The following is a 1,153,433-nucleotide window of genomic DNA, read 5'->3' as shown; positions in this document are numbered from 1 at the left end:
AATACATTGAAAGTCGTGCTGAGCGTCACGAGAAAAAAAAGAGAAATTTGTGTCTATGTACACGAATAAAATAGATTAAATTTCATGACTATTTCACAAACTGCCGTGAGACTGTGTTGCAGAGAACTGCCAATCTCCTGAGACAGTAGCAGAGGTTAGGAGAATGTGTCCCAGACAGATATGCAGCTCGGGTCAGAATAAAGCTGCCTGTACTTCCTGTGTCCTGCAAGCGTACCCTCCGGCCGCGTCTGAAATCCCTCTGGACTACCTACCTGTGGAACCTGCTGACAAACACAGAGGATAAATTAGAGAAACAGGACATAACTTGGACCGGAAAGGTGGAATTACAGGTCTGCAGAGACTCACTGTGGAAAAGTTTACTGCATTTCGGTTGCGTCATTGTTGACGTCAAGGGCACATAATGGCACTTTTACATAAAATGCCCCCCTGACATGCTTATTCATTCATTTTCTATACCTGCTAATTAGAGTTCAGGGTCACCGCTGGAGTTTATTCAAGCAAGCAACCGGACAGAGGACACTGAAACATCCTGAACATGTAGAATAATGTTCTAGCCTCACCACCTGTATCTTTTTAAAAGGGACGGTAATCAAGATCTTTCCTGCTCTATAATTCTTTGATGAGGGTGATAAATGTGTTAATCAACATCGAGGTCTCAGCCAGCTGACTAATAACTGGTGGATGAAAGAAACTAATGAGAAAAATTAGATTTAAGTGTTGTTATTGAACAGATTGTTATGACTTTGAACCTGCATGAATTGAAAATTATCTTACAAACTTTTTTTGTGTGTGTTTTTAGAGAGAGTTAAAGAGATTTATTGGCAGAAATGGATTCAAATAAAGTATGTTTTCTTTAGTGTATAATCACCTGAAACTAATATATATCGACCTGTTGTTTTGCCATAAGTACATTCACACAGAACATGAATATTATGCGGTGAAAAAGCAACATAACCTTTTTTTTCCATAACAAGGTTGATTTTTTCTGAGCTTTCGCACAGCAAATAAAGGCATCGACCAATCACGTTGTGTGAGACGGGTTGAGTTGCGCCTACATTTATAAGGATTATAAAACAACAACACGTAGGCTCCATAGTCCGACCCTAAAGGCCTTTACTTTCCATTTTGCTACATGAGAACACACTACTTCCTGTATTTGCACTTGGATGTATATGTGAAGTGTGTAATGGTCCTATATAAATGTAAAACTGAGGATACAGGCCTGTGAAAATGACAGCACATGAGTAAATTTCATAAAGCAGGTGGGACAGGAAAATAGTGTCGACATGGTTGTAACCTATACAGCCTCTTAGTTAACACTTATTATCTACATATCATTAACCCCCATCACTGTCCTTTGCTTTCAACCAAAGACGTGGAGGTAGTGGACACAGTCACCACGGTTTAGAAGCCTCGAGTTCGGCATTTTGGCCGTTGCTATCTTGGTTTTTTGCAACAACAAGTGACACAAGAGGGTGGAGCTAAGTACACTGAATAAGACATTATGTTAAATGTTACAAATAACTTTCATGAACTGAAAACACACTGTGATAGGGTTAAAGTTATAAGACAGAAACACTGATAACAGCAGACCGGACAACACCGTGGTAGCAAAATGTCAATAACAAGGCACTTCCGCATTGGCTTCACTTTTCAGAACCGGAGGTTGCAACGCAGCCGATCAATATTTCCTGAATGAGAGGTCAGTTCCACCCCTCTCTTAAAGTGGCAGGACATTGGAGAGTCTCACAGTTTTCTGCAAGGGTGGAACAATTAATGATTGGAAGAAAAATCTGGTCTGACTGCACCTTAAATTGTTTGTTCATATGCCAAAATGGCCTGTTGACATTTACAAGATAAGGGTCTCTAGTGAGTCCATCAGGAGAAAAGGCAAAAAAAAGCATAAAGTTGTCATAGCAATGCAAATAGGATATGATACAAGATACCACTGCACGCATCACGTTTCCTACCAATAACCAACATTGGTTCCTTGACCAAACTTTACCTAATTTAGAAACATTACACAAAGGTGTGCCAAATCAAACAATAACCATAGGCTGTAGTCATGAATTTTTCATTTGTAACAATGTTGAATATGTAAATATCTAATATTTACAGTGTGCCTACACAAAGTTCAAAATATATGTAACAAGTGTGTGCGAGAGAAAAAACATGTATCCCCCAGTCTCTTTCATCAACTTCACTTGAACTCTGGAATCCAGCTGTTCATGGTTTCTTTCTGTCTCCAAGTCTGATATTAAATTATTGATTGACAGCACTAATGGCATCGCACATCTGCCTTTATTCTCCTTTTCTCAGAAACTAGCGGACACTGGTCCACGGCAACTGAGCGTTAATGGTGCATGCTGGGAAAACTGCGCAGGGCTGAAACCACAGGGGGCCGCGGGACATCGAGTGCCTTTAATGTGAAGTGTTATCCCACAGCAGTCTACAGAGTATAGCGTGGTGTTGTGAATGTACTTGTGGTGTCTTTATGTTCTACAAAGCAACTTTTTCCTTCCTCCAGTTTTCAGCGATGCATAAAATATCGGAGTATTTTCAGATAATTTTTCTTCAAACTAAAAATAGCATGTCACATTTGGATTTTCTTGTACAGGCATAATGCTTTCAAGTAAAAGTTCAGCATTTCCTGGCAGAACTGGGACAAATGTAGAGGAAAGTATTATTTTGGCACACTGTGAGCAACCCGAGAAACTAAATTATTGCTACAGCGATTGTGTGCTATTTACAGACATCCCAAAAAAAAAATCCCAAAAGCCCTGGAAGGCTCCTCTTAAATGATGCTACTTAGCTCTGCCAGCTAAGCCATTTATCAAAAGGTCAAACCAGACACTCATCGGAGGGCTGTTTAAGAAAATCAATTACAAATTAGCATATATTCGGTGCTGTTGAAGAAAACAATCGATTCCTCAATAAAGCAGTTGGAGAGGTCTCAAAATGGCAAATAAGAAGCACTAATGAGAGACGGATCTAAAAGTCAATGAGCTATCACTGGCTTAGTCTGTCCCTGTGTGTTTACGGATTAACCTGTAAGTAAACAGCACTGTGGGAATGGTGGAATATGAAAAGAAAATCTTGATCATTATCTTATGTTTAAGGTTTAATGAGATCATGTCGGATACGAATCATAAAATGGAATTGACTGCTCACAAAACCCTCCCCCAAAAACAGTGACTGTCATTCCCAACTCGTCACATATGGAAGTTTGGTCAGAACCCTTTTGGACCCTTAGGTTTACGCTATGTGGTTAGGTTTAGTAAAAGATTGTGGTTAAAAAAAGATTTGGGTTAAAATAACTGTTTGTTAAGTAACTTCAGTTACATAGCCTATGTTACTTGTATGGCGTAAGTTAAGTAGTTTACGCCAGTGATTCTCAAAGTCGGGCCCAGGGGTCCGTGGCACTCTGTCAAGGGATCCGCGAAACAATTTGCTATAAATTATTAAATTTTGCTGTATCATTAAAAAGTACATATCTACAGATGGGGACCATGTGTGCCAATAAAACAAGCATATTGTACCCATTACTACCACCCACGTTAGCTTTGAACCAATTGAAACCCTGAGCACTCTTAGCTTATTAGCAAGCAAACCAGCTGGCGAGAATGGAGAAATATTTTTGTTAGTCCATATAGTCAAGTGACACTAATACCAAACTAGCTAAATTGTGAAAAATATGACGACGGTTATATCGAACGACACCGACGGGAGACCAAAATGCGTCATGTGTCTTCAGGTGCTAGTAAATGAAGCCATGAAGCCGGCCAAGCTAAAGCGACATCTGATTACAAAGCCCCCGGAAAATCAGGGCAAAACAAAGTGGTATTAACATGATTTAAATTTAAATCTGATTCTGTTATCCCTATGAAACAGGTCTGAAGTATTTAGGTTGAAAAGTTTTAGAATACAGATATTTCCAACGGCATGTAAAAGTACAAATGGTAGTAAGCATTATGCTTAATTGTGTTATGATTATGAGGGGTACTTGGAAAATGTTCTCCCCATCAAGGGGTCCCTGGCCCTAAAAAAAGTTTGAGAACCCCTTGTTTAGGCAACGAAACTACTTTGTTAGGTTTAGTAAAAGATTGTGGTTTGGGTTAAAATAACTATGTTTGTTACGTAACATTCAGTTACGTAGCCTATGTTACGTAAGTTAAGTACTTTATGCAACCTACGTATGGAGCTTAAATAAGTCAATTTTGACTTTTGGTTTCACACGGGACACAAACATCAGTCTCCTGTTTGAAAATCCTGTGTATGTTTGATCCATCCATCCACCCACGACCTCCTCCCTACGCAGACGTTGTTGCTTTTAAATCTACGTCACCTGACTTCTGGACCACTTTCTCCGAGCGTCTAATACTGCCGCGGAGGGGTTTACATTGGAGTTACTTGAAAGCCCGGTGCATCTTGTACAGATGCTAAAGAGGGCCCTGTGTGTCGGTATGAGAAACCACGGGCTGTGACAAAATGTCGGTATTTGATGCCCCGGGAATGAGAACGGGCTGGTCAGGCAGGCCTGTGATGCTCTGGATTTCTCCACATGTTGAAGCAGTGTGAATGTTGCTCCAGTTGCTCCAATACTCTGCGATTAAAAGACTTTAGAGGGTGTTTTCTTTTTTTCCAGTCCAGTATACTAGTGCACAGTGTTGATAGCATTCACAGTTCTGTATCTTAATTAAATTTGGGAGAGTTTACACTCCAGCCAAATTGGTCATCTGAAACATGCTGCATTCACATGGATTCAGGCAGACGATAGACGGCAGATGGACAACACCTTCTGGACGGCAGGGGAAACAGTCCAATGGAATGGCAGTACGGTAAAACTAAACACACATGACGATATGTTGCTATGGTGATGTTGTATTGTTTACAAAGAATGAAATTAAATATATTAAATAACATTTTGTGTCTATTAATTAATGTAATTATTCTAGTAATGCATGTAGTTAGGAAATGCAGCTTTTCTCTTAAAATTCTATTGCAAACTTATAAACATTTTCCTTGTGTGAGGGAGCTATGTAACATCGGTTCTAAATTCCATTGTGGAGAATGGCAAATATTTTTAATATTTTAACTTTGGACTGCAATGCCGTCTACCTGTAACCATTGTCAGTATTCTCTGCAAACCTCACCTAATTTTACCATCCTGCTCTTGTCCTATAAAATGATGGTTTGTTGCTACTGTTTGCCTGATTCCATGTGAATGCAGCACAACACCGCGTCTACCAGGGTTGACCCTGAATAGTTGACTATTCTTTCTAAGGTGCCTGATTAGACTGCAGCAGTGACAGAAAAATGTGGTCATGAAACAAAGGATCATTCCATTCAGGCTATATGGGGGTGTTCTGATTTTACATAGACTTGCTTGTTTTCTCCCAATAAATCATGATATATAGCCTATTTTGATTTGAAACAGCCGTTTGCAACGTGTAGAAACAGCTGTTTGCGACACGCAGAAACAGCTGTTTGCGGCATGTAGAAACAGCCGTTTGCATTGCGTAGAAAAAAACATTTGGCATGCGTAGAAACAACCGTTTGCCCCGCGTAGAAACAGCTCTTTGCGACACGTAGAAACAGCCGTTTGCAGCGTGTAGAAACAACCATTTGCCCCTCATAGAAACAGCTGTTTGCAGTGCATAGAAACAGCTGTTTGCGACGCTTAGAAACAGCTGTTTGCTGCATGTAAAAACAGCTATTAGCGGCATGTAGAAAAAGTTGTTTGGGGCGCACAGAAACAGCTGTTTGCGGCGCTGTTTTTGGAATGTAAAAACAACTATTTGCAGCATGCAGAAACAGCTGTTTGCAGTGCGTAGAAACGGCAGCAACCCTTTGCTTCCCTGTTGTTTCCTTTCTGTCTGTGGATCGCTACAATGGAAAATGGAATTATGGTCTAAAATTCTATTTACATGAAAATCAAGCAGGAACCGTGTCTGATGCTCTGTTTCAGTACTTTGGACAGCGCCGCATCTACACGCACACACACCCTACACACAACAAACAACAAGTGCGGCTAAGCCATAGTCACATGTATCTCAGCCATTTGTGTCTTTTACTCTTGTTCTATTCAAACAGAGGGTGATAAAAAAGCAAAAAAAAAAAAGTGATTTGACTATGTAAAGTCTTAGTCAGAAACACCCCTAGTGTCTATAGAATCTCCTCCTGTGTAGATATCACACATCACACATCGATTAGATCACATCCTCAAAGCCTTTCTCTCGTAATGTTACCAGAACACACCGTTTGAAAAGCATGGATCTAACGCTAAGCTCTGTTCAAGTATGTAAACTAAGCATCCAAACAGGGTTATGTTAGAACAAAATAATTACATTTTCCCTTATCATACTTCTGATACGTCTGCTGCATGGATTCCGTCTTTTTGGGACATGTAGCAGCCTCAGACTCAGCACAATATCATATATGTAGCCAATAAATAACATGGAGACAAACAGCTCAAGGAGCGAACACTAGCTTAATTAGCTAGATAGTAACAGCTGATAAATTGGCCGATGTAGAAGTAATCTTTAAAGTTATTAATTGATTATATTGGCACCCTATCCTCCTTGGTATGAGTTGATGACTATGACTATTTGACATACCTGCAACTCAGCTAATGGAAATCAGATGTGCTGTGATGGACACTAGAGACAATACAGCATGTCATGAGGAGAACATGCAGGGTCTCATGTTAACGCATGATCAGCACAGACTGTTTGCCAATTGGTCAGATTGATGGTAACATTGAATAAGTTAAATAAGTTGACCAATGGAAACAGTTTTTCTTTGTCTTACAGAAAAGTATATAACCTGTGTAAAACATGCATGTCTTCAGTGAGACATTTCTTCTTTGGTTTCTGGTGTCCTGTGTCAAGGTATTATGTCTCCTAATTGTAATCATATTCTCTAACTTCAACATGGGTGTTTAAAGTGTTATAGACCAATTCTTCATAACACCGGCAACAGTTGTTATTTCAGTTGGCAAAACTGAGAGCCAGAGACGAGAAATAAAAAGCCTTTGCATACCTCTGTCTGAAATCAAGGACACATTGTTTCAAAAATGTAAAAACATTTGGAGTGGTTATTGTCACGACCGTGACTGTGCTCCGATTTGTTTTCCAGCGTCTCTTGTGTCTCCTTCTCCCTTGTTATCCCCACCACTCCACTTGTTTTCCATGTCCCCCTCTGCGTGTGTGTGTGTGTATGTGTATGTATTACTGATGTTGTGAGGACCTAAATCTATTTACACAGTCACATTGTGGGGACTCGCCTTCCTTTGTTGGGACAAAATGCATGTCCCCATGATGTAAATCATTACATTTTAGGTTGTATACTAAGAAGTTTAGGGTCAGGGTTAGGAGTAGGAAAGTAACGGTTATGGTTAAGTTGAAGTCTCCAGGAAATGAATGTAAGTCAATGTAATGTCCTCTAAAGTGACAAAAACACAACGTGCGTGCGTGCGTGCGTGCGTGCGTGCGTGCGTGCGTGCGTGCGTGCGTGCGTGCGTGCCTTCCTGTGTGCCTTCCTGCCCTGCCGTACAACCTGGGCCCAATCTACCTGCACACCTTCCGTCGATCAGCTCGTCACCTCTCACCAGCTCTCTGCTCTGCTCACACCTGTCAGCTACTCCTTTGTATTTCAACTCTGCCTGGCTTTCCTCCCAGTCCTCACCAGATCATTACTCAGCTACAGTGGTAGTTCACGGCCTAGGCTGCTTGATTTGTGCATTCAAGTTTATGTCTCGTTTTTATTCTGATTCGCTTCCAACCTGCTTCTGTGTCACAGGATCACTGCCTGCCTGCCTACCTTCTGCTTCGCCACACTCTCACCCTGACTCAGTCTTGGCAACCAGTCAATAATCCCTCTTGTCAATGTCCTGTGTTTGGGTCCACCATACTACATGGTGACAGTTTCATGTTTTTTTTAGTTTTTCATCTCAAAGGATTTGGGAATTTATGACTATACTTGTGCATTGAGTGATAAAGGTTTCCTGTTTACAGAATTTCCAACACGGTCTCACGGGAAGGCGTATAAATACTACGACATTACACGGACATTCCGCATGTCTGCATTTTTGCCTTTTAGCGTGCCATTTGTACGTCGCTTTTTGTGTGTCATTTGTACGCCATGCAAACGTCCGCAGTTATGTTCAGGCAAGAAAACAACTTAGTTGGGTTAAGTGAAAACGTCATGGTTGGGCTTAAAATAAGTAAGTAAACTGAGTTAAATGCGTACGGAAACAACGTAACACAATGACAGAAAGCCCGTCAAAACAGGACAACAAAACAAACCATTGGTCAACAACGGTCTTGAACATGGGTCTCCTGGTTAAAAGGTGTTTGTTGAACCCATTTGTTGAACCCATCCACCTCCCAACCTGCCCACCATAAGTAGTCTTTCTCACTTTTTATACTATGTCACTAACTCTTACCGTAGCATTTATACGCGGCTGCGTTTACGCTGTAGTCAATACAGGATACATGGTCTCCAAATGACACGTGGAAATCAAGGAAGGCGTACTCATAGCTAAATGCCTTGAGCATTATCGTAGCATTTCTACGCCTTTTCTTGCATATGGGCTGGAATTTCATCAGCTGACCTACTTGCTGTTAAAACAGTGGTAACAAGAGTGCATACAGCAGGCGGAAACCTTTCCTCCCAAGTGTCATGGCTTCTTTGTTTGTGATCCCCACAGCGCTGAACCCTCCAGATCAAGCAACGTGAGTGCTTTTACATCCTCCCAAGGCTCATCCCCAGCACAGCTCTTCATGAAATCAGAATAAATTGAACTGCCTAATACGCACGTAGTAATGTTGCAGCAGAGGGGAAAAAATTATTGCTTTTTCTATATAGTGAAACTCCCGGGTGTATTACTTAACTTGTTAGGGAAAGGTCAGGTCTCGCAGGAGCGGAGGTGCAAGGACAGCAAAGAGTGAAGGTTATCAACGAGAAAATGCTTACCATTGCAAACGTAGAAATTATCCTGGGGAGTGAGGTGGAACCAGTTTGTCTGTATATTCCACATCTGTCCGGGTAATAACACTATAAATAAAAAAAATTCAAGCAATTTTATTGATCTATCTATGAAAGTAAAATTAGTTGTTTTCCAGAAATATAAATAAAAGACAGACTAATTCACTTGAGTCATGTTTTATTTTCTGTTACAGTCTGTATTCATGATGAAGTAGGTTTGCAAACATCAAACTTTCCTTCAGCCTCATGTTCTATTTCATGTGGAAAAATAAAAAAAACATGAATATTAACACCACATCATGTAGTTGTGGTTTGATTGTGGTTAACACAGGCATGGGTCTCTGCAACCACTGATAACATTAACGCTTATGTAGTGTCTGCCGTGGGATCGCTGTAGGTATTTAATAAACTAAAAAATGTTTTCAAATGTCAAAAAGATTCTTAAAATCAGAAGTCAGATGATCCCAGGTTCGACCCAATCCCCGTCTATAAAAAAAAAAAATCAATCAATCAGCTCACGATGTCGGGTCCCGATGAACTTCTGGCTCAGGCTGACTCACCCATCACAACCGATGCATTGGCCTCAAGCACATTTATACCTTGCCACATGGGTAATTACAATCAGATGTAAAAAAGGAAAAATTGTACTCAGCTGCTTATTTATGGGCGTGTTTGTGCTGTAATATCATTTGCGCAATATCTTTTGTGAATCGGACCTTGAGATGAGGCAGATAGCAGTTGGAAATGATCCTTAATTCATGGTGCTAACGGAGGCTGCTATCCATCTTTGTGAATTTGCCACTCTGTGTATAGGCTCTGACCTTGTTAACACCAAGCTTAGCACATGCAGGGGGTGGAGAGTGACAATCATAACTTTGACCCATGATGGCAACTTCCCAGGGCTTGACAAATAGTTTCTACTAATTTAAATGGAAATTTGTTTGCACCCAATATGTGCCACCAAATCTAATATAAACTGACATTATAAGGGCTTAAGATAGAAAAAACTTTGTTACCTATCTGTCTCAGGCACAATGACCAAACACACAAAGAGAAGAGCTGAAGGAACCAAACGTCCAAAGGAAAATGCAAGAGGAAATACATTAGAGCAGAATCCACACTCTTTGATTAGCATGTGATCACTGGAAAGTGCAGTGCTGAAACCTGTTGTCCCTTCATACTGTTATATACTACATGACTGACCCTGTTGACCCCCTGAGTCCCGCGATCCTGACCGACTTTACTGTCTTCCAGAGGCTGTAGTTGGTTCAGTTTTAGAGTTAGAGAGAAAATATCATATGAAGCTAGAAAACCTAAGGAATCCATTGGTACCAACCATGTAAGGCTAGCGCACCAAAGGTAGGCTACATTTTAGCAAGGAAAACTGGCATGGCCATTTTTAAGGTTAGGGGGGCATTCAGAAAAGGCATGGCATTTCTTGCAGAAATCTCAAAATGTCAAACGTTTTTGATACCAAATCACAGCATGGCTTTTTCTATGGTGTTCCTCAAGGTCTTGGTGTCTTAATGTGGTATTTTGAAGGGATTATTGATCATTTTTATCAATTCTCAAGTCGTAAAAAAAAGGTTAAATTTAGCACCAAATCTGTGTAACAAATGGTATCAACTCCAAAAATTGCTGCAACAATTTATGAGACATAATAGAGCATGGGGATGGCCATCATATACTTTTATCATAATATGTTAAGCCATTATACACTTTCACAATTTACTTTAATTAATTAATTCATGGTGCATCTCAAATTAATCTTCAGGTTCCCAGCTTTCAGATCATGTACACCACTTCTCTGTGACATCTACTGTTGACCTGCTATCTCCCCCTAAAGACCCCCTGTAGTCCCCTAAAAAAGTCCCCTATTGTGGGTCTCAGAGGGTTAATGTAAACTCAGATTTGGATAGTGTAATAAAAAAGAGTTGCTATTCCTCAAAGTGCCACAACAGACACAAAACATATTGTTTGGTCCTTGAACCAACATCCACCATCCATCTGAACGCTCTGTTTTCCTTGCAGCGTGAGACATCTCACACTTATTAAGACACTCTGAGACACGTGACCTTGGCGAGTTACAGCTGAGCGCTACAGATTAATCATGTGAGGGATCGGCGGGGTAACAGGGTTCATCTCGCCCCCACACCTCCACTACCTCCACCCCTTTTTCCCCCCTTCGTTGTCTTTTTTTCACATCAGCTCACCTCTTTGATCTCACCTGACTCTTATTTCACACGCCATGGGCGGTGGAAGCTCTTCTTCTCCGTCAGATTTCCAGGGATGAGAGAAAGTGTGCTTTTTAAATTGAGCCTTCTAAGACTCCCGGTGGATTGGAGCCACGCTGGGGCTCGCACATCACAGGCTGTCCTATGATTTTCTCTGAGTTATGATATCAGAGGCTGACCTCTCGAGCAGCCACTCTAACTGTGAGATATTGTCACAGTGGAGAGACAATGAGTTCAGCTGGTCATTTTGGATTTAGATAAAACCTGCTGTATGGATTTAGCGATTTTTAGTATGTAACTGGCTCAGTTTTAAAGATATAGTGAAGATATTGACATCATATGAAACTACAAAAACTGAGGAATCAATTGGTACCAACCATGTCATACTAGCTTGTCGCGAAGCAGGCTCAATAACGCTCTAGATTTACGCTAAATTTTGGTGAGGAAAAACTGGCATTGCCATTTTCAAAGGGGTCCCTTGACCTCTGACCTCAAGATATGTGAATGAAAATGGGTTTTATGGGTACCTACGATTCTTCCCTTTGCAGACACACCCACTTTATGATAATCACATGCAGTTTGGAGCAAGCCATAGTCAAGTCAGCACACTGACAGCTGTTGTTGCCTGTTGGGCTGCAGTTTGCCATGTTATGATTTGAGCATATTTTTTATGCTAAATGCAGTACCTGTGAGGGTTTCTGGATGATATTTGTCATTGTTTTGTGTTGTTAATTGATTTCCAACAATACATATATACATACATTTGCATAAAGCAAGCATAATTGCCCACTCCCATGTTGATAAGAGTATTACATGCTTGACAAATCTCGCTTTAAGGTACATTTTGAACATATAAAAAATGTGTGATTAATTTGTGATCGCGATTAAATATTTTAATCGATTGACAGCCCTGAATAAAATGATTCTCTTTGGGCCCATTTTCTTCTTCCTATGTCTACTTTACACCCCCACTCCAATCATTTTGCAGTGCATGTTGTATGTAATTGGACTTCTTGACATTCAGTCATTTCATCACCTTAAAAGAAAACAATTTCACAGCGTCAAAACTAAATTACCTGCTGTCTCTGCTCTCAGAGACACCCTGAATGAGAAGCCACACATGTGACAATAAAGTCTGTAAAGTGACATGTTGTGAGGGATTATTCTCTCACTGACACTTCCATTTCTTCCTGCCGTTGTCAGCTGATTGACAGCAAGCACGTAGCGCAGTGCAGCACAGATATAAAAAATCAAATATGTTGTTGCAATAAGGTTTTAACAGAAACCCTATAACATCAACAACAACGAGGCAATATGTTTATTCTGTTTGTAGTTTTTACTCATCTTCATTGAAAAAACCCAAATTCCTTAGAGGGAGGAGATTGGTTGAAACAGATGTTCAGTCTGATTTTATTTTTACATCCAAAACTTGTTTTGTTTCCTACAGCAAGAAGTTGCTGATCACAGTAAAAGGGTTCCTTTGGTAGTGTACACAACTCAGAAAATGCCTCCAGTAGCCTAAGAGGAAATAAAGAAAAAAATGGGAGAAAATGCCAGTGAGCTGCTGACTATGCACTAAAGCCCCTTAAATGAATCAAACATTAAACGGTCAAACAAAGTGTTTCACTGGTTTTTAAATCAGATCATCATCAAAATTTTAACATAAAGGTGCTAAATTCGATAATCAGAGCAGATTGCTGGCCTCCTCACGGCTCTCAACATGGCGACGGCTGACCCGGCGGCTTGCAGCTAACGGTGCTAACAGCGCTAACAGTGTTAACCGGAGAGGGGAACTGGAGGGTGGGCGCTATACGCTTCATCAGCTGTAACCACCGTATGAGTGCAGTCACTCACATGCACCAAAAGGCATGTGCGGCTGGCCGAGCTATGCAAACAAGCAGAGAGAAGCTCTGATTACAACTCACAGAGGGAGAGTGACTTCATTCTCTGCTCAGGTAGACATTACTCCTCTATAGAGTGCGACATGAATGAGTCCTAAAACCCGGAAATTAGTTATTAATTTAGCACTTCCGGTCCCCTCATCAATGGTTTTTTGAAAGGGATTTTAGTTAGATGCCTGAAATAAGGTCTGTGGTTAACACAAGCTTAAGAGACTTTAACGTTGTGTTTTACGTCATAAAATACATCAATAAGTACACCACTTGTGAATTTTGAAGTTGTTACGTGTCTTCAAATAGGCGGTTGTGGGGCTGTCGCTGTGAAGGAATTTTCCCTGCGGTGATAATAATTGACTAAACATCGCAATATGTGGTATTATTGCAATTTTTTTTTTTTTGCAAATTACTTTACGTTACGTTACGTTTTCAGTGCTGTATAAATAAGCTTTATTTTTACGTTATTTTTAGGTCCAGTGTATTGTTGCTTTTTAAATGACAAAGATAACAGTTTTAAACAAATGTAATACTTGTTTATTGTTAAATGCAGAACAAAGAAGGGCACTTTGGTTGCATCTGGTTGTTATAATATGGAATATCAAAATGTCGGCACAAGGTATGGTACTTGCTCTGGATGAAGGGAAGGTTGAAGCACGTAGAGAGGGGACGGACCCGCCGGTCTGTGTGTATTAATTTCTACTCCATTGTCGTTGTTGTTCAGTACTTGTATGTAGGATGTGACAGTTGGTCGTTGTAGAGTTTTACCCAAAGTAGAACATTTTTTAACTCTCAACGACCAGAAAAAAAAACACCACACGTGGAGCCCCTCGTCACGCTGCAGCCGTTTGTCACAAAGTGTAATAATGTGGCACTCTCATTAAAAAGAATTAAAAAAATTAAAAAACATGAACATAGCAGCTGTGGCGGTTCCCTGCCATCCCCTGCTGTTGGCTTGTCGATATTGTGGTTATTGCAACGCCCTAGGCGGTTGCTAACAAGTGGCTAAATGAGACTACTAAACCTCGTTGAGTATACTCGCGTTCATGTGACCGTGCTGTAATTCGTTTATAGCCTGACGTTAGCTTTTTAAATCTCGCAATTGCATTCACACAGTGGTGTTCATTTGTGAAGATTGTCTTGCTGAACAAAATATGTAAGTATTATAAACGTTTGTTTGCCACAGAGTTTATTTTCTGTAATAATCCAAAACCCAATGGAAATATCCAATTGGCTTTTTGTCGAGGTAACCCAGGGTGATGCTAACTTCCTGGTTGGCCTACAAAAATATATCATCCCTGGAGCACTCTATAGTTGTTTGCTGCCATATGAATGCTCTGAATATCGAACAGAAAAACTTTATTTTAAATATTTTTTTTCATATTGTTTCTTCTAAAGTGAGGAATATGAGCCTGATCCTCAATTTCTCCATGTATTGTCACGGACACGACCGTGTATCCAGTCATTCCTTGTGTTTCTTTTGGTTTCCCCTTCCCTTGTGTCTCCTGGATTCCCCTGTCTCTTTCTCTGTGTGTGTATGTATATGTGTGTGTTGTGGGTGTGGCACCTCTCTCACGCTGCCAGCTCCCTGACTGCTGCTCACCTGCTTCAACCTGCACACCTGCAACCCATCTACTCATCAAGCCTGCCCTATATCAAACCCGGTTCCTCACTTACTCTTTGTTTATTCAGCTACAGCGGTAGTGATCTCGTGTTCTCAGGCACTTAAATTGTGTATTCAAGTTTATTCTGTAGTTTTGCTTCCAACCTGTCTCTCTGTGCCACATGATCCAACCTGCTTGCCTGATGTCTCACCATGCTCTCAGCCAGACATCTCCCCTTGCTCTCTCTCACTCCTCCAGCCACCAGCTCCCCTCTTCACCCTCTTCCTCCTCATCCGTCTTTGTTCCCTGGAACCCAGTCAGTAAACCTTCCTTTATCATTCCACATTCTGAGTCTGTGGTCTGCATTTGGGTACCCCCAATTGGGTGTTACATCTATACTGTGTGCAAATATTACATTACAGTGTGGCAAAAGACTTTTAAAGGGGACTTATTATGCTTATTTTCATGTGCATACTTGTATTTGGGGTTTCTATTAGAACATGTTTGCATACTTTAATGTTCAAAAAATGCTTTACTTTTCTCTTACTGGCTTTGCTGTGGCACGTTTTTTCACCCTCTCTCTGAAATGCTCTGTTTGAGCTCCTGCCCCACCCTCTTGAAAAGCCCAGTCTGCTGTGAATGGTCAGCTGGCCTGCTCTGTGATTTGTCAACCGAAACAAACACTTCGGACTCCACTCCAGCTCAGGTCGAACTAGCTTTGTTTGAGGGCGTGCCAAACTAGCCGCTTGGCAGGTATTATGCAAATGTGTTACTTGGTGACATCAACATGTTACGGAAGAAAAGGCGGGACTTCAAATGAGGCATTTCAGGCAGTTCAGGACCAGTGTTTCTGTTTCCTTTGGTGTGGACTTTGGGCTTTGTATCTTTGCAGACCTTTTACATGCACAAAAAAATCTAAATAGCACACTAAAGGAAAGGGTGAAAGCATAAAAGGTCCCCTTGAAAACGCCTATATTAACTTTCAATGCTACAATAAAACCTTGCAGGGCTTTCAGAATCTGCACTTGATTTTATTTTGTCTTTGGACTTGATTTTCAGAGAAAATAGCAAGATGCAGCTGTTTAGGGCTGACCTCTGCTCAGCTCTCAAGTCTATTACTACACTACACTTTCATGAGATCACCTGCCAATCAAACAGTGTACGCCCACTGGAGACTGCCCTCACAAGAAAATCAATAGCACTGGTCATTGGTTTAAATGATGAAAACAAACTTTTGTTTACACTTTTCTAACTAGGACTGCTTGTGGGCATGTAAATATCTTTGCCAATGAAGCCTTGTACTGTTATAATACAGATGATTAGGAGTAACGCTCCTCCTACCACAGACCATTCTTTGTATCCAGTAGTTTCCAGTTGCTTATAACATTAACCATATGGGTTACATGTAACAAAAAAAACACTATTATGAGTTGTTTTTCTGTAGAGATATTGCATGAACTCCAAAACCTCACCAGTACAGTGTCATTTTGTGCCAGTTGGTGGTGATTTCCACTTTTTTTTACAATTCAGCAAACAAATTGGCACATGCTACCTATGCCAACTTGAATTGACAGCTCTGTGAATCAAGCACACATGCAAATGACAATGCTAATATGGGTAATTTTTTTCCCGTGGATAGCTTTAACCAACACGTTCTATTCACATACCGCCCCTTGGCATCACGCCCCTGGCTGATTGTAAAACAGCGGTCTCCTGGATAAAAGCCTTGTGTTTGTTGGACCCATCCAACTCCCCCAGCCCCCCCAAACCCTCCGCCCAACCTGTGTGTGTCTTTTCACTCTTTAAACTACATCACCACACTCCCAGGACACCTTCTCAGAGCGTTTACTGTTGTTGTGGCTGGGTTAACTGTGTAGTTAATGGGAAAACCGGTGCATTCCATACCGGTGCTGAAGGGTGCCTTGTGAAGCGGCACTGAACACAGATGGCTGTGACAAAGCCTTGGTATTTGACGCCCTGGAAATGAGAATGGGCTTATCTAACTGTCATTACGGCAGCGTCCACCAAAATCCAGAGCTTGACAGCAAGTAGGCAATTTCCTTGGACATCAACAGAGAAACTACGGAGAAAAACCCTAGGTGTAGCCGAAGTGAAATAGAGTAGCAGCAACCACCACAGCGGGCTGACACTCTGGTCAAGCAAGCAAAATATCCCAAAGTAATATTCTCTCAAATACATTTTTGCACCAAGACAGACACATGAAATTAGCTACCAAAGCCCAGAGAAGCTCTGATTACAACACACACAGAGGGAGAGTGACTTGATTCTCTGCTCAGGTAGGGGTCCAGGGCCACCCAAGGGTCCGTTACACTCCATCCGTTACACTCCGCTACACTCCGCGATATAATTTTCTATAAATTATAAAATTGTGCTGTATCATTAAAAAGTGCATAATGTACAGATTGGGACCATGTACACCAATAAAACAAGCATATTGTGTCCATTACTCCCACCCACGTTAGCTTTGGGCCAACAGAAACTCTGATATGATTGTGACACATCACGCCAATCTGAGATGAATCAATCACTTCACTCTCAACACTGCTCCTTAGCTTATTAGAAAGCTAGCTAGATAGCTGGCAAGCATGGACAAATATTTGAGTCAGTCCATCTCGTCAAGTGACGCTAAGCCCAAACTAGCCAAATTGAGAAAAAATGACGACCGTTATATCTTCAGGTGCTAGCAAACGAAGCCATGATTTACGAAAAAAGTAGTATACTTCAAGTTTATTTTATGTAAGTAAGTAAGTCATTTTAAGTAAACTTAAGTATAGTTCAAGTATAATCCCAAGTATACTTCATGTTATAAGAATACTAATATCAATGTACTAGTAGTATATTGTAAGTGTACTACTTGTATACTTCTTGGGACTAAATTGGCCCACTTTTTAGTTTATAAAAGTATACTTTTACTTTAAATGTAAGATTAGTAAACTTTCAGTACAAATCTAGTTTACATCTAAATTGTATTTTTTACTGCAACTATTATATGACCTATACAAGTTTACTAGTTATATACTTTATAACTTAGCTTACGAAGGTACAATCAAAGGTATATTCTCCGTAAACTGCTAGTTTAATAGTTTATACTGCAAGTATACTCGTAAGTTTTCTTTAAGTGAACTTATAATACTTAGCCAAATATACTTTTCTGTAAACATATTAGTATAAGCCAAGTATACTAGGACTTTTCTGTATACTTGCCAAGTACACTTAAACTTTTCTTTTTTTTTTTGTGATCATTTTTTTATTGGTATTTAAGCAAAATTACATAGGGTGGGGTTACAAATTGATAGATCACCAATAGAGTAAAAAAATATATATATATAATCACAAATGTCCATGTACTAATCAATACAGAATTGGCAAGCAGCTACAGAAAAAAAGAAAATGAAAAAACAAAAACAAAAAAACAAACAAACAAGAAGAAGGAAAATAACAACAAACAACAACAAAAAGTCATTTAAATAAAAACTTCTGCGCCCCCCTCCTCCCACCCCCGAATCCCTCCCTTTTGGTTCTCTCCCATCCCACCCACCCTAGACCTTTGGGACACGGAGAACAATTATATGAAGGATTTAATTGTAGTGATTGCTTGTTTCCAATGTGATATATTTTCCCTTTTTGCCAAATGCATGTTTGCAGCCCAGTGTTCCATACCTGCTATATCTAAGAAGTCAAGAAGCCATCTTTGTATATTGACAGAATGTGGAGCTTTCCATCTGCAAGCTATTAGTCGTTTTGCAGCTGTAAGGCCAGCTAACCAGAGGCGTCTCTGCTTAACACAGAGTTCCAGGTTGGAGCTGTCATTAAGTAACAGGACTTCAGGTGAATAAGGAATTGTATTTGACAATATGTTTGATAGCATCTCTGCAACCTTTTTCCAGAACTCTGCAACCCTTGGACACCCCCAAACCATATGGAAAAAAGTACCTAATGCATTTTGATTGCATAAGGTGCAGTTTGGTGATGGTAAAGCTTTAAATGTATGCAATATGTGGGGGGTGAAATATGTTCTGTGTATGAAATTGAAATGTATAACTTGATGGTTGGGGTTCCTGGAAGATAGTTGGATGTTCTGCCAGATTAGTTTCCAATTTAGGTTGGAGTTATTTGGAGAGAGGTCCGTCTTCCACAGTCTGTCAATAGTTAGTGGCTTACAGGAGGCCTTATGTAAGATAGAGTATATTTTCGAGACCAGTCCACTAGGGCTGGTAAGAGCTGTGTGAAATGCATGTATGGGAAGAGATATGTTCCAAGGCACACCATAAGTGCGCATCGCTGTGCGGAGTTGAAGATAGAAAAAGAATGATGAACCAGGTAAATTAAAATGTTTCTGGATGTCTTGGAATGCTTGTAGGCCATGAGGACCATAGATGTCACCAAAAGTGTGCACCCCTTTACTGCTCCATTGAGAAAACGAAATTGGTTGGCTACCCAAACGGAGGTCAACATTATTAAAAATGGGAGAGTGAAGATACCAGTTGGACAAAATTTTACAGTGCTTTTCGGCAAGACGCCAGGTAGAGATTACTTCGGTTATAATTGAGCCAAATTTCTCTTTTGATTGTTTGAGTGGAATGTTGGAGTATATCAGGTCTTGTAACCTGTGAGGGTGCACCATGTTCTCTTCCATTGGCCTCCAAGACACCCGAGAAGCAGGATTTAACCATTTGGAGACAGGATGCAGTACGAACGACCAATGATACCACTGGAAGTTAGGTACACCGAGGCCCCCTTCATCTTTTGGCCTTTGGAGAGTTAATAGTTTCAGTCTTGACTTTTTATTCCCCCATATAAACCTCAACATTAAAGAATTAATTTTTTTCCAGTGGTCTTTAGGTGGTTGTAAAGGTACCATTGAGCTGAGAAAGTTGCTTCTTGGGAGGACATTCATTTTAATAGTGGAGATGCGAGAATGGAATGATAATGGGAGGGTTTTCCATCTTTGTAAATCTGCTTCAATCTCTGTCACAAGTACGTTGTAGTTTGTTTTTTATAATGTTTGCAATTGAAGGGAAGATTGACACTCCTAAGTATTTGATGTTCTGAACCACCGGAATATTGGATATAGAGGTCAACTGTCTTGCTGAAGCATTGAGTGGGAGTAAAGCAGATTTAGCCCAGTTAACTTTATATCCCGAGATCTGGCTAAAACTATTGAATATATTTAGCAGATGGGTAAGAGACCGAGAGACATCCTGAATAAATAGTAGTATATCATCGGCATATAGGGAAATAAAGTGCTTGGTTTTATGCATATTGATAGGTTCATGGCTAACTGATTGTCGGACAGCCTGGGCCACAGGTTCCAGAGAGAGGGCAAATAACAAAGGAGAAAGAGGGCAGCCCTGGCGGGAGCTACAAGATACAAGGAATTGTTTAGAAAAGATGTTCCCCGTCAATACCATAGCAGTGGGATTTGAGTAAAGAACTTGAATCATAGTAATAAAATGATTACCAAAGCCCATGCGGCGTAACACTGACCATAGAAAATGCCACTCAAGGCGATCAAAAGCCTTCTCCGCATCGAGAGAAAGGATAGCTGTTGAACAGTCAGTGTTATTAGAAAACTCAATGATATGAAGAAGACGGCGTAGATTGTCTGAGGCAAGGCGGTTTTTGATAAAGCCTGTCTGATCCTCATGAATGAGATAATTCATATGCGGTTCCAATCGAGAGGCTAGTGCTTTGGCATATAGCTTGATATCAGTATTCAGTAGTGATAGTGGTCGATAATTTGAGCAATCCTGTGGATCCTTGCCTTTTTTTAAAAGTAAAGAGATAATGGCTATGTTATTATTTTTGCAAAATGAACCCTTAGAAATTGCAGAGAGAATCATATCCCATAAGAGAGGTCCTACTTGGGGCCAGAAGGCCAAATAGAATTCTGGAGGTAACCCGTCTAAGCCTGGTGACTTGCCTTTGTTCATTGACAGGAGAGCTGTAAGATAAAGGGGCATCAAGAACAACACGATCCTCCTGAGAAAACTGCGGAAGCTGCAGTGGGTTTAAAAAGTTAGCGCAGGATCGACTGTCGTAATTTATCTCTGATGTATATAGAGATGAGTAGAAGGCCTTAAAGTTATCATTAATTTCTATTGGGTCTGTACACAATTTATCAGTGGCGGATTTAATAGAAGTTATATTTGCTAGTCTTTCGCTGGTTTTAAGTTTTAGTGCCAGTAAGTGACTTGGTTGTGCACCGTTTAAATAATAATTTTGTCTTGTTCTATGCATGAGGAAGTCTGCTCTATGTGTAAGTAAATGATTGAGGTCTTTACGGAGTAGCTCCCTCTTAAGTACCAACTCTGGTGTAACATTCAAGGTCATCATATTTTCTACTTCAGAGATGTCTTTTTCTAATTTCTGAATATGCTGCAGTCTAGATTTGTTTAGATTGGAAGCAAACCCAATTGTTTTATCCCTGATGCATCCCTTCAATGCCTCCCACAGAATGCCAGGATCATTCACTGACGGTTTATTAATTGCAATAAATTCATCTAAATGTTCTTTCATTTCATTTTGGAAGATTTCATTCTGCAGTAGAGTGGAGTTAAAACGCCAACGTGCTGCACGTTTTGGGATAGAGAGAATGGTTATTCTACCTGTCACCGCTCTGTGATCTGAGAGAGACATGGGAAGTAATTCAAGATCTGAAATCTTATCATACAGCTGTGTAGAGACAAAAATTTAGTCAATACGGGAAAAGGATTGATGTCGTGAAGAAAAACAGGTAAATTCTCTCACTGAGGGGTGCGACATTCGCCAAGCATCTACAACCGAATAATCTATAGCCCATTTCCTTAATGCACTAGATGCCAGACGTTGTTCTCTTGACTCAGTAATCCCAGTTCTGTCCAAAGAGTGTAGCCAAACTGCATTAAAGTCACCCCCTATTATTAGAGAAAATTCTGATAATTCGAGTATTGTATTAGTTAAGTAGTTGTAGAACTCAGCATCAAATACATTCGGTGCATATACAGAAATAAATGCTATTTTGAACCCATTAATTAATGTTTTTATATAAGTAACTCTCCCTTCAGTATCTCTCCCAGATCCCAGATCTGTATATTGAAAGGTGCGTTTGGCGAGGATTATTACACCTCTATTCTTTTTTGTGTTTGAAGAAGATGCAATAACATGGTAGAATCTATTCTGCATTCTGGCAACATCTTTTTCCAATAAGTGTGTTTCTTGTAAAAAGGCCACCTCTATTTTTTTCCTTTTTAATAAATCCATAATGCTTATTCTTTTTTGAGGGATATTTAAGCCTCGCCCATTCCAAGATAGTAGTGTAATGTTAGTCATGAATATGTAAAGAAAACAGCAGTGCTACCAAAGTATGCTCAATAAAGAAAATACAGCTGTTTAATAAAGATAAATAAGGTTGTTTCATCAGGTCCAGTCCCATATTCACGTCTACCGTGCCCCCCGGTCTCCTCTTGTTCCCAACCCTGTACTCCTCTGAGAAAAGAGAAGTGTCCCTACAAAAAACAGAACCCCTACCCACCCACCCCAAAAATAATTGTGACTGTGAAAAAGACAGTCTGAAAATATAGGGGCTAAAGAACCCACCTTAACCCCTCCCCTTAAGCTGATCCCTTATCTGAGTGGAATATAGCTTAACAAAAACAAACAGGGACAAAATTGCCCATCTTCAAACAGAAATATTTTGCTATTAATATTTATACTCAGATAAAGTCTGGCATGAATCAAGAAAAACCTAAGTACTGAATATCCAACATCCAACATAAATTGATATCATTTTCCCCATTAGAAAATAATTAACCAAATAGCAGAGATGGCAGAGTTTTAAGTGTTTGCAGGAAAGTCTCGCAGTATGAGTTCGAGAGTCATACAACGTCATCTCCGTCATGCAACGTCACTCGTCACTTGACGCGGAGGTAAACAAACCAGCATGGTACAGTGGTGGCGTAGAGTTGATGTGGAGCGCTCAGATTTTGAGCCTTACCGGTTACGAACTATTCTTCGTGGGTTCGAGGGAATTGAGGAACGTCTCTGCCTCTGCCGGTTCGTTGAAAAGATGTTGCTCAGCGCCGTGGACCAGTTTGATGACGGCGGGGTACAGCAGGAAAGCCTCGTAGCCCAGACCGCGAGCCCGGTTCATGAGCGGATAGCAGGGACGTCTCCGCCTGGCAGTGCAGTCACTGTAGTCCGGTGCGAATCGAACAGTGTGGCCGGCGACTTCCACAGGTGTTCTCCTCGACTCGTTCAGGATGCGATCTCTGTCTGTGAAGCGCAGACATTTCACTATCATGACTCTTGGAGCAGCCGATGAGGGACGCGGCGGTCCGATGCGATGAGCCCGCATTAGCTCCGGTGGATTGTCGGTGAGCCGCGGGAACCACTTGTGGATGTTGGACATCAGGTAAGCCAGTGCGTTTCCCTTCTCCTCTCCCTCTTTCAGGAAGATGAGGCGCAGATTGTCTCGTCTGCTTCTGTCCTCCAGAGCTACGAATTTGTTCTCAAGCTGGTTCAGTATTTGGCTGTGTTGCGATGTGGTGTCTTCAGCGTTCTTGACCCGTGTCTGCAGCGTTGCAGTGATTGTACGCTGGGCCTTGATATCCTCAGCATGTTTGGATAGTGTCTCTTGTATGGTTCCCAGTTGAGTTTCTAGACGTTCGAATCTTCCTTTGGAGTTTTTCTCAGCCTGATTGAAGAACTTTTCCAAAGTAGCTTCCAGATAGGCCACTGTCAGCTGGCCTGCGGCGGCGGTCTCATCGTCATCCATTGTTTGTTGTTTGTCAGCTGTCTCTTTGGGCTTGGAATTGCGGAGTCGCGTCTGCATTATAATAGGCGAGGCAGGCAGATATTAATCTGCTTGTTTGCAAGTTTGACTGACTAAAACGAGGTCTGATCAAAGGTTTTATAGCAGAAAAGTTTGGGGAGTTTGGGCAGCGGGAGAACTACTCCGCCATCTTGATCACGTCACCCAGAAAAATGCCCACTTAAACTTTTCTATATACTTGTAGGTATCTCTATCTTGTATCTCTGATAAGTACATAAAAAGTAAACTGAAAGCATTCTCTCTTATTTTAAGTTTAATGAAGTGTACTAAAAGCACACTTGAATAAACTTATTGTTTGTAAGGGGAAGTCAGCCAAGCTAAAACAACATCTGATTACAAAGCACCCAGAATATCCGGGCAAATCAAAGACATGATTCAAATTGAAATGTGTTTCTGTGTTTCTGTTTCAAACAGTTCTGAAGTATTTAGGTTGTTTTGGAATAGAAAATAGTTCCAATAAAATCTAAAAATTGTAGTAAACAATATGCTTAATCTGTGTTACAATTGAGAACGCCTGATCTACACTAATAGCTGTGATGCTATCGTACATGGGAGATACAAGGGTGCGGTACATTGATGCAACATTATTTTTAGAGTGCAGTGTTTCGCACTTTCTGTACATTGCTGTGGTTTGTACCAGCCCGCCTTCTCCTCCAGCTCAATCTCTCCCACGATCATCACTGGAGAAAAAAAAAAGCAGCGTGCTTCCCCCTCCAGCACCTGCATCTCACTGATGTCCGTGAATTCCAAAAGCACCAAAACGTCCTCCCTCCCTCCTCTGTTTTCTCATTTCTCAGTTTCTCTCTATGACTCTCGCTCTCCTTTCCCCTCGCCATGCCACGCCACCCCTCCTTGACTCATAGTCAGAGACAGATAATCAATATGGCTCAGCGTCCCAAGCCTTATCGACTTTGTTTTGCAGGAAGACTCCATAAAGAGTCATCGGGGAGATTCTGTCACTGACGGTTCCATCCCCTGGTATTAAAACCTCCTTCGTTGCCAAAGACAAGAGGATGCGGACAAGCTCTCGCTGCCCACATGACCACTGGAATACCAAATAACGGTGAATGGAGACAGCAGTGCCACTTCCCACTTGCAAGAGAGACGACTAGGTTCAACACCGTGTGATGAGAATACAAACAACACCCCGGGTCCTTCAGAGATTGAGAAAACACTCCTGTGTTTTTTTCGGATGTGGGGCCACAGGATATTTAGATGATTTCCCAGCTGCTGAGTGAACTGTGTATTGAAGGGGCAGCAAGTTTCCCTGCCCCCTTAGCAGAAAATGACTATATAACCGCAGGAGTTGATGGGGTTGTTGATCGATACCAATGACGCAGCAAATTGCTGGAGCTGAGGTTTTCTGTCTTTCACCTGGAGTGTCAAGGTTTGCCAGATTAGTTTTGCAGAATTTCTTGCGGAGACGGATTAGTAAAGGACATTGAGGACTATATGTCCCTTTTAAAACATTTAATTCTGTAGGTTTCATCAAATCCCATACAGGCATATACATTTGCACATAAAAGCCTGTATTTGTGGCTGACACATGCCAATAAAGGCTGGTCCCTAATAAAGATTGGTTAAAAAAACACTTTTGAGAGGTTGAATTTCCTATAGTATAATGGCTCACATGGTAAAATCAGCATAATGTTCATTTCCACAACACTAATTCCATCAGCATACTAGGAAAGGGAGGGAATATGTCCTTGTCAGGTGCTGGAAAGCTTTTAATGTGAAACATCTGTGGAGATTTGCAGAAAGTTTTCAGTTTCAGTGAAGGTGTCTTAACACCGAAAGAAAAAAAAGGCCAAGCAGAATAGACTGCAATTAATATGTGAGACAAGTATTTCTGTAAAATGTGGAGCAACTACCTTGTGTTAATTGATTTTTTTTATAAATTAACACCTAGAAATTTGATTAACTGCCAATTTCTATGAGAATTTTCATCACAAATCAACTAAGATGGGTCCTGCATTATTACCAAAGTCAATTGGTCATTCCATTGCAACATCAGCACCCAGCAACAAAGCTACGCTTCCGCCATTTTGGACTGAAAGCGACTACCGGACGCCAGTAAAACGTCTGCCAACAAAGTGCCGTACATTACTTAATACATATTAAAAGTAAAACAAAATTATTTCTATACTATTGTGATATTTATTCTCTCTACAGAAATGGCCTGTGTTGAACAATAAAAATGTTTTAAATATGCACAGTATTATAACTATTTACTTACTTATTTATTTGCCAAACATTAAATTCTGTTGATGTCATGCTACTAGCGCTACTAGCTACTTACCGATAGCCGGTTGTTTGGGAACAGAGACGTTAATACATCCACCACGGTACAGGCTTACAGCATACAGCCCATGGGTGTATTATAAGATAATAAAAGTGATGAATTACAGACAATATATCCATTATTACAGTCGCATACAGGAAGCTGGCAGAACCGGATATGTCATATAAACATGCAGGGCGGTGCAGTCCCGTGAGTCTGATGCACGTTCATTATGCCGAGGAAAATAACTCTGGATTCAGCTATTAGTTCATTTTACAACTTTATGGACATAATGATGATTTAAATGAGGGCTATTTAAGTGTTTGTACTGGGAAGTTGATTTACCTTGAAAATAATGAACCTCTTTCTTTACAGTGATTGTATAATACGTGATAAAATATGTCCATGAATAGGAGATATAAGTTTACAGTTAATTACAATTCCTCCCGGGCATTGAGGAATTTGGTTTTGCCGGTAACACACTCATTGACACTTCACAGAATATTTAGTTTGTATCCCCTCTGGCATTTTTGCAGATTACTGTGAAGGCCCCGCACCACAGTGCCTCACACGAGTATAAACAAAGCTCAAGGTCTGGTCCTCTCTGCGGTTGGGGTGAATAAATGTAAGAATTATGTGTAGGAAGATGGACTCTCTTTTTTACAGCGATTCACCGTGAACAGAAACCTGTGCAGCGATGATGAAGACAGATGTGTTCACAGAGTCCACAGACGAGATCCTTCCCAGCAGCCTACACTCACATCCCCTATGGTGAACATGTGGGATAATCCCATTAAGGAAAGGCCACCGCTCATAGCTGTCATAATGACAGGGGGAATACACCAGGTGACAAAGCTTTGAGGATGAGAGAGGATCATCTTAATTTGCTTTAGCACAAGATGCAGTGGGTCTGTAGGAGGCTTTGAAGGATACTCCCCTAAAACACAGAACATGCTTCGTTATCAACCGTTGTAGGTGTGTGCTTATAGGAGGTGTTGTGTGATGTGTTTATCTTGTGAACTAATGGAGGCCCATGCTGTCAGTCAAACAGCTGGTGGAAGTGGTGATGTGCACCTCAGGAGATCACTTTTGACTACATCTATTAATCATCAATCAAACATTGTTTTCATGCGCCGCCATCTCTTAATTTCACCCCAAGAGCTCACGCAGGATGACAGAATTTTTCTTGTGAGGACTCGCGCTAAAGTATATACGTGCTTGACGCAATCTAAATCTGGCATATGGTGTTATTAGAATAGTAAACAGCTCTGACATAGTAAATTACAGTCTAAAAGGAGCAGGTAAAGTTTTGTACATTTTTATACTTTTTTGTCGCACTGGACTTTGAATGACCTTGTTTTAGCTCGCCTGCCTCCATGAAATCAATAACCTTTTTCCACATTAAAAATGTGCAAGGACTGGTGAGAATTTGCTTATTGCATTTGAAAAACAGATTACTTTATATTGCTTGAAACCTATGAGGCTCACCAGTCCAGTTATGAGCTTCCATAAGCCCTGATGGCATTAGTTTATACCTTTTGTTGGCAAGCAGCAGACAGGATAAGATCCTGTGTACGTCCGGGCAATATATAGATCCAAAAATACACAGCGTATTGTAATATTTTATATCTACTATACATAGGAAGGATGCTCCCAGCGATAGTATTGTGGGACGCATGAGAAAATCATTACTCATTTTGGGCTCGGAGGTCCCAGAGACGCATGGCGGGACAGTAATCCATACAGTAATATCTTTTTATTAATGCCTCTAACAGAATCCCATTAATGCAAAATCTTGTCTAGCTGATTGGAAAATAAGATCAGCTCGATAAAAGAAGTTTCGTTGAACGTTACCACGTTGTGTGTTCCAATACTGAGGCAAGCTGTGAAAATGATATGGATCTGTATTTATCAATAGTTCGCTCTTGCAAGAATAAATCAGTAGTTAATCATTTAGTGTCCGGATATATAGACTCGGAAGGGACAAAACACAATCCTAGGCCATCATATTCTGTTAACTGAGTCAGGTGATCTCAAGACTGAACAGAAAGAAATGTGTACAGACAAGGCGAGAATACAAGCATCACATACTGTATGAGGAAGAGGCCTTGCATATATTTTAGGGTTGTCAATCGATTAAAATATGAATCACAATTAATGATGATTGTCCATACTTAATTGCAATTAATAGCACATTTTTTATCAGTTCAAAATGTACCTTAAAGGGAGATTTGTAGCAAGTATTTAAAACTCTTATCAACATGGGAGTGGGCAAAAAATGCAAATCAATTAACAACACAAAACAATGAAAAATGTTGTCCAGAAACCCTCACAGATACTGCATTAGCATAAAACATATGGTGGCAAACTGCAGCCCAACAGGCAACAACAGCTGTCAGTGTGACAGTGTGCCGACTTGACTATGACTTGCCCCAGACTGCATGTGATTATCATAAAGTGGGCATGTCTGTAAAAGGGAGACTCGTGGGTACCCACAGAACCCATTTCCATTCACATATCTTGAGGTCAGATGTCAAGTTCCTTTGAAAATGGCCATGCCATTTTTTTCTCCTAGTATGACATGGTTTGTACCAATGGATTCATTAGGTTGTCTTGTTTCATTAGTTACCATCTTCTTCACTATAGCCTTAAAACTGAGCCCGCTACAACCTGAAAATCGTTGCGATAAAGTGTTAAATAAATTAGTGGCATTAAAAACGAATTTGCGCTAACGCGTTATTATCGTGTTAAGTTTGACAGCCCTAATATTTACAAATGTGTTCATGCTTTATTACAAAATCATTGGTAACCCTTTAAATGTTTAAAAAAGATTTAAATAATTAAATATCCTTAGTTGTTTATATGTTAAGTAAGAGTAACTGACAGACCTATTTCTATTGTTTATTTATGTTTTTAAAAAGGAGCAGGCAAAATGTGATTTTCTTTCTTCTTCCTGCTCCTTTTCATTCATGGAATGTGGAAAAAGAAATAATTAACAATAGAAACACAACTCTTTTTCTTTTATTATGCACTACCGTGAGCAGAAGAAATAAAAAATGAAATGAAATAAGCAGTTTATAGAAACACATCATTGTTTATAACACACTCAACATGATCTTGTCATATTTTGTCACTTGGGCAGAAGCTCCCGGCATCGGGCAGCCTTTTGAGTAGTATCTTGACGGAGAAGGTTCACGCGTGGTTAACGTTGTGAAAAGGTCGTGGTCAACGCACACGATTAGGTTCAGGCAGCAAAACAACTTGGTTAGGGTTACAAAAAAGATCATGATTTGTCGAAGTACAACGTTAACTTGGTTTCACACGGGGCACCAACGCCGGCAGCCTGAGTGAGAGTCCCGTGTTTGTTTGTGACATTTAATACACTTAAAACATGACCTTGTATGTGCTTACAACTACATTTCATGTAATACGTTAATTTGTGTTTTGTGAGGGTGCATGTTATAAATAAATAAATGTTATAAAGCAATTGTATATACTGCTTATGAATGATAATGTTGATAATCTAGAGATTATTAAATTGTTACCCATATTTTTATAAAGATTTTTACGTCCATAAAAACTTATAATTACTATGGGAATACTGTTTTAGTAAAGGCCACATTGTCTTTACAGCTTCTTAACAATATATATATGGTTAATTTCTCCAAATATAATTTATGAAACAAGTTATGAAGAGAGGACCAAGTATTCTGATGTGAAATGAGTTGAAGCTGCTCAGTCTCGTGTCTCCTCTCTGAGATAAACTCCCATTGGCCGATCACACACCAACTTCAATTTCGGTGTGTGTTGGACCATTTCGTGCCTTACAAGCTGGGCCAGGGTGGAGCGACTACATCAAACCTGATTTAATAAATCTTCTCTGACTGCTCCTCAGTCATTGGCCAAAGCCAAAGTCTCCAGTCTTACAGAGAAGGAGGATAATCTGAGCGACCACCAGTGCCCGGGTGCTGCTGACTCACACCAGTGGCCGTGAACGCCACAGCCGGGCACAGCACCAGAGTTAAAATACTCACTGTGACCTTCCCCCCAGACATGTCCAAGTGAGAGATTATTCTACGGAGGAGAATCAAGTTGGACAAGGCCGTAACTTTTTTTTTTGTGCAATTGTCAAGAAAGACAATAGCAGATTTGTTAGTGTGGTTCTTTTATTTCAAGGTTGTTTATTCTGTGAAAATATAAATGTTCTTCTATAAATCTTGTTAGCTTTACACTTCTGCTACTCTTTAATTGAAGAGCATCTAATCTTAAAATAAAATAATAATTTTCTGTACACTGTCATGATTGTGTTCCTTATTGTTTTGTTGTTGTAATATTCTTTATATACTGTATGTTGAGTTCTAACTCATATTTTCTGTGGAATCCAGACAGGCTAACCCTTCACCTGTACGTTACGTTAGCTGCCTTTTTTCCTTAAGAGCTTTATTTAACCAGATTTCAAAATGTTCCCTTCCTGCTGAGGACTTAAAGTAGCATTACACAACTGACAAAAAGTAGAGAAATATTCTGTTTAGTAGTAAATTATGCACGATAAAGAAATAGTATGCAATATTACCTACAGTAATGTAACTATTGTTGGCGGCTTCCTTGGGAACTGCAGGTCGAAAATAACCTTATATTTTTAGGTACAAAGAATGTACTCAAATTTAAGAATATATAGGATATTACTACAGACATTCCTGTAATCTTAAAACGCAATAGTAGTATAGGACTGGTTCGTTTGCGCGTGCATGTGAAATGCGCGTGCACGTGAGCATGCGCGTGCGTGTGCGCGCGTGCGCGCGCCTGTGTGTGTGTGGGGATACAGGTGAACCCTTGGTGACCCTGGTGTCCTTTTTGTAACCCTAGGGCTGATGTTAATTATTGGTAGTTGTCCAAAGGTGTCTGCTGTAAGGTGTTATCAGTTGCTCCACAACAAAAAAAGAAAGACCCCATCCTGTGGATCCTGATGCAGATAAAAAATACAGTTGTATCCCAATATGTGTCTTTTATTACAGTATCATTAAAAGTTCAAACAAACCCTGCTTCCTGTGACCAAATGTTTTTGCCTTTTTGATGTTGCCACAGAAGACCCATACTGTTGATCCTGATTCAGATAAAAAAAAAAAGTCGGTTGTATCCAAGATGTTATCAGTTGCTCAGTAAACAAAAGAAGACCCCCTCCTGTTGATACTGGTTCAGTGAACAAAACACAGTTGTATCCCTATATGTGAACTCCGTTGTATCCAAGAGGTGTCTTTTTTTATTACAGTACTCATAAAAGATCAAGCAAACCCCGGTGTGCAGTGGTCAAAATGTTTATGGCTTTTGATGATGTGGTGGTTGGTACTGTTTGTAGGCTATATCAGCATGGATCCTGTCAACCATATGTTTGTTTGTGAGAGGGTGTATGGATTAGCGTTGTTCGTAGTCGATATTAACATGTATCCAGGACAAATGGTGTGAGAAGGGAAGTATGTCATCTCCTTCATGTCATCTCCTAAAATTCTTTATGAGATGTATCTGTGAGAGGGGGTGGGGTATGGGGTGGTATTGTTTGTAATAGATATCAGCATGTATCCAGGGACAAATGGGGTGGATGTGAGCGGGATGGGGGTCATCTCTTGTATGCCATCTCCTAAAATTCTTTAGGAGATGTATCTGTGCTGTAATGATTTGTTAACATTTTAAATTGGTAGATGTGTGTTAGTACACCACTAATTTTGCTTGTAGTCATCTCCCAAAAAAAAAAAAAGCGGTGCAATGTCGGTAGAGTTACAATATAGTGGGTTTTTAAAAAAAAAAAAAAAAAAATGTATGTAGTGTGAATGGGGCAACCTCAAGGCCTGTCAACCATGCGTATTCATGAGATGTCACTAGCTCCATCTTTTACCTACACTTTGTGTATATAGTCAGCATTCAGCTGAGGTCGTGTTTACCAAACTTCACAACTTTTGAAGAGGACGCTTTTCCTAACACCACTCTTGCATTTTGCACATTAGGTACAGTGTTCTTTTCTTTGGATGCTTCATTTTTGGCGTCTGTGAACATAGAGCTGATGTGACTTGCCAAAAAGCCCCAGTTTTGTCTCATCTGTCCAAAAGACATTCTCCAAGAAGCTTTGTGGCTTGTCAATATGTATTTGGGCATATTCCAGTCTCACTTTTTTATGATTTGGTGTCCTCCGGGGTTGTCTGCCATTAAGTCCACTTTGGCTCAAACAGGAGAAAATGGCTCATGGACTACTACTAAAACACTATGAATACTATAGAACTAACTAGCATTGTTAGAAAAATAATTATTAATGGGACAAATTTCTTGGGTATTTTAGCGTGCGATCAACTGCCTAAACACATCAGGCTGCTTGGAGATGGTCTTATAGCTTTTACCTTTAACATGCTTGTCTATAATTTTCTTTCTAATCTCCTGAGACAACTCTCTCCTTAGCTTTCTGTGGTCCATGTTCAGTGTGGTACACACCATGATACCAATGTTTAATGTGTCCCTATGGTCAAATTATTTTCAATCTTTTCTAGGGGTACCATCATTTTTGTCCAGGCCAGCTTCATTAGTTTGTTTTTTTAAATGATTCTGAACCAAAATTCAAAAACATTAGCTGATTTTCATTAGTTCATTTTCAATACATTTTTATTTATTATTACTTTTTTGTCAGTTTCAAGTTATTTCAGTGACCATTGTTTTTTTTTATTCTTTCTTTAACGGAAGGGTACCAACAATTTTGACTATGTGTGTAGATACACACACACACACACACACACACACACACACACATACAGTATATACATATGTCTATATCCACACCCGCTTACATATAGATATCCACTTAGACACAGCCAATGTTTAATGAGCCCCTATGGTCAAATTATTTTCAATCTTTTCTAGGGGTACCATCATTTTTGTCCAGGCCAGCTTCATTAGTTTGTTTTTTTAAATGATTCTGAACCAAAATTCAAAAACATTAGCTGATTTTCATTAGTTCATTTTCAATAAATTTTTATTATTACTTTTTGTCAGTTTCAAGTTATTTCAGTGACCATTGTTTTTTTTTTTATTCTTTCTTTAACGGAAGGGTACCAACAATTTTGACTATGTGTGTAGATACACACACACACACACACATACAGTATATACATATGTCTATATCCACACCCGCTTACATATAGATATCCACTTAGACACATTCGCTTACACAGTTATCTATTCTATTTTACAGACAAAAAAAAAAAAAAAGGACATATTTACATCCCTTTAGTTGACCTTTTTGTCGACATTACTTATTAATTAATTTTGTTTAACTCCAATCCTCACCCTGACTCAAAGTAGCCCACCCATGATCAAAAATGATATTCTGTTCTTTTATTTCTATTAACATCCCTCTCAAGAACCCACTGATGTTTCAAAAACATTTTGAAATGTTCAGTGTTTAACTGTTGTCTTTTTATAGCTTTAAATATAAATGCTTTCCCCATCGTAATGATGATGTTGTTCAGGTCTTTTCCTTTTTTTTTTTCATCACCCCTTAAATCACCAAACATTATAGATAAAGGACAACTATAGAAATTTGATTTGTAGACTGAGATCCACTTTTTTCAACGTTAATCCAAAATAATGCAACTTCCTTACAATACCAAAAATAAATGAATGTCTGACTCCTCTTCCTCCTCACACAATCTACATATGTCACCTTGTTGGATGCCCCATTTTAATTTTTTTTTTAGCATTCTCTTAGTAGGCAAGAATTTGTAGATTAGTTTTAGTTGTAAAATTCTAATGGAGACATCAAAAGAAGTTGTGTAAATACATGCATATACTTTCCTCCATGGGATACATTTGTCTAACAAATACCCCCATTTTTGACTGGATAGCTACTGGTGTAGCAGAAATGTGTTTAAGTTGCATGTATAACTGATATATTTTCTTGTTTATTTTTGTCTTATTCATCCATGTTGTGTCCTTAATGTAGGGGTAACATGCCACTTGTTTTGTACATAATAATAGCTTCCTTTTCCAGATCTGAGGTATAGCTGCACAGAGTTGATTAAATGTAAAAAGGTCACAAACATTACCGTATACTATTTTAAATTCATCATAAGTCTTGATTTCGCCCCCACTATTCAAGAGGTCATTTATAAATAATATTCCTTTTTTCAAACATTGATTCAATAAAGATACGGTGATCATTAATCAAAATATTTCTATTATACCACAACACTTGGCTCTGGATTTCATAACTTCACTCTGGTTGATGATATTGGTATTGAAACCAACTGACTATGGCCTCTTCCAAAAAGCCGGATAAGTATGGAAATGACTTTCTCTTTAATATAGTGAACTGAAAAGCAGTTAACTGGAGGTAAGGATAGAGTTCTTTGTGGAACAGAGGATGAGCAGACCTCAATCATTTTGCTGAAAACCACTGCGGATTTAAAATACATTTTGGTATAAGGGATGCTTTTAGTGCAAAGTTGAGTGCCTTAAGGTTTAACAATTTAAGTCCACAGTGTTTGTAATCATTATACAGATAAGCTCTTTTAATTTTGTCAGGCTTCCAACCCCATATGAAATTGAACACATTTTGCTCATATTTTTTAAACAGCTCCTCTCCTGGGGTAGGTAATGACATGAGGATATAGATAAACTGAGGAATCACTAAGGAATTTATCACGGTTATTTTTTTTCCATATAAAGTTAAGTTAGTCATTCACCAAACTTTTTAATTTTCTGTCTACTGTATGTAGCTTTCTATCAAAGTTTTCCTTCGTGATAAGGTCCATGTCTTTAGGGATATGTATACCAATGACATCTATTGGGCCATCTGACCATTTTAGTGGGCAGATTACTATAGATATTAAAATTTGTACCTTTCAGAGATCCAATTCGCAGCACAGTACATTTATCATAGTTAGGTTTTAGTCAGGAAATTACTGAGAAGTTATTCAACTCTTTAACTAATGCAGTAAAGGATGCAACATTTGGTTGATTTTGAAAGTTTACATCGTCCGCATACATTGATATTTTTGATTCCAAACTATTTATTCTCAAACCTTCTATGTTGTTATTCATTCTTACTTTTTGTGCTAAGATTTCTATAGCTATAATAAATAGATACGTAGACAGTGGACATCCTTCTTTCAATCTTCTATATTGCTTAATTGTTTCAGAAAAAAAAACATTGTTTATTATTTTACACTTTGGATTACTATACATTACTTTTTATCCAACTAATTAAAGAGTCTCCAAAGTTAAAATATTCTAAACATTTATAAATAAAATCCAAACGTACTTTATCGAAAGCTTTCTCAAAGGCAGCAAAAAAAAAAAAAAAAAAAAAAATGAAAGCAGAGGTTTTTGTTGAGTCATAATATTCAATTATTTCAATTATTTGTCTAATACTGTCACTGATAGATCGACACTGTAAGAAGCCACACTGATCTGGATGAATAATATTGGGCAGTACTAGTTTTAATCTGTTTGCAAGACATTTGGCTAATATTTTAGCATCGTTACATTGTAGTGTGATTGGCCTCCAATTCTTTAGAGTAGTGGGATCTTTATACCTTCCACCTGAATCTTGTTTCAATAATAGTGAGATTAAACCTTCCTGTCGAGTTTCTGTAAGTTGTTTTTTGCTATATGACCAGTTGAAGGTGTTCAGCAAAGGTGTTTTAACAGACTCATAGATGGTTTGATAAAAGTTTACAGGTATGCCATCGGCTCCTGGACTTTTTACCTTTTTCAAAGGAGTTAATAGCTGGATGTAATTCCATCCAGCGTAATAAGTCCCTCACAAGATTTTTTTCTTTCTCTGTTAACTTTACGGTATTATCGTCTTGAGAATTGGGGCTAGTATTTTGAGGCAATAAATCCTCTGGTGGGCTCTGTAAGGAGTACAATTTTGAAAAATAATTATGTTGTACCAGCAAAATTTCCCTTGGTTTTTTCAATGATTTTATTTCCTACTACAAGCTTCAAAACATTTTTCTTTACAGTGTTTTTATACTGCAGATTTAAAAAATATTTGGTTGATCTCTCCCGATTTTTCCAGCCATTCTATTCTATTTCTCAAATATGATACGTTGGCTTTCTCTGCACATAGTCTTTCTAACTCTCTTTCCTTGTGCTCAAGATTGTCCAGTAGAGCTTGTGACACATTTGTATTATTGTCTACCCGTTCTGTTAAATCTTCTATCTCAGCTATCAATATTTTTTCTGTCTCCAAACGATTTTTATTTTTTCCTTGAGCTGTATTGAATGCAGTGTCCCCTTAAGGTGTATTTTAAAAACATCCCATATAGTCAAAGGATCCGCTGTATCATTATTCACTACAAAGAAATCTTTTATGAATTTGTTTGTTGTATCTATAAACTCTTTATCCTTCAATAGCTTCTGATTTAATTTCCAGTATCCTGGACCACTATGAATCGTTGTGGTACAAATGCTCAAGGTTATAAGATGATGATCTGACCTAAAGCTCTCTTTAATCTCGACTTTATTCATTTTTGGAGTCAAAGAAAATGATGTTAAGAAATAATCTATTCTGCTAGCCTGATTTCCTCGTCTCCATGTATATCTTGTTTGCTTTGGATTTTGCAATCGCCATATGTCAATTAAATCTAGTGAGGTCATGAGGCCAGAAATAGCATTATATGCTCTAGAATGATAATTCTTAGTTTGTATGCCTTTTCGATCCAGATCTACATACAACACAGTGTTGTAGTCTCCTGTCATTATCAAATTTTTTATCATGTAGTTTTTCTTTTCTTGCAACATGTTGAATATATCTTGAAAGAAGAGTGGATCATCAGAATGAGGTGCATACAGATTTACTAATACAAATTCTAGGCTATCCACCAATATATCTTGTATAATATATCTACCTGCTTGATGTATTATTGTATCTTTGACCACAATATCTACTTCCTTTTTATACATTATCATTACAACTTTAGAATTTGAGCATCCGTGTGAAAAGTATATGTTATCCCCTCCACTCTGTTTTCCATTTAATCTCATACAGTGGGTAGAGTGAGTCGCTTGTAAACAAAATATATCATAGTTTTTATCCGTAAGCCAACTAATAAAGTGTCCCCTTTTCTTCCTATCAGCTAAACCGTTACAGTTGAAGCTTGATATTACTAACTTAGACATATTTGATCTTCAGTGGATTCTATACTTTCATGATTCTTGAAAAAAAAAAAAGGATGGAAATAATAATAGTGACACCAAAACAACGGGAAGGGGCTGAAAATATTTCCTGTTTCTTCCATCCTCTGATGATATATTTTCTATTGTCATATTTCTCTCCCTTTTTAAATAGCGTCTAAGAGCAAAAGAAAAAATGATGATCTTTTGTTCTTAGTTTTGCGCTCATAAATTGGGATTGGATGTTTTGTTATAGTAAAATGTTTCTCTTAGACGCTATTTAAAAAGGGAGAGAAATATGACAATAGAAAATATATCATCAGAGGATGGAAGAAACAGGAAATATTTTCAGCCCCTTCCCGTTGTTTTGGTGTCACTATTATTATTTCCATCCTTTTTTTTTTTTCAAGAATCATGAAAGTATAGAATCCACTGAAGATCAAATATGTCTAAGTTAGTAATATCAAGCTTCAACTGTAACGGTTTAGCTGATAGGAAGAAAAGGGGACACTTTATTAGTTGGCTTACGGATAAAAACTATGATATATTTTGTTTACAAGCGACTCACTCTACCCACCTGTATGAGATTAAATGGAAAACAGAGTGGAGGGGATAACATATACTTTTCACACGGATGCTCAAATTCTAAAGTTGTAATGATAATGTATAAAAAGGAAGTAGATATTGTGGTCAAAGATACAATAATACATCAAGCAGGTAGATATATTATACAAGATATATTGGTGGATAGCCTAGAATTTGTATTAGTAAATCTGTATGCACCTCATTCTGATGATCCACTCTTCTTTCAAGATATATTCAACATGTTGCAAGAAAAGAAAAACTACATGATAAAAAATTTGATAATGACAGGAGACTACAACACTGTGTTGGATGTAGATCTGGATCGAAAAGGCATACAAACTAAGAATTATCATTCTAGAGCATATAATGCTATTTCTGGCCTCATGACCTCACTAGATTTAATTGACATATGGCGATTGCAAAATCCAAAGCAAACAAGATATACATGGAGACGAGGAAATCAGGCTAGCAGAATAGATTATTTCTTAACATCATTTTCTTTGACTCCAAAAATGAATAAAGTCGAGATTAAAGAGAGCTTTAGGTCAGATCATCATCTTATAACCTTGAGCATTTGTACCACAACGATTCATAGTGGTCCAGGATACTGGAAATTAAATCAGAAGCTATTGAAGGATAAAGAGTTTATAGATACAACAAACAAATTCATAAAAGATTTCTTTGTAGTGAATAATGATACAGCGGATCCTTTGACTATATGGGATGTTTTTAAAATACACCTTAAGGGGACACTGCATTCAATACAGCTCAAGGAAAAAATAAAAATCGTTTGGAGACAGAAAAAATATTGATAGCTGAGATAGAAGATTTAACAGAACGGGTAGACAATAATACAAATGTGTCACAAGCTCTACTGGACAATCTTGAGCACAAGGAAAGAGAGTTAGAAAGACTATGTGCAGAGAAAGCCAACGTATCATATTTGAGAAATAGAATAGAATGGCTGGAAAAATCGGGAGAGATCAACCAAATATTTTTTAAATCTGCAGTATAAAAACACTGTAAAGAAAAATGTTTTGAAGCTTGTAGTAGGAAATAAAATCATTGAAAAAACCAAGGGAAATTTTGCTGGTACAACATAATTATTTTTCAAAATTGTACTCCTTACAGAGCCCACCAGAGGATTTATTGCCTCAAAATACTAGCCCCAATTCTCAAGACGATAATACCGTAAAGTTAACAGAGAAAGAAAAAAATCTTGTGAGGGACTTATTACGCTGGATGGAATTACATCCAGCTATTAACTCCTTTGAAAAAGGTAAAAAGTCCAGGAGCCGATGGCATACCTGTAAACTTTTATCAAACCATCTATGAGTCTGTTAAAACACCTTTGCTGAACACCTTCAACTGGTCATATAGCAAAAAACAACTTACAGAAACTCGACAGGAAGGTTTAATCTCACTATTATTGAAACAAGATTCAGGTGGAAGGTATAAAGATCCCACTACTCTAAAGAATTGGAGGCCAATCACACTACAATGTAACGATGCTAAAATATTAGCCAAATGTCTTGCAAACAGATTAAAACTAGTACTGCCCAATATTATTCATCCAGATCAGTGTGGCTTCTTACAGTGTCGATCTATCAGTGACAGTATTAGACAAATAATTGAAATAATTGAATATTATGACTCAACAAAAACCTCTGCTTTCATTTTTTTTTTTTTTTTTTTTTTTGCTGCCTTTGAGAAAGCTTTCGATAAAGTACGTTTGGATTTTATTTATAAATGTTTAGAATATTTTAACTTTGGAGACTCTTTAATTAGTTGGATAAAAAGTAATGTATAGTAATCCAAAGTGTAAAATAATAAACAATGTTTTTTTTTCTGAAACAATTAAGCAATATAGAAGATTGAAAGAAGGATGTCCACTGTCTACGTATCTATTTATTATAGCTATAGAAATCTTAGCACAAAAAGTAAGAATGAATAACAACATAGAAGGTTTGAGAATAAATAGTTTGGAATCAAAAATATCAATGTATGCGGACGATGTAAACTTTCAAAATCAACCAAATGTTGCATCCTTTACTGCATTAGTTAAAGAGTTGAATAACTTCTCAGTAATTTCCTGACTAAAACCTAACTATGATAAATGTACTGTGCTGCGAATTGGATCTCTGAAAGGTACAAATTTTAATATCTATAGTAATCTGCCCACTAAAATGGTCAGATGGCCCAATAGATGTCATTGGTATACATATCCCTAAAGACATGGACCTTATCACGAAGGAAAACTTTGATAGAAAGCTACATACAGTAGACAGAAAATTAAAAAGTTTGGTGAATGACTAACTTAACTTTATATGGAAAAAAAATAACCGTGATAAATTCCTTAGTGATTCCTCAGTTTATCTATATCCTCATGTCATTACCTACCCCAGGAGAGGAGCTGTTTAAAAAATATGAGCAAAATGTGTTCAATTTCATATGGGGTTGGAAGCCTGACAAAATTAAAAGAGCTTATCTGTATAATGATTACAAACACTGTGGACTTAAATTGTTAAACCTTAAGGCACTCAACTTTGCACTAAAAGCATCCCTTATACCAAAATGTATTTTAAATCCGCAGTGGTTTTCAGCAAAATGATTGAGGTCTGCTCATCCTCTGTTCCACAAAGAACTCTATCCTTACATCCAGTTAACTGCTTTTCAGTTCACTATATTAAAGAGAAAGTCATTTCCATACTTATCCGGCTTTTTGGAAGAGGCCATAGTCAGTTGGTTTCAATACCAATATCATCAACCAGAGTGAAGTTATGAAATCCAGAGCCAAGTGTTGTGGTATAATAGAAATATTTTGATTAATGATCACCGTATCTTTATTGAATCAATGTTTGAAAAAAGGAATATTATTTATAAATGACCTCTTGAATAGTGGGGGCGAAATCAAGACTTATGATGAATTTAAAATAGTATACGGTAATGTTTGTGACCTTTTTACATTTAATCAACTCTGTGCAGCTATACCTCAGATCTGGAAAAGGAAGCTATTATTATGTACAAAACAAGTGGCATGTTACCCCTACATTAAGGACACAACATGGATGAATAAGACAAAAATAAACAAGAAAATATATCAGTTATACATGCAACTTAAACACATTTCTGCTACACCAGTAGCTATCCAGTCAAAAATGGGGGTATTTGTTAGACAAATGTATCCCATGGAGGAAAGTATATGCATGTATTTACACAACTTCTTTTGATGTCTCCATTAGAATTTTACAACTAAAACTAATCTACAAATTCTTGCCTACTAAGAGAATGCTAAAAAAAAAATTAAAATGGGGCATCCAACAAGGTGACATATGTAGATTGTGTGAGGAGGAAGAGGAGTCAGACATTCATTTATTTTTGGTATTGTAAGGAAGTTGCATTATTTTGGATTAACGTTGAAAAAAGTGGATCTCAGTCTACAAATCAAATTTCTATAGTTGTCCTTTATCTATAATGTTTGGTGATTTAAGGGGTGATGAAAAAAAAAAAGGAAAAGACCTGAACAACATCATCATTACGATGGGGAAAGCATTTATATTTAAAGCTATAAAAAGACAACAGTTAAACACTGAACATTTCAAAATGTTTTTGAAACATCAGTGGGTTCTTGAGAGGGATGTTAATAGAAATAAAAGAACAGAATATCATTTTTGATCATGGGTGGGCTACTTTGAGTCAGGGTGAGGATTGGAGTTAAACAAAATTAATTAATAAGTAATGTCGACAAAAAGGTCAACTAAAGGGATGTAAATATGTCCTTTTTTTTTTTTTTTGTCTGTAAAATAGAATAGATAACTGTGTAAGCGAATGTGTCTAAGTGGATATCTATATGTAAGCGGGTGTGGATATAGACATATGTATATACTGTATGTGTGTGTGTGTGTGTGTATCTACACACATAGTCAAAATTGTTGGTACCCTTCCGTTAAAGAAAGAATAAAAAAAAAAACAATGGTCACTGAAATAACTTGAAACTGACAAAAAGTAATAATAAAAATTTATTGAAAATGAACTAATGAAAATCAGCTAATGTTTTTGAATTTTGGTTCAGAATCATTTAAAAAAACAAACTAATGAAGCTGGCCTGGACAAAAATGATGGTACCCCTAGAAAAGATTGAAAATAATTTGACCATAGGGGCTCATTAAACATTGGCTGTGTCTAAGTGGATATCTATATGTAAGCGGGTGTGGATATAGACATATGTATATACTGTATGTGTGTGTGTGTGTGTGTGTGTGTGTGTGTGTGTATCTACACACATAGTCAAAATTGTTGGTACCCTTCCGTTAAAGAAAGAATAAAAAAAAACAATGGTCACTGAAATAACTTGAAACTGACAAAAAAGTAATAATAAATAAAAATGTATTGAAAATGAACTAATGAAAATCAGCTAATGTTTTTGAATTTTGGTTCAGAATCATTTAAAAAAACAAACTAATGAAGCTGGCCTGGACAAAAATGATGGTACCCCTAGAAAAGATTGAAAATAATTTGACCATAGGGACACATTAAACATTGGTATCATGGTGTGTACCACACTGAACATGGACCACAGAAAGCTAAGGAGAGAGTTGTCTCAGGAGATTAGAAAGAAAATTATAGACAAGCATGTTAAAGGTAAAAGCTATAAGACCATCTCCAAGCAGCCTGATGTGTTTAGGCAGTTGATCGCACGCTAAAATACCCAAGAAATTTGTCCCATTAATAATTATTTTTCTAACAATGCTAGTTAGTTCTATAGTATTCATAGTGTTTTAGTAGTAGTCCATGAGCCATTTTCTCCTGTTTGAGCCAAAGTGGACTTAATGGCAGACAACCCCGGAGGACACCAAATCATAAAAAAGTGAGACTGGAATATGCCCAAATACATATTGACAAGCCACAAAGCTTCTTGGAGAATGTCTTTTGGACAGATGAGACAAAACTGGGGCTTTTTGGCAAGTCACATCAGCTCTATGTTCACAGACGCCAAAAATGAAGCATCCAAAGAAAAGAACACTGTACCTAATGTGCAAAATGCAAGAGTGGCGTTAGGAAAAGCGTCCTCTTCAAAAGTTGTGAAGTTTGGTAAACACGACCTCAGCTGAATGCTGACTATATGCACAAAGTGTAGGTAAAAGATGGAGCTAGTGACATCTCATGAATACGCATGGTTGACAGGCCTTGAGGTTGCCCCATTCACACTACATACATTTTTTTTTTTTTTTTTTTTAAAAACCCACTATATTGTAACTCTACCGACATTGCACCGCTTTTTTTTTTTTTGGGAGATGACTACAAGCAAAATTAGTGGTGTACTAACACACATCTACCAATTTAAAATGTTAACAAATCATTACAGCACAGATACATCTCCTAAAGAATTTTAGGAGATGGCATACAAGAGATGACCCCCATCCCGCTCACATCCACCCCATTTGTCCCTGGATACATGCTGATATCTATTACAAACAATACCACCCCATACCCCACCCCCTCTCACAGATACATCTCATAAAGAATTTTAGGAGATGACATGAAGGAGATGACATACTTCCCTTCTCACACCATTTGTCCTGGATACATGTTAATATCGACTACGAACAACGCTAATCCATACACCCTCTCACAAACAAACATATGGTTGACAGGATCCATGCTGATATAGCCTACAAACAGTACCAACCACCACATCATCAAAAGCCATAAACATTTTGACCACTGCACACCGGGGTTTGCTTGATCTTTTATGAGTACTGTAATAAAAAAAGACACCTCTTGGATACAACGGAGTTCACATATAGGGATACAACTGTGTTTTGTTCACTGAACCAGTATCAACAGGAGGGGGTCTTCTTTTGTTTACTGAGCAACTGATAACATCTTGGATACAACCGACTTTTTTTTTTTATCTGAATCAGGATCAACAGTATGGGTCTTCTGTGGCAACATCAAAAAGGCAAAAACATTTGGTCACAGGAAGCAGGGTTTGTTTGAACTTTTAATGATACTGTAATAAAAGACACATATTGGGATACAACTGTATTTTTTATCTGCATCAGGATCCACAGGATGGGGTCTTTCTTTTTTTGTTGTGGAGCAACTGATAACACCTTACAGCAGACACCTTTGGACAACTACCAATAATTAACATCAGCCCTAGGGTTACAAAAAGGACACCAGGGTCACCAAGGGTTCACCTGTATCCCCACACACACACAGGCGCGCGCACGCGCGCACACGCACGCGCATGCTCACGTGCACGCTCATTTCACATGCACGCGCAAACGAACCAGTCCTATACTACTCGCAATACTATTTTCTGCAAACTGTTTATCTAGCCATCGCTGCTGACAGGCGGAGTAGCCTGGTCAAGTAGCCTTCTAGCTACTGAAGTGTTGCCAGGTTGGTTCAAAAACATCATTATTAGCCAGAAAAGCATATGAATATTGAAAACAAAATAAGAAAAACATCTGCAATATGACAAACCAGGCCAAAATTTTGTCAACCCACCCAAGCTAGTTTTTATCGACGTAATCCAGCCGCTCAATTGGGCAGAAAATCGTCCGACAACATTTCTTGGGCTTAAAATGTTCCCGCCCAGATCCAGTGTCAACCAATCAGGGGCCACCAGGAAATGCCTAAGATATTACATTCACACATGGATGTATTAAGAGAACTGGATACAGCGTTGGAAAGTTGCTCAGTGGCGCATGATGCCGAAATGGCTCGACTTCCGTCTGGTAAAGTACCTGGATCCTCTGGTGATCTTCCGCATCCATTAGGCCCATCGTCCTAGTAGGACATAGAGTCTTTTCAAAATAAACTTCCGTTTTCACAGGAAGTTAGGTTAAGGCAACACAACCACTTACTAAGTCTTGTGTTTGTTTGACCCATCCACCACAACTCCCTCCCGCCCTTTGCGGACTTTCAACGCTATTAATACTACGTCACTTGCTCCGACCGTCGAATGACACTGTGGGTGGGTTTACATTGGAGTTAATTGAAAGCCTGGTTCTTCACAGACTGTTGCTAAAGGATACCTCTGCGTGTCAGTTTCCAATGCCAAGGGGCGCTGCCAAATCGGCGATGTTTGACGAGTTGGGAGTGAGAACGGGTTGACTAAGATGGTGAACATGTTAATGTTAGCATTGTAACGTTAGCATTTAGGTATAAAGGCACTGCTGTGCCTAAATAAAGCCTAAAAGAGCTGCTAGCATGGCTGTAAAAGTTACAGTACTCGGTCATCCTGAGCAAACTTGAGTAATCTTACTTGCTTTTATACCTTTGTGACGGATAAGCAAGTGATGAGTTTCAACTTTAGGGACCCTAACGGAAGTGACGCTACCTCAGGCCTGGGGACCCTACCTTTTTTGACCCACTGGCTTGCAGAGTTGGGAGTCCCCAGACAGGGGAGGTCTACAGTCTTTCTGTTGTTCCATCTGATGCAAATGTGGCAATTAATGGCAATTAATTTGATATGAGGATTAGAATTCATGACTTGCCGTCACAAGGACAAGATGCACTCATTTTATTTAGTCCACATCGCTCATCTCACCAACAACACTCAGAGAAAGTCTTCTGAGAGTTTGTTCCTTGCTTGAGACTGTAATCTCACATCACGCCAAGCAGAGGTCAACAGAATCCTGCCGAGTCAGACAGCGGTACAACACCAACAACCTTCTCATCGTCTTCGACCTGCTCTCCGATCAGGCCGGCGACCATCCCTCAGGCTCCATTATTTCCTGTAGAGGGAACAGATGGTCAGAGCTGAGCATAGCCCAAGGTAGTGCTACCCACGGCACCTTTTCTTTTCCTCTTTTGTAATTATGCCTTAAGGGGAACAACCCAAAGTGGCTTCCCAGCTTGCAGCATTAGCTCCAGACTCTTGTCTGAAAGAGAAGGATGTCGTGGCTCAGATTGTGGGGTCAGCATGACAAAGAGAACTTCAGCTGAGCTTTGTGGTTTGAGTTGATTAAATCCCAGAGATGGAACAAGGACTGAAAAATACACTGAATCTGGACTTCAACACGAACCAAAAGTATCACATCGTGCAGCATCGGTAACACTTTATAATAACCATCATTAAAATTAGTTAATAGTTATTATACTGTTAATAAACAATTACATGGTAATTAATAATGTTTAGTAATTATTAGAAATGCTATAATTTCTGTTATTTCCTCATTACTTTGTGTAATATGAAATAACTAGTTATAAATTCTATATTGTATCATAGCCAATAACAATTGCATTGTTATTACATTAGTAAATAATTTATTATCAGTTAATTGTTGCACACATCATAACATTTTAAACTATATTAAGTATTAGGTTGTGATTATCAAATGATTTATAAACATTTAAAATAATATTTGCAAAACATCTACAAACATTACATAGATAGATGGACCAGAAACCAATTAACCATTGACAAAGTATTTACTATCTATCTAAATAATGTTTATAGATGCTTAACAAAGTATTTATTAACCATTTAACAAGGTATTATAATCATCAGTTGCAACTTTATAATAGCCATCCAAATAATGTTTATAGATGGTTTACAAACCAATTATTAACCATTAACAAAGTGTTACAAATAGCAATCTATGTAATGTTTATAAAAGTGTTACAAACAATTTCTTAAGGTTTACAAATAATATCTTAAACTTTAACAGACACTTATATATTTAGTATATATAAATGTTTAAGGATGTCAATCGATTAAAATATGTAGTCACGATTAATCACATGATTGTCCATAGTTAATCATGATTAATCACAAATGAATCACATTTTATCTCTTCAAAATGTACCTTAAAGACAGATTTGTGAAGTATTTAATACTCTTATCAGCATTGGAGTGGGCAAATATGCTTGCTTTATGCAATATATGTATTATTGGAAATCAATTAACAATAGAAAACAATGTCAAATATTGTCCAGAAACCCTCACAGGTACTGCATTTAGCATACAAAATATGCTCAAATCATAACATGGCAAACTGCAGCCCAACAAGCAGCAACGGTTGTCAGTGTGTCAGTGTGTCAGTGTGCTGACTTGACTATGTTGCCCCAAACTGCACGTGTGATTATCATAAAGTGGGCATGTCTGTAAAGGGGAGACTCGTGGGTACCCAGAGAAACCATGATCATTCACATATCTTGAGGTTAGAGGTCAGGGGACCCCTTTGAAAATGCCCATGTCAGTTTTTCCTTGTAAAAATTTAGCAGAAGTTTGGAGCATTATTTAGCCTCCTTACCGCAAGCTAGTATGACATGGTTGGTACCAATGGATTCCTTAGGTTTTCTATTTTTATATGATATCAGTATCTTCACTCTAGCTTTTTTTGAGCCCACTACAACCTAAAAATCACAAGTTGGATTAATGCGTTAAAGAAATTATTGGTGTTAAAACAAATTTGCGTTAAAGGGTTATTATCACGTTAAATTTGACAGCCCTAAAAATGTGTGCAACAATAAACTGATAAAATAACATAAATTATAGCATTATTAACTATTAGTAAACATTATTAATTATCATTTTGTTGCTTGTTAACAGTAAAATAACTGTTATCTAAGTTTAATTAACTATCAATTTACCATATATAATTGATTGTTATTATAAAGTGTTACCGTAGAATCACATGCAAGCATTTGAGATATGCACTCAAACGCTCCCAGCCATGAAAGCACACAGTAAGGCTGGGATAATGTTTCTTACCATGTTTCTTAAGTAATCTGACCATAATACAATAAATGGATTTTTTTCTGTTTTTCATTATTATTATTTAAAAAATGTCACAATAGCAATAAAGGGCCACCAGAGTTGAAATGATAATCAAGCCACAAGAGCGGGAGAGAATAGGGCCAGGGTTCAAAAATTGCCTCCTGTTATTGTTTTTGATGCTGACATCTTAGTGTGTGACCTTTTTCTGGGTTATGAGAAATTAGAGCAGTTATTAAGAGCCACCTCAGCACAGCAGCAAAGCACACACACACACACACACACACACACACACACACACACACACACACACACATACACACACGGATTGTGTGTCTGGGTGCAAATTATGAGGAACCAAACAAAGACAGCAGACTTGTGATTCTCTCAGATGAAAGAAAGAAATGCAATAAGTGACCTCGAGGCGCACGAGGACGGTTCTGAATTTGAAAAATGCAATTTGTCCAGGGTAAACCGCTTCTTGCTGCATGACAGCTCACACAATGCATGGATGCGGCTGGTATGTGCGAGATGAGCCGAGCAGTTGGACACCTCCTCATACGCTTTCATAATTAGCTCGCTATGGAATCTAGCGGTGTTATAAGGTGTCATTAGTTAATTTTTCAATTTTCGTCTTTTCCATGCCAAGGGAAATGTAATTAGCTCTTTTTTTCATTTTTCATCTGCTAGCCACAGTCACTATCAGCGGGCCATTAACAGTCCAATCTCATCCGTTGCTGCCAACTTGTTTACCTAATCTCATACTACAAGGCAGCACAAATTTGGAATAGAAAGGGCTTTACATTTGCAATTACATGTCTAACTTGCACTTCTGTTATATCTCTGTTGTGCTGAACAAGCACTCCAAATCGGGATGATACACGTACAAACAACATCGGGGATTATAAATAATGTTGAACAGAGTTTTTTCTAATGAAAAAGAATTTGATTTCTTTTTATGTTTCATTTTGTTAGGTGATTAAAATATCAAATCATGATTAATCACACATTTTTTTGTCTGTTCCAAATGTATCTTAAAGAAAGATTTGTCAGGTATTGAGTACCCTTATCAACATGGGAGTGGACAATTATGCTTGCTTTATGCAAACATATGTATATATTTATTATTGGAAATCAATTAGCAACACAAAACAATGACAAATATCATCCAGAAACCCTCACAGGTACTGCATTTAGCATAAAGGAATGTGCTCAAATCATAACATTGCAAACTCGAGCCAAACAGGCAACAACAGCTGTCAGTGTGTCAGTGTGCTGACTTGACTATGACTTGCCCCAAACTGCATGTGATTATCATGAAGTGGGCATGTCTGTAAAGGGGAGGCTCGTGGGTACCCATAGAACCCATGATCATTCACACATCTTAAGGTCAGAGGTCAAGGGACCCCTTTGAAAATGGTCAGTTTTTCCTCACCAAAATTTAGCATAAGTTTGGAGCATTATTTAGCCTCCTTCGCAACACAATAGTATGACATGGTTGGTACCAATGGATTCTTTAGGTTCTCTAGTTTAATATGACGCCAGTATCTTCACCCACTAGCTTTAAAAACTGAGCCCGCTACAACATATGAACGATTGATTACGTTATTGCATTTTGACAGCCCTAATGTTATCACAACTAAAAATCGTCTCGCTCATAGCTACATCCATACGGTTTATAATACACAAGAAAGAAACTTATGTTATCACAATAACATCTGAATAACAACGTAGCCCTTACATTTTCTACCCGCACTCTTGTCATGATCAGAAAACGGTCCATCGCTAATGTGGCCTAATGTGCCCATGCACACACACCAGATACGCCCAAGCACACACACACACACACACACACATACGTCACTGGGTACACAAGCTGCACGAGCCAGGGATCGAATTGGGAACACAATGGCTAGTTATTAACTGCTTGAGGGGGCTTAACAGGGGCTACACGGAGTTGTGACGTGGTTATAGCACCACCTAACCCCAGTGTATTGCCGTGCCTGTTGGTATCTAACCAACCTCAAGCATAGAGGTGCAGATTAGAAAAATACTGATATGAATAATTTTTATAACAGGCATGTTATAACCCAAAGACAACCTATTTTGTCCTCTAGGTAGGAGGACTTGGTGGTGCAGTATATTTAGAAGCACAAGAACAATTACTTTCTTTGGGAAGTCTCTGATCCATCTTAAAACACATCTTATTTGAGAATTTTTTGAGCACCTAATGACTGAAACAAAACAGAAACTGATTTTGAATCCAAAAGGATTCTCAGCAGGCAAAGCAGGATGGAATAAAACAGCCTTCATTAGATCAATACACAGGCTTGCAGTCAGCAGCAGTCAGGCACTTCTCTTTTCTCATTTCAAGTGATAAAAAAGGATTCAGTTTCGAAATTAAACTGTCTATTCCATCATCTTCTCTCACTAAGGCATCAAGAAGTGGAGCCAGACTAGTAGTAGCAAATAAAATGATACAGTTATTATCATCATCGAGTAAATGTGAGGTTTTGTGAATGTAAAACTGAGATATATTTTCTTTCAAAAACCACATTACCAAACAAAAGCTTAATTAATATGATTAAAATGATTGACAGCATAAGAGTTAGACAGATAATTATAGTGGTTTCTGAAGTGTAGCAGGTGCCTTGAGGTAAAGAGAACGCATGGAGAGATTGTCAATGATACATCTTAAGTAATTACTTCTCTGCACTTTGTGTCCCATGGGAAATCAAAAGTTGATGTTGACTTTTTTGCTTTTTACGTAACATTACGTAAGCTATGCGCTATGGGTGGTTGTTATGTATACATCATTACATTATTTTACGTTATGGCCTATTGTAACATAACATTGTTACAATAACTTATGCTACATTGTTACGTTTTGTTACAATGTTACGTTACATTGTTTTATTACATTGTTATGTACATTGTGTTATTACATTGTTACATTATGTTATTACATTATATCCTTACATTACGTTGCATTGTTACATTGTTAGGTTACATTGTTAGGTTACGTTGTAACGTTACGCTGTGACATTATGCTGTTACGTTACGCTGTTACGTTTCGCTATTACGTTACGCTGTTATGTTACGTTACATTGTTACTTGTTACATTACGTTGTTACGTTATTATTTAAACACAAACCATGTCTTTTTTTCCAACCTTAACTAAGTGGTTTTGTTGCCGAAACCTATCCAATCGTTTCATGCTAAACCACGTTGCATTGTGCGTTTCTGCAAGCGTGATACAAGATTGATATGAAACATATTTTCGGTCCAGAAACGTCGACATTCAACATATCCGTGGTTTGTAGAAAAATGGCGACTTTCTGGCGACTGTGTTGAAAGAACACAGATATCTTTTATAGTTTACTGCATCTTTCAACTGTAATTAATTAGAGGAAAACGACATTACCACGTAGCAAACAAAAACTTAATTAATATGATTAAAATGATTTACAGCGTAAGAGTTAGACAGATAATTATAGTGCTTGCTGAAGAGTAGCAGGTACCTTGAGGTAAAGAGAACTCTTGGAGAGATTGTCAGTGATACATTTTAAGTAATTACTTCTCAGCACGTTGGGGATAAAAACAAACCAGGCCGTGCGTCTGTCAGAACAGGTAGTTTCCACGTATAACGATGATACCCATATGCTATTTTCATCAGCAGCTACGGTGGATTTCCAGAACTGTGAGGAGCATTTGAATCGTGTACAAATGCATCTCAAATTATAAGTGGCAGGAAAGAACAACTCATCTTCCTTGCATTGTTTGAGTGAAGTTTGGTCTAGGTTTGTGTGTATGTGCGTGAATTTCACCAGGAGCTTTCACGCCTCCGAACTAATTAATCTAGCCCATAATAGACTGTATGCAAGTGGATTATTTTACTGATTGGAAGGTTCAGACACCAGCGGTTAATTAGCTTTAACGAGTTCGACTGACATCCACATCTCTCTTAACTCCCCAATTTAATTTTCAATCCTAATGTAATTACCACACGGACCCAATTATTGATCAGCTGCAGGTATGCTGACATTCAGGAGGAGGAGGGCTTTTATTAAAGAATATTTTTTTTTTTCCACTGGAGCCAGGCGGACGTGCCAGCTGCTCCTGTCTCAGTCTGTCCACACTCTAATAAAAAAGTTACATGATGATGGGATACATATTGTGCGAGCAGACAGGGCATCCAGCAATGTGATGGGAACTAATTGGAGGCGACAGTGAGCTGATAGGCTGACATGATCCGGGTCATGGTGTCGCTGGGAATCTTCCGTCATTCACCACTGTCCAGCACTGTGTATTAAACAGAACAGGATTTGTGTGCTTGTTGTTTTACTATGTGCTTTGTGAAAAATGTGTTTGAGAAATAGTAGTTTTCATGCAGTTTAAAGTAAGATGCAAATATCTGAAATGCAGCCAACCAACCTTATTTGGTTATTTATCAGGGCTGTCTAAGTTAACGCGATTATAATGCGTTAACGCAAATTAGTTTTAATGCCACTAATTTCTTTAAAGCATTAACGCAATCAATCTTTCGGAGGTTGCAGCAGACTCAGTTTTAAAACTAGAGTGAAGATACTGGCATCATATGAAACAAAAAAATAACTAAGGAATCCACTAGTACCAACCATGTCATACTAGCTTTAACTGATAATAATTTGTCAGGCTTGTGTCCACAACTTGTTTCTGCTGCCCCAAAGTGGCCAAAAATTGTGTTGTTACGTTAAGTTGTTATGTTACATTCCATTGTTATGATACGTTGTTATGTTACGTTCCGTTGTGACATTACGCTGTTACGTAACATTGTTGCATTACGTTGTTGCATTATGTTGTTGCATTACGTTGTTGCGTTACGTTGTTACGTAACACTGTTATGTTACATTATGTTACATTATGTGACATTGTGATGTTACGATACGTTACGTTATGTTGTTATGTTACATTGTTACAATACATTGTTATGTTATGTTCTTACGTTATGTTCTTACATTACGTTGTGACATTACATTGTTGCGTTATTATGTTACATTGTTACATTGTTACATTACGTTGTTACGTTACATTGTTACATTATTATTTGAACACAAACCATGATTTTTTTTCCCACCAACCAAGGTGTTTGTGTTGCCTAAACTTAATCTATCATTTCACAACTTTAACCACGTGGCATTGTACATTTCTGCAAGCATGATACGAGCCTGATATGAAACATATTTTTGGTTCAGAAACATCGACATTCAACGTATCCGTGTTTTGTAGAAACGTACAATGCCAAAATAATTTTCTGGCGACTGGGTCGAAAGAACGCAGATATCTCTTAAATACAAAAAGTACTGCATCCATCAAGTGTAACTTTCTTCATTTAGGTTAAAATTATGTTTTTGTTATTTTTGTTTGGCTGTGCATGCACATATTTTTTATAGGGAACAGAATTTTTGGAGAAAGTTGATGTTGTATGGCTATAAATTCGGTCATAAATTACATGGATACCACAGATAGGTGGTAAAGGGTCGGCCAGGGACCTCACTTTACAGGTCTTGAGGTAATCTAACTGTTGATTAAAGCTGCTGACGAGTAGAAACATAGTTACCTTAGTGTGTCTTTATACCTGGCAGGAGGCAGGGAAAAATTAAGTCTGCTTCATCCATCCAAGTGTGCTATTTGCATGATAATAAACCCATAGAGATGATGTTAACTTGCTAGTCTTGTCCAATGAAGAAAATGTTTGTGACATATGGAAGCAATGCCTCAAAGTCAGATATAGTCCATGCATGATTAAAGCTGTTGGAAAAGCAGAAAATATATACATATTATATATAATATATATTGTCAATAATTCTCTCAGCGTATCCCCGGGAAGGTGGTTATTAGTTTTCCCTCTCATCCTTCGACACATCTATCTCAATCAGCCGGCACACTATGGTCTATTGAATTGCGCGGCAGAAATAGATTTGCAAACTTTCATGAAGCAAGTTGGAGAATGGTGCGAGAGGAGGACGTCACCGTATGATTAACATGACAGGATTGGAGGTAGAGAGCAGATTGATGCAGCGCTCACTCTTTCCTACTGTTCATTAGCAATTTCTGAACCGTAGGCTCTTTGTGCTATTTGGAATAAGAGAGAAACACCATCAATCATTTTCAGACTGTTGGCTTTAGCCTGCAATGTGCAATTATTCTTTCTACCACTTGACTCAATTGTCTTCCTTGCCTGATCAGTTGGAAAGCCTTTTAGCTCAACCACTAAAGGATTTATGGAGAGGATTCGCATGCGTCTATGTAAAAAGGATCTGAAAAGTGTTCCACGGCAGCACGGCGGACCATTAAATATTTCCTCATTCGTCACTGCTAATTCAATGTAAATCAATTCGCCGGGGAAATACACGAGAGAGGAGCTCTTTGTGGAGAAGTGAAAGGGTTAAATCTACCACTTAGACCCATGTGATTCGAGTGAGATATCACAAACAAATGCTGCCAAACCTGTGAGTGAGGCATCTATTGTTCCGTCCAGCCGCTCAGAGTTGCCACTGAAGGCTCAAGTGGTGACTATATCTGCTATTGGCTCATTTAACAAGCAACAGACTCAGGGGAGCTAATTAAAGAGCAATCAGGTGAAGTCTTACGATTTTCTAATTGCTTCCCGTGGGTCTAAGGGCTATGAACTAAAAGAGGAGAGAGGGAAATAAAATTGGATTTATATACTGTATAAAGAGAGAGAATAAAAAAAGTACCTCGAGGAACATTCGGCAGTTTGACTGTAACAGTGTAAATGCGATGATAAGGAAATTTACAGCCAGTCTGAAATGTAATAATCTCACACTATGAATTGAATGTGCAATACCTAAATCACAGCAGCATTGAATTTCACTGACACAAATGAAATAAAGGAAACTTTTTGGAAGTTAGGTGAGAAGATAGGTACCACTTTCATGCCTATGTGATGCGACAGCAAGCAGCCAATTAGCTCATGTTAGCAAAAATGAAGGCTACCAGCTGTTTCCAGCTGTCTTTATGCTAAGCTAAGCTAATTGGTTGATGGATGTAGCTTCCCATTTAGTGCACAGATATGAGTGAGGTATCACTGTCATTTAACTGTCAGCAAGAAAGCAAAGAGTATATTTCCCAAAATGTTGAACTATTGCTTTAAGATGTTGTTGTATTCAGGCAACCAAAAGGGATATCAAAGTTAACGTGATAACGCAAATTTGTTTTAACGTCACTAATTTCTTTAATGAATTAACGCAACTTGCAATTTTTAGGTTGTTGCGGGCTCATTTTTAAAGCTAGAGTGAAAATACTGGCTTCTGGATGTCATACTAGCTAGTCGCGAAGGACGCTAAATAACGCTCCAAACTTTCGCAAAAGTTTGGCGAGGAAAAACTTCCTTCAGCTTTAAAGAAAGATTGAAATCCTGGCATTGAAGTATGGTTAACGTATGCTAAGTGATGGGCAACAAAAAACATTTGGTTATGGTTAGGAAAAGATTGTCATCATGAATTCCTGTATGAGACAGAACATAAACCCTCTAGCGTTAAAGTCAAAAGCTTTGTAGTTCCCCTCCACACCATTACTTATGTCTGCAACATACGAACATCACGTTACTTCTTGCATTCCTTCAGCACGCACTGGGGCGGTTTGCAGCCTGAAGCGGTCGAGATGAGAGTCAGTACCTCCAAGTCTGAGACTATGGCTCTCTGCCAGAAAATGGTGGATTGCGCCATCCGGGTTGGGAGTGAGTCACTGCCCCAAGGGGAGGAGTTTAAGTATCTCCGATTCTTGTCCACGAGTGAGGGTAAAACGGAGCGGGAGATGGACAGGCTGCAATTATGTGGGTGTTGTACCGGATCATTGTGGTGAAAAGGGAGCTGAGCCGGAAGGCAAAGCTCTCGATTTACCAGTCCATCTACGTTCCAACCCTCATCTATGGTCATGAGCTTTGGGTAATGACCGAAAGAACGAGATCGTGGATACAAGTGACCAAAATTAGTTTTCTTCATAGGGTGGCTGGACTCAGCCTTAGAGATAGGGTGAGGAGCTCAGACATCCAGCCAGCAGAAGTGGTTCGGACATCTGATCAGGATGCCTCCTGGACACCTCCCTTTGGAGGTAGATCCAGAACACGCTGGAGAGATTATATATCTCATTTGGTCTGGGAACGCTTCTGGGTCCCCCAGGAAGAGCTGGGAAAACATTACTGGGGAGAGGGACGTCTGGAATTCCCTGCTAAAGATAGATGAATAGATAGATAGAGTTTAGATCAGTTCCCTTCAATGAACTTTGGGTAAAGATCTTTGACTCTGCATTTGAAATTACGTCAAACAAAAAAAACATTGACATTCTAGCTCACTAAAAGTGTTTGCAAGTTGTTTCTGTTGTAAATAATTCTGCCAAGAAGCTTACAATTGTAAGTCCTTGGACTTTATGCTAAAGTTTGGGTTTTTTTGTTGGTGGGTATCTATTTATTTTTCTTCCCAAACTGGCCTCTTGCACACCTGTTGGCTTGAAATGCAGAGCAGAGAAAAATATTTGTGCACAGAGGTGAGAGAAATGTAATAATGTTTTGATTTCAGTCGCTGTGTCTGCTATTGGAGTGATTCTTAGCAAATGCGTGCAGAGGGCTTCCTAGGGAGTAAAGTGCTTTGACTAAGTTATTGTGGAGAGGTTCTGACTCACTGCCATTTGTGTTTGGCTGTGAACTAGCTGTAAGTGTAAATACAAGGTAGATAAGTGCACTGTAGTGCTTTTGAATGTTGAGTGCAGAGATGGGCAAGGTGTTTATGGAATGTTAGGTGTTTCAGTTTTACCCAGCCATCGTGTCTGCTTCTTTATTTAACATCCAGTCAACAGCTGATTTACATATTGATTGATATATGCTGTTACTTTGAACCAAATTAATGATAAACTCAATACTTACATTGAGCATATACAGTAGATGCCCAGCAAAGTGTTGATTTCAGGACCAGGGCCAGTTGTGGAACCATATGCATATAAATTGACTTGTGATTGTTTATAAAGAAGGAAAGTGTTGCCCTATAAGAAAAGCTGATAACTGAAAAACAGACAATATTGTGTCTTGCAATCAACACTGGTTTTAAAGGCACAGTGAAGCGACTTTTAAAGCGACTTTACCATCTGTAATGTGACGCATTTCTGGGTGAAACACAATAAGCTGTGTTTACGAGGAGGAACGAAATGTAATCCTTCAGATTTCATTGGATTGCTCAAGAGTGGCCGTGGCTTAGTGAACACGGAGCAGGCTGAACTAACATCTATTTGTGCTTTCCAGCTGATTGATCTCATTGTAATAAGAAGACTTTTTATTTGCTTATTCATGCAGCTGCCCATCTGTCATGTGTGCAAACACTATAGCCTATATCAGGGTGATCATTTTTTCAGACAACCTTAACTGTACCGCAAGTTCATGCAGACACAGGTATGCACTTATGCACACACCATGGGAGTTTTTATCAGGATGGGGGACCATTATTTCAGTGCTTGGCACATCTACCGAGAGCACCTTTCAACACCATGGACAGCGCCTCAGCAGATGAAAAATGATGTTTGGTCTCCCAATAGTTACTTGAAAACTGTATAATAACACTAGTAAACACAAACACAAGGATTGCATTGGTGTAATATAACATAATTACTGATTGTCAGATACCTTTTAAAAAAAAAAACCACACATGGTATTTGCCAGTGTGCACAAGCGCAGGCTGCCGGCTAAATGGCCAACTATGACAAATTATCCGCCAGTTATCTTTTATATCGGCATTTGCATTGTGCGCATCCGAAAATGTATTCTGTGCACAGTGCAGCATTCTCGTTGAGGGGTACTTTACAAAGTAATGACTGTCTTTTTCTTCAGCATGACAGCTTCAGCTAACCGTTAGCATACTAACCGAGATTCTGTCAGAAAGAGTCGCAGGCGTCATAGCAATAGCCATGACAAGGACACATTGATTGATTAACACTAGGGCTGGGTATTGTTTAAAAAATGACGATGCCATTATCAATACCGGTACCCTTAAAGCGATACTTAAAGTTAGCTTAATCGTCGCCGCACTGCACAGTGCTCATACAGTGGTGGCGGGACCGCATGGTCGCGGAAGCCTCCGGTTCCCTCCCTGGTTAAAACTGTTAGCTCTCTCAGCACCGTTGTTTAGCGCTGTTAGCACCGTTAGCTGCTAGCCGCTCGCTCAGACATCTCTGTGTTCAGAGCCGTGTGCAGGCAGGAGATCCCGGCTGTATGGGTTGTAGCTGCTGTGATCAACATATTCTCGTACAACGATTCGTATGATATCTGACGAAAAAGTTATTCCTGCTTTTTCGTTCATTTTCCTACGAATGTCCAGCAACACGTGTCAATTTCCGTTCATTATTTGCATTTTCAAAAAAGACTTCCATCTTCACAGGAAACAACTTCCTCAGGTTTAGGGCAAGAAAGCTACTTAGTTAGGCTTAGGAAAAGATCGACTTGGTTAAGATTAGGCAACAAAACTACTTAGTTGCCTAATCTTTTAGGTTAGGTTAGGTTTAGGAGAAATCGTGGTTTGGCTTAAAATAACTCTCGAAGTGGCGTTACTTTAGTACGAAACTTACGTGACAAATAAATCAACGTTGACTTCTGGTTTCACACGGGACACGAAGGCCGGTCTCAATCCCTAATTGACACACACAGAAAAAAAGTGTTGAATTCAGGTGCGTGGTGCATTGTTTGCTTTTATATTTGGTTAGGTAATTATGAGGGACAGAACATGATAAATGTTAAGTGCGGGACTCAGGACACCCAGCTTGAAACTGGTATAATCCAGGACAAATCGTGACGTCCGGTCACTGTACTATATATAGGCTACCTGCTGCAGAACATGGATAAAGACAGTGAGGGCAGACAGTGAGTCAGTGGCTAGCACGGTCACCTCACACCAATCTTCCATCTTCCTGCATGAAATTTTAATGTTCTGCCAAGTTCAATGTTGGTTTTTGTCTGGGCACTCCTTCTTTCCTGCTGCATATCGAAGAAGGGCAACCCAAGACAGAATTATACAAGCAACAAAAACTGAAATTGGCATGTTGTGCCTTTACAAATGGCTGGTTGGCAACCAAAATAATAAAGAACAGGTTTGATTTAATGTATAGTATATTGCTGCTTTAAACAGCCCAACAGAGGTGTGTGTTTGTACTTGTTTGCCTTAAGATGAACTGGCAAACTATCTACTGTAGGTGTTCCTTGCCTTTAGACACAGTTTCCCACCAATCATTTTCAGACTCAAGTACATAGAAGCCTCTGACTTTGATTAAGTTAGCGGCCCACTTTAAAACACCTCCGGTGCCCTGGCGTGTGCTGCAGCACTACAATATGTCCCCTGGCTGTGGCTATGAACCAGAGGAAAATAACAATGAAAACAGTTAAAGTGACAGAGGGGCACAGGTGTATCTGAGAGAACAGGTGCTGAGAAGGAAGGGAAGAAAGACAGAAAGAAAGAAAAAGAGGCCTATTTCTGTGTATTTCTACGGTTGGTTAGAGAGAAAGAGAGACTGCAGACTCCACTCCGCCGCTCATTTGTTTAGTCATCAGAGCTTTGTTGCTTTGCATGCACAATACACGCCAGTGTAATTTGATGAAACCCTCTTCGCTCTCATAAAATGAGTGTAAGCACTGCAGAATATTATCAGGAGAACATTCATTATTAGGCGCTGTCCGGGAATCTGAGCTCTGGGTATTGAGCGGTTACACGGTTGTTTTCTCAGACAATGCCTCTCAGCCATCCAGCCTCGACATCTCCCTTATCTCCCGCTGCTCTTATGGGCCAACTGCCACTGTCGATGATGCACACTCATTTGTTTTTCTCTATACCAGAGGATATTGTACACTGAGGCGCCAAAGGTGATGCTGATAGCCTGATCTGTCTGTGTCTTAGTTTTCTCCACACCTGTAAGCAGTGGAAATGGTAACATTTGCATAATGCATTTCTGCTTTTTTATGTGCTATCATCAACTGCTTTGGTATCCTTGAGCTTCTCCACTTTACTGCATTATTCCAGCTAAACCTTTGCCAAACAGCACTTTGACTCCCTTACTTCAGTCACGGGAGAGAATGATTATCATAAAAAACACACAAAAAAGTGATATAAAAGCATGAAACATATGCAGTGAGTTCAGTTGTAGTGTCCAGCAGCGACACTCTGTCACCAACTCAAGCCCAACAGGCAACAACAGCTGCCAGTGTGTCAGTATGCTGACATAAAGGGACTGTTTGTAACTTCTTACACGTATAAATCAATCCGGGTCGGTGTCCCATGAACGTTCGTGTGTGGCTACGCTGTTCAGACTCAGAATCCAACACAAACTACACGGAAACACCAAAACCCCAAAGTTATATCTGGTGAAGCCCGTCTTGTAAACAGTATTGGCCGCGGTCGGAGGACGCGGGGGAGACCGTAGCTTTGGTCTCCAGGGCCGGAGTCTCTGCTGTACTCTGCTCCTCTGCCTGCTTGCCTTCACTCACACATCGTGCTCGTTCTCGCTCCACTCTCACGTTTATGCGCGCACACTACACACTGCAGAAGAGTTAGTTTAGCACTGAGAATATCTAGTGAATGTACAGTGGATGTTTGTGCAGAAATAAAAGCTGCAGCTCCTTCAGACCAACAGAGGTTTCCCGTGTCTTGTGAAGTGGCGGGGCTACGCAGCGAGAAACAATATCGTCTCCAAGCAAAACTCCGATGTCTCCCCTGTTCCTTCTGACCGCAGTCAGAAGGCTGAGGCAGGAAAAGCCAACACTAGGATCAGCATTGATTCATGGATCAGCATAGATTCATGGAGAGACCTTCGTCTGGTCAGCTAACATTACTGCTAAGCAGGTGAAATATAGAGTGATATTGTGGTTTTAGCTGACGTGTGTCGCCTCACTGTGTTTAGTTTTTCCTCGCCAAAATTTTGCGTAAGTTTGGAGTGTTATTTAGCCTCCTTGGTGACTAGCTAGTATGACATCCAAAAGCCAGTATCTTCCCTCTAGCTTTAAAAATGAGCCCGTTGCATTAATTCGTTAAAGAAATTAGTGGCGTTAAAACAAATTTGCGTTATCGCGTTATTATCGCATTGACCTGGACCGCCCTACTAAATACTAGTTACAAAATACTACTTCTAAATATGTTGGCTGATTATAACCTCATCTTAAAGTAATAGTTGGACTTTTTGGGAAATACACTATTTGCTTTCTTACTGACAGATTACATTGATGATTCACTCATATCTGTGCACTAAATGTAAAGCTACATCCAGCAACTGATTAGCTTAGCTTATCTTAGCTTAGCATAAAGACAGTGGGAAACAGCTGGTAGCCTTTGAAAATGGCCATACCAGTCTTTCCTCTACAAAATTTAGTGCAAGTTTCTAGCGTTATTTGGCCTCCTTCGTGACAAGCTATGATGCGTCAAATGCTTTAAAGAAGTTAGTGACAGTAAAACAAATTTGCGTTATTATCGCGTTAACTTTGACAGCCCTGGTTCCCACACATCACATATGCAGTTCATAGTGATAAATCATGGCAGATTTACCATAGAAATTCGTAGTAATTTTACAATTATTATTACAATACAAAGCTACGTGATACCAATTTCTTGAATACACTATGAAAAAATAATGTCACAATATATCATAGTATGCAATAATACTATTCACTATAGCATGATATACGTATGAAGATGTTAATTCAGTACTATACTATGGATTAGACAAAAAAACTCAATTTTGTATAACACATAATGATATAACACTATATGATATGCTTGCAAGCCTTGCTGCAAAGTCACCCTAAGATGAGTTTGCATTGCATTCCCTTCTCCATCTTTACACAGGCTCTGATGCCGACAAAGACCGAGGCCACCAGGGAGGCTGCACCACCCTGTGTGTTTCCTTCCCTCTCCACTCAGCTCAGACCCTCCCCTCCATCACCAACCCAGCAAGACCTTTATCCTGCATGCATGCTGTGGAAATTCATAAATGGCCCCACTGAGGGGTTACGTGTGTTTAACAAATAATATGATCCGGCTGTTTTACTGGTGCAGCCCCATGCTACTGTAATACAAGATGACACTGTATGTGATATGACTACAGCGAGTACGTGTGAGTAAAGGGTACAGTAGCACGTGATTCAATATCACATGGTGTGCCAGATTCAAAGGGTTAAAGTTCTAATACGAAAAAATGGACAACTCCCAGACCGGACAATGCCATGGCAGCAACCTGTAAATCACAACATAGCTACGCCCTAAAGCATACCCTGCTTTATGGTCTATTTTTTATGAACTCTAAATGGGACGATAATTTACTAAATGAACATCATGCTGTATTGAAGAAGACTTGAAACCATCGATTGATACCATAAACTCATGTTTACAATGTTTACTGAGGTAATAAATCAAGTGAGAAGTAGGGTCATTTTCTCATAGACTTCTATAAAATCAGACTTCTTTTTGCAACCAGAGGAGTCGCCCCCTGCTGGCTGTTAGAAAGAATGCAAGTTTAAGGCACCACCGCCTTGGTTTCACTTTTCAGAACCAGAGTTTGCCGCTCGTGTATGTTCACAAATTTATTATACATATTCCCTTTTGTTATGTGCCGTGATGTTCTGTGTTTTTGCTCTCCCATGGGCCTCCCCAGGTGCCACATTCCCCCGTATAGCAGCGGCAGCGTATGCAGCTGTTTCCAATCACTTATCAGGGCCTGGGGAATAAAAGACTGAGAGGGAGCTACGAACGGTGCCAGTGGGCCAGCAGACGTGTTTGTATGAAAATTTCACTGTGGATTGCAGCTACCGATCTGTTTTTGTTTGGGGGTTATTTAATAAATTCCATATATTTTTTGCCTATCCTTCGGTTTTCCTTGATTATTTCCCCTCGGTTTAATTTCATCGTTACTCCCCTCATCCCCTGGAGTCTTTCGGGGAATGTAACCTCTTGTGTCACAAAGAGCTCACCTCCATTATGTGTATAATTAGACTGAATTCCACCACATGTTATGAATAATGACTAACAGACAGAAAAGAGAAAATTGTACAAAAAAATTCCGCAGGATACCGGGGGGGGGGGGGTCTCACACTTTTTAATGAATTCAATGGACCACCAACGTACACGGTTTACAATACAACAGACCTCAGTTTGAACTGCTTTATATTGATCAGGGAAAATAATCACATGTAGCCGTATGACCTATCTGTTACCAGGGTTACCAAATGATTTAGGGGCGGTCGTGGCTCAGATGTAAAGCGGGTTGCCCACCAATAAGAGGGTTGGTAGTTCGATACCCGGCTCCTCTAGTCCACATGTCGAAGTGTCCTTGGGCAAGACAGTTAATACCAAAATGCTCCCGAAGGCTGTGCCATCGGTGTGTGAATGAGTATTTAGATTAGATCCTGATGGGCAGGTTGGCACCTTGCATGGCAGCCTCTGCCATCAGTGTAGATGGATTTATAAGTAGTTTAGGTTTAGAATTCTTGCTAAAATCAAATATACTATCTATAGCTATTCACATAACTACTCACATAACTTCACATACTAACTATACTAAATATATATCATAATTAGGGCTGCCAAAGTTAACACGTTAACGTAAATTTGTTATAATGCCACTAATTTCTTTAACATAACTTGCGATTATTAGGGTGCAGCGGGTTCAGTTTTAAAGCTAGAGTGAAGATACTGTATCACATGGAACTAGAAAACCTAATGTTTTCGCAAAAATGGTTAAATAACGATGCAAAGTTACGCCAAATTTTGGCGAGGAAAAACTGGTATAGCCATTTTCAAAGGGGTCCTTTGACCTCTAACCTCAAGATATCTGAATGAAAATGGGTTTTATGGGTACCCACGAGTCTCCCCTTTACAGACATGCCCACTTTATGATAAGTCAGCACACTGACAGTTGCTGTAACTGTAACTGCAGTTTGCATGTTATGATTTGAGCATATTTTTTTATGCTAAAAGCAGTACCTGTGAGGGTTTCTGGACAATACTTGTCATTGTTTTGTGTTGTTAATTGATTTCCAGTAATAAATGTATACATACATTTGCATAAAGCCAGCATATTTGCCCACGCCCATGTTGATAAGAATGTTAAATACTTGACAAATCTCCCTTTAAGGTACATTTCGAACAGATGCCAAGAATGTATGCCAACTGAGGGTTTCTGGACAATATTTGTCATTGTTTTCTGTTGTTAAGTGATTTCCAATAACAAATATAAACTGCACCAGAGTCCACTTGGAGACTTTCAGACCAGCCTAGATAAATGGCAAAAATAAACGTTTTAACTGCACCAAACAGGTTAAATTTGAAAGCACCCTTAGAAACATTACTACACTGCAACGCCTGTACCAGTGCACAAGCCTTCTCTATCATAGTTAGGACTGATCTGTAATGATGTGGATTGTATTTACTGGGTCATTTGTCTTCATATAGGGCTAACTCCTATAATGTGCCTTATGTTCTGATTTAACAAAATCAGAAAAAAAAAAAGATTTCACTTCAGTTTATTCTCCACGCCGTCTTTGTAGGTGGTTTTATATTTGAAGATTTCTTTTCAAGTAGCAAGTTCAGGCTTCTTGTTATCCACATGTGAGTTAAGTTTAGTGGAGTCGGGAAGTAAAGGTCACAGTGTAATTTAATACCAATTGGCTGTAACAGGCCTTTCATTTCAATATTCTACATAAAAGAACAGTGTGCACTTAGACTTTGTAACTGTGGCAGCTCACAACAAAACGCCGTGCATTTCATTTCAGAAAGTATGAATACATACCGCCGTTCTATTGAAAAATAGCTGTTGGACAAATTGTCGGAGATGTGAAAGAGAAAAATCCAAACACAGGTAGCAAAGAAAGAGTCAACACAATCTAATACATTTATTTTCTTCCTCTGTATTTTGATCAAATAAAATGTGAGAAAACCACATTTGTCTGAACTTTTAAACACCATTTGATTCACCTCTATTCACACTAGACGAGCACGGTACTAGTTTGATACGCCTAAGCCTGGCCTCACTTAATTTCATTTAAGAATAACAAAAATAAACACTGATTCTTATGTATCTCTTTGCTTCCCCCATGTATGAGTGTTGATGACCTCTTTATATACAGTAGAACCACTGCAAATCCCTCATACGTGCACCGAGCATGAAGAATCAAGCAGCTCCAAGTGGAAGGTTATTAGTAATATGTCGGAACCTAATAGGCATGAAGATGCAGTCATTACATTGGCTCTTCATATATGTGAAGCTATTACTGTTACCACAGGCCACTGACTATTAACCTGTCTCGTCTGATTAAGTGCAGCTATGAAAGAAGGAGAGAGACAAATGGTTTGGGCGTGATGTGCATTATAGTAATACAGTAGTGCAGAGTCCATTGCCAATCAGAGTTATTGTATCTACCCTGTTTTAGGTCTCTTGAAGTAATTGAAGACTGAACGCAGGCCCTTGTGGAAAAAGAGTTTCTAAAGCTGTTGTGATGTTGCACCCCTGCATCGTGTGATAGATGGATCATTTAAAGTGTTATGTTTGGTGTGAGAATGGGCAAAGATCATTTTGAATATAAAAACCTGACTGGTCTATGCAATTCTACTTCAGCCATTCGACCAGTGTTTTAGTCAAGACCACCAAAATCAAGAGACCGGGTCATGTCCACCTGATAGGGTGACCATATCCCAACAAACTAAATATGGGACAATGTGGGACACGTTACCAAGACTGAGAGGTAGTCTACTATTTTGATATAAAGTCTTTCTAACTTAAATAATAAACATTTTTATTCTGCGCCTTACTGTACCTTGTAACATTTCTATGCTTTGCCAGAATGCATCCATAGATCGGCACATCTCTTTCTGAGCCGCACGTTTCTTGTGAGACTCACATGAATTGTGTCGCTTCATGTCATATTCCTCCTGTGTGAAATTGAAAAATAACTGGCAAATTTCACAAAGAACTCGCCTTCCATCAGCCTATAATGTTATGTTCTGGTTTAACAAAGCGTGGTCTCAAAAGCAGACACACAACGATAGTCTTTAAAGGTGTAACAAAAGATAATTTATTATAAATATTAAAGGTACAGTAGACAGGTCTGGGGGGTCCTGGAAGTCCGACGTAGCAGTAGTAATGTCTTATAAGGGGATCAAGGAGTCGAGGGGCACGGGGAAGGGGTGTCCAGGGATCCTCCAGATGGTAAATCGAATCCATTTGTGATCCGAGAGGTGGAATGGCGTCTGAGAGTGAGCAGGCAGGTAAGTTACCAAGGGAATGGATCTGAAGCGAGGAGGGACGGCATGGAAGCCTAGGGGCCCTATTTTAACCATTATATGCTATTTTAGCATATAATTATTGAATAATGTTTATAATAAAGTAATTTTCGATAAATTTTGAGGTAAATATTGGGGTAATTTGGCAGTAATTCCAAAGAAATTTCAAATAGGTTACTTGCTAACTATTACCTAATTACAATGACATTTGCTGACCTGTAAAATGAAGTGTTACCACGGCCACACTTAGGTTTAGGCAGCAAAACCACTTACCACTTCAGAGGGGAACCCCATGTACTGGATGGATGTACACCCTGCCGCGCCACCACATCGACCTAACCACACTGATCCAGAACAGCTAAGGATTAGACACCGCAACCCGCCAACTACTTTATAACCTAGACCGCTGCAGCGGAGAAGAAGGGTGCCCTAGCCACCTCAGATAGTACACAACTGATGCAGGTAAAGCCATGGTCTAACTCTGCAGAGGTCAAAAACAAACAGTAATTGGCCATCAGCGATTGCTGAAAAGTAAAAAGGGATGTCAGGCAGCGCTGCATGCCACCTTATGTGCTGTAGTGACGCAAAACACACAAAACAAAGACTGGTCTCGAACACCAGTCTCCTGGTTGAAAGTCCTGTGTTTTTTGGACCCTCCCTCCATAAGCAGTCTTTCTCACTTTTTATTTCTCCATCACTAGCTCTGAGCATAGCATTTTCACACGGATGCGTTTACATTGCAGTCAATACAGACTGCATGGCGTACACATGACACGCCAAAAGCAAGATTGTGTCATTCTTATGCCTTTTCGTGCGACCGGGCTGGAGTCCCACATTGCATGAAAACACTTACAATAAAATGTTGAAAATGCAAACCATAGGCACTCCTAAAATAGATCTCAAAGATACACATTTCCATAAGAACACCCACAGAAAACAATTGAAGATTCCTCTTTATTCACCTCTTAATTGACATATATACTGTATATGTGTGTGTATGTGTAAGTGAACCATGATACATATCTTCATAAAATAATCAGAGGGCATTGCAGAGGTGAATTTCATGTGTGGAATTTTTTAATTTTGAGCAATCACAGTAATGATGTGAACAAATAAATCAAACAATGCACAGGTAATCTAGTGAAACCACTTCAGTTGTGGCCTTGGCAGGTCTTCAAATAAAACCCAGAGTCCTTCTTGAGACAAGACCGATTAAAAATGTGGTCAATTCCAAGACCCAGACCTTCAAAAAGTGCTCTTGAAACCGGTCTCAGTCTTGAGTACTACAACACTGCATTCCATTAAACTGTTATTGGAGCTCTGTCATTTGATCCATTGAGTTTTGACTTTGCACTCATTCCTTGTGTTTACTGTATATTTACCCTTTCTACATCATGGTTCTACTTTAAAGATGACATACAGTCATATATATCACCATATTCAAAGTTCCAATCAGAGGTCAATCTGTGCAGTATTGCATTTCACTGAAAGGTACCTCTTCATTCTGAACTCATCATGCCAAGAATCTGTCAGAAAGGTTTTGGCTGTGTTATTTCAGTATAAGTAATAGATCTTTAACCTTTGGAAGAGGCCTGCTCTCTGTGCCTTTCATGGAGTACATTGCAGGAGATTCTAAAGACAGAACTGTGTGCTTGTGCTTCCTTTGGCTGTGTCCAAAATCAATCTCTATTACTATTGTGTGCACTACATTTACCCATTTGCCCTCATTGAAGACAGCCAAGTAGCTGCAGGTGGTAAACAGAGGTCCAGAATCAAGTCTTAGCCCCTATTATCACTTGGCCCAAGGTGTTACAACAAGTGGACAGCTCTAAGTACAGGTGTGAATGCACCCAAGACGCATTGAGGACGCATTTAGATTGTGATCCCTCAGACCACATTCGTAGGTGGTCGGTGACCATGACGTTTCCTCTTAACTTCACAAAGTGGTTTTCGTTCCCAAACCTTAGTCAGTGGCTTTGTTGCCCCCCGCTCATACTGCACATTAATACAGGCGTGTAATATTCAGGTCTCTGCGAGGTGAAAAACGTGACACTGACACGCTATCCTCTGGTGGACTGGCGGGTCTATTACACGCTTTGGCGTGATACCGGGTTGGTATTATACATTATACAAAGCATGAGCTTTGGCAGCATTCATTCAAAATCAGGCAATGCGGCACATTCCCACGGAGGTTTGCAGAGGTGTGGGTATGTTTATTTGTGCTTTAGAACGTAACCGCCATGAAACAACACAAAGAGAATAATGTTTTATATCTCTAATTCACTGCTTCGTTCTCACCAACGCCGCTCCCTCTCTTCATTCACTCTATAGCTCGCTCGACCACTGCTGCTCACTCTCTCTCGGCTTGTTGAGTCGGGAAGGAGGGGCCAACTTTGAATGCTGTGTGTTCGCAAACAGCAACCAAACAAAGTAACATACCTTTAATGCCAGGTGTGAACAAGGCCTTAGTCTCTGCGGCATTACACTGCTTGACTTTGGCAATTTCATCATTGTTTCTATCTTTAAAAAGTAAATAAATATCAAACTAAATAGATTTTCTCCTGCTTTACTATTTACGTGTTCCATTGCATCCAGAGTCTAAGGACATAAAGATGTGTCTCCGATATAGATAGGAAACCAACAAAGCACACTGAAAATGTAATCCATCAAGACTGAATGGGCAATTTCTCCATAATAACAGACAAAAACTTTCTCATCTTTATTTGTACTTTCAGCATTTTGCAATCCGGAACACAAATTGCAACAGCAGGGAATTTTTCTGTAAAATTGTACTTTTACTGTCTGTGAGTGAAATATATTGAAATGTCATTATTAAATAATTCAGTACTTCAGTTCCATGCCTTCTTTTTATGTTAATTCCTTTGATTGATGGATCTTGTCTGGAATGTTGGAGATGGTACTCAGAGCTCAGGGTTTGGCATTTGGGATGATAATTCTATCTTCTGTCTCTTAGTATTAAGTAGCTCTTCTTGCTGAATAGGAAAGCATTTGAGGTCATTTATGAATGATGCAGTTCAGTGGAGTTTCAAAAGGCTGGACGGCGCGATATAACTGAGCTATGATACGGCAAAGAGGCGAATAAACTGCTGTTAATCTGACCTCCATCTCTGGTCTCAAACGCATCAATTTGAAGAGCAGCTTTTGCAGACACACATGGTCAAGTTGACTCACTTTGTGTAAACCTAGACTCAACAGTATTTCAACAGAGGAGACAGGGATGCTGGAGGCATGTATGATTCTGCAAGAACGTGAGGCCCTCCAAGGTTAGGGGATATAGCGCATTGGTATCATGTGTCTGTATAACAGCAAGATGTCAATGTAGGTCACGGATGTTAGAGAGTAAACACTCGGTTAAAATGAATTCTGCGCACATGGAAAGATAAATCAATTGATATGAAAGCCTGAAATTTAATTTAAAATTGTTTTTGCGAGCTTCATTCGGCCTAATCACATTGTTTTAATTTGGTAAACCAATCAAAAAGCTAAAATGATCCACTAACATCCATTAAGTCTATGACAGCACACCACAAAAATATATGAAATCTGCACTGCCTTCAATACCACAGTTAAAAAGATGCTATGTGAAGAGATAATTTTAGTCCCTGCAAATAGAAAACCCTCCTTGACCAAGATTTTTTTTTTTGTCCTTCGCGCTCCTATTAGATTTGACAGGAACAATTGCCAGCGAACTGGTCTGTTCTGAGAAGTAACGTCCTTAAAAAAGTTCAGGGGTGAGTTCAAAGTATTGTCTCTCACACTTTGATCAAATTGGACTTCCCTGCATTTTATTTGGTCAAGACAATTTCTTTCTTCCATACCATCTGCCATCTCATGCCACTGTTGTTCCATAAGTGATTGGACACTGGGGGGGTAAATTCACAAAAGGATTGCGTGGCTATTGCTGCCGCTAAACCTGCACAAATAAGACAAAAAGAAACCGTGTAATTCTCAAAGCAGCCCAAGCCAAGCCAAGCCAAGCCAAGCCAAGCCAAGCCAAGCAAATAGCGTCTCGGTGCTCCAATGCTATATTTAAATTAGGTAATATGCCAGCCCGTTCGCACAAAAAGGTGTATAAATGCCACGATAACGCGCAGGGCATTTAGTGTGCAATAAGTACGCCTTTCTTGATTTCCACGTGTCTTTTGTACGCCATGTATCCTGCACTGACTGCAATGTAAATGCATCCGCATATAAATGCTACGGTAAGAGTTTGTGACGTGGTATAAAAAGTGAGAAAGACCACGTATGGTGGGCGGGTGTTGAGGTGGATGGGTCCAACAAACACCAGATTTTTAACCAGGAGACCCGTGTTCGAGACAGTTGTTGACCGGTGTTTTGTTTTTTAAGTTACGTTAGTGACGTTTGTCATGTCAGTTGTCACATGTTTTTTATTGATGTTTGTGACATGTTTTCTGTAGTTGTGTTACGTTGTTTCCGTACATATTTCACTTAGTTTACTTATTTTAAGCCAGACCATGACGTTTTCTCTTAACCTAGCTAAGTGGTTTTCTTGCCTGAACCTAAGTTAGTGGTTTTCTTGCCTAAACATAACCACGGACGTCTGCATGGTGTTCAAATGACATGTCAAAACTCTAAAATGTGTACTCATGATATGGAAAATGTCCGTGTAATATTGTGGTATTTATAAGCCTTCCTGTGAGACCAGGTTGAATATGCAAACATTTGGCACAAAATTGGGCCCTTTCCATGTATATAAATGAGCCTCATTGCAAAAACAGTCCTGCACTAATAGCCACACGCAGTTACAGTGAAATTATTAGCGTCTTCAGAGAGTTGGTGGTAAGTGAAGGGCTGTCATGTCCAGACTTTACAGTGATCATGGCATCTTCTTTTACACTCTGAGGGTGTGCGTTTGAAAACACCAACAGCACTGACAGACTGAGATATTGAATCCCAAATATGTTTTTTTGCTGTCACGTTTAAATTTCTTGCCTGAAGTTTTGATGAATGCCTCTGCAACTCGTCGGTCGGGACCAGTAGGTCACGGTCTGAAAATGTCATTTTTGACTGGACCACAGAGGGCCCGCCCTACAAAAATCAAAAGACAGTCACTGAGTGACTGAGTGATGAAGTTACACAGTTAAACTGAATGCAAATAAGCCCGTCCAGTGCGGCGCGTCTGACTCACAGAACCAAGCTGTAAAACAAGGTGATCTAGTGTGACGGTCGCTTGCCACTCAGCGGGCTGGTTGGGGTTAATTTTCTCTGAGGAGAGGCAGCTGTGGAGCCTATTAGTCCCTGATGAGGATCAGGTGGTTGAAGCCTATATCTACTCCTGGTTTCAGTGCTCAGGTGCTGACTCATTGTCTTTTTGTCAGAGCTAGTGAGAGTGCTGTCCTGTTTTTGCTCTATCTGTATAGGGTTGTGTGAATCTGCAGAAGTACCATGTGAACATATCTGTGGGATTTAGATTCTTCTTAGAGCTGGAGTCTCTTGGAGTGGGTTAGGTCTGTGTGGCCTGCCTTCGCTGATTCTCCTCATTTATGTTCTAGTCAGCTGCTCGGCAGCGGTGTTTTAGTCTTTTCAGGATATATTGAGTTTAGGAAACCTTCCTTTTAGGCCTGTTTTCATTTGGTGTTTCCCCTTTCCCTTTAAATCGCTTCCCTTTAACCTTCGGGATTAACTTTTAGATTCCCCTGGTCCGCAATTGCGTCCCTCTCCCCGTTCCTCTAGTTCTAAAATGAAACGAGATTCAGCAGTGGCATAGCCTGTTTCTGCTTAAAATGGTTTAGGAGTAGATTTAGGTAGATTGTTTAGGTGGAATAAGCAGAAAACAAGGGACCAATCAGGTGCATTCCACGACTGGGTATGTCACCGCTTGAACAGCCAGTTGAGTGGAGCGGCGTGTCCTCTAGTGTCCTTGCCAGACCTGGTGGACATGTACTGCTGGATTTAAGATTACAGACATGACCACTGACGATTTGTGTAACAATTTAGCCATAAAATCACAGACTAACCATACACGGTCCAGCCATATACTCGGTTTTGACCAAGTCTTGTTTTTTTTCTCTCTGCCATTGTTCTGCCTACTTTGTCACATGGACAATTGCAAAAAAAAGGGCAAATTGCACTCAGCTGCGAAACTTTATGGGCGTGTTTGCACTGTGATATCATTAGCACAATATCTTTTGTGAATTGGACCTTGAGACAGGGAAGATAGCAGTTGCAAATGATATGCAATTCATGATGCTATGAGCAGCAGCTTAACATAATTGTGATTGGCCCCGGTGCAATTTCTTTTCTTGGGCCCTCGCCCCAAACACAAGCGCACGTTCGTGCACACACACTCCTCTACACACAGAACGACTCCAGACAATTGCAAAGCAGACAGTTGCTATGCCACCATGGAGAGGCTCATCATGCAACTCCCATCCTGCAAACCAGCCTTGGATCAGCATCACGGACAGCAGCCAGAGGTAATGTTAATTTAACAGCCTGCGCTGGATTCAGCAGCCAAATGTTATCACAGACACAGATTACAGTAGATGCACATTTTTCAGCATATGTAACATAACAATTACAGTGCTATAGATTTAAATCCCTGATCCCACTCCATAATAACAAAAAAGAACCATTGCTCACCCATTAGAAGTTAATCCTACAGGCCTTGTACAAAGTCATTAACAACACTGCTTAAGAACCATGTCCTTTTTTATTAGAATGTTCTGGCCGTGAGTGAAGCAGCAAAACGTAGCACATCGTTTGGAGCTGAACTTTTGTCAGACGCCCAGCTGTTTCTATTCATTCTCGTCGCTCGCCTTGAAATCGCTTCAATGGACCAGGAGTGGCTGATTGGTGAAGTTGAGATGAGGAGAGGAGGTATCGTATAGATAACTTCTCATTTCATTTCACTATAAAAACCTTAATAAGGTTGCAGCTGGCTGGAGGGAGATCGCCAGAGAGCTGAAAGCTTCCTACTGCTGTTGGCTATATTGTATATCATTTCCAGTAAATATCACAATATTAAACGTGTGTTTTCTGTTTAAAAACATAGGAATATAAGTGGTTACGTCTCCAGTCTGATCTCGAGTGCACAGCTGATACGTAGCCTACGTGGTTTGTTTACATGACGCAACAGAACATATCCATGCATATAACAGATTTATTGTGGACATGGTGTAGGAAGGTGATTTTTGGGCCCCTGACAGCTTCTGGGCCCCGGTGGCGTCAATCCATTCTTTGTGAATTTCTTTGGGTGGCAATAAGCTGTATATGCTTGTGTAAAAAAATAATAATAATAATGTGCTGCTTTTAGCTCCTTATACTTCAGGTTTTTGGGCCTTGAAAAAAGGTTCCCAAGTTTGAAAGTTCTGACAGTTTCCCAAATCAATTTATCTGAAGATGACTAATGGAAAGTGTCAACATAGTTAATGAGGAAAGAATGCCGACCGTAATACATTTTTGAGATGCAACCGTGATAACAAATGATTCTCTGCAGCCCGTCCTCGGAGTCTGTGACAGACCGCAAAAACGCTGACCTGAGACCTGCGTGAAAGAAATAATCACCAGGTGCACCGAAGCAATATCTCTTGATTTATTGAAGTATTGATTTTGTTACTCAATTTTAAAACGGGGTCGTGGTGACATCTGGGGTAGCAGATGAAAGATAAATGTTATAAAAACAGACATACCAGCAGAAAACCATGATTTACCCATTGCGTCTGTGTTGTGTGAAGCCAATATGAAGTAAAGAGGTCAGCATGCAGTGCATGGTCATGCTAACACAGCACTCATTTATCATACTAAACCCTCTGCGGTACTCAGATCAAGTTATGGCATCTCTGAAAAATAAAGAATAGCTTTATGGAGAGTTTCATCAAGCGTGTAAACGCAATGTTCTTCAAATCCCACTTCAAAGAAGTCGCTTAGGATTATTTACTTCAATGTACTGATGAATAATTGATGTAACAGTTCCTTCCATCTGTTGTGTGTCCAGAGTGGAATAAAATGATATTTATGCTTGTTTATTCTGCGTCTAAATCGTGCCGACTGTGTAATATTTTTTCATATTACTTCTTGTTGATGTTGTTCCGTTGCTGGCAGCAGGCCTAGTCGCTCTGTATTCACCGCAAATACAGTAGTAAACAGTGCATTTAGAAGAATTTCATTGTGATTTACTAAGACCATTAAAATGTTCCATTAGTGTACTCCAAAGCATAAAGGAGCTTATGCAGAGTAATGACTGTATAAACTAGTGAAAGCCTGCACTTAATGAAAAATAGATACATTTCTGTGAATACAAAAGCATATTCGGCGCATATGGCAACCTAGCGGCAGAGGGTGGCGTAATTGTTTTTCCATGCTCAATAAACTACCTGGCTTTTTCCCCGTTAAAGTGCACATTATTAGCTGGTGCACTGCGAGCAATTATGTTGTGTCTGCTCTGCTCTTCGGAGGTCCACGCTGGGGCGATAATGCCTCCCCGAAGGATGACATGCGGTGGTGAACGGAGTTTTTAAAAAACAATCAAGAGCGAGGCTTTGGAAATGGCCACAGCTAAATAGTTTTTTAACTGTCCACCTGGATCTCTTGGAAGGGATCAATAATCATATATAAGTGTGTGATTATATCTGATGGGAGATTGGGGAGATTGCTGTGGTCAGCAATGCTGAAAAAGTGTGAAGTTTCTCTACTAAAGCAGCTTTTCGTGGATGACCGCGTCAGCAGGTCAGCCAATTATTAGTGATGTTGCTAATTGATGCCTGTATTGCATGTACAGTTGTGAAGTAGAGCAGTTGACATCCAATATGGCAGAGATTTTTGCATTACGAATCACTTCTCTGTGATGACGAGTTTAGACAAGTTTATTGTGGAAGTTTGATTGTCAGCTGTTAGGCTCACTGCATACAGTATGCCTTCATTGTTTTATTGTGTGATTGTGGTAGGGAACGCAGTACTAGGCTGTGGTCAAAAAGTCAAATAATTGCGTCCTAATGTCTTTTCCTAACCACTTTTCCTTGACCTCTATGGAAAAAGTCATGAAGTCAAGGAATGATGTGAGAGAAAATTCATTAAAGGACTAAGGAAAAGACAACCGTGGTGTTAAGAGAATCTGACTGCACTTACACTAGGCTCTGTAATTATGATGGAACGGAGACAGGTGTCGTGGTTCTGCCGTGTGAAACTACAATGTTCCGAAGATTTACTACAAAAGGCATTGCTTCCCCCCGTACGTTTTTAAATAGCTCTTTCAGTGACAGGCTGCTTCACCTACAGCGTGAAAGAGAGATACTGCAGGTCCTTCTGCTGCTGGAACACTTTACATCAACATATAATAAAGGGTTATCTGACTTAACGTGGACAACTGGGGAAAAATATCACTTCAACTAAAATTAAAAAAAAAAGAATAACCTAGAGTCTACCACAAAGTTAATATGATGAATATTGAGTTATTTTTGGAGTTATGGCGAAGGAGTAGAACCATTAAATGTATATTTCTTCCTACTCCCTTTCGGACGTAATATTATTTTTTTTATTTTTTATTTTAAGTGAAGAAGTTATTGCTACTGGGGTATTACCCAATTCCAGGAAGCATAGTTGAGTGCATTCTCATTTTACCTTTGGTGTTGGAAGTGGAGGTCACATGACTGCTTGACTAGGGAGAACACTCTCTGGAAGCAGTAACAGGTGTGCTAATTGGGCAGCTGACAGGTGTATTGAGTGCCCAGAGTTCATTCACTGTTTGCACTTCGATTGAGGAGGTTCTCTTCCTTCTTCCTTCCCTTCCAGGAGGGCCTTTGTTCTTTGTTCACGAGTGTGTTGAAAGCATTTATTGTCTTTTCTCTTCAGTCAGATTAAGGTGCATTTGACTGGTTTCCTTTCTACAATTGAAAGAAAGTAGGCATACAGATTAAAGTGTATCAAATTCTCTTGAATAAAGTCATACAGAAATCAACAGAGACAATATTGCGATGGGATCACACCAGCTGCGACGCCAAATCCAACTGGGGGTGTAATGTCGAGGGCCAATGGCCCCTTCCCCACTTCCTACTCCTCTACTTTCAGCACCCTTGCTCGGACCACACCTATCTGTGAACACACCTGTAAAGTTTCGTAACTACATCTTGCACTAGGGATGCACCGATTTTACTTTTTCAGTCTCAATACCGATAGCAATACCTGTGCTTTGGGTATCGGCCGATACCAAGTACCAATCTGATACCAGTGTTTAGTCAATAAGCTGTATGCCTCACTGTGTGGAAGTAACTGGGATCATTCTTTTATGTATAAGGCAACATCAGGCTTGACTTAAACATTGCTTTCTTAACTTTGTAAAACAAAATGTGACCAATAATAAACATATGTAAATATATTTAATTGTTCTTTATTATTAAAATAGCAAATCGCACACCAGCAACTTGGTAAAAAAATCATAAAAAATTAACAGGAATTACAATTGGAGTGTAAACCTTTTTTTAATACAAATTGGTCAAAACTTAAACAGGAATTAAAATTACAGTATATAATGTATATAGTATATAAACATAAAATTGAATTGGATAGATTGGCTCTATTATCACTGATATCTGATCCAGCTATATGAATCAGTATCGGCCCGTTATCCAATCCAGTATCGGTTTCGGTGCATCCCTATCTTGCACGGTAATGACTGCTATCAAGGTGACAAAATCAGTCCAGGCAGACAGACAGGAATATAAATAACTGGCAAAGTACTCAAAATCACCACTGTGTGGTCATGTGATCTCTTTCTGGGGACTTTTAACATTCGGTCTCCCATAATACCAGTTCAAATTATATCCAAACCATATTTATGTTGATTGTTAAAGGGACTGTTTGTAACAGTTGAGCAACAGGACACTGACTTTCGTTGGCTTAACGGCCAAAGGTGTCGATGTTACAACCAATTTCTGATTCTTACAAACAGTCCCTTTAAAGATGTCTACTCTAACCATATAGGCTTTGCCAATATACAACGTTTAACAATATACAAACGTGGCCTTTAAAGACCATAAAGATCCACCTTAACATGAAAAATCATCTCGTATGGTATTGTCAGGAAGTGACGGTCTGACCGATGCTGGAGCTTGATTAAGGGTTTAGTCCAGAGATTTCAATCAATAGAGGAGAACACTGAGGCCAGGCCCAATTAAATGCATGGGCCCATTATATCAGAGCTGATTGCATCGGCACAGCACAGCTCCACACTCGACAAAGAGAGCAGTGATCAATACACAACCTCTCCAGATGGACAGGCTTAAGATTGTAGATTTTCGAGGCAGGAGTAAAGAAGACTGAAATCCTTTAACTACCTTGAGTTGCACTTCTTGTTGTTGTGGGACATGGATTTAGATAAAGAGAACTGTCTACATAAAGTATACAGTATGATGGAGCAATATTGAAGGATATGTGAGCTTCACGCGGATTTTATTCATAATACTAGAAAAGTGCACTCAGTAGAGTGCAGATCTCTGCAAGGTGAATCTGCAACGATCACTGCTGTAATGTTTGATTGAATGAATACAAACCACAATTGCCCCCCCGTCTAGACCGCAAGTGTACCAGACACGTTTCATGCAACAGATGCACTCTCATTTTAATCTCTGCAGCTGTCTGCACGGCTCCATGCAGCTAAACTGCAGTTCAATGTATAATATAACATAACATAATCTCCTCTTATCTACGCCTGGCGGAGATAATAAATGATGTGCCTATGTATACTACCTACGACATATACGACAGTCGTATATGTTAAAGCATAAGTAAATATTAACTGTTAATATGTCATATACATGTGTCATTTACGTGAAATGCCATGTTAACTTGAAATGCCATGTGAACGTGTGAGCAGTAATGTAATACCTGCATCAACAGGCTAATTTCCTGTCATCTAAAGTATCAAAAGAACACACCAGTGCTCAGCTACTGTTCAATAAAGTAGACTGTAGCTACTTTAAAAACTGTCATTTCGATAACAGACATTTTTAATAGCCGTGTGTATTACTGCAATTTCACGCACTGTTGGATTCGTCCTTGATTATGACCCTTTGGCCCACTCTTCTGAGCTGATGGATATTCCCTCCTGCGATGTTTTGAGCTTTTCTGAACTGCTTTGACAAGATATCCGGGCAAATGGGAGAGATGTTTTGCTTGGATGACATAATGAGGAACAACACGTTGGCGGAGCTGCCGGGCGGACGCTGCACTCCCCATTAATCGCTGGAATGCGGGAGCAAACGTAGCCTCATCAAAATGCTTTCTTGTGCATGTAATTTATCAGCAATAAAAAAGTATGCAGCTAATTACATACCTTAAATAAACTGTGTGCCAATTCAACCGGTCTAATTGCTTCAGAGTCGATGGAAAGCCCTGTAAATATGTAATTTGTAGTTGTGCAGTGTGCATAATAAACAGTATTTAAACATATGAGAATTACATGTCAGTTGCATATTTGCCTCTAAACAATGTGTATTAATTAGGCAGAAATGCACAGCCCCAGTCGAGGCAGTCTCTTACCAAAGATGACTGTTTGTTGGTGCTGGACACAGAATTACAAAGTTGTACCACATGCAAGGCATACTTACTGAATAATTGATTAATTTAGTTCTGGTATGAATCTGGATGTCCACATTAATAAAAGTAGAAAAAGGAAAAAGAGGACTAGCTTAGGCCGGGCACACACTGCACGAGAATCAAGCCAATTTTGGGCCCGATTCTGGGCCCGATTCCTCCCTCCCGACAATGATCAGCAACGCCCAGATTTTTCTGGACATTCCTCTGGTGTGAGGTATGTTAAGAGTGTTTTTTACAACTTCCAATCGGCTCGGAACTCCATCCTGGCCGCACCGATTTCAAATGAAATATTAAACATGTTCAATATTTACGATCGGATATTCTGTTGTGTGTGGAACACCGAGGACAGCCGATGACGCAGTCACGTGGGAAAGAACGATAGCCAATTAAGAACCAAGCTGACTGACGTCACGATGGAGTCTAATTGCCAAAGACTTTGCACTATTCTTCTTATCATGCACCTTGTAATAAATTAGTGTTAATTCCATATGGTGTCTCTCCTGATTGAACTGTAACAAGTTCAAGTTATTTTTGGCACAGAAGGTTGTCTACATAATTGTCTAGTTATAGGGGAAAAGGCAACCACTCTTGCATGCATTGTGTATCCTAAGGGAGACTCGTCTTTCTCAGGATCCACCTTAATCATTTATGTGCATCTCACTCTTGCCTGCTTCAATCACTGCTGTGATACTGTATTTAATGGTTAAGACATGTATCTTGACATTCTCGGCGGGATTCTTTGTTCTGCGCGAGGCGATGGGACTGCCAGAGAAGATAGAGTGGACAGACAGTGTTTGCTTTAATCCCAGGCTAAATCTTTATTGAGTGCTCTGGGAGGGCACATGATGCTGTTACATTGTCTTTAACCTTACAAGATGCTTTCTCATAACCTTGAGTGCATGTGGCTGAATGTGTGACAGGAATAACTTGTTTACAAGGAAAGCTAATCTAGCCAGCATGCTACTAATGCAAGCCTTGGTGATGACACTAACGTTCACTCAGTGCTTTGAAGGCGCAGTGTGTAGGATTTGGCGCCATCTAGCGGTGTGGTTGCAGATTGAAACCAACTGAAAACCCCTGTTTCCATTCCAAGACTGCGCTAACGTGAGCCGCCGAATGCAAATCCGTAGTAATGCTGTTCACCTTGCTCAGAGGCCATCCTAAACATAATAACTAGGACTGTGAAATTTAACGCAATAATAACGGGTTCACACAAATTAATTTTAACGCCACTAATTTCTTTAACATAATCGATTTTTGGTTGTAATAGACAGATACAGATATTATATGAAACAAAACAAAACTAAGGAATCGGTACCAACCATGTCATACTAGCTAGTCAAAAAGGTTAAATAACGCTCCACAAAAACTGGCACAGCCATTTTCAAAGGGGTCCCTTGACCTCTGACCTCAGGATATGTGTATGAAAATGGGTTCCATGGGTACCCATGAGTCGCCCCTTTACAGACACGCCCACTTTATGACAATCACATGCAGTTTAGGGCAAGTCATAGACAGGACAGCTGTTGTTGCCTATTGGGCTCGAGTTTGCCATGTTATATATTTGAGCATATTTTTTTATGCTAAATGCAGTACCTGTGAGGGTTTCTGGACAATATTTGTCATTGTTTTGTGTTGGTAATTGATTTCCATTAATAAATAGGCCTATATACATAGATTTGCATAAAGCAAGCATATTTGTCCACTCCCATGTTGATTAGAGTATTAAATACTTGACAAATCTCCCTTATAAAGATTAAAAAACAAGTGTTTAATTTAAGATTATTCGCGATTAAATATGTGAATCAATCAACAGCCCTGATAATAAAACTACTTCAGGAGCAACGGTGGCTGGCGGTACCACGGTTACCCCAGTTTCACAAGCATGTTGGAGAACTACGGTGGCCTTCAGGTAAAGTAAAACCATGAAAGGCTCTCTCTAGAACCAGTGTTTGGTTCGTCTGTTCTGGGCTACTGTAGAAACATGGCGGAGGAACATCGCAGACTACGTGAGGAGGACCTGCTCTCTATGTCGATATGAAGGGCTCATTCTATGCTATTATATTTCATTACTGCTAAAAGATCCCCCGAAATGCTATACACTGGACCTTTAATTTCCAAAATGTGGCTCACGAATGAGGAATAATAGGCCTAATGTACAGATTACTTTTCAGTGAGATCAGTCGAACTTTGATGCATTTCTTGGATTAGATACCATTACTGCCTTTGTCGTCTTTTTAGTTAACAATAGCAGATTTCAATTTATTTCCTTCGGTAGGCCGAAACTATTCTGTTGCTTTCTAACCTTTCCAATCCAATCCTGTCCCAGTCTGTGTCCTTTGCCAAATGAAACTAATCAGTTTCTATCTCCAACCTTTGCCACCATGTAGGCTTTCTGTCCTGTCTTTTATTTATACTGTCACCTGAGGGGTAACACTCTTCAGCCCACCACTCTCCCTTACCCTCTGTGTTCTTGCCCTTTTCTCTCCGCATTTATCTTAACAATCACACCTGCTTGTGTCACATCTTTCCACTGCACTGCTGAACTGATGATGTGCTGCAAAGGTTTCCAAGACCCAGTATATATCCTGTATTTCATCTGTGAGAAAATATAAAATACTGTATGTGTGCTCAGAGAAGGCAACATAATTGGATTCCACTGGGGAATCTTAAAATAAAGCTATAACCCTCATTATGGCTGCACATGGCTACATTTTACACTGATTCACATGAGAGTTTGACTACACCTGATTTTAGTTTAAAAATGCAATGCTTCTGAAATGTGTTTTATAACGTGAGAAGAGCATTTTACAGGTTCAAGAGGGAACACTATGTCAGCATCACCATTATCACAAGGGAAATAGGTCTCGCCATGATGGCCATGATTTTCAGCGAGAATGTATCAGCACAAAGCAGCACCACTTGTACTGGAAACAATTTATTCTTTAGCAGCATGTTTGTAGAGAAAACAGAATGTTACCTCCTGGGAGTTTGGTTATTTGTTTCTTCCTCTTTTTTTGTGCCACACTCAATGTCTTTCTTTTTTTGTCTGGAACCATTTGGAGAAGCTTTAACGAGTGCCACATTAGGCTTACTTGAATATTCCCTCACAGGTGGGACGAAAGGGAGTCCTTTGTTGTCTGCACTGAGGGATAATTGTATTGATTGAACAAGCACTGTGAGAGCCATTTTTTCCGTTTTTTTACCAACTATTTTCAATGAAATAGCTAAAGCCTGCTCGAAAAGTTGGTAGTTGTTACTAGACAACGTCACATGCTGATCTGCATATATGCGACATCATTACGCAACTATTTACAAAAATAGAAATTAGAACAAAATAATGTGACTGTGGAACTGTCTAAACCTAACTTCCTGTGAAAACGGAAGTTTAATTTGAAAGGACACTATACATGTAACGAGCGTATATTGACACGCCATCCCTGATCCGTCCAAAAGTAATGCAAGCAGGGGTATCCTGTACGTCGGTATTCGATGCCGAGGGGAACTGACCTAGCGGTGGTATTTGACGAGTTGGGAGCGAGAATGTGTTGGAGAAAGAAGTTTCCAAACGAGCCGCCATGTTGGTCTGGTTTGAATTCCAGGAGCAGCAGCCCACGAGTTAAAGCGTTCATTCAATCAGCTGCCTACTTAGTGGCACGAGCATCAAGCGTCCAATGCTGGGATGTGGCGCGACTCCTCATGTAAAAAAAACTTCCCTGTGGACACGTACCATTAGTGTCTCCACTGAAGGATAAATTGTAAGGTGCAAAAATGGAAATTGTAAAACAATTTATTCTTCTGTTTCAGAGCACCAGCTGTCTATAAAGTCAAACTAAGCCTAGTTAAGTTTGAAAATACTGAAAATTGAGTTTGTGGCCGAGGTCTGAAACCGGGTTGGCGTTCAGAGTTGCCTCATTGTGTCACAATAAAGGAGCCAGTTGATTAACTTCATGAGATCCGTTATATTGGACGAGCAGGGTTAGGTTCTGTGAAGCGTTGTTGAGCTGCAGTCTGCTCATTATTGCCTGAGAAAGTGAGAAAGGGCAAAATGTACAATCCTGCTGCAAGATATTATAGACTTGACACACTGTACAGTACAGTACAGTAGAGTACAGTGACAGCTACCACCAATGTACTGTGTGTAAATAGGTGGCTGCCATGGGGAGCTGGAGAAAGGAACAGACCCTTCAAGGATGACATGAAAGCCTGAATACCTGAATATAAATATATTTCCCTTTTCCCCACAATGAGAATTAAATTGCCACTGAGTTAATTATAAAAAATATCCAGTTGGAAACCGTTTTTAGGAAGGGCTTGTGAGCTGGCAGTGAGCCCTAAAAAAAACAGTCCATTCCTCTCACAGCAGACAAGCCACAGATGCTGTTTTCTGAGTGTAAGGCCAGCAGTGATTGATCTAGCTATGGCGTGGACAGGAAGTGGCCTGGTGAGCACAGCTAGATGTGCCAAAGGCCACTACACAGTGACTGGGAGAAGAAGAAGAAGAAGAGAGGTTTAAGAGCAACAATATTTGTTCTGTGCAGATGATTTACCCCTTTACTTGTTAGCTGGAGTGCAACATGACATTCTTCAACAGTGCGATCCCCGCCACAATGAAAGTGTAGCTTTAGAGCCACTGCTGTTCTAGTGTTGTTACATCCAGCTTGAAGAGGAAAAAATCTCTGTCTGTTCATTTAATTTTAGGCACACTATTCAGTTTGTTGATTCGTCAGTCACCGGGGGTATGACAAATAAACAGCCTAACGCTGGCTTTTTACTTCTTGCAATTGCATTCACACTTCAAAAATCATAAAAGTGGTGTTCATTTGTGAAGATTATCTTGCTGAACAAAACATGTAAGTATCAGAAAACTTGTGTTTGCCACAGAACTTATTTTATGCAATAATCCAAAACCCAGTGGAAAAGTCCCATTGGCTCTTTGTTGAGGGAACCCAGGGCGATGTTAACTTCCTGGTTGGCCTACAAAAATATGTCCTCCCTGCAGCACTCTATAGTGCCAAATTACAGCTTCACTGGATTTGTTCTTCTTAATGAACAATAAGTATGATTTTACCAGCAGATTGTCGACACTGAAGTATACTCAATCAAGATGTATCTCATGACAGCTGGGCCGCTCTCAAGGCACCACGCCAGTGGCTCCATCACATCTCCAACAACGTTGCAGCAAATTTTCCAAACAGTTATTTGGATAAACTGAGCATGTATTGGGAATCTAAATGGTTACTTTCTTGCCTGAAGACATATTACAACTTAAGTCACTTCAGTGACACAACAGCCTTCAGCCTGTCTCAAAATTTCACAAGACTTGACCCCCGGTCTCAAGGCACCCAGACGCAATGCATTGTGGGGCAGTTAAGTATGTGCAGTAAGTTGGTTGTGTCAAAAAGGTAACCCACAAATTGGGAAACTCTCGCAAGATGGTTGAAGTTAGCCATTGACCTTGAATAGTTAAGGTTAGGATAGGTCATCGGGCAGCAAGTCTGACAAGGGTTTTTGCAAATTTTTTGCAATTTGCGGATTACCTTCCAGACACGCCCAAGTAGGCTCACGTTGCATACTCAAAAATTCTTGCTAATGTAGTATAAGATAAGATAAGATAAGATAAGATATTCCTTTATTAGTCCCACAGGGGGGAAGTTTGCAGTGTATAGCAGCAAAGGGGATAGTGCAAACAACAAGAAGCATCGGTAAAAAACAAAAGCAAGATACAACACGGTGCAAAAAGCAAAACAAAAGTGAAACAAAATATGAACAATATAAATAGAAGGAAATATAAAAATAGGAACAATATAAACAAGGGGAAATATTAAAAATAGGAACAATATATACAGTATTGACTATTACCAGACTGTATGTATACATCAGGGCATTGTTCACATACACAAAATCCACATACTATGCCGTGTGAATGCACTACATACTCAATTTTACGTTAGTACGACAAGTATGTGATGTGATTTTGAACACAGACAATGTTATGTTCTATTTTCTTTTTTTTCCTTTTCTTTCTTTTTTCATTTACCATTTTGCAAGTACTGCATAACAGAAAAGAAGTCAACCTTGTGAATTAAATTAAAAAAAGAATAAACCTTTTAGTAACATGAAAAATACATGGCTCTGTCTAAATATAAGAAGAGGCACATGTTGTGACGCAGCAAACTGTGAGGCTGCTCTCTGCTGTTGCCATGTTATCACTAGTCACCATACTGTATATTGACTTCAGCTGGGATTTGGCTTCAGTTCTGACCTTGGCAATTCCGCTCCACTTCTCAGTTGTTAAAAAATGAGTGCAAAAATTCTAAAGGCAGCACTGTGCGCTGGAAATTACGGCTGCTCAAAATTGCCCTTATGAATGGCCATAAACATAACCTCCATCTGAACAAATATGCCTCGCTGGGGAGCTGCAGCAGCAGAGCAGCCATTAAACAGGAGTCCCCTGTAGCTCAGACCAGCTCTTTTTTTTTTGGACTGGTCAGTGTGCCAAGAATAAAACTCAGCAGTCCATATAGCAGAGGGCTATAACAACCCTGAACCAAACGACTCCCCTCAGTCTTTAATGGAGGCCTCTGCGAATAGGGTATGAATCAGGAGACTAACATGCAAGTCAGGAGGAGCGGTGCGGACAGGGATATCACAAGGCCCGGCTCAGACAGCAGCAATAATGCAGCCCTCCAAATCCTATTATCATTGTAATGGAACGGATGGCGTGGGAGGAGAGAAGATGGGTGTGTGGGAGGGGGAGAGAGATGAGGTGGAAGGGTGCTCCTTCTCTCCTCCTCCCTCCCCTTGTCTCAAGAATACACACACACACACATTCTCTATCTTATTGCCACTGTAACAGAAAGCTCCGAGGTTGACACCACCGTGTCAAATAAATGCCTCCCTAAAGATGAAAAATGCCAGGAGAAGTGGTGATGTAACTCTAAACTTTAACTGAATACATCCTTCAAGACTCAGATAGGAGCAAGTCAGCAAAAACCTGAAAGCAGGCAAGAAATGTGTAACATAAAAAAAGGAGTGTTATATATGGCAGTGATAGCTTGAGATTCAGAGAAAACACTGTTTCGAGAATGAAATTGTGATGTAAATATAATTTCACAGCAGAATCCGACACATAGGAAAATTTGGTCTTTATCACATACAGTACCATTCAGTCAGATTTATCACAAGAGTACTGCACAGAATAGGATGTCCTACCTAATAAAAAAACTGTAAATAATCCAGGCCTCAGAAACTTGAATTAATGAATAAGAGAAGCGATGAGCCCTGTCTGCCCGTCGTCCTCATTAAGCCTTTTAAATGAAAGCATTACATTTTTCCAAAGTAATTGAGCTGGTCAAGGGGGCAATAAATGACTGTAGGTGTCAGGATCTTATGGATACTTTAAAAATATCCTTGCCACTTGCAGAGATAAACCTTTTGACCACATTTCGACAGGTATACTAACCCCTGGGACACTGCTTTAAGTTTCTGTAGGTAGCACGCTATCCTCTCTCCAGTAATTATCATTACTCAATCTAATTACCCTGTCCTTATTTTATTTATTAAAACAAACAGGAAAACCATCACTTCCTTTTTGAGTTTTGAGAAAACATGCCGGACAATAAACATAAAAGCCTCCATGAAAGGTAAATGGGGGGAATCAGTATGAATGAATCGCTATTTTGTTTCACTCAAGGGGCAACCGCCAGAACGAAAAGTGAAGCCAATGTGGAAGTGCCTTAAACCTGCATTCTTTCAAATGGCCAGCAGGGTGCGACTCCTCTGGTTGCAAAAAGAAGTCTGATTGTATAGAAGTCTATGAGAAAATGAGCCTACTTCTCACTTGATTTATTACCTCAGTAAACATTGTCAACAAGAGTTTATGGTCTCAATCTCTAGTTTGAAGTCTTCTTCAATTCAGCATGATGTTCATTTAGTAAATGATGGTCCCATTTAGAGTCAGATAGACCATAAAGCAGGGTATTATTTAGGGCATAGCTTGTGATTGACAGGTCGCAGGTCTGGGAGTTGTCCGTGTTTTCGTCTTAGAACTTTAACTCTTTCACAGTGTTTTCAGTTAATGAAAGTTAATTGTAACATTTCGGTCGCCTAAAATTGTTTTATGTTGTAGCTCCACCCTCTCGTGTCTCATCCGGCTTCTGGTTCCAAAAGCCAAGATGGCGACGGTCAAAATGCCAAATTTGAGGCTTCAAAACGGCAGTCCACAAACCAATGGGGGTAACGATGACTACGCCCACTTATTATATACCATCTAAAGTTTCACTTCATGAATTCAGCCTGACATTGTGTTCATGTTCGCCGATTTTGTGTTGGGTTATTTTGTTTTGTTATGCAGGAGTAGCAAGTAGGCCAACGTCTCCATCCCATTCCTTTTCAGTTCACACAGAAGCTGCAGTAGTGGTTACTAAGAGCTGTTAAAGTTTTTACAAAGATCAAAGAAATATGTCGATTTAAGTATCGTTATTTCTGTTGACTAGCTAGGGACCATATCTATTTTCCCAGTGTTATGTGTTTTCCCCAGCTCCGTATCCTCTTAATATGACACATTAAGGAGACCTTTCAAACGGTTTCATGTTCTCAGCAATGCTATTCCCTATAGGTCAAATGTTCAGTGTATGTTTCGCTGGGTCAATATGTTGAAATCACCCACAGCTTATAGCTTACTGATGTTACACTCCTCAATACACCCACAAGACCATTTCCTTGACTTTTGACATTGATATCTCCACAGTGGCTGAACAGATTTTTACTATTCAAACTTTATTTGAAAAATCCATCTCCCTAGGTTCTTTGGCAAGTTCAGCTGCGAAGATAGCAAATACCAATCACTTACAAGGTTAGTTTGTATCAAGAGACACTCGTGCCCTGGTGCTTGCTAGCTACGTAGGAAGATTCATTAATCCTGCCTACTAAGTTCCGATTGGTTCATCTAAAAAGTTAATAGTGTTCAACTGGCAGACCACCTGACTAGTGTTACACTAGACAACTAGATTTCATAACTACATTTTACAACACAGTCTCACTCCCAACTTGTCAAATACCGCCGCTTCGTCAGCGCCCCTCGGCATCAGAGAGCGACACATGGGGTACCCCTCTTGCGGACCTGACTAACGGAACTGACGATACCGCCAAGTCAGGTGACTAAAGACTGACGAGACAAAATAAGTGAACGCTACTTTTAGTTTCAGACGGGACACGAACACCAGTCACCTAGTTGAAAGTCTTGTGTTTGTTTGACCCATCCACCTCCAATCCTGCCCGCCCTTGGCGGACTCTCACGCTATTAATACTACATCAGTTGCTCTTACCTTCGAATAACGCCGCGGATGGGTTTACATAGTTAGTTGAAAGCGTAGTTCGTCACCTACTGTTGCTTAAGGGTGCCTCCGTGCGTTGGTTTGCGATGACGAGGGGACACTTCCCAAACAGCGGTATTTGACGAGTTGGGAGTGAGAACGGGTTGCTTTCTCTTATATCGTGAAAATAGTTCACCGAAAATGAAATCATTTGAGGCAAGACAAAAGCCATGCAGTTGCTGAATATGTCTTCATTTTAGATCAACAGCGGTTAGTTTAAAAGTTTCTCGGGAGTTTCCAGAGGCGGCAAGTCCCGTTGGACGCCCCTGATTTGCATAAAGTAGCCTAGACATCAACTTTATTCAAATGAAGAGCGGCCAATGTGACAGTCCGTCTCTCGAAACGCAGCGTGGTGCTACCAGAATGCATTGCATGGCTGATTACATAGACAATGAATACGAAGCGTGGAAATGACAGACCTTGTGAAAAAGTACCATAAGTTGCTATGTACACACAGTTGAAAAGTGCAAGGGCTACATGCTATACCTTTTGAGCAGTCATGTGAAGGAAGTCTGTCACTTTCCATTCATCCTGCCACTGATATCTACAGTCACAAGACTTTCCAGCTTACACAGCTGTATGGTGATTGGCTATGGTCTTTGGCTTGTAGTCGGCAATATTCCTGGCTGACACTGCAGCTCACTGGTCAGACCCGCTGCCATCCAATCGAGTCGTATGGGGTTCAACTCCTACTGCACCCAATATGCTTGTTTTTATCAGTGCACTGTCCAAAACGGCTGGCTGTTTTGAGATTACTAGGCTGCTTGATATGCACTTTCAGCTAAAGCCAGCACATTCAAATGTTCTTGTCTAAAATGATGTATTTTCTAGTCCATGTAAAATATCATTAAATCAATAAATAGCATGGGCCTAAAGACATATCCTAGCTTTGGCACCTGTTTAACACATACAGATTGCCCTTATAGCAAGCATTGATCTGCCCATTGTGGTAAACAAGCCAATGTCCATAGCAAAGCATCATACAATGGGCAAATCAATTAAGGAGGTGGGAATTGTATTGAATAAAGGTGCATATAACAAAGAACAGCCACATATTCCATTTGAGTCAGCGACAAAGAACTAACTCTGACATGTGTCATCCTTCCAGCTTCATCCAGGCTGTGCTGAGCTGAAGACCTGCAACATTTTTGCAGTCTTGCAATGTGCCTCAGCAGTTTCTGGGCAACATCTTTATTTTTATGCAGTTTTGTCTTTTCTCTCCTTCCACTGCTCTACGCAGGCTTTTCCTAACTCATCTGAGAGAACTTCAGGAATCTAGCCCATGGATGTACTGTAAGTAGGGCTGTCGATCTATAAAATAGTTAATCACGATTAATCGCAAATTAATCGCACATTTTTTTATCCGTTCAAAATGTACCTTAAAGGGAGATTTGTTAAGTATGTCATACTCTTATCAACATTGGAGTGGGCAAATATGCTGCTTTATGTAAATGTATGTAGATATTCATTACTGGAAATTAATTAACAACACAAAACAATGACAAATATTGTCCAGAAACCCTCACAGGTACTGCATTTAGCATAAAAAATATATTCAAATCATAACAAGTCATAACTATGACTTGCCCCAAACTGCATATGATTATCATAATGTAAAGGGGAGACTCGTGGGTACACATAGAACCCATTTACATTCACATATCTTGAGGTCAGAGGTCACGGGGCCCCTTTGAAAATGGCAATGACAGTTTATCCTCGCCAAAATTTAGCGTGAGTTTGGAGCGTTATTTAGCCTCCTCCGCGACAAGCTAGTATAACATGGTTGATACCAATGGATTCTTTAGGTTTTCTAGCTTCACTCTATCTTTAAAACTGAGCCCACTACAACCTAAAAATCACAATTTGCGTTAATACATTAAAGAAATTAGTGGCGTTAAAGCAAATTTGCATTTATGCATTTACTGTATTAACTTTGACATCCCTAATTCTAAGAACTGGATATCGGACCCGTAGATGGCGCCTAATTAGATCGATAAGCTCGCCTGGCGCATCTGGGTTTACCTCCGGGGTATGCAGCCCGCTGAATATGCACAGTAGGTTTCTCTCCTTGGCCCAGCCCGCGAGTTCCCACTTGGCCCATAGACTTCAGATCACTCATGTCACAGATTTTACAATCGCTTTTCTTGGCACGAGGAAAGTTTTACGAATATAAAATCTCCATGGATCGAAAATTCACAATGGGATGAGTCATAATGGGTCTTGTTTGCAGTTTGATGTGTCATGTGAACAGTAATACAGACAATTCTTTACCGCGAATGGCCACTAGAAAAAATGGAAGCAAGGCTATATGTAAATAAATGATTCAGTTAAGGTGGCGATTACGGGACCTAACTTCCTGTGAAAACTGAAGTTTATTTTAAAAGGACACTATGCATATAACAAGCTTATATTGACATGCTGTCCCTGGTCCGTCCAAAAGTAACGCAAGAGGGGTACACATTGCGTCGGTCTCTGATGCCGAGGGGCACTGACCAAGCGGCGGTATTTGTCGAGCCGGGAGTGAGAATGTGTTGAATTAAAACCAAACTTGTCAGAAAAATTAACACTTGAGCATACATCATGATAAGAACTACCTAAGTTGACAGAAACCTTCTTTGGGAAAAATGTATTTGACGTGTACTTTGACTTTTTAGTTTGGCCCATGTCCCATCCACTAATATGACCTATACTGTAGCCAGCCACCAGGGGGCAATCCAGATGTTTTGGTTTTAGCTGTCATGTCATCCATCTTTTTTTTTTTTTTACTTTATTCAAGTTTCATTGAATTGAAGTCAGTATTAGACAACATATGACAATGTTGAACATTCCTTGACAGATGGCTTTTTCTTTTTCTTTTTCATTTTTTTCTTTTTCTTTTTCATTTTTTTCTTTTTTCAGAGTACATCTGTCCTCATCCTAACATGTATTTAGTCCAGTATGTCATAACTGGAGTCTATCTTTGTAGAAAAATGTCTTTACCCTTTACATTTTGGGATGGTTCTCCAAGTAAAAACAACACAGGATCCATTGGGATAGCAATTTTCATTATTTTTGTATCTCCTTTTTTTATATCTTGCCAAAAATCCCTGCAGTACTGGAAAGTCCCAGAAGGTATGTGAATGATCTCCAGTCTCCAAAACTCAATTTTTTTATCTTCCAATCAAATTCTTTCCATAGATGACTGTTAATACCTTTGTGGCTACTTATACAGATATCCTCCCAGGTCCTGTCCTCAATGATTACATTTAATTCTAACTCCCATTTGTCTTTTACATGAAGGGTATTTTCTGCAATGTCAGCTATTAACAATCTAAAGATGTGTCAAATGTGTTGCTTAACTTTTTTAGTACCGTAATTGATATGGACAACCCTTCAACTGATAGTTCAATGTACTTGTGACAATCCCTCCTCCTCTGTTTGTCCATTTCTGGCTCTGGCTCTTTATTTTTAACTCAAACAATAAAGTTATTTCGGCCTGTGCAGCAGCTGCATGTGAGAACTGTGTGTGTAAGTAAAACTCCCGTCTGCAGTCTCCCCTGTGCCAGCTCCTCTCTACCGGACCATTACCACATCCAAAACATGCCGGCAGATGTGCTTCTTCAGTGGAACCTCTGGCTCGTTAAGCTGCCGTTGTTGATGGACAAGAGGAGTCCACTCAGGGCTCTTCTCAGTCTGATTAGTGCGAGAAGTCTCTCTGAGGATGGCATAATTGTAATTACCAGCTTTTTCATCACTTTCAGATTGAAAATAGCTTTGATGAGACAACTCGTTTGTCCTGAAAAGAAATAATGATCTCAATGGCCTTCAGGACTCTATAAGGGTTGCTTATCTTCCCTCCATCTGGGGATTCTACTCTGGTCTCATTTTATATCTTGGCTGCTATAACTCTCATTTTATATAGGTTGCCTGCTTACAAAAGGTTATGTGAGTTTGTTTCAGAATGAATAATTTAATCACATGGAAGTTCCTCCAGCCAATAATGGTCCCATTCTAAGAGGCAATCATCTGGACCAAATCAAAGGAAATTACATTACATAGCATACCAATCTACAATCTAAATCTTACCGAGAGGCAACCTCATTTCCCCGGAGCACATTTCCAGGGATTAAAATCCTAATGTTCTTTCAGAGGATTATACCTGCAGCCATGCCCAAAAGAGAATTTATCTCATGCAGCATTTAAGTAATTGATTAGGTATTTTTTGAAGATAAATGTATGGACCCGCACTCCGCTTGGTCCACAATTATATCTGGTAGTGATTTCCCTGGCTTAGCAGAGCATGACAATGAGTGACTCTTTCATCACTATAGCAACAACTTGTAGACTATAATTTACGCTGCTTGTTATTGATGACAAAAAAACAAGCCCAAGGTGAAAATCTTTACTTCATCAATAATTCCCAGGACAGCAAAATGTATCTTATCTTTTTCTGTTATGGTTGCGATCGGTAAGAATTATGTGTTCACTGTTTGACTGTTTTATATGCCCTCATACATCAATACTTCTGCATAACTGTGACTAGTAGAGTAAGTTACTTATATACAGTAGTTCCTCATGTCAAAGAAATGTAAAAAGCCTTGAATTAATAAAATATTGAAATTAAATTATGCCACTGAATTGTACATGTTTTTGTGGACATTCTCCATGTCTGAGCTCCTAAGGATTGTCACAAAACTTCACCCCACTTGTGATCACACTGCTCATGAACATTAAAGGTAGACAAAGGTGAATAAGGTGAAGATTTTAACTAATAAATATAGATTAACTAATAGATATCACCATGAAACTTCCCCAGTTGATTACTTACATTAAGACATTTTTGTTTGTACTACAGATTATTTTTTGTTTTTAAGTTTAAATATGCAAATTAGGTACTCTCTTATTAAATATGTGCTAATTTGCATACATTTCCACAACCTAAATCTGAACATTGGATAAAGACAGGTTCAAAATTCTTCTTTCAGTTTGTTGATATATTAGATTCAAAGGTTTTTACAGAGGGGATTTTGGATACAGAAAACGAATAGATATCAGAGTGAAACTTCCCCAGTTGATTACTTACATTAATAGATGCTGTCTTTCCACTATAGTCTGAAAGAAGACATGTCATGAAAGCAAAATAGCCCAAAACCTCAGAATTGACCAGTGTATGAAAAAACAATGTTTTTACCTGTAGTGTCTCGCCTTAATCTGGTATAGTCAATGTGGAATCATTTATGATACAGGAAGGTGCACGATTCAACCAGGTGAGATGGTGAAAATAAATTTCCCCTGTGGGTACCTGACAAATTCTCTCTGCACTGAAACTGTTCCTAATTTAATCAAATCCTGTCAGGTCCTGTGTTAACACAGTGAGCCAAAGCATCTAATTATGGACTTTTTTTTCTTTTACATTCTGTCCGAATAAAAGGGCTGAATAGGAATTTAGGTTACTTATATTTTAGAGACAAAGGTTTATCAAGAATTGTTGAGATAAATGTGAATATTAAATTATTCTTCAATTCAAATTGGGTGTATTTTTAAATGTCCCCTGTGTATGTGAGGTTAACTGAAACTGAGACTGAAAGAAGCCCATTTTGTATTAACAAGATGAAGGGAGATATTTACCAAGCATGTTGCTAATTACCGTCATTTTTCAATTTAGTGCAGTATTTACTGAGACTAAAGCTGTAGATGAGCCCAGTCACAGTTCATCTGATTTGCATAAAGTGACAAAAAATGAAAGAAATGATCATGATGATAATTCTGTCATGCTGAGGTTCAGCAGGTGTAACGTTTACTATGTTCAACGTTTTAGTTTAGCGTCTTAGCATGCTCACATTTGCCAATTAGCGCTAAACACAAAATAACAGCTGAGGCTGGTGGGAATGTCATTAGTTGTCATAAAGTACTGGATAAATTCAAATTTTGATGATGGGGCTAGAATAAAAATCAGGGGAACAAAAAAGTCTTAATCGAATTTGATAGCAATCCACTCAATACGTAAGACATTCATCTCAAACCCACAAGGCCTACCTCGCACCTGTGCATCCATCCATCTCTGCAGCCCCCTGTGACTTCCGCCACCTGCAGCCGCCGCACTACAAACAGTTCAACAAGCCTCAGGTATTTATTTTGCCTTTGTTACTAAGCTAACACTCTGCACTGACAGACACACTTGGAGACACCGAGAGATAAAGAGTGATGGCTGGGCATGTGACAAAATTTGTCCAAGCTTAGGTATGCACATGTGAGAAAAAACAAGGTAGAGAATGAGACCAAGAGGAATGTTTTTCTCCCGCTCATTCCTCAAGACCTTTGGTCATTTGCTACAGGCAGCATGTGGCAGCTGTGGGGAAACGTAGCAGAGTAAATTGCGGACTGAGCTCACAGTTCCCCTCCGGCGATTTCTTTAGGCCCTCAGGGCAGAGGAAGTGTGGTTAATCCCGGTGTGTGGGGAAAAGCAGCCTGCCGGTTCAGGGCCAGGTACAGTAGGTAGCAATGTAGAGAGAGTACAGCTATGGTGTTTTTGTGTGTGTGTGTGTGTGTGTGTGTGTGTGTGAGTTGGTATTTATCACATTATGGGGACAACGCTTTGTTTACAGAGTCACGTCGTGGGGACCTCTGAAGGTATGGGGACAAAAAATGAGGTCCCCAAAAGTGAAACCCTTTCACATTAGTGCAGAAGTCATTCTGATTCTGATGATTTTTAGCTTTGGACCATTAGACATGGTGTTCTGTAACTGTGTGTGTGTGTGTGTGTGTGTGTGTGTGTGTGTGTGTGTGTGTGTGTGTGTGTGTGTGTGTGTGTGTGTGTGTGTGTGTGTGTGTGTACTTGGGTGGGGTCTGAGGTAGGTGGAATGATAACTGCCATTTGTATTCCATGATGCTACTATAGACTCAAACCAAAAGACAAGCACACAGGGACACAAGAAATCTCCCGGTAATGCAAACACACAGTTTCAAGCCATGAGCCAGTATCAAAAGAGCCTGTATTCCCTACAGGGCCAAAAGCAACGTTATGATGTATACGTCCTTCTATTCACCCAGCGGGTTGGGAAAAGAACCGATCCTTCTAAAGAAAAGGGTTAAACACCTTGGCATCCCCCTCACACATCATCCCATATTACCCACAAACCCTCACCCCAACTCTGCCATCTATCTGCGCGCTAATAGTTGGTGGAAGACGGGTGTCTCGCCCCATTGGTTGTCCCTCATGACTCAACTGTTCCTGTAAGCACCGCAACTTCCCCTTTCCTCCAACCCAACCCCCCCACCCGAGGGAGCTTGTTGCATCGCAAGTGTATCTGTCACAGATGTGCTGCGGTGGGGCTCAAGGGTTATGAAGAGAGGCGTTCAGAATCTGAGCATGTACATAATTCAGCACTTTTGTAGCGGGATTTCTTTATCTTGTCATAGTGGTGACTCAGTCCCAAAGCCTTGAAATCTCTCCAGTGCTTTTATTAAAACTTTCTGTCACAAGGAAGCACTTCAGCAGAAATAAAGGTGGCGGCTGAATATTCCCAGGTGGAAAATGGTGAATGTACAGGACAGAGGCTGTAGCTCTGATTGAAGAAGATTCTTTAATGTTTAGAAGCATTGCCTGTATATTACATATACTGTACATGTTACTTGGATACATGTCGCCAAATGAAATATCCAGCTATATGACCACAGTGTAAGTAGATTTGGATCACTCACTCTTGTTTAAACTATATAGTGATATTCCTTGAACATTAGATTTATTACTAAATTAATCTGGGTCCATATTTATGAGGTTTCTCGGAGTATAGTTCAGTCACTTTTAGGCCCGTAGCTAAAAGCATTCCATCAAGTTTCCTAATTTAGCAAATCACTCCTATCTCTGCTGATATTCAGGAGAGCCCCAGAGGTGTCCCACTCTCCTAACCAATCGGCTATCTGTCTGACGACATATAAGCCTCTGGGGGCAAGAGGATATATTTCTGGGGTTCCAGTGTAGGCAGTGGATATCCCAACCCCTGTCTCTTCCAAAATTACATTCCCATACAACTAAATTGCATTCTCAATTACATTTCCATGGAAAAATATTCAATCAATTACACGGCTATTGAACAACTACATATATATGTCTAATAGATACAAAAAAAATGGTTATAGGATTCACTTCTTGCTCAAATTGAACTGGGTGTGCTGACAACTATTATGGTTACCAACTGGTCTATGGATGGAATTGTCTAATATTCATCTAATTGCCGTCTATCTTCCAACTAGGCTAAAACACAGCTAAATGTTGGTAAAGGTAAAGGTTTAGTAGACGTCTAACCATAACCCAAGTATAGCCTAGCCATCATATACATACAGACGTAGGCAAAGTTGTTGGTAACGTTCCGTTAAAGAGAGAAAAACCCACAATGGTCACTGAAATAACTTGAAACTGACAAAAGTAATAATAAATAAAAATTTACTGAAAATGAACTAATGAAAATCAGATATTGTTTTTGAATTGTGGTTCAACAGAATCATTTTAAAAAACAAACTAATGAAACTGGCCAGGACAAAAATAATGGTACCCCTAGAAAAGATGTAAAATAATGTGACCATAGGGACATATTAAACTAAGGTGTGTCCTGTAATTAGCATCACAGGTATCTTCAAACTTGTAATCAGTCAGTCTGCCTATTTAAAGGGTGAAAAGTAGTCACTGTGCTGTTTGGCATCATGGTGTGTACCACACTGAACATGGACCACAGAAAGCTAAGGAGAGAGTTGTCTCAGGAGATCAGAAAGAACATGATAGACCTTCATGTTAAAGGTAAAGGCTATAAGACCATCTCCAAGCAGCTTGATGTTCCTGTGACTACAGCTGCACATATTATTCAGAAGTTTAAGGTCCATGGGACTGTAGCCAACCTCCCTGGACGTGGCCACAAGAGGAACATTGATGACATATTGAAGAGACGGATAATACGAATGGTAACCAAAGAGCCCAGAACAACTTCCAAAGAGATTAGAGGTGAACTCCAAGGTCAAGGTACATCAGTGTCAGATCGCACCATCCGTCACTGTTTGAGCCAAAGTGGACTTAATGGAAGACGACCCAGGAGGACACCAAATCATAAAAAAGCGAGACTGGAATTTTCCAAAATGCATATTGACAAGCCACAAAGCTTCTGGGAGAATGTCCTTTGGACAGATGAGACAAAACTGGAGTTTTTTGGCAAGTCACATCAGCTCTATGTTCACAGACGCAAAAATGAAGCATCCAAAGAAAAGAACACTCTACCTAATGTGAAACATGGAGGAGGCTCGGTTATGTTATGGGGCTGCTTTGTTGCATCTGGCACAGGGTGTCTTGAATCTGTGCAGGGTGCAATGAAATCTCAAGACTATCAAGGCATTCTGGAGCAAAATGTGCTGCCCAGTGTCAGAAAGCTTGGTCTCAGTTGCAGGTCATGGGTCCTCAAACAGGATAATGACCCAAAACACAGCTAAAAACACCCAAGAATGGCTAAGAACAAAACATTGGACTATTCTGAAGTGGCCTTCTATGAGCCCTGATCTAAATCCTATTGAACATCTGTGGAAGGAGCTGAAACATGCTGTCTGGAGAAGACACCCTTCAAACCTGAGACAGCTGGAGCAGTTTGCTCACGAAGAGTGGGCCAACATACCTGTCAACAGGTGCAGAAGTCTCATTGAGAGTTACAGAAATCACTTGATTGCAGTGATTGCCTCAAAAGGTTGTGCAACAAAATATTAAGTTAATGTTACCATCATTTTTGTCTAGGCCAGTTTCATTAGTTTGTTTTTTTAAATGATTCTGCTGAACCATAATTCAAAAACAATATCTGATTTTCATTAGTTCATTTTCAGTGAATTTTTATTTATTATTACTTTTGTCAGTTTCAAGTTATTTCAGTGACCATTGTGGGTTTTTCTCTCTTTAACGGAACGTTACCAACAACTTTGCCTACGTCTGTATATACACATGTCTAATAGACAACAAAATAATGGCTAAAGGATTCTTTTTACTCAAATATAACATACTGATAATAAATGTCAATCCACCCAAGCAAAAATATGATAAACATACGTATATATAATTTGTTACAAAAATTACAAACAAATATGAACACTTTAAACCGCTTATATATTATACATATTAAAACAGGAAACAGGCACATTTTTTAAAACTTGACATTCTAATAAGATATACTGTATAAATGTACAATAATTTCAAAGAGGAACATTTTAAAGAATTTAACATATTAAAACATGATAAATAAATAAAACAAAACTAAATGCAAAACAATTCCCCACCCTACTTCTTTCCGTGAAACAGTTGTGGTTATGTTTAGGCGACAAAACCACTTAGTTAGGCTAAGGAAAAACATCATGGTTGGGCTTCAAATAAGTATGTAAAATAAGTAAAGTACATACGTAAACGTAACATAAGTATGGAAAACAAGTCAAAAACCTCACTAGCGCAACATAAAATAACTTAACAACACTTTAACTATGTGACAGTACAGACTACATGGCATACACATGACACGTCAAAAGCAACAAAGACGTTGTTATTGCACGCGAAAATTTCAGAAAACTACAATACAACATCATAATTTCTAATTTGAGTGTTGTAAAGCAGCAATGTCACACTCTCTTCTAAAAGTAAGTAGTCCCTCTTGCTGAAAGTCAGTGTAGGAAGCGTCATTAATAGTCCTAACTTGATTTTGAGACACTTGATAAATATGTGCCCAGATCTGTATTGATGTGTTAAAGGCATTATTCCTAACAGCATCATGTTATTGTGTTAGTTTGAGTCTTAATTTATATTGTCAAAAATGAAAAATGAAGAGAAAAAAAAAAAGCTTTATCAAATCAAATTCCTGGCACAAATGAAGCAATCCCCCAAACAATCAAAAAGCAACTGGCAAAGAAATGTGATTTTTTTCCTCGGCGGGAAGCGAGCAATCAAAAACTAATAATGAGCACATTATTTTGTTTCTGAGCAAAACCAATTTATGATGTGTCTGAATGAAAACACAGAGATCATAAACTCATAAAATAAGCAAAATAATGAATTTGCTTGGCAGTGGGCATGCAGTAATCTCTTATGACAGAGCACCTCTGAGTGTAAAAACAGTTTAAATTAGTGGTGTTACTTCTCGGTGCTTTTAGTTTCTCGCTAGCACCGGATTTTCATCCCCAACCCCACCTCTAATATCTCTTCTTTACTGTCTACCTTCATGCCATCACCACGGGGCATAACATTTGCTCCCTGTCTTTTCTACCTCTCCTCCGTCTGTTCCTCTAGACCTTTCCATCTGTCCCTACCTGCCCCGAGAGTCTGAAGCTTTGTGAACTGAACTCACAGGGCTGCGAACACTTGAGAGAAAATGGCAGAAGCCCGGCTCGTCGGCTGACCTCTCTCTCTTTCAGTCCTTCATTCTCTCCTGCTATCAGTCTTTTCCCACTCGATCTTCTGCATCTGACTCTTCTATACCCTCTTTGTCCCTTTGTTTTCATCACTAAGTGTGTGAGAGGTTTAATGGCATTCAAAGCTGCTTCTCCCAGCTACCCTCTAGCTCTGCCTCCTTGTTTATCTAACCTCACATAAAGACGCTGCATTTAGCCTTTCAACATCAGCGATCATTACCACCCTTTATTTTTATGTTTATGAATACAAATGAACTAGCTGTTTCTGTTGGCCTCTGCACTGCATTAGCATGCTGCAGGTTACATTACAAGAACTATTTTACTATGCAAGTAGAAGTAAAGTTTATTCCAGTTCCACAGTTGGAACTGCATACCTTCTCCTTCATGTTACATCACCTCCTCGCTTGCATATTTGCTGAGGTGTAATCCTTTTAAGCAGATGCACAGAATGCAAATGCATGTGTCGGTGTGTGCATGTTGCAACGGGTACCAGTTAGAGGATGAAATACACTTGTTTTTGATTGGCCAACACATTGTATTGTTTGATGATGTTGTATAGAGTGCTCAAAGCCTACTCAAAGCTTTCATCCAGGAGACTGCTGTTGGTGTCCCGTGTTCACAACGCTCAGTGTAATTTTCACTTTACAAACGTAGTAGTTTCAAGCCCAACCATGTATTTCTTTCCTAAACCTAACTATAGTGGTTTTGATGCCGAAAATAAAGTGACGCCAAGCGGCGTGACATAGCGAAGGTATGTGACAAATTAGGATGAGAACGTGTTAGAAAAAAATAATTACTGTGTATTATGAAAGGGATCGCTCTTAGTGACAAACCCACATAATATCGTTTGATTTTGCAGCTTCCCTAAACTCTACAGAGCGTTTTAGCTTCTTTCAGTTTGGTTCTCACCCAAAAAGCTCTGATAAACCAACCGTACACCACCTGCCCAGCACAAAACAGCAGACACACAAAGTTAGCGATTAGCTGGTGAATGTAGTGGAGCATTCAGCAGCTAAAGAGCCAGATATTTCCCTTCGGAGTTGGTGGAGACCAAAAACAGAGCTAAAAGAGAGTGAATATTGGACTTACATTCACTACAATCACCAACTCCAAATGAATAATAATGGTGCTCTGTAACTGTGTGATGTGTAAGTAGGCAACTGTTTGCTAACACTTTAGCCACAGCGACTTGATAAGGGGATTATGTCAATGTTGTGTGTACAGTTTGCTCTACTACCCCTAAGTGACCAAATAAATCTATTAATGCGGGTTTAAGGATTTAATATAGCCTACTTAAACCAGCAGGCCCATCTGCCCAGTCCCTCTCCGGACCATTGCTGTTGATCTGCTGAACCACCTGACTCTCAATATCAACACCTCCCTAAGACTGAACAACCCCCCCACCCCCCACCCACCCCACCCCCCCAAACCTCTTTTGATCAGCTATGCCAATATCCCAACAGCCTCTACATCAGCACTGGCTTCAGACTGCACAACAGTGTTTTTGTGTTGCCAGAAATCACTGCTGAGCCTATAGTGGAGGTGCCATGGGTCTAATTCAATAAAGCATCTGTGATGCCCGCATTCACACACTCAACCTAGTAACATTTACCTTAGGTGACTGCTGAATGGTGCTGCCTGTTTAATGGTCCTGCAGATTGATGATGGCACACCCTGATGTTCTCCATTGTCACCACCGTGGGTTAGTAAATTATCCTATTGACACTCGAACTGGGCTTCTGTGTGAATCCCCACTAAGCTCATGGCAGAAAGCATTGTTGCATCGACTGCTGTGGTAAATGTCTGCACATCTGTTTCACTGGAGCCCCTCCAGGCTAAACCCCCTTCCCTACTTTCGTTAAAATGGATCCTGCATCCGCAACGTTTATCCCCATCCAGTGTCATCCCCAATTTTTCATTCTATAGTTATAGCAACAACGCTCAACACTCCTTTCTTTTACCACGGTGTGACTTATAGCCGCCCTACAAAGCTTAAAGTAGGGAAAATCTAATCATCAGACACTCTGTGTGCTGCACCTCAAGCTTTAGCCATCTTAAATCTAAAGTGCAACTGCCCCCTGAAACACTGACCCGCGGCTTATTGAGACCTTTGCAGGACCCCCTCCCTTCTTCCCCCACAGATTATCTTATCTCGCTCTCCTCTTTATGCTCCCTCCAATGGTGGCCCATGGCTGCTCAATTCCTAAACCCCTGTGCTGGTGTACAAGGCTGCAAAAGGATTTGCACCCTCACATCTCTAACTTATAGGTTAAAGCTCTACCGCCACTTCCCTCCAGGACCACAGACACTGTTGTTCTGCTCAAGTTTCACACTAAACTTTGTTCAGTTGCACCGTGGCTACTTAACGGCCAATGCAGGGCTTAATTTGTTGCGGATCCTGTTCCTTTCGGTTTTTGACTGCCTGTGTTCTGGTACCTATTGGCGTGGATCCGATACCTTGTGTGTGTGTGTAGGTGCGGCGCTGTCCGTAGAACTGAAACAGAGCAGAGAAGATCGACAGACAGACAGAACACGTTTTTTTAGCCTCCTTGCTTTTCGTGGTTTTAATTGAATAAATGCCAAAACAGACACTTGGGTTCTGCAACTGCTACGGAACCGGTGCACAACTTTTATACTGTGCAGCAATTGGGTAATGTGGGAGAAGGCAACTAGAACAAATACAATAAGTTGTTCAATAAAAGTCCCTAAAAAACTAGCAAATATAACACAACTTTTTTTGTTAAATATTGCGTATTATTCTCATATTAATCTAATTTAATTGTGCTGCACTTTGTTTCTGGAATCAAGCCTATAGGGGTAAAAAAAAGTAATATAAATGCTATTTCTTGCATTTATATAAATTATTAAATTGTGCTATATCATTAAAAAGTGCATATCTACAGATGTGGACCATTGCACCAATAAAACAAGCATATTTTGTCCATTACTGCGATTACCCACGTTAGCTCTGGGCCAATAGAAACTCTGATATGATTGTGACACATCAAGTCAAGCTGCTGCTGCTTAGCTCAGTTTAGTAGCCTGGTGGGTGGTGCTTAGTATTTCCTTAACTGATCTCAACATGGCAGTCAGGTCACAAACTCTCATTTTACAGCTAAACAGTACACTACAAGATGTTTCTGAAAAACATTTTATGCGAGAAATAGGCATTACAGTAACAGAATATTGATTCATGTTTGATCAGCGCTGCCTAGTTTGACCGTCGCGAGTGATTGACAGCTGCTCAGAGACGGTAAGGCTCCAGCTCTGCTCTGATTGGTTGTTTTCCTCCGGTCTGTGAAATCTTGCAGATGCCGTTAGGAGCACCAGAGGACACCGGAGGAACATGATTTTTTTCAGATTACCTGTCTCAAGTACTACTGAAAGGATATAGTGTTTTATAAAAATAACTTTTTTTAATCATATTTGCTCCAATTCTACCTACTGCTGCTTTAATTTGACACATTATCAATTAAGGTGTATAAATGACACAAACTTTCTCAGCCTCTCCTAATTGGAGCCTACCACCTCCCTATACTTACCTGGGCAGGTGGTAGGCTCCAATTAGGAGAGGCTGAGAAAGTAAAATGCCATTCACTGGAGGAAAAAGGACTTGGCAGCTTGCCGTGAGGCTGCACCTTTCTTTTGTTTGGTGTTCTTTTTCTTCTGTTTAATTTAGTTTTATTGAATTTCCAGGGTTTGTTTTTGCCCTTTGCACTACTCCTGCTTATCAACCTGGTTCTTCAACATCCTTTTTAAAGCTTTCCACTGCCAAACCACCTCATCTGCCTTTTACACAGGGTGGCAGCACTTCACAACTATAATGTTATATAAAAAATGGTTGACAAAAAATTCAGACTGCTATTCCCAACGTAAGTATATTCAAATTTCTCTTACCATTAGCTTATCTTTGATTGTAGATCACCCCTATCATCGTTTTATGGGAATTATCATGAATAAATAAATATACCCCAAAATGCTGAGGTGTCATGGCGGGACTTTATTCGGCTCTGAGTGGTGTCTAAAAGGCTTCATCACTGAGAGGTAAAATCCATGCAGGGCAAAAAAAAGGCTGCAAATCGCTCTCTACTGCTTTAAAGCAATTTGCTGTGAGCGTATGGTAAAAACTGAAGGTGCAGCCAGAGCACTAAAAAAACAAAACCAAAGGTTTGAACACATCACTCCTATTTTAACTTCTCTTCACTTGCTCCTAGTAAAACAAAGAATTGATTTAAAAATATTTCTTACTGTTTTTAAATCTACGAATGTCTTGGCTCCTTCTTACGTTGTTGACATGCTCACTGAATACACACCAGTCAGAGCCCTTAGATCATCAACTAAAGGTCTCCTCACTATACCACGAATAAATTCATAATCAGCTCATGATGCCTTAAGTCATTATGATATGAAATGTGCTATGAATAAAATTTAATTGATTTGAATTTAACATCTTGATCAACTGTAAACGTCTCTCATATGGAATTTACGACCTTGACTAGAACTGTAAATGTTAAAACTCACTGTAACAGTTGCTGATGAATTAAATGTGCCACTCGTAAGGAGAATGTATTACTTCTTTCAAAGGTGTACATCGTTTTAAATCATTATGACTTGCTGTTACAAGCAACCGAGTGATGTTAGCATGTCTCATGAATGCATTAAATCACTTGTGTGCCGCAGTTTGTTTAAGATAATGGTAGCTGTACTGTACAAAACTTATTCTTTTCAAAGTACCTACTTTCTAAACTAAAATACCTCTTTACAAAGAAGCTAAACATTACAAATATAGCCTAGTGTTAATGACGTAGTAGCCCATTCAAAAGGCCACAGAACAGAACAATAAAGTGACTCAAAAAACTGACTCACCCTGTGTAACGGGGTAAGTAAATAAAGGCTTTTATACACTGGGGGCGCGACAAAAAAACAACATGAAAATGCAAAATACTCCTTTCGTGTTGCAAAAGCTCAGAAAAAAATCAGCCTTGTTCCCAAAAATGCTATTTTGCTGCATATTAAGCCCCATTTCCACCGCAGGAACTTTCCCCCTAAACTAAGAATATTTTGAGGAACTCATTGCGTTTCAACCGCAGGGACCAGGGTCTAATTTAAGTTCTGGGGACATGTTATGGCTCCTTTTTTACCCCCCAGAAAGGCCCTGGTCGGGGTGTAGTACTTTCTGAAAGTACCAGAACGTTTGGGGTGGAGTTTGCAGGGTTGACCGTCGTTGATTGCTTGATTGATTAATTTTCCTCCTCTGCTTTCATTCATTCCATCCAACGTGCATTAGTAAATATATGCAGCAGTAAATATCATTGTCGCAGTGAGACAACCTACGTTTATTTTTTCAAAGGTTTAACATGTTTTTTTAGATGAAACAGGCGGACACACTGAACTGCAGAGTGTGTTTACTGCTGTGACCACGAGCAACCCTTGTCCTATGTCATGTTGCTTTTTCATACGTCCGTGGACTAATTTGCCTATCCTTTGCAGGTCTGTAGAGCACGGTGAAAATGCAGACAACAGTGGGCTGAAGGAACCTTATAGTTCCTTAAAATATAGTTAAAGGGACTAAAAGTCCCGGAAACTTTTGGTGGAGACCTGGTTATAGTCGTGTTCTGTGTGAAGGCACTGAAGTTTGAAAAAATATATTGACGTGTGAATCAATCGCACAAAAAAAGGGTACAAAGGCCTTCATAGTATAACTCCCACACAACACTCAAACAAAACATGAACTTGGTTCTACCACTCCTAGATCCTCTTTCCCTGTAAAGCCCTCTTGATTTGGCCTCCACTCTGCAACATAATGGCTCCCCAATGGTGGACTGACCTTTCCTCTTCAGCCAGAACAGTAGCGTCTGTACCCCTCATCCATTGTAGGTTAAGGATTATTTTTTGTCAACAAGTATTACGTCAGTCTCACTGAGTAACCTCCATTCACCTCTGCTCACTCTAATCCCTCTTAAAACATCTCTTCCTGTTCTCCTTGGTGCTTATTTTCTTCCCCTGCTACTTTTCACTTATACAGCAGTTCAGTGTTCACAGACAATTGTAAAAGGGCACCGTGACTTTGAACTTTGCCGTTCTTTGCAGTTAGGATCGCATGTGTCTGGAATGGCTTCCTGATGTGGTTGTCTCACAAAATATGATTACACATTCTCTATGCGATGGAGGACACAGGTGGAGCATTATAGCAAATGGCTGCTGCCAGCTAGGGCTCATTCTCCCTCGGGAGCTATATAGGGTTCAAATCTAATTTACATCGGGAAAAAGAATAATAACGACACAGCAATCTGTTGTGGCGTTATTAGCTCACCTGATTGATGGAGTCGATTGAAAAGTGTGATTAGGGGTCAAAGGTTTTATGGTCCCAATACCAGCAGCAAATAACATTTGGATGATGGAGAGGCTAAAGCGTTTGCAGAAATTCCTCAGCCAACGGTTCCTTTTGAGATTGGAACAGCAACGTAGTACAGTTCTGATAAACAAGGTCTCTGTGACGGCTAAGTCTGTAATTATGAAATTAATTTTCTTGTATTTGTAGTTTCTGACATTGCACACATGTAGTTTTCAATGATAACTGAGGCCAATTTACAACTTGAAATTTGCGCTCATTTTTGAACCAATGGATCTCTACTTTAGACGGATGCAGACAAACACAGGCCTCTCATTTTTATCAGTTAACCACTGATTTTGCCAACCGAATGAAAACTTTAGTTGGCATATTTTTTCTTGCTGTAGCTAGCTAGCTAGTTAGCTAACATGTCTCGTGTTTAATGTTTCCAGCTGATGAAAATACCCTGAAAAGGGTCATATATTAATTTGATGGCTGCATACATGATATCATGGAAATTTGGCGCTATGTAATGATGCAGAAAAGACTGAAGCAAACAGACTCCAAGAAAAAAGTAAGCATTCTCACTAGTTGGTGTAACACGCATCGAAATGAAGATGTGGCATTGTTCATTGTTCTAAAATAAATAAATAAAGACGAACCACTTATTTTTGAATTATGTTTGGTCCATCATTGATAAATCACAACTGCATTGTGTTTTTTAAAACAATATATTTCGCCTGCATATGTTGTGACTTTTATAGGCATATATATATATAAATATATTTTTAACACAATTATTTCTTTTTCAGGAGGGGCCTTAAAGAGAAAGGCGCTAAAATGAAGCGTTTCAGACAGAGGGTGAATACAGGTATATTCAGACATATAGTATGAGAAAAATAATGTCTTTTGAACATTAAAACATGTAAACATGTTGTAGCACAGTGGTTCTCAACCTGGGGTCCGGGTCCGGGCCCCCTTAGGGGGCGCTAAAGATCACAGGGGGTGCGTGAGGATTTGTCTGCTCAGAGGTTGTCAAAATTAAATTTGCACATATAACTAAAATCATAATAACACACTTACTGGATTAATTTATACAAAAGTCTGTATATAAAACTATTTTAAAAGATACATTTGTTGCTACTTAGTAGGCTACATTCTGTTTAAGCCCAGTATTTGTGCACAGTTGCAGATAAAGATCAGGCTACACTAATATTATTAGTATTATACTATTTGTAGAATTAGATTCCAGTAGTGACTGCGCAGGATTGTTTCCGACTCATGTGATTGAAACATTTCCAATAACTCCAGAGCGTTGTAAACATGTTTTTATCGAATTAAATATTCAGCTTCAATCCATATTTGTTGGCGTTTAGCCTTTCAAAAATACCATTTTCAGTTGTGTGACATGAGTTGTGTTCATTAAAGAAAGACTAACTCATGTAATACACTGAATCACTTCATCCAAATTGAGGATGTTGTTTGAGGATTTGTAATTTTTTTAGGGGGATGACGGTGGTGATGATATTTTAGGGTGGTGGGGGTTTAGCTTTTCTTAGATACAAGTAGGGGGGGGGGGGGCTTCAAGGAAAATAGGGTGGGAACCACTGCTCTAGTAGAAACCCAAAATAAATGTATGAACCTGTAAATGAGCAGGATATGTCCCCTTTAATTATTTCCAAAGGTGAATCCCTCTTAGTGCGTTGAACACAATACAAAACGCTCAAGGTTACATAAATTGTTGTCAGTTTAGCGAGAAATATCAGCCATCAATAATTCACTCTAACTGACCAAACGCACCCAGCAGACTTCACAAAGACGGCATATCTACTCTTGCATGCAGTGCCCACACAGCTAGGGGCATCTAGCAACACAGCAATAAGCTGAAATCCCTGCTGGGAGTTGGCACAGATCCCAGCATTCTATATTTACAGTCGTCAGTGTTTTTAAGTGGTAAACTCCAACTGACAAGCTGATGCTCCGCGTTACACGGGGCCAACATAGAGTAAAAGCAGAATTTAAATAAGGATCAGAGTTTCTCAAAAAGCTACAGAGAAACCTAATGTCTTTTATGATGTGGAATTCAGTTTACTGCTATCATGTGCTGATGTATTTTGATGTCAGTAGATGGCAGAAACTGACGTTAGAGTGATGCAAGAAAGCGTTGGTATTACCTACTCAGCTCTGAAGGTTCAGAGGGGCATTTTTGGCAACTAAAGTGACTCTCAAGTATAAGTCCACAGAGGGCATTATGAATTATTTCACATTTTATTACATGTTGTTGGTAGTCAAAGCATGTTTTTTTGTGAGCCAGCGTGCACCGCTGAGGAAACGCAACAAAGAGGCAGATGCAAAGGCTGGTTTGGCCGGGAAGAGGCACAGCCAGCCAGATGCTACCTAACAGAAACAGGAACCAGAGAAACAGAGTGACTCTCTGAGGCAGAGAGTTTTAAAGTGTGGACTATTCTAGGTTCTGTAGCAAACACCAGCACTCACTTTGTCAGCCCATTCTCATTCCCAGGGCGTCAAATACCGAGGATTTGTCACTGCCGTCGTCATTCGGCGTTCCATTAACTATAATGTAAACTCATCCGTGGCAACAGTAAACGCTCCAAGAAAGTATGGTGATGTAGTTTAAAGAACAAAAGAGACACACCAGGCGGGCGGGAGGGAAGGTGGATGGGTCCAACAAACACAAGTTTTTCGTCCAGGAGACCACTGTTCGTGTCCCGTGTTCACAGTTTTAAGCCTAACCATGGAGTTCTTTCCTAAACCCAACTATAGTGGTTCTGTTGCCTAATCCTAAAGTGACGTCAAGGGTTACTATAGTGGTTTTGACGCCAAGAGGCAGCGTGACGCCAAGGGGCGGTATGTGAAGAGTTGGGATGAGAACGTATCGGCTTTGTGTGACACGAGGAGGCTTGAAAGAGTTCAAAAATAGGGGTGAATAGGGATGAATCAATCCAGATTCCTGCACTTGCTTTGGAATAACCAAAATAGACGGATGTAAATTATCAGGGTGAACAAAGACGAAACACATCACTATATCTGGTTGCACAAAGAGGAAACGTGTCACTTTATCTGGTTGTACGAAGAGGAAACACGTCACTTTGTCTGGTTGTACAAAGATGAAATGCGTCACTTTATCTGGTTGTACAAAGACAAAACCTTTTACTTTATCTGGCTGTACAAAGACGAAACGCGTCATTTTATCTGGTTGTACAAAGACGATACGCATCACTTTATCCGGTTGTGTCTAGATGGTAACCCTAGATTTGCAAAACTCCCGTGAGATGGTTGAGGTTAGACATTGACCTCGAATGGTTAGGATTGGTCGTCAGGCTGAGAGTTTGTGACAGCTTTTGCAAATGGACGTCTGCACAATACGCCACAATTCATATACTTTTAATGGCAAATGACATATCTCATGTAATGATCCAACACATTGCTGAAAGCATGAGTTTAAGCTGCTTCACACTGTCTAACATTATTTGGGGAAAAAACTAACAAAACCAACAAACTATGTTTTGAAATCTGTTAGGTGGGAGTGAACTCCTCCCACATAACAGCAGACAGACATAGCGAGGAGGACGAGTCATGAGCTTAACAGCATTCGAAGCAGTTTTAGATAAAAACAACTGTTTTCCACTTTTTGGACTAAGATCCAATTTTTATTTTTTTTTTCCCTACAAGCCTTTCTGAGGCGAAGCCGTGAGAAGCGAGCTGTGTTTTGATGGCACAGGAATAGAAGGGGATGGTGCGACATCAGACGTCCTTTCCTGAAATACCTGGGAAAAATGTAAAATTACTTTTAGAGACTGGAAGAGAGGCAAAAAATAGTCTTGCGCACAAATCTTGCATGTAGTCTTTAAGTCAGGCCATGAGCCACTGGCGAATGAAAGTAAGATGAGAATACAAGCTTTGTTATTTCTAAAAATATTCCAAAATAATGAAGTAGCTGTAGGTGAGTCACAGTGCCTCCTTCTTCTTCTTAACTTCTGTTGGAAGTTGTTACGAAGTCAGACACTTTTTAAAGTTTTTGGCGAGACTTCACACTTGATTTGAAGATGTGTGCCTCCAGCCATGGTATTCATTTTCTATCAACTTTAATTTTAGACAGCTACAGTGACAACTTATTTAACAACTTACAATGTGTCTCCAAAAGAAATGTTGCTGTCTGGATTCTCACTGCATTTTTAAGTGAAGAAAGAAACATAGTACATGTTGCAAGCTTTCACAACATTTCCCAGTTAACATTCTGGCAACAGCAACTGTTACATTTGCATCTGTGTCCTAAGAAATTAACAGTTTTAGCACTGTGGATAGTTTGGCATATAAGATTCAAATGCACTTTTTACCTAATTTTGGATTGACATGACTCTCTGGTGACCTGAAATATTATGACATAAAACTATTGTGGCATTAATTCAACAAGACTAAGGGCCCTATTTAAACGATCCATAGCGCATGGTCTAAAATGCATGGTGCAAGTGCATTTAGGACGTGTCCAACTCCACTTTCACTAGTTAAATGGCACATAATCTGGACGAAAAGTATGGCGCAAGGAGCAAAGGGCTTGTATTTAGTCTCTTAATTAATCATATGTGTGTTTTGGGCATACCAGGAATTAAATCAGAGTGTCATCTCTCATTCCCTTTAAAAGTCGGGTGCGCCTGCACCGGCGCATTGCTATTGAAAAGGCGGATTCGACAAATTGGAAAAGCGAGCATTTTTCTGCTGAGGAAACGATCTGCTCTTGCGTGAAGGGAAAGTGCGCAAGCAGATGTATGTGGTCCTCAGTGGACCGTCTGCCTCCGCCGTCTCCCAATCCTCTCTTCCATCAACAACTCCATTTGACTACAAATGAGCAAATGCACCGATAACCTATTTAACCCTTGCAGGAGGCACGGCTTTGATGATGTAAAGATTTTTTACTGGATAAGTGAACATTTTGACCCAGTAAGTACTGCATGAAAAGTTGAGGGATCATCAAAGTCATTGAGATCCATCCTCTGGAGACCATGAACGGTACCAAAATGTCAAGGCAATCCGTCCAATAGTTGTTAAGGCTGGGTACACACTACACGAGAATCAAGCTGATTTTGGGACTGATTCCTCCCTCCCAACAATCTTCAACAAAGCCCGGAATTGTTTTTATGTTTCTAAAGATTATCTTTCCAGATATTCCTGTGGCGTGAGGTATGTCAAGAGTAATCGTAAATGTTAAACATGTTCAATATTTCTGATCAGATATCCTGTTGTGTGTGGGGAACCCCGAGGACAGCCGATGAGGCAGTCGCGTGGGAAAGAACGATAGCCAATTAAGAACCAAGCTGAATGAAGCAGAAGGACAACCACCGCCGTCATGGTGGCCACGGCTAATGCATGAGCTAATGCAAAACGTGAAGCACAAAGTAGTAGTGAGATGGAGCTCAGATATGGAGGACCAACTTGTTGATTTATGGCAACAACACAAGTGTTTATTTAACGTGTCTCCATGACTTCATCCATCCATCCTTTGTGAATTTTCAGTAGAAAGTAGTGAAAAAACTAACACTAATTCCTCCTGCCTGTCGTCCACCATGTTTATTTACACTAAAGTCACATTTGATCGTGAGAGATTTTATGACATATACGTTTTTTTTTAGTCTGGACTCTTATTGTTCATGAATGGAATCTGTTAGTGTGTGGTGTTCTGTTTTGACCAAATCGTTGCTCTCCACACACTAGAGGAACAAAACTGTTAAATTTAACATAACGTGTTGTTATGTGTGGGGTCTCTCACATTTTCAAAATCTGTCAAGATTTGACAAATCTTTTATTGTGTATCAGACTTAAGACAAAAAGATGAAAAGTCATGGGTCAAGTCATAGCTGATGAGATATTTCAGTCTGGATCAAAGTGACGGGAATTAAGGGTCCGGATGTGTTTGCCAAGCCTCTGGAGATCGACAGTGCACATCGTTCCACTGGCCCCATACCTGGACAAGGGGTTTCTGCTAGGCCAAGAGGCTTTACGTTGTGTTTCCGTTGGTTTCAGGAGAACGAGAGGACTCTGAGATGGGCCAGACAGCGAGATCTCAAGTATCGCAATACCATATTGAGAGTGTACCCAGATATGACTGCCGCACTCGCAAAAAAAGATGGCTTATTTCAAAGATATCATGCAAACGCTCTACAAGAAAGGAATATGGTTCCGTCTGCTGCACCCGGCACATCTTCGACTTATAAAAGGAGAGTTATAAATCGTCTCTTCCATTCACCTGAGGAAGTTTCTATAACCGACAGATTGCCAAAACAACAGGAAGCTGGTTGAATTTGACATGCAGCAGCTGCTGTTACACATCTTTTTCTGTATTTCACTTGTTTTTGTCTATTTGTACTATGCCTGATCTTACTCTACTTGTCTCACAGACTTTGAGACTGTGCACTCAATTTGTGCACACCTCTCCATTCGAGAGTCTGCATTGGAAGTTTTTCACAATTTGAACTCGATCTAAGCAGAGTTATGATGTTTTTTTTTGTATTAATGCAGTCAGGTGCCCTCACATGAGAGGGCACTCTTTTGTTCAATTATCCACTGGAGGTTTGAAAGCACAGGAGATCAGAGAACGTTCAGAAATCACAGAGAAGCGTAAACTCTGTGAAGCTATGACTTCAGCTGCTCTATAAAATGAAAAATGAATAAAAAAGTGAGGTTGCGTGGTTCATGTGTTCATGTGAAATCGAGCGTAGCGTTAGTTCATGCAGGCCATGATGTCAAGCTCTGCTCATATGATGGCGATCAGCTGATAACAGCTGATCTTAAGCCAGCCCAATCAGCTGATGCATCAGCTGACAGATCAGCTGATTCCTCTCTATGCATTCATTGGTCAATTTCATACAGGGCACCTTATTTAAGCTGCTTCAGCCGGCCTACCGTTGCTGCTTCCTCTACAAGCCGCTCGCAACCCACCTCCACCCCACCACCTCCTTTTAATACTGTTTCTAGGGCTGGGCGGTATGGCCTAGGATAATATCGCGATATTTTAGGCTATATCGCAATATTTTCAAATATCCTCTAAGCACTTCATAAATGCTCAATTTAACCCTTTGATGCATACAATCACACCAATATTATGATCTTGTAGTCCCTGCAGTATATGTCTGCATTAAAATCTCTGTTGATATTCATTAGTGGTTCTTTGGAACAATTTTAATCTTTCATACAAAAAGGGTTGGCTTGGAAACATTACATGACAATTTGTGTTCGATGTTCGCGATGTAGTCGTTTTCTGTACCGCAGGGGGACAAGCCGCGATACATCGACTATATTCGATGTGTCGCCCACCCCTAACTGTTTATGACTTAATCAATGTCAATTCTGTTGTCATTGATTCCGGCTCTGTTCTGCACCCAGGGGGGTCTTTGCTGCTGCTCTCCCTGCCTTTGGCTTTCCATGTGTGCACATGGAAGGGCAAGGAGGAGTGCTCTCCTTGCCTCATGCTACCACGTAGGCTCGTGGATCCACGTATGCGCGTGGATGGGCAGGGAGGTCCCAGAGCAGAGCCATACCGCCAAATATAATGTATATATTACTGCAATGTAATAGTGTCTTTGACTAAAGTGGTCCTGACTGAAATATTAGTTTCTCTGCTGGGGCGGGACGAGCTGCGTCATCGTACGTGTTATTTAACAGTGGTTGTCAACCTTTCTCCACCTCCAATCTCCACCCGCGACCTCACATGACAAGCTTAATACGCCCACAAGAGGTGAGCAATGATTCACCACCATCTTAAGGATGTTTCATTTGATTGATTATCAGAGACTTAAAATGATTCAGTGCTTTACCATAAAAAAGCAAAAGCTGATACTTGATAATTTAGTGTAGCAGAAATATGATTTTTCTTTCCCCTTCTATAACTCATCTAACGACCCCTCTGTCTTATCTTGTGACCCTGTAGCAGGGTTTAACCTCAAGCTTGTCTTCAACTGATTTAGATGTTTCCAGCTTTCTTTAGAGTTCCACACTAAGTGGCAGGACTCTAAATCCAGGTGACAATTACAGTAAGTTCCAACATAGCTGGAAGTCACGGTCTCGCTGGGTACATGGACACAGGAAGTGAGGGTGCTTAGGGTGTTGCAGCTGCAGGCTAATGCTTAACTGCAATGGAAATTGGTTTTCCCTGCCATTACAGCGCGCTTATCAATACAATGTTCACATTCTGCAAAAGCAGTACATAATATCTCTGATTAGAGTGAATCATCTACCAGTCATTCTGTTAGAATACCAGGTTGCAACTTGTTGTTTCCTTCAAAATTACTGATTTCGACTATTAATAAAAGTGTGATCTTTCATGTGATCTAAAAATGTCGAAGTTGTACTGTTAGATACTTGCCCAAAGTATCTGCCCAAACTTTTGACCTATCAGAACAAATGTGGTGGCATTTTTCCTTATTATACTAGATATAGTCTTTGGGCCCAGATGGGTTAAGCTTTTGGGGCGTTATCTATAGTAATAATAAATGATCCAAAATGATGTCAAATTGCATAGTTTAAAGTCAAAAAGGAGGACCCCCAACCATCCCCTTTTACTTTTCTTTATATATACACACACACACAGTTCCACTGTATCGAACGCTTTCTCGTGCTCCTCTTTAACACACTTAAAGACACTCGGACACTTTACACCCATCCAATACACCTATCATTCTCATTCACCCCTGTAGTCTCCTTCACATTCACCCACACACACACACACGTACACTTTGTACAGAATGTCACTGTTATCACCTAATTAATTAAACTTCAAGAGGCTGGCACATCCGAATGAAAGAGCATACATTTACAGAAGGAGAACTAGAGGTGAGAAGTGTCAGAGACTCTGTTATCTGACTAACAGGGCTGGGAGTGTAGTAAGTGGACTTGCATTGCATTTGACCTACATTTGAGCTGAGAGGTCAAATGGAAAATGATTATGACTTTTTCTCTAAAATTAGTGCTTTTTTTAAAAACAAAATTCTAACCTTAAGCTTTCACTTGTCCTCAGTAGGTGACAGATACATTTTGTGTCTAGCTGCAGTCACACCTAATCAGGCGTTTAACCTGCGGCGGTTGGGACCGCAGGGGATGCAGGAAAAAAACTCAGCAACGCGTGGCGAAGAACTTGAAACAGAATCAACTTTTGGAGAAAAGCAACCTGATGTCACGCTGCAGCGGCCAATCACGTAACCGGCGATCCAGAGTTGTACAACCCGATCGTGTCTAACCCACAAATTGCGAAAACTTGTAAAAACTCTCGCGACACTCGCTGCCCGACGACCTATCCTAACCCTAATCCATTTGAGGTCAGAGTTTCACAAATAGACCCTTTTCCCAGCAGCCATTTTGACATGTCATTGCAGGGTAAAGATAGGTGAAACTGATTTTGACATTAATTATGGCCCTGTTGCATTTAGGTGGGCGAGGACCCTGGTATTGTGCACACTGGCTCATTAGAATTGCTGTGACACACTAAATAGAATTGGACCATATCAATTTTCTCAATTACACCTGTGTTCACCCTGCAATGACATGTCAAAATGGCTGTGAAAAGGGCCTATTGTGGTGTTCCATCTAGACACCACCCCACAACCAGCCATGAGGGAACCAAAGAAAAAACTGAGATAACCTCAGTCTAATATTTTAATTCAATAAAAAAATTATCCAACCAAAGAATCCAGCCCAAACCAAACCCAAACCAACAGTCTCAAGCATTTCAACTAGGGCTCAAAGTTAACGTCACTAATTTCTTTAAGGCAACATGTGATTTTTAGGTTATAGCGGGCTCAGTTTTAAAGCTAGAGTGACGATACTTGCATCATATGAAACTAGAAAACCTAAAAAAAACGTAAGAAAACCAACTAACCATACTAGTTTGTAGTGAAAAAGGCTAAATAACGCTCCAAACTTACGCAACATTTTGGTGAGGAAAAACTGGCATGGTCATTTTCAAAGGGGTCCCTTGACCTCTGACCTCAAGATATATGAATTAAAATGGGTTCTATGGGTACCCACGAGTCTCCCCTTTACAGACATGCCCACTTTATGATAATCACATGCAGTTTGGGGCAAGTCATAGTCAAGTCAGCACACTGACACACTGACAGCTGTTGTTGCCTGTTGGGCTGCAGTTTGCCATGTTATGATTTGAGCATATTTTTTATGCTAAATGCAGTACCTGTGAGGGTTTCTGGACAATATTTGTCATTGTTTTGTGTTGATAATTGATTTCCAATAATAAATATATACATACATTTGCATAAAGCAAGCCTATTTGCCCACTCCCATGTTGATAAGAGTATTAAATACTTGACAAATCTAATAATATTCAAACTGGCCTTACGTCTTGAGTGATCACGCTGATGACGGCTTATAGCTGAAACGCGTTTGTTTGGTTGCCCAGAATAAAATAAAAAAGAGTCTTTATCTGCGAGTGCCAGTGATTTCTTTCTTCTGTTCTTACCACTACCTGGCACCCGATTCTGTTCAAGACTTAGAGACGTGCTCGCTTGCTATTTTCTTTTTTATACTTGACAAATCTCCCTTTAAGGTCCATTTTGAATAGAAATAGAATATTCAATTACTTTGCGATTAATCGCAATTAACTATGGACGATTGACAACCCTATAGTTTCATTTAGAATTTTTCTGCAGAAGTGAGCGCATGTTTCTCCAGAAAATTTAACCATTTCCTTACAAATATCCTACATATGTAATAAATGCAATATGGTCACGATATTGAAGCAAATGTTCTTGATACACAGTGATTCACTTAGACTGGAATTAATGGACACTCAAGCAAACAGAAGCTTCTGTCACTATAACGATTTTGTCGTATTCTTGGAACAGCTTCATTACAGGCCACTGAATAGAGTCCAATAGGGCTGCTTTCTTTTATCCACACTGATAAACAACACCAGTCAGCCAGACAGCCGGCCACATTTGAGGTGTGCATTTATCTGGTCACTTGTACAAACAATAGGAGTGGATTTATTGATTTACTGCGAACGAGGCAGGGATAAGCACAGCAAAAATGGCATGCTTGCAAAACCCCTGACAACACTGTGGCAGTGACTTAAACGCATACTAAAATAGAATGCCATACACATACACACACACACAATAAGTCAGCGCAATCAAGTTGTCTTTGGAAGCGCACAGTGACTCAGCAATGTGCCCGTGTTTTAGCCAAAAAGAAAGATAAGAGAAAATGTATTCAGTGTATGTGAATATGAGGAAATATATCAAAGCACAAAATCGACTATGAGGGAAAAATACCCATTCACCAGTCCATCATTTTTAATAAAATGTCTTTTTCATTGTATGTTTTCATCACTCTGATTCTAGCAGACTGTAAGGACATGCTTTTTCAGGTCAGTGGAGATGGCGTCGAGGCCTCTGGCAGGTCATTGGCTCAATCCCTGAACCTGCTGAGTGCAACAGTGCATATGGAAAAGCTTTAGATGGCTTATTCAAGTGAAGTAACACACTCCCTGGCCATCGTCTTGGAGGTCTAAAGTACAAAAATGGCTGTGTTTCAGAAAAACATAGCCAAAACTCTGTTTTAATTGTTTTTTTCCCAACTGAGTGTTGAGGACACTGTGTCAGCAGGAGAAAAGTATCGCCCAGATGTCCTTCTTCTCCCACCCACGTCCTACTGCTCCTCCTGAGGGATCCAAAAGGAGTCCCAAGCCAGATGGGAAATGTAATCTCTCCAAGGTCTGGGTTCGCCCTGGTTCTCCTGCCAGTCAGATCTGATCAGAAGACCTCCAAGTGCATGAAGCGCCTCAACTGGCTCCATTAAAGAGGAACAGTATTTCAAACTCCTTTCAGATGTCCCTAACTCAGGGAGGGAAATTAGTTTTGGCCACTTGTATCTGCGATCACATTCTTTCAGTCACTAGCCAGAGCTCAAGAGCACAGGCAAGGGTTGGAACTTATATCACACTGATCTCAATTTTTAAAGCACTTTTCTTTGGACCATTTCCCTAAATTTACAAAATACAGTATGGTTAAGATTGGGTAAATATTGTGGCCATGACAAATAAACTTAAGGTATATTACATTTTTAATTCCATCTTGCCGGCTGATAGGATTGTTGCCATTTGTGTTGTGCTAGGCTAACGCCATTGTTGCGCTACTTCCCCAGTAGGCGACAACGCCTATTGAAAGAGGCTGGGACACGGGCGGACACCGGTCTGCGGGTATGGGGTATAACACATGCGCAGTGTAACTGGAGCTGCGGTCGTACATTGCTATTGGCCCAATTTCGGCTAGTGCAGACCAGATTTTACTGTTGCATGTGTTGTACCCCTTAGATATGACGCGTTGGTGACGCGTGACTTCTCCTCTTTCCACCCTCCAGGAAGAAACATTAGAACACGTTATGCTCTACAGTCCGAAATATGATGCTGAGAGAAAGGAAGTGGTACTGAATCTTGAAGAAGGTCAGTTGGGCTATCATTTAAGTGATCTCTTACAAAGAAGTTCTGGGGAAAAGTGTTATTTATTTTTGATCCAATATCTCAGGAGAACGAATTTGATAGAGAGAATATGACTCTATTTGTTTATATGTATATAATATATTTTTGGTATTTTATTTCTTTATTCATTTTTATTATTTTCATTTTCTTTAGTAGTAAAATTAGTGAGTAGTTAGAATCCTGATCCACACTCCATATCAGTTGGTGGCCGTAATGCACCATAAAGTTGTTTGCCAACTGCCATAAAACTTCAACGAAGAAGAAGAAGAAGAAGAAGAAGAAGAAGAAGAAGAAGAAGAAGAAGAAGAAGAAGAAGAAGAAGAAGAAGAAGAAGAAGAAGAAGCCCTATAGCCAGGAGCCTAGTGTTGGTCGGTGTCTTGTGTTTGTTTGACATACGTTTCCTGATGATAATTCAAAGACATTTGTACTTAGTTTTCCCTTTTTCTTGTATTTCTCCATTTTTTTTTTTTAATTTTTCTTTGCACTTGGCTGGTGACAGCAATAACACAAAGCACCCGGTGACGAGTCCGTGCCTCCTTCTTCCACCACTGGGCCAAATCTTACAGGGTCCTTTCCATAATGTTGTGTCTGCTCAACTCAAGAATTCATGGGCTAATTTTGACAATTCCACACACTTATAACAACAATCTGAGCCTATCAGTGGCAAAAACGATCACATTTAGTGGACGTACATTAACAGTGAGGAATTGCACCAAGTTATAACATTACAGCTCGTTTAGCGGCTGCCGTCTGCAGCGTTCTCCCTTGATACTGGACCAATTTAAGAAACTGTCATCCCCATTAGTCACTCAGACTCAAAAACATGAGGTTGAAAAATACAGAAGTTACCCTTTAAGTATCTCATGTACAACTGGCTGTGTTGATGTATTTAATCTCGATTTAAGCACTCCCCCACTGGACCTCAGTGATGGTGCCAAGTAGGGGTCTTGGACATTTACGATGCAGCTGCAAAGTCGCCATAACTTGTCAAGCCGTTGAGGATTTCTGGGCTCCTGTCCTGCATCGTCCTGTTCATTAGTCTGCTGCTGGCCATGCGTAGATGCAGGGGGAGGGAGACACTCTCCTGACAGCTGTTATGACAGCACACTGGAGAAAACTGGAGCTCTGCTATACAGTAATATCTGCATCCTCATCATCTACTGCACTGTATATAAAACCACTACTGTTACGGCTCCTTCCGGTGGTAGTTTGCTCCACTGCATGAGCTTGTCAAGTGAAGAGAAGTGTCTTCTTACTCCTCAGGCCACCTGTACATTCCCTGCAGGCTGTTATTGTGTGTACTACACAGCTGGAACTGCTGACCAGAGCTGCAGGAGAGAACACACTTTAGCAGCGTAGACAGTTGCTTCAGATGCTCAGGGCTCATTGAGTCCCGGCAAAATCCCACTAGAAATCGAAAGGTTGTTTCCTTAAATATAACGTATAGGAATTAAGAGGGTATCTATGTGGAAGAGAAGGGCAGATTTAGAGAAGTTGCTCCTTGAGAGCATTATGAATTTTTAAATAGGGTTGAATTAGAAACTAGTTTATTGCATTATATTTCTTCTCAAAGAACAGGAATCTTTTTGAGAGCAGTAGTTTAAGGATGCTGTGTTAGGATCAACTGTAAATTGACTTTAAAATGAGTTTGGGTTACTCATGAATATTAAGAGATGGAAGAGATGACAAGACTTTGTTTTGAGAAATTATTTTAAAAAGAAGAAAGTCATTTTTTGTTGAATAATAGATTTGACCTTTTATAGCCATTGATGGAATACGATAAAAAAATGTATTTTGCTAAATAATATTTTGAAAAGTTGGTTGTAAGATGTTATTTTTTGCATTCATATTTATCAATGATGGTTAAGTTGTGGCGTGGCTTTGGTCCAGACTGATGTATCTCAACAATGGCTTGCTATTAAATTTTGTGCAAACATTCACAGTCCCCAGAGGATACTAATTTTGGTGATCCCCTGATTCTTCCTCTGGTGCCTCCATGAGGTTGGCAATTTAGTGTTTTAATGACAAGTATATAATGGATTGCCATGAAATTTGGTACAGATTTTCCTGTCCCCCTCAGGATGAATTGTAATAACCAGTGGGCAACATCTGGTTCTGAAAAGTGAAGCCAATGCGGATATGCCTTAAACTTGCCTTCTCTCTAACAGCCAGCAGGGGGCGACTCCTCTGGTTGCAAGAAGAAGTCTTGATTATATAGAAGTCTATGAGAAAATGAGCCTACTTCTCACTTGATTTATTACGTCAGTAAACATTGTAAACGTGAGTTTATGGTCTCAATCGCTAAATTCAAGTCTTCTTCAAAACAGCATGATGTTCATTTAGTAAATTATGGTCCCATTTAGAGTCAAATAGACCATAAAGCAAGGGTATGCTTTAGGGCGTGGCTACCTTGTGATTGACAGCTACCAGGGCATTGTCCGGTTTGGGAGTTGGCCGTGTTTTCGTCTTAGAACTTTAACCCTTTCACAGTGTGTTTTCAGTTCATGAAAGTTAATTGTACCCTTTTGGTTTCCTAAAAATGTCTTATTCAGTTTTCGGTTGTGCTTAGCTTCACCCTCTCGTGTCACTTCTGTTTGCAAAAATCCAAGATGGCAATAGCCAAAAACCAAGAGTGCTGCAGGGGTGACATATTTTATGTAGGCCAACCAGGAAGTTAGCATCGCCCTGGGATCCCTGGACAAAAAGCCAATGGGATTTTTTCCATTGGGTTTTTGGATTATTGCAGAAAATAGACTCTGTGGCAAACAAACGTTAATGATACTTACATCACACAATTTTAAAACACATTTTCTTGGACCACTGCCTTGATCAGCAAGATAATCTTCACAGATGAACACCACTATTATGATTTTTGAAGTGTGAATGCAATCACCAGAAGGAAAAAGGATGAGTTGGTGTGATGACATTTAGTAGTCTCATTGAGCCACTTGTTAGCAACCGCCTTTTTGAAGACACGTAAAGGCTTCAAAATTCACAAATTGGGTATTTATTGACGTATTTTATATTGTAGAACAAAATGCTAAAATCTCTTCAGCTTGTGTTAACCACAGACCTTATTTCAGATATCTAATAAAAACCCATTGATTTTGAGACAAGGGAACCAGAAGTACTAAAATGCTAACTCATTTCTGGGTTTTAGGACTCATTCCTGTAGCACTCTATTCATGGCATGGCTGTAGTTTTGTTTGCCATCAGAAATATTTGTATGTGTCTCGTAAAATATGTTGAATTCACTAAAGCGTGTTCTCCATCTAGGACATATCTGAAAGCCTGTTATTTGTCTATACCTGCTGATGCCTCTATTGCTGCCTCCCCTCATCTTCTTGAGCACCCTACCTCTGGGCTTGGCAGCAGTTCTCTGTCTCACATAGCGAGGTCACATGGGGAGTCATTTTGGCAGCTCCTGCCACCAGAGCTTGCCAGTCCTTTGCACAGCCATCGGTACACGCTGCCAAACCGAGGAATGAAGCATGTTATCTGTAACTAATACAGTCCCATCTCTGCTGTGGGACTATCTGACATCTCAGACTGGGCTCTGTGCTGTCCACAGTGTGAAACGCTGCTGATCTGCCTGAGAGATCAACAAGCTGAAGTCAGAGCAGCTGTAAACCTGTTTGATATTTGAATAAACAGATTAGGGCATGGCATTGCAAGACTCTAAGCTTCTTGGTTAGAAGTAAGAAATGTTGAACCACCTGCAGTCTCAGCTGGAGATACCACTGATTTATCCAGTCTGGTTTTTATGTTGGAAAATGAAAAAGTGATGCTTTTGACAGTGCACATTTGATATTGTGATCTAATCTTATTCTTCTCTACTGCACCTTAAAGGGATGGTTTGGCTTTTTTTGAAGTGGGGTTGTATGAGGTACGTATCCATAGTCAGTGTATTAACAACAGTAGATGGTGGTCAACACACCCTCAGTTTGGAGAAACAGATAGGAGTACCAGCACGGGAGCAAAGCAATGTACTGCTGTGGACGGGGGCAGCAGCAAAATGCATTTTAGACACCTAAAAAAAGGTCAATCCGAACATCTCATACACCGTTCGTAGTTATACCTACCAAAAGTAATGCACTGTAATTCGTATATATCCAACGAAATCAATATGTGTGTAATCCACGTAATCGTGAACCAGGAAGTATAAAGGTCGACAAATGCTATGTAGGGGAGGGGGTTGGAGTGGATGGGTGGGTCAAAAAACATTGGACTTTCGCCCAGGAGACTGGTGTTCGTACCACGTGTGAAACCAGAAGTCAATGTTGATTTATTTGTCACGGAACTTCTGGAGTTATAAAAAACAAACCAAGATCTTTTCCTAAATCTAACTAAGTCGTTTTGTTGCCTAAACCAGTTATTCTCAACCCCAGAGCACCACCTGGTGGGCTGCAGCAGTTCTGCCAAATTGTTAGATTAACTTCTTCAGTCTTTCAGAGGTTGTAGTGGGCTCAGTTTTAAAAAATAGAGTGAGGATACTGGTATCATATGAACCTAGGGAATCCATTGGTACCAACCATGCCATGCTAGCTTTTCGGTAAAGTTACGTTAAATTTTGGCGTGGAAAAACTGGCATGGCCATTTTCAAAGGGGCCTCTTGACCTCTGACCTCAAGATATGTGAATGAAAATTAGTTCTATGGGTACCCACGAGTCTCCCCTTTACAGACATAAACAGTATGTCTTGGGTGCAGTGACACAAAATGGAGCGCTTTTTTTAAATGAAAAAGTGATGTTGGAGACAACCCTGCACCAGTAAATGCTCCGAAGCATGTGCTGAGGAAATATGACCATGAATACTTTGGATTCATAATAGCAGGCAGTGATGGGTCATTATACCTGACAGTGGCATAACACATATTTATATCCCATTTTATAGCCTACATTTTTTAACAATCACAAGTGGGCATCAAGTTACAAAAGGTTGAGAACCCCTGGCCTAAACCTAACCAAGTTGTTTCCTGTGAAGACGGAAGTTTATTTTGAAAAGACTATGCATGTAACAAGCGGAAATTGACACATGTTGCCGGACATTTGTAGGACAACGCACGAAAAAAAGGAATAAGGAAGGAATTTCATGCGATATCATTCGAAACGTTCTATGAGGATATGTTACGAGGTAAAATTACTATTTTATTTTTTTTAAAGTAGTCTGGTGGCTTTGAAGAGCTCATAGATGACGACTTCAGTTCCCCGTCGGAAAAATGTGTCTGACGGCAAGATAAAGCGGTGAAAATATTCTAAATATTGTGTACACTTAAACTGATATAGATTCTTTTAGGTGTGCCTTTCTTTTAGGTGGCTAAAATATGTTTGGTTGTTGTCCCCGTCCACAGTAGTACACTTTGCTCCCGTGCCCATATTCCTGACTATGGATAAGTACCTCATACAACCCCACTTAAAAGACTCCAAACTATCCCTTTTAATATGTTGATGTTTAGACTGTAGATTAAATGAAACGTTAATCACATTTGTTCTCATTCACTCTTTGATACAAAGCAGAATTCTCCAAAGGCTCGCTCATGCATTAATTCATCTTTTCATGGCAGATTTAAAGCGTTCTTTTGTCCGCGAGTCACCACTTTCTCAGAGTCAGCTGCACTAACACAAGCAATATCTCCATAGACAGAAAACAAACAGCAAGCAGTCATGTCTTCCAGGCATGCAGTTGACAAAACCGCAGATCAGTGGGTGTCAATTTATTTACAAAACACATCGAAGTTTAAGCTCGGAGTCAAATAGAGCGTCCAAAACTTACAGTTTGTTTATGAGTGTGTTGTACAGAGTGGTGCCCTGGGGAAGGCTACGCCATCCTCTGTTATTCGTCTTTGTTTTCTGCTGTTCCAGGACTGAGGACACGCTGGTGGAAACACACTAAAATGTGGTCAAGTTCATAACTTCCACAGTGGCTTTAAATTCTCCCCAACTCAGGAATGTGAAAGAAAGCATTAACTAAAGTTTGAATCATGAGGAAAGTGTAATCAACAGCTTCCTGTGCCTTAGTCTCAGAAACAGTGGGCCCATCACTAATTATTGCAACTATGGTATTTGATGTTGTATTGATTGCATTAATGGCATCCTCACATGAGTGCACCATAATCTGGGAAGACTGATTTAGTTTACTGGCACTAGTGGAATGGGGGTGATTCCAGTTCTTCCCACTCATCCCATTCGGCCTCATGCAAACAGCTCTCAAACGAACAGATTTGTTCCAAAAGGGGAACTGCACTCATTTTATACACCAAAGTCTGTTTACAGGCGTTGGGTAGTGCTACTGCATGGTGAAAGAAGTTGCATAAAGCTCCAGAGGGAGTTGTGTGAAGTCTGAAGCATTGCCTCAAGTGATGTCACTTGAGTCAGTGTCAGCTGGGGCTTAAAACTACAAGTTTGAAAATAAAAAAAAAATCTGGAGGTGTGGGGTTAGGAACAAGTGAGTTTACCAGATATCAGTAGCCAGCTCCTCTTCTCTGCTGGAGGCTAAGTTAGCAGCTACACTAGCCGCCGCTACTAGCACAACACAATCACAATGTTGGTTGCACTGTGGCTAACGTACAGGCACTAGGTTTTGACAAGGCAGAGTAAGGCATGGAACAAAAAATGATCTGGTTCTGTTGCCTCCATTTTGATGGGTGGAAGCCAACCGCGGAGGGGTGGAAGCCAACCGCGGACGGGTGAACCCCAACGCTGTTTCTTTCACAACAATGACCAGCTAGCTGTACATTATCCTGCTTATTACATGGCTACTTACTTAAGAAATCAATAATTTGACACAAAAACAGTCCGACAGAGTCCGACATCAGAACTACACCCATTGCAACGGTCTTTTATACATAGTAATCTGTTATAAAGAAATAACAGACCGTAGAACGCTGTGACTGACCAATCAAAATCGAGTATTCATAGCCATGTAATAAAAAAGACTAAAAGCATTCATGTTTTCCAGGTGAATTTGAATTCCTCCATGCACCACTCCTAAACACGTACATATTTACATATATTGTGTGTTAGTAAGTTAAGTAAGGGCTTCCATACCTCTACAATAATCAAAGAGAGGAAAAAAAGCACTATCCGATTTTTTACTTCAGATAACCACCATTCTAAACTTGCAAATTTTGTATGGTAATCGGAGAATTCACACCAGACCCTGTCTAGATAAGACCCTCGTTTGCTGGATAGATCATCAGTTAAGTGAGTGTCTTTCAGGATTTAACAGATGAAGGGAGATTTGAAATGGGCCTGTGATGGTTAACTAAGGATTTCAGGAACAAGGGTGAGCAGGGTTTTAATCTTTGCTCCTTTAATGGGCTGAGGGCACAATACCAGAGGAGAAGGTAGCCTATTAATGAGAGTGAACAGAGGGGGACCATAATGAGCTTAGCATTGAGCGGGTAGAATGGCCAGCATGTTGGTTTAGTGGCAAGTACTAATTTGTTGAAGGTATCTAGAGATCCTGTCTGGGGAGACTGCCTCAAATTGGGGGATTACAGGTGGATCACAGGGCACAAGAAGAGCACGCTGAGCAGGAACCAGAATTTATGTTAAATGTCAATCATCTTTGATGAGATTAATTTGCGATTAAGGACACTTTTAAAGGAGCGGTGTATGTTTCAAAGGAACATTGAGGGGGATCTATTTTGCAGAAATGGAACAATATTAATATTTTCTTTAGTGTATAATCACCGGGAAATAAGAATCATGTTTTCGTTACGAGCCGTTTATATCTACATACTTAGCGGATCCTCTTCACGGAGCTGGCCTCCATGTTTCTACAATAGCCCAGAACGGACAAACCAAACCAGCTGATTAGACTGTTGTCAGGCTATTAAATATACGTTATCAGTCACTATAAGCCCCATAGATGTGGGTCAGTAGGGGCCTACTACCACCATAAGTAGGTTTTATCATCTATTTACATAGTAGATCACTGAAAGAAGGTATACAAGAACACGACAGTGACCTCTAGTGACTGTAGTAATTATTACAGGAGCAGAAGTGGAAGTCAGGTGCTGTAGTATTGACAGTGTGAAACTCCACATAGGGTAGAGGTTGGGGACGATGGATGGGACACAAAACAGGTTTCTCACCCAGGAGACTGGACTTTGCATCTTGTGTGAAACCAAGAACATGTAGTTGTCTTTGTGTTCATAGTTATTTTAAACCAAAACACAATGTTTTTCCCTAAACTTAACAAAGTATTTTTTTTTGCCTAAACCTAAATAAGTTGTAGTTTTGTTGCCTAAACCAAAAGAAGTTGAAGTTGTATTGCCTAAACCTAACAGTTTTTTTTTCCTAAACCAAAAGAAGTTGTAGTTTTATAGCCTATACCTAACTGTTTTTTTGCCTAAACATAAATATGTTGTCGTTTTATTGCTTAAACCTTAAGAAGTTCTAGTTGTATTTCCTTAACCTAACTGGTTTTTTTTTAGTGTAAACCTAAAGAAGTATTATTTTTGTTGCCTAAACCTATAGAGGTTGTAGTTTTGCTGCCTAAACCGACAGAAGCAGTCTTGTTTGTGTTCAAAAAGTGACATTTCATTCAGTTTTACATGTTAGAACGTGTGGCTTTTAAGTTTCTCTTTAACTTTTACATCATAGGCGAGGCGTAGTAGGCCCCTGATGACCCACATCTATGCCGCTTATAGTGACTGATAACGACTATTTAATCGCCTGATAACAGTCGAATTGGGTGCAGCACTGGCTATATATAGGGCCATTTGCATTATCATGATTTCTCATTGGCCACCATACATCTCCTGCACACAAGTTTCAGTGGTTTGCAATCTGCAACCTAATCGCTACATACTGTACCACCAGATCTTACATGCTGCACCTTTAAGTCTGTTGACATTATACAGATGGGAGGGCTTAAAATGACATAAAGGAAAATTAACATGGTTGTCTTTCCCTGTTTTCTGGAGCTACTTTGGTATTTGGTGTTCCCTAGTCTCACATTTTCCCTGTCTGCTAGTTCCCCCTGCCATGTACTAACTCTCCTGTCATTTCACATCCTGCCACTCCCACCTGCCCTGCCGTAACCCCTGTTCTCCCACCATTCCCCATCACCTGACCTCCCCCGCCCAACCTCACACCCATTCAGCATCAGTAGCGATACATGCCGGCCCATTTCCATTCATGCCCCGCCAGATTGTCTATTGTGCTTCTGCGTTAGTGGTCGAGCCATTTTCCCTGCCTGTCTGAGTTTTTCCTGTTAGAACCCCTGCCTGCCTTTTGGACTCCGGCTCTCTAGCTCCGATCCCTATTGGATAAGTATGCCTCACCTCCCCTGCCTGTCTGCCTTTTGCCCTGATTTCAACCTCGAGTAAACTTGAACCTTTTATTTTTCCGGCCTGGTCTCTGAGTTTTTGTGTTCAAACCTGTTTTTACTGAGAAATGTATTCAGTTCATTCATGTATAAACCATGGTACTCATAATATATTTAACTTTTACATACCGGCTCAAGTGTAGTAATGCACCGCTGTTCTTTATGTGAATCGATAGGCTCTTTCAAGATGAACTGCGCTTCGTCTTTGGAGAGTAGATGAGATCAGGAGGCAGCAGCAGGGGGCGGTGACGATAAGCTCAATTCAGAAAGTTTCCAGCAGCCTTCAAAGAATTTACAGGAAGTCACAGGAGTAGTTACATCCTGTATCTGGCATTGGATTCTGTCCTTTATTATTTTATGTCTGCCTTGGAAAGCACATTGTAATGAGCACTCGTTTTGTGCTATATGAATAACCTTCATTATTATTATTATTATCAAACCCACAAGATATGTTTTTTAACAGATTAAACCTTCATTGCACAACATAAGACTAATAGCCTACAATCTAGCATTACAATTACAATTACACAGATAGGACACGGACTGTTTTTTGTTGTCAAAACTAAGAGCCAATCAGCTCTTTGATCAGGCGTCAGTCAGGCGTTTCCCAAAAAGTTTTGATGAAGTAGTGTAGGATCATAGACCACAGAAGGCGGGTTGGGGGGGGGGGGGGGGGGGACCAGGGGGGCCACGGCCCAGGTAACTGATATAGTCTGATATAATGTTTTTATGAATAAAAGCCTGAATTGTATCTGTGTTTTTTCCTCAAAACTTGTACTTTAAATGAGCCAAACGATATCAGTCACTTCCACCCACTGCTGTATGCAATTTGACATTTACCTATCACATTGTTTATCAACGACATTGTTTCAGAACCATGGACAGCGTTGTTTAGTGTGTCTAGAGTGTGTGTGTGTGTGTGTGTGTGTGTGTGTGTGTGTGTGTGTGTAGGTGCGCCGTGTGTGTGTGTGTAGGTGCGGCGCTGTCCATAGTACTGAAACACAGCGGAGGAGATCGATAGACAAAACATGGTTTCTTAGCCTGCTTTCTTTTCGTTTTAATCGATTAATTGAAATCAATCAACAACACAAAAAAAAAGACAAATATTGTCCAGAAACCCTCACAGGTACTGCATTTAGCATAACAAATATGCTCAAATCTTAACATGGCAAACTGCAGCCCAACAGTCAATAACAGCTTTCAGTGCGTCAGTGTGCTGACTTGACTATGACTTGCCCCAAACTGCATGTGATTATCATAAAGTGGGCATGTCTGTAAAGGGGAGACTCGTAGGAACTCGTAGAACCCATTCACATTTTGAGGTCAGAGGTCAAGGGACCCCTTTGGAAATGGCCATTGCTGTTTTTCCTGATCAAAATTTAGCACAAGCTTGGAGTGTTATTTAGCCTCCTTTGCGACAAGCTCGTATGACATGGTTGGTGACAAATTGGATTCCATAAGTTTTCTAGTTTCATATGATGCTAGCATCTTCACTTTATCTATTCACACTCTCTATTACTACTCTATCTTCACATGTTACTATCATGTTAACTTTGACACCTCTAATATTTAGTGCTCTGCTAAAAAAAGTGTTCTGTTACTACTCAGTAGTAATATAGGCCTATGTTTGTTTCAATGCATATACCCCCCACCCTCTCTGCATGCCTTGAAATTGTGCCCCCCGACTTGTTCAGATGGCGGTGTAGGATTATTAATTATCTGACGATTCAAATTCGTTTAGATCTTTCTATTTATCCTTGATTTAATTCAATAATATCTGTTTGCCTCTATGATATTAGCTACAAGAGGGCCGCAGACGGGCCTACAGGGGAATGTTTAGTCTGCAAACAATAGAAGAGCATATCATACAAATGACTGTTTATCTGTGCCCATTTGCAAATAGGTGTTTTAGTGCCATCTTTTCTTTATGTTGTAGATCCCGCATGAATTGGCTTGTTTCAGCTTCAAATGGAATGTAAAACACCACGAAATGGCCACTTTTCAAGCAGGTATCGCACTCCGGAGAAATGGCAATGTTTCCACAATAATTGATGAAAAATAAATGGAGATGAAAAACAATTTTTCACGGAGAGTGGTTAAGGTGCAGTTTTCCATACTGCTGAATAGTGAAAATGGTGCCTGGTGCTACAGTAAGTCCAGTGCTTGAAGTGGAAAAAAATAAGTGCTGGTACTCCCCTGATTCACATCGTTGTGTATATCGGCCGGTATCAGCAATCTCTTGTGATTTATTCCTATTCATTCATTATTTCTTTAAGCATGTTAAACTGTATAGTCATATCAGTTGTGATTTTATTGTAATATATACTTGGGCTATGCATCTTCTTTAGTAGGCCTATAATACTCCAATTATACTGGAACATTACTACGCGTTACGTTACGTTGTGACGTTACGTTGTGACGTTACGTTGTGACGTTACGTTGTGACGTTACGTTGTGACGTTACTTTGTGACGTTACTTTGTGACGTTACTTTGTGACGTTACTTTGTGACGTTACGTTGTGACGTTACGTTGTGACGTTACGTTGTGACGTTACGTTGTGACGTTACATTGTGACGTTACGTTGTGTCGTGATGTTACGTTGTGTCGTGATGTTACGTTGTGACGTGATTTTGCGTTGCGTTGCGTTGCATTGCATTGCATTGCATTGCGTTACGTTCATTACGTTACGTTACGTTACGTTACGTTACGTTACGTTACGTTACGTTACGTTACGTTACGTTACGTTACGTTACGTTACGTACAACGTAACAACCGGAATGTAACAACCGGAATGTAACAACGTAACGTAACACTAACTAGCGTAAATAAATAACATTAAATATATATAAAAAATAAATAATGCCTTTAGCAGACTTTCTTACGTAACATTATGTAAGAAGCGTAAACTCAACGTGTACTTTTGGCTTCACATGGGACCTGGGTGAAAGTCATGCGTTTGTTTGACCCGTCCCCCACAACTCCCATGGATTTTCTCACTAAATATACTCATTATTATACCATGTAACTATAACTCAATAACAGTCGCTCCATATACTACATCACTTGCTCTGACCGAATGCATCACATCCACATTTAACATCTAATGCCCAAAAAAAAAATCCTAGCAACTGGGCTGCCTTTACTTTGTTTAGTTTATTGTAGCTTATATTTGGATCATGAGCATAATTAACTGAAACAAATTAACTTCTTCTTCTTCTTCTTCTTCTTCTCAAATGAAAATCTTTTAAATCTGACGTGCCATGGAGGGGCATTGTTATGGTAGAAGCCAAAATATATCCATTAATGCAGCTTTAAAACTGTGATTAGAAGAACTCAACATCTGATATTTGAACACGATAAGATGAGTAACAGAAGAGAAACGATCAACGCTCTTGGCTAAGACTGACAGATTGTCCAGGTTTACAGGATGGAGTCAAAGAAACTGAGAGCCCTGTATGGCTTGCAGGTATATCCTCCTTGATATCACACAGAGGGGACACGTGACAATAACATGCGCTCTACCTCCCAACAGCTTTATATAGCCATACAGCTAAAGCTTGACTAACTGCTGCAGACTGAGGACATCATTTACTGAAGAAGACAAAACAGTTGAAGATCACTGCTTTTACATCACCAAAGAAGGATTTCTTTCTAATCTCCTGTTTCCTCTTTTTCTATTTTCTCTTTTACCTACTCATCAGGTGTGATTCAGACATGATTCAAATGCAGACTACCGGATGTGTTGTGAGAGAGTGCACAGGGCAGAGAGAAGGGAAGTCGCATGTACCACAACATTGTTTTAATAGTGACACTACAGGTGAGAGGAAACAGAAGAAGCACAAAGGGTTGACAGCTACTGCAAGGCTGAAGAGACAAGCTGAAGGAGGAGGAGGAGGTGGTGGGGGGAGGACATGCTCTGCATGAATCACTGTTCCTTAATCCTCAATGTGTTACCGGGTTCAACCGAGGACTTTGAGGGCTAGTACCGTCACGGTTAATCTTGTATGGAAGCTGCCAATAGTTCTTATATTTTGCTACTATTTCACAAAAACTTTCAAGGATACACAGTTCCCCCAGGACTGTACAGTATACTTTCTAAGAATGAGAATTATTCTACCAGAGATTCTGCATTCAGACCCAAAATAATGAAACCAGCAGCAGTTCCTCAAGGACTAACTCTTTGGTTTACATTACATTGAATAAAAAGTTAATGTCTGAGTCAAATTAGATTTCATTGTAGTTTTTAGAGCTTGTTTCAGTATAGCAGGGAAAATTAATTTTAATGGTGCTTAACTGTGAATGTCCTATATGCAATATATCTAATAAGAAACCAGAACATCCTTGGGGTTTGTTTTTAGTTGTGCACTTATGCGGTCGGTCCACAACTTAGGTCGAGACTGAAATATCTGCGACAAAACCTAACCCCATCATCGGGTCAATCAATGTCAGTTGTCAATTGTACGATACTTCCAAGACTTTACTTTATGCTTATGACTAAATGCCAAACTAATGGCATTTCCGTCAGCCTCAGCTGTACTTTGCGTTTATTGCTGAGACACCCCACGCAAAAAACATTGTTCGATCAATTTTGAGATTTTGGGCTGTTTTGCTTGTTTTCTTTCAGACTAGTGGAAAGAAAACATCCAAAATACACATTTAGGTGTTTGTTTTGCTACTTTGTCTATTTGTAGATTTCTCCCAAATTCACCAAAAGTTAGCATTAGAAAATGCCTCATTTGCATATTTAAACACAACATTTCAGAAAACTTGTAACACAAAAGAATTATTGTCTTACATAATTGATCAAGTGTGGAAGTTTCACGGTGATATCTATTTGTTTTTTTGTTTTTTTTTACCTTATTCACCTGTAGTGTCTTCAAAGCGTATGGAATTTTACAATCCATATCTTTAAAGGCCGTTTTGTTAAAATTAGTTTTAGAGCCAGAAATCTCCACTTCAGTAACACTTAAATACACCAAACTTTCCAGTTTCATTCCTATCTTTATTCTGAAGGTTTTGACTGAGGGGTTTGTTCATATATCATTCATAGCCTGATTTATAGAACATTTTAATCCTAAAAACGTGGCGGAAATGGATTTTTTTTTATGGCTCTTTACAGTATTTTCTGATTTATGGAGCGATACAAAGCGGTATCCAAAAATGTCCTCTGTAAAAACCTTTGATTCTAATGTGTCAACAAAATAAAACAAGAAATTTGACCCTGGCTTTATCCAATGTTCAGATTTCTGTTCTGGAAATGTATGCAAATTATCCCATATTAGATAAGATAATGCCTCATTTGCATATTTAAATACAATTTCAGAAAACTTACACAAAATATATAATAATAATAATCAACTGCGGAAGTTTCATGGTGATATCTATTTGTAAAAATGTTTTACCCTATTCACCATGTTAACACGCTTAACTAAGATGGCGAACATGGTAAACATTATAGCACCGACTCGCTATACTGGCAAACAAACAATGCTGGTTTAAACCTGCAGTAAGCAGTATATTTTTGGCATCATTGGGCAAAAAATCCATGATAACCTTTTAGCATATTGTAATTCAAGTGTTCTGAAAAAAGACTTCTGCACCTCCTCATGGCTCTGTTTTCAGGCTTTAGAAAATCTAGCCCGTGACGGGAGACTTTGGGCAATCACAGGTCATTTCAGAGAGAGAGCGTTCCTATTGGCTGTTCATTCAACAGAGGCAGCTGTCAATCACTCGCGGTACTCCAATCAAACGGTCAAACTAGGCAGCGTTGATCAAATATGAATCAATATTCTGTTACTGTGATGCCTATTCTCGCCTCAAATGTTTTCAGAAACATCTTGTAGTGTACTGAGAAAGTGTGCTCCCGCTGGTGGGCGGTGCTTGGTATTTCCTCAACTGACCTCACTTTCTCATTTTACAACTAAACAGTACACTACAAGATGTTTCTGAAAACATTTGAGGCGAGAAATAGGCATTACAGTAACAGAATATTGATTTATATTTGATCAGCGCTGCCTAGTTTGACCGTTTGATCGGCGAGCGATTGACAGCTGCTCAGAGACGGCAAGGCTCCAGCTCGGCTCTGATTGGTTGTTTTCCTCCGGTCTTAGAAATCTTGCAGATGCCATTAGGAGCACCGGAGGACACAGAGGCACATGATTTTTTTAAGAGTCTCATGCACTACTGTCCAGATATAGTCACTGTGTTATAAAAAAATAACTTTTTTAATCATATTTGCTTCAATTCTACCTACTGCTGCTTTGATGGAAGTAATCAACTGGGGAAGTTTCATGGTGTTATCTATCAGTAAAAACCCTATTCCCCATGTTAACACGCTAAACTAAGATAGCAAACAAACATTAAAGCATCAACTTGTTATACTGGCAAACAAAAACATGTCGGTTTAATGACCATACAACTGGGGCCATATTTAGTCTTGACCACTCCATCACCTATTATCTCCCACTCCACCACCAGCGACCCCTTGCATGGTCCTCCACCACTAGTGGTGTTATCCCACCAGATAAGGTCCCCCGTCAGTCACGTTGACCCCTGGGACATTGTGACATTTGGCGAGTAGGACAATGTCACAGCTGCTTACCTGACCTTTCACAAAGGCTCCAGCACCACCGTGTCGGGAGAACCGCGGAGTCGCTCTCCACCGCAATCTCTAACAAGAACTCAATTTGTGCTCTTGGGTAAAGGTGTAATGAGGTTGCACATGCAAGTTTCTTTCATTTACCACCTGCTCACTGTCTTGCACATCACGGATGAGCAAAGGGTGTTATAAAGCATGTGCAATGTGTTTTACACCTGCACAACTTCCATCTTGAGTTTGCTTTTTATATCCTTTATAGGAGGCAGGTTCATATGGGCCTCTACTTGCAGCAGAAAAATAGTGAATTATGGGCTACTTTCCTGGAAATAATCACCAACATTAAAGCAGTGTAGACAAGAATCCCTTTGCTAACACTGCCACCCGGTGCACAGGAAAAGTACTACACCCATATTTCCTGCAAGGTAATAGCCCTTTTCAGCATCACAGTGGTAAAATAAAGACAATGCAGCTCCTCCATGAGTCACTTTATTCATTCCACATATAAGAGTAACTACCAAAGAAAGAAGCATGCAACTTTTAACTGCATTTACCTAATCAAGCCAGCTCTTAGTTTGCCCGTTTCTCTCGTCCAGCAGAGTTTACAGACCTTGAATGCTAATGGTGTTATTGAGATGCAGAGCATGCCTGCACTGTGCCGGGACCCCAGCCTGCATGCAGCGAGTGAGTACAAAGCTCAGAGATGTATGCACACGCTCTGAACTAATAGTCTTTACAGCATACACACCCAATTTGTCTTTGAGGATGTTAGGGCATCTTTAAGCTTCGAGATCTATTCCTTATGCTTATTCGCCCTTCTCTGAATACCAATAAAGCTGACCTGTTTGCCCTTTCCTGCATGGTATTTATTTTGCTTATTTTGTTATCACACAGGCAACTGATTGAACCTGTTCCTGTTAATCATCAGTTTTCATCCAATCATCACTTTGACACTTAAGCAATCTAAAAAAAATGCTCCTGTCATTGTAGATCTGTCATTATTCTATCTATATGCAAATGACCCTTAAAATTCGACTGTGTCTCGGTATATAGCAGACTTTTTTGGGAAGAATGTACCAACAAACCTGTGTAACTCAACATCATCTATTAAAAAAATAAAAATCAATACTTTATAAAGAAGCTTTCTGGGGTTAGATTTTGATTTATTTGCAGCAGCCTCGCATAACTGTAATAACAATATTCTGCCACAATCTATGGCCAGCGCGGTGTGTGTATGTGTGTTTACAGTAGCCTGCCTGCCTGGCAGCTGAATGTGCACTGCCGTGCTTTCTCTACTTTATGATTCCCAGCGTTTTCTGAGTGCATATACAGTACATATTACAGCACAGCATGCAAATCTCCCGCATGATGGTGACACATCATGCTCTCGCACAAGGAGGGGGATGAGTAAAATTTACATAGAGATCACATTTAATGCAATTTAATATTCCAGCTTTGAGTGTTCAACAATTATAGGGCTTTATATAACGTATACAACTGCAGAGGAGTGACAATGTGTTATAGAATCACACTCATATGGTAGTGTCAATATTACAATCTGCTTTTAACGTTCTAACAAGAGCATTTTCTGGCTAAATATGTACTTTCCAACATAGGAAAGGGAGATAAAGGATAATTAAGGGACTGTACACAAATTACTTATATTTCATAGTTTTGTCATTTAAGATTTGATTTGTTCTAGCATGACATTATACAAAAAGACAACTTGTATTAATGGGACATAGTTCTCTAGTGTCATAATTCAGATAGACATCTACAGTATTTAATCCAAAAAAGGTAGTCAATCAGGACATCCCTGGCAAGCCACACGTTACTACTGCGGTATGAAGCCAAAATAAACAGATTCATTGCAATAAACAGATCAAAATGATGCCGAAATAACTACATAATGATGTTGATTTGTAAAAAGTGGGAATTCATGCTATGTCAGGTCTGTCCGCAAGATGACGAGCAAACAACTTTTAAAATGCTTGTTTTCTGAATGGAGTTTGGATCGATCGATATGTTAGGCTTTGCTAGCATAGTAGCTGCTCCATCAACACTTGAGATAAAGTCATCTAGGCTTAAATACGGCAGCGACGTTGTTGTGGTTGATACACATACGTTTATACACGGTTTCGTCTGGTCTCTATACAAATATGATGTACTATCGTAGCTCTGGGTGACCACAGACGGCTACAATATTTGTTTTCCTCCATTTCTAATTCAACAACATCTGGACATCAGAGACGACAGGAGGAGAATCTCAACGCTTATAGGCTACACAATCTCACGCGAATGTCTCGCTCTAGTTGAAACATTTCAACTCCCACGAATACGTGAATAACACAAATTTCGAGTCATTTGCACCGCAAAGAGAGAGACGATGCGTACAACCGCATTGTTTCACAAGTAGCCAGTTTACAAACTAATTTTAAACCTATAAGAAGCTAACTCAACGTCTCTTTTGCTCTCCACACGGACTATTTACCTGCATTCAACCAGAGCCTGCTTTAATGGGATTGGTCAATACTACTTAGACTACAAACGGAAACCAGAACACTTCTGACACCAAAATTGTGTCCCGCTGCCTACAGATTCTACATGTGAATGCAGAATATGTTTATGGAGATTACTAGTCTCTAAGATGTTGACCCTTAATAAATGTCAGAAAAGTATCCCAAATTCGATTAGTTTCGCTTTGGACATCATTTATCCTCCCTAAATTAACACAGGTCAGTTGTACTAGGCCCCTGGGTCAAGGCTTTAAATAATCTGCTGGAGATCATCTTGTCCTGGAAAACACAGCAGACCTGACAGTAGATACCAATATGCATATTATAATTGGAGTTAGCCAACTTTAAATGATACATTACACATACAGGGAGATAAAGATTTAATCATTAATATCCATAAAGATCGAATTCTATGTTACTCAAAACTGACGTATTGGTTGTGTTGACTGATGGAAAAAAAATATATATATATAAATTTGAAGACTCACTTCTCTCAAAAAGTCAGACTACCCTCTCTTCAGCAAAAAAAAATACATAACCCCACCTTTTCTTTTTACTTCCCATCCAACCCTAATAATTTTTGTACAGTCCCTAACAACTCTAAAACACATCTTCTCTGCCTGTCTCTGATACCTGATGCTTGCAGGAAAATAATCTAATAATCATGTCATTTACATAAATATCAACACATGGGGTAAACCAGTTTGAATGTTCCCCAGCAAAGCAATCAGCAAAAATTAACATCATGAGCCTCAGTGTGAGCTACATTGTTAAGAGATGAAAGAGTGTCAAGGCCTGAGGGCAGCCAGATAACAAAACAAGAAGCAGCTGATCTACACTAGATGAAAGACAGCGGTATATGCAAGTAGTATGAAGATTCCCCTTGTGGATACTTTTGCCTATGGCATATGAATATAAGGAAAGCACAAGACTGACATACTCTGAAAAACACAGACATGTATTATGATTTTAAAAGCCTCTGTTGTTGTTCCTTTGTATATGGCTCACCAACCTGATCCATGGGGATGGCATATAAATAGCACGCCATTTTGAGGACATTCCTCATGTCATGATAACTCATTTAAGGCTTTTCGCATGTAATTTATGTTTATAACATTGAAACAGTAGTGATTATGTTTAGGCAACAAAACCACTTAGTTGTTTAAGAAAAACATCATGGTTGGGCATAAAATAAGTACGTAAACTAAGTAAAATATGTACGTAAACAACATAACATAAGTACGGAAAACACCTCACTAACTTCAAAGTAACTCAACAACACTTGGGACTCCTATGATAACACATTTAGGCTTTTTGCGTGTCATTTAATGCCACGTTGTTACCTTGAAACAGTCACGGTTATGTTTAGGCAACAAAACTACGTTATCGGTCGCAGTTAGGTTTAGGAAACAAAACCACATAGTTAGGTTTAGGAAAAACATCATGGTTGGGCTGAAGATAAGTACCTAAACAAAGTTAAAAAAAATATGTACGTAAACAACATAGCATAAGTACGGAAAACATATCACTGACTTCAAAATAACTCAACAACACTTGGGACACGAACATCGGTCTCAAATACTGGTACAATGATGACTCATTTTAAGGCTTTCGCGTGTCATTTCACACTATGGGGTTAACCTTGTGAAACGGCTTTTCACGTGTCATTTAACGCCATGTCGTTACTACGGTAACGTTTGGTAATCACTAACACATACTTATACAAAATGTTATCATGTGTGCAACAATAAATTGGTAATAAATAGTTTACTAATGTAATCAGAATGGAATTGTAATCGTCTCATCAGCTATGACACAATATAGAATTAAACTAATTATTTAAAATTACACAAACTACTGATAAAATAATACAGCATTATTATTAAATAGTAAACATTATTAATTATCATTTCATTTGTTTGTTAACAGTAAAATAACTATTAACTAAGTTTAATTAACTATAAATATACCATTTATATGATGGTTATTATTAAGTGTTACTAGTATAGTTTTCGTCGTGAAAATGTAACTAAGCCTTTTTCAGTTTGGGAGATCTTGGTATATTGGCCGATAACCTGCTGAATAAATTGCTTGTCAACCAACTCTTTTTGGTGACATGACGACATGCATCATGCTGTCTTGATATAATCACTGCTTCCTGTAGGCACTGCAGGTAAGTTAATATAGGAGACTTCCTCCAAATATGTGACCATGTGTTTACATATAGCTGTACCATCATTTTTGCCATCAATTTGTCTAAAATGTAAAAACAAAAAACAAAAATGCATTTATCCTGCATAAAGTAGATGCATAAAACAATAATGCTTTTATCTCTTATAAATCAGTGATGCCGGCATGCAGATGAGATGTCTGAGCGACCCCTCTTGCCAAAACCCTCTGAATGTTCACCATGCTCACCCCCTCCCATTACGCCATGTTTTCTGCATCCCTGCATCTGCATCAGTAGCAGCCCAGCTGGAGCTCACCTTCAGGTTGGGGCCATTTGACACAGACGGTTATCAGATAGTATTATCTGGGAGCTGCCATGTTTGGACCAGCGCTGGGCACACACAGGGCCTGATAAGAGGCATCCATGGCAGCTGGTGGGTCATGTTTTTCCTCAGCCCCGCTGGACCACAGAGTTCAGTAGCTGCGAGCCAGCCGGAGGAGTCAGGCTGGGTAAATGGGATAAAGAGAGACACTGTGGACTTATGTATTTGCTTTGGTCGCGGATTTTTGTGTAATGAATGGAACCTGGGCCAGTTCGGCAAGATGGCGATTTTTAGATAGTGATACTTTTGGTTTATTATTGTGTCAGAGAACTCCTGCAATGATTTCTGGTGCCATCTCGGACGACTCAATGGAGCGTGAGTGCAGATTGGCTTTCCACTACAAAATGCTACATTACAACAAATTAAAAAAAGACCAAATTGATACAGTTGTTTGGTGAATATCCTAGAGTCTATATTCTAGAGACCTCTGTCCTAGACTGTAGCCTATATAATGATGGACTACATGATAGTTCCCCAAAAGTGAAGCCAAAAACATATCGATCGCCCCCTGGTGGCTGGCTGCAGTATAGGTCATAAATCCCGCCCCCTTTATGTTAGCAGATTGGACATGGGTCAAAATAAAAATGTCACATCAAATACATTTTTCCCAAAGATGGTTTCTGTCATTTTCGTTAGTTCTCATCACATTGATGTATGTCCAAGTGTTTATTTTTCTGTTTGGTTAATTAAAGTTTGGTTTTAATTAGTTATTTGATGGAACCATGCTGTTGCATACTGTAACTGAAACAAAACACTTCTTAGCTGTGAGGTTATTAATATTAATTTAATTGTTTTTTTTCTAATTTAAACCGGACTGACTGTATTCTATATATATATATATACTACAATTAATCTTTTGAATCTTATTCTCTGTGCAGTATTTTGTGTTATCTTTTGACACTTGCAATAAACACCCAACGGACACTCTTACCATTTATCCTCCAAAAATGTCCGACTTGCTGTCGGTGACTTCACATTCCCATTCCCTATGGGTCACATTGGCCATTCATGGACGGATCATAGCCGTGTGATAGTCTGGCAACCTGTCCAGGGTGTATCCCATCTTTGCCCAATGTCAGCTGGGATCGACTCCACCAGCACGGTATACCAGCACGGTAGCCAGAAGACAGCCTCGCCAATCACTGTGGCCTATAGCCTACCTAACTTACAGAAGTATGTCTTCATTTCTACATAGATTAGAATCAACATTATTGTTATATGCCACTAATAATGTGTTTTTCTGTGTGTCACATTACTGTCTGTGCCTCTACTGTGTTTGTTTTGCCAGCGTGGGTGCTGTACTTGTCAGATCCAGACAACAAATGCAAATTTTGGAACCGTGACATCCATTGAAGAGCTGGAGAGCAAGGCAAATGTTGATTTCACCTCCTGACAGGCTGCGCAAACATGCAATAACAATGTGGAGTAGGCAATTATGAGAGGAACTCATTCAGTAAATATCACATTAGCTCCATTTAATTAACAGAGAAATAAACCAAAATAATGAACAACATCATTTAACTCATCATTTACCTCCAGTGATTAACATGCCACATTCCATTCCACATTTTAGATGTGATGGTAATTGCATTATAAACTAAAAAAGGTCCTTTGATTGCTGTGTTTATGAGCTAAATGCAAAGGGCATGAACAATATTACGTCTCCCAGGAGGGGACAAAAGTTATAGTTCTCATACTGTATGGCTTTCACAGCAGGTTTGGTACTCTCCCGAAGCTGTTGACAAGTCTTCCCTTCAGAATAACAATCAGATTTCGTACTGGCCTCCAGCATTCCTAGGGGGTCCAGATATAAGACCCCAAATTGAGCCGATCATTACTAACACTAATAACTAACTTTTCCAGTAGTACGTGTTTAAATAAAAAATGAATTATATGACAAATGCACCTCAGGAGACTGGTCTCCCTGGGCATTGTACAATGGGTTCTATTGATCCATCTTTTTACATCATTAAATCCCCACAAGTCCTGATCAAACTGAAACGATTGCTGCCATAATTCTTCTTAGTAGCTCATACGTCTGTTTTGGTCTGATAACCCCCCGAGACCCACAGGATCGACCCACTGTACTGTCTTTCAGAGGCTGTAGCAAGTACAGTTTTAGAGCTAGAGTGAAGGTACAGATATCATATGGAACTAAAAAACCTATAAGGAAACCATGTCATACTAGCTTGGTGTGGAGGAGGGTAAATAATGCTCCAAAGTTATACGCTTAATTTTGGCGATGAAAAACTGGCATGGCCATTTTCACAGGGGTCCCTTGACCTCTGACCTCAACATATGTGAGTGGGTTCTATTGGTACCCACGAGTCTCCTCTTTACAGACATGCCCATTTATGATATCACATGCAGTTTGGGGCAAAAGCCATGCCGGTTTTTTAATGCAGTAAATGTGTTATTTACACCTATTCTAAGAATGATATGTTTGAATATTTCTGCATACTGGGGTCCCTCAACAGTTTTGAAAATACATAAATTGGACATCACTGTAAAGCTGAAACTCTTGTGGATCCAATGAGCCCAATTGTATTCATAATATGATGATGTAATAGCCATTTCATTGTAGTGAGAACCACAGACCTAGAGCATTCAGAGGATGGATGGCTTTCCTAGGTAGATTGACAATAAAGGGGTTTCTGAGCAGTTTCCAGAACAGAAGCGCTCGCCATCTAATCGCTGAAAAATGCGATTTTTGCATGAATCTCCAATTGTCAAAAGTTTTTTAAACCAAATCACAGCATTACTTTTTTTATGGTGTTCCTCAAGGTCTTGGGTGTCTTAATGTGATATTTTGGAGGGATTGTTGATCATTTTTATCAAGTGTAAAAAAGTGATTAAATTTAGCACCGAATTGGTGTAACAAATGGTGCTATCTCCTCCTAAAGACCCCCTGTACACCCCTAAAAAAGACAAAAAACAGGTCTATTGTGGGTCTCAGAGGGATAAAGATACTAAAGTGAGGTGGTTCCGATGGTAAAATTCCCATTCATTGAATTCACAATGTTACATGACTGACTGGGTTGGAGCACCTCTGCGGCCATGGATCTTTGGTAAAAAGTCGAAGGTACAAGCCATACAAAACATCTGTGGTAGAAGTTAAGTTGGTTTTTTTTCTTGTGCTGCATGTTCTAATTGTAAAAAGGTCTATAGAGTACAAAATTCCAAAATATATATATATATAACATGCAGCTCCAGTAATTTGGTCCACCTCCTTGTGTATATCAAATGTGGCATCCAATATGTAAGAAAAACAACTTAGATGCAAAATCAATGAACATAAAAAGTGCTATATGGGCTGTGCTGATCCTAAATCAACTGCTGCAAGACACTCCACAGATGGCAATCACTCTATTTCGGATTTAGCATTCACATGATGATTCCCAGTCGTCTTGGTGGAAATGTGGATCAAATTCTCCTCCGACGTGAATGCAGATATATCTTGTACCTTAACACGCTAAACCCCAGTCGGCCTGAATGAAGAATTAATTAGATGTGACCTGTTTTCTGTGACTGTTGTCTTTCTGTACCAGTGGGCTCTATCCCCAGTGTATAAGCTAACATTTGTATGTAGGCTACAGTATATATAGTATGTGTATGAGAATGTGTCAATGCTTTGTTCTGGTGTGTTTGTAATTACTTGACCAGCTGGCAGTTGGCTTCATGTGTGTTCAATCAAGCCCTTGATGATTGAGTAGGTACACCTGAGGAGTAACCTACATATAGGGTGACTCATCATGCATGTCTCTGCTTGCACTGAGGAAAGTCCAACGTGGACTGACATGTTTGCACTCTATGCACTATTGCCCATTTTTTACAGCCCCGTAATGTATCAAATAGAAACCTTTAAAATCCAGACTCTAGTCTGAATCTCGTTTTTGTTCTCTGTGTGCGAGCCCTCCCTTGCTGCACTAGTTTTTCCCTGACTACAGCACCAGAGAAGGAGACAAACAAAGATAGCCATTGTGAGCCTCAGAAATGAAGTTAAAAATATTGGTGGCCACAACAGTAGCTTGTGATGGCTAATGTTAGCCAAGCTAAGATAAACATAGTTGTATAATTGCTGGGGCTGTCAATCGGGTAAAATATTTAATCGCGATTAATCACATGATTGTCCATAGTTGATCAATTATCGCATATTAATCGCACAACTTTTATCTGTTCAAAATGTACCTTAAAGGGAGATTTGTCAAGTATTTAATAGTCTTATCAACATGGGAGGTTTTATGCAAATGTGTGTATATATTTGTTATTGGAAAAAAAAAAAACAATGACAAATATTGTCCAGAAACCCTATGCATAAAAATATGCTAAATGACTTGCCCAAAACTGCATGTCATTATCATAAAGTGGGCATGTCTGCAGAGGCTTATGACCCCTTTGAAAATGGACATCCCAGTTTTTCTAATGGACTCCTTAGGTTTTCTAGTTTCATATGGTGCCAGTATCTTCACTCTAGCTTTAAAACTTAGCCCACTACAACCTTAAAATCGCAAGTTGTGTTAAAGCTTCAGTAGGCAGAATATTTTTGGCATCATTGGGCAAAAATTCCATAATAACCTTTCAGCATATTGTAATTTAAGTGTTCTAAGAGAAAACGTCTGCACCTCCTCATGGCTCTGTTTTCAGACTTTAAAAAATATAGCCCATGACGGGAGACTTTGGCCAATCACAGGTCATTTCAGAGAGAGAGCGTTCCTATTGGCTGTGCTCCAGCTAGTGGGCGGTGCTTGGTATTTCTTCAACTGATCTCAACATGGCTGCTGGGTCACAAACTTTCTCATTTTACAGCTAAACAGTACACTAGAAGATGTTTTCTGAGAACATCTGAGGCGAGAAATAGGTTTTACAATAATAGAATATTGATTCATATTTGATCAGCGCTGCCTAGTTTGACCGTTTAGTCGGAGTTTGTGAGTGATTGACAGCTGCTCAGAGATGGCAAGGCTCAAGCTCAGCTCTGATTGGTTGTTTTCCTCCGTTCTGTGAAATCTTGCAGATGCCATTAGGAGCACCAGAGGACACCGGAGGACACAGAGGCACATGATGTTTTTCAGATTACCTGTCTCATGCACTACTGTCAGGATATAGTGAGAAGTTATAGTAGTATAGTGAGTGTAGTATTTTATAAAAATAACATGTATTAATCATATTTGCTCCATTTCTACCCACTGCAGCTTTAAGGGGGGGCATTCACGGGAATTTGACGAGTTGGGAACTCGTATTTCCAATTATTCCGACACCACATGAATGCAGCACTAATACCTAGTTAGTCCAGTTATAGTAGCCTAATACCAAGCCCCCAGGAAGAGCGCCGGACTTTGAAGCAAATTTTCGTAGTGGCCAAACGGTGGTACTACAACTTCCGTGTCCGTCACGTGATGCCATTGGGCCCAAAAATATTTTTTTCCCATAGACTTACATTGGGAAGAAACATCCATAAACCAGTGGATAATGTTTTTTGAGGTACATCAACTTCCCAGTATGAACACTTGAATAGCCCTTATTGAAAGCATTAGGTCCTAAAAGTTGTAAAATGCACTAATAGCAGTATCCAGTTATTTCCCTTCCTCCGTTCATGTGAATGAGCCCCAGACCGAAGCTGGACCGAGGGCTGGGAGGCGGAGTTAAAGGAAACGCTACTGCGCCTGCTCTATGGGCCCAATGAATGAAGAAGATCGCCAGATGATCCAGGTACTTTAGCTCTCGGCAGTCGAGCCATTTTGGCTTCATTCGCCACTGAGCAACTCGTAGGAATGAGCAGGGCCCTGCCTCCAATGCTGTATCAAGTTCTCGTTATACATCCATGCCTAATACATGTTAAAAAAATAAATTGACATCACATAAATGGAAAGCTCTTATTAAGAAATATTAAATAGACTTCACATTCTATTTACGAATGCATAATCAAAACTTCCCGTCGTGTTTTAGCATTTAAGAGTACCTTTGTTGCACTGAGAAGTGTAATTTTCCCCCCGTTTTTCCCCAACAAGGACCAACAATTGATCCCAGTGGCAGTCTTTAGGCTATATAAGAAAAACAACTTCATATTCTGAAAGGGTTGAATTATACACACATAAAACACTTGTTGGCATCCCGCCGCTTGTTATTTCATCTGCCTTCAGTATTAGATTTTTTGGTGGGCAATAGGCAGTAAATGAAGGCCAGTGGGGTGCTTTTATCAAATACCACTGAGACTTACAAGTTAGGAAACTATAAATGTGAGATGGACCATCAGAGAACACTGGCAGACCATATTCACACAAAGTCAAAAGCAGATGCATGAAAACAAGCTTTTCATAAATCCCTAATGGTTTGTGGGAAATTATATTCGTTGTGTGCACATTCATACTTTATTTATGAGTCTTGTGGATGGATTGTTTTATTTCTAAAAATAAAGTCATACCCAACAAAATTAATTATTTCTATAAATGTAAATGTGAATTTAATATCTCATCAGTCCTCAAGAGGAGAATATAACCTAAACCAATGTATATTAACCTACTTAGCTGTCACACATTGGTAAATACAGGACCACTAAGGCTTCATCAACACATATAATAAGTAAAGTAAGTTGCTTGGTGTGGATATTCCAGCTATTTTTTCAATAAAAGTATACTTATCCATCAAAAAGCAACACAGCATGAATCTAAAAGCCCTATATGTCGCTGACTCTCTGAGGAAATACTGAAAGATATAGAAAATGAAGACGAGGAATATCACCAAGAAACTCTTATGTCAACATTCCCTCATCAACATGAGGATTATTTTATTCAGTGTAATTCCTCCGGTATAATCCAAACGTTTGTACCCCTGTCCCTCGGGAGATGATTCAGATCCAGCCTTACATTTTCTACATTTGAGAATTGTGCTTCAGAGGCAGCACTCAGTGTTTTGTCTGAAACATTAGAGAATTTACAGATAATGTTTGGCTCATAATCTATAAGGATAACAAACAAAGTGAGATTACGCTGCATTAGCTCTACATTTGCATTCCGTCTGCGTCTGTGCATCCTAAACCAGGTTTCTTGTGACTGCAGCGGAGTTGTGGGAGAATGATTGTGGGGTGAGATACTCCTCTGGTGGAGAACTGGTGTCATTGGAAGGAATGGCTTCATGCAGCCTGTCCTTGTTAATCAGTTAACCTGAGGACAGATAGGCAGCTAATCCACCAATCAGATTACTGCAGTTCCTTGAGGTTTGCTTTAGGTAAAGGGAAGTGAAAGAAGTGTTTGAACAAAAGATGATATCTTATTTAGTGGCTAATATATTTATAGTAGAAAGGAAAGATGTTACATTGACTATCCAGCACTGACACGGTGCTGTGGAGATAGGTCTAGAATAATGTGTTATTCATGTGTATAGTATTGTTTTTCCCATTTTTTAGAGGGGTGGGGTTGGGGGACACATATAAGTGGTGTACATCATCTGAAAGCTGGGAACCTGAAGATTAATTTAAGATGCAGCATAACATGAATTTGTTAATTAAAATAAATGTATTAATTAAAATAAATTTTGAGAGTGCATAAGGGTTTAAAAGATTATGATAGAAGTATATGACGGCTATATGATGACCATTCCCACTACTCATAAGTTGTTGCAGCAATTTTGGGGTTGATACCATTTGTTACACAGATTTGGTGCTAAATTTAACCATTTTTTACCACTTGAGAATTGATAGAAATAATCAATAATCCCTCAAAAATACCACATTAAGACACCAATACCTTAAGGAACACCATAGAAAAAGCCATGCTGTGATTTGGTATCAAAAACTTTTAACATTTTGAGATTTCTTCAAGAATTCCAGTTCAGCGATTGGATGGCGAGCACTGTTCTGGAAACTGCTCAGAAACCCCCTTGTTGTCAATCTACCTTGGAAGGCCATCCATCTTCTGAATGCTTTAGGTCTTTAGTTTGTGGTTGTAAAGTTTCTTGAGGCTGTGATTATACTAGAGGTCACCACAGGTCATTTTAGACAGTGTTTTAGACAAGTTTCAAAAAATGGTTTCACTACAATGAAATGGCTTCTATGGGGACTAACATCATCACACATGAATACAATTGGGATCAATGAATCCTCTAGAGTCTCAGCTTTACAGTGATATTTATGTAATTATGTAATTTATGTAATTTCAAGACTGTTTAGGGACCCCAGTATGCAGAAATATTCAAATTCACCATTTTTAGAATAGACGGAAATAACACATGTATACTGCATGCAAACAACTGCATGGTTTTTGCCCCAAACTGCATGTGATTATCATAAAGTGGGCATGTCTGTAAAGGGGAGACTTGTGAGTACCCATAGAACACATTTTCATTCACATATATTGAGGTCAGACGTCAAGGGACCCCTTTGAAAATGGCTATGCCATTTTGTTCCTTGCCAAAATTTAGCCTAACTTCGGAGCGTAATTTAGCCCTTACTTACTAAAACTTCTTCCTTACGTTTTATAGTTTCATATGATACCAGTTCAAGTTAATAATGTATTACATATCTACTCTTACAGTATATTGAGAGTGTTTTAGCCCTTAGATGAATGGGTGGGTTAAAAATGGCTAGAACAGCTGGTCTGTTTTTTTTCTACCTTTTTAATGAACCTTGAATTCAACTTTGTGAGAATATTGAATACAATGTTTAGGGTATATTACATTTAAAGATTATTGAAAAATATATAATTGTTTCTTGCTATGTTTTGTAAAATGATTATTTTAATTTTCATTACAAGTGATTATTTTGTGCAAAACTACGGACATACCATTTAGTGCATTTATTAACAGAAAACACGGATTCTAATATAGCTCACCTATGGAAGAATGTGTGCTCCGATGGTATCTATTGATAAATAAATATTTACTTTTTGCATGAATCATACTGCATTTAACTTTTAGTGCAATAAAACATGGGAGGCTGAGCATAAGAAAATGCACTGTTTGTTCCACAGTGAGGAGTGGAACACATCTGCTTGCTGCATAAGGGAAGTGTTTTTTGAAAAGAAAAAACACCTTGGAGCAGTTCCACTGACTGACGTGTGGAGGCAGACAGAGCATTATGACGTGAGCGCCTGCTAGGGTCAAGCCAGTGCACACAGGCTGTAAGTTAGTATTCATCTCAGTATTCATCTCAGTATTCATCGTCTGGCAGCGTTTTATCAACAGGATTGTTTTGAGCTGATCATCTTTGGAGCTCTCTTCAAAAAACGGCCAGAGCTGAAACACACACAACAGTGCCTCAAATGCAGAATGCAAATGAATGGGAACTGTCTCCAGTCGGCAATATGAAAGGGAGGATATAATTCTTTGTTTAAAAAAAATTTGAAATTAACATACACTGAGGATGTTTGCTTTGAAATCTTTACCCTTGAAAAATATGAATTATTAAAAGTAACAATAAAAAGAACTACAATAAATTCCACCTATTTGGAATTGAGTTGAAGTTTCTGTTGTGAAACGCCATAGTTACATTTCTTGGTTTCCCTTTATCAGCAATATAAATATAAAAATGATGGTTATGAGTAGGTTTGAATTTCTACATTTAAGGTGCAGTGTGTTTGGCGGCATCTACTGGTGAGGTTGCAGATTGGAACAAACTGAAACTTCTCCCATGTGCCAAGTGTGTTGTCAGGCTATTAAATAGGCGTTATCAGTCACTATAAGTCCCATAGGTGTGGGTCAGTAGGGGCATACTTTGCCTACTAGTATGTTTCATCATCTATTCACATGGTAGATAACCGAAAGAAGGTATATAAATACACGACAGCGACCTCTAGCAACCATAGTTATTATGACAGGAACAGAAGTGGATGTCAGGCGCTGTATATAGACAGTGTGAAACTCCATAAAGGGTGGAGGTTGGTGACGATGGATGGGACACAAAACAGGGTATACACCCAGGAGACTGGAGTTCACATCTCATGTGAAACCAACAATGTGTAGTTGACTTTGTATTCGTAGTTATTTTAAACCAAAACACAATGTTTTTGTGTGTGTTTTATTTTATTTTTTTGCCTAAACCTAAAGAAGTTGTAGTTTTGTGGCCTAAACCTAAAGAAGCTGTGTAGTAGGTGTAGTAGGCCCCTAATCACCTACATCTATGGTGCTTATAGCGACTGATAACGCCTATTTAATGGCCTGATAACAGTCGAATTGGGTGCAGCTACGGTGGCCAACGAGAAAATTTAAAAATGTGAATGGCCCCAGCCAGTGTTGTTTGTCCATTCAGGGCTACTGTAGAAACATGGTGGCCCGCTAAGGTAACGAAAACAAAACGATTCCTATTTTCTGGTGATTATACACTAAAGAAAACATACTTATCTTATCTATCTATATATACTGTATATACATATAGATATATATATATCATATTCCATTTCCGCCAATAGATCCCCCTAAATGCTGCACACTGTTCCTTTAAAAGTCTGATGATATACAGTAAATGATACTTTCAGTAAAGTGACTAAGAAAAGTAGTACAGTAAGTTAAAATATAATGCTATATAAATATTCTGAAAGAAAACTATTGCTGACCCTGGTGGTAAACAAGCATAATCTTACCTTCCTTTAATCCTCTCATCAAAGTGTTATGCAATCACATTTGATTTGTGGTTGCCAACGGTATTCTATTGTTGTGTTATTTTGTTATTGATTTAAATTGTTAGAAGGAAACAGATGATTTATGCAATACAGGAAAAACAATCTTCAGTGCAGCCTCATTACAATGCATGATTCTATCAAAAGGCAAAAACAGAAAATATGCCCAGCACTGGGTCACAGGTGGTGGGAAGGAAACAATTCCATATTCAGGCACTTCATCAGCCTGAAACAAGATGCCCAAATTATTGTAATCCACTTTCAATTTATGTCGTAAGAACCGCTTTGCATGGCTCTGGCCCTTCTGTTTTAAAGGAGCTGATGGCATTGTTGACGTGGCATGAGACATTATAATGAAGTGATGTGCTGTCAGGTCAACACAGTCTCACGGCAGTTTGTGAAATTGAATCTTCTATTTGATTCGTGTACATAGACACAATTTTTTTTTTTTGTGACACTCAGCACGACTTTCAACGACATATTTTTTGTGCTTTTTCCTACAAATGTCCAGCAACATGTGATGCACGTGTCAATTTCCGCTATAGTCTTTTCAAAATGAAACTACTTAGTTAGGTTTAGGAAAATATTGACTTGGTTTAGGCTTTGGCAACAAACTAGTTAGGCTTCGGAAAAGATCAATTTGGTTAGGCTTATGCAACAAAACAACTTAGGTTTAGGAAAAGAGCAACTTGGTTAGGCTTCGACAACAAACTACATAGTTAAGTTTAGTTAAAGATCGACTTGGTTAGGCTTCGGCAACAAAACTATATACTTAGTTAGGTTTATGAAAAGATCATGGTTTGGGTTTAAATAACACCAGAAGTGCGCAACTTAAAGGGACTATTTATAAGATTCAGAAATGTTTGTTAACAGCGACACCTGTGGCCGTGAAATCAACGAAAGTCAGCGTCGGGCTCGCGCTTCCTCGCTCTAAATAGACATGGACGAGCATCGCTCGAAACAGTGAGGCGACACACGTCAGCTAAAACCACAATATCACTCTATATTTCACCTGCTTGGCAGTAATGTTAGCTGACCAGACGAAGGTCTCTCCATGAACGTGATTTAGATCTGATCCTAGTGTTGGCTTTTCCTGTCTCAGTGCAGGCTGAAGCACCAGGGCTCTCCAGCGTGTCTCCCTGCTCTCTCCGCCCGCAGCCGGAGAGAGCAGAGGAGACACCGGCACCCGGTCGGTAACGAGAGGGTAACGTAACTCTCTGAAGAGCTCCGTCACTTCACAAGACACGGGAAAGCTCTGTTGGTCTGGAGGAACTGCCGCATTTATTTCTGCACAAACGTCCCCTGTGCATTCACTAGATATTCTCAGAGCTAAACTAACTCTTCTGCAGTGTGGAGTGAGCGCGCGTTCACGTCTAGAGGTGGAGGACGCGCGCGCTGTCTGAGTGAAGGAGAACAGGCAGCGGAGACGAGGCTCCGGCCACACGCGAGCGCGCATATGCGAACGCGCATGTGTACATTTATACGATTAAAAAGTTACAAACAGTCCCTTTAAGTACGGAAGTTATGTGACAAATAAATCAACTCTGACTTCTGGTTTCACACGGGGTACGAAAACCGGTCTCCTGGGCGGAAGTCCTGTGTTTTTTGACCCACCGATCTCTGCACGGCGTTCGCCGCTTGTTATACTTCCCAGTTCACAATTACGTGAATTACATACGAATTGATTTCGAAAATGTGAAATTCTTGTCTATGTACATGAATCAATACATTACATTTCGGGACTATTTCACAAACTGCTATGTGACTAGGCTGGTCAGGTTATTTTGGATACTGTCCCACAAAAAAAATTAAAAATCCCATGACATTTCATAACAAACCATTCTCCAGCTTTGCAGAATCTTGCATGCTTCAAACACACAACGCATGCTATTTCAACAGAGGATTTTGTCAGTGGACTAAAGGTCTATACCACAATTTCCACTGCCCAGTGGACTCCTAAATCACAATTATTGCTTCTCTCTGTACAATTAGGCGACCCTTGTATTCACCTTTTCTCTGGAACAGTGACAACAGTAAGTGGTTGTTGTTAAAGAGAGCTGTGCTCTGTCTCCTCATGGATTTGTTCCGCTTGAAGGCACCATAAGCTTCTGCAGACCACGACTGGTAATGTGCAAATGCGGCTGATGAAACAGAAGCAACATGAATGAGCTTTGATATGTTTGAACAAGAGGCTAACATTTACTGCAATATGAGCAAATCATCTACAAGAAAATCTTAAGAAGTTAGCATCGCCCTGCGTTCTCTCGACAAAAAAGTGCTAAAATGCTAACTCATTTCCAGGTTTTAGGACTCATTCCTGTAGCACTCTATGACAGATGTTGCTGGGTTGCATCGTGGGTATTTTAGGATCCAGTGTTTTTGGAGCTTGACTCACACTTGGGACTAAAAGTCAGGATTGCCTCAATTTTGACCATTCTTTTTTTAAGACTTATTAATGGAAGTGCAATACATGTGCTGCAGTAACTTTTTAAAGGTGCAGTGTGTAGGATTTGGCGACATCTAGCGGTGAGGTTGCAGATTGCAACCAATTGAAAATTCTCCTGTGTGCCAAGCTTGTAGAACTATGCTGATCGATGAGAAAACACGAATGGCCCTATCCAGAGCCAGTGTTTGGTTTGTCCGTTCTGGGCTACTGTAGAAAATGCCGGCCGGCTCCATTAAGAGGACCCGCTCTGTATGTAGATATAAACGGCTCATTCTAAGGTAACAAAAACACAATGATTCTTATTTTCAGGTGATTATACACTAAAGAAAACATATTTATTAATATTATATTCCAATTTCTGCCAATAGATCCCCCTAACTGCTACACACGGTTCCTTTAAGTAATTTCACTGAACCACACTAGGTTAAATAATTGACTAATTAGTGAATTTATTAATAAAGGACACTCTTGGTGGTTGTGCAACGGCATGCATGATTGCATGATTTGTTTTTTTATTAATAAACAAACTGTAAAAATGTAACGTGAAACAGAAAAATAACAATTGATTAGAAATTGGCCTTATTTTTAGCTTGCCGCATTTGCCAACAGAGAGAAATGATGTCTCACTGAAAGACTGAAAACATAGTTAATAACAATCATATGATATTACATTATTAATGATGACATTATTGATTTGATTAATAATTTCCATATACCAAAGAAATACTTATAAGATTCAAATCCTGGAATGGTTCATGGCACTGATGTGATCAAGTTACTTTCAGTTCATTCAATGGTACAGCTAATTTGTCAGTAATGGGGCTATATTACTCCATTATTTATTAACACGTTTTAATATTTGTGGACTTTTTATTTCTTTTTTAAATCTATAAAAAATTGAGAAACACACATTGAGACCATTGAGCTACCAAGACACTACATAGTATTTGAATTTTGAAGATGTAACCTCTGAACTGAATGAACTGAAAGTACAGTATGCAACCTTGTTAAACACCTGCATCTGTAATCTTGTTATGAAGCCAGGTAAAATGAGCACCATATATTGTAAACATTAAATTGTGTATAATTTGTTTTTTTCTCTCTTAAAAATACATATTACTCACAAACAAATTCAAAAGCGTATGCACAGACATGCAGTATGCATGCAAGATGCACACCTTTTTACCACAAACATTGTGTGGATAGAATAAGCTCTTCCTCTCTTCGCAGTGTCATGAACATCGTCTTCTGAAATCCTTGGTAAAGCCTGCTAATCCATAATCCCACTGGCCCCTTTAGTCTCTGTGCAAGGACTGTCCAACAACACACAGGTCCGGGTGTGATGCAGAGCGTAGTGTAGCCCTGAGGTTTGATTGGCTCTCCCATAATTCTTCATCTCTGGTTGGTTCATCGTCCAGCCTATAAGAATGAATGGAGAATGTTGTCAATAACAATTAGAGAAGTGGGCCAGGAGGGTGTGTGTCAGTTATAAACAGGAAGGGTGCATGACTGAGATTAGTTTGTGAAGTGATTTATAGGTTCACTCAGTTACTCTGAAAGTAATCATGTAAGACCACACATAGGTGCAAAAAACCCTAAAATTAAAACATTCAAGATTTTTGGAGTTTTACTGCAGACTATTGTGACAAATAACCCTGGATATACTCAAAATTTAAAATTAATGCATTATTCAACACAGAAACGGCAAGATAAATACATAGTGGAGAGAAGAGAGATTTAAAAAGACTGGCTTTATATCTTTTATACTGGATGTGATACTCTCTAGTTTATGTCTCCATAATTCGAATATTCTCTTTTATCCTTGATGTACTCTCATAACATCTTGGGAACGTGTCAGCTTTATGTCTAAATGTGGTTAGCGTAAAAGATGATTGAATGATAATCTAATAATGTGGTATAACAGCTTTGTCAAATAGTCAGATACTTAAACAAGATACTGTATTTGAGGCAACTACATTTGCTTATCTCAGACACAGTCATGTCTCAGTAGACATATGTCATGTTAAAATTGCAGTAGGGTTTGATACCGATGTTTAGTGAGAATGAAATATATGTCTGACTTGGTAATTTTTATGTAAATACATGTATGACTAAAAACCTAAACTGTAAGTGTGTCAGCCATTTTTGAGAGAAATCATCAATGTAACGATGAGCTAGTGATGGTTTATTTTATGGGTCCCTAACTTTGCTACTAAATTTCAGGAAATTGTCCTAATCATTTCCTAGATAGGAGCTGGATATTTCCTGGAAAGGGTTGTGTAATTTGGTAGTATATGGGGTATGGGGGAAATGGTCAGGTGGTACAGTTGGTAGCTAATCACTCATGGACAAAAAAACAACAACTAATGTACAAATATGCAGTTTGACAACCAAAACTAAAAAGTTTCCTGAGTGGTTGAAAATCACAGCTAAACATATAATGAAACAATTGTGAAGCATAAACTTACAAATGAACATTTACTTGGTTCCCCAGTGGATCTTTGTCATTTAAAGATGTGTTAAGAATCTCAGTTATTATGAATTTTGAACATACTGTTTTCTATTTTCACTATAACTGCTATAGTTTTCCTGGTTGTCTCAGAAAAACTCAATGAGTGAGTACATATCAACTAAACTAATGACATTCTCCATTTTCCTTCTAATTAGTATATTGCATTGCCTGTTGTGGGAAATTTCCAAAGAATTAACTATATCTCATACCAGCAAATTACTATAATTTACAGGAAATGAAGGTACCTGTAAAATATACCATTACAAAAGATTGAATGAAAAGCCAAATTTAAGAATTTAGGATATGTAACATAGAAACATGGTACTCACCCCTGTTGGTATATTGCTGGCTCACTCCCACAAGTCTCAGCCACTGAGATGCCTGGCGATCTTGGTGGCAGATTTAGACTTGGCCTTCGGTCTGATTGGCTACGTCGGACGAAGGGCCGAGGTCCTTGAACGGATACAGGAAACCTCCCACGACTCCCCCAAGTACGTGAGAGAAAAGAGACCCCGGTAGCGGCCCATGCTTGTGGGGGTCGAGGAACTTGACAAGGCTGGGCCTCAAACAGAGATGGGGACGCACGGCAGAAGACTGAACGTGCATTACTGTTCATCCGAGCGCTAGATAAGTCCTCACTGCTGTTCTCTCTTGACCATCTTTGTACTTTTGGCGAGGCTGGTGGAGACGGTGCTTTGAAAGGATAGGAGGAGGGTGAATTTGAGTTCACAATATTCTGCTTGCTGACAGGTGGGCTGGGGAGCCTCCCCTGAACTGCTGGTGGTGAGGGGAGTTTCCTGTTAACAGGGGGGCTAGCTGAGGGTGGAGTAGGTTGCCTTTTGAAGTTATGGGGACTGGGAAGTCTTCGATGTTGACTGCTTGGTGTAGAAGGTGCTGAGGGTAACATTCGACCCCTATTCATGGGTGGCGTGGGAGGTGGTTGACTCCTGGCCGCTGAAGAAGGAGGCACTGTAGACATTGTTGTGTTAGATCGAGGCACTGAAAGATTGTCACCATTTTGTCCGTCAGCTAATTCTTCTTGACTGGCAGATGAATTTGCTGCTACATAACTTGTTGACGATCTCTGCGAGTCTGAAGAGTGTCGTAGGTGTATGGTCTTTCTGCCTTGCTGGTACAAGGAGTCCTTTTCCTTTCCTGGGTCTGCCTCTTGTTGGATATCTGGCAGACTGACTTTTGACGGAGCAGATGTGTCTTGTTGATCCGCTCTAGCAAGGGAAATACCCTTGGAAGCTTGTGGAGGGCCTCCTTTACTTGGCAGCACTGACTGAATTGAGGCTCTCAGTCGTTGCGATACTGTAGCCCTTTTTAATACAGGCGACTTTCCAACTTTTGTAGCCCCTTCATCTGCTACACCAGTTGAAAGACTCTGGGCACTTTCAAAGGAATTATCCATTAATACCTCTAGTGGAGGTGGCGGAAGACTATCCAGATCTAAATCATTGGTTTTCTCAGAGGAAGTGGTGTCAGGTCTACAGCTTGTTATCCCCATACTAAGCACAGCTTCTACATTCCCTAAACCAGGTAACACAGGAACGCCACACTTCCGTACTCCTTTGAGAGGCCCCAGAACTTTAGGACCTTCTAGATCCTCTATTCCTTGACTGAAGGTATCAATCAGTCTTTTGACTGAATTCCTACCTCTGTAAAGGCCTGAAGATGGTCGTGGTGATGAAGGAGGGCTAGGGGGTGGGGTGGCTTTTATAGGACCCTTGGATGTTTTATTGTCCTTCAGTTTATCATCTTCCACATCACTGCCTACCTCCTGTTTTTTACTGTTGCGCCTTGTAAGGCCTGCTTCATCATCAAGTGGTTGGGGATTGCCGTTCTTCTGTAATGGGGGATTTTTGCGATTTATTGCTGGAGATTGTGCCGGTGACGTTCCTTGATTTTGTTTTGATGGAGCGGTCTTCATGTTTCCACCTGCCTTGCTTTTACTCATCCTCTGCAACCGCTGGTTTAAATCCTTCTGGGTCCTTTCTAGTTCAAGCAGAGTAGGATCTTCACCTTTGCTCCGCAGGGATTCTGCTGACTGGGAACGTCGATCTCTAGCCACCCCCGGGGTCTTTTTTACCACTGCCTTCCGAAAAGGTGCTGTTGTTTGAGGCCTCCTCGGAGATTGTTCCTCCTCCTCCGTCCACTGGCGTCTACTGCTTTTTGGGCTGCCAACTGCCTTTGTTTTGGCACTAGCACTCTGTGATGGGACAAACTGTATCCTACCACTTATAGCATTTTTCATTTTGAGAGTCATTTCGACATTTTGAGGATTCTCTATGCGCTTTGGGGGTAGGCGGCGTGGGTGTTCTCGGTCTACAGGTGAAGAATTTGATCGCTTTCTAAACCCTACATCTCCCATTCCTCTATCCATCTCCTTATCATCATCATTGTCGTCTTCCTCCCCATAATCTAAGGAGACTGAGCCTAGCAATGAGTCTCTGTGGTAATTAGCCATTATGGTACATATAGAGCCTAATGAGTTGAGTGAGGAGAGGGAAACACTTGGACTTATTTGACTTGCAAGCTTTCGCCTTGATATTCCTTGCCTAATGTTCGTGGAGGTGTGTCCCACAGGACTGACAGACTGAGTAGTTCTATTTGTCCCAGTGGACGCACCACTTCCTCGTCTATGGCGTCTTTCAGATCCAGCAAGGGATTCATTCTCAGCCCCAATACCACTGTCCTCACTGAAAAGAGCAGAATCCTCTGGTCCAGGCTTGCGCAGAGAGGCCATTTCAATGCGAGACAGGAGTTGCATTAGCCTACTCTCTGCTGCACGTTTGACTTTCAGTTTCTCCTCTAAAAGCTCTGAGACAGAGGCAAAGTACTCCACTGCCTCCTCCAAAGCAGCCTCCCCAATTCCGGCAACAGTCTGGCTCACATTTCGCATTCTCTGTGTGGTGTACTGAAGCAGCTGCTGCAACAAATCCGGTGGGGGCTCAATATTAGCAGAGCCAGACTTCAAAGGTGGAGAAGATGAGAGGTTTTTCATTTGACTTGGCCATGCAAGATGTTCTCCATTTTCTTTTAAAACTTTCTCTCCCTCGTCTGCCATCTCCTCCAGTCCCTGAATGATTTCCTCGTAGCGTAGAGCCATAAAAGCCACCATAGTCTGCACAGAAACCTGTGTTTGGGTTGCTTGTTCCAAAAGTCCTAGTAAAACATCGTATTTGTTTATGCTGGGATTCAGAAAGGCATAGGCAGCTTGGTGAGCTTTTACCAACGGTTCAGGGAAGTCCACTTTCTGTTCTGGTGGTTTTTCTTTGTCCTTGTCTTTCTTTTTTAGCCCCTTAATACCTCTGGTATTTTTCTTTTGTTTTCTGCCAGGCTTTTTTTCTGTCACATCCTGCTTGTCAACATTTTTGTCTTTTCTCTGTGAAACTGTGTTGTTGTCCATTCCTTGACTCCCCGGTTTATCCACGTTTACTGCGTCAGGGACGAGCTCAGTCACAGATCTCTTTTTTTGTGGTGTCATATGAGTCTCTTTCTGTAATACCTGGGTTTGTGTGGCGGCCTTCCTCTCCTTTGTATCCCCATCTGTTGATCCAGTTGAATTATGATTCTCTCCATCTTCATGGGGATCTCTGGGGCTTTCTGGAGGTGCAGGGGGAAGCATTCTCCCCTTCCTATTGGGACCCAGAATCCCAAACTGGTTACCCTTGGATGGTGAGCAGCCCATTTCGGATGCTTTCAAATACAAGCTGATTTTTGTGTCCTCCTTGAGATGCTAACACAACAGTGCAGTGAACGATGCAAAGAATAGCCAAGGTCCTTAGCCACCTGCTGTATCTGTCATTTTCAGATAGCTGAGGTTGTCGAGTCTGATAAGGTCCCTCTCCACAAGGATGCTACCAAAACAAAACAATGATCCATCCATTTTACAAATCTCTCCCACCTGTCATAGATAGGCGAAATAAATCCACAGATCGATGCTCATGTTCATAAAAAATGTCCTTGTAGCGTGCTCTGAAGCACACCCTTCTCTACCTTGCTAAGGACAAGCCGCTGAGAGGATTAGTGAAGCTTTCAGTGAACTCCTCAGCACGAACATATGTCACGTTAAAGCATATAAAACTCACCTACTTGTAAGACTATAAGCTCATTTACGTAATGAGGAGCTGCAGGCCTCAGGTGGCTTTTTATAGCCTGCAAAACAATATCTCTCTATTTAGCCCTAAGGCCATTTCCATTGCAAAAACAAAAAAAGTCAACTTGATTTAAAAAAGGAGAAAGTGTTTCTTTTCAATGGCATTATATGCAGTTGCAGCTATATGCACAAAACAGGTACTTATAGTTCTATTCTATCAAAAATGATGTGATATAGAACATTTATGTATATCACTAATGTTTTAGTAAACATGAATAATGTTTCCATTTGACATAATGTCCAAAAACAGACTTAAATACCTTTGTCATACAGTCGTACAGTAAGTTATTTTGGTGATTTGCTAATCTTCTCTTAACTTCTATATCCAGCATCAGTTCACTGGAACAGTGAGGCAAGCTTTAAAATAACTTGAACTGCCTCTGCCTCTCTGTAGTAGACACTTTCAATAAGATGAATATATTTAGAAGGCTAAACTCTATGGTTTAGATTAGGGATGCACCAATACTGGATTGGATATCGGGCCGATACTGACTCAAATAGCTGGAGCGGATATCAGTGATAATGGGGACGATCTAATAATTCAATTCTATGTTTATATACAATATACATTATATACTGGAATTGTAATTCCTGTTAGTTTTGAAGATGTTTTTAAGAAGTTTCTGATGTACGATTTATTTTAATAATAAATAACAATTCACAAAATTTAGATCTATGAATTTAGTTGTTACAATTTTGTTTTACAAAGAAAGTCAAGCCTGGTGTTGCCTTACACATAAAAGAACAGCTCATTAATTAAACACCTGGTATCGGATCGGTACTCAGTATCGGCCGATACCGAAAGCCCAGGTATCGCTATCGGTATTGTGACTGAAAAAGTTGGATCGTGCATCCCTAGTTTAGATTAGCATGACATCAAACTTAACCATGATGTGATAAAGGCTTTTTCACAATGAAATAATTTGTAATTTTTGCACATAACTTGTTACAGTTGATTTTATTACCCAAATCAATTAATTTGTGAAAACATTTCCTCTCATTTGGTTATTCTGGACCTATTTCTGGTTACATGTGCATGTATCTGCCCTATCATAAATATTATATGAATTACTACAAACTGAATCTCTTTAGTATGGAAGATGCTTAACACTCCAATCACTATGTGCCCTTGACTTCTTGCCTCACACATCGTCAGATCACAGCATGATCACGGAAAGAAGAATTACAATCAGTTTTCTGTCTGTGTAGAGGAAGCTCACAGTTGTACCCCTATCCATGTCCTACATAACCCATTCACCTCAACATGTTCTTGTGCTACACTCATTTAAAGTAGTGTGATTGTTTTGCATTGTCTCATATTTTCTTATATTCCTATTGTACAGTATCTCTGTCTCTGTAATCTCTGTCAAGTAACCATTTAATGCATTATTGTTTTATAATAATAATAAAAATAACTAGATAACTTAAGCCTCCATTTTCACAAATTACAGCTGCTCTCTCCCACCAAACTATGCTCAGTACACTGATCAAATTTCCACTATTCTCTGGCCTGTCTGTCTTGTTCTTCTATGCAATACTATAGACTTAGGCTTCACTGAAATATGAAATAAACAAGAAATATGAAATAATAAATTAATCCAACCAGGTGCTAAATACACCCATTTATTTATTTATGTATTGTGAATGAAAAAACAGTGTTTAAAGTCGAATTAAATTTAATTATTAAATGCATAACAATAACAGTACAGAACAAATGATAAACTGTACATTTAATCCAAATTGTGAAGCAATAACTGCAGGAAGTTTGTGTAAAACAAGAGATTTGGATGAATTTTGAGCAGATTATTTCCAGTGAATATTGCTTCAGAGATGAGGTTTCCTATTTTTTAATTTTTTTTCCTCCCTGACGCTTTTCCATTGTTCTATTAGCTCTTTGGTTGTTTTAACTGCGTGCTTTTCTAATGCAGGCTGCCTCTGTGAATACAACTCATGTCCAGGTCTTCACCGTGCCCTTATCCTAATCCTAATAACCCAAACTTTAAAAATAGCAATTCCAATTTTTTTTTTCCCCAGAAATTAATGAAATGCTGAGATAGGCCAACTGTATATATTTTTGAAAAGTTGTCTTACAGCCCTTAAAATCAAGAAGGCCTCACGACCCCATGTGAAGCTTTAGATAGATAGATAGATAGATAGATAGATAGATAGATAGATAGATAGTAACTTTATTGATCCCGATGGAAATTCAAGAACCCTAGGTGACCCCTAGTAGGGGTCAGGACCCCCAAGTTGGGAACCAGTGGAGTAGATTATCGAAAGAGAAAGACTGCGTTTTCAATAATGATTTGAAAAAAAATAAGTTTTTTTTGCACAATTTATTCTATTAGTTTTACCTTTATATGAATGTGTCTTTACCTAAATTCAGGGGCTGCAGCCTGATACAGCAGCTACAGACTGGAGGGAGGGAGTTTCACCATAACATGACAAAGAAGAAGGAGAAGACATAATTCATTTGATTAATATCTCAGCAAAATATTATATACATAAAATAATATGGCTTAAAAGAATACACTCCTTTTATATTTTTAAAGATACTGATTTTAAACCATATTTGACTATGATAGAAAAACTCAAACTCAAAAATTCTAAATTGGCAAAAATTATGTTCTATTTATTCTATTAAAATTAGATTGATTAGACATTTCAAATTTATTCCAATTGTTTAACAGACCCCGATTGTTTTGTTTTTTTATTTTATTTTTTGTTTTTATTCATCTCTTCCTGTCCTTACATTTTATTTGTTGTATAATTTATGTATTTTATTTATTATTATTATTATTATTATTATTATTATTATTATTTTTAATATGTAAAATATATTTGCTGAATTTTTTGTAATGAAAAATCTGAACATTGAAATTGAAGAAGAAGAAGAAGAAGAAGAAAAAGGGAGGAGCGATTGGTCCTCGTCCCCGCGTGCAGGTGTACTGCTCAGCGATTGGCGCGGAGCCTGAAGCGCGTTCGTTCCCAAACCTACATCTCCTCTGTTCAGTGTGTCCTAGCTGTTAACTACTGATGACTGGTGAATACTTTATGCTCAGTTTGAGCTGTTTTAAAAGGTGTAGCTCGGTGTTAGCATTCTCTCCTGTTCTCAAGGACATTACTCGCTTCAGCTCTTTTAGCGTTATTAGCTTCTGTCCCGGTGTGTCTCTGATAACCGGCAGCATCAGGAACACTGAAACATCTCCACTACTCATCGGTGTTCAAGGTAAGTTAACTCGGCTAGCTAGCTAAATGCTCACCTCTGCTCCACTCACTGAAGCTAAAGGGAGAACCGCGGAGGTGATGAACGTTGATAGGATAAATGAACTTTAAGACTTGTTTGTTTGTAAACCAGAGCTAGTTCGGTAATAACATTAAAGTTAGCTTCATACCAGCTAGCTGGCTGACAGCTATTTTGCTAGGAGGCTTGACATGAGATTCATTAGAGATATATGCAACGTAATTTTGCCTAGTCAAAACTCTAATTCAAGATATCCCTAATTACATTTTGACTAGTACGATTCTAACTACTTTTGCCATTCAGAATAATAGATATGTTGTGGTTAAAAACAAATCTTTGTTTAACAAGGACTGGATGGAGAAAGGAATTTGGTCGGTGACTCACTTAGTTGATAGTAGTGGCTGTATCATGTCGTATGATAGTTTCTGTCTTAGATATTATTTAATTGGCAATAGTGACATATTTAAATCCATAACTAAAGCCATCCCCATCTCTATTATATGCTTGATTAGAGGAATTTTAACAAATCCTCCTATCACACCTCGTCTCCCACAACTTTTAGTTGGTGGCTGTGACTCTAGTGAAATCAAAATCCCAAACAAAACAATTAGAAATATGTTTAATGACATCTCATACCCTATAGTATCGTACAGAAACTCAATTTCACAAATCTATCAGAAAGAAACTATTCACGTGTTACGAAACTAAATATCTAAAATTCCCCATAACTCCCAAAGCAAAAGAAATCCATTTTAAAAATAAAAAAAAATAAAAAAACTTTTGCCATTCATGTGTATGGGGTTTGTCATTACGGATATCCACAACTGAATTATGACTTGTCGTAATTCCAGTTTCAGATATCTACAATTTAATTCTGACTAGTCATAATTCCAGTTAAAGATGTGTTTAATTCCTCAATTGAAGATATCTACATTGTCAAAATAAAATTGACTAGTCAGTATCTCAAACTGGAGTTGGGGATAGTCAAAATGTACAGTAAATACAGATATCTTGAATTAGAGTTTTGACTAGGCGAAATGACATTGCAGATATCTGTAATTACGTCAGAAGCAACGGCAAGAGAGAGGCGGAAGCTATTCAAACATACTATGGCGCTGTACTGCAGCCGTATGGGTTTATAAAGTGTGTCTGGAGAAAATAAATCTACAATAAGCTGTAAATTTCTACCACAACTCTCTAGCTAAAAAAGCTTGTTTGCCACAGATTCCTTGATGATGAGCTCTTTCTATTTCGTGGCATTTTCTAACTATCTGATCCACAACGGTCCCTGACCACTCGTCTCACAGCCGGCTGCACATAGAGACTGATGTTATGTGCCCAGCTTGGAGGACTGAAGGCTCGTTGTGATTAAAATGAGGTTGTAGCTCGTTGTCTACCCTACTACGGTTAGAAAGAGCCCTCGTTTGTGTTTCAACAATGTTTCACTGATGAGTTATAGATCTGGGAAGTTTGAATCTGTGAATATCTTTCCATCCTTACCGAACTATCCAAGTTAGCAAACCCAAAAATTCCACATCCAAAAATTAGGTAATGTTAATTCCGGATAGTCAAGTTTAGCTATTAAATATTAAAACGGCTTGCCATAGCTTTGTGTATATTTGAACCTTATTTGGGGTTTGCTGCTAAGCACTTAATGTTCATTTTTCAATCTCTCCTCCATTTCCTCACAGAACACACCATCACTCTCCACTACAGATGATCTAAAGTGAAGCATGATGAAGCACACACGCAGTTGGTGCCAGGCTAATTTAACTCCCTCAATACCTGTTGGCGGAGTCAAACCCAGCAACTCACACTCCCTCCAAATCAGAAGAGCTCTCCTGCTCAAAAGAGCCAACGGCCAAGACGCCCAGGGCCCACCAGGGAAGAGCCAGCCGAGCCAGCGTACGAATGACATCTATGGTGCCAAAGTGACCATGTCCCCAACGATTGTCATCCAGCGGCAGGAAATGGCATCGTTCTTCAGACTTTTTGGTATATATATGTTTCAATTCAGTGGCATCATAGTGACCAATCTTACTTTTAAACATGAACGAATGAAGAGTGTTTGACATTTGATATTAAATAATTATGTTTGGTTACAGATGATGATGTGATCCATGACTTTCTGTGGATGGACTGTTGCTGTAAAATGACTGACAAGGTAAGTTGGTAACCCCATACTGTACCAACAACAGTGTATGTCACATAGAAGTGGTGTACATCATCTGCAAGCAGGGAACCTGAAGATTAATTTGAGATGTGTGTCAAGTTGTTCTAGTCATTAATAAGAAATATAAAGAATAATTAATAAATGAATTAATGAATTAAAATAAATTGCATTCCCATGCTCTATTATGTCTCATAAGTTGTTGCAGCAATTTTGTGGTTATTTGGTGCTAAATATAACCGTTTTACCACTCAAAATGAAAATGATCAATAATCCCTTTTGACATTTGGAGATTTCTGCAACAATTGCATTTTTTGGCAATTAGATGGAGAGCGCTTCTGTTCTGGAAACTGCTTAGAAACCCCCTTATTGTCAATCTAGTTAGGAAAGCCATCCATCCTCTGAATGCTCTAGGTCTCTAGTTTGTGGCTGTAAAGTTTCATGAGGCTGTGATTATCCTAGAGGTCACCACAGGTCATTTTATACAATGATGTCAAATTTCAAAAAATGGTCTCACTACAATTAAGTGGCAATTGATGTAATTCCAAGACTGTTTAGGGACCCTAGTATGCAGAAATATTCAAATACACCATTTTAGAATAGGCGAAAATAACACATTTATTCTGCTTTAAAAAAACTGCATGATTTTTGCCCCAAACTGCATGTGATTATCATAAAGTGTGCATGTCTGTAAAGGGGAGACTCGTGGGTACCCATAAAACCCATTTTCAGTCACATATCTTGAGGTCAGAGGTCAAGGGACGCCTTTGTTAATTGCGATGCCAGTTTTTCCTCGCCAAATTTTAGCGCAACTTCGTAGTGTTATTTAGCCATCTTCACTCTAGCTTGAAAACTCAGCCCACAACAACCTCTGAAAGACAGAATACAGTTTTAAGGGGTTAAGTAAATGACTTGGTGACAAAATCTCTTTGAAGCTTCAAGATTCTTACAATTAACTGACGCCAACGTTTCTCCCTAATTCATCAGTACCTTCTAGCCATGACCTTTGTGTACTTCAAAAGGGCGTGCTTCACTATTCCTGAATACACCAGGAAGAATTTTTTCATTGCACTGTAAGTTTCAAAGCTTTTGTATCTTGTTATTCTCATAAAAAGTGAAACATTGTGTGCCACTGCTGGACAAACTGTAACCCTAAATTTAGCTAAATGTGCTCATAGGTATCTCGCCAACACCATGGAGGAGGATGAGGAGGAGAGTAAGTACGAGATATTTCCGTGGGCCCTGGGCAAGAACTGGAGGAAGCAGTTTCCCCGCTTCCTCAAGCAGCGAGACAAGCTGTGGGCACGCGTCGAGTACAGAGCTGCCGTCAGCAGGCGCTGCTGCGAAGAGGTACACACGAGTAGAACTGCCCGGGGAGAATGATAAATGTTGTTTCTTTGGGAATCTTTTAAGGGTCTTGTTTTTGCTGCGCAGTGCAATTTTCCATCTCTGTTGTTTGTTTTTTTCTTCTGATGGAGCTGTATCTCTGTCCTCCAGGTGATGGCCATCGTGTCCTCTCACTCCGTGTGGCAGCGAGAGCGTTCGGAACACCACAGCGGCGCCCAGCGGCAGTACGAGTACCGAGACCACACTCGTATTCCCCGCGGGCCCTCGGCCTCCCCCGTCTCCTGTGCCCTCTGTAACCGTGGCGCCGGGGTAGATCGAGGCCAGGGCTCCTCTTCTCCCTCCAGAGGCTCTTCTGCGCAGACCCCAAACCCTGCCTTTCCTCACCCATTCACCTCCACACTGAGTTTGGAGGTCACCCCACCCAGGGCCGCAGCCTCCCGCAGGAAGGCGGCAGAGACGAAAATCCAGGCACAACATTCCTTCTGCTGCTGTGCCGAGGAGGTTCCCAGTAGGTATCACGTTTCCCAAAAGCATAAATGATTGTAAAATCCATCTCAGGGACCTTCTTAAGCTTAAGACGTGTTTCCCAAAAGCATTGTAATTTAAAAATAGAAATGATCGCAGATTAACAAGTACTTCTTACCCACTTGTACTGTAGAGGCTGTCTTCAGAGGCTCTGGCAAATGAATCACACATTTTTTATCTGTTCGAAATGTACCTTAAAGGGAGATTTGTCAAGTATGTAATACTCTTATCAACATGGGAGTGGGCAAATATGCTTGCTTTATGCAAATGTATGTATATATTTATTTTTGGAAATCGATTAACAACACAAAACGATGGCAAATATAGTCCAGAAACCCTCACAGGTACTGCATTTAGCATAAAAATATGCTTAAATCATAACATGGCAAACTGCAGCCCAACAGGCAACAACAGCTGTCAGTGTGTCAGTGTGTTGACTTGACTATGACTTGCCCCAAACTGCATGTGATTATCATAAAGTGGGCATGTCTGTAAAGGGGAGACTTGTGGGTACCCGTAGAACCCATTTACATTCACATATCTTGAGGTCAAGGGACCCTTTGAAAATGGACATGACAGTTTTTCCTCGCCAAAATTTAATGTAAGTTTGGAGCATCATTTAGCCACCCGCATCTTCACTCTAGCTTTAAAACTACGCGCTACAACATAAAAAATTGCAAGTTGCGTTAATGCGCCATAGGCATAGTCATTCAACCCTCCCAGAACCCCAACCCTTGCCTCGTAAACCGCAATACACATCAGACATCACAATGGTTTTAAAACAAAAAATAAAGACATAAATAAACAATTGGTCCCTGATGTTGTTTGCTAAAAAGTGTTTAGTCAGTTTCACTACAATTTACACTTTTATTAACAAATAGATGCGGCTGGTCAGATTAAAAAGTGTGAGAAAGAGAGTTACAGGGGTGAAAAGTGTATTTCTTTATTTCTATATTTGTTACCTCAATGCAGAAAATAAGGAAGGGCGCACACCAGGATTTTTTTTTTTTTAAAGGGTGTCCAGCGTCCCCCAGAGGGTGGCGCCCTAGACGACTGCATAGATGGCCTATGCCTTAAGCTGGCCCTGACACAAAAACAACAGAAAATAGGGTCCAGTTTGAAAAGTACCAAAGTTACCCTTAAAGACCAAACTTAACAGAGAAATTATCACTTGAACATACATCGGTGTGATAAGAACTACCTAAAATGACATCATTTGTTAAACTTACTTACTTTGTGTGTGTGGATTATGTGTAGATGTGATTTAGCTGGATTACACCTGGGAGGTATTTCACAAAGCAGGGTTAGAAAGTGAAGCTAGGAAAGACTCCCTGTGATAACAACTTGAAAACCTTGAATATTAAGTTTAGAAATAGGATTAATTCCAGCACTTTGATCGTAAAGATATTTCTTGTCTCAAGTTGCACTAAACTACATTTTTCTATCCTCCCTGTTTGTTAGAGAACAAGTCTTCCTGCAGGTCCACATATGACACCTCCATGGACTGGATCAGCGAGGAGTAGAGCGTCACACCACCACCTCAGCAGTTCTGACCCAGCTGTTCTGTGCATCGCTGTCTCTCCTCTTTAATACCACTTTTACTCTGAAGTAAAAGGTCTGAATCACAAGTGTAACTCACGAGTTTGTGTTTACCTCTTTTAAATGCAAATGTGGTACCGATTCAACAGAACAAAGTTTACCATTTACTGTCATTCCATACGTCATACTCTGATGGAAACATGCCGAAACAGACTGATATGACTCACCAAAGAGTGTTGTAAAGATGTGTTTAACCTGCACTGAGTTCTTGGTTTTTATTTAGATATTTATTTATTACTGTACTGTACGGAAGCACTTCTGGGATTTTTTTGATCACCATTTATTTATTCACGGATGTTAAATGAAATGAAAAAAATTGAGTTTGACATTTTTCAATCAAAGTTTAGCCACCGATACGTGTCCTTAACGCAGGATTTGATGCATTTTCACACACTGGGATTCTACTGGGCATTGTTTTTAATATTGTTGCCAAAGTGCCGGTTTAATGATCCAACACTGCCTCTTGAGTTTTGAATAAAGGCTTGAATTTAAATTTGTGAGTCTTTATTACAAACTTCTGTTATGCACTTAAGTTATCACAGGAATGGAGAAAATACACCTGGTTTTCCCAACCGCAACCTGTGTTTTGCACATATGTGGCTCTTTACATGCAGGCAATTACTGCATATATTCACACAAGTGTACAGATTTTTAATTGGCATTTACTAGAGACTTTTCATGAAAAAAATGCATATCAAAACACAACAGTGACTATTTTGACCATTTATTTTTTTAATTATTTACAGTTATAATTTAATCGATATGCAACAGTAATTTTTGTCCATGGTTCCTAGCAGGCAGAACAGCTACTGCACACACTTCCTCAGTTTGACCAGGAATGCTGAAGAGAGAAAAGTAGACAATGAGCAGTTATTTACAACATTATACACACACTTGTTGACTGGGACTAGTAATGTACTATCTGACCTGTGTGGCTCAGTTGTTCAGGATGAGGTCTGGCTATATAGGGAATACTCCCGAAGGCCGGGTGTTCCTCTGTGGTCATCTCTTCTGAAATAGAACAGTAATGGAAAAAAAATGCTCAACAAATATCATTTAGGACAAATCGACACAAGCACGTTGATCTGTCGTGTCACTTTAAATCACCTTTGTCGGCCTCGTCTGACGTCTCGCCCTCCTTCTCCCTCTGGTCTTCTTCCGTGATCGGAACTTTCCTGACGCAGTACTTCCCGTTTTTCTGGAGGGCCGGCGCCACTACCCACTCTCGGATCGGAACCTCGATGATGCGTTCACACAGCAACGGGAGCGCCGAACATCGGAGCCCTTCCAGCAGGTCAATGACCTGTGTTATGCTGTGTTCCAGAGAGGGACAGTCAGAATGCACTGTCGTGACTCTTTATTACTACCATACTTAAAAAATCATGTTTGTTTTTCTTATTCTTACGCACTCAGGGCAATCCAAATTTTGTACATTATTTTAAATCAAGACACATCCCGCTTTGAAAAGTTAATCGTTTGACACTGCTCTCATGTCTGTACTGTAAATATGAAGCTGGAGTCAGCAGCTGGCTAGCTTAGCTTAGCACAAAGACTGGAAACGGGTGGAAACAGCTAGCCTGGCTCTATCTGAAGGTTAAAAAAAAAGAAATCACTTCTCCGCACATCTAGAGCTCACTAACTTTTGCCCATGTGACCTGATGCAGGTTTCTGCATGATGACGCTGCTGCATACTACTTCGATGGCATGCTCCCAGTTTGTAGAAGCAGACAGGAGTACTGGTACGGAAGCTAAGCAATGCACTGCTGTGTGGCTAGTTTGGATCCAAAAGTCACACAACAACACAAACAAACTAACCGATCGATGCAGCGGCAGACCAGCAACTCCCGTGTTCTGCGAAGTAAAATTACTGTTTTTGTGAATGGAGTCTGGTGGCTTTGAGGACGATAGCGATATAACAGCTTCAGTTCCCCGTCAAAAAAGGGCTGTCTGACGGCGAGGTAAGGTGGCTGTGAACGGGAGTAGCAGGAAAACATATTTTAGCCACCTAAAAAAAAATCAATATCAGTTGAAGTGGACGTTATATTTAAAATATTTCCACCGCTTCACCTCGCCATCAGACAGTCCTTTCGCGACAGGGGAGCTTTATATCGCGGTCTTCAAAGCCACCAGACTCCATTGACAAAAACAGTAATTTTACCTTGCAGAACACGGGAGTATATACTGTATACAACCCCACTTCAAAAAATCCAGTTCAGTTATTTCCAAACTTGGCACAGCTAACGTTGACTCAGCTAGTGTTAGCGTTCGCATTATTCATAACCTTATTTATTAGCTTACTTTGGTAGCCTACCTCACTGCTTTTTGCTAACAGCTGAGTGGGCATTACCATTTGAAAAAACAAACAAACAGAAAAGAACGCGGATGGACCCGCCCTTTATCTTGTGTTTTACTGAGGGTTCTGTGCCAGACTATTTCTTGACTGGGAGCGGCAACTTCCTGGAATCTTGTTGTCACCATGAGGTTGACAACTTGTCATTTTTAAACTGAAATGAAATAAATGAGATATAACATGTTAATTCGAGAATTTTAGAAGTGCTGGTAAGCTGATTTCGTTACCTTTGGACAAACTCGGGCTAGCTGTGTCCCCCCCGTTTCCAGTCTTTGAAAGCGTATTTCCCAAAATGTCAAACTATTCCTTCTCAGTATGAAGCCACTGCACTTTTTCAAAGCTAAATGTATGCAACCCCATTTAACCACTCGTGTTAGGTCTGGTTTGAAAGGTAACAGCGGACAACACTGGAGATACACACTTGGCGAGGTAGACGGCACATACAGCTCCGGGGTGCAGATGTGGAATCAAAGCGGGTAAAACCAGGTGAGGGTTGATCAGGTCAAGAGCAACCTAGAACAAACAGAATGAGTAGGTGTCACGAAATCTACATTCCTGGAGTCTTAATGCAGGTAATCAGGTGTTGCCCTGTTGTTAATTTAAACACTGCCACAGTCTTTTTAAACCAAACACTGACCGCGTGGAATCCCTGAGCAGCGAGGAGCGAGGAAGCCTTGCCGAGGTCGGCGATGTGAAAGCTGACGTTGTCGGGCCACTCCTCCCCTCGCCGCAGACCCCACGACGTCCTCCAGCGGTTGTAGTTGAGCACAGCTCTCTTGTGGTGGTCCTCCCTGACCTCTACGCTCAGCACGCTGCCTTTACAGCCGACTGGGGAAAACAAAAAACATACATGTTTAATTATGTTACCTTCAGACAGATATTTCATTATAGCATGCAGGAATACACTATACATAGTATTTCATAATTTGCAAAAAAATATATGTTAACTAAGGCTATCAAAGTTAACACGATAAAAACACGTTAACGCAAATTCATCTTAACGCCACTAATTTCTTTACTGCATTAACGCAACTTGTTTTTAGGTTTTAGGTTGGAGCAGGCTCAGTTTTAAAGCGAGAGTGAAGATACTGACATCGTATGAAACTAGAAAACCTAAAGAATGGTACCATGTCATACTAGCTTCCTTGGAAAGGAGGATGAATAACGCTCCAAACTTACGCTAAATTTTGGCGAGGAAAAACTCTCATGACCATTTTCAAAGGAGTCCATTGACCTCTGACCTCAAGATCTGTGAATGAAAATGGGTTCTATGGGTACCCACGAGTCTCCCCTTTACAGACATGCCCACTTTATGATAATCACATGCAGTTTGGGGGCAAGTCATAGTCAAGTCAGCACACTGACACACTGACAGCTGTTGTTGCCTGTTGGGCTGCTGTTTACCATGTTATGATTTGAGCGTATTGTTTATGCTAAATGCAGTACCTGTGAGGGTTTCTGGACAATATTTGTCATTGTTTTGTGTATGTAATTGATTGCCAATATTAAATATATACCTACATTTTCATAAAGCAAGCATATTTGCCCACTCCCATGTTGATAAGAGTATTAAATACTTGACAAATCTCCCTTTAAGGCTCATTATGAACAGAGAAAAAATGGGTGATTAATTTGCGATTAATCCCGATTAACTATTTTAATCGATTGACAGCCCTAATGTTAGCGGCTAGATTGGCACGCCCTCAAACAAAGCTAGTTAGAGTGGAGCTGGAGCAGAGTCCGAAGAGTTTGGTTTGTTGACCAATCACAACAGAGTGGGCCAACTGACCAATCAGAGCATACTGGGCTTTTCAGGAGGGCGGTAGGGGCAGGAGCTCAAACAGAGCATTTCAGAAAGAAGGTGCAAAGAGGTGCTTACAGCGCAGCCGGTATAAGAAAAATAAAGCGTTTTTTTTAACATTTAAGTATGTAAACATGTTCTAGTAGAAACCCAAAATACAATATGAACCTAAAAATTAGCATAATGGGTCCCCTTTAATGGAAGAGAGTGAGACAATGACAGTATGATGGGTGCAGACCTGCTCTGGACAGGAACAGAGACATGGCCCCGGACCCAGAGCCTGACTCCAGCACGCGGTCTCCCTCTGTGACGTCCATCATCATCAGCATCGTACCTGCATCCTGGGAAAAGACAGAGACAATATCTGTAAGAAGAACCAAGAATGCATGTGGGACTGTGACACACAAACAAGTGCTGTACCTTAGGGTAGGCGATGGCCGGCCCCCTCTTCATTAACAGCACATAATCCTCCAGACTGGCCCGGCGTACAAGGAGGCGAACCCCCCTGCCCGTCTTCAGAAAGCTACCTGCGGGCTGCCCGGCTATGTCGTCGTGCAGGACAATCCCCCAGCTGCTCTGCAGTCGCGTCCCGGGCCGAAGCTCGAACATCTTTCTGAACTCCACCCGGTTCTTCTTACGATACTCAGCGACAAGCAGCTCCCCAAACGCGAGCGAGCTCTCCCCAGGAAGAAGAGTGGGCGATGTCACACTTTCTCCTGTGTCTGAAGTCTCCATAGCTGCATGTGATGCATGATGGGTACCTGAATCCTCCTCTCTAGGATGTCCAATTTCCTCTTGTGATGCATGATGGGTACCTGAATCTTCCTCTCTAGGATGTCCACTTCCCTCTTGTGATGCATGATGGGTACCTGAATCTTCCTCTCTAGGATGTCCACTTCCCTCTTGTGATGCATGATGGGTACCTGAATCCTCCTCTCTATGATGTCGACTTTCCTCTTGTTGTGTGCCCGTCACCTGGATGTTGTTTGTGTCTTCTTGCTGGTCCTGCTGCTCCCTCAGTTGCATCACCTCCTGGGTCAGGGCGTCCTGGGGGAGCAGGCTGCTGATCCTCTCCAGGGGGGACAGGGGACGCCTCCGTCTGGACAGCAGTGCTTGCCTGGAGGTCAGCTTGGCGCTCAGGGGTGAGGAGTCTGAGCTGTCACCCTGGTTTTCGTTACATTTCACAGAAGCAGTTGAAAAGGTTCTTATCTCCCTCCTACATTTATGGAGTATGAGATGTCTTTGACTGGATGTGCTGATTCTCACCAGTCTGTGCATGACCAGCAGGCCAAAGGGCATCTGAACAGCCATTACTTCATTATTAGAACATCATATGTAAACTAAAAGCAAAGGCTCTGTCTTGAGATCCCATCCAGTGAATTAAAAGCTGATGAAATAGATACAAAATGAGTGCAGTTGTTAAATATAATATGTATTACTGCGAAATAAACAATATATAATAGTAAACTGGTTGAAATGTCACTTACTCCATTCACAGTGTAACTAACAGTTGGCTCGTGTTCATTTCCCCTCTGTACTGTATTTACCACCAAGGAGGTCACCATGCTGGAAAAACCATGTGAGCTACGTCATAACTCAGCGACAGGTGTAGTAATTGAAGATAACCAGCAGAGGGAGACATTATAGCAATTCATTTTTTTATATATTTATGCCTCATTCTAAGCTCAAATAGGCATTGTACTGTGAAATACAGCAGTTTTAACCCTCTCTTTGCTTTTGTTATTTCGTTTTCTGTCTTACTGTTTAATAAATTGGCTTTGGTTACGTATAATGCAAATATATGAAGTGAGTTTGGCATCAACAACAGGTCTAGAAAGGTAGTTTTTCGGATAAAGGTCTTCTACGCAGGAATTTACAGCAGAGAACTTCATTTGTTGTTGATGCGTTCAAGTGCTGTAAAAAAATCGTAATTATGGCTATGGGTTACCCAACAAAGTGATGCAGAGATAAAAAAAACAAAAACGTATACATTGTATTATTTATTGGTAGTTATAGAACAAACGGGATACTTGAGTTATGGTGTCAGTTTTATGTTATTAAGTTCTTAAATGCATCAACTGGTTGTGTGCTAAATGTATTTACAGCTGCTATTGAGATGAAGCATTTAAACTAGTGAAAAGAACACATCATGTCCAGCTAGATAAGATTGTAAGGAGGACAGTAAGATAAAAAGACAAAAGGGGCATCCTGGAGAAAGTACTGCGAGTCAATTGAGAACTGCGAACCAGGTGTGAGAGGTGTTGGGGAATGATTAAAAAAGGACAGGAGGGATCCTGTTTGAGTAATGGAAACGAATTAGTAGCAACCAATAACGAAAGGCTGAGATAATGGTGAATACTTATACAGTACACAGGTCCAATATTTTGTCAGAAGAGGGAAGAAGAGGCCACGCAAGGGAATCAAGGAATGCACTAAAGGGGAACATCATTATCATCAATAGTTTCATATAATGCTTATTGCTCATTATTATTATTATTATTATGATTATGATTATTGTTATGATTATGATTGGGCTATATATAATTGTTATCATTTAACTCAGCTTTATAGGTTGTCTCAACCATACTATATTTGCACATTTACTACTTTTTGTATTTAAAAACAAAACATTGCAATTTGCAGACTTTGCTAATGTATACAGTAGGTTATTCTATGTTCATATTTTAGATTTTTTTAATGCTAGTATATTTATAGTGTATTCCAATGTTCTTTATATTGCGTATTCTACAGATATATTTCTCCAGTGTTGATATGTACACTTTATTTACTGTTCCGGTGCCTTTCCTGGTTTACCTGCTGCTTTAACACAACAATTTCCCCAATTTGGGATCAATAAAGCACATCTATCTATTTATATGCATATACACAGGTTTTGCTGTTACGAGGAGACCTGAAGGCAACCTGCTTGTTGGGGTTGTCTGGCAGCAGCAGCAGCAGCAGCCAAAGGGAGGGGGCGGTGCTCCTGACTAGTGATGGGAATTACGGCTCTTTTAGTGAGCCAGATCATTTGGCTCAGCTCACCAAGAGGATCCGGCTCTTTCGGCTCCCAAACGGCTCTTAGTTTTACCACTTCTGCCTTTTATAATTCAGCCAAATTTAGCGCTGTTTTGACCTATGATTAGTATGTGTGCACATATATCACTTAAATTATTCAATATAATTATACTAAACCTTTTAATTTCCAGAATACCATCATTTTACATGCTGCTTCGTTTCCGACTGTCACTCATCTTGTCTGCTACTTGTCTTGCACTCCTCTCTTTCTCTCCTCCTCTCCCTCCTACTCTGTACCTGTAGACTGTCAACACCCCACCGCCTCTCCCTGCTTGATGCTATGATCCTTGTCAGTCATCACCTGATTGGTCGCACGGACGTCATTAACACAACATTCAGTCACAGTCAGTGCATGGAGTGCTCGTGGCGCGGAGAAGATCATCCTATCATTCTGCCTTGAATGAATTAAAGAGAAAAGAAAAAAAGAAAAACGGCTCTCGGACGGGAGCCGGCTCTTATCGTTCACTTAAAAGTAGTGATGGTGAGATGAAGCTTCATGAAGCATTGAAGCTTTCCAGCAAATTGGTTCAGAAAAGGGTTCATTTCTCAAGGCTTCATGTGCACACGAAACCACCTGGTGGTCAAAGAGTGTACAGCAGGCAGATATGATCTTAACCATGTGATCTGTGATATACTGTAAATCTATTACCATGTACACCATTTATATCTATATAATATATAATATATTTTCTATTTTCTTGTAAGTATATTATGAGTATATAACATACATGTATAATAAACTGTAATTGTATAGTAGTGTAGTGTAATATAATATAATAATGGCAGGAGGAGTAATATTAGTGTTCTGTGTCACTTCTGGAAAGTGTCATTGGTTTAACCAGTGAAGATCTGAACCACTTCATGAACCAGTGAGCGGTATGCAGCGAGGCTTCGGACGTCATCAATGACGTAATTGGTCTAAAACGATACAAGCCTTGATGCGCGCATCGCGGAGAACTTTCTGGATTACTCGACACACGCTCCTAAGCCTCGGCACAGCACGTAACATCACAATTTAAAAGAGCCGGCTCTTTGAACCGGCTCGTTCGCGACCGACACATCACTCCTCCTGATACTGCTACTGCGCATGTCCCTCAGACGTCCACACGTGGTTGGTTCTGTGTAAACCACGCATACAGACGCAGCAGCGGTCTCAGAAATGGCGGCCGACGGTGGCAGCTCTTCGCTGCTGCAGCTACCTTGCGTTTTCTCACCAAAATCACGACAATACCTAGCGCTGTGTGCCCAGGACGGCAGACTGCGTATCTGGAACACAGATAGTAAAACACTTCACCAAGAGTTCGTGCCTTCAGCCCATTTGAGTGCAACTTGTGTCTGCATAGCCTGGGGACCATGCCGGACAGTCAAGGTACGTGAGGCTGCTCGAAGCCAGGCCCTAGTAAGCTATAGCTTCAGTTTCCTATAGAAGTGAGCACAATAAATGCAGAAAAAGTGTCACTATTCTTAAAGGAGATGCTACAGAAAGCTTTCAGCTACGTGTTAACTGCGGGAGGCTTTCATGTGTCCGACACAGAGTTAACTAGCCACGTTAGCAGCTAGCTAGCTTTCACCAGCTGCGCACATGTTAGTCCCACATGGTAGTCTAGTGTAGGAAACATGGGACAGTGTTTTAATCTGCTGTTTCAGGGTGATCTAATTCTAAAGAATACTTGGAGTTAACCACATTAACCCGATCATTTGTTTCTCACTCTATAAAGACGGTTAGTTCTGTAAATAAAGTCGTTATTAAAGTTAACCCAGCAAAAGCTTCAGGAGCGTGTGCCACCATGACACTTTCTGGGAGGTGAGGTTAGAAAAAAGTTTCACCTCAGTTTTTATGCACCAAATATTTGGAACAAGCTCCCAGAAAACTGCAACTCTGAGTTCTTTTAAATCAAAGCTTCAAACTTTCCTGTTTGCTGCTGCCTTTTATTAAACCAGATCATTATCTAATACTGCACTAGAGCTTTTACTCTTGTGTTATATTCTATTTTAGCTTCTATCCTAGCTTTTGTTTTTATTTTCTAATCTTTTTAATGTTTTTATAACTGTTTTAATTATGTCTTAATGTAATGTAAGGCACTTTGAATTGCCCTATTGCTGAAATGTGCTCTACAAATAAAGCTGCCTTGCCTTTCCTCAGTGTTAATGCTGGCTATTGGCAATTTGTAAACCCAAGTAAAGTTTAGTTTAGTAGTTTTATGACAGATGTTTAAATATTGAATCGTGATTATGGTTTTTAATAGTGTAAGGAATGTGTTCATTGTGTCCAGGTGTGTCCACTACTTAGTAATAGGTTGCTGAGCCAAGCACATTTTTCAAATGTCAATTACTAGTATTCAGTCATTTGTTTTTATCAGCTGTCACAGTGCTGGTATAGATTGTTAAACTGGTCAGTGGTGTAATAAACTGAGATTTTAAGACAAGTAAAGACATAGCCTCCATGTGTATTACACCATACTTGTATCATTATTTGTGGTGTTTTAAGTAGGATTACATTACATATTATGTGCTGTGTTTTCAGGAGGGGCCTCAGAGGAAGAAGAGGAAATCGGAGCCAGGTCAGGTGGAGGAGAAGGCAGACCTGTTGGCGATGGGCACAGCAGCGGGCAGTGTGCTCATCTACAGTACAGCAAAGGGAGCACTGCACTGTACCCTGGTGAGTCTGACACTTTCATCCTCGTTTGTATACTACATCCTAATTTGTTTGTCCTATTTTTCTTTCCGCCTGGGAAAGGTTACTTCATACAGTTCATGACGATATCTTTGCATGTGGAGAATCTGTAACCTGGAAATTAATTTGAATGTTTTTATGAATTTGTATTAGGGCTGTCGACCGATTTCAAATATTTAATTGTGATTAATCACATTTTTTTCATAGTTAATCGCAAATTAATCACATAGCTGTCTCAGTGTGCTGACTTGACTATGACTTGTCCCAAACGACATGTGATTATCATAAAGTGGGCATGTCTGTAAAGGGGAGACTCGTGGGTACCCATAGAACCCATTTACATTCACATATCTTGAGGTCAGAGGTCAAGGGACTGCTTTGAAAATGGCCATGCCAGATTTTGTATAATTTTGGAGCGTTATTTAGCCTCCTTGGCGACATGCTAGTATGACATTGTACCAATGGATTCTTCAGGTTTTCTAGTTTCATACGATACCAGTATCTTCAGTCTAGCTTTAAAATTGACCCCGCTACAACATAAAAATCGTACTGCGTTAAGGAAATTAGTGGTGTTAAAACGAATTTGCGTTAACTTTGACAGCCCTAATTTGTATTAGTGTTCAGTTTTGAATAATAGGATAATTTGTTTCCCACTGCTAACTTATCATTTTCTGTCTGCCAGGATGGAGGCCATAGTGGAGGAGTGAATTGTGTCGAGTGGCACCCTGAAGACAGTTTATTATACAGTGGCTCAGATGACACAAACATCATAGAGTGGGACCTGCAGACAGGCAAGGCGCGAAGGTCAGTATCTACTTTATTACACTTTATTCTGTGCTGGTGGGAGTCACTCCATTCACATCACGATCCCACCACTCCAGGCTCCGATTCTGCCATCCACACACACCTCCGTACAGAAGTAGCAGCCTTTACTCCACAGTTGTCATAGTCATTTTTATAGTATCTTTTTTCCATATTGTTATTGTAATTTTTATATTCAAAATTTATGTTCTTGGCTTTTGCAGCACTTTGCCTGTGTTTTTATTTCCTCTTTAAGCTGAAGTAGGCAAGATTGGAGAAAATATAATTGAAAAGAAAATATTTTTGTGAAACGGTCGCTATATCCTGACAGCAGTACATGAAAGAGGTAACCTGGAAAAAACAAACATGTGTCCTCCGGTGCTCCTAAAGGCACCTGCAATATTTCACATATCGGAGGAAAACAACCAATCAGAGCCGAGCTGGAGTCTGCCGTCCAGCCTCCGTCTATGAGAGCCGGCTGTCAATCACTCACAAACTCCTACCGAATGGTCAAACTAGGCAGCGCTGATCAAATATGAATCAATATTCTGTTACTGTAATGCCTATTTATCACCTCAAATGTTTTCAGAAACATCTTGTAGTGTACTGTTTAGCTGTAAAATGAGAAAGCCATGTTGAGAGAGGGAAAGCCATGCACCGCTCACATGGCCGGAGCACAGCCAATAGCAACGCTCTCTCTCTGAAATGACCTGTGATTGGTCAAAGTCTCTCTTCACGGGCTAGATTTCCTAGAGCCTGAAAACAGAGCCACGAGGAGGTGCAGAAGTCTAGTTTTCTCTCAGAACTCTTTAATTATAATATGCTGAGAGGTTATTATGGAATTTTTGCCCAATGATGCCAAAAAATGTTGCCTACTGAAGCTTTAATATGTTTGTCTGCACCAACACCGAGGCAAATTCCTTGGAGGTGAATAACCGACTGTACTCTTTCTCCTCGTCCTCGTTGGGGCTGAGCTATATATCGGTATAATATCAATATCGTGATATGAGACTAGATATCGTCTTACATTTTGGATATTGTAATATGGCGTAAGTGTTGTAGCGGTTTTAAAGGCAACATTTCAATAAAGTGATTTAATTTTCTGAACTTACCAGACTGTTCTAGCTGCACTATTATTTGCCTTCACCCACTTAGTCATTATATCCACATTACTGATGATTTATCGAAAATCTCTGTGTAAATATTTTGTGAAAGCACCAATAGTCAACCCTACAACATCGTTGCGTTATCGAGGCATTTGGTCAAAATTATTGTGATATTAGATTTTTTTCACCCAGCCCTCGGCCTCATTAGTATCTGCATCATGAATTCGCTGGCTTCCACTGCACATCAACTTATAAACAAAGCTGTAAATGCGGACTTCAGTGGCCTAAATCCGAATTCAGCATCAAGGCTTGCAGTGTGAATGTAGCCTTAGATATCTAATATGTTAAAAAAAAAGGAACATATCACATCCAGAGAGAGCTGCAGTCTGTAGTACAGTGCCAGATGAAATGGGGAAAGTATCATAACAGCGGCTTGTATATCCGCCGTCTTTGGTTTCCCTTTTTGAATAACAAATACAGACTACCGCTGTTGGTGTGGTGAGTTATTTCATCTCACGCAGGTGCAGGATGTACGGGGTAGTTGGCCGTTGACTGTAGTCTTTGCGGTGTGTTCGAGTGCAGCTTTTTGGCCGAGACAACGGCGACGTGAGGCGACGCAACGGTCGGCCTTTATCGCCGCTGGTTCTTTGATGTCGGTTGGTTTGTCTGGGCCTCAAGAACGCTAGCTAAATTTACCACAGATAGCTTCAGTAGAGGGTTTGCATTGTGATAACAAGGGCCAGTGGGTGCAAATCCTTCCAAGGAAATAACAGACTGGCTGTGGGACACAGTCAGTTCTGCTGAATGGAGTGCCATAAGTTATTGATTATCTGGTTTGATTAAAACAAAACCAAAGGACGTCTCGACTTTGATTAACTACCAACTTTTTTTTTACTGCTGCTGCATCTGTTTTCATACGCATTGCTGTAAACTTTCAGCTTCTTGTATACTGTCAAACAATCACCTGTACTTTGCTCAAAAAGAATGGTGTGTTTTAAGAGCACCTCTCTGAACAATGGAACTGTTATAACCATTAAACAGCCCATGATATTTCCTTACCAAAGCAGTTGCTATTGGTCTCAACTTCTCCTAGAAAAGACACGGATAGTTTGAAAGATCAGAATGTGGATGCGACCTAACGGCAGCTCTACCGCCGACGTCGGGACCCGACACTTAAATACACCAACAAGCCATAACATTGAAGGCTCTACCATCATGCATTTAGTATTTCATCATAAACACCGTATTCCTCCAGTGATTTAGTAGCAGCACAGTCAGCGGATACAATCACGAGCCGTAATGTCACCATGAATCCTCACTAAAGCCCATTCGTGCACCCACAAAATGGTTTGGAGAGTGGTGAGAGCGTTTTGTACATTTCTTTACTGCTATCAGATGGAGTGCAATAGTAAATGTAATGCTGTTGAATGTAGCCGTAAAGTTTCAGGCTCTTCACATACATACACCAAAGCGAAACGCTGGAATGAAAGACTCGGTAGAGAAAGTGCTACTTAGATCTGACAACGGAGAACAAAGCTTGGTGCTTGTGATGTCGACAGGGAAACAAATGTAATCCCATAAAAATGCAGTTAGAAGATAAACCTTCCTCAAAATGCACAAACACCCAGTAGTCATTGTGTCTTTTCTTTGTTTCCCCCAGTAAGTGGAAGGCGGACCGTGCAGCAGTGACCAGTCTGTGTGTGAGCCCCGATGGCAAACTGCTGCTCTCAGCCGGTCAGATCATCAAGATGTGGGACTTGGACACCAAGGAGGTTTACAGGGTGAGTGTCACGTTTACACATCTTATTTAGTTTCATATCTGTTGATTTATTACCCCAGAGGCCTTTACTATGAAGCAGGATTTGGGGTTAGCGAGGTAACTTCAGGTTTAACTCCTGAGTTTTCTATCCTACGACTGTGGTTCACTTCTTACCGGGTTAGATCAGTATAAGCTACCATGGCTCCGGAGCAGGTTATGTTCCAGATAAAAGATTTACTCGTATAAAAGCACCGCCTACTGACCAATCAGAGCTCGATGCGCAGATCGAATGATATTACACAAATACGAAGAAGTTAAAATCCCAATCCCGGCTAAAAGCAACACAGTTTTAACTGACAAATGCAGGAAGGACAGCTGGATGTATGTGCTTACCTTTTTGAATTATATATATATTTTTTAATCGCTCTCAAGTCCGTTTAACAGTGAGACGCAGCTGAAAGAAGGCTGAAATAGTCATACACGCCACATAATTTTCAAAGGGTATAATGTACACTACTGTAATATATTCATCTTTTCTACTTTGAAAGCTTTTTATTATATCACTGCCCCATCTAGACGACTATATCTGACTTTTGAATATTCCGTTAAATTTATAAGTTAATTTCCGCATTCACACATCATAATTTTTTCTTTTGTCAGCTGTCCTTACTGCATTTGGCAGCTTCAACATTAGTCTGTATTATGTGTTTAACTTCTTAATATTTGTCTAATATGATAGTTTGCTCTTCCTTTGTAAAATCTGCCGCTCTGCTGTCAGTAGACTTGTCCATGTTTGTGATTGGTCACATGCTGCAAACACCGCGCCTTTTATGTGAGCGCGCTCGTAGCCAGATTGACAAACCCTCGGTTGATTTGCCGAGTTGATAACCACCGTCGTAGGACCGCTTAGCGGGATCGCAGTTGTTAGGGTTAGTTTTAAGCGAGAAGATACCCTGGGTATGTTGAACTTGCTTCGTGGTACAGGCCTCTGGATCAACTATTGTGGGTTTTAATGTTATATGCTAGAAGACACACTACAGAATATACGCTATTAAGTGCAAATATCTGATTCCAGTAGAGATGACCGGCCGATGAGTCTTATATTTCCGATATTTTTGGCGATCATATTTATAGTGGCACGGACATTAACGTCATACACACACGCATGTCGTCGACGTGGAAGTTCTTCAGTGTTGCAAGTGCAAAATAAGCCGTAGAAGAACAACCTTAAAATATTTGAAACAACTAATTTAATCAGACACTTGTTATATTGTAATTAATTCCCATGATGCTGCTCAGAGTCATCACAGTGACCAGCTTGTCTGCTGACCGCACAGGGTTAAATATAAAATAGATATTATAGAGGGAATTATGACCTGTTTAACTTCCCTAACACTAAGCCCTAAGCGGCTTATAATACATAATTAAAACTAGCAATGCCAAGATTTTTTTTAAAAAATCAAATAGTTTAATAAGAATACAATCATTTATTTCCTAATGATTTGAATTGTGTGTTTTTTAGGTCTACAGCTAACGGTTATTTCATTATCTATTACTCTGCAGATTATTTTCTAGATTAATCGCTGAATCTTTTGAAATAGTTGCAGATTATTTTTCTGTCGATCGACGAAACAATTAATCAACTAATTGTTGCAGCTCCAGTGTTTTTAGATGACAATAACAAAGTAAATGGATAACATTTAGAATTTGACGATTTACATTGACTTCGGGACGGTCAAAATAATTTTTGGCACGGTTGCGGGATGGTGGTTAAAAAAGTTAGTGTGGAGCTTTGCTGTCCATTAAATGTCTTAGAAAATCGGAATAGGAAGGTCAGAAAATTGCAATCAGTGCATCTCTAGATCCCAGTTTAGTTGGAGAGAAACGATGAGGCTTATAAACCAGTCAAACTGATGTTTTCAGCAGAATTGATTCAAATGTCCTGCTCTTTGTCATCGTTCCCTCTGCAGAAGTTCACAGGCCACTCCACGGCTGTGACGACCCTTCGCTTTGCCACCACGCGACCTCCCGACAGCAACGGTCTCTATTTCCTGTCTGGTGCTGCACACGAACGACTGCTCAGTGTTTGGTGAGTGCCCGTTCCCTGTTGTTGGTGACATCATTCAAAATCTACTGCTGTTTGTCTGGCTTTGATTGCCATGCTCATTTGAACTGACACAAAGTCGTCTCACTGCAGGCAAGTACGACAAGATGGGAAGGACAAAAATTCAGTCGTGTCCTTCACACTGACGGACGAGCCGCGACACATCGACCTCGTCGCGTCCACCACCAAGGAAGAGGTCAGAGTTGACAAAATGTCTTCACATTACAGACGTCTTAATGTATACTAGGAGTGTTAACGATTATATGTATTTGGAGAGAGCGTGGGATTTAAGCACTTGCTTCAAGCTTTCCTAAAGTGTTCCTCCCTGTGGTGTAATTATGGAGCTACACAGACATATTGCCTGTTTAATGTAACCTATTTACCTTGTGTGAATGTTTGCGTGTTATCTGTTTCCCACAGGCGGTGAGGCTGGCAGTGGTGTGTAAGGACGGACAGCTGCATCTCTTTGAGCACTTTTTAAATGGGTAAGCCCTTAAAACACTGCATACTGTACTAGGCAACAAATGGCAGTGTTAGGTAACTAACATTTGAGCACTTGGAAAAAGCAATTACTTTTTTATGTTTAAGAGACATTATGTATTCCTCTCGCTGTTTCTCCGTCCATAACGTTTGATTCAAACAAAGCCAGCATCTCAAACTGAAAGAGTGGGTTGCTCTTCTGTTACAGCTCTACTCTGAATAGTTAAAACTTTTAGATGCAGAGCACCTCCATGGAGGCTGAAAGTCATTTTCACATTTGGTGTGTTTGCCCCCTAGAGGCTGTTAGAGGACATTGCACTGCTAACAGATTGAGACACTGATCACTTCTCTTCTCTGCAGTGATTCTAACGTTGTGTTGAATAATGAATCTCATCTAACCCATTTTATACGATGTTGTATACAGGGTTTATGCTATACTTTTACTTTCTGCACGGTGGTGCAGTGGTTAGCACCGGCGCCTCACAGCTAGAGGGTTGCAGGTTCAAATCTGGCTTGGGGCCCTTCTGTGTGGAGTTTGCATGTTCTCCCCGTGTTAGCGTGGGTTTTCTCCGGGTACTCCGGTTTCCTCCCACAGTCCAAAGACATGCAGGTTAGGTTAATTGTTGACTCTAAATTGCCCGTAGGTGTGAATGTGAGTGTGAATGGTTGTCTGTCTCTATGTGTCAGCCCTGTGATGGACTGGCGACCTGTCCAGGGTGTACCCCGCCTTCGCCCAATGTTGGCTGGGATCGGCTCCAGCCCCCCCCCCGCGACCCCTAACGGGATAAGCGGTTGCAGATGGATGGATGGATAAAATAACCTACATTTGACATAACTTAAAAATAAATTATATGAAGTAGTCGGAATAAATAAAATAATTGACCAGTCAGTTCGTTTTCCACCTTCGTCCAATTCCAAGGGTTGTAGCCTACCCAATAGTTTGAAGATTCACTCGGAACGTTAACATTAAAATTATTAATAATAACTTACCGAAACATTGCGTGCAGTTCACCTTCTCTTCTCCTCTCTGTGTCTCTCAAACACGTACACACTCACAGCCAGCGTGGCGCCGCATCTTTGTAATTGTCCAAAAGTCAAAATTTTATTGAAGAAACATAGATGTAATCATTATTTATATCATAATTATAGTGGCTTGGTCCGAGCCACTTTGTTTATTTCACATTTACAGTCAGCTGGCTGTGTAGGAAGACCGGCTTTTTTCACACATGTGAATGGACAGCCAGCGGACCGTGAGGAGATATTTGCTGAATACGACAACATGTTTTGGATTAGAAGCACAGCGGAGTGGAGGCGTTTAAACTTTTGTATAATTTTTATATTTAGTTAATAATTAAGTTTTCTTAACGACATTTCTTACAATATTAGGCCATTTAATATGCTACAACTGAATTTATTTATTTATTTGATCATTTAATCTGCCAGACAACTACACGTGACGGCGGCAAAAAGTCGGCATATGCCGGCTAACGTAAACGCTGGTTGTATACTAGCCTTGCTCATGTCCTGTCTAAACATCTGTCCCCTCAGGCCCTGTAAGAAGCCGTTGTCCCCCTCATCTACGGTGCAAATGTCAGACACAAAGGACTCCCCGGTGCCGATCCCACTGCTGGCCGCCGCCCTCGGAGCTGATACGCGGACGGTGATGATGGCCTACGGCAACCACCTACAGCCTGTGATGGAGAAAGTGGTAAGTACACAGGAGGCTGCGGAAATGCACGCGTTTCACTACTAGAATTAGACCACGATGAAGATGGGCTTGGACAGCCATGTTTTGTTTCGCTTCACTTCTTCTCCATATCTCCTTTATAGAAGAGTTGTGTGTTCTTGTGCTGTATAAGCAACCGGACGAAAGATCTTACTACATTTTCCTGGAAGTCAGAAACATATGGCTGTGACTTGTATTCCACATGTTGGATAATAATTAGGGCTGGGACGACAGCTTATCTCCCGATTCGATACCATCCTGATACTTGGGTGCCGGATCAATATGTATTGCGATTTTTAAGTGCTGCGATTCGATATTACATTTATTGCATTTTTTTTAACACTAGACCATGAGAAAGAGTTGAATCATACACTTCTAGGGACTTTTACTTTGGAAAATCTCTATATTAATACAGTAAAAATTGATTTTCAGGATGTATGTAGTCAGAGATGTCCTGAAGTCAAATATATCAGTCATTGTCAGGAATTATTTATTACATTATTTTACAACAACCCAAAAATCAAAGAATAAAGACATTTCCCTCATGTATTAGTGGAAACACAATGTTTTATACTTCTGGTGAATATAATCCACTCAATCTTATTTCCATACATGTATGTTGTATATAAATATCCCTTTAACACCTTATTTTGAAAACCAGACGTAAGATGTTAATCAGCTTTGGTAGCTTCAGAGAAATGTTAAGTTGCTATTGTCAGCCTTTAAAAACCTGCATTCGCCAAGCTGTTGATTGACCTGCCATGCTCCCTCCTCTTATCTGTTCAGGAGATCAACACAGCAGAGCGACACGTCTGTTTGACCCGGGATGTTCAGACCAGCTTGTCCCTCTCCATGGAGACCACCGTTTCCAAGGTAACAATCAAGTTTTCCTGTCTTTTAATATGAGTCAAGAAGACTGACGTAGCCTGGGCATGTTCTCCACACACCCTTTATATGGTCTTACTTGCCAATCCATTAAACTATAACTGTGACTGAGGATGAAAAGCTGAGGTTTTGTTTCTGTGTTCCAGGTGAAAACCCCAATTGTGAACGCCAAGAGCAGAGTGTTGGTCCCAGGGCTTCCTGGTCACCAAGCCCCCGTCAAGGGAACCCCACAGGGGTCAGAGAAGAGGAAAAAAGACACAGACACCAAAGAGGTGGGTTCACTGCGTCTCTGATGGCTTTTTGGCTCAGACTCCAAACAACTTGTTTGCATTTCAGAGTTGGTGCAGGGGATTAGTCACCGAGGTTATAATAGTTTTGAATTGTAAATTATTTTTTGACTTTTCGATTTTATTTTAGTTTTAGTTAGTTTTTCAGAAAGGTTTAGTTTTTATATATTTAGTAGGGTTGTCAAATTTGACCCGATAATAACACGTTAACGCAAATTCATTTTAACGCCACTAATTTCTTTAACACATTAACACAACTTGTGATTTTTAGGTTGTAGCGGGCTCAGTTTTAAAGCTAGAGTGAAGATACTGATGTTATATGAAACTAGAAAACCTAAGAAATCCATTAGTGATGATGATTGTCATACTAGCTTGTCGTGAAGGAGGCTAAATAACGCTACAAACAAGTCATAGTTAAGTCAGCACACTGACACACTGACATCTGTTGCCTGTTGGGCTTGAGTTTTTCATGTTATGATTTGAGCATATTTCTTTTGCTAAATGCAGTACCTGTGAGGGTTTCTGGACAATATCTGCCATTGTAGTGTGTTAATTGATTTCCAATAATAAATATATACACACATTTACATAAAACGAGCATATTGGTCCACTCCCATGTTGATAAGAGTATTAACTACTCAACAAATCTCCCTTTAAGGTACATTTTGAACAGATAAAAAATGTGCAATTTATCGTGATTAAATATTTGAATCGATTGACAGCGCCAGTGCTTATCAAAGGATAAGAAACAGTTTAATGTACTGGAGAAAATCTTCTCTGAAATCATTTTCACATTCTGGCTACACTGAATACAAACTGTGAGAACATGTTAAACATAGTGCTTTGCATGCCTTCAGACTCGTTTTCGTGATAAATCTGTGTGATATTGTGTTAAAGCTGGCTAAGATGGGTACATTTAGTGTGTGAACTGATATCAGCCAATTCCTGTTTGACCTAAAACCTCTCTGTCCTTCTGTAGATGTCGATAGCGGAGCGACTAGGTGAAATCGATCTGTCTACAGTCTCCGGCGGGAAGGGGACTCCTAAAGGGACGGCCTCTTTACAGACAGACAATTTTGCAGTGCTGCTGGTGCAGGGCCTGGAGAGCAACGACGCCAACATCCTAAATGTAAGTGTTCTTCCCACAGTCTGAGCTCTGAAAGGAAACATTCAAGTTTGATAAATGGAGAAGTGAATTTCCTCCATTTGGTTTGCCCACAGATTTCTGCTCATTTTCCATTCAGAAGGTTAAAAGGACATGTACTACCAGCCAAAAGTTTAATTCATTTGGGTGTGAACATTTTAAACCCAAATCCCTAAAACATCTGTCACACCAAGTCTGGATGTTTCTGCTTCCGTAAGCTCAAACTTGTAAAAGCTTTTACAATTAAGCAGGTTGACCTGAATGTCCTGGGTGACACAAAACATGAGCCTCTCCTTTATATTAGTCAAATCTTAATATCTTAGTTTTTTTCCCCTCCCTTTCTCTCCCACAGAAAGTTTTTCAGACCCGTAAAGACATGGTGATAAAGAAAACGGTTGCTCGGTTACCCCTCCCTGCTGTTTTACCTTTGGTGGAAGAGGTGAGTCTCTCTACTGTACAAACCACTGCATATTTATTCCTCAGTGAAGTTAACTCTGTTTTAATGGTTCACTGCAGTTTTTAAATCAGCCCTTTATCTCCTCTCCTGTAGATCACAAAGAGGCTCCAAGGGCATCCTTTCATGTAAGTCCAAGCTTTACAGATCAACTGTAAGCATTCAAGTGGCTTCAGTTGACAGTGTCTATACATCAGACCGACACATACGGGTACTTCGCAAAGAGTCAGAGCCGCGCCACCTTTTGGGGGATAGAAAAATCGAAGATCCCGTAGACTTCAACGCAATTTGACGCGTTTAATTTATCATTTTGACAAATTCGTATGCATTCATCTCTTGTTATACAAACGTTTGTTATACAAATGTTTGTTTTACACGCGTCTAATAGTTATTTTGCGATCTTGCCTGAACCTGAGTGATCGCGATACCTTAATAAATTTAAGGTTGAACGCCGCCATGTCCCTTCAGTCTCCTCCCGTCCCACACAGTGGCAGGATATTGCTTAACCAGACTTGTATACATATTTGATAGAATCATGTTAGGCTAAATGTTGTCCGAAATCAAGATGTTATAACCAACATGTTAATAGCCAACTGTTTGATCTATAGGCTGAGACGACAGTCTGATGCTGCTATAATGTTAATTAATTACTGCAGCAGCCTCCCACCGTAGCTCCCGTTAGCTAGCCATGCTAGTTACTGTCACCAGCATCATTTGCCACACTGACAGTGAATATTCTGCTTTGATTTGAGGCACATATCGTATGTGCCTCAAATCAAAGCCTCACTCAACCCGCTACACAACAGCTTTTCGCCATTTTCTCTCCTGTGATGGCGAGTTTCTTTCCCCCAAACGGGAGCGCAGCCTCGGAGATGACGCCATGCTGGTCTGGTCTATAGCTTGGAGCCCTAGAGGCCCTCTATTATATCTTTTTTAGGTCATGGCAGGGAAACAAATCCGAGATCAGCGTTTTTAGATTTATTGTTGGTGCAACCAACTACACAGCAACTCTTCAGCGTAGCGTTATTACTATTACCGGTTTGTTCAAAGTAGAAGTTTGGAGACATGTTTCAACTTCTTCTGTTTACTCTGTTACCGTCTATGAGGGACACGGGATTGTTTTCTCCTAAAAGCGGGGGTTGTCATGCGAGAGTACTCTGGATGACGTATTACCGGTCTGATGTATACTGATTAGAAATAAGTCACTAATGCAGACGGTGATGTTTGTGTTGCTGATTTTTACTTTCCATTATAAAAACATGTTGATCATTTACAATCATGAAGTTCTGACTCCCACCTGACGGCATATTCATTTTGTTCCTTCCCACAGGGCGGTTTTAATGGTACGGTGGCTCAAGGCCGTGCTCATGCACCACACATCATACCTGGCATCGGTGAGTTACCATCATCACATTGTGCCCATACGAAGCCACCAGACTCCAGTTTGCATCTGCTTGTTTGACTTGTACCATAATGTCTTCTGTTCAGACGGCACACTTAAGACTCTCCACGGTCTACACAGTGCATAATGTGATTCCCCTAAGCACAGCACACAGCAGTTTAAATAACAAGCATACAAACAAACGCACAGCACCCTTCCCCTTGTAGACATTCATGTTTAATCTGTTAGATCTGCAGCCATTACCTCCCACCACACAGCAGAGATTATGCGATTGCCTGTGTGTGTCGACTCCAACCAAAATATCTCCATAACCAGCAGCTGAATACCCATTTATTATGCACATTGATGCTGGAAAGATGAGGAAACCCTGTGTGACCTTTACCATATCACTGTCAGTCGGCCAACGTTTTGATTTTCAGCTGACATATCCCCTGACCTGTGAGGTCATACAGACGGAACATTTGCTGTTCAGGTTGATCTTAACAAGAGAAAACCTTACCCTTTCTATGAACTGTTTTCTTCAACTTTCTACACTTTATAAATGTGAGTTCAAGTCTGCTGGCTAGCCTTATGTATACATTATAGGAAAGCATTAAGTAATGGAGAATGTGAGACCTTGACAGAAGTCTGCTCATCGTCGAGTGCCGTCTTGTTTGTGTGTTTTCTGCTGCTGAAATGTTTTTACCTCCAACTAATCCATCTGTGTATCCCAACAGCTGCCAGACCTGGTTTCCCAGCTGGGAGTGCTTTATCACATGATTGAGAGCAGAGTGAAGATGTTCCACAAGCTAACGAAGCTGCACGGGAAACTCTATCTCCTGATGACACAGGTAGGTGTCAACCATGTACACAAATGAGCACAGTATCTTAAGTGTTTTTATGAATGGACTCTGATGTTATAGGTATGAATCGGGTGGTAGCGATAGCTTAGATTCTCCTACTTGATGATGATGTGGTGCCCAATAGCGCCCTGCAAAAGTGCAAAATGTCCTCCCAGCTCATTGTTGGAAACTTGACTGAGTTCCCAAACATCACCTGTGGGCAGAGAGGATTCTTGCATTTGAGTTAGGGCTGCTCGATTATGGCAAAAATCATAATCAAGAATATTTTGGTCAACGTTGAGATCATGATTATTTAACACGGTTACTCATTGACTTTGGAACCAACATCCATTTAGAAAGAACAATTTTTAGCCTACGTTTTAAAGTTAAATGCATCATTGTGGTGCCATTTGGGGGTAAAATTAAAGGGCCAATGTGTAGCATTTCGGGGATCTATTATCAGAAATGGAATATCATATTAATAACTTTTCTTTAGTGTATAATCACCTTAAACTAAGAATTGTTGTTGAGCCCTTCATATCTACATAGGGAGCGGGTCCTCTTCATGTAGTCTGTCATGTTGCTCCACCAAGTTTCTACAGTAGCCCAAAACGGACAAACCAAACACTGAGAGAGAATCTTTAACGTTTTTACGTTACCTGAAGGCCACCGTAGTTCTCCGACAATCTTGTGAAACTGCGGTAACGTGAGCAGCAGAGTGCAAAACCGTGGCACCACGGCGGCTCACGTTACCGCAGTCTTGGAAAGGGAGGAGTGATCAGAGGGTTACTCGGTTGTACTCTTCAACCCCACCACTAGATGCTACCAAATCCTACACACTGTCCCTTTTAAGAGGCTAGCACTATAAAGAACTTTGTGCTCTTGTAAACAATTTAATCATAAACACATTGGTTGTTTAGATGTGAATAGTGATGACATGGAAAGATAGTCACACCAACGAAGCATGGTAAACGAGACGGGGGTCAGTGTTTCAAGACGGGTTGGGTGGGTTGCCGACATCGTTGCAGACCACGCACTTGGTCAGTCCGCCCCGGTTGACAGTTGTGCCGGGAGCAGGGCCCCCGTTCCCGTTCCCGTCCCCGTCCCCGTCCCCGTCCCCGTCCCCGTCCCCGTCCCTCCCCACAGAAAGAGAGCGCAGAGAGCCCTGGGAAGCGGTGGAATTTGATTATCGCCCAGCTGTAACGTGTGTGCAGTGAGTAGTTATGTACAATTCTGCCTCCGCCAGAAATTTGTCTTAAAATGCTGAGCAGTTAATTTAGTGTTTGCATATGTCTATAGATCCATTAAAGTACGATAATAAATACCGCTTGCTCTGAGGGGGAAATCCACAGGGGTTATATATGACTAACAAACATCACAGTTTACACAACTTCTCTCTTGACTAGCTGCACAAAGTTTATTTTAAATCAACTTTGAAAAACCCAATACATTTGTCAGACTACTGCTGTTTATTTATAACCTTGAGCTTAGACTTGTGCTTTCCACCCCAGTCCTCAGGCACATCTGTCCCACAAGGACAACAGTCTGTTCCAAAAATGCAAAGCCAGTACTCGTGACCTTGTGGAGAAAGTTATTTCCCCGTTGTCTCGGATGGAGCGGTCCGTTTATAGAAGCGGACAGATTCTTCCAAACGGGTTTTTAGCTACGTCCCTGACATCAGCATCACAATAAATTCAGACAAAGACGCATCTGCAGATTTTACAAGGACAAGGACCCAAAATGCAAAGTTGACAGCCTCCGTCCTTGCGGAGGAAGGTACACGGCGGGCGGGTTCTGCTCGTGAACAGACATGCCTCCTTGTAGGGTCAGATTGGCTGCGTGCTTTACATCCTCCACACAATGAATTCAGGCGCCGATGTATATTGTCCCAGTGCAATATCAGAATCCTCAACTCGCTGCATAATAAACTACAGCGCGTCGTGAATGTGAGGCTGACAACAAATCTTGGAAATTGCCACTCGTACCAGTGAAGTCGGCGTTGGAGGCATCTCCGGCAGGAATGTGACTTCACTGGATCTTTTATTCATCCTTCATTCACAAAGAATGCACATCACCTCAGTTCTTACACACCTAATCCAATGGAGTCATGAAAACGTAGAACCCCTAATTGGCTCATGTGTGCAACAGCAGGACTGAAGAGAGCCTGTGGGCTTTGAGGACTGATGAACAAACACGTAGGCAGACTGGTTTTTATCTTGCTGCCGAGCATTTAAATAGTACGAGAGCAACATTCAACCACGGGAGATCTCAAGGTGATGTCCTTTAGTAAAACTGGCTCCGTGTTGTATCACATTCCCTTTTTTATGTGAAGATGCATTTAATTAAAAAGTGACTTGTGGATAAAATCTGAAAAGAATTAGGGCTGTCAAAGTGAAAGCGAATTTAACCCAAATGTGTTTAAATGCAGCTTGCGATTTTTAGGTCGTAGCGGGCTCAGTTTTAAAGTTTGAGTGAAGATACTGGTATCATATGACACTAGACAACTTAAGGAATCCATTGGTCATAGGGATGCTAATTTAGAATTTTTTTTAAAACCGATAACCGACCCTCGTTAACCGATTATTAACCGTTAAAGCTGAAGTAGGCCAGATTGAAGCAAATATGATTAAAAAAAAAGTTATTTTTATAAAACGGTCGCTATGTCGTGACAGTACTACATGAAACGGGTAACCTGAAAAAAATCATGATCCTGTGTCTTACAGTGCTCCTAACGGCAACTGCAAGATTTCACTTATCGGAGGTAAACGGTTAATTATTAACATCCCTACTTGGTACCAACCATGTCATACTAGCTTGTCACAAAGGAGGCTAGATAACGCTCCAAACTTGGGGTTAATTTTGGCGCGGAAAAACTGGCATGGTCATTTTCAAAGTGGTCCCTTGCTCTCTGACCTCAAGATATGTGAATGAAAATGGGTTCTATGGGTACCCACGAGTCTCCCCTTTACAGACATGCCCACTTTATGATAATCACATGCAGTTTGGGGGCAAGTCATAGTCAAGTCAGCACACTGACACACTGACAGCTGTTGTTGCCTGTTGGGCTGCTGTTGTGCTATCCATGTTATGATTTGAGCATATTTTTCATGCTAAATGCAGTACCTGTGAGGGTTTTTGTGTTAATTGATTTCAAATAATACATATATGCAAGCACATTTGCCCACTCCCAGGTTGATAAGAGTATTAAATACTTGACAAATCTGCCTTTTTATAAAATAAAAAATGTGATTTATCGCATTAACTATGGACAATTATGTGATTAATCGCGAATAAATATTTGAATCGATTGACATCCCAAAAAAATATACTGTACTATCATGATCTGCACAAATCCTTCATTGGATCTCATTATACCCATCTTCTCTTTTACCACTAGGTGGCGACAAGTGACAGCAACAACACAGTTACAGATGTTGACCACACAGCTAAGCTGGTGTATGAAGAAGGTAAGTGTTCTTGTTGTGTCTCTCTTTGTATTCAGTTTGAACTAATCTGTCTCCCAGCTGTTCTTTAAAACCTTCTCCCTTGGTGGCATCACAATTATTTTTAGCCCCTTCAAATCTCATGTAGAATCACAACCATGGTCCACCTCTCAGTCCCAGTGATGATTCAGTCTGGTGAGCAGTGTGAGTGGCAGCTGACTGAAACAAAAATGATCATCTTATTTCGGTCCGTAACTCATCAGTTGTACATTTGAGATGCGTGATTGACTGGAGTGACTCCTTAAACCCCTGCTGCCGTGCAACAGGTCACACTGATTGCCCGCTGCTCTGCCAGACTACCGTTTTCTGATTATGTCTGACTGGCATTCATTATCTCGTCAATTCACCCTCAAGTCATTCAGGACTCCTCACGCGTCGAGTCAGTTCAGATTTATAAAGCCAATGTTGCCCATCACGCAGCCACTCTTGGCGATGCACCGCACGCAAACATGACTCCTGTTGCCTGGCAACCTGACCGGCAGCGTTCAGATCCTCCCCTTTGAGCGGAACAACAATGCCCCGCTCTGTTCGCTCTCATTTCTCATTACCGTACTGTATAAGACGCTTTATTGAACCACGCAGAAAATTGGCTTTCATGAAATAATTAAGCTGCGCTTTGAGTCCCCAATACCCCCGTCAGCGGTCCAGGATGTGAAGGTTCATTTAAAAACCGGAAAAGTTCATAAAGGGGGAGCTGATGAACAGGAGGTTGTTGCAGTCCTGTGAGGATGCTGCTGTGCACCGGGCTTATTATGGGTCCAACCTGGGAGTCTTGACAGGAAGCTGAGTTGTGTCAGACTTGTTAGTGAAGCATAGGCTGTGTGGACAGAATCTACAGTTAGAATTAGGGGTGTTTTCGATTCAAGATCACAATTCAATTTAAACATGTCATTGTTAGACTATGGAGTCTTGATTCGTAAAGATGAACAGGTTCTTGTTTTTATGCTCTTACAGCTGTCATTTACGCTTTCAAAATCTTCTTTAAAAAGAGAACTGAACTCCCATTTTGTTTAGAAAAGTGTTTCAAAAATTCGACTACATCAGTCTACAATATAAAAAGCTGCATCTTTTCATTATCAGCATCTGTGTGACCCACCTCAGTATATAATTACATTACAAAAACACAACAAAAATCCTTCTGCAGTGCATTAGAGTGTGATTTTGTTGCCATTTACTGTCGCACTTGTTTCTATCCTCTTTTATTCCCCCTCTCTCTCCTCTCACTCTGATCCCGAGAGTAGAGTCAGAGTGCGCTGAGAGACAGCACTCGGCTGCCCCGCTAGCTTGTTGCTCTCACTACCAATATCAGCTGCTACCAATATGAGCTGAAAAAGAAACGTGCATGTAGGCTGAAATTCAACCGTGGTGTTATTTCGTCGAGTGCAGGGCTTCGAGCTTAAGGACGTCCCAAGACCGGAAAAAATATGATCGGGGAGGATGAAAATGAATTTTGAGACGAGAGTTGAAAGAAAAATACCCGTTACATTAGAATGAACAGCGATGAAAATGACTGCACGTTTTGTGTAGCGCACCTTTATTATTTAACCTCCTTGACAACATAAACACACACACACCGTCAATGCCCGATTTGTACCGCACGTACACACACATACAGCACTACTGTACCACCGGGCGCTGACCTCACGACAGCCGCAGCGACTAAAAATGATTCCTAAGTCAATGAGGTAAGCTTTCTAGTATGAACGTTACCAGTTATCTAACGTTAGACTGTTTGATCATAATGGTGACATTACAGTTAACGCTCGCTAACGAGTCGGCGGCCAACGTTTGGATTCTCAGTGAGTGAGCCGATGATAACGTTACGTTAACTACGAGGAGTCAAAACTCTGCAACAGCTAAAATCCTGTTACTAATGTTAACCACTTATTTACTTACTCCTCTTCATCCCCTTTGGGTAATAAGACAGCAATGAGATCTCTCCATCGCATTTTGTCCGTGGCAACATGCTGCTCCTCTCCCCATGACAGGAGCATCTCGTCCTGCAACTCCTCCAACTTTAAGACTTTTAGCTAGCAGGGCCGGTTCTAGCTTTTTTGGGGCCCATATGCGAAATCTTGTTTTTTGACCAAATGCAATTCTTTTTTACACATAGAAAATAATTTAATTTAATTTGGCTGCGTTGTTAACATCAAAACAAACATGCAAATTATAAATAAAACTAAACAATAAAATTACTTTTTAAAATAAAATTAAGTGTTGGATAAATTAAAAATGTATGAACAAAAAACAAATCACTTTTTGATGTTCGATTTATGTTAAAAGTCACTTTGAATTATTAACTAATGATAATGTAGAAAAACAAATTTTAAATTTGTGACGGTCCACATTCATTTCGAGACAGTTCCGGGAGGACTAACTGAAAAGTAAGTTTAGAGCCCTGGCCTGGAAATGCAGTGACTTAATGTTAAACCAAGAGTAGGAGAGCTATGATGAGTAAGGAAATTAACTAAATGACTAAAATTAGCTCGCCGCTAGGCTAATTCATGCTGTGTAAAATGCCCCAGCCGTATGCACGATCCTGCTTTTGTTTTCAATGATCGAGATCGGAAGCTAATTTCGATCGATTTCCGATTTAGATTAAAAATAGACACACCCCTAGTTAGAATGGGTGTGATTATTGACGTTTCAGTTGCAAACAATAGTTTCTCTCTTATTGAACTGTTTGTTGGCTCTATAGTTAACATTAATTATGCACCAATTAACCATTCTGTAGCAGGAGCTGGTACAATTAGAGTAGCTGCAGAAATGTCAGAATACAGGATTAGATTTAGGCCTCTAGCCAGGGGTGATTCAGATAATAGGTCCAGATAGAACACTGTACATGTTGTTGTAGAAAACAACCACCCCCACCCCCTGACTCCAAATGATGTCACTCATTGAATTGATGGGTACGTGTCACAATAAAGGTAATAGACTCTCGCCACAGCTCGTTAGCGACCACAGCTGTCAATCATGACCTCTCACCCCTACCTTTTATGGCATCAAATAACTAATTAAAACCAAACATATCAGGGAAAATGAACACTAGAACGTAAATCAGCATGATAAGAACTACCTACAATTTTAGATACCATCTTTGGGGAAAAATGTATTTGAGTACTTTTTAGTTTGGCCCATGTCCTATCCGCTAACATGGGGGGGGGGGCAGATTTATGAGCTAAACTGCAGCCAGCCACCAGGGGGGCAATCAATATGTTTTGGCTTCAGTTTTGTGGAGCTGTCATGTCGTCCATCTTTATAGACAGTCTATAATTACCGTTGTCTAATTTTCCTGATCTACAGCTCATAAGCATATTTGCACTCATTACATACAACAGTATAATATTTAGTAACATCTCTATCAAAGTCCACTGGTGACTGTTTCACTGGTGACTGTTTGCAGCAGACGACGCCTGGCTGACCTAATGGGGCAGATAGCCTCGGCAAATCATATTGACTTTCCTCCCTCATGCACCGCACAGTCGGTATTGTTGTCACAACCAAATGGCCCCGCTCTGGTATTGAAATGCAAATATCTGCTGTCTGTGGCATGATATTTATACACAACCAAAAGCATTAAAAGGCTTTTTCGCTTTCTCTTCTTTCCTCAGCGTTTTCCTCGTGTGGGAGGGGGTTTGCACTGGCAATGATGGGAGTGGAAACAGTTTTGCAGTATTTCACTGATGGATTTGTTTTCTTTTGTGTGCCCTTTTTACAGAATCATCTGACGAAGACGAGGCCTCTGGTGACGAAGGACTTCCCGATGATGAGGACTCTGATGTAAGTTATGAGAGACCGGCCAGTTGGACAGATCCCACAAGTGTCTGCTCAAAGAAGTTAACGAAAGTAATGCTGCAAACAGCTGGAAGAACTGGCCAAGCAGTAATGTTTCCACTGTAAATTAGTGCATGTTGACAAACTGCAGACATTTTTTATTAGTAGAAGTTGGCATCTTTAGGATTTTATTGATACTTCTACTCTTTTCGATACTCCTTATCGGTTCGGTTCTTTGACTTGAGATAAATAAACAAATATTGAAGTGTTCATATTAGCTATACATATATTTTAAATATATTTAACTAGGCTAATTGTTGTATTGAGTAACAGTAATGAGCATAGTTGTCAGTTATCTTCACTTCACCTGGTTCACTTCACTGTCTCCACCGTCGCCTCTCTGCTCTGCTATTTGCTGACTTTGCTCCATGTGTGTGCTTGTGTGTGTGTGTGAGGAGATGCGCGCTGCAGCGTGATAATAAATTACACCAAAACGTTAAAAAGTAACGATAAACGAACTGGAGCTTATCAATCTCTCTAATAATTTAGCACCAGTGCCCGTTAATACCAGGTTTTGGTACCCATCCCTGCTTATTAGGCTGTCCATTTCTGAGATGAGTACTAATATAAGATGTTGGTTTTGTTTTGGTCGTTCTCAGAACTGGGAGGAGGAGGAGGTGATGGAAGAAGACAAGGAGGAACAAGCAGACGAGGAAGAGGACGATCCAGACCGCAAAACAGATTCCAAAGCAAACGGAGAGGAAGACATGGATCACGGAAACGAGAGCGAGGAGGAGTGAGAGAAAGGAACGAGGAGCAAATGCCAATCATACATAAAAATGGACCTGAAAGAGTTATATATACTTTCATTTTATTTTCATGCTTATGATTTTATTATCAGAACAAAAGTATGGTTTTACAAAATCAAGGGACACATGGTGTTGAAATGTGGGCAGCTTGGCCCTACCCCCCCCCGCCCCACCCGCCCCCCCACCACAACACAGTTCAGCCACAAGGGTGGTGATGTCACGCTCCCCGTTTTCTCCCCATCTGAGGAACAGATGAAGCATTTCGGGGAGTAGGGCAAAAAACATTCTGCAAAAAATCTAATTGAATGCAACTTCCCCCTTCTGTTGTCAGTTCAGTCGGCATCCCAGCTCCACAACCTGACGAGTTTTGCTTTGAAAATGACTGAAAAGATAATTCGGCGGTGTTCCAGTTTGCCTACACTGCAACGTGCATTCCAAATTTTTATGTTATTATGTAATAATATAGTATTATTAGAGTATATCGTATGAGCAGCTTAACCAGTAGATGAGACGGCACTCCTTCTGTTAATTCTAAAGACAACTCTGCAGGCTATCTGGAACACGCCTGGTTCAGCGGAGCTCACAGATGCAACCACAGTGCAGGTGTGGAGTTTGGGACGCAGGGGCTCTTTTGTTGTACAGAATACTGCTCGATCCAGAGGTGGGCTCGCCACGCAACACAATGCATCATGTCCCCAACACAATGTAAATCTGTATGTACAGTGAAGTGTTTGTATGAGCTCTTCCCTCTACAGCTATCCCCCCCAGAAATGCTTGGGATTAAATGAACTCCTGTAAAGTCTCGCTGTTTTTTTTGTTTTTTTTTATTTGTTTCCGGATTTGTTGCAGCCCTCTTTTGTTTTAACTGTCTTTCTTTTTTGTGCGTTTAATTTCTGGGCATGCCCCGATGTCCACTGCCTTGAACCCATTAGTCACAGGGGCAACTGAGAAAAAGGAAAATGTGAACTTTGCTCGAATAGGTGAATAAATGGGTTTTCAAAATGGCTTGCCGTGTCTGATGGGAGGGAGGTGAGAGTCCTTCCTGAATAATAATACTCTAAGGGATCATTATACTGAGGCCACACAGGATGCTGCTTTTTTTTAATCTGCCCGTTATAGGCATAGCAATAGCTAAAGGGAAGTTTGTTGAGGTCATACATATTTAAAAGTGTTCACATGCAGTGGATGTTGAGGATACAATTCTCGAGCATGGTTTCTGTAAATTCATTGTGGTATTGATCTATATTGTGAGATGGTATACTTTCTGAGAAGTCATTTGAGAAACAAGAAGAGAACATTGTTTTTGGCTAATCTACTAAATTAAATACTTAACAAAGGTACTTCATTCCATTGATCTAAAAAAATCCAATATTGTAAAGTGGTTCTGCTCGTTGATCTGCAACACTATGCACAAAGGCCCCAATGTAACCAGGTATACTACAGGGATACTGTAGGTAATACAGCATAAATGGTGTGGCAGAATCAATTAATGGGTGATACGTTTATATTGCATCTATTGTCCAAGCTTGCTCCGAAGATTAAATCTTAAATAATACAGTTTCTACTGAGCAGTGAATTTGCAGTCCGTAGGTAAAGACTTGACTCCTTTGGGACCAATCAACTGTTTTTTTCTCTTGCAAAACCAAAAAATAGAGTTTGGAAACACTTCTGATACTTCTGCTACCCAAGTAAATTTTGTGCGGAATGGGCTCATTGTCGCTTCTTGTGAATTTATGAATGGCGCTGTTCTTTCCGGCTGTGGCCTGGTCGTGTGTAAATGGTACCCCACAATTTGCGAAACCTCGCTGCCAGACGACCTATCCTCCTAACCTTAGAGGTCAATGTCTAACCTTAACTATTAAGCTGGGTTTCCACCAAAATTTCTCAGGACTTTTAGTCCCTGTAACTACTTTTCAAGGAAATGAAAGGTTCCTTCAGCCCACCGTTGTCTGCATTTCCACCGCGGTCCAAAGACCTGCGAAGCTTAGGCAAATTAGTCCGCTGACTTATGAAAAAGCAACATGACATGGGACGAGGGCTGCTGGTGGTCACAGTAGTTTTTGGGGGGGGTCAAAAGGCCCATTAAAAATGTTCCCGGAACTTAATTTAGACCCTGGTCCCTACAGTCGAAACGCAATGAGTTTCTCAAAAGGTCTTTAGATCCAGTGGAAAGTTCCTGTGGAGGTCAATGCCTAACCTTAAACATTAGAGTTCAATGCCTAACCTTAACCTTTGCAGTCAGTGCCTGACCTTAACCATTTAAGGTCAAGGCCTAATCTTAACCATAAGAAGTCCATGCTGAACCTCAAACGTTCAAGATCAATATCTAACCTTAACTATTCGAGATCAATATCTAACCTTAACTATTAGAGGTCAATGCCTAACCTTAACCATGTCGTGAGAGTTTTGCAAATTGTGGGTTACAACAACCCACCTGATGCCATTTCAGTAGAGCACCTGGGGATCTCGTAGGAGGAACTTGAGCAAGTTGTTCAGGCAAAGTTATCTGGGCCTTTTCCCACCATGAATCTGATCTGGATAAACAGCTAGAAAATGGACGGATGGATCTTATACAACTTAAAGGGTAACGTCGGTACTTTTCAACCCGGACCCAATTTCCCATGTTTTTGTGTCTAGCTGACTAATAGGGGCAACTGAAATTGGTCCAATACTGAGGGAGAGCGCAGTAAACGGCAGCTGCTCACGAGCTGCAATATGGTGCTATTGGGGCAAGCTGGCACCGTCATTTACCTCCACTAAAAGTGCTTGTTTTTGCCACGACAGGCTCAGATTGTTATTATAAGTGTCTGACATTATGGAAACAGTCTCGCTCAAGCAGAAGTCTCCTTCTGAAATCTCGCCAGGTGATGTGTTGCCGGAAGTGGAATAGTGGAATACATCCATGGTGGAAACGCGAGTGGCAGCCGGGCAGAGTATGTAACTTAACTTAACTTAGTATGAAACTTAACTGAATTGAAATTAAAAACGAAATAAAAATAAAAACTAATGAAAAATACAAAACTCTAATAAGTCTGGCTCAGTGCCCGGGGCAGGGCAATAATGAGTCAAAGTCAATTTATGAAGTCTGGGGACTCCAGTGGAGACTTAATTTTGTTGGCTGTCTTGCTGCTCTTGCTTGGTTTCCTCATAAAGTCCTGGGCAAGTATGTCCATCTCACTGAGGACATTTGGAACAGGCCACGATAAGAATGTAAATGATGAAACAGAACTGCTACTGAGATCTTTACTGACTGATGAACACCTATACTGTTGAGTACATTGTACATTATCAACAACTGTATCTATTTTTTTTAAAAAGAGGAATGCATAGAAAAGATATTGGATAGTGAGTATAGATTAGTTCATACATCCTGTCAGAACACAAGACTGGAACAAGATAGGCCTACTCATTCAAGACATTAAGGAGTTAAGGCAGTTTTATACCATGGTCTGGATGAATACTCAATTCTGATTGGCTGCCGGGTGTCCATTAATTCCTGATAATGTACACCTATGAAGTAAGTACAGTTTAACTGTCTGTAAAGTCTGTAAACTGAGTGTGAAGTTATTCCATCACAGAGTGGAGACTGTAAGACACAAGCTGCAACAAGTAAGTTACATAAGGGATAATGCCCGACGAGGTGTCCATTATCAAGAATTAATGGACAACGCAGAGGGTTGGAGGTAGAGCGGTTGCTTCTGCGAAGTTACCAAGGAAATGAAATGAATGCATTGTGGAAAAACTTTAGATTTTGGTTGCAAAACACGTGAAAATATAAATTAATGGTCTTATTTGTTAAATTTTTTTCTTTGGCAAGTGACCATGGTAGTGTCCATAATCAGGAATTAATGGACTACGCATCGGGCGGTTCTGGCCTCATTAATTCCTGATAATGGACACCTCGTCGAGCATTATCCCTCACTTATTTGGCACCTACTGTAGATTGTGTAGACCTTTTTTTTACAGGAGACATTTGGCATGTTATAGCCAGAAAAGCATTTATTAAAGTTTAGTTAATAACCGCCTATAATTGCTGCATTCCATTGTATTGTGTATTTTGTGCAGAGCTTTTGAGTTTCCAGTAACCCACTATTACATACAGAGGTTTAACAGGAATTATTACACAGCTTTGTTGAATACTCGATTCTGTTTTTGCTGTTAGTGTTCCTGTTTGCTCCTAAATCTTATACCTCATTATTTCTTGTAAGTGTACCTGCCTGCCAGTGATCATATACAATATCAGAATTTAATTTGGAAAATGGAATGAATTTATGAATTGGAGGGGGAAGAGGATGTTCTCCGGTGCTGCAGCACCACTTTGTGATTTAGGCTGACAAGACAGGTGGGAGGCTCCGAATGTCAAGCGAAGTGCCTCGCTGGTCCTGGTCATTTTGTACAGTATAGGACGACTATCCATCAAGCTTTCACCTCATCGTTGTTCCTCTCTGAAGGGGGCCCGGGCTGCATACCAACCATCTCATGTCATGAGTGCGACAGAGAATATGTGAAAGTGCAGTCAAGTCTTGGGTTGGATATTGGAGTTTTGAGTAGTATAGAATCACTTGATTTTTAACAGCAAATATCAGTGGCAGCAGTTAAACTGTAGTTCACATCCAGGTGTTCTCTTTCTTCCTCTCAGTGCACACAGTAACAGCTGAGTGAGAGTCAGCCATGATGGAGGTGATGGAGCATGAGTTCTTGCTCCCTTGGTGGGGGTCCACAGCTGTGAGAAGACAAAGAAGTTTTTCCAGTTAATGATGATCCCCTCACTTCTAACAAACAACGATAGCAAACACAGGGGGCCAGAGCACTAGTTAAGCCAGGGATGCTTCAGTAAATCTCCTCGGCGTTCCATACGGAGCGACTCAGAAGGTCTTTTGCTCCAGATTTTTTAATGAACACTTTTAGATGTGGTCTTTAGATGTAGTAACTTTCAGCTGTTAATCACATCTCAAATGGGTCTTTATGGTGTAACTTATTTGTTGTACTGTGTATTTGTTGTGTACTGTGATGTTTGTTGTCTGTATGAGTTGATTTGTTGGCAAATGGGTTTGCCCATTGGTGATTAATAATGCTTTCTAATATAGCCACGGTTATTTTCAAGAAATTCTGTTTCACATTCGAGGAGGTTTTCATACTTACTGTACCGAAGTTACCATGACAACTCATCCTTCCAGTCTAGCCCGGTCCAAAGAGGTGTTTCATAAAGCAAGATTACCAGTTAGATCAGGTGTACTTCAGTAAATCTGGCTTCATTTTAGGAATTCGGTCTCATAAAGGAGCTTTAAGTACATGTGACCAGTGGGCAACCTGTGGTTCTGAAAAGTGAAGCCAATGCTGAGGCGCCTTAAACTTTAAACCAATAGACCATAAAGCAGGGTATGCTTTAGTGTGTGGCTACCTTGTGATTGACAGGGTTGCCTGGTTTCGTCTCAGAACTTTAACAGTGTGTTTTTAGTTCATGAAAGTTAATTTCATGGTGACAGCCAAAAATAAGATGGTGACGGTCTAAAACAAAATGGCAACGGACAAAAAAAAGATGGCGACCGCCAAAACCAAGATGGTGACGGACAAAAAATAAGATGGCGACGGACAAAATCAAGATGGCGATGGCTAAAATACCGAACTTGAGGCTTCGGAACAGCAGTCCACAAACCAATGTCTCAATTGCTAGTTTCAAGTCTTCTTCAATACAACCTGATGTTCATTTAGTAAATTATGGTCACATTTAGAGTCAAATAGACCATAAAGCAGGGGATGCTTTAGGGCGGGGCTACCTTGTGATTGACAACGTTGACTGATTTCATCTTAAGACTTTAACAGTGTGTTTTCAGTTCATGAAAGTTAATTTCAGGGCGACGGCCAAAAACCAAAATGGTGAGGGCCAGAAACAAGATGGCAACGGCCAAATTCAAGATGGCTACAACCAAAAACAAGATAGAGACGGCCAAAAACAAGATGGTGACGGCCAAAAACAAGATGGCAACGGCCAAATTCAAGATGACTACAGCCAAAAACAAGATAGAGACGTCCAAAAACAAGATGGTGACCGCCAAAAACAAGATAGAGACGGCCAAAAACAAGATGGTGACCGCCAAAAACCAAGATGGCAACGGCCTAAAACAAGATAGCGACTGCCAAAAACCATTAAGGCGATGGCAAAAATGCCAAACTTAAAGGGCTGCAGAACAGCAGGCTACGAACCAATGGATGACTTCACGGTGACTAAATCCACTTCCTACGTAGGCTACAGTCTTTGAGTGTGACCCAAGTTACCATGGAAACATATCCCCCGAGACAAGCCTGGTCCTGGTCAGGCTAGTTTTTAACCAGTCAATCAACACTGTGTCTCCTCCCTGACAGCTCTTCTTTACAGCTGAACTGTGAACATGAGTCAGTGTGCTGCATGTCACACTGATCACAGTTTGACATGGGATGCACTTATTAAGATGAGCTCAGTCTCAGTCTAAGGTATCTACACAGTACTGCGCTAAACATACTGTACAGTATGTGCTTTTGAAAGCACTGCAATTAAACCTGCAATAGGCAGTATATTTTTAGGTATCATTGGGCAAAAAATCCATAAAAAGTTTTCAGCATATTGTAATTCAAGTGTTCTGAGAAATAACTAGACTTCTGCACCTCCTCATGGCTCTGTTTTCAGGCTTTAAAAAATCTAGCCGGTTACGGGAGACTTTGGCCAATCACAGGTAATTTCAGAGAGAGCGTTCCTATTAAGCGTTCCTATTGGCGGTGGGCGGTTTTTGGTATTTCTTCAACTGATCTCAACATGGCTGTCACAAACTTTCTCATTTTACAGCTAAACCGTGCACTATAAGATGTTTCTGAAAACATTTGAGAGAAATAGGCATTACAGTAACAGAATACTGATTCATATTTGATCAGCGCTGCCTAGTTTGACCATCTGGTCGGAGTTCGCAAGTGATTGACAGCCAGCTAGACGGCAGCTGGACGGCAGCTGGACGGCAGACTCCAGATCAGCTCTGATTGGTTGTTTTCCTCTGGTCTGTGAAATCTTGCAGGTGCCATTAGGCGCACCGGAGGACACAAAGGCACATGCTTTTTTTATACTACCGGTCTCATGCACTACTGTCAGGATATAGTGACTGTTTTATAAAAATAACTTTTTTTTTTAATCATATTTGCTCCAATTCTACCCACTAATGCTTTCAAATAAAACTAATGATCTATTTGGCTAGAGCATTTGCAATGCCACTCTGTGAGGAGCCTGGAAAGCATCCCCCTGTGTCACTTACTATTGGTGAAAAAAGACAAGCACATTGACTGTGTAAAGTTTGACAGAACAGACTAATACAGGAAGTTGTTGTTTGTTATATTGTGCTTTTATTTTGGGGAACTCCTGCTAATCAATCACTCTCTCTTTGGGATCTACTTCCGGGGGCGTGTTCTCAGGGAGCACACATGGAGCACACACCTGAGGATGCCGCTGCAGGACTCCAGCTGATGACATTTACCTAAATGGAAGTGAGCAAAGTGAGCAAACGAGTACAGTCAAGAGGGCAAACACAGACGCTCTTTTCATTTTTCATCTTTCATCTGATCATTCCAATACAGGGATATTTTCACAGCGACATGGCAGTCTGGAATGAAGCTAATTGGTTAGTGAGAAGAGTGGTGTGAAAATGGTCCCATGTATGTATCATAACAACAGCTTGTATATCCACAGTCCTCTGTCTTCCAGGGGCTGTTTCACAAAACTTAGACAGTGGATTAAGCTGGGGTTTTTCCAGTCACCCTGATTAAAGCAGTAAATCACCATGTAGATTTATTGTGTGCAGCTATCCTGCTCCAGACCAGGCCAACAGCCAGGCTAGATTAATCCTGGTGCCTTATCTGTTCAGTCAGCAGCCTCTACGATCAAAAAAACTATTTGTTTATTACAGTTATTCCATGATCTTCTGCATGTATTTTGTCTTATTTTTATTAGCCTGCATTAAAATACCATATATTAATAAAGGCTAATAAAAAAAAAAGTTAAGTACTGTTATTATTTTAACATTGAGACCATTCATTTTTTTATTGTTACAGTTATATTGTGTTTATGAAGACTGCTGTTCATATTGTTGATTAGAAATGGCTGATATAGTTCACTGGACCAATAACTATATATAGTGTACTGTCTATTCATGAAACAACAGGGAGAGGACACCACAATACTTTTTGACCTTTTATTGTACTGGGATCACTTGTCTGCTGGGAGAGAAAAAAGTAGCAATAATTAATACATTGTGTTACAGACATGCTTACGGTGTACATGGAAATTACTTCTCTGTCTAATCCCCTCAGTTTGTTTTTTGAAATGTGTACTGTACAGACATCTGACAGTTTGGGGATTCTGTAAAACACATGTGTAATTCTGCATGGTGTGGATGTCCTACAGGTAACACTCACTATGTTGCCAGGCTGACTCTCAGGCTGTACAGCGTCTGGGTCCTGTTACAAATATGATATTTTCTATGAGTATCACCTAGCTGACTTCTTATCCATTATAGACTACAGTATTTCCACAAAATTGACATGTACATCTATCTGTCTATCTGTCTATCTGTCTATCTATCTATATGACACACCATGCATAATTACTGCTGTACTTATTGTGTTTTACAGAATTCACAGACTGCCAGATGTCTGTACAGCACACACTTAAAAAAACAGCTTGCAGAGGTGGAAATCATCATAATAAATATCCAAGGAAAAAAGTAAATTCCCACACACACTTGTCACCTTTGCATTGATTCTTTTAAAAAAGACGCGGCGAGTCGTGCTGGACGCCCCTGATTTGCATAAAGTAGCCTAGACCTCAACTTTATGCAAATAAGAAGCGGTCAATGTGACGCCCCATCTCTCAAATCGTGCCGCCAAGCTACCAGAATGCATTGCACGGCAGATTACATAGACAATGAATGGGAAGCGTGGAAAGGACGTAGGCTGTTTTTTATCGCGAGGGATCTTCCCATCTGCTTCCCAGCATTGGACACTTGATGGGCTGCCATTAGACACTAGGCACTGATTGGACGAACGCTTTCCCTCATGTGCTGCTGCTCCCAGCTGTCAAACCGGAACCAACATAGCATCTCGTTTGAAAACTTTCCTCTCTTACATCACGAAAATTGTTCACCGAAATGTGTTTGTGAAAACACTTTATGCGAGAAATAAGCCATGCGTTTGCTAAATCTGTCTTTATTTTGGATCGACAAGACTTAATTTCTCAGATTTATGCCTGTTTTCAGGCTTTAAAAAAATCTAGCCCGTGACGGGAGACTTTGGCCAATCACAGGTAATTTCAGAGAGAGCATTCCTATTGAGCGTTCCGATTGGCTGTGCTCCGGCTGGTGGGCGGGGATTGGTATTTCCTCAACTGATCTCAATACGGCTGCCGGGTCACAAACTTTCTCATTTTACAGCTAAACAGTACACTACAAGATGTTTCTGAAAACATTTTATGCGAGAAATAGGCATTACAGTAACAGAATATTGATTCATATTCGATCAGCGCTGTCTAGTTTGACCGTTTGATCGGAGTTTGCGAGTGATTGACAGCTGCTCAGAGACGACAAGGTCCCAGCTCGGCTCTGATTGGTTGTTTTCCTCCGGTCTGTGAAATCCTACTGATGCCATTAGGAGCACCAGAGGACACAGAGGAACATGATGTTTTTCAGGTTACCTGTCTCATGCACTACTGTCAGGATATAGTGACCGTTTTATAAAAAATAACCCCACTGCTGCTTTAAATGGCAAAATCCCACATTTCCTATGGGTTTGTCATCCAGAACAATGAATTCCACAATTTTGTCAGTTATCTTCGTCGCATTTGGGCTATCTATGTGGAATTATATCTCGCTGTTGGAATGTGTTTTCCAACATTTGCTGCTGCGGTCCGCCCTTTTCCCCTTTGCCTCGGTGAAGTCGTCGTGAAGTTTTTTTTTTTTTTTTTTAGGTATATCAACTCACCAGTACGAACACTTGAATAGTCCTTATTTAAATCATTAGGTCCTAAAAGTTGTAAAATGCACTAATAGCCAAATCCAGAGTTATTTTTCCTACCTCCGTTCATGTGAATGAGCCCCAGACCGAGGCTGGACCGAGGGCTGGGAGGCGAAGTTAAAGGAAACACTACTGCGCCTGTTCTATGGGCCCAATTGATGCGGTAGATCGCCGGATTATCCGGGTACTTTATCACTCGGCAGTCGAGCCATTTTGGCTTCACGCGCCACTGAGCAACTCTCATAGGAATGAACGGGAGCCCGCCTCCAACGCTGTATCAAGTTCTCTTTATACATCCAGGAGTTAAACAAGTCGATATTTTTCTAGGTTAATAAATTATGGTATCGTATCGGTGCATAGACTGACGTACTCGCCGGTACCCGATACCGAATTTTGGGCAGTATCTGACACATTTTCCGATACTGGTATCAGTATCAGAAAACTCTATTAGTTGCAGTGATTTTTTTAGTTTTTGTTTTATTATTTTCATTGTCCATAATATGTTTGCTGTTCTGAAGCTGTTTAGTTTAGTCGTCAGTTTTCTTCACTGTGAATCGCTCTGCTTTAGTTCTGTGCCTTTATGAAACTCCCTTCTGGTCAGTTTGTGCAAGATTCCAACTGTGTCCCTCTGTAAACTCTTTACAAGCCTGTTTTGTCGAAGATGGCAATGAGTTCATATCCATGCAATCATCACCATGGGACTCTTCTGTTGTCAGATTTACTGGGTACTAGCAACATTTTCTTTGACCTTGGATTTGCTCTGAGGGCGTCTAACATGAGGGAGAGCTGTCCAGCGTATTGATTAAAGCGCCCCCGAGAGAGAAGTCTTCCTGCCATGCTATTGACCACCTCTTGGCCCATAAGACTGTAGATGATGGAGAGAAGAGATGTCGGCTCATTAACAGAGCTCGTGGTTGAAACCGAGGTTAGACGAGTTCAGCCGAGGGTTGAGAAAAACCGTGTCGCTTTCCAAATGATCGGTGATGACTGGTTACCCGGAGCCACCCGTATCGCTGGTTAACCATCCATGAACTCTTATATAAAATGTCAGTGTTCTCCACTGACGCTATAATTGTGCGAAAGAACACCAGACTTTTTTTTTTTTTTTGCACATTGAATAATGCATTTATGAGTGTGCATGAATAATGAACGGCATGCATAATTCAAAGCTACAGCTACAATAGTTCAAACTTTTTAACAGTATAACATTTTGAAGCGCGGCTGTGTTTTGTCATCCCCATTTTCTCTGCGGTGTCACAGAGCTGACCTCCCGGACCTCTCGACGTGATGCGGATGTTATGCAGGAAGTCCAATCAAAGAGGAGCGGTATCAGTCCAACCACTGTGGCCGTGCATCTGGATGAGATACATCCCACCAACCCTCGGAACAAGGCAACAGCTGAGAGGTCAGTCAAACACTTGAGCTGATACATTGCATGCCTGATGGAGGGGACATTTCAGAGAATGTGGAGTTTGAGAATATTGAATGAAACTGAACATCCTGCATGGACAAACGAAAATATTAGTTAGTGACTAACTTATTTAAAGGGGAACTACGGCCATTTCAAAAACATTGATATTATTTTGGAGGCTATGGCTCAATCCCAATGTCCACACTCACACACTCACAGACTTTGAGGCACGTTCCCGCCAAGTCCGTGAGGGTTTAGAGCTGTCCCACTGTCAAATCGTCAAGAAGTCCCCGAGGGCTCTCTCGCAGACATTTTGAGCCCTTTATGAACACTTTCTGTTTGTATTTCTGCAGACTTTGCCTGAGGGAATTACCCACAATTTCAGAGTGTTGTGATGTTAAACACAGAGTTATGTCTGTCTTATAAGTGTTTATTGTTAACATAAAATAGATTCAGAAAGTGACAGCGTGTTTGTTTATATTGCAAATGTTTTCGAAATTCTATACTCCATTCATATCGACACTGACAGGCATTAACCGTTTACCGTGATGATGCCAAACAATGTATATTGGTATATTGCTAAGAAGTGAAAGTCAATTATATGTTCCATTGCAACGGCAGCGCCCAGCAGCAGACCTACGCATCCGCCATTTTGGACTGTAATCGAGTCGACTACCATAATGATGCTAGTAAAACGTCCGACAACTTACTTATTTACTTATTAAAACATTTTGAAAAATCCAGCACACAGATTTTTCAGAGCAATCTCAAACTTTTTCATGTGGACATCCGAAATGGATGTCCAATAGACCACAGACCATGGATGTATAGGAGGTTAGTAAATAGCCTACAACTACATTAAACTCTGTTTATGTCGTGCTACTAGCACTACTAGCTACTGGCTGATAGCCGGTTGTTTGGGAACAGAGACGTTAATATGTCCACCACAGTACAGGCTTACTGCATACAGCCCATGGGTGTATTAGAAGATAATAAAAGTGATGAATTACAGCCAATATGTCCATTATTACAGCCGCATACAGCTAGCAGGAAACTGGCAGAACCAGATATGTCATATGAGCGGTGCAGTCCTGTGGGTCTGATGCACGTTCCTTATGGCGAGGGAAACAACTCTGGATTCAGCTATTAGTTAATTTTACAGCTTGTAGGACGCAATGATTTAAATGAGGGCTATTTAAACATTCGGGAAGTTGATTTACCTAAAAAAAATCATCCTCTGATTTACAGACGTCTCTGTTTACATCCATGGCTATAGACTCATTGGCGTTTTCAGTCCAAAATGGCGACAGTGATATCGCAGTGCCATCTAGCGGCTGTTGTCAAAAAAGCACCAGAGTTTCGCCTCTTTGTTTATATACTCTTTGATGACGCTGACATCTTGTGGTTTCCCGGGCACGCCCTCGCAATGTGTACATGAGCAAGTTGCAGTATTTTTTTCCATCGTGCCATGCTATATAGCCTCCGGAATAATATCAATGTTTTCAAAATGGCCGTTGTTCCCCTTTCAAAGAGGAGATTTGTTTGTTTTGGTGAGAAAATGTGTGTCAGAGAGAGTGCCCTGTATCCTTCAAATAGGACATTTTCTGTTATGTAAATTAGACCTTTTGAAATGTTTGCTCTTTGAATTTGTGGATCTGTTCATGATAATTTGCCATGTGATCATATTGGTTGTTGTTGCTGTAAAATGTCTTGTTCAGGCCGGGCACCATGTGGTGTGGAGGACAGTTAAATCAATCCAAATTCAGATAGACTGTAGCCATGGCCAGGTTTACCTGCTAGGAGGCCCCGGGGCAAAAATAAGCTGCCGGGCTCCTACTAAACCCTGTTCCTCACCCTCTGGGTAATGAGTTTTATCAGTTCATCCAGTCTTGAATTACTAAAAGAGCATTCTATGTGTTTTTTGAGTTCTACAATCTCTTTACTCACAGTTTTTTGGTGTTGTGGTCTATTACAAGGAGCATTAGATCCATTGAACATTGGCTCACCAGTAGAGATGTTCTAATACCATTTTATTTCCTACCCGATACCTGAACTTGAGGTATCGGCCCATACCGAGTTCTGATCCGACAGCAGCGTGATTTAAAAAAATATTATAATAATATCATTATTATTTTTTATTTAAAGGGGACATATTATGCTAATTTTCAGGTTCATACTTGTATTTTGGGTTTCTACTAGAACATGTTTACATGCTTTAATGTTTAAAAAACCTCATACTGTCTGCTTAAATATACCTGTATTTACCCTCTGTTTGAAACGCTCCATTTTAGTGCATTTCAATGGAATTGCAATTTAATTGCGTTGCTAGACAACAGCTTGGGTCCGTGTTTACTTCCTGTCAGTTGATGTCATTCACATACACTGCAACAGGAAATAAACTGGGACCCATTTAGAATGTTTAGGTTTAAAACTGTGAAAGGGACTAAATATTGTAGATTTGTGACATCACAAATGGACAGAAGTCCTGACGGCTTGTTTCAAAAGCTCAGTTTCTGACCATGAAGTTAACAGCTGTATGTGACGTAGCCAGAAGCCTCAAGCAGACAGCGACCGAAGCAAGGTTCTTGTCCAACCTCTCGTCCTGGAGCCTTAACACCAAATTGAATTCTCCTTTTGCATAGCAAAACAGAACATTTCATGCACTCAAACTCTTCTTGATTTCCATTTTTTGCGTCGCCGACTGGTCTGAATGGCGATTGCCAGGGCCTTCTTTTGAAATACATCACAATACACAAAGCTGTCTTCTTCTTAATCTTCTGCGACTGTTGTTGCCTAGAAACATGGTGAATCGCTTCCTTGCACACTTTTTGATGACCTATACCTGCGCTCTGCACTAGCGGTGAATGAAGAGCACATTTCTCATCATCTGAAGGCAGGTCCTCAGATCTCTAAGAATTCTGCTGGTCTTGTAGTACTCCTTTAAGTTCTCCTCTTCAGAAAACCTGAAGTGCACCTTACATCTTACTGCCTCTGTGCTCTAAGTGACTGTATGGCCTCTGTTAATTCACCTATATGCTTTTAAATGACATCATCTTTTTTTGGTGGCAGCAGGTGATACAATTTATGAAACGGAGGTAGACAAGAAAAAATTTGCTCAACCAAAGACATACGGAGAGCTGGGGTGAGTGTAACCAATCATCTTACAGTCAATGTTCTTGAGTTTTACTGAATATTCGCTGCATTTTATTTTAGTTTCACTTCATATTATAATAAACTGTATAATTCATCAAAGGCAAAAAATAATTAATAACAATACTTTTGTTCATTATAAAGTTTTTTTTTGCTTTAACTTATCATTATGAAGTTAATATTAATTACACAACGTAAAGGCCTTTGCACACAAAGTCCATGTTTTTTGTCCAAAATTGTTGTACGTTTAAAACTAAATATGACCTGATGTGTCAATCACGTTTACACACCCGCTCCAAAACTTTTGTCCGTCATTAGAGGTTTCAGAACGGGTTTTTTAGAGGGTTGTTTGACCACTCAGAGCCACCGTCCGTTTAAACATCATCATCCAAAGTGGCATCTGATAAACATACACTCCATTTCCCAGCACAAAGCACTTTACGATAACGAAATAAAAGAATACAGAGATGCGGAAATTAAAGATAGATTGTGGCAGGTGATAGCATAACAGCTTGGAATCAGGGATGATCGCTACACAAAGGATGTAGGAAAGATTAGCCAGTAGTGATTGTGCTCTAGGAAGCTAAATGATAGCTTCTTGCTAATGCCGATCATTTATTAGGACCGTTTTGGACTGGTGTTATCCATTGCACTCACGTAATTAATTCAGTTTTGTCTCGTATTGCGATTTTTCACAACAAATAGAATAATAAAACCCACTCAGTGTGCAGGGTTTCTGTGCGTACCGTTTTCTATCATATGATGGATTAAAAAAAATGCATATGAAAAATACGGACTAGTTGTGCAAAGACCTTAATGGCTATAGAATAATGACACCATCAGCATATAGATCGGTTCCCTATAAGCCTCGCTTTCACTATGCAATTCCGTCTGCCGCTGAGTGCGATCTCCCGGGGAAAAAAAGGCTCCAATTACGGCATGAAGGAAGTGTGTCAACCATTACACAACCAAAACAGGAAGAGGATAGCGCTATTGTTTTCCCCGGTAGCTATCGGTAGCTAGTTACCAAAGAGTATCAATGTTAAGTTCTTTGCAGTTACTATGCCTGGTAGCGGAAATGGCAGACGGTGGAACAACCAAACCGGGTCTCACAGGAAGGCGTATAAATACCTCGACATTACACAGACATTTCGCGTGACATGAGTACGCATTTTAGTGTCATTTGTATGCCATTAAAAGTTTGGTTCAGGCAAGAAAAACACTTAGTTAGGGTAAGGGAAAACACCATGGTTGGGCTTAAAATAAGTAAGTAGACTAAGTAAAACACAAACTGAAACAACTACAGAAAAGACGTCACGTCAAAGCGTCAACAGAAATCACATGAGGAATGTCACTAATGTAATTTAAAAAACAAAACACCGGTCAACAACGGTCTCGAGCACGGGTCTCCTCTCCTGGTTGGTGGTCTGGTGTTTGTTGGGCACACCCACCTGCCCACCATAAGTGGTCTTTCTCATTTTTTATACTACGTCACTAACTCTTACTGTAGCATTTATACGAGGATGCATTTACATTGCAGTCGGTACAGGTCACATGCCGTACAAATGACACGTGGAAATCAAGAAAGGCGTACTTATTGCACGCTAAACGCCTTGCGCATTATCGTGACGTTACATGCCTTTTCATGCGAACGGGCTGAATAACAGAAGTAACTGTTGAAAACAAAATGCAGTGTGTCCTGTGTTGTTGGTAGTTGAAAAGTTTCTGTTTCCACATTAATTTAAACAGCAACTTTGGCTGGAATCCGTTGTCTTGTTCCACTCTCCAGGTAAATTGCAGCAATATCAGTAGCAATGCTTTCAATAAGTGAACTCTGTGTGTTGTTAGGCTATATAATAACTAACAGCCCGGACACACCGGGAACGTCAGGAGCGCGTGGCGGCTGCGTGGCGTGGTGGCTGCGTGATTCACGCGTCGGGCGTTCACACCAGCCACGCGCTCCTGACGTTCTTGGTGTGTCCGGGCTGTTAGGGTGAATGTGAAAATGGCTATAACCCAATCAAAATCAGCATTAATAATAGGAACCAGATCATGTCATGGGAAAACATTCATCCCTTTCAATAATAAAGCCTACAGAAGCTTAAATCCATACATATGGCTGTGATTTCGTCAGCTTCCATCCATGCACCGAATGGAAGCATGTCAAAGTTTTAACTAGCTGCTGCTGGCTTCAACTATTATTATCTTCATGCTTCCACTTCCTGTGTAAATGTATGTAATAAGGTGATCCACCAGTCTCCGGGGGCGATCGCAGTCCCACAATACCACGGCACATCTGTCAGAAAACCCCTGGACGGGGCTCGGCCGGAGTTCCCCCGTGAATTTCTATAAGCCCCCGCGAGCTTTGTCCCATTTCAGCTGAGCAAACCACAGGAGATGAAGGGGGCAGAGGGCACGGCTAGATGTGCTTCAACTGCCAATGGGAAATGTCAGTCGCTCTCACAGAGGAGGAATAACAAATAGCCTCTTGAGTGTCTTGACAAGCGACGGCGGCCGCAGCAGCACACTTACTTCACCCGCCGTCCACAGAGAATTATGCATGAGAAAGAAGAGCCTCCCACTATACCTGGGAAATTTATCTCATCTAGCGCTTGAAGACGTTTTTTGACAAGAGTATCTTAAATATTTCATCGCACGTCTCTGGTAATGCAGAGTAGTACCAACATGGAGTCATAAATAGGAAAGGTTTGACATTATTTACTCTCGGTCTGAAAGCTGAACATCGGCTCATTATTCATGTCACAGCACGTCAGCGGAGAGGTGAATTGTTCTTATTTAATTCAACATTTCAATCCCCGCATATACAGTTTAAGCTTTCACTCAAAACTGTCCAACACCATTCCCCAATTTATTTTCTACAGCTGCTAAAATGTTGCCAAAAGTAATTTCCTGCGACTGCAAACACTTTCAGAAACGTTCAACAGTGTTTATTGGCATGCCCGCACACACACACACACACACAGCAGGTTTGTCCATGTTAAAGGGAAATCTACAGTGATTGCCCTTGACATTTTGAAGTTGGACCATCTTGGTGACACAAAAATTACATTTATTTTACACTCCAATGGACACTGTGACCACACTCTCCTTTTCAGTGCTTGTCACCACCACGTCTGGCTGGAAGCACCGAGAGAAGATCTAAAAAGTTTCATCTAAAAATAGAGACATTTAAATGTTAGCTGATGAAAATGTAACTCAGTGACGTTTACACGTTTTTACACCAGTGCTTTTACTTGAGTCAAATTTCTCGAAAGCAACAGCACTTTTACTTGAGTGCAATATTCTTGTACTCTTTCCACCTCCGCTCCACTGTTAAATTCAACTTACTGTAGAATCTAAAATGTGACCACTACTTGTAATACCATCTATCACATTGTTTGAGGTGTTTAATGTGTTATTGTGTTGTATCATATGTATGTGTTTTAATATATGTGATATATGGCCTTTAATACAATAACAGTCAGTTTATAATGATCAGTTTATTATACCTCTGGGGTTCAGTGGATTTCTCAAACAAAGACAGTGAGTTCATATGCTTCCATTGCTGGTAATAATATTAACTAGAATGGCACTCGGAGAGCGCAGACCTCCGCCAAGCTGCCCGAGTACGATTGCCCCCCCTTTCCGTTCAGCTTGCGCCATCATCCACGTGTATTTTTGTTTATGTTGAGATCAGCTGTACGTAGCGGAGCATCGTAAAACACTTCATTCAACCTGGAGAGAAACAATATAAAACTCACCTAAACCGTTGTCATTACTCTTTCCAACAATCGCCAAGGGTGCTTTGATCGAACTCAACTGTAATTTCACAGAGTTTAATGTGAAAAAACGCCGAATCTAAAGTCTATATCTCTATGACATTGACGTCCGAGAACATCGAATGGTCACATGAGCAAAAGTCATTATTTTATTGATCGGCTTGTTTTTTTATTGGCATCCGAAATTCCCAGAAATCGAAACAGCTGTGGGAAAAAACCCTGTACTACGAAATACGTATGTTTCAGATTCTGTGTGGAAAGGCTCATAGAGATAGATGGGTTTGAATGGGTTTGTGTTTGAATTTTTTACGTCATTATTCACGTTTGGTCTGAAAAGACCTTTGGACTATATTTTTCTAAAGTGTGGAATACATTCTTTTCTCTCATCACTGTCCAATTTATTTCATTCAAACTAGGGCTGTCAAAGGTAACGCGATAATAATGCGTTAATGCAAATTTGTTTTAATGACACTAATTTATTTAACGCATTAACGCAACTTGCGATTTTTAGGTTGTAGCGGGCTCAGTTTTAAAGCGAGAGTGAAGATACTGACATCATATGAAACTAGAAAAGCTAAGGAATCTATTGGTACCACAGCATACTAGCATGTGCTAGTCGCGAAGGACGCTCAATAATGCTCCAAACTTGCTCTAAATTTTGGTGAGGAAAAATTGGCATGGCCATTTTCGACGTGGTCCCTTGACCTCTGATCTCAAGATATGTGAATGAAAATGGGTTCTATGGGTACCCACGAGTCTCCCCTTTACAGACATGCCCACTTTATGATAATCACATGCAGTTTTGGGCAAATCATAGTCCATAGATTTTAGCATATTTTTAATGCTAAATGCAGTGCTTGTGAGGGTTTCTGGACAATATTTGTCATTGTTTTGTGTTAATTGAATTCCAATAATAAATATATACATACATTTGCATAAAGCGAGCATATTTGCCAACTACCATGCTGATAAGAGTATTAAATACTTGAGAAATCTCCCTTTTAAGGTACATTTTGAACGGATAAAAAATTTGCAATTAATCGCGATTAGCTATGGACAATCATTCGATTAATCACGATTAAATATTTGAATCGATTGACAGCCCTAATTATAATATGTTTGCATTGAAATGAGGAAAAATGAATTCTATTCAACTGTAAATTAATTAATTTGAAACCACTAGATGTCAATATTGTTCAGGTTTTAAATGTGCAATATTTCCATGGGAACGGAACAAAGCAGAGCTTTAATAAAAAAAAAAATGTTTTTTACAATTAATGTGGGTTGCGTTCAACGTTATGTGACAGCCACACCGCAATACCCAAGGCTGTGGCCTCCCAATAAAACCAGCTGCCACAACGCAGAAGGTCAAGTTACACAGTGACCAGAATGAAAAGATGTTGCAAGAGCTGCCCGAGGACAGCTCCAGCAACATGTCGCTCTTTTGATGTGCATGTGGGTGTTTTTGTCAGTGTGTGTGTTTGGAGGGAGGGTGGGGGGGTCGATAACCTTGCAAGCTCTTGTTGTGGCTTTTTCTATTGGTCCTGCTCATCACCCAGAGACGAGGTCTATGGTTATCACTGCATGAATTTGATTCTGAGCATCAGTGCCTTGCAGTAATGCTGATTGAAACCACTTTTACAAAGCCTCAATTGCTTCCATTTTTTAGCATAAACCGCTGAAGCATGATAGAAATTTACAAGCTAAGCAAGAAAGCACTCCTCCGCCAAGGTCTAATCATCTCCTCAGTTAGCTGTTACCATCACAGACAACATCGTGCTCGGCAGAGGACAATATTTACCCAGGGATATAGCTGAGGTTTGGCCTGATGGTGGCACTAAAGGAGAGGTCACCGTTTCTTCTTGTTGGGACCATGAATGTGCACAGAATTTTGATCATTCATCATCAGGGATGAATACATATAGTGTGTGGTGTAAGGAAGTACACTCATTTGGCCAGATGATGGCGCTAGATTAAAGGTTACAAGGTCACCAAAATGGACGCATTTACTGTATTTCACATGGTAGTCTGAAGTTCCACGTCAAATCCCAAATAGGGGAGATATTTAGGTGAAATACACACAGCCAGACATGGAGGTGTTGACCTAGGGGCTACCCGTTTGGGGAAATAAGAGATTTAACTTCGTCAGACTAATGAAAAAAATATTTTGATGTAACATAAGTGCAGGGGGTGGAAGTTACTAAATATCTGAATTCATAATTTTTTTGTGTTAATTTTTTTTCTATTTATTTTTATTTATTTTTTAATTTTTTATTTATCTTTTAGAACAATTCCATAACATCTATATTTAGCCCTGTGGCTTCACACATTTAAAAGACAGACCAACTGACCACTCGGTAAACCCCTCCCCTGAACACAGATTGTCCAATCATAGCTTAGCAACAGTAACTACAGTAGGCACAGCAGGGCAAAGCCATGTGCATGGGGATCAAGAGCGTGGATTTGGTGGGTGGTGCTCTAATGTTCTGTAAAACTGCAATTAATAGCCCAGGCTTTCATTTGCTTCAATCACTGAACTCATACAGCGCCTTTATGAGACAGGTCTTTCATTCCTTTCGCACAAATATCTTGCTCAGCAAAGATGGGACATACTGTACTAAAAAGTGTTTTATGAAACCAATATGAATATTACTTGTATGAAAATCAGGCTGTCGAATAACATTAATTACAAATCATTCATTTGATTAGCTCTATAGGCTACCGAATGTCAGAAGCTTCTAATGAGGTTTTCGAATGGAGCTTTTAATGTCATCGTCAGATTTTATGATGTCATCACCCTAAAAAATGGGTGTGAGAAAGCCATGGAGAAACAACCTTAAAAACATTTGGAACAACTTCTATAATCAGACGCTTCTTATATTGTAATTAATTCCCATGCATGCTGCTCAGACTAATCACAGTAACCGGCTTGTCTGCCGACAGCATGGAGCACGTTACAGTGCGTTCATGCTGTACTCAATAAAAATGAGTAATGGGGCGATGGCAAATTATAACGCTATTGTGATGAGTTCAAATGTAATCTAGTAAAATGTAGTTTTTGGCGAGAAACTTCAATACAACCAGTTGTTTGAAGGAGATGTTTTCACAGCAATATAAAATAGATAACAGAGAGGGAATTATGACCTGTTTAACTTCCTATCACTATCTCTAAGCAGCTTATAATATACTGTATAATTAGAACTACTAATGCCAAGATTTTTTTAATCAAGGCAAATATTTAAATCAAAATACGATAATTTATTCCCTAATCATTTTGAATTGTCTGTTTATTTGTTTATATGTGAAATTGCAATTAAAATATTTTTTCCCTAAAATCAATGAATAATCGTGATCTCAATATTGATCAAACATAATCGTGATTATCATTTTGGCTATAATTATGCAGCCCTTGTAGTGTGTACCTGACATTGGCAAATAACTGAGCAGACACACCTGGCGGAGATCTGCATTCTACTGAGTGCACTTTTGTAGTTGTAAACTGAATATGTGCAGTGCGACAACAGGGCTGCTTGATAGTCATAGCAACACTAACAAAGGGGGACAGGAATTCTTTTTCATATGTGACATATATATAAACAATGGAACTCTCAGGGACAGCAGCATGCCAGTGATCCACAGGGTTTGTGTCAAATGCATGAGTACAAACCTGGCCCAAACAAGAAATTAGTCGGATAATTTACAAAAGAATAAGGAAGCAGATGGGGGGTGGGTCTGGCATCTCAGTCTGGTCTGCTTGATGTTCCCGTCAGTCTCCCACAGGAGGTGAGACAGAAGACAGACGAGGGAGGAGACGTGGAGGAGGTGGAGTGTAAATAAATCACACAGACTCATATATAGATGTAGATTATTTAGATGGGTGGCGTACCAGTGAGTTTTGTTCGCCGAACTTGAGTTATGAAAATACTATTTAGAAGTGTCATCTCAATTCTCTCACAGGCAGACAGGACGGGCAGATGTTGTCATCCAGGAAAACAGAAAATTGGATTTTTTACTTATGAAAACATTTCTTCGAGGCAGAGCTGTCGGGTGTCAGAAATTGGTTGAGTTAAACCTCGCTGGGCAGAGCACCCGTATTTTAAGTCTGCCGGTTAGGATGTCAAAGAAACACTAAAACAAGAAAAGATGCATACTGTATGACGTTTTATTTTCATTCATCCAGAGCCTTCCGCAGTCTTAATCAGTATGGCTGGCTCTATTCTGAGAGGTGCACTCACACAACGCCATCATGTGAGCCCTTCAAACGTGTTCTTTTGAATTGACTTAAAACTGAATGTTATTTAACACTATAAATTATAAAAAGTTGATATTGTTGTAGTAATATTTTGTGAAATGAAACTGCAATGTTTGCTTGTTAGTTGTTAGTTTTTTTTTCAGTCAGTTCAGTCAAGTTTGTATTCATACTGTTAGGGCCGGACTGGGCATCTAACTTCAGGCCAGATCAAGCTTCACACATTCACTACAGACCATGTATAGGCTACTGTAACAGTATTTATTTCTGTTTACTGTTAACCCTCATCCCGACCGACTTCACTGTCTTTCAGAGGCTGCTTCAGAAGCAGGTTCAGTTTTAGAGCTAGTAACTGAAGTAACTGAGCTAGCTACTGAAGGTACAGATATCACATGAAACTAGAAAAACCTAAGGAATCCATCGGTACCAACCATCATGCTAGCTTGTTAGAAGAGAGGCTAAATAACGCTCCAAAGTTGGGGCTAAATTTTTAAACTGAAGTTTGCTCTTTTAAAGGCCTTTACACACCGGCTGCGTCAACACATTTTTTCGAACTGTTGTTTTTGTCATGAGTACTTTCATTACGCTCATTTCGGTAGCTTGTACCGTGATCTCATTATTTCGGTCACTACCCAAAGCTCATGACAATAGGTGAGAGTTGGAACATAGATGGACCAGTAAATCAAGAGCTTTGCCTTCCAGCTCAGCTCCCTCTTCACCACAATTGTCTGGTACAACGCCCACATGACTGCAGATGCCGCACCGAACCGCCTGTCCATCTCCTGCTCCATTTTACCCTAACTCGTGAACAAGACCCAGAGATACATGAACTCCCTGCCTTGGGGCAGTGACTCACTCCCAACCCGCAGGGCGCAATCCACCATTTTCTGGAAGGGAACCATGGCCTCAGACCTTGAGGTACGCCCCAGTGCGTGCTGAAGGTCACAGTCTGATGAAGCCAACAGACCCATATCATCTGCAAAGAGCAGAGACGCAATTCTGAGGTCCCCAAACCGGACACTCAACTTGAGATCCTGTCCATGAAAATCACTAACAGGATCGGTGACAAGGGACAACACCCACCGGAAACGTGTTTGACTTTGTGTCGAGTATACGGACACATCTCTCACTTTGGTTATACAAGGATCGGATGGCTCGTAACAACGACCCCCGGTACCCCGTATTCCCGCAGTACCCCCCAAAGGAGTTCCCGGGGGACACGGTCATAAGCCTTTTCCAAGTCCACAAAGCACATGTAGACATGTAACATTACCGTCAACGGAAATTATATGTTATTCTGTTTAATATTTGAGGGTAGTGGTGGACAAATTAGCAGACTGACTGGCAGTGCCATCCCCGGAGTCCTGACACAAGCATGACTAAAAACAATAACTGAGTATTGGTGAAGAAACAACAGCAATGTGCCGGAGGCAGCAGGATATTAGGAACAGGTGATTAGGTGTATTATAATGAAGAACGCACGGCTTAGTTATTGGATCCCTCATACAAGCGAGAGAGGTTAGGCTTATTGGCTGGCTGATTCAATCCAATATGGATTTGACTAATTGGATGATAGAAGAAACCAGGAAGAAGAAAAAGAGCTTAAGGCGAAAGCAATTAGCAGTAAAAAAAAAAAAGTAGAAGAAGGTGAGAAGGTAAATTGAACTTTAACTAGGCTCCATTAAAGAACTTATCATGGCTACAATGTGTTTCTATTTCTGTAACGAGACAGACACCGGCTTCATATATAGAGTGTGAATGTTGGGGGACTTGGCTAATCCATCAGACAGCTTCTCCTTGATGGGGCTTTGCTGAGAGCTTTTCAAGCCGCCAAATGTGAATCACCTGTCTAGACAACACTTATTGTGACTGCAACACAGGTGGTGGATTCATCCCAATGAGAAAACTGCAAAACTGATTTGCCACTGCTGTAGGCAGATGGAGCACTCTGAACTTTCAACTTTTATTTGAATAGCACCTCTCATACAAGAAACGCAGCACAAAGGGAATTACAATAAAAAGGGAAATAGGAAAACGTGCCAGAGGGGTGAGGGTATATCTTCACACCATAACACTGGAGTTTTATTTTTAGTCCCGCCTTCCTCCCTCTCTCCCTGTTGGTCACATTCACACCTCAACACTTGTCACTCGCCTTGATGAGCTGTCTGCATTGAAATGGCATCCCGCCTCAGGCTGAGATATCCGGAATCCATAAAGTCAAAACAGAGAAGAAGAAACAGATGGCGAACACAGCCAATGTGCGATAAAAAAACAATGATGGTGTTTGTCGTATTTTGGATAGATGCTATCCTCTGCTCATTTAGCCTCACTCCTCTTTTTGTTTGCCACTGTTTTTCCTCCATTTGTTGTTGCTCCGACGTCCTCACACAACCCAGCTCGCACCTAGAAGCACCCACGTTGAATGGTTTGCTGCCCAGAACTTTCCGACTAAGTACATACCTAAGGCATACTTAAATTTAAATGCAACTTTTTGTCTGTAGCAAAACTTTCAGATGGAGTTATCCATAATAACTGAAGTTGTTTGGCCCCCTGCCTGTTGAAATTTGACTGAACCAGCAAATATATTTTCTCCCAGAGCCAGTAAAACGTTCAAATATTCCGCATTAAACACTTGTGATTGAGTAGATGCTTTTAGACGTCGTGAGAATTTGGAATTAGGCCTAAACATTTCGAAGTAAATGTAGGCCTTGGAGTTCTCCTACAGTACGAATGTCCAGCAACACGAGAGGTCAGTGCGCCTGTGCAAGCCCCTGCAGTGCAAAAGAAGTGTTTATGCAACAAAAGTACTGGGTTAGGTTTAGGAAAAGATCGTAGTTTGGGTTAAAATGTGCATCATTTGCATGTGATTATCATAAAGTGGGCATGTCTGTAAAGGGGAGACTCGTGGGTACCCATAGAACCCATTTTCATTCACATATCTTGAGTTTGGAGCGTTATTTAGCCCCGTTTGCGACAGGCTGGTATGACATGGTTGGTACCAACGGTTTTCTAGTTTCATATGATACCAGTATCTTCATTTTAGCTTTAAAACTGAGCCCGCTGCAACCTCCGAAAGATCGATTGTGTTAAAGCTGCAGTAGGTAGAATTGGAGCAAATGTGATTTTAAAAAGTTATATTTATAAAACGATCACTATATCCTGACAGTAGTGCATGAGACAGGTAATCGGAAAAAAAATAATGTGCCTCGGTGTCCTCTGGTGCTCCTAATGGCATCTGCAAGATTTCCCAGACCGGAAGAAAACAACCAATCAGAGCCGATCTGGAGCCTCGTCGTCTCTGAGCAGCTGTCAATCACTCGCAAACTCCGATGAAACTGTCAATCTAGGCAGGGCTGATCAAATATTGTTCCGTTTGATCGAAGTTTGCGAGTGATTGACAGCTGCCGCTGTTAAATTTACAGCCAATAGGAACGCTCCATCTCTGAAATGACCTCTGATTGGCCAAAGTCTCCCGTCATGGGCTAGGATTTTCTAAAGCCTGAAAACAGAGCCATGAGGAGGTGCAGAAGTCTAGTTTTCTCTCGGAACACTTGAATTACAATATGCTGAAAGGTTATTATAGAATTTTTGCCCAATGATGCTAAAAGATATTCTCCCTACTGCAGGTTTAAGTTTAAGCAACAAAGCTACTTGGTTAGGTTTAGGAAAAGATCATAGTTTAGGTTAAAATTAGGGCTGTCAATTGATTAAAATATTTAATCACGATTAATTGCAATTTAATCACGATTAATTGCAAATTAATCACACATTTTTTATCTGTTCAGAATGTACCTTAAAGGGAGATTTGTCAAGTATTTAATACTTTTATCAACATGGAGTGGGCAAATATGTTTGCTTTATACAGAGGTCAAGGGACCCCTTTCAAAATGGCCATGCCAGTTTTTCCACAACAAAATTTAGCCTAAGTTTGGAGCATTATTCAGCCTTTTTCTTGACAAGCTAGTATGACGTCGTTGGTACCAATGGATTTCTTAGGTTTTTTAGTTTCATATTCATATTTCAAAACTGAGCCCACTACAACCTTAAAAATCAGAAGTTGCATTAATGCGTTAAAGAAAATGGTGGCGTTAAAACAAATTAGCGTTATTATCGCGTTTACTTTGACAGCCCTAGTCATTTTGCGTGCAATAACAACACTGTTCTTGCTTTTGGCATGTCATTTGTACTATGTAACCTGTCTTGTCTGCAAAGTAAACATCTGTAAATGTGCTATGCTCAGAGCTAGTGATGTAGACTAAAAAAATGCTTATGGAGAGTGGGTTGTGGAGGTTGATGGGTCCAATAAACACAGGACTCTCATCAAGATTGTTGAGTTATTTTGAAGTTACGTTGTTGACGTTTGTGGCGTGTTTTCTGTATTTCTGCCACGTTGTTTTTGTACATATTTTACTTACGTAATTAGTTTAAGCCAAACCATGATGCTTTTCTTAAACCTCACTAAGTGGTTTTGTTGCCCAAGCTTAACTTCAGCCATCACCGTAGTTTTGTTGCGTGGCATAAAAATGACAAGCGAAAAGGCTAAAATGCGTTCTCATGAATGGTGGAATGTCCTTGTAATGTTGTGCTATTTCTACGCCTTTCCGTGAGATTGGGTTGATATTTCAAATCCCATCTAATGTAATACAGAACATTTTAAAACACATTTCATATCTCGATACATATCGATGTGGTTAATGTGAAGATTAGGAAAAGTCATACCCAACATGTGAAAATTTTATAGCACTGTGTGTCAAGTTGTTGTAGTCAGAAATAAGAAATAAAAATGTATTAATAAATGAATTATTTAAAATAAAGAGCATAGAACACGATGATATAAATTTGTGATGGTCATCCCCATGCTTTATCATGTCTCATAAATTGTTGCAGCAATTTTTGGGTTGATACCATTTGTTACACAGATTTGGGGCTAAATTAACCATTTTTTACCACTCGAAAAATGTATTAAAATGATCGATAATCCCTCCAAAATACCACATTAAGACACCAAGACCTTGAGGAACACCAAAGAAAAAGCCATGCTGATTGGTTTCAAAGACCTCTGACTTTTTGAGATTTCTGCAAGAATTGCATTCTTTGGAGATTGGACGACGAGCACTTATGTTCTGGAAACTGCTCAGAAATTGTCGATCTACCTAGGAAAGCCATCAATCCTCTGAATGCCCTAGGTCTGTAGTTTTTGATTGTAACGTTTCACAAGGCTGTGATTATCCTAGTGGTCACCACAGTTCATTTTATACAGTGAGGTCAAGTTTAAAAAAAATACTGTCCAATGAAATGGCTACTATGGGGACTAACATCATCACACATGAATGGAATTGGGCTAATTGAATCCACAAGAGTCTCAGCTTTACAATGATACCCAATTTATGTAATTCCAAGACTGTTTAGGGACCCCAGTATGCAGAAATATTCAAGCACACCATTTTCAGAATAGGTGAAAATAACACATTTGTACTGCATTCAAAACACTGCATGATTTTTGCCCCAAACTACATGTGATTATCATAAAGTGGGCATGTCTGTAAAGGGGAGACTCGTGGGTACCCATAGAACATCGACATATCTTGAGGTCAGAGGTCAAGTGACCCCTGAAAAAATTAAGTATTAGTATTATATTATAGTAGTATTTAAGTAAAAAAGTATTAAGGGGTTAAGACCAAAATTTGCCTCTGAGCAGCTTTAAACATACCTCCCCAGGAAAAAAAAAAGCACTAACAGTAGCAGAGCCTGACACTAGTGTTTTCTTTCTATGTATACACGACTTTCCATAAATGATAAATATAGCCATGTAATCAAACAAGCACTTTGTCCAGGCTCAGGAAATCAAATATTCAGCATTTGCATTAATCCCCACCACGTTTCTTTCAGGTAGGCCCAGAGCGTATGCTCAAATCTAATACAATTAGAATAGAACTAGCTTTCCAAATAAGTCCCATTGAACCGTCGACCAAATTAGACTGCAGCTTTGGTGACTGTCTTTCATATCACATTAATAGTGGTGCAGCACGGTGAAACGATGGCATAACTGCTGATTAGAATGGTGTCTTTCCACATGAGCGCGACAGGAAGCACACGCTGGCAGTTTTCTAATCGCCCTGTGCACCGTCGCGTGGGATTACGGGGATGAACTATTTGCTCCGGATGAAAATTGAGGTAAATCAATTTTCCATTTTCTTTTAGGACTTCACTTCTATCTGGTGTCAAGCTAATGACAGCACGAGCCACTGGGACAGGAGTCATTCATCAAAGGCGTTTAAAAGCAGACGGCGAGCCGGCTCCTCTCTCTCTCCGCTCATTAGTTCAAACAAAATTACTTCTGAGGAGAGCTGCTCGCAGCTATCATGCTCTGCTTGTACAGGAGGTATGGGGTGTGGGGGGAGATGAATGGATGAATTGCATAAAGGCAGTCGTCTCCTGGTTTGACATAATTATGATCTTTTTCATTATGGGCTCAAAGCAAACAAAAGTTAACATTCAATCTTGCCAGTCTGAATGTGCCAGATGAGTGATGAAGGTCAGGGATCGAGACTGGGATAGATGCTCGCTGGAGATTTGAATACTGAAAAAAAAAAAAAAAGGCACTCAGGTTCATTTTAGTGCGTGTGTGAGTGCAGATATCATGTCTTCTTTTCATGTCACTGATGTCTAGAGAACACCATGTACACACTGGTGTACAAGAAAAACCTAAAATTAATGAGTGGCAAAAGGACAATGAATGTGGATGCTTCCCAGTCCGGTCGCACAAAAAGGCGCGTGAACGACACAATAACGTGCACGGCAAAAGTGTGTAATGAGAACGCCGTTCTTGCTTTTGGTGTGTCGCATGTATGCCATGTAGTCTGTACTGACTGCAGTGTAAATGCATCTGCGTAAATAAGCTACGCTCAGAGCTAGTGACGTAGAATAAAAAAATGAGAAAGACTGCTTATGGAGGGTGGGAGGGTGGAGGTGGATGGGTCCAACAAGCAAAATACTTTCAACCAGGAGACCGGTGTTTTGTTTTGTAACGCCGGGCACACACCACACAAGAATCAAGCCGATTTTGGGCCCGATTCCTCCCTCCCGACAATCTTCAGTAAAGCCCTGAGTTTTTGATGGTTCGATGGTTCTTGCGGGAGCAAGTAATTTTTCAAAAGCTCAACTCAAACAACAAGATCAAAATGCCAAGCTATCATCATTACAATTAAGTAGAAGTTCTATATTTTACAGACATACACTCAAATCTAATTCATCATTGAGCCCAAGTGGGTCCCAAAAGTTTGGAGCTCTGTTATCCAAAAGGGTTCTCTTTTAAGAGGAGCTTCCTTTAGATCACCTCCCTGTCTAGACAAGAACACTTTTGCAATCCCACAGTAGCTGAAAGCTGTGTTTGGATGATTAGCCTATTTGAAATGGATTGCTATTGTTATCCAAACTATTATTGCGGATAGCTGACCGGTGCTCCGCCATACGGAAATTTAATGCTCCTGTTGTCATTCCAATATAAACCTTAGCACAGCTACAGTTGATTAAATAGATGACTCATGTTGTTGAGCATGTAATGACTCCACGTACTTTATATTATTTTCCAGTTAAAGGATGCGAAAAGGTGTCACATTTAGTTGTGCAGTTCTCTAAAGATTATCTTTCCAGACATGCCTGTGGTGTGAGGTATGGTAAGAGTGTTTTTCACGTCCCCCGATCGGCTTCAAAGTCCATCCTGGCCGCACAGATTTCAAATCATAAATATTAAACATGTTCAATATTTAAGATGGGATATCCTGTTGTGTGTGTGGGGAACCCCGAGGACAGCCGATGATGCAGTTACGTGGGAAAGAACGATAGCCAACTGAACCCCAAGCTGACTGAAGCGGAACGACAACCACCGCGGTCATGGCGTCCACGGCTAATGCATGAGCTAATGCAAATCGCAAAGCATAAAGTAGTAGTGAGATGGAACTCAGAAATGGAGGACCAACTTGTTGATTTGTGGCAACAACACAAGTGTTTATTTAACCATTTTATGTATCCATGACTTCATCCATCCATCCTTTGTGAATTTTCAGTAGAAAGTAGTGCAAAAACTAACATCGCTAATTCTTCCTGCCCGTCGTCCACCGTGTTTGTTTACACTAAAGTTATGTTTGATTGTGAGATATTTTACAGGATTTCCATTTTTTTGAGTCGGAACTCTTGTTGTGCATGAATGAATCTGTTAGTATGTGGTTTTAGCCAAATCATTGCTCACCACACACTATAGGAACAAAACTGTTAAATTTAACATAACAGGTCGTTATGTGTGGGGCCCCTCCCATTTTCAGAATCTGTTAATATTTGAAAAACATTTTAGTGTGGGCCAGCCTTAAGTGACGTTAGTGATGTGTTTTTTAGCGACGTTTGTGACTTGTTTTCCGTACTAATGTTATGTTTCCGTATGTATTTTACATATTTTAAGGCCAACCATGACGGTTTTCCTAAACCTAACCTAAGTGGTTTTGTTGCCTAAACCTATAAGTGAGTGGTTTTGTTTCACAACTGCTGGTAGTACACCTTCATACACGTGTGTAATCACGCCTCAGCGAGGCAACACGTGACACTGACACACTATCCTCTGGTGGACAGGTGTGTCTTCCTGTTTCCCTTTTTGAATGACAAATACAGACTACCGCTGCCTGCTGGTAGGGAGAGTTATTTCATCTCACTCAGGCGCAGAACGTACGTGCTAACTGGTTGTCGGCTGTAGTCTTAGCAGTGTGTTCTCGTGCAACTTGTCGGCGAAGACAAAGGCGACGTGAGGCGACGCAACAGTTGGCCTTCATTGCAGCTAGTTCTTTGATGTTGGCTTGGTGTGTCTGGGCCTCTACACAGTGCCAGAGTTCCAGAGACTTGGACAGTCTATGACAAGGAGAATAAAGCCGTTGTTGAGGCTCACGGTGGCCTCAGCACTTTACTAGGACACTTAATGTTGGCTTTTCCTTTCATTTGTCACAATGAAATTTGCAATTCAATTCTCCTTTAAGTATGATGTAACATGGTAATAGGCAGACCTTGTTATTGATTTGAAGCAACTCACTTGCGTAGTAGGGCTGCAAATGACAAGACCTATGTTATGTATTTTGTCGAGTTGTATACTTAAATTTTTCCAAATGTTTCCAACAGTTTTCAAACCCAGAGAAATTTGTAATCTGAATCGAGGTAATGGTACATTGCATTTGGTCGACTGCCAATGGCGCCTATCCTCTTTGCGCATGCATCAGCGTTGTGGTTGTCTGCTAGAAACTGTCCTAAATTGACTTTTAATCTAGTTTCAAGCCACATCTTTACAATACTCTTTTTAGGTCTTTGTTGTTTTTTACTATTTATTTTAATCGGATGAAGGATTCTAGTCATAGGATGACTGGATCTTAAGGTATAAGAGAAACAAGCTGAGCAAATGCTGTGTAAGCCGAACAGCCTCAGAGAAACACTGATTTATTTATTTTTTAATATGAAACTGCTTCATTCAGTATTTCTACAGGTTTTAATCAGCAGGTCTGTTTGTTTTGGGGAGGAGGATACCTCTGTGGATAATTCGACTCCCCGTAAAAACCTCCTGAATGTCTGGACCTTAAGTTATAAGAGAAACAAGCTGAGCAAACGCTGTGTCCACCAAATGGCATCAGAGAAACACTGTTTTTTAAGGTGAAACTGCTTTATTCAGTGTTTCTACCAGTTTCAATCACTAGGTCCATTTGTTTTGGAGAGGATGAGACCTTTGCGGATAATTTGGTTTTCGGTTAAAACCTCCTGAACATCTTAAGTTATAAGAGAAACAAGCTGAGTAAACGTTAGTGACTACCGGACACCAGTAAAACGACCGCCTACAAAGTACCATATAAAAGTAAAACAAAATAATTTTTATTATATTGTCATAACTTTAATGTCTGTACCAGAATGTCCTGTGTTGGACAATAAAACTATTATAAATATGCATACCATTATAACTATTTACTTCCTTCCTTATTTATATATTCAACTTTTTGCCCGGCTGCTTCCCAAAGGAGTATAAAGTGAGTGATGGACATAAAGGAAGTTGGAACAATCCAGCACACAGATTTTGAGAGCAATCTCAAACTTTTTCATATGGACCTCCAAAATCAATGTCCAATAGACCATGGATGTATAAGAGGTTGCGTCCTGTGCGTTTGCCCTGCGTGTTAGTAAATAGCCTACAACTACATTCAATTCTGTTTATGTCATGCTACTAGCACTACTAGCTACTGGCCGATAGCCGGTTGTTTGGGAACAGAGACGTTAATACATCCACCACGGTACAGGCTTACAGCATACAGCCCATGGGTGTATTATAAGATAATAAAAGTGATGAATTACAGCCAATATGTCCATTATTACAGCCGCATACAGCTAGCAGGAAGCCGACAGAACCAGATATGTCATATAAACATGCAGGGCGGTGCAGTCCCATGAGTCTGATGCACGTTCATTATGCCGAGGAAAATAAATCTGGTGTGAATAGTTAGTGGTTAATGGTTTGTGAATTTTACCACTTTTAGGACATAGTGATTTAAATGAGGGCTATTTAAGTGTTCGTACTGGGAAGATGATTTACCACGAAAAAATTATCCTCTGATTTACCGACGTCTCTTTATACATCCATGGCCACAGACTGATTGGCGTTTTAAAGTCCAAAATGGAGGAAGCGCTACCATCTAGCAGCTGTTGTCAAAAAAGCACCAGAGTTTTGTCTCTTTGCTTTTATGTGTGCCCCCTTTAAAGCAAGACTGTTTAGAAAACAGCTTAGGGACAGCTCCCTTACCAAAAGAAGTTTATTCAAGTGTGTTATTAGTGTACTTCTTTTAAACTTAAAATAAGAGTATACTTTCAGTTTACTTTTTATGTACTTATCAGAGATACACTTCACAAAAGTATAATAACATAACCTAGTATAGTATACTTGGCTCATTTTGCTAAGTATACAGAAAAGTAGGTATACTTGGCTCATACTAACAAGTATACTGAACAGTCTAAGTATACTTGGCTCATCCTAAAAGGTATACCGAAAAGTCTAAGTATACTTGGCTCATATTGACAAGACAAGTATACAGAAAAGTAAGTATACTTGGTTGCACTGACCAGTATACAGAAAAGTCTAGGTATACTTGGTCTACTTGTACTTGTACTATACACTGAAGAAAAGTATAATTAAGTATTCTTGCCTTATAGGCCTACGGAAAGGTATACTTGGCTTGTAGTTGTGCTTACTTTTTGATAGAGTAGCCTATTGACATTTCGGAGATGCAAGCTTTTCACAGGACAGCAAGTGCACGTTGCATAAGGATGAGAGTCTCCATCACATTTAACATCAGGCCCGAGATAAAAGCGCCCATTTGGCTGGGATTACTAGCTGAGCCATCCAATCATTTAATTACAGTTTAATTTATTTGGGATGCATGTAGGATGTAGTACGAGACTAGAGCAGAGAGGACTGGCTGATGGGATATTCTTGTATTTAAACAAGAGATAAGCAGTCGGGGACATGTTGAAAATGCATTTCAACCCAGTGGCATCGACTTTTGGGGGCAGAATGAAGTCATATATGCCTGACAACGAACAGCTCAGCACTGCCATGTTTAATTTAAGTTCAGGGGAAGTGAGACTATTAAATGAAACTCTGTTGAACAATGAAACAAGTCCTCATTTAACCACAATACGTAGATGGGTTTAGGCACTGAGAGTCAGGAGGTGAATTATATATTCATGAAGGTTTTGTAGCTACCTTATTGGCTTTAGGCTAGACCTCAGCACCGAGCCCGTAAACTGAGTTTGACAAGCCCCCATGTAGAGCAGCAGGAGCGGGGAATAAGCCTCTCAATGCTCATCCCTCCTTTTACTGCCTGGAACCTTCTGGATCACAACAACAGCTAGTACAACATGAAGGAGCTGATATGGAGATCAGCTCCCAGGGAGGTTAAGCGGTGGGTAACCACATCTACTGCTCTGCGTTTGCGGAGGTTGGTACAATTTCTTTTACTTTGAAGGGGAAAATGCTCACGGAGGCCGAACTGCAGGATACTGTTTCTAACGTCTTGTAGAGCTTTGTCAGTATTTTATAAAACACGAACGCGTCTCTCAGGACGGTCTGATGCAGACAGTCGCGTCGTGGGACAAACCCTGAACTGACAGTGACAGGGAGGCAGACTGGTGTATTCGTAGGAAATAAACTGTTTGAGGATTTACACTTCAATGAGCTGCAGTTATAATATCAGTAATCATGACACTAGAAGTTTGGAATCAATAAATGTATCTCTAACTCTGGAAAATTGACTCGGATGCCACTCCAAATGTTTGCTTTAGGGCTCGAAGATAACAGCCTATGTAAGTACGTTAAATTAAGCCATTTATGTGGTCGGGTCCAAGGGGCCCACTTCTTAGAGAAACTCCAAAAAGTCTAAAAAGCCCCTCAACAAGCACTTGCTTTTTTTGCAGGACTGATAAAATGACATAAAATGGTCCCGGTTCTTTAACCCTTTTGATAACATCGTCATGGTCTTTTCTGAAATATAACTCTTAAGAGTTTACTGTTAAAACATCAGAATTAGTTGAAGTGACACTGAAGCAAATATACGGAGATGCAAACATGGTAAATATTTAGGTTTATTATGTGGGCCTTAAACGGCAGAGATAACCAGGCTAATATTATTTTCTTAACAGGCTTATTAGAGACAAATCTTTATTTCTAATTTGATCATATTTTCACATCACATTTTCTGATCTGCTCTCATTTTAATTTACAATTGATGTTGTTTGCTTATTCAACACATCCTATACTGTATATGTTCCTGTTGTAAGCTGCTGTCAATTAAACTCAACACCTCCTGTACAGATTTTTTTTTCACATTAAAGGTAGGGCTGTCACAGTTAACGCGATAATAATGTGTTAACACAACTTGCGATTTTTAGGTTGTAGTGGGTGCAGTTTTAAAGCTAGAGTAAAGATATTGGTATCATATGAAACTAAAAAACCTAAGGAATCCATTGGTGTAATGTCATACTAGCTTGTCATGAAGAAGGCTAAATAATGCTACAAAGTTACGCTAAATTTTGTCAAGAAATAAACTGCCATTTTCATAGGGGTCCCTTGACCTCTGACCTCAAGATATGTGAATGTAAATGGGTTCTATGGGTACCCACGAGTCTCCCCTTTACAGACATGCCCACTTTATGATAATCACATGCAGTTTTGGGGCAAGTCATAGTCAAGTCAGCACACTGACACACTGACAGCTGTTGTTGTCTGTTGGGCTGCAGTTTGCCATGTTATGATTTGAGTATATTCTTTATGCTGAATACAGTACCTGTGAGGGTTTCTGGACAATATTTGTCATTGTTTTGTGTTGTTAATTGATTTCCAATAATACATATATACATACATCTGCATAAAGCAGCATATTTGTCCACTCCCATGTTGATAAGAGGATTAAATACTTGACAAATCTATATTACATTTTGAACAGATAAAAAAAAATGTACGATTAATTTGCAATTAATCCCGATTAACTATGGACAATCATGTGATTAATTGCGATTAAATATTTGAATCAATTGACAGCCAAAATTTGTGTTTGTTGGTTTGCACTTTTGACATACACTCCAGATATTAAACATTTCTCTTCAAAACATAGGGTAAGAAAGATCTATGCTCCTCACCATGGGTGCCTAGTTATGTTTTAAAATGGAGTAGCAAACTTGGAAAGACACATAATTGTTGGGGGGGAGGAGAGGTGGTCTTGGGGGCCTCCACCATAATAAAATTTTTTTTAATTTAAACCAAATTTCCTGCATTTTTACACCACCTAACCTCTTGGATTAAGTCAAGAATCGGCCACCTTCACTATGTCTATATGAGTTAGATTGAAAGTGCTATGAAATCCAAGAATGCATCAAGAATAGTATATCGCCAGAAAGTTTCCGAGACGCAGAGCGTTTCTGTAACCATAGTAACTCTCACTGGGTGCGCACGGTGCGAGAGAAGAGGTAGAGATGCTATGCTGCTGCCAGACCAGCCGCTGACTGTGATTACTCTGAGCAGCATGCATGGAAATAAAGTACAACATAATAAATTTATGTATATTTCTCGCTTTCCCCATGATGGTCTGAATAACACGCTGCTGCTGTTGCTCTGCCTTGTTCGTCCGTGCGCTGCCAGCGTCCTCTTTTCGCACCACGACAGAATCAGTCATGAATTTATTTTTTCTTCGGATTTTAAATTGAATTTTTTTAGTAAACAGAACTGCCCTGTGACAGTCTGGCGACCCGTCCAGGGTGTACCCAGCCTTCGCCTAATGTCTGCTTTGGATCAGCTCCAGCCCCCCCCCTCCCACCCGTCACCCTGGATAGAATAAGCGTTTACAGATAATGGATAAATGGATGTAAACAGATCTGATCGCGGACCGTCCTTTTGAATAGGCATCATACATGACCAAATTAAGAAATCCCCACATTCAGGGCCTTCAAGGTGAAAACATCATTACCAATTTGATTGGCGGTTATACTCAATGTTTTTGCTTTTTAGTGTGGCACAACAGATCATCTCACTTACCTCAATGTGTATGCCACGATGCAAACAGGTGCTCTTGAATATGCATGATGCAGTGAAATCCTCCCAAACTAAACTGCAGAGTGAAGCGCAACAGGAGAACACTTCCTTAACCGCCTGACTTTGACAGGTGCAGTCCCCATCACTATTTTCCCAAAAGCAGAATTAGTTACTGTGTGTGCACAAATTGAACACAGAGTAGTTTTTTTGTGCAGCTTTAACTGACCTTAAGGCTCTGAAATTCAGTATGAAATGATCACAAATCCATTTGAAGTGGTGGGTAGGTTCCATTCTGAGGTACCAGCAGTGGCGACTGTGGCGGCTGCTTCTGCAAAAATGACTCGTGTGCATTGAGATAGAAGTTATCAATTACTGACTTTCTTCAGAGCTTTTTGCTTTATAGAAAATAGAAAGAATTTGCAACAAATAAAGCATTTATATCCCTACATCACCCTGATCCCCTCTCTAATATCTATTTTATATTGCTGTGAAAAAAAATTAAACTACTTTACAAGATTACAATTGAACACATCATGTTATAATTTACCTTCGCCCAGTACTCATTATTACTTTATAGAGCTTGAACGCATCATAATGAAACTTAATGTAACCTCTGTTAAAGCTGGGGTAGGCAGGTTGGAGCAAATATGGTTAAAAAAAAAGTTATTTTTATAAAACGATCACTATATCCTGAAAGTAGTGCATGACACAGGTAATCTGAAAAAAAAAAAAAAAATGATGTGCCTCTGTGTCCTCTGGTGCTCCTAATGGCAACTTCACAGTCTGGAAGAAAACAACCAATTAGAGCCAAGCTGGAGCCTTGCCTTCTATGAGCAGCTGTCAATCACTCGCAAACTCCGATCAAACGGTCAAACTAGTCAGCGCTGATCAAATATGAATCGATATTCTGTTACTGTAATGCCTATTTCTCTCCTCAAATGTTCTCAGAAACATCTTGTAGTGTACTGTCACCAGCCGGAGCAAACTTTCACATATTAATTCATATTTGATCAGCGCTCCCTAGTTTGACCGTTTGATCGGAGTTCACGAGTAATTGACAGCTGCCTGCGTTGAATGAACAGCCAATAGGAACGCTCTCTCTCTAAAATGACCTGTGATTGGCCAAAGTCTTCCCTGACGGGCTAGATGTTCTAAAGCCTGAAAACAGAGCCATGAGGAGGTGCAGAAGTCTAGTTATCTCTCAGAAAACTTGAATTACAATATGCTGAAAGGTTATTATGGAATTTTTGCCCAATGATGCCAAAAATCTACTGCCACTTTTTACTTTACCTGTTAGCTCCGCAGGACACTGCTGCCCACTGGCTGCTAACAGCCAATGTTAACTAGCTCTTTTTCTGCCAATTTCAACATAGATTTGTTGTTCATAATGTAGCATTATCAGGGAAGAAAATAGGGTGCGTCCCCTGGACTGATTTCAGACACCGTTAGTCACGAGCCCTGATGGTACCTGCAGTACTGAAGGAAAACAAGTAACTTTTTGTCACGTTGTCAGAATTTTGGCATGGACTTGGTACCGAAGTATAGGTTCTCGTGACATCCCTACCCTCATCATCAATTTAGTTGCTGACTCACTCAAAACCATAGTCCATCTAATTTGGGCACAAAGTGCAGGTTCAGCCAGTCTGTCTAATGAGGAGCTCCATGAAATTGGACAAAGCTACAGTTTATACATCTACCCAGGAGGTATATAGAGTGCTGCATGGATGGCGTATTTTTGTAACCTGGAAGTTAGCATCGCACTGGTTCCCTCGACAAAAAGCCAATGGGATATTTCCTTTGGATTTTGGATTATTGCAGAAAATAATTTATAATAATAGTTTATGATACTTATGATGCGTTTTGTTCAGCAAGATAATCTTCACAAATGAACGCCACTTTTAGGATTTTTGAAGTGTAAATGCAATTGCCGAACTGCACCATGGTCGCGTGACTTTACGTCACCACCACTAAGCTAAAGGCGGGCTAGCGTTCGGCATGATGATGTTTGGTAGTCTCATTCAGCCATTTGTTAGAAACCGCCTTTTTTAAGACAAAGTAAGCTTCATAATTCACGAGTGGGGTATTTACTGACGTATATTATGTCGCATACAAAGTGTTAAAATCTCTTAAGGTTGTGTTAACCACAGACCTTATTTCAGGGATCTAGTCAAAAACCCATTCACTAAACCCATTGACTTCCAGATGAGTGAGTGAACCGGAAGTGGTAAAAGGCTAACTCATTTCCGGGTATTAGGACTCATTCCTGCAGCACTCAAGATGCTTTTACAGTCGCTACACTGAACCAGTGTCAGTCACTGAATTGTGTGGTGTGCTTTATATCTATGGCAGCACCTCCAAGTTGCAATAAACAGATAGCAATTTTGTTTCTCCAAAAATGGACAGTGAGTCACAGTGCAGCAGAGGCAAAGAGGGTCAAGTTGGCCCATTTAGTCCCAATTTAGTCCCAGATGCGATGCCACTGGTCCACCTTGTGCTCAGCACATTCAGACATACCCGTCTTGAGTGAACAAATGCTCTCCGTGATCATCAACAAATCATCCCGCAGGTCCAGAGAGAGTGTGAGAGTGGCCACAGATCGGGACTATAACTGCACGGATTGATGAAGTCACATAAAAGGAGAGACAGCAGCAGCTGTCCAGAGGGAGCGCATAGGTCAGAGATCTCCACAGGACAGTGGCCAAATACCATGCAGCCACTGGTGCGTCATATGGAGGCCTCTGACACGGGCAGTGTGTCAGTTCTATAGTCAGCAAGTTCAATATATTGTCATTTAGTCAGTTAAATGCTCTCTAAAGCAGGGGTTGTCAATTTTTTTTGGGGGCCAGGGACCCCTTCTTACCGATTAAGCATAATATTTTCCACCGTTTGTACTTTTAGATGCCATTGGAACTATTTGTATTCTAAAACTTTTCAACCTAAATACTTCAGACCTGTTTTATCATGATAAACAGAAACACATTTCCATTTGAATCATGTTAATACCACTTTGTTTTGCCCTGATATTCCGGGTGCTTTGTAATCGGATGTCTCTTTAGCTTGGCTGGCTTCATGGTTTCGTTGGCTAGCACCTGAAGACACATGACGCATTTTGGTCTCCCGACGCTGTCGCTCGATATAACTGTCGTCATATTTTCTGAATTTTAGCTAGTTTGGTCTTAGTGTTACGTGACTAAATGGACTGACTCAAATATTTCTCCATGCTGGCTAGCTGGCTAATAAGCTTAGATAAGCTAAGCAGCAGGAACATTCATGACAGATTGACGTGATGTGTCACAATCATATCAGAGGTTCTATCGGCCCAAAGCTAACGTGGGTGGTAGTAATGGACACAATATGCTTGTTTTATTGGCGCAAATGGTCCCCATCTGTAGATTGTACTTTTTAATGATACAGCACAATTTTATAATTTAGAGCAAATTATATCGTGGACCCCCTGACAGAGTGCCACGGACCCCTGGGGGTCCTCGAACCCCACTTTGAGAATCACTGCTCTAAAGAATATCTTAAGCATTGATAAAGCATCAAACAGCTATTTGCTGTGTGTAAAGATATAGAGGAGTAATGTCTACCTGAGAATGAAGTCACTCCCATACAAACAGTCCTTTGAAACATATTTCCACTTAGTTTAAAGAGAAGAATGTAATCAGTGGTTTCACAATTAGATGTGTAACTATACTTAGTCCACAACTTGTAATTTACATAATTAACACAATTATATACTTGACTTAATTCCACGGTGATTGTGATGTGTCATTTAAGGCATATGTGTTAGTAGATTGTAGTTCCAGTATAATGTAGTTGTAAGCACATTTAAAGGGCCAGTGTGCTGCATTTGGAAATCTAGGGTATAAAGACTGGAGCTGCTCCATAGATGATGAATGGGAGGCTGATTTTGTTACCCAAATGAGCTTTATTCTATTGTAGTGTTATCAGTTGTGAAACAGAAAATGTTCCCATATACTCAGAACATTCCTCTGGGTGCTCTCAGTGTCATCTATAACACCTCTCCTAATTTATTGTCTATGGAGCGGTTCCCCACTTTATACCCTATGACATCACAAGTTTGACATCTAGTACACTAGTTTTTGAATTTGGGAGAGAGTTGTTCATGTTTACTAATATTTTTTGGACTGTCTTAGACCATAGAATAACAAGTATGCATTTTGAAAATGGGCATACTTCCCCTTTAACGTGCTTTCATTCCATGACTTAAGTATGTACAGTAGCCTATACAGTACATATAAACATCACCACAGTACCACCACACTACAGTAAATGTGTCAGCTTCTTGCAAACAGTGAATTAAAGTGTAAGGACCGGAATACATTTCACATCCCTTAACGCTTTCATGAGGAACTATTTGTGGAACATCTATGCACACAATGTAAAAGTTTCTAAGAGCCTAATGAAGCCCCTGGGTCATGAGTTATGCACACTTGAAATGAACTGTGATGAATCATTGATCTCTTGATGGTCCTTGTTGAAAATTCTAATGTTACCTTGTAGTCCAACATTGAAGCCCATTTTCTTCAGCAGAGCTCCCTTGTGGCTGAGAAAAATGTCACGATGCTGGTAGCGCTGGTTGAGCAAAGCTCCCAGGAGCTCTGTGACCTATATAGAAAAGCGGCTAATTTGGATGTTAAAACCGTGTCGGTGGGTGGTCACAACAATCATGTACAGAACGGTATATAGTTTTCGTGGTGTGTTGTATTGGAAAAACACAATTACACATTGATTACAGCCACGTATGTTCTACTAAAGCTGTTTGTAATTATGATTAAAGGAAATAAAACGTCAAAGACGCTGTCTGTCTTTCAGTTTTTCCACTTGTTCATTGCACTCATGTTCAAAGTTTCCCTTTACATTCTATTTAAATTATATATCATAACATCATGCTGTTGCCATTGTCATCGCATATTATATTCAAAGGTGGGTCCAGGTGGATTTGCAAGTTAGGTCTAAATAAAGTACACTGACATGCTCATACATATTAATGATGGCGTGGGGACTAACAGCTTGAGATCACATTTGGGTAGTTTAGAGGAAAAGATCAGGCACAGCAGTCAGTGATGCATACAATCATACATGTTGACATGGTGACAGCTGTTACATGAGCTTGTATTTTCACAGTTCTGGCCTGCAGTAGTTACAATCACCTGGAATTGAAAAACAGTAAAAACATAAGGGACTGATGGAATAGAAATGACCAATATTACTGGCCAATATTAGTTATCATATCAGCCAATAAGTCAGAAATTGGAAATGTTGTTGCAAATATGCTAAAGATGTGTTTGAGATAAACAGTATCTCCGCCAATTTCTGTCTTGTCTCTTTAGCTGCTAACTGTTCCATTATGTTCACCAGCTAGCTGCAAAAATGTTCTGTCCTCCCTATCCACCCTGTCTCCTACACAATTATGTTCCCATACAACTAAACTGCATTCTCAATTATGTTTCAAGGGAAACGTATTTTGGTTGCCGTTTTAAACATGGGGTTAACGTTGTAAATTGAAACAAAACTAAAACAAAATTGCAACAAAACTACTTTGTTAGGTTTAGGAAAACTTCATGGTTTGGGTTAAAATATTTGTGTTTGTTACATTATTTAAGTTATAGAAGTGAATTAGTGTGGCAGCTAAGCTGACATATTTGTAACAATTGTGCATTTTGAGGTAAAGCAACAAGAAGGGGTTAAACCCTTTTTTTCTTAAAGGAGACCAGGAAATGTAGTTCTCTTTGAAGTAAACAGTACAACAAACAGTGTCTTTTCAAAACAAATTCTTTAGTCTATCACACTCCGTTATGTTGCTTTTGGCGGATTTCGTCCCTATAATTAAACCATGTCCTTGTAAGTAATGTTACAGTTAATACAACAATTGAAGCTGGGGTAGGCAAGTTGGAGCAAATATGATTTAAAAAAAAAAGTTATTTTTATAAAACGGTAACTATATCCTGACAGCAGTGCATGAGACAGGTAATCTGAAAAAAAATCATGTGCCTCTGGTGTCCTCCGGTGTCCTCCGGTGTCCTCCGGTGCTCCTGGCATCTGCGAGATTTCACAGAACGGAGGAAAACAATCAATCAGAGCCGAGCTGGAGTCTGTAGTCTCTGAGCAGCTGTCAGTCACTCGCAAACTCCGATCAAACATGAGAAAGTTTGTGACCTGGCAGCCATGTTGAGATCAGTTGAGGAAATACCAAGCACCGCCCACCAGCCGGACCAAACTTTCTCATTTTACAGCTAAACAGTACACTACAAGATGATTCTGAAAACATTTGAGGCGAGAAATAGGCATTACAGTAACACAATATTAATCCATATTTGATCAGCCTAATTTGACCGTTTGATCGGCTTTCGCAAGTGATTGACAGCTGCCACCGTTGAATGAACAGCCAATAGGAACGCTCTCTCTCTGAAATGACCTGCGATTGGCCAAAGTCTCCCATCACAGGCTAGATTTTCTAAAGCCTGAAAACAGAGCCATGAGGAGGTGCAGAAGTCTAGTTATCTCTCAGAACACTTGAATTACAATATGCTGAAAGGTTATTATGTAGTTTTGCCCAATGATGCCAAAAACATTCTGCCTACTGCCGCGTTAATCCACAGACCTTGATATATAAAACCCCCACTATCTGGCTAGTACAGCACTGAGAACATATGTTTGTTTGCTTTGTTTGTCATTCGGGTGAATTGAGCCTTTAGTTCTTCAAACGCGTGTATAGTGTGCTTAAACGGGCCATTATATTTGATTGATTTCTAGTTATGTCAATCTCAAAGGAGATAATTAGAAGAATGAGACGGTCGAGATGAGGGATTACACAACAGGCATCAATTATGACTGCAGCTCAATATTACGAACGATCCCCTCATATTACAGTAAGCATATTGATTGTTTTGTAAAGGAAGCTTATGGTAAAGTGGAATATTATTGATGCCATAAGAGTGCCATTGGCTTTGGACTCTTCTTTTCTTTATTCTTTCAAAGCATACAGTTTAGCAGGAGCATGCTTCACTTCCACAGCAGCATTCTCTGACTGTCCGTGTCTCTGTTACTGGTATACACAGAGAGTTGGCATGAAAAGAAAAATGTCTTTTTCTGGAGACTAAAGCCAATCTTTCAAAAACAGCTAAGATGGCAGGGCAGGAGAAACCAAATCACTGTCCCTCACAGGAAATTTCAAATACTGTCTGTGTGATTACTTACCAGGAAGCCCAATTATCTTGGTTAATAGCAGGCTTTTTGCGCGCTATTTTTGTAAAAACCCTGAATTCACCATGTTTAACACCCTTGCACATGCTTTCATATGTACTATCCGCTTACGCTTATGACTCAAACCTACTATTTTAAGCAGCTGGCCAGGAAAAAAAAAAAGCTTTTGAAACGTCCTTCAAAACAGAGCCCACACAATGAAGACTTCACCGAAGTAGATTTTTCGTAAAATGCTGCGCCTGTTCCTCTCTCCTACCATGACTCAGTTTTTATGTCCCTTATCTTGTTGTCTGAGGCACTTTTCTTGCCTTTAAATCAATTTCCTCCATGGGGATTAATAAAGTTGAATTGAATTGAACATGAGCTGAAGCAGATATGAAGATGCGAAGGCAGTGTGGCATCTCTTTACACATATTGAAATGAAATATAATGTGCTTATCCTAAATGTCCCTGACAGGATTAACTGCAACAATTTTAAGTTTTTTTCCCCCGGGGGCTTCAGTGTGAACCCCACACCCACCACACACACACACACACACACACACACACCCTACGATTGGACCGCAATTGCCTTGGTCGGGGTGGTGAAAGCCGGAGAACACACAGCAGCAACTCACGGATTCACAAGTGTTATTTATGAGTCTGCTGCTAGCTCCGGGCCAAAACGGTACTGTCTCTGTCAGCATTGTGCGTTGGCCCCGAACGAAAATGTAATAACATGCTCTGTGTTGCTGTTGTTTTTCCAGACGACTAACACTATTTGGGCCGAGGACGAATACTTCCTGGGGCGGTGCTGTCACTGCTGGTGGCAAATATGAAGTCTGCCTGTAACGTGGTTTCCTTTTTAGAGCTGTCTCTCGTTTATATCTGTCAATGGGGGTCCTGTGATGAAGTGACAGGAAAACTGGGAGTATTAGTTAAGAATAAAAGGCTAGGGCTGTCAACCGCTTCAAATATTTAATCACGATTATTCGCATGATTGTCCATAGTTCATTCAGCCATTATCCGTATCCCATTCAGGGTCGCGGGGGGGCTGGAGCCGATCCCAGCTGGATCATTGGGCGAAGGCGGGGTACACCCTGGACAGGTCATCAGACTATCACAGGGCTGACACATAGAGACAGACAATCATTCACGCTCACATTCACACCTGCGGGCAATTTAGAGTCAACAATTAACCTAACCTGCATGTCTTTGGACTATGGGAGGAAACCAGAGAACCCGGAGAAAACCCACGCTAACACGGGGAGAACATGCAAACTTCACACAGAAGGGCCCCGAGCCAGATTTTAACCTGCACCCTTAGTTAATCGTGATTAATCGCAAATTAATCGCACATTTTTTTTTCTGTTCAAAATGTACCTTAAAGGGAAATTTGTCAAGTATGTAATACTCTTATCAACATGGGAGTGGGCAAATATGCTTGCTTTATGCAAATATATGTATATATTTATTATTGGAAATCAATTAACAAACACAAAACAATGACAAATATTGTCCAGAAACCCTCACAGTATAAATATGCTCATGTCATAACATGTCAAACTCAAGCCCAACAGGCAACAACAGCTGTCAGTGTGTCAGTGTGCTGACTTGACTATGACTTGCCCCAAACTGCATGTGATTATCATAAAGTGGGCGTGTCTGTAAAGGGGAGACTTGTGGGTACCCATAGAACCCATTTACATTCACATATCTTGAGGTCAGAGGTCAAAAGACCCCTTTGGAAATGGCCATGCCAGTTTTTCCTCGACAAAATTTAGTGCAAGTTTGGAGCGTTATTTAGCCTCCTTTGTGACAAGCTAGTATGACATGGTTGGTACCAATTGATTCCTTGGGTTTTTTAGTTTCATATGACCAGATCTTCAATATAGCTCACTAAAACTGAGCCCGCTACAACCTAAAGATCGCAAGTTGTGTTAATGCGTTGAATAAATTTGTGGCGTTAAAACAAACTTGCGTTAACGTGTTATAATTGCGTTAACTTTGACAGCCCTAATAAATACCAAATGAAATTCAGATGTCCCGTAAGAACAAATTCACCCAATTGACGTAAGTAACGTACAGCTTCCCTAACTGCTGAATTGTATGCAATCACCAAACCAATCACAATCTTAAAATGACGTAGCCATAGAACCTATTTTCATGCACATATCTTGAGGTCAGAGTTCAAGCACCCCCTTTTAAAATGGCCATGACCATTTTCCCTCGCTAAAATTTAGTGCAAGTTTGGAGCGTTATTTAGCTAGTATGACATGGTTGGTACCAATAGATTCTTTAGTTTTTTTCTAGTTTCATATGATGCCAGTATCTTCACACTAGCTTTAAAACTGAGCCCGATACAACCTAAAAATCGCAAGTTGCGTTAATGCGCTAAAGAAATTAGTGGCGTTAAAATTAATTTATTATATTTTATTATCGCGATAAAGCTGCAGAGGGTAGAAATGGAGAAAATATAATTTAAAAAAGTATTTTTTTTTACAGTCACAAACAGGTAATCTGAAAAAAATCGCTTGATTGGAGTTTGCATGTGATTGACAGCTGCCTCCGTTGAATGAACAGCCAATAGGAACGCTTTCTCTGAAATGACCTGTGATTGGCCAAAGTCTCCTGTCACGGGCTGGATTTTTTAAAGCCTGAAAACAGAGCCATGAGGAGGAGCAGAAGTCTCTCAGAACTCTTGAATTACAACATGCTGAAAGGTTATTATGCAATTTTTGCCCACTGATGCCAAAAATATTCTGCCTACTGCAGGTTTAACTTTGACAACCCTACTAAAGGCATAATTTCCTTATATGATAATAATAGTCATGTGTATGTCGGTATTCAAATGTAAATTTCTCATTACGCCAACTCAATGTAATGATACTGGCAGTGAGAATGGTAGACAGCCTCCAGCATCAGACAGCATGCATCGGCACTGGCAGCTACAGTCTCCATGGTGCACATTCTGCATTCGGACTCCCCCTTTTCACAAACATCCCATCAAATACATCAGTTGCAACATTTCCAGCCTTACTGCTCCACAAAAGAGGCGTCTATATTTTCCTTCAGCAGCCGGTTTCGGCGGGGTGTATCCCCCCAAAGGGACAAAAACAGCCCCGACCACAAAAGACGGGGCTGTTGTAATCGACGGACGCCTTGGCTCACATCAAAGCGCTCGGCGAGCAGAGATTGCATCTCTCTCCTCCCACTGTTTCTGTCCCCAGCCGTCATTCTGGGCGAGCATTTGAGCCGCAGCCATGTCTTGATCACAGAGATGTGGTAGATAGTGTGATACGGCTAAACTGCTGACACGAGGCTCTCGGACAGATGGCACCTTTTGATTCTGGGCCAAACTGTTTCCTCTGTTGGCCAAATTTTGTTGGTATTCATGAAAAACTGAAGAAAAAAAAAGGTAAAACTATCTTTCACTGAAATGGGTTTCAAAGGAAACAGTAATAAAACATCACAGCCTCCTCCACTGCATTCTGCACAAGCTCTAAGACTCGTCTTTAACATGCAAACTCATCTTTAATTCATTCCCTACAACAGCATAACCTTAACTGTGATCCCAATTTCCATTTTAAATGACAATCCTTAATGCTAACAAATTAGGCTACTGTATAACAGTGGGGGAATTCCCTTGGCGCTGCACATAAAAAGGCAAACAATTGTGGATCTCATAAAGGGAAGAGAGCTGTTTCTTTATTTTAAACCTTGGGTCACACTGAGCCTAGTTAACAAATGAAATATCCACAATAAGACATACTCTACCCTACGTAACAAAGTGTTTTTTCTCAGAATCTGAACGACTGCTGGTCAAAATAACAACGAGAATTTACCATCTGCCGAAATGTGTTACAATAATGATATGAATGGCATTTTGGAAAGGACTTCTAATGCTAAATGTATTGTGTACCATTTGCAATATGCCTTGTAATATTGTATGTGGAGTTGTGTTGTCCTCGTATGATTTGGAGAGATGCCAGTGTCAGTAGATTGGCATTTTAGTTAGGCCTATACAAACAATTTTCAGAGGCAGATGAGGCACAAATGATCTCATTGGTTCAGTCACAGCTTTTTTTCACAGCAGTCAACTAGTTTGCCAGGTGTCAAACTCGACAGTAATTAGATGTCCCCTTCTGCCAATTGACAAAGTTACTTTTTGATAAGATAAAAAAACTAGAGACCATCTTGCGTTGGGACCACACCAGCCGCGTCATATTGCATATTTCGATGTAAAATCTCACATCAGTAGAATCTTGGCATCAGATCCACTCCTTGGATTGGCACATCTCTGCTACCGTACCTCGAGTACTTGTCCTGTCTGTAGGGTGAGTCCTGTGTGTGCTTTGAGCAGTCAATGTGTGTTGCAATAAAAGGATGGACTTTGACTGGCAGCAATTTTGAAGAGGTGCAAAAGGAAGTGGTCACGGAAGGAAAAAGTGGCAAGAAATACAGTATACCCTCGGGCACCCCTACAGGAGTTCAGTTTCAGAGCTGTTGCCTTTTCCATCCCACTTCAGCTTGATGGCCTGATCTAAAGATACAGGCAAACACTATATTTTAAACATCAAAATATTAAAAACACATATTAATGGCAATAACATGAATTAATTTTTTACCATAGTTGTTAGATCAGCTGCTGTTTAGTAGGCCTTAGGTAACTGGAGGAGGTATATTGCCATTTAGGCTTGCCTCTGTGGAGGACTGAACCTGCCAAAATCAAAGTAAGTGAACGTTGAGTGACAGCTCCCCTCATTTGCATAATGAGGCAGAAATACATAAAAAAAAAAAGAAAAATAAATGTATAAAGAAAAGAATACAGAAATATATAAGTTTGGGGAAATAAATAAGGGGTGTGCATAAATAAATGAATAAATACATAAATAAATACATACATCTAAATATAAAATAAATACAAAAATAAGTACAATAATAAATAAAGTAATAAATGCAAAATAAATTAATAAATAGAAAATAAATGCAAAAATAGATAAATAAGTGTAAAAATTATAAAAATAAATACATGAATAAATAAACGAAAGAAAATTCAACAGAAAAGTAAATAAATAAGGGAATTAATAGTTGTTGTAATTAGAAAAACTGAAGTCACTCAGTACTTTATGTTCCTTCAAATACAGTGTTTTCAATGTAAAATCCTGGAAAAATATAGGAGTACACGCATGAATGCACACACAAACACACACACAGCTTGGAGTGATAAATGTCTTTGCCATCTATTAAAGATATATTTTCATCAACCCCACTAGCCACACACATACACACACACACACACAAACATGCACAGTAGTAGGCCACTACTCCACCTCCACACCACATTTGTGCAGTCAAACATCCAGTTACCACTCTGTGTCCATGATAGCCACTGAGTGTCCTCATCAGCCTCTCACTGAGGACACATGGCTCCATTTGTTCTCCATCTAATCCAGAATTTATGACACTCACTAGACACAGTTGTGTTGTCGCTGAATGATTTGCTTTTTTCTCAAGACTCCCATAACTCCCATTCCTCTCGCTACAGAACATACAGCCAAAACATGACAGTTATAGTGCCACGAGGGGTAAGAAATGTTTCTGGCTTAGACTTGGCATTATCCATGTCCATGAACAACACAGTAGGCTGAATACTGTTATTTTCAGCCAGGGAAAAAAGCATTCCAAATAAAGAGTGGTAAAAACGATGAGCCATTCCCACAGTTTGTAATCCTAGCAAAAGGCAAAAATGGCTGAAGTATTTTTGAAATGTTACACATTAGCAACAACCAGGGGCAATGAACAGTTTTCTAATCTATATTTAACCCATGTCAAGGGATTCTTTGGCCAGCTTTGGGGGGCAGCACAACAAGCTTTAACACACTGTACATATTATCACATTTTAAAGTTGATATGGCTAACGTGTAAGCAATCAGTGGCCTACTGGTATTTACACATCCAGCAGACCCCGGAGCCATGGAGCAACCCTATTAGCATGTATCTGAAGTTGTTTGTTGCCACCTGACAAATGTAAGTACAATATTCAATCTCCTTTTAGTTCCGTTTTTGGTTTCCACCACCTCCTGAGGAAAATACTGGGCTCCACTGTGTGCACTAGCTGCTGTTTGGCAGGGCACGAAGCGTTCGTCCCTTTGGTGTGAACTTGCATGAATTTCTGGCATCAACCAATATTTATCAGTTTTCATTCATTTCATGATTTCATTCATTTTTTGCCCCTGCTTGAGTATTTTTCTCTTACTACTCTCCATTTCTCTCTCCTTCTCTCATTCACTGAAGACCCTTTCAGACACAACGTGACAACGACACCACTGCACTCTGAAACCTGTTGTATCCAATGGCTTGCGCCGCGGCACGAAGGCTTTTCGCTTGGTCTAGCTGCTTGGTGAGGAGCTTTTCGGTACTGCGCTCTGTGATGTGCGCTGAACCCAGCGGCGAGCGCAGCTCAAACTCTTCGTGTCACCTGCATGCCCGAAAATTACATTTGGTTTAGCTGTAATGTTGTCCGGGTGGAAGCAGTAGGGCTTAAGGCCCTGACACACCAAGCCAACGGTTGACCTTCGGACAGTTCGAGGCCGTCGGTGAGCAACCGTCGGCCTAGTTTTTTGCGGTTTGTCCCGCAATTTCGACTCTAGATTGTCCATGTCGGAGGTTTTTCGGCCGATCCAGCATGTCGAATCGGGGGCGGAGCCCGTCGTTGAAAGAAATCACTGTGATTGGCAGCTTAAACGAATCAGTGCACGAGAAGAGAAACGAAAGAGAGGAAAGCAAGCCAAAGGGGTAAAGTCAAGAGGGCACACAGCTGGCCAGAGAGCTGAAAAAAAACACTATCGCTGCCAAAGGGGAGCTGTAGATTTGGGAGATAATTCTCTGTAGGTTCATCACTTTCAATTATAGCCACAGAAAACGGTGTTAAAGAGTTGTGAAGGGAATACAGTACTTAACACACAGTTTGGTATGACTTCTGCTGCATAGCCAGACACGAGGTAGATGAAATTATAAAAAACGATTTCATGATTAGGCTATATGGTAATGCACGTCAATTGCTTGTGGTGAAGACGCTCCATTATCTGATTGCAGACTGAATGGAAAAGCATCAGTGAATTTTGCACAAAGACTGAAGTGTTGGTCCTCTTTTTTTTTTCTAGCAACTACGACAAACAAGCACCAGACCGCCCAAAGGCACAAGAAGGCATTAAGACTTTCATTATGCGATTGATTAACCACTGAAAGCAGTATTTGTAGTGTATACTTCAGAGCTAATGAGGGGAGTCGGGCAAATTTGGAGGCTTTGAAGTGAGGAGCTGAAACCCAAGTGGTCGGCTTTCACACTCGCTGGCTGATTTAAGCGCATTATCTGCCATGATTGGTCCAACTTAGCTCCCCCATTTCTGCTTTTAGTGGGAGAGTGACAGATGGAAGCAGAGGCTTGATGAGGGAGGGGAATCAGAACAAACGGCACCGCGGAGACAACCGACAGGACGGAGGGCTAATGCAGAATATGCTGCTATCCTCACGTACTGCATGATGGACTTGTCTCAAGGATGATGCAGTTTGGATCGACTCTGTGTCACATCCAGCCAGGGGTGACAGGCTGGTGTAAGAGAAGATCTCATTTCAAACGTTTCTCTAAGCAAGGTATGAAAACCTTTTAAGGTTTCAGATATACAAATGGTACTTCTTTTTCTTCCTCTTTCTTTATGCAACTCCGCTCTTAGGAAGGATTAAACTTTTTCTGATTTGAGTCATCGCCATGTTAATATCCTGCCACGATTGCCTTGAGTGCCGTTAAACAACACCGTAGCGATGATTGGAAAATCATTAAGGAACTAATAAACACGACATGACTATTAATCTTCAGTTGGATTTCATTCACGTCTCCCGTGGCCACGGAGACGGGAAGCATAAGGCAAATAAATGACGTAGAGAGCCAACACAGAGGACGCAATTACAGAAACTAAAAGATGAGTGCGGATCATTTGTAAGTGCGGATCATTTGTAAGTGTTGAGGCCTAATTGTGCCGAAGGTAATTAGACAGGTGCGGTACGTCACCGTGTTCAATGCAACAGAGGAAATTACATTGTATTTCCACTCTTCCGATGAGCCCTGACTTGTTGTTATTATTAGGCTACTTTTCCTGGGGATCCAATGAAAAACGCATTTCCATTCTAGCAAGGGAGTCCTTTGGCAAGTTACAAGAAGCGATTGGTATTTGGATTTGATTGAACAGTCAGTTCCTGGGTCTCACAGGAAATAAAATATGAGGTAATACTCATATGTCTTGATTCAAGCAGCAACCACAACAGCTGAACGATATTAAAATGCCTTCGGCTGCTCCTTTAATGATCACTAGATGCTGGATCCAGACTATATTGAATTTGATATACAAAGTCAATAAATTTTCCCCACAAAAAAAATATGGTCTGAAGCTAAATTTACTTTGTCTGATGCGTCTTAAAAGTATGTTTTCATTGAAAAGACATTAAGTTGATTGATTGCAGGTGTGTCAGGCTGTGACACCCAGCTGTGTTGGTTGCCACTCGCTCGTCTCACTTCAGCTCTACACTGGCTCTATCCTCAGTGCCCAAATTCCCAACACCCACTCTCGTCTCCAAAGGTTTCTGTCCAACACGTTCTCACTCCCAACTGGCCAAATACTGCCGGCTCATTCTGTATATATTGAAGTGTCCTTGAGCAAGGCACTGAACACTTCAGTGGTCCTAACGTGTGTAGGGAGATAAAGTAGCTTTGGTTAAAGGTGTAGGGACTGCACCACTTCCTGATCGTACAAATTGGTCGCGGAAATTGATGTCTTGCCTAATATTTGCAAAATGTTATACTTTAGCCCTGTTTCCACTACAGGAACTTTCCCCTGAAACCAAGAACCTCTTGAGGAACTCATTGCGTTTCAACCGCAGGGACCGGAGTCTAATTTAATTCCAGGGTCATTTTATGGGGCCTTTTTACTTCCTAAAAAGACTTACTCCCAACTCGTCAAATACCACCGTTTGGTAAGTGCCCCTCAGCATCGGAACCCAACGCAAAGAGGCACCCTTTAGCAACAGAATGTGACGAACCAGGCTTTCAGCTAACTCTAATGTAAACCCACCCAGCGGTATTTGATGAGTTGGGAGTGAGAATGCGTTGCCGTGGCCGGAGACATTATGTTTTGGGGTAACATGTGTCCGTCCCAGTCTCGTGAACGCGATATCTCAGGAACGCTTTGAGGGAATTTGCTCAAATTTGGCACAAATGTCCACTTGGACTCAAGGATGAACTGATTAGATGTTGGAGGTAAAAGGTCACTGTGACCTCAAGCCCATCCCATTCTCGTGAATGCGGTATCTCAGGAACGCCTTGAGGGAGTTTACTCCTATTTGGCACAAATGTGCACTTGGACTGATTAAAATTTGATGGTCAAGGGTCACTGTGACCCCACAAAATCCGTTTTTGGCCATAACTCAATTCATATGCTAATTGTGACAATTTCACTCAAATGTCTAATAGGATAAAATGATGAAGTGATGACATTTTAGACAGACGTGGATGTAAACTGCAACTTGACTGATTGGCGGAGGCACACAACCACAAGGCCATAATTCTAGTTTTATTGGCAGTGGCATCGAGGTAGAGCAGGTTGCTCATTAATTGTGGGGTTTGTGATTCAATCCCCGGCTCAATCTGTATATATTGAAGTGTCCTTGAACAAGATACTGAACACCTCAGTAGTCCTAACATTTGTAGGAGGAAAAAGGTGTAGATATTGTATCATTTCCTGATGGTATAAATTGGTAGCGTATATTGATATCTTACTTAATACTTGCCAAAATGTTATACTGTGACAGTGCATACTGTATACAATTACAGTAGTATGTAAAACCTTTAGGCTGTCACAGATGCCACGTCCATGCTTATCTGAAGACAGGACCAATAATGTTGGCGCTTCGTATACTGTGCTTGAAATGCATATTAGAATAAATAAACATCTCCTCAGGCTATACTTATTTCCTCTACTGTATCTACTCTTACTAAGATACTGAAAAGTCCCCTTTCATCAGTAGTAGTTTTTTTTTTAGCATTGCATTGCTTTCTTTTTGTGTACGAGCCACAAATGTTGACTTGTTTTATGGCTGCACTTATTGTACAAAACTCTCATCCTGGATAAGAGTGTCAGTGAAGAGCTTAACTTGTAAACCATGAATCATTAACGCTGCTATATTTCGTACAGAAGAGGAGAGTCTTGCCAGTGCGAACACTCACTCACTCATAGGCTGGCTTTCCATACACCCACGGCAACACACACACACACACACACACAGAGTCAGCCTCCGAACACCCTGAGAAACAGTTGGACGTTTAATGTGCAATTGCTGTGAAAATGAAAACCCCCAGAAGTGGCTCTCGTCAAACATTTACATTTGCAGGAGAGGATCAGCGACAGCGAGAATCCCGATGCGACAATGATGGCGTCGTCCCTGACGCTGCGTCGGGGCAACTTATTGATTCAGTCTTCTTAGTCATCAAAGGATTAACCCTCTGAGACCCACAATAGACCCGTTTATATCTTTTTTTTAAGGGGGGCAAGGGGACTTTAGGGGGAGATAGCAGGTCAGCAGTAGATCTCACATATAAGTGGTGTACATCATCTGAAAGCTGGGAACCTGAAGATTAATTTGAGATACAGCTCAGCACTGTGTCTCAAGTTTCTCTAGTTATAAATCAGAAAAAACATGAATGAATTATTCAATTAATTAAAATAAATTATGAAAGTGTATAAAGTCTTAGAACATAATGATATAAGTATATGATGATCCATTCCCATGCTCTATTATGTCTCAAGTTTTTTTTTTGGGGTTGATACCATTTGTAACACAGATTTGGTAAACCCTCCAAAATACCACATTAAGACACCAAGACCTTGAGGAACACCATAGAAAAAGCCATGCTGTGATTTGGTTTCAAAAACGTTTGACATTTTGAGATTTCTGCAAAAATTGCATTTTTTCAGCGATTAGATGGTGAGCACTTCTGTTCTGGAAACTGCTCAGAGACCCCCTTATTGTCAATCTACCTAGAAAAGCCATCCATATTCTGAATGCTCTAGGTCTGTAGTTTGTGGCTGAAAAGTTTAATGAGGCTGTGATTATCCTAGAGGTCACTACAGGTCATTTTATACAGTGGCGTCAAATTTTAAAAGAAATTGTCTCACTACAATGAAATGGCTACTATTGGCACTAACATCATCACACATTAATACAATTGGGCTCATTGGATCCACAAGAGTCTCAGCTTTACAGTAATACCCAATATATGTAATTCCAAGACCATTTAGGGACCCCAGTATGCAGAAATATTCAAACACACCATTTTAGAATAGGTGAAAATAACACATTTATACTGCATTCATTCTAAAACTGCATGTGATTATCATAAAGTGGGCATGTCTGTAAATGGGAGACTCGTGGGTACCCATAGAACCCATTTTCAATCACATATCTTGAGGTCAGAGGTCAAGGAACCCCTTTTGAAAACGGCCATGCTAGTTTTTCCTTGCCAAAATTTTGCCTAACTTTAGAGCGTTTTTTCACCCTCCTTCCAAACAACCTATAGCATGACATGGATTCCTGGTTTTCCGGTTTCATATGATATCTGTACCTTCACTCTATGGCTCTAAAACTGAACCTGCTACAGTCTCTGAAAGACAGTAAAGTGGGTGGAGATCGCGGGTCTCGGGGGGTTCAAGCTTCATCGAGCAACTTTTCAGAAAAAGAAAGCCAAATATTCACGTGGTGTGACATTTACATTTATTACGGCGAGTGTGAAGAAGTTCAGAGATGAAAAGATATATATATTTGAGGACAATACGTACTGCAGCAGTGATGATTCAGCACACAGAAACTTGGTGTCAATAATGGAGAGGAGACTGGGTATTAAAGGCGTGAAGGTCAGCATACTCACCTCTCGGGAAAATGTTAGAACTGTCCTTTGCTAACATTCACACTGACCCATAAAGGGCGCACTGGAGAAGAGATGTAGAATATTTGCATATAGATCATAGCCTGAAATATGTCACGGCTGCACAGCGTAATATGATTGTCTATCTAATGCTTGATTCATCTGAAAAATTCTCTGATCTGATGCCACGGCTGTTATTTGCCAGACTTTCCAAATGTGTCAAATCGACTGGATATTGTTTCTATTTTAACACCCCTCTCTCCTTCGATTTCACTCTTCTGGAATAATTGAGGTATTTGGGTCATGCTGTCAATAAAATAGCATCCCTCTGTCAGGCGAACATTATTAGCAGAAATCAAAGATGATCAGCATACAGCAAGGTCTTCATTGATTTGCCCATAGAGAGGAGCACTCAGTGTGATAAAGTATTACGCTGTGATCTGCAATATTGCCTGAGCGACAGCCGTTTTAGAGGCATGATATAACCATTCCGAGTTTTTATTTTAGACTAAACTGTCGTTAAGGAAAAATCCGAGCGGTAACTGCTCAGTAAATCACCAAATACAAAGATGTATCCATCATCTTTTCAAGCGTTTTTATTTCACCAGAGAGCCAGAAGTGGGCTGGAAAACACAAAGTAGCGTCTCCTGCCACATTCATCACTAATAGAGGGCTCGGCGCTTGCGTCACGAGTCTCCTGGCCGTGTCTGCCGGTGTCATCAAGCAGGTCCACTGGAGATTTGCAAATAATATCTAAATATATAACAAGTGGGCCGAGGGAGGAGAGAGGTAGCTGAATAAAGAATGTTGTGTGGCTCTAGGCCTGTTCAGGACGAAAGGGAAGGGCTGATAAGGTGCATTGATTTGCATTTTAAGTTAGTAAGTGTGTTATCTTTAGCCCCTCTGGTCCAGTCCGTACTCTGAAGCACTACGAGCTGCAGATGACTGCAAGTTAGAGAGGACCTATTATGCTTTTGTGCTTTTTCCTGTTACTTTAGTGTGTTTTTTTTTTCTTTTCTGTGTGTAAAAGGTCTTCAATGTTACAAAGTCCATGCCAAAGGGAGTTCCTCTCCCCCACAGAAACACTGCTCCTGAACTGCCTGAAACACCTTGATTGACATCCCGCCTTTTTTCCGTAACGTGGTGATGTCACCAAGTAACACATTGGCATAATACTTGCCTACCAGCTAGTCTAGTTAGAGCGGAGCTGAAGCAGAGTCCAAAGAGTTTGGTTCAGTTGACCACAGCCGGTATGAGAAAAATAAAGCATTTTTTTTAACATTAAAGCAGGGGTTCCCAAACTTTTTGGGGCCAGGGACCCCTTACAGGGCAGAAAGTCTTCCAAGGACCCCCTCATGCATGTAACGGTAACACCAATTAAGCTTTGTTTATACTCGCACGAGGCACCAAGGCGAGGGTCTCTGTAGATGGCGTGCACACTACGAGCATGCACAGAGGTGTTCATGCTCAGCGCATTGTTCGTTGCAATATGCTCCGAAACGCCAGGAGGCGTACGAACTAAATATTCTGTGAATAAGCAAGAAGTCAACGAATGGTACCGGAAAGGAAAGTAGGCAGCTTGGCAACAGTAGTAAACACTAAACTCCGACGTACCAAATATTGCATTTTTGTACTGTAATTATTACTATTGCGTACCTCCAAGTCCAAATTATTATCCGTCTCTCGGTGCTTCCCCTCAGCTCGCCACTCTTTCCATGAGACCTTTTTTTTTAGCTTTTACAAAATAGTCTTTCAGATTCTTCCACAGCCTGTAGCAAAAAGCCTCTTCACTTCCCAGTGTGTTGCCTATTTCTTTCCAAGAAATTGATGACATGTGACTGTCCCTGTGGTCTCTCAATGAACAATTATAGAAACGTCTGTAGAGGCGAACCTGCTCGGCCAGTCTTCCCTCGAAGGCATCCGTGTTGAAATGAAATGGGCGTGCAGTTACAAAAATTCAGAGGTGCACGACCAAGCGCCGCGACAACTTACGGAGTCTTCGCGCACCATGTGAAAGCCACAATGACGTAATTTTCCGACATGCGCACCTCATGCCAGCTTCACTACGGTGACCATAAACCAGGCTTTAAGCATGTGCTTACCACCGTTTGCACGCTTAGACGCCATTGTAACTATTTGTATTCTCAAACTTTTCAACCTAAATACATCAGACCTGTTTCATCGTGATAAACAGAAACATGCACGTTGTGCTCTGAGTGAAGTGACTGATTCATGACAGATTGACGTGCAAAGCTAACTTGAGCGGGAGTAATGGACACAATAGGCTTGTTTCATTGGCGCAAATGGTCCCCATCTGTAGATATGCACTTTTTAATGATACAGCACAATGCTATAATTTATAGCTAATTACTTGGTGGAACCCCTGACGGAGTGCCACGGACCCTTGGAGGTCCCTGAACCCCACTTTAAGAATCCCTGCATTAAATACAAGTATGCACTCGAAAATTAGCATAATAGGTCCTCTTTAAAGAACTGCACCAGTTAAATTTGACTTTATTCGTCTCCCCATTGTTGCCCTTGAAAAGTCTGATCTCGCACTCAGACTGTGTGAGTCTCAAGTTCCCATTACTTGCAGAAACACACTAATACAGCTTAGGGACAAATTCCTGCCTAGTCAAATTATATACCATTTACAACACCAAGCTTTATTAGTGATCATCCATTTGATGCAGCTATTCTTTTATCATCTGCAATAATAATGCAAAGGGCCGCTGCACAGCGATGCTGCGAAAGGAAAAAGGGAAGAGCTGGAGTGAAAAATCCATAGGTTCTGTATATTGTATGCGGCTGTTGTAGTCTACATAAAGAGTTAGAGTTAATAAATCTCTTGCAAAAGGACAATAGACAGCGCCTGCATATTTTATCAGGGCTTGTATGAAACACAATAAAGTAGTTCACTCCGGGTTGGGATTTTATCATAACACATTTGGATGTGCTGCTCTGGTTCTGTTTCAGCACTTAAAATCCATCAGGGGTGAGAGATTACCAGAGGTTTTTTTTTTTTTTATTATTCTTTATGATAAGTCCATGGCTCCTTCTCACACTGACGCGAGGGTGTTTTAAATAGAGCATTGGTTTACAGAGCACTGTTTTTTTTAAGCATTAATCAGGATTGCCTCATTATCTTATGACTAAAGTGTCTCCACAGATGATAACCTCATTTGGCTTCATAAGAAATGGCGCCCAAGTACATTACTAGTTTATCATTCAGGAGCAGGGTTCAGGAACAATGCATGGGTCTGCATTATTATGTGACAAAAGTGACAGTATTAAATATAATGAACTATATTATTATATGTATATATATTAGGACTGATATTTTTGTCTTTTCAAAATGTACCTTAAAGGGAGATTTGTCAAGTATTTAATACTCTTATCAACATGGGAGTGGGCAAAAATGCTGCTTTATGCAAATGTAAGTATACATTTATTATTGGAAATCAATTATCAACACAAAACAATGACAAATATTGTCCAGAAACCCTCACAGGTACTGCATTTAGCATAAAAAAATATGCTCAAATCCTAACATGGCAAACTGCAGCCCAACAGGCAACAACAGCTGTCAGTGTGTCAGTGTGCTGACTTGACTATGACTTGCCCCAAACTGCATGTGATTATCATAAAGTGGGCATGTCTGTAAAGGGGAGACCCGTGGGTACCCATAGAACCCATTTTCATTCACATATCTTGTACTCAAGCTAGTATGACATGGTTGGGACCAATGGATTCCTTTGGTTTTTCTAGTTTTATTTACATATACAGTATATCAACTATAATATAGGCTAACAAATTCATTTTAAAGACCTACTGTAACTGCATTACAGAGGGATTTACAATACATTCATACCATTTATGGGATTATTTAAATATCCATAGAATATGTATTGATACATTTAGCTGTCTCATGTTACATATTGTATAAGTTATTCAGCTCCAGAAAATCACTCTGTATGCAAACTGGTCAGCAGAATATCAGACATGATTTGTTGGCAAAGATTCACCTTTTCATTAGCTTTCCTTTGTGTGACTGACACAGATCTGGCTGAATGGTCATTCTTGTATCCTTCTCATTCATCAAAAAACAATCATGACAAACTGTCTTGAAATAGCGTAGAGTGATCAGTCATATAGGAAAGTCAGCTAACTTGCCATTCTGTTTATCCACAAAAGAACAAGACTACGAGTCTACAGCAATGCTAATATCTCTCTCCATGCCACCATCTTAGTTTAGTGTTTTAACATGCCAGCATTCCCTAAATAAAGTACAGCTGAAGCAGTTTTCATGGTGCTACAAGGGATCACAAAAGTTATTGCTTTGCTCGTGTGAGTTTAACCGCAGGATCATTTGTGTTTTGTGCCTAGATGCCAACAACGACATGGCCAAAAGAACCACTATTGCTGCTTTGTGCATGTTGTGGAATTCCCAGATATGTCGGAAAACAAAACGCTGTCTTGTCTAGGTTTATAACATCATCCGAAGGCTGTATTCACTGTATCTAGCAAGCCACACATCGGCTGGTTTACCACTGCGGCATGAACCCAAAATAAACAGATTGTGCTGTGACTTAATTTCAATAAACGGATTAAAAGGATGCCGAAATAACCACATAATGATGTTGATTTGTAAAAAGTCTGAATTCATGCTTTGTCAGGTCTGTCCTCAAGACGGCAAGAAAAACAACTTTAAAAATGCTTTCTGAATGGAGTTTGGATCGATCAGTGCTCTGCTATGCTAACATTTTAGCTGCTCAATCAACACTCAAAATAACATCATCTAGGCATAAATACAACAGCGACGTTATTGTTTATACCGTAGAAAGTGTGTGGTTTATACACATATTTATAACAGCCAGTTCGCACCGAAAGGTGTATAAATGGCACAATAATGCACAAGGCGTTTAGCGTGCAATAAGTAAGCTTTTCTTGATTTCCGCGTGTCGTTTGTATGCAATGTATCCTTTACTGACTGCAATGTAAACGCATCCATGTATAAATTCTACGGTAAGTTAGTGAGGTAGAATAAAAAGCAAGAAAGACCACTTTTGGTTGGTGGGTGGCGAGGTGTATAGATCCAACAAACACAGGACTTTTAACTATTAAATTCGTGTTCGAGACTGTTGTTGACTGGTGTTTTGTTTTGTAAGTTACGTTAATGACGTTTGTCACGTGACGATTGTCTTTTTGTTGTTTTTTGTTGACGTTTGTGACGTGTTTTCCAAAGTTGTTTCTCCATGTGTTTTACTTAGTTTACTTACTTATTTTAAGTCCAACCATGATGTTTTCCCTTACACTAACTAAGTGGTTTTCTTGCCTGAACCTAAGTTAGTTAACTGCAAATATTTGTGTGGCGTACAAAGGACATGTGAAAAGGCTAAAAATGCGTACTTGTGACACACGGAATGTCCGTGTGATGTCCTATTTATATGCCTTCCCGTGAGGCCAGGTTGTTTATACACGTAGAGGTTCGTATGTATCGCATTGTGCGAAAAGTTTGCTTTGTGTTTTGTGTGGACAAGCAAAGTGTCTTAACAAAATCATGGCAAACCATCCAATAGCTGTTTATAGCCTACATTTCACTCAGAATCACAAATGTCAACCTCATGGTGGCGCTAGAGGAAAAGTCAGGTGCTCCCCGAAGTGATTAGAATTCATCCTCAGGGCACCATTAACTTCTGTATAGAATTTCATGGCAATGCATTGTATAGTTCTTGAGATATTGAAGTATGAACCAAAGCGACGGACTGTACGACAGACTAACATTGCCATCGCTCCAGCCACGCCGCTAACATGGCGACAAATGTGAGTGAATATACAGTATGTAATGTTTACGGTCGACATACCATGGCTGAGGTCAAGAATTGCAAGAGCTCTATGACCCATGAAACTTTGTCAGCTAGCTTCTGCATTTTCAACTAACAAGCAACAGTCATTAGTAAAGTAAGACAAACTAGCAAGATTAAATCATTTCCTGACCTCTGCTCTTCAACAGTTCAAACTTCTACCTTCCATTGCAGTTAAAAACCAAAGAACGATAATTAAAACACAAGCTACCGTTGACAAATAACAACATAATGTTGAATTAGGTCAGGCAGAATGAGCAGTGTAGCCATGCAGCTAACAACTATGCAATTATCTGCAACAAGAGTAAGGAACATGGTGCCCATGCAGGGTAGAGTTAAATATGTGTCATAGAGGAAGTCATCATCAACTCTCATTTAAGAAGAAAGGATCAGTAGGGACTCCTGCTGTTTTCAATAACTACTGCTGGAAATTACCAGCAAGCACCAGCAATAATCAAGTGACGCCCACAGACATACTGTATATGTGTTCTCTAAGAATTCTCCAGAGTGCTATTCTATCTGGTTTAATAAATCAAGCTTTTGGTTATCAACTTCTTGGTTGTCTCTTAGGGAGTCAGCTTGAGTTTCTCCCGGACCACCTCCAGCTTCTGTGTAGGTGTAGCTGTGAGAAATCATTCCCTAACCACCTGCTCTGCTTGAATTTCCCAGATGTCTGTATATTTGTCTTTACAGAAAATCAAGTTTGAGTTCAATTATATAGACCTTTATCATGAAACCCAGAAGTACTATTCTTGGACCTACAGCATACGAAAAAGTACAAAATAATTTATTGGGACAAAAAGTAATGGAAGAAACTTTGGGTACATCGTGCTTTATGCCTAGTTCACACGACACAACTTTAGCCGTGATTTTCCACTCGCCAAGCTTCCCGACAAATGCCCCAGATCCATGATGTATAATAAGAACTGGATACGGTGCCGCCACTCAGCCTTGCTTCCAATTTTTTGCAGTTTCTACTCGCGGTATTGCAGCGAAAAATCCCCCTGCAGCCTAAAAAGTATAGACCACCATTGTAATAGAGACGTCTGTAAAACTGTTGACAGGGCACCTCCAACTGCAAAAAATGTCAATTCTGACTCTTTCTATTTTTAATTTTTGATCCATGGAGGTTTTATATTTGTAAACAACACAGTCTCACAGCAGTTTGTGACAATAGTTACAAAATTAAATCTATTTGATTCATGTACATAGACACAAGTTTCCCTTCTTTTTGTGACACCCAGCACGACATTCAACAACGTTTTTTTTTTTACATTTTTCTACTTGGTTAGGCTGAGGCAACAAAACTACTTGAATAGGTTTAGGAAAAGATTGACTTGGTTAGACTTAGGCAAAAAAACTACATAGATAGGTTTAGGAAAAGATTGCGGTTTGGTTTAAAATTACACCGGAAGTGGTGTAACTTAGTATGGAAGTTATGTGACAAATAAATCAACTTTGACTTGTGGTTTCACATGGGACACAAACAGCAGTCTCCTGGTGAAAGTCCTTTGTTTTTTGACCCACCCATCCTCCCCGACCTCCTCCCTATACGGCGTTCGCCTCTCTTTATACTTCCCGGTTTACAATTACGTGAAGACTCCAAGACTCCCGGTTACAAGACAGCAAGTTGTCTAATTTGAACAGTAGAGCGATCTGATGACTTTGAAAGTCTTGCAGTGTGACCTTGGCTTTTCAGACAGATTGCATACCGTACAGTGAGCAAAAAAATCATGTCAAGTGACACCGTGTTAACGCACACAAAGCAGAAAAACCATAGCTGGACATGTTTTTCCAGTCTCATATGCTTCAAATAGGACAGATGGGACATTGGCCAGTGCCAGCTTCTGTGAATGTAACTGTCAAGAGGAGGCACTGCGTTGGAGATGGGATTCAGCACACACAGAATCACAGGCAGCAGTCATATCAACTGCTAAGTAGGAGGCAGCACCCCCACACAAACACACACTCACACACACACACACACAGCCGTATAGGAGCAGTAATGTCCTTAGTCCGGGCGGAGGAAAGACAGTTGGACAGGTGACTGTGGAAATCACGACTCGCACGCTCACGCTGACACAGATAGCAGCCGTTGGATTAGTGTGATCTCACAGCAAACAGAGAATGAGTTTCCATCAGCGTCCCCGACTGCAGATTTCTGTATCAGTGCTGGGACAAAACCAAAATGTTACCATGCCTATATGGTGCCAAAATTGAGAGGCTTTGAAATGTTGCTTTGAAGACTGCAATAGAGTTTGCTTCCCTGATTTGCAAGAGACGATTCCAAAGTTCTTTCTTTACATTCAGGACAAAGATGTAACAATGCAGCACCCTGTGATCTAAGGCCCTGTTCAGACCCGGCATTAACATGCGTCTTGGGTGATCCGATCCCAAGTCGACAGCTCTAAGACGTCTGTTCACACCTGGCATTAGAATGCATCTCCACATGTGTCTCGAGTGACCACTCTATATGCAAATAAACACAAAGTAAACACATGGCTAATACAGGAGACGTTGCGATGTAAGATTACATGGTTACATGTACAGATTACATTACATGGATAGTAATATCCTACATATTCGTGAATTTGGGTACATTTTAACTACAACTATTCTGTCTGTCAGAGGTTGTTACCGGCTGAGTTTTGTCAGAAAGAACGCTAAATAATGCTACAAAGTTACTCTAGAGTTTGGCGAGGAAAAACTGGCATGTTGATTTTCAAAGGGGTCCCTTGACCTCTGATCTCAAGATATGTGAATGAAAATGGGTTCTATGGGTACCCACCAATCTCCCTTCTACAATCATGCCTACTTTATGATAATCACATGCAGTTTGGGGCAAAAACCATGACGTTTTTAATTATAAATGTTATTTTTGCCCATACTAAAATAGTGTATTTGAATATTTCTGCATACTTGGGTCCCTAAACAGTCTTGGAATTTCATAAATGTGGTATCACTGTAAAGCTGAGAATGTTTTGGATCCAATGAGCTCAACTGTATTCATGTGTGATGATGTCAGTCCCCATAGTAGCCATTTCATTGTAGTGAGACCATTTTTTTTAAACTTGACGCCACTGTATGAAAAAATGGCCTGTGGTGACCTCTAGGATAATCACAGCCTCATGAACCTTTACTGCCACAAACTAGAGACCTAGAGCATTCTGATAATCTGTAGATATATAGCCTATAGATAAGATATATTTTAATATGTTGCTATGGTCCATAAAGGAAGGACAGGATACAATCAAAAAACTGAATAGAATAGCCAGTGGGCATGTCTGTTATGGGTAATCCATTGACGCAAAAATCATATTAAAATCAAATATTGCTATAAAGCAGTCCTGTTTATTGGTTTGCAATATTGCCTTCAATTGCCTAATACAACCAAATATACTGTAGTACACCTGAGTACACATGGCGAGGTACTGCACTATGTGTTTACTACCTACTACTTTTATATTTGTGATGTTGAAATGTTTATTTATAATATGCTAAAACATTAGTGCAAGTGCTAACAGCAGCCGCAGTAATGCTAAAGAGTCATAAAGTTAGCATACTAACTCTGTAATGTCAGTGATACAACGATATCTATTTAAAGTGTGCTAACATCAGCTAACATTAGCCACCAAAAGTGTTTTGAATTGAGTTGGTTGAGTTTTGTTTTTTTAAAGAAGATGAACATTTCATTTATAATCTCATGGAAGTAACTGTAAAAGACTAATGGTTGTGGTTATACAGCCCGTTCACACGAAAAGGCGTATAAATGCCTTGATAATAAAGACTAGACCGTTGTTGATCAGTGTTTTGTTTTGTAAGCGACGATTGTCACATGACAATTTTTTATTGACATTTGTGATATGTTTTCCATAATTGTTACGTTGTTACCCTACATGCTTCACTTAGTTAGGGTTAGGGAAAACATCATGGTTGGGCTTTAAATAAATAAGTCAACTAAGTGTTTTTCTTGCCTGAACCTAAGTTAGTTGTTTTCTTGCGGAACGTCAATGTAATATCGTGGTATTTACAGTATACGCCTTCCAGTGAGACCAGGTTGGGTTATTATTGTATCGCAAAGACCTTCGTTGGAGCATGTTTATTAAGTTCAACATTATGAATTTTATCATTTCTTCAAATGGTGTTTTTACTGACCCATGCCTGTTTCTCCATATTCCATTCAAAGCATTTCGTAGAAAAGAAATTATAGCAATTAGATTGAATCTTGTGTCTTGCGTAAAAACTAATAGCAATGCACTAAGAGACATGAGAATGACAGAACAACGCCACCATCCAATCATCTACCCACTTAGCCTTCAACTTCAAGATCTGCGTCACCATGGCAAACCGCAAGCGATCCGAGTCTACTCGTACAATAGCTCACACGGCTGCATGCTCAAAGGACTCGCAGGGAATATGTGAGGTTGACCTACCACATAATAGGTTCTTCATGCTATATGCTACACTAGACATCAACCTCAATTGTTCATGTTTCACAAGAGGAGAAGCTCTCGAAAGGCCTGATTCGTATGCTGCGGTTCCAACTATTGTTCCAGCGCTGCACTTCTCAATCTCATCCACTCGTGCCATGGCACATTAGGTGACAGGTCTGGGTGGACTCTAACGGAGATCAAATGTGGAGGAGGTCAGAGGGTTGCAATGTGATCTGAGTTCAGATTTGTTTTTGATAGAATAAGGCCACAACATGAATACAAGCGATGTAAAACGGCAGAGCATAATGCAGACTTGGATTTCAGCATCATGACACAGGCTTGTATCACAAATCCGAGTGATTGGGATGAGTTTAGTGTCGAAGCCAAAATAAATGTTTCACTTGGCGTTCGCCACCGGTTGCACTGTGCCGCTACTTAGTGATATCTTGTTGCCATACCAACCGTGGTCTCTCATTGTGTACAAGGCTCTCAACATAGTTTCAAAGATAGTTCATGGTCTTCTTGAGAATTAATCTGGCTAATTGAACTTCTCATTTGTGGAGGTGTGATGAATAAGAATCATATTATTAGTGTCAATATTTTCTCTTCAAATAGCTCTCAAATATGGACATTTGATAGTATTTCCAATAATGTAATATTAAATTAAATATGAAGGTTAGTTTCTCTTTGTTCTGTCTCATGTGAGGACATGGCGTTTGAAATAAATACGGGTATTTCGCAAAAAGTCAAGGCTGCGCCCCATTTTGGGGGATACAAAACCATAGATCCCATAGACTTCAATGCAATATGACTCGGTTAACCCGCTACACAACAGTTTTTCATCATTTTCCTGTGACAGCAAGTTTTTTCCCCCAAACAGGAGCGCTGCCTTAGCGATGACGCAATGCTGGTCTTATCTATAGCTTGGAGCCATAAAGCCCCTCTATTAGATCTTTTTTAGGACACGGCAGGGGAACAAATCAGAGATCAGCGTTTTTGGATTTATTGTTGGTGCAACCAACTACACAGCAACTCTTTGGCATAGCATTATTACCGGTTTGTTTAAAGTAGAAGATTGGAGACATGTTTCAACTTCTTCTGTTTACGCTGTTACCATCTATGAGGGACACAGGGTTGTTTTCCCCCAAAAGAGGGCGTGGTCATTCAAACCTACTCTGGATGAATTATTGCCGGTCTCATGTATCGATCAAATGACTACATGTAGGCCTATGTGACAGGGGTCGCTTCTAGCAACAAATACATTTTCCTGTTCCCCCCAGCTTTACTGAGCGTTTTAGTGTCTTTCAGCTTGTTATCTTGTAATGCAGATTAAGGATGTACCTGAATCCGTTATTCGGGAAAGCACAAACAACACGATGGAAACAGAACCCGAAGTGTCTCATTATATACTGTATATTATTAGGGGGTAAAAAAAATGTCAAGATTGACATGTCTGTGCGTCAGTTATGTATCTTCAAATCGATTCATATCATTGTGGATGGCCTCAAGATAACAATGGCCATTCTGTTTGCAACATAGGACTCTGATTTTACTAACTAGTCGTGTCTTTTGCTACTACTATTGTTGAAAAGTGATCGCTTTATTCTGTCGTTGCCCCCAGCCCCCCTCCTATTCAGCCCACGGCGGGCATTTTTTTTTTCAAACCACTGCAACCTACGTCGAAAACGAAGCTTATAGAACCTGTAGTTTTTAGCTGGATGTGTTCATTTCCTCCATTAAAAAAAACAAACAGTCGAAAGTTGTTTCATTTGCTAGACTTTACTGAAATAGAGCGTTCTGTTCTGTAGTCGCCGCCCCCACCGAGTCGGCGCACAGCAGGCGTCGGGCTGACAGCTCACCGTTCCTGGCTATCACTCAGGGAAACTCTCGCACAGAGGAGGAGGAGGCGAGACAAAAGCCTGGTGTGGCAGCTGGATTTCTTTCAAACCCCCTCAACCTATACATCAAAATGAAGCTTAAAACCTTTTTCTTTCCAGTTATGCGTTAATTTCCTCCATTTAAAAAACTATGTTCTACCTTGTATTTCAGTCAATATCCATCTGTTTAACATGGAACATGCTGTATTTAACATCCATAGGTTTCATGTAAAAAGAGTTTCTGATTGTTCAATGATTATTAATTGCGAATTAATCGCACATTTTTTATCTGTTCAAAATGTACTTTAAGGGAGATTTGTCAAGTATTTAATACTCTTATCAACATGGGAGTGGGCAAATATGCTACTTTATGCAAATGTATGTATATATGTATTATTGGAAATCAATTAACAACACTTAACAATGACAAATATTGTCCAGAAACCCTCACAGGTACTACATTTAGCAGATGAAATATGCTCAAATCATAACATGGCAACCCATTTTCATTCACATTTCTTGAGCTCAAGCTAGTATGACATGGTTGGGACCAATGGATTCCTTAGGTTTTCTAGTTGTATTTGCATACACAGTATATCAACTATAATATAGGCTAACAAAAATATGCTCAAATCATAACATAAACTGCAGCCCAACAGGCAACAACAGCTGTCAGTGTGTCAGTGTGCTGACTTGACAATGACTTGCCCCAAACTGCATGTGATTATCATAAAGTGGGCATGTCTGTAAAGGGGAGACTCGTGGGTACTCATAGAACCCATTTTCATTCACATATCTTGAGGTCAGAGGTCAAGGGACCCCTTTGAAAATGGCCACACCAATTTTTCCTTTGTAGCATTATTTAGCGGTCTTTCTGACAAGCTAGTATGACATGGTTGGTACCAATTGATACCTTAGGTTTTGTAGTTTCATATGACACCAGTATCATTCCAGCTTTAAAAATGAACCCGCTAAAACCTAAAAATCGCAAGTTGCGTTACTGTGTTAAAGAAATTAGTGGCGTTAAAACAAATTTGTGATAACACGTTATTGCATTAACTTTTACAGCCCTAATATATTTCAATGTGCTTCTGTTTCATTTAGTGTTCAAAACAGCCAATGACAAACTGCTAGAAAAGCCACCAACTGGTTTTCCCATATTTATCATTAGTTTGTAGTGTAGGTTACTTTTTACTAATTCAATTGTATTTTTTGTGTATTTTATATTTCTTGTGGGGCTATTTGCTAAAGTGGGGTGAGTAATAGAGCGGCCACTTTGAATGCTTGCTTTATTGTGTGGTTTGAGTCACCCTAGCTTGCTGTGTGTGTCTGTAAGTGTGGAGTGGTTGGAAAAACTGGATGATGTGTAGCGACTTCCCTGAGGGTTCAGTGTTTACTTTTGTTATCGTTTCATTTATTTATTTATTTTATCCATTTAATACATCCACATTCCTTTGGTCTGTATTTCAACCTTTTTTATTGAGCCGTCTCAGTGCTGTTTAATCAAAGGAGAAAAGTCTCTTACATTTAATGCATTGTAAATAACAAATTTATGTTTGTTGGAGCTGTATCAGGGTCTTGTATATCTGGATATTGCTTAGTCACATTTAAATATCAACATTTAGTGCACTATTATAAAGGACTGACCTTTTGGTTAGTTTGGGCGATGAGAGCGCAGACGTCAATATTATCAATGTCCCCACTAAGTCCTTTGGTCAGACCATCAGTTAAGAATACATTAAGAAAGGTGATATTATCAAAAGAAACATGTACATTGTGAGAAAAACTTAAAAATGTATACTAAAATACTGGCAGCAAACATCCATATTTGTTAATTTTTCAGTAATTTACCTGAAACACATTTGCCAGTATAATACTGTGAATTTTACAGTAAATTACCCAACTGTGTGAATTTGCTGTATATGGAGAAAATAAGTAAAATACTGTATTTCCAGTAGCCTAGGTTATACTTGGCTGATTTAACCATTACTTACCAGCCCAGTTGCACAGCAGTTTGAGAAATGGTCACGAAATGTAATGTATTGATTTGTGTACATAGACACAAATTTCACATTTTGTCGTGATTGTCCTCATGGAATCCATTCTTATGTAATTCACGTAATTGTGAACTGGGAAGTATAAAAAGCAGCAAACGCCACTTAGGGAGGACGTCAGGATGGATGGGTGTGTCAAAAAACACAGGACTTTCACCCAGGAGACTGGTGTTCGTGTCCCGTGTGAAACCAAAAGTCAAAGTTGATTTGTTACAGCACTTCTGGAGTTATTTAAACCCAATTGGCGATCTTTTCCTAAACCTAACAAGTAGTTTTGTTGCCTAAGCTTAACCAAGTCTATCTATTCCTAAGCCTAACTAAGTAGTTTGTTGCCTAAGCCTAAACAAGTCGATCTTTTCCTAAGCCTAACTAAGTAGTTTGAAGCCTAAATACGTTGATCTTTTCCTAAACCTAACTAAGTAGTTTGTTGCCTAAGCCTAACCAAATCAATTTTTTCCTAAACCTAACTAAGTAGTTTTGTTGCCTATACCTAACCAAGTCGATCTTTTCCTAGACCTAACTAAGTAGTTTGTTGCCTAAGCCTAATCAAGTCGATTTATTCCTAAACCTAACTAAGTAGTTTTGTTGCTTAAGCCTAAACAAGTCAATATTTTCCTAACCTAACCTAAAACTAAGTAGGTTTATTTTGAAAAGACTGGAGCGGAAATTGACACGTGTGTCACGTGTTGCTGGACATTTGTAGGAAAACGCACAAAAAATACGTTATTGAAAGTCACGCTGAGCTTCACGAAAAAAAGGCTTGTGTTTATGTACACAAATCAAATAGATTACATTTTGTGACTATTTCAGGAACTACAGTGAGACTGTGTTGCACTAACTGGCAGCTTTATTTTTAAACAAACTGCTTACTGACTGCATAAGATTTGCCAATAAATTAAGCTTTTATTTAATTTGACATATATTAACTAATAATTTACAATACCTTCACCACAGAGAATTAAAGTTTATTGTAACTGACTGAGTGAGTTGAATCAATTAATCCTTAATATTAGGATTTATTGCACACTGCTGATGTAGATCGCATTACATTGTACAAGGGTTTCTCTTTTTTGTCATTTGTGGTTTAGCTCTTGAAGAAATCGATGAGGACACTACAACACTCCTGCATGGCTTGGTCGAGCATTTTGTGTACACTGATAAGGTAAGCTCCTCAATATGTGTACAAAGTTGCTTTCGATGCACAAAGAGATGCCAAAGAGGTAAGGCCTTATGCTTTTGAGGTTTCTAAAGGGGATTGGTTTTGTGCCACCGATATGTTTTCGTTGCAAATAGTGAGCTTTTTTAATTAACGTGCAAACATCACCCCTTTCAGCTGCACAATAGCGCTGGTTAAGATCCTCTAAAGTGTGTCTTTTTTCTCCTCAAGTACATCGTTACTCTCTTCAAGCGTTTCAGGCTGCCATTGTGTACGTCTGTATGAGGCTGTGGGTCCTCTGTGTTGTGTGCTCTCAGGTGTGTCTGTTGCTCCACCGGTCCGTCACCTGCATGATCGTGTTGTTTCTATTAATTGTTGAAATCAGGAAATGTATTATTATTTGGGCACTGTTTGACAATTTTGAGAGCGACAGTGAGGACACTGTGTTTTGCTTTGATTCTTTTCATTTTTCTTCATGTCAAGTGATGCAAATCATATTGCAGCGATCAGGAGGAACGCATTCGGTCCCAGGGATCCTGAAATGTCTCTGGCCAAGTAATTGTTGTAGGTGAAGAAAGGCTTGGTGGGATCATGGTGTCCACGGTGACAGCGGAGGAAGAGAATTTGTGGAGCGATATCACCGGCGCGATTCTGTTCTCCAGCCAAGAGAGAGGAAATAAGTAATAGAACTGGTTTGCCTTATGTAATGCTGCTTGTTAACATTGACACCTGTGGCCGTTAAGTCAACGGCAGTCAGCGTCCTGTTGCCCGTGCTCGCACTACGTAGACGTGAACGAGCATCGGTCAAAACAGTGAGGCGACACACGGATTGACTGAACGTGATTGACAGCTAAAACCACAATATAACTATATATACGGTATGCGTGGCAGTAATGTTAGCTTGCCAAACGATGGTCCCTCCATGAATCGAAGGCCCGGACGATGTTGATACTCGTGTTAACTTTTCCTGCTTCAGCATCCTGACCGTGGTCAAAAGACTCAGGGGATACATCGTAGTTTTGATCTCCTGGACCAGAGACGATAGCGTTACTCGCAACGGAGCACCGTCACTTCACTTGATGTCACTATAGATTTCGCCAGACGTCGGTCACATTCCTGTTTTGCAAGACAGGCTTCGCTAGATGTAACTTAGTTTTTTTTGTGCTTCTGTGGAGTTTGTGTTGGAGTCTGAGTTGTGGTGGGGGCAGGTTGCTTTTTTTGGTGTTAGCGGACTCCATTTCTAACCAAACGTTAGCTATGGTTGCACACTGGAGCTGAAAGTAAGCAGCTTGCATGACGTCACTATTGTCGGATTTTCCTGGAAAACGGGCCCAGGTTCTTCACATTAAAAGCAATCTACAGGCTGATAGACGAAACCCAGAAAGTCACGGAAGGTCTAATTTTTTAGGTTAGGTTACAACCTGTTCACACATTGTCGGGAAAAAAAACAGATTAAACACGTTTATACGTGTCAAAAGTTACAATAATAAAACAACAACACACAAAAACATTTAATGAAATCATAATCTTCATAGATTTACAGAAAGTCATTAACATCCTGTTAAAGCCGTCTACCATTTTGGGAATCTGATTGGGCGTGGAGCAAAGGCCTTTGCACACCGAGTTTGCGTTTTTCGTCCAAAATTGCGATGCGTTTAAAAATAAATCAGACCTCAAGTTCTGTCAATCATATTTAATCACTGACTCCGACAATTTGGTCCACCATTACATTTTTCGAAACAAGTTTGATTTTCTGCATTTTTTCACATCCGTCAAAAGCAAAAAGAGGGTTGTTTTGACTTTTCAGAGCCACCGTCCGTGCAAACGTCATCACCGTCCAAAATGGCATCCAATCAACTGATTCAGTTTGTATAATTGTCTCCCAGCAGAAAGCACTTCACGATAAAGAAGAAAAAAGAATACAGAGATGCTGAATTTAAACATATATTGTGGCAGGCGATTGCAGAACAGCTTGGAATCAGGGATGGTCGCAAAACAAAGATTAGATAGTAGTGATTGTGCTCTAGGCAGCTGAAAGAAAGCTTCTTGCTAATGTTACTCATTCATTAGCCCCGGTTTAAGGGCGTAAGATCATCTGTACTGTCAACCCCCCAGCTTAGAAATCTCTGTAGCAACTGGTCCAACTTTACCCCAAAGAGGACCAGGCAGTGCTTTCGAAATTACCTCCCGTGCTTCTTCCTCCAAAGTCGTTGACACCATTGTATCGAGGGAAAAGAGTGGTGAACAGCAAGTACTGACAGCCACACAACCTGTAGGGACAGTAGTCCAATAGAACACAACCTTTTATTTGCAGGTGCCCAATTACTACCCCCACTACTTTGCAGGTGCCCCAGTCCTCTTCTGTTATGAAGTGGACAGAACCTCCTTGAATGGGCATGACATTGATTTTTGCTAAATTTGATTCGCTCATCGCTTTGGTCATGTATTTAGTCCCTTTTCACTCATGTGAAATTAGAGTGTCTGACTAACAGTTAAGGTGGGCGACAGCTTCTCTGATATCTTCATTGTAATCTACCGGGGGACACATCAGTCTGGGAACAGACTGCCAGCACTTAAGCGAGCTTGAAGTAGCTGGCGCCTTTCAGAGTAGAGCACACAATCTCGTTCAGCTTCCTTGAAAACTATTTGTTTGCTATCAAACCTGAATGTCCGCAGACAAATGAGTGGCCCAAACTGGACTGTTTGCTCTGGGTAATTTAGTGATGTAATGGCGCTTTGGCCTCTGAGGATGATCAGGAAAAAGTGTCTTTTGAAAATGCAAGTAGTTCTCTATCATTACCTTTAAGTAGGCGATCTGTCCAGATCTCCCCAAAAGAATTGGCAGGTGCACAAATGAACTCCACCATCTGTTGAAGCTGCGAGACAAGTTGCCGCACATCGCTATCAGCTGGCTTCCTAATCTTGTCTCCAATTAACACTGGCAGCAATTTCAAGAAACACCAGTTCTGTACAGTGTGTAACTCCCAGGGGAATCCTCACATGGCAATGATGCATATGATAAGCCAAGGTACTTGAATCAATATATCCATGCAGTTCTACCTGTGTGAATTGTTTCTCACCGTGACCAGATGTTTGATGTATGAAGCCAAATCATAGCACACAATACCTTCAAAGAGATCGTGATCAACACATGGAGGCAAGCCAGGCTGACAGACATGGCAGTGGGACAGCTCATTGAATCAAAAATTCAAATTTGATCCCTTTGCTCTGGTGCACCTCATCTTCCTGGACATTACCTTTGCATGACTGCTCGGTTCTGTTGGGTCCTTTTGAATGCAGATCAGCTGCAAATGTGGGTCCGTCAATTTCACAGAATCTGCAAAAGAAAACACCGTTGCCCATACCCAAAATGGCATGAGAGCCTAGATTATCTCCTGCAATGATGCATACAATCCCTTTCCGAATCTGACCATCAGGCGATCGGATGCAATTTGACAACGGCGATTGTCGATGTATTTGCGCAGGTGTGTGTGCGTCCCCTCCCCCATTGCCGTAGTTTCGGAACAAAAACACAGACGCATCACCGACAGTATGATAATAATGCATTTCCCATGCCTATAGTCAGATAGTCTGTAGATATATAGCCTCTCTCTCTGCCCGCTAAGCAGTGGCTGAGCGGCTTTCGTTCTTCAGAGGCGGACCATCTAATCAGCAAAATAAAAAGACAACATCACCCAAAAAAATCGCCTCCAAAAAAATAACCGGGGATGTACCCAGCCAATCACCGATAGCCAAAATATTCGTCCAATCGCCCAACCCTAGATGCCGCTGACCTCGAGGTCTTTGAGATCCTTGACCAGTTGTCCCATTACCAAGTCTTGAACTAGGCTTGCCGCGGTAGTCGGTGTTACCGGTGTTACACCATGGTCGGGCATACACAATTATATTACGTACCCGCCGTCCCCACCGTCTCCACAGTCCCCACCGTCCCCACCGTCCCCGACGTCCTTTCGCTTTTTTTTACATAAATAAAACCCTTTTAGTTCATTTTCGCGTATCAGCGCCGTGTTATCAATACATATTCGGAAGACGGACGCTACAATCTGACAGTGAATGTGTCTTCTCAATACGGAGTCTCAGCACAGAAGAGCAGGTGTCATATTTTACACACATGGGCCACTGGGACATTGTATTTTAGCCTTTTTGTGTGTCATTTTTACGGTACGCAACAAAACTACGGTAACAGCCGCAGTTTTTTTTGGCAGTAAAACCACTTAGTTAGGTTAAGGAAAAATATCATGGTTGGGTTTAAAATAAGTACGTAAACTAAATAAAATACACGTCACAAACATCACTGACATAGCTTCCAAATAAAACAACTACACTTTAGGACACAAACACCGGTCTCCTGGTTGAATGTCCTGCGTTTGCGTTTAACCTAAAACTAAGTGGTTTTGTTGCCTGATCTTAAGCGTTTTTGATTAATTCACACATTGCGCATGTGTTTACTGCGACCGAAAAGTGATGCCGTGTTGAAATGACACGCCAAAAGCAAGAACGGCATTCTTATTGGGTAGGAAATGACTTGCCCGGTCACCATTTAGTGTGAATGGGCTGCTTGAACAAAGTACAAAAAATGTTGCTCTCTGCAAAGAAGAACAAGTCGCATTTGGTCAGCTGTTGATCGGTCGATCGAGGTAAAATGTCTCCTAAAGTGAAGTAGACTGCCAGCACTTTGTTTTTACTCTTTCCCAAACCCAATGGATTGACTACTTCAAATGAGTCCCGGCAGAGAATCAAGCCCAATGACAATGACAAGGGATCTGACTTCAACAAAGTATTTTCTGCTTTACTTTGTCATCCCAAATATCCCTAATTATGTCTGTCATGGACTTCCAAATGGGTGTGTTTGTAGTGCTCCTTCATAGACACTGGAATGGATGAATTGCGCAAAACACTCCTTCCCTGCTCCAAACCCCTAAACAGATGGGTCCTTGCTCAATGCAATTGAAGCTTTGTTTAAACAGTTTTCCTTCTCTGATTTTTTTTTTTTTCAATATAGGAGTGTTGCATATCCCAAAAAATGTCCATCCATTTTAACCTCATATAACACTGTTTTTATGTCTGCCTCAGGAACTCCAAGCAAGAACATTTTTCATTTAGTTTACTGAGCAAATTTGACTGGCTGGTGTCATGTAATTCATGGAATCCTTCAATGACAGCTTGAACAACAGATGAAGGAAGCAACAACCTTGCCTGTAACTTGAGCTAAAACAGGGACAGATTTTTGGGGAACGTGTCATCTGTATTTTCAGGGAACATGTCTCTGTCTGTATACTCATTTCACTTGAGGCTGCAGCCTCACACCAGAATGAAGGGCCATAACCTGCCGGACTCTCACTTGTTCCCTGAACAGTTAGACTGCACTCAGTCTTTTCATTATGGCATCTTGATAAATAAGATGTGAATGATGACAACGTACTATCTTCTTACACTGTTTGAAGGGACAAGGTGTTGCTGTCCCCACTTTCAAATGATATTTTTAGATGTGAAAAGAAACCAATCAAATCCTCACAATTCACTGTGCAAAATGCAATATGACAAGTCAAATCAGCAATGCAGTTGTAGCAAAATGTTTCACCCTGGACCCTATTTTCCCATGATTGTGTGTCTATCTAACTAATAGGGACAACAGTTTCTGAAATTGGTCCAGTATTGAGGGAGAGCTCTGTAGACGGCAGCTGCTCGCGGGCTGCATATGTGCGTATTTGGGGCAAGCTGGCACCGTCATTTACGTCCACTAAAAGTGTTTGTTTTTGCCATGACAGGTTCTGATTGTTACTATAAGTGTCTGACATTATGGAAAAAGTTTCGCTCAAGGAGAAGTCTTGTTCTGAAATCTTGTGAAGTGACATGTTGCTGGAAGACAATGGTGGAATAGTGGAATACATCCACGGTGGAAAGCAGTGGCAGACGAACAGAGTTTGTTGTGTCGTAGTACAGAAAGCAAAGCTTAAGGCCCTGACACACCAAGCCCACAATTTGGGGCTGTACGGGAGTGTCCGTCGGCCTAGTTTTTTTGGTGTGTCGTGCACCGTCGGCTCTAATCTGCCCTTGTCTGGGCTTTTTTCGGCATATTCAGCATGTTGAATCAGTGGTTGCGCCCGTCATTGAAAGAAATCACTCTGATTGGCTGTTCAGCTAAAACAAATCAGTGCACGAGAGGAGAAACGGAACGTGAGGAAAGCAAACCAACGAGTCAAGATCAGCTCGGTTTGGCCTAGGCAACAAAACTACATAGTTAGGTTTAGGAAAAGATGGTGGTTTGGGTTGGAAAAACACCGGAAGTGCCGTAACTTAAGTCCGGTAGTTACGTGACAAAAATTACTTAGTGAACTTTAGGAAAAGATCGCAGTTTTGCTTAAAATAACACCAGAAGTGCCGTAACTTAAGTGCGTAATTTACGTGACAAATAAGTCAACATTGACTCGTGGTTTCACACGGGACACGAACTCCGTTCTCCTGGATGAAAGTCTGATGTTTTTTGAGCCGTCCACCCCGACCTCCTCCCTACGTGAAGTTTGCTACTCTCTATACTTCTACTTCTACTACTTATGGGGATTACATACCAATTGATTCCGTGCTGACGATCACGAAAACAATTTGACATTTATGTCTATGTACACAAATAAATACATAAAAAAATTTTATGGCTAGAAATGTTGTCCAGGTTGAAAAATAGCAAAGTTTCCCTTTAGAATAGCACATGGCAGATTCCTGTTTAGTTTCATATGCCTTATATATTGTACATTGCCAAAACAGCATAATTGTCCCCAGATTGAATTGCTGCTTCTATTTTTGAGAAGCAGCCAGCTCACTGTAAAACCATGATGTCTTTTTTACAGCGACTAATTGTGGTGTATCCCATTAATTAACAGCTTTAACATCAAAACATTTAGTTTTTTGTGCATTTATCCAGTTTGCAGTGAGCTGTACACAGCCTCAGCCAAAGCCCATCACGTTCATTTGTTATGGAAACAGAGAAAGTATAGTCCCTGTGGTCCTGTCATTTTTTATTTTTGTCTGACAGTTATTACCAATCTTTAATCTCGGCAATCTCCGCATATTTAGTTCAGCAAGAGGTGACAGGAAAAGATAATGAGACGGTTAACTATGAATTTATATCTGCTACACATCTACAGTCGTCTAGATCTGCTCTTTCACTCCGACTCTCACTTTTCTGTCTGTCTTGGTAACAACACGCGCCAAGCTTTGGCTCACCTTGCCGGTTGCTGGGAGGTAATGAATTTTTCATATCCAGCTGTATGGTGCTTCAGAGGAGTGGCGGAATCCTGACAGTGGGGCTCTCATGGGTGGGCATGTCAGTCCGTGGAGAGGGAGGCATCGATTAATAGAAGAAGGAAGTGCAAACAATTACAGCTTGGGTAGCGCAGACAAGGCAGTAGTGAACCCTGAACCCTGAACGCCTCTGTACGGGGAAGAGTGAAGAATCGGGAATTCATCCTGCAATCCCAGGTATCAGCCTCGGGAAATCACTGCTGGTTGGGCTGTGGATTGTTAGCCCGCTCCGCTTAATGAGGAGAATATATCTCAGCTACGATACCCCAGCTTACATTTAAATGAAAGACACGCATAAGGCATGTAATGCATATGCAGCAGCTATAGGTCTACAAGCAGACTTTTACTCTTGTGTGCATAGAGCTGTGTAGATGGATTAATGGCGTGTTCAGTCAGAAAATGGTAAATGGACTTGCTTTTATATAGCGCTTTTCTAGTCTTCCAACCACTCAAAGCGCTCTACACTACATGTCAGTATTCACCCATTCACACACATATTCACACACTGATGGCAGAGGCTACTAAGGTGCCAATTTTGCCCATCAGGATCTAATCTAAATACTCATTCTCTTCTCATACTCATGGCTATGCCTTCAGGAGCAATAGCAATTTGGGGTTAAGTGTCTTGCTCAAGGACACATCGACATGTGACCCGGAGCACCCGGGGATCGAACCACCGACCATCCGATTGGTGAACAACCTACTCCACCCTCTGAGCCACAGCCGCCTGGAATGTTCTTTTAAAGTCACTTTGTTTTTTCTAGTGCCCACATCAGTATGCCGACTCAGAAGATACAACTACATTTGTGGAAGCCTTGGCAGTGAGATTGCTGTCTCTGTACTCTACCCTTACCTCTTGACAAGCAGATAGAGATGAAACGGGGGTCAAAGTGTCTTTGGGATAGAAAACCTTGAGAGGCACCTTTCAAATGCTCCTATACCTCTTTCCTACCCTGCTTATTGTGGAGAGGTAAGGAAGAAGAGATGAGTATAAGATTATAACATTGAAATTAGTACGCTATTATGAATGGGTTGAAAATTGTTTAGAATTAATTTAATATACTCTATGTACAGCCCAGTCTCACGGCAACGTGTGTAATAGACCCGTCATTTGTTTTCCGTTGCGTTAGTTTACGTACTTATTTTAAGCTCAATCATGATGTTTTCCCTTAACCAACTAAGTTGTTTTCTTGCCTAACCCTAAGTCAGTGACCATGACGATTTCCCTTAACCTACCTGAGTGGTTTTCTTGCCTGATACTAAGTGAATGGCTTTATGCCCCCTGCTGGTACTGCACGTTAATACAGATGTGTAATATTCATGTCTCTGCGAGGCAAAACATGACACGCTATCCTCTGGTGGACAGGCGGGTCTATTACACGCTCTGGCCTGATACTGGGTCATTCTATAACGGTCCAACCGACGTCTCGGGCTGCATCTGTCGATTGAAAGATAATGAAATTCAATATAAGATATGTAGGCTACACACCCATATGATTACTAGTAATACAGGACATATTCAATCATCTTTACAGACACACATTGCGTCACTGCTGAAATGCAACAATATTATATTTAAACTAAAAAAAGGGCTACAGCTGCTTTTAGATTTTCTAGCAGGACACTAAAATGACTGTCTATCTCAGCCCCTGTAATTACATCTGATGTACTCCACCATCCTGGAGTTACTGCAACGACTCAACGGAAATTGGAGCAAGCAGCCGCTGACTTTCTTCGTTTTAACTCCGTCGGGAAAACAGAGGCTCTGAAATTACTCAACTGAATCACAGACTACATACTAACATAAAAACAAACTCACCCAACAGTAGCCTATTATTTCTTCCCCCATTTCAAACGCTAAGCTGATGTAACTCAGTGCAGGCGCAGCTCTCCTCTCCCAGCAGTGTATTCTCGTGAGGCCCCGACGATGCTCCGCTCATGTCAAACATCAATGGGACAAAATAATGGAGTCCAGTTATGTGACTCAATATTCAATCCTTTTGTGTCGCTCATTAACCCAGATAAAGCTCACATCATTGTAAAACCATTACAAACCCAAATGCTTTTAACTTTCCTCACAACTGACCAAATGATCTGAATAAAACTGTTAATAAATATGATAGTGTATGCCTTGATGTTTATTCTACTTGGAGAGGACGTCAATTTAGCATGTCTGCTCACAACCGATTAAAGACAAAATTTTAGGGCTGTCAAAGTTAACGTGATAATACGTTTAGTTTTAATGCCACTAATTTCTTGAACGCCTTAACGAAACTTGTGATTTTTAAGTTGTAGCGGGCTTAGTTTTAAAGCTAGAGTGAAGATACTGGTATCATATGAAACTAGAAAACCTAAGTAATCCATTGGTACCAATTTGCTTGTCGCAAAGGACACTAAATAACACTCCAAAAAACTGGCATGGTCATTTTCAAAGGGGTCCCTTGACCTCTGACCTCAAGATATGTGAATGAAAATGGGTTCTATGGGTACCCACGAGTCTCCCCTTTACAGACATGCCCACTTTATGATAATCACATGCAGTTTGGGGCAAGTCATAGTCAAGTCAGCACACTGACACACTGACAGCTGTTGTTGCCTGTTGGGCTGCAGTTTGCCATGTTGTGATTTGAGCATATTTGTTATGCTAAATGCAGTACCTGTGAGGGTTTCTGGACAATATTTGTCATTGTTTTGTGTTTGTTAATTGATTTCCAGTAATGAATATATACATACATTTGCATAAAGCAAGCATATTTGCCCACTCCCATGTTGATAAGAGAATTAAATACTTGACAAATCTCCCTTTATGGTGCATTTTGAAAAGATAAAAAAATGTGTGATTCATTTGTGATTAATCATGATTAACTATGGACAATCATGCGATTAATTGTGATTAAATATTTTAATTGACAGCCCTAGTTATTAAGCATTTTTATACAGACTTATAAGGCATAAAACCAATAAGGTAATCGTCAAGGTACAAACAGAGAGTCAAGTCACTACAACCCAAAAAAAAAACATCTATAGCGATTAAAAAATATCTAAATAAAAAGCCAACCACACATTCTCTACCATACGTCAGCCGGTGAACTCCAGCAGCTGTGGCACTACAAAAGGTAGAGGAACAGATCAGAGTTAAATAGCTATCATCTAGCCGTTCTCGCAATAAACAGCCGACGTAAATACTAATCAGTGCTCTGTCTGTCAAACAACGCAGAGCAGCTGCTGTTTTACAGAGCTTGCCATGATGCTGCATAGTCTCACACCTCGTCCCAGACACTTAATACTTGTCTCTGAGACACTTGCGGGGATAATCGGCTGTACACAGGCAGGTTCATTACAGCTTAAAAGACTAAATATACAAATGAGTGTCAGTTTAGTGCTGTAAGACGCGTAAACATGAATTATTTGGACTGACAGTCACCAAAACTGTCCAATAAGTTACCTGTCATCCTGCATCATCGGTGCTAAATGAAATCTCCCATAGGTGTTCAGTTGGGTTGAGATCTGGTGACTGTAAAGGCCACAGCATATGAATCACTTTGTTTTCATACACATCTAACCACTCAGCGACCCTTTCTCTCGCCATCGTGCTGGAAAATCGAGGTCAGCCTCTTTTTTTATATGTGTCACAGAGCATGACAGGATGTTAATTGTTAAATTGTATCATGCGTTTCACCTGAAAGCCGATGGAAGCATCAGCACTGGTTAGGTTTCTGCAATCATTTATTCAATTATTCACCCTTTCACATGTAATAGAATAAATTGTGAGTCCACGTCCAGTAGAGCCAGGTGCATCGGTGTAAACCAGAAGCAGTCAAAGAGGTCAGAAATAAACTTAACCAGTAGCATTTAAAGTATTGCATGTTTAAGACCAATTTACCCTCCTCAAGCTTCAAAGATTTCAAATAATGTCAGACTGAAAAACAAGGACATTATGTAAGAATGACAGGGGTAGACTAACGGGAATTTATATTTTTGGATAGTTAAGAATATTGTGCTGGAACAAAGATGCTATTTCCAAACCTCATTAACACTAACTAATAACTTCACATTTCCAGGAAGCAGTGTTTAAATTATTTTTGATGCTAAAATGGCAGTTTACATTTCAGCTGCGTAGCAATATATTTTTAGATTACTATAAATAAACTAAGTGGGTTGCAAACACTTTAATGAAAAACTTTGCAGACAGTTGTGGCTTAATCGGATATGCAGAACTCCAACTCAACGGATGAAGCATCGAGAGCAGAAGTTCGCCCTGATGTTACAACTAAAATCTGAAGTCATTCATGGCAAAATAAGTCCCAGGAATTGTGAGAAAAGGGTGATATACACTCACAAAGTCCTAATTTCAAAATCACAGCAAAACCGTGCATTTTTAATTCTGTTATTTGAACAGCAGGATAGACAGGGATGGACAAACACTTCAAAGTAAAATGCAATCCAATGCAACAACACTTACAAACTCCAATTGATTGCAGGACTATTGGATTATTCATATTTTCCCGTCCACTCCATATGCATCTGTCTGAATGAATGAATGCTTCAGCTGCATCAGAAGTGTATAAAGAATTTCTCAGAAAAGAAGATCGGGTTGACATCATCTTATAAAGTGTTGCTTTGTTTATGAAATATCACAAATGACGTGCAGCACACAAGTGTGTCAGCTTCAATGCAAGCATGCTTCAACATTTTATTCTATTTTTAATTCCTTGTTCCTAAAACAAGTGAAAAATATCCGCAAAGACACGGAAATTACTTGATCTGTTTTCAGTATAAGTTAGTTTCATCACTTTTGTAGAATAATTTACTGGTGCAGTGGTCTACCTTATTCTATCTCAACCCAGTCGCCAGGAAGAAATGTGGTTATTGGATGTTTCAGCATTCGGTCAGAACAAGTGACATTGTTTAAATAGCGAATAGAGACACACCTGGGCGAGAGGGAGGGAGAGGAGGTGAGGTGGATGGGTCCAACAAACACAAGGCTTTCGTCCAGGAGAACGCTTTTAGTGTCTCGTGCATCACGTTACAATCAGCTGTTCGTTCGAGTCCACAACGTTCACAACGTTCAGTGTCATTTTCACTGTACAAACGTAGTAGTTTTAAGCCCAACCATGTATTTCTTTCCTAAACCTAACTACAGTGGTTTTCTTGTGTTGTTTACATTGTTATGTTACGTTGTTTTGATCTTACATTATTATTTGAACACAAACCATGATCTTCTTTCTAACCTTAACAAGCAGTTTTGTTGCCTAAACCTAACCAATCGTTTCACAACGTTAACCACGTGGCATTGCGTTTCTGCAAGCATGATACGAAGGCTGATATGAAACGTATTCATGAAACGTATTTTTGGTTCAGAAACGTCGCCATTCAATGTATCCGTGGTTTGCAGAAACATCCAATGGCGTAATTTTTTTCCTGCCAATTTCTTGTTTTCAAGCTTTTGACAGCCATTTCTGAAACAACCCAAAAACAAGAGAAACTGCACCACCAGCCCATTCGCATGAAAAGGTGTATACTGTAAATGCCACGCTAATTCGCAGGCCGCATAGTTTATTAATACGCCTTTCTTGATTTCCGCATGTCATTTGTACGCCATGTATCCTGTACTGACTGCAATTGTAAAATGTAAAGCGAGAAAGACCCCTTGGGCGGGTGTGGAGATGGATGGATCCAACAAACACCAGACTTTTAACCAGGAGACCTGTGTTTGAAACTGTTTTGTAAGCTACGTTAGTGACGTTTGGCATGTTTTTTATTGACAATTGTGACGTGTTTTCAGTAGTTGGGTTACGTTGTTTCAGTAAGTACTTGACTTAGTTTACTTACTTATTTTAAGCCCAACCATGACGTATTCCCTAAACCTAATTAAGCATCTAACTAACCGCGGATGTTTGTGTGGTGTACAAATGACACACGAAAAGGCTAAAATGCATACTCATGACACACGGAATGTCCGTGTAATATCGTGGTATTTATATGACTTCTCATGAGACCAGGTTGCTTATTCTATCTTGTTTCAAACTTTTGACAGCCATATCTAAAAAAAAAAATCCAGCAACAAGTAGAATTATCTCATTGTGTTTTGACAAAATAGGTCTCGGAGGCTGAATATGCAAATGCAACTAAATGACCAACCGTGCACGTCTTCATAGGCTTCTAAATGGCTCCAAAGCGTTTGCCGCAGTTTTTTATATACTGATGATTTGTTGATATTAGCACATTTGAAACCTCCGAGACTTATTTATTGATAAAAATAAGTCTCGGGGGCTGAATATGCAACTAAATGACCAACCGTGCATGTCTGCACAGGCTTCCAAATGGCTGCAAAGTGTTTGTCGCGGTTTTTAATATGGTAATGATTTGTTGATATTAGCACATTTGAAACGGTGACAGCAATATGTCAAAGTAAATAAGAAAAAAAATAACCCAGTGCTGTGATTGAATAGAATAGAGTAAAAGAAAACGGACTGAAAATGTGCCAAATAAGCTCTCTGGACTTCTTGAGGAAGCTTTTAGGGTGTCTCGTACTTTATGAAATATAAGATTTAGAGCAAGTAATGGGAGAGAAAGTTGATGTAGTTCGGGTAGAGTGGTCTGCATGTTGGTGGTGAAAGGAGTTTTTAAGAGCGAGAGAGAGACTGAGATGACATAGATCATGTCAAAAATACTCCCAAAAGTACAAGTCCTCCATCATCGTCTGGAAAGCTGAAATTCTTGAGAGTTAGAATGTAAACTTTGGGTAAGAAGAACCTGTTTTTGAGGCGGATTTGAAGGAATTCTGGTGTGGCCACTGACTTTTTTATTTGATTTTTTTTTCACATTTTTCTATGCACATTCTGTGGGAATAGGACGACTTGACACTTTCAACACTTCTGCAAAGAGACTGTCTTCAAAATGGGGATGTTAAATAAATTGGATCAAACGAGTCTTCTGTTTTCCGTTGCATCTTCAAACCGCAAGAGGCATGCCTTCGTTGCCTTCGTGTAGATTCCATGCGTGTCAACCTCGTGCATGAGTAAAAAAAAAAAAATTATCATCTAGTGCACAAAAGGCTGCTTCTGAAGGGATGCTGGTGGTGGTGTACTTCCCGGGTCTCTGCTGTTTCCCTTCTCCCCCAGCGGAGAACGCCGTCTGTCAGGCGGTTGTCTTCCTCTCTGCCAGGAAGCTCTTGTTGGGTGGAGTGACGCCGAAGGCTTGTTTACAGTCGCCCCGTGGGGTGGGAACGTGATGTGAAATGAGAGGCGGGCTGAGCTGTTAGAGGGGCAAAGGAGGGGGAGATCACGCTCAAATGTGACTGCGCTATAGTTTAACACCCTTAAATCCCGCGGGGAGAAGTGCAGAGTCAGCGCTGCAGCCTTGTAAAGTCTGCAGGTCTTGCCCTCGCAATGCAAAGTGTGCTTGTAGGAACACGGGCGGCGTAATGCAGCCCTGGTAAAAGCTTAAGTGGAGGCTCCTGAGGGGACAACAAAAGGTTTACAGCCAAGTGAGTTACTGTAGCCAGTGAAAACGGCTCGCCCGCGACCTGACTTCATTGTGCATTAATGACATTGTTGCTGTCGACCTCCATCGGCGTCAGTTAACATGAAAAGATCTCCTTTCTGCCCAGCCATAAAACCTCTTTAGCCCTGGAAGGCAGCCACTGAGAGGAAGTCGGGGGACAGCAGGAAGGAGAAGGGGTCAAATTAAGTCTAGACACTCATTCATCCTTTCCTTATGAGATGGATCACCCGAGGTACACATACAAACTAAGGACGTGTCTTTTCATGACGGCCACAAGTGTCTTTGAAGCTGTCCTGCACATGAATAACACAATTGCATTGTAATGTGAAGCACATGCAGAGAGCCAGAATGTTTTGATTCCATTTTTTGTTTTTCATAATAAAAGCTGTATGATGTTGTACAGCCCAGTGGCATAGCAGTTAATGAAATAGTCACAAAATTGAATGTATTGATTATTGTATATAGACACGAATTTCAAATTTTTTTTGCATAGAGAGTGGTGTTCGCCCAGGAGACCGCTGTTTGTGTCCCGTGTGAAACCATAAGTCAGGGTTGATTTATTTGTCCCGTAACTTCCGTATTTAAATTACGCCACTTCCGGTGTTATTTCAGCTCGAACCACGATCTTTTCCTAAACCTAACTAAGCAGTTTTGTTGCCTAAGCCTAACCAAGTCGATCTTTTCCTAAACTTAAGTTTTTATTTTGAAAAGACTGGAGCGGAAATTGACACGTGCGTCTCGTGTCGCTGGACAATCGTAGGAAAGACCACGAAAAATCCGTTGTCGGAAGTCGTGCTGAGCCTCTAGAAAAAAAGGGAAATTTGTGTCTATGTACACAGATAAAATAGTTTACATTTCTTGACTATTTCATGAACTACCGTGAGACTGTGTTGTGTACTATATCAGCCCATTCACACGAAAACACGTATAAATGCCACGATAATGCGCAAGGCGTATGGCGTGCAATAAGTACGCCATTCTTGATTTCCACGTGTCATTTGTACGTCATGTATCCTGTACTGACTGCAGTTTACACGCATGCGCGTATAAATGCTACGGTAAGAGTTAGTGCCGCAGTGTAAAAAGCGAGAAAGACCACTTATGGTGGGCAGGTGGTGAGGTGGATGGGTTCAATAAACACCGGACTTTTAACCAGGAGACCCATATCAGAGACCTTTGTTGACCGGTGTTTTGTTTTGTAAGTTACAGTACGTTGGTGACGATTGTGACGTGTTTTTTATTGACGTTTGTGACATGTTTTCCGCAGTTGGGTTACGTATTTTACTTAGTTTACTTACTTATTTTAAGCCCAACTATGATGTTTTCCCTAACCCTAACTAAATGTTTTTCTTGCCTGAACCTAAGTTAGTGGTTTTCTTACCTAAACCTAACTGCAGATGTTTGCGTGGTTTAAAAATGACACGCAAACAGGCTAAATTGCATACTCATGACACGCGGAATGTCCATTTAATGTTGTGGTATTTATACGCCTTCCCTTGAGACTGGGTTGAATATTCTGCAAAGATTTCAAAGCATTTTTGACGAGGTTTAAAAAAAAAAAACGTGGCCCTGCATTATTTAAATAAATATAATCGGCTAGAGGAAACAAGTATGACGGTGACATGTAGAATTATTATGCTTACAATGTCTGAAGGAAAATGTCCTTGTGAGGAGGTCACCATGACCTCACAATATCATACAAAAGCTTTTATACCTCCTCAATTAAATTGCTGTGTTGTAGGTTTGGTAACCTTAGTAACCCTGGCTTTTAGATGGAAAATAGTTTATATTTATTAGTTTTTCTATACGATGCAAAGGACAGCTTAATGTTCTGAATGTAGGACGCCCACTTTCAACAAGGGAAAATATATATGACATGAATTCCCGTGCTGTGTGCAGAAAGGCACTCAGGATGTGCAGCTCTATTGGCGTGGGAGCTTCTGCTTTGGCTCTACTTCAGCAATTAATCATACCGACAAATGGCATTCTGTAATGGGCGGTTGTTAAAAACATTGCTCCCCTAAATATTAAACCCATTTACATTAGCTGGGCTTCTGGTTAATTGCTCCAGAAATTGCATAAATGTAGCCATATTTTTTCTGCATTCTCAGTACACAAGAGAACACAGGCAGATAATTGTGGATAGAATCATTACTTATGACAGGAAAGCTGGCAGATGCATCTAGACAATAAATGAAAGCTTCCCATATTTAGTACTGCAATATTCAAGTACTGTATTTAAGTACAGGGTGAAGTATTTGTGCTTTCCATTTTCTCTGGAACAGATTCATTCAGTCCAGCTGTCTACACGGCAGCTAGGCAGCAACTTCTGGGTCTGAAAAGTGAAGCTAATGTAGAAGTGCCTTAAACCTGCATTCTTTCTAATAGCCAGCAGGGGGCGACTCCTCTGGTTGCAAAAAGTCTGATTGTATAGAAGTCTATGAGAAAATGAGCCTACTTCTCACTGATTTATTACCACTGTAATAATTGTAAACATGAGTTTATGGTCTCAGTCGCTAGTTTCAAGTCTTCTTCAATACAGCATGACGTTCATTTAGTAAATTATGGTCCGATTTAGAGTCAAATAGACCTTAAAGCAGGGGATGCTTTAGGGCGTGGCTACCTTGTGATTGACAGGTCGCTACCACGGCGTTGTCCGGTCTGGGAGTTGTCTGTGTTTTCCATTCAGATCTTTAACCCTTTCACAGTGTGTTTCCAGTTCATGAAAGTTAATTGCAAAATATTTGGTCGCCTAAAAATGTCTTATTCAGCGTTCGGTTGTACTTAGCTCCACCCTCTGGTGTCTCTTCTGGTTCCAAAAAACCAAGATGGCAACGGCCAAAACCAAGATGGCAACAGCCAGAAACCAAGATGGCAACTGCCAAAAACCAAGATGGCAACAGCCAGATGGCAACAGCCAGTAACCAAGATGGGAGGTGGATGGGCCCAACAAACACCGGACAGGAGACCCATGTTCAAGTCTGTTGTTGACCGGTGTTTTGTTTTGTAAGTTACATGTTTTTTGTTGACATTTGTGACGGGTTTTCCGTCGTTGTTTCCGTACGTATTTTACTTGGTTTACCAACTTATTTTAAGCCCAACCATGATGTTTTCCTTTACCCTAACTACAGTAAGTGGTTTTCCTGCCTGAACCTAAGTTAGTGGTTTTCTTGCCTAAACCTAACTGCTGACGTTTGCATGTCATACAAATGTTACGTGAAAACCGGCGTACAACTTACATGCTAAAATGCGTACTCATGACACGCGGAATGTCCATGTAATGATGTGGTATTTATACGCCTTCCTGTGAGACTGGGTTGTTTTCTCAAATTTGACCTCCGGAGCCACAGAAGACATTTTATTGGCTGAGTAGTTCTCCTCGAGACGAGTAAAGTCATGTGTAAAATCTGCAGAGTGCCACTTCAGTTCTAAATTCCAAATGCTTCTCCCACCACTGTAAATTACAAACAGTGTCAGAGTCTCGATTATCCATTAAGCACAGTCTACTTGACCTGTGTGAACTCCTAACTACTGCCGGATTAACCCCCTTTGGCTCACTCTTTACCCCCACCCCACCACCCATCTGCTCTCACTCACTCATGCCTAATATACAAGACAGTTGTTATTAAGGAAGAGGTGGACATATTTATTAGCGAGCCATTAATAATTCACTGGAATTTAATGTGCATCCAAGGACATGCTCTAAGTCACCACTGGAGATTTAAAGTCCCAATAAATCTCCCACATACGGCGAGAGGCACGCAGCAGCCACCGCCCAGTCTGCTCCGCTTCTATGTGTATGATTCATTCCATTTGTAAAGCGAACATTGGGCAGCGCTGTACGGCTGAGCGCAACTTTTCCACGTTTGCTATTTATCATGACCGACACAGGCGAGGCGTCTGCCAGATGCTCTGCCTTCGCTTTGCAAAGTAGCATGTAAATATACTGTAATTAAATGATGACATAACCAAATTATGTAAGAGCCTCTAATGGAGTCCGTAACCCCTTTCAGTTCTCCACATGGACTTTGTTGTGCGAGACAGCTTTTGGAAGACCACAACTGCACAGCAGAATTAATGGGGAGGGGAGCAGGAATAAATGCAATATTATAAGGGGCTCTGACCCAACCTGACTTGGTTTAAGGGAGTATTAAAGGAAATAAAACCTGACTGTATGAATGAGCTGATTCTCCACGCTGGGCTAGACAAAGTGAGTGTGACAGTGGTGGGACAGGCGCACAGAGAGAGGCAGACAGAGAGTAACGCGGAACAAATAAAACCATGAGTCACATTAGTGGGAGAAAGATGGGGTGCTGAGAGGGGAACACAAGTAAACAAGATTATGAAACAAACCCTCAGGCAAATGAATATCTTTGAGAGGTATATCACTGCCAACAAAGATGAATCAACTCCCTCTGGGTGAAAAACTTGTCACACAACCAAGAAAAACAAGGAAGAAAATGTTACTTACTTTTTTATGTCTGGAAAAAAAAATGGCCATCATATTCTCTGCAGTTTTTCTTTTGCTTCGAAAGTAGAAACCAAACCGTTCTCACTCCCAACTCTTCAAACACTGCCGATGGGGCAGCGCCCTTCGGCATCGGAAACTGACGCACGGAGGCAGCCTTTAGCAACAGTTTGTGACGAACCAGGCTTTTAACTAACTCCAATGTGAACCCACTCGCACCGGTATTCGACAGTCAGAGCAAGTGGCATAGTATTAACAGTAGGGGGATACATGAGTATCGCGATATTATGTTTTGCGATACTGTATCGATTTTTAATTAACCTCTTAAAAATCCAACAGCCCGGCCGCTATTTTGTCGTTCGGAGATTGTAGCGGGGTCAGTTTTAAAGCTAGAGGGAAAATACTGGTATCATCTGAAACTAGAAAAGGAATCCATTGGTACCAAGCATGTCGCAAACACTCCAAAGTTATGCTAAATTTGGTTAGGAAAAACTGTCATGGCCATTTTCAAAGGGGTCCCTTGACTTCTGACCTCAATAGATATGAATGAAAACGGGTTCAATATGGGTACAACCCACGAGTCTCCCATTTACAGACAAGCCCACTTCATGCTAATTCCATGCACTTTTGGGCAAAAACCATGCAGTATTTTGCTTGCAATAAAATGTGTTTTTTTTAGCCTATTTTAAAATGGTGTATATGAATATTTCTGCATTCTGGGGTCCCTAAACAGTCATAGCATTGCATAAATTGGGTATCAATGTAAAGCTGAGACTCTTGTGGATCAAATGATTCATATTGTATTCATGTGTGATGATGTCAGTCCTCGTAGTAGCCATTTCACATTTTTATACCCCCACGACAACGTAGTTGGGGGTATATAGCGCTCCGCGTGTCCGTCCATCCGTCAGTCCGTCCGTCCTTTCGTCCTTCTGTCCGTCCTTTTGTCCGTTCGCGTGTCACACTTTCGTTTCCGGAGCAGTACTCGAAAACTATTTAACGTAGGAACTTCAAATTTGGTATGATGGTTGACAGTGTGGTTTAGTTTTGCCTTTCGGGGGTTAGAAGTCCCGAGTGCCCATCATTTTTTTTATTTTTTCAAAAGGGCAAAACCTACTTTAGTAGGGGTCAAGCAGTGAGTGGGGGTATGTTTACTATTATAGTTTTCCTAAAATTAGATTAGAAAAAAATCACAATGTATCACCTTGCTTACAGTATCGCAATATATCGCTTGTCAATACCAGCCTTAATTAATAGCGTGAAAGTTTGCTAAGGGCGAGAGGGAGGAGTGAGTCATTAGTCAGTGTAGTTAACGTCAACTGCGACCATTTGCTAACCCTAAAGCTTGGGACACACTGCGCGCATGAGCAGCGGGGGACGGCTTCCTCGCTGAACTATTGCGTCTCTCACGCATGTGGCGTCCACACCGGCAGCGTTTCTGCTGCAGCGCTACTGTTGCCAGCCCTTTATTTCTACATAGAGTTTGCCTTTCATAATGTTCATTTCATTTAATCATACATGTCATTTATATTCATTTTAGACAGAAAAAGGTTAAGAACCGTTTGGTCATTTGTAAATAATAGTAATAATCCATAATTAAAACACCGTACTTTATTCATTCATGGAGCCCTGCAGGTCACTGAATCTTCTACAACACTGACCTGTAAATATTTCAGAATAAAAGCATCCTGTTGACAAATTAAGGAATTGTGGCCACACTTGAGGGCTTTTATTTTGAAACGGAAGCAGGAAGTGTTGATTTAAAAATAAATCTTTACTTATTTCATGTCTGTGACATATTCTACAAATACAGACATTAAAGCTGTAGTAATGTTGCTGATATGATGTCAATATACTGTCAAAAGAACATTTTCACAGTGTGGTGTTTCTGTGAACCGTGAGCTCAGTTCCTACAACCGCCACGCGCTGCTGACGTTCCCTGTGTGGCCCGGCCATAACTAAGTGGTTGTGTTGCCTAAACCTAACTTCCTGTGAAAATGGAAGTTTATTTTTAAAGGACACTATGCATGTAATGAGCATATATTGACACGCCGTGACACTGATGCGTCAAACAGTGCGTCGGTCTCCGATGCCGAGGGGAGCTGACAAAGCGGTGGTATTTGACGAGTTGGGAGATAGAATGTGTTGTAGAAACTCCTCAGATTTATAATGAAATACTCCTTCAATGTATACTTTACCGAATGCTCCCATGGGTGTTTTATCTAAACTGAAACCCAGCATGGTGCAACACAGTGCAGAGAGCCCTCCAGGAGCTTTAATCATTGCTCTACCATTCTTAATAGAGTGATTATTAGCACAGGGATTAATCGGCTCATTTAAATCTCACGCCGGCCCCCTCGTGATTTACTTCTGTCGGCGACTTCCAAGTGCACAAAGAAGAGCAGACAGCAGGGGAGGGTTAAGGAGGGTATCGTTTCCCCCCATTTACTCCCCTCCCGATGTGTGAGTGTCTGCTTCGCAGGAACTAACAAGGAGCGCTGGGCACTTTAACCAATTTATCTCCCGACTGGATAGCTTCATTAGGTTGGCGAGGTGAGTTGAGGACAAGGGGAAAAAAAGGATCGGAAGGGCAGGCGAGGAGAAGAGAGCAATTAGTAAACCCAGTTAGGATGCTTCTTCTTTAGTAAAGCACACAAACAAAGCCGAGCCGAAGCTACATGTTGCTGCGTTGTACACATAGAAATCCCTGCATTGTGCTTCAGTTTTGCTGTGGTAGGCCTACGTGTTGCAGCAGTTTTATGAGGCAATTTTTTTTTTTCTCTGGATGTGTGAGCGCGTTGGTGTGATGGGAGCGTTGTGTGTCCAGGCTAGATATATACGCCGTGTAAGCACAGTGCCCTTGAATCTGGCCTTGGACCTCTGTTGCATTGCATCCCTCTCGCTTCGCTATCAAGGGATCAAATAACAGCCAAACTAATTCCAAAAGTGGAGTGGCGAATAGGCCACACACTTTTGTTCTTCTCTCCGATGGGAGGGAAGATGCAGTGCTGTCGGAGTCTTCTGTTATTCTGGCATGCTGCACATACTGCAGAGATACTGACGTGAATTGTATTTCATTGTCTTTAACACAACATCTGGTGTACTTAATATTTTGTGCATATATAATTTTTTGCATAATATATGTAGATTACAAACTTTATTAATTAATTCTTTCATTTAGTTCTGTATCTGTTCAGTGCTTGAAGAAATTATTATTTTTTTTACTTAAAGGGAACATCATGAAAAACTCACTTTTTCAGTGCTTGTTACACATACATTTGGGTATCTGGAGTGCCTACCAGTGCCTGAAATGGGCCAGTATGCACCAGTACTGAGTACCTGATTTCTGTTCACATGTGACCCTTACTTCTTGTCACATCTTGGTTAGTCTACGGAGCCGATTTGACTGTTGTCAGGCTACTAAATAGGCTTTAACAGTCGGAGAACCTGGAGAAAACCCACGTAACACGGCCATAGTAACATATCATGTTGAAAAAGTAACTAGCAACTAAACCTATCAAATAAATGTCGTAGAGCAACAAGTAAAATATGTCCCTCTGAAATGTAGAAATACAAAGTAGCATAAAATTACTCAAGTAGTACCTCAAAAAAGCTCTTAAATTTAGTACTTGTGCATAGTTAAATTTATGTGGTTACCTTCCACCACTACAGCTGTTGTATTTGCAGACATAATACCCAGCAATAGTGAGCAATATCACACTATCACATGAACCAGCAAAAGAACACCCTTAGATGAATACAGGCTTCCTGGTTGGCTGCTGTAGAATAGTTGTCTTTCTATAAGTGATGACCTTGTGAAAGGTTGGCGACCACATGGTGACAGCCTCCAATATAGCTGCACAGGATACTATTGGAAAATGGATGGATGGATGGATGGATGGGTTAATATGACTAAGGTTTTCTATAGAAAGGCCTTGGCCTATCACGGTTGTTATTACCAAAGATGCAAACAACAAATGATGATGCATTACAAGCTGCGCCAATGGTCTAAAATAGTATACACTTCCTGTATCCTAATGCCGTGTTCACACTGCGAGAAACACAGCTACAGGCTAAAAGTAATTTTCAATGGGAGCTGGTGACATGAAGCTACAAACCGCACTCCAATTACGCAATGAAGATTCAACCAATCATATGCTTTTGATTCACCCTGTTCTGCTCCGTCTGAAAAAAATAGCCAGTTCCTAGTGCTATTTGGTGAAATAACTACACCAATGAGCGCTTGAGCAACACTGCAATGGCGACTCTGCGACAACGTAGCTGGTTACGCATGGCTGTTTTATTGCTTTTGTCCCTCATAGTGTGAACATAGCGTAAGTGGGTGGGGTCTAATATATTTAGATTTTCTTTTACTAACAATAGATATTTACACAGCTAACAGCCATATTTAGCATTACGAAAATGAGTTAGCTTGGGCATTCACGAACGTTAGTTGACATCAGTTTCAAATTTCAACACAGTTTGGCTAACATTAACGCTAGGCTAATGCCAGACTTTGCGAGAGTGTGTTGCTGAGACGGAGAAAGGTCTCAACAAAGTTCATTTCTCCTCATTTGTCTGTCCGAAAAATGCCATTTTAGTGTCAGAATGTTCTGATATGTGGCTTGTGAAAAATGGGTCCAATATGCACTTTGGTGACTATGGGGCGAAAGAATCGGCCATAATCTGTGCTCACGTTCACTTCTCTGTGTTATTTGTGTCAATAGAATCAGGACAGTGGCGTAAGTATCGACGGTGCAACTGGTGCATTTGGGCCCAGAAGCCATCAGGGTCACAAGAATTACCTTCCTAGACCGTGTCCACACTAAATCTGTTATATGAACTTCTGTTACATCATATAAACAAACCATGTAGGCTACCTATCAGACGTTTCACTCCAGATCAGACTGGAAACATTACCACTTATCTGCCTACATTTGTTCTTTTTAAACAGAAAATACATACATTTAATATTGTGATATTTATTGGAAATTACATACAATATAGCCAACAGCAGCAGGGAACTTTCATCTCTCTGGCAATCTCCCTCCAGCCAGCTGACACCTTATCTGTTTTTTTGTAGTGAAATGAGGAGTTATCGTATAGATAACTCCTCATTTCAACTTCACCAATCAGCCGCTCCTAGTCCATTGAGGCGATTTCAAGGCGAGCGACAGGAATAAATAGAAACAGCTGGGCGTCTGACAAAAGTTCAGCTCAAAACGGTGTGCCACGTCGCGCTGCTTCGCTCATGGCCAGGACATTCCAATAAAAAAGGACATGGTTCTTATGCAGTGTTGGTAATGAATTTGCGAAGCACAAGACCTGTAGGATAAACTTCTAATGGGGGAGTACTGGTTTCTTTTTGTTATTATGGAGTGGGATCAGGGATTTATAGCACTGTAATTGTTACGTCTCATATGTTGGAAAATGTGCACCTACTGAAATCTGTGTCTTTGAAAACATTCGGCTGCTGAGTCCAGGGCAGGCTGTTAAAGTAGCGTTGATAAATTTGGGTTTCGGCTGCTGTCCGCGGTGCTGATCTAAGGCTGGTTTGCAGGATGGGAGTTGCATGGTGAGCCTCTCCATGGTGGCATAGCAATTGTCTGCTCTGCAATTGTCTGGAGTGGTTGTGTGTGTATGTGCATATGAGCGCACGAACGTGGCCCAAGAAAAAAAATTTGCACCGGGGCCAATCACAATTATGTTACATTGCTGACTCAGGACCTGCCGCTATAGTCTCCTAAAGGGACGGTGCAGTGGTGAAACCCACACGACACAGACACAGGAAATCAGAACGCCATTTCCTTTCTGAACCGTCTGATGGTGTGACTGCTGCTGCTGCATGGCTTTTCTATTCTGACCACATGTCCTCCAACCTAAACAACAGCATACATTGTTTGCTTAATTTCTCATGGTTCCAATGAAGACTTTATCTTACAGGCCTGACAGCAGCAAAAAAACTGCTTGCTGTTTGCTGGAAGAGACAGACACTGGGTACTTTTGTATTTATTCAGACCAAATGACAGCCAGACAACATTGGGCGCAGGCACAAACTGTTGAAATTGTGTCTAAAGAGGTGGGAAAAGAATTGCTTTAGTGACAAGTTATGGATATTTATGTATGTATATACAGTACATACATATTTATATGTGTATGCATTTGTATATGCATAGGCACCTTAGTGCTGCCTTTATCTTGTAACGGAATGGAAAAGGGATCTTATCTACATTTATGTTTTTCTTAGCTGTTATGTCTTGTGTTGCTCGGTTATAAATATAAGTTGTCTGTCATTGTCTTCTTAACATGATAACAGCAAAATTAAAGAGCAACAAAGTCCATGTAGGGCCGAGGTCGGGGTTAATTTACGTACGTCATTTAAGTTGCGTAATAAACATACTTATTTTAACCCGAAATTTGAACTTTTCCTAAACCTAACCAAGTAGTTTTGTTGCCTAGATTTGTTTGAATTCACAACGTTAATCACGTGTTGAAGTTTAGACTACCCTGCACGTTGAAAAATTACGCTAAAGGGGTACGTAGTGTGTTAAAAAAGCGACGCCAAGGGGTCCTGACCAAACATCCATATGTGAGGAGTTGGGAGTGAGAACGTGCTGGACAACCGAAACCCATTGCTCTTGTGAGTACATCCCCATATGAAACACACAGGCATCGTAGCTTCAGCGAGAGAGACGTGACTTTTGGGCTTGTAGTCTTTCTAATTACGTATTTTGTCTGTCTCTTGTCTCATACTTCAAGAACTTTACAACAAACTTTGACTTTCTTGACCTGCAAAATTACCTTTTGAATTGACAAACATTTGTGATACAAACTGGATAAAAAAAATATTTGTCTCTCGCCATTGACTGCTGTACATATTTTTTCCCGAAATAAGGTCCCATGGTGATCCACCAGAAGAGGTGGGACTTCACCTCCCTATACAACACAAAGTAAGCTAGTTGAGCTTGTTATAAACTAGTTAACGCCAAACGTAACTTGGCGCTCAAGACCGTCTTTTCAATTTGGCATACATCAGAGCGGCAATACATCTTCCAGAGAAGTCTCACAGGACCACGCCCCCTTTGGGGGGAAAACAATCCTGTGTCCCTCATAGATGGTAACAGCGTAAACAGAAGAAGTTGAAACGTCTCCAAACTTCTACTTTAAACAAACCAGTAGTAGTAACGCTATGCCGAAGAATTGCTGTGTAGTTGGTTGCACCATCAATAAATCCAAAAGAGCTGATCTCCGATTTTGTCACCTGCCATGTCCTAAAAAAGCTACAGTGTTTACTGTATAGTAGAGGGGCATTATGGTTCCAAGCAATAGACCAGACCAGCATCGCGTCATTGCCGGGCTGCGTTCCCTTTTGGGGGAAAGAAACTCAGCAGACACAGGAGAGAAAATGATGAAAAAGCTGGTGTGTAGCGGGTTAACCGAGGCTTTCACACTGAGATTTGAGGCACATTAGATACGTTAATATGCACTGTCAATGCATTTTAATAGCTAGCTAACGTTAAGTTGAGTGGGAGTCTGCTGCAGTAATACAGTCATACATTGATGTTATAGCAGCATCAGACTATCGTTTCCAACTAAATCTCAGCCTATAGATCAAACGGTTGGCTATTAACATGTTGTGTATTTACAGACAATACTTAGCCTAACGGGATTCAATCAAATACACAGATGCCTGGATAAGCAATATCCGGCCACTGTGTTTGACAGGGGAAGACTGAAGGGGGATGGCGGTAATCAACCTTAATTTATTAAGGAATCGCAAACCCTCACTTTCAGGCAAGGTCGCAAATGTATAACAAGAGATGAATGTATAATAATTTGTCAAAATTACAATCCAAACATGCGTCAAATTGCATTGAAGTCTATGGGATCGTTGGTTGTCTATCCCCCAAAAGGCGGCGCAGCCTTGACTTTTTGCGAAGTACCTGTTTGTGCCGGTATGATGTATAGCAGGCCATGTGAACCGAGCAATACCGCAACGTATTACTTGTACTAGCAACAGGAAGCTAAGAGACTAAACAAATGCCATAAAGGGTTGGCGTGCATAAGGTCAATGAATCTCTCTCTGTAGAGCTGGAAGGAAACGCAGAGTGGAGTGGTAATTCTTGGCGGATTCATCGCTACGAGCGACCTACAAGTAGTCCTGTGAGCCATTGTTAATTTTTAAATATTAGCCTCTTTAAAGTGCTCTTTAAAGTGTCACAGTCACACTGACCCTTCCGTCCACCCAGACCTGCTTTTTTTTTTTTACAGCGTAATAATAACATCAGACGACTTTCCACCTTTGCTCTTGACAGATAACAGTTATTATTCACATGGCATACGAGATGGCTTGTGCCTTTTAAAATGCACTGCATCAGAGCAAAAATAGGATATATAGGATTTGCGGTGCATTACCAGTGAAAATGCACGGGAGACATTTTTGCAAGGGTGCGCACGCACACACACACACACACACACACATATGCACACACGAAGTGAAAGGACTGACAAGTAATGCTAAATGCCAGCCAGGTGGTCAGCTTCAGGCAAAGTGGAGGAAAAGGTTTTCCCTGTCAGAACAATCCTTCGTCCAGACACCAGGCAGAAGCACATTTAAATGGCTTTCAATTAGGATTCCTGCAGCTGTGCCGTGACTGCGACTGTTTATCCTCAGATGAGAATCTATGGAGAGCTGTTTGGCAACACTCGTTTTTGAGCACTGCTACTCTTTATACTGAGCAGGATATTTAACATCGAATAGATGTTAATATAGCAGACTAATCTCGTGTGGAAAATGTGAAATCCTAGCATGAAAATGAGATGGCTACATTTTTTCTGCAATCAGGACATTAAAGCAGCAGTAGGCAAGATTTTAGGAAATATAATTAAAAAAAAGTTATTCTTATATAACATACAATATATCCTGACAATAGTGCATGAGACAGGTAATCTGAAAAAAAAATCATGTGCCTCTGTGTCCGCCGGTGCTCCTAAAGGCATCTGCAGGATTTCACAGACCAGAGGTAAACAACCAATCAGAGCCGAGCTGGGGCCTTGCCGTCTCTGAGCAGCTGACAATCACTCGCAAACCCCGGACCAATTGGTCAAACTAGGCAGCGCTGATCAATTATGAATCAATATTCTGTTACTGTAATGCCTATTTCTTGCAAAAAATGTTTTCAGAAACATGTTTTAGTGATCTTGTTTAGCTGTAAAATGAGAAAGTTTGTGACCCGGCAGCCATGTTAAGATCAGTTGAGGAAATACCAAGCACCGCCCACCAGCCGGAACACCTTTTTTTACAGCTAAACAGTACACTACAAGATGTTTCTGAAAACATTTTACGCGAGAAATAGGCATTAGAGTAACAGAATATTGATTCATATTTGATCAGCGCTGCCTAGTTTGACCGTTTGATCGGAGTTCACAAGTGATTGACAGCTGCCTCCGTTGAATGAACAGCCACTCAGAACGCTCTCTCTCTCTGAAATGACCTGTGATTGGCCAAAGTCTCCCTTCACAGGCTAGATTGAAAACAGTGCTAAGAGGAGGTGCAGAAGTCTAGTTTTCTCTCAGAACACTTGAATTACAATATGCTGAAAGGTTATTATGGAATTTTTGCCCAATGATGGCAAAAATGTTCTGCCCACTGCTGCTTTAATATCATTTCATATTTACTCAAAAAGCTTCCAAATATATGAGAGAAAAAAAATAACATTGTCAACATTTTGTGCTCATCTGGGCACAGCTCCTGCATGTAGGTCAGAGTTTGAACAGTAAGCCGAAGACATACTGTACAGAGCAGGCTGAGGGCACGCACACGCCGCTATAGTGAGGAAACAAGCAGGGAGGCACAGATATATATATATATATATATATATATATATGTATATATAGGAGCCGCGATGGCAATAAACAAACCTTTAAGAGAATGAAACATTGGCACACGAGGTCCAGTTGATTTGGGGGCCGCATCTGCTTTTACTTGTAGCAATTTGGAGAAAACAAGATAGTGAAATGAGGGTGATTTCTTTTCTGCGAGCTCTCTATGGTCAACGCGTGCTGTAACTCCCCATGCCTCGTCTCTTTTTCTGCATGAGATTAACTGTAACTGCATTTGGAATATACGCCGCTTATTGGCGATATATTTCGTGCAGCTGCGCTTCTGCAGTAGTTGTTGTTTGTTTTTTTTGGGGGGGGGGGGAGTAATGAAAACTCTCAGATATGAATACTAAACAAACGCTGTGATTTATATTCCCACGGACGAGCGGGGAGCATCACACACACACACAGGCGTCTGTTACCAGGAAACAGCGGCGAGACGGAAAAGAGAGGGGAAATAAACTGATGCGTCTCCCAAGAAGAGACTGTGCATTGAAGATACTCAGTCGAGTAGCGTTGCTGCAGTCTATTTTTGGCTCTCGCTTCCCCCCACGCTGCACCCCAAATGCCACACTGTTCTGAGATTTTCTTTTTTTGTTTTTTTACAACCTGAGTCATTGATATGAGGTTTGCTTTTTTTTTTCCAAAGGCACAAATGTGCAGATTTACTCCTTACTGTAACCATGCACACTGACCCTCCCATCACTCCCCGTGACACCATATAATTCACTATTAATTCACCTCTAACCTCTCCCCAGTGATGTATGTCACAGACTCGAATGCCGGGCGTGCCCTGTATCATGCTCCGCTCAGGCAATATATCATTTTCAAGCACTGACGTCCTGCAGCCCAACGCCGGATCATATTGACAAGGGGCCGGTGAAAAATCGCCCCCGCTGCCCCGACGGCGCCCTCTTCCTCTCCCATCCTTTTCCTTGAGAAGCTTGATCCGTGAAGGAGATTGAATTGGTGCCCGTCGCCAAAGCGGCCGCCCCAATAGCCACCGTCTCAGATACCGAAGTGGGAATTCATCAGATGTGGCGCTGAAGCCGACCACCAATGGCCCATTAGGCCCCCGGCAGGTCGATGGTTAACTAATTGAGTAGAGCTCTAACGGTGACTTCTTTGGCCATCCATCCAATCCATAACTGGGATTGAATGATCAGTCAAAATCCAAACTTGATTGGCCCGGATGACTGATTCCATCTGATGCTGATATCATGATTCATCACGTCTTTTTCCTGCATATTCATTTGTGCAGGATGAGGGTGAGTAAAAGGAAGCACATGTCTTGTGATAGCTCAGAGGATCTCAGGTGAGCTCCAGGCGTGCAACCGCCTCACATCAGCATTGTGCTTCCAGACGGGTGATGAATGTTCCTTGAGCTAAACGCATTCCAGCGTGCACAAAAGGCAGGACTGTACTTATTGATATAGGAGTATAAGAAACGCCAGCAAGCCTTTGAAAAATGTGTTTTTATAGATGGAGGGATAAGCCTCAAAATGAAGAAAGCTGCATTTGGGGGCTTTAAGCATATAAAACCGTAGAGATCTAATCCCACGCCTGATGATAAGCACCCGAGGTATTGTTTGTGTGTGTGTGTGTGTGTGTATGTGTGTGTTTTCACTTTTGTAAGAACCCCTGAGTGCCCGGACTGCTTTCCCATTTTAACCTACATCCTTTTCATTATTTTGAAGGCCCATGGTTGTAGAAATTCATTTTCGGGGAAAGATGAATTTCTATGGAAAGTGGTCAGCTTGTCAATTTTTAAAACATTTTCGATAAAGCCCGAAAGTAGTGGAACGAACGGAGGCAATGAATTCATTATGAGGTGCCCAGCCGACAGGATATAGTGATAAGGAAAACACAAACGTATTCCAGCTCCTTACCCTCCCTCCGAGCCTTAAGGGAGAAGATGGTTTGTGTAAAGAAATGGGGGAATGAGGCTGAAATGATGAAAAGCGCAACCGTATCATTCCCAAATCAATTTAGTGAATAATCTCGTAATTTGCAGTGATGGAGATTAATGGAGTTGTGTTGCCGCCGCAGAAGTGTGTGGCAACCTGCACCAAACTTATGATTAAAAATTTCAGATCTTTAAATGAAATTATCCTTTTGGAGAAGCGTAATACATTTGATTAAATGCATTTCTGAGAGCATGGGTCACAAGCTACTTTAAAATGGAACTATCATGCAATTAAAGCTGCAGTCGGTAACTCCGAGCACGTATGATGAAAAAGTTATTTTCGTAAAACTGTCGTTATATCCTGACAGTAGTGCATGAGACAGATACTTGTTCCTCTGCTTTCTCTGGTGCTCTTAATGGCATTTGCAAGACTTAACCGAGCCCGAACAAAATCAACCAATCAGAGCCGAGGAGTCTCTAACACAGCCGTCAATCGATCAAATGGTCAAACTAGGCAGCGCCGATCAAATATGAATCAAGATCTTGTTGCTGTAATGCCTATTTCTCTCCTCAAATGTTTTCAGAAACATAGAGTGCTACAGGAACAAGTCCTAAAACCCAGAAATGAGTTAGCATTTTAGCACTTCCGGTTCCCTCGTCTGGAAGTCAATGGGCTTTTTGAATGGGTTTTTAGTTAGACGCCTGAAATAAGGTCTGTGGTTATTAATACAAGCTTAAGAAATGTTAACGTCTTGTTCTACGATATAAGCTACATCAGTAAATATCCCACACACACACAAGTGGCTAAATGAGACTACTAAACGGCATCACGCCGACTTGTCTGCCTTTACAGACTTGTGCAATTCTTCTGGGTCGGCCTACAAAAATGGGTAAAATGAAAAAGTTTGCAACCCGGCTGCCATGTTTAAAACAGTCGAGACAAAACCAAGCACCGCCGACTGGTCAGGGGAAACTCTCTTATCTTACATCTACAACAGTACACTACAATATGTTTCTGAAAACTATAAAGCTTGGGGACTTGCAAGTGATTTGAAAAAAAAGGGTTAAAATTGATGCAGCAGAGGCTCAGATATCCCAACTTTCTGTCCCTAGTATTGGTCAAGATCCAAGAATAATGAATACTACACCTCCCATAATGCAACTGCATAGTGCTCGTTAATTGTGGAGCCGCTGCTGCTGGGTGCGGAGCTCTCCACCTCCCAACGGAGCTCTGACTGCAGGTCGAAGGCGGCAGCAAAGCCGGATCTGGGTCTGTCCGCGGTGGGCCGGTCACTGCTGGAAGCCCCGCTGGAGTCTGAGTTGAAGGAGTTTCTGGTGAACCTGCATGATTTTGCGTGGAATCCGACCTGGTGGCATCGATGACAAGCATTAAGAATAACCAATAGAAATAGCCAATCTTCTCACTGATGTTTTCGTTTACTAAGTCATATAGAGGCAGCAGTATTAAATTGAGACCGTTTTATAACCAGTTAAAAGTTCCTCACAGGAACTTTAAATATTATACATTAATATTTGTATACATTTTGATAAAAAGGGAGATGAAGCCTAAACCTCATAGCCAATTTCCCAGCATTGTTCAAATGAAACATCTTAAAGAAGGTCATCTAACAGTTTGGAGCTACAAGGACATGGACAAACGGCTTCATTTAGCCATTACAAGAAATATACTATTATTTAGGGCCCTGCCTGAACAACTGAATAATACAGAGATCTAATATGACCATCTATAGATGATTTATTGCATAGGGAGAAAAGTCAAGCCTGTTTTGTATTGTGTTTGTTATTTGGCCTACCCTCATTGATACAAATGGGGTGGACAAAACAATAGGAACACCTGTCACTACGACGAAATACAACTCAACAGCACCACTAACTACATCCTTTAAAATGGTCATACAGTTAAATCGACACCTCTCTATAAAAACTGAATATAACCTTCATGAAGGGACGATTTATTGCAGGACTGTTTTATTAGACTGCATTCGTGTAGCTAGGTGTACCTAATAAACTGGCAACTGAGTGTATAAACATAACAATAAAAAAGTAGTCTCCAATCTAAAAAATTAAATATTTAATTGATGTCACATGACAAAAATCCTCCAGGGACACAACTGTTTACACATGCTCGGTAGTTACTCCCGATGTAGTAAATTGACTTTGACATGTAAAATGCCTATTTCCATTTATGCAATTCAAGTTTGAAACACTGTATTTCCATTTCATGAGCTGTATTTGGAAACAAGCAGGGGACCAGCAGGTATATATTACCATATGGTTAGAGGCAGACACGGGAGCAGTCTGTGTTCTGTGTTGGTTTAGAAGATGGTGTTTGGCAAACGTGAGCGCATTGTACAGAAGCAAGGAGAACAGTCGGTTCAGAGGAGTCTTGGAGCAGAGTTTGTTCGGTCGAAAGAGTCGTGACGAAAGCACAAGTTTGGCCCCACTGCACCACGTGCACTCCTGCAACCTTTTTATGAATCATCCACTTTGCATGTATCTAAAAATTCATAGCACTTTTTCACACCTTGCTGAGGAGAAGCTGCTATACAAACGCAACCTTTATAAAGACTAATATGTGCTATTAGTCCGGCTAACTGAGGCCACTTTTCACAGCTGTCTAAATCAAATTTCCTGTTATGTAGGGAATCGCGGAAGTCATTATCTGACATTTGGCAGGTCAGACTGTTCACACTGTGGGGCGTAAGAGGCACAGGTAGACTCCGGCCATTTGTTCCATTACTCCAATTAACACTGATGTCCTAAAATGTTGTTTTGTTCCGTTTTTTTTATCAACTAATGCCAACCTTACACCAAACAACTTTTCAAGTGATTTCATTGTCGCAGACATATTGCCAATGTTGGAATAAAATCACGAGAGTTTTATCTAGAGTTGTGGCGCGCTGCCGTGAACTAAATCGTTTTGTTCAGTAAGATGATCTCCACAAATGAACACCACTTTTATGTGTGTAAATGCAATCGCCAGAAGTAAAAAACTAACGTTAGGTCATAAACAAACTACACCACGGTCGCATGAGCGCGAGTATACACAACAAGGCTGTAAAGGTGGACGAGTCGGTGTGATGACGTTTAGTAGGCTATAGAGTCATTTAGCCACTTGTTAGCAACCGCCTTTTTTAAGACACAAAGGGTTAAAAATTCACGAGTATGTATTGATGTATTTTATGTCGTTGAACAAAATGTTAAAATCTCTTAAAGTTGTGTTAACCCCAGACCTTATTTCAGGCATCTAACTAAAATCCATTAAAAAAAACATTGACTTCCAGACGATGGAACCGGAAGTGCTGAAACGCTAACTCATTTCCGGGTTTTCTCTTCAGCACCAAACAGGAAGCGGGAATGCAGTAACTGCAAAGGCATAATGATAGAGGAAAAAAGATGAGGCCACTGGGAATATCAACATTTTCAGACATATACTGTATTTATACAACTAAAATTAAAATATATTAACTTATTATGAACCGAAAAATGAACATCCAAGGCCTCCGCCATTTCCGACAACGTCATCAAACACGTCACAACTTGTAACTCGGAGCTTTCAGAAATTTTGCACTTAGGAAGTTGTGAATACCACAAGAGGGGGGCATTCATATGGACTCTTCTCGTGAACACCATAATAGCAAACATTCCAGTAGCTAACATTAACTTGCAAGTAGCCCCATTCTGGACAGTGGTACTAGCTAGCTAGCTATAGCATATTCACTGGGGATTTCGAGGGCTGCAGCAATTTCTGTCCACTTCTTTTTCAATAGATTGTCTTCTTGTAAATTTCCACCAGGAGCAGGATGTGACATAATCTAAAAAAATGACTCTAGTTGTAGTCTTGTAAATAGTGAGCCTGCAAGATCCCCAGTCTTTGACAAATATAATAGTCTGTGACACATTGTCTTTAGATGTGAGAGGGTGTCAGACTTTAGTCTTTTAAAAGTCTTTTAAAATTCTTCTGGTGGATGGTAGGCATAAATCAGACTGAAAGTTATGCTTTTGGGATGCATTACTGTAAATCAGCATTGCTAGTGACATGCTAACTAGCTGGCTAAAGGCAGGCGCAACCCTCTCAGAGCAATGATTAATGTGAGTGCCGGTCATGCAGAAGGCTCAGTGGACCGGAGCTAAAAGGCCGACATTTTTCAAGTCCACTACCCAGGGAATCGCCACTTATCAAAAGTTTACCCCCTGCACCTGTGAGCGTGCACCGTTAAAGAGATGACCGCCCCAAACTCTTATTACAGCTGTCAACAATGAAAACTCTCCAAATCATGAACACTTTCATGTGCAGAAAAGCTTCTTTTTCCCCCCTATTTTCCTCATAAGCCTTATTTCTTTTCTTCAACTCGGCAGGTCTGGGGGGTTAGGGGAAGGTTGATTTATGGAACTGCGAGAAAAAATGTCATGAGGTGGGAATGCTAAAGGAAGCGGGACTGTCGCCTCGGCGTTGTAAAATGCATGGCTTGGGTGCGCGAGACTCGGCGGCTCCTTCCTCAATCATTGCAGACGCGTGTTGTGCATGCACTAAAGCAAAAAAAAAAAAACAGACAAAAGATAAAAATGGCTGTGAAGCTGCGAGAAAGGAGGAAGAGAGGCAGATTGACAACTCCGGCTTTGGGGATTTATTTTTTTTTTTTGTGATAAAACATCCATCTCTTTGCTTCTGCAGCGCCAACGCTGATGAGACATGCAGGTGGATGGGGCGAGGTCGTGAAGCACGATGACGCTGGCTGAAAGGGTCGCTAAGTTGTGGCGACTCAGCTGCTGATTTATGAGGTTTACCACGCGCCATGAAAAGTGGTGCTCGAGGGGGGAAGGGTCTTTGTAAGAACTTATCTGTCTGTAATTTATCACACTACCACTCCCCCCTCCGACCTTTTTTCCCATGCACTGACCTGTGAGCTGGATACTAAACACGGTTCAGATGAAACGGACACCATTAAGCTGGTGAGTGTGCTAGCAGCATTGTGGGTAATAGATACCCAGGCTTTGGTTCATTTTACTGCATAAGGACGGAAAAGTGGAAATGAGTGATCAATCAGAAAGTAATTAAGTTTGCCTTGGCGGTCTGGCAAATGGCTTTCAAAGTGCATGGCTATTACCAAGAATACAGCAATAGCTGTTAACAAAGTGCCGTTCATCTAAGCCCATACATACTCCAGCCACCTCTTTCTCTTTTGAGTGCTGCAAATGAACTAATCTGGGTCACACAATTATGCACATAAATATCTCTTCATCAAAATCAATTTAGTGTGAAAAATGGAACTCGAGCTGTAACCGCTTTACTTTGGGTTTCGCCGGTTAAAAATCTATTTGGCCAACATTACTGATGTGCGGTAATCTATTATTAATAACTCCAGATATTGTCTGTGTTTCAGTGAACGCTTCTACCATTTTCCACACTTCATTTGCCACTGCAGCCAAATAATCAAAGCTGCATTTTAGCCACACGCTCGCTGAAAAGTCTGGGCTCACCTCGACTCAGGCAATTACCTAGTAGAATCTCCTGAATTGATGTAGAATATCATGCATATAGAAAAGGAGCGGCCAGTGTAACATTGTGCCGACGGCTCGGCACTTGTGAGTACAGCATTGTAGATTAGATATTGAATGGAGTTCAGAGTGGATGTGTCACCCTCCCTCTCTCTGCTCCATACCGGCCTTTTTCAGTCCCTCCCACACCATTTTATGATTCCTCACCTTCTCGCGACTATGAATAAAACAACTTGTCCTGAATAATGCGTTCAGATATTGGGTATAGAATGCATGATGAATAAAGAAAAAAAGTTTTTCACTGATGTGCCACTGGGTCTGATTTTCTTGCTCTTTCTGCTGCCGTTCCAACGCAGGTTTAGGGCAGAAGATGCAAACTGACTCAAGATCGTACTCATCTATTGGACTGTTTATCTCATATCTACAGTATAGAAATGTGAATTTGCGTGAAGGACAGACGTGTGCGCATCAGGGGAAATGAAAACGGAGAAAATAAGACAAGGGATTGATGATAATGCAGTTGCAAACCTTGAATTTCAAGCATTACAGCACTGTTGAACACAAATGCACCGGTGTGTACACACAACCCCATCACAAATAAACCAATACCGCCTTGTCGATGGAGTGCAAATTAAGGTAGCGAGCAAAAAGAAGAATGGAGACGAAGAATAGCCTATGCGAAGGACAGTTCCATTATTGGGAAGTAATTATGCAGGCACAAGGCAGTGGTCAATCGATGATAAATATATTAATAATACCCTTACTACCAGTGCATCTCAATTAACCCCTAAAAAACAGAACAGGTTGTTTCTCAACGGGGGAATGAAGAAACATTTGTAACACTAGAAAAAAATGCACTCAGTTTGGTGCAGATCTCCGCCAAGTGTGTCTCCCTCTCATCTCCCAAACAAAGAAGAGGTGAATCTCACTTGAAGATTCCAAAAATGGGGATTTATTCATCTCTTATCGGGGCCTAACTTTAGTGGATCATAACAACTTGGGTATGGAATTAATCTGCAGATGCTCTGGTTCAAAATGAGAACAAACTCTTCTATGGATGTCAGTTTTTGAGCCACGACAAAGACAAAAACGTAGCCTACAATAGACTATAGGTAAGTCTTGTTTTTAGCCTAGCCGATTGCCGGGAATGTGTTTTGCTGCCGAAGCACTTGTTGATCACTATTGGCCAGTTAAGAGTAGTGAGGAGTCAGCAATCGATGGCGGTATAAAACAGTCAATAAAATAGGTTTTTAAACAATTGTGAAATCAACGCAACCACGAGAGGTTCTTGAGCAAACAGTCATAAATGAACACAGAAAATATCAGACTGATGGGTCCAGTAGTATGCGAGATTAGCCATCCAATCATTTAATTTGGCCCACATGTAATGATTGGACTTTTTGAGCTAGTACTGCTAGCTACTTTCATTAGAAAAGAGTTGGCAACACTGGGCTTGGTTTGTCAGTCGGATCATTTTTAAAATCTAGCGTACTCTTGCTAGTTTCTGAAGATGGAGGACCCTGCCTTTAATGGTGCTTGATTAGGTAGAAAGAACAGAGTCGTATTGTGCAGAGCTACATTATTGAGTTCTTCATGTTAATAATTAATCACAATCACCTATATATTTCTTGTGGCTTAAACAAGAAGTAATGATGTGCAATCAGCAGCCCGTGGATGCTGTAAGCAGTAAAAAAAAGCATAGCCATAACAATGAATATGGGATTACATCACATCACACAGTAGAACTGTATATCTACAGTATACTTTAACATTAACAAAAGCAGCATTGGTTGTTTGTTTGGGATAAATGGAGAAAAAGAACTGGTCAGCCTGTGCAGTGATATCCACCATAGCTTCTTTCTTGAAGTATTATTTTTGTAAACATTATTATATTTTTTTATTTTAATTAATTATTTAAATTGTATTTAAATCTTATCTTAAATTCTATTTTCATGGCATTTTTTTCTTTTTTTAAATTTAGTGTAAAGTAGTTGGTTGGTACATTTATATAGAGATTTGTAAATACAGTGTTTTTCTTACCTACCTCGTGTCTGTTTTTTGTGAGTGATGCAGGTTTTTTGTAAACTGCTGTGGTAACACTGCACTTTTCCTTTGGGGATCAATAAGGTCAATCTATTTATCAATCTATCTATCTATTTGATAATCACCCATTCTAACTCTGTCAGAAAGTCTCCAACCAGGGCCTTGCTTCGTGGCTGTATGGTGGCCCTATGGTGGTTATTGATCATTTTAAGACACATGTATACAAAAGTGTAAATTTCACCATAGAAGCATAGAAAGCGAGTCTTTAAACAAAGTTGATGGTGACATAAATGGTTGCAGTGATCCAACTTTTTCTCTGCTGATTTGGATACCCTAACTCGGGGTTTATGCTGACAGTGCTCCTTTTCCAAAATGTAAAATCTGTAACTCTCATTGTGTGAAATTCATTTTTATGTCACATAACATGAGGGCGAGGAGTGCTGTGGCGCTAAAAAGTTGAGTCAGCACGCTGCCATGTAACTCATTACTGTCATGGGGTACGTTTCAAATTGCATACTTTTTACTTTTAGTACACACTGCAGCTGCCCTTACAAAGTACGTACGGTTGCATGCAGTATACATACAATTGGGAAATATGGTGCCTTCAATTGGGGTCGTGTTTACCATGTTCACAAGAAGAGTCCATATGAATGCCCCCCTCTTGTGGTATTCACAACCTGGTAAGTGGAAAGATTCTGAAAGCTCCGAGTTCACGAGTTGTGGCGTGTTTGTTGACAGGCCATGGAAGTTACATTTTCGGTACATAATGAGTGAATAAATTGTAATTTTAGTCGTATATTCTAATTCTTTGTGATTTTATGAGGAAAATGTTGCTATTCCCAACAGCCTCATCTTTTTCCTGTCATTATGCCTTTGCATTTACTGCATTATGTTACCCACTTGCTAGCTTGCTAAATTATTAGTCTCTGTGGCTTATATACACCGATAGTAATGTTAATACTGCCGTTGCTCGGCAGCGGTGTTCTCACGACTTAACCACTTGAACGCCAAGCATATTGTGTACACGACTTCCCATGTTGTAAACACGAGCTCACGAGTTTCATTCGAAGGCACCACTACTACTCTGTCGTAACATTGCACCTTGAACTTTGACCCTCTTGCTCATATATCCGCTGCGCAGGGGATTGTGGGTCAGAATAGCCAGAAAAGCATGCTGGCTTGCTTAAACATACTGGTATTGGAACGCACAGATGGTCCGATAGGGTTTTATTTTGATAGTCACTCTCCTCATGTGTCATGTCTCGTTTGACTTCCTTCCTTTGCGTGTTTTCCCGCCAGTTTTGATTGTCTGCCTCGCCCTGATTGGCTCCACCTGTCCCTCATTAGCCCTGCACTCACCTCACCTCCTGCCCACTTCCCCATTAGTCACTTTTTTATACTATAGCCCAGTTTCTTGTCAGTTTATCTTCGTTGCATCATTGCTGTTACCTGCCTCCTGTTTACCTGCTATCTTTCTTCCTGCCTGCCTTTGGACTCACTGCCTGTAAGCCTTTTTTTCATACTAAATCATTGAAGTGCACCAGTCTTTATCAGTGTTTGGAATCCTTCCCCTGCTCTCCTAACCGCAACAGTTACTGGAGCACAAAAACTCCTGATTACACTGACTAGACAAAGAAACTGTCATTATCGTGGATTGGTCAAGTCATCTGTAACCCCTTTCTTTAAAAAAACAACCAAAAAACATGATTATATAAAGCGATACACCACAGGATCAAGCAGCGGAAGAACCACATTTTTAAAATATAAGTTAAACCTAAAAGTTACATGTGGTAATGAGTTGCCAAAACCCCACATCCCCCCCAGAAAACAGAACATGGTATGGCCTTATCCAACTTTGCTGCCCCAAACAGTAAATCTGCCTTTATTCTATGGATTCTGTGACTCCTCTATACTCTTATAGAATTTTCACATAAGGCCCTTATCCTCCTTTATAGATAAGGCTCTAATGAGACAGTGTAAAAAAAAAAAACAGAGCAATTAGAGCATTAATGGATTTGTCAGTGAAACTGAAGACTGTGAATTACCATGAGTGTGTGCTGACGCCATCTAGTGGGAGTCTGATCTGTCAACTTTTTGGACAGAGTAAGAAAGAGATAGAGAGTGTGTGTTTATAGGTGAAGGAGGGGGGGGTGAAGAAAGGGTGGGAGCATTTTTTTGGCATTTGTCCCCTCCTGCCCCAAACATTGACCTCTTGATTCCCAATTAAGGAGCTATATAGTCTGGTGTGGCAAATGAACTGGCAAGATGTGCAAGAGAGCTGCTTGTTGTGTTTTTTAAGGACATGTTGGCCTCTGCACATAAGACAAGCCAAAATGGGCTCAAGCCCAAATGGCCTCCCTCTCTGAAACTATTTGATTTGCGCACACACACACACACACACACACACACACAACCTGGTGCGACTAATCCAATCCAATTTCCGGACCCACATAGGCGCGGTGATTCATTGAGAAATCACGAGAGACAGACTACTGTGGAGCTGCTCTGCTCTGTGCTGCTGGTGGCTGTTCCTTCTGGTATTTGTAATATTCCAGTAAGGCACCATTTACGGCTGCGCGCTGTGGGCGCATCAGACGCGTCCGGAGCGGAGCGGCGGAGCGCGCTTCCTCTCAAGGGGAAAGAGAAAAAAACGGGGCTTATATATATTGACGTCAAATTGCATGTGTACACTTGCATGTGTGCTGGTATGACACCGGAGCTGCCACCACTTCTTCTTCTTCTTCTTCTTCTTCTTCTGGACCAAACCAAAATGTGCGCCGAAATCCTCAGCAGACAATTAACCCGAGATACCACCACCGCCGCTGGGGCTTTCCAATTAGCCAATAAGGTTATATTTAAAACTTTAATTGACGCTCTGCTTGTAGCAAACTCGGCTGTGAATTCCTGATATAGTAGTGAGGAGAGGAGAGGAAGGGATAGAGAGAGATAGAGAGATAAAGAGAGAGAGGAGAGAGAGAGAGGTTCTGCATCCCGCTGTTGACAGAGAGACCACTTGTGTGCCCGCCGTCACAACTGTGCCAAGAGACGGAGGAGTCTTTTTGAAAGCCACCGGAGCGGACCAGACCGGCATATCAATCAGCGTACCGGAGAAAGACTCCTCCATCGCGAGAAAAAGGATTGTCTTTTAAAAGGTGCGCGTCTGCGTGTGCGTGTGTGTGTGTGAGTGTGGTGGGAAGAGAGAAAGCGAGAGGAGAGATGGCACTTCTTCTTTTCCCGTTTGAAGAAGAAGGGAAGACGGCAACAGTCAGTGGCAAACAAATGTAGGAGGAAAAAAACAAAACACCAGTTCCCCTTCGTGTTGGTGCGCACCGCCGGAGAGACGCGCAGGACCCGCAGGATCATCGATTCGCACTTTGTGATCTTGCGCTGCTGCTGCTGCTGCTGCTGCGTATATATGTGACAAGAAGAGCAGAGAGGAAAACGGGTTGGATTATTAAGGGGTGCTTCTCCCTAAAAAAACGAAAAATAATTCAATCATGGACACCAGGATATTGTTTTTGCTTGTTTGTTCTGCGGCATTTTTCGCCGGGCTGCAGTGCGCCTCGCCAAGGAGCACGGCGGTGGCGGGGATGGAGCTCTCCTCCGCCGGCAGCAATAATAACAACAGCGGTGGTGGTGGTGGTGGTGGTGGAGGTGGTGGTGGTGGTAGCAGCGGGGAAACTGGAGGAGGCAAAAGGGACTTGAATCAAACCATCAACTCCAGGCTCAAGAGGAAAACCCTGGCTGTGGATTTCGCGGTCCCCTCTCTGTTGCGCTATTACCTGGCGGAGTTCATCCAGAGACCTCTGAACGGAGACTGCCCGACTTTTATTGGATGTTACACGGTGCGCGCAAACTTGAAAATGCACTGCATACCTCTGCAGAAAACCATCGCCACTTTTGCGGACTCCAGGTCCGACCTGATGAGGAACGCAACTGATGGACAACAGCAGCAGCCCTTCTTCTACAAGCGGCCGCTGTCCAAAGTTGTGAAACTGGGCTTGACCAAAGCCAGCAGGAAATCCAACCAAGTCGTGGTGGAAATCGGAGAGGATCTAGTGAGGACCGGGTGCGGGGGTTTGTCCGTGTACGAGGAGGCCCCGGTGCTCAGCCTGGAGATGGACCTCACAACTATTCTGGAGTGGTGGCTCGGAGCGGAGGGGGGCCGGCTCCGGGTCCGGCTCATGCCCGAGAAGAGAGCGCAGGTGCCCGGCATGGAGGACCGCTATACCGCGGCTATACGCGCTGCAGACCCGCGCCTCTTCCTTCAGATATCCTCCAGGGGTGAGTTCATCTTTTTTCTTTTTTACTCTCCCTCCCTCATCTCTCACTTCTTCTTCTTCTTCCCATGTTGATCACACACACACACACACACACGCACGCACGCACGCACACACACACACACACACGACTCAGCAAGGCCTGATTCATGTTGCTCTGTCACGGTTGCGATTTCGGGTTGCGCTGTGATTCATTTTGGATGTTGGATCCAGTGTGTCTAAAGATGCTGCGTCTGGCTTTTATGGTGAAATGAGCTGGTAAAGACATGTCAGCCACATGGAGGAAGACCTGCTATATGTGTAATGAGGCTGATGGGAAAAATGATGACAGAGGTGTGTGTGTGTGTGTGTGTGTGTAAGTGTCAAGGGAAAATACCACTAAAGGGAATCCATGCATTTAGGTCTGTTGCTGTGATCCAGGGGACTCTCCAGACTCCTGTTTCATTATTGATGCCCACAGCAGCAGCAACAGAGAGATGCACTGCATGTTGATTTAATTCCCAAACTCGCTTTTGATATATTTTTTCCAGTTGGGATCCATGTATGCAGCATCTTTTTAGAGGCTTCTATCGTTATCACTTCTGAAATGTTAATTATTATTTCATTTGGAGGGAAAAAGAGAGGCCTGATAAATAACATGCCAGTACATTGCATAAATGATATCCAAGTTGGAAAAAAAGGCTCCCAGCAGGGTTTTCGGTTTCTCCTTACCTTCTCGGTTCCCCCGAGCCACCCCGTTGCTGAAGGAGGGGTTGGAGATTTAGAAGAACAGGGCTTTCTTTTTTTTTGATTAGGCACAAATTAAGCCGTTATCTCGAAGAAAGCTTTAGCACTCAATACTCCGGGGTCCTTCCCTCGTTCTTCTGAGCATCGGCACAATCAGTGTAATTGCTTAATCACTTTGATGAGGGAGGCTGGCCCGGAAAAATGCAACCGAACCGATCAGACGAAAGCAAAAAGCACAGGCTGGTTTCGGCTGGAAGCTGATATTGTAGGGAGGAAAATCCTCTTGCAGCTGTGTGTGTGTGCATGTAGAAACTAGGGCTGTCAATCGATTAGAATGCTTAATCGCGATTAATCGCATGATTGTCTATAGTTAATCGCGATTAATCATGTAAATGTACCTTAAAAGGAGATTTGTCAAGTATTTAATACTCTTATCAACATGGGAGATGGCAAATATGCTGCTTTATGCAAACATATGTTTATATTTATTATTGGTAATCAATTAGCAGCACAAAACAATGACAAATATTGTTCAGAAACCCTCACAGGTACTGCATTTAACATAAAAAATATGCTCAAATCATAACATGGCAAACTGCAGCCCAACAGGCAACAACAGCTGTCAGTGTGCTGACTTGACTATGACTTGCCCCAAACTGCATGTGATTATCATATAGTGGGCATGCCTGTAAAGGGGAGACTAGTGGGTACCCATAGAACCCATTTTCATCACATATCTTGAGGTCAAAGGTCAAGGGACCCCTTTGAAAATGGCCATGCCAGTTTTTTTTTTGCCAAGATTTAGCACAAGTTTAGTCTCCCTTGCGACAAGCTCGTATGACATGGTTGGTACCAATGGACTCTTCATGTTTTGTAGTTTCATATGATGTTAGTATCTTCACTCCAGCTGTAAAACGGAGCCCGCTACAACCTAAAAAATCGCAAGTTGCGTTAATGTGTTTAAAGAAATTAGTGGCTTTAAAACAAATTTGAGCGTTAACTTTGACAGCCCTAGTAGAAACACATGCAAACTCAGGGAATGCCTGTAAGTTATTACATCTTTGTGTTTGTTACTATATTATGATTTTGGCTTCATTTGTTAATGATGAATAATAACACTGTTGGCGTTGTAACAATAGGTTTGTATTAAATGCATCAGTGCGTTTCAACAGTGACTGTTATTGCAAAGACGCACACACACACAAACATGGTTTATACACCTGAAAGCATGTTATCTGAGTGGACCACCCCTGCAGCTCCCAGCAGGCGTTCCAACAACACAGCTGGTAGTGTTTGCAGGTGGGCAGCCAGCTGGGGATGATGTCATTATCTTTTACAGTAGCTGCTTCTCATGAAGTGTCCTTTAGCAAAGCACTGAAGCCTAAAACGGTTCCAGTGGAGCTGCTCAGTGGCTAGTGACTGGTAGCGTCCAGCTGTGTAACTGTGGGACTGGGAAAAAAAACAGCATTTGTGCTCACTCAGCAGAACTACCATTCATAAACAAAGGTTTTGGAGTATAAAAAGCTTGGCCTGGGTTACGGCGAGACACCCCAGAGCAAAAACATTGATCGATGTAGAGATTTTGGGCTATTTTGCTTCCATAACATCATGTCTTGTTTCAGACTAGTGGAAAGAAAACATCCAAAATACACATTTAGTTGTTTATTTTACTACTTTGTCTATTTTGTAGATTTGTCTAAAATTCACCAAAAGTTAGTATTACATAATACCTCATTTACATATTTAAACATAGCATTTCAGAAAACTTGTAATACAAAAAATAATTGTCTTAATGTAAGTGATCAACTGGGGAGGTTTCATGGTGATATCTATTAGTTCATATTTTTTTTTTACCGTATTCACCTGTAGTGTCTTGCACAATGTAGGAAGTTTTACATTACATCTTCTCATACTCTGAGTCAGAAATCTCAACTTCGGTAGCACTTAACTTTCCAGTTTCACTCCTATCTACAGTATATTCTGAAGGTTTTCACAGAGGGGTTTATCCATATATCATTCATAGCCTGATTTATAACATTTTATTCCTAAAGACAAAAAGTAATTGTCTTATTGTAAGTAATCAACTGGGGAAGGTTCATGGTCATATTAATAAAATTTTGTACCCTGTTCACCTGTAGTGTCTTATGCAAAATGTATGGAAAATCACAATCCATATCAATAAAAGCTGTTTTCTCAAAATGAGTTCTTTCTCATAGTCTGAACCAGAAATCTCCTCTTCAGCAGTACTTCCATACACCAGACTTTCCAGTTTCATTCCTATCTATATTGTGAAGGTTTTTACCAAGGTGTTTGTTCATATATCATTCATAGCCTGATTTATACATCATAGAATGTTCTCATCCCAACTCGTAATATACTGACTGCTTTGTCAGACCCCTTGGCGTCACTTTTCGGTCGCAGTAAACACATGCTTAATATTGTGGATTAAACAAAAACACTCCTTTAGGTTCAGACAATAAAACCACTATAGCTAAGTTCAGGAAAAAAACAACATAGTTGGGCTTAAAACTTCGACATTTGTACACTGAAAATGACTGAACATTGTGAACACGGGACATGAACGAACAGCTGATTGTAAAGTGACGCAAGGGAAGTTTTGTGGTGATATCTATGAGGTAAAATTTGTACCCTATTCACCTGTAGTGTCTTCCGTTATGCACAGCTCCAAAGACTCGACTACACATATTGTGTTTCTGACTGTACTCCCGAGAAAAATTACATCATCTGTCGTTTTAGCAGAAATCTTTCCCGAAACATAACCAAGTTGTTATGTGCCCAAAACTAACCAAAGAGAGAGAGAAAAAAATACCCTCATCCACACACTGTTGTCTAGTTCTTGTTTTACTCTACAGGGATATATAATATGTCCACTGCAGCTCCCAGCAGGCATTCCAACCTACACAGCTGTCATGGAGATGGTCAGTTATGTATGGTATATGATATATATTTATATATATCACCAAGCAACAGCTCCAGCCCCTTGCAACTGTGTGAGTACATAAAATGGATGCATGGTTTAAATTGAGAAAAGACCAGTGGTGTAATGTATGTAAACCTACATCAGGTCACATGGGAAAATGTTTTTAGCAGTACTTTGACCAATATTTCAATGTCAGATTTGAATACACAAAGAACACCACTGGTAAGCTACAGAATGATATAAAATTAAAAAAAAATAAAATAATGGACCCACCCTTTAAAGGAGACATATCATGAAAAACTCACTTTTTCAGTGCTTGAGCTCATACATTTGGGTATCTGGAGTGCCTACCAACCGACAAACTGTGAAATAAGTTAGTTTACTGTGGGCTGTCTAGATCAGAAAACATGTGATTCAACAAGCCATGCAGATTTGACTCCCTTTCCTATGTCACTGCATGGCTCATTACAATATACCGCTCACAGCTTGAGAACTACCTCAAAGAGTATAGAAGCGAAGAGACGAAACTCTAATGTTTTTCAACCGCTGCTGCCGCCATTTTGGACTTAAAAGGCTTATAATGCTGTATTTATAATATTTTATTGTTCAACACAGGCCATTTTGGTAGAATATGACAATAGAATATACATTTTTTATTTTTATTTTTCTACGGCACTTTCTAGGCGGACGTTTTTACTGGCGTCCGGTAGACGCTTTCAGTCCAAAGTGACGGAAGTGTAGCTTTGCTGCTGGGTGCTGATGTTGCAATGGAACGAAAAATGTACTTAAATTTCTTAACTTATATGTTATTTGACTACCTTTGCTAAGGTGCACCTTATTTTTCTCGCAAGCCAGTCAGAGCAGTCTGGGCTTTTTTAGGAGGGGGCCTTAAAGAGACAGGCGCTAAAACGGAGCGTTTCAGACAGAGAGTGAATACAGGTATATTCAGACAGACCGTATGTGAAAAATAATGTGTTTTTCGAACATTAAAGCATGTAAATATGTTCTAGTAGAAACCCAAAATACAAGTATGAACCTGAAAATGAGCATGATATGTCCCCTTTAAGTTGTCAGTATCAATACATTTGTATTTTCTAGCTAGGGACTTTTTTGAAGATTTTGCCTCCTTTTATTGGATGTTCAGAAAGGAAAAAAATGACCGTTGTTGTGGGTAACAGACAGACAGAAATCTACACACTGCAGGTGGACTCCACTGACTCCATAAGCCTCACACCGTATTCCCACATTAGATTACCCTGCCGCATGTTTGCAGAGTCGCACTTATTACCATAAGCGGTTATTACATTATGAGTTTTCTACAAGGCACAACTGTGTTTACACACTGTTGATACACAAGCCCCCAACACCTCACACACACACACACACACACACACATTTATCTGCCGTCCCTGCACTCTTTCCCCGTCCTATAATACATACTCCCTTCTGCCAGTGTCACACACTCCCTCCTCCGTATAAAATGACTCAACTCAAGGCTCCAGTGTGTATTGTCTCGCTCTATCAGCTTTTTTTTCCACCCATGATTGGCCACTGTTTGGCATTTTTCTGTGTAATATGCGTGCTACACTTGTTTTTCCAGCCTCCGGTAAGATGCCGACTATTAGCATGGAATAAATACCAGCCGTGGCACCCGGAATAATTTGACGATCAAGCAAACGTGCCTACGGGAATCAAGGCATTAAACTCTGCACAGTACATTTATACTTCATGGCCCTATGGGCCCTATGGGGGGAGATCATTAATGAGAAATGCTGCTATGAGTTATAGTGTAGGAGAGGGGGAAAACAGTGCTGGGCAGGTGTGATAAAGACTTGACCTCTACTTTATTAACCTCTGTTATGTTCACCAAGCGCTGCCATAAATAGGTTGCAAGAGAATCATTAAATGATCTCAGCATTAGGAGCTGCAGGAAGTGGGGACCCCTGCTTCATTAACCTGCGCATACCTGCCGCCGAGCTCTTTAAGATGCTCGTGTTCCTCGGCGCGCCATTAGCAAATAGTGTCTCCATAAACGGGACGTGATTGGCGCCCTGAAGTAAAAGGCCGCTAGCATCACGCTCGAGAGGAGCAACTGTGTACGGTTCGGGCTCGTCTCCCCGTGTTTGCCCCTCAGCTCTGCGCCCGAATGCAAACACACAACTCTCGTGGTTTTTCTATTGAGCGTCCCCAGTCTGCCGTCACCTTTGAGAGGCTTATAAAACAGAATCCCACTGCGCGGATACTTTAGCTGTCGGGCAAATATTGCAATTCCTTCAGAATCATAAAGAAAGTCAACAGCAAATTTATAAAGTTAGATTACACGCTTGCTACTTTGTTTACCCTGCGTGGCTTGTGGCCCTTTTTGGAAGAGGTTTCTCCTTGAAAGATGAATACACTTTTAGTTTTTTCTCAAATGCTTTTTCCCTTTTCTCCTGATAAAGCAGCTGGCACATTAGCCTCCAGAGTAGTTATCATTGTGTTAGTGAAAGGGTTTGAAAGGGTGAGGGTTGCCTTGTTTATTTAAACCAAATTATTAGAGAACAGTTTACTTTGCTGCTTATTTGTATTTAGTTATTTAAATGGGACATAATGAAAAACAAACTCTCTCTTAAAACCTTTGCTACTACACTGAATTTCTATCTCGCTCTTATTAGTTGTTGCTGAACATTGTAGGCTAGATATTAAACTCAGAACAGTAGTTTGGAGGAATGTTTCTTTGGACCTTAAAGCTGCATTAATTGATATTTGTGGACACTTGTGGGCAGCAGAACAACCTAAAAATTTGCTAGCAAACATTTGCCTGTTACAAATCCAGCAGGCATGAAGCATTATTCATTTGGAGTTGTGCCTCCCATCATCTGGCGGATGTACTGTAAGTCCAATATTCACTCTCATTTAGCTCTGTTTTGGTCTCCACACACCCCTGAGGGAAATATCTGTATTTTTAGCTGCGAAACGCTCCACCAGCTAGTTGCTAATGTGCGTTTCCTGTTCGGTGTTGGGCAGGTAGCTTACCTGCTACAACTTGAAACAAGGTTAAAGGCGACATATCATGAAAAACTCACTTTTTCAGTGCTTGTGCTCATACATTTGGGTATCTGGAGTGCCTTCCGACCCACAAACAAAGACAACCCAGTCAGTTTTTTGAGGGCCGATAGATCAGAAAATGTGATATAACAAGCCATTCAGATTTGGCTCCCCTTCCTATGTCACATGCAGGCTCATTACCGCCCACGACTTGAGGACTACCTCTGCAAAGGTGCTTCATATTTTTCTCGTAAGCCAATCAGAGCAGACTGGGCTTTTTCAGGAGCGGGCCTTAAAGAGACAGGCACTAAAATGGAGCGTTTCAGACAGAGGTATATTACGACAGACCGTATGAGAACATTAAAGCATGTAAACATGTTCTAGTAGAAAACCAAAATACAAGTAAGAACCTGAAAATGAACATGATATGTCCCCTTTAATGTTCACACTTGAAACTTGAAAACAAGAACACAAAGATGGACAAGTTATTTCATCATTACTTTTTAAATAATTAATATTATTTGAATTACTTAGGTGTATTTTTAACTTTAGCCAATCCTGATGGACTAGTTTTTGCTGTAATACATTTTTGTGTTCATGCCAGTGAAAATCAGGTACCAAATCTGAAATGCACCCAATGGCAGTCAGACCTGATCATAATTACAGTTGAAATGATTAGTCAATTAATCGATTAGTCAAAAAAACGATTTTGATAATCAATAAATTGTTTAAGCCAGTATGCCGAACAATTTCCAGCTTCTAAAATGTGAATATTTGTGGTTCGTCTTTGTTGTATGCGATAGTAAACTGAGTATCTGAGTGTCGGTCAGGCGAAATAGGACATTAGAAAACCCTGCCTTGGGCTTTAGGATATATATCGGCGGCAGTGAATCATTTCTGACATTTTATAGACCCAAAAGATCACTTGATTAACCAAAAATGAATCAGGAGATTAATCAATGATGATAATAATCTTTAGTTGCAGCCCTAGTTAGATGTTGTTGGCTGACTTGGATCACATCCATCGTGGCATCCATCTCCATCGTACTGCTTAAAAACCATCTTCAATCTAATCTTCAGTCCTCCTGCTGTACCACACAACAGCTGTTGACAAGCTATCACACGGTCAGTCCTGAGACGCATGGCAATACAGGACTCAATTACACTGATTTGGAGTGGACCTATGAAAACCTCTAATTAGAATGTCGGGTTGCAACTAATGATTATTTTCGTTCTAGAGTAGTCTGTACATTAATTTATGGAATTATTGATTAATCATTTAGTGTAAAAAACAAATGTTGAAAACATCCATCAAAAGCTCACAGAGCCCAAGGAGACGTCTTTAAATTGCTTCTTTTTTTTTCTGACCAAAAGTCAAAAATTCTAAATTTGAAATGACATAAAGCAGCAAAATAAATCCACACATTGGAGAGCTGAAACCAGCAAAGTTTTGCTACATAAATGACAAACGATGAGGTATCATCGTGTACAGAGCATGTGTGTATGGGTATATGCATATGTATACATCTTTTTGTGTATGCATGTATGTATTAACACATTTATGTATATGTATTTGTTTTTATCACCTTGTTTTACCACTTTACTATTTTATTATTATTGATATATTCTGTTTTAACAGTTACCATAATACTTAATTTCTGCATTTATTGTCTTGTGAGGCACTTTATAATATATTTTTTGAAATGTGCTATATAAATAGATTTATTATTAATATTATTATTATCAAATAATGATTGTTTTAGTGCCATTCGAATGTCAGTCCAGACTATGATTTGATTTCTTTGCATTTTGGCACGCTAAACTTTCCACACTTTTATCTTAGTGTCATTTGTGAATTCAGATTTTCTCACTTCTTGAACCAAGAGGGAATAGTTCAGGCTTTTTTTATTTATTTTTGTGGTAAAGTTGGAGTGGTATCTTCACAGAGTGAGTGTGAGCACTTTGTTTGGAACACAGCTTAAATGTAACTCAGTGACGCGGTGCACCTGTTGACCTTTAATTCAGTCCATCCAGGTGGAAGGCTGCAGAGCCACCGGAAAAGTGACACGACATTGCGAATGAGTGCGCGGACTCGTGGTAATCAATGAGACTCCTGACATTTAAAGCTTGTATCAATCAGCTGCTAATGGGAAAATCAATAGGGAGTCAGAATGACATGCCACTTTATTATTTATGCCTTTCTATGATCAATTCACTCAAGGAGTCGGTGGCGTGTCGCGACACCCCGGCGGACCCTGGACCCCCGGCCTGATCGATACTGCAAGTTGCGGCGAGCATGATCAAGTGCGTGTGTCTCGGCGTTAGCCGCTAACTGGGCGTGACCCCATGACAGAGCGGCTGTAGACGCGACGTCGAGGTGAGAGAGAGCGAGGAACTGGAAATGAAAAGAAGAACCTGCTCTGCCTTTAGGCTTTGTCAGTCTGTGGTAACTAAGTAGTCGTGTAGCAGTGGTGTGTGTCAGGTCTTTCATTGGAAGTCGTCCATTCATTCCTCTTTACAAATGGGAATAATGAGACTTTTACAGCATGTGCAATATAAACACCTTGAAGCATTGCTCAGAAATCAGTGCTGCTTGACTGAGCTAACCGAGCGCAGTGCAATGATATCATCACCGCCCTGCACAGCCACTGTATGCAGTGCTCACATGCACTGTAGGCCCCTCATGAAGCATTGCAACTGTATAGCACTCTCTATTCGGATGGTTCAGAAAAACAGCAGTTCTCAGTGTCGCCACATCGGAAATTTAATGAGCTGCCCCCTGAACCTGCTCAAATTCATTCATGACAGTCACATTCAACGGGGCCGCTGTCAGCGTAACGAGACGGCTGATTCTTCTTGACTTAAAGGGAATGAAGAAATCATTTATTTGGCTGCCTGAGCCAGTGAAAAATTGTACGGGCCTGTGCACCGGCCCTCGCATTAGCTGGCACCATCTCAAGAGCTTGGGGGAAGCGCAACTGTTGCCCAAAAAGACAAGCTGTTAGCATTCTGCAGCCGGTCCATACTCCAAAAAAATAAAATATGAGATGCCTGCCAGATTGGGAGCTCTACAGATAAACACCCCGACAATGTAAACAGCAGCTAAAGCCGTTTGCGATATTAATCACCCTCATTGTAGTTAATGCCCGTGTCACTGTTTTGTAAATTAGCAGGAGTCAAGGTGACTTTGGTTGTGATTTTTCTTCTTTTTTCCCCCACTTCTTATTCAGCACTGTCTTCCTTCCCCCTGATGTTTTAGTTATTTATGCCACTTTTTCGTTCCTTCAAAAAACCCGCAAGCTGCCTGTTTGATTAATGGCGATGCTTATAAGAGGCCGCGGCGGCAGGAGTTTAGCTCAGAGCTAGGTGCGGAGAGGAATGCATACTGTACAGGAACTGAATGTGAAGCTCACACCCTGAGATGCTCCACTTCCATAATGAGAGAGATAAATAATGTGCATAAATGAGTGGTCATACTTTTTTTTCTGGAAGTTGAGCACACTGTACACTGTGTGGATAGCTATTTTTGTATGTGTTTGCCAATTTAAATGCCATGGTGCCACACAGGCCCAATTTAGCTCCTTTGTTTGCCTTTGTAAGCAAGCACCTAGTATAATAAAGGGCCGGTGTGTTGCATTTTTGGGGATCTGTTGGCAGAAATGGAATATAATATTAACAAGTATGTTTTCTTCAGTGTATAAATAACAATTGTGTTTTCGTTATCTTAGAATGAGCCGTTTATATCTACTGAGTGAGCGGGTCCTCTAAACGGAGCCAGCCAGCATGTCTCTACAGTAGCTCGGAACTTACAAACCAAACACCGGCTCTAGAGAGGGCCATTCCCATTTTCATGTTTTCGCATCGGCCACCGAAGTTCTCCTACACGCACATGGGTGAAGTTTCAGTTGGGTGCAATCTGCAACCTCACCACTAGATGCCGCCAAATCCTACACACTGCACCTTTAACCCTCTGAGACCCACAATAGACCCGTTTTTGTCTTTTTTAGGGGGGGCTCAGAGGGTCTTTAGGGGGAGATAGCAGGTCTAGAGTAGATGTCACAGAAGTGGTGTACATCAACTGAAAGAATACCATTTGTTTCACAGATTTGGTGCTAAATTTAACAATTTTTCACCACTTGAGAATTAATAAAAATGATCAATAATCCCTCCATAATACAACATTAAGACACCAAGACCTTGAGGAACACCATAGAAAACAGCATGCTGTGATTTGGTATCAAAAACTGTTGACATTTGGAGATCTCTACATGAATTGCATTTTTCAGCAATTGGATGGCAATCACTTCTGTTTCTGGAAACTGCTCAGTAACCCCTTATTGTCAATATACCTAGGCAAGCCATCCATCCTCTAAATTCCCTAGGTCTGTAGTTTGTGTCTGTAAAATTTCATGAGGCTGTGATTATCCTAGAGGTCACCACAGGTCATTTTATACAGTGAGGTCAAGTTTCAAAAAATGGTCTCACTACAATGAAATGGCTACTATGGGGAATAACATCATCACACATGAATACAACTGGGCTCATTGGATCCACAGGAGTCTCAGCTTTACAGTGATACCCAATTTATGTAATTCCAAGACTGTTTAGGGACCCCAGTATGCAGAAAAATTCAAATACACCATATTTAGAATAGGTGAAAATAAAATTTTTACTGCATTAAAAAATCTGCATGTTTTTGCCCCAAACTGCATGTGATTATCATAAAGTGGGCATGCCTGTAAAGGGGAGAGTTGTGGGTACCCATAGAACCCATTTTCATTCACATATCTTGAAGTCCTTTCAAAATGGCCATGCCAGTTTTTCCTCGCCAAAATTTAGCTTAACTTAAGAGCGTTATTTAGCCTCCTTCCCTACAAGCTATAGCGTAACCTGGCTGTCACCAATGGATTCCTTAGTTTCATGTGATATCTGTAGCTTCTCTCTGGCTCTAAAACTGAACCTACAGCCTCTGAAAGACAGTAAAGTCAGTCGGAATCGCAGGGTCTCAGGGGGTTAAATAAATGAATATACAAGGCGTAAATTTTAGCCCTGTGAATGCATATAAGGGGACCTGAAGATTTGACACACTTGTAGTAAGATATCCTGCACACCACAAATCACAGCTTAACTCCCTGGCAGAGTCTAAATATAAATAAATCAACCAATTGCAAATGTGAAAGAGCCATTGTATTGGATTGCATTAAACAGAAGTTGCACAGGATATTATGTCCACCCACGTATGTATTTGGTATTATACAACGTTTAGGGTAAATACATAATTTGCAAATGCAATTATTGCACAATGAATTTAAAATCATTTGTTCCCCTTGCACAGCTCAGTTTTTTTTTACTTCTCAGTCACCTTTCGAGCGTAGAAATAACCAAACTCATTACCATGTTTGGTAATTGACATTGATATTCACTGCCTGTATAGCTGTGTATGCTTTATACAAGAAACAGCAATGAAATATACAATATGATATAAGGAAAAGAGGATGTCTGATCCACTGTCACCCCACATATGAGCCATCTTTTGACTTTAACTGATCTTTCGTTTATATTTGTATGTATTCCAAAGACAAATATCTGATGCTCTTCTCTAAATGAGGTCTCTCTGTAGCCATCTGTGTTTCCTGCTGCTTGTGTGCTCTCTCCCCGCACTCGCTTCCTGTCAGCGAGTAACTTGGAGGGAATGAGGAAGAGGAGGGAGGAAAGTGAACGAGAGCCGTAGGTCTCAAATAGACTCATCTTCTAAAGTTGTATCTGAATTTAAATTTGCATAACATAAGGCTCGGCAAATGTACTAACTGAGTAAACAGAGAATATGTGAAGCTATGGGCATATGTAGGCCGTAAATCTCTTTGACATTAAAACCTTTATATGCAAAGAATTTCTATATTGTTCTTAGTGGTTGTTGCTGAACAGTGTAGGTTAGATATTGAACTTAGAACAGTAGTTTGGAGGAATCTTTCTTTGGACCTTAAAGCTGCATTAAATTATATTTTTAGACATTTGCCGGCAGCAGAACAAGCTATTAAAACTTGGTAGCAAACATTTGCCTGTTACAAATCCAGCAGGTATGAAGCATTATTCATTTGGAGTTGTGTCTCCTGTCATACGGCGAATGTAAGTCCAATATTTACTTTCTTTTAGCTCTGTTTTTGGTCTCCACACATCCCTAAGGGGAAATATCTGGGTCCTTAGCTGCTAAATGCTCCACCAGCTGGCTGCTAATATGTGTTTCCTGTTCGTTGCTGGGGAGGTAGCTACCTGCTACAACTTGAAACAAGATTAAAAGGGCCATATCATGAAAAACTCACTTTTTCATATACCACCCCAAAAATTTGAGAACTATCTTTGCAAAGGTGCGCCATGTTTTTCTCGCCAACCAATCAGAGCAGACTGGGCTTTTTCGAAAGGGGGGCTTAAAGAGGCAGGCACTAAAACGGAGCGTTACAGACGGAGATTGAATACAGGTATATTATGAAAGACCATATGAGAAAAATAATGTGTTTTTTGAACATTAAAGCATGTAAACATGTTCTAGTAGAAACCCAAAATTCAAGTATGAACCTGAAAATGAGCATGATACGTCCCTTTTTAAGGTAATAACAAAGTAAAGTCTGTGGGCCAGAAAACCAAAACAGTGATCCAAAACTAAAAGGCTCCATAGAGCTTGATGAGGAACTGCAGAGTTGGATGGTAACTCTTTCTAGGTTCATCACTATAAGTGACCCCTTTCACAATTTAATGGAGTATGATATAAAAATATGGATTAGTGCAGCTTTAATGAGCGTGGTATTAAAACTATACATCAATATAGAATAGAGTGTTGCTTGTCCTCAGAGGTCCTGGAGGAAGACTTTTCAAGCTTCTTATTTAATTTCTCACAATATTCGGACAAGATGGCAGCACAAAGCAAAGGAGGAGGAATAAAGAAGGAAGCATTTTAAGGACAGTGTAACACACCCCTTGTCTTTCCAGTCCAGTGAAGCACCACCACTACGCTTTTTCCCCGTTGTCAGGCTGTTCTTGGTTTTTCACACATCTTAAGCCAAACTCACATATGAGCCAAATCAAACCAGTCCCTGTGACGCTATATAGCCACTGAGCATGAAGCATCAGACGGGAACGCAGAGAGTCATGAAGAACGTTCACCTGGAGTTAAAAAGACATTAATGGATGTGGCGCGGTCGCCATACACACACAAAGCCCGGCTGCCTTAGAGGAGCAGTCTGAGTGCTCTCAGGCCACATCCCCAGCTCCCTTTATGATCTGTAATGGGATTGTTGAGGAGCGCCAGCAGCATCCTCATCACAGGACAAAACTCACTTAATGGGATATGATTCGCCACGAAAGGGCGAGGAAGAGCAGCTTCTCACTGGAACCCACTTATCCCTTGAAACCTCCACACACCCCCACCACCGTCCATTCACCTAGTGGACGCTGGCGTGTCCATTCAGTATCACCCTTAACCATTCCTGTGGCGTGGCTGGATGTCTCTCTGTGTGTGTGTGTTGTGGAGGCGGAGATGAAGAGACAGAGCAGCAGTGCCATGGGAGGCGCTGTTTGTGGCTTATCGGAGCTCGAGCCCCCAGCACGCTCAGTGGCCTCGACAGGCTCAAGGGGGATGGAGGCACAACTTGTTCGGCTGCTGAGATGGCTGGAAGTGAATCCCGAGCGTCGCCGCCGCTGTTTTGAACTCACCAATGCCTCGAGACGGCTTATCTTCTCAGCTGGAGCACAGAGGAAAGCACTGAAGAAAAGTTTGATGAAGTCTTGACTTCGACTCTGTCAGTTTTGTAGCTCGGCTTTGCTTGGGGAGATTCAGTCTGGCTTTGTTAAGCAACAGTCGCTCATACCAGCTGAGGCAAGAATAAAGAAGTTTAAGTTTTTGTTTTTAAAAAAAGGGATGGATAAAGCCCCCTGAAAAACAGTTAATTTTCTTGTCATAAGGAGTATTGCTTGTAAAAATTGTTGTGTTATGTCCTCTGGAGCTCTGGTTGAGCTTTGTCTGAGAAAATAACCCGTATAATGTCAATGGTTGCATGTAGCATTCAGTGTTTTTTGGAGCTTTAGGGGCTAAAAGTCAGGATATGTGAGCATCTGCTGCATCAGTTTTGGACATTCATGTTTTAATCTGTCTCTAACAAGTCCCCTGACTTTATGGAAGTGCAATACTTTATCAATAAACTTTTAATGGTTTTAATTAAAATAACATATTCATCATTTGAGAAACTAGAAAGCGGCGGAGGCTCTGCATGGATACGACCTGCAACCTCACATTTTAAATCCAAAGTGGTAAAAAAAAATACACATACAGTAAAGTATGGAAACACTTTGGATTTCACACATTGTCAGGAAAAGCAGAACTAGTCATCACGGTTAAAGCTGCATGCTAACTCTGTCATGGACAGGAAACGTTATCGTATTGCGATAACGTACAGTCAAGCCGGCCGCCACTCTCATCTCCGAGGTCAAATCGGCCGACGCTACAACTGTAGAGCACCCATATATTGACATTTATGTTAAATGCATTCAAACGGCCTCGATGGAGCTGACCATGGATGGATGAAGAGAACAGAGCTGACGGGAGAGCTAGCAACGGACTTAGAGAAGTTAGAGGAAGTATACACGTGTGCCTACATCTGGTTTTCAAAATAAGGTGTTAACAAAGGGAACTGTATATACAAAATACATATATGGAAATAAGATTGATTGGATTATATTCACCAGAAGTATAAAACATTATACGTCCCTTATAAATTAAAAAGAAAATACCATTAATTTGTGAGAGAAACGTCTAGATATCTCTGACAACATACATGCTGAAGATCAAACATTTTTATTTTATTTAATGCCCAGAAGCAGGCTCTTCTTCTGGACTTCACTTTTCTATTCCTGCTTCGATAAGTAGTAGAACAAGATGTGCTACTTCTGCAAATATATCAGATTTGAATCAATTCATTGTCAGCCACAGTCTGTCTTCAGCCCTGACAATTTAGATCAATCTGATCAATTATGTGACTTTTTATATTGCCTTGTGTTCATTTGATATATTTTTTTTAATGCATCCATATCTTATGTAAAGCTCTTTGAATATCTTGTTGAAAGGTACTATACAAATAAACTCGCCTTGCCTACTTCTCTTGCCTTGGACATTCAAGGACCTTTACAAGGGTTGTTTTAATCTACTGCTCCATTTGCTTCTATATTGCTTGTCAGGGGGCTTTTGTTACTGTATCCAAGGGGACCGTGACCTTCACACAAATCATGGTGTAGCCAGTGTTAACAGATACAGTGTGTCCATTCATCCCCAGCATGTTCTAAGTTCATAACCAGTGCTCAAAGTGGGCCGGTAGTACCGGCACTTATACATTTTTCTCTTTGGAGTACCGTGACTTTTTCTTAATTTATCAATACAATGTTCACATCCTCATTTAATCACACTTTTTTTTATCTGCACAAAATGTATCTTAAAGGGAGATTTGTCAAGTATTTAATACTCTTATCAACATGGGAGTGGATAAATATGCTTGCTTTATGCAAATATATGTATATATTTATTACTGGAAATCAATTAACAACACAAAACAATGACAGATATTGTCCATAAATCCTCACAGGTACTGCATTTAGCATAAAAATATGCTCAAATCATAACATGTCAAACTGCAGCCCAACAGGCAACAACAGCTGTCAGTGTGCTGACTTGACTATGACTTGCCCCAAACTGCATGTGATTATCATAAAGTGGGCATGTCTGTAAAGGGGAGACTCGTGGGTACCCATAGAACCAATTTCATGCACATATCTTGAGGTCAGAGGTCAAGGGACCCCTTTGAATATGGCCATGCCAGTTTTTCCTCACCAAAATTTAGCGCAAGTTTGGAATGTTATTTAGCCTACTTCCTGACAAGGTAGTATGACGGTTTCGACCAATGGATACCTTATGTATTTTCTAGTTTCATATGATACCGGTATCTCCACTATAGCTTCGAAATTGAGCCTGGTACAACCTCCGGGAGATCAATTGCGTTGAAGAAATGAGTGGCGTTAAAACGAATATGCGTTTGAACAAATATAATTAATGAAACATTATTTAAAAGTTTTCTGAATCTGCTCTTTTAGGGCAAACATTTCCAGAAGAATTAAATGTTCAGACGAAGGCTGTGATATGTGTAAATAATAATATAATCATTTAAAAAATCTTCACATTTTCTTGGCGGAGGAGCCCCAAACCCAATATCTTCTTGTACCTTTTATTCACTATCAAACGGTCTATCCTGCTGCATAATATGTAGGAGCATCCTGACTGAGACACTGCTTCTAAAACCTGAATGATACCCTACTAAAGGCTACAAATAACACAGAAAAGCACTTTAACTATTAACACTAAACACACAAGCTTAACCCTATAATGTTTCATTTAGAATATTATTGGAGTATTATAGGCCTACTATAGCAGATGCATAGCCCAAGAATAATAACAGCAAAACAATCACAGCTGATTATGACTGACACAGTATAACATGCTTAAAGAAATAATGAATAAATAGGAATAAGTCGCAAAGAGATTACTGATACCGGCTGATACACACACTAACGTGAATAAGAGAGTACTGGCACTTGTATCTTTCTCCACTTCAGGGGTTGTAAATGGTGGACTTTCACAATTTGAGCTGAGATATTGAACCGACACTGAGCTTTGCAGTGTGTTTTCCCCTTTGTGTGTGAGAGTTGAAAGGTCTGGCACGTATCCCATCTCTCTTGTCTTCAGACATCAGCATTTCAACTGTGTTTGTTTGCTTTTTTTTGTTTGTGCATCTGCACAAGCTGCATACAGCATGTGTGTGTGCGACACGAATGTGAATGTGAGACGGGACCTTGTGCTCATGTGTGTCAAAGTGTGTGTTCATGTCCATGCTTGTGTATGTCTGTGTGTGTTCAATCATGTGCGCATGTCCACTAGGGAGCACTGGGGTGCTTTCAGGCAACACAGAGCCTCCTCCTCCTCCTCCTCTGTGTGATCTTGCTGGAACAGTCAGCTGGAGCCAGCAGCTAGCAGCCACATCAGCAGTGCAACATGGGAAAAAAAATAAATAAAAAAATCAGCACCTCCGATTTTTTTTTTTTGCTCAGTGCCAGCTGGACGACATCGTGTTGACCTTGCCGTGCTTGCAGAGTCCATGAAATCAAGCCACGACACTGGCCTCCGCACCCTTAACTCCCAACACACACTTTCTCTTGCTACACACACACACACCTTTTTGTACTACTACTACTACTACAGCCTTGACCTTGGTGGTTGTTCTTGTGGCGCTAAATAGAAAAAGAGCACGGGGTCAAAACGAAGGCCGGGGCGAGAGGGAACGGTTCACACACTGGGTGGTGGTGCTGCTGTTGATTGCAGTGCAGAGTTTCATGCTTAGCATAAACGTGAAGGCTTTGCCGACCTGCAAACACTTTGGAAGATAAGACCCCTGTCTTCCTTGGAAGGCATTTGCCATGATGCAAGAAATCACTGTGTGTTGGACGCTGCCAAAGCTTTACAGCTGCAGAGGCTTTGCAAGGGAGGCTCATCAGCAGGGTGCCACAGTAAATCATGAGCAAAACTAGCGCTGGTTTGTCAGTCCAATTATGTCCGAAATGCCCCTTCTGTTGTGTGCCTTTTGGTTGTGTGCAGCTCTAAAGTAGACACAGACTAGCTGTGATTAGCCAGATGCTAAGCTTTTTAAGCTGCACACCAGTCAGTTAGGTAACATCTTGTATAACCCCCTCACCATTCCGCCCCCTTTTTTTAGAGGGGGATGATGGGGGTAGAAAAAAAGTCAACAGTATTTTCGTAATAGAAGTGGTGTACATCATCTGAAAGCTGGGAACCTGAAGATTAATTTGTGTGTGTCAAGTTGTTCTAGTCATTAATAAGACAGGAATTAATTAATTAATTAATTAAAATAAATTACAAATGTATAAGGGCTTAGAACATTATAATGGAAGTATATGATGGTCATTCCCATGCTCTATTATGTCTCATAAATTGTTGCAGACATTGTTGGGTTGATACCATTTGTTACACAGATTTGGTGCTTAATATAACCATTTTTCACCACTTGAGAATCGATAGAAATTATCAATATTCCCTCTAAAATACCACATTAAGACACCAATACCTTTTAGGAACATTATAGAAAAAGCCATGCTGTGATTTGGCATCAAAACGTTTGACATTTTGAGATTTCTGCAAGAATTGCATTTTTCGGTGATTGGATGGCGAGGTCTTCTGTTCTGGAAACTGCTCAGAAACCCCCTTATTGTTAATCTAGCTAGGAAAGCCATCCATCCTCTGAATGCTCTAGGTCTTTAGTTTGTGGTTGTAGAGTTTCATTAAGCTGTGATTATCCTAGAGGTCAACACAGGTCATTTTATACAGTGAGGTCAAGTTTAAAAAAAAATGGTCTCACTACAATGAAATGGCTGCTACGTTAAGAAAAATCATCACACATGAATACAATTGGGCTCATTGGATCCACAAGAGTCTCAGCTTTACAGTGATACCCAATTCATGTAATCCAAGACTGTTTAGGGACCCCAGTATTCAGAAATATTCAAACACACCATTTTAGAATAGGCAAAAATAACATATTTATACTGCATTCAGAAAACTGCATGTTTTTTGCCCCAAACTGCATGTGATTATCATAAAGTGGGCATGTCTGTAAAGGGGAGATTCGTGGGTACCAATAAAACCAACTTACATTCACATATTTTGAGGTCAGAGGTCAAGGGACCCCTTTGAAAATGGCCATGCCAGTTTTTCCTTTGCAAAATGTAGCAGAACTTTGTAGTGTTATTTAACTATCTTTTCGAGCTAGTATAACATGGTTGGTACCAATGGATTCTTTAGGTTTTGTAGTTTCATACCAGTATCTTCACTCTAGCTTGAAAACTCAGCAACGACCTCTGAAAGACAGAATAGCAGCCGGGCCCGCCGGGGGGCCGTCGCAGTGTTAAGGGGGTTTATAAGCAAATCAGAAAAAGGGTCAGATGTTTCAAGTTAGCCCCCCTTATTTCTTTTTCACAATCCTTTGAAGGAGGCTGTCGGAACGCTAACGTCAAATGCATCATGAAGCGATATCAGATACCCGTGGTGAGTGGGTGTCAGGGATAGTGAACGGGCCAATGTGTAATCTGACTGTGGTGACACAAGCACTTTGAGAAACATACGATTCAATCTTTTCATTCTCGCCTGGCGTTCCAAAGAAAAATCCTGACTCGACTGTCATGTACTCTTGGATCCGCGCTTCAAGTTTCCACGGGGGCAAAGCCGCTGACTGACAAGCATGAGAGGGGGCTTTATCTGTCACCTTACAGGCAGTTCATTATAAAAAAATGCTTGGCTACCGCTGCACTATCACGGGAAAAGATGGTGAATGCAGCTGCCTTTAGGTAAAAAAAAAAAATGAGACAGGGCTTGAGGGGAGATTATGTAAAGGTTACAAAGAACTTGGACACAGTTTCAGTTTTGTTTCTCCTCTATCGTTGTGAATTGCGGATCTTGTAAAACGTGATGGATCGAGCTCTGACATATATCTCAGAGGAATGAAATGGGACTCCAGAGATTTTGGCTTTGTACGAAGGCGTCTGTATCGTTCTCACAACCCCTTCTTCTCTGTGCCGGAATACCACGGGGGCGTCGTTAAATGACACGAACGACCGGGTCCGTCTTCACACGGCAATGACAAGTCACGTAATGGACTAGCTCCGGTGACTCAGCCTTGGAACTGATGGCGTGGCTCTATGTAGTGTGACGGCTTTGACATGGTCCCAGAGCAGCGCTCATGTGGTCAGGGCGGGGGGGTGGCGAGGGGGAACCAGCTAGAGCTAATGACCTATGGGGAGAGAGAGGGAGAGTTTTTTTCCTTTTTCCTCAGCAAGTAGAGGTTGACAGGTTCTTGACTTGACGGATCTTGGAGCACGCTCTAACTCCTTTCCCTTTTCACCCCTGACACTTAATACACAGAAGAGCAGCCATCCTCATTTAGCAGAGCAATATTTACTGCAGAGGGCTCATTAATGACTCTGGAGGAGCAAACATATTTTGCAACTAAAAAAGAGTTGAAATGATGATGAAAAATAGTTCACATTCACACTCCGTAGCACCATGAAATGTGCGTGTGTGTGTTCTGATCTTTGGGTGAGGGCTCAGAGATGGTAGACACATTGAAAGTGGAGGGTCCGGAGGTCTCGTCTTTGAACAAGTTTGATTAATTTTAATGGAAATGTGTGCAGTTTTACATATTGCAGTATGACTCATGCCACCTCAAGTATCTTTTAGAGAAATGTTGCAATTAACACCGCTGCCAACCTCTGATGGCACACCATAATTTACTAGTCAGATACCTTCGAAAACAATTCAGGGGAATATGAAAATTTACCAAGACCGGGGAATCTTATTACAGGAATGGTTCAACATTTTGGAAAATATTTTTATTTGCTTTCTTTCTGAGAATTAGTTGAGGAGACGTAGAACATAAGCAAATGCATTTAAAGGGGACATATCATGCTCATTTTCAGATTCATACTTGTATTTTGGGTTTCTACTGGAACATGTTTACAGGCTTTAATGTTCAAAAAACATTTTATTTTTCTCGTACTGTCTGTCTGAATATACCTGTATTCACCCTCTGTCTGAAACGTTACATTTTAGTGCCTGTCTCTTTAAGACCCCCTTCCTGAAAAAAAACATAGACATAGGAAGGGGAGCCAAATGTGAATGGCTTGAGTTGTTTTATTTCACAGTTTGTGGGTTGTTTGGCACTCTAGATACCCAAATGAATGTGAACAAGCATTGAAAAAGTGATACTGGAGGCGGAAGGACATTAGCCTAGCTTAGCATATAGCCTGATTAAAAGGAAAATGCTAGTCTGGATCCCTCAAAAGTCCAAAAAAATTAAAAATCCACCTGGAACTGCGCCCATCCATTGTTTGCCAAAAAGCAAATACAGCAAATTTCCAACACAGTACGGCTGGGTGATTAATACAATTTTATTTTCAATTACGGTTTTGGCTTACAACACTTATGAAAAGAAGATAATGAAGATAAAGCAGTTATTGTGCTAAAGTCCAATTCGCAATGATGCTGTCGTTTTGTCTTGTGTTATAAATCCAGTGCACCGTGACCGCCTCTAGGTTGGCGGGGAGGGACGGGGCTCCGAGCGGGACTGTCCTCAGTGCGCAGTCTGCGGCGATGCCGACCACTCACTCAAACCCGTCTTGAAACACGGACGAAATGTGTCTAACTTTTAGCTTTGTTTAAAGGACCAATATGTAATATACTTACTGTAATAAATCATAAAAATACCATGATATGTCATTAGGAAACATGCTAAGTTAAAAAATACTGGCTTCTCTGACAACAATGCTACAGCCAGTATGTTCTCCTTTGAAATTTCCATTACATTCTTGTCCAGAACGTCTGTTTTTGTTTTGGCAAGTGTTTTGGCCAGTTGCCACATATCAAACAAATTGTCTGGCAATTTAAATTGTGCTGTTTTTATAGCCTGGATTATGACTGTAACTTTTTCATATTTGTGTAATATTATCTTACAATCCATGCGCTGAGCTCTGATTGGTCAGTAGGTGGTGCTTTTTCATGAGTTCATCTCTCATCAGGAACTTAACCTGCTCCGGAGCAGGCTAGGTGTTCAGCATAAGTTACCATGGTGGTGTACCCCTCTCCTCTCTCAGTTTGTATCTGTTATTACTCAACTGTCAATGCATTCATCTTTCATGACTGATGCCTGTCAGCACTGTAACAACAAACCTGAGGTACATTTCTCATAGGCCGCACCATATTGTGTACGGCCATTGCCGAATTCAAGAATGTAGCTTCGATAATTTCTGTCGTTTTACCTAATCTTCGCTGGCCCGCTCACACAAGATTGATCTCCCTCCTTCTGGATCTGTGATAGCAGTACAAGCATTTTTTACAATGATTTATGTTACATCTGCTGTTGTATCTGCTAGTAAACAAGTGAATTTTGGATCGCTCCTTGGCATCACTTGTGTTTAGAACTGTGCCAAACATGACAATGACAAATTTTGGTACACTTGTGAAATTAATGGACGTCTTGTTTGGGGGGTAGAAAAGCCAACCAATGCCCAGTTTTTGACTCTTTGACATCATTGTGATGTGGTTTGCTGATAGTTGTCTGGCTTCTGCATTGAAAAACCTCCACAGCGAGTGTGTCGTGACGGCTGTGACTGCCAAGATGGATGGAGATAAAGACAAATGGGGCCCATGCATGCCAACTAAACGTAAAAAAATATATGACAGTTAATTAAAAGATTAAAAAGTAGGAGGAGGAGCATCATCCTTTTTGATGAAGCAGTTGGGACTGAGATAGCAAACCTCGTGTTTGGGTCAGTAGTGAGCGGTGGCATTGACCAGTTGTGGCTGAGTCATTTATGTCCAACCCAGTTGCTGCTCTCGTATTGAACAGGACTCAATCAGGCCGGCGGTGAATGCCAGCTGGCTTTTAGGGCAGTAAAAGGAGAAGAAAAAAAAACAAACAAATGAAAAAGACGGGGCCAAATTAATGAATGCCAGCAGAAGCGACGAGACCCAGCTCTTACTCTGATTAAACATCAGGGCCATCAAAGGGGAGGAAGCCATTAGAGAGAGATTGTATTGGCTTTGTGGCGTTCTGCGCTTCTATTTTAAAAGAAAGACATGTCAGCACAGAGAGGTTTTGGTCTCTTGCCCCACACCGAGGATGTGTTCAGTCCAGAGAATAGCTTTCAAATATATATTGAGTTTCCATTCATTCTGTACAAAAGAAGTGAGTCAAGCTGCACACAAACAGCTCAAGGCAGAAGAAAAAACATGGCATGGTACAATTGCTTCTGGAAATCTATTATTGGTGACACAGGCGCAGTTTGCGTTGGTTCAGGGGGCTCACTGAACCCCCTAGTGGCCGTAGCCAAAAATGCATGATATCTGTATTTTTTTTATAATAACACAGAACTAGTAATTTATTGGAATGATGAGTAATATCGGCCTGTTGTGTCTTCTTATTGACAGAATAAGAAGTCAACAAGATAAGAAGATAGATTTGGTCTTGTATTTATAATGCGATCTCCGTCCACTCACTGTTAAATATGCACTTCTGTAACGTCATGTAAACAAATTCGATGTACGCACAAGATCAGACTGGAGACGTAGCCATTTAATAGATGGGTGATACTTGTTATCTTCCTACGTTTGTATTTATTAAACTGAAAACACACATTTACTGTGAATGACATGAAATGCAGCCGATTAGACTGTTGTCAGGCTATTAAATAGGTGTTATCAGTCACTATAAGCCACATAGATGTGGGTCAATAGGGGCCTACTACACCCACTAGTAGGTTTTATCATCTATTCACATGGTAGACCACCGAAAGAAGGTATAAAAGAACACGACAGTGACCTCTAGCGATCGTAGTAATTATGACAGGAGCAGAAGCAGAAGTCAGGCGTTGTAGTATAGACAAGTGTGAAAGTTGGTGGTTGGGGATGATGGATGGGACACAAAACAAAGAGTTGTCATCCAGGAGACCCGAGATTGCATCCCGTGTGAAACCGTGTGTTGCCCAAACCTAAAGAATTGAAGTTGTAGTTTTATTGCCTGAACCTAACTATTTTTTTTGCCTCAACCTAAAGAAGTTGTAGTTTTATTGCCTAAACTTTTTTTTTTGCCTAAACCTAAAGAAGTTGTAGTTATATTGCCTAAACCTAACTATTTTTTGCCTAAACCTGAAGAAGTTGTAGTTGTATTGTCTTAACCTGAAGAAGTTGTAGTTTTTTTGCCGAAACCTAACTATTTTTTTTTTGCCTATGGCCTAAACCTAAAGAAGTTGTAGTTTTGTTGCCTAAACCTAACCGTTTTTTATTTTTTAGACCTGGTTGCTTGTTTCTCTCACTGGAACACTGGCATTCATTTAGGGCATGGTGTGATATGTAGGCAACACACAGCATCCCAAAACACTAGACCTCTCTGTTGTGAAACCCCAATCTTAAAGTTCAAACTGTGCCTATGATTGGTGACCATGTTTGCCATGACAACACTGTGAATGAGTTGCAGAAAAATCTAAAATCTAAAACTAAAATGCCCTGAGAATCCACCGAATATCATCATCATTCGTGTGACTGCAGACATTGCCAACCGGTGACACCCGACATCATTTATTCAGCATTAATGTGAGGCAGTTGGTGAGTTGTGACACTTTGAAAGATTTTGCCGCTCATTGTAAAGCGCATGCCGTGTCTGTTCGGTTTCAAAGCACGCTGCCCTAGGTACCCACCATCTGGTTCATCCCCGTGGATGCCAGAGACTTGTAAGCCAAAGGCGGGGCGCTGAGGTTCCTGCCACCAACCAGAGTGTAATGATCGATTTTCACCGTGCATCCCACAGCCTTGGCTGGCCGGAAAAGAGGAAAGACACCGGGCGTCTGAGCACGGAGTAATCTCTCCCCACGACGCGGTGTTTGACACGTGTGCAGCTGGGGAGAGATTGTTGAGATTTGTGCATTGATCCGCACACCGGCCCTCTCCACAGCCTGTCATTTGAATAAAAAGAGGGGGGGGGGGGGTATTTTTGTAGACCATCAAAAGAGTCAATAGGTGAAGAATGGACTGAGGGTCGCGATCCACAGGGGACGTTTCTAGGAGAATGAGGGGCCGATGTGAATAACTAATGAGGGAGAAGGCGATGTGCGGGGAAGATGATTGGAAGGAAGGAAATGGGAAGTAATCAAGAGCTAACTGGGGAGAAAGAGAAGTCATTTTTTGCCTTGAATGACATGCTAATAGTCTCATTCTATAAAAGGGGAAAGACAAATTGAGAGGTAAAGGACATGAGACATACAGCATTACAATTCTGTATCATTAAGATGAGTTATTTAAAGCAATTCGTTGGACTCTTGTACAAGTCCTCTTAAAACTTGACCCCAGTTGGAACTATTAACCAGTGTGAGCATGGTCGTAGCTTAATTTTAGATCATCAAGTGTGAATAATTTTAGCATCGAGCACTCAGTAATCTCATAGGCTTAATTATCATTTAAGGTGGACTGATCATAGTTCGAATAAGCCAAATGAGACCTGTATTAATTAACATACAAATCTCTCTCCAGTGAATACGGCGTCTTTATTGCATAGATGTAGTGGATAAAAAAAAAAAAAAAAAAAAACAGAAGCCAGGTAACATTAGAAAGCACTTTTTCTTTCCACTCGTAAAATTCGCCGGGCACAAAGACAAGCCTCTTATCACTAAAAGGTCATAAACTCGCTCGAGGGGGCCGTTAAGCGCGTCCTCTGGCGCTCTCTCTCTCACTCCGATCTCATTGGCGTGCCAGCACAGGAGAGGAGTTCGAATCATAGGGACCCAACTCGTTCCATCAGCGATGCGGGAACGGAGCCACGTCGGAGGGGAAACGGGCTCAGGTCCGATTCCTGCTAATGAGGACAAAGACTTGAATCACAAAGCACTCAGTCAAAGCACATCTGAGGCGAAATGATGAGAAATCAATGTGTGGGGAGATTCAAACACTTCACAGCCTCGTTTAAATGAGTTACAGCCTCACGTCCACCGTCTTACTCGACCCTTTTTTAACACTGAGTAGTAAAACTGCAAATCCAGTCCTTTTTTTCCCTTCTTTTGACCCAGCGGGAACACAGTGATTAATTACATCTTCCTGCATTGTCTTCCATCTGCCAGGGTTACTTATCTCCCCAGGATGAATGACTACTTAAACTGCTACCGTTTCATCTGCAGTTGGGTCTTTTCTGCCACTGAAAGTGGTAATAATTTAAGTACAAATGAACCATTTTCTCCAGTAATTTAAATGATTTTCTTATTAACATGTACATTAGCAGTACGTTTCATGACAAGAATGGATGTTACCGCTGTTGGACCTCAGGGCATTCCTGAATCTGAGTTAAGACAAACAGTTTAAGGGCGCATATGGTTAAAGGTTTATAGGCCAACCGTAAAACATTGATGAAATAACACAGTGTTATTCTTAAAAATGAAGTTGAATTCATAAGCAAAAAACGCACACCTAAGGTCTTTGCACACCAAGTCCATATTTTTTTCTTTTTTTAATCCGTCATCTGATAAAAAACGTTACGCACAGAAACCTTGCACTCTGAGTCCGATCCGTTTTTTTATTCTATTTGTTGCGAAAATTTGCAATACGAAACAATACTGAATTACTAACGTGGGTGCAATAGATAGCAGCACTCCAAAACGGTGCTAATGAATGGTAGACATTAGCAAGAAGCTATCGTTTAGCTGCCTAGAGCACAATCACTGCCGTCTAATCTTTCCTACATCCTTTGCGACCATCTCCGATTTCAAGCTTTCCTGCAATCACCACCACAATCTATCTTTAAATTCCACATCTCTGTATTCTTTTATTTCTTTATTGTAAAGTGCTTTGCGCTGGGAGACGAAGTGAATGTTTATCAGATGCCATTTTGGATGACAACGTTTGCACGGACGGTGGCTCTGAGTGGTCAAACAACCCTCTTTTTGCCTTTTGACGAATGCAAAAAAATGCAGAAATTGTACCCGTTCCGAAAACTTTAATGATGGCCGAAGTTTCGGGGCCGGTGTGTAAACGTTATTGACACAACGTGAGGTCGTATCTATCTTTAAACGTGCAACAATTTTGGACGAAAAATAGCCTACAGACTAGGTTTGCAAAGACCTTTACACGTACAGTACGGTCAGCCTGGTTTGAATCTGGTAGTAGCTTGGTGGAGAGAGAGAGGCAGAGAGAAGGTAAGAGGAGGTGGACTATTGCACACAATGTTTCTGTAAGTTATTAATAACTTACTCTGAATGCTGCTTTGTCACTTTTTACCTGCGCACCCAAACCCACGATATTTTCTCGTAAGCTCACACAAACCCGCCCAACGGGTTTGTGGGCCGTCCAGCACATCACTAGCGCACATCACTAGCATGCACCCTGCAGCGACAGCCTGTGAAAAACTTTCCTGAACGTTGCAGCTGAAGTCCAGTATAGAAGAGTAATATTAAACAGAGAGCAGACGAGGAAAACGAAAATGCACTGAATTCAGGTGAAGAAGAACCTTATTTTTATTAATATGATTAATAATAATTAATATTATTTACTTAAGTCTTATTCTAATGCAAGGATTTGTACATTAACAGGAATGTAGCACAATGTGAAAGTGAAAGCAGTGCTCTGTTTATTTAAATGTGAAAGTGCAATAAACATATTTTTCCCATAAAATCAATAAATAATTGTGATAAATAATCATGATCTCAATATTGATAAAAATAATTGCGATTACCATTTCGGCCACAATCACGCAGCCGTACTTTGTGATAAAACAATTGAAATATTTTATCTTTGACATGCTAAAATGTGGTTTCATGGTAACACAAGTGCAGCGTCATAAAGTGACTCAGTAATGACTATAGCAGCAAAACAAGCAATGGTGTGTTTCGTTCCTTATAAATTCAGTTTTTCACTTGTAAGAGGAAGAATATGTTATTTCTTCTTTCAAATATGACATAGTCTGGCTTTAAGGCTGACTCTGGAATTATCAAATACTCCTGATACACTGTTTGACCTCCGTGTATCCCATGAGACAAATTGTTTGTCATTTCACTTAACCGCACGTCAGATGAAAGCATGTCCCGCTTGCCCCTATGTGCATTGCCGCTCGATTGAATCCAATCCGTGTCCGTCTCGCCTGGGTTTGATGCCACTTCAAAGTACACACTATATACCTATGTATACACAGTCACATGCCCCCTTTCTCAGCTCCTGCTGCGGTCTCGTATGATGAAGACTGCCTCTGTGCGAGCAGGGAGCCATAGACACATAGTCAAATAAACAGGTGCTGAAGAAGAAGAGAGAGATGAAAGGCAAGACGGGCTTGAGATTGGAGGGTGAGAGAAGAAGAGAGAGGAGAAAGAGATATGTGATCCTTAGTGGGATGAACGCTGTTGAGTTATTCATGCGGTCTCAAAGTGAAACTTCAAAAAACAGTGGAAAATATTGTAGGCTACATCTCTCATCTTTCTTTTCCTTTGTGTTTTCTGAGGAAAAAGCACAGCATTGTAATCTCAGGCCCACACGCTGGTGAGGTACTACTGTAGTTGTTAAAAGAATACACAAGTTCCCAGGTTCATTAATTGTCTGACATTTGCTTCTTCTAGTTGGAAAGGAAATTCTTTTCCTACATATCTTTTTTGTCTTTTGAGATATTCTTTGAGTTTGTGAGAGGAAAAAAAAACATTGCAGCAAGAAAGGAGCAGGAGTGATTTGTCCACCAGGCTGGGAGAACAGATTTCAAAAATGTGTTGAATTTCTTTTGAATTTTGATGGCTTGGTTAAAAAATAACGAGCGCTCACTTAGAATGAAAAAGTACTGCAAGAGTGCATACCTCAGCCAAGACTGCACTATCCTCTAAATTTATTATTTCAATAAGAGAAAACTTTTTTAAATACCTGTGTGTAATCTGATCCACTCTTATCATGTCTTTACAATAAGTATGAAGTTACTGTCAGCACTTGATAAGCTTAGCTCAGCATAAAGACTGTAAACAGGGGGAAACAGCTTGCCTGTGTACAAAAGGAACAAAATCTCCCTATACCAGCATCACTAATTAACACATTGTGCCTTTTTTTGTTTAATCTGTACAAAAACAAAAGTGTAAGAATGGCAGTAACTGAAACCCGAAGTCTCCGCTGATTGCCTGGCAACCTCACAGTAGGGATGTCACAAGAACAGATACTTCGGTACCAAGCCGATGCCAAAATTCTAAAATTGTGATGGTACTCGTTTTTCTACTTCACCGCAGGTACCGTACAGGCGTACCGTATTTAAATCGTCCGAAGGAGAGCTGGTAACGTTAACAGTTAGTAGCCGGTGGGCAGCACAGTCCTGCTTAGCTAAATAACAGAACTACCAGCTAATGTACAGAGGTTGCATTGAGTTACATTATAAAAACTATGAGTATTGGGTTTAGTAAATTATAACGTTATCATGATGTGTTCAATTGCAATTGGACCATCAGGGATTAATAATAAATTCGCAAAAAACAGTATGCAAACAGTAATAAAGGAGGGTATGTTGAAGTACATGGGATTAATTGCTTTACTTTTGTTTTTTTTCCACGCTATCGATTTGGTATCGAGAATCGTGGAATTTCACTGGTATTGGTATCGACTACTAAATTGCTAGCATGGTGACATCCATATCTCACAGTGACGATAACACTCCAAGAAGTTACTGTGCCCGGCCAAAAAGAAAACACGTCATTGCTTATGCTGAGCTAAGGTAAGTGTCTGCTTTCAAGTTAATTTTATTAGGTTAACATGGATATGAAAAATGTAGACAGTAAACTTCAGGATTGTGGCAAATGGCATAGAGGGGGAGTGAGCCGTGGAGCATGGAGGTTTAGTTTTAGCCACAGCGGAGCCAGATAAAAGTCTACTTGTCAAGATTTCCTGTAGGCTACAGACTGTGTGGCTTAAGTCATTTTGTCAGAAACGAGAATATTTTAATAGACGTTTTGTACAGTACATTGAAACACATTGAATGACAGTCTTACCATTCCAGTACTGTAACTGCAAAGGTTTATAAGAAAATGGAGTGTCCAGGGATAATTCATGGGTCCACAACTTTGACTTGACCCATGGTCTAACATTCTACCATTACAACTATTTATTGAAATGTACTGCATTTATACTACTGTTTCAAGAAATACTCTTATTTAATTATTATTTGTACCATTCTGGCATTTATATTTAACACACTTAATAGAACCCACTTCTCAGTATTTGCTTATTTGCACTGTGGTTATATGTTATTTAATACATGTAATATAAAATATTTGTACATATTTCATATTTCTTTTATTCTCATTTCTTATTTTTAATGTTATTACTTATATTTCTTTACATATATTGTGTTTATTCTGTAGCATTATGTACATAATTTACATCTTACTTACTCCTTTATTTCTATTTTCTTACATTTCCTTATGTTCATATAAAAGCAACTGTAACGCACCAATCTCCTCCCAGGTATCAGTAAAGTATTTACGATTCTGATTCCACCAAATTCCCCAAAATTGAAATTTGTCAAGTTTTATTATCCTGCTAATTCCAAACAAATGGGACCTAAAACAATATCACAGCAGACATGATAGAAGCCTTGAAAAAAAGCTAAATTTAATAAAGCCAGAACTTTAGAAAAAAACCATGCCGGAGCCACAGTGTCTGGGGAGGCAAGGCAAGAAAGTGTCCAGGCTTTGATATAGCTCGTTGCCCGCCTCAATGTGTCTGTGAATATTGAATCAATGAGGCCCCGTAGCACAGAAAAACCAATATGTAATTTCCCCCCAGACGCTCCCTGGGCCTTCGTCTGTTTGCACCCAGGAGAGAGCGGCGTTCATGTAATAGCCGCCATTCAACCGAAAACCACAAATGTGGAGACCACACTGCTTTCTTAGAGAGACGCTATACACACTGAAGATTCAAAGTGTCTGTTTCTGTGGCAGAGACTCTTGGTAACTGTAAATGTGGTAATGCTGAACATAAACTATAACAAAGAAAATAATGTACATAAAAAGGGTTTTTACGGTGGGTCAGATTAGGTTGAAAACCAATTTGCCACATTTGTCTATAAAAAAGGTTTGATATGAACATTTTCATACATGAGAGAACTGAACAGAGCATCAAAGAGGCCAGATCACCTGTGCCCACAATTGCAGGTGCAACAGTGGAAAATAAAACATGTCAAGTGGAACAGTCTGGAACATCGTGAAAAAAAATACTGTATGATTAACAGACAAAGAGGAATAGCAGTCACAATTTTAAATACAAAGAGACATGTAGCACAAAGGGGGTGACTAATGCTTATAACTGGCATATACTGTACTGTATATCTAACTCATCCTTGTTGCTGTGGTGAGTAATTTACTTCAAAGAGCTTTTTTTTCATTACAAGTGTTAAATATGTTTGTCCATTTATTGTCAGTGTTCCATATAATGGAAAAAGCTCTTTTGGACAAACCCTTCAGAATAAAAGTCCCTGAGGCAATTGACTTGTGTAATTGAAAATAATTCTGATAATTTATATTTTGACCTTCAGATGCTATGTTTGTTGTTTGACAAACCAACACATTCTCCCTTCCAATTCATTGAATACCGATGTTTGGTCAGTGGCCCTACGCTTCAAACTATGATGCTTTAGGTCAGTAGATCCCAACCTGAGTGTGTTCGTAAATAGTCACTCCGAGCGCCGGAGCGCACAAACTGGACCGTTAGTAAATTCAGTGTGCTGTTGGAATATACCGTTTGGTTATTCAAAGTACCACACTCTCGAAGCAATAAAATAATGAAACGTTCAGCGAAGCTAATTAGGTTACATTTTCACTAACTCCTAACGTTAGCTCTAGCCTATGTTTTCTAACTTATTGTCCTTGGCATATTTTTACAGTCTATAGGCTATCTTATCATAATCATCACTGACAAGCAAGAGGCGCTACATTTTATATTATACATATCAATAAGAATGTTTTTCTTTCATCCATTTAAACTTACCCGTTCGTTAATTCATATAGAAATAGAACGCTCTGTTTCTTCGAACAACAGCGCTCTTATATAAGTGTAGAGCTTTAAATTGGATAAACAAAAGCACCCTTGGTTAGGTTTAGGCAACAAGATAGTGGTTTGGATTAAAATAAGTTAATTTTGTTGCATAACTTGCGTATGTGCCGTTAGTTAAGTGCGTAAGTTACATAACAAAAGTAAGGTCAAATAAGTCAACGTTGACATTCGGTTTCACACGGGACATGGACAGCGGTCTCCTGGGTGAAAGTCGTGTGTATGTTTGACCCATCCTCACCCAACCTCCCCGACCTCCTCCCTAAGCGGATTTTCTAGTTTACATCACTTACTCTGAGCGTCTAATACTGACGTGAATGGGTTTACATTGGAGTTAGTAGAAAGCATGGTGTGTCTCATACAGTCGCAAAAGATCATTGTACTGGGTATCAGACGCTGAGAGTTATTGACCAAGCATCAGTATTTGACGAGTTGGTAGTGAGACCGGGATGGACAAACAGTATATGCCAACTCTTAGTATTTCTTTGCCATTCCTTGTGCTTCATTACTTTAAATCACTAAATTACTAAATTAATCATAAAAAGTCACTCTAATTGAGCTTACATAAATGCTCCAATTTTCCACTCTGGTGATGGCAGCAAAATGTATTAAAGTGTGGATCTTTAGAACTACAGATTTCATCAGAAACATGAAGATACCAGCAGATTTCCATTACTCCCGAAAACGTATTTACACTGTGTGTCAAATGTTTAATTTACTTTGACATTATTGGATTATTGTGTGTGTTTCACTGCCAAAGTTACAGATAGTATTTGGCTTCTCTCTATATGTGAAGATCAAACATGTACAGAGCATACAGTACAAGATCGTTATGCAGTTCCTAATTAAGGAATCTTTGAAACTGTATCTATATTTGGTTAAGACACTTGTGATTAACACATTGTACATGTAGTGACGCACTTCAAACCACGGAATGCATTTTTTTTCTGTTGTTCTTGTCTTTTTCATTACAAATTCTCCAGCTAATTTCAGCCAATATGATACGGAATTAAAAGTATAACATCGTGTAATGATGGAAAATAGAGATAATATAAAGATAATTTAACTTTCTGGCCATGTGGCAAACCTTTCAGCTTCCAAAAAGAAAAATACTTGAACCTCACACGATTCCTGGCATGTGAGCAAATACTGATATGGCATGTGTTAACTCTCTATTCTAACCTCACAGTATTCGGATTTTCTTGCCAGCTAATGATTTAAAAAAAAAAAAACGAACACGAGTATGAGGGAAGAATCACCCACAGCTTGCATATAAAAAGCAACATCTCCAAGCCTGTCTTTTCTCACATGGCCTGATCATTTCATGTATGGCATTGCTATGCACCGTCATTAGCTGCACCCGCAAGTTGGATTTCACATTTTCAGTCTCTGCACACTGACTTTCTGCACACATTTTGTGTCCACTTAACTGCGATCCCATCCCTCCGCCTGAGCAGGAGAAGCAGATGATGAAAGATGACCTAGATTGCTTTGGTGGAGTCGGGCTGTGTGCAGTCACTGTGTGAGTGTGTGTGACAGAAAACAGGGTGGCGTATAAGCTAAACTAGCCTTATTCCCTCTGGCCCTCATAAACAAAAGGCACAAACACTGCAATTCTCCACAGACTGGTGGAATTAAAACTTCCCGACCACTTATGCGTCCCTTGTCTTCATGTGTATAGGCTTTGCTCAAAGAGGCTTGCCAGGCGTTCTTGGCAGCGTCTCAGCCTACCTTGTATCCAGCCACGATAATAAAGCGAGTGTTATTTCGCTAATTTTGCCTTTCTCTGTGGAGATCCTCCGTCCAAATAGGGCAGCTGTGAATCTGTAAACACCTCCTCAAAAAAGGGAAAGCACGTATCCAACCACAACATCCTTGCGGCATCAATTCACACATATTACTTAACACTTAAAGATGAAATGAAAAATGTCTTTTTAACCCTTTTAGATCACACACCCACAAACATATTGTGCACATATTTAACAATATATGCAAAAAAAACAGAGAAAATTCTATTTTTATATCAAAATCCAATCATCATTCCTGTAAAACAAAACATGATGTGTGCTTACGTAAGCCAGTACCAACCCATTACAAACAATAATATCATGATATCCAACCATGTGCAACTTTTAGCAATAAGGGAGGTACATGGGGAGCAAGTGTCCTCTGTAAATTAGTATTGTGCTACATTGTAAGCCCGCCCACTTTTTAGAGATCTAATGAAATGCAAAGGATGTGATTTAAATCCCTCTTGTAACTGTACACCGCTCAAATATTCCGTTTCACCCAGGCTGCAAAATCTGGGTAATGAAAAGTGAAGCCAATGCAGAAGTCCATTAAACTTGCATTCTTTCTAACGGCCAGCAGGGGGCGACTCCTCTGGTTGCAAAAAAAGTCTGATTGAATAGAAGTCTATGAGAAAATGAGCCTACTTCTCATTTGATTTCTTACCTCAGTAAACATTGTAAACATGAGTTTATGGTCTCAATCGCTGGTTTCAAGTGTTCTTCAATACAGCCTGATGTTCATTTAGTAAATTATGGTCCCATTTAGAGTCAAATAGACCATAAAGCAGGGGATGCTTTAGGGCGGGGCTACCTTGTGATTGACAGGTTGCTACTGCGGCGTTGTCCGGTCTGGGAGTTGTCCGTGTTTTCGTCTTACAACTTAAACCCTTTCACAGTGTGTTTTCAGTTCATGAAAGTGAAGTTTCAATTCTGGTTGCAAATAAAACAAGATGGCGACGGCCAAAATGCCAAACTCGAGGCTTCAAAACCGTAGTCCACAAACCAATGGGTGACATCACGACTACTGTATGTCCACTTCTTATATACAGTCTATGGTTTCATTGGGAAATACTCACAGTACAGAAGCTAAAGATGCTCTAACTTCCATTTCACTGGGACTTTAATGACTATAATGGCCTGACAAATACTTTAGTTTCACAGAATTTCCGCCCTTTTTTAAATTTTTAAACAACGTTTTGAATTGAATTTTTCCTTTTCATTGTGAGACACCATTGGGATGATTAGTATGGAGTGCCGTGCAACCACTCGTTATTCGCAAATAGATGGTTTGATACATGGCAGCTGCAAAGCACCCAACTTTGCTGTGAAATTCCCAATCTTTGGTATTTACACATGTAAAATGGGGACACTGTGCTAATGAGTATAGTTAATGAGGACTATTACACTAATCAGAGCACACAGTCAATGCTAATGTTTAATCACTATGATGCGAGCTGTTTCTCATCTTGATTTACGTCCGTCAGAATGCTCAGAGTGACGTGATCTTTAACCCGTCCTGCGTTGACGTGATGTCCCCGTTGATGACTGCAAACATCTCCGGATCACGACCGCAGTTCCAGCCTCTCCCTCTCGCCCCGGCGCTGCAGAGGCTAATGGCTGTATCATGGGCTGAGAGAGTCTCCTTAAATACAGTACGTGCCTCCCAGGCTTTCTCAGCCAGCTGACAGCCTCTGCGCCACTCCGCCGACATCTGCAGGCATAATTAAAATTCCCCCTGCTGGCCAGCGCACAGGTCTAATTGATCTCAGGCAGAGGCGGGACATGCTTAGCGACACTCGCGCTAATGCATGCACACCCTCTCTTGTGGCTGGGCAGACAGGTGGAAACAGTAGAGAGGGAAAGTAATGGTGTGCTGTATTTGAGAGTGCCTTTATGCACAAGCAGACATTTCCATGTACAGATGCATAATTTAAAGTGGGTTTGGGGTCAGACACTGCATGTGTGGAGCCTCCTTTTTATTCCTAATTAATCAATCGATTAAAACCGAAGCTTGACAGAACAAAAAAAACAATACATTAGCATATTTAGTGGTTTTCAACTCTGAACTACTTTCATGGAACACTTTTACCAATTATGTTGATTACATAGTGTGGTCTTTGAAATCATCCCACACGCTTGTGTACGCTCTAAAGCTGAAGGCATTTGTTAAAGTAAAAAACAACTGTAGAAAAGCCAGAGAAAAATCCATTCCGCTGGTGGAATCTAAGGGATGTTACTCATCATTTTAGGGATTCCTTTTAAACCTGAGAAATGTCATATTTACAAGTGCTTACACTTTAGAGGGAGAGTGAGACTTATCAGTGGCAATAAGCCCGATAGAGGTGGGTCAATAGGGGCGTACTACACCCACTAGTGGGTTTTATCATCTATTCACATGGTACATCATCAAAAGAAGCGCTTTCAACCAGGAGACCACAATTCCCATCCCATGTAAAACCAACGATGTGTGTCTTTGTGTTCATAGTTATGTTAAACCAAAACACAATATTTTTCCCTAAACTTAAAGAAGTTGTAGTTTTGTTGGCCCAAACCTAAAGAAGTGAAGTTGTAGTTTTGTTGCCTAAACCGAAAGAAGTTGTAGTTTTGTTGTTTAAACCTAAAGAAGTTGTAGTTTTGTTGTTTAAACCTAAAGCAGTTGTAGTTTTGTTCCTTAAACCTAAAGAAGTTGTAGTTTTGTTGCCTAAACCTAAAGAAGTTGTAGTTGTAGTTTTGTTGCCTAAACCTAAAGATGTGAAGTTGTAGTTTTGTTGCCTGAACCGAAAGAACTTGCAGGTTGGTTGCCTAAACCTAAAGACGTGAAGTTGTAGTTTTGTTGCATAAAACTAAAGATGTGCAGTTGTAGTTTTGTTGCCTGAACCTAAATAAGTTAAGTTGTAGTTTTGTTGCCTAAACCTAAAGAAGTGAAGTTGTAGTTTTGTTGCCTAAAACTAAAGACGTGAAGTTGTAGTTTTGTTGCCCAAACCTGTTGGCATCCAGCTCGTTTCAGAATCAGGAGGAACTCAAAAGAAACAATTTTTGAGATACATTTTAGGAAATGAAAAGCCATCCAGAGGGTAAATACGTGTTTGCCAAGGATCATTAAGATGATGGGAGTATCAGAGCATTATAATCTCATTTGCTGTATTTTTAAGGAAATTATTGGTTAAAATGTGGTTGCAGTGTTAAGGATACAATCACTCTCCTGGCCAGTTCAATTTGGCCACTCAGAGGGGTTCAAAGCCATCCCATGGAGGATTTGCTGCAAATGCGTCGCTCATTATGAACTAAGTTGTCACACCATCCATCAGTTCTTTCTCCAGCCTCTGTGAGCCGGTTTCTGTTAGCACATTATGTTAGCCTCTCAGCGGCTTTCGATGCATAACTGGGCTGTTAACCATTTAATGTACGGGATGTTTCATGGACAGTGATGCTTGAGCTTTCTCAAATTGGACAAGCATATCAGTAGGCCATCATTTGCAATATGTTTTTAATTGCACAGCAAATGCTACACATGACCTCTTTTTGTATGAATATTTGGTAAATGTTACCAAATAATAACCATCATTTATGAGTGAGAAATTGATAGTTAAATAAACTTGGTTAATAGTTATTTCCCTGTTAGAAAACAATGAAATGACAATTAATCATGTTTGTTCATTATTAGTAATGCTATAATTTATGTTATCTTAACAGTTTATTGCTGCTCACATTATATATATTCATATATATATATATATATATATATATATGATTGCTATGTGTCCAACAAAAAACACGTAATAGTTTACTAACGTAATCAGGATGTAATTTGTATCTCTTATCAGCTATGATACAATATAGAATTTATAAACTCATTATTTCATATTACACAAACTAACAGAAATCATTTCCCTTATTAGAAATTAGTAAACATAATTTATTATCATTGAATTGTTTGTTAACAGTAAAATAACTATTAGCTAAGTTTAATTAACTACCAATTTACCATTTATAAATTATGGTTATTATAAAGTGTTACCAAAAATGTTATTGAATCCTGTACAACATAAACAAGCAACTAATCTGAGAGCACATAAAAGCTGAGCGTGAGGTTATATTACGGTTGACACGATATATACTGCTCTATAGATTCAATTCAAGGTGGCAAAAGTGGCTTTATTGACATGAAATTTTCAAAAAACAATTATGCCAAAGCATAAAAAATTCCCTTCCTTATACTGTCTGTAATCTGCTTTTGGTTATATAGACACCTTCCTTTACTCTCACCCAATAATTGACTGCTTTCGGTACATAAAAGTAAAGTCTCCATGCTTTTATGACATGGGAGTGGGGAGGCGCACCTCTTTACGACACAGAGCATATTGGAGGAAAGATTTAAGAAGCGGGGAATAACGCGTGGCAGTCTTTTGAAAATATGATCGTAAAGATGATGTCCCTATACACAGTCAAATTGTCTTCAGGTTACAGCTGCCATTACTGCACAAGCAAACTTCCCAAAGCCATTATGTTCCAAAAAGACTTGATAGGCAGAGTGAGGGGAGTGCCTTTAAAAAACACCTGGGGGTGTCTTGTTTGTGCTTCAAGCACGGCTTTAAAACTCAACAATAACTAGAAAGCACTCAGGGAGCACACACCCCCTCCAAGGCTGTACAATCCTTTAAACAGTCAGTTGTAACGACAGAAAATGTTTCCTCGTCGATCGTTCCACATGATCTTCATCAGAAGATGGAATTTGCCAATTGTCATGAAATTATAGGTGTTCAGATTTCTATTTCTTCTCATCCATAAAGGTGAAATACTCATACACATTATGTAATATACCAAATTTGGAACATTGGAAGAAAGTGTAGGAATAATTTTTTTGGCAATAGCCGTGTTTGTATTCACATATTTCTATTTGCATTTTTAAGTATTGTATGAGAAAACTTTGATAAAACTTCCTCAATCTCGCTTGAGGTGTTTTGTTAATATAAAAATGTAAATCCAATTTTATTTTCATACATTGTACATTAAGAGCAGCCACTATACAGCGTCCGGGGAGCAGTTTTAGGGGGTCGGTGCCTTGCTCAAGTTACCTCGGCAGTGCCCAGGACTCTGTGGGGACTTGAACCGCCGATCCCTCCAGTTCCCAAGCCAAGTCCCAACAGACTGAACTACTGACTACTCTGTTGAAAGAGAGTTGATGAGCTAAATGGATTATGGAAACGCCTTTGCCAAATTAATTCTGAACATTTAACTCACATGACTGATCAGTTGTTTCGCTGTGGCGTCTTCTCGGATATTTACAAAACGTGCAAATGCTTGTCTTCATGCTTGACATGAAATAACAATTAAAACTTGTCCAAGTGAAACAAATTCCTGAAGACCTCCCTCCATTTTTCTCTCATTGATGGTTAGATGGCCAAGCCAACTTGTTTTTGTTTCCTGTTCCCAACCTCTACTTCTTCTCCTCCTTAGTAGATAGCCTGGTGCGTCCAATACAGACACTAGAGGGTGCCTCAGTGCGTCGGTATCCGATTGCGAGGGGTACTGACCAAGCGTATGTATTTGGCGAGTTGAGAGTGCGAACAGGTTGGTCGATTTGGACTGTGGATCTCTCATCCGTAAAGGCTGGTCCACACTAAGAGATTTTTCAAATCATAACAGATTTTGAAAATGTGAGAGACCCCACACATAACGACATGTTATATTACATTTAACAGTTTTGTTCCTATAGTGTGTGCTGAGCAACGATCTTGACAAAAAAATCACGTCACACACTAACAGATTCCATTCATGAGCAACAAGAGTCCCGACTAAAAAAAGAAAAATAATAATATCTCGCGATTGAATGTGACTTTAGTGTTAACAAACATGGCAGACGACGGGCAGGAAGAACTGGCGATGTTAGTTTTTGCTCTACTTTGTACTGACAGTTCACGAAGGATGGATGGATGATGTCATGGAGAAATGATAAAAATAAACACTTGCATTATTGCCACAAATCAACAAGTTGGTCCTCCATTTCTGAGGTCCATCTTACGACTACTTTATGCTTTGCGTTGCAGTAGCTCATGCATTAGCTGCGGCCGCCATGACGGTGGTGGTTGTCCTTCCTTCTTCAGTCAGCTTGGTTCTCAATTGGCTGTCGTTTTTTCCCACGTGACTGCGTCATCGGCTGTCCTCGGGGTTCCCCACACACAACAGGATATCAGATCTTAAATATTGAACATGTTTAATATTTACGATTTGAAACCGATGCAGCCAGGATGGACTTCCAAGCCGATCAGGGGATGTAAACAACACTCTTAACATACCACACATAGGAATATCCATCGTCTGGAGGGAGGAATCAGGCCCAAAATTGGCTTGATTCTTGTGTAGTTTGTGCCCAGCATAAGCTGCTATTTGTGCGCAATCCATTCACCAGAAGTATTGCCTCCCTTCTTCCTCCTCCTCTAATTGCACCATATGAGGGTAACCTGATCCCTTTGACCATCAGCGCAACTAATTTCCTGACAGATTTTGAGTTTGGAGATAGTGGCTCTGAGCTGAGCTCCATCCCCCTTTTCTGCCTTGTGAACTTGCCTTTGCTTCCACATCATTTCTGAAATGTTTTTATACTTCATTTAACAACAGCTCAACAGCTTGTCATATATACTTTTCAAGTGACCCAGGAGACCTTCGTCAGTCACCATGGACCCAATGAAGCATATTTCTGTCTTTACTGGGGCAACAGCTTCATGAGCTCTATGTGTCTGCTACTTTAGTTCATCCACAGTAGCCCAACATGGGACAAAACCACTGAAATTTCAAGAAGCTGTGCTTGTCCTTTCTCATTTAATCTATGGCTGAAATTGCAATTACTGCAGTGGTGATCCACATATGATGCACATTGGCCCCACTGACATATTCCCACTGGGCCTCATTAACGTTGAAACCCCAACATCGCAACATGAGGGGAGTAATAGATATTTCATGACTGCCATCATTACAAATGTCTGTCAGAATTATTCAAATTTTACCTGGGGGTTACCTTGAGATTTGAATTTTGCATGACTATTACCAACTATGTAAAATGTTACACACATCTGGTCCTCCTGGTTCTTGATCTATTCCCGCCGAAATCAAGTGATGCCGCTGCTTGTCTAGGTAGCATGAAATATTACCGAGGTCTGGCGCCGTAATTTCGTAGCATCCGCCAGATGGCTTTTAAGAAGAAACGGTTGTATTTTGCCCTGAGTTTCCAGATGACCCTGACGAAATACACTTAAACTGCTTCTTCAAAGGATGAGGGGTGTGCTAGGATTCCGCAGTGGGATTTCATGCCCCGGTGGGAATGGATCCTTAAGCTCACAGTGATGCATATGGAAGGCACACAGCGTGATCACTTTGTGTTTTCTGCAATGACTCAGCACATAAACAGAAGGGGTTCATCTGGAGGAGTTTCTAGAGAAGATCAGCAGAGTGCAGAGCGGGTCAGCTCAGTGGCCTTGCCTTTGGCGAATAGAGTCATGTAGATTTTACGGTGTTATGGCCAAAGCATGTGGTTGCGTGCCAGCTTCATCGTGTGCATATTGAGTTTTGCCAATTATAATGCATTTGGGGTTTGGAAGCGTAGGTTGTATTAATTGGGACTGAATTCATTCACTGGATAGTTTTAACTACCGCCCGATCTGACTGTTATCAGGCTATTGAATAGGCGTCATCAACACACTTCTTTCCCAAGTGTGTAGGCTAGTAGGGGCCCACTAAACTAATTGTAGGTTCACAAGGCTGTTATAACCCATTTATTTCAGTGAGCGAATGTTCACCATAGGTGTGGGTCATTAGGCCTCTACTATGTTGTGAAAATGAAAGCGAAACTTAACAGCAACACGTTATAACATGTAAAACTGAATGAAACGTTCAACACAAACAAAACAACTTCTACTTTAGGTTTCGGCAACAAAACTACAACCTATTTAGGTTCAGGCAACAAAACTACAACTACTTTAGGTTTAGGCAATAACACAACTTCTACTTCAGGTTTAGGCAACAAAAAACTTCTACTTTAGGTTTAGGCAACAAAACTACAACTACTTTAGGTGTAGGCAACAAAAAGTGTTGGTTAAGTTTCGGGAAAAACATCATGTTTTTGGCTTAAAATAACATTGTGTGCACATGGGATGTGAACCCTGGTTTCTTGGGTGAAAGTCCTATTTCTACCAACCCACCCAGTGTGCATTGCCTGACTTCTGCTTCTGCTCCTGTCATACCTACTACGGTCGCTAGAGGACGCTGTGGTCTTCTTTTGTACCTTCTTTTGCTGATCGGCCATGTGAATAGATGATGCTAGTGGGTGTAGTAGGGCCCTACTGATCCACATCTGTGGGGCTTATAGCCACTGATAACGGCTATTTAATAACCTGACAACAGTCTAATTGGCTGTCACTACAGGATCATGGATACACATTGATACAATTGATTTATTTTAATGTGAAATGTAAAAACACCCACAAGGTTGCTCTGCTGGTATCATGAGGTATTTATTTTAGTCATTTTTAAACAGACTTTACATGTTTTTTACCTAGGCTTTACCTGTTGCAGGGAAAAATAGATTATCCGTGATAAGAAGCGCGATGCCCGTGCGAGTGCACGCAGCTTTCGTGGTCATTGGTGTATCTTCAGTTGAGTATAACGGATGCACTCTGCTGTGGGCATGCTGCAGCAGACATGTATTTCGGACGGTAGTTAGCAAATGGTGCATGTAAAATCGTATCCGTAACATATTGACTACATGTTTTTAAGAAATGCATCATTCAATTTGCTCACGTCTGGAATTATAGGCCTAAATGAACACTCCTCCCAGTGCGTTTCACTGCTATCAACAAATAGTGACCCAGATACCAGAGAACTTACATCATTATGCATGACAAATGATGCTACCGCACTTACTGCAACAGTTGGCTTTTCTTTTTCTTTTTTTACCCTTCACTGTTTATCACCAGCTTCCAGCTTGAGGTGTCACACATTTACTCCCCCGTCACTGGCTCTAAGTAAGACAGAGCATCCAGGAGAGCGGCCAACAGGAGCCATATCATGGCATCTGAATTTATAATCAGACCAAGTAGGGTTTATTGATATGTATTGTTTCCTTGGCTTCTAGAGTGCGGCACTGACAACTAATTCCCAGCTCTGAATAGAGCCCCTAGAAACCTCTGAATGCATATGCTTTCCTAATTAGGAGACTGATAAGCGAATGGCTGCTGATGTTAGGGGTATTCTGTGAGCACCTGTCTATCTGGAGATCTCCAGACGGCACCGGTACAATGGCTGGTTTAACAGCCATTTAACGCTGCAATCACCACACACCCCCAGACGCCAATAAAAGACACTGTGCTTTTAGTCTGAAATCGACTGAAATCATCTGCTTTTGAAGACGGGCGATGCAAAGGACGAAGAAAACCAGGGGAAATAACATTAAGGAGAATGGGCAGTCAACTCCTCCTCTGTCATTTTATTGCCTTTTGAGAGAGATACAGTCATGAAAGACAAAGAAGGGGCTCAAAGGGTGACTGTGACCGGGGTAAACAATCCAAATCTCTTTTAAAGCAAACGGTGTATTTTCAGAAAAGACTTTAGCATAATGGATTTTTCTTGAATGTATTGATGAACAACGTGATCTCATCCCTACTGGTCATATTTCAGAACTTGGGCAGAAATAGTGTTTTGCGTAGTATCTCGATGCTGAAGTTTCACGCGTGGTTATCATTGTAACACTTGCAATTGTACTTGGGCACCTTGGCAGAGGTCTGCGCTCTCCGAGTGCCATTCTACTTGATGTTACAAAGAAGTCCATCAACGTGCGTTATTAACGTTGTCATCACTACCGCATTGCATTGTGGGATATTTATGCCACCATAGTGTCCAGCATGGCATACTGTAATATTTCACCAGAAATAGAATGCAATTTGCGTACTATTGGTTTCATACTAAGGTACTAAACTATCACACATACTGTTTTAGCATACTAAATAGCATGTAATTTCAGACGCAACTGCAGTGTGAAAGGGTCTATAGATGTGCTCTGTATTTTAAATTTAGCACCTTTAACAGCATAAATGAATGCTTTTCCAAAAATATTTTTGTTTTTTTCATGTTGCACAATAGTTAATCTGTTTTATTACAACTACACAACTGAGCAGTAAAGTTCATTCTTAACTTTGGTAAAAAAAAAAGAAATTACTCAAGATCCACTTGCTCATCTTTCATTTCACCAAGTTAGCAAATAACCAAAGTTCCATACTGCGTTCATGACAACACAGCCATCTGCCTGACAACTGAGCAAACAGCACGTTACTGATGAAGACTAAGAGAACTGTTAGTGATTACATGTTGGTAGATATATTCTTTAATTGGGAAAGTCAGGTCACTCTTCTAGGATCACTCTGGGGTAAAAACAGTATATATGGAGGAAAACGTATGATTTGTGAGTTACGGTTAATGCGTCTGAGCTGTTAGATTCAGGGTCAGAATGGGGAGAGGGGGATAAATGTTGCATGAGGCGCTCATTTGTTGGAGCCATTTGTCTGTGGGAACAGGAGACAACTGTGACGTTCTGGCAGAGCGAGACTATTTACAGCTATTGGCAGGCCGCTGCGAACACCGTATCTCTCCCCCAGGGTGTCTGTCTGGTAATCCTTCCAATGCATCTCCTTACCTGTGACACAAGGAGACTGACTGTTCCAAGCTGCAGAGCGGTGTGCGCCTGCCAAAAGCCAATTTACATATATTTCTTAATTAACTGAACGTTTGGGAATCAATAATCAGATGTGCATGACGCTTCCTTAAATACTAATTCATGATACACACACACCCCCTTCGCTTTAGCACCAGAAACATAATTAAACTGTATTTGCCTTGTGCTATTGACTCGTTTCTCAGCCTCTGGAGATAAAATGTCAAGTAAGTCTGGGTATTCTGTACATGACCAGGTATCTATAATGCTTCATAGGTCACCTAGATATTTTAGCGCCTTACATTTATGAATGCTAATCAAGTAGAGGCCACTAAACATCAGAGGAAGTCAATTATTCATGCTCCTCCCACAGCTGGTCTCGCACAGAAATGGAGAAATTGTGTGGCAGTCATTTACAATTTAGCTGAGAGACAAAACTCAAACATACGCTCATTACAGCGGTATAAAATTCACTGCAGTTTATACTCCTCTTTTAGAGATGAGCTGCGGCAATTTACATGTGCGAATGCAGTGCTGGCCGCCGATGAAAGACACCGCTTGCACCTGCTGAGTTGACTTTATAGGCTATACTTTGTGCGCCCAGGCAGTATGTGCTGAGTTGTGGAACCATCGACGGCAGAAGCCTCCCATCTTGTCTGTCCATCAGTTTGGTCCTCTCCCAACTGTTGTGAGCAATTACAGTCCGTCTAGATCTCTTCCCATTTAGTTAGAGTAATTGTTGTTTTTAATTAGTGTGCTTTGTTTATCATGGTGGCAGGCTTTGCCGTTTTCATGCTGTATACATCTGAGGTGTGATACTGTAATTATAAAGGCTTTAAAGAGGACCTATTATGCTTTTCCCCTTTATTTTAGTGTGTTATATAGTTTTTTTGCATGTAAAAGGTCTGCAAAGTTACAAAGTCCACACCAAAGGGAGTTCCACACCCCCCCAGAAAGATTGCTCCTGAACTGCCTGAAATGCCTCGCTTGAAGCCCCACTTTTTGTTCCGTAACGTGGTGATGTCACCAAGTAACACATTTGCATACTACCTTCATAGCGGCTAGTATGGCACGCCCTGAAACAAAGATAGTTAGAGCGGAGCTGGAGCGGAGACCAAAGAGTTTGTTTCGATTAACCCCCTGAGCTCCGCAGGATTGAGTTTTAGAGCTAGAGTGAACCACGTCATGCGAGGGAAGGAGGCTAAATAACGCTTCAAAGTTAGGCAAAATTTTGGCAAGGAAAAACTGGCATGGCGAGTTTTAAAGGGGTCCCTTGACCTCTGACCTCAAGATACGTCAATGAAAATGGGTTCTATGGGTACCCACGAGTCTCCCCTTTACTGACATGCCTACTTTATTCTTGGAATGCAGCATAAATGTGTTATTTCCGCCTACTCTAAATATTATGTGTTTGAGTATTTCTTCATACTGGGGTTCCTAAACAGTCTTGTAATTGCATACATTTTGTATCACTGTAAAGCTGAGACTCTTGTGGATCCAATAGGTCCAATTGTATTAATGTGTGATGATGTTAGTTGGCAAAGTAGCCATTTCATTGTAGTGAGATCATTTTTTGAAATTTGACGTCACTGTATAAAATGACCTGTGGTGACCTCTAGGATAATCACAGCCTCATGAAACTTTATATCCACAAACTAGAGACCTAGTGCATTCAGATGATGGATGGCTTTCCTAGGTATACTGACAATAAGGGGGTTTCTGAGCAGTTTCCAGAACAGAAGTACTTGCCAACCAATCGCCGAAAAATGCAATTCTTGCAGAAATCTACAAATGTCCACATTTTTTTAAACCAAATCACAGCGTGGCTTTTCATATCATGTTCCTCAAGGTCTTGGTGTCTTAATGTGGTATTTTGGAGGGATTATTAATCATTTTTATCAATTCTCGAGTGGTAAAAAATTGTTAAATTTAGCACCAAATCTGTGTAACAAATGGTTTCAACCCAAAAGTTGCTGCAACAACTTATGAGACATAATAGAGCATGGCCATCAGCTCAAACAGAGCGTTTCAGACAGAGGGTGAAAAGAGGCGCTGCAGCACAGCTGGTATGAGAAAAATAAAGAGTTTTTTGAACGTTAAAGCACATAAACATGTTCTAGCAGAAACGAATGGTACGAGTATGCACCTGAAAATTAGCATAATAGGTCCTCTTTAAACTGCTGAAATCTGCATCAACTTCTGAATCCAAGCTCAAAAAGTGTATATAACACATACAGTATAAGCCCATGATGTTCTGGCTCTCTCTCCTGTGATGTGCAGAAGAGCCATAACTCTGATGTCAAATGTCCATGTCCTGAGCCTCAGGAGGTAGAGCAGTTTTTTCCACTAATCACAGGGTTGGCGGTTCGATCCCAAGCTACTCCTCTCCACATGTCAGAGTGTCCTTGGGCCACATATACTGCCCCCTAATTGCTCCCAATGGTTAGGCAAGCACCTTGCATGGTACCCAGCTGCCATCGGTGAGTGAGTGTGTGTGTGTGTGTGAAAGGGTGAAAGAGAGGGAAAGTGAAAAGTGTCTTAGATAAAAGTGCTATAGGCTATAAATGCGGTCATTTGTCATTGAATGTCTGATTTTGGGGCTTTGAATTGACCCTATTCGCCACCAGCTGTGATTGTCCAATGATAGCAACCATAAGTAGTGCGGCTGGTCTGTCAAAGCTTTGGATACCTCTACATGCCAAAGTGGTGTGCATGTGGCCTTAGTAAGAGTGGCATTTTTTATCGCCTTTCCAAAACCCCAAAAATACAAGAGCAAAAATGTAAGGAGTGGATTCAACTGTTTTTCAGCTTTAACTTAAGGCGCTAATGTTAGCCTGAGTGGCTCACTAGCGTACTACGTATATGAGTAGCGTTACGTCCAAGGCCATGAAGCATTAGCATATCATTATCTAACTACAATAGCGTCACCGGTGACATTAGTAGGCCTTTTCATGACTGACTTGTCAGCTTGAGATGGAGCAACCCGATATCTCAGGAAGGCGTATAAATACACAAGTACATTCCGCATGTCATGAGGAAGCATTTTCGTCATTTTGCGTGTCATTGCAACGGCACTTTTAGCGTGTCATTTGTACGCCACCCAAAAAAAATTGGAAAGCGTCTGCTGATTCTCAAAAGTGGGGTCCGTGGCACTCCGTCAGGGGGTCTACGAAATAATTAGCTATAAATTATAAAATCGTGTTGTATCATTTCATTTTAAAGTTGAATCACTTACTGAAAGTCAGCTTTAGACTGGGAAGTTTAAATATCTGGATTTATTAGGACCATGCCAGTCTTAAATTTGCCACCAACAGTTGTCACTTCAAGTGGCCAAATTGAAGCTTTTGACAACTAAAAATGAGAACCCTGATTTTGTCCAACACTGTCTGAAACCAAGAACTTATGGTTTCAAACCTACATATTCCAAGTGGTAAATGTGCCACTATTATCACTGTAAGTTTTTTTCTGTCTTAGCAAAGGGTAATCATTTTCTCTACAAGAATGGGCCAATACAAAATTATCAAAAGAAAATAAGTACAGTCGTCAGCGATGAATGCTCACATTTAACAGATCAATATCACGCCCCTTTTGATATTTCAGGAGCACTTATACTTCTTCAGCTGCTGCGTTTCTTGTGGATTACTGTTATCAAATGGACTTGTGGGGATAAATGCACCTGCATACGTGCATACAGATTCGGTACGAGACAGAACATTTATGCTGTTGGAAGCTATATAAAAACTCAGTGTGACACAGAGCTTATCGTACTTGTTGGTTGCCCCTGATGTTACATAAGAATGGCAGGGAGTAAATGAGACGACACATGTGTTGTCAGGATTAGTGGGACTCTCTAAGACAGGGCGATGAAGTGATGAAACCTTCCCGTGATTGTCAACCGCTCACAGCAGCAAACATAATGGATTTATCACAGCCTACAGCTGGGGTTTACTTTTTTTCCCTCTTTACACCTTAAAAAAAAAAGTCTTCTCGAAGAAAGCCGGGCAAACTCCCAAATGCGTTTGCCTCGTTTTTTGTTGCTGCTGATGTGATCTAGCTCAATAACTGGAGGGAATAAAAGGGAAAAAAAGGTCTCTTATCGTAAACTAATTAAAAACTTGCTCAGGACACAGAGAGCGCCTGACAGAGTGCCATCCGTTTTAATCAGACACGCAGCTCCACTATAAAGACATCACCTCAACAGATGCCCCACTTTCTGAAGGAGAAGGCGGGAGGCTGCGAAGATGACAGGTGTTATTTATTTTTCTTAAACCCCACGTTTCAAATAGATTCCTGCGTTTTGGCAAAGGCAGTTCTCAGAGATAACGGAGGGAGTTTTGCATGGGTGTGCATGTGTCTGTGAGAAGGATTAGTTGGTTCTTTTTTAGCCGAACAGGAGGCAAATGAGAGAGGGTGTGATAAGAAGGACACCTTTAGCGTGAACTTGCAAACAAAACCGATGTGTTTTCGGAGAGAAGTTGTGTTAGAAATGTAATAACTAAGTGTAAGAAAAAAAATCCATCATGAGCAGCCAGGACGCCTAATATTTTGGATGATTGAACTGCCATTTCTTTAGTGTTCGGCGCTGTCGAGAATGTTTTGAATGAATTCAATTTAGTGTGTGGGAAAAGAGGGGCTGAATTAGGCTGTTTAATTTATGAGTGGTTTCCTGGTTGAGCATTACTGGCCCGTAATACCGCATTTAATTGAATTAAGCTAAGTTCAGATCATACCATTAAGCATCATTGGGCTGATGTGGCGTCAGCGGAGATGGGAAAAAAAAAAAGATGCAGCGTTTGACTGAAAGTAAGAGCTGCAAACACATTCCTCATCTGTTTTCATCCCACAATGGTTGATCACATTATCATAAAATTTCATTGTGCTCGATGGCGGATGGTGCATCAAACTGCAGGCAAATTTCCGCTCATAAAATCTGGCCTTTGGCAGAGTTGTAGATCCAACCTTTCGCCCGTGCTTTGGAAAGAAGGGAAACACAAATGTTTCATTGCACTGAAACTTTCTTTTCACATCTGTTTCAGTGTCTTTTTGTTCTGTTCTGAAAACACAAAGCTTTCAGTCATTGTGTGCGCTCGGCGTTCTCCCAGCCCTCTGACGTGTTCACATTCACATTTCCTGTATCAACACCATGATGAATCAGCCCAGTCTCACAGCTGTTCGTGAAATTTAAGGTATTGATTGGTGTACATAGACACAAATTTCATTTTTTTTTTTGTGATGGTCAGCACAAAATCAATTTTGTATGTAATCCACGTAATTGGGAACCAGGAAGTATGAGAAAAGTAAGAGTGGCGAACGCCATGTAGGGAGGAGGTCTGTGTCAAAAAACACAGGACTTTCGCCCAGGAGACCCAGTTTTGTGTCCCGTGTGAAACCACAATTCAGAGTTGATTTATTTTTAACGTAACTTCCTTACTAAGTTACAGAATTTCCAGAGTTATTTTAACCCAAACCACAATCTTTTCCTAACTAAGTAATTTGTTGCCTAAGCCTATCCAAGTCGTTCTTTTCTTAAACCTAACTAAGTAGTTTGTTGCCTAAACCTAACCAAGTTGATCTTTTCCTAAACCTAACTAAGTAGCTTGTTGTCTAAGCCTAATCAAGTCAATCTCTTCCTAAACCTAACTAAGTAGTTTGTTGCTTAAGCCTAACCCAGTCAATCTTTTCCTAAACCTAACTAAGTAGTTTTTTGCCTAAGCCTAACTAAGTCGATCTTTTCCTAAAGCTAACTAAGTAGTTTGTTGCCTAAGCCTTACCAAGTCAATCTTTTCCTAAACCTAACTAAGTAGTTTGTTGCCTAAGCCTTACCAAGTCAATCTTTTCCTAAACCTAACTAAGTAGTTTGTTGCCTAAACCTAACTAAGTCGATCTTTTCCTAAACCTAACTAAGTAGTTTGTTGCCTAAGCCTTACCAAGTCGATCTTTTCCTAAAACTAACTAAGTAGTTTGTTGCCTAAGCCTAACCAAGTCAAGCTTTTTCTAAGCCTAACTGAGTAGTTTTATTTTGAAAAGATTGGAACGGAAGTTGACATGTGCGCCACGTGTTGCTGGACGTACGTGGGAAAACGCACTAAAAAATATGTTGTTGAAAGTCGTGCTCAGCATCACGAAAAAAAAGGGAAACTCGTGTCTATGTACACGAATCAAATAGATTAAATCCTGTGACTTTATCACAAACTGCTGTGAGACTGTGTTGGATGAATTGACTTTGTTTTCATCTGCATGACAGTCACAATAATCCATATTTCCGTATATGTGCTGATCATAATTAATGTTTTGAGGCTGGAAATGGTGTAATGCGGCTGGGGGCGACGAACGCTGCCAAGGAGCCAAAAATACACACTCGCATGCTATAATCCTCCGTGTAATATTTGGGGAGGTTGCATCAGTGAGTCATTGTCGCCATATATTCATTGACCTGATGGTATTTACACAGCTCTTAGACTCTAGACTACTTTGGTTATTGCTGCCGGGACAGACTTCGCCATTGCAATATTCATGTCTGGGAAAATGTATGGCCCGCTCCTGAAATATGGGCCGTTTGACTGTGTTCCAAACTCATTTCCCGCTACCGCCTTTCCCCTAATTAGATCCGGGGGTCTGCTCTTTCCCTCTAGATCTCTTCCCCGCCCACACACACACACACACACACACACACACACACACACACATACACACCTTCTCTCACTCCCGGTAGATTCGGAGTGGAGTTGAGATGAAGGCAACAGAGCTAATTGCATTAGCATCAATTTACTGGTACGGCAGAGGACAGCTGCTGTGCAATCCAGTGATGTATGGGCCCAGCTAACGGTCCCAACAAAATGTAGCAGGCATTGTGTGTGTTTGTGTGTCTGATAGAGGGTGTATATTAGCCTCTCCAGAGAGAGACAATAGGCAACCCCCAACAACCGCATTTTCACACCGATTATGATTATCAGAATAATTTTATTAAGCCACTTATATGCATTACATTGCCACGCAGTCTTGCCACAGTGATTGCTGATAGAGCAGATTGTCATGATTCTTTTTCACGACCAACTACAAGCAGCATAAATCCTTTCCTATTGCTCCCTCTCACTTCTCTTATTCCCATCTCAGAATCACAATCAGAAATACTTTGGGATTCGGGATGTTACAGTTGCTCTTATATGTAAGCTAGGGCTGTCAATCGATTCAAATATTTCATTGCAATTGCAAATTAATCACACATTTTTTATCTGTTCAAAATGTAAAGTATTTAATTGCAAATATGCTTGCCTTATGAAAATATACAGTATGTCGTATATATTTATTACTGAAAATGAATTAACAACACAAAACAATGACAAATATTGTCCAGAAACCCTCACAGGTACTGCATTTAGCATAAAAAATATGCTCAAATCATAACATGGCAAACTGCAGCCCAACAGGCAACAACAGCTGTCAGTGTGTCAGCGTGCTGACTTGACTATGACTTGCCCCAAACTGCATGTGATTATCATAAAGTGGGCATGTCTGTAAAAGGGAGACTCGTGGGTACCCATAGAACCCATTTACATTCACATATCTTGAGGTCAGAGGTCAAGGGACCCCTTTGAAAATGGTCATGCCAGTCTTTCCTCGCCAAAATTTAGCGTAAGTTTGGAGCGTTATTTAACCTCCTTTGTGACAAGCTAGCATGACATGGTTGGTGCCAATGGATTCCTTTGTTTTTTCTAGTTTCATATGATGCCAGTATCTTTCACTCTAGCTTTAAAACTGTCGCGTTAACTTTGACAGCCCTAATATAAGCCCTAAGAAAAATAGAAATAAAGGTATGTAAAATGCAAATTATGTATATAATGCTACAATATATAATGCCAGAATATATGTTGAATATATGTCGAGCAAATGATAAAAATAAGAAATGAGAAATATAGAAAGTGTACAAATACAGTATGTGCATCAATCATATAATACCTAACCACGATTTAATCCAAAGAAAAAGAGCAAGAGCGACTGCAACAGGCTGCATGCATGGTCGCTTTCACACGCCAACATTTAGTCCGTTTTAATTGAACTCTGGTGCGGGGTTCGTTTGGGCAGTTGTGAGCGCAGTAATCATACTCTGGTGTGGACCAAAACAGACCATTTCCAAGCGAACCAAAATGCAGGGGATTAAAGGGTGCCTGCACGGGCATTTTGTTGAGATGGACCCATGTAAATGAAGAGTGGGAGAGGACTGACTAGAACACAGAGAATATGCTAAATAAAGTCCACAGAAATAGTTTCGAAAGTCATTCGAGATAAACTGGAGAAGGGATTTGTGTGCACGGTAGATCAGTGCCGAGTCAAAGTCAAAAAACTTCGACAGCAACATAACAAAGTCTGTGTATTCCCTGCATAATAAATGGCAGCTCTCGAGAAGAAAAAGATGAATTTGCTCATTCGTGCACGCCCATCAACAACTTAATTGGTCCGCTGTAATTAGTGCACTGTGAAACAGAACCAAGAAAAATTAGAAAACAGCCAGAAGTATCAATTTCACTCTGATTTGAACTCGCCAAATGGACTATGGATTGTGAAAGGACCCTATATCACTCACTTTCTCACGATACATCTAGAAGCGAGACTGGCTCGATGTGAACAAAGTGGTGTCAGGATGCTCTGCATGCCATAATTGCAGCTATAATAGACCCACCATGATCTCCATTTTAATGGTATAGCTGAGTCAATGTGTTCTAACAACTTATAGGTCTGATACTCAGCTCATATTGTCATACTCACATTGTGATTTCACACTAAGGAGATAGAATTGCGGGTCAACTTTGAAGGCATTTCCACCTGCCGTCAATCGCACGATTTGCTTCTGTGCTGCTTTTTGTATTCAAAATCATCCTAACATCCCACCAACTTAATGAGTTAGCACAATTTCTGTGTCTGACAAGCGCTAATTAGGAAGCATTATCCAACAGCAAACAATCAAACTACTTCGACTGTGCCGTCGTTGACACAACGAATTTGTGAAACTGCTCCCTGAAATGTTTGTTCCTAAAGTCTTTCCAGAAAATCTTGTAGATCAGTGGGAATCTTTGAGAAACATGTGGGGTAAGTAAGAAGCATCTTCCCTGCTGCTGAAGGCCAATAATCAAGTACACTTAGTTATGTGAGTAATTTTGTGATACTTTAAGGGGACATATCATGAGAAACTCACTTTTTCAGTGCTTGTGCGCATATATTTGTGTCTCTGGAGTGCCTACCGACCCACAAACTGTGAAATAAGACAACCCAGTCAGTTTATTGCGGACTGTCTAGATCCGAGAATATGTGATTCAACAAGCCATCCAGATTTGGCTCACCTTCCTATGTCACATGCAGGCTCATTAGAATATACCACCCGCAGCTTGAGAACTACCTTTGTAAAGGTGCGCCATGTTTTTCTCGTAAGCCAATCAGAGCAGACTGGGCTTTTTCGTGAGGGGGGCTTAAAGAGACGTTTCAGACAGAGGGTGAATACAGGTATATTCAGACTAGGGCTGTCAATCGATTGGAATATTTAATCGTGATTAATCGCATGATAGTCCATAGTTAATCAGAAATGAATCACACATGTTTTACCTGTTCAAAAAATTTACCTTAAATGGAGATTTGTCAAGTATTTAATACTCTTATCAACATGGGAGTGGACACATACGCTTGCTTTATGCAAATGTATGTATATATTTATTATTGGAAATCAATTAACAACACAAAACAATGACAAATATTGTCCAGAAACCCTCACAGGTACTGCATTTAGCATAAAAAATATGCTCAAATCATAACATGGCAAACTGCAGCCCAACAGGCAACAACAGCTGTCAGTGTGTCAGTGTACTGACTTAACTATGACTTGCCCCAAACTGCGTGTGATTATCATAAAGTTATCATCAGCATGTCTGTAAAGAGTCTCAGCTTTACAGTGATACCCAAATTATGCAATTAAAAGACTGTTTAGGGTCCCCAGTATGCAGAAATATTCAAACACATCATTTTGTTGAGTAGGTGAAATAACACATTTATGCTGCATTCCAAGTATAAAGTGGGCATGTCTGTAAAGGGGAGACTCGTGGGCACCCATAGAACCCATTTTCATTCACATATCTTGAGGTCAGAGGTCAAGGGACCCCTTTGAATATGGCCATGACAGTTTTTCCTCTCCAAAATTTAGCGCAAGTTTGGAGCGTTATTTGGATTCCTTAGGTTATCTGGTTTCATATCTTCACTCTAGCTTTAAAACTGAGCCCGCTGCAACCTTTAAAAATCGCAAGTTTCGTTAATGTGTTAAAGAACTCAGTGCCGTTAAAACAAATTTGAGTTAACGTGTTAACTTTGACATCCCTAATTCAAACACAGTGTGAGAAAAATAATGTGTTTTTGAACATTAAAGCATGTCAACATGTTCTAGTAGAAACCCAAAACACAACTTGGAAATGAGCATGATATCTCCCCTTTAATTCTTAATTTCAGACAGAACAGTTTATTTTTTTTTAATCCAATACATCTATCTGATGGCTGGAGTTACTTGGCAAATAAAGACTTTGGACACGACGGATGTGATAGGCTCATAAAAATGATTTATTGATTCAGCTTCCCAACAGAGAAATATCTGGCTCTTTAGCTGCTAAATGCTCCACTATGTTCACCAGCTAGTTGCTAATTTTGTCTGTTTGCCTTTTGGTGCTGGGCATGCAGTGTACAGTGGGTTTATCAGAGCTTCTTTGCTGGAAATACCTCCATGCTGCTGCGGGAAACAAGACTGATAGGAGCGGTGAGACAGAACCAAATCAGTAGAGTTGCAAAACAATAGAGAATGAACTGAAGGATGCAGAAATGCTCCACAGAGCTGAGGGGAAACTGCAGAGTGGAGTGATAACTCTATGTGGGTTTGTCACTACAAGCCAACACCTCTCACATTACACATAGTCAGTTGATTTATTGTTGATATAAAAACATTGATTAGCGCAGCTTTGAACTTTGATCATTCATTAAGCTTGTTGACTGTTAACACGTCAGGTAAGGTTACCTCACCGCTCATCTGTAAAGGAAATGAATGGACTGCCAGGGACTTGATGATATTGCCAAAAGCGAAATGCATGGGTACTCACTAAGTAATAATAATTCATACTACACCCCAAATTCTGTCCCCAGTATAGACTATTGCTCTGGGGCACCTTGCAAAGACTGCACTATACACTATGTTGAGTGATTGTAAGCATAATCTAGGAACTGAGAAAATGAAATTTGTAGCGGCTCTAATGCTAAATGGCAAGTCATCGTAAATGATATATGGCCAAGTCTGGCAGTTTTTGTGTGGGAGGTAAAATTCACATGAAATATGATTGGACTGTTTCCCTGTGTTTCATAGAATGTCAAGGGCTGAGGAACAGAAGCTAAAGAGATGCTAAAGTCACTGCACAGTGAATATATAACCTAATTACCTGCAGTTATTTCAGATATGATTAGACGTCTAATTATTACATTAGATACGTGATTTTGGTGTCTATATTTTCATAATTTCAAGGGGAAGTTCACCTAAATAATAAAACAGGATTTTTTTATTCACTTACTGATGATAAGAACACGTTGCTTTGAAGATTTTTTATTGGAACTACTTTTTATTGAAGAATTAGTTCCAATGAAAACTGTTGACAGTGAGGTGTGGGGATTATTTAAAGTAACAGGAATACTTACGGGGCCATTATTGTAGCAGAACTATTTGCAAATGCGTATGGAAAGTTATGTATCTGTGTGCGCAATCAGATTTGTAAATGTGTAAAAACAAATCTCCAAATCTGTATTCAGATTTGCAAGTGTATTGAGATTTATAATTACATAGACAAATCTGTAAATGTGTAGACAAATCTGTAAATGCGTACATAGATTTGTGAATGCGTGGACATAGACAAAAAAAACACTTTTAAAAGGAATGCTTACATTATTGTAGCAGAACTATTTGCAAATGTGTATGGAAAGTTATGTATCTGTGTGCGCAATAAGATAAAAAAATCTCTGAATCTGTATTCAGATTTGCAAGTGTATGGAAATTTGTAAATACAAAGACAAATCTGTAGATACATACATAGATCTGTGTATGTGTAGACACATCTGTAAATGTGTACAGAAATCTGTGAATATAAAGACAAATCTGTAAATTCGTACATAGATCTGCGAATGCATAGACATATCTTTAAATGTGTAGACAAATCAGTAAATGCGTACATAGATCTGTGAATGTGTAAACAAATCTGTCTCTCGTCTTTAGCTGGTCGAGAAACAGAGCGTGTGTGTGTGGCGGCGGTGTACTCTTGTCAACCCGGCGTTACGTTAGCGAGTGTCCGACAGGCCTTGTGTGTGTGGCGGCGGTGAGTGTTGGGTTGTCGGTAACGTAACGTAGCAGTAGCAGTGTGTGTACAGTTTATTCGTCGGTGAATAAATGCTACTGCTCCCGTGTCTTGCCAACCGCCTGCAGACTAAAGTGAAGGCGGTTAGCCCTGGCGTTAGCAACAACACTTGCTCAGACTCTCTTAAGGTGGGCCAGCTATTCTCCTTTAAGTGACAAGCTGCTCCTCTGAGTTTTGCTCAGCTTTTTAATTAATTTGAATTAATTAATTAATTAATTAAATAAATAAACAGCTAATTATTAACATCCTAATCTGCACTTTATTTTCTTCCTGTGAACTGATCCTTTAACAGGTGATTTGACCAAGAGGCAACCCCAAAAACTGGACATGTTCTTTTAAGGACACTTAGCTCTCCACCAGCTATCCCCTGCGGTGCTGTGAGGAACCATGAGTCATTGCGTCTGCATTTCACTGGCTTCAGGGATCCTGCACAGATCTGTTTCAAAGGCCATGTCACATCCTTTTAACATTGTGGCTTCATAGCGGCCATACGTCCTCTTAATGTGCCCCCTACAATACTGTGGAGTAAACGGCAGCCTGTTCGATAGTATTTTTTTTACAGAACAAGCATGTCTGCGTGTATGTTCGAGAGCACCGCTGCCACTTTTTGTCATCTCAATTTCCCCGTGTTGCACAGGATCAGACGTCACACCAGGTTCCTTTCACTCCCCTCCAGTCAGACAGAGCAGGAAATGAGGGAATTGAAGATAAATCCTATCAAGAATAATTATTTCCTACCTCGCTGGATATGCACAGGATGTGCTCAACCTGTGTGAGCGCTGATAACACATTTAATAACCCCGCCTTGCTACTAATCTGTGTTGAAATGGTGTTTGAATTCTCTGAAAGGTCAAATTGATCAAAATACCAAAAGTCATCCTGAGCTATTGAGAGAGCTCGTTACTAGTGGAGTGTCTTGCAGGGAGGTATTGACCGTAGGAAAAAAAAAATGTTTGTTACAAAATGCGATGTACTGGCTCAGTTCAATATTTCGGTAACACTTTATAAAAAACATAATTTATAAATGTCAAATTGACATTGTCAATTACATTCTGATGACATTATTAAAGTTTTTTTATCAGTTTATGATAGATAGATGGACCAGAAACCAATTATTAACCATTGACAAATTATTAACTATCTATTTATCTAAATTATGTTTATAGATGCTTTACAAAATATATATTAACAATTTAACAAGGTATTATAATCATCAGTTGCAACTTTATAATAGCCATCCAAATACTGTTTATAGACCTTTTAAAAATTAATTATTAACTATTAATGAAGTGTTACACATATCTATGTATGTAATGTTTAAAAAATGATTTCTTAAAGTTTTACAAATAATTTTGGAATCATCAACATACTTAATCATTTACAAATACTTGTATATACTATATATATATATATATATGTATTTGTATGTATATGTGTGTATATGTATATATATATATGTATACATATATATATATATATGTTTATGAATATATATGTGTATATATATGTATATGTGTATATATGTGTGTATACTGTATGTATATACTGTATATGTATTTGTGTAAATATATATCTATGTATACAATATGTGTACTGTATATGTACATATGTATGTTTATGTAGATGTGTATATGTATCAATGTATATGTACATATGTATATGTATATAGGTATGTATATACTGTATATGTATAGTATATACAATGTTGTGTGTGCAACAATAAACTGTTAAAATAACAAATTATAGCTATTAATTATTCCATTGTTTAACAGTAAAATAACTATTAACTATTAAGTTTAATTAACGATCAATTTATCATTTATAAATGATATTTCTTATAAAGTGTTACCAATATTTCAAAGGTAAATGATCTTTAGACTGACTGTTACGGGCAAGATATATATATATTCAGCATCTCAAACGCAGAAGAAGAATAAACTTCAGAGACTGCAGATGTCTTTTTTTCTCCCCTTTATCGATCAACGCAGACGCAAGTAATGTCTAAAATAGATTAGACTCCCTGAACCATGCTGAGGTCTCCTGAGCTCTCCTTCATCTCAGCACATTCTCAGCATGCACACACATCAGGCCGCTCACCTAAGCCTCTCCCGCCTACACAGTTACAGGCTGTCAAAAAATAAAATCATCACGCCTGCTCATTGTTTCCTCTCCCCAACGCTGAACAACTCTGTGACGCTAACAAAGTTACCACCTCGCTCTCTCTCATCCACGTTTTTTCAATCTTTGGTAAGAAGAAAATGTTTTCACCCACGGCAATCAATATAAAAAATGTACAACTGATTTGTATATAAATATTACCGCATCACTGGGAGCGCTAAACAAATATGCAGCGACTGAATCTGTTTGAGGGAGAGAGAGAGAGAGAGCTTTGAAGCTGAGCATTTACTCAGACTACATTAACATGATACCTTTGTTTATTATCAGACACATTGTTTGGGGTTGTTTTGTTTTTACATTAGGGCGAAGTTGCACCTCATTTCCATTTGATTCATTTGCAACATTTATGTGGCCGATGAATGGAAACACAGCCAATGAGAGAGCTTGTTTTCTTTTCTTTTTTTTTCTGCAGCATCCAAAAATCCTTACAGAGATTACAATTATTTTGTTGTTGCTCCCGTTGCCTGAAAAGACTCAAACATGAAGAGGGACAACATGCTGAACAGCATGCTGCGTGTCCGCGCCGGGCTTTGTGCAATCTCCGGAGTCTCTGCGCCGTGCTTGCTAAAGCTTGCATGACCTTTAAACATCATTAAGTTAGCTTGGGCTCCGCTGTTGAGCGGCACATGCATTCACACACACACACACACACACACGCACACACTAGCCTTAACGCCATGCAAAAAAAGAGGGAAGTGGGGACACTGCTTACAAACACTGCACCAACACACAAACACACACATGCACTTGAGACATACAAATCTTTTTTTCTCAGCAAGGGGCCAAATCAATACCAAACACACCACACCGCTTCTATTTGCATGGCTTTGATGTCAGTCCGAGGCTCTCTGGAGAGGGGAACGTTTCTCTTGCCTCTGTAATGCTTGGACACACACACAAACACACACACACACACACACACACACACACACACACACACACACACAAATGCTTACAAATGATGCAAAAACATTACAGGCACCTGCACTCATGAAAACCTGGGCTATTGTTGTCCATGATTTTACAAGCCTGTATTTATTCCCCATCGTTGTTACATAACAGAATGCTCCAAATTGAAACGGCCAATCAGTGAAGTTAGGAAGGGTGTCTCAATTTAACCATAGCCCAGGTGTCAACCTCTGGTTCTGAAAAGTGAAGCCAATACAGAGGTGGCTTAAACTTCTTTCTAATAGCCAGCAGGGGGCGACTCCTCTGGTTGTAAACACAGACTGTATATAGGAAGTGGAGGTAGTCACCGTGAAGTCACCCATTGGTTTGTGGACAGCTGTTTTGAAGCCTTGAGTTTGGTGTTTTGGCCGTCACCATCTTGGTTATTGGCCGTCGCCCTCTTGGTTTTTGGCTGTCGCCATGTTGGTTTTTGGCTGTCGCCATCTTGGTTTTTGCAACAAGAATTAACAGGAGAGGGTAGAGCTAAGTACAACCAAACGCTGAGTAAGGCATTTCTCGGTGACCAAAAAGGTTATAATTAACTTTCATGAATTGAAAACACACTGTGAAAGGATTAAAGTTGTAAGACAAAAACACGGACAACACCCAGACCGGACAACACCGTGGTAGCGACCTGTCAATCACAAGGTAGCCACGCTCTAAAACATCCCCTGCTTTATGGTCTATTTGAATCTAAATGGAACCATAATTTACTAAATGATCATCATGCTGTATTGAAGAAGACTGCTGTATTGAAACTAGTGATTGAGACCATAAACTAATGTTTACAATCTTTACTGAGGAAATAAATCAAGTGAGAAATAGGCTCATTTTCTCATAGGCTTTTAAACAATCAGACTTATTTTTGCAACTAGAGAAGTCCCTCACAGGCTATTAGAAAGAATTCAAGTTTAAGGCACTTATACATTGGCTTCACTTTTCAGACCTAGAGATTGCCCACTGGTTGCAAAATGAAGTCTGATTGTGTAGAAGTCTATGAGAAAATGATCCTACTTCTCACTTGATTTATTACCTCATTGAATAGTGTCAACACATAGGAAATCATAGAATGATTGATTTACAGCACAAAACGAGGTTGTTTACAGGCAACAGTTCTCTTTGTTGGGAAGCCTCCAATAGTAGGGTATTTTCGTAGAAGTTATGATCACACTAATCAAACAAACTGGACTTTGGGGTCAAGGGTACTCAGTTATGGGCCCGGGTCCCTGATGTGAAAGCCTCCTCAGATTTAAGGGACACTTTATTACCTCTGCCAACGAGGTAATAAAGTTTCTTTGTGTGTATGTAACTGGCAGGATATCTCAAAAACTACTTCACAGATTTAAAGTTTGGGGGAAAATAAAAAAGAGGCCATAGGCCAAGGATTTACTAGTTCAGATAGAGTAAACTTCCATGAGCTTGCAGACTAAGTTGTGGGAGTTGAGACAGACTCACAGTCAAACACTGGTCCATGATGAGACCTTTACACACCACGGGCGTTTTCTCTGTGCAATTAATTTGCATCAACACATTTTTTCGAACTGTTTTTGTAATGAGTACTTTCACACAGAACGTGTATATTACGTGGCGTAAATGCAACAAAAAAAATTCGGGATGAGGTACATTTTTCTGAGCTTTCGTACCGCTAGTAAAGTTCAACAAATCAAGTTATGCGGAACAGATTGAGTTGCGCCTTTATTTATGAAACAACAACACAGAGGCTCCATAGTCCGAACCAAGACGGCAAATTTCCACAATAAAAGCCCTTGTCATATAATATTCGCAGGCGATCATTTGTCATTTCTGTGTCATTTATTCGTCACGCCCCCGGTGCGTAAAAGTCTTGATACACAAAGAAATGTTTTATGTTGTAAAAATCAGACTACGCTGCTGAAAAGTAACCGCAAGACTTGCCTATGACTTCACAGTAAAAATGAAAGGCGACAAACATTTCAGGTCTAACGTTCAGTTTGAACAGATTGCACAATAAGAGAGCAGCACGTACACCTTTGGGAAATGTCTTGGCAACTAGCAACCTCTTTTTGGCTTATCCGCTCCATAAAGTGTGAGAACAAGTGCAACAGTACTAATAAACGCCAGTTTGGCCGATGGAATCCAGGGTGTTGATTTGATTAAATTGAATGTTACAGGTAAGACATGCCCTCCCTATGTCCCCACACCAAACAATATTACTCTGCTGCTGGCTTGGTGCCTAGTAGGCAACTATGTCCTGTCCTGTTCAGAGCAGACTGGGAACCCTGCCACAGTGGCCAATCCTCATTTAACAAGAGGTTGGATATATGATCTCTAACAAGGCTACTAATCCTCTGAAAATCAGCTTGTGTGTTTGAGTGTTGTGGGAGACAATTAACACCCTAACATGCAGATTTTGACGCCCAGCCTAATTTCCTGTCCAGCAGTCAACAGACAATGGAAGCTCCTACTTTGTTTCCAATCAGTGTGGCCACATTCCCATGAGCACAAAAAGCCTCTGGAAGTCATTTAGAGTCTGACTTGGTTTCACACTCAGCCACCGTGGCCTAAATTACAGCCTTTTCTCATCCACACGTAATCTCATAACTGCGCTTTGTCGCAGTAAAAAGGCACAAACCCCATTTCATTCTTCAAGGAAATAGCCATAAGGTCCGGTTCAGTGCTGGGTATGTGTTGTCAAGGAATTCTAATTTAGCTGCAATCTTCGAGAGAAATTAATTACCTCTCTAAATTTTCTCAGGATCAGTCACTTAGTGTGGGATGGATGTTGTCAACAACAGGATGGGATTAAATTAGCCCGTTTCTCTAGTCGTCCAGAAATGCAACTGTCAGATCTAATTCTGTTGAGGTGTTCGGCTCAACAAGCTGAATGTCATCCAAACAACTCGCGCTTTCATCCGTTTCAGTGTGAGAGCGGGGTAAGGTGCTATCTGCCAATCAACGTCCAATGGCGTTGGCACATTGAGCTAGTCTCACTGTTTTAATTCCATTAAAGAGTCGCTGCTTTTGCTTTTGATTTGTCACATACAAAGACGAGTTAATGCTATCTTCAATATATTTGTCAAGATATAAACAGAGAAAGATTAAAAAGACACATGTCAACAGTATTTTGGTACTTTTTTTACGGAGTTTAGATGCAATGACAAAAGTCAAGCAGGCAGATACACAAATAAATGATAATACAGATGATCTTGACAGGTGATTGGCAGTATAAACAAATGCAAACAATTTTGATTAGCATTGCCGACAAGAAAAGCAGCTGATGTTCTTTGAAAGATCATAAGATCTGAAAGGGACCTTGTGTACTGATAAAGATTATAATGATCCTGCTTTTGCAGATGTTGTCCTTTATTTATTCGCAGTAAACAAAGCAGCCTCAAAAGTCCTGAGTGATTTGCATTCGGAGGAGCTGAGAGGTGAGAATACAGAAAAAAAATACTGTCTGTGTGAGGGAAACAATCATAGAGCGACGAAGCATTTGTGTTCTTTCAACATGAAAAAGCCACTTTGTTGTGGGCGCTAGCTACGCTTCAGACGACACCGAGCGCCAACCGTTTGATGCTGGAAGTTGATTTCGACGACTCTCTGATTGCAATTTGGAATTGTTAAAGAAACCCTTTGGATGGACATTCTTTGACTCTGCGTTGGACATTTAATTTCTTATTACCATTCAGCCCCAGATGAGCCGCAATTTGACCTCTTTTATCCTCGTTGTCCTCTATGTTCTGAAGACACAGGGGAAAGAAGTTCTTGATTTACGACAGCATTGGTTCAAGGTGCAACAAATAATGAATTACATTTTTCAGGGAATATATTACAATCAAGTGCATGTCATTAAAACCAAGCACATGCAACAGTAACCACTGAATCTAATTCCATTACGCTTCCATTTCCTATAAAAACCCAGGAGGCGATTTCTATCAGATTTGTTAATTTCCCATGTCTGCCGCTTGGGAATTAACAGCAAACCTGAAAAGCTAACAATCCGTGATGCCCCTGCAAACCATAAAAAACTCCCGTTTTTTTGCAACTGAGAAACAAAGTGACATCACATTACCTTCATAAATGCCATGCTTTATGGAACGACAGGGTTGTGCCAGTGTTTGAATATATGGCTGCAGCTAATGTGACAGCAAACGCCATTATCCGCTCTTCTGTCTCTAGAGACCTTTTCACAGACACGATCAAGACACCTGAAGAACTAGATGTGATTATAGTAGTGTTATGGTCCGGCTGGGTGGGGAAACCACTTCTTCCAATTGCATTAGGAGTGATGGTCACAGGATCAATGGGTTTTTAAAGGCAGAGAAAAGGTAAAAGTGTGGCTGCAAATGACTGCTGTAGCTCCGAGGGTAAGAGACAGCTGCTCTCGTAATGCTGAGCCACAGATTTGATCACGCAATTAGGCTTCTTTTTTTTTGCCGCAAGCTTCCTTGACTTTGCATATGTATGAAATTTAACAGCAAATGTCTGCGGGTTTGACCCTAACCGGCGACGCAGCTCTTTTGTTTACACTGTGCAGCTCAATTACAAACATTATTTTCTAGATTCCATAAAAATAACAATTCATCTCCCATTAAAGTGGATGATGTTTAAATGTATGCTGTCTAGCCTGCGCAGCCATTACCTCCTTCCATTTGTTCTGTATGAGCTCATTATATGTCTTGGTTTGAGACTGCCTGGATGGCTTGTAAATTGTGCCCACAGGAATGGCTAATAAAAGGCTCTGGCTATAGTTTTCACAACCTCCAAAAAATGCGTGGTTGGTATATGAATGCGGCTTCGACGGGGAGGCTGTGTTTTTGCTATACTCAAACTAGCTCACAGACCTGCCAGAGCACTTTACTGTTCACCGGCAGCGGCTCGGAGGCCGGGATGGGAAATTAAAAGGTCAAGGTGGAAATCCCCCGCAGCGGTCGGACATTTCAGGGACGCTGCGAAAAAAGGCTTTTATGCTCGATAAATTAACGATAGCTTCCGAGATGCCCATAAATTTTATTGTTGGTACAGTAACTGATTCATCTTTTTTTGTGATGATTGATGGTCATCATTTTGAAGAAGCACGTGTGAGTCACGCAGTTCTGCATGTACGCAGCAGGGATGAATCTGCTGTACGGCACATGTGTCATCGTGGACCTGTGGTCTGATTTCATTGCCGCGAGGACTTCGGACCAGTTTAATGTCAGCTTGTTCAATCATTCATCCAATCCGGTGATGGATGTCACCATAACTCTCCATCATTCAAACATTCCTCCTCGTGTCATATGTGATATCACTGATACTGCTGATTGGATTGTGGCAAAGAGGACATGATGACCTCAGTGTTTCTGTCTATATAATCTTTATTGCCACATTTATGGCCTAGATTTCATTTACATGTTGAATATTTGTAAGGCCTTTTCTACTACCGAAACCATTTTTGTTGTTTAAAGGGGTCAAACATGAAAAACTCACCTTTCTTTTCAGTGCTTGTGCGCATACATTTGGGTATCTGGAGTTGCCTACCAACCCACAAACTGTGAAATAAGACAACCCGGCTTTGGTAACACGTAATAATAATCATCATTTATAAATGGTAAATTGATAGTTAATTGAAATTTAGTGAATAGTTATTTTACTGTTAACCAACCATTAAATTATAATTAAAATTATTAGTAATGCTATAATTTGTAATTTTAAACAGTTTATTGTTGCACACATTACAACATTTTATATACTATATAAAGTATTTGTTAATGATTCCCCACCTTCGCCCAATGTCAGCCACGCCCCCCGAAATGGGATAAGCGGTTACAGATAATCAATGAATGAATGATAAAATAACAGAAATTATAGCATTGCTAATAATTAGTAAACAATATTAGTTATAACTTAATTGTTTGTTAAAAATAAAATAACTTTTAACTAAGTTTATTTAACTATCAATTTACCATTTATAAATGACAGCTATTATAAAGTGTGACCAAATCACTGACATCTTTTAAATCACTTATGAAAACTCATCTTTTCAAAAAAAACTTTTACTAATTTTCTACTATTTATTATTGTTTCTATTATTGTTTATTTAGCTAGAGTCCTGAAATGTTTTAATCGTGGTTCAACCATGTAAAACACTTTACTTATTATTATTCCTATGTCACTTGCAGGCTCATTAGAATATACCGCCCACAGCTTGAGCACTACCTTTGTAAAGGTGCGCCATATTTTTCTCATGAGCCAATCAGAGCAGACTGGGCTTTTTCAGAAGAGGGTCTTAAAGATAGAGGCGCTTAAACGGAGCGTTTCAGACAGAAGGTGAATACAGGTATATTCAGACAGACAGTATGAGAAAAATAATGTGGTTTTTGAACATTAAATAATGTAAACATGTTCCAGTAGAAACCCAACATACAAATATGAACCTGAAAATTAGCATAATATGTCCCCTTTTATGCTGACATAAGCATTCATTAAGGGTATTGTGCAAATACAAAACATGGAAAGCACATTGCTGAGTTTGTTTTGTCTGTTGATACAGATCTACAGTATCATATCCCTTAGAGCTGTGATATCATTAGAACAGCAGTGTCTTTGTCTGAATGCTTTTGGTGGATACAGACTGAGATTTAGACTAGAGGCTCAAGGCGGCGTGCTCTATAATCTCTTTAGCTGCTTTAAAGCCTTTGACACACAAGATACTGGGCCAAGAATCTTTACACACAGAAAAAAACACAGTGGTACACGAGGTGCAGCACAGAGGAAGTCTTTGGCATTGCATTAAGTGATACAAACAGTCCACCAATGAGGATAAAAATAGAAGAAATGAAAGCTTTTTTCCCCACTTTTTATTACTGAAGAGAGGAATTAAATAAAGGGATGCCATTATTTAAGAGCTGAGACCAGAGCTGAATGGAGTGATTTAAGCATGAGCGTTGGAGTACCAATCAATAGAAAGCTGTTATGACGCATTAAGCAGAGATAATTGGAAATTGTGTGGAAAAAAAAACCAGAAGGATATGCGAAAAATGGGTCTGTACATTTAGACAAAGAAGCTAATTCACTTTGGCATTTTGAAAGCCATTAAATATCCCAATATATGCAGAATGTACTTTGAACTACTGAATAAATAAAAGTGGAGCATGATGAAATTAGAGCGTCAGAATTGTGCAAAATCATGCATGTGTTACAAAGCAGTTTACTGTTATGAACGCTGTCTATCTCGTTATGGCAGCCCAGTGTCTTTTAACCCAGTTCCATCTCATATTAATTGGGAGAACAGGTTTGATGATTATCGCATGTATCACTGTATGCCGATCTACGAGCTGCAATTGAACCAAAGACTCCTCCAGCGTGGGAGACATCTCCGGATTTCACTCCAGCTGCTACTGTTAGGTACCATGCCAAAACATTTCTTCAATAATTGCTGCTTACTTATTCACGATAATTCAATTGGCTTCAGATGAGAACCTGTAGATGCTGCCGTTACAGGTGTTCAGTCGCACCTGGTGAAGAGAGAGAGAGAAAAAAAAAAGAGATCTGCAGGTGCACATCTCAGTGAGTTTGTAGGGGTAGCGCTGAATGTGGAGACATTCCAATAAGTCTGGAGTTATGGTTCTCCGAGGATACATGTCTCTGTGAAAAAGAAAAATACATATATAAAAGAAACAGCCAAGCAAACACCTCCGACACTTGTGTACATTCGCTTACGTGCAGCTCAGAGAAGCATGTCCCGGCCTTGAGCCTTAGTCCAGGACACACACCAACAATTCTATGGTGTAAGCCTGTTGTCATTCCCAGGGCGTCAAATACCTATGCTTTGACATCGACATCAGCATTGGATACTGACACCATGAGACACGCTGGGCTTTCCATTAACTACAATGTAAACCCATCCACTTCAATATTCAGTTAAAGTGCGGCGGGAGTGTAGTGACGTAGCTTTAAGAGTGAAAAGAGTCACATAAGGCGGATTGGAGGGGGAGGTGGATGGGTCCAACAAACACAGGGCTTCCATCCAGGAGACCGCTGTTTGTGTTCCGTGTTCACAACGTTCACTTTCATTGTCACTGTACAAACGTAGTAGTTTTAAGCCCAACCATGTTGTCTTTTCTTAATCCTATCTGTAGTGAACCTGAATCTAAGGAAATGTTTTTGTTTACTTGAAAAAAGTGACGCCGAGAGGTCTGAAAAAGCCTCAGTATGTGACGAGTTGGGATGACAATGTGTTGGTATGCTATATGAAGAATACCGTAGCTGATGTATTGAGGATGACCTTCCTGTATGAATGGATAAAAAAGTATTTTTTGCTACATTTTTATATAAGGCTCATGTTCTAGAATGTTGAAATGCACCAAAGCTTCAAATTATAGTATCCAACACGCCAGCAACATGCCTGAAGTGTGGTTCCATACTAATACATACATGATGTTCTACCGTGCTGCATTCCAAATAGCAGTCTGAGCCTTACAAAAGCCATTGAAGCCAGGTGCAGACTTGATGTCCATATTGGCTATGTATTGTGTTAAGGTGTTAAAGAGGACCTAGTATGCTCATTTTCAGGTGCATACTTGTATTTTGGGTTTCTAGTAGAACATGTTTTAATGCTTTAATGTTCAAAAACACTTCCTTTTTTCTCATACCGGCTGTGCTGCAGCACTTCTTTTCACCCTCTGTCTGAAACGCTCTGTTTGAGCTCCTGCTCAATTGGAGAGTAATTGGTGTTGCATTGTTAAACGATCACAGTTTTAAAGACATGGTTAAAGTTGTGAATTGAAACGAAACTACGTGTTCCTAAGTTTAGGAAAAGATCATAGTTTGGGTTAAAATAAGTATGTTTGTTACATAACTTAGGTTACGTATGTAAGTTAAGTATGTTATGTACGTCATTGCGTAAGTTAAATATGGATGTAAGTCAAAATGAGTCGACAGTGGTCTGCTGGGTGAAAATCCTGTGTTTGTTTGACCATCCATCCACCCCGACCTCCTCCGTATGTTGACTTTGTTGCTCTTTATGTTACGTCACCTGACTTTCTCCTTTGCTACCGTCATAATTACATAATTACTATAGCCATTAGAGGTCGCCGCCTAACAATAAGCAGAAGCTATGCTCCTCACAGAGACAACCTGTACGGACGTTTTTTGGGGGTCTGGTTTTAACAATAAAAAGGTAGGTAGTGCACTTTTTAGCTTGTGCAGGAGTTGCGGCTATTGTACTTCTAATTTTCTAAATTAAATTTGCAGTCAGAAAATATGTAACTTACTATAATAATTCACATAGAAAATTAATCTATTTGTACATCTATTTGTAAATTTGTGATGGCGCCATCAGCTATGTTGCTTTGCATGTACTTAGCCCCTCTTACTCACTCAAACTCACATGTCCTGTACCCGACATTCTAACCATTAACTCATTAAGCTCACAGCACCAAATCCCTCAATTATACAGTCCCCATGTGCACACAGTTAGACTTTGAAATATGTGGGAAAATAATCGTGTTTTCGTTACTGGAATGGATGTTACCCGTAGCTATGAAATCCAATGTGGAAGCAGCAGGGGGTCTCCACTGAGGGACTTCAAATATTTGAATGAGAAATGAGCGCTAAGCAAAACCAGCTAGACCCGTGCCAACGCCTTCTAGAATAATCACTGCTTGTAAGAGACTGAAAATCCCCTATAGTAGACAATTTTAGACTTAAGCCATTAAATGCACACTACATTTAATGATTATATATATATCATTTCCGTTCTGTTTCACAACTGTATACTTCAATATACCATTCAGTCGGTTTTTCTCTAAGCCTCATTGTTAGCTTCAAGGGTGAATTCGTTGTCAATAATAGCCTCAGGGTATTGTTACTGACTGATTGCCATTGACTGCAGTGACAGCACAGGGAGGTCAAGTCCTCCTAAAGTCTTTCGCTTCATCATTGGCTTTTAAGGTATTAAGCTGGAGACAACGATCCCCACACAAATCAACAAAGTCTACACCCCACAGGAGGCCGAGCATCACCGTATCGTCTGTGATCTTAACAATACGTTTGTCCTTGTGCTGTGCATTTGTAGAACAACAACTTTGCAGTAAGGGAGACGGTACGAAGCCCTGCGGACATCCGGCTCGACATCCACAGAAAGAGTGATTCCGTGTCAGCATACGAGGTTACAGAACGCTAAAAGGTGATAAAAAGAATATCAACAGCAGCCTCGCGTGGGTCTTCGGTCCCTCCGGTTGTTTGTAGTCGAGGTCCAAAAGGGTTAAAGTGCCTGCACGCAAAAGCCAAGGTGTTTCCAGTGTTGCGGAGAATCACTTTTTAAAATTGTTTTCTCAAATACTTTTATTACCGAGGATGTTAAGGCCATCGGGGCAACTACCCGCTGGCAACATGGAATAACTGAAGCACCCGTTTTTCACATTTTCTGGCATCCTGTGCTGGGAACATTGTGAAGATGGAGGGGGAAATTAAGCGGTGTGCAGAGGATCTCAATATCTTTCCTCTGATATTGTCAGGCCTCGGCCTTTTTTTCCCCGGGATTGATCTGCTCCAGCTCAGGAGAGCTGGAGGCTTTTTTTTTTTTAGATGATTCAGCACTGTTGTGGAGGCTTGGTACAGTAGCTAGCACCGGACAAGATTAACGTTTATGTCGAGGTCTCACTCAGCTGTTTGAGAATTACAGTTGAACTGGATTTGTACTTGATAAATGTTGTAATTTAGTGTTTATGACACGGAAAATTACATAATTCACGCATCAGGCCCGGCAGATATGCATTCAAGTATTTAGTTCTTAATCTATGAGAAATAGTAAATCAATACTGACTGATACTTTAAAATATCCTTAAATGATGGATAGCATGAATACAATTTATTGAAATCAATAAACAGTTAACAGGATTTCATTTTGATAAACAGTTAAAGAATTTAATTATTTAAAAAAAAATGTACTGGCACATTTTCTAATATTATTTCAGCACTACTGCAGCTTCAAGCGCTTTGATCATGATTTATTATAATTTTTTTAATGAGTGAATGGCTGAGGAATTTACATGTACTATTATGATGAAAGGTTGAAATTGCAAAAATCCAAACTGGTGATTGTCAGTCTATAATGACACCTACAGGTCTGAATAGTCTCCTTCAGCTATATGCAGACAGTGACTGTGTTTAGATCCACAAAATATTCAGAGTTTTGCCCTTATTCCGAAAAAGACAATTCTCCTACTAAGCTGTTTACATGGCTAATGACATTGAATTTTCATATTCCACTAATATTCCCGTTTACATGCAGCGGTTCATACTCCGATCAACATAAGCGGTGGCGGACTTGTTTGACCGTGTGAACACAGCCTTCCTCTTTCATCCCCTCGACCACCTTCTTTACAGGGTCGCCTTTGTGATATTTGCGCATATCCAAAATCCTGTTGACATTCCAAGTCTTTCATAATGTTTAAAAGTAGGTGTGTTTCTCCTTCCGGGCGAAGAAATGTGGACTTTTCTTTTGGGCATACATCTCTGCAAACTGTCGGCTAGTTGGTTTGTCTACAACGCACAGAGCTGGACTTAAACAAGCAATAGGCCGTTTGTCGCAAACTGCCGTAAAAACCCCAACTGAGACGCACGCAGCCTGATGGAGACACCAGTGTCAATCTCAGCCGTTTATCCGTTTTTTAGAGATACCAACGCTGTTATACTATTGGTTCACAAGTGGGAACTGAACGCCTGATATCTTCCACACATGTCAACAAAACATTCATTTGGGATCTGCCAAAATTTCTAAAATGATTAATTCACAATCATTGTAATTTATTTTAGGAAAAGCCATACTTTTATTCTGAACCTTTCTAAAAGCTCTGTGGATGTATTATTCTTTTAAAATGATTGATCGACATAAAAATGTTGTCAATATGAAAAAAACCTGTTCGGCATAAGGCGTAATTCAGAATATGCAAATGGAGTATGCTGTTTACATGACCTGTTTCAAATTCAAAATATTGTCATATTTGGAATAATAGTGGCATATTATTGTGCATGTAAATGTAGTCAGTGAGCAGCAGTTAGAAAACAACCTCTCCTATTTGTTGTCTCTGACTTTCTGTTAAATTCGCCATCCAATCACTGCCCCGGAGTCCACACTAAGGTCTCTTTCTTCTTATCCCCCGCCGTTTTGTATGCAAAGGCCCTCAACACGCAGCATGTCTAATCCTTTGAGAAAAGAGGGCGAGAGCGCGGCCTTGTACGCTGCAAACAGAAAGATAAAGAGGAAGAACTGAGTGGCTCCCCGACAAAATAAGAATAGGCTTGTTTTTTTTTCTTTCTTCAATCTCATCAGCATCAGGAGAGAGCGAGGATATGGGGAGCGAAGTTGGGTAAAATGCGAGCGATGTGGACAGACAAGAACACGGGAACGAGCAAGAAGCTGCCGCTCGTTTTCCTGAATGCTGAACCGCGGATCTGAAATCAAATTATGAACACTAGGGAGATTTCGCCAGAGGGGATTCTGGGAGATGAGGAGAATGTGTGTGTCTATATTGTGTATGTATGTGGAGCTCAGTGTTTCATAGACACACCGATGCCCCTCGGCTAATAGAGGTACTGTACTTGTGATCTTATTTTCTTTCATTCCCTTCATACCTATCTTTCTCTCTGTCTGTCTGTCTGTCTGTCTGTCTCTTTCCCGCTCTCTGTGACCATGTATATATCCCTGAAGGCCCCCGAGTGGCAAGCTTAGCATCCATGGCGCAAGCCAGCACTTTGAAAAAGTGCAAAGCCGCAGACCAAAGCGGCTTAGAGAGGCAGTGCACAGAGAGGCCTCACTGTGAGTTTCTTTTTTTTTTTTTTGCCACAATCACCCCTGCTTGCCCTGCTCTCATGCTCCCAGCAGGCTGTGGTAGAAGATACCAGTGTGTGATCACACCTGACGGGAGGCAGGACAGGGCGCAGGTTGCCCCAGAGCTCTCCGGGAGTGCGACAAGCTCAGTGTTGATCTCTGGCTGCACTCAGCAGTATGACCGACCATGTCTCGGTGTATTCATGGCTGCACTGAAGGCTGCATGATGGGACTTCATTGATGTTTTAACAGACAAAATTGCCCAGACATGTCTAAGTCTACTTTCAACCCATCTGTCTTCACCCTCACATTTGCTGGCACAGTGTTTGACGTCTCATGTTCATTAAGACTGATTTTCAGAAGAGTCATTAGTTGTGTACGAGCGAAGACTTTTCTGGATATATTTCCACAGCTATTTTTAGATGGCTCAACCCGATGCAGAGTTTCTAACAATTCCGGCTCATTATGTAATTGGATTTTATTATAATTTTTTTTATAGAGGAGTATCTTTCATGAGACAAAAGCCAGGGAACATACACATTTTGATGGAGCACAATAAAACGTTTGGTAACACTTTCTATGACACCCATGTCTATAATACATTATGAACATACTTAAAGTGCATGATAATCTACTTAAAGCATTGTATAGCTATAGTTATAAGCACTCATAAATATTCATAATGCTTTATGACAATAATCATAACACACTACAAAGCATTTAATAAGGACTTATAAAGTCAAGAATCATAATACTTTGCTGGTCACTCACTGACATTTTTTTTGCAAGGATGATACTGTATTATAATTCCCATTATTGTAATACATTATAATATTTTAGTAATGCATTATAATGTGATTATAAGTTACTCTAAGTGGTCATTGTTTGCTTAAAGTAAAGTAAAAAAATATTTTGAATAGATTTAATCATATTTTTCATTTTACTTAAAGTAAACACTTAATCACTTTATAATGCATTATAACAAGATTATAATGTATTACAGCAATGGCAATTATAATACACTACAACCCAGTCTCACAGGAAGTTGTATAAATACTATGACATTAAACGGACATTCTGCGTGTCATGAGTACACATTTTAGCGTTTTGCCGTGTCATTTGTACACCGCTTTTCGCATGTCATTTGTACGCCGTCCAATGTCTGCAGTTAGGTTTTGGCAAGAAAACCACTAACTTAGGTTCAGACAAGAAAACTTAAAGTAAGGGAAAATGTTATGGTTGGGCTTAAAATAAGTAAGTAAACTAAGTAAAACACGTACGGAAACCACTACGGAAATCACGTCACAAACGTCAACAAAAACATGACAATCGTCATGTGTCAAACGTCTCTAATGTAATTCAAAAAACAAAACACCGGTCGCATTTATACGTTGGTGCGTTTACATTGTAGTCAGTGCATGATTCGTGGCGTACAAATGACACGCGGAAATCAAGAAAGACGCACTCATTTCATGCTTAACGCTTTGCGAATTACTGTGGCATTTATACACCTTTTCATGCAAAAAGGCTGGTCAACAACACACACAGAGGGAGAGCGACTTCATTCTCTGCTCAGGTAGACATTACTCCTCTACATCTTTACATTGCAAATAGTTGTCTGCTGCTATATTAACGCTTTGGATATCTTATAGAGCGGCTTCAAGTTCCGAGCCCATGATCAAAGGAGCTTCTTTTCAGTTCAGGCCGACCAATTTCCATTTTCACTATTCTCTGATAGTTATTGTTTCTTTCAGCTGAATCGCATAAAACGCTTTGAGCGCTACACACATGCAGGGTAGCGGCCCACTCTGTCTGGTCTCTCGCAGTGGGTGGCCTAATTTTTATTTTTTTACATCATATTCACTCTTGCACCACCTCGGGTAACAGGAATCAAACTTTTTGTGAGACAAACAGACGTATAAACTTGGAGCTGAAGTGAGAGTCCTGCCTGAAGTGATGCCCAGTTCGTACAGAGGTAGTGACGATGGAAATGTGCGGCTCCGGAGGGGTTGCAGGTAAAGTTGCCCCGTGGAAACGTTTTTTATGCTGTGGCCGAGTGGGAGCATGCAAGATTAAACTCTAGTATCCGCGCTTCCTCAAGGCTGCCATCAAGGCCCTTCTGTTGGACAGCGCGAGGAACAGCTGTTACCTCATCAAAGCCTACCTTTCTAGATTATCTCGGTACTTCTGGGTGCATGTGTGTGTGTCCAGGAGGTGGGTGTATACGCTACCCTGTCTTCTTCTACTCGATTCTTTGTTTTATTGGCAATACACCTCCTTATGCCCGCAGTCTCCCAGCTGACAGGATGCTCACACTTTTTTGGTTTCTGACTTATGCACTGAACCCCTGCAGCACTTTTTTGTTTGGACTGCACAGGAGTTCAAGAGTTATTGAGATGAATCAGAAAAGTCTGCGTGAGTCAACCTGAAGACGTGTGCGTCACAGCGTTTGTAGGCGTCCTGAGGTGCACTTGTGTGTGCGAGTGGGCGGATGCGTGGGAGTATATTTGCCAGTTTCGTGCTCCACTCTGGGATGTTCTTTGTTTCATACCAGTGAAAAGTGTGAAGTATTACTTCGAGGTAAAAGGGCCCAAAGGTCCCCGCTGATAAGGAGGCTCGAGACAGACCTTTAGTTGAAGCTCCTCAACAAGCAAGTGTAATTTTGCACGGATGAGAAAATGTGATCAAGCGAATGCCTCTCGCTAAAACCCAGGCTTTATGTTTTTAATCATGTCAAACCAAAAGATATTATGTTTCCTGAATACGCGGATGGCATTTCTCCATCGCCTCAGACAGAAGAAGCATGATTCAGGCTTTTATTGGTATTTAAATAGCATCGGTAATATGGCTGCACTGGATGTATTTCAGATATGCTAGAGTGTGAATCATCAGCTCTACATTGAGAGGTAGGGACGGGGACTCTCAGCGGCATCTCTCAAATTCTGATTAACCCAAGGTCAGGTTAGCCAAACATTTGCATCAACTCCGCAAAACCTCATCAATAATTCCATAGCACAGCTTATCTGTCTGGGTTTTTCTATTATGCAAGCCTTTTTTCCTCGGATAACTTAATCTGATTCCCAGCATTTGGTTTGGTTAAACATTCTCTTTTCTGTCTCCACCTGGCCCTTCGGCTCATTATACAGTTAAATGAATGCAAATGATGGTAGTTTAGGCATGATAGTCGTTCCTCTGTTGTAAAGATTCCAAACGACTGGGCCGGAGCGCCTCAGCATTCTTCAGTTTGCGAGATCAAAACTAAGCAAATAGCAGCGAGTCGTGACACCGCGCTCCTCCGCGACGGATTATTAAATGTTTTCTCACATTTATTGACAACAGACGTTTCTCTAATAGGCACTGTTCGGCTCTGCGTCGGCGTAACTGTCGCCTCAACAGGTGAGGCTTCCACTCGACACCTCTCGCAGGATTGCGGGCCAACCCTCGGCAGCGAGCGGAGCTCCGGGATGAATTCGGCGGAGCGTGCAAAATGTCAAGCCACTGCGAGATAAAAAAGAAGACGATTCATCGCACGTCACGTTCTACCAGGCGGTCTTGTTGCTTTGCAGTAACGGATAAAGATCAAACTCATAAATATTGTCTCTTCTGGGACTGATGAAAAACAAACAGCCAATTAAAATCCAGCTTGCCTCCGCTGGTTCTTCACTCTCACTTTTCCCCCTCTTCTTGTTCTGTCATTCTGTGCAAGGTGCAGCAGAGTTTGCAGAACGAGGCTGCAAAGGCATCTACTGTATATTTTTTAATGATGAGGACCCAGGCAGGTAGCCTTGTCTGCCAAAGCCATTCCTTTATGAATACCAAACCTGGTTCGCTTCACAGCATCTCCCTCTTTTTTTTTTTTTTTTTTCAACGGTTTATTTAAATAAACCTGACATGCTCTCATCTATCTGGTTTTTGTTCATATAATTTTGACTTTTAAATGTCATGGGTTAGGTTGGGACGTGTTTACTCGTCTCAGCCCGAGCTCTGCTTCCTGGAAACACTGATGATGGCAGAATAGGACACGAAGCGCAAGGAATCTGCCATCCCCCCGCCGTTGTACCTCACTTTGAAAGGTGCACAGGGAAAGTGGAAGCTGACATGTTGCTGTCACTGACACGAAGTGATGTCTTTGCAGATCAGCCGCGCAGTCACGCTCGTGTTGTGACCGCTCAGGTTTGAATGCTCAAACACCGGGAATCGCTGACAAAAAGGCTATTTGAACATTGGCTCAACATAAGTCGGAGTTATAAAAAGCAGCATGGCATCTGGGCTACAGTCGGCAAGAGAGGGAGCCCAAATCAAATCCTGTGCACAGCCGTAACCCTTCCTTTTTGTGGATTTCTCTCCCCTGTGCCCATGCAGATTAACTGGACTGGTTTTCGGCTATAAAGACATCTGTGACCTAAATGCAATGCACGATTCCAAACGAAAAAGAAATGAGCATTTAAGTTCAAACACTTCTAGAATTGGGTAGTAACACCTCAGATCACCCGGGTTGTTTTGTCTTCCCTTTGATGAATAAATATCTGTAGCAAAATCTATTTTTAAGTCCTCCTCTGTATTTGAACAACACACGGAACCTTAATTTCCCGCAACGATCTCTGTACTTCTCACTGTGTATGATTCTGAAATAAACATCACAACCTCCCCAAGTTTTGCACAAATAGTCTCTCTCTCTCTTTCACTCAGTCGCACATACACAAACAGCGAGTGTCAGAAGGCAGAGCCCAATTACTATCTTTTCAACATGCTGCAGATATTGCTTTCTGAAGACTGAACACAGCCCATTAAGTTTCATTAAATGAGCCCAAAATCAAATGCAGTTCAGCGTTGTTTATGTTCCTCCCACAAATCGAATTGGAATTGACAATGGCACAAATTATAGATTAATTTCCGAAAGCCATTAATGGTTAGCTTTGCGCAATTAAATTGCATTGATTAATTTTAAGGGTGAGTTTTTGGCAGTTATAAGTTTGAGAGAAACGAAAAACACCTTGGTTAAAGTTTAAAAAGGCTTCAGTCAAGGTTAAAGAAGAAAAATCCAATCAAATATTTATGTCTCCCTCACATACCGTGATTGTGGCAGGAATACATTATTTTCATCATTTTTCCATGGTGCAATCACATATTTGCTTTTATCTCACAAGATTTCAGAACAGCTGGCTCAGAACTGTCAAGAGTAAGTGCGCTTTTTTTTTTAGGAAAGTGAACAGACCTCAGCTGTCCACCGCAATTATCCATTGTGTTGCAAAAATCCATGAGTCCTCAGTTATGGTAACTACGGTAGGTCAAGGTTGAACCAGGAAGTAGCTCTGCAATGCAGTGAATGTTCACGGTCTTGTCTTAAGGTTAGGCATTGATGTTGAATGGTTAAGGTTAGGATAGGTCGCCGGGCAGCGGGTGTTGCGAGAGTTTTCACACTTTTTTGCCACTTGGGTATTACCTCCTAGACATGACCAGTGTTCACCATGGACAACGTATTCTCATACAATGGTGTGTATGATATCTTACGAAAAAGTTATTCCTCCTTTTGCATTTGTTTTCCAACGAATGTCCAGCAACATGTGCCAATTTCCACTTGTTACATGTCAAGTCAATTTTATTTGTATAGCCAAAAATCACAAATCACAAATTTGACTCAGGGGGCTTTACAATCTGTTCAGGATACGCCACCTTCTGTTCTTTACAGTACGACCCTCTCATCGGATAAGGAAAATAACTCCAGAAAAACCTAAAAAAATGGAAGAAACCTCATGCATATATTCATGCATACACTCTTTTCAAAATAAACCCAAGATGGCGTATATTCATTCCAGTGAGAATTGGTCGCCTGGCGCATACGGCAAAAACTTTTTCTAGCATCCGGATTTACTTTCAGGGTATGCGGCCTGCTGAATATGTGCAGTAGTTTTTCTCCCACTGGCCCCACCCATGAGATCCTGCTCGGCCCATAGACTTTACATTGTGGTGATGTCACAGATTTTTAAAATGCTGTTCTCGGCTCGAGAAACGTTTTACAAATATGAAACCTCCATGGATCAAAAATTCATAATAGAAAGAGTCATAATTGACCTTGTTTGCAGTTCGAGGTTTCCTGTCAACAGTTTTACAGATGTCTCTTTTACATTGGTGGTCTATGGGGAAATGCTTTTTGGGCTGAAGGGGGATTTTTTGCTGCAATACCACTAGTGGCCACTGGAAAAAAATTGGACACAAGGCTGAGCAGCAGTTCTTATTATACATCCATGATAATCAATCAAATAAAATCTCATTATCTTATCTTTTCCCATGTCATTAATATGATTAATTTCCATATAATTATTACCAGACAGGAATAATCCCTAAAATTACAAACTAACCAAATTCTCCTTAGAGAAACCATTCAAACAATAAAATCACCACATGTATGGTAATACATGCAGCCCTTCAAATCTGTCTTTTGATGATGTTAATCCACAATTGGAGGACTATCAAGCTTTTGAGTGAGGACAGCAGTGTATCTGGGGTAAAAACCAGATGATCTAAAAGCTTCTTCTATTGTTTTTTTTGGAATTGAACTAAATAAGTATGTTCCTCAATAAAGTCAATGTAAGTGATTGTGAAAGCTCTCCGTGATCATTTGTGCTGACTACTGCTTGTGTCAATAAAGAGAGCAAACCTTTCGGCCTCTGAAGCTCTTTTCATCCTCAGTCAGTCCAGCAGCTAAATTATGCCAAAGCATTTTCTGTCTGCTTCAAGGCGAGAGCCCTGATTGCCTCATCACTGCCAGCCAACACTCCTCGCCAAGTACAGCCCTTATCTGAAACACTTGCCAATCAATCATAGGCACAAACTTTCCCATCTTATGTAATGGATGCTGGAAACCCACGGAGCGCATCCAGATTGTTTCAGAATTCAAAGCGGCTTCACTGATCTCCATTTCAGGCGCCGCGCTTCTTGTCGCAGACTTGCCATTTCCTCGAAGCCTTCCCTGTCGACACATCTATCTGCCACCTGGCAGACACGTCCTGCCATTCGGCCTAATGACCACCTGCATGCGTCGTGGTCCTTTGAGGTGGTAGCAGCCTCGCTCTTTTGCTATGAGTTTGTCCTTTACTGGGAAAAAATAACATAGTCTTACGTATCTTCGTGTAGTCAGTAGATTTTAAATGAGCACAACTCTAAGGCAGACGGATTAGGCTGCAATTGGATGTTAACTCAGCCAGCACTCCTAAATGCAACTATTTCCTGAGTGTTGGAAATGGCGCTCTTGTTTGTTGAGGCACCCCCTTTTCATTAGATGCCAGTCGTGTTGGAGCTTCTCATTTATGAGCTCCCGGTTTTGCAGTGTGGATAAGGGCTCGGGGCAGAAACAGAACTACAACACACACCTGAGCTTGGAATACACAAATACAGACGCAGCCAAGCACGTTCTCTCTAACTTATACATTGTTTATTCCATAAAAAATAGGGCTCTGTCTGTCCCATTATGCAAACCGGTCATGTTTTTTTGAGGCGTTCTCAGCTATCTTCCCCCATCAAACTCTCCTTCTCCTTTTCCAAGCTTGTCAACTCTGGTTAAGCAATGTGTCAGGAATAAATAGACAGAGGCCGATTAGTTTGCCTCCTCTCTTCCTCACTGCCCCATGCAATCATCCCCCTTGCTATCTCTAACATCTCCGATGACAGATTGATTGCTCGCAGCATTTCCTGTCCTCATTGGATTCCCTTTACCCCTCTCCCACTCCTCCCTTTGACTTCGTCTTTTGGCGGTTGAGTGCCATGTGTGTTCACCATCCAGAAGGTTGCGCCCGTGAAGTGAAGGGTGTGAGAAACATGTCCCAGCGGGTTGTTGTAGGATCTTTTTTTTTTCCAGCTTTTCCCCAGTGAGCTCATTTGAGGTGAGATTTTGAGGAGTAGAATGAGTTATGAACAACAGTGGCTCAGTTCAGCATCCTTCACTGTTCTCCTTCTTTTTGCTCTCTTTCATTGTTAAAACTCCAGTCTCTTGATAGCATCCTCGGCACTGAAGTTATCACTGACAGGGCTCATCATGTACCAGATGGAGTTTAGAAACAAGGTAGAGAACTTCAAGAATGCGAGAGGTGAGAAAAAGAACTTTAACCCAGGTACCATTGAAACTTCTCCAATCAAACGATGCCTGCATACATCCCTTTTTGTACCCAGATCTAGAAAATATTAATATTTGTATGGTTTTGCTCGCAGCCAATTGCCGCAAGCGTTCTTCAATTTAATACAAAAAAAGAAAAGACTGATAAAATAGGTACTGGTATTGGTACTGGAATCATAATTTTTTTCAATGATACCCAGCCATAATGTCCATAAATGGTATTGACTCCACATTTCACAAGTGACACCAGAAGATACGGTCACAAAAGGTTGCCAAGGGCGATGAAACATCAGTAGGAAGCTCAAGAGTATTTCTTAGGCATTACTGTGGTATGATACTACCTTTTAAGCAAAATCAGAACAATTGAAACAAGAATTTTGCCCTTGGAAGACTTAACTAATGTGTTTTTCTGCATATTTTGCTGCACACAGTGTCAATATGGTCAAAACAAACGAGCTTGTACGACGCTTTTTCCAATCCCGCCTGAAGGCAAATGTGTTTATAGCTGAATGGCCACACTCGAAGGGTGCTTGCTGGAAAGTTACAGAAACTCAGACCCATCCAATGCCAACGTCTTAAAGCTCTGAGGGGAGTGAGTTTCAGGCACTGTTTGACCATCTGATAAGCACTTTGGTTGATGCATACTGACACCTTGACAGTGGCATAGTAGTGGGACTCAACTGCTTGGTGTTCTTTTGCCATTCTAAAAGTGCTTTCACAACCAACCTGCCTGGTGGAGTTCAAGCAACTTCTGATGCGTTTACCCAGGTGGTTTAGGCTGGTGTGAATGCTGTCAGTTGAACTAAACAACAGAACTGAGATCATCTGAAAATGTGGTGTGTTTAAATGTGTGTGCTTGAGAAAGCTTAAAGCTAAACTACTATTAAATCAATATGCTGATTGTGAACTGCTCTGGAAATGATCGTAGAACATACAATCTGTATAAGTGGTGCATAGGTCCATATACTGTAAATGCAAATTAATTTGGTAACCATAGTTACATGTATGCACATCAGCTCATGAGTGCTGGGATTAATTCCTGATACATCAGAAGGTACAAGGAACATAAATGCACTCTCTCACTCACTGCAATGTTATTTCTTCATGTAGTTCCTGATTATTCAAGATAAAAGTCACTTAAACGATGAGATGCACCAGGCTTTCTACTAATTCTAATGTAAACCCAAACACGGTCAGAGCAACAGACATAAAGTCGGCTTATGGATGTGTATTCTGAAAATACACTGCATGTAGGTAACGAGCAGATACTGTAGGTTTCCTGTGATCACGGAAGTTTAATTTCAAAAGACGCTATGCATGTAATGAGCGGGAACTGTACATTTCCTGTGAATGTGGAAGTTTATTTTGAAAATACACTGTATGCATGTAAAAAGCAGAAACTGCATGTTTCCTGTGAACACGGAAGTTTATTTTGAAAAGACACTGTATGCATGTTAAAAGTGGAAACTGAATGTTTCCTGTGAACACGGAAGTTTATTTTGAAAAGACAATATGCATGTAACAAGCAGGAAATGTACATTTCCAGTTAATATGGAAGTTTATTTTGGAAAGACAATGTATGCATGTAAAAAGCAGAAACTGCATGTTTCCTGTGAACAAGGAAGTATATTTGAAAAGACATTATGCATTTAAAAAGCGGAAACTGAATGTTTCCTGTGATCACGGACGTTTATTTTGAAAAGACACTATGTGTGTAAGAAGCGGAAACTGACGCGCCGTCCCTGACACGCCGTCCCTGACACGCCCAAAACTGATGCTAGAGGGTACCTAGTGTTGTCCAATTAGTTACTTGTTAGTCCACGACTTCACGTTTTCTGCTCTTTGTTTGAAAAGACAGTATGAACATGAACCAGACCAGAACTAAAAGGCAACAATTTCTCTTTTTTTTTTAGTTATGGATCAAATGAACATAACTATAGGAGTGAAAGCAGAAGACATTACATACTGTGTTTTTGTTGTGTTTTATCCCCACAGCAGAATCTATTGGAACATTATTTAAACTGCGTTGTATTATTGCAGTAGATAAGATACAGAAAATGCATACTACCCCAATCATCCCTTACATAGGCACCGCATGGTGTTAGCATAACAGTGACACATTTTCCTCCAAAGTGAAAGTCAGAAAAATCAACAGCAGAGGGATGCGCTCAGCGGTCGGTCCACTGATGAGTAAGGCCTGTTTGCATTAGCATGTCCACGCTCTCTTTTACACATCGCTTCTCATCTGGCAAGGCTAAAGCTCCCATTAACTGTGTTACTGAAGCATGAGAGCGCAGGTGGCCACCTGCTGCATAGATATGCACCGGCCCCTTTGAGAGGAGCCCTGAAAATCCCTGTCAAAAGGAATCTGGGACCCCGTGCTCGGTGAGGCCAGCGAGGCGGCCCCAGCACGGATAATGAGCAGCAGGGCTCTGTGTTTTCACCAGCTACTGCCGTTGAACGGTTTCATTTGATGATCAATAAGTCAGTCAATTAGTCAACTTACCCATGAATTACTATTTGCACGTGCACACGGCGATACGTGTGTGTGCCTGTCAAATACTGAACAATCACAAACACAAGGGTCATTTTAATTAAACATGGAAATTTCAACAGCTTCCTGCTCCCCTCCTGTTCCTCCCCCACCTCTTCATCGATGTCTGTTTTTGTCCTCGTTACAGTGGAGCCCGCCGCCATTGACGTGCAAATTGGCTCCATCTCGATCATCTCTCCCTTGTTGTGTTCCTTCCCCACCGCTCATTAAATCGCAGTGTGCTCGACGGGAGAAAAACATATACAAGGGCTCCAATAGGGTGCTAATGTTTCCTCATCAAGTGTCATTAATCACACTTTGAGAGCGCTAAGCGACAAAGTTTAGCAGCTTCAGTGTACTTATGGGTCAAGTGTGCTTTGACAAAATGCCTGACAGGTTGATTTAGGTTGATTGTTAACCCTTCGGGGTGCTGGTAATTATCAGACCCTACTAATTCTTTACGCATCAGGGACTGAAAGCTGTGTTCTGCACAGAGGTTGTGAATAATAGAATAAAGTGTTGCATTGTACATTATGGCCCAATGTAAGTGTAATCACGGATTCATAAATATAGAGTATTAGCGTGCAAGTCAGCAGAAAGCAGAGATGCATGCAAATACCTGGCGGCATTAAAAACCCATCATACTTATTGCCCCATGAACATTATTTTCATTGAAGCTGCAGACATAAGGGATTCTTTACCTTGCTATCTTTTTAATAATGCCATACATTCCCTGTGTGAGTTTTCTTCCTTTTTTTTGCCGTTTTAAGGTTATTTAGTTTCATTAGTGCTGCACAATGAGCAACATCCTGAAGATTTCCATAAAATGTCTAATTATGTCTCCCTTGTGGGATGTTAGCTGGGATATCATTTCATGTTTAGTGCAATTGTAGCTCGTCATTACTTTTGTGCGGCGTGTGTGTGTGTGTGTGTGTGTGTGTGTGTGTGTGTGTGTGTGTGTGTGTGTGTGTGTGTGTGATGCAGATTTTTACTGTCCTGAAAAAAAAAACGAGCAGGCAACACAAGTCCATATTTGATTTTTATCAATTTCTCCGGGGTCAAATAAATATCTGCTCCCGTTAAAATACGACAACAGCAAACACGCCGCAGATCTGATTATGCAAACTGATACAAAAATCACATTCATAATATTCATGAGATTATGGTGATTTTCTACAAATGTTCATCTCGTCATCGACTACAGACGGAAAATTATGTTGACCTTTGAATCGGCTCAATATGCGACAGCATAACAGCCTCGCTTAATGGAAGTCGGGCACAATGTGTCTTTTTTATTATTCATTTATTTATTGACATGGCATTTTGATTAAATTCATTACACCGTTGCTACTTTGTGTTGTGCAGGACGGTAGCCAACACAATTTGTACTTTGCTAGATGGGTTGGCTGTAGTCTAAAGATATAGAATAGCAGGCTTGTGGCGTCAATGTCCCTAGCTTTAATTCCTGATCACCTCTGTTATTGAATATCGATCAGTTTTATTGTCCAGCTTTGACAGACAGAAGCTCCCTTTTTGGTGCAGCTACTGAAAAACGTGTCTACTTTGATTGCACTTTTGATTTATTCAGTTCAATTGTGCTCAATAATGTTTTAGCACTTTAAATAAAGAATTAAAGGGATAATGTTTCCCAGAGTTCCTCTTTCTGTCAAATAGATGAAGCAGGGTATGCAGTGCTACAAATCTGCTGAAGAGTTTTATTAGACTGGGCTTCAGTGGAGTTTAATTTGAATCATCTTAATGCTGTTTTAGAGACTTTCCCACCTTTACTACAAACAATAAGTGGGAGAAACACTGAATCATTTTTCGGGGAATGAAACACACGTGGGTCAAACTTTAAACCCTGGACCAACTGGGAAAATCGGGCAAACTGAATCATTAAGTCTTGGCAGTGGTTGGGTGCTTAGCAGTGTTGGCTTCAAGCATGAAGGACTCGGGTTAAATTCCTGGAGCTGAACTTTCTTTTTGTATATTGCATGTTCTCTCATGGTTGGGTTGAGTTTTAGGCATCAGTCCAAAACATGCAGCTCATGTGGACTGGGAAATCAAACTGTGTTGCATCACAAATTCTCACTCCCAACTTTCAAATATGAGTGGCCCCACGCTTCAAACTACGATGCTCTAGGTACCCCTCTAGCATCAGTTTTGGACGTGTCAGGGACGGCGTGTCAATATATGATCATAGTGTCTTTTCAAAATAAACTCAACGTAGGTTTACTTTAGTTTTTAGGTTTACTTACGCAACAGAACAATTTGTTTAGGCGTTAAATTACATATCAAAAGTAAGGTAAGATAAGTCAACGTTGACTTTGTTTCACACGGGACATGAACAGGGGTCTACTGGGTGAAAGTCGTAGGTACGCCTTTAGCGTCAGTTTTGGTCATGTCAGGGACGGTGTGTTAATATATGCTTGTTACATGCACAGTGTCTTTTAAAGATAAACGTCTTCATAGGAAGGTTTAGGCAACACAACCACTTAGTTAACGTTAGGTTCTTGGTTTACGTTTACTTGACTGACTAATGACTAATGTGACTAGTGAGTGACTAACGTCTCAGGTAACTAGCAACTCGTGACTAGTGAGTGACTAACGACTTACGTGACTACTGAGGGACTAACGACTCACGTGACCAGTGAGTAACTAACAACTCACGTGACTACCAAGTGACTAAAGACTCATGTCACTAGCGAGTTCCTAATGAGTCACGTGACTACTAAGGGACTAACAACTCGCGTGACTACCGAGTGACTAAAGACTCATGTCACTAGCGAGTTCCTAACGAGTCACGTGACTACTGAGGGACTAACAACTCACATGACTAGCGAGTTCCTAACGAGTTCCTGATGAGTCACGTGACCACCGAGTGACTAACAACTCACGTGACTAGCAAGTTCCTAACAAGTTCCTCACGAGTTCCTAATGAGTCATGACTACCGAGTGACTAACAACCCGTGACTCACATGCATGAATGACTAATGACTCGTGACTACCGAGTGACTAGCGACTCACGTGACTAACGACTGATTAACGCCTGACGTGACTACCAATGACTAGCGACTCACGTGATTCACTTGACTAACAACTGATGTGACTAAAAAAGTCAACGTTGACTTTTAGTTTCACACGGGACACAAACGACGATCTCCTGGTTGAAAGTCCTGTGTTTGTTTGACCCACACCTGAACTAAGTGGATTATTGCGCACTTCATACTACATCAGTTTTTCTGACCATCTAATAATAACATGGGTGGGTTTACATTAGAGTTCGCTGAAAGCCCAGTGCCTTGCATACAGAAACTAAAGGGTGCTTCAGTGCGTCGGTATCAGACGCCGAGGGGGAATGACCAATTGTATTTGTTGATTTGAAAGCGAGAACTGGTTGGATGCATCTGTGTTTTTGAGGAACTAAATCCCTAACTTGATAATAAACACAGCCTCGAACACATCTTTCAGGTAACTGCACAAATATGCATCCACTTGATGCCGATTTTGCTATCAAAAGGTGATTGTATAACGAGTTGGTAGCGATGCTGCGTGTTAGTTTAAGTACACACCCTTCTTGACTTCCTTGACTCGCTCAAGTATAAACCCACTCATAAATCTTTTAAAACCAAATAAAGGAAGCCTTGTAATGTTAAATGTTAATTATGCATTAAGATCAGCAAGGGGGCGTCATTTATATTTCTAGCCGTGTGTCAGCTATTCCTTATATGAAGATGCATGACTCTGCAGGCTGCCACTAATTGCTGCTGCACCAGAGACCTTTCAGTTTCTCTCCGTCTCTCACTGGATCTCTTCTCGATATTCTTTGTATTTTCTATCTCGTTAAATCACACACGGACATGCCTCTGTCCTGTGCAATGCACAACCAGAGGTGCAGTAGTAATTTTCACACAGCCTTCCCCTGATTCATCTCCGTTCTCTGACAATGTTAATCTTATTTTATAGCAGCTGTCAGTCTATTTTATTAACATTATTTAATATCCAGCTATGTGCCAGCGTGGTTTGCATATAGCCGCATGACCATTAAACATTGTTCTGGCTGCTTTAATCAACATCAGACTCCTGAGGAGGTACTCTCTTTTTTCTTTTAGTTAAAGCATTTATGCAAAATGTATGGCAATGGAATTACACAGAAATTGAATAAAAAATCTTTAAATGAAATAAAGTAAATACACGAAATGTGGAATAAATGTACGTACAAACGCCAATATAAAACAATCTATGATGTAAATTGCATTTTATTAACCTGCAGCTGTATTATACAGCCTTTGGACTTACAAGCCAGACGCAAGATTTATTCGGTAGCCCACATGAATGATTGATCGTATAACTTCTTTGCATGATATAATAAACATGAAAAGTGATTGAATAATAGACTAGGTCGCATTCATTTCCAGCTGAAACACTAAATGAGTGAACATATAAAACTGTCAGGGACTCTGGGGGAATTTACCTTTAGAAAATAAACACAATTCGAGAAACCTGAAGGACATTAGGCGTCAGATGTTGGATATAATAAAGACGATGGGTGAAAATATGTAGCTCTGCAACAACGGGGATTCATGCTTTGCTTCTAACGGGTCATTTTCAAAGAGAGCGTTCATTGCTGTCATTCTTCCTACCTTATTCTTTTCTCGGGGTCATGGGAGGGTTACCAAATCCCAGCATGCATTAGTTCAGAAGGCTTGGCAATGTTCTGGATAAACTCATCAAAGTGCGAGCACATAAGTTCTTTCTATATCTGCGCCCAGCACCTACACTGTATAAGTAGTACTTATGCCCCTCTGTGCGCCAATGGGCAGAAAGCGATTGCAACGTTGACCAACAAAAACCTGGTCTTAAAGGACCAGTGTGTAATATTTAGGGGGATCTATTGGCAGAAATGGCATATAATATTAATACGTATGTTTTATTGAGTGTATTATCACCTGAAAATAAGAATTGTGTTTTCGTTACCTTAGAACATGCCGTGCATGGTCTCCACGGAGTCCGCCATGTTCCACCGCCATGTTTCTACAGTAGCCCAGAGCCGACAAACCAAAATGTTCCTGCTTTTGCCGGAGTCGATTACGTTACTCGCTGCCATTGCTGCCACTCACTCTCTTGTGCTTCACCACTCACTTCCCACCTCTGCTCCAAATGACCTACGCTACTCCTACAATAAATGGCTCTAGAGAGAGCCATTCGCTTTTTCACATCAGCCACGGTAGTTCTTCTACACGCTTGGCACACGGGAAAGTTTTCAGTTGGTTGCAATCTGCAACCTCACCGCTATATACTGCCATATCCTGCACACTGCACACCTTTTAAAATGAGGTGTGGTCAGGTGCATTGTTGGCACATTTTTATGTGGAGGCAGCAGAAAGCGATTGCGCCATTGACCAACAAAAACCTGGTCTAAAGTCAATGGCGCAGTATTTTCCTGCTATTTAAAGCGTGCATTATTCACAGAGTAAAATGCACCTACATAAGCAGTTTCAAAATGAAAGTTGACAAACACACTTATTTCCTGCATTCTGGTGAATTGTTATATTTTTATATTTTAAAATGTCTCCTCAAAATGAGGAAGAGACACAATCCAGTCCTCTTTTTGAGCACAAATACTTTCCAAATATCAGCTGAATACAATATTTAAGCTGGAGGAATGATTACAACAACAAGCAAAAAGTGTTTCAATGTTCCTAAGGGCAGAAAAATTGTGAACCTATCCTGTAAGTTCTTGTAACATTGTTGGAGTTTCCACTGGCCCTGCAGAGGTCATGGATGACTTCATACAGCACATCTCTGAATATTACAATCTTTTTTGCAATTATAATTTGAGTTATTTTCTCTATCAGCTCATGGAGATTGAAAAGAATTGTGTGAGAAGCCAAACTCAGTTTGCACACTGAATACAACCCCTCTACGGCCATAGACACTAAGTCCTCTTCGAGCACGCTGAAAGCTATCAGGTCAGAAATAGGACGATCTCGGAGAGGATCAATCTGCGGCGGGGGGACTTAATTTTGTGCCGTTCCAAATGTGCCCTTCGAGACGGAGCACAAGAGTCGCTGAGAAAATGAGACAAGACGACATGAAAGCAGAAAATTGCCTGTGTGATAAAGAAAATATGAGGGAGAGAAATAGGGACGGGGAGGAGAAAGAGGGGCTGTTAAAGCATGAGAGCAGAAATAAGGAGCCGAAAAGAGGGAGTTGTGTTCTTTGCTGTTATTTATCCCAGTGCACTCCAAAATGAATAAGTCCTGCCTCATCACGCCATCTGCTGTAATGTGTTTCCCTGTTCTCCTCCTCAAATAACTACTCCTCTCCGTACACACACATACAGATAGTGTGTGCTAAAAGTGACAAAACCAGGCTGCCAGCATCCTAAAAAAAGGAGGCTTTGTCAGGCATCATGCTTGGGCTGCCATGTGAAAATGTTTGGCGTTCCACAGCTTCTTAGTAAATCTTCCCCATTCTTTGCCTTCCATGATTTGGTAACACCATTACAAGTGGGATCAACAAGTTCCCAGGTTGACATGATTAGGATGTGTGCCCTGCCCCTGGGCACACGGGGGCCAGGAAAGCCAAGAGGAACATCCCGTGAACAAGACTTTCCTCTACTCTTTCCAACTTACTGCTTCACTGGGCTCCCAATGAACCCGAGCACGAGGCTCGCAAATACATGTGCTCCACGCGTGCACAACAAGGCAAAACCTAACTGTGCGTCATTGGAAGGTGTAAGGAAACAACGGCGGATACTTCAGCAGTGCATTTGTCATACATGAGAATATTTGTGCGGAAATGTTTTCCACGTAGCTGAAGGCTGTAATCTTATAGGTTTGCTGCTCATAAAGGCAGCGTGAAGTTAATTGAATATCTAAATTAGGGCTGTCAATCAATTAAAATTTGTCACATTATTGTCCATAGTTAATTGTAATTAATTGCAAATTAATTGCAAATGTGTTATCTGTTCAAAATGTCCCTTAAAGGGAGATTTATTAAGTATTTAATACTCTTATCAACATAGGAGTGGGCAAATATGCTTGCTTTATGCAAATGCATGTATAGAGGTACTGCATTTAGCATAGAAAATATGCTCAAATCATAAGATGGCAAACTCAAGCCCAACAGGTGTTCACAACTTTAGGTTTCGCTTTCACTTTAACAACGTAGTAGGCGAAGCAGGCCCCTACTGACCCACATCTATGAGGCTTATAACAACTGACAACGCACATTTAATGAGCTGATAACAGTCAAATCAGGTTCACAAGAGTAAACTGTGTCATTTTTTTAAAATGTAGCTTCACTGCTGTTTAGCAGGAAGTTTGTGTTTCACTCTTGGAAGTTCCGGTTATTTTCAACCTGGACCTTTTATTCCGTCACTCATTGATTCTGTTAAAAAATTCAATAGATGTCTGTGGAGCTCGATGCAGCTTTACTTTGTCTTTTTCAGCAGTTGGACCCGAAAAAGGGATTAAAACACGTCCTTCCAACAAAATAACAATCACAGAAGAATAAGTCCTGGCTTCAACCGATTTTCAATTATCCATTGCCTGAAGCGATAGCACATTGCAGTATTGGATATGTTATTTCAACAAGCGCGAGCTGAACAACTCCATGCCCCCCATGTTGCATTCCCTGCATGTTTTGTATTCCGTAAATACAAGCTGCTGGCTGGGGGGACTGAGGTAATAACAAGTAGAGGGTGGTTTTGTAAACTCTGATATCTGCCACCTGAGTAACAAATTCAAGGAAGCGTGACAACACAAGCAATAAACACAGCAGCTAATCCTCTTGTCAATGGTCCATGGTATTCAATTATTTTAATTAGTGAATAATTAATTAGAATGACAAGTTATACTCACACTAATACAACATAACACTGTTCTAACTGTAACACTGACAATTATTCAGTCACAGCTAAGAAATGTTTATGAGGACGCGCTTTAAGCTTTGGAAGCTTTTAGCTTCCATAGCAGACCACAATGTTTTCAGTCGCACGTTACATGCTGGGAATATTTAGTTGCATTTCACAAGTTTACTTAAGGGTGGGTATATTAAAAAAATAAAAAATAAAATGTGAGTGCATAATACTAACTAACAAACCCTGCTGAGCAGAAAAGTGAACATCAAAGTTAAAAGCTCCCTGTGGAGTTTTTGATCTCCATTAGTGCTATAAAGCAAAGTTTTAGGAAGTGGGTCCCCGTTTTGTTTTTCATTATAAAGCCATAAAGCCTGTTGGTACATGCAATTAAAAATGAAAACATTTTTTAAATTTGTGCACGGACAACCTCACGGGGGTGTTTTCATGTGTATTTACATCCTCTTGCGTTTTTCCTTCTCCTTTCCTTTCTTGCGTCAACCTGCGGTTGCTGCTTGGATTCGGTTCTGAAAAGTGAAGCCAATGCTGAAGTGCCTTAAACTTGCATTCTTTCTAACAGCCAGCAGGGGGCGACTCCTCTGGTTGCTGATTGTATAGAAGTCTATGAGAAAATGACCCTACTTCTCACTTGATTTATTACCTCAGTAAACATTGTAAACATGAGTTTATGGTCTCAATCGCTAGTTTCCAGTCTTCTTCAATACAGCATGATGTTCATTTAGTAAATTATGGTCCCATTTAGAGTCAAATGACCATAAAGCAGGGGATGCTTTAGGGCGTGGCTACCTTGTGATTGACAGGTCGCTACCACGGCGTTGTCCGGTCTGGGAGTTGTCCGTGTTTTTCGTCTTAGAACTTTAACCCTTTCACAATGAGTTTTCAGTTTGTGAAAGTTAATTGTAACATAAATTCTGTAAAAACATTGTAAATCTTATTCAGCATTCGGTTGTGCTTAGCTCCACCCTCTCGTGTCACTTCTGGCTCCAAAATTAAAACAAGATGGCGACGGCCAAAAACCAATGACATAGTGTGACATAAAAAGTAATAATAATAGTAGTGAGTAATAAAACAGTATAGTAAATTCATCCCAGATGGTGACGACCAAAAACCACGATGGTGACGAAGATGATGCTAAACTTGAGGCTTCTAAACCGTAGTCCACAAACCAATGAGTGACGTCACGGTGACACCCACTTCTTATATACAGTCTTTGGTCCAATCATGTCACCAATCTGAACAGTAGTGCAAGTAGATAAAAAAATAAAAGTTAGTGAACTGACTCAGTAATGTCAGTTACACAGCAATGTCCATCTAAAGTTTGCTAACATTAGCTTACAATAGCCACCATTATCTAGTCGCCACCAGAGCAAGTGAATTAAATTCAGTAAGGGAGCGTTTTATTGCTTATGAATTTTGTAAAAGGAAGATTGTGTTATGCCATTTTTCAGAGTTACATAGATTCAGATTAAATAGAAATACCTGTTACTTTTTTAACCTTGGACAAGGACATCATAGTGTGCAGTTCTAATCAGGGTCAAATGTGATTGCATTCAAACAAAATGACCACACTAGACTCCACAAGTGTCTCAATGGCTAGTAAATTATGTTAAATTCAGGTGTCTGCCAATGGCCTATACATGACCAACTACTCCTGCCTCCTCTCTTGAGACAGAACCGCTCCATAAAAAAACCAAAACACTTATTTCACTCCCATTAAATGTCGTTCGGTTGCTGGGCACTCATTGCCCACACGCTCCTCAGAGAATTCTAATCTTTCTTTAAACTTTTGAACTACTATCAAATCAAACGATTTCTCCACTAGTGCGTAATTATAGTATGTATTTTTCTCCTTTCTGCTGTCAAGGCCATTTTCCCGCAACAATGCAAACAAGCCAAACAAACGTGTAGACAGAAATGACTCCTCTGTCGCTAGAACAAAAACATGCCATATAGCATACACTCACAAAGGCTCATTATTTCTATGTGGAGTTATCAGGAGGGGAGTAGAGACAGCTGCAAATGGGAGTGCATACAGTTGTAGACACTAAACACTCTTGTTTAATCACTCCACCAATTCGTGGTTCTCCTCCGTGCGTTTAACCCATCTTTTCTCCCTTCAGCGGGGAAGGTTAAATGGCTCCTAGTTAATTGGTTGTGTGTCTGCACGTGCCTCTCTTCCCATCCATCCATCGCCACACCTTTGGGGAATTAGGTCATTAAACAGAAGCGGTGGCTCCTCCTATATGTAGAGCTTTTATTTCAGGCGCAGATAATGTTGTCACTGGCTGCAGAACAAATGCAAACTGTTGCTGCCTCCCAGTGATAATCCATTTGTCATCATACATTGTAAGCAACTCATGCATACACCTTTCAACTGCCCGATTTGACTGTTATCAGGCCATTAAATAGGCGTTATCAGTTGCTATAAGCACCATAGATGTGGGTCATTAGGGGCCCACTACACCTACTATGTTATAAAAGTGAAAGTGAAACTTAAAAGCAACACATTCTAACATGTTGTAAAACTGAATAAAACGGCACATTTTGAACACAAACAAAAAGGCTTCTTTAGGTCTGGACAGCAAAACTACAACTTCTTTAGCTTTAGGCAACACACAAAGACAACAGCGCCTGACTTCCACTTCTGCTCCTGTCAAAATTACTACGGTCGCTAGAGGTCGCTGCTGTGCTCTTTATACCTTCTTTTGGTGATCTACCATGTGAATAGATGATAAAACCTACATTGGGTGAAGTAGGCCCCTATTATTGTGATTGATAACACCTATTTAATAGCCTGAAAACAGTTGAATCGGCTGCTTCAACAGGAGTGAGACTCCTGACAATCTGATTAGCAGTTGTTTCAAGTTGAAACCGAGCCCAGTTTTCCCCCCTGATTTCTGAGGAGGCTCCATTTTTTTCTCCCGCTGCAGTGTGTGGATTTGTCGGCATTAATACCGTAATTAAGCCCATAATGGATCATTTTAATTGCAACATATTTTTAATGAATGGCCAAATGGAGGAGGCTATCTTTGGCGCGACAATGTTGAAAGCTTAATTTGTTTCAACACGGTGCAAATTGACATGCTGCCTAGCATCACACGCTTTAACGGGATAGGCTTATTAATTCCATCCCCCAGAATAAATACCATAATGAATGGAATCTGTCCAAGTCAGAAATGACCAGTGACAGGTGTCACCGTGCCCGGGGAGGAAGATAACGGAAAAAACCTGAAAAAGTGATGGAAGTCCTACATCAAAGCCAGGGCCTGTTGCTTTTCCTTCAAAGGCGGCCATTATATCCCAGTCAGTAAAACTGTGGCACTTTGTGTGATTACATAGACACCGCGCACACCCCTACTTCTCTCTTTCTTTCATGATATTCTTCTCCTTTAATCTTTTTTTTTTTTCAACTCCAAGTTAATCATCGCATGGCTGATGGGTTTTTGAAACGGGATGTGGAGAGGGTGCAGGACAGGACCCAGGCACGGGATGACCCCTTTATCAGCAGTGAGCAGGCTGTGACCGGGCCCAAGTTCTCGACTAAATGATTTCCCTGGAGAGTTGTGGTTCTGGCACCGAGTCAAACTCTGCCTGCTGTCACACACAGATGTATGGAGGTTACCCGACCCTTCTGCTGGCTGTCCGAGAGACCGGGCCGTGTGGGAAGATGATGCATATTTTATCACTAAGGGCTTCACACTGTCTGTGAAGAGGGCTGAATTACACTGTGCTGTAATTAGTAACCGGCCATTGCTAGTGTCTGAGCGGATTCTAAGCGTCCCGACCAACTACTGTTCAATTCTTTTTTGTTCCGTTTTCACATCAGACTGTGACTGAGTGCTCGGGGACTTGTGGAATATTCCCAACTGAGGATGAAGGACAGCCTGCTAGCAGTGTCAGCTGCAGCTTTTCAAAGATACTGGATTATTTTGGATAGAGTTAACAAAGCAAAGGAAAAGCTCCAACAAAAAGCAAAAATCAAACTATTAAATTTTTATTTTGGCTTTTTCTGGTTGAAATCCAAAAGGATTGTACTACCAATAAAATAGCTTTTGGTTGCTCTCTACTGCTATGACATAATAGTGAATCACTCTCTATCCAGTTATTAAAAGACCAGTGTGTAGCATTCTAGGATCTATTAGCAGAATGGAACATTATATCCATAGCTATGTTTTCATTAGTGTATATTCACCTGGAACTAAACTATCTAACTGTCGTTGTGTTGTCGATAGCTTAGAATGAGCCCTTCATATCTAAACTCGGAAAAGAAAGTTTGGAAATTTGTGTTTGGTGGATTATTTCTCTGTTGTTACAGTGCTAATTGGCATTGTATTTTACATCGTTGGAAAGCCTGTTTATTTACTTTCGTAATGATGTCCAACTTGTAAGGATCATGCATTTGTGAGATGAGCAGCAGAGCTGATTATATGGGTAGCGCCCAAGAAAACCTTGCCAAAATGCCAATGGTAAACAGTGTATTCTCCTGTTGGTATTGACTCTTGTTTTGAGTTGTTTGGTGGATTGGATGATTGAACTCTCTATCAGTAACAAGGAACAAACAAGACATTATGGCAATTTGACACTTTATTCATTTAATACACCGTCAGGAGCCTCAGTAGCGGTTCGAAGATCCATACGCAGCCACACCAGCCTGGCACCTCCTCCTCATGCTGGTCACCAACCTGGTCACACATTGCTGTGGGATGGCGTTCCATTCCTCAACCAGGATTCGTTGCAGGTCCTCTTCACAGAGTCCGCCATGTTGCACCGCCATGTTTCTATAGTAGCCCAAAAACAAACCAAACACTGGCTCTATCGAGAGCCTTTCATGTTTTTGCGTTACGTGAAGGCCATCTTAGTTCCAGCCCATTCGCGCGAAAATGTGCAAGGCGTTAAGCATACAATAAATACGCCTTTCTTGATTTCCGTGTGTCATTTGTACGCCATGTATCCTGTACTGACTGCAATGTAAACGCATCCATGTATAAATGCTGTGGTAAGAGTTAATGACGTAGTATAAAAGCAAGAAAGACCACTCATGGTTGGTGAGTGTGCTGTGTCATTCATACGCCATTTGGTGGGACCGGACTGGTTATTATGGTAAGGATGGCCTCTGAGCAAGGCGACGACGTTACCACAGTTCTGCACTCGGCGGCTCACCGCAGTCTTGGAAAGGGAGGCTGAGGGGTACTCAGTTGGTTGCAATCTACAACCACACCACTAGATACCACCAAATCCTACACACTGTACCTTTAAAGAAGTTTGTTGCTCTAAATGCCCAGTGTTTGGCTGCACTTTCAGGTGAATAATCCTCTAATCAAGTCTAGTTTGTCTTCAGGACTTCCCAGCAGAAGCATTAACACTAATGATTTTAAAACCATTTAGAAACACTTTCTGTGTATGAATGTACACCTGTGCGTGTCTCATTTAGAGTCTCACTGGCATACAACACTCAAGTTTCTCTCCTTATAAAAATACAGCATTGTTACATGCAAGGCCTGCCTAATTATTTTTTGCACTGAGAAGGAGTTGTTCCTTTAGCCAAACGTGGGCCCACACAAAGTAGCTGGTGAAATCTCTGAGGTGTTAAGTTGCTCACTCCACTGCTCATTACAAGCCAAAGACATACTTTCTGTGTTATAACTGGTTGATTTCCATACATTAAGCAGCAGAGACGGAATATCTTTTCAATCCACCATAATACAGTAAGCGGTAGACTTCATTAATTTGACGATTTTAATGTCAGACTCTATCATAATCAAAATATTAGGTGCCACAATATGCACAATTTATTTATACTGCTGCTTTTTTGCCCAGAAATAATGGCCAATTACAAGATTTGCACACAGAGCAGCAGGATGCTTTTGGAGGAATTTTGTGCCTTTCACAGGAGATGATAAACATTTCAAAGCACCGCTTACAGACAAACAACAAGGCCAAAAATAATAAAACTGCTGCAGATTTTCATTTAGAGTTTGGAGCACTCATTCTCCAGGGCAGTGGCTGTTTATCAGATAACATTGTACTTTATCAGTATTTACAATGGTAGCAAAAAGACAGTGGCTGTTTCCAACTTGTTGTTTTTTCCTGCATCTTTGCAGTTAAGTCATTAAGAAGTTCTTGGTAAATGGAACCAGGCTTAATGATCGGTTTGACCATGGACGCTTTGCATTCAGTAATTGGTGTCACTGTCAACCAGAAAAGCATAAGGCTCATTAAGGGAAGAGCATCATGGGATAAATATGGCCACTTAAAAATGTTACTTTATTGATTAAAATGTCACCAGTGCTGTTTAAGATACTATATTTGATTTTACCCCATGGAAATAAAACCATTACTGTTGATGCAGAAATGCCAAATTAATAATCTTTCATTTACATATTTTCTTCATACACTGTATGAATCCAAGCTGTACGCTGAAAAAAGTACAAGTTTGTAAAGTTGATAACCATCTACAGTATGTGTTAAGATAATTTTTTGGGACTTTTTGCCTTTATTGGACAGTTGACAGTGAAGAAGCAGACTGGAAATGGAGGAACAGATAAAGACGGGTATGACATGCAACTAAGGTCTCCAGCTGGAAATGAACCATGGACATTGTGGTTTTGTGGCAATGCGCTGTGACCATGGAAATAGAGTAGGAGTAGAATGGACATTGAACTGTTTTCTGTGTTCATTTGACTGGTACAAAAGAAAATGGCGATTGTTGTTATGGTGACAACACAGGTCAGTTGGGGAATAAAGTGTGGTTGCAGCTCACCGGGAAGAGAGCTCCAGAGACGGATGGCTGGCTAGTTTGCTTTGTTAGGTAGCTTGTCCTTCTCCGGAGCGGCGGGGACTGAGGCGGAGGGACCACTGGCCACCAGCCCACTGTTGGGCTCATTTTCTATCCACTAGTTTGCTAATTCCATCATGCTTTAATGCTCCACTGGTTATAGAAAATGAGCCGAACGAAGTCACTCATCTGGCGCTAGCAATGTGTTTTCCTACGCTGTGACAAGAGTGCAGCCTATGGATGAAGCATTAAGATGTTAATTTTTACTCATTTACTCTGGGTCTCTACTGTATGCTTTGTAACATTACTACTCCACTGCTCGTTTTAGCCATTAAAACCTCACCTCAGTGAGTCCGCAACTTGTCGTAAGTTGGTTTAGTTTATACAAAAGTTTGCCCACTATAACAGAAGCAATGGCAGCGGTACACATAAAAATGTCCGGCTGCTCTTGACCAATCCGCTGCGTTGATTTCAATGGGAATGTCTATTCTACTCCTATTCTATTTCTATCGCTGTAATCATTACCATGGCGCTCCAATAGCCTTCTGTGTTATGCAGTGGGCTACTGCTGGGTCTGAAAAGTGAAGCCAATGCGGAAGTGCCTTAAACTCCATTCTTTCTAACAGCCAGCAGGGGGTGACTCCTCTGGTTACATCTGATTGTATAGAAGTCTATGAGAAAATGACCCTATTTCTCACTTGATTTATTACCTCAGTAATGGTCCCATTTAGAGTCAAATAGACCTGGTTGCAAAAAATCAAGATGGCAACGGCCAAAAAGTCGAAGCCGAACTCAAAGCTTCTAAACGGCAGTCCACAAGCTAACGGTTGACATCACGCTGACTATGTCGACTTCTTATATATAGTCTATGGTGTTATGTCTTTTCCCCGCTATCAACACATAAAGTCAGCTTTAGCCAGCTGGCATAGCATAATTGCATCTGATAATGTCAACTTCCAAGACTAGCCAATGCGTTTCTCCTTCATTGCTTGTTTTTTGCTATTGGCATCACATTACAGGATCACTATAAAATGCATCTTTGGTGCTACATTGAGTGATAAATGTATTATTCTATATTCTCATATGTTCACTCAAAACGTTAGCCATGAGTTTCCTCAAGAGTTGAGCATAACCATACTGCGGCTGTACTATCCTTGACAAGCCTCGCCATCCCAAAGCATTCACTTTACGCTGTCAAAATTTCAAAAATGTTCCCGCAATGGTTGACATCTCTTAGCATGGGCCATTGCACAACATCAGTCTAATTGCCCCACTTTTTGCAATCACCCAACTCTTTTGTCCTGCCTAAAAGAGCGTGTATTAATATAATGTCTTAACTCCAAGAAAGAAACTGTGCAATGGAAAATTTGACAGTCGGGACAAAACTCATTCTATGATTGAGAAAATTACTTTTTCTGCTTCAGAGAAGGGAAGTCTGCAAGAAATTGAGCTCGAGATGGGGGGCGTCTCCAGGCTTTGTAAAAAGAATAATGTGCAGGAGGAGTTTTTACAACAAGAAAAAAAAAAAACATCAGTGTTGATTCCTTTTCATGTCACATGACCCGCACTTAGAATAGAATATGTTAGAATGAAAATATTTTTGGACTTTTAGATGAGCAGTTTTAATACTATGACAACACAGATAGCATGGTTCATTCATCTTTGTATTTTTAGCCTCCTCTTTCCTCTCAACGCAGCCCATTACTAGCTTCAAAAACATTCATACACGCTTTAAATCTTAAGCTGCATGTGTTATAGTGCACGGTTACCCAGCTATGAACAACACACAGCTACAGGCTTGTTTCCAAAGTCAAACATATTCAACTCAAGGCTGCAGACTTAAAAAATCCCTCAAAGGATTTGACTCTGCAGTTCAACAATCAAGCTAAGACGTGAGAGGCCGGCTGGGCCTGATCTGACTACATTGAGGTTAATGTTAGGGGCGGCTATTTCCTGACGGCCATTTATATCTATTAATGGCTAATTGTTGTGTAAAAGTCGAGGGCAGATCAAGATTTTCTTGTTGAGGATCGGGTTGCTGTAAGTAACTTAGTTGTTTGGAGATTTCTTTCTCCTCTCACCCTGGCCTCTTGAGTCGGCAAGCTCTGTGTCATTGCACAATTAACTGGCCTGGTTTTCAAAAAGAGCAGTTACTCAGAGGTCTTAAAAGATCTGCTGAAGTGGAAAATCAGGCGAGTTGTATCATGTGAAAAATCTCCCGCAAAAACAGAGAACTCACACATTCTGTCTTTTTTGGTAGCAAATTACTCGCTGAGGTTGTTATCATCAGTAGCATGGGTGGTTAGTTTTTGTCTCATTCGCAAAGCAGTTATGTCCAGAATTGACTCGATTTACACCAGTGCTCCCTAATGCCTTTAAATAACAATCTCTTGGTAATATTTGGAGAACGTTTCCTCCTCCGCAGTTGACCTAGAGGGAGGGTTATGTGTTGTTTTCCTTCCACAGAGTGGGAGTATAGGTGCTGCTAGATCGGTTTCCACAGCCCCACTGTGATATTGCCAAAGTCAGTCAGGTAGATGTGATGAGCACTCAGAGATTACCCACCAAAGGCAGGCAGTGGCACCATAAAGGATAAATGTTGTCCAATTCTAAATGACATGGCGGCACAACTCCATTATATGGCAAGGTCAGAAACAGGGCGGCAGAGGGAGGGAGAGGGCCGTATAGCAAATGGATTCTCCGCGTTGTAGATAAGACTGAGTGCTGTATAACCGCCTACATGATTGCATTAGTTTTATATCCCGATAGACTTTTGTAGCTCAAGATATTGTGGCCTCATTAGGTCGTTCCAGTGTATAGCTATGGAGCACAGCATCTAGCAAGCTGGACTATATATCATAATAATGAATGAGTGAATTTTTTTGGTTCCGACTGACAATGTTAGTACCTACTGGTAATTTGATGGGTGCAATGTTGTGTGGGTGGCCACTAACTTTGTTTTGTAATATCGTTTCAATTCCAACAAGCCCCACACAGTCAATTAAACTGCTTGGGGCCCAACGTTGTGAGCCACTATGTGTGTTTCTATCCAACTGTTTTTATGCACATTTTCTATTTGTACGGAAAAAAAACACACCTCTTATATTAGCATAACATTAGTGGATAGAAACATGCATTAATTCTCTTTTGCCAATTTCTGGAAATTCAGTTAGAATTTGTACTACATTTGAATGGTGTATAGTACAGTACCAGTACTATCTGTGATTTGAGCACTCCCTACTGTGCATGGCTCCATTACATACCAACCCGTTCTCACTCCCAACGACTGCATATGAGAAGCGGGTTGGTCACTGTGACTTCACCTTTTGGTTTGTGGACTGCCGTTTTGAAGCCTCGAGTTTGGCATTTTGGCCGTCACATCTTGGTTTTTGCAACCCCGAAGTGATGAAGAGGGTGGAACTAAGTACAACCGAACACTGAATAAAACATTTTTAGGCAACCAAAGAGGTTATTATTAACTTTCATGAACTGAAAACACACTGTGAACGGTTGAAAGTTGTATGACAAAAACACAGAGAACTCTCAGGCCGGACAACGCCGTGGTAGCGACCTGTCAATCACAAGGTAGCAATGCCCTAAAGCATACCTATGTCTATTTGACTCTAAAAGGGACCATAATTTACCAAGTGAACATCATCTTGTATTGAAGAAGACTTGAAACTAGCGATTGAGACCATAAACTTTACTGAGGTAATAAATCAAGTGAAAAGTACGCTCATTTTCTCATAGACTTCTATACAATCAGACTTCTTTTGCAACCAGAGGAGTCGCCCCCTGCTGGCTATTAGAAAGAATGCAAGTTTAAGGCACTTCATCATTGGCTTCACTATTCAGACTCCGGAGTTGCCCACTGCTCCCAATGCGTCAAGTACCCCAGCTTGGTCAGTGGCCCTCTGCGTCTGATACTGAGGCACCAAGGCACAGTTTAGCATCTTTATGGGATGCACCTGGCTTTCAACTAACTCCAATGTAAACCTATCCGCATTATTATTGGACGGTCAGAGAAACTGACGTAGTTTAAATGGCACCAAAGTCTGCGTAGGGCGGGTTGGAAGGGAGAATGGATGGGTCAAACAAACACAGGATTTTCACCCAGGATTGTGTCCCATGTGAAACCAAGTCAATGTTTACTTATTTTACCTTAGTTTTGTTACATCTGGACTTTGTTACGCAACTGGCGTTAGTAATTTTACGTAACAAACAAACTTATTTTAACCCAAACCACAATCTTTTCCTATGTTGCTTAAACCTGTTGCGTAAGTAGGCCAAACCTAAAAACTAAGTAAACATACATTGGATGTTTATTTTGAAAGGAGATTGTATGCATATAACGAGCGTCAAATGTACATTTCCTGTGAACACAGAAGTCTATTTTGAAAAGATACCATGTCTGTAACAAGCGGAAACTTGACACATCGTCCCTGAGTCCAAAACTGACACGAGAGGGGTACCTACAGCGTCATAGTTTGAAGCGTATAGGGCCACTGATCAAGCGTCTGTATTTTAGGTGTTGGGAGTGAGAATGTGTTGGACATTCATATGTTACATAGTGACTTTGCACGTTACTCTGTACTGTGATTCGGATCGTGGTGTAATGAATTCTGAGGATACAGGACTACTTGATGCTGTGCATTTTGACAGTCTGGTCATTTGCCATCACCATAACTGTCCATGTTCCTTCAATTAAAGATAGACAATACTAGTTAGTATATACTAACTTTAATACTGTACTAAATAATCCTTTCTGTAATGTGGGATGAATACTGAGTGTATTGGAGCAGCCAATGACTCTGCAGGTGTTGCAAATACTTGAACAAACAGAAACGTCTAGTGGGATGCAGTGCTAACTTTAGCAAGTGAGCAAGCTGTCCACCAAAATGTCCACCCAGAGGCTTTACCCTCTTTTGAAAAATGTGAAAATCTGCACAATAGCTGCAGTATCATTGTAGTTTATATTTCCTTACACACTTCAAATTTCAGCTCAGCTTAGCATCTTTTTTCGTACGCCTTCCAATCACAAGTGAAGTCAAGAGATGAAATCAATAAGGGGCCATCATTCTGTTAGATTCACAAGTTTAGTCAAAGAACAGGCAATTTACTATTTTGCTCATGGAGAGTAAAAGACTAACATATTTCTCACATCAAATTGGTCACTATCAATAGCCGAGATGATAGTTTTTTCTGACAGTAAAGGTTGCGCTCATCTGCCAAGCAAATTGACGTGGCTCACCCCTGTTTTTGAACCTTAATAATGCAGTCACATCTTCATATTTCAATCGGAGAATATTTTCAGGTCCAACTCGGCTGCGGTTTTATTTTCCTGTCATAAATGGTGGATTTGTGTTTGTGGCCGAGCAGCCGGCAAAATTACTAAGACAAAAATAATGAGAGCCTTTTGCTACCTGTCAGCATGTGATGGCCAGATGTCCACAGGAGAAAAGAAGCCTTCACCTTTTATTGCCTTTCATCCCAGGCCCGGCCTGTCACATTTAGACGTAATGCAATGTGTCACCTCAGGCTGTCTCTCACCCAAATGTAACCAGACTTGATCTCTTATTTTGTTTTGCACCTGAAGCCAGAGTAAATGATTGAATTATGTATGTGACTGACAGATGCTTGTGAGAGGTTTCTACTGATCGGACTGGTGACATAGATGGGAGAGATCATAGGTGAGGCAGATCTCTGATGCTCAGAGGAATCAGTCAGCGTGAGTCATTCTGCTTTCTTATTGTTGACAATATCCAGTGGTGCATGACCGTGGACAGGGGAGATAAATCCACAAATATTGTGCAATGCCAGTTCTAGAGGTGCTCGCCAGACCTCTAAGTGTGAACCTCAATCTGCAGTCACACACACTTCTTTATTTAGTTCCAAACCACGGGGGAAGAGCTGGCATTGATGTATCGAAGTGGAAGCCAATTTGGCAATGTGGTGTGAAAGTGTGAAATAGTCTGAAAGAAATATTGATATTTAAATTAAATTTGTTTCTGTAGTTTTGCCCATTACCTACTGTATATCCATTGAGATGTGTTCAAGCCAAACACAAAGACAATCACACAGGTTGTAAACAGGCTCACAGGTAAGTTATCTAAACCTCTTGATTTGTAGGTTAACCCAAAAGAGAGTGCGCTCAAAATGACGGTAATAATGTGTCATTGCCCAGGAAAACTGTGTCCAAATACATTTGATTAATTTGGGGGGTTGTTCTGGGGTTTTCTGACGGATCATGTTTCTTGCCTCACCTGACTTGTTTTTAGGGATGTCTCTCTGCTCTCAGTCCTCAGCAGTTGAAGGATAATGCTTTAGTCTTGTCTCTCCATACTTACTGTGACACCTGAGCCTGTCTTTGACATGGTGGTAAATGTTACTCAAGCAGGAGTAAATAGCAGAGGTGGGACCAAGTCATTGTTTTGCAAGTCAAAATTAAGTCTTACGTTTTTGCACTCAAGTCCTAAGTCAAGACAGACATGTCCTGAGTCTAGTCTCTAGTCATGACAGGCAAGTCCCAGGTCAAGTCCTGAGTCAAGTCCCAAGTCAAGTCTCAAGTCAAGACAGACAAGTCCCGAGTCAATTCCTAAGTCAAGACAGGCAAGTCCCGAGGAAAATCCAGGGTCAAGTCCTGAGTCAAGTCCTAAGTCAAGACAGGCAAGTCCCAAGTCAAGTCCTAAATCAAGTCAGGCAAGTCCCGATTCAAGTCAAAAGTCAAGACAGGCAAGTCCTGAGTCAAGTCCCAAGTCAAGTCCCAAGTCAAGACAGGCAAGTCCTAAGTCAAGTCCGGCAAGTCCCGAGTCAAGTCTCAAGTCAAGACAGGCAAGTACTGAGTCAAGTCTCGAGTCAAGACAGGCAAGTACTGAGTCAAGTCTCAAGTCAAGTCCCAAGTCAAGTCCCAAGTCAAGACAGGCAAGTCCAAAGTCAAGTCTCGAGTCTAGACAGGCAAGTACTGAGTCAAGTCTCAAGTCAAGACAGGCAGGTTCCGAGTCAAGTCCCGAGTCAAGACAGGCAAGTCCCGGGTCCTAAACTTTGAGTTTTGAGTCCTTAACAAGCCATAATGTGCTCTAAACCAAATCTAATGCCATTTGCGTCTCCGTTTGCAATTTTTCGACCCTCACGTTTTGCATAGTGCATATAATTACAGTTATTACACCACCGTGTAGTTCTTGTATGCGGACGAAATCTTTGGTATTGTATTTTTCCAACTGGGGCTCAGTAACGTAACGTTAGTTCTTCATTGTTGGTTCAAACAAAGTGGATCTGGGGAATTAAGTGTCGACTTGCTGGGAATGAACGTTAATTTTGGTTGATTCAGGAAATGAATTGATTTGTAGCACACTTTTTAAATAATATATATTTTAATCTTTGAGCTCGGGGGAAGTTATCAAGTATTTTCAAGTCAAAAGACTCAAATTTAAGTTAAGTTGGGAGTCATTGGTGTTAAAGTCCAAGTTGAGTTGCAAGTCTTTTTTTAATTTGTCAAGCCGTGTCTAAAGTCAAGTTATATTTTGTTAGGGGACTATTTTCAGAGCCGGATTTGGTGCACTAGTGAGTAATTATGACAGGAGGTCGTTGTGTGTCTGGTTGATTAAAAATAATACAGCGTGTGTGTTCATTGTGATGAAGGAACATGACACCCAGTTTAACAGTGTGTCTCATTGATGTGTTTTAATAGCTTTTGGACAACAATGGAGCTCTATGGCACAGAGGAAGAAGTCATATCAGGCTCTGGGTGAACAGATTGGAAGTGTTAGCAGGATCAGTTCATTGTTGGTTTGGATCTTTTCATAGGATTTGTTGACAATACGAAAAATATAGAATATATCTAGATTCATCCTGTGTTTTTATTACCAGTAAGATGGCCAAAACTTTGGCAATGAAACCCAAGTTATGATAAACCATAAGAGAAAACAGGCTCAGAGACAGAGACTCTTTGTGTATATACTAGGGCTGTCAATCGATTAAAATATTGAATCACAATTAATCGCATGATTGTCCATAGTTAATCGCAAATTAATCGCACGTTTATCTGTTCAAAATGTACCTTAAAGGGAGATTTGTCAAGTATTTAATACTCTTGTCAACACGGGAGACCAGAGAAGTAAGTCTCAAACTTGTGATGTCATAGTTTATAAAGTCTGGAGCTGCTCCATAGACAATAAATGGGAGACTGATTTTATGGACCCACAGAATGTTTGTTTTCTTTTTTATACCCAAATGAGCTTTATTCTATTGTAGTGTTCTCAGTTGTGAAACAGAAAATGTTCCCATATACTCAGAACATTCCCCTGGGTGCTCTCAGTGGCATCTATAACATCTCTCCAAATTCATTGTTTATGGGGGAATTCCACACTTCACCCCCTATGACATCACAAGTTTGACTTCTAGCACTCTAGTTTTTGGATTTGGGAGAGAGTTGTTCATGTTTACTACTATTTTTTGGACGGTCTTAGACCATAGGAATAACATTTAGTTGTTTTTTTTAAATGGGCGTAGTCTCCTTTAATATTAAAAGTACTCAGTCCAAATCAGTGTCAGATTTGCAATAATTCAATTGCAAGTAATTGCGTGACATCCAGACATGGAAGGACAGTAGAGATGGTGGAGTGCGGGCAAATGTGCATTATGTACATTGCAAACAGATGTAATGTTTAAGAATACTGCGGCATAATAATGAAAATGGGCTCTGATGGAATCTAATGGCTACACCAGCCATTCCAATTCTTATTTGTGAGGCGCTGCGCAGTAATTAGATCAGCGTGGCGAACAAAAATCCACTGCACTCATATATTTGTTCGAAATAGCTGCCATGCGAGAGCCTGGAGATATACTGAGGCATCAGCCAGTCTGAGGAATGATTTGCATTGTATCACAGAGGCTGCTGCATCTGCCGTAGAAGAGGGTGCTTCTGTTTGAGTCCAACACTCTGCCGTCACATTTATTTTTTTTGCAGCGTCATGCAAGGCGTGTAGGCACAGAGAGAGAGAAAGAGAGAGAGAGAGAGAGAGAGAGAGGGGGACATGGAGCCAAGCAACAACCCCAACCAACTGGAGCCGTGACACTCAATTAGACAGACATCTGCCAGGGAAATACTTCATCTCAATCGGAGATAATTTAACATGAGATATGGACAAGTGGGAAGCTCTGGGAACATATTGCAGTGGTGTTCAGCCCCGATAAAGCTGCTGGAGTAATTAGATTGTTTGATGTGTCTAACCAGTATCCCAATCCGCTGTGTCAAAGGTGAAGAAGTTGGTGTAGCTCATTGCTGGCACCACATTCACTTTATTTGAGCTAGAAATGTTTTCTAAACCACCACAGTGTTTCACAGTTTACTGAGGAATCCATTGGTACCACGTCATGCTAGCTTATCGGGAAGATTGCTAAATAACACTCCAAAATTAGGCAAAAATTTGGCAAGACTGGCATTGCCATTTTCAAGGAGGTCCCTTGACCTCTGACCTCAAGACGTGTGAATGAAAATGGGTTCTATGGGTACCCACGAGTCTGCTCTTTACAGACATGCTCACTTTATGATATGTTTTTTTAATGCAGTATAAATGTGATATTTTTGCCTATACTAAAATGGTGTATTTGAATATTTCTGCATACTGGGGTCCCTAAACAGTCTTGGAATAACATATATTTGGTATCAATGTAAAGCTGAGACTCAACTGTATTCATGTATGTTGATGTTAGTCCCCATAGTAGTCATTTCATTGTAGTGAGACCATTTATTGAAACTTGACCTCACTGAATAAAATGACCTGTGGTGACCTCTAGGATAATCACAGCCTCATGAAACTTTACAGACACAAACTAGAGACCTAGAGTATTCAGAGGATGGATGGTTTTTCTAGCTAGATTGACAATAAGGGGGTTTCTGAGCAGTTTCCAGAACAGAAGCGTTCGTCGAAAAATGCAATTCTTGCAGAAATCTCCAAATGTCAAAAGTTTTTGAAACCAAATCACAGCATGGCTTTTCCTATGATGTTCCTCAAGGTTTTGGTGTTTTAATGTGGTATTTTGGAGGGATTATTGATCATTTTTATCGATTCTAGAGTGAAAAAAAGGTTAAATTTAAACCACCAAATCTGTGCAACAAATGGTATAAACCCAAAAATTGCTGCAACAACTTATGAGACATAATAGAGCATGGGGATGGCCATCAAAAACGTATATCATCATGTTCTACGCTCTTATACACTTTCATAATTTATTTTGATCGATTAATTAATTAATTTGTATATCTTATTAATGACTAACAACTTGACACAGTGAGCTGCATTTCAAATTAATGTTCAAGTCCCCAGCTTTCAGATGATGTAGACCACTTCTATGTATCCACTGTTGACTATGTATCTACCCTTGAGCATCCCCTGTCCCAAACCACTACCCCTGTAAAAAAAAAGTGGGCGGAATGGTAAGGGGTAAAAAATCGACAAAAAGCACGGCCCATTTTCTTTATAATTGCAAAGTACACGATTATAATGAACTTTTGGGGGAACAAAATCAACAATGAAAAGCAAAACATGAGTGCTTTTCTATCTGCATTGATCAATATCTAATCTTGGTTGTCGCTGCAAGAGGTTTATTGTTTAAGTGCATCATCTCAGAGAAATAATACTTGTATTATTGTATTATAACCGTACAATAAAAGCCAACACATCATTTGCTTGTTTCTCTGCGATTGATTGCAGCAAGCAGCAGCAATTACATGAACAGCATGCTAACAGGTGCTGTTTGCAAAAAAAATTAAACATTTTTATAGCACGCCGTCTTTTTGGGTTGTGCTGTTCCAAGTGGCTGCTAAATTCTTGGGGAAAAAAGAAGTTTGTGCTTCTGTTATGATTATTTTTGAAACAAATCTTTCTGTGTTTTCCACGGCCTGTAAAACTGATCTCTAACCATTGGTTGAACTCCCATGAAATCAAGTCGCCGCTGCCTGGTAACGGCATCCAACTGGCTTTGCTCGACAGACCCTTGCCAGACTTTTACCTCCCCGTCAGGACAAATGTGCCTGCCAGCAAAGACAGACAGCAGTAACCCCATGAGCTAGCCTCCTACGAGTGGTCTCTCTCTCTCTCACTCTTTCTCCTTTTTCCTCCATTCCGCGTCCTCTCTTTCTTTCTCCATCTGTCCGTGTTGGCAAACAAGTGTTATCTACCGAGAAGATCTAGCGACGGGTGAAGAGGGGCTGCCCTGGGTCCATCTCCATACGTGGATGCCGTCCTCTGCTACACATGAACGTTTTTGGCCTATTGTTGTTTGCTCCAAACTCAGTTCTGTGTGCGTATGTGCCATAATCAACTTAGCCAAGAGCTACTTCAGGGAGCCTTTTCCCTCCCAGCATGCCTTTCCTCTGCCTGGTTTAGGAAGTCAGAATAGGAAGGCGTCTGGTTTAATTCAATAGGCGTGCCTCCACCAACTGCGCCCGCATGTGTTCTCCTCTCTGTAGCACTACCGCGAGCACACGGTTATATTGGCAGTTTGACAGCGTTACAGCAGATTCTGACACGAGGAGGTCTGGGCAAATTAGATTTTTTTTTTTTTGCAAAGTGTCTGATGCGTGAACCCTTTAGTTTGACCCAGTTTTACAAATGTTAATTGAAATTTGTAGAGAGGAAGCCGGAGCTGGCTGTTGTTAAGAGGGGCTCCCGGTGTCTGATGGGTGGTGGTGGTGGTGGTGAGAGAGTTCGACCCACGTGTTCTTAATGTTGTGTTTTGTGTAATTTCCACATTGAGGAGAGAAATATATGTCGGATTGATTTAAGTTTCCACTGGGTTTGTGGTAGTCAGGAGTGCCGCCCTGGAGAGAAATATTTCTGGGAGAGTACTTAGTGTAAGTATTTATTATGACAGTCATAACACACAAACACAATAGGCAGTGAGTAAATAAAAGTGACACAGCATAGCCTGCATTGGAACCCATTCAGTCACAAGCTTGTGCATTAGCTGAATGAGTCAGTGGGATTGATGTCCCTTTTGTAAAATTCTATTACTAACACTAATGATATTATATTCATATGAAAACAAGAATAAGGAATCGTCTGCAATCTCTCACTCATTCACTGCTCCTTACATGATACATACAGAGTGCTCCAGTATTTTTGTAGGCCAACCAGGAAGTTAGCATCGCCTTGGATTCCCCTCGACAAAAACCCAATGGGATTTTTCTGTTGGGTTTTGGATTAGTCCAGAAAATAATCTCTGTGGCAAACAAACGTTTATGATACTTACACGTTTTGTTCTGCAAGATAATCTCCACAGATGAACACCACTTTTATGATTTTTGAAGCGTGAATGCAATCGCCAGATGTAAAAAGCTAACGTTAGGCTATAAACGAACTACACCGCGGCCGCATGAGTGTGACCAATAAATAAACAAGATATAAATTGATTTAATTGTTATTTATCATTAAAATAATAAATCGTACGCCAGCAACTTGGTAAAAACATCTTCAAAATTAACAGGAATTACAGTTGAGGTGTAAACCTTTTTAATGCAGCAACATATTGGTCAAAATTTCAACAGGAATTCCAGTATATAATATATATAGTAGATAAACATAGAATTTAATTGAATAGATCGGCTATTTGAGTCAGTATCGGTCCGATATCCAATGCAGTATTGGTATCGGTGCATCCCTAATATCTGTACAACTTTTCACGGCACTCCATCCAGTAGTTGATGAAATGTTTCCGTCTGGACCACAATGATGCTAGCATGGCTAAAAAATCAGACCTTATGGGTATCGGGGGTGTAAATGAGTCTCCCTATGCTCAACTCTTCTCTCTTTGTTCCTTGCCATACACTTCTCCCCAAACATCCACCCAGGGAGAACTGATCTTAACAACTCTCGCAAACCCAGACTCCTCATTCTGCATTTGTTTCCCTTTCATCACTGCGACAGAAAGCTCAGGGGGGTTGCCAGCTCCCTCCTGAGGAAAAGCAGAAATTCGAGGCAAAACACAGCGACCTGCATATTTACCTCAGTCAGGAATACGAACACAAACCTTCAGAGCTTCCAAGCTGAGGGGTTGGCTCTGAAAAACAGGATGAGAAGCCAAGTGTTCGCTCTGAGCTTCCCATCGGGCGCTTAGAGGCGCCAAAGCAGCGGAGAGAGTCGAAGTGAAAGCTTAATCGATCCTCGAGAATGAAATCTGAAGGCCTAGAAATCAAGCCAGCAGGGCACCCTTTCAGCTTCTCCCTCTCGTATGAATATCCTGCAGATTCATATAGCAAAGTGGGTCAAACCGTGCAAGGAATCGCAGTGCAGACGAAAATTAACAGATCAATCAAAAGAGACACTCGGTCCCCCGTCGGCCGACACCTCGTCAATCCTTCAGGAACGTCTGATAGGCCTCGATATATGGATGTTTCTTTAATGACACATTTTTGTGAAGTAAATAAGTCAGTGGAGCTCATGGGAAATTAATGACCCACTTTGGATGCCTTTAATTTCCATATGTCCTCCTTCCTCATGTTAGGCACATGCTATTAGGAAGAACCAATAGAGGGAATGGGAAGAGAGATGAGAAGTGAACCTCAGGGGAGCAGCTTATAAGGCTGCATGATGTCAAATTCAATGACCTTTGAACCTTTTGGAGAGAAAGAAGAACAGAAAGAAAGAGGAAAAAGATGGCACTAGTAAGAATATTGAGAGAAAAAAATGACAATCCCTGCAATACTTTGCGCCGCAGGCAACAACAAACATTAAAAGTTTAAAGCAAGTCAAAGGGACAGTGTCATAAAAATGCAGAAGATGCTCACCTTTTTAATTCTGACTTCCCTCCAGGCACGTAAAAGTAATATCATATAAAAGAAAATTTATTTCAACCTTCCAAAATGTCTCGACTTTGTTAATTGTGTTGTGTAACCTTTACTTTCAGTTTATGCCATAATATAGATTCATGGTAATATTGTAGCATCTTTTAGGGTCATAACTAGATTACGCTCAGTTCAATATGCCTGTGAGTCATTTTTAAAATGCAAACATTTAGCCACGAGCGTATGTTTCAGTTCGGTAACTGAAATGTGGAAAAATAATTTATTTATTATGTTTATTTTAATCCATGTTCAAAAATTAGGACTGTCAATTCATTCAAATATTTAATTAATCACACATTTTTTATCTTTTAAAATGTACCTTAAGGGGAGATTTGTCTCATATTTAATACTCTTATCAACATGGGAGTGGGAAAATATGCTTGCTTTATGCAAATGTATATATAAATTATTGGAAATCAATTAAAAACACAAAACAATGATGAATATTGTCCAGAAACCCTCACAGATACTGCATTTAGCATAAAAATATGCTCAAATCATAACATGATTTATATATACATAACGTGTGTCAGTGTGCTGACTTGACTATGACTTGCCCCCAAACTGCATGTGATTATCATAAAGTGGGCATGTCTGTAAAGGGGAGACTCATGGGTACCCATAGAACCCATTTTCATTCACATATCTTGAGGTCAGAGGTCAAGGGACCCCTTTGAAAATAGCCATGCCAGTTTTTCCTCGCCATAATTTAGCGCAAATTTGGAGTGTTATTTAACCTTCTTCACGACAAGCTAGTATGACATTGGTTGGTACCAATGGATTCCGTAGATTTTTTAGTTTCATATGAGTATCTTCACTCTAGCTTTTAAACTGAGCCCGCTACAACCTCCGTAACATAGAATAGTGACCGAAAAATCACAAGTTGCAGTAATGTGTTAAAAGAAATAAGTGGCGTTGAAACAAATGTGCGCCAACGTGTTATTATCGCATTAACTTTGACAGCCCTAATAACAACACTGGTATGTTTTTGTTTCAAAATGTGATAATTTCATGTTTAATAAATTAACAAAAAGACTGAAAGACAAAAAGCACAGCAGGCACAATTTGAATGAACCACCAACCACCAACATGCAGAAAAAGAAACCTCAATACCATTCAGCTCGGCACATAGACAATAAATAACAGCATTCTCTACAGGCCCTATCTGTCAGCATTGTACATCATTTTGAGAGCCAGTTATCTCAACACAACAGCAACCACCATAGTTGGGCTCGAGCTTCTCAATTCATACAAAAAGATGAGGAAAAGAAATGGCAGATACATGACGTTTTTGAGAAAGGACTTCCACTTTTTGTTAAAAGTATATGTTTTGGAATACATCAAACAAGCCATTGCTCCATTGTTATCCTGACACCAGCCGGAGATTGTGGGAGCCTTATAGGGGATCCATAGAAGGAATATAAATATGTCTACATGCATAAAATGTCAAGGCGTGAAACAACTCTCTGTGATGTGCTTTATTGATTTGTTTACGAGGAAACATGTTCAGGGTTTCATACAAGGCTAGTTCATTTGGGGCAGAAATAATGAGGGTGTGGGGGATTTGAAGCAACCAGTCAGCAGTTGCCAGCATTAATTTGACATTTTGACAACCTGTTTTTATAACTTTGGATATACATACGTAGGCCTATGGAATATATTGATACTTGTGTATGAGCCCAAGCCCTCAGGAAGAGCGCCGGTCGTTGATTTTCGTGGCCAAATGGTGGTACTATAACTTCCTGTGTCTGTCACGTGATGCCATTGGGCCCAAAGACTTTTTCCCATAGACTTACATTGGGAAAGAGACGTCTGTAACTCAGCGGATATTTTTTTTTATGTGAATCAACTCCCTAGTACTAACACTATAATAGCCCTTATTTAAATCATTAGGTCCTAAAAGTTGTAAAATGCACTAATAGCTGAATCCAGAGTTAATTCCCTTCCTTCATTCATGTGAATGAGACACAGACCGGGACAACGGCGTGACGTTGGGACCCCGTGACCGAGCGGACGCTACTGCGCAGGTTCCATGGGCCCAATGGATGCGAAGATCGCCGGAAGACCACTGGAAGACCGCTGGAAGATCCGGGTACTTTTCCAGATGGAACTCGAGTCATTTTGGCATCATTCGCCACTGAGCAACTTTCATAGGAATGAACGGGGCCCCGCCTCCAATGCTGTATCCAGTTCTCTTGATACATCCGTACGCAACGTTCGCTGCTCTCTATACTTTTCGGTTCACAATTACTTGGATTAAATATGAATTCATTTTGTGCTGACCATCACAAAAAAAAATTTGTCCATGTACACGTATGTACAGTTTACATTCAATTTTATAACTATTTTAAAATCGATATCAGTTTTATATTTCCAATATTTCCACCATTTTACCATGCCGTCAGACATGCTTTTCTGACGGGGAACTGAACTGAAAGTGAAACTTATCTATAGTGTTTTCAAAACCACCAGATACTGATTTTCTTTTAAGTAATCCTTTCTTTTAGGTGACTAAGATATGTTTTACAGCTGTACATTGCTTTGCTCCCGTGCTGGTACTCCTGTCTGTTTCTCCAAGCTACATCTACTCTAGTTAATACACTGACTAACGGATAAGTACCTCATACAACCCGCCTTCAAAACACCCGACACTATCCCTTTAAGTGTTGCAAAGAGTAATGAAACACTGAGCTGGTAGACGAAGAGCCGCAGGCGACAGGCTGCACAACTCCGACTCCTCAGCAAAGGAACCACCTCCTGTTGTACTGCCCGGCTGTTGTGTGGAAAACTACTTGTGCCCCGCGCTGCATGACATTAGACTGCGGTTGCAATTATTACTGACAGACTTCTTTGTTAAAACAACAAGAGTTTGTTTTGCTGAACTGTAATTCAATTCAATTCAGTTTTATTTACACAACGTCCAATCATAACAAAAGTTATCTCAGGGCACTTTTCATACAGAGCAGTATAATATTATTTACAGAGACCCAACAACCTCGAGCAGAACCAGGCTTTGGGTGGGCGGCCATCTGCCGCCAACTATGAACAGATGCACCAGTTGCTCTGCTGTTGTATTTCTGACAACATCAAGTAGCGTTTGCTATTGCCATGGTAACCACAAGTGTCAGTGTATCAACAAGGACTGAAATCTCAAAGGTGCTCGATAAGGAATTCAGAGCATTTTTATTGCCTCCGCACAGCTCTCAAAATGGCGACGGGTGGCTAGCAGCTAACGGCAAAGAGTATGGAACCAAAGGGAACCAGAGGGTGGGTGTTAACGCTTCAGTGACAACGCGTGATTGTCCATAGTTAATCATGATTAATCGCCAATTTTTAATGTGTTCCAAATGTACCTTAAAGGGAGATTTGTCAAGTATGCGAGTATAGAGTAAGAGTAAGTAAGAGTAGAGTAAGTATAGAGTGGGCAAATATGCTTGCTTTTTACAAATATATGTACACACACACACACACACACACACACACACACACACACACACATACTGTATACTGTATGTTTATGTGTATATGTATATTAATAGAAATCAATAAACAATGTCCAGAAATACAATAATAATAAACAATAATATTGTCCAGAAACCCTCACAGGTACTGCATTTAGCATAAAAATATGCTCAAATCATGACATGGCAAACTGCAGCCCAACTGACAACAACAGCTGTCAGTGTGTCAGTGTGCTGACTTGACTATGACTTGCCCCAAACTGCATGTGATTATCATAAAGTGGACATGTCTGTAAAGGGGAGACTCGTGGGTACTCATAGAACCCATTTTCATTCACATATCTGGAGGTCAGAGGTCAAGAGACCCCTTTGAAAATGGCCATGACAGTTTTCCTCGCCAAAATTTAATGTAAGTTTGGAGCATTATTTAGCCTCCTTAGCTAGTATGACATGTTTTCTATTTTCATATGATGCCAGCATCTTCTAGCTTTAAAAGTAAGCCTGTTACAACCTAAAAATCGCAAGTTGCATAAATGCAATTAAGAAATTAGTGGTGTTAAAACAAATTTGAGATAACACGTTATTGTTGTCAACTTTGACAGCACTATTTTTTAATATCATATATATAATAAGTATAACTAATGGCCATTAGACTCCCTGTTAACGATCTGAATAAAAATGGATGTTATCCTTCCTTGAAAGAGTTGTATGTATGTTTAAAGACACCATTTTCACTAGTATTACTAAGATACTGTATATTTGACCCCAGAAGGTTATAAACACACCAGTTTGCAGTTATAAATTGTACAGGCAGTTGGGAAGGAAAGACATCAGCTCTAGGTTACCTTGATCTCGCTCTCCGATGCACTTGGCTGCTTGACTGACTGAGGACTGGAGTGCAAACGAGAGATTTAAAAAAAAAAAAGAAAAGAAAAAGGCAAAGGCCTGTCTTTGTTGCTCACATTGCACATTAATGCTGTGGGCACGTAAGAGCACATTCACAGGAAGACTTTGAAATCTAAAGTTAATGGTACCATAATTAGAAAAATTGTAAAGGTGCTCCCTCTCTGACAGCATGGGTTACTTTCTTGATATATAAATCTTCTTATACACCTGTGCTCACTTTTGCAGCCTTCACAGAATCAAATGTTCCCTCGAGGCAAAGGCTTTCTTGTTCTCTGTAAGGGGTGGAGATCATTGACTGAAAGACGGTTTTAAAAAAAATGAAAAAGACGAAATCGATGAGGCTAAATTGATTTCCCAGGCAAGCACACTTTCATATTTTTCCACTGATAAAAACTCCAGTCTTTGCTCTGCATTTTATCGCTCATTGACTTACCTTTTCTCTCGTGCTTTGCCCTTTCCTTTTTATTTCCACTTGATCCGGCAAAATGTTGCAGAGCAGAATAATCACTGTTACCTTTCCCTTGCTTTCAAAGAAATATGGTGTGTTTACCTCTGCCCCTTAAATGTTGCCTCCTCTAATTCGCAGGTTTTTGCCTTTGGCAGACCTTGAGGACAGTCTGGATGAGTTTAGTGTTGATTTGCCCTCTTGGTTGCATGGCACCGTCTCTTTTTCCCATTTTCAGGCCGACCTTCGCTGTGTTTACACGCATGTTGTGTCTTGTAACTTGCAATGAAATGAGATTTCGGTTTCATGGACCACTGGCATGTGTGATGCATTATGTGATCTGCTTTATACAGTTTCATTTCCCCCCCCGAAACCACACCCATTTGTTTTTCACACATGAATTTTCACATTCTCCCCTCCCGCTCTCTGAATCTGTCCCACGTTCACTCTCAATTGAGCAACATGTATCCACGGCGAGATTTCATCCTGTACCCTGTGTTCTCTTTCTTTGTTTCTTTCTCTTTTCCACACAAACACACATATCTCCTCTCCCGCTTACCTGGCAGCTCTTAGCATGTCCCTCACGTTCGGAAGTGCCGTCTCAGAAGTTCAATCAATAGTGCAGCCAGGTCTCACAGACCTGTGCTGCTTTGTGGACAGAATTCAGACCCGCCTTGTACTCTGCCCCCCGAAATACTGCAGCCCAAGCTCTCCACGGATCAGAGAGCAGCCTGGTTAAAAAGAGACAGCAACTATAGACACATTCCTCTTCCCTGAGTTGTCTTCCCAATACTGATGACTACAAACACTCAGACTTACATGCATGTAGTCCAGACGTTTCATGCATTTAACACTCTACACACATTACGTTTTTTGACAAGCAGACTGAATAGTGCAATTTAACTAAGCTGATCTGAAATCTATTACCCACCCAGATGTATTGTCTGCCCTTAATGGTGGTCCTTTGTAAAAGATGATAATAGGGCACAGGTAAATGGTCCATTAGGGCACCAAAGTGCTGAAAACACTATTTAGCTTTGTCTTCGGGCCAATTTGTACAATGGACTCTCTTTATCACGGCATCAATTCACCTGATTTAACTGTCTGATGTCTGTCATATTCATATTAACTGTCATATCCAGCGCTTTCTGAGGAAGGCATCTTGGTTTGCAAAGCAGCAGCATGAAAAAGAAGACTATTTCTTTTATCTGTGATAAGATTGGGCAGAAGTGAACTAGTTATCTTGTGCGACTGGAGCTCGAGTGTGAAGAAATAGCCGATAGTCAATGTTTTTTGTTGTTGTCCATGATTGATAGTGAATTTTATGCTGACTGGATTTGATAATGAGCCTGGAAGCAGAAGGATAGCTGTGATGTGTTGTAGCTGGTGTGTGCACACTGCCTCCTGTGCTCCTGGAGGAAACTCGGAGCAGGGTACCTGTCCATGGTGCTGAAATAGTACTTGGACCAACTAACAACCTGTCCATGGTGCTGAAAGAGTGGTGGGACCAGCTAACAACCTATTCATGGTGCTGAAACAGTGCTTTGACCAACTAACAATCTGTCCATGGTGCTGAAAGAGTGGTTGGACCAGCTAACAACCTGTCCATGGTGCTGAAACAGTGCTTTGACCAACTAACAACCTGTCCATGGTGCTGAAAGAGTGGTTGGACCAGCTAACAACCTGTCTATGGTGCTGAAACAGTGCTTTAACCAACTAACAACCTGTCCATGGTGCTGAAACAGTGGTTGGACCAGCTAACAACCTGTCCATGGTGGTGAAAGAGTGCTTGGACCAGCTAGCAATCTGTCCATGGTTTTGAAACAGTGGTTAGACTAGCTAACAAACTCTCCATGGTCTTTAAAAAGTTGCTGGACCAGTTAACAAACTGTCCCTGGTGCTGAAACAGTGGTTGTATCATGGATGTATTAAGAGAACTGGATACAACGTTGGAGGCGGGGCCCCGTTCATTCCTATGAAAGTTGCTCAGTGGCGCATGAAGCCTAACTGGCTCGACTTCCATCTGGAAAAGTACTCGGATCTTGGGCACATGGAACATGTGCAGTAGCGTTCGCTCGGTCACATGACTCGGTCATGGAGTCCCAACGTCACGCCGCCGTCACGGCTTGCGCTCCAGCCTCGGTCTAGGTCTCATACACATGAACGGAGGAAGGGAAATATCTCTGGATTTGGCTATTAGTTAATTTTAATACTTCAAAAACTTATTTTTTTAAACAAGGGCCATTTAGATGTTCATACTGGGAAGTTGATTCACCTAAAAAAATTATCTGCTTAGTTACAGACGTCTCTTTCCCAATGTAAGTCTATGGGAAAAAAGTATTTTTGGGCCCAATGCATCACACGACTGACACGGAAGGTTGCAGTACCGCCGCTCGGCCAATACAAAAGTTGGGATGGACAACCGGCGCGCTTTCTTGGGGGCTTGGGTTGTACCAATTAACAAACTGTCCATGGTGCTGAAATTCTGTTTCGGCTCTGTTGCTAGACATTCTCCAAAAGTTTGCTTTTTCTCCTGTTTTGTGCATTAATTCATTAATTCATATTCAGCACCTATTAATAACAAGTATGGTTGTGTACTGTCCTCCTGTGCAAGCTTTGTTCTGCTCCCACATTAAGGCTTTTCATGTAACGTCAGGCTAATTGGAACCATTAAATTCTGAAGACATTAATAATGTAACAGCGTGCGATTGGCTGTTTATTCCTGTTAGCCCGGTAATGGACTGTAAATCTGCCCTCTGCCTCATAACCAGTGCATGCTGGTATTGGCCCCAGGGCTTTATTACAGGTGATCGCTACATATCACTGTCCTGTATGAAAAGGTTGGCTGGTCCTTTTGGAACGATACTGCTATTTATTTATTTATTTATTCATTTATTTAGAAATTGGCTGTAATTTGTATTCAATTAGCAGTTTTTCATAATTGTTCTTTAGTTGTTAGTGCGTTGTTTTTGTTTGTTTCTCAGAGCAGAATCTTTCCACCAATTTATTCACAAGTCTTTAATAAATGTTATCAGTCATTTAACCAGTCAAGCAGAAAGTTCTGCCGGCAGAGACTTTTGTACGCCTGTAAAGGAGACATTTTTATTTTTGCTGAGAAATGGTGTATTTGCTTATGTTTTATGAATATCTCCCCACTGAGGGACCAACTAAGATCAAATCTGTTGGAACAAACCCCTCATGCATGCAGCCTATTCCACCCTCAATATGTTCGGCACTAACCTTATTGTACCATTGCAGCTCATCTGCTGTTTTGCCTCCGCTTTGCAACGCCGGCACGTCTTCTACTAATGGATTATTAATCACATTTTGCTTCATCTGAAACAACATTTCAGACAAAACCCCCATTGTGCTCTTAGGGTCACTCGGTGCACGCCGTGGAGAATGCATGTTTTGACGTGAGTCAGCAAATGTGACATTCTCAAGGTGCAATTCGCACTCAAAGAGTGACATCCGACACAATGCGCTGAGACAATTGCGCGTTCCCGTCTTCCTCTTTTGCCTAAAAGTGAAGCCCTGCCATCTTCCATGTTAGGAAGAGTGAAAGCTATTTGCATAAAAACCCAGTATAGAGCACACTGCTGGCATCACACACTGTATTATTCTGCAATTAGACCCACATGCTATATGTACACACTCACATGACTCTACATGTGAGCACCCTTTTATCATTTTGATTGATTTCTGAACCTTAGAACCTCGACTCTTTAATGTGTGAGCAGGGGCAAAGTGTCCTCATCTTTCTCCTCTTGATGGAAATTAGTATGTATAGGACTACGAAGCCAGCACGCATGCATTCACACACATATAATTACAGCCTCACAAATGCATCGGATTAGCAGAGAGGTTCACTCTCTATAATAATAATACCACTCGTGCATGATGAGGTGTGTATCTAAAGACGTGCGCGTGGACACGTGTCAGTAAAGTGACTAAAATAAGTAGGCCACATGTCGCCACATACCCTCGGGGGACTGTAGGAGTGTCTCCTTAACTACTGGGGCAGGCAAAGTCAGCACACTGTTAGCAGATGGGGATTGGCTGTCTGCATTCTTCCCGTCGTCCCAATCCACTGCTGACCCGAGGCGTTGTTTTAATCACTCTTGGTATGGCACCGCGGCGCAGCATGCCGCTCCACATCCACCGCACGCTGTCCTATCCACCTCTCCTACACCACACTCGTTATCTTCCATGCCCCTTCACTCCTCGCTCTCTCTCTCTCTCTCTCTCTCTCTCTCTCTCTCTCTCTCTCTCTCTCTCTCTCTCTCTCTCTACACACTTGCATGCACTTTACAACATACAGTATATAGGTACACATGCATGTACGCTTGTTGTGTTCAGGAGTGAGGTATCCCTGCAGGCAGCTGCAGTAAATATCAGCCTGGAAAAACTCTCCTATGGACCGGATGAATTATTGAAAGAAGGGGCAAGTGAGAATGGCTGTCCGCTTTCACAGCTTCGGCCAATTGTATGTGTGTGTGTCTGTGTTTGTGTGTGTGTTGTGTGGGTGGGTATTTGTTCATATAGGTTGTATCTGTGTATGAGGTAGAAAGACTTTTCTTGTATTTCCATATGCATAAGGAATGAGTACTTTTACTTTTGATGTACATTTTGCTGATAATACATCTATTTTTTGTTTATTTAAAGTCGGGGTAGGCAGTATATTTTTGCCATCATTGGGCAAAAATTCCATATTAACCTTTCAGCATATTGTATTTCAAGTGTTCTGAGAGATAACTAGACTTCTGCTCCTCCTCATGGCTCTGTTTTCAGGCTTTAGAAAATCTAGCTCGTGACGGGAGACTTTGACCCATCACAGGTCATTTCATTAGACCGTTCCCATTGGCTGTGCTCCGGTCATGTGACCGGAACTTGGCGTTCCTTCACCAGATTTCACACACTTCTTATTTTACAGCTAAACAGTGCACTACAAGATGATTCTGAAAACATTTGAGGCGAGAAATAGGCATTAACGTAACATTCATATTTGATCAGCACTGCCTAGTTTGACCGTTTGGTCGGAGTTCGCCAGTGATTGACAGCCGGCTCTCATAGACAGCAGCTGGACAGCGGACCTCAGATCAGCTCTTACTGCTTGTTTTCCCCCGGTATGTGAAACCTTGCAGATGATTTTTTCCAGGTTACCTGTTTCATGTACTACTGTCACGATATAGCGACCCTTTTATAAAAATAACTTTTTTTAATCATATTTGCTCTAATCTCACCTACTTCAGCTTTAAGGCACAATGAGTAGGGTTTTCGTAAAAAGCAAAGTATAGACTCGTACAAAAATAATTCCTCAGTCATCACTTACTGTATGACCCAGTAGAAGTGTGTGGTGCACTCTGCCTCCATTCTCTCTTTTCTTTTCTTTTTGCCATGTTCGGGACATTTCTGGGCTTCAACCTCTTTATAAAAATGTAGCGACCAGGTGCCAGATCATAAGCACACATCCGAGAGGAAGCTAAGAAAATGGCAGACACGGTGGAGAACAAAAACACAAATGTAGCGAGGCCAAACGGCAAGCAGACAAGGCTCGTTTGAAAACAAAAGTGAATCTGAGGTTGGATTTCACCCGCAGGAAGCGCCCTAACCTAGACTCACCTCAATTGTCATGATTTCCATCGTCATCATCGTCTCCCAGAGACCATCATCGCCTAATCCTCCATGTAAATCCATCATGTGTCCGCCAGCCAGCCATGAATGTGTGGGTGTAAACGATAGCTGGATTATACAGATAATACTCTGGCTGCATTGACCGGGTGAAGACTGCGATGAGAGCTTTTCCTCACATTCGTGTCTCTTCTGTCTTATTTCCTTGCTCCCTCAGCATCTGATCATGATTGTACCTATGAGCTCGGGCTCTATACAACATGCTGTAAGTGTAAATGACATGTTTCACAATCCAGTCTCTTCTTTTTGTTGAAGCTTTTATATATATTTTGAAATTGTGTTCAAGGTGTCAGTGGTGCTGGAATGGATTTCAGCTTCATATCAGCAAGACTCTTTGATGCCCACAAGTCTATTATGCCTACCAGGGCTAATTACCATTTGGACCAGAGGAGCTTTCTGGCTGCATCATATGAAAAACCCAGAAAATGTAATTCTGTGTGAGACTAAAGCTGAACTGAAACTCAACTCAACTGAGGAACCAGGGAAAGTTCACTCTGGGATTAGAAGCTGTCACATTCGTGTGTCAACACTTGGTTAATATTTTAAAACCTTTGGTAAATACTTGGCCGTGAGTTTGCAGAATACTTGATACTGACATTCAACATAGAAACCCAAGTCATATTTTCAGTTAAATATGGCTTATAACAAAAAAAAAAGACTAAAGGGCAAATTCATAAAAGGATTGCACGGCTTTTGCGGATGTTAAATCTGCACAAATAAGACAAAAAGAAACCGTGTAATTCTCAAGGCACCAGCAAAGGGTGAAACGCACCCCTAAACTGCACTGCCAAGTAAATAACGTCTCGGTGCTCCTGTGCTATTTGCACGTATTTAAATGAGGTAATATGCAGACAGTTAGTGCAAAATCAATTTTCTTCTGTGGTGGGATCGCTGCAGGTGTTTTATAAACTCAAAAAATGTCTAAAAAAACTCTTAAAATAAGAGGATGTAATTGATATTTTCCTCATTAATTATGTATTATTTCACCCACCAGAATATGTGTGCTCTGCGGCACAGAGGCATACTGTATATATGGACACAATGAAAGGAGTGAAGTTAAATGAGCCCGAGTCCGACCAAAGCCGGTTTATACGGCCCGAGCCCAGCTCTAATCCACTCAGCGTGGCTCAGGCTGACTCTTATCCCTCAAAACCGACGCATTGGTTTCAAGCGTATTTATACTTTGCCACTCTTTTTGAATCTGCCCCTAATAGTACGTGTCTACAGGGGCGTTCTTTATTGAGAGGGATCGTCTCGCTTCCCAGCATCGGACCCTTGATAGGCTGCCACTAGACACAAGGCACCTGATTGGACGAACGCTTTCCCTCGTGGGCTGCTGCTCCCAGCTTTCAAACAGGAAACCAATACAGCGGCTCATTTTGAAACTCTCTTCTCTTACATCACGGAAATAGTTCACCGAAATGTGTTTCTGAAAACATTGTATGCGAGAAATAAGCCACACACTTGCTGAAACTGTCTTTATTTTAGATCGACAACGGTTAGTTTAAAAGTTTCTCGGGTGTTTCCAGAGGCGGTGAGTCACACCGGACACCCCTGATTTGCATAAAGTAGCCTTGACCTCAACTTTATGCAAATGAGGAGCGGCCAACATGATGCCCCGTCTCTCGCTCCGCCACGCTACCAGAATGCATAGCACGGCTGCTTACATAGACAATGAACGGGAAGCGTGGAAATGAGGGAGGCTGCGGACATGTACCATAAGAGTTTACAGCCGTGCCAGCGGCTCTGTGAGGCTGCACAGTTGGCTCACCACAGTCGGCTCAAACCAAGCACACTATTAAAGATCAAGTTATTTTAGCGCAACGACTTGCCAACTTATGTTCAATTAAATGACCAATATAGCTCCGTAGCTCTATTCATGATGGCGCTAGATGAAAAGTCAGAGGATCACCAAAGGGATTACAATTCATCCTGAAGGGAATGTAAATGTCTGAACAGAATTTCATGGCAATCCATCCAAAAGTTGTTGAAATATTCAACTAAAAAACAAAAAATGTCAACCTCATGGTGGTGCTAGAGTATGTGTCGTGTCTAGAAGGTAAACTGCAAATTACGAAAGTCTCACACATGCGCCCTTGATTCAGAACAGTGACCGCAGCAATGGCAGACTTACCGGGAGCCGTTTCAAATTTGTCTTTCCTCGCCGACTTTTTTTTTTTTTTTTTTTTAAAGTTATTTTTTTGGGGACATTTTCCATTTTATTGAGAGGACAGTGGATAGAGTCTTGGAAAGGGGGGAGAGGGAGAGTGGATGCGGAAAGGGCCACAGGCCGGATTCGAACCCGGGCCGCCGCGGTCAGGACCAAGCCTTGATACATGGACGCCCGCTCTACCAACTGAGCTAACCCAGGCGCCCTCCTCGCCGACTTTTTGAAGAAAATCTGCAGTCATACCAAGAAAATAGCAATATAAAAATTTGTTGTTATAAAAAGCAACAAATTGTTTAGAAAAACTGCTTTGAGCTGTCGGCTAAAGTTAAGGTTGGCTTCCCACACACAGACTTTACAATTTGCGGGTTACCTTCTAGACACGGCCAGTATATGTCAGGGGGTTACCAAAGTCATTAGTCTTGATCCTCTGGGCACCATAATTGTTTGAATTACAAAATTTCATGGCAATCCATCCAATAGTTAGTTGAGATATTTCAGAAACAGACATGGGGGTGGGCCCTTTCCTCTGCCTGCTTCATCCACACCCTTCTAGCATTGGCCACTGAGTAGAGCTGTTTGAGCCGGTGCCAAGAGTGACATTGCTGATGGAGGAGAGAGCTTTGCCCATTAATTTTTCTGCACTCAGCGAACATGACACCTTTAAATGCCAACAAACAGAACACAGGGGTAGTAAACATGCCCTATATCAATGCATTTCATGGTCTTAATATACATTCTTGGGTATATTGCACCCCGCAGCCACCCATATCTCTCCTTTGTGTGCATTAATGTAAATGTATAATGCTAATACCGACATGCCTTTACTGGGATCCTTTGGATCTATTAATATCTATAGGCAACTAACAGTAACCCTGATGTAAAGCTGAAGTCAACAATTACATCCCACACAGAGGTGTTGGAAGCGAGAATTCCTTCGTTGCTGAGGGCATGCACGTTGAAACTCTTCTTTTATTTTCGTTCAAAGAATGCAGATTTGATTCATGTCACTCTGCCCTTATGACTCTGTTGCAGTTGGATGAGGTTACTGTGTCAGATCTGAGAGCTGCGTGATTCATGCTCAGGTATATACCTCCAGGATATCCTATTGTTTGACAATGTAGGGCAAGGTTCAGCGCTATAAGAGGCAGTGTAAGCGTTTGTAAGTGTGCGTAATGTAACAACGTCTGCCTGCACGGACAGGCCCTAATTTCCATCTTCATATCGTAGAATATGTAGCCGCGTTTGGGAATAAATATCACAGAGAAAAAAACTTGTTCGCGAGAGATTTATTGTCTGCTGTGAGAGCTTTCTAGAACGCTGGGATAGCGTGGAGGTCATTGGTATTGGAGTCCTGGCTCCAATACAGCCCCCTCCTCCCGCCACACCACCACAAAACTCCTACCCCCACCCACCCAAGTAACCTGAGTTGTAGAGAGGTCCTGGAGAACACAGTGTGGCTGCAGATAAGGGAACACTGACAAATGAGTGGGAGCTTGTTTTTCTGAGTTAAAACAGAGAGCAGTGGGAGACAAAATCTCTGCTGACAAAAAAAAAAGATTTGGAGGATGCTATGAGAGCGGTGAAAAAAGCAAAGCAAAGCACTTCAGGGTGCCCTGATAGAGAAGAGGAGGAGGACGAGGAGGAGGAGAGTAACTGTGTGCATACTGTATGTGATGTATGCCTACATAGATATGCTTGTGTGAATGCATGGACATACATTCAGGATGCTAGGTCCCAGAAGGGGACCAAACACCCTCGGGATGACAGTAAAGAAAATGGTGCAATGCTTTACAGACAGTGCTGTCATAACATAGAGGCAGGGTGTGTTAAGGGCACTGCTGAATGGCAGCAATCAGTGGATTTATTACACTGTCCTATCGGTCATAGCGCTGGAGGTCAAACCCAGATAAATGTCAATGATCAATAATGAACATAAAGGGACTATAAATAAGACTGTTACCCTTTATACTTAGTCTTTGTCTATTTTATTGTTCTATTGTTATTATTACATGACATGTGATTAATTTAAAAAATGTGAGCAGACAATTCTGTAAATAAAAATAAATAAATAAGGTAAGGCTGGTTATATTCTTTTTATATATACATATCTTAAATTCTATCTCAAATTTAATGAAAAAGACCAAAAACAACACTGGACTCTCTGTGTATACAAAGCTATTTAATATAGCCCCAGAGCTCAATCATTGTCCCAAAACTATTAAAAAGACATCAGTGAGGTACACCACTGGTTTCATCACAATGATTCACTCCCACATACACTGCTCTGCTCCCTAAATAGTCACTAACACCAAATGTTTAATTGTCCACGAATGAAAGCACTCCCTCTAAACTGCACTATTTACCCTGTTTGTAAATAACTAACTACATTATCAAGCTGTTTTATGGAATCATTTAGTCTTTTAACAAAGCCAAATCATATTTCCACTCGTTACATGCATAGTGTCTTTTCAAAATAAACTTCCAAAGTAGGTTTACAACTTTGTTAGGTTTTTGAAAAGATCATGGTTTGGATTAAAATAAGTATGTTTCTTATGTAAAATAACTGTTATGTAACTGGCGTTGGTGAAGTACGTAAGTTATGTAACACAATTTTGGTAAAATAAGTCATTGTTGACTTTGCGGGCAACAATATAATTCATTTCCTACCAAAATAGTTGTTTTTTTAAAATATATTGTTAAAGAACTTTGAATATTGCACATAAACTGCAGCCATTTTCAGTGAGAATTGGGACATAATGCAATCCGAATGATTTGAAAGACGCTATGATTGCACAACAAAAATCTACAGTACTACTACTGTATATAGTGTCTTTAAATAAGAACAGATTCAAACCAGCTAACTAACAAAAAAAACATATTTTCGGCCACATGGGGGCAGCAGAAACCAGTCAGAAACACAACATTGACATATCATCACTCACTTAATGAGTCATTAAGTTGATATGGTGAATTACTAAGCAAACAGTTGCTTATTTACGCATCCAGCACTCATCTGAAGTCTGTTTTTTTTTCTGGCCACCTGGTGAATGTAAGTCCAATATTCCTTCTCCTTTTATCTCTGATTTACGCCAACTCCTGAGGGAAGTATCTGGCTCTGTAGTTGCTTAATATGCTCACCAGCTATAGTCCAGCTAACTTTGTCTCTCAGCCTGAGTGTGAATCAAAACAGTTAAATTGCATGCCGTAAAACAGTGAGCTGAAATAGCTAAAACGCTACATAGAGCTGACAGGAGCTGCAGAGTTGGGTGATAATTCTCTGTGGGTTTGTCAATATGCTCAACCCCTTTTCACATGATCATAGTAATTTGATTCATCGTCTATTTAAACACATGTATTATAGCAGCTTTAAAGGACCAGTGCATAACATTTTAGGGGGATCTATTAGCAGAAATGGAATATAATATTCATAACCGTTCTCCTGGGTGAAAGTCCTGTGTCCCAGTTCACAATTACATGGACTACATACAAATTGATTTCAATGCTGACCATCATGAAAAAATGTGAAATTTGTGTCTATCTACACAAATCAATACATTAAATGTTGTGGCTATTTCACGAACTGTTGAGCAACTGCGCTGAAAGAGAACTCTTCCCACAGTACACCCACTGTCAAAAGAAAACAGATTGTCCTCCACAGCCAGCATTCAGTCTCCCATATACCCCATAGCCACATATGGTCAATAAGATCTACTTTTGATTGACTTCTGCATTATGCAGAGTAATTATTATCTCACATAAAGCCGTCAGAACGTGATAACATTCTGTCCTGTCGTAAAAACCTTTATAGCAGATAACACCTGTCTTCCTTTCTCTTACATGCGTCATGCTGATGGCAGATTTACCCTTGCTGTTTAAGAAAGGCCTTAAGATCGATGTAAATATCTACGCAGCCCGTAGCAACGGGACACATGGATGGATAAAATGACAGCAGGGTATTAAAACCACCTTTGATGGCAGGTGTGATTGGTTATTATGGCCTGTTGGTAGTCCTGACATTGTCTGGGGGAAGAAAAAAAAACAGCAAGAGCAAAAACTCCATGAACAACATTTTTTTGGTGTGTGAGAGACAGCCTACGCGGTGGATTCTGTAATAATACATCGTTACTGTGTGAAAAACCTTATTCACAGATTTGATGGCAGTAATTACCTGTGACAGGCAGCCTTATTATCTCGCCCAGAAACCTGGACAAGAAGTTGCCTGGCAGTGCAGTTTAGATTCCCATTAACCCCTGTCGCCCTCCTTGACAGGTATGGAAGGTGGCAGTGGTCAAACTTCATCTGGTTTGCACATGACACGTTACATACTTTATGTGCTGCACAATCTCCTCTTCTCGCCAGGGGACAGAAATAGCCCAGGAATCATGACCGTTGACTTGTCTAAGTACGGAGGATGGTGTGAATGCAAAAGGACAAAGAAGCAATCTAGTCATATTTTTTTTTGCAAGTTTAATGGGCGGGTTATATAATGGATTCCAAATATTGTTTCTGATGCATAGTTGAGGAGTTTCATTGGGCAATTCAAAGGTATAATGCAGATATAATGTAGAAACAGCATACTCGGTAATTTGCTTGCAATGATGCTCTATGGTTTGTGAAATCGAGTGATTAAACAATATTTAAAGCTGCAATAGAACAGATGCTAGCATAGGAGATTGTGAGACACAATAACCTCCCCCTGTCTTTATGCGTATTCTCCACCCACGGGGAATATGTTATAAAAACGTCAAAATTCCCATTGGATACAATAAAATTACAAAACAATTCATGGGTGACTTTGCTCTAGGTGATAATTGGGTATTAAAATACATGACTGCTAGAAAGTTCTCATTCTAACAACCAGTTAACTTTTACTTAACCAGAAACTCACATAAAAGACCTCAGAATAATAGATTCCCCCCCATATCCGCACTCCTTTATCACTCAATTTTTGAAACAGTCATTATAAACCAGATGGCACTTTAAGTACAGCTCTTCTCAAATGTCTCAAATTTTACAGTTATAATCAGCAGTGGAATGTACATTTAGCAGGCGGCAACCTCCAGGTCTGAAAAAGTGAAGCCAATGCAGAAGTGCCTTAAACTTGTTAAATTCTTTCTAACAGCCAGCAGGGGGCGACTCCTCTGGTTGCAAAAACGTAGTCTGACTGTATAGAAGTCTATGAGAAAGTGAGCCTACTTCTCACTTGATTTATTACCTCAGTAAACATTATAAACATGAGTATATGATCGCAATCGCTAGTTTCAAGTCTTCTTCAATACAGCATGATTTTCATTTAGTAAATTATGGTTCCATTAAGAGTCAAATAGACCATAAAGCAGGGGATGCTTTAGAGCGTGGCTACGCTGTGATTGACAGGTCGCTACCACTGGTATTTTCGTCTTACAACTTTAACCCTTTCACCGTGTGTTTTCAGTTCATGAAAGTTAATATTAACATTTTTTTGGTCGCCTAAAAATGTCTTATTCAGTTTTCGGTTGTACTTAGCTCCAACCTCTCGTGTCACTTCTGGTTGCAAAAAGCCAAGATGGCGATGGCCAAAATGTCGAACTTGAGGCTTCAAAACTGTAGTCCACAAACCAATGGGTGAGGTCGCGGTGACCACGTCCACGTCTTATATACAGTCTACAACATTAACTAAAGTACTGTATTTAAGTGCAATTTTGCAGTATTTGTAGTTATTTGAGTGTTTCCATTTTTTACTTCTACTCCACTATTGGAGGGAAATATTGTACTTTTTAACTTACAATATTCATATGACAGCTTTAGGTTCTAGTTACTTTGCAGTTCTAAATTATTTGTACAAAATATAAATCAACTAATAAATGATGATACATTATTATAGGTTATTATACCGGTAGTATATAAAGTAATTCAAATGAGCTCCACCTCCAGCAGCTGCAACATTATTGATGAACACAGAACTGCATCACTAATTATAATCCATTTTAAAAAATAATGCTAATACTTTTGTACTTTTACTTTAGTAAGATTTTTAATGCAGGATTTTTAATACTACTACGAGTACTTCCTCCACCTCTGGTTATAATAAAAATAGTAGACATCCTGAATCGAGCATTAATTAAACACAGTATAGTAATATATCTGGAAAATACCAAGCAATAACAATTTCTAGTTGGTTAAAACCATATCACCTGAGGGAATTAATCATTTTTCATATCAGTATTGATTTACAACATCTTCCTGCAGAACACACCAACGCCCTCCATTTACCAATAACACCAAATTAACTCTCTACTGCACTTCATCACATGTCCAATAACAAAACAGCAGCGCCCGATGGCTTTCCAACTGAGTTCTATAAACACTTCCAGCATCAGTTTTTAAGAAACTGAAAACTGAATTCGTGGCTCCTTGCTGACATGAAAATTCTCTTCAAACCCAACAATGAAAAAAATAGAGTTTGTCTCTTTAGATGCAGAACTGGTTTTCTATAAAATATCCAGAGCATTAAACAACTATTTGCTATGTAAAGATATAGAGGAGTAATGTCTACCTGAGCAGAGAATGACGTCACTCTCCCTCTGTGCGTGTTGTAATCCCAGTTTCTGCTTTCTTTTAGGGCTGTCCTCAACCAAAGAAATTCTTAGTCGACTAACACTTATGCAATTTTGTCGACTTATCAATTATTTGATTTAATGGACAGATCTGAGAGAGACAGATTTGCTTGATGTTTGATGCTGAACAGCTGAAGTATTGCTCGAAGCGAGAGTAAAAGCCGAATTTGAGGCATAATAATGGTGAAGGGCATGCAGCTGGCCATATTTGCCAACATGCTTGTTGCTGCTAATAACCCCAAGAAGCAGGAGTAGTGGTAATGGATTGGATCAGTGGTTTGATCCCCGGCTCTTCCAGTCCGCATGTCGAAGTGTCCTTGGGCGAGATACTTAACCCCAAATTGCTCCCGAAGGCTGTGCCATCGATGTGTAAATGAGTATTTATAGATTAGATCCTAATGGGCATGTTGGCAGCCTCTGCCATCAGTGTATGAATGTGTGTGTGAATGGGTGAATGCTGACATGTAGTGTAAAGCCCTGTGAGTGGTTGAAAGACCAGAAAAGGTGCTATATAAATGCAAGCCCATTTACCATTTACCATCTGTAAAACTGAGTTCCTCCACAAAGAATCACACAAAAGCACCACTTTAAATCTTGTGTTTACCAGAAATGAGCACATAACTTTCTTAGAAATAAGTCATTCAGCATGAAAAAAGTATTAAAAAAATGACACATCGACTAAAGAAATCTTAGTCGACTAAGACCAAAACGACCGATTAGTCAACTTTTTTGACTAAGATGGACAGCCCTACTTTGCTGACATAGCCGGGTGGGCCGTGCATGCCTTTTAATGCATGTTCGTACATGTGAGCGTGGCTAGCTTATGGCTCCTGCTCTGCATTACGCTCATAGGGCAGTTACAGGCGATAACGCCGTCCCGAACGACAGCGTCGTTGCAGAACACCGTTCGCACCATCACCATGTTGAGAGCTGTGTGGAGGCAATAGATATGGTGAATTTTGAATTTAGCACCTTTAACGAATATTTCTTAATGAGTTACAATTCTTTACCACTCACCTACGGTAATTCCTATTGATGGACTAACAGAAAGTTGCATCATCACAGGTGTCCCAGGCAGAGATGGAAAGCCACAACTTTGAAACAAAGCAGTTCTAAGTCCAACTGTACATATAAAATTACGTGTTCAGCAGTTATTCAACATATCAGCATCATTTGTTTCCGTAAAGCATTTTTACAGGGCAAAGAAATAATTTACAACAGCATTAACTCTGCTGATGTCTTTACTGTTTGCATCCAAGGTTGTAACTTTTGTCAGTGAATTCCTCCTGTTTACAGCTAACAAAAGCGGGTCTATAAAAAACCATGAATGACAGCGGTAACTACTTATTCCCAGGACAGCTTACATCAAACACTGACACTTCACACACCCATATATATAGAAACTAACATTTCAACATAAAGAGCTCGATGCAGTCAAATAAAAAAAGAAAATGGGATGTAATAGACGGGCTGTTCCTGCTGGGATTCAGCTATTAGACGGGCACAGTCTGGGTCCACGGTGTCTTTCTCAGCGGCATGTTTGAACTTGTCTTGTTAGTCTTTAATCTAATCTGTTTCCCTTTGGCCCAGTTTGTGGTTGTCAGTCCCAATTTTGAATAGAAGATGGTAAAGTGTGGTAGATAGTTAAAAAGAAACAGCAGATCATAGTAAATAGTGGACTGGTAAGTTAGGTATGACAAGCATGAAGAGAGGAATGATGAGAAACGTAATGGCCAAGCCAAATGCTTTCTTTGAAGGCTATGCTTTGAGACAGGGCCCATCATTTCCGCTACAAAGCAGGGTCATATTTTCTCCGCACAGAGATGATTGAAAACATAGCTGACAGAACATTTTGGAAAATAGGAAGGATACTAACGACAGGCTGGAACACGTTTGACCCCCGTGTCTGAAAGAAATAATGGGAGGAATTCAATGAAATAAGCTCCTTTTTCACAGGACAAGCAGCAAGTGAATAGGTGTTGACGAGAGCTCCGCTACCGTCACTTCAAATATTTTCAACACTGTAGAGCTACAGTAAAGGTGACGGGGATATTTCTCCAGCTGAAAAATTATGCAAAGAAAACATGACAGAAGCAGTTTTGTTACATTGAGAGATTTACCTTTTCTCAGGCAGCGGCTCCATAAAGACTTTTGAGTGGTATTCTGCTTCAGTACAACAATTTGATCTTTTAAACCACTTAATGTGGTAGGCCTTCATGGGCTGTAAACCGCTGGCAATTGCTGCCCCCGATGTGTTGAGTCATAATTAACATCCTGGCGTTTTTCCGACTCTCTGTGTCCATTACTGAAAATGGGCAAATTGCTTCCAAAGAAGTCTTATGTGAAATGTGTTTGGCCGGTCTACTTTATTTTTCATATTTTCAGGGGAAACTGACTAGCTTTCAGCATTAGAGCAGGGGCAAGTGAACAACATCATTACAGATACCGGGAACAACCAATCACACATCAGAGCTTGTACGATATGCCAGGTCATTGCAAGTTGTCTTTATATGTACTTAAAAGTGAAAAATCACTTTGAGGCTTGCCGACCCGCGTCTCTGAAGAGTTGGCCCGAGCTCAAAAAAGCATGAGGACACGAATAGTGCTTGCGTGGTTGGCATAGAGCACAGGGGATGCTTTAAATGTGTAAAGTTTCTCACAAGTATGGAACTTCTACACCAGGAGCTTCGATATTTCTCTTCCAACAATTGTCTTATTGCACTCCCCAATAACCCCCCCAACTCTTTTTAATGTTTTGAAACTGTCTTCAATCATTTTGAGTTTCAAAACAATAACCTGAGAGGTATTTTGGGGATTTGGGCTCTAAAATTGGGAGTCTCTTTCATTATCCATATCTTTAAAGCTGAACTTATCAATATTTATATATTGACAATGGCTCAAATGATTATGTGTATTATGAAAGCTTATAGCAACAAACCCACAGAGAATTATCACCTTTGGGTTCTATAACTCAGTTCAGCATCCTCATAAAACGGTTCGCATATATGATATCTTATAAAAGTTATTTCAAATTTTTCGTGCATTCTCCTACAAATATCCAGCCACAGGAGCAACCAATGCACCTGCGTAAGCTCCTGCAGTGCAGAATCTGTCTTAAAATAAGTACATTCAAACTACTTGGTTAGGTTTAGGCAACAAAACTACTTGGTTAGGTTTAGGCAACACAACTACTTAGTTAGGTTTAGGCAACAAATCTACTTGGTTAGGTTTAGACAACAAATCTACTTGGTTAGGTTTAGGCAACAAAACTGCTTGGTTAGGTTTAGGCAACAAAACTACTTGGTTAGATTTAGGCAACAAAAGTACTTGGTTAGGTTTAGGCAACAAAACTACTTGGTTAGATTTAGGCAACAAAAGTACTTGGTTAGGTTTAGGCAACAAATCTACTTGGTTAGGTTTAGGCAACAAATCTACTTGGTTAGGTTTAGGCAACAAAACTGCTTGGTTAGGTTTAGGTAACAAATCTGCTTGGTTAGGTTTAGGCAACAAAACTGCTTGGTTAAGTTTAGGCAACAAAACTACTTGGTTAGATTTAGGCAACAAATCTAGTTGGTTAGGTTTAGGCAACAAATCTACTTGATTATGTTTAGGCAACAAATCTAGTTGGTTAGGTTTAGGCAACAAATCTAGTTGGTTAGGTTTAGGCAAAAAACTACTTGGTTAGGTTTTGGAAAAGATCGTGGTTTGCATTGAAATAAGTATGTTACGTAACTTGCGTTGCTGGCGTTTGTTAAGTATGTAAGATACTTAAATCATGGTTTACTAATGATAATACAGTGTATATATAATAATACAAATAAATTACAATACAAATAACGGCACCTCAGTTGAAGTATTCTGTTGAAAAATAGGGATAATGCTTAGTTGACCACCTTGCCAGAAAATCTTTAACACATCATCACTCAGGCCCGGCTGAGGCCCATTAAATCGGCTTGATGGGATCTCCCCTCTCCCCAGTCCAAGGTCTGCCATGTGAAACACCACTGAGCATTAAACACCTGTTTTTTGCAGTAACCAGTCTACACCAAGAGCCATCGCAGTTGAGACCAAAGTGGTTTAACCGTCACCCTCTTGGAAAAAGGCTGCCTGGCTGTTAACAGCTGAAGAGAACGGAGGGATGAGGGAAAGATAGAGAGAGACAGGGGAATAGGAAGAGACGGGAATAGGGAACGTGGAGGATGGGTTGCTACTGAGGAGGAGAAATAGATAGTGGAATGAGGTGGATGAAGAGAGTTCTTGGGGAAGAAGAGGTCAGCGAGGAAAGGACACAAATGAGAGATACAGGGTTGGAGATCGGGAGGGATAGGATAAAGAGAAGTGGAATACAGCTGGGAAACATGTGTCTAGAGGAAGTGTTCAGTAAGAGAATTTGCTTTAGGGTCTTGGAGTGGTATAAAGGAATGTCATCCATCTATAATGTCCCTCAGGGACCTCATTATAATGTATCAACAAATGCAGATTTGGACTCATTTGGCCCATACATTAGATCCAGCATGCCAGGCTGGAGTGAGGACTACCAGCGGTCTTGCTTTGAGGTCCTTTGTCTCATTATTTATGCCTGAAATATTGTTGTTGACAATGTGGCACCATGGAAAAACAACTAAATATTGGTTCTTCAGCTTTCACGCTGCTATTAGTCTGCCATTGCCCTGTTTAAACATGTTGATCCAAAGGGTGAAGCAGCGGTATAGTCATTTGTCTTTTAACTCCTGTTTTTCTATCTCGTGTTTTGTATTCTCTAAAAAACACAATTTCCGTTCTTGACAGCAACCCCCTCATTTGTTTTGCAGCCGGCAATTTGTGGCAAAGGCATGAAACACAGCATTGTGAGCGTGTATAATATTTACGCAAATTGCAGCGTCCAAGGGGTATCATTTTCTGACTTAGATTACAGTAGAGATACTTGCATTCAGAGGAATACTGTAGCAGCAGATTGTGTCATATCTCTCCCCCACTTGGAGGTTCTCCGTTGCGAACATGGCGAAGTGGTGTCTGGGTGACGGGTGCTACACGTATGGCCGTGCTTATGGTGTGTGAGCAGAGACACAGCAGTGGGAGAGGGGGGGGTGCAACACTCAGCTCAGCAGGCAGATTGGGGAACAGCTGCTAAGAGCAAATTGTTAGACAAGTCAGATTGAGCTCTGGCGGGAATGGCAACGGGGCCGCTTCACCTACTGACTCACACCGAGGATTTAGGCCCTGTCTACACGTATACAGATATTTTCAAAAACAAAGAATTTGTCCACCAGACTTCCGTTTTACAAAATATCCCAGTCCACACTCGGAACGTAAAAACAACTCCAAACGCTCACCGTAATATTTACATGTCACTACAAAATTCCATAATAACCTTTCAGCATATTGTAGTTCAAGTATTCTGAGAGATAACTAGACTGCTGCATCTCCTCATGGCTCTGTGTTCAGGCTTTAAAAAATCTAGCCCATGATGGGAGACTTTGGCCAATCACAAGTCATTTCAGAGAGAGTTTCCTACTGGCTGTTCATTCAACAGAGGCAGCTGTAATTGTAAATGTGTACTGTTTAGCTGTAAAATGAGAAAGTGTGCTCAACATGGTCACAATTCTCATTCTCATTTTACAGCTAAACAGTACACTACAAGATGTTTCTGAATACATTTGACGCGAGAAATAGGCATTACAGTAACAGAATATTGATTCATATTTGATCAGCGCTGCCTAGTTTGACCGTTTGATCAGACTTCGCGAGTGATTAACAGCTGCTCAGAGACGGCGAGGCTCCAGCTCAGCTCTGATTGATTGTTTTTCTCCGGTCTGTGAAATCCTGCAGATGCCATTAGGAGCTCTGAAGGACACAGAGGCACATGCTTTTTTTCAGATTACCTGTCTCATGCACTACTGTCAGGATAGTGACAGTTTTATAAAAATAACTTTTTTGAATCATATTTGCTCCATTCTGCCTACTCCTGCTTTAAGGGTCAAGGAATTTTGTTTCCACCCTTCTCACTCCCTTTTCTTTGACTTCATTATAATCAGTTCAGTAACAGTCACTGTTGGTGGGGGGGCTGGGATTCCTGGTAGAACTGCATGACTGCCATCATCTCTGCTGTCATCAACTGTCTCTTTAGATGCATAAATGACAAAAGGGAGGTCAATCAGGTTTATATCCATCGCCCTTCTGAGTGCTCCAAACCTCACCTTCAATCGCCCAAAGGCACATTCAATCACCATTCGATGTTTAATGTGTTCCCTGCTTTGGCCTCCTGTTACTGTAACATTTTTCAAATGTAAAGTAGTAATTAGTCCTAGCAGTGCTAACAAAACGTAAAAAAGCCGGTAGTCCGACATCTTTGTTATTGTTTCTGGCGCATGCTCATTACGCAAAACAACAAATGAGGATAGGACAGATACAAAGTCCAAAGGAATAATTATTTTATGTGTTGGGCAACATCAGGCCTGACTTAAACATCGCTTTCCTAAATTTGTAAAACAAAATGTAAGAAATAATTACATATATATAAATTTACTGAATTGTTATTTATCATTAAAATAATAAAATGTACACCAGCAACTTGGTGAAAAAATTCTTCAAAATTAACAGGAATTACACTTCAAGTCTTTAATTTATATAGAATATAAACATAGAGCTGAGTTGAATAGATCGGCCCCATTGTCACCGATATCCAATCCAGCTATTTGAGTCAGTATTGGCCCAATATCCGATCCGGTATCGGTGCATCCCTACTCAAAAGGCACTCACATAGTGGCGGTTAGGCCTTGGCGAGGGTATGGCAGCTGGGGATGTGGTGCGGCGAAATCACGGGGTGCCGTACTGTGTTTACTTCCCGCCAAGGGATACCCACTGCTGGCGCCAAGGGCAGGGGGGGAAGTCAGCTGGGCACGCTTCAGTAAACACCCAGCTCGATTTAAATGCACAAGGGGAGGAGCGTTGTCCTGGAGGATCTTTCTTCAAACAGAATCTGAGAGTGTTTTAATGTGGGTCTGGTGGGATAAATGCTCTCTCTCTCTCTCTCTCTCTCTCTCTCTCTCTTTCATTAGCCATGTTAGATGCCTGATAAGCGTTTCTGGCCATAAAGTTCCAGTACCATGTGTTGCACTCCTGATGATTTACAGAAGATAGCTGGTTTCTTGAGCAGACATGTGGTTGTGTAAAGTATCTGTTTAGCAAAGCGTCTGCATGTTGTTTGCTCCCAAGATCTCGCTGATGGTGAGTAAACAGCCAGCTTTGCAAACACGCAGAACTCCAAGATGTGCTCGTTTCCCCCCATATCGGATTCAGAATATAAATCATGCACCCAAACACATTTTGGAACAAATGCGGGTGATTAATTCCTTTCATTTTGCTAGATTCCAACACGCCGAACACATATTGCATTGCATTTGCCAGCGACTTATAGTCAGTCACTCATTTCCACAGTTTAAAATCGCTGCTTTGCACAAATTAAAAATGCATTTTTTCTGCCCGCGCCTCCAGCGGCTTGTGTCAAAATATAGATAGCTGACTGAAGCTATTCAATTTAATAAGATTTATGCCCATTAGCTTTAAACACAATTAAACAAATTGCTCACTTTGTGAACTTATTTTAATGAGTCACTCTAAACGAGCCACCTAGTACACATAGTGGGATATCTGCATAACTGAATAGCTAGGGCTTGCTTTAATTGCCAGTTAATGGTTAATGGTGCTTGGACATAATCTATCAGGAGTGGCGATTTGAAAATTGCACACACTGTTCAGAAAGACAACAATTCTGCCTGCTCATGCTTCACTATAACACACGTGCACAGATTTTGGAGAGGGTGTGCTGCACTCTGAAAACACAGCAGCGAGATAAAATGATGGACAGACCACGGGGGGGAAAAAATAGCCTCACAGAAGGACATCTGGATGTTTTATTATGCCTCAGTTGACCTCGCCGAGCTGTACATTTGTATGCAAAGTTAGCACAAAGTGCAGCACAAAATTGGTGCACAGAGTTGCTGCCGGATAAAAGCGTTGAAGATAATGAAGTGGTGACGTGTAAGCCAGGTATTACGGTGATAGAACATTGGCGATAACGTCTAAGCCTATGGCGTCTAACATGTTGGTCCTTTATCCAATCATAATCAATCATTGAGTAAGTCACATCAAATCAAAGTGATCTGATACAGACTCATGATGAACCGAAAATATTTTTACTAGGGCTGTCAAAGTTATCGCAATAATAACGTGTTGACGCAAATTTCTTTCAATGCCATTAATTTCTTTAACGCATTAAAGCAATCGATCTTTTTAAGGTTTGTAGCGAGCTACTATGAATGAGGAAGGAAGGAATCCATTGGTACCAACCATGTCATACTAGCTTGTCGCAAAGGAGGCTGGGGTGGACTGTCCTCAGTGCGTCAAGGGTCTGCGGTGATGTCGACAACCCACCCGACCGTGTCTTGTTCACCATGTTTTTTGGGTGGGACTTTTTGCCGTGTCATCACTATTCATATACAACTAATGTGTTTATGAATAAATTGTTTACCAGAGCACAATGTTCTTCATAGATCTAGCCTCTTAATTTTGCTCTTAAAGTGCACCAGATTGATGCATTTAAAATATACTAGGGCTGTAAATCAATTAAAATATTTAATGGTGATTAATCGCATGATTGTCCATAGTAAATCTCATTTAATCACAAATTAATTGCACTTTTTTTTCACACGTGTGGGCAAATATGCTTGCTTTATGCAAATGTATGTATATATTTATAATTGGAAATCAAATATCAACACAAAACAATGACAGATATTGTCCAGAAAACCTCACAGGTACTGCATTTAGAATAAAATGGCAAACTGTAGCCCAACAGGCAACAACAGCTGTCAGTGTGCTGACTTGACTATGATTTGCCCCAAAACTGCATGTGAATATCATAAAGTGGGCATGTCTATAAAGGGGAGACTCATGGGTACCCATAGAACCCATTTTCATTCACATATCTTGAGGTGAGAGGTCAAGGGATCCCTTTGAAAATGGCCATGATAGTTTCCCTCGCCAAAATTTAGCGCAAATTTGGAGCATTATTTAGCCTCCTTCCTGACAAGATAGTATGACATGGTTGGTACCAATGGATTCCTTAGGTTTTTCCAGTTTCATATGATGCCAGTATCTTCACTCTAGCTTTACTAAATTGAGCCTGCTACAACCTCAGAATCATAGCGTAATTATCGCATTAACTTTGACAGCCCTAGTACAAAATGTTCTGCTCCCATAACCCCTTAGTGGGTCCGAGGTCAACCCACCAGTCTCTCAAAATCCTGTAAGAAACACTCCGTTACGTCATCCAAAGCTCGATGTCCCCCCACATCGGAACTCATTCTGGCGCCATTGGGTGAATGAATCAGTAAATAAGGAAAGGGGGACTCAGCGTAGCAATTTATAATATATATATAGTTTTCTGTATTATGTGTTGTCTACAATCTCAAAGGTGTGTGGATGGTTAGACATTCACATATAGCATGATAAAATCATCACCATGTGCAATAGTGTAATTTATTTCCGTACTCTCTGCAGGGCACTCAGAGGAATAAAGAATCTCATAGTCCCTCATCAACTACTTAGAAAAATGTGTGCTTTAGCCTCAGAGACCACTCTTGAGAAATTATGAAAATAGATCACAAAAGATTTTGTGAAGTATCCGTTGGCGGTGTTTACCGGGGCTTAAAGAGAACTTTTTACTCTGTGAAGCCTGCTCACGGAAGCGATGAAATTTCTGATGCTGCTTCTTTTTTATTTTGTATTTAGTTTTCTTCTTTAAAGTCCTGCCAATAGGTTCAGAGGAGGTTTTGAGGGGATATTGATTTTGATTGACTTCAAAGACGGTCTAGCGAGCCTGAAAGGATCCCTAAGCGACTCTTTGACACCCAGGTGCATCGCGTTACCCTTTCCCATTCAGGGCATTAGAAGGTTCAATGTCTCCCACAGCAGTAATACGGTAACCATTTATCCTCTGTCAGCCTGGTAATTGAAGCAGGTTAAAGTGAAGCGCTTTGTTAAGCGGCAGGGCATGTTAGGTTGCGTTATGACAGACGGGTGATCGCACTTTGATGGCGTGCGTTTGATTATGTGTTTTTGCCTCAGATGTCCCAACATAAAAGTATAGTGTGACATTCAATGACGGGGTCTTTTTCTATTGGCTTCTTGTCCCAGCGTGCATGTTCCCAGTAGATTTTCTTGTGTTGACAACCATGTGTTCGTCACCCACCTCGTCATCATCCCGGGCCTTGACTCACCTCAAAGACGACGCTTCCCATCACGACTCCTCCCCCGCCTCTCGGGCAGCGCTGGCAGCTGTCAGACACGGAGCGGCATGCAGCGAGGCGTCAGACGTCCTGGCATTTGCCCTCTCTCTCTGTGACAGCAGCTGACTGACAATGACTGCCAGCCCGACAGTCTCTTACCCATCTTCCCCGTGGCCTGGGTTCCAAATGTTATCATTACCGCGAGGAGGGATGTCATCATTTTCTTCCCTTGGAACATGGAAGCACTCGCAGCAAAAGTGGCAGCAGTGCAGTGGCATTCAGCCTTGTGTGAATGACAAGATATTATAGCAGCTGTACCGACAATGGTTCATGCACACTAGGGGCCATAAAAGTGATTCATACGCTGTCTCCCTCTGTTTCTAAGATAAATGTAGAATTATATGACTCAACCTTCGATGCCCTTTGGTTAGGAAATGAGCTCGCGTCTGTAGACGGATTTTGCCATAAAAAAAAAAGACTGAAAGAAAGCTGGAATACATAGGTGAGAGTGAAGAAGTGGGTTAATAATAGACAGGGAAATCTTTAAGGGGAATTGCTTTCTCTCTGAGAAGCAGGATGGCCGAGGCCAACACTCGTGCCAGCCAATCAGGAATTAATTCAGTTGTCAATATGGCCTGAATCACCACTGGGTTCTAGGTCGCATTTCTCTTTTGTGAAAATTACAAATGAACTGCAGGAATGGGAGAAAAAGAGACTGAGTAAATTTTTTATTTAAAGGGAAACAACGCCCATTTTCAAAAATTTCTACATGTTGTTCCTTTGGTCTAAGACAGCCCAAAAAATATTATTAAACATGAACAACTCTCTCTGAAATCCAAAAAAATAGGGTGCTTAAGATCAAATTTGTGATGTCATATGATATAAAGTGTGAAACTCCTCCATATACAATGTTTCACAACTGACAACACAACAATAGAATAAAGATCATTTGGGTATAGAAAAGAAAACAAAAAAACGTACAAAACACAAAATTCCGTGGGTCCACAAAATAAGTCTCCCAGTCATTGTCTACGGAGCAGCTTCCGACTTTATACTTGATGACATCACTAGTTTGAGACTTACAGTACTTCTCTCTTTTCTGGCTTTGAGAGAGAGTAGCTCATGTTCACAAATATTGATTGAACTTTCCAAGGCCATGGAAATAACATATTGGAATTCTTAATTTAGATGGTGTTCCCCTTTAATGGTCAACATTGACAGAGCATAGCCCCATTCGCTGTTAGCTCTGTTAGCTGTATTATCCCCATTATCCGTTAGCTCTGTGGGCTTTAGGGTATTAACCCTGTTATCTGTTAGCTCTGTTAGCTGTTTTAGCCTCGTTTTCTGTTAGCTCTGTTAGCTCTATTAACCCCAATAGCTGTTAGCTTTCTTAGCTGTATTAGCCACATTAGCTGTTAACTCTCTTTTCTGTAGTTGTGTTACGTTGTTTCCGTACGTGTTTTACTTAGTTTACTTACTTATTTGAAGCCCAACCATTACGTTTTCCCTCACCCTAACTAAGTGGTTATCTTGCTTGAACCTAAGTTAGTTCTTTTCTTGCCTAAACCTAACTGCGGACGTATGTCCATGTAATGTTGTGGTCTTTTTATACCTTCCTTTGAGACCAGAAAAAAATATTAGGCCGATGGGTCCAGCAGTATGCAAGATTAACCGCGGACAGACAGACACAGAATATACCGAATACATAATCTCCCAGCGGAGCTAATAAAGGAGTCGGGGAAGGCGAACCACCTCCACAAATAAAGTAGTTCAGCTGATAGTCTCCTCTCTGGGACAGGCCCATATCAGATTAATGGCAAAGGGAGGGACAACAACTCCGATTATTATTTCCCTGCCCTACACTCCATTTGTCCACTTTTGTCTCTTGGGTGCGAGTCGGAGAATAGACTACCAATGTCTGTGATTACCTGCTTTCAATTTGCTCTCCTTTCTATTGTGCGGTAGCTGCACTGCCCATGAGTCAAAAACACACACACACACACACACACACACACACACACACACACACACACACACACACACACAACGTGGGATTGCAGAGCACCTTTTCTTTTGTTGACTGCAACCCGATGAAAATTGCCACCTGAGGAGAGGAGCTAAGGATGTGGCACTCAACGGGGAGTGTTAAATCCACTGGCACGGAAGGACTTGCAGCATTGTTTAGTTTTTTTGGACACTTTATATGTGCTGCCATCGTGTAGCATGGTTATTTTAACTGTCCCCTCAATCACGCCACAGCAGAGGAGGCAGGGAAGGACACTTGTCACTCTATAAGACAGTTTACACTGGGTGAAATATTGCCGTGTTATACCTTGCTTACACATAGATAAATGTACAAGTGTGCAGGTACACGCCCAGATACTTCAACCCTCACTGACATTGACTGACATTCACACACCCATGCTTACATCCTCCTTTCTTCCTCTTGCTCACGCGCTCAAATCTACACACACACACACACACACACACACACACACACACGCTCAGACTGTGCTTGCTATGAGCAGGGAGAGCGAAAAAAGATGAAAAATGAGCCAAATAATGTCAGACCGAAGGCAGCACCTATCAAACGCATCAATGGGTCCAAGGTGTGCAAGGACGTGGCGGAGGTTTTATGACTGCTGCCGAACATAAATACTAGCTGGGTGTCTGTGGTGGAAAGATCTCTGACTGCGGGGCAGAAAAAAAAACGCACATTTTGCAGAAAATGAATGTAAATGCTCTGAAGCCATATTCAGCTTTTATCAGGTTTTTATCTGCATCCAAAACTCTCATTGAGTCGCCTCTTTTAAAGCATTTGTGAGAATGCTGTTCACAAAGCAGACATCACATACACACATTGCTGGATTAACCTGCTGGGGTGCCCCACGGCAAAAAAAAGAAGCTTTTTGGTCCCTACTAGGAAGCCCCCCCCCAACTATTCTCACTATCTTTGCTATGTTTAAAGTGTTTCTTTTCTAGAATACTACCTGTGGTCATTTGATTTACACATTAATTCAGGATTATGCAAAATATATGCAAAGAATGAAAGCCTTAAAACTATATGATTTTTTACTATATATTTTTTTAAAACAGAGACCCAATTTGAAGGGGACCAAAGGCTAGTCAGACCTAATCTGAACAGAACCAAAGATAAGTAGACCCGATCTAAAATGCGATGACCCAACAAGCCCAGAAAGAGAGAGAACACCACCACCAGAGTACAGAAGCAAACAGAAGAAACTCCGTTGTTTTTGTTTTTTGACAACAGCTGCTGCCGTATTATATTTATAATAATTGTATTGTTCAACAGAAGCCATTTTGGTAGAGACATTAAATATGACAATAGAATAGAAATAATTTTGTTTTACTTTTGTACGGCACTTTGTAGGCAGACATTTTACTGGCGTCCAGTAGTCGCTTTCAGTCCAAATTGGCGGAAGTGTAGCTTTGCTGCTGGGTGCTGACGTTGTAATGGAATGACTAATTGACTTTCACTTCTTGGCAATATACGTTCTTTGACAATACCCTGAGAACAAAATGTTGATATGCCTCAAGGACTAATTTATACAAATAATTGAAAGCCATATTTTCACTTCCTGCAACAACAACAAAAAATGTGATCTGCTCCTAAAACACGGTTCACTGAACAGTAACATAATTGAGTCCTTTAACGAGACTCTTTCCATGATCTTGTTAGACACTTATAATAACAATCAGAGCCTGTCATGGCAAAAACAAGCACTTTTAAAGAAGGTAAATGACGATGCCAGCTTGCCCCAATAGGATTACATTGCAGCCCGTGAATAGCTGCAGTCGACAGCGCTCTCCCTCAATACTGGACTGATTTCAGGAAATTGTTGTCCCTATTAATCAGATAAACACAAAAACATTGGGAAAATATTGTCAGGTTAATAAATACCAAGGTTATCCTTTTTGTTTATCTTTTAAAAGAAGAAGAAGATTAAAAGATTATTTCAGCCTGTTTTCAATGCAAATTCATTAGTTTGAAGTATTTTCTAAAATCAACTTTTTCATCATTTGAGTGCAACAACCTGATTTATTCCCTCATGTTTCAAGGTACAGACACTCATTTCTAAAACATTTTGATAATAACAATAACAAGTTCATATACATTTTAAAATCATTAATTCTTATTGTGCTGCAAATGTTTTCAGAACTCAACTATTGACAGACATATCTTCATAAATTTGAGTATTTTGCAGATTAAATTGCCCAACACAAGTTGTTTGATAGTTAAAATCAGCCACACCTCTACCAACAAAAATACCGCTCCCACATTAATGCATGATTCATAATAGTCCTTGAACCAATCTTCATAATAAATACTTTCACTCATTCCATCTTTGTACTTTTACTTGTAACAGTACTTGTGGGTTGGTTGGTACTGTAATCCAGCTTCTGCTGTACATAATGTATGTCTGTAACAGTGGTTCCCAACCTTTTTCCTTAAGGGACCTCTTTTCTCATTGTAATTGAGTAAACTGACAACCCCTGACTAAGTGACATATTTTATGGATATTTCATATTATAGACAATGCATAACAATAACCGTACAGAACAAATTATAAACTGTACAATTAATCAAAATAGAGGATGGAATAACTGCAGGAAGTTTGTGTACAACGAGAGATTTGGAATATTGAACAGATTAATTCCTATGAATATTTCAGAGATGAGTTTTTCAGTTATTTGTAATACAATTCTATCTGTATTATGCATTTATTTTTTTATTTTTAACAATCATAAATACTTAATAGTCCTATTTTTATTGACAAAATCAATGTTTTCTTCTCCCTGACACTTGGCCATTGTTGTATTAGCTCTTTGGTTGATTTAACTGTGAGCTTTTCTAATGCAGGATGAGGCTGCCTCTGTGAGTATAACTTGTGTTCACATGCCCTTATCCTTTTTTTATCTTAAATAATAATCCAAACGTTAGAACTAACAATATCATTTAGTTTTCTTCACATAAATTAATGAAATGCTGAGATATAGGCCAACTGTACAATTGTTTAAAAAGTTGTTTTTCACCCCTTAAAATCAAGAAGGCCTTGCGACCCCTCCAGCGAAGCTTTGGCGACCCCTTTTTGGGGTTGAGACCCCCATGTTGGGAACCAGTGGTCTATAACATGTAGATGGATCCAAAAAATACTAAATAAAACACTGATTATTCAGTAAATTCATTGCTCAGGGAACAAAGTACTCCCCTGAGGACATGTTGGAAGAATAAATATATTCCTAAGACACTATTTATGTTGAGTAAGTCTATGTTTGAAGTGGGTTATCTGTGGTCAGGATTGTTTGAAATGTAAATGTAGTTTATATGGTCACAGCCTAGCGTGTAATCCTGAACCAGCATCCCAGTTTGAGGCCTTGATATTAGCAGTTAGTTGTATCCAACAGGGGGAGCTGCTGCTCATCCTCAGCCTGTCTGCCTCCATTGGGCTGCTGCACTCACACACTCACACTATACATGTATACTCTCCACTGTTTGGCATCAATTCTCACAGATATTGATCTGTGCAGGCCGTACCCTTGGGCAAGGTGATTTTACACTTATCTCCCCCCCACTTCTCCAACTCCCCAATCACAGCCCCGTGTCGCATTCGCTGCGCTGTGGTGGTGAGGAGGAAGAGGAGGGGGAGGAGGAATCCCACTGGATTTGTCTCTGACTGCTTGTCAGTATTGCTATTGCCAGTGTGTGATTGATGTATTAGGTCACTTGTGCATAAGCGTACACATGAAAGACACACGTATACAGGCCTAATCTCTCTCACACACACACTCACAGAGGCATAGGCACGTGCATACGCGTTCAATCATGGGCAATTTTCCCCTGAAAATAACCACAATCATGGCTCGTGTGAAGATATTGATCAAAGGATCCCTGCGTCGCCTTCTCATCTGGTTCATTCACAAAAGCCTTGTTTAAGGGAACCTCAGGGGGGGACGGCTCAGGTCCCTGCGTGAGCGGAGACATTTTAGTAAAAGATCATTTAACCCTTTGCCACATTAGCAGCTCACAGCTACATGAGGGATCGAAAACAGACGTCGTATTGATCAAACAGCCGTCACAGCACCGAGCAACCACCTGTATTCTCTTTTATTTCACCAAGTGCTGGAGTAAAACTAGTCCGCATTTTCATTTCCTTATCACAGCATACAATTATCCCATATCCAAAACAGTAATATTTAACCGCTGAACATTTTCAATCTGACTTTTAGATACATAATGTAATATCACACTTAAATTAGTCCTCCATTCAGTCTGAAAAGACACATTTTCTAAGTAGCTGGGAATGGAAGGTTTCTGCAGCACGCTGAAGTGCGGCTGCATCACGCACCAATTATCATGTTGAGAAACACTTCAGACAGAACTAAATGCACGAGATTGTCTGATGTACAAGCTGTACCGGCTCTGGCAGGAGCAGGAAATGTGGAGTTATAAATAAGGATCCAGGAAGCTAATGTGCTGACTCATTTGATAATCCGCACCCGTATGAGTGCAACAAATAAATCATCAAACAACAGCTCAGAGGGAGCTTCCAAAAGTTAGGTTATCGGAGGTTTTAATTCCTGCTTTCCGGTGACTTTTCATTTGAAATAAAACACTTGCACTCGTTTAATGACCTGTGTATAACCAGGAGAACCATAGAACCAGGTGGCAAGCTCCGGTTCTGAAAAGTGAAGCCAATGCGGAAGTCTCTTAAAGGTTCTCTGTACGATATCCAGAGCATTTATATAGCAACAAACAGCTATTAGCTAATTAAAGATATAGAGGAGTAATGTCTACCTGAGCAGAGAAGGAAGTCACTCTCCCTCTGTGTGTATTGTAATACAAGCTTCTCTGTGCTTTGTTGACAAAAGATCATTTTATGTTGTAGAAAACAACGTTAAAAGCTCTTCAGCTGGTGTTAACCACAGATCTTATTTCAGGCATCTTACTTAAAACTCATTAAAAAAAAACATTTATTTCCAGATGAGGGAACCGTAATTGCTAAGATGTTAACTCATTTCCGGGTTTTAGGACTCATTCCTGTATAAAAGCTACAGTCTATGGTAATAACAAGTAGGCATGAATGACAGAGAAAGAATGCCAGTGTTGCACATGCATGACTTTCACACAGCTCTCCGTAAACTGCAAAGACTTTAAACATTCTGTTGTTTTGCCTAAATCAAATAAGCCTCTTATTAAGAAAGGGGGGGTATTGTTCTTAAATGTGAGACTGTCTCATTGTCTCCCAGCTAAAAAAACAATCACTCCAGCCTGCCTAATGAAGTGATAACTGCTGCAAGCACAACCATAGAAACTGTATTTCTGGTGGAAGGCAGTTTGTTGACTATTTGGACACAGCAGGGACGGTATAGACCCCGGAGTTTGCTCTTTACTATTTTAATGTTTGCAGAAAATTGGCAAAATTTGAAATCCTCTAAAAATTTCCAAGAAAGTCAACTACATGGTCATCCCAGATGTGAAATGGGGTCACCCCTTCAGCCCAATCCACCCACGAATTGGGTTAAACAAACATGTTCGGCCCTTGCGACACTGGATTACAGCCTCTACAGTGGCAGCAGCCAGGTGCAGTGATTTGTGTGATGTTGATGATGGGTTTGTTTAGAGGGACATGAGGGCCGTGTAGATTGCTTGGAGTGGGGTCAGCGCGATGGTAATGACAGAGGGGCCCTCTAAATCTGGAGGGGTGACACGGGGGAGAGGGAAAAGAGGCACGCGTCGGAAGTTAGTGGCTTCTGCACGGGCGATAATGCGTCGAGTGTGTGCTTGTGCGAGCCGAGCGTCTGTTTGTGTGCAAACATATAGAGAGAGAGCTCACACGCAGACAGATGGAGGCAAGGTAATTGTGTTTCACCCTGTCTAGTCTTCTTCTCTGATGAGTTGCTACACGCGGCGCCTGACCAGCGGGAGGGAGGAGGGAACCACAGGAATTAGAGAAGTGGCAGGATACCATTTAAACATCACAGTGTGTCTGGAAAAGGACTGGTTCTAAGCCTCCTGTTGTTTTCTGTGGCCTGTTAGCCCTCATTTTGCCATTTTCTGGGCGCAGAGGGGGTTGTCCCTTTGTGTACGTACAAGTGTGTGGTTTTCCATCAATAGTAATTGCTACGTATGGCGCCTGATCCCTGTTAAATGCTGATCTTAGGCCTTAGCTCATAGGGTGTAATTTGTAAAGTGTAAACTCAAAATTCAATCAGGCTGGTTTTGTTATGCCAATATAGAACCACACCAATCATTTAAATACAATTGCTGTTAATTGTCTTATTGTTATTGGCAGATTTTTTTCCTCTGGTGTGGTCAGGATTTTCCTGCCAGGGTAAAATGGATTCATTGCCTCATATTTCTGTCAGATGCCTCTTTACACTAATGGGGCAGCTTGTTCAGGGTCAGCCGCACCCTGCCAGCCATGGAGGCCCTCTCATTGTAGCTGCATATTCAGCTGGTGTTAATGCGAGAGGTATGGTGCAGTAGGCCGCAGGATCGATCGATAACAGGGAGGATGCAAGGAGAGACTGACAAACACACTCACACACACTTGTTAAATATCCTACTTACACTACACACATGACTCTTTAAGAGTTCTTGGGGAAGGTAATGGGATTATGGATCAATGCAGAACTGTAAAGCCTGAAATAACCCTCTGATCTGACAAAGGGAGTGTTTCCTATATGCGGCAGTGTCAATGTTCCTGTAAGGTGTACTATGAGGTGTAACATAACAGCATTAGTCATGGTACTGTATGTATGTAATCATGCTGTTAGAGAGACTGCGCTATTGTAGATGCCAGTGCTTGTGCACATCTGGAGTGCCTACCAACCCACAAACTGTGAAATAAGGCAACCCATTCAGTTTTTTTTCCGGGCTGTCTAGATCAGAAAACGTGATTCAATCGAGTGCTACAAGAATGAGTCTTAAAACCCGGAAATGAGTTTGCATTTTAGCACTTCCGGTTCCCTCGGCTTGAAGTCAATGGGTTTTTTGAATGGATTTTTAGTTAGATGCCTTAAATAAGGTCTGTGGTTAACACAACCTTAAGATATATATATATATATTTAACATTATGTTCTATGACATAAAATATGTCAGTAAATATCCCACTCATGAATTTTGAAGCTTGAACTTGAAAACAAAAATTTAAATAATTTGAAACTTAAACTTAAACTAACAAGTGGCTAAATGAGACTACTAAAGGTCATCACGCCGACTTGTCCGCTGTTTCAGCCTCGTTGTGTATATACGCACTAATGCTCCCTGGTGTTGTTCGTTTATAGCCTAACGTTAGCTTTTTACTTCTGTGGTGTTAATTTGTGAAGATTATCGTTATGAACAAAACGTGTAAGTATCATAAACGTGTGTTTGCCACAGAGCTTATTTTCGGCAATAATCCAAAACCCAATGGAAAAATCACATTGGCTTTTTGTCGAGGGGAACCAGAGCAATGCTAACTTCCTGGTTGGCCTACAAAAATGTATCATCCCTGAAGCACTCTATAAGCCACTCAGATTTTGCTCCCCTTCCTATGTCACATGCCGGTTCAGCAAGATAATCTTCACAAATGAACACCACTTTTATGATTTCTGAAGTGTAAATGCAATACCCAGAAGTAAAAAGATCACGTTAGGCTATAAACAAACGGTCGCATGAACACAAGTATACACAAGACGAGGCTGTAAAGGCGGACGAGTTGGTGTGATGACGTTTAGTAGTCAAAAGTTTATTGATGTATTTTATTTCGTAGAACAAAACGTTAAAATATCTTAAGCATTATTTCAGACATCTAACCAAAAACCCATTAAAAAACACCCATTGTCCTTTAAATGAGGGAACCAGAAGTGTTAAAATGCTAACTCACTTCAGGGTTTTGGGAATCATACCTGCAGAAATCTATTGCCTTGGGTCCATTTTTGAGAAACGTGGTCATCCAAGCTCCTCCCAGGTTTGACCAGTGTCTTCTAGCTCCCTTGATGACATCCTTAAAGTTGAAACAATGGTGTTTGATGCTTCCCTTTCCTGGCCCCCGACATCTAAAGAGTGAGCAGGATTTTCGACCATCGCCTCAGACGTGCCAGGTTAACAGCTGAGTGCTATTTTGGCATTTCGTCCCCACAGAGGAGGACGTATCGGCGGGTCATTTATCTTGATTTGGAAAAAGTGGTGAAGTGTGTCAAGGCAACTCGTTGTCCTCCTTAAATCTGCATCCGTGGTGCAAAAGAACAACGGTGCCAGGGAGGCTTTGAGGGTGACAGAAGCCCACACGTTCTACTCCAATCAAGAAAGCGGGACCGTGTGGTGTGGGCTGTCTACAGCACTGAGCAAACACTCTTTTAAGAGCCATCCATATTTTCTTTACAGAGCAAATCCAATTCCACGAACGTGTGTTTTAAAACATGATAATTTACATAAATTGCTGTAGAGCATGTCAAACCCATGCAAATACTTCAAATCAATTTGTGACCTTTTATATGGTGTGTTTTGTGTGTGTGTGTGTGCGTGCGTGCATGCTTGGATGTATGCACTTTGCAGATCAATGTGGCTTTGATGCTTCTTCCCTGTCATTCTGTGCGTTGGGATAATGTATGGCTCCGATGCAGAGACACCATCATGATGGTTTACCAGGTAGTGTTCTTTCACAACCTGTCAGAATAGCATGTGAGTGTCACTGTTACATCATGTAGAAAATCAACACTTTATATTTCTAAACCAAAAGCGGAGGTTCAGTTGTCATACTGATCAGGTTTTCCCTCATTTAACTTGCAATTTGGCTACATTTAGCTTTTTGTATCACACACAGTATATGGATTACTGCACACTAATGACAAGATGTAGCCTACCTCGTGATGACCTCTGCAGCTGAAGTGGACAGCAAAATAATATATATACAATAATATCAACCCATAGAAAGTAAATGGTCTTGACTTGAATTATTTCATTACAAGCATATAACATTAGAAAATGAATGAACTGTAAATATCCTTGAAAATATTGCATGTTGCAGTTGCCCTCTGTTTTTATGCTGGGTCAAAAATGTGATGTAAATGTCAATAAATGAATTGTAGTAATTGTAGGTAAATGGCTCTGTATAACACTAAGGTGTAAATGTGTCTGAAAAGAAAAAAGTATTTCAGTTAAAGAAAGCACCCTCTGTAGGAGTAAATACATATCCTCATCCTCATCCTCATCTGCAACCGCTTATCCCGTTAGGGGTCGCGGGGGGGGGCTGGAGCCGATCCCAGCCGACATTGGGCGAAGGCGGGGTACACCCTGGACAGGTCGCCAGTCCATCACAGGGCTGACACATAGAGACAGACAACCATTCACACTCACATTCACACCTACGGGCAATTTAGAGTCCACAATTAACCTAATCTGCATGTCTTTGGACTGTGGGAGGAAACCGGAGTACCCGGAGAAAACCCACGCTAACACGGGGAGAACATGCAAACTCCACACAGAAGGGTCCCAAGCCTGATTCGAACCTGCAACCCTCTAGCTGTGAGGCGCCAGTGCTAACCACTGCACCACCGTGCAGCCCCGAGTAAATACATATACATTTTAAAAACAGCTTAGTAATGCTACATTGTAAATTAAGTCCAGGTGTTTATTCCAGGAACAAAATGCTAATTATTTTGGAAACAGAACAAAATGCATAACTCCAATAGAACAATGCAGTTTCAGTCCAGCTGTTCAGCCCAGGCAATTAGGAGCAAATAACAAACTTCAACAGTGTATAACTGAAGTTAAACTCTATAGCCATTACATCATGTCCTGCCTCAAACATCAGCTGATGGGTCTTAAACTTGATAAAAGGCTTAATATCTGGGGGAAGTTTCTTTAATTGTGGCAGCCTGCCCCGCTGAAATAATTCATCCTCATCTGATGGCACGGAGCTGGAGTTTCAAAGGGGGTCAAAGGGCGTTCTGTTAACCCGCTCTACTTCCACACTGTGGAAAGTTGGCATCCAGCTGGAGAGTAGTAGTGGGCCCTTTATTAAGTGTTTGCCCTGCCCTTTCATCCTCATCCTCATCATAACACTCCTGGCCCACCAAACCGTCTGCTGTTGATTGAGGAAAGCCCTCATTTGTAGACAGACTCATTACCTGGGGATGACACTGGCTGGTGATTGTATATATAAATTATTTGCATCAAGCAAAAGCAATTTGCATTAGATGGTTTAATACTAAAAAAAAAAGGTTAATCCTCTGGTGCACTATATCCATGTCACCCATGCACAGTCTCATAGAGCTACCACTGGTAGGGTGATCTGTTTCCCAGAATCCCAGGTGTAAGGGGGCACGGCCTGGGAAACAAAGATGAAGAAGAGAATTGTTTGGGGTGGGAAGAAAAAGGAAAATGCTTTTGAAGGTAGATGGAGGAGTTAGGTAGAAGAGAAAGTATTTAGCTCCTTTTTTATGGTTGCACCTTTTCTATCAGAAGTGAACATGGAAATCTGTGTGGTTTGAGGAGCATAACTATTGAGCAAAGACCAGAAATAAAGCCAAGGCCGGATTACCTATTCCCAATACTACGTCTGGTGAGTCTTTTGGGCTTTTCTTGCAATGCATTGGGGTTTGTTTTCTTAATTCATTGTGTTGAAGCTTACGTTTTCAAAGTTTTCTTTTAGTGTGTTCCTTTGTTGTTTCACCGCTTTATCTTGCTGTCAGCCAGCCCTTTTCGACTTGGAACTGAAGCTGTTTTATCCATCTATGCTCTCACCAAAGCCACCAGACTCTGTTGGAAAAAACTGTAATGTGTGCTGGTCTACCGCTTCCTAGATCAGTTAGTTTGTTTGTGTTACTGTGTGACTTTGGTGAATTGTGAACTAACCAAAGTATCACAATAACATAAACAAACTAAGTGATCGAGGCAGCGGTTGACCAGCAACTGCTGTGAGGTAAAATTACAGTCTTTTTTCAAATGAGTTTAGTTGCTTTGGTGAGAGCATAGATAACGGCTTTAGTTCCCGACGGAGAAATAGAGAGTGTAGTAGTCTCACAGCAAGGTAAACTGGTGAAACTATTCTAAATAAAGCGTGCACTTATATAGATTTTTTTTAGGTGGCATTTTGCTGCTGCCCCCGTCCACAGCACTACATTGCTTTGTTGCTTTGCTTCGTGTCTGTTTCTCCAAACTGGGGGTGTACCGACCACCATCTGCTGCAGGTAATACACTGACTATGGATAAGTACCTCATACAACCCCACTTCAAAACACCTAAACTATCCTTTTAAGGCTAAAGTCGAGGAACAAAAATCTCCCTGGAACAGTTAGTGCCATACAGGTAGCTCATAAAGATTGTAACATAATGCCCTTGATCTGTATGGGGGTATCTTCGCCTGTTTTTAGGTAGATATACTGTAAATCCCCTTACTCAGAGGTGGGTATATGCTGTAATCCTCCGTAGCACAGTGTTTTTTTGTTTAATGGAATGTTGTGCTGCTCTAGTTGATTCCAAGGTTTGGACCGTTGTTGTAATTATATTATGTAGATACTCTGTTGCATGCAAAAGCTGCCAGCAACAGTCAGTCTATAGAAATGGAGTTGCCAAGCGTAACATTTGGATTTGAAGAGCCCGGTCATGCTTTTTGCTCTCGGCCGACGTGACATTGTTCCGCTACTAGAGCACTAAGCTGTCCATGTCTTTTCCTGCACACAGACATATTTTTTTTGCCAGTGACCATTTGCAAAAGGAGAATTGCATTTGTAACTTTTTTCCCCCCATTTAAATATTGCACAGAGCAGCTTAAAGACAAACAGACAAGCAAAGAAACTCATTAAATGATAAACTAATCAAATGAAGTCTGGTTGGCATTTGAGTGTGGTTAGTTTGGAACAGAAAGTCCTGCACACCTATCGGAACATGTCACCAAAAGAAAATGTTATACGTGCAAATACACAGAGATACAAATTTGGAAAAGGATACGTAGACATCGTGGCACATTGCCTACACACACTCTCTCCCAGATCCTCCAGCTGCTGAACCACAGCTCTCCTCACACACATCACAGACATACTCCCACTCAGATCAGCAAGAAGATCTAGCACAGACTAGAGCTAACGACAGACCCGGACTGTGAGCAAATTCAGCTGCTGTGTTTCCTATGTGAAATGGATGTTTGTGTTAATGTTTAATGCAGAGTTGGAGGCCTCCTGCAAGCAAGCTTAACCAGGTACAGCAGGAGGGCCATCAAGGTTTTCAGAGACTGGTCCACCAGAAAGCACTGTTTTCCATTGTAAGGCCTTATCATACATTATGTCAAGCTACAGTAGGCGGCATTATCTTGAAGACAAAAAAAAAACTGAATGTAGATTAGTGAAATATACTCAATATATGAATGAAACATAACTCACTGCTTCCTTTCAGTAGCAAGCTAAGGCAACTGTGGAGCTAAAACCACTGCGTGATCACTCATCTGAGCTGTATAGAAAAAGGAAACCAGCCTCCACCAATTGTGTTGAGTAATGAGTAACTACTCCATTTTAATCTCCCCACTATTCTGTGACCGTTACCAAATATATATATTCATATTTCTGCAATAAAAGGCATGTCAGCATGGAAAAGGTTAGTGAATTATTGGATTTCTTGTTTAAATGTTCATTTCTTATGTCAGATTGATCTGTGGGACTGCATTTTAAAGGGCCAGTGTGTGGCATCTAGGGGGGTCGTGTCAAGAAGGTAACCTGTGAGTTTGGGAACTCTCGGGAGATGGTTAAAGCACGGCATTGATCTTGAATAGTTAAGGTTAGGATAGTTGGGCAGCGACTCTAGCGAGAGTTTTTGCAGATTTCAGATAAGATTTCGCAATTTGCAGATTACCTTCTAGACACGAAGATTTAGGGGGATCTTTTAAATAAGAATCGTTGTGTTTTGGGTTTTTTTACCTTAGAATGAGCCGTTTATAGCTAAATAGAGAGTGGGTCCTCTTCACCGAGCCAACCACCATGTTTCTTCAGTAGCCCAGAACGGACAAACCAAACACTGGTCTAGAGAGGAACATTTCGTATTTTTGCATCGGCCACCGTAGTTCTCATGCAATGCTTGGCACACGGGAGAAGTTTAGTTAGTTGCAATCTGCAACCTCACCACTAGATTCCACCAAATCCTACACACTGGACCTTAAAAAGCTAATTTCTTAACAAATCAGTTGATCAGCAAACAGATTGATCTCTGGTACTGCCTTTTAAAGGGCCAGTGTGTGGCATTTAAGGGGATCGATTAGCAGAAATTGAATAAAATATTAATTAAAGTACGTTTTCTTTAGTGTATAATCACCTGAAAATAATAATTGTTGTCTTGTCGTAAGCTTAGAATGAGCTGTTTATATCTACATAGAGAGCAGGTCTTTTTCGCGGAGTCCGCCATGTTGCACTGCCATGTTCCTACAATTGCCCAGAACGGACAAACCAAGGAGGATGGAAAGTCACACGTCATATCTTTGGGGTACAACACATGTGTAGTAAAATCTGCACTAGCCGAAATTGAGCCAATCGCAACGCACGAGCACAGCTCCAGTAACACTGCGCATGTGTTATACCCAATACCCCAAGACCAGCCTCTTTCAATAGGCCTTGGGACAAACCAAACACTGGCTGTAGATAGGGCTATTTGCGTTTTCACGTCTGCCACCGTAATTCTTAGGGCTGGATATTGGCCTTTAAAGGTATCGACCAAAACAACCTAGTACCAAATAGTATTAAAACTTCTCCAGTCAAACAATATCTGCAATTGATCCTGTTTGTACCCAGATCTAGAAAAAGATGACTGTTTTGCTCGCAGCCAATCACCCGCGAGTGTTCTGCGATTTATTGTGACGTGTGATTGGCCCACTATCGCAGTAGCTGCAACCCATACAGCCGTACTCTATTGGTATCGGTATCACTTTAAGGATACTGGTATTGGTACTTTTTTGTAACAACACCCAGCCCTAGTAGTTCTCCTACACGCTTCTCACACGGGAGAATTTTCAGGTGGTTGCAATCTGCAACCTCACCGCTGGATGCCGCCAGATCCTCAAACTGGCCCTTCAATATCGTAATGCTGTATACGATAGTGTACAGTCCCTGCAATTCAGCATGAAAATATTGCATCAGGATTGCATGTATTAAGTGAATATGTTTTCAGATCAGACAGTAAAAAACAATAGAGTAAGCATGTTTCAAAGTAGGCAGAGGCCAGCGTGGGACACCCACTTACACAAAGCTCCACTGAAGAGGCGTCAATGTGCAAACTGTTGAGAGGCAACAGAGATGATTTGCTACTAGTGGCTGTCCCCCTCTGTAGTGGAGGGGAATCACACAGAATAAGGAGTAGTAAGAGTCACATTTCATGGAGAAAGAGAGAAACTGCTGGTGTGAAGAGGGAGCTGGAAGGACCGACTGCCACTAGAGAGGGATGTTGTGTGTGTGTGCGCGCAGGAAAGCGAAAGGGCAAACAAGCAGAAACTGTTGAAAACAAGAGAGGGAAGGAAAGATGGCAGGTCAGGAGACGGGCCAGATTTATAGAGTACCATTTCAGTTTTTAAAAGCCTGCCCGCATTACATTAACTCAAGTGATTATAGGGGGAGTGGGGAGGCGTTGCGGTAAATCATGTCCACTTTCATACAGAGGCAGCTCTTTCTTGATGGATTGTGTTTGTTAGTGGAGCCTCGTGCAGAATGCATGCGACGCAGCCAAGATATTGCAATATTCCGAAGGGGGCAAAGGGAGAGAGGCTGTGGATATTGTGTGGCGCTTATTTGATTTGTGGCTTCACGTCGCCGCAGTTCTGAGAGACTGTCGGTGTCAGGCCAGTCAGCAGTGTCTTCTCTTTAAATAATGTTGTCTCGCTTGATGTGTGATTTGCAGCGCAGACGTCAAAACTGCCACAGCTGTCTAAAAATGTGTTGCCAGCATGTTACAAACGTCCCCACTGTTCTGTAATGCTGTTTTACCGACACGCACAGAACTTCCACGAGAAAGTCAGTCTTCTAAATGAATGAGAGAGGACATTTGTGTAGGTGTGTTTCGGGGAGAGAATTTAACGTTTGGCACGTTACTTCTCCAACACAACATACCCAAAATAGCTTGTTTTCTAACAGCAGAATGCTGCGCTCTTACTTTTGCAGAGATGAAATTCCTCCATGCACAAAGCAGAATATGCAAGATTCAAGTGTGTAATGATCACACTCTTAGACCTCTACAAGGGAACTTCAAAATGATACTCAATTAGTTTGAGAGAATATGCCCTGAATAAATCTGTGCCATTAGTAGGCTATAGTGTCATTTATCAATTAGAATTTTTAATTCATGTTTTTCTGTCTTTTGGTCAGTGAAATGCGCCCAGTGTGCCAGTCATATGATGCTGACGGCTCTGACTGCGTTCACTGCTGTTGCTGTTGCAACAAACTGCTAAACATCAAGGAATGAGTTCCTGTGATCCCTCTGAAGCACGCTGTCATGATGGAGACACGTAGCTGCCACTCTTTTTGCTAGGGGGGCTCCTTTTCTATGATGGAGGAGAAGGTTCGATGAAACGGTTGATCGTTTTGAAATGATTTACTGCGGGCCCCCGAGGAAAGAAGAGGAGAAGTTGACTGGGTGATTTCTCATTCTGTAAATGGTAGCTGACAAAACTAAATAGAGGATTGTGTATAGCTGCACAACAATGTAGAAAAATAAAATGATGATGATGCGCAATCACTGGTTTGGAAGAAATTCCACCGACACTGCAGGTGGAAAAATTCTGATCCCAGTTGTCAAATGCATCAGCTGCTACGCCTGGACTGCAAAACATGAACCCAATCTCCGTGACGTCACCCATAGGATTCTGGAGAGCCGTTGTGAAGCTCAAAGAGGGTGGTCGTCGCCATCTTGGCAGTGACGACACAGTCTAACTCGCGGCTAATCCAAAAATGGGTGAAAAAAAGAGGTGGATTGTGGGTGGAGGCGATGACAAACAAAAAGAAAAAAAAAGAAAAAGCATCTCTCGAGTTTGCGCAAAGAAGGGGCATCAAGAATGCGTAATATGTTAACTTTCCGTGGAGTCATGAGAGTGCCGAGCGGACGCAAACCGGGTTTGTTAGGGTGGGTGACGCAGCAGAGCAGACAGCTAGCAGCAAGTAACCTTGTACATCACCCACCTGTCACTCAAAGCAGCCACGCCCTTAGTTATGCCTAACTTTAAGCCTTAATGTAATTTAAACGCGTGAGTTGTATGAAAATGTATCCCCGTACAGTTGTCATGAACAAGCACATTAGCTATAGAGACCAAAACCGTTCTTTGTACCAGGCTGTAAACATGTTTATTTCTGCTGTAAATTTAGGCAAATTTAACATGTGGGTGATGGGTAACATGGGGATTGACTTGCTTTTGGAGCATAGACTGTATATAAGAAGTAAATGTAGTCACCGTGACGTCACCCATTGGTTTGTGGACTATGGTTTTAAAGCCTCAAGTTCGCCATCTTGGTTTTTTGCAACCAGAAGTGACCCGAGAGGGTGGAGCTAAACAAAACCTAACGCTGAATAATGAGACATTTTTAAGAGACCAAAAATGTTCCAATGAACTTTTATGAACTGAAAACACACTGTGAAAGGGTTAATGTTATAAGATGAAAACACGGACAACTCCCAGACAGGACAACGATGCGTGGTAGCGACCTGTCAATCACAAGGTCACCACGCCCTAAAGCACACCCTGCTTTATGGTCTATTTGACTCTGAATGGGACCATAATTTACTAAATGAACATCATGCTGTATTGAAGAAGACTTGAAACTAGCGATTGAGAACATTAACTCATGTTTACAATGTTTACTGAGGTAATAAATCAAGTGAGAAGTAGGCTCATTTTCTCATAGACTTCTATACAATCAGACTTCTTTTTGCAACCAGAGGAGTCGTCCCCTGCTGGCTATTAGAAATATTGCAAGTTTAAGGCACTTCAGCATTGGCTTCATTTCTCAGACCCGGAGGTAGCCCACTGTTTTGGAGCCAACTTGAAGTGGCTATTTGAGGAACTGCAATTTCTGGCACTTCAGCACTGGCTTCATTTCTCAGCACCGGAGATTGCCGCTTGGCTGTAACCGATATGAACACTGGCATGACAAGTTGGCTTCATAACTGGTTTGAAAAAAAAACTGGAACTAATGATCTGTGCTTGTTTTTTCCTTCATTAGTCACTATAGCCAACAGGCAGGCACAGTGTGACACTGTTGCTTCACATTGAGTCAGAGTGCTGCTGATTGGTTTATTTTCTGTCACGTTGTCCATGCAGCAATGTAAATATCACTGTTGCATACAACAGAGAAACATGAGACATGCGAGGCGCCGTTTTTTTATCAGAGTTTGCTTGAGTGTGACGGTATGTCTCGCTGTAATGTTGTTGCCTGGTTACGGAGCAGAAAGCAGGAGGATGCTGGGAATGATTTTAAGAAATGACCTCATCCTGATCTTTATCAAATGCAAAAGATGGGACAAATGCTGAGTGTGAAACTGAGTATCATGTCCTTAAAGTGTTGGAGGCAATGAATACAAGGACTGCAAACTGTGCTGCAGATTATGGAGAAACGTGACAATAAGCAGCATGTTTGCACAGGACACAGGACACAAACTATCCTTAGAGATCCAACTGCCCCCGTCTCCTACAGTTTAATCTGGACAGTAAGCGACGTGTTCCACGTTTTCTTACTTGAGTAAGACTGGCAGTTCTCTCTCTTTCTCCTCAGTGTGCTCGCTCACTCTGATCTGACATGCATGTCGCATCAACTGATGTAGCTGCAGGTGATTGACAGGTGAGCAGTCAGAGGACAAGCAGGGTGTAGTGGCTGAAGAGACGGGAGCCTCTGTCCCCTTGCTCTCTTTGCCCCTCTGGTCCAAACGGATTTTGGGCCTCATGCAGCTACATTCTCTTAGATTTCTCTCATATTTTCTCTTAATTTTCTGTTAAGACAAAAAAAAAAAAGATAAGTCAACTCCAGATGCACCAAATATTCTTAATGAATCCCGCTTGATTATATATAAGTTTTGAATGCTTTCTTTATCAAACACCTGCTCATTAACAGAGGTACAAACAGATACATGAAAAAAAGCAGACGAAACACATATACATTTCATAATGCCAGAGTTTAGTTTATATACATCATATTATAATCATTAAATAACTCAAAGGTCTAAATGGCTTTTATTTTGTTTTTAACATTTGGTAAGATGGTGCTAAATTGTTTGAATTCATTAATAGAATGCAGAAAAGTTGGCTTGGTTCCTGACCATCTTTTCTTGTGAATATGATATTTTCTAAAATAAATAATTGTATGATATACAGCATGTTACTGTCTACTTGACTAAAATATAGCATTACATTAAACATATTTATTTCAACATTCATCTTAAGTTTCTTTTGTAGAAAGTTGGGCTACATCAATCCAGAATGTGAAATACTCAAGTCCACAGAAATCATACTTATAATCAATATCCAGCTTTACTCTTTCTAATACAAGTTTTCCTCGGTTTTACTGGACACTTGATCATAAAACTTATACTTTTATATTCTTTTATTCGTTTTATCTTATGCACTTTGTGCTCTTTAATCTTGCTTTTATATATGTAAAGCACTTTGAATTGCCTTTGTGTATGAAATGTGCTATATAAATAAACTTGCCTTGCCTAAATTGGAGGCGTGTTGCTGATTGGTTTATTATTAGCATAGGTAACGCCCCCTATGGTCAGGTGTTGTACCGTGTGCAAATACTGTGACGTATGCAGACACTGTGGTTACAGGTTACATGCCCAAGATTTGGAGAGATGCAACCTAAAAAGTCTGGAAGAAGAACTTCATGAGTAGTGAAACTGAGGTATGCGTACTGTTACCTACTGTTAAATAAACTTAAAGGTGCTAAATGGTAATGACATTACATTGGGAGCATTTCTATTGCCTCCGCACGGCTCTCTACGCGGCTACTGCGCAGCTAACGGTGCTAACAGCGTAAACAACGGCGGCCCTGAGCTAGCTAGTGCGGCACGCTCTAGCTCACGTGCAGGAGCATGCACCTGCAATAATTAAAAGCACGCACGGCCGCACCAGCTATGTCAGAAGCAAGAAGCTCGGATTACAACACACACCGAGGGAGATACTTCATTCTTTGCCCAGGTAGACATTACTAGTGATGACAAGCTGAAGCTTCATGAAACATTGAAGCTTTCCAGCAAAGGGGATAGTGCAAAAAACAAGATGCATCAGCTAACACAGTAAAAAAAAAAGAGCTAAACAAACTGTAACACAATATGAACCATTTAAATAGAAGGAAGTATAAAAATAGGAGCAGTATATACAGTATTGACATAAACAGACTATTAACAACATTGCACTAGTGGAAAATGATATTGCACAGTGAGAATGAAATTAAATTCCACCTGAAAATATCAGGTTATTGTCAGTTTCTGGTGTGTAAGTGTAAGTGGTCTACTGGAAGCAGTGCTGGTTGTGGTCTACTGGGACCACAGATCTGTGATATACTGTATTTCGCGCCAGTAAAGGCTGTTGGGAATGACTATAAACAATGAAAAAAATATACATTACCATGTAATCCATTTCTATATAATATATAATATAATGTCTATTTTCTAGTAAATATATCATGAGTATATAACATGTATAATAAACTGTAATTGTTTTATGAGTAATGCATCTTATGTGTGTAAACCAATCCTTTGGTACAATAATGTATTGTAGTGTAGTGTAATATAGTATAATATGGCAGGAGGGGTAATATTAGTGTTCTGTGTCACTTCTGGAAAGTGGCATTGGTTTAACCAGTGAAGATCTGAACCACTTCTGCATCACGGAAAACTTTCTGGATTACTCGACACACTCTCCGAAGCCTCGGCACAGCCATTATCAGATAATTTTGACTTGAAAAATTATTCAAACCGATTAATCGCTTATCAAAATAGTGGCGATTAATTTAATAGTTGGCAACTAATCAATTAATCGTTGCAGCTCTAATTTATTATTGCCTGCCAAGATGTCACCCTCTCTTGAGGCGCACTTATTTCTAGTTGAGGAGAAGTCAGCACTTTGCCCTCTACACCTTCTTTCTTTGTGCACGAGTGAAGATGAACCTTTTTTCATCATAATGTAGGTGTCACAGCCTGTCTCTCTGTCCCTCCTCTCCAGCCACAGTGACTATTCCCCAGACGCCTTCATTGCCATTTTCCATCCGCCCATCAGATTCCCACGGATTTCCCTCCTTTCCCCTTCACCTGACTGCACCACCCATCTACACACCTTGTCCTACTTCCCTGGATTCATACCTACCTGTCTGCACCTGCCAGCACACTCTATGTAGGCTGTAGTTGTGTTTGGATATGTGGTCAGTATATGTTCTAACTGCTAGCTTTGAACCAATGTTATGTGTTTGGGAAAGTGGAATTTTCTGCGATCATACTATAGAATTCCTTTAGAAGCATTCCTTCCCATACTGAGGGATTTATTTATCACTTTTATTTCATCGTTATGTATTAGATGTCTTAGAGCAAACAAGACTGTAATCAGCTGACTGGGGACACTGTTTTATACAGTCTACATTGACAGAAACCTTTTTTGTTAAAGTTAGAAGAGGACATGAAAGAGAATATTTTCGTTTCTCATCCAGGAGCATCATTATGTGTGTGTTTTGTACATGTGGTTGCTGTGAGATTTTGCATCTATAGTGAGGAATGAGGAGCACTACAGTACATGGGTAATAACTAGCTGAGAGCAAAGAGCAGAGCAGCAGTACATTTTTCTGCAGTGCTGTTGTATTTAATTCAGCATGCATTAAACACAAGCTAAAAGTAAATAGTTCCAGTCAGCAGCGTAACATAATTGTGATTGGCACTGGTGCAAATTTTTTTTTTTAGGCCCTCGCCCCAAACACATGCACGTACACACACAACCACTCCAGACAATTGCTAAGCAGACAATTGCTATGCCACCATGGAGAGGCTCACCATGCAACTCCCACCCTGAAACCCAGCTTGGGATCAGCACCACGGACAGCAGCCAGAGCGCCATATTTATCAACAGTAATTTAACAGCCTGCCCTATGGCCTGTACTATGAAGCAAGTTCAACGTACCCAGGGTATCTTATCGTTATCTGGTTTAATTAACCATATGAAACGCGATCACGCTGAATGGTCCTACGATGATGGTTATCAACTCGGTAAATCAACCCAGGGTTTCTCTATCTGGCTACGAGCGCGTTAACATAAAAGGGCCGGTGTTTCCAGCATATGGCAAATCACAAACATGGACAAGTCTACTGTCAGCAGAGCGGCACATTATACAAACGAAGAGCAAACTATAATATTAGACAAATACAAAGAAGTTAAACATATAATCCAGACTAAAATTAACACAGTTGAAGCTGCCAAATGCAAGAAGGACAGCTGGCAAAAGAAAATACTGCCAATGCGTAAATTAACAGACTTATTAATTCAATGGAATACTCAAAAGTCGGATATAATCGTTTAGATGGGACAGTGCAGCTTTCAGAATTGTAATGGATGAGTTAACTACACTTCATTATGCCCTGTGACAAAGTTGTGGCGTGTATGAGTATTTCAGCCTTCTCTCAGCTGGCTGGAGGGAGATCAGCAGAGAGCTGAAAGTGTCCTACTGCTGTTGGCTATATTATATGTCATTTCCAGTAAATATCACAATATGATATAAGTGTGTTTTCTGTTTAAAAATTACAAATGTAGGTAGATAAGTGGATACGTCTCCAGTCTGATCTTGAGCGCACAGCTGATAGGTAGCCTACGTGGTTTGTTTACATGACGTAACAGAAGTGCATATAACGGATTCAGTGTGGACACGGTGTAGGAAGATGATTTTTTGGCCCTTGACAGCTTCTGGGCCCCGGTGTGTCGCACCAATTGCAATGTTGATATTTACGCCACTGGTTCCAGTGTGTAATTTAACTTGATACTGTTTCACACTCATAGCATAAGTGTTTGTGATGTTGTAGCCCAGAGAGTGGTAATAGCTCAGTAAGTGCAATCCATGGGAAACTACAGTACATTTTTTCACCTTTTTATGATGATCACCGCTTGTGCACAAGAGTGGGCTTTGAAAGTTGATCTCTTTGATGAATGATTCATACTGTGTGTGCATGAAATATCAAACTAGCCAGTTCATTATACTCGCACACCAACATATTAGTTGTCTTAGAGGAGCTACAACACTACTCAATGCCTCAGTCATTAAGTATATGGCCAATTCAGATCTTGCTTGGCGGGTGCTTTGATGATGTAATGAAACAAACACCCTGACATCATGGTCAAACGCTTTGAAGTCGAGGAAGACCTGATGGGCTCTGTGATTTATTGTACAGCTCAAAAAGCAGGTCCCAGAAGTATGTTTCCCCAGAGGCGCTTTCTTTATTAGCCGTTACATTTGAAACGTAACTGTCTGTAGACCCGGCATGAGCTATAGGTGTATGTTAGCAGAGGACACCCAATCAGTCTGATTTCCACGTTGTTGGAGGAACATTGTTTGTCTCCGAGTTGCTTGTAAAGGACTACATTACCCACAGGCTTATATAACAATGTTGTGACTTAAACATGACATGACGCTCCAGACTTGTGCATGGCTGGTATCCAGGTCACTGTGAAGAATATTAAAATGTAGCATGATTTTTCTTCAAAACATTACTTAAAGGTAGGGATACACCGATCTGACTTTTTCAGTCCCGATGGCGATACCTGGGCTTGGGTATCGGCCGATACTGAGTATGGATCTGATACCAGTGTTTAATCAATAAGCTCTATGCCTCACTGTGTGGAAGTGGCTGGGATCATTCTTTTACGTGTAAGGCAACATCAGGCTTGACTTAAACATGATTTTCCTAACAAATAAATGCATAGATATGCATTTAATGAATTATTTATTATTAAAATAATACAAAAATGAACAGGAATTACAATTCAAGTGTAAACCTTTTTTAAAGAAATAAACAGGAATTAAAAAACCTATATATAATGTAAAAACATAGAATTGAATTGAATAGATCAGCCTCATTGACACCGATACCAGATCCAGCTGTTTGAGTCAGTATCGCTCCAATATCCGTTCCGGTGTCGGGGCATCTCTGCTTAAAGGAGTACTGTGTAGGTTCTGGTATCTAGCGGTGCGGTTGCAGATTGCAACCAATTGAATCTTCTACTGTGTGCCAAGCACGACATTAAAACGCGAATGGCCCTCTCTAGACCCATTTGTTGTAAGCGTAGCGTAGGTAATTTGGAGCGGAGCCAGTGCTTTAGAGTGCGTGTGTAAGTAAAAACTAATTATAAGAAATAGCTTATGTACATTAATTGCCTTCAAAAGCTGTGTGTAACAACCACAAATATAGTGGGCCAAATATAATAATAACCAACTTTCTGTTTTCACAACTCAGGAATGCACCTTTCATCTCATGTTTCTCCCTCCTTGGAAACCTCTGCTCTAAAGGATTTGTTAGTCTTACATTGACATATCTCAGCACGGATAAAAGGTCTGGTAGAAGTCACCATCATTATGTGATGGGTGGAGAAAGAATTCTAAGCATGCTGTGAGTATGACTCAGACAGCATTCCTCTGTGGTGGTGCTAAAGCCTAAACTAATATGAGGGGACTAATAATTTGCCAAATCCTAGCATTTCTACAGGAAACGCAGGAGCTCGCAGTGGGCCATGCACAATAAATATATGCGTAAAAGCGGAAGCATCTTACATAAATAATTAAATTAGTGCTTCCATCTTTAAATCAGACACCCTGCAGCCACAAACTATTTTACAGAGCATAGCAAATGAGACTGGAGAACTTTGTCTGCAACTTTAGATGTCCCACTGTATCTGTGAATGAGTCATTTGCATGCATTATTTGTGAGTAATGGGCTGCCTGTTATTTTAATAGGTGTTGCTGTATGTGTTTGAGAGCACAACTGGTGTAGCAAAGCCTCAAAGAAAGGAAGGCGTCAGTGTACAACAGCAAAAATCATTTTCTTTAATGAGCATCAGTGAAGCCCAGTTGACATGTTCATTGTCACTGCGCAGCCTTTTCATCCCCTGGATAATGCGTTCAGACTGAAGTCTTATGATCCATTTCTTTGATAAAAACTATTTGGTGTTTGCCTTGAGAGACAAAACAGTGCTTGATCTCACTCTGAGTTCCGGGTACACATGTCAAATGAACATGCATTACTTAGGCGAGCATCTTAAGTGCTGTCAGAAGGCATTCCTGTGATGGTTTTTCAGGGGTCGGTGTTTGGCAAAGCCGGTATTTCATCACATGTTGTGAAACTGTCTCTGCTCATTGCGAAGTTTACTGCATTAGCAGCTCGGTTTACTGAAGCTGCATGTTTAACATCCAAAGCAAACAGTTCATGTGTCACTATTCAGCTAGAGGAGAGCAGTTAAAGGGGACATACAGGTATCATGCTCGTTTTCAGGTTCATACTTGTATGTTTGGTTTCTACTAGAACATGCTTTTAATGTTCAGAAAACATATTATTTTTCTAATACTGTCCGTCTGAATATACAGTGGAAACTGCTTCTAGTGATCACAGTTATCATTTATATGGAATAAAAAACTAAATGTATACAATCATGGGCAGAAGAAATCTGGAAAAAAATTAAGAACTTATTGTTTATTTAAGAAAGATTACATATGTGAAAAATATGTTAAATATAATTTGCCTAAAGGTCAGAGGTCACTTTGTGCACAGTTAAGTTGTGGTACATATTGAAACAGGAAGATACAGCGTTGTAACTGAAGACGAAAGACTGTGTCGATATTGTGAACTAAATGAGGTTGAGAACGAAATTCATTTAATTTTATTTTGTCTTTTGTATCATGATTTACGACAAATATTATTTAAAAAGGTTCATGTTACTGGTTTGGATTCGATAGGCATGGACAATGAAGCCTCAATTTAATATCTTTTTAATGGTTTTTATCTCATATCTTTCTAAAGTATGGGACAGGAGGAGAAAAGTAACGTACAATAAATAAATTCCTTAGACTCTTATGCCTTTTTTGGTCATGCTTGGATTTGTGTATGTGTCTTGTGCTTAGGGAGCTGTGTTTGTATGTCTGTGACTGTTTATTTGTTGCATTTCCAGTGTGGGATATATCCTGGAGCGTTTTTTGTGGGAGGTTCACGTTTACGATTATGTCTGGATGATGTTTAATTTTATGTTTGGAGGATGCTGGTGTATTGTGCTGTTAGATGATGATGGGCTAACAGGATAGAATGTTTGTTTTGTTGTTTTTCAATGTGTTTGAATAATCCCATGAGTGATATATTATTATTCATTAATTTTTTTCATATAGTAATGAAGTAGTCTGCTTACAGTGTTCATTTTGGGTCTTTTCATACATTACTACACATGGGAAAACATTTTAAAACTAACGCTAATTTAATTTTTGTTTTGTTTTTTACTTTAATCCCTCGATACTTTGCCTCGCGGACCGTCTGCTTTTCTGGCTGGATACCTGTGTTGCGTGCACATTGATATCATAATGGGAAAAAGTCATTTTCTCTGAATGAAAAACGAATGTGCACAGGGAAGGCACCTGTGGTTGAAGCCACCCTCGTCAAGTGGATTGATAATGCCTGGTCACGTAATAACCCGTAAGAAACTCTGCCTGGCAGACTGGCGCCCGTCTCCCTCCATGTCGCTACTGGGTGAGAGAACAAGGAGCCCCAGCAAAGGGGCGCTGTTCTGCATGTGTACTTGTGCTGCATAGCTGGCCATGAATGGCGATGCCTCACCCTTGATGAGGGAAAAAGGCAGAAGAAAGAAGGTCCGTTTCATTTAGGTTCATGCACTAAACATACAAATGTTCATGAGAAATGATGCACAACAACAAAGATCGGGTTATAATAATCATCTTCTTATAGTGATCAATTTGACCTGGACAGACGTGATCACTATAAGCGGTTTCCACTGTGCCTGTCGTCACCCTCTGTCTGAAACACTCCCTTTTAGCGCCTGTCTCTTTAACAGACAGGCGGTAAAAAGACGTGCATTTTAAAGCTAGATTAAAGTACTGGCCTCATATGAAACTAGAAAACCTAAGGAATCCATTGGTACCAACCATGCCATACCAGTCTTTTGGGCAAGTCATAGTCAAGTCAGCACACTGACACACTGACAGCTGTTGTTGCCTGTTTTTCTGCAGTTTGACATGTTATGATTCGAGCATGTTTTTTTATGCTAAATGCAGTACCTGTGAGGGTTTCTGGACAATATCTGTCATTGTTTTGTGTTAATTTATTTCCAGTAATAAATGTATACATACATTTGCATAAAGCAGCATATTTGCCCACTCCCATGTTGAGAAGAGTATTAAATACTTGACAAATTTCCCTTTAAGTTGCATTTTGAACAGATAAAAGATGTTTGACTAATTTATACAATATGACACAATATGAGAAAAATAATGTTTTTTGAACATTAAACCTGAAAAATGAGCATATTATGTCCTTTAAAAATATTACACGACTGTAAATTGTCTCTATTGGAATCAATCAAATATGTCTTTCAAAGTTTTAATTCTTAAAATGCCACTATTATTGCTCTTTATGTCAGCCGTTTCTGCATTCTGCATGTTGTGATCCACGCTCTCGTCTTGTTTTTAAAATTCAGTGACAGTATAGAGGAGGGCAGAAGTGGATAGCCTCTTCCTGCAGAGAAGAGGTGGCACTATTGGAGGCCTGGAGTCGTGGTTTACGCGGGCAGAGTTAATAACCTGCTTCCTACAGTCAAATCAAAATCCCAGCTTGTTTACAAGATGGGGTTTATGCTGAAAAAAGTCATGTACCAACGTGTTATGACAAATGCAGAAAGCCTCTTAGAAACAACTTATCCCCCTCTTAAAGCTAGCAACAAGCGTGGTAGGTGGCATATTAGCATGAACGCTTTAAATCTATTTAACCCCGTTTAACCTTGGATGCTAGTCGTTAGACAGAGACTTAAGAATTAGAAAAACTTGACACCGCCTATTAATGTAGATGAGACATTTATGAATTATTAACTGTCACCGCACTCTTGTTTAAAGACTGTTTTAATTGGAGAAGTGGAGGTTACCACCTCAGCTCTGTTGGTAGAGGTCTCCAGTGAGAAGTGTGATCAGAAGAAATGTGTGTGTGTGTGTGTGAATGGCCGTGTACACACAAATGCGTGTTTTTTGGGGGATTGGCAACGTGTGTGGAATTCTGTGAAGGTCTTAATGAAAGTCGGAGTGCTTAGTGGACATGAGGGCTCCTCTGATGGAAATCAATGCAGTCTTTTGTAGCAGAGCGAGAGCAGCCAATTCCGGGCCTCAGCTGCCTGATGTGGTGCTGGCAGACTTAGACGAGCATTTAATGACGCGTCACTGGGCCGGACAGGTAATCAATTTATTTAGGCAGTAATGTATGTATCCCAAGGTAAATCTTTAATTAAGGGGCAAAAAGAGGAGGATTGTGAATTGCAATGCAGGAGGCCAAGGAGTATGAAAATCCTAAACGGGCTGCTTCCTCATTTCCCTTTTCTAATTGGCTGTAATGTTTTGTTACGCCAGCTCATAGGCTGAATATAAAGATGGACGACGCATCTCCACTTCCTCCCACTGCACTGAAGTGAAGTCAAAATATTTCGGACACGGGAGCTGCCGTCCTGAGATTTTGACGCCATTTGGAGCCAGAGTCTGCGCTGTAGTGATCGGGCTGTGGAGCCGTGGTATCGAGGTCAACAACCGACCCAATCGCGAGCCGAGCACGGCCGCAGCTTGTCAACGAGACTCACAGCTGCCAACCATGATGTCTCACCCCCTTTTTATAGCATCAAATAACTAATTAAAACCAAACTTATTGGAAAAATAAACACTTGAACCTACCTAAAATGACAGAAACCATCTTTAGGAAGAATGTATTTGACATGTGCTTTGACTTATTAGATTGACCCATGTCCCATCCACTAACATGGAGGAGGCGGGCTTTATGATCTATACTGCAGCCAGCCACTGGGGGCGATTGAGATGTTTTAGCTTCATTTTTGGGGAGCTGTTATGTTGTCTATCTTTATATACAGTCTCTGTTCCAGCTTCGTTACATTTCCAAAACGCCAATGTTGAGCTTGATCTTCTCACCCCGGCAAGGCATATAAGCATAGAAACGTCTACTTAAAGGGATAGTTAGGGTGTTTCGAAGTGGGGTTGTATTACTTACAGTAGATGATGGTCGACACGCCCCCAGCTTGAAAAGCAGACAGGAGTTACCGCACAGAAACAAAGCAATGTACTGCTGTGGATGGGGGCAGCAGCAAAACACTTTAGCCACCTAAAAGAAAGGCTCACCTGAGTGTACACTATATTCAGAATATTTATATCACCTTGGCGGAGGTCTGCGCTCTCCAAGTTTGTTTGTGCTGTTGTGTGACTTTGATGAATCCGAACTAACCAAAGTCACACAATAACACAAACAAACCAACTGATCGAGGCAGCGGTAGACCAGCAACTCTGGTGTTCTGAAAGGTAAAATAACTGCTTTTCTTTCAGTGGAGTCTGGTTGCTTTGGCGAGAGCACAGATAATGGCTTCAGTTCCCTGTTGGAAACATAGACTGTATAGCTGTCTGACGGCAAGGTAAACCAGCGAAAACATTTTTAGGTGGCTAAAATTAGTTTTGCTGCCGGCCCCACTACATTGCTTTGCTTCCATGTCAAAACTACTGTTTGTAGTTGGGGGCGTGCCGACCATCATCTACTGTAGGTAATATACTAAATATGGATAAGTACCTCATACAACCCCCTTCAAAACACCCAAACTATCCCTTTAACCTGCAAACATTTCAGAATCCATCCTATGTCAGTGAAGGCCACACCAGTTGTCAGGTCTTGCTCAGGCCTATAACAGATCCACTACCAGTACACTCACCCTCCCTTCCCTTTTCATGGGTAATTTGCTTCATTTCTGGATCATTGCACTAGCGTGAAACATAGCCCACGAGCACCTCATACATCATCTATAGCACTGTCCCCTCAAAAGGGTTCCCCTCCCTTTTGCAAGTCGTCCTATGTGTCTCTCCCTTGTGCTTTAGTGCCCCATATTTTTAAGGATTTTGCAAGGACTATCCACTTCGATCTCACTCAAACAAAAGATGTGAGACATTTGAGTGACTGAGAGTCAAAAAGAGACAAACTGAGAGAGATGTTTGTCCGTGCACGGCCATGTTCAAGTGACAGGTTGAGTAAGGCCTCATTGATAAATCCACTAAGCATTTCAAAGATTTCAGAGTGTGGGTGGGACAGAATTAGACTGTTCACTGAGCTGGGTTAACTCTCCTCTGCGGTGCTGAATTGTACATGGACTACTGACTGGGTGCACGGGAGCGTATGTGTTTGTTATGCACATACTTGTGTGGGTGAACAGTTTGCCAGAAATAATGTTTTCCATGAGTAGATTTGGAACAACATTATTACAGCAAAGGATTTTTATTTGCACCAAACAGCAAAACCAAACTGATAAATTGGGGAAAAACATTCCTACGTGTAGTTGTGTTGACATGCTATCTTTTGAGATTATACATTGAAAACAAAGTTTAATTAAAGATGCAACTGCCCTAATTTATTAAGTTTTCCTCAAAATTAGCTCAGATTCAGTCACCTGCTAAACATATTAATCCCCCTGTCTGATTTGTGAAATTGTCACAACACACCCAAATGACCTATGATTTGATTTAATAAACTGGATTTAGATGTGGAACCAAGAATCTGCCACACCACTCCCTGCAGTATTTGTAACTGTATGGCATCCTAATTTCTGTCCTATGAAAGGAAATTACATTCCGCTTCCATTCCACTTTATGATAATCACATGCAGTTTGGGGCAAGTCATAGTCAAGTCAGCACACTGACGCAATGACAGCTGTTGTTGCCAGTTGGGCTTGAGTTTGCCATGTTATGATTTGAGCATATTTTTATACTAAATGCAGTACCTGTGAGGGTTTCTGGACAATATTTGTAATTGTTTTATGTTGTTAATTGATTTCAAATAATAAATATATACATACATTTTCATAAAGTAGGCATATTTACCCACTCCCATGTTGATAAGAGTATTAAATACTTGACAAATTTCCTTTTAAAGGTACATTTTGAACAGATAAAAAAATTGTGATTAACTTGCAATTAAATATTTTAATCAATTGACAGTCCTAATATAAACACAATTTTTCTGATTAGGCTTTTGCCAGGAAAATGTTCATATTTGGAATCAGCTTGTGAAAGTAAACTTGGATTAGATAGATAGATTAGAGTAGGACTTTATTCTATGTCACATTTCCACATCAAAGTCATCAAAGCCCATCAAACATCACAAAAGAAATTCTAGCAAAATATGACATTTCTTTAGTTGCACATTTTAAATGTATTTTTATTCGTAGAAAATGAAATGGAATAGCATTTCTAGCATTTTTTCTAAAGGTAGCGCTATATTACTGATTTGTCAGATTTAATAGTGCATAACTGCCTCTAACTCACCGTGCACTCATCATTATGTGCATAGATGTATGGCTGTGTTATCTGTGTTCTATGCACTGCTTTCCCCATGGCATCAACATCAAGTTTTTGCTGAGGACGTCAACCAACTTTCTCCAACTCAGCAGTGAGATGCATGAAATTCACTTTCCTGGGGTTTGTTATATGTTAAGTTTGTATCACTATGATGAACATCAGGTTGCTTTGGTTTAAAGGTAACTCACTGGGTCTGTACATAGTAGATGGACCACTAACCCGCAGAGCTCATGTATGATTATTGACAAATTCCAACTGAAATTACGTACCAGTTTTTATTTTTTTATTCGTTTGACTCATTGTAAGAGTTCATGACGAATCCAATATAAATGCAAATCTATTTTCTGCTCTGTGTCCAGTAGGCAATGCAAGGTAACCTAGACGCCCTCCTTCCCAACAGCATCCTCTAGCTCTTTCTGGGGCCTTCTGAGGTGTTTCCAGGCCAGTAAAGATACAGTAGGCTATCTAATCCCTCCAGCATGTTCTGGTGTTTCCTCCCAGTTGCAGATGTCCAAAATAGCAGCACCAGGAGACTCATCCTGTTCAGACACCTTAACCTCCTTAACTGGCTCCTTTTTTAATGCAAAGATGGTTCTAGATGTCTGATCTCCTTCAGGCTGTTCTCATTTACTGTTCGTACTCATAAAAGTAATGCTCTGCAATTTGTAAATAACCCACGTAATGGTGAGCCAGGACGTCCAGCGCTGCCTCTAAGGTGGCGTGGTATAAAGAGTGACAATGTCCGCGTAGGGAGGAGGTCTGGTGGATGGACGTGTCAAACAAGACTTTCACCCAGGAGACTGCTGTATGTGTCCAGTGTGAAACTAAATCAGTGTTGGCTTACTTTTGTTAATTAACTTACGTACTTAACTTCAGCCATGTAGGTAAAGTTATGCAACAAACCTACTTATGTTATGTAACAAACATACTTATTTTAACCCAAACCTTTTCCTAAACTTAACCAAGTACTTGCATTTTAACCCAAACTATGATCTATTCCTAGACGTAACCAAGTAGTTTTGTTGCCTTAACTTAACCGATTAGTTCGAATGTACGCATTTTACCCCAAACCACAATCTTTTCCCAAACCACAATCTTTTCCTAAACCCAACCAAGGAGTTTTGTTGCTTAAACTTCACCAAGTAGTTCAAACGGACGCATTTTAACCCAAATCACAATCTTTTCCTAAACCTAACCAAGTAGCTTTGTTGCCTAAACAGATTTTGCACTGCAGAGGCTCATGCAGGCGCACTGACTGCTTGTGTTGCTGGAAATTTTAAGAAAAATATTTTTTCATAAGATATACGAACCGTTGTATGAGAATATGTTGACCTTATGAGGGTGAGCTAATGCACCCTGTTAGAGACTCATTTTGACTACTTATATATCGAAAATGTTTAATAATTTCCTATGTGACATTGGAATGTAGATTGACTGGTATATAAAGAGCTTCATGTTGAGGCTCATGTCTGCCTCAGGCCTTCTTGACCTGTTCATATTGCCAACATGCTGGAGCTAACGGCCAGAAAGAAAGGCCACTCCTGTGATAACCACTCAGCCAGCCAGCTTGTCCCCCAGCAGTCAGTCAGTCAGAAAGATATAGCCACCTCTCACAATAGCCAGTCAGCTCCCCCAGCGGCTTTTCAGTTTGTCTGAAAGCTCTTCAGCAGCTACAGCTACCAGGCACCCAACCAGCCAGTCAGCTCTAGCAGCAGCCTGCCAAGCTCACACAGTATCCCACCAGCCAGCCAGTTTCCCCTGTAGCGACAGCTGTTGACCCCAAACCAGGCCCTCTGTATGGGCCAGAGTCCGCTCCTCTCGCCTGGCCATCAGGCGAGGAAACAAAGAGTCTCAACAGCATGTGGTGATGTCCGCCTTTTGAAAGGCTCATCCAGGCCCAGGACTATGTTGCATAGGATGGGCAAGGGGCTACTCAATAACTCATTTTCAGAACATTTCTTTCGCTTCAGTTATACCAATTGCTAATTTTTGCTAATTGTCTCTTGACCCTGTAATAAATCCTTTTATTTTGTTCTTATCTATTTTGATAAAGTCCTTTTTTTTAATAGCTGTGATACATCTGAATTACCCACTCCTGTTGACTGAAATGACTTCATAGCTAAACACATCGATATTGTGCTTGACCCATCTTGTGGATGTGTCACTTTGTTCTTAGCCTATCCATTAAGGCTTGGAAAAATTCGAGCTGTTAACGTTGAGATGTCATTTCACATCACGGTATGTTTAACACCAAAAGCAGAAAGCCTTCCCTTTGTTAAGGTTAAAGGATTTTATTCCAAGCAAGGATCTCTGTTTGGTAGCTGCAGCAGAAAAATTACTCTGAAAATGTTAAGCATTAATAGTATAGAATTGACCTGTATCAGTTGTGCGAGTCAACATCTTATCATGCATATGCTCTTTGGCCAGAAACAAAATGTGCTCTGTTCAGTGCCATGAAAGGCAGAGTTTACGCTTAATCACTCTTTAAGGCTCATTTGAAGGATTTATGCAGGAGTCTCCTTCCAAGGCAGTGGTGTATTGGTCTGTGACTGTGTACTAATTATCCATGGACTAAGGACAAAGTAAGAAAGATGGCGTGTGTGTGTGGCAGTGTGGGGAAGTGGGGGCTCAGAAGTATAAGAGAAAGTTGTTGCATCTACTTTACAGTAACAGACCTCTGTTCGATCTTGTGATAATTACTCTGAGTTTAGAAGGTGAAGACAGAGTCAAACAAAATCAGGCAAACTTGTCCTTAGGTAATTATGCAGAGCCTATCGATATCCAATAACCAATTCATATGGGCCCTGGGACTATGACTCAAGTTCATTGTGTCACTGCTAGAGTTTTACAGCTATTAATCTGCAGCACCAATACTGTGGATGTTTCATTGACTTAAAAATGCTGAATTTGATAATGCTTTTTCTTACATTTTGAGCAATAAGGTGAAACTGTGAGATCACATAATTTACAGATGCTAATAAGGCTTGTCGAGCCATGAGTGAGTTGGATTACCAAATAAATGGGACATCAGTCCAACCCATTCTCAGTCCAAACTCGTCAAATACCGGCGCCTGGTCAGTGGCCCTCGGCGTCTGATAACGAGGCACAAGGCACCCTTTGACGTCTGTAGGTTACGCACCGGGCTTTCAGCTAACTCCAATTTAAAGCCATCCACGTCGTTATTAGATGGTCAGAGCAAACAACGTAATATTAAGAGCGAGTAAGTCCATTTAGGGTGGGTGGTTGGCTCAAACAAACAGACTTTTTATCTTTCTAACCAAGTAAACTTACATTGTAAGTTTATTTTGAAAAGACACTATACATGTAATGAGCGGAAACTGTACATTCAACACGGACGTTTATTTTGAAAAGACACTATGCATGTAATGAGCGGAAACTGTACATTCAACACGGACGTTTATTTTGAAAAGACACTATACATGTAATGAGCGGAAACTGTACATTCAACACGGACGTTTATTTTGAAAAGACACTATACATGTAATGAGCGGAAACTGTACATTCAACACGGACGTTTATTTTGAGAAGACACTATATATGTAATGAGCGGAAACTGTACATTCAACACGGACGTTTATTTTGAAAAGACACTATGCATGTAATGAGCGGAAACTGTACATTCAACACGGACGTTTATTTTGAAATAGGGTTGAATTGGATTTAAAATGTGAGGGTGCAGGTCATATCCACGCAGACCCTCTGCTGTTTTCTACGTTTTGGCTCGCTGCGGTTTGTTTGACGGATACGGGACGGATATGACGTCACATCACTCAGACTACAACAGTAGAAGCGGTAACTTCCTTGTACCTCCGCAAAGACTCAAATGAAGCAAATATATCGATTCTGGCATTAAAAAATCGATTTTCAAAATCGGAAAGAAAAAAACACGATACATAGGTGAATAAATTTTTTTTTTTCCACCCCTAGCGGAAACTGTACATTGAACACGGATATTTATTTTGAAAAGACACTATGCATGTAATGAGCTGAAACTGACATGTCCAAAACTGACACTAGAGGGGTTGGGAGTTGGGATTGAGAGTGTGTTGCCTCAGCATGGATGCCAAATCAGTGGCAATCAGTCAGCCCAAATAAACACAGCAAGGAGTAATCATTATTTCCTTGAATGCCTTAACATGTTAATAATAGTTTTCAGGTCTCTTCTCTTACGTCTCTGTGGCATATGCTCTGAAAGTAAAATGTGGATTTGCTGTTTTTGCAGGAGAACCGTTGGCTGGTAGAAGTGCTGCAGGCATTCCTAGAGGGTACTGGAGCTTCTCCTGGGTAGCCGAGGACGACCTGAGCTTCCCCAACGACTCCGTGCCCGTGTCAGGTGAGTGGGACATTGTCAGCTCTCCTCAGGCAGATGGACAGGCGAAGGCGCTTGTGTCCTCCAAAGATCCTTTGCTCCCAATTGGCCGTGGCACCTGGCATCAGCTCTCCATCAGTACACATAAACGTCTCTGTCCCGCCTGCCCTCTACATTCAGCACTGGCACCGTCACAAAACTGGCTTTCTGTTGATCAGCCTTTCTGTGACCCACTCAAGGACCCAGATAAATACAACTTCTAGTAACCATTACAAACACATCTGGAACCTGCCAGTGCTTATAGAATTAGTCCGAATTAATCTCTGTGGGGAACCGGGCTGGTTATAGTGGTGACAGTAATGAAATACATCAGATAAAATACATAGTAAGCATAGAAATACAATATTAGCCTACTCTTTCCCTTTCTTTTTATTTTTTACAAATCTACCCACATTTATCTTCCTACCTACCTTAAGTCCATCAGAGTACTACATTTTGTTTATTTTAAATATAGATGACGTAGTTTTATTTAAAAAAAAAAAGAAAGAAAATTAATTCTTTTAAAGAGGCAATTTCAAATTGTGACAAAGTTTGGCCGAAATATTAGAAAGTAATTCCAAGTTTCCTTTTCAAATAATCCAGGCATCAAGAAGCGATTTTTCAAGTAACTTTATTGAAAGTTACAGAACTATTCAGTCCCCTGAAGCATGTAAGAAACACAAGAACAGATATTGCATATTTTAATCAACTTTAAAAGCCAAACCTTAAGTGAGAGCGAGGGAGAGATAATACATTAATCTTCTATAATCAAGGTGTGGAGCTGCAGCAGAGCTCCCTATGGAGGATCCCATCACGGATTCACTGAAAAATGACAATATTCCGGGTTTATTGCCTTTTAATATGGATCCTAACTTAGAAAATCCTTGACAGCTTCAGAGAATTGTTCCTTGGATATGCATCACTGTTAACAGAATACTAAGTCTAAAAGACACATTTATGCTAAGAACAGATGTACTCATGTGGGTGATGCAATTGTATTGGATGTTTTCTCACAGATCACTAATCTGAATTGACTGTCAGCCGCTGGTGCAGCCATATGTCACAGATACAATCACGAACACTTTACTGCAGCCAGTAAAACAAATATCTCCTAGCTCCTTTTGCTCAGCTCGTAAAAGAAAATACTAAATGTAATAGTCTTTAAAGAAATTGATCTGCAGCTTCCAGTAATACCAATGCACATTCAGCTCAGTGCTGTGTGAACAGAATTTACAAAATATTAGTGATGGCTTTAAACTTTGATAATGGGATTCTGAGATTTTCATGCATCTCCTTCAAAAGGGTCATTCTCTCTGGTACCGGCTTTAATCAGTCATGTTTTGCAAGCAGGATTCAAGCGGGTAGATTTTGGCATTACGTTCCATGAGCTAATGTCAAACATCATCATGCATGCGAAAGCAAGCTCATAGTGGACAGGTCAAATCAGATGAGATAGCAAATCTGTTCAGAGGAGGGGCGAGAAAGAGAGATAAACGGATGTGTGAGCAGGTGGACTGTAGTCTTCAGTCTGGGTCAGTTTCTACTCCATATGAACCCCCACCAGCGTCAATGGCTAAAATAGACAATTAACAGTGCATGAGTCTTTCTGAATTTAAATATAATTTTGAAGGATGAACAGACAATGTAGATCTACGCACTGGATCTTGCCTTCAACATTAATGTAATGCATAGATTAAAGCGTGTTCACACCAGCCTTGCTTAGTCAGGTGGAACCAAACCCTGGAGCGTGCGGTGCAGGTCATTTTGGTGTGTGAACACCATTCGAACCAATCGCGGGAAGTTAGTTAAAAAAACATTTGCTTTTCCTGTTTTGGTGACTGGTGAAATAGTAGCCTATTTGCATGTTTGCTGCCACTGAGTTTGATGAATTTACTGTTTATCAGAAGACATGTGAGACTATAATTAGTCCCCTCCACGGACAGACCGTTTTGACCTTTGACCCAGCCACTAGCCTTCTGTTCGGCTCATTTTCTGTAACCGGTGTAGCATAAAAGCATGGTGGAATTAACAAAAGAGCTTGCTACCTCACCAGCTGCTAAATGAGTACAATTTAACAACTTCATCCATACACTCTTGTCACAGTGAATGCACATTGCTAACGCCAGATGAGTGGCAACTTTGCTTGGCTCATTTTTCTGTACGTTAACCAGTGTAGCATGAAAGCATGGTGGAATTATCAAGTTACCTATCTACCTAGCCAGCCGCTAAATGAGTAATATTGAACAACTTCATCCACAATTTTGTCGCAGTGAATGCACATTGCTATCGCTGGATGAGTGCTAGCCAGCCGCTAAATGAGTAAAATTTAACAATTTCATCCACACACTGTTGTCACAGTGTCGGAGAGCACATATCATGCTTCAAGGCAACTGTTGAGTCGTACGAGGAGCCAACTCTATGACCAATAATCAAACATCATTTCTACCACATTACTTTAGTCTGAGTGGTAAGAAAAGTGATCTGAAGACCGGAGCCCATTATTACAGCCCTGCTGGGTACGAGCATCTGAGTAAGTGAGCCCAGAGGACCATGTGTGCATCCGTGTCACGTCACACTCTCATAGCCCATTCCTATCACTCGGTGGCAACAGCTCCAGCATGATTTTTTTTTTTTTGCCCCCTCCCAACCTCTTGGAGGGTGGGAGGTCTTCCTGTAAGCGATGATTCAAAGTCCCTCGAGCACCAGACTGTCACCCAAACTGTTTACGAAACACATCCTTGAATGTGAAACCCTGGGACCCTGCTTCAGCATGCCTGTGGCTGTGACAGCCTGGAGTGGACCTCGCTGTAATTGGTGTCAGTTAGACAACGGATCGCCCTACCATTTTTGAATCAATCAATCCGTCACACACACACACACACAGCCGATTACATTTCATATGATTTCATATGATGACAGCTCCGGACCTCGCATCTCTGGTATGTTAGCAAACCAGACGAGGAGGGTTTTTATTTCTGCATGGTGGTTAGTGAACCGAGCGTGATGTGGCTGGAGCAGGAAGGATCACATCTGGGCAGTAAAAGCCAGATGACTCCGACTGAATGATGGCACAGTGCAGAGAAACAAATTAAATCGTGATTACCACAAATGTTGTGCAATTTGCCAAAATGTTGATTTGAACAAACCGCAACAAATGTTTTACTTGTACAATATTTAACATATTTTCTTATATTGTATTCGTACTGAATGTATGTTTGGGCATAGTTGTGCCTTCTATTTCTAGACTTGTATAGCCCAAATGTTTTCAGGAGCCAAGATGACAAAAGCCACTCGGAGTGAGGAGATGCTTCACACTTCTGGAAGGAAGATTAGGTGATGTTGCATTGTGTTGCATAGGACAGCTTTAGAGGACGCTGAGAAAAAGGTTTGGTCTCAACAACATGGCACGGTGAACATGGCTTTAGGCTGCGGTGATGGATCTCAGCTGTCCCTACAGCATCTGCTGTGCGCTGGCATTTATTACCTACCACAAAAGCCAACACAGACCGACTGGACGCTCGCCACCAGCTGCCCCCATACTCTCCCTCTTGCCTCCCTGCTTCCATTAGCAGCCTTTAGCTGCAGGGGCTACAGGCTAAGCCAACGTCTGTATTTGCATTTCCGTGCTGGTAAGCTGACTTTATTGCCTCTGTGTGTGTCAGTGATGACCTGCCTCCCATCTACAGTGTGCATCTTCCCTTGGGGAATAACACAGCAGGGTAGCCTGTTGCCATATTCAGCGAAACCCTTCCATACGGCGTCGTTCTCACTCCAGACCCATTCTCCTCATCGAGATGGATTGTCCCGGTTCAGCTGTGGCTGCCAGCTGTAACAGAGGCACTCAGATGGATGCTAGCCACTTGAGGAGTTGCCGTGCTCTACAATAGAACATCTGCCTCACTCAGCTGGTAGTGCTGTTCTTGTGTAATGAGACACAGCAGCGGAATAAAACACATTTGCAAAGGCGGAGGGGTATAAAAGATAGAGCACTGGTGGAGGTGCTTAAATATGGCGTCCTATAGCAGCCGTTCTAAACCCCTACTCAGCCTGGTCTCACTCCCAGGGCGTCAAATACCGACGCTTGGGCAGAGGCCCTCGGTGTCTTGATACCGACGCATGAGGCACCCTTTAGCATCAACAGGGTTTGAATTACAGGGGGGATTGAGGAGGGTCTGACACCCCTAATTAAGACTTGGACAAGAGATAAAAAAAGTGATCATGAATATTCCAATATATTTACCTGGAAGAATCTTGTAATATGATTTCAGACACCCCTAAAGTGGACCATACCATTTCTTAACCTTTGAAATTAAGATTTTATACTAGGTGAGGATTTCTTTTATTGCTTCTCCATGGTAAAATAGTTTAGTTAACTTAACAATTTTTTCATATTCCTCAGCTTCTTACCTTTCGAAAGAGACCATATATATATATACACATACTGTATAAGCATTATGGTTGAGGAGCTAGTCCTGATTCATTTTGGATTGTTATATAGGCGTTTTTTCCGAGGTATAGGGTTAGGGCGCAGGAGGTTAAAAAATAAGAAAAAAGGTTAATTTTTAAGTTGTTTTTAACATCATGCCAATTTTCATATGCAGGGGTGACGAAAAGCACAGATTTAGTGTAATTTTTTAACGTCACATCCAAGGACCATTAGAAATTCAAATACCGCAGCATAACAGAAAACTAATCTTTAACACCAATTCTCAGTATCTCACTTTCATTCTTCAAACACTAAGGTCTCATTAATATCACAGCATTAGTCTCGCACATTTCCCTCTCAGGAGTAAGCAGGCGATTATGTCTGACAGCTACTTTAAATGCATCGGGAATGAAATGATGAAAAATACAAGATAATGAAATTAATGGAAACATCTGCTCCGTTTGGCTGGAATCTAAGATGCACAGTTGTTAATGTGAACAAGAAAAGCAAACTCGTAGGGGGAAAAGTTTTCTATTAAAATCTATTAAAATCCCCCCCCCCCTTGTTTGTGTATTTCGATGCTCTGGATATTGGGTTCAATTTGAAAAAGGTTTGTCTCGGACTTTGGATGGAAATTCAATGACGACATTAACAGAATTTGCTGACAAAAGTTTACTGCTGCTTCTTATAATGGCTCAGAGTTGCTATTGACTGGAACAGTGGGAAACCATCAAACTGTTAATGGTTTGGAACATATTGTGAGGCAAAAGGCTTTTTTATGGTTTTGGTATTCAGTACTTTCTTCAATATCGTCAAGGCCATAGAGGGTATGTTGTGAAGGATTTCTCTTGACCCCCTTCCAGCGTGTGTCGCCTTTGTAGTTTTGAAGAGAGATGATAAGGCGAAGGAGCGAGGTTCACAAGGAACGAGAAGCCTGACGTTTGACTTTGATCCGCTCTGATCTAGAATCAGAAACTGTCGCGTGCAGTTGAGCCACCACTCCATCTACCCTAATACATCCAGACATCTCTCTTCCTTTTCTGTGCTGTCGAATAAACACATTTGATTGCATTCAAACCCATCCTTTTATCGCAAATCCAGGGAAGGGAGAACAAGTTTATTTGTTTCGCAAAAGGGGAGCACAGCTGATTAATATCAACTCATACAGGGTAAAGAAAAGCAAGCCATGAAATAAGCACTTCCTTATTAATTTGTGCAACAGAATCAGAGTTCTGTGTTTTATATCATTTCTTTACAACACCTGCCACCTGCAGTTAGTAAGAAAAAAATAAAAATCATTTGCCACTCATTTGCCATCTATCCCTCTGCATGTGTTTGACAGGAAGGCTCCAGTTCCCTTGAGAAGAAAATGAATTTGCCTGGAATACCTAGGCCATAAAATGTGGAATGGATACATAAATAAACTCAGCCAGACACAATCTCATTGTGATCAGGAAATAAACATATTCATCATCTCGGTTAAGGGTTTCATGGGGAAATTTGTCAGCACAATTTTCACTCGCGATCCACAAAGAGGCATACATCGTTAGATGTAATTTACTTGATGTCAAAAGCACTCCTGTGCAAATCCAGCATCTCATTTTTTTTAACCATGTAATCACATAGTAGTGCACTATTGGGAATTGACTATTTCATTTATATACAATATTAAGATGGCCACAATTGCATTTCAATGACCTTCGGCTGCGTTACCCAACTCAATTTCTGCTCTGGTTGATGAATGAGGTCAGGGTCGTGCAGACGCATAGCCTATAGTATTGATAGGCTTATTAACCAATCACACACCCGCGTTAACAGTCACAACCACTCTGGAACGTTCTAATTAATTACTAACAGGGCTAGTTCAACAGTGCCTGAGCACATTCATTGTATGGGCCTTGTTAACACCACCCTGTCACCAGAATTTTTTTTTGGCATTGTACGTTTCTGCACGTTTTGAATGTAGACGTTTCTGAACCAAAATTTTTTTTCATAAATGCATATAAATTCATATCTGCCTCGTATCACGCTTGCAGAAATGCACAATGCCACATGGTTAACGGTTGTGAAACGATTGGTTTGGCTTGGGGAACAAAACTACTTGGTTAAGGTTAGAAAAAAGATAATTTTTTGTGTTAAAATTAGAACGTAACGGCGTATCTAGCGTAAATAAATATCAACCACCGTTAACTGACTTTCTTATGTAAGGTTATGCAACAATCGGAATGTTACGTAAAGCCTTACATAAAACTTTACGTAAAATGTTAACATCGCGTAAACCAACGTAACATAAAACATTACGTAAAATGTTACTTAAAACAACTTTATTGCTACGTAAAAAGTACGTAAAGTGTACGTAAAGTGTACGTAAAGTTTACTTTTGGTTTCTCACCAATCTCCTGGGTGAAAGTCCTGTGTTTGTTTGACCTATCCAACACCCCTCCCACCTGCTCTTAGTGGACTTTTACATTTTTTATACACGTTATTATACCGTGTAACTTTCAATAACGGTCGCTCCGTATACTACGTCACTTGCTTTACGCGTCGCTCGTTGTACCACATCACTTGCACCGACCGAATGCAAATGTCCACATTAAATGTATCTGTGGTTTGCAGAAATGTACAATGCCAACATTTTTTCCTGGCGACTGGGCTGGATTCACCAGTGTTTTTACAATGAATGAATTCCCCTTTAAAGCATCTGACCACATTCATTTTATGGGCAACACCATTTACAGGCCTGGTTTTGTTCATGTTGAAACCAACTTGTGTTATAAAACTAGCACCATTCACAAAGGGGTGGCTGTTAATGACCTCAATTGCATTTGCAAGTGGTGCTAATGAAATTACACGCACATATGAATCATCCATCAAACTACACATTGCGTTGTCTACAGAGGCCTTCAGAAACAATATTGAAATGTTGACCCTGATCTTGGCAGATGTATAAAGACGAGTCACAAGTCGTTATTGTTATGTTGGTCTCTTTGTTTTTTCTTTTACATGCCAGTTTTCCTTTCATGGTGGCCGGGTTACATTAGGTTGGTTCTGGCTTTAAATTGACTTAATAACCATCCTGTCTCTTATTAAGAAATGACATGCAGGCAACAGTAATTGGCCATTTTGAGCTTCACAGATTTACAATCTTTAAACGTTCTCTGTAGATTTGCATCTGCAAACCCCATGATGCTTTATGGCTCCAAGCCGTCGGATCCTGAGCATCACCGCGACCAATGGCCACCATCTCTGGGGTATTAGGATTCATAGATTGTCTTTAATTATCATCAAAGCCTAGTGTGCTGAGAGCCCAACTGGCCTGTGAAAAAAAAACGCAGTTTGGGTAGCAGATGAGTAACAATGATAATGTGATTATAATCAATATTGTTCTCTTGAAGCATTCATAATATATTGGGTTACAGGACTGATGGAATTACTTTCGGATGAGATGACATGAAATAAATGGTGTGCAGATTGGAGAAGGAGGAAATCAACCTTTAGAAATAAAATCTGTATGACTGCACATGGCAACTCTTTTGATTGAGCCTCTTTTTGCTTTTCACTCAGATCGAACAAGCTGAAATATTGGATGGCATAATGTTGACATAAAGCTGTGCCAGTATTTCTGTTATGGCAGCTTGAATTAAACACATCAATTCATAGTCATTATTATAGCTTTTCTGAAAAATAATTCTTGCGTAACAAATATCTGTAAATGCCTGTCAATTAAAGCCACTGTGCAGACATCAGTTAATCTGGCATGTACTGTAACAAAGACAAAGTCTATTCTGTCTTTAAGCAGTCACAGAAATGTAACTTGTTTAATGTATTTTTACCATAACCTGAAACTTTCCTTTGCTCAAGTTCTGGAGTGATGTTGCAGTATGCAATTAATTAGAGCCCTTGGAGCCAGTTGAATATGTGCCGATTTTACAGGATCCTTGAAGACATATGCAGTCTATCCTTTTTAGATGAAAACGGCATAGAAGCAATTAATGAAGTGGCTCAGCAACAATAAATGTCAGCGGAGGATTCTACATTCAGATAGTCGCACAAAAATCATTTTCACATGAGTTATATAACGGTGGCGGATCCACTTATCTTCCGCCTGTCTTATCTATAGTTACTGACCTGTAGAAAAAGTGACATGTTGTTAAATGTAGAGCTCCAGTTATCCATAGGAACAGGATTTTGACAACGGCAAACAACAATATCTTCCAAGAAGTACATTATTTCTTACTTCAAATTTTTAAGTCTGACATTATCATTGCATTATTTTTCTAAAGCTACGTACTTGACAATTTGTATCAATCTTCTCATCTCACTCTCGGGAAAGACAGAAAACAAGCGAATCTCCCAATATGTCGAACTACTAATTTAATGTTTTGTACAGTTATTTGAAGGCTAAATATGTCTAAATTAGGGCTGTCAATCGATTAAAATATTTAATTGCGCTTAATTGCAAATTAATCACATATTTTTTTTCAAAATGTACCTTAAAGGAACAGTGTGTAACAATTAGGGGGGGATCTCTTGGTAGAAAGTGTAATATAATATTATATAAGTATGTTTTTTTTAGTGTATAATCACCTGATAATAAAGTGTTGTGTTTTTGTTACCTTAGAATGAGCCGTTTATATCTACATATGAAGCGGGTCCTCTTCACGGAGTACGCCATGTTGCACCGCCATGTTTCAACAGTAGCCCGGAATGGACAAACCAAACACTTATCTTTTCCTGCTTGGGCTGGAGTGGATAATGTTTCTTTCTTTCTCTCTCTCTCTCTCTCTCTCTCTCTCTCTCTCTCTCTCTCTCTCTCTCTCTCTCTCTCTCTCTCTCTCTCTCTCTCTCTCTCTCTCTCTCTCTCTCTCTCTCTCTCTCTCTTCTTGCGTCACCCCTCATTTCCCACGTACACACACAACACGCACTGGCCATTCGTGTTTTCCCTTTAAAGGGAGATTTGTCAAGTACTTAATTTTCTTATGAACATGGGAGTGGGAGAATATGCTGCTTTATGCAAATGTATATACATATTTAGTATTTGAAATCAATTATCAACACAAAACAATGACCGATATTGTCCAGAAACCCTCACAGGTACTGCATTTAGCATAAAAAAATCTATGATCAAATCATAACATGGCAAACTGCAGCCCAACAGGCAACAACAGCTGTCAGTGTGTCAGTGTGCTGACTTGACTATGACTTACGCCAAACTGCATGTGATTATCATAAAGTGGGCTTGTCTGTAAAGGGGAGACTCGTGGGTACCCATAGAACCCATTTACATTCACATATCTTGAGGTCCGAGGTCAAGGGAATATGGCCATGCCAGTTTTTCCTTGCCAAAATTTTGTGCAAGTTTGTAGTGTTATTTAGCCTAACCCTAACCCCCCATATATTTTTATTTCAAACTTTTCTTTTTTTTTAATGTTTGAAATAAAGTATACCTACCAGGGCTGCTGAGTCATTGTGGAATTAATTGTTTTCCCCCATTATTCAAAAAGGTAAAACAAAAAACAGCTAAGTTACTTGCTTTTACCCAATTATACCGTATGTCCTCTTATAGCCCTATTATACATACAACAGCTGAAGTACACCAGCATTTAATAATTGTCATCTACAGAAAGTTTCTTCATGCCACGAGTAGATTTTCTAAAACAGGCACACATAAATTCTTCTCTCAGAGATATCACAGTTTCACAGTGAACACCTGCTTCAATTTCAAACAGTAATTACTCCGAGCTTGGGGACAAATCAAATATTAAAACAAACTTTGGAGAATGGGAGAATGTTTGTCATGACCCGCTCCTGATTAACAGCGCTCTGCCAAAACATTAGGGGGCAACCGAGGATGCCTTTTAGCAAAGACAAAAGGGAGAAAACTGAAACCGTGTGTGGCAAATATTTTTTTTTATGGTAGGCCTACCTGCCATTTCTCTAAATAGCTTGTGTAGTTGGTTTGATTAAAATGTGCAATGGTGTAATCAAAAGGTAAATGAACCCATGCTCAGTAATGTCAAAAAAAGGATCTGATTACATATTCAGAGGCTATTATGGTTTTGAAAGTAATCAAAGATTGTGAATGAATGGGCCGTAAAAAGCAGTGTCCCTGGTCATTTGGCAAGTCATCAGTTCTTAGTCACTTTGCACATGCATAAGGTGGGCGAAACTGGATGACGGACTCAGATCTTGCTCACCACAGTTGAATCATATCTCTCATCCCCATTTGGCAGCACACAGAAGTGCTAAGCTCGTCAGTTTGCCAAGTGCGTTTCTGCATGCATGAATGTTGGGGTGATATCCGAGGGTGGAAAAATGCGAGGAGTTAGCTCTGAAACTTTTGTCTGTTAGTTTCCCTGAGTGTGCAAAGTTAGCAAACGTATGTACTGTATGTAACCAGTCTTTGGTAAATATTATTTTTTTGTGAAACAACCAACAAGGCAAATTATTGAAATAATCTATGACCAATAAACTGATAGATTGACATGTTGTTGGGCTGTGTATTGGCAAGAATCTGGCGATACGATACGTATCATGATACAGGGGTTACGATTCAATATATTGCGATTTATTTCAGTACTGTAAGTAAGGCAATATATTGCAATTTTTAAAATCTAATTTTAGGAAAACTGTCATAGGATAAAGAACACACCACCTTGTGCATAAAATCGGAGTAACCAGAAAAATGGGATCTGCATTCGCATTTATCACAGTCCCTGTAAAATCCAACATCATGACACTACTTTGAGAGGGCACATACACTGAGAGGGAGCATCTCTTTGCAAATGAAAGTAATGACTGAGTTAATCTTTGCATGTGAACTATTAATTAAAAATCGATAGTGTTTTTGAGAATGGATACAGTATCACAAAACATAATATGACGATGTTTGATTTTTTCGATCTTTTCATACACCCCTACATGTTATTAAAATCTGTTTGAATATCACTATTTACTGGTGGTGCAATCAATGCAGACATGAATTGTATAAACACTGATGTCAGCTCAGTGCAACTTTAAAGCCTCCGCTCGGGTTCAAATGAACACACTGCATCATTCCACCCTACATAGACATTTATTGAAGGAAAGGAAATGAGCTTTCACCACAACCTTGAACTTCTCTATTTCTCCACATCTCATCAGCCCTCAAGGTCCCCAGTGGCAATGAGCTGCAGGAGTCGATACTTTTTGCCAAATGACAAGTTTTAAGCATGGAAACCATTACCCTTACTGGCACTAAGTGGCTGGGAACGATGATTCCTCTAAAGGCAGCTGCCTCCTCAAGTGGACAGCCATGTAATTTAAGGGCAGCCTAATGCAGCCTTGATGCCACCTCATTAGGTAAAGCTCCTTTTAAACATTCATTCCTACGTCTCAATTCACTGATAACTTGTTCAAACTGTGTTCCAAGTCTCATAATATATGTTAAGTACTGTAGATAATAATATTTAAGGAGATTAAGAAGATCTCTATTAATGGAGAGGGATATTTTATAGCGCTATGGGGATGCTGAAAATTTAATAGAATAGAATAGCATATTGGACATATTCACACAAAGTACAGAAATTGTAAATGTCACATTACCCAAACCAACTGATAAAGATAGTTAAAGCCGGGGTAAGCAGTTGGCTATTCAGTCATCAGCCTTCATACAGTAACCTGTACGAGTACTAGTCATTCATTTCAAACATCATCCCGATTGTGATCCTGATGCCTTTAGCAGTGATTCTATGATAATTAAGGTCCTGCTTTCTTTGCAAACTTGTGAGTATGTAAAGATCTATGGTTAGCAGAAGGCTAAACTATTAAAAAGATATAGCCATGAGCCGTGAGCTAGCCGCAGCAGGCCAAGCAGCAGACTAAGCAGCAGGCTAAACTATTAGCAACATTTTCTCTCCATCTCTCTAATACTTCAGCCTGCTGCTAACCGTAGGCTAAACTATTAACAACATTTTCTCTCCATCTCTCTAATACTTTAGCCTGCTGCTAACCGTAGGCTAAACTATTAACAACTTTTTCTCTCCATCTCTGAAAAGCTTCACCGATATGGTCCGACTCTCTTTTTGATTAATCCATCTTGCAGTTGTTGCCAATGCTGGAATAGCAACTTTTCCTGCAGAATGTTCTGCCGTTGAATCAGGCTTTCAGGCTTTCACATCTGCATTTGTAGAACAGCCAATAGGAACGCCCTCTCTCTGAAATGACCTTTGATTGGCCAACATCTCCCATCACAGGTTGGATTTTGTAAAGCCTGAAAACAGAGCCAAGACAAGAGGAGGTGCAGAAGTCTAGTTGTCACTCACAACACTTGAATTACAATATGCAGAAAGGTTATTATGGAATTTTTGCCCAATGACTCCAAAATAAACTGCCTACCCCAGCTTTAACATTGGTATTTATGATAGATAGTGTAGATGACATTCAGCAAAAACAACATCAAAAGAATCAAGAAAGGCAAGTGACTAAAATAAGAGTCAAACTACATGTTCAACACCACACTATATATATGCACTCAACCAAGGGATGTAGGACTAACGTGGGCAGACTTCACCAGGTCCATATAACCTTTTGTGTAGTAGCTTATAGGGCATTATTGACTTTAGTGTTGTGTAAAGTTCTCTTCCTTGTGTAGAAAGTTTTCTGCCATTTACAGTTTCTGCCTCCTTGCCAGTGTATTTAGCAGCCAAAACGGAAGTCAGTACTTCACATCGAACTAACAAACTTTCTTTATATTACTGTGTAAAACTGTCCAAAACATATTTTTAGATCTAAGATAATTCAAGGTTGCCAGCCCAAGCCATGTCTTCTGCAGACCTGTACAGACTTGAGAAGTGCTATTTTAAAAGCTGTTTATTAGCGTATTCTAAAACTCAAACATGAGATCACCCACGGCTGCCCTGTGTGATCCTCTACGTGCTCTGTTAGAAAGTAATTTATCTGAAGAACAGCAGCACTGTTAACACCAAGATAGTGCAGGCTTTGCAGTAAGAAGGAGGGGTATCAGCGTTGTACAGGCTGAACTGAAATTGAAAAACAAAACTTTTACAAACAGAAGAAGTGTTTGCTCTAAAATCAATACGTGAAATTGCTTCTGATTTTTTAGAGACAGACACAAGATGGGAGAGTTTCCAAGACCTCAGCACAGTGTAACTATCCAACACATGCTGAGAAAGTCAGTTTTTCCCAGTTGTGGTGCCTACCTAGACTACAGCTGTAACACTCTGTACCTGAACAACATAGTGATAAAAGCTACTCTATTGATCTGACGACATTGGCCTCTTAATGTTGGGTGGTTGTGGCTCAGAGGGTAGAGCAGGTTGTCCACCAATCGGAAGGTCGGCGGTTCAATCCCCGGCTGCTCCGGGTCACATGTCGATGTGTCCTTGAGCAAGACACTTAACAAATTGCTCCTGAAGGCATAGCTATCGGTGTGTGAATGAGTATTTAGATTAGATCCTGATGGGCAAAGTTGGCACCTTAGCAGCCTCTGCCGTCAGTGTATGAATATGTGTGTGTGAATGGGTGAATGCTGACATGTAGTGTAAAGCGCTTTGAGTGGTTGGAAGACTAGAAAAGCGCTATATACTGTAAGTCCAAGCCCATTTACCATTTAATCTTGTCCACCTTAAGTATGATAGGAGTGCCTTCCTAAATACAAATGCTCATTTTATTTTTTTTATTTGAAAAGTTCAGTATCAGTCTTTTTGCAGTTTTTGTGGACATGTTCTGTGTCCATGTACAAAGGTTACTATTCTAACTCAACAAAAGAAAAACAACTGATATTGGTTGTTTGGACAAAATATCATGTGTATATAATGTATCTTCAGTCTAAAACCGTGGGAGGCTTTAGCCATCAGAATCCTGGTGGGGTGCAGTCAGTGTTCAAATTCAGCCTGGGGTCTCATTTATAAAACGGTGCGTAGGATCCATACTAAACATGTACATGCGCACAAAAGCCGAAAATGACGCGCGGCAAAAAAAAAAATCAGACTTATAAAACTGTGCGTACGCACGCCTCCAGGCAATGTTCCCTTTATAAATCACAGTCCACCTGGAAATGTGCGCACGTGGATCAGCCTCATATTCCGCCCTCTACACAACCACATTCAGCCATAAATGGTCAAGGCAAAGCACCTCATGAATGTTTCTGCCTAGAAATGAGCCTGTTGATCAGTGGATCTTTACGGTGAATCACAGCGACTACCGAGAGGAAGACCAAGAAAAGCTTTGTTCTGACACAGAGATCGAGGTGCTTGTAGGTGAGGTGATCCCTGAACACTCGTTCCATCCTAATTCTTTTATTCACGTTGTCCTCGCAGTTCCAGTGCATCCACCACGCAGCATGTTACGAGTGTCATAGGCACTGTGTTACGATTTGAGCATATTTTTTCATGCTAAATGCAGTACCTGTGAGGATTTCTGGACAATATTTGTCATTCTTTTATGTTTTTTTATGTACAATAATAAATATATACATACATTTGCATAAAGCAAGCATATTTGACAACTTAAAAACTTGACAAATCTCTATTTAAGGTACATTTTGAACAGATACAAAATTAACCGATTAATCCCGATTTATCTATGGACAATCATGCAATTAAATATTTTAATTGATTGACAGCCCTAGTTCCCATACAATGAAACAGCATAATGTACTTAAATTATGCACGTAACTTAAGTTATGTTGTATGGGAACGTCATTTTTAGGAGACAGGGACGTCCAATTACACCATTGCTCTGTAGGCTGGGAGAGTACTGTATACATGCACAGGCATACATGAATGCGTCCCTACCTGCAAAACTATACCATCAATTCATACAAAGAATATTTTACCTAGGGCAAACAAAGTAACTGAAAAAGAATTCACCGTTGCAATGTTTATCGCTCTCCGCCGACATAATGAAAATGGCAATTCACAGTGGACAGGCAATGGTTTGCCAACAGACGAGATCAAGGTTGCATCCCATGATAATCATGAACATGCCCACAGCCTCAGATGCTGACAACATACTCTGTGTTACAAGTGTTGAGTGTGCCCCCACGCATAGATAGCCTATTATTTATTTCAAGAATCTAAATATATAGGAAGATATACATTTATACAGAAATGAAACAGTGGCACCAAAAAATTATTATTATATTTTAGACCTTCCCTTTAAATTTCTCAAGTGAGGCTTTCTGGGGAGCTCATGTGTCTTTCAGGGAGCCTCCCCTTAGCCCCCTCCGTGTTTCGGACCCTGTGTGCAGGTTGTACAGAGGTAGAATACCTCCATAGACCTGCATTCACTTATGGGAGCAGCAACTATACTGTTGTTACTGCAGTAATCAAAACTCTTGGGCTGCTAATTAATTAGCTCCATCACACTTCACTACAATTTAATGCGCTAATTTGTGTGTTATTTATCCTCTTGCTGCCACATCAAGCATCCTCAACAGGTGAACCATACTGCGTTGTCAAATTTGTATTATCTCCTTATGTTACGTGACATGAATATTTCTGATAGACATGCTTTATTTGTAGTCCTAATGCAACGTGTGATATTTGAATCCAATTTTTATCATAATCCCACAAAGTAAAATAAAAAAAATGGGGGTTGGAGCTGCATTGGTCAGGATTATTGTTCTTTGCATTGATGATTTCACTTAGTTTCCTTCATGAACTGTAACAGGATTAGTTGTAGTCACGCTGCTGTAAGACCCTTCACACACTATGCGTTCACATACACAAATAAAACATGCAGAAATGTTGATATGTTAAAGGGACTATTTGTAACTTTCAGAAATGCTTCTTAACAGCGACACCTGTGGCCGTGAAATCAACGAAAGTCACTGTCGGGCTCGCGCTTGCTCGCTCTAAATAGACATGAACGAGCATCGCTCAAAACAGTGAGGTGACACACATCAGCTAAAAGCACAATATCACTCTATATTTCAGCTGCTTGGCAGTAATGTTAGCTGACCAGACGAAGGTCTCTCCATGAATCACTGCTGATACTGTGTTTGCTTCTCCTGCCTCAGCGCAGGCTTCAGCAGCGGGGCTACGCAGTGAGAAACTCGTCTCACTCCGCCCGCAGCCGGAGTGAACAGTGAGACACCGGCACCCGATCAGTAACGAGACCCGATCAGTAACGAGACGACAGAGCCCCGTCACTTCACAAGACACGGAAAACCTCTGTTTGTCTGGTGAAACTGCAGCATTTATTTCTGCTCAAACGTCCACTAACTCTTCTGCAGTGTGGAGTGAGCGCGCGTTCACGTCTAGACGTGGAGCGAGTACACGAGAATGCGCGCGCTGTCTGGGTGAAGGCAAGCAGGCAGAGGAGCGGGCGCGCCGGCCACACGCGATCGCGCATATGCGAGCGCACATGTGTCCCGACCCGGTACATTTATATGCTTAAAAAGTTACAAACAGTCCCTTTAATTGTGAGGTTTTTTTTACCAACTATCGGTCTAATACAGTTAGCATTATCAGACAGATGTTTTTGCGTGTTCATAGCTTTAATGTGATAATAATTGAAATATTAGTGTACATATGTAAACAAATCCACCGCCCTGTTTAAACCTTATCCTGGTTCTGACCACTTTATGATAGAAAAGCAAGATTGTGAAAGAAACTGGTAGATAGTCATAGAAGGATAATTATACTACGCTTTAGCTCCTCTCCTCCAGAGCCTAGTATGAGAAGTCATTTGAAAGTGACCAAGCCCCCTCAAACAGCGATTTGCCGAGCCGCAGGGATGAGTCTACATGAGGTCTGTCCACAGGGAGGGAAGGACAGATAGGAAAGGAAAGATGGAGACAGAGAGAGGATGAGTGGGAGGAGAGCTGACCCTTAATTTTCTCCCTGAGCAAATTTTTAGGGAGGGTATTACAACAGTAATACCATAACGTCTGTTACTCCCAGCCCTAGTCGTGACGGCAGCAATTTTTAAATGAGCACTGCATTTGTATTACCCCCCGTCCACTCCTCCCAGTGGAAAAAGTATGCACTATATGCACCAAGGGTGGTCCTGCTATTAAAACGGTTACTCCTCGCTTCATGCGCTGACACAAAACGGATGTGGTGCAACCCAAAGTATGAGGCCATTAAAACTGCAAAAAAAAGTATCCAGCTGACAGGGTCCTTCCTCCCTAAGCCTGTTGTTGCCTCTTCTGTCTGATCTTTTAAAGTTTTAGTCAAATCTGGAATGAGGCTGTATACTTAGCAGATTTTGCAACAGTCTGAAGTTAAAGAAGCAATGCCTCGTTTGTTGGAACTGTGGACTTACAATCAAAAAAATCTCTGCTGTGGGAATATCATTTTTTATTGAATTGAACACCTCTTTTCCCCTGACAATATTATGTAATTAAAAAGTTTAATTTGATAATCAGACTAAACAAAGTATTCTATATTTCCAATCATCGTTGCCTGGTATTATTTCAGCACTTGCTGCTGCGCGATCAGTTTTCTTTCCCCAGTGAGTTTGGATTAATACTGTAGGTGGGCTTCAAGATTCACTTTAATTTGAGCGTTGTTTAGTTATCGCATTATGATAGCCCTTGTTGAAATACATCCCTCTGCCAAAATTTGTTTTGAATTATTGTTGAAGAGTTTCTCTATCATTTTTATGATAATCTTGGTGATAGGAGGTGGGCGGTATACTGGTTTTGTCACCATCACCGGTTACGTTTGGCCACAACATAGATTTTGCGATACCGTCATTACCGTGATGATACACGCATGTTTTGGTTTAGCACACACACGACGTCACACCAACACAGGTTGTCTATGGTTACGTACAAGCTACCACCGTTCCGTTCCGTTCAGTTGAGGAACCTTTGATTTTCATTTCCACGCCCTTGTTAACAGATTTGAGCAGCTACACAGCTCGGCTGTGCTGCTGAACTGCTGCGTCTCGTACGTGTGTGGCGTCCACACAGAGCATTGCCGCTGCGGAGCTGCTACTGCATGCCCTCAACGAATCATTTTCACTGTTTATTTTTGCTGAGAACTGCAGAAAAAATAGGCGACCCACCGAGCCGCGCTGCTCACGGTCCAGCTTTCGGTTTCTTCAAAGATGTAAAATTATTTTTAATGTAATTCCCACACTGGCTGTGGTGAAAAGAGCTGAAAAAAACTTTAAAATAATAAAACAACAGTAAATATGTGAAAAAACAACTTTTTTTACGAATATTCTTTATTGCTGAGATCCAGGTGGCTCGGCAAACGGCTACAGTTCACTCACATTACATTACATTTACATTATGGGGCAGGCTACTCCTCCCAAAACACATGCAGGCCTATACCTCATATATCTTTCTCTTAAAGATATATCCCCTTACATTGCCATTAGAAAGAAAAGAGGTAAAATCATATTTTCAGTATCCGTTTTAATCTTGTAATACCATGATATAATACACAAAAAACAAAAGAAATACTGTGATATACATTTTAGGTCATATCGCACACCCCTACCTGGTGTACATATTAGCAATATTCAAGCCAAAGACACATCTCCATATGTAAATGCCTCTTTATTTCAGCAGATCACCGGTGCCCTGGCAATAGCAGAACATGTGACCAGCACCTGGAGGGTATCCCAGAGTTCACATGGAGCATCGTGGCCGCCGGGGACCTGCGGGAGGGAAGGAACGAGAAAAGCGAAAAGAAGGCAGGAAGCCCCCAGGGCTGGGAGGAAGGTAAGGACGAAGGTATCACGCTTTCCCCCGTTGCAGGGGAATTTCATTTTTCAACAAACTTTCTTCTCATACTTTATTATTCTCTGCTCATGTTGAACTTTATAAAAAATGCATCTTCTATTACTTTCTGGACTTTTTTTTTCTTAAGTCATTGTCAGTTTTGTCATGGCAATCTTTTTTTGGGGGGGGGGTTCATCTCTGTTCACTTTAAGCCACCTACTTAGTTATGTCAATAACTAAACTAAAACAATCACTCTAAGCCAACCTCCTCTTTTAATACCAAACGAATGAAGCAGTATGGCATGTTTGCCGAAGGTATTACTTTTCACAAAGGCAAAGAGCTGAATATAGTTTACTGAGCCAGTAGTCTGCGACATCTTGTAGGCCCTCTGCCTTCAAATCTCCCATATCCTCCTGCATCATTCATTTTCATACCTTGGAAGATGAGAAAACTGTTTCTGTCATCTTATCTCCTGAGGTGATGGTGAAATGGTGGGAGACAGAGGGGTCTATTTATTTCCTTAAATGTTTTTTTTTTCCTATCATGAGCCACAAGTCTGAGACCATATGGGTGGAGTGCGAGATGAAATTGGAAAAGTGAAATATATACTGTATTGACTGGTAAGAGAAAGGAGCTGCTGTGAACGGACTGGAAAAATGATTGATGTCTGTCCTCTATATCTACTTTACGTTGTAAATGTGGGCAGGGGATGTGTGCATGCATATGTGTGTTGGCTCAGCTCAGTGGCTAAGGCACAATTTGAAGTATATCAAAAGAAAAAATGGCAACAGTCCAACACCCAGCAGCACAAAAATTACAGAGGGTCCCTTGATTTCTCCCTATCATATTTATCAATTAAGAATATATATGTATATTTAAGTGATGTAACGATCCATTGATTTGTATCGATATATCGATGCAATGATCAACGATCCAATATAATTGATGCAAAGTAAGAACATCGATACATATCATCATCTTTAAGAAACCCCCTCTATTTTGAAGTTCATGTATCACCATTTCCGTTCCAAGTGCACCTCCTCCTCGGAGGCCAGTAATAAAATTGTCAAATCGTATTTTAGTTGCTTTTTGTGAGTTGATATAAATGTAACTACATACATTTGCATAAAGCAGCATATTTGTCCACTCCCATGTTGATGAAAGTATTAAATACTTGACAAATCTCCCTTTAAGGTACATTTTGAACAGATAGAAAATGTGCGATTAATTTGCAATTAATCGTGATCTTGATTTTAATTGATTGACAGCCTTATTAGCAAGTTAACATATTGTTACCAAAATATTACTATACTATTCCTAAATAGTTTTGCCTCGTTGCTCTTCAAATGTGTTTCTCCATTATTACCCTTTTGTTTTTGGCCCCCTGTAACCTTGTTACATAAATTTCTATCCAGAATTGCCCAGGTATATCCATTGTTAATACCAAGCTATTACCTGGTTATGACTTTGGTAATTACATGGTATTACTTTATTATGAAATTTTCATTATCAAACCATTACCCCACTTTTTACCATTACCAGCTTTAATGTAAAGTCCTACCAGAATTTTGGTCCAAAATGGAGAGGAAAGCTCGTTTTCAGTAGAAAATGTCTTTGTCTCTGCTAGGTTTTGTCTTTGATTGGTGTACAAATATTTCGTCTCATCTTAAAAAATCCGTTACTCTTTTCCATACATGCTTTGGATCTGGATCTATTAACTCTTTAACATTATAGGACATATATATTCTCCCAACAACGAGGATTCCTCCCCAGTTAAAAGACTTGACTATACAAAATTTACAAAACGGGTTTCTCTGCCCCCCTAAAATTATTTTTATTGAGTTAATCTTAAGGATGCTAAATCCCCAAGAGCAGAGCGATTCAATAAACAATTTGTATGATATGCAGACGTTCAAGAGAATATCTATGAAGCAATGTAATTAACAGGAACATCACCCTTCTCCCTGACCCTGTAACAGCCACGGTTAACGTCACGCGTGTGTATGTGCAAAAAAAAAATCAAAGAAAATGAAGCTGATCATGATTGAAGGTTGGCAACACGGCGTACAAAGGAAATATATGTGCATAATCATGTTCGAGCCCTCAGTTAGCCACAATACAGTTGCCGTGTTTTGAATAATTGAGCTGGGCGAGCTGCTGTCTCCACACATTTCACTGGCGCTTGCGATTTAAAAGGGATGGAAATAAGGGATGAATACTTAATGGCTATGATGTGTGGAATTGCTCGAGCTGTTTTCTACAGTATCTAACTCATTGGCTGTAAGATGTTCAAACTTTGCAGCTTGTTCAGTCGGACAGTGTTTCTTTTATCCAGAGATGCAGTAGTTAGCGGGAAGTTGTGCAGACAAATCACTGAGGTTACCTAGATCGAGTACAAGTCCAGCTACCATAAACAGACGCTTATTGGTGCTTTCTATTGATACCTTTATGCTGTATATTGCAGTAGTGGAGTACATTTACTCAAGTACTGTACTTAAATGCAATTTTGAGGTATTTTTCATTTTGTGGTACTTCATACTTTCACTCCCACTACATTTTGAAGGCAAATATTGTGCTTTTTACTCCACTAGCTACTATTATTTAATAACATACTTTGGTTAGGCATTGACCTTTTAATGGTCAAGGTTAGGATAGGTTGCCGGGCAGTGAGTCTCGCAAGAGTTTTTCACAAATTGTGGGTCACCGTCTAGACACGACCCTCTGACTCTCTGCCAGTTAGCAACATGGCTACCACTAGCTGCTTAGCTACAACCGTTAGAATCCCAGTTTGAACTAGAAACCCCGATCTCATGGTGCCTTCAAATGAAACTTAGGCCTTTAGCGAAATGCTGTCTGGTAAGCAGTGATGTAGTGTGTATGTCAGGGTCTTTTATTGTGAAAGGCAAGAACGGAAGGAGTGTAGCTGTAATGCGCTGGCGTTGACATTGTGGGAGGCAATAAAGAATTTGCTGACTTGGTTCAGACCACAGACCCTCCGTGTTATTATTTTATTACCTTCATAGGTATAGATGCAACTCAAGCGCTATCCTCTTCCTTTGTACCATAAATGGAGCCTTTATTTTCCCGGTAGATCGCGACCCGGCGGCAGACAGAATTGAATAATGAAAGCGAGCCTTATAGGGAACCAATCTAAACACTGATGGTGTATTATTCTATAGCCACTACATTGTGCAATCAACATTCACTTCATAATGAGAAGTTAAAGCAAAAAAACTTGTCTTTTGTCACTTTAACACAAAATATAAATCAACTAATAAATGGTGTTGATCTATTATGGGTTTAGCTACCCAGCAGTATTTAAAGTAATTAAACCTATCCTCACATTTACCAGCTGCAACATTAAAGTGATGCTGCTTACACATTAATGCATCATTAATTATAATTCAGTGATATAAAATCTATATGAATCTGAAATGGGCTATTCTGCATAATGAGTGCTTATACTTTCATTGCTTAAAGTGTATTTTGATGCGAATACTTTTTGTACTTTTACATGACGTTTATGATTGAATGCTGGACTTTTTACTTACAATGTAGTATTGCTACTTTTAACCAAGTAAAAGATCTGAATACTTCTTCCACCTCTGGTCTATAGTGATGCCCACTAAAGGATAATTAATGCCCTTTATAGTGTAAAGAATAATATATGGCAATACCACTGCTGAACTATGGTTCCATTCCCACTGTGGCTGTCTGCAATATATATTTGTTCTTTATCCTGTAGATCCCCGCTGTGGTTAAGTGACCTATTTTTATGTTTGACGAAATGTATGAAATGAAATGAAATGCAATCATTATCAGTCATTATCATGATGTCCTCGGCCATCACTGGCATGACTGGAGCACACAGTGCACCCTGCTCCCTCCCCTCAGGCTGATATATGGGGGCGGTTAGCCACATTAGTGCTCCGGGTAAAGTAAGTAATAAGAACAGCATGAGGCAACTGTGCCCTTGGCAAAGCAATTAACATAGAAGACGATGCTTAACATTGAGATCAAGGAAAAAAAATCACAGCAGTAATCACAGATTGGTTTGATACGTTAACTCTTGTTGTGATAGGGGACCGTGAAGGGTGTTTCTATAGCTAACAGGTGGTGACACACAGCAGCGACTGCCGAGGGAGGTAAAGCTCAAGGAATGTATGTTCACTCAATCAAACCATAAGTATCTTATGGCCAAACGCTTCTTCCGTGACACTAATCGAGTTGATTGAAAATGAGTCACCTCTGTCGAGTACAATCTAGAGAGATTTTGAATCGGGACGCTGCGGAAGAGGCGACGCAAAGACAGAAAATGATATGAATGCGTTTGGCTTCTCCCGTGTCCTCTCTGCGCAGAGCGGGTCATCTCAATTCCATTTCTGGCCCCAATGTCTCCTGCCAAAGAAAGCGTGAATATGATTACACATTGATTTCTCGCTCTCACACACAGAATAGAGAAGCGCGAGTTGGAGCTAGGAGCTGACTGGCAGGAGGAGATATCCAGTAGAACGCTGTTTGCTGGGGCCGTTGATTTGTTTGTTTGTAATAGAGTGGCCCCGGGGCTGTCTGTCATCTGGCAACCTCAGGGAGTCATTTGGATTTCCTTAGCTGGGCCGAGTATTATAGGATTCAGGATAAAAAGGCAAAATGTGGAGGGAGCTTCGGCTTACGGGAGCTAATGTTCTTATCCTACAGTGGATTTAATGTCGAGGCAAACACTGGCAGTATATATTTCATTCTTTGCATTTAAAACCGTAGCTTCACCATCTGTTGCAGGCTTTGAAGTAGCCACATATCTGGAATGAACTGAAAAACTGCAGTATTAAAAAAAAAAAAATAAAGTTTTAAATGACAGTACTTTGACCTGTGACATGAGTCATAACTCTTCTTTGACAAAATGTCTGCAAGAATCATGTATGTGTCGTAGAATTACAACTCTCATTCTATGTTTTGTGTTAAATAGTTATGCCTACATTAAAGTTAAACTGTGGATTGTGTGGTTTAGTCAACACCTCATACCTAAACGACAGAAGAGGTAGTTTGCCAATGACTCCCAAGACAACATATATAACAGTTGGAGCAACTCAGTATCACGCCAAAGCGTGTAATAGACCCGCTTGTTCACCAGAGGACAGTATGTCAGTGTCACGTTTTGCTTCGCAGAGGTGTGAATATTTAACGTGTATGAAGGTGCAGTATCAGCAGGGGGGGACAAAACCACTCCCTTTGGTTTAGGCAACAAAACCACTTAGTTAGGTTTAGGAAAACCGTCATGGTTGACCTCAAAATAAGTATGTAAACTAAGTACAATATGTACAGAAACAGCATTCATACGCCTTTTCGTGGGACCGGGCAGGTTGGAGAGTACCAGCATCAGGCGCACGTTGTGAAACATGTTATCCAAGTGCCATTTCATTTTTATAACTTTACCTGTGTTACTAATTCTCAGACTCTGAGCAAGTACAATGGTATTGAGTACTATAATCCCATCTGAAGCCATCAGGTGCTAAATTTAATGAAGATAGATGGATCTTTCAATGGTTGACCTGGCCTACACACATGCATACAAATACACCCACACAAAGGGGAAAGGTGTGTGAAGCTGGCTCGCACGAGGTTTGTTTGTGGCAATCTTGGCAAGCGCAATGACTTGCAGATGATTCTTCACCAGTTACTTCTCCGCCAACTGAAGTGGCGGAGGAATTAATCTTTGGTCCAAGATTAATTCCTGTCAGCTACTGCATTAACAAACATTGCAGGAAGGAAATACAAATGGACCCATTTAGAATGTTTATGTTGTCAAGTTTGAAAAGGGCTATAGTAAGATGGAAGAACTGCTGAATTACTTGTATAGAAATGTGGTGATATAACACATACACATTCTGCTCACTACCGCACAATATGCTGTTGTTATTTTACCAATTTAATTGAAACTTAAGGCTACAATTCCAGCTCCCAACACCTTTAAACACAATCCTGTAGGCATCCAGAGAAGGCAAGGTCATCAAATCTTGTATGATCAGAAAAAAAAGAAGTTATTTGAACAAAAAATATACAGTAAATATACGGTATTTGATTTATTAATTGCTGTTGGGAAGTAATGGGAAGTTCAACAAATATAACAAAATGATTTTGAAGATGATAACGAACTCTAGCTTTAAGTAAATAATTAAAAGTAAATAATTAAAATACTTCTGTGGTGTTGGGTGAAGGAAAATGTCAGGAACAGATAGCTCCTGCATTGTTTATATGCTCAGGCTTATGCTCCGTAGTCACTCCACGTGCCCCTGCCTCAACGGTTCCAAACCCCCTGTCGTCTCCTCCTTGTAACCAGGACATGCTATTAAAAGTGCTGCTCCTACCTGGGGAACCAGAGGTGCTTTGAATAATGTCACTGAAGAATGTACTCACAGATATAAACAGTTTGAGTTAAATGTATAACGAGGCCACTTACTCATTTCCAGAGGGAGAATTTGTCGCTTTGTGTTCTTGCCTCCAGTTCACTGTTTGGCCCTGTGCATGCACGTTTTAACAGTAGTGAGCCAGTTTAGTCATTAGAAGGAGATTAGGAGGAGATAATGGACTCCCAACATACAGCCCGCTGTTGCAGTTTGATGTCACGAAGGGCAGAGCACCTTTTACAGATTAAGGGTTAATGAGAGGAATGCACTTTACACTGAAAAGCCTCTTTTCACGAGCACACCTTAGGGAAATGTGGTTTCTACAGAGGAAGCTATACGCTAAGAGAGGTGATGCTCCGATTAGTAACAAGAGAACATGTCAGACGGTGTTGAAGGTTAAGGGGCCAGGTAACCAGATGGTCTCAGTGTGTTTAAACTGAATCTTGTATGGAGGAAAAGCACCGCTGCACTGACCTCCTGTGGGTTAAAATGTTCAGGTCTGTTTCACTTCTGACCAGCAGTCGTTCAGGTGTGGTCAGCCATATCTATCTGTGCTGTAGCATTACACAATAGTCACGTACTATGCTGAGCAGTGTGGAGACGGAGCACGCAGCAACTGTGTTACTTTAAAAAAAAAAAAAAACACTACACATTGTATCATTGGAGGTTTGAATCCAGCTCATGACCTTTGCTGCATATCACCCCCCTCATGCATACACTCCTCCTACTTCAAGTTGGTATAATCATTCACCAGTACAGACCAGCCAAGATGGGAAAACACGTGTGCAATCCACCTTGATCAGCAGAGAGGAATGGCAGGTTCTGTGTCTGAAGTTGGACCCCAGGGCTCCAGCCCGTCCTTTTCCCTTCAACCTTCATTACTCAGAAACACCAGCTCACTTGATAACTCACCGCTAATGAGTTGATATAGATTAGCCTGGGCTTCTTTCCTCTTTTCATCAATGATGAAACCTTGAGGGCTTTTTCTGAGCCTAGAGGTTACTGCATCACGGAGACCCCAAGAGGCGTCGAACGCACCCTCTTAACTTCGGTCCCGACGAACTCGCTGCGTCCCCTCCGTCTTTGTTGTCAAGTATGCCGTCAGAGGACCCGGAGGTTGTCAATAATCCAGCAAATGGCCCGCCTTCGACCCTGCTTCTTTAATGAACCGCCCTGCACTATAAAAGCGAGGTCAGCGGAGTGCACCGGCACTACATTGAGCTCATCACTTTTTACGCGCTGGGTTGTTTCAATAATACATCACTGCCCTGATTGTCTTGACGTTACAACTTTAATTACCTTGGCCCTCAATAACATAACAATTACCTCATCACTTCTTCACGGCTCGAGGAGACAACAACAAATTTGTGTCTGCTGGCAGCGGATATTTTTCTGTAATTGTAGATTCATGGAGGCTAAATGTTATTGCTGCGAAATACTTGAAGCTAAAGAAAATACTAGGGCTGTCAAAGTTAACGCAATAATAAAGCATTAACGCAAATTTGTTTTTAATGCCACTAATTTCTTTAACACAACAAGAGAGAAGATACTGGCCTCATATTAAACTAGAAAACATCAGGAATCCATTGGTACCAACCATGTCATACTAGTGAGTGACCTCAAGATATGTGAATGAAAATGGGTTCTATGGGTACCCACGAGTCTCCCCTTTACAGACATGCCCACTTTATGATAATCACATGCAGTTTGGGGCAAGTCATAGTCAAGTCAGCACACTGACACACTGACAGCTGTTGTTGCCTGTTGGGCTGCAGTTTGCCATGTTATGATTTGAGCATATTTTTATATGCTAAATGCAGTACCTGTGAGGGTTTCTGGACAATTTTTGTCATTCTTTTGTGTTGTTAATTGATTTCCAATAATAAATATTAGGGGAGTCCCCCCTAATAATCCCCGATTCGATTTGACTTTTGATTTTAAGGTCACAATTCAATACAATTTTCCATTAAAACCCATTGTTAGACTATGGAGTCTACAGATCATTAGTTTTATGCCCCCTTAATGTCACTCTCATTTACGCTTTCAAATTTCTTCTTTAAAAAGAGAACTGAACTCCTTTTTTATTTAGAAAGTGTTTAAAAAATTAGACCACATTTCCCATCATGCTTGCCTAAGTCCCGAGTGCTGGACTGAATAGTTTAAGTTTGTTGTTTTATGTTCCAAAATGCAAATGTTACTTTTGTTATTGGAGAAAAAAAATAATCGTCGATCCTGCTTTTGATTTCAATGGACGAGATCGGAAGCCAAATTCAATATATTTCCGATTTAGAATTGAAATCGGGACACCCCTTATAAATAAAGACATACAATTGCATATAGGAAGCATATTTGCCCACTGCCATGTTGATAAGAGTATTAAATAATTGACAAATCTCCCTTCAGGGTACATTTTGAAGAGATTCAAAAATGCACAATAAATTTGTGATTAATCGTGATTAACTATGGACAATCATGCGATTAATCACGATTCAATATTTTAATCGATTGCCAGCCCTAGAAAATACATTTAGTTCCAAAACCTTCACGTATCCTTCCGTGGCCTCCGTAGCATGATCAGCTCTTCACTCCAACAGAGGCTGACGCTATTCAGGGCAAAATTATCTCCAGAGATAATAATTACCTGTGTAAGCTATGGAGACGCTGTCATTCTCTATTGTCTCATTCTCTCACGTGTTTAATGAACTACAGTTAAAAGACAAATAAGACAGAGGGAAGCAATTACAACTACAGCATACCTTTCAATGACAGAAAAAAAAAATCTCATTATCTCAGCATTCATTCTGATGTAATTAGGATACAGTCTGTAGACTATCCAATTAGTATTCCTGTGCTACGCTGTTGACATCTCTCCCAAAGCGTGGCTATTGTGGGTGTATGTATGTATGTGTGTATTGTTTTGAAACTGAGCACCTCCTGTGGTTCCAATTGTTATAAATACCTTAAGGGGGAAGGGACATGGAATTGTTACATGCATTAATAAGTCACAATAAAATGACTGCTTTGTCAGATTTAATTTCGAACCATTACAGAACATTTGGATTGATGTGCAAGCATGTTGAATGAGTACAGAAATTTTAATTTTTGTGTCAAGCACCTTAAATGTGCAATGTGTAAGATCTGGACAGAATTTTAAAACATTCAAAAAATGAACTAAGAGTGTGAAGGAGTAACCGTTTTGACGTTATGCCAAATAAGTCAGTAGAGCTGCTCTGATAATAATAATAATAATAATACATTTTATTTGGTGGCGCCTTTCTGGACACCCAAGGACACCTTACAAGAATTAATTAAAACATAGACAGATAAAACAATATAAAAACAACAGGACATGACAGAGACATATTTGTACAGACACATAGGATGGGTGATGATGAGTGCTAGAGAGAGTATGCCAGTTTAAACAGGTGGGTTGTGAGGAGGGATTTGAATGATGTGATATTTTCAGACTGCCGGATGTGTGGGGGGAGTGAGTTCCAGAGCCTGGGAGCAGAGCAGCTGAATGCCCTGGCTCCAATGGTGCTGAGGCGTGAGGTGGGGGTAGTCAGAAGTCCGGCTGATGATGAGCGGAGAGAACGGGAGGGGGCGTACTCCTGGAGGAGGTCTGTGAGGTAGGTTGGGGCGAGGTTATGGAGGGCTTTGTAGGTGAGCAGGAGGTTTTTGTAGTCAATCCGGGATTTAACAGGGAGCCAGTGCAGCTGGTTGAGGATGGGGGTGATGTAATCGGAGGATTTGGTGCGGGTGATGATCCGGGCGGCAGAGTTCTGAATGATTTGGAGTCTGTTGAGTAGTTTGATGGGAATGCCAGAGAGGACAGCGTTGCAATAGTCGATTCGGGATGTGACAAAAGCGTGAACCAGGATTTCAGTGCTGGAGTGGGAGAGGGATGGGCGGAGTCTGGAGATGTTGCGGAGGTGGAAGAAGGCAGTCCGGGTGACGTTTTTTATGTGGGATGTAAAGGAGAGGGTGCTGTCCAGGGTGACCCCAAGGCTCTTGACGTGGTTTGAGAATGGTACTAAAAAGCCATCAATGGTGAGGTTTTGAGCAATGGTGGGTTGAGATTTGGAGATGTTGTTTTTGGAGCCGATGAGCAGGGCCTCGGTTTTATTGCTGTTTAGTTTTAAAAAGTTCCTGCTCATCCAGCTTCTGATGTGTTGTAGGCAGGCGGTGAGGGAGGCGGGTGGGAGGGCTTGTAAATAGTACAGCTGTGGTCCATATGCTTTTTGATAGTTTGTTTATTGGATTAAATACACAGTATCAGAAACGAGAAAACGACTCGCTACTGTGAAAGATCCCTGGAAGATCCGGGTACTTTTCAATTCCAAAGTCGAGCCATTTTGGCATTATGCCCACATGCCCCGCACTCCAACGCTGTATCCAGTTCTCTTAATACAGCCATGAGTCGAGCGTGCGGCAGCTCCGGGAGACGTACCCCCAGTTAGCAGTTAGCAATTAGCGCAAACTCAGCCAGTGCAAACCCCAGCAGTGGGGGTCTGATCCCAAAGGACTACCCCGACTCCCTAACTTGACCCTGTCAGACGGTTTGTTACACAGAACCATGTGAGAAGCCGTCATTGGAAACTGTTTGGGAAAGGGCGGGCACTTTAAAAAAAAATACTTGGCACGTGATTGGATGAACCGTCTGTCAATCAACCTCTCGTCGGGAGAAGAGCATCTCCTTCAGTGCCGTTCTTTGCTCTTCTTTCATTGAAGAAATCCTCTCCAGTTCTAATATAACTGATGCTACTGCAGCAGCTACACTACATTGTTGTTTAGAATCAACAGTCGCCTCTCAGTGTCTCCTCGCATTATGGTCTCACCGGGTCTCACACACCTAAGTCACGCTCATAGCTGCCAGTAGCTCCTCACAGGGCGCCGAGTGGTTCATGGTCTGGCTTGCCGGACACAAACGCATTACTTGAAGCCTGACAAGATGGATTTTCATGTGAGATGTGATCCCACAATTTTCGTGTGATCTCGTGACATTGCGAGAATCCAGCTGCCGTGCAAGGTAACCAACTCCTGACCAGATCAGCAAACTTTCTGTTGCTGCCGTTACAAGGGTTAGACCCAGCACTCCACCAGCCCGCTGTGACTCCCCCGTAGTGCCGCTGGATTCGAATTACTGCAGTCACTGACTGGGCATCTGTCTCCTGGAGCTGCCGAGTGCCGACAGCTCTCCTCCCTGGGGGGAGGGGTGGTCTCCTGGCCGACGAAGGTGCGGTTCGTTTTCTCATTTCTGCCACTTTGGATTTAATCCAATAAACAAACTATCAAAGCGTTCACAGACCGTACAGCCACTGGTTAGTGGCACAAACAAAAGATGAACGTAAGCTATAGACCGAAACCACACGTGAAGATTATAAGATAGAGGTGTTATTTTTCAACAGTTTGGTAAAATTTCGTATATTTTTGCCCTGCTGTTAGTTAGTAGTTGGCTTTTTGTTGTATAACTGATCCCAGTAGTAGAGGTGAAATGCTGCCCCCGTACTTCTTTGGAGCAAGTGGCTTTATACATTGCACCTCTTAAAAGTAACCCTGTCAGTCAATTACCCCTGCATTTATTTGCCATAAGGCCACAGAAATGCATGTCTTGCTCTGATATTAGGTGAACCTGTTTTAAGTGCCAGACGCTTCTCACTTAGTCTTGAGTGGATCATCGATCCGTAAAGGTCAGATCGATTGGTTTCTTGAGGGCCAGTGTCATCCATACTCAATCCCATACCCGTATCCAGCCTGCTGCCGAGATATCTGTCCTTACTCAATCAATCAGCGTATTGATCCTGACCTGAACGTAAGGGCAAGAGGATGTGTGTGTATGTAAGCGTGTGTGTAATGTTGAAGTAAGCGGGCTGAGACCCGCATTCATCCATGTAATTACCTGGGCTTGGCTAAATTGTGCACTGGAGCTCAACCCATTTGTACAGTTGAAGTAAACTCAAGCCAGCACCAGTCGAGACAAATGAATTCCTGGAGGTCAAGGGGTGAAGTGACGTCGGGCAGAGCGGCGGGTGTTACGCGGGTCTTCTCAGACTTCCTGTTGAGCTCTCCACCTGTGCCACAGCTGTGTTACATCTGATTAATTAGGCTCTTTTGATGGCGTTTCCCTGAAGGCTCCTCTGTTGGTGAGAGAGCATCTATACACACAGCACGCTTGCATTCACACACACACAAACACACACACACCCTTAGACGTTATGTGTGACGGCACAGGACCCCCCGTGGCTATGATCAGACACATTTCTGCTCTCGCTGGGGACCTGCTGAGGTGAGTGGAGGGTCTGATTCATCCTCCATCTTGGACAGGGTTCTACCTCTGCTCTAGTTCCCCTGCTGGTCTTTGAAGCATCTCACATCAGAGACCCTTGTGTGTTTCTTAGCTTGCAGTTCTCGCGCTTTGCACACTTTTTTTCTTTTTTTTTTTTACCTCCCTCGGTTTTTCACATCAGGCGTTCGAGGCAAAGATTAAGACACATAAACTCAGTGACAAATGTTACCCCTCAGCCTAGCCCATTCTTTGACGGTTTAGTATCATTCTCACAGCAAAACTGTTGCAGTCCCATCATTCTTTGATAAATGAAAACCAGATAAAGATATAGCTCCACAGTTTTAAACCGCTCGCCTCTTTCGAAGGCTTATTTGTGCACATAGATCTACAGCATTACATGGAGTGCTTACAGTGAAAAACATCTGTGCTTTTTTCATTGTTTAGTGCATGTGTTGCAGGTAGAAAAATGCACAAGAAGAGATGGGAGGGGAAAGGAACAAGCTGCCTTTGTTGCAAACTAATATTTGACACAGATATCTTGAAGATGAGCATTATGGTGGGTTTTCAAGCTGTATGGTAGGTAGTGTGGTTTGGAACTGGCCTCCCCAGTACATAAAGCAATGTAATAACCACACTGATAAGAAATGCAGAGGCAGGGAGATAACGGCACCACAGGCACCGCAGACAGATGTCACAAGAAAGAAGAGTAGATTTCATATGTGATCCAGCTTGTAAAGAAGGTCAGATGAAATGCAACGAGTGGAGGAATGGAAAATGATTTTAGTGTTGAGTGTTTATCACATATACTGTAGTAGGCATACCCAGATGGGGAGAAAATAAATCAGCTTTATTGTGTATGGTCTATAGGCACTTGAACGGAAAGCATTTGCATGAATAATGTTGTAGTTTATGTATCCACCTGCAGGATATATATTTAGATATATATATTGTATTGCGAGTGAAGGTCACAGAGACTCGCTCATGCTGCTTGAACTCATATCTTCCAATTCTAAAATGCGAAATCAGAAGCTTTCTGTGACTGTGGAGACTAAGGGCCCTGTTTTATACCCGGCACAAAGTGGCACACAGCGCAGCACAACTGTCATTGCTAGTTTTAGACCGAAGCAATTGTCATTTTCACGCACATCACCCATGTTGTGTCAGTAGCAAATGTACTTGTGCCTGGTCTTAAAATGAGGTATGGTCAGGCACATTGTTGGAGCATTTCTATCTCGAGGCAGCAGAAAGCAATTGCGCCACTGACCAACAAAAACGTGGTCTAAAGTCAATGGCACAGTATTTTCTTGCTATTTACATGGTGAATTATATGAATTATTCTTTTTTTTTTGCATGTCTATTCATTCTGTTTAAACCTGGTATTTCTTCACAGTTGCAGATAAAGATCAGGCTCCACTGGTATTATTAGTATTATACTATTTGAAGAATTATATTCCAGTGGTGGCTATATAGGAGTGTTTCCGACTTGTGTGATCCAAACATTTCCAATAACTCCAGAGCGTTGTCAAGTCCAAAAGTCAATTTTTTTTTTTTTAAACTTAGATGTGTTTATTTAATGGAAATATTCTGATTCCATCCATATTTGTTGGCGTTTAGCCTTTCAAAAATGACATTTTTCACTGCAGAAAATTGCTTGCTTCATTTAAATAGCAATGCGAAAACCAAGTGCAGGCGCACCTAACAGTGCTAACATTAGCATGCTAACATGTTGTCAATGTTATGAATAACATGCTGACGTTTAGCAGGTATAATATTTACTATGTTCACTGTCTTAGTTTAATGTGATGACATACTGACATTTGTTGACATTACTTTAATTTTGCCGGCATATGACAATTAACAGAGTTGTTGAAAGATTACTTTAAAGAGAAATGTAATGTAATCTGATGGATTACACAAATTACCAACACAATAATAAACCATCAGAAGCCATTGCTTCTATTCGTGTAAACATCTTCACCCTTTAAACATATTACTGCGTAATCAATAAGAAATCATTAATTTTAAAAATAGCTATATTTTGCAAGTCACTGACAATTTGTCAATTGACAATGAATATTAATAAGGAGCAGGGGGAACTGTTTCTTGCTTGTTTCTAAAAGTTGGTGCGAGTAATTGAATGTTATAATGGAAACTTTTGGAGAGTTGTTTGTGTTTGGCACAGCAAAGGAAGGATTAACAGGGAAAGGAACAACTTGTGACTTTAAAAATGCATTAACACTGCGCTTCCCTCTATTGTTGAATTACATGGTCATGGTTGATTTAATTAAAAACACGAGTTTGTGTGCATGTACCTTTGTTTATGTGTGTGTGTGTGTGTGTGTGTGTGTCCGGGCACACAATTCATTTGACATACTTGGCTGGTTTTGTTATTCATTGTCATCAACTTCTGTAAAAAAAAAAAAGAAAGTCAAATGCTGCTTCCCTCGGAGCTCCTTTGCAGATTATTTATTAAATACCTGAATCAAAACAATGTTTTTCTGTATGATGCACATTTTTGTGTTGACGGGGCCATCCTCTGTTGTCTTGGGCTCCTGTAACGGCAAAGAGAGTTCTTCGTTACGCATGGAAAAGTCCAGCTGGATTGTTAAACCTGTATGTTGATCTAGCACACAGAGGAATAACAGGGTGCAGTGTGTCTGTACGGAGTGGTTAAGGATGTTAGAAGACGTTTGGGTGGAATCTGTAGTGATACATCTTTGTTGACTTACAAACAATCAGTCATTTGAAAAGACATTGGAAATCTCTACTGTCTCTAAACAATGTTAGAGACAGTAGTGGTTAAAAAAGACAAACGAGGAGACGACGTAAGTGACGTATAATCACCAAAATGTGAATTGAAGCCACTACGAGTAACTTGATTTTGGCGGTCCCTGTGGACAAAAGCAGTAGTGTTTCCGAACACCAAAGTCCCTTTAGAAAACCTCTAATTGTACTGCTGCTGGGTCTGACAGTCTGCCCCGTGAAGTCCTGGTTCTGGATCTCCCGTGCCTCTCTTCCCTCCAGCAGGCCCATTAATACAGCCCGGGTCTCGGGCAGCGTGGTGTCTTTTGGCTTCCAGCGGGGACTGTCGGAGTAGCGAGGCGATGCTCTGAGCCTGGCTGGAGGAGGAGAGCCGCTGCTGCAGGGCCCAGAGCTCCGTCTGCAGGTCTGGGTCTGTCCGTGGAGGGCTGGTCACTGCTGAAGGCCCTGCTGGAGTCTGAGCTGAAGGAGTTTTCTTCAAGGAGAATAGGTTGGGAACCACTGCTCTAATGTACTGATTTCAAACCAGTGTCCGCAGCTGGAGCTCGCTGTACTCTGAAACTATGGTCTTAAAAAGTTTCTTAAGTAACTTGCTTAATATTAGCTACAGTGCTAATCATACTGCACTCCACCCTTTCTCATTATGAATTCAGAGACAATTGTAAAAAACAGCCACAGGCTTTTTGGCAGCAGCCAGAGGTTACATTTTGTTTTTCTGCTGCAGTTTGTAACTTTTGTCCACAGTCTCAGTATGGTTTCCCCCGCAGCCCCTGTAGGCCTACTGTACAAGTTTCACATTACATTTACACTCCTGTGGACTTACAGTGCTTATTCAACTGAAAGGAAGGCAGCGTGGTTCCATCGCCTCTTGCTTAAATTCAGCCTCAGGCTCAAAGAATCGCTTTCTGCCTTTTGCTGTACTTCACTGTTGCTCTTCAGGATAAGAGCATCCATCCATGGATATGTTATTCTTTTCCTTCCTCCTCTGTTTGAAGAGGTGTTTTGAAGCCCAATTTGTGGAGATCTGCCACTAAATCAAAAGCGCCAACAAATCGCTCGTTTTCTAAACCATGCTGACACCAACCACAAAGAAAGTTCTCCTATGCAGTATGTAGAATAATGCAGTTTACGCTTACTAGTTTAAATAATAGCCACAAGCGGCGATTCAGGGATTCAAGCCAACACAGACCGTTAGTAGTTAAAAGCTGCAAGGAGTCTAGACCTTTGACACTTTCCGACACCTGTATTAAAGATAACTAACAGGTTCTATGATGATTAGACAGACGCTCATTCATTTATGGCAAACCTGTTCTAGGCCACGCCTTTCTTTGGCGCCGTTGCCACCTATTTGTGAATTTCAAAAACATTTTTGGGGACATGTTTCAACAGCTTAGTTAAAAAGTTTGCTGATAAATTGAAAAATTGTCATTGATTTATGGCCAAATTTGCGCCAGGCCCGTACATGTGTTGGGAACTGGTGGATTCATGGTTCAACATTGTTATGAAACATATCCTGCGAGTTTTGTTATGATTGGACGAACCATTTCTGATTTATAGTCAGATTTGTTATGTCACGCATTTATTTAATTTAATTTAATTTTTTTTTTTTTTTAATTTGTAGTGCCCCCTAGAGGTCAATTTGAATGAAGCTTTCAGGGTATTTTCCAAGTACCTATTTAAACATACAGTATCTTGCAAGTGTCGTGATGTTTTGGGCCCAAGGGTTGTGGCGTTAGGTCTATAAATGTGCCACACCCTTATAAAGTTCATTGGTCAACATCTTCGAAACGCAATGAGATATTAACAAGCTTTTGATAACTTTTGATAAGCTTGGACCAATAATGATCTACAGAATATTTGGTACAACTCGGAGCTACAGTTTATTTTTTTTTTTTAAATTATTATTTTGGGGGCATTTTTTAAGCGTTTATTGATAGGACAGTGGATAGAGTTCTTGGAAAGGGGGAGAGAGAGAGATGACATGCGGAAAGGTCCACAGGCCGGATTCGAACCCGGGTCCACCGCTGCCAGGACTGAGCCTTGGCCACACATGGGCGCCCGCTCTACCGACTGAGCTAGCCAGGCGCCCCGGAGTCACAGTTTAGGAGGATTATTCCATGTGTTTTTCAAAGAATTCCAAATGGCTTTAAATCTAGTCAGGCAGACTTGAGTGGTCCCTGAGGCAAATTTGTAGATTGAATGCAGATGAATGTCTGAAGCAAGATTTCTGTAAATTGGACTTAACAGTGTATGACTTCAAAGTTGACCTTTAATTATAGCGCCCCCATCAGGCTTATTGGGGTCATATTTCTTGAGCAGCACTTGCACACAACTTTCAATCCCTGTTGAACGTTTCATGTGTCTACATGTACCATCTCACAGGAATTTTCGCAAATATTTCTGAAGAAAAAATAATAAATCAGCACAAAAACAATAGGGATTCAGCCCTCCGGGCTTGAACCCCTAATTAAGGAGACAGATGCTTTTGTGGAATAACGCAGATTTATGGATTTCATCTCTGTGATTATGCAGCTTTGTGTTTAATTTAGGTACTTTGTCAAAGGGCAAATACTGAGTGATTCCTCACAGTAGGAATATGGTGAAGTTGCCATAGTAACGCAAAGTCTGCTCGGGTCAATCTTAATTGCAATCCTCACCGTTCTTTTGTGTTTATTTTAACATATGGAAAACGAATTGAGAAAAAGTCAAATGATTAACGGCTAGAAATAATTGACAAGATCGAGTATTCAGTGTGTTCCGTCTTCTATTGCACTCTTCTTTTTGTTCTTAATATTGTTTCTGTTGTTTGAGCAAGAGAAAAGGAACTCCTTTGAGTGTTTGAAATGGCTTTATGTAACTAGGCACAAAGACGAGGGAGAGACATTTACATGTACATGGTCCCCATCCATTTTCAGTAAATAGTGAGCAGAGCAGCATTCTGGAAATCATAAATTCACGGAAAATGTAAGATCATTGTAGTGATTAATACACATCATTTGTAGCTAGATTGTTTGATTGGAGGCGTGTTCAATATTTGTCCCAAAGCAACAGGCCCAGTAATCGCTCAGTGTTCTGGTACGACAAAGTAAACGTGTATTTTGGTATGAACATCTTTGAACATCATGTTCTTTTGATATAATGATGGCATCCCGAGAAAGCTTTCTGTCTGAACAATCGAAGGCTAAATCTGTATTATATTTACACATCCTGCAGTATGTGTGAGAGAGAAGGAGAGAGAAACCAGAAGAAGAAAAACACACACCAATTGAAAAAGAGACATCCCGAGATTAAAGGAGACAGCTGCTCATTCCCATTTCAGGGTCCTCTGAAGGATGCAACGCACAAAGGTGGGTCCCTGAGGGGATCTGAAGGCCCCGCAGAACCTGCTCCTCCTCGCCAAATAGGAGACTAACTTCACAGAGACCAGAACTACTGGTAGAATTAGGCAGCCTTTGTCAGTATGTCCAAAGTTTCCAAGCTTATCAACAGACAACCCAATATCACAACCAGGGGATAAGGTGTCAGTGTCATGTTTTGCCTCGTCGACTCGTGAATATTATACGTGTCTATTAAGGTGTAGTACCAGCAGGGGCAACAAAACCACCTAGTTAGGTTTAGTAAATATGTCATGGTTAGGCTTAAAATAAGTTTGTAAACTAAGAACAATATGTATGTCAACAACGTAACTAAAGTACGGAAAACTGGTCACAAATGTAACTAAAAAACTCCAGCTGTCAAAAAAAAACGCATTAACGCAAATTCATTTTAACGGCACTAATTTCTTTAACACATTAAAACAACTTACGATTTTTAGCTTGCAGTGGGCTATGTTTTAAAGCTATTGAAGATATTGGCATCACATGAAACCAAAGGGATCCATTGGTACCAACCATGTCATACCAGCGGGAGGCTAAATAACGCTCCAAACTTGTACTTGCATTTTGGCGAGGGAAAACTGGCATGTCCATTTTCAAAGAGGTTCCCTGACCTCTGATCTCAAGATATGTGAATGAAAATGGGTTCTATGGGTACCCACGAGTCTCCCCTTTACAGACATACCCACTTTATGATTATCACATGCAGTTTGGGGCAAGTCATAGTCAAGTCAACACACTGACAGCTGTTGTTGCCTGCTGGGCTGCAGTTTGCCATGTTATGATTCGAGCACATTATTTTTACGCTAAATGCAGTACCTGTGAGGGTTTCTGGACAATATTTGTCATTGTTTTGTGTTGTTAATTGATTTCCAATAATACATATATACATACATTTGCATAAAGTAAGCATATTTGTCCACTCCCATGTTGATAAGAGTATTAAATACTTGACAAATTTCCCTTTAAGGTACATTTTGAACAAATACAAATTGTGCGATTAATTTGCGATTAATCATGATTAACTATGGACAATCATGCGATTAATCGCGATTAAATATTTTAAGAAGCAACTCTCATGTTTTATTCTATGTAACTAACCCCGAGCGTAGCATATTCACACGGATGCATTTGCATTGCAGACAGTACAGACTACATGGCGTAAAAATTACACGACCAAAGCAAGAACGGCGTTTTTATTTCGGGCTTTTGCCTTGCACATTTGTCGTGTCATTTATACGACTTTCCGCGCGACCGGGTCTCAACAGAAGTTGATTTCAAATGGCCAACAAAGTCCATGGTGACTGACTTTCCAGAGTGAATTCTGATGTTTGATGAATGACTGTGCAAATAGTGTATGTACAAAATTATAAATGCATCAATTGAGCCCCAGTGTATCTATTGCAGCCAGTGACAAACATAGCCAATCTGAAAACCAGAAGAATCAGTGAGTTTTTCCTGAATTCTATTTGCTTTTTTGTGTGTCATACAATACAACTATTGGAACATTAATACCCGGTAAATACAATATAGCCTTGGAATACATTTGTTACACATGTCGATGTGGATCTTCTGAATGCTACAGTAAACAACTAACTGGCATGCTATGAATTGTGGGACACTGAGAGTTGCAAAGCATACACTGTATGTATCAAAAAACGGTTGTATTTCTCAGCCTGTATTTGGAGGACCCTTTGACATTGGACGGGCTTGGTTGGCCTGGGATGATGTCTTGAGTTTTGGAAGTGGAGTTGAAATTGGATTTTTGCCTGTTGACAAAAAAATGTTGATTCAAGAACTCAGATACAAATCAATGTACTTTTTTTTCTGGAGCACATGACCAGTGTCACAGTGAGTCACTCTGTATGTCAGTTCAGTCAAGTTCAACTGTATGTGTGTGTTTGTGTTTGTTTGTGCAGTCCATTTTTCCAGGGAAGGACTGACCAACTCCCAATGTTTGCTTCCACCACCTGTCACACCAAATGTGCGCCCTCTCTATGAATTATGTCTGCCTAAATGATATATCACGGTTATATCATCGACTCTAAAGGATGCAAAAAGTAAAAAAAAAAGTAATTCTGGTTAACCTTAAAGCAACAGTTTGAATTTTTTGAAGTGGGGTTGTATGAGGTACTTATCTATAGTCATTGTATTACCTACAGTAGATGGTGGTCGGCACGCCCCCAGTTTGGAGAAGCAGACAGAAGTTACTGCATGGAAGCAAAGCAATGTACTGCTGTGGACGGGGGCAGCAGCAAAATGTATTTTAGACACCTAAGAAAGACCCACCTAAAAAAAATCTACATTTTCACTGCTTTACATTGCCGTCAGACAGCCTTTTCCGACGGGATAGGTTAGTTTGTGTTAGTGTGTGACTTTAGTCTTTTAAAACACCGACAAACTAACCGATCGAGGCAGCGGTAGAAAATTACTGTTTTTGTCAATGGAGTCTGGTGGCTATTCTAAATATAGCTTACACTTAATACTGGTATTGCATTTTTTTTTTTTAGATGGGCCTATGCATAAGTATTTCATACAACCCCACTTCAAAACATCCAAACTATCCCTTCAAAATGCTTTAAAAAATAATAAAATAATCAGGAGCTTAAATTAATTCTGCTGGGACCAACACAGGGGGAAACCTGCTACATAGCATTTCCTACAGATTAAACTATATACATATTCCTTCACGCATTGTACATGTTGCATTATTTATGAAGAGCCTGTCAACCATCTGTCTAAGCTACTCTTTGAATTGGTGTTTAAAAAGGAGATAGGAGCTTGTTTAGGGACCACTGTGGAGCGTGGATCAGATGGGATCTGTTAAGATCACAGCTAATCTGGCTGTATCAGAAAAGCAGGTTTACTGCGGTGCTGGAGTGCTACAGAGCTCTGATAGCAGGCATATACCCAAATGCGTGTGTGTGTGTGTGTGTGTGTGTGTGTGTGTGTGTGTGTGTGTGTGTGTGTGTGTGTGTGTGTGTGTGTGTGTGTGTGTGTGTGTGTGTGTGTGTGCGCGCACACAGACGAGCCTACACACATAAACAGGCACAAACACATTAATGCATATTTGATTAGGCTAATAAACCAAACCAATAAGCAATGGGTTTTTTAGTGTTCAGCTGCTGATTTCGTGCCAGGATTTGATAAAATGACAAATACTCAGTTTCTCCCAGAATTGTATTTTTTATGTAGTGGGAAAATAAAACGTGCAAAGAAAACATGAAGCATGATATCCATGCCAGTCGCACATTGCTGAATATTTCTTATGCAGACATACAGTACAGTGCGAACTTACATATGCTTTTGTACGTGCATGCACATAGACTAGATACACGGATATAAATTCTATATCACATTTCCGTGCAGTGAAATCAGTTGATTTACTTCTGTCATTGCATTCCTATCTCTACAACCGAGCGTCTTGCAGTGTTGTAGGGAATGTACATCCTCGTCCCTCCACGACTCTATATTCACCCAGAGGAAATACTATCAGTGCCGTGGGAGCTGACTCAGCTCGAAAACTGTTTCTTTTTCAATGTTCTGTTTTTTTTTCTTTTTCTCATTATTCATGATAGCACTGCCAGCGTAGCGATGCGAAATGATGGATCAGAAAAGGGCACCGTGAAGGAGGTGGAGGAGCAAGAATGCTAAGAAGATAATAAAATAATATAAAAATAAAGAGAGACACTGTCAAAGACTGAGTGAGATAAGTCTGGAAGAAGGATTAAGAGGAGTGGGGGGAGGAGGGTTGGGCGAGGGGGGGTATTCGAGGGAAAGCAAAAGAGATATGACGTGCCTGAGTCAGCTTCAGAGGACCAGCTAGACCAGATGGGGAGCAGAATAGAAATGGAGATGAAAGAGATCGTCTCTGATACCGATAGACAGAGGAGATGAAAGAAAATTGTGCCTGGCATTTGATAAGCCTCATTTATATCCCTGGCAATTCAGTCCTACTTTCAGCTCTTCCAATTACGAGAAGGAGTCAACCTGTTACAGGCTTATCGACCGGCTCCACACCTGTCTCGCGGGTCTAAACCCAACACGAGGGGTTTGTTCTGCAGCTTTCCCCCCCCACCCCCCCAAAAAAAAAACAAGCTGCTCAACTGACAAAACAAGTAGGCTGCAACATCACTCATAAAGCTACCTTCAGATGATGAGAGATTTGCTCTTCGCTCACCTCGAGGAAGGACACAGAGTATAATGCAGACACTTGCAGAGGCAAAGCGCGGCGCAAGTATACGTCATCAAAAAGTGGATACGTCACATACAGCTGTTATTTCATTGGTTGTGCTTTGGCCTTGTTCAGACTGGCAGCCCAAATCCGTTTTTTGACATATCCAGTTTGATCCAGATTGATTTTATAAAGTCTAGACAGCAGAAAAAACACATTAAATATGATTTTTGCATTTTGAGTTGGTTTGAAATGTGACTCCAATCAGATTTCTACAGATGTGTCTCAGTACAGAGGCTTTGGAAGCTCAACTCGGATTTCAAAAGTGTATCTTTTGCGTCACTTGCAATTCAACACATGACGACGACGACATCAAATCCAGAGTGACGGAAGTGCTGAGCAGAATCCATGCTGCTTCTAGCAGAGCGCTATGGAGCTCCACAGTGTCTAATTTTTGAACGGCTCCACTTCTGAAAGTGAATTTCCTATTCATTCACTCCATTGAAATTTCAGGAAATCCTTTTCATAAAGAGTTTTAAGTATGGAACCAAGCCAACCAGCTACGAGATGAATCATGACCATAAAAGCTTTGATTCAGAGCGAAAAAACAATTGAAAAAAAAAGGCAAAGGTACAAGACTGTGTACATAATTATTTTAAGAGTGAAGGAACTACTCATCCCATAAACCATTGCGAATGGTGAGTCGCTAACACTGGAAATTCCTGTTAAAACGTTTAACCGTTGTCAATCTAAAATGAAGACAGATTCAGCAATTGCATGCCTCATTTCTTGCACCAAATGTTGTCAGAAACACCTTTGGGTGAACTAGTTTCATAATATAAGAGAGAGTTTCCAAACGAGCCGCCATGTTGGCCCGGTTTGAAATTCGGGAGCAGACCATGGAGCAGCACGTACGAGTAGTGTAGTTCTTCACATGATATCATCCAATCATGGTTGATATCATACAGACTTCTACAGGAGCATATACCATAGTTTCACAATCTCGTAGCCCGTGGTGTAAGTCTACCTTGGATGGTTATGACATTATGGCTAATTATCAAATCCGCGATTCAGAATATGCATGTGAGTTTCACTTCCAAACCCTCACTGTTGAGCTCTATGGAGGACAACATAGTGGAAAACAACAGTCCACGGACGGACAGTGGAATAAATTGCCATGACTGCAGCATGGAAAATCGTAATGTACGCCAGCCTCCATGGTCGTTGAGTTTGTCTGGTGAAGCGGAGGAGTTCTGCACTGCGATTGTTTGGAGGGCGAAATGATGGACCTCCATATCTCTTCAGGGTTGGAAAACTGCGTTGCTACTGATGCCTACGTCATTAACACAGCAACCTAAAGGATAGGTTGGTGATGTCTGGACACACAAATCTGATCTGATCACTTGCGAATACCAATGCGAACAGTCTGTCTTAAAGATCTGATTTGAGAAACAAAACAGATTTGCCTGCAGTCTGAATGTAGCCTTTTTTAAATATCAGCAGCAACCAAGGTTAAAGTTGAAATAATTTTAACTTTGAGCGTAGGGCAATTTAGAATTGTGTCCGCCAAGCCAAGGCTAGTGCTTCTACCTAGTTGGGCGCCACAGCTCTACCCATAGGAAAACAATAGCACAGACAGCGCAAAGCAGTTTTATGATGCGTGGGCGGCTTAACCGAAGCAAGATCCCAAACCCCTTAGACTCGATCCATCTGTATTTGTTCAATATGTTCCTTCAGTTGTGAGAGTGCTACATTTCTCTTGCTCAGAAAGTCATTAGCAGTGCAGAAGAGCTTCATTTAGTTCAGCCGGCCTTCTTTCTGATGATGACATACTGTATGTGTATGGAGGAGATAAGTAAATAAAGAGAGGAAATGTAGATAACTAAGTTTTGTCGGTAAAAGAGGAATACTAAGAAAGATGGATAATGGTGGCCTTTTTTCCTTCCTGGGAAAGCTTAATGACGTCTTTGTGCCCTTCCTTGGTGTTAAATAATGTGTCTTACTGTTCTGAGTCTGGATGGAATTTCCACGTCCAGGAAGTCGATTTCAGACACTGAGGGGAAATTTATGAGGCAGAAAACAAATGGATTTAAGACGAAATGGTTCGATAGGACGGACAAACTGTGTGTTTCATTGGGGAAAGAAACCATATCAGCTTAGAGTGATGCAGAAAAATAAATTAGCATGCAGTCATTCTTTGAGGAGGCAGAATTGTGTTGCTTTTGTTTGCGTGTTTACCGAAACAAGCAGACATCAACTGACAGAGAGATAAAGAGACGGTGGCACATAATTTGGGTTCAGTCAGTCAGTCAGTTTTCAGATTGGCTGGAAGAACTAATACTTCACAAACATCTGTGTCGAAGGTTACTGAGCTAATGAGGCCTTTTGCAAACAAAAGCTTTTCGCTCTCCCGTCTTAGAGCTGAAATCACAGCCTGTCAAACTACTGAGTTAATAGACGTCGAGTGTTGTCGAAGTGTCAGTCGCTCTTCAAATCAAACTAACGTTAATGGTTTTCTATTCTGTTTTTGCGCTTAATCCAGAAATATCACACATTTCAAACATAACACAACTGGTGTAGTCAGCCGTTGTTCGTTACCAGTTGATGGACTTTGATTAGTACCTGAGGCAGGAAAACACTCCTCTCCACCATCCTCCTCTTCCGTCCAGGACTGGGTGAAGTCAGAGGCCATTTGTCTGTTGAAGCAGGGTGCGAGGTCCCATTCATTTGAGATCGTATTATATAAAGTCCATTTGCATTTCCCCTGCCAGGCTGAATGTTTCATTACAGCGTACCTGTCCAGTGATTAAGCATTAATAAAGCCACAATTAAAAAGCTATCAGTCTAAATTCCCTCGATGTGTTTGATGCAGCAGGTAGCGACGTGTGCGGTCAGGGTTAAAATCTCTCCGTTCTGGTTCTGGAGGTATAGTCTAAATGGAGTGAAACCTAAGGGGAGTTTTGTTGAGGAATACAAATGTTCTTGCTGCTGCTTCCACCTTAAACAGCAATCCCATGGATCTTTCAGGGATTTACACGGTGAAATTGTAATAAGATTCAGTCTCGGGCAAAGTCTCTTTTTTACGCGGATGGAAATTTCACCCCAGCCCACCACCGGAGGCTTTCTAGTTGTTGTGTGCATATTTATCCAAGTCAGTTTGTACTGTGCTTATTCTAATAACAATGTTTTTTACAGTATGTTTGCCCACCCCCTGTTGCATTTCTCAATCTACATCTCATCTTAAAGAGACAGTGTGCAGGATTTGGCTACATCTAGTGGTGTAGTTGCAGATTGCAACCAATTGAGTACCCCTCCGCTCACTCCTCCCTTTCCAAGACTGCAGTAACATAAGCTGCAGAGTGCAAAACTGACCCAGGGAGGCACCCTCTAGCAACATTATGAGACAACCCGGGCTTTCAAATAACTCTAATGTAAACCCACCCGCAGCGTTATTCAATGGTTGGAGCAAGTGACGTTGTATTAATAGCCTGAGAGTCCGTTAAGGGTGGGCGGGAGTTGTGGTGGATGGGTCAAACAAACTTTCAACCAGGAGACCGGTGTTTGTGTCCCGTAACGGACTGTAAAGTAAAAGTAACTTTGACTTATTTTGTAAGGTCAGTCTTAAGTCACGTGGCTCGTCGGTATCATCAGTCATGTGAGTCACATGAGTCATTAGTCACGTGAGTTGTTAGTATTGTCTAGGGTTGGGCGATATTGAAATTTCCCTACTGATGATATTGCTTTAAGAAAAAAGACGATATACAATATTATCGTCCACAAAAAGCTGAAGAGAGACCCACGTAGATGTGGTGCATACCGTGCCAAGGTGCGTGACTTTCAAAACAGATCACTGCTCACTGCTGGCGGTACCGTGAGGTGGTCGGCTTATTACTAACCCGGTGTGTTTCCGCTTAACGTATCGGCGGATGCGTCTCTCATTCAGCAGCCTTGTTATGTCTGTATAACGTTACACTACGTTGTCTCTCATCCTGTCATCTACCGCTTTTTTTCTTTTTCACCGCGGATGGCCAGCAGCTCCCGCATCTTGGAGTCTCGCCACACATCCACACACGTATCTCTCTGCTGAATGAGGAAGAAGGCGGGGTCACACGTCATCAATGTGTCATCAGTTACACTGCTCATGTGCAGTGGTCTTAATGTTCTGGCTGATTGTAATGCTTAAAAAAAAAATTCCTGAATCCGGATCATGATTCAGATCGCCACCAAAATCGAATGATTTGTTCATTGTGCTACACTCCACCCTTCCATTTCATTCAAATCCATCACAGACTTTTGGAGTAATCCTGCTAACAGATAGACCAACAAACAAACAAACAAACAAACAAACGGTGAAAACATAATAATCAATTTGATTACATTGCTGAAGGCTGCTTGTAGCCTCAGTAACGTCATTAGTTTGGAAGGAAAGGATGGATGAGCTGTATATGTAGTTTGGGGGTCCTATGAACTTTTATAAAGTTTTGGTTGTCATGGGGATTAATATATAGTAGTAGAATGTATGTTTTTGGGGTATACCTGTCTTTTCTTATAATTTTGCTGTATTTAATAAAAGTTCCTAAACTTTAAAACTCATGCTGAGTCACTAGGATAGTACTAGTGAGAGTACTAGCGAGAGTCCCTGGAGCTGTGGTGGTTTTAGTCAGCATACTGCAGTGGTGCAGCCTTCAACAGGAAGCAGTGGGGCCCTTCTTTGACCTAAGCCAGCAGCAGCAGCTCTTTTGCTGGCCTCGAAAACTGCTAAATGTACTTGTACAAGGTCACATTGTCCCAGAATGACAGAACTGGCGTGAACACAGAGCTCACTCCAAGCGTCTGCTCTCCTCAGAACACGTTCCAACGGCTGTCTGCTGTAATCAGTGTTCGAGGCAGGTCGTCCGTTTGTTGCTGAAACTTGTAACAGTCAATTTGACCTATCAGCATCGCCATCAGTAACATGAATCTGCGAGCGCGTTTGGCTCGGCCCTTAATGGCATTGGCACTGGGCGCCTGTGGAACATCTGGCCTTCCCCATGCAGATGTTGGGTCATGTTGATTGTTGATAGGTTTTTTTTATCGGTTTGAACACACACAGCTTAAGACCCAGCTCGCCATCAGTCACACGGTGTGTCTCTCTCTCTCTCTCTCTCTCTCTCTCTCTCTCTCTCTCTCTCTCTCTCTCTCTCTCTCTCTCTCTCTCTCTCTCTCTCTCTCTCTTTTTCTTACTCACTTGCACACAAACACACACACATAGAGTAAGCCCAGCGAGGGTGGTATGGTTTCTCTCACAGCGGGCTCATCCCGCTGCTCCTGATGTGAACTGATGAGGCCTGTCAGCGCTTAGCGCACCATGCTAATCTCATCACACTGCTTGCGGATGGGAGCCTTAGCGTCTGTGCTAGCTCAGCCGCTGGCCCCAGCCCTAATTTTATGAACTCACATAGCTATGCATCTCACCTAATGGCATTAGTGTCAAATGGTTTGATAAAGACGGGTAGCCTCCTACTTGATTAGCTCTAGCTGTTACTTCCTCTTCCACCACAAACACACGGACTCTACCCCACCCGCTGAGATGTAATGAACGCAATAATGCTCGTGTGAAAGGACAGGAAGACTGAAATGACCTGGTGTAGAGGAAGAGAGAAAGAAAGATACCACGAGAGGCAGCTGTAGTCAAATGTCACAGCAAAATGCCATATTTTAGTGCTTTGACCTTCATAGTTATTGGCTTTCCCAGCACTAAAACTGTTATTACTATGCTATAACCACATTGTCACTGTCTGCATATTGGTAGTTTACAACATTAAAGAGAACCTATTATGCTTTTGTCCCTTTTCCCTTTCCTTTAGTGTGTTAGATAGATTTTTGTGCATTTAACAGGTCTACTAAGTTACAAAGCCCAAAGTCCACGCCAAACTGCCTGATACTGATACTCGCTTCAAGTCCCGCCTTTTCTTCCGTTATGTGGTGATGTCACTGGGGATGCACCGATCCAACTTTTTCAGTCCCGATACCTAGGTTTTGGGTTTCGGCCAATACCGATACCAATGTTTTATCAATAAGCTGTATGCCTCACTGTGTGGAAGTGACTGGGGTCATTCTTTTATGTGTAAGGCAACATCGGGCTTGACTTTATCATCGCTTTCCTACCTTTTGTAAAACAAAATGTGACCAATAAATACATAGATATAAATTTACTGAATTGTTATTTATTATTAAAATAATAAATCGTACAAAATGGTAAAAAATTAACAGGGATCACAATTCAAGTGTTAACCTTTTTAATGCGGCAACAAATTGGTCAAAACTTAAACAGGAATTAAAATTACAGTACATAATGTATATAGCATACAAACATAAGATTGAATTGAATAGATCGGTCCCATTGTCACCGATATCCGATCCAGCTATTTGAGTCAGTATCGGTCCGATATGCAATCCAGTATCGGTGCATCCCCTAGATGTCACCAAGTAACACAATTGCATAATACCTGTTAGCGGCTTAAACAAAGCGAGTTAGAGCTGAGCTGGAGCGGTGTCTGAAGAGTTTGTTTCGGAACAGTGGGCCAATTAGAGCACACAGGGCTTTTAAAAAAATCATTTTTGAACATTAAAGCATGTAAAAATGTTCTTGTAGAAAAAATGAGCATCATAGGTCCTCTTTAAAATTGTATACCTTTCTTCTTATCACCTTCGATTATGTTATTTAGCCTTTTGCCAATTCAACTATACACAATTATTCCAATCTGATGACGTCGGTGTCTGTTTCATGTTTTGTCAGTTAGAACAATTTCAAGATCTCCATGGAATTAGTGGTTTAGCAGTGAAACATCCTCTAACAAGATGAAACCATCTCTGCACTATATCAACTGTGTCCTTGGATTTTCTGTTGTTGAAGGTTGTTTCTGTGTGACTTTGTCTGTCTTGGACTAGCTGTTCTTCCCCTGCCAAAAACATAAAATGTATCACTTCTTCTATTTTTCTTTTTCTTAGAAGTGATCCAGGCAGCAGGTGTGTAAATATCTGTTGATTCAAGTCAGAAAATCACAGATTTTATACATGCCTGATGTGATTTCCCCTTTGATCTATAAACACTATGTTCTCATGTTATGGCCGTGCTGCTTTATTGCATTGTATCATCCCAGTCATTGTGAAACTGTGCACAACTGCATTATTGATTTTGAAACACTCATATCTAATGTAGTTTGTAGACAAATACCACTCATGACAGTAAACCAGAAAATCCCTCCAGGCTCTCAGGACCTGCGCTCTCTTCAGTCATGTACTGACAACAAAGCAGCCACTGCAGAACAGAATATAACATATTCAACCTGAACGTTGGTCTGTTTTATCAACCAAAACTCTCAAACAACTCATATTACTCAAATCTGTATCATTTAGTAATAACTGGCACTATGTTAACAACAGGCTGTTTAGAATAAGAACTTTAATCATACGATACCTTTTATTAATGTGAAACTCTATAGAAAACACACACACACACACGCACACACACACACACACACACACACACACACACACACACACACACACATATAAAGTATATATATATATATATATATATATATAACTAGTATAAAAATGCTAAAGGTTTTCCAGATAAATCCATCCAAATCCCTGTTTCGAATTTTTACATTATATCCCAGCTGATTCTTGCAGTCCTGCATCATGTAAAGCACATCTTCATTTTATCTAATTATTATATATAATTCCAATTCTATCTATTAAGTGCTATTTTTAATCATTTTGTGCTTATGTATGATTTCTATATATCTTGCTCTGGGCATTAATAATAGTAACTCTTAAGGTTTACCATGGCATGTATAGGTATATGATATGACATTAGTTTGTAATAAAGGACATATTACTACCAATGTAAGTCCCTGGGACATTTGTGTCAATATTTCCAGTGATGGAATGTAACTAAGTACATTTACTCAGGTACTGTACTTAAGTAAAAATGTGCTTTGCTTAAGTATATCCATGTTATGCTTCTTAATACTTCTACTCTACTGCATTTCAGAGGGAAATATTGTACTTTTTACTCTACTACATTTATTTGATATTTATTGTGACCCGGCAGCCATGTTGAGATCAGTTGAGGAAATACAAAGCACCGCTCACCAGCCGGAGCAAACTCTCTAATTTTACAGCTAAACAGTACACTACAAGATGTTTCTGAAAACATTTCCCGCGAGAAATAGGCATTAGAGTAACAGAATATTTATTCATATTTGATCAGCGCCGTCAAGTGATTGACAGCTGCCTCTGTTGAATGAACAGCCAATAGGAACGCTCTCTCTCTGAAATGACCTGTGATTGCCCAAAGTCTCCCATCACAGGCTAGATTTTTTAAAGCCTGAAAACAGAGCCATGAGGAGGTGCAGAAGATTAGTTTTCTCTCAGAACAATTTAATTACAATATGCTGAAAGATTATTATGGAATTTTTGCCCAATAATGCCAAAAATATTCTGCCTACTGCAGGTTTAACTAACGCTAGTTACATAACAAACAGATTTATTTTATGTAACAAACATACTTATTTTAACCTAAACCATGATCTTTTCCTAAGCCTTATCAAGTACTTTTGTTGCCCAAAACTAACCTTTTGTTGACCTACAGTAGGTTAACCTACTTTGGAAGTTTATTTTGAAAAGAGACTACGCATGTTATGAGCAGAAACTGTATTTGTCCTGTGAACATGGAAGTTGATTATTTCGTCCCTGACACATCCAAAACTGACGCTAGAGGGGTACCTAGAATGTCCACTGACAAAGCTGCGGAGTTTGACAAGATGGGAGTGAGAATGTGTTTGATCTAACTCACTGTGGCTGTTTCTGCTTGTGCTATACATCCCTGCAGTTTTTAACTGATCTAGTGACCAAATAGTGCCAATTATCCCTGTATCTTGATGTGTAGACAAATTCTTTTATTGAAGAATAGCATCGCTGACAAAGTTCTATTCATTTTATAGCTGCTTCACAATAAAAGCCTCCAATTGGTTCACTGGTGTTTAACTTTTAAAAGGAAGCAGCAGGAATGTTCAGCTTGCGTAAGCAGTAACCCAACACAGCACCAACAGGGTTGTGAAAGCCATCGTTGAACGGTAAAATGAGGCTGATATCTGAAATTACGAGCATTAAAGCAGGAGTGGAAGAAGTCCGAATCACCGAGATTCACTTCCAACTTCTAAAAGCAGTGAAATCTAAACGAGACATTTAAAACCAGTGCTTTCTTTCCGGTCGCCAGTAGTGAGGGGATGGCGAGGACTGTTTCAGGTCAGCCAGCACGGCTCGAACGCACGGGAAACACGTGCGTTCTCAGCTCGGTGTGAGGAAAATCCTGCCACTATGCTAGCAGCCCTTGTGTTTATTAGTGCTGTGAATGAAAGAGCTGCCGTTAAAAACATAATCAATGCTGTGAAGCATGCTTAATTACTGAGGGTGTATGCGCTCACCTGTTAGTGAGCAATTTGGCCCATTTTAAGCTAATTAGTTTCTCATAATCAAGCCTGTTATACACAGGAAGGCTATTATCCACTTAGCTGCTCTAAAATAAAATGGATAAACAACTATTTTGGATATTTTTTGTGTTTACATGAAAAGTGCTTGATTATTGTTAAATGCTACAACAAGTGTTTGATTCCTCGTGGTGCAACCTAAAGTGTGGCCAATTCGCTGTGTCAGTAGGTGCCACTTTGATACCAAGCCTGCCTCTCCTAAGGATTGATTTTATGGATCACTAACCAGGCTTCAGTTCCAGACATCCAAAGAGTTGCTTGTTCCTTTTTTTTTTTTTTCATGAATTTGGCAGTATTCTCAGTTCAGCAATCCTGGAGGACGAGGCCCTTTTCTTTTTCCATCACGTGCAAGCTGTTTTATTTAGCTCCAGAAGAAGCAGAAAGAATAAGACGACACATTAAATCTGAAGATGTGAAGGTTTCTCCAGATCACAGACCCACGTGAGACCCTATTTACACTTTTGCCTCCCACACACTCGTGACACAACTTAGCTGCTACAGTGCTTTGTCTTCTCCATCTCTCTGACCCTCTCTCTCTCTCTCTCTCACTCATTCCCTCCCTCTCTCTGTCTCTTACTCATTCTTGCAGGGTCATTGACTTTCTTTAGTTCCACTTCCATGACTGCAGCGCTCAGTAGCACACAGAAACACACTAATATATGCCTGAAATATCTATAGAAAATATAGGTATGCATATTTAAAAGGAGTTAAATTCACATTTGTGTCCATCCCATGCAGATGAACTGAAAGCTTGAGAGAGTCAAGTTATCACATGAACACATTTTTTGCTTGTGCGCTCTCACAAACGCGCTGTATATTATCCCGATTAGTGTCTTCATCATGTACTCTATATAGCAGGGTTTGGACGATACCACTATCTTCCAATTCGATACTATCCCCATACTTGGGTGCCATTTAGATATGTATTGCGATTTTTAAGAATTGCGATTCTACAAGTATTGTGATTCAATATTAAGATATACTAGACCATGGGAAAAAGTTGAATCATACACTTCTAGGGACTTTTACTTTGGAAAATATCTAAATAGATATAAATTTAGTAAACATGTTTAATTTTCAGCATGCATGTAGTCAGACATGTTCTGAAGTCAAATATATCAGTCATTTTTTATTAATGTTTTTCCAGCAACCCAAAAATTAAAGAATAAAGAAATTTTCCTCACAAATTAGTGGTATTTTTTTTTTATTTATAAGGGACATGTAATGTTTTATACTTCTGGTGAATATAATCCAATCAATCTTATTTCCATATATATATTTTGTATATGCAGTTCCCTTTGTAAAGACATTATTTTGAAAACCAGATGTAGGCACACGTGTATACTTCAGCTTACTTCGCCAAGTCCGTTGCTAGCTCTCCCATCAGCTCCGTTCTCTTTATACATCTATTGTCAGCTCCATCGGGTATGTTTGAATGCATTTAACATAAATGTCAGTATATGGGTGCTCTACAGCTGTAGTGCTGGCCGATTTGACCACGGAGATGCGAGTGAAGGCTGGCTTGACCGTACGTTACCGCAATACGATAACATTTCCTGTCCGTGACAGAGTTAGCATGCAGCTTTAGCCGTGATGTCTAGCTCTGCTTTTCCTGCAATATGTGAAACCCAAAGTATTTCCATACTTTACTGTATTTGTAGTTTTTACCACTTTGGATTTAAAAAGGGAGAGTGCAGGTCTTATCCATGCAGACCCTCTGCCGCTTTCTGCTTTGTCCTTTTGGTTGGTTTGTTTGGGTGACGGATACAGATATGACGTCACGTTACTCTGACTACAACAATAAAAGCGTTAACTTTCTTCTACCTCGGTATAAACTCAAATGAAGCAAATATATCAATTCTGGCATTAAAAAATCTGTTCCAAATTGAATGTGAATTGATTTTTTTTTTCCAACCCTACAATATAGCCCACATTCTTTCTCCACCCGACTGCCTCTTGCAATAAAAATGTTCGGCAGTAGTGTTGCAACTAGCAACACACACACACTCACACTCACACACAGAATCCCCACTGGTCCACTGGTGTCCACCGTTGCTGGGATTCTGCAGTGACCCTCCACAAATGATCTCTTAGGTTGAATAGCACCCCAACAGCATGTCAGTTCATCGTCCACTTTGATGCCGGCGCTCCAAAGCCAGTATACTCTACTCTGTGTGACTGTGACTGTGATTTTTAAGATTGCCGGGTACATCCTCGACCTCCCTTTACCCTGCTATCTTGTCTCGCTGCCCTTCTCCCCTTGTTTCTCTCTTCTGTCACTCCCCTGCTCCATTTGCTTTCTGTTACTTTCACCTGAGTGAGTTTGCAACTTCGCTCTAGCTGCATTTTACATGACTTTCTAAAGCGACTTTACACATTCGGCCCCTCTTGGTCTGCTTGCTAAGATAGGTTGTAGTTTTATTTTTGAATTTCTTCTCCTATAACATCTCCACCGTCCTCACGCAGAGACACAGAGAGAGACAGAATGTACAAATCCAGATGGCGAAAAAGTCTGAGTCAGTCAGAAAGGAAATGCCTGTCGGTACAGTTTGTTCTTTCTGAGGGTGGCGTGTTTGTCAAACAAGTTGTTTTCAACTCGGCAGAGGTCAAGAAATTGTAGAAATCGAGTCTGTCATTTGATGGAACATTTGAGTACGTGAAAAGAGGTTTCAACAAGTGTACATCCTGCATCCCGATACTCTCTGCAGTCATTATCCCCACTTATCTACATCTACAGATGACACTTTAAACCAACACATTCTCACTCCAAACTCACTTGGACAGTGACCCTACGCTTCAAACTATGGTGCTCTAGGTACCCCTCTAGTGTCAGATTTGGACGTGTCAGAGACGGCATGACAGTTAATGCTCGTTACATAGTGTCTTTTTCAAAATAAACTTCCATGTTCACAGTAAATGGACTCTTAATGCTCAAATCTATACATACAGTAGCATTATTTCCGCTCGTTATATGCATAGTGTCTTTTCAAAATAAACTCCAGTGTTCACAGGACACAAAGCTCACAGCTCTTTACAAGATTGATTGCTTAGATGGCCTGAGGTTCTACCAACCTACAGTATACGATTATGGCACATGTTGGAAACTCACCAGTGTATAACAATATTGTATAAGGTCATTGAATATCTTAACCTTTGGTAAATCACTGCCTAACCCTTGGTAAATTACTACTTAACCCTTTAACCTGGCAAAAGTGAATTCCCTAATTCCCACTCATACATAAACATCTTGGAAATAAATAAATGACGTATAAATGACGACTCAAAAATGTTTTTTTTACTTTTACACCAACCGTTGGCATTTGGTGAGTTGGGAGTGAGAACTGGTTGAGACATTAATTTCGTTGATAAACCGACACAACCCAGATTCAAACTTCTTCACTGGTTTTTGCCAAACTTCTGCTCACACATAAGGTGCAGCATACAAACATCAGGATAAATGTGCTAAGACTGTAGTCGAGTACATGTTCTCCGCTCGCCAGCATTGCTGCAAACCCGACAAATCTCCCACACGAGGGTTACCTGCCCCATCTCACTTTGCACTTCAAAGTTGGCACGTCTGCCTTTTATTTATTTTTTTCCGTTCTCGTTCCCCCTCGCCTCGCTTTAATTGTGCTGAGAGCTTTGATGGTGGGTGGGAAGAGAGCGAGTGCCGTGTTGAGGAGAAGAGGAATTGAGCATTGACACTAATTAGATGGAGAGCAAGTGGGGGGGAAAAGTCTGCTTCTCAACACTACAGACAGTATTGTCAAAGTGAATTGTTGGCGGTGAGGATGGGGGTCAGAAAGTTGAAGGCACAAGCACCTGACGTTCAATTGAACTTTGATGGGTAACCCTGATGGGTAATCATGAGTTACCAAAAAAAAGTGACGTAGAGTTTTTACCTGAGTTATGATTGGATGCAAACCAAAACCAGCAGAGTAAGCTGTGAGAATGGCAGTCTGTCAGAACAGCAACTACTATTAAACTCCCTTTTAAAAGTAGTTGTCAACTAGTCCAACGATGCAGAGATGTCAAACCGTTTTAGTAATGAGCACCTTTTTCCCTCTTGCAACATGTATTGTGTCTGCTGTGCTTTTTTTTCTTATGCTGCTTATCATTGTGTTGCTTCAGTCTTTGGAATACTATGAAAGTGCCTCTGGCGGTGTATAGCCGGTTTTGACAGAAAACAGAAATCTCCTCGATACCAGTGAGGGCCCTTTTTTCACTTTCTTCAAAAGGCAGAGACATAGCAAGGGCCGTCCCTGATGTCGGGTTGGTTAACAGTAGGGAAGAGAAAGAAATGGAAGTGAGAGGGTGGGAAGAGAAGGGAGAGATCGACAAGATGGCCAGCGGTGACAGAAACACAAGTTGAGAGAGAGAGAGAGAGAGAGAGAGAGAGAGAGAGAGAGAGAGAGAGAGAGAGAGAGAGAGAGAGAGAGAGAGAGAGAGAGAGAGAGAGAGAGAGAGAGAGAGAGAGAGAGAGAGAGAGAGAGAGAGAGAGAGAGAGGAGAAGAGAGAGAGAGAGAGAGAGAGAGAGAGAGAAGGAGAGAGAGAGAGAGAGAGAGAGAGAGAGAGAGAGAGAGAGAGAGAGAGAGAGAGAGAGAGAAGAGAGAGAGTAATGACGCAAAAAGAGATTGGACACAAACAGAGATTGGACACAAACAGAGATTGGAGTTCTCTGGGAGATGGAGTGAAATAGCTGGCATTGAAATAAGAGGGAGTAGGAGACAAACGAGACACAAGATGAGAAAAGAGGGTTGGAAAAGAAATTGTCACAGGCACTGAAAAGAAATTGTCACAGGCACTGATGGAGTAAAAAGAGATTAGAAGGAGAGAGATTTGAAGATAATATGTGGCAGGGAGAAAGATGGATGCCATAAATATGAGGGGGGATAGAGTATATAAGTCAGTGATGGAGAGTGAAGACATCTTTGGCAGATAACAGTCGGTGCCCTACTGACATTTGAGGAGAATAGAGTGGCTCCTAAGAACACAAGAAGTATATGGGGAAAAGAACATTAAAGTAAAACTGGATGGATGAATTTTTCAAGCCATATATTTACTTTGCATTTATTGAATCGGTTCTTATAGTCTGGGCCATGCTTATCAAGCATCTCAGAATAATATCAATCTTAACTGGACAAATGTCAGAGTGAAGCATTTGTCAAAGTTAACGCAATAATAACGTGTCAAATTTGTTTCAACGCATTAACGCAATTTTTAGGTTGTAGCGGGCTCAGTTTTAAAGCTAGAGTGAAGATGCTGGCATCATATGAAACTACAAAAACCTAAAGAATCCATTGGTACCAACGTGTTATACTAGCTTGTTGCAATGGAGATTAATTAACGCTGCAAACTTAGGCTACATTTTGGGAAGGAAAAACTGCCATGGACATTTTCAAAGGGTTCCTTGACCTCTGACCTCCAGATATGTGAATGAAAATGGGTTCTATGGATACCCACGAGTCTCCCCTTTACAGACATGCCCACTTTATGATAATCACATGCAGTTTGGGTCAAGTCATAGTCAAGTCAGCACACTGACACACTGACAGCTGTTGTTGCCTGTTGGGCTGCAGTTTGCCATGTTATGATTTGAGCATATTTTTTATGCTAAATGTAGTACCTGTGAGGGTTTCTGGACAATATTTATCATCGTTTTGTGTTGTTAATTGATTTCCAATAATAAATATATACATACAATTGCATAAAGCAAGCATTTTTGTCTACTCCCATGTTGATAAGAGTATTAAATACTTGACAGATCTCCCTTTGATGTACATTTTGAACTGGTAGAAAATGTGCGATTCATTTGTGATTAATCGCGATTACCTATGGACAGTCATGCGATTAAATATTTTAATAGATTGACCGCCCTAATTTGTAGTCCTACTTTTGGGAGTAGGAGTGAAACCATAATCAACTTTCTTAACTTAAGAAATGACTCCTATATTTAGCAGAGATCTGTATGGAGTTTAGTATTCAGTAGGAAGAGAGATGTCCATCGATGATTACCAAAAGATACCATGGATATGTCACAACCAATACTTTCAGCAGTGATAAATCATTTTGAAAGCTCTCGCAGCGACTCAGATTCATATTCAGTACAGCAGGTCAAGTCATTTTCAAATTGTATGAAAAATTGCATTTTCATTTTGACTATAATCTTGCTTGCATGACTGTAAAATCAGGTTACATTGTTTATATTAATAATAATAATAATAATAATAATAATACATTTTATTTAGTGGCGCCTTTCTGGACACCCAAGGACACCTTACAAAAATCTGTTAAAACATAGACAGATAAAAAACAATATAAAAACAACAGGACATGACAGAGACATATTTGTACAAACACATAGGATGGGTGATGATGAGTTCTAGAGAGAGTAGGCCAGTTTAAACAGGTGGGTTTTCAGGAGGGATTTGAAAGATGTGATATTGTCAGACTGCCGGATGTGTGGGGGGAGTGAGTTCCATAACCTGGGAGCAGAGCAGCTGAATGCCCTGGCTCCCATGGTGCTGAGGCGTGAGGTGGGGGTGGTCAGAAGTCCGGCTGATGATGAACGGAGCCAGTGCAGCTGGATGAGGATGGGGGTGATGTGGTCGGAGGATTTGGTGCGGGTGATGATCCGGGCGGCAGAGTTCTGAATGATTTGGAGTCTGTTGAGTAGTTTGATGGGAATGCCAGAGAGGACAGCGTTGCAATAGTCGATCCGGGATGTAACAAAAGCGTGAACCAGGATTTCAGTGCTGGAGTGGGATAGTGATGGACGGAGTCTAGAGATGTTGCGGAGGTGGAAGAAGGCAGTCCGGGTGATGTTTTTTATGTGAGATGAAAAAGAGAGTGTGCTGTCCAGGGTGACCCCAAGACTCTTGACATGGGTGGAGAACGGTACTGGGAAACCATCAATGGTGATGTTTTGAGCAGTGGTGTGTTGAGTTTTGGAGATGTTGTTCTTGGAGCCGATGAGCAGGGCCTCAGTTTTATGGCTGTTGAGTTTTAAAAAGTTCCTGCTCATCCAGCTCCTGATGTGTTGAAGGCAGGTGGTGAGGGAGGGGGGTGGCAGGGCTGCAGTGGGTGCAGTTAAAATGTAGACCTGTGTGTCATCGGCATAGCAGTGGAATCGGACATTGTGATGACGGAGGATTGTGCCAAGGGGAAGGAGGTAAATGATAAACAGGAGTGGACCCAATACTGACCCCTGGGGGACACCCAGTGAAACAGCGGAGCACCTTGACCTGTGATTACCCAGTTTCACAAATTGTAGTCTGTCGGTGAGGTATGAGGAGAACCATGTGAGTGCAACACCGGTGATACCAATATCAGTCAGACGTGTGATGAGTAGTGGGTGGGAGATGGTGTCAAAGGCAGCAGTGAGGTCGAGGAGGATGAGGATGGTGAGCAGTCCAGAGTCAGCTGCACGGAGGAGGTCGTTGGTGATTTTGACCAGGGCTGTTTCAGTACTGTGTTTGGGGCGGAAACCAGATTGGAAGGGTTCATGGAGGTTGTTTGAGTTGAGGTGGGACTGAAGTTGGGCGGCGACCACTCTCTCAAGGGTTTTGGAGATGAAGGTGAGGTTGGAGATGGGCCTGTAGTTGTTCAGATCAGCTGGGTCAGCACCGGGTTTTTTGAGGGTTGGTGTAATTGCAGCAGTTTTGAGGGTGGGGGGTACAATACCAGTGGTGAGGGAGGAGTTAATGATTCTTGTGATCATAGGGGAGATGGAGGGCAGACAGACTTTGACGAGGATGGTGGGGAGGGGATCGAGCTGACAGGTGGTGGGTTTGGCTTTATGAATGAGCTCAGTGATGGTTAATTCCGTTGTGGGTGTGAAGTTAGAGAGGGTGCTGATGAGTGGTTGGCAGGAGGTTGACATCCAGGGTGGGTCACATGGGGAGGTGCAGGATGAGGCCAGCTGTTGGTGGATGGTGTTGATTTTGTTTTCAAAGAATTCCAGAAAGGCAGTGCAGTGATCAGTGGAGGTATTTTGGGGGAGGGTTCTCGGAGGCTGAAGAAGGTGGTTTACTGTTGAGAAGAGGGTTCTGGTGTTACCTTGACCGGTACTGATGAGGTTGGAGTAGTAGGAGGAGAAATATTGCATTTTAATTTTCAAATTTGAATATTGTCCACCGTACAACGGGGTACGACTTTGAAAATTAAGCGTCAAAATGCTTTTCCATTTTCATTTTAATATGGTCATAGAACTCACATACAAGTATGTGAGTATGGTTCCCTTTGTTCATCCGCAGCTAGCGAACTGCCCCTTAAACAAATATTTTGGTTCTCTATGTTTTAATACCCCAATAGCTATGTAGTTTAGAGAATATTATAGATCCAAGATGAATTACAAATCCATCTGCTACTTCAGCATCACAGACAGCACCATGGATTTATCAATACACAGCACTGTTAGGCAACGGATATTTCAGAGCCAAGGTCAGAGCCATAGATTCTACCTCAGTCACATAAAGGATCAATGAGTCAACCAGACTAGACTAACATATTCAACTAATGCTCTCTACTACTAGGGGATGGAGAGGGGGGATGGCAGGATAACAATGGGAATACATTTTTGTCATTTTGCTGACACGGTGGATAGCATCCCCCCCTCAAATCACTAAAATGAATAAGTGCTCTATTACGTCATGAGATTTACAGTCACAATTAAGCACACTGACAGTACACGGTCCAGCCATATACTAGGTTTTGACCAAGTCTTGTTAGAATAACAATGTATCAAATAACGATGTGAAAGGGGTCGATCGTAGTGAGGAACCTAGCTTACCGTATCACATGGATCTGCAGCTCTTCTCAGCTTTTCAGTTTCCGCTGACCCCAAGAGGCCAAAATCAATTATTACCATAGACTGTATATAAGAAGTGGATGTAGTCACCGTGACTTCACCCATTGGTTTGTAGACTGCCACTTTGAAGAAACGAGTTTGGCGGTTTTGACCGTTGCGATCTTGGTTTTCGGCCGTCGCCATCTTGATTTTTATCAACCAGAAGTGGGTAGTGGCTGGATGGGGACCAGCAAACTGGGGAAAGTCTTGCGAGATAGTTAAGGTTAGGCATTGATCTCGAATGGTTATGGTTAAGCATTGACTTTGGATGGCTAAGGTTAGGATAAGTTATCGGGCAGCTATTCTCGCGAGAGTCTTTACAAGTGTCTCAGATCCCAGTTGAGATTTCACGGTTTGCGGGCTTCCTTCTAAACACAACCCCAGAAGTTCATGGGAGGGTGGAGCTCAGTACAACCTAACGCTGAATAAGACATTTTTAGGCACCCAAAAAGGTTATAATTAACTTTCATGAACTGAAAACACACTGTGAAAGGGTTAAAGTTGTAACACTTTAAAACTCCCAGACCGGACAACGCCGTGGCAGCAACCTGGCAATCACAAGGTAGCCATGCCCTAAAGCAGGGGTGTCAAACTCATTTTAGCTCAGGGGCCACATGGAGAAAAATCTATTCTCAAGTGGGCCGGACCGGTAAAATCATGGCATAATAACTTAAAAATAACGACAACTTCAGATTGTTTTCTTTGTTTTACTTTGGTCCAAAATAGTACAAGCACATTCTGAAAATGTACACATCACAAATAATCCTCTTGACAAAACACTTCAAGTTAGTTGAAAATTCTGAGGAAAAAATTGGTGCAATTTCAAGAACACAATGCCTCAGTGATTGGAACTTAAACTTCGTCTCAGTGTATCTACAAAGCCATTAAACTTTAAGTCACAGCCTATCTGGGATTGAACAAAATACGAAATAAATAATAAATAAATAAAACAACTCTTCTAGGTATCAAATACCTCATTTGTCATTTCCACATATTAATCCTGTGCTAACTCAACAAACCATACAAACTGAGGTAGAAACTATTCAAGAGGGTTGAGTTACTCCCTGCCTTGTAGGCTAAACTATTTATTGATAGAAAAATAAAAGCTGTGCAATGCATGAACAATTTCAACAAACCAAACTTATGAATTGAAGTGACTGACATTATTACAGTAAATCACACACTGTTCACTTTCTTTAAATTTCCACAGAAGACAATCATTTTCACAGAACTATATCAGGGTGCAGTGTCTCATGCAGCATTTTAAGTGGGATTACCCATTGTTTATTTCACTCCTGCAACCTGGCATCTTTTAGCTTTCACAAGTGCATCAATATCAGGCGTCACATCCTGAGTGGCAGCCAATTTCAGGATGTTATTCAAGTGCTTGTTCGTGAGCCTTGAGCGCAGATTTGTTTTATTGATGCTCATTACAGAGAAAACTTGCTCACAAAGATATGTGGTTCCAAACATGCACAACACTTTTGCAGCAAGGGCTGTCAAGTTGGGGTAACGTGGCAAGAGATACTGATAAAATGTGTCCAAGCCAGCTGCAGCAAATTTGCCCTTCAAATCTGAGTCACACTGCAAGTCTATTATTTCAAGTTGGATGTTGACGGGCAGATCAGAGGCATTCGCGGTGAATGGCGAGCAAAACACTTTGAAGTCTTTCTCCAGTTCACCAAAAATCTGAAAACGTTGCTCAAACTCCCGCAATAGTCCCGTTATTTTATCTTTGAACCGCTTCATGTCTGCGGCATGTTGGGTCGCGCACACATCTTTCAGACAAGGAAAGTGAGCTGCATCACCACCTGCGAGTTGCGTCTCCCACAATGACAGCTTCAACTTGAACGCACATATGCTGTCATAATACTGCGTGACAACTTTGTTGCGCCCTTGCAGCATTTTGTTCAAGTTATTCAAGTGCTCTGTAACATCCACCATAAATGCAAGGTCCTGCATCCATTCTGTGGACTGAAATTCTAACACTGGTTTGCCCTTTTTTTCCATGAACTGTTCAATTTCCTCTCGTAATTCAAAGAAACGCCTCAGCACAGCACCTCGGCTTAACCATCTTACCTCGGTGTGGTATGGCAGCCCATGGTTGTGGTCTTTCTCTCTGAGAAGGCTGTCAAACTGACGGTGATTCAGGCCTCTGGATCGGATGAAATTAACAGTTTGGACGACCACCTTCATGACGTTATCCATCTTTAATGACTTGCAACACAAAGCCTCCTGATGCAAAATACAGTGAAAAGTCCAAAAATCACGTTCTCCATTTGCAGTCTGCACTTTCTCTCTGAACTTTGTCACAACACCTGCTTTTTTCCCGATCATTGAGGGCGCACCATCTGTAGCCAGGCTGACAGCGCGGGACCAGTCCACTCCGACCCTGTCCAGGGCGCCGACGAGTGCGGTGAAAATATCAGCTGCTGTTGTGGTATCCGTCATTGGCACCAACTCCACGAACTCCTCGGTGATGGTCAAAGTGTCATCAACTCCGCGGATGAATATGGCCAGTTGCGCAACATCTGTAATGTCAGTGCTTTCGTCAATTGCAACTGAAAACGCAATAAATGACTTTACTTTGCGCTTCAATTGGCTGTCCAAATCCGCCGAAAGATCAGAAATCCTGTCTGCAACTGTGTTTCTTGTCAGGCTGATATTTGAAAAAACCTGGCGCTTTTCAGGGCACACAATCTCCGCAGCCTTCAGCATGCATGTTTTCACAAATTTCCCCTCACTAAATGGCTTTGAAGCCACTGCAATTTCATTAGCAATAAGGTAGCTAGCTTTCACTGCAGCGTCACTGATTTCTCGGCTATGAGTAAACACAGACTGCTGTTTCTTCAGACCCGCCAACAATTCATTCACCTTCTCTCTTCTCTGTTGTCCTTGAAAGTTGTTGTATTTGTCGGCATGAAGAGTCTCATAGTGGCGACGAACGTTATATTCTTTCAGCACTGAAACTTGCTGTAAACACAACAAACACACAGCTTTCCCATTCACTTCCGTGAAGAAATAGGAGGATGACCATTTTTCTTGGAACAGTCTGCACTCTGCGTCCACTTTTCTCTTTTTTGACAGAGACATTTTGGGGCAATGAGGGTGCCAAAGCACGTAATGTTCAAATCGGGCAGGCAGAATGACAAGCTAGCTCCGGACTAGCTGTAGCCTACTTCCTTAGCCCCGGTATAAACATTTTGCTTGTGTAAGGCAGTAGCCTAAATCAGCCACCAGGTGTCGCTGGTGCGCTGTAATTCCCATCCAGAATTGCACAATAGACATGGTTGTCCCTTACAGGACACCGTAGTTAAAAGTTACGTGGGGACGCCATCTTTTTTTCTGTTTACTTTTCTTTATTACTTCGTAAGGTCAGCGTGGCGGCCCGCATCGTAGTACAATATATTAATTAAAAACACCCTTCCTGTTCATCTTTTTCTACTAAATTTATAATTGAGATGTTGCCTTTCACTTATTATTATTATAGATATGTTTTATATGTAAATAGTGGCCGTAATGTTGGCATTTTACCGTGCAGAGCAGAGCAGCCGCTCTAATACAGGCGGGAGAATTAGCCTGTTGACTTATTGTTTGCTAGCTGTCTTGTTGTTGTTTCATTTAAATTATTTTTACATTAGATTTTACGTTAAGAGTGCCTTATATCATTTTATGTGTTGTAATTTACTTCCATGTTAGTGTTTAGTGTTTATTTTTGTAATAGAATACGTTTTCTCATGGAGTTTATTTACTTTTCTTTATTACTTCGTAAGGTTGTGGACGAACAATGAGATGACAGCAGATGTTGTGGACAAATAAAGTCTTCCCGGTCTCAACCACAATCAAAAAGACTGTGCCGGTGTTTCCCTTAATCTGCACCACACCCCATAACACAACTATAAACACAACGCAGAGTCCCGGGGTGTGCAGAGAGGCTCCAGCACGTGGGTTACACTTGCTTAACAGAATTGGGATAAAATTGGTTATTTGTCCCCCATAAAAAAATTACAAAAATCTAAATTAAAAGCTGTATTTATTCTTAATCAACTGAATTAAATCATAAAATGCATTTTTTTTAACTCTTTTTGAAATTAAATTCATCAATATATTCATCAACAAAATTGCTTATATTGGTTCCTCTACACTTGATCCATTTTTCAAGACATTCCATGTGCTTTCAATACTTTGTGTATGTACTTCTGGGTTGTTTGGATCTACAAAGTTTTTAGAGTGATTTATTGTCCTGTGTATGTACCCCATTTTTTTTAATATTGAAGTAAGATTTCCAGCAATCAGAAATGATTATTGAACCAGGAGCAATATGTTTCTCAATTAAATCCAACAAAGTTTGTTCTTTTCTATCAGGTACATGGACTAAAAATCTCTTTTTTGTTTCCCTGCAAACCCCACCAAACATCCACTCCGTTTTTAGTATTTATCCTCTGTTATACTTTCTACGCGATATAACAGTTTCATCGATCTCGATCTTTGCTGCAGCGGCCCAGGGTTCGAATCCGACCTGTGGCCCTTTCTGCATTGTCATCCCCTCTATCCCCCCTTTCACCACTATCACTGTCAAATAAAGGAAAAAGACCAACAAAAAAAAATCTTAAAAAAAAAAAATTTTTTTTTTTTTTTCCTTTTTATGCTTTGCAAAATCATCTCGCGGGCCGGATTAAACCCGTTCGCAGGCCTGATCCGGCCCGCGGGCCGTACGTTTGACACCCCTGCCCTAAAGCATACCCTGCTTTATGGTCTATTTGACTCTATATGGGACCATAATTTACTAAATGAACATCATGCTGTATTGAAGAAGACTTGAAACTAGTGATTGAGACCATAAACTCATGTTTACAATGTTTACTGAGGTAATAAATCAAGTGAGAAGTAGACTCATTTTCTCATAGACTTCTATACAATCTGACTTCTTTTTGCAACCAGAGGAGTCACCCCCTGCTGGCTATTAGAAAGAATGCAAGTTTAAGGCACTTCATCATTGGCTTCACTTTTCAGACCCGGAGGTTTTTACACTGGTTATTACAGGTTTAAGCTTCATAATAATTATGGTATCAATGTTTTGCATTCATAACCTAGATAACTCAGCCTTCATATTGTGCTAATTTTCTGCATTTGAAATTCTATCACTGTCTACATCACTATCTAATACCTCAAATAGAAACTGTCAGAAAACTACAATACGTCATCATAAATGCTACTTTTTGGCTGAGTGTGTCGTAACACAACAACGTTACACTCTCCTTCTCTTGCTCAGTCAGTGCAAGAAGCCTCATAAACAACTCAAGAAGTATTTTCAGTCCTATTATTGCTTTCAACGTGATTGCTAATATGATAAATGTGAGCACTGTTATGTTAATGAACAGCAATATACTGTAAGGTGACAAGAATATAATTTATCGGCTGCAGCCTCCGTTTAAAAATCAAAATTATTTAAATATTCCACAAGTATTTCATCTGTAGAGTCCCTTGAACTGAATGCTTTCTCTTACTTTTTTTATTGTTTATGTAGAGTATATGGGACATTTCAACTTCTTCTCCGTACTAGATATTCACAATAACAGATAAAAGCAATAAACTTATAAGAACAGTCATTAAGCTCCTTTTATTTCAGAGTTTGGGAGCCAAAATCTCTAAGGCACAGTCTCCTGTAAGATTTAAGCATAGAGTTGGGAACTACCAAGAGGCCCCTCATCAGAAGACATCGGTGATCACACAGATTTTAAATTGGATTATGAATTTGTGGTGGAGCCAGTGTAAAGACATCAAGATTGGTTTCATATGAGACCTTTTAAGAGGACCTGGTGAAAAGCAGGTGGAGCACTTGGAAGCAATCGGGACATGATACGCATAGCCAAGAGAAAGGAGTTTTACAACGGTCTAGAGAGGATGAAACATGTGAACGATCATCTCCATCTCATCACCTCAAGCACGGCTGAGCAGGGAGCGGAGTATGTGGAGCACAGACTGCATGGAATGTAAATAAAATGCTTTAAACTAGGCTTGTCGCAATAACCGCTATATTGCAATACCACGCTATTGACAAGCCAACCGCAGGGGATGGCACACAACCACTATGTTCATGTTTTGTCTTTTGGAACTCTTCGCAATGGGTGTGCAGTATTTATACTATGCTACAAATGGCAGCAGCATGACGAGGCACCGAGCATCTATCCTGCGCCGAGTGTTTATTTTTTTCTGGTTGCCGAGAGCTGAAAAATGTTCAACTTCGGATAAAACGCTGCGCTCGTCACGGTCACTTTTTACGCAGCTGTCTAATCACAAAGGAGGAGGGTCGGGACAAATACTAGACAGTCCAGATTCAACATGTAGGCTACAAGTGCTGAACAACAATGGAGGAGAAATTAATACATATAGACCGGCGGGTCCGTCCTCTCTCCCTATACGTGCTTCAGCCTTCCATTCATCCAGAGAAAGTCCTCTACCACGTGCCAACATTTTTACTTCTGCGGATATCCCGTATCATAGCAACCAGACGCAACCAAAGCGTCTCAGCTGAAAAAAATAACGCTTCACCTCATTGCCCTCACTGCATTTAATAATAAACATTTAATTAGTTTTATAACTGTCATCTTTGTCATTGAAAAAGCAACATTATACGTAATATGTAATGCCTAACAACAAAGCGTATTTATATATAAGGATGCACCGATACCTGATCGGATATCGGGCCGATACTGACTCCAATGGCTGGATCGGGTATCGGTGACAATGGGGCCGATCAATTCATTTCAATTCTATGTTTACAGTATATACGATATAGATTATACATTATCCTGTACATTTTGAAGATTACCAAGTTGCTGGTGTACGATTTTTTTTTTATTATTTTGTTTTAGAAAGTTAGGAAAGTCAAATCTCATGATTCTCTACACATCAAAGAATGATCCCAGTTGCTTCCACACAGTGAGGCATACAGCTTATTAATTGAATGCTGGTAATGGATCGGTACTCTGTATCGTCATATCTGTATAATAAAGGGAATAATAAAGCATATCACGCTGTTAAGCCAATCATTGTCACCGTAGGGGAAATTCCTTCACTGCCCACAGCCATACCTTAAACGTTGTCATTCCAACCCTGTCCGGTTCCCTCCCCCTTTAAATCGCTGCACACAGAATCAGTGCACAGTTGGCCACCTTGATCCTTCAGGCGTGCCACTCCAGCACCGGAGAACTGACTCTCAGCCATCTACAGGATTTCATTCCAGCCAAACAGCAGCTGTTTTCACAGATTAGATCCTCCCTTCCATTTAAGTGATGCTCATCAGTCATACCGACTGCTGTAATGATTGATTAGAACACTGCATACTCTTGATCTTGATTGTTTTGATAAAGTTTATCACGAAGCAATCTTTCATTTTTTAAATTTAATTTTGGCGGTGAAGTTTTGTGGACAACAAATGTTGTGTTGCACGCCACACATCTCAGCAAATGGCCAAGTTAACTGGTATTGATCAACTACCCCATCAGCCTCCTGCACAAACATTATGGCAATTTTACACAATGACGCAGTTCACAACACTGTGAGCAATGAACTAAAAGTGAAGTTGCTGAAGTCCCTGAACAATCTGAAACCATCACTTTACTGCGGCTGTGGAATTGTGGAGTTGCCAATTTTTTAGCTGCAGCCAGAAGCTACTACAAATCAATCAGTCACTGAGGTAGTTGTCGGCTGGTTCCAGCAACTTCAAAAAGGTCTTCCGCAGGTGTTATTGCAAAACAGCAGGGAAGTTCGTATGAGACTGATTACTGCAACACTTTTAAGTTGAGCTCAGTTGGTGAGACAAAAGTCTTCATTACCAGTTCCTAATCCTTGCCAATTCCATTTAAACATGTGCTATATAATTCTCAGTGTGCATTATCCGCACCAATGCTGCTGCAGTGGAATAATCTGTTTCTGAGTTTCATCTTATGACCAGGTTTAATGATAAGGCTGGTGATATTCTGTCTTTTTCTCATTGCCATCAAATCCCATAAAAAAACACAAAACCAACAATGTGATAGTCCGTCTATCAATTCTTTTTGACTTTCCTATCCTGTCTTTTCTTTAAAAAGCCGGTGTGTAGCATTTCGGGGGATCTAGGAGCAGAAATGTAATATAATATTCAGAACTATGTTTTCATTAGTGTATAATCACCTGAAAATGAGAATGGTTGTGTTTTCGTTACCTTAGAATGAGCCCTTCATATCTACATAAGGAGGCGGGTCCTCTTCAAGGAGTCTGCCATGTTGCTCTGCCATGTTTCTACAGTAGCCCAGAAGGGACAAACCAAACACTGGCTCTAGAAAGAGACTTTAATGTTTTTACTTTACCTGGAGGCTAGGGATGCACCGATACCGGATCGGATATCGGGCCGATACTGACTCAAATAGCTGGATCGGGTATCGGTGACAAAGGGGCCGATCTATTGAATTAAATTCGATATTTCTATACTATATACATTATATACTTTTAATGCTTCTTGAAGTTTTCACCAAATTGTTGCTGCATTAAAAAGGTTTACCGTTGAATCGGAATTTCTATTAATTTTGAAGATTTTTCACCAAGTTGCTGGTGAATGATTTATTTTAATAACAAATCACAATATAGTATATTTTTGTCTACGTATTTATTTGTCACATTTTGTTTTTCAAAGTGAGAAAAGCAATATTTAAGTCAAGCATGATGTAGCCTTACGCATACAAGAATGATCCCAGTCACTTCCACACAGTGAGGCATACAGCTTAGTCGAGATTAGATAAAGACGAAAATGAGAAAACAAAACTTTAGTTTTAGTGGTTGAGATCAAAATGAAGGCCGAGTTTGAAGATGGGTATGGTCCGAGCAAGGGCGCTGCAGGTAGGGGGCATGAAGTGAGGAAGGGGCCATTGGCCCTCTCACCTCATGCCCCTGGCCCGATTTGGCATTGTGGCTGTTGTGCATGCTGATCTTAACCACGGCTTCCAAATAAGAGAAAACTGCTGTGTTACAGATCTGCCTTAAGACCTCTTGGATCAATCAGGCTTGTAGTTAGACACCCTTGATCGTGCAACTGATCACATAGTTGCTGACAAGGGTTCTCTTTAGGGTAATCGTGGAGCAGCCAAGCCCTATTAGTGTCCATCAGCTGCTGTGCTAAATGCCAGACTGACAGTGTAACTGTTTGGAAATACCACAGATTTGGATGCCAAAGGGAGAGGAGAGATCTATGCCCTGCTAGTTGCATCTCTTCTGCCAGTCTGTGTCTGAAGCCAAGCTGAGCTGCTGCCCCAAGCCAAAGGTGTAATAGTGCCCGCAATAAAGAATACAGTATCATTCCAAAAAAACGGCAGGCAGAAGAGCCAGAAAAGATCTGATGGAAAATCAACCAAATTGCCTTTTTGCTAAGTGAAATCAAGTAGTTCCTCCACATTAAATGCATTCCGTTTTGTGTGCAGGACTGAAGCGGTGCTTTTAATGATCACCTATGATATGCAAACTACAGGTATGTCTTGAGGTCTTCATGGGACAAAAATGTTGGACCCGATCCAAAACAGACCTGTGGACAATCTCAGTCTTGGTTCCTTAAAACCGAGTGGACCCATGAAGACTTCTAGCCCATAGTCGATGTAGTGGAATTCATTGATTATAATTAGAGAGATTTGGCAAAACCGAGGTAAAGTAACAATTTAAAATGTAGGGCTGTCAATCAATTAAAATATTTAATGATGATTAATTGCAAATTAATCGCACATATTTTATCTGTTCAAAATGAACCTTTCGTCACGTATGTTATACTGAAATATGCTTGCTTTATTCAAATGTATGTATATATTTATTATTGGAAATCAATTAACAACACAAAACAATGACAGATATTGTCCAGAAACCCTCACAGGTACTGCATTTAGCATAACAAATATCTCAAATCATAACAAGGCAACAGCTGACTTGAGTATGACTTGCCCCAAACTGCATGTGATTATCATAAAGTGGGCATGTCTGTAAAGGGGAGACTCGTGGGTACCCAGAGAACCCATTTTCATTCACATATCTTGAGGTCAGAGGTCAAGGGACCCCTTTGAATATGGCCATGTCAGTTTTTCCTCGCCAAAATTTAGCAAGTTTGGAGCGTTATTTAGCTTCCCTTTGTGACAAACTAGTATGACATGATTGGTACCAATGGATTCCTGAGGTTTTTTAGTTTAATATAGTGCCAGCTCTAGCTTTAAAATGTAGCCTATTACAACCTCTGAAAGATTGAATAGTTGCCGGGATAAATCCCAAGTTGCCTTAATGCGTTAAAGAAATTTGTGGCGTTGAAACAAATTTACGTTAACGTGTTATTGCGTTAACTTTGACAACCCTATTAAACTTTATATTCCAGTTGAAGGTGTGAAGTGTTTCTCTCAGGAACCAACAGAAAACTAAAGATTGGAATAAAGCGGATGAAACTCACGTCTGAATATGTGGAAACCTGAAGAAATAGAGTAGCAAATTGACATTCACATCGGGTACCGGTATTTTTCTTCGACAGGTTATCAACAGGCATTGAAAACCACTCCTGCCTTGACTCTTCCTGGGCTTGGGTAATTCAAATAAATGAATGTCTTTCTCTATTTGCCTGAAATTACTTAGGAATTGTTCTGCATTGCTGGCAAACACAGTAATAGGAGAAAAAAAAAAAGTGGCCCACCAATCAAAGGCGAAAAGGGAAAATAATATTTTGCATTTCCTGATATTTCTAAACAGCTTTATTGTTCTCAGTATTTGCACGGCTAGATTACGTTAGCCCTGGCTGTTTTGCATCAGGCCTTTGGAGGTTATTAAAGAACATTTATAGAATAGAAATTCACAGTGAGCCTCCACTCCAGCAAAGGATCAGTACTGTCAGTGGAGGGCTTGTCCACCTCTTCCACGCGATATGACCTTTGCCCGCCAGTACACTCTGGGCTTTGTGGATGTGTTGAATTGTTATCGCTGGTTGAAAACCCAACAGTGTCCATGTCAGTGGAAGTAGGCTTGGTTACCATGGCAATCGCATTCTCTCTTTTCCCACAAACAGAAATGGACCGACAGCAGCAAAGATGCAGAGAGAGAGAGGGGGGGGGGGGATGAGTGGCTCTCAGAGGAGCACATTAAAACGAAGAGCAACACAGATGGATTTAGGCCTCCAGGGTTAGGCTTGGCTCACTGCTAGTGTATAAAGAAATATATAGCCTCCTGTAAAGACAGAATGTTTTACTCAAAAAAAATGCCAATGCCTTGTTTATGAGCCATGTTGATGAACTCTTTGTAGCTCTGGGCAGCGTTTCTCCTCCCCCGTCCTATATTGTAGACACATGCCATATTCATTATGGGTCGCACATTTACACATCCGTTTCATCTAAACGGACAAGTACGAAAAAATTTGCTTTTTATTGCAATGAAACATAAATTGATAAAAACCAAGGTGGCATTGTAGACTGCTTGGCTGTTCTATCCTACATCTTTTACAATCCTCAACTCAGCAGCTCTCTTTACAGCACATATGTAATCATCTATGAATTATATATTATTGTGCAGCATGCATTACAACTGCAGTCGGTAACTTTGAGCAGAAATGTTATTTTGTTATAATAGTCACTATATCCTGACAGTAGTGCATGACAGATAATCTGTGGAAAAAAAACATGTTCCTCTGTGTCCTCCTAGTGCTCCTAATGGCTTACTGTAATGCCCATTTCTCTCCTCATATGTTTTTCAGAAATATATTTTAGTGTTCTGTTTAGCTGTAAAATGAGAGTTTGTGACCCGGCCGCCAGGTTGAATACAGTAGAGCAAAAACCAAGCTCCGTCCACCAGCTAGAGCTGTGTATTGGCAAGAATCAGGCAATACGATACATATCATGATACAGGGGTTACGATTCAATATATTGCGATACTATAAGTACGGTATTTATTACGATTTTTTTTAATCTAATTTTAGAAAAACTGTTACAGTGTAAAGAACATGCCACCATATGCATAAAATCTGAGTAAAAAAAGTTTACTTTTTTTACAATCAGATCTGCATTTGCCTTTATCACAGTCCCTGTAAAATCCAACATCATAGCACTACTTTGTAGTACTACTTTGAGAGGACACAAACACTGAGAGGGCGCATCTCTTTGCAAATGAAATAACATATGGACTGAGTTAATCTTTGCATGTAAACTATTAATTAAAAATCTATACAGTGCTTTTGAGAATCGGTACAGTATCACAAAACATAATATCGCGATATTAAATTTGTTTCTATATTTTCTTAGATCCTTACCTCCGGCTGGAGGAATCGTTCTCATTTTACAGCTAAACAGTACACTGAAATATATTTCTGAAAACATTTGAGGAGAGAAACAGGCATTACCGTAACAGAATTTTGGATTTGATATGATTACTATCTTTGCTGTATGGCCCTGCTCAGGTTAAACCCTTTGTAAACATGGATGCATTTCTGATTCTGGTATCGATACAACTCTATTGTTTTCTTTCAGGCGCGGTGAAATCTTGCAAATGCCATTAGGAGCACAGGAGGACACAGAGGAACATGATTTTGAGTCATTCACAGATTATCTGTCTCATGCACTACTGTCAGGATATAGTGACAGTTTTATAAAAAATGACTTTTTTGCTCAAAGTTACCGACTGCAGCTTTAAGTACTGGGTTCATTTCAGTCACCAGCCTCTTAAGTCTTTCATCTAAACTGTACACACAGTTGCTTTTTTGTGTGTGTGTGTACACAAGCCGCAGCCACTCAGTCACACTAAGCACAGCAGTGGCCGGCACAGACAAGGAAAAACGGGGGATCAATATACTCCACCAGTATAACCATCATTGCGACAGACAGTCGAGCTGTAATCGCTGTTCGTTCTGGCGTATCATGTGGAACCTGTTTGTGTCTGTAATTGGGCCGGCTTGCGCCACAAGGCCGGATGACAAAACTGATATTTTTTTTTATTTATTTCTACTCCCCCCCCCCCCCTGCTGTTTTATTTCTCATATCTGCTCCTATCTGTGATCTATTAACACAAAAGCCAGCTCACTAAAGACCCGGTCCTCCTCGGCACAGTCCCAGAGTATCTTCTAACTTGGCTTCACTCTGAGGTAATGGTGGATTTCACTCCATATGTCTCCAGGATCAAATTGTCTGTAAAGATGTATGCAGCTTTTGACTGGTCTTACGTATTGTATTCTTCACTTATTCTTCCAGTATAGTTGACATATATGCCACAGCCATTAAGGAAATCCATGGTGAGTTTCTTAGTCTGCAAGCTGCGAGACACTTTGCTGGGTGCAGCCACAAGTAATTAAAAGAAGCGCCTGTTTGGCAGGATAGCTAATTAAATCAGCCTTCGCTGTGTGTGCGAGTACTTTTTGTGTGTGCGTCTGTGAGGGTGCTTTGAGCTCCACGCATGCACAAATGGGCGGGTGACTGTTAGTGCATGCATGTATTTCATTTTCATTTTTATTGCTTTGCCTGTACGTATTGTAATCCAGTCCTTAAATAATCCAGTCATCGAATCCCTAGACGACATCACCACATCCAATCTATGTGTGCAAACACAAACGCAGACATATGACCTCCCAACCAATCTGCCACTCTCTGAAGAGCTGAGGACGTGAGCGCAAGCGGCAGTGTTTACTGTTCACCCCCTCCTGGTAGTCTAAATGTACGTGTTCTGGTCCAAGCAATCAGAGTGTAAATCAAGTGTTAAGAAGAAGAGGGTGATTTTGTGTTAATGTGTGTCGGTTCATGCGTGACACAAACCCACATGTCTCCTCTCAGCATGCCACCCCGTGTGTTTATATGTGGCGGCGAATTTGTCACCCGTAGCGTAAAGTGGCTGCCATCTGATAATAAACAGAGGGACTTGTTGAGCATGACTGGGCGCTCTCGCACTTTGATTCTGTTCCGTGACAGAGGATAGCTCTAAATTACCGCAGTCCCTTCACTGTTTTTCTCAGCACTGGCGAGTGCCTGCAGGAGCGTGCACGGTATCGGCAGTCTGACACCCCCCCTGGAACGGTGTCGTTGGGCTTTCGTCAAACTGCGAGCTGTGTAGCGGAAGAATTGACAGTTTTACAAGCAGGAGTACCGGGAAACCACAATTTCCTAAATACCAAGCTGAGACGCGGTAAAGTGGAACCATACCAGTATCACAATGGCATCAACAGCAATGAACTCTTTGTGCACAGGTTTCAAGCACACGATAGTAGCTGGGCTTGTCATGGACAAAATTAAATCACCTTTTCATAGTAGATAGTTAGTATGGTATGTAGTTTTATAGTATAGAGATTATTAAACTGACTAACACAATAGAGAAATGGCAACATCCTGTTCAGAGATGATGCTGTTTTGCCATTTTTTCCGCCTAGAGATTATGTATTCTGTCGCATATGTGCATCTCTGTCTGTCTGTCCACATCTAATCTTGCACACTACTGGACCCATCAGCCTAATATGTTTTTGTGCTTATTTATGACTGTATATTCAAGAACCTCTCATTGTTGCAGTGATTCATATTGACAACGTGTTTTAGTGACTATTTCATTCCTTCTTTAATCTCTATGAACAGATTCTGCATTCACATATAGAATCTGTAGGCAACGGGACAAGATTTTGGTATCGTAAGAGTATTGACCAACCACGTTTGAGCATGGCTTTGGCTGAATGCAAGTACACAGTCTGTGTGGAGAGCAAAAGAGACGGAACACATTGGGCGAAAATGCAATCTGGGAACCCATTGGCTGTCGTCTGACACTGATTTAGCTTTTTATCGGTTTAAAATTAGCTTGTAAACTGGCTTCTTGTGAAATAATCGCTAACTGGACTGCAAACAATGAGTAGCGCAAAGAAAAGGAATATCCTGGATATCCACTGGCTACACCGGAACCCCAGAAATATGGGCCCTTGTTCCCAGAGGCTTATCAGCCATCAGACCGATAGCCGATGGCCTCCTTACTACTCTTAACAGGCTGGTAAAGGCCGCAAGTGATCAACAACTGCTTCAGTTTTGACTCTTGTTTCAGCTACGGAATCTATAGATTTGCATGCCTTGGTAAGACAATTGCATGTACGTATGTATGTAGAACTATCGCTTCGCTAATGACAAACTGAACCGAGCGCCGACTACAACAAAGCGTCTTCTCATGTCAGTAGGAGGAGAGCTAGTGAGCTGTTCAGCTGTAAGCAGCTTGTGGGCATCAGAGTCCTGCGGTGTGTTTGACTAACAGAGCTAACAGCTAACAGGTCTAATACCCTTCAGTTAACAGAACTAACAGCTAACGGAACTAAACACACAGCAGGACGGACTGTTTCATGTTCAGAAGACGCGTTAAACAGTCAACATGAAGCGTTACACTGTGAACTGCAGTTTAGCTGCAGGTGTAGCTGCAAGATTAAAGGGGACCTATGATGCTTTTGTGCTTTTACCCCTTCCTTTAGTGTGTTATATAGTTTTTTTTTGTGCATGTAGAATGTCTGCAAAGTTACAAAGCCCAGGCCAAAGGGAGTCGCTCCCCCACAGAAACACTGCTTCTGAACTGCCTGAAATGCCTTGCTTGAAGTCCCACCATTTCTTCCGTAATGTGGTGATGTCACCAAGTAACACATTTGCATAAGGGCTAGTTTGGCACGCCCTCAAATAAAGCTAGTTAGAGCAGAGTCCAAAGAGTTTGATTTGGTTGAACAATCACAACAGTGACCAATCAGAGCACACCGGGAAAAGTAAAGTGTTTTTTTTAAACATTATAGCAATTAAACATGCTCCAGTAGAAACCCAAAATACAAGTATGCACCTGAAAATAAGCATACATGGTCCCTTTAAAACGAGAGAGCATCTGCTGCGTGAGAAAAACGCATCGGATACGCTTGCGGTCTAGACCACAATCATTCAGTCAAACATTACAGCAGTTGTTGTTGCAAACACACCTGGCAGAGATCTGCACTATGCTGAGTGCATTTAGTTCGGATTTTGTCCTCACCTCATTTCGTCTTTGTCTGAACATTAGTGGTTAAATTTGTAAATGGATTTTTACGTAGCATTGCTAAAAGCTTAGTCATGGTGAGGAAGAAGTAGTTAATGCAAATGTCGTGATTATTAGCCATGTCGTGTCACTATTTGGTTAAATGGCTTGGCTGTATTTTGAGCATCCATATCTGATGTCCCATTTCAGGCATGTTCATGTACTGATGTGAACAAGACTGTAATGGGGCATGAAGGAAACTGTGTCACAGATGGACTTTTCTTTTTATTTGCTCACTCCCACTCTCTTGGCACCGTTTTTTTAACCAGTTTAGGAGACACAAGATGTCGTGGATTCTTGTCATGTTTTCAGATGATTCACTTAATCTTTTGATTCCCCTCCTTTAACGTTCTCAGTCTCTATATACTGTAGAACAATAACTGCCAATTAGTGCTCATGACTTGTAAGCACCTCTAATCTTACCTTGTCTTGTGTTTCCTTGGATACTGAGGCCAGTTGGTGTCCGAGCCCGCAGAGTAAAGGATGCTGAGCTGCTGACCACTACTGGCCCACTGTGTACCAGCATGTAACAACTGCTGTTTGTGTTTTTTGGGGTCTCACAAACAGAGCTTGAGGTTAACATTAATATTCAGCGGCAAAAATTAGGCCTGTTGAGAGCAACAAGACTAGTCAGAATGTCCTCGATAGAGAAAATGCTGCTTCCTTAAAGTATAATTGGTTGGCACAGAATGTATGAAAATGCTGTTTACAGAGAAATTATTATGCTTATATGAATCCTTTTGTCCTTTGCACTCCATAATGTGTAATCTAACAAGAACAACAAATCAGGGAATGAAAGACAGGTTGATTCCTTACTGAGTCCCTTTTTTTCTGTGAGCAGTATACCGTCTACAATATTGAGCATGTTTCTGTCAATAACCATGACTTTATAATGACTTCAGCCTCCCGACACTGAAAACATGACATACAGATGTATGCGCTGAGATGTGTGACAGAAAGTTAAATCCATAGTTTGTTTTCTAGGTAGCATCAGAAAAACAAGACAAACATCTGTAGAATATTACCGGATATTTTAGCTACAGTTTTCCCCTCTTTTTTTTCTACCCTCAAAATATTCCACTTTGCCCTATCACTAAACCCTACGAAAGTCTGTTATTGGAATTTCATTACACTTCAAACTCAATAAGACAACGAACAGGTCACAGCATATTTCGGCAACACTTTCTATGTCACGCATGTCTATAATGCATTAGAAACATACTTATAATGCATTATAATTTGCTTAAAGCACTGTATAATTATAGTTCTTATAAAACAATCACATTATAAAGCATTTTATAATGACTTATACGGTCAAGTTGTATAATACTTCATAATTGGTGGTCACTGACATTTTCTTCCTCAAGGATCATGGTGCATGATAATTCCCATGTAGTCTTTTTATTTTGCATTATAATCACTAATAAAATGCATTACGTGATTTTAAGCTACTCTAAGCGGTCATTGTCTGCTTTAAAGGGACTGTTTGTAATTTCTTACACGTATAAATCAATCCGGGTCGGTGTCCCATGCGTGTTCTCGTGTGGCTACGCTGTTCAGACTCAGACTCCAACACAAACTACATGGAAACACCAAAACCGCAAAGTTATATCTAGTGAAGCCCGTCTTCTAAACAGTGTTGGCCGCGGTTGGAGGACACGGGGGAGACCGTAGCTTTGGTCTCCAGGGCCGGAGTCTCTGCTCCTCTGCCTGTTTGCCTTCACTCACACACCGCGCTCGTTCTCACTCCACCTCTCACGTGCATACGCACACACTACACACTGTAGAAGACTTCGTAGCTCTGAGAATGTCTAGTGAATGTACAGTGGATGTTTGTGCAGAATAACTGCTGCAGCTCCTCCAGACCAACAGAGGTTTCCCGTGTCTTGTGAAGTGACGGGGCTCCGCAGCGAGAAACGTTATCATCTCCGACCAAAACTCCGGTGTCTCCCTCCGGCCGCGGTCGGGAGGCTGAGGCAGGAAAAGCAACAGGGCGCTGACTTTCGTTGACTTAACGGCCACAGGTGTCGCTGTTAACAAGCAATTTCTGATTCTTACATAGAGTCCCTTTGAGTCTTATTTTGATGCAAATATTTGTTAATTAGCAGGAATGTAGCACAATGTCAAAGTGAAAGCGGTGCTCTGTTGATTTTAGTTGTGATTAATAATCGGATCTCAATATTGATCAAAATAATTGTGATTATCATTTTGGCCATAACCGTGCAGCCCTAATTTAAAGTATAGCACACTTTTTCAGTCATTATAATTTCAAGTATTCTTTTATTCCAATCTCATCGCGTTGCATATCTCCACCCAAGCACACAGGTAGTTGACACACACTCTATCATTTGTACAGAGTCCATACAGCCTGCTGCAATGCGAGCGCACCGATACTCTACCTGGTCAGCCCCATGTGTGGTTGTTGGCTGCGGCCTCTGCATGGCGTACAGCTTCCAGGCCTCTTGTTGAGAGCAGCTTTGGGATTTCTCCCTGCAAGCAGGGCCAGGCAGGAGGTGTTGGCAGGGGAAGGAAGCGTTGACTTTCCCCCAGCGGATTGTGATCCATCATCTCCTCTTACATAGCTGAGAGGCTGCTGGCTGGCTGGCTGGCCGGCAAGTCCATAGCCAGTCCCCTGTCAGCCATCCTAGATCATAACACGTACTCATGAACCAACACTGAGGAACAAAAGTGCCTTCCGGTGGAGCTGCAGTACTCTCATGCACTCGTGCTCATGCAAACACATTAATTCTAATCTGGGTAAATTAATTAAGCATGCACACAAAATGCAGACTGCACGCTTTTTTTTTCACATTACGTACACATGCACATAATTGACTTTTCCCCCGTTTCTAAGGAAAATTAGGAAAGTGGAATGAGGGATAAGAAAGACCATGGGCTTAAGAAAAATGGCAAAAGTCTTTAATGGAGTTATTACAACCATCTCCCTCTAATGTCCCATAATCAGATAATATCCCGGCCTTAAGGAATTCACTACTATCGGCATTCGCTTGGGGAGTAATCGACGAGCTATCTTATCTACCTTCCCACAGACTTCATGGTTACTAGTTTCACTGTTGCCGAGAGGGATTTTTTTTTTTTTCATGAACACTTGGGTGCCTTTTTCTGCTCAGAGGATCTACTAATTTATGTATTCATTCCTTTTTGTCTCGACTACAAAGGCAGTACGTGTCCCAGTTCTTTATATATTTCCCTCAGCTTTTGGATCTTGAGCCTGTTTGCCAGGCAAGACCGTGTAACTTACGCAAACCGATCCCGCCCATACCCTCAACGTGCCTCTGAAGTTTTTCTTTTTCTTTTGTCAGGGTCCAGTCAGCCTTTTAGTACATTCGTTTTAATGAGGTTTTTTTTTTTTTTTTCCCCGACCACACTGTTTGAACACACTTTCAGACTTCAAGTCATTTCAGGGCGAGTGAGAGGTTTTTCTCTGTGCTTTGATGACCTTCCCGCTGAAAATGAAATGTTTACTGTTTGACTTTCCATCAGAACACACTGTACTGAATTTCTCTGACACGGACAAGAGTACACGGCAGACCTAAAAAAAAGTAGCAATAATCTCGTTGGACTTTTTGACTGTGAAAAGGTGGCCTCTGGCAGCTCTAAAATACCAACTTCACCCTATCAAAACAATGCAGTATAATGTGAGAAAGAAATGTCTCTGACAAGGGTGTTTGAAGCCTGGAAATGTTTCCAGTATGTGTGGACTGAGGTTATCCATATTCAGTGTAGCTGCTGGGGCTTAGCCATGATCAGCTTGCCAAATAAACCCGTCTGTTTAGGGCTTGTTGGTGTGAACTGTTGTTGGTCAGGGCTTTGATTTTTCAGTCAATTATAGATGGATTTTATTTCCAACATTTAATACATAATAAGAAAAAACTAAATCAAGGACTCGCCAATAAAAAACATTAAACACATAAAGCAAATTCTGAATAAATAAATATATGTTTGAAGAGGAGTAGGCTGGCGTAAAATCCATTATAAACTCAGAGATATTAATGTTTTGACTTGCATTTTAAATTGACCAGTGTTTAAAAAAAACATGTAATTGATGTTGGTTGAGTTGACAAGCTCCAATTAGCTCCATGTAAGAAAAAAAGAAACATTAAAATCAAATTTACTCTTATTAGCGTCTTCATTTAGACACTATTACTTCTATGTAAGAGTAGTTTATTAGTGGTAATTGTTGTCCTAATTGCTATTGATGATTTTATTTGTGTAATCAGCAATAATAGCGTATCGACACCGGGCACTTAGTGTTAATAGTCGAGCCATACTTTCAGTTCTTTTGTTCAACGAAAAAAGTTTTTGTAAAATCAGTGAAACACTCAACCATTGGAATGTTCACAGTGTTGGATTTAATTCTTTGTACCCCTTCCTTCAACATCAATTCCACTGAAGTTGTGTGTGTGTTGTCCACCAAAAGTTTTACAGACTAACAAAGTTGAAGTTTTTTTTTGTACTTAATGAGCAATATCAAAGACCTACATTCCCTTTGCTTTGTGTTGGGCAATGCAGCTTCTCTGATTACTTACACAAGTCGGATAACATGTGGCTAAAGATTAATTCAGGGTTTATTATGCCTCCACGCCGGCGACAGCCATGGCCAGAGGCATTATGTATGTCAGGTTGTCCGTCCGTCCGTCCTTCCCCATCCGATCCATTCTCGTGAATGTGATTTCTCAGGAACGCTTAGATGGAATTTCTTAAAATTTGGCACAAACATCCACTTGGACTCGAGGATGAACTTATTAGATTTTGTTGGTCAAAGGTCACTGTGAACTCATGTCCGTCCAATTCTCGTAAACACAAAATCTTGGAAACGCCCGGAGGGAGTTTCTTAAAATTTGGCACAAACGCCCACTTTGACTCAAGGATGAACCAATTTGATTTTAGTGGTCAAAGGTCAAGGTCACTGTGACCTTACGTCCATCCTATTCTCATGAAAGCGATATCTCGGCAACGCCTTGAGGGACTTTCTTCAAATTTGGCCCAAACATCCAGTTGGAATCAAGATTGAAATGTTTAGATTTTGGTGGTCAAAGGTCACTGTGACCTCACAAAATACGTTTTTGGCCATAACTCAAGAATTCATGTGCTAACTATGACTATTTTACACAAATGTCTAATAGGATGAAATAATGAAGGTGACTTGACCAGTTGACGAAGGCACACAACTGCAAGGTTTTAATTCTAGTAAATCATAAGATGCATTTATGAAAAATACAGATAATAGCATAGAGGCTGGAGGAGTGGGCTTCTTACAGGGATGATTGTTGGTTCAGACCAAATAAGAAAGTATGGACGGGTAAAGGAAAAACAAAATGATGTCTCTCTTTTCCTAATCGGCCGACAACTAGTACTGCTCAATGTGCAACTGCATACGAGTAAGTGAAAGGTCTGTGCTGCCGTGTTTGGCTCAGAGTTACAAAGGACATTGTACTATGGCGGTCTATACACATACACATACACATGGTGTCGCCAGCCGTTCCTTTTCAACTGCTAGCAAAGAGCTTCAGTGGCTTCCCACCTGCGAAAGACTGCCAATTGTTTTGGTTTGAATGCTCAAACAAGCCGCTGCTGGGAACCAAGGTTTCGCCTTTTGGCAGTATTTGAAACTTTACAATAATATCACAAGCTTTGCTGTTGCATTGTATTGTATTGAAAATGCAGTTGTGCGAGTATATGATATGAAGATATTGGTGATGCAGTAAATGAAAACAGGTATTCCCAGGTAACTGCATGGTTGGTTGCCTAATGCAATTGTCAGTAAAAACACACAGTACATGTTTTGAATGAAAAGATGTTTGTCAAGGCAGCAACATGTTTATGGATTTTTACAAAACAGTGGGAGCAGATGACTCAAGGTGACGGAAGATATTGGTAGTAATAGCTTCTGACGGTGCAAGTACAAAACTGAAATTACACAATCATCCGCTTGCAATTACCCACAATCATTTCTGTTTACTTCTCCTGTGCACCTGTTGCAAAAGAACAGAGCTCAGCAGTGGCTGACAGCCCAGCGGATGGCCCATGGCAGGGTTCACTCATTTGGGAGAGACCCTTCGGCAGCGTCTGGTATCGGCTCTATCTATATACAAGGCCACTTAATCAGTCAGCTTGCTGGGCCCAGACACTTTGTCCCTCAGGCTGAAGTCACCACTAAACCTCTTTAAATTACTGCTCAGGCTCTCTGTTGACTTGCTTGTTTACTTTGATTGGCACTGGCGACACAACACAGCGTTGACAGTCCACTGTCTCAGCTCCACGTCCCTGCATCCATCTTACTCTCCGTCTCTCCGAACTCGCAACTAGAAAAGTGCACTCGGTAGAGTGCGGGCGTGTCTGTGATGACGACCACTGCTGTAATGTTTGATTGAATGAATGCAAACCACAATTGCCCCTGGTCTAGACCGCAAGTGTATCAGGTGCGTTTTTCACTCGCACGTCTCACGAAACAGATATAATCTCAATTTAATCTTTGCAGCTGTCTGCGCTGGCACCGGCCACCGCCAGATGAACTGCAGTTCACTGTGTAACACTTCATGTTGACTATTTAACGCTTCTTCTGAACAGAAACTCTCTGTCCTGCTGTGTGTTTTAGTTTCTTTAGCTATTAGCTCTGTTAGCCAAATACACCGCAGGACTCTCAGTCAGTGCTTGGTTCGGTTTGTCATTGTCAAGCGATAGTTATAAGTACATACATATGATTGTCTTACATAGGCGTGCAAATCAAGAGATGAACAATCCCTATTTAGTAGTGGAAAGGCAAGACGGTAGATGGAAGTCAATAAAATGTAATCACCGCAACCATGAGATGTCATTGAGGTTACAGTCATAAATGAGCACAAAAAATATTAGGCTGACGGGTCCATTAGTATGCGAGATTAGCCGGGAACAATCAGACGGACGGACGGACACAACCGAATACATAATCTCCTGGAGGTAATAACCCACTGCAGACATAATGAAGGCAGCTGCAGGTTGTTTGTTATTGTAAGTCTTTAGAAAGCTAGACAATGCAACCAGGCAAGATCACAACTTTCTATCAACTTCCTAAATCATTTCAAAAGTTCTGGTTTATTATGTTGCGATGCATTGTGACAGCTCGGCACATGTCTTGTGTTTGCAAAACAACTGCTAGTCTTTGTTCTGGACAGTTTTTACATGTATTACCTTTTCTACTGAAAACAAGGTGAAAAGTTGTGAGTTTTCCTGAGTTTTAAATTATAACATATTCCACCCACATTATTAATTTGCGTTAGCATCTAAGCAATCTTCCATCTCTGTTGTGGGGGGAAAATTTAGTTTGCACCTACTCTGTGGATGTATTGTGTTGCTCTCTGTGGTTTCCATGTATTAGGATTAAACTGATGTGTGGTTGAGAGACAGCAGCTACCACTTTCTCCAGACTATGTTGTCAGAGCCTTTTAAATCGTATCTAAATATTAAATAAATGGCACTGTCAATATAGATGAGAACTTTTACACTGGAATAACCAACAAGAATATTCACATTGCAATAATAGGCTTTTTTGTTAAAAGAAGTTTAAAAAGTACATTGTAATATAATGTTTAATAACTTTTTTTCTCAGGAATGCAGGTTTTATATTTGAATTTAACCTTTTAAAATACGCAATATACTCTATAGGCACTTTGTACCAACAGTTTGGGGTTTAATTATCATAACAATAGGATCTTTAAATATGGAGAAAGGATATCAACAATATATTTGTTATTTGGCTTACAGATTAATTGTTAAATCTTCTGACAGAGACAAAATCACTACATTCTAAATGTAGATGCACTTAAGGGATAAAACCCATGGTCCAACAGTTCTTGTGATCTGTTGTTTTGTTTTCAGTTTATTTCAAAGGAAGTGATTAATGAATTGCGCACCGACTGGTTGAAAGCTGCTCGAGGCATCATCAACACAAGAATTGATGCGGCTGCTGTGAAGGAAATTTGGGTGGTTAGGGGTATAGGAACATTGTTGTCTATTGAAGTAGTATAAAACTGCATCAGAGATCTGTGTTTTCGATGGTGAGAGTCAAATCAATTATGTTTCTAACACAGACATATCCCAGAGAATCATCATTTTGTTGTGCAGTGTTTTTAAAAACACTGAAAAATCAAAGGCAGTGTCTTACATGTACAATTCAATAGATTTTCATGATGTTCACATTTAATATTATACGGGGATGGTCCTAATTTACATATGGCACCTGACACCTGCATTTCTCTCCAACTTATTACTTTTGTGTTCTTTCTTTCTTCTTCTTTTTGAGGAATGTGTTTAACAAATATTAAACCTCATGACGTTGTTACAGCAATAGATATATATACTGCAGCAGGCTGTTCTCATACACCTTTCATCGCTATACCTACGAAAAGTAATGCACTGGAATTTGTTTATATCCCAAGAAATCAACGCGTATTTAATCCAAGTAATCGTGAACAATGAAGTATGAAAAGTGGGATACGTAGGGAGGAGGTTGGGGTGGATGGGCGGGTGAACAAAACACCGGACTTTCACCCAGGAGACCGTTGTTCGTTTTCCGTGTGAAACCAGACGTCAGCGTTGATTTATTTGTCACGTAACTTGCGTACTAAATAACGCCACTTCCTTAGTTATTTTAGCCCAAACCACGATCGTTTCCTAAAACTTTGTAGTTTTTTTGCCTAAACCACACCAAGTATTTTGAACGTAGTTATTTTAAACTTAATCACATTTTTTCCTAAACCTAACTAAGTAGTTTCCTGTGAAGACGGAAGTTTATTTTGAAAAGACTGTATGCATGTAACATGCATAAATTGACACAAGCTGCTGATCATTCGTAGGAGAACACATGAAAAATTAGGAAATAACAGTTTTTTAAGATATCATACAAACCACCGTATGAGGTTACGTTATTACTGCAGTAATAGGATTTTCAAAACAAAAGCCTTTGGAAATATTCAATATTGAAACAACACTCAAGATTTTCTATTTCTATGTTAGTGTTTTGTTTCAAACAGATGGCTTAGCTTGCTTTATATTTGAATACTCACAAAAAGCATAATTTTCATAGCAAAATATTAGACAATAAAACAAGAAAAAAGGCAATTTTACAACTGCTCATGGAGATTTGTTTTTTTCTGAATTGATCATCGGGTTTCAAAATCACTTTCGGACAGCTGTGCCTTTTCAAGAGGAGTTCCATTTCATGATTTCATGTCTGTTATCTCACACCTGGTTGACAAGTTGGTTCCCTGTTATAAAATGATATCCTCATTGGACATAATTACTATTGAATTAAAGGGGTTATGTCATGAAAAACTCACTTTTTCAGAGCCTGTGCCAACCATTTGGGTGTCTGGAGTGTCTACCAACCCACAAACTGTAAAATAAGACAACCCAGTCAGTTTGTTGTGTGCTGCCTAGATCAGAAAACATGTGATTAAACAAGCCATTCAGATTTGGCTTCCCTTCATATGTCACATGCAACATATTTTCTTGCCAGCCAATCAGAGCAGACTGGACTTTTTCTGGAGGGGGGGGGGGGCTTAAAGAGACAGGCACTAAAGTGGAGGGTTTCAGATATAGGGTGAATACAGGTATATTCACACAGACAGTATGAGAAAAAATTTCAACATTAAAACATGTTCCAGTGGAAACCCAGAATACAAGTATGAACCTGAAAATAAGCACGATATACCCCTTTTAAAAAAAAAAAAGTTCCTCAAGTATATTATACTGTGAGCATTGCTTCAAAAAACTGTACACATTTCTTACTATTTTTTATTGTACATCTGGTTTCCTCTACATATTTGATTGACAAGTGCAAAGCAGCAATGGCTCATGGAAGTGCTGAATGGAATAACGAGAACATAGAGGCACAGAAATTGAATGACGGCTAGAATATTTGGTTAATTATAAGCAGGATAATTAGCAGAGGGCTGTGGCCTGTCTGGCATGTGAAGTGGTTGAGGTTTACATTGCAGTTTTATTGTGCAGTCTAATTCATTAGTGTCATTAAAAGCAGGTACTGACTTCTTGGACTTTAACAATGAGATCACAGAGGGGAACGTACTGCAAACACAGCCATTTAGACATCTCATTAAATACTAAATACAGTAAGTATGAACGGGGCTTCATAGTGAAACAGATGACAAGACAAAACACCAAACCATACACGCCTCATCTTATTGTCTCTTACACCATTATTGGGCCGCTAAGTTGCCCTGCTTTTGTTTGCTCGTGGTGTTGAGTCTCATTACTTGTTATCATTACATGGTAACACATATTTTTAAATCCATTTTTTTTTTTTTTTGCAATTCATCACAAAACAGACACCTTTTTTCTCTTGCAATGAAGTCATAACTGCAGTAGAACTACACAAAGCCAACTGACGATTTCTGACAAGGAATTCAGATTTCAACTTTTGCTGCTGGTACGGTTAAGTTAACGCGATAATAGCGTGTTAACGCAAATTCATTTTTAAGCCACTAATTTTTTTAACGCATTTAAATAATTTGTGATGTTTAGGTTGTAGCAGGCTCAGTTTAAAGCTAGAGTGAAGATACTGATGTCATATGAAAGTGGAAAAGCTAAGGAATCTATTAGCACCATGTCATACTAGCTTGTTGCGAAGGAGGCAAAATAACGCTCCAAACTTACACTCAATTTTGGCGAGGAAAAACTGGCATGGCCATATTCAAAGGGGTCCCTTGACCTCTGACGTCAAGATATGTGAATGTAAATGGGTTCTATGGGTACCCACAAGTTTCTTCTTTACAGATATGCCCACTTTATGATAATCACATGAAGTTTGGGGCAAATTATAGTCAAGTCAGCACACTGACGCACTGACAGCTGTTGTTGCCTGTTGGGCTTGAGTTTGCCTTGTTATGATGTGAGCATATTTTGATACTAAATGCAGTACCTGTGAGGGTTTCTGGACAATATTTGTCATTGTTTTGTGTTGTTAATTGATTTCCAATAGTACATATATACATACATTTGCATAAAGCAAGCATATTTGTCCACTCCCATGTTGATAAGAGTATTAAATACCTGACAAATCTCCCTTTTAATGTACATTTTGAACAGATAAAACAATGTGTGATTAATTTGCAATTAATCACGATTAACTATCATGCGATTAATCGTGATTTAATATTTGTATGGATTGACAGCTCTAGCTGCTACAATACTGTAATTAAGAGTATTAATACTGCACTCAGTTATTTTCATTCTAATCGGCCTTTTTCTACATGAAACATAATGAAAGAATGTGATGTCCTCATATCTCGGCTGATGAAACAACTTCCCTCGTTGGTTGAGCAACAAATTTACTTCCAAGCACAGATTTTAAGAGAGGTTGTTTTTGAATAACCAGCAATAGATTTTTTTTTTTTTTTATCTGGACTGCTGCTGTTTTTTTTAATATGAGTGGGTTTTGTAGGTTGAGGTGGTGGACTATAGTGCCCTGATTATACACTTGCTCCTGAGTCATGTTCAGCACCCTGCTGAACGTTCATGTTCGCTCGGTGCTCTCCACTCTCCTGCTCAGTGGTAATGTTGCTGTTGACATCAAGATCTTTTTGTCAGTGCTCCGCTTCGCCACAACAACATCACATCTTCCAGCTGTTTCCGTTACTAACAACAACAAAAAAAAAACGTAAGTGAATAAATCAAAACTGGTGGTCCTGATGCGGCTGAGTGCCTTGAAATTAGAAAAAAAAACACGCTAGCAGAAATGACTAAAATGAACATGATTGGCACATTTGGCAGAGTTCCCTAGGACTAACTACCACACAACAAACAAACGCTGCAGTTTACAACTCCAGCTTAAGTAATAGATCATGTTGGAAGGCTGTGGGAAATCCAACATAAATCATCTTTTTGTATCAAATCAAAGATGATGAACACCATAACGTCAATTTGATTAAGTGAGCATTGAAGAGTAAACAGAAATATAGTGTATAGAACGTATTACAAGTGTTTACACAGATTCACTGGCGCCGGAATAGGGGGGGCCAACGAGACTTTTTGTCCTACCCACTTTCAGGTGTCAGGTGTTACGGGAATAAAATGTTGGCGATAACGTCTAAGCCTATGGGGTCTAACATGCCAGACCTTTATCCAATCATAATCAACAATTGCATAATTCAAATTCGCGACATCCAGCCCGCCACAGTCTGGGTAGACCTACCGCAGTTTCATAATGAACCGAAAATACTTCTCAATGGGGAGATAGGGTAATTCCGACATCAAAGAATCAGTGGCGATGAAAGCCGACCGTTGAGTCGCCTCACGTCTCCTTTGTCTTGACCAAAAAGTTGCACTCAAACACACCGCAAAGACTACAGCCAACGGCCAACTACCACGTACGTTCTATGCCTGCGTGAGATGAAATAACTCTCCACACCAGCAGGTCGCGGTAGTCTGTATTTGTCATTCAAAAAGGGAAACCGGAAGACTTAGTACCGCGGATATACAAGCCGTTGTTATGATACGTGCATGAAACAAAGCAGTGTTTGCCGACCATTTTCACACAACTCTCATTCACCGATTAGCTCCATTCCAGACGACCATGTCTTTATGAAAATATCCGTGTATTGGAATGATCAGATGAGATGAAAGATGAAAAATGAGAAGAGCCTTCTGTGTGTGCCGTCTTGACTTTACTCGTTGACTTGCTTTCTTCACGTTCGTGTCTCTTCTTGTGCACTGATTTGTTTAAGCTAAACAGCCAATCAGAGGGATTTACCTCACCGACGGGCACCGCTGCCGATTCAACATGCTGAATCGGCCGGAAAAACCTCCAAAACGGGCAGACTAGAGCCGAAACTAGGCCGCTCAGTGTGGGAGTACCTCTCCCTGGCGCTGGCTGTCCTCAGTGTGAGACTTGTCATTGTGACAGAAGCTATGAAGACGAGACAATAGTATTTATGTCTCCAGTGGTTACCAAAACTTTCCTCTGTTGTCTAGTTATGCAACACTGTACTGAACAATTAAATGTGTCTGAACACACATTTAATCAACCACATTAGAATTGCGCAGGGCTGTATAGTCTATTCCCAGAGGGTCGTTTTTCAATCACTGATTTTCTTTTTGTCTTTTTTTTCTCTTTCATTGGGAGAGAATTTCAAAAAATTCTAACTTGTATTTTCTTTGAAGAAAGGGTGTAAATTAAAGCTAATTATCTGTATTCACATTACTCGTTATATCGTGTCTAAATGGACAATGAGGTCTTATGCAAATGCACATGCAATTTTCAATCAAACAATCCCTAATTTTGATGTTATGCACACTATTCACAAAGGCGGTGGAGACTGACCCGGAGGACACCCTCTCCCTCCTCTACCTGCATCGCAATAAATTCTCACAATAAAGTATTCCATTTTTTAGACAAAGCACCGCACATAATAAAAGTATGTAGAATCACTCATATGAATCAAAGATAAATAGTGCAGTGTTTAGCGCGCCCCCGCTCCAGATGTTTAATATGCTTTTTTATGCACTGTTCCTTGTCATGGTTGCGTTGCTTTTGTGGGTTGCATTCACACCGGGTAACACGTCCGTAAACATTGTCTGGTTTTATTTGGTCGTTCAGATTGGTGTCATTTTTCTTTTTTGACGTTATCTAATATTATTCAGTGATTATGCACAATTTGCTTGTACTTCTTTATCAGATGATCGGTGCTGCTTATTGCAAAAACAACAACAACACATTGCCTTGTAGCTGTTATCTGTACCTGCTCTTCTGGTCATTCACTGAACATTTAACAGTCGAAAAGGGATATTTTTTGTTTGGATGAATTTTAAAGTCTTTAACTAGCAGATGCCCATGTCAACAGATTTTTTTCAGTTATTGATTTAACATCAGTTCTCTGGGAAACTGTCTGTGTGCACCATTAGTAAGTAGTAGGCTCCCGCAACCTGGTCATTGGCTTTGAAAATAACCAGGCGCAAAGTGGGTTGTCACACTGACATATTATTTGCTTCTTACCGACTCAGGAAGGGGGCATGTCTTTGGACTATTTTCATTGTTTCAAGAACACTTAGATGTAGGAAAAAACATTATGGTTTGGTTTAAAAGTACTACGTTAGTAAAATGAAAGTGAAGTGTTGTACACGTGAACACAAAGATAAACAACATGTTATTGGTTTTGAACGGGACACCAACAGCGTCTCCTGGATGAAAGCCCTGTGTTTGTTGTACCCATCCACCACCAAACCCACCCACCCTATGTGTGTTTTGCAGGCTGGTTTCATACACCGTTCGTAGTTATACTTGCACTGTAATTCGTATATATCCCACAAAAAAACAATTTGTGTGTAATTAACGTAGTCGTGAACCAGGAAATATAAAGAGTGGCGAACGCTGCATAGAGAGGAGGTTGGGGTGGATAGGTGGGTAAAAAAAATAACAGACTTTCGCCCAGGAGACCGGCGACCACTTTCTTGTTTAATATTGTCACGGATGGGTTTACGTTGTAATCATTTGAAAGCACGGTGCGTCTCGTACAGATGCTAAAGAGTGCCTTGTGCGTTGCTATCACATGCCGAGGGGCGTGACAAAGTGTCGGTATTTGACGCCCTGGGAATGAGAACGGGCTGGAAGACACTACTGTTTTTGCTTTGTTTTGTCATGTTTTTCTTGTGTAGCACAAATGGACTAGGCTACAACTGCATTTCCTTGTTCAACTATGTGTTATAGAATGACAATAAATGATCCTTGAATCCTTGAAAAGATGTTACTGATTCTGCAAGTCTCAGATCCTCAGGCAGGGAGTTTCAGATTCGAGGAGCCCTCGACTGCAAAAGCCGGTCACCTTTAGTTTTGAGCTGGGACTTAGGAACAGCCAGCAGAGCCCTGCCTGAGGATCTGAGGATCTGAGGCTGCGTTCCGGCTCATATGACAGCCGCAATTCAGCAATGTAACTGGGAACTGAACCATTAAGTGCTTTAAAAGTAATCAGTAAAATCTTCAAATCAATTCTAAAACATACTGGTAACCAGTGTAGGGAGTTTAAATCAAAGCTGATATGATGTTGTCATCTAGTGTTTGTTAAAAGCTGAACCGAGCAGCTGTGTTTTGTGCCAGCTGAAGGCGTGAGATGGTTCTCTGGCGTAACCCTGATTACAATAAATTTCAATAATGTAACCAAGATGAAATAAAAGCATGGATGACCTTCTCGAGATCAGGTCGACTGAGAAAAGACCTGATTTTTGAGATGCACGTCAGCTGATAAAAACATGGTTAAACGACCCTTGCAACGTGCTTTTCAAATAAAAGGTCACCGTCAGATATAACACCCAAGTTTCATGTTGAAGGTTTAACATTTGTGGACAGGGAGCCAAGATGTTTTTTTTCGGGGACGAAAGAGAGATTATTTCCAAATTGTTATAATTTAGCTGGAGAAGGTTTAAGGTCATCCAGCACTCCAGCACTGACAGACAAGATAGTTACTGATGAGTATTGCGTACTTCAAAGGCATACATTTGCATGTCATCTGCATAACAATGGTATGGAATATTGTATTCATATATGATAAGTCCAGCTATTGTGAATGACTGAGGTCAAATCTAAAAAAAGAAAAACCGACAAGAAACATGAAAATCTTCAAAAGAATGATGATGTTGTTCCGTAACTTCTGGATGTGTAGATGAACAAATGTTCACCATATAAACTTAAAAGGTGATATGTTAAACTTGTTTCTGCTGCCGCCAAGTGGCCAAAAAAACTCAGTTATTGCAGGTTTAAAATTGACTGTGGCAGAAAATCCTTTTAAAGAAGAAACCAACAACAATACACAATCACAAAAAAGCTGCTTATCAGCATGCTGAACATACTTTTACACCATGTCTCTACAGTGGAAGCTGTCACTGTGTCGCGCCAATGAATGGGTTGTAAACTAAAATGTGAAGCAGTCAAATTGTTGGGACCCCAAAAAGTTTGTGCTGGCCTTGGGTAAATGCATAATGTTATAAGAGGATTTGGCAGAGAATACAATTTGAATGGCTTGTTTCCCTCCGTCTCTCAGGCCTTTTAGCAGCAATTTTATTATCTGAGGGAATTCTGCTCTCACCAACAGTTGGCCTGATTTGGTATGCTATGTCAACAAGAGCCTCAGTTGATTGAATCTGTAACCGCACAGAGAGCGAGAAAAGTGTTTACCAGCTTGATTCGATGATAGAATACGACGATCACTTTGGATTGAAATGTTTCTGCTTTTTGGGGGGCTTGTCTTTTTCCTCGGAAGGGCAATAATCAAGTGCCATTTTATAAACACTGTTGATGAAGTCTAAACTTCATAGATAAATGAGAAATTGCCTCCATCAGAGTCCATTAACTGTAGAAAAACAGCTCAGCTGGATTGCTAGGGCTGGTGTGGGTTACAAAGAAACAAGAAAGAACCTCCAGATTAGTGTTTTATTGATGGTTTCTTCCAGTCTTGTAATTGTTTTTAGTGAACATCTTTTCCATTAAGAATAGTTTTTAAGGAAATATATCATTTTCATAGAGTTTTAAGTCCTGACACAGAATAGATTATTGGATGGGCATACTTCCAGTGAATCCCCACAGGTCGTCGTTAAAAGCAACACTCAAGGAAACTGAAAACACAGGTGTCATCCACAGCATGAATTTGTGTGGGATGGTTTCAGACTTGTGTGATCCAATCATTTCTAATAATTTCAGATTGTTGTAAGGTCCAAAAGTTAACATTTATTGAAAAAGATAGATGCAATCATTTCCAAAATCCACAACATGTTTTTATCTAACAAAATAGTCTGCTTCAATCCATATTTGTTGGTGTTTAGCCTTTCAAAAACACAATTTTCGCTGCGGTCAAAAAGCTGCTCGCTGCACACATAAGGGAGGTATGGACCTGTATTAATGGGGCGATCTAGCAGCAGTCTAACAACACCATAAATTACATTTATTTAACCACAATAACAAAAACTTGTCTCCAACACTTTTATAGGAAATGTATTAAATCATTAAAAAAAAAATCAGATTATGTATCTGTATTTGCTTGGCAAATTTGCCAAGATGTCATCACTTTATGTTTGTGGAAAAAACTGATAAGTTCTATTCATTAAAGTAAGCTGATTTAATAAATACATCTAATATCACTCTATTCAAACTGAGGATTTCGTTCGAGGAATTGTAATGTTTTTGACGTCGGTGTGATGACGTCGGAAAATATGGGGCAGGGGAGCTCAGATTTTCTTAGATACAAGTAGGGGCAGCTTCAAGGAAAAAAGGTTGGGAACCACTCTCTTATATTATGGTGATTTTTTGTTTTTATGCCAAGCTGGTTTTAAAATCATCTCCGTCTATACTGCTTAAACCCCCACCGATGCTCATGTTGCACCATGCAGACTGGGACCGACAGGCAGTTGAACCAGGCCTTGTGATGCAGTAAATGAGGGCATCAAGCTCTGTTGGGCAGCAGTATTCACAGGTGAAGCTGAGGCAGAAACCTACTAATGGAATTACAGTCTTTCCTTTGCGGTCGCAGTTATAATTTCTACCCTGCCGATAATTGCTCCCAAGCACGTATTTCTTCATCTTATTTGGACTGGGAAACAAGAGTTAATAGGTTTCTGCCTTCAGGCCCAAAGGCTCTTGCAGGCTGAGTCTTAAAGCCTTTATATGAAATCGCCGCTGGGTTTGTTGTAAATGGGTCCAGTCCACATTGCCGGCAAACTTGTTGTAAGCACTCGGATTGTCCTTCCCAAATTGACTGGACCCTTTGTGTAAGAAGCATGCAAATGTGGAAGGGAGAGCAAATGAGGCTTATCCGGAACGCTCCGATTTGAAGGCCTCCAAATTCACCAGTTTTTCAGCAACCTCAGGGGATAAAGGAAAGCACTGGATATGAGGGACGGATGAAAGGAGGAGAGTAAAACTGTTTCCTGCCCATGTCTACAATGAAGTCCTCTGTTTGTCTTAATATAATTATTCAATTCAATAATTCAATTGTCTCTATTTATACCCTTGCGGTTATTTAAACATTTTAGACTTGCAAGACGGATGGAAATAATGTCGCTTAATTAAATCAGATTTCACTTCATACCAGGGCTGTCAAAGTTAACACGATAATAACGAGTTAATGCAAATTCATTTAAACGCCACTAATATCTTCAACGCAATTTAGGATTTTGAGGTTGTAACGCATTTTAAAGCTAGAGTGAAGATACTGGTATCATATGAATCTAGAAAAGCTAAGGTTTAGTACCGACCATGTCATACTAGCTTGTCGCTAAGGAGGTTATATAACGCTCCAAACTTATGCAAAATTTTGGTGAGGAAAAACTGGCATGGCCAGTCCCTTGACCTCTGACCTCAAGATATGTGAATGAAAATGGGTTCTATGGGTACCCACAAGTCTCCCCTTTACAGACATGCCCACTTTATGATAATCACATGCAGTTTGGGGCAAGTCATAGTCAAGTCAGCACACTGACAGCCATTGACAGCCCTACTACAGTATATACATGCAAACATGTGTAATTAGTTATATTTACAGTATATAATTATTTGTTATATATACATATATATATATATATATATATAAACATTCATCGGTCTTATCCAAGATTGAATAAGAGACCCACTCACCATGCCAAACATCAAGACTTTGTACAGCCCTATTCTCCCATCCTTCCTCTGTCTAAGTACCAACATACAAATTGCATACACAGCTAATGGCAAAAGGCTGTTTGAGTGCAACGGCTGACATACACTAGGAGACACGCGTGTCCCAGTTAGAGAAGTACACTTTAATCTGACACTTGGGAAGCTGGTTTTACTATTATCTAAGAGACGCAAGAGTGCTGCCTGGAAATGGAAACAAACTTTAAAAGGAAAGACAAGGGAATAAATCAACCCTATATTGAAACATTTTCTTGATATATCCTACAACTTCTACAACTTCTACAACTTCTACAACTGCAACTGCTGCATCGAGCGCACCTCACGACCCTGCACTGACACGCAGGGCAAGCTCACCTTGATTGGTTCCTGAGAATGATTAAAATCAATTATTCTGCGAGATTTTTGCTTTGCGTTCCTCAGCTTCCCCTCATCAACACTACTTTTCTTAACCGAGCATATTAAAAATGAATTTTCCTCCTTTCAAGTTGAGATTCTCTGTGCTTCCACATACACACACAGCTCTCAGTCTCTGATGAACTTCTAGCTTGAACAAGCGCAATAGGTTTGAAAGTGAAATGGGACTTCATATCAAAGCTAGAAAAAAAACTGTGCTTTGATTTTCCACCCGCTACCCCCTCTTTCTTTTTTTTGGGGCAAGGGATGTCATTGACTGCTCTTTTTTCAAAGCAGCTTTATTTCATGAATTTTCATCAAGTGCTTCTCTCAGCCATTGCCTCAAAACTATTTGAAATGATAGCCCGTCACTCATCTGGTATCTGTTCATACTGTAACAGCATGACGTGTCATGAGATCGTAATTGCAGATAATTTTTCAAGCTTTCTCGCTACTGCTGATTTGCGCTCGATCTGAGATCGATAAAGTCTCTAACCCAGTGTCCTTTTATGTTTCCTCCCAGTACACCCAATCTGCAGCACTGCTCTCTTCTACAGTTCTTTGTCTTTGTCTCTCTCTCCCTCAGGCCAGTTCCTGTGGGTGAACAGCTCAGCCTTTGGCGGCCCCTGGGTGCTGAGTCCTTGGCTGTGGGGGGGCCAGGGTCCCTGTAGCCTGGACATGGCTGTGTTCCTCCATCCCAAGCAAAGTGGACAATACACCATATGGCTCATAGAGCGGGACAAAGTGCCACTTGCCCTCTTCTCCACTGACACGCTGCCGCGCATCACAGGGTAAGCACCTGTTTTATACACGTATAGTGCACTAGAAGACTGAATTTGAGCTTGCACTGGGAAAAAACAGATTGATTTGATTAAACACAGTGCCAGTACTCTCTTATCCACATGTTGGCGTGTTTATCAGCAGCTATCAGCAATCTCTTGGGACCTATTCCTATTTATTCATTATTTCTTTAAGCATGTTATACTGTGTCAGTCATAATCAGCTGTGATTTTATTGCTATATTATCACACCTGGGCTATGCATCTTCTATAGTAGGCCGATAATACTCAATAATAGACAATAATATTCCAAATGAAACATTATAGGGTTAAGCTGGTGTGTTTAGTGTTAACAGCTGAAGTGCTTTCCTGTGTTATTTGTAGCCTATAGTAGGGTATCATTCAGGTTTTAGGAGCAGTGTCTCAGTCAGGATGCCCCGACATATTATGCAGCAGGATAAAGAGACACATTCTGAATTCTTACAGTGAATAAAAGATACTTAGAGAGATATTTGGTTTGGGGGTCCTTTGAAGGTTTTTGACCTACAGTATAACTATCGAATTTTACATCATTTTGGACCATTATTATTACTAGATTATTTTATTATTTACACATATCACAGCCTTCGTCTGAGCATTTAATTCTTCTGGAAATGTTTGCCCTAAAAGAGCAGATTCAGAAAACTTTGAAACAATATTTGTTTCATTATATTTGTGTAAAAGTTATGACAACACCAAGATGGTGACGGCCAAACACCAAGACGTCACGGTGACTAAGTCCACTTCTTACATACAGTCTATGGTCATAACTATCCACATGTAACCTTTCCCTTGGCATCAGCTTTGTTTATGGGATTTCTAAGCATCATGCTCAGATTCACTGAGTCGGAGTCCTGAATACAGTATACAGTACGTGCACACTTGTGTGCCAGCCGAGAGCTTCATCGTGGATACTCCGTTCCCAAACCTGTGTAAATGTGTTCCATTAGAGGCAGAGATAGAAAACGTTCAAGCACAATCAAATGATGGCACCCTCATCGAAAGCCTTTTTATATGGAGATTGACTAAGACAGAGAGAGAGAGAGAGAGAGCTGGCCGGGTAAAAGGGGAAGGTGGGTTGTTTTAAAACACGGCTGGGTTACAATCAGCTATCATGTGTTACTAATCCTTAATTAACAGGTCTGTGCTCCTCTCATTGTGGCTTCTCACTGGAGGCTTTGCAGAGATCTGTGTCTCACACTGAGAGCAACAGGGTGGCAGAGGCTAGGACAACACTTAGTTCAAAAGTTTCTCCTCTCAATGCTTTATATGCGCGGCCATATCCATGTGTGGCCTGCCCTGATTAGCATGGCCTTACTTTGGTTCTTTCATGTGTAGGAAGTCAGAATACAAAGAGCAACTCTGTTTCATGCCGCTTGTGTGTGCAATATCTTAAGGGCATTGGAATCATACGGATGTCATGCTTTAATCTCTCCTCTCTCTGCTGCTGTCTGTGTGTGGGAGTGAATGTGCGTTAGTGTTTGTGTGTGTTTATGCGAATGGTGTGTCTTCTTAAGGGGAGCATAGCAGGGACGCGCTCATTACATGTGTGACGGATTAGACTGTGCGTTTGTGTGCTCTCATTTGTAGTCAGAGGCTGCCATCCGCCCACGCCATCTCTGCCTTTTGGAGACTCGCTCAGCCAAACTCCTCCGACGGGAGGACGCTCATATCATAAAAGAGGGGGCAATAACAAAAGCGAGAAGGGCCACCTGCGGACATTGGAAGAATCAGTCAGCCTACTAATTGTCAAACCTTGCCCCTTGAATTTTAATCCTGTTTTGACGTGTTTTATGTTTAATTTAGTTGTCAGGATATTGGCACATGGGTTAGCCAAGAGGGAAACTAAACATCCTCCTACACTGATCATTTAACAAAATCCTCCTTACTTGAAGATTGATTCAAACTTATGAGGCTTCATTTCATTCAGTTAAACTTTGTATTAAAAATAAATCCCAGGTTGAAGCAGAGACCGCCATGTCCAAATGAAACCAAACTATCCATATCACGCAGCATGTGATGTAACTCGGCACTATTTGGAAGCTGCCCACACACAATCTTGCAGTATTATTATCTCTGTTGATTCTTCTTAACGCTAATGGAAAAATAGATTAGAGATGCCCCCAGTAAATACTGTTGCACCTCTAAATGTAACAACTTGTTTCTTTACGAAATTCTCAATCAAGAAAGCGTCTGATTAACTCTGAAACAATGGCCCAAGCTGCAGCTCCACTACAGCCATCAGCCGCTGAGGGAGTGCTTGCTTTGAAACCTCCGAAAGCTGCTCCGTTGCGTTAATGTTGCGTCACATCTGATGGAATTGTCCAAGCGCAAACACAATCTCTGTGAGTCGATTCTCAATGGATAATGCTCCATCCTCTGCTTTATTAAAAAAAAAAATGTTGCTTGATTTTCTGTGACGAATTGAAAGAGGGTGAAATAAAAGGTAACCTAGACAGTTTTTAGAGTGAAAAAAATATTTTAGACAGGTCAAGGTTGGAACCTGCTGTGCAAGTCGAGTGTTGCATCTTACCAAACGTGCTGGATATACTTGTGAATATAAACCAGCTGCAAAACCAAAACATCAAACTTCAACAAGCAGTCTGAGGAAGAGTGTCACATTGACAGAATGCCAACGGTGATGCAAAATGGAGCTCAGGTTTGGTCCAGTAAACATGGTTATCATACATTTATTTGAATGGGACCCATGGTGGAAAGTCACATGTTTATTGTGCTTCCTTATCAATAAATAACATTTACAGTACATGCCCCTGTATTATATTGCAGTGTGCGCTTATTGTTAGTAAATAAAGTTGCCTACTGACAGTATATTTAATACATTATATCACATCCATTGTATCACGTCCATGCCACACTACAGTAGCTCCACCAATAACACCAAGATAAACAATACAACCTTAAACCAGCAGTAGGCAGTATGTTTTGTTGCATCATTGGGAAAAAAATCCATAATAACCTTTCAGCATATTGTAATTCAAATGTTCTGAGAGAAAACTAGACTTCTGCACCTCCTCATGGCTCTGTTTTCAGGCTTTAAAAAAATCTAGCCCGTGACGGGAGACTTTGGCCAATCGTAGGTCATTTCAGAGAGAGAGCATTCCTGTCGGTTGTGCTCCGGTCATGTGACCGGTAGTTAAGCGTTCCTTCAAGAGAATTCACAATGGCTACCACGACACAGACTTTCTCATTTTACAGCTAGACCGTACACTACAAGATGATTCTGAAAACATTTGAGGCGAGAAATAGGCATTAACGTAACATAATAATGATTCATATTTGATGCCTAGTTTGACCGTTTGGTCGGAGTTCGCGAGTGATTGACAGCCGGCTCTCATAGACAGCAGATGGACAGCAGACCTCAGATCAGCTCTTACTGCTTGTTTTCTCCCGGTCTGTGAAATCTTGCAGATGCCGTTAGGAGCACCGGAGAACACAGAGGCACCTAATTTTTTTTCAGGTTACCTGTTTCATGCACTACTGTTAGGATGTAGCTACCGTTTTATAAAAATAGTTTTTTTTTAATCATATTTGCTCCAATCTCACCTACTTCAGCTTTAATGACCACGAAGTAAACGTCATTCAGTCGGCATCACAAACAGAACACTTAAAAAGGGCCTGCTATCCGTGTTAACTGGTGACTCTCAGCCGAACGCGTCATGATTGCTTGTAGCGACGGCATCTGTGTCCTCGTCAATGCCTTCAATTTTGATTTAATCAAGATAAATACATACTCATATGTGTTTATTATCCACGCCAACCATGTATGTAGGTTTCTATGAGCAACCACTGACGCATTCGGGCTGAAAGTCACCAGTTAATACTGTTAGCCAACATCAGAGTCATTACAACTTGCCATCGCAGTAATGACGGCGGCGCTAGGTGGCGGAACACACAAAGCGGTCACCGCGTTCGTCTATGGTTACAAGAATCTGCCTGTTCACCACTATGCAAGTAGAATTTTAAGGTTAGCTATTTTATTACGTCTTCCCTCAAACCCCTGCCTCAGATTTCATCATACAGTGCATAACTATACCTGAGGGAAGCATATTTAGGACCTCTGAAGACAGGCAACAAAGTACTTGACTCATCAAACAGTGTCAGCTCTCACAGTGAATTTCAGCATTCCAAGTGTCTCGGTCAGCAGTGAAAGAGAGACAGGATGAGAAGAGGGGGAGGGCTGCAGGATTTATATATAAATATATATCTCCACAGGAACTGTGTTTGCACACGCATGTGTGATGTCTCATTTCGTGTACTGTGACTGTATCTGGCTGTGGTAAATTATCCAGGCAGTCTTGTTTTGTAGGCGCGGTCACAGGTGATGCATTAACACTGCTGCTATATCTCATCACAGATGTCTTATTTATTCCTTCACACCCCCGTCCCATTACACACACTCACATCCACATGCACATGCTGGATAACATATAGTGTTGTGTGCATTCATTTACTGGCACCAAATGGCCTCAGTTGCAAAGCGCATTAATGTAATGTTCAATGCAATGTGTGTAGTTATCAGAACCACCCAGTGTGACAAAGGGCAACGATGCGTTAGTGTGGAAAGTGTCGGATGTCATTTAAAGCGCGGCATTAGAGAAACCATAATCTTAAAACTGATCCAGCTTATGTAATGCGGGGGAAGGAAGCCTCAAAGGTGGAAAGTGTTAATGCTCGATTTTGACATACAGTAGGAACATTATGGCAAGTGATATATAATATCAGCCGGGCTGCACATTCTCTCCGACACCACCCGTAGTGCATGAGGAATAGAATTACCGCAGCATCACAAAAGTGTCAAAAAGTAACAAACTGAACATGATTCGCTGGATGTTACAGCATGCAGTTAAACAAATCTGTTCTTTGTTTAAAACGTATAAATACATGAACCAAAATAAGGCTTAACGATAGATACAATCTGAATGTACACGGACAATTAGACTTCATTGTTACTGTCTCGGTCATGATGAAAGTTGTCACACACAATGGAGACAGTCGGCTGCCTTTTTCTTTCTAATTGAAGCAGCTGTAATCCTTGTAAGTAAAAAGGATTATTCTTGCCACTAACCTAATTATTCAATTTACAGTCCCATAAATGAAAAAAAAAATGAAAAAAACGACCTCAACACTGACATCATAGGCGTCTGTGTGTTCGCAGAGGATACACTTAGCAAGTTGAATAATGGCCTACTGCTGCATTACTTTTCTTGTAAATTATAATAAAGAAATCAATATGAACTGTGTATGAGACAGGTTAGAATGATGAAAGATGCTTTTAACTCTCACTAGTCGCATGTCCAAGATCTGTTTTTTTTTAAGATATGATTAAATACATTTTCAAAAAAAATGACTTGCTCCCACTTTTCTCTGCTTTATTTTTAATGTCCTGATGAAGGTCCTTGTTGACCGAAACGTTGACTAGTAAAGCAGGGAAAAGTGTGTGCGGGAGCAAGTCATTTTTTTGAAAAAGTACATATTGGAGGGGATCTACTCCCAGCACCACAAACAATTTTGAGAATGTGCATGTTTTCCTCTCCTTGATAATTAAATACATGGTCATGACTTCAATCAGTGTATGGTAATATATAATGTGTTGCTTCCACGGGGGGTGCAAACCAGGTGAGTTCCGTTGTTTGAGTATTCAATTAGAAATGTTTGCCCTTTAAATCCAAAATAACCTTTCGTAATAAAAATAACCATAATGTCATAAAACAGCTGTTCTCTGAAGTAAGCGCAGGTTGCAGTCTGTTAGTGTTAGCAGTAGGCAGAGGGGGCAGAGTCCTTTCATTCTGAGTTTGTTGGATAAATAGGCTTTTAAAGTGATATGAACCACTTAAAGAGAACCTTATTTTCCTAGTGAAGCAGTTTTTCCTCTCGAGCTATTAGGTTTTATCCAGGTGCACACATTTAGAATATTTTCAGGCAATTTAATGGCCGTTATCTGTGGTTACCACTGTCATTCTAATGCTTCAGACGAGCCAAACTGAACCTACCACATTGTGAAAGCAAAAGTGAAACTTAACGTTGTGAATTGAAACAAAACAACTTTGGGTTTAGGCAACAAAACTACTTGAGGTCTGTACTACGAAGCAAGTTCAACATACCCAGGGTATCTTCTCAGATAAAGTTGTCTAGATAGTTGGCAGTGATATATAAATAACTTTCAGAATACAATGAATGAAAGCATTACACTTAATTATGCCATTTGCTAATGTTATGTAATGTATGACTATTTCAGCCTTCTTTCAGATGCGTCCCTGACTCTGGCGGAGCAAATAAAAATATAAATATAAAAACATAAATCAAAGTGGTAATCACCCACAGCATACAGACAGCTGTCCTTCCTGCATTTGTCAGTTTAAACTGTTGCTTTGGTCCGTATGCAGTGCCTTTATACGAGTTGATCTCTCATCAGGAACATAACCTGCTCAGGAGCAGGTTAGGTGTTCAGCATAAGTTACCATGGCGATCTACTCCGGTAAGAAGTGAACCACCATCGTAAGACTGAAATCCCAGGGTTAACCCTGAAGTTACCTCACTTAGCCCAAATCCTTCTTCATAGTACAGGCCTTTGGTTAAGTTTCAGTAAAGATTGTGTTTTGGATTGAAATAAGTACGCTTGTTACGTAACTTACGAACCCGGTGAAAGTCCTGTGTTTGTTTGACCCCTCCATCCACCCCCATCATAATTACTACGGCCACTAGTGTTCAGCGTTGTCTTCTTATATTCCTATCGGTGATTAACCTTGTGAATAAAGGATAACAGCCTCCTGAACCTACTAGCAGGTGTAGCAGGCCCCTTCTAACCCATATAGGCTGATAATGCCCATTCATTGGCTGATAACATTCAAAGCGGGTAATTTATCCTAGCCCACTGTAGCTTCAAAAAAAAAGAAATACAAAATATAAAAATTATATCATCTTGCTGTATGCTTATTTAGGTTAAATGCTAATGTAATCATGGATCACAGGATCATCTAATTTAAGTGTAATATCACTTTTTTGTTATGCAATGATCCAAGTGCCACTTTATTTTATTTTATTAGTGCAATTATAATTTTTTTATTCTATTTTCTGAGTCACATTTTTGTTTTGGAACAGGAAGACATTCACCTCACAGAAAGTCTCATACAACCATGTTTTGTGGGTCCTTCAATGAGCAAAGCTAAACTAGAGTAAGAGAGATGGGTCACCTCGAGGACCTCTCATTGGCAAAGCGTTGCATTCGTCCCTGGCAGGCCTTTATAACTCCTCCGCTCCTGCACTTACTGCTCGCCAGAGCTGACCTCCAGCTTCCGGAACCGTGGTCACCACAGAGCCAGGGCTGATGGCATCCTTATACTGTAGCTCTTGGTCCTGGAGCGCTGCCAGTAGGAGGGCTGCAGTTGCTGGAGATTATTTGGAGAAAAGACAAAGGCAGTTTAGAATTCGAATGTTCTGCTTTTTGGCCAACGGTGTTGTACAGTTCATAGCATGTCAAGGACAGGGAAGGAGTCATTATGTGCCATATGTGGTATGCTGGCAAACATGTGCCATTGTGACCCAATGCTCCACAGATTTGTATTCTAACCAAAAGCAAATCTCAGATCGGTTTATTGTTCTGTAACTTGAAACAATTGATTGTCTGTGCTATAGATTTAAATGTATCAGACAGCATATGCAGTAAAGCCTGTATTAAATAGAGCCAAACACTATGCAGGTTTTCATCCCAGCCAAAACAAAGAAGAGGGTGTGGGTGATAGCTCAGACACAGTGGCTAAGAGGGCATCTAAGGGAATACATTTTTTTTATTTTCTTGACATATTCTCTGTCTGCTCTGGCTCCCAAGTAGCCGTCTTTGCTATTTTGACGTTTCAAATGCAAATGTGATTCTTTGTAGCATCAGCCACCACTGTTCCTGCTTCCTTTTATACCAGCTTCCAGAGAAAGGAGGTAGCAGCATTATTTTCCATTGACTAATACATTCTCCCTCTGTAAGCCTGCTATTATATGCACATTAGTCAACATCCCATGATAAAACCTGCCAGGCAAATTGACACAGGAAAAAAGAGAATAGTCATGACTACAGGGCAAAAAAAATAGTTAGGAAAATGAAAGAGATCTTGTCATTACAATGCATACGGAAACCCTGAGAGGCAAGAGAGAGAAAAAAAAATCTGGTGAACCAAGTCTGATCTAAAAAGATTTCTCTCCTCTGTTTATGACTTAACAGGTGGGATAAAAAAAAGATTTTTCTAGGATGCTTTTCAAATTTCTTTAAAAAAATGAATCTGTAAAAAAAAAAGTTTTGCCAGGTGATTCTTTTTTTTTTTTCTAAGTGTTTGTTGTTGTAATAATCATGTCAGCCAAAAGAAACTGAAGTGCACCACTACCCCATTTTCTAAATAATACTAAAAGCATTCATGTTTTCTTTACATAGCTTGCTAACCCAAAATAGACAGTATGTGCCTTGTGTTTAAAGGGCATGGAGAAGTTAAAATGCCTACTGTGGCCGAAATGAGTATGACAAAAAATGATCCTGACAAAAAATAAAAATAAACTGCCGAAGCAATTTTTTCGCCTGTTTTCACAAATGAATAAAACTAACTTAGAAAGATTTTCCTGGCAAAAACTTTTTTTTTTCACCTGTTCTTACGTTATAAACACAAGAGAGAAAACAATTTAGAATTAGAATTTATTTCTCACTTGCCTCTCAGGGATTCTGTACATACAGTATATTAGACATTGAATAATTTTTACATTACAATCTAATTATGCTGCATATAATTACACACAGCCACATTTCAAATATTGTCCGACATATTTTCTACGTATTTATATCATTGTGCTCTCCTCTGATATATACACACAGGTTTCTCAACGATATATTATTACAGCATCTCTGTAGTGTTTTGATGGCAGCTCCCAATGGGACTTCATAAAAAGATTCAGAAATGGAACATTTGAGCCTCATATAGGCACTTTCGAGAAAAAAAATCATTATATCCACAGATGAGTTATCCCTTGTCATCCTCACCTTGCATACTCCACAATTCTCTCCCTCTCATGCACTCTCTCTTTATCTTTCCCCCTTGCTCCACAGACAGGTTACATAAGGTACTATGGTTTGTTATTCCCACCCTTCCCCTTGTGTTCATAGGCCTTCCGTCTCATCTAAGAATCTCTAATCATATTTCCCCAAAGTTGCATTGTGCATTCCTGACAGCGGAAGTTTTACACAAGAGTAGAGGAAGGTGAAATTTGGGGAAAGCAACAGTGGCCTAGTTTTTTATGACTGAACCAATGGCAAAAGCACTAGGAACATTTCAGACATTAAAAGCTTAGCACCTTATTTCACAAAAAGCCTTTTGCTGCATGTTGCATTTTGCACCAAAGCAAATACTGAGGTAGAGATAGTGTTTTTTTTCCCTGTTTGCCCTCATCTCCCTGGCAGCTTGTTGTTATGTCTCTCAGGTATACAGTCGGTACACAGTGTTACTTTGCCAAGAAAAAAATGGCAGTTGCTCAGACAAAATTATGTCAAGTATAAGCATATTTAAAAATGTAGAGATTAAATATCAATAAATCATTAAGTTTGAGACATTGCTGTTTAAACAAAGCCACTGGCAAAGGCATTGCATTTCATTTTTTAACGGAAATGTACAGTATTGCGTCATAGCCCAAAGGTAGATAGAAAGCTGTTCTTCCAGTGCAAAAAAAAGAATGTAGTGTGACAGTGGTTGTCCATTTTTTAAGGGGTCGTATATAAACATAAAACACCGCGACAAGAGCTTCGGCCAGTAACCATGACATTTTTATTCCCGATTTAATATGTAGAATGATTTCATTGGAGATCCGCTTGTGGCTTTTTATGTGTTTTCCCATCCCACAGCAGGATAGTTGTAAGGTTTTTATAGCTTAATGTAGTGACCCGGAGTTTGGCTAAGTCGGACAACATTTATTACCCTCTGTAAAAAATCAATACAGGCAAGAGACAGGCAGCCATGTGTCATGGAGAGCTTAGAGTACTTATCAGCGAAATCATCTGATGTAGATTTGTTTGGAATAAATATCTGCAAACCACAATAAAAACTGTATATTGTACATGCCTACGCTCACAATGTCACAGCTTTTGCATCTTTCGTCCTTCCTGCCTATTGTTTCTCGTTCACAAACAATTCTTATTTGTCCCTTTGTCGCTGTCAAATGAAAAATCCTTCAGAATAAAAACAACACTATCAATAATATACATAAATAGAATATAAGCTACAGTGGAGCTTTGTTTGTTAGATATTGACACTTAACTGTAAAGATTTTCTCTCATATTGTTTACTGGAAGGCCAATCTTGAGTCATAGCTTTAGTAATAGATCATAATTTTATATCACGATGCAAAATCAATGTCATTCTGGGCATAGGAAAGTATACCAGGTGCCCTGTGGGAAAATCAAATCAAATGGTGATAATCTAAATTTTAAACAATGTCTCACATTAAAGCAAAGCAGTGTCCGAAGTTAACAAGCCACTCTTGGTTCTGTAATTCTATAATCTGCATTGTAAAGAAAAGCAAACTGTTGTATAGATAGATTAATCAATCGATTTGAATACATTTCAATTTTGACCTGATGGTGGAAGGGGGACGTCGAAATTCACAAAGTCTACACCAAATTACATGGTAATTCATCCAACGGATCGACAAATGTCGAAACATTTCACTTCGAACCACAAATTTTAACCTCACGGTGGCGCAGGAGGAATTATCAGGGGATCACGAAAGTCAACAAGATTCATCCTATAGGAAACATGAATGCCTGCACCAAAATTTCATGACAGTACATCCAATAATTGTCGAGGCTTTTTGCGACAAATAATGTCAACATTCTGATGGCAACATTCTGATAGCAACAATCAAGGGATCACCAAAGTCTGTAGGATTCTTCCTCTGGGGAACATGAATGCCCATACCAAGATTTTATGACAGTCCATCCGACAATTATAGAGACATTTCATGCAAAACAAAAATGTCAACATTATGATGGCGTAAAAGGAACAATCAGGGGATCACCAAAGTCCTTATGATTCTTCCTCTGGGGAACATGAATGCCTGTACCAATATTTCATGACAATCCATCCAATAATTGTTGATATATTTCAGTCTGGACCAAAGAGGTGGACCGACTGACAGACACTGCCATCCCCAAAGCCACGCTGCTAGCGTAGCTAAAAACAATGTTTATTTCATGTGAGGAAATAGCTTATATTGAAAAATTGCTGAGCAGCCTCGGTGAAATGGAGGATACTGTTTCATTCATATTTTAGTAACTACTTGACAAAATGCCCAGTAGCCTGCGGACTGGAGACACGAGAGACCTTAGTCAATATTCTAGTATAGTATGTAAATTTAACATGTTGACATTTTTTGACACTTACTAAATGTCCAGAATTTTAAAGGCAGTTTGCTCCAGAAATATTGAATAGTTAATCTGTAGCTTCCAGGCATCTGACCACGCAGCCATTAGTCAAGTGTCAAACTGAAGTGGAAATACAAAGCTCAACACAAATGTTGCAGTCGTGTCAAAAAAAATCTCCTTGCAGCTATTTGGGGAATCATCATGCAGGTCAGATGAAACAGGCATTCATACAAATGTAAAATGTCAAAATTATGAAGGCAAAAAATATAATATCTGAATTGTGAATTTATCAAATTTGTTTTCACTCTTCAGAGTATCTCTGTGTAAGACTTCTACTAGATACATACACATTACAATCCAAATTTATGAGTGTTGGTTAGTCAGATTCTAGCTATCTGAATACAAAATAGTTGACATACATCTCTGGCTCACTTTCTTTCAGATCACAGAGGTGAACCGTGTCTGTTCTTGTTGTGTTGAAGTGTCAAAGACAATTGGAGATCTGAAGCCAAATGACTGTACTGGATTCAATTTAAGTTCCTTAAGTAGCTCAATAAGTTTGACCTGGCCAGAGAGGCAGTGTGACCCAGTATTTGAGCCAGCCAGGGATTTTAAAACACATTTGACTTTCTCATCACATAATCTGCCACTGTTCTTAGATAGGCTTTGTGAGGATAAAGCGATAGGGTACTTCTCAGATGATGAAAACAATATACACATATGTTAATTGGACTTTATTATTAGTGCATTGAAGTGATTGAAGTGGGGTCGTATGAGGTACTTATCTGTTGTAGGTGTATTACTTACAGAGATGACAGTCAGTGTGCCCCCAGTTTGGAGAAACACACAGGATCACCGACATCGGAGCAAAGCAATACAGTGCTATGGATGGGGACGGCAGAAAAAAACATATTTTAGCCATCTAAAAGAAAGGCTCACCTAAAAAAACATGATATCCGTTAAAATGTACGCTATATTTTCCCTGCTTTATCTTGCCGTCACACAGCCCTTTCCTTCTCCTTTCCGACTGGGAACTGAACTGAAACTTATCTAGGCTCCCTCCAGAGCCAGCAGGTTCAGATTACAAAAACAGTATAGATACGTTTCACTTTCATTTCAGTTCGCAGTCGGAAAATATATTAAATATGGCGTACACTTAAATAGATTTCAATTTTTTTAGGTGAGCCTTTCTTTTAGGTGGCTGAAATATGTTTTTCTGCCGCCCTCATGCAGTGCACTGTATTGCTTTGCTCCGGTGCCGATGCTCGTTTCTGATTCTTGATACTCGGGGCGTGCCGACCGTCATCTACTGTAAGTAATACATCTACTAAAGATAAGTACTTCATACAACCCCACTTCAAAACACCCGAATTACCCCTTTAAAGTTGACCTGATGGTTTCTCTCTTTGCTGTTTTGTTTTCTTTGACGGCACAAACGATTGTACACAGAAAATATTGCCCCGAGCTAGTCTTCTTTCTCAAGCCCCCGTTTGGCACAATCCAGTGAAAAATACAATCATGTGCATTTGGATGAAGATTGTTTTCTTTTTATGTGTGACCCATCTGTGACACATTTAGTGTGCACACCATAACTGTGTCAAGACGAGGTACTATTGGAAATATGGTCAGTTTATTGTGAGCTGTATGGCGATGTTTATGTTTTCTGACAGTCGTGTTGTTTGTGCTCAGAATAGACTTGAGTTTGTGTCTGCAGGACATGCCAGGTATCAGTCACCTGGTTCACTGGGTGTCTATATCTGCTCTACGTAACTAATGAAGCCTGATCAGTTCTACTGTCTGTGTTCTTAGTTCATTAGCTGACTAATTTGTCTGTCTGGAAGAACAGTGACAAAGATAATACACTAATGGAGAAACAATTTTTTATAAATCAGTTTGTCGAGGAGTGATAAAGAATTTATTTAGTTGAGGACAGTTCCAATAGTTTATTTATGCACTTAGGACCGACATTGATTCATCATTCAGTCATTATATACGCAACACGGAGTGCATACAGAGGACAGACAATCGGCGGAGATAAATCTGTATGCATTGAAGCACAGCAGTGAAAACCAGCCTTTGTTCCCACATGCGCCAATCTGTGAAACACGCTGGTTTTGGCTGGCAGCCAGTGAACAGATGTCCTGCGCAACAGCCTGAACACCGGTGAGCCACCTTTAGCCTGAAACTCCACACTTTACATACAGTGAGGGGGGTGAATGAAAAGGGAACTTTCACTCGTTGCCCTCTCCCTCGGCACCTCTAAAATTGGTTACGCTGCTTCAGGATGGGCGGTTTGGTACTCGTTATCGCACAGACCATTACAGTTCAGAGGACAGCAGGGGGTGAAGAGGGGGTGGGTTGGGGTGGGGGGGGGGGTACAGGGGCAGGTTGATCATCCAGGTTTTTGTTTTGCAATGCAGAAAAAGGCTCTGCAGCTGTCCGCAGGGAGCCTGAGCCCCAATTATGTTGGACCATTCCAGATGTATAATCACCTCCGATCAGACCTTCCTCCAGTCAGCATTACCATATGGTAGAATGGCACTTTGGTTATTGAGGCGTCTTAGGAGGCTGCTACAGGGGAGATGAGAGGTCGCTTTTCCAAAACCTTAAAAACCTGCTTTTACAGAATTGGACTAGGGTCCCAAGAGAAAGAGGCTTTGCAGGACAATCAGGTCATCCATCCAATCCAATGACAATATTAGAACTATAATAACGATGTGCATCGTGTTGGTTTTGATTTATATTGTGTATGGCCCATGATGGTTTGTTTGATATTCATGCTATTTGTAACATAGCTATATGGAAATAAATACTGTTATGAAGTAAATCTCCCAGTAAATAGACAGTATGTATACAGTATACATGAACAAAACATGGAGAGCCCCTGAGTATATCTTTATAAATTATATAATTAATGGTGTATTTTAATGTATTTTCATCAAATGTACAGTTCCAGTTGTAGTAAAGAGAAGTAGAATACATTAGGTTGCATCGTTATCAATGGCATCTTTGTTTTAATGGTGATATTTCCTTTGAAATTAAGATTTTATACTAGGCAAGGATAAAAAAAAAAATCTTATTTTTTGTTAGTGCCTCTACATTGTGATCTCCATGGAAATGTAGTTTAGTTTACTTTTTATTTATTCTTATTCCTTAGCTTCTAACCTTTTAAATGAGACTAGATATATTCATCTACAGTAAGCCTTATGGTTGATTCATTTTGGGTAGTTATTTTAGTCACATTTTTTTCCGAGGAATAAGGCAGGGGCTTAACAGGTTAACTCATTTGTGCCCGCAATTTTTTTAATGTTTTCATGTTATATTTAATGTTCTCTGGGCTTGCCTTTAAGCACAAGTGTGAAATGTGAATTATTTTGAAAATCAGTCAAACCATTTGGTTGAAAAGTGAGTTTTTCTAATCATACTATATGTAGTCTTTGGGCACAAGGGAGTACTGTTTTTGCAATACACTCCATTATATTTTAAGAAAAACAGTAGTCCCACATGCCCAAAGACTAGATATAGTGTAATAAGAAAATGGCAATATCTCAGAAACTACAAGGAGCACAATCAAGTATTTGGTATCTATTAGAAAGTTTGTGACCCGGCAGCCATGTTGACAAATAGTTGAGGAAATACCAAGCACCGCCCACCAGCCGGACCAAACTTTCTCATTTTACAGCTAACCAGTACACTACAAGATGTTTCTGAAAACATTTGAGGTGAGAAATTGACATTACAGTAACAAAATATTGATTCATATTTGATCAGCGCTGGCTGAACGTTTGATCGGCGTTCGCGAGTGATGGACAGCTGCCTCCGTTGAATGAACAGCCAATAGGAACACTCTCTCTCTAAAATGACCTGTGATTGGCCAAAGTCTCCTGTCAGGGCTAGATTTTCTAAAGCCTGAAAACAGAGCCATGAGGAGGAGCAGAAGTCTACTTTTCTCTCAGAACACTTGAATCACAACATGCTGAAAGGTTATTATTTAATTTTTGTCCAATGATGCCAAAAACATTCTGTCTATTTCTGTCTTTTTCATGTGATCTAAAAATTGCAAAGTTGTACTGTTATATATGTACCTGCCCAGAGTATGTCTGTACCAAATTCCAAGACTTTTGACCAATCAGAACTAATGTTGTGGCATTTCTTTCCTCATCATACTATATAATATAGTCTGTGGGCACAAATGGGTTTGCTTATGATTCTTTGAAAAAATATAAATGATCAGTCGTAGTGCAAAGTTCATTTCCATCAATTCGTTACTTTCATCTTGTTTTATACTGCAACATTCTTCCTAATGAGCAAAACAATCTCACAATCTCTGTTGAACTTCTCCCACTGCTAACAATAGAAAGCTCGAACTTCAGTCATTATGAGTTTGTTAAAAACAAAATCAGTGAAGTGTCTTCTTGACTTTTCCTAGACCTATTGCACAAATAATGTTGCCAGATTTTCACAATCTAGTAAATAAATAGCTTTGCCTGTTGGCTTTCCTAAGCCGTAAACACAATCTCTAGCAAACAAAACGTCTGAGAATATGGGATTTTCACGCACTGAGGTTAATATTTGCTCGACTTGTTGTTGATCTCCCATGACCAAACTAAAATGCACAGCTGTCACTGCTCACAGTTTAAGGGATGTTTCCATTGATATTCTCACACCGGCTCATATGTGGAAGAGAGACAGATGGTCGTTATGGCCCCCTCTTCCTGAGGGTTACTTCCCCACAAGTAGTTGCCACTTGAGCTGCACTCACACATATGTTCATTATCTCCAAGCACTCAATTGCTCCTCCACTACGTGGCCTCTGTCATCTGTGCTGCCCGCTCCTCTCCGGCAGCTGCAAAAAGCTCATGTGCATATAATGATTTCCGCTTTTAGCCTCCCACATCGGCCAAAAAAAATCTATGTACGTGAGTTTAGCTTAATAATTGCTCGCAAATTGGCTGTGAATTTTCTTAGGATGGAAATAGAAACTGACCATTTTTGAGTGAGTGCCAGCACGGTAAAGCATACACAAGGTTGTGATTAATAACAAAATCCACGAGTGGAGTGTGTCGTTGTGGAGGCTGGTTGAGGTGCCTTCAGGTTAGTGTGCAGAAGAGAGTATGTTGAGTCTGGAGAAGGTGTTGAACCGACGTAGATGTTGCTGCTCCCTGAGGTGCTGCACCTCTGTTGTTGCTGCTGCTGAGCGGTGGGGGTCCTGAGGTATGTGCTTGGTCCTTGCCAAGATGATGAAGGAAACTGAGCCCACATGCCGATCTCTTAAAGTGCATTAGGGGGCTCCGACTTAGCTGCGAAGACTGTGTGCGCGTAGGCTGGGCATCAGCTGGGTCTACAGATATATCTCAGCCAGCTTGCCGCTTGTCAGAGATGAATAGCATTTTCCTTTAATGCTCCACTCAGACTTATCAGTACAGAGAACTTCTCAACAAATAAAATACCAAAAACTCCTAATTCTGACTCTAATGCTAAAGTTCCTAATTGGGGCTGTCAGTTGGTTAAAATATTTATTCGAGATTAATCGCATGTTTGTCCATAGTTAATCACGATTCATTGCAAATTAATCGCACATTTTTTATCTGTTCAAAATGTACATTAAAGGGAGATTTGCCAAGTATTCAATAGTCTTATCAACTTGGGAGTGGGCAAATGTGCTTGCTTTATTTTATTTTATTTATTTAAAAAGGATCCCCATTAGCTGATACCAATGGCACCAGCTAGTCTTCCTGGGGTCCGAAATCATGTACATTAATTTATCACATACATACTATATACAACATCACATTTGTGTTACACTAATAACACTCAAATTTTCAAACATATATAAATTTCAAATTTCAAATTCATACACAAATCTTCCACAATTTTTTTTTTGTTTGTTTTTTTTTGTTTTGTTTTTTTTGTTTAGCCTCAAGGCCCATCATCAGGGAAAAAGGAACAAAGAAAACATGCGAATGCGAATGTATGTATATATTTATTATTGGAAATCAATTAACAACACAAAACAATGACAAACCCTCACAGGTACTGCATTCAAATCATAACATGGCAAACTGCAGCCCAACAGGCAACAACAGCTGTCAGTGTGCTGACTTGACTATGACTTGCCCAAAACTGCATGTGATTATCATAAAGTGGGCATGTCTGTAAAGGAGAGACTCGTGGGTACTCATAGAACCCATTTTCATTCTCATATCTTGAGGTTTAGAGGTAAAGGGATCCCTTGGAAAATGGCCATGCCAGCTTTTCCTTGCTAAAGTTTGGCCTAAATTTGGAGTGTTATTTAGCCAATGGATTACGTTAGCTCAGATTTTTTAGTTTCATATGATGCCAGCATCTTTACTCTAGCTTTAAAACTGAGCCCGCATAAACCTCCGAAAGATTGGCGGCCTTCGGATTTTTAAGGGGTTAAGTTGCGTTAATACGTTAAAGAAATTAGTGGTGTTCAAACACATTTGCGTTAACTTCGACTGACATGTTCCAAATGTATCTTGCTGCCAAATAGCCTACAATGCCAGTAGTTTGTTTTTATGAAATGGAACACAACATGTTGAACAACAAACACATTTTAACTTTTTTATTAGATCATTTTTAATTAATAAAATGCAAATTTGGTGCACATTCAGACAAAATACACAGGTATTTTAAGATATGATGGTCATCATAATTCCTTTGGCTGTCTGAGTAATTTTTCTTCCTCTAGACCTGGGGTATTTAATTAATATTCAAAAGAGGTCCAGTTAGAGAAAATTCCTCAAGTAAAGGTCGTGAACATCATAGTGTCTAACTAGCGTTATGATTCAGTGCCACATATATTCAAGTAGCAGCTTAGATTGTTTATTTTCTCTGCCCTCAGTTTGGATTTGAGTGGGTATGTTTGCTTAAAAGATTTGTGCTTTGTCTCTTTTTGGCTCCTCACATTTTAATAATCGCCACGGTCTCTGAACATAAGAGACATGCTGGTTTTGAACTGCCCTTGGGAAGAATGAACATGTAAGAGTCTGTCCATTCTTGATTACAAGCTTTGTTTTGGTTGTATACTTCTCTCTTTTTAGAGCACGCCATATGAAATTACTTTTCTCTGACTCACTTGTTTCCCCGACTGTTGTCTCTCGTCTCATCTCCCGCCCCGACCCCCCCAGTGTGCATGTGTGTGTATCTCACTGATAATCGACTTTCAATGCAGAATGGACAGATTTGATTGGCTGATTAGCATCACGTGAGTTGTGATTTGCAACACATGCAATTGGTCTGTGAGATTTTTTGGGCCACTAAACCAGTGCCATAAATGCTAGAAAAGCTGTGTAGGTTAAAATAGAAACGCTCCGTCAAAATGATATATTTCTCAATAATTGAATCGGTTAAAGGCCCGGCTCTGGATAGGACGGCATCTGGGTCCACCTATTAGTGACATCTGCTCTCGTCCATGTCCTGCAGGATATCAACAAGTCAAAAAAGCATCGCTGCAGATGTTTCATGCAACAGATAACTGTTCCACCTGTTCAAAGTTAAACACAGAGATGAAGATGTCTCAGGTGTCATTGTACACCATCCGAAATGAAGCAATATGAAGTAGGTGAGATTGTCATGTCCATTTTCAGTATGAAACTGATAGGAAATATGGGTTAAACAGTAAGGAGATGAAATAGCAGTAAAGTTTGCGTATGGATTAATCTATTTTCCTTTACTTTTTAGCAAAAAATATAAGGTGACAGCAGCGTAACATAATTGTGATTGTCCCCAGTGCAATTTTTGCTGCACTCAGCAGCCAAATGTTCTCACAGACACAGATTTCAGTCGGTGCACATTTTCCTACATATGAGACGTAACAATTACAGTGCTATAAATTTGAATCCCTGATCCCACTCAATAATAACAAAAATAAACTAGTATTCACCCATTAGAAGTTTATCCTACAGGTCTTGTGCTGCGCAAAGTCAAAAACAACACTGTTTAAGAACCATGCCCCTTTTTTTACTGGAATGCCCTGGCCGTGAGCATCGCAGCACGACACCGCTTTGACCTGAGCTTTTGTCAGTTTTGTTTGTATTTATTCCTGTCGCTCGCCTTTAAATCACCTCAATGGACTAGGAACGGCTGATTGGTGAAGTTGAAATGAGGAGTTATCATCCTCTTTTCACTACAAAGACCTTAATAAGGTGGCAGCTTGCTGGAGGGAGATCATCAGAGAGCTGAAAGTGCCCTACTGCTGTTGGCTATATTGTATTGTATGTAATTTCCAGTAAATATCATAATATTAAACGTGTTTTCTGTTTAATAATGACAAACGCAGGAAGATAAGTGGTTACGTCTCCAGTCTGATCTCGAGCGCTGAGCTGATAGGTAGCCTACGTGATTTGTTTACATGACGTTACAGAAGTGCATATAGCGAATTCAGTGTGGACACGGTGTAGGAATGTGATTTTTTGGCCTCTGACAGCTTCTGGGCCCCAAAAGGGCTGCACCGGTTGCACCATCAACATTTGTGCCACTGTAAGGTGATTTAGACTCTCTCGCTGTCGAATGCTATCAGCTATGAATATGGATGTATGGATACAGTCAGTAGACGATTTATTCGTTTTTAACAGGGGGTCTGGTCCCCTTTGTTCACCCGCGGCTAGCGTACCGCCCCATGAACAACTCTTTTGATTCTGTATTTTTTAATACTCCGATAGCTATGGTATGTAAGTTAGAAAATATAATAGATCCAAGACGAATTACAAATCCATCTGCAACTTCAGAACCACGGGCAGCGCCATGGATTTATCAATACGCAGCTCAGTTAGGCTACGGATATTTCCGAGCCACGGTCAGGGCCATAGATTCGAACTTTCACAAACCTCAGTCAGGTAAAGGATCAATAAGTCAGGCAGTCTAGACTAACGTATTCAACTAAACAACCCCTCTGCCCCTGCACTCTCTCTGCTACTAGGGGATGGAGAAGGGGGTTGACAGGTTAACAAGGGGCAGGCATTTTGCTAACTGGGGTGATGGCACCCCCCATCCTCATCCTCCTTCAAATTGGCTAGTGGATAAAGTGCAGAAAGGCCTTACCGCAAAGATTTGAGCAAAGAATTGAAGCATGCATTGGATCGGTGTCTTTTATTTGTTTTATTCATCATGGTTATTCAAGCAATGACAAGATTGCAAATGTATGCAAAAAATGAGTGTGCATTCTTTATTTCTTTCCCTGCAAATGACTCTTTCTAAAATATTTTCTCCTTACTGATGCCTGTTTGATATAAATGTCTCGGTTTTTAAACAGATAAAACTTTTTCCTCAGTATTACTGTATTTGGCGTTCATCCTTGATGAAACTAATTCTGTAGTTCTGCAAATCTGTGCACACCTGCTCAGTTTCCCTCCAACTGACTTTGAACAAAGTGTGGGGGATCAAAGAGTGATCTAATCTGATATTCCAGCATCTTGAGTTTATTATAGCAGATGCCAGTGAGACAGACCAGCCACCCTTGTGCGAGGGTGTCGTTCATTTCTGTGCCAGATTAGATCTGTACAAGTGGATCAAAGTGATAAGTGTCAACTAATTATTCTTTGAGCGTGAAGTAGTTTCTTCTTTCAGCGGGTTGATGCCCCAGTTAGTGTGTAAATGGAATCACACAGTCTCTAACAGAAAGAGAATAATATAATTTGGCTACAACAATCATTTACAGTCACACTCATTCATTATCAATGGCATTATGGGAAGACAGGCCGTAGAAGAGATGCGGGCCGGTACTGTAAAAGTAATGTGTTTTACTTTCAGTCAGTGGGCAACTCGGGGGTCTGAAAGGGGAAGCCAATGCAGAAGTGCCTTAAACTTGCATTCTTTCTAATAGCCAGCAGGGGGCGACTCCTCTGGTTGCAAAAAGAAGTCTGATTGTATAGAAGTCTATGAGAAAATGAGCCTACTTCTCACTTAATTTATTACCTCAGTAAACATAGTAAACATGAGTTTATGGTCTCAATCGCTAGTTTCAAGTCTTCTTCAATACAGCATAATGTTCATTTAGTAAATTATGGTCCCATTTAGAGTCAAATAGACCATAAAGCAGGGGATGCTTTGCGGCGTGGCTACCTTTGGATTAACAGGTCGCTACCACGGCGTTGTCCGGTCTGGAAGTTGTCCGTGTTTACCTTTTACAACTGTAACCCTTTCACAGTGTATTTTCAGTCAATCAAAGTTAATTATAACCTTTTTGGTTGCCTGAAAACGTCTTGTTCAGCGTTCGGTTGTACTCAGCTCCATCCTCTCGTGTCTCGTCTGGCTGCAAATAACCAAGATGGCGACGAGCACAGACCGAGATGGCGACGGCCAAAATGCCGAAGTCAAGGCTTCATAACAGCACCACTCTTTATATACAGTTGTTTTCAGTACATGATTTTATTTCATGTATAGCTTAAAAAATGTAAGCTTTGATGTCAGATGTCAGAAATTGATATGAACTTGATGTTGTGAAACGGCTTTTTGAGTGTCATTTAGGCCACGCCGTTCGGTCACAGTTATGTTTATGCAACAAAGCTATGGTAATTGCTGTAGTTAGTTTTAGGCAACAAAATCACTAAGTTAGGTTTAGGAAAAACATCACGGCTGGGCTTAAAATAAGTACGTAAACTAAGGAAAACTACAGGAAACACGTCACAGACATCACTAAAGTAACTTCAAAATAACTCAACAACACTTTGAGACATGAAACACCAGTCTCCTGGTTGAAAGTCCTGTGTTTGTTTGACCCATCATCATAAGCAGTCTTTCTCACTTTTCATTCAACATCACAGTCCGAGGGGACTTGGCTTGGGAACAAGAGGGTTGCTGGTTCGAGTCCTCAAAGTAAGGACTGTGGACTGGTAGCTGGAGAGGTGCCACTTGTCCTCCTGGGCACTGTCGAGGTGCCCTTGAGCAAGGCACCGGACCCCCAAACTGCTCCCTGAGGGCGCTATATAGTAGCTGCCCTCTGCTCCTAATACTAGGATGGGTTAAATGCAGAGTAAATTTTACTGTGTGCTGTGCTGTGTACAATACAATGTGTGACAATGAAATCTGATTTGCATTTAGCTCTGAGCATAGCATATTCAAGCGGATGCGTTTACTTTGCAGTCAGTACAGTCTACACGGCGTGAAATGACACGCCAAAAGCAAGAACGGCGTTCTGATTGCACACAAAATGACTTACAAATTGTTGTCATTTGGCGAGACCGGGGCTGATAAAACATAAACAAAACAGCAATTTGTCTTCTCAGAAACAATGTCCCATTTACTCCAGAGGCCGTTTTCATCAAGAACTATGATGGCCGTGCTTTGCTTAAATACATTTATAAAAAAAAAAAAAAAAGCATTGCTGCTGAAATGATGCCACCAGTCAACAGAAAGCATGTTTCTCTCAAGAGTCTCTCAATGCCTCTTAAGCCATGTAGACAAAATGAATCACTGTACAAACATACAAGAGAAGAATGTGGCTGGGGGATCAACTGAAGGAGTACATCCTGTTTAAATATTTCACAGACGCAAAATCTAAAAGGGGGGCTTGAGATTATGAAACATGGTTTCAGAGCTGCTGGTGTTCACGAAATCAAAGCAAAGTTCAGACAACTCATCCTCGTGGAGGCTTTGCGACTTCAATGAGCTTTTTTTCTCCGAAGCCCAAACGAAACCAGCAGTTAGTCTTCTTTTTCAGCTATTATTGTCCATAATGCTCAGTCATATTCACCTAAAACCCCTTGCTGTTTTTACATCATGTCGCCATAAGGTTAATAGGACAGTGTCTCTATATATAATATAATAACGATAATGTCTCTGTGGTGAATCACTTTAAATTGCTTTATTGTGCCTACCACCAGGGTCAGGGATAAAACAAGGGGATGCAATTACTGCCAGTGTCTAACTTCCAATAAATAATTCCCTTAACAGTAGATAATGAATCCATGTTTAATTAGAAATGGTAATTGATACAAACTATATAGAAGTCTATTGCGCTTAAACAGGTCCTACTTTCTTTTTTTTTAACTTAAAGCATATGAGGTGGTTGGTTTCTGTTTCAACACGCCCTCAGGCTGTGGAGATTGTTTATTGTACTGAATGCTGTAGAGGGCTGGCGCAGGGAATTAGGGTGGATAGTCTTGTAGTTTTTGGCTTCGTGGTTTAAGAATTGGCAGACTGTTTGTTTACTTCCAAGCTCTCACATGGCCGCCTTGGTTCTATAAGACAGATGTGACCTTTTTTTTTTTCTGTCGAGCCCAGTTGTTTATGCAAAAGAAACAGGTATACTCTATAATAATAGTAATAACACCTGTTTAGCAATTCTACGATGTCACTGCGATAGGCTCCTAAAACATCTTCCCACACACTTCTATAATTGCTTGCCTTGGCCCTCTGTCTACAAGCAAACTGACATGGCTATAATTAGTGAAAACACCACATTTTATATTGTTCTCCTCAGATATATGGATACTGCTGTGGAATAAACAATCCACGGGCCCGTCTCCCCAAAGTCTCTTCTACAATTTGAGGGTTTTACAATTGCGGCTTTTTTTAATGAGCACTTGAAATCGTCAATTGGAGACGAGGCCCTGATACATAATGGCCCTTCGCTAATTAATAGTGCATAAAAAATATCCAGCTGCTCATCAGCGCTCCATTACAAGAATTAGCCTCAATCAGTGCTGAGCACCCTGTAACTCCTCTTTGACATGATAGGACATGGCGTGGTTTGACGACAAAAAAAAGCAGCAGAAACGGCATTTCGTTTGGAAGCAATGGACGCCGCGTCGCCGCGGCACGTTTTGAGGCACAGGGCTGATGATGGAACACGGGCACGACGAGAAGAAACCAGATTTAGCTTCAGAGAGAAAGCACATAGATGGAAGCAAAGAATGAGGTGATGCAATTGGGTGACATGCTGTGGAGCTTTGATGGTTGTGCAACGTAACTTTGGGGCAGTATGATGATGATTGAAGTTTATAATAATGTACATATACTGTATAGAGTGCTCCAGGGATGATGTATTTTTGTAGGCCAACCAGGCAGTTAGCATCATCCTGAGTTCCCTCAACAAAAAGCCAATGTGATTTTCCCATTTTGGATTATTGCAGAAAAAAAAGTTCTGTGGCAAACAAACGTTTTTGATACTTACGTGTTTTGTTCAGCAAGATAATCTTCAATGAATGGAGAGGGAGGGTGACAGAAGAAGAATCCCCGACAGGGCGATGCTGCATCGCGCTGATTACACGACTACTTACTGAAGAAATTAATATTTTGACACAAAAACGGTCCGCCAGAGTCCGACATCAGAGCTGCGCCCATAGCAACGGTCTGTAAAACTGAAATTACAGACCTCAGAACACCGTGATTGACCAATCAGAATAAAAAATTCAACACAGCCATGTAATAACAGGAATTAATGAACACCTGGCAGCCAATCACAATTGAGTATTTGCCCAGGCCATCGTATAATAACGAGTAAAACAAGCGAGAAAGTCCGCTGAGGGCTAGTGGGAGGGATGGTGAGTCAAACAAGCACAGGACGTTCACCCGGGAGCCCGCTGTTCGTATCCCACGTGAAACCAAAAGTAAACGTTGACTCTACGACTGTTACGCAAGGGATAATGTACGGTGAGCCGGTCATTGTTGTGAAAGAATCCCCGACAGGGCAAGTCCACACTCCTCGTCTCTCCTCGCACTGAAGGGGATTCTTTCACAACAATGACCCGCTAGCTGTACATTATCCCGCTTATTACACGGCTACTTACTGAAGAAATCAATATTTTGACACAAAAATGGTCCGCCTGAGTCCGACATCTGAACTGCGCCCATAGCAACGGGCTGTTATACATAGCAACGGTCTGTAATACAGAAATTCCAGACTACAGAACGCCGTGATTGACCAATCAGAATTGAATATTCAACACAGCCGTGTGATAAGTAACGTTATATGTTTGTTACGTAATGTTACGTAAGAAAGTCTGCTAAGGGTGGTTGTTATTTATTTATGGTAGTTACTTTGTTATGTTACATTATTATGTTATTTTAACACAAACAAGGATGTTTTTTCTGACCTTAACCAAGTAGTTTTGTTGCCTAAACCGAACTAATCGTTTCACAACATTAACAATGTGTCATTGTGTGTTTCTACACGCGTGATACGAGGCTGATATGAAACATATTTTTGGTTGAGTCGACATTCAAAGTATCCCGTGGTTTACAGAAACGTACAATGCTAACATTTTTTCTGGCGACTTGGTTGGAATGAGTGAATGAATGATGTATTTCAGGGTTTCTTTTAGATTTCTATGCACTGCTATAACACTAAAACAGATCTGGATCACTGTCACACTTTTCAAAAGAACTTTTTCATGTGTAGATTTAGCTGCAGAGTCAATGAGAGATCCCACTGATTTTGCAAAAGGCAACGAGTGAGTTATGAGTGTTGAATAAATAAATAAATATAACCCATCAAATTCAGAAAATAACCCACATGACATGAGTAGAAACATATTTTTGCATATTTCTTTTCAACATGAAAAATTATATTGCAAATTCTATACTGAACACTCAACTCCCATGCGGGAGAAACCACATTTTGCCATTCAAAGAGGCACATGAGATAAAAGTATGGACGTGAGAGAGCCGCTAAAATCAGAGTATTTTCAGAGTGCTAGAGCAGGCACCATCACTCAAAAGCTGATTGACAACATGCTTCAGAATAAGAGCGCCGTTTGTTAGGTTTTTCCTGATAACAACTTATCAAAATGACAACCTTACCTTGTTTGCAAAAATGCTTCGATCAAACAGAACTGTCAGAAGTTTAAAAACGGATCAGCCTTGGTCATTATTCAGCACCACTGTATAAAATATGCTACCTTTCAAATGCATAATACACATTTAGTGATAGTCATTTGTCACTGTTAGTTTTAAACCACTATTAGCGCTCTTGATATGATTTTAGACCACAAAGTGCTAAAGTCTGTCCGATTATTGAATAATGTCTTAAATGATGAATGCTCATCACACTTTCATCCAATATTTATTGCAATGAAATATGATCAGCAGAAGCAAAGCAATTGTTTTTTTTTAATGATCGTTGGTACATGTACAATTGTTAATATAAATGATGATAATGATGATAAATTATGAAAACATAGTCCACAGTCTGTCACTGTGGCAACCAAAAGTCAATGCCTGGTTTCATTCTTGCCAACTACTTTAACAAAATAATTCCAGCCGGGTTTTGTCGCCTCATGAAAGTGCAAGGAAGAGGAAGACAAATAAGACAAGAGGGGGTGCACACGGACGCCCTGCCGTCTGTGTGATACCCAGTTTGAGTCTGTTCCAGTAGCTCAACAACACTCCCAGTCTGAGACGACCCCTCCACTTCCCTTCAGTCCAGTCTTCTCCCTCCACGTTAACAACAAAGAACTGTCTGCCTCGGTGTCATTTCCCAATAATTACAGCAGCTTTCCAGAGCCAAGTGCTACATTATCATAACACCCTTCAGCGTGGGTTCATAGGAACCATTAAAATTTCACAATGAAGAAATATCATCCCACTTTTGTGTTTCTTTGATGTTGATTGCTCAATAAAACCAAACTGTTGCATGAATGATGCTCCCAGACAGATGGCGAGCGAGACTTCAAGGCCATCTAATGTTGCCCACGAATACAAATCAGAGAGTCTGCTGATACCTTGCCACGAAGCAAAGCAGAGTCTAGATCCAAGTTTGTTTCTGTGCAATCATACCTAGGTTTTACATTTGAGACGTTTGTTTTGATGATTGTATTTGAATCGCAGAAAAAACACTGTTTCCATCAACCCCACGAGTAACCAGCCATTATTTCTATCTTTGTTTGAGACCTTGGGTCCTCCTTGTTAAGGAGGGAAGAATATCTCTTAACTGTAAACTGACGAGCCAGATGGTTTGTTACCGTTTGGAAAAGAGCAGGCACTTTTCAATTGATGCTACCATTTGTCAATCAAACTCATGCAGAAGCCAGTCGGGAGAAGAGCGAAAACATCTTTTAGATTGATGAAAGCCTCAAGTGCCGTTCTTTGCTCTTCTTCCATTGATGAAATACTCTCTAGTTCTGATATAACTGATGCTATTGCAGCATCTACTGTACTTCCCAGGAGCCGCTATTGTTGTTTAGAACGAAGAGTTGCCAATCTGTGTCGTTGCGTCACACACACCTAAACCACACAGCTGCCAGTAGCTCCTCACAGGACGCTGATTGGTCAGTAATGCTGTGGTTCAGACTAGGGCTGACCAAAATGCTTGGAAGCTTTGACCGTTGCAATCATAGTCGGCCTCCAAATCAGTATTTGAAAGCTTCAAGGTTTTTTATTTTTAAGTATTGGCCTGCCAACTAATCTTTTATAATATTTAATCACGATTAATCGCATGATTGTCCATAGTTAATCGCGTCTAATCTGTTCAAAATGTACCTTAAAGGGAAATTTGTTAAGTTTTTAATACTCTTATCAACATGGGAGTGGGCAAATATGCTGCTTTATGCAAATGTATGTATATATTTATTATTGAAAATCAATTAGCAACACAGAATAATGACAAATATTATCTAGAAACCCTCACAGGTACTGCATTTAGCATACAAATATGCTCAAATCATAACATGGTAAACTCAAGCCCAACACCTAACATATCTTGAGGTCAGAGGTCAAGGGACCCATCTGAAAATAGCCATGCCAGTTTTTCCTCGCCAAAATTTAGCGCAAGTTTGAAGCGTTATTTAGCCTCCTTCATGACAAGCTAGTATGATATGGTTGGTACCAATGTATTCCTCAGGGTTTTTTTATTTCATATGATGCCAGTATCTTCACTCTATCATTTAAAACTGAGCCTGCTACAACCTTAAAATTGCAAGTTGCATTAATGCGTTAAAGAAATTAGTGGTGTTGAAAATAATTTGCGTTAACGCGTTATCACCACGTTGACTTTGACAGCCCTAATAAAAATGTAATAATAATGTATAAATCCCCAAATAGCCCATGGAATAAGGAATAATTCCACAACATTAGTCATTATTCACATTCAACATTAATTATTAGTAGTAATTTTCAGACGGATATCACTGTTTGTTGTGTGTAGAGGTGTGTGTGTGTGTACAGTAGTGCGGCAGCGGCGCTGTGTCGGTATCTGAAACGGGGGATATGGAGACGGACAGACAGAGGAACATGTCAGCCTGCTGTGCTGCAACTCTTCGAATACCTTTGCATATTTCTCACCGGACAGCCCTAGTCCAAACACAAACACATTTCTTAAACTTGACAAGATGGGTTCTCGTGTTATCTCGTGTTATAGAATCCAGCTGCTGTGCAATGTAAGATTAACAACAGAGAGAAATACATTTGCACAAGCAGGATATATGAGTCTTTGAGAATTATACCTTGAAAAAGGTCTGTTGAATGACATCTATTTTCCTTTCTGTGATTCCAGAGTAATCATCAACAGGAAAGTGTGTAAAAGCACTGGTAACATGAGAGGTTCACAGTAGTTTTAGGAAGAACCATTCTGCTCCTTATTCACACGTGGCCCCTTACATAAGCCTTCTCTCTCCTTCCCTGCTGTATCGTCTCCTCGGTATCCTATTGCCCTCCTCAACACAATTACTTCATGCACCCCCAGTACACACACTTGCAGAGACCTCCCCCTGTATTCATGTTAACCCCGCATCACCCATCAGCCCCAGGGGCTTATTTTAGCGAAGATGAAAGCATGGCAACTCCTTTGATAGTACAATTTATTACATGAATTCCCCCTGATAACTACAGGGAAAGGTGTGGAGGAAAACAGAAAACACATTCACCTTGTTATATCTGAACATATCACCCACTGCCGATGCTGAACTCAATTTTCTTTGTGTTTTTGTACCGGCCGCCGTTGGCTGACAACTTCTTGGAGGAAACAGCTGGTTTTACTTGTTCTGACAAATCAAATGAAATACAATAACAAAGCAGACATAGAAAACTTGAAGGGAGAACACATGATGTGAGCAGACACGTTCCGATGAAACCAAATTAATCTTTAAAACGTTTTTTACATTTTGTGAAAGTGGTGGAAGCCAAGTATGAGACTGGTCTCTGTACTTTATTATGTTGTTTATTTCAATGGATTTAAGAACTTGTTGTTGTCAGCACTGGTCGCGTATAGGGCTGTCAAAGTTAACGCGATAATAACGCGCTAACACAAAGTTGTTTTAACGCCACTAATTTCTTTAACGCAACTCGTGATTTTTAGGTTGTAGCGGGCTCAGTTTTAAAGCTAGAGTGAAGATACTGGCATTATGAAATGCATATGAAACTATGAACCCTTAGGAATCCATTGGTACCAACTATATCATACTAGCTTGTCACAAAGGAGGCTAAATAACGCTTCAAACTTGCACTAAAACGAGTATGGCCATTTTCAAAGGGGTCCATTGACCTTTGACCTCAAGATATGTGAATGTAAATGGGTTCTATGGGTACCCACGAGTCTCCCCTTTACAGACATGCTCACTTTATGATAATCACATGCAGTTTGGGGCAAGTCATAGTCAAGTCAGCACACTGACACACTGACAGCTGTTGTTGCCTGTTGGGCTGCAGTTTGCCATGTTATGATTTGAGCATATTTTTTTATGTTAAATGCAGTACCTGTGAGGGTTTCTGGACAATATCTGTCATTGTTTTGTGTTGGTTATTGATTTCCAATAATAAATATATAGATAAATTTGCATAAAGTAAGCATATTTGCCCACTCCCATGTTGATAAGAGTATTAAATTCATGACAAATGTTCCTTTAAGGTACATTTTGAATAGATAAAAAAATGTGTGATTAATTTGCAATTAATCACGATTAATTACAGACAATCATGCGATTGATCGCGATTAAATCTTTCAATCGATTGACAGCCCTACTATACTTTTGTTTGGAAGCATTACGATACCAATCACATTTAACCTAGATAATTTTAATGTAAAACCAAAAGTATTTAAATGAAAACATGTAGTCAGACTAATTTCTTCCCAAAAGGCATTGCAAGGAGTGGGCCTTGAGGCAAAGTTACTGTGAAAAAGCAAACCTGAGGAAACATTTTCATCATGAATTCACCTCCTCTCCTCCTGAAAATACCTCAGTCACACTGGTGTTTACCTTTGGCTCTTGGATACATACTGCCTTTAAAAGGACTGGTCTCAAAACGCAGTGTGCCCCAGGCTCGCAGGATCAATCCGTAAGAAGAAGCTTGAACCCAAGCAAATACATTTTTTATTTTTTTTAACACTGGGTAGGGGTGTGAGTCAATGTGAATCTATGGTGCAACTTCACAGCAAGCTTCTACTTCATTCTGTCTAGCAGATGGGAATAAACAGAGTGAAATAACCAGCTTTGTGTGCAATCATAGGATTAGATTAAGGCCTTGTTCAGACTGCCAGCCCAAATCAGTTTTTTTTTTTGTTAATGGAGATTGTATCCCGATTGAGTTTAGAAAGTCTGGACAACAAAAAAACGTATCCAAACCAGAGTTTTTATAGTAAACTAAAACAAAAATAAGCAGTGAAAAATATTTGTACTAAACTGAAAGTAAATAAAAACTATATCCTTTAAGAAAAACTAAAACTATATTTCCTGGTTAAAAAATAATACAAACTACAATAAAAATTAATATAAATTCATGTCAGTTTTTGTTCTTTTACTATATCACTAAACGAAAAAAGGAGACATGAATTTCCGTCAACTCTTGTGACATTAAATCGCAGAAACTGAACGGACTTGACCTTCCAGGAGACGGCGCTATGCCACAAATCTTCATATCTACAGTAGCGCAAAGACTAAACATTAAACATTATGGCCATTCCGACACAGTTCTCCAAAAATGTATTTTGTATTTGTATAGCTACATTCTTCTGAGAAATTATATATACCTGGCCCTAACAGAAACAAACTAAACCTAAATATATAAAAACTAGGGCTGTCAATCGATTAAGATATTGAATCGCTATTATCAACAATCGTATGGTTGTCCATAGTCATAATCACAATTAATCGCACATTTTTATCAGTTCGAAATGTACCTTAAAGGGAGATTTGTCAAGTATTTAATACTCTTATCAACATGGGAGTGGGCAAATATGCTGCTTTATGCAAATGTATGTATACATTTATTTATTTAAATCAATTAACAACACAAAACAATGACAAATATTGTCCAGAAACCCTCACAGGTACTACATTTAGCATACAAAATCTGCTCAAATCATAACATGGCAAACTGAAGCCCAACAGGCAAAGCAACTTGACGGCGTGAATGTTTGGAGGGTGAAATAATGGACTTCTATTTCTCATGCTTCAGGGTTAACACAGAAGCCCATGCGGATAGGGCGGTGATGTCTGGACACACAAATCCGATCTGATCACTTGCGAATAACAGTGCGGACAGTCTGTCTTAGAGATCTGATTTTAGAAACAAATCGGATTTGCCTGCAGTCTGATAAGTTGATTCGAAACAGCGGGAGTCTAAATAGCAGTGCAAGGTGCTGCCTAGCACAAGATAAATGGACCTTTCTTCAGCCTCTGACACATAATGACTCGTGCGGTAAATACTGTTTTTTGTCAGAGTTGTCTTTGTGGCTACCTCAATTAGATTACCAGGATGTATCATTCCTCTGACGGAGACGTTTCGAGAGACGGGAGCCTCATCATGTGCAATTTGCAAACACATACCTGCCACCTTTTTCATCATTAGGAGCCGACGGGTCTGGTCAGCCAACAGCCTCAGCCAGCCAGACCCCCGCGAGGGAATCTGAATCTCCCTCTCCGCATTCATTACTCGAACCAAGAGACCTTTCACTGTTCATTTGTGTAGTCCAGAGAGTCTGGAGATTCCTTTGGGTGCACAAATGATGCAGCATGCACTCACCTGCTCGAGCCGTATTCCATTCACCACCCCAGTGGCCTTCCGTCTTCCAGTCGTCTCGTTGGAGTCCTCACACGCTGACCCCTTTCAAAGCAGCGCTGCTCCCTGCATTTTGACCATTGCTCGCTTGTCAAGCCTCGCTAAAGAAGGTCCAGTGTTGTGTGAAATGGCCAGGGACCTGTCTCCCCAACTGTTAAAACCTCCGCCACAGCTGCACCTCAATGAACATACATTTTTCTTTCCCCGGTGATTCTTTCATTTTACAGAGCCACTGGATGCCACACGCACAACCCCACTGTTCCCCTCTCTCCCCTTTTTTTTTCACCCACCGTGTTCATTCCCCGTGTTTCGTCCCCTGCTCCCACTCTTTGTGTCATTGCTTTGTTTACTTACGCAGTGCTTCAGCGAACCAGATGCACCTATCCTCTGAGCAATATTTGGCAACTGAATGTCTCCCTTGGCGGATGTCTTTGTAACTCATCAAATGCTCTTTTGAAGCCTGCTCAGTATTCAGGCAGCGAGGCATGCCTGGGATCATGAGAGGTGAAGCTGTTTCAAGCTTCAAAAGGTCAAGCTGCCAAGAGCATTTTTTGCTAGTTAACTAAACTTTAAACAAAAAAAAAACACAGTTCATCCACAGTCTCTGCATTATCAGAAGGGGGATGGGTACCGAAACTCGGTACTAAACGAGCCCCGGGGCAAATCTTTTCAAGACCGTAGTATTGATAAGCTCCGGCATTAACGGTTCTGCTATCGGTATTGGGCTACATAAATGTTATGTCGCACCTTTGATCTCACAAACTCTGTTTCTAATTTAGCGACAATGGCAGAGAGAACAAAATGGTCCGAAGTGTGGCTGTACTTCAGTTCAGTCGATGCAGATAATGCTCGTTGCCGAAAGTGTAACAAGTCTTTTGCTTGTAAAGACGGAAACACAAGAAATCTGTCAAAACATCTCACCAGATTGCATCAGATACAGGTCCGGCAAGGTTCGGTCGAGGGGTGCGCACCACATGGAAGCAATATGCCAGAAAAGGTCCTTCCACACGGGGCGAGCGGCCGTCATTCATTCGCCGAGATGAATCCCCTGGATAGACTGTGCGCCCGTCGACTCCACCCGTTGAGAAGTGTACAAATATTGTCGGTTCATTATGAAACTGTGGCGGGCGTAATTAATAGGAAAGACTGGAGCCTGATCCATGTCCCACCAGCTGATCGATGAGAAATGACGTTACCTCCAGAGGGTCGGACTCATACATGGATTCAGATGTCCCAAATCGAAAAAATTAAATATGATATAATGGAACTTCCTGCAGTAATAGGCCTACTGTATATGATAAAGTATGACGATAGACAGACTAGCTCAGAATTTTTTTCCTCATTGCCCCATCCACCATCGTCACATTCTAGTTTATAGTAGTGATTTTTTTTTTTTTAAAAACATGACCGTTTCTTATACAATAAATAATTGTTTATTTATGTATTTTACATTTTAATTATCACATTAATAGTGATTTGTTCAAAACAATGCTCTTGCAGTTGCTACTCAAATGTTAATTTATATTACAGTAGGCTTTATATGACAAAATAAAGCAATGTTCATTTTGTTATTAATTATTTTTTTCTCTTAAAAAACAACAAAAAGACCCGTTAAAGTACCGGATTGATAAGCAGTATCGGTAAGAGTAGTACTACCGTTAAAATCTTAACGATACCCATCCCTAATTATCAGGCAGCAGATGGAAGCCTTTGCTACTGGACTTGCTACTGGAATGCCAAGTTGCATGGGAGTCCTTACTACTGCATTCTCATTCTAATTGTGTGATGTGAAATATTAAGTCGTACTATCTGCAGGAACAATTAGCCTTATCAGTTTCCCCCTGATTGCATCAGATGCATTCTACATTCTCACAACCAGTCTCTTTCGGAGAACTGTTCATTCATAAAATACACTCATGGTTTTACACACACTCATATTGTTATCCTTCATACAAATGGATACAATTATAGGCCTAGCATTGGCCATCAGTACAGTTTTCAATATGCCTTTAGGCTGCAAATCAGAAACGAGTAGGAATAAAAAGACCATCTGCACAGTGTTTAAAATCTGATAGAGCTGACGTGAGCAGAATGGGAAACATTCACAGTGAATTAGGAATTAAACTGCAGATTATTTGTACTGTTTATTTCATACCAATTATGAATCGTTTAGCTACCAGTTTTATTGTCCAAATTGCCAAAAATGCTTCAGTTCAGTAACAATTATTAACAGTAAGCCAGGCTGCTTTCACAACCAAACGAGTCAGACTTTGGCTGCCCCCACTGAAACTGAGAGGAAAACAAAATATAACACATTACTGTAATTACTGTACTGTGATGTCTCACACAGAAAACATGCAAGTGTAATCTTACTTTATACTGTAAATGCAAGTAAAACACAAAAAGCAGTAAGTTTAAAAACAGATATGTTGCATATACAGTAATCTAAGAATACAGAAATAGTATCAACATGCTACAAAAGAAAATGTTTAAACACTGACTAAGTGACTAATCAAATTACTGCAATCTTTGCTTGGCCATTATTAATAACATAACATTTCCATCAAAATATGTATAATAAAGTACCATCAAACAATAACTTAAACATTTTTCTGCCACAAACATCCATCCTCTTGGAGGATCTTATGCTTTCTCGACCTTTATAGGTACGGGATGGATAAAGGACGTGACATGCATGCCACCAAAATTACAGAGACCTCTAAAGCTAAATCAACCATGAAATCAACAAAGTCTCAGGGCAGTTTGTGTAAGTCACGAAATTTAATTATTTGATTTGTGTACGTAGACACGAATTTCCCTTTTTTTTTTCATGACGCTCAATACGATTTTCAACAACGTATTTTTTGTGCTTTTTCCTATAAATGACCAGCAACACGTGACGCACATGTTGATTTCCGCTCCAGTCTTTTCAAAATACAACTACTTCGTTAGGTTTAGGAAAAGATCGACTTGGTTAGGCTTAGGCAACAAAAATACTTAGTTAGGTTTCGAAAAAGATCGTGGTTTGGGTTCAAATAACAGCAGAATTGCCGTAACTTAAGTACGGAAGTTACGTGACAAATAAATCAACTTTGACTTGTGGTTTCACACAGGACACGGAGACCGGTCTCCTTGTTGTAGTCTTGTTGTTGTTTTTTAACCCACCCATCCGCCCCAACCTCCTCCTTCCCGGTTCACAATTACATGGATTACATACCAATTGATTTTGTGCTGACCATCACGAAAAAAATGTGAAATCTGTGTCTATGTACATGAATCAATACATTAAATTTCGTGACTATTTCACAAACTACTGTTCGACTGGGCTGATAAAACATACAGTATGTAAATTAATGGCAGAACACCAGATAAATTATAGCCCAGCATCTGTTTTTTTTCTTATAAGCTTCTTTTTGTGGTACACACTGCACATTTCCAAATTTGAAGGTATCAAGTATTTTATTATCCAATTTCTTATTCTATATTCAGTACTATATTCTGACTTTGACTGTATTTTCTGGAAAGTCAGCCAGAGACTGAAGCAGTAACATATCACTATTGACTGGCATTCCTTCAGTACTTATCAGTGCGTATCACTGACGGACGAATCTTTGCAGACTGTTCCTTCCCCACATCAATGTTGACTTTCTGTTCTTCATGAAACATGTCTTATCACTTTGAATGATTGGTAGAAGAAGTGAAAGGGATTACTCTGATTCTGGGATGGTCCCTATGAGGTAATGTTATCAGAACCATGTGTTTCATGTGAAGCAGAGTTAGAAGCACTAGCCCAGCAATACCACCGGATCAAACTCCTGTGAAGCAAATAAGACCAATAGTCTAACAGTTGGAATTTTTAATGATGTGAACAAAGTGGAAAAACAACCATGTGTTGAAGAAAAATACTCAGAAGTTAAACAGATGCTGTATGTGGTTAAGTGAACCTCAGCATAAAATGTAAGTTTTCTAACACTAGGAATGTAAAGCTGAGGCAGAGCTATGTAACTTCTGATAAATTCACTGTGATGCAGATCCGTTCTTTTCTTTATGAAGGCCATTTGTAGCAATAGTTAGTATCAAAAAGGACAAAGAGGCCCTGAACATCTTGACAGAGTCAAGTAGGCTATTGTATAGAAATGTCTTCTCCAGGTATTATGAACCACCATCTCTTCCTCTTCCACAGGGCCGTTATGATGCATATATACATAACTAAATGAAAATAGCACAACATTTTAAGGACATTCTGCGTGTCATGATAACGCATTTTAGGCCTTCCTTGCTATTTCTTGCCACAGGCTTAACATTGTGAAATGGCTTTTCGCGTGTCATTTAACGCCACCTCCTTACCGCAAAAGGGTCAGGGTTATGTTTAGGCAACAAAACCACTTAGTTAGGTTTAGGAAAAACATCATGGTTGGGCTTAAAATAAGTACGTAAACAAAAGTAAAATACGTAACGTAAGTACGGAAAACACTTCACAAAGGTCTCTAAGGTAATTTCAGAACAACTCAACAACACTTTGGGACACAAACGCCGGTCTCCTGGTTTAAAGTCCTGTGTTCGTTGGACCCGTCCACCATAAGCAGTCTTTCCCTGTTTTTATTCTACGTCACTAGCTCTGAGCGTAGCATAGTTACATGGATGCATTTACATTGCAGTCAGTACAGACTACGTCACGTACACATGACACACCAAAAGCAACAAAGGCGTTGTTATTGCGGCTGTGGCTCAGAGGTAGAGCGGGTCGCCCACAAATCGGAAGGTTGGTGGTGAGATCCTCGGCTCCTCCAGTCCACATGTCGAAGTGTCCTTAAGCAAGACACTTAACCTCAAATTGCTCCCAAAGGCTGTGCCATCAGTGTGTGAATGAGTGTGTGAATGGGTGAATGCTGACATGTAGTGTAAAGCCCCCTGAGTGGTCGGAAGACTAGAAAGGCACTATATGAATGCAAGTCCATTTACCATTTATTGCATGCAAAATGACTTTCAAATCACCGTGCCATTTATACGCCATTTGGTGCAACCGAGCCAGAATCTTCAATGCGATGACTTGTACTGACTTCTTGCAATCTGCAGCACTTGTTTCGTCATTGTTCCAGGAGGTCTGAATGTGACTCTTAACCTTCACTGGATATTGTAAATGGTGTATGAGGACGAGTGGGCCTTTGATGTCAACCGTTATTAACATCTTCCAGCTGTATTCCCTCACTTGAGACCCATACAGACTCACAGGAACTGGTTTGTGTGCTGGTGCATGGCCGTGTGTGTCCCCGTGTGAAAGGATTACTTTCTTGTCAAGGTGACAGCACTGCGACGACTATCACTCCTGTCTCGCTGACATATTTTCAGAAAATATGAAGTTGCTTGGATTTCTACCATCGCTCTTGAGATGTTCTGTATGCAGTGTGTGTATCTGGTATAAGTTCAAAGGTAAATCATACAGAGGGGATAGTTTGTCATGAGATATTTAGAAGCACTACAATATACAAGATTTACAAGCATCAAAAATGTGGTACTTTTCTCAATTGTAAGATTAATCGTATGACTCAGAGAATCTTATACACAGGGTTCATCTGAGTCCACCTTAGAGATCACTTTCTCCACTAAACCCAACTTTTCTATCCTTCAATAAATATTTCTGTTCAGTGAAATCAAATTTTGACAGTCTGCTCCAAATCTAGCACTGTTTATTACACTATAAACACACAGGTATTGTTTTATCCTTACTTTGAGATTTGTAAAAAACGTTTAAGATTAATAAGTTCTTACTTTGAGAGTGCATGCAAAGCAAGTACAAGTACGAGACCAGTACGAGCTTCAATGTATGTCCATCAAAATTAAAACACGTCACACAACACAGTCTCACTCCCAACTCATCAAATACCACCGCTTGGTCAGTGGCCCTACGCTTACAAATGTGACACTCTAGGAACCCCTCCAGCATCAGTTTTGGACATGTCACGGACGGCGTGTCAGTTTCCGCCCATTAAATGGTGTCTCTTTTCAAAAATAAACTTCATAGGTTTACTTAGTTTTTAGGTTTACTTACGCACATTAGGCAGGGATGGTTTCGGACGCAAAGTTTAGATAAGCGGCTGTGCATTGCTCGAAGCGCATTTATTTTTCATGTAGTTTACGTGTGAAATAGCTGCAGTGAACATAACTGTGCTGTCAGGCGCACGATGGCTGCCACACACTCTGCCTTCTCCAGTCACCTCACCCAGCACATCCTCACCACCATAGATTGCTGTCTTATTGATAGCTGTCAGTTTCAAGCGGTTTCACGTCCGTCAGATGCAGAGAGGGTGGGTTTTTTGGGGGAAATAATTAGACCTGGCTACGGCCATGATCACAAGCATTGTCTAGAGTGGCCGCGATCAGCTCCGCGCCCGGTGGATGCTACCAGCTTGAACAAGGATCAATGAGTCGGCAGACTAAACTAACATATTCAACTAAACAACCCCTTTTTAAGTTAGGTTTAGGCAACAAAAGTACTAGGTCAGGCTTAGGAAAAGATTTTGGTTTGAGTTAAAATATGTATGTCTGTTACTTAACTGGCATCAGTAAAGCCAGGAAGTTAAGTAGCAAAACTAAGGTAAAATAAGTCAACCTTGACTTGATTTCACACAGGACATAAACGGATGTGGATGGGTTTACCTTGGAGTTTGTTGAAAGCCCAGTGCGTCCCATACAGATGCTAAAAGGTGCATTGATCCACCGATGCTAAAAGTTGTCAGACACTGAGGAGCGCTGACCAATTGGCGGTATTTATGTATGGTTTGAGAGGGTATGAGAACAGGTTGTGCACAATCTTTCTCCAGTACACCATGCTTTATCCACCAAATATTTTCGGCTATCTTTCCTTGATTAAGGTAGTGCCCAAGGCTTTTTTTCCGATTTCCTTATATTCAGTACAACCCATTGATCATGCAATCAATACATCACCATAGATAGCATGTATACAAACCTTCACAGCCATCTTTTTCTTCACACATACTGTTTACAAGATCCCCTTGTTCTTAGTTCCTACACAACAAAAAAACTTTTTGAAACATATCTATAACCACAAATACAGTTCCAATACATCATTTCATCATCATTCATCATTTTGGTGCACTGCAGAAGACGTTTTTTTCATTTTGTAAGATGAATTGGCTAAAATGAGGGCTATACAGCTGCCTATTGCACCTATTCACCGCAGGCTCTCACCATGACAGGCTCGGATATATTGAAATTAAGCAAAAACACCACCGCCTGTTTCCCAATTAATTTTAAAGTGAGCAGCCCCGGCTGAGCTTAACTATTAGACCCTGCGCTCAATAATGTATTACTTCCATTTTAGCACTCAGAGGAAAAGGAATAATTGGAAAGGAACCAATTCCCATTGTACTATTGCTTTCCGTAGCTGTCTGCCATTATTAAAGCCCCAATGTGTTGGATTTAAAACTGTCACATTTCTGACTTTGGTGACATGTCAACTTCACGTATAAGAGCCCAAGCCGGCCAGAACCCTCTTGCTGTGAAACTACCAATATAGTCAATTAAGTCTAAATTATCCTGATACATATGGCAAAGAGTTGGTATATATGGTGCATATTTTGGTTATTAGTCAGCCCTATAGGGCAAAACAATGATGGAAAAATGTAATCAAATATGTTTTGCAAAGTTGAGCACATGCACCAGGGGTTCGTGAACGAACGATATAGCTCCTTATAGCTCCAAGGATAAAAGTGATCTTAATAGCTCCTCCTGAGTGCTTCAGTTGAGTGCTCTCTAAATTTGTTGTGCAGTATTTTGAAGGCTTTATCACTCTTTAACATCTCAAGGGAACTTCGTGATGGAACAGTACTTACACCATAGGGTGCAAATGTTGCTTTCAAATAACCTCATATTTCCTGGCCATTGTATAACAGTGCAGCGCAGTCATTGCACCCTTTTCTTGCTCTGTGCTCCCCCCACCCTGTAGCTGGAACATAATGGGTCAACAAGCATATTTTCAAGCAACATGTAACTTTTAAAGATGGGATCGCAGTCACAGAGCGAGGTCATAAGGTTGGACTTTGGGGTTAGAAAAATAAAAGTTCTCTTCTTTTTCCAATCTGCCTTTCAGACATCTGTCTGCAACTGTGGAAAAAAAAACCTCTGTGCTGTATCTATACCCTGATTCAACAGACACCCTGCAGGCACTTTATTTTCAGTAAATCGGCTTTGAAGAGCAGTGTGCCCCAAAGAGGCGAGGGCAGATATTGGTCCTGAATGCTGGATCGCAAAACCTTTGGGTCAGTACAACTCTGCGTTTACTGAAACAGTTGGTGCCTTGGAATATACAACAACCACACGGAGTTATTCAAAATCAGTACTTCGTACCGATGTACTGTATTTACTAGTCCTACCTAAGGGTAGAGTACAGTCTGGTCTGTACAAGGCAGCATATTTCGATGAATTGTACTGTATTTCAAATGAGTGCACCCTGAAGGTGTTTTTCTCTTTTTCAACTGAAGTTTCAGCAGGAGAACATAACTGACATACTTTACTAAAATGTAAAATTTGCAGAGAATCCGGGCGCTTTGTGTTCCTCCTCATTGTGTACTTCTGCAAATGAGAAAGACCACTTGAAGTGTTGGAGAGAAACTTAACTTTTGTGCTCACAATTATCAGAATTAGATGGTGAGGTATCTAGGCATCACGCAATGCCACAAAGCAGCCTGTCAAAACTCTGTTTAGGGGCCTGTTGTTGTACTTAACATTCATATTCCACAATAACTTTAAGAGAGAATAATTCAGTTTGATACTCCCACTGTAGCAGAAGTATAAAGACTCTTGGCGGCACAATGAGGTAAATTAAATTCAGTCATTCAGGAGACATCCTTGTTCTAAAGCCTGAAATATTCTTCATTAATTACCATATGTGTAGATTTTAGCAGCTGCATATAAAAGCATCAACGGATCTTTATGTTAATTTGAATTTTACCAGCATCATTCACAGAGCACAGTTTTGCTTTATGGAGCTAGTTGCATTACTGCCTGCAACTGGAAACTAAAATCATGTCAATTTTTCTGTTTAATGTGGCAATACAACTGGTCAGTCTCACCCAATAAACTGCATTTAAAGGGGACATATACAAAAACTCACTTTTTCAGTGCTTGTACACATACATTTGGGTATCTGGAGTACCTATCCAACCCACAACCTGTGAAATAAGAGAACCCAGTGAGTTTTTTTGTGGGCTGCCTAGCTCAGAAAACATGTGATTCAACAAGCCATTCAGATTTCGCTGGTTACATGCAGGCTCATTGGAATATACCGCCCACAGCTTGAGAACTACATTTGCAAACGTGCGCCATGTTTTTCCTCACAAGCCAATCGAGTGCTACAGGAATGAGTCCGAAAACACGGATATGAGTTAGCATTTTAGCACTTCCGGTTCCCTCGTCTGGAAGTCAATGGGTTTTTTGATTTTAGTTAGATGCCTGAAATAAGGTCTGTGGTTGACACAAGCTGAAGAGATTTTAAAGTTTTCTTCTACAACATCAAATAAATCAATCAATTATTGAATTTTAAGCCTTTACATGTCCTAACAAAGGCAGTTACTAACAAGTGGCTAAATGAGACTACTAAAGGTCATCACGCTGACTCGTCCGCCTTTACAGCCTCATTGTGTATACTCGCGCTCATGCGAACGTGGTGTAGTTCGTTTATAGCCTAACGTTAGCTTTTTACCTCTGTAGATTGCATTTACACTTCAAAAATCCTAAAAGTGGTGTTCATTTGTGAAAATTATCTTGCTGAACGAAATGTGTAAGCATCATAAATATTTGTTTGCCACAGAGTTTATTTACTGCAATAATCCAAAACCCAATGGAAAACACCCATTTGGAAAACAGCGTGATGCTAATTTACTGGTTGGCCTACAATAATACATCATCACTGGAGCACTCTATCAGAGCAGACTGAGCTTTTTTGGGAGGGGGTCGTAAAGAGGCAGGCGCTAAAACGGAGCGTTTCAGACAGATGGTGAATACATGTATATTCAGACAGACAGTATGAGAACAATAATGTGTTTTTTGAACATTAAAACATGTAAACATGTTGTAGCAGAAACCCAAAATACAAGTATGAACTTGGAAATGAGCATGGACATGAGCATGGACATGTCCCAATAAAATGTAAGCGACAGTCAGTGACAGTTGAATGGTCTGACTCGTGTTGGCAGTTAGCCTCATCACAATCGTCTGCACGTTTATGTAATGCAGCATATAGTAAAAGCTTCTACCAAGGCCTGCAGCATCAAGGCATTCATGAGCAGCTGGGTACTATTGTGTTCAATGAAAATCGTATCTAATTTGATTTCTCATTGATATGCACACACTGTAGCTATAAATCCTATGAATCCATCCATTATTTGTGTTAAAAAATGAACATTCAGAGTCTAATAATGTCTCCATTCAGACGTAGTTACAGAGCTGTTTGTTCTCGATCTAGACAGTCAGCTTCCCAAATCAATAATGCAGCAACCAAGCTCAGAAAACAGAGCGTTGGCTCATGCAACATCCTGATAACTTTTCATGGGGGTGTCATTACGTAGCTCGGCTAGTGGGATCTCACCTTCCTACAGTACATAGATTGACTAGACAATTAAAGGCGTTAAAAAAATACTGTAAATGTGCTATTCAAAAACTTTGACATTGACTTTGACATTCATCAATATTCACATTTAATAGCCTGTCTAACCACATCTCCATCAGCCACTATCTTAATGGCTTTATGAGGAAATAAACCGAGCTACATTATTTTTAATCTCTGCATTAGAACAAAATAAGTAGTCATCCGCTGTTGTGTGAGTGTGCTGTGCAGACCTTTACGTTTCTGTCGGGGGTTTTGTTGAATGACAGTAAGTTGACGGCTCGCGCGTCAGTCACTCTTCGGGGGGAGAGTGAAAGGCGGCGGTGATTGATTGCAGCGCTGATGTAACCTGGACTGGATTACACCGCTGCAGCTGTACAGCAGCACAGAATTGTGGGTATTTCATAGAGGGAGAGACACTGAAGAGATGTGCGAAAGATAGGAAGACAGATAACAAGAGAAAGGTGGAAAGAGAGAGACGGCGCTGAGCGACAGATAGAATGAGGAGAGAGGCTGATGGTCAGCGACGGAATCCAGGCGGATCGCTCGGCCGTGACGGGGCTCTGAGCGGCCGATATGGTGCATTGATGAGGAACCCGTGCGGGGACAGAGGCGAGTGTTTTCTAGAATGATGACGCAGGGCAAATGTTGAATAACAAGAAACCTGAATTCATCCAAAGAACCCTCTAAGAGTGCGTGGAAGGTTTGTATAACAGAAGTTATGAGTATGACGAACAGTAAGTTACAGGATGCCCTTGAGGGAAAAAACAACAACTTAGCTTTATTGCATTGGTGGGAGAGATGTGATGTGTGCTCTGTGTTTATGGTATCTATCTCAATGCCGTGTGAAGGCACCGTGCGCTCTTAAGAGCCTCTTTTCAAATCCTGAAACCACTCACAATAAATAGTTTCACATCTGAGAAAATTTTCTATAAAACATTGGAGATTGTCGGAGAAAGAAATTAGCTGTGGAGAGCTCCGATGGAATCTTCGGATAGCAATCAAATCGAATTGCGTCTAGGGATTGACACCGAAATTAAAGTGACATGAAACATGGCTTTTAATATGCACAGTTTCACACGATATTTGCTGTTTGGTTGAATGCCAGACGACGGAATTACACCACTGGAAGGGATTGTCATGATCCGAGCGTTCCCTGGCGTCATTGATAAACTAATACCTGAGACCTGTCGTGGTGTGATTGAAAAAGACAAATTGCTTTTGCTTCTGGGCATCGTTCCTGCTGTTAACAATAACCGCACGAAGTTAAGTCGGAGTATGATTTTTATAATGCTGAAAGAGCAGTGGGATGCTCCCCGTAAACGAGATGAAGGATTTATGGTGGATAGGGCCCTCTGGATGACCTTGCGGCCTGGTGCTCTGCCAAAAACAACAAACGGGCTCCATTAGCGGGCTGACTGAAGGCTTATGCTGGAACACATTAGTCTGATGGGTCCATAAATACATGGTATAAATGTGACAAATTATTAGCTTATTTGTCAGGTCGTTCTAAGTGCCATTATCGTCGTGCATTTAATGGGATGTTTGTAGGAACATGCAAATTACACATTTAGAATTTATTAAAAAGACGATATTTCAGATGTGGGTGTCATGTGGATGTGAAAAAAGCACGGTGCAAGCAGACTAATGGACAAATTCAGTTTAATGATCTTCAAGAACACAGCAATGTCAGATAACTAGAACCAACTTTTCTGCTACTTAACTTCTAACATTTCTATTTAATTCAAGCCCTATACATTTTGGTATTATACAATTACAAACTAGGAATTAACATTTAAAGTACTGAAGAAAGGTCCAATGATAATCTGTGAATAAGAACAGTATTCTTTAACGCAATCAAGGCCGCATTAAAGTACCATGGGCCCCGGGGCTGGGACTGTTCCAAGGCCCTCCCCAAGCAGCATCACGACTCAACTATTGCCCTGTACCCCCTGCAGAAACAACAGCCAAGCTTAATTTGCATACAATAATGCATGAACAATCAGTCATGACATGACTGCAGTTTAATTTTAGGACTGTTGCAGCACCAACTACTAGTCATACAGTATAATCATTATAAACCCATTAAGCAAACATATACGATACAGAAATTGCATCACCAAAAGTTGCAGGCCGGCTCACAGTAGGCTAATACACTGTATATCTCTCTCACACATAATGCACACTTACACACACACACACACACACACACACACACACACACACACACACACACACACACACACACACACACACACACATAGATGGGAGAGAGACAGAGTGTCAAACCTCTTTCTCTTTACAAGCGTCATTCACCTCTCAGCCTTCACTCAGCCTTCACACACGCCCTGTTCAGACCTGGCATTAACATGCATCTTGGGCAATCGATCACAACTTGACAGCTCCAAGTACATCTGTTCACACCTGGCATTAGAATGCCAGGTGTGCCAATCTCCACACTCGTCTCGAGTGACCATGTTACGACCCAGCTCGCTGGGGGAAAGGGAAGCAACATAAAACCAGCTTGAACTGGTAAAACTAAATCATTTATTGGTAAAAGTGTGGTTGTTTAATACAAACAAAAAAGGGTGAGGCAGACTACACAGGAAAAGAGCAGGCGAGTGCTGTTTAAAACAAGGAAATAATTATAACTAAAGGAGAATTCTTAAAAAAAAGAGTTACAACTAACTAGATAAGACCCAGACATGAAAATAATAAATAAAATAAAATCTCACTATTACAGCAGCAGTGGGTAGAAATGGAGCAAATATGATTAAAAAAAGTTATTTTTATAAAACGGTCACTATATCCTGACAGTAGTGCATGAGACAGGTAATCTGGTGTCCTCCGGTGCTCCTAATGGCATCTGCAAGACTTCACACACCGGAAGAAAACAACCAATCAAAGCCGAGCTGGAGCCTTGTCGTCTATCAGCAGCTGTCAATCGCTCGCGAACTTCAGTCAAACTAGACAGCGCTGATCAAAAATGAATCAATATTCTGTTACTGTAATGCCTATTTCTCGCCTCAAATGTTTTCAGAAACATCTCGTAGTGTACTGTTTAGCTGTGAAATGAGAAAGTTTGTGACCCGGCAGCCATGTTGAGATCAGCAGAGGAAATACCAAGCACCGCCCACCAGCCGGAGCACAGCCAATAGGAACGCTCTCTCTCTGAAATGCTCCCTACAAATCAGGAGAAGCCCTCGACTCGAATGAAAGGTCTTCATCAAGATCCACATTTAAACCGAAAGGACTCAAAGTATTCTGGTAACAAATCCTAAAAGCTTCCCTCCTTAACAAAGTGTTTTTTTAAAGCTCCCATCACCTCTTAGTGTTTTTTAATTAACATACCGGAGCATTGACCTAAATCAAGTATGAAGCAACACATAGGATTTATTCTTTAATGGCAGCTCTGTGTTCAACAATTCTTGGTTTTAGCTCCCGATATATGTTTTACCAGTGCATGCTTCCTTTGCCTCGTGAGCATGAGGTGATCCCTTTGATTTGTATCTTATTACCAGTACAAAGATGTTTGAACTATTGCGTCTTTTGTAGCTTGAATTGCGCCAATCACCTGCAGCGCGTTCAGAATCTTTAACCTGTTTATTTTTACTGTTTAGAAAGTGCTTAATGTAGTCAGGGTAGCATATTTTTTATATTTCTGTGCAGTATGTTTTGTCAGACGCCCAGTGACAGATGATGAATTTGTTATACTGATCGCCTTTGGGTACATGGGCCATTGAAAATTATGAAAAGTGACAGCATGGTGATGTTGGCATAACAAACATTTGAAATACAGTGTCCTAATATAAAAAATCAAAGTGTTTGAAGGCACATCCAAATGTGCCACCCATTGAACTGCTCCGCCTGAACCATTTTCCATACAGTAGAGTCACGTGGCCGCGGAACCCGACTCCCACAATGTGAAGTGACAGATTGGAGATATCCATGAGAGCTTCAGGGAGCAGAAGAAATGCTGTAACTGCAGCCTTGTCACTACACATCATAGGCATGAGTCAGCACTGGCTCTTGGAGATCATCTGTGCAAGGAGCCCCCCCCCCGGCCCCCCTCATCACCCCCTACCACCCCCCCTTCCTTTGATGCTAAGTGACAAGCCAAAAAGATTTCCACAGGAGAACAGAATAAACAACTGCTGCTTTGTCACAGTTCCCACAGAAAGCAGAGCACTGTAGGCACTGCCCCTGGACTCCGCTTTATCATTTTAGGAAAACCTCCTGAGACGGGGGTGATGAAAGTAGCAGGCTGCCTGTGCACGGAGGTTATTATGCAGGGTGTCCCTACAGTGCTGTTTGCCACAATTAACATTTTCTCCAGCTTTGACTGAAACATCCTTTCACATGCCAGAGGATGGAAGACACAATCATAAATCATTCAACTCTTACTATACTGGGAGTATTTTGGCCTTTCGGGGACCTTATTTTGAAAAATACTGTATAATAATCAGCATGATATAAATAAGATGAAGCTGCAGTGAGAATGGGTTGACTGCTCTTTACTGAGTATTTGATGAAATGGGGCTACTCTGTTTTAGTGGTGTCAAAAATATTGTAGTATTGATACTACTTAAACTACAACTTAATCGCGATTAATCACGATTGTCCATAGTTTATTACGATTAATCGCAAATTAATCACACATTTTTTACCTGTTCAAAATGTACGTTAAAGTGAGATTTGTCAAGTATTTAATACTCTTATCAACATGGGGGTGGACCAAAAGGCTGGCTTTATGCAAATGTATGTACATACAGTATTTATTATTGCAAATCAATTAACAACACAAAACAATGACAGATATTATCCAGAAACCCTCACAGGTACTGCATTTAGCATAACAAATAAGCTCAAATCATCACATGGCAAACTACAGCCCAACAGGCAACAACAGCTGTCAGTGTGTCAGTGTGCTGACTTGACTATGACTTGCCCCAAACTGCATGTGATTATCATAAAGTGGGCATGTCTGTAAAGTGGAGACTCGTGGGTATGACATGGTTGGTACCATTGGATTCCATAGGTTTTCATATGACATCAAAACTGAGCCCACTACCACCTAAAAACCACAAGTTGCGTTAATGCGTCAAAGAATTATTGGCGTTATTATCGCGTTAACTTTGACAGCCCTAATCAATACATGTCGATACTGAATATTGGAAATGGTTTCAATACTCATTTTCCATAGTATCGATACACAGGTATCAGCTGCACTTTCTGCCGAGGTAATAAATCAAGTGAGAAGTAGGCTCATTTTGTCATAGACCTCTATACAATCAGACTTCTTTTTGCAACCGGAGGAGTCGCCCCCTGCTGGCCATTAGAAAGACGTTTAAGGCACTCTGGCTTCACTTTTCGGACCCGGAGGTTGCCCACTGGTCCAAACTTGGATACTTTTTTATAATAGCAATCTTTTAATTACAATGGCTATTGGGCAGCATTGAAGAGACATTGATGTTTAGTTGATGGATTCCTTTTGATCCAGGTCAAAGAGGGGCTTCAGCTGCAGTCCTGATACGGTTCAATGCCTTTACATGAATCTGTTGGACCCAGGTTGATTGATATATTCTGTGTTAGAGAACCAAATAGATTGCATTAGTCTACATTCCTCATATGAATACTTACACTGAGCCTGAGGGGGAAAAATTATTTTCCATTAAATCTATGTCTGCAATGATTTGTACTGTATGACATTCTGATTTTTTTTGCCATTGGCTCATTACCTCTGTGCAACTGTACAACAAGACGGAGACCGTCTCTGCAGTTATGTACTCAGTCTGTGCAAAGATTCCATCCCGAGTATTTTATCCCTCAAGCCTGTAATTTGTTTTGCCTCCCCTGTTGCTACATTTCATCGCAATGATGTCAGGCAGGTTTACGGTCAGCCATCACTCTTAAGAACAATAGGATCAGAGGTCAGCCCTTCTCTGAGCGAGACCGTGCAATGTCACTCGCGAGACGAGCCCTGCTCTCCCTCCGCCCCGTGCTTATTGGCTGAAATATCGGCTCGCTGTGCCACTTTTGACATGTAATCTACTGCTGGCAGCAGCAGAGAGGGAGCCCGTTGATAAATCTTCTCTGGGCCTGAGCGTGTTTTATGGGCATCACGTCCTTACCGCTAAACTATGCTTGAGTGTTCCCTCAGCACTGGGGTTGAATGTAAAACAGCCCAGTATGGAGGGCGGTCTCTGTGGAGAGCCATGTGTATTTCTGGTGCCCACCAAGTGATTTAACCATGAAGTGTATTGAGCCCATCAAGGGAGAAGCATTGCTGCCGCTTGAAGTCAGCTCAAGATAGTTCTGAATCCCATGACTATGACATGCCCGGTAGTTTATAGTTGCATCCCATTGACATGATATTGGACTGTATGGACCATATGTTCTATACAAGTGGTTCATACTTTCAAGAAATGTTTTAGACTCGTATAGGCCCAATTCCATCAACTCCGTTTGTAGTCACACTCACAGCTGAATGAAGCGCCCTTCTAAAGGGGACATATCATGCTCATTTTCAGGTTCATGCTTGTATTTTGGGTTTCTACTATTAACATGTTTACATGCTTTAATGTTCAAAAAGCACATTATTTTTCTCACACTGTCTGTCTGAATATACATGTATTCACCCTCTGTCTGAAACACTCCGTTTTAGCGCCTGTCTCTTTAAGCCTCCCTCCTGAAAAAGCCCAGTCTTCTCTGATTGGCTTACAAGAAAAATGTGTTGCACCTTCGCAAAGGTAGTTCTCAAGCTGTGGGCGGTATATTCTAATGAGCCTGCATGTGAGACTGTGGTGGGTGGACCTTGGATCTTCTAGGGACCAAAATGAAGAGGCTAGATCTATCTAGTTGTATATGAACGGTGACACGACAAAAAGTCCCATTCACAAAGTATGGTAAACGAGACGGGGTCCGTGTTTGAAGACGGGTGGGTTGCCAACATCCCAGCGGACCCCTGACGCACTGAGGACAGTCCGCCCCGGTTGACAGTTGCGCCGGGAGCCCCGTTCCTCCCCACAGAGAGGGTGCACTGCCTAACAAGCGGCGACGTCCGAGCGAGGCAACTCACGGTCGGAGCCATGAGCCACCTTCAACCCGGGCCTTTCCAAGCCGACCTAGAGCCGGTTCACCGGAAGAGATGCGATGTGATGGCCAGCCAGCGCCGGGGAGACGTCTTAACCCTTGTTAAGAGTTCAATCTGCCATCCGGCAGACTGCACAGAACCCAAACGTTGCGAAGTGTAAAAATATTTTTGGCTCATTATGAAACTGTGGCGGGCCTACTAAGACTGTGACAGGCTGGATTCCAGATCACTTTGATTTCATTTTAGGCTACACAATGGTTAATCATGATTGGAGAAAGGTCCAACATGTTACGCCACATAGACATTATTGCAAACTGTCAGTGAACCTTAAGACCTAAATACTTTATTACCATAACACCTGAAAGTGGAGCTACAGAAAGTCTCGGCGCCTATGCTTCCGCTCCCTTCTAATTGGTTTGGGATTGGCATGAAAATTGTTCTTCCTCCGAAGGGGGGAATGACAGAAACAATTTGAGAACAACTGCATTAAACGGACACTCTGGTGACTTAGTATTGCATTTCCATAACATTTGGAGACCGCCAGCCTCACTCTTGGTAATGATCAAACTTTTGTTACACCCTCCTAGCTTGGTAAATGGTCTTTAAAACTCCACTCGTCCAATTTGTAACACAGACTTCATTATATATTCTTCGTCCTCGAAGCCAAGCTGACCTGATGACCTCTGCAACTGTTTTCACAGGCTACTGTGGCTAGTAACTGACTGGCATTTATGTGTACAATTAGTGGAAAACCTCCTTTAATAAAATTGTACAACTGTGCAAACCAAACTCAGACATATAGATACAGAATATGCATATGATAAATGTGACTCATACCCATTTTCTCGCAAGGATTTAACTATTTGAAGCTGAAGAGGAGAGGAGAATCATATGGTGTGAAAAAGTTTGAGGAAGTGCGCAACGAACACAATTTCAGCCCCTGAAAGAAGTAATTAAAACTCTGCAGGATCGGTTTTGCACGCAGCAGGAAGGTTAGACCACTGCCTCTCCACTGCATTTTAATAATGGAAACATTTCAGCAACCTGCTCCGAAATTGTTCCTTTCTTGCATGAACAATCCCCTTACCAACATTATACTTCCTGGATCTGCAAATACGTCTCAAATACGGGAAGTTTTTCAAAAAGTGAAAGATGAATTGTTCTTTTTGAAAAAATAAATGTTTTAAAGGTTTAAATTTGTCATCATTAAATTCTATGCCATCATCACAAATCATATGCGTGCATGTAAGTGGGCATATACGCACACTTTAGTGGTGAGATGGTCTACATTTTGGCCTTTGTGGGATTCAGGAGTTAAACTTTGATTCTCTCCAGCCTTGCAAACACACCAGGCAAATTAGAGAGACGGAAATACTTCGGAGCCGTTGTTTGTAATGACAAAGGCTATGGCAAAATAGAGTTGTTATTCCTTTCATCTCCCCCCTAGTTACATAACGTTTTCATGGCAAAGTGTTCTCACTGCCTATTCACAGCAAGGTTTTTCGCTTTTACTGTCACCCTGGCCCAGTTTCGTTGTATTTGAATGACAGAGGTTTCATTCTGTTTGAATGGAAGAGGGGTGCAAGCACACAGGCTGGTTTGATGGAACACACGCAGAGGTGGCATTCATGATAGCTATTTACAGGCGCGATTACGTCACACATGCAAAAATGATCCGGCATGTTTTAACTTCTCTTTCTTAACTCTCTCCCAGAACATTCTGAGAAATGAAACACATGATTTCCTAGCTCATTCTCTCAACTTTAATTACCGTTATAACCAATACATTTTTGTGCATTTTTATTTATAGGGCTCTCGATCGATTAAAATATTTAATTGTGATTAATCGCATGATTGTCCATAGTTAATCACGATCAATTGCAAATTAATCACATATTTTTGTATCTGTTGAAAATTCACCATAAAGGGAGAATTGTCAAGTATTTAATACTCTTGTCATCATGGGAGTGGGTAAATATGCTGCTTTATGCAAATGTATGAATATATTTATTATTGGAAATCAATTAACAACACAAAACAATGACAAATATTGTCCAGAAACCCTCACAGGTACTCAATCAAACCATAACATGGCAAACTGCAGCCCAACAGGCAACAACAGCTGTCAGTGTGCTGACTTGACTATGACTTGCCCCAAACTGCATGTGATTATCATAAAGTGGGCATGTCTGTAAAGGGGAGACTCGTGGGTACCCATACAACCTATTTTCATTCACATATCTTGAGGTCAGAGGTCAAGGCACCCCTTTAAAAATGGCCATACTAGTTTTTCCTTCCCAAAATTTAGTTTTTTAAGTTTAAATTTGATTTAAAGTTTGGTGTGTTATTTCGTACCAATGGATTCCTTAAGTTGTCTAGTTTCATATGACACCAGTACCTTCACTCTAGCTTTAAAACTGAGCCCACTACAACCTAAAAATAGCAAGTTGCGTTAATGAGGTAAAGAAATTAGTGGCGTTTAAACAAATTTGCGTTAACGCGTTATTATCGCGTTAATTTTGACAGCCCTAGTTATTTAATAGCTTCAATGATTGGTAGAATCGAACTATTTTACCCCTTACTGCTAAAAATCCAATCCCTTTTTCACCCCCTCACCTCTGAGATGGAAATGAGACTGAACAGTGTTATCGTGGGACTCCACTCGGCACAAAAACATGTATATGGGACTGAGCATCCCACTGAAGTCAGTAATTAAATTAGTTTTACCAAACAGAACCTTCTGGAGAAAGCTAATGAAATAAAAACCAATCCTCAGTCTATTTATTCCGCACATTTCTTTTCATTCCAGTGTCATTACCAGATGCATTTTTTACAGTGCTCTGCAGAAATGCTGGTAAAGCAATGCATTAAAAAAAAGAAGAAAAAATTATACATACAGTACAACGACCAACACATGTAATGATCTATTAGAGCTTGCTTTGAGAAAATCTGCACTACAGCCCATGTCATGGTAATCTTCCACGGTTGTCTTTCGTTGTTAATCTACACAGTAGAAATATGATTCCCAAAAGTGTCCTCCTTTTGCAGAGTGACATTAATGGAACTGCATGCTATACTTCCAGTTTTGTACTCTTGCAAGTTGAAACCAGCGTGCGTGGAAGTGCATGAAATATAAATACGTGGCACGCCAAATATGCTTCCCTCAGCAGATGATGGCCCTTTTTTTTTTTTTTTTTTTTAATGAATTCACATTTCTGGAGCCCTGTCAAGACTTTTTCTGTGTGCAGTGATGTGCACCAACAGTTTTAATTTGGAAGATAGAGATGCACAGAGTAATCATATGTGCAGTTACAAACAACTTTGTAGTGTGAATAACAGATAAGAATATATCATAAATGTACTGTATGAATAATTATTTCTGGTTTGGTTGTCATTCGATAATGTTACATTAAAGCAATTATTTTTAGGCTGTGGCTCCATTGCACACAGAAGTGCATCAAGCGAACCACCAAGCAGAATGTTGATATTGGATCATTCTGCAAACAAAAAGCAGGTGGAGCTTAGTTATTAAGGCAACTAAAACGTTGTCATTGTGGTTAGGAAAGACAATGTTGACTGTTGGCTGAAACAGGATGTGTACCTTGGAATACTTTGGATGCCAATTGACCACCAAGTCCTCACCCAGTCCCAACATTCTGCATAGAGTGCTCAAGGATGACAATTTTTTGTTTGCCAACCAAGAAGTTAGCATTGCCCTGGTTCCCTCAACAAAAAACAATGGGATTTTTCCATTGGGTTTTGGGTTATTGCACAAATAAGCTCTGTGGCAAACACTTGTTTATGATAGTCACACGTTTTGTTTAGCAAGATAATCTTCACAAATGAACACCACTTTGTGGGTGGATGGATGGATGGATGGGTCGATGGATGGATGGGTGGATGTACTTTATTGATCCCAAATTGTGAAATGATTGTGTTACAACAGCAGGTGATCCAGGCAATGCACTGGCACAGTAAATACAAAGTACATATCAGCTCTAGAGAAATATATCCATAGAATACACAATATAAAGAATATTGGAATACACTATACATATACCCGACTACTACAACTAACATACAATATCTAAAATATAAACATAGAATAACCTACTATAAACGTTAGTAAAATGTTTAAGTTACAATGTTTTGTTTTTAAATACAAACTAATTGAGGTTGTGAATATGCAAATGTAGATGTGCAAAATTCAACGTGTGCAAGATTATTGCAGGAGCATAAACAGAATGGTCCTAAGGAATCTTAAGATATAAGAATTGTGATTCTTATGTGAATCCATTTTTCCGCCACCTATATTGATCGTTGCCCTGTGTCACTCCACCTCCAGCCAGCATCCGTCTCCAGGCTCTGATTCTGAGTGTCCCCAGGGATAGAGTTTGATAATGTCTTTCTGTGACGGAGTGGCACTTTTTTGAGCTTTACTGTACGCTGCAGGGAGCAGCAAGGTCAGAGCTTAGACAGAATATAGTGTCTGTACAGTAATATCCTAAAAATGTTGTTCCAGCTAAGTTTGCTGCTCTGCCAGTTTTTCATCACAGCCACAGGTCTATCTCTGCTGCAAGATACTTCAGGCTCTTGCAAAAAAAGGGAGACGACTCATGCAGTTGTTTTGTGCGTCATCAAACCAGCAGCCCCTATTTGCACCAAATTTAATCATGGTACCCACATGAGGTGAGCGTAATTGGGCACTGTTTTGGTAATATGCAGCGCATCCCTCAAATTAGAGGCTATAATTGGAACAAACATGCTGTTCCTGCTGCCTTCCGATTGGCTGCAGAGATTTAATCAAGCTGAAGATCTGGCCTCATCATTCTACAACACAGTTTGGATGACAGAAGAATAGCCCATGACAAAAGAATATACAGTAACTGCTTTACTAGTATTATTGGCCAGGCCACATAAAAACACATTTGCATGTAAACTGTCTAATGATCGAAAAGATTTGAAATAGACAAACATTTCATTCATTAGAGGGATTTTGGAGCAGTGGATGTGTATTCACTTCCACCAATAGACCTATCTTTGCTAGATGTAATCTGCGTAAGCAGTGTTGCAAGTACATTTTTGGACACTTAAATTGCACTGCGGTGTCCGAATTAAAAAATGGCACACTCTGCTATCGCAAGCTCCAACGGTCACAGGCAAAGTGTGCCATTCCACTGGCACAACTTAAATTAGTTTTTATTTGTGTGGCACAAAATGTGAGCTCTAAATTACAAGTTATTTATTAATAACTGCAAAATAGTTGAGTTCTGGGAGACAGCCTTTACTCTCTGTGATTAATTGTGTTTTTCATGACACGCATAAAAGGATCTCGGTGGAGCCGGTCAGTCATTATCCGATGATAAATGTAAACGGTAATAGGGTGGTGTGCATAAAACATCAAGTCACAGGAGCAAGGAGGATTTTGATCATGCATTTGAACATGATTGCAGTTTAATTCACCGTCATATTTCCTTCAAACAATGCTCAATCAAGCTGTAACCAAAAAGGTCCAACACTCCATACTACCAATTTGTCTCTTTTTTAGATATGGTTCTTTCTTTAGTTGTTTTTGTTCTTAAAAAGCTTTTTTTCATCCCATTTTTAATTTGCTTTTTTACTTGAATTTAATTAGAAACCAGAAAACATTTACTGTTGCACAGACTCGTATAATAACTTCTACTAATAATACTAATGTTCTTCATCCATGCATAACGGCTTCAAAACGGCTACATGAAACCATTCAGGAATACAGATTCTAAATGTTAAATTAATATTGCTTGCCAGCTTTCATGATATGTTCATGTCATACATAATGCATGCTGTCGCCATCCTTTTGTAGCCTATTACCAACGTCTCACCTTCTTTAAACCGCTAATTCTGCATATACAACATGGACTTTATTTTACAGAGAACCCATGTTTCTTCTGAGAACAGTTTAATTAAATTACATTTTTGTTTCTTTGAAATAATAAAAGTAAAACTAAAAATCCATTAATTCCCATCATGTAAATATTATTCACATTATAAGCTTCTAAAAGTCAACTCAGGCTGTGACATGAAAGAAACATCCTTTTTTTAATGCTAGAGCATGCACTGTTGCTATAAGTCCCTACTACTCCTTCCACTTTCAATATTTTTATTTTCAACATAATAAAATGACATAATACAATCACATACAATTGAGAAAAGACATACCAAAGACCACAAAACAAAAACACACCCAGATACACACACACACACACACACACACACACACACACACACACACACACACACACACAAAAGAAATAAAATACAAATAAAAATGAAATGTGAGCATCATCAATAGTCACAACCCAGTGAATTTAACAGTTGTACATACTCATACTGTCACATTTGTTAGCCCAATACTTATTACTCATTGACCATTCCTCTTCCAGGTATATTGCTATTGGGAACCAGTCACTTACAAACACATCAAGAGTACCTCTTAACACATGAGATAGTCTCTCCAATGGCAAAATACCACACACAAATACAAAGCTCCACAGCTTCACACACAAAGCTCTTCAAAGGTCCCTACTCCTCCAAATATTTAGTTTAGCCAGAATTCCTCACTAAAAACCAAATCATACAGCATTCACATTGATTTCCACTTTCCAAGCTCTCATCCAAACACCTATTCCCCTGTGCTCCCTATTTAAACATGGAAAACATTCCTTACACAACCCGAGGCCTTAAGGTCTTCAAGTAAATATTACTCACATATTCCCTTTTAATACAAGTTACGCATGTGAAGTGAAAAAGAGCAGAATAATTTAAGCCTCGGTATAAAGAAAACATGAACATACATGGAAATGCAGAGCAGTTAACACTGTGTAGCTGAAAACATTCGGCCTACTTAAAATGCACTCTTCTTTGGTCTTCTTGCTAATGAAATGCTTGTGCGTTAGGGTTATACACAGGAGTCAGTCCATTACCCAAATCCTGGTAAACACATTTAATAGAGACTATCACAGAAATCAAAGGCCCGGCGCATGTATTTTCATTTGACAGCAATAAAGAAATTGGTTCTCCTGCAAATTCAACCTGCACATTGACATTTAGTTATTTAGAGAACTCAACAAGAGAGTGTATTTCTGCTATATAAAGGCAAATATTCTTCCACAGGTTGACGTCTTCTATATAGACAGATATTTATGTATCCAACTCCACAATAAGCTACATCAGTGGTTCCCAACAAAGTAGACAAACCAGTAAAAAGTTCCATACTTTCCTCTAATCTTTGCTATTTTTCTAGCGAAGTACCAACACATTCTCACACCAAACCTGTCAAATAGGGCAGCTTGGTCAGTGGCCCTGCCCTTCAAACTATGACGCTCGACGCACCCCTCTAGCGTCAGTTTTGCCTGTGTGAATTTCCACTTGTTACATGCATGCACGTCTTTTCAAAATAAACTGTGTCCACGGGTAACAACTTGCTTAGGTTTAGGCAATAAAACTACTTGGTTAGGTTTAGGAGAACATCATGGTTTGGGTTACAATAAATATGTTTGTTACGTAGTTATGAAGGCTATGTTACGTAGGCTACGTCAGTTAAGTTAGTTACATAATGTAACTTAAACGTTGACTAGACTAGACTAAGTCAAGTTTCACACGGGACACAAACACCGGTCTCCTGGGTGAAAGTCCTGTGTTTTTTTACCAATCCCCGACTTCCTCCATACACTGACTTTATCGCTCTTTATACTACGACACTTGACTTCCTCCTTTACCTCCGCCATAACTACAGCCACGTAGAGCGCCATTGTTTGACGAGTAGGGCCACTGACCAAGCTGCATTTGACGACTTGGAAGTGAGAAAGGGCTGGAATCATAGGATAATTTTACAAGCCCAGGCCTCTAAAAATGTCATGTATTTGTTGAACTGGTCGCAACTGGTGATGACGGGTTGCAAGTAGGCCTAGATATTGTTTTATCTTAACAGGTCACAAACCACAAAGCTTGGGAACCACTTATATTGAATTGTAAATTTTGAGCGGTCTTGGTCTAGTGTTTTTAGCTGTTTGTGTTCTCTATTTACTGTGTCTTGGTCTTGTCCCATATGGGTCTTTGTTTTCTTCAGTGTTAGCTGTGACAGTCTCGATTACAGGACCTTAGGGCTGCAAGGACCTTAGCCTTCATCATGGGTGATTAGAGAATTGTAGTCTACATCAAGAAGATAAGACAGATTCAATCTTATAACTTTGAAGCTTCTCTGTCATTAAGATTATCTACAGTACAGTGTACTGTACTGTACAGTACTGACTAACAGAGCATTATTTTTCACATGTAAATCCCACATCTTAACATGTGATGTGGCCTGTTGACACATGATAGATTATTCATTTAGGACAGGGTAACTGTTTCCTGTTGTCTTGAGCCATCACCCGTTTCCTGTGTGCTTCAAAGCTCTTAACGGCAGCATTTTCATGCTACAACGTGAACATGTTTTAATCACAAGTGCTGTCACTCGATTGCAGCAATTTCCTGTGGCTCTGTAAAGTATGAGGTTGCAAAGTAATTGAATTTGGGCCATAATTAAAAAGTGCAAGGAGCCATGTGATCTCTCCCCCCCCATGCCTTTCATCTTTGTAATAGCACAGTAGTTTACGTCTGAGAGGCAAAGTTTTCATCACTGAAATGAGTAATTTATAGCGGTCTGCCATGCTTTATGTGCCATGTATGGTACAGCAGAAGCCTTATTAAATTGGATATGTAGTTTAATTTGACACGGACGGCTAGAAAACACAAATCAGTCATGGATCAGAATCAGTCATGGGGGGAAGCTGGCGAGGAGGGTGGTGCAGCAAAAACTCCATTAGTGACAGGGTTAGTAGATGGGAGGAGTTTAATGTGGAGACGTACTATAGCATCCAAGACAGTTTCCTAAATGTGAACAAAATGGTACTTTCCATTATTTGCGTTCAGAGGAGTTGGCATGAGCTTCTGTTTCCATCCCTCTATGCAAGCATGGTTAACATTTCCATGGTTCCTTGAGGCCCCCTAGCCTAGGATATTTCCCACCTCACAATTGCAGTGATATTTCAATAAGCAATATATCATTAGGGAGCACTGCAACTGTAGAGTTGTAACCTCTGAATTATTCAGAACAGTGGTGGTATAGGGAGGATAACACAGACTCAAAGAGTCAATGAGAGATACTAAGCATGACAGAGTACGAAGCAATATAACAGATTGCAGAGATAATGGGGGCAACTGTAGGAAATTAAATTGGATGACAAAGGGGAAAAAGACTGCGAGGGTAAGGAGCTACAGTGATGAATAGCGCTAAAAAAAACGGCAGGGATAGCTGTGGACGTGTTGTACTTCTCTATCACGCATGATGTTCCTGCTGAAGACTGTGCAGTGCTTGCACTATCGGTTGTTTGTGAGCTGGTGATATGTGAAGATGCGACTGCTGCACTCAGTGTAAGTGGCTATGAATAACAGCATCAGCAGGTGTGGAAAATGTTGAGTCAACTGAGCTGCTGCTTTCATCTTTAAGCAACGTGTATTTTTTTGTTGTCACTTCTACCCCTGTGGTTTGTCACCACTCATTATTCAAGCCAATTAGCTAACCAACCACCACAGGTGTGGCACAGTCCTTGCTTCACATCACATGTTTTCCCTGTTCCAGCAATTGACCATCAATCTTGTGATTTGGTTTTGTGAAGCATTGTTTTCGGTGTCTCATAAAGAGGAACACAGCTATATCTGAATTAAATCATTCAAGGGCATCACGGCCGCCACGATGCCTTTATCAACATGAAGCCACATTGTTCCCTCGTGTTTGGGTTTGACTCGTCATTTGTCACTCAACTTCTTCTTCAAAGTCTTTCTTGATTGTCTGCTTTTGGGCTTAGCATAACACACCAATGGAGCAAACTAATTTGTGACCATATGCTAGCTCAACTAGCTTACTCATCACAACATAGTTTTAGGGTTTGAGAGAATGCTATTTAGCTTAATAAAACTAATGCGATTAACTATTTCCATAGGGAGTGGGAATCGTGGAGCATTCTGGGGAAGCGCTGCTATTTTGGTAGGATAGCGTATGTGGCGACGGTAGCTGTCATTATCTGTCACCAGTCTATTCATCTGTCAATCTTTCATCATTGAAAATGTATAAAGTTTGTGTGAATGACAGATTCCCATAAAGAGAAACTTTACATTACAAAATTACAAAAGATTACAAAACTGAAGTTGGTTAATGATATTAATCCTTACGAATTGGGAAACATAAAATGGTCAAAAGACCTTGACAGCTTGCCACCCATTACGGTCACTGATATCTACAGTACCTGGTGTTTAGTGTTAGTTAAAAAAAATAAAATACAATGTAATCCTTGGAGGCCCCATGCCCAATTTACAAACGGATGCACAGGACTTTCTGATCTACAAGCCAGCCATATGCCAAATAAGTTACACAATCATGTAAACAAAGATAAGCTAGCTAATGTTATGCTAACAAAACGTCAGATAATCATGCATAATTAATCTACCGGTATGCAAAATGAAACCCATAACGTTAGCCTACCTTTGTGTCTGACTGTTTACTATATGTACTGCATTTTGTGTTTTGAATCTTATTGACTGTGTAGTGTTTTGTGTTAGTTCAGCAATTCTTTTTGACACTTACATTAAACAGCCAGCGGATGGCACTCTTACCCTTATCCTCCAAAAACGGCCAACTAACTGTTGATCGCGACTCATCCCCATTCCCCATTGGTCACCAAGTATGTAGCAGAAGCACTAGCACCACTGGCTAACTTGGTCCATGGAGACCACCGCTAGCTGCCGAACTGGAAATGAAGGTTTCAATGCTTTCTATCGTTTATTTGTATTGATATGAAGACTTTAGGAGTTTGTCTCAGTTGTTCTGTCTTGGGCAAAGCTACATACTGGTTAGCCCATCAGCTTACATCTCTTCCACTGAGTAGTGGTCATGATTGATATGGCCTACAACCTTCAGATGGGTTGTGTGCACATTCATCAAAGAGATGACCACATCTTGGGCTCAGTTTAGGAGTGCAACCACAGGAAAAAAATCTTGTGCTGCAGTGGGCTGGGCTGGTCTTGGACGTTTTCCTTTCTAAAGTTTTTTTTTTTTAAATTGCATGTCAGTGCGCCCTCCCTGGTGTACTGTCCTGAGTGTGGGCTCTTTGGGAAAAATTGTACCACCTGAGTTAGACAGCCAGTCTCTCAGATAAGCTTATCTGGCAATGGAGTAGTCAGTGTAGCCCCATTGTGAGACGCTGAGATGACTGTTTTAGAGAACTTAAGGTTAGTTATCCTGTAACCCCTGTTCTCTGATAACATGAATGGAGTGTATCACCAGAAGCACCCACCTTACATAAACTGAAAAAAGTGGGCTTATCTTGAATGATGAGTGACCCCGCTTCAATCCTTTTTTTTTCTGGGAGACAAGGGGCTTCTGAGGATAATGCTGAGTGTGTGTTCACTTTAGTGAGACACCTAACTCGTGCTCTCAGAGAATGGGGGTTACAGAATAAATAACCTCATGATATCGCTCTGAGCTGAGTGAAAAATAAAATAAAACAGAGCTCTGGACATTGACCCAGACTGGCCAGTCATGATAGAGCTCCAGATAACCACGACCCCAAATTAACCATATGGAATGGTATATGGACTTGCCATAGACTGTAGATAATGAAGGGGCCGTGACATTGCCTATTGGTTTGTGGACTACGGTTTTGAAGCCTTGAGTTTGGCATTTTGTCCGTCGCCATCTTGGTTTTTGCCTGTTGCCATCTTGGCTCTTTGCAACCAGATGTGACACAAGACGGTGGAGCTAAGCACAACCGAACACAGAATAAGACCTTGTTAGCCGACCAAAATTTTACAATTTACTTTCATGAACTGAAAACACACTGTGAAAAGGTTAAAGTTTCTAAGATGAAAACGCGGACAACTCCCAGACCGGACAAAACCGTGATAGCGACCTGAATCACAAGGTATAGCCACGCCCTAAAGCATATCCTGCTTTATGTTCTATTTGACTCTGGGCTTGTCGCGGTAGTTGGTGTTACCGGTGTTACACACACTGATTACATTACCCCCACTGTCTTTTTGCTTTTTTTACAGATATAAAACCCATTTAGTTCATTTTGGCATATCGTGTATCATGTTATCAATAGATAGTCAGACGACGAACGCTACAAACTGAAAGTGAATGCATCTGCTCCATACAGAGTCTCAGCTCAGAGTATCAGGTGTCCTATTTCACACACACGGGACGAGAGAGAGTTGACAGACCGAGAGATGGCAGAGAATTTGGTGTCGAAGCGAAAAGCAAAAGGGACTATTGGGCAATATTACAGATTTAAACCCAATGCCATAAGGGAACCGTAACGTTAATTAGGTAATTGTCGTGAGAAATCTCGAGGCGCAGCAGCGCCAGGTAGACCCCTGCGGCCCCGCAGCGAAAGCTGGACCGGAGCGGCCAGACACCGGCCACCTGACGGTAAAGATCAAAGTAAGCGCGTTACTTATATTGACCGTCATCTTTTCTTGTAAAATGTACGGTGTAATCGGCAACACCGGTATTGTCGCAAATTTATTAACCGGTGGGAAGATTTCCTCACCCTCACATCCCTATTTGACTCTAAATGGGACCATCATTTCCCAAATGAACATCATGTTGTATTGAAGAAGACTTGAAACTAGCGATCGAGACCATAAACTCATGTTCCCAATGTTTACTGAGGTAATAAATCAAGTGAGAAGTAGGCTCATTTTCTCATAGACTTCTATTCAATCAGACTTTGACTCTTTGCAACCAGAGGAGTCGGCCCCCCGATGGCTATTAGAAAGAATGCAGGTTTAAGGCACTCCGCATTGGTTCAGCATTGTACCATCTAAACCAACCTCAGCATGTGTGAACTCAAAATGTACCAACGTTAGCGAGACAGGGATGTAGTCATAAGATCTGATCAATTTATAGCTTCACCACAAACAAACACACACACACACTTGTATGAAGCCAGCTGGCTAGTGTAATGCATAATCAAACAGAATGTGACATTTGTTTATTTTTTTGCACCAGTGTTGCCGGCCCACACATCCTTCGTCCAACGTTAAGGATCCAGATGGCCAGACTGGTTCTTGAGATTCTTCTGTCTCAGTGGCGCAATTAAATGCTGCCTTCTTTTTCTAAATCTCAGATATACTTTTTAAGTCTTTACTGAAGCCTGCAAAAACTGGCGTGTGATGTCAAGAGTGCAGATGGGCAGTAAACTGAAGCAACCTGCCAATCAGCAGGGAACAGCAAGATGCAGGATCCGGTTCCATTAGCTTTTTTGGATTCTTGTGCTCCACTGCAACCTCTTCTTTATAACACTGAGATCATCATCTATGTAGTTTTGATTGGTTTCCTAGGAACCCATGAGTATTATTTTGTCTGTGTCACTGATACACAGATTTTTTTTATTTTACCGGGCCTGCAGATGAAGTTCATTTCATTTAGAACTCTTCTAATTCCCGAAGTTGTGTCAGTGCTTCCTCTGAACCCCCTCCCCATTGTAATATGCTCCACTCAGACAGTTTATTCATGATGGAATGTTCAACAGTACACGCCAAAGACCTCATCTCATTACAGGACTTTCTCAAGCAATGAACATTGGATCTGATACAACACTCACTCAAGACATTAGAAAAATGTATTAGCAAAACCTACAGTGTCGGAGACGGAAGCTCACAAAATGGAAATTGGGGTTTTATTCTAGACCTGTCGGTCTTTTGATGCATTGCCGTCATGTACATCTAATACTGAGACATCTAAGTCATCTGTTTCCATTAGTCTTGGCATAGCCTTCACTGTTCCTTTCTTAATTTCTCTTGTAAATTCTTTCATAGCGTCTGATCTAAGCCCTTATTGCCAGCCAATGTAATATCAGTTTGACCTCTATTAATTTGCGGCAGAATTTTTATTGAGTTTTGATTTAAAACTCAGAATGAAGTTTAGCATACCAATCTCATGATTTGCTGCAAGAAGATATTTTGACCCTGTTGCTATGCAACGCATTCTTAGGACGAAATGCTGTATATGAGGCGTCTCAAAACTACAGATGGAAATATGCAATTATTAATGTTATATTCTTTCTGTACTGTGAAGGTCTTATTTTAGTCAATAGTAACATGACAAATTGAGGTCGGTGCTGAGTTCTTTATACACTTTCCACAGCTTCTTCTTCAATGTTCCCCTCAGGCCAGATTGCTGTGTTTACACTGCCTATGTATTCACCTCTCTTCAAAGTGTTTTATTGTTGCATATTAATTTGTCAAAGTAGATTTTATGTCGCACATATCAAAGAGACACTGTGTAGACACTGCACATGTTCCCTCTTGTTCAGTTTTTTTTTTGTCTAGGTTCTGTGTAGTGCATAGACTGGTTAAAATATGGACATAGTCTCCGTGACGTCACCCATAGGTTTCTGAAGAGACATTGTGAAGCTCAAAGTGGGTAGCCGTCGCCATGTTGGCAGTCACTACACAACCTAACTCCCGGCTAATCCAAAAAAGGCAGGCCAGGGTAATGCAGCAGAAAAGACAGCTATAGCGGCTATAGCAACCTGGTATGGCACCCACCCGTCACTCAAGGCAGCCACGCCGTCAATTGTGCCAAACTTTAAGCCTTAATATAATTTGAACAGTTGTCCATCCATCCATCCATCTGCAACCGCTTATCCCGTTAGGGGTCGCGGGGGGGCTGGAGCCGATCCCAGCCGACATTGGGCGAAGGCAGGGTACACCCTGGACAGGTCGCCAGTCCATCGCAGGGCTGACACATAGAGACAGACAACCATTCACACTCACATTCACACCTATGGGCAATTTTTTAGAGTCCACAATTAACCTAACCTGCATGTCTTTGGACTGTGGGAGGAAACCGAAGTACCCGGAGAAAACCCACGCTAACACGGGGAGAACATGCAAACTCCACACAGAAGGGTCCCAAGCCGGATTCGAACCTTATAACCCTCTAGCTGTGAGGCGCCAGTGCTAACCACTGCACCACCGTGCTGCCCAGTTGAACAGTTGTGTTATATAAAAATCCACCCCCATACAGTTGTCATGAAAAAGGGATATTAGCTTTAGAGACCAAAACTGCGTTTTGTACCAGGCTTTAATCATATTTATTTTTGTTTTAAAGTTGAGCATTTTAACATGGGGGTCTGTTGGGATTGACTCACCTTTGGAGCCAGCCTCAAGTGGTGATTCATAGAACTGCAGTGTTTGGCACTTCCGTGTTGTCTTTGTTTCTCAGCACCGGAGGTTGCTGCTTGGTGTAAACGCACAGGAGATGGAGAGATAGGTACCGTGTAACAAAGCCTTTATGTGCTTGTGCAAATGTTCACAAATGCCACCAGTGAGTGTATCTGGGCTCTGGTCTGTTCACACAGGTGATATAGTTTTGTGGCAAGTCAGCAACAGACCTAACATTCAAAAGGCAAATGATTTATTGAGTGAAATCCAGATCATTATACAGCCCATGTCCAAAACACCACAAACAAAACAGTTACATTTAGGGCTGCCCCCTCTTAGTCGATTAATCGACTAATCGGTCATTTTGGTCTTCGTCGACTAAGATTTATTTCGTCAATTGGTCATTTTCTATGCTTTTTCATGCTGAATGACTTATTTCCATGAACCTTATGGTGAACACGACATTTAAAATGGTGTTTTTGTGTGGATCTTTGTGGAGAAACTCAGTTTTACGGACCTGTCGATTAAATCAACTAATCGAGTCGACTGCGAATTTGAACACAGACCCTAGTTACATCATTACTTCGCACGACATCTGGATTCTCGCGATATCACAAGATCACGTGAGAATCACAGGTTCACAAGAAAATCCATCTCGTCAGGCTTCAAGTAATGCATTTGTGTCCGGACCACCAGTGCCAAACAGTTTCCAATGACGGCTTCTCAGATGATTCTGTGTAACAAAGCATCAGGCGCGTCAGGTTAGTTACATTAGGCCTGTCATTAAATTTATACAGTGCATCCGGAAAGTATTCACAGCACTTCACTTTTTCCACATTTTGTTATGTTACAGCCTTATCCAAAATGGATTCAATTCATTTTTTCCCTCAAAATTCTACACACAATACCCCATAATGACAAAGTGAAAAAAGTTTGTTTAAAATTTTTGCAAATTTATCAAAAATAAAGAACGAAAATATAACATGTACATAAGTATTCACAGCCTTTGCTCAATACTTTGTTGAAGCACCATTGGCAGCAATTACAGCCTCAAGTCTTTTTGAGTATGATGCTACAAGCTTGGCACACCTATTTTTGGGCAGTTTCTCCCATTCTTCTTTGCATGACCTCTCAAACTCCATCAGGTTGGATGGGGAACGTCGGTGCACAGCCATTTTCAGATCTCTCCAGAGATGTTCAATCGGGTTCAAGTCTGGGCTCTGGCTGGGCCATTCAAGGACATTCACAGAGTTGTCCCGAAGCCACTCCTTTGTTATCTTGGCTGTGTGCTTAGGGTCGTTGTCCTGTTGGAAGATGAACCTTCGCCCCAGTCTAAGGTCCAGAGCGCTCTGGAGCAGGTTTTCCTCAAGGATGTCTCTATACATTGTTGCATTCATCTAGTCTCCCAGTTCCTGCCGCTGAAAAACATCCCCACAGCATGATGCTGCCACCATCATGCTTCACTGTAGGGATGGTATTGGCCAGGTGATGAGCGGTGCCTGGTTTCCTCCAGACATGACGCTTGGCATTCAGGCCAAAGAGTTAAATCTTTGTTTCATCAGACCAGAGAATTTTGTTTCTCATGGTCTGAGAGTCCTTCAGGTGCCTTTTGGCAAACTCCAGGCGGGCTGTCATGTGCCTTTTACTGAGGAGTGGCTTCCGTCTGGCCACTCTACCATACAGGCCTGATTGGTGGAGTGCTGCAGAGATGGTTGTCCCTCTGGAAGGTTCTCCTCTCTTCACAGAGCAACGCTGAAGCTCTGTCAGAGTGACCATCGGGTTCTTGGTCACCTCCCTGACTAAGGCTCTTCTCCCCCGATCGCTCAGTTTGGCCGGGCGGCCAGCTCTAGGAAGAGCCCTGGTGGTTCCAAACTTCCTCCATTTACGGATGATGCAGGACACTGTGCTCATTGGGACCTTAAATGCTGCAGAAATGTTTCTGTACCCTTCCCCAGATGTGTGCCTCGATACAATCCTGTCTCGGAGGTCTACAGACAATTCCTTGGACTTCATGGCTTGGTTTGTGCTCTGATATGCACTGTCAACTGTGGGACCTTATATAGACAGGTGTGTGCCTTTCCAAATCATGTCCAATCAACTGAATTTACCACAGGTGGACTCCAATCAAGTTGTAGAAACATCTCAAGGATGATCAGTGGAAACAGAATGCACCTGAGCTAAATTTTCTGTGAAGATATGATCAAATAGCCATCTACTGGAATTATATGTCTAACAATTACTGGAAGAGGCAAATTGGAGCGGGCGTGTCTCCCCATCACCGCTTGATCTGGGTTCACGCTGAATTTGGCTTTGCTCTTTTAGTGTGTATGTTTTTAGGGCATGTGAAATTGACACACTGACACGGATCCCTGGTGGACTCCTGTTTGTTTATTTGGTCGGGGTTGCTTTCATCCTCTGTAATTTGCTCTCGGCAGATTTCTCCTTTTTCAGTCACAGAATAATTTGCTCAGCGCAGAAATCCAAGATCGCTGTATTCAGGTGTGACTCATATGAATATACAATGGATAACACTCGCCTTGAGTGCAGCCCCAAGTTTTAGTCTGCTAAAATAATGTAAAAGCTTCACGATTACTGTCGACTGAACCACTCTTCCCCAGTTTATAGTGTTCACAAACTGCCCTAATGAAATAGCTTTGTTATTCATTGTCAGTGAGGCAATAAGTGTGATGAGACCAAACTATGTCGTTCTCTGAGAATGTGGTGTTTTTTTTCTCCTATAACAAATGTTTTAAAAATTCAGTTTGGACCAGCGTGAGGAAAAATATCTTTTAAAGCTTATTTAATCCACTTTGGCTGAACAAACAATGAATTCTGCCAAAAACTTGTCCCCAATACAAGTCAACCCCGCTTACCCCGTGTACCCTATCATTCCAGCTGCATTGTGGTGGAACCGATTTTGCTCTCAACAGATAGCATTCAAATGTGTCCTGCTTAGTTTGGGGAAGTGGCACTCATTCAGCCGAGCCATGTCAGGCCGTTGAATCTAATCTGCACTTCTCTTGACATATTGGCTTACGTCTGTTGTGCATTATGCCATTTGACAGTCAAAATCAATGTGACTTAAGTAGAGATCCTGATCCAGCAGCAATCACGGCAGCGCCCCAACCCACCTCCTAAGTCCTTAACCTCTGCCGCCTCGATGCAGACGGAGTCGCACGCAGCATCATTTTCAATCAATTTCATCTTTCCCCTATGAAAAAAACCCACTTCGATTTAAAACAGCCTGCATGATCGAAACCTATGGCGATGTCTCTTAGGGGGCAAAAAAATCCATTACCATGTAAAGCAGTTTCCATTTCTATCCTTCCCTTCCGTTAGTTTTACCGCAGATGTATTCAACAGGTTACGTGGGCTTTGTTTCATGATTGAAAACCTTTTCCATTTCATGCACTTAGGTATAAGCATGTCACTTAAATTGCTTTGTCAATACCATACACTGTATATTTTTCATACCATACACATTATAGATGAAGTATTTTGTCACAGCATCACCAGGTTGCATTTTGTGGAGGGCCATTTAGATGAAACAAGGATACGTTGTCGATTTTACATTTCCCAGACTGTTCCCGGCTCTGTGACCCCTTTGTGTCTATTTGCGAGATTTGATCGTTTTTTGGCGCTGCCACATCTCAAACTAATTAGCTTTGGCATTTTACAAATTTGTTTTGATTTTTGACTAATTGCTGACAGAAACTCATATTTGCAGTTTTATCTCCCCGCGTTATATCTCTGTGGTATCATCTATAGCTGTTGCGGAGCATTATGATTATGCAGTCATTCAGAGTGAGTCCCCAGGAAAATTGAAACGTAATCAAGTCTCATTGAGATGAATTTATGGGACACAATGTCAGCTTTGTAAGCACAAACTGAAATATGAACAATATAAGCACCAAAATTGCTGTAACCTTTGGCCTACTGGGACCTGCCGTGCTGACTGCAGGACTGGCTCCATTCCACAGTGTGCTTTAAGTGCCGCAGCGCCCCCTTAATGCTGAATATAACTTCATACTTCTGTATACTTTTTATTTTTCTTCACATTCATCTTCTGATACAATTTACCATCTGTAATTGTTTACGGACTTTCAAACAGTAACAAAAAGCAACCGACCAAAACAACGTGATGGAAATCACTGAAGCGGAGCCAATAAACACACAATGAAGACACTTGTGCGATGTCCTTGGCATAGTCTTTTAGCTCCATGTCAATTTTACCATATAAACACATTTATTATGGAAGGGGGGGGATTTTCTTTCTTTTATCTTAAAAGGCCCAGGAAGTATGAAGAGCGACAAACGCCACGTAGGGTTGGAGGTCGGGGTTGGTGGGTGGGTCAAAAATCACCAAACTTTCACCAAGGACACCAGTGTTTATATCCCATGTGAAACCACAATTGAATGTTGATTTATTTGTCACGTAGGTTTGGTACTTAAATTACGCCATTTCTGTAGTTATTTCAACCCAAAAGTTGACTTATTTGTCACGTAACTTCAGTGCTAAAGTAACGACTTCCGTAGTTATTTTAACTCAAACAACAATCTTTTCCTAAACCTAAGTAATTTTATTGCCTAAGCCTAACCAAGTTGTTTCCTGTGAATATGGAAGAAGTTTATTTTGAAAAGATTGTATGCATGTAACGAGCGGAAATTGCCACGTGTTTGCTGGACAGTCGTAGAAAAACTCAAAAAATTAGCAATGAAATAGTTTAATGCTTTTTTTTTCAGGAAAAAAGTGCTTTTATTTCATTTTTGCATTTAGTTTTTTCCAGGTGGGTGATTATTTACTCAATGACTGTAATTTGTGCTCAGCAGCACAAGCGAGTCAAGGAAAAATAGCACTCACCAACAAGTCATCTTTAAAAAAAAATGTTTATACAGCTTGTCTTACACACACACACACACACACACACATCATTTTATTTCTACACGTATTCAATTCAGTTTCTCTCCTAACCCCAAACAAAACCTAATTTCTAACCGGCGTATGTGAGGTAAACAAAGCTCGAAAGATGACGTCTGTTTTGAGGACAGAAGCACAAACACACACACACATAAGGCTGGTATGAAGTTAGTCTCCCCGTCTGCACCAGCTTCACTCTAACAATGTGTCCAACCAGGCCTCGCAGCATTAGGGGAACATTACCACTTCGAAAAGAATATGCAACACACTTCTTCATGCATTGTTTGTCGTGATGGATGAGACTCAAAGCTAATGCAAACCAGATCCCACAAGACAGATAAGCCTTAATGTGGTTAGGATATAAGCATCCTACTGTACATCCTCACTAACACACACACACACACACACACACACACACACACACACACACACACACCACACCACACGAAAATTAAAAGCGCTACATTAGCCAGAGCACAGCACTAAGGGAGCATAAATGAATAGCATTATGAAAAGAGAATTGTCAGTTGGCAGCAAAGATTAGTTGGCCTGAGCTGTTTTGTTTTGTTTATCTGAGGTAAAAAAAAAAACATTCCCATCATGGGAGATGCTTTCACCAAACAGCAGTCTCAACAAAGGTCAGGTGATTTTAAATAACCAACAGGACACAAAGGACCGTAATGAGAATTATTAGCATCCGCATTAGTCATGAATATCTAATTCCCGCATGAGGAGTCTTTATCATTAATTTTCATTTTATTTATTTATATTTAGGCGCGTTGTGCCTTGCATGGTATACTGCTAATTAGGTTTAAATGTTTGAGTGATGTGCTCTGGCAGCTCTGCTCTGATCCGCTGCTCAGTTAATCAGTCCTGTGAGCGCCAGCGCAGACATGGCGTGATAAGATATGAAAATAATTCAGTAGTCCATGAGACTCGTGTTCAATTTTTACACTGCGAGCAGATAGAGATCAGGTTTACGTTGATCATTTTAGATTGGATGCCGTACAGCTCTGTCCGTTTTATTATCAGTACATTGAGCATATTCCATGCCAAGCACGAGTTCTCCTGTTTACACCTCTAAAATTGTAGACTTTGCTGATCCCTTGTGTGTTTCATATTCAAATATAGAGCTCTTTCATCCCTGTTTATAGAGATTTAAAGGAGACATATCATGCCCATTTTCAGGTTCACACTTGTATTTGGGATTTCTACTTGGAATATGTTTATATGCTTTGATGATCACAAAACATATTTTCTCCTACTGTCTGTCTGAATAAACCTGTATTCACTATCTGTCTGAAATGTTCCGTTTTAGTGCCTGTCTTTTGAAGACCACCTCCGGAATAAGCCCAGTCTGCTCTGATAGGTCAGCGTTTCCGGTCGTCCCGCTTCCACGCTATCGCTGTCTTCACAGCTTCACTGCAGCCAGGGACTCACTAGCCGTGTTTCCATTCAATTGTCAAGTGAATTTTAAGCGACTTTTGAAATGTCGCAAAAAAAAAAAAATGCAATTCGATTCCATCAACTTGTTTGGAGAATAGACTGTCTATAAAGATGGACGACATGACAGCTCCCTAAAAGTGAAGCCATAACATCTTGATCTCCCCCTGGTGGCTGGCTGTAGTATAAACACCACCTCCTCCATGTTTGCGGATGGGACATGAGCTAAACTAAAAGTCAAAGTACACGTCAAATTAATTTTTCCCAAAATGGGTCGAAGTGGAGACGCGTCGTCCCTCTTTATATACAGTCTATGGTTTGGAGCAAATTAACTTGTCTACAGCAGAGTTTGGTCAGAATCTGGTGCTGTAGTCTACGCATGGCTGTTATGCGCCAGTAAACAGAGTAGAAGAAATAGAGATTGCAAACTGTAAACGAAACAAGTCGGCTTCAGGAATTTAGGAAAGTTTTAATTGTTCGTTCATGTCAGCTAATATCGACCATGTTTCATGCTGTCCGAAGATGAAGACAAGCATTTGCACGTTATGGGAATATCTGGGAAGACGCTCACGGCAGAAACGGCTTATCAGTCATAGGGCTGCACGATTATGGCCAAAATGATAATCAAGATTATTTTGATCAATGTTAAGATCAGGATTATTTATCACGATCATTCATAGCTTTTATGGACAACATATTTTAATTCCACTTTCACATCTAAATAAACAGAGCTTTGCTTCCACTTTCACGTTGTGCTACATTGCTGCTAATGTACAAATCTTTGCATCAAAAAAAGACTTTAAATAAGGTTCTTCTTCACCTGAATTCAGTGCATTTTTGTTTTTCCAAACGAGTTATATACAGTATATTACTTTTCTACTCTTTATTGCAGCCACAACATTCAGGAATGCATTTTTAAATGTCAATATCGCAGTCGATCATGTGCATTTAAGTGTGGGAAGCCAAAATCGGGATCGCAATTAATATTCGATTAATTGTGCAGCCCTTATCAGTCATGTGAGTTAAATGTTCGCCACATCAGAATTTATTCAGCAAAGGTGTTTCCATAACCGATTCAGTGCATCAACTCTTTTACGACAAAGGCAGAAAACACCTCAAGCAAGCGTAAAAACTTTTTTCCCGGAATTGAGGGATTGAGGTTTTATCAAATTTTGCTGTTTCCATACAGCTTTTCTAATGCAATACGTCAAAATGTGCATACAAATACGTGAATGGAAACACAGCTACTGTTTGTCAACCATAGACTGTATATAAGAAGTGGACGTAGTCACCGTGACGTCACCCATTGGTTTGTGGGCTGCCGTTTTGAAGCCTTGAGTTCGGCATTTTGTCCGTCGCCATCATGGTATTTTTATCCGTCGCCATGTTGTTTTTTTGCAACCAGAAGTGACGTGAGAGGGTGGCGCTAAGTACAACAAAACACTGAATAAGACATTTTTAGGCGACCAAAAAGGATATAATTAAGTTTCATGAACAAGCAAGTGCAAGTTTAAGGCATTTCCGTATTAGCTTCACTTTTCAGACCCAGAGGTTGCCCACTGGTGTCGACTACATGACTGTACAGTTGTGACATCACAACCTTACGGAAGTTCTGACGGCTCATTTAAAAGCTTTAAAAGTTTCTGAATGTGGGCTGTTTGCATTTCTCTGTGGATTGAGTGTTTTGATTTTTCCACAGTATTTATATATCACCTAGAGCTGCTTTATAATCCAAAAAAGACATGGAAATCTCCCTTTTATATTTATATCTTATCTATATATCTTTTAATGCACAAAGACACAGACATTCCTGTGGAATATACAATCCCATCATCATCATTCTGAGTACCCATTCAACGGAAAGGACATTTCTAAATTTGGTCCCTCAGCTGAGCCGGTGGTGAATTCAGCGAGGCCATATGTACATGACTCGGTCTGCAAATCATTTCAAGGTTATCAAGGAGACAGTTGCAGCTCTTATCTGGGGCTTCATTTCCTTTCCATTATGGGATATGGCAGGGAGCAGGTCCCACTCCGTGTACCGCGGTGCTATAACATCACTTCCCATCTGGTCGACACCTTCCCTCCCCTCTGAGGGGGGAGAGAGAGAGGGAGCGAGGAGGGTTTAGTGAAAAGGGACTGGAAAGTGGTGAGAGCAGTGAAAGGAAGGAGGAATAGAGGAAAGCCAACATGGAAGAAGAAAAAAAAACGAAAAAACATAAGAAAGGAAGCTGGCAAAGGTAGTAATGCAAAGCCCGTTGAGCCCGAGCACAGACATCGGGGAAATCAGAAAAGCTCAGAGCCTGTTTGTGTAGTGGTGTGGCTTATGTGTGTGCATGCCGCATTTATGTTTGCTGTACTCTTACTAGCACAATTCTACCCAAACAAAGCACAAAATAAACCCCAAAATAAACATGCTGCAGACAGTTTCCTATCTCCCAACGCACTTGTCATAATGGAAAGGTAGAGCCCTATTGAGATCTGTGGGAATAGCATCATCGCCAAGGGTCTGTGGCTGGTTAACACCTTTAAAAAATCGTCACATTGTTCCAATTTGGTGCTCTTAATGATAGTATGTGACTTCTAGGAGAGAAAAAAAAGTGTGCATCTTGGGAAGGGAAGGAAACTATTTTGGATATTGACTGCAAATGTGAATACAGTGTCTGAATGTATCCAGTTTATGCAGGTGAAGTTCTCAGTACATTCTGAATTACAGCATGGCCACAGGACATCCTCTTTTATTTGTCAGAACATTTAAAATTCTAAAGACAATGTGAAAAGCTCGCGGGACAATACTGTGTACAACCTACTATAACCTCAGGTGTTGGAAACTAATGTCTCTAGAAAGAAACAGCTTAGTGTGCTTATTCAAAAGGTCTCAAAACTCATCTCGGGGAAGTGATATAACAAGATGTACGTGCCAGTGAAAAGGCAGTACAAGAAAATCTTTTTTAGGATCGCCATCCCGCTCGCATTATTTGATTTCCAATACAAGCCCACAGAAACACAGAGCAACATCATTCATCCGATTGAGTCATGTTTTTGGCCCCCTTAAGAATTTACGTCCAATATTGTCTCTCCGTTTAAACTCCAGTTTTGTCTCCAACCTACTCATAAGAAATCAAATATGGGATCCAGCTGCTCGGTGTTCAACTTTCTACTACTTGCGTTTGATGCTGGTAGAGTATAGTGGGCATACTACTGTTTAGAAGCCTGGCGTTAGGCATTTTGGCCGTTGCCATCTTGATGTTTTGGACCATATTTGGACAAGAGGTTGGAGCTGTAGCGGAGCGAGTCCCGGCAGATCCAAGTAGCGTTAGCAGCTAGTGCTATCTAACTCTGTTAGCAAGGTGAATTCGTAATTCTCTTTACCACAAGGACCGCCATAGCCAATGCCATTTAACATGTGGTTCCAAAATTTGAAATATTCCGTCATTGTGTATATGTTTCCCTCTTGCCCTGACGTTTTCCCAAATACCTATTCTGCACATGCCTGTATTGTCATATTGATCAAATGACATTTAGAAAACCAAATAGATGGGTTTTTGGTGGTGTTTTTTCATGACAAAAGCTCCCTTTAGTGGCCAGGAGTAGCGCCGATTACTTCCTCCGACTTTCCTCCGGCAGCTGAATTGATGCATTTACATAATGTCTGTAGAAGCGCATTGAGACAATGAATGGGACATAGAAACTAATTCGCATGCCAATTTTCACTCACATGCACATATAATCACACTAAGGTATGTGTATTCATCATATCATATGTGTCAAATATCAGAAATAAAAGTAATGAAAGTAATCACACTTTATGTCCAACTAAAAAAGTTGTGTCCGGTGTGTGCACTCTACATATATGTATTTAGGGCTTTACCGAATAGTCCAATGCTTTATTCATAACATTTTGTCTCAGTCTTCAGTCCAAAAGTCAAAATATATTGAAAAAGATAGATGTAACCATTTAAAAAATGCACACCATGTTTTTATCTAACAAAATATTCTGCTTCAATCCATATTTGTTGGCATTTAACCTTTCAAAAACTACATTTTGTTCCGATACTTTTGCTTCGCCATGGACTATTACTGCTTCGGGTGGCAGCGCGAAAATAGTTTTTCTAAAAAATAGTTTTTCTAAAAAATAGGTATCATATGAAAATAGACCATTTTTCACTGCTAAGAATATACCAGTTTTATGCAGGTTCTAACTGTTAGATAAGCTGTTTATGGTGTCTGGGGGTTGCGTATCGACCGATGGCATTGCTGCACTACGGAAACACAGTGGCACAGCCTGAGTCATCACAAGTTGCAGCACAGTCGCGCAGCAGTTCGTGAAATAGTCTCAAAATTGAATGTATTCATTTGTGTAAATAGACACTAATTTCCCATTTTTTTGTGATGGTCAGCACAAAATCAATTCTTATGAAATGAACGTAATTGTGAAGTATAAAAAGCGACAAACGCCGCTTAGGGAGAAGGTCTGGGTGGATGGGTGGGTCAAAAAACACTGGACATTCGACCAGGGGAACGCTGTTTGTGTCCCTGGACTGGAGCGGAAGCTGACACAAGCGTCACATGTTGCTGGACATTTGTAGGAAAAAGCACGAAAAATATGTTTTTGAAAGTCATGTTGAGCATCACGAAAATATTTTTTTAGACAAGTTTGTGTCTATGTTCAAAAATCAAATAGATTCAATTTTGTGACTATTTTAAGAACTGCGGGGAGACTGTTGCAGTGCGCTAAAGAGATGAAGACTGATGAGACATTAATGACTGATCAGCGCAAAAAAAAGGATACGGACGCTCTTTGCTGTGGGATCTTGAAAAAATAAAGATCCTGACGGTCCTAGTGGTAACTGTGGTATTAATTGGGATGCTAATTTTGGCTAGCGAAAAACAGGCTTACGTATTGGAAAAAAAATAACAGCCGACTCTTTAGTGTCCAAAAGTATTTAACTTAGGAACTTCAAATTTGGTATGATTGTTGACAGTATGGTTTTCTCCAATAGGGCAAAACATTTAGCCCTACTTTAGCAGGGGTCAAGCAGCGAGCGGGGGTAGGTGAGCCATGCTCACTTTTGCCTTGTTTACTAAATGAACATCATGCTGAATTGAAGAAGGCTTGAAACCAGCGATTGAGACCAAAAACTCTGTTTACTTTAATGTTTACTGAGGTAAAAAATCAAGTGATAAGTAGGGTCATTTTCTCATAGACTTCTATACAATCAGACTTCTTTTTGCAACCAGAGGAGTCGCCCCCTGCTGGCTATTTGAAATAATGCAGGTTTAAGGCACTTCAGCATTGGCTTCACTTTTCAGACCCGGACGTAGCCCCTTGATTGTGGGTTTATCTGAGCTTTTATGCTAAAAACAGCTACTGGAAGCAGGTTTGATGAGAGCAGTGAGACTAAACCATACAGTAAACCATGCAGAGGTCTATCAGTTATGTACAGATGCGGAGTTTGCTCACATTTCTTTGTGAGTATGTTGCTATGAATGAATCCTTTTACCTTTGATTTAATATGAATATTTTTTGTCCTTTGTCCGATTTTTTAGTCAAATTACATTAATGCTGGCTAAAAATACATCAGGCTTCGGTATGTTTTATGTCGATTCAGCTTTACAAAATGTTTTATATTGCAGAAATATGTTTTTCTATTTACAGTTAAATGCATTTCTAGTTCTTTCAGTAAAGATGGTAAAGGAGGAATTCAGCGTCTGTTGAGCCACAGTGGGAGCATCATGATGTACTGTAACATCAAAGTATGTTCTCTTTTATATATGAGCTGTTGATGTGACATGTCATATATAGTATGGATAGCATCACAAAAAGTAAAAGCAAATAGCTAAACAAAGTTCTGTTACAGTGTGCAGCCATGCATGCGCTACTGTGAAGACACTTGCATTCAAGCACACAGTACGTTGTCGTGCGTGTGTGTGTCTGTATAGGTACTGTAATCAGTAGGTATTATTGCCCTGTGTGTGCGGCATTCAGAAATGTCATTAAGGAAGTAGTCCATTCACTATATGTGGTGTCAGTGTATAAATGAAGGGATGGGCAAGAGTCAGGGGGAGGGGAGAGAGGGAGGGGGAGAGAGATTGGCGATGAGCTTGGAGCCAAAGAGAAAACAGCTCAATTTGCTTAATAAAATTAGGGACAGTTAAACTACATGAAGCCAGCCGCTGGCTGAGGGAGGACAGCATTCAAGGCTGGACTGCAGCTCGCGAACACGTAAGAACTTGACCTGAGCGTGTTGTTGTTGCTCGACCACACATCTGCTGCAATATTGGCTTCAAATTATAGTCTGACTCCACGCCAGCCGTAAGCTCTCAAAGTGAGGCACCAACTCGCACCTAAACCTCCGCTAGACCCAGGGAGTCTGGGGGTGGGCTCACATACCGGGGGGCCATGCATCAACAGACAAAGGAAGAAGGGGACCCTCCCAAAATGGAAGGCAATGAGGAAGCCCCTATGTCGGCTTCCGCCGAAGCCCTCGACAGTCCCTCCTCCGAGACGTTGGGAGCTCAGGCAGAGCAGGCCCGAGCTGTCCGAGCCACCCTAACCCCCGACCCCCGCGGCGGATGTGGGTCTTTCTGTCAGCCGTGGTGTCTGCTCCTCACACTGATCCTACTCCTGCTTTCTCTCCTTGGCAGCTGGGCGGTGGTGCACCTCAGCCTGGGGACCCACGGAGGATCGCCCTTTCGGGTCTCGGCCAGCTACGATCAGCGGGTACCACAGGACGACACGGCCACCATCGAGCCCCACTTCACCACCAACTGCACCATGGGTAAGTTGGCACATTTATGTTGTTCCTTTCAGAAATGATGATGCTGCTCTATACTCATTTGTTTGGGCACTATTGATGATTTTGTTTAATATAACATTTTGTATGAATCTGTGAAAAACAACCTGTTATATGAGGTAGATAAGACTAAAAATAAGTGTTTTATCGAGTGAGAAGCCCACCAACATTTGCTAGTTACAGCTTCCAAAATGCAAACTTAAATATTGAACCAATATTGGCTGTTTTTAAGTCAAAGTTGACAATTATTGTACGTCACTTTGGGCTCGTTTGATGGACATGTTATTGTCATTTTCGTCAATTCAAAGACTAAATGATCAATGAGTTAATCGATAGAACAATCTTCATATTCACCTACAATGATTAGTTAAGTCAAAAGACCAAATGTGAAGTGGTCCAACCAAACCGATACATAGGGTGATAACTCTTGGGATCCTTTCTTTTGTTTCCACTTTGTGTTTCCCGTCACAGTTTCTGAAATATGTATGTGGACTAAATGTGTCTCACATGTCTGCGGAGTGACCGAGTTCCCAAAGCAGCTCAAACCTGTCAAACCGAAAATTGCACAGCTACATTCTGTGATTTTTAACTTCGTTAAACCATGTTGTGCAATGAAATGCGCAGACTGCTAGACTGCAATAATATCCTTCTCTGTCAACCTCGAAAGCTCCTGAAATTGGATTAATATAACTGATTCAATTTCCTCTGAGCACGACGCAGAAGCACAGCAACCCTCGCTTAAACATTTCAAGTGTGCGTTACTGAGGAAATATTGATAACATCCGTGTTTCCTCTAACGGGCAGATGTTTGGTAGGCAAAGAGGTGTAAAATGTCCTACCAAGCTGGTGCTGTGTTAATGGACTGTTATTCTGTATATGTATAACAAAAATAACCAGATGTATTTGATATATATCATTACCCTTCAAGCAGCTACATGTTGAAATACTGTGTAGTTTGAAGATGCTTCATTTCGGGCTTGTGTAAGAAAAGTTACCCAACTTGTTTACCAGACCACGTTAGAGTCTGCTGATCTCACATAAAAAGGAATTAAAAAGTAAGGGATGACCAAGAGGCGTCCTCCTCCAGTAGCGCACTAAATTAAATCTTAAAATTGGCAGCAGCACTCAAAACAGATTCCCACACTGATATGAAGTAGCTTACACAACGTTGTCCTTACAAACCTACATTTATCTCTGAAACTAGATGTGCAATGATTAGTGGTGGAAGAAGTACTCAGATCTTTTACTTAGTAAAAGTAGCAATACCACAGTGTAAAAAATACTCTGTTACAATTAAAAGCCCTGCATTCAAAATCTTACTTAAGTATAAGCACTGGAATGTACTTAAAGTATCAAAAGTTAAAGTATTTATTATGCAGAATGGCCCATTTCAGAATAATGTATATATAGCATCACGTGATTACAATTAGTGCTGACTTGACTATGACTTGCCCCAAACTGCGTGTGATTATCATAAAGTGGGCATGTCTGTAAGGGGGAGACTGGTGGGTACCCATAGAACCCATTTTCATTCACATATCTTGAGGTCAGATGTCAAGGGACCCCTTTGAAAATGGCCATGACAGTTTTTTCTCGCCAAAATTTTGCATACATTTGGAGCGTTATTTAGCCTCCTTGGCGACAAGCTAGTGCGACATGGTTGGTACCAATGGATTCATTAGGTTTTCTAGCTTCATATGATACCAGTATCTTTACTCTAGCTTTAAGAATGAGCCAGCGACAAACTCTGAAAGATGGATTGCGTTAATGCGTTAAAGAAATGAATAAAATCTTAAAACGAATCTGCATCAACACGTTATCGCGTTAACTTTGACAGCCCTAGTTGTCAAATAAATGTAGTGGTGTAAAAAGTGAAATATAGACTGCCAAAATGTAGTGGAGTCGAAGTATAAAGTAGCATCAAATGGAAATACTCAAGTAAAGTACAAGTACCAATTACAGTGCTTGAGTAAATGTACTTAGTTGCATTCCACCATTAGCAATAATGTTTTTATAATTGCAATCTTGCATAGTTATTCCCTGTGTATTCACATCAACTTTGTTCATGTTCCCCACTACATTTGATCTTCAGTCATGTTGATTGGACAGTTAAAAAATGTCAGAGAGGCTTCTCAGTTTGCACTTTATTTGTGATTTTTAGTTACTCAGATATTGTACTGTGCCATATTGCGTCTGCATTACAGGGAACATGCTGAATGAATTATAAAACCCTTCTTAAACATTGAACAGCAACACCAGTCCCACTGCAAACTGAATGATATCAACACAAAAAAACAGGGATACCAGATATGTAGACTTACATAGATTATAATCGAAATCCACACCTTGTGTCAGTAAAAAATGTGCCCTTAGTTTGAGTTGTATTATTATTTTTTTAATTGTGGTTATTTTCTAAAGAACATGAAGCCACCAGAAAGGAGTTTGTTTTGCCTGTTTATAGGACAGTGACATATGCACGGTGCTACTGGACACTGTGGACACCTTGAAATATGTTCTTGTTATTGTTCCCCTACCTTTCTCCTATTATCATCCTCAGTTGCACTGAATTCTGGCCAGTGATTTTACGACTGAAGTCTGAGAGACGGACCAGCATTTTTTCACAACATCTTTCAGTCTATTCCACTACTTGTTATGCTACACACAGGAAAGAGAAGTGGGCTTTACCTTTTGTATTTTTCTATAAAACCATACAGATCATCCCCCAAGGCATCTTTTTTTGAATTCAGAGAGATGCACACATTCCCAGAAAAATTCAATCCCCTCTCTACTCTTACAGAGGCAGAGTCTCTTTGAGATCTGCAACAATGAAATAGCTCTTATGCTCGGTCAATATTTGACTGCGCATGAATGAGGAGCATCGCTCAACAGGAAATATTTGTTTAGCTCTAATTCTTCAAATTCGGCTGAGATGGGATGCTCGGACTCGAGGTCAGGTCAGAGGAGTTAGTCACAGGGAACAATTCATCGTTTGATGCAGCTGAGTTTCTCACAGCTGGCCTGCGCTGGCAACAAATCAGCAACACCTGACTTCCCCATTACATGAGCTGGATTTGGTTGTCAGATATGTAAATGCATATATGCGAGAGAGATAGAGAGAGATAGAGAAAGAGAGAGAGAGAGAGGAAGAGATAATGAAAAAGACAAGCTAACATGCCCACACATTTCATATTTATAATTCCCTTACTCTCAACATGCACATCTAACTTTAAATGCTTTAACCTAGACTTAAAGCTGGAGTAGGCAGGTTGGCGCAAATATGATTAAAAAAAGTTATTAATAGAAAACAGTCACTATATCCTGACAGTAGTGCACGAGACAGGTAGTCTGAAAAAAAAATAATGTGCCTCTGTGTCCTCCGGTGTCTTCCGGGGCTCCTAATGACATCTGAAAGATTTCACAAACCGGAGGAAAACTACAAATTAGAGCCGAGCTGGAGCCTTGCCGTCTCTGAGCAGCTGTCAATCACTCGCAAACTCTGATCAAACGGTCAAACTAGGCAGCGCTGATCAAATATGAATCAATATTCTGTTACTTTAATGCCTATTTCTTGGATAAAATATTTTCTAGAAACATCTTGTAGTGTACTGTTTAGCTGTAAAATGAGAAAGTTTGTGACCCGGCAGCCATGTTGAGATCAGTTGAGGAAATACCAAGCACCGCCCATCACAAACTTTTGCAAACAGTTCACTAAAATATGTTTCTGAAAACATTTTGCACGAGAAATAGGCATCACAGTAACAGAATATTAATTAATATTATATTTGATCAACGCTGCCTAGTTTGACTGTTTGATTGGAGTTCACGAGTGATTGACAGCTGATAGGAACGCTCTCTCTCTCTGAAATGACCTGTGATTGGCCAAAGTCTCTCGTCACGGGCTAGATTTTCTAAAGCCTGAAAACAGAGCCATGAGGAGGTGCAGAAGTCTAGTTTTCTCTCAGGACACTTGAATTACAAAATGCTGAAAGGTTATTATGGAATTTTTGGACAATGATGCTAAAAATGTTCTGCCTACTGCTGCTTTAATCCTAAAATTATAAAAAAAAACTGAAGTAGTTCCTGAGTTGACTTCCCCAAATTGTCCCCAGAATCCCGCAGCAGGAGAAAAGCCTCTGATAGGAGTGCAGAACAAAGAAAAACATAATAGTAACTGAAACACACAAACAAATCAATACTGTACTCTCCAGTGATTCTTTGTCTAACTGTCTATTTCTGCGGGTGCTGCTGCTCATGCAAATCCAGCCTCGGTTGAACAGTGTCTAATTGTTCTCGGCTCATGGGTTCACTGTGTTCCTCTTGCCCAGGCAGCACATAAGCTGAGGCTAGTAGAGAGAAGAAAGAAAAAAGTACGCAGACGTGCTGTCCTCTCCTCAGGCACCACCTGGGTCCTCAGCAACAACACCCACTATACACATCCCACTCCCAAACTAAGCCCTAATCCGTCTCGGCACGCTCGCCGTGTGGCCTCACCACATTTCGCGGTGTTCTAAACCTCCCCCACTTTCCCCCTCCAGCACCTGTCACAAACCTGGGCTCGAATTACTTTCCTTCCCACCTAGCAGAGAACATGAAGCCAGGGCGCTCGATTAAGGCTCTCACCACTCAGTCCCTGGCAACAGTAGTTTGTTTGCTTTATTTCTTCCAGGACCCTGCACTCAAAATCGGCCAATTACTATTGTTAATGACCTGTATTGACAGGCTTTTCAGGGTGGTTGGGTGGAGCAAAGTCTGATACAAACTTGGGTTTGAATAATTGTATATTTGATTTATTCCCAAAGGTGTGAAATTTAATTTCAAGTCTGTGGACACAAAATGTTCTGTGTTTCTCGACGGTACGGTTGCATAACATTTTCCTGCAGACTTGGGAGGAAATTAATAAGAAAATCATGATTCATGCTGAGGATTCTCAAATCAGTGGGAGAGAAAAACTAATGATTAATATAATTTTCAATCTCTTCGGGGTGCGTTATTACATGTCGTTTTTTGAGCTGCCTTGAGATATACAATATTAACAGTCAGAAGTCATAATATCCCCCACGTCTACCGACCTTACACCAAATCACTTTTCAAGCGATTTCACTGTCGCAGACATATTTCCAATGTCAGAATAAAATCGCGGGGGTTTTGCGAGAGTTGCGGCATGCTCCCGTGATCTCGATCGTTTAGTGTCAGGTGGTCATAAAACTAAGTCCAAGCTGTCTTAAGTCGGTCTTTTTCTCGTCTTGACGTTCCAATAAAATAAAAAAAGTTTAATATTATCGTAAGTTCACAAACGCAAAAAATTGACAACAACCAAAATGTACGCTCTCCAGCACCAAACAGGAAGCAGAAAACGGGGTAGAAAGTAAACATTGAGAGAGAATTTCTGTCAACTTCTTTCTCAACAGTTTTTCTTCTTGTAAATTTCCACCAGGAGCAGGATGTGACATCATCTCAAAAGGAATCTAGTTGTAGTCTATAGTAGTACATTGTGACCCTGCAAGATCCCCAGTATTTGCATAATAGTATAGTCCGTGACTAAAAACTCTGTGTTAAGACACATCGTCTTTAGATGTGAGAGGGTGTCAGACTTTAGTCTCTTCAAAGTCTTTTCAATGTCTTCTAGTGTATGGTAGACATTTACTTTCAGGTGATTCTAAATCCTGTACATATATTCCGCCTTAATCAGCTGCCCTTGTGATCTTTTAGAATCTGAATTGGAAATTTGACTACGTCCATTTCCTCCCTCTCAGTTGTTTTCTTGAGCAGAAAGGCGGCGATTACTCAAGCCAGTGAAGTGCGAGGAGATATAGTCAATACGGGATAAATAAATGGAGCAGTGTCTGACTTCTTTCTCCATACCCTTCCACTTTAATTACCTCATCAGTCACAGGGCCAACAAGCAATCCAATTTTGTTGCCCCTAAAGTGACTTGTGTGGTTATATGCCCATCTCTGGAGCTCATCCTCCTGGCAGGAAGTTAGAATCCCACCTTCTGCTAGTATTGCTCCGGCGGTTGTGGCATAGCGGTGCAGAGAACGTAATTATTCAAGCGCTTCAAACCTGTCAATGACACTCTTAACCTCCTACAGCTTCTCATCCTGAGAGTAAACAGAGACTACTGTGATGTCTGACTAAGCTCATTACCAGATTGTGTCAATAACAGGTTTGACTTTGCATGTCATAGCACCGTGGCGAGCCGGAAGGTCACATTTGCCTTTACGCTTATAACAATGTTTGTCCACTGACGAGCATATGCGCATTTGTGCTCATGTATTGCCCTGCAAACTGTCACAATTCATTTTTCCAATTGGACATGTAGCCGGGGACAAGGCTGCGGCGAATCCCCGTGGGAATTTGAACCGGTGACCTTCCCTTCCCTGGCCCATTTCCCTAACCATTACACCTTGCTGTGGCAGGCCCTTAATGGAGCGTTACGGCGAGTCTATACTTTGCGATTAGGTACACAGCAGCGTGAGGGGAGTCCCCGGGCCCATCAATCACACACACGGCCCCGTGGAGGCAATGAAGGAAATGGGTTTGGAGAGAGCCGGTGGAGTGGACAGAGTGTTAGAAATGTGGATGGATGGGTGATGGAGGGGGGGTTTTGTAGTGGGGAAAAAAGCCATTCAGTGTCATGGTACTTTAAATACTCAGAACATCTCCAGCATAAGCCTTTAATTGAGTTTTCAATTTCACTTTGACTGCATGAATAAACTCATCACCCCAGTTTTTGTTGTTGGGTAACAAGCGTAGGCTTTAAAAAATATGAAGATATTCAACAAAAATATGAACCCCTTATTGTCACAACAGTATGAGAGTGTGTTTATGAGATCAAAAGAATGTCAAAATTGGAGAAAATGGATAAAAGTGGAGAGATGTCACACAGCGACGCAGTGGCCCATACGGATGGGTTTAGAGTATAACACATTCAGTGTCAGTTTTGTAAAGACTCGTCAGCTCTGCCGGTGCTCATCAATCCGTAGACGCACACGAGTGCAGACTGAATGATGTCAGGCAGGTGAGTAAGATTGTTGCAAGCGGTGCGTTACTTCCATCCTTGTTGTGGGCTCCAGGTGTGATTTTCCCTCTGACATAAAAACAACCTGTTCAGTACATAGATCTTCCGATAAACATTTTACCCCCTGCAGTGTCCATACACTGGGTCAGCACTTTTAATGATGTTTTACTTGTAAAGCTTTCAGTAGCGGGATCAAACTTGCCGAGTTAACTTTTGCACTGCTAATTAATATTAACATTTACTGTTCAAGGCCTCTGGCTTCAGACACTAAAACCTTTCATATTTCAATTGCACAAGGCAACTATATGCTGGTCCACAGCAGCTCCAAGTGGTATTGAAACTATTTGTGATTAATACACATTTTTCCTTATTTCTTCATATATTCAAGAAAGACACATTTGGAAATGAACATTCAAAAAAACATGTTAAGTGCATACAGAAAAGTAATTAGCAGGGCTGTCGATGGATTAAAATTATTAATTGTGATTAATCACATGATTATCCACAGTTAATCTTGATTAATCGCAAATTAATCACACTTTTTTTTTCTGTTCAAAATGTACCTCAAAGGGAGATTTATCAAGTATTTAATACTCTTATCAACATGGGAGTGGGCAAATATGCTGCCTTATGCAAATGTATGTATATATTTATTATTGGAAATCAATTAACAACAACCTCACATTTAGCATAAAAAATATGCTCGAATCATAATATGGCAAACTGCAGCCCAACAGGCAACAACAGCTGTCAGTGTGCTGACTTGACTATGGCTTGCCCTAAAAATCGCAAGTTGTGTTAAAGAAATAAGTGGCGTTAAAACTAATGTGCATTAATGTGTTATCACATTATTTTTGACAGCCCTAATAATAAGTTTATTTTTTTCCCTACTAAATGCCCATACATAAATGTAGCATATCGTTTGGTTGTAGTTATGGCACTTTCCCTATTGGCTGGATGTGAAAGTTGTCCATACTCAGTAGGTGATTTGTTCATTTTTAACATCGGGGGGGATCCGTTTTGCTTCGTTCACGCACAACAAGCAAATCACCCCATGAACAACTCTTTCAGTTCTGTATTCTTTAATACCAGGGCGGGACACAGAGAAAAAAGTCGCAATTACAAATCCGTCTGCTACTTCAGCACCACAGACAGCACCATGGATTTATCAAACCACAGCAGAATTAGGCTACTGCTATTTCAGAGCCACAGTCGTGGTCATAGATTCTGACTTGCACAAACCTCAGTCAGATAAAGGATCAATGAGTCAGACAGACTAGACTAACGTATTCATCTAAACAACCCTGCACTCTCTCTGCTGCTAGGGGATGGAAAGGGGGGATGGCAGGTTAACAAGGGGCATGCATTTACAGCAACAAGGGGGATGGCATCCCCCCTCATCCCCTCTCACCACCAACCCCCAGCTGACCACACTGAGTTTTAACTGTTCATGAGCAGTTTGGAAACTGGGTCTGATATGAAATGTGCGCTTTCCTTGGTACTGAAGTGAAGTTACTACAACAGCAACCTGCACCAGGCAGTCAGTATGTGTGGCCACTTACTTATGTCCATGTTGTTATTCCAAGTGTATCTGCTCATTAGATTGAAAGATCTGCTGGATTAAGCTGTATGGCTGATTATTGGGTGCATTTCTGCTCTGCGCTGATGACTCATTTAAAAGCACAGTTTCTGTATACGGACTGTGTGCATTCCTCCATGGATTGAGTGTTTTGATACTTACTAACAGTATGTAAATAGCACCTGCTTTATTATCAAAAAACGCATTGAAGTCTCACATTCTACAATATCAACTTGATCTCATGGGAAGGCGCATAAATAGCACTAAACATTAATAAGGACATTCTGTGTGTCATGAGAACACATTTCAGCCTTTTTTCATGGCATTTGTATGCCTCTTTAGGCGGGTCATTTTTACGCCACGCAACACAACTACAGTAATGGCCGCAGTTAGATTTAGGCAACAAAACCACTTTGTTGGGTTTAGGAAAACCATCATGGTTGGCTTAAAATGAGTATGTAAACTAGGTAAAATATTTACGGAAACAACGTAGCAGAAGTACGGAAAACACGTCACTAACGTCACAAACGTAACTTTAAAATAACACTGGTCTTCTGGTTGAAAGTCTTGTGTTTATTGGACACAAGAATTAAAAATAAAAGCCCTCAAGCGTTTTTTTCCGGATCGCTACCAAAATCTCATGGATTGTTCATTGTGCCACACCCCACCGCTCCAAAAAAATGTCATTCAAATCCATCTCAGACTTTTGGAGTAATCCTCCAAATGGACAAACCAACAAACAAACCATCGCCGGTGAATACATAACCTCCTTCATAGGCCTTTGGCCTTGGCGGAGGTAATTAATATAAATGACATTTATAATGAAATGAAATGGCCACTATGACAGGCAAACTCTATGTAGAAAGAAAGCGCTGGCAGCAGCAGAAACGCTGCAGTTACATTGTACTTGCAATACGGTTTGTTTCACTGGCATTTGAATTCCCCATTGGAGCAGAGGTTAAAAGTTAGGAAATAAAATCAAATAGTGTTCTTTAAGCAGAAACGGTGATAAAATGTCGGCTGCACATGAGAAATGTTAACATAATTACAGTATAACCTTTAATTAAATTCAGGGCACGAGCTACGTATCAAACTGTAGTGTTCTTTTTAGTTAAAGTCTGCATACCGCATTGTGTGAAAATCCTTGAGGTATTTTATTTTTTTACAAATTTGAATGAGAAGGTTTGTAAAACAGAGATGCTTCCATTTGAAAGATTACTTTTTGGGCATTTTCAAGCCTCTATTGATAGGATAATGGATAGTCTAGAAAGGGGCAGAGAGAGAGAGAGAGAGAGGGGGTAACATGTGGAAATGGCCACATGTCGGTTTCGAACCCAGGCCACCGCAGTCAGGACTCAGCCTTGTTATGTGGGCGCCCGCTCTACCAACTGAGCTATCGGGGCACCTGAGATGCTTCCATTTTATAGTGATATGTTTAATGAGGTTAGTGTCAGAGCAGGTACAGCTCGAGTACATTGGATTGATGCATCACTTCCATGACACTCAAATTTTGCTGTTATAAAACACCCTTTGTCTTGAAAAATCAATTCTCGTATTGTTTGGAATCAATAGAAATACCAAGTTATGCGTTGATTGGCAGCCTACTATCCATTCGCACATAAATGGAAATTCAAATTCGAGTTGTTGAGCATCCACTGTAACAGGGCCGCCACATGCACTATAATCCATAAACTCATGTCTTTCTATTGCCATCTCTAGATAGACCATGTTTCGGTAACACTTTATAATAACCATCATTTATAAATGGTAAATTGACAGTTAATTAAACTTAGTTAATAGTTATTTTACTGTTAACAATGAAATGATAATTAATATTGTTTACTAATTATTAACAATGCTATAATTTATGTTCTTTTATTATTAGTTTGTGTAAAATGGTAAAATAACGTATTCTATATTGTATCATAGCTGATAAGACTCAACAAAATTACATTCTGATTACATTAGTAAACTTTTTATTAACAGTTTATTGTTGCTCATATTACAACGTTGTATATACTATATAAGTATTTTTTAGTAATTACCAAATGATTTGTAAACCTTTAAGAAATTGTTTGTAAAGAATCTATAAACATTACATAGATAGATGGACCAGAAACAAATTATTAACCATTGACAAAGTATTAACTATCTAAATAATGTTTATAGAAGCTTTATAAAATATTTATTAATAATTTAACAAGGTATTATAATCATCAATTGCAACTTTATAATAGCCATCCGAATAATGTTTATAGGTGGTTTACAAACCAATTATTAACCATTAACAAAGTGTTACAAATATCTATGTCATTATTATAGTTCTTTTACGAATGATTTCTTTAAGGTTTACAAATATCGTAATCATTAACAGATACTCATATATGTAATATATAAAATGTTATAATGTGTGCAACAATAAATTGTTGGAGTAACGAAAAATTATAGCATTGATAATAATAAGTCAACATTATTAATAATAGTTCCGTTGTTTGTTAACAGTAAAATAACTATTCACTCAGTTTAATTATCAGTTTACAAATTTATAAATGGTGGTTAGTATAAAGTGTTACCCATGCTTCTACACACCTCATTATAACCTATTTTCATTCATTCTTTGTTTTTGTTTTATTAATTTAAATGTAGATTTTACTATCTGCCTGTGGGCCTGGATTAAAACAACAGAACTAAAAAGTAATTTTTATCATAAGATATTTGTTGCATCTCAGTTTCATGAGTATGTTAAAATGAGGCACTTTTGTCTCTTTTTTGTTGTGGGTCTTTTGATCGCTGGGGATCCTATTGGCACCGTAACCTTGACAATTTTCTGCATGTCAAACATTGTTAGCCTAAACAGAGTGTCCAATCACAAAAATAGTAGGAGCAAGTAAAAAAGCAAAACAAAAACACAGCTCATCAATTAACAGAAGATACAACCTGTCGAGACAAGGCCCTGTCTGGCAGCACTAAGCTTCACCACATTCTACCTCTAATCTCTTGCCTGGGGCCTTTCCGCGAGCAGCATCCCCTCAACACAAACTGGGTTTCTGTTGCAGGCACCTTTCCAAGGCAATCTACACAGGCAGTTTCATTTTAAGATATTGAGCAAGTGTTAAATGGCCCAGGGCACAAAGCACAGTGGTCCCGGCATACATATGCCAAATGGAACAGATGTCTAAATCAACCCTGACCTGGCAGGGACGAGGACATTTCTGGATATTATGGACTAAGCATCATTGAAGAAAAGTCGGTCATTAAGATACAGCAATCCTAAATCTCATTTTAATGCTGTCGAGGGGATATTTGTGCGTAGAACGCTGGCATGAAATACTATCCATTGAGGCTCTTCTACCCATTTAACTTCAAGTGACAGGCTTTACTGTGTTGTACACTGAAGTCTGCTAGAGAGAGATATTTCACAGACTCTGTTGGGAGCTCTAAAGAAGACTCTCTCTAACGTATGACCTTTACTGACTTCGATCTACAAGTGGTACAAACCTCAACATTGACAGATTTGATGTCCCCAGAAAGTAGCCTCTGACATATCCCGACGCCTGCTGAAGTAATCATTGAGTCAGAGATGTTAACAAACCCATCATTAACAAAATTCTTGTCAAATTTGTAACGGAGGAGTAAATATCATAATTATGACTCCATCTGAGATGAAGAAATCAATTACGCGTACGCAATCCTTCATATGTCAGACCTTAAATTTAGTGCAGTGAGTTGATTTCCTGTTTAGAACGGATCCAATCCTGCGTCCCTGTAATCAAACCAAAATACGGTGGAACATCAAGTTTACACCGAGGAATCAAAGCCCTCCAGTATGAACTAAGCAGAGGCTACAATCTCTCCGTGACCACTCACCTCTGTGGGACAGATGCTTTGCTGTCAAAGCCGCTCTGTGTGCTTTGTTGATAACAATGTTTACTTCAGACGAGTAAGTGCGGTTACGCAAGACGCCTCAAAGGTGAGAAAAGCCAACATGTGTTGCTTTTGTGATTAATGAATAAGATACAGAGAAATGAAAATGCACAATGTGATGGTCAGTCTTTTGTATATTTCAAGGAAATGACTACACAGTGTGCGGATAAAAGTATCATAAAGGGTAATTATACAGCCGCGACAACGTAGTCGTGATTTTGTGAACACTAAAAGGCACCCGCGGCCAGCCCGGCTTTGTCATCAAAGCAGCTCAGATTATAACACACACAGAGGACTTCATTCTCTGCTCAGGTAGACATTACTCCTCTATATCTTTACATAGGAAATAGTTGTTTGTTGCTATTTTAATACTTTGAATGTCGAATAGAGAACCCTTAAGTGATATGTTACATGACGAATAAGTCAACATTTTGGACTTTTGGTTTCACACGGGACACAAACAACAAGTCCTCTGTTTGTTTGACCCATCCGTCCACCCCGACCTCCCTTCGCAGCCTTTATCGCTCTTTATACTACGTCACCTGTCCTGTCTCATGATTACATGAATTATATACAAATTATAGTGCATTACTTTTTGTAGGTATAGCTACAAACAGTGTATTTTAAAAGCCTGACCTGATTAACAGCATGTTAGCATTGTCATTGCCAGCATGTTGGCATTTAGCTCATAGCACCGCTGTGCTAAAGTGCAGCCTCACAGAGCAGCTAGCATGGCTGTAGACTCTTATGATATGTGTCCACAGGGGCGTTTTTGGACGCTATGGATCGCCTCGCTTCCCAGTATTGGACGCTTGATGGGCTGCCATTAGACAGGGCACTAAGTACCTGATTGGACGAAGGTTTCCCTCGTGGGCTGCTGCTCCTAGCTTTCAAAACGGAATAAACATGGTGGCTCGTTTGGAAACTTTTTTATCTTATAATTCAAAAATAGTTCACCAAAATGTTTCTGAAAACATTTTATGCAAGAAATAAGCCATGCAGTTGCTGAATCTGTCTTTATTTTACATCAACAACGCTTAGTTTAAAAGTTTTCGTGAGTTTCCAAAGGAGGCGAGACACGTCGGACGCATTTGATTTGCATAAAGTAGCTTGGGACTTCAACTTCATGCAAATGAGGAGCGGCCAACGTGACACCCCGTCTCTCGAATCGTCATTGGCCCCCGTTGAATTAAGTAGATATTATTTTACAGTACTTAGGTGAGTGCTTATGCAGAGACCTGGCTTTAATGTCTGTGAACCCATCATGTGGAAATGAGCTCCTCATTAAACTAATAAGCAGTTTATTTTTCTTGCCAGACTCACCTTTCCTCACACTCACCAAACTAAGAAAAGCAGAAGCGATAACTATATCAGATCTGGTATACAGGATAATTGTAATATACCCAATTCAGTGCAAAGAATACACAATGCAGAGGACATGTTTTAAAGTATTGCAAGTTAGTAAAACAATTCTTATTCAGATTAATTTGAATGTATGTGTAATATAACAATGGGTACATCACATGAACGATATACCAATTTAATCCACATTTTAAAAGCCCATTAAAACTCTGGAATGAGTAGATATTAAAAGGTATTATTTAAATGTTCTATCTCCAGCAGTCTGCTCTTTTGTGTGCCGCTGTCTCTCCAGCAGGGAGCATGACAGATAGTGGTAGTGATTGGGCAGAGCTCTGACCAATCGAGCGTGGCTGTGTGCAGTTAATTGAATTCATGAGCGAATACTTCTTGTCCTGTTGACTGTCCAGTGGGAAACTCGGCCGCATCCATCTTCAGCATCCCAGCCACTCTAGATTCTGCATTCAGTGGGGGTGGCAAGATAGTGGCGCTGCCCTTGGTTGGGTCCCTTGAGGTTTTCTTCTCCCCCATGACAGAGAACAGTCCTCCATTATAGCATGTGAGATTAAAGAATATACCATAATGATTGAGCAGAAAAGGATAAATTACTTCTAACTACTGCTGATTTGTATGCCAGACTCAATCAAGTCTGTGAAGGGGTTTTTTTCTTTTGTATTTTCCTTCTTCCATTCTGTGCACACAAAGCACACAAGCAGATTTCAAGCCGGGCGATTCTTCAGACAGTTTTTTGTTGTTTCAGAACACACAGAGGGATTTCAGGATTTGACTGACATGCTTGCTCATCTGTCGGAAAACAAAAGCCATATTAATTTCAATACGCCTCTCCACGAATCAAGACGAGAAATCAAGTGTTTTATTTGCAGCTCGACTTAAACAAGGACACGTCTGTCTGTATTCAAATCCGCAAGCAATGTGTCCACCAAACCATAGCAAACGTTTTATTCAAATGACCAGACAAACTGCTTTGCGTGATCTCATGATATCCCGCCGAATGAGACATCTCTATCGGTGGAATCTCAGAAAGGTGATGTGCATGGCGCTGATATGCAAAAATGTTAAGTGTTGAATTTATTTCAACTAGTGTAGTGTTTGCAAGGGAATTACTACTCCCAACAAAGTGCACCACTTCTTTGTTTCTGTGCATATACTAAAACCATGATACTGTGATTTGATCCATAGACTGTATATAAAGATGGATGACATGACCGCTCCCCAAAGTCAAGCCAAAACATCTTGATTGCCACCTGGTGGCTGGCTGCAGTATAAACCCCACCCCCCTAAAAACTAAAAAATCAAAGTACATTTTTTTCCAAAGATGGTTTCTGTCAGTTTAGGTAGTTCTTATCATTCTGATGTATGTTCAAGTGTTCATATTTCTGATAAGTTTGGTTTTGATTATTATTTGGTGCTATTCACCTTATTCTTTGCCTGAACTAGGGTGCTTCCGCATTGCATCCTGTTGTGTTCTCACCTCCGTTTACAGCGGAAGTGCCATTATTTTGCTTAGCGTCACCTTTCGCCAGTGTTAATACATCCATAGTAATCATCCTTTACTTGCCAAAAAGCTATTTTTTAGTCTTAAAAAAGCTGTTATTAAGTGTTAATTTTTTTTCAGACGAGAAAGTAGCCATGTAGATTTCCAATGTGATCAGTTTAATTTAAATAAATTAGAAAACTTTGGCCGATGTTTTCGGAGCTGTGAGGAGCTGCTGGCTGTGTGAGACCAGGAATTGGAGACCCAAAGCCCATGTGTATATACAGTCTATGGTTTGAGCCAGGAGGAAAATCTTTGCTTCAATGACACACCCTACACCAATGGTTCCCAAATTTCTTGGCATCAATGACAACCACTTTATACTGTATATTCTATATCCATCTCTGATCCTCTTTCCTTGACTTTTCAGCCACCAGTTGTCCTCCATAATGATTTTGTTCATGGATTTAATCAGATTTTACAGCATCTTTTTAGTATCTGAAGACACTACGCTTAACACGAAACTTTGGGCATCTTGTCTATTTTGCATTTAATTCCTGTTTTGCTCGGTTGTTTTGCTGTTGATCTTGTAAGTAAACCGTTCTTTGATTTTCATCCTGTAAACAGATGGCATGAATGAAAGTTAAAGAAAATCTTGGCTGGTAATCTGGTAAAAGGGATTTTCTGAAGAGGAAGGGGAAAAACAAAACTTTAGTGAAAAAACATCTTTAAAACATGCTCAACTAACATTAATAGATGAAGAAGAAAGTATTTAACAAAAAAATGGCTCTTTCCTTATTATTGGGCCTGCAATAGTTAATTAGGTGAACTTTGTTAAACTGCTGCTCCTTTAATAGACATTTAATGTAAGTATATTTTCGAACATTTGAACCATAGCATTGTGCTTGTTGGATTTGTTAATGTGACAGACTGTGGCAGCTCCAAAAGTCACCAAATCTTGAGAGAAAGTTGCCAAGTCGACCCAGCCTTTGTAAGTGCCCCTCGGCATTGGATGCCAATGCACGGAGACACCCTTTAGCGACAGTATACAACACACTGGGCTTTCAACTAACTCCAATGTAAAACCATCCACAGTGTTATTTGACGGTCGGAGCAGGTGACGTCGTATTAATAGTGTGAGTCTGTTAAGGGCGGGTGGGAAGGGTGGTGGATGGGTCAAACAAACACTTTCAACCAGGAGACCGGTGTCCGTTTGAAACTGAAAGTAACGTTGACTTATTTTTTCACGTCAGTCGTTAGTCATGTGAGTCACTAGTTACGTGAAGTTAACGTCAACCATAACCGTTTCCTAACCCTACCTAAGTGGTTGTGTCGCCTAAACCTAACTTCCTGTGAAAATGTACGTTTATTTTGAAAGGACACTATGCATGTAACAGGCGTATATTTACACGCCATTCCTGGTCTGTCCAAAAGTAACGTAAGAGGGGTACCTTGTGCGTCTATCCCAGGTCCCGAGGGGCACTGACTAAGCGGCGGTATTTGAGGAGTTGGGAGATAGAACGTATTGGCCAAGTCACCAACTCTGACAGCCCGTCCCTTCGGGCCTCCCTCCAAAGCCACTCCCCCAATGTGATCATAATAAAGAACATGGCTAATGCTAGTACTCACAGTGGTCAAGCTAGCAGCTTATGGAAGACTCCGGTGATGGACAATGAGTGCAAGGGTGCGCATGTAGGTAGGTGGCAGGCAGGCCGTTCAATAATTTCTTTCGGGCCGAACAGAATGATTGGACGGGCTTAATACATTCAGTCTTGTGACAGCCACAGATACCAGATTTTTTTTTCTTTTTTTTTGTCAGAGCATTTGATTTATTGATCGCTGTCGGGATGTAAAGAGAATTTCAACAAATATAGCAAATGTTTTCGAAGAAGATTACCAACCGTAGCTTTAATATTGGCAGGAAGTTATGTAAATGTCACCAGGTCCAAGGTAGCTTATGCAGATTGCCAAAGCTAATTTACAGAGCAAATGTCTCTTTCAAACGTGACTCCCAACATGTCATGTAGCAGAAATGTGTTCACTGTGATTAATGTATAAACAGATTCTGCATTCACATGTAGATTCCAATTGACTCTTATCTGGTTACTTGTTAATTGCTTAGCAATTAAGCGCTGAAAGTTGCCAACAATCAATTGTGGTAACCTAAACGTTGTAGATGGCTCTCTTCACTCCCTCCTGACATTTAGACAAAAGCAACAAGGCTGAGACATACAGTAAACAGCAGGATGTCTGTCTCATTGTCTCAGCAGAAGATCAATGTCAGTGCAGACCCACAACTCTTGACTCTAAAACCCAGCGGACCTTGAAAAAAGACAGCGAGGCAGCTGACGTTATTTAGGAGTGAAACGCATTTGTTATGAAACCTCGCAAAGCTGGAAGCCGGTAATCTGAATGAGATGCTGTCGTTATTTTGTACAGCTTCTTTTTTTCAATCAGAAATGTAATGCGCGGTTATAAAAAGCAAACACACACGGCACCTGAATTGACACTGCAGTATGTCTTTGCTTAAGAGACTCTATGTGTGAATTTATGAAACCTCCTTGCGACTGAAATACAGCGTCTTTGTTGATCTCTGAATAGGTTCGCTTTGTTGCTGCATGAAAGGTTTCTTTTAGTGTCTTGTCTGGTGGATTTGTTTTCTTTCCTTAACACCTTTGAACAGTTGTCATATACACCTGAAACAATATTCCTTTTTAAGTTGTCAGCAGTATATCAGGCACAATAGCTTGATACTTGATCTAAATGAGCTCCTTCTGCACAGCTGTTTACATTAGTGGGTGTCTTATACCTGCGTAAGATGAAACTATTTTCAAGCAAATATGTCGTTGAGGAAAAATAACCCTTTGACAACGCAAGTGTTTTCAGTTTTGTAATGTTAACAGCCATGTGCGGAGACGCTAGTTGTTAGCCACTTAGCTGTATCCAACAGGTACCTGTGTTTGCCTATGTATTTTGTCATTTTCCGGCGGCCGCTGCGTCCTCTCCAGTCACCTCTCCAGCTCCTCGCCACTCATACATCATTCCCCTCACTAAAGCCGAGCCAACCCCTCTGGGCACGCGGATAACAAAACTCACTCCCACAGGCGATCCATCCCCCGCTGACCCACTTGTTTTCACAATCTGACAAGTGTGATTTAGGAACTGCGGTAGGCCAGGAGTGCAGCGGCCATGTCTGGCTGCACTCACCTGCTCCAGGAGCTGAAAGTTCAGCGACATCGTGAATTTGATACTTTTTTTTTTTACTTACTCCACTGTCATGAGACTGAGATAAATCGATGAATTTACATACCTCGCCTAAAGGTTTCAGCGTACTCCAGCGTACTTTTTTTTTTTTCTCTCTTGATAAATCGTTCCGCTCGCGGTGTCAACATTATACAGAGAGGAAGCCACTGAGCATAAAGAATGCATAATGCATGTGCCGAGCTTGACTCAATGCACATAGCAAGACCACATATATACCCACACAGTTTGGTCATAAAGAAACAAGCCTCACCTCATTTGAATAAAAATGGCGCACCTGCCTTCTTCTGTAAAAAAAACCCGAGACTGTAACTCAACATGTGCGAGCGTATGCGCCGTTCGCAGCCTTTAGTTTGCAGAAAGACGGTTCATAGTGTGCAGCACAGCACTGATGACAAAGGGTATTCATTATAAAAGTCATTTACCCAGGCTAATATGTTTTCAACGAATTTGAACTGGATTATTCGCTGACATGTTAATGTGTCTCTCTGCAGCCATTAAGGCCCTGCCACAATAGTGGACCGTGGGAGGCCCCTGACTAATGTGTTTTTGTCCAATAAAAAATACCACCCCCTCTTTCTAATCCATTGAGTTGACTCTGCCAGCTCCCCACTGGGCCGGAAGGTTTCTCAACCACAGTGACAGAAAGGAGTGAAGTGTGCTGTGAATCAGGCATGGCTGTGAAATGTCTACCCTCTACTGCAATATAACTAGGCAGTCATTTCTAAGGGTGCAAGAAAGTGTAGATGCATTTGAGTATTGCGATATTATGTTTTGTGATGCTGTCTCAAAAACACTATCGATTTTTAATTAATAGTTTACATGCAAAGATTTGTGGCAGATTGTACAAAAAGTAGTACTATTACGTTGGACCGAACACCCTATCGCTGTGATATGATCGCAACATATGCTTTTATAAAACAGTCATCAAGTATGGCAATATGAAAGTTATAGACACATTCCAATATGAATAGTTTTATCAAGAAATAATTGGGCTGTCAAAGGTAATGCGATAAAGTGTCAACGCAAATTCGTTTTAACGCCACAAATTTCTTTAACGCATTAAAGCAACTTGCGATATTTAGGTCGTAGCGGGCTCAGAGTGAAATTAATGGTACCATATGAAACGATAAAAAACCTACGGTACCATTGGTACCAACCATGTCATTCTAGCTTGTCGCAAAGGACGCTAAATTGCGCTCCAAACTAGCTCCAAAGCTAAATTTTGGTAAGGAAAAACTGTCAAAGGGGTCCCTTGACCTCTGACCTCAAGATATGTGAATGAAAATGGGTTCTATGGGTACCCACAAGTCTCCCCTTTACAGACATGCCCACTTTATGATAATCACATGCAGTTTGGGGCAAGTCATAGTCAAGTCAGCGCACTGACACACTGACAGCTGTTGTTGCCTGTTGGGTTGCAGTTTGCCATGTTAAGATTTGAGCATATTTTTTATGTTAAATGCAGTACCTGTGAGGGTTTCTGGACAATATTTGTCATTGTTTTGTGTTGTTAATTTATTTCCAATAATAAATATATACATACATTTGCATAAAGCAGCATATTTGCCCACTCCCATGTTGAGAAGAGTATTAAATACTTGACAAATCTCCCTTTAAGGTACATTTTGAACAGATATAAAAAATGTGTGATTCATTTGCGTTTAATCATGATTAACTATTTTAATCGATTGACATCCCTAAACTTTAGAGGTGTGTAGTTGATATCAAAATGAAGGCCGAGTTCAAAAACGGGTGTGGTGTGAGCAAGGGTGCCGGAAGTGGGGCAGGGCCCCCCCACACAAACACACTTTACGCCCCTGTCCTGATTTGGCATTGCGGCTGTTGTGATCCTACCACACATCTCTAGTTAATAATACTAACTTTTGCTTTAGTTTGAACAGAACAAATTGTACCTAACACATATAAAAATACATCTATCACACCCACACATTTGGCCATGTGAAATGGATCTCACACCGGCTGATCTTAAATTGTATCCACATCAAACCTGCTAAAGCAAGCAACGACATAAACAAACTGTAACACCAACGGCTTTAATTTATCCATAATGGTAGCCCAGTTGACATCAAGCCGTAATTACTTCAATCTCCTTACAGTAATATTGGTTTGTCTTATCCAGGTTGTCGTCTGGACAGCCTGGCAAGCCAGGTGCACAATGAAAAGCAACCCTATCGTAAAACAGTCGTCGTTACATTGCTGATTAATGGGGTTTGACATTTTCATTGTTTGTCGTTTTGTTTAAATCCTTCTGACACATAACACCGTAAATGTGTTTGCGTAGATTTATGCTGCGTTTTATCTCATCCTGCCACATCTAACAGTATGAGCGTGCCACCCTAACGTAATCTTGAGAAAAGTGGTGCTGAAGGTGCGTCCGTGTGTCACACAGAAAAATCATGCAAACTGCGAAACAAAAAGTATACGTTCATTACACACTTTGTGTTAAAATTAGTGGAGCATCACTACCTATCTTGTCATCTCAGCTAACAGCGTTTGCTCTGCGCTGCCTGTCCTGTCATGGTTCTCTCCAGCGTTATCACACTTCCTGACTCCCAAGTTCATCTGAATGGAGAACAAATCTACATAATACACATCAAGGGCAAACTACAGTAAGCGGAGCCAGTCACTCATGATAAGAATCACTTCTCGTTTTTTTTTTCCCTCTCTCATGAGGGAGGGAGAAAAAAAACGAGATCCCCATCAGCGGACAGTTTTTTCCACTTTTGTTCTCTTTACTGTGATCAGCTTGGTGAGTTTCCACAACCCGGAGATATCACCTCTGTGATTTGCATAGATATGCAAATGTCCCGGGTTACAGTTGAGTTGTTTAGACCAGTGATATCAATTGGTGTCTGTGTATGTGCGTGCTCCCTCCCCTCGTGCTACCTGCTACAGTATCTAGGTCATTATTTTTGCTGCTTGTGTTCCTGGTTCCTGATGGATATGTACCGTATTCAAAACCAGATGCTTATGCAGCCCGGACAAAGTTATTTATGATGGGTCTGTGGATGCCATACAGGGTTTACAGTCAGGGGTTGTATAAGCCTTCATCATTGACTGATGTACCTTTATGTAGCAGCTGTATATTTTCTACTTTTGTGAGGAATGTTTTTTTCTGAGCTACTGATTTGTTTTTTGTGTCTAACATATACAGTAAATCTCACAGTGAGGGTGAATAAGTTAACTTGAGCTATTTTTCATCTCTAGAGGTATCTAAAGGTTGTTTCTAGGGCTGTTTAAGTTAACGCGATAATAACGCAATCTATCTTTTGGAGGTTGTGGTGGGTTTAAAAGCTAGAGTGAAGGTGCTGGCATCATATGAAACTACACAGCCAAATGAATCCATTGGTACCAACCATGTCATTCTAGCTTGTAGCGAAGGAGGTTAAATAACGTTCCAAACTTACACTGAATTTTGGCGAGGAAAACTGTCATGGCCATATTCAAAAAGGGGTCCTTTGACCTTTGACCTAAAGACATGCAAATGAAAATGGATTCTATGGGTACCCACGAGTCTCCCCTTTACAGATAATCACATGCAGTTTTGGGCAAATCATAGTCAAGTCAGCACACTGACACACTGACAGCTGTTTTTGCCTGTTGGGCTGCAGTTTGCATGAAGCATATTTGAGTATTTAATACTTGACAAATCTCCCTATAAAGGTACATTATAAACAGATAAAAAAATTTGTGATTAATTTGCAATTAATCGCAATTAACTATGAACAATCATGCGATTAATCGTGATTTAATATTTGAATCGATTGGCAGCCCAGTTGTTTAATTTCCCAACAAGCAAATCTTCTAAATTCTACCTGCACTGTGGAAACATTTGCAAAAAGTACTGTATTAATTACTGCTGTGTGAGGAACTGTTTGATATGACAATTTTTCTTTGTCTTTTCCTCTTCCTCCTTCCAGCGTCCTCGCCCGGCCCCAACGTCACACTGGAGGGCCAGTACCACTGTCACCAGGGACCTGGGATCCCACTGGACAAGCTGTGCGACTTCAGTACGGACTGTCCACTCGGCGATGACGAAGGCGACCTATGTCGTGAGTACACCGTGACACAGCTGTTGATAAAGAATGTGCAGAGAGTGAGAGAGCTCCCGCATTTCATTCCTGCATCCAAACACCGTGCGGGCGGTCAGCCGCAGTGAGTTAATGAAGCCGTCGCATCCTGCTGCCCGAAGGAGCAACAACTGAGCGTGTGCGCGAGCTTTCCCGACAGGGAGGCAAGGGGTGCGGGGGAGGGAGGCAGGAAATAAAAGCCAGCGTAGCTATGCTTGGCTAGCATTTCTCACCCTTGACATATTCCACGGTTGTTATTTCTATCTCTTTGCACATTTGTTTTCTGCTTTTCTCGAGAACTAGGAGGAACACTAGCCAAGTATGCTGACATCTTACTCACAAGTGAGGTCCCCCAGGCCCTGTTGTGTGTGTCTGTCTGTGTCTGTGTGTGTGTGTGTGTGTGTGTGTGTGTGTGTGAGTGGCGAGGATCTTTTTTTAGTCCTACCTGCATGCATGCATTTTTACATTGTCTTCGAGATTAATAGACACACAGTCCAAAACTCTTACCCTGTGCTGTATTTTATGTTGTAGTTTGATTTCCGAGTTTTTCACCCAACAGCTCAGGTCACCCTCTCATGTGGTGCTTATTAAAACAGCAGCTGCTCTCTTGTGCATATAGGTTTTCTAACTAAGGGAGCTGAGCGATAAGAGGGTAACGAGAGGGTGAAAGAATCTCAGCCAGGCGCAGTTTCTCTTCCGACTGAAGGAGGACTTATCAGTGCTAATTGGCCTGGGGGGCTAACCCAAGGGTATAATCTCCATTTGAATGTGATAAGTGTGTGTGTGTGTGTGTGTGTGTGTGTGTGTGTGTGTGTGTGTGTGTGTGTGTGTGTGTGTGTGTGTAATGTTTTGATTGTAGAAGCCAGAATTGGAAATTTGAGTGTAAATAATAATCGATATAACACAAAGCCAGCTCGCACACGCCATTGGCTTCATTCTGCAACCATCTAAGGATTATATATTATGAACAAATTAATATGTCTAAAGTATGTGTTGTGGAAGATATAATAATAATACTGGTAATTGTACAGTTATTAGGGTTGTCAATCGAATAAAATATTTCGTCGCATGATCGTCCATAGTTAATTGCAATTAATCCCAAATTAATCACACGTTTTTTTATCTGTTCAAAATGTACCTTAAAGGGAGATTTGTCAAGTATGAAATACTCTTATCAACATGGGAGTGGGAAAATATTCTTGCTTTATGCAAATGTATGTATATATTATTAGAAATAAATTAACAACGAATGCCCCAAACTGCATGTGATTATTATAAAGTGGGCATGTCTGTAAAGGGGCGACTCGTGGGTACCCATAGAACCCATTTTCATTCACATATCTTGAGGTCAGAGGTCAAACGATCCCTTTTAAAATGGCCATGCCAATTTTTCCTCTAGTACGACCAGGTTGGTACCACGGATTCCTTTTTCTAGTTTCATATGATACCAGTATCTTCACTCTAGCTTTAAAACTTAGCCCGCTACGACCTCTGAAAGATCAATTGTGTTAATGCGTTAAAGAAATTAGTGGCGTCTTTACAAATTTGCATTATCGCCTTATTATCGCGTTAACTTTGATAAGCCCTAATAGTTTGGAGGGACAGACTTGTAATACTTTACACAGAATAATGTGTCTCATGGCTGTGAGTCGGCTGGGAAATGTTTAAAGGTGCAGTGTGTAGGATCTGGCGCCATTTAGCGGTACGGTTGCAGATTGCAACCAATTAAAAGTCCTCCCGTGTGCCGAGCGTGTATGAGAACTACGGCAGCCAACGACGTGAAAACACAAATTGCCCTCTTTAGAACCACTGTGTGGTTTGTCCATTCTGGGCTACTGTAGAAACATGGACCCGCTCCTTATGTAGATATAAACGGCTCATTCTAAGGTAACTAAAACACAACGATTCATATTTTCAGGTGATTACACTCTAAAGAAAACATAAGGGGAACACCATCCAAATTAAGAATTCCAATATGTTTTTTTTCCATGGCCTAGTAAAGTTCAATCAATATTAGTGAACATGAGCGACTCTCTCTCAAAGCCAGAAACCAGAGAAGTAGGTCTCAAACTTGTGATGTCATAGGGTATAAAGTCTGGAGCTGCTCCATAGACAATAAATGGGAGACTGATTTTGTGGAACCACAGAATATTTGTTTTATATTTTATACCCAAATGAGCTTTACTCTATTGTAGTGTTCTCAGTTGTGAAATAGAAATGTTCCCATATCCTCAGATCATTCCCCTGGGTGCTCTCAGTGTCATCTAGAGCATCTTTCCCAATTCATTATCTATGGAGCAGTTTCACACTCTATACTCTATGACATCACAAGTTTGAGTTTTAGCACTCTAGTTTTTGGATTTGGGAGAGAGTTGTTCATGTTTACTCATATTTTTTTAGACTGAATAACATGTATGAATTTTGAAAATGGTCGTATTTCCCCTTTTAATATTATACTCCATTTCTGCCAATAGATCCCTCTAAATGTTACACACTGTTCCTTTAAGATACTCTTTTCTCTTCATCTCCACACCCTTTTCCACTGAGTGCCCTCATCATGCTGAGAGTGCACAGATGCATGAAGGCCAACTGTCATTCGCTTTCAATCGCTCTGTGTCTCTCAATCTATTCCTAAATTAGAAATAACCTTTATCCTTTTTTTGATTAAGGACAAGGACCGACAGTCATAAGTCCACCCCGGTGCTCACATACGTGTCTGTCTTTTCTCTCGCTGTCACCCACAGTCAACTGCTCTACCTTAGGCTCTATATTTATTCCATTTTCATCTCCATCGCTTGTCGCAATTACCCCTTGCTACCCAAATCACATAGTGTTCCCTCTCTGATACCCTATTCTCTATGATCCATCCACGAGTTATCTTCATCTGATTTGATCTATTTAAATCCTTCATAAGTCGCGCCAAGGCTCATTAACGGGAAAAAAGCACAGAGAGGCAGAAGGAACAAACTTAGCTTGTGTCAATCACAACGATTCCTGACATATAAGGGAAATCAAGTCCCTGTGGATCTCCCTCACCATCCAACCCAGCATCATTATGCATAAACACATCCCCCACGCTTTGAGAGTCACAACTTCCTCTGGTTGATCTCAGTCGGTCTGAATTCTACAGACTCCCCACCGCTTCCCAGATTCCCTGCAACTACAGAGGAATGCTGCTCGCATCAAAGGTGGATGTATGCAGAAATTCAAAGTAGTGATCTGCAGTATTCTTTTGTTTTTTCTCAGAGCAGCGTCAGTGAAAACAGATCATTGCTCCTCCCAAAGATCACTCATTGCACAATGAGACCAGCGCTATGATGTCTTTATTTCTATTACACCTCTTCTATCTGTCTATAAGTGTTTGTTGTTGTAATACTAATTTTTTCCACAAGAGGCTGAAGTGCACCACTACCCCATGTTCTAAATAGGACTAAAAGCATTCATGCTTTCTTCCAGGCGAGTTTTAATTTACATAACTTGCTAACACACAATATATGTACCTTGTGTTTAGAGTGTCTGGAGAAATTAAAACTCACCTGGAAGAAAACATGAATGTGTTTTCACCGGCAGTGGGTTTTTTTATGCGATTAATTTGCACATCAGTATATTTTTTTGAACTGTTTTGTTGTGAATAATTTCACACAGAACGCGAATATTACGCGGCGAAAAAGCAACATACTTTTTTTTCAGAACAAGGTTGATTTTTTTCAGCTTTAGTTCCGCAAATAAAGGCATTAACCAATCACACTGTGCGGAACGGGTTGAGTTGCGCCTATATTTATGAAACAACAACACGGAGGCCCCGTAGTCCAAACCAAGTCGCCAAACCTTATTACGTCTTTCAACCTTGACAAAGGCAGCGCAGACCAGATCCACTCCTTCTGTTCTTACCTTTCACAATAAAAGCCCTAGACATAATATTCATTGGCAAGTATCTCGCATTTCGGTGTCGTTTATTCGTCATGCCCACGGTGTGTAAAGGTCTTTACAAAAACTTTTTTTTTCACCTGAAAGAACTGTTTTTCACCTGTTTTCACAGATCAAGGAAAAATAAGTGACGTAAAAAATGATCCTGGCAATTTTTTTTATTTTTTTTTAGCTGGAAAAACTTTTTTTCCTGCCTGTTTCACAGATGAAAAAAATAAGGAACTTACAAAGATTATCCTGGCAAAATCTTTTTTTCACCTGTTGGATCAGACAAGTTATATCAGACTCTGAAAATGGATCACCAGAATTATTTTTTCCCACTTGCCTCTCAGGGCTTCCGTACCTTTGACAGTGTAATCGCACTTCATTATACAGTACGTAACCTGCCATGACATGTTTTTATAGGCTGTGTCCTCTTGTCGAGTTGTCATGAAAGACACCAGTAGAGTAGTGTCGACATTGCATTGAAGTGACATTATTAACTGAATGACACTCTACTGCATTCATAAAGAATGAGTAATGTTCATGTCAGTTTTCATAAAATAGTAATGACACTGTTATGTCGGCCTTATTCACACCTCATTAAATAAATTGTCTCAGGTTGAATCCGTTTGAAAGGGGCAGACGGATGGAAAACACGTATGAATGATAGCTCGTGATGCAAAAGGCACTAAGTGACATCATCACACACTTTCATTCATGTCATGAGCAGCTATCGTACGATGTCACTTTGAATCTTTGTGCATCATCATTTAGGGCGTTTTCACACCTGTAGTTTGTTTGCTCTGGTCTGAATCAGGGACCAAATTGTTACAATGTTGCATATTGCCTCGAGTTTGGTTCATATTCACACGGCAGCATTTACAAGCGGACCAACATTTTGGTCCGCAAAGAAACTGCTCTCTAATTGATCGGAATTTTGGTCAGGATTTCCATGCGGGAAAGTAACGCAACATTCTCCCATTTCACAATGGAGGGACAACTACGCGGCTTGATCTTGGCCCTGGTCATCTTTTCTTCTTTTTTTACCTCGTAGCAATTTTTCACTACAATGCAGACGATGCAGTTTGAAAATGAGGCGCGGCTGCGACTGGAAAACAACATGGTGAGAACATGATCCGACCTCGATCCGGCCCTACTGGAGAAAGCACTGCGCCTTTTTGGATTAAAACCAGCTCCGGTAGCAAGCTGCACTGTGCATGTCAACACCAGACACCAGACAACATTACTACAAAAGAGCCAACGTTTCAATTCTCGCAATTCACATCAGTACTAAACAGGTCTAACGTCAGGCTGTGTTGAAGACCACGGGCATACCTGATGGATCTTCGGAAATATTTTCAGCCGATGAGCATCTCACAGTTTAGGAGGGTTAATGCACGCCTCCTCCTGTACTGTCTTGATATGAGCCTTCGGCGACACCAGTGCATCAATACATTTTATTCCAGTCGCCTCATTTTCAAACTGTATCGTTTGCGTTGAGTGGAAAATTGCTACGAGGTAAAAAAAAAAGATGACCAAGATCAAGCCGTGTAGTTGTCACTCCATTGTGAAATGGGAGAGTATTGCGTTCTGGAAGTCTGCTCTTCTTTGTTTACTTCCGGGAGTTTTCCAGCATGGAAATTCTGACCAATTAGAGAGCAGTTTCTTTGCGCACCAAAATGTTGGTCTGCTTGTAAATGCTGCCATGTGAACACAAACCAAACTCGAGGCAATATGCAACATTGTAACAATTTGGTCCCTGATTCAGACCAGAGCAAACAACCTACAGGTGTAAAAACACCCTAATACTGACTGGTTTATGTAATAAGGAGAATGACTCATTATCACAAGATAAGACACAGAAAAACACAACATTTACCCAAAAAGGTCCAGAGAAGCTTTTAATTGCTTGAGGGAAAAATCTTGCTTAATTTTTGGTGTTTGTATTACTTCATTGGTTAGTTTCATGATATAAGGTCCTAAAAGCCTTCTGTATAACAAACAAAACATTTCAAAACTAGAGTCATTGATAAAGGAAGCATTTTACCTGCTTTTCTACCTGAAGAATACCTGCTTGATGATCTCTGCTCAGGCCAGTTTCAGTTCCATTATCTGGATGATGCCATTTCCAAAAAGCACACTGTTATCAGGGCACTTAGAGATTGTTATCGGTAATGGACACTCTCAGACAGCGGCTCGGGATAAAAGGAACATAAAGCAAACCTAAGGTGAAAACTTTCAAACACTGAAATGAAACTCAAACCCACCCCGGTGTTATCACTATCACGTCTGAAGTCTAAATATGAATTTTAAACATTCGGCAACACCTGAATTCATAATGTAACAACGGATAAGATCAACATATCTAGGTATGCAAGGCATCCCTTATTTTAGTCCATAAAAATGTAATCTAGAGAACCTCCCGTGAACTTCAGCACTGTAATAAGCAAGTATCACACTTAATGATCCACGCTGTTGGTGTTATTTATACAGCGGGTATACAATGTTATCATTTCAGCACCTCGGAAGGATTCGGTGATATTATTATTTATTAGGGCTGTCAATTTTTAAATCGTGATTAAATGTATAATATTCAATGCGATTAATCGCAAATTTAATCCATTCAAAATGTACCCCAAGGGGAGATTTGTCAAGTATTTAATACTCTTATCAGCATGGGAGTGGGCAAATATGCTGCTTTATGCAAATGTATGAATATATTTATTATTGGAAATCAAGAAACAACACAAAACAATGACAAATATAATCCAGAAACCCTCAGGCTCAACAGGCAACAATAGCTGTCAGTGTGTCAGTGTGCTGACTTGACTATGACTTACCCATAGAACCCATTTTCATTCACATATCTTGAGGTCAGAGGTTAAGGGACCCCTTTGAAAATGGCCATGCCAGTTTTTCCTCTCCAAAATTTAGCGTAAGTTTGGAGCGTTTTTTAGCCTCCTTCGTGACAAGCTAGTATGACATGGTTGGGACCAATGGATTCTTTAGTTTTTTTCTAGTTTCGTATGATTACAGTATCTTCACTCTAGCTTTAAAACTGAGCCCACTACAACCAAGAGCGATTGTGTTAATGCGCTAAGAAATTAGTGGCGTTAAAACGATTTTGTGTTGCGTCCAGCTAGGGAACATGTTTGGTTATAAAAGCCCAAATTTGGTTCTTCTGGCACATTCTAATGCCTCTATTCCATCATATACACTGATCTGAGTTATTGAATATTTTAATGAGTTTGCCTGCCCGACTGTAAACATGTAGTGAATTACTGTAAAGGAGAATGAGGCTTTTTGTTCCTTTTAGCCCACACAGTCTGTAAAATGGCTATTCATATTTAAAAGCACTCCTATTCCTGACTGAGCAGACCTTTTCTAATTAAGAATCAGACTTTTGACCTAAAACTATGCAATTTCACAGCACTTGGGACCATTAGGCTAGTTAAATAACTATTTTATTATGAACACATATAACAGCCTTCATCTGAACATTTAATTATTCTGGAAAAGTTTGCTCTGTAAATCATATTCTATAAATCTAAAGAGTGGATTCAGAAACATTTTTAATAATGCTTCATTAATTATATTTGTTCACAAAGTACAACAGTTCACTATTTCATTATTTAATTGTCATATAAGGGCGTGAACATTGTATCATAAATTACAACACCATCATTACGCAAAAATGCTGATATAGAAAGGGCAGAGAAGAGAACCGGCAGCTTGTGAGAAGTGTCGGTGCGCAAGAAGAAGTCACGGTACGCCAAAGAGTCAAATATAGTGCCAGTACTGAGTACCGGTGAGTACCGGTCCACTTCAACCATTGGCAGGGACACAACCTCTCACCTAAGCATACACTCACACACATTTGTAGCGAATAGAGCATGTGCGGGCTGGACTACAGAAAGATGCCAATCATCATCAGCCCAGTGTCAATTTAGAAAAGAGCCAATGGGCCGATCTGTTTTATGGGCCGGTTAGACAGTCGGCCCAAAAGGTGAGTCAGCCAAAAAGGCGTGCATACTTGCCAACTTTCAGACCTCAAAAAAAGGGAGGATTTGAAAATCAAAGTGGGGGGGTCTGGGTGTCCTTGAGTTTCAGAGGCTTTGTTTCCTCTTATTCTGGTGACTTTTAAAGAGTGAAAATAACAAAATGATAAGTACACTGCAACAGCATTTTTATGTTAAACGAAAGAAAACTGAATAATTCGCCCCTCTGGTGTGAACTTGGCATGTGAATCTATTGCATAAACTAATATTCATCCCGTTTTATTTATTTTTGCCCCTGCTTGAGTATTTCTTTCTCTTAGTACTCTCCATTTCTCTCTCCTTCTCCCACTCACTGAAGGTCCTTCCAGACACAACGCGACAACGCCACCACTGCGCTCTGAAATCTATTATTTCCAAGGGCTTGCGCCACGCCACGACAGCTTTTCGCTCCATCGAGCAAAGCTCAACTTTGGGTGCTGCACGCTGCGGCGAGGGCAGTTTAAAGATGAGCTCAAACTGCGCTGTGTCGCGAGCGTAGACTGCTCTCTCCCGGCGGGAAACGACAGTTGGCGTAGCTTTATTGTTGTCCGGGTGGAAACTGTAGGGACTACAGTACAGTTCCAGAAACAGGCTAACATAACGAAAAGGGAAAAAAAGTGTGAAAAATTGCCATAAATCAGGAGAAATACAGGAGAATTGTGACCCCAGGAGGAAACCGGAAGTAATCTCCATGGAAAATCTGGAGGGTTTAGTATGTTAAGTTAAGTTTAAGTATGAAGGAGCATCAGCTCACCGGGGAAAGTCCCCAGTATGCCAGTTCTGGTTATCTATGAAGTGAAGGACCATAATGTTGTCCTGAAAGTGAAAATTAAATCAAAAAATGTGCCTTCGGTAAAAATAGTGGGTGTTTCAATATTTGCACTACTTAAGCTGTATTTAATTATTTTTTTCGTCAGTTACTCAACCCAACATAAAAGGAGAGACCTTGTTTGCAAGTCTAGGAGTGCGCACTTCTTCATTAAGACACATTGTGGAAATGCGTGACTCTTATGCACTACACAATCCAATTAACCATTCTCACTGCACTGCTGCTGCTGCACAGGCGGAAATGCTTTCCCAGGCTCATGCCGTGCTGTGAAGTGATTTCAAGTTGATTCATCATGTCACCACATCACCTTTCTCATTTCCCCTCAGACCCTCTTCCTTCTTCCTCTATCTCCCCCTCTGGACACTTCAGGCCTTTTCCATTTTCTGCTCCTGTTTCTAGAGTCACTCCACCGCACCTCAACCCCAATTTTCACCCCAACACATTGAGTGCTGTGAGCCGTTAGTCTGCACCCCCCATCCACCCGCATGGCTTTCTCCTCTCAATCTCTTCGCCTCTACTGTCGCTCATCTCCTTGATCCCCAGTTCCCACCCCAACCCCCTGTCTTCTTTCTCCTTGGCAGTTTGGCTGTCAGTGTTCACTCCATTCTTTCGACCACCTGCCGGGCCTGTCCACTCATTATATAACCCCCCCTCCCTCCCCTTAACCCTCCTTATCATCCTTATTCTCTCTCCTGTCTCTCTCCAGGCCACTTCCTCAATGGCAGCTACTGCTCTTTTGAAGAGGGCGAGTGCAGTTGGCAGTCGGTAACGGGCCGCGGCCTCTCCTGGAGGAGACTCCAGTCGCCAGCCAAGGCGACCAGACAGATCTGCCCGTCATCAGGTGGATCATCACACGTTGATTTCATGTTGTGATCAAATGATGACATGCTCTCTTCAGTGTGTTCACAGCAATGTCAATGCCTCATTAAAACAGGGTTCTTCAGAAGGGCAAATTTTCTGATCTTGAATATTTGAGTCTAACAGTTTGTGAATGTGGGAAGATAAACCAAAACCTCTGATGTGTCAGACACGGACGTGTTGTCTCGTTCAGGGCGCTGCTACAAACAGATTCCCACTGGATGTAAAAAGCTCCGGCATGCAGACTCTGTTAGTCGTACGTCTGCAGTTCATCGTCAGTGCAGCGACACGAGTTTGTCTCTCGATGAGAATTTAAAGTCTCGGTTTGCCGAGACTTGTTTTTGTTATCAGCTGTTTACATAAGTCCCAGAGGTAGTGTGGGGAAACTATAAATGGAGCATTGTAATTTTATACCATATTTGGGGATTTTGTGTAGGATTATTTTTGGAGTATATTGCTGTCACAGTAGAGCAATGGGAGAAATGATCAAATATACCAACAATCACATTTAAAAAAACTCCATATTTTTTTTATTTACACAGTTTTTTCTTCTTCTTCTGCATGTTTAATGTATGTTTTTGTGTTAAAGGTGCTTCATACAGTGTGGAAGGAGGCCAGTCCAAAGGCCAGCGCAGCTCAGCGATACTGAGGAGCCCTCTCTTCCCCCCTCCTCTAAGAAACTCCCCATGCACGGTGAGCAAAGTACCCTATAAGGAGTTTTCTCCAAAGAGTAAATGTGTAATCCTAATTGCATAAACAATGTTGGAGAAAAAGCCTTCAGCTACGCCAGCTGTCTTCAGGTTCCCCTACCACACTTTGTAATTACTCTTAAAATAATAATTCAGACATATCAAGTAGAGTTCGATGTAATAAAGATTTATTGTGTAATCAAAACAGAATACAAGTACATGGAGCTGGTCCATGGAGCAGACTGACCCCAGAGTAAAAAGCACATACATGTATTATCCCCATTCTGTGGGGCTTGCTGGGGAGCCCCACTGAATGTTGTCTCCATCCGATAAACTATTGTTTCACCAGTCTGTTTCCCATATTTGGAGATGTTTTTCAACACGAAACGGCATCTTTAACTTTTGTTTCTTGGTCAATCCTCCCATGCATTTTCCCATGGCTTTAGTTTATTAAAAAACGATACCTTTGTCTACCAACACCCTTCTTCACCCTTCTTTCCCATCTTTCTCTTTTGTTAAGCTGGGCATACAGTACACTGTACGATTTTAGAAATGTTGTTGTGTACTTCCTACTCCTACTGTACGAGTAGATCGTTAGCGATGTAAAGCCAAAGCTCACGATTTATGTGCTCACACTGTACGGTCCGATCGTCAGCCACGACCTGAGTGCTCACACTGTACGTATAAAATAGAAGAAAAAAAAACACTACTCCTGCGGGCCGTTCTGGCTGTTCATAGTTGTCAATAAAGATTAGTTTGAAAGCTCGGAGGCAGGTGAAGTTAGTTTGATAGCAGAGGTCTGTACTGGTCACAATGCTAACAAGGCAGAAACGTGCTACAGTGATCATCCGTGCCATCCTGTCTGCTAAAACGTCTAAAAATATGAGGCGTTCTAACGATATATGGACTCGCTGTTGCGAGCAAGACATTTAACTAGTCAGAAATTTATCCGACTGTCCAACAGCTGGTCGGGAGGAGTTAATCGGTTGAGACAAGTTCGAACAAGTTCTCTTTAAGACTGGCAAAACAAGAGTGTGTCATAGACACAGAAATCACCCCAGTTGGTTGACCTCCACACACACAGAGTAATAGCACAGGTCAGTGCTCTAACACTTTATATAGATATTATAGAATATGTGCAGTGAAAACAAAAACTAAGTGGTAAATGAGGCAATTATTTCATGCTGGATCTATTCAACACATTGATTTTTTTCGTCGTCAAAATTTAGCCTAAACTTTGGAGCGTTATTTAGCCTCCTTCCCGACAAGCTAACATGACATGGTCCAATGGATTCAGTCGGTTTCATATGATGTCTGGACCTTCACTCTAGCTCTAAAGCCGAACCTGCTACAGCCTCTGAAAGACATGAGGTTCATAATAATAATACCTTCTTATCTTATATGTTTGCCATGTATGATCTTTGTCTATTCTTATTTGATTTTTATTTCGAAGCACATTGAATCTAAGCCTGTCGTATGAAATGTGCTATATCAATCAACCTGACCTGACTTTGTTAATGTGCCTGTTGGCTAAACCTCGCCCCCGAACATTAACGATCCTAGGCACCTATGGCAACCAGGCACAACAGGGCCTGTCGAGCTTTAGATTTCTTAGATTTTATGTTCTCTACGGGTCACCAGGAAATACACAATGCTACTTGCTCACTTTAATTTGTCACTTCACCATACAACAATATTAAAAACAGTAAGATCATTATTACATTTGAAATGTTCCGGAGGCTATGTGTTGACATTCAGGGTTACAGCATGTGATGATAAAATAATGAGTGTAAAAATATAGTGTAATTTGCATAGAAGGCCATTTAGTTTTGTTTTTCCATCAGTGTTTTTCAGTAACAGTTCCTGTTGTTGCTGAAGGAGTAGAACACTTAATGAATTACTTACTGAATAATTTGATATGTTAATTGCTCTCAGAAACAACAGCTCAAAAATCAAACAGCAGACTATCACTGTGCCATCCACATTTCCTGAGAGACCCTAACAGACAGAGAGGTTGACCTCATCAATCACAGATTGTAACCTATCTGCTGACCTAGTTGTGAAAATATTAGAAGTCATGCATTATTTAGATCACGGAGCTCACAGAGCAGGTCTCCCGGGGCCGGCTGGTTGTGTACTCTGAGTCTTGATTGATGCTGTTGCAGCTAGCATTTAAGAGTTATGTTACTTATTTTGATATTGCTCGGCACAGCGACCTTTGGCCTTCTGCATGTGTACTTTGCACAGTCAGAGTTGGAGTCGGCTGGTGCTTGGAGATGAGAGAAGCAGACACAGAAGTGAGGGACGGAGGCGGGAAGGTGTTGGAAAGGTCGAGAGGTCAGAAAACAAGATAATAAGAGAGGAAAAACAGAAGGGGAAAATAATAAAAATGTAGCAGGAGAAGTTTGCCACTTCTCAGGGGTGAATTAGAGGTGTCGGACTGCAGTGAAGGCAGCGCGGCACCGTCGCAGTCCTTGCCTCCCAGCCTCTCGGCACACAGCCAAAGATTAGCCATGATTCCAGATTAACACTCTAAATCCTCGTCTGTGCTGTTCAATCTAGCCTGTCCGCTCTTGGACAACTACGTCGAGGATATTAGTTTTGGGTATTAGCTACAGACCATGTTCGCTTTCATGTCGTGCCCAGTGTGCAGTGCCTGTAATCTTGATGTTTAAACGGTCACCATGTGGTCTCGCGGTTGACGATAAGGACCACAACCTTCTGTCGAAGAGCACAATGCGAGCACTCAACATGAAAGCGGCGAATTCAGTTCTCTGGGTTAGTGTCGTCTCTACGTGTATTTTTCATCAGGCTTAAGCCAGCATCTGTTCCACTTAAACGGTGAAGCAAGAATTATGTTCTTGGCTCCACTGAAATGCTGTAGAGGGACACGGTCACATCCCATCGCTTGTTAGCAAGCTTTAGATCCAGACTTCCTTTTTACTATTTAATTCCAGCTACGGCCTGTGTGTTGTTTAATTTGAAGCAAGGTTTACACCCACCACATCCCTCCTGGAAACGGCGAAATGAGATTGATTTGTGCTGAAGCATGCAGGAGCAGCGCAGATAGCAAAATAATCCAAATCATGATCCTGGTTGAATTCTATTAACGTTAGAATAATTAGAACTGAACAGATGGCTGTTGCTGATTGAGCTCAATGCAATTTTAAGTGCATCCCTTCCTTGAGTGATAACACACTCCGCTGGCAATTCGAAAACATTCAAAGGAAGTTAAAGTTGCTGTGGGGGTTTTATATGCCGTCCTCATTTCTCAGCATGTACCTCAAACATCAAAACTCTTGATTTGTGGTCACCTTTACGGCATATTTCATTTTTGATTTAATTGCTTTGCTCATTTGAAATTCTCCTTCTCAACAGGTGCGATTCTGGCTGTGTTCTGGAGGCTCACAGAGGGGGTCGCTGTCTCTGTGGATAGCTGAGAACAGCACAGGTCCCGAGGAGCAGCGCAGACTGTGGCATTCAGCCAGAGAACCCAAATCTGAAAGGGGCTGGAAATTCGTCATAATTCCCCTTTACGGGCTGGCGGACTGGTACGACAAACACTCACCTGTTTCAACACGCAACAGGCAGTTTGATTATATCATGCTGCATGTTTGGACCATAAATATACCATAGATAGTATATAAAGATGGACAACACGTCTCCACTTCCTCCCACTGTACAGAAGTGAACCCAAAATCTTGAGATTGAGATTTTGACCTCATTTGGAGCCAGAGCCTGCGCAGTAGTGATCGGGGCGGTGGAACCGCAGTATCAAGGTCACCCGTCCCAACCACTCGTGAGTCGAGCACGGTCGAGAGAGACTCAAAGCTGCCAATCATGACGTCTCACCCCCCTTTTTATAGCGTCAAATAACTAGTTAAAACCAAACTTCAGAAATTTCAGAAAAATGAACACTTGGACATCAACGTGATAATAACTACCTAAAATGACAGGAAGCATTTTTGGGAAAAATGTATTTGACGTGTACTTTGACTTTTTTAGTTTGGCCCATATCCCATCCGCTAACATGGAAGGGTCGGGATGTATACTGAAGCCAGCCACCAGGGGGCGATCCAGATGTTTTGGCTTCACTTTTGGTGAAGGTCGTGTCAATAAAACGTGCAAAAACTCTCACGAGACTCGCTGCCCGACGACTTATCCTAACCTTAACTATTCAAGATCAATGCCTCACCTTTACTATTCAAGATCAATGCCTAACCTTAACTATTCAAGATCAATGCCTCACCTTAACTATTCAAGATCAATGCCTAACCTTAACTATTCAAGATCATCGCCTAACCTTAACTATTCAAGATCATTGCCTAACCTTAACTATTCAAGGTCAATGCCTAACCTTAACTATTCAAGATCATTGCCTAACCTTAACTATTCAAGGTCAATGCCTAACCTTAACCATTCAAGATCATTGCCTAACCTTAACTATTCAAGATCAATGCCTAACCTTAACTATTCAAGATCATTGCCTAACCTTAACTATTCAAGGTCAATGAATGACCTTAACCATTCAAGATCATTGCCTAACCTTAACTATTCAAGATCAATGCCTAACCTTAACTATTCAAGATCATTGCCTAACCTTAACTATTCAAGGTCAATGAATGACCTTAACCATTCAAGATCAATGCCTAACCTTAACTATTCAAGATCAATGCCTAACCTTAACTATTCAAGATCAATGCCTAACCTTAACTATTCAAGATCATTGCCTAACCTTAACTATTCAAGATCAATGCCTAACCTTAACTATTCAAGGTCAATGCCTAACCTTAACTATTCAAGGTCAATGCCTAACCTTAACTATTCAAGGTCAATGCCTAACCTTAACTATTCAAGGTCAATGCCTAACCTTACCTATTCAAGGTCAATGCCTTAACAATCTCGCGAGAGTTTCCCCAGTTAGCTGGTTCCCCTTTTTGCCACTACATTTGGGGAGCTGTCATGTCGTCCATCTTTATATACAGTCTGCGGTTTGGATTGGCATCTAACTGTGACTTTGAGAGGTTTAAGAGCCAGCGATATAACTCTCATCCCAGCAGACCTCCAACACACTCACACAAATACTTAAGAGCTTCGATAGGAAAGGAAAGTCTTAAGAAACAGAACCAAGAAGCTTTTCTTCCTTCGTATCACCTCAATGCAGATTTTCAACATTTACATTCCATTTTCGAACTCCGCAGAATTAATGAATCCCATAGGGACTCTAGTCCGCGGACCTGCCATGTGTACAGTTGTACAAACTACACCCCTTTCTTTTTATTCCACTTGTCTGTGATAAATCAATACACAAGGCTCTACCCAACCTTCTTGGCCTTCCAATTAGCTACGGCCCTGATTTCCCCACCGAAAAGGGAGGAATTAAAACAAAATAGAGTAAAGCGAGGAAAAAGAGAAACCTCAGATGAGGCGTTTCATCTCTGTTTGCCTGACTGGGGGTTTCTTTGCCATTCAAGCTTGGATAATACTCCTCCCCTGAGAGTGATTAATTTTTTATTCCTGGGTTATGTAGTCAGCTGTGCTTGTGCTCTTAATTAGAATGTCATGTCCGTAACCATTAAGGTGAACCTGCCAGTCTTTGCGCGGTGACCTTTGTAGGGCTTAAATAGAATCAGAAATACAGCCTGAGGTGCAGACAAAAGTCAGGACATAACCGGCTGTGTACTATGTATACTCTGAATGTGAGTGTTTCTGGTTTGAGAACCCGTGGGCTGACCGCAAGAATGGATATGCAGTATGCCATCAGGTTTATTAAGCAACATACTATAAATATATATAGACTAATAACTAGCTAGATTAAATGTTAAAATTGACAGATACAAACCTCCTAATGACTGATAGTGTTGAAAGGGAATGACTACTTGGATTTAGAACTCATATTTACTGCAGGTTATGTTACTATCAGTTACAGCCACAGACAGCCCAATCATTTCTTGTGAACATCATTGCCTTAAAGCAGTGATTCTCAAATTAGGGTCCGGGGACCCTCAGGGCTCCATGACACTCTGTCAGGGGTCCACGAAATAATTTGCTATAAATTATAAAATTGTGCTGTATTATTAATAAGTGCTTATCTACAGATTGGGACCATTTGCACCCATAAAACAAGCATATTGTGTCCATTACTGACACTCACGTTAGCTTTGGGCCAATAGAAACTCTGATATGATTGTGACACACAGCAATAAGTTCATTATTTTTAAGTTGAAGCACTTACTGAAAGTCAGCTTTTGACTGGTAAGTTTAAATATCTGGATTTATTAGGACTATGCCAGTTTTGCTACTGTTCATTTTCTGAAAGCTTTTAAGATCAATTACGTGTTAAATGTAAGCCATAATTCTGTCAAGTTGAGTCCAAATGCAATTTGAATAAAACCACCCTCTATTTAAAGGGATATAAGTGGTATTAACATTCACTAACATTGTTCATTTCCCCGCTGTGGAACTAATAAAGGATTATCTCATCTTATCTTAAATTAACATGATTCAAATTGAAATGTGTTTCTGTTTATCACGATGAAACAGGTCTGAAGTATTTAGGTTGAAAAGTTTTAGAATACAAATAGTTCCAATGGTATCTAAGAGTTCAAATATTAGTTAGTAGTAGTTAGCATATACTTAATCAGTGTTATTATTATGAGGAGGTCCTTGGAAAATGTTCTCCCCTGTAAGGGGTCCCTGGCCCCAACAAGTTTGAGAACCCCTGTCTTAAAGCTAGGAAACGAATCAATAAGCAGAATTATGAGATACTGACATTTTGGAAATACACTTATTCACTTTCTTGCCTGAGAGTTGAGAAGATCAACACCCCTCTCATGTCTGTATGCTAAATATAAAGCCGAAGTGAGCAGCCTGTTAGCATAAAGACCGGAGATAGGGCGCGAAATGGCAAATTGTCATTTTAACCCTTCGTTTTTTGTACGGCTAATCAAATAAAATATAACGTGTTAGTGAGCTTTAGAGGTGGATTTTGTTATCTTCGGACAAAGCCAGGCTAGCTCTTTTCCCTCCGTTTTCAGTCTTTATGCTTATAGGTAGTTAGTAGGTCATGCAATGCCTGACAACATTATTTTCTAGCTAAATGTATTTAATTTAGAACCAGAAAATGTGTTTCATCCCTAAAGAACTCGTTTTTTGTATCTGCTGAAAGAGCCAACAGTTCTCAACAATACAGACTGAGCTGTCATAAGGCGTATGCTACAATGCACTCCCTCCAAAGCCACAGCTCAATGACATTTTTTTTTTAAAAGCACTATAAATTCTTCTTCACATCCTTTCAGTCAGAAGCTATCCAACCATTCACAGCTTGTGAGGTAGTTAAAACAGCCCTGTCCCTCTGTAGGTTTTGGCTGCAGTTCAGCACAGAAGATGGACCTGGATCCGGTTCAGCCATCTCTATCGACAACATCTCTTTCAGTATGGACTGCTTCCTGGCATGTGAGTACTATAAATAAAGTCTTTCTTTTCTCACTCTTACTTCATCAGACCCTGGTTGAGTTAATGGAATTGTTTGACTGATGGATTGACCGTGACAAGCACAATGGGGCGAAAAAAAACGGTATTGCTCTGAAAAGTATAAACTCTTTTAATGGAATTCAGAGAGACTTTAGGTAAACATTCAAAGTGACCTAAGCAATTTAATTAATAATCAATACAGGTCTGCCCTATGTTCATGTTTTACAGAGATACTATTTGACTGAGCAGTAGTTTCATTCACTATGGTGAATTCATCAAGGACTCACTTATCATTTCAATTCCCTTGACATAGCCATAATACAGTGCTCAGAACTTTTTGCAATTCTCAGTCATGACGATTAACATAATATTTAAAAATCCTAGCAAGTCTTCTACTCCCTTAGAAATTATATATTGTACTGCGGCTTTGCTTAGAGATGTATTAACATCACTTTATGGAAATGATATACAGTATAATCACATTCCTTTGGTGGACTCTGTTTGAAAACTTTTGGTGTATCCTGAAATGTTAGTTAACAGTTAAAACCTACCATGATAAAGCTTGCTGTCTGATAAGGGCGCATGTTCCAATGTGGTACTGCAGGCTTATAAAGGTCAATCCGCACGTCACCTTTCTGGATATTTTTGTGTTATAATTGAGGTGGTGTATCTGTATCAGTATAAAAAACAGGAGTAAGATGACAACCAAGTCTGGCGTCAGGAGAATGAAAGGTTAGGAGTTCAGTGCTCCCCTCCATCTCTGCCTAGCTGGAGGAACCTGTTTGAGCTGTGAAAGGAATAGTAATGTGTGAGCATCTATGTACCTGAATAAAAGCTCTGACAGTGGGAACAGCGTTAAAATGAATCCGTGTTGAAGTGACTACTCTCTGGCCAAGAATTAGACTCAAGAGGCAGAGGCAGGGGCAAAGGGTCACCCTCCGACACAGTCATTTCATTTGTGATGCTAAGCGGGTAGATTACAAAACTGACCCAGGTTTTTTCAAGTTTTTTGGTTCAAGGTGAGAAAATCTTGGTGTTATTACTGCGATGATTAAAGTGGCAACAGACAACTTTTCAACGTTTCCAAATGGTTAGCGCTGCTGTTGCAAAGACAACCAACATTCATCTGTTATAACAGAATAGCCTATAGTGTGTGTTTTACCACTGTTCATTTTAGAAAGGCCACCGCAAGAAAACGTGTTCTTTGTTTACATTATCAAATGGACAACCCCAACAAAAAAGTAGTATACTTCAAGGTTATTTCATGAAGTAGAATTAAGTAAAGTTCAAGCATATATGTAATTTAGTATCAAAACATACATGTCCAAAGCAAGAAATATGCGATTGCTTCGCACATCAATATATTTTTTCGTACTGTTGTTTTTGTCGTAAGTACTTTGAGACAGAATGCAGATACGTGGCAAAAAAACGGTGTCATTTTTTTTCCGGAATGAGGTTGATTTTCTGAGCTTTCGCACTGTGAATGAAGGCATCAACCAATTACATTGTGCAGAACAGGTTGAGTTGCACCTATTATATTTATGAAACAACAACAAGGAGACTCTGGTCCGATCAAGAAGGCAACCTTTATTACTCCTTTCAACCTTGACAAAGGCAGCGCAGACTAGATCCACTCATTCCGTTCTTACCTTTCACAATAAAAGCCATAGATGTATAATATTCGTAGGCGAGTTTTTCGCATTTATGTGTCGTTTATTCGTCATGTCAAAGCCCTAAAGGCAGAGTAAAACTAGTAAAAAAAAAAAATCAAGCCTTCGTTTTCCCAGGAGATCGTACAGAATTGCATAGTGAAAAGCGAGGCTTAAAGGGACCCAATCTAAATGCTGATGGTGTCTTTATTCTGTAGCCATTACATTGTGCAATCAACATTTACTTCATGAGAAGTTAAGTTAAAGCAAAAAAACATGTCTGTTGCCACTTTAAATTAAAGATAAAAGGTTGAAAACTCTTGCTGTGATTAATTAGAGCTATTAAAACACATTGTTTAGATGTCAGTTCTCATTCAAATATAGGTTTGCAATAACAAATGACGAATGTGACCGGCACACATAGGCCACTCTGTTTTGTGTTCACCTTTTAGATGATGTTTTTGATGAATTTATTCATTGACCGCAGATATAATCACTGTAAAATGCTATCAGATAACGAGTTCATCAGCTGAATGTGACGTTGGATGAAATTGCTGTTGGTCTAGGCTGGAGCAGATCGTCCTGTATCAGCACAGGCTTATTGGGTCAGAGCCTCTTTATTTAAGGAGAGATGACATTTTCCAGGTGATATTTGCACACCTGTTTTATGTCCTCCGGAGCAGCGGCGGCACTGGTATGGCAGCGCTGAAGGATCATCTATCCCCGCTTTGCTCACTTTCCAGATGGCAAGTTCTTAATCTAGGACAGGTATCCATTACCTACAGCCACACTTGACACAGCCACTTTTTATCGCCTATCAATCAGCTGATGGGAGACGCTGAAGCTCAGCAAAAGACGTCGTTCCGACTTTGAGTGATTAGCATGATGGATCCCTGAGCATCCTGACACAGCCCCGTAATGTGTTTCAGTGGGAAAACATACTGCGAACACATTATGCAGAGGACCAGCCATCCATGGCTTTTATCCTATACCTTTCTTGGTTTTAGTGTGATGTATAGTTTGGCAAGCACGCGTGTTTTTGATGATGCATCCATTGCCCTTCAGGTGTTGGGCCTGGCTGTCGGTTTTATCGTTTCATCTTCACCAGCATCTATAAATTAGTTTATTGTGTTAGACAGCACAGGAAGTTTCTTCCTTTTGTCTCTGCCCTGTACCATCACTTATTTTCCCACGCACTGAGCTGCTGCTATAGAAACTCCCCCCAACGTGACACTGTGTATGTGCCCCCTCAGTAGCTGGTCCTTGACACCACTGGATTGTCAAAGCTACACTCCTCAAAAGGTTTCGATTTGGAGATTTCAGATGGAAATAATTAGATTTTTTCGAACTGTGTTTCACCCATACACAGCCACACAAAGAGTTCCATTCATGTACAATGAAGGTCCGGTTAATTTTTTTTCACTCCAATTATGAGCTGATGGTTCGGTTGGCTGCTGCATCTGTGTTATCTGTCGTGGTAACTTGTGTAATACAACTACAGATTACTGAAATGTATTCATTTCAGTAATTATCACCAGCACCTGTGGGTGCTGAGGAACATGGAGACACACCACGGACCAGTAAGTACAGATGCTCTACAGTCCTCGGTGTGTTCACAGTGATGACATATGCTGTACAGTAGGGCTAATTAAAAGCAGTTTATTCAAGTGTGGTCTCTCCCAGGTTCATCAGCCGCCTTTACATTTAGATTCTACATAGAAGCAGTACATGCCAGTTAAAGAGGACCTATTATGCTTATTCAGGTGCATACTTGTATTTTACGTTTCTAATAGAACATGTTTACATGATTTAATGTTCAAAAAACACTTTATTTTTCTCTTTCCACCCTCTGTCTGAAACGCTGTGTTTGAGCTCCTGCCGCCCGCGCCCCCCTCGTGAAAAGCCCAGTCTGCTCTGATTGGTCAGCTGGCCCACTCAGTTGTGATTGGTCAACCAAATCAAACTCTTCAGACTCCGCTCCAGCTCCGCTCTAACTAGCTTTGTTTGAGGGCGTGCCAAACTATCCGGTTAGCAAAGTGTGTTACTTCAACACATTCTCACTCCCAACTCGCCAAATACTTTATACTTTATACTTTAGTACTTTTGGATGGACCAAGGACGGCGTGTCAATATACATTCGTTAGGCCTACATTCATAGTGTCCTTTCAAAATTAACTTCTGTTTTCACAGGAAGTTAGGTTTAGGCACAACCACTTAGTTAGGGTTAGGAAACGGTCGGGGTTGACGTTAACTTCACTGACTAGCAAATCACATGACTCACGGGGCTGAGTATACTAAGCGTGTCACGTGACCAACAACTCACGGGACTGACGATTCTAACGACTCACATGACTCACGGGACTGACAATACTAACGACTCACGGGACTCACAATACTGACGAGTCACGTGACTAAAGACTGACATGACAAAATAAGTCAACATTACCTTTTAGTTTCACACGGGACGCGAACACCAGTCTCCTATTTGAAAGTCTAGTGTTTCTTACGCTATTAATACTACGTCACTTGTTCTGACCGTCGAATAATGCTGTGGGTGGGTTTACATTGGAGTTAGTTGAAAGCCCGGTGCATCACATACTGTTACTAAAGGGTGCCTCCATGCGTCGGTTTCCAATGCCGAGGGGCACTTACCAAACGGCGGTATTTGACGAGTTGGGAGTGAGAACAGGTTGGTTACTTGGTGACATCACCACGTTATGGAAGAAAAGGCGGGACTTCAATCAAGGCGTTTCAGGCAGTTCAGAAGCAGTGTTTCTTTGGGGGACTGTAACTCCCTTTGGTGTGGACTTTGGGCAGACCTCGCTTGAACAAAAAACTACATAACACTAAAGAAGAGGGGAAAAGCACAAAAGCATAATAGGTCACCTTTAACAGATTAGGAGAACAAAAGTACAAGAAAACATACCACGTAGTTTTTTCTATGCTGTATGGCAGGCCAATAATACTGACTGTTAGCATGATGTGTCTGCAGTGTGGATATTTCTCAGAGCTATTGCGATCTGCAGATATTTTAGGATCGTGGCTGGGTGGAAACGAGGTGCCCGCCATCCCCCCCTGTTACCGGCCTCTGGTGGGCTTCAGTCAGCTTACGGCACCCTGCTAATGAACAGTGACAGCCACGCCGCCTGTTGCCCTGCCCTCTAGTTCACGCTGCTCTGTGGCGGACCTGCTGAGTCCTTCTCCCCGCTGCAGCAGCATACCAATGCCGTGCGCTACAGCTCTGTCTCTTCCATAGCCCCTGCCGCAGCGCGTTACCCCATGCTCCGAATAACAATGCACTGAGTCTTATTAGCGACTTTGTTGAAGATATAAAAAAAAGTTAGTGAACTTGTTGTGTAGCTACACATCTAAGGGTCTTACTTACAGAGAGAGACTACCCACCCAAGCAATCAAACACATTGCGGCCACTAGTGTGCTGTATGTGATCCATCAAATCTGCACGTAAACTGTATCTATCAAAGCTCCCAAGCAGCGGAGACTTAGACGATGATATTTATTTGTGGATTACAGGGCTAGGGAATGAGCTATTGATTTTCGAGCTGGCAGATTTTAGGTAAGCAGTGCTGTGGTTGTTTTTTTTTTTTTTAAGCTTTGAGGACAAAGTTACAAGATTTCTCTACTCAGAGAAAGTTTCAGTAGAGACCCCCCCCCCCAGCTGCAAGAAGTTTGATTAAAACAAACCTTTAATGGTACGTATCACCCGGAGGACCACAGGTGTAGTTTCAACTCCAGCACAAATAACATTAATGTCAAGTTGTTTGCTCTAAGCAGGTTTTCTCGGACCAAATGGAACACAGCCACACAGTTACTTTCCAAACCTTTCAGCTGTTGAGGGAGCCCCCTGCCATATTGTCATAAACGGTGAGCCTTCAGACCGAGGTGACAGGGGATCCGGGACGGCGAGGAGGGAGTGTTTTTTTGCAGTAAAATGATTACAGAGATAAAGATGAAAAGTCTTGCGTCTGTCCCCCGGCACCTCCCAGAATGATGGCGGGCAAAGCGGGCGTGATTTGTTTCCACCAAGGAGGCGAATGACACTGTGTGGGCAACCCATTGGCTCGTCACAATTAGGAAACTTGTTCTTGTAGTTAGATATCCGCTTGATATTCAGTGCATGCGGCTTTTTTTTTTTCAGAAACACCACCTGCTCATGAGCGGCTTGTCCAGGGGCACTTGTGGCTTAGAAGAGCAAAGCAAATGAAGGAAAATACTCTCATGAAACCTTTAAATCATCCTTTGCTGCTGTCTGCCATCCAGGGCAACCCTATGGAGAATATCAGGCAGCTACAGTGAGAACAAATTGTATGCTATTCTGCTGCTCTATAAGGCGAGTGTACAACTAGGAACCTTCTATTTTTTTTCTCTCGCCGTATGAAATGCAAATATGCCCTGAAACCATGTAATCTTCCTCTCAACGGCCTCTTACATATGCGTAACAGAAATAGAGCCTAATATGCGGGTCATACGCACACAGATTATTGTTTACAATGTGTTGTTTGCATGCTTCAAGTATCTACACTGAGCACACTGCAAGTGTTAAATGAAAAAACTATAAGGACGGCCCCCCGTAGGTGTTGATAGACTGAAGCATTGTGGCTGAAACAGCAGTGAACCCTATTGTTTATTGTAAGGCAGTGTAGCCTCTTTGGGTGGTGCATCCAGCTTTGATAAATGAAAAAGTTATAAATCAGAGGCAGGACTAGCAGAATAGCAGCTGGTCAAGATCTTGCCCTTGTTTGGTGTCACAGCGTTGCACACTGGCAGCGTTATCAGGTCCGTAAACCACAGCCAACCTTATCTGACTTCTCTGAAATAATCTCACATCTTCTGCTTTTGCTCAACAAGGGTCATCTCACAACAGAGCCGCAGAAGGCTTTTTTTTTCTTCAGAACATAACATCAAAGAAATGAGATGGTGAACAGAACTCCTCAACAAAACATGGCCTTTCTTTGGAAACAAAGTCAGAGTCACATTTACATCAGCTAAGATGAACATATCTGGATTCTTAAAATAAGAAAGTGAAACCTTTGCAGAGTAGGAATGAAAAAGTGTTTGCAAGCTGTGCGAAATGGTACATGCTCTGCAATTTCTTCATTGACTAGTATTAGCAAATAACTATTGCGAGTTAAGATTTAAGATTTTGTCCTGTAGGGTGTTTGTAATGCTGCAAGGCTCAACACTAACATTTTTAAAGTGGTTGCCAGGCTGGTAACCAGGCATCAGAGCTTTTGGTTGCTGAAACTGAAAACTAGGTTGCCATTTTTTTAGCCACCTTATATTTTGAGTAGGGCTGTCAATTGATTAAGATATTTAATCGTGATTAAGCGCATGATTGTCTATAGTTAATCACGATTAATTGCAAATTAATCTCACATTTTTTATTTGTTCAAAATGTACTTTAAAGGGAGATTTGTCAGGTATTTAATACAATTATCAACATGGGAGTGGGCAAATATGCTTGCTTTATGCAAATCTGGAAATCAATTAACAACACAAAACAATGACAATTATTGTCCAGAAACCCTCACAGGTACTGCATTTAGCATAAAAAGTATGCTCAAATCATAACATTGCAAACTGCAGCCCAACAGGCAACAAAAGCTGTCAGTGTGCTGACTTGACTATGACTTGCCCCAAACTGCAGTGAGCATGTCTGTAAAGGGGAGACTCGTGGGTACCCATAGAACCCATTTTCATTCACATATCCTGAGGTCAGAGGTCAAGGGACCCCTTTGAAAATGACCATGCCAGTTTTTCCTCGCCAAAATTTAGCGCAAGTTTGGAGCGCTATTTAGCCTCATTCACAACAAAGTGGTATGACATGGTTGTTACCAATGGATTCCTTAGGTTTTCTAGTTTCATACGATGCCTCTTCACTCTAGCTTTAAAATTGAGCCCACGATGAAGGGCCAATGGATTTGTACTGATTCCCATCAGAAATCCATTGGCCCGCCAGCACTGAAATCTTTGACTGTGGTCACTCAAGTGACACCAACACTAGCTTGTCCATCATCTGTACTCTGTACTTTCAGAGATCTGTCTTGATTCTGCTTAAGGCTGACCCACACTTAAAGATTTTTAGAATCTTAACAGATGTTGAAAATGTGAGAGACCCCACACACAACGACAAGTTATAGCAAGTTTAACAGTTTTGTTCCTATAGTGTGTGGTGAGCAACGATTTGGCCAAAACAGCACACCACACACTTACTGATTCTATTCATGAACAACAAGAGTCCCGACTCTCAAAACCGGAAATCTCGCAAAATCTCTCGCTATCAAACGTGACTTTAGTGTAAACAAACATGTCGGACCAGGAAGAATTAGTTTTGCATTAGGTAATGCATTAGCCACGGCAGCCATGACATCGGTGGTTGTCCTTCCGCTTCAGTCGGCTTGGTTCTCAATTGGCTGCCGTTCTTCCCCACGCGACTGCATCATTGGCTGTCCTCGGGTTCCCCACACACAACAGGAGATTCGATCGTAAATATTAAACATGTTTAATATTCACAATTTGAAATCATAGTGTCCAAGATGGACTTTCGAGTCGATCGGGGATATGAAAAAAACACTCTTAATATACCTCAAACCACAAGAACATCTGGCAAGCTAATCTTTAGAACCATCAAAAATTGAGGCTTTGTTGACCAATGTCGAGAGGGGGGGGGAACCCAAAAATCAGCTTGATTCTCGTGTAGTATGTGCCCCGCATTAGACAGCTGAGTCCCCTCTCACATACAGCTACATACAACCGGGGTGCACATTTTGCTGTCCCTATTTTTTATATGTTAAAAAATGGTCGCCACTGATGGCAACCAAAGGCCATGGATTGGGTGCCAATTTATCAAAACGGTTGCCCTGGCAACTGTTATTGTCGAGCCCTGACGTCCGTGTCCAACTCCAACAGCAGCTGTTGTTGGACATTGATTTTTGTCATTTCAGCACTTCCTCAAGTACTGGAAAAGTATTTTGTTCTGTTCAGCTGACAGGGTTGCATTGATTGTCCCTGTAGCCTCTGCAGTCCCTGATCACATGTGGCAGCACATTTTCTTTTAACACCATTCAGTTCAGCCGCGCCAGTGATTGCAGTTCACAGACCTAATCAAAGAAAACGATTCATCTGTTCAGTGATTCATCCGTGGGAACTCCTGCGTCTCCGCCTCTGAGGGAACAGGTGACTTTTTCCACGTCAGCCCCCCAACCAGTTAAAATTAGTCTCCCCTACTTTAACATCTTTAGACGGGGAAAAAGAAAATGTCTCTATCTTGAACTGTGATATCCAATCAGCCAGCCGTTTGCCTGGAAGACTTAATTCCAGGTGAGAATTTGAGTGGGGACGGGAGAGATCAAGGTACCAGCAAGCTTATGATCTCAGTCCTGGGAAAGTGCTGAGGCTGGAGGCTTGATTGATAGCCACAAAACAGCCCGAGTGAATGTGCTTACCCATCTACTGTAGGAAGGGCTAGAGACGGGGAGAGATGGGGCTGGATTTTATGCATTCCACTCCCTCTGCATAGCCATTGGTGGTGCAAATGAAAGAATGACCCCTGCTGGTGGTTCCACATTTTCTCTGCCAGTGAGGGGTCTGCAGACACTGCTCACTCCGTTCTCCAATGTTAACAGCAACAGGATTTCATTGCTGCATATGAAGGAAATAAAGTGCAGCCTTTATCAATAAATGCATTGTTTCTCTTTCAGCAAACGGTGAGTTTCCACCGGTGGTCACCAGCACGACCAGGCTGCCGTTCCAACCAACCAACAAGACTGCGCCGCCGTACGCCATAGATTACTGTAAGTGTGAGCTTGATCACCAGCTGAAAGAGTGAGTGCTGCTCAGATGGATGCCCTCCGTCCTGTTCTGAAGGGGAGAATATTTTCCACAATCCTATTTTCTGTTTCTCCTTCTGTCTCTCTTTTGTCTCCTTCACTCACACACACAGTACATACAGCACACTTGAATGCATTAATGATTCACAATATACCCTACACGTGCCGAGCATGGCGCGACACATGGGCTGCAACAAAGTAAGTGTGCCCCCTGCTGGTCTGCACCATGTCCACATCTGAGTGGGTGCTGCAGAGATCTCCTTTGGCATTAAATGGAGCAGGACGGGCAGTTTTGAAGTCTAAAATCCTCCAATTTGTCTCTCGAGAATGTCAATGGAGCCACTTACAAAGACTTGACATTTTCCACCTTACACTCTCTCGCTTCCCTGCTTCAAAAGGGTAAAGACAAGCACAGATTCAATTTCTATATTTATAGTCATAAGTTAGAGTTACCTTCATATCAAACCTGCTCTAAGACACATTTCTTCAGCTGGTATGGCTTTGAAGTGCTAGAGGTACCATGGACTTAGAGACTGGACTTTAAGATATCAGCCACTACCATTTAAGAGTAACACTGTATGGTAAATCTTTTTCCGAGGCATACATTTTTCATCCTTTTTCTCAGAAATAATTTACCGCAAAGCATATCGTGACTCATACAAACGTTGAATGAATGTCTGTCTCAGTTTCAGTGACTTTGAAGACTTGTTTTCCAGTCCAACCAGATGATTGGTCCGGACAGTGTTCCCACACTCCAGGATTGTAATTGCATTCATCTATATCTTGTTTTCTCTCCCAAGCAGCGTAAAAAAGGCTTTTATGACATTCATACGCTGTTAAAGCCCAGCAAATCAATTTTGTAGTGTGCCGAGGCTCGCCTTCCACTTGAAACTGGTTAGAAGAATCACACTCTCACACTGCCTGCCGGCCCTGAAAGACCCACATCTTTGCGTTGTCATATTGCCCTTGAACACACACAGAAGCCACAGCCAATATACCTTCTGAGCCTACAGTATATGAGATGAAATATTGCTCATCCAAAAAGAACTTAATGCTAAGACGCAGGAAACAAACAAGCCGACCAGTTTAATGCCAGCGTTAGTTTGTTTTTGTCTCATTATATGCTCAGAGGACAATTTGAAAATAGGCTCCAACTAAAAAACTTTTATGTTTTACTTTGTTTTGCACTGTTAGACTGTTAGCCGGTGGTCTTTTTTTTTATAGCAAAATAAAGAGCAATTGCACTAAATGGGAGAAATTATAATAATAATAATTTCGGGAAACTCAAAGACACTTTAAACAGATAAAATTATCATAATACAAGGACATAATAAAAATATAAAACACACAACATTAATCACACATTAAAATCAGTTCTAAAAAGGTGAGTTTTGATTAGTGATTTGAATGTGGACAGGTTGGTGCAGTCTCTGATGTGTTTGGGGAGTGAGTTCCAGAGGGAGGGGGCAGCTATGGCGAATGCTCTGTCGCCCCAGGTCCGGTGCTTGGTTCTGAGTGGTGTGGACAGCAGAGCTCTGAATGTACTGGAGTTTATTGAGGACTTTGGATGGTGAGCCGTAAAGAATGCTGTTGCAGTGGTCAATTCTGGATGCGATGAAAGCTTGGATCAGAGTTTTGGCAGCAGAGAAGGAGAGTGACGGGCGGAGATGAGCTATGTTTTTGAGGTGGAAAAAGGCAGTCCTGGTGATGTGGTTGACGTGTTCAAAGGAGAGGTGGCTGTCGAAAATGACTCCAGGTTGCGGATGTGAAGGGAGGGGACAGAGTGGAGTTGTCGATGGTGAGGCAGAAGTTGTGAGTGGTTTTGCTTAGTGATTTGGGACAGATGATGATCATGTCTGATTTGTCGCAGTTGAGTTTGAGAAAGTTGATTTGCATCCATGATTTAATATCACTGAGGCAGTTGGTCAGAGTGGAGTGTGTGGCGGTGGCGATGGATTTTGTAGAAATGTAGAGCTGAACGTCGTCGGCATAACAGTGGAAGTGGTCATGGCGGCGTATGATGTTACCAAGGGGAAGCAGGTGGAAGATGAACAGAAGGGGACCAAGCACAGAACCCTGGGGGATGCCTTGGGACAGAGGAGCGGGGGAGGAGGTGCAGTTGTTGATGTTGATGAATTGTTGTCGGTTTGTGAGATATGACTTTAGCCAGGAGAGGGCAGTGCCGGTGATGTTGAGGTAGGATTCAAGGCAGGAGAGAAGAATGGTGTGGTTGATGATGTCGAAAGCTGCAGTGAGGTCGAGGAGGATGAGGATGTTGAGGTGACCAGAGTCTGAGGAGAGGAGGAGGTCGTTGGTGACTTTGAGGAGGGCTGTTTCTGCGCTGTGTTGTGAGCGGAAACCGTATTGAAATGGTTCATACAGGTCGTTGGAGATGAGGTGGGTTTTGAGTTGTGAGGCGACAGCACGTTTCAGTATTTTAGACAGAAGGGGGAGATTGGAGATGGGCCAGAAATTAGTCATGACATCAGGGTTGAGTCCAGGTTTTTTGAGGATGGGGATGACCAGTTTGAGTGCTTGGGGGACTGAACCAGAGCTGAAGGAGGAGTTGATGATGTGTGTGATGAATGAGGAGATAGCTGGGAGTCAGTCCTTAACTACGGTTGTTTACAGGTTTTGGCGAAATACTACCGTGTGTAAGTTGTATAAAGCCTTTTGTGGCTCCAAAAGGAGCTGCATGCACTCTGATGAATTGCCTCAAGTGATGTCATTTGAGTCACTGTCGGCTGAGTCTAATGACTACAAGTTTGAAAATAAAAAAAACATGGGGGTGTGGAGTAGAAAAAAGTGAGCCTGCACCCGATTCGACTGTTATCAGCTCATTAAATGTGTGTTATCAGTTATTATAAGCCCCATAGATGTGGGTCAGTAGGGGCCTGCTACAACTACTATGTTGTAAAAGTGAAAGTGAAACTTAAAAGCAGCACGTTCTAACATGTTGTAAAGCTGAATGAAACGTTACGTTTTGAACACAAACAAAACAGCTTGTTAGGTGTCGTATCTTTTCTGCGACAGTGCTGTTGAAGTGATGATGAAGGAAGCTCCGAGGACACTGTTCTTGCTGGTAAATAGAGTTTATTACAAACAAGTCACACATGTCATACGGACGTCTCGAGCAGTCCGGAGGCCTCCAGTCGAATATGAAAGTCCTGCAGCTTGGGGGCCCCCGACCACCTTATATCGGGTTCAGGCCCTCCAATCACCGAGCTAAGATATGAACTCATGTCTTAGGTATTCTCCTACATGTTTATCTTTCAGCCCCTGGCCTTTGCCCTACTTCTTTCACATATGTTTACAATTAGGGGCCTCTCAGTCCGGCATCAGACCTGAAAATATACCACATATTCCCCCCTTCGAGACTTAACAAAGTCTCGAAAAAATAAGAGAAGAAACATACAGGTGTATCAACATGACAAATTTAACAACCTGTCCTTATTACCATTGAAACAACTTTATGGAGTATAAAAGTGAGAGTGAAAAACCTGTCAGGCAGCTAATCTTTCTTGAACAATGTATTAAACAATGTATACAGGAAAATTCTCTCACGGTCCCTCTGCCAAGGCGACCATACGTAATACTCCATAATACTGAAATACAGAATTTTAGCAATTTGTATATGGAACTGATTTAAGCAAATGCATATGGAACTCTCAGTAAATTAAAACAAAACAATGTCCAAAGTCAGGCTGGTCGACCCATCGCACCCTTCTATGAACCTTTTCCTGCCTACCCCACTGTCCCTAAACATCGAGAAAAAGAAAAAGAAAACATCTGAGGTCCCATTGTATTTAGAAACCATCATTTCTCAAGCATGTAATACACAAAAAAGAAAATTCCTTTTCAATAACACTAAGGTAACATCTCAGAGAAGACATAAGACTGTATAACGCTGTAGTTTCTCAGCAGCCTTGACGCCGGTGTAGTATCGATGACGTCTTGACTCTGAATGTTGTATCGACAGTCCACGTTCAGAGTTCTTCAGGCCATTCGTATTTTCATGTTTGAAATGTCTGAATCCATTCAGCCCCTCGGAGTCCCTGACAATCCACCACCCTCACAGTGTTCTTCCCCCAGAATGTTCTAGAATGAAAGAAAAGAAAACCAGTATCTTTTGCATACAGAACAGATACAAATTAAAACATCAAACACAGAATAAGAACACTTTTATAAGTAAAAATGTGAAATTAGAAATCATACATGTGAAATTAATCATATTGTTCATAAATGTCCATTAATCATATTGTTCATATTAGAAATCATAAATGTGAAATTAATCATATTGTTCATTTGTTGCCATACCCCCCCTTCGAGACTAAACAAAGTCTCGAAAGAGCAACACAACAGCAACACTACAAACTACACAAGCAAAAACAGAGGTAAATAATATGATTATGTTTTAAAATGGATATTCCTCCATCACTTCGATCTTCATTGCGTCATCCTCTTCCACGTCCGTGTCAGCTTCGTGTAATAATGGCATCAACGTTTGATCGCCGGGCAGCACAACTCCAACCCATTTAATTATCATGGCCTTTGCAAAGGTCAACAACATCGTGCAAAAACAAAACATCACGCACAACGACAGAACGAGCGCTACCAAAACCTGAACTAACACTGCTCCTAGTGGCCCCAATTTATCCCGCAACCAAGCATTTGCAGACCATCCCGCGTCTTCTGATGGGCCAAACGCATCTCTTATGAGCTTCAATGCCCCTATGACACTAGTCATATTATCAGAACTATCGGGAATCAAAGTGTAGCAAGCATCTCCTGTTAAATTTAAAGCAACACATAAGCCCCCTTGTTTGGCCAAAATATAATCAAGAGCCATGTCATGTTTCAGCAACGTCAGTCTGTGACTTCTCTGGGTGTTTGACAACAATTCGAAACCTCTTATAGTTTCGTTCGCAAAGCCTTGCAAGGTGTAGGTAATGTTGTCGATGTGATCTGCTAAGAATGTCACACCATACCACGGAAAAAATCCTATACCCCACTTCTCTCCTAAACTTATTCTCCAATGGAAGGATTCCAACTTGTGAAACTGTGCCAACTCACGTTTTCTCCTACTACTTGAAGCGACATCAGATTGGACCCCCTCTGTCCCTACTCCCTTCTGGATAGTAAGAACCTCATATGGAAGTTTCAACAGTGACATATAACAGCATCCTGTCCACCCATATGGTAGAAATATGTATGCCTTATTACCACAGACCCACCAAATATCCTTGAAATTCCCTATAGTCACATTCCCTGGCAATATCTGGTTATGTACCCTCAAAATTGTCTTCTTTTTGTGTTGTGGTGCCTGAAAAAACGCTTCATACGAATCATTACTATTCCCACGTTCCATTTTACCCAAGTCCATCATATATTTATCACACTTTGATAACCCCATAAACGTTCCCGGCCCTTCATGAGTTGTATTTGAACAAAAACAGCTGGTAGCTCCCACTGCTGTCACCTCCATTATATCAGGGACCGCTGTTCTGATATCTTCATGCTGATCGCGTATATTTACATATGGTAAACCTGCCACCCAAGAACAAGTCAATCTAGGCTTAAAAAGGTTCATTGCTAAAGCCATCACTTTATCCACTGATGATTGCTGTTGATACAAGAGCCATGATAATGCATAATTTTGACACATAGTGGTTAGTGGTTCTGGTATAGTCTCTAAAATCGAAGGCCATGAGCTTGGCGATCGGATTTTCACCAGATACGGACCATCCGTTTTCACAACCGATCTTACGGAGTGGGTTACTTGCTGAAACCATAAGTTCCTACCTGCCCACGGGTCTGCGATTTGTAACACTGAAGGATCAAACCCAAATGCCTTCCATTTAGTGTCTCTCTTCTGCAATACATGGTTCTGTTCAAACATCTCCTGTGATATCTGATCTGAGTCAACAAACTCCTTTCCCATATCTAAAATATTCCTCTGAACAGTCTCAGATGAATTTCCAACCTTCACTTCCTCAATCTCCTTCCTACTACCCACACTAATCCCCATCTCCAACATAGACTTCCGTCTCTCATTTACCATCTCTTTCATTTTCAAGGATACTTTATCAAGTGTCTGTGTCACATTCTCCAATTTCCTAGGCGTTAATATTACCGCCAAGGTAGTACTCTGATTGGAAGCATTATCATTATTTATTGATTTCAATTTTAAAGTAGCAGCCTCTGAGCTGGACGTAGATGACTCTACATCCTTTTCTTCTATCCTCTGTTCTCTAACTTCAACAATGTCATTGCTTCTGTTCACTCTAGGCTCTATTTTTGACACTTGCTTCTCGACTAAATTAACCACATCCTTAAAGGTCCAAGATGTCATATTAGATGTCTGCGTTGTATTTACAAATGTCGTAGATGCCACGGATGTCGTCACTGTTGTAACATTCATCCCCTTTGAAGTCATAATTAGAGTAGTAGCCAGAGTCGGTGTATGAACATTCTTAGTTGTTTTTGGAACTAATGTAACAAGCTTTATCTGTGTACTAATCACCTTTGGTTACTGTAGTAAATTGTACGCTGTTTAATTCCTAGTTTTTTTTTTTTGAAAAATCAATTTCACCGTCTTATCCACAAACTCTTTCCCATTGTCTGAGGATATTCGATCTGGAAGTCCCCACCTGCTTATGACCTCTCTGCATAAGAACTTGGCAACCGATTGAGCATCCTTTCGTTTTGTTGGACAGGCCTCAGGCCATCGTGAAAATCTGTCCACCACGACTAGCATGTACCTTTTCCCTTCAATCGGTTTTATCATGTCAACATAGTCTATAACTAGTTCCACCTGCCTATGACATAATCAATCTGTTCAAGCAAACATGGTGCCCAAAAACCATACTCTTTGGTAATCTTTCTCTTAACTTCCCCCCTTGCAACGTGAGCTAAGCCATGCGCCTCCTGAATCATCAGACTAGTTGATTTAGTGGAGCCTGATTCTGCATAACCAGAGCCTGCTTCTTCTCCATCCTCTTATTATCCATCAGTTGCATGTGATTAAGTTTCCTGAGGGTCTCTTGGTCCAGGTCTTTTTGATCATGTTCTTTTTTCCTATACAGCTCAACTTGGTGGGCTATATGATCCGTATAACCACTCTTTGCCATGCTTCCAAGACCAACCACCTCTGCCAATTTGTTTCTCACTGGCAGGGGCAACCCCTTCTGTATTCTGGTTCGCAAAATCGACTGCTCCATTTGATTCAAATCCGGGTCATTTCCTGTGATACTTCTCCACACTCGATGAACTCTCGACACATAGGCCCTCGGGTTTTCCTCATGTCCCAGTGGATCAATAAAAATATTGTCAGGATGTACGTTTGTCGGAAATGTGTCTTTCAGCGCCCTGCACACTGGGCCTCTACTTGCAGCAAACAGCTCTGAATCATTCACAGCAGTTCCCACATATCGATTAAGTCCAGCTTTCTGTAGAATATCTTCCATAGCGTGAATTCCAATGAGGCAGGCCAAGAGTCTCTTTATATCTCCCATGGCCAGTTGCTCTCCCACTGTGATTTCTTCCAACTTCGAAATCCAAGGATGTGCTCCATCTTGAAGAGTAGGTAACTTTTCACGTATGTTTGACATATCTGTATTCTGCCAAGGCTTGTACTCCAACTTCCGTCCTCGGATAATGACTGGACAGATTTTTCCAGTCTCCTTCTTGTTTCTTGAGCGCAATGCATATCTCATAGCTGGTTTTGGGGAGCTCTTCTTCTGTAACTCTTTTTTCTGTCTATACAGTTCCTCCAATTGTTCTTCCAACGTTCCTTGGCGATCAGGGCTGGGACTTCTATCCAAGCATGAAAAGCATTCCTCTATGCTTCTTTCGATTTCTCTCATAGTTTTCCGTGCATCCTCTTCATGGCCCTCTTCCTGGCCCTCTTCATCCTCACTGTCATCAGAGTTATCATTTCCTCTTATTTCCGCTCTTGCCAACATCCGCCTGACTTCAGGGTCATATCCTCCTCTACACCCTTCCTGATCGCTTTGGTCACTCTCGTTTCCATGGTCCCGCTTTTGCCTCCTAGACCCAAACTTTGTTTTACTCTTACTTTTGGATCTTGGATACATCGTTATAGTTGTCTCCGCTCGTCCTGTTTCTATTATTCTGTCCTCCTCGTTTCTGATACGGTAGTCACCTTCCTGACTGATCACCGGGATTTGAGGATAGATTTTCTTAGCCATCGTCTTTACCTCATAGGGTGGTGGTCCCATCACAGGGTTCATGTGTGAGAACGATGAATTGGTGTCTTTCCTTAGTTTTTCTGTTTGTTCTGTGTTTTGTTTTATTTCTTCTTCAACTTTATCCCTCTTATCGTTTGCAGCTTTGATCAGTTTCTGTCCCTCATCTTCAAATAACTGGAGAATGCCAAGCTCCACTTGCCTCTTCTCTTTGCGTTTTATCCCCTTTTTTCCCTTCTTTTGCTCAGCTCTGTATGTCGATACAAGTACTAGCATTATTCTAATTACATCTGGGTTAAGCGTCCCCTCTATTGGCCATGGTTGGTCAATTTCAGGCCAGCGTTTGTGCCATTTTTCCGATATTTTTGCAATGTTTGCGATGCCCCTAATTAAAGGATTATTCTTCTGTACTATCTCAACAGGAGTGATTACTTTCGGATTTTTAGTGTTCTTCTTCCCCATTATAACGGCTTCCTTATGTTCCGTTATTGTACTTTAAGAAGTAATTGCTGAAATTAAAAACTACTCAAGGCTTATTTAGATTACTTCCCCCCTTTTTTTTTTTTTTTTTTTTAAATCCAATTACCCAATTAATCAATTAACCAATTATCCAATTAACCAATTAACCAATTAACCAATTAACCAATTCTCCAATTAACCAATTAACCAATTGACCAATTAACCAATTAACCAATTAACCAATTAACCAATTCTCCAATTAACCAATTAACCAATTGACCAATTAACCAATTAACCAATTAACCAATTAACCAATCAATCAATTAACCAATCAACCAATCAACCAATTAACCAATCAATCAATTAACCAATTCTCAAATCAACCAATTAATCCGATTATCCAACCAATCAGTTAACCAATTATCCAATTAACCAATTGATCAACTAGCCAATCAGTCAATCAACAATTTATCCAATTATCCAACTCCTCAATTAATCAACAAATTAACCAGTCATCTAATCAATCAATATTCAGCTCAAATCTTCAAACAGTCACCACCTTGAATGTCCACCACATCACAGATCAGACAAACTACGCACCATAACATACATGAACATCTGTAATTGTCAGTAGAGGTTAGACTCAACAATCATATGCCATTAATTAATCAAATGCATTCACTGATCAATCCGTTGCCAAGTTTTCTATTAATTCATTTATTTATTTCTCCTAACTGAGCAGGTCAGTTTCCTCTTAGGTTTAATAAATGAAAGCAGGTCTATATGTGTACCATCAATATTGCTTATGACTGAGAACACATACACATATGGAAATGCAGGTTTTGTTTTTGTTAAAGAGTTTGTGTATAAGTTGTACCGGCCTTTTTAGTAGATTGACCTGGAAAGCCTTCCAAGTTGACGTCAGCAATCCCCCCTCCGTGATGTGCCGGCCCTCTGCCTTGTCTCCCATCTCAATTCTCACTCACCATAAATGACATAACAGACAAGGAACAGGCAATGATTTAGTCTCTTGTGAACCCATAGGTCCCTTTAACAGCATCATACATTATATTCCTAACTTAAACCCCTTATCTAAACATTAAAGAATCCCACTGGACCAAACAGTTCAAATGGCAAAGGAATTTTCTGTATCTCCCAAGAAAGGGTCATCGAAAGGAATTTTGGGAAGAGAGAGAGAGAGGGAGAGAGAGAGAGAGGGAGAGGGGGGGTTTCAATCACTACCCTTCTTAGAGAAGTTCATTTTGTGCTTTAACAGCTTTAATTATTATATAACGTCCCTTTTAAGAAGAGCTCATGTTTTAGTCTTTTATAAGAAGCTCATGGTTTTACACACTACATTATTCAATTCAACAGTCTTCTTAGAAAAAGGCAAGAAGCTCATTGGTTTACACAATATATCATTAGTCTTCTAACCATTTTATGGCCCACATCTGGACTCCATCAGCAGCCAAATGTCACACACATTTACGCACCCACATTTTTCCCCTCTGCTCCCCTCAAAGTAAACACACTCCCACCTTTTTTTTTTTTTTTTCACTCCAAAACTCCAACGCACATACATCCAGACTCCAACGCACACCCATTTTTCTCAACTGCACCCTTCCATCCCAAAGTAAACACGCACCCACATTTTCTTCACTTGAACTTTTAGATATATTCCTATGCATGCTTTCTGCCGCTATTTCCTTACTTTTTCTCGTAAATTTCTGCTACCCATGAGATGTAAAATTTTCGACGAGAAGTTACTTCTTGAATCACCGTTCGTCAACAGCGTCAGAGTGGTAACTGTCAATCGAATTGTGATTCTACACTCTCCAGTTATTAACTGACCATCAGATGTTGTTTCAGGTTTTAATTTGGCCCATACTACAATGCTCCTCACCTGAGGGCTCTATCCTATCCGATTTGCGGCTTGTCATATGATCATTTCCTTTATTTCCTTTATTTCCTTTAACACTCTTTACATTTATTTATTCAAATTACCTGGATCCAGGTTTCCCAATTTTGTCTTTCTAAGTTAATTCCGGACTATGTCAGAGCCATCGTTACGCAGTGGCTAATATGCATGCGTCTTACCGTTAAGAAGTTTAGGGCCCCTCTTCATTAATCCTGCACGATACTTTTTAACCACCTTATCGTTACCATAAAGCTATTCTAAACTATTCCTTGTATTTCTCATACTTCTTTTCTTCCCTTTATATCTTTTCTCTATTCATTCCCCCTTTTTTCATTAAATTTAGCACGGAGCCTCACTTTAAACATCAAATCAACAGTACATGTCTATAACCAGAAGGTTCTTAATTTACGGTGTGTCCAAACAACTCCACATAACAGCCCCAATTAATGACCAGCATTCAATGAGTGATCTCACCGTTCTGTGAAGTTGTGCTGATGGTCACCTCCGATCCTGTTCGTGACGCCAAATTATGTCGTATCTTTTCTGCGACAGTGCTGTTGAAGTGATGATGAAGGAAGCTCCGAGGACACTGTTCTTGCTGGTAAATAGAGTTTATTACAAACAAGTCACACATGTCATACGGACGTCTCGAGCAGTCCGGAGGCCTCCAGTCGAATATGAAAGTCCTGCAGCTTGGGGGCCCCCGACCACCTTATATCGGGTTCAGGCCCTCCAATCACCGAGCTAAGATATGAACTCATGTCTTAGGTATTCTCCTACATGTTTATCTTTCAGCCCCTGGCCTTTGCCCTACTTCTTTCACATATGTTTACAATTAGGGGCCTCTCAGTCCGGCATCAGACCTGAAAATATACCACATAGGTTTAGGCAACAAAACTTCAACTTCTTTAGGTTAAGGCAACAAAATGCTTATAGTGATCACGTCTGTCCGAGTCAAAATGATCACTAAATGCGGTTATATATAGTGATTATTATAACCACATTTTTGTTGTTTTGCATCATTTCTCATGCAGATTACCATCTAATAGACATTTGTATATTTATTACATGAATACAAAGTAATGAAACAGATCACTTTGCTATTTACTGGCTCACTTCTTCTGCCTTTTCCCTCTTTTCATTGCCGTTTTTTGGCCGGCTCTGCAGGCATGCAGATGAACAGCGCCCCTTTGCCCGGACTCCTCCCTCACCCGTTAGCAGTATGGAGGGAGACAGGCGCCGGTCTGCATGTGTGCCGCAGAGCCGGTTGAGGATTGGTAAAAGTTTCACTTTGAGGGGATTACGTAACCAGGCATTATCAATCCACTTGACAAGGGCGCTTTCCCTGTGCGCATTCATTTTTCATTCAGAAATGACTTCCCTTTTCCCGTCACAATATCAATGTGCACGCAGCGTCAGCCTCAGGTATCCAGCTGGAAAGCAGACGGTCCGTGAGGCAAAGTATCGAAGGAGTAAAGTAAAAAACTAAACAAAAATTAACATTAGTCTAACCTAGTTTTGAAATGTTTTTTCACATGTTGTCATGTATGAAAAGACTCAAAACAAACACTAAAAGCAGACTACTTGATTACTATAGGCAAATTATTTAAACAGCGGTTGTATGGGAATGATTCTGTCCCAAGCTTTTTGATTCATATAAGTGGTTGATCACTGAAACCGTGATCACTAGCGTTTCCCACTGTGCTGTGTTTTGTGTTACATCCATCGCCCCCGACCAACACCCCGTATGGAGTTTTTTTACTACTCTGACTTACGTTTTTGCTCCTGTCATAATTACTACGGTCATTAGAGGTCGCTGTTTCCTTCTTTCAGTGATCGCCCATATGAATCGATGATTAAACCTTCTAGTGGGTGTAAAAGGCCCCTTCTGACCTAAATCTATGAGGCGTATAGCCACTGAAAACGCCCATTTAATGACCTGATAACAGTCTAACCGGCTGGAGCCAGATATCTGTAACCCGCTCCTCATCTCTGCTTGAAGCTAGAGGCTCCATGCTACATTAGCCACTGCTAGCATAACTCTTCAGCCAAACTGTTGTGGCCAAGTTGCATTGTGGTTAATGTAGACACCAAGTTTGACAAGGAAGAAGAAGGAAAAAAAGATGCTTCAGTTGCATCAATTTTGGTCCTGTTTTTTCTGTTATGAGTGTGAAGCTAAATCGGTGGAGTGCTCTTGGAAGCCTGAACAGCCAGACAGACAGACGGCTCTCTCTCTCTCTCTCTCTCTCTCTCTCTCTCTCTCTCTCGCTCTGCCTGCATCGCCGATTTAACATACAGCATCACCTTTGCTGTACAGCCACTGAGTACCGACTAGAGCAAAACGGTGCCTGACACAAAGTAGGGATGATGGTTTCGCCTTAACAACAATGCTCAACAGCAGACCAACGCGGACCAATAGTCAATTGTTTGTCAGGGCCCTAATATGTTTGTTCAGTGGCTTGCCTGATTGAATGTCTGTGATGTGGGTCGCTCCTTAGCCTTGAACACAGAGTGGTCCGTTTGCCTCTCGAGGTTCAAACTGGGACAGTAAAACATCAGATGTTAATGTTTGGCCAGCGGGCATGATTTGATAATGTTACAGGATTAAGCATTGAACCGGAGCCACAGGCATGACTCCGTCAGCTAACAAAGACTACTCAGTCTATCAAGAAAAGTGTTTATGCTGAGCGGGAAATATGGCATTTCAGGAAATATTTTATATGCGATATTTAGGGCTGTCAAAGTTTACGCAATAATACTGCGGAAATTTGTTTTAAGGCCACTAATTTCTTTAATGCATTAACGCAACTTGCAATTTTTTAGGTTGTAGCGGGCTCAGTTTTAAAGCTAGAGTGAAGAATTGGTATCTTATGAAACTAGAAAACCTAAGAAATCCATTGGTACCAACCATGCTATACTAGCCTGTCGCTCCAAACTTGCGCTAAATTTTGGTAAGAAAAAACTGGCATGGCCATTTTCAAAGGGGTCCCTCGACTTCTGACCTCAAGATATGTGAATGAAAATGGGTTCTATGGGTACCCACGAGTCTCCCCTTTACAGACATGCCCACTTTATGATAATCACATGCAGTTTGGGTCAAGTCATAGTCAAGTCAGCACACTGACACACTGACAGCTGTTGTTGCCTGTTGGGCTGCAGTTTGCCATGTTATGATTTGAGCATATTTTCTATGCTAAATGCAGTACCTGTGAGGGTTTCTGAACAACATTTGTCATTATTTTGTGTTAATTGATTTCCAATAATAAATATATACATACATTTGCATAAAGCAGCATATTTGCCCACTCCCATGTTGATAAGAGTATTAAATACTTGACAAATCTCCCTTTAATGTACATTTTGAACAGATTAAAAATGTGTGATTAGTTTGCAATTAATCGCAATTAACTATGGACAATCATGCGATTAATTGCGATTAAGTATTTTGAATCGATTGACAGCCCTAATGATATCATATAAAAGATATACAGTAGGGCTTTGTTACCAGGATCTAGCTGCACGGGTAGCAACAAAAAGGCCATTTTAATGTGCTTACACAGATAATACTCAGTATGGTGACAATAAAGCCGGCAGACTCAGAGAAAGATGGGACTGTGAGATCACTCTGCTCTCGCCCTTGTGATTATCATAGATATTAACTCGGGCGGGAAAGAAGTTGAACTTGCAGTTACACATCGGCCATTTCAAAGACAGCCATGAGCTGTTAACATTCGTCAGGCGTCTCACTTCTCCCCTTCTGGAGCTGATGCTTTGACGTCTGCAGGGCAGGATGGCAAGCCTGATGAGGGTTTTGGCTCAGCAGACCTGTCACTCCAACACGGCTCTCCTCTTCCCCCACGACACGCTCAATGATTAACCCCAGCAAACGTCAACGTCTCTTGTCTCCGCTCACTTTCCCCTTAATCTTTCCTCTTACTCTGCCACCACATATTGGGTCTTTTTGTTTCTCCATTTGTTTCCCATCTTCCATCTTTATCATTTGAAAGCTGCTGTTGACTGTCTGTTAGTTCACATTACTGCCCTCCCAACCCCGCCGCCGGGTCTTTCTGTCACTCTGATCTCGGTCTGTTGTCCCACTTCCTGTTCCTGCTGCTCTTTCTTTTTTGCCCTTCACCCTGACTTTACCTTCATTGGTTTATTTCCTCTTCTTCTTTTCTCCCCTCATCTCCATTGATTCCCCACTATTCTGTCAGCTTTCATTTCTCACCACTGCCCTACTGTGTGGCACCCGCCTCTCACTGCTGACTCATCATTTGCTTTCGGGAGGGGGGAAAGTGAAAAAAGTCAACCGAGATGAGCTTGCTTCCCTTTCTTTTTTGTGATTACCTCTACTGATGGGAAAGGAACGCGTCGCTAACCTCAAAATGAGCTCCGGGGCCTATTTTTCTCTGGCCATTCACTGTATGAGAGTGTGTGGGTGTACGTGTGGGTGTGTGATTGACAAAGATTAGTGTTTTTAGTTTTTTTTTTACGACAATAAAACAACTTTACACAATACGCCGTCACGATGCAACAAAGCATCATCATATTTACACCTCACCTGCGGGATGTACAAGCATTAGCTTCTTTGAACAGACAGCACATTTTCACATCAAGGTGTTCCACTTCCGTTCGCACAACAACAACAGACGACAACAAAAACATGAGTTCTGTGGAGTAGATGAAAACTGGCATCAAATCAAAGACAGAAGGGTGGGTGATTGAAGCGATCCGATTGGCTCTTGAAGGTAACTGACGGCAGATGTTGCTCTCTGAATGCTCCGTGCAGAAGAGAAGTTTCTGGCCAATACGTGCTCGCTAATTAGCTGCAGAGTGGAGATGGATATTTGTTCATAAACATTGGCCTGTGGCAATCAGTTAGCTAGTCGTTGTTACTTTGGGTTTTGGAGAGAGAACATTAGTCATTAGGACAGATATGAGACTGATAACGAGCAGTGCCACACAAAATAGGCTTTTGGTAATTAATTGGACTCGGGTGCCTCATAAGCTTTGTGCTTAGCATTCAGAGCCATTCATGGCGCGCCAGCCTTGATCCATCTTTCTAATGGCCGGCCCAAGGAGGACAACTGTCACTGGATAAGGAGGATACATGCTAAGAGCGGAGAGCTGCGCGGAATGAGAAGTCTACGCCAGTGGTGGACTCAGGTTGTCTGAGGGACAGGGGCGAAAAAAAATACAAAGGACACCAGCTCCACGTGTAGCGGCACCAGCGAGCAGAAAGTGTTCTAGCATGTAGGGCAGCCTGTATGGCACTGCATCATGTTTTGTCAATTTTAAGGCCACCCTAGAAGGCACTTGATCACGCTATATCCACTGAAAGGGCACCCAGGGCACTGCATCACGTTTTCTCTACTGGAAGGGCACCTAGACGGCACTTTATCATGTTTTCTACCAACGTATTTACATACAACAGTTCGTATGATGTCTTACATAAAACTATTGCTCTTTTTTCATTTGTTTTCCTATGAATGTCCAGCAACATGTCAATTTCTGCTCATTACATGCATACAGTCTTTTCAAAATAAACTTACGTCTCCACAGGAAACAACTTCCTTAGGTTTAGACATCGGACAAGATTGACTTGGTTAGGGTTAGGCAACAAAACTACATAGTTAGGTTTAGGAAAAGATTGATTTGGTTAGGATTAGGCAACAAAACTACTTAGTTAGGTTTAGGAAAAGATTGTGGTTTGCTTAAAATAACACCGGAAATGACATTACTTAAGTACGTGAGGTATGGGACAAATAAATCAATATTGACTTCTGGTTTCACACGGGACACGAAAGCTGGTCTACTGGGTGAAAGTCCGGTGATTTTTGATTCACTCATCCACTTTAGTGTGTTTCATCATCTATCATAGGGGCATCCAAGAGGGCACTTTTGCTGCGGTTTGTTCGAACACCCCCACCCCCTTGAGTCTACCAGTGGTCTACGCATTATTGTATTTTTTTTTTTAACTTAAATTATGTTTGGGGTGCATGCAGTTATCTTTTAAAGTTAACATTGATTTTTTTAAAGGTATAATTGATCCAGAAGCCATGTTATATGCAAAAAAACTAATTATCACATATATTTAGTATGCTTTTATTGCACTAATTTGAAGTGCTTCACCTTGAGAAGCAGTTGAGCAGACAAACACTATAATTACAAACAACACGATGTTGAGTCGGAGTGTTTGTTTGGCTGTTATTGTTGACAGTAGTTGTTTTGTAAATCATGTCAAATTGAAACTAATTCATAGTCTGATTATCAGATTGAATTGCCATTTCATTTCCTGTTTGTCACGTTGATCAAAGCAATATGTAACTTATGCTAAACCAAGATATTGTATAAATGAGATATACCAAAACTGAGAATTCTTTTAACACGAAACCCCAAAGATTTTTCTCTGGCATACCTGTAGGCGTTAAGACCATAAACAGCCTCAGGGGGGTTATGTTGCTTCAGGCACCGCTGAAATAATGAAATAAGATCCAGGAAGTCCAGTTTGAGCAACAGATCCCTGAGTTGAAGGTTTATCTGACACCAAAACACTGTAGCCTACAGCAGTTTATAATACTCTGAGACAGGATGTTATAACTCTGGAAAGTTATTATGGCGGCAATAATTGTATCTTTTGTCACAATGATCATGATGTAAACAGCAGAAATACACCGTTAATGTTAAAAAATAAACCGACAGGAATGTGGGCTGGCATGCATTTGATTGTCCGACGCAGCTGGATGAAGTTTTGTTGCAGCAAAAGTTTAGCCTGGTTCAACTGTTTTTTTCTGGACGATCTTGTGTAGTTCTGCCTGAGCCCCATGCGTTGGCACTGACGCTGTGTTGGACTGGCTATATTAAATGAATGGGACTGCGTTTTATTCCTGCTGGGCTACTGACGATCTCCTGTCTCCTATAAATTTTCTCAATTTTTCAATTCTCACCTACGTTTCAAGGGAAACGTATTTTCTCCTGGATTACAGTCGCAGTTTTAAACATCAAAACTACTTAGTTAGGGTTAGGCAACAAATCTACTTGGTTAGGTTTAGTAAAATCATAGTTTGGCTTAAAATGACTACGTTCACACGGGACACAAACAGCCGTCTCCTGGGGGAAAGTCCAGTTTTAGTTTGACACATCCACCGGCCCTCCAGCCCGACCCTAATGGACTTTCTTCCTTGTTATACTCGTTATTATACCACGTAACTTTAATGACGGTTGCGTGATATACCACGTCACCTGTTCTGTGCATCGCTCGATCGTTGTACTATGTCACTCAGTCTAACCCAATCACCATGGCTAAAGTCAAGACAACATTAGAATTAGAGCTTGCCTTAGAACTTCAATTAAATCTCAGTTTGACACAACATGCCTTCTTGCACCGAGTGATGATAATTTTTCACAAAACCGAGTCTCATTGCTTCATTCTGGCAATTTAAAACCTATTCAGAAGCCTGGTGATGAAACGCTTGTTTACTTGTTACTGATTGGCCCAAGGACTGCCTTTGTCATTCCTAAAGAATGACATGTTTACTGTTGTCTTGTATTAATAATGTTCAGAGGAGATAAAGACTGCTGGAACATTGCTGTCAGTATTGTAATCCAATCAGAGGCATTGTTCTCCGCTGTGAGTCTCTTTCTTTCTCTCTCTCAATCCCTCACTGATGACAGTGCACACAGCGCCGGCCCTTTCTCTGATGGAGACCAGTGTTTGTTATGATGATGGCATACCACCGGTGGCAAAGTTCACAGTAAAGGAGATTCTTATAATAGTCAGGCAGAGTCAGAGTCCCCCCCCCCAGGGATGTTTGTGCGTCTAAGAGCATATGTGTATAATTTGAGTGTGTGTTGTAGGTCAGAGGGGCTGACTACCGTGCACACCACTTATTAGAGAAGATTTTCATCTGTGAGAGCACATCTTATCTTTGTCTGTTCTGCCAAGTGCCTATCGCAGAATGGCTCATTACGCCAGTTGCGTTTGTGCGATCGTGCGGTTGTGTGTGTGTGTGTGTGTATGTGTGCATAAGAACTCACTCATATTGATGCACCAACAAGAGCGATCAGCTGGGTTGAAGTGTGAAACCAACCGCACCCTGGGGGGACGGGAGAGAGAAATCGAATTGGAAGACTTTGCTATATCTTCGACACCAGCGGCGCTGTTGTCAAAAAGTCGAGCTCACTTTACATAACAAGGGTTATTCATGTCAGAGGGCCAAGAACTCACTTCTCCAAATAAGAAAAAACGAAATCATGATGCAACATCTCACCTTCACTCCTTTCTCTTCTGCTTGTCCCATGCAGGTTCTCTAGCAGGTTCAGTTTAAGGGCTAGAGTGGAGCTACGTATCATATAAAACTAGAAAAACCTAGTGAATCCATTGGTACCAACCACGTCATACCACCTTGTCGGGAAAGAGGCTAAATAACGCTTTGAAGTTTGGCTACACTTTAGCGAGGAAAAACTGGCATGGCCATTTTCAAAGGGGTCCCTTGACCTCTGACCTCAAGATCTGTGGATGAAAATGGGCTCTATGGGTACCCACGAGTCTCCCCTTTACAGACATGCCCACTTTACGATAATCGCATGCAATTTGGGGCAATAGTATATTTAAATGTTTCTGCATACTGGGATCCCTAAACAGTCTTATTACATAAATTGGGTATCACTGTAAAGCTGAGACTCTTGTGGATCCAACGAGCCCAATTGTATTCATGTGTGATGATGATTAGTCCCCATAGTAGCCATTTCATTGTAGTGAGACCACCAGTGAGACAAATCTCAAAAAATGTCAAAAGCTTTTGATACCAAATTACAGCATGGCTTTTTCTATGATGTTCCTCAAGGTCTTAGTGTCTTAATGTGGTCTTTCTGAGGGATTATTGATCATTTTTTATAATTCTCGAGTGGAAAAAAATGGTTAAATTTAGCACCAAATCTGTGTAACAAATTGTATCAACCCAAAAATTGCTGCAACAAGGCTTGAGACATAAATAAGCATGGGAATGGTCATCATATACTTCAATCATAATGTTCTAAACCCTTTTACACTTTCACAATTTATTTTAAATAATTAAGAGATTAATTAAGTCATGTTTATTTCAGATTTATGACTAGAAGAATTTAACACACAGTGCTCTTCAGGTTCTCAGCTTTCAGATGATGTACACCACTTCTATGTGACATCTACTGTTGACCTGCTATCTCCCCCTAAAGACCCACCTGTACCCCCCTAAAAAAAGACAAAAACAAGTCTATTGTGGGTCTCAGAGGGTTAACTGATTGCCATCTCAGAGTAACTCATTAAGTACAGCAAGATTTACATCTAAAGCACCATTTGGCTTCGGAGGCTTTTCTGCTCCAGTGGCGGATTTACTCCCAACAGTCTTAACTCTTTTACCTTGTTGGGTGTTGAGAATACTGACTTGAGGGATCAATTTACTCCCACTGGATGCGAGCCAGAACGTTTATTTTTTTTTTTTTTTACAGTAGGAGTGCATTTGCTAAGACCAGGCTGAACTCTAAATCATTCTTGTACCATAGTGGTGTTTTAAAGTGTTTTTGAAAACTTGCTTGAAATTGTCTCTGCTGGGAACTCTTTACCAAACTCAGAGGAGATGTTTGTGGGGAGACGAAGTGGAGCTCAGCATGAAGCACTGATGTTGGATCACTTACCAAGTGCCCTTGGACCAAACCAATCGTGAGGATCAGCCTGACAAATAGGATGCTCGACTTGCAGTCCGTCCAGGTTTCAGCAGTTATGCAAGTCATCATTTGGACTGGCGGCAAACAGAAACAGGCACGCGAGATGAATGCTTTCTCCTGGCTTTAAAATAATTACATGGATCATTTATGTTATGCTGCATTCCTCATATTTTCTTTAAAATGTGTCAAATATTTATAGCAAATAGCTTAAATTATAGATTAAGGTCTTCTTTATAACATAAACAAAGAATAATGCACATTAAAGAAATTTTGTTTTAAACTTTACTGAGCTTTTTTTGATACAGGCTCCCTTGTCCCCAGTGCAAAGTAAGTAAGAACTATAAGCCATAACATTATAAATGATGTAAAATAATATTTAATTAATGTATAGACCATGTTAAACTCTCTGATTATAAATATATTAGGGCTGGCTGTCAAAGTTAACGTGAAAATAACATGAGAAAAATAACTAGGAAATTAATCCATTGGTACCAACCATGTCATACCAGCTTGTCGGGAAGGAGGTGAAATAATACTCCAAACTTGCGCTAAATTCTGGCGAGGAAAAACTGGCATGGCCATTTTCAAAGGGATCCCTTGACCTCTGACCTCAAGATGGTAGTTGCCTGTTGGGCTTCAGGTTAAAATGTTATGATTTGAGCATATTTGTTATGCTACATGCAGTAGCTGTGAAGGTTTCTGGACAATATTTGTCATTGTTTTGTGTTAATTGATTTCCAATAATAAATATATACATACATTTGCATAAAGCAAGCATATTGCCCACTCCCATGTTAATAAGCGTATTAAATACCTGACAAATCTCCTTTTAAGGTACATTTTCAACTGATAATAAATGTGATTAATTTGCGATTAATCATGATTACATTTTTTTTTTTAAATGTTTTACAGCTGTATATATAAAAACATAAGGGAGAACAATAGTTGTTGTTTTGTACCATTTTAATCATTTACTGTGTGTCCCTGATGTCAATTTCCACCTTGTTAGTTAGTAATTCCTCGCTCTCTAAAAAAAAAAAAAAAAATACTGCAATTCCATTGAGACCATTTTCAGAAAGTGACATACCGTATTTTTTTTTTGGAGAGAACTCTAAGGAGTACAGTAGGGTGAGCATAAACTTTCACTCATGTGTTAATTTCCATGTTTCATGATGTTAATCTGTTTGTCACTCTCTTAAAGTTCCACCCTGTTCAGCTAAATTGTGAAGAAAGTTGGTCCGATCAAACCATTTTTAAGACATATTTGATAAAGTTATAAAAGTTCTGTTTATGTGTAGAAGGTTAGCTAGCTAAATCTGGACTACTCACAGAGCTATGGCTATATAAAATTAACGTTTGTGACCCGGCTTCTATGTTGAGATGAGTTGAGTAAATACCAAGGGCCGCCCTCCAGCCAGAGCAAACTTTCTCATTTTACAGCTAAACAGTACACTATATGATTTCTGAAAAGCGCTGCCTAGTTAGACTGTTTGATCAGAGTTCATGAGTGATTGACATCTGCCTCTGTTGAATGAGCAGCCAATAGGAACACGCTCTCTCTCTGAAATGACCTGTGTGACCACCCCGTGTGTGCCAAAGTCTCCCGTCACGGGCTAGATTTTCTAAAGCCTGAAAACAGAGCCATGAGGAGGAGCAGAAGTCTAGTTTTCTCGCAGAACACTTGCATTGCAATATGCTGAAAGGTTATTATGGATTTTTTGCCCAATGATGCCAAAAACATCCTGCCTACTGCCGCGTTAAACATGTCATTATTCTTATATAATGCAAAAAAGATGAAAAATCTTTTTTCTTTTTTCAAAAGTCATGAGGCTGAAATGTTGCTGCACAACAGGAATGACCCACATCCCCAAAACTCATTACGAAAGCCCAATTTCTCTCCGTAACTCAACTGTACATAATTAATAAGAAAATGTTCTCATTTTGTTGTTCATAGGTACACACAGGCTAAAAATACCAGCTTCCTGCGGTTATTTTCTCCAGTCAGAGAGAGTGGATTTTGGCGAGAGAGCCCTGTAAATATTGGATTCTCAATTCCTGGGCTTCATCTCTAATAGGCACCACACAGCAGGCGACTTGAACAGCGAAAGGTGTTGTTGTGAAAGCATCATAACTTTAAGTTGCACTCCTGAGACTAGTCTCATATCATCTCTTCTTTTTCCCCCTGTATCCTGTCGCAATCAGTTTACGACTGCAACCGTTCTTCCAAAAAAACAAAATTAAAAAGTCTGTTCTGTATCGTATCTAATCACAAACACTGTTACAGTCACATTAAGCAGCAGCTCAGAGGCTTTGAAAGCCATCATGTGAGTTGTTCTGTTGCAGGAGTGACTCTGACTTGTCAGATTTGCAGCCCCTGCTCTTAAATTAATGATAAGTAGTCTCGGAGCGTTTGCCGGCCAGGCAGACGGAGAAAGAAGAGAGAGAGCGAGAGAGAGAGAGGGGTTCTTCACTGCCGGGTGTCTTCCCCGCTGCTCTGTGTTCACAAGCCTTAAATCAGGATTTAGCACTGCGGCGTTAAGTCCTTCCACGTCCATCTGACAAGACTAATCTCGTGCTAATTACAGTGAAAAGAACTCCAATTAGCACCGACGCGTGGGATTACACGGAAAATGAGGAGAAATGTTTGTCACCTGTGATCCTGTCACTACGTCCCCTGCGGCGGTTGTGAATATGATAGCTCATATGATTAGCTTCCAGTTCGGAGCTCGCCTTACCAATATGTAATACTGTTCTACATATGAGTTTTATTGATGTGAAAGTGGAGCGGTGGGGAGTGTTGAAGTGGAATAAATGGGGGACAAATAGAACTCTAATGAGTCTGTGGTGCGCGCTGAATTTCAGCCTCTCTGTCATCTTTAAGTCTGCTTATGTGCATGTGTGACTGAATGCAGAGTATATGTGCTTCTACAGCTGTGTGCTCTATGAAGTGCTGAAGTGAATTCATTTTTTCTTTTTTTTCATCCACAGCCAAAAAATGGATCTTTCATACCTGTGGGGCTGTAGGCCCTGAAGGGCCAACTCCCACTCAGTGCCTCAACTCCTACAGGATCAGCAACGTCAACGTGACAGTCGGCACCCGAGGGCCCTTCAAAGGCATTCAAATGTGGCGGGTCCCGGAAACTGGCACCTACAGGTAGGTAGAAAGCCTCACAGCACACTTGTTTTCATTGCCAATTTTTATTTTTCTATGCCAAACTTTAGTGTTAACTGTCCTGGCTCCAAGACTCTGTAACAATTTTATATCTTTAATAAAGGTGCTCAATATGAAATCCAGAGCGTGGCTGCGGTCGAAAAGTAAAAAAATGCCATCCTAATGTTTCCTAACCACTTTTCGTTGACCTCGATGGAAAACGTCATGAGATCAAGGAAAGATGAGGAAAATTCCTAAGCACTTAGGAAAAGACAACCGTAGTGTTAAGAGACGTAGTGTCACACTAGGCTGCGTGATTATGATGCGACCGCGGCAGATATTAGTGACGCAGGGCAGGTCTGCCGTGGTGAAACTACAATGCTCTGAAGATGGACTACAAAAGGCGCTTCTTTGTCCTCGTTTGTTATTAAACCGCTCTTTCAGTGTCAGGCTGCTTCACCTGCGGTGTGTGAAAGAGAGATATCACAGGTCCTTTCGCTGCTGGAACACTTCACATCAATTTATAATAAAGGATTATCTGACCTAACGTGGACAACCAGTGAAAAATATCACTTCGTTACCAAGGTTGGAATTGAAATTTTAAAAAAAGGAATAGCCTATAGGCTACCTCAAAAGTTTATATGATAAATATTGAGTTCATATTTGAGTTATGGAGAGGGGCAAGAACCATTAAATGTATACTTCTCCCTACTCCTTTCCAGACCTAATATTTATTTATGTTGATTATTTGTTTATAGACAGTTTGCTATATGTTTATTGTTTACTGTTTTTTTTTTTACTTGAATCCGAATGGCTAGATGAATAATTGTTAAATCTATGCAAGATAAGCATATCGTTTGTTTTCATGAACGGCCGAATGGTGCGTTGCTTTAAATGTCGGCCGCAAGGAATTGTAGGGTGGCATTATCTCCTTTCCTTTGGTAAAGGATGGTGCAGTGTATCCTATGCTAAAGGAGATAAGCATTGAAGCACTTTTCCTCATAGCTCTTATCATGGCTGCCACTTAAAACTTCCTTTTGTTTAGTGTTTCCTGTTTTATTTTTGATATACCCACCCTGTGTGTGTAATGTCACACTGTGTGTTACTTCCTGCCTTTGTATTTTCCCGCCTTTATGATTGTCCACCCCGCCCTGATTGGTTTCACCTGCACCTGATTAGCCCAACTCCCCAGTCTGTTTGTCTCTCTGTCAGTTTGTCATCCCTCCTTGTGAGTTGTGTTTCTCCTATTTTTTTCCCCCCTTGTGAGACGTTTTTCTCCGTGTTGAGAGGTTCTTGTTAACTACTTGTGACTTTATACTTTGTGGATTGGCTTTTTGTTACCCGTCTGCTGGACCAGCTGCGTTTTTTTATTCTGCGTAAGTTTTTCTGTTATTAAATCATTGCCCTCTGCCTGCTTCCTCCTCATCCTTATCTGCGTTTTGTGTTCAAGCCTGTTATCCCTGAAAACCCCTGACAGGACCAATCCTTAGGTACATACACTAAGCCTCATGAGCACAAACACTACACAATACACATTTAACCTCTCATCAGCACTCACATTTTTTTGCAACAATGCAGACTCTTCCTCCCACCCACCTCCACTCCTCTCTGCATCAGCAGCACATCAATCTTCTACAAGCAAACAGAGAAATAATTCCTATCAGATTCTTGCAGGAGGGAGCAGAGGCTGGAGTAATGACAGCTAAATAGCATGATTCACTCCACACCAGGCTCCAAATCCCCAAACCACCCACTTCCACGACTATGGCGGTGCTCTTTAAGGCTTCGAAACACCTGAACAATCAGCCTCAGCACCTTGACCTCAAACTGCGTACCACTCTAGGATTAATGCTGTAATATCCACTACCTTGTCGGAGATCAATATGCCTCCTGTGGGCATTCATGACAATGTGAGGCGTTTAACTTGGATTTGACTTGGATGGTTCAAATAAAAAATGTTTTTGAAAGCCTCCTACGTCAACACAAAAAAACAAACACCGCTACGCTCAGCCAAAACTCTTGGGTCTTAAAATACCCAGCTAACAACAGCGCGGACAGCTCTGTCTTAACACATGTCCCGGAGTTTTAGAAAAAACGCCTTCTGTCTCCGCAGAAGAAAACCCCAGATTTGTGGTTTTGATGCGGCCAGGTTTAGCCGGCGGAGTCTGTAAATGAAGCTGACAGACGGTCACAGAGATGAATATGCGCTCTGCCTCTCCCAAAAGTCATTAGGCAAACAGCTGAGGTAGCAACTGAGCACCGGGCAGCGTCCTCTCTCTCCCCACCAAGCACGACCACCGGGGATGAGAAATGTAGAAGTGCTACCAAAAACCAATCAAGTTGTTTTATTTTCCTGGCAAGAAAACTGGAGCTTTTGAAATTAGTGTCTTCTGCTGTGAAGGTGTGTGTCTGTTTGTATCTATCTCTGTGTGTTTGTGTGTCCATGCACTCTGTAGTCTGTGTGTTGTTTTGTGTAGCCTATATGTACTATGCTAGGTCAAACAGTTTTTATTTAAAACACCCAGCAGGGTTAAAGTGTGTTTTAGTGTTTTCAAAATAATTTAATATGCAAAATAATATTAAAGGTCCCATATCGTGCTCATTTTCAGGTTCATACTTGTATTTTGTGTTTCTACTAGAACATGTTTACATGCTGTAATGTTAAAAAAAACTTTATTTTCCTCATACTGTCTGCCTGAATATGCCTGTATTCACCCTCTGTCTGAAACGCTCCGTTTTAGTGCATTTCAACGGAATTACAACGGAATTGCGTTGCTAGGCAACAGTTTGGTCCATGTTTACTTCCTGTCAGTTGATGTTATTTTCATACACTGCAACAGGATATAAACTGGGACACATTTAGAATGTTTATGTTTAAAACCCTGTAATGATCTAAATATTGTATATTTGTGACATCACAAATGGACAGAAATCCTAACAGCTTGTTGCAAACGCACAATTTCTAAATACGGGCTGTGTGTATTTCTCTGTATATTGAGCGTTTTTATAGTTAAACACTATTTATATTGCACTTAAACCTGCTTTATAATATAAAAGACATGAAAATCTCACATTTTACAATATGGGACCTTTAATACATATACAGTATATATTTATACAAAAAAGACACAAATTAAATACATATTCCTGTATTAATCTTCACCATGTTCTTTTCAAATTTATAAGCAGCCAATTGATTTTCAAGATCTCCCCACATTAACAATGTATTTTTGATTGTTATTTAATGTTGTGCACTCATGAAATCGCAGGTGGAATAGATGAGGACTGTTAATCAGCCTCAGGTTATTTCTGATAAACACCTGCTGTACAGCTTACGATTCACACCTTTCCACATAGAACTCCTCCTTGTTTGATTTTCATGTCGTCTTGTTTCTGTTACCCTTCCCCAGGATCACGGCCTACGGTGCAGCTGGCGGCCGAAGTGTGTTGGCAATGAGCAGGTCACATGGTGTCTACATCACCGGAGACTTCCTGCTGAAGAAGGGCGAGCAGCTTTACGTCTTGGTGGGACAGCAAGGAGAAGACGCATGCCCCAATGTAAGTCATGCAGTAAACACTGTAGATGTTCAGTAGCATATGAGAACCTACAATTTACAGGATGCCATGAAAGCAAGATAAACATAAGGAATGGATTATAATACAGATTAAATTTATGGATCTGCTTTGAAATAGCTGTACAGGCTGCAATAATTCAACTTAACTCAACTCAAACATATTTCTCTTTACTTCTCTTACGTATTTGTTATCTCAAAATGATGCCAAAGTAGGAAGATTAAAGTTGTTGTGAATCGAACTGAGTTATAGCCCTCTCCACACCATGACTAGATAACATTGGAAGGGACATTTATTGTGAAACTCAACATTCTTTAACAATGTGTAAGTTTCAACTTTCAGACCAACTGAAATCACATTTAGTCATCCGTTTTTTAAAAATATATGGTCAATAGTTTTTTTATTATTAAGATTAAGATGTCCCTGTCTGTGTTTGATTGACAGCAGCTGGCAGGCTGCAAACTACATGTCATGGGCAGCCAGACAGTGTGTTGTTAGTGAAGACTACACCAGCATCTAACTGGACAGTGACATCTACATGCTGTTAAAATGTGCACTTTTCACGAGTGAATGTTTGTGTGGTGGCTCATTCAACAAGCTGAGGTGCAGACAAAATGTGTGTTCATGTTTCTAAGCAGAGCTGGCCATGACCAATTTGGTGCCCTAGTCAAGAGTTTAGCTGGTGCTCCTCCGCCTTTTTTTTTTGTGCCTGCCGGGAGGTTCCTGACCTGTTATTTTTGTACATACAGGATTGACATAGTCTCTTAACCTGCTTTGACTTGAATCCGACCAGAATGCACAAGTAACAGTAACATATTGAAAAAAAAGTAAGCTGATATATATCTTTTAAATTAGATTTTCTTGTTTTGTTTGAATAGTCCAAAACTTAAACCTGCAGTAGGCAAAATATTTTTTGGCATCATTGGGCAAAATTTCCATAATAACCTTTCAGCATATTGTAATTCAAGTGCTCTGAGAGATAACTAGACTTCTTCTCAACATGGCTGCCGGGTCACAAACTTTCTCATTTTACAGCTAAACAGTACACTACCAGATGATTCTGAATACATTTGAGGCAAGAAATGGGCAGTACAGTAAACGAATATTGATCAGCGTTGCCTAGTTTGACCGTTTGATCGGAGTTCACGAGTTATTGACAGCTGCTCAGAGACGGCAGCTGGACGGCAGACTCCAGCTCGGCTCTGATTGGTTGTTTTCCTCCGGTCTGTGAAATCTTGCGGATGCCATAAGAAGCACCGGAGGAATCGGAGACACATGATTTTTTTTCAAATGAGACATGCACTACTGTCAGGATATAGCGACTGTTTTATGAAAATAACTTTTTTTAATCATATTTGCTCCAATCTCACCTACTGCTGCTTTAACCTGCTTATAATATAGCTACCATATTGATATTGATTATGAGACAAAAAAAAGTCTTAAATCTGACCAGAATGCACCAGAAAGAGTAACGCATTGAAAAAAACAAAACAAGCTAAGCTGAAATATATCTTTTAAATGAATGGATCTTTTAACCTGTAACCTACTGGTAGGAATATTTCTAACATGATTTAACTCATCAAAGGTGAAAATAGATCTTAAAAGTGAAAAATAGAACCATGGGTTATATTTTAATTAGACTCTGCCTGTCTCATTGATCACCATGACCTTAAAATAGGAATGATTCTCCTCCTCAGTTCTTGGTTTACTTGGCCTACTTTTAACCCTCTGAAAACGATGATGGATCATCTGACTCGCATTAACATTACTGTCTTTTGAAGGCGGTTGCAGGTTTCAGTTTTTAAGAAAGTGGACATACAGTATCATATGAATCTGTTGATACCAAATATGTCATGCTAGCTTACTGGGATAAACGTCGCTCCAGAGTTGAGCTGTCTTTGCCACGAGGTCCGCAACACCTCAGTGGCAAACGGCAGCGTTATGGCCGGCTGTTTGTGCCGCCTCCGGCAATTGGTGCCCTACACACAGCACGTGTTGCACGTGTGCCTAGCGGCGGCGCTGTTTGTGAGTTAAATAACAAGGAGACATTAGCAGGAGAGCTAATGTAGCTACATTAGCTCATCCACAGTCTCCGCATGGGTTGTTGTTCAGAGTCTGTGGCTCTTGTGTTGCGTAGCAGGCTGCTCTCTGGCTCAGTGTGACCTAATGTGCCAATGATGGAACGCTGACTTTTCTGCTTCATGCAAGATTTGATTAGCTGTATTGAAATAAGGTCTCCATACGAAGACGGCTATGGATATGGATATTTCACAAAATTAATGCAAAACTAGGGGGCGCCATTATGAAACCAAAAAAATATAAATTCCTCCCTCGGTTTCAGATGTTTTTTCTCAAAAGAAAACACAGAACAAGTGATTTACAGAGCATATATGCATGCAGCATAGCAAATAAAGCTATTTAATTTCAGTTGGACTTTAATAGGAGAACCTTGAGATTCTAAAATTCACGAAACTGGGGATCCGGTAATTCTCCTCATGGACCCTGACCTCACTTTGGACACCCTTGCTCTAAATCGCAACATTTAATGGCCACCAGCAACTGTTTGGATCTGCATTTGGAGCTCGTAGTGATCTCCCCTTTGTCTCTCTTAAGCTTACTTGTGTTGTTTCGCCAGGGGTGGCTGTCATCCATTATGCTCTGAAGTTTCTTCACTGGCAGCCGCGCAGCATGCTTTCCCTCACAGTTCACAACGCTGAGGCTAAAACCCTCACAATCCCTCTAGTCGCCAATGAAACCATCCATCATCTGCTGTTTAAACCTTTGAAAACTAAGGCCTGTCACGACACTGAAAATAGAACGAAAAGGGCTTAGTTGCAGAAGATTATTTAGAGGAGGAAATTACCAACAGATTCCGAAATTGTTTGAGAAAACACAGTAGTAAAACTCATTCCTTTTTATGGAATTCACACATTGTTAGTTTGTATGTTGTATAGATATTTTTTAGGGCTGTCAATCGATTCAAATATTTAATCGTGAGTAATCGTAAATGAATCGCACATTATTTCTGTTCAAAATGTACCTTAAAGGGAGCTTTTGTCAACTATTTAATACTCAAATATGCTTGCTTTATGCTAATGTATGTATATATTTATTATTGGAAATCAATTAAGAACACAAAACAATGACAAATATTGTCCAGAAACCCTCACAGGTACTGCATTTAGCATTTAATTTATGCTCAAATCATAACATGGCAGACTCAAGCCCAACAGGCAACAACAGCTGTCAGTGTGTTTTAAATACTTGACAAATCTCCCTTTAAGGTACATTTTGAACAGATAAAAAATGTGAATAATTTACGATTAATCATGATTAACTATAGACAATCATGCCATTAATCGCGATTAAACATTTTAATCGACTGACAGTCCTAATTTATACAATTTTTATTATTAGAGCAAGATGGTGAGCATTAATTTATTGTATTTATTATAAGAATACCTTTGTCATCAGTTGTCCATCCATGTCCTTTTGGCTCTGGTTTGTCTGGCTGTCCTTCCTAGCAGTGCCTCCACTGCTGCCTGGTAATTGGCATGCTTTATATGCAGCCGTAAGCAGTCCCTGCAAGGGGCATGTAGGCTGGACTCACCTGCACCCTTTTGGTGCAGAATAGTAGGTAACACCGATCATTGACATCACAAACGCTAGGTGATCGGTGCATACATCCTGCAGACAAATGATTCCATATTGCTGTTTAATTCCCCTGATACATCCCAGGGTGTTCCCAGGGATTTAAAGGACTTTTGGAACGTCTTGTTTCAAGAGTTACAAGTTTGAGAGCGCCGAGTTTTTCCTCGTCAAGCAAAAGCATTTACGCTATCACAACCACTAAAGGCATGTACGCCTACAAGAGGATCACATAGGTCATGTCCAAGGAGCGGAGCAAGGTTGCAGATGTTGACGTACCTTGTACGATTCTGAGTGCCACATTTCTCATACAGGGGGCAGTTTATCGTCTTACAGTGTCCCAGACAAAGGATCATGACATTCTTAGCCTCACTCACAATAACTGTAGTTTTATAGCCATTCTGGCTGGCATGATTTGCATGTAGGAGCATACGGTTATCCACCTCCTCCATGGGAAGATTTCAGCTCTTCAACAACATTCCAGTCGTCTTTGCTCAGACAATAGCATATCTCTCCACGGGTTGCAAATAACTGCTTTGCCCTGAAGCTTTACCTGGTTCTCTGCTATATTCCACTGGTCCACGAGGAATGTTATCGAGGCTGTTTTTCTGTCTATATTGCATAACAGCTTTCTCCACTGTTCAACATCGTGTCCTTGGGCAATGCTCTTTCGTTGAGTGCTAATTGCTGAACCATGACTACATCTCTCAGCATTCTTGATTGATGTTTTCAAGTACACGTCAAACACCACTATCTATTCGCTTACGGTTTCCTCCTTCATGCAACGCTAAGTTCAACCAGGGCCAGCAATCTCTCCTAAAGTCTCGCCATCAACTTTCAATTTCCGAACGAAGTCTGATTCCATCAGCGATGCATGCAGAGTGTTCTCCAACATCTTCAACTGCCGAAGCTGATTCCTCTAACCCTCTTCCAAGAGTAGCCTTGTTAGTTTTCCGCAACGAGCCAACTGGAAGCTGCCCAAGACAATAAACCAAGTGGATGAGCCAGGACATCTTTAACGTGAAGATCTCTACTTTGCAAAGCAATGACCATATGCCCAAAGAGATCTCTGTCTGCTTTCAAAACCACCTTCTTGTTTTGTGCTTGGTTTACTCTATATCACTTTTCGTGATACTTGAGAATGTCTTCAGATTCTGTTTTCTCATTTTGTCGTGTTTTCATTACCTTCAAAAGAGCCCTTTATATCTACATATGGAGCGGGTCCTCTTCCGCCGAGCGCGCCATTTTGCATCGCCATGTTTCTACAGTAGCCCAGAACGGACAAACTCATAGAACCTATATGCTTTGTATATACAGTATGTTATGTATAGCGTCTTTGCATGTGTAATTCTATGTGTGGCTCAAACTTAATAAATGCATATACTGGTACGTAAGATCTTACGATAAACAGAAACCTACAGTGTGGATACTATAGGGCAATAATGGCAAAATCAATTTGTCCCAAAAAATGAGTACTCTTTGGAAACGGTTATCATGTCTCAAAGTAGACTCCTTATTTGGACCCTACAAACAAACTGGTACCAAAGAGATGTTGCCCTCTTAGGGCGTTTTCATATTATGTACGATTGATTTGCCACCGTCCAATAGTAGTAGCAGTCCCCTTCCGTGTTTTGGTACAGTTGCCATTCAAACCTGATGCGAACCGTACTTGAGTACACATGAACGGACCGACAAACTGTGCCCGAGTAAGGCATGGATCATAATCAAACGAACTGGACTTTGGGACAAGTGTACTCCGATACGGGCCTCCTTAGATGGTACCAAAAACTCTGGCCTGGCCTTACTTGACATAATCCTTTCAGGTGAAGTGTAATAAGATGATGCTGATTTAGCAGCCCTTCCTGCACGGTTATAGTGGTTATAGCGGGACATGAGGCAGCTCAAGTGCCTGTTGTTTTTATTTGTGTCTTTGTTTTCAAGAGGCAGAATGTGTAGCTTAGCAGGCAGGGGTCCTCGCCACTGTCACCCAGTTATTAGTTTTTAACACAGTGTGTCTCGAAGTGCTCAGTGCAGACAGCGGAGAGGAACTGGGCTGTTCCAAAGTGAGTCTGAAGTTGTTTAAGGTTCCTCTTATTTCCCCCCAGTTCTGACAGAGAGAGACAGAGACTCTCTCCAAAGGGTCGCTCTGAAAGTGATTTGTGCTGTAGAACAGTGTTTCCTCACACACCTAGCATTTCCTCTGGTGAGGGAAATGATACCCCCCTTGTCCTTACAAATACTCTCTCTATCCGGGTGTGTCTCTTCTCCTTCTCCCGTGCACATACACAGATTCTCAAGCACACACACACACCTTTGTGTCGTTTTTTTTCTCTCTCTCTCAGACACAAACTCAGCCTTAAAGTGAGAAGCTGCAACGACAGAACAGGCTGTGAGAGAGAAAGAGTGAGGAAGACTCTCAGAACATTTGAATGCACTGCCTTTTTACCCCCTCTACCTGTCAATCACAGTCACTAAAGCCCCGCCCCGCCCTCCCCCCACCTCCCTCCCAGCACCTCAGAGCGTCGGTTCAGACAGATGACGGAGTCGAGGGAGAGATGAGCGACTGTGAGTGTGTGTGTGTTTGTGTGTCAGAGTAAGGTTCAGACAGAGTGGAGGGAGGAAACTCGCGCCCCTCTCACTCTCAGAGTAGGACTGGCTCCAGGCAGTTCAGCATGACGGCACACACAAGGCAGACACATCAATTCAAAAAACCTCAGCAATGGCAAAGTCCCTGCATCTACCATCCCTCTCCAACAAAACATCCAGTTTCATTTATATAAAGAGGCTCTATTTCTGGAACAATGACATGCTGACCATCTTTATTGGCTAACATGATTAATCAACTTAAAACACATTGACAGTATAATAATCTTTGACTGTTTCAACATACAGTTTGACTTTTCTTATTGGTGTACGGTAAATGAACATAAATATATTATCAAGTATAGTAATAAAGATAGGCATGTCTGAATGAACCTGAACCGCTCAATAGCAAACTATTGAGTGTTTCCAGTGATGGGGGATTCATTGGAGTTTTGTAAACAACCTTTTAACTGTTAAAAAAAAACACTCCAGCTCTATTTACAGATTTGCAACATAATTAACTATACAGTATATAGTATATTGAATTAGTTGTTGTTGAACCTATCAGCCTCATTTACTCCAATTTGGTTTCCATCAGCTTAGAAATCAGCACCAGAAATGTCTTATTCAGTCAGAAACATTAATCCATCACTGTGAGCAGGAAGCTGTTCTACAATAGTCAGACAGATTTACCGTCACGTGAACAGGAAATCAGTAAATACTCAAATCTCACTGGAATTGTCTTCTAAAGGGAACATCGGTCCTTGCCTCTTAGTTCCTGCGTGCATCTGGATATTTCTGCTTGGTATTTGCTCACCATTGTAATGCTAAAGCCTTAGACTCACAGCAGCTGGGATTTGGCAAGTGCTCAGCCTTCTCATACAGACAACTGACATCCATGAAAGCAATTCTTTGGTGAACTGACATCTCTCTCTCTCTCTCTCTCTCTCTCTCTCTCTCTCTCTCTCTCTCTCTCTCTCTCTCTCTCTCCTGCAGTCCAACGGCATGCTGAATAAGATCTGCCTGGAACAGAGCGGCCCGATGGTGAACAAAACACAAGTGAAAGGCGGCGGAGGAGGAGGTGGCGGGGCTACGTATGTGTTTAAGGTAAGAAGGTGCTGAGGGAATGAAGCACTCAGGAGCAAAAGGAGATATTTTTACATTTGATATTTAGGAACTGAACATTTTTGTAGAGATTTTGTATGATATGATGACATGATATAAATTATTCTCATATATAGAATCAGCCCGGTGTCTCTGTTGCTACAAGTACTTTAGATTACAATGCAGGTTTTGGGGATATTGACATGACATGGGCTCACTGTACCATTAAATCAATTCATATCAAGGAGATCATTTTATCAGATTTCATGATAACGATATTATATCTAAAGAAAATTTGACAAACAATAATGCTATCAGTCAAATTCATCTTTAATTTTGCTTATTTTGCGTTTTGTTTCTTTTTGGCAAATTAATTACACTAAAAATATGAGTGTAGGGAGGTGGAGAGAGAGTCTGTAATAATTTAAGAGGTGCTGAACAATGTTATCATATTTGTATTATTAATGATACCAATATTAAATTGTTTTGAATATCACGCTGATCGCCAATACTGGTATATCATGACACCCCTAGTCATACTATAGTATGTCATAAATAATCACAGTATAGTAAGTTATAAAGTCATTGTATATTACGTCAGAAAAAGTAATAGTATAGTATGTCGAAAAAATAAGTCATAGTATAGTATGTCGAAAAAACGTCATAGTATAGTATGTCAACATTTTTTTTAAAAAGTCATAGTATACTATGTCGAAAAAAAGTCATAAAAGTCATAGTATAGTATGTCGAAAAAAGTATTTTTTTTATGTCGAAAAGAGTCATAGTATAGTATGTTGGAAAAAAAAAAAAAAAACATAGTATGTCGAAAAAAGTCATAGTATAGTATGTAAAGAAATAGTCATAGTATACTATATCGAAAAATAAGTCATAGTATAGTATGTCGAAAAAATAAAGATAAACTCATATAGCATGTTGAAAAAAAAGTCATAGTATAGTATGTTTAAAATATAAGTCATAGTATAGTATGTCGAAAAAATAAAAAAAAGTCATAGTTTTGTATGTCGAAAAAAAATATAAGTCATAGTATAGTATGTCAAAAAAAAAGTCATGGTATAGTATGTTGAAAAATAAAAAAAAAAATCATAATATAGTCTGTAGAAAAAAGTTAAGAAAAAAAAGTCAGTATGACGTAAGAAGCCATAATCAATCAGAATAAGGTTTATTTTGCATAGATAAATACATTTTACTTCATACAACTATTTTAGTAGATACATACATGGAAGTTGACTGATGTACTAACACAGAATAGAAATAACAGCTAAGAACAATAATGACCAACAATCAAACAAGATTATATCAATAAAACAAAACAAAAAAATGTCTATACACAAGTCAAGTGTTCTAGTGTTGTAATCAATACAAATAGTGCAAATAAATAAATACTGGATGTATATAAACTCGGAAAAAAAAGTTTGGAAACTTGTGTTTGGTGGATTATTTCTCTGTTGTTACAATGCTAATGGTCATTGTATTTTACATTGTTGGAAAGCCTGTTTATTTACCTTCACAATGATGTCCACCTTGTAAGGATCAAGCATTTGTGGGATGAGCAGCAAAGCTGATTATGTGGGTAGCGCCCAAGAAAGATTGGCCAAAATGCTCTGCCAATGGTAAACAGTGTATTCTCCTGTTGGTATTGACTCTTGTTTTGAGTTGTTTGGTGGATTGGATGATTGAACTCTCTATCAGTAACAAGGAACAAACATGACATATTGGCTATTTTACACTTTATTCATTTAATACACCGTCAGGAGCCTCAGTAGCGGGTGGAAGATCCATCAAAGCCACAACAGTCTTGCACCTCCTCCTCATGCTGGTCACCAACCTGGTCACACGTTGCTGTGGGATGGCGTTCCATTCCTCAACCAGGATTCATTGCAGGTCAGCCAGCGTGGTTGTTTGTTCCCTCAATGATGTCACTGAAGGCCATCTCAATGCAGTGAGATATCGGGATGAGATTCTGCAGCCAGTGGCGATCCCATATCTCCACAATCTGGGACCTAACTTCATCCTCCAAGATGACAACGCTCGCCCCCACAGAGCCAGGGTTATCACAGACTACCTCCACAGTGTGGGAGTAGAGAGAATGGAACGGCTTGCCAAGAGTCCAGACCTCAACCCAATTCAACACTTGTGGGATCAGCTTGGGCGTGCTGTACATGTTAGAGTGACCAACACAACCACGCTGGCTGACCTGCAACGAATCCTGGTTGAGGAATGGAATGCCATCCCACAGCAACGTGTGACCAGGTTGGTGACCAGCATGAGGAGGAGGTGCCAGGCTGTTCTCCAACAGGAGAATACACTGTTTACCATTGGCAGAGCTTTTTGGCAAATTTTTCTTGGGCGCTACCCACATAATCAGCTGTGCTGCTCATCCCACAAATGCATGATCCTTACAAGTTGGACATCATTGTGAAGGTAAATAAACAGGCTTTCCAACAATGTAAAATACAATGCCAATTAGCATTGTAACAACAGAGAAATAATTCACCAAACACAAGTTTCCAAACTTTATTTTCCGAGTTTACATGGACTTGGATGAAAACATGTGAAAACGTCTACATACTCTAGAGAGTACAGTGAGTAAGATTTATATGGCAGTGACTGATGATATGTACATATTACAAAAACATGTGCATCAAAGACTGTTAACTATAATCTGTAATTGCAGCAGCAGATATTTTGGTGTTAGTGTTATGGCACCAATGATTTTCTCTGCAGTCCTGACCGTCCGTTGTAGTCAGTTCCTGTCCTGTTTGGTGGGCGACCCAAACCACACAGTGATATATGTGTAGAGAATAGACTGGACTATTGCAGTGTAGCAGTGTATCAGCAGCTCCTGAGGCAGGTTGAACGACCTGATCTGGCACAGGAAGTAGATCCTCTGCTGGGCCTTTTTCCTGATGGTGTCTATGTTGGCAGTCACCTTGAGGTCCTGGGAGATGGTGGATCCCAGGAACTTGAATGCTTCTACAGTAGATACAGTGTTGTAGTGTTGTTCAGAATAGTGATGTGTGTAGGGGGGCTTCTTCTGAAGTCCAAGTTCATCTCCACAGTTTTAAGAGCGTTCAGCTCCAGGTTGTTCTGACCGCTCCAGAGGGCGAGCTGCTCAACCTCCCATCTGTCAAAGTATAGCATAAAAAGTAATAAAACCTCATAGTATAGTATGACGACAAAAGAAATAATAAAGTCATAGTATAGTATGGCAAAAAAAAATCATAACATAGTTTGTCAAAAAAAAAAGATAAAAAGTCATAGTATAGTATGGTGGAAAGTCTAGTGTTGCGAAAAAAGTAATAAAAGTCATAGCATAGTATGTCAAAAAAAGGGATAAAATAGTCGTGGTATAGTATGCCTCAAAAAACAAACATAGTATAGTATGTGGGAAAAAGTCAAAGTATAGTTTTTTTCTTAAAAAAAGTCATAGTATAGTATGTCGAAAGAAAGTCATAGTTTAGTATGTCGAAGAGTCATATTAGTATGTCGAAAAAATCAAAAAAGTCATAGCTCAGTAGGTAAAAAAAAGTCCTAGTATTTTAGGTCGAAAAAAAAGTCATAGTATGTCGAAAAAAGTGATAAAAAAGTCAAAGTATAGTTTATCAAAATAAGCCATAAAAAAGTCACAGTATAGCATGTCAAAAAAGGCCATGAAAAAGTCAGTGTGTCGAAAAAAGTCATTGTGTACTTTGTCGTAAAAAAGTCATAGCATAGTAAGTCATATAAGAAGGTATAGTATGTCATGTAAGAAGTCATATAGTATGTCATAATAAAGTCAGAGTTAGGGCTGTCACGATATCAGATTTTCACTTCACAATCATCGTGACCACAAGATATATATTTAAAAAACTTTAGAAAAAAAAGAATGCTTTAAGTCAAATTCATCTTTAAGTTTGTTAATTGTGCGCTTTGTCTCTGTTTTGGCAAATGAATTATACTCAAAATACAATAGTTTACATTATAGTATCACTTGTGTGATATTATCAATATTTAATTTTTTTAATATCCCAGTTATTGTCAATACCGGTTTATCGCGACACCCCTATGGCCTGCTGTCACTTATTATATAAATGATCATGTAGCAGTGGAGTTATTTCAGTGTCTCTACTCTCATCACTGAACAGATAAGCTGATCAACATATTCCTTTAAAGAAATAGTTTCACATTTTGGGAAATGTGTGTGTTTGCTTTCTTGCAGAGAGTTAAATGAGAAGAATGATACTACTTTCATTAAATACGAAACTACAACAAGCACGTGGTTAGCTTAGATTATTGTTGTATTTACTCTTAACGGCCTGTCCAGACTGCCCACGTGAGCAGCGCGAGGCGGCTGCATCGCTGAACTGATGCGTGTCCCACGCCTGGGTTGTCCACATCGGCCGCGGCATCGCTGCTGCTGCCAGCGCTTTCTTTCTACATAGTTTGCCTTTCATAATGGCCATTTCATTTCATTATAAATGTCATTTATATTTATTTTAGACAGACAAAGGTTAAGAACCTTGTGGTAATTTGTAAAAAATGAAGGAATTCTGTCAACAGAAAAAAAAACGCTCGAGGGCTTTTATTTTGAAATGAAAGCAGGAAGTCCTTTTTTCATGTCCGTGACATATTCTATAGATGTCTATACATAAAAACTGTAATAATGTTGCTGTTATGATGTCAATATACTGTCAAACGATCACTTTCACTGTCTGTTGTTGCTGTGAACCGCGCGGCTTGCGGAAAAAATAGGCGAGACCTTGAATCTCTAGAAGAGCCGAGTGGCGTGGCAGTGCGGCTCACGCGGGCTGTGTGGCTTCTCTAACCTGTTAACATTGACGCCAAAATTTTAAAAAAACACAGGTTCCACAGCCGCCACGCGCTCCTGACGTTTCCTGTGTGAACTAGCCAGTTGTTGTAATGATTAATAAAAGGAGATAAGCTCTAGAGCTGCTGGTAAGCATATTTTGTGACTTTTGGACAAAGCCATGCTAGCTGTTTCTCTCCGTTTCAAGACTTTCTGTTATGCTAAGCTAACCAAGTGATGGCTCCAGCGACATAATTACCACACTAACATGAGCTGGTGTTAATCTTCTTATCTAACTCTATGAAAGAAAGCAAATAAGCATATTTCCCAAACTGTTGAACTATTCCTTTTGAAGAGCAGATCCCGCCACATAAATCTAACTGTAAACAATAATTACTCAGGTGGACAAAGGAGTGTATATCCCCCTCATCATCGCTGCTGGGGGTGGTGGCCGGGGTTACAGCAGCCTATCAGAGACCCAGCTGGAGCAGATGGACTATGACCCCAGCCAACCGGGACGCAGCGGGAAGTCAAACGCTGCAGGTACACTAAACACAGCTTTGATATATGTGTGTGTGTGTGCAGCTGATTGTGTGTTGTGCATGTGAAGGGAAAAGTAATATACTGGGTGCATGTTTGAGACTACAGTTGTGTGAGTGGAGGTGAGAGTTTGGTCCAGGGAGTCAGTGTGGTGTGTATGAGATGAGCAGATGACTAATACCCCATTACAGTACTGTCGTGTGTACGGCTTATCTTTCCCCACTTTATGATTAGAAAGGCGCTGTGTATTGTGTTCCCCTCTGCATGCACACAAACTAATAAGCTGAGTTTACAGATAGCCTGATGTGGAAGTGTTTATTTGCATGCCTACCTGTACTTGTAAACGCATCCATTTATCCTGAAGGTGTTTACTCCTGTCTTAATGCCTACGTTTCATAGACATTCCACCTCGGTGTGCCAGTGTTTGTATTTTGGGCGGAAAACAAAACACAGCGTGGCCCTTCTCATGATTATTCAAACGGAGCACCTTGTCCCCCGTCATTGCTGGGCAGAGCTACGTGCTCCATTCTACCAGCGGAAGGTTACAGCCATGCACGCTGCGGGTTGCATTATTCATGTGCTCAGAGTTGACGAACAGCCCGGAAAACACAAGATATTGATTTTTACATCTTCACAAAGCCCAAGGTTTACTTTTGAGGAAACTCTGTGAATGAAAAATGAAATATTTAGCATGTCTGGCAGGTTTTGTTGCCAGTGTGGTGAGACGTGTTTTTTCATTTGTTTCTATCTCTCAGGTGCCAGAGAAGGAGGGAAATGAAAGGGCGAAAATGAAATTGGCTACTGTTGGGGAATGTGGGAAGGAATAGTTTTAACTTTATTAGCTATAACTTTAATCTTGTGTTACCAGGTCTCTTTTAGGGGATTTTGTGGTCTCTGCTCTAACCAATTTTGTTATTAATAAGAGGGGATTTTCTGTATGTGTGTGTGTGAATATACTTGATACTTAGTGTGTTTGTGCTTATATACATGCCGCATGCATTTCTGCAATTTAGCATATTTTTTCCTATAACATTGGCCCATTTAAGAGCTCACTTTCTATGTATCTCTCTCTTTCTCCCTTTCACACTGATTCACTACACAGCGTATTACTCCTCATCATATCAAAGGTGTGTTGTCTGTTTTATGACAGGTGGAGGGGGAGGTTGGAATGACAGTATTCCTGTCAGTCACGGTGGCAGACCGCTGGTGCTCGGAGGCCAGGGAGGACAGGCCTGTCAAAAGTTCTGGCAGACCCGCGGGGGCTTCGGGGGCGGCGGGGGCGGCTGTATGTCCGGGGGCGCCGGCGGAGGCTACAGAGGTTAGTGAGCAAGAGATATTTCGAGTTATTTCTGGAATGTCCAGAATATAATGTAAAAAAATAGTGTTGAGCTGTTAGATATGAGCCAAATGTGCATCTTGCATTGCCATATGTGTTTTATACTGAATGTGACAGGGTTTACACAGATCAGGGTTCACAACATAGACTGTATATAAAGAAGGACGACATGACATCTCCCCAAAAGTGAAGCCAAAACATCTGGGTCGCACCCTGGTGTCTGGCTGCAGTATAGGTCATAAAGTGATAGTGGATGGGACACGGGCCAAACTCAAAAAGTCAACGTACACGTCAAATACATTTTTCCTAAAGATGGTTTCTGTCATTCTAGGTAGTTCTTATCATGCCGATGTATGTTCAAGTGTTCATTTTTCTGATAAGTTTGGTTTTCATTAGTTATTTGATGCTATAAGGTAGAAGATAGAAGAAAGTTACCGCTTTTATTGTTGTAGTCTGAGTAACGTGACGTCATATCTATTCCGTAAACTAAACTAAAACAAACCGCAGCCGGCCGAAACGACAAAGCAAAAAACGGCGGCTGCACCCTCACATTTTAAATCCAAAGTGGTAAACACTACACATTCAGTAAAGTATGGAAACACTTTGGGTTTCACACATTGCAGGAGAAGCAGAGCTAGACATCACGGCTATAGCTGCATGCTAACTCTGTCATGGACAAGAAATATTATCGTATTGCGGTAACGTGCGGTCAAGCCAGCCGTCACTCTCATCTCCGTGGTCAAATCGGCCGACGCTACAACTGTAGAGCACCCATATACTGACATTTATGTTAAATGTATTCAAAAGGCCCCGATGGACCATGGATGTATAAAAAGAACAGAGCTGACGCGAGAGCTAGAGACGGAAGTTAGCGGAAGTTTACGTCTGGTTTTCAAAATAAGGTGTTAACAAAAACTGTATATACAAAATACATATATGGAAATCAGATTGATTGGATTATATTCACGAGAAATATGAAACATCACATGTCCCCTATAAATTGAAAAGAAAATACCACTAATTTTTGAGGGAAATGTCTTTTTTTTAATTAATTTTTTTTATAAATAATTCCTGACAATGACTGATATATTTCACTTCAGGACATCTCTGACTACATACATGCTGAAAATCAAATATTTTTACTATATCAATTTAGAGATTTTGGAAAGTAAAAGTACCTAGAAGTGTATGATTCAACTTTTTCCCATGGTCTAGTGTTAAAAAAGTTAATAATCGCAATAAATCGTAATATTGAATCGCAATACAGCTGTGAGTCTCTCTCGCTGACAAGCTGCGGCCGTGCTCAGCTCACGATTGGTTCGGGCAGGTGACCTCTATCCCATGGCTCCAGCCCCCCGATCATTACAGCTTAGACTCTGGCTCCAAATGACGTCAAAATCTCAAGATGGCAGTCCCCGTATTTGGGATATTTTGGAAGTGGAGACGTGTCATCCAATCATAGAGTGAGTCTATGGGTCAAACACAGTATCAAAGTATGATGAAGTGAAGTAAAGTATGACGCCTTGTATCTCTTGTACGGAGTGTATATCATTAAGCAGTGTGTTTAATGATCCTCAGTCGATAACTGGGTCATAAAAACGGTTAAGTACACAGCATAAGGCATTCAAAGAAAACAATTATAAATAATAAGAAATATACATAATAAAGCAAGCAAAATGCAAATAGCTGTTCCATTAGAATGCAGTGGGACACACAAGGATGAAATATGTGAATGCAAACATGTATATGGGTAGAAAGGGAGGACAATTAGAGTAAATCCTATGTGGACAAGCATTCCTTGTGCTTGTGTCTGTGAAATGTGCTTTTAAATGTTTCTGTTCAATTCCCATAGATAAACTGTATAGCATGTGTTATTTAGTATAAGGAGGTCATTGAGGTTCCGTCACTGTTTGTCCTCCTGGTTTCTAGGTGGTAACACCTCCTTAGATAACAACCCCAAACACGACGGCGACGACGGCACGTCCTTCCTCGGTCCAGAGGGAGACCCCTTCCTCTACCCTCTGAAAGGTAATGTGAAAGGATAGATGTTTGTCTGTCTGTTACAAATTTGTGTTCAGCATTTGATACCTTTGTAGTGTTTTGTAGGTGAGACTTTAATGTGTTTGTACTTCACAGAAATGATGAGGGAAAACAATTTTTTGCTATTGACATTTTAAATGAGTTCTTGTTGTGATACAGCTGGTTTGCTTTCGAAAGTACAAGCTTTCACGGCACAAAACTAATATAGATTTGTACAGCAAGATGAGAATGAGTTGCTTCACTCAGTCAAATAAAAAAAAGGATATTGTCGAAATGTGCAGCAGCAGATATGGGCAGCCGCTAAGGGATGAGAGTCTGGAGTTTTCCATTCTGGCAGAAGACATCCAGATTATTTGATTAAAACGCCTCCAGATAGAGAGGAGGAACTGCTCGATAAATCCATCTAGTGCAGACCTGTTACATATAGCTACATTTGAAAAGTGAGAGGTACTACAAACAGAGTCTGACTGAAAATTTCTGCTGTAGCAATGGCCGTCCATACATCATGTACGATTCCCCCTTCACTCAGCTATATAGAGAAAAGGGGAAAATGGGAAAATGAAATTGGAGTGCTTTTTAAAATTGTCTATCATCCATTGGGCTGTAGCAAAGTACGCACTGATATCTCTCTCCCATTGAGCTTTAATAGGGGTGATGCTGTCTAGTGAGGCAGTGCTCCTTCCAACAGCCACTCTCCTCAATTCGTCATCGACATCGCTTCATTTCCTCCGGAGTAAAAAGACTTCAGAGTGAATTTCAGCTGTAAATAAAACTGAAATTGTTTGTTTCAAAATACACTGAATTTTTCATTTATTGAAAACATCATTCTCATTTCTCTCTATTTTGGTCCCAGCTGGTTAACATGCAGAGATATTCTACCTTCACTGATCTACGTTGTTAATTAAAGCTGCAGTCGGCAAATCCGAGCAAATGTGATTTAAAAAAGGTGTTTTTATAAAACTGTCACTATATCCTGACAGTAGTGCATGAGACAGATAATCTTTCAAAACAAACATGCTCCTCTGCCTCCTCCTGTGCTCTAATGGCATTTGAATAAAAAAATTTAAAAAAGTTAACACGATAATGTGTTAACGCCAATTTGTTTTAACACCACTAATTTCTTTAACGCATTAATGCAACTTGCGATTTTTAGATTGTAGCGGGCTCAGTTGTAATGCTAGAGTGAAGATACTGACATCATATGAAACTAGAAAAAACTGGCATGGCCAATTTCAAATTGGGTCCCTTGACATCACACCTCAAGATATGTGAATGAAAATGGGTTCTATGGGTACCCACTAGTGTCCCCTTTACAGACATGCTCACTTTATGATAATCACATGCAGTTTGGGGCAAGTCATAGTCAAGTCAGCACACTGACACACTGACAGCTGTTGTTGCCTGTTGGGCTGCAGTTTGCCATGTTATGATTTGAATATGCTTATGATTTGTTATGCTAAATGCAGTACCTGTGAGGATTTTTGGACAATATTTGTCATTGTTTTGTGTTGTTAATTGATTTCCAATAATAAAATACATACATACATTTGCATAAAGCAGCATATTTGCCCACTCCCATGTTGATGAGAATTAAATACCTGACAAATCTCCCTTTAAGGTACATTTTGAACAGATAAGAAATGTGCAATTAATTTGCGATTAATCAAGATAAATATTTTAATAGATTGACAGCCCTAAAAATAACCAATCAGAGCTGAGCAGTCTCTAACGCAGCTGTCAATGAACTCGTGAAACTGATCAAACGGTCAAACTAGGCAGCGCTGATCAAATACGAATCATGATTCTGTTACTGTAATGCCTATTTCTTGCTTCAAATGTTTTCAGAAACATCTTGTATTGTACTGTTTAGCTGTAAAATGAGAAAGTTTGGCTCGACTGTTTTTAACATAGCGGCCAGGTCACAAAATTTCTGTCTCATGCACTACTGTGAGGATATAGTGACAGTTTTATAAAAATATCCTTTTATCATATTTGCTTAGTGTTACCGACTGCAGCTTTAAAGAAAGAAATTCCATCCACTATTTTAGCTATTTTCGCAGTAAAAGTTAATAAGAATATCACAAATCTTAAGCTTTTGTCTAAAGATACAACTGTAGTGCTGGCCAAGCAATAAACTTATGTTCTTAGTCCAGCAACAGCTCCCAAATACCTATAGCGTCACCTATTTTTGTAGCCTAATGACAAAGAAAATGACACATTACATGACAGATAATAAAGATTAGCTACCAAAATGTATAGTCCACATCTGTCTATACATCTGTTTAAGGTTTTATGATTAAAGGTTTTATAATCCTGCAAAAGAACCTGTTCACTTCCTGAAACTAGTGTGGATTTAGTTAGAGTGTATACATGAAAAGAGAGAGAGAGAGTGTGACATGATTTATAACCAGTGAATTACCAGAAGGCCAGAATTAATTATCATAACACGCAGAGCGAAATATCAGGTAGTAATATCTGTAATTGGATAACTTAAAAGAATATCATCTGTGTAAAGGTCAGGGTTAAGGGCATTTTGTGGTTTGAAGTTGTAGTCGCAAATGGCTACGGCGGTAATTTCCTCCTCAGCTTGAAATACGCAGGCAGGTTCTCGAGCTCAAATAAAAACAGCAGGTGAAGCCGGACAGCCCTGCTGTGTGCATTCAAAGACCTAAAAGAGGATCAAAAATCATAGCATTAAGGTTGACGGAGGCAACCCCATTGCAATGCAGTGCTCTAATCCACTGAATACAGGCTGCTTGAAAAGAACATAGATAGAACTACACAGTCATCCGATCGTATTGCTGCCCTATGCAGGGAAACGCAGACCTTGACTCGGCATTGATCTACTCTTCGTACAAACTCCTTCTCCTCAAGTTTATCTTGAATTAGTTAATAGGCACAATTTCTGTGGATATAATTTAGCATATTCTGTATGTTCTCTTCAGCCCAGATGTCAAGCAAACTTCGGACTTCCAGAGAAGTCCAAGTCGATGAGTCAACGAGCTTAAAGGAACAGTGTGTAGCATTTAGGGGGATCTATTGGCAGAAATTGAATATAATATTAATAAGTATGTCTTCTTTAGTGTATAATCACCTGAATCGTTGTTTTCGTGACCTTAGAATGAGACGCTTATATGTGCAAAGGGAGCGGGTCCTCTTCACTGAGCCGGCCGCCATGTTTCTACAGTAGCCCAGAACGGACAAACCAAACTCTGGCTATAGATAGGGGCCATTCGCATTTTCATTCGGCCGGCTTAGGAAAAGATCAACTTGGTTAGGATTAGACAACAAAACTACTTGATTAATTTTAGAAAAAGATTGACTTTGTTTGGTTTAGGCAACAAAACTACTTAGTTGGATTTAGGAAAAGATCAACTTGGTTAGGATTAGGCAACAAAACTACTTAGTTAGGTTTAGGAAAAGACCGTGGTTTGGGTTAAAATAACTTCGGAAGTGGCGTAAGTTAGGTACAGAATATACGATACAAATCAACGTTGACGTCCGATTTCACACGGGATACGAACCCAGGTCTCCTGAGTGAAAGTCCGGGGTTTTTCTGATCCACTGCGACCTCCCTACACGGCATTTGTCACTATATATACTTGGTTCACGATTATGTGGATTACATACAAATTAATTTTGTGGGATATGTACAAATGACAGTGTATGACTTTTTGTAAGTGTAGCTACGAATCGTGTATGGTCTGATCTGTATAGGAATACTTTGATAGTGGAGAAACTGTTTTGCTGTTACAATTATATCATTAAGAAATATTTTATAAGATTCAGTAGAGAAGACATCGTCACCTTCCTCACTCTAGTAACTTGAAGGAATATTCAAGATCCACAAAACAGAGAATTCAATCCATACATTAGTATGCAGTCAACATCTGTACTCGAGACATTTGTATTCCTCCTTCGAAACCTTTCAACTGTTTCTAGGCTAGATTTATGTATTTGCACTTATAAAACTGATAACAGAATGATGAGAGAAAACAGATTCTGCAGATGAGTGCATTTGCTTTGCTTACTAAACAGTACAAGCTTTCGCAGACAGCCCATAACTAATTCATGTTAGATTGATTTTTTCCTGCGCTTGCTGTTGTTTACAATTAAGAGAATTGGTTATTTTTTAGTCTAAATTAATTAATGGATGTTGTTAAAAAAAAAAAAAAAATGTATGGTGGTATGAGCAGTTGGGTCGTGGACGGCAGAGAGTCTGTTGGTTTTGTTCCAGCCAAGACCACAGAAGATCGTTCACAGATTAACACACCTTCAGTTTGAATCGGTAAATTCATTTAGTCTAAGGTAAGAGAAGGCTGGAATGAAAATGTGCAAGCCCTCAGCACAACACGATGACGTACCCTGGCTCGATTCATCTGGCTGGGTAGCGCTGTTCATGAAATGAAATCACGCTGGTGATGAAACAGAAAGCACAGTCGAAGACGAGTGTAATGTGAGCTGTGAAGCTGTGAAGCTGTGGCAGCAGACCTGTTGATCATGAATAGAATTCTGATGCAATGCGGATCCATGTTCTCTCAGGTTTAACCCAGTGTTAGTTTACAGGTTTACGGCTTTGGATTATCATAGTCACAAATACTGGGTGACTCCACCAGACAACTGCAGTAACGCATAGATAGATGGATAAATAGACAGTAATCACCTCATTTTCCATTTATATAGAGCTCAGTATTTTCTTGACTGTGCTGTAAACCAGGTTTTCTTTAAAAAAAAAAAACACCCACTTGCCAACAAAACCTGTATTAATACGATTTATTCAAGACACACAGCTGATAATCAGACTGACTCGCCATTTTGTTTTCCCTAGGGCTGTCAAAGTTAACACGGTAATAACGCGTGAAGGCAAATCAATTTTAACACCACTAACTTCTTTAACACATGAACGCAACTTGCGATTTTTAGGTTGTAGAGGGCTGGTACTGGTGATACTGGTATCATATGAAACTAAAAAAACAAAGGAATCCATTGGTACCAACCATGTCATACTAGCTTGTCGGGAAGGAAGCTAAATAACGTTCTAAACTTACACTAAATTTTGTAGAAGAAAAACTGGCATGACCATTTTTAAAGGTGTCCCTTGACCTCTGACCTCAAGATGTGTGAATGAAAATGGGTTCTATGGGTACCCACGAGTCTCCCCTTTACAGACATGCCCACTTTATGATAATCACATGCAGTTTGGAGCAAGTCATAGTCAAGTCAGCACACTGACACACTGACAGCTGTTGATGTCTGTTGGGCTGCAGTTTGCCATGTTATGATTTGAGCATATTTTTTTATGTTAAATGCAGTACCTGTGAGGGTTTCTGGACAAAATATGTCATTGTTTTGAGTTTTTAATTGATTTCCAATAATACATTTATACATACATTTGCAAAGCAAGCATATTTTCCCACTCCCATGTTGATAAGACTATTAAATACTTGACAAATCTCCCTTTAACGTACATTTTTTACAGATAAGAAATGTGCGATCAGTTTGCGATAAATCTGGATTAACTATAGACAATCATGAGATTAATTGCAATTCAATATTTTCATCGATTGACAGCCCTAGTTTTCACTTTTTGAATCATTGAAAAATATCAGAGAAGTGGGAGGTTGTGTGGTCTTGGATGGATTTTTGTTGTTGATTTAATTGTTATTATTTATACTGGGATCTGTTTTATGTAACTGGGTGATGATGGTGGTTAGAATAAAACCTAGAAAAGCCATCCTCATACATTATTTAATAATTAGGATCATTTCTAGTAAATCACATTGTGATATTGAACTTTTGCTCATTTTACCGGGAGACATGCTAGATATGTCTAATCAAACCCTGTTCATTTTGCTCTGCACCCTGTGTGTGTGTATGTGTGTGTGTCTGCAGCTATGGAGGGGGATGGTGAGGTGATAATCAGTCCGGTGCAGAACTGCAGCCACTGTGAGAGCGGCGAATGCCACGAGACCAAGGACGGTATCGTCTGCTACTGTGATGATGACCTGATCCATGCACCAGACGGGGTGTCCTGCATCAACGTTACAGGTCTGACATACAGTACTGCACATACACAATGAATAAGCCCAGTCTGTTTCTCTCTCTTCCACACAAGTATATGAAGTTAATCCAAACGCAGAAATGACTTCAGCTGAATTGAATTGTACCTGTAATAGACTGTGACTGTGAACAGATGATGAATTAATCTGCAGAAGTAATTAAGCCTGGGAGGCTCTGTACTTTATTGAATCTTTATCTGAGGAAACGTTTTTGTAATAGTGCCTTAATCATTCATAATAATAATAATCAATCCGTAGGATAAGCTAACCCGTTAATGAAAATGGATACACCTATAGCAGTATTAGCCTGTTGAGTCCTGCTCTGTGATTTATCTTTGTGCTACAGTCAAATAAAAGCTGAGGATTTAGGCGAAAAGTCCTCATACTCATGTAGTGATATTGTACATGGATTTTGTACGCATATTTCATGATGGCTTAATGCTGCAGTAGGCAGAATATTTTTGGCATCATCGGGCAAAAATTCCACAATAACCTTTCAGCATATTGTAATTCAAGGCTCAATGGCTCTGTTATCAGGCTTTAAAAAAAACTAGCCCGTGATGGGAGACTTTGGCCAATCACAGGTCATTTCAGAGAGAGAGCGTTCCTATTGGCTGTTAGTTCAACAGAGGCAGCTGTCAATCACTCGCAAACTCCAATCAAACGGTCAAACTAGGCAGCGCTAATCAAATATTAATTAATATTCTGTTACTGTAATGCCTATTTCTCACCTCAAATGTTCATCTTGTAGTGTGTTAAGCTGTAAAATGAGAAAGTTTGTTCCGGCTGGTGGGCGGTGCTTGGTATTTCCTCAACTGATCTCAACATGGCTGCCGGGTCACAAACGTTCTCATTTTACAGCTAAACAGTACACTACAAGATGTTTCTGAGAACATTTGAGGCAAGAAATAGGCATTAAAGTAACAGAATATTGAAATGAATTAATATGGCAGCATGTCCCTTTATAGATTGAAGCAAAATAACTATTACCATTTCAATGATATCTTAATGACCTAGAGTGTCTCCTTGCCCTATGATTTGCAAATCTGTTCTCAGTAATGACAAGCAGTAGATAGTTCTATGATGCTAGGTCATTAAAGGTCACAATCTCAATATGGTCTCTCTCGGTGTGCAGATTTGTTCCTTAGCTTAGACAAGTGAAATGAAATCTCCCCTATCACTGAAAAGGGAATTGACATGCGCCGTCCGTCGCTGCTCCTAAGCTCTGTTGTGTCATCGCTTTCACATCATTAATTAAGTGGGGGGATCAAAGTGGCGAAGTGAATGTTAATACTCCTCTGGGGAAGATAACAACTGTGGAACGCTGTTGTTTCCCCTTGTCATGCAGAGGTGACCGTGCTGACTCCCCAGCCGTCTCTCTCCCACCTGGCGCTGGGTCTGTCTGTGGGCACCTCGGCCCTCATCGCCGCCCTGCTGCTGGCTGTGTCCGGAGTCATGATAAGTAAGTCAGTAAGGATAGTAAAAAAACGATATGTGGTATAGGGTTAATTTTGTAAGCTATTGTGTTATTTAGTCTTAGTCTTAGTCCCGTGTCAGATGTCCTTGTTATTTTTTATCATATTTAGTCAACCTCATCCTGTTTTTTTTTTTAGTCAAGTTTTAGTTGACCAAAGGACGTTTTAGTCTATCTTAGTCAAAGAAAACTAACTATTTAAGTATAGTTTTAGTCAATAAAAATTTATGACATTTTATTGTTTATAGTCATCAGATTATATTGAACATTTCAATCTAGTCTAGCCAAAATATCACCTTGTTTCTTTCTCCCAAGCCCTGTTGTTGTCATTGTATACTCTTAAGTAAGTAAGTTCTCCTGACTGTGTTCATTAGAGGGGGTAATATCCCATGGTTAAAGTTGTAAAATTACGAGACAAAACTCACAAATATACGAGAAAAAAACTTGAACATTCTCTGTCATAAATTTGCAAAAAAAGATCTCAGAGATTAAAAGTGCTAAATGCGAGATTGGGAGCATTTCTATTGCCTCTGCACGGCTCTCAACATGGCGACGGCTGAGCCGGCGACTCGCAGCTAACGGTGCTAACACAGGCAAAAGTGCTGACAGAGCTAACACTGTTAACCTGGGGGAGAACCGGAGGATGGGCGCTACTCTTCCACAACGACGTTATCAGCTGTAACCGCCGTATGAGAGCAGTGCAGAGCGGCGGCCGTGAGCTAGCCAGTGGGAGACGCTCACATGTGTGAATGTCCATTGTAGGGGCCATTGTATATATGTATATGTGTATTGTATGGCCCTAATACACCGTCATACTTTTTCTTGTGAAACAAAAACAATGAAGTTGACAACTACCAAAATGAACATGGAGAATGGAAAAGTTGAAGTAGTTGTTACTGACCCTTAAGAGCCAGACTGTGCTGCTAAATGCCTGAGAGGTTCACATTACATGAGTATTTGTATTTTCTGCTCTAGCTTCTGTTTGAACAATAGACACACATTCTCTCTCTCTCTCACACACACACACACACACACACACACACACACACACACACACACACACACACACACACACACACACACACATGCAAAGTTTTCCAGTGTCTGTCCTGGTCTCTCTCAGACGGCCTCAGCAGGTTGTTGAAGTGAACCTCGTGGTCAGCGCAGACATCGGTCTGCTCGACTGCTTTCAGGCTATTACAGCCAGACATATGCACTCATTGAGCCATCATCTCCTCAACACACACACACGCAACACACACACACGCACACTCGCTCACATCCAGACTCCCGCCTCCACTCATGCACACACATCAGTAGACGAGGCGGGAGCTCAGGAGGTGTGGGACTACCTCCGTGATGAATGAAATGCGCTAATGATGGATGGCTGCTTAGCCGGCGGCTGACAGCACTCGTACATTAGAAAGCACTTGGTAAATAAATAACTCCTCTACACACACATAAGCATACATACATAAACAATTCTCCCTTCGACTAATGTGTTTCCCAGCTCAGGTCGAGGCTTCTAGCGCTATAAAGTGTTCGGTTTTGTGTGTGTGTGTGTGTGTGAGAGAGAAAGAGTGTGTCTTCATACAGTGGGATGTTCTACATAAATTGTCTTGGTTTTGTGCATACTGTTGCCATTCACATTTGATTGTCTCTTTTACATGTGCACATCTACAAGACATATTTATACGTAGAGGGTTTAATTCTGAAACATTGTGTATCTGAACATTTTAGAAAGACAAATCTGGCATCAGATAAAGAGGAATCAATATTTCACAGACACAAAGGAATTATATTTCATAAAAATTGCTGTTGTACAAGCAAAAGGTCTTTAGAGAAATAATACCTGTAAAAGCTTTGTGTGCTGTGGCTGCCAGCAATAATTTTCGACAAGATGTGTTCAAGGTTATGTTTGCTTTTCAAATTGCGGATATCTCAGTCGTGGAATGAAACTCTTTTCATTTTCATCTCGCCAGTGTACAGACGCAAACACACAGAGCTGCAGTCTATTCAGCTGGAGCTGCAGAGTCCAGACTGCAAGCTCAGTAAGCTGCGGGCATCCACCATCATGACCGACTACAACCCGAACTACTGCTTCGCCGGCAAGACGGCATCGGTCAATGACCTGAAGGAAGTACCGAGGCGTAATATCTCCCTCACCAGGTAAAAGAGCAGAGGCTAAAGGTCCACAGCCAGCATTGTTGTTACTTCAGCAAGCACTGTTTCTTGGGAAATTATGATCTCCTCTAGGGCAGGGGGGCCTTGGCCAAAATCTTCTATCACGATATAGGTCATTTCATATCTCAATAACGATACATATAACGATGTAGCGTGTTTTCTGGTAATTAAAAAAATAAATAGTCTATAGGAAATAACCATGTGGTAAAGTTTTTTTTTGTATACTCTTTAGGGGTGGGAAAAAAATGGATTCACCTATGATTTTTTTTTTTTTTTACAATTTTGAAATAGATTTTTTGAATGCCAGAATCGATATAATTGCTTCATTTGAGTCTATGCGGAGGTAAAACGATAAGTTGTAGTCTGAGTAACGTGACGTCATATCTGTTCCGTATCCGTCAATCAGAACAAATAGTAGCCGGCTGTAGCAAGCAAAAACCGGCAGATACGACAGAGCAGAAAATGGCGGAGGGTCTGCGTGGATACAACCTGCACCCTCATAATTAAATGTAAAGTGGTAAACACTACACATCCAGTAAAGTATGGAAACACTTTGGGTTTCACACATTGCCAGGAAAAGCAGAGCTAGACATCACGGCTAAAGCTGCATGCTAACTCATTATCGTACTGCGGTAACTGCGATCAAGCCAGCCGTCGCTACAACTGTAGAGCGCCCATATACTGGCATTTATGTTAAATTCATTCAATCGGCCCAGATGGAGCTGACCATGGCTGTATAAAAAGAACGGAGCTGACGGAAGAGCTAGCAATGGACTTAGCAAAGTTAGCGGAAGTATAAACACGTGACTACGTCCGGTTTTCAAAATAAGGTGTTAACAAAGGGAACTGTATATACAAAATACATATATGGAGATAAGATTGTTGGATTATATTAACCAGCAGTATAAAACATTATGTGTCCCTTATAAATTAGAAAGAAAATACCTCTAATTTGTGAGGAAAATGTCTTAATTCTTTGATTTTTGGGATGCTGGAAATTTTTTTTATAAATAATGCCGGACAATGACCTCAGGTCATCTCTGACAACATACATGCTGAAAATCAAACATTTTTACTCTATTAATTTAGATATTTTCCAAAGTAAGTGTGTGATTCAACTTTTTTCCCATGGTCTAGTGTTAAAAAAGTTAACAAAAATCGTAATATCGAATTGCAATACTTAAAAGTCGCAATGCATATTGAATCGCCACCCAAGTATCGTGATAGTATCAAATCAGGAGATAGGTGTATGGTCCCGGCCCTTTTACTCATGTGAATTAAATACTAGACAATAAAGTACTGACTATTTTCTCGTTTTAAGTTTTAAGTGAAAATTATAGAGAAAAAATAAATATAGACCTGGCCTATATCTGGATAGAAAAATCTAAACAATAGACATTTTTATATTGTTTTGACCATATGAAATCGTCATGTTGCCCAGCACTCATCTCATCATAAAAAAGACAATATGAACAAATTCAGTATGAGTTGAACACATTAAATACAATCTGTGGTGAAATGTGAAATGTCTGACTCTAGGATAACAGTATCCAAATATGACAAATTGAGCAGTTATTCTACTCGTACAAACTATTTGAATAGGGTGGACTCATAAATACAGCATGGTGTGAGACGTAGCAGTTTAAATAAAGCCTGAAATATTAAAGTCTACTAAAGTATGGGTCTACTGCAGTGATCCGAGCGGCTGGGAAATGATTTTTGCAGGGCTCTTTTCAATTTTTTATGAATCTTTCATGTGTTTATAGTTCACCAGTTTATCATTGTGGTTCTAAATCTCTGTGATTAACTCTTTCTTGTGGACCTATGAATATTTTCCAATATCTAGATTTATTTAAGACATGAATCAAGTGCAATGGCTCCAAAGGGGGGAGTTAAAACCGTAATTTGGTGTCAAAGTTCACCATTCTCTGCAGAAGGATGTCACAAGGAGACATTTTATTTTATAAATTTAATTTTATACATAGTTATTTGCCTTTTCGGGCTGAAATGCTGGTGAATTACTTATTCAGACAACTGACTAGCATCTCTGCTGAGCTGTCATTACCTAGTACTAAACTCAATAGGTGATCATTCTTTGGGCACAGGTATATTTAGGACATGTCTTAATGCTGGCTGCTTCCAATGTCTTCAATTGAGAAATCCCCCCGTGTGAAAGTTTCAGCTCAATGTCTAAAATATGAATGAAACTAAATAATAAATGTGTTTGTGTGTCTCCAGGGGCCTGGGTCACGGTGCTTTCGGTGAAGTCTATGAAGGGCTGGCAGTGGGAATACCAGGTGAACCGAGTCCACTGCAGGTGGCAGTCAAGGTGAGTTCCCTCTGGAACTATAAATATTTTTTTTTTCTGTTTTTCAAAGGTCAAACTTTGATTGCTGTATTGGAGTTAAAGGCTTTACAGCACAAATACTGTCACCTTTCTTTCACTGCCTTATGTTCAGTGTCATGGAGAAACACTAATAACTAGGGCTCACGATTAATTGCATGATTGTCCATAGTTAATTGCGATTAATTGCAAATTAATCACATATTTTCTATCTGTTCAAAAATGTACCTTAAAGGGAGACTTGTCAAGTATTTAATACTCTTATCAACATGGGAGTGGGCAAATATGCTGCTTAAAGCCAGGGCCACACCAGGAACGACAGGTGCGTCTCTGGCCGCGTGTCAGCTGCGTCTCTTCTAGAGATTCGAGGTCTCGCCTATTTTTTACACGAGCAGCGCACGATTCACAGCAACAACAGACAGTGAAAGTGATCTATTGACTGTATATTGACATCATATCAGCAACATTACTACAGTTTTGATGTCTGTTTCTGTAGAAAATGTTACGGAGATGACTTGTTATTATTATTAAATCAACACTTTCAAAATAAAAGCCTACAAGTGTTTTTTTCTGTGTTAACACAAGGCTTTTAGTCTGAAATACGTAAAGGACAGTGCTGTGGAACATGCAGTGACCTGCAGAGCTCCATGAATAAATATAGCAAGGGGTTTTAAATGTGGATGAATACTATTATTTACAGATTACCACACGCTTCTTAACCTTTTTCTGTCTAAAATAAAAACAAATTACATTTATAATGAAATAAAATGGCCATTATGAAAGGCAAACTCTATTTATAAAGTAAGGGCTGGCAGCAGCAGAAACGCAGCTGGTCTGAACACCCGACGCCTGAATCACACAAGGCAGCCAACGTCTGGAATACCCTGCTTAGTCTGCTGCCCCCGCGACCCAGCCGCAGATAAAAAAAAGATGGATAGTGTATATCAAACTGATAAGGTTCATTTTACTGAAAAAAATTTTTTATTCACAATAGACCCTTCCTGAGGTTTGCTCTGAGCAAGACGAACTGGACTTCCTCATGGAGGCTCTAATCATCAGGTAAGAGCCACTCACAGACAATTAACAGAATTTTGTCTCTCGAACAGTGTCAACAGATCCATTTCTGATGCACGTTTCCCCTGCTGTGTTTCTGTCCCTGCAGTAAGTTCAGCCACCAGAACATTGTGCGTTGTATAGGAGTCAGTCTGCAGGCCATGCCCAGGTTCATCCTGCTGGAGCTGATGGCTGGAGGAGACCTCAAGTCTTTCCTGAGAGAAACCAGACCCCGGCTGGTGAGACACGCTGCTGTATCATGCCCAAGTGCACATCGTCATTGAATAGTGCTAGGGCTGTCAATCGATTAAAATTATTAATCTCAATTAATCGCATGATTGTCCATAGTTAATCGTGATTTATCGCACATTAATCACACATTTTTTATGTGTTCAAAATGTACCTAAAAGGTTAGATTTGTCAAGTATTAAATACACTTATCATCATTGGGAGTGGGCAAATATGCTTGCTTTATGCAAATATATGTACATATTTATTATTGGAAATCAATTACCAACACAAAACAATGACAAATATTGTCCAGAAACCCTCACAGGTACTGCATTTAGCATAAAAAATATGCTCAAATCATAACATGGCAAACTGCAGCCCAACAGGCAACAACAGCTGTCAGTGTGTCAGTGTGCTGACTTGACTATGACTTGCCCCAAACTGCATGTGATTATCATAAAGTGGGCATGTCTGTAAAGGGGAGACTTGTGGGTACCCATAGAACCCATTTTCATTCACATATCTTGAGGTCAGAGGTCAAAGGAGCCCTTTGAAAATGGCCATGCCAGTTTTTCCTCGCCAAAATTCAGCTCAAGTTTGGAGCCTTAGTTAGCCTCATTTGCGACAAACTGGTATGACCAGTATGACTGGTACCAATGGATTCCTTAGGTTTTTTCTAGTTTCATATGATGCCAGTTGCTTTTCTTTAACTTTAAAACTGATCCCACTACAACCTAAAAATCGCAAGTTGCGTTGATGCATTAAAGAAATGAGTGGCATTAAAACGAATTTGCGGTAACACGTTATCACGTTTACTTTGACTTTCCTAAATAGGACATTTAATTTTTGAAGCTACTACATCTGTTCTTCTCATTGAGCCCCAGAATTGGAACACACTACAATCCAAGTTATATCAGTCAGATTTTAAAACACATATTCACACTACAATGTCTACTACCTCTGTTTTTTTTTTTAAAATCTGCCTCTGATGTATTCACTAATATTGCATTCTGGGGATTTCTCTGTCTCTTCTCTGTTTGATCAGGAGCACCCGTCCAGCCTGAGCATGGTGGACCTTCTCAATGTGGCCAGAGACATCGCTAAGGGCTGCCAGTATCTGGAGGAAAACCAATTTATACACAGGTACGCCACCAGATGACCTCACATTTTGCATATGAATGTGCTAAACCAACAGTGTGTTGGCATTAACAAATACAGCCCATGATTACGAAAGGATGTATTGTATTCTGCTGCCTTATATACTTCCTACCTTAACAGATTAGCAAGACAGAGAGAAAAACAAACAATATACGGCACATATGGGTAAGCGTATACATATGGAATGCAAATGTGCAAGGGAAAACAAACACAGTCCACATTCATTTGCTGACTTCTACTCAGAATTATGAGCTGACTGCATCCGTCCAAGCGTAACATATGGACTCTGCATGCCTTTTGCCTTTCGTATTATAGCAGAAAGGACAAGTGATGAGTTTAGCATCAGAGCAGCCAGATGGGGTAGCCGGCTTGCCTTTTTACGGTCTGTATCCAAGGCACAAGCCCCCTTCTATATCCATATTCACAGCTGTTAGTGAACCGCAGGATGTGACTAAAGAATTTTAAAAACCCTTCTCTTGAATCTGTCTTCCTTCATGGATGTCTGGGAGGAAAGTCAAGTACATGTCAAAAAGGGAAGAGGTCAGAATTGCTCCCAAAATCACATTGAGACAGTTAAATAGCATCCCTCTTCCTTCATGTCTCTGTTTGACTTCCTAGGAATTGGCCAATGACAAACGAGGTCTATTAAACCTTGTTTGCCCCAATGTGGCACAGTAAAGCCCCATCAATCGATCTAATGGCCGACTCTTCTCCGGCGGCTCTTGGGCTTCTATACAGCCCGCTTTTCTGCCTTCAAACCTGTATTAAAATTCATCCTAACACTGTCCTTGAGGCTAATTTCAATTTTTATGGAGGTGTGTTTACTCGGGGTTGAGTAAAGGGCAGGTGAATGAGGTATGGTGGAGGAGTAGCCGCTCCTCAGAAAAAGCTGCTTTTACTTGGGGACTACAGGGTTGGATGATTCGATCTGTGGCGTGCTCCAACAGGTTAAATGACAGGTTTAATGCTGTCTGAGAATAACTTGCTCTGGCGTTTGTGTGTTTCTATGCTCTTTCTTGTGGTGGTATTTATCCAACACGTTCTCACTCCCAACTTGTCAAATACGGCAGCTTGGTCAGGACCCCTTGGCGTCGCTTTTTAACGCAATGGGCACCCCTTTAGCGTTATATTTCAACGTGCCTAGTAGTCTAATAGACTTGAACACGTGGTTTACATTATGTATGAGGAGGTACGTTATTGTTACTACTTGGTTAGGTTTAGGCAACAAAACTATTGTGTTAGGTTTAGACAACAAAACTATTGGGTTAGGTTAAGGTAACAAAACTATTGGGTTAGGTTAAGGTAACAAAACTATTCGGTTAGGTTTAGGCATCAAAACTATTGGGTTAGGTTTAGGCAACACAACTATTAGGTTAGGTTAAGGCAACAAAACTATTGGGTTAGGTTTAGACAACAAAACTATTGGGTTAGGTTTAGGCATCAAAACTATTGGGTTAGGTTTAGGCATCAAAACTATTGGGTTAGGTTTAGGCATCAAAACTATTGGGTTAGGTTTAGGCATCAAAACTATTGGGTTAGGTTTAGGCAACAAAACTATTAGGTTAGGTTAAGGCAACAAAACTATTGGGTTAGGTTAAGGCAACAAAACTACATGGTTAGGTTTAGGAAAAGATCATGGTTTGGGTTGAAATAAGTATGTTTGTTACATAACCTAAGTTACGTACGTAAGTTAAGTAGGCCTATGTTACATACGTGATGTAATTTAAGTACGTTACGAAAGTTAACTTTTGTAAGCAAGTTAAAATAAGTCAAAATGTACTTTTCGACTCCGCTCATAACTGCTACAGCCACTCGAGGCAGCCCTGAAAGTGTAAAACTAACGCTAGAGGGGTACGTGGAACGTCATAGTTTGACGCGCAGGGCCACATATTTGACACGTTGGAAGTGAGGAACGCCCTGCTTTTTGTGTGGATGATGCAATGTTACTCTTACATTACTTTATTTTACAACAGGCTTGGTACTCTCTTTGGAAGTTGTAGCCACCTGAATAGAAGCACTGTGCTGAGCAGAGACGGGTAGTTTAATGCAACCTCGGGTGTTACAATAGACTAATAACGGAGATTGGTCTTTAAGCGCTGCAGTGAAATGGGTCTTTAAGCTGCAGTTAAAATTTGCTGTAAATAAGGTCTGCGTGCCAGCTAACATTGTTTTAATAGCAGCCTGCTCTCACATCACTGTGCCGCATGTACAAAAGCACTGTGTCCTTCCCTTGAGCTCTCAGCTAGCAGTCTATGATAGCTACTGCTGTATTTCAAGGCTCGTCCTTGCCTACAAGCAAAAAGCGAATCATTTGCATGAATTCTTCCGAGCCATTAAACAAGGACCACTTAGATTTAGCTACAGCACCTCGTGAGAAAGGAATGTGTTAAAGTCTTTGTGTGTGTAAACTCCCATATGCTGATTGTATGCTATGATAGAAATGATTCTGTTTTCTGAGATGCCCCTAAATGGATTGATTCATTCACTACTTTCTCTTGAATAGGAAATGTTCTCTGTAGCTGGTTTGATAACTCAGTTTACTGACACTCATTTAACTGCTTCAGTCGAAAGGATGCCCTTGAAACTATGTTCTTTATTCTATACTAAATAATTTCATATCAAACTTGAGGTATTGCTATAATATCATAAATTGAATAGTTCCAATCACTTCTGGCACATTGAAGTGGGGCAATCAAGCATAGTGTAGTCCCGTCTTAAAAAGCCCTCAGTTTAAATCAGTCCGAACTATTATTTTATCCTCATTGTGTCATTTCACATCCAAGTTCATCAGAGTGTGGAGGCTAAACAACTAAACAAAGTGTTGCTGTTAACACACTCACTTGTATCTCTGCTAGTTCTTCGTTTCCAGCCCTGCCCTGTCTCATGATCTAGTTTGAGCAGTGTCACCTGATGTTATTCTGATGTTAAATTCTGGGTATTTATTGTCCCTAGTGCACACTTGTCTTTAGTGTGATGAGGAGCAGTGCGCTCACAACGTCACTTCTTAAGATGTTAAGAAAGTTAGACGCCTTGGGAGCAGAATACAGTGTGTGGGCTCTATTTTCTTTTTCCCCAGACAGGAGCAGAGCGTGCTGTGTGAACTACTGTATTTTCTCAAAGACTAACCATACCAAGACAGTGCAAATATGAATTTTATGAATTTTCCCGTCTTACCCGCTCTGCCTTGCAAATACTGCGGAACATTTCAATCTGCTCCCTGGATGCACCATGTGGGCAGAGCTATAAAGGCACCGTAGGAAACTATACACTTTACTAGCTCGCCCAGGGCAACTGGGTAGTTACACTGAACTCTGGATCCCACTGGGGAGCGTCTGTAGGAGTTTCATACATGGAGCTCTCTTATAGATGCAAATATAAGAAACTAGTGAGGAGACAAAGCAAGAGCAAAGCTGTGGGAATGTGCAGTATATTTAAAGCTCATATACACTGATCAGCCATAACATTAAGACCAATGAGAGGTGAAGTGAATAACATTGACTTGATCTCGTTACAATGGCACCTGGCAGTGGGTGGGATATATTAGACAGCAAGTGAACATTTTGAACTTTGAATTTTGTGTTGGAAGCAGAAAAAATGGGCAAGCGTAAGGATGTGAGCGACTTTGACAAGGGCCAGATTGTGATGGCTAAACGACTGGGTCAGAGCATCTCCAGAACTGCAGCTCTTGTGGGATGTTCCCGGTCTGCAATGGTCAGGACCTGGCAAAAGTCGTCCAAGGAAGGTAAACCGGTGACAGGGTCAGACCCGAGGCTCATTGATGCACGTGGGGAGCAAAGGCTCGCCCGTGTTGTCCGATCCAATAGAAGAGCTACTGGAGCTCAAATTGCTGAAAAAGTTAATGCTGGTTCCGATAGAAAGGTGTCAGAACACACAGTGCATCGCAGTTTGTTGCGTATGGGGCTGCGTAGCCGCAGACCGGTCAGGGTGCCTGTGCTGACCCGTGTCCACCGCCAAAAGCGCCTACAATGGGCACGTCGTGAGCATCAGAACTGGACCACGGAGCAATGGAAGAAGGTGGTCTGGTTTGATGAATCACATTTTCTATTACATCATGTGGATGGCAACGAGTTTGAGGTGTTGACTCGGCCTCCAAGTTCTCCAGATCTCAATCCAATCGAGCATCTGTGGGATGGGCTGGACAAACAAGTCCAATCCATGGAGGTCCCAACTCGCATTTTACAGGACTTAAAGGATCTGCTACTGACGGCTTGATGCCAGATACCACAGCAGACCTTCAAAAGTCTAGTGGAGTCCATGCCTCGATGGATCAGGGCTGTTTTGGCAGCAAAAGGGTGACCTACTCAATATTAGGCAGGTGGTCATAATGTTATGGCTGATCGGTGTATATGGGGACATTATTGTAGCAAAACTATTTTTGTGGAGAGTTGTGTAACTGCATCTCAATCCGTGTGTTCGTAATTATAATAAAGTGACCAATCTCCATCAATCCAAACAGTAAGTACTCGCCTGACAGTCTGTATGTGTTGTTTTTTCTCATCTTTCAGGGATATTGCAGCTCGGAATTGCCTACTGACCTGCAAAGGGCCGGGCCGCGTGGCCAAGATTGGGGATTTTGGGATGGCTCGAGACATTTACAGGTACAATTGAATGACTGATGTAAGACAGCAGGCAATAGATGCCAGTTGAATTTGAGTCTAGATAAGGTTTAAAGGGGGTTGAGACCAAGTAAGCGCACACCAAACAGAAATAAAAAAAGAAAATGTATCTTTGAAAAACAAATGTGCGGGGGAACATCTAGTGGGCATGCACTAGATGCCAATTCAAGGGAGTAATACCAAGGCTGGGCTGAAGGATGGCAGTTGTATTCAAACATAATCTTAGGTATTTATCTGAATCAAATCACTTTTATTCAACAGTTACACTGAATAAATAACCAGAATTTATTATCTTGATTGTGTTGTGGAAATGTATCAACACCTAATGACCCTTACCGCTGCACTAAGGAAAATTTCATTTCCATTATAATATTTGGCCGTATCCCAGCCCTCCTAACCAGCAATTATTAATCACTGCATACAAAAAGCACCCATATGAATATTTAAAATACAACACCTAGGAGTATTATCGATTGTGGCAAACTAATGGTTAAAGAGTAACTTAATCGCAGGCTCTCACTGCCCTCTATGGGTAAGTTTCAAGTCTGTTGTACCTCTGAGAACACACAACATCACTGCTGGATGTGGTCTGGGAGAGGTTGGAAGTGTGTTGTTTAAAGGGGAGCACCACTCAAATTCAGAATTCCAATATGTTATTTCCATGGCCTGGGAAAGTTCAAACTAAATGTGTGAACATGAGCTACTCTCTGAAAGCCTCTCACAAACCAGGGGCCTCATTACAGAAACTTCCCAAGTCTGAAATCCTATCTTATCTCAGTTTAGGATGACATTTAGGATTTTTGGTATTATAGAAACATCTGTCCTATCTAATTTTAGGATAGGAATTTGGCTATTACAGCACCATCCTAATGTAGGGATACCCCAAGTTAGAAATCCTAAATTAGGATGGCATATACCCTGTCCTAAATTTAAAAGAACCGAGATATCCGATATGCCGATATTTAGGCCGATACCAATATATGCACATCTATTTTTCCACCTAACTGCAGAGCACATCAGGTCTCTCCTGTAGTGGAATTAACATTACTATGCCTTGACTGTTATCATGATGCAGACATAAAATGCAATGCTTTTCAAAATGCACACATTCACTGGGCAAAATAAGAAAACTATTCAACTTAGGTTACATGTAAAACAGGGCTCCAGACTAACCTTGTACATTGGTTCCACTGGTGTGCCTAACTTTTATATTTAGTTGCACCGGCACATAATTTAGGTGCACCCAAACTTTTCAATCAAGAGTTTTCTTCATTTTTAATAACCTGTATGTTTTAAGGTTGTGATGTTGTTCGAGAAGGAGTAGGCTACAGGGCACGGTTACATGCATGCCTTTTTTCTTTTTTTGGGTGCAGGTGGGGGGGGGGGAAATAACGCTACACACATACGCACACGGAGACAGACCAGTTAAATGTCAGGCACACCGGTGCGACCAATGAAAATGTTTTTGGTCGCATCTCTGAAGCACTGTAAAACATGGCATATTTATTTTTGTGTAATATATATCGTAGGAAATGTTGATTTCTGGCCGATGGCGATGTTTCATTTTAAAGCCTGTCGATACCTGTGGCGTGCCGATATCATCATGCATCCCTATGTCTGACCATAAGAGTAACATGTATGATTGTTTTTAAATGGGTCCTAATTCCCCTTTATAGTTATGAGAAGATCTCCTTATTGGTCACAAGAAACGAACCAGCTTTGGCACTGAACATCAACATAGGTTGTCTCCAGTAGTTTTGAGTGTGAACTCCTGGGTATGGACAATTCTTCAACTGCAACTGACAAATCAAAATGCAAGCACAAAACCCCAAACCCGTTTCCCTAAACGGCCGTGAGTGAACACAGTCCAGAGAAAGCTGGACTCGGTGACAGAGACGATGTTGGATCTTTCTCTTCGTTACTCCCTTTAATTATTCCCTTCAGTATCATTTGGTATAAAGACAACTGGCTAGCCTGATAAACATGAGCCTGCTGTGTCTTGGGCAAGTTATTTTTAACTGCGAGGATATACTGTATAAATAATACCTAAATATACCTATATACAATATATAAGAAAGAAAACTATTTCAGGAGCTCTGTACTTAGGAAGCGTTTTTTCTTGGCATGCGATTGTAAAGGCCGTGGCACTGAGCTGGTAAATGTCGAATCACAGCTGTGAAAGTGTTTCTATTCTCCATCACACCGTCATGCTGATGCTGTCTTTTAATCTACATCAGCTCATCTGTAGCCCCGACGGCGTCTCATTATTCTTAGCTCAAACTTTTTAACACAGCTACAACAATTTTTCACGTGACACCATTTAAAATGAATGCACCAATCCAGCAGGGAAATCTCCAAAGCCTTTCATCTGGTAAGAAATTAGAGCAGGGGAAATATGTCACAACACTCAGCTATATTAACGCAGCACATTCGAATCATCCGACGGAAAGTCACACGAGAGCAAAGTCACTCTCGGAGCATCCGGGAAAGGCTGTTGCACAATCCCCCCCTTGGGGAGCCACATTAGGAGCGCTTGATTTAATTGCTGATGACAGTTTTTCAGGTGCCTCGATTCTTTTCATCTCTCAGCCTGGAGCCGTGGTGCCGGGGCTTCTTTTTTTTTTTTTTATTATCACTTATTATTTTGAGAGTGAGGGATGGTGGTTATGTGCGCTACGCCGTAAGTGTTTTATTTTTTGCTGTTTCATGATGTGGCCCTCCTGCTATGTGACGAGGGACATGGGAGTCCTTTTGAGGCTGTCGCGGGGGTACGGACGTCACAGTGAGGCACCAGGACACGGCTTAATGTCAGCTTTTTATATTCTGGGAGCAGAGCCACAGGCTTGCTCGCACGTGGTATTCCATGGACTCCCTCTCTCACGCACATATTTCAGCACGAATGCTTGCACACACCGGTGATGCTGCGGTAAATAAAAAGCTGGGTAAACAAAAGGCGCCAGTCAGTAATCATCCTGAGGTAAACAGCTGCCACTATGAAAAGAAATCAACAGTGCTTTCAGAAAATAATTGGTATTTTGCCTTAAATGACCACAGTATTCTCAAAGGAACTATTAACAACAAAGCATGACTTTAGGTTGTATTTAATAACCCTCTGAGAGCTACAATAGACTCGTTTTTTAGTCTTTAGATAGCAGGTCAACAGTAGATGTCACATAGAAGTGGTGTACATCATCTGAAAGCTGGGAACCTGGAGATTAATTTGAGATGCAGCTCAGCACTGAGTGTCAAGTTGTTCTAGTTATAAATGAGAAATAAACATGAATAAATGAATTGTTTAAAATAAATTGTAAAAGTACAAGGGCTTAAAACATAATGATGGAAGTACATAATGGTCATCCCCATGCTCTATTATGACTCATAAGTTGTTGCAGCAATTTTGGGCTTGATACCATTTGTTACACAGATTTGGTGCTAAATTTAACCATTTTTTTACCTCTCGAGAGGTGATACAAATGATCAAAAATCCCTCCACAATACCACATTAAAACACCGAGACCATAGAAAAAGCCATGCTGTGATTTGGTATTAAAATCTTTGACATTTTGAGATTTCTGCAAGAATAGCATTTTTGGCGATTGGATAGAGAGCTCTTCTGTTCTGGAAACTGCTCAGAAACCCCTTTATTGTTAATCTAGCTAGGAAAGCTGTCCATCCTCTGAATGCCCTAGGTCTCTAGTTTGTGGCTAGTTCATGAGGCTGTGATTCTCCTAGTCACCACAGGTCAGTTTATACAGTGAGGTCAAGTTTAAAAAAAATAATTCTCAATACTGTACAATAAAATGGCTACTATGGGGATTAACATCATCACATATGAATACAATTGGGCTCATTGGTTTCACAACAGTCTCAGCTTTACAGTGATACCCAATTTATACAATTCCAAGACTGTTTAGGGACCCCAGTATGCAGAAATATTGAAACACACCATTTTTAGAATAGGCGAAAATAACACATTTATACTGCAATCAAAGAATTACATGGTTTTTGCCCCAAACTGCATGTGATTATCATAAAGTGGGCATGTCTGTAAATGGGAGACTCGTGGGTACCCATAGAACCCATTTTCATTCACATATCTTGAGGTCAGAGGTCAAGGGACCCCTTTGAAAATGGCCATGCCAGTTTTTCCTCGCCTAAATTTAGCCTATTTTTGGAGCGTTATTTGGCCTCCTTGCCTAAATGACACTAACACTAACGCTAATAAAGCTAGCATGGTAGGATTGTTACAAATGGATTCCTTGGGTTTTTTAGTTTCATATGATATCTGGACCTTCGCTCTAGCTCTAAAAACTGAACCTGCTGCAGCCTCTGAAAGACGGTAAAGTCTGTGGCGAGTCTCAGGGAGTTAATGTCAGCCTGGTGCACACACACACACACACACACAGTGTAAAGGTAGAACAAAGACATTCCATTCAATGAACAGACACAAGTACTAGGCTCCATATTGTGTCCTCACAGGTGCATGTTCTTCTAGCTCACTCTCCATTCAACACAGTCTGTTCTGTCTCTTACTGTTTGTTTTTGCCTTTAATGCTTCTCTATCTTCTAGCTCCCCTTTAGCACACTGATTTGCTCGCACAAGAAAAAGCACACACATATAAAACACCTCTATTTGTGCTATAGATTTCCTGGGACTGTATGTTAAGCCTTCCTAATCTGCAGCTGAGCTTTCAGTCTGTGTTTGTGGTGTTGGCAGTAGTCGTAAATATGTCCATAAACCCCACGGTTAAAAAAAATAAAAAAGAGGTCGATCCACTGATAGGGGGATTATCAGTCTAATCCTCTACATTTTACCATCCCTCAATCTTTTCAAAATATTCCAGCATTTTCTAATGGGCAGATAACGGACTGAATAGCAATGTACAAAAGTTTTATGTGATGTTTTTTTTTTTAAAGATGTGTTTCACTTGCACAGGTCAGAAAAGGTATTCTGACTCACCGGATGTAGACTGTGGGTATGAGTCAGCCATTGGCAGCGTATCTCACGCTGCATTCTTCTCCCCTTCCACTATCTATTTTGCAAGGCCAACGTCGCTACATCCTGGGCTTAGCGCCGCCCAAGACGATTGTGATTGGTTTAAAACTGAAGTCAGTAACTTTGAGCAAATGTGATAAAAAGTTATTTTTATGAAACGGTCACTATATCCTGACAGTAGTGCCTGAGACAGATAACGCTTGGTTTTGGCTCGACTGTTTTCAACACGGCTGCCGGGTCACAAACTTTCTCATTTTACAGCTAAACAGTACACTACACGATGTTTCTGAAAACATCTGCGGAGAGGAATAGGCATTACAGTAACAGAATATTGATTCATATTTGATCAGCGCTGCCTAGTTTGACCATTTGATCGGAGTTTGCGAGTTTCGTGAGCAGTGATTGACAGCTGCTGTAGAGACTCCTCGGCTCTTGATGTTTTTGTTTGGGCGCGATGAAATCTTCCAAATTTATTATTACCTTTATATACTTTACATATTGTTTTACAAACTGTTACACCTCTGTGTTATATACATATTTATTATTTCTCTATACATACTACATTCCTGTCTACACCTCTGTATATATATTTTTAGCACTGCTTATATTCAGATTTCCCATCTGACATACTGTCTTCAACAAAACAATTACATTTACATTACTATTTTATATTTACTTATGTTTTTATTTATTTTAACTGTCCTATTTTATACCTTCGATTATCATTCTGCTTTTGCATTTACTTGTGTGATTTCTCCTTTATATATAAATATTTTATTAGCATGGTTGAAGGAACCTGAGGCCAAAGGTTTTTATTACCAATGACCGCTTTGCTGGAATTGATATAATTTATGACAATAAAGAACCTTGAACCAAATGGCATTAGGAGCATTAAGAGGAGGCAGAGGGATATGATTTTTTTCTGTCAGGATATAGTAACCATTTTATAAAAATAACTTTTTTTAATCATATTTGCTACATTTCTACCAACTGCTGCTTCAATTGTGGGAAGCCAAAATCGCGATTAATATTCAATTAATTGTGCAGCCCTACTGGAAGGGTTGCCAGTTCAAATCCCTTTGGGCTTTTTGAGAGCGTAAAGGAGAATAGCATTAACAGTCTCTTCATATCATATTTGCTCAAAGTTACCAACTGCAGCTTTAAAGAAACACAAACAACCCAGAACGTTTTTTTCCCCCTTGTACTAGAGTGATGATGTGTGGAGCCAGACCTTTCTTTAGCGCTGACACTGCGCTGTGGAGATACGTCTGGCTATGCAAGTCTAAATTTAGGAGATTGTGGCAGTCTGGCTTTTGTAAACTCCTCATCACTGAATTCAGCCTTTTCACAGCAACAAAAGCAAGATCCACTAAGAGCCACAGCTGTTTGATCTAATCGCAGCTTTTGAGGACAGTCCACTTCCACTCACTATTTTCATTATTGGGATAGACGGGAACATTAGAAGGATAATGGTAATGGCGCAACAAGATGGTGGCAGGATACAATCCTGTTATTGTAGGCCTGAAAAAGGAGGAGAATACTGATTCCCCATCACTGAAATGATCGTGTTATTCTAAGTGATAGGTTAAGGCGGAAACTGTGCAACTGCCCTGCGGCGGTTCAGAGCTAATCTGTCAAGCAAACGCTCAACTAGTGATTGTTTTCTCTGCTTCATTGAATATGTGTAATTTTCTTTGAGGCTAACTTCTTATGCCAATACTTTGCTAAATATATATTTCCCTTTTAGCCATACTATCTTGACAGCATATCATCTATATTCATCTCTGCTTACTGCTCCCCTGAAGCCACACAGCTGTAGCTACGAGTTAAACCAAATGATGATTAGTGCTGGCTCTTGATATTTGCCTCGAGTCGATACTGTGCAAAATGCAGTTGTTTCTTATCCTCTTAATTTCCATTATAGTAAATATCGCACAAAAAAGATGGTTTAAGCAAGTAGCAAACAGTAAAATTAAGCTTTTTTTTGGTCTTCGAATGAGGCTTGGCTACATCTGTTTTAGCTTCTTGGCACTAGTTGCTTTTTGGATTCAATTTTACAGCTTACTTTTACGGCTCTGGCTTTTAACGGTAGTTCATACATTAGTGCCCCAGGTGAGCAGCTTGAAATCAGCTTGAAATCCTCCTAAACTAAAGACAAAATGTGATGGGTCATGCAGCCCAAGCCCATAGGCTTTGGATGCCGTATCTGAGGAGCTCAGGCTTCTAAAACCACAATCTTTTTCTTTTTTTTTTTTTGCTTGTTGTCCCATTTTTTTATCCAGGCTGTTTTATTCTTTGCCACCCTGCTTTTGATGTGTTTTCCGTTCTTTTCTTTTTCGTATTTTTTTTGTTTTTGGTTTTAGCTTGTACTCGTCCAGGGAAAGCCAACTGAGCATAATGCTCTTTTCTCATCCTGCTTCACGTTCACACCTGGGAGCTGCCCACTGTAATTACAGTCCTTATTCCTGTGCAGCCATGTGCAGCTCCAGCAGAGCGGTTGGGTGTTTCACTTACTTCCAGTCGAGTTTTTGAAGGCGAAGAGAAAGAGACTGTTACTGCTACTTCTTTACTTTCCCAAAAGGCCCAAAGGGATTTGAACTGGCAACCATTCCAGTAGGGCTGCGCAATTAATCGAATATTAATTAATTAATACATGGACATGATCAACTGCGATATTTACTTTTAAAATGTGTGCTCCGCTCATAGAAAACTCTGCTGCATAAACTAACAGCTAGAGATGCACTGACAATCAGCAGCCGATAGAAGGCGGACGGTTTTCAGCAGTCTCATATATCCGAGTATTTGCCGGTCACACAGCGGCACAGTCAGTAACATCTCACATACACAACATGTCGTCGGCAAGGGAAGTTCTTTAGCGTGAGTGAAGAAGACATAAAGCTAGCAATTTGTCAAAACGGTAAGTTAAAATTGAGCAGTGGAGGAACAACCTTAAAAACATTTGGAACTAGAATTGCACTCGGAGAGCGCAGACCTCCGTCAACGCGTGACTTTAAAAACAGATCACAGCTCACAGCTGGCGGTTACGTGAGGAGGTCGGCTTATTATTAACACGGTGTGTTTCCGTGTAACGTATCGGCGGATGCCTCTCTCATTCAGCAGCCTTGTTATGTCTGTATAGCGTTACACTACGTTGTCTCTCATCTCGTCATATACCGCTTTTTTCTTTCTCACCGCAGACGGCCAGCAGCTTCCACACACACATCCACACACGTATTGCTCTGCTCTCAGAAGGAAGAAGGCGGGGTCACGCGTCTTCAACGCGTCATCAGTTTACACTGCGCATGTGTTATACCCTGTGGTCTTAATGCTCAGGCTGATCGGAATCCTTAAAAATATTCCTGAATCCGGATCATGATCCGGATCGCCACCGAAATCGAATGGATTGTTCATTGTGCTACACCCCACCCGTCCAAAAAGATTTCATTTAAATCCAACATGGTCTTTTGGAGTAATCTTGCTAACGGACAAACAAACAAACCAACAAACAAACACCCATACTTACTTAAGCAATCAATAATTTGACACAAAAACGGTCCGCCAGAGTCCGACATCAGAACTGCGCCCATAGCAACGTTATATTACAACAATGACCAGCTAGCTGTGCATTATCCTGCTTATTACACGGCTACTTACTTAAAAAATCTCTAATTTGACACAAAAACGGTCCACCAGAGGCCAACATCAGAACTGCACCCATAGCAACCGTCTGCTATAAAGAAATAACACACCGTAGAACGCCGTGATTGACCAATCAGAATTGAGTATGCAACAAAGCCGTGCAATTATGTATTGTAATTCATTCCCATGATGCTGCGAGTAATCACAGTTATAACGCTATCATGATACGTTCAAATGTAATCTTGTATAATGTAGTTTTTGGCTAGAAACTTGAATAAATCCAGTTGTTTGAAGGAGATGTTTTCACAGCAATAAAATAATAGATATTAGAGAGAGAAACATGTTTAACTTTCTAATTTATTTCCTAATCATTTGAATTAAGTGGTTTTATGCAAATAACCACTATAGATCACAATAACAAAGTGAAAGAAAAACATTTAGAATGTTTGACGGTTGGAATGTAGCAGTGCTGTTAAATTAAATGTGAAATTGCAATAAAAATATTTTGTCCCTAATCTATAAATAATCGTGATATCAATATTGATCAAAATAATCTGCAGCCCTATTTTCCAGTCACAAACTGCGTCTATATGTTATTATATAGTCCAATTCATTATGAAGCACTTGCCATGTTTACAAACAACTGCTTAGGTGGACTAGTGTCATTTCAATGATAAAATCACTCCGGGCGAAAAGATTTACTCTGCAACAGCAAACAATGCCAAATGATGCTGTTTTTCCCAGCCAAACACAGCTGACACCGCTTAACTCGGATCTTGACGTGTGTCCATTTTTTTCAGCCGAGCAGTTCATGTCTGTCCGTGTGCCTTGAGCAGTGCGAGATGACCTCCATCAGCACAAACAATCAGATAGAGCACACATCAGATAATTTCTCGACCAACGCCAAGCGCAAAACGGCATTAAAAATGGCTCAGGCGAGGCTCGGCCTGGCCAAAAATCTCCCTCTTCTCTCTCTGCGCAGATAAAGGAGTTCTCAGAGGGTCTCTCACACCAACGTGTTGGGAGGCTGAAAAAGCGATCCGATCAGAGTGCCGATACAGCCACTGACAAACCGTGAATTAATTGCTGGATGTTAGATTTTTTTTTCTTCTTTTTTTTTTTTCACCCTCTGCTTTTGAGGGCAGTGGTGTTGCCATGGTGACGGTGCTGCAAACTGCAAATGCTGGTTTTCATTTCACAATTGTTCCCTTTTTTAATTATTACTGTGCAAACAAATATTAATATTATTAGTAAGGCTGTCAATCGCATGAGTGTCCATAGTTTATTGAGATTGATCGCAAATTAATCACACATTTTGTATCTGTTCAAAATGTATCTTAAAGGGAGATTTGTCAAGTATTTAATACTCTTATTAGTGGGCAAACATGCTTGCTTTATGCAAATGTATGTACAGTATATATTATACTTATATGACTAGAAATCAATTAACAACGCAACAGAGTAATGCAGAGTGCATGAGACAGATAATGCTTGGTTTTGGCTCGACAGTTTTCAACATGGCGGTCGGGTCACAAACTTTCTCATTTTACAGCTGAACAGTAAACTACACGATGTTTCTGAAAAAAGTTGTGGTTGGAAATAGGCATTACAGTAACAGAATACTGAATCATATTTGATCAGAGTTTGCAAGTTTCGCGAGCAGTGATTGACAGCTGCCCAGAGACAGCTCGGCTTTGACTGGTTGTTTGTTCGGGTACGTCGAAATCTTGCAAATACCATTAGGAGCAAAATATTGAATTGTGATTAATTGCATGATTGTCCATAGTTAATCATGATTAAATTACAAATTAATCACACATTTTTAACTGTTCAAAATGTACCTTAAAGGGAGATCTGTCAAGTATTTAATACTCTTTTTAACATGAGTGGACAGATATGCTGCTTTATGCACGTTTATATTTATTATTGGAAATCAATTATCAACACAAAACAATGACAGATATTGTCCAGAAACCCAAGTTGAGTTAATGCGTTAAAGAAATTTGTGGTGTTAAAACGAATTTGCTTTATTATCGCGTTAACTTTAATCATTAGCCATCAAGCATTTTACTATTCAAAATCTGTGTTTGTGTTTGCATGTATAGGGCGAGTTATTACAGGAAGGGAGGGCGTGCCATGCTGCCAGTGAAGTGGATGCCACCTGAAGCCTTCATGGAGGGCATCTTCACATCTAAAACAGACACGTGGTGAGAATCCCTGTTTAACATCCCTCACTGTGATTTCACCTGCTATATTTTACACTCAGACGTCTGCCGTCCCAACCTTCCCATCCTTTGTTTTTTTCCCTTCCTCCGTCCTTCAACGCCTTTGATCCTGAGCCATATGTTGTTTTTTTTAATTCCTTGTCTCGTCTCCATCTCGTTCTTGTCCTCTGCTCTCATCCTTTACAGCTTCGGCTCTGAAGATGCTTACGATTTATGACTTGATTGTCCTTAGTCTCACCCTCCCGTCTTCCTCTCCCCTCTAACTAATCCGTCCTCACATCATCTCGCAGGTCCTTTGGGGTTCTGCTGTGGGAGATCTTCTCGTTGGGCTACATGCCATATCCGAGTCGCAGTAACCAGGAAGTGTTGGAGTTTGTAACCAACGGTGGCAGAATGGACCCGCCTAAAAACTGCCCCGGGCCAGTGTAAGTGCAGATCCAAACGAGGAATGCATTCATATGCTTCACACACAACCACGAGAAAAATGTGATCCCATGGGGCCTAATTAAGCTTCTCCATAACTTAAACAAGACAGAAGGATGCTCAGTTGCACATGATGCACACACACACACACACACACACACACACACACACACACACACATAGAGGCAGACATGAAAGGCTCTGGTGATTGGCTGATATTGACACGTAAACGGGTTGTGACCTAGAAGGCGTCAGAAAATGTTATGGGAGATGGTTCTCATTGCTCTCAATATGGAAACCACATTAACAGTTTTCTTTCATGTTTGCCGCCCAATTTGGAAGAAGTCATGGGAAGCTGATAGAGAGCTTAAAAACTATTTCCATATCACACTGTATTTTTCTCTCACTTTTCAGATGCCGCCTCTCATGCCAACTCTATTACAAAACATATATGCGCAGATGCACACGCACGCGTTTTCACAGCTTCACACCTGTTACTGCAGCTTTGCAGATTAGTCCTCATATGATCTCGCAACCTGCCTTGCATGTTCCTTGTAAATGTGTCTTTGAAAAAAATAAAAATAAGCATGGCCCTGTGGTGTTTCTATTATTTTGAAGTTGTGAAACAGTCTCACAACAGGACACACCGATTACTGAAAAGCGGCAGCTACAGTTGGAATCATCTCATCAATTAAAGCCGTATCTCAGGATTTAACTTCTGTTCGTTTCTCCTCTTCTCTGCGTCGCCCGTTTAACACAATCGCACAAACCGGTGGGAGACAACTATTAGGAATATTTTGTCAAAATAGATCAATGCGGCATTTGTTATATCAGCGGGTGAGATGGTGCTGGTCAGCCTCTGTTTTCTTTTTTGTACTCTCTACATCTGCATGGAGTGGCAGAAAATGTGTTCATTGAGTATTTACTCAGCTTGTGTGTGTCTACCCGTTTCATGTGTATGTTTAGGTACCGTATAATGACTCAGAGTTGGCAGCACCAGCCTGAAGACAGGCCCAACTTCTCAACTATCCTGGAGAGGATTGACTACTGCTTACAGGTAACTAAACAGCACACTGTGGGATTCTGCTGCAACGCTAACATGAATTAGGGCTGGAGTGATTTGAGGAAAATACCTAAATGCACCATATTGCTCGATTTCAATCGTGATTATGTTCTATAACTTAAACTCCAAGCCTCTATTGGTTGTTTATAAAGGATAGCACATGATGAGTTTGTAGTAAGTATAATCAAAACTTATTTCTGCATGAAAAGAATCAGATAAAATGATGGCTTGTTGTTTTGTTGCAGTTGTTTTTGTCATGAATACTTTCACACAGAACATGAATATTGTGCAGCAACATACTTTTTTCGGGAAGGATTTTCTGAGCTTTCGCACCGAAAATAAAGGCATCAACCAATCACGTTGTGCGGAACGGGTTGAGTTGTATCTATATTTATGAAACAACAGCACGGAGGCTCAGTATTCCAAACCAGGACGGCAAATTGTATTACTCCTTGAAAAACCTTGAAAAAGGCAGCGCAGACCAGTTCCACTCCTTCCGTTCTTACCTTTTACAAAAAAAGCCCCCGGTGTGTAAACGCCTTAAGTCAAACACTTTTAAGTACTAAATTTTGTTTTCTGAAAAAAAAAAAAAAAAATTCCTCAAATTGTGTAATATATTACATAAATGGTATATTTGACCTTTTATTACACTATATTTTTCTATATAATAATGACTTCCACAGTGAGATTAAATTTGTCAATATTAATACATTTTCTTTTCAATCATTAAAATTATACAGAGTGGTGGTTCTTACTCGAGGAAACCATCTTTCATCAAGCGTAAATACAACAGATATAGGCATAAAGAAGAATATTATTCAGACAAGTATAGTATACTACACCACTATAACTCACAGAATTTATTTAATTAGCTACAGCTGACTAAGTTTCTCACCCCATACTTGCAGCTTTAATTATAAATGATTTTTAATGTGTGGCTCTTGCAATTTTAAAGACGCATTTTCAAATCGCAAATTTGATCTAATCACTTACATGAATGACTGTTAACAGTGAAAAATCCAACTGTGATCTTTTCTACCCCATGTTAGGACCCTGATGTGGTGACCATGCCCCTGCCTGTAGAGTACGGACCCATCCCCGAAGAGGAGGAGCGTGTACCTGTGCACCCTGACGACCCCTCAGCTCCAACCGTGCTGGTGAATGCCCAGGTGCCTGATGGGGAGGTGCCGCAGCCGCCCCCGTCCTATCCTACAGAGGACAGCCGGAGAGGTGTGGAGCACACCGGGGAGACGAGCACAGCGTCGGAGGCCAAAGCACAGACGGCGGCCCAGCCCCAGCCGTACCTCCACCAGCACCAGCAGCCTCACACGCAGACCTCCATTGCCATGACGACCACTAACACAGTCACCTCCACAGCCGCCTCTACGCTCACTGCCAAGGGACCTCACGTCGCCACCCAGCCCGGCCCCGACGGGGGCCACATCAACCTGGCGTTCACCCAGGGCCACGCGCCAGAGAAGGAGGGCCACAACGGGAGGAGCACCAGTCTCTGGAACCCGACGTACGGCTCGTGGTTCCTGCAGCAGAGGAAGCAGCAGCAGCAGCAGCAGCAGCAACAACAACAGCAGCAGCAGCAGCAGCAGAGGCAGGTAGGGGTGGGGGGAGCAGGAGGGAACGGCGGCAGGGTGCCTGGCGAGGGGCAGGAGCACGTGGGCCGGACTGTGGCTGAGGTGGCGGGGGCGCTGGGTCTCCAGCACCAGCACAAGCAGTTCCAGCATCAGCTCCAGCAGCAGCATCAGCTCCAACAGCAGCATCAGCTCCAACAGCAGCACCAACTCCAGCTGCTGCACCATCAGCAGCAGCAGCAGGGTCTCTGCAGACCTCTGCTACCCCCACCACCACCTCCTGCTGTTCAGTCGCCTCTGCTTTTAGATTCAGCCGCCTTGCCCCCAGTTCCCCTCTACAGACTGAGACGATTCCCCTGCGGGAACATCGGCTACGGCTACCAGGACCAGGGCCTGCCGCTGGAGGTCGCCCACGGTAACCCCAACCCAGCTCCTCCACCCCCTCAACCACAGCAGGGCATCTCCATGCCCCCCTCAGCAGCCCACCAGAGGGGGGCCTCCATTCCCACCTCGGTGTCCCTGGGTCGGTCGGGTATGCCCGAGGACAGCCGTCCACTGCTAGTCACCATGGGGACAGTACAGGACCCGAGGCTGCCCAGGATGGAGGGCCACAACGCCACTGTGCTTTAGCCCCAAATGCCTGTTAACGCTGGTCTTTTTTTTGTCAGGCCCCCATCTTTGGAGACTGTGTGTTCAGGACACATAGCAGGAAACACTGTGTCAGGACAGAGACCGTTTTACAGCGCCCCTACCGTCCCACCATTTTGGTTTTCTTCCTCCAGTTCTCGCTGGATGAGTCCATCAGGCTTTTCCCATGAGAACCCTGGTGGTGTGTTAAAATCCCCCAATGGATGCTAAAGCACATCAGAGAACTAAAAAAAAGCTTTGGAGTACTGTAAGAGTTTAAAAATAATGTATTTTTTCAATGCTGGAGGGATCGTAAGTGAGTGAGTGAGAGTACTGAGAAAGAATCAAACGGAGAGTTTACGGCACATGAGGACAACTTTCCATCTGGTAGCGACCAGGAGCGAGGACGTTTGCAAATCTCTATATTTTGCCAAACTTAAAAGACGTTCAGGCACAAACTTTGGTGACCAGTTTTGACTGTAGCAACTGCGAAGTTGACTACAGCCGCAAGCCACACGTGTCCGTTCTACTGCAGAGCCCTGACACTGTTCCTTATCCACATCCTTTTGGAAAACAACAGCGTGGTGAATAACTTGTATCAGACTATTTTTCAAGAATATCACAGAATTGGACACTGGATTACCAGAGACATTTATACTGGGGGAAAAAAATACTGGGGAAAAATGTGTTTGTTGATGTTTGCTTGCCTGCTTGTTAATTTATTCATTTGTTTATTTATTATTTGGAAGTGGCTCTATAAATTATTCATGAACATGCTTCTTCAGATCCAAACATTTTTACATCAACTGGTTTTCACTTTAGTTTTTTTTACGCTGCAGCAATTTGTTTTTAGTAATATGGTTATAAGAAAAAAGGAGAGAGAGGTGAGATTGAACAACCCCAAAAAATGATTAACCCTAAAAATCATGAATGGTTTGTCATTATACTGATACAGGAAATGAGTCGTGGCCTTTAAAGTGGAGTAGATGGATAAATAGAGCAGCGACGCAGGTCGGGGAGATTATTTGACAGAAGAATAAAACGGATTACAGACGAGCCACCATCAGCAACATTTAAGAGTTTGACTTTTTACTCTCGCTGAAGATTTGTAAGAAGCCGCCGCCCCTGGTACTATTGAAATCACTGCTCTGCGGACTCCCTTTTGTTCGCAGCTCCATTCTGTTGAAAGAGTGCTTTGTGACAGTGAAGTTGAGGCTTTTCTTTTCTTATGGCTTTTTCAGTAACCTTTTATCAATTCATTTCTTGTTTAAAAAAAAAAAAAAAATCAGTTTCTTTCCCCTCCTTTTTGTCTGGATATAGAAACACAGTGGATATTGCTGAATCAATCTTAACCTTCAAATTGTCATCTCACAGAACTCCACATTCTTAAATTTGCATATTTTATCTTTTCTATTGTAGGATGACTGTTGTGGAATACAAATGAGTCTGAGTGTGAAGTTTGAATACAAACTGCTTTTTGCTCCACGTGTGAATGAAAGCCGAGACCGGTTTGAGTCTCATTACGTACATTTTCACACACATGGTGTTGCCACTTGTCTGTGTTTAAAGTCTGCTTTTTTCAGTTTAAAAGGACAGTTACGTGCGGTGTATCTATCGGACAGCACCACAAGCGTGGCAGTGTTGATATTTCGGAGAATGACGACGACGTGTGTCCATTTTTTTATGCTTTTGCTTGACTGTGAAGCGACGGCGAGCTGTCGTGTGCGTGTCATGGCGCTCGGTGACTGATTAAGACAAATGCATTCCTGTAGGCCAAAATCAATTAGCAAGTTAAATATTGGAAAGTATTTTTGCTTTGTCGCCGGTACTTGTGTTAAATGCATACATTCTGTGTCACCCCCTCAGAGCTCATCTCCACTGCTTGATGTAAAAAGACAAACTGAACTGCACCTGTAAATGTTGTAATTATAATGTATTGTACTATGGCTCTGGTAAAAGCTGTAAATTGCCCTGCAGAAGACATTCGCCAAAATTAATAAATTACTATATAATAACTGTTTTGCATTTGTCTTAACTCTTTTGGATTGGGGCCAAGTTAATTAGATTAATTGAAAAAGGACATTATGATTCGGTGATTACATTTTTAAAAACACAATCTACCACAGACAGAGCAGCTTGTTTAATGTTACATCCTAACTGCAACATTAGTAATGTTCTTCATCTTAAAACTGAAATGTAATAGCTGTGCTGTAAATTCTAGGGCTGTAAAATGCCAGATCAAATCTTTATTTGCCATGTCTCCATTACTTTAGATGTTCCTGTTTGACGGCAGCAGCTTTAAAAGTTATTGGCAGCACAAACGATTGTTGACACAAAGTGGTATTGGTAAAAGCTGGCAGTAATGGATTCCAGAGGTGGGGCTCATTAAAACAATGAGTCTTCTGTGCACCAGCTATTTAAACTACTGGTATTATGAGCCCTTTGTTATAGTAAACCTCACAGTTTAGCAGAGTGTCATTTAAGATCAATAAAGTTTCAGTTTATTGTTGAGATCCATCAGTCTCCACACAAAACTCTTTTAAAGGTGCTAAATTTGATATTCACAGTATTAACATAGCACGCCTGCTACGTTGTAAAAGTGAAAGCAAAACTTAAAAGCAACACGTTCTAACATGTAAAACTGAATGAAATGTTACATTTTCAACACAAACAAAAAGGCTTCTTTAGGTTTAGACAACAAAACCACTTGGTTAAGTTTAGGGAAAAAGATAAAATAACTACGTTTCAAAAGTTAAAGTGAAACACAAGTGAGGTTTGTGAACATAAAGACAACTACACTTTCTTGGTTTCACACAGGATGCGAACCCTGGTCTCCTGTACTCCTATACTACAGCGCCTGACTTCCGCTTCTCCTCCTGTCATAATTACTATGATCTATATTACTTCAGGTTGCTGTCGTGCTCTTTTATACCTCCCTCACCTCCCCTCCCTCTACCATGTGAATAGATGATAAAAACATACTATTGGGTGTAGTAGGCCCCTACTGATCCACATCTATGGTGCTTATAGCAACTGATAACACCTATTTAATAGTCTGACAAGAGTCTACTCGTCTAGCTTCTCCGTGCTTTGTTTACATAGCCGGGCCGGCCACGAGTGCCTGTTGGTGCATGTCAGCATCCCCCACTGGCTAGCTCATGGCTAGCTCTTCGGTATCAAGTCAATGCCAAAATTCTATCAATATCACGCTACTCGTTTTTCTACCGTACCATAGGTATCGTCAGGGCTTGAGACTAACGGTATCCTGCCATCCCAAGGATGATAAAAAATGTGTTTGGGACGCAGTAAATTCACTATCGATGGCTTCGTCCGAAATTGCATACTATGCACTAAAATATGTGTACTATCATTAAACAGACTTTCAAGTGAATAAACAGTAGTATGTATCTTTTCGGAAGCATTGCGCAGTAATTTAGCTACGTTGTCACTTCCTGAGAGCCTCCTTGCCGGTTGGAGGCGCGTAACCATGGTAATCCGTGCCAACCCATCACAGTGAAATAGTCACAAAATGTAATCTATTTGATTCATGTACACAATTTCCCTTTTTTTTCATGACGCTCAGCACGACTTTCAACAACATATTTTTTGTGCTTTTTCCTACTAACTCCAGAAATGCCGTAATTAAGTACAGAAGTTATGACAACTAAATCAACTTTGACTTCTGGTTTCACAGGGGACATAAACACCGGCCTCCTGGACATACTTAAAAGTCTCACATACTGTTTTAGCGTACGAATTAGAATGTTAGTAAGGAATTTCGGACGCAATCTAAATTTCTGGTATCGTGACATCCCTATTCCAACCGACAGCATCGTCGTGGAAGCATAGCGCCCAACCTCCGGTTCACACTGTTTACACTGTTGTGTCAGCACTGTTGCCGCTGTTTGCTGTTCATGCTGTTAGCACCGTTAGCCGCCAGCTCAGCCATCACCATGTTGAGAGCCGTGTGGAGGCAATAGATATGCTCTGAATTCTATAGAGAACCTTTAAGAGGAAACAATAGTCTGAGTCTCCCTGACATCCTCACATTGCCTCATTTACACTATGACGTTTCCAAAGTGTATTATTTGACAACTTCCATCCCCTTGTGCCAAAAAATTATAATTAAGAGCAAACTTCTTATAGACTGTATTTTGTGTGGACGGAGGAAATGTGAGTTGACTCTAATCAGAATAATTGTAGTCCTCCTGATTTTACATACTACCATTAACCTCAGCTATTGACCTCATGCCCTCAGCCTAGTGCAGAAGCAAAGCAGCCTGCTGCGTTTGATAATTTAGAGACAACCATCACGGCAACACCGTTCATTCACTGAAGCCTTTGTTATTTCTTCTGGCCCTCCTGCCCCCTGGTGTTACAGCGTTGAAGTCAGAGTCTGAATATCAGACTCTCACTCAGAAGGTGTTTTTAAATGTAATATCAATCTTCATGTTTTTAGCTAGCTGTATGTGGTAGATTAAAAGGTTATGAGAATGTTAGCTACCCTGCAGATGTGATTTATTACTGTGAGGCTTTAGTTTTCCTTTTTAATAGTATGTGTTTTACTACCTTTGTCTCTTTCCCTTACAGGAATAAGGTAAGAAAAAACATTCAGTATTAGAAAAGACATATATCCAACTAAACAGACAGAACAAACATGATAAAAGAAAATATATTAAATGAATAGTGCCGTGATGGATTCACTTTACAAATACAAACGCAGTAGCATGGATCGATGAGAACACTGGCTTCTTTAAGAGATTATTTGGACATTCATGAGAAAAACAATGCTTATAAATATGCCAGACTGGTGTTCACTGACATTCAGTCTGACTAGAGACGGGCAAATTATACCGAAGCTCCGAAAGCCCGTCTCACTACTGCAAAGCACAATGTTTTGATAATGTTTGCGAGAAACTACACAGAGAAGCTAAACTCAAGTTTACAACAAGTCCTGAATACCAACTCTCCAGATGACAGCAGGAAGACGGATACAGTTTCTATCTACTTCCTTACTTTATGTATCCAACACTCACTACACTTGCATCATAGATGTGAAAACAACAACAAGTTTGGTTGATGAACGTATAACATGCATCAAATTAATTGGCAAAAAGATGATATTCCTTGGTTCTGAAAACACGAGACTACAGACAATACAAATATTATCAATCAGCCTACTGTTAATGTATTCTTTAAGTTCAAATTTGTGATTATTAGATAAGAGCAGCAGGGGTCTCATACTAAGATCAGGCCCTCAAGAACAATTAGGCTCCCCACAACTTTAGAATGTATTGTTACATCCTACACACAATTACATTGTTTGATTTTTTATTTCAGACTAATCATTCCATTTTCTAGCAAGATTGCAAAATCAGAGCATAAAAACTGGCGAGGGGCGACCTGATAGCCAAGAGGTTAGGGCGTATACCACATGGGCGCAAATGACCAGTGTTGGGCAGTAACGCATGTCTCAATAACGCATTACTTTCCTCAGTAACGAGTACTGTAAGGGATTACAATTTCCCAAATATTATTATATTAATATTAGTAATTATATTACAGTTATTAAACCAAGTAACTCTGTGTTACCAGAACGCGGTTTGCTTTTTGTGGTAGGCTTATGTTACCATGACATAAACGCGGCAGGTCAGTAAGCATCTTCGCATCGCGTCGAGTTGAACTTTGGTGAACTTCCAGGCGAATGTTTGGGATGGGCAGATCAATACTGTGGTATCGATACATCAATACATCGATACTCACTAGCAACTCATTTGGTATCGATTCCTTAAAAATTTCTATTATAAATGGATATAAACAAAACGTGGCTGCATCACTTCTACTTCTTTTAAATGAAAGCAAAATGAGAATCTAAGTCATAAAAATACAGGGCTAAAATATAAACAAATAAAATGTAAAATAAAGTTATATAAAATTGTTTTTGTTTTTTCAATAAATTATCATTATTTAAAAAAAAATTAAAAATCACATACCACTTTAAGAAATGATCAATATCGGTATCGGTAAAATTATTTCAAATAAATTAAATTAAAATTAAATTAAAGTATTTGTAACCAGAAGTTACACGAGAGAGTGGAGCTACAACCGAGCAACCAAACCAAAGTACAACCAAATGTTGAGTAAGATGTTTTTAGGCGACCAAAACGGATATAACTAACTTTCATGAACTGAAAACACACCGTGAAAGGGTTAAAGTTCAAAGACGAAAACACAAACAACACCCAGACCGGACAACGCAACCTGTCAATCACAAGGTAGCCACGCCCTAAAGCATACCCTGCTTTATGGTCTATTTGACTCTAAATGGGACCATAATTTACTAAATGAACATCATGCTGTATTGATGAAGACTTGAAACTAGCGATTGAGACCATAAACTCATGTTTACAATGTTTACTGAGGTAATAAGTCAAGTGAGAAGTAGGATCATTTTCACATAGACTTCTATACAATCAGACTTTTTTTGCAACCAGAGGAGTCGCCCCCTGCTGGCTAATAGAGAGAATGCAAGTTTAAGGCACTTCTGCATTGGCTTCACTTTTCAGACCCGGAGTTGCCCACTGGTGTGAAATGATTTTCAGGGAAACATAACCTTGTTTTGCCAAGGTTGCGTTTCCCTCAATCTCTACAATGGGGCTGGTGAGTGCGTAGGTACTATGACCCATGGTCTCCATGGCCACAGTTATGAGAATACAACCTCAATGCCTTTCTACACCTAAGAAAAAGGCTGACCTGTAAGACAGACGGTTTCTGTCAATCGTTTTTATTATTTAATTATTTGACAGGAAATGACAGGAAACATGGGCAGAGGGAAGGAAATGAACAAAGGTCCCCGCCTGGGATGGAACCAGGGTTACATGGTGCATTAACCATCAGGCTGCCGGGGGCCCCAGAGAGGCCGTTTTAAAATAGGTGGACGATGATTTTTTGCTGCTTCCGTTCTAATATGCAAGACGAAAGCTGCTGATCTCCGGAAACAAAGTCTCAAGCTGCATTACTATGCTAAACATGCAGATCAGTATGCTGGGGATGAGGAAGACGAGAGGGAAAGATGAAACACGGGAGTTAATTTTTTTTCTCCGTAGGCCAGTGGCCCCCTGGTAATTTGAGGTCGAGACCCCGGGATTAGAGGCTGCGAGCATCTCAACATACAGTGTTTGTTTAGATTTTAGTGATTCTGTTAGAGGCACTACATTCATGTTTAGTGGTCTTGCTAATAAGCGGAAGAAGCTTTGAAGTGTGCTCGTAATAAAATAATTTTAAATCAATATTTTGTGTCAAACCGTCACAGCTCACTTTGCTAAAGTATTGTGTAATAGGGAGGATTATGTACAGTGAGCTGGTCATTATTGCACATAAGCCCTGACAGGGTGAACAGAGACCCCAGCAGGATTATCCCTGTATTGTAAACATGTCTGCATGTCGAGGCTTGTGCAGCTGCCAGGGTGTATTTTGCTAGCGATAGCAAACTGTATTCCTTGGGTGCCGGCTGTGCCAGCGCTGCTCTCCATCATGTTAAAAAGCAGACTTCATGGTCTTGCTAAGATCATCTGTCTCCCACCAGGGAGCAGCTCCACACTCACTACAAAGTGCTGATGGTGCAACATGGCACTTACCACACTGTGATACAGTATGTCTGAGCTTTTGCCTTCAGCTCATTATTCCAAAAACTATATCCAAGTTTTAAAAAAAAAAGCAGACAACAAAGACGTCACCATGCAGAGAGGCTGAATTCAGAAGCATCCCTGTGTTTACACCGGAGCTCTGTGTAGGCTGCTTTCCGTGTCCCCATTAACATATACAAGTCATTTACATAAGCCATCACACTATTAGCAACAATAATGTAACACAGTATGTGATTTTTTTCCCCTCCCTTTTTAGAATTGCTTTCTCAAATAATCAAATAAAAGCGCCGTTCAGTGAGTAATGAGTCACTATAATAACCAATAAGGTAGCCATAAATATGAGTAACTTCAGTATTTTTCAACCTGGACCCTATTTTTTCATGTTTTTGTGACTGATGGGGACAATATGTTTTTTAAATTGGTCCAGTATTAAGGGATAACGCTGTAACTGAATAACTGTGAATGGTTGACCAGATAAATATCTCAAATATAAAGTATTATAATTAGGGATGTCAAAGTTAATGCGATAACGCGTTAACGCAGTTTGTTTCAATGCCACTAATTTCTTTAACACATTTTTTGGTTGTAGCTGACTTAGTTTTAAAGCAAGAGTGAAGATCCTGGTATCATCCATCAGCACCAACCTTGACATACTAGCTTGTTGCAAAGGAGGCTAAATAATAATCCAAACTTGCAAACATTTTTCAAAAGGGGTTCCTTGACCTCTGACCTCAAGATATGTGAATGAAAATGGGTTCTATGGGTACCCACGAGTCTCCCCTTTACAGACATGCCCACTTTATGATAATCACAGTTTGGGGCAAGTCATAGTCAAGTCAGCACACTGACACACTGACAGCTGTTGTTGCCTGTTGGGCTGCAGTTTGCCATGTTATGATTTGAGCATATTTTTTATGTTAAATGCAGTACTTATGAGGGTTTCTGGACAATATCTGTCATTGTTTTGTGTTGTTAATTGATTTCCAATAATAAATATATTCAGACATTTGCATAAAGCAGCATATTTGCCCACTCCCATGTTGATAAGAGTATTATTGATCGATTGACAGCCCTAATTATAATACAATAAATAAAGGATTTATTTAATGGTTAAAGTAGGGTTTCTATTCAGACTTATATGTAAATATATTATCTCAGTATCATTAACAGTGTTCCTTTTGGTGTCACTGTCAAATAAAAACACATTTTCTACTCTGATATGAAAATGTATTCATTTGATTTTGCACAGGGCTATAACAGGGAGATGGAGAACACGAGACAGATGGAGGCTGAGAGGAAAGATATGGAAGAAAAGTTGAGGACCGCTTCAAAGATTTTAGTCCTGAAGGAGAGGGAGTTCTGGAAAAGTGACAGACGGACCATGCAGACAGACCAGAGAGTTAAAGTTTGCCCTCCAGAGGGTAAAATAGCAGACTGGACAGAGAGAAGAAGGCATCGGCTCTCTTCACCTCCATCTCTCTGCTCTGGTGGAATACTATGATACAGCCATAGTCGCCTGATGGATGGAGCTCAATACAGAGCGTGCAAAGGCAGAGGAGGAAATAAAAAAAAGAGAGATGAGCAGATCATCTCTCTTCAACAGAGCCTCCACGCTCAGATAGAGGAAAGTGGGAGGGTGAGAGCCTCTCCCGATGAAGGGTGAAGAGCATGGAAGAGATGTGGCAGAGAAAAGCCAGCCAGCTTGAAGAGCTCCTCACTCTGAAGGAGACAAGCTGGTCGTCAGGGCCAATGGAAAAAGACGAGCTCGTATCAACGCTCACGTGGACACCTTGGCCCACAGTCAGCTCTGAGACAAAGAGAACTGAGACGTGACGCTCTTGAGGAGAAACTCCAAAAGCAGCTGGTTGAAAAAGATGAGAGCCAGCGGAAAGAGCTCACAGAGAAAGAAGAGAGCTTCAAGAAGGAGCTCTCTGATAAACAACAGTCCAAAAAGGAGCTGTTTATACTCTGTGAGAGTTTGGGAGAGGAGAGCACCAGAAGTGGGGAAAAAGAAGAGAGCTGGAGGAGATGCTGTTGGTCAAAGAAAAGATCTGGAAGTATGAAGAGGCAGAGAGGAAGGAGGACATCAAACGCCTCATGGAGGAAAACAATACAGCTTCATGTATGCTGCCTCAGCTCATCGTTTTGATTCAAACAACAGATGACTTCTGGAAGTAAGATGAAATATGCTGCATTTCTCTTTTCAGGAGCTCACAATAGAAAAAAATAAGTCAAAGAAGAGCTTCTGGAGCTGGAGGACAGACAACTCACCCCTACAAACCCACCCACTCATCCTTTACCCTAACCCCATCTTCCCTCTTACCCCTAATCCAACTCCCTCCACCCATCCCTCCCTACAATTCCTCCTACCTTCATGTATGGTTTGGTTTGTGGACTACGGATTTGAGGCTTCGATTTCTGCTTTTTGTTTGTCGCCATCCTGTTTTTTTGCAACCAGAAGCGACACGAGAGGGTGGAGCTAAGTACAACCAACCGCTGAATAAGACATTTTTAGGCCAAAATGTTACAATTAACTTGAACGAACTGAAAACATACTGTGAAAGGGTTAAAGTTGTAAGTCGAAAACACGGACCACTCCCAGACCGGACAACGCTGGTAATGACCTGTCAATCACAAGGTAGCCACGCCCTAAAGCATCCCCTGCTTTATGGTCTATTTGACTCTAAATGGGACCATAATCTACTAAATGAACATCATGCTGTATTGAAGAAGACTTGAAACTAGCGATTGAGACCATAAATAACCAGAGGAGTCGCCCCCTGATGGCCATTTGAAAGAATGCAATTTAAAGCACTTCCGCATTGGCTTCACTTTTCAGACCCAGAGGTTGCCCACTGGTTTTTCCTCATCCGCTGTGAGGGTCGTACTCTAAAGGACAGAGGGTGCTGTATACTGTACAGATTGTAAAAGCCCCCTGAAGCCTTTCTGAATAGATATATAATATAAATACAATATAACATTATATGGCAGCAGATGTAGTTTTCAATTTCTCATCATCAATCATAACACTGTCAGGGTTGAAAATTACGCATCACTTACTGTCTATTAATTTGATTCCAACTTATTTTGATCATTATTCAGTGTCTGTATGGAACTACACTGCAGACTGAAGACTCTGCCAACAATGACATCGATCCAGAGATTAACCTCTGACACATTAAGACATGGATTTTTTTCTTTTGCTAAAGGGAGGGTAATTTGATTTGTTTGGGAGATCAGGCTTGGATCTTTAAAAATGTTCTCACCGCAGATTTATTGTCTTTTCATTAAATTCGCTAGATTAATTAGCCAATTGTTGTTTTTTGGGGGGGTTTTATTAAACGTACATGTACACATGCATAACATGACAAGACCAAGAAGGAAAGGAAAAATAATTAATAACTAATTGCTGTTTAAAGTTCCACAGTAGTGTTTTGGGTCTGCTTTTCTTTTTACTGTATATTAATGATTTAAAGTCAGCCTGCTCTAGTGAGGGTTTTTTTATAGTGCAGATGATTATGCTTTATTAGTGTTTGATTAAGATATTGAAGATACAGAAGCTATACTTTTTAGATCAAAAGGGCCCCTCAAATGGACCTCAAAGTTTACAGATAAAGCTGAGGAAACTTTAATTGCCCCTAAAAATAGTGTTATGTATAGGATGTAAATTGCATCAATATCTATCTGGGAAGTTCTTTTTAAAATGATCAATCAAAGGATAACATCTTTAGCAAGGGAAACCACACTATTAGATCAGATTAAATCCTAAGGTTATGGTATCTTATAGTCTTTAGGTTTTGTCTCTTTTAGTTCATTAAAATAATTTCTTAAAATTGCAATTTAAGTAGGACAGTTTCCTGTTTTGTTGTTTTAATTTCAATTAAACATTTTTAGCCATGCTAATGGCATGGCTCTAGGGTTGGCACAGTTGAATGGTTGGTCAGGTTGCCATGACTTGGTCCCCATAGGGTTAATCCTGCTGACTTTTCCTCTCCTGCCACCATGAGGTTTATTTTTTACTCCACAGCTATTATTACCATGTCATTTGGTAAAGACATTCATCACGGTCCCCAGACAATTAATCTTATTGGCTGACCTATGAAGCACAACCATCTGGTCAAACTTCTTACATATCCAGTGAAATATCCTGACATGTATACCAGATGGACTGGCACATGGATTAGCGTGCTAACATGCTAAACTAAGCCATCAATCATATGTGTTAACTGCTAAACATCAGTAATATTAACATGGGCTGTGTTTGAAATTACATACTAACATACCATTCAGACTGTCCAATGGAGGACTGTGAGGCAGACGGTTTGAATGATTACAGTAACCGCTGGATAAAATAATTCCGAATGACGCTGAGTGACATTAAGGAAAAACGCGGGAGCTGCTCGCACATATAATCATGTACTGTAGAAAACTTATTTAACACTAAAATATTTTATCATTTTAATTTGCCTTAAAATAAAATTGGAAAATATCAAATTGAGTGGAAGAGGTAAGGTTGATTTACATTTGTGATTAACATTGTTCATGCAAAGTTATGAGTCAAAAACCTTCACATTTTCTTGTGGGAGGAACCCATTATCTAGTATCTTTTATTCACTGTAGAAATTCAGAATGTGTCTTATAAGCTACCATCTTTAACTCAGCTAAAGGTAATCTAATACACAGGAGAGAACTGATGATACCAAAACTCAACAGAACAATCTCACTCTCACTGATAACTCATGAACAGGAGCTCTAGATATTAGAACATTTTTCTCTTTTGGCAACAACTGGCTCCCTGAACCACATGGGGCAATCCATCACTTTCCCTAGACTACAATGGCCTCCGACTATGATCTGTCCACGAAAATGACAGAATCAGTGACAAGGCACAGCTTTGGTGGAGCGCTACACAGACTGAGAAAACACTCGACTTAGTGCCGAGTATGCAGACACCGCTCTCGTTCCAGGACCTTATAGCACCCAAAGCAACAACACACCACAAACTGAGGACTTCTCCAACTCCACAAAGAACACGTACTGTAGACTGTGTAGTGTGCCAACCAGACTCAAGATTCATGTTATTGTCCCACATTTTAGGACATTTGGATTGGGCTTCCACACATGCCGCAACCATAAAACACATTCCACATATAGGACAAGGGTAAGACCGCAACAGGAAACATATCCAAGAATTAGGGCTGTCAAAGTTAACGTGATAACGCGTTAACACCAATTCATCAGTATAAGAATAGAGTGGGCTTAGGTAAAAATGTATGTAATCTTATTAATTATTTTTAATGATGGGGTGTACAATACAAATTCCTTGTGCATTCAAACACCAATCATTATTTGTGTTTTTAAAGAATGAAAGTTTTCTTTCCTAAAGGAAGCTCCTGGTGCTCAGTGTGTGCTCATCGTTATGTTATTTAGATTAGTGATGATATGAATGGTGCAGCTCCGACTTGGTTACTTTTTTATGCCTGATATTACTGCTAGAGATTTGATTATTTATTTGAAAGTTTTTGGTTCTCCATTGTCTCTGTTTCATTTAATTCTCACCTTTGAATCCATTTCTTGTTTGGACAAATGCTGCTTCCCTGGATCCTTTCCCGTGGTTCTGTTTCTCCTGTTTGGACTACAAAAATAAGTAGCAATAAGCATAGAAAACAATTTAAAAGCAACCATTCAAACATTTATTTATTCCACAATCATGGCATAATAGAGGATGTAGCCCACAGTAAAACTAATTTGTGTGCCCAGGCTGGCGGTAGGCAAACAAAGCCGCTCCAGCAGCGGGCTTTTTTCAGCTTTGGCTCAGATGAGACCCAGTGGAATCAGATGGTAAGTGAACAGACGTGTAACCATTTCAAAGTGCTTGTGCTATTTCATTTTCATTCCCTGAAGGCAACACTCCTCTGCACTTTATGAACAGTCCAAGGAAGTCAAGAAAACCTCTTTTTCATTAGTGCAAACCACACTCGATCAGGGCACAGAGCTAAAAGAAGGAAGAGAGTCATGGAGATAAAGAAGTCAAATTAGAATAGAATCTTTTATTTGCTTTTTGTTTTTTACAAATGCTGTTATTTTCCACAACATGTAAATGCATCAGACCAAATCCCTTTCTCACACACTCACACTTCAAATATACATATCAGGAATTTTATGAAAAAACAAATCCATTACCCACAACAACACGGCGCCAAAAAGACTTTCATACCCATCAGTGGAATTTGAAATCACTCATGCTGTAATACAATTGGGTTTGCAGATACACCAAAATATGTGAAGTTTATTGAAAGATTTGTAATGTAGAACACTAACAAATGCCATAGAAATGATCACGGAGACGGCCTTAATGCAAATGAGAAGCTATTTTTTAAAGAAGGACCTGTTGATCAAAATGTTTCAACAGGAATTCGGGAAAACATTTCATCTGTTGGTTCTGTGGCAGATATTTCAGACAGTCTTGGGCTCTGACTACCGCTGCTTTTCAATCACGGGGGGTCTGACCAGACAGATCAATGAGAGAAGGCCATTGGAGATTCTACGGCTCTTGTTGTGTCCTACACACCTTAATTGGATGGTACATGAGTGTTTTGCTGAATAGCGGGCCTGTTTTCCACATGCACGATCGATGGCCTGTTCCCTGCCGAGTTGCCCAGACGGCTCTAATCAAACAGCAAACTCTATCCTTGAAACTTCTTGATGATTGCATATTTACTGTGTCAAGCTGCTTTAATTAAGCATCAAATGCAATTATACCGCTGCTGTGAAATGTGGTAAACATTTCAACAAATGTAATGACACCGCACTGTACTGAAAAGCTGTCAGGTAAAAATTTGAAATGTGACGTTATTGTGATAGCTATGACAGGTCTGACACAAGTCAGGTAATCGGGCTTTCATTCGTCAAATGTATTCCCAGCTGAATATAACCGTCAATGGGCTATTTAATAGACTGTGTCACACATCACTGTCAACTATGTTAACAGTTTATTAACATGGGCATAGTGTTATTTCGGAAAAAATATGAACGGTAGTCAAGGGCGGGAGACAAATATTTTTTTATCCCGTTTGAATTGCGCCATGAATCACACATATGATGTTTGTCAATTTTAAAAGACAATTTTGCAAGTCAATAAAGTTTCAGTTTGCAATTTTGTATTTTCACAGTCTTATACTTCTACAGTTTTACAACAAACTAGTTTTCTTGACTTGAAAAATTATGTTTTAAAATTGACAAACATCATATGTGTGATTCATGGCGCAATTCAAACGGGATCAAATAATTATTTGTCTCTCTCCTTTGACTACCGTACATATTGTTTTCGAAACAAGGTCCCATGTGGTCCAAAGGAAGGGGAGGGACTTCGCCTCTCTATAGATAGCAAAAGGGGAGGAGAATGCCGGCTGCAATAGGCGGTCAATGGCAGGCTTATACCCACAGTCTACATCTGGTGAGTAAGATCAGTGTAGGGTTAAAGGACAGTCTATGTCAGAGGGGACTCCATAAAAACCTGGTATTTCACCCGGATGGGCGTAGTTTTGCAGGACATAGCAGTGCAATAGCCCGTGCTTCGAGTGCACGTTCAGGAGTTGCGTTAGGTCTGTACAAATAATGTAATTACTTCTTTTAATTTGCACTATCCAGTCATACTGACATTAAAATGTCATAACATGTGCCCCATATCATGTGTCAGGAAAATATTGGATGAAATTTACTTGCTAGTTAACGATAGCTAACTGTTAACCCTCCGAGATCCGCAATATCACGGGCGATCCCGACCGACTTTATTGTAATTCAGAGGCTCTAGCAGGTTCAGTTTAAGAGCTAGAGTGATGGGTACATATATCATATGAAACTAGAAAACCTAAGGCATGACATGGTAACCATGTCAGCAAGGAGGCTAAAAATGGGTTCTATGGGTACCCACGAGTCTCCCCTTTACAGACATGCCCGCTTTATGATAATTGCATGCAGTTCAGGGCAAAAAACAATGGCGTATAAATGTGTCATTTTCGCCTATTCCAAAAATGATGTGTTTGAATACTTCTGCATACTGGGGTCCCTAAACAGTCTTGGAATTACATAAATTGGATATCACTGTAAAGCTGAGACTCTTGTGGATCCAATGAGTCCAATTTATACATGTGTGATGATGTTAGTCCCCATAGTAGTCATTTCATTGTAGTGAGACCATTTTTTTAAATTTGACATCACAGTATAAAATGACCTGTTGTGACCTCTAGGATAATCACAGCCTCATGAAACTTTACAGCCTCAAACTAGAGACCAAGAGCATTCAGAGGATGGATGGCTTTCCTAGCTAGATTGATAATAAGGGGGTTTCTGAGCAGTTTCCAGAACAGAAGTGCTCGCCATCCATTCGCAGAAAAATGCAATTCTTGCAGAAATCTCCAAATGTCGAACATTTTTGGTACCAAATCACAGCATGGCTTTTTCTGTGGTGTTCCTCAAGGTCTTGGTGTATTAATGTGGTGTTTTGGAGGGATTATTGATCATTTATATAAATTCTCGATTGGTAAAAAATGGTTAAACTCAGCATTAGTGAGCGTGGCCATCATATACTTCTATAATAATGTTCTAAGCCCTTATACACCTTTTACAGTTTTAAAATCATTCATTCACGTTTAATTCCGATTCATGACGAGAGGCAACAATTTCACACTCTCCCAGCTTTCAGGTGATATACACTTCTATGAGACATTTACTGTTGACCTGCCATCTCCCCCTAAATACCCTTTGACTCTCCCGAAAAATGACAAAAACGGGTCTATTGTGGGTCTCAGACGGTTAACAAGCTAACATACGGTAAAAGTCATTTGAAAATCTGCAGGGAAGTCTAGTTGCGGTTGCAGCCGTGCCAGCAGTAACATCACTAGGAGCAAAAATCTCTAAGTGTATCTTCGTAAATCATACGAGCATAAAAAAAATTCAAAAATAATTTCGGTTTGAACATACAATTTGGCCCGAGGTCGCCTGTAGGTTTAATCTTGGGGTTAAGGCAAGGTTTTTCAGGTTACAGTTTTGCCATCTTATCCATAAACTGACAAGACGACCCAATGCGAGACGAGAATGCGCATCATGCACACAACACTCTGTTTGACCCAGGACAAAATACCAAGTTTTCAGGGAGTCCCTATGGCAGAGACTGATGTACTCAGGAGGAAACGACTTCTGTTGATGCCCAGGTCTTCTGATGGAGGTTGATCGAGGTCTCGGCTTAATTAAATCCTGTTAAATTTGCATCGATTCATAAAGTGAAGATCCCATTTTGACTCAATTTCAATTATCTGTAAGCCATATGATGAGCCGGGAAAAATCAATCCATCTCTCTTGTTTCAAAGTGCTCTTAATTAATACACACATGCACACGCAGACACACACCATCGCAAACACATGCACGCTTTTGGTTTGAGAGTCAGCTACATTACCACCTAAATTATCTGATAAAAATCTCTTCTGGATGTGATCAAAAATTAGCTTTATTAGAAACACTTTTTCATGTGTGCACATCCATACCATCCACTTTATCTTGGTCTGATCTATCATATCGATTGATATCATTTCTCAGTGCAATCTGATTAAAAGTAGTGCAGTTTTTTATGTCTTATTAAGACTTTTTTCCCCCTTAAGACAAGTTCTAATAGGAATTTAAAGTTCATTTTATAAAGTGCTTTCATCGCCTCCTACATTTTTCTAAAAACTAAATCTTGCAGTTTAAATTTGAACTATTAATAAGCGTTTTTTTTACTGTAACTTACCCTTGGAAGAGGACTTACTATATGAATGAGAAATAATGCGCAATGCAAAAAAGTTTAAACCTAAAACTTTTGCTTTGAATAGATCATAAACAGAAAGTCAAAACATCACAGAGTTTCCTCTGGTTCCTACAGTCCTTAGCCGTTTTCATTCACCAAATGTGAACCGTTGATGCCCCGGTAGGTGACGCGGCTGGGCCGGACCAGTACGCCGTGGCCCGGTCGGCAGGTGAAGTAACGTCGGCCGCCCACGGAGCCGTCGTTCTTGCCCTTGGGGCTTCGGAGCTCCAGACCCAGCCAAAGGCCCGGGGCAAAGTCCGCTGTGCCCAGGTAACGGATGAATGCCATGTCATTAGCGCTGCTGAGCAGGACCTGCATGCCCACGTGGAGGCAGACCTGTCCGTCAGAGCCGGGCGTGGGGCTGGACCCTGCTGTGCTCCCAGTAACACCGCTGAGGGTGCTCCACCGCCGACGGTGAGGGTTGGAACGACTCCTTTTTTTTTTGTTTTTAGATGAATTGTGGCAGCACAGGGAAAAATACAGCAAGAAAGATTTATGAGAAAAGGTATGCAGTGTGAGAGGATATCTCAAAAGTAAGTGGGAGATTGATGGCAGCTTGATGTTTGAGAGATTGATCTTCACTTCCCTGTTCTCTCTCATTCTAACCACAATCATGCATTGGCCATTTAAAAAAAGGGAACCTTGCTGACTAATACCACTGCTTCTTATCAGTATTGATTCTGCCTCTGCTTAGGATGGAGCTGAAAAGCTCAGGGAGGGTGAAATGTGAGGGCTGTGCGGAAAAGAGAAAAGAGAGCCACACCTGGTAACGGGACTTCTTCTGCTCGTCTCCTTCGGCGTGGCGATGGCCGTTGATGTGCTGAAGCTGCGACGGATCGTCCCTGCACGGCAATCACAAGGGTCAAGTACTCCCGCACAGATTTTTGCATAAGAATGACTTCACAAGCACTTGAGGCATTATAAATGCAATGGCACATTTCAAATAAATCTCAGTCAAAGCTTGTAATGAGGGTGGAACTCTCACCGCTGAAAGGATGACTGAGGCGTGAGGAGGAGAGCTCCGAAAGGCAATCGACAGATCCATGGATCCTGTGAGTATAAAGGAAGAAAAACACATACGTGACATAGAGTGATATCTCTCTGTGAACATTTAGTAAAGTGTGAGTAGACAACCTACTGTGCAAAACCTACACTGAATGTATTGAAGTATTGATGCATATCAATGCTGAATATTTGAAACAGTTTCAATACTCATTTTCCACAGTATCGATAACACGGGTACCAGCTGCGCTTTCTGCTCTCTCCTCTCTGACAACGAGTTGATACACACCGCTATTTATCTTTTAATAAAAATCAAAAATTGTATTCCCTCAATGTGTCGATATTTCCACGTGGAATCAACAATTGGCAGCTGGATTCTCGCAATGTCACAAGATCACGCGAGAATCGCGGGATCACATCTATCCATTATCTGTAACCGCTTATCCTATTCAGGGTCGCGGGGCGGCTGGAGCCGATCCCAGCTGACATTGGGTGAAGGCAGGGTACACCCAGGTCACCAGACTATCACAGGGCTGACGCATAGAGATGAACAATCATTCACGCTCACATTCACACCTGCGGGCAATTTAGAGTCAACAATGAACCTAACCTGCATGTCTTTGGACTTTGGGTGGAAACCAGAGAACCCGGAGAAAACCCGCGCTAACACGGGGAGAACATGCAAACCCCACACAGAAGGGCCCCTAGCTGGGTTTGAACCTGCGACCCTCTTGTGGGATCACTTATCACACAAACATCCATCTCGTCAGACGCTGCAATAGCATCAGTTATATCAGAACTGGGGAGTATTTCTTCATTGAAAGAAGAGCAAAGAACGTTACTGAAGGCTTTTCTCAATGGAAAAGATGTTTTCGCTCTTCTCCCGACTGGCTTAGGCAAGAGTTTGATTGACAGATGGTTCATCCAATCACCTGCCAAGTGCCTGCCCTTTTCCAAACAGTTTCCAATGAGTGCTTCTCAGATGGTTCTGTGTAACAAACCATCTGGCGGGTCAGGTTAATCGAAAATGGTATTGAATATCGATATTTTTCAAGGTATTGTATCAAAGTAAAAAATTCCAATAGGGTGACAACACTAATCTCAATCCCACTTCACATCACATAGTCAACAGAATTAATGTGGAGCAAAATATATTGGAAAGTCCATTTGAAAATTCATTAAATACCAGCACATAGTATTTTAGAGTTAAAAAATGAATGAGTTGATTGGGAAACAACATCAAGGAAAAAAACACCTTTCTGCAACTTGCAGAGGAGTGCCTGTGCCGCTTATTGATGTTTTCTTAAGCCGCTGTTTGACTATAATAACGTTAGAGTTCTGAAAGCCATTAAGAGGTAGACTGCCAATGTCGAGGAATGAGCAAAAGAGGAAAAAAGGTGTTTCCTTGTTTTCTAAGGAAGGAATAGAGAGACAAAGATAAGTGGGGGGGGGAGTATAAGAAAAGCTGTTTGTTTTCATAATGGCTTGTGATAGCTGCTGACAGGAGAAGAAAAGAGAAGGAGAAATGGGTTGCTGGATGGAGATGTGAGATTGTCCATTAGACGGAGGGAAACCATGTACTCAGTTGAGCACACTATGTGCCCCGGGGTTAATTAGGAAAAAACAGAAAAGATGAAAAGGACATGGATAGGGGATGGCGAGAAAAAACAAGGGCTGACTTTTCAAAAAGCAGCTTTTATCTCGTGGAAGACGTAAACGGTGGGTTAAAAAAAATAGGGAGAGCAATAAAGAGACAAGGAAATATCCCCACTGAATGGTGTGTCTGCATTGAGATGAAGCACATGCAAAAAAGAAAGGTGAAGAGTCTAATTATAGGTAGGTATAAAAGGTGGAATGTGTCAATTTAACCAACAAACCCGTCAAATCTGAAGAACCTCCCTCTCCTTTAAAATAAACACAATCAGTATTTTAGATGTCAACTGCTTTTTGAACTGTTTCATTCAGTTATGACGCACTTGAGGCATTGTGTTGTTCATGTGCCTTCAATAAAAAAAAAGGTCAATGGTTTTTATCCACTTGCAGAGAATGTGAAGCAAAGCCAAAACAATGCCTGGCAGTGAATAACTTAATGGCTTGTGAATATGTATGTCAGACAACGGTTTCTATATCCCCAGGATTAAATGGTGTCCATATATAGCCACCTTGGCACTTGATACATCTGTTGAGTCAACACGTTGTCTGTGTAGTATGCAAACCCAATCTGATGTGCAGAAGAGTAAAGCCTCAAGTGCTCCTAATGGCATCTGCAAGATTTCACAGACCAGAGGAAAACAACCTATCAGAGCTGAGCTGGAGCCTTGCCGTTTCTGAGCAAACTTTCTCATTTTACAGCTAAACAGGACACTACAAGATGTTTCTGAAATCATTTGAGGCGAGAAATAGACATTACAGTAACAGAATATTAATTAATATTTGTTCAGCGCTCCCTAGTTTGACCGCAGTTTGCGAGTGATTGACAGCTGCTTCCAGTGAATGAACAGCCAATAGGAACGCTCTCTCTGAAATGACCTGTGATTGGCCAAATATTTTTTTTAAAGTCTTAAAACAGAGCCATGAGGAGGTGCAGAAGTCTAGCTTTCTCTCAGAACATTTGAATTACAATATGCTGAAATGTTATTATGGATTCTTTGCCCAATGATGACAAAAAACATTCTGCCTACTGCAGGTTTAATGGTGCTAAATGCTAGATTGGGAGCATATCTATTGCCTCTGAACGGCTCTCAACATGGCGACAGCTGAGCCGGCTCAGTACAAAAGTAAACATTTAGCAGCTATAGCAGCACCATAAATTACATTTCTTATAACCACAATAACACATAGTAAAGCCCTAGCAATATGCATGTAGATGTACTGTTTAATTTAATTTATATGGGTACTGCTGCTCTAAGTTAAAATCTGGTAACTAATGTGCCAATGATTTGAGTCCTTGGATGTTGACACATTTTCACAGCTTGAAGGCAGAACTTGTACTGTGATGTTCGTTATCTATTCTGCTTTACATCCACAATAATTATGAAATTTCAGCATTTTTCTTTTCTTGTCTTTATACTATATTATATATATTTGAGTAAAGCAAATGGTCTTCACAAATTAATAAATATTTTCACATCACTCTGAACCGTCACACTTTTCTAAAACTCAAGTCACGGCTGAGACACATTAACATTCACGGACATACGTTATTACTACAGACATCACGGCTGCGTTCAAATTACACCCAAGTGAAATGTGTATAATTCAAGTTTCCCTGCTTTTCGGTTCTGTATGCTAATAGGTTTACTGTAATTATATGTTTAGCTAGAAAATACTAACTTGAATCCGTGGCCAGACCAGATTGCACACATCAGCGAGTTGATAAGGCACCTCAGGAGACGAGTGTGTTTTAGCTGAGAGGAGCTCTTCAATGGAGCTCCCACCAGTCTAAACATGACTGGTCTCTATCTGAAGTCCCCAACAGATGTTGCAAACACAAAACACTGCTTCAGTATCACATTCTCACAGAGGAGGTTATTAATCAAAATTTCAGAAACTTGGCTTAAAAGACCAAAATGTAATATATTTACTATAATAAATCATAAAATGACCATGATATGTCACCAGAGATTAAGGAAACATGCTGAATTGAAATACTGGCTTCTCCAACAAAATGCCACAGCCAGTATGTTCTGCTTTGAGATTTCCATTCCGGTCCGGAACGTCTGTTTTTGTTTTGGCCTATGTGATCCCGTCCACTGCCCGTTTCAACACCCCGTTGCCACATATGAAACAAATACAAACACAGCCTTCTATAGCAATGGAAGCAAGCTAACCAACTGGATCAACAGAGATAACGTTAGATTCTACGCGACCTGAAAAGCCTCGGCACATCTGTCTGTGGTCCATGAGCAGCTGGGTTATCAAGACAGCCAGTATTTGAGACACACAGCCGGTGAAACGGAAAAAAACGAACGGTAAAAAAACAAACCATTCCATGATTGTACAAACCAAACCCTGGGCTTGTTGAACCGTTGCACCACTATAAATTACAGGTCTGTTAATTATTTGATGAGGTGCCAGAGATATAGAAGAGGCAATTATCTGGTCTAATTGACCATTAAGTACGCTGCTTTATTTCATGTATAAAATCAGTGTTGTGACTTCATATTATATAGAAATATCATTCATTAATATCAGTCAATCTATTTATATATTTTGGAGTTCAAACACGTTGGAAATGGTTTTGTATTTCTTTTCCCTAATATGCAAAACAAACCGAACTGTAACCAAAACCGTGACCCAAAAACAGCAATATAAACCGCACAGTGGGCTTGTTGAACCGTCGCACCACTACTGAATATGGGTCCCTAAAGTAACTAAAGTTATTAACATACCTATATATTACTCATTTTATGCAAGTGTTAATAAAATTACTGTAGTGGATAGTTAGAGCTATGATACACTGTCTAGAAGAATCTTCTAAACTATTCACTGCAAGTATACTAGATCAGTCTTTTATTTAGATCCATATTTTAAAAGCCACATTTCAGTGACGCATGAACAAAGCACTCCAAAAGGTATTCAAATAAGATATAAACAAACTGTCACTAAAGTGAAAACAAAATACATGTCAAACTGCTCACTTCTGCCATATTACCTTATCTAGAAAAAGAAATGAAACATAAGAGAAATAAAAAAAAAAACAAGATAACGACAGGAGGAGAGGTTGAGAATTCTCCCACAGTCAGTCTGACAGAGACTCCACAGAGCATAACACCAGAGACAGTATTTCAACCAGATGAAACATTAATGCTAACTTGACATCAGATCTGTGGTCTGACGCCTTGAACGATGCTGCTGAGGCCTTAACTAAATTACACAATGTCTACACAGGCTGCATAGTGAAAGCAGCACATTATCAGAGCAGCAGCTTCAGTCCTCCGTCTAATCTATACAAGATGCATTCAGGCACAGTACTGCTCTATAGCTCACCTGCATTTTGGCAGCACTAAGAGCTGGACACACAATCACTATAGTACTAGTTACGTGTGTAAAAAGAAAGAAAATAAGTATCAAATTATGCTATTATTCCCAGTGATCTACCTTCGGGTCTGAGAAGTGAAGCCAATGAGGAAGTGCCTTAAATCTGCATTCTTTCTAATAGCCAGCAGGGGGCGACTCCTCTGGTTGCAAAAGAATTCAGATTGTATAGGCCTGTATCGCTTGTTTCAAGTCTTCTTCAATACAGCATGATGTTCATTTAGTAAATTATGGTCCTATTTACAGTCAAATAGACCATAAAGCAGGGGATGCTTTAGGGCGGGGCTACCTTGTGATTGACAGGTCGCTACCACGGCGTTGTCCGGTCTGGGAGTTGTCCGTGTTTTCATCTAACAACTTAAACTCTTTCACGGTGTGTTTTCAGTTCATGAAAGTTAATTACAGCCTTCTTGGTTTGCCTTATTCAGCGTTCGGTTGTACTCAGCTCCACCCTCTCGTGTTACTTCTGGTTGCAAAAAATCAAGATGGCGACAGACAAAATGCCAAACTTGAGGCCTCAAAACGGCAGTCCACAAACCAACGGGTGACGTCACAGTGACTCTGTCCACTTCTTACAGTCTATTATTATTCCTCAATAATATAAATGAGTTACCAATGTGTTCAACATACTTTCTCCCATAATGTTTGCAGATGATACAAACTTTCTAATTTTTTAAATTAACTCTGGTTTATCTGCTTATGCAGAATAGTTCAAAGCAAACAAACACCTTCTAAATATTACAGAATCTAACTTCATTATTTTCAGTGGCAAAAAGACATTCTAAAAAAACGCATCAAAGCCCTCAGTTGAGAATAATGATATGCCTCAAGACGGGGCAACAAAACAGTAAGCAGAAGCCAAAAAGACTTCAGCTAAACTAGGGCTGTGTATTGGCAAGAATCTGGTTATACGATACCTATCATGATACAGGGTTTACGATTCATTATATTGCAATACTGTAAGCAAGGCGATACCATTGCCATTTATTTGAATCCAATTTTATGAAATTGTCATAGTATAAAAAACACTAGCATATGCATAAAATCTGAATATCACAGTCCCTGTAACATCCAACATCACAGCACCCATTATTTTGCAATCTGTGCCGTCTGTCTGCCACAATAAAAATAATTTAAAATCGATAGTGTTATTGAGAATTGATATACAGTATCACAAAACACAATATCACGATAGCGAATCACTATTTTCTTACACCCCCAAGCTAAATATTACCTCACATAGTGAAAAGTAGTCTGATGTTCTTGTAAACATAACCTAAAATGCAACCAAACTCCTGATCTGTGCTTTATGTCCCTTCTTGTAATCAGAACAGTATAATATGAAATTAACCACATGCATATCACACAGTGGGGCATATCAATACTACCATGTACTTAATACATATTTCATACCCTGTTGTGAAAATATAACCTCTTTACATCTCTAACCTGAACAACTGATAAACACATATTCATTATCCATAATGCATATTTAAAAGACAGGGATGATGGCGTTTGGCTCATAACTAAAGGATAAATAAAACTAGGTGCAACATTAAAGTGAGGAGTCGTGCTGGGCGAAGGCCCCAGGCGTCACGTTTGACAACTCAAGCTCCCTTTAATCACAAGCACTGAGGAGGACTGTTTGCCACACGGAGGGCAAAATCAAATATGTCAACACTAGCACAAATGACACTGTCAAAAGGAGCTCATTAGTGTCATCAGATGTATTGATGAGAGCAATGAAACACAACCTCTGGGGTTTTCAGGGCATATTGTGTCAAGTTCTTTGAACACCTGCTCTGAACTGACAAATCTGTTTTTGCTTCTGTGGGTGACCACTGGCAAAAAACAAAAAGGGACCATTAGTCATTCGTGAAAATAATAAGCTACCTTAAAGGGGCCTGCACTCACCTTTGAACACGAGACGGAGGAGCAAAGACGCCGTGTTTAGGTGGGCAGCGGAAGTACCTCACTCCTCCCACTGATCCGTCATTCTTTCCACTTGGCTTGTCCAGTTCGATGCCCAACCAGAGCCCTGCACAGACAGACAGACCGACCAGAAATCAAACAAACTGATGGATTGATGGATAATCGCATATCAAATGGCCTAAGAGGAGAGATCCACATTAAAAAATATATATATATATATTGATAAGACTGTCAAAGTTAACACGATAAGGCGTTAACGCAAATTCGTTTTAACGCCACTAATTTCTTTAATGCATTAACACAGTCGATCTTTTAGAGGTTGTAGCACAATCAGTTTTATAGCTAGAGTGAAGATACTGGTATATGGTATATGCATATGAAACTAGAAAACCTAAGGAATCCATGGTATCAACCATGTCATACTAGCATGTCATACTACACGAAGAAGGCAAAACAATTCTGCAAACTTGACGCTTCATTTTGGCGAGGAAAAGCGGTCATGGCCATTTTCAAAGGGGTCCAATGACCTCTGACCGCAAGATATGTGAATCAAAATGGGTTCTATGGGTACCCACGAGTCTCCCCTTTACAGACATGCATACTTTATGATAATCACATGCAGTTTGGGGACAAGTCATAGTCACGTCAGCACACTGACACACTGACAGCTGTTGTTGCCTGTTTGGCAATTTGAAAAATATTTTAGTGTGTATGAGTGTGGGCCAGCATTAACCAAACTGTACACAGAAGAGCAATAAGCTGTTGACTGAACATCATTAGATGTGTGTGCCACATAAGGAAAATAGACAAAATGTAAAAAAGAAGTCAATTGAGTGTGAAGAGTTCAGCAAGAAGAGCTGCTTTTGGTATAAAGACAGTCCTCAATGCACTCAGGCTGAGATAACAGGGCACTGCTAGCACTGATTTAAGAATATCAAAGGAAACTTAAGACTGAAATCCCCTCAAACATGATCCTCGGTGGTGAGATACGTTAGTACTTATTCATACATGAATGATGCCTGGGCAGAACTATTGCCTAAATGTTAATGAGTACTGTGAGCCGTTTTCTGTCTGGGTTTCTTTAGCTTTTGCTCAGCAGCAGCTTTCTCATATCTTAGTTTTCCAAGTATCTTCTGTCCAACTCAAGGTTTGCCACTGCACTGACTTGTGACAAAGTTTGCAATGCTGCTCAGTGCTCATGCATGTTGAAAAAGAGGAGCTTAATAGAGCTGTCATACGTATTTCTCCACATATATCTCATTCAAGCAGATCCTTGATCCTGATCATTCCTTCATTCATGTCATTTCTTTGGAAAGAAAATGAAAGACCCAACCTTGAATATCAACAATATGTCCACAAATTCTTTCTTTTATAGGCGTTTAAGTTAATAACCAGCCATATTAACTTTCTTAACCTGACTCTCTCTGATTTTTTTAATGCATAGAAATAAATTACCTCACTTATTATTAACCCTATAATGACAACAAGGTAAGCTGTGCAATCACCATCATCTATTTGGTCAAAAAAAAAACACCAGCTCACCAGTTTGCTGCCCTATTTAAAATTCCAGGATGCATTTAGGGAAACATTAAAGAAAACTGCAGCAATTGTAATTCTTTACATCTGCCCTGAAAACAGGAAGGACAGCCATGATTTATTAAAATGGATAATACATATTTTAGATAGGCCTTGAAGGTTGTTTTATTTTGTTTTTTCCTACTCTGTGTCATATACCCAATTCTCACAAGACTGAACCCTTTCCAGAGAGTTTAGTCCCCCGTATGTTCTTTATTGATCCCTAACATTCTAACTAAGGCTGTCAAATTTTACGCGATAATGTGTTAATGCAAATTCATTTTAACACCGCTAATTTTCTTATTTATTTTTTTTTATCTTTAATGCAACTTGTGATTTTTAAGTTGTAGAGCGAAGGCTAAATAATGCTCCAAAGTTAGGCTAAATTTTGGCGAGGAAAAACTGGCATGGCTATTTTCAAAGAGGTCCCTTGACCTCTGACCTCAATATATGTGAATGAAAATGGGTTCTATGGGTACCCACAAGTCTCTCCTTTACAGACATGCCCACTTTATGATAATCACATGCAGTTTGGGGCAAGTCATAGTTAAGTCAGCACACTGACACACTGACAGCTGTTGTTGCCTGTTGGGCTGCAGTTTGCCGTGTTATGATTTGAGCAGATTTTTTACACTAAATATATAAATATCTTTTAATAAATATATACATTTGCATAAAGCAATTATATCTGCCCACTCCCATGTTGATAAGAATATTAAATACTTGACAAATCTCCCTTTCAGGTCAATTTTGAACAGATAAAAAATGTGTGATTAATTATCAATTAATCGCGATTAACTAAGGACAATCATGAGATTAATCTTGATTAAATATTTCAATCAATTGACAGCCCTAATTCTAACATTAAACACATTTACTGTATGATAGTAAACAGAGGTCAGATTATTAATTTAGTCAACTGTAAAACCACTCAGTGGGCAGTTTGCTGAATCAGTATCAGTGCTTGTTAACTATAATAATTATTTAATTTATTTAACTGTGGAGGTTTTAGTCATACTTCTTAACGACCCAACTGTCCATAAAGCTATGAGACACCCTGATGTTGATATTCATTTATTGTGCATTAATTGTGGGAAATTTCTTGCAAATTTAGCTACAGAGAGCATTTCAATATACATGTGCGCCATCATTCACCTTTCCAATAATGCAATATACCACAATTTGTGATTCGCATTAGACAAAAGTTGATGTTTTTATGGAAACTAGGCTGAATAACATTTTTGTCCTAATGATTCAGGCAAATGATTGAATCTAGATTACACAGATGAAAAGCAACGCTGCAAAGCATCTACTATATAAACAGGGGATTAATATCAAAGTGGTTTCAACTGTCATATTTTTGCAGGGAAACCAATATTTGTATCAACTGACCTGGAGCAAAGCTGGTCTTTCCATAGAACTGGACTACACCAGTCCTCTGGCCCACCACCAGCACCCTCTCCCCCAGGCGCACTTCAGGGCCCCCACACACAGAGCTGCTAGCTGAGGGGGTTCGGCTTCGAACACCTGGGATGAGAGATGAACAAAAGGGGTTTCACTCTTGTGATAATTCACTGCCCTGAATTTGATCCCATTAGATTTGTATAATCCTGAGACAATCCTGAAATAATAGGGATCTTCATTAAAGTCAGAGTTAACACAATACAGAATATATAATAATTAGGGCTGTCAAAGCATCATATGAAACTAGTAAGCCTAAGGAATCTGTTGGTACCAACCATGTCATACTAGCTTGTTGTGAATGAGGCGAAATAACGCTCCAAATTTACGCAAAATTTTGGCGAAGAAAAACTGGCATGGCGATTTTCAAAGGGGTCCCTTGACCTCTGACCTCAAGATGTGTGAATGAAAATGGGTTCTATGGGTACCCACGAGTCTCCCCTTTACAGACATGCCCCCTTTATGATAATCACATGCAGTTTGGGGCAGTCATAGTCAAGTCAGCACACTGACAGCTGTTGTTGCCTGTTGGGCTGCAGTTTGCCAATGGATTTCCAGTAATAAATATCTACATTTTCATTAAGCAAGCATATTTGCCCACTCCAGTGTTGATAAGAATATTAAATACTTGACAAATCTCACTTTAGGGTACATTTTGAACAGATAAAAAATGCGTTATTCATTTGTGATTAATCGCGATTAAATATTTTAATGGATTAACAGCTCTAATAATAATAACAATAATAATAATAATAATAATAATACAGACCTGCAGTAGTAAGTGCAGTGGTGTCAGGAGAAGAGCGGAGGGCCGGTGAGGGCGTGGTCCTGGAACTGAGAGAAGCACGCTCCCTTCGCTGCCTGGCAGGAAGACGTTGCCTTGGCAGCGGACGGGGTCGGCCACTTGGCCCGTGCCGGGAGTCCAGCGAAGAGGACGAAGAGGAGAGAGAGCGGGAGAGAACACCTGTGGTGGGAATGACACAAGAGGAATGAGTGACGAGAAACACAGGGGAACAGGTACTTCAAAGACAGAACGCAATAAAACTGAAACAGAACACAGTCCAAAGTGAATTAATATACCTATTTCTGTGAGAACAGCAATTTGGCCTTCTATATACTACATTAACTACTATCATTCAAAAAGGTGCATAAACTGTTGCATCCAGGCTCCACTGGGACATTAGTTGTGAACGTTGTTATCCATTCTGCCGTCTAATATCACACGGCACAAACTGTGTGCCTCCCCTCTTAATACTGAACCCACCATCCATCCATTCAGGCTGATATCAGGGACTATTGTAATTCCATTGAAATAGTGAATCTCAGCCTATTATTCATTTTATTCTTCTGAATGTGACAGTGCCTACAGCGCTTGGATCCAGACAATTACCACTGTACTTTTTCAGAAATCCAAGCAGCTGTGTCACATTCTATGGCAGCACCAATCAAGTGAGTTCAATCTCTTGCGGTCGCTCGTCCTGTTATCGGGGGCCAATTACGGGCCAACATGCTAATCCCCTCCTAACTTGAGGGAATGAGATGGGAAGGGGGGGCGGATGCCCAGTTTCACTCTTAAGAAGCCATTTGGAAACAGGACCTCATTAAGCTTTTAACTTTCACAGACCTTCACAGGCCATAAGTTCATTAAGTGCCCAACTCTTAGAGGCTAATTGATGGAATCTGTGCCAAAGTGCTTTAAGACAAAGTGAAGATTCAGCTGCAAACAAATGGGAAGCCAGACAGTAATGGGCAAGAAACTTCATAACATTTGCCAAAAGTTGTTTTCAATAGTAAGCTTTAGCTAATGGCCCCCTGAGCGTCGATGGCAATAGACAGAAATAACAGCTGAAGCTGCTGATTCTGTCTTTTTTGTTCAGGTTAAACAATCCCCGTTTGCCTTAATTGATCACTGGACTTCTGGTCATTGTGCATGAAACCAAAACCACACAACTGCAAGAATATTGGATTTTCAAGTTCAGGAAAATATCTGAAATTCAGATTATTTGTGTTTCACGAAACTCAGATGAGATTTTTAATTGTGTTTAAATGGCAAATGCAGCACTAATGGAGGATACACAGTGGTTTATCAAAGTATTAGTTACATATGTTAAATACAGTATTTTTTTTCTTTTTTAAAAGGCACTGATGTTCTTGTTCAACAGCCCACGGATGGATTATGATGTTGGATTCAAGTATTAAGGTGCACTGATGATCAGAGATGAGTGATGATTGAGAGTGTGTGGAACTAAGGTTTGAACAATTTTCACAGTTTTAACCAAAAGAGGGATCATACAAATGCTGTGCCTCAATTCACATACTTCCGTACTTACACTTGCTATTTTGAGTGCAAAAGTGTGTTCAAGTATGGCAAAATGCAGTGCACTCCCAAGTACCCAGATGTTGTACTCAAAATGGTCAAAACGTTGCTTTTTGTACGCTAGACACTTCTCACCCTCAACAGTCGCCATCTTTGCTACGTAGCAGAAGGGGTGGGGACACCAACCTATTTCAAACTTGTGGAAATGGTGGGCGAGGAAGCGATGAAACAGCAAACTATACAAATTTAAATTATACATGTGTTTTTTTAGGGCTGTCAAAGTTAACGCAAATTTGTTTTAATGCCACTCATTTCTTTAATGCATTAACGCAACTTGTGATTCTTAGATTGTAGCTGGCTCAGTTTTAAAGCTAGAGAGAAGATATTGGTATCATCATGTCTACTAGCTCGTCAGGAAGGAGGCTAAATAACGCAAGAAACTTACAATATATTTTAACGAGGAAAAACTGGTATGGTCGTATTCAAAGGGGTTCCTTGACCTCTGACCTCAAGATATGTGAATGAAAATGGGTTCTATGGGTACCCACGAGTCTCCCCTTTACAGACATGCCCACTTTATGATAATCACATGCAGTTTGGGGCAAGTCATAGTCAAGTCAGCACACTGACACACTGACAGCTGTTGTTGCTTGTTGGGCTGCAGTTTGCCATGTTATGATTCAAGCATAATTTATATACTAAATGCAGTACCTGTGAGGGTTTCTGGACAATGTGTAATTTTTTTTGTGTTGTTAATTGATTTCCAATAATAAATATATACATATATTGCATAAAGCAAGCATATTTGCCCACTCCCATGTTGATAAGAGTATTAAATACTTGACAAATCTCCCATTAAGGTACATTTAGAACAGATAAATGTGCGATTAACTATGGACAGTCATGCGTTTAATCACGATTAAATATTCTAATCGACTGACGGCCTCAGATTTTTTCCCACTATATTGTAGGTAGAAGTCATTATTGGGTTCATTTATCTGACTGAATTGAATACTGCTGATACGACGTGATGTCTGTTGCTAACTATCACCAGCTTATCTATCGAGCTTCCGGTGAGTGCTCAACAGCCATATGCAGTTTCAGACAACACTTCCCTGCTGAAATTCACACACTGCACAAGTTAGTGCACAGTGTACTACATGGAAGTGTACTAACAGAAGTATTCGATTTGAGACACAGCATAGATACTGCTGATACTGATATATTCTCTGATACACAGTACATTAAAGCCCACTCAGCTGGAGCTGCAGTACCTGTCTTTGTTACTGAGCAGTCTCCCTCTGTGCCCTGATTGGGACCAGGTGGACTTTTTTGGTTATCATGGGGTTTTTTGACAGATGGAGGTAAACCTTTCCACCAACACACACAGACACACACACACAAGAGTTACATTTTCAACACAGAAATCAATATTCATCTTGGTAAAGTGCTCAGATTGGAAGATGACAAAAATAACGTGACATCAAAGTTCTATGATGTTTGGTCAATCTGATAGTCACTTTGACAACTGAACTTATATTTACATTATTTAGTTTGACAGTTGGAATTAGCTGCACTACAGTAGGACCTTTATAGACTCTACAGTTGATCCAGGAAGCTGCAGCACGTGTTCTGACAAGAACAAAAAAAAGAGATCATATTTCTCTTGTATTTGCTTCTCTGCACTGGCTCCCTGTAAAAGATACCCAGAACAGAATTTTAAATCGTCCTCCTCACCTACAAAGCCCTCAACGGTCAGGCCCCATCATATCTTAAAGAGCTCATAGTACCCCATTACCCCACTAGAGCACTGCGCTCCCAGAATGCAGGGTTACTTGAGGTTCCTAGAGTCTCCAAAAGTAGAATGGGAGCCAGAGCCTTCAGCTATCAAGCTCTTCTTCTGTGGAACCAGCTCACCAGACACCCTCTCCACATTTAAGAGTAGGCCTAAGACTTTCCTCTTTGATAGCTTATAGTTAGGGCTGGCCCAAGCTGCCTTGGATCAGCCCCTGCTCGAGGTTTCTACCCGCTAAAGGGGAGTTTTTCCTGGCCGCAGCGCATTACCACAACAATGCAATGCTCATGTGGGATCTCTTGTTGGGTCTCTAAACTATAGAGTACAGTCTAGACCTGCTCTATATAAAAAGCATCTCGAGATAACTTCTGTTATGATTTGACGATATATAAATTATTGAATAAATCTGTCAATAACATTCCAACAGATACAGCAACTGTGGAAATTATACTAACATAGATGGAGTGGTTTGCATGTAAATGCAATATGCAGAAAGGCACTTTACAGAGTTCAGAAGTAAAGAGAATTACAAATGAGGAAACTAAAAAGTGAAGCACTCCATGAGTGGCGGAGTTAAAGGCAGACAAAAACAGCTACAGTGAAAGATAAAACACAGGAGCAAGAGAGTGAAGAAATGCAACTAAAGGACAGCGTGACATTGTCGAGAAGCGACGGAGCAAGAATTACTGAAAGGCAATTTTTCTTTTACTCCAACACACAATAAAAACACTTAAATATGCTGAGACAAGCAGTTACGCCCACACAAAAGCCCCAATGACAGTGAATACAAAAGAACAAAAAGAACAACTTCAAAGGGAAACTTGGTACAGATTCAAATAGCATACATTGAGAAATAACATTTCTTGCCAAAGTAAACATAATTATGTTCTTAACTAGTTTATAGCACCAAAACTTCAAGCTTTTTTATATCATTTTTTGACTTGAATTAAAACTACCATTAAACTGACAAAAGCCTTTTAGACTCTGTTTTTTTAACAGGCAATAAAATCAACATCAAAACAGATTTAAGGAAAAAATAATCATCTCTAATTTAATTCATTCATAAATCTGCCACATAAACTGGCTCACATTAATCTCAACACAACTTCGCCAAGTCCATTGCTAGCTCTCCCTGTTAACTCAGTTGTCTTAATACATCCATGTTCAGCTCCATTTGAATGCATTTAACATAAATGTCAGTATATGGGTGCTCTACAGTTGTAGCGTCGGCCGATTTGACCTCGGAGATGAGTGACGACTGGCTTGACCGCACGTTACCGCAATACGATAACGTTACCTGTCCATGCCAGAGTTAGCATGCAGCTTTAGCCAAGATGTCTAGCTCTGCTTTTCCTGCAATGTGTGAAACCCAAAGTGTTTCCATGCTTTACTGTATGTGTAGTGTTTACCACTTTGGATTTAAAATGCGAGGGTGCAGGTCGTATCCATGCAGCTTTTTTCTGCTCTGTTGTATCTGCCCGTTTCTGCTCGCTAAGGCTGGTCGGCTACAGTTTATTTTGAGTGTCTGCATAGACTCAAATGAAGCAAATATATCCATTCTGGCATTAAAAAAATCTATTTCAAAATCGTGACAAAAAAACAAAAAAAAAAAAAAAAAAATCACGATACATAGGTGAATCGATTTTTTTTTTCTAAAGTCATCTAAGTGTGACCTTTATATTGCACTTTGAAACTGCGTTAGAATGATCTCAAAATCAGCCTGGTGTCTATTGATTGCCATTTCAGTTCACATTTAGAGAGAGCCGGGAACCCTCAGCAGCAGAGTTGTGTCTTTTCTTTGAGCTCCAAAGACTACACTTCAACTCAGAATACCAAACATTGCTTGTCACTTGACCTTTAGCTTGCAGGGACCTCCTGGCTCTATCTATCCCTTCCACATACTGACGCCCGCTTCAAGTGACAGAGTGCGGCACATACTGAGGCTTTTGGAATCAAGCGGTGGTGCTCTGTGAGCGTTGTCTGTGCTCCCGCCGCCCCTTTGAGGCCTGAGCTACAGTTGACACACACTAATGGGGGCCAGCCTGGCATTCTGCTGTGTCTGTCTCTAATGCTTAGCCAGACAAGACAGTTCCACAATGACCCATCCACTCTATAGATGCACATGAGCGAGCTGTCGATGCAATGTGAAGCTAAAACATAGGTGGCTCCGAGAGTGCGGGCTGAAAACGGCCGAGAAAGGCCCTGAAAAGAGTTTGGCCATAAATCTGTCTGATTCCTGGGTTGTATGGAGGTGCTGACACACACGCCCTCACATGCCACACATACACACTCACATACACCTTGTGATGAATGGCTTCCAGGTTATTCAAGCCCTAGTTATTAAACCTTGTTTAATTGGACTATCAATCACTGAATTCCATAGGCCACACTGAGGTATTCCAGTCACGTCCAGATCAATCGGCCTCCAAGTCCTTTGAATATTACACCACCACAATACAGCTGTAAACCCAAGAGGAGCCAAGAACCTACCAGGACAAGGTTTCTATAGTGTTCTGAGGTGACTGGACTATATTATGAGAGGACATTAGTCGGGAGCTGAGGATATGGGCACCCAAGGACTGTGAGAGCAAGGTCTCATTTATGCCTTGTCCTTTGGCACTGGTTCAGAATCCATTTTTCAAAGTATTCGAGGAAGATTAATATGAAAGTCCAGATGCAAGAAATCCTGCCATGCAGTGACATGGCTCATTCAGGCTTGGGAGAGTTGAGAAAAGCCTATTTTTGGCACTAAAGAGGCCATCAGCTGGAGTCGTGACTCCGGCTGATGGCCTCATCTGGACACCGTGGAGTGACTCAGTCCATGAAAACTGTCAGTACAGGGATCCATTTTGGTGTTCCCACAAAAACTACTATTAATACAGCAACAAAGAGTCTTTTTTTTTAAATAACAAACAAAAAATCCTTTTATTAGAATTATGCTGCCTTCGCATTGAACCGGGCAGATGGACAACACCTTCTGGACGGCACGGGAAAACAGTCTGACAGAACGGCAAAACGAAACACACAGGATATGTTGCTATGGTGATGGAATAAAATATATTACATAGGTTTGTCAAAGTTAATTTGTTAACGCAAATTTGTTTTAACGCCACTAATATCTTTAACACATTAACGCAACTTGTGATTTTTAGGTTGTAGCGGGCTCAGTTTTAAAGCTAGAGTGGAGCTAAATAACGCTCCAAACTAAAATTTGGTGAGGAAAAACTGGGATGGCCAATTTCAATAGGGGTCCCTTGACCTCGGACCTCAACATATGTGAATGAAAATGGGTTCTATAAGTACCCACAAGACTCCACTTTTCAGACATGCCCAATTTATAATAATCACATGCAGTTTGGGGCAAGTCATAGTCCAGTCAGCACACTGACAGCTGCTGTTGCCTGTTGGGTTTGAGTTTGCTATGTTATGATTTGAGCATATTTTTAATGCTAAATGCAGTACCTGTGAGGGTTTCTGGACAATATTTGTCATTGTTTTGTTAATTGATTTCCAATAATACATATATAGATACATTTGCATAAAGCAAGCATATTTGTCCACTTCCATGTTGATAAGAGTATTACATACTATAAAATCTCCCTATAAGGTACATTTTTACAGATAAACAATGTGCAATTAATTTGCGATTAATCATGGACAATCAGGCGATTAAATATTTTAATCGATTGACAGCCCTGCTAATAATATATACTTTTACTGTACATGATGACGATATTAGTTTTTTAGCAGAACGAGAGGGGTGGTTGAGGATCATCAGATCACACAGGATGTGGACACATGTGGTTGTAATCCAGTTAGTGGAGAATGGGGAACCATACCATCAACACTTTCTCAGCACATCTTCCCCAAGGTAACGACAAAATGGATGCTAGTACTCTAAGCTTATGTCCCAAACCCCCTTAAGTGAGCGCACTTGATGGATTATTTCTTCAACTAACAGGTAATATTAGGAAGCCATTCATCGGACTAATATCATTACTCCAAAATGTTTGTGCTTCTATGACGTCGGTGCACTTCTTCCTTTTTTTTTTATATGACATGTGGTCTCTAATAATGTATCAACTGGTTTCCTCCAGGGGACTGAACATGAGATTACCTGTGACATGAGGAAACAGTTGCCACTGTAACATTTTTACACCTGCGTTCACAAAAAGTTCACACATTTCTTCGCCCTCGGGGTCCTACAGGCTATTCAGTTTCACTGCCTTTGTAGTGTGTCATGACTTGATCATTTAAAGTCTTTTTTAAATTTACAGTACTTTGCAAGAACTCCGCAGGCAAACTCATTCTTCTAAAAACATGTGAGGCTCACGCTGAGGTAGATGGAGCACTGCTCAAACATCCACAGCTCTCTCAACAAACACGTCTTGCAATACCTGTATGATGTTTCACATGCATCTTGGTCCAATACCAAACACATCAAAGGCAGATTTTGATTAAGCAGTGATGTTGTGGAAGTGTTATGAGCCGTTTGCAACTTGTTCTTTACCTGTGTTTGCCTTGGGGGTGATGCGGGACACGTCGATGCGACGAGGGGGGCGTATGGGTGTAGATGTTTTTCTGGTGCTGGTTTTATGTCTTTCCAAAGGTTTGCTTATCTTAGAGAGGGGAGCGAAGATTCCTGCGGAAAAAAAGAAAAGATTTTAATAGGGCTGTCAAAGTTAACGCAATGTCATTGTTTTGTGTTGTTAATTGATTTCCAGTAATAAATATATACATACATTTGCATAAAGCAAGCATATTTGTCCACTCCCATGTTAATAAGAATATTAAATACTTGACAAATCTCCCTTTAAGGTACATTTTGAACGGATAAAAAATTGAACTGTGTAACTATGAACAATCATGCAATTAATCGCGATTAAATATTTGAATTTATTGACAGCCCTAGATTTTCGCTATACGAGTCAGATGATAATAATGAGACAAAAACAAAAGACCCATTGCATATGCTAACTTAAACCAATTGATAAAAAGGACAAGTCTAACTTCCTGGGGTTAGATAAGATGATTGTACCAATTAAGTCCTATAAAGTCAATAATGTTAAAAGTAATTGATGGGAGTGAGTGTGTGAGTCGATGTGGTTGATCTTTAAGTGCGGGGCTGTGGCATGAGGACCTACCATGTTTGATTCGACAGGTGAAATACTGAACCCCTGCTACCGAGCCATCGTTCTTCCCCTCCGCTTTGTCCAGCTCCACTCCGGCCCAGAGGCCTCCGGAGAACTCGGTGCTACCGCAGAAACGCAGGCTTCCAACCTGCGTGCACACAATTATATACCACAGAAAGTCAAGACAAACATAAACACGGTGTGCAAAACGAAAACCAGACCGTGCAGCAAAAGAACTGGCCAGTGCAGCGAGCAGTGTGTGAAATTACACATTCATGACTTGCATTATGTCAAGGGCAGAATCCCCATCGGAAACATTTTGATGCGTCTATGTAACTAAAGCAGCAGATGAGACAAACAATTAAAAAGGGAAAATAGAGATCAAAGCAGGAGACTGTGCCAGAAAGAGCAGGGATGATAAGAGTTTTGATTAGCCAATCTCTACAACTTGGCACACTGCAATTGTGTTCTCAGTGTGGCACAATAATCTATTGATGGCTTATTCATTCAGAGCAAATGTCCATCTGCGCTAGAATTAGTATTTTCTTATCGTCTACGTGTCTATTTGCATCTACGTGTGTGCAGTTTGGACGTCCCTACTGCAAGAGCACACCGCAGACTACAGACACAAAAAACAACTATTACTAAAGGTGTATAAGGGTTTTAAGGGACCTGATTAGATAGCAAGAACTGACACTGCTAATGGTTGCCAGTGGTTTTCTTTCAGTCATCATTACTGTGCAAAGGAACCAACTGAACAAAAGCGGATGCTGTACATCCATGATGAGGATTACATGACCTGACACTCATTAATAAGGCTCTTTCATAGAAGCTGGCCATGATAGATAGGATGATGGTTAACAGGTGTGAATGTAGTACTCCATAGTGTACCTCTTTAAAAAGAAATCTTTAAAAGTTCGTAATGCTAGTTAGAGCTTGCAATATGAAAGGCAGATTTGTTTGAAGACTTACAGCTTTAATGTTGGCTGCTTACAATTTATCCTTAACTATTTCCACCATGAAGCATTTCCTTCAAAATGTGTGCAGTAAACTGCTGTGCAAGTCTTTGAAAGTTAGGCTAATGCAAAACTAATGGCGAGTAAAAGGCCACCTCCAACACCAGCAACATCATTTGTGTAAACAGTTCCCCCTCTACCCACGCCAACTGCTTTTGATCGGCTTGTAAACTACACGCACAGCACTTGCATGGCAAGTCTGAAAAGATAAACGCTGGCTTTAAGGCTTGACAGACGGGTGGGAAGAAAAAAAAGAAAAACCAGACAAGTATCGCTGAGACAGGGAAGACTCACTTGTTCAGTTCTTTCAATTCACACTTCTTTAAAAGCATTAAAAAGGTGACTTACTAGGCAGAAGCTGGAAATAACAACCTTAAATGCAAAGTCAGCTGCAAGTGATGAGAAAAAGGATGTCACTGCTATCGCTCAACTGAGCATCTGATCATGTACTCGTGATGTTGAATGTCTTGTGATTTTGTGCCAATGGCACAACAGTGGCCGTCTCTTTCACCTGCTTTTGTTGGATCACTAAGCAAATTCAGGGTGGACTGGACCCACGCGGTCAGCCTGATGACTAGAGGCACACATCAGTCAAGGGAAAAAGGCCAGTTTTGCTAAATTTAGCAGGGATTTTCGTTGCATTTTGGAGCAGGAGCACTGTGAGGCAAAATTGTTGAACTGTGCCGTGAAGATAGTTAGAAAACTGTAAATTATTTGACCTATGGCGCTAAACCTCCACCGCTTTCAAAGCGTGTTTCTTGTCAAAAGGATTACATGTGGCTTACACCACCACACTGGAGCTGGGTGGTTAGGTTGAGCAGCCACACTAAAGGATTTCTTTGCATTACATGAAGGAATTGGGCAAAAATAAATTGGTTGTTGGATGAATTTCTTTGACTAATTTCATAGGTAAGGTCTGGTTTAGTGAAGTGAGAGGAAGGTTGCTGCACTAATAAAAAAAAAAAAAAGTAACAGCCGAAATATCAAAAAGAAAAAAAACACCTGTAATGAGGTGCATGCAACCGTGCAGAACAGCTACAGTATGTGATGCAGACAAAGAGTAAACTGCACGCTAAAGGACATCTTTAAAACATATACTGTAATAACACTGTGACTGGTCAAGAGACTTAAATAAATGCTTATAATACAGTGCTGGTATGTGACTACTTCAGTGTATCCCTTTGTTACACTGTTCCACAACACTGTTACCTGACAATTAACAGAATCATAATTGGAGTTGAATGAACTTCAACATGCTCAGATAAATGTTGATGATATGCCAGAATGAACTGTCAAACACAACCGTGAATGCCAAAAGGGTGTTGCTTAGCAACCGGAAACTATTTTTTACTTGGTTGATAGCTGAAATAATTGTAGGAAAATTAACCAAAGCTTCTGTGTTTGTTCATGATGAACCACAGCACAGCTGCACGGCACTGATGAGGCTACAGGCGCGAGACTGTATCAGTCCATTTTATATGTTACTGTATCGCTTTACTGGCCATTTATGCTGTGAACTCTCATTTTGTGTGGCGCTGTTAGTACAGTAGATGTTTGTAAGATATATCAATTCAATCGATAATCCCATGGAACAAAAGATCACTGCATTCTCTTCCAGTTCTGAAAAAGGACGTGGCAGGAATTCAACTCCGACCAGTTTATGCACATAAGCAAATAAAAATCTGCTTAGTGCCACTGTGAGTAACTGCATTTGTGCTGTGTGTGCGCATTAGAGAGTCTGCTCCCCGTCCTGTAATGTCTTTGTAGTGACACACAGAAAAACATTGTTAATGTGAACATTTGGATAACTGCAGGGACTTGGGTTCCATCTCATTTGTAGGATGGGAAGCTGGTGAGGGATCATGTTCTTGTCACTGCACTACTGACAAAGTCTGGCTCCTGTACAAAAGGGGGGGTGGACTGGAATACTATGAATCTCCCCACACTTAAGCCCTCCTGGCGAAAAATGCTACAAATTTATAAGGTTGGTGTGGCGCTGTGTTAAAGGGACAGTGTGTAGGATTTGGTGGCATCTAGCGGTGTGGTTGCAGATTGTAACCAACTGAGTGCTCAATCCTCCCTTTCCATGACTGCAGTACCGTGAGCCGCCAACACCGCAAAAAACGTGGGAACGCCGTTCACCTCGCTCAAACTCCATCCTTACCATAATAACACTACTTTAAGAGCAACGGAAGTCAGACGGCGGCTGGTGGTATCACGGTTTTGCACACCACAGCTCACGTTACCATAGTTTCACAAGCGTGTCGGAGAACTACGGTGGCCTTCGGGTAGTGCAAAAACGTGAAAGATCCTGCTCTCTCTAGAGCCAGTGTTTGGTTTGTTCTGGGCTACTGTAGAAACATGGCGGAGCAACATGGCAGACGCCAAGAAGGGCTCATTCTAAGCTAAACACAACTCTTCATATTTTCAGGTGATTATACACTAGCGGTGTCACAATTTCGATTCTAAATCGGAAATCGATCAAAATTAACTTCCGCTCTCAATCATCGAAATCAAATTGCGTGCGTCCGAAGAAAAATACAGCTCGACTCAAATAATTTAACAGCCAAGTTAAAACTATAAACAGCACAAAAATCAGGATTTATGACGTGTTTTTGTAATGATCATGTACTGAGGTGGGTCACACAGATGCTGAGTTGAAAAGATCCAGCTTTTTTATATTGTAGACTGTTGTAGTCTAAAACACTTTCTAAATAAAAAGGGAGTTGAGTTCTCTTTTTAAAGAAGAATTTAAAAGTGTAAATGACAGTTGTCAGGGCATAAAACCAATGATCTGTTGATCTTTACGAATCAAGACTCCATAGTCTAACAATGGCATGTTTAAATCAAAAATCGAAACGAAAACTTAAATTTTAAAGTCAAATCGAATCATGGACCTGGAGAATCGTGACACCCCTATTATACACTAATGAAAACTTAGTTTGAATATCATATTCCATTTCCTGATAATAGATCCCTGAAATATTACACACAGTTCCTTTAATATGAGCTCTACTGTTTCACTGTTTTCACTGAATGGAATAATTGCAGCACTCACTCACTGTTGCTAGGAGTCAGACTATTTCACAGAGGTTCTCCCAGTAACTGGAGAAGTGTACACTCATTTGAATTCAGCTAATCATCAGGTTGGGGAAAGCTTTCCTCTATTGCACCGCTTTGAAATATGAAAAATTAAAAAGGTGGATACTTAAAAAAAAATCCTTGGCACAGCTTTAGGTAAGACTGAAAATGCCGCAATCAAAGGATTAGTGAAGATATTTCAAATTGTTCTTGCCTTTTGATAGCGACCTACCACACACCTTCTGTCCAGCTATCACCACGCGGTCGCCTAGTCGGATTCCCATGGCGGCGAGCTGTATCCGGGCCTTATCGGAGAGAACGGGAAGGGTCTGGGCTTGCAGTGGGAGGTTCAGAGGGGAGCTGGGTCTGGGTAAAGCCTGTCTCAGCAAAGTCCGGAGCTCTTGGGCCACGACGGCCGCATCTGCCATCTCCAAGGGCATGTCGAGGGGGTCAGGCACCACGTCTGCGGGGCACTGCCCTTTTTCATTCTGTAAGAAGAGAACAGCACAGGAAAGAGCAGAGAAGATCAGATAATATAATGAAGTGAATTTCATCCTGACCGGGGTCTAAAATGGACTTTTTTTACTGCCTGCCACTGTGGCAGGCAGGTATTTTTTTTTTTTAACTGCCACTTTTGAAATCTATGCGCTAATGAAGATCTGATGTCATTCTCTGTTCTATATAAATTATTTTACAAAAAACATTATATAGTACATGGTAAATTACAGTGTTCGAATTACATCGTAGCTTCCAGGGGAGCCCTATGTTTCGGGGGTGGAAGAGTACTGTACACAGTACTGTATTGTATTGTGTTATTGTCATCTACAGTGGTTACTTGCATAAAAACACAATTCAAATGATTAGGAAATAAATTATGGTATTTTTATTTAAAAATGTGCAATTTAATAAATATCTTGGCATTAGTAGTTTTAATGATGTATTATGCTTAGAGCTAGTGTTAGGAAGTTAAACAGGTCATAATTCTCTCTACAATATCTATTTTATATTGCTCTGAAAACATCTCCTTCAAACAACTGGATTTATTCAAGTTTCTCGCCAAAAACTCAATTTTATGGGATTAAAATTTTAAGATTGAGCAGAACTTGAACACCTCATAATGTAACTCAATGGCAGCTCCGTTAACATTAGTAAAAGTAAAACTTTAATGTTTGCTTCCATCATCCAAAAGTTTAGTTATCAATACTGTAACGAGGACGCTGGGCTTAACAGAATCTTTAATCTTATCTCTGCTCCCAGAACAACATCCCCCCCCTCCCTCCTCTGTCTTTCACTGCAGCAGATCAGCAGGCACAGTGGCACACAACATGGAGGTTTAGTCAAACGGCTCAAAGAGACTAGAATCAGTGAGAGTTGAGACATAGTCAGCAGGCCCAAGTGTAAGTGAAGGTAGAAGAAGACGGCTGTGGAGGCGTGACAGACGAGGGGACCTCTTTCGGCACTACAGTGCTGGAGTAGCTGGGGCGCACTCAAGTTCGCCAATTCCCCTCCGGCAACAACACGAGTGGTCTTTGATAAACATCAAAAAAGAGCTTGACTTTCGATGCCAAGGTCTGTTCTCATGTTAAAACACAGAGCCAATGTACACACAGCTTAATCTGCCACAGTTGCTTGAATGAATGAATGTGTTTGTGCTGCTTTGTGTGCAGCCTTTTAGACACTATTTCACAGGACTGGTTCAAGGAAAGAAATGTTCTGTTCAATGTTGACTCTTTATTTTTTATCTATTGAAATTCCGCTGCATTTTTTTTTCTTTAACAAGTTCATATTGGCTCTTTGCATTACAAAATGTCAGCAAATATGTACAAATGCATTTCACATAGGAGTATACATCCAACCTACTATATCACTGTTTTTTTTTTTTTATATAGCCATTTGTCTGCAAGTCTGATGAGTAGGTTGAATATTGTAAAAAAATAATTATATATATATATATTGGTCGTTTTCTACCGTCACAGGCTAGATTGTTTAAAGCCTGAAAACAGAGCCATGAGGAGGAGCAGAAATCTAGTTTTCTCTCAGAGCACTTGAATTACAATATGCTGAAAGATTATTATGGAATTTTTGCCCAATGATGCCAAAATATATCCTAATAAAATACTCATTTGTCTTTTACTCTCATACATACTGTATGGCATGTGAGTATTGTATGAAGATCAATTTGAAGATGTACTGTATATTTTCACGAAGTTATGAGTTTACAGGAACAGCTGGACAAATAAAATGATGTAATACACCAGCCCTGCAATGAATCCTATCTTTTTGGAAGTTATAATGTTCGATTTTTGTCAACACTGCGCCAAAGGGGTGTCAATTAAACTCTGGGGTCTACTTTCAGGCTGTACTGTACTGTACTGCACTGTACTGCACTGCTAGTGTTTTGTCCACTATCAATTACAATCGTACATAGGAAGAGGACAGAATATTCTAAATCCCTCAATATAGTGCAATCCAAAACAACACCAGTTACAGGAGTGAGTACAGTAATAAACTGGTGTATTCTGAACCCAATCATGTAAGTGATGTGGCAGTTGGGGAATTTTCCAATTTCTTATCCAGACATTCAAACTGAAACTGCATTTTTTTCCTCCATGTGATGTATAATGTAAACCAAGCAGTGATCTTAAAAAGGCACAATGAGTAGGATTTTCCTATAAAGCAAAGTATTGACTGATACAAAAATAATCCCTCTCAACCATCACTTAAGATCCACTAGAAGTGTGTGGTGGTGTCTGTATCTGCAGAGACCCAGCCCTCTGCCTGTATTGTCTCTTTTCTTTTCATTTTGCTGTGTTCAGTAACATTTCTAGGTGTCAACCTCTATAAAAACGTAGAGACCAGTTTCCAGATCGCAAGCACGCATCCAAGAGAAAGCTACAAAAATGGCACACAGCGCCGAAAAAAAGGCCAATAAAGCGAGGCAGAATGCCAAGCGCACAATGCTCGTTCCAAAACAAGAATCTGGGGTTGGCTTTCATCCACCAGTGAGCACCCTAACCCTTATTGAGCCGGAGAGGAGGAGCCAACTTTAAATGTTGTGTATACAAACCGCAACTGACAAATCCTACTCATTGTGACTTTAACCCACCTTAGTTCAATTCAAGAACAGTGTTGGAATCAAGAAGCAGCTACTTTAAGTAATAGGGGATATCTTCCAAACACGCATGGATGAGAGGACTCAACTTTGAATTATTTATCAATTAAACTTACAAAGTTAAAAGGGACAGCGTGTAGGATTTGGCGGCATATAGTGGTGTGGTTGCTTCATTGTACCCCTCCGTTCACTCCTCCCTTTCCAAGACTGCAGTAACGTGAGAGGCCATCTTTACCATAATAACACTACTTTAGGTGCAACAGATGTCAGACGGCGGCTAGCGGTACAACAGTTTTCACTCTGCAGCTCACATTACCGTAGTTTCACAAGCGTGTCGGAAAACTACGGTGGCCTTCAGGTAACGTGAAAATGTGAAAGGCTCTCTCTAGAGTCAGTGTCTGGTTTGTCTGTTCTTGGCTACTGTAGAAACATAGCGATGCAACATGGCGGCGGACTCCATGAAGAGGACCCAATCCCTATATACAGTAGATATGAAGGGCTCATTCTAAGCTAACGAAAACACAACAATTCTTAGTTTCAGGTGATTAGACACTAATAAAAAACAGTTATAAATATTATATTCCAGATCTGCTAATAATCATGGAAGCTTTACCCACTAGCAAAACATGATGGGGATGACTTCACTCTACTCAGCAAAAATACCGCACATACCAAACAGACGTGACTGCGGCTCATTTCAAATCTGAAACTGGAACAAACAAGTAGTCAATTCACTACAACAACTTGCTACTAAATGAAAGTACGATGAGTTGCAATAGCTATTAACTTCAAGAGCCATAAGACGTGTGGTAAGGGAAGCATGAAAGGCCAGCAACAGCTTTTATTTTTCCATCCTTATAAACTATCCGGCGCTCAAATCCAAGGTTTGTTGTGACGAATGTCTGCTGAGTCAGAGAAGGGAAAATATCAAATAAAACCACTTCCGAGTCTGACCTTTTCACAAAAGGAAAAGAGATTTTTAACTGAATTTCTGGGCTCTGGTATCATGCCTTATCATGCCTCCAATGTCAGCCACCACCGACATTTTTCAAACACCAAGTGACGCAATTTGGTAGGTAGAGCATTCAGCTACATCACAAATCAATGAGCACTTATCTTTTTTCACTAAACTACATTTTCTACTGAACTTCAGAAAGGTTTTACATGTTCCAGGCAACATACAGTGAAAGTGGCGTGCATTTTGCAGTGTACTCTCTTGGGTAATAATCTAATTAGTATACTCAATTTTACGACTTTGAGTGGCCTATACCTTCAACTTAAGTGGGTTGCGTCACAGTAAACATATTGGTCCTTTCAAGCTATGAAGAGTATTACTAGGGGGGGAAGGAATAGAGTGCTACAGGAATGAGTCCTAAAACCCGGAAATGAGTTAGCATCTTAGCCCTTCTGGTTCTCTTGTATGGAAGTCAATGGGTTTTTTGAATGGGTTTTTTTATTAGATGCCTGAAATAAGGTCTGTGGTTAACACAAGCTGAAGAGATTTTAACATTTTGTTCTACGGTATAAAATACGTCAGTAAATATCGTGAATTTTGGAAGCTTTTACGTGTCTTAAAAAAAAAGTGGTTGGTAACAAGTGGCTAAATGAGACTACTAAACGTCATCACGCCGACTCGTCCGCCTTTACAGCCTTGTTGTGTATACTCGCGTTCATGAGACCGCGTGTAGTTCGTTAGCGTTTTACTTCTGGCGATTGCAGTCACACTTCAAAAATCATAAAAGTGGTGTTCATTTGTGGAGATTATCTTGCTGAACAAAACATGTAAGTATCATAAATGTGTATTTGCCACAGAGCTTATTTTCTGCAATAATTAATAACCCAATGGAAAAATTCCATTGGTTTTTGTCGAACCCAGAGCGATGCTAACTTGCTGGTTGGCCTACAAAAATACGTCATCTCTGGAGCACTCTATAGCAATATCAGAACTTGTATAAACAGAAGCATCATTTCTCTAGGGCTAATTGAAAGCAAAGACTTGATAACCCTTAAATAATAAAGCGGAAAGAAAATAATCTCCCCTCAGTGGAGTTTAAACTTTTGCTTAGCAAGATAAGAAACAAACATCCACTTCTCTGACCCAGAAAATCTCTAAATAAAGGGTTAAAAAACACAAGCGGGTTCATATCAACCAGCGTTTATGTGCACTCAAAGCTTGGCATTCAAAAAAAAATATATAGAGCCTCTGCTCTCATCTTTGAGCATGGGAATTATTGGATTATGGTGCATAGTGCTTTGGTGACCTCCAGTGGGAAAATTAGTGCATACAAAAAGAACAGGCACCATTTCTGTTCAGCTTCAATGCATCTGAAAGACCCTTTCTTCTTAATATAATGGATAATAATGGCACATTGACATTTCTAGTATGGGTAGAAACTTTCAACAGAACGTATATAGGCTATGACAGGCCATATAGTCTTGATGCCACATCACCATCTACTGGGAATCTACTGCACATCCTTCAATTCAAGCCTCAACGGGGGCTTTAAATGACTGCAACTGAGAGGCACAAGGCAGACAGATTGAGCACCGAGACATGCTCAAGTGGTAGATCTATTTCAAACGCGTCTGGGAAATTGCAAACTATTGCCTTTTTGGGTGTTATCTGCCAGCTGAGTCAGAAAATGCCAAACAGGAGATCTGCGCAAAAAAAGACTGACTATCTGAAATGGGATAAATGTGAGGCCTGAGAGAGTAACTATAATATTGCAATCTGTTATATTTTTGTAACTGAGCATAAGGACATCTTTTGCAAAGGTCTCCATCAAATCGATGTAATTCTGTAAAGGAGCTAGGATTTTCTATCACATAAGAAAGGGTTTGTAAATTTGATGTAGGGAAAATTGTGGGACCGAATTTTCGATTTCCGAGAGTCCTGATTGATGACTTGTGTGAGCAAATACAGGGAAGCAGTATCTTGATCACCCACAAGACAATAGCCGTGACACAAACAACTTTATAATGTTACGTTTTTGTTGAGACAGTCAGAAAAGTTCAATAACATGTCAGTTTTTAATTTTTAGGACTGCAGTGAGTGGGGGTGTGTTATTGGACTACATTAAGGTATGGTCACACATGCATAAATGCAGGCAAGTGACCATCGCCTGCCGAGGCGATAACCACCTGAAAATTCACCTAAGTTGAACTCCATGCGAATGTGAAGCTGCGAATTTGCTTCACAACTGGAAGCGAATGTTTTTTTCGCCCCTTCTCTCGCATAGAATAGAAGTGAACAGGAGGCGAATGTTAATTTTGCAGGTGTGATGTGCCTTTATACTGTACGGATCATTTCACAGTTGTAAACGTACAGCTGGTCAAAAACAGCAATTTAATGATGTCAACTTTAGTTTACAGTAAACTCTCACTAAACAATTAACCAATTTAATAAAAAAGACTGAAAGTATAACCAACAATACAAATAATCATTAACAGCCCGAGATATTAGTACTGTATTTTGTTACCCTTTAAAGATATCGGTAGGGGACAGAAAAATATGAACAACTTCATAAACATTGTAAATAATAAACCAGAGCAACCTGAATACATTTTGTTGAAGTGAAATGCATTGATAGTGCTGCTCAAGAAAAAAAAAGTATTTTATGCTCATATTTGAGAAAGATTTTAAGAATTTAAGAGTGATTGTGAGTCATATAATCTCTCTCTGAATTTTATTATACTGTATTCTTTTTTAAATTATGAGCATGTCCATCTGTGGTAGATAGCAGAACCTTTCAGTGCAGCAGCACTGCAGGCTCATAATGTGAGGAGATGTCAGGAGAAACGCATCGCTCTTGAGAAGGTTAAGTACTTACTAGGGCTGTCAATCGATTAAAATATTTAATCGCGATTAATCCCATGACTGTCCATAGTTAAGTGTGATTAATCGCAAATTAATCGCACATACATTTAATACTGTAATCAACATGGGAGTGGGCAAATATGCTGCTTAATGCAAACGTTTGTATATATTTATTATTGTAAATCAATTAACAACACAAAACAGCGACAAATATTGTCCAGAAACCCTCACAGGTACTGCATTTAGCATTAAAAATATGCTCAAATCATAACATGGCAAACTCAAGCCGAACAGGCAACAACAGCTGTCAGTGTGCTGACTTGACTATGACTTGCCCCAAACTGCATGTGATTATCATGAAGTGGGCATGTCTGTAAAGGGGAGACTCGTGGGTACCCATAGAACCCATTTTCATTCACATATCTGGAGGTCAGAGGTCAAGGGACCCCTTTGAAAACAGCCATGACAGTTTTCCTCGCCAAAATTTTGCATAAGTTTGTAGCGTTATTTAACTTCCTTCTCGACGAGCTAGTATGACATGGTTGGTACCAATGGATTCCCTAGGTTTCTTTAGTTTCATATGATGCCAGTATCACTCTAGCATTAAAACTGAGCCCACTACACCCGTAAAATCGCAAGCTGTGTTAATGCGTTAAAGAAATTAGTAGCGTTAAAACTAATTTGCGTTAACGCGTTAACTTTGACAGCCCTAGTTCTTACTGAAATTATTATCTAGGCCTGTTAGTATCTCATATTGAACTTACTGACTAACTGTAGAAAACAGTCTAACTAAATAAGAGTATAGGATTAAATTTAGTACTTGTTTGGGTGAAGGAATTCAATTAGTCAAATGTGCATGTGAGTGTATGTGAGAGAACAATGTAACTTACTCTGAAAGCAGGGTTGGCTCCCAGCTCCAGGAGACATTTGACAGCTGACATGCACAGGTTGGATGCAGCGATGTGCAGGGCAGTGCCAAAGTCGAAGTCGCTACAGGTGGCATCTACCTCTACGAAAAAGAAGGCGGTAATTAGGAGGACTTTTCTATGGGATTATTGTGCATTTTTTACACTTCATGATGTTGTCTTATATAATTTTCTCAGAGATACCTCAAATTTAGACACTGAGATGAACCATTTTTGACAATAATTTACACCCCATCCCCAGAAATCCTGCCCCTGTAGAGGTTAATATCAACTCTATCACACTTTGTGTTCGAACAGATTGCTGAGAATAGACTTAAAGCAAGATGTGCCAGAGTTGATTTGACATGACCACGGGTATCTCATGGAATCTCAAAGTTGTATAAATTAACTGGACAGAATTTGGGACGATACAGAGCGTTTGCCCATGAATCAGATTTACTGAGTTATCTTAGATTTGCGGAGTAAAACCCAGAACCCCCTAAAAGCTGCAAAATGGACTGATGGGAAAAAAAGGCATCAGTTATCCAGATAACTCAGCAAAGCTGCATCTGGGAACAGACCCCAGGTCCACTGGTGAGTCATAGCTACAGCGTCTGGCAGCTGTTATCAGGGCCAAAGGTGGTCCATAACTGCAGTTAACAGGACCTTACATTTCTCTGGTCTCTCAGGGGATTTATTTATGCATGCTGTGACCACTCAGGGTCTGTAGTGCTGCCCTATCTCAATAGTTTACAATAATACTCATTTACAACAACCAGCTCCTGTTGTTAAGCAGACACTCATTTTCTATAGTTATGATACAGATCTAGTAACATCTAACGAGTGCACCTTGGCACTACTGCTTTCAAAGCTGTATATGTACATTTAAAGGGATAGTTTGGGTGTTTTGAAGTGGGGTTGTACGAGTTTCTTATCTATAGTCAGTGTATGACCAACAGTAGATAACGGTTGGCATGCCCCCAGTTTGGAGAAACAGACAGGAGTACAGGAACGATAGCAAAGCAATGTACTGCTGTGGACGGGAGCAGCAGCAAAACCTATTTTAGCCACATTCAAAAAATCATTATCAGTTTAAGTTTAAGCTAAATTTAAAATATTTTCCGATGGGGAACTGAACTGAAAGTGAAACTTATCTATACTGCCTTTGTCAACAGAATCTGGTAGCTTTGAAGAGAGCGTAAATAAGTTTCACTTTCAGTTCAGTTCCCAGTCGGTAAGGGCCGTCTGTCGGCAAGATAAAGCGGTGAAAATATTCTAAATATACCGTACACTTAAACTGATATTGATTTTTTTAAGTGGCTAAAAAACGTTTTGCTGCCGTCCCCGTCCACAGCAGTACATTGCTTTGCTCCTGTGCTGGTACTCCTGTCTGTTTCTCCAAACTGGGGGCGTGCTGACCGTCATCTACTGTAGGTAATACACTGAATATGGATAAGTGCCTCATACAACCCCACTTCAAAACACCCAAACTATCCCTTTAAGATTTAATTTTTCACGGTCACTAACCATAATCTATAGCCACTGGCATATAACCAGTAGACAAGGGAATCATTAGATCTCATCAAGAATACGTTATAAAACATTATGTGTAATGACAGGAAAAGCATCCACACACACCTATCTGTGCAATATTCATTTACTGAGGAAAGCTTTGGGTCAGGGACCTTCTTCAATACAGTGCACAATGCTTTTCCCATTATTCGTTGTTACAGCTTATCTCCAGCACCATCAACAAGCCTTTATCTGCTAATCAGTGATTTTTATAAAATTGGACTAGTCCACACTCATGTGAAATGAGTGATTCATTAAAAAAAATGGTCAATCTGTAGTAAATTCCTGCTGCCACTGTCCAAGCCTATCCACAATGCATCATCAAATTTATAAAAACCTGACCACCTAATGCAACAGCACACAAACTACAGTACAGCCTCCATAGAACAGAATCACACCTCTCTGACTGACACCTACAACAAAAACTACATGCGAAAAGGTTCTCAAATTTAGGATGCATTGGAAGGATGTTGTATGGATTTTATGTAGCTACAGTGGGTACACCTAATAAGCTGGCAACTCAGTATGTTTACCACGGGAAAAAGATAAAGTACTGAGGCCTTAATCACCACTGCAGTTGGTTATGAAATGTTTTCCCTGTACCGACTTCGGGGGCGACCTTCCTCCTCTCTCTTCTGGCTGCAGCTCTGACTCTCACCTCCAGGCTGGGAGGCCTGCAGCACCACACGGATCAGCTGGGGCACGTCGAAGTAGGCAGCGTAGTGCAGGGCCCTCATGTTAGTCCAGCGTGAGCGGAGGTTGGGATCAGCGCCCAGAGCGAGGAGCTGGCGGGCAAAGCCGGCAGATGTTTCTGCATCACCTGAGGAACACGGGAGGGATACAGGTGTGTACAAAGAGTAAAGAAGCAAAGAGACGAAACTCTGGTGCTTTTTTTGACAACAGCACTGCCTCCATGTTGGACTGAAAACGCCAACGAGTCTGTGGCCATGACCTTTTTTTTAGGTAAATCATCTTCCGGGTACAAATATTTAAATAGCCCTCATTTAAATCATTATGTCCTAAAAGTTGTAAAATTCACCAATAGCTGAATCCAGAGTTATTTTCCTCGGCATAATAAACGTGCATCAGACTCACGGGACTGCACCGCCCTGCATGTTCATATGACATATGTGGTTCTGCCGGCTTCCTACTAGCTGTAATAATGGAGATATTGGCTGTAATTCATCACTTTTATTATCTTCTAATACACTCATGGGCTGTATGCTGTAAGCCTGTACCGTGGTGGATGTATTAACGTCTCTGTTCCCAAACAACCGGCTATCAGCCAGTAGCTAGTAGTGCTAGTAGCATGACATCAACAGAGTTTAATGTAGTTGTAGGCTATTTACTAACACGCAGGGCAAAAGCACAGGACACAACCACTTATACATCCATGGTCTGTGGTCTATTGGACATTGATTTTTTGGAGGTCCTTGACATGAAAAAGTTTGAGAGTGCTCTCAAAATCTGTGTGCTAGATTTTTCTAACTTCCATTTATGTCCATCCCTCACTTCATGCTCCTCTGGGAAGTGGCCGGGCAAAAATGTTTAATGAATAAATAAGTAAGTAAGTAAATAAATAGTTTGAATAGTATGCATATTTATAATATTTTTATTGTTCAACACAGGACATTTCAATAGAAAAATTAAATATGACAATGGAATAGAAATAATTTTGTTTAACTTTTGTACACCACTTTGTTGTCAGACGTTTTACTGGCATCCGGTAGACGCTTACAGTGTGTCAGCTCTAGAGACTGTGTTTAAGGAGAAGTACCAATGAATAGCAGTGCTTACTGAGTCATACAGGCTTATGTTCAGTGGTCAGAGTAGCAAGATAAACTAACACACAGACCCAAGACAGAGGAGATGTGTATACACGTTTACAATTCAGCTGAGAGTGTTTATTGAACACCCCTGTCAATACTTACCGATGCCCGGGGCCCCGGCCTTGCAGCAGTAGTGCAGGAGGCTCATATCCGTCAGACCGTCTCGATCATTCACCCCGCAGCCTCTCTTTAGGATCTGTGCAAAGACAAGATGTGCGGTGTGTCACTAAGGACTGCTAGTGTCACTGAGCAGAAATATTACATAATAGACTATAAAGTGATACTCCAGGGCACTGATCTGATGAATGACAAGCAAGCTGGGCCTCTCATAACTCTACTCATCTTTAAATTTGGACCAGAATTGTTGGGCAAACTGACATGGAAGCGGGGCATTTATTTCTCAAGGGTAGCAGTTATTAAGTGAGAGAGTGAGAGAAAATAAGCTCCTGCTTTTACCCTTGAGACAAGTGCTTCCCTGCACAATTTACTGCATTGCAGCTATTATGTGTAGCTCCGCGTTGAGGTGGTTTGGGGATGGGTTAGTGGAGGTTTATTTTATTCTAAAGTATTCTGATGTTTTCAGTTTTCATTATTTGTGTTGACTTGTGAGTAATTCAATGAGCAGAGTGGTGAATTGTGACCTTCACAGACATTAGAGTTTTTATCAAAGCATGTAGACAGTGAAAAATGCTGGATGGCGTCACCTCATTGCCGATGAGGTCGATGTTCTTCTGGACCTGGGGCACCCACTGCCTGAGGACAGCGAACAGCTCCGGTATGGTGGTGCTGGGATCCAGAAGAACCTCCTTGCACTGCGGCTCACTGGGGTCAAAGAAGGAGAACTCTGGAGATGACAAAAAGGTGTGTGTATTATGTTTTGCGATACTTTATCGATTCTCCAAAATGCTGTATCGATTTTTAATTAACCTCTTAAAAATCTGACGGCTCGCCGGTGGACCGGGCCGCTACTATTTTTTGGAGGTTGTAGCGGGCTCAGTTTAAAAGTAGAGGGAAGATATTGGCATCATATAAATCTAGAAAACCGGAGGAATCCATCAGTATCATCCATGTCATACTTGCATGTCGCAAAGGAGGCTAAAAAACGCTCCAAATTTAGACAAAGTTTTGGCGAGGAAAAAATGGCATGGCCATTTTCACAGGGTTTCCTTGACCTCTGACCTTTAATATTTCTGCATAATGGGGTCCCTAAACAGTTTTGGAATTACATAAATTGGGTATCACTGTAAAGCTGAGATTCAATGAGCCCAATTGTATTCACGTGTTATAATATTAGTCCCCATAGTGACTTTTTTTTGTACTGATTTTATACATATGGTTTGTTTTTTATACTATGATGTTTTCCTAAAATTAGATTTGAAAGAAATCGCAATATATCGTCTTGCTTACAGTATCGCAATATATTGAATTGTAACTCCTGTATCGTGATACGTATCACCAGATTCTTGCCAATACACAGCCCTACTTGGAACTGTGAATCCAAAGCTTTATGTTCCCGTTTCACCTGTTTATGCAGGTGAAGAGAGCATGTGTGAAACTCTGCAGCACAGACGTGCATTAACTTTCCGCAACACACTGTTCAATCGATTCAATCAAATTAGTAATCTTGGGAAATGCCCTTGCTGTGCTTGCAGAGGCGAATGAAATCAGATGTGACAGCGGATGGCATGCTGTGAACCAAATGAAGCATTAGAGAGCTCGGGCTCGGAGGCTGAAACAAACAGGCCTTTCACAGTGAATACCAACGCTTAGAATTTAACCAGCGTCAAACCTTCTGCATTTGCTTTACTCAGTAAATAAATTGACCTCCCTTATATGTAAAACAACCAGTAAAGTTTGCTGGCTGTTTTATATATAAGGAAGGTCAATTTAAAAGCCATTAATGCTGACTAATGACCACATGATTTCATCCATGATATTCTGGGATGAAAAACTGATTGTATGTCAGCACTCCACTCCATTTCAAATTTAACGGATATACCTTTTACCTGTTTAGGAAAAGATCAATCATTTATTAAAAGTAAAACTCAAACTAACAAATTAATCTACTGGTAATAAATAAAAAATATGATATTTCTGAAATCAATCTGTAAGAAATAAGTCATCACTTTGTGTTAATTTAAGCAAACCAAAATTGTTTTTAACCATCATTAAAAACGACGCCATTATATATTTCAATAATAAACAATGAGCGCGAAATAGATATCTGCCACCCTAAGACTGGAATCATCGGTCAGCGGAGTTATTGAGTGCGTTTTCAGGACGTTGATATCTTGTCCTGTCAGAAGGATAAAGATCATCATCATCATCGATTATTATTACTGCTTGAATCTTGATAAGTCTCGCCTAGTTGGGCATTGATCAAACGGCCAACAAAGTTTTTAATATGTCATCGGCTGATCATTATTTCTGATCAAAAAACGCAGAGGAAACATTTTTCAGATTCCAGTCATAAAGCTGTTTTTTATCCAATCTTTTCTCTGTCCGTTCGGTACTGCACAGAGGGTGTTAATTAACCCGAAATGTTACACAGCTCCACTGTGCTGATGTACTGAATGTGTACATGTGTGTGGATACTCACCGCAGTCACTGGGCATGGGTGCAGAGGCCACCTGGTGGATAACTGGCCGCTGATGGGAGGAGGCCCAGCCCAGCACAGTGTCTCCGTCGACAGGATCCGGAACATCCTCCTTTGTCATTTCCCCCTCAGGGCCTGTGGTGAGAAGAACAATATTAGAAGACCTACTCAGAGAACACAAGTAGGTCTAATTTCAACAACGCACTGAGAACTCCACTTATTTTATGAGGAGAAATGACTCCATTGAAGGTTTCAGTTGATCTGGCACCATCCGACTAAAATGGGTGAGCTTCTCGATTTTCATCTAAATGCGGCCTATCTAATATGGAGGACGGAACCTCCGGAAATAAAAAATAAATGAATAAATAAATAAATGACTCGATAAATAAATGAGCCATTAAAGGCCCCTCATTTGCATAATGAGGCAGAAATGCATAAAGAATTGTAAAAACAAATGTGTAAAGAAATGTATAAAACAGAATACAGAAATAAATAAGTTTGGGGAAATAAATAAGGGGTGAAATGCAAAGGGAAAAGTGTGCATGAATAAACACATTCAGAAATAAATACAAATATTTAAAAATAGATATAAAATAAATAAAAAATAAAAGCAAAAATGAATAAATAAGAAAATAAATGCATAAATAAATAAATATATAAAAATATAGGAAAAAAAGGGAAAATTAAACAGAATAGTAAATAAATAAGGGAATTAATAGAAAGATAAATAAATAAAGCAAATTAGAACTGAAATATCAATTTATGTCACATTGTATCAATTAGTTAATGGCTACATTTATTTTTAATTTGTTTTTGCTACATTTAATTTATTTATCGAGTAATTTATTTAATTATTCATTATTTTTTATTTTGGCAGGTTCCATCCTCCATAATTTAACTGTATATTACTCAGGAAATTGGGTTTGATTAAATCTCAAGGTGGAATATACTGGTTCGACAAAAATATATAGGCAGTAAAATATCACAGTACCAACAGCCTTAACATTGTTTTCATTAGAGTGATATTCCTCTTATCCTCCTCTAAATCTGTATATTGCAGAATCCAAGTGCAACACTAAAAGTTGCAACAATTACACACAGTATAGGACAATTAATACTGGCAATATTATCAGAATATGATGATCTAATATGATCTCTAGCATTTTTATACAAAGTGGTGAGTGACGTACATATGGAGGTAAAGTGTGATCATGTGCAGTGTGGTAAATGCACAAGGATTATACATTCAAACTGTCAAACCAACAAGATCACCTGATATTTAGGCCCGAGGATTAGAGACCAAGAAAGTCTGCATTTGAGTCAAAGCAAATTTCTACTGCCAAAACAACAAAGTTTGAGTGATGATTTTAGTTTCCCTTAAGACTTTAAAACAAATATTAGGGATGCACAGATACTGACTCAAATAGCTGGATCGGGTATCTGTGACAATGGGGCCGATCTATTCAATTAAATTCTATGTTTATATACTTATATACTGGAATTTTAATTCCTGTTTACATTTTGAGCAATTTGCTGCAGCATTAAAAATGTTCACACTTGAATTAAAATTCCTGTAAATTTTGCATTTTTTTGCTTAAATCAAGCCTGATGTTGCCTTACACTGGCAACATGTGTGTCCCCTCCCAGACCTGGATCAGGGCATCAGTAAGCTCCTGGACAGTCTGTGGCAGTACTTGGCAGCGTCGGATGCACCGATACACAACGTCCCACAGGGTGCTCAATTGGATATAGGTCAGTGGAACGTGAGGGCCAGTCAATGGCATCAAAGCCTTCGTCATCCAGGAACTGCTTACACACTCTGGCCACATGAGGCCGGGTATTGTCCTGCACCAGGAGGAACCCAGGGCCTACCTAACAAATATAGGTTTATGGTGAACACATGCTTAACTACTGGCCTAATCAACTCACTGACAATATAAAAGGAAAACAGGGGGCTGGGGAAAAGGGCAGAAACCTTAAGAGGTTGAACTACAAACACACACAGGCCTAAGCCTGGAAACACCGAGCCTAACAAACCAACCAACACTCACTGTCATCTTCTCCTTTATCCTCTTTCTTGTTGATCTCCATGAGAGCTTCCCAGTCCAGCTAAGCTATAATCAAGAGACACAGACTGGGTCCAGCAGAACATCTAACCAAGCTGCTTCTCAAAATAACCCCAAAGTACATAGACAGTCCCCTCCTCGACCACCAACGAAACACCCCCTCGCTCTGATTGCACCCTGTTGATCCCCTCACTAGTCCCAGGTCCAGTTGCTATTTACAGCCGGTTCTCACTTTCTGACTCTCTCCGGCCAGCTAGAATGTCACTCTCACTTTCCAGTCGTGTGCACTGCTGACCCCGCTGCCACCTCATCTGACTGGTCAACCGTAAGACCCACAATGCAGAGAATGTGTCTGTAGGGTGACAGTGCAAACCAACACAGCGTAAAAGGGCAGCAAAGTGGTGGTTGTGATTAGGACGAGTGTCCTTCACTGTAAAGGCCAGTGTCCAATTCCCCTTGACAGCAAGCATCCACCCTATTAAAGCACCCATTGGCAAAATACTGAATCCCTATCCGCTCCAGAAGAGAGGTGTAGCCAAACCTCACCTGTGACCTCACTAAAAAAAAGATTTTTTTCTCCCTTTGGATTACCAGTTTAATGGGGTTTTAATATGACACATTTAAAGCCAAACAGTGGGATACACCCTCCAACAGAACTAGGCATCGTATTGTAGAAATAATTGCAAGGAGAAGAGCAAAGGGGACAGTAATAGGCATTTTTCACAGCAAGCATTTTAACTTGTCACAGTAGGAATAGCACCGGTGTTACTAATAACATTAATGAGTGCTCTGTTCTATTCAACTGACCCAGAGAGCCATGACAGTGAGCCAGCATGCACAATATACCACTCTGAAACTGAAGCAGCTAAATGGAACTCAGCCGTCCATCATAACTTTATCTTTTAAACCTGTGCTTTTCCCACTGTGACATGTCGAAAAGTCTTCAGTGAAAAAAGTCTATTGTACTTCTCACGTCATATCCGACTAGCTATTTGATCGACTCCGTCCTTGGGTAAAGGTCTAACAAAGCAGTGTTATTATTGCTGTAGTTTTTATTTTGAGTCTAGTTTGATTTCAGGTCATTTCGACTTTTAGAGATAACATTTCATGATAGAAATCAACAAGTTCAAGATTACATCATCAATATTACATTATACTTGTTTTTATTATTATTATTATTAATATTATATAAACTAGTAAAGAATTTATTTTAACCATGTCATAATGTCATACATTACAATTTAATGTGCAGTCAAAATCAAAAAAATTCAAATACAAGTGCTGTGTAAGGGCTAGCTTTAGTGGTAATGAAATATAGATAATAACAGTAGAACTTCTCATGAATACCAATTAAACCAAATTACACATATTGTGTCTGACAACTTTCAACTGAAATCCTGGGCCAGTTCAGGCTTTCGTGGTCACATGTGTCCTGCACATTGTAGCGGGGTTACCTATAGGTGCTTGGGATACCTATACTGTAGGTGCGTGGGGTGCCAGCTGGAGTTTCATCCAACAATTTTAATGTTTAAGTTCTTTTAAGGTCAACACTCCACATGGATACATGAACCAGTGCTTCCTACACACCGTCATAAACCTACTTCTTATAACTCTAAACCACCAGACCAAATTCAGACAGATACTCAAACAATAATCAGAGTAACCCTCTTCTCAAACAAACAAACTTTTAACTCTCTTAACAATTGTTCAGTGTAAAGTTTGTAAGACAATGATAGCCCAACTTTAAACTGAGAGCCTCAAGCATAAACATTGAACACCACATGCAGAATCACATGATGAACTGACTGTTTTCTATTTACCGAAGGATGTTAGAAGAGGTGTGGAAACAGTATTTTGTCAACTACATGTAATTGTTGACTATGCAGTCTACGTTTCTCTAAGGTAAACTGTAAAATACCTAAGAAGTGGTCACTAAGTGCATGCAGTTAACTGCTTGAAACATCATAAATCACACACCAATCTCAACTAGATTTCATCATTTCTAGTAGCTGAGCTGATCCATGTGAAACACAGATCATACTGTACATTGTCATTTTAGTCATTTGTTCAACTTTCATGCTGCTGAAGAGTGAGATGAGGTATTCCTGATGCCTCTCTGAGGTCACTAACTAACTGGCTGTCTGGAGATTAGGACGTTGCCGTGTGACTTGGGACAATGGCCTACTTTTACAATAAGCCTCTCCTTGTTTGTCCGGCCAATGATGTCACCCTGCTTCCATCCTCACAGCTAATGGAGAGAGACAATACTGTGGCATATTTCAAACTGATAACTCAGAACATCTCCCACTAAACTATGACAGTGAGCCTTCTGCACCTCCTCATGGCTCTGTGACGGGAGACTTTGGCCAATCACAGGTCATTTCAGAGAGAGAGCGTATGAATTAAAATAGGAGTATGATTTAATACTCTGTTACTCTAATGCCTATTTCTCGCATAAAACATTTTCAGGAACATCTTGTAGTGTACTGTTAAGCTGTAAAATGAGAGTTTGTTCCGGCTGGTGGGCGGTGCTTGGTATTTCCTCAACTGATCTCAACATGGCTGCCGGGTCACAAACATTCTCATTTTACAGCTAAACAGTACACTACAAGATGTTTCTGAAAACATTTGAGGTGAGAAATAGGCATTACAGTATCAGAATATTGATTCATATTTGATCAGCACTGCCTAGTTTGACCGTTTGATCGGAGTTGGCGAGTGATTGACAGCTGCTCAGAGACGGCAAGGCTCCAGCTCGGCTCTGATTGGTTGTTTTCCTCCGGTCTGTGAAATCTTGTAGATGCCCTTAAGGCGCACCGGAGGACACAGAGGCACATGATTTTTTTTTTTCAGATTACCTGTCTCATGCACTACTGTCAGGATATAGTGACCGTTTTGTAAAAATAACTTTTTTGAATCATATCTGCTCCAATTCTACCCACTGCTGCTTTAATGTTATCAGTTACACCTGTGCGTTTACCTGCTATGGCGAACCAAAGTCTGCCTTGAAAAAGAAAAAAAATGTCTATTGAATATCATAACCTCAAAGCCCCACACAGGTGTTTTCACTTTGCTTAATTAGACACTTCTCTATTGTTACATACTTGGTGACATCCTGCAACTCCCAGCAGCATAGCTCCACCTACCTTCAACCTGATGAGGTCTAATCAACCTGATTCATTGGAAACACCTGTGTGCATCCAACCAACTTACTGCCACACAACTCCTACAAGTATTCACAAATGACTAATTTACACAAATATTGTTGTTGGATCTACATTGGGCTGCTTACTAACTTTAACCTGGCTATTTCCTTTATCAAACTAGATTTAGCCAGCATTAACTAAACTACTACAAGCTAACTTACTGTTTCAAATGTTTTTATTAGGAAGAATGTGCATGTCAGTGATACAGACTTCTGTGGGGTGTGTATCATGCCTCATTTTTGATATATATCAACAAAAACAGACAATACTAGGAACTAAAGGCAAACAAAAATGGACACAAGCAAATACAAAGAATATAACTAGTTAAAGGAAGAAAAAATAAATAAATAAATACAATTGAAAAAAATTACAAATAAATAAAATAAATTTAATTAAATTAAATAAATACAAATAAATAAAACACAGACAACACCCTAAGGCACACATATCAGGGAGAAGCTAACTTAATCAGCAGCGACAAGTCCCTCGTCTCACACATGGTTGTGGCACTGAAGGAAACTAATGTCTTAATACTTATTTAGCTTATTTTCCCATCAACTTCAGCTCCTAACACGTGTGTTATCTATCATAACATTAGATAGCAGACAGTAAACTGGCTAGCCGGCTAGCATATGTTAGAAGCCGGGTCGTACTTAGACACCTACACTATGTTGTATTAATTTCAGTGCATGCCGGGTAAATATCAGCAGCCACATATGTTATGCTCATGCGTTGTGGTAAAAGTTGCCAGGTGAGATGAAGTCTCTCTAAGGTTCCTCAGGTTAGCTCCTCAGAGGTAACTAGCGGTAATGTTATCCAGCAGAGATACTGGGCCGAGCAAGCTACCCGTTTAAAATGCACTTTACGACTAGAAACGGACATAAATGTTATGTTTAGCTAATAGAACACAATAAAAGCATTCGCGTTACCTTGACCTGGCGCCCTGTTTCAAGTCGCTCATGAGGAAAATGACCAGAAAGTGAACAGCGGATTTAATCTCCATCAATTAACCACTGTGTGCTACATAGCTAAACTACATCCGGTTTCAGAATAAAGGCGGTTATTGTGCTTTTCCGGGCTTCAAAATAAATGTAATAAATCATACACAATACGCACCCTTTATAAACCTCAGGTAATAAAACAAATAAGGACGAGAATTAGAAAACAGCATGGTATAGTTCTAATAACAAAAAACATTTTCAGATTATTATTTTAAATATTTGAAAATTATTATTGCTGTAGTTTTTATTCTGAGTCCAGTTTGATTTCAGGTCATTTGGAATTTTTTTGGTATGTAAAAGAGGAAACATTTCATGATAAAAATCAACAAGTTCAAGATTATATCATGAATAATACATTATAGTTGTTATTATTATCATTATTATTATTATTATTATTATTATTATATAGACTAGTATATAATTTATTTTAGCCAGATAGGGAGTGTGTCATTCATTACAATTTAATGTGCAGTCAAAATAAAAAAAATTCAAATACAATTGCTATGTAAGGGCTAGCTTTAGTGGTAATGAAATATAGATAATAACAGTAACTTCTCATGAATACCAATTAAACCAAATTAAACATATTGTGTCTGACAACTTTCATCTGGAATTCTGGGCCAGTTCAGGCTTTCTTGGTCCCATGTGTCCTGCACATTGTAGCGGGCTACCTATAGGTGCTTGGGTTACCTTTACTGTAGGTGTGTGGGGTGCCAGCCGGAGTTTCATCCGACAATTTTAATGTTTAAGTTCTTTTAAGGTCAACCTTCAAAATAAATGTAATAAAACCACAATACACACCCTTTATAAACCTCAGGTAATAAAAAAATAAGGCCGAGAATTAGAAAACAGCATGGTATAGTTCTAATGAAAAATACATTTTCAGATTATTATTTTAAATATTTTGAAAATGTCCAAATATTTCAAAAATGATTTCCAAAATCCTGAAATATGTGTATTATCTTAACACGGAAATCATTTCTTAACAAATACATTTCTTATTTTTATTTTAGAATTCACCGTTACTCCTTTTAGACACATTCACTGTTCCAGTGATATGATCGGGACACTCACTTTGATTATACATGGATCTCTTCTAGAACAAATATGTACCCAAACAACCGACAAATCTACTCTAAAACAGAAAATACAATTTCGTATTTGCAAGTATAGCAATGTAAAAAAAAAAAAAGAGGTGGACTGGAGGATGTGGATACTTTTAAGTCCAACACCTCCTTTATCATTTACTGTAACAGTCTGGAGAGCTAAGTCCACACAAAGGGACATGATCCATCTTCCCATTCAGCAGATGGTCATTTCACAGGGGCAGCAGTGTGGTATTCTGGACTCTTTCCCGTGAATACCCATTGAGAAAGAGCTCATTCAGTGTTCACCGACCTGAAGAGCCCTTCGCACATGTGCATGCCTCCGTCTAAGACTTTGCCCTTTGCTGGTACACATAAATCTTACTGGTTCAAGTTGGGATCAGCTTAGAGCAATTCATCCTTTTCCCAAAATCTCATCACTTTTTGTTGATCCACTGCAGGAGTGCATGTGTCATCATGAGTGATGGAGGGAGAGAAAAAAAACCCTGTTAAATGTTTTTTAGTGTTTATAGGCCTAGGTGGTGAAAATGGCTCTTCAAATTATCTAATGAAGAACCTCTGGACATTAAGAACAAAAAGTAAAAGTAATTTAAAGTAAGCACAATATGCTACCAACAATTAAGCAAATAATATCACAAGTCATAATCAATGCATGTGACATTAGCCTATACAACCATAGATATAATAGTACAGCTACAATGGTTGCCCTCTTAGAAAAATAATCGCCTAGGGCACCAAAAGGGCTAGAACTGGCCCTGTCTTAACATAGCCTAAATGCATGGTGCTTTGTAAGACCGAAATCAGTTTCTCACTTCTACAAGTGATGTACAAGTAGGGTGAGTTGCTGTAAAGTGGGACACTGCCTAATGTGGGACACCTCAGATCCAGTAGGTGTAGGTCTTCCTCAAACAAATAAAAGTCAATAAAACTATTGATATTTAATGTCTTTCTAATATGCCTAAATGCTTCAAAACTATTATAGTCTTAATTCATTCTTCTTAATTTATTTTTTATCATTTATAGTCTTATTGTTTGTTTGATGTTCGATTCTCCATGTAACATCCACACATACGCATAGGTTTTCTAACAGTAATACCATTGTCAGTGGTAAAATTACTGAACATGGGATTGTACATTTAGCCTTGAGTGTTTCCTACATGAATTAATGTGATTTTTTTAAATTATTATTTTTTTTAGCTTTTATGCCTTTATTGATAGTGACAGGGTAGTATTGAAAGGGGGAGAGAGAGAGGGGGGATGACATTCAGCAAAAGGCCACAGGTCGGATTAGAACCCCGGGCAGCAGCGGTAAGGACTCAGATATGGCTTCGAAGTAGATGTCTGTGTTTTACTTAATATTCACTTTCCATCAAAATGACAACAAAAAACACAAAATCAAATCTAAACTCTGAGCTACGGTGAGTGCCACACCATGCCAAACCCAGCTTTGTAGAGTCCAGGTTAAACAACCTGATGTTCAGCCAGATGTCCAGATGACATGTGACTCGTCCTCAGAGCGCTCTAGCAGGGCAGCATCTCTGGGTCCTGCTTGCGCTTGTGATGTCTCCCGGACCAGAGCGACAGCCTGACCAGGTCGCTCCCCAGCGGAGTGGACAGTCTGCTGCCAAACATCTGGTTGGTGGTGTTGGGGACGCGGTCAAAGAAGAGCGACACGTGGCTGGATAAAGACTCCTCTGACTTCAGCTGACCCCACAAACACACAGAGGTCACATGTTTGCTGGCAGCATTCAGCTGTGTAATGGCTTGCAGATAAGGCTGACATTAAACCTGCAGTAGGCAGAATGGTTTTAGCATCATTTGGCAAAAATTCCATGATAACCTTTCAGCATATTGTAATTCAAGTGTTCTGAGAGATAACTAGACCTCTACACCTCCTCATGGCTCTGTTTTCAGGCTTTCAAAAATCTAGCCTGTGACGGGAGACTTTGGCCAATCACAGGTCATTTCAGAGAGAGAGAGCTTCCTATTGGCTGTTCATTCAATGGAGGCAGCTGTCAATCACTCCGATCAAATGGTATTTCCTGATCTCAACATGGCTGCCGGGTCACAGATTTTCTCATTTTACAGCTAAACAGTACACTACAAGATGTTTCTGAAAACATTTGAGGAGAGAATTAGGCATTGCAGTAACAGAATATTAATTAATATTTCATCAGCGCTGCCTAGTTTGACCGTTTGATTGGAGTTCGCGAGTGATTGACAGCTGCTCAGAGACAGCAAGGCTCCAGCTTGTCTCTGATTGGTTGTTTTCCTCCGGTCTGTGAAATCTTGCAGATGCCATTAGGAGCACCGGCGGACACCGGCGGACACCGGCGGACACCGGCGGACACCGGCGGACACCGGAGGACACCGGAGGACATAATTTTTTTCAGATTACCTGTCTCATGCACTACTGTCAGGATATAGTGACCGTTTTATAAAAATAACTTTTTTAAATAATATTTGCTCCATTTCTACCCACTGCTGCCTGTCAGCCTTGGTAATGTGTCCCACATTGTCCCATACAAACATACTCTTACTTTGCCCCACATTTGGTTTACTAGTCACCCTAACTGAACTAATTTATTATGTTTAAAGTAGATGACACCTCATGTTTAATCAGTAGCAGATTATACAAGAGTTTGTTTTTTTATAGCATAGTATTTATTGCTTAGATACTTTCCATTGTGTGACTACAGACTGAGGAGGACCTTGTCCTCATAATAGTGTAGTTTACAATACTGAAATGCAATCTAATAATCTAAACGAGACGACAGGAAGAGAGACGCATCACATGTGCTGAAAAGAGGACTTGAAGTACTTTGGTGGTTTTGGTCTAGTTGTGAGCACAACAAGCCAATCAGCTTCCAGTGGATGTATGCGGAAGTGAGAGGCAATATCATTACTCTATTCAAACGACTTCGACATAACACCGGCTAACGGGAACATCCACAGAAGAAAAACGGAAAAACACAACTTTGCCTTCAAAATAAAAGTTTATCTTTCTTTAAAGAACAGTTTAGAAAGAGCCACTCTTGTTGTATTTGCATTATATTCAAAGTTACATTTCATCTTTTGCTTTTGGATTCTTACAACATACAAATATGTTGGCATGGTTTCAAAATAAGCTTGACTTTCTTTTATTTTGAAAGTGCAAAGCGGAAATCATTTTTAAATCCATCCGCCCTGACAACCCTGACTCTGATGACAGCAGCAGCAGCAGCAGCATCTGTCCGCCGCTCTCAGCTATACATCATCACATCTGACAATCCAATTGAGTTTTCTCTCCATCTTCCGGGACAATGCAGGCCGACACGTTGTTGCACGCCGCCAATCTGAGCACCCTGTTGGTGTGCATGGTGCTGAAGTTCCCGCAGATCTTCGTGCTGATGAGAGCCAAGTCAGCGGATGGACTCAGCCTCAACGGGCTGCTCCTGGAGCTCACCGGGTATGTATATAACTCTGTTATTATTATCTGTAAAGTGTGCAACTTATGGGGAACATGGAAGTTCATTGTGATTAATGTGATATAGGTATGCAGTGCATTACTTTACTATTATATTCAAGGCTGGTGTAGATGTGATGCTGTCTTCCTGTTCCTCACCGGGTACAACTAGTTGGGGAAAGAACCCCACCGCCAAACTCCATTCAAAATGTTTGTAATTTATTAATGTCTTGATTATAGGCAAAGGCGCACACATCCTTAGACGTGATACAAACCCGATACTGAATCCCTAATATATAATGATAAATTCGGCATACATGTGAACCATTTTATTTCAATATAACGTTATAAAAACCTATATTATTGCACCACCATCCTCACTACCCCACAGCCACAGCCATATACTGATACTACAGTAGAGATTGTCTCCAGGAGGCTCCCTGACTGAGGCACACAACTGAAAAGCTGCTTTCTATATTAAAAAAATCCTATTGTGAAGGCTTAACACTAATCAAGTGTGTGTTCTTTACAGAGCTTAGGGTTTATTGTAGAACTATTGAGGACAAGGAAATGTGGCCTCAGTTACATCTGTGTGAAGCAGTGTGATGTCTGAGGTTAAATCAGTGCAGTTGTCTAGTTCTTGTGTCTGGAACAGGAAGTATTAGCACAAACAAAAAGCTAGGAATGAATCTGCTTTCAGATTTACAGCCAGTAATGGCTAGTGGATATATCACCTTACTATTTTTAATTTTTGAAGGTTTTATAAAAGTTCCACTAGGATCATATTTAGTTTGGTCTGTCAGGCTGTATAATGTCTCAGTGTCCTGTCTCTCCCCCGATGGTGCCTGGCAGTAGCTGCACTGTCCTAAATGATTCTTCTGTGCTGGTGAGCAATAGCCTGCTGTCATTGTGCATGCTACAGTGAAATAGCTAAGCCTTAAAGCTGCACTAGGTATGATGTTTTTGCAAAAATAAAAGTAATTCTATGATAAATATATCGATTCACACTGCCATCCCTTAATGGTAATAAATCATATGTTGCCATTGTCACTGGTGACATCTCAAAGGTGCAATAAGTAATATTTTATTGCTCCATATTATGAAATGCCTTGATTATATCTGCGGGCAGTCAGGTGTTATTGTTCAGTACCACTGATTGTGTGATCACTTCACCAGTTGCTGAGATTTCTGACTTTAAAAACAAATTTTTCAGCCTGTCTGTGAACAAACACTGCTCAAACATGATCAATCCTATCTGCTTGCAAAAATGCTTTACGGCATCTAGTGGCGTGGTTGCAAATTGCAACCAACTGAATACCGTGATGGAGTACCTCAATAACGTGAGCCGCAGAGTGCAAAACCGTGGTGACGCCGTTTGCCTTGCTCAGAGGCCATCCTTATTGTAATAACACTACTTTAGGAGCAACGGAAGTCAGGCGGTGGTTGGCGGTACCACAGTTTTGCACTCTGCGGATCCCATTACCGCGGTTTCACAAACGTGTCGGAGAACTGCGGTGGCCTTCGGGTAACGTAAAAACGCGGAGGGCTGTTGGATGGGTCCAACAACACAAGCCTTTCATCCAGGAGGCCGCTGTTCATGTCCCGTGCGTTACATTCCACTTTACAATCAGCTGTTTGTTCATGTCCCATGTTCACCACGTCCAGTCACATTTGCTCTGTAAACATAGTAGTTTTAAGCCCAACCATGTTGTTTTTTCCGAAACCAAACTATGCGGTTTTGTTGCCTAAACCTAAGCAAGTGTTTTTGTTCAATTCACAACATTAAACTTGTGATCACGAACATGTGATCGTAAAGTGACGCAGAGGTGTCTGACAAAGTGTCAGTATTGGTGCCAAATGGAGCTCGTGATTACAACACGGGAAGTCGTGTACACGATATGCTCGGGGTTCAAGTGGTTAAGTCGTGAGAACACCGCTGCTAAACAACGGAAATATTAACGTTACCGTCGGTGTCTAGCCTCAGAGGCTATCAATTTAGCAAACTAGCAAGCGAGTAACATAATGCAGGAAATGCAAAGGAATAATGACAGAAGAAAAAGATGAGGCTGTTGGGAATATCAACATTTTCCACCGACATATTATAAAATTACGAAGAAAAACAATATACGACTAAAATTACAATATATTCACTTATTATGCACCGTAAAACAAACTTTCACGGCCTCATTGTTATTTCTGACAACATCAACAGACACGTCTCAACTCGTAAATTCAGAGATTTCAGAAACTTTCCACGTCGTGAATACGATACATAGTCATGAATATTATATTCCATTTCTGTTAATAGATCCCCTGAAATGTTACACACTGGACCTTTAATGGCCCCTGTAAGTGTAAAATTCAAATCCGTCTTCTCAACTGCTGTCAATGAGACCTTGTGCAGCTTTAAGTTGAATTACGTTTCGATTGTTTATCACTATGAAATCTTCACCTATGCATCAGTTTCTCAGTCATCACCATGCTTGTTCATAGAAACCTGTACACACCAGCAGCCTGTTAACACATGCATTCAGCTGCAGCTTGCTTACCAAGCAGTTAGCTTGGTAAGCAGGGTCTTTATCTTTAGAGACTTCTTTTAGTCTCTATAGAGTTCTTTTGCTGAAGACAGAAGTCTCAGCTGAGTTTGTTCAATCCCTTCCCACTACATCAGGCTTTTTTCTACCACTCACCCAGTCTCTGCCTTGTTTGCTCTTGAACATCGCTTCAGTGTTTCATATTAATCAGTACTGAACATTATTATAACACAGTGTAATAACCTGACACCATGATCTGCTTTACAGGTTCATTGTTTTTGTAACGTACCAGATGTACTATGACTACCCACCCCCAACATACCTGGAGTTTCCATTCCTCATCGCTCAAGGTGAGCTGTCTTAAAGTTGCAGTGGGTAGAAATGGAGCAAATGTGATTTAAAAAAAGTTATTTTTATAAAACGGTCACTATATCCTGACAGTAGTGCATGAAACGGGTAATCTGAAAAAAATCATGTGCCTCTGTGTCCTCCGGTGCAAGATTTCACAGACAGATAGTAACTGTAAATTGAAAAACAAAGTACTGTATTCAAAAACAAGGGAGGAGAAAAATGGTAATAATAATAAAATAAAATTAATAATAAAAATTAAATTAGTCAATAAGAAATATAAAAAATATAAGAAATTAAATAAAAGATAATAATAATAAATAAACAAATAAATAAATATAAACATTTCATGGTTCCAGCTTCACAAATGGTGAAGATTTGCTGCTTTTGCTTTTAATTTAAATTTTCAATAATTATGGCCACCCGGAACTGGGGTTTGTGCTGGCTAATTCATTTCTCATTTGCAGTCGGATAAACAGTAAATTCATCAAATTCAGTTCCCGCTATTGCTGTTTTCCAAGCTTCTATTAGCTGTCATTGGGACACTAAATGTAAAAGTTTCTTGGGAGAATGCAAAAGTATTTATCTCTTTGTTTTCTCCCCCATGTTCCTTTAGGGGCTCCGTAGCATTTTAAGTTTTCTTAGTGTGTAAATGGACCTTTCTCAAAGAGTTCTCATTTGTTAGTTAACATTTCTTGGTGCAAGCTATTTTTCACAACATTTTTCACAAAGTATGCTTTTAAAACGTGATGGAGACAAAATCTTCCATTTATAAAAGTGGTCCCATGCGTCCCCAGTGTAAATGACACCCATGGCAGCCCATATCCACCTCAAGAGGCCTGTTAATGACATCTTAACAATAGAGGACTCACATATAGAAGCGTGTTTGTGAACTTGAGTTTCTGGGTGAGCTAATGAGGCAGTAAGAACTGACATCAGTGCCCCTTGAAAATGTGAATCATGCAGATGATGTGCGTGTTCTAACCTGCCTTGTGTCCTCACTCAGACGCCGTTCTCCTGCTCCTCATCCTTTACTACAGCGGCAGCCTGCGGCAGAGCCCTGTCTACGCCGTCCTGTATCCTTTCATCACTGTCAAATAGAAAGTGTTCACCCAGTGTTGAAGAAAATCAATGAGCCACTGGCCTCTGCTGATACCTTTTTTAACATCACGCCACGTGTTATTGCCTTGACGTGACGTGTTCAGGTTCGTCGGGGGTTGGAGGCTCCTCACTATGGAGAAGTGGATCATAGATTCGGCCATGGTAATAATAAATCAGTTTAACATCAATCACAAGTCACAGTGTGTCACAGAGCAAGCAAAGAGATGGCATGTCATCAGTCAGGAGTAATGAGGTGTAGATTTGAACAGAAACGTATCTAGACCTCATTGCACCCGGTGCATCTCAGGAAGACCTTATGAAACGCCAAGGGGTCTTGTTGGTTCATGAGATGAATGTGTCCAAAGGTGTATTTGCATATAAATGGGTGAAAGCGGTGATCTTGCAACTGCTTTCCACCTAAGAGTTGAAGTTTTTTTGCAGAAAGTGTTTGAAACTTTTAAAGCTAGGGTAGGTAACATTGGAGAAACTAGTGAGAGTACACTAGATTTGAAAAATAATCCGACCGAAAAACCCAGACCAGTATTGCCAACTCTTTTCCAATGAAAGTAGCTAGCAGCACTAGCTCCAAAAGTCGCTAAAGCCAGCGAGAAAGTCGCCAAGTCGGCAACACTGACAGCCCTTACGAAAAAAGTAGTATACTTCATGTTTATTTTGTAAACTTCTAAATTTCCCAAGTATACTTTATGTAATAAGTATACTAATATCAATGTACTACTAGTAATATACTTGTAAGTGTACTACTTCAATACTTCTTAGAACTAAACTGGCCCACTTTTTAGTTTATAAAAGTATACTTTTAAGTGTACTTTAAGTGTAAGAATATTAATCCTTGAGTACACAACTAGCTTACATCTAAGTTGTATTTTGTAAAGCAACTATACTATGAAGTGAACTATACTACAAGTGAACTTATAGATATGCTGTTAGTTTACTAGTTATATACTTGTAGCCCACTTTTATTGTTTATGAAAGTACACTTTAAAGTATACTCTCAGTAAACTACTAGATTAATAGTTTTTACTGCAACTATACTTGTAGGTTTTCTTTAAATTACAGTACTTAGCCAGTTATTTATGTATTACATAAAGAGACTTGCTCCTTTTGCTATTTGACTGGATGTTTTGTGATGAGATAAAAAAAATCTTGCATGCCTCCATGGTGAACGGAGAATGCGAAAAGGTAGAACATTCTTGATGAATTTTAGTAAATTCATATCAAAACATACGTTTACAAACTCTCACACACTCTAGGCTACTCAAGTAGTGGCAATAGTCGGAGAGGACACCGTAAAGAATACTTGCTATGGACAAGATGTCAATTATGAGCAATTAAGCCAAGTATATTCAGATTTTCTGTATATTTGTCAGTAAAAGCCAAGTATACTCAGACATACTTCAGTCTGACCTCCACTCTCTTCTCAGAGCCTGTGCACATTCATCAGTGCAGCCAGTAAATTTGCCCATCTGCAATCCCTCTGGAGGTCGAAGGACGCTAGACAGGTTAGCGCCCTCACCTGGTCTATGGCTACCTTCACATGTATAGGTGAGTATCACATACTGCAGTGTTTCCCAACCTTTTTTTTCTGGGGACCCACTTCTTTAAAATGACAAACCATCGTGACCCAATTCACATTAGGCCTTATCTATAAAATCGTGAGAAGTGAATTTGAATGTAAATGAATGTTCCTGACCATTTTGACCTAGGATACAATGAATCCTTATCTCCACTTTTCAAATGAATATCATCCTCTTATCTGTCTAACCTTCATGTTTAGCATTCCTAAAAAAAAAAAAAAAATCAGAAATGCTTAACCAATTTATGAGGCTCTCTTCTCCCTGAAGTACTGTTACTGTAATGTTTCACTTCATGAATATGCATAATACTATTTACTCTGCTCCTAATTTAATAAATTAGCAACTCCACGCTTCATTAATGAAATATTAGATGCTCTCTTTGATGACGAGGATGTCATTAACTCCGCTTCCTCTTTGTTCCAGCGCGGATTTACACCACCACGGTGACAACTGGAGACACGCTGGGTGAGTCAAAGTAAATTACAAATGACTGTGGGATGTGCAGCGTCCCAGATAGGAATGTTTTATAATCTCTATAAACATTTCAGAAGCGACTCTTTAGAAAGATTTGTTTCCTAAATAACTATCGTCATGGTTTGACATGAGTAAAGGATTTTTTGTTGTGGTCTGGTGCGACAGGAGTATCTACCAGTGTGGTATCTATGTTTTTAAAAATCTATTTTGGGATGAGGTTTGCAGCTTTCATATGCTTTGAAGGGAGAAAATGCACCATTGTGATGTGAAATATTAAATAGATTTTTCCATCAAGCATGGGTGGATTATGAGACAACGGGCCGCTGGGCACAGACACACAGACGCCCTTCCACCACTACTCCACAGGAGCAAGACAGTCAGACTGAAAGAGATACAAAATGCTCTTTTATGTCTTTGTGGATGTTTTTTTTTTAAACTTCAAAACAGAGGCTCTGGCCCGGGGGCCCCCTGACCACTTGGGCCCTCAGGCCTGTGTCCGGTAGGCTCCTTTCAAGCATCCAACGGCAAAATGTTTCTATACAACATAGGAAAGTACTGTCAGTATTGTTATTCCAATCATGTCAGAATGGAAGTGGAAGTGAACCCGACTGCTGAAAGAGAAAAGGCATTTTGAGAATCTGCTAATTCATAATAGCCAATATTCAGTCCAAATGTAGGCATTTAACAGGATGAAGTAGCGTAATAGACATGGATGAGTTCAAAATGTGTTCGCAGGTCCAAATAAGCGATTTCAATAGCCTTTTTTTCTGTCCTTTTACATCTGAAGAATTTTAATTTTCTGCAGAGGAGGGGAATGTTTCCTGACTTGTTGTAGAGAATGAAACTGTTAAAGGCAGGGTGGGTGAGTACACTAGATTTGTAATAATGATCCAACGGAAAAACCCAGCCCAGTGTTGCCAACTCTGTTCCAATGAAAGTCGGTAACACTGACCGTCTGTCTCTTCAGGCCTCCCTCCAAGGCCACTCCCCCAAAATGATCATAAAGAACGTAAACAACAGCTGCTGTTAGTACTCACAGCTGTAGGTAGGCTGTTAAATCATTTTATCTGACCTGAATGAAATGATTGGACGGGTTTATTACAGCCCAGCGACAGCAACAGATACCAGATCTTTTTCTCTCTATTTTTGTCAGAGCATTTGATTTATTAATTCGGAATGAGAATTTCAAATAATATAACAAAACATGTTTTTAAAATCTTTTCCAACCCTGCCTTTAATATATCTTTAAATGAAAACCGGTGACCGTTTATAAGCTCTTGACATTCATTAGCAACTTTTAACATGCACATCGTCAACTCATCAGTCTGTGATGTCAAAAACAATATCTTGATGTTAGTGTGTCTGAATCCTTATTAAGTTCTTACGCATAACTAAATAAATAATACATCTTAAATCTAATAAAAATCTGCTTTTTTTGTCATAGTTCTGATGCGGTTCGTCATCATGACTTTGCTCAACACGTGGGTGCTGCTCACTGTGCTCTACTATCAGAGGCATGGCAGCGGCTCCAAGAAAGAAGACTAAGCTTTTAAAGTGGGATCCTCCTGGGAATGAGTCCTGTAAACCCCCATATCCTCCAGCTCTGCCCAGCAGAGTGACCCCTGGGGTACTCTGGACTCAGCCTCGACTGAAAAAGCAAACTGTCGAGTACAGTAACAACGGTTATGGAAGCAGCTTTTATATTACTGACCTTTTTATATTGTTATTACCTCAATATTGAACCCACATATCATTTTTATAACATTCCAGTGACTAAAATCTGCTACAGCTAGTAGTAAGAGGAGAGACCAATACTTTTTCATACTGTATGTGACAAAATGTAGTGTTTATTAGATAGCCAAGTATATCGGAGACCTTCCTTCTCAGGATATGAAATACTGTATTTTGAAAAGTCCTTTTCTGAACAATTTTTAATAAAGCAGATATTCTAGCTTCTTACATCATTTCAGTGTTGTGCATTAAAAACTCTTGAGAAAATGAGCAAAGAAGGTGTTGTGCAACTTTTACAGAATTATAGCTTCCTTTTCAAGACAGAAAAATAATCCAAAACCAAAAGGCACATCCACGTCTTTATTGTTGAAGTAGTTATTATTATAGAGCTGTTTGGTAGCAAACATGCAGTCTGGATGTAGAGCCCTTAAATACAAAGTGGACAAGGCTGTATAAATAATATACTGTGCACTGTATGGCATGTAAAATATATACTGTGTATATTTATATGTATAAAACATGCTTCTTGGTTAAAGGAGAGCACTCGCTACACACACACACTGGCGCACACACACACACACACACACGCAAACACACACTTACTCTCCACCTGCTATATAAGCCACACACACAACCCAAACTCAGAGTTTGGTTACTTTTTAATACAAAAATATCAGGACAAACACTTTTAGAAAAAAAAAACTTTCAATGGAATAGTGCTGCTCAGTATTTAGACTCATGTAATATGATTGCATACCTTCATCCTTTCTGCTTCTTATTGGTTAACAGCCCTCATTTTCATTGCCAGGAATGACTAAAAGAACTAACAGGTGGAGGCCTGTGGGTGACAACACTTTAAAGGATAACCAGTATTTTTCAACCTGGACCATATTTCCCCATGTTTTTGTGTTTAACTGACCAATAGGGATGACACTTTTTGAAACTGGTCCAGTATTTTGGGACAACCGCTGTAGCCACTAAATGGGCTGTAATGTAATCCTTTGGGGCAACCTGGCACCGTCATTTACGTCCACCAAAAGTGCTTGTTTCTGTCACTAACAGGCTCAGATTGTAATTATAAGTGTCTGACAACATTACGGTAAAAATCCTACAGAGAAATAAAATGTTTTTCTTACCTTTCGCTTGATCCGGTCTGTTTGTTATTGTGTGTCTCGCTCAGAGAATTCTCGTTCTGAAATCTTGTGTCGCCTCCGCATTGCGGAAATTATCTAAATTTTAAGCCATGACATTGAAAATATTTTAGATAACACTAAGCTACGCTTTCTGTATTCCAACACAACAAACTCAACATCAACATTGGCATCCTGTGGCACTCCTCTCTCCATCGTCCCTGATCTCTACCCCTTATTATTTCACACTTGCTAGAGGTCACTGTTGTGCTCTTTTATACCTTCTTTCGGTGAACTACCATGTGAATAGAACATAAAACCTACAAGTGAGTGTAGTAGGCCCCTACTGACCCATATCTATGGGGCTTATAGCTACTCATAACGCCTATTTAATAGCCTGGCAACAGTCTAATCGGTTGGCCTGTCAGTGGCGAAAACATGCACTTTTAGTGGACGTAAACTGACGGTGCCAGGTTGCCCCTAATGGTTACATTACAGCTTGTTTAGCGGCTGTAGCATTCCTCCTTCAATACTGAACCAATGTTGTCCCCATTGGTCAGTTAGACACAAAAACATTGGGAAAAAAGGGTCCATGTTGAAAAATACCGAAGTTGCCCTTTAAGTGTGAGGCCTGAAAAGGCAAACACATGCAGGTTCACTCAGAGTAGTTGGTGATGAACGGGGGCTTCAGTCAAGTATATTTGGATATAGAAGTAATACAATGCCTGCGTGTCGTCTCTGGTGAAAGCCCAGATGTACATTCAAACAACAAATAAAGGAGCCGAGCTCGGATCAGAAAAAGCATTAACGGTGCACCCCTTGAATTCAGTAAACATTAACCCTCGTAACTGACAGTGCAGGTTTGAAAAGAGTATAGGAATGTGAGGAAACTCGTGACTGGGCCTCCATCCAATGCCGTTCAGAGCCGGATTCTGTTCACTTAGAACCGTTACTGTAGTCAAACTGGTGATTCAGAGCGTGCTCGAGTCAGAAATCTGAATAAGAGGCACTCGAGGAATTATTTGCTGGAGGAATCCGACACTCCTTCTTCCCCCGCGGTGCAGCAGACTTTCCTAGAAGTCACAGCTGATTTAGCTGGTTAAGTACCTTATTCAAGTTTCTGTGACCCGTGTGGACGCGTGCCTGAAAGCAGAATCGTGAGGAGCAAAAGAAGCTACAATCAATATGTTTAAAAGAGTTTGAATAAAGCCAAAGTACAGATACTGTATCTGGGATCAAGTTCAACAATCTTAGCTGTACTCAGCCAACAAATTACAGAATTTACGATCTTCTGAGTGTAGTGTTCCCCATTAAACCCTTCATATTGTTCACAATCATTAAACACAAGAGTGTCTTTTTAAAATTTGGCCACAAGAATCCCCAAAAGGGTGGTGAGGAAGTGTTTTCCTGTCGGGTCCTTCAATCAGACAGCGTTGAGGTAAGTGTATCCCCTTCTTGCCAGCCCTGGGCGGGCTCATAAGAGCTCTCTTCTGTTCTGTGGGAGCTCAACGAGACACTCAACTGCTCTAGTCAAGGGCCCGAGAGAAGACTTCGGCTAATATGCTTACAAGCCGTCCCAGCTCGGTGAAAAGATCACAGGTGTTCAGGTGATAGTCGTTACCGCTTCAAGTACCTGGGAAAGAAGTTCGACAAAAAGGGGAAATAAAAGGCAGACTTTGTAACTCTCACGAGGCTGAAGCACGACAGGGTGGGCTGTGGAGAAGCGATGTGGAGTTCAGTGTGCTGATCTGCAAACGGAGCGTTGTATAGTCTTTGATTTGGGAGGACACACACACCCCCCGCCACCTTGATTATGCAGCGCACTCCCAAGCAAGGTTAACTGGAGGGAGAGAGAGAGAAACAGATGCAAGATTAGTCTCAGTAAATACCTATGTTGCAACAGGTCATGTGCTCATAAGATATAAATATTAATAACAAAAGAATGCTGCACAAATCACGTTCACACACTTATTTCACAATGTTTCGGTCTTCAGACCTTCACCAAGAAAAGTTTCTGAATTTCTTTGTTTTCCCCACAGTCAAGATGTGTACAATTTGATGTGAGAAGTTCTGTTTCTGTCTTTGATAAAAGTTTTGTCCCCCCAATTTACCTCAATACTGTTTTTTTTACACAACTTCAAATGATAAGCATCTTTTAATTTAGTTTATTAAACAATTGTGGTGGAGATATACACATTTAACATACAACATTTTACAGTTGAAGGATGAATGTGTCAGCGCTCTCTGGTGACAAACTACCTAATGAGACACTTACTAGATTACTGCAAACATATCTTTGTACACTGCAACTTATTGGCCGACATATACCAATATACATATACCAATATATCTGCAATAAGGCAAAATCACAGATACATCATGCTTTATGGAGGCCCCAAGAGGCGAGTGAGAAAAACAAATTCTGGTGATCCAATTTTTTAGTTGAATATAACTTGTTTTCTCTCCTGTGTTTAGGACCTAACATTCCTTAAAAAGAATTCCATCTTTTAAAAACAACACAAAAAAAAAGTTTTGCCAAGTTACTATTTTTTTCTATCTGTGAAAACTGATAAAAAAAAACGTTTTGCCAGGTGAATTTTCTTTTTTCCTGTCAAGATCATTTTTCTATTGGCTGGTTCAAACTACACAATATCACCCCGATTATAGCCCTACACAGCCGTCATAGGGTATCTGCTCGGACCGGGAACGACAACGAGTGTCGTGCGCGACAAGCAATCATTTTATCTTGAATAGTGTGTCATAGCAGACGACAACCGCCACCGCGTCTGGGACGCCTCACGACGTCCCGACAGAAAGTCTGACATATTTGATTTTTTTTGCCTTCCACGATGTGTTCCGTCACAGCTGTGAGCGCACAACTGTAAACAATTGCGAAGGAGGAACAATGTTGGTGCTCTGAGGTGGAATTGTAAAATGGAGCTATATGGCAACAACACCCCAACTTTTTTGATGTTTCCTTGGCACGACTACCACGACAGAGTGGAAAAAGGTAATAGCAGAGGCACTTCAGCAACCCGGTGAGTAGGCTACTGCTGTTTGCATCAAGCTTCCTTCTTGATGACATCACGCACGTTGTGAATGACCATGATGATGATGATGATTGGTTGGTGTAGTCTGTCATGTCTCTCGGCCAAGTCACGACAAGAATGTATGACTCTCAATCGCCTAATCTGACATAGCGAGCGTCATAACCGACAAAAATATTGTGTAGTCTGAACCAGGCAGAAGTGTTTGTTGCTGTAATACTCATTTTGGCCACAAGAGGCTGAAGTGCACCACTACCCCTTGTTCTAAATAGAACTAAAACCATTTTTAGTTCTTCCAGCTGATTTTTTATTTCTCCATGCACTCTAAACACAAGGTTCACAGATAAAAAAAATAAATTTAAAAAAAGGCAACTTAGAAAAATTATCCTGACAAAACTTTTTTCACAATGTTTTCACAGATCCAAAAAAAGTTAAAGCATTTAAATCACCCAGTGGCAAGGTGATCCAAACTATCAGGTGAGCATCCGAGGAACCCCAACAAGCACATGCACTGGGACCAACATATGTGGATGAAGCCCACCTCCACCTCCACCACCACCACCACCACCACCACCACCACCACCACCACCAACTGACAACCAGGACCGTGTCTGAACATTTAGTGCAAAAAGACACGTTTTGGTTGTATACACACATTCAGGGATTAGAGTCGTTTACAGGGAAACATCTGGGCAAAGAAAGAACAAGGTGGGAGGAGAAGTCGTCATTTGGACCAGTGTCAACTGTGGGATTCTTCTGACCTCACTTTGGAGCCATTTGACCTGCGAGGGCTGAGGTCAGAGGACATAAGGGCACTATGGGTGACACATGTTTAAGGACGTTAACAGGATGATGTGACTAGAGAACGGCGTTTTAGCCTCAGCAGCTTTAGAGGTTAGTCAAAGTTTAGTCTCACGTCGTTGTTGTGTTCGACCACCACCCTAAAAACAACATTATGGGTTTCACTTGTTGCTAGTAGAAAATAAGCAGGAGCCAGTGTTTCCTTCTCTCTTTAAAATCACAGCAAATTGGGACAGATGCTGTATAAATTGATGCCCCGTGGAAACAGCGTTCCACTGCCACTGAAATCAACGCACTGCACAGCACACACAGTTACCATACGCGCTCATCAGAAATGAATAGAGGAACAATCATCATCGATATCATCCAACGCCCAGTGCCAGTCCTGAAGACCAAAGTCCTCCAATCTGAAAGGGGAGATTAGTTTTGATGGCCAGGTAGCAATTTACTGCACACATACAACCTGGTATCCAGAAATCAAGTCTATTCTTGTCAAGTGTAGGGTTGGATACTGTTCTCATTTAAAGAAACTGTGGTGTGTTATGCAAGATATCCTGAGCTACACACAACAAGACTGAACAGAGGTGAAACGAGCTCATCATGTATACAGAGAACAGAGCTCCACAGCTGCTCACGTTCTCCACACCTCTCTCACTGAATTCTAGATTCTAGGTTATAGACACGTTTTATACTCCTCTACAGGAACGGCTCCACTGCAAAAATATAACAGTCTTTGGGGTTTCACAACATTAGCTTTCATACAAGTTGAGTACAGAAATATCAACATTGCTTTTGTTAGATGTGGTGTCCCTGGATGCACTACAGATGAGACCAATACCAGCGGTTTTGGACAGCATATTTCAATTTGACAATTTCAGGGCAAAAGATTCTGAGTATAATACGATGGGAAAAATGTCTCTGACTTACTTTTGTGTTCCCTCGCAAAAGCCTTTGCATTACTTTGAAATAAATTTGCGTTCACTCACAATATATGTTACATTCCCTTGCAATGACTTTTAAATGACCTTGCATTTAAGCTAGGTTTGGTAACCTTAAGAAATTAGAGAGAGTACGGTAGACTTTATAAATGATATAAATTACATGCGAAAGACAAATACCCATATAAAGAGAAGCTGACAGAGGCAAAGGGGCCTATATTACAAAATTTAGTCAGTTATTGATATAAATCCTTACGAATTAGGAGGACCATGACAGCTTGCCAACCAGATGTTCACTAACATCTGGGTTAGTGAACATCTGTCAGCAGTTCAAAATATGTTAATCTTTGAAGGCCGATGTCCAATTTACAAACGGGTAGGTATATGACATTAAGATCTACAGGCCAAATGCCAGCTACACAATCATCCAGACAAAGTAATGAACTAATCTAGTTAATGTCATACTAACGGATACTAACAAAGCGTCGGCTAATACGGCATTTTTAATCTACTGGTATCTCGCAAAATGAAATTCATAACGTTAAACTACCTTTGTGTCTGACTGTATACTATATATACTACAATTCTGCTTTTGAGTCATATTCATTGTGCAGTATTATCTTTTGACAGCTGCAGTAAACAACCAGCGGATGGCACTCTCACCCTTTATCCTCCAAAAATGGCCGACTTGCTGTCGGTGACGTCACATTCCCATTCCCTTTCCCTATTGTTAGTACTCACAGCTGTCAAGCTAGCAGCTTGTGGAAGACTCCGATGACTTGCAATGAGTGCACAAGACAAAGTGAGCGCAGGTAGGTAGCCCGGTTCTATCATTTCATTAGCCCTGAATGTAACGATTGGATGAGTTTATTACAATCCTGAGACAGCCACCGATGCTGTATTTTTCTCTTTTTTTTGGTCAGAGATTTATTGGTCGCTGTTGGATTGTAATGAGAATTTAAATTATTTTTTTTTATACTTTGACCCCTTAAACCATTCTAACTCCATTTAACAAGGTTACTTTCTCAATAGTGTGTATTAAAACCCCCAAATCTATTCTTTGCCTCACTGGAGACGTCCTGCTTGTACCAACATTTCATACAAACTGGAATACAACTAATCTTATGGGAAAGACTTTTTTAGTTTTTTAAAGCTTGTCCAAGAAGCAAAAAAAAAAAAAAAAAACTGTTCAGACATGATCTCTTGTCTGCTTCGCTACCTGCTCTTGCTGGTGGGGAGCTGTCGACTGGGCCTCCTCAAGGACTGGCTGGGTTGGACCTTCATGGAAGCGCGTGGCGAGGAACGCGCAAACTGGTCTGGTGGCGGAGGCTTCTTGGGGATCTTCTTGACCAGTCGGCTCACCCACTTCTGCTGCTCCTCCTGGGATATGGCCAGCAGCAGCAGATTCTTGGCCGAAGACACGTCATAGTTCACTGGTGGTGGGAGAGAAGTGCAATTTTCAGTTATAGTCTTTAGTTATCTTTATTAGCAACATTGGTATTACTGAAAATTCACAATTTCATTTTTCACCTAATAGTTAATTAACCATACAAGTCCCTGTGTGAAGCGTCCTACCTTTGCACGGAGCGATGATCTCCTCCTTCTTGTCCATGTGGTCCTTGTGGCACTTGATGTGGCAGCGGCGGCACTCCAGAGCGGGCGGCGGCTTGAACATGTTCCACAGCGGCTTGGTGCACGCCTCGCAGTTGGCGGGGAAATGGTAGAGCGTGGGGATGAACTCGTGGCCCTTGTGGCAGATGTAGCTGGACTTCTCTCCGAGCGGATCCACAGGAAACTCGGGCTCCTTTTTGCTCTCGCCTTCATTGGCATAAAGAATCTGGAAAGTTGATAGAGAATGAGGATCATGTTGTTATTTCTGTTCTAAATTTGTGCCTTTGACACTCAACATACGGAAGTTCAAATTCAAGACATCACAGTACAACTCGGAATTTCAATAACACACCTGGAATATCCTGGGAATCTCTTTGGCGTCAGCACGGTACACGTCTGTTTGAGTGACAGGCCTCACATGGAAGAGTTTGCTGTGTGAAGAAAATAAGTTAGTGTCCGGTTATCACAGCAAGTCAGCTGCACATCACTTCATCAACAAATGCTCCTACAGGAAGTACTTCAACCAAAACTGACACGAGTCCTGGGTTGTCTCCTCAGCAGAGGGGGATCAGAGGCCTGTACTACGAAGCAGGATTTGGGGTTAGCGAGGTAATTTCTGGATGAACTCTGGGTTTTCCGTCCTACGACAGTGGTTCACTTCTTACCGGTGTACATCACCATGGTAATTTATGCTGAACACTTAACCTGCTCCGGAGCAGGCTATGTTCGAGATAAGAGATCAACTCGTATAAAAGCACCGCCTACTGACCAATCAGAGCTCGGTGTGCAGATGGTATGATAATATTACACAAATACGAAGAAGTGACAGTCATAATCCAGACTAAAAGCAACACAGGTTTAAACTGACAAATGCAGGAAGGACAGCTGGCTGTATGCTGTGGGTGCTTATGTTTATATCTTTATTGTTTTACTGGCTTGTAAGTCCGTTTTACAACGCCGGAATCAGGGACGCAGCTAAAAGGCTGAAATAGTCATACACGCCAAATCAATAACAAAAGGCATAAAGAAGTGTAATCTAATCATCCATTCTATTTTGAAAGCTATTTATATATCACTGCCCCATCTAGACGAATATATTTGACTTTTGAGTATTCCGTTAAATTAATAAGGCCGTTAAAGTGTCAGTAGTCAGTATATATTTTTGGCATCATTGGGCAAAAATTCCATAATAACCTTTCAGCATGTTGTAATTCAAGTGTCCTGAGAGAAAACTAGACTTCTGCTCCTCCTCTTGGCTCTGTTTTTAGGCGTTAGAAAATCTAGCCCTTGACGGAAGACTTTGACCAATCACAGGTCATTTCATAGAGAGAGAGCGTTCCTATTGGCTGTGCTTCGGTCATGTGAACCGGTGCTTGGCGTTCCTTCAAGACAGTAGACTTGTCCATGTTTGTGATTGGTCACCTGCTGCAAACACCGCCCCTTTTATGTGAACGCACTCATAGCCAGATGATTGAGGAACGCTGGATTGATTTACCGAGTTGATAACCACCGTCGTAGGACCGCTTAGCGGGATCGCGGTTGTTAGGGTTAGTTAAGCCAGATAACGAGAAGATACCCTGGATATGTAGAACTCGCCTTTTGTACAGGCCTCTGGTGTTATACTCACTCTATATCCAGCACCATGTAGGGAATGGACTGCTCTTTGTCCTGCTCATTGTTGTAGAAGAGAATCTTCTTGCTGCTCACAACAACATACTGCAGTAACAGAACACACATGTTAAGGTTATGTTAAATCAAGGAGAGACTGTTGTATGTCATCGAAGCAGCTTCACTCTCTCTCTCATCATACCTTTTTCTCCCATCCAAACTTCTTGGTGTTGTTTCTCACAGGGAGAGAGAGCCAACCCTCCAGCCTGGTTTCTGAGTGGGAGAAAGAGAGCAAAAGAGCAAGAGATGTGGAGGTTAAAGTATGTCCACATATTGATAATCTGTTAGCATTACCAACCAACTCCATTTTCATTTTGCTAAATAAAAAGCTGCTATTATTCCCGCCACAGTGAAGCATTGAAACATTGATGCAGCTCCATCAGTGTATCTTTACAGACTGTATTACCAACACCAGTTCTGGTACCAGGTCTAATCCACTTCTTTATATATAACTGTATTTACCGAATGAAAGTGCATTTTCTAAAAACTAAATCCGTGCCGGACTGTCACAGTACAGGGGTCACGGTCCGGTGCACGCAGCACCACACGGTACAGTACAATATAATGACAATGAATATGAAGTTTGATAAGAGATGGCAGAGCTCTCACCTGTGTATGCATCATCAGATTCAAACTCTGGCCCACTGCTGACGCTGGCAGAATCCATCGATTGAACACTGAGCGTCTGCAGGAGGTTCCTCAGCTGCTCGATGTCACTGTCCTTGCTGTCCAGGGCCATCTGCAGCTCGGTGCGCATCTGGCTCTCATCAGACAGTTGCTGCAAATAAAGAACAGAAGAAGCAAGGTCCAGTCAAAGATACTGCTGCACATGCTGGTCCAGCCTATACAAATTGTTGTTACTCAAGAGTGAATTATCTTCCATGTGTGCCTAAAATGACATTATTAATGAGGAATGATTATACATGACGAGACAGAACACTGGACTGTTCTACTGACCGCCTGCATTTCGTTGATCTCCCTCTGATATTTAATGATGCTGCTGTTGAGTTTTTCCTTCTCCGACCTCAGCTCCAACTGCAGCTTCCTGTTCTCCTTCTCCTTCCGCCGCAGTTCTGTGTCGTTGCCACGGCGACTGCCTCCGACGCGGTCCACCTTCCTGTTCATGATCTCTGCCAGCTTGTTGACTGCCTGTAGACGGACACGAGTACCACAGTTCATACATGCTTTGAGTTCAAGTTCAAGTTCAGACCTTCATTTGTCCCCGAGGGGCAATTGGTTTTTGCAGCAGTAGCAAACAACAACAACAACAACAACAACAACAACAACATCTCATCACAATAAGACAATATACACATACTGTACATTCCCACATACTAAAACACTGAAAAAAGTTGAAACCTTGAAGTATACCAAAAATATTAAAAGAGGTTCAATATTAAGATAAGGACAAGAAGAGAAGAACAGGCCTGGGTGGAAGTGCTGATACTACCTGTACTTTACAGAGTTGAGCAGTGAAATGGCCGAGGGTATGAAAGAGAATTTATATCGGTTAGTTTTGACTAATGGTTGTCTGAGACGGGAACCAGAGGGCAGAAACTTAAGTTCTGAATGCAGGGGGTGGGTACTGTCCGAAATGATGGAATTTGCTTTCTGTATCAGCGGTTTGTTGTTGTACAGTTCAGACAGACATTCCTGCTGAGTGACGATGATTTTGCTCATGATTTTTATCACCCTTGTTAATGAGTTTTTTCTGTTTGAGGTTGAGGGATGCCAGCAAAGAAAAGCAAAAGTGTAAACTGGCTCGATAAAAGATTTATAAAACAGTGTCATCAGGGATTTGTCAACCTGGAACTTGGCTAGCTTCCTCAAACAAAAGAGACGCTGCTGTCTTTTCTTACAGAAGCATATCTGTGTTCCTCTCAAAGGTCAACTTATTGTCAATTATGATGCCCGAATACATGTAGAATTCAACAATCTCAACATTTTGTCCATTTATTGTAGTGTTTGCAGGAGTTTGTTGTTGATGTTTGAAATCAATGCACATGTCTTTAGTTTTTGTCACATTCAATTCTAAAAAGGCGTCATTACACCAGTTTAAAAACATAATTGAAAGCAGGACCGTGAGACACTTCAGCATTGTTCAGCAGGCTCACAATATCTGTGTCATCAGCAAACTTAACAATGAGCTGGTTATCAAACTCACTACGACAGTCATTGGTGTACATAATGTACACCATAATGTGTGTTTAGCTTGTTTCAGAGCTGTCTAGTTGTAAGAAAGCTTCAGGATCTGAATGAGAGATGCTTCCTGGAGACCAGATCCAGAGGGTTTGATTCTGCTTAACATTTGCTTTTCATATTTTTTTTTAAATTATATTTTTATTGACACTTAGCAACAAACATACTTCCAAACATAATAAAATCTGGCCTGTGGGGTGTTACATAGTTAACCCAGTTCTCCCAGCGTGACACAAATAATTCCAGTTTATGGTTGACATATGCCGCTATCCTCTCCATTTTGTAAATGTTCATTGTAATGTCCATCCATGTATTTAGAGATGGGCTCTCCTGTGATAACCACTTCCTCGTAAGCTACCAGCAATACATTTAATAAATATTTGTCTCTTTTCAGCCATTCTTGAGGCATAAGTCCAAAAAAACAAAGTCTTACTCTTCAGGGGAACATGACATCTGAAAATGTCTTGTAAGGCATTCCTGTATGAATCTTTCTCCAAAAGTCTTAAATGATGGGACAATCCCAGAAAACATGATAATGATGTGCATTTAGATTTCCACAATTTGTGTAATAAAATACCTTATCAGACTTTTCCAACTAAACTCCCTCCAATATCTAATTTACTAGGAGTAAAGCCTGTGTTATATGCACAACATTTAAGGATGGCAATATACCGCTCGATCAGCCATCTTGTCTCTGCGTAGGTGAGCCGTTCTCTGTGTTGTCGTCGGTTATACAGTAGGTTGTTCAGCGGCATTTTTCTTGTTTTCCATCCCTTTTCCCCATCTTCTCCCCGCTTGCTAAAGCAATTATTCTCGAGGAATGTTATATTTGGCAGCCTGGCGGGGCTAAGTAGATTTTTTTGGTGGAGCTGTTATCCTAGTCTGCCATTCAGGACGGTGACATCACCGGAACTCCTTGCTTTTAATTTGAAAACAAAACCTCTCAAACTGCTAAGTGTATGTGAGTGACATGTGAAATAAAGCACATGCGTGGTATGATTAGTTTAAAAACAGACTTACCTGAGTTTTCAGCGTCCTCTCTGTCTGCAGCTGCTTGTCAAAGGTCTTATTCATCTGGCTGATCTGCTGCTCCCAATCCTTCGACTTTTCTGATTCTGACAAAAAAAAAGACACACACAAATGATAAATGTCAACCCTGACAATATAATACAATGTTAAGTTAAATTATAAAACATTTTAATTACCTTCTATTGCCTCCCTCAGTTTGTTGTTAAGCTCCTCCTTCTCATTGGCTAGGTTGGCGACATCACTGGTCAGGGTTCTGTTGGCTTCCTCCAGCTGCACAGAGCAGGATTCACAGGTCATATTCACTACATTATGGGTAATTATGAGCACTGTCTAAGCTGTCTGCCACTACCACCTGAACTCAGTTCAGTTGACCCCAAAAAATCAAAACTACATATTTTTGCTCTTACCCGTCGTGCTATTTATCAATCTAGATGGTTTTGGTGTGAGTTGCAGAGTGTTGGAGATATCAGCCGTAGAGATGTCTGCCTTCTCTCCAATATAATGGAACTAAATGTCACTCGGCTAGAACTCAACAGCAATGTCTCTTTCCAGAAATCCTGACCCTGTTACTCAAGATAATCCACAGACCTTGTTTCATGTAGGAAGTAAGGCTGTCAAAGTTAACGTGATAATAACAGGTTAATGCAATAGTGCAGATAAGCACTATTAATTAGTGGCGTTGTTTTAACGCCACTAATTTCTTTAAGGCAACTTGCGATTTTTAGGTTGTAGCGGGCTTAGTTTTCAAGCTAGAGTGAAGATACTGGCATCATATGAAACTAGAAAACCTAAGGAATCCATTGGTCCATGTCATACTAGCTTGTTGCGAAGCAGGTTAAATAACTGCAAACTTGCGATACATTTTGGGTGAGGAAAAACTGGCATGGAGGCCCCTTGACCTCTGACCTCAAGATATGTGAATGAAAATGGGTTCTATGGGTACCCACGAGTCTCCCCTTTACAGACATGCCCACTTTATGATAATCACATGCCGTTTGGGACAAGTCATAGTCAAGTCAGCACACTGACACACTGACAGCTGTTGTTGCCTGTTGGGCTGCAGTTTGCCATGTTATGATTTGAGCATATTTCTTCATGCTAAATGCAGTACCTGTGAGGGTTTCTGGACAATATCGGTCATTGTTTTGTGTTGTTAATTGATTTCCAATAATAAATATATACATACATTTGCATAAAGCAAGCATATTTGCATATTAGCAAGCAAAATCTCCCTTTAAGGTACATTTTGAACAGATAAAAAATGTGTAATTAATTTGCGATTAATCACGTTTAACTATGGACAATCATGCAAGCCCTAGTAGGAACTAGTATCTTTCTACAGAGCTTAACCCGCCAACCATATTACCGTGCAGAAGGAAGCGTGCATCTACTCATTGACGAGAGGCTCATAGCTAAACGATACTGCTAGCTCACCTAGCACCACTGAGCTAGCTAACGTTGCATATCAGCCGAGGAGGACGCCATTAATGTTTACATCTCACGCTGTCACAAGTGCGGTGATACTGTTGGTGTGTGTAGTTCAGTAGAGAGAAATAGTTCTCTCTAAAATAGTTCCTAAGTAAGAATAGTTCTACTAATGTAGTTCCTACATGAAACTGCTCACAACACGGTCTGTGGATGATCTTGAGTAACCGGGTCATGATTTCTGGAAGGACACATTGCTGTTGAGTTTTTTTTAAATGTATTTCTATGGCGCTTTGAGCACCACAAGCCAAGTGCCATGTAGTTCCATTATATTGGAGAGAAGGCGGACATCCCCACAGCCGATGACCTACAACACTCAGCAACTCACACCACAACAATCTAGATTAATAAATAGCACTACAGGTAAAAGGAAAAAGGTGTAGTTTTGCTTTTGGGGCAAACTGTCCCTTTAAGTCTGTTTTCATGACGTCTTTATACAGCTTGAGAATGCACTGAATTCACATTTTATTGTTGTTCATCATTTTGTACTTCAGTAATGAGGCAAGCTATCCTCTTTATTTAATGTGATCAGATCATCTGGATTTAACATATCAACTGTAAAGACAGGAGACAACTCACTGAATTGATGGTGATGTCCTTCTCAGACAGCTCCTGCCGGTGGCGGGCCATCATCTCCTTCAGCTCCAGCTCCTTCATTATCTTCTCCTTCTCCAGGTCCGAGTACTGCTCCTCAGCGATGGAGCGCGCCAGCTGCTCCGAGTCAGCCTTCGTCAGTGTGATCTCAAGCTGAGTCGCCAATGAATCCCTGAAAGACATTTTAAAAATAAAAACATCAAATGACAGGCTGAACAACTATTAAACTATTAATAATAAATTCACAGATGTAAATTAAAGGACTGCTTCTTCCTTATTTTGTCTTTTTTTTTTCTGCTGACGAATTTTGTCACTGATGTTTAAAATGGATTAAAAAGAAAATATTGTATATTTCCAAGCAGCCAAACCACCTCTCCTCCTGTAGCTCCTGCAGAGACTGCTGCGCATCTTTGTAGAATTTGTTCCTCTCCTCGCACTCCTCCTTTAGTTCACGAACCTGGGTCTTATATAGCGTCTGGAAAACACAACAAACAAGTCAAACACACATTGTGATGCCTCCATGCACCTCATGAATGCAGCAACGTACTACTGCGCATTTCCTCTGGGGAGACTAGAAGTAAAACATTTCCATAAAGACATACCTTTCCTGAGGAATAATGAATATATACAGTAAATACAGATAAGCCATAAAAAAAAATATGATAAAGGGAATCATATCATTTGGGTTTTATTAAAAGGGACTGTGTGTAAGTTTTTACACATATATGCGTGTTTTAATTGTTTTTTATTGCTAATGTGTGAACAGGTTGTAACCTAACCTAAAAAATTAGACCTTCTGCGACTTTCTGGGTTTCCTCTATCAGCCTGTAGACTGATTTTAAGGTGAAGAATGCGGGCCAGTTTTACCGGGAAAATCCAACGGATGTCACGTCATGCGCGCTCAATGAGTGCCTTTATTTTCAGCTCCGCTACAGGGCTAACAGTGTGCAACCACAGCTAACGTTCGGTTAGAAATGGAGTCCGCTAACACCAACAAACGACCAGTCCCCACCACAAACTCAAACTCCATGAAAGCACAAAAAAAAAAACAGTTATATCTAGAGAAGCCCGTCTTGCAAAACAAGAATGAGACCGAAGTTGGAAGAAAACTAGTATTGTGGGAGTGTGTGTGTATGAAGGAAATGAGTGGTGAAGCAAGAGAGAGAGAGAGCGGCAGCGAGTGTGTGAGAAAACGAGCGAGCGGTGGAGCAGAAGAGAGTTAGTTAAGGTCTGAGAATATCAGTGAATGTACAGCGGAACTCGCCGTTTGTGCAGACATGTGTTGTTTCCTGCTGCTGAGTGAAGTAGCGGGGCTCCGGAGCGAGAAACGTAATCAACTCTGGCCCAGGAGACCAAAACTACGGTGTCTCCCCTGTGCCTTCTGACCAAAGTTGGGAGGCTGAAGCAGGAAAAGTTAACAACAGGATCAACATCGGCCGGGCCTTCGATTCACGGAGGGACCTTCGTCTGGTAAGCTAACATTACTGCCAAGCATGTGAAATATACAGTATAGTGATATTGTGGTTTTAGCTGTCAATCACGTTCAGTATCGTGTGTGTCTCATCACTGTTTTGACCAATGTTCGCTCATGTCTACGTATTAAGAGCACAAGCGTGAGCAACAGGACGCTTACTGCCATTTACTTAACGCCCACAGGTGTCACTGTTCACAAGAACTTTCTGATTCTTACATAGAGCCCTTTTAAGCATTAGATTATTCCATTTACACAGATACAGCGTACAGTACAGTGTAGAGTGTTGTTCTGATGGCACATTACAGCCCACACACTCAGCAAGCAAGATGCAGGACAATAATGTGTTAGTCATCTCACATCCACGTTTGTAATTACAGAGCAGAATAAAGACTCACAGAGAAATACTGTTCAGCTTCTAACTGGTCCTGCAACTCCTTCATTTGCCCGTCTGTGTCCTGTCTTTCTCTGCAGTCAAAAGAAAATGTAATTATATGACTCATCATCCCTCTTTGTGTCAAAATATGATGTGTCGACTAGGAATGCTATAAAAGAATTAAATCAAAAATGTGTAAACTGACTTGCGCAGCTCTTGGTTCTGTTTCTCCAGGCTGCGTTTAATGTCGAGCAGGTGATTCGTTTCCTGCTTGAGCTGCTTCTCGGAGGTTCGCAGAGAATTGAGCTGCTGGTTTTGGGCCTTCAGGTCATTCTGGGTCAGGTTGCGCTTCTGGGTCTCCTGCTCTATCTTCAACGTCAGGTTCTTCACCTGAAAGAACGGAAACAATACACCCGGACAGTGTTTTTATTATTTAAATGTCAGCTATTCCTCTACAGCTCAGAATTGACACACTGTTATATAAGCTGCGAGATTTGTTACTGTAGGTGGCATTTAATATGTAAACACGCACTTCACTGTCCCCCTGCACAGAATATAAACACTCTCTCACCTCCTCAGTCAGCCGGTCCTTGTGTCTGCGTAGCTCGTCTAGTTTCTGCAGGGCCTGTTTATAGTCACAGTCCATCATGCTGCTGTGCTTCTCCAGATCCAGTATTCGGTTCTCCAGACGAAGTTTGGCTCCACGCTCCTCCGCCAGCTTCTGATCCATCTCTGGATGAGTTGTTAATATATTTTCCACATGTTAAAGTCATGTTAACAAATAGTGACGAGTATGTAAAGCTGGAATAATAAATGCACATTGTGTATGACTAGACAACATCTAATGCTTTAAACGTTGAGTATCTGCCGATACCAATCCGATACTGTCTTTTTCCTTCTCTTAAACAACTAAGTTTAATAAATTTAATAACTTGAGTTACCTTGGTTACCTAGCTTGGTGCCCTTACCCTTCATGGACTCTGACTTGGCGCCCTCGATGGTTACTTTGATCTTGCTCTTGTCTGCCAGCATTGCCCTGGTGGCCTTATGAGAGGCCTCCCCCTGCTCCAGCTCCTGCTGCAGCACCTTCAGCTTGTAGGTCAAATCAATCTCCTTGTTGCTCTTCTCCTGTACAAAGAAAAACAATGAGAGCAGAGATAAACCCAGTGAAACTCTACGAGCAAAACGCAGCTGGCAACCACAAATCCAATAACATAATAATGACACGGTGCCAAACGCTACACTCGCTCAACTTCAGACTTCCTGCAGCAGAGTACAGCTCAGAAGAGGAAAACTAATTCAACAAGGCAAAAGTGAGCATGGCTCACAAACCCCCGGTCACCGCTTGACCCCTACTGAAGTAGGGCCATAGGTTTTGCCCCTTTTGGAACTAATGGAATTAATGGGCATTTACTAATTAACTAATGGGCACCCCTGGACTTCTCACCCCCAAAAGGCACAACTAGACCACACTGTCAACCATCATAACAAATTTGAAGTTCCTAAGTTAAATAGTTTTCGAGTTCGGAAACTCCGGAAACTAAAGTGTGACACGCGAACGGACGGACGGACAGGCGGAGTGCTATATACCCCTACATTGTCGCGGGGGTATAGTTTAGATTTTTTGACGTGGGGTTGTATGAGGTACTTATGCCGTCAGACAGCCCTTTCCGACAGGGAACTGAAGCCGTTAGCTATGCTTCCTTAAAAGCCACCAGACTCCTTTGACAAAAACAGTCAAAGGAGCATGGTGGCTTTGAAGAGAGCATACTATAAATATTGGCTTCAGTTCACTGTCGTAAAGGGCTGTCTGACAGCAAGGTAAAGCGATGAAAATATTCTAAATATAGTGTAATATTGATTTTTTTAGGTGTCTAAAATACGCTTTGCTGCCGTGTTGGTACTCCTGTCTGTTTCTCCAAACTGGGGGCGTGCCGACCGTCATCTACTGTAAGTAATACTATAGATAAATACTTCACACAACCCCACTTCAAAACATCCAAACAATCCCTTTCACATAATCTGAAATCATTAGCAAAGAATTAAAGCACTGAGTGATTATAGTACATCAACCATCCGTATAATCGAGGAGCAATGTTCTTCTATAAAGTCCTTAAAGTATCAACTTCAGGATCAATATGCCCTTTGAATTATTTAGTCAACCAAATAGACCTCACAAGCTGATCCGTGTAAGTACTTGGATGATTACAATTCTATAAAGATGCTGGCCATTATGTGTAATCAGCAATTTATTTGTGATTGTTAGTTGTACAATAATCTCTAAAGATTAAGGCTTCAAACCAGTTACAGACCAGCCTCTTAAATGGGTTTGTAGATTATGTCTCTGTCCTCTGTTGTGATGCTCTTACTGCAGTAAAACATGTCATCATAAAAAACACTAAGCTGAATGCCTTAATTAATGATTTAAATGTTTTAGACTGGTGCCAGATAACCCAAGACAAAGTACTCTGGGGAAGAGTCTTTCTGTTTATTTCCTCTTTGCAGTTGAAGATGTCTAAATTAACCCTCAGGTATTCGTATTACATTACATTCATTGCAAGAGAGCATCCTCTTGCAAAAGAGATTTTGATCTCAATGGGACTTACTGGTAAAATAAAGTTGATAAATAAAATCCCAATGCTAAAAAATGAGGAAGGCTGTAAATACTAAAAAGTTAAGATTTACAAACCAATGAAGAATACAGTCCATAAGAGGTAAACGTAAACTAGAATCACTGCCTCGTGGTTGTACGCCTCCGCCAACCAGTCAAGTTGCAGTTTACAGCCATGTCTGCCCAAAATGTCATCACTTCATCATTTTATCCTGTTAGACATTTGTGTGAAATTGTCATAATTAGCATATAAATTCTTGAGTTTGGCGAAACATGTGTTTTGTGAGGTCACAGTGACCTTTGATCACCAAAATCTAATCTGTATATCCGATCTTTGAGTCCAAGTGGACGTTTGTGCTGAATTTGAAGAAATTCCCTCCAGGCGTTTCTGAGATGTCACATTCACAAGAATGGGACAGACGTACGAATAACCCAAATACATAGAGCCTCCGGCTACGGCTGTCGCTGGCGTGGAGCCATAAAAATTAGTTATCATCTTTCGCCTGATTTTCTGGTTTACCTTCTCCAGATCGGTGTGTTTTTCCTGAAGCTGTCTCTTCTCGGTCTCAGTTTTGGACAGAGTCTGTCTCTGCTGGCGGGCCTCCTCCTCCAGGCCGGAGATACGTCCTGCAAGACAAAACCAAGAGAGTCCTCAGAGAAACAGATCTCAAACAGAAGACAAAAAAACTAAATTTAGTGGACGTTAGGAGCGTTATTTAACCTCCTTCACAACGAGCTAGTATGACATGTTTGGTACCAATGGATTTCTTAGTTTCATATGATGCCAGTATCTTCACACTAGCCTTTAAAACTGGGCCTTGTACAACCTCTGAAAGATTGAATTGTGTTAATGAGTTAAAGACTATTAGTGGCGTTAAAAAAAAATTGCGTTAACGCGTTATTATTGCGTTAACTTTGCCAGCCCTAGAATATTTACATGGTTCAAATGAATGCTTATTCCTCCAAGAAGAGAAAGAGAAAGCACTTCATTGCAGATTCAATTACACTGTGCTACGTTGTTTGATTTGTAAATACAACATCTGGTCAGTGCAGCCGATGACCAACAACTGCAGTTTGACAAAAGCCAAAAAAAAGAAAGTTGACTGAGGCTTTTACATGTTGAAACAAACAGAGAGCAGAGCAGAAACCTGGGTGTGTAACCCGCACTGTGTTTGCTTCCAGTATGACCTCACCTCAATTAACGCAATCAGATAAAAGCTTTCATATGACAGTTTAAATAGCCTGAGTACTGCCTTAAATCAGATTGAGGTTAAATTATTAGCCTTGATGTTAACATACTCCCTCGTAATGCACAGTCTGCTACTGGTGCACACTGACCGGCTGCAATGGAGAAACCGGCTGTTGTGTTGTTCAAGGGCAGAGAGAGAATTTCATTTTTTACTCTCTATACTGACATTTGTTCAACCAGTGTGACAAACGGGGCTTAAGCCTTGTATCTCTAAATATCAGATGTATTTGTTCTCGTTTGGATCGAGGCCGTTGTGGCTCTGCAAAGCACCTCCAGACAAACCTGTCCTGATGAAAGCTCTTCCAAATGAATTCGAATCAACACACATTCACAGATAGTGACGGTGCTGTTTGCTGAATGGATTCTGACTATGATGCTGCTGCAGTGCAAACTTCTTATTAAGGCCTGAAAAGACATTTTGCTGCCCTCTGTATTGGTGTGTCACATTGCTCTTGCCCACCTAGCTGCTCTAGTAAATCTGCCATGTAAGCTGCTGGGCAGACAGAAATGACTGAGATACCACATTTTTGTCCGAGGCGTGTAATAGAATTTCCACCTCATAAAAACACAGGGAACTACTACAGTATATCAGAAACTCCTTGAAAGGATAGTTCGGATTTTTTGAAGTGAGGTTGTATGAGATACTTATCAATAGTTAGTGTATGACCTACAGTAGATGGCAGTCAGCACGCTACGGAAGCATACCCATTTTGACAGAGGTCAAGGGGGCCCTTTGAAAATGGCCATGACCGTTTTTACTCGCCAAAATTTAGCATAAGCTAGTATGACATGGTTGGATGGATTCCTTAGGTTTTCTAGTTTCATATGATACCAGTATCTTCACTCTAGCTTAAAAACTGAGCCCGCTACAACCTCCGAAATCGAAGTAATGTGTTAAAGAAATTAGTGGCGTTAAAACAAATTTACATTAACGCGTTATTATCGAGTTAACTTCGACAAGCCTAATTAAATCCCATCTTAAAACCAGATGACCAGTGTTTAGAGACTAGAAATCTTTCCAGATCCTGTACTGAATGCTGCGTGTGTGTGTGTGTGTGTGTGTGTGTGTGTGTGTGTGTGTGTCACCCACCCATCAGGTCGCTGATGGTCTCTGAGCCCTGGCTGTGCTCCCTCCTCTCTGCCTCCAGTGAGGCCTGCAGGCTGATGCATTCCTTCTCCAGGCTCAGCTTGCTGCGCTCCAGCAGGCAACATTTGTCCTGCAGCTCGCGCACGTTGGCCTCCAGCTGCTGCAGCTGCTTGCTGCCCTCCGTCTGGGTTTTACGGAGCCTCGTCGCCGCCTCAGACTCGGCCCGTAGCAACGTGTTGGCTTCCTCCAGCTGATAGAAACAATAATGAAAACATGTGTGAAGATCAGTGAGAGAGGTTTTATTTGGTGACTCATCACTTTGCAATCAAGTACTTTATTTTTTTTAAAAAAGAGGGAAGCTGGTTTAGTGCAGTATATAATATACAATACAGACAGGCATTTTATATATTTTCTGAAATATATTTCTGTCAATATCAAGGCTTTTATTCCATAATGATATCCCTGCTTTGAGAAATAGTGTACTGCAACACAATGGCTGTAATCCCAGAACTCTAAATAAACACATACATGAATAAATAACCTCTAAATTTATAATATTTGATATTTGTTAAGAAATTTGATCACTTTAGCTTATAACATTCATTAGTTTGACTTACCCATCAACATTTCTGTATTTTTACAATATAATGTGGCTTTTTGGATATTAAACATCAGCGCCCACAGACCAAACAGAACTGACTGTATAAGCGACTGACCTGTTTCTGCAGGTGAATGTTCTGCTCATTGGAAATGTGTGAGTTCTGGTTCCTCCTCTTCATGTCATCCAGCTGATCTCGAAGGCCGTTGACTGCACAACACACAAGAACACAGACTGATGTATTATGGTGAATCTCTTCTTCTCTAATGGTTGATCTTTCAATGCGCGGAGCCTCTTATGTACACTGTATTAGAACAACACTCAAGTATTAATCATCCTGCATTATTACGTTTTTAACAGTGACGGGTGTCACAGATCAGAGCAAGACTTACATGAAAATGTGTTGAGTATTATTATGCATCCACAAAGCAAAGACAAGTTAATCAAGATGGCCTACAGACTTGTGTTCCTCTGGTGAGCCTGTTTGCACGCTGTTTAAGACGTCTATTTGACCAGCTGATGGCAGTAACGTCCACATTATTATTATTATCAGTTGGTCTCTAAACTTCATTCAAAACTCTTCTAGTTCAAATGAAAAGCCCAACAAGGTTTTTTTTTGTGAATTCACACAGAAGGTCATATTTCAATAGATCATTCTATCTATTAACTATGATCCCTTGGCACCACAAAGAAAGTATGCCACTGCATTTGTGTTGATTTGATAGCTTTTGAAAAAAGTGATGCCAAAACACACTTCTGCCATTTATTAAACAAACTTTTCCAATGTCTCAATTATTTCATTAAGCAACAGGATAATTAATTCATTATGTCACATTAGGACATATAGAGTGATGCAGGGATGATGTATTTTTGTAGGGCCAACCAGGAAGTTAGCATTGCTCTGGGTTCCCCTTGACAAAAAAACAAAACAATGGGATTTTTCAATTGGGTTTTGGATTAATGCAGAAAATAAGCTCTGAGGCAAACAAATGTATACTGTACACATTTTGTTCATCAAGATAATCTCCATAAATTAATACCACTTCTATGATTTTTGAAGTGTGAATGCAATCACCAGAGGTAAAAAAGCTAACGTTAGGCTATAAATGAACTACACCACGGTCGCATGAACGCGAGTCTACACAACGAGGCTGTAAAGATGAGTCGGCATGATGACGTTTAGCAGCCTCATTTAGCCACCAGCTTTTTTTATGACACATTTAGGCTTCAAAACTCACAAGTAGGGTATTTATTGACGTATTTTATGTCGCAGAACAAAACTTTAAAATCTTACGCTTGTGTTAACCACAGACCTTATTTCAGGCATCTAACTAAAAACCCATGGACCTCCAGACGAGGGAACCTGGAGTGATAAAATGCTTACTCATTTCCAGGTTTTAGGAATCATTCCTGCACCACTTACGCAACAAAATAAATACAAGGACTCATATTAGGAACCCGATCTCCTAGCCATACTTTAGTTTAAAGGAGATCTATTATGCTTTTGTGCTTTTTCCTTTTATTTTAGTGTTATATAGTAAAAGGGCTGCGTAGTTACAAAGCCCAAAGTCGACGCCAAAGGGAGTTCCCCTCCCCCACTGCCTTAAACGCCTTGCTTGAAGTCCTGCCTTTTCTTCCGTAACGTGGTGATGTCACCAAGTATCACATTTCCATAATAACTGCCTAGCGGCTAGTTTGACACATCCTCAAACAAAGCTAGTTAGAGCGGAGCTGTAGCGGGGTCCGAAGAGTTTGGTTCAGTTGACCAATTAGAGCAGACGGGGCTTTTCGAGGGGGGGGGGAGCTCCAACAGAGCGTTTCAGACAGAGGGTGAAAAGAGGTGCTGCAGCACAGCCGATATGAAAAGAATAAAAATAAAGCGTTTTTTGAACATTAAAGCATGTAAACATGTTCTAGTAGACACCCAAAATACAAGTATGAACCTGAAAATAAGTATAACTATAATAGGTCCTCTTTAATGCATCTCGCCATAAAGAATCTCCATTGTGTGTCCGCGTGTGTCTCAGGTCACCTTCATTCTCCAGGCAGCGCTTCCTGTCGGCCTCGCTCTCGGCCTTGCGGTGGCTCTCCAGGCTCTTGTGCTGCAGCAGGGCTTTCTCCCTCTCTAGTTGCCTCAGACTCGACTCCAGATTCTTTCTGCAGCTCACCTGCAATCAATCATTGAATACTTTTTCCTTCAGGGCAGGTTTCACGGTGCTCTGATTCAATAACTCGCTTTATGAGAAATCCAATCAGAGCTCAGCACAGATCCAATCCCAACAGACATTTTAATGTGGCTATTAGAATTCGGCAAGCGCTCCGACCGAACCTCACGGGATGCAACGCATTGGCATTCACCCGAAACATGGTCAAGTGAAAAGTGGGAAATCATTATTCTGATTTAAACATAGGTTTTGGGAAAAGGCCATAAAAATTGGTTGAAAAAGATGGAAGTGGAACGATCCCAGAGGGGGAACCGGGTCATTGCAACAGTAAATATTAAAAGTAGGACAGAGCCCAAAATATGCAAGTGATCTCCAGCACTAACAGGTGTCGGACTGTGTCTTCACTGCTGTTTCGGGGAGGGGATTAGCTTACCTCTTCCTCAAGTTCTTTGGAGATTTTGTCTAGACGGCTAGTGGCAGTTCTGCAAAAAGAAAACAGGATATTTACAAGAGCTGACGGTGATGGTCGCTGTGTTCAAGTCTGCCAGCGGTGCAACATGAAGAAAAAGCTCCTGTACCTGTGTTTGTGCTCTAGATCACCTTTCACCTGCTTCTCATTATTCAGCTGCACCTCCAGTTGGCACACTTTCTTCTGCAATGCTGCTGTCTGTGGAGAGAAAACAACCGACCAATCACACGTGTCCTAGTAGTAATCAAATGTTCAAGTTCAAGACCTTTACTGCATGTCATCCATCTTTCCTGCGACTCGACTGTGTATTATGCAATAAATCGATTAACATAACTGACATTCTCAGGACTGTGTGATCTTTAAACCTGCATGAACTCAGGGACCGCTTCAGGGAATCACAACAAGCTGTAAACACAACACTGACATGTCATCACTTTTTTAAGTAGATAGACAGTTATTCATTTACACATGCTACAACCTCCGAAAGATTGAATAGCGGCTGGGCTAAATCGCAATCGTGTTAATACGCTAAAGAAATTAGTGTTTAATTTAGTTATTATCATGTTAACTTTGATAGCAGTAGTTCTAGACATTACAGAAGAAAACCATTAACCTTCAAAATAACTATAATACTCCTGCTTTACACTCACATGTTGCCAATGTTTGCAGAGCTCAAAACTTAAAGAATTAATAACAAGTTTTATTAAAGAGTCCCATACATCATATTATAAACAAAGCCAGTTTTGCAGTGGCAGTGTATCAACAGGGGATATTAAACTGAAAATAAAACCCAGGTCTTTGTTGTCTTCCTCCAAAGTGGTAGTTGATTTATTCAGCTGCTCAGTTAGGACTGAAGTCAATAAGTGATTAGCTTCTAGGTCTGCCACTTGCATTAAAAGCTGCTTAAGTATTTCTGTGTGACTAAGAACACTGAAATTCTAACAAAGTACAAATAAATCATGGGATCAGAAAACAAAATCCTTTTCTGAGTCATTTCCATCGTAATCCTTAATGTCTGACAGTGTGAAGCTGGATTTGTCGCAATGTCAACAGGCCTGTGTGGTCATGTAAACTGACGCCTGGCTTATGTATTTCCTGAGAAGCGTGGGGACTGACGGCATTACTGGAGTTGCTCACGGTGCAGCAGCAATTACAGTAAAGTGTGTGGAAGTGAAAGAACCCACCTCTCCTTTGGAATTATCGTGAGTCACCAAGACATTGTTGGAGGCATTTAGTAACCTGAAGAGGGAAACGGACAAAAATCAACATAAAGTCAAGATGACAGCCTAGAACAAATCTCTCTGACTGCTGAGGTCCCTTAAAATTAAAAAATACAGCTAGAAAAACTGATGACTTACTGGTCTTCTTTGAAGTAAGTGAAGCCAACAAAGGGTAACTGGTTTCCAACATAGGCTTTAGGTGTGGGGAAAGTTTCTACATCGCCTTTGTCATCTTCAATTTCATCAAAATTACTGGTGTCTATGTCACTGCTCAGCTCTGGGACCACGGGGGCAATCGCTGAGGAAGGAGAGAGAAAGAAAGGAAAATGCAAGTGTGAATTGCTGGAAAAAGGAAGTGCTGTGTAAACAAAAAGTTTCCGGCAGATGAATAATTCTGCAGTTCCAAAAGAGTTTTTGTTTAGAGTTTGAGTCAGGTAAAAGGCTCATTTTATCAGCTCAGGTGGAGCTGCTCGTTGAACTGTAGTGACACTCACTGTCTCTGATGGTGTCGAAGGTCCACTGGTCGTTCTTGAAGAAAGGGTGTCGCTTGATTTCCTCCACGCCGTTTCTGCCCAATCGCACCTCCCTCAAAACAAAGAGAGTGAATGAGTTGTAGAGCGATGACGAAATGCACCTTTTGTCTTCAGTTCAACAGTATCAGTAGCAACAAGCAAACGCAACCTATTGATATATATTGTTTTCTGAGGGTCATTAGAAGCCAGAGCAAAATATACAGACTTTGATTTCCTTTGGCCTAAGGCATCACAAACCAGACGAGTGGTAAACATATGACTCTGTATTAGGGCCATTGTGGGTTAAAAAAATAATAATTACAGAGCTGGGGGAGGAGGTAAACCAGAATTTCCAAGATTAAGATTGTAAATTTATGAGAAAAAAAGATGGGTATTCTCATAAATTTTCTAAAAAAACAACAATAAGGAAACATAGTTTTGTTGTTTTTTTCATTAAAAGGTAGAATATGCAATAATTTCCTAGAAAACAACTTATTAACCGATATAAAAAGAATCCCTCTCAATCATCACTTATGGCCCACTAGAAGTGTGTGGCGGTGTCTGTTTCTGCCGAGACCCTGCAGCCCTCTGCCTGTATTTTCTCTTTTCTTCTTATTTTGCTTTATTCGGGAAGGTTCTGGGTGTCTGCCAACAGCCTTTTGACCCCACGTGGGGGTGTAACCCCCCCGCCAATAACAGAGCACAGGGTGTGTGCAGCCCGTTCAGGTGGTCAAGCATTAGACTCAAGCATCAGGCTCGATGGTCACCCTTTAGATGCTTTGTGGCAGTATTTGACAGATGAGAACGGGTTTGTTACATTGCTGTTCCTCTGTCTCTCCTCTGCTGTGTGCTGCTATCGATGTGTCAGTTTGACCGAGGCACACACACCAGGCAGAGAGGACAGCCTGCCTTTCGGCTGCATTCATTCAAATTCCGGCAACTCCGCACCTTCCCGCAGGGTCGTACGGAGCTGTGCGGAGTTAGTTGTGTGTTTGTTTGTGTTTCAGATCGTAACTGCCATGAAAGAACCAATTTACCAATTTATCATATATATATATATATATATATATATATATATATATATATATATATATATATATATATATATATATATATATATATATATATATATATATATATATATATATATATTATATATATATATATATATATATATATATATATATATATAATATATATAATATATAATATATATATATATATAATATATATAAATATATAAATATATATATATATATATATATATATATATATATATATATTATATATTTATATATATATATATATATATATTATATATATATATATATTATATATTATATATATTATATATATATTATATATATAATATATAATATATATATATATATTTATATTTATATTAAGTATAGCAGTACATAAAAAGTAACCCTGTGCTCCCTCACCATCAGCAGTTGAACATTTAGAAATGTGAAAGTCTGTAACTCTTTCTACCTGTCAGTCAGGAAGGCACAGATGATATTCTTGGCATCTTTGGAGATCTCCACATCATCAGGGAAGTTGAGGGAGTTTTTGTGGTCCATGATCTTACTGTAGGTTCCCACCAGAGAGTCGGCGTAGAACGGTGTGTCACCTAACAGCAGATACAGTGAGTTAGCTATAATAATCTGCACTGAATATTTGGAATCAACAGTTGTTTCTCGTACTGAGATGATTCTAACATGCCATTTACAGTGCAGCGCTAGAAATACAATCCCTTAAAATGTAAATATATTTTCAGAAAAAAACGTCGGTAAAATCCCTGACTTCATTAAATGTTCACTGACCAACGAGCATCTCGAAGATGAAGACGCCTACAGACCACCAGTCACACTCTCTCCCATAATACCCATCTCCTCCCTGGGATTTCAGCACCTCTGGAGAGATGTAGTCAGGAGTCCCGACAGCTGTATCACAGTGCACCATGCCGGTCTGCAACACAAATCCAGGAATTTTGCCATTATAGCCTAAGATCAGTTTTTTTTTTTTTCTCATCTTTAAAGGGATAGTTTGGATTTTTGTTTTGAAGTAGGGTTGTATGAGGTACTTATTCATAGTCAGTGTACTGTAATGTACTGCTGTGGACGGGGGCAGCAGTAAAACGTATTTTGGCCAACTAAAAAAATCTATATCAGTAAGTGGACACTATATTTAGAATATTTTCACTGCTTTACCTTGCCGTCAGACAGCCCTCTCCGACGGGGAACTGAAGACATTATCTAAGCTCTTTTCAAAGCCACTAGACTCCTTTGACAAAAACAGTCATTTTACCTCGCAGAACACAGAATTTGCTGGTCTACCGCTGCCTCGATCAGTTAGCTTGTGCTATTGTATGACTTTAGTGTTTTAAAAGGTTTGTTCGGATTCACCAAAGTCACACAATAACACAAACAAAGTAACCGAGGCAGCAGTAGACCAGCAACTCCGGTGTCCTGCAGGGTAAAATTTCTGTTTTTTAGGGCTGTCAATCGATATTTAATAATAATATTTAATCGTGATTAATCACGATACGTTGAAGAAAATAAGTGACGTTAAAATGAATTTGCATTAAGCGTTATTACCACGTTAACTTTGACAGCCCTACTGATTTTGCCAAAGTCTGGTGGCTTTGAAGAGAGCGTAGATGGATGTAACAGCTTCAGTTTCCTGGAGGAAAGGGCTGTCTGATGGCAAGGTAAAGCATTGAAAATATTCTAAATACTAGAATGGCACTCGGAGAGCGCAGACCTCCGCCAAGGTGCCTGACTTTAAAAACAGATCACAGCTCGCGGTACCGTGAGGTGGTCGGCTTGTTATTAACACGGAGTGTTTCCATGTAACGTATCGGCGGATGCCCCTCTCATTCAGCAGCCTTGTTATGTCTGTATAACGTTACACTACGTTGTCTCTCATCTCGTCATCTACCGCTTTTTTCTTTCTCACCGCAGACGGACAGCAGCTCCCGCCGCACCTTGATGTCTCGCCACACATCCAAACGCGTATCTCTCTGCTCTCAGAAGGAGGCGGGGTCACGTGTCATCAACAGTTGCACTGCACATGTGTTATACCCTGTGGTCTTAATGCTCAGGCTGATCGGAATCCTTAAAAAAAAATCCTGAATCCGGATCGCCACCAAAATCGAATCGATTGGTCATTGTGCTACACTCCACCCCTCCAAAAAAATTCATTCAAATCCATCTTGAACTTTTGGAGTAATCCTGCTAACAGACAGACAGACAGACAGACAGACAGGCAGGCAAGCAGACAGACAGACAGACAGGCAGACAGACAGACAGACAGACAGACAGACATTATTACCTCCGCCAAGGCCAAGAGGTTATAATGTACACCTAAACTGGTATCGATTATTTTTATGTGGGCATTTTTTTATGCATCTAAAATACATTTGCTGCTGCCCCCGTCCACAGCAGTACATTGCTTTGCTCCCTGGTACTCCTGTAGATTTCTCCAAACTGGGGGCGTGCAGATTGTCATCTACTGTAGGCAATACACTGACTATGGATAAGAACCTCATACAAACCCACTTCAAAAAATCAGAACTATCCCTTTAAGACAATGGATTGATATTAATCTAAACATACCCGGAATCTCAAATGTACAACTAACTGCTAGAAGGGCTGATTTAACTACTAGAAAAAGACAGAGTTGTTCTTGAATTAAATTAGGGCTCCCAAGTCTTCATCTGTTGAAGCTAGATAGAGAAGTTTCACTGCTGGGATACAACTCACAGTGTCCATCTTCATGCACGTGCCGAAGTCGGCCAGCTTGAGGTGTCCCAGTCTGTCCAGCAGCATGTTGTCCGGCTTCACGTCCCGATGGATGAAGCCCATGGAGTGAATGGCGTCCAGGGCCATCACCACCTCTGCTGTGTAGAACTTGGCCCATTTCTCCGGCACGTCGTAGGTGCTGGTGAGGTTGACCAGGTCGCCTCCTGGCATGTACTCCATCACCATGTAGAGGAAGTGCTCATCTTGGAAGGCACAGCACAACTGAACATGCCAAACACAAGCATTCATTACTAGAGGTAGCTATTTTTGGCATAGGTGACACACCAAGAGATGACTGTTGGCACCAATCTATTTGTTATACTGTATGTTTTTCTGTACGATTGCTATCTTAATCGAATAATTAATAAACATAAAGAATGCCTTCTAAAATCTAACAGTCTGCACAAAAACAACATCTTATACTTATTTTAAAGAGTCAAGGGGAGGGGGGCATTACAAACAATCTCCCATCAAAAATATGCTGTCTACTATCTTTAAACTTTGAGGATATAACTGTGGAAGCACCAGAAAGAAATAATCAGAACCAGAGCAGTGAATTATAATGACATACTTGCACAACCCAGGGACTGTTGGCAAAGGCCATGATGTCCCTCTCTTCCCAGAAGAAAGCCGAGTCAGAGCGCTTGATCATCTCAAACTTGCTCAATAGCTTCATGGCGTAGACCTTCTGAGAGGCTTTATGCCGGACCTGTATGACGGTGATACCCAGTTATTCAGAGATTCTTCAGAGTCCAACTTCTATTCTGAGTCACATTTTGGCCAAATGGTGAATTACAGGTTACTAGGGCTGCAAATAAGGATTATTTTCATCAGCGATTAGTCTGTTGAATATTTTCTTAAAAAAAGATTAGTTGTTTGGTCTATAAAATGTCAGAAAATAGTGAAAACTATCAATCAGTGTTTCCCGAAGCCCAAGATGACGTCTGCAAATGTCTTGTTTTGTCCACAACTCATAGATATTAAGTTTGTTGCTATAGAGGAGTAAATAAACCAGAAAATATTCACATTTATGATGCTGGAATCAGAGAATTTGTAGTGTTTTTTTATCTTAAAAAATGACTCAAACCAATTATCAGAATAGTTGGTGATTAATTTAATAGCTGACAACTCATCAATTAACCATTGAAGCTCTAGCTACAGTAGTTCCATCATAACAGATGATTCTATATTTTCAATTCAATGTTGTGCAGTAAAAGTACATTTTGAGCGTGGAATTTACCGATCATCGGTGTAAACTTTAGGAATTTTCTCGTGTATTCTCAAAGGCTTTGACTTGAAAAAGAGGCAGTGCATCATTTATAAAACAGTGCTGTAATTGCATTGTATATATGTGTAGCAACTAAACCATGGCAGAGATTTGTATCACTCCACAGAACCCTTGTTAGTGACAACTGAAAATGAAGACCAATACTCACTAGTTGGACTTCACCAAATGCCCCTCGACCAATGACTTTAACTCTGTCAAAGTCTTCGGACTTCATCTGGAGGTCTCGAGTCTGTGCTATGACTTTCTCATCTGAGTATAAAGAGAATAAAAAAAAATCCCATTAATAATGTGAATTTACTACAACAACAGATTTCAGCTTTAAAGCCGCTTCACACCAAGCATGCATTTTTGTCTGAAAAAGTCACACTGAAATTTATAAAACCTGATTTTGTTAGTTCTTATGAATGCTGGCACACCCCTCAGAACAAAATATTCGGACGGACCTTGATTTTTTTTGCGTTTTTTTTTACTTGCGGAAATATATGTTTGACCAATGAAATCCTTTGTTCCAACTGATCAGCGTCATTCTGCATAATAATTAGCCGTGTGCTTCTGTTTGTTGAACGGAGGGTATGAATTTTTCTGGGCCTTCGGCGTTTGTTTTCAGGGTAACGGATTGTCGGACAAATGTTTTTTATTCAGTCCATTGGGAGATTTTTCGGACTAAGTTTGAGAATAACAATGGGCAGTCCTCTTCCAATAATGTACGCCAAACACTACCACATCAACTAAACAACCAACCAAAAAGGACAATATACAGCTTGAGATCGCCCAGCACTTGGGGTACGATGAAGATAGTAATGTAGCTAATATGCACTTGTTAATGTTATGTGTTGGTCATGGAACGCGGCTAACCACAACAGCTAGTGTTACCATCACATTTGGGGTCCAATTAGTTTATGTATCGTGTAGTTAACATTAGCCCCTTAGACATTCTCTGTCTGCGTAGGTTTTGTTGTGTGGACTGGACACAACTCCTTTAGCCTCGTTGACGAAAATGGAACACGGTAGCGCGGATAATTCGCACCAGAACTGGAAAATTAGTACGTGGATTTTCAGTATATTCCTGAACCGCATTTTCCCATCGCACTGGTGAGAAATGGTGAGAAATTTAAATAGAAGGCAAATGTCCTCCATCTCCCTCCCTCTCTCTCTCATTCTCACTGTCACACAAAGACTACTTACATCTGATTAAGAAGGTTTCGATGTTTTTGTTCTTGCGTAGTGCAGGGTAGTCCAAGTCTAAGACCAGGGCATTTAGGGAGTCCTGCACAGAAAAAAAGAACAATTCATTATCAGTCATGACCACAAACGACATAGGTGAAGTAGTTAGAATGGGTCACATCACTGTCGAGCATGTATATACTGGAGGATTAACAGTGGGAACCAGGACCTTGTGCATCCATCTTTCCCCATCTCTGAGAGACATCAACTTAAAAGACCTCCAGCTGCTCTTTTTGCTTCTTTCAAGTTGACAGTGAGCTTCAAGTTACAACACATTCTTTGCACGGAAGAGCGTGTTAATCATAAAAGGTTACGTCATACTGAAAAGTCATTGTGCTACCATTAAAACATGACAACTGCTCAAAAGACCAAGAAGTGTTGTCTCCATTCATCAGCATTCATTTGCACACAAGAAGGGGATTATGAGATGTATGTGAAAAATCACAGCTTAAGTGTCAAAATATTTACCGTTAGATTCTTATCATTTAGCCTAATGCTCGATGTACTGTATTAATCATTTTTTGCATAGTGTGAACATTTGATGCAGCCCAACTACAGAGGAAATGTGTCATTCCTTATGTGTCATACTTAACTTTGACTCTTTATGACAAATACGCTGTAGCAACAGTGCCACTGAAAATGTTAAAAAAAAAAAAAAAAAGCAAACATTGTTCCAGACTCTAATTTACAAAACATGAAGCAGAACCAACTGGCAAACACATTCTACCTAATAAAGGCAGTGCAGGACTGACTGGGCTTCATTCGGCAGCATTACTGACCACTGACTAATTTTCTAAGGAGAGTTTATTTTCTGTATATTTTCTCACCACTGCACGGAACAAAAACAGTTACACATCACTGCGAGTCGGAATAAAAACTAACAGCTTCGCCCCGGCGTTTCATTCAACAGTGATCAACTTGACGGACTGGATACATAAACAGCAACTACATGCGAAGAATGGTTTGAACTGAAGGCTTTGTTCCTCGAGAGAGAAAGAGGCAGGATGACTAATGTTTCCATCAGCAGCAACCTACTTGAATCTGTCAATGATATTCATCTGCTAACAAATGATGAACATATGAACACTGACCGTTAGAAAACAGTCGGTCTTGGGAGATGAAGTCACCGCCACACAGTGTGTGGTCACTGGCTAAGAACTAAATTTACCAAACTCGTGGTATTCAAAGAACCCATTGGTTCTTTTTACATTTTTCTGCCTGAACACCACAAAAAAAATCCCTATGAGTCATGACCAGCTTGCAAGAAACAGCATGACAACATGTTATTCATCAACACACATAAGTTTCTAAAATAATCCACTGAATAGCAAATGAATGCTTTATATATCGGAGTGGAACATTTGTAATTACGGTGACTATTATGCACTTGAAGGTGAAGATAACGTCATAGAAGCATGGTGTCTGTCTGTGAACTTACAAGTAACGTTGGCTAGTTAACGTTGTTAACGTTAGTATGCCGGCTAAAATGCTTTAGCTACATTAACAAGAGTTTATACAGTGATGCTACAGCAGCATGTAGGAAAGTAAATGGATGGTTAACATTAGGTACATTGGCCGATGTACTTTTAAGATGAAAGTTAGCTAAAGCTAGGTAGCTAGCTAGCTGAAAAGGTTGGTGGTCAGTGTGTTTAGCCACCAGAGTTTTCACTTAAGTCTGCTAGCCACACAGTCGTCTCCATAGCACCACTGACGTTACATAGACACACACACACATCCTAGACCAATCACTGCTCTGGACATACATGGACATGCATAAGGAAATTTAGATATGTGATGAGAAAAAGGAAATGTTGCATTGTGAAAATAAAAATTACATGATTAAATGTGTGCCAAGATAAAAAAAAAAGGAAAATAAATTAATTGAAAAATGAAAGATAAATGAAAGAAAAAAAATATTTTACTGATTGGAGGTTAAGGAAAATTATAAAGCTTTATATTTCTTTTTAAACTCTGTTCTAATAATTTGACTTCTAGTATCTTTCACTGATGCATTGTTATATTTTTGACTTGTCAAAAACTATTACTACATTTTGTCAGTTTCATGGTCTTATATGATTTTAAGAGTCTTGCGTCTTTAAGTGTTGTTATAGGTGGCTTTATACTCCTTTCTTTGAACAGTGTGTGTGTTGCAGCTAGAGATGAAACAGTATGGAAATTTCATATCACAATGATAGTGACCAAAATTATCACAGTTATCAGTATTATCACGGTATTGTTATTAAATGTGCTGAAAATGTTCAAAAAGTACTGATATGCACATACTGAAATCATTTTGCCAAGTTTAATATTGAAAACCTCCAATACAATTAGCAGCACTATGCACCTGCCATATGTAAACATAATGAATACAATCACACCTCAGACTTCCTCTTAGAAGGCTGAAAAATCTCCGGCACACTGTCACTGCCTTCTGACATGTTTTCATTGACGAAAAACAAATCCACATCGCATGCTGCAACTGCGTCTGGTAAGGGTGTAAGCAAATATTGATACACATGAGTATTGTGATATTATGTTGTGCAATACTGTATCGATTCTCCAAAACACTATAGATTTTTAATTAACCTCTTAAAAACCCGCCGTCGGGCATGGCCGCTATCAGATCTTTCAGAGGTTGTAGTGCGCAGTTTTAAAGCTAGAGTGAAAAAAATTCAAATGAATTGGCATCATATGAAACTAGAAAAACCTAACGAATCCATTGGTACCAACCATGTCATGTTAGCTTGTTGAGAAGGAGGCTGAATAACGCTAAAAATTGAAGCTAAATTTTGGTGAGGAAAAACTGGCACGGCGATTTTCAAAGGGGTCCCTTGGCATCTGACCTCAAGATATGTGAATGAAAATGGGTCCTATGGGTACCCACGCGTCTCCCTTCTACAGGCATGCCCACTTTATGATAATCACATGCAGTTTAGGGCAAAAAAAACATACAGTTTATTGAATGCAGTATATACGTATTATTTATTCCTATTCTAAAACGGTTTATTTCTGGTGTGTTCTTTATACTATGACAGTTTTCCTAAAATGAAATTAAAAGAATCATCATCCCTAGTCGCAGCAGCGCGAACAGAAACAGCAGCTGGGAACTGGACTGCAGCATTGGCATGTTAGGTCAACTGAACACAAGCCGACTATTTGTAGCATTCAGTCATTTTTATAATGGATATAGTTTGACCCAGGGCGATATAGGGAAACCATTAAATAAGCAAAGGACAGACTGATGCAAACCCCTAATTGTTACAGTGTGTTACAATAAGGAAGTCATCTATCAACTTTTGTCAGCTACGCATTCCTAAACTGTCAATGAGGAGCTGTTTGAAACACTGGACCGAGCCAAATGTTAGAACAGAGAACACCAGAACCACACGCTGACCCAGTGGTCCAAACTGGTTTCTTTCAAACTTGTCTTTTGCCTTCCTCTTCTTGTTCTCCCATCATTACAGCTAGACAGGATGGCACAATCTGTTCCATGTTTTCCCTCACATCCTTTGTGCTCATTTCTCCTCCACTTTTCTCTTGTCTCTTTTGACCTTTTCTGCTGCTCTCCCTCCGTCTTATCTGCCTCTCCTCCTGCTCTCTCCATCGTTCTCCGCTCGGCTGCAGTCAGTTTGCAGCGAGCTGCACGCTCCGTTTCATCATCTCAATTTCATTTCCCCATTAAAGGACTGACCTCACACAAAACTACTATTTAAGGGAAAAAAATACACACATGGGGGGGGAAGAGAGGGGTTTCCGGGCGCGTGTGCGCGTACACGCACGAGGATCTCCCTACGAGCACAGCAATACAGGAAATGATCCACCCCACCCCAGGGCTGGCGGATAATTTCACTGTGTCATGAAGCCGGTCCCTGTGTGCAAGTCATTTCCTCTGAGGCTGCATTCTCTGCTACTGCTGTTCTGTATTCGTCTGCAGACAAAAATTTAATTTACACATGCAAGGCAGCTACAGGTATGACCATGCATATAATGCATCCAATGCATGATATGTTATATATGTTTAGACACAAAATTTACTTGCCAAAACATCTGCAACAGTAAGTACACAGCCAAACGCCCAATCTTTTCTTGACTCTCTGACGATACATATTGCAGGTCCATGATGTCGTCATGTTTCACTGCGGTTAGCTTTAAAGATGAAGCTGCTGTGGTAACTAGCTACATTAACGAAACACTTTGGTTGTGTCAAGCTACAGGAGCAACAATACAAACAGCTGCACTAACCACAAGTGATATACTGTTTCTATTTTTCTAAGTTTTATTTATTTATTTATTCACTTTGTCCTTTTTTTAAGAGCCAGAAGTTATAGGGTGATTTCCTATTTCCTCCAAAACGCATTTGTGGTTGGTAACAAGGAAGAAGGAGGAGTCTGGTACCGTTTACATGTATTACATCTTGACTGTCTGTTACTGTATACAGCATCTAAGGAGCAGGAGGGCAACCAGTCACTGAGCATTAAGCAGCAATAATATAGCTCAGATATCATATTTATAATGCTATTGGCCTCAAACTCAAATAAATCATGCATTTAGTTTCCAATGTTTTATTTAAACAGTAAACATTGCATTTCCATGTAGGTTTGTGTTTTTATGACAAATGAATGCTTGTGTATTTATTATTTAGTAATTAACTTGTTTATTATTTAACTATAAAGCAAGGAATCTCAGAATGTATGTGTGTGTGTGTGTGTGTGTGTGTCCTTCGCATATCTCGAGAACCGTTCATCCGATCTACTTCACACTTTTAAGAAAATATCGATATACTTTAGCATTGCGATGTCATGTTTTTTGATACTGTATCAATTCTCAAAAACAATGTATCGATTTGTAATACTTTATAAGAAAAGATTCTTGGCATCAGTGGCTCAAATTGCACAAAAAGTAGTGCTATGATGTCGGATGTTACAGGGACTATGATAAATGCAAATCCATATCCCACTGTTGTGATTGCATACAAAAGTAAACTTTTTATGCATATGGTAGTGTGTTTTCCTAAAATGAGATTTAAAAAGTTACAATATATCGCTTTGCTTACACTATTGCAATATATCACAATATAATTGAATCGTAACCCCTTTATCTAGATTCTTGCCAATACACAGCCCTAATATGCAGCGTCAAAGTGGACTGCGGACTGAGTCGAGAGCATGCCATCCGCAGCGGGCCTTTACAGGTCACGGCTCATTGACTGCTGGTCGCTAGATATACTAACGTTGCAACCAAACTCTTCTTCACTTCCCTGGAGTCAACGGGCCATGAGCGGTTCTCGACAACACTGCAAGCTGCAAAGTTTGATCGATTGCAGACTGGCAGAACAGCCGGACACAGCTGAGACAGGTCACATGTGGAGCTTATGCAACTGAGGTGCGTCCGCATTTCTGTCCAAGGCAATGGACAGAAAAAAATAGAGATCAAGTGTCACTGAATAGTGTAGAAGTCTTAAGTGTTTTTGTGAGGAAAAGGTCACTGCTCATCACAAAGATCCATTAATAATCGATCATGTACATACTGTTACACTGCAAGGTTAAAGGTGCTACAATCCAAAAAAAGAACAACAAAGCAGCACGGCAGGCAGGTAGAGGAAGTTAGTGCTCTGTACTAAAGTGTTCAAAGGAGAAAGAAGGCAGACGGGATTCGGTTTCACAGATTTCCAACTTTGGACATGAAAAAGATGACAAGTGTTGTTCGTCAACAGTTAGCGAGCGGCGCTAGCGAGCGTGTCTTGCTTGCTACCTGCTGGTGTGAAGGTGAAGTGAAGGTTAGTTAGCAACAATTTCAGCTCAGGCTCACTTGGCTGACCTTTAAGGTGGACCAGCTATTCTCATTGTATTGACAAGCCGCTCACCAACATTTACCAGCAACCAGACCTCCAACAATATCTATTTTTATTCTTTTTATTAAAAAGAATAGATTGTTTTTCATTTAAATGTCTAGAAAAGCCCAGTAATAAAATTGCCAAATCATGTTTTTTATGCTTTTTGTGAGTTGATATATATATATGTAACTGATGTGTTAAATGTGCAGATGATATCGTCTCATATCGATCGCAGGCCCCTGAATTTAATCAAATCAAAATCATATCATGGCAGATTTTGTGATATCGGCAAATATCGTATCGTAGTCCACAGCATCAATATAACATTGTATCGTGATGAAACTGGTGATTTAAACCCCTATTGAATATTATATGAAATATCCATAAAATATGTCACTTAGTCAGGGGTCGTCAGTTTACTCAATAATAGAAAAAGGGTCCCTGAAGGAAAAGGTTGAGAACCACTGCTGTAGGTCTTACATAATAAGCTGTTTAGTGCATTAGAGTATCACAAGAGAAATGGCTGCACTCAGCTCTTCCAATTCGCTTCCATTAGTGTTACTGTAAAAAATGCCAACAAGACTCTGGAGGACATTTCTCGGCTACTTAGTCGAAGCAGCTATTTATAAATATTAAATAACTGACAAGTGCCTGGGGAAGTGTAAAGCTGTCTTTAACGCATCGCACATATCTGGACGTGTTCCAGACAAACACAGATCCTCCCTTCCTCGTCCAAAGCAATGTTGGCTTCACTTACATAAAAGAGAGAGGGTTTTTTTTTGTAACATTGGATCTAAATAATTACAAGCCATGCTGACAGGTCCTATACCCGAGCTCGACATACGGGGCACTTCCTGGACAACTTACAGTAATGTCTTCCTGAGCTGATGGGAGTATTATCCGTCCAGTTAGGCTTATCAGTAGGAGCTGTTAGATAGCACTTCAGCATTTTATCTCTGCTATATTGTAATCCAGCCAAGGGGTTATGGCTGGTTGCTTAGCAACTCCTGCAAAATACAAAGAGTTGAAACCAGTCGAAGCTACAGAGTAGCAGCAGACAGGAGGTTTATAAGTGCCCCGTTTTTTTCAGCATTCTATTATTTTCCATTTTATTTACTCAACCTGCTGTTGACATTACAGAGCGGTCGTTCGCCCTTCGCCTGCCTCCACTCTTTATCACCCTATAAAAAGCCACGTGGATCCACCAGTCAGGAATGTGATGATGTTAACCTGAAAGGAGCTAAACACAGAGAGGAATAACCCAACTATTCAAAGCCTCTCACATCGCAATACTCCCCCTGCTCAATTTGAAGTTATTTCACCCTCTTCCTCCCCTCATACCCATCTCATAACTAGGCATGTGGAACAGAAAACAAGCAGCGCTGCTCTGGGCTTTAAAAGGATTGAGCAGAAAGTTAATGTTTTGATTGAATTCCAGCCGTTTTAAAAATAGTTGTGGGGATAAACGGTGGGCCGGGCAGAGTGAGGGGACCGTGCCAGGCAGGGCCCGTAAACTCTCCAAGAAAGACACGATGGCAGGAATCCTGCAGAGGCTCACAAATAGCACAGCTAATGTCTCCACGGGGAATAACAAGAGTGCGTCTTACTCTTGCTTTTGACAGATTTCTGTCCCATGCTCCTGTGCCCTGTGCATTTTTGGCACCCATGCTTTATAATAAAGTATACTGAGGAATGTCCCAAATACATAGCAAAGGGAGGACTTCATGTACATAAAGTCCCGCTGTATGTTAACCTTAAACTCGGCTTTCTGAATGCTAATAATGTTCCACTTAGAAAAAACAAAACATGATAAAAGAGGGGAGGTGGGGGATATGTTTCTAACTTGAAACCAACCATATTGTTGCCCAACATTTATGTCCATGTTTTATCAAATGAACATGTACAGATTTGTGTGATATATCAGCTGCAACTAACAATTATTTTCATAATCGATTTAACCCAGTGGTGGCCAACTGGGGAGTCAGGAACCCGGAAAAGGGGTCTCAAGATGATTAAAGGGCTAAGAGTGAAAGACTTTTTTTCAAAAGAAAAATAACCATAACCTGTGATGAAGGGTCACAGGTAGATATTGCCTTGTTCTTGTAAGGGGTATCATAAGCCAAGAGGGCTGGAACCACTGGATTCATCTTCTGATTATTTTCTCGATTAAATGTAAGGTCTATAAAATGTCAGCAACTCAAAAACTGCCCATCATTAGTTCACAGAGCCCATGATGATGTCTTAAAATGTCTTCTTTTGTCCGACCAACAGTCCAAACACAAACAAATTCTGTTTTAGGGATCGATACCAGAAATTTAGAAGTCAATACCAATACCAGTGAAATTCCACGATTCCAGATACCCAATTCAAAACCACAGTAAAAAAACAAAAACAGAACAATAAACACTTTGAGCTACTGTTAGGAAGTTTAACAGGTCATAATTCCCTCTCTAGTATGTATTTTATATTGCTGTGAAAACATCTCCTTCAAACAACTGGATTTATTCAAGTTTCTCGCCAAAAACAAAATTTTGATCACATCATGATGACGTTATAATTTCACCTCATTTTTACTGAACAGAGCTTGAATGCATCATAATGAACCTTTCTTAACATTAGCTGCTAGCTCTGCAGGACTGTGCTGCCCACCGGGTGCACAGCTAACGTTAACTAGCTCTCCTTCTGCCAATTTCAACGCAGATTTGTTGCAATCTGGCATTATAAGGGAAAAATAGGGTGCGTCACCTGGATGCTTCGATAGTGACTTTACTGCGTCCTTTCAGAATTTGAACACTGTTAGTCTTGAGCGCTAATGGTACCTATGGTACCTGCAAAAAAAGCGAGTACCATCGCATTTTCAGAATTTTGGCATCGACTTGGTACCGAAGTATCGGTTCCCATGACATCCCTATTCTGTTTACTATATACTGCCTTATAAGACTAAAAAAACGAAAAAGAAAAAAAAAAACATTTGTGAAGCTGTAACCAATGAATTTGTGCTTAAAATACTTCCACCCTTGTCTGTTTATTTCTTATTATCTCGTTATGTTTTTGTCACATTTCTCCTTATCTAAGGCAGCAAAGAACATAAGTTTCCCTGCCATTGAATATAGTACACCAACTAGCAATAAAAAGCCAATAACATTAGAATGTTGTCATTAGGCTGAGTTTCAATTTCAATGCTTAAATTTGTGTATAAATATTTTTAGTATCGGCACAAACTATTTGAATTACAACAAGTCAGCTTCAACACTAAAACACGGCTGGGCTAAAGCTCCACCACACACATACAAATGCTCTTGGTTGGGTTTGTTTAAGGAAAGGAAAGCTGCATGAACTCACTGACAATCCACAGCCGTTTGGTAATGTGTTGTATTGTTCTGTCGTTGCTGCTGGTTGCACACAATGCAGCTTGTGTGTTGCTAAGATCAAGTGAATAACGGGTTTGCTTGTAAAAATGAACGCAAAAGTGTGTGTCCCCGAGTCCTCGAGCCTGCTGTGCATATGCATGTCTGTGCGTGAGAGAAAGTGCGTGCCGTGTATTTGTGTAGGAGGTTGTGTTTCACCAGCAGGTTGGGATGGAATGATAACGCTGTGGCCAGATGGATGGGTTATGTATTTGTGCGTGGGAGACTCCTGTTCTCCTCTCTGCTCACACACACACACCCTCATTTAAAACTAAAAATACACTAAGACTCAGGTGGAAAACTCTTTAACATTCGCACAACAGGGTGAAGATTTTGCACAAGCCAACAACGGAATTTCACAAGATTTTGTGCAGTCAGCCACAGTCAACCGCATGTGTGCTTTGCATAACTGGCTTGACGTCACTTTTATCAGTGTGGAAAGTGAAAGTTCTTCAAAAGTCAAGTCTTCCACCAAAGCTGTGATACCTAAAATGCACAAAGATTAGAGACTGGGTGCTGTTTCATTTGTATTCATAAGATGCGTTGTTGTTTGAATGCACCGTTGTGAGCATGGACACATCACATCTTCTGCGGTCTTTATGTCTAGACAAGAAGATCCACCAGATTAAGACAAATCTCAGGGTGTATACTTTTACTTTCACATGAGAACCATATACCATTGTAAACACCTCAATAGACCCCATTCCAGCTTTGCTTCTAGTCCAAATGTCAGATTATGAGAATGGATGAGATTCACAGCAGTTTATTTATAGGTTTGTCATACAACCAGATAGGGAACTCCGTTGTAGCATTTAAATTGTAATACGTTTAAGCAATATTTCAGTTTTTCTGGACAGACGAGCATAACCATTCATTTCTGGAGATTAAGTTCTTCCTCATTTTTGGCATTCCTTCTCACAGCCCTGTAAGGTGGATCTTGGACCGGCTCATGTCTTGTTCTATTTGCCTAAGGTATTATATAATGTGCTGTTAAGTATGTGTATATTTATCTATGTGTGTCTGTGTGTGTGTGTGATTCAGAGCGTGAGTGTGTGGGTGTGCTAGACTTTGAGTTTTGCTCAGTCTGTAATGAATGTTTTACAGCAGGCTTTGGGGGGGATCCTTTTACTTTTTAAAGCAAAATAACAAGACTCAAGATTTGCCAGTCACTTGCCATTTTAGTTCCAAATACATTACTTTTTAAGTCTTCATTTTGACATAATGTACCTGGCACTACGAAGTTAGCTTTAGGTTTTAACAGTAAACAGCTGTGTGAAGTATCGCAGCAGCTGCGAGATCAACAACAATCCAGCCCATTCAACGTAAGTGCAGCCAGTTTCCCACAGAGTTTGTCTTTAGAATGGGATTCTCCACCAAAGAAACGTGGTATGATATTATATTGCTAATAAATAGATAAACAATGTGCCACAATATGCAACCAAGGGCTGAAACACAAACAAAATAGCCCTACCTATAGCTAGCCAAAACATTAGATTTCAGCATGTCAAAGGATTATTTTAACACCCTTTATCAACCAGGGGTGAAATTAAACTAAAATGATGATGGGACAAGTTAGCTGTTGTAAAAAGCTAATGTTAGCTATGTGTTAGCGAGCTACTATAGTTAGCTAAGGCACTTGCAAACACAATACTGCATAGCTTTCTTATTTATCCACCTTCCACTATAACACAAGTTGTCAAAATGCTTTATAATCCTAAAACTGACATTTGGACAAAATGCTTGTTGCACACGTAAGCATACTGAGTGTCAGGATCCCGCAGTTCTCCCATTCTTCCTGCTGATGCATCAGGTCTTATTGCCTGTCTGTACTGTATCTACATAGGCTCAGTTTTTCAGTTCAGCAGCTTATAAAATCTTAGTTCTGGGTTCTTTACCCTGTTGGTAGTGCATCCCACAACACAGCAACTTTTAGGCATTTTATTGTTGTTAGCTAGCAGACGAAAGTGAAAAGGAGACACCTTCACACAATACAAAGTCACTGGAGTGTTGAATTGTTTTATATTCCGGTGTAGGCGGGACTTAATTGCGCTCTGTCTTTATAGCACCCTGTAAAAACCCCAACAAGTCAATTTAAATTCTTTAATTAACACATCTTGTTTTGTTTAATCTGTGCAAAAACGAATATGTAAAAAGACATGTTGTGGGTTTACGGGGGATTATGTGGCAGACTATTTCTTGGCAATCTTCCTGAAGTGTTGTCGTCACAGTGAGGTTACGAGTGGGGACTCCAGCAAGTCATGTGGCCAAATAATATTCACATATATGTATCCCTATATAAAACATATCTGTCTTTTGTACATATTAATCAAACAATATATAACGAGCCTTAGATGGTAGGGGTTTTTTGTTAACTTGAGACAGAACAAGGTCCTCGTTTCTAGTCTTTCTCTTTTCTAAGCTAAGCTAAACTAACCGGCTGCTGGCTGTAGCTACATATTTACCATACAGACACGAGAGTGGTATCAAGCGTATCTCTCGACAAGAAGAGATTTCCCAAAATGTCAAACTATTCCTTTAAGAACATCAACTCAAATTACTTATAGGAGTATTTGTAGTTCAAACTTAAGCCCTGACGCACTACGTATCATAGATATTTAGAAAACCCTCTGGGCCATCTATGGCCTCAACCAACAGGGAGAACCTTGATAAAGTTACTTTGACCCCTAAAGAAGACCAGACATTACATCAGCTGAAGTAAAGTTTGACATTTTAACACCGCTGAGGGCTTGCACACCCGGAAGACGCCGGGTCTTCTTCACTGGAGTGGAGCAAAACCCCCAAAAAGACTGCGGAGAGGCCTGACAGTCTCACCAGAGGAGGTGTGGAGCAGAGAGACTGGCTTGTTTTGCAGGAAAAAAAAAAGAAAAAAGAATTGGCCGGGGCCACCGTCCCCAGTGCCTTATAAGGCAGTGTTTCTATCCAGCTAGCACGTTGAAGCCGGGACTGCTGCTGCTTGCCTGAGAGCAACTCAACTGCACTCCAGAGACGGAGCGAACACTCAGGTTGACTATCAGGGTAGAAACAGAGGACAAGACACACAGGGGTTATCCTCACCTCCCTGAAGAGCTACACAAGAAAGGAAGAAGTTCTGGTGTGGGCGGGGAGGGGGAGACAATAAGAAAAGGTTGAGAAAAAGGGAGACAGGAGATGCTGGATGAGAAGAAGAGTGATAAACATTAGTTGGGAAAAGGGACATGCAAAACAAAATAAGTACATTACGTTATTAAATAGGGCTGGTCCACCTTTCTCCCGATTTGATACTATCACGATTCTTGGGTGCCAATTCAATATGTATTGCGATTTTGAAGTATTGCGATTCGATATTACAATTTATTGCGATTTCTGTTAACTTTTTTTAACACTAGACCATGGGAAAAGGTTGAATCATATACTTCTATGGACTCTCACTTTGTAAAATATCTAAATTGATACAGTAAAAATGTTTGATTTTCAGCAGGTAATGTATTTATCAGTCATTGTCAGGCATTATTTATAAAAAAAATTCCAGCAACCCAAAAATCAAAGAATAAAGACATTTCCCTCACAAATTAGTGGTATTTTCTATTTAATTTATAAGGGACCTGTAATGTTCACGAGTGAGGGAAAAAAGGAGCAGGAGATTGACAGGCGGTTTGGTGCAGCGTCTGCAGTTATGCGGGCGCTGTACCGGACTGTTGTGATGTAAAGGGAGCTGAGCCGGAAGGCAAAGCTCTCGATTTACCAGTCCATCTACGTTCCAACCCTCATCTATGGTCATGAGCTTTGGGTAATGACCGAAAGAATGAGATTGCGGATACAAGCGGCCAAAATGAGCTTCCTCCTTAGGGTGGCTGGGCTCTGCCTTAGAGATAGGGTGAGGAGCTGAGACATCCGGAGGGAGCTCGGAGTAGAGCCGCTGCTCCTTTGCGTCGAAAGTGGCCAGCTGAGGTGGTTCGGGCATCTGATCAGGATGCCTCCTGGACGCCTCCCTTTGGAGGTTTTCCGGGCACGTCCAACTGGTAATAGGCCCCGGGGTAGACCCAGAACATGCTGGAGAGATTGCATATCTCGTCTAGCCTGGGAACGCCTCGGGGTCCCCCAGGAAGAGCTGGAAAACGTTGCGGGGGAGAGGGACGTATGGAATTCCCTACTTAGACAGCTGCCCCCGCGATTCGGCCCCGGATAAGCGGAAAGAAAATGGATGGATGGATGGATGGATGTGATGTTTTATACTTCTGGTGAATATAATCCAATCACTCTTATTTCCATATATTTATGTTGTATATACAGTTTCCTTTGTTAACACCTTATTTTGAAAACCGGACATAGTCACACGTGTATACTTCGCTAACTTTGCCAAGTCCGTCGCTAGCTCTCTCCCGGTCAGCTCCGTTCTTTTTATCCATCCATGGTCAGCTCCATCGAGGCCGTCTGAATACATTTAACATAAATGTCAGTATATGGGTGCTCTATGGGAGCGTCGGCCCATTTGACCTCAAATATGCGAGTGACCGCACTTGACCCTTACCGCAATACGATAATGTTTCCTGTCCATGACAGAGTTAGCATGCAGCTTTAGCCGTGATGTCTAGCTCTGCTTTTCCTGGCAATGTGTAAAACCCAAAGTGTTTCCATACTTTACTGTATGTGTAGTGTTTACCACTTTGGATTTAACATGTGAGGGTGCAGGTCGTATCCATGCAGACCCTCCGCCGTTTTCTACTTTCTCATTTCGGTCGACTGCGGTTTGTTTTGGTTGAAGGATACGTAACGTATATGACATCACGTTACTCAGACTACAACAATAAAAGCGGTAACTTCCTTCTACCTCCACATGAAGCAAATATATAGATTATGGCATTAAAAAAAATAATTTCAAAATCGTTAGAAGAAAAAAAAAACAAGATACATAGGTGAATAATTTTTTTTCCTCACCCCCATGCATTATGTTATTAAATGTCTTGGTCGCCTAATGCTGAGTAAGGAGAGGATCACACTGGATGAATAGGAAAGAGACAGCCAGGGAATGCCCCCTAGACATGATCTGGAAGACATCACACAGACTCTTAGCTATCCATATCTCGTTATCGTTCACACTGAAGTGCTGTGCATAAAGTTATCTGGCAGTACCGGGTCTACAGCTGCATCAAAAGGCTCTGGACTGGAGCTACAGTTAAAATACCTGCAGTGTGTTTAACAAGCCTGAGAGGAGGGGCAGAGCTGCAGGCTGAGAAAGAAGCAGAGCCAGAGAAAAAAAAAGAGATAAGGCTGAAAAAGCGAAAGGGGAAAGTGCAGTCATTCGCAGGGACTTTGAGCCCCATATATAGCTGCCAACTATTTACTCAGTGAGGTCATTTCCTTCAGGACGGCAGAAAGGCAACTTATGTGACTTGCAATCAAGTGTCCATATTTTTCTTTATCTCGAGAAATGCCCTTTCTGTTGCTTGCCCTCCACAATCACTCCCTGTGCTTGGAGCTGCCAAGTAAGTCCAGCACTTCAGTCAGCAGTGGTAGTGTGCTGCCAAATAATGATCACTGCAGTTTGCACAGGGGGAAGGTTGCTGAGACTTCAGGTTACATTTGATCGAATGCTGATAGAGGCAATAAAGTGATTTGCAGTTTATATGACCACAGTATACAGCGCCATTAAAGAATCATTTATGTGATATTTGCTGAGTGTTTTGGTTTTTTTGAAGCGGGTGTTCCCAAACTTTTTCAAGTCAAGAACTTTTATAAGTTTTATTACCAAAAGTGCATGAAACCCATGACCAAAATAGTCATACATTCTGTGATTGTGTTCCTTATAGATGGAATTATAGTGAAAATAAATAATTCCCCTTTTTGTTGGGGACGCCCTGGAATCCCCTCACTTGGAATACCACTGACTTAAAGGGTCAATTGCAGATGACAAAGTGCCTTAAACTTGCATTCTTTCTAATAGCCAGCAGGGGGCGACTCCTCTGGTTGCAAAAAGAAGTCTGATTGTATAGAAGTCTATGAGAAAATGAGCCTACTTCTCACTTGATTTATTACCTCAGTAAACATTGTAAACATGAGTTCATGGTCTCAATCGCTAGTTTCAAGTCTTCTTCAATACAGCATGATGTTCATTTACTAAATTATGGTCCCATTTAGAGTCAAATAGACCATAAAGCAGCCTAACTTGTGATTGACAGGTTGCTACCACGGCTTTGTCCAGTCTGGGAGATGTCCATGTTGTGTTTTCAGTTCAAGAAGGTTAATGTAACATGTTTTGGTCACCTAAAAATGTCTTGGGCCGAGATCACACTGAGACCTGTCGCTAGAAACGCATCGCCAGCAAAACCATTGTTTTTCTATGGTATGCCTGCCGTGCGCTCCGCTCTGCGCTCCTAGTGGTTTTTAGATGCGCACTTAAGTTAAAATATTCTCAGTTAAAAATATTCTCAACTTCGCCCCACTCGTCAATGTCACACTTGGCCCAGGCAGTCAAATCAAGCAAGAATCAGACTTTACCATAGACATATACACAGACTTTACCACTTTACCACTTCCTGTAGATGTGGTGGGGCTAGCTAGCTAGCTAGTTAGTTGGCTACTTGTTGGACTGTGAGAGGAAAGGGGTGATTCATATCTCGTGTCGTGATGGTTTCATGTAGGCTACTGTCTTTGAGAGAGAGAGAGAAAGGGACCGCCTGATGAAACATACAGCCCTACTCCACAGGTGCATCGGCAGTTTTGCCCGACGCCTTTTGCCAAGGGGCGTTTTTGAAGCGGATGCGCCTGCAGCGATGTGCCTCAGTGTGATCGGGGCCTTATTCAGCGTTCGGTTGTACTCAGCTCCACCCTCTCGTGTCACTTCTGGGTGCAAAAAAAACAAGATGGAACTCAAGGCTTCAAAACAGCAGTCCACAAAACAATGGGTGACGTCACAGTGACTACGTCCACTTCTTATATACAGCCTGTGAGTACACTACTGTGTATCCCAGCTTATAAAGATTTCAGATTTCTTTACAGGAAGGTCACTGAGTTTACTCGACAGACGCTGCAGATTCCTCACTGTCAGCTTTCCGTATCCTCAGGGTAGTCAGCCCACAGCTCCCTGGCTAGTCCTACACACATCTAACTTCAAGTCCACTGAAAAGTACAAGTCCGATATTAATTACTGAGCTTCTTTTACAAAGCTGTTATTTCGGGGACTATACAGTAGTCAACAAAGCAGCTTCTCCTGATTTCTTCTTGCTGTTGCTATGCCACAACAGTAGGGGATGTGTGATTCATTGTTTACCGAATATGAGCCTGTGAGCAATTATTAAGGCACTTAAAGTATGCATGTTTTTATTCCACCTGCAAAAAAGGCCATTTCTGAGCCCTTAGCGTTTGTGTGTGCGTCATTTTGAAATCCCACCGCGAGCAGCAAAACTTCTTGATCCCTGCGACAGCTCCGAGGCTGCTAAAAATGGAAAACTGCAGCCTGCTCTCTCCTACGCATGCTTCCCACTCAACTTTTGTCTCCAACACTCAACACCTCTATCTCTCCGGCTCGCGTGCAGGAAGTAAACACCACCGGTGTTCAAGCAAGGATTCTGCTAAATGTTTTTAAGGGAAGAGGGAATACAGCAGGAGAGCCTCAAGTAGTGTGGAGGGGGGGGGGGCGACAGGGTGAGGATACGTACAGGGGGCCCCAAGCTAGATGGGGCCCATTAAAAGGGGTGAGGTGATGCTTTTTAAGATAGACCCGACAGTGTGTTTGCCCTCTGTCAGATCCTGTTAGGGGGCCCAGAAATTCAAACGCCACCACTAAAACGAATCATAACTTTACAGCTAAAGTAGGTCCTGTGACACAGTGCTGGCTCTGAACTACAGTTAGAGGTGAAAATAATGTCCTTGTGTCCAGACATTGTACACAGGGTTCAGATGTGTTAGTTCCTGTAGAGCATAACCAACACCAGAATGTATTTTGGGAAAACAGGGTTAATCTAAAGCTATTTCAGCCTGATGTCATGATATACGGATATACACTGGTATAACGGGAGGATTTTTCCACTGCCTTATGCAACTTTAGGTCATCACAAAACTTGCCAAAAGCATCTCTCAAGGGGTACACCACATGTACTTCTTCAGCAGACCCAGCTCAGAGTATTACAATTTAAGTCTCGTCTCTACTGCAAAGTATCCTTTGCCAAATAATGTAACTTTATTCTCCAAAACAAAGCTCCAACTTCTGCTATTTATAAAAGGGGACAATATTTTCCCTTTGCCTCAGTATCTGACATGATACATGATGGCATCAGATTGTATCAGTAGAGGAAATTTCAAATACTGACACCCTATTTTGACTTTGTACAAAAATAATCAGCAATCATTAACAGTACTACGAAGCGAGTTCAACATACCCAGGGTATCTTCTCATTATCTGGCTTCACTAACCCTAACAAACGAGATCCCGCTAAGCGGTCCTACGACATTGGTTATCAACTCGGTAAGTCAACCCAGGGTTACTCAGTCTGGATATGAGCGCATTCACATGAAAGAGGTGTTTGCAGCATCTGACCAATCACAGACATGGACAAGTACACAGACTTGCAGACAGAGAGGCAGAGCGGCACAATTTACCAAGGAAGAGCTAAACTATAATATTAGACAAATACGATAAAGTTGAACACATAATCCAGACTAAAAGCAGGTAGGACAGCTGGCAAAAGAATGCCGATGTGTGAATGAGTAAATTAACAGATTTATTAATTTAACGAAACACTCAAAAGTCAAATGTAGTCGTCTAGATGGGGCAGTGATAATATAAATATATTTCATAAGTGTAATGGATAAATAGACTACACTTCTTTATGCCATTTGACAAGTATACAGCGTCCGTGACTATTTCAACCTTCTTTCCGCTGCGTTCCAGTCTCCGGCAGTGTGAAACGGACTTGAGAGCAAGTAAAAAAATAAATATAAAAACATAATTCAAAGCGGTAAACACCCCCAGCACAAATCCAGCTGTCCTTCCTGCATTTGTCAGTTTAAACTGTGTTGATTTCAGCCTGGATTATGACTCAAACTTCTTCATATTTGTGTAATATTATCATACGATCTGTGCTCTGAGCTTTGATTGGACAGTAGGCGGAACTTTTATACGAGTTGATCTCTTATCTGGAACATAACCGGCTCCAGAGCAGGTTAGCTGTTCAGCATCAGTTACCATGGAGATCTACCCTGATAAGAAGTGATCCACCTTCATAAGACGGAAAGTCCAGAGTTAACCCTGAAGTTACCTCGCTAAAAGCAAATCCTGCTTTGTAGTACAGGCCTCTGGTCTATCCATAGCCTGATAAACAGATTAGTCCATCTTCTGATGGTCAAAAAATTAGGGATGCACCGATTTATCAGCCGAGCATTGGTATCGGCCGATATTCGCCTTCTTGACTGCCATCGGCCTATCGGTAAATAAGATTACATTCACCAATTGCAGTGGCCGATGTTTATCGGTTGTGTTGCATCAATTTTGTAAATGTTTAAATGTTGTATTGGTCATTAAAAATTAAAAATAAATCTTTTTCATGTGAAAGAAGGTTACATTAAAGGTTGTTTCATACATTTGGTATGATTGAATTTGTGCTCATTCAAAGACAGAGTAATGAAATGCTGAATGACAGCTCAGTTATTTTTTTTCTTATAATGAAGAGGTCTTTGTTTCCCTGGCACAAAAAAAAGGAATAAAAAACAACAACAACAAAGTATCGTCTATCGGCCAAATTGCTATTTTAAACATTGGTATCGGCCCAGAATTTTACAACTGGTGCATTCCTACAAAAAATGTTTTAAATTGTCAATCATGACGATTGCTGTATAAATAAAATCAATCTTACAAATGTAAACACAACGACATGAGACTGCTGCTTAACTGAAAAGTCTCACAACTTCTTCTGACCGAGTCAACTCAAGAGGAAACAGTGGTGGAAATGCATCAGCTCACTTCCCGGAAATATGTGGGAAGCAAGACAGAAACACATTAAAGTGGAATCCGTATGATTCACAACATGCTGTATGCACTTCTGTAATACATGGTCTTTAATGTAACATTTTAGACATGGAATATAAGGGCACTTTGCTGACAGTTCAGGGCATGCAGTGACAGGTTGAGGGTTTAGTTTCACATATATGCATGTAAAACTATATTGATTATGAATTGATCACGCCAAAGATAGCAACTCATGGATAGATGGTTTAAGAGTTCATATTTAGCTGGGAATAAAGCTGTAGCCTAAGTTGTTTCATACTGGTTTCCAGAAGACCCTACAAAAATATACAAACATTTAAAAGAGGCATGAGTTTTGTCTCTGACAAAAAATTAAAAATAACAAACAAACAAATGTTGGTACAGGGTGGACAACATCTTTCTAATCACCTATGAGTGCAGGAAGACCCGACTAGGTGTTTAGATCTTGTGGGGTAGTGGGACAATCCTGGTCTGGTGGGCCCAACTGTTACCCAGGAGGGAGTTTTAGCCGGAAATATTAGTCTCCATAAACACACCAAGTGGGACATTCTCCACTAGTTAATCCTAATCTGTAGACACGCTTCACAGACCCCCAAACTGCACTGTCTGCACTCAGTCTTAACTATTAATCAGGCCCATCTACAGTACATCCACCATGAGGCTATTTCACCATTTTACCAGCTTTTTCCACACAAAAATAACGAGTATCATTAATATGGCAAAGTATCTGATTACTGGGACAGAATGGAGCAAGTTTCATATAACTGGTGGAGAAATAGATAATAAATAGTCCTATGCAGCATCTCAGTCTGCCTAATGTAAAAGCAATGCTAACAGTAGCAGGTTACAAAGTGGGAATAAAAAGAAGGAAAAGGAAGATATAGATATGTATATATATATATTATATATATATATATATTATATATATATATATACACACACACATGTCAATAGCATAACCCAAGTGTGTAGCATTTCAGACATCATTAAATAATGGGTATTAATATGGCAAAGTATCTGATTTGTGGATAGCAGTTTCATAACTGGTGGAGAAATAAGATAATAAATATTCCTATGCAGCATCACAGTGTGCCTAATGTAAAAGCAATGCTAACAGTAGCAGGTTACAAAGTGGGAATGAAAAGAAGGAAAAGGGAAGATATATGCACATGTCAATAGCATAACGTCACCCAAGTGTGTAGTCAACATGGCATCATTAATAATCTATGGAGCTGTTGATCCCACTTTGACTTACCAGCAAACTTTCCAGGTTGATGGCAGACCTGGGCTCTCTGATCATGCCCTCCAGCTTCTTCAGCCGGGATTCCATCCTCCTCTCCGCGCCCAGCGACATGGCTGCAGCGGCTCCTTACAAAGAGTTCAGTAAAAATAGGTTTTCCCAAAACTGTTTTGGGAGTTTTACATGTGAAAGCTCTTTGTTCCTGCTGGCTAATGGCCGTGGGGGCCTAGCGGAGCAGCCTTGAGGCTCTCTCTCTCTCAGCCCACCCAACTCGCCCCCAACACGAATAGTCTGCACAATGAGGACAGAAAATAGTCCCAAAGCAGACTCCAACAAACTTAGTGCCAAGTTTAGCGAGACTCCAGTCCGCTAGCTAGTTCCAGCTAATTAAAGACAGCGTCACTCTTGAGTTATCACCTCCCGTTAAGTGAAAGATGCATTTTTCTTTCCCAAATAAAGTTTGAATGTGTGGAGAGACACCAGCAACAGGCAGCAGGGCGTTTTCTTTGCCCCCTCTCTCTCTCCTCTCCTCTCCTCCCCTTCCCTTTGGAAACGCTTTGCTCTTCTTCAGTCTAAACTCCGCTTCTCTCCAGCCCATCCAGTGTCGTCTGAAGCCCGTTACTGTTGTAGTTTCTCCTCAGTGCTGCCACAAGTCCTCCGGAGGGGCGATAATAATAATAATATCTGTTCTCCCGCGCTGAATATTTAATAAGCAGAAGACACTCGCTTCCTGGATTTCTTCTCGCATTTTCGCATGTGTCCTCCTCCTCGTCTTTGTCCTTGTTATTGGGGTTTTACTCACAAAGATAAGTAGTTTGACTCGGAGAGAAAAGTCCTCCAGCGGCTGAGTTCTTCTTCACATCTACACACCAACACACACACTGCTGCCTGACTGTGGAGTCTCTCCTCCCCCTCACATCAACACACTGAGGACTACGTTACCCAGAAGCCACCTGGTCTGTTCTGTCCTCCTGCACTTCTACCTCTCTGACTGTGTTATTATGTCCTTATACATTCAAGTTATTTTAAAACGAATAATTCATTATTACAATTATTTATAATTATACAATACATATAATATATATATAATATCATATAATATATATGTATATAATATATATATAATATACAATATAATATAATATATATATATATACATATATATAATAATTTATAATTATTTACAGAGTAAGTTATGCGTATTTGCAAATCGCCCTGTATTTTTGTGGATGTGACTTTACTGCACCTCTACCTCTCTGACTGTATTATGTCCTTATACATTCAAGTTATTTTAAAACGAATAATTTATTACAATTATTTATAATTATATAATATATATAATAATATATATATATAATATATATAATATCATATAATATATATATAATATATATAATATCATATCATATATAATATATATATGATATAATATAATATATATTATATATATATATAATAATTTATAATTATTTACAGAGTAAGTTATGCGTATTTGCAAATCGCCCTGTATTTTTGTGGATGTGACTTTACTGCACCTCTACCTCTCTGACTGTATTATGTCCTTATACATTCAAGTTATTTTAAAACGAATAATTTATTACAATTATTTATAATTATATAATAATATAATAATATAATAATATAATATATATAATATCATATAATATATATATAATATATATAATATCATATCATATATAATATATATATGATATAATATAATATATATTATATATATATATAATAATTTATAATTATTTACAGAGTAAGTTATGCGTATTTGCAAATCGCCCTGTATTTTTGTGGATGTGACTTTACACAACACAAATACAAAAATACATGTTTGTGGCTAGTGAAATATTTGCAGATCATGGTACACATTTGTGGAATGTCTTCTGTGGGTTACAACTAATAAAGTCCAATAAAAACTTCCATAAATAATTAGCTGGTAAATAGACCAGCACACATTATATGATGACAGACAAACAGATATCAACACACTGAGGACTCAGTTACCCATAAGCCACCTGTTCTGTCCTCCTGCACCTCTACCTCTCTGTCTGTATCTGTCCTTTACTTGTTTATACAGGTATTTTAAAAACCAATAATTAGCTCAAAACCAGGTTATTCCAAAGCCAGCTAAAAGTACAGATTCAGAGAGTTTGCCTTGTGTGTTGCTATTTATTTATTTGTATTTATTTCTGTATTTATTAATGTATTCTTGCATTTATTTATACATTTGTCTATGCAATTTTTTTTTTTTTTTTTTTTTATTATTTATTATTTATTTCAGCATCAGCAACCAACCAATGTGAGGATAGCACCCCATGTATCAATGCTTGTCACAGTGGCCAGGGGTTCAAATCCGACCCCGTGGACTTTTGCACCATGTCATCCTCTCTCTCCCACAACTGTCACTGCCTCTGCCAAATCAAGGTAAAAACAACCAAAAAGCAAAGAAAACAAAGCTGAACAAAATGTAAAAATAAAATAACATTTAATTTTATATGTCCTGTTTAATTATCAACTTTTATTTATCTATTCCAATATTTATTCATTTATTCATATATTTCAGCATTTACTTATTTTTTACGGCCTGGGGTCATTATCAACTTGTATTTATTTATTTCAGCATCTATTTCTCTATTCTTTTTACTTGATTTTCTTTAAAAATATGTTTAATATTTGCTGTGAAAATGGATCCCTTTCAAATTAAGCTCTGTATATTAATGTTTGGTGGCACCATTTTCACTTAAAATAGAAAGTAAATTTATATTTAATATATTATTTTTATATGGTCATTGGAAGAAAATGTAGGTGAAAAATAACAAATAAAATAACATATTAAGATTTTTATGTCCTGTTTAATTATCACCTATTATTTATACGTACCTGCTCAACCCATGGCTGATATTAGTTATCTAATCAACTCTTAAGGATCATGTGCACTTCGGGGTTTTCTGACAAAATAATAATAATAGTTGAGTTCACTTGGATTAATTAGGTGAGAATTGAAACTAATTAAGTATGAGACTGATATATTAAATCGACTGGATAGCCGACAAATTTTTCCTTGTCTAATCATTGTAATGATTAAATAAATAAATGATAATACAGTGTGAGAGTTTGGGGTGTTGTTGTCAGAAAATGTGATATATTCTGTTTCACACAACAGAGGGAGCTGTTGGACCACAGATGCATCCCTTCACCTTGCTCCAACTTAAAGCTGGAGTGGGTAGAAATGGAGCAAATATAATTAAGAAAGTTATTTTCATAAAACGGTCACTATATCCTGACAGTAGTGCATGAGACAGGTAATCTGAAAAAAGTCATGGGCCTCTGTGTCCTCCGGTGTCCTCCGGTGCTCCTAATGGCATCTACAAGATTTCACAGACCGGAGGAAAACAACCAATCAGAGCTGAGCTGGAGCCTTGCCGTCGCTGAGCAGCTGTCAATCACTCGCGAACTCTGATCAAACGATCAAACTAGTGCAGCGCTGATCAAATATGAATCAATATTCTGTTACTGTAATGCCTATTTCTCACATAAAATGTTTTCAGAAACACCTTGTAGTGTACTGTTTAGCTGTAAAATGAGAAAGTTTGTGGTCTGGCAGCCATGTTGAGATCAGTTGAGGAAATACCAAGCACCGCCCACCAGCCGGAGCACAGCCAATAGGAACGCTCTCTCTCTCTCTGAAATGACCTGTGATTGGTCAAAGTCTGCTGTCACGGGCTAAATTTTTTAAAGCCTGAAAACAGAGCCATGAGGAGCTGCAGAAGTCTAGTTTTCTCTCAGAACACTTGAATTACAATATGCTGAAAGGTTATTATGGAATTTTTCCCCCAATGATACCAAAAATATTCTGACTCAAGCAGGTTTAATTAGTCATAGCTCTATGATAGTGAAGTGTAGCATTTTTATGGAAATAAGTTATAAGCGTCCCTTTCATTGCTGCAGTAAACAGTCATTCCACTTGCAGCCGTTTACATTTGCTGTTCAATACACAGCTGGTGTTTGCTCGCTCTTTCCTGGGAAAAGGAAGTGATGCATTTTGCATTTTCTTTATTTGGAACAGTTTGCATGAAGAGCAACAGACACAGTGGGGGAACAGACAAACACGCGAGTCCCTCCTACAGAAACACCAACTTTAATAAGAGAAAATCCTTCATAACTGTTTGTTTGATATCTGTGAAATATAGTGTGAAACAACACAGTGATGAATTGCACGAGACATGAGTTAAAGAAACTGCAGTTTTACCTCACATCTCCTCTTTTCATTTATAAAACCAAATCAGGATGTTTTCAGTAACCTTGTCTCATCACTTAGCATGGATAAAGCAGACAACCACCATACTGAGCTCATATTAGTGAGCCTTATTTAATCTTGGCTCATGGCATCCCAATATTTAATACCACTGATTAACTCTAATCTGATCTGAAATTCTTTTATTTGATCATTTTTGGTGGAGAGTAAAATGAGGTAGACAGGCTATTGTAAAGTGTGGCTCATGACCTATGACCTACGATCCTATGAGGTCAGCTGTACTGTACCACTAAGACAGTTGAATGGTCTGCAGATTTTGATACCACACCAGTCTCCATTCTGCAGAAAATATCACTTTAATATAATATAATAAAATAATAAGCCATTTTGTGTGCCATCCTTTTTTCTTAGAATATGTCAAATATGTGTGACAGGGACGCCACTGAGAAAGTGGTAGCCACCGATATAATGATAATCGCTACCTACTATACCTCATGATAAAAGCGACTATGATTGACCACACTAAATGCTAGACTTCTGTTTGAAATTATGCCACAGAGTGAATTGATTGGTTTAAATGTGCTCATAGTTAACACAGCCTTGGATTTCCAAAGCAGCAATCAGAGGTGAGAGAAAGAAACAAACAGCACCCTTGCTGACTGTGCTCATGCCTGAGAAAAGTCTCATTGTTTTTCACACTGGCATATAATCTTTGAATTTGTGTATTTGCTAGATCAGTCTGATAAATATGTCAGAGTATATACACGCAGATTTAAATTTATGAGTTTGATATATTATGATGTATTATTATTACATCTTATTTTGAATTAATAAAAATGTAGGGACATTTTATTAGGACTACTTATAATTAGGACTACTTAATGATTCAAAGTAATTTTTTATATATATTAAATATATATTATATTTGTATTTATATATATATGTCACACATGATTAGTTAATTGCAATTATCGCAATTACTCACACATTTTTTATCTGTTCAAAATGTATCTTAAAGGGAAATTTGTCAAGTATTTAATACTCTTATCAACATGGAAGTGGGCAAATATGCTTGCTTTATGCAAATGTATGTATATATTTATTATTGGATATCAAAAAAATATATTGCAAGATAATATACACCTAATACAATACCTCATATTTTGGCCAAAGTATATGTGCTACAGATGGTGAGCAGTTTTATGCAGTGTAATAATCTTCAACAAATCTTCAAAAATGTGTTTTGTGTTATTTTGTCCCTTCCGCGTATGCATACATCAAGAGTTCAATCATCTCGAAACAGTCTCTTTTTTCACACAGACTTGTTGTATTGGAGGCATTTGGTTGTGTGTTCATTAAATTGTGTCTCCCCTCTGAGGAAATCAAGCCTTTATCCATTACCTCCCTACTAAGGAGTGGGCCAACACTTTCAGGAGCCACTAGATGGAGCTAGAGACCATTAAATCCACATCTCTCATCTGCAGAGCTGGAACCTTAAAGTCAATTCAATTCAATTTATTTTTATACAGCGTCAGATCATAAAAGAAGTTATCTCAAGACGCTTATGGAGCAGGTCTAGACTGTACTCCAACTCTACAGCAATAACAAAAGACATCAAAACAATTGTCTTTGTTAAAAACTGTTTGTTGCGTCACTGATCCAATTGTCACTATCATCCTCCGCTGGTGATGAAATGAAATAATTTGAAAGATTCTGTGACATTTTATCAGTCCACATTTTTAACCAATTTATAAATCATTACTTAATGACTAAACTGAGCTCATTATTCAGTGCTGTTTCTTTTTTAATTTTCAATCCACTCCATCTCAGTCATCAATATTTAAATGGTATAACCAAAGCCTAACTCGTTATGAATGATTCAATAATCTAAAATGTGTTTAAACACGAAATCTTGTGTGCATTAATTATTAATAGCATTTTAGAGCTGTTAGCATGAATGTATTTGACTGGTAGGCGTTATGGCACGCTTGTTTTTTAGGAGCTGGGTTTTGTTTGCATCCTATTCAAAATAGGTTGACAATTTGTTACTCATTGCCATGGGCTCCTAAAAAAGAGTCAGATACAGATACATAATTGCATACACACTGAATAGTTCATATCTTGCTTTTTTATAATGCTGTTCATATAGGGTACAGTTTCTCAGCTTTTTCTCAGTGTTTATATTAAAGGTTTTAACATTTCGACTTAACAATGTGACACCTCTGGCTGCAACGTGATCTCACGGGAAGGCGTATAAATAGCACGCCACTTTTTGAGGACATTTCACATGCAAGTTATGAATTGTGATTTTTCACAGCTTCCTCTGCCACGCTGTAAATCATGTGATGAAGTGAAGTCAAAATCTCCCAATAACTGATGCTAAGAGACAGACGGTAGTTTTATCTCTTACAGTATGAAGCTGTAAATGTACACCGAATGAGTAGATATGACCCATCTGAAACAAAGTTGTGTGTGCCTCTTATTTATTTGTCTTCATGAGCAATTCACTGGATAAAACAAATACTGTTACAACACAAAAAAATGACTATTTTCCAAAAGCAATTTTGGCCACATGTTATGTACATGTTACATAATAAAAAGACAGAAGATCATCTCCTCATATCACTGTTTTCTCCATTTTAATAATTAAAAAAAAGCTTTTCACTGTTCACCAGGCATTTACATTGGAATCGAATGCTCAGGTCAAACCACCTTCACTTTTTTTTTTTATTATTTGCAAATGCAAAACTTGTCAACAATAAATAATACTATAAAATGTACACAAAAAGATTTGACAGTCCACCACAAGTTAAAACAGAACAGATTGGATGTTTGGGAACAAGGAAGTAGGGAGGAGGGTTTTCTTCTTAGCAAAAATGTGACGGTCCATACAAGTTACAGAAAAAAGCTGATCATCTATACATTGACACTAGCAAGATAACAAAGTTGTTGTTTCTGGTATATTTCGTTTTGTACAAAGAAGGGAGACTCTTCTTTACAAGCGAGCATCATTGTCTTAACTGTAGAGATTATACAAGCAAGAGTTAAGGCAACTTCTCTGTTGTTTTTGAAAAGTAACATGGAGTCATGTCATGTTTTATTCTGTCTGTGGACCACTCGTCTAGATTAGGGTTGGAGTTGGTTGTGTCATTGCATAATTCAGGCTGTTGACCAGGCCTGTAGTCCATCATCAAAAAAAAGGAATGCTGGAGATTTGTCACGAGTCTGTTTGCCATCACAAAGACTGATTCAGTGGTCCAGGATTTCCACGTGATAGTTAGGCTCTCATATCTTCAATATCTGTCTCAGACGTGGACAGTATACCGTTTGCAACGCCGACACAACACGGTGCAGATTAGGTTCAGACGTAACATGCGTGTTGTTTTGTCTGTGTGTGTGTCTGAATGTGTGTGTAACGGTGTCAAACAGGAGGAAAAAAGCAGACATAACAAAAGATTTTGGTTAGTTCCTCATCAAAAATCAAGCCCTCTTCACCTTTTTTAAATCAGTATGAAACTTCTGGTAAAGATAATGACTTACTTAGAGGAATTCTGGGAGATCGGCCAGTAGTTGGACCAAAGATGTAACCTAAATTTAGCCTGATGGTGGCACGGGAAGAAGGATCGGGAAAAAGGTCACCAAAAAAATTACATTTTATCCTCTGTGGAGGTAATTTAAAGGAAGAATCAACATTTTGGGAAATTCACTTATGAAGCTACAGCCAGCAGCTGGTTTGCTTAGCTTAGCTTAGCATCAAGACTGGAAACAGATATAATGTGTTAATTAGTAAGCTTTAGAGGTGCTGGTAGGCAGATTTGTTTTTAACTTCGGACAGAGTCAAGCAAGCTTTTCCCAAATATTTCCAATCTTGATGCTGAGCTAAGCTAACCAACAGCTGGCAGAGTGGTAACAATCGTTTCATTTAACTCTCAGCAAAAAAGCAAATAAGCCCATTTCTCAAAATGTTGAACTCTTCCTTTAATTGAAATATTTTAAATCTTTTTAAATCAGTATGAAACTTCTGGTAAAGATAATGACTTATTTAGAGAAATTATGTGAGATCAGTCAGTAGTCGAACACCAAGTTGTAAGTTTAGCCTCATGGTGGCAAGAGAGGAAGGGTCAGGAAAAGGTCACCAAAACAATTAGCATTTATCGTCTGGGGAGCTAATTTAAAGGAAGAATCAACATTTTGGTAAATTTTACATTTTACAACATTTAACTCTCAGCAAGAAAGCAAATAATCATATTTACCAAAATGTTGGACTCTTCCTTTAATTGAAATCTGGCCATTAGCGTTAAATATTTAGTGATATCTTGTCCTGAAGGTGGCGCTATAGAGGACAGCTCATGGAGAATCCAAATTGAGAAGGGTTCATCCTCTGATTAACATCAATGAGCTCTGTACCCTTTATGGCTATCTGCCCACCATCATTCACCTGCACTGCTAGTAGGACAAGAAAATGATCAGTCGACTATGTCACGTAACAACACTGACTTAACACCTTTCTTTTCCTTTAAAATGTTTCTGTTTTGGATAAAATGCTAGCAGCCTCAGTGCAGTGTATGCTAAAGTGTTAACTTGGAGCAGGTAAACAAAGGAGCTGACCAGGACACATGGATTATATTGAAAGCATTGCTCTCCTCAGCTCAACATAATAGTCTTCTTCTAACTGCACAACTGCAAATAGCTAACTGTAGCCTGTCCTGCTTCAGAGTGGCTCAGTTTTGTACAGGGTTGTTTAGCTACCATTGAGGATACTGAGGTTATGACCTCTGTATGATTTTTGCAACCTGGGGGGACTTTACATTGTAAAAACATAAACGCAGTGCGCACGTTATAAGTTTGATATAAAATATACCATTTACAGACAGTATTATTGAACAGATAACTGAATAATAATAAAAAAAATCAGAGTCCTTTTTGGCTTCTGGTCAAAATGGTGAGGGCTGTGTTGGGGGGATTCATGACCTCTAAAATCCTGGCCGTGGCCTTGGCATTGTTTTACTCCCATATTACAGACATTAGAGACTACAGTGTTCAGTTTCTTGGTTACATCAGCCCAGTTTCTGGATTCTGGGTAAGAAAATTGCCAGCTATTCTACAGATACAAACTGTAATTTTAGAGATGCTGTGCTTACAGAAATATCTGTGAAAGAATTGCAGCAAGGACTATCTTTACTTATGGACAAATGCAATGCAGCAGAAGGTAGACAAGACGGAAACGGGCAGCTTAAAAAGAGCTTTTTTTGCTGCCTTCGCTTGCAGAGAAAATGAAACGGGTGGGCAAGGAAATGCTTAAAGTGACACCAAAGCTGGGCCTTGGCAAACGGCAAGCTAAGCCTAAATGCCTGACTAACAGGCAACAGATAGAGTTGCACACTGCTTACCTCTGAGTCAACACTCTGTAATCTCAACTGGGTTCTCTGCTTGCACCCGCCTCATACAAACACATACACACAGTTAAATTTACTATGTGCATTGTGTGTGTGTGACATGAGTATGAGTGCTGTAAGTACGCTTGTGACATGTGAGTGTGTGTATGAGCAAGTGCTTGGCCTCAGCATGAATCACACAGTGTCACTCCATGACAGCAAAGAAAACAAAGGCTACAGAAAAAACGTGAGATAGAACTGTACGGAAGCCCTGAACGCGCATGATTCAAACTTTTTTTTTGAATACTGTTATCACAAGATCACAAGTTAATTATTTTGTTATCTCGACATAACAAGATAATTCACTTATAATGAAAAGACAAAAGGTTGTTTTCTTTTATTACTTATAATGTTTGGGTCAAATAAGCCGATGGTAAATGCATCCTAACAGCCCAGATCGAGCTGACAGCATCAGTAATTCTCAAGAATTATTCCTAAAAAAAATTCCAGCAACCAAAAATCAAAGAATGAAGACATTGCCCTCACAATTTTGTGGTATTTTCTATGTAATTAATAAGGGACACAGGTTTTATACTTCTGGTGAATTTAATAATGTATTCATCTTATTTCCATATATATGTACCCTTGTTAACACCTTATTTTGAAAACCTGACGTAGTCATACGTCTATCCTTCCGCCAACTTCCTCAAGTTCTTAACTGTGAACCAAGGATGTATACATCTATAGACGAATCCGGTGACCGCTTTGTGTGTTTCGCAATCTAGCGGCGCCATCATTACTGCGGTGGCAAGTCGTAGTGACTCTATTATCTGCTAATCGTGACTTTCTGCCGAAAGCGTCGGTGGTTGCTCATAGTAACTTAATGGTCAGCATAGATAATAAACACAAGTGAGTATATATTTAAATTGTACTTGGTTACTTCCGGTATTTCCCTGGATTCGTGTGAACATCCATGCTGTCAGCTTGATCTGGGCCGTTTTGATTTACCATCAGCTGATTTGACATTATAAGTATTAAAAGAAAACAAAATTTTGTTTTCTCGTAATAACGAGTTCATTATTTTGTTATCTTGAGCTAACAAAAAAAATTTTCTCAAGATAATGACATAATTAACTTGTGATGTCGAGACATCGTTCCAATTTTTTTTTAAATCATGTTCGCTTAGGGCTTCCGTAGGATGGGACTGCAAAGCAATGTACACATCTATTGTAACTCGTGATTAAGGATCACTCAAATCCTGCATTGTCTTTTTATTCCAGATTATATATATTTATTTCACCTTACTCGTAATGTGACAGATCATTGGCCTTTATGGATTGAGTAAACCATAAAGAGAGACAACAGGGTAATACGTTTTTTGTTTTTTTTACATCCATTTGTTCTCTTGTATCTTCCTTTCTTTTCAATAAGTGCTTGTTATTTTGGCAACTATAAATTATGTGGTCAAATCTTCAGTTTGAAATCCCATTTCCACTGGTGACATGATGTTGTTTCAACACACCAGAGGCCTTTGGCATATGATAATACCTTGTCTCACACTGGTACAACGTACCTCCTCCATAGGAGTGTAAACTAAATGCTGGCTTTGTTTGATGTCCCAGCTCGCGGACCTTAAGCCGCAGTGTAACTGGATCAGATCAAACTGGATGGGTCACCCAAAAAAAGCTGTACATAGAGCATGCCACTGAATCAAGGACAACGCTGGCTTCAAATTTAGCTCAAAAAAAATAATAATTGGCAAAAAAAATTAAGCATCTTGGCAGGACTGGTGGACAAGCAAGAGGCATTGTTTTAAATATTTCTCAAATTATTTCCAAAATGAATTCAGTGTGTTTATTGTAGAAAATCTACTTCAACAGTGTTCCTCCAGGTCCCAAAAGAATTACTTATGAAAGAGCTGTCTTCCCTCTGCCCCCCTCTAAATTCAGTGCAGTCAGTCTCAAACTAGCCCATTACGGGAACATCACTGGTAATGTATTATAGAAAAGATGAAGTGTACAAGCCTGCGGTAGCAAGTGCCTGCTGCAGGTTGGCAGAGTCTCTACATTGCCATGCCATCCCGGTTCTTTTGGAGGTGCAGTACGCCTTGAAGTGTTCTAAAACAGCAGCTATTACTGTTACTAGTATGGCTGCTTACTGTTTAAGCACACAGACGGCATTCCACAGGGTGAAAAAACGTAAATAGTAGGAATGATTAGCATGACAACTTAATTAAATTCTGTGAAGTTTAAGAGCAAACAAATAGATGCGACAGGAAAAAATGGCATGAGATTGTATGATTCCACCCACACCCCGTTGCTTGCTGGTGAAGGTTAATATTTTATTCTCCAGTTTGTTGATTCGGTAGGAATAATTCTCAACACAATTGGTTATTTTGTGTCCAAGGACAGTTTTCCAGGCTCTGATTGAAATATCTGTTTGAATTGTCCTTGAGCCATATTGCATTAACTGTATTCATGCTTCTTTATAGCTACCACCCCTCGGAATCACCCAGAACACTTTCTGTCAGGTTGGCAAGTAAATCTTTTATGCTGGTTAGATAGAGCAGAATTTCTGCTATTTTTTTACCAGCTCTACAATCTAAACTTTGTGAAATCAGTCTATATCTTAGTGACAAGTTGTGTGAAAAAGAAAACAACACTTACTGGAGTAGGAGCATTTCATTGAGGGATGGAGATCTCTCTTTGGGGCTCCTTCACTAAACACTGTGGTGTGTTCCATAGTAGCAGACTATATGGAGAGCACTTGCTTTTGATAGGGGAGGGTGGATAAGGTTTAAGGGGCAGTGTGGGCTGAGAGTGTCTAAATGAGGAGAGAAGCAGCGGGGGGAAAGTCCTCCTGTTGCAGGGATATACTGTCTGCAGTTCAAAGGTCAAGCGATCCTGCTGGCCACGACATCAAGTCTGTAGAAGTTCAGTCAAGGAGTCCTGTCCGCTCTGCTATGACACACATCAACATGTTTGGTTGGACTCTCATCAGTCGTCGAAGGCGATTTGTGGTGCTGGTAGACTGGACGATGAGTGAGAAAAATGTGTATGTGTATGTGTGTGTGTGTGTGTGTGTGTGTGCGTATGTGCGGTGGTGTAGTTGGGAGGGAGTGGGATTTGGAGGTGGGGGGTGGACAAATGAGTGTCGTTGATGGCACTGTGGTCCTCAGAGCGTCCATCTGTGAAACAGAGTGGGAGGAGAGTTAGACTGAGTCACCCCCCGAGGCTGTTTTTTGTAAAGTCGATGCATGAATCCAAGCAGGCAGCCCCAACTTTCATTTCAAGGTAAGTGGGAGAATAAGGGTTGAGCTCAAAGTGTTTAGAAGTGGGGTTGTATGAGGTACTTATCCATAGTCAGTGTATTACCTACAGTAGTAGTAGTAATAGAGTAAAAACAGACAAAAGCAATGTACTGCTGTGGATGGGGGGTAGCAGCAAAACCTATTTTAGCCACCTAAAAGAAAGGCCCACCTAAAAGAAATCAATATCCATTTATGAACGCTATATTTAGTATATTTTCACTGCTTTACCTTGCCATCAAACAGTCCTTTCTTTCCAGGAACTGAATTCATTATATCCATCTAGGCTCTCTTCAAAGCCACCAGACTCCATTGAAAAAAAACTGTAGTTTTTCCTCACAGAACACAGGGGTTGCTGGTCTGCTGCTGCCTCGATCAGTTAGCAACTCCAGTGTTCTGTGAGGTAGAAGTACTGTTTCTTTTCAATGGAGTCTGGTTGCTTTTGGCGAGAGCATAGATAACGGCTTCAGTTCCCCATCAGAGACATAGACTGTATAGTTGTCTCACGGAAAGGTAAACCGGCGCAAAATATTTTAAATATAGCGTACACTTAAACTGATATTGATTCTTTTAGGCCCGATCAGACAGAGACGCGTCGCTACAGACGCAGCCGCTTCAAAAACAGAAGGCAGAAGGCAGAAGGCGTCGGGCAAAACAGATGATGCGTCACTGAAGCGGGGCTGGGTGCTTAACTGGGCGATCAAAAAACTGAAAAAAAAGTACAGTCACAGTAGTGAAACTATCACAACATGAGATATGAAGCTCTCTCGCTGTCCAATAGCTAACAAGCTAGCTTGCTACCTAGTAACATCTACCAGCATCTAAACAGGAGGAAGGAAGTGCTAAAGTAGTAAAGCCCATCTTTTGCTTGATTTGATTGGCTGCCTGGGCCAAGAGCGACATTGACGAGCGGTGCGACTCCACGCCTGGCGCTGAAAAGTAGAGAAAATATTTTAAATTTGATGCATGTCTAAAAACTACTAAAAAAATGTACCATAGGAAAACAATGTTTTTGCGGGCAAAGCGTTTCTAGCGACGCGTCTCCTTGTGATCGGGGCCTTAGGTGGCTAAAATATGTTTTGATGCTGACCCCTTCCACAGCAGTACATTGCTCTGGTTCCATGCAGTAACTCCTTTCTGTTTCTCCAAACTGGGGTCGTGCTGACCGTCGTCTACTGTTGGTAACACACTGACTATGGATAAGCACCTCATACAACCCCACTTCAAAAAAATCCAAACTATCCCTTTAAAAACACGATCAAATTGAAGAAAAAGCAGATTGTCAGCAGTGCTTCTTAAAATTTGGGTTTATTCACTCTGGTACACGCAATCAGAGTGTACCTCAAGTATCAGCTTGAGGACACTTTTGGGCAAATAAAGAATGAAATATTCAGCTTCTGCTTCTCTGGTGGCATTAATTTTACATAATGTTTTAGATAATTCATAATGAATGCCTTGCGATATTGCACATAAGTGGGAAAGGTGAGATGCAGTGAACAGATTTAGCATTCTCCCTTATGAATAATCAAGAATTGTGCATCTTTAGGTATCTGAAGGTTACAGTGTATTTTCCCTCAGCTGCATGGTTTGCTTTTAGCGGCACTAACGGTGCACGGGGCTTGATTTCCATCTTTTGTCGCCATTAATTACTCTAATTCAGAGCACTCGCCTCGTGTTACCACAACTTGAATTGGTCTTCAATTGCTCTTGAATACAATTTCATTTAATTAACAACTCGAGGAGTGCATCATTAAATTCCGTATTAATGTGTTGAATAAAACCTTTGACATGATAGACTTCCCATTTCCATTCTGAAGCTCATAAAGGTAATCTGCCAGTCAAAGTAAAGCAACGAGTATTCTTTCTGTAAAATGGAAGCAATGTGCCATCTCATGAGGAAATATATGTGTAAAAAACTGGAAAATTCATGCATTGGCTAAACAAAAATAAATAATAAAAATGCACATGCATGATATTTAGTATTTTGTCATTTCTAATAATACATTTGATGATCTAATATCTAGTCTTAATATGTATATTAATGTAATTAACAAGTGGGCATCCCTCCTGGTTCACTATCCATTTTTGAGGCTTTTCAGAATCAGTCCCTGCAAGTTTCCCTCCAAGTGACATTCAAAAACATCACCTGCATACCGTGGAGTTACGCCACATTTGAACTCTGTCTTTCTTATTGGATATTTCCCTTGCTTGCTTGACTAATGTCTGTCACTCGGGGTCTACCCTTGAATTTCCCCAATTTAAGATGATAAAACTACCTATGAATAGTAATCAGCTTGTTAAAGAATATTTTGGAAGTAAAGGAAATAATTTTAAATAGTTCAAAAGATACACGCTGGGGAATGAGAGACATTTGAAATATCAAAAGCGACTGATTATTTGACGGGTACCCCACTGTGAATTACAAAATGTCAATGAATAAATCTGTGTAAATTCATGCTTAAATACAGAGCCTGCACAACTGCATAAAGAGTGTCTGTGGGAACACACCGGGGTAAACCCACCTCATTTGTTTTGATTGCGGATTCGCAGACACCTCCTCTTCAGCGGCGGCTCCAGCTCGGGGCTCCCGTCCGCCGATAAAGGGGCACTGATGGAGCAGGACAGGATGGCCGTCTTGTCGGCGCCGGGCTTTGGCACAGGCTGGATGACCACACAGCCTCCGGTAGACAGCAGCGGCATGGCATAGGCGTGCTCACCTTCCTCCATATTGGAGTCGGGATCTGGCTTACCCTCCACTGCGTCCGCCATCTCGTCTTGCGCCGAGCCCCGCTTCCCCGGGTCCCAATCTCCGACTGAGCAATTGTTCTCTTTCAGTGCCTCGTGCTCCAGCTCGCCGTTGGCTGGCTGCTCCTCTGCCTCTCCTTCTCCTGCAACGCTGTCTCCTCTTCGGTCAGGGTAAGACTCGAAGGCAGGAGCGAGAAGCGAATGCCATCCCGTGCCATTGACTATGACATTACATGGGGCAGCGGGGCTAGTTTGGAGGTGGGGCAGGGGTTGGGGCTGGGTCCGTGCTGTGCTTGGCAAAGGTGGTGGGTTACAGTTAGAGATGCAGGGATTTAGCTGGCTCACTGGAGGATCATCATGGCAAGAAGGGCTACTGTTGCTGGAGGGAGGGCCTGATGATTCCAGTGTGTTTGGGTGTGTGGCCCCTTCCAGCTCCGCAGCACTGAGGAGGCCCTGTGAGAGGGCCCCTTCCAGCCCATCAAGACTGCCCTTCCCTTCCCAACTCAGCCCAACAGCTGGTGGAGATCTTGATTCAGCCTCTGCCTCTACTTTGACCTGTACCCCAGGTAGCATCCTCTGAATTACCTGCTGTTGGCATGGCCTCTGGCCCACAGTTAGATCAATCACCCCGTCCATCGGTCTGGGGCTGCTGGTTAGACACGGGTTGCCCGAATTGTCCTCTGCCTTCACAGTCAAGTCCACCAGTGCTGTCCTGCTTCTCTCCGAGCGTACAGGAGAGAGACGCTCTGCACCGGTTGGCTCAACTTTCTGCTCCCCTCTGTCACCTCCAGAGAAACCCAGAGAGTGGAGCCAAGAAGCTGAAGCTTCGGAGGACTCCGGAGCACTGCGGAAGGCACCACTGCTCTCCGGCTGGTCCCTGTACGTTTTGGGGTTGTAGGGAATTGGGATTGGAATAGGGATTGGGACTGGGAGGGGTACAATGACAGGGTAAGGGACTAAAAGAGTTGCTGGGGGTACCAATGGGGCCAGGGACGGCATGCCAAAGTTCATCATTGGGGGCATAGGAATGCGCCCATTGGGCATCATGTTGACTGGGGGGAAAGGGGGCATGCCTGGCATGTGGAGACCTGGGTGGGGGGGCATCATGCCAGGGTTAGGATTGGATGAGGGGTGGACATGTGGAGACAGCATGGGCCTGTGCATGGGGCTTGATGCTGAACCCATGGTCCTGGGGGGAGGTGGTGGACCAATACCAGGGATGATAGGGTTTGACAGGGGGCTATGGGGCCCCCCTGGGTGGCCAGACGGCCGAAGATATGGTGGACGCATCTGCTGCATCATTTGATGCTCCATGAACAGCGGCAGGGGCATGGGCCCCCGGGGTGTCATCACCATGGGAGGGCTACCAGGTGGAACCCCGACAGGTGGGTGCAAAGTGGGAACAGGCGGAGGGTAAGGCATGGGGCTCTCATGGGGTCTGGGTGTGGGGATCTTGGCTGAGGAGGAGGAGGACGGGGAGCAGTGGGCAGCAGTGTCAGAGGGTGAGGTGGCAGAAGAAGTGCAAGGAGCCAATGCGGAGGAAGGTCCCCCTGGTGAGGGAGCTTTACGCCGCAGGTCCGTTAACGGCGTCCCCCAGGATTCAGGAGTGAGCAGCTGTACCCCTCCGCTGCACTCCATCTTACCCTCCCCACCCATCCCGTGTCCTGGGTTACACAGCCCTCCAGGCAGTGCAGCCTGGGTCTCCTTGTAGAAAATGTCCATCTTATATTGGTTCAGGCATTTGGCACTGCAGAACTGCAGCCTCCGCTCACCGGCACCAAAGTCCAGGTACTCCTTAGTGTGGCGAATGTGTTTGCACCAGTCACACACCTGTAACAAAAAACACAAACAGTACACACACTGCATCAGCACCTGTCACTCTGCAGACAAAAGACTTGTAATTTGTTTGTGATGAAATATAACATAATCTCCTCTGAAGTGCCCTGGTAAGCACAAGCTCAGCCTCCAAACCATCTGGACGTAAAAAAAAGATTCTTTTTACTGATGCTGTTTCTAAATACTTTTACAAATCTGTAAAATCTGTCAATACTTAACTGTGAAGTTTTTTTAAATGCACGTGCTTGTATGTATTTGATTGATGTAATGTAGGTGTGTGTGTGTTTGCGCATCCTTTTTCAACATGATGACATTCTGCTGCTAAATGGTATTGAAGCCACTTTGTCTTTAACTTTCTGCCCTAACAAGGAATGTCCATTTACACCTTCTGTTGCCAATAAAAACACTCGTTTAACCACAGTTCCCTTGGAGACTGACGCCCCAAGCACAACAGGACAAAAAAGATAATTTGCCTCAAATGGCCTTCCGCACTTGGTATTGAAGTGTGTGCCAACTAATAGACAGGCATTAAAGTTAAGTCACTTTAAATGTTAGACAGCTTGATCGATCGACCGACTGACTGATCAATACTGAATTACAAAGAAAACTGCTGCTGCAAGTTTCAACTTTCAACCATTTTGCACTTAAGGGTCACACCCACTATCAGTAATATTTTAGATCTAAGAAGTTATTTAATTGATGATTTACTTTAAATCTCTTCAGAGGAATAAATTCATTGTTGCAATAGCTCAATGAAGAACTTGCAATTTTGTCATTTAAGCTGTAAAGTACAAAAAGCAAAAGTGTAGCTAAAAACGGTCACGGTCAAAGTCAACCCATCATGTTGTTGTAATTTTCTTATTCCTGAAGGAAGGAGGCTAAATAACTAAACGCTTACGCTAAATTTTGGCGAGGAAAAACTGGCATTGGCATTTTCAAAGGGGTCCCTTGACCTCTGACCTCAACATATGTGAATGAAAATGTGTTCTAAGGGTACCCACGAGTCTCCCCTTTACAGACATGCCCACTTTATGATAATCACATGCAGTCATTGTATTGTGTTGTTAATTGATTTCCTATAATAAATATATACGTACATTATTTTGTATAAAGCAAGCATATTTGCCCACTACCATGTTGATAAGAGTATTAAATACTTTCGAACAGATAAAAAATGTGCGATTAATTTGCGATTAATTATAGACAGCCCTTATTACTGTAGCTGTTAGAATTACGAAATCACTTTAAGATCAACTTTTTAGAGTCACAGGATTTGTAAAATGTGCTCAGAACAAATATTTTAATTTATATTAGGATAATAAAATGATTTTGCCAGTTCAGTTTAAAAACTACATTTCTCGTCACATGTTGTGCTTTAAGGCAGGATCCCTTCTGCATGCCGAGAGCAAACGTGAAGTGTCTACGTTGAAAAGTTGTCTTTCTTGCTCACTGCAGTGGCAAAGATCCCAAAACACCCCGCTGCACTGTTTCATCACTGTTCTACACCTTTGCAGCACAAAAAAGTGCATATTTTCCTTCGGCGAAAGAAAATGAATGTGACCCTGGTAGAGCAGATAGCAGTGGGCGAGCCCTGAACACGACGTTACTCGTCAGGCCACACACAGCTCACTCTGTCAGCTCCGGGAGGAGTGGCAGGTCCTCGCCGGAGATAATTAAGGCATTAATCAGTTGTCAGACCCCTCAACGACATCCATCCATCACACAGACCCTTAAGCCCCCCTGCTGAATGTTAATAAGTTGAGGGATGCAACCGGAAGGTGGATAAACTCCTTTTTGCACGCTGCACAGCAACATTCGCTTTATTTGGCAGGATCCTGTCTGGCAGCAGCTGAAAGACAGTGGACTCACATGGGCCGTTTTTGGGCAGATGCACCGTAGCACTGGCCAGGATTTCAAAAGAACACAGCATGCTGTCCTGCAGCTGCTACACGTGTAAAACATCAGGTTCTTTGCATATATTATGTGTTTTACATCAGATTGTCTGTTATGAGGAGGACTGAATGAAGCAGAAGCATCTTCCAAAAAGGACAAAAGTTTTAAAAGATGTTCTGCATTTGTAATAAGTCATTATGTCACTCAGGAGGGATAACTCTGACACTAAGACATGAATGGAGCAGCTGGAGTACATAAGGAACCACAGCAAGAACAGATCAGAGACCAGACTACATAGCGACTGCTGTGCTTAAACAGCACGCCGGTGGTGCTCAGATGTCAGTCCCTTGAAGTCTACACGTTTTAACTGCCCATTTAGTCCTGGCTAATTCAATGAGCCATGACTGAGTAAAAGTCAAAAAGGTGCTCTCGCAAGTTTGAGTTTGATAATGGTAGGCCCAGGATATTTTAAATAATAAATGTGCTGAATTTTTCCTCGACTCAGACAGTCAGATGGAGAGCACTTAATGACTTTCTGCACCGCGAGTGAGATTTCACCGCGCATTACGCTAATGGAGTTTTGCTTTCTCTTTCTCTCTCTCGCTCGCTCGCTCTCTCCTCACTACACAGATGTTTGCAGTTCAATGTAATTATGGTCATTTATTTCCATCGTGGCCAACGAACCAGCATCGGCGGTGCAGTTTAACCATTTGCATTACGACAATTATCGTGCTTCCAAACGAGTGCAACCACCTCGGCAGTCGCCGTTTTTCTTCCTCCTCCTCTTGCCCTCTGGCACAGCGACGAGGCCGGTGACATTTAAGAATCCCAAGATCAGCCAACAGCTAGTTTTAGCGTATAATCAGTTTAGCAAATGAACAAGTTGGGTGAGATGATGATCGGAGGACATTAAGGGGATAGGATGAAGAGTATTAAATTGCCACAGAGTTGAAAGCTTGTGGACCAACAGGTTGCAGAGGAGGATGAGAAAGTTTCAGGCAGCGAAGAAGGGGTTGCAGATGTTAAAGAGATTGCAGAGGATGTGGAGGATTTAGATAATGAAGAGGAAGAAGAGGAGGCATTTGCAGAGGGTTCAAGAGGCTGGAGGGTTTCAGACAGCGCAGAAGGTTTCATAAGAGGCTGTAGTGCCTGAAGTGGTTTTATACTGTATGTAGAATGAGCAGGTTTAAGCAGTAGAAGTGCATAAAGGGTAAGGCTTGTATATCCCCCCTGTTAAAGTTGATATGTGATTCTTTTGACACTTCTCAGATTGCCGCTATAATCACAAAACACAAGGATTAAACCCATGGAAATGAACCAGGTGCTTGAAGCGAGCCAGCCGCTTGGTTTTCAGTCAAACTGTCTCACACTCCAAACAATCTGCAGCAAAGTATCCACTCTAGACAAGTCCACCAACGACGGCAAACAGAAACACTGTGCTTGTTGCATTGTGGATTCAGTCCAGATTATGTAGCAAGAGACTGCCATCTTAAAGCACCTGGTCCACTGGAAAGAGAAAACAGAATAAAGCTCCCACTAAAGTTTACACAAGAAAATAAAACTTTGGCAGCGCTTGATAGACCATCTGCAACATGTGGACTCGTTACAGTGATTAGCCAAAATATCAGCTTACTGTGGCCTCATTTATTGGAGAATCTATCATGGTGGTTATAATTACCTGGCTTACAAATGGGGGAAACATATCTGATTCATATCCTTTCCCAGTATTTTAAATTGGCTTCACTGTGTACCTGATGTCTTCATTAAAACCTGAGTGGAGCATGAAAAGTTGAAACTGTAGATCAAAGCCGAAGACGACCAGAGCTACACTCCCTCTCATCACAGCCAGCCATCACCGTCGGTCATTATAGATGTGACATACAAAGGCCATTCTCACTTGGCCAGGTGAAGCTCTATCGCACTATATTTAACAGCACACACTCGCGCACGCACAGTGAGTACAATATCTTCAGCTGTAGAGAACGATGAGACAGACCTGGTGGATTTTGTTTGAATGTCAGCGCAGAAGACTGGGCCTCTCTGAGTGTGAGAAATAACTCTGTTGGCATGTGGCTGTCTGGTTCTCCTTTTCCTCGTGGGGCATCTTTGCTTAAAGCGAAAGTTTGACATTTTGAGAAATATGTTTACTCCCTTTCTTGCTGAGGCTAATTTAGATGAGAAGATCAATACCATGCTAAATATGAAGCCACAGCCTGCAGCTGATTAGTTTAGTTTAGCAGAAAGACTGAAAACAGGGAAAGAGCTAATAATAGCCGGTCCAAATGGGGTCAGGCCTATGTTCCCTCAGCACCTAGGAATTTTTATCATCCAAATAAGACCCTATGTTCCCTCATGAACTTTTTGTCCTTTTTTAGGGGAGTATAGGGCTGAGGGAACATAGGACTAAGGGAACATACGACTAAGGGAACATACGGTTGAGGGAATGTGGGGCTGAGGGAAGATAGGGTTGAGGGAACATAGGGCTGAGGGAACATAGGGCTGAGGGAACACAGGGCTGAGGGAACAAAGGGTTGAGGGAACAAGGGTTGAGGGAACACAGGGCTGAGGGAACATAGGGCTGAGGGAACATAGGGCTGAGGGAACATAGGGTTGAAGGAACATAGGGCTGAGGGAACATAAGGTAAAAGGAAAACAGGGCTGAGGGAACACAGGGCCGAGGGTACACAGGGCTGAGGGAACATAGGGCTGAGGGAACATAGGATTGAGGGAACACAGGGCTGAGGGAACATAGGGCTGAGGGAACACAGGGCTGAGGAAACACAGGGCTGAGGGAACATAGGGCTGAGGGACCATAGGGTTGAGGGAACATAGGGCTGAGGGAACACAGGGCTGAGGGAACATAGGGCTGAGGGACCACAGGGCTGAGGGAACATAGGGCTGAGGGAACACAGGGCTGAGGGAACACAGGGCTGAGGGAACACAGGGCTGAGGGAACATAGGGCTGAGGGACCATAGGGTGAGGGAACATAGGGCTGAGGGAACACAGGGCTGAGGGAACATAGGGCTGAGGGACCATAGGGTTGAGGGAACATAGGGCTGAGGGAACACAGGGCTGAGGGAATATAGGGCTGAGGGAACACAGGGCTGAGGGAACATAGGGCTGAGGGAACACAGGGCTGAGGGAACACAGGGCTGAGGGAACATAGGGCTGAGGCACCATAGGGTTGAGGGAACATAGCGTTGATGTAAATGCAATTCCCAAAATGTTGAATGGAGGCTTTAAAGGAAAATTTAGGTCATTTACCACATGGGTCTATTTTTGTAGTTCTCGCCACCATTTCTATTGGTTGTGAAGACATTGTACTGTACTCACTAGCAACAATGCAAGGCTAAAAGGAAGTCTAATGGGGAAAGACACGAGCAGTGAGTATTAAGCCAGCAGTTTAGCCAGATTATCTAAACCGCAGCATTTAGAGAACTGAATGAGAGCGCACCAGAAATATCCGTAATAAATGCTAATGTTAATATGTACCCTCACAACTACAGCAAGTACGGTGGGTCAAAATTACAGGATTAAAACATGCAGTTTGGGTTATGATTTTACAGTTTGACATTGTTTTTGTTTTTTTAAAAGTCTTGCTTACCTGGGGGTGTGTTTAAAACCTGTACGGTTGACTAGTTGCCCTATCTGACTCCTTGTTAGTGATGTTGCCACAATCCAAGATCTCAGCAATTAACTTGATGAGTACAACGTTATTATTAGACATATAAAATGCTGTCGAAATGATAGTTAAAACTACTTGTAATAATGAATGTTCCTTTAAATCTACATTAGCAGCATATACGTGGCACGTTATAGGCTATTCCATTGTCTTTTTGTTGTGATGAAGGGTTCACCAAACTGTTTTCTTTCACTAAATTATAAATCATATGTAAAACATATAAAAAACAATACTCAATAAAAATTATACATAAATAAGTAAATAATTCACCTCTTGTCTGATTACTCCTACAAATCCCCCAACACAAGTCACTGAATAGGATGTGTAATGAAAATGAGCAAAGCAAATGATTACGCATGAAAAAAGTTATGAAAAGCACAAACTTAAATGTGTGCAAATTTTATGTAAAAACATGAGTGCCGCTTGTGTACTGTGTGTTATTTTCTTGGGCTGGCTTGAGTCTGATGGTTGATGTCTACTTTTACAGTAATGCCCAAATATGAACCAGTCTATTGACATGTCAGGAAGAAATGAGTTGAAAATTATACACTTTTAACAGAAAACAACATCAAAACATATTTGTGCAGTAGCCATCAAGCTTAAACTCTATCTGGTGTTAAATGGTTATGGTCCTTACAAGCACATCGCTGTTTGTCTTGAAGACAAGCCTGGGCGTGTCCTGAGTAAAGCTGTGCTGGGGTAATTTCCCACCGAGGCCATCGTCGTCTCTCGCCTGGGGGGGAGAAATAATGGCTTCTTTTTACGAATGGACAAAATAAACAGGTGAACAGAGGCAACAAGGAAAACTCAGAAATGGAAAACAACACTGAGAAAGAAGAACAGAAATGGTGACTGTAAAATGGGTGAACATTCATTGGTTTGTGGAAAAACCAATCAACAGGATTCTCTGAAACAAAACTGTGTGTGTGTGTGTGTGTGTGTGTGTGTGTGAGTGTATGTGCATGCATGTGCATGATTGAGGAGTCTGCAAGACGTTTAGTTTAGACATTCAAAGTGCTGCCAGCTACCACAGCGGTGTTTGTTCATTCAAACACCCATTTATTTCAGGAAATTAAACACATTTAAAATAAAAAAACGAATTTCACGCTACACTAGCATGAAGAAGTTCAAATATATGGAAGGTTCTGAAAATTTGTATAAAGTCTCTTTTAATCGACATATTTACAGTAACACTACCGTAGACAAAGCAGGAGCCATTAGTGAGTAAAACAGTCAGTAACTCTTCAGTTACGCTTGTTTACGTGTCTTGTATTTCCTCGATAAACTCAATGGGAGGTTAGATACCATATTTAAAGAGCCTGTACACCCACACAGGCACATAAGACTGATGCTCAGGTTGAATAGATGGACTTTTCCTAAGTAACTACGTTATTTCTATTGACTGTATATATGAAGTGGACATTGTCATCGTGACGTCACCCATTTGTTTGTGGACTGTCGTTTTGAAGCCTCAAGTTTGGCATTTTGGCCGTCGCCATCTTGTTTTTTTGCAACCATAAGTGATACAAGAGGGTGGATCTAAGTACAAACGAACGCTGAATAAGGTATTTTTAGGAGACTAAAATGTTTCAATTAACTTTCATGAACTGGAAACACACTATGAAAGGGTTCAAGTTGTAAGACAAAAACACGACAACTCCCAGACCGGACAACATCGTGGTAGTGACCTGTCAATCACAAGGTAGCCACGCCCTAAAGCATCCTTATGTCTATTTGACTCTAAATGGGACCATAATTTACTAAATTAACATCATGCTGTATTGAAGAAGACTTGAAACTAGCAATTGAGACCATAAACTCATGTTTACAATGTTAACTGAGGTAATAAATCAAGTGAAGAAGAAGAAGAAGAAGAAGAAGTAGGCTCATTTTCTCATAGACTTCTATGCAATCAAACTTCTTTGTGCAACCAGAGGAGTCGCCCCCTGCTGGCCATTAGAAAGTATGCAAGTTTAAGGAACTTCCGCATTGGCTTCATTGCTTATTTCACCAAACTCTACTTTAAGTCGTCATTTTGGGAAAAGCACAGGTGTTACTAATCGCATTAACGATGGCTCCGTTATGCTACATTCACATGATGTCAGCAGAATGGGAAGAACAGTTATTCTGACTTCACGCATCATTACAAGATGGTTAGCCCCACTGCTAATCTTGTAGCCACTGCAAATGACATTAAACTGCCTAAATTAGCTTATTTTGTTGGACTATGTCACATGTCGTATGGCATATTCCAAGATTTTTGTTAGCCTTTTAGTCACACCCTATAAATAGCATAAATTAGCTCTTAATGTGTTACATGTAGCAGTGTGTTCACAATTAAAACCAGATGCAATCAAATGATGTATAGCTTCTTTTTAATGAGCTAAATCGACTGAATTAAAGTCAATGTTGGACTTTATGTTGATGTACCTACAGTACCAGCCAGGATGGCAGGTATGTTGACACTGATTTGCAGACACTTCTGTGGTAAATGTCTTGTGGGAAGTTCCTGATATCTCTGACTTGGTATAACAACTAAGAGGCAGATGTGAATGGTTTCTCCCACCCGGCTGCTCTTAATTATGGTCTGAACGACAACACATGAACTCGGCGTGATTACAATTTAAGGTGGAGGTTCTCCCGCTCTAACAGGTGCAACAAAGCTATCTAAAGCCCTATTCGCACGGAACTAATGTTACCAGGGAACCTCATTTGATTTAGAAATCCACCCCGACATGTCTGTGTTTGGTGCAAATTTACTGATCTTATCCCCCGTGTGTGATGACAAGGCTCTGTGTAACATCAAAAAAAGGCGCAGAGAAAACAAAAAAACGTTTGTCAAAAAAAAAAAAGACTCCAAATAACGAGATGCCGATTTGCACGGGACTATTATCACATGACCTCTGTGTTTGGTGAAATATGGTTGGTTGAAGTGGAATTTTTACTTGACAAATTACAGACGTGGCAGATTTGCACGGAATTAAGAGCACAGATTAATTGAACAATTTCAAATTATGGAGGTCCCCAGGTAATACTAGTACCGCATGAATAGGGCTTATTGTAAACTAAGAGTGTGAAGGGGCAGCTGAGCCATAATGCTACTAATGTCAGCAGTCAGTTTCCCTCATGCAGTTGATGGAACACATTATATTTTTGAGAACCTGGTACTTTTTGTCAACATTTTTAACAATATAACAAAAGTTAGCATCACGCTTTACTTAATCACTGATAAGGAAAAAGTAACCCAAACTTATCAGTATTTACTGTAAGTGTAAACCCAAACAGGGTGAATAAAACCTCAACACAGTGAATACTTTCTGATTGGACAATGAGCACATCTTTAGAGCTAGTATCTCTATAAAACGCTGTTTTCCACACAGCAGATCAGTGACCCACGTCTAACAACACTTTTTTATCAAGAAGGCATTGTTCATGGCCACTTCAAACATTGCCAGAACCTTTTGGGCCGAACCTTGTAAATTAATGGAAGACTTAATAAAAAATCAATTCAAAACAGTAATTTCTATCAGATGGTTAAAGTCATAGTTATGTAATAAAGCAGGCATGACATCACACCGGTGTTTTACGCGATCTCAGTTAATTATCAGAAAATGACTGACTCAGTTCAATACTTAACTTAGAGCAAGTTGGCTTGGAGATACATTTAACATGGCTGTAAAACCATGTAATAGTGTGGTTGACTGCTAACATTACCTAATGTTTTTTGGTGATTTGGGGGAAGAACAAGGGAATCCCTGCGCTTAGTGACCCTTGCCAAAAATGTGTTGCATGTTAGTGGTCAATATTTGGCAGTTGTTTACAGTAACTTAATGTATTCTTGTAGAAATAACAGTTTCATTAGGTAATCTTAGATAATATATTTAATTTGCTAAAACAGTGGCTGTGGGCGCTGCTATAGCTCACCTGGTAAAGCGGGCGTCCTATGTACCAAGGCTGAGTCCTTACCGCAGCGGCCCAGGGTTTGAATCCGGCCTGTGGCCCTTTGCTGCATGCCATTCATTACTAACTCTCTCCCTATCAATAAAGGCATTGTAAAGCCAAAAGTATAATCTTAAAAACAAAACAAAACAGTAGCTGTTGTGGGTTTCATTTCCCATGTTGTAATATTACAATTCAAAACTCCTTTAAACATTTATACCATCTGAAAAGGAGCAACCTTCTCCTACACTCTGTGAGTCATTCATTATGCGCAGTGTGAAAACTGAGGCAGTCAATGCTGTTGTGCCAGGTGTGGGCAATTCTGTTACAAAAGGAGTTATTGAAGAAGCTTTGTCTGGCACATTTCTAAATTACTTCATTGTGTTTCATTAAATGAAATGCACTTTTTATATAATTGGTTAATATTTTACAGCCACGGGGCACCGAGCCGCCGTTATCAGAAATGGAGATTTAACCTCTGTGTTCGTCGTGCCGTTCGCAGCCCCCGAGCTGACATTTCATACCGAGCCTACGCCACTGACAGGTGAGCCGCTGGCCCGAGCAGCCCTCTTTCATATCATGTTCCCTTTAAATTGCTCGCTGCAACCTTTGATTTGTCATGGGTAATTTGGCCTCCAGCTCTGCTCGTCTCTCGATGATACCAAAGGGCAATTCTGGTGTATATTCTACTTTTTTTTTTTGTCCAAAGACTGATTGAGTTTGCCTCTGCTTCCATCTGCTTCCCTCACCTCCAGGTATGGGTTTCCTGTTCCAAGCATGACATAAATCAAATATTGCTGTCTTGTGGTACTTGTACTGGAAAGAATACAGTGTAAGAATCTGAGAAAAAACATTGTTCATCACTGACATTTTACAATGTAACAGGGGAGATTTTTTTTTTTTTTTTTTTACTTTGACACAAAAAAAAGGTTGGAGAAAACAAAACCAGAGATTACGGGGTCATGGGTATTTAGAAGCTGCCACTAAATGAACAGTAGGTGTAGTAGACTGACCCATTTCAGCTCTTTTCTTTCACACAAACGCTCCATGTCTCCTCTGTGTGAGCACATCACACGGACACACTCAAAGGACAGGTAAACGCACATAAACATGCATGAATCTGGGCAGGCATTTACGACACACACACACACACACACACACACACACACAGATGCACCATTGTGCTATTATTCTGTCTCCAGTTTGTGCTCTGACCCTCTGGCCCTGCGCCAGTTCATTTGCATATTGTACTAATGAGGTGTTGGCACTGTGAACGAGGCGTGAGGCGCACACAGGGAGCCACACACAGATAAAGGAGAGGGGATTTAGATAGATAGATAGATAGATAGATAGATAGATAGATAGATAGATAGATAGATAGATAGATAGATAGATAGATAGATAGATAGATAGAAGTGTTGTAGTCAAAGTCGATCAACACTTTGTCTTATCACACTGGGGAAATGTCGTTTCAGTGCCAGTAGTGTTGTCCTTTTTAAAGGTGTTTTCTTTCCTTATTGCTGATCCATCATGCCAGCAAACTGCAGCTGCCACCCAGCTGAAGTTCCTTCTACGAACGACAGAGCAGGACATCGGCCGCCTAGCTCCCCTCTGGCGACTCCACCGTCCTGAGGGGACGTCACACCAGCTGCCACCGTGCTAGCTTCCATCTGGGCACGGATACATGTCCAGGTGTGTGTGCCCGTCACCTGCCAAGAGAGCCGCGTTTCCCAAAGAAAGACGCTCGCAGGCAGGCTTTCCAAATCCAAAGACAAACACGGCCGAGCGCATCCCAAATCCGGAAACGAAGGTGCAGGCCTGGCACTCTGCGTATGACAGGCGAGAAAAGCGCACTCTTCTCAAAAAAACAAATTTGTCTCTACTTTTCATGTTTTGAGAAGTCATCCCCAGAAGTCTGAGGAAGAGCCTGGTGCACCAAATGTTACACAGCAATAAAACGGGAGCTAGTTGGTGTGCAGATAGATAATTTAATTCTACTACATATTTCCTTGATCCAGAACCTATCGGACACTGGATGTGCATGTCTTTTTTATCGTTTCTTTTTGAAAAGCCACCCCAACACCAGTTCAATTCTGTCTGCAGTGAGCCATTGAGATTTTCACACACATGCACAGGAATATTTTAAGATTACTGAAGCCATTATCTTTGCTTTTCTCATGTTGAATGACTTATTTCCAAGAAACGTAAAACACAACACAAGATTTAAAGTGGTGTTTTTGTGTGATTCTTTGTGGGCAAACTCTGTTTCAGAGATCTGTCAATTAAATCAATGAATCAATTAAACGATAAAAACAATTTCTTTGGTCGAGGACAGCCCTAAAGGGTTAATTTTTCAAACTGGAAAATCAGAACAAGGTAAGCACTTCAGTTCTTTAAAACATTTGTTTTTACTGGTTTGGAGCATTATTGAGCTTTATTTACTGCAACATATAGATCTACATGTATGTAGAAATATTTGAGCATATTGCTGTGGCTATCATCTCTATTTTTTTTTTTATTGCAGGAAGGCCAATTTCCTTTCACTAAATGCCTTTATTAAAAGGCGTAGCAAATGCTATTCTCAATATAAGTCACTCTATAATAACATCATCTTGGCATATTGATTGTGAATTTTGAATTGGCAAATTGTTGAACTTCACAAGGATGCAAAGAGTATTTCCTCGCTTAAAGCTAGGGTTGGTAATCTTTTTGCAGATCTCATATCAGATTTCGCAGTTTGCGGGTTCCCTTCTAGACACGACCTTCCCAAAGTCGCCAAATCTAGCGAGAAAGTCGCCAAGTCGGCAACACTGACAGCCCGTCCCTTCAGGCCTCCCTCCAAAGCCACGGCCCCAAAATAATCATAACGAACGTAAACAACGAACATGGCTGTTGAGCTAGCAGCTCGGTGACGCGCAGTGAATGCACGGACAGAGTGTGCACAGGTAGGTAGGCTTATTACAGTCCTGCGTCAGCCACTGATAGCAAATTTTTTTCTTTTTTTGTCAGAGCGTTTGATTTATTGATTGCTGTCGGGATGAGCATTATGAGAATTTCAACAAATATAACAAAAGATGTTTTTGAAGATTACCAACGCCAGCTTTAAGGTCATAACAACACAACCTGAAATGTGCGATACGAGGCGTGCCTGCGAATTCAGGTACAGTCTAGTAGAGTCTAGTTCATCACACCTACAAGTTTTAAGAAAAGAAAGGAAGGCATGCAAGTTCATGTGCATGGCTCCACTTTTACAATCTCAACGCCTAGTTAGCCGGGGTTACTTTTTTATCTTTACTTGAGCTGAATGGCTGGCAGCTATGAGATAATCACCTTCCTCTCTGTGCCCCGAAGCTGTGTCAGGCAGGCCTCAAGGCTTCCTAGCCTGAGCTGCAATATGCAGACACATTTCATCACACACACACACACAATTTCCACAAGCACATTCAGGCATATACGAGACACAGCTACACACACACACACACATACACTCTCAGACACCCTCTTTCTTTCTTATCCATTTTGCGTGCGCGCCCTCCCTGGCAGCCGATAGAGATGCAAAGTAAATTGCGGAGTGTTTGGGAGCAGGGAGGCAACCACGGGGCTGTGTGTGGAGGAGGCACATTGTGTGTGTGTGTGTGTGTGTGTGTGTGTGTATGTGTGTGTGTGTGTGTGTGTTCGAGGTGATGTGACATTTCTGGGCTGACATGAAGCGGCACTCTGCCCCCTCGCGCCTGGAGGGAGCTCCCGGGGAAAGACACTGATGGAGGTCTGGGGTCTCCGGGGAGGAATTTCATGGTGTGAACAAAAAGCCCTGCGCTGCGGCAGAAACGACCTGTAAAACACGAGCTGGAGTCGCTACCGTCGCTTCATGCTTTTTTGAATATTGTGGAAGACATTGTTCATATGTTTAATTGCATGATGTAGAAAGATATATAAAGATAATTATACTCTACAAATAAAAATGACAATGTGATCCTTACATATTTTGGGTTGTTTTTAATTTTGCGTGCAGAAATATGATATATCACCCTACAGATGACACACGATAAGCCACTGTTAACTTCTTTCTATGAGCATTTTTGGGTCCTCCCTTTAGCCGCTTTTCAACCACAACATACCAGTCTACAATCAACCAGGAAGCATTGTTTTTCCTGAGGAATTCAAGCCCAAAAACCTCTGAACACAAACCAAACTGCAGAGGAAAGCAGATTGTTGGAGCCATTGCAACAGCAACAAGCAAAATTTCATCACAATCGATGTCGCAGCAAACACAAACTCCTGCGTTTAAAATCCAACTCTAAATGATAATATGTGGACTCTATGCGGACTGACTCGATGGGAAAGCAAAAGCATCCTCTAATCTACACCTTTTTTTTTGCCGCCATGCTTCACACTCACAGAGGGGTAATTCATCACCGCTAATTGCCTAACTTAATCTTGGCACTGTGTCCAATGAGCAAGCATGTTTATCGGCGTATGTGTGGCTGTGCGATAGCGTGAGAAACCGTACGGCTGCGTGTGAAAGCGTGACAGCTGAGCAGCTTCTACCTGCAGCTGAAAGCAAAAACTCCACCTTACATTTAAATTAATGTCTCTAATCCCCGAAACTGTCCAATATCGTAGCTGTTGTACGTGTCAATTCAACTTGCACTGTTGCTATCTTTCCACTCAAACTGGCTTTTGCAGAGAGCACAACATGCAGACCTAACTTGCAGCGCATTACAAAACAAGAGAAAGAGCCAAGCTATATGTCTGGATCAATAATGGACAGTCGAAAAGTGAAAGAAAGTGAGCAGGCAGGAGTGAAGTGACAGACAGAATAATTGAGTAGTGCGAACGGCGTGGAAGCAGCACCTTCCATACAAACTAATCCAGAGGCTTAAGGCATACAGTAAACAGGCAACATAAGTGATTAGCCCCAGTTAAACTATCAATCATCTTTTGCCACACACACACACACACACACACGACATAATATAGAGTTATGCAGAGATGTGAGAAAGTCGCAGCCATAGTCACCCTAGGAGGGGATTGGGTTTCATGGATGAGGCAGCTGAAGATATTTCATGCAACATAATGCCAGAACCGTTGCCCGCCCCCTACATCACCCCTCTCCTCCTCCCCCACGTCTCCTCTCTTCCTCTATCCAAAGCACAAGCAGCAGACATGAGATACTCCTTTTCAGCCATGACAATATTTTTTTTTTTTTTCAGTTTGGAAAAAAAAAAAGAAAGCCTGCAGGCCGTGTTGTTGTGGCCAACCTTGTGGGTGCATGAGAAAAGAAACATGTGGGTATCGCTTACACAAATGGCCCTGCGTGAATGTGCGAGAGCCAGACAAAATATAGAATCCGAGCCGCTGTGGCGGAGCAGGCCTTTCCTGTGTTTGTGATGTTTTGAACGTGTGCATTCTGCTGATGGACGAAGGAAACATGGCTTACTGGCTTCTAACAGGAATGTGTGTATGTAAATGATATTAATTCTATAAAACGTGTGTGATGTCCTCTACATTTGTGAAAAACATCAATGATATTGGTTGATTGTATTTTTACATCTCTGTTCTACTGATGTATAGATCCAATAAAGGGGTTCTACTTACGTAGATCAAATCTTAAAGCTGCCTCACGACACATTGAACACTTATTAATATTAATACATTATGTCAACACCAATGTTTAGACATTATTTTAATTGGAATAAACAAAAAAGACCATCACCAAGATTTTCTGAGGAATCTGTTGGATTGCCTAACTAGGTAACTGTATCTACTAACTTGCTAACCTTTTAACTTGGCCATCTCAACAGATACTAGTTTAGCTTTTGCATGGTTTTCACAGAAAAATTATAGATATATTGTGTAAACATAATGTCAGCTTCTTAGCTGGAACACCATAGTATTAAATAAGCAAGTCTTACAAATTTAATCTGTCCATTAGTAGGCAAAAAGATATTAAGTAGAAGGTAAGGTTTGTATTATAAGTAGATAGTGAGCTAGTAGGTAGCTAGTTAAGGCTAGTTGTCTTCTATTAACATTAAAGGTTATATATGTAACAATTTATATGTAGTAAATGCTTTGTATTGCCAATGTGTGAACAGATTGTAATATAGCTTAAAAACTGAGACCTTTCCTGACTTTCTCGGTCGCCTATGACAGCCTGTGGACTGATTTCTATGTAAAGGACTCGGGATGGTTTTGCTTTGTTATGTTAGCTGATAAAGTAATTTGCAAACCGCAAGCTAGTTAGTATCATGGAGATTGGACATTACAGATAGTAACGTTATTCTATGATATATGATTGTAATGTCACGTCACTGTTTTGGCCGATGCCCAGGGTGATTGCTCGCACCTGTGGAATGTGAGCATGTGCACGGGCAACAGCATGCTGACTGCAGTTGACTTAACAGCCACCTGATAACTGAAAATTACATAAATTACCTTTCATATTAGTCGGTTTGCTAAATCCTAAAAATGCCAAAAAAGTTCTTAAAATGAAAGGAGATTGCCTCTCTACAGTTTTTCTGCAGTGCGAAAGATAAGAGTTAACTGCGCCATCTAATTTTGGAAATCATGGAATCTCGTTAGGCCTTTACATTCTTCTGTGGTGTAATGTATCACGAAACAGGATAGACTAACACCCCTCAACAAAAAAAGATAACTGTGAAAGAAGAAGGCATGATAACAAAAAGGAAATAGTTCTCGCACTAAAATAACACAGTGAAAAGAAAGTGCTTATGTCAGAGTGGTAGCTACCACTAGGTACATTTGCCTTCAAATCTAAGGTCCTGGGTTAAATCCCCAGCTCAACAGGTTAAAGCTTTACAGCTCAAAGTTATGGAAGCCTATTTTTGCCACTTGAAAGAAAATTCCCTCATAATTATGACTTTGTATTTATTAGAGCATGTCAAACTTAACGGAAATTTGTTTTAACGGCACTAATTACTTTAACACATCAACGCAATTTGCAATTTTTCGGTTGTAAGAGTGCTAAACAAACCAAGTATTAGTACTAGAAAACCTAAGGAATCAATTGGTACCAACAATGTCATACTAGCTTGTCATGAAGGAGGCTAAATGACACTCCAAACTTACGCAAAATTTTGGTGAAGAAAAACTGGCATGGCCATTTTCAAAGGGCTCCCTTGACCTCTGACCTCAAGATATGTGAATGAAAATGGGTTCTATGGGTACCCACGAGTCTCCCCTTTACAGACATGCCCACTTTGGTGGGCAACTCATAGTCAAGTCAGCACACTGACACACTGACAGCTGTCATTGCCTGTTGGGCTGCAGTTTGTCATGTTATGATTTGAGCATTTTTTTAATGCTAAATGCAGTACCTGTGAGGGTTTCTGGACAATACTTTTCATGGATTTGTGTTGCTAATTGATTTCCAATAATACATATATACATACATTTGCATAAAGCAAGCATATTTGCCCACTTCCATGTTGATAAGAGTATTAAACACTTGACAAAAATGTGCGATTCATTTGCGATTAACTATGGACAATCATTAAATTATTATATAATTAAATATTTTAATCGATTGACAGCCCTAGTATTTATGAGATAATATGTCATAATTACGAGAAATAAAAATCCATAATTATGAAAAAAAAACTTTTTTTCAGCAAAAATGGGCTTCCATAGAATATGTCCTTAATTATCAAGAGGTTAACAATCATTCTAATTTTATAATCTTAATTTTATCACATTCAATTATGATGTATTGACAGGAATTTGGGCAGGAATTATTGTTACCTACAAGTGTAACTACATCTGTAAAGGCCGTGCTTAACAGAGTTTAGTCTTTTAACCGTGGTTAACATTCTTGTATCGGTTAGACAAATTAAGTGGAGCACTTAATCAAATATTATTGCATCAAGCACAGTAACTGTAATGATCTAAGTGTGTTTAAAGTCCGGACTGATTGCTAATTTGAATCATACGATAATTAAACAGTAGAAATGTGTATTATTAAGGTAGTTTTAGCTTTACAGTACGTATGTTATGTTGGAACACCAGCAAAACCATAGGTTGACTGTCATGCTGTGTGTCAGCGCTCATAAGGTAAACGATTTTTTCTACAACTGATAAGATCTAGCCTGTCACTTTGAAATTCAGACTTTTTCTTCAACTATAACCTGCATGAAAAGCTGTCGCCACAGTGAGAGAGAATATGCCTTCAAATGTCTGAGGCTGATTAAGGCCAGAGCTAAGAGATACAGACCTGGAAGGAGTATTGCTGCATATTTGGGTAACACTTTATAATAACCATCATTTATAAAAGGTAAATTGATTGTTAATTAAACTTAGTTAATAGTTATTTTACTTTCAACAAACAATGAAATGATAACTAATGTTTACTATTCGTTACTAATGCTACAATTTATGTTATTTTAACAGTTTAGTGTTGCACACATTATAACATTTTGTATACTTTATAAATATCTGTTAATGATTAAGACATGATTTGTAAACCTTAAAGAAATCGTTTGTAAAACATCTATAACATTACATAGATAGATATTTGTAAGACTTTGTTAATGGTCTATAAACAGTATTTGACTGGCTTTTATAAAGTTGCAACTAATGATTTTATGAAATACTTTGTAAGGCATTTATAAACATTATTTAGATAGATAGTTAATACTTTTTCAATGGTTAATAATTTGTTTCTGGTCCATCTGTCTATAAAATGTCTAAAGATCTTTTTACAAACAATTTCTTAAAGGTTTACAAATCATTTGGTAATCACTAACAAATACTGAATATAGTATAGAAAATGTTATAATGTGTGCAACAATAAATCGTTAATAAAAGGTTTACTAATGTAATCAGAATGTAATTGTTATCGTCTCTTATCAGCTATGATACAATATAGACTTTATAAACAATTTATTTCATATTACACAAACTAATGATAAAATAACAGAAACTTTAGCATTACTACTAATTAGTAAACATTATTCATTATAATTTAATTGTTTGTTAACAGTAAAATAACTATTAATTAAGTTGAATTAGCTATCAATTTACCATTTATAAATGATGGTTATTATAAAGTGTTACCCATATTTGTACTGTTTCTACATACTTTTCTCACAACATCTCCATCAAAATATCTTCTAGCTCCACTATCCACAAAAATGTCAGTCATAAAGTCAGAACATAATGCAGAGTTATATAGGCTTAATACTGATATATTGGAACTAAACAAATGTTAAACTTTATATGAATATGTCTAACTGTAGCCCCATGGATTCAAAGCCAGGAGCTTTCTTCACATCCGCTTTACATTTGATGTCATGTTAACAGTCTCCCTGATTGGACTCTGATTGATATGGAGCTGCCTTGTCAACTTTGTTGCGTGTCAGATGTCAGAGACTTTTTTTTCTGACCCCCTCTGAAGCTCACAGAACAAAATAAAAAGCAGTTCAAAAGCTGCGTTTTGATCTGATTGAGCTCTTGCATCTGTCAAACGCTCTCCCACGAGGTTTCGACATGTCAGACTCTCCTTGTCATCACCAGGACAGGACAGATCATTTGTCATCATTTCAACATTTAGTACGATGAAAAAAAAAACTACAAACTTTTCTAGAAAAGTAAATGAGCTAAAATGTTAAGGTAGAAAATGAAAAACACATAGTATGAGCAACAGTACAGTAAGACGCAAGGCTCAGCTTGATTCTCATGCTTTGGGAAAAAAGTGTCAGAAAAGAAAAGAAATTGGATATCACTAACTGAAATGAACAGACATACTCTAAGTAGTGCACCCCTACTTATTCCTGCTCCAGTGCAGTGCTTGAAAAGTGATTATGTTTAGATGAATAACTGACTTCAGGACAGACAAGCAGGAGAGTAAAACACGTCATACTCACAGCGTAATTCCTTATATATCCCAGCTTTGGTACAAGAGAGAAAGGAGATTGTTTAACTACAGTCATCGGGGGGAAAATGAGAACACAATAACAACTCTGATATTTGCTGTCTTGCGTCTTATGCACCACGGTGACCAAGTCATTTTGGAGTTGACTGCCTGAAGGTGTTTTTTTTAGTAAAATCCATGATTTACTCTCAGTGGGTTCTGGTTGAATGTATTATGCATTTTGTAGCCAAACCTGAAAAGGTAATGGGAGAGTTTCTGACATTTTTAAACAAGATTTGTTTTAGTTAAAATGGCCATTTGATGTCTTGAGTCAGTATTAAGCGCCATAATTGCTGACAACAGATAGCTGCTCAAAGTACTAAGACTATCAACACGAAAACTTAATTTAGCTCTGTCAGAAGCAGCTTACCAGATGATGTAATATTTTCTGGCAGCCATATTAAAGGCTCTCTGCTCTTGCTCTAATGACAGATACAGTAATTGAACTTCTGAACTTTGTTATCCCAACAGAACCTGTTAGACATTGTTTCTTTGTAACCCTGTCTCCTACAAAATGACATTCCCATACTACTAAACTGCATTCTCAATTACGTTTCGAGGGAAACTTGTTTTCTCCCAGGTTACGGTCTCTCTTTTAAACAGTTTTAAAAATGTAGTTAACGTTGTAAATTGAAACAAAACAAAACAAAAAATGCAACAAAACTACTTGGCTAGATTTAGTAAAAAACAAAAAAACATCATGGTTTGGCTTAAAATGGCTACAAAATTGACAACCCGTTCTCACTCCCAACTCGTAAAATATCGCGTTTGGTAAGTGCCCCTCACCATCAGAAACTAAAGCACGGAGGCACCCTTTAGCAACAGTATGTGACAAACCGGGCTTGCAACTCACTCCAATGTAAACCCACCCGTGGCGTTATTCAACGGTCGGAGCAAGTGATGTAGTATAGTCTGCCCCGTGAGTCGTGAGACACGTGAGTCGTTAGTATTGTCAGTCCCGTGAGTTACCAGTCAGTGAAGTTAACGTCAACCAAGACCGTTTCCTAACCCTAACTAAGTGGTTGTGTTGCCTAAACCTAACTTCCTGTGAAAACGTAAGTTTATTTTGAAAGGTCTCAATGCATGTAACGAGCGTATATTGACATGACACACCGCCCTTAGTCCGTCCAAAGTAACGCAGGAGGGGTACCCCGTGCTTCGTCTCCGATGCCGAGGGGCACTGACCAAGCAGCGGTATTTGACGAGTTGGGAGTGAGAATGTGTTGAAATTGAAACAAAACACAAAAAAACCCACAAAAAAACATTTTGTTACGATTAGGCAACAAAATACTTGGGTTAGGTTTCCTGGACGAAAGTCTGGTGTTTGTTGACCCATCCAGCACCTCGTCCGGCTCCCTATGTGGAGTTCGCCTGACTATCATTACAAACAGATTTGTGATACGTCAAAAACGAACGTAATCCGCAACAAAATACATTTCCCTTGAAACGTAATTCACCATGCAGCTTTGTTGTATGGGAACGTCATTTTTATGAAACCAAATAATGTTAGCATCTTAGCTAGTTCACCATAGTATCACGTAAGCTAACCGCCAGTCTTACAAATCTTGTCTGCCCCTAAGTAAAGATAGGTATTAGCTAAAGTTAGCATTATAGGTTGCTAGTAGTTGTCTGTTAACATTAAGATTAGTTGGTCTGCTAAATATTTTAGTACGTTAAAAACAGCTTTTCACATCAACAAAGATGACCTCTCAAGCTACAGTTTAGCCTGTGTATAGCAGTGTTAAAGAAAGGACTTTACGGTGTTAGTTAAATTTGGAAATAATGTAACCTTATTGAGCCTTTGTCGTGTTGTGGAAATTTTGTTAACGCAAGTTAGTGTTATGTCTCAAAAAGCAAGTAGGACAATTTTTTCCCCTCCACAAAAAGATTACAGTAAATGAAGAAGTCATGAAATAGTTCTGACACTAAAATGGCAAAGTGAAAAGAAGGAGTGTTGTCAGGGTGGTAGAATGCAATTTATATACCCTGCGTTTATGTTCTCGTGTTCAGTACAACCATGAGTACAACTCATCCAAACTGTTTTATTTCAGACCTAAGTTCTTTTAGCTCCCTAACCTAACATTAACTTTACCCAGAGTTGTTTACTCGTCTAAATTTAAAGAAATAGTGCGCCATTTTGGGAAATATGCTTATTCGTCAAGAAATAGTTACACAAAGTAACTCCCTGCAAAACCAGCAATTGCCAGTTTTATATTACTGTTTGTGTTGTGGCAAATGAGATAAATTGTATTGATTGTGAGCTTCGGCTTTACTAGCAGTCTTAATGCTAAACTAATTGCCTCCCACTTCAAGATGCTGACTTAACATACGGACATGAGAATGGTATCAATCTTTTCCTCTAACTCTTGAAAGTAAAACGAATAAGTTTAATTCCCAAACTGTCAAACTATTCCTTTAAATGTAAGAATCTTTTCAGCTGACGCTCTGGCAATCGCATTATGTCCAATTCGTGCTATTCTCAACAATTGTTCACCATATGGTAACAATAGCCTAGGCTATATTTCACATTTCATTCTCCACTGGGGACTCACTCATAGTGATATCATGTACTTGCCAGGAGATTTGTGACATACTGTATCTGAAAAGCCTCTAAAAAGATATAACATTAAAGTGTCCAGTTGATGAGGAGGGATGAATTTTACCTTGTTTCTCTTAAAATAGGCCCTGCGGCAGGCAGCGAAGCACTTCTCACTGCAGAAGCTCTTCAGCTCGCTCCCCATGCTCAGAGAATAGCGTTTGACGCCGACCTTCTGGCACCAGGCGCACATGATCTGCACGTTGGATGCGTCTTCATCTAGAAAGAAACAAACAATAGTGAAAGTGAGTTAGGATGGAGCTCAGTGTCTCCCACTCGTTTCATTTTGCAGGACTTTTCCAGGACATTTTCAGTGATGATATAGCTGGAATGACACACAGGGATCGCGCCATACACTGATATGAAAATATGACCAATTGGTCATAGAGTAATGCAAACACACCTGCAGATGTACAGCACTTTACTTAGTTGTGAAGCTACCGCTTCAAAAGTTAAACATTTCATGTCATATTATGGTGCACAATGCAGCACTGCCTTCAGCTTTCTCTCATCCACCAAGCTGGTGACCTTCCAAAACTGGTCCAGTTGTGTGTTTCTGGGGCGGCAGTAGCTCAGTCCATAGGGACTTGGCTTGGTCCCCGCATGGACCAAATACTGTGTGTGAGCTGGTGGCTGGAGAGATACCAGTTTGCCTCTCTTGAGCAAGGCACCAAACCCCCAACTGCTCAGACATTTCTCCATTAATGCATGTATAGCCTATAGGTCCTGTTTGTGCATGTGGGTATAAAAAAACAGAGTGAAAAAATCGTCGTCTTCTTCTTCTTCTTCTGCTAGCAAAGTAAAAAAGCACTGTTTGCTAGTATTTAGCCAGTGTTGTCTCACATACAGTTGGGCTCCCATTCATCGTTTTGACCCCGGCTTCCCATTCATTATTATAACCCTGCCAACTCTCTCAACAATGACCAACACATATTAGAAACCATTGCTTATAGCCAGAGTAGAATCACAAACCTTAAACCTTTGCAGGCAAAACAAGCTAACAAGCACATCAACTTTAGCAAATGAACCAACGTGCTAGCCAATTTAACATTATTCAACTGTTTAAAACAAGTTGGGAAGAAAATGCAACGTTATGTAATGTTATCCAACCTGTATGTGCTACCATATGACATGACACGGGGGAGTGTTCACAGAGTTTCCACAACATAACCAAGAGCAGCCTATTCAAAATACGGTCGTCCATAAACTATCATTTTAACGTTAATATGATCCTGAACATAATTTAGCCCTTTCAGATGGCAGTGTTATCTGTTTGAGGGAGCTCTGACAGATAGTAGTTTATTCTCAGCTAAAGGAAAATAGGAGAATGTTGAAATAATTTTCCAGGACAACGCAATATTTCGTCAAAATTAGCTTTCTAGATTTTTCAGGACGCTTGGGAACCCTGTTTAATGACAACAAACGACCATTCATTTTTAAACTATCCGACATGATCTCTTTTTAAACTATAAACCATTATCCTGGACAATCAGGCCGAGGTGCCATCAAAGGATAATTCCAAATATATTTACAACTTTTTATATATATTTTTTTATATTTTTTGCTTCACTATAGTTGGCAATATATAAGTGGCAATCTTGATGATTTTCATTTAAAAAAAATGTCTGTTAAGTCACTATCTATCGCCAAATGAGTTAACACAATGGTGATTGAGCCTATTGCCCACTGATGAAGGTATTGCAATATTTATATATTTGCAGTATTATTATTATTATTAGGAAATGGGTGTCTGTGGTGACATTCCCATAAAATAACAGTGTTTCTCCATTGTATACAAACCAAAAATGGAACTATGCACACAATGAATGAATGAATGACAAGCTCATGTACATAGAAATATAATTTCTCTATTCTTTTTCTATGTTCATGTATCAACAAAAAGTCCCAGACTGCTAAACTTGAAGCACAATTCCATTAATTTCAGTCAAATAGAAATTCTAAATCAACCAGGACTGAAATCTTAAGGATTGCCACTTTAACAGCTGTAAATAATGATTAACTGTTACTTAACACTCATCATGTCTTACATTATAACCAATATTGACCTTGGGGTACATGTCTTAAACTTTGTGATCAAAGTAGTCTGATTCGGGTTACAAAATATGCTTAAGCAAAAGTGACATCTATTATACTTTAAGTGCAAGTCCGTGGCGCAGTATATCAACACGCATGCAACAACTAGATGTATTAAACACAAGGACCAAAAGGCATTAACTCCACTGACTCAGCCCAGCTGCAGAGCCGGTTAAATCCGCTCAAGACTCAAGCCACAAAACCACTGTAGGATTTATAATGAAGGCCTGCCATGGGTAAATGTAGCAGAACCGGATGAGCCGGGGACATGGGAAGATGCCTATTTGTGGCTGTGCTCTGTGGGTATATTAGAGAACCTGAAGTGGACACAAGGATGTGCTTTGAAGATGCTGGAGATGACGGGCGTTCACATGGGAGGCTGGGTGGTGGTCATCTGCATCCTGTTTGCGTGTATTTAGGCCTACTAAACCAAGGTCACAGAGAAATTTTAAATAATTCTCATAGTTTGTGTTGTAACATAAATGTCAGATGGGTGAGGTTTGTTTCACAGAACAATATATTTAAGTATAAAACAGTTGATTTCAATAGTTGTAAAACAATTTGGACCACTTTTTCCTGTCTGACAAGTTACACAACTCTGACCTGACCTGAAGGAACCCCATCCATCTACCACACACTCCACACAGTTAGAAGAGGACCTATTACTGTATGCTCATTTTCAGGTGCATACTTTACTTGTATTTTGGGTTTTTACTAGAACATGTTTATATGCTTTAATATAAAAAAACAAACTTTACTTTTCTCATATCATCTGTGCTGCAGCATGTCTTTTCACCCTCTGTCTGAAACGCTCTGTTTGAGCTCCTGCTCAGTGTGCTCTGATTGGCCAGCTGGTCCACTCTGTAGTGATTGGTCAACCATAGCTATACCTACAAAAATGAATGCACTGTAATTCGTATATATCCCACAAAATCATCCACGTAATTGTGAACCAGATGGTAAACATGTAACATGCGGCGAGGGTTGCGTTGCGGAGGTCGGGGTGGTTGAAAAAACACCAGACTTTCGCCCAGGAGACCGGTGTTTGTGTCCCCTGTGAAGCCAGAAGTCATTGTTGATTTATTAGTAACATAACTTCTATACTTAAGTTACGCCACTTCCTTTGTTACTTTAACACAAACCACGATCTTTTCCTAAACCTAAATAATTAGTTTTGTTGTCTAAACCTAACCAAGTTGTTTCCTGTGAAGACGGAAGTTTATTTTAAAAAGACTGGAGCGGAAATTGACGCTGGACATTCGTAGGAAAACACACACAAAATAAGGAATAACTTCATATCATATGAACCGTTTTATGAGAATACTTCGGGCAGGTATTTTGCAAATGTGTTACTTGGTGACATCACCACGTTACGGAAGTAAAGGCAGGACTTCAAGCGAGGCGTTTCAGGCAGTTCAGGAGCAGTGTTTCTGTGGCGGAGAGTAACTCCCTTTGATGTGGACTTTGGGCTTTGAAACTTTGTAGACCTTAAAAAAGATATAATACACTAAAGGAAAGCAAAAAAGCTCAAAAGCATAATAGGTCCTCTTTAATTTTGTTTTTTGGTTCTTCCTTGTGTATTCACAAATTATTCATGATAAGGGCACTTTGAGGGCAGAGAGAATAAAAAAAAAATCATGAGGAAAAAGAACTAGAAATATCAGACACAGTGAAACAAATATTCACATCATAGACAGGACTGAATCTTAAATGAAGTTCACATAAAATAGACATTAAGTGCTAGTCTTATAAGGTTAGGGCTATGGGATATTAATGAGAGTTACTATGTAGAAGGTAAGTAAATAATAAATGGGCACAGTTAGAAAAAAAGAATAAAAAAAAGAAATAAATGAGAGTGATAATTAGCAGTTTTCTTTAAGAAATCCCAATATAAAAGTACTACGTTTAAAATAATATATGTAAAAAAACAATGTAAAATAAAAGTATAAAATAAAAAAAATGCATGTGGAATTAAATTGCCAAATAATAATATCGCCAATAGTAGTTACAGTATAACAGCAGTTATTGTTGGTGTTTGCGGGTGTATATTTGTATGTGCATGGGCATTTTTAAGGTGGACTGCAGAAGTTTATGCATAAATGGAGTCTATGTATGGATATTTCACAATTTTTTTCAGTTGATAATATATGTAAGTGTGTAGGTTTATTTCTCTGAAAATGCTGCTTTGCCAAATTCATGAGCTGTGTGGAAGGGTGGCTAAAGAGAAGGCGTTCTCCCCGGGTGTTTTACAGCAGCCCACTGCTCCTGAGGATGGGTTAAATGCAGCGGTCAAATTTCATGTATGTACCTGTATGTATATGAAGAATCTAATAAAGTTTAAGTTTTAAGTTTAAAATGAATTATCGTGGATTTAAAGGTCAAATAGAATATACCCAGATCTCTTTTGTCTTATGGTTAGCCCTAACACATTTCTGAGTAAATCTACAGTTGACCTCAACACATCCCTCTTTTAAATCAAACTTTTTTGAGAACAACAAAATGTAATCCGTTGAAAGCTACAATAACAGCTTCTAAACTAGTTACTCGTTTTAACCTTTTAATTTAGACGTATGTAAATGCAGGGCTTCTGTGTGGTCAGTGTGGGCAACAAATTATTTTTTAACAGACCATCAGTGACAGTGAAATGCCTCTTCTGTGGTAAACTGTGACTGCCGGTGATGAGCCGCGGGCTTTTAGTGCCGTCGCTGTTGCAATAAGAGACATCCTCCGAGATTCCCTCCAGTATCTCCCAATTATCACATTATGACTACGCGGGTGTGAGGGTGAAAAAACGCAGGCCCATTAGTCTTTCACCCCCGCTCACCTCCTTATCGCACGCTGGCCAGGCTTTTCACCTCTTGTTGAGCTTAATGGATCTGCGGGGCCATCAGATTTTAAGTAAAGACTAACTCACAATTAAGGGAATAACTCCCAGAGGCCCTAAAGATAGCACAGTGGACCCAACATGCATATTTTATGTCTTTCCTCTCCTCCGCGCTCTATCTCATTCCTATAGTCTGTCTGCCTGTTTGTGTCTATCTGGATTGCTGCCCACTGCAGTGATAACAGAAAAAGAAAACAAGACATAGTTTCATTCTGGGCTGACTGGGTGGGTGGATCAGGATTTGTACATCGCTCGGAAATAATGTCTGTACCGCGGCGTAATGAACCGGATCGAAGGCCAATATGAAATCACAACATCTTTCGCAATATCTCAACATTTCCGTACAAAGAGACATCTTGAGGTGGAGTTGTTTTTCGCCTTCCCACGTCCTGGCGTCTAGTAACAAGCCCATCGCAAAACACTCACATCTGCATGAGAGGGGAAAAAAAAAACCTGCCAGTAATTATGCAGCCTCCATATTAAATGCCACCATCATCCGCCGTACCTGCACCTCAAAAGGTCCTTTGTCGGATTTTGCGGGGCACATGAATAATTCAGCATATGTGTGAGGTTGGGGTGGGGTGGAGGGGGGGGGACGAGTTGAAGGGGGTGTCGGCCGGGTGGTGGGTTGGTGCTGGGCTTTAAGTGGGACCACACCATCTGTTTCCCCGCCTAGGCAGGGCCAGCGGGGACTCCTCTTGGGCGATGCCAAGGCGGTTCGCTCTCTCCGCCGGGGCGTACCAGCCTCCTGTGCCACAGCAGACGCAAGGGATAATGAAGCCCTCTGTCTGGCCGAGGAACGCGGACATTTCCTCAGAGAGTTGAGGGGGTTATATTGACACTTGGGCAGGTGGAGGAAAACAAGGTGTACAGCAGGTAGCGAGCTCATTAGTCGCCTATCCCTGCCTGGGTTGGTTTGGAGGCTTTCAGGCCATGGCAAAGACAGAAAGTTTTCACGTTGCATAAACAGTCAGTTCGGCTGCTAAGTGCTGAAGAATCAGCAGGTAGGTTTATTCTTCCAATACTATGTAATTTGTCTGGAGCACAGCTGTGGATGAGATCTGTGCCACTTCTTCTAGTTAGGTGTTCTGACTGGAGAAATTACTGTGTGTGTTTTGTGGTTGGGAAATACACTCTGCGATGGACTGAAAATGACCTTGATCGTTTTGGAAATGTAAAATGTAGCCTTGTTCAAAACACTCACATGGGTAAGATTAAAACAGTTGTAACTTTTTGTATCAGCTCTGGAGGTGGGCTGATTTACCCATTTGATACTGTTTTTTGTTGGCAGTCATCATGTTTAAGTGTTTTCCTGACAAAGAAGAACTTATATACGCCCAAACTACTTTTCAATTCATCCATCCTTTCCAAAAAAAAGGTGTCAGTGCTCCCTACCTGCAGGGGGCTTGATCAGTGGCGGGGGGATCATGGGGACTATGATGGGCAGGTTGCCATGTTCCTTGGTGCCGGGCATGGAGGTGGACGGCGTGGTGGAGGACTCTGTGACTCCGTTCCTGGAGGCTGGCAGAGACTGGGAGCTGTTGGCTCGATCCGGAGAGCCATCGCCGCTCTCCGTTGAAGCTGGGATTTTTGGCAAGAAGTTTTCTAGACGGGGGGGGAAATATAACGTTACTGAACAACTGATGAGATTGCTGTGGCACTCACTGCAAATCCTGCCACAATGTAAGAGGCCTAGTAGGCCTCAAATCTGACACAAAGGGGTCACTTTTTACCATACTAGAGGCACAAGTGATGAAGCATGTTTGTTTGGCTTTGGAAACGTTTATGTTTAAAGGTGCTAAATACGAGAATGGAAAGCATTTCTATTGCTTCCTCACGGCTCTCAACATGGCGACAGCTGAGCCAGTGGCTTGCAGCTAACGGTGCTAACGGCAACAGTATTGACAGAGCTAACAGTGTTAACCTGGGGGGGTAACCGCATCGCTACGCATCCGCTGTTGGTCCGGACAGCGTTATCAGTTGTAACCATCATATGACCACAGTGCCGTGCGGCAGCCGTGAGCTAGCCAGTGGGTCAAGCTCACATGCACTAAAAGGCCCACATATACTTTATAAGATGATAGTATGTCAATGCTGTGTTTGTAGCTTGTTGCATTGCTCCCAAGTGGCCAAAAAAATCAATTAATGTGTGTTTAAACATGCTAAATACAAAATTCAGTGCATATCTATGATAGAGGGATCTCAACATGGTGACGGTTGAGCCGGCAGCTAGTAGCTGTGCAACAAAGACAACAGTGCTGACAGAGCTAACAGTGTTAACCTGGGGGGGAACCAGAGGGTGGGCGCTAAGCTTCCGCGATGATGCTGTGAGTCTGGACGGTGTAATCAGCTGTAACCGCCGTATGAGAGCAGTGCAGAGTGGCTATGTCAACAAAGCACAGCGAAGCTCATAGTACAACACATACAGAGGCAGAGAGACTTCATTCTCTGCTCAGGTAGACATTACTCCACTAAATCTTTACATAGCAAATAGTTGTTTGCTGCTATATTAATGCTCTGAATATCAAATTTAGCACCTTTAAAGTTCAGGAAACATTCTTGGTTATAATTTTTGAACACTCAAAAAGACAGCTAATCTGCTAAGTCAGAACAGTGTGTAAGTGGTTGCGGTTTCACATAAGATTGACAGTGCATGTAGCATAAGCAAACAATCCATCTGTCATCACATTTTCATTCAAATGTTGCTGATCTCTGATTTGTGCATAGAAATATGTGACATCACAATCTTCCAACTGAGCCCTGCCCACTTCAAATCAGTGAAGACAAAAATTAAAATACAGAAACCTCTCAAGTGTAACTTGTAAAACGGGCAGAAAAAAAGTACGTTCATGTCAGACCCAATAGAGTGCTCCAGGGACCACGTATTTCTGTAGACCATCCAGGAAGTTAGCATCGCCCTGGTTCCCTCAACAAAAACGCCAATGGGATTTTTCCATTGGGTTTTATATTATTGCAGAAAATAATCTCTGTGGCAAACACACGTTTATGATACTTACACGTTTTTTTCAGCAAGATAATCTCCACAAATGCACTTTTATGATTTTTTTAATTGTAAATGCAATCACCAGAAGTAAAAAGCTAATGTTAGCGTTAAACAAACTACACCACAGTCGCATGAGCGCAAGTATACGCAGCGAGGCTGTAAAGACATTTAGTAGTCTCATTTAGCCACTTGTTAGTAACCTCCTTTTTTTTAAGACACAAAGGCTTCAAAATTCAGTGGTGGGATATTCATTGGTGTATTTTATGTCGTAGAACAAAATATTTAAATATCTTAAGCCTGTGTTAACCACAGATCTTAATTCAGGCATCTAACAAAAAAGCCATTCAAAAAACACATCGACTTCCCGACGAGGGAACAGGAGGTGCTAAAATGCTAACTCATTTCTGGATTTTAGGTCTCATTCCTGCACCACATGAGAAGCATAATTTAAGTTTTAAGAGCCTTTAACACAATAACAAAGAGGTGTCATAGTCATGTTGCGTACAACATGGTTCACGATCCACTCAATATTTTCACTAATCACATTATCTTTTAATGCAGCAACACAATCACATGGTGGATAACGAAGCAACTGAGAGTGTTGATTGCCGGGTCAACCAGGCAAAAAATGCATGTGCTTTTGAATACATTTTAATAAAAGAAACACTAAAATGGTGTAGTGTATGTTAAGAGTTCCATACCTTTGAGGACAGAGATGTGCTGTGGCGTCTCCCCTATGTCCAGGTTGTCAGAGTCTCTCAGCTCCACCTTGTCATAGCCGTACCAGCCCAGCAACTCGTTCATGGTGTTCTCTGCAAAACTCTGCAACACAAACGGTTAGCTGGTTAGACTCGAGACAAAAGTCTTCATACAGGAATCACTCTGACTAGATTTGATGTAGACAATATCATACATGAGTTGGGACTCTTGCAATACAAGCTGCTACAGTGCTGATTTACTTAATAAATAGAAAGTAATTAACCTTTAATTTAACCTTATATTTTAGAGTAACTTCTGTTTTTTTTTATACTATCACGATATATAAATGTCGCTTAGCAAACATCTTGACATTTGGAAAAAAAAGGAAGATTTGAGGTCACTTGTTATAAAAGCAATCTGCTACTTTGTTGCATTTGCTGTGCTTCTCCTGAGACCTTGACTTTAAGACTTGCTCCTTAGATTTGCCCACAATACCACATTTCATCAACTAATTAGGCAGAGATAATGCGATCCCACTTAAAATTTAAAGCTGTGCCCCGACAAAAACCACAATGTAGGTTTTTCTTCCAGGTCTTTATACGTACAGGTCAACCTAATTGGGGTTAACACTGTCCAAATGCCAGACAGCCGAACTAATGGCCCCTATCACAGCACAATAAAACAGGAGGATGTTAACAGAGTGTAATAAAGAGTCTGATAATAACCCTATCACAGCACACTAACCAGCACAGAGAACTTATCACAGTGCAGTAAAATAGAAAGCACAGCACAGTAAAGACAGTGACAGCAGAGATAAGTTTGTTTTTTTCTCTCTTACGGCTTATCTGATTGGTTAAAAATGTTGTCTCTGCATCCAAAAATGGCACAAGGTTTAAATGGACCAGAAGGACCACTGATTCATACGGCCCGAAGCTGAGGAAACCAACAACAACATGCCAAAGACTATAGTTTTGTCAGAGCTGTTGTTCTTGTTTAGTGGGAACAGAGATATTCTATTTATTGGCAAACTACAGCCCAACAGGCAACAACAGCTGTCAGTGTGTCAGTGTGCTGACTTGACTATGACTTGTCCCAAACTGCATGGGATTATCATAAAGTGGGCATGTCTGTAAAGGGGAGACTCGTGGGTACCCATAGAACCCATTTTCATTCACATATCTTGAGGTCAGAGGTCAAGGGACCGTTTTGAAAATGGCCATGCCAGTTTTTCCTTGCCAAAATTTAGCTTAACCTTGGAGCTTAATTGCCTGCTGGCTTTAGCTTCATATTTAGCATATAAACACGAGAGTGGCATAGATGTGCTCATCTGACTCTCGAACTAAAAGCAAATTTGTACTTCTCAAAATGTTGAACTATTCCCGTAAGTGGTTTTCAACATTTAACTGGTTAAATAGTAGATAAGTAGATACACTGCATGACTAATAACAACTGTGTATTTCAGTACACTAATCCATCACGGTGAATCACAACAGTAAAAACACTAATATAGAGTCAAATAGATTTACAGCTGTAAGCAGTAAATAACCCTTCACAGTTAAGAAGACATCATAATCCATTAAACAGTCATGCCTTGTGACAAAATGCCGTCCAAGTTGCTTTGAGCAGGGCAGTAAAGTCCCAACATTCCAGCCCAGTCGCACAGCAGTTTGTGAAATAGTCACAGAATTGTATATATTGATTCGTGTACATAGACACAAATTTAAAAATTTTTTAGTGATGGTCAGCACGAAATTGATCGTATGTAACCCACATAATTGTGAACTGGGAAGTATAAAGAGTAGCAAACGCCGTGAAGGACTAGGTGGAAGGGTGGGCCAAAAAACACAATATGTTTGCCCAGGAGGCCGGTGTTCGTGTCTCGTGTGAAACCACAAGTCAGAGTTACAGCACTTCTGGAGTTATTTAACCCACACCACGACCTTTTCCTAAAGCTAACTAAGTAGTTTTAGTCAAGTAACTTCCATACTTAAGTTATGCCACTTCCGGTGTTATTTAAACCCAATCCGCAAAGTTTTTCCCCAATCTAATTAAGTCGTTTGTTGGCTAAGCCTAACCAAGTCGATCTTTTCCTAAACCTAACTGAGAAGTTTTATTTTGAAAAGACTGGAGCGGAAATTGACATGTGCGTCACATGTTGCTGGACATTCGTAGGAAAACGCACTAAAAATACGTTGTTGAAAGTCGTGCTGAGCGTCACGAAAAAAATGGAAATTTGTGTCTATGTACACGAATCAAATAGATTACATTTCGTGACTATTTGAAAAAACTGCAGAGAGACTGTGTTGAACTTTCACCAGCACAGCACAGCAATGCAGATAGTTAGTGCAGGTATATGCTAAAATAAATACAACTAATCTATGCAGGTGAAACATTAAAGCATTTCCTCCATAACAGCCGCTCACAACACAGTCAATAAAAACCGTACTCAAAACAAAACCATAACCCTGTTAATGCACACAGCCCATTATCACCATTACACCTCTCAGCTGGATTATTCCCAGAAGCGTTTATTCACTGAACCCTAAACTATGGTGGATGGTTCAGCTATCGTTTGACTCTAAAACATAGACGAAAATGTTCTTTCTGAAAACAAACTACAGCAATATGCTGTAATTATTTGGTCTGTGTGACAGAATATTAGTCACAGGTCACTAAACTATCAGTTTATCCTCGGCGCTGTAAATAATGTTTACCACATATTGCTGCTGAATACATTTCTGTAAATGTATCTTATAATGATAAACACTTTCAGCTCAAATTTGGACTAAATTAGCCGTAGGTATGGGACATGCCTGTCAATTAGCGCATAACAACAGCTTGTAGAATCGTATTACAGGCTTGCAAGGGCAAACACTCACCATGCAGCAATGTACCGTAGTCTACAGTACGTTGCCACGGAGATGACCCGCCTTGTCTTGCCATTGGTGGGCTCGCTCCAGATCAAATTGACAAGACTCGAGTCAGTTCATTATTTTATAGCCAGTCCCACTTTACTCTGTGCATTATCTCATCATGGCAAACAGCCGACACTCATCAGTCATTACATCAGGCAGTTAAATGTCAATTACAAACAGCTCCTGTCGATATGTCAGCGCCGGAGAGTTCATGTCGGAGTGGTTCAGAGCCACCCAGCACATGTGACTCTTGGCTGATCTAAATTTAACAGCAAAATATAGACACACACATCCGCAGAAGAGAAGAGAGTAGCTGCGTCGGTTGTCTTCAAACCATTGCTACGATCTGAGAGACAAAGTGCAAAAAGCAAATTCAGATTGTGGCCTAACCTGAACTAAGTCTAGAGATGCACCGATCCGACTTTTTCCATCCCGATACCAACAGCCATACCTGGGCTTTGGGTATCGGCCGATACCAAGTACCAATCCGATATCAGTGTTTAATTGTGGGAATGCTGATTCAGCACTCTAACCCTCCCCGCATTTATTCTTTTTTCAAAATTTTCTGGCAAAAAAAACAGAGACCAGCACCAAAAGAGATCACTTCCTCTCTCTCATCCGCTTCACCACTGGAAGTCTTCAGCAAAAACTCAAATGTGGAAACTTTTTAAACTGCCAGTTCTCATTTTTAACTTTATCCAAACAAATGTCACGTCTACGTACATCTTCATCAAAGTCATGAGGTGCTCAAACTGAACAGATTTCAGGTATACAACTTACCATTTTTAACTGAGGGGGTCTTTTTCAGGTAGTTTCTTCTCTGTGTTTTCACCAGTCATTCCCAACCATGACTTAGCACTTTCAGACACAAACAGGTGTTTCTGATTGGTTGATTAAAGCTCCATCAGGCAGAGACTGATGGAGCTCTCTCTGGACCTATAGTATAAAGGTTTATTCCACCCAAATACTACTTTATGTCTAACGACTTGTAGTTTTAAAGGTTTATTCCACCCAAATACTACTCTGTCTGTCTGTCTGCCTGTCTGTCTCTCTTTGTGTTTAGCAATACAGTTTATCTATCTGACATATATACAAAGCATTTGTATATATTGGCAAGAATCTGGTTATACGATACGTATCATGACACAGGCGTTACAATTCAATATATTGCAAATTATTGCGATACTGTAAGTAAGGCAATATATTGCGATTTTTTTAAATCTAATTTTAGGAAAACTGTATAAAGAACACACCACTATATGCATAAAATCTGAGTAAACAAAAGTTGACTTTTTTGCATTTATCTCAGTCCATGTAACATCCAACATCATAGCAGAGAGGACACATACACTGAGAGGGTGCATCTCTTTGCAAATGTAATTAAGTGTTGACTGAGCTAATCTTTGCATGTAAATTATTAATTAAAAATTTCTACAGTGTTTTTGAGAATCGATACAGTATCACAAGATATTATATACACGTATCGCGATTCGATATTTCTGATATTTTCTTAAACACCCCTAGTGTGGAAGTGACTGGGATTATTCTTTTATGTGTAAGGCAACATCAGGCTTGACTTATATTTTGCTTTTCTAACTTTGTAAAAACAAAATGTAACAAATAAATACATAGATATAAATTTACTGAATTGTTATTTATTGTTAAAATAATAAATTGTACACCAACAACGGCAGAAAAATCTTCAAAATTAACAGGAATTACAATTTAAGTGTAAAAGAAATTGGTCAAAACTCAAACAGGAATTAAAATTCCAGTATATAATGTAACATAGAACTGAACTGAATAGATCGGCCCCATTGTCAACAATATCCAATCCAGGTATTTGAGTTAGTATCGGCCCGATATCTGATCCGGTATTGGTGGATCCCTAACTAAGTCCTCTCCTTTCTCAAATATTTCTACCTGCCTCCACTGTAGATTCTTTGTAAAACAAAGATGTTATTGAATCAGCCTTTACTGTTGCTTGTTCATCCGTCATAAAGCAGGAATGCCCCAAATAATCATAAAAGATGCCAGATATGACAGGAAGGAAGTTGGAAGACATGACACACTAATAGACTTCCATATTAACTTTACAGGCGCACTGGGCAACTTCGCATGTTGGCAGTAAAAACTAGGCGTGAAGTAACTTCAGCACACAGTGAGTTCATGTCTATCAACCAGGCCGGTCTACGATGTTTTATACCGAGAGGATGAGAGAGAGAAAAAAGATTTCTCTGGAGAGCGTGCACTCACTGCTGGAGGCAGGACTGAGCAAGTATTGATTCGTGATTTCCTGTGGGTGGGAAAAGTGACCTGTGTCTGAAACCAGAATTTAATTTGGGAAAATAAAGTGAAACTACAAGGTCTCAGTGGAGATGGGTGTGGTGTATTTTCACAATAAAATACCTTTTGCAGCTCTGAAAAAAAAAATAGAGAAAAGACAGAAATGACTTGAATAGAGTTGTTAAAGTTAACGCGATAATAACGTTAACGTAAATTTGTATTAATGCCACTAATTTCTTTACCACATTAATGCAACTTGCAATTTTTAGGTTGTAGTGGGCTCAGTTTTAAAGCTGGAGTGAAGACACTGGCATCATATGAAACTATAAAACCTAAGGAATGCACTGGTACCAACCATGTCATACTACAAAGGAGGCTAAATAACGCTCCAAACGTATGCTAAATTTTGGTGAGGAAAAACTGGCATGGCCAGTGGGTCCCTTGAACTTTGACCTCAAGATATGTAAATGAAAATGTGTTCTATGGGGACCCACGAGTCTCCCCTTTACAGACATGCCTGATTTATGCTAATCACATGCAGTTTTGGGGCAAGTCATAGTCAAGTCAGCACACTGACACACTGACAGCTGTTGTTGCCTGTTGGGCTGCAGTTTGATGTGACATGAGACATGTTATGGTTTGAGCATATTTTTTTATGCTAAATGCAGTACCTGTGAGGGTTTCTGGACAATGTCTGTCATTGTTTTGTCTTGTGAATTGATTTCCAATAATAAATATATACATACATTTGCATAAAGCAGCATATTTGCCCACTCCCATGTTGATTGTATTAGGTACATTTTGAACAGATAAAAAATGTGCGATTAATTTGCGATTAACTATGAACAATAATGCGATTAATCGCGATTAACTCGATTGACATCCCCAGTATTTTCACAATAAAATACCTTATGCAGCTCTAAAAAAACAAAAAGAAAAGAAAGAGATGCCATGAAGCAAGGCCTGGTGGACACGCAGAAGGAGCCTGTCTGAGTCCACAGCCTGCAGACAACAGGTTGGTCCACTGACTCAATCACTTGATACAAATTCAATTAACAGAGAACCAACACAAAGCCCAGTTTGGATATTGCTTACAGGGGTATTATAGTAAGGGAGATACAAGTGGGAATGAGCCCACACACACACACAGACACACACACACACACATTTGTTTAGACTGAAGCAGAAGTATCTTTTTGCATATTTGAGACACTGTGGCACAGTATAGGAGTGACAGAGGCAGATTTCCTCCTGCTTCATCAGCACATTCACTCCGTTTCTAAGCATTTTAGAGAGAAATTCATGATGTGATGTATTTTTATCTCAGAGTAGTAGCGCTTCTCTCGGATCAGTTTTGCTTTGTTCATACGGAGCATATATCATTTCTGCTATTCTGTGCAGAAGTGACACACTTAATATACAGACTTGGGCTAAATGCTGGGGAGGGATTGTTAATGAAGAACGACAGGAGTTATTGATCTGCCTGTTATGAAATACCACTGTGGTGGGGTGGTCAATGGGCAGACGTGGCACTAAGGTGCAGGGCACGGCTCAAGTCAATCACAGGTGAAGTAGAGGTACCATGTTGGTGTGACGAGAAACACCATGCGGGCAACCATCTGCAAGAACGCTTCAGTGCTATGCACGCAAACATGTGGGTGTGTGAACATGTGGACGTCTCAGCGTCAACATCCAACAATGAAAGGATTTGCAGCATTTATTTACAATAATTAAAGTCTAATCCAAAACCCTTGCAATCTCATCTTTTTTTGGCACAGAGAGTTAAAGCAGTGAAGGCTGTTAATGAGGACAGCTCATGTTTGCTCATGTAACAGCGCTTGTGCTTGAACAATGCTGAGTGACAGCAGTGCTCACTCTGCCTGAAGGTTGCTGGAAGTCAGATTTAGTACCACGTCCTGAGCAGAGCTAAAGTTAGGTCCTGACAGCTATATACACAGTCGTGTTTTTACCCCTGGAGACACCCCGTTGTTTCCATGGCACCACCTTAAAGGTGCTCAATACGATATTCAGAGCATATCTATTGTCTCCACACGGCTCTCAACATAACGACTGCTGTGCCAGCGGCTCACTGCCAAGCCCCCAGGAAGAGCGCCGGTCGTTGATACCAATTTTCATAGTGGCCAAACGGTGGTACTACATCTTCCGTGTCCATCACGTGATGCCATTGGGCCGAAAAAGACTTTTTCCCATTGACTTACATTAGGAAAGAGACGTCTGTAACTCAGCCCTCGCTAGTTACAGATGTAGGTGCAGGTGCATTAGGGCGTTTTCCAGCCTTACACACATTGCATTCCTGTCCCACACAATTCTTAAAATAATTAATTAGTTAAAGAAAATGTCTGATATCTAAAATGAGAAGCAGAAAATGTCTCTAGTAGTTCACTAATATGCTCACAGCATCAATTCTCAACATTAACCAAAAAGTAACTCTGAAAGTGCAAACACTGGCAAGCACAACTGCAGCAATTAACACAACTGCAAGGATAAAACCTTGAGAGGAAAATCCTCCTTTTGAACAAATGAGTCGGAGCATAACCCAACCTGAATGTACTCCCGAGGAGAAACGGATGTAGCTGTAAAATAACCACATCACGAGAGACAAAAACACAGCACCTCTCTGTGTCTCCCGTTCCTTCCTACCATCCTGTCCTCTGTGTCACCCTACTACTTTGAGAAAGTGGGAGTGATATTAAGAGCGGAATCTAATCCCGGTTGGCGGCTCATCAAAGCAGCGGCACCAACTTTGGCTCTGGTGAGCTGGGGAGGAAGAGGCGTTGGAGGCACAGAGGCAGCCACAGATGTCTATATGTCACATCTATAGCCTTTTTTATCAGCTTTTATTTGTCCCAAAGTCTTCTAAGAGCCTCGAAACAGAACAAAGGTCAACTGGAAGTATAGTTTCAAGCTGCCAAATTAAGATTATTATGTTTCAAGTTAGAAAAGTTACAAAAAGCAACATTTGCTAAAATGCATGGGCCTGGGATGGTGACTTCAGTTGGTCCGTCCATCTGTCCTAATTATGTTGTTGACCTTTTAACCCTGACCTTTTTGTTTACTGCCACCATCAAATCAAAATATCCCCTTGACGAAAATTGTGGTCCATGGATTATCTCAAAAACCAAAAGGCAGGAGCTCCATAAGATTTGTTGTTGGTATACAGTATGTGGTCCCCAGATAATGAATATGAATCTAAATGTTTTAATATTAACTTTTCTCTATGGAACCATCATCAGATCAATATGTCCACCAATAAATATACAAATCTAATAGAGACATAAATTGCCTTAACGCTTACTTAGCTCATTCCTGCCGCCAAGAAAACAAAGCCTTTCCAGTTTGGACACTCTCCTCTGTGAGCTTTCCACTAGTGCCACCATCAAACTAAAATATCAATCTATGAAATGTATGGAGCATATCCTTTTCTCTAAGGGGATATACCCTTAAATATCCCTTAGTGAGACTGGTCTTTCCTCTCACATCAACCGTGGAATAAATGTTATAAACGGTCTTTAACCCCACTGATGAGAAGGCTCCAAGAATAGCAAAATCATCAATGTATTGGTTCATCCACTGTACTGTGGGGTGTAATGAATATTGCAGCCTTTAGGGGCCGTAGCAGGCTTCACACGTGTATTCTTGATTTGACAACACAGCTGTAGCAATGGAAGCAAATTGATTGAATAAACTAGAAAAGTTCACTCGGTGGAGTGCAGATCTCTGGCCAGGTGTGTCTGCAACGGCCACTGCTGTAATGTTTGATTGGATGCATACAAACCACAATTGTCTCCCCCCCGTCTAGACCTCAAGGTGTATCAGACGCGTTTTTCACTCGCACGTAGATACGCTCTCATTTTAATCTATGCAGCTGTCTGCACCGGTGTTGTGTTGAATACTGTTTCCCCGTCGACATGTTTCCCGCTAGCAAAGCCTGAACCTACCCTGATCCCTAACCCTAACCACAGAGGAGAGGGGGCGCTATCATTTTAACAGGAGGGAGGCACTATTCGAGTAATGAAAACAAAGTTATTAATATCATATAAGAAGGATGTTAATAGAAATAAAGAACAGAATATCATTTTTGAGCATGGGTGGGATACTTTGAGTCAGGGTGGGGATTGGAGTTAAACAAAATTAATAAATAAATAATGTCGATAAAGGTCAACTAAAGGGATGTAAATATGTCCTTTTTTTGTCTGTATAATAGAATAGATAATTGTGTAAGCGGATGTGTCTAAGTGGATATGTATATGAATGCGCGTGTAGATATAGACATATGTATATACTGTATGTATACATATCAATATATGAGGTTGGTTGTATGAATATGAATATGAATATGAATATGTATGTATATGAATATGAACTTATCTCTTGACACTGCACTATTACAAAGGGTAGTACTTTTCTTTTTTTATGTTTCTTTTTTTGTTTATATATGTTGTTGCTGCTGTCTGTATATCCCTTTATAAGTATGTGAAGTATTCCTTTAACCTTAAATAAAAAAAAAATAAAAAAATAAAGAATTATATAATATTCCATTTCTGCTAATAGATCCCCCGAAATGCTACACACTTTTCCTCTATCCTTAATCTGTATATTTCCCAAAGGAAAAAACTAATAAATCATCAAGTGGTGAAAATGAAATGAAAATTAATAACCTAGTCTAATAGAAGCTTAATTATCCTTTTGGTCGGTGAAGGCATAGCTAGAGACCCTCCAAGCAGCACCATCTGTAGTTGATACTATGTCACAGAGGTTTTGAGTCAACGCTGCTGCTGTTGAACTGTATCTCAATATGATGAAAGGTGTTTTCTAACATTTTAACCACCCCCATCATGTCATTATTTGATGGCACTAGCTTGGCGCACCTTATAAGCTGGCATCTTGGTCTGGCATCTCTTTATGATTATTGTGTACAATTAAGGCTATTTGTGCTTTCAAATTGCTCTGCCTCTGCTGATGCATTTGTTGTGCACCGTGGGTTAGACCTCTGATATGATGATGATATTTTGGTGTGTTTGTGTACACCGTCATGAAGAAGAAACCATCCGCAGAAAAATACCCAGTTTGTCCTCGTTACCATCGGCCAGAAAAACACAGTTAAAGGCAAGATGGTGGTTTTGCAGAGCCTTTGCAGGATAGATATAGTGATGCACTCATGACACTTTCACGACAAATTCACAATGTGGCACTTGTCTACCACATATTGAGCAGCGGATAACGATAAAAATAAAACCTTCACAGTGTTCCCCCTTGTTTCCCTCCAGTAAGACCCTGTCGTGGCCAGTACGGCTTGTGGTAATGATGATGGCGGGAATTGGATACCCTGCGGGTAGAAACCAGAGCAGGTCACTGTACACCGTGATAAAATTCCCGAATCCACACGCCAAGTTTCCCTTTGCCTCCTCCTCCTCCTCCTTCACTTTTCCACTCCCCTGCTCCCTCTCTTCTCCTCTGCCTCTCCCTCTCCTCTGCTTTCATTCCCCTCTACTTTCCTTGATATCGGATCCAGCAGAGACACTCAGGTTACAGTTTTTACAGCTTAGCCAGCCCAGAGCTGTATACATTCCTTTCTCCACTGTTTCTTACCCCACTCTCTCTCTCTCCAGCCTCTCATATCCCCTCCATGCCCACTCCTCCTTGTCCTTGATTACTCACCGGGGCTTATTTTACCGTGGCACACATTAAGCAGCCAGATGAAGGAAAACACTGTCAGGCTGTTTGGTTTTGCAGAGTATGATCCCTCACAAGGGCACATTGTGTGTCTGTCTGTGTGTGCGTGTGTGTGTGTGTGTGTGCATGTGTGTGTGTGTGTGTGTGTGTGTGTGTGTGTTTTGGTCTGACATATTGAAGATGAGAGAGGGGAACAAACTGGGTCCTTTTGTTCTGAACACTTATAGAAGAATCTGTGACTTTTCGACAGGAAAACAGTATGTTAAACTTCACTTACTGGTTTCACTGTTCGTTATCGTGCAGCCATGGCATAGCGTTAATGAGCTGCAGCTCGTAATGCTGGGTTCAGGTTTACAGTCTGACCCTAGTTGTAATGCTCTCCTAACCAACCGGTGACCTCACATCATAATCTGATTCATCCATATTTGTTTAACATCATTCAACTCCCGTAATGTCACAATAACAATGAAGACATTGAAAGAGAGCGGCTGCAGCTATTTCCCTGCTATCTGTGGATCAGTGTTTTCCTAAATTAAATCTGGAGCTGGTGTCTGTGAATGTCTGTGTGTGCAATAGGAGATGAAATTCAAGGTTGCATAATGAGCTACAATCGAACTTGTTTAGCCTTTTGAAAGTGTTTTGACACCTTAACCACATCTGCTGCTCCGTTCAGTAGCTTCCCCGGGTATTGACGGAGATACTGGAGTCGTCATGGGAGAGTGGTGTTTTTCCCCTATACGCACCGACAACACAACAGCTGTATGTTGTACTGACTAGGGGTTGTGTATTGGCAAGATTCCGGCGATACGATACGTATCATGATGCAGGGGTTACGATTCAATATATTGTGATATATTGCGATTCTGTAAGCAAGGGGATATATTGCTATTTTTCTAATTTAATTTTAGGAAAACTGTCATCGTATAAGGAACACACCACCATATGCATAAAATCTGAGTAAATAAAGTTACTTTTTTAATACAATCAAAACAGTGGGATCTGCATTTATCACAGTCCCTAGCATCCAGCATCATAGCACTACTTTGAGAGGGCACATGATGGAGCATCTCTTTGCAAATTAAATAAAGTATTGACTGAGTTCATCTTTGCATGTAAACTACTGATTAAAAATCAATACAGGGTTTTTGAGAACCGATACACAATATTATGTCAATACACAATATTATGTTTTCACAAAACATAATATCATGATATTCGATATTTTCTATATTTTCTTACGCCCCCTAGTACTGACATATCTATAAATTCGCAAGCGACTGACATTTTTCATTTGCTCTTCGTATTCAAAACTCACAATTTGACTGATCGCCGTGCGTACAAATCAAATGACCAAATCAAGTCGTCAAATGAGATGTTTAAGTGACACATCTGCTCTGCGAAACATAGAGGTGTCAATTCACTGAACCCTGAATGATGACCCGTGTCACACACAGCATCTATCATCTTCTAAACAACAGCAAACCTGCAAATAAAACATCATCTCTGACTGGTGACTGACATCATATAATTAGATGGTCAATCTGATAAATTGTAAGAGGAGACATTTCATTTTTTTTTTACACAGTTCAAATAGATTTATGGTAATATTTTTTCTCTCTGCTGTAATGATACAAATGACCAGATAAAACCCGGACAGACAGCACTTTATTGTGCCTAAATGATGCTCATAAAGATTTCATCCCTTCTAAATGCTCCACTGAGACTTCCTCAAGTGCTCCCCTGATAAGAAATAAGGAGATTTCTCCATGGAGAGACCCAGCCTGACACCACCATCACCACCACCACCTCCACCCTGCATCCATCCCTTCTGTCACAAGGACCAGAAAAGGAGGATGGGTTATTTCTTCTCAAACTGACTGACATGACCTTTTTTTTTAATTCTATCAAGAAAAAAGATCCAGTTCAACAAGCTCTTATTCTGTCATTGAAAGAAATTCTCTAGCCCTCAGATGCATTTTTAGGTGACAAGCAAGGACAACTCTGAATGCAGCTGCAAATAAGTGGAACACTCAAGGAAAATACCTAAAATACACTGCAAAAAAAAAAAAAAGATTTTAATATTCTATATTATCATGCAATATTGTCCTCCTTATAGCTCTATGATAATCACCAACATCTATAGATTGTCATCATTTTTTTTCCTGTTTTACAGTACAGTAGCGGTGACACATGAACGCAGCTAGTATTTTTGGGGATAGGTCTAAATACAAAAAAAGGCTTATTTATTCCAGGGTTGTTTCAGGACTCGCTCAAAGCCATGCTACCCCTTCGCATCTCCTCTAAAAAAAATCATCATTTACCACAATTATCCCCCAATGTGATCCCCTCCACCCAGAACACACAGCAGAGCACCGAGTGCATATGCGTCTCCAGCCAAATGTGTATACAAACAATGAAGAGATGGAGACAAAGCGGACACACACACACACACACACACACACACACACACACACAGCCTGCCTCTCTCTCTCTCTCACACACACACACGCACATGCAAATGTCAGGAACACTTTCTCTCTCCACAATGAACCCGCACAGCTCAGGGCTCAAATATCAAATCGAGCAATAAAGAGAAGAAAAAAATAAATACAAACAACGTGTGGGTGAATATTTTGGATAGATATCCTTGCAGGCCGAGCACATCAGGAGGAGAGACAATGTGCTCTCTCTTGTCGAGTGCGTAAAGCTCACACACATCTGGACCACACGCCTCTGGGCAGCTGGGCATAAACACAAACACACACACTCACACAAGAGAGAGGCAATACGCAAAAAGCATCAGCATTGATTTAGACTAATTATGCACACTGGCTGCCTCTCCGTTAGAGAACCAGTATTAATAGTAATAGTATATAGAGGCACACTGTTGACGCCTTCACTGACGCACTGGATTTTCCAATTACTCTGGGCAAAAAGCAAGGCAGGGCAACACCAGAAGAAAAAAAGGCGAGAATTATGACATGTATTCCTCACTGGGTCCAAACTTACTACACTATAGCAGTGAATGGGTGCCGCATCCATTGTGCAAAGGCGGTCCACACTGTGAGGGTGCTGCTCTGGATGGCACAATCATGTGCATATGACAATAGAACTTGGGTAAAAAAAAAAAAAAGGAAATGCAAAATCAAAGTTTGCCTATCATGCAGCCCATTGCACTTAAGTGTGTCGTCTATTTTGCTTCTCTACAGACATGCATGCACCCTCACAACCACTTCCACGCGTAATCACATGCAAACCAGGCGCACACACACACAACCCCCTTTCTTTTATTATTATTATTATTATTACCTTCATCTCTTCATTTATTTCCCTTTTCACCGGGTGAGCTGGTTTTCGGCTTCTTTTATTTTCCGGAGGTCTGCCCTCTTTTTCCATCTCTGCCATGTTTCCTCTGAGATACTTCTGTCAATATTTGCGGTGAGGAGGGGTGAGAGAGAGAGAGAGAGAGAGAGGAGAGGAGAGAAAGAGAGAGAGAGGTTTACAGTCGCCAGACGGTAAGACGGGTCTTCTTGCAGCTTTTCTCCGGCGGCCCGTGTGACGCTGCTTGTGATGCCGCCGAGGGCTCTCTGCGCCCGGCTAAGTCAGCCATCTTTCTGCCCGGTTATCCTCCTCTCCACGGTCCGTGCGCCCAGTGGTGAGCCGCCTCTGCGAGTCAAAGGAGAGGTTGAGTGAGGGGAGAAAAAACCGAGACAGGGGGAGGGGCGTGAGCTGAAACATTATATATATATATATATATATATATGTGACGCGTTGGTGATCAGAGGTAGGCTATTTCTTCCCGTGGAGTGCAATCAGAGCAGTCACATCCACTTAACGCTGCTCCACTCCACTTCATGGTGACACAGTCTGCCAGCAGCAGCAAACAGGTGCCCACACACACACACTAGTCAGAGCCAGTCCCACATTGTTCTTCAGGGGGAGTCTCTCTTGGTGCTGTCATCATGGTCTTTCTATCAGTTGAAGACTTCACTGCTTCAGGTGTCATTTAAAGGGACCATTTGTAACTTTCAGAATTGCTTGTTGACAGTGACACCTGTGGCCGTTAAGTCAACGAAAGTCAGCGTCGGGCTCGCGCTAAAACCACAGTATCACTCTATATTTCACCTGCTTGGCAGTAATGTTATAGCTGATCAGACGGAGGTCTCTCCATGAATCACTGCTGATTCTAGTATTGGCTTTTCCTGCTTCAGCCCCTTCGGCTGAAGCAGGAAAAGCGGGTCGGTGCCGGGGCTGAAGCAGGAAGAGAAATGTTATTGTTTCCGACCGTGGCCGGAGGGAGACACCGGCACCCGGTCGGAGACGATAACGTTTCTCGCTGCGGAGCCCTGTCACTTCACAAGACACGGGAAACCTCTGTTGGTCTGGAGGAGCTGCAGCATTTATTTCTGCACAAACGATATTCTCAGAGCTAAACTAACTCTTCTGCAGTGTGGATCGTGCACGCGAGCGCGCATATGCGAGCGATATGCGAGCGTGCAAATGCGAGCGCGCATGGGATCCCGACCCGGTAGATTTATACGTGTAAAAAGTTACAAACAGTCCCTTTAACACCACAAACTCAAGTCAAGAGTTCTGCTCTCATTAAGAGCAACTGTGCAGGTGGAGTGGGTATGGAGTGTTATGCTCTTAGACACATCAGTATAGGTCAGTGTTGGATGTTGCAGGGATTTAAACGAGAAAAATTATAGTGGAATGTTCAGGAGCATCTGGAGCAGGTGCATGCATGATGTTGGCAGCTGAGAAAAAGGAAATTGTGTACATGCAATCAGAATAGGAGTGCAGCCTAAAACAGATCCGTCATCATAGTGAGAGCGAAGGTTCAACGCTCGAGGCCAAAGGAAACTTTTTACATCTGTCGATTTTGTAATGTCTGAACTATCATGCTTACTCTTCTCATACCGGCTGTGCTGCAGCTCCTCTTTTCACCGTATGTCTGAAACACTCTGTTTGATCTCCTGCCTCCTTCATCCCTCCCAAAAAGCTCAGTCTGCTCTGATTGGTCAGCTGGCCCTCTGTTGTGATTGGTCAACCGAACCAAACTCTTCGGACTCCACTCCAGCTCCGCTCTACGTGTCCACAGCAGACTTTTTTTATCATAAGGTCGCTTCCCAGCATTGGCCGCTTGATGGGCTGCCCAGCTTTCAAACCAGAACCAACATTATATTATGAGAATATTTCACCGAAATGTGTTTCTGAAAACATTTGAGGAATAAGCCTTGCAGTTGCTGAATCTGTCTTTATTTTGGATTGACAACAGTTAGTCTAAATGTTTCCAGAGGTGGCGAGTTGCGCCGGACGCCCCTGATTTGCATAAAGTAGCTTAGATCTCAACTTTATGCAAATGAGGAGCAGGCGATGTGACGGTCCGTCTCTCAAATCGCGCGGCCACGCTACCAGAATGCATTCCACGGCTGCATACATAGACAATGAATGGGAAGCGTGGAAAGGACAGAGGCTGTGGACATGTACCATAACTTGCTTTGTTTGAGGGCGTGCCAAACCAGCTGCTTGGCAGGCATTATGCAAATGTGCTACTTGGTGACATCACCACCTTACGCAACATATCCTCATACAAGGCAATTTCCGCTCTAGTCTTTTCAAAATAAACTTCTGTAGGTTTAGGCACCAAAACTACTCGGTTAGGTTCAAGAAAAGATTGTCCGTAAGTGACATAACTTAAGTCAAGGCATATTGAAAGAGGCCGGGACACGGTCTTGAGCTATTGGGTATGACGCATGCACAGTGTAACTGGAGCCGCAGTTGTGCGTTGCTATTCAATTCAACTCAATTTTGGCGAGTGCATACCAGGTTTTACTGCGCATGTATTGAACCCCAATGATAAGACGCAATGATGACGTGTGACATCTCTTTTCATCCTACTTGACTTAAGTACAGAAGTTACGTGACTTGACTTCTGGTTTCACACGGGACGCGAAAGTCCAGTATTTTCTGACCCACCTATCCACCCTGACCTCTTCCCTATGTCGCGTTTCTCGCTCTTTATACTTTCCTAGTTCATAATTACGTGGATTGCATACAAATTGATTTTGTGGGATATCTACAAATTACAATGCATTAATTATCGTATGTATAGCTATGAACGGTGTATGAGAACAGCCTGCGTTACGGAAGAAAAGGCAAGACTTGAAACAAGGCATTTTCAGGCAGTTCAGGAGCAGTGTTTCTATGGGAGAGAGTAACTCCCTTTGGTCTGGACTTTGGGCTTTGTAACTTTGCAGACCTTTTACATACACAAAAAAAAACGTCATCACACTAAAGGAAATGGAAAAAGCACAAACTCATAATAGGTCCTCTTTAAAATAAAGTTTCCATTTTGGACTTCAGAGTGTTGCCTCTCCGTCAGGTTGTTCCCTCAGGTAACAACGTGCATGGCGCAACTAAGCCTACAGGTGTGTCAGTTTTCATTTTGGTACCGTGCTTGCATATGCTTTCAATATTTGTCCTAATCAGACAGGTTTGCAGGAATCCCATAGCTCAGTTATCGTTCTTGTAAGAGATCAAGAAAGATTGAGGACAAAGAGGCAATAGGCCAGATTCAAACCCAAGACATCACAGCCTTGAAGCAGTTTTGTTATTTGTTACTTTCAACACGTTCCCAAATAACTGGGAGCTCCAGAAGAAAAAAAAATATTTTATCAGTTTTTAAAGCACTGCATGGACTGACACCAACTGCTCATCTCCCATTCCACCTCCCGATCCCACAGATCTGTTAACCAATCACTGCTCTCCACTCCACGCGCCCAGTTAAAAGCATTTTCATTTGTTGGCACTCTTTTTTTTTTTTGTGCGTTTGTGCAAAACTGTTATGATTTCATCACAATGCTTTTATTCATTTACCTATATTCTCTCTTATTTATGTCTATGTTTTTATTCAGTCATTCCTGTGTTTTTTATTTCATTTCTTTGCATTTTGGAAAATTTTGGTCAACATTTGTTTTGTTTTTTAAAAAAAATGTGCTCTATAAATAAACGTGATTTGACTTTCAGTCTAAGGTTAATGGACAAAAATTGTAGTTGCACCATAACAGTCGGTCCTTTTTCCAACATTTATTCCAATAAATAATGCAGGTAATTTAGATACATACAGTACATAGGGTGCTTTTCATTATGCTAAACAGTCTCCTCGATTCCTTTCCTCGATTCCTTCCTTTGAGGAGTCAAGGCAACAGGCATTAAACAAAATGAGACATTAAATGTGACGTCAGGCACAACTGCAACAGCTGTCCATTGTTTTGTTATACCGCTGTATTTTATGATCTCTGTCAGATGAGTGTTCATGACAACTAATATATTTACTTTTCATTCAATTCACAACGTGGCACAATAACGAACAAATGTTTTACAGCCTTTATATAGCTTATTGTGTGACGCACTACAAATGTTTGTATGAAAAGTACTATAGGCCTACTGTACAAATAAAGAGTGATATATATTAGACACACACAAACACACTCCTGTCTACCAATATGACAACACGAAATACAGCAAATTAGTGCTAAATGCAGGAGATTTGAGATGATATGAGATTATTCCAGCTGTGTGTCACGCCTCTTTTATACGTAAACGGTGCCAAAAAGAATTCCGCAAAGGATACACTGGTGTTTCCTCGCACTCAGCTCCTCCAGAAGTCTCCTCTCTCCTCGCTTCTCATTTCCTCATCTCTTCAAGGTGCATTTAAGGGATTGGAAGATCCTTCATGATGGCAGAGGTGCGCGATTTCCAGGTCATGGGAGGAGAGAGGATGCCAGGAAGCATAAATTAGTGTAATGAAAGGCACCCATAGTCTTTATTGTCCCAGGGGGAAATTTGTTTCCACAACCTGCACACGTGTCATATGGAAAACATACAGATGCATGCTGCAGACCTTTTTTCACAGCAGACACTTCAGAAAAGCACTGGTGTAACTGATAACATTAAAAATGACTGCATTCCATTTAGTTGAGCTGGTTTTCACGACATACTGGGACACTTAAAGCAGCAGCGGGTAGAATTGGAGCAATTATGATTTAAAAAAGTTATTTTTATAAAACGGTCACTACATCCTGTAGTACATGAAATAGGTAATCTGAAAAAAATGTCAATCACTCGCACACTCCGATCAAACGGTCAAACTAGGCAGCGCCAATAGGAACGCTATCTCTCTGTGAAATGAACTGTGATTGGCCAAAGTCTCCCGTCACGGGCTAGATAGTTTAAAGCCTAAAAACAGAGCCATGAGGAGGTGCAGAAGTCTCTCAGAATACTTGAATTACAATATGCTGAAAGGTTATTAGGGATTTTTTGCCCAATAATGCCAAACATATTCTGCCTACTGCAGGTTTAATAGAACTGATTGATGTATGTATCATCATTGTAACTCATTAACAAAATTTGTTTTACCTGTGCTTTTCCTGTTGAGAAGTCACAATGTCACACATGCACATATACATATGTCCACATGTAATTCCATACACATGCACATGTACACATGTACAGCTGTTTTATTCTGCTTACAGATCTCATTAATAATGTTGAAATGACATGTTTTGACAATGTTGTGACAGTTTCACAGCATGATGTTTTACAGTGGGTTTCCTCAGCTAGGGGCCACTCTCTTAATGCAAAATAGGGTCATTACTGGCATTTGGAACAGATACCGATCCCTAAATTATGTTTTTTCTTTGAGCATGAACATACCTGTTTCATCTGTGTGCTGTGTCCTCCGACTTTAGCTGGAATTACAATGAGCTGGCAGGTGGAAAGCCACTCAGAGTGCCGGCCGGGGGGATGCTGCTCATGGCATTGTGACACCCATTTGAGCCGGAAAATCAGCGGAAACAGGAGCTGTGAACCGTGATGCAGGGTCAGGGTGAGACGACTTGTGTGTTACGGTGCTGCTCTTGCCATGGCTTGCAAACCAGCAGCTCACCTGCATCACAAGATTCCTTTTTTATCCTGTTCCTCCAGCTAAACAGCAGTTTGGCTTTGCGTAATAATGCTTCTGATGATACACTGTGCACTAATGCAGGTGGAGGTTTGTGAATAAGAATATGTGAAGAAAATCACTTTATTTAAATGTGTTGATTGGAATTGCAACAAAGCGTGTGTGGATTTTGTGCATTTTTTTTTGCTAAATATTGTTGCAACATATATTTATTTCTAAAAACACAAAAAGTGGCTTTAGTTTTTTCCCCAGTTCCGACTTTATAATGCTGAGAACGGATGGCTCAATAACAAGTTGAAATACAGTTTTTCTGTAGCATATACAGTAATACATGAATATCTGTATGTGTGTTTGTTTTCTAAGTCTATTCAGCAAAGAAGACTGCAGCATGTTATGTAAGTTGTCCTTGACAGATGGAGTAGGATTCAATGAAAGCATTGTTAAACCTAACGCTGCCGGGGCATTTCCCTATCATACTGCCGAACTGTCATATTGTCACAAGGGTTGTATTACATGAACAGAAACATTAGGGGGCTTTCACAATTTCAACACATTGGTTTAAATGGATAGTTTTTTTGACCTCAGCATTGGAGTTACAAGAAGTCCAAATTTGTGGTTTGTTATATGACGTTGGACGTACTATAAACACATGACGAGATATGACAGAACTAAGACAGATTTTATCCAAAAGTGTTTCCATATTGGTGTAAAGTCTCAGTAAGCACGTACTTGGTTTGCAGTAATCTGATTTAATATGAAACATGCACACAAAATGTTACTGATGGTTCACTGTCGATTAAATGAAGCACAAACAGAGTCATAGAGAGAAAAATATACTGTATATAGCGAGGCCACGTTTTACTAATTTGTGCGCACGAGATATAATTCGTTACCTTCATTTAATTAAGTCGTTCCCACTTTTTGATTAATTCGTGGGCAAAAATTAAATAATTTAATAATTCTGGCAGTGCACAAGGCCCTTGTCCTTGGTTGTAGAAAGCTATGGATAGACTCTTTAATTAAGCTTTACTTTAGCTCGGGGATTAGTTATCAAGACATGTTGACAACTTGCTTTGCAAGGGATTATTGTTAGTAAACGGGGATATTGAGAGTTTGTGAATTATATCGTCTGCAATATGCTGACTTTGAGGATGCTGTCGACTTTATAGTTGGCAAATTGGAAGGCCCTGGAAAACGTCATGGTTACCCGTGGATGTATGTTCTTGAAGCAGGTACACTGCACTTCATACTTCGGGGAGAAAGGCTGGCTCCCTATAGCCTCCACTTATCTGGCCACGAAATACATCTAGCAGTCATGAATTACTAAATCGTGGCCTCAATTTATTTTTATTTATTCTCTCTCTGGCCACTCCCAGGCTCCATACAGAACAAAACATTAATGTTACATTAAGGGGTCTCTCCTACAATAAGTAATTTTCTCTAATGATCAAACAGTACTTATGCATCAAATCACTTATCGGTGCTGTCCTCAGTCAGCAACTTTGCAAATGTAAAAATAATAACAGCAAATGGAAAACAGATGGGCCATCAGATTACATAACATAGGTGCTGTGTAAGACCACTGGTAGACCTATGGGAATTTAGAGTAATATATTATGTATATATTACTGATAATAATATAATCATATTTTTTTTATCACTTCTTCATGTATTAAGTATACTAACAATTACAAGTAATAATCTTTATGCCAGACCCAAAATATGATCAGTTTATTGGCTTGTAGTACTTTGTTTTGCTTTTAAAGCAAAGCAACCTAAATATGGCCTTTAGGCATTATTTTGACGGTCACACAGAATAGTGATTTATTTTTTTAATGAAGACATTTCATGGTTTTAAACAGATTCAAACATAAAACGAAACACTTGTTTACTGGATTATACTGGGTAATTTACCAATAAAACATAGACAATATTTCAAATATGTTCATAATATCCATCTAACTGAGGTTGAGGGAGCTGTACAGGTGGGCCTACCTGGTAGTGGACTGGCCCCGGTGGTTGGCACCTGTTTGTTTTTGGTGAGTGAATGTTTTTACATCTTCACAACCGTAGAGACTTAAAGGTCCCATATCGTGCTCATTTTCAGGTTCATACTTGTATTTTGTGTTTCTACTAGAACATGTTTACATGCTGTAATGTTCAAAAAAACATTTATTTTCCTCATACTGTCGGCCTGAATATGCCTGTAGTCACCCTCTGTCTTAAACGCTCCGTTTTAGCGCATTTCGACAGAATTGCGGTGAAATTGCAACAGAATTGCGTTGCTAGGCAACAGCTTGGGTCCCTGAGTACTTCCTGTCAGCTGATGACATTCACATACACTGCAACCAGGAATAAACTAGGACACATTTAGAATGTTTACGTTTAAAACTGTGTAAAGGGTCTAAATATTGTATATTCGTGACATCACAAATGGACATAAATCCTGACAGCTTTTTTCAAATGCAGAGTTTCTGAATACGGGCTGTGTGTATTTCCCTCTGGATTGAGTGTTTCGATACTTTCACAGTATTTATAAAGGACTTAAGCCTGCTTTATAATAAAAAAACATGAAAATCTCACTTTTTTATAATATGGGACCTTTAATAATAATCGACTTGCTTTGCATTTCAACATTCACATTCATTCCCAGTGGTGGACAGGTGTAAACTAACTGTTAAAGTTTATATTTAACCAAGATAAAGTGAGCGTCTGTAAATCTTATACATGCCGAATAAAGCAGTGGAAACAAAGGAATATATAAATATGTTCATGTTATGTTATATCTGAGTGGAACTTTGACAAAAAACAAAACAAAGTTAAAAGTGTCTCATTTTCTAACGGAGTTCAGCCGGAAGTTCTCTCCATAGAACGGTGCGTGTCGGAATTTGGCTACATACGTCATTACGTTTTGACGGTGACGTAACGTACTACGCGTTTAAAGATGTCGGCTCGCAGTGCCCGACAGGTCGTGTGTTGTGAAACAGCTGGTTATCACCACAGAAACAGCATGTTAGATGCTTTATGACAGCTTATTATAGGTTTTTAATAAATAATACAACTGCGGAACTGTTTGTGAAGATGTCGCAGCGTTAGGTTACGTAGCTTGATAGTATTTAAAGATGGTAACAGGTACCTGAATGCAACTATCTGAAACTACAACATCAGTCAGAGAGAGTCAACATGTTCCCGGCTACATGCTCACGACTGTGCCGCAAAGCCTTGTCCATCCAAGGACAGAGGACACTGAGTCTGTTCCCCAACTCCGGCTCCTCTAACTGGAGTAAAGTGGTGTCGGACGCGGAGAAGATCGTCGGCTATCCGACCTCCTTCATGAGCCTCCGCTGCCTGCTCAGTGATGAGTTCAGTAACGTTGCGATGCACGTCAAGAAGCTCATCGGGACGCAACACCCGCTACTCAACACGGCCAGGTAACACTGTTAAAACTCACACAGTTAATGTCACTATGGACATTCACTCAAGTACTGTACTTAAGTACAAGTTTGAGGTACTTTACTTGAGTATTTACTTTATACTTCTACTCTATTACATCTCAGAGGGACTGTCATCTGACAGCTGCTGCTGCCCAGCAGTTACAAGTTTGCCACTCCATAACCAGCTGCAATGTTAATGTGAGGTATACAGTAATGCATCAACAATTATTATCCAATATATATAACTTATTTGTTTATTTATTTTGCACAATTTAACACACAAATAAATGAATAATACACAATGCAGGAAGAGGCAAAAAAAACCACTGGGCTTATCTGAAGCCTCCACCTAGAGACAAGATTAATATAAAGAAATAATATGACTGCATAATAGTGATAACAAACAGTTAGAACAAGATATATATAACAATAACAATACAGTAAATATATAAAAAAAAGACAAGTGTGTGTGTGTGTGGGTGGGTGGAAGGAAGTGTATGGTTAGTGTTTGTGAGGAGGATATTGATTTAAATATCTATAAAGACTTATGGGCAATCGTAACCAAACAACACTGTGAGTGGGAAACCCCCCCCCCAAAAAAAAACATAAAACAGATACATGGACAACGTGGGGAAAAGCAATTACAAGACAGCAATTAAATGACCCTTTAAGCGACTTTTGAAACATTTGACAGATGAACAGTTTTTTGATAGATGTGAATAGCTACTCCATAATATTATTCTGACATGGGCTATTCTGCATAATAATATATACTTTTACTGTGATACTTTCAGTATATTTTGATTCTAAAACTTTTGTACTTTTACTTATGTAAGATTTTGAATGCAGGACTTAAACTTGTAACAAAGTAATTTATACACTGTGTTATTACTAGTAAAGGTTCTGAGTACTTCTTCCACAACTGCTGAAATTATTCCTGTTTCTTCTGAGCTCTGATTTAGGGCTTTCTCCTCCATGGAGGAAACACCAAACCGAACTATGTTCAAATAGCTGGCAAAATAACACGACACTGTCTGTCTGTCTGTCAGTGAATCTTCAAAGATAGATAATGAACTTTTTTTATTTTAAATCTTTTTATTGAACTTTTCCAACATATGCATTTACTTGTCACAAAAAGACAATAATCAACATTACAGCTCGACAAAATACACTAATCCCAATGTACAAACAGACATACATACAAGAACAAAGCAACAACACACAAAAACAATACTGCCTAACTCTCTGAGGGTGGGAATAGAGGTTCAGCGAGCCTATACTTAATGCAAACTTTTGTTCAAAGTAGGAAAGGAAAGGCTTGTAGACTTTAAAAAATGTCTTTACTGAGCCCCTCGAGGAGTATTTAAGATTTTTATTTAAGATGTGCTATAACACTTTCCACCCATTTTACAATGTAATGGTGGTTTGGCAGATTTCCAGTGAATCAAAACCAACCGTTGTGCCAATAATGACAGAACACTGTGCACCTGTAAGTGCAAACACTCCAGGAGCTATTACAAATAATTCCTGGGTCCGGTCGTATCTCCTTACTACAGATAATAGAAAATGTTTCAAAGGTGGCCCACAAGAATGGTACAAGATCTGGGCAGCTCCAAAACATATGCTACAGAGTGGTTTTATCCTGATGACAGCGGCAGCAGGTTTTATCTAATCCTGGGAACATCTTTGCTAGTCTGCTTCTGTAGTGTAGTCTATGTATGGCTAATGGCTAATGCTTATGGATGTCCAATGAGTTCATGAAACTGCAGACTGCCATACTTCATCAGAAATGTCAGTCCCGAAGTTTTTAGCCCACTGCTCCCTAAGATGGTTCAAAGAAGGGGAGACTTGAACTGTACAGTTTGGATATCAGGCCTCGCTGCAGACGGTCCCAGTCTAGAAATTCCTCTATCCAACCCCACAGTGGTGGAGATGGGAGATATGAACTTTTCTAAGAGGACACAGGTTATTCTTTGAATAACTCTATTTGGGAATGATTATAATCCACCAATCGGTAATTAGTAATAAAACCAGTGCCACTGAACAAGATAAGGATAAAAACAAAAAACAAACAGTACATATGACTTATAGATGAAAGATCATGAATGCAGTATTCCATTCCAGTATCCATTGGCAGCACTCCTCTCACTGTGGGTTGATATGTATGACTATTTAAGACCCACATACAAACATAAACACACTTGATCCCACCTGCAGATGCATTCATAGTATCCCCTTTCATTAGTCCATAGGCATGTGGGTCAACAATTGTTTGTAATCAATAAATCAATACCTTTTTTCAGTCAAGCAACAACCATTGTCAGTGACTGGTGTCTCTTATGATAGCTATCAGACGCTATATTTAGTGTATTATTTTGTGATAACCACCTAAAATGAATCTGTGTGCATCATACTTATTAGGTGTGTATAATGTGCTGAGGAGCATGTTGCTGAGGGGAGTTTTGCCCAGGTGGAGTGTAGAAAAGTCAGACAGAAACCCAGAAAATGCATGGTCTTTATCATATATCACATCCTGACATTTTTGTTTCCCCACAGCCACACATATGACTCACAATCTGCTTTTGTTGTATAGGTCTAACAAAACGTGGGAGCCACGTTCCTGGTAATTCTCATCATAAAAATGTCATAATTTTGTAACAGCCCTCTTAGACAACATGTGTAGTATAATGGAGTTGAGGTTTTGGTGTGTTTTCCTCTCACCATCCATCTTTGTAGTGTTAAACATTATGATTGTTTCCTGAACTTTGACTTGTGCACTCTCACTAGACTCGTGAAGCACTTCATTGATTTGAGAAACTTTTCAATTTTGATAGATGCATTTCTTTCCTCCAAAAACATTTGCAAAGCCGATTATTTAAAAGTAATTAAATCCAGAATTACATCCGTGTTTACTAGCGTGCAGTCTTCTTCTTCCCTATCTTTGTTGGCACATTGCTGCATATCTTGGTGTGCCACCTGTTGATCCGTAGAATAGCGCAGAACCATCGGCAGATGTGTACAGTGTATGTGCATGTGGAAGAAGTATTCAGATCCTTTACCAAAATTACCAATAAAACAATGTAAAAATACATCTGTTACAATTAAAATGCATGCATTCAAAATAAGACTTCAGTTATTTAAGCACAGAAGTATTTGAAGTATAATGTACTTAAAGTATCAAAAGTAAAAGTAGTGGTTGTGACTGATATATTGTTATATATGACATTATTAGATTGTTGTACTGATGCATCAATGTGTAAAAACCATGTTACTGTTGTAGCTGATAGAGAGGTCGCTCATTTAACTTCTTTTATACACATTTAGCTACTGTAGTCCAGTGGCTCCGAACCCAGGGGTTACAAGATAAATCTGAGGGGTCATGAGATGACTGATGGGAGAGGAAAGATGAAAAAACTAAGTTCTGATACACATTTATATTATTCTTTTTTTTTTTAAAAAACACTTTTCTCTCTTATTTGCTTTTTATGTAAAACATTGTATAACTTGTTCAATTTATGTTTTTTTTAAATGTAAAATTTCAATCTGAAAAGTAACGAGTAAGTACAGCTGCCGAATAAAGGTAATGAAGTAAAAAAGTACAATTATTTCCCTCTGAAATTTAGTGAAATTACTACCTTTCCGATCAGTTAATGAGTAATAAAATCAGAGCCACTGAACATAAGGATAACAGCACATAAGACTTCAGATAAAAAGTTAATGAGTGCAGTATTCCATTATTATTAAAGCTCACTCTAACTTGTGCCTCTCATGTAATCACCATTTGATGATTGCACTCAAATCACTGATTAGCCACTGTTTTATTATAAAAACAAGTCAAACTTAAAGTGAAGTAAAAAGTACAATGTTTCCCTCTGAAACGTAGTGTAGTAGAAGTATCAAGATTCAGAAAACACTCAAGTAAAGTAAAGTCCTTGTAATTAAGTACAGTACTTTATTTCCAATGAACTCCCTCTAGACAGAAACAAAGTAAAGCTGATAACAATTCAACTGATACATACTAACAACGAGTGTGGGGCCGATAACCTAGTGCTGAAATTGCAAGAGAAATTTGGTGAACTTTCAAGAGCAGTTTTGCACTGAAGTTGGTCTATGTAATTGAAATTTTAAATAAAGGGAGCAAAAACAAAGTCATGAATTAGTTTGTCTTTGCATGAATACTTCAGATTCAAGATTGACCAAAAGGCATGACAAATGTCTACTTCACACTACACAAATTTAGCCCTGATTTTCCGCTCGCCGACAAAAGCCCCAGGTCAGAGGCAAATCCGCATTGGCTCGGCACTTGCACATCGGCGCTCGAGCACTATGTGTGAACTGTTCAAAGACGTAAGCCGGTGCATCATAGACGTATTCCAGATATCTAGCAGGTTAAAAAATATCTGGACCTGTCGGGGAGTCGGTCGCGGGTTGAGGGGAAACCTGGCCTCCGGGCTGATATTGGGCATAGGCAAGGTACACCCACACAGAAAGGCCCCAAGCCAGGTTTGAACCTGCGACCACTGCACCACCACTGCACCACCGTGCAGTGGCGACAGTGCTAAAGCCCTTGACGGAGGGGTCGCCTGTAACAATAACTTTACCGTATGCGTTTCATTTGCAACACGGACCAAAGTTGTTGTTGTACCTACTAGGGTGTTGGATGTTTGCATGAATAAACATAACACAGTGACTGATCTACATATTAACGTGTGGAAACAGGCTATTATGTGAACACGTGTGCCAACAACAACATCAACAAGCATGACTATGCCCATGTCACTTCTCACGTGTGTTTCTGTTACATAACTTAATTTGGAGACCTGATCGGGGAAAGAAAGATCTTGTAGTGTGTGACCAATTGTCGCCGGTCAGTCATGTCCCAGGTAGCCAAAATGACCTGGCCCAGCTTCGGCTCAAACTTGGCATGCCAGAAGAAATAAGTTGGGCCGTATTCGGTTTGCGACTCTGCTGAAACGCAGGATGAGTCTGGCCCTCTCTATACTGGCCCGATTCTCGCTGCCGACACTCCCTTCATTGGGGTAGTGTGATAACCACAGCAGCTTCAAGACTTATTACAATACAGCAAGTTGCGTAGTGGGAACTGTACAGCGATCTTTGAAAGTGGTGAAGTGTGAACTTGGTGTGCAAGTGCAACTCTTAATACTTGTACCACCATTCCCAGTTTGTTCGATAAATCCTATTTTCTTTTTGTAAATATTGGTATTAAGGGAAATATTGTACATTGTTTTCCCCTGCAGACGAGTGCAACACTGTTCCTTCTTTTGGGTATAAATCAACTTGATTAGATGTTCTTAAACAGACCTTTGGCCATACGGGCATGTGGTTTTTCATATCCAGTGTTTAGTTATATTTGCACAAAGCCAATAGAGCTGATTTGTGAACTGCAAAGCCACAATTGTGTATTGATGACGGAGGAGCTGTAATAGGTCAAATATTATCCAAACACTTTATGACAGGAGTTGCCGGAGCTTTCTTGTGTTTTTATCAAAGAAATCAGGAACTTAGAGAACCAAGGGAAGAGAACGAGAAGAGAGAGTCCTCAAACTCAATCCCGCCATGCAGACGGGTGTGTTGGAAACAGGAGCCCAAGGGTGTAATAACCTATACACCTAAATCTGATATGACAATCCATTTGGGTGTTGTAGCAGGGGGGGGCGGGGGAAGCAGACCTCTTGACAGTCTGACTCCTCACTGTCAGCTTGGGTTGGCTGGTTCGTATTTCCCACTGTGTCTCCGCCTTAGACGCGCGGCAGATAAAAATATCCACAATAGCAGACAGGCAGACCCTCGTGGAGTTGGGTTTCGGTTTTCCCTTTCCTTTCATTCTCAAAAACTGCAGCTCAGCTAACTTTGCCCCAAAGTCTGGAGTTACAGCGAGGGGACTGCGGCCCAGGAGAAGAAACTTAACTTGCTTTAAGGACAGTCCTTGAGAGTTTGACTCCGACTAGTATTTCCTTTCAGTGTTTTCTCACCTTTTTCTTTTGCAATCTCAAGCCTGATCTTCAATATCTTGATCAATACAATGACCATTAAGATTAGTTTAAAGGACCAGTGCTTGACATTTAGGGGGATCTATTGGCAGAAGTGGAATGTAATATTAAGGGTATAATCACCTGATAATAAGAATCGTTGTGTTTTCATTAGCTTAGAATGAGCCATTTATATCTACACAGGGAGCAGGTCTTTTTCACGGAGTCTGCCATGTTTCTACAGTAGCCCAGAACGGAATAAACCAAACAATGTTAACTTTTCCTGCTTGAGCCGGAGTCGATAACGTTACTCGCTGCCGCTCTCTCTCTCTTTTGCTTCACCACTCACTTCCCAAGTACACACACACACTCTAAACACTCTACTCTTACAACAACCGGCACTAGAGAGGGTCATTCGCGTTTTCGCATAAGCCACCGTAGCAATCCTACATGCTTGGCACACGGGAGAAGTTGTAATCTTCAACCTCACCACTAGATACCACCAGATCCTACACACTGTTCCTTTAAATGGTGCCTAACTAACCCGCATATTTCAGCGACATTGTGGACATGAATGAATGTTGAAATTAAACATCCTCTCCGGCTGTTTTAAAACGTGTAAGAATACTCTGTATGGAATTATAATTTGTGTCTTATATGCTTTTCTGATTGATGCCAGACCAAGTCAGGGAATATTTTGCTGAAGAGACGGAAGCACTTGCAACACTAAGCTGTGTCCTATTGAAAATATGTTGCCAATGGGCAGCCTTGATCTTTACAAAAACAGTGTGTCTTCTTGCATCGCCATCAACGTTTTGATTTAAAGAGGACCTATTATGTTCATATTTCTACTCTTATTCTACTAGAACATGTTTACACATACGAACTCCAGATACCCAAATGTATGTGCACGAGCACTGAAAAAGTGACTTTTCATGATATATCTACTTCAAAGCCTCTGAAAACTTTATTTCAAATCTGCAACATTAACTTTGATTGTTGATCATTGGATCACGAATATGTAAAGTTTAGAGGAAAAAACACTTGTACACTAATTGCACTATGGAGCGATGGATGTTCTTTTAAGTGGATCCCTGTTTTGTTTGTAATGTGCACATGAAGGAAGGATTATTTTACTGATCGACAGGTGGTAATGCTCCAACAAATGCAGCAATGGATCAGCAAAATACAGGGAAGACCTCTAGCAAGTAAACATGGCAGGTTTTAAAACATTGTAATAGAATCTAATACACACAATGCATTTAAGTGAGTAATACTGATTATAAACAAAATTTGTTTACAAGAAAACTCCACAGGGCACCTTTTAATTATTATTTATGAAGAGTTTACCATTCAAAAAATCTGCTTCATCAGAACTTTGTGGGTGTTTGATCAGATTTCATTGTCAGCAGTCTGCCAACAGAAGCAAACACCCCCACAACTGTCATCAGATTCTGATTGAAACGTTGCCAAGTCCTGATTGGTGCATGGCAGTGACATCACTCCTTTCCAACTGAACCCCGCCCAGTTTAAACCAGTGAGAAGAACATGGAGAAAAGCACAAATACAGAAATCTCTCAAGGGAAATAATTAGGGCTGTCAATTGATTCAAATATTTAATCGTGATTAATCGCATGATTGTCCATAGTTAATCTCAATTAATTGCAAATTAATCACAGTTTTTTTATCTGTTCAAGTATTTAATACTCTTATCAACATGGGAGTGGGCAAATATGCTTGCTTTGTGCAAATGTAAGTATATATTTATTATTGGAAATCAATTAACCACACTAAACAATGACAAATATTGTCCAGAAACCCTCACAGGTACTGCATTTAGCGTAAAAAAATATGCTCAAACCATGACATGTCTCATGTCACATCGAACTGCAGCCCAACAGGCAACACCAGCTGTCAGTGTGTCAGTGTGCTGACTTGACTATGACTTGCCCCAAACTGCATGTGATTATCATAAAGTGGGCATGTCTACCATACCCTGGGTACCCATAGAACCCATTTTCATTAACATATCTTGAGGTGAGAGGTCAAGGGACCACTTTGAAAATGGCCATGCCAGTTTTTCTTTGCCAAAATTTAGCGTAATTTCATAGTGTCTTTTATCCTCCTTTTTGACAAGCTAGTATAACATGATTGGTACCAATGTATTCCTTATGTTTTTCCTTCCATGTTTTTTTAGTTTCATATGATACCAGTATCTTCACCCTAGCTTTAAAACAGAGCCCGCTACAACCTAAAAATCGCAAATTGCGTTAATGCGTTAAAGAAATTAGTGGCGTTAAAACAAAATTGTGTTAAGGCGTTATTATCGCGTTAACTTAGTTAACTTACAGCCCTAGAAATAACCAAAACTGTTTTCACTTTTGCAGAAAATTATGTGTTGGATCCTTTCGCTCGTAGTAAGAAGCTGATAAGAAGATATGTTTTCAGAGTCTTTAAAACCAACTGTGAAGTGTTTTGGCAAGAGGCGCATCCCCACACCATAGAGAACCACCTGCTGTACTCTCCAGGCTTTTTGGAATTGTGAGAATCAAGTCCTGGAAATTGGAATAAACCATTGGGCAATTTTCCAAACAAACATAGCATCATCATATTCTATAAAGGGCTCAGAGGTAGAGCGGGTCGTCCACCAATTGGAAGGTTGGTGATTCGATCCTCGGCTCCTCCGGTCCACATGTCGAAGTGTCCTTAGGCATGTGCCATCAGTGTGTGAATGAGCATTTAGATTAGATCCTGATGGGCAGGTTGGCACATTGCATGGCAGCTCTGCCATCAGTGTATGAATGTGTGTGTGAATGTAGTGTAAAGCTCTTTGAGTGGTCGGACGACTAGAAAGGCGCTGTATAAATGCAAGTCCATTTACCATTTAGAAAGGTATATGCTATGCACAGTAGAGACTGATGCATTGCATAAATTCTGTCCTTGAAGAGGATTTCAGCCCAGTCTGCTCTGATTGGTCAGCTGGCCCACTCTGTTGTGATTGGTCAACCGAACCAACCGCTCAAGCTTTGCTCTAACTAGCTTTGTCTGAGGGTGTGCCAAAACTAGCTGCTAGGCATTATACATATGTGTTACTTGGTGACCTCACGACGTTACGGAAGAAAAGGCGGGACTTTGAGCAAGGTGTTTCAGGCAGTTCAGGAGCAGTGTTTCTGTGGGGGAGAGGAACTCTCTTTGGCGTGGACTTTGGGCTTTGTAACTTTTCACACCATTTACATTCACAACAAAACTATATAACACATTAAAGGAAAGGGAAACAGCACAAAGCAGAATAGGTCCTCTTTAAGAAAAAGTGCTGGCATATTGGGCACATTCATTCATTCTTTGGGGAAAAAAGGCAGACAAAGGATCAATACACCACCACACATGTGAGGTCATAAATTTGCATGCATTAATTCCAGCCCCCTGCAAACGGCGACTAAAGTTACTGAATTCCTGCGCTGCAGTTTGCGGAGCAGAAGGCGTGGCGACCTGTTCATAACCCTTTAAAAAGACAGCAGCCCATTTCTCTCTCTCCGCTCCCTCTCTCCCTCTCTGTAGCCCTCACTATCTCTCGTCCTCCACATCACACTCGCCCCACCCCTTTGCGGGAGGGCGGTTGTGATTGATTGATGTATGCTGGTGTGGATAGTGACATAAATATTAATCATCTGCCACCCTCAGGCCACTGGCTTAACCGGACTCCCCAAGAAGGAGAGCAGCTTCATCATTTTTGCTCTCTAGCCATTTTCTTCTGCTTCTGCATTCATCAGTGCACCAGGCTATAGTCCCTATTTTCCAATTGAGTAGAAATTTAGAGTGACCATAAATAAATCTCATGAGCTGCGATGAAAGACAGCCCGACATAATGTCAGCTGTATCGTAAATTTTTTTGGGGGAAAAGCAGCGTGAGTTTTTTTTTTTTTCCCTTTCAGCACCAGAACACTGAATCACCAGTGTATTTCTTCTGTCATCTTTTTCTGGCATTCTCATTTCTGTCTGGCCTCTATTCCCTCCATCTCTCTCCGTCCGTCCCCTCCCTCTCTTCATGCTTTATCTCTCACATCCACTCTCTGTCTCGGGTTCCTCCACCTCCCCCTGTGGTGCAGGGGTGGGTCAGAGAGGGTGGGGGCTCGGAGTAGGCGGCGGGGTGGTGAGGCCGCTGTCTGGGCATCGAGCGGAGGGGGGGGCGTGGCCGCTTGTCTGCCTCGGAGCCCCTAACGAGAGCGTGATTCATGGCACAAGGGGCTCCCATAGGGACAGGATTAGAGGTGCTCTGTCTAACCGCTCCCCAGAGAGAGTAAAAAGATATTTAATCTGCCCACCACGCAGGCAGCAGCTACCTCTGGGCTCCGTGTGCGTCTTTGTGGGTGTGTTTCTGTCCCCCCCTCGCCTTCCCCTCCACCCCCTCAAACCCAAAAGAAAAATACAGTCCTACAGCAAAACTGATCAATTATATTCCTGTACTGTTTTCTACCATGTAGATAGATTCAGTTCAACAATCCTGTTAACATTTTGTAGTACAATTTGCATTGTCATCAGGATGCAAGTTTCGTTTTGTTGCTTTGTTTCATCCTTTGTCCAACAGAATGGTCTATAATGAATGGCCAAGACCTGCAATTCCATTAAGAAAAGATCAAATAGCACCAAACGAATGTGCAGGACTAAGCTACTACTATATAGTATATATATTATATTACATGTTTGTTTTAAATTGTCCTGTGTGATTTAGCATTTTCTTTTTTCCTCATTGTGTTATGATATGCCTTTCAAACATGATTATGGAAGGAATACAAACACCCTTAAAGCTGCTATAATCAATATTCCTATATTAACAATAGCTCAAATGACTAATTGTAATGTGAAAGGTATGGTTCATAGTGACAAACCCACAGAGAATTATCAGCCGACTGTGCAGCTCCCCTCAGCTCTATGTAGTATTTCAGCGTCTTTTTAACTCATTGTTTTGGTTAACGTAGAATGTTTATAACGAATGGACGGAGTCACCGTGACATCACCCATTGGTTTGTGGGCTACTGTTTTGAAACCTTGAGTTCGGCATTTTGGCCGTCGTCATCTTGGTTTTTGGCCGTCACCACCTTGATTTTTGGCCATCGCCATATTTGTTTTTGCCCGTTGCTATCTTGATTTTTGTCCGTCGCTGTCTCGATTTTTAGGCCGTCGCCATCTTGGTTTTTCCCATCGCTATTTTTGTTTTTAGCCGTCGCCATCTTGGTTTTATATATACAGTAAATAACACGAGAGGATGTTGCTACATGTAAGTACAATTGAACGCTGAATAAGACGTTTTCAGGTAACCAAATAACATGTATAATTAACTTTAATGACCTGAAAGCACACTGTGAAAGGCTTAGAGTTCCAAGACGAATACGCGAACAACACCCAGACCGGACAACGTCATGGTAACAATCTGTCAATCACAAGGTAGCCACTCCCTAAAGCATACCCTGCTTTATGGTCTGTTTTACTCTAAACGGGATCATACTTTACTAAATGAACATCATGCTGTATTGAAGAAGATTTGAAACTAGCGATTGAGGCCATAAACTCATGTTTACAATGTTTACTGAGGAAATAAATCAAGTGAGAAGTAGGGTCAATCAGACATACAATCTGACTTCTTTTTGCAACCAGAGGAGTCGCCCCCTGCTGGCTATTAGAAAGAATGCAGGTTTAAGGCACTTCCGCATTGGCTTCACTCTTCAGACCCGGAGGTTGCACACTGCTCATTAACTTTACTGTTTCGCTTCAGTCTCACCGCTGTGAATACTAATTAATTTGCATATTATTTGTCAAACACTATTATAACCACCATGATGATTAGCAGCCTTTACATTGCATTTCACACTGAGCACCTGCCTTGAAACCAGCAGGACTGCTTTTAAGCACAAAGCAGAAAAAAAAAGCACCTAACTTTGGATGTAATATGTCAGCTAACATGATTTCCCTTCCACTATTTAAACCACATAGTTTCAGCTATGCATGCTGGATTTTTTCAAGCTGTTGCTGGTTCTTAAACATTGCTCATTAAAACGGGGTGAAGCAGTGGGAAGAGGTGTAACTGGAATCAGGCTCTTCACAACAGATGGTAGCAGGGTGTAGGGAAAGATGTTAGAAACATAAATGCTACATGTTGCTCCCTTTTTAAAAACCCTTTGCTGCTCAGCAAGATTGGACTTCATACTGTATTGTGACATTTGGTGAACGCTGTGACGAACTTGGCATTCAGTTTGCCTGCCAGTATAGTGTGTCTGCTTTTATTGGCCAGGACTAAGAGGAAAAAGTTTTCCTACAGAGCTAACGGGCCGTTTATCCTTATTACTTATAGTACATAGTTTTGGATGTTTGTCTACTTGTATTTTAATCTACTGATGATATTTCTTTGCAGGGGCTTCGTCTTCGACAGTAAGAACCACCTTCAGATGAGGGGACTGATCGTACTGCTGCTGTCGAAAGCGGCGGGGCCGAGCCATGCAGCCTCCGGTCTTCTGCCTCAGGACATGGTCTGCGGCATCTACCCGACGTAAATAACCTGAACTTATTGACTAAAAAAACTGTTTGCATCATTAAGGGTTCAAGCCCCCCTTCCATTTTTTTCTTCAGAAATGTTTGTGCAAATTCCTGTGAGATGGTACATTGTAGACATACAGTATGACATTTTCACCAATGATTGGAAAAGTTGTGTGCAAATGCTGCTCAACAACTATGGCCCCAATCGGCCTGATGGGAGCGCTGTAATTAAAGGTCAATATTTAGTATTTTGAAAAGTCATAACTCCTATCACTAAACTTGCTACAGACAGCCATCTATATTCATTCTACAAAAAAACTCTCGGACCAGTAAAGTCCGCCTGAATAGATTTTCCACCATTTAGATTTTTTTTAAAAACATATTTGTGACATCTCCTCCCAAACTGTAGGTCCGATTTGTACCAAATTTTCTGTGGATCATTATTGGACCAAGCTTATTAAAAGTCATCAAAAGCTTGCTGATATCTCATTGCATTTTGAAGATACAGACCAATGAACATCAATATACCTAACTACACAACCGTTGGGCCAATCATATGTTCACGTAAGTACCTGAACATACCCTGAAAGTTTCATTCAAATCGATCACTAATTGGCGCTACAAATGCAACGATCTGTCCGATCGCCATAAAATCTGTTAGTTATCTTTAATACAGGTGTCGGAAAGTGTCAAAGGTCCCCTGCTTTCAACTTCTAATGGTCTGTGTTGGCCTGAACCCCGGAATTGCCGCTTGCAACTATATTTTTACGTTGGTTTGAGTCACAAGATGTTTAGACGTTAAGGACAACAGGTTCTGTGAATGCACCGCAGCTTTGCCTATTGCTAATTAGATCCATCATAGCATCGACTATCCAGGAAGCTGTTCTTCTGGCTTTGTACTTGTTTTGTTGATGTCTTCTCACACTTCCTGACATCTGCTAGACTCCCTGAACACTTTGCATGTTTGACTTTACAGCTTTAGATTGTGCAAATATCAACATCAGCAGGATGCTCTGATGAATTGTCCTCCTATGCAGGAAATTCCCTAAAGCCTGGCTACCTGTGAAAAAATGTAATTGGTTGCTATTGTATAAAAAAAAAGAAAACATTGCATAAGAACATTATGCCCTTGAGAATTTTCTCAAACATTAAATGGTGTCTACCAACTTTAATAACTGTCATAAAGCGAATTATGGCCATATCATACCACAGCTAGTTTTCCTCCAAGCAACTTCTTTGGTTCAATACAAGCTGGTAATTCAAATCCACAGCTCTTGGTTGGTATTTGTAACCACACACTAATCTTTTCCATTCTCATTGTATGTGCTGCTTGGGAGAAAACAGTGGGCAGTAAACATGTGTAACGTTGCATTGTAGAGCCATAAATGTGCATGGCAAGCATACCAAGAAAGGCGATGCCACTTTTGTCCCCGTTACATGGCTGCTGAAGGATAAATAGTGAAATAATATCCTCGTGTCAGGTAATTCTATCTTGTCCTCTGTGGTTATCATCCATATCAATTCCTGTAAATGAAGCACTACATCATCTCGCGAATATGATGGAATGTGGGGGGGGGGCAATACAACCACAGTTACAAGATGGGATGGGTTTTTTATTTGTTTATATTCAGATCGAGCTAATTGGGGGGGAAAAAACTTTTTAAAAAGTCCTGCTTTGTATTCAAAAATGTAATAAATAATTATAAGGAGATGTATTCGACTAAAAAATGGCCTAAAAGATTTTTTCATGCAAACTTACTAAACAGAGCAACATCCAAACAGCAGTTTCACCTAATGGATGTTTGCATGTAAAATAACATATCTCAATTCTTGCTAACAATAGAAGCTAAAATACGTCAGCCTGAAAGTGATATCCTTATTGGGGCTGTATGAATATGGTATTGCAGTTTTTAGCCATGCTAGTGCCATAGCTCACGGGGTGGCTATGTCGGCTGGTCCACCATTTTGGTTCAGATGGAAATATCTCAACAAATGTTTAACAGGCGGAGTGCAATGGAATTTTGTACAGACACTCATGGTCCCCAGAAGACGAATACATACATCCATGATTAAATAGAGGGGCGAAGTACCGCCCCTTCCGGTGGACCACATGGGACCTTATTTCGGAAAAAATATGAACAGTAGTCGAGGGAGAGAGACAAATAATTTTTTGAAAGCGTTTGAATTGCGCCATGAATAACACATATGATGTTTGTCAATTTAAAACATAATGTTGCAAGTCAAGAAAGTCACAGTTTTGTTGTAAAGCTGTTGAAGTATCAGACTGTGAAAATACATAATTAGAAAGACTCCCCACCCAAAAGACGCGTAGTGACGTCTCTCAAACTGAAGCTACGATGCCTTTGTGTTTCGTACTGGGATGAACTCACACCCGCAACGGGTCTCGCTCGTTCTTTCTCTTCCCGGCTGATTTAAAAAAAGACCAGGAGTCGCTGGATAAAACACATCAGGTCAGATAACATGTCATTTGACGAGAGATGTAGTTCACTGAGCGGTTTCACAAAAAAATAAATGATACTACGACAAACAGCGACTTTCTTCACTTGCAAAATTATGTTTTAAATTGACAAACATCATATGTGTGATTCATGGCGCAATTCAAAACGGGATTGTTGTTGACTTCCGTTCATTTGTTTTCGAAATAAGGTCCCATGGGATCCACCGAAAAGGGAGGGACTTCGCCTCTCTGTATCCTACTGAATCCTATTGACTTCCAATGAAATATCTACATCTACTTGATGGATTGCCACAAAATTTTGCACATGAGTGTTCCACAGAGGATGAATCCTAATGACTGAGGAGATGATCCCCTGACTCTTCTCTAGCGCCACCAGCAGGTTGACATTTGTGGTTTTCAGGGAAATGTCCAGGTTACCATATGATTTAGTAGGATACAGTAGATATTCAGGGTCTTTGTGAACTTTGGTGCTCCCATGACTTTCCATCTAACACCATCATCAGATCAAAATTTCGTTAAAAGTTTGTCCCACTAAACTAATGACATTCCCATCAGCCTCTGTGCATGTAACATACTTAACTAATCTGCACAACAATTTCTGTTGGCAGCAAAACATTTGCAATTAATTGTCTGTAATTGCTTTTTTATTCTGACACCACCCTCTGGCTAATTATTACTTCACGGCAACTTAAAAAAAAACTACTTTTGGTTGTCAACTTCTTAGATCTTAACAGTGAACATTACAACCTCATGGAGTTGCTAGCGTGGCTGTAGACTCTTTGGTTTTGTTATAACATAAATGAAAGAATATTAGTGTCTGGAATTGATGTAATAAACTCTGACATATATTGATTTTAATTTTAGTGTTAAATGCGGTGTTAATATGCTGCTGTTAAAATGCTTCAGGTAGCATCCCAAGATCCTCCCTGGCGTTCTCACACACATTGACTACCAGCGTGCGGCTCAGAACGGGGACGTGTGCCAAGTGGTTTCCAGAAGTGACTGCTGTGTTTGGCGTGGCCGCGCGCTGGGTGCCTGAAAGGCTTCTTTCTTACTGCTAGCTGGCACAAGGCGCATGTGTGTAGCGGAGCCGTGTCTGTGCAGAAACATCCTAATATTAGAACTAATTGGAATAACCCGGGCGCCATGGAAGTGCGCTCGAGTCCCGTCCTTTTTCCGGGGCTGCGAGGCCGACCCGTGTCGGCGGGTTGTGTCTCACACTGCGGGACGAGTCATTACACACTTGCCTTGTGTCACAATCTGGCACTCGCATCACCGTGACACTGGATCACTGAATCCAACATGCAGCATTCCCTCACTCGTGTGTGATGGATAGTCTAAACCCAAACACACGTACACACACACACACAGCATGACTTGATCACCTCATTTGCACTATCTTGCTCTCTCTTTCTCTCCCCACAGCAATCCCCCCACCTCTCCTGGGCTCATTAGCACCTCTGATGGAAGAGATGGAGGGATGGAGGGAGTTGGGGTGGGGCGGGTTTAGGGGGGTGATTGAAACCTCCGGGGGATGGTCTCCTCCCTCCTGACAGGCAGCATTTGTAAAACATTTCCCACTCTGCTGCCTGACACTGATGATTCACCAAAGCACCACCATGATAGATGGATGGATGGATGGATAGATAGATAGATAGATAGATAGATAGATAGATAGATAGACAGACAGACGGATGGATAGAAACACACACAGATAGTCCAACTTGTACCCACCACACCTCTTAATTTCTTGTGACAAATGAAAGCCATGCCACCGAACACATCCCGCAGCCCGTCTGATGGACAGGCCACCTCTTTAAATCACACACAGGGACGCGCACACATCTGAAAGGCTGTATTTGATGGCGAGGTAGACTGCAGAGGGAGGAAAATGGAACAGAACAGTCAGGACAAGGGGCGTGGTGAGGGGCGTTACACCTCGGCAAGATGGCATCGGTTGCTATGCAACTGGGCACCAAAGCTATTTATACACCGGCCCCCTTGTCCCCCTTTTTTTCCTCCCCAAGCTCCACTGCTACCGATCAGGACTGCTGGATTGGAGGCACAGCTTTGTGATGTGTATCCACCGGGGTTCCACTGATTTGGTTTTTTTTTGGTGGCAGGTACTTTGTGCCATTGTTCAGTACTTTAAAATCAAAAATTCAAAGCGATTCAAAGGGTTGTGTGTTTCCTCATTCTAATTAATTCCTGTTAGGGTGGGTTTCTTACACATGCTGATGGTTCAGGACATCTCTGACTATAGTCATGCTTAAAATCAAACATTTTTACTGTATGAATTTAGAGATTTCCCCAAGAAAATGTCCCACATTTATACCTTCAAATAGCTTATTTTTGGATATCTGAGGTGCTATAAAAACCGAAGTTCAGATAATGACTGATATATTTGTGTTCAGGACATCTGATATCACCATTGATGATCGTGGGACATTAAAAGTGTCCATTGAAGCCAAACCTTTAGAAGTCTGACCTCTCCATTTATGAATTATTGTTTGACAATGATGATATATATGCCACAATATGATGTGAAATTGTCTGCCGTGACCGATTTTGCCATATTATCCCTTTTAATATATTTGGGTGTATTAAGTCATTGTGTGGAGTGTTGCAAATCAATGATTAGGGCTGCAATATTATATTTAGGATTTTAATGATTAAGTACCCTGATTTGTTGTTTGGTGGATTCGCCAAATCCAGGCATTCCCATCTGGTTCTTTCATCCATAAACGGTTTTTCAGTTGCTTTTTCCTTCAAATTTACTATAATACATTATAGTATATAAGGATAGAGGATTGTATCCATATTGGTCACTTTTTCTCTGAAATAAAAATAATAAATAAAAAATTGCTAGGGCCATTCATACAAAAATGACTACATTCATAAATAAAGGGGAACTCTATAGAGTGCTCCAGGGATGATGTATTTTTGTAGGCCAAACAGGAAGTTAGCATCGCCCTGGGTGTCCTCAACAAAAAGCCAATGGGATTTTCCCATTTTGGATTTTTGCAGAAAATAAGCTCTGTGGCAAACAAACGTTTATGATACTTACACGTTTTGAAGTCTGATAAAAAATTGCCTCGAGTGATGTCACTTGAGTCAGCGTTGGTTTGGGCTGAAGACTACGAGTTTGACAAAGAAAAGAATCTGGAGGTGTGGAGTTAAAAAGAAGTGAGCTTACCAGATCTCTGTAGCCCGCTCCTCATCTCAAGGCCAAACTTTTGGCAGGCAAGTTGCAATGTGGGTAATGTAGGTGGTAGATTTAGGGCTGAACGATTTTGAAAAAATATCTAATTGCGATTATTTTGACCGATATTGCAATGGTGATATGATTTGCGATATTAGTGGGAATCATATTTTTTTACGTCCGTATGGAAATTCTCATTGAAAAGCGTATTAAAATGATTATAATTAGATTTTTGCAGGGATCTGCAGCACGACAATATCTAATTTAAAATGGTATTTTAAACCTTTAACAAATATTGCGCCTCCTGCGATTTGTAAATTGCAGTAGGCCATATTGCCATATTTCGATTAAATATTGATTAATTAAGTAGCACTAAATTCTGACTAGGAAGAAAAATGTGTGGGGATTTAAAAGACAATATTTGTTTCTGCTGCATCGATTTCAACCCATGTGTCCAACAATGTTATAGAAGTGAAATGCTAAATGGTAGAAGTCATTTTTAATTGATATTTTATAACATTTAATTTGTTAAATATAATTAGGTTTCTATTTCATTGTAGAATATTTAATAAGGACAAATGACGACCACAGTCAGCTTCTAATTTCTTAATATGTACAACAAGTGGTCTGAGCTTGTTAGTCAGTTTAGATGAAGCTATGGAACCGCTTCCGTTTAACCTTACAGACCTGCAGTAACCGTGTTTCTAGCTTGATGGATCGTCACAATGGAGCATTGATGTGAAGCCAAAAGCATGAGCAGATGACAGGTTTATCACAGGTTATTAATTCATTTTAAGTTTTTTTGGGGCTCAAATTACAACAACCAAGTAAACGGTCACCGTACGGCTGACCTTGGCCCCGGAATAACATTTAAAATGTTATTTGCATGACCTGAAATCAGCCACAGCTCTTTATCGCCTTCCCCTTGTTGTAACAATGAGTTCTCCTCTTGAAAACCCGCCGAGCGTAGCCGTCACTGCGAGGCACCTTGAGAACACGGCGCTGTCAATCTATTAATTTCCTCTTATTTAAACCCTGAACTTATTAACTCTCATTCGGGGCGATCGTGTTGTTGCTCTGCGTCACCGAGCTGAGAAACCAAGCAGACAATGGATGTGATTGAGAGGCGAAATAGATGACATTATTGAATTTTAATCACATCTTTTCCACGCCGACGTCGAACACGGCAATTACCTGGCAACAAGACGTGTGTGTGCGTGTGATTGTGTAAGTGTGTGTGTGTGTATAGGAAGGGGTTGGAGCGCAAAGGCAGACGACTGGCTCATCAGGTTCTTACAGCGGCTGAAAGAAGGTCGTAAGTGGCTATCAGCGCACCCAACCCTGTCTGGATGGATCCCTTCTGTCGCAGCGTGGCGAGCTCCTTCCATATGGAGAGGGGCCTAATTATCCCCCACCAATGGCTGAATCAACATTTGATTATATCCTCCCTAAGGCTGCTCTGAAAGGCTCTATTCAAAGACCACTTTTATGTCTTTTCTCTCATAATCAAGAATGGCTGTTATTTGCTAATGATGAGTTTAATTTCTTTTTTTAACACAACCCCTGACACGCTGTGCAGCGAAATGTCTGACATATGTGCTGGTTTTATGCCCTTGAGTGCGCTGATTTTGACTTGAAAGGTTTTTTTAAAACCAAATTGAAGTTGTGGAGAAATCTCTTTATTTTTTATTTTTGAAGATACACTCATTTATTCTTTTAAGTTGTCTAGTAAGTAAATGTTACTTCTTCTGTGGGGATCCCAGCAGTCTTTAGTCAAATAAAAAACTCCACAGTCTGAATATTGCAGTTTTATTGGCTAAATAGATGTTTTTCTCTTTTGCTGGAAGGATGAAATGAAACCCACACAATCCTTTGTTTTGATTGATTCCTTTGTGGTCAGCACACCTGTACACGCTGCTGAGAATGAGTTTTGAAACCGGCATAAAGACAATGAAAATGTTTCTGTCAAAAAGCTCTCTAACTGTCAAGCCTTAGCCTGGAACGCCTCTCTTAAAAGCTGTTGACAAAGAAAAGGCTGTGATTTTTAAGTGTAATTTTTTTATTTTTGTTTCGTAGCCAGCGGAACTTGGCAGAAATCACCGAGTTGATTCACACGGCATTCCTGGTGCATCGTGGGATAGTCGACCTGAAGGGGTGGACGGATTCAGACGGCCCGCTGAAGGACATGGAGTTTGGGAATAAGATGGCGGTCCTGAGCGGAGACTTCCTGCTAGCGAATGCTTGTACTGGACTTGCCCAGCTGAATAACACTAAGGTACAAACTGTAGCCCTGTGAAATATCTGACCTGACATCAGTGATATTAATGAGAAACACTGCCGTCTTAATATGAGCTCCCAGCGGTCCCTACAGCTCCACAAATCAATGTCTTTTTTCATCCCTACAACTTTGCTCTCACTCATACCACATCCAACCTCAGCATCTCACACCTGCAATAGTAATATATTGCAGAGTACCCACAGATCATTTTGGAATATCATTGATAGGTATTTTTTAGTGCTGTCAATCGATTACAATATTTAATCACATGATGGTCTATATCACGATACATCCATCCCTCCGTACCATTCTCGTGAACGTGAACTGTGTTTAGGGGCCACAACTTCAGTAGACGTTTGGTCAGAGGTCAGAGAATTTGGGAACCAATGGAGTAGATGGTACTGTGAGGTCTTCTCTTTGGATGTCATGTTATGGCACCCAGAAGTTCTGTATGTGGCCCTCTTTGCTTTTCTGTTCAACCATAGTGAAAATCATTCTAATACTCACTCTCCAGGTCAACTATAGCGTGTTTCACACTGGTAATATAAATCACATCAGTCCTCCAAAAACCTCTCAGACAGGGGTCTTTACAACAGCATATGGTTGAGACTGTGGTCAGGAGACGCCATAGACACGTATACCATGGGAATCTTTCTCATTGAGTCCTCATCTTTGGACGCGTGTGTGGTGGTGGTCTTGTAAGTGCACCACAGATCATATCTGCTGTGTAGCCTGGTAACCCCTCGCTGACAGATGCTGTCACCACGCTGCTTTGTCAGAATGCGGTTGCCTGAGTGGATCAAAATAACCGTCTCTCTCTCCCCCCACCACTCATGTGCCATCCGCCGGACCAGCCCTTATCGCTTTCCCTGCAGCTTCTTATTCAGCACACACAGTCTGGGGTTATCGCAGCAAAGAGATGCCCTCCCAAAATATGATGTAAGCGGTATCCGTGGTGCTTTTTGTGTGGGGAAACACGGCAGGAGTTGCAAGGAAACCACATTTCCTTTTATAAATTAAATATAATTTTAAAGGTGTGGCATTTCCTTTACAGTTCTAATTGGCTTTCATTAGGATTGGTCACTGCAACAGTACTATAAGAGATAATTGTCACTCTGTGGCTAAGCTACAAATTACAGTAATGCAACTGTTGTTTCCCTGGAAGATAGAAAAAAAGCATAGACAATGAAGTGATGGCAGATCTGCTGATGACTTGATCTAATGATAATTTAAGTGGGCATTCCCACCAAGCAAGTTGGCATTGGTTGAACTGAAGTTTTGGAGCGAGCTGCCCCTTTAGTTTAGTTCATTGTCAAGGTGAGAGCAATGCCATTCAAACTCAAGTGGCACCAAATGACCACACAGCAATGCTTGAAACTATTAGTCCAAACAAACCTGCAGTGCTGTTGATGAGGAGTGTGACTGTAACCTGAAGCAACCACAGGAAACGTCCCCAAAGTGGAAGTTTTTTAAGGGTAATAAGGAGCTGGATATCTGATAGCTAGCAGTTACTCATGTTTGAAAAGGTTAGCAAAACAAAATGAACCGAGGGCAGTATGCAGTACGCTCATATTCAGCCCGGTTTTTGTGAAGCTGTTCTTTGCTGTTTTATGAACAGGGGAGGGAAATTAGATTACAGCAAACAGGAATGAAAAGTCCATCATCCTGAGCTCAAGTTACAGGAATGGGATTTGTTTTGACCAACGATTTTTAAGCTGGTGGGAAGGTCACCAAAAACCTGTTAATAAAGGAAAATAATGTGTAGACGTGATTTTTACCTCAAGAAACATTCAAGTATTGGAAATTAGGATTGCACACAACATCATCAAAACATCATAAAAGTATTGCATACTGTAACCAGCATGGGAATTAAGACTACACTTCACTGAGAGCTATCAAGTTGTGAGATAAAGGGACACAACAAATTTTTAAAAGAGGGTGGTCAAAATCTAAACAGTAGAGGCAGAGATATCCTGACTTCTAGTCTGGGCAACCACCAGGTCTGAAAAGTGAAGCCAATGCAGAAGTGCCTTAAACTTGTATTTTTTCAAACAACCAGCAGGGGGCGACTCCTCTGGTTGCAAAAAGAAGTCTGATTGTATAGAAGTCTATGAGAAAATGACCCTACTTCTCACTTGATTTATTACCTCAGTAAACATTGTAAACATGAGTTTATGGTCTTAATCACTAGTTTCAAGTCTTCTTCAATACAGCATGATGTTCATTTAGTAAATTATGGTCCCATGTAGAGTCAAATAGACCATAAAGCATGGTATGCTTGAGGGCGTGGCTACCTTGTGATTGACAAGTCGTTACCAGAATGTTTTCCAGTCTTGGTGTTGTCCATGTTTTCGTCTTAGAACTTGAACCCTTTCACAGTATGTTTACAGTTCATGAAAGTTAATTGTAACATTTTTGGTCGCCTAAAAATGTCTTCTTCAGCGTTCGGTTGTACTTGGCTCTAAGGATGTCACGAGAACCAATACTTTGGAACCAAATCGATGCCAAAATTCTAAAAACGTGACGGTACTCTTTTTGTACAGTACCGAAGGTGTACCGTACGATGCCTGTAATCGGGGTCCGAAATTAACACCCACCGAGTGCCACACTGGCGGGTAAACATTTGTACCAAAGTCATGTTAGTAAACTATGCTTGGTTACACTGAGAGTTTCTACCATGTTTTGGCATCATTTAACATTACGTGCGCGCTGCTTCTGTCCTCTGCGTCGGAGTTTGACACACACACAACAGCGCCATGCAATATTTTCCTTTTTCTTTTTTTAACGCGGTATCGAATTGGGTATTGAGAATCGTGGAAATTCACTGGTATTGGTATCAACTACTACATTTCTGGTATCGTGACATCCCTACTTCGCTCCACCCTCTCGTGTCACTTCTGGTAGCAAAATGCCAAGATGGCAACAGCCAAAAACCAAGATGGCGACAGCCAATAACCAAGATGGCAACAGCCGATTTCTGACATCGTGGCATCCCTACTTAGCTCCACCCTCTCGTGTCACTTCTGGTAGCAAAAAGCCAAGATGGCGAACTCGAGGCTTCAAAACGGCAGTACACAAACCTATGGGTGATGTCATGGTAACTACGGTACGTCCACCTCTTGCAGTCTTTGGTCAAGCTTCAAAAACACTACATTTTCCATGATGCAACTGGAAACCATCTTTCATTAAGACTCCCCCTGTCTCCTAAATGCCCACTCATTTCAAACCCCGCATCTCCAGTTCATAAAAACAACCCAGATTACATCATCAGGGTTATTTTTTCAAAACATAGTTTCAAAGTTCCTCCAGAGCCACAGAAGACAATATTCAACACGATACAACTTTTTATTACAGGCTGACTAGTTGCCTACTCCTCGTGATGACTGAACTGAACTCCATGTGTAAAATTGGTGGAGTGTTCTTTTAAACTCTGCATCCAACCTGGTTTAGCTCCTTAGGATGAAGAAAAAGGCATAGTTGCAGTTTTAAACTTAGAATTAGGCAAATGCATTGAAGGCCTTTTCGCTCATTAAAATCTGCCAATTGTCTCATATTTCTATTGGCTCCAAAGTGAGTTAAACTGAGTGCAGTTTGAGTCTGCTATGAAAAACTGCTAAACAGATTGTCCGTCTCTTCTTGCAGCTTGTGTGTGGTCATTGTCCCACATCGTTTTCAGGGTGACAGATGAGTAGTTCTTGCAGCTTTCGAAGTTTTTCTCATAAACCAGCCGTTTTTTCCCCCTTCTTTTAAGGCAGCGAGAGCGATGGAGATTATGTGTCGTGGCCTTGAGAGGAAACCTATGCCGCTACTTGTATAAACTGTAAAGCAATCTCACCGTGGGTCTCCGGTTTCTCCCCCTTCGCAGACCTGTCGGCAAAACACGATCTGGCTGGATTTGGGAATGGAGTAAGGGGGAGGCAGGGGGAGAGCTTATCTGATACTTTCCAAAAAAAGACCCCCGCTGGCCCCCACTTCCCAAGGCAGGCAGAGACACCACATCTGGTAATACTGTAGGCACATTGTCCTTCCAGGTCTGCGGGTGGAGCTCGGGTTTCCTCAATATTTTCCCCCGGTGGATTCAGTTACCCAAAGGGGCGCTGCGAGGCTGACGGAGCAGCCAGCGTCACCAGACTTTTCTGATGAACCAAGGATGTCTGGGATGAGCTGAAGGAGCTCTAAATTTAACCTCATTCATCTGAACTGCACGGGCGCGGCCTTCAATCCTTTGTCCACGCTGTTCTGTGGCCATGAATGAAGGAGAGAGACATAGACTTCAGATTTTTACCCATTCATTAGATCCAGAATAATCATTTGAAGAGATGCAGCCTCTCATCTGGTGGCTGATAAGAGGCCGGTAGAGTTTCTGTAAGCTAAAATGTAGTCATGCATGCCCCCTGTAAGAGGAAATGGGCAACTGCAGTCTTAAATAAACTACTCAGATCTCGACAAGGCATTATGTGACAGTTTTTAGCTTTTCTTTCAAGTTGTTGCCCCTTTTTAAATGTATGTTTTTTAAGGTAGAATGTTAAATTCTCTAATGTCAGTTCTCAAAAGCAGCACTTTTTTCCTTGTATAGTATATTGATTTACTTATACTGGAAAGAGTCTAAACTGTTCTTGCTCATTTTTCATTTTTGCTTTCATCTTTCTGTACCTCTTCTGCAGAAAACCACCAATGTATAAATACTGTAAGTATCAACAGATTAAAGCTGCAGTAGGTAGAATTGGAGAAAATAGGATTTACAAAAATATATTTTTTATAAAACTATACTATACTTCACTATATCCTGACAGTAGTGCATGAGACAGGTAATCTGAAAAAAAACATTTGTCTCTGTGTCCTCTGGTTTCCTCCGTTGCTCCTAATGGCATCTGCAAGATTTCACAGACCGGAGCAAAACAACCAATCAGAACCGAGCTGGAGCCTGCCGTCTCTGAGCAGCTGTCAATCACTCATTTGAATCAATATTCTGTTATTGTAATGCCTATTTCTTACATAAAATGTTCTCAGAAACATCTTGTAGTGTACTGTTTAGCTGTAAAATGAGAACGTTTGTGACCCGGCAGCCATGTTGAGATCAGTTGAGGAAATACCAAGCACCGCCCACCAGCTGGAGCAAACTTTCTCATTTTACAGCTAAACAGTACACTACAAGATGTTTCTGAAAACATTTGAGGTGAGAATTAGGCATTACAGTAACAGAGTATTGATTCATATTTGATCAGCGCTGCCTAGTTTGACCGTTTGATCGGACTTCGTGAGTGATTGACAGCTGCCTCCGTTGAATGAACAGCCAATAGGGGCGCTCTCTCTCTCTGAAATGACCTGGGATTGGCTAAAGTCTCACGTCACGGGCTAGATTTTTGGCTGAAAATAGAGCCATGGGGAGGTGCAGAAGTCTAGTTTTCTCTCAGAACACTTGAATTACAATATGCTGAAAGGTTATTATGGAAGTTTTGCCCCATGATGCCAAAAACTTTCTGTCTACTGCAGGTTTAATAATACAAATCTGCAACGCTCATAGGAACAAAGTGAAATAAATCTTGAGATAATTTGTGGAGAAAAATGAGAGCGAAGAGGACCCTGAAGTCGGATCATCACTCCAAAACCTTGTTAACCCCTCTGCTCTCTGGACACAGTCTCATTTGGTCCCACCATCTGCCTTTTAGCTCCATTTCAGCCCCTCGGACCGGACAGACACCTGATCTGTCTCTATCGACTGGACTTCTCTATAAATACAAAGTATAATGAATGAAGGGGAGCCTGCGTTATGAAATCAACAGGAGCTCCCCTGCGGCCTGATAATGAGCAGCTGAGTTTTCAGCAGTTCACCTGGTTTCCAACCCTCGTCTCACCTCTGATTTCTGCACCAAACCAGCTGCTCAGATGAGAGCGCCGATGGCTCGTGCTTCAATCAGGGGAAAATTGTGGTTTTTAATTACAAATGTCACGGATGAACTAAGCAGCGTGTCAGTTTTGATCGACCTCATTTACATCTACATTTTAGGAGTTTAATCGATGCTGTTAGCCAGAGTGATTTATAATGAGGGAGCAGGTTATCGGTTCAGTGCCCGAGTCCAAGGACACTTCAGCAGGACAAGTGGCTGTTTATGGGACATGTTGACTGCATTATTTAGCTTTGTCTTACAGATAACAGAGGATGGTGTGTAAATGTGTTGTTTTTTGTTGTTCTGATAATGCTTAAAGATCGAAATTTTAACCCAAATGTCTTGTGTTTTTTGTCTGTTTGACAGGTTGTAGAGCTGATCTCGAGTGCCATCGGTGACGTGGTTCAAGGAATCTACAATGAGAATCCCAGTAATATTGAGGTACGTGTTTATATGAGGTCAAAGCATGACAGACTACACCACTGTATTTGGGAATTGTCCCTTAAAATATCCTTGAGTCAATTTCAATGCAAGGATACAAAATGAGTGACTTGAGACTAAAAATAAAGGCAAGGCAAATTCATTTATCTGGCACAATTCATACATAATGGTAATTCAAAGCGCTTTACCTACAAATAAACAGCATCACAAGATAAATTCAAACCACAGAAATGTTTTTTTTAAAGGGGCTATATTTAAGAATCAGAAATTGCTTGTTAACAGTCAGTGGAGACAGTCAGTGTCCTGTTGCTCGCGCTTGTGCTCGCAGTATGTAGACACGAGCGAGCATTGGTCAAAACAGTGAGGGGACACACAATCTGCAACTTCACCGCTAGATGCCGCCTTATCCTACACACTGCACCTTTAAAGACAAAGGCTAGTGATATTCACTGTTTTTGCTATTGTCCATAACCACCACAAAAAGACCAAAAACTATGAATTCACCCTGCTAACAAGTACTGTGCTTTTGTTATTAAAAACACAGCCACACTGTTATACTGGGCGACATGTTCCTATGGTTATTAGTCAATCACATACGAAATACTCACTGAGCACTGAATGTGGATTAATCCACCACTGAAAATAATCCCCGACAAATGCACAATTTACTTCAGTTTGAGTAACATTTGAGTTGAACGTTTGAGTGCCCAGCTGTTTTAGGAGATTACTGAGCTTTTTTTTTTTAATGAATGCAAAGCGATGAGCAAAAATGTGAACCCCATCACCCAGCTGGTCCTGAGGTTGAGTTCACAAACCTGGTCCACTAACACACCAAGGCCTCTGGAACAGAACGTACCACCACTTAGACCCAAACAAATTACAACACAGTTAAAACAAAAATACATCACCCACAAACAAAGGCACAGAGCAAAATGCAATGCGATCTGGCTCTAAATCGACGGTACACCATAGCAGACTATCTGAGCATGGTTACTGATCTACAATTAAAAAGAACCTTGACAAAGTACAGACTGAGTGACATAGTAAAACCTGGTTCCCTGTAGAGGAAAGGCTGTGAAACAGTGTTACACTTCTTCATCAAATGTGACAAAAAAAAAAAATATTAGGGAAATGCATTTCCCAAAAATGTATTTAAGAACCAATGGTTTTCTACAGCTCTCCGATAAAGACAAATTACCAATCCTGCTGGGGGGTCTTTCTGAAAGTGACCACAGTGCTGTCAGGTACCAGTGAGCAGGAGTTTCCCTTCATTTTATTGTGCTGTTTAGGTTCTGCAGGAGTTCAATTTTCACCAGAAGTGTTCATAGTGACGTCACCGTGTCCCTCAGACAAACCTCTTCTGTTGTCTGTTTATTCTAGAAAATGCTCGAAGATCAATTAACATTTTAGGATGGAGATTTTAGATGAACTTTTTCCTCTATTATCAAGTCTGTCATATATAAATAACTGAAGAACTTGTGTTAAATAGCTGTTACCACATACTGAAATGTAAAATCACAGAGCAAGGAGGGGTTGTTTTAAGTTCTAATGTGCTCTGTGGGAACTTTGAAGTTGCACAGTTGAAGCAGTGAGAGCTCAGACCCGCGGCGTCTCTACCTCTGTTTGCTCTGCAGGAGAATAGTCTCAGTGATGGCGTCGACGTGGCGGCGTGGGAGGAGCACACGTTCCTGTCCCACGGGGCACTGCTGGCCAAGAGCTGTCAAGCTGCGATGGAGCTCGCCAAACACGACAACGAGTCCCAAAGATTGGCCTTCAAGTACGGCAAGCACGTAGCGCTGGGCCACAAGGTACGTCTAATCTGATTGTACACCCACCGACACAGCAAATACCAGGGAAGTTGATCTTTGGAGGATAAATCCATAAGGGTCAACTGACACACCAGTGGGCTGCTTTTTGAGATAATCGCAGTTGGTTTAAAGGCTCTGAAAACGTATTTCTTCACTCAGCTTTTTACTATGAGTGATGTGAAACTACAAGAACACAGAATATTCTGCCAAAGATTATAAGAAAAATATTGTTTTATATTCAGGCCAATGCAGTACTAAAGATTTGGAATCAAGCTTTCAGGAGCATTAAAGGGATAGTTTGGGTGTTTTGAAGTGGGGTTGTATGAGGTACTTATCCATAGTCAGTGTATTACCTACAGTAGATGGCGGTCATCATGCCCCAGGAGTACCAGCATGGGAGCAAAGCAATGTACTGCTGTGGACCTCGGCAGCAGCAAAACATATTTTAAACACCTAAGAGAAAGACCCACGTGAATAAAAAATCTAAATCAGCTTAAGTGTATGCTATATTTAGATTTATTTAATTGCTATACCTTGCCGTCAGACAATCCTTCCATTTCTGCTCTCTTTAAAGCCACCAGACTCCGTTGAAAAAAAATGATTTTACCTCGCAGAACACGGGGGTTGCTGGTCTACTGCTGCCTCGCTTGGTTAGTTTGTTTATGCTATTGTGTGACTTTGGTGAATCTGAACTAAACGAAAGTCACACACAGTAACACAAATAAACTAACCGATCGAGACGGCAGTAGACCAGCAACTCCCATCTTCTGTGAGGTAAAATTACTGTTTTGTTTAATGAAAACATAGACAGTATAGCTGACTCACGGCAAGGTAAACCAGTGAAAATATTCTAAATATAGCGTACAATTAAACTGATATAGATTTTTTAGGTGGGCCTTTCTTTAAGGTGTCTAAAATGTGTTTTGCTTGCCCGCGTCCACAGCAGTACATTGCTTTGCTCCTGTGCCAGCACTCCTGTCCGTTTCTCCAAACTGGGGTCGTACTGACCATCATCTACCGTAGATTAAACACTGACTATGGATAAGTACCTCATACAATCCCACTTCCAAACACCCTAACTATCTCTTTAATATAGACTTTGGCCCTTCTGACCACCACACTCTTTCTTTTGTGACAGTGATCAAGTTAAATAAAAATAAAGGAATAAATCTACTTCAAACAGGCTGATGATTGGCTGCTTCGTCTTCTAACATGGGTGGATAGTTGGCCTTATTTTAGTTTAAGTCTTTTGATCAACTGCTTCACATCGTAGCTGATTTGATACAAACAAATTATGTTGAAAGGGGACAGAGGGATATATTTGCACTACGAAAATGCATTTGAAATATGTAAAAAACTGACAGCTTTTTGAAATGTAATCACCACTTTGTAGATGGAGCAGTATTTTGATTCTACCCTTCCATTAATTTAAGTGTTTAAGTGTCTTATTATTCAGAGACAAACATACATATGTAATGTCAGTGCTCCAGATAATGCAGATGCTCAAACATGTTTCAAGGTTCAGAGGCTGCATCTTATTGGTGCTAGCCTAAAAAGTCATTCATAATCACTCCCCCCCATCCCCAGTGCTGTGTTAGTACGTCCTCTCCTGCTGTGGCTCCCTGTAGCTGCCTGTCTGCAGGCCTCAGTGGCTACAGAGAATCTCAGCATGGGAGGAAACAGAAATGAGGTCTTTGAAGGACACCCATTCTCATCAGGCCAGACTGTTCATCACGCTGCTCATTAACAGGGTCACTCTGAGTGTAGGTGCACGCTCACCTGTCCACGTTCTCACCGCTAGGTTGGTTTAATTGGTGCCTGGAAGTTACAAAGTACAATCTCCACCCGATTGACCGATGTGCTCTGTCTTCTGCAGCTGAACTCTGACCTGCAGCCGTTTGTGAAGAGCAGAGCGGGAGAGACAGAGGCATTCAGTTTGAGCGCCGCCCCAGTGGTTTTCCACCGTCAGATCGTCGGCCAGGAGAGATGGCGTCAGCAGCTGCAGCAGGTATGAATGGGCAGTGACGCCACTGCAGCAGGAAGATAGGTTTGGTTTTGTTTATTTGAATGGAGTCTTTCAGTCCGGTGGCCATGTTGCAGGCATAAAATGAACAGATGTCTGAGCTGAATTTGTACAATCTCATAGGTAAAGTGTAACAGGTCTTCTTAAGTACTGTTGGCGTAGATAATTTATTTGATCCAAGGTGCACTTTTCTCCATTCTTCATTTATTAAAAAATGTAATCTTGGGTTTTTGTGACATATTGTAGCAACAGTGTTTAAAATGAAGAATTTCTTGACTTGACAAGACCGACACTGCTTCTAAGGATGGGTTAATAGCAGAGGTCAAATTCCATGTAGTCTATGTACCTGTATGTATATATTAATTGTAATAAAGTTTAAGTTAAGTTAAGTAGTAAAAAGTGAGGCTTCTAGCTGCAGAACTTGGTTTACCCCAGAATGTGTTGATTTGAAGTTCCGTTTCATCAAATCGAAGTTGTCGATCATAATCTTAAAGGTGCTCAATACAAAATTCAGAGCATATCTATTGCCTTCGCACGGCTCTCTCAACATGGCGATGGATGAGCTGGCGGCCTTCAGCTAACAACAGCAACGGCGTTATCAGCTGTAACCGCCGTATTAGCGCAATTCAGAGCGCTGGCCGTGAGCTAGCCAGTAGGGCACGCTCACATGCACTAAAATGCACTTGCAGCCGGCTATGTCAACAAAGCACAGAGAAGCTCAGATTACAACACACACAGAGGGAGACTGACTTCATTCTCTGCTCAGGTAGACATTACTCCTCTATATCTTTACATATCTAACAGTTGTTTGCTGCTGTATTAATGCTCTGAATATCGTAAAGAGCACCTTTAAGGCAACCTTGGAAACCTGGGTAATGTAACTGATATTTCCTCTCTCTTCTCTGCAAGGTAAAAACACAGAGAAACCAACTGGATTACTCGAAGGTAAGCCCACTGGTTAATGTATTCCTCTATGCAGAATCTGCCTCTTCAGTGAGCTATGAACTCTGTACTACACAATGTTACACAAATGCCGTGCCAATTCACCTGTTTACTCATTGGCACGGCATCTGACAGAGCCATCAAAGAGAAACAGGACGTCTTGTCACTGTAACCCATATCAAAGTTGAGACATGAGCTTCCCAAAGTCACTGTGTGAGGGAAGAGGGGGGCCAATAGGGGTGCAAGAAGAGACCGAAGCTACAGAGGAGGGGTCCGATGGTGTTGTGGGGGTTATCTAGTCCCGTCTGAAACCAGAGCAGGAAGGATTAGTTACCGAGGCCTATTTGCGGAGGAGACACTGAGGCTCTGAGACAGTGGCATTGTGAGAGAATCTCCTTCAGCGGACCTGTCGAAAAGGGGACACGGGGAGAAGTTTGAAGGGAAGGAGAGATGAGGGGACACGAGGAGGAAAGCTGAGAGCAGGACAGAGGGAGGGATGAGATTTTGGGGAGGAAACAGAAAGACCTTGGGCCCACGAGCGTAAAAGTTTGCTTTGATTCAGCACAAAGATGGGAACGCATAATTAGGGGAACTTTGTGTACATCTTTGGCGTCCACAAATTGTCTTCAAAGTGTTTAGCATGTGTTTTCACCCCATTAACTCTGATAGATGACCATATATGTTTACAGAAACTCCCATTTTATACTGTTGTGAATTCAGTCTGTTAGTCTTTCATTCCCAATTAGAAAACATCCCCAAATAAACACTTTTTTAGCAAGCAGATGTAAAAATGTATCATTTGGGCAGAAGGAGAATCCAGATTGGGTTGAAGTGAACATTATTTAAAGTAGGGCTGTCAGGCGATTAAAATATTTAATTGCGATTAATCACAAATTAATGACACATTTTTTATTTGTTCAAAATGTACCTTAAAAGGATATTTGTCAAGTATTTAATACTCTTATCAGCATGGGAGTGGGCAAATATGTTTGCTTTATGCAAATGTATGTATATATTTAGCATTGGAAATAAATTAATAACACAAACAATGACACATATTGTCCAGAAATCCTCAATCCTTTAGCATAAAAAATATGCCCAAATCATAACATGGCAAACTGCAGCCCAACAGGCAACAACAGCTGTCAGTGTGCTGACTTGACTATGACTTGCCCCAAACTGCATGTGATTATCATAAAGTGGGCATGTCTGTAAAGGGGAGACTCCTGGGTACCCATAGAACCCATTTTCATTCACATATCTTGAGGTCAGAGGTCAAGGGACCCCTTTGAAAACGGCCATGCCAGTTTTTCCTCGCCCAAATTTAGCCTAAGTTTGGAGTGTTATGTAGACTCCTTTGCGACAAGCTAGTATGTGGCTGGTACCAATGGATTCCTTAGGTTTACTAGTTTCATATGATACCAGGATCTTCACTCTAGCTTTAAAACTGAGCCCACTGCAACCTAAAAATCGAAAGTTGCATTAAAGAAATTAGTGGCGTTAAAATTTATTTGCGTTAATGCCTTATTATTGTGTTAACTTTGACAGCCCTAATTTAAAGACAGTAATAATATAAGGAAATCAGTCAGTCGTTGTTTCCCAGCAGCTTCAACCCATTCACTGACACATAATGATAAGTCAGTGAGTAAAAATGACTTCAACTAAAAAAGGAAAAGAAGATAAAACTTGCCTTCTTCTTTTTTATTGTTCAAATATTCTTTTATTTTTACATACATAAGGAAAGTGATGTTCATTTACTTACTCATATATCTATATCTATCTAAATAGTTATGATAAGCTGCACCTGCATATTGATGAGATCAAAATGCACCAGATTAGGTTTGAATCTGGAATGAAAGAAGAATCAGGTGGCAGTGCACGTAGAAAGAACAGGATGTCGAACTTATGACACAGGGAATATTAAAGAGATGAGGGAAGTTTATGCAGAACAAAACAAGGCTAACAAATAAGATTGTGTGAAATAAGGGTGGAAAAAGAAACTTTTTCTAAATGAAATAAGCAGCCGAGTTCGACACCTGCAGTTTTTTTTTAAAAGAAGGAACGCCTACAGGGACTTCCTCCTCCAGAATTTATGAGTTAAATTGCCCTCAGCAAAAAGATGTCCCAACACAGCAGCAGTAAGTCACAAGGAGACGCCCAAATTCACTCAGTCTGAATACGTAAGCTGTATTCAGACTTGATGTTTTCCACTTCCTTGTGTATGAAATGTACATGTTGTGTGTGTAAGTCCTAGACGTTGTATACACCGGCATGCAGACGTTTTCCAAATCGACTAAGAGGGGGCTGCCCTAATTTTAAACTAGATATAATATAGAATCATAATAAGAATCGTATTGGAATTCAAATCCCTCACAGATTTAGGCAGTCACACTGAAACATAAAGAACAGACATCGACATTGTTGGGTGAGCAAGACATTTTAATCTTTGTTCAATTTATTACCTGGATTGTAGCAGAGACTGTCTGTGCAGCAGTGCTGTGATCCGGTGATCCATAATTAGTAGACTGAAAAGACAGCAGAGCTGTGAGATGCCCGTGTAGAACTTACAGAATCATATAATAACATAAAATCCAGTACATTTCCCTTCTCATCGTCTCATAGATGGCCTGCCAATTTTTAAAATAGAACTCGGTGATGAGTCTGAAATGTTTCCCTTGTAGTTAAATGTAGTAAGTTGCCTCCAGTGGTGCCAGGGGCGGCATACATGATTGTGTTATACAATGAGGTTTCTGTTATTATTAAAAGAAATGCTTTGCATCTTTATGTCTTTAACGAGTCCATAACTTTAAGAGTATGCTTTCCCTGGCTCTTAAAGGGATAGTTTGGATTTTTTGAAGTTGGGTTTTTATGAGGTATTTATCCATAGTCAGTGTACTACCTACAGTAGACGGCGGTCGTCACGCCCCCAGTTTGGAGAAACAGACCGGAGTACCAGCACGGGAGCAAAGCAATGAACTGCTGTGGACGGAGGCAGCAACAAAACATATTTTAGACACCTTAAAAAAGTCAATATCCGTTAAGTATACGCTATATTTAGAATATTTTCACCGGTTTACCTTGTCGTGAGACATCTGTACAGTCTATGTTTCCGACAAGGAACTGAAGCTGTACACTTAAACTGATATTGTTTTTTTAGGTGTCTAAAATACGTTTTGCTGCTGCCCCCGTCCACAGCAGTACATTGCTTTGCTTCTGTGCGGTAACTACTGTCTGCTTTTCCAAACCTGGGGGCGTGCTGACCGCCATCTACTCTAGGAAGTTCACTGACTATAGACGAGTACCTCATACAACCCCACTTCAAAACACCCAAACTATCCCTTTAACAGTTTTTTGTGTTGACAGCTAGACAGTAACGGGAGTGACACAAAACGTGACAAACTAACATGTGTTTTTATCCCTCGACAGCTTTTGGCAGCAGTTAAATCGGAGAAAGGCGTGAGCTCAGCGGTGGACTTATGCTGTTACCATGGCAACAAGGCTGTGGAGGCCATCCAGGCTTTCCCCTCCTCCGAGGCTCGATCCGCCTTGGAGAACATCGCCTCCGCCATCACCAAATTTTGACCTGGACACACACACACACACACACACACACACACACACACACACACACACACACACACACACACACACACACACACACACACACACACACAGAGTGTTTTTGTCTGCTGAGGCAACAGGACGAGAACCACTCAACAGTTGACACTTACGAGACAAATCAACTTCTTTTTGAGCCGGGTGCTGGCTCATGTCTGCAGAAACTGTTCTGTTCCGCTGCGGATGACAGTGTGCAGCAGAAATGCAGCGGCCACATCCATAAATGGTCATCATTAAAAAAAAAAAAAGAATAAAAACACATTACTTCAGCGTCATGTCATGCATCGTGTTGGCTCTGATACATACCCTTCCTATCCCGAGCGGAGGAAACATCAACGCCAAGCTGCGTTTAAAAACCTGGCAGTTTATTACCACCTTGCTTATCAGCGGAGGCACATACCAGGCAGAACGTAATTTAAGATGTTTTGAAGAATTGTTATTGTCATCTGGAAAATGTGCCATGAACGGCAAATGATGCACCACGCAGCACTTGTTCTAACAACGTTTCGTTTTTTTAAGAATCACCCAGGTTCACCCTGCTCTTTACTGCACACCTCAGATGGAGCTGAAATCATAGCCGCTGGATGTAGTGGGTGTTTGCCAAATTGAAGAGCAGCTCCAATCCAGCTGTAAAAATGTCTCAAAGTCATGTTCTACCAGGTATGTACCGCTACTGATAAGCACAGCTGCAAAAAAAAAGGCCTTTTTCTAATAGAGTTTGGCATGATATTCTCTCCACAGGGGGGAGAAATGGCATGAATCAGGAGTAATGTCATCTATGTTGCCTTATTATGTCTGTCCCCATGCCTGTATATGTGATCCAAGTCAACCCAGGGGCGGGGAAAGGTCACACAGTCTCTCCCCTTGGCCCAGCCAGCCAGCGCATTGAAGCTCCGCCAAGCAGTAATTATTAATGAAGAGACCTGAGCAAATGGACAGGAAATGCAGAGGTATTGATTGGGCCGGCTGCCCTGCTCTAAGCCGTACAGGCTGGCGCCAGCCTGGTGGCCTGTGGTTTCCCAGGCTGCTGTCTGCGGAGGTGGGGGGGGGGCCAGCCAAGGTGTGAAACCAGGCCACCGCTGGCAGTTGTCTGTCACATCCAGGCCACACCTGAAGGACAGAGCACAGGAGACAGGATGAGAAAAAGAAAGGGACTGAGGGTACAAAGAGGATTCTGTGCTCAGCTCTAGAGAACAGCAGCATATGTTGGTACCACATCAGAATGTGTCTTTGAGACTTTTAATTTGCATGAAGAATGTTGGTGCAAGCAAGGATCATGACTAGAAGTGCCCTTACGCAAGGTTCAATATGTGACTTACAAAAAGAGAGATGCCTTTAAAAAAGAGTTATGGAGTTGGTCCTGTCAGTAATGTTGCTATCAGTTGCAGGTTCCAGATTCAACTTTTACTCTAAGTTAGTGATTCTCAAAGTGAGGTTTCGGGGACCCCCAGGGGTCCGTGGCACTCTGTCAGGGGGTCCACGGAATAATTTGCTATAAATTATAAAATTGAGCTGTATCATTAAAAAGTGCAGAAGGGGACCATTTGCACCAATAAAACTAGCATATTGTGTCCATTAGCCAATAGAAACTCTGATATGATTAACTTATTTTGAAGTTGAAGCAATAAAACCACCCTCCGTTTAAAGGTTTATTCAATAACACTACAAATATCCCCTCTGTGGGACTGATAATTGATTATCTCATCCTATCTTAACATGATTCAAACTGAAGTGTATTTCAGTTCATCACTATGAAACAGGTCTGAAGTATTTAGGTTGAAACGTTTCAGAATACAAATAGTTCCAATAGTGTGGCAGCTGCCTCAGTACCGCCACAATAGCATCTTAGAGTAGAAATCATAGTCCTTTAAGTTGCACTCAGGATGCACCGTTTAAAGTAAAGTTTAGTCCTGTATTCCTAATAAAACAATGTTTCCATCTTGAAATGTTAGCTTGTTACGTAAAAAACAAATACAAAGATTAGCCGCTGCTGTTCACTGGGAGTATTGCTATTTTTCAAGTATCTTGTTTGCATGTCAGTCATAATTATGATCTGATCAGATACCTCAATTAGTAACATTTTCGAAAACATGGTTCAGAGCAGTAGAGAAATGGATTCTGAGGGTGAAAAGTGGATGTGGAAGAAAGAGTGTTGGATGAGGTGTAGGGGTGGGGGGGGGGAAACGATGCTCTGAAATGCTAAAGATGATGCGGAGTGAACTATTTCAAAAACAAGCCCCTGTCTGTTGCTGGGTTGCCTGTCCACTTCCTCTACTGTCTGGGTTTCCGCTGCTCGGGCTTCCTGGGTACAGCGAGGTACAGCATGTGCCAGGGAAAGCCTCCGGCTCTTCATGAAATATTTATCCTTGCCGTGAGGAGACATGAGGAAAGTTACATGGAAAGTTAAAAGGACCAAACAAGGAAGAAGGCTGGGGCGCTGCCAGAATGACAAATATAGTTACTAAACAGAACTTTCTTCAAGAGAAGAGGTCTGGCCTATAAGCAATGAAACTGTTGCGTAGAACGCTCCCGGTAGAAATCAACCGGGAACTGCAGAAGAGGATTTGATGGGATGAGTTTTTGTTTTTGACTTGTAGAGGAAAAACAGTTCTTCAAGCTAAATGTTTGATGTAGAACAGAAATTGGAGCCTTCTTTTCTTCCCCGACAACACTGCTATACTGCCAGCATTCATATTTGTGATATCTCCTGCGTAGCCCAAACGAAGAGCAGACCGAAGAAGGAGAGGGGTTTGTCAGCTTTATGTCCTGCACAGCAGAAACCTGACTCTGTGTTTGCTTACAGTTTCCAGTTTGAGAGTCTTGGGTATCATGAAAGCAAGAGTTGGCATGACTATAAGTTTACATGCAAAACATGAAGTGGGTAACAGCGGCCCTAGTGTGCCCAGCCCAGACGATGAGTGGTGTAATTACAGCAGGGTCCAGCGGAGAGAGTCGGTCAGCACAGATTCCATTACACACTCGCACGCACGCACACATGCACGCACACACACTTGCAACCACAGCTGTGGATGCTGCTGGGGACAGAACGACTGTCATCTTGTTGACAAAAAGATACAGTTCTGTTGAAACTTTAGCAAATTAGGTTCAGCTAATACCAAACATTTGTGTTTCTGTGGTGATTTTTGACCATTTTGATGTGATAAATTCATCTATTCTACTGTTTCTACTAAGCAGTTTACTGTCGTCAGGGCTGGGAGACGTCATTTATAGTATCAGGGAGATGCTACAAAGCTGAAACACAGATCATTAATATTATTATAGATCAAGCACTGACAAATGTTGCCATTCAAAATATATTTAGCCTTTTAAATAAGAATTTCTTAATATACCTCAAAATGGTTCACTTTCACTTCAAAAGGGACTCCTTTAGGGGTTCAGTTCTTGGGTTTGTAGTGCCTGAAATCTCTGTGTGTCATTGAGGCTAAATTTGAGATGTAAACAGAATTTAAGTGCTCTTTTTTTTTACCCTAAGAGGCCCAAATAGACACGTTTTTGTCATTTTTAGAGGGGTACAGGGGGTCTTTAGGGGTAGATAGCAGGTCAGCAGTAGATGTCACATAGAAGTGGTGTACATCATCTGAAAGCTGGGAACCTGGAGATTGATTTGAGATGCAGCTCAGCACTGTGTGTCAAGTTGTTCTAGTCATAAATCAGAAATAAAAATGAATTAATTCATTAAAATAAATTGTGAAAGTGTATAAGGGTTTAGAACATTATGATGGAAGTATATGATGACCATTCCCATGTTCTATTATGTCTCAAATCTTTAGGTTGATATTAATTACACTTTTTGGTGTTAAATGTAACCATTTTTTACCAATCAAGAATTGATCAAAATTATCAATAATCCCTCAAAATGCCATAGTAAGACACCAAAACCTTGAGGAACACCATAGAAAAAGCCATGCTGTGATTTGGTATCAAAAACTTTTGACATTTGGAGATTTCTGCAAGAATACTAGAGGTCACCACAGGTCATTTTATACATCGAGGTCAAGTTTAAAAAAATGCTCTTACTATGTGAAATAGCTACTATTGGGACTAACATCATCACACATGAATGAACGCATGATTTAGCGTCGATACCAATGGCTGAGGTTTTCTTCTAGTTTCATATGATACCATTACCTTCACCTTATCAGTGGGTAGCGGCCTAATTTTTCCGTGCATGTATTGGTTGGTGTTTTTCTTTGGATGCGGATGAACCTACAGAATACGGCATGCAGGGCTTCTATGGGATGCTTGTCCTATCTAGTGTAGTCCTGATGACTGATTGGACCCCAAACTTCACTACCATAAAGGCTGATTGGTTGCTGTCAAATATTTTAGTCTAAATCCTAATTGATATGTATATATTGTAAAATGTCCTTTTTGTTTCAGTGCATTCACTGCCAGACCAAAGTTAGCTAAGGCACTGATTCTGAGCCCCAGGTAATCATGATATAGGGTGTGGTGTGATCTAGAGGGGTGTTTCTACATTTGAATTTGAAATGTATTTTTCTGAGATCTGGGCTTCTTTTGGAGGATCGTGATTTTAGATTTGTTAAAATTGACTGTCGGGGTCCAGTTCTGAAAGTACGGCTCCAGGAGGTTCAGGTGCTGCTGTGGTCCTTGTTATGTGGGTGACAGCGACTCTGAATCCAGACTGCTCCAACACGACCTAGTGCTCGTCAGTCATGCAGATGCTAAATCAAGTTGGAGATAAACTGTTGACTTGAAAGACGCCTCTCCTCTGAGTGAAGAGATATGTAGTTTTATTGCCAATTTTTACTCCACATTTGTTACTGAAAGACATTGACTTAATTATGTCTTAACGTTTACCCCCTACACTGATTTGGGGAATTGTATAATCTAATTCCTCTTGCCAAATAGAATCAAACGCCTTTTTAAAAACAATCAAAACATGCACACATTTAGTCCTTGTTTTTTATATTGGTGTAACTTATTTCGGTCAGTAAAGAATCCTCATCTAGTCCACAATGGATAACATGAGATACAGACCAGTGTTTGCCTGATAATGTGTTAGCACTGCTATGTTTTATATATTTATTTTTTAATATTGGTTCACTAATTACTGCGAACTTGCTGCTGGATATAGTGGGTGTTTGCCAAATTGAAGAGCAGCTACACACTAGTTGTGAAAATGTCTCTAAGGCATATTCTATCAAGTATGTACCTCTGCTGATAAGAACAGATTTAAAAACACAGGTTTTTTTTAATGCAGTTTGGTGGGATATTCTTTCTAGAGCAGGAGAAATGGCATGAATCAGGAATAATGTCATCTATGTTGCCAAGAAACTTGATTCAAAAAGAGATACAATTTAAAGGTGCAGTGTGTGAGATCTGGCTGCATCCAGGTTCTTGCCGGTACTACTAGGCTACTCCAACCGTCATTGCTCTAATTGTCCTCCTCCCATCGACCATCTTCATGCATCCCTGAACACACGATTAAATGCCTGTATGGTGTAGAAAGAAATTAGAAACACTTGACATCATCTATAGCAAATTATTTATTGAAATGATGAAAGTGCTGCAGAATAATTTGTAAATGTTGACAAAACTTTTCGACATGAATGCAGCACAAATGCCTTATCTCGCAATGTTAATGAAAGAGAAACAGCATTGCCACGTGTGGCAACAAATTGAGCTGTGATCAGGGATATTTGATACACCACACACCACCACAGATGCCGCTTCCATGGTTGCCACCCATAGCGCCTGGCATTTACTCGCGGAGCACTTGTCTACGTAAGGAGCGCAGTCAGACCCCACGGATCCAAGTGATTATACAGGCGGAGTGTCGCTTGTGCGTGTGCTAACAGACAAACCGAACCGAAAACATAACCTCCTTGGCGGAGGTAACTAACTGTATGTTGACCAGATGTTAGCAGATGTATTTCCTTGTTGAAAATGAAATTGTGAGGGTTGTATGTGGGTTTTGGCAGGTAGCTGCTGTCCCATCTTCCCGGTACTGCGTAGCGGCACTGAATCTTTTAGTGATAGGGAGTACCGGACTGTACCGGCCTACTTTCACCCCTGGGGGCATCTAGTGGTGAGGTTGCAGATTGCCACCAACTGAAACTTCTGTTGTGTGCCAAGTGTGTAGGAGAACTACGGAGGCCTATGCAAAAACATGAAAACGTGAATGGCCCTATCTAGAGCCAGCGTTTGTCCGTTCTGGTAGAAACATGACGGCCGGCTCAGTGACCCGCTATGTAGATATAAACGGCTCATTCTAAGGTAACAAAAACACAACAATTCTTATTTTCCGGTGATTATACACTAAAGAAAACATACTTATTAATAATATATTCTATTTCTGACAATATATTCCCTTAAATGCTACACGCTGTTCCTTTAAGATGTAATGTTTGAATAAAAAAAGGCCGCCATATTGCTAAAATGTTTTAAATGTATTACATTTGTTTGTAGTTTCTACATTTTACAGTGGTCTGATCATCTTTTGCTACTTTGGTCTCCACACTTATCTGTATGGACATCAAGTTACCACAGAGACATAGAGGTCAGAGTTTAAACACTGTGATGGATTGATGTCTTGGCCATGGTGTTTCCCTGCCTCCCTTCCTAATGCATGCTGGGATAGTTTCCCCGCAGCCCCTGTGACCCTATTAGGAATAAACCAGTATGTAAAATGACAGAGAGAATCTGACTGTGGAGTGAGATTAGAGCCTCCATTTGTCTTCCTCTGAATGGCCTATCAGTAAACACCTGCTAATATCATCATATAGCTGACGGTGACGGTGATGGATGAAAGTCATTCTCCTGCGATGGGAACAGTATGGCTGATTGGCCGCCTCGACACAGACGAGCATATTGGCCAAAAATGACACTTTAACGAGCTCTTCCCGGTGTTAAGTGCCGCGCGCCGGCCCCTCGTTGCAAGCCATCGCCTGGCTGACCCCGGGCCTGCGCGGGGCCTGCTCGCTCCATTGGCTGACAGATCAGACTGCCATGGAAGACGGCTCATTAGTCGAATAATGAGAGCCACACCAGCCACACGTTGTCTTGTTATATCATCTCTGTATCGACGTATTTGTGGCTGGGGACAGAACATTGGGTGCTAGTGTGTGCATGAAATGGCCAATGATTAAGATGGAGTTAAGGCACTGTGAGCTCCTCTGTTCATCTCTGTTCACCAGAGGAAACCAGTTCACCAGCTCAAGTAACCAGCTCTGCTTAATGGCTGCTGCAAATCAAATTTGCCCCCCCTGATTGCAACAATATAGTGTAGCTCCATAGGATTTCCATCTCTTATTCATCATTTCACGGAGTTGCTCTCAGCTGCCACCAGCTCCAAGTTAGTATATTTGGTAACACTTTATAATAACCAGCATTTATGAATGGTAAGTTGATAGCTAATTAAACTTAGTTAATAGTTATTTTACTGTTAACAAACAATTAAATGTTAATTAATATTGTTTAATAATTATTAGTTATGCTATGATTTATAGTTAATCCATCATTAGTTAGTGTAACATGAAATAATTTGTTTATAAATTATATATTGTATCATAGCTGATAAGAGACGATAACAATTACATTTTGATTACTTTAGTGAGATATTTATTAACCGTTTATTGTTGCGCACATTATAACATTTTATACACTATATTTGTTAATGATTCCGAAATGATTTGTAAACCTTTAAGAAATCCTTTTGTAAAAAAAAATCATAAAACATCGGTAAGCATTACATAGATAGATGGACCAGAAACCTATTATTATTATCATTATCATTGACAAAGTAGTAAGTATTAACTATCTATCTAAATATTGTTTATAGATGCTTTACAAAGTATTAACCATTAAAAAAGTAACAAATTTCAATCTATGTAATGTATATATGTTTTACAAACAATTTCTTTAAGGTTTGCAAATAATATCTTAATCATTAACAAATACTTATATATAGTATATAACATGTTCTATTGTGCGCAACAATAAACTGTTAAAATAACAAATTATAGTAGTGGTAAAGTCAACATTATTAATTATCATTTATTTTTTTGTTAATAGTAAAATAACTATTAACTATGTTTAATTAACTTAACATTTTATCATTTATAAATGATGGTTATTACAAAGTGTTACCATAGGTTTCTTGTTTTTTAAGTTTCGACTCCATAATCTTTGAACTTCATGTCATATGACACCGTGATTATTGATGTACTGACAGTAATTTGAGAATATTTGTTGCCAGAGTGGATGGATAGCCAAAAACATCAAAGCTTATTGTGCACACCAGTCTATGGTGCACAAACACACAAGAATAGTTCTATCTGTTGGTTGTCTCTTGACTAAATAAGACATCTCCAAACTGAGTATTCATGAGCTTTTCTCAGCTTTTTTGCATAAAGGAAAGTTTTATCCAAAGCTTTTTGTAGATAGAAGAGTGAAGTTTGACTGCATATAGCTCTCAGATCACGTCACAACAAGCAGTACAACAGAATGGGATAATAAATGTCTTTAGTATGGCATTTACAGATCATTACCTCAATTAATAAATAGTTGCATGGAGCATGATGGCGACATCTGTAAAATCAGTCCCAGGTATATTTGGAGGAGACAACCAGCATTGAATGTGTTAACAACAATTCAATATAAAACATTAGCTTGTTACTGTGAGAGAAAACATTCATTAACATTACAATATATATATATTATAATGTAGGAAAACTATGTGGTTTGAGAATGGCTGCCAAGTCGTTATTATAAAAAACAAATAATATTGCTAATTTATTCTGCATGATCTAATATGTGTATTTAGAGCCATTTAATCTTCTGGTTTATATACAGCCCAGAAGCTCAATGTTGACAGATTGTACTATACAGCAGTCAGGTATGATGATCAGAGCTCATTCTGTTGTTGTTGCAGTCTCTCTCCACTTGAGGGCGATGTTGCCCACATAATGTGAGCTCTGGAGTTCAAGGTGATCAGAGATCATGCCTGCAACAAGAGGTATCACTCCTACCTACTTCTGTTTTTGCTTTACTAAACAACTTTTATCATTAGAGACAGTATCGGAATCAGAAAATACTTTATTGATCCCCGGGGGGGAAATTGGGGTGTAACAGTTGCTTTTATATGAATATAAAGAAATGTAAGAAAATATAAATAAACAAGTAAGTAACATGTAAATTATGTACATAATGCTACAATATTGTACATAATGCTACAGTATAAACACAATATGTGTAAAGAAATAGAAGTAAGTAATAAAATTAAGAAATGAGAATATAAGAAATATGAAATATGTACAAATATTTGCATTAGGACATGCACTATATCACGTATAGCCACAGTTCAAATCAGTAAATACAAAATTTGTATAAGTAAATACAAAATGCAGAGAAGTGGGTTCTATTAAGTGTGTTAAATATCAATGCCAGAATGGTATAAATAAGAATTATATAAGAGTATTTCTTGAAACTTAAATTTATACAAATACATACATACATAGGATATAGGCTATACATAGAATATAAAAAAAACTAATAAAATAATGTTAACCTCAATGTTTTTTAAAATCTTAAAATATTGTTTTGGAATTTTGTGTGTGTTTGCAGTACTTCTGTTTTGCATATGTAGTATGCTGATATTCAATAACGACTATTGGTGATGCATCTTGAATAACAAAATGAATAATTAATTAATTAATACTAATTTATGTTGTTCCAGGTATCACTGGCATAGTCACCACAATGTAAAATAGAGGGTTGTTTTGCTCTACTGCTCAGCACCAATAACTACCTATTAATAAAATAAATACACCACAATAGCGACTCTTATGATGAGCTGTAGCACAAGAATTTACAATAAACTGTATTTTAAATGAATAGTTATTACATGATTATTATAGTGACACCCCAGCATACAGGTAAATATAATATCATGTTGCTCATATGTTATTTAACAGTGCCAACAAACCTCCTGAACCAATCAGTAAGGACATATCCAATCTTCTTTATCTTATACAGTGGTGGAAGAGTATTCAGGTCTTTACTTGAATAAAAGTCTTGCACTCAAAGGACTCAAATATTAACATTTACATAAAGGTTAAACAGAAGTGCGCAGTATTCAGGTTAATTTGCCTCTGTCAGAATTATATTGTTATATATTGTGGATATTTATTATATAATTATTACATGTAAACATAATTTTAATGTTGTAGTTGGCCAAGGAGTAGCTGATTCTAGCTATTTCATATAATGTTTAATTTACAGTAAATGCACACATCATATGCTTATTGTAGGTATTTCAAATCTTAATCTGCAAAGTACCCAGTAAAAGCTGTCAGGTAAACGTAGTGGAGTAAAAACTACAATATTAGCCTACCTTGGTGGAGTTAGTGGAGTAGAGGTTGTAAACTGTGGGCACCCACGGTTATATAGGTAGGTAGGCAGGTAGGACCAGCATGCACCTGGGTGGGCTTATGTTTTTTTACCAGAACAAGAGAGGCAGCAACATCAGTGTTTTCTTTGTGCTTCGTTTGCTTATTTTTTTTTTTTTTATATAAATAAATCATCAGAAACACATACATTTGCACACACATTTGCATGGACAATGGACCTCTTTTGCCTGCATAATCCACATACCCATGGTGCGTCGGCGGCTCTTTGATTGAAGTTTGATTTTGATTTTTGATTTTTATGACAAATGGCCACTACACTTAGTAAAAAGTTAGCCAAATGCAAATATAAATTAAGACCCATAAATAAAGACAAAATATCATAACATGACAATGTTGGAGCATGAGATCTCATAAGCCACCCTTCATGAAAAATTCTGGTGGGGTATCGGGGGGTCGGGGGGCCTTCAAATCCGAATTTCACCTAGGGAACCAAAAGGGCTAGAGCCAGCCCTGCTCAGAGTTTTACTTATGTAGGCAACTTTAGCTATTACAGTACATGTAGCCTACTGAGTTACTTTCCACCACTGGTTTTATATGGTGCATACACAATAAACAGGTGTACATTTCTAGGCAATTGCATAAAAAAGGAAGGAAATGAGCACTACAACAAATGCATATAGCCTAAATGCAGCTCTAAAAGTCACAACAATGTTGGTGAATGAAACTATAGCTGCCTCAGTCCTCACGTGAGGCTCAACATAATGACAGCTGCTGTAATTAAACACTTTTATTAAAAAGGGCGGTACTATTGTTTTTCTTCTTCTTCTTCAAAGGTCTTTTTATTAATTGTCAATAATCAATAGAACAGTCACTATACAGGGAAAGTTACTTTTTGTTTTCCTGAACAACACTCACCCGTGACACAACACATCATTCAATCATACCTGACAACAACATACACACAAACAGCCACAGCTGGCCACAAAGGACGTAACTGATTCTCAAACATGGACACATAAAATTCAAATTGTAGAGAATACAACACAGGGAGAGTATCCACAAATAAGTCATGAAATAAGAAGAAGAGAAATATATATATATACAGTGCCTTCAGAAAGTATTCAGACCCCTTCACTTTTTTCACATTTTGTTATGTTGCAGCCTTATGCTAAAATCGATAAAATTACTTTTTTTCCTCATCAATCTACACGCAATACACCACAATGACAAAGTGGAAACAGAATTTCAGACATTTTTGCAAATTTATTAAAAAGTAAAAACTGAAATATCACATTTACTTAAGTATTCAGACCCTTTGCTATGACACTTGAAATTTAGCTCAGGTGCCTCCCATTTCCCTCGATCATCTTTGAGATGTTTCTCCACCTTGACTGGAGTCCAACTGTGGAAAATTCAATTGATTGGACATGATTTGGAAAGGCACACACTTGACTATATAAGGTCTCACAGCTGATAATGCATATCAGAGCAAAAAACAATCCATGAGGTCGAAGGAACTGCCTGAAGAGCTCAGAGACAGGATTGTGTCAAGGCACAGATCTGGGGAAGGCTACAAACAAATTCTGCAGCATTGAAGGTCCCCAAGAGCACAGTGGCCTCCGTAATTCTTAAATGGCAGAAGTTTGGAACAACCAGGACTCTCACTAGAGCTGGCCGCCTGGCCAATCTGAGCATCGGGGGGAGAAGGGCCTTGGTAAGGGAGGTGACCAAGAACCCGATGGTCACTCTGACTGAGCTCCAGAGATCCTGTGTGGAGATGGGAGAAACTTCTAGTAGGACAACCATCATTGCAACACTCCACTGATCGGGGCTTAGTGGCAGAGTGGCTAGACGGACATGAAAGTTCGCTTGGAGTTTGCAAAAAGGCACCTAAAGGACACTCAGACTGTGAGAAACAAGATTGTCTGGTCTGATGAAACCAAGATTGAACTGTTTGGCCTCAATTCTAAGCATTATGTCTGGAGGAATCCAGGCACCGCTCATCACCTGCCCAATACCACCCCAACGGTGAAGCACGGTGGTGGCAGCATCATGCTTTGGGGGTATTTTTCAGCGGCAGGGAAAGGCGACTGGTCAGGGTTGAGGGAAAGCTGAACAGAGCAAAGTACAGAGATGTTCTTAATGAAAACCTGGTCCAGAGTGCTCAGGACCTCAGACTGGGCCGAAGGTTCACCCTCCAACAGGACAATGACCCTAAGCACACAGCCAAGATAACGCAGGAGTGGCTTAGGGACAACTCTGTGAATGTCCTTCAGTGGCTCAGCCAGAGCCCTGACTTGAACCCAATCGAACATCTCTGGAGAGACCTGAAAATGTCTGTCAACCGACGGTCCCCATCACACCCGACAGAGCTGGAGAGGATCTGCAGAGAAGAATGGCAGAAACTCCCCAAATCCAGGTGTGCAAAGCTTGTCACGTTATACCAAGAAGACTCGATGCTGTAATCGCTGCCAAAGGTGCTTCAACTAAGTACTGAGTAAAGGGTCTGAATACTTATGTCAATGTGATATTTCAGTTTTTTCTTTTTAATAAATTTGCAAAAATGTCTAAAATTCTGTTTCCACTTTGTCATTGTGGTGTATTGCGTGTAGATTGATGAGGGAAACAAGTAATTTTATTGATTTTAGCATAAGGCTGCAACATAACAAAATGTGAAAAAAGTGAAGGGGTCTGAATACTTTCTGAAGGCACTGTATATATATATATATATATATATATATATACATATATACACATACACACATATATATATACACACATATATATACATAAATATACATACACATACATACATACATACACACATATACATATACACAAATACGTACATATATACATACACTCACCAGCCACTATATTAGGCACACCTGTTCAATTGCTTGTTAACACAAATAGCTAATCAGCCAATCACATGGCAGTAACTCAATGCATTTAGGCATCTAGACGTGGTGAAGACGACTTGCTGAAGTTCAAACCGAGCATCAGAATGGGGAAGAAAGGGGATTTAAGTGTCTTTGAACGTGGCATGGTTGTTGGTGCCAGACAGGCTGGTCTGAGTATTTCAAAAACTGCTGATCTACTGGGATTTTCACGCACAACCATCTCTAGGGTTTACAGAGAATGGTCCGAAAAAGAGAAAATATCCAGTGAGCGGCAGTTGTGTGGATGAAAATGCCTTGTTGATGTCAGAGGTCAGAGGAGAATGGGCAGAGTGGTTGGAGATGATAGAAAGGCAACAGTATCTCAAATAACCACTCGTTCCAACCAAGGTATGCAGAATACCATCTCTGAACGCACAACACGTCCAACCTTGAAGCAGATGGGCTCCAGCAGCAGAAGACCACCCGGTACTAGCACCGGCCACTTTATTAGGTACAAGGTGTACCTAATAAAGTGGCCGGTGAGTGTATATGTATGTATATACATACTGTATATACATACATATACATACACATACACATACACATACATACACACACATATATGTAAAAATAGACGAAATAAATAAATAATAATAATAATAATAATAAAAATAATAATGATAATAATTAATAAATAAATAATTGTTTTTGTTTATACCAGTATGAGTTCATCGGAAATGTTTCATGTAGACGGTATTATAACTTTTGGTTTATTATTTTTTCCTCTCCACAGCTGTGCGGAAGTGACACAGCAGGCGCGCGCCCCGGTCACGTCACGCGAGAAAGCACAGGAGCCGAGCGAGAAAAAGAAACATCAACAAGAAGAAGAAGAACAGTTAACCTGCAACATACAGCACCGTGACAGTCCGCAGACATGTCCAGCCCGTCGCTACCAGTCCTACAGGAGTGCGTGGACTCGTAAAGGTGAGCTCGAACCGCCGGTCACGCGTGTTTATTACCGTTAATCTAACAAGAGTCCGTGCAGCAGCAGCAGGAGGAGGAGGTGGGGGGGGACTCGTCCACGCAAACAGCCGCGTCATTAACATGCACACAGACAATGTTGCACTACTAAAACCACCGCGGTGCTTTGATGTTGTCCACAGTGAGCCCGGGTTGTTGTTGTTAAGAGGACAAGTTAGTGTCCAGAGTTCAGCTCTGACAGCTGAGAGGAGTCTGCTCGTGTTTTGGTTCAAGGGTTCATGGGCGGAAGAATGAGGAAGTAGCTGCTTCATAACGGCTTGAGGGGAGCTAGGAGGCAACTCAGTGCACGGTGGCATGAACACACTACAGCACAGCTCAGCACAGTCCCTGTCTGGCTATAATAATGCACATAGTTTGCCTTTGTAAAAACAAAATGAGTCTGTAATTTACAACAGATTTGATCAGGCTCACCTGCCTGGCAGCATTACAGGTAATAATGTGTTTGGCTGCAGCTGGTCACATGCTGTTTGTCATAACGGTGGCATACTGTACCAGCAACCACATGTTTATAGCACAACTAACATGAGTAGTTTGGGATTTATAAATGTGTTCACACACTATCATTTTAAATGTACAGTATATATATGTGTTATTTGTTGGTATCTATCAAGCATTTAAAAAACAGTGTTTTTAGGGATGCACTGATCTGACTTTTTCAGTCCCAATACAGATATCTGGGCTTTGGGTTTCGACCGATACCGAGTACCGATCCGATACCAGTGTTTAATTAACAAGCTGTATGCCTGACTGTGTGGAAATGTCTGGGATCATTTTTGTATGTGCAAGACAACATCAGGCCTGACTTAAACATTGCTTTCCTAACTTTGTAAAACAAAATGTGACCAATAAATACTTAGATTTAAATGTATTTAAAGGGACTGTTTGTAAGAATCAGAAATTGGTTGTAACAGCGACACCTGAGGCCTGTTAAGTCAACGAAAGTCAGCGTCCTGTTGCTCGTGCTCGCCCGTGTGCAGGCACTACCTGAATGTGAGCGAGCATCCGTCAAAACAGTGAGGCGACACACATCAGCTAAAACCACAATATCACTCTGTATTTCAGTAGCTTGGCAGTAATGTTAACTGACCAGACGAAGGTCTCTCCATGAACCAGTGCTGATCCTAGTGTTTGCTTTTCCTGCCTCAGCCTCCCGACCGCGGCCGGAGGGCGAGCTGAGAGAGCGAGAACGAGCGCGGTGTGTGAGTGAAGGCAGGCAGGCAGAGGAGCAGAGTACAGCAGAGACTCCGGCCCTGGAGACCAAAGCTACGTCTCCCCCGCGTCCTCCGACCGCAGCCAACACTGTTTTGCAAGACGGGCGTTACTAGATAGAACTTTGCGGTTTTGGTGCTTCTGTGTAGTTTGTGTTGGAGTCTGAGTCGGAACAGCGTAGCTAAATGCAAGCGCGCATGGGACACCGACCCGGATTGATTTATACGTGTAAGAAGTTACAAACAGTCCCGTTAATGTTTATTTATTATAATAATAATAAATCACACACCAGCAACTTGGTCAAAAAAAAGCTTCAATATTAACAGGAATTATGATTCCAGTTTATAATGTGTATATAGTATATAGACATAGAACTGAATTGAATATATTGGCCCTATTGTCACCGACATCCAATCCAGCTATTTGAACCAGTAGCGGCCCCGATATCTGATCAGGTATCAGTATATTCTAGTTATAATTCCAACTTCTTGTTGCTTGGTTGAATTTAGTTGGGTTCTGGAAATATAACTAATAACTATTTTCAGTATCAATTCATGGACCAATTATTTTTCTCGATGAAGCATTTATAAAATGTAAACAAATAGTGACAAACGCCCATCATAAGATCCCAGAGCCCATTGTGATGTTTCGAAATGTTGTTGTTTTGTTAGACCAACAGTCCAAATCTCAAAGGTAATCAGTTTACAATCAGAATATTAACAAGATATTCACATTTGAGAAGCTGGAACTGTTGAATTTCAGCTTGCAAAAATACTTGAGCAAATAATTGATTGATAATTGTCGTCAGTTTCTTTTCCGTCAAAGGACTAATCACTTATTAGGGCTGGCCCCTCTTCGTCGACTAAGATTTCTTTAGTCGATTAATTATTTTTCTTTGCTTTTTTCGTGCTGAATGAATATCTCCAAGAAACTTATGAGCACATCTCTGGTAAACACAAGATTTAACGCGGTGCTTTTGTGCGATTCTTTGTGAAGATTAGTCAGTTTCTCTGTGACTTCATATGTTTGTGATTTTTTTTTCTTTTTCTAGGCTATGAATTCCCCTGAGTATGGAGAAGTTTCAGATGAAGCAATGCTTGAGAAAGGTAACTTATATTGTATTTATATATTTTTTTTTTTTTAAAAACACACAGGAACATGATTTTTTTTCACAATTATCTCTCTCACGCACTCTGCAGTCACGATATAGTGACAGTATAAAAATCACTTTTTGTCATATTTGCTCAATGTTACCGACTGCAGCTTTAACATAGAAAATGTGATTCTGTCATAATTTGCAGAACACAAGCATGTCCAGGATTTTAAGGAGGAATCAGAAGACTTTGCTATTTGTGAGTCACCTGAAGGACTCGGAGGAGGGTCTCCTGGAGCCACTGAGGCTGTTAAACGGCCATCTGCAGAGATCGGCCCTTACACAAACCAGTCTTCCAGCAGCAAGAGAGCCAGAGTCTCTGGCGAGGTAAGCTAACCTCAGACCCTTTTATCTAACTAAAAACATTGGTATACAACACAGACAACTTGCATATCCTACCTGTTGTATAAAGGTGTCTCTTACAGTACATATGTGTGTTTTGAATGATATTTACTCTGTCTAGATGAGGCGGCATTTGATGGATGAGAGCAGCAGACTTGAGCCTCTTTGCCTCACCACAACTGGACAGAAGAGGAATTACGTCCAGCAGAAGCCCAGAGTCTCCTACAGAAAGCCTCTCTTCAGCATCTCCCACAGGATCTCAGAGAAGAGGAACACACCGAGTCTGGAGCAGCAGGCCGGGAATCAACTCAACTTCAGCAGCATCCTCTCATCAAAGCTCCAAAGTTCGGAGGACAACGGCCCATTGGAGACCCATCCCGCCATAGACGCTTTAGGGCAGGCGTCGGCGACGGACTCTAGCCTTTATCCGCTGATTGAGAAAATGTTTCTCATTCTCAATACCCTCAATTCGAGCATGACACAGCTGCACAGCAAAGTGGACTTGTTAACCCTCGAAGTCATGCGAATAAAGAAGCAGATCAAGCCGGCCGAGATGCTGACGGAGTTCCAGCCTCCTCCTGAATATCTGCTAACAAGCGACGAATTGAATCAGCTGATGGAGCAGACATCCAGCGCCGGGGAGCTTGGGTGTCGGCTGCTGGTTCACCTCTTCCCAGAGCTGTTCAAAGCCAGGGAGTGCTCTCATGAATGCATGGCAAGTAAGAGAACGCTGGAGTCTCTGCACCTGCAGCTCATCCGGAACTACGTTGAGGTATGCTACCCTTCGGTCAAGAGCAACAGCGTCTGGCAGGAAGAATGCCTCCTTCAGATTAATGACTTGTTTAATCGCTTCTGGGCACAGAGGGACATGGAGAGTGCTCGGCTGCTCAGGAAGCAGACAATCACAGGTTCTGGGGTAAAGGCGGAGCATCCTCAAACCTATCGTTTCATCAATGAGCAAGGCCGGGAGGAGGATATCTCTTTAGATAACCAGCAGAGCGGCGTGGCTGCGTCAGACCTCCCTTTTAATACACAAGCCACAGAGGAGCTGGATGAGTTCTCCTCACCTGAGGACTTTATTATTTTCCTTATGCACCGTCTCTTCCCTGAGGTTTTCGAAGAGGGGAAAATGCCAGAAGGCTCCAGCCGTTTCAGTAGCGTGGGGCAGCTAATTCTGGACTCCGACAAGATGGAAATAATAAGAAAGTATATGGAAGCTAATTTTCCTGATGTGCCTGAGGACAGCTGGCTTCAGGTGTGCATTCAGCACATGGAGGATGCACTCGAGGGTCCTCACAGTAACGGCAATGGGAGCGAACCTGACAATATCAACGATGAGGGCTATGACCTGGCCAGCCTTCCTGAGGATGTTTCTATTATTAGGGTTCCAGAGGGGAGCGATTGTGAAAGGCCCGGTCGCAAGGCCAAAAAGTCGTTGCTTACACCTGTGGATTTTGACAATCTAGAGATTCATCTTCCTGACTTTACTGTTCCCCAGCAGTACCTCTTGTCCACAGAGCAGCTGAAGAACAACTATGAATGTAGCTTGTCCATTGGGAACTTTGCTTCTCGGCTGCTGGTGCTCATGTTCCCTGAACTCTTCACCCACGAGAACGCGCGGAAGCAGTACAACTGCAGCGGTTCTCTCGGTAAAAAGCAGCTCGACCCCATTCGGGTAAATCTGATCCGTCATTATGTGCAGTTAGTCTACTCTCGGGCTAAGAACGACAGAGTGTGGATGTTGGAATTCGTGGGCAAGCTTGACGAGAGGTGCAGGAGACGTGACACGGAGCAGAGAAGATCCTACCTGCAGCAACGCAAAGTGTACGGACAAGACACAGAGCAGGACTTTCTTTGTCAGCTGAACCAGCTCAATCCAGATAGCATGAGGGAGGATCCAGACATTCCCTCTTTACCTCCTGAGAAAAGTAGCAAAGACTTTTGTAAAATTCCCCTGGACGAACTGACTGTAACCAAGCCCGATTTCCCTGTACCGTCTATCTACCTTCTCTCAGACACCGAGGTACGGGAAATCGTCCAGCAGAGTCTCTCTGTTGGGAACTTCGCCGCCCGCTTGTTGGTGCGCCTCTTCCCTGAGCTCTTCACTCAGGAGAACCTGCGGCTGCAGTACAACCATTCAGGGGCCTGCAACAAGAAGCAGCTCGACCCCGTCCGCCTCAGATTGATCCGTCACTACGTGGAAGCGGTGTATCCTGTGGATAAGATGGAGGAGGTGTGGCACTACGAATGTGTGCCAAGCATCGACGAGCGCTGCCGGCGCCCCAATCGCAAGAAGTGCGACATCCTTAAGAAGGCCAAGAGGTCAAGCACTGTGTCCTAGTTACAGTACTTTTCAGTTAGGCAAATAAAAAATAATTGCACAGTATATAAGCTGAACCCGCATTGATGAACTTTTTCAACCTGTCCTATGTAGGATGAAGCCAAGCTGTTATGAGTTTCTTCAGTACTATCCGTAGTCCTATTTTACCTTTTGACTACAGCAGTAGATGTTGCAGTCTATGTAGTGTTACTATTGTTGGATAAAGAGTAAAAACTGCTTCTATTTATAAGCCAAATCTGTCATAGCTTATCTAACATACTTTGTTGTAGCCTTAAAAACAATAACAATGATAGTAGCATATAGCATAGGTCACATATTTGCTCTATGGATAGAAATATTAATCACAATGACGTGATGCATTTCCATTGCAGTTACCGATGTAGCATTGTGCCACCACTGTTTCAATAACAATGTGCTTATGTTAAGCCTTCTTATAGAAGTTTATATTATAAAGACAATTTAACATGACAATGGATCATGATAACCTATTTCTAATAAAATCACAATTATAAATATGACATGTGATTGGACTGTTTTACATAATGGCACCAAACTGTCCCTGTTGAGGTATCTAACCTGGATTTATAGAGTGCTCCAGGGATGACGTATTTTTGAAGGCCAACCAGGAAGTTAGCATCGCCCTGGTTCCCTCGACAAAAAGCCAACGGGATTTCTCCATTCGGTTTTGGATTATTGCAGAAAATAAGTTCTGTGGCAAACAAATGTTTGATACTTTCACATTTTGTTCAGCAAGATAATATTCACAAATGAACACCACTTTTATGATTTTTGAAGTGTGAATACAATCGGCAGAAGTAAAAAGCTAACTTTGAAGGTGGACGAGTCTGCATGATTACGTTTAGTAGTATTATTTATCCACTTGTTAGCAACCGCCTTTTTAAGACACATACAGGCTTAAAACTTCACAAGTGGGGTATTTACTGATGTATTTTATATCTCAGAACAAAACATTACAATCTCTTCAGCATGTATTAACCACAGACCTTATTTCAGGCATTAACTAAAAACCCATTGACTTCCAGACGAGGAAACTGGAGGTGCTAAAATGCTAACTCATTTGCGGGTTTTAGGACTCATTCCTGTAGCACTCTATTGGATACCGACACCCCGAGGAGTGCATCCTGAACACTCCCCAACAAGCTCTGTACAACGCAACATAAGTATTGCTTCTGCTGGTACTTACCATTTTACATTTTTGCCTCAACAAAAATGAGTAATAACGAAAAAAGATATTAGTAGCAGAACATATCACAAAACTAATGATTCTGATGAAAACTCATGGACTTGCAAGACAATGTCATATGCTTTTTATCAGCCAACTCATTAGGAACATGATGTCAAAATGCACTTTTATTAGAGGAGTCTCACAGTATAATGGGGAAAGGTAAACACTCAGTCTTTCCCCCAACCAACTGCTTAATGTCTACACAAACACAGAACTGTTTAACCTTTACATTATACCTTTGTAATCCATTCGAGATCCAACTTTTCAGCGGGTGTTGTTGCCTTCACTGGCAAATGGTATTACAGTCAACAGGGTCCTATTCAAGTTTGTGGCTTAAAGGCCTCATCCTTGGGAAGCTCTATACATTTCCAGCGTCTTATGGCAACTTTGTGCTTTTCTGTGTTATTGGATACACCGAAAACCCTCCGGAGGATGACTCTCATCAGAGTAACCGTGCTCGTTTCTTGGTTCTCCGACAGTACCAGGTCCAAGGTGTCCCCGACTTTCACCTAAATAAAGAACAAAATATGAGAAATGAGGTAAAGGGCACAAATGGAAAGAGTGAGTATATGTCAGGAATATGTAACTTGTAATCAAACATCAATTACCGTTTTATTTTTCTTGATGAGTTTCTGTCCATTTAACCTGAGCTTGTTGTTATAGAAGGCGTCTTCAATTTTACTGTTATAAGACAAAAGACAGTTGTTCAGTTGGTTCGAAGAAGGAAACAAGTTGTATTTGAACATATTCATGTCACAAAATCCCCCAAATCTCATCAGTAATTCCTGTTATGCTGAAACACCACTGTGAGCATGCAATGGGAAACCTAAACCATGCCAAACAACAAATATGTTGTACAAAAACGGCATCCTATTCAGCTTGGACAGCATTCACTGCCTGATATCTGTTTGTTTGGAAAAACTCTAATTGGTTATTTATCAGCCTATTCTTGTTTCTTTACATTTAGACAGCTATACAGAAAAAAGTCATTTAAAGCTACAAGAGCAGCTGACAGGGAGTGACTCACTTGCGTGCCATGTCCAGGCCAGCTTTCATGATGACATCATATCGAAACGACGGCACATGTTTCTCCATGTCTTTATAGTCCTTCGGTAGATTTGGGTTCTCATCCACCTCGTCTTCATAATCGCTGTCCTCAGGGTCTTTTTCGTCCTCGTCTTCGTCCTCGTCCTCCTGTGCTGCCCGAGCAGCTACTTTCTTCTTGTTGCTTTTAAACCTCAGCTGGTGGACAGACCAACCCCTGACGGCGTCTCTGCCACGTAGAGCGGGTCTGTGACAGCCAAGTGCGGGGAAAGCCGAGCAGCCCCACAACTGGCGTGTGTGGATGGTCCTGGGACACCATTCGTTCTGCCTAAGTCCATATCCAGCAGCCAGCAGGTGGCGAGGATTCAACCTTCCCAGCTGCCTCATGGCAAGAGCCTGCACCACCAAACTCTGCATGTTGGCACTCCACCCAGTCACTAGAAAAACATGGATGGTTAGGAATCATTATGCGATATTACTGATCTTGTTGTGACAAATTTAAAACTGCAGTAGGCAGAATATTTTTGGCATCATTCGGCAAAAGTTCCATAATAACCTTTCAGCATATTGTAATTCAAGTGTTCTGAGAGACTAGACTTCTGCACCTCCTCATGGCTCTGTTTTCAGGCTTCAAAAAATTTAGCCCGTGACAGGAGACAATAGTGTACGGTTTAGCTGTAAAATAAGAAAGTTTGCTCCGGCTGGTGGGCGGGATATTTCCTCAACAGATCTCAACATGGCTGCTGGGTACAAACTTTCTCATTTTACAGCTAAACCGTACACTACAAGATGATTCTGAAGACATTTGAGGCATGAAATAGGCATTACAGTAACAGAATATTGATTCATATTTGCTGCCTAGTTTGACCGTTTGATCGGAGCTCGCAAGTGATTGACAGCTGCTCAGAGATGGCAAGGCTCCAGCTCGGCTCTGATTGGTTGTTTTTCTGCGGCCTGTGAAATCATGCAGATGCCATTAGGAGATTTGATTATGATTTTTCTTAGATTACCTGTCTCATGCACTACTGTGAGGATATAGTGACCGTTTTATAAAAATAACATTTTTAACAATATCTGTCTATGTTGTAAATCACCTCTCGAAATCATTTGTCAACTGCTGATTACAAGGTCAAGAATAAAACTGATCAAGATCAATATTTTAGACTTGCTTACCAATGATGTCCTATTTGAATCCATCATTTCACCATTCATACTAATAATTATGTTATTAATTAGATAAACGTGAAGTGTTTTTCTTGTTTGATTGTTAAAGCACCTTTGTAAAGAGTAAATTAAGACTATTTGGATTATAAAGTCTGCAACACTAGTCAACAAATTTACCTTCAAAGTAAAAGCCTCATTTTATTTCTAGCCACGGTTTTGCTCATGTCATAATAGATTTTACATTTAAGACTGTTGCACTAATTATTCTGTAAAACAATGATAGTACGAGCTGCACAAACTTCATTACTGATGTTAAATTGCAGTTTGCTGTTTTACCGGAAGTGATGCTTTTATGCTGACATGCTAACAAACATTTCTGGAAGGTAACGTTAAATATATATGCCAGTGGAAGAACACTGCAATAAGTCTTCTCATAATATTGTCTTATTATTGTGTACCTTTATGAGGATGGTGTCTCTGGTGGGTTGAGCTTGACATTCTTCAGGATGAAGGTGAAACAGGAGCTGAAGCAGCTAGCAGCAAGCTAACCTAGCAACTAGTTAGCAGCTAGCTTTACTAGCTTTACTCTTCTTCAGTGAGCTCGTGCAGTCATTATCTCAGTCCATGTGCAACACACCACGAGTACACTAACCTATACGCTGTGTAGCCTGTTTACCTTTGCTGATAAATGCTGAATATGAAGCTGCTAACGCGTAATAATCATCTGGTGGTCCACTCACCTAAAGGATAACCTTTCATAGGTTGTTGCTTGTTACTGTGTGTTCTTCCTCGGCTCGTGTGATGGGCTACTTGTTTACCAGCAGAGTGAAGGTGCTGCCACCTACCGGACAGGAGGAGAACTACACTATCTGGCCGAGCTTGTGAGGAGGCAACACCAAACCACATTGGGATTTTTCATGTTTTTATGAAAAACAGCCAAATTTCCCCCGGATATTATTTTTTAAAATTGTAGCATGACACTTTCCAACTCCACTACTGATTATAAACTGGGAAAAAAAGTTTGGAAACTTGTGTTTGGTGAATTATTTCTCTGTTGTTACAATGCTAATGGTCATTGTATTTTACATCGTTAGAAAGCCTGTTTATTTACCTTCACAATGATGTCCAACTTGTAAGGATCATGCATTTGTGGGATGAGCAGCACAGCTGATTATGTGGGTAGCACCCAAGAAAAATGTGCCAAAATGCTCTGCCAATGGTAAACAGTGTATTCTCCTGTTGGTATTGACTCTTGTTTTGAGTTGGTTGGTGGATTGGATGATTGAACTCTCTATCAGTAACAAGGAACAAACAAGACATATTGGCTATTTTACACTTTATTCATTTAATACACCGTCAGGAGCCTCAGTAGCGGGTGGAAGATCCATACGCAGCCACAACAGCCCGGCACCTCCTCCTCATGCTGGTCACCAACCTGGTCACACGTTGCTGTGGGATGGCGTTCCATTCCTCAACCAGGATTCGTTGCAGGTCAACCAGCGTGGTTGTGTGTTCCCTCAACGATGTCAATGGCAAAATAAGGCTTGTCATCATTGAAGGCCATCTGAATGCAGTGAGATATCGGGATGAGATTCTGCAGCTAGTGGCGATCCCATACGTATCTCCACAATCTGGGATCCTCGCCCCCACAGAGCCAGGGTTATCACAGACTACCTCTTCTCTGGCGGATTTTACACAATGTCCACATAATCTGTTATAGGCCTATAGTAAATGAACCAGAAATGATTATCCAGGAAATCAAAGTTAACGCAGCAGTGCGTAGAATTGGATGTGATTAAAAAAGTTATTTTTATAAAACGGTCACTATATCCTGACAGTAGTGCATGAGCCAGGTAATCTAAAAAAAATCATGTGCCTCTGTGTCCTCCGGTGCTCCTAATGGCATCTGCAGGATTTCACAGACCAGAGGAAAACAACCAATCAGAGCCGAGCTGGAGCTCTGCCGTCTCTGAGCAGCTGTCAATCACTCGCAAACTCCGATCAAACGGTCAAACTAGGCAGCGCTGATCAAATATGAATCAATATTCTGTTACTGTAATACCTTTTTTATCGCCTCAAACATTTTCAGAATCATCTTGTAGTGTACTGTTTAGCTGTAAAATGTTTGTGACCCGGCAGCCATGTTGAGATCAGTTGAGGAAATACCAAGCACCGCCCACCAGCCGGAACAAACTTTCTCATTTTACAACTAAACAGTACACCACAAGATGTTTCTGAAAATATTTGAAATAGGCATTACAGTAACCGAATATTGATTCATATTTAAACAGCCAATGGCAACAATAGATTTTCTAAAGCCTGAAAACAGAGCCATGAGGAGGTGCAGAAGTCTATTTATCTCTCAGAACACTTGAATTACAATATGCTAGAAGGTTAATATGGGATTTTTGCCCAATGATGCCGAAAACATCAAATATGTGCCACTGTCGTTTTCAAATATATTTCAACCAATATTTTTTATATTTATTTGCCATGTTTTTTTTTTTCAAAATCAACATGAACATAAAGTGTAATGTATATACGCTGTATATATAACTCTAAACAAGAAGTAAAAATGCTCTGCCTTGCACTTACATTATTTAAACACATTCCGTTTGTATAGGCCTTTTTCCACAGCAGACATTTTGACTTGTCATATTAGGAAAAGCACGGGTGTGCACTTACAGAACCCTGAAACCATAGAATCATTCATTTTATTATTTACACCTGTGGTTTTCCTCCTGTGACATATAAAAATTTCTTCTGTGAAAAATATTTGAGGATCCAAGCCAGCAACATTTTTTAAATATACAACGGTTTACCCCAAACATTTATTGCAACTTTTATTTTTCCAGCATAAGATAAATTTGAATACATATATTAAAAGGTAATCAAGTTATTTATACAGCCCATTTGAGTATAATGACAACAAGAACATCTTTTTTTAACATTTCACAAGAAGCTTTAAGTGGTTGTGTATTATTTTGTGTCGGAGCAGTTATGCATTTGTCAATACACCAGCTTGGATACGTTATTATTTTAATTATTATTTTTAACATTCAGATTCACTACAATTCATAATGTCTAGTGTCACTTCAAGTGCATAATACTGGTGTCACCACATTATTGAAAATAATGTAAGAACAAGATGTCATTTGCTAGGATGCATACAATATGTTCCCGTTAAAAAAAAGTCAGTATTATAAAGTTTGTACTATGTCCATGTGTAAACATAAGTGCATTTACATCCTTGCATATCTGCCTGTAAACTCTACTCAAAACAGTCAGGGATGTCCCAGATAAATCTTGTGTCAACATTCAAAATCTCTTCAGGAAACATGGTGACATGTCGGTGTGTGCTGTGCTCTTTCATTATCTGCATCTCATTCAATATACACTGGACAGTGAAATCACCATTTTACAGATAAAAAATGGAGGATTACTCCTTTACTATAGACACATAATGGACATATACTACAGTATATCATATATGCTGGTGGTTTACATTCAGTTATGTTTTATGGTTATTAACAAATTGTGCTAGCAGAAGGAAATCATGCAAATCTGAGCATGGATTTAATGATCTTTTTGCAGTTAAATCTGCATTGTGGTTTGTTGTTTGACAGATGTAATGGTGGTGACTGATGTGGCATCCACCTGTTCAAATAGATTAAATGTAAACCTGTCCTTGTCCACTCTGACAAGAGGATTAATGTAATGACATATACTGTATATGTGTTTATACCACAGTTGCCGGCGGTTTTGTCGTGGCAGTAGGTCTAAAAAAACATCTAAAATAAGACAAAATATACTTGATTAATTTATCACTGATGATATTTCAGTTTGTTAAGGTCAAGGCTCATGTGACTAGACAGAGTTGGTGCTCCAACAATTTTCCAGTTTCTGAGCCAGTCCAGACAAATCCGGTGTCAAATATTAAAGGGATAGTTTGGGTGTTTTGAAGTGGGTTTGTATGAGGAACTTATTCATAGTTAGTGTATTACCTACAGTACATGGCGGTCGGCACGCCCCCAGCATGGAGAAATAGACAAGAGTTACCGCACAGAAGCAAAGCAATGTACTGCTGTGCACTGGGCAAAACGTATTTTAGCCACTGAAAAAAATCAATATCAGCTTAAGTGTACGCTATATTTAGAATATTTCCGTCAGGTTACCTTGCCATCAAACAGCTATACAGTCTATTCGCCGTTATCTACGATCTCACCAAAGCAACCAGACTCCATTGAAAAAAAGCAGTAATTTTACCTCAGAAAACACGGGAGTTGCTGGTCTACCGCTGCCTTAATCGGTTAGTTTAGTTGTGTTATTATTGTGTGACTGTGGTTAGTTCAGATTCGCTAAAGTCACACAATAACACAATATAACTAACCGATTGAGGCAGCAGATCGAGCCGCTCGATAGACTAGCAACCCCTGTGTTCTGTGAGGGAAAATTACTAAAATTAGTTTTTTTCAATGGAGTCTGGTGGCTTTGAAGACAGCATGGATGGATATAACAGCTTACGTTCCCCGTCGGAAAGGGCTGTCTGACGGCAAGGTTAAGTGTTGAAAATATTCTAAATATAGTGTACACTTAAACTGATATTGATTTTTTTAGGTGGTCCTTTCTTTTAGGTGGCTAAAATATGTTTTGCTGCTGCCCCCGTCCACAGCAGTACATTAATTTGCTCCTGTGCTGGTACTCTTGTCTGTTTCTCCAAACTTGGGGCGTGCCGACCGTCATCTACTGTAGGTAATACACTGACTATTGATAAGAACCTCATACAACCCCACTTCAAAACACCCATACTATGCCTTTAAAGCAAAAATCCAACCTAAAACACCTTAACAATTTTACTTTTCTGACTCTGTTTTCTTGTTTCCTTGCAGATATCCTAACCGTGTCATCGCATTTTGATAATCCCAACATCTACAGTGGAGGTTTGTAGGGCAAAATGTTTCAAAAACATGTACTGTAAACATCAACATCCAAAAGAAAGGTGAGTTTCTCTCTGGAGCTGCCATGTAGCACCAACAGTCAACAGTCAAATACATTGTAGAAGAAGCATATCAGTTATACCAACTTCTCCATCCCACAGTAGCCTCAATAGACCAGAATATAAAAATGCAACCACAAGATAGGTTTGCTCTGAGTAACGAGCACAAGTCTTATTATTTTTTCTCAATAAGAACAGCTGTCACTCCGTTTGTACTATCTTTATGTCACTGTCCACCAACACATAAAACCCACAGATGAAAATAAGTTCATAGCTGTTTTCTGCATGTGTCAAAAGGCATTGTGGGGGATGCAGAAAGTCACTAACTGAAGTAGAAATAGATGTTGATAAAAAAAGAGTAGGAAAAGTAAAATTACAACACTACACATAAGTAATATAAATTTCCAAACCTAATAGATTTGTATAACAGTGAGGGAAGGCTGCACGGTGGTGCAGTGGTTAGCACTGGCGCCTCACAGCTAGAGGGTTGCAGGTTCGAATCCGGCTTGGGACCCTTCTGTGTGGAGTTTGCATGTTCTCCCCGTGTTAGCGTGGGTTTTCTCCGGGTACTCCGGTTTCCTCCCACAGTCCAAAGACATGCAGGTTAGGTTAATTGTTGACTCTAAATTGCCCGTAGGTGTGAATGGTTGTCTGTCTCTATGTGTCAGCCCTGCGATGGACTGGCGACCTGTCCAGGGTGTACCCTGCCTTCGCCCAATGTCGGCTGGGATCGGCTCCAGCCCCCCCGCGACCCCTAACGGGATAAGCGGTTGCAGATGGATGGATGGATGGAACAGTGAGGGAGAGCATCCAAGAGATCCTTTGTCTCTTTAGGATTGGAGGTTTCCATGTTGACCAACATCTCTTTGTGACATTGTGATATTCCTCCTTTTACTTTTCCTCTTGATAAGATGGTATTTGTTTTTACAGTTATTGCTGTATTTATCTAACTGGTCAGCTCTGATGTGTTTGTGTTACTGAGACTTCACTGGATGAATGAGATGTTTAAACCTGTCCATCTTGTCCTTGGCCTCTGAAAAGGTCTTATGAGGTAACTGCAGCTTCAGTTTCATATGTACGGCACATATGAGACCTTAAAAGCTATGGCAATGATGTACACTGTAACAGTCTTTGTCTGGTGGTTTTCATTGGAAGCCAGGCAGATATAATCTTTCCGTGTGTGTGTGTGTGTGTATATCCTTGTAGGTTCACATACCACCATCGCTTTGTTCTCCACTCACTAATCACCGTTATTGCTTTGGTGATTCACACATTCAGGATTCAGGCATTTGTTTCAGATAGTATGACAATGCAGCATGAATCTGTGTATCTCATGTTAAGACTTGGCTGTTTCTGATGTCGAAAGTGTTTGTATGCTACAGAAATGCCACTCATTTGTGACTGCATAGTCATAAGGAAGTCTCCACACAGGAGCCATTTCTGTGGAAAGACCTGTGGTTGTGGCAATTCTCGCTACAGTGGACAATGAGTACTGGGTAGCAAAGTGCGTCCTCGTATTCTGGGGGCTCCTCCTCGTCTGTGTTGAGGCGCTCCGATAGGCAGCGGGTGTTTTCGCTGGGACTCTCCTGGTCATCCAAGCTGCCGCTCCTCCAGAAGCAACTGCGCTGGGAGCCGTAGCGCCGCGCCAAGGAGAAGCGACTGCCGCTGAAGGGGATGCGGGAGCTGGCGCCGGTGCAGATGCTGAGGGCGCTCCTGGAGAACACAGAGGAGCAGCTGATGGCTCTGTGGCAGCGCTCGCAATTCTGACGTATCCCGCTGAAGTTGGACGGGCACTGGGCCAGGTCCATCAGGCCGGCCTCCGAGTAACTGGGCACCAGTTGCTGGTTGGACCGGATGTGCCATTCCAGCTCTGTGCTGTCAATGGTGTTGACGCGAGGGATACGACGCCAATATGGCCGATCATCACATGGGGTCACGGGGAGGTAATCGTGCCCGAAGAGCTTCTCAACGCGATAGTGGACGTATGCAGTGTGATACTCTGTGAAGACTCTGAGAGGCCAGGAGAACGTGAGGAATGAGGAGAACCAGAAGACGTAGTGGGACAGATACCAGGGGTGGTGATCTGGGTCCGACATCACCATGACGTACTCCTTCAGGTCAATGTTTTTCAGGTGCATGCCCTCCCTGGCTTCCATGTAGTCATCAAGGCCCTCATTGTCTGTGAAAAACCTTGCTCGCTGTGTAAGGTAGGAATTCTCCGACTCTACGTTGGCGAAACTAAAGCACTTGGTGAACCGCATCTTGGTGAGAGCGGACTTCTCCAAGCCCAGCAGCTGCTTTGAAACATCTTTGACACCACAGTGACCGTAATCAAATTCAGCTTCAGCCACGTGGGTGTTGACACGCTCATGGTAAACCTGGGTACTAGTGTAAGCGTCCCCGTTGCGGTAGCGCGTGACTTGTCGCGTTCGGCGAACATAGTGGTAGCTGATGGCCTTCCACCAGATGCAGGGTTTGGCTTGCTGCATCCTCTGGATGCGCTCGTAGATGCCCTCCACATCCACTCTGTGCTGCAGCTCGTTCTTCACATGACAGTGCCAGCACTCCACGAGATAGACTAAATAGAGCATTCCCAGTAGGGCCAGAGGGATGTAGATGTAGCCGTCGGAGCAGGGGCTGTCGTGGTACATCATGGATTTCCCTTTGAAGGCACTGTCGAAGGTGAGGCGGGTCACCTTGGTGACATGACACCAAACCATTGCTCCCATGCAGCCATACATGAGGATGGACAGGAGCAGGCATTTCCAAAAACTCTCCCGGCATAGTGACTTGCTCAGGGATTGCTTCAGGGGTCTTTGCTGTTGAGTCAAAACACAAACAAAACAAAAGAGGAAGTGATTAAAAACTGGTATCATGTAATTGTGGGAATGCTGATTCAGCATTACAGGCCAAAGGGCCTTTTCCTATCATACCTCCCTATGGACATCAGTCCGATTCTGCCACCCAACCTTCAAAATAAAAGCCCCATAGAGTAACTGTTTCTTAACAAGAAGCTTCAGGATTAAGCTTGTTTTGCAAAATAAAAGCACTTAACTCTCATTGTACGTTAACAGGAAACTAGGGATGGACCTAATGTTTCAAAATAAAAGTTCATTCTACCCAAATACTACTTTATGTCTAACAACTTACAATTTTAAAGGTTCATCCACCCAAATATTTTCTTTCTTATAGTTTTAAAAGTTCATTCCACCCAAATACTTTCTGTCCAAAGACTAACAATTTTAAAAGTTTATTCCACCCAAATACAATTTTGTCTAACGACTTAGTTTTAAAGGTTCATTCCACCCAAATACTTTCTTTCTAACGATTTATAGTTTTAAAGGTTCATTCCACCCAAATATTTGTTGTCAAATGACTTATAATTTTAAAGGTTTATTCCACCCAAATACTACTCTCTAGAAGTCTATTCCGCTTTGCGCTTTAAGATTTCCGTATTTTCAGCAGTGCTTTGCAATTCATTTCAGCTTTCAGCATTCACACGCATTTTCTACAGGAAATGCAATCATCTAGTTTATCGTCTAGGCTAATTGTACATCACTGCTGATTGATCACTGCAACATGTTTAACACAATAAGTTTTTTTTTAACAGACTTTGGTTAAAATTTTCACATTAGAAATTTCCTTGTAAAGACAGCGGACAACAAGAAAGCTCTTTCAGCTCTGTGAACATTTCATGTCATTTTCTATATAGCTACAATAAGTACTGGAGAGATACATGCTGGCCCACTATACAGCAGATGATAGATGAAAAGACAGGTGAAGATGCTGGGATTACCAATCACGTGTCCAACCAGTAATAATGCAGGCTATACAAGATCAATAAGAGATGTCAAACTGTAACCAATGATGATGATTTGTAAGACCCTGCTAAATAATTCAACCTGCAGTGTTACATCCTGCACACACATGGATCCATTAAAGCCCTGCGTCGACATCTAACAAAACAGAGCAACAACAACACAATGCATTGAAGGAAAACAGCAGCCTTACCTCCTCTCTGGTGTCCTCCTCGAAGACGGTGGTGGTGCTGCTTTCACTCACTGTCGCAGCCGATGCTGGAGGGGACATGATGCTGGGAGGCTATTGATAAGGATGATGATGATGATGATGATAGGGCGTGGAGTAGGAAGAGGAAGAGATTTCACCACCTTGCTCTGCAGAGACCCTCAACCAAGACGAGCCACTTGTCAGACATGCGCTACATCTGTTACCGTTTAGAGCCACTCACACACCCTGAGAAAGACAAGCCTGAGACGAGTCGACATAGGAGGAGGAGGCATGTTCAGCCCAGAATAAAGGGATCTCTCCGGTGGCTGAGAAACTAAAAAAGCAGAGGAGGTGTCTGTAGGAAAGCCCGCATCCTGCCCTCTGCTGTTCAGCTGTCAGTGCCGCAGTAACATGATCGTAGATGATGCTGTATTAGAGCTGGTAGTCAGTCAGTCACTACAGGAGGAGCATGCCCTGCTCCTCAGAGCCAGCTGTGTGGATATAATGATACCTATACAGGATCAGGAGGTCGCTGTCCGTGGTGCTGACTGCTGAGGCAGGTGTATACAGTGAGATGTTGTTGCGTTAATCTGTCATTTAAAGGGGAAGTCCACTTTCAAATGTAAAGGCTTGAAATGTGCAGCTCCAGTTATGATGAGTTTGAGAATATCTTTTACAAATAGATGATGTTTTTGCTAAACTGGAGATCAGCGCATCAAGACTTGGATTTTTGATCAGGTGACACTTTTCGTTGGTGGTCCAATTAATTAACAGTGATTTATGATGACTTAATCTGTCTGCTCGTTGACTTTTTATATGCGATATTAAAATGAAAATTCCAGTGTAGCCTAGAGTTTATGGATTGTTAATCAGAAAATGTCTCCATATATATGTATCGCAATGAATTCTGCAGGGTCCATGTTTTTCTTCAGTATTACAGAATATAATAAGTAATGCTATTAAAAAATAAAAGAGGATTATACTTATACTTAGTTTTTTTAATTTATTTATTAATTATTATTTTTAATTTACTTATCTTTTTTTTTTTTTTGGTCCTTTCCTTTCTCTTTTTTTTATTTGTTTTGTATGTGTTTCATTTATGTTGCTATCGGATTTAATTCATTTATATGTATAAATGTAATTGTTTATGAAATGAACTGCTTATATCATGGTATATTGCCATATTGTTATAGGGATGGGGGATATCATTTGTTTATACAATTATTTCTGGGATTTATTGGATTTTGTACAGAATACCAATAAAAAGACTTTGAGCAAAAAAAATAAATAAAAGAGGATGTAGGCTAATACAAAAAATACAACATCTATACAATCATGTAGGAACATTATAGTAATACTTTGATGTGGTGGAAACTTAAATACATCAAATGAATCATTGCTCCAATATGTTGAAATGATATTAGATGCAAGGACATTGACATATCTTACACTTTAGTGAAGTGCAGTTGGAGGAATAAGTACTCAGATTTACTACCTGAATACCATAGTACTAATACCACAATGTAAAAATATCAAACTACAAGTAAAAATCCTGCATTCAAAGTGTCACTTAAGTAGAAAGTACTCAGAAAAAGTATGTAAAGTAGAGCTGAAACTCAGAGTTGATCAACAGAAAATTAATCAGCAACTATTTGATAATCTATAATGTATTTTTTTAAGAGAAAATTACCATACATGACCTATAGTTCCAGCTTCTAAATTGTGAGGATTTGCTGCTTTCCTTTGTCTTATATGATAGTAAATGGAATATCTTTGGGAATATCTTTGGACTGTTGGTTGGACAAAACAAGACATTTAAAGACATTACCTTGGCCTTTAAGGAATCATGATCAACATTTTTCATTATTTTCTGACATTTTATACACCAAACAATGAATTGATTAATCGAATAATAATATAATAATATAATATACAATAATGAGAATAATATCAACCAAGAGAAAAAGTAATCATTATTGTAACTGATGCATTAATGTTAAATATTAAAGTCAGCATCTAAATATTGTAGTTGGTGACGGTAGAGATAATTCTAACTGATTTATTTTCTGTTGGCTAGTTTAATCTACTATAAAGCATCATGTTTTATACACTGAACATATGTGGGTTTTGTTTTTGTGAAGTCTGTGTCTACAAAATAACTACTAAATAGTTAAATGTAGTGAATAGAAAGTACAATATTTGCCTCTTAAATGTGGTGGAGTAGAAGTATAAAGTAGCATAAATTGCAAATACTTAATTAGAAAATTACAAGTACCTGAAAAAAAGTTCACTACTTGAGTAAAGGTATTGATTACTTCCCGCCGTGGTTAATTGACTGTGATCATATAATATTATAGCCAGCTGGGAGCTGCTTCATTGTCGGCACCCCAGATTCTAACTTTGCGAGCTCCAATAGTTCTCATCTAAATTTTATAGTGAGTTGAACCTTCTTAATCATCCTGGTTATCATCATACTTTTCAGTCTTTAGGGTTTTTTTCAATAGAAAAGTAAATTGTTTGGGCCTGAATGAAGCCTTGTGAAACACACAACATGTTATTATTATACATCAGTGCTAGAAAGGCCAAACCCCCCTTTTTTTGGCATTTTAAGTCAAAAGTATCACTTTTGTGTTAAAAAAAGAAAGAAAGTGGAGTAAACTACATTACAGCAGTGATCTACATTACTTTGTACGTATATGTGTTATAAGCGGAGAATCCACACTTTCAGTTTTACATTTTCACATGGATATTCTTGGAGGTCATGTGATTTAGTGCTGCTGTGGGCTGCAATATTTTATGGAGCCAACAGAGAGAAGCTAAACTACAACATTTCCATTACTGACTTACAATTATTGAAATTAAATATGATTACCAACAGTTAGGCTGCTTTAGTAATGTACCACTGTGTTACACAGTATGTAAAATGTTTAAAGCTAGGGTTGGTAATCTTCTTCAAAGACATTTTCTGTTATATTTGTTGAAATTGTCATTACATCCCATTCGAATTCCCAAATTCCCGAATGAAATGACTGGACGGGCTACCTGCCTGTCTACCTGTGTGCACTCTTGACAGCTGTGAGTTCTAGCCATGTTCGTTGTTTACGTTCATAATGCTAATTTTGGGGGAGTGGCTTTGGAGGGAGGCCTGATGGGACGGACTGTCAGTGTTGCCGACTTTGCGATTTTGTTGCTAGATTTAAGGACTTTTGTTGCTAATGCTGCTAGCTACTTTCATTGGAAAAGAGTTGACGTCCGAAGCCTCGCTGCCCGGCCATACCGCGTGACTGGTTCAGAAGTGACACAGAACACTACTATTAACCATCCTGCCATTATTATATTATATTACACTACACTACAATACAATTATTGACCAAAGGATTGGTTTACACACATAAGATGCATTACTCATAAAACAATTACAGTTAATTATACATGTATGTTATATACTCATAATATACTTACTAGAAAATAGACATTATATTATATATTATATAGATATAAATGGATTACATGGTAATATATATTTTTTTCATTGTTTATAGTCACTCCCAACAGCCTTTACTGGTGCCAAATACAGTATATCACAGATCACATGGTTAAGATCATATCTGCCTGTTTTACACTCTTTGGCCACCAGGTGGTTTTGTGTGCACATGAAGCCTCGAGAAATGAACCCTTTTCCGAACCAATATGCTGGAAAGCTTCAATGCTTCATGGAGCTTCAGCTCGCCATCACTAGTTGGCAACACTGGGCTGAGTTTTTCGGTTTGATAGTTGTTTTTTTTTAATCTAGCATATTCTTGATAGTTTCTCAACATTAGGCTACCGATCCTAGCTTTAATAAATGTGAATAAGCAAGGCAGCAACTGTTTCCAGAAACCAATGTACCAAACATAAAATCAGCTGCAATAGAGCAATGAGAAAGACATATATAACGGCCTCTTAAAACAAAGGAAGGTTTATATTGTTACAGTTTATATGTGGAATTATGGATTAGAAATAATATAAAGCACACCCAATCTAGTAGGCCTATGAACATCATTAAAAAATACTTACAAAAACAAGCATGTTCCCATAATTCATCTATATGCCATGAAAGAGACTCCACCATATATCAAAATCATATGAAATTCTGGGTCACAATTTTACGCACAACATCTTAAAAAAATACAAAAGTCTTTTCAGAAACCCATTCAAAGTCTCAGAGGGTCAAATGAACTTACTTGTTTAGCTATGTAGTTGTTGAAGTGACAGGTTATTTACCTTAATACACTGTAGGCTGCATGCGTGGGCACAGTTAAGCAGTATAAAAACCTGTTACACATATTTAACTGTTTTGTTGATGTTTTATACATTCAGAAATGGTTCATGTGAGAGGTTTCAAATGATCATAAATGTATGAACTTCAAAGAAAAGTATTTGTACTTACAATTATAGTGAGTTATTTACTACATTGTTTTGTAATCCTTATAAGGGAGATGAGTCTGAATCAAAGAACTTGACTGGACCATAAAGCTGTCGTGCTATAGTAGTGCTGTAGTCATAAAAGAATACACTGAAGAGTTTGTTTGAACTAGATACTTGTAAATCAAGTGAGGAGTCCTGGTGTAGACCAAACTGCAAGACAATCTTCAGCCACATGGGCTATTTCTTCCTGTTGACCACATTGTGTTAAACTGCTACTTCCAATCGGTTTACTCCTTTTCCCAGGGTCTCCTTTTCTGATGACGACGGGAGCCCTTAAGGGGAAAGAGAATAAAGGTTATGACTGAACAAGCACCTCACCAAGGTTAATAGAGTGCTCCAGGGATGACATATTTTTGTAGGCCAACCAGGAAGTCAGCATCGCCCTGCATGGGTTCCCTCGACAAAACGCTAATGGGATTTTTCTATCAGCTTTTGGATTATTGCAGAAAATAAACTCTGTGGCAAACAAACGTTTATGAAACTCACACGTTTTATTCAGCGAGATAATCTCCACAGAGGAACACCACTTTTGTGATTTCTGAAGTGTGAATGCAATCGCCAGAAGTAAGAAGCTAACGTTAAAAAAACGAACCACACAAAGGTCGCATGATCGCGAGTATTACACAACAAGGCTGTTAAGGCGGACGAGTCGGCGTGATGACGGTTAGTAGTCTAATTTAGCTTGTTAGCAACCGCCTTTTTGAAGACATGTAAAGGCTTCAAAATTCACGAGTGGTGTATACATTGATGTATTTTATGTCGTAGAACAAAACGTTAAAATCTCTTAAGCTTGTGTCAACCACAGACCTTATTTCAGGCATCTAACTAAAAACTAAAACACTCATTGACTTCCAGACGAGGAAACAGGAAGTGCTTAAATGCTAACTCATTTCTGGGTTTTAGGACTCATTCCTGTAGCACTCTATGGATTCATAGTTTTGATCGTCTTCAATTCTGAGATGGCCACATGAAGAAACAGCCTTCAATTGCTTTTATACAATCTGATCACAGCAGAATCAACCTGCAAAACCATTTGTTCCACCTATGCCCCAGAGCTACTTACAGAGTACACGTTGGAGAGGTTGTTGAAAAGCTCTTGGCCTGCGCTCACTTTGTTCCTCACTCCTCGTATGGTCCCATTCTTGCTGCAGATATTGATCCGTTTGTTGCTGAAGAGCATCTCTCTCTTGGCACTGGCGTACAAAAGCAGGTCATCGGGTTCACAGCCGTTCTCATCCGCAGTCGTTCCCACCACCAGACCGTTCAGGTGGCTGTTGGCCTCGCTGTCGTTGGTGGGAGGCAAGCTCCTCTGCTCTGCCTCCGGGCTGCTGGTGCAGTCAGAGTCTACTGAATCCACCACTGAGCCGCACCAGGCCGTTTCATCCTTGAACACCTCCGTCAAGACCCGGCCGCTGTTGGCTGATGCCACTCTAAACCTAACTGTTTTCCCAGCCTTTTCTTTCTCCTGTTTCACTTTTGGCCTCTCCATTGAAATACAAGACTGTCTAACATGTTTCACATCCCATTCAGAAAAGCCAGACGTGCTCTTTCAGCCTGAGCCATGGTGATGTGCAATTATCAAACAATAATATCCCCATTGACGTGTCAAAATGGGCTGAAAATACCCCGAGTACAAAAACTAGACACCCAAATGGTTAATAATACATGAGCTTCTGCCATGGTAACAGCTAAGACAGTCAAACAGTAAATTGATATTACCATGCTCAATAATTGATCAAGGTTAGCTTTCAAACAGCAGCTAGACTACAGACCTGTGACTAGTCCCCTTAAAGCACTATAGATAACCTTCTATGCACTTTGCTGCCACAGCCATTACTCCTGTCTGTCCCTGACGGGAGAATAATTTATCAAATATCTACCAACTTGCTGTACAGATTACATTATAGGAGCTTTAACAGAGCGTTTCAGACATAGGGTGAAAAGAGGTGCTGCAGCACAGCCGGTATGAGAAAATGAAAGCGTTTTTTTAATATTAAAGCATGTAAACATGTTCTATTAGATACCCAAAATACAAGTATACACCTGAAAATAACCTGCATAATAGGTCCTCTTTAAGAAATGTATTTCAGCACAAGGGCATCATCAGTGTTCAGGGGTTTATAAATATCTCTGGTTTTCATCACCCTGTTAGTAATACTATATATTAATTATTTTAATTTAATTTAATTTAATTTAATTTAATTTAAGTTAAGTTAAGTCAAGTTGAGTTAAGTTAAGTTAATTTATTTTAATTTAATTTAAGTTAAATTAATTTAATTTAATTTAATTTAATTTAATTTAATTTAATTTAATTTAATTTGAAGACTAAGTTGTAAAATATGACCATATATTCCTTCCTTTCGCCGACCACGATCAAACTGCAACCCTGTAATTCCCCTCCAGACCTGCAGGTGCTCTGCTAGACTGATCTACTGATCTACTGAATCACCACCACCGAAGAAGAAGCCCGGCGGAGAGCACACGTGTGTCACAGTGTCAACATGGGGAAGAGACGGCAGAATAATCAGCTTTTCACAAGTTTAACCAAAAAACAGAAGAAACACTTGAAGGAATTTGGAGAGGAGCATCCGTTTCATGATGTGTAAGAAACTAATACAGCAAACTCCTGCCTGTCTTTAAGGAATAATGAAGCTACTTGTCTGTTAGCCAACTAGCTCAGTTAGTTCCATTCAGACTGCTGTGGTCAAAGTTAGACATGTTAGCTAGCTTTATGTTAGATATATGTGTTATTAGCACAAACATATTGTTCAAACGAGCATGTTCACTAAAAGGACACGTTATAGACATGTCTGATATGTTCTTCACTAAATTGCAGTAGTTTTGAATGCAGTTTGTGGTTCTTCCAAAGATAGCTCAGTTCTAATGTCTGCTCAATGTGCTCCTTTACTGTACATAACAGCCTATTCATTACAGAAAGACTTCATATCAGTTGCACAAGGTTAAATCTTACTTTACACATGTGCACTATTCATTGCCTGTCCTTGATATTGACTGTAAGTTGAGACAAATAATAATTATCATATCTTTTTTATATAGCAATTTTCAAAACAAAGTTACAAAGTGTTTTACTAGATTAAAAAAACTGCAGACAAACAATGAGAAACAATTTGTTTAAAAGTTATACAACATTAAGAAAAAGAGCTACATATGACAAAAAGTACAATAAGTAACATAAAACAATATAAACTCTTTACATTAATCAATAAAATAAAAGTTAAGAGAAAGCCTTTGTATATAAATGGGGTTTTCAGAAGTGACTAAAAAGAATTGAACTGTTTTGTTGATGTTTTATACATTCAGAAATGGTTCATGTGAGAAGTTTTAAATGATTATAAATGTATGAACTTCAAAGAAAAGTATTCGTACTTACAATTATAGTGAGTTATTTACTACATTGTTTTTTAATCCTTATAAGGGAGATGAGTCTGAATCAAAGAACTTGACTGGACCATAAAGCTGTTGTGCTATAGTAGTGCTGTAGTCATAAAAGAATACACTGAAGAGTTTGTTTGAACTAGATACTTGTAAATCAAGTGAGGTGTAGTTATAAGCGCACTTAAGAGGGATTTAAAGGAGGATATGATCTCGCTAGTCTGACCTCCTCAGGGAGGTTGTTCCAGAGAAAGGGGATCCAAACAGAAACTGGCCCCGTCACCTTTGGTCCTCAGCCTAGATTGTGGGTTGGCTATAGGAGAGCCTTGGCTGAGGACCTCAGGTCGCAACCGGGCAAGTACTGTACGGTGTCAGAAGATCTGAGATGTACTTAGGTGCGAGTCGAGAGCAGGTCTTAAAAGTTATCAATAATATCTTAATATATTATAATACATGTAGGCTACGTGATTCAAATCCTGCACCCCACTGAATGAACCTCTCTACACACATTGGATAATGGGAATAGATTCTCTTGGGTTAACAACTGCATGTTCAATGGTTTATGCAGAGATACTTATTTTTACTTTAATGTCTGTGATGGTTGAGGCGTCTGAATTCCCTGATCTGCATGTTCTGATAAACTTCCTCAAAAAAACAGACATATTTGTGAACAAACAACATGAATCTAAGACACATGGTAATCAACATGATGCTTATTTTTAGGAACTACTTATGACAGATGAGGGTATTTTGTGTGTATTTTCTTCAACAGTTTCATTGGCATGCTTTCCTCTCTTAACTTATTCTCCAAAATGCTCCCTAATAACTCATTGCCTAGTTCTCAGAGTTATGCGTCTACTGAAACTTAACTTTTTCTCTGTGTACTCTAATATCAACATGTCAACAAGTCAAATCTGTGGTCTTACAGAAAATGTTCGTTGTCTAAGTGACTACGTTTCCCTTTGTGTTTTTTCACAGAGTCGGCGCAAAACCTGAAAGAACTGAGATATTGGAACTGGTGAGTATCCTGATGATAAAAGTCAGTATGAGATTGATGATTGTAGTAACTGTTACTGCACAAGGATGTGTTTTCAGTGGCAGTAAAAAGGACCATGACTATGACTTGCCCCAAATTGCATGTTATTACGTTATTGTTAACACGTTATTATCGCGTTAACTTTGACAGCCCTAATTGTAATATTTGACCTAATCCAATATTACAATTGAAAGGTGTTCTTTCCTCACCTCTGTTACAGACAGCAAGCCCAGAACATTCTGACGTTGAGCCTGATGAGCTGGAAGATGAGGAGGAGGAACCAGAGCAGAAAACAGCCTATCAGAAGCTTCTCTCAACTCTCACACAACCCACCAGTGACAACCTGAGTGAAGAGGAGAGCACCGATGATGAAGAGGAGGAGGAAGAGGAGGATGAGCTTCTTGGTGAAGGTGAGTTGCTTATTTCCAGCACACTGAGGACAGTATAGGCCAACATATTGCGGTCGACTGAATATTTTTGTGTTTTAGGGGACAGTGACGGAGTTGGTGATGACAGTGAGCATGGTGGCGAAGATGACGGGGGAGAAGAAGAACCCAAGGATGCAGATGAGGCTCTGACTGAAGCAGTAGAAGGGGAGGAGACGGTGGAGAAGGAGGCAGGGGATCAGTTTGTAGACAAGGACCACGAGTTCCAGTTCTGTCTGGAGACCAACTTCACGGACGAAGGAGGACAAGAGGACGCTGAAAGCACTGAAGAGCAGGAGAACAGCAAAGGTAAGAAAATTCAGTTCAAATGATAATTTTATCGTCAAATACATCACTCTACGTTCCCTGTCTAGTAACTTTTTAAGAGATGTGTTTTATCTAATTTTATTTTCAAACTAAGTGCTTGCTCAATTAGAGAAGTTGAGGAATGTGATTTGACTGAGGTGTATTTTACAGTTTTATTTCTGTATATGCAGATATGTTTCTACAGCACCTGGACTCAGAGCTTAGTGAAGAGGATGTGCAGAAGATAACATCCCGCAGCAAAGCCAAGGCTCAGATCACGGTATTAAAGGCACAGTTCTGTGAAATCGACCAGCTTTTTTTATTATAATAAATTCTAACTACAGGTGACGTGCTTTATGTTTCCCTACATTTAGTGGCCAAAATTGGGCACTTTACTCTGCACCTTTCCCCTGGAGAAGTTTGGATCCATCGGCCCACAGAAAGACACAAACCTGCCTGTTTTCCACAAAGTTTTGGAGACCCGCTGGAAGGATCTGAATCAGACCTCCAACCTTAAGGGGGCGGCTGAGGAGATCAGCCCATTGCAGCTAGAGCTGCTAGCTCTTATGGGCTCCTACAAGGACCTCTACTACCCAGAGATGTGTCCTCTGAAGCAGGGCCCACAGGTCTGCAGTGCATACTGTCTCCACGTGCTCAACCACGTACTGAAGGCCAACTCCCGGGTCCTGGCTCACAACGCGCTGCTAAGGGAGCGGAAAACTCAGGTTAAACCTGGAGCTGATCCGCAGGACGAACCCAGAGACCAGGGACTGACCCGGCCCAAGGTAAAGTACTGGATACATAATGTCTGGCTTCTTAACACAGCTCAGATTCTAAACTCCACTAAAGTTGTTTTGAGTTCTCCTTCAGTTGCAAATTGAAAATCGTTTTAGTCTCAAATATCAAGAGTACTGTATTAGGACATTAAATTCTAATTTCACACAGACTGTGAGTGCAAATTATACCTGTTTATGTACAGTAGTCTGGCCCGCAGTTCTCAGGCTGGATCACACTTTAATACATGTAATTTGCTGTAGTTCATGCACATTTCTGTGCAAGGGTCCCGTGCCACAGATGCATTGCTGTTTATGTAGTCACACATTGTACAACTTAAAGGGTGGGTCCATTATACAGTATATAAATATATTTTTTAAAGTTTTTACATCATTCTGTATCTTCCCAGTGGTGTTCCTTATGTATTCAATTCAAATTTTTCATCATTCAAATTTTGGTGAAAGTATGTATGTTTTAGTGACAAAATGCTATTTTCCCAAGCCCTTCTGAAAACTTTTTCCCACGTGACCTGACGTAGGTTTCTGCATGATGACGCTGCTACATATACAGTATATATATACATCCTTATAGTCAGTGTATTGACATTACATACAGTAACTTAGATGGCGGTTGGCATGCTCCCAGTTTGGAGAGGCAAACAGGAGTACCGGCACAGAAGCTTAGCAATATACTGCTGTGGACGGCACGTTAGTTCAGATCTGAAAGTCACACAATAACACAAACTAACTAACCGATCGAGGCAGCGGTAGTCTGGTCTGGTGGCTATAAAAACAGCAATATAACGGCTTCAGTTCCTCGTCAGAAAGGGCTGTCTGACGGCAAGGTAAAGCGGTGAAAATATTCTAATAAATATAGCGCACACTTAAACTGATATTGAATTTTTTTTTTTATGTGGTTAAAATACATTTTTCTCCTAATCCCGTCCACAGCCACTCTACCTCACCATCAGACAGCCCTTTCCGACGGGTAACTGAAGACGTTATTAAGCCACCAAACTCAATTCACGAAACAGTCATTTTACCTCGCAGAACGCCGAAGCATACATACAACCCCACTTCCAAAAAAAAACTAACTAACCCTCTCAGTTATTTCCAAACTTTGCACAACTAACTTTGACTCAGTTAGTGCTAGCATTCACATTATTCATAACCTTACTGATTAGCTTGCTTTGGTAACCTACGTCACTGCTTTTTTCTAATGGCTGAGAGGGTGTTTTCATTTGGAAAAAAACGTAACAGAATGCAGATGGACCCGCCGCTTAAAATATGTCCCTGAAACTTTGTTTTAGTGTTAAAATATATTTGTCAAAAAATAATTCAAAGTAACCTAGCAAACATTGGGGAAATTGTTTACTATGTCTTACGCATTATCTGAGAGCAACTCCCTAGTTGCATTTTGTTTAAAAATCAGTTGTAATTAGTTGTTGCTTCACCTGACTCACAAGATTCCCTCAGGGTTAAATAGGTAGTCCAGTACATTAATGTTATCTGCCTTCATCACTTTTTGTGTTCAAAAACACAATATTAATATTTTTCTGCCCTGTTGTCATGGATGCGTCAGGTCCTGATTCTCGTTCCGTTCCGAGGCGCCGCTCTGCGAGTCGTCCAGACACTCATCAGCCTGCTGGAGACCAAAGGCAGGAAGATAGTGATCAACAACAAGAAGAGGTTCAAGGACGAGTTTGGAGAAGAGGCCGACGACAAGCCGCCAAATCTGCATAGACCAGATGATTACAGCGCCATCTTCTCGGGCAACGTGGACGATCACTTCAGGATAGGTACAGATCAACGAACCGAAGTCGACACTCTTTTGGATAACCTCAAAGTCTCTCTGTCTGATGCCTTGTTGTTACTGTCCTCTCTCCTCACCAGGCATCTCCATTGTCAGGAGCAGCATACGTCTATACTCGCCCTTTTATTCATCCGACATCATCATTGCGTCTCCGCTGGGCCTCCGTACAGTGCTGGGAGCAGAGGGAGAATATAAGAGAGACTTTGACTTCCTCTCCTCCATCGACCTACTGGTGGTGGACCAGGCGGATGTCTTACTCATGCAGAACTGGGAGCACGTCTTGGTAAGAAAACACACCTCAGGGATGCAAACATCTCGCTTTTTTGGCGAATGCCACTTTTTTCACGTCAGTTTGGGTGACTTGTGTGAATCGTCCAGATCCGAAGAGGTGCACTTTTGGAAGTTGAGTTGATTTAGTAGATTCACATGATTTGTTATTTTAGAGTTATTTTTGACATAGGTTTATTTAATAAATATTAGGGCTGTCAAAGTTAACGTGATAAAAATGTGTTAAAGTAAATGCATTTTATTGCCACTAAGTTCTGTCATGCATTGACACAATTTGCGATTGTTAGGTTATAGCGGGGGGCTCAGTTTTAAAGAGAGTGATATACTGACATCATATGAAACTAGAAAAACCTGAGGAATCCATTGGTACCAACCATGTCGCACTAGCTTGTCATGAAGGAGGTTAAATAACGCTCCAAACCTGGGCTGAATTTTGGTGAGGAAAAACTGGCATGGCCAAATAAAAAACATGTTCCCCCTTAAAATAACCACCATTATTTTCATTGAATAAGAGTGCATTTATGTTTCTAGTAAAACAATACATTAACCATCATTGTGGCATGTCTTGATAAAGCTTGGGCTTTTACAGCCAGTCATGCCCCTGGACCCCCCTAGCTGGCTACTCTTTCCTACTGGCTGGCTTCTCCATATCCTTGTAGAATTTCCTATTTATTTAAGCTCACAGCACAGGGCTTCGTCAAATGGTTATATGATGTTACAATTTACATTTTGTTTCCAACACCGGGTAGCTCTCTTTTTTCACCATACATGTGTTTGCATCCCTGTTCAACATGACACATTACTGCCACATGGCATCTGTTCAGCAATGTTGCGTTTTAATTGATGGGAAGGATCTGGCGCCATCTGCTGTTTGAAACCATTATAGAACATGTTAGAATTTAGCATTTGGGTAATAACTGCTGGAGCATTAACAGAGCAATTCAGATTAAGGTTTGACTGAAGGGTGATGTCTTGTAAATGATGATGTCTTGTCCACCCCTCTACAGCATGTGATGAAGCTCTTGAACCTGCAGCCGCTGGACTCCCATGGAGTGGACTTCTCCAGGGTGAGGATGTGGAACCTGAACAACTGGGCCAGACACTACCGGCAGACGCTGGTGTTCAGCTCCATCCAGGACCCACAGATCAACAACATCCTCACCAAACACTGTGCCAACTACCGTGGACAGGTACTTCATACACTTTACGGTTAAAGGGATAGTTTGGGTGTTTTGAAGTGGGGTTGTATGAGGTACTTATCAATAGTCGGTGTATTACCTACAGTAGATAACAGTCGGCATGCCCCCGTCCACAGCAGTACATTGCTTTGCTTCCGTGCTGGTACTCCTGTCAGTCTCTTCAAGCTGGGGGCATGCAGACCGTCATCTACTGTAATTAATGCACTGCCTATGGATAAGTACCTCATACAACCCCACTTCAAAACACCCAAACTATCCCTTAAACATGACACCTGCTCCCGGGATTGAACATTCAGTACAGGCTGTAATTTAGTTGAACACATTACTAAGAGGCAGAAATGATCTCATAGATTGAGTTAATCCTCAGCTGTTGGAACGGTTGCCACACCCAAATTGTTTACTGTAGTCAGCTGGATATCTGAGGAAAGCCCTGGTTTCTTCATTGCTATTTGATGATGTAGGGTTTTTTTTAAATCAATTTTCACCTGTGTTTTTTTTGTCCCAGATTGCCACTAAGAACATGCCAAAAATGGGTTCCATCTGCCAGGTGCTGGTTCAGCTGCCTCATGTGTTTCAGATGTTCTCTTCTGACAGCTTCATGGACCATGATGCCCGGTAAGGTCTTCCCACAGGTCGACTCTATAAGATAGACCAGACGTTTTCAAATGCTTTTGGAAAATATCAGGTTGCCATTGATTCAGCGAGCTACACTGTAGACTACAACTTTAAGCCTGTGTTTGTTTTACACTTTGACAAATTGACACCAGTAAAAGTATGGCGATAATCTATTAGCAGTTCCTGTTTGCAGTGTATCTATGAATGTACAGAACACTGGTTTACTAAAACTTTAAAAACATGATGATTCTCAGTAAGGCTGCCCCCTCTTAATTGATTTTTCGACTAATTGGTTGTTTTGGTCTGCAGCGCATTGTATGCCATGTGAAAAACAACATTCACAGCCAGCAGTTATCTTTTCTGTCTTCCGTAAATATCAGTCTACGGTAAATATATGGAGGAGAAGTTAATCGTTTTAGTGCAGGACTACCCAGAGCTTTACGATTTCTCCCACAGACTATTTTACTTGCTTCATCCTTTCATTCCAAGGATGTCACAACATCCTGTTGGAATGTCGGCCTAACTGACGCAGAGAAATCCAGCAGTGAAGCTACTGTGAGGGATTGACGGTGCTGGAAATCCATTTATCTTTGTTTTGAGTGTGTTTAGTTTAGTCAGTGAGGCATTTACTGCTAAATACCGCAACTTCATCATCATCGCCATCGCAGCACGCAGGTTTTGGTTGCTTAGTAAAGGCAGGTGCGACAGGAGCGCGACCTCCCAAGCACATTGGATAAAAGGATGAAAGCAGCACGGCTGGCATTTTCCATGTCAGCATGTGAAAAATATGTTAGCCCCTTAGTCGACTAAGATTTCTTTAGTTGATTAGTCATTTATTTTATGCTTATTTCATGCTGAATGACACTGGTAAACACAAAATTTAAAGTGGTGCTATTGTGTGATTCTTTATGGAGAAACACAGTTTTACAGATCTGTCGATTAAATCGTCGATTTGTCGCCAAAATCGTGTTAGTCAACTAAGAATTTCTTTTGTCGAGGACAGGTTTTGGAGTTGCCTCCCCTTCAACCCCGACCCCTGGGTAGTTAACAGTTAAACAGGAATGTCCTGCTCTTTTATCTGAGCACATCTCTCGATCCAAGCAGTTTGAGATTTTGAGATTACACCCCGTCTTTCTACTTTTTGTCTTTTCCATGAAAACACATATACAGTCATCTTGAGCTTTTCTCTCACAACATTTCTTTCCCTTTTTCTGTTTATTGGGTTGTATGGTTCCTTTTAGGTGTTATACAAATCAGTTGTTCTTATGTTATTAGCACATTGATTTCCTTTCTTTATGCGAGTTTCATTGCTGTCTAAATAAAACAGATCATAATATATGCAACAGCTCTTGAGATCTTGACAAATGCTCGTTTGATCCCGACAAAATGTAAAGCTGTCTTATTTCCGCTGTTCCCCCATCCTGCCTGTAGGTTTCAGTTCTTTGTCGATAAAGTGGTGCCTCAGTACAGGGACTCGGTTATGTCCCACACTCTGATCTACATCCCGTCTTACTTCGACTACATCCGGTTGCGCAACTACATGAAGAAAGAGGAGATAAACTTTGCCAGCATCTGCGAGTATTCCAGCAAGTCGGAGGTGTCCCGAGCCAGGCACTTCTTCCAGAAAGGGGATAAACAGTTCCTGCTCTTCACTGAACGGTTCCACTTCTACAAGAGGTCAGTTCTGTTTTAATGCTCCATCATGTAGCCCCACATGTGTTGGGTTGTGTGTTTGATTTGAGGGGGACTTTGTCTTTTCACCCAGCGGTTGAAGTGCTGGCACAGTCAGCTAGTAAAGCTCTCCTTTAGCAGGTAGCGGTAGGGTTTTCCTGCTGAAAGACACTGTTCAGTGGATCAAACTTGGCCTCACCAACCACAAGGCCAACCATGAATAAAAATCACTGAGTATGATGAGCATTCTGGTGATTTGACTGGAATCACTCCCAGGCCATCAGTACTAAAGCTCTTAAAGACCGTAATCTTTATTATCTTTTTAAGAGTTAACATGTCACCAGTTGCGATAACGTGAAGAAAACAGATGTCATCCCTTTTACAGAGTTCAAAAGTTAGATTACTTCATTTGTGTATTTGTGAAGTCAGAGTTCAAGCCCCCGTTCTTCTTCATGTCACGTGACGGGGTAGTCGCACACTGTAGCTTCTTTATTGTAGATGCATTTGCTATTAGGCTAAAATTGTACATCAAACAAGAATGTAATTAATTCTTTTCTGAAGGTATGCTAATACAATCACGATTACACCAGCTATTGCAACACCCCTGTTGATTTCTTGTGTATCTGCAGGTCTTTAAAAGCATTGAATGCAGTTTCCTCAACCCCCAAAAAAAGCCACAGAACGTATTAAAAAGTCTTACATATTTAGTTAGTTATAAAATGTTTTTGTATCAGATTGTAGGCTGCTGGGAGACATTACAGACGCAATTGTTTCGACTGGATTGTGCACTCGGGAGACTGTTAAATCCTGTTTTGTGGAGTTATCAAAAACAGCGTAGCAATAATCAGAAATGATTGTTTTATACTGCTGGAAAGTGTTATAAAATAATGAATAGTTCTACTTCTAGGCCATATTATCCCTACTGATTTTCCATCATTCTTTCATACTATGGCTGGTATGTCTGTGACCGCCTTTACGCCTGGCATTAAAATGCGTATCCAGATTGTATCTAGATATGATTTAACCTGATTACATTTACACCTAGTATTAATATGTGTCTCCAGTGTCCACATTGAGATCCGATTGAGATCCGATCGCTCTCTCTCTGAAAGCGCTGAGAAGAAGGAGGTGTGTGGACGCATCAGCCTCAACACGCCGCCGTTTAGAGGGAGAGGGTCAGCAAACGTGACTTTGAGGTGCACTCGGAGGGATGAGCAGAGGAGGCGCTGAGCGCAGACAGAGCAGTGGTGGTGATCTACTCCCTGGTCATGGCCATACAGTGACCAGAGGAGCACTATGAGCGTGTTGCACACCCAGCCGAAGCTTTGAATATATGCTGTTGATTACTACCGGAGCCAAAAAATGGTACTCAGGACAGCCTTAGCATTCCGTATTTCCACCCATGTAGTTGTTGTACGTGAATTGACAACCCATTTGCATTTCCACTTGTGTTCAATGTGGTCACAATGTATCCCAGACCACCTCCGGTTTGTTCTGATGGAATCACAATACGTCCTCAATGCGTTTTGGGTGCATTTACACCTCTAATTGTATGTGGTCAAGCACTATCCGATTGCAATCCAATCACCTAAAACGCATCTTAATGCCAGGTGTAAAGGGGGTCTAAATTCTATGTGGTATTAGAATGGTCTTAAATGTAACTTGGTGAGCCCTGCATAAACTCTGACCTCTCCACTTCTTTTATTTAGGTACACCATCAAAGGGATCCAGAACCTGATATTTTACGGATTGCCCTCCTTCCCCCACTTCTACAGCGAGGTGTGTAACATGCTGGCAGCGGGGGATCTGGGGGAGGAGGCCAGCTGGACCTGCACCGCCCTGTTCTCCCGCTACGATGCCCACAAGTTAGCTGCCATCAGCGGAGCCCAGCGAGCCAGACAGATGCTGCACTCCAACAAGACTGTTCACCTCTTTGTTACCGGAGGGGATGATAATGCTTCCTGATGGAGCTGGGCAGATAAAAGAGGGACCACTTCATAAAACCGTGGGAGATATCTACCGTACATTATTACAGTAGGGACGACCCTGGATTGAGTGTAACTAGAAAGATGATGAATAGAGTGCTCCAGGGATGACGTATTTTTGTAGGCCAACCAGGAAGTTAGCATCGCCCTGGGTTCCCTCGACAAAAAGCCAATGGTATTTTTCCATTGGGTTTTGGATTATTGCAGAAAATAAGCTCTGTAGCAAACACACATTTAAAGCAGCAGTGGGTAGAAATGGAGCAAATATGATTTAAAAAAATTATTTTTATAAAACAGTCACTGTATCCTGACAGTAGTGCATGAGACAGGTAATCTGAAAAAAATCATGTGCCTCTGTGTCCTCCGGTGCTCCTAATTGCATCTGCAAGATTTCACAGACCGGAGGAAAACAACCAATCAGAGCCGAGCTGGAGTCTGCCGTCCATGAGAGCCACGAGTCAATCACTCGCAAACTCCGACCAAACGGTCAAACTAGGCAGTGCTGATCAAATATGAATCAATATTCTGTTACTGTAATGCCTATTTCTGTCCTCAAATGTTTTCAGAAACATCTTGTAGTGTACTGTTTAGCTGTAAAATGACAAAGTTTGTGACCCGGCAGCCATGTTGAGATCAGTTGAGGAAATACCAAGCACCGCCCACCAGCCGGAGCACAGCCAATAGGAACGCTCTCTCTCTCTGAAATGACCTGTGATTGGTCAAAGTCTCCCGTCACAGGCTAAATTTTTTAAAGCCTGAAAACAGAGCCATGAGGAGCTGCAGAAGTCTAGTTATCGCTCAGAAAACTTGAATTACAATATGCCAAAAGGTTATTATGGAATTTTTGCCCAATGATGCCGAAAAGGTGTTGCCTACTGAAGCTCTAGGATACTTTTACGTTTTGTTCTGTAAGATAATCTTCACAAATGAACACAACTTTTATGATTTTTGAAACTCTATGCAGACCTGCGATGGTGGTTTGCCATGTGACACAACCAGAGTACCTGATTTGACATCAGTAAAGTTTATCACTTGATAATGCCGATAAGAATGCTCTCCATCATGCTGGGACAGTATGTACCAGGAAACATGTTTATGGTCTTTGCTTGATATGTTGTTGGTGAAAGCCGCCCAGAAATAATCAAGCCACAAAGAAGAGATCATAAAACATTGTTGTATTGTGGTTATAAAGCTTGTAGGTGATCACTGTGATAAGATGTTGTAAAACAGCCTCACTGATTGCATGTGTGTTTCCAGATTCAGAACACTGTATAAATATTTTATTATTTCTATTATAGTCCCTATTATTTGATAATTTGTAACAATGTCTGTCCTGCAAGTGCTAAAATAATGATCAGTTTTTATGGTTGTTATTATGGTGGCATACCCAATATAAAAGTGTTACAAATAAATCATGGGAGTGTTGCCTTTGTTATCTGGTTAAGTATTTTAGGAATATTAAGCAAAAATGCTCTGCAAAATGTTTTAATTAACATAAGCTTAGCTAACTCTGGTGTTAAAAAAAGCACAGCCAACAAAGATATAGCCAAATCACAGCATATGCTGATTCCCCCTTTTAAAAAGTGAGGTAAGCAAAACAGGCTCCGAACACCAAAGCATGTAATTATTAACTCCATGAGTTGCTGCAAGTGTGACTTTGGCCGCATAATTATAGTAGTTTCTCCACTGGTAAAGGTGTCAGACAACAGGTGGTCTGTCACTGCTGTGAATATGGACGACAAGACACAGAAGCTCAGCCTGAAGCGGGAAGTAGGGCTGGTGGGAGCCGTGTCTCTCATTGCAGGGACAATGATCGGATCTGGGATCTTCATGTCCCCACAGACAGTGCTCTACACCATCGGCAGCCCTGGAGCCAGTTTGCTTGTGTGGGCGTTCTGTGGCTTGCTGGCGATAACGGCGTCTTCCTGCTACGCTGAGCTGGGTACTGTTATAAGAGAATCCGGAGGGGAGTACATCTACATCCTCAGGACTTCAGGTCCAGTCCTCGCCTTCATGTTAATCTTCAGCTCTGTGTTATTTGTGAGGCCTGCAGGCGTTGCCGGCATCTCGCTGAGTTTTGCCCAGTATGTCGTGGCTCCTTTCTACTCAGACTGCCCCCCTCCGGTGCTGCTGGTGAAGTGCGTGGCTGCAGCTGCGATCATAGTGCTCGCCACAGTGAACTGCCTTAACGTTCGCTTTGCAATGTCAGTCCAAGTGTTCTTTCTGGTGGCCAAGGTTCTTGCCCTGGTAGTCATTATAATAGGAGGTATGGTGATGCTTGCCAGAGGGCACACTGAAAACTTTGAAGACTCCTTTGAGAACACAAATGTGGGCATCAATCCAATTGGTATTGCTCTCTACCAGGGACTGTGGTCCTATGATGGCTGGAACAATCTGAATTATGTAACTGAAGAGTTGAAACGTCCAGAGGTAAGTAAAAGGGTGGGGTAAGCAATCCAAGACCAATAAGCAATCCATGTCATGGTGACCTATGTCAAGGCGACCTGCAATACCCTAAAAAGATAAAGCAATAAATGTTTTCTCAGAGGTGAAAAACAGTCAATGTTTATGATGTAAGTATTTGTTTATTACCCTGTCATTAAAACCATGACACCACTCAAGCTAGAATATAGATAGTACCATTCAATTAATGTTTATCTTATTTTATATCCACTACCCGCATGACTTTACGCAGTATACATCATGTAGGATGTCAGTGCATAAGAGTGTTGGAGTTGGATGATAACCTTAGAAATGATAAAGCAGTCCAGGGATTTGAAAAAGGTTTAATGTCAGTCTTTTTTGTCTGATTAAAATAGTCTACTAGATTAGCTTTATTTTTGGTAAAATACCACAATACCCAGCATGCTGGTGACCCACCTTGATGGTCACAAAAGTGTCATCAAGCAAACTGCTATAGTCACACACCAAAATAACAAACCAAAATAGGAATCATCCAGTCCATGTTTGTGCCTCGCGGACATTCCTGAGATCTACTGTTATCTGGAAAACCAGTTCTGGGTGTTTAAATTTATCCACAACAACGCTTGCAAAATAAAGATGAGTCAGCTTTAAGAGTGGTAGGTAAATTGTAGCCAAGTGGTTATTAGAGGCCTACACTAAGGAGCAGTTATAAAAAATTGGAAAACATATTGTTATTGATTTGCCTAATCATTGGCAGAAAACCGTAATTTGTCTTTTTGACAAGAATTCTTGCTTGAGCTGGACAAGAGGGGATTAGTGCTAAGGATGAGGCTATTGGGGGGCGGAGAAGGTCTGCGCTGATAACAGCAGCCGATTACACTGTTGTCAGGATATTAAATATCAGTCGCTATACAGTAAGCCCCATAGATGTGGGTCAATAGGGGCCTACTACACCCACTGGTAGGTTTTATCTAGTCACATGGTAGATCACCGAAAGAAGGTATAAAAGAAGATGACAGCGTGCTCTAGCAACCGTAGATATTATGACAGAAGCAGAAGTCAGGTGCTGTAGACAGTGTGAAACTCCATAAGGGGTGGAGGGGAGACCGGAGTTTGCATCCTGTGTGAAACCAACTATGTGTAATAGTCTTTGTGTTCATAGTTATTTGAACCCAAAACACTGTTTTTCCCTAAACTTAACCAAGTGTTTTTTTTTTGTTGCCTAAACCTAAAGAAGCCTTTTTGTTTGTGTTCAAAACGTGATGTTTCATTCAGTTGTACAATATGTTAGAAAGGTGACAGTGTGCTCTAGCAACCGTAGAAATTATAACTTCCTAAAACTTTTGGTGCAAGTGTAAAATTGCTATTGTAGGTGTTGCACACTTGGACACAAAGTGACTTCCAGGCGTGCATGAGTTTAAAATAAATCTTTACTTCTTCTCTGGAAACACAGAAACACAGCACATTAGCATTGCGCGGCTACATACTGCCGATACGTCTGCTGAATGGCGCATACCATAAACATTCACATTGGCTATGAACACACAATAAACATAACATGTCTGTTTCCTGTATAATCTTCAAAACACATTCACACTGACCACGTTCTGCACACTCACAACTCATATCCTAGCAGGCCCCTGTTGGTTACACTATAAATGTCCTCATTAGCAAACGGCTAACACTTTTACACACAACATACTTCTCACAGCTTGCAACACTCCGTTATAAACCTCATGTTTGCATTACCGCTGGTCCCTTATTCATACACATTCTTTATACATCTGTGTCGCTATTTTTATACATCTTTTAACCACTTTAGCTCACCTGGAAACACAGAAACACATCACATTAGCATTGCGCGGCTACATACTGCCGATACGTCTTAGCTGCCCGAAGTGCCTGTGTGACTTTTACTCTTTATAACCACAGATAATCCTACCAGAATACTAGTTGCTAGTGCACATACACATATCAGATTCAAAATAAAACAATACATAACATATACATGAGAATGAGAGTGGGGGGTGTACAGTGTCCATCACTATGTCTAACATTACTGTGGGTCCCACATAGGGCATCCATCTCTGTGGGTTTAGGGAGTATAGGGAGCACTGAGTGAGAATTTTGTTGGTAATTGTATTTGGTCTGATGTGCCACCTTCTCTTGTGATGCCACCCTGCAGTTTACCCTGTGGCAACATTGCAACAAAGCTGTGCAAGCTATGACAGATAATTTCGGTCTTCTGCTACAAGCGTTTTCACCGTGATCAAGGAACACATTTCACCACAACATGTTACTTGTCTTACATACACAAACTTTGCCTTATGATTCAGAAAGAGTTTGACCATGATTGTAAGGAAGGGCTACCCTGTCTTATGCTGGACACATGAGGGGTGACATAGGAGAGTACTGGTTTCAGCCCAAACAGAACATATTGTACATAGCTGTGTTATCAGCCACAACATTAGGACAGCGTGGGGCACCCTGACCGGTCTGCAGCTACGCAGCCCCATACGCAACAAACTGCAATGCACTGTGTGTTCTGACACCTTTCTATCAGAACCAGCCTTAACTTTTTCATCAATTTGAGCTGCAGTAGCTCTTCTATTGGATCGGACAACACGGGCCAGCCTTCGCTCCCCAGGTGCATCAATGAGCTTCGGGTCTGACCCTGTCGCCGGTTCACCGGTTTTCCTTCCTTGGACCACTTTTTTTAGATCCTGACCACTGCAGACTGGGAAAATCCCACAAGAGCTGCAGTTCTGGAGATGCTCTGATCCAGTTGTCTAGCCATCACAATCTGGCCCTTATCAAAGTCACTAACATCCTTATGCTTGCACATTTTTTCTGCTTCCAACACAAAGTTCAAAGTTCAAAATGTTCACCTGCTGTGTAATAGATCCCACCCACTGCCTGGTACCATGGTAACGACATAATCAAAGTTATTTACTTCACCTCTCAGCGGTCTTAATGTTATGGCTGATCGGTATATAATTAATGGAGAAAACGTTTAACACCACCAAAGTCAATTGCTTATTCAAATGGCTTCAGGAGATTTAAAAAAAAAAAATAGAGATTGTTTGACTACAGTCTGCAGAGCATAAATTATTATTATTTTATTTATTGTTAGTCCTGATGATCATTGGCACTGCTTCCTGTAATGGGTTTTCCCTTGGGCTTTGGGGAGACAGTGGCAGTCTCTCTCTTAATTTACAGGCAGGTCTGTGCATGCGAATGCCTTTCAGGAAGCAGCAGCTTTTAGACAATGGAGAGTGACACGCAGAGACTCAATCTGAAGAGAGAAATGGGGATTATAGGAGGTGTGTCATTCATTACTGGGACCATGATAGGATCTGGGATTTTCATATCCCCCCAGTTTGTGCTGTCTGCTATCGGCAGCCCCGGGGCCAGCTTGGTTATATGGACCTGCTGTGGGTTGATATCCTTGTTGGCGGGGCTCTGCTATGCGGAACTGGGCACAGTCATACCAGAGTCTGGAGGAGAGTTTATCTACATTCTGCGGACAACCGGAAAAGTGGTGGCCTTTATGTTTGTCCTCAGCTTCATCGTTGTCATGAGGCCTGCCAGTGCCACAGGAGTTGCCCTGAATTTTGCTGAATACGTCGTGGCCCCCTTTTACAGTGGCTGCTCCCCTCCACAACTGGTGTTGAAGCTGGTGGCTGCAGGAGCTATCATGGTGCTGACCACAGTTAACTGCCTGAGCGTCTGCTTGGCCACCGGCATCCAGGTGGTTTCTATGGTAGTCAAATTGCTGGCACTGGCCGTGATCATATTGGGAGGTGTTGTGATGCTTTTCCTGGGACACACTGAGAACTTTGATAACTCCTTTGAGGGAACCAATGTGGATGTCAGCTCCATGGGCATCGCTTTCTATCAGGGCTTGTGGTCCTATGGTGGATGGAACACTTTGAATTATCTAACTGAGGAGCTGAAAGATCCAGAAGTAAGTGTTTCTCTGTTTTCACAGTGCAATTTCATATTCAAGAGTTTCTTAATCTACTATAGGCAAGGCAAGGCAAGGCAGCTTTATTTGTATAGCACATTTCAACAACAAGGCAATTCAAAGTGCTTTACAGAAACATTCAAGAACATTGCGACAAAGTGCAAAAGATCATTAAGACATAATTAAAACAGTTATAAAAACATAAAAACATTAAAACATTAAAAATTAGAAAATAAAACAAGCTAAAAATAAAAGCTAGGATAGAAACTAAAATAGCATAAAACACAAAAGAGTAAAAGCTCTAGTGCTGTATCAGATCATTATCTGGTTTAATGAAAGGCAGCCGCAAACAGGAAAGTTTTAAGCTTTGTTTTAAAAGAACTCAGAGTTGGAGTTGGTCCTGCAGTTTTCTGGGAGCTTGTTCCAGATATTTGGTGCATAAAAACTGAATGCTGCTTCTGCATGTTTAGTTCTGACTCTGGGGACACTAAGCAGACCTGATCCAGATGACCTGAGAGGTCTGGATGGTTCATAACATAGCAGAAGATCAGAAATGTAGTTTGGCCCCTAAATCATTTAGTGCTTTGTAAACCAGCAGCAGTATTTTGAAATCAATTCTCTGAGAGACAGGGAGCCAGTGTAGAGACCTCAGAACTGGACTGATGTGATCCACTTTCTTGGTCTTAGTGAGGACTCTAGCAGCAGCGTTCTGAATCAGCTGCAGCTGTCTGATCGATTTTTTAGGAAGACCAGTAAAGACGCCGTTACAGTAGTCAAGTCGGCTGAAGATAAATGCATGGACTAGTTTTTCCAAATCCTGCTGAGACATCAGTCCTCTAATTCTTCTTATATTCTTCAGGTGATAGAAGGCTGTCTTTGTAATTGTCTTTATATGGCTGTTAAAGCTCAGGTCAGAGTCCATCACTACACCAAGGTTTCTGGCTTGGTCCGAGCTTTTTAACATCACAGATTGTAGGTGAGCACTAACCTTTAATCTTTCCTTTTTGGCTCCAAAAACTACTATACTAGTGCAATGCCCATTCAAAACATGCCTGTTCAGAGCGGGCTGTGGAGTTGCTGCTTGCAGCTTTCGAGAACCGCTCATGCAAACAACTTCACACTCGAGACTGCCCTTTCTCGGTTCCTCAGCAATACACCTGCCATGACATAGTTGCATCACACACCCAAGTTGTGGCTGCACATGATCAGAAATATTCGGTTATTTGACATAAAGTGGAGCATGGATTTAATAAGTGGAGGTATTTTGCCGGCGGTAAAGTTATACGTTAGTATGGCAAAAACATACACAATTTGAGTTGCAATGGCAGAGTGGCCCTGTAGGCTCATGCTCATTGGCTCGGATTCAGAATCAGAAAGACTTTATTGATCTCCAGGGGGAAATTGGGGCGTTACAGTTGCTCTTGTATAAACATAAATGTGAAAAAACAGAAATAAAGGAGTATGTAAATGATGTACATTATGCTAAAACAAAATATATATAAAGAAATATAAGTACTAAAATTAAAAATGAGAATAAAATAAATGTGAAATATATGCAAATATACTGTATGCATTAAGCTGTGCATTATATAGCATACAACCACAGTGCAAAAAAAGTAAATAAAAAATGCTGAGAAGTGGGATCTATTAAGTGTGTTAAATACGAATGCCAGAATGGTATTAATAAGAAATTAATACTAATATTTCTTGAATGTACAGTATAAATGGTGTATTAATGACAGTATTTCACAGTTGAATTATTGCACAAATTACTGTACAGTTAAGTCAGTAAGTGTATAGCAGCTGACACAGCCGTCAGGGAGTCCAGCTCAACGTCACCGGCCTTACGAATCAGTTTATTGAGTGTTGGTGTCCGCTACCCTCAACCTGCTGCCCCAGCACACAACAGCAAACAGGATAGCGCTGGCTACCGCAGATTCATAAAACATCCTCAGCATTGTCCATTGACTCCAGCGAAGTGAAGAAAAGTTTGGTTGTAATGTTATCTATTATACTTATAGCATTAGCAGGCTATATCCATGATCCAGCAGCTACAGTGAACTATAGTCTGCCTGCTGCGGACGACATGCTGGACTCAATCTGCAGAGCCCAGAAGCTCCGCCCCTGCTGCTGCATAGAGCGCTGTTGCTTGTTTGTTGAAGGTTTATTAATATTGAACGTGTTGCGTGACCCAATTGCACCAAATTCGACAAAGCACTCCCTTGGGTCCCCAGCAATGCACCCGCCAAGTGTGAATTTGATCGGATGAACAGTTCTCGAAATATGCGAAAAGACATACCCTTCTTTGCTTTATAGTTAGATGGATTACTTGGGGTTTACTATAAAAAAAGATAAAAATAAAGATGAGTCAGCTTCAAGAGTGGTGGGTAAATTGTAGCCAAGTGGTTATTAGAGGCCTACACTAAGGAGCAGTTATAAAAAATTGGAAAACATATTGTTATTGATTTGCCTAATCATTGGCACAAAACCGTAATTTGTCTTTTTGACAAGAATTCCTGCTTGAGCTGGACAAGAGGGGATTAGTGCTAAGGATGAGGCTATTGGGGGGCGGAGAAGGTCTGCGCTGATAACAGCAGCCGATTACACTGTTGTCAGGCTATTAAATAGGCGTTATCAGTCGCTATAAGCCACCTAGATGTGGGTCAATAGGGGCCTACTAGACCCACTGGTAGGTTTTATCGTCTATTCACATGGTAGATCACCGAAAGAAGGTATAAAAGAAGATGACAGCGTGCTCTAGCAACCGTAGAAATTATGACAGAAGCAGAAGTCAGGCGCTGTAGACAGTGTGAAACTCCATAAGGGGTGGAGGGGAGACCGGAGTTTGCATCCTGTGTGAAACCAACTATGTGTAATAGTCTTTGTGTTCAGTTATTTGAACCCAAAACACAGTTTTTCCCTAAACTTAACCAAGTGTTTTTTTTTGTTGCCTAAACCTAAAGAAGCCATTTTGTTTGTGTTCAAAACGTGATGTTTCATTCAGATGTACAACGTGTTAGAAAGTGTTGCTTTCATATACATAGTAGGTGTAGCAGGCCCCTACTGACCCACATCTATTGTGCTTATAGTGACTGATAACGCCTATTTAATGGCCTGATAACTGTCGAATCTGCGTTTTCAGTCGCTATAAGCCCCATAGATGTGGGTCAATAGGGGCCTACTACACCCACTGTTAGGTTTTCTCATTTATTCACATGGTAGATCACTGAAAGAAGGTATAAAAGAAGGTGACAGTGTGCTCTAGCAACCGTAGAAATTATGACTTCTTAAAACTTTTGGTGCAGGTATAAATTGCTATTGTAGGGCATCCATCTCTGTGGGTTTAGGGAGTATAGGGAGCACTGAGTGAGAATTTTGTTGGTGATTGTATTTAGTATGATGTGCCACCTTCTCTTGTGATGCCACCCTGCAGTTTACCCTCTGGCAACATTGCAACAAAGCTGTGCAAGCTATGACAGATAATTTCGGTCTTCTGCTACAAGCGTTTTCACCGTGATCAAGGAACACATCTCACCACAACATGTTACTTGTCTTACATACACAAACTTTGCCTGATGATTCAGAAAGAGTTTGACCATGATTGTGAGGAAGGGCTGCCCTGTCTTATGCTGGACACATGAGGGGTGACATAGGAGAGTACTGGTTTCAGCCCAGACAGAACATATTGTACATAGATGTGTTATACACCGATCAGCCTTAACATTAGGACAGCATGGGCACCCTGACCGGTGTGCGGCTACGCAGCCCCATACGCAACTAACTGCGATGCACTGTGTGTTCTGACACCTTTCTATCGGAACCAGCATTAACTTTTTCAGCAATTTGAGCTCCAGTTTTCCTTCCTTGGATCACTTTTGACCTGACCACTGCAGACTGGGAACATCCCACAAGAGCTGCAGTTCTGGAGATGCTCTGACCCAGTCATCTAGCCAGCACTATTTGGCCCTTGTCAAAGTCGCTCACATCCTTACGCTTAATTGCCCATTTTTTCTGCCTCCAACACAAAGTTCAAAGTTCAAAATGTTCACCTGCTGTCTAATATACCCCACCCACTGCCTGGTGCCATTGTAACGAGATAATCAAAGTTATTCACTTCACCTATCAGCGGTCTTAATGTTATGGCTGATCGGTATATAATTAATGGAGAAAACATTTAACACCACCAAACCCAATTGCTTATTCAAATGGCTTCAGGAGATTTAAAAAAAAAAATAGAGATTGTTTGACTGCAGTCTGCAGAGCATAAATTATTATTATTTTATTTATCGTTAGTCCTGATGATCATTGGCACTGCTTCCTGTAATGGGTTTTCCCTTTCGAGCTAGGTCAGAGCAGGACAACAGGTTTGCCACACCTTGCTCCAATGAGAAATGTTCATTTCAAATGGCTTTGGGGAGACAGTGGCAGTCAGCCAATGGAGAGTATCACACAGAGTGAGTCTCTCTCTTAATTTACAGGCAGGTCTGTGCATGTCCACACTGTAAAACTTTTTCCTGTAAAATTACAGTAACTTACAGGAGAAACTGCTGCCAGTATTTTACTGTAAAATTTACAGTATCTGTACTGTATCAAAGAATACAGCAACTTACTGTAATCAAAGCATACAGTAATTTGCTGTAATAATTCAAAAATTACAGTAAAATACTGGCAGCAGTTTCGCCAGTAAGTTACTGTACAATTTACAGTATCTGTACTGTATCAAAAGAATACAGCAGCTTACTGTAATCAAAGCATACAGTAACTTGCTGTAATAATTCCAAATACAGTAATTTATTGGTTGCAGTTTCACCAGCAAGATACTGTACAATTTACAGTATCTCTACTGTATCAGAGAAATACAGTAACTTGTTGTAATCAAAATGTCCAATAATTTCCTGTAATAATTCCACAAATTACAGTATTTTAAGCATCTATAAAAACTAACAAGCAAATGAAAAATAACAATTTTGAACAATAAACACAACAACATGGCATATTCATATTATTCTTGTTTATTATAATAACCTGAGTTTGACAGAAAATAACATCCAAATAAAACATTCAAATACTCAAGCTCTTACAAATAAAAATGGTGTGATGAGTTGTGAGTGAGTAAGAGACACAGTGTGTGTGTGTGTGTGTGTGTGTGTGTGTGTGTGTGTGTGTGTGTGTGTGTATCTGACTGACTGAGTGAGGGTGTATATTTGACTGTGTATGAATATCTGAGTCCATGGACTGAGTAAATACAATAACCTTTCTGTTTCAAAATTAAATAGCCTCCCCTGTTACACTGAGGGGGTTCACTAGACAGAACCATCCTATTGAACAATACTGTGTGCTGGCTAAACATCTTCAATATTAAACGTAGAAATAATGCCAGGTTGAACATTGTAAATAGAATAAAATTCAAAAATATAAAAATAGCCATTACAAATAAAAATACTGTTGTGAATGAATGAATTCATGTGCGAGTGTATCTGAGTAAGTGACGGGCTTAAAACATTTGTACTTTGTGGACTGAGTAAATACTGTAACTTTTCTGTTTCAAAATGAAATAGCCTCCCCCGTTACACTGCGGGGGTTCACTAGACAGAACAATACTGTTGAACAATACAGTGTGCTGGCTCAATATGGTCAATTATTAAACGTATAAATAATGCCAGGTTGAACATTTTAAGCAAAATTAAATAAAAAATAACATTGTGAATAAGTGAGACACAGACATAAAGGGATTTTCAGTAATTGAGTGAGATATGGAGGGTTTGTCTCTACAGACAGAGTCAGGGATGTGATTGTTAAACTCACACAAAGTCCCACTCGAAATCCATGAGCTTCCGCAGGAGGGTGCAAACATGAGGATTCAGGGATGTCCCTTTCTTATGAACCATTTTCCCGCTCTTCTTGCTGGTCACCTTTCCCTGTCGTGCCTTTGTCCCTCTCTCTGGGTTGATCCTGACACAGCTTCTACAAGGCATAGCAAGGTAAAACAAAAAGACACAAATGTGAATCAAACCACCTCTTACCTAAAATTAGACCGCTAAATATTGTTAGTATAAATAATACCTGATTTATTATAAGTCCCCAAATCGTTCTTTTTCATGCTTTATGTTTGCAATGCATATTAGAGTAGATACACGTGGACATGGTGAAATACTTCTTGCTAATATAGCTTACTTGCCTGATGTTTTATGAGTGTCACACTTTTGGAATATGCATATAACATTGAGTGTTTTTGGTAACTTGATGACTCTTTGATAATTATCTATTTAATTTAATTATTCAAGACTAATAACAATGGGTTATTAATTTATATATGAAATGATATTATTGAAGGCTAATACTGTTTTTATGTTTCTTGTATATATTTTAGAACCACACATACACACCCAAACGTCCAAGTGATCATTTAAGCTTATTTTGGAATGAACTCTCCATACCCTACTCTCTGATCGTATGTCTATCACACATAGATAGATACAAGGATAGCTGTAAGGCCCAAACATCTGACACAAATGACTATATGGAATTCAAACTTACCTCTGTATGAATTCAAGTGTCCAGGCAGCGTGATCCTGACATTGGAGGTTGAAGTTGTAGTAGGATGTGAAGACAACAGCAAGCCCCAACGCAGACAATGCCCCTTCACACACCACCTGACCCTCGATGCTTACCATCCAGCGCTGGTCGGAAATCATTGGACCTGAAACACAATGCAAAAAGCTTTAGGCTGAATACCAAATTGACCATTTGACGAATTATCAAGTGGCCACTTACCGCTTTATTGTTTTTGTATGGTATTGGCATTTCCAACTGATATTTGAAAACCTTTCTAAAAAAATGTAAGCCTCCGCTAGATATCAGGAATTCTTGATGTAGGATGCGAGATGCTACTCATCTACTGTACTGCTCTTTGATGTATCCAGGTAGCCATTTACATACTTGCGACACCATCGCGCACTCATTTTCATAAAGCTTAGTGGTTGTGTCCGTTGCAGTGAAGGAGAAATCAAGTAAAAAAGTTAATACAAATAAAATAAAATCTACAAAGGGAGGGAGAATATCAAACGAACTATTTACATATTTACAAGCTATAGGAACACCCTAATCCAGAAAGAGAGTGAGAGAAAAGCTCAAACAAACTATTTACATATCAGAGAAGAATCAGAGAAATTATTATTCCGTAGCCTACTGTGTATGTATTATAGAGTCAACTATTTAATAACTAAAACATAGCCCACTGTGTATGTATTATAGAGTCAACTATTTATTAACCATCTAAAACTACGTATTTATTTATCCATTTCTGTATGCACAACTGTTTCAGAATCAGTATCTATTTATAAGAATGTAAAGTTGTGTGTATTATATACAATATAGAAGACATAACCATAGAAACTCACTACAACTGAACTCCAGCGGCAAGCAGCGTCTTCCTGCCTGCCCCACACCTTCTGACTGCCTGCTGACAGGCTCAATAGAAGTACTCTGCATATGTGCACTAGTACAGTGTAAGTAGAAACGTGGGGCTTAGTGCTTACCTAGAATGATCAACCAAGGGCTATCAGGAAGGGTGAGGGATGTCTTCACAGTCGCCGCTGTGTCTGACACCTATATAGGAGACAATAAAGGCATTGCAATTCTAAGTTAATGTTAATACAATTAAACAATGCTTTAACTATAGTTGTCATCAATTTTCCTTTTTAAAGAAATTATTTTTAAAATCCCACTGAGCTCCACTCATTGCATTTCAATAATTTCAATGTCTTAATCTGAAATAAACTACATCAGTTATACTCACATCTGCCTGCAAGATGAGGACATCTCTCTTCTATTTGAAGCACCCTGCATGCTCATGTGAGCACCCTGCTTGCTCAACAGTATTCTCTCCATCATCTCTACCTGACCTGATCTGACTCAAAAGATTACCAACTACACAACCTTTATGTGTTCTTGACAAGTGTGATGAAAAAGTGGATATCACAGTAAACATTTTACCACAATTTGTGAATGGACATAAGACTGGTTTCCCCTCTTTAATGTGAGTCTTCAAGTGAGAAAATAATGTAGACAAACTGTCACATTTGACAGTACAGAAATCGATGTGGCATGATAAAACGTCTAATGTTAATGTCCTTATGCCAGAACATCCTTCCCTCAAGCTTGACTCCCTCTGATCTGGGTGATCTCTATATACATGGCATTTTAAAGCTGTAACTTTGCCAAATGAACGGTAACAATCGCGGAAAGCACATTTAAATTTGATGTGTGGGGTGTTTTGGTGAACTTTCATATGGCATATTTAGTACCACATGCATGGCGGCAAAATTGACAGTTGGACATTCTGGAAACACAAGATAGATACTGCCTCGTCTCCCTTTTAGATTGTTGTTGCTACCTATTAGTAATTATATTGAGAATTTAAATGCTGACTAAGCTAAAACCAGCTAGCTAACGAGCTAACGCTAACTAACGAGCTAGCGCTAGCTAACGTGAATATAAGATAGACGACTGATTCTTGTTACCTGTGATACTAATGAGTATTGAAATATAGACGAAGCTAAGAACAGCTAACGACCTACCGTTAGCTAGCTAATGTACATACACTGAGGAACATGCACTGTGTTAGCAAAGGTACAATACAACTTGATGATTTGACTTACCATGAAGTAACATAATGTAACCACTGGAGTTTCCCTTCGTCTGGTCTGACGATCAAAATGGAACTGGCGGTGGTGAAAATAAGAAGTGTTTATCCAAACTGCTGCTGTCGCTCCTCAAGTTGCACTGGACAACAACGCTGCTGCTGCTGCCAGAGTGAGCTGTTGACCGTTGACCATTGAGCTGTTGACCGTTGAGCTGTTGAGCTGTTGACCTGTTGACCGTTGAGCTGTTGAGCTGTGGCGCTCAACGGTCAACTCGAAAAAAATACACGCGAGAACTTAGAAAAATAGCCGTTAATTTATTTTCCCGAGATTCTCAGCGGCAGCAGCAGACTACTGTTAAAAGATACACTTGACCGCTGGGATCATGGGAGCAAGCGTTCTGACTCCCAGAATGCATTGCTTTCACAGTAATATACAGTAAAAGCATTTTTACAGGTAACTGTTAGAATCTCACTGTAAATTTACATCGAAGTCTTACAGTGCAGTGTCCACTACGAAGGCCTTTGAGGAAGCAGCAGCTCTCAGACAATGGAGAGTGACACGCAGAGACTCAAACTGAAGAGAGAAGTGGGGATTATAGGAGGTGTTTCATTCATTGCTGGGACCATGATAGGATCTGGGATTTTCATATCCCCCCAGTTTGTGCTGTCTGCCAGCGGCAGCCCCGGGGCCAGCTTGGTTATATGGACCTGCTGTGGGTTGATATCCATGCTGGCGGGGCTCTGCTATGCTGAACTGGGCACAGTCATACCTGAGTCTGGAGGAGAGTTTATCTACATTCTGCGGACAGCCGGAAAAGTGGTGGCCTTTATGTTTGTCCTCAGCTTCATCGTTGTCATGAAGCCTGCCAGTGCCACAGGAGTTGCCCTGAGTTTTGCTGAATACGTCGTGGCCCCCTTTTACAGTGGCTGCTCCCCTCCACAACTGGTGTTGAAGCTGGTGGCTGCAGGAGCTATCATGGTGCTGACCGCAGTTAACTGCCTGAGCGTCCGCTTGGCCACCGGCATCCAGGTGGTTTCCATGGCAGTCAAATTGCTGGCACTGGCCGTGATCATATTGGGAGGTGTTGTGATGCTTTTCCAGGGACACACTGAGAACTTTGATAACTCCTTTGAGGGAACCAATGTGGATGTCAGCTCCATGGGCATCGCTTTCTATCAGGGCTTGTGGTCCTATGGTGGATGGAACACTTTGAATTATCTAACTGAGGAGCTGAAAGATCCAGAAGTAAGTGTTTCTCTGTTTTCACAGTGCAATTTCATATTCAAGAGCTTCTTAATCTACTATACTAGTGCAATGCCCGTTCAAAACATGCCTGTACAGAGCGGGCTGTGGAGTTGCTGCTTGCAGCTTTCGAGAACCGCTCATGCAAACAACTTCACACTTGAGACTGCCCTTTCTCGGTTCCTCAGCAATACACCTGCCATGACATAGTTGCATCACACACCCAAGTTGTGGCTGCACATGGTCAGAAATATTCGGTTATTTGACATAAAGTGGAGCATGGATTTAATGAGTGGAGGTAGTATGTAAATTATGTACATTATGCTAAAACAAAATATATGTAAAGAAATATAAGTACTAAAATTAAAAATGAGAATAAAATAAATGTGAAATATGTGCAAATATACTGTATGCATTAAGCTGTGCATTATATAGCATACAACCACAGTGCAAAAAAAGTAAATAAAAAATGCTGAGAAGTGGGATCTATTAAGTGTGTTAAATACGAATGCCAGAATGGTATTAATAAGAAATTAATACTTATATTTCTTGAATGTACAGTATAAATGGTGTATTAATGACAGTATTTCACAGTTGAATTATTGCACAAATTACTGTACAGTTAAGTCAGTAAGTGTATAGCAGCTGACACAGCCGTCAGGGAGTCCAGCTCAACGTCACCGGCCTTACGAATCAGTTTATTGAGTGTTGGTGTCCGCTACCCTCAACCTGCTGCCCCAGCACACAACAGCAAACAGGATAGCGCTGGCTACCGCAGATTCATAAAACATCCTCAGCATTGTCCATTGACTCCAGCGAAGTGAAGAAAAGTTTGGTTGTAACGTTATCTATTATACTTATAGCATTAGCAGGCTATATCCATGATCCAGCAGCTACAGTGAACTGTAGTCTGCCCGCTGCGGACGACATGCTGGACTCAATCTGCAGAGCCCAGAAGCTCCGCCCCTGCTGCTGCATAGAGCGCTGTTGCTTGTTTGTTGAAGGTTTATTAATATTGAACGTGTTGCGTGACCCAATTGCACCAAATTCGACAAAGCACTCCCTTGGGTCCCCAGCAATGCACCCGCCAAGTGTGAATTTGATCGGATTAACAGTTCTCGAAATACGCGAAAAGACATACCCTTTCTTGCTTTATAGTTAGATGGATTACTTGGGGTTTACTATAAAAAAAGATAAATAATTGTGTGATCATGTGTGACAAATCAAAAGTGGAGAGATAATATACTTGTTTAATTAGCAATTCATCTACAGAGTGGGTCAGTTTAAATGACAGAAGCTATTGCAGTAAGATACCAGAATAAGTATATTGTAAAGCCCTAAGAATATTGCAAGGCAAACTGTAGACAGTCATTTACGAGCTTGATGAATTCTTGTTAATCTCACGTAACACAAATTTGTGCATTAAAAAAGATTAACACTGCCTTTTAATCAGTCACTGTTTGGCCACAAATCATCTGATTCTCAGAAGTGTCTCAGGGAGCTCTCTGCTGGGTGAGACCTGCTCTCTCAGGCCCACAGAACTACAGTATCTCATCCGTTTCTGCAGGGACTTCCAGTTCATCAAATTGCATATTATTTTTGATTAGTTTGATTATTAGTTTACCGTATGTTTCCTCTGGAAATTGCTCCCTAATTCGTGGGACCCTGTGATCCTGGGAGCCATGTTGCTGTGGACAATAGCCCCTGGGAGTGCCTCCCTATAGGCAAAATAGTCCTAGGCGAGGGGCTAGATTGAAAGCTCTCTATGAATCATTCTGTCTAGTACTTGTATAACTGGAGTGAGAGCTGTTTCCATATTATTGGCAAGAAGCTAATGCATTCTCTGTGGATGCTGAACTAAGCCATGGTTGTGCCTTATCATTGGTTTTGTTTGTTATTTTCATGGATAGAATCTCTTGGCACAGCCGAGTGATCTCAGGATTGCATCTCTTTTTTTGCAGATGATGTAGTTTTCCTTGGGTCAACCAGCCATAAATTCAAGTGCATGCCAGGATGTTTGCAGGCAGTGTGAAATGCATAGAAAGAGAATCAGCACCTCAAAGTAGGAGGCCATGGTATTCTGCTAGAAAAGGGCAGGTTGCGAGCGAGTTGCTGCCCGAACAAAGGAGTGCAAATATCTTGCTCACAAGTGAGGTTAAGATAGAGATCTACAGGCAAATTGTTGGAGAATTGGCAGTGACGCAGGTGTTATAACTGAATAGTTTTAGTGGAGTGCAGTTTACATTCCAATATCCACCTAAGGTCACGAACTTTGGGTTGTGACCAAAAGAATCACAGATAGACAGATACAAGAGACCAGAATAACTTTTCTTCACAAAGGGGTTTGGCTCACTCTAGTGGTAGCGGGAGGACCTTTGCATCTAGAAGGAACTTGAATTAGAACCAATGTTACTTCCCATTGAAGGGAGCCAGCTGAGGTAGTTTGAATAGCACTTTTCATACATGTGTCCCAAATTTATGAGTAAGGTTACTCCCAAAAAATCCCAGAGATAGTGATCCAGTCTCAAGTTTTCAGCATTACTTAAAAACCACCATCAGGAGCAGTTAGAAGCCATAGCAAATAAATACCAGGTATGGCAGCCGATGGCGCCAATTAGGCGGATGATGTCACAGGCCTCCACAGCTTGTAAAATAGGACAACACATATCAACAAACTGAAGGGGGCGGCATTTTTGCTATTTTGAGTAACCTCCTGGATCTCCTGGTGTCATAAACAGCAGATCAGATCAAATCAGCGGAGAATTTACAGTACTATAATGTGGTAATTTAGTACAATTGCTGTGTGTATATATTTATTTTTTCCTCCGTAAATTGGGGGCCCAAGCACAGACCCCTCACATTTAGATGGCATTCCTGACATTCCTATTTAAAAAATGCAGTTGGTGAATATTTCAGGTCAATTAAGATACCATTCTAAATAATAGGACTGTGAGAAATGAAATCAGCTAAAACATATTTTCAATTTGTTCTTGCCTTGTTAATACTTTATTTCTGTCTGTCTGTTGTGTATGTCTGTTAAGCGAATGCAACTCTTGTGCAACGCCACACCTTGGTTTCGGTTGAAGGGTCCTTTGAGGACATGGCTCAATAGCATACACTGTTCATCTACTGCCAGTTCTGTGCATGTCCAGTGTCCACTGCGAATGCCTTTGAGGAAGCAGCAGCTCTCAGACAATGGAGAGTGAAACGCAGAGACTCAATCTGAAGAGAGAAGTGGGGATTATAGGAGGTGTGTCATTCATTACTGGGACCATGATAGGATCTGGGATTTTCATATCCCCTCAGTTTGTGCTGTCTGCTATCGGCAGCCCCGGGGCCAGCTTTGTTGTATGGACCTGCTGTGGGTTGATATCCATGCTGGCGGGGCTCTGCTATGCTGAACTGGGCACAGTCATACCAGAGTCTGGAGGAGAGTTTATCTACATTCTGCGGACAGCCGGAAAAGTGGTGGCCTTTATGTTTGTCCTCAGCTTCATCGTTGTCATGAGGCCTGCCAGTGCCACAGGAATTGCTCTGAGTTTTGCTGAATACGTCGTGGCCCCCTTTTACAGTGGCTGCTCCCCTCCACAACTGATGGTGAAGCTGGTGGCTGCAGGAGCTATCATGGTGCTGACCATAGTTAACTGCCTGAGCGTCCGCTTGGCCACCGGCATCCAGGTGGTTTCTATGGTAGTCAAATTGATGGCGCTGGCCGTGATCATATTGGGAGGTGTTGTGATGCTTTTCCAGGGACACACTGAGAACTTTGATAACTCCTTTGAGGGAACCAATGTGGATGTCAGCTCCATTGGCATTGCTTTCTATCAGGGCTTGTGGTCCTTTGAGGGTTGGAACACTTTGAATTATCTAACTGAAGAACTGAAACATCCAGAAGTAAGTCTTTCTCTGTTTACCATTCATAGATCCTAAAAATACAATTATAATGTTAGCAAATGGTGAGATTATATACTCAAGCAATCGACTCAGCCTGTAGATCTACAATCAAGATCATACATCTGTGTTTATTGATTTTGTGAAAGGAACAGTGTGTAGCATTTAGGAGGATCTATTGGCAGAAATATAATTTTAATAAGTATGTTTTCTTTAGTGTATAATCACCTGAAAATGAGAATTGTTGTGTTTTCATTACCTTAGAATGAGACGTTTATATCTACATACCAAGCGGGTCCTCTTCACGGAGCCAGCTGCCATGTTTCTACAGTGCCCAGAAAGGAAAAAAACAACTCTGGCTCAAGATAGGGCTATTCACGTTTTCGTGTTGGCCACCATAGTTCTCCTACATGCTTGGCACACGGGAGCAGTTTCAGTTGGTTGCAATCTGCAGCCTCACCACTAGATGCCGCCAGATCCTACACACTGCACCTTTAAAGGACCAGTGTGTAACAATTAGGGGGATCTATTGGCAGAAATGGAATATAATGTATGTTTTCTTTAGTGTATAATGCCCTGAAATTAAGAATTGTTGTGTTTTTGTTGCCTTAGAACAGGGGTCTCCAACCTTTTCTCCTCTGAGAGCTACTTTCACTAAATGAAAGTGGCCAAGATTCTCCTCATATTTTATATTATTAGTAACATTTATTCACATCGCTCAGCTCCACCCAAACCAGCTGAATAAGCTTCTTTTGTGTTAACAATTAGAAAATGTTGATATCCATCACTCACATTTTGAAATCATCAACATCTTAAATTCAGCAGCATGTGCGTGTTTTTTTTCTTTATGCATTTCTTTACATTTTCAATGTGTCAAGCTCACACTATTAAATTCACATCAGATTAATGTCATAGAAAACAAAACAATGTTGTTACTTATTTAACTGTCTGTCCACATATCACTGTATCACATCACTTCCCTTCACATTCCCTTCATCCTCTGTAGTAGGGATGTGCATTACAAGCAAACACGTCATCGGGGTGCGCTCGCGGCGGTGCAGGGAGGGTGGTCCAGTGCCAACGGGCCTGGCCAGCCATTCGGAACCTTAAACCATGAGTGCGCCTCCGGGTACCCAACTCTCCTTCCTCCTTCGGAGGGAGCACGGGGGTTTGACAGCTGATTGGCAAATAATCAGTTTGTGTCAGAAGGGGGCGGTTTGTCTGCAAATTGGATTGGATAGACATTTAGGTTTACCAAGTGACTTTGTCTTATCAAATTTGTTTACATATTCTTTGAACCTTTAACAAGCGACTCAGAAACAGGTCGCGAGCTACTGGTCGCGAGCTACTGGTCGCGAGCGGGCGACGTGTTGGAGACCCCTGCCTTAGAATGAGCTGTTTATATCTACATAGGGAGCGGGTCCCCTCTCCACGGAGTACGCCATGTTGCACCGCCATGTTTCTACAGTAGCCCAGAACGGACAAACCAAACACTGTTAACTTTTCCTGCTTGGGCTGGACTCGATAAAATAACTTGCTCCCGTCGCCGCCGCTCTCTCTCTCTTTATTCACCACTCACTTCCCATGTACACACACACACCTTACGCACTGGCTCTGCTCCAAACGGCTCTGGAGAGGGCCGTTCGGGTTTTCGCGCTGGCAACCGTAGCTCTCCAGCACACTTGGCACAAGGGAGAGGTTTCAGTCGGTTGTTATCTCCTCACCTCTCTGCTAGATACCACCAGATCCTACACACTGGACCTTTAAAGCTAGAGTTTGCTAGAGCATTGCTGAATATGTCGTGGCCCCCTTTTACAGTGGCTGCTCCCCTCCTCAACTGGTGTTGAAGCTGGTGGCTGCAGGATCTATCATGCTGCTGGCCATAGTTAACTGTCTGAGCGTCCGCTTGGCCACCGGCATCCAGGTGGTTACTATGGCAGTCAAATTGCTGGCACTGGCCGTGATCATATTGGGAGGTGTTGTGATGCTTTTCCAGGGACACATTGAGAACTTTGATAACTCCTTTGAGGGAACCAATGTGGATGTCAGCTCCATGGGCATTGCTTTCTATCAGGGCTTGTGGTCCTATGAGGGTTGGAACACTTTGAATTGTCTAACTGAGGAGCTGAAACATCCTGAAGTAAGTCTTTCTCTGTTTACCATTCATAGATCCTAAAAATACAATTATGCTGTTAGCAATCTGTCCAAAGTCTAGGTAGAGGACACTCGAGGTGTGATTGTTGGCTGCAATTGTGATCTTATCTAACTGTGTCTGCCAGTGTTGTTGTCATACCGATGTCACGTGAGCAGTGAATATAAAATGTAGAAATAAAGTAACAAGCGGCTGTTGAAAGATCAAAGAATATCCTTAGGGAGAAAAAGCAGGTCACACAGATGGATATGGTCATTACAGACTTTCCTAGAAGTTAAGTTCATTTATTTTGAATTCACTTAATTTCTGTAGTTTTGGGCTGTATTTTTTATGACTGGATAATTTAATACAAACAATGATTGTAGAGGGTCACAGGCCAGTGCCATGAACCCTGTAGGAGTAGTTCATTTACAAATTTGGCGGTCATTGTTTGACTTTTGTATTCACCCAAGAGCCCACAAGAGCACAAACAAGTCACACAAGAGCACAAACAAACTAACCGATTGAGCCAAGCGGTAGACTAGCTACTCCTGTGTTCTGTGAAGTAAAATTAAAAAAATTTTCACTGGAGTCTGGTGTCTTTGGCGAGAGCATAGATAGATACAACCACTTCAGTTCTCCATTGGAAAGAGTTGTCTGATGGCAATGTAAAGTGGTGAAAATATTCTAAATATAGCGTGCAATTAAATTGATATTGAATTTTTTAGGTGGGCCTTTCTTTTAGGTGGCTAAAATATGTTTTGCTGCTGCTCTGTCCACAGCAGTACATGGCTTTGCTCATATGCTGGTACTCCTGTCTGTTTCTCTAAACTGGGGGAGTGCCGACCGCCATCTACAATACGTAATATACTCACTATGGATAAGAACCTCATACAACCCAACTTTAAAAGACTCAAACTATCCCTTTAAGTACAGTACTTAAGTAAATGTACTTAGTTACATTCAACCACTGCTTTGGAGTCTAACTCCTGGCTCAATCCATTATTCCAGTGTCAATATAACAACAATCCATCATGCAAGCTTGTACACATTGACCAGGACATAAAAATGATGTTGTCTTTTTTATTACCAGGTGAATCTTCCCAGGGCGATTGTGATCGGCATTTCTCTGGTGACTGGCTTATATCTGCTGGTGAATGTGAGCTACCTGACGGTAATGACGCCGAGAGAGCTCATGTCCTCCAGCGCAGTAGCAGTAACCTGGGGGTAAGACCGCACCTGATATTGATGTCACAGATTCTGATAGACATGGCCAGACTGAGATTTTGACTTGCTGTTTCTGCTGTTAAAATTGCTAATTTTTAAAGGAGCATTAAAGGAGCACTCCATCCATTTTAGCATTGCACTCCTATAGCATTATCAGAAGCACAGTGTCTTTTTTTCTATCGAAATCAATTCAGTTGAACCAGAGATATTGTATTTTTTATTCCACGCGTTCTTGTTTCTTGTCAAAACTTGGCGCCTACATTACCCACAATGCAACATGACCACAGTCAGTTCGGTCGGAGATTCGGGTGTGTTATGCTATGTGGGAAATGTCCCTGCATATTTCGAATGCAGTACAGTACAACCTTCAAGATACAAGACCAGCTCTTCCTTCAACCCCCAGGAATGCTAGCCAACAAGACATCATGGATTTACAACATTCTGATAACAGCTACAATCGAGATAGGAAGATCTTTTATCTCCTACATGGCCCCTAAACCAAACCACTGACCCAAAACACCTTTGGCCCTTCAAGATCTCTTTAGACACTCACATAAACATCCCTTCACCAATGGCCATCATAAAGCGCCGTAAGAGCCGTTCACCCACAGAGACTAGCTGACACCAATTTTAATCCCACTGTGGACTCTGATCTCTGCTAAAATGTAGTTTGTAGTTATCCAAAAACAATTAATATAGTGTATTAGTATGTGTGTGTACAGGTTTATAACCATATAACCAGGAGCTCTCTTCCAATGGGAATCCTGACCGGCCGACTTCCTCATCATTGCAAGATCCAAACTTCCGCCTCTCAGCCCAAAGGGCAATTAATATAGTGTATTAGTATGTGTGTGTATTTAACCATATGTGTTTGCCTTAGTTAGACTTTTCCAGACTATTCCACTTGCCATGTAAACAACCCTGACTGAAACAGCGGGAAAATCAACAGTGATCAATAGCTCAACACTTTGACATTTGACTTTAACTGTCAACATTTGAATGACACTTTGAGTCACTGTATGATTGCCAGTCAATTAATAACTAGTTTCTTTTGCAGTCTCTGTCTTTCCTTCCCTCTCTGTCTCTTATCTCATTCCTTATCTCTCTTGGCTGACCCCCATTCCTCTTAGCTCAGGGACATTGAGGTCAGGTCACTGAGATCCTGCGGCAACATCCTGTGAAGGCTCGGCACAGCTCTTGGCAGTAAAATTAGAGTTAGCAATTTCCCCCAGCACATGTTAACAACCAGTCCGGTGCATTAATTGTTAACTAACACAAACAACTTTGTACCTTTACATACTGTGTGTTGTCAGTCCTGGTAGACCTGTAGCCTTTTCCAAGAGTATACACACGTAGGCAAAATTGTTGGTACCCTTCCGTTAAAGAAAGAAAAACCCACAATGGTCACTGAAATAACTTGAAACTGACAAAAGTAATAATAAATAAAAATTCACTGAAAATTAACTAATGAAAATCAGACATTGCTTTTGAATTGTGGTTCAACAGAATCATTTTAAAAAACAAACTAATGAAACTGGCCTGGACAAAAATGATGGTACCCTTAACTTAATATTTAGTTGTACAACCTTTCGAGGCAATCACTTCAATCAAGTGATTTCTGTAACTCTCAATGACACTTCTGCACCTGTCGACAGGTATTTTGGCCCACTCCTCGTGAGCAAACTGCTCCAGCTGTCTCAGGTTTGAAGGGTGCCTTCTCCGAATGCATGTTTTGGCTCCTTCCACATACTGTATGTTCAATAGGATTTAGATCAGGGCTCATAGAAGGCCACTTCAGAATAGTCCAATGTTTTGTTCTTAGCCATTCTTGGGTGTTTTTAGCTGTGTTTCTGGTCATTATCCTGTTAGAGGACCCATGACCTGCAACTGAGACCAAGCTTTCTGACACTGGGCAGCACATTTCGCTCCAGAATGCCTTGATTGTGTTCAGATTTCATTGTACCCTGCACAGATTCAAGACACCCTGTGCCAGATGCAGCAAAGCAGCCCCATAACATAACCTAGCCTCCTCCATGTTTCACATTAGGTACAGTGTTCTTTTCTTTCTATGCTTCATTTTTGCGTCTGTGAACATAGAGCTGATGTGACCTGCCAAAAAGCTCCAGTTTTGTCTCATCTGTCCAAAGGACATTCTCCCAGAAGCTTTGTGGCTTGTCAATATGCATTTTGGCAAATTCCAGTCTCGCTTTTTTATGATTTGCGTCCTCCTCGGTCGTCTTCCATTAAGTCTACTTTGGCTCAAACAGTGACGGATGGTGCGATCTGACACTGATGTACCTTGACCTTGGAGTTCACCTCTAATCTCTTTGGAAGTTGTTCTGGGCTCTTTGGTTACCATTCGTATCAGAATCAGAATCAGAATCAGAATGGTGTTTATTGCCAGGTGTAAGGGGTATACACGAGGAATTTTCTTTGGCTTTGTTGGTGCGAGGCAAACAGTATAATAACAAAGAATAGATAAACGTTAGAATAAAATAAGAATAAAAAATGTACAATTTACAAAATAAGCTATAAAATAAACATGGTATAAACAGATAGTGCAAATATTGTCGGTGTGCAAACAAAACAATCAGGTATCAGAGGGAGAGAGAGGGAGAGAGAGGGATACTGTAGGGGGTGGTATTGAGAGTGTATGAGAGAGGGGGGAGAGTCAGTGTCGGGGCCGTAGTGTGTGTGTGAGGGGAAGACAGTCACAGGGGGGCGGATGGGCTGTTGGAGAGCCCCACTGCCATGGGGAAAAAACTGTTTTTGTGGCGTGAGGTTTTGGTCCTGATGGACCTTAACCTCCTGCCAGATGGTAAAGTCTGAAAGAGATGGTGTCCAGGATGGGAGGTGTCGGCCACAATCTTCCCTGCCCTCCTTATGGTCCTGGAGGTGTACAGCTCCTGGAGGGAGGGAAGGTTGCAGCCAATCGCCCTCTCTGCAGCACGGATGACCCGCTGCAGCCTGGCCTTGTCTTATCCGTCTCTTCAATATGTCATCAATTTTCCTCTTGCGGCCACGTCCAGGGAGGTTGGCTACAGTCCCATGGACCTTAAACTTCTGAATAATATGAGCAGCTGTAGTCACAGGAACATCAAGCTGCTTGGAGATGGTCTTATAGCCTTTACCTTTAACATGAAGGTCTATAATTGTCCTTCTAACCTCCCGAGACAACTCTCTCCTTAGCTTTCTGTGGTCCATGTTCAGTGTGGTACACACCATGATACCAAACAGCACAGTGACTACTTTTCACCCTTTACATAGGCAGACTGACTGATTAAAAGTTTGAAGATACCTGTGATGCTATTTACAGGACACACCTTAGTTTAACATGTCCTTATGGTCACATTATTTTACATCTTTTCTAGGGGTACCATCATTTTTGTCTAGGCCAGTTTCATTAGTTTGTTTTTTTAAATGATTCTGTTGAACCACAATTCAAAAGCAACAGCTGATTTTCATTAGTTAATTTTCATTGAATTTTTATTTATTATTACTTTTGTCAGTTTCAAGTTATTTCAGTGACCATTGTGGGTTTTTCTTTCTTTAACGGAAGGGTACCAACAATTTTGCCTACGTCTGTAGCTCTTGTAATTCAAACCAGGCACTCTCCATTAGTCTGTGTGGTAATCTGTTACAGCCAACATGTCTCCCAATAGTATCACATCCCAGGAAGCCAATTTTCGTTGTGGCCAAACGGCGGTACTACAACTTCCATTCCGTACATTTGGAAAGAGACGTCTGTAACTCAACGGATATTTTTTTTTGAGGAGGTGAATCAACTTCCCAGTACGAACACTTGAATAGCCCTTATTTAAATCATTAGGTACTAAAAGTTGTAAATTGCACTAGTAGCCGAATACAGAGTTATTTCCCTTCCTCCGTTCATTAGACCCAGACCGAGCTGGAGCAAGGGCTGGGAGGCGGAGTTAGCAAGCCATAACGACTTTGTGACGGCTGTGACCCTGTGACCGAGCCATGTGACCAAGAAGATCACCGGAAGATCCCGGTACTTTTCCACTCGGAAGTCGAGCCATTTTGGCATCATGTGCCACTGAGCAATTTTCATAGGAATGAACGGGGCCCCGCCTCCAATGCTGTATTGTTCTCTTAATACTTCCATGACACATCCACCCAGTGGGAGATCCTGACCAACACCCTCAAGATCCAAATTTGAAAGTGTGTGACCCGCCAGCCATGTTGAGATCAGTTCAGTATATACATATCATTTTACAGCTAAACAGTTTACTACAAGATGTTTCTGAAAACATTTGAGTCAAGAAATAGGCAGTACAGTCATAGAATATTATTCAATATTTGATCAGCGCTGCCTAGTTTGACCGTTTGATCGGAGTTTGCGAGTGATTGACAGCTGCTTCCGTTGAATGAACAGCCAATAGGAATGCTCTCTCTCTCTGAAATGACTTGTGATTGGCCAAAGTCTCCCGGCCCGGGCTAGATTTTTTAAAGCCTGAAAACAGAGCCATGAGGAGGTGCAGAAGTCTCTCAGAACACTTGAATTACAATATGCTGAATGGTTATTATGGAAGTTTTGCCAAATGATGCCCAAAACATTCTGCCTGCTGCAGATTTAAATGTCAGTGAATCTGAGAGTTTCTAAATCACTAATAATCTTTTGAATAATGTATTCAAGCCCCATAACATACTCTACATGATGGCTTTTGAAAATAGGAAAGGATGCTGTTGCCGCTTTTGTGAGAACTTCAACCTTTTTCCACAGGAATAAGATGCTAGGAAGCTGGGGCTGGATCATGTCTGTGGCTGCAGCATTGTCTGCTTTTGGTTCACTGAATGGGACGTTCTTCAGTGGTGGCCGTGTGTCCTTTGTTGCTGCCAGGGAAGGACACCTGGTGAGAGTCTCTACTTGTGAATGTATGGTAGATTGTTCAGCATAAGTTCACAGAGTTTCACCCAGACTTGTGTTTGCTTTGTAGCCAGATATTCTGGCCATGGCTCACGTCCACAGACTGACCCCATCTCCAGCCCTGATCTTCACCACTATTGTCTCTCTTCTGGTGCTGATCCCTGGAGACTTCCAGAGCATTGTCAACTTCTTCAGGTGAAAGCTGGATCTTCTTTGCACGTATTTAATTTCGACATTACTTCTTTATCACTTGTATAAATAATGTACAACCTGTTTGTATTTGTCTGACATTCCTCTTCATTGCTGTTGTCAGTTTCACTGCCTGGATTTTCTATGGCATCACCCTGTCTGGACTACTCTATCTAAAGATCAAGAAGCCGGAGCTCCCGAGGCCGTACAAGGTCAGTGTCACACACATACACTCTCAAAACGCCATCGTCATAAACAAACACTTGTCTTTTTGTTAGAACACGGAATCAGAATCACCTTGTGCCTGTCCCCCTCTTCTCTCTACAGGTTCCCATCATACTCCCCATACTGGTCATCATTGTGGCAGTATTCCTTGTGCTGGCACCCATCATAGACGATCCTCAGATTGAATACCTCTATGTGACTTTATTTATCCTCAGTGGAGCTTTATTCTACATACCCCTCATCCATTACAAGCTCTGCCCGGGGCTGTTGACCAAGTTAACAGTATTCCTGCAGCTGTTGTTAGAGGTCGCTCCAGCAGAGAAAAACCTGTGATTTGGGCAGAAGAAAAGGTTTTTTTTTGTTGTTTTTCTTGTTGTTTTTGCAATTGCACTCATGAAACATTGCAATTTACATTTAATAGCAACTTAGTATTACCTCCCGTTTCTCATTAAAGGTGCAATGTGTAAGATTTGGCCAAATGTTAGTTTAAAACCTTCAAAAAAATTAAATGAATTAACATTATCAACATAATGTGAAGAGGTTGACGTCATGTCAAAGACATGAGTGCTGGAAGTAGGGGGGCAAGGGGCCATTGGCCCCCCTACTTTACGGCCCTGTCCCACTTTCTTTTTAAGGTCGCGAATCACTGTTTCTTACCGCAAATGCCCCTATATTGCAACACTGTAAAAAAAGACATTTCAATCATTCCCGTCCACACCGTGCATTGTATGTCAAGACTGGAAGGTGACAAAAGTGTTTTTTACTCTACAGATTCGCTCTCATTTTAATCTGGTCAGCAGCCGTCTGCACGGCTCTGTCTCAGCTGTGTCTCATGTAACCGAAACCTGAACTGAAGCATCTATTTACGCTTCAAGTCAATTTTCTTTTCAACAATACGTGCGTAAACATGAGGTTGATGCTCGATAAAAAACACTGAATAATATATTCATCCACATTTTGCAACCAGCGAAATAGAGTTTGCGGTGGATCTTTATCTAATCATAATCAACCATCGTGTTGCCTAATTCAAATGGAATCAAAGTGATCTGACATCCAGCACGCTACAGTTTCATAATGGACTGAAAATATTTTTTAACGTTTTAACTGGTGGGCTGGCCCTCGCCGGGCACATCGTCCGGTGCGACACAACAGAGGTCTGCTTGGAAAGGCCCGACCTTGAGTTTTACAGCACCCCTCGCCTGCACCTCGCCGCTGCCCTGGGCCGTGGACTTCTCGCTGCGCAGTGCGCCCTCTCTCCCTGCGGGGAGGGATGGGATTCCCGGCAGGACTGTCAACCAGGGCAGACTGTCCTCAGTGCGAGGGGTCTGTGGCGATGTCAGCACCCCGTCTCGTTCACCATGTTCAACTGCTGTGTGACTTTTGTCTGATCAAAGACATTTATGTATTGTGTTGCAGAGATATCTACTGAAATGAGCATGCTAACCAGCTAGCCTCGGCCCATCCTGTCTTGTAATACCAATTGTACCTCGAGAGGCGATGGTGAGTCGTTGTAGCGTCCAGTCTGCCCTCAGTCCAACATGAGAGGACGGAGAAGTAGAGTTGCCCCAAGGCCGAGGGCTTGTAATCACGATGATGGTACAAGGTCCGTGTACATTTTGATATTTTGTTTATTGGATTAAATCCAAAGTGGCAGAAACAAGAAAACGACTTGTGTTTTTGTTTCGACCTCCCCGCCACCGGGGGGCTGCCTTGCCGGGGGTAGACGGATCCCTAGTTGGCGGCTGTGGCAGCTCAAGTTTGGCCAGTGCAAACCCCAGGCCCGGAGGACTACCCCGACTCCCTGCTGGATCGGCAAACTTTCTGTTGCTGCCCTTACTCAGGTTAGACCCAGCGCTCCACCAGCCCACTGTGATTCCCAGTGCTGGGGTTTGTGCTGGCGGAATTCGAGTTGCTGCAGCCGCTGGCTGGGGGTCTGTCTTCCAGAGCTGCCGCAGGCTCTCACAGTGAAGGTGCAGGTTGTTTTCTCGTTTCTGCCACTTTGGATTTGGTCCATTGAGTGGACTATCAAAGCGTACACGGACTGTACAGCCCCCAGTTAGTGGCACAAACACACAGATGGCTGATGTAAACCATAGGCCGACGCCACATGTTTCAGCCATAGACTGTATATAAAGATAGACGACGCGTCTCCACTTCCTCCCACTATACAGTAGTGATGCCAAAATATCCCGGATACGGGAGCTGCTATCTTGAGATTTTGACGTCATTTGGAGCCAGAGCAGTAATGATCGGGTGGTGGAGCCGCGGTATTTATGACCTATACTGCAGCCAGCCACTAGGGGGCGATTGAGATGTTTTGGCTTCACTTTTGGAGAGCTGTCATGTCATCCATCTTTATATACAGTCTATGGTTTCAGCAATTTATTGGAATTTTGCGTATTTTTGCCCTGCTGTTAGTAATTGTTTTTTTTGTTTTTTTTCATAACTGATGACTGTAAATTTAGATTGTATGGACCCATTACACATTGCACCTTTAATAAATTGCATTGTACATTTGACTTAGAATTTTAGCAATCTGATATGTATTGTCTGCTTTTTGCACAGGTTTTCACAATTCAGAGAGCACATGTGAAAATAAATATTATTCAGAAGTAAGTCTATATTAAAAATGTCAATCTATTACCAAAAGACAAAATATTTTCTGAAAACAATTTTCGCCTGTTCAACAGTAAGTAGCTAGACTGTGAATTTGTTTAAATTCCATTTCAGTTTATTCTAAATGTTAATTTGCAAAATGTTCCAGATCAAAGATACATAAATATGTATTTTAAACAAATTTTGCTACAAGAAAGAAACAGAGTTTGAATAACAATTTTCCACTTGAATGTGTTTTCTTGATATGATATATTATTTTTTTAGGGAGCAAGAATAGTTCTCATTGACAGGGTCCTGCACATGATAGAAATACAGGAGAGAGCTTGTGCTGTTCTCCAAACACACTGATACCAGAGTGAGAAAAAGCACCACAAACTAAATGCTATAGTAATAAGATTAGTCACAACATGGCAGCTCCATGGTGTATGAAACAAAAACAACGAAAGAATCGAACTGCAGCATCCTTTGTCATTAAATAGTTACTGTTTTAAAGAACTGTATGTGACTTATGGTTTTAATAAAATTAAAATGCATCAACAACTGTGCTTTGGAAAACAGTATATGAAAAGAAAACAAGGCCTGTCTCACAACAACTATTGGACAATTGAAGGTTTTCTATACGATATCCAGAGCATAAATATAGCAGCAAACTACTATTGTCTATGTAAAGATATAGAGGAGTAATGTCTACCTGAGCAGAGAATGAAGTTTCTTTCCCTCTTGTGTGTTGTAATCAGAGCTTCTCCTCGCGTTGTTGACACATGCTTATAGTGCATGTGAGCGTGCCACACTGGCTAGCTCATAGCCGCCGCTCTGCACTGCTCTTATACTGCGGTTATAGCCGTCCCTAACCACAGCGTCTCTGTCAGCACTGTTGCTGTGGTTTTAACTGTTAGCGCTGTTAGCACCGTTAGCACCTTTAACTTTTCCTCTAATGGCATCATTGGGTAAACATTTTAATTTAGCCAATATTTTGGTTCCTGACCAAATGCCTGTGACATTCCCATCAACCTCAGCTGTTCTTTGTGTTTAGTGCTAATAAGCAAATGTTAGCATGCTAACACACAAAACTAAGAAGGTGAACAATATGCCTGCTGAACATCAGCATGTTAGCGTGTTGACATTAGCGTTAATTAAGCTCAGCGCACCGCTGTGAATATATCTGTAGACTTCTTGCTTTTCTAATACTAGCAGTCTCTTGCAGTCCGCAAGTCAGGTGTTGTGCTGAGTTAAAATGATTAGTAATAAGACATCTCGATAGAGCTGACCTTCCTGAAATAAATTAGCTTTTTGAGTCTTAAAGGGATAGTTTGGGTGTTTTGACGTTGGGTGTATGAGGTAATTATCCATAGTCAGTGTATTACCTACAGTAGATGGCACCCAGCACGCCCCCAGTTTGGAGTAACAGACAGGAGTACCAACACAGGAGCAAAACAATGTACTGCTGTGGACGGGGCCAGCAGGAAAAAGGGATTCAAGTAAAAGTAGTAGCTATATGTAGGATGTTTTCTCATTCAGTCCAGTTCCCCATCGGAGAGGGCTGTCTGACATAAAGTGGTGAGAATATTCTAAATACAACGTAAACTTCAACTGATATTGATTTTTTAGGTGGCTGAAATAGGTTTTGCTGCTGTCCTCGTCCACAGCAGTACATTGCTTTGCACCCATGTTGGTACTCCTGTCTCTTTCTCCAATCTGGGGGCGTTACCGACCGCCATCTATTGTAGGTTATACACTGACTATGGATAAGCACCTCATACAACACCACTTCAAAACACCCAAACTATCCCTTTAAAATTTAAAATAAATACTCGTACAGATTATGTGAATTTAAAAAAAAGTTTATTAAATAATGTTATCCACCAAAAGGGTAAAACAAGACATGGCCAATTCATAGTGCAACTTTCACATGACAAAAGATTGTTCAACACAAAACAGGAAAGAGCAGGGAAAGGAGAGAGGTGTGTGTGTGCGTGTGTGTGCGTGCATGCATACATACAGACCAAATTTCTGTAGGACAGTCAATCTAGTCTGTCTGGTGACACGTGTTTCTTGTTTGTTCAGATTCACAATTTAGCTTCTTCTTTTTTTTTTTTTTTGCACGCTGGGAGGGGTAGGGTCTCAAAATAATGAGCTGTTATGACAAGTAAACTAATGTTGCCCTTAATCACAAGCTCCCTTTAAACCAACACAGTCCGAAAACAAAAAGGTATTTATTAAGTGTAAGTGTGTAATTTGTGTGTGTGTGTGTGTGTGTGTTCAAGAGTCCTTATTGTCAAACTCCAGTTTTCTTCTCTGTGCCGTTAGAAGCGTTTGACTGGCTTTTAGATGCTCCTTCACAGCTCTGCTCTCCTGTCCCACTCCCGCCTCCCTGTGACGACCGGTGGTACAGCATGTGAAGTCGCTCTGCGTTCATGTCCGCGTCCTCTGCCCCCTCGCAGCACTTTATCCACGACTGAGGAATAGCCTCGATGCCATAGTGGGCCCCGGCGATGGCCCCTGCCATGCAGGCTATGGTGTCTGTATCCCCTCCCAGAGCCAGGCTGTACGCGATTGTCCTCTCCAGGCCGCCGTAGTTTTCTGGAAGGCATTCACGGGGCTGCAGGCAGTGGAGGACGCAGAAGATGGCGGTGGGGACCGAGTGGAGCGCCGCAATGCCGTTACCTGGAAGGAAAGATGGGAAATGTTGGGTGATAACAAGTCAGGGAGACAAACTGGTGTAGAATCTGGCAGTTTAGTATATGAGCTGCTCACAAGGTAACAATGTTAAATGAATATAGCTGGATTCAGTGGGGCTGCAACACAGAAGACCGTTCCATCACCCCTGACTGAAACAATCCATTTCCTCGGTCCAAATAAAACCTAAATAAAATGTAATCTTTTATTCAACAAGAGCAGCAAGAGGTAAATAACTAAATCATTTCTCCACTAAAAAGTGGCAGTTTTCAAGATCCCTACAGAGGAAATGGAATTGTTTTAGGCTGCGTCCGAAATCACATACTATGCTCTACATCCCCCAATATGTGTACTATCGTTCAGTAGTATGTATCTTTTTCGGACGCACTGAGCAGTAATTTACGTCGTCACTTCCTGAGAGTCTCGTTGTCGGTTGGAGACGTGTAACCATGGTAACCCGTGCCAACCTCGTGACCAAAACGATGATTTGTGAGAACCAAAGTCTGAACTAATTTTTTAAATATATATTACACCTAGCAAAGTGAAATCTTATACTTACACTTAAATTAAAGCGTTATTGATGTTACAGACCTGTTCTTCAACGTCTGTTATGAACATTGTCGTCACTACCGCATTGCATTGTGGGATATTCATGCAGCTGTAGTGTCCAGGGTTGCATACTGTAATATTTCTATTTCTATATATGCAATTTGCATGCTATTGATTTGATAATAAGGTTTCGGACATGCTAAAATATCTCACATACTGTTTTAGCGTACTAAATAGCATGTTAGTATGGAATTTCGGACGCAACCATACTGTTATGTGCTATCATAACAATAGGATGGAGGTTTAACATTCAGTCGGGTTTATCAATTAGTTGACTAACAGATAATCAGCAACTCCTTTAACAATCCAATTATCGTTTTAAGTGACTTCTAAGAACTAACTCACCGGTTCTGGCTTTTCAAATGTAAAAATGTATGGTTTTCTTCATCTTTTGTGATAGTAGACTGAATATCTTGTGGTTTGGGACTGTTGCTTGGACAAAACAAGCAATCTGAATAAGTCAACTTGGGCTTTGGGAAACTGTTACAGGCATTAACCATTATTTTCAGACAAAAGGTTAATTGAGAAAATAAATAGCGGATTAATCAATAAAAATCGTCATTGGTTGCAGCCCTAGATAGTAGGGCTGTTTTGGCAGGAATCTGGCGAAACAATACTTATCATGATACAGGATCCATTATATTAAGATACTGTAAGCAAGGAAATATATCGCTTTTTTTTATCAGCTGTGCGCCCTTACACTACTTCCTGTCTTAGTTTACGTTACTATGTTAGAGTCAAATGTCTGAAGATAGCTTACGACACTGCTATCTAGCGGTTGGGGGTTTAAACACAAAATGAACCACTGTCTGCCACAAACCTTTGCATGTAAACTATTAATTAAAAAATCAATAGTGATTTTGAGGATCAATACAGTATCACAGAACATAATATTGCGATACTCAGGTGTATCGATATTTTCTTACACCCCTACTAGATAATAACAATAAAAATAGAATACTGTACGTATAAAAATATGGGTGTAAGGAATAGTCAATGGAGGCACAGAAAAGGATGGATGGATGACGTAAAAACCTCAATAAAAAGTGAAGATAAAATCAAAGATAAGCAGATACTGACCCAGCTCAGAAATGACCTCCTCTATGCTGACCTTGCTCCTGTCCATCAGGTCTCTAACTCTGTGCAGGCGCTCACAGAATGGCTTCTCTGCTTCTTTTAGGCTGGACAGAAACACCATGTTATAGGAAGATTGACATTTAAGAAAAACAGCACTCCCAGTACAGCCTGAATGCATTTTTTTGTTTCCTGCCAATGAACATTGGAGGCTTTATCCATGTGGTACTCACATTCTGGCATCATTGCGCGTCGCCTCGTCGCCCTCCACTTCCTCCATCTCTGTGATTAGCCTGCTGATGAACTGCTGGGGCATGTCTAGCGCACCCTGCAGGGAGAGGTGAACAGCTAACGCCTGCAGCACTGCCCCGTTATAACCCAGAGAGCAGGAGTGGGTCAGCATGGCACCCAGACGGGCGAACTGGAGAGGAAAAAGGAAGGAAATCAAACCAAGTCTGCACCAACAAGTCAGCGGGCTTTACATGATGTGGGTCCTAGTGATCTGAGACTTGACTTGGACTTAAAGGTTACTATTAGGGCTGTCAATCGATTCAAATACTTAATCGTGATTAATCACACGTCTGTAAAGTGGAGACTCGTGGGTACCCATAGAACCCCATTTTCATTCACATATCTTGAGGTCAGAGGTCAAGGGACCCCTTTGAAAATGGCCATGCCAGTTTTTCCTGGCCAAAATGTAGTGTCCTTTGCGACAAGCAAGGCTAGGTTTTGTAGTTTCATATGATACCAGTTTCTTCACTCTAGCTTTAAAACTGACCCCGCTACAACCTAAAAATTGCAAGTTGCGTTAATTAAGTAATAGTGGCATTAAAAACGCATTTGCGTTAACGAGTTATCGCGTTAACTTTGACAGCCCTAGTTACTATCAGTTTCAACTTGGCTAAAGTATTTTTGTGCAAGTGTTAGATATATTGTTTTGAATTCATGAAAACTGTTACTGAACTTACTAAATGTTTCTCACTTTGACCAAAGTTTTTCATTTAGACTCAGTACTTTACTTGAGATGTGTGTCAAATGGCAAGTTAGAACTCTAGGACAGTTTTTCTGTTTTTCTGAAACTTTATACGAAACTAGCACAAACACGCTACTGAATTACTGAAGTTTAGACATGGCAGTTCATAAAATGTGCATAGCTTCAACATGCATGTCACCAAGGATGTGTTTTTTTTGTCCAAAGGATGCCCACTGCTCACCCTTTTAACATCAGCTGGACCGGGGAAAGCCAGTGCGAAGGGGGCCGCCCTCATGGCTCCCCCGTTCCCAAAGGAGCCTCGACCATTAAACTGGTCCCTTGCCGGCTGGTACACATCACTGAGCTGAGGAGAGGACAGCTTCTTCAACACCTGGATCACCCCAGAACCATAACCACGACCCGGGGACGCACTGTACTCCTTAGCAAACCTAAAGGGGTGAGACACCAGTGCTTCAATTTGTGTGTGTGTGTGTGTGTATGTGCTACACCTCAATTGATTTCAATAGCCAGTGGAACAATATATACACCGTAATACATGTAAACTATTAGCTATTAGTGTCAGCAGTGTGCATTTGTGTACCTGCGAGCCATGTCCTGCTCATCAAAGCCAGCACGGGTGAGTAGAGACTGGACCACACACCGTGCCATTGCCGTGTCATCACTGTATTCAAGGATACCTAACAGACACACACGCACACACACATATAAACACTGCATGAAGTATGAATTCCCTGAGGTCTTACCTATCCATAGAGAACAAGATCATGCATATAGACCCGGTAGTTTTGGAGGTATTCTTGATTTATTTTGGGTATGTCTGTCTAGACGAACCACACTTTCCAGCACCCAAGGGCTAAATAGGTTAAATAGAATACTTTGAGTTTGTGGATGTCATGTGATTGTAATGTACGATGTTGTATTATGTAATTTTATGTAAGATGTGCTATTCTGTATTTTTTTTTTATTTATTATTTTTCTTAAAAAGCCTAACCAGGGACATGGTCTGCAAATTAGCTATGGCTAGAAGTTCTATATACCTTGAATCGGTTGCACTTTAATTAAGATAAGATAAGATAAGATAAGATATTCCTTTATTAGTCCCGCAGTGGGGAAATTTGCAGTGTACAGCAGCAAAGGGGATAGTGCAAAAAACAAGATGCATCAGCTGACACAGTAAAAAAGAGCTAAACAAAGTGTAACAAAATATGAACCATTTAAATAGAAGGATGTATAAAAATAGGAGCAGTATATACAGCATTGACAATAAACAGACTATAACAAAATTGCACAAGTGGAAAATGATATTGCACAGTGAGAATGAAATAAATGAATGAATGAAATTCCACCTGAAAATATCAGGTTATTGTCAGTTTTTTTGGTGTGTAAGTGGTCTACTGGGAGCAGTGCCGGTAGTGGAGTCCAAGATCATGCATATAGTGCTGGTAGTTGTGGAGCTATTCTTGATTTATTTTGGGTATGTCTGTCTAGGCGAACCACACTTTCCAGCACCCTAGGGCTAAACAGGTTAAATAGAATACTTTGAGTTTGTGGATGTCATGTGATTGTAATGTACAATATTGTATTATAAGATAAAGATAAGATAAGATGAACCTTTATTAATCCCCGGAGGGAAATTCAGGTGTCAAAGCAGCAACATCAGCAAACAGAGTGAAACACATGAGAGGTAAAGGTATACAAAAATGATAAAAAAAAACAATAATAGAGATATAAAAAATACAGAGTGAATGGATGAACATAGTGTGTGCAGTCCGTCAATAAATAAATGTAATATGTACATATGTGCAGTCTATAAAATGGTATATAGGATGTATAGTGTAAAGTGCGCCAGGTATGTGATTTTATGTAAGATGTGCTATTCTGTATTTTTTTTAAATTTATTTTCTTTTTCTTAAAAGCCTAACCAAGGACAAGGTCTGCAAATTAGCTATGGCTAGAAGTCCTATATACCTTGCATCAGCTGCGCTTTTATTAAGTGTAACAGTGCCTATGTATTGTCCCTGTCAAATAAACTAATACATACAAAAGTCTGGGTGCCCATTACTGATGGCCATTTCCTATTATTTTGACGTTTTGCTGTATGTATGGTAGAATAAATGTGTCATTCAGAATGAATGCATGATTTCAAAGTGTTGCTAACTCCCCTATATAACGGTTTATTGACCCAGTTTAATCTCAGGTGTCTGAGTATTGATGGCTAGGCTAGTAGAGCAGTCACATTGATTGATTGATTTCAGACACTCATCTGCAGGACAGGTGGGCATGGATCAATAGCACAGTAGTTTGCTGTATATCTCCCTCTGCTAACCAGTGCCACCATGTCATATGGTGTGCTACATATCTGGTACATCCTTTACACTGACCATTCCCCTTGGTGTCGTCGTCCAGGCTGCTGAGATGCTGCAGCACGCTCTCCATGGGAACCTCCTCCGCTCCTTCAAACTCTCCTCCGACACAGTCCCCCAGCACCGCGGCCACCAGCGCTCCTCTGAACCGGGACAAAGACGCCGGGCCGCCCGCTGCCACCGCCACCGCTCTCATGGCCGTCATTGCCATTCATCCGCCGATGGAAGAGACGTCAAAACCTACACCGAGAAAACACTCCGCTGGTCGGCTGACCAGACTCTCAGGATACGCAGCTCAAGAGACAACAACAACAACAACAAATGTCGACTTAACGGCTCCTATCAACTGCTTCCTGAAAACGTTATGATGCCCGTTGACCAGGTTCAAGTCGGCGCACATAGAAATACAGTTATATAGAGCGGGCTTCCATTGAAAGACAGGCTGTGATTTGTGTATTTCTATACAAGGACATCCGTTAGATACGGTCGTATCCAGAAGGTAACCCACAAGCTGCGAAACTCTCGCGAGATGTTGAGATTTATGCATTGACCTCGTCGTCGGCCAGTGAGTCTCGCGAGAGTTTTCGCAGCTTGGCGGTTACTTTCTAGACAGGAACGTTAGATACCGCATTGGATACAATACATGCGACAACACTTTATGTAAAAAAAAGATCATTATCAATGCCTAGTTGTTAAAGTTTTAGATAGGACCTCAGTATATGTAGATATGTCCACTTTCTTGCCATTTTTTTACCACCGAGCTCACTCTTCTCATGCCAGCAGTACGCTTTAGTTTGCGCAGATACCCTCATGTTTACGGTACAGCCATGCATTGGTTTAGCTCGCCCTCTGCTGGATAGGAGCTAATGAGATGGTTCTCACCATTACATTAATCAATAATGTACAATAGTTCCTATAATTTAAACTATTCAGGTTTGAATTTAGAAAGTACTACTAGTCTGTTTTTTTTTAAAAACAATATTTTTTATTGAATTTTACATATAAACATATATACATATATACACATACAGACAGACTAACAATATTAATAATTAAATTATACATGAAATGTTTAGTCAGAATTTACACAGTAATCAAAGAAAGAGAGACATGACATTTCATGTACTATTAGTCTATTTAAATTATAAACAAAGAAATGTGTTCATTTACTTAATTTGCTGACGGATATTTTTGGGGAGAAATGTGATTTATTGACCACCTTCTCCGTTAAGTTATTATTCATATCATGTATATGGTCTTTTTTTCTTATTAATAGTATTTATTTGTATTATTTATTTTATTTATTTTGTATAAATACATTTTAGAGTACTGTATGTCCTGATACAATGGTGAATGTATCAGCCTAGTAAGAATGGTCCGTATACAAAGTTTGTCTTCAATTCTTAGTCAAGCATGAGGCCTAATATTCTCTTTTTTGTCATATAATTGGGGATTTCTACAATAAAGACATGTGAAAATAAGTAAATAAAATAATGTATAATACAGGGCAGTGTCTTTTCTCCTTGTGGTCCAGTCTTATCCTTAGTTGTGCTTTATGCAATTTGTCAAGGTGGTAGCTGTCTGATCTGTCAATGAATGAATGAATTCATGTAACTGCAGGCCTTTTCTAATCACTTCCAATAAAATATTATCTAAAAATGGCAGTAACCCATTACAATTCTTAATTATCTGAATATTATAGGTTACACATACCCTCAAATAAAAATTATTAGGTCTATGTTTTGGCATACAATGGCTGAGACATTTTGCAGACATGTTTTTACATAACTTGACATAATTAGAGATCCTGTGAATATACCCCTTTAACTGGCCAAAGACGTTGGTGTTTCATTTGGCAATCAAACACATTCGCAGAGAGACCTGATCATGTTTTACTTTGAAAGACATTATTATATTGTTTAGTTTTGTACTATGATATTAATTGAAACCAGTTTGTCAGGTTGTGGGAAAATAATATGGAGGATATGGATTTTTATTTGCTTTATATGTGCGTAAAGCTGAGTAAATGCAACCATAATTCAATTCAATTCAATTCAATTCAATTCAATTCAATTCAATTCAAACAACTTTATTAATCCCTCTAGGGGCAATTGGTTTGGAGCAGCTTGTACATAAAAAAACATAGATAAAACCTAGTGACACACAACAACAACAACAACAACAACAACAACAATATATGTAAGCTAATATATATATATATATATATATATATATATATATATATATATATAAATATATAAAACAGGACCCAAAACGATTACTGATGTAAATTAGACTAACTAATAAATAAACAGACTGAACAAGAACAGCAGAAGGAACAGTTTAATAAACGATAAAAGGATCTGTGACGGTAAAAGGATAAAAATCCATAAGAAATATAAAATATAAAATAAAGTTTGGAGACTTAAAATAAAAATAACTCAGGCTGTCATTTATCATCAGCAGCGTTCACTGGTCATTGAAAGCTGCAATTACCGTATTGACCTGAATATAGCGCGGCGCATTTTGTCTGGAGATGACTTTAGAAGAAGCGGGGGTTAGGTATGAGCTCTGCATGTGAGGACTAGAAGAGTAAATGTCATTACGCATTTGCAACAGCAGACCACGCACACAATTATCATGTTAACTGGAGCCAAACACCATCACTGAGAACTACCTACAATGTCAGGAGAAACAGATGGAGAAAAGCCACCCAAACATACGGTAACGTTATTATCTTCTCCACCGAATAGCCTCTTCTTCTTCGTCACATATTTAAAGAACCAGTGTGTGTGGGAGTTATGGGCATCTACTGGCACACATTTAACATTCTGTTAGTTATTATGTTTTCACAAGTGTGTAACTTTAATCAGCTGGAACTATGACTCGTTGTTGTGTTTTCGATAGTTTAGAGTGAGCCTTCTTATCTAAAGATAAAAGGCTGCTGAGAGCCCGCCATGTTGCACCGCCATGTTTCTACGGTAGCCCGCAACGGACTCTGGATAACGCTTTCGCCTTTTGACCGGTTGGAAGCCGTAGAAGAAAAGGAATAATAAGTGGTTGCTTGTGCTGCTTACTAAACTTTGTGAGAAGTTTGACAACCCAAATGTTGACAAATGGAGGATCATACTTATTGTTTAGAAGAAGAAAAGGCAAGGGAGCGTGAACCCTCGCCATCAAAGAAGCTAAAACATGAATAAACAAGAAGAATACGGGACAGAAGACGGCAGGAATGAAGGATAAACATCGGTGATGGTGTGGACTTTCGCGAATGGAAATCGCTGATGAGGGACAATGCTTTCCGTGATGTGTCGGTCGTGAACGAGCCGGTTCAAAGAGCCGGCTCTTTTAGGTGAACGATAAGATACGGCTCAGTCCGAGAGCCGTTTTTGTTTTCTTTACTTAAAGGGACTGTTTGTAATTATTTACACGTATAAATCACCCGGGTTTGTTTCCCATGCGCTGGCACATGCGCGCTCGCTTGTGGCTACACTGTTCAGACTCAGACTGCAAAACAAACTACCGGAAGCACCAAAACCGCAGTTATTTCTAGTGAACCTGGTCTGTTAAACAGTGTTGGCGCGATCGGAGGAGGCGGGGGAGACCGTAGCTTTGGTCTCCAGGGCCGGAGTCTCTGCTGTACTTTGCTCCTCTGCCTGCAAGCTTGCACACCTGCCTGCCTGCCTTCACTCACACACCGCGCGCGTTCTCGCACTCCACTCTAGACGTGCATGTGCGCACACTAAACACTGCAGGAGAGTTAGTTTAGCTCTGAGAATATCTAGTAAATGTACAGTGGACGTTTGTGCAGAAATAACTGCTGCAGATCCTCCAGACCAACAGAGGTTTCCCGTGTCTTGTGAAGTGACGGGGCTCCGCAGCGAGAAACGTTAACGTCTCTGACAGGGTGCCGGTGTCTCCCCTGTTCCCGGCGGTCGGGAGGCTGAAGCAGGACAAGCCAACACTAGGATCAGATCTAAGTCATGTTCATGGAGAGACCCTCGTCTGGTCAGCTAACATTACTGCCAAGCAGGTGAAATATAGAGTGATATTGTGGTTTTAGCTGACGTGTGTTGCCTCACTGTTTTGAGCGATGCTTGTTCATGTCTATTTCGAGCGAGCACAAGCGCGTGCCCGACACTGACTTTCGTTGACTTAACGGCCACAGGTGTCGCTGATAACAAGCATTTCTGAAAGTTACAAACAGTGCCTTTAAGTGATATATATGTGCACACATACTAATCAAAAATCAAAACAGTGCTAAATTTGGCTGAATTATAAAAAGGCAAAAGTGGTAAAAACGAAGAGCCGTTTGGGAGCCGAAAGAGCCGGCTCTTCTTGGTGAGCTGAGCCAAACGATCTGGCTCACTAAAAAGAGCCGGAATTCCCATCACTAGTTTCCTGCTGAACTTCAAGGCCACCGTAGGTTTTACTGGAGGAGGGAGGCGGGGTATTCAGTTGATTGCAGTTTGCAACGTCTCCACCAGATGCCACTAAATCCTTCACACTGCTCCTTTGACCGATTTTATATGTAAAACGGTCTCTTCGCTTCATAAAGTGTCTCCAAAAGGTGGTTGTCTTGTGCTTACAGTTGCTCCCCTCTACCCTGCACGGTGTTAGCAGACGAGGTTACCTTGTGTCTCCATCCTCTCTGTTAGTAACGTTAGCAACGGTAACCGCTTCCACACACACAGCGCGTGAGAGGAGGTGAGGCTGGATGTTTGTTAGCGCGGTGTCTGCAGCATAATTAAAACATGGCGGACTCGGAGGAATTTAGACTCAAACGCTTAAAGGTAAGATAAACTAAACCTATGATATATGTATATATCAACACTCAGACGGGAAGTGTGTATAGCTGATAATAGCTACATAAACGAGACATGTAGTTTATTGTGAGCTAGCTTCCTGTCGAGATGTGCACATTGAAGCTAACGTTAGCGAGCTAGCTTATCATTACAACCCCCTCTTAGCTTGCTGCTATTCTGCTGCACTGATGCACACCAAAGCTCCGTCCATCAAAATATGATCATCAGCAAACTAACATGTTCAATAGATACATGACGCTTTGTGTTTCTGTATTAATCCAGCACTGCAACTGTGCAGCTGATGGTTAGTTCCACTAAAGCCCTTTGCATCCTTTGCATCCTTTGCATCGAGGAGGGCTGCTGCGAACAATACAGAGAAGTGGAGGTTTTATTGTGTTTTAGTGTTTGCATGCGAGTCACTTTGATGGTTATCTTTACCCGAAGACTCCAGCAACTCCTACAGTGCCTTGCTGGATTGTTTGGTTTGTGTGTGTCTGTATAAGTTTACATATATGCCATAAATAGTGGGATTTTAAATGTAGTTTGGTGGGACGCCCCCTCCATACCACTGATCAGACAGCATGAGGCCTGTAGCCATTATAATCGATAAAAGCAAGACATTGATAACATAAAGGTTCGTATAGCCAGATTCCTTAAAACGTGGTCATGAAGATGATTTATTCAGTGTTATATTTACTCATGTTAACCTAAACAGTAAGATGCTCATTATAACAGTAGGACAGAGAGACAATTCTTTCTTCCATCTCACCATTCAAGTACACTACTGACAGTAGATTTTGGTGTGCTTGGTACTATGTCACTGTTATGTTATTATTCTGTTACTATGTGAATGTGGTGAGGATAGTTTGCTTTCTAGCCATTTGTATCAAAAAAATGTTTTGTTTGTTGCTGGAGGCAGACTGTGTGTAAGTATGGGTACCTGCTGGGCAAGTCCATGTTTATAGTGGATGAAGACAGAGCTGCAATGTGGGCAGTAGTTGGCCCAATAGACCCTTTTCTATGGCAGACATTTTTGACATGTGATGATAAGAAAAGCACAGATGTATGTAACAACATTCAAAGGTGGCTGCATTTAATTTACACCCTACAGGGCCGTGGTATTATGTGCATGCTGTTTCATTGACATGGTTTTTGAATGGAGAAGAGCCATGATAACCAGTATTGCTATGACAAGATAAATAAAAGGTAAAGGTCTGTAAAGGCCTTTGGATGTAACCACTGATGTTACAAGTAACCATAGATACATCAGTGCTTATCTTTCTGTCATTCTGTGCTTAATTTGAACACATCATTGATCTGAAAAATACAGTTGTGATGCACAAAAGGCCCTCCCTCCCTACGTTATGTGCAGCTCTAGTCGGCTTTGAGATGTAGACTTTAACACTGTGATATTGTTGTCTGAGAGGATGATATTAGCTGGAGGTTTGTGGGGCATTTCAAAATCTGATGGCACATTAAATTAATAAGAGTTGGAGTTGGAGTGGGAATATAATATACAACATGAATATCACTTTCTGAATGGTTCAGTGAACTCTTGAACTTATTGATTTTTTCTAATTGAGAGGAACAGATAATTAAGGTGTACAATTTGGTACCTGGGACCAGCTTCTCAGGGTTTAGGGGTCAGTTACTATGGGTAGAACTGTAGAGAACTGTGAACTGGGGTCACTGTAAATCAGAGTTGAAACACGGTGTAAAGGAACAGTTGATAAGGTGTCTTTTTTCCTAAAAATGAATTTGAGTAAATAATTGTGATAGTTGTTTTGTGAACATTTGAAGCTTAAGTTATATCTATCTAGCCTTTTATAGTTACGGTAAAAGTTTCACAGTACATTTTGTTCCCTTTGACATCATGAGGTTTTAAGCTGTTATTAGGTTTGACAGTGAAGATTAAAGTGCATCATTCCTTGAGTGCTAAATATGAATTTTCCCCTTGAATTCCCTAATCTTTTTCTCCCCCTACAGCATGAGGAGCGCCTGTCCAGAGTGTTTGACGAAGTGATGGGGCTTGGAGACTTTGCCGAGTCCTCCGGGGGTTCTGCCAGCTCTTCCAGGAGTGGAGGTCAGGACGAGGCAAAGGGAGTAGACGACACTTCAGGACAAGGGGAAAACCAACAGGTAGAAGAAGAGGATAGCAGCGGCAGCAGACAAGAAGAAAAGATGGATGAGGGGAGAGAGTCACCCTTTCCTCGCATTACCTCCCCTTCCTCTGTCCGACCCGCCTCGTTTACCATGGGCACTAACGAAGGAGGGGGAGGAAGTGGAGGGGCAGCGTTTGATGACGCACTGGATGGACTTCCTTCGTTTGGGCCAGAAGAAGAAGAAGAGGAAGAGGAAGAGGAAGATGAGGAGGAAGAAGAAGAAGAAGAAGAAGAAGAGGAGGAGGAGGATGAAGACTGGCACTTTGCCCTGCCAATGGGCACCAGGGAGGATGCTAAAGTGGGCAAGACGAACCGAAAAACCGGCCAACCAGGAGTGGGTAACAACGCAACTCGAGGCGAACCCTTTGCCCCCCCGCCCAGAGAGGAGGAGGAGGAGCGGGAGGATTTGAGCACTGAGTCTGCTAACACCTCCCACTCCTCCAAGGACCACACACCTGATGACAGCCGAGGTAAAGCAAGCTGCATGCACATGAGAATTTAGACAATTGTAAAGGGCAAGATTGATCACCAATGCCATATTGCAAGTGTCTATCCACTGTATCGTATCAAAGTATCTTCATAGGGCCCTGACACACAAGGACAAGAAAGACACTATTGAGTTGCATTATGGGAAATGTAGGATACAGTATTTGGGGGGCTTAACTAGGGGTGTAACAATACGTATAATTGTATTGAACCGGTTGGTACGGGATGTCCGGTTCGGTCTGCAACATCCTTTCGGTACGCCCTGTGACCCAAACAGCTGTCACAGGTAGTCTGTGAAACAGAAATTCTAGAGTGCGAGTTTTACCCGGAAAGTTTTCGCAGCGCACCAGTTGTTCTCTATCAGTTGTAGCAGTGCTGCATGCTTGGTGGTTTAGCCCATTTTATACCCAAATCCCAGGTATCGATACCGGTATGGGGACTAAAAAAGTTGAATCGGTGCATCCCTATTTATTACACATTGATTCGTCACATGAAAATGTTAACCATGTTTGTTCGGTTAACATTTCTTTATGTTTTATGTATTAAATGTGTTTTAATTGAACGTTTTCTTTTCTACCCTTCTGTCAGATGGAGGCGTCCTGAACCAGACAGAGGAGACTGAAGATAGCCAGGAGGGAGAGGTAGGGATCTGCAATGATTGTAATCTAACTGTAATTATACAATCTTTGAACCTTCAGCAGGTAATTATGAATACTCTTTATTATTTCAGAGGTCGCAGGCAGCTCCAATGGAGGACAGTAATCAACCAACATCTCCCCCTACTATTAATATTAAAGATGAGCCCATTGATGAGGGCTACGACGCTGCTTTACTGCCTCAGAGCTCCATCAGACAGATCAAAGAGGAGCTGGAGAATCAGGAGGTAGGTGTGGGAGAGAGAAAGTTATCAGTATTCATCTGCTGTCTATGTTCAGTACGAGGTGTAGATTTGTAATTTTCATATTGAACAATAGAGGAGATGATTCAACCAGAAAAGAATGATATATTTGGATTGAAGCTGCTGGCAGCCCCATACTGTGTGCTGATTGATAATAATAGTAGAATGTTTTATAGCAATACAGAAACTAGACCCATTTTCTTTAAATCAATAATTTGATAACATGGCTTAGGATCAAAATCTGATTTCTTAATGTGTGCTCATTTCAGGAGGAGCTGAGGATCAGCTCTGTCTACTCTGTAGGTGGAGGGAACACCTTCGCATCCCCGACCACCAGTGAGTTCAGTTATTGGTTCATTGTGACATGTTTTTCTCATTTTAACATCAGAGCTGGCATTTTGTTGTGGTCATATTGGGTTCTGTTCAGGTTTGTAAGTTAGATAAGAAGGTCACTTTAGCAGGAAGCTAATGGGGGTTTTAGACCCCGGCAGTTGCGTTTTAGTCTGGACGTACAGAAACGGAGAACTTTGAAAACGACGACGTAAACAGCCATGTTCGCTTCTTGATTGGGTCTTATCAGTCGTGACGTGTCCTTCCCTGATTCGTCACGCCCCGTAACATGAACTTTTTCCGGAAGAAAACAAACGACATCAGCCTCGATCACCAGTGGTTAATTCAACGGATGGATAATGAGTTACAAACGTTGCTGACCTTATTGTCTATGCTAGCAGCTGTTGTGCAGTTAAATTCTACATTTTATAACGTTACTACTGCCTACATGTGGCAACATGGCACATGGCAAGCTATTATTTGAGTGCTTTGCCTCAATTCATGTGTCCAGCACTGCTTCCTGTTTACACCGGCATGCGCATGCCCAGTGTGCATGGATGGTCACATGATATGCGTTTTCAGGCGTGGTGGTATGGACTGAGATTCATTCTGAAATGGCCCTAAACCGCTCGTCTGGACGGAGGTCGTTTTCATTTTAAAACAAAAATATATTAGTGTGGATGTAGTTAAAGGACCGAATGTCAACAGTTTTCATTGATTAAAACTAGACAAAACAGTTTTCTTTGACTATGATCTTGACTTTGACTAGGACATAAATACCCAGACTTTTAGTCAAGTAAAACTTGACTAAAGAAAACAGGATGAGGTTGACTAAATATGATAAAAACTAACAAGGAAATTTGACACAGGACCAAGACTAAATATAAAAAATATCTGCCAAAATGAACACTAATCCACTGCATCGCTGCCTCTCTCTGGCTCATCCAACAGTGCTTCCAAAATGTCCCGTTCAGTATGCAGATTTTCCAGCCCTGATGATTCAGTGATAGTGCACATAAAGTTTCATGTAGAGGAATGGTGTGTTTATGTGCTGTGGTGGAGCTAAAACTGTCCGACGTCATCAAAATATTATGTTTTATGACATTCATGTCAGGTAATTATTTGCATTCCCTGTTGAGTTTCCAAACATCATAGGCCAATAATGCAATGTGGCAGCTGAACAGTGAAGCTCTGTCGTCGGACTTTTACTTTAGCATGTGAATGCACCGCCTGGATGGAGCCACAGCAACAATATTTAAACTCTAAAATGAAGTAAATTAAATGGAAACCAGTTCGGACATGTGGTCCATTATGATGCATTAGCCATGTTAAGCAAGTTTCAAGGCTCTGTGAGTTGATTTAGATGGCGTACTAAAATGAACTGGACTGATTAGGGAAAACGGCATTTAAAACGTACAGCACCATTTGCCTTGAATTGGGAAATGGTTGTAGTTGTAAGTATGGCTGGGCGATATATCAAATATACTCAATGTATTGCGGCTCATTCGAAGGGGGATGAGTAAATGACGTCAACATTGAGTATAAATATAATTATAATTTTTTTTAAGCCACCGGCATGAGAGTCGCTTTGACGTTTCGCTTCTCCCGCGGCTCTCTCCCTTCAACAGACGCACTCTCCTGGGCGAGTGTGAGTGGCAATATGAGCATGGATGTGTGTATGGGGCGTGTGTTTTTGTATCTAGAGGGAAGCACCAAAGCGAGTTTATACTGTACGTGTTGAGGTCGGAAAAGGTGATGGAAGACGTCAGATTCCACTTCCTTCTTGCCTAGTTTTCCCTTTTTAGAGAATGCCATTATTTATTTACTTATTTCTCTAAATGTTGTCTTGTCTCGTCTCTCCTGTGTATGTGTACCTTACTCACTGACGCGAGACGCAATGCTTATCAGAATGCACAGATTTGATTGGCTGAATAGCATCACGTTAGAAGATTTACAATGCATGCAATTTGTCTGTCCTGGTCCTGGGCCGTTAAAGCAGTGCCGTAAAGCCTAGAAAACGGTTGAAATAGAAATGCTCTGTCAAAATTGAATAATCCCCAATAATTTAATCGGTTATCGGTTCGATATATGTCGCGATATAGCCTCAAAATATTGAGATATTATCTATAAGCCATATCACCCAGCCCTAGTTTTAAGCACACAGGATTCACTGGGCTGACTGTGGAAAACCATTAGTACGGTCATTTAGCAGTAGACCTTTTAATGTCAGACATACTGACAAATCATAGCTGGAAAACACAGGTGTAACTTAACATTAATAATGACTGCATTCAATCAAGATATTCCACTTCCCAGGCAGTGGTATTGTGTATGCTGGTTCACCAGAATAGCTCATTCTGACACTTAAATGGAACAGAGCCCTTGTAAATGTTATTAAATACATCTTTGTCAGCTGCCAGAGGTTCAAAAAGGCACAAATTCCATGCATGTTGTGTTATTATTAAAAGTGATTAAAAAAAAAAAATGTAATTTCTTCTTCTTAACCAACCTTTCCCCTCTTATCCTCTCAAGTGCCGGCAGCAGCAGTCCCAGCTCCCCCTACGACGACCATTTTCATCCCAGGTAGAGGTGCCGTCCTACAGGCCATGGCTTCCCTCCCTCTCAGACCACAAGCTCCAATCCCAAGTTTACTACCAGCTCTGCTACCAGCACCCCCACGGCCACCTCCGCCCTCCGTTCCTGGCAGCGTTCGCTGCAGTGGCTGCTCTAAGGTACTGCTGTAACTTCGTGCTGCTTAACAAGACCCCGTCTACATAGATGTGCTTATTACAAAGGAAAACTGTTATTATTAATGTCAAATGGTTAAATGATCTCTGTTTTTTTGAATAGTTAACACCACTCATGTTCTATGCATTGTTATTATATATGTATATATATCTTATATATGGGATATTGAAATATTTACTATATTGATGTCATGTCATGATTAGCTTTTTGTTTCGTGTCAGTTTTCTGTTTCATGGTTCTGTTAAATGGTTGTAGGTTCTGCTGAAAGGTCAAACAGCATTCCAAAGGAAAGGTTCGACGCAGCTCTTCTGCTCCACAGTCTGTCTGACAGGCCACCTGCCTGCTGCCAACAAGAACCGATCCTGTTTCCAGTGCAACAGGTACATCTTTGTTTCCACTTGACATCAGTAGGAACTTAAATCAGGGTTTCATTTAGCTGACATAAGCTGGTAGTTGGTTTATATACTGTAAGTTGTGTTCATTTACCACATGAAAGTTATGCTTTTCTACTTTAAAGCAAAACTATGTTTATTTTAGGTTTTGTTTAGTCAAATAGGGGAGTGTAAAGGGTGCCGTAAGGCAGCAATACATTTCCACCATATTGCTGACAGCAAATATTTGGATTAAGTTTTTAATAAAACACCTGTTTTTTTTTTTATTATTATTTACTGTTGAATTCTATTGTAATTGAGAAATTGTGTATTCAGTGGCGCACATGTCAGAATCCTAAATTCTATATACATGTAAAAAGCAATTTTCCTCACCAAAGCGCTTGATGTATGTACAGTGTAAACTGCTATAGTGATCTTGACTGTCTGGGTCAAATTGATCATATAAGCAGATATTGTGCTTTATTTCTCCAGCAGATTACCATCTAATTGACATTTGTGTATTTATTACATGAATATAAAGCAATGAAACCGCTTTGCTATTTACTGGCTCGCTGCCAATTCTTCTGCCTTTTCCCTCACCCAGGGCGTGGCATTGCCATTTTTGGCCGGCTCTGCAGAGCGAGCGTGCAGGCAGGTGAACGGTGCCCCTTTGCCGGGGCTCCTCGTTCTCTCACTCTGTAGCAGTATGCAGGGAGACGGGTGCTGGTCGGCATGTGTGCTGCAAGCCAGTTTAGCATCAGCAAAGTTTCACTTAGGGGGCATTACATGACCAGGCATTATCAATCCACTTGGCAAGGGTGGCTTCAACCACAGGTTCTTTCCCCGTGCACGTTCGTTTTTCATTCAGAGAAAATGGCATGAAATCAATGTGCACGCAGCACCAGCCTACGGTATCCAGCCGGAAAGCAGACGGTCCAAATTCAATTAACTGCAATCAAATTCTACTAAATTAGTTAGTCTAACATAGTTTTAAAATGATTTTGGATATGTAGCAATGTATGAAAAGACCCAAAATAAACACTGTAAGCAGACTGTCCCAAGCTAAGGGGTAGATCACTGTAATCGTGATCACTATAAGCGGTTTCAACTCTATGATTGTGGGTTTTCTTTCCCATTATATCACTATACGTATTGTCATTTTTATTTAAAGAGCACTGTAACTCCTGCATCGTTTAATTAAGGTGAAACTTGATTCATATATTTTTAACTCTTCCAAACAGTTTTTTATACCGACTTTTTACGCCTTGTCTAGGTAAGAAACTTGGTGCCACTGTTCCTTTGAAGCTTGCATGCATAATCAAAATAATAACGTCTGTCAATTTGAATTCAGTATTTAACTTTTCATCCTTGTCACCACTTTGTATGTTCCGTCCCCTAACCTGTCATCATCCTGTATTTTTTTTGACTACTGTATTTATTTCTCTCTGCAGGGAGATTCTTCAGCCCAGGGACATGATCACGATTCCAGACGACGGTAACTTCGTCAACTTCTGCGGCCAGTTCTGTCTGTCTGTCTTCAGACACAAGAAGAAACAGGTTGACAAGATTCCTGATAAATGGGCTGACAAACGACTAGAGAGGAAACCTGAGAAACCGCCTGAGAAACCAGTGGAGCGACCGCCTGACAAACCCATGTGCAGTGTCTGCAAAGTCTCTAATAGAGTAAGAGACAACAAAAGGCTGTTTTTATTAAGTTAACAGTTTCTCTGCATCTTTACTCTATGGTCTAATTCTCTTTTTTGTCCTTGTTTTTAAATGTTATCATCTCTACAGCAAATTGAGCACGAAGTCACCCATCAAGGTCGTCTGCACAGACTCTGTAGTGATGCTTGTTTTCTAACGTGGCGCAAGATGCGGCACTTAGCCATGAACTGCTGTGAAGGCTGTGGACTTTACTGTAGTAGCAGCTCAGGCTCATGTCAGACGCTCACAATTGACAGATCTCAGCTCAACTTCTGTGGTCCTACCTGTATTGGCACCTACAAACAGGTATGCAATAAAATATATTTTTATATAATATTGTTTGGTTCATTTTAAAATAAGGAGAGTTCAGTATTTATGACAGAAGCATTTAGGATGAACATTTTTGCACATTACTGGCTCCAAATGGCAATAAGATGTGAGTTTGAGTACACAGAATGTAATATCAGAAACTCACACACAGCACTGTCTTGATGTTTATCAAGCAAATATAAACTTCAATACTAATTGTTTAATTTTTTTTCTCGCATAGACCTGCAGAAAGACGGCTGAGTGTGCCTACTGTCACAAAATTGCGATAGTGTCCCTCACCATCATGGAACGAGACCAAAGGGGCAAAGTCCAGCTGTACTGTTCATCCGCTTGCGTGGAACAGAGTCGACCACCCCGACACATTCTCACTGGTAGGACACACCACAGAGACACACACTCACGTGCAAAGGATAGCTGGTATATGCGGTCTTAAATGAAGAACTTCAGGCTTCAGATCTTCTCAGTGACCACAATAATATCCTTGCTGGTTTAGAATAAATATACTAGAGGCAAGGATTTATTGAATTTAAAACATTACAGGTGGCACCTCAGTAAAGGGAGATTTGTCAAGTATTTAATACTCTTATCAACATGGGAGTACGGAAATATGCTTGCTTTATGCAAATGTATGTATATATTTATTATTAGAAAACAATTAACACAAAACTATGACAAATATTGTCCAGAAACCCTCACAGGTACTGCATTTAGCATAAAAAAATATGCTAAAATCATAACTCAAACCCAACAGGCAGCAACAGCTGTCAGTGTGTCAGTGTGCTGACTTGACTATGACTTGCCCCAAACTGCATGTGATTATCATAAAGTGGACGTGTCTGTAAAGGGGAGACTCGTGGGTACCCATAGAACCCATTTTCATTCACATATCTTGAGGTCAGAGGTCAAGGGACCCCTTTGAAAATGGTTATGACAGTTTTCCTCGCCAAAATTTAGCGCAAGTTTGGAGCGTTATTAAGCCTCCTTCGCAACAAGCTATTATGACATGGTTGGTACCAATAGATTCATTAGGTTTTTTAGTTTCATATGATACCAGTATCTTCACTGTAGTTTTAAAACTGTCTGCTACAACCTCCTAAATCACAAGTTGTGTTAATGCATTAAAGAAATTAGTGGCATTAAAATAAAGTGACGTTAACGCGTACGTATTATCGTACGTATTATCGTACGTATTATCGTACGTATTATCGTACGTATTACCTCTTAGTAGCTGATCAGTGTCATATTCCCTATTTTTTGCCGGTTAGATTCACACGTGTGCCGCGGCCACGTGATAGTTAATGTTGGCACATGGCGTCGGCACACATGTAAATCTACCTGGCAAAAAGTAGGAAATATGAGACTGATTAGCTGGTCACTGGTCATGGCTTATCAGCTGAAAACCGTCCAGCTTCGATCGGCTGCCAATTGACTGGTGCATCTCTAATCTTATCTTACTTTATATCGCAACCAAAGCCAGGGAAAGCCTCTTTTATTATTAATTAATACACATAGTGCATGCTCACATACTAGCAGCTGTTTTTTTTTTTTTTTTTAAATGTTACCCTTTTCCCTTAGGTGCTGCATTCCCCTGCTGCCTGTGCAAGGTATCAGCTGTTCCTCAGTATCATCTGGCCATGGTGGACGGCACCATTCGTAACTTCTGCTCCTATGACTGTGTTTCTATATACAGGGTAAAGGCACCAGTAGCATAAGAACGTTTGTGTATCAAATACAAGTTGTTAATGGAGCATCTGTTGTCTAACTCTAGTCGTCTTGTTGATTTGACATTGCTCTTATTTATCTTCACAGAAGTCTGGTGACACCTCTCAGCCAGACCTGATCAACGGAACCTCTGTTCTCAGGGACCCCTCCCTCAGAGATGCCCCCAAACCGGGGCCCTCTGCCGGAGCCGGCTCAGTCCCTCCCATCCCTCAGGACTACCCATCTTCAGTTCCCTACCCGGGCCACCATCCCAGTCATACCTCAGTGCCCCCACTGGTGCCTCCCTTCCCAGCCATGTCCTCCCCCACTGTCCCAGGGCAAGCCCAGGCCAGAGCACCCACCGGTCAGCCCCTGAAACCAGCAGAGGGTGTGCCCGGTGACCCCTCCAAGCTGACCTGCCATCAGTGCAGCAAACAGTTCAACATGAAGCCGCTGCTATTAAGTCACCAAGTAAGCGGCACACCTCACATGCACATACAGACTCTGTGTACATTCAGATACTTAACCCTAACCCTTATAGCTGCCTGCACGATGAGTGTAACTCTCATCAACTAACCATGATAATAATAATATCAATGCTAATTGTTTCCTGCAGGGTCGTATTTCTGTGTTCTGCAGTAGGACGTGCGGTGAGCAGTATAAAACCCAGAAGAATATCCTGATGGTGTGTGAGGGCTGTAAACAGGAGAAAGTGCTCTTTGACACCATCAGTTACAACCAACAGGACCTACACTATTGCAGTGAAAGTGAGTTAACATGGTGTTTCCCCTTTATTGTCTCTTTTACAAAGTTTACAGGCATTCCTTAGGAAGAATTGTACCCTCAAAGGGAAGTGGGGTTGTATGAAGTTCTTATCCCTAGTCAGTGTATTACCTACAGTAGTTGTAGGTTGTACAAAAGTCAAAATTGATTGATAAAAGAGAGATTTTGTTATTTCCAAAATTCACTACATGTTTTCATCTAATGAAATATTATAGTTTAGTCCACATTCTTTGTTGTTCAGCCTTTTCAAAAACAACAGTTTCACTGCAGTTAAAAACAGTTTTCTCTCCTGCACGCCCTTTCTGACGGGGAACTGAAGCCGTTATCTATGCTCTCTACAAAGCCACCAGACTCCATTGACAAAAACAATAATTTTACCTAACCAAACATGGGAGTTGCTGGTCTACCGATGCGCGGATCAGTTAGTTTGTTTGTTTGTTGTTGTGTGACGAACTGTTGTGTGTCTGAACTAACCCTTTAAAACCCCAAAGTCGCACAATAACACAAACGACCTAACCAACCATGGCAAAACAAACTGCCGCTCTGACCTGACCGTACTTTTAAATTGATAACCAACATAGGTCTAAATGCCGAATTTCATCTGCATCATTGGACTTGTGGGCTTAAATGTATGTTTGTAGTACTCTAATTTAAATACTATAATACCCACCCATCCTGTGTTCCAGGCTGTAAGCTACTTTTCAAACATGATCAGACATCTCGTAACAAGGATCATTCCTGGCGTCCCTGCACCTACTGCTCCGGCATCAGCCAGAAGATGCTGCACAGCCACTATGGAGGCAGGATGGAGGAGTTCTGTAGACCCCACTGCATGTCCCAGTACACTGTGCTCTACTATGGGGTAAGGAGATGGATGTCCCACTACACTGTACATTGTATGCCACTGAACCAAGGAATGTGCCTTACTGTATGTTCAACATGGTTGTGTTTTTTAAAATCTTTTTCCATCTCCTCTCTCCTGTGCAGATGGGTCGATGCGACAGTTGTAGGAAACAGGGCTATATGACTGAGAAGCTGCAGTGTTTGGGTTCAGTCCGTAATTTCTGCAACCTGCCCTGCCTGCTGCAGTACTGCTACCTGCATTTTGAGGCGAGCCAACACACCAGCAGTAACGGTACTGGAACGGCCCCACAAACACCATATGGTAAATTGTGTTATCATATCAGTCTAATACAGTGGGATGTTGAGTAGCAGTCTACACGCCAACAAGCTCATGCTAGTTAAAATAACACACCCTGAAATGGTATTTTTTTCACTAGTTCCAGCTAACAGAGGAATACATGTTGCTCGTTCCCATGGCATGTGGGAGTTATTGTGCTGCAAGTACATGTCGTGGTTCACTTTTTGGGTTTGACTGTTACAAGAGATTTCTTTGGCTGAACATTTAAATTCTCTGAAAACTTGGCGTCAAGTGTTTCTGTAAAAAATGATTGAATGTTCACGATTAACAAAGCAAGAATCATAGTTAACCCTTGTGTCTCACTATTAATCAAAATCAATGTTGTTGCTAACCATTGACATATCTCAGGCTGTGAAAAAGAAAATCCCCCCCCAAGCATTTTGTATTCAGAAAATAATAATAATTTTGTTCATAACAAATTGGCAATTAAATGGTTAAAATTCTGAAAACAAATTAATATTTGGTAGTTATAATCATGACTGAAGTTGGTTAAAAGATTTAACTTTTTTGACTTTAATTAATAATATTAATGCATGATCTTATGTCAGTTTTTGAGGCAGACATTTTTGTCCTATAAGGATGTCAGAGCAACTTTTTTTTTAAAGTGAGTTACAAGACTTAAAAAATACGTTATTAACTAAGAATTTAACAGATTCCGCAGCAACAAAACAACCCACCAACTGTCATCAGATTCTGATTCAAATGTTGATAACTGTTTCTAACCGACTCCCGCCCACTTCAACCCAGTAGCTGTCCTCCATTTGGTTGTGCCGGCATGCCTTTTTTCTTACATAGCAAAAACCAGTGACATAAAGTGCAGGCAACATATATGAGGTGGAAGGTATGACATTGAATCTCTATCAGCTGATAGTCAAACAGTAGTATGTGTTGTTGTTCAGGTATGGTCATCGTTTTACAGCTTTTAAGTGTTGGCAAATACACAACAGAACCTATTTAGTATTTATATTCAGCCATGTGAAAAATGTTTTCATTAGTCCATATTATTTGCGACGCTGTTGGTACAGGTGATGTTTCGTTTACATGCTGCACAGAGCTTTGCTTCAGGTTAGGAAAAGCAGCATGTTCTATTTTGTTTGTCAAATTCAACTAGAGTGAAAACCTGTGGCCAATCAGCACAAACCGGCACCCCGTCATTCAGGTTTTGGAGAAGACAAAAAAAGAAAAGTGGTAATCTCACATGTTAAATTACCAAAATCTGTACTAGGGCTGACCCAAATGCTTTAAAGCTTTGGCCCTGCTCACACCTGGTATTAAGATGCGGCCTCAGTGATCAGATCACAAGTGGACAGCTTTAAGTACGTCTGTTCACAGCTGGCATTAATGCGTCTCCACATGTGCCTTGAGCAGCCACTTGTGATCCGATCTCACTTCCCCGCTCTATATGCAAATAAACACGCAGTAAACACGTGGCTAATACAGCAGACGTTGTGACGTAAGACTACAGGAATGTCAGCAGTAATGCCGCTGCCTTTGCCAGACAACAGCGGAGTACAGAGCTTCAGAGAGCGGGGAGGAGGGAGAGCGAGCAGGCGGTTGGGTGTCAGCTTTGCGCAAAGCAGCGGAACAAAAACACTGACACATCTCCGACAGTATGATAATAATGCACTTCCTGTTCCCAGTCTGATAGTCTGTATACTATGTAGCATATAGATAAGGTATGCGTACACACTGCTAAAAGAATGTGGTCATATGTGGCCCAGACCGCCTCTGAATGTGGTCTGAAAGATCCTATCTCGATGCGTCTTGAGTGCATTCACACCGGTACTTGGAGCTGTCCACTTGTGATTCGATCACTGAGGACGCATGTTAATACCAGGTCTGAACATGGCCTTTAAAGCTTTGATCGTTACCATGGTAATTGACATCCATATCAGTATTTGAATGCTTCAGATTTTTTATTTTATTTATTTATTTATTTTATATTATACAGTATATAATAAAAATAATGTATACATCCCAAAATAGCCCATGAAATGAGGAATAATCCCAAAACATTATTCATATTCAACATTAATTATTATTAATTATTCTCAGATGGATATCGCTGTTTGTTGTGTGTAGAGATGTGTGTACAGTAGTGCGGCAGCGGCACTGTCCTGGGCACTACAACGGGAGAGATGGAGACAAACCGACAGAAGAACATGTCAGCCTGCTTTGCCGCACCGAAGCCAAGCTTCGAATTCCTTTCGAATATTTCTCACCAAAGCTTCAAAGCCCAAAAAATGGTATTCAGGACAGCCCTAAACGGTTCTAACTTCGGTATGTTTCTCTCTTCCTCCAGCTCCAACCCAGCCCCACCACACAAAGATGAATCCTGTCATAGCTGATGTTGTGTCACTGGCCAATGGCTCTGCCACTCAGCCCAGTGTGTCAGCAGATACGGCTCTTACTGGTTAGTTATATCGGTTAATTATTTTTATATATTTCTGATATTAATTTCTCACAATGGGGTTTAATGCAGTGCTGTTACATTTTTTTTATTCCTCTTTTCTAGGAGCACTTCCGACCTCCAACGTTGACGGCAAGAACCTGGACCATGTATGTACTCTGTGTGGGTGTGTTTGTTTCAGGTTAGACCTGACATACAACTGTAGGTCTTCACTCAAAAATGTTAAAACTTTTGACAAGAAAGTCAGCACCCAAAAAATATTTTCTAAATATTATAATAAGATTTGAGATCTGGCCAGAAATAAAACAGTCTACTGCAACATCTTTATGATAAAGAACTATATCAGATCTTCTCTGTTTATTTATGATGTCTACTTCCAGGCCAGTACTCAGACCGATGCCATGCGAGTGCCTGCCCCCCGTCGACGTCAAATGAAGAACAAATCAGTTCTGTGTCGGCCCTTCACTATGGACCAAGAAAGCATGTGCCAGCTGCCCACACCCTTCGATGATTTAGCAGGTAACTACAAAAAAACACTCAAACACGTTTGGATAGTTTAGCGGATTTTTATCTGGACCGTGTGCCATCCAGCAGCTTCCTGACAGTATAATGCACTCCAAATACCAGGTGGACATATAGTCTACTTACAGAACATTGTTCATACAGACATTTGAAACATCAAGCATTAAGTATTTTAAATTGGTCTTGATTGATTTAATGTTGATGCTTTCATACAATTTTCAACTTTTTCCACCATGACCGTTCATATTATATTGGCTATCGTTGTTAGTTTCAGTTCTATTCACAATATGGTTAAGATACAAGTACATCATCATCATAAGACATAATGGAGGTATGTGAAAAGCTTGAAAATAGGGGCCTAGACGCTAAGCAGATAGTAAACATACATTTAAATACTAACACATTGTCTAGATTTGAAAAACTGCATGTATTATACAGTAACATTTACATCTTACGAAACACCTAAGACTAATGCCTAGTTCACACTACACAACTTTTGCCCTGATTTTCCGCTCGCCAACAGTTTTTGGAGGTACCCGACCGTGTTAACACGGAGCAAAGTTGCTGTTGCACCTAGAAGAATAAATAGTAAAAAAAAAGAGTTTGTAGACCGGTAGAAACGGGCTGTTTTGTGGACACGTGCCAACGACATCTTCAGCAATGTGCCTCGCGTATGTATCACGTCATTTACCGTGTATTTCTCGCATGTGTTTTCGTGACAAAACGTAGTTTGGAGACCTCATCAGGGATTCCTCCCGGTGAAAGATCTTGTGGTGTGTGACCCCCTGTCATCACTCAGTCATGGAATATGATAACCACGACTTCAAGACTACCGATTACAAGGCAGCAAGTTGTGTAGTGTGAACAGTACAGCAATCTGACGACTTTGAAAGTCGTGTAGTGTGAACTCGGCTTTACCAAGGACCCTTAAAACTAACTAACTAACTAACTAACCTAACCCTAACTAAACACACTCTGATGGTGTTGAATCTTCAGTCCTGCTTGGTGTGTAGAAAAATCTCTCCCAGTCACCTCCTTGTGTTTATTGATGGGCAGTTGCTGTGTTTTAATATTTTTCTATGACACAAATCAGTTGAGCCAATTATAATCAAGATGTTGAAGTGACACCAAAGCAAAAACAGGTTTTAACTTTGTGGAATATGATATTGGACTTGTTTGAGCTTTGTTATTCTCACAGTCCACACAAGAAAGACGGTGATATACTGGGCTAATATTGACCTTCTATTAAGTATAAATATCAGGCTTTTCTGCCAAGACAAATAGAACTTATTATCTGCAGGAAACATTTACATTTTGATAATGACAAAATGGTTAAAAAAATTATGAAAAAAATGATGAAAATGATCAAGACTAGTGGTACTAAATTGAGTTTTTTGCTGTTTCAATCCATAATAATTGGTACGAGCTATACATCAATCAATGCTAATACCCACAGCAAACATTAATAATAATAATAATAATAATAATAATGTAACAACTAGTTTTAGTAGCACTGATAAAAGTGGCCTTTTTCCATCAGGCCATGGCTGGCGTGCCTTTGTAGGGTGTTTGTCACAACCCTACACAACCGTCTAATATATTTTCATTCATTTTCTTGGTTCACTCAATTATTCGTTGTTCACAACAAGCTGTGTCAATAATTGCACCAGCTCTGCTAGATAGCTCGCCGCAACCAGACCAGCCATCTGCGGAAGCATCCACATCTCCAGCGCCGTCACCAAAACCTCAGGGAGAAACTCAGCCGTGCAATGGCGTGCCAGCACGCCTAACCGGACGCCATTTCCTGGGCCAGAGGGAGACTGTCTCCGACTGCAAGGTCTGCTCACAACACAAGAGGAAAAGAGTGGAGGACGAAGAGCAGGAGAAGAAGAAGCAGAAGACGGACGAGGATGAGGAGCCAGGGAGGAAAACAGAAGAAGAGTCGGACGAGGCAAAGGGAGTAAACTCACATGATGCGAACGATGGGGAGAGAAAAGAGGCGGAGCACTCAGAAACCAAGCATTGTGAGCAGAAGAGTGGGACATTGAGGAGGCAGACGTTGTATTACTGTAAGACGTGTTCAGGAGAGCCCAGCCTCTGTCCTGTACCCTGTTTTGAACTCTACCACACCAGACTGATCTACAAAACAGCTCCGGAACTAGAAACATGAGGTGAGCCTTCTGAATAACACCAAAAATGTATTCAGTTATTCTTTAAATATAGAACACCATTAAATAGTAAAAATGTATTGTTTGTACTACAGCTGTATCTACTATTCAAGGATTCCTATTTTGTGTGTGTAAATTGTGATGACTGCAACAATGTTAAAGGGATAGTTCTGATTTTTTTGAAGTGTGGTTATGTGAGGTACCCGCATTAGATGGCGGTCGGCACACCCCCAGTTTGGAGAAACGGTAAGGACTACGGGCACGGGAGCAAAGCAATGTACTGCTGTGGACGGGGGCAGCAGCAAAACGTATTTAAGCCGCCTTGGTGACTCCCAACTAACCCTTTAAAACACCAAAGTCACACAATAATACAAACAAACTAACCGATTGAGGCAGCGATAGACCAGCAACTAACGTTTTGTGAGGTAAAATTACTGTTTTTGTCGATGGAGTCTGGTGGCTTTGAAGAGAGCATAGATAACGGCTTCAGATCCCCGTCGGAAAGGACTGTCTGACGGCAAGATAAAGCGGTGAAAATATTCTAAATATAGCGTACACTTAAACTGATATTGATTTTTTTTTTTTAGGTGAGCCTTTCTTTTAGTTGGCTAAAATATGTTTGGCTACCAGCCCCGTTTACAGCAGTACATTGCTTTGCTCCCATGCTGGTAACTCCTGTCTGTTTATCAAAACTAGGGGTGTGCCGCCTGCCATCTACTGTAGGTAATACACTGTGCTAGAAGAAGTACTCGGATCTTATACTTAAGTAAAAGTAGAAATACCACCATGTAGAAATATGACTAAGTCCTGCATCCAAATTTTTACCTAAGTAGCTTTAAAATTACTTTAAAAAGTAACTAAGTACTCATTTTGCGGAATGGTCCATTTCAAAATCCTATACATAATACTATTGTATTATAAGAATGGATGTATTCATGTGTTCATCTCTTTGATTTTGCAAAAGGTGGTAAAGGTGGAGCTCATTTGAACTACTTTATATACTGCTGGGTAGTTTAATCTATAATAATACATCATGATGTACTACTTGATTTGTATTTTGTGTTCATAATCTGGATCAGCAAAGTAACTAAAGTTCTCACATAAATGTAGTGGAGTAAAAAGTTGTAATTGTAATTAAGTACAATGCTTCCGTAAATGTACTGTTGCATCCCACCACTGTTAATACACTAGTATGTATAATTACCTCATACAATCCCACTTCAAAAAATCTGTACTATCCCTTCAGTGCTATTACAATCAGAGTAACAACAACGTTGCATTGACCTGATCGTTCCACATTTATGTGCTTTTTCCAAGTCAATTCAACCGACTTCTTAAGAGGGTCGTCCCGTGTGTCACCCGAGTTTTGATCTCCCCAGCCTCCTGACCTGCTGACATGAGAAGTCATCTTCTACCCTGATCCCGGACCAAGATTAAACAACTACAGGGTTAACCAGTTCACATCTACACTACTTGAGTGACCTTAACTTCGTTTTTTGTGGTTGCCTGTTTTAAGTTTAACCCAAAACCTTATTGACAGCAAAGGCAGGATACCCATTCGATCTCAGCAGTTACATGAATGTGTATTTGCAAACCGATAGTGCAGTGAGATGATGCACTTAAATGGGTGTGTTGCGATATAGATGCCAGTATTTATGCAGAACAGATTGTCATGGCTGTTTGTATCATCTTCCCATAAAGGGTATTTATATTGTGTAAGTGGTCTGTAACTGATGGACTAACTACTTCCTTAAGTGCTTCACTGACCTACAACATGGTACTGTAACGTGTTAGTAAAAATATGTTTTTACCTCGTTAATTAAACTGTCACAATACATGAACATGCCATTAAAGCTGATCCCGTATCACCATACATTTTGTCAAGTGTTTTAAAACTTGTGAATCTAATGTTTCGTTCACTTGTTCACTTGATTTGTGTATGTCGTGTATATGGACTGTGCTGCCACTTTATTTCTGGTGGGTTCTTATACACACACACACAAGTATGTTATTACCACCACGGTCACTTTACATTACAGGCAGAAAAGTCATTCACTGTTTTACTAGCAGTGATGACACCTGCCATACAGTATGGAATCCGATCCTTACATTGATTAAGGTCACTTGTGCCTACCTACTTGCCTCGATGCAGCCCATGGAAAAAACGTACGTCACTGTACAGGGTATTATGAAGGGTAACCACATTGTTTTAGGCAGAACCAATTTTTGATATGTCTTTGATATTAGCTCCTAAGCTCATGCCATTTCCAACACGGCAAACCCATTTCAAAACAAATTGAAACCTGCTTAACAAGGAAATTGAAATTGAAATTCATGGAGCTGGAATCCGGCAACGGTGCTGCTAAATGTGCTTCTACTTTGAACGAAATACTCAAGTACTAAATTGGTGTTAAAGAGGACCTATTATGCGAACTTTCACGTGCATACATTGTACTTTGTGTTTCTACTGGAACATGTTTACATGCTTTAATGTTCAAAAAAACACTTTACTTTGCTCATGCCGGCTGTGCTGCAGCACCTCTTTTCACCCTCTTTTTTGAAAAGCTCTGTTTGAGCTCCGCCCCTCCTGAAAAGCCTAGTCTGCTCCTATTGGTCAGCTGGCTAGCTCTGCTGTGATTGGTCAACCTCACCAAACTCTTTGGACTCCGCTCCAGCTCCTCTCTAACTAGCTTTGTTTGAGGGCGTGTCAAACTAACTGCTAGGCAAGTATTATGCAAATGTGTTACCTGGTGACATCACCACGTTACGGAAGAAAAGGCGGGACTTGAAGCGAGGCGTTTCAGGAGCAGTGTTTCTGTGGGGGAGAGTAACTCCCTTTGGGATGGACTTTGGGCTTTGTAACTTTGCAGACCTTTTACATGCACACAAAACTATATAACACTAAAGGAAAGAGAAAAAGCACAAAAGTATAATAGGTCCTCTTTGAATAATTCTTTGTGTTAATGGAATTTCTTGTAAAACAGTGTCATTTTTTACAGGATTTTCACTCCCAGTGTAGATAACTTCTGTCTAGATATGGCACCATGTCAGATTAAATTCTCATTAAAGATTCATCAGCTGGATTTAAAGATGCTGGTTAGTTGAATAAATTGCACCAGTTGGTCTGAAACTCAGCTGTTGTTCTGTAATGTAGAGTGTTATAAAGATGAACTCGAAGGGGATGTCATAGGAAATGACAAGAGCGGTCCAGTTCTTGTAGAAATGAACGATTTTCCCTCAAAAGGGCAGTCAGACCCGTTGGATGATCTTTAGGTGGATGTCATTCAGTTTCTGTTCTCTCTCTCACTGCCATATTGACCGGAGAACCAGTTGACCAAACAAGGAGATAAAGTGTAATAGCCTCAATAAACATCCCACCTTTAACTTTAGATGCACCTATCAGGTATACATGAGGTTAAAATCTGCAATCACTTGAATTTTTTAAGTGTCTTGAGTGAAGAAAACGGCATTCATTTGGATGTTCAGTTATCTTATTTGTTCTGTTACGCTACATTTTAATGTTTATTATGAATGTGTGATGTATGTGTCAAAGTTCAAACCCTAGCTGTACCTCACTACTGATGCAGTCATGTGAACCAAGGTTGACTTCAACTCATCCGTCTGCTTGTCAGAGCAAGTCGGCTTTGTCTTGGTTGACGTTTGAGTTGATTCCAGCCCAGTGTTACATCTGTCATAAATAATTTACTTTTTACTTCTTTTACAACCTACTGTCTTGTGTTTGTAACGTCTCCATTGTAACTGCATGTTTTTTATTTTGTCCTTATTTTCATGATAACACTGACATGGATCAGATTGTGAAATCATGCTGCATCACTGCTTTTTTTTTGTTTGTTTTTAAAAGAATATTGTCAACACCTGAAAATGATGCGTTCTTTATATGCAAATAAATGCGTCAATAAATTTAATTTGTGAATAAAATGTTATTTGTGTGTTTGTGTCATATTTCTCGGATTTTACCTGCGTAAAAAAACAGTTCATAACCCAACCGTCAAGCTTAATTTTTACAGAAAAATGCTTGAAATGAATAACAAAATTAAATATATACATAAATAAAACATAATTATAAATACAAATAGAAGCAAAGATGTATTAGTGAGGAGGGGGAAATGATTCCACAGGTGTCTGAAGTACTGTGTCACTGGTAATATGCCAGAATAGATTTCCACAGACTGAGATGCTTTAATCACAAGTAAATGTGTTTCCAGTGACATACAGCTCTGCTGCCTGCCTCAGGACAGTAAAGTGTCTGGCATACTGCAATCAGAGGGTATGAGGGATTACTGAAGGGACACAGAGGGCAGGTAAATATGATGGCAGGAGCCATTATGACAAATGATGAAATCAGTTTGATCTGATGTGACTTCAAAAACATCTGGAATCTGTAGATATGTCAACAGATCTTTCTGATTAAATAATAGTTTTACTTTTCTTAAATCTAAGGTCATGTGTTCCCCCCCAAAAATGAAATGCCTTGAAAAGTGAAACTGTTGATGCACCTGAATGCACATTCAATTACATAGATTCAGTTTATTAGTGAAGTCATTACCTGTTCCACAGATGTACTACAGCTGTTCGGTGAAACTATATTGCTACATGTAGTCAGCAGATGTTTTGATTTCAGTCTCCTTAAAGGTTCTATGTGTAACATTTTAGCTTCTGTAAGTCACGACTACATTATTTCATTATGACAGCTGACATGTCTATGGGAAAATGTTTTGTCAATTTTGAGAGTTACAGATTAACATGATCACACACGACATAGAGGTTATCAGTATTTTCAACCATGGTCTCATAGTTATGGTGATTTCTTTTATGTTTACCAAAATAACTGATACAGCATGGTGATGATGATGAATATAATCTTTTTATCCATCCTTAACGTGAATGTATTCATGCATGTATTTTTGAATAATTTTATGAAAATTAAAAATAGTTTCCTCGCCCTCAAATGTAATAGTTTGATTTAAGTTTGACCCAGAGGTTGCACGTTCTCTGAATTTTCGGTTACTCGTCATTTCTGCATTCTAGAAAAATGCAGCTTTGTGACTGTATATAGTAGTATAATATAATTGATTGTAGTATATTTTACTGCAATAAAAGCACTATAAATGTGAGTTGTCACTAGCTAATTTTCCTTTTTTACCATTTCCTCCTTTAGTTTCTTTTATCCAGTTTTCATCTTTGAAGCTAATCTGTCATGTTTTTGTTTCTTTTTCTCCTCTCTTTCTCTTTCTCTCTCTATCTCTTCTTCATGATCTCTCCTCCTCCAGCCCTGGCTCTGCCCTCAGCTAGCTCTTCCTCAGGAGATGAGAAAGTGAAGGTGTTCATGGTGCCGGTTCCGGTACCAATCTTCATTCCAGTGCCTATGAACATGTACTCCCAGCACACACCTGTTCCAATGCCTATGCCCCTTCCTGTACGTCCCATTTCATTAGTAATTCTCGGAATTCAGAATGATTCATGTACTTTGTTTTCAGTATTCGCTGCAGCAAATCAAATGTTAATTTGTTTCTCCTGTTTTTCTACAGGTTCCAGTACCCATACTAGTACCAACACAGAAGAAGGACATGAAAGATGTTGCGGTCCAGTGGGAGCCTTTGCCCGTGACGGAAGAAAAACAGAAAGATGGGCCTGTTTCCAGTGCAGGTGAGGGCAGTTTTTGTCCTGATTTTTTTTGTATTATAAAGCTTGAGATATGTTTGCTACATTAATCAATCCAAGTACTCAAATATCAAATGCTTAATTACACAAATTTCTCCTCATCTATGTTTATTTTAGTGTCTGCTGCAGACCAGAGCAGTTCTTACAATGGAGACTTGAAGTCAGAGGTGGTCACTCCCATAATCCGTGAAAATGAGGAGACTGAAAAAGCAGTACAAGCCGACCTGCCACCTACTGTAAGTTCAGAGAGCAGCACAGAGTCAACTGATCCCACAAAGTCAACTGATCCCACAGAGTCAACGGATCCCCAACCTAATACCCAGCCAGAGGAGACCACGATGACAAGCGACCCACCGACCACCAGTGCTGAGCATGAACCTCCCTCCTCTCCAATGATGGACTTGGAAACTGACATCCCGTCTGGTGAGCCATCATATTAATATGTCTATGGAAGCCCTGCGAGGCGAGTGGGGGAAAAAATTTGGTGATCCATTTTTTAAGTCTCATTTAAATAGTTTTCTCACCTGTGTTTATGACTTAAAAACAGGTGGACAAGTTTTGCTAGAATAATCTTTCTAATTTCATCAGTAAAACAGGTGGGAGGTCTGCCAGGATCATTTTTCTAAGTTACTTTTTGTTGTTGTGGGTGGGGGTGAAAAAACTTTGGTAGGTGAAACATGTTTTGTTGTTGTAATACTCATTTCGTCCACAAGAGGCGGAAGTGCACCACTACCCCATGTTCTAAATAGGACTAAAAGCATTCATGTTTTCTTCCAGCCAGGTGAGTTTTAATTTACATAACTTGCTAACACACAATATATGAACCTTGTGTTTAGAGTGCATGGAGAAAGTAAAACACACCTGGAAGGAAACATGAATGAATCCAGGCTAAAAACAACACAGTTTAAACTGACAAATGCAGGAAGGACAGCTGGATTTATGCTGTAGGTGTTTACCGCTTTGAATTATATTTTTATATATTTTTTTTTTCTTGCTCTTGAGTCTGTTTCACACCACCGGAGTGCCGCAGAGTGCCGCAGCGGAAAGAAGGTTGAAATAGTCACACACGCCACGTATTTGTAAAAGGGCACAATGAAGTGTAATACATTCATCCAACACACTTCTAAGAGCTATTTATATCTAGACGACTATATCTGACTTTTGAGTATTCCGTTAAATTAATAAGTTAATTTACACATTCACACATCGGGAGTTTTTTCTCTTGCCAGCTGTCCTTCCTGCATTTGGCAACTTCAACTGTGTTACTTTTACTCTGGATTATGTGTTTAACTTCTTCATATTTGTCTAATATTCCTCTTCCTTTGTAAAATGTGCCGCTCTGCCTGTCTGTCTGCAGGTCAGTAGACTTGTCCATGTTTGTGATTGGTCAGATGCTGCAAACACTGCCCTATTACTGTGAACACGCTCGTTGCCAGATGGAGAAACCCTGGGTTGACTTACCGAGTTTATAACCAACGTCGTAGGACCATTTAGAAGGATCTTGTTTGTTAGGATTAGTTAAGCCAGATAACGAGAAGATACCCTGGGTATGTTGAACTTGTTTCACAGTACAGGCCTTTGTTCTTAAGTCATAAACACAGGAGAGAAAACAAGTTAGATCAGACTTAGAAAATGGATCAGCAGAATTTTTTTTCTCACTTGCTTCTTCAGTAAAAACTCAAATTAATCTGCTGGGAATAAAAAAAACTGGATGACATACTTTCGCTACATCTTTTGTGTGTGTTGTTACAGAATCGTTGGATCAGAAGCCATCTGCTCCACGGCGAGGAGTGAAAAGATCCAGAGAGGTTTTCTCCAGCCGGAAACGGGTATGATTTCCCTGATAGATCAGCAGTCTTTCATTCATTCATTCATTCATTCATTTTATCAGCTTCTGATTTAAAACCTACTGACCTTAGTTTGCAGGCAGACACGTTTTCTTCAGGCTGCTCTGTGATTCTCTAGCTGTGAGAAACCTTTTTTTAACAAAGAGTACCTCCCTATCCTTGGATGTTAGGACATTCTTGAATATTTCATGTATTTATAGAACCAAAAGGTTTTTCAAATACGCCCAACTTTACCTTAAAAGTGCATTTTCTGCTCACAGTCAACCTTTCAGTCATGTCAACCATTTCCTACACTACCCGGTATTCATTGCATTTCCATCCATCCAGAGTCGAAGGCGAACTGTTTCGTTGAACCGCAGAGCGGTGGTGACTCCAGTCGCCTCCAAACTGAACCACCTGTATGGGGTTAAAGCATGGAAGAGTTGGGTCCAACAACAAAACAAACACCCGGGAGAATGTGAGCCTCACTTCTCTTTATAGTCCAGTTTTATTTTAGGATATCTCTTCTTCTATTGTAACCTATTTTTTTTTTTTTTTTATGGTCTCTTCCCCTGTAGCCAACATAGTGGATATTAAAGAAGACGTCCTTCAGTGTGACTCTGCTGAGCTGAGCTTTGCTCTGTCTCGCTTCATCAGAGAAGTGAGACGGCCCAATGGAGAGACCTACAGCCCAGACAGCATCTTCTACCTCTGTCTGGGGATACAACAGGTACACACATATATATTTTGTCACTGGTTTCCATCTTGATTCTTGTAGTGTGTTTCTTATTGATTCCTTCTTTTCTGTCTCCCCCTCTTTGAACAGTATCTGTTCATGAAGGGCCGCATAGAGAACATCTTTACTGACGAGCTGTACAGCCAGTTTGCTACCAAGATCAGTGGGATGCTGCGACTCTGGAAACCCAGACTACAACCTAGTGGTACGATCACTGACATAAAGTCAGAATCCTTAAGATTTTCATGAAATCACACCCCATTTTGAAACTTATTAGGCAATACTTTGCTATCAGGTTCACAATATGAACTTTATAAGTTGATCACATTTCAATGTTGTGTTTACAGCTTGTTCCGCTGTCCCCAAGTGGCCAACAAATCTATTAATGCTCCTTAAATATAACAGGTTGTCTCAAACCTTACTAAGGTTATCCTTTTAAAAAATAATTTTAAACCCTTTTTATGCCATGTTGACCCCATAAACCTGATTGTAATAATACAAAAACAGTATTCATTAACATCAAATCCATTTCTCTTAATACATCCATCATTCATTCATTCATTCAGTCAGAGCCAGGTTGAAGCCTTCCGCAGCATGCAGTGGGGCGAAAGGTATGTAAGCACCCTGAACAGGTTGCCAGTTAACACTAGACTGTATATAAGAAGTGGACGTAGTCACCGTGACGTCACCCATTGGTTTGTGGACTGCTGTTTTGAAGCCTTGATTTTGGCATTTTGGCCGTCGCCATCTTGTTTTTTTGCAACCAGGAGTGACACGAGGGTGGAGCTAAGTACAACAGCTGAATAAGACATTTTTAGGCGACCAAAATGTTGCTATTAACTGAAAACTCATTGTGAAAGGGTTAAAGTTCTAAGACGAAAATACGGACAACTCCAAGACCGGACAATGCCTTGGTAGCGACCTGTCAATCACAAGGTAGCCACGCCCTAAAGCATCCCCTGCTTTATGGTCTATTTGAATCTAAATGGGACCATAATTTACTAAATGAACATCATGCTGTATTGAAGAAGAGTTGAGACTAGTGATTGAGACCATAAACTCATGTTTACAATGTTTACTGAGGGAAAAAAATCGGAAGTAGGATCATTTTCTCATAGACTTCTATACAATCTGACTTCTTTTTGCAACCAAAGGAGTCGCCCCCTGCTGGCTATTAGAGAGAATGCATTTATTTTAGACACTTCCACTTTGGCCTCACTTTTCAGACCTGGAGGTTGCCCACTGGTTAACGCCCACTACAGGCACTTTGAGTCTCCGCTTCACTCAGCTCTTTCCCTGCTTCATCTCTCCCCCTCTAAGGTGGTGCTGTTTCCTCCCGTGTGGTGGAGTCTTACCTGTGGGAGTGTAAGCAGCTGGGCGCCTACTCCCCCATAGTGTTGCTCAACACGGTGCTCTTCTTCTGCGCCAAAAACTTCGGCTTCACCACGCTGGGGCAGCACCAAAGCCTCTCCTTCACCAACTTCACTCGACAATCCAAACCCTGCAACCGAGCCGGCAAAGTCCACTACCTCCGGTACCAGGGAAGCAGCACTGCCATGCCACACTCAGGTGGGTGTTATAAAATCATACATGTATGTCTTTTTAAATTAAAGTAGTAATGATAGTAGTTTGTCTACGCAGCTGTGCCTTTGAGCAAACTGACAATGTTTAGTACAAAATAGCAGGTAACTGACAGGTAACCAAAAAGTATAATGTGTTTGGAAATAGCGACTAACTGAGTGAGTTGTGGTACTTATTTCTGTTTTTAGAGCGATTCAGAAAAAGGCAGGGAGAGGAAGAGGTAGACCTGGAGATGCTTGAAAATGTCGCCAACCCTCTACACTGTCCTGTCAGACTGTACGAGTTCTACCTCTCTAGATGGTGAGACACACACACACACACCTATAGGCAAACTAACAAATGAAGGCGACAGCACTCGTATGAAAACTGAACAATTGCTTCACCTTCTCTGTCCTCCTGCTCTCTAACAGCCCTGAGTCGGTGAAGAAGAGAACCGACGTGTTTTTCCTGCAGCCTGAACAGAATGTGCACACCCACAGGTCAGAGTCAGTCCCTCCAACATTAAAGAAACTCAGTGACTTCGTTTACATGCACAAAATATTTTACAGTTTTTGCCTTATTCAGAAAAAGATTATATTCCTACTAAGCTGTTTGCATGGTTAATGAAAATTAATAATCCACTAATACTCCTGTTTAGCCGTGCATACTCCGATTTACGTAACCGATGACGGACTTGTTCAACCGTGCGAACACACCTTCCCTCTTTCATTCCTTCAACCACCTTCTTGAAAAGGTCGGCGTTGTGATATTTGTGCATACTCAAAAACCTGTTATCCGAGTCTTTCATAACGTTTAAAAGTAGGTGTGTTTCTCCTTCCGACCAGAAATGTGGGCTTTTTTTTAGGTCATGCATTTCTGCAAACTGTCGGCTAGTTGGTTTGTGTACAACGCTGGCACAACGCTGGCCGTAAACAGGCAAGAGGCCGCGTGTCGCAAACTGTAAATATACAGTAAGTGTGCATGTAAACGTAGTCACTGATGAATGTGTCACTTATTACCAGGGCTTCTTATCGCGAAAAGTTCGCTGCCCTCCCTCTTGGTGTGAACACACCGTAATACTGTGAGAAGAAATATTTTTTTAATTACATTTTCTTAAAATTTCCATTTCTGACCTCAACAGTCCCCTCTGGTACACCTCTCAACCGTTAGAGGGCGCCACTCTACAGAGCATGCTCACGCGTATCCTGGCCGTCAGAGAGGTCCACCAGCACAAGGAACGAGCCCAACATCAGGCCTCAGCCACCGCTGATAATGACAGTTTACAGTGATATGGAACTCTGCCTATTCACACCCTGCTTATGATCTCTGCAACGGAAACCTTCTCCAATGGCGAACAGTTCACAGTGAAATGCAGCTGTACGTACGCCCATCAGCCATTCAGACGGAGGCTAACACCGGGAGACAGAACAAAGATAGAATGAAAGGACACACTGTCGCAAAGAGTTGACACATTTAAAGACCATTCAAAGTGTGGGATCATTGTATTTAGTTACCTCAGTGGCCATCCCCTCCTCCACATAAATGCACAACGGGTTTACAAACATCCAATACTCTAAAACATGGAGAAGGGAGTGTTAGGGGTCAGGGGACAGTCTTCTTTTTCTCATCGTGTCACACCAGAGTGATATTTATGCCCATCATTTATCACATGTGGCAGGTTTATTTACCATCAGTAATGGTCCAGGCCAAGCCTGTCAGATGAACTTTTTTATTTCAGAGACAGACTTCTGCAATACTAGACTGGCGTGAGCAGCAAACTGCACGTGAGAAGAGTCGGTGCTGATGTAGATGACGACGAGAGTCTCCATCCATCAGGCACGGTCCGATCTGGTTTAAATGTGCTGTTTTATCATTGTTGCCCTTCTTTGCATCAGCACGGTATTTAAGGATTGCTTTTAAATTACTCCAAAAATCTAAAACGATGACGTTTTTCAGCAGGTTTTGCAATTTTGAAAGTGTGGCGTATTCATGCATAGCTGCACAAAAACTTGGTTAAAAACAAAAATGTCACTCAGTTCAAGTGAAGCACTTCCCACAGACCTCCAGTGTAGTGTTTGTTAAAGGAAACATTAACTGCCTCATAATCATCACATTGGAGGTGGATGACATTGGCTGGTTGACACTGGCCAATATCTGATTGAATATGTTGTTAAACCAGTATACTGTACAGTATATCAGTGTAACCCTTCTTGTAATAACAGAGGAGACTCACAGTGCCTCTCATCTTTTGTTGTTTTATTATTATCTAGTAATCTGATATTATGTTGTTCTCCTTTTATATTCTTCATCTTGGGTGGCCTTATTTCCCTCCCAACAACTTTCCCTCATATAGCTCCTAGAGGTAAAGTAAAGCTCATTACCTACACCCAGTTTATGTATGCCTGTATCTATGTCCTCTTTCTAACTGTGCCAATATCTGCTGTCCTTTTTTTCTCTTCCACTTGTTCCCTAATTTTGAAAAATTGGAATTGGGAGGACACAATACTTTCCCAATCCCTAACCCTTGAGGTTTCCTGTATTATAACTAATGGTGTGTATGGTATAGTGTGATTTTTTGTTGGCCATCCATACAATCAAAAACATGTATTATGACACTGTGCCTAAGATATTTACCACTGTCGGCAGTGGTAATTTTGTTTCTATTCATGCATCCATCCATTCGAAGGTCTGTTGCAGATAACAGCTGCAAGAGAGTGCTCAAGAGATGACGTATTTTTGTAGGCCAACCAAGGCCTATTGAAAAAGAGGCTGGGAGACAGGCGGACACGGGTATTGGGGTATAACACATGCGCTATAACACAGGAGCTGTGGTCGTGCGTTGCAATTGGCTCAATTTTGGTGAGTGCAGACCAGATTTTACTGCGCATATACCCCAAAGATATGACGCGTTGGTGACGCCTGACGTCTCCTCTTTCCACCCTCCTTGAGGCCAACCAGAAGGTTAGCATTGCCCTGGGTTCCCTCGACAAAAGGCCAGCAGGATTTTTCTATTGGGTTTTGGATTATTGCAGAAAATAAACTCTGCGGCAAACACATGTTTATGATACTTACACGTTTTGTTCAGCAAGATAATCTCCACAAATGAACACCACTTTTATGATTTTTGAAGCGGGAATGCAATAGGCAGAAGTAAAAAGCTAACGTTAGGCAATAAACAAAACGCGTGGGGCATTATTGATGTATTTTATGTTGTCGAACAAAATGTTAAAATCTCTTCAGCTTGTGTTAACCATAGACCTTATTTCAGGCATCTAACTAAAAAACCCATTCAAAAAACCCCATTGACTTCCAGACAAGGGAACAGGAAGGGCTAAAATGCTAACTCATTTCAGGGTTTAAGGACTCATTCCTGTAGCGCTCTATGGACCTTTGATTTTGAATGGATTCTGAACGTTGTTTCTATATTGGCATATAGATAGTCAAAATATAGAAAATACGGTTAACCCGTAGGGATGCTGCTCAACCACGTCACAACGCTTGTCAAAGAGATGTTAAACTTACCAAAACATGAATACATGAACATTAATGCTTATACATTTTTAAAATGTCTATTTGACATCAGTGACTGTCATTTCATAGAATTATGGATCATAATTTGGATTTTCTTTTTACAAAAATCTTAAACTCCCTTCCATGTGCCGGTTTACTGGACCAGTTGATTTCATGAAAATTTAACTTTTTTTGTTCTTTTGTTTTGTGGTAATAATGACTCCACTACCCCCAATACCATGTGGTAACACCATTTGTGTTGTAATGGATCTATTTTGTCTGTTAAAGCTCTTATTATATTTTGTCATGGAGGCTAACGTGCCTTTACTTTTGCATCATGTTCATGTTTTATATCAGATCTATGTTACAGTGTAAAAGCCCAAATGTGCTCTCTCTCTCTGCTAACATTCACCGTGTTGACTAATGGTAATCCATTAGCATCATCCAATCAACCTGTAAGTGTTGATGAATTTCTTTAAACAACTCACCGTCATCGCCGCTGCTGGTGCAAAGGAAACATTACTGTCTGAATATTACCACTGCTGTCTGAAGCTCCCATTAGAAGATTAGGTTGAGGAAGAACACGGTTCCAAAGACAGGCAGGTGTTTTATCATCATGCACAAAAATGCTGTATTGCCATTAAGTATTGAAAAGTCATCTTATTTCTTTCATTCCTCGATCGCAGGGCAAAGCATTTATAACGAAAGCATGATTGAAATGAAATGTGATGTTGAGAGTGTAATTGAAGTCTGTGCAGTTTGGAAACATTGATTCATAAAATGTATAAAATTATTTGTGTGATTGATTGACTGCATTTCAGATATCTCTCTCTCAC

At 40.6% G+C, this 1,153,433-nt stretch overlaps 18 protein-coding genes across 36 annotated transcripts; 9 read left to right on the top strand and 9 right to left on the bottom strand.

Moving 5' to 3' along the window:
- Positions 1–152,372: 152,372 nt before the first annotated feature.
- Positions 152,373–158,407, bottom strand: pcare1 (photoreceptor cilium actin regulator 1). Its single transcript, XM_074660673.1, has 2 exons — positions 154,705–158,407; positions 152,373–153,282 (listed from the first exon to the last, which is right to left on the bottom strand). Exons 1-2 carry the CDS (start codon positions 158,067–158,069, stop codon positions 153,159–153,161), a joined length of 3,489 nt encoding a protein of 1,162 aa, XP_074516774.1. The 5' UTR covers positions 158,070–158,407; the 3' UTR covers positions 152,373–153,158.
- A 3,254-nt stretch (positions 158,408–161,661) lies between these two features.
- On the top strand, positions 161,662–167,915 carry spdya (speedy/RINGO cell cycle regulator family member A). The gene is made up of 7 exons (XM_074661356.1): positions 161,662–161,766; positions 163,473–163,776; positions 163,887–163,945; positions 164,939–165,024; positions 165,130–165,301; positions 165,449–165,806; positions 167,285–167,915. Exons 2-7 carry the CDS (start codon positions 163,515–163,517, stop codon positions 167,344–167,346), a joined length of 999 nt encoding a protein of 332 aa, XP_074517457.1. The 5' UTR covers positions 161,662–161,766; positions 163,473–163,514; the 3' UTR covers positions 167,347–167,915.
- trmt61b (tRNA methyltransferase 61B) lies at positions 167,646–173,312 on the bottom strand. Of its 2 annotated transcripts, none has more exons than XM_074661355.1 (8): positions 173,061–173,312; positions 171,994–172,960; positions 171,812–171,914; positions 170,410–170,600; positions 170,194–170,285; positions 168,530–168,735; positions 168,350–168,430; positions 167,646–168,263 (listed from the first exon to the last, which is right to left on the bottom strand). In XM_074661355.1, the coding sequence occupies exons 2-8, from the start codon at positions 172,882–172,884 to the stop codon at positions 168,229–168,231; spliced, it is 1,599 nt and encodes a 532-aa protein (XP_074517456.1). In that variant the 5' UTR covers positions 172,885–172,960; positions 173,061–173,312; the 3' UTR covers positions 167,646–168,228. The 2 variants fall into 2 exon arrangements, with proteins under 2 accessions (XP_074517456.1, XP_074517455.1); XM_074661354.1 differs by having other exon boundaries at positions 168,350–168,433; positions 173,061–173,305.
- Positions 173,313–175,731: 2,419 nt separating this feature from the next.
- On the top strand, positions 175,732–199,176 carry wdr43 (WD repeat domain 43). Its single transcript, XM_074661353.1, has 18 exons — positions 175,732–176,017; positions 177,173–177,307; positions 178,005–178,126; positions 180,890–181,010; positions 182,959–183,077; positions 183,186–183,288; positions 183,513–183,577; positions 185,121–185,280; positions 186,085–186,171; positions 186,330–186,455; positions 187,450–187,599; positions 187,967–188,053; positions 188,165–188,196; positions 189,399–189,462; positions 190,187–190,300; positions 193,689–193,758; positions 197,513–197,574; positions 198,228–199,176. Exons 1-18 carry the CDS (start codon positions 175,808–175,810, stop codon positions 198,366–198,368), a joined length of 1,968 nt encoding a protein of 655 aa, XP_074517454.1. The 5' UTR covers positions 175,732–175,807; the 3' UTR covers positions 198,369–199,176.
- Positions 199,177–311,284: 112,108 nt separating this feature from the next.
- alk (ALK receptor tyrosine kinase) lies at positions 311,285–795,675 on the top strand. 3 transcript variants are annotated; one of them, XM_074661350.1, is made up of 29 exons: positions 311,285–313,084; positions 491,838–491,948; positions 510,920–511,084; positions 588,152–588,356; positions 666,718–666,851; positions 689,450–689,581; positions 699,081–699,215; positions 699,822–699,925; positions 703,300–703,472; positions 707,282–707,376; positions 716,762–716,860; positions 740,168–740,333; positions 743,741–743,888; positions 751,131–751,241; positions 756,447–756,588; positions 757,736–757,903; positions 759,851–759,949; positions 765,854–766,009; positions 767,369–767,482; positions 769,477–769,663; positions 771,917–772,007; positions 773,017–773,081; positions 773,185–773,314; positions 774,352–774,449; positions 778,991–779,083; positions 789,842–789,943; positions 790,252–790,386; positions 791,351–791,441; positions 792,497–795,675. In XM_074661350.1, exons 1-29 carry the CDS (start codon positions 312,298–312,300, stop codon positions 793,661–793,663), a joined length of 5,403 nt encoding a protein of 1,800 aa, XP_074517451.1. In that variant the 5' UTR covers positions 311,285–312,297; the 3' UTR covers positions 793,664–795,675. The 3 variants fall into 3 exon arrangements, with proteins under 3 accessions (XP_074517451.1, XP_074517449.1, XP_074517452.1); XM_074661348.1 differs by having other exon boundaries at positions 510,917–511,084; XM_074661351.1 differs by having other exon boundaries at positions 311,286–313,084; positions 510,917–511,072.
- A 14,428-nt stretch (positions 795,676–810,103) lies between these two features.
- Positions 810,104–855,669, bottom strand: LOC141783193 (CAP-Gly domain-containing linker protein 4). Of its 3 annotated transcripts, XM_074660311.1 has the most exons (16): positions 855,529–855,669; positions 849,331–849,462; positions 847,436–847,575; positions 846,834–846,927; positions 845,561–845,722; positions 843,316–843,434; positions 835,736–835,984; positions 831,412–831,547; positions 830,778–830,909; positions 825,747–825,842; positions 822,925–823,119; positions 822,087–822,221; positions 819,102–819,225; positions 812,134–812,198; positions 811,912–811,990; positions 810,104–811,581 (listed from the first exon to the last, which is right to left on the bottom strand). In XM_074660311.1, the coding sequence occupies exons 2-16, from the start codon at positions 849,446–849,448 to the stop codon at positions 811,227–811,229; spliced, it is 2,199 nt and encodes a 732-aa protein (XP_074516412.1). In that variant the 5' UTR covers positions 849,449–849,462; positions 855,529–855,669; the 3' UTR covers positions 810,104–811,226. The 3 variants fall into 3 exon arrangements, with proteins under 3 accessions (XP_074516412.1, XP_074516413.1, XP_074516414.1); XM_074660312.1 differs by lacking the exon at positions 825,747–825,842; XM_074660313.1 differs by lacking the exons at positions 810,104–811,581; positions 811,912–811,990; positions 812,134–812,198; ... (2 more) ...; positions 822,925–823,119; positions 825,747–825,842 and adding an exon at positions 829,187–829,266.
- Positions 855,670–859,936: 4,267 nt separating this feature from the next.
- slc66a3 (solute carrier family 66 member 3) lies at positions 859,937–868,162 on the top strand. Its single transcript, XM_074660671.1, has 7 exons — positions 859,937–860,154; positions 862,953–863,035; positions 864,040–864,109; positions 864,239–864,296; positions 865,577–865,697; positions 866,153–866,194; positions 867,648–868,162. The coding sequence occupies exons 1-7, from the start codon at positions 860,009–860,011 to the stop codon at positions 867,746–867,748; spliced, it is 621 nt and encodes a 206-aa protein (XP_074516772.1). The 5' UTR covers positions 859,937–860,008; the 3' UTR covers positions 867,749–868,162.
- A 118-nt stretch (positions 868,163–868,280) lies between these two features.
- Positions 868,281–921,903, bottom strand: rock2a (rho-associated, coiled-coil containing protein kinase 2a). 3 transcript variants are annotated; one of them, XM_074660651.1, is made up of 33 exons: positions 920,987–921,901; positions 900,474–900,555; positions 899,437–899,537; positions 898,572–898,709; positions 897,962–898,222; positions 896,021–896,165; positions 895,689–895,827; positions 894,177–894,268; positions 893,821–893,980; positions 893,647–893,701; positions 892,572–892,660; positions 892,427–892,475; positions 891,861–891,996; positions 889,947–890,038; positions 889,234–889,480; positions 887,415–887,521; positions 885,252–885,411; positions 884,855–885,015; positions 884,489–884,673; positions 884,306–884,375; positions 882,808–882,911; positions 882,422–882,608; positions 880,534–880,627; positions 880,349–880,443; positions 878,087–878,278; positions 877,739–877,907; positions 877,272–877,342; positions 877,089–877,177; positions 875,814–875,892; positions 875,426–875,687; positions 875,070–875,283; positions 872,767–872,902; positions 868,281–870,904 (listed from the first exon to the last, which is right to left on the bottom strand). In XM_074660651.1, the coding sequence occupies exons 1-32, from the start codon at positions 921,083–921,085 to the stop codon at positions 872,851–872,853; spliced, it is 4,176 nt and encodes a 1,391-aa protein (XP_074516752.1). In that variant the 5' UTR covers positions 921,086–921,901; the 3' UTR covers positions 868,281–870,904; positions 872,767–872,850. The 3 variants fall into 3 exon arrangements, with proteins under 3 accessions (XP_074516752.1, XP_074516753.1, XP_074516754.1); XM_074660652.1 differs by lacking the exon at positions 872,767–872,902 and having other exon boundaries at positions 920,987–921,903; XM_074660653.1 differs by lacking the exons at positions 868,281–870,904; positions 872,767–872,902 and adding an exon at positions 872,931–873,319.
- A 5,949-nt stretch (positions 921,904–927,852) lies between these two features.
- Positions 927,853–983,834, bottom strand: sobpa (sine oculis binding protein homolog (Drosophila) a). 4 transcript variants are annotated; one of them, XM_074660654.1, is made up of 8 exons: positions 983,426–983,833; positions 969,224–969,344; positions 966,914–967,123; positions 960,608–960,759; positions 957,898–957,921; positions 944,715–944,810; positions 936,443–938,495; positions 927,853–933,800 (listed from the first exon to the last, which is right to left on the bottom strand). In XM_074660654.1, exons 1-7 carry the CDS (start codon positions 983,519–983,521, stop codon positions 936,444–936,446), a joined length of 2,751 nt encoding a protein of 916 aa, XP_074516755.1. In that variant the 5' UTR covers positions 983,522–983,833; the 3' UTR covers positions 927,853–933,800; position 936,443. The 4 variants fall into 4 exon arrangements, with proteins under 4 accessions (XP_074516755.1, XP_074516759.1, XP_074516758.1 ...); XM_074660658.1 differs by lacking the exon at positions 944,715–944,810 and having other exon boundaries at positions 983,426–983,834; XM_074660657.1 differs by lacking the exon at positions 957,898–957,921.
- Positions 983,835–992,009: 8,175 nt separating this feature from the next.
- Positions 992,010–1,027,982, top strand: pdss2 (prenyl (decaprenyl) diphosphate synthase, subunit 2). Of its 2 annotated transcripts, none has more exons than XM_074660580.1 (9): positions 992,010–992,512; positions 1,004,912–1,005,046; positions 1,012,791–1,012,989; positions 1,019,247–1,019,321; positions 1,020,956–1,021,129; positions 1,023,006–1,023,137; positions 1,024,062–1,024,097; positions 1,027,521–1,027,677; positions 1,027,740–1,027,982. In XM_074660580.1, the coding sequence occupies exons 1-8, from the start codon at positions 992,265–992,267 to the stop codon at positions 1,027,674–1,027,676; spliced, it is 1,155 nt and encodes a 384-aa protein (XP_074516681.1). In that variant the 5' UTR covers positions 992,010–992,264; the 3' UTR covers position 1,027,677; positions 1,027,740–1,027,982. The 2 variants fall into 2 exon arrangements, with proteins under 2 accessions (XP_074516681.1, XP_074516680.1); XM_074660579.1 differs by having other exon boundaries at positions 1,027,728–1,027,982.
- A 13,019-nt stretch (positions 1,027,983–1,041,001) lies between these two features.
- bend3 (BEN domain containing 3) lies at positions 1,041,002–1,047,589 on the top strand. Of its 2 annotated transcripts, XM_074660661.1 has the most exons (6): positions 1,041,002–1,041,396; positions 1,041,782–1,041,972; positions 1,043,176–1,043,242; positions 1,044,290–1,044,344; positions 1,044,540–1,044,718; positions 1,044,855–1,047,589. In XM_074660661.1, exons 4-6 carry the CDS (start codon positions 1,044,293–1,044,295, stop codon positions 1,047,072–1,047,074), a joined length of 2,451 nt encoding a protein of 816 aa, XP_074516762.1. In that variant the 5' UTR covers positions 1,041,002–1,041,396; positions 1,041,782–1,041,972; positions 1,043,176–1,043,242; positions 1,044,290–1,044,292; the 3' UTR covers positions 1,047,075–1,047,589. The 2 variants fall into 2 exon arrangements, with proteins under 2 accessions (XP_074516762.1, XP_074516761.1); XM_074660660.1 differs by lacking the exons at positions 1,041,002–1,041,396; positions 1,043,176–1,043,242 and having other exon boundaries at positions 1,041,790–1,041,972.
- An 838-nt stretch (positions 1,047,590–1,048,427) lies between these two features.
- Positions 1,048,428–1,051,425, bottom strand: mtres1 (mitochondrial transcription rescue factor 1). Of its 2 annotated transcripts, none has more exons than XM_074660668.1 (4): positions 1,051,269–1,051,425; positions 1,049,348–1,049,801; positions 1,048,929–1,049,001; positions 1,048,428–1,048,829 (listed from the first exon to the last, which is right to left on the bottom strand). In XM_074660668.1, exons 1-4 carry the CDS (start codon positions 1,051,285–1,051,287, stop codon positions 1,048,641–1,048,643), a joined length of 735 nt encoding a protein of 244 aa, XP_074516769.1. In that variant the 5' UTR covers positions 1,051,288–1,051,425; the 3' UTR covers positions 1,048,428–1,048,640. The 2 variants fall into 2 exon arrangements, with proteins under 2 accessions (XP_074516769.1, XP_074516770.1); XM_074660669.1 differs by having other exon boundaries at positions 1,050,987–1,051,324.
- Positions 1,051,426–1,056,933: 5,508 nt separating this feature from the next.
- On the bottom strand, positions 1,056,934–1,060,432 carry tmem151bb (transmembrane protein 151Bb). The gene is made up of 2 exons (XM_074661185.1): positions 1,059,536–1,060,432; positions 1,056,934–1,058,343 (listed from the first exon to the last, which is right to left on the bottom strand). The coding sequence occupies exons 1-2, from the start codon at positions 1,059,611–1,059,613 to the stop codon at positions 1,056,934–1,056,936; spliced, it is 1,488 nt and encodes a 495-aa protein (XP_074517286.1). The 5' UTR covers positions 1,059,614–1,060,432.
- Positions 1,060,433–1,064,038: 3,606 nt separating this feature from the next.
- Positions 1,064,039–1,065,488, bottom strand: grxcr1b (glutaredoxin and cysteine rich domain containing 1 b). The gene is made up of 2 exons (XM_074661711.1): positions 1,065,063–1,065,488; positions 1,064,039–1,064,271 (listed from the first exon to the last, which is right to left on the bottom strand). Exons 1-2 carry the CDS (start codon positions 1,065,486–1,065,488, stop codon positions 1,064,227–1,064,229), a joined length of 471 nt encoding a protein of 156 aa, XP_074517812.1. The 3' UTR covers positions 1,064,039–1,064,226.
- Positions 1,065,489–1,066,429: 941 nt separating this feature from the next.
- utp25 (UTP25 small subunit processor component) lies at positions 1,066,430–1,078,795 on the top strand. The gene is made up of 12 exons (XM_074660662.1): positions 1,066,430–1,066,601; positions 1,068,371–1,068,410; positions 1,068,649–1,068,838; positions 1,068,917–1,069,162; positions 1,069,351–1,069,439; positions 1,069,534–1,069,944; positions 1,071,515–1,071,731; positions 1,071,826–1,072,028; positions 1,073,041–1,073,223; positions 1,073,738–1,073,847; positions 1,075,279–1,075,524; positions 1,077,228–1,078,795. The coding sequence occupies exons 1-12, from the start codon at positions 1,066,501–1,066,503 to the stop codon at positions 1,077,481–1,077,483; spliced, it is 2,292 nt and encodes a 763-aa protein (XP_074516763.1). The 5' UTR covers positions 1,066,430–1,066,500; the 3' UTR covers positions 1,077,484–1,078,795.
- Positions 1,078,796–1,078,817: 22 nt separating this feature from the next.
- LOC141783384 (b(0,+)-type amino acid transporter 1) lies at positions 1,078,818–1,111,133 on the top strand. Of its 4 annotated transcripts, none has more exons than XM_074660663.1 (7): positions 1,078,818–1,078,903; positions 1,079,050–1,079,933; positions 1,100,897–1,101,030; positions 1,105,775–1,105,904; positions 1,105,989–1,106,113; positions 1,106,232–1,106,319; positions 1,106,435–1,111,133. In XM_074660663.1, the coding sequence occupies exons 2-7, from the start codon at positions 1,079,139–1,079,141 to the stop codon at positions 1,106,663–1,106,665; spliced, it is 1,503 nt and encodes a 500-aa protein (XP_074516764.1). In that variant the 5' UTR covers positions 1,078,818–1,078,903; positions 1,079,050–1,079,138; the 3' UTR covers positions 1,106,666–1,111,133. The 4 variants fall into 4 exon arrangements, with proteins under 4 accessions (XP_074516764.1, XP_074516765.1, XP_074516766.1 ...); XM_074660664.1 differs by lacking the exons at positions 1,078,818–1,078,903; positions 1,079,050–1,079,933 and adding exons at positions 1,093,033–1,093,784; positions 1,099,747–1,099,812; XM_074660665.1 differs by lacking the exons at positions 1,078,818–1,078,903; positions 1,079,050–1,079,933 and adding an exon at positions 1,093,033–1,093,784.
- On the bottom strand, positions 1,110,774–1,117,084 carry adprs (ADP-ribosylserine hydrolase). Its single transcript, XM_074660667.1, has 6 exons — positions 1,116,683–1,117,084; positions 1,114,882–1,114,978; positions 1,114,522–1,114,729; positions 1,113,541–1,113,728; positions 1,113,314–1,113,414; positions 1,110,774–1,111,612 (listed from the first exon to the last, which is right to left on the bottom strand). Exons 1-6 carry the CDS (start codon positions 1,116,873–1,116,875, stop codon positions 1,111,224–1,111,226), a joined length of 1,176 nt encoding a protein of 391 aa, XP_074516768.1. The 5' UTR covers positions 1,116,876–1,117,084; the 3' UTR covers positions 1,110,774–1,111,223.
- Positions 1,117,085–1,119,197: 2,113 nt separating this feature from the next.
- LOC141783801 (zinc finger MYM-type protein 4-like) lies at positions 1,119,198–1,151,766 on the top strand. Of its 3 annotated transcripts, none has more exons than XM_074661316.1 (30): positions 1,119,198–1,119,388; positions 1,123,456–1,124,101; positions 1,124,706–1,124,758; positions 1,124,848–1,125,000; positions 1,125,285–1,125,351; positions 1,127,878–1,128,077; positions 1,128,349–1,128,473; positions 1,129,916–1,130,147; positions 1,130,259–1,130,474; positions 1,130,719–1,130,869; positions 1,132,074–1,132,189; positions 1,132,308–1,132,670; positions 1,132,816–1,132,966; positions 1,133,669–1,133,844; positions 1,133,970–1,134,147; positions 1,136,486–1,136,596; positions 1,136,699–1,136,742; positions 1,136,974–1,137,112; positions 1,144,575–1,144,720; positions 1,144,833–1,144,950; positions 1,145,083–1,145,388; positions 1,146,718–1,146,794; positions 1,147,140–1,147,269; positions 1,147,370–1,147,521; positions 1,147,618–1,147,732; positions 1,148,094–1,148,138; positions 1,148,848–1,149,096; positions 1,149,297–1,149,408; positions 1,149,519–1,149,587; positions 1,150,229–1,150,515. In XM_074661316.1, exons 1-30 carry the CDS (start codon positions 1,119,347–1,119,349, stop codon positions 1,150,374–1,150,376), a joined length of 4,830 nt encoding a protein of 1,609 aa, XP_074517417.1. In that variant the 5' UTR covers positions 1,119,198–1,119,346; the 3' UTR covers positions 1,150,377–1,150,515. The 3 variants fall into 3 exon arrangements, with proteins under 3 accessions (XP_074517417.1, XP_074517419.1, XP_074517418.1); XM_074661317.1 differs by lacking the exon at positions 1,119,198–1,119,388 and adding an exon at positions 1,121,285–1,121,457; XM_074661318.1 differs by lacking the exon at positions 1,148,094–1,148,138 and having other exon boundaries at positions 1,150,229–1,151,766.
- Positions 1,151,767–1,153,433: the final 1,667 nt, after the last annotated feature.

The sequence above is a fragment of the Sebastes fasciatus genome, chromosome 15, assembly GCF_043250625.1.
Source record: "Sebastes fasciatus isolate fSebFas1 chromosome 15, fSebFas1.pri, whole genome shotgun sequence".
NCBI lineage: Eukaryota > Metazoa > Chordata > Actinopteri > Perciformes > Sebastidae > Sebastes > Sebastes fasciatus.
This window is presented reverse-complemented; position numbering and strand designations above follow the sequence as displayed.

Coding starts and splice junctions, on each gene's coding strand:
- tmem151bb (XM_074661185.1), bottom strand. CDS start 1,059,613: ATGTCCCCTCCAGCATCGGCTGCGACAGTGAGTGAAAGCAGCACCACC. Junction 1,058,344..1,059,535: donor AGGAGGACACCAGAGAGGAG/GTAAGGCTGCTG, acceptor TTGACTCAACAG/CAAAGACCCCTGAAGCAATC.
- utp25 (XM_074660662.1), top strand. CDS start 1,066,501: ATGGGGAAGAGACGGCAGAATAATCAGCTTTTCACAAGTTTAACCAAA. Junction 1,069,163..1,069,350: donor AGAGCAGGAGAACAGCAAAG/GTAAGAAAATTC, acceptor CTGTATATGCAG/ATATGTTTCTACAGCACCTG. Junction 1,075,525..1,077,227: donor CGGTTCCACTTCTACAAGAG/GTCAGTTCTGTT, acceptor TCTTTTATTTAG/GTACACCATCAAAGGGATCC.
- spdya (XM_074661356.1), top strand. CDS start 163,515: ATGATGAAGCACACACGCAGTTGGTGCCAGGCTAATTTAACTCCCTCA. Junction 165,025..165,129: donor AAGAATTTTTTCATTGCACT/GTAAGTTTCAAA, acceptor ATGTGCTCATAG/GTATCTCGCCAACACCATGG. Junction 165,302..165,448: donor GCAGGCGCTGCTGCGAAGAG/GTACACACGAGT, acceptor TCTGTCCTCCAG/GTGATGGCCATCGTGTCCTC.
- LOC141783193 (XM_074660311.1), bottom strand. CDS start 849,448: ATGACAAAGGAGGATGTTCCGGATCCTGTCGACGGAGACACTGTGCTG. Junction 835,985..843,315: donor GAGCCAACCCTGCTTTCAGA/GTAAGTTACATT, acceptor CTCTTCTTACAG/AATGAAAAAGGGCAGTGCCC. Junction 812,199..819,101: donor CCTCCGTCTCGTGTTCAAAG/GTGAGTGCAGGC, acceptor TTATACTCACAG/GATCCATGGATCTGTCGATT.
- wdr43 (XM_074661353.1), top strand. CDS start 175,808: ATGGCGGCCGACGGTGGCAGCTCTTCGCTGCTGCAGCTACCTTGCGTT. Junction 181,011..182,958: donor ACACCAAGGAGGTTTACAGG/GTGAGTGTCACG, acceptor TTCCCTCTGCAG/AAGTTCACAGGCCACTCCAC. Junction 187,600..187,966: donor ACGACGCCAACATCCTAAAT/GTAAGTGTTCTT, acceptor TCTCTCCCACAG/AAAGTTTTTCAGACCCGTAA.
- bend3 (XM_074660661.1), top strand. CDS start 1,044,293: ATGAATTCCCCTGAGTATGGAGAAGTTTCAGATGAAGCAATGCTTGAG. Junction 1,044,345..1,044,539: donor TGAAGCAATGCTTGAGAAAG/GTAACTTATATT, acceptor CATAATTTGCAG/AACACAAGCATGTCCAGGAT. Junction 1,044,719..1,044,854: donor GAGCCAGAGTCTCTGGCGAG/GTAAGCTAACCT, acceptor TACTCTGTCTAG/ATGAGGCGGCATTTGATGGA.
- LOC141783801 (XM_074661316.1), top strand. CDS start 1,119,347: ATGTCAGGAGAAACAGATGGAGAAAAGCCACCCAAACATACG. Junction 1,133,845..1,133,969: donor ACACTGTGCTCTACTATGGG/GTAAGGAGATGG, acceptor TCTCCTGTGCAG/ATGGGTCGATGCGACAGTTG. Junction 1,148,139..1,148,847: donor AGCATGCAGTGGGGCGAAAG/GTATGTAAGCAC, acceptor TCCCCCTCTAAG/GTGGTGCTGTTTCCTCCCGT.
- sobpa (XM_074660654.1), bottom strand. CDS start 983,521: ATGGCAGAGATGGAAAAAGAGGGCAGACCTCCGGAAAATAAAAGAAGC. Junction 967,124..969,223: donor GCACATCTCTGTCCTCAAAG/GTATGGAACTCT, acceptor CCCCCCGTCTAG/AAAACTTCTTGCCAAAAATC. Junction 938,496..944,714: donor AGACAAACAGCGATGTGCTT/GTAAGGACCATA, acceptor TTTTTGTTACAG/GTGTGTGACTGGTGCAAACA.
- pcare1 (XM_074660673.1), bottom strand. CDS start 158,069: ATGGGCTGCTCACCATCCAAGGGTAACCAGTTTGGGATTCTGGGTCCC. Junction 153,283..154,704: donor CCAGCAATATACCAACAGGG/GTGAGTACCATG, acceptor TCATTCTTATAG/GCTGGACGATGAACCAACCA.
- trmt61b (XM_074661354.1), bottom strand. CDS start 172,884: ATGGCTGTTCAGATGCCCTTTGGCCTGCTGGTCATGCACAGACTGGTG. Junction 170,601..171,811: donor TCTGTTCCTGTCCAGAGCAG/GTCTGCACCCAT, acceptor TGTTTTCCCCAG/TCGGCTGTAAAGGCAGCGTG. Junction 168,736..170,193: donor TGTGCCGTCTACCTCGCCAA/GTGTGTATCTCC, acceptor TCTGGAACACAG/CATAACACAGGTCATTGACC.
- slc66a3 (XM_074660671.1), top strand. CDS start 860,009: ATGCAGGCCGACACGTTGTTGCACGCCGCCAATCTGAGCACCCTGTTG. Junction 864,297..865,576: donor GGATCATAGATTCGGCCATG/GTAATAATAAAT, acceptor CTCTCTTCTCAG/AGCCTGTGCACATTCATCAG. Junction 866,195..867,647: donor GACAACTGGAGACACGCTGG/GTGAGTCAAAGT, acceptor TTTTTGTCATAG/TTCTGATGCGGTTCGTCATC.
- LOC141783384 (XM_074660663.1), top strand. CDS start 1,079,139: ATGAGTTGCTGCAAGTGTGACTTTGGCCGCATAATTATAGTAGTTTCT. Junction 1,106,114..1,106,231: donor AGCATTGTCAACTTCTTCAG/GTGAAAGCTGGA, acceptor TGCTGTTGTCAG/TTTCACTGCCTGGATTTTCT. Junction 1,106,320..1,106,434: donor AGCTCCCGAGGCCGTACAAG/GTCAGTGTCACA, acceptor TTCTCTCTACAG/GTTCCCATCATACTCCCCAT.
- pdss2 (XM_074660580.1), top strand. CDS start 992,265: ATGTTCCCGGCTACATGCTCACGACTGTGCCGCAAAGCCTTGTCCATC. Junction 1,019,322..1,020,955: donor AGAATCCCAGTAATATTGAG/GTACGTGTTTAT, acceptor TTTGCTCTGCAG/GAGAATAGTCTCAGTGATGG. Junction 1,021,130..1,023,005: donor ACGTAGCGCTGGGCCACAAG/GTACGTCTAATC, acceptor TGTCTTCTGCAG/CTGAACTCTGACCTGCAGCC.
- rock2a (XM_074660653.1), bottom strand. CDS start 921,085: ATGTCGCTGGGCGCGGAGAGGAGGATGGAATCCCGGCTGAAGAAGCTG. Junction 900,556..920,986: donor TCAACCTGGAAAGTTTGCTG/GTAAGTCAAAGT, acceptor TTTTCTGTGCAG/GACTCCCTAAATGCCCTGGT. Junction 884,674..884,854: donor AGGACCGGCTGACTGAGGAG/GTGAGAGAGTGT, acceptor CCGTTCTTTCAG/GTGAAGAACCTGACGTTGAA.
- adprs (XM_074660667.1), bottom strand. CDS start 1,116,875: ATGGCAATGACGGCCATGAGAGCGGTGGCGGTGGCAGCGGGCGGCCCG. Junction 1,114,730..1,114,881: donor GAGCAGGACATGGCTCGCAG/GTACACAAATGC, acceptor TCACCCCTTTAG/GTTTGCTAAGGAGTACAGTG. Junction 1,113,729..1,114,521: donor GTCCAGCTGATGTTAAAAGG/GTGAGCAGTGGG, acceptor TTTCCTCTCCAG/TTCGCCCGTCTGGGTGCCAT.
- alk (XM_074661348.1), top strand. CDS start 312,298: ATGGACACCAGGATATTGTTTTTGCTTGTTTGTTCTGCGGCATTTTTC. Junction 699,216..699,821: donor ACAGATCTGCCCGTCATCAG/GTGGATCATCAC, acceptor TTTGTGTTAAAG/GTGCTTCATACAGTGTGGAA. Junction 743,889..751,130: donor GAGAAGACGCATGCCCCAAT/GTAAGTCATGCA, acceptor TCTCTCCTGCAG/TCCAACGGCATGCTGAATAA.
- grxcr1b (XM_074661711.1), bottom strand. CDS start 1,065,488: ATGGAGAGGCCAAAAGTGAAACAGGAGAAAGAAAAGGCTGGGAAAACA. Junction 1,064,272..1,065,062: donor ACCTCTCCAACGTGTACTCT/GTAAGTAGCTCT, acceptor TTTCCCCTTAAG/GGCTCCCGTCGTCATCAGAA.
- mtres1 (XM_074660669.1), bottom strand. CDS start 1,051,026: ATGTCAAGCTCAACCCACCAGAGACACCATCCTCATAAAG. Junction 1,049,802..1,050,986: donor GAGACACCATCCTCATAAAG/GTACACAATAAT, acceptor ATGTTTTTCTAG/TGACTGGGTGGAGTGCCAAC. Junction 1,048,830..1,048,928: donor TCATCAAGAAAAATAAAACG/GTAATTGATGTT, acceptor TTCTTTATTTAG/GTGAAAGTCGGGGACACCTT.